General features: G+C 37.5%; 9 protein-coding genes and 4 long non-coding RNA genes across 19 annotated transcripts; 8 read left to right on the top strand and 5 right to left on the bottom strand.

The window, feature by feature from the left end:
• Positions 1 to 11,818: 11,818 nt before the first annotated feature.
• On the top strand, positions 11,819 to 12,684 carry LOC123315091. The gene is made up of 2 exons (XR_006537914.1): positions 11,819 to 11,899; positions 12,019 to 12,684. It is a non-coding gene; the product is annotated as an uncharacterized LOC123315091 (long non-coding RNA).
• Positions 12,685 to 24,735: 12,051 nt separating this feature from the next.
• Positions 24,736 to 25,924, bottom strand: LOC123315089. Its single transcript, XR_006537912.1, has 2 exons — positions 25,595 to 25,924; positions 24,736 to 24,947 (listed from the first exon to the last, which is right to left on the bottom strand). It is a non-coding gene; the product is annotated as an uncharacterized LOC123315089 (long non-coding RNA).
• Positions 25,925 to 44,333: 18,409 nt separating this feature from the next.
• On the top strand, positions 44,334 to 46,685 carry LOC123315956. Its single transcript, XM_044901864.1, has one exon. It carries the CDS (start codon positions 44,334 to 44,336, stop codon positions 46,683 to 46,685), a length of 2,352 nt encoding a protein of 783 aa, XP_044757799.1.
• Positions 46,686 to 62,065: 15,380 nt separating this feature from the next.
• LOC123315086 (ubiquitin domain-containing protein 1) lies at positions 62,066 to 79,637 on the top strand. The gene is made up of 4 exons (XM_044900652.1): positions 62,066 to 62,240; positions 62,311 to 62,390; positions 62,602 to 63,080; positions 79,319 to 79,637. The coding sequence occupies exons 2-4, from the start codon at positions 62,312 to 62,314 to the stop codon at positions 79,469 to 79,471; spliced, it is 711 nt and encodes a 236-aa protein (XP_044756587.1). The 5' UTR covers positions 62,066 to 62,240; position 62,311; the 3' UTR covers positions 79,472 to 79,637.
• Positions 79,638 to 110,301: 30,664 nt separating this feature from the next.
• On the top strand, positions 110,302 to 111,629 carry LOC123315087. 3 transcript variants are annotated; one of them, XR_006537910.1, is made up of 3 exons: positions 110,302 to 110,399; positions 110,868 to 111,030; positions 111,108 to 111,629. It is a non-coding gene; the product is annotated as an uncharacterized LOC123315087 (long non-coding RNA). The 3 variants fall into 3 exon arrangements; XR_006537909.1 differs by lacking the exon at positions 110,302 to 110,399 and adding an exon at positions 110,547 to 110,797 and having other exon boundaries at positions 110,858 to 111,030; XR_006537908.1 differs by lacking the exon at positions 110,302 to 110,399 and adding an exon at positions 110,550 to 110,797 and having other exon boundaries at positions 111,108 to 111,628.
• A 72,161-nt stretch (positions 111,630 to 183,790) lies between these two features.
• On the top strand, positions 183,791 to 186,988 carry LOC123315805. The gene is made up of 2 exons (XM_044901663.1): positions 183,791 to 184,810; positions 185,319 to 186,988. Exons 1-2 carry the CDS (start codon positions 183,978 to 183,980, stop codon positions 185,335 to 185,337), a joined length of 852 nt encoding a protein of 283 aa, XP_044757598.1. The 5' UTR covers positions 183,791 to 183,977; the 3' UTR covers positions 185,338 to 186,988.
• Positions 186,989 to 192,302: 5,314 nt separating this feature from the next.
• LOC123315853 (sulfite oxidase, mitochondrial-like) lies at positions 192,303 to 1,049,809 on the top strand. Of its 3 annotated transcripts, none has more exons than XM_044901741.1 (11): positions 192,303 to 192,389; positions 192,445 to 192,587; positions 192,789 to 192,972; positions 371,240 to 371,421; positions 453,459 to 453,618; positions 453,701 to 453,890; positions 560,554 to 560,688; positions 625,692 to 625,884; positions 785,220 to 785,420; positions 897,182 to 897,351; positions 1,049,662 to 1,049,809. In XM_044901741.1, exons 2-11 carry the CDS (start codon positions 192,476 to 192,478, stop codon positions 1,049,785 to 1,049,787), a joined length of 1,653 nt encoding a protein of 550 aa, XP_044757676.1. In that variant the 5' UTR covers positions 192,303 to 192,389; positions 192,445 to 192,475; the 3' UTR covers positions 1,049,788 to 1,049,809. The 3 variants fall into 3 exon arrangements, with proteins under 3 accessions (XP_044757676.1, XP_044757674.1, XP_044757675.1); XM_044901739.1 differs by having other exon boundaries at positions 192,305 to 192,393; XM_044901740.1 differs by having other exon boundaries at positions 192,334 to 192,381.
• On the bottom strand, positions 214,543 to 254,921 carry LOC123315857. 3 transcript variants are annotated; one of them, XM_044901745.1, is made up of 3 exons: positions 254,205 to 254,921; positions 254,075 to 254,116; positions 214,543 to 214,750 (listed from the first exon to the last, which is right to left on the bottom strand). In XM_044901745.1, the coding sequence occupies exons 1-3, from the start codon at positions 254,784 to 254,786 to the stop codon at positions 214,688 to 214,690; spliced, it is 687 nt and encodes a 228-aa protein (XP_044757680.1). In that variant the 5' UTR covers positions 254,787 to 254,921; the 3' UTR covers positions 214,543 to 214,687. The 3 variants fall into 3 exon arrangements, with proteins under 3 accessions (XP_044757680.1, XP_044757682.1, XP_044757681.1); XM_044901747.1 differs by having other exon boundaries at positions 214,543 to 214,736; positions 254,061 to 254,116; positions 254,241 to 254,921; XM_044901746.1 differs by having other exon boundaries at positions 254,241 to 254,921.
• On the bottom strand, positions 258,633 to 264,177 carry LOC123315852. The gene is made up of 2 exons (XM_044901738.1): positions 263,948 to 264,177; positions 258,633 to 263,889 (listed from the first exon to the last, which is right to left on the bottom strand). Exon 2 carries the CDS (start codon positions 263,768 to 263,770, stop codon positions 258,944 to 258,946), a length of 4,827 nt encoding a protein of 1,608 aa, XP_044757673.1. The 5' UTR covers positions 263,771 to 263,889; positions 263,948 to 264,177; the 3' UTR covers positions 258,633 to 258,943.
• Positions 287,334 to 289,516, top strand: LOC123315855 (protein NYNRIN-like). The gene is made up of 2 exons (XM_044901742.1): positions 287,334 to 288,412; positions 289,270 to 289,516. Exons 1-2 carry the CDS (start codon positions 287,422 to 287,424, stop codon positions 289,326 to 289,328), a joined length of 1,050 nt encoding a protein of 349 aa, XP_044757677.1. The 5' UTR covers positions 287,334 to 287,421; the 3' UTR covers positions 289,329 to 289,516.
• On the bottom strand, positions 378,341 to 378,628 carry LOC123315859. The gene is made up of 2 exons (XR_006538006.1): positions 378,455 to 378,628; positions 378,341 to 378,397 (listed from the first exon to the last, which is right to left on the bottom strand). It is a non-coding gene; the product is annotated as an uncharacterized LOC123315859 (long non-coding RNA).
• On the top strand, positions 674,421 to 675,768 carry LOC123315856 (putative nuclease HARBI1). Its single transcript, XM_044901743.1, has 5 exons — positions 674,421 to 674,573; positions 674,634 to 674,830; positions 674,883 to 675,030; positions 675,095 to 675,239; positions 675,292 to 675,768. The coding sequence occupies exons 2-5, from the start codon at positions 674,676 to 674,678 to the stop codon at positions 675,705 to 675,707; spliced, it is 864 nt and encodes a 287-aa protein (XP_044757678.1). The 5' UTR covers positions 674,421 to 674,573; positions 674,634 to 674,675; the 3' UTR covers positions 675,708 to 675,768.
• On the bottom strand, positions 1,020,438 to 1,023,758 carry LOC123315858. Its single transcript, XM_044901748.1, has 3 exons — positions 1,023,465 to 1,023,758; positions 1,022,342 to 1,022,590; positions 1,020,438 to 1,020,971 (listed from the first exon to the last, which is right to left on the bottom strand). Exons 2-3 carry the CDS (start codon positions 1,022,499 to 1,022,501, stop codon positions 1,020,580 to 1,020,582), a joined length of 552 nt encoding a protein of 183 aa, XP_044757683.1. The 5' UTR covers positions 1,022,502 to 1,022,590; positions 1,023,465 to 1,023,758; the 3' UTR covers positions 1,020,438 to 1,020,579.
• Positions 1,049,810 to 1,065,535: the final 15,726 nt, after the last annotated feature.

Genomic DNA, 1,065,535 nt, shown 5'->3' with positions numbered 1-1,065,535 from the left:
TCGCTTCTGCATTACGAAATGAGATTAGTAGTGGAAATAATATAAATATTTGATGTTTGGCATATATAAATTTGATAATTCGAACAATTCGTTGGAAAAATGAATTTGTTCGATATAATTTTTCGATCAATTGAACTGAAATCGTCTAGGCGCGAAGTTTAATCTATATAACTTCTATGTTTTTATCAGTTTCAAGATGAGATTTTCACTCAGATGATGGTCAACTATTCAGGATTCATAATCCGTAAAAACCATCGAGATAGAATAGAGAGGAGACGCTATGAGATTCAATAGTGCTAGAAAAAAACGGTACCACTAGGCGTGGCTAAGTCTGGGACCAATATGGCGGAAAACACAGGGTCGGATTAAGTAAACTTTCAATGAGATGTATAGGTATTTTCTTGAAAGTGAGCACCCAAACAAAGTTTTTGAGAAATCTGAATAAAATTTGACAATATTTACTAGTATTATACCCAGATGAACAGGAGGGAAATAATAAAGATTTGTGAAAATAAATGATTTATTGGCCTTTAAACAAAATAATTTTATTATTATAATGCCTCATACTAATTTTTTCATTTCGCTTTTCTTTCATTAAATATGTCATTCTCACATTGATATATTTATAAACAACACTTTTAATTAATAAATATCTGTGACTATCAAGTACAGATTGGTTTAAACTATGTACAACTAAATCTAAGAATACATTTGTGTTGGTGAATTCTCTCAGTATTCTATTTGTCAAAACATCGAGTAAGATGTTCAAACCAGCAGAGGAAACATAATTTTTTAATTCCTTCTCCGTCTGCATGCAAATCCAAATAACATCTTTAGATGGATATTGTAGACCTTTTTTATTTTTTAGATCAATGAAGGAATACAAAAATGAATCTTTTTCATCACTTATTAGTGATTGAAAACATTGTTCACAAACTATTGTTTTTTTCAAATAATACACAACATATCCTGCCATGTAAGTTATGATATATTTAGCGTATGGTGACGTTAAATCTGGTAAATATTCATGATCATTTTCATTGCCTTCAGTCTGAAACGTATTTACATCAGCACCATACACCAAATATTCACTTGATGTTATGTTGATTTGATGAACAGGATTGCATTTTAAAATAGTAAGTTCTTCAAGAGGTATACAATTTCCTCTGAAGCTGTCACGTACTTCCACATGCACTAGTAATTTTTTATATGCAGACTGAAATTGCCTGGCAGTAGGATTATTATTATGCCCTCCATGGGAGCGGATTGAGCAAAAAAACAATTCTAAACTATCTTGTGACACCTTATACATAGGTAAAAATTTGAGTCTTTCATCCTTGCTGATCAAATGATTGTACAAAAATTTAGTACTTTGTATACATGTTTTTAGTCCTAAAAATCCAGTGTGTCGATTACTCTCTAACATCAATGGACCATTTGCACATGTTTTGAGCCCACTAATATATGCATCTGCCCTGTCCAAAAAACTCGAAATTTTGGAAAAATTATTTCTCGAAAGTGGTTTTTTGAAGTTACATTGTAGAAGATTTCTTGAATTTAAAATATCAAATAAATTATTCATGACTTCTATGAATTCAATAGTGGCACTTGCATCCTTGAAATTTTCCAAGAATAATACCTCTCTACAAAACTTCATAGCAGTTGCTACACTTTCACTGAAAACTTGAGTAGCAAGTCGAACCTTCATTTTCTGCTTGAAGAAGTTGATATGTCCTGCCCTCAATTTATTAGCCAGATGAAATGACTCCTCTTGTTGTAACTCATGTAGCTGCTTGAAATACCTCCATTCAATCAGTTCATTTTGACCATTCACAAATGATAATTTTTCTCCCAGTGTGTTACGTACTAACTTTATCATATGTGAAGGATCTAAAAACACAACCACCTCTTGGTCACATGAAGGGTGTTTGAAATTTGTTTTCAAACAATTATATTTCAATTTCGAACCCAATCGATTTGCCATTGTTATATTAGCTGGTGCACCATCAAATGTCAAACTCACAACATTTACTCCCACTTCAAAACACTTTTTTAGGCATTCAAGAACTAAACCTTTTTTTTGTTCCGAATTTATGCCTGCTATTAAAAAATATCCAACTGGAATTTTCCAATTGGCATTTATAGCATTCAGCAAAAAAACTAAGGATTCCTTAGCTAGAATATTTTCTTGTGAACCCGTTCCCATGTCCACGTATCCGAAAGCTTTACCTTGGTTAGCTACCCATTCTTCATGTTGACGAATTGCCATTTCATCAATTATGAGTGAGCATATAATGTTACCTGAAGTACTGGCTTTCATACGTAAAGCATCAAACGCTTCCTTTGTAAAACCAGGTAAACCATTTATGCTCTGATACCATCGAGAAATGGTTCGGGTGTGAGGTAAACATGTATTGAAAGTTTTTCTCACATACTTGTAAGCAGCAGAGGAATAATAATGAAGTGTTAAGGCAAACACCTTCAGTTCCTCTGAATATTGTTTTGGTAAGGCTTTGTTGCCACTCTTCTTATACTGTCGGAGATAAAACTCCTGAGGGCCTCCTAATCTTGAAATTACTTCCAAGTTTTCTTCGTCCATGAATTTTTTTTTCTGCAAACCCCTTATTATTGCCGACATACTTGATATTTTTTTTTCCTTTCGTGCAATTTTTCTTCTCAATAAATTAAGTTTTTGTTTTCTTCTTTCACTAATTCTTTCAGATCGTTGGAGTTTTGCGAGTAGTTTTCTTTTCCTGGGAGAATTCTCTATAAGAGAGCTCATTTGTTTTGAAGTTCTTGGTAAATCATCAGATTTTTGTTCACTAGTTTCAATAGTTGGTAGAGCAGATGTGTTAACTACTGCGTCAATAATCTCCGTTGGGGGTGAAATCACAATATTAGAAAGAATTCTTATTTTTGGGGGTCGAACTGCTTCATCCTATAATGGAAAGAAATTTAGTTATATGCCTATACAAAAGCTAGTATATATAAGTGAAATAGTAGTAATAGCCCTTACAAAAAAAGGTATAATTCCTCATTTTCCTTACTTTCAGGCTTGAGGAAAAATTAAAATTTCACAACAACAAATTACTTTCTCAAAATCAATCATCATATAAACGTGTAGGTATTTTTCATACCTACCTCATATATTGTGGGAACCGCATTTCGTTGCAAACGAACTAAGGTTTGTGATGTCCGATCAAAACATTCTGCTGTAAAATGTTTGGAACAAAGCACCGCATAATTCGAAGGTTGCCAGGTTCCTCTGTTAACAAATTTCACCCAAGATATACGTCTTGCCGGGTCTTTAGGAAATCTGTTAAAATAAAGTTAATCGAATATCAAATAAACAATTTTAATTCAGACGATAATAATATACATTACTATCAGATTATCAAGATAGAAATGAAAGAATTACGAATACGGATCTGTTTATTACTCATTCTCACCTATGAAATGTTATTCCTGCGATTTTCTTCTTATCTACCTCGTCTCTGCTGGAACAACTGCGTAGAGCACATGACACCATTTTATTGTGGAATATAAATCAGAAACTAGAACGCAATTTTGAAAATTTTACCAAATTTGAACTCTAAAAAACGCAAAACTGACAGAAAATTCATAAATGTCAGAGTCTCGTACCAATATGGCGGATCTGATACCATTTAAGGGAATTGATGACTTCTCTCTATTATTCTATCTCGATGGTAAAAACCTTTACTTGCACCCCTTGCAAACTACCCTTTTTCGACCCTTTTCCGTATAAAACACCGAATTCGCGATATAAAGCGGCGCAGTCAGCTGACCATAACTTCTATGTTTTTATCAGTTTCAAGATGAGATTTTCACTCAGATGATGGTCAACTATTCAGGATTCATAATCCGTAAAAAACTTTACTTGCACCCCTTGCAAACTACCCTTTTTCGACCCTTTTCCGTATAAAACACCGAATTTGCGCTAGGAAGCGCGCAGTCAGCTGACCATAACTTCTATATTTTTATCAGTTTCAAGATGAGATTTTCACTCAGATGATGGTCAACTATTCAGGATTCATAATCCGTAAAAAACTTTACTTGCACCCTCTGCAAACTACCCTTTTTCGACCCTTTTCCGTATAAAACACCGAATTTGCGCTAGGAAGCGCGCAGTCAGCTGACCATAACTTCTATGTTTTTATCAGTTTCAAAATGAGATTTTCACTCAGATGATGGTCAACTATTCAGGATTCATAATCCGTAAAAAACTTTACTTGCACCCTTTGCAAACTACCCTTTTTCGACCCTTTTCCGTATAAAACACCGAATTTGCGCTAGGAAGCGCGCAGTCAGCTGACCATAACTTCTATGTTTTTATCAGTTTCAAGATGAGATTTTCACTCAGATGATGGTCAACTATTCAGGATTCATAATCCGTAAAAAACTTTACTTGCACCCCTTGCAAACTACCCTTTTTCGACCCTTTTCCGTATAAAACACCGAATTTGCGCTAGGAAGCGCGCAGTCAGCTGACCATAACTTCTATGTTTTTATCAGTTTCAAGATGAGATTTTCACTCAGATGATGGTCAACTATTCAGGATTCATAATCCGTAAAAAACTTTACTTGCAACCCTTGCAAACTACCCTTTTTCGACCCTTTTCCGTATAAAACACCGAATTCGCGATATAAAGCGGCGCAGTCAGCTGACCATAACTTCTATGTTTTTATCAGTTTCAAGATGAGATTTTCACTCAGATGATGGTCAACTATTCAGGATTCATAATCCGTAAAAAACTTTACTTGCACCCCTTGGAGACTACCCTTTTTCGACACTTTTCCGTATAAAACACCGAATTCGCGATATAAAGCGGCGCAGTCAGCTGACCATAACTTCTATGTTTTTATCAGTTTCAAGATGAGATTTTCACTCAGATGATGGTCAACTATTCAGGATTCATAATCCGTAAAAAACTTCACTTGCACCCCTTGCAAACTACCCTTTTTCGACCCTTTTCCGTATAAAACACCGAATTCGCGATATAAAGCGGCGCAGTCAGCTGACCATAACTTCTATGTTTTTATCAGTTTCAAGATGAGATTTTCACTCAGATGATGGTCAACTATTCAGGATTCATAATCCGTAAAAAACTTTACTTGCACCTCTTGCAAACTACCCTTTTTCGACCCTTTTCCGTATAAAACACCGAATTTGCGCTAGGAAGCGCGCAGTCAGCTGACCATAACTTCTATATTTTCATCAGTTTCAAGATGAGATTTTCACTCAGATGATGGTCAACTATTCAGGATTCATAATCCGTAAAAAACTTTACTTGCACCCCTTGGAAACTACCCTTTTTCGACCCTTTTCCGTATAAAACACCGAATTTGCGCTAGGAAGCGCGCAGTCAGCTGACCATAACTTCTATGTTTTTATCAGTTTCAAGATGAGATTTTCACTCAGATGATGGTCAACTATTCAGGATTCATAATCCGTAAAAAACTTTACTTGCACCCCTTGCAAACTACCCTTTTTCGACCCTTTTCCGTATAAAACACCGAATTTGCGCTAGGAAGCGCGCAGTCAGCTGACCATAACTTCTATGTTTTTATCAGTTTCAAGATGAGATTTTCACTCAGATGATGGTCAACTATTCAGGATTCATAATCCGTAAAAAACTTTACTTGCACCCCTTGGAGACTACCCTCTTTCGACCCTTTTCCGTATAAAACACCGAATTCGCGATATAAAGCGGCGCAGTCAGCTGACCATAACTTCTATGTTTTTATCAGTTTCAAGATGAAATTTTCACTCAGATGATGGTCAACTATTCAGGATTCATAATCCGTAAAAAACTTTACTTGCACCCCTTGGAGACTACCCTTTTTCGACCCTTTTCCGTATAAAACACCGAATTCGCGATATAAAGCGGCGCAGTCAGCTGACCATAACTTCTATGTTTTTATCAGTTTCAAGATGAGATTTTCACTCAGATGATGGTCAACTATTCAGGATTCATAATCCGTAAAAAACTTTACTTGCACCCCTTGCAAACTACCCTTTTTCGACCCTTTTCCGTATAAAACACCGAATTCGCGATATAAAGCGGCGCAGTCAGCTGACCATAACTTCTATGTTTTTTCAACTGTCAAGATGAGATTTTCACTCAGATGAAGGTGGACTATTCAGGATTCATAATCCGTAAAAAACTTTTCTTGCACCCCTTGCTGACTACCCTTTTTCGACCCATTTCCGTATAAAACTCTGATATATACATATTCGATAATAAAATTGGTGCGTTATCAATTAATTAATTAATTTATATTACAATATCTCTAGATGACCACCTGCGAACTAGTGAAGTTCAAAACACGTGTGCGCCTTCTTCCTATTGGATAGAAAGGGCAATCTTGACATATCTGATTTACGACATAATGCGCTTGCTTTGAAGATGCCGCTGTGAGCCGTTTGGAATTGGAAGAAAGCTTGTCGTTTTCATGAGGATGGGTAAAACCATATACAGGATGGGCAAAATTCTTTGTCTACTGAGGGAAACTCGAAAACTATGGCAGCTAGAAGATAACGGATGACTCATTCTCGAGCTCTTTTTCAGAGAAACAAAGAACGGTGAAAACCGTTTTTCAGTTATTAGCAAAAAATTAAATTTTGACGATTTCGAAAAGTTCTCATAACTTTTTTGTCTTTGAATAAGTTACAGATCTGAAACTTGAACAATTTACAGGCCCTTTTTCAAGCAGAATCCACTGACAAGCACCGAATATTTTTTCATTTCGAAACATTAGGCGAACTTTCGTTTTTTTAAATGCAAACCTTCAATGAATTTGTCATTTTTGCATGAATGGGAAAAAAGGTTCTGTCAGTAGAGTCTACGTATAAAAGTGACTAAGAAGGTTCAAGTTTCAGATCTGTATCTTCAAACACAAAGAAGTTATGAGAACTTTACTAAATCGACAAAATCCCAATTTTTGTTCATAACTCAAAATCTAGAATAGATAGGCCGTTTCTGTTTTCAGATTTGGATGAGTTATGAAAAAAGATCTCGAGAATATGTCATCCGTTTCTTCTAGCTGCTACAGTTCTCTAGATCCCCTCAGTAAACAACGAATTTTGCCCATCCTGTAGATTGTGAATAATTCAAAAATTTCTAATGATGGAACAACGGAATAGACATTTCAAAGGTCTTCGCTAATGCAAATATATCTCAGATAGTTTTCGTGGCTAATAAGCTAGACAAATTATTTTATCCCTATCATTAAAAAAATCGTATAAACCGATATGTCAATAATGTTGGCAGCGTAGTAGTCAGATATACCAAGTATAGGAAAAAAGGCTGCGTTAAAATCTAGGCCATATGCGAAGGAAACAATTATGGTTGCAAATAATTCATTATCCTCATTTAGAGAATTACAAAGTCATTCTTCGTTTAATTTTAGCCAATAATTTTGTGTGTCAGAGGAGTAGCGTAGAGAGAGATGCAAAAAAGAGAATTTTTTAACAAACTTTTGAGTATAAAAGGAAAACTATTTTTGAATCAAAAAAATCTCCAATAAAATCAGTGAACTTGGAGTCTATAAAATCGAATGCATAACTGTGAGGAAAATTAAATCCGAAGCGATTGCATACAAGGATAGAAATTAACATGATATATTATAATAGATTTGATAGAAAGGCAAATAGATCACGGAGAATACATTCAAGAAGTTTGTTTGCCATTCAACGTAAAACTTTAGAGCAAAGAATTGTTCGGCGTAATTGAAAGCGAGTCGAAAAATGAACTCATAATTTTATATGTTCGTCGTTGTTAGAAAGCCCAAATTTCTTGAAAGAATGAAGAGAGTATTTTTGTATTGTATTTCTCGTTTTCGAAATGATATCTTCGCATCATTTCGTGAAAAAATATTTTAAAATCTTCAATGATTTTAGACAGGGCCGCCGTCAGGACCGGAAAACCAGGCACCCTGCCGGAGTGGCACATTCTGGGGGCGGCAAAACAGTTCTTTAACGATACCAATTTTTAATAAAAAAAATTTTTTTCTTCAAAATCGAAAAGAAGAACATTGTTAATTATTAGGGCGAAATCGAAAACGCGGCTTTTTGCGATTGGTCGCCAAACAATTCACATATATTCTCAAAGTACCGAATGAAATGCATTTCAACCAGAAACAAGGGGAATACCGGCAAATGGAAAACGATCAAAGATGCCGCATTCTACTCATAAATAATCCTTGACAATAGTACATCGTGTTTATAAGAATTGAGACTGTTGTAGATTTTTATATATCTCTATATCGGTGTAGTTTATAATTTGAAATTTTCAAACGTTTCACTGTATATATTTTACTGGCGCCGGCGTTGTTAGTAGATATATAGCCCAACCTTTTGTATTCCTTTTTTCTTATCCTTTTTTTAGATTCAACATTTACTCAATTTATAAAAAAGACTGATCTCTAAATATCTACAATTTGAACAGGTTGTACGTTATTCCATAAAGAATTATGTACTTAAACTCAATATAGTCACAGCAAGGTGCCAAAATAACATTTTGCATGGGCGGCGAAGTTTTATTTTGCCGGGGCGCAAAATGTCTGGCGGCGGCTCTGATTTTAGAGTATTTTGTGAAGAACATAATAGGTGGCCAGTATTTAAAGTAGTCGTGACCGACTTCAGTTATGCTAATTTACATGTAATGAGCAAATCTTGCAATATAAATACACCCTCCTAGAAAAATTACAAAACTAAGACATCCCAACAACACACTCCACAACCCACCCAATGAACTTTTATACCAGATAACAGAAGTAGAACCAATACTGGAAAGAATGCAAAGACTCGACAAAAAATTCATCGCTAACCAACACAATATCAACATAATCGAACCATTGATACACCACTACAATAGAGAGTTTGCACCAAAGGCAAAGTTACCAGCTTTGCCACACATCTGAAATCATTACCATAAAAATAATCATTACCTCCCAATAGTTTACAATAAGCTTCATGTGAAACAATACTGTATTTAACTGGCTGGAAGACTCCGGTCGATAGCCGTTTGATTGTCAAATCAATAAATTTAATTTCTCTCTCTCCCTCCTAGAATATCTCCAGAGGTGTTTCGTCATATGTACAGGTTAGAAAGATTTTCCGGATTCATGCATAACTATTCATTTGTGTTGACATTTCATTGCATTTCATTAAAGTTATTAGTAAACACGCTGAAGATAGAAATACAGGCAACTTCTTTCAAAGTAAAGATCTAATAGCTAGGTATTGAGGGTAGAGACTACCCTCCATATAGCTAGGGCTAGGAACTTTGAAGCTGAATAATGGTTTCATCATTTTTCTGTTCATTCATTGAACCCGTTCGTGAATGACGGATGACTTCGCAAGAATATGTTTCAACTTTAAACAGAAGTAAAAAACCGGGAGTTTCTTTATGAAAAGCATTATGAATTGAGAAATATGAACGAGATTGGGGAAAAATTCAAGACCCTTCACACGAAAAGTCCATTTATAATAATTTCTCGAAATTAGCTCCGAAAGTTACAAGTTTAATTGGGTCCAGAGAAGAAAGAAAAGAATTATTCCTTCAATACTAAGTTTTTCGAACTGATTCTGACACATATACAGGTACCATTTCGACATATATACCATTTCGTCCCCTTTGAAATGCAATTAATATTAAAAAAAAAACTGATAGACCACATGTAAGCAACGGATAAAACAGGCAAAGTAGACCGACCTCAGCGTCCTCTCCGATACTCAATATCCTCTGACCAAATCTCCACTGTATTGTCATCAACAAATTGCAAGGTCTTGACTTCAGGAACATAATCACGCAGATCGTTAATATAAACTATAAATATAGCAGGACCAAGGGAGTTTTTTGCAGAAGCAGTGTGAACATACGTAATGAGTAATTAAAACAGCATAATTATATAAAATTATAACAACGGATGGTGTATATATAAAATAATAAATTAAGTGTATGAATAAAACAATATATTGTGTGTATAGAATGAGTAGAAAAATTCTTACTATGCAGGAGTGCAGGAGGTTTGAAAGAATGGCATTTTGTGGGGATCTACCAGCAATAAGCCTACAATAGATATGAAAACTTGAACCTTCTTAGTCACTTTTATACGAAGAGTCTACTAACAGAACATTTTTTTCCCACTCAAAAATGACAAATTCATTGAAAGTTTGCATTTAAAAAAACGAAAGTTCGCCTAATGTTTCGAAATGAAAAAATATTTGGTGCTTGTCAGTGGATTCTGCTTAAAAAGGGCCTGTAAATTGTTCAAGTTTCAGATCTGTAACTTCAAAGACAAAAAAGTTATGAGAACTTTTCGAAATCGTCAAAATTTAATTTTTTGCTAATAACTGAAAAACGGTTTTCACCGTTCTTTGTTTCTCTGAAAAAGAGCTCGAGAATGAGTCATCCGTTATCTTCTAGCTGCCATAGTTTTCGAGTTTCCCTCAGTAGACAAAGAATTTTGCCCATCCTGTATATGGTTTTACCCATCCTCATGAAAACGACAAGCTTTCTTCCAATTCCAAACGGCTCACAGCGGCATCTTCAAAGCAAGCGCATTATGTCGTAAATCAGATATGTCAAGATTGCCCCTTTCTATCCAATAGGAAGAAGGCGCACACGTGTTTTGAATTTCCCTAGTTCGCAGGTGGTCATCTAGAGATATTGTAATATAAATTAATTAATTAATAACGCACCAATTTTATTATCGAATCTGTATATATCAGAGTTTTATACGGAAAAGGGTCGAAAAAGGGTAGTCTGCAAGGGGTGCAAGTAAAGTTTTTTACGGATTATGAATCCTGAATAGTTGACCATCATCTGAGTGAAAATCTCATCTTGAAACTGATAAAAACATAGAAGTTATGGTCAGCTGACTGCGCCGCTTTATATCGCGAATTCGGTGTTTTATACGGAAAAGGGTCGAAAAAGGGTAGTCTCCAAGGGGTGCAAGTAAAGTTTTTTACGGATTATGAATCCTGAATAGTTGACCATCATCTGAGTGAAAATCTCATCTTGAAACTGATAAAAACATAGAAGTTATGGTCAGCTGACTGCGCCGCTTTATATCACGAATTCGGTGTTTCATACGGAAAAGGGTCGAAAAAGGGTAGTCTCCAAGGGGTGCAAGTAAAGTTTTTTACGGATTATGAATCCTGAATAGTTGACCATCATCTGAGTGAAAATCTCATCTTGAAACTGATAAAAACATAGAAGTTATGGTCAGCTGACTGCGCGCTTCCTAGCGCAAATTCGGTGTTTTATACGGAAAAGGGTCGAAAAAGGGTAATTTGCAAGGGGTGCAAGTAAAGTTTTTTACGGATTATGAATCCTGAATAGTTGACCATCATCTGAGTGAAAATCTCATCTTGAAACTGATAAAAACATAGAAGTTATATAGATTAAACTTCGCGCCTAGACGATTTCAGTTCAATTGATCGAAAAATTATATCGAACAAATTCATTTTTCCAACGAATTGTTCGAATTATCAAATTTATATATGCCAAACATCAAATATTTATATTATTTCCACTACTAATCTCATTTCGTAATGCAGAAGCGATTTTTCGGCGAAAATAATAGTAGGGGTACGCCACTGGCGGCCGTCGCCGCTTCGGGTATCTTCGGGATTCTGTCAGCTAGAAATTGTCAGCCAACTTCACACCGCTCGGAAATGGCGCTAGTGTTTGGTGGCCAGTGGCCAGTTCAAGAACTAGTGGATGCGGATGAAAGAAATCTGTAATCTAGGACAGAACTCAGGTCAGCTGATTTCCGTCATTCCGTCTGAGTTTGTTTTGTTTAATGCAAAAAGTATTTGGAGATTTTTGTTTATTCCCCGAAAAAGAAATTGTTTGCCTTTGAACACATGGTGAGTTTTTGTATATATTTCTATTTCTATAATCAATTAAAATTATGTATTGCTTGATTTTACAAAATTGCGAAATGTTATTGATTTTTTGGATACCAAAATATAGAATATTTTTTCAGATCCCATGCCCAGAAGAAACAAGAAAGACTCAAATGGCTTTCAAGTCTGGATGGCTTTCAAGTCTGGATGGCTTTAAACAATGAATGCCACACAAAAGTTGTAGGGACCAGGGATTCAAGTTTTTGAGAACTAGAAGTCTCAATCTAGGGGATCCTCCGGGAAATATGTTTGCTGCTTTTCGAACTGTTATTATTACATCATATAAAACTGCAATAATTTGATATTTGACCATTTCTAAATCTATCAAGAGTTATGATAATGATGAGAATGGCATATTGTACCGCCATTTGGACATATTGCATCGATAACCCCTAAGTTGAAATTATTTTCAAAGTCGCATGTAACATTTTTCTGGTTTACATGTGAAGAACATGTGGACTCGGTTGTTCATGATTAATTGGAGTATGGTATGTATTTCTCTAATAATTGTAAAAAAGTATTACGATAATATACAATATGATATGACTACATAGAAATAAAGCCTGAATCCATCAAATTCAGTTATTCATGTATATCAAAGTTCAGTTTTTGTGTTTAGTTTGGCCCATATTATTTATCCATTCAACTGTTTACAAGATCAGTTCCTTTATATAATGTATCCTGTACAATATTGTAATTATAGTTGTTATTGTCAAATATTTCTATTATATATTCATTTCGGTTAATTTTCTGTATTGGCGAATCCAAAAATCTAAACGCCGCCTAGCGGCCAAATCACTAACCTAGAAAGTGAGTAATAATTTGAGTTTAACTTCTTTGGGTTAGATATTTTCATTACATATTCGGTTACCAGTGAACTATATTCACAAAATTTTTTGGATGTCTGACTAGAAAAATAGGTATTAAAATAATTTAGTGAGTATTTATATCAGGGTCATTCAGTTGAGAAACTATTTACCAATTTTCACTATAATTTTAGGTTAGGAGATATCTTTGTTCTAGATGAATTTTCTAGTGTTAGACGATTAAGAAAGGCAATGCGAATATTCATTTCCATGATTTTGATAGTGCCTCGAAACCTGAGCAGAAGTATACGAGTATACGATATTATATTTCTGACATAACTGAAGTTGTACATGCATTACTGGACTTGCAATCTTCAAGAAATGATATGTTGGGAACATTTTAAATGAAAAGTAGTGATTTGACTTGGAATTTTGCAAGCAGTTGAAAGTGATCAATAATTAAACCGTTCGACAAGAATTTCAAATTTCGTTAATGAAATTACAACTGTAGAATTAATTTTCAGGCGGTCTTGTTGAGTTGGTTGTAATTGCTGGAAAATAATTTCTGTGTTGGCATTTTGAACTGCATAATATGTTTTCATCCAAATAAATTATCTGAAATATTTACATTAATTTATTTCCACAAATTACATAATTCATGTGAGTGTGATGATAGAATGAATCTTCTGGATATAAGTTCTTGTAAAAATCTTCATCAAACGACACCAACATGTTCAGGAAAGTTCTGGAGGAACCCGAGCACAATCAATAATCCCATAATTATTCACTACCTTTACAAATATCTCTATAATCGAATGAAATCTACGATAACATTGCTTTCACAATAGAGTTTTCACGATGATTACTCATTTTCATTTTCCGCCATGTTTGTTGACAAGTCGCAGCGCCCTCATCGGTAGTTGGATTCGCCAATATTTTTTCTATACAAATGTAATTTTCTAATATTTTCATGAATATATATTTATTTCAGTTGATTTTCTATTTTATTACACTATTTCATGATGTGTCTAAAAATCTATAATTACCAAGTTCGAAAAATACACTCCATCGACTCTCTCTACTCCTATCGTTCTTTTAATCGAATCTTTCCCACTAAACTCGATAAAAAGAACAATAGGAGTAGAGAGAGGCGACGGAGTGTATTTTTCGAACTTGGTAAATATTATTTCAAAAACGAGGCCGTTATTTGAATTTCCCGCGCAAATTTTTTCGGATTAGTTTCTCCAGTAGCCAAGGGGGGCGCCACTAAACGTGTCGCCCATGAATAACACTGAATTGACTACTCTCCTCTTTCCCTATGGAGGGTCTACCCTCCATATCTTTCCCTTTCTCTATGGGAGAGACATCCTATGGAAACAACCACAGAGACAGAATACAGAATATCAAATCAAATCCATTGAACTCTATGGTTCCCATAGAGTTCAATGATCAAATCAAACAAGTAGGGATGGGCGAAAAATATCGATTTATCGAAATATCGATATTTTTTAAGAAAATTATCGATATATATCCAGGGCAGAGATATACCGTCTGTTCCAATCAGAGATATAGTTCTCTCTGGTTCCAATATATTAGTGTTCTGTGGTTCCTGAACAGTGCTGTCAGAGATGATGCCTATTGGCCCAGTCGTTCGAGAATCATTGAATGGACCTATTGGCGAATCCAACTACCGATGAGGGCGCTGCGACTTGTCAACAAACATGGCGGAAGAAGAGTAATCATCGTGAAAACTCTATTGTGAAAGCAATGTTATCGTAGATTTTATTCGATTATAGAGATATTTGTAAAGGTAGTGAATAATTATGGGATTATTGGTTGTGCTCGGGTTCCTCCAGAACTTTCCTGAACATGTTGGTGTCGTTTGATGAAGATTTTACAAGAACTTATATCCAGAAGATTTCATTCTATCATCACACTCACATGAATTATGTAATTTGTGGAAATAAATGAATGTAAATATTTGAGATAATTTATTTGGATGAAAACATATTATGCAGTTCAAAATGTCAACACAGAAATTATTTTCCAGCAATTACAACCAACTCAACAAGACCGCCTGAAAATTAATTCTACAGTTGTAATTTCATTAACGAAATTTGAAATTCTTGTCGAACGGTTTAATTATTGATCACTTTCAACTGCTTGCAAAATTCCAAGTCAAATCACTACTTTTCATTTGAAATGTTCCCAACATATCATCTCTTGAAGATTGCAAGTCCAGTAATGCATGTACAACTTCAGTTATGTTAGAAATTTAATCTCATATACTTTCTTCTGCTCAGATTTCTCGGCACTATTGAAATCATGGAAATGAAAATCCGCATTGCCTTTCTTAATCGTCCAACACTAGAAAATTCATCTAGAACAAAGATATCTCCTAACCTAAAATTATAGTGAAAATTGGTAAATAGTTTCTCAACTGAATGACACTGATATAAATACTCGCTAAATTATTTTAAAACCTATTTTTCTAGTCAGACATCCAAAAAATTTTCTGAATATAGTTCACTGGTAACCGAATATGTAATGAAAATATCTAACCCAAAGAAGTTAAACTCAAGTTATTACTCACTTTCTAGGTTAGTGATTTGGCCGCTAGGCGGCGTTTAGATTTTTGGATTCGCCAATAAAGATCATCATTTCCCCTTACTAGGCCGTATTATTATTATTATTTTGAAATGGAAAGAGGATAAAGAAATTTTCATGTCAATGGAAAGGAAGCCCTTCAGTATTAAAAGCTTATTCTGTAAACAAATTTGACATCACTACACTACTCGCGGGGAGACAGGGTTTTTTTACTGAGGTTTTTCCCTAAGCTCTTGTATCATACTCCAAATTGTATGGTACCCCGTTACACTAACCTTTGCTGAAACTCATACATATGCTATATTGTTTGATAACTAAAATGTATTGCTGGCATTCAAAAGAATATATATACAGGGTGATTTTTTTAAGTGTTTCATTAGAAGTTTTCGAGGAAGGAATTGTAATACAGATTCAAGATTTTGGATTTTCGTTTTAGAGAACATGAACTTTAATTGCAAAATATTTTCAAGCGGAATCTACTTCCGGTTTAACCGGAAACGAATGTAACTTCGTTATTTCAAATGCAACACCCTGTATATTTTCACATATTCGAATTCTTCGTTTAATTTTACACTGATTTGATGTATGATATGTGCAACCACTCAAGCGGTTTTTGAATTATAACCTGATTATCAAATTTTTTGAAAAAAAGGTTGTCCCAGATTAGTGTCCATATCTTCAAAATCCCTCATTATAAGAATTTCTTTTTGCGAAAGTAGAACAAAAGAAAGTACGCTGATACTGTTTCTTGTGTAACTTATGAGGAAATATTATACAGGGTGTCTGAAAAAGGGCCCCAAACTGAGCCTCGATAAAACTATGAAATCTCACTTTTTTCAAATGGCAACCCTATAATTTTGTAATTCCAATCGATTGCTCGTCAAAAACTACTTAGAGTGTCCCCAACATTCCATGCCTCTAAAATCAGTAATTTCGCCGTAATTGAATAAAATTCGAATTTCGGGAATAAATCAAGGTTTCTTAGTCTAACCATAGATTTATTAGGATAGAAATTTTCAAGAAGGCTATGTCTGTTCATTTTTTTCAAAATTTGGGGATCAGCGTTCAGCATTCCAGTAAGGTTCTCGCAAAATACAGTTCTTCTCTGATGATCTCCATTTACCAGTGCCTGACCTTTATGGAATTTATAATTATGCATATTGGCATTTTTGAGCACTTTTTGACACGACGAATATGAAACTTCTAATTCCTGTGCTACCTGTCTGATGGAACCTCTTGGATTTCCGTGAATATGTCCTAGAATATTTATTTGATTTTCTTCATTACCTGTTACTGTTTTCACACGATTCCGTTTTGGGTTAATGCTTCCACTACGAAGAAAATTGTTTTGATACCTCCTGATGAACTTTGATTTTGTTAAAGGTGGTAAATGTGGGTTTCTTTCGTTGAAAGTTCTGACTGCCCTTTCTAATATTTTGTTACATTCACCGTAAAAGAAGAACATATTTAATACATCACTGTTACTGTAATTCTGATTTTGCATAGTGCCCGATTAATCAAACAAGTATAAATGACAGTCCTCAAAAATGCATTATAAATGAACAGACATAGTCTTCTTGAAAATCCCTATCCTAATAAATCTATGGTTAGACTAAGAAACCTTGATTTATCCCAGGTAGAAATTTTAGTCTTCAAGACGTCTTTGGTTGGTCATGTTCGGACGTATGGTGACCAACTTGGTGACGTCAGTGAAACCTTATGGTGACGTTAATGTCATAGCCTGAAGACGTCTTACGGTGACGTCTTGAAGACGAATTTGGAAGACGATTAGAGAGTTGAAGTGCGCACAGTACGTTAGTCTGAACGTAAACGTTAACGTGAGAAATAACGTCCGATATAACGTTTACGGGTTGTGATGAAATTTGAGTTGAAGTGCTGCCATAACGAAACGTCAGACGTTAAAAATAACCTTTCTATTTGTATTTTGCTTTTGTTTCGCGTGAACTCTCTTTTATCCAATATTGAGCCTCGACAGCTGAAATAATATTTGGAATATTGATGTTCTAATGAAAATCTAATTCTAATAAAGAGAATTTTCAACTTGGAAGTATTTTATTATCAATGAAATGTTCAAGTGTTAGGGACATGAGAATCGCAGTGGAGTTTCAGCCATTTCCTTATGTACTGAACGTACTCTGAACTGCTGATTTCCTATAATTTTCGTTAATTATCAGAAAATACACGGGAAATGTAAACAATGACCGTTTGAGGTTATCGAGAATTGCATTCAACAGTACAAATTCGGCCATTCGCAAGTCATCGGTGCTACTCGTTTAACGTTCGGTTAACGTACGTCGATGTTTAAGGTATACGTGGGTGACCGCTAGTTTACGTAGGCCGTAAAGATGACGCTAACGTTAACGTTAAAAACGGACGAATGAGCATGCGTAGATGTCAATTATAACGTTAACGTTTACGTTCATGGCTGCACTTCAACTCTCTAATAGGGAGTTGAAGTGCGCACAGAACGTTAGCCTGAACGTAAACGTTAACGGGACAAATAACGTGAAATATAACGTTTACGCGTTGTAATGAAATTTGAGTTGAAGTGCTGCCATCATGAAACGTCAGACGTTAAACATAACCTATCAATTTGGATTTTGATATCGTTTTGCTGGAACTCTCTTTTATCTAATATCTAATATTGAGCCTCGACAGCTGGAATAATATTTGGAATATTGATGTTCTAATGATTATATGCATAATAAAGAGAATTTTCAACTTGGAAGTATTTTATTATCAATGAAATGTTTAAGTGTTAGCCTCAAGTTGAATACTCAAAGGTGTTAGACACATGAGAATCGCAGTGGAGTTTCAGCATTTCCTTACTGAATGTAATCTGATAAGTTTCAAAACTTAATCCTTTTGATAACTTTAATATCAATGTTGATTTCCTATAACATTTCATTAATTATGGGAAAATACACAGGAAATGTAAACAATGACAGTTTGAGGTTATCGAGAATTGCATTGAACAATCAAAATTCGGCCATTCGCAAGACATCGGTGCTACTCGTTTAACGTTCGGTTAACGTACGTTGATGTTTAAGGTATACGTGGGAGACCGCTAGTTTACGTAGGCCGTAAAGCTGACGCTAACGTTAACGTTAAAATCTGACGAAGGAGCATGCGTAGATGTCAATTGTGTCGTCTGGTTGCAAAACCGGCCAACTCCTCAATTTTCGGAGAAAATTTCTGTTTATTTTACTAAGTCCTTTACTAACATTTTCACCCATTGGCAATGAGAAACCATAACAAAACCGGTCAACTCCGTGCGTTTTGGGGGTTAGAAAACTCCAATGTGCTGAAAAAGCGGCCACATCTACTCGTCAGTGTTTTTTTTTATAAGTTTACTCAACCTAAAATAAAGTTCAGTTACACAGAAACATTGTGAATGATTTTTCTTGGCTAAAACCCCCGCTATTTGATGTCAATTTTATAGATATTTTAAGCTTTAGTTTGTTGCAAAACCGGCCAACTCCAAAGTGGGTTGCAGAACCAGCCAAATCCTAACTATAATTTTAAATTTCCCCCTCCCAGCACCTTCCCCCAGATTCTCTTATGGTGCTCTGAAACCTACTATCCTAGTGACACATTAATAACAAGAGATTTGTATCCTATCTCCAATTCCCTAGTTTTGACAAAAAATCGTCTCTCCTGAAAAATTTTCTGTTATGGAGATGACCGGTTTTGCAACCAGACGACACAATTATAACGTTAACGTTTACGTTCATGGCGGCACTTCAACTCTCTATTAGAGAGTTGAAGTCATTGAACTAAAGAACTAGTTCAATGGTTGAAGTGCAGCCATGAACGTAAACGTTAACGTTATAATTGACATCTACGCATGCTCATTCGTCCGTTTTTAACGTTAACGTTAGCGTCATCTTTACGGCCTACGTAAACTAGCGGTCACCCACGTATACCTTAAACATCGACGTACGTTAACCGAACGTTAAACGAGTAGCACCGATGACTTGCGAATGGCCGAATTTGTACTGTTGAATGCAATTCTCGATAACCTCAAACGGTCATTGTTTACATTTCCCGTGTATTTTCTGATAATTAACGAAAATTATAGGAAATCAGCAGTTCAGAGTACGTTCAGTACATAAGGAAATGGCTGAAACTCCACTGCGATTCTCATGTCCCTAACACTTGAACATTTCATTGATAATAAAATACTTCCAAGTTGAAAATTCTCTTTATTAGAATTAGATTTTCATTAGAACATCAATATTCCAAATATTATTTCAGCTGTCGAGGCTCAATATTGGATAAAAGAGAGTTCACGCGAAACAAAAGCAAAATACAAATAGATAGGTTATTTTTAACGTCTGACGTTTCGTTATGGCAGCACTTCAACTCAAATTTCATCACAACCCGTAAACGTTATATCTGACGTTATTTCTCACGTTAACGTTTACGTTCAGACTAACGTACTGTGCGCACTTCAACTCTCTATTAGAGAGTTGAAGTGTGCACAATACGTTAGCCTGAACGTAAACGTTAACGTGAGAAATAACGTCAGATATAACGTTTACGTGTTGTGATGAAATTTGAGTTGAAGTGCTGCCATCATGAAACGTCAGACGTTAAACATAACCTATAAATTTGATTTTGCCTTCGTTTCGCGTGAACTCTCTTTCATCTAATATTGAGCTTCGACAGCTGGAATAACATTTGGAATATTGATGTTCTAATGATTTATATGCCTAATAAAGAGAATTTTCAGCTTGGAAGTATTTTATTATCAATGAAATGTTCAAGTGTTAGAGACATGAGAATTGCAGTGTAGTTTCAGCCATTTCCTTATGTACTGAATGTAATCTGATAACAGTAATTTAACTTAATCCTTTTCATAACTTTCAAATCACATTTCCTATAATTTTCGTTCATTATGAGAAAATACACAGGAAATGTAAACAATGACAGTTTGAGGTTATCGAGAATTGCATTTAACAATCAAAATTCGGCCATTCGCAAGTCATCGGTGCTACTCGTTTAACGTTCGGTTAACGTACGTCGATGTTTAAGGTATACGTGGGAGACCGCTAGTTTACGTAGGCCGTAAAGCTGACGCTAACGTTAACGTTAAAAACTGACGAATGAGCATGCGTAGATGTCAATTATAACGTTAACGTTTACGTTCATGGCTGCACTTCAACTCTCTATTATTCGGTACTTTTACGTCTTGCGTACGTCTTTCTTATGTACTGAGAACGTCAGTATTTTTCAGAAAATTTTAGAATTTCATGGATAAAAATGAAACATAAACCAACATGTTTTTTTTTTCTTTCCCCTGGCCTTGTGTTCGAGCATATCAGCATACATTATTTGAAATCCTAGGTACAAGACACCGACAAACATCTATGATATCGGCGGGATTCGAACCCGCTACCTCCGGCATCCTAGCCGAGTGCGCTGTCATTACGGCCGTCGAGGCTGTGTAAGATGTTGGTATTATTGGTATTGAGTATCATGAAAAAGTGTGTCAGAAAAAGTTATTTTCAAGACTATGTACTAACGGAAATGAAGCAAAAGATCAATTGTCATTTACATAGGATAAATGGAACAGGATAGCTAGTCATATTTTTTTCAGGCTTTTGACTGCGAATAATTTCATTTTCCTTGAATCTAAAGCTGCATTCACAATCAATTCGCGGGCCGAAGTGCACTTCGGCACGAAATTTACCATTCGCAATAATCTTGGTACCAAATACTCAAATGAATCAAAAATGTAACTGATCAAAACATAAGCATCAGCATCATCTATAGCCGGCACAAAATTCCTTGCCGAAGTGATAGTTTGCAACTTGCAAGAAATTTTGTCTTGAATTTCATTGTGAATGGTAACGGAGAACGCCATCTGCTAAGCTTCCGTGCCGAAGTGCACTTCGGCCCGTGAATTGATTGTGAATGTAGCTTAAAGGATATGAATATAGCGATTTATAATTTAACGGACGTTATCCGTTTATGTTTCATATCTACATATCTATATTCAAACTGTCCGATATATATCGAACCTTGAAAAAATTATAGGTCTAAAGTCTCAGAGTGGTCTAAGAATAACGTTATTCAGACGTCTTTTGTGTGACGTCTTACTAGCCCACTTGAATTGACGTCTCGGAGACGTTATTGTACGACGTCTTACTAGCGTACTTGAATTGACGTCTCAGAGACGTTATTGTACGTCCGAGTGACGTCGAAGACCAATAAAGACCTAATGAAGACGTCTTCGAGACAACACCGTTCTACCTGGGATTCGCGAAATTCGAATTTTATTCAATTACGGCGAAATTACTGATTTTAGAGGCATGGAATGTTGGGGACACTCTAAGTAGTTTTTGACGGGCAATCGATTGGAATTACAAAATTATAGGGTTGCCATTTGAAAAAAGTGAGATTTCATAGTTTTATTGAGGCTCAGTTTGGGGCCCTTTTTCAGACACCCTGTATAATATTTCCTCATAAGTTATACAAGAAACAGTATCAGCGTACTTTCTTTTGTTCTACTTTCGCAAAAAGAAATTCTTATAATGAGGGATTTTGAAGATATGGACACTAATCTGTGACAACCTTTTTTTCAAAAAATTTGATAATTAGGTTATAATTCAAAAACCGCTTGAGTGGTTGCACATATCATACATCAAATCAGTGTAAAATTAAACGAAGAATTCGAATATGTAAAAATATTGTAATGAGAAAATGGGTTTTCAAACCTATTCCCTCATTTTAGAATAATTATTTTAGTTTTCATTTTAAATAATTTTGTTTCGAATTAATTTCCGAAAAATCTTTTCGAATTTCCAATTCAGGATTCCGACATCGTTCGGAATTGTAAACATACCGTACCGTTTTTATTCCGTTTTTATTTCCTAAAAACGATGTCGCACCGTATAAAACATCCTGAATTGGAAGATAACCGAGTTTTTTGGTTTGCTAGCACAGATAAGTCGAAATTAAAACGTCTTCCTCGACGCAAATTTACCGAATTTCGACTGTCGGGCACATCTGATTTCCGCACCCCCCCTGTGGGTATAAAATCAGATGTCCCCCGCAGGCCACTTCACTTACGAATTATTTTCAGTGTGTTCACTTACGACTTACGATTGATTTTACTGGGTGCTAACTTACGATTTTCGCTTGACTTCCGATTTTCACTCTTACCTTACGCCGTTGAGTTCTAGCACAAGTTTTCTTTTGAGTTTTGGGTTCAGTTTTTTTGGCCGTTCAGAATATAAATTTTTTAGTTTTGTTTTCTCACAATAATTACCGTACCATTCGGGTGATTTCGAGTTTTGAGTGTAAGTGGCCGAAGATAGAACCAGAGGTAAGACGACACGCCGTTATATTTTTTTTAATATTGGAACTTCAGTTTTCCGTCTGCATCCCTCTCATACCCGAGTCTGAGCTCCGCCCCTACTGTCGTTAAAGTACCCTGCTGGTGCGGACGCCCGGGGGGTACCGAGGACACTTTGGGGTGGCTCACCCTTTCCTGAGATTTCCCGTCGTATCTAGTTCCACCCCTACTGTCGTTAAAGTACCCTGCTGGTGCGGACGCCCGGGGGGTACCGAGGACACTTTGGGGTGGTGCACCCTTTCCCCAGTTCCCGTCTTTTTCCCCCGTTCCGGTGTTCACCTTTACGGTTAGGGAGGCATACTGCTGGTGCGGACGCCCGGGGAGTGCCGAACGAGCCTGAAGGTGAGCCGTCGTATTTCTGTGCTGTCTTTTATCCCCTAACCTGGCTGAAGTCCAATATCTGTCCGTCAAGTGTACGTCTCAGGTTCTGGCTGGCGAACAACTCCGTTAACCCCCGTATACCGTTGAGATCGGATCCAGTGTTATTCCGTTAGTCTTTGCCCTGTAAATCTCACCGATTTCGAGTCACTAAATTTTGTAATAGTGCTAGTTGTGTTCCCCTTTTTCGAATCGACAAATAAAAGTTGTAAACGTTGATTCTGCCTATCATTGTGCGTCGCTAACACCCTAGACACAAGGGAACCCTGTCTCCGGCTAGTAGCTGCCAGGGTAGGTTTGCTATTCTCCCTTAAAGAATAGCTGGCGCTCGAGTCCACCGAGGAGAACCCGTTACAATATACAGGGTGTTGCATTTGAAATAACGAAGTTACATTCGTTTCCGGTGAAACCGGAAGTAGATTCCGCTTGAAAATATTTCGCAATTAAAGTTCATGTTCTCTAAAACGAAAATCCAAAATCTTGAATCTGTATTACAATTCCTTCCTCGAAAACTTCTAATGAAACACTTAAAAAAATCACCCTGTATACTAGGCCGTTCATGCAAGGGATGCTTTAAACATACAACAATTTACGTCGATGAACAGTTCTCAATTGACCTACAGTAAAATGTTCATTGCACATGGTGTAGTAAGTAGTGTTTGCTAAATTAATTGTCTTCAAGCTCTGAGAATTTTATCCACTGAAAATTAAAATCAAATGAATGACCGATTCACATGTTAAGACTTTAAATTACGCTTCCATTTTCCTTAGTTGAGTGAAAAACTTAATCACGTAAAATACATTTTATTATTTGATCCACCGTTCTTCACCATTTTATAATTTTCGAACAAAATTTCGATGTTTTCACCAAGAAATAAGACAAAAAAATTCAAAAATCAGCAACTAGAACGAGCTAGATAAACAAAAAGCGGTACGAGAATCAAAACATTCAAAACCTCTTTGACCAAAATTGACGTCTGAAATCTTAAAGAATTTCATATATTTCTGCAAATGGCACTCAAATTAATATTTTTACCAGTCCTAGCGTCTTAAAAACACGCGTGACACACAGATGGCGCTCAAATCGCTTTAGTCTACAGTGACTTCACATGAAGTCACTGTGGCTGTGGTCCGTATATACACTTTGGTTTCTTCTGGTTAGTAAGTGGGCGGTCCGTAAATGACGAATTACTGACAATTCAGTTCAATATCTGTCACCAGAGTAACCGCTCTGGTAACTTTCGGTTACCAAATGTGTATATACGGACCATACGCTGTATTTGGTCTACAGTGACCCAAAGAGAAAGAATTTTTTCTATGAGAAAGAAGTCTAGAGAAAGAAGGAAAAGAGTGCCGACTCAGTGGTAAAATAAATTAAGCCTGATTGAAGCGCCCTCATCGGCAGTAGATCTTAACTAACTTGTTACTAAAATTGACACCAGGGGGCGTATTGCTCTTTTTGAATTCCCATTTTGGCGCCTCAAATCATAATTCGGAATAATTTGAATTAAAACCTTAGTTGAAAATTGATAATAAACTGATATGTTGATTACAGTTCATTATCAATCTTCAGTGATGTTTTCTTCTTGTAAACTTTGATTTCAGATATGATACTCAACAAATAATGATATACTTTTTATTACACATTATAATACATATTGATTTTTCCAACAAGAGGTAATGAAACAATTCAGTTATGTCAAATAAGATATTCTTCTGTATATATTACCAAATTATTGAACAAAAGAACGTCCAATTTGAAGACTGTACATAATGAATTGGATTCTTCGATTCATTGGCAGAACTCCAGCATAAGCCATCTGATTCACATAACCTGGAACAGAGCGAAAAATCGTTCATACAGAGCTAATGTAGCTAATTTCAATGTATGTTTGGACTATTCAATGGATTATTTTCAATTCAGACAGCTGCTCTTATTGATGTTTACTGATATCAAACAAAAATTTTTCTCCGTGTGACAACTGGTTCCTACGCTTCATATAAATTTTATTCAAAATTTCTGTCCTTTTCATCACAAAGAGGAAAAAGTCACTGCATTTGGTGAATTTGATCATGTTGAATTAGTACTCGGCTAACTATTATTGTCTAGATTTGGAAAATTCAATCTCCACCGAGCACCAGATGATTTCAAACCTCCATCGATTTGAATGCAGTGTAAAAATTTAAAAATTCGGTAGAGCTAAAGGCAGAAGCCTTGTTTTAGTCTTATTTTTTAGACTGAAATGGTCCTCCTAAATCATACTATTTTTATTAAAAAATCAATTGGAATGAATAACTGACTCGATTGCATTATCATATCTATGTTTTGTACTTGGAGATCAAAAAAAGTGCTTGTTCATTTGTGACCCCGTGTAATTTTTGTTCGAACAATTTGGGATGCAGAGTGAAAACTGAAATTTTAATGATGCCACACTGGTCGATTATGAAAATAGGTGCTAAGAACTAAGAATTAATACTTACCCTTACACGTAAACCTGAAGGATCTAATGGAATGAAGATATAGTAGCTCCTATCTACTTCTAAACTCCAAGATTGCTGCACAAAATTCATATTCAAATCAAAATATTACAATATAATCCGTGCCTCAACTCAAAGAAAGATGTTTGTCTTTTTATCTGATGAAACTTGTTGATAAAATTAATGTATTCACTGCAGGATATAAACCCATGTATGCATTAAAATCACAACAAATTATTTGAAAATACTAGAAAACATTGGCGAAAACTTGACTTATGACTTTAGATTCATCTGAAAATACAACTGAAAACAAAAGGAAATTTGGAATTTAGGTTATGTTATTACGAAAACACCAAAGATTATAGAGTAGAAAGATAGGAAACGCCCTCATATCGCTAGTACTAAAAACCGACTACATTTTGGCCAGTGAAAACACATTTGACAATGAGATGGCGCTGAAAACGTATTATCAATACAGAAAAACTGTTTAATAACAGTTTTCTCTTTTATAATTGAGGGGCGCGAAATTCGAATTCTATTCCTTGTATTCAATTTCAATATTGACGTTGTTGAGACCAGAAAACAAACATCCTGAGCGACAAAACAAAAGGATGGTTTTGTTTTGTGACCAGGATGTTAGTTTTCATTCTGAACATTGTTTGGAATCGATTGGTATCAATGAAATACGCTGTTGGATGTGATAAATTTTTATTTGCAATCTATAAAAAATTTACAAAAATTTGAAATTATGGACAAAGAATAAAGCTTTGACTAAGATAAGACACAAAAGTATATAAGAAATTGATATGAACCAATATTCAATTTACCGTCAGAGGATACATATTTCCGTTACTTACATATTATTTACAAAATTTTCAGAACCACAATTGAAAAAAACCTTACAGAGGTATACAAGCCTTGTATTCAAGCCCGTCAGTATAATTTCTTCATGCTTTTTCATGATTTCTTCATAGTATGGTCACGACACAATATACAAATTGATTGACGAATGAACACTCACAGAAGGTTTCATAAAACTTTGACTTTCCAAACAACAATTTGACAGTCACCCGATTCCCAAATCGAAATCCATAAAATTTTGCATTTCTGAATATATTGAAGGCAATTTTGAGAATCTTTGAATGGAAGGTAAGGTTAATTGGTGTAAAAGTCATAATTTCCCCTAAATGAGCCCTCCATGTAAGGGATGCTTCCTGCATACAACAATTCACGTGGATAAACAGTTCTCAATCGACTTGCAGTAAAATGTTCATTGCACATGGTGTAGTCAGTAGTGTTTGCAGGCCTTTACGCCCTGAAAATTTTATCCACTTCGTAGCACTGAAAACAAAAATCAATGAATGACCGAGTCACATGTTACCAGTTAATACTTACATTCCCATTTGCCTAAGTAAAATTCGTTTTATTTGATCCACAGTTCTTCACTATACAATAATTTTCGAACGATATTTTGAGGTTTTCGCCAAGAAATTAGACACAAATTTCAATAATCAGCAACTAGAACGGGCTTGAAAAACAAAAGGCGATACGAGGTTGTCTATGGATACGTGAATCAAAACATTCAAAACCTGTTTGATCAAAATGGCCATATGACTCTGACATCTCGCAAAATTTCATATGTCCCTCGAATCAAAATTTTAACCAGTCTTAGGGCCTTAAAAACACATTTGAAACACAGATGGCGCTCGCATCACTCTAGTCGCTTCGTTTCCTATCTTTCTACTCTATAATCTTTGCGAAAACACTTTAGGCGCTTTCTTTTTGGTGCTTCATGCACCGGTACAGCTCCGGGCTTCTCGCCCCTGAGCTGTTCCAAATAAAAGGCGAATTTTGGCGCTGTAACCACAGCTTACTATGGTTATGGTTATGTGTGACGTCATAGTTACTGATGACATGTATTGGAAGGTCTCAACTGGCAGTTCTGTCTGATTTGTTCGATAAATTAATAAATGGAGTTTAGAGGAATAAGGAAAGAGAAACCATATCAAAATATGTTTCTACAAGGAGAAGATAAATACTTTGATGGAAAGTACCAATTGATAAAAGACTTGTTTATCCCTGCAAACATTGGTTTATGTGTCCATATCGATGAACATCTGATGATCTGAATGATATGAAAAGAGACCTGGAATATGTATTCAAATTTACACATATCTTTCACCAGTTGGGAACTTAAGTTCATGTTTCTCAAATAATGAGCAGCAAAAATTTTTATATCAGTAGTGATAGTGGAAATTCAAGGGCCAAGGAGAAGCATTTCAATTTTTCACTCTCTGAAACGACACGAATTGAGAATACCATTACTTTGTTTAAAGGAAGATCTGTATTAAAAGTTATTAGTAACCGTGCCATTTAAAATACCGTTTTTTTTACACTCCTTTATATTTGAGAGTTTGTTATAGATAAAAATGATTCTACATTGAGGATTCATTATTTCACTATCTACACAGATACTTTTCCATTTGATAGTCTAGATACCTACTCATTAATTCATATTTTTACTTGACATAGTATATGGACCCTATATACTATGTATATATACATCCCAAATAACTTAGGGCTTTATCAAGTCTATCAAAGCAAAAAATCATCCAAAAAGTCTGAATCCGACCAAGACCTCAGCATACTTAGTAAATAATAATTCATAAGCTTAAGAATAATCAAAATTATCAAATTCAAATTTTCAGTTTTGCTTAACGAGTGATAAAATTAATTAAACGGATTCCCAGTTCCCTTATTATTTCTTTTCTGTCTGGTAATTGGATTTCATTTATAAAAATAACGTTATATCGAAGAGGGAGGTTAATCTTTGATTATAGCATCCATCTCTTCAAAACTTTGTGAATCCCACATAACATCAATGGTCCAATATTCCATTTCACTCATTGAAAGGAAATAGAAATACATACCACATTGAACTCTATGGGAACCCATAGAGTTCAATGACATACCACGCCATTAACCCTACTCAAAAGGAAGGTTACGTGGTTAACTTCGTGTGACGTCATTAAAATTCGCCTCAAGCCTAGTTCTCAGAGCTTCGTGGTGTCGCCAGCACGAGGAGCGAGGAGCTAAATGCTCATACCCGTACCGACGTTGCCACGTCTACTTCTCATTCTGAAACTGTCAACTTCAGTCCTGAAACTTCAACCAGCTGTCAGATAGACGTCAAAATAAAATTGTGGAGGTGTTGTAAAGGCAAAAATGATACATATTTTGGAATATTATTTTACTTTTAGTTAAAATACGTACATTAAAATGCATTATTTTTGTTTTTAATTTGATAGTGGTGTTAGTCCTAGTGATTCCTCAGCCAACAGTGTTAAATGTGCGTTATTAATGCCAGTAATGGTAATGAAAGTATTCAATGGGAAAGTCACACAGTATTTTAGCAGGAAGTGAATAATTATGCCATTTTCTTGTTGTGTTGTTGGATGTGGAGGCCGAGGAAACAGTGTTAAGATTTTTTCCTATTCCTGAAGAAATTTCTGTATTTTAGCATAAGAAGCTTCACATAAATTACTTGACGAGGAGACAACAAAAATGCTATTATTAGGAGAGCTGACTTATATTAGTTATATTTTTATTTATACTCATTTTATTTATGCTGTTTTTTTTACTAGTTCTATTTCGTATCGATTATATTTTTATACTGTTCCTGGTCAGGAAGACCTGAGTTGTTAGCCCTTGGAAACATTGTTTCAATAAAGTTTATTATTACTACTATAGTGTTCCTGTTTTATATATACCTATATTGAATACACCTTCTCAATGAAACAGTGCATCTTTTCAAGAATATTCAATACAACTAAATTACATAATATTACGTATTTACATTTTGAGAAAATATTCATTCCATCTCTTATTACCCGTACAAACGCTGTAAAAATAAAGGCCAGGAACAATGGTCTACCAGACGCATTCCATATGGATCCAGAGTTTCACAATCCTCATAGCAGTATTTTATTACAGGTTGGTCATTATTCCCTTCTCTAAATATACATCAATTCATCTGTGCTAACCCTTTTGTGAAATACTTTCCTCGAATATTTTGTTCCAAATATTTTATAGAGTAACTGTAGGATTTAAAAGATATTTAATATGGATGTGAGTGACTAGGATTGGTTGTATATAAATCAAACACTGATAAGTATCAACTCTGTTTAATACCTACTCTGAATAACAACTCTGAACTATTTTCATATAAGATGCGATCTCAACGCTTGTCAATGATCGACTGACTATATCATAGACGGCATAGCGTTCCTCCACTACTGAACTCTCAAGTATTGCGCAGACGCTCTATGTATCGACAAAGCTTATTCTTTTTACACTCCCTCCCTTTGTCGAATACATCCACTCTAATACAATACATTTTAAATAATTAAACATTAATAAATTAAACTCTTTGGGACCGGGACTTGTTGATTTTGAGTGTCCTCGGAATTTTAGTCCCTAGTGTTGCATACTATTGGCCTGTGAACATACATGTAGAAAATTAATTACTCTGAAATACATATGTACATGTTTACTTATGTTAAACTTATATATTAGTGATTTTGTCTCTCAAGTACTGATGTTTACTTTGCGGCAAAGGTTTGGTCATTATGTCCGCTAAATTTTCATGACTAGGTATCCAGCACACCCTAACCTTCTTTTCCTCTACGCATTGTTTCACAAAATCTCCATGTGTAGTTGCCATGGTTTTTCTGTTTCCAGTTTTCTCTCTGAATACTAACTCATTTTTAATTTCCTCTACACTCAAGTCGAAGGTTTTAAGTTTGTGGCTGCCATCTTTCTCGGTACAATCTTTAGCTGATTTATTATCACACCACAACGTAATTGGGTAAAACGTCTGGCCAATTATGTATCTAATGGATTTATCGAGTGATATCAGCTCTTGGCAAGCGTCACTCATTGCTAGGTACTCTGCTTGACATGTAGAAGTCGTCACAGTAGACTGTTTGTGACTCCTCCAAGTTATTACATCTCCGAATAATTTGATTATATAACCTCCGGTGGATTTCGAGTCCTCACAATCTCTGAAGCTAGCATCGGAGAGAGCTTCCAAGTTCTCTGAATTGGATAGGAACTTAATACCTATATTAGTTGTGCCTCTTAAATATCTAAGAACTCTTTTTACTTCTATCCAGTCATCTTCAGTCGGGTTTACCTGTTTTCTCGCTAGATAGTTTATTGCAAAAGAAATATCTGGTCGAGTTGCATTGGCCAAATACATTAAACTACCTATTGCTTCTCTGAATGGTACTCTTTTGAATTCCTTTTGTTCCTCTGAACTTTCTAAGCTGCATTTAAGGCTTTTGTTCCTTTGATCAACCTGACGGGTTACCATAGGAGTGCTCTGTGGTTTTGACTCATGCATGTTGAATCTTTCTAAGACTCTCTCTGTATATGCAGTTTGGTGCAACGTAATACTTCTTCTTTCTCTATCCCTCTGAATTGTGATACCCAGAAATTGTCTGGGCTCCCCTAAATCTTTCATTTGAAACACATTACCAAAGTGCAATTTTATTTGATTAAGTTTCTCTGGGTCATTGCTTGCAAGCAACATGTCGTCTACATATAGTATCACTATAGCCAGTTTTCCGTTAAGTCTCCAGGTGAAGAGACAAGGGTCATGAAGATCATTTTCCAAACCAAGCTTTCGAGCTTCCTCTGAAAATCTTTTATTCCACAACTTGGGACTTACTCTGAGACCATAAAGAGACTTTTTCAATTTACAAACCTTTTCAAGTTTAGTGTTCTCTTTAACGTTCAAACCCTCTGGGATTTCCATGAAGACCTCTTCTTCAAGTTCTCCATTCAGGAACGCCGTTTTGACGTCCATTTGACATGCATCTAAGTTCTCCTTATTGATTATGGAGAGAACAGCTCGAATCAAGGACAACCTTGACACCGGGGCATATGTTTCTTTAAGCCCATAAACATTTTTATCTTTAAACCCTCGTGAGACAAGTCTTGCCTTATACTTAATTGACCCATTGTTTTCAACTTTCCTCTTAAACACCCATTTGGAGTCAATAACGTTTGGTCTCTTGCCATCGATATCTACTTTAGGTCGATCTACGATGACCCAGACCTCATTCTCTTTCATAGAATCCAGCTCTTCTCTAATAGCTTGATTCCATAACTCTTTGTTCTCTGAATTTATTGCTTCTTCAAATGTGATTGGATCATTTTGAATTGAAGCTAATAATATATGCTCCAATTCATCTTTATTTACCTCACCCACATCTTCAACTCTAGTGTAACGAGCAAAGCTTATATCTTCAATTCTCTTAGCTTTACTTCTTGTAAATGGACCCTCAGTTTTGTTTGGTGGTAACTCTGAATTTCTCTCTTTATTTAGTTCTTCTGCGCTTTTCTCTGAATTTATTTTCTTTGGTCTACCTCTTTTTCTAGGCTTAGATGTATTCGCCTCTGATTGATCTATTTCTGTTGGTTCGCTCACAACAGTGAATTCAGTTGTTTTATCTGATGTACTCTCAACACTTAACTCTTTACTCTGATTCTTTAAATAAGCATCTTTGTACACTAATCTCTCTATAAACCTCACATGTCTCGATTCTATGAACTTTCTCGTGCTAGGATGCCATAAAATGTATCCTGTAGGTGTATGCCCTACCAATATGGTTTTTATCGAAACATTGCTGAACTTTGTTTCGACGAATGGTAACTTAACATAAGCAACACATCCAAACCTTCTAATATGCTCTAAATGACAGTTTGCTCTAGGTGAAAATTTGATTAACGGTACTTCATACCCAATTGACTTGTGTGGAGTTCTGTTATAAGTGTGAACAGCTGTTTCAGCGGCTAGTTCCCACATGCTTTGTGGTAAGCCCGAATCACACATAAAAGCTCTAATTGTTCTCTGAATAGATTTGTTAAATCTCTCGGCTGTTCCGTTCAGCTCTGGAGTATATGGTGGACCACTGTCTGACTCTATTTTTTCTCTTTTCAATATTTCAGCAAAATTTCCACCGGTGAACTCAGTACCTCTGTCTGATCTAACATAGCAGACTTTTGCATCTGCACCTAGTAGGTTACGTGCAGAAATCAGAAATTTGTCGAACGCTTGACCGGATTCATCTTTAGATTTTAGACAATATATGTTAGCATATCTGGAATAATCATCTACAAATACGATTATGTAGGTACCTCTTATGACCAGGCCATGAATTGGGTTTAATTGGACCCATAACATCTGAATGAATTAATTGAAGAGGCCTGTCAGCTCTACTTCTGATTTGTTTGAATGGAAGTTTTTCCATTTTTGCTAATATGCACACTGCACACTCTCTAATTGAATCGTCAAACTTCACGTTTTCTAATCTCTTATCTCTCTTTTGTATCATTTTTAAGTAATTTAAAGAAGCATGCCCTAGCCTCTGATGCCATAGCAGAGCTTCACTCTGAATATTAGTAGACACCATATTTTCTGGTGGATTTTTATCTATTGTGTCCTTTAGACTTTCTAAGCTCTTTAAATCGTCTATTTTAACTATTTTGTACTCTGAATTGGAATTCTCTGATACAATGGGTTTGTCCAGACTCTCCCTCCCAATCGCAGAACCTACATCTACCGCAACGTTTTCAATAGACTCTGAATTAGTTTCCTCTGAAATCTCTATATTGTTGGTTTGCGATTGACCGGAAAACTCATTGTCAACTGCCAAGCAAGCAGTGCAACTATAATTTTCAGACTCAGTTATTGAGTTATCATTAGTGTATTTAGATTTCAGTATTTCAAACTTAACTACCCAATTTGGTTTCTCATAAACCCCTTCAAATATCGTCTTGCTATTGTCTTTATTATAAACTCTGAATATTTTGTCGTCTAAATATATACAGAATCCTGCATCTACCAGTTTGCGTAATGATAACAAATTCTCTGAAATATCTTTTGCTGCTATAACGTTAGTTAATTTGATATGAGTACTACTTAATTTATCATTTTTAAGCAAAAGATTACCTCTACCATCTATTACGATATCAGCAATTTCGTTTTTATTAGCGCTTTTGATAACGCCTTTCTCTGATTTTTTAAAATTGCTCAATATAAAACTCTTATTAACAATGTGGCTTGTAGCTCCTGAATCAGCTATAAACTCTATATGTTCTCTATAATTTGGGTCTTTATTACAAAGTGTCTTACCTTGTAACACTGAATCCTCCTCGTACCTCTCATTACTACCCTTGTAGTCAGCTCTTCTGGCTACCGAGTGATGTCTCATACCCCTATTGCTTCCTCTACCTCTGAAGTGACCTCTGGTGTTTCCTCTCGAATTACCTCTAGAGTTGGAAGTTGTATGGTTACCACCTCTGCCTCTGAATTTTCCAGAACCTCTGTCTCTCAGTTCCTGACCCTGGTTTGTTTTGAACCTTTTAACGGGGGGTTCATGGTAACTCGACTTGTATGGCCTCTTTGAGTTTCGGGAACAGTTCTCACTCGTATGGTCAGTGATGTCGTTACAACTGTAACAAAACCACTGGTTTGTGCCTCTGAATGGACACTGATCTTGCCAGTGCCCCTTTCTGTTACATCTGAAGCATTTGTTCTCCTTGAACTTGCCCTTCAGAACCCTTGCTCTTGAGGCTGCAACTTCATTCTCAGAGTAACTTCCTCGATTTGCATCGTTATCTTCTTGAATGCGATACATAGTTTTTCGTAGAGATTCCATGTCCATCTCTTTCCCAGTTGTTGAGATCACAGCTGAGTCTGTGCGTCGCACTTCTGGCATGGCTCCTATTATCGCTTGATAAAAAGTCGAGCGCATCTCTTGCTCTGTCAACTTTTGAGGATCGTCGCTCAGCTCATGCTCTCTTATAATTTGGTCGAACCTTTCACAGAATTTGTGAACACGTTCGTCCTTGTTCATCCTCAAATTATATAACCGAGTTCTGATTGAAGTCGGTGTTGAGCTGACTTCCCCCTTCCTGCTCTCTTTCAGCTTCTTGAGAATGTCTCTCGGCTCAGTTAGACCAAGAATTCTCTTGTGATATTCTTCGTCGAGATGGTTAATGATAATATCTTTAACCGAGTTCTTTCTGAGCCTCGTCTCAGACTCTGAAATTTCAGCTGGCCCTGGTTGACTTGGATCAATCAGATCAAGCAACCCCCAACTTATTAGCTCTGTATTCAAGCTGTCAATCCACACTTCAAAACTCGACTTGGATGTCAGTTTATATTGCCTCTGAATTTTTGGTGCAGAGTTGCTGCAGCTTGGACTCTCTTGGGGTAATTGCGAAGCTACTCTCTGCGATTGCAGAGCTGCTCTGTGCTCTGAATTTTGCTTGCGAATCAGTTTTTCTCTTTCTGACTCAAGCATGTTTTGGTGAACTTTGCCTAGGATGTTGACCACCTCTTTCAGCAGTCCTGTTGTGGTCTTGTTGCTCTGAACGTCACTCCAATTTATTGATGCTGCAAGAGTGTTTACATTTCGAATTGTCGCTTGCAGCTCTTCCATGTTTGTTACGTTCTCAGTAACACTCATGACCTCTAAATTCCCTATATTTGTGGTTGTTGCTGTGAATTAAACATCTTAATTATTACCTGGATTTGCCTCTTTAAATATTCAGATCTGAACTCTCTCTACTCTCTTACTCTACAAACAAAGGTTCTGATCTAAGTAAGATCCAACCTTTGTACCTCTAAGATTCTAACAGCACTCTGAATTTTAGTCAAATTTAGATGGTCAATAATAGTAAAACTCTTACTTCGTTCTGAACAGTTAGTCTCATAACTATCTCCTCCACGCCTTACTCTCATGTACTCTTCATATGAATATTCACTCTGATTTGCCATCTATTCCGGGATTATGAAACAAATTCAATTAGTTTTTGTTGTTGTAGTTAAATATTTCATTTTTCAATGATTTGTTTATACAGATACTCTGAACATCTAAACTCATATCTCTCTATAACCTCTTCGTATACCTTACGGTACCAGGTAATCTCTGAATGTGAACTAACTGAATGTTGTTTCTTGCTTCTGAACCAAATGAACCGAACCACAAGTTAATTTAGTTCGAAACGAGAACTCAGGTTCTCCCACAGAGCATTCCAAATATGTACACCACTCGCCGAAGTTCAACCTCGAGAATTACCACGAAAGCTGGTCGGTTTTGGGTTGCGCAAGTACATGCATGGGTCCCAAATGAGGTACTACTAATTTCTCTAGTCAATGAACAACTTACACTGGACACAAGTTTCAGTTGTCCATTGACCCCAGAATGTACAGAATTTGCTCAAATTAATTGATATTTTCATTTATTCAAATTTTATTAATGCAGTGAGCAGAAAAGCCTGCGTGAGCCAGTAATCCGGTATCTGATTGCAAGGCAAACCAAAACGGGACACCAAACTCAAGCAAACAGTTTCAACCTTCATGCATCAAATTTGAGAAACATTGAGCTAACTTCTGAATTTGACTAAATTTCTCTCAACTTTATACTCTGCTAATTTCATTATATTAAAAAATTAGTGTGGGATCATAACCGATTCATAATCAGTTAGAATCACTGTAATCAATTCTATACAAAGATTGATTACACTCTGAATTAAATTTTTGTTATAACTATAATCAATTCAGTAAAAATTGACTACACTCTGAATTAAATTTTCATTATAACTATAATCAATTCAATAAAAATTGATTACACTCTAAATTAAATTTTTATTATAACTATAATCAATTCAATAAAAATTGACTACACTCTGAATTAAATTTTTATTATAACTATAATCAATTCAATAAAAATTGATTACACTCTGAATTAAATTTTCATTATTACTATAATCAATTCAATAAAAATTGATTACACTCTGAATTAAATTTTTATTTTAACTAATCAATTCATTAAAAATTGATTACACTCTGAATTAATTTTTTATTTTAACTCTGATCAATTCAATAAGAATTGATTGCACTCTGAATGAAATTTTTATTATAACTCTGATCAATTCAATAAAAATTGATTGCACTCTGAATTAAATTTTTATTATAACTTAACAGTTATCCTCCGAAACTTCTTCAATATAAGTTGAGAGAAAATTAACTTCTTAATCAACCACAGCTCTTACACTATGTGATATAACCTCTTTGTTATATTTATAAATTTGTAACTAATAACATCTTAATTTCAATTCATGAATTAAGTGGGTACCTCGTTTTATTTGAGAATCCCCTTTTGAATCGAATGTATGTTATTTGGATTCATTTGGGAGTCATTTGAAGATGATATTAAGTAATTTTCAACTTTATATAACTTCTACATCTGAATTAATCGTTCACAACATTTGTGTTGTTCTGTAACATGTTTAACAAGTCACTTCTCTCTGTGGTTTAAGGTTAAGCCCATTTTATGCGTTATACAGGTTAAGCCTGTTTTATACCTTATACTCCACATTCCAACCAAAATATTCATGAAGACCCGTTAAACTCCCTTGGGTTGCTTCAAGTATTTTCGAAAATGAGTCGATCGATAGGCAGGTAGAGACCCTTTTGTCCCCTTGAAACTAACGCAAGCACAAGGTGCCCGTGACGTCACAAAGGTTCGGCAGGTACCTGCTCTCGACCGATTTCACCGAATTTCATGCTTTCGACTCATCGAAAAAGAACTCTTTTCCTAATATTCTTGTTGATTTAGGTAGATATTTTTATTCAAAACTCAAATGTATTTATAGTTATTCAATCATCACTTACTCTGAATTTTTTTTGAATCCCCAATAAGAATGGAGTCCTCTCTGAAATACTTCGATCACTCCACTCACTCACGGCTGCTTGCACAATCCTCGAAACTAAAACTCTTCACTCGAATTACTCTTTTCAAATAAACTCTTAACTCAGAAATACAACTCTTTGAACTCTAGTCTAGTCACTCAGTGGTCCGTTGATCGAAACCACACTCTGCTACCATGTAGGATTTAAAAGATATTTAATATGGATGTGAGTGACTAGGATTGGTTGTATATAAATCAAACACTGATAAGTATCAACTCTGTTTAATACCTACTCTGAATAACAACTCTGAACTATTTTCATATAAGATGCGATCTCAACGCTTGTCAATGATCGACTGACTATATCATAGACGGCATAGCGTTCCTCCACTACTGAACTCTCAAGTATTGCGCAGACGCTCTATGTATCGACAAAGCTTATTCTTTTTACAGTAACCTAGGTAAAAGGCTAATTATAAAGTATTTGTAGGCTGCTACGCTCTGAATGCTTTCGTACAACTGGCTTATCTTCTGGGAATAAAATCCGCCACTTCTTGATTTGTTTTCAAAATTTCAATAAATTAGGTACTCTTTGTATTCACTGAAAGAAAATTTATAGTTAATTCAGAAATCTTGATATATGATGATGATAGTTATCATATCAAAAGTTTAATATCAACTTACTTTTCATATATCTATTTATCTATTACAGATTGCCAAATAAATATTCTTAGAGTTCTAGATGAAGTTAAATACCACTCTTTTATACCTTGGAACAACGAAAATATTCGTCAAGTGAGGAGTTTTACTTGTAATGACGCTTTTGCTTGCCTCCACAATTTTTGTGAGGCTAGAAGGTTGGAGGGGCCTATAATGGTCCAAATCTTTGTTTTGACTGAGAAGGTCTTTCGACCAGGTTCAGTCTTCCAAGTAATGATTCTAATGTTCTTCAGTTGTTCGAGGAACGTTACAGGACCCTTATGTTGTTATATGTAGATATATCAGTTTAATTTAACGTTCCGCTCAAAACTTCTTGTTGTTAATCATGTTGTAAGTGATTGCAACCATGTTATTTGTGTTGCATTGGTCATCTATTCAATACAGATTTTCTGATATAACTATTACCACAATTTCACAAAGAATATTAATGAAAAATGTAAATAATAAACGGTCTCTGATAACAAAATAAAAATAAATAAGACATGTGAAATGAGTTGACAGGCTGTCAGAGATGAACAGTTGACAGTTTTCAAATGTTCTGTGGCTTAAAAAGTAGACGACAGACGTGGCAACGTCGGTACGGGTATGAGCATCACAGATTACAGAGTAGCATTTAGCTCCTCGTAAAGATTATAGCATTGAACTCTATGGTTTCCATAGAGTTCAATGGATTATAGAGTTAGAGACCTAACCCGAGATATATATCTCTGGATCTAACCTAACTCTATAATCTTTGAGAGTGACATAAGGTGCGTTCGGCCAGTACACTCTATCAGCACTTTTCGTTCCGAGTCGTTCGGGCAAGCAGTTTCAGTCAATAGTTGTCATTTGTTCTAGACGGAGTGGAGTTTTCGGAATCAACTCTATGAGCCCCAGCTCCCAAGTTGGGGCGCGAAAGGAGTTTGTGTAGAAGTAGGGTTATGGAACGAGACAAACCATAAAAAAACAGCTTATAAACAAACTATTCATAAAACTTTAGAATTTCCGTTTAATCCTCACTAAGAATTATCTATTCATATACATTTTCGAACAAATTGCATTCAAATTCAAATTTTTCCTATGATTTTTGTGGTTGACATTTGTCATTCGTTCATTCGAAAATTGCCAACAACCCCTTCCAACAGAAATGGTATTTCTATGGAAATGCAACCGCTTTAGTTCGCCCTTCAGACGGTGCGATTACTTTGGGGCGCTAGAGTCGAGTCGTGTTACTATAGAAATCAAAAATATCTTTGATAGAAATCCGACATAGATTTTCAATCTATGAAATACTGTTCTGATGACAGATTTATTTTGGCGAAGTTTTTCCAAGAAATGTTCTTATTTTTTCAATAATTTGTTTGACTAGTGGGAATCATTTACGTTCTTCTAGTTCCGTTTCTTGCTTTAGTGGTAAGTGTTTGTTTTTTTGATAATTATGTTTGTGTAATCATGAAGCTTGGAATTTGTCTGCTCACCGATGGCTGAAGAAAGTATAAGTTCTTCAGTATTTGAAAACTCAACATTCCTTCAACAAATTATTCTCGAAAATGGTTTACCAGAAGAAACAGAGGGTTTAACGAAGAGAAGACTTCAAACATCCAGTCAACAGAAGCAATTACAAGAATACCTTTAATTCATTTCTGGTTTACTGTAATAGTTATGTCATTATAATCCTAACCAATATCATTTTCTGCAGAACAACTCCTTAGAGATATGGTTTAAGGTTTAATAAAAATTCCGCTCCTTCCTAAACTGCTCTTATTTTATTTTCCAATCATTTGTACTTGAATACTTTTACAACACCCCCTGCAATGCAGTCGTTTTATTAGGTGGTATACCTTTTAAGTTTCACGGTGGGTAATTTTAGTCTTCAATTTTAATTTTTTCTGTACCTACAATTCAATAGTTGAAAAAAAATCACGATTCATTTTTCAATCAACAAATTTGTCATCGATTTATCTGTACCTAATGTAGTATCTTTAGTTTTGTTGCAAATGAATGAAATAGTTTCATTTATGAATTACAAGTAAGACGACGCAAAGTCTACTGGGGTTCGAAATTTCAAATCGAATGAATAGGTTTTGGCCAGCCACCTACGACCGATGCCGCAGAGCAGTGGTTCCGATTTCCGTCGGTGCGATTTTGGAGCAGCGCTGTTGTAGTGCCTAGAAATCATAGATTACAAACAGTGTCAATAAATTTAGTACGGGAGTCGGACTTCTTTTCGTTTGGTATTTCTATGTTGCCAATTTGTACAGGCTCCATTAGCCCTAGCTGATCTGTGATAAAACCACCTCTTTGATAAAACTCTAGTTCTACTCGCTCTGTACCGGTGTTTACTGGCCGAACGTAGTCTTCATACAATACCACAGTGGCGACAATAGTCGATTTCGACCGTTAATGGCGGATATTTGTTAACGTTTGAGTGTGCTGCTGAAGCGTTTTGTTTATATAAAGATATCATCCTTGATCTAATTTGAAACGTTTCATACATTCTGTTAAAGGTAAATTTTACGCTTTCACATATTTGAAAAATAATCTATAGTGGTAATCTGGCAAAAAAATCTTTCAGTTCGATAAACTGTGTGTGGACTGTTGTTCAAATTGATTTATTTTATTCATCTAAGGAAGGATTGAAAGGAAAAAAGTGAGTGTAAAAAGACCTAATATGTATATTATCATGAAAATATGCACAAAGGAATATGGAAATTACGCAAGTAACAGTCATATTGAAATAAAAACATGGAGGTCACATTATGACAAAATTGTCAAAAATTAATAAGTTCGTATTATTCTTAGGTGTATTTATGTAAAAAAATGCCTGGTTGTGCTGCAGTTGGTTGTTCCAATTCATCAGAAAAGGGATATTCCATGAAATGTTTTCCCAAAGATCCCAAGCGTAGGAGAGAATAATGGGCAATCAAAGTATATGAAGCGTCTTTAAGCGTGACGTCATTAATTTTGTTGTCGCAAAAATAGAATATCGCTGATGGTTGAGTCATCTGTCGTTGTCATTAGACAGCGAATCGAATTGTGAATTTTTCAATTTCTGTTCTTTGGCTATTATTTGAAAAATATTTATTTATTCTAAATGATAATGCAGAAACTGCATTATTGGCAATAAAAGCACTCTTCCCTAGTAGGAATTCAAATCAAATTCGATATAAACAACATATTCTCCCTTCTTCTTTATATTACCTCTTTCCGCTTAAGACGACACAGACCCATAGACCTAATAATATTTTGGCTCTGGTCCGTATATACACTTTGGTTACTTTTGGTTAGTAAGTGGGCGGTCCGTATATGTCGAATTCCTGACAATTTGGTTCAATATCAGTCACCAGAGTAACCGCTCTGGTAACTTTCGGTTACCAAATGTGTATATACGGACCATACGCTTTCTTCTTTCAGATAGACGTTCTCCAGTGAGCTCAGTCCTCGCCCCGACTCTCTACGTGGAATATACAGCCTTTCAATAGCTGAATTTGGGTGCAGCAAACCATACTGTGTCAAGGTGGTCCTAGTTCTCCTGTCTAGTCTTTCCAGATCCGTCCGAGACCAGGTGAGTACTCCAGCAGTATATATGAAAGCCGGTATTGCCCAGGTATTGATAGCGGTCATCTTGTTCTTGGCTGACAGTTGTGTGTTTAAGACTTTCTTTATCCTAGTGAACAGCTCTCTTTCGACTTCTTCCTTATTCTCCCTTTGTCTAATTTCATATGTCTCCTGGACACCAAGATATTTATACCTCTCTTCTGCCCCTAAAGCTGGTATCACTTGTCCGTCTATCAACATCATATTTTCTTCACGTTCCAGTTTCCCTCTCATCACAGCGACCGTCGCACATTTATCCAGCCCGAATTTCATCCCAATGTCCCCGCTGAACTCTCTCACCAGCTCTATTTCCCCCTCCAACTGCTGTCTGCCTCTAGCGAATAATTTAAGATCGTCCACATAGAAAAGATGAGTGAGCTTTCTACTATGGTCTAATGAGTATCCGTAGGACGATCTGTTTAACATGCCGCTTAACGGATTTAAGGCGAGACAGAACCACAATGGACTGAAGCTATCACCTTGGAATATACCTTTTCTGATATTTATTGAGGTTGTTTTGGACGAAGTTGATGTTCCTTCAAGTGAGGTACGCCACGCTGACATTAGGGAGCGGAACAATGAAATCACCTGTGGGTTTACCTTGTATATCTTCAAGATTTCTAACAGCCAAGTGTGGGGTACAGAGTCAAATGCCTTCTGGTAATCTATCCATGCCATGGCGATGTTTTTCTTCTTCCTTTTAGCCTGTTTTGTGATTGTATTATCGATTACCAGAAGTTCCTTACTGCCTCTGCCACCTCTCCTGCAGCCATTTTGTTCCCAGGCTAATATTTTATTATTTTTCAGGTGAATCCGGATCTTGTGACCGACCGTCGAGGTAAGTATTTTATAAGCGGAACAAAGGCATGTGATCGGCCTGTAGTTTTCAGGTTTGGTAGGATCTCCTTTTTTGAAGATCATGTACGTCGTGCCTTGTGTGAAGAATTTTGGTATCTTATTCGGGTTCTCCAAAGCTGAATTTAGGAGCCGTGCCAAAACCCCATGAGTGGATGGTAAGTACTTCCACCAGTAATTATGAATATTGTCTATTCCAGCCGTTATCCAATTTTTCATTCTTTTGACGGTCATCGCTACATCTTCCTCCGTGATGACGACAGAGTGCATTTCGGATAGATTTGCATGCATTTCTTTTTCAGTATCTATCCATGTGGCTTTGGTGTTGTGGCTTTCCCTTTCTGTCCACATGTTAGACCAGTATTTTTCGAATTCCTTCAGTTCAGAATCAGCTACTCTCGAACATTCTTGCTGAGATCTATGTTGTTCTCCCAGATCTCTGAAGAAACCTTTTTGGTTGGTGTTGAATTGATTATTTTGACGGTATCTCTTAGTCTTGTGGTACCTTCTTAATCTGCTGCCCAGGGTTGCCAGTTTCTGCTTTAAGGTCTCCATATGTATCGCTAGCTGTTGTTTGTACTGAGCATCTTTTCTACTCAGCTTTAATTTCTTTGAGTAGCATTGCACTTTTCTGTTCACTTTTTTGCTAACTTTTGTCTCTGTCAGAAAAGAATGAAGGACTCCAATTTCTTTCCGTAAGATGTTAATTTTCTTTTCCAATCTTTCCTCCCACGGGGGTTTTTTCTGTGGGTGTGCCCCTTGTGCTTTAGTTACTGTCGGTGTCTGCAGAATTCTGTTAGTAACCATTGCAGCGCAGTAGATCTTGTGGCACAGTTCTTCTAGGTTTTTGGAGCTATTCAATATTTCACCCAGAGCAGTGTTTACGGTGGCTATTGTTGTTTTGGAATGCTTACTTCTCCTCATCTTGGGAATTCGCTGTCTATCTGCCATTTGGATTCCCTCCCACCTTAGAGATTCCTCCTGGAAGATTTCGCGTATCTCACGTATCGTCTCGTCCGGCTCCGTCTCCACCGTTGGCTGTAGTCCATCAACCCCATCACCTGTACTGTTCCGATCTGGGAGTAAGCTTAATCTATGTATGCTCCTTCGGATGTTCTTATGTTCCGAATTTGGGCTATCAAGTGTTTTCCGGTGAACTTCTTGTCGGGATAGATCTCCTCCCATCGTTCAGCCATTTTTGCGGCATATTTCTTCGTGTTCCTTCCACCTTCAGTAACCAAATAATAAGCATTAATCAGACTGCGGTTCATTTCTCTTGTCCAATGCTGCCTTTTGTGTTCCAGGGTTCCAGCGAGACCGCCCGAATCAGACGTGTCCAAGCCATTGAACCGGGAGTTTCTGAACAATCTTCTTGGCCTTGTGGTACCAGTTCGTAGAGGAGTGCCACTTGCTCCACTCGTATCTACTAGGGACCGTGACGATCTTCCCCTAGGCGCGATCCCAACACCAGGGGCGGGTTCCGAGGCTCTTTGAGTATCGAGAGCATATTATACACAGTAGGAGGGGTGCTAACCCTCTCACTGGTTGACTCGGGTACGCGGGGACGTCACTCACCGAGGGCCGAAGCCCCCCTGCGATAATGTATGAATAAAATTCTCAAGTATATATATATATATATATATATATATATATATATATATATATATATATATATATATATATATATATATATATATATATATATATATATATATATATATATATATATATATATATATATATATACTACAGAAATAAGCAGCAGTTCTTCCGCCTTCTAGAACAGGAAATCACCGATGATGGAAGCGCGCCTACCGAAGAATCCATGCATTCGTTCTGGAGTAAAATATGGGAAGAGGATAAGAAGCATGATGACCGGGCACACTGGATTAGGGATGCAGAAGCAGAATCTGCTAAGTTCCAAATGGAAGACATTAACATCACCACGGAACACATAAGAACAGCATTGAAGAAGACGAACAACTGGTCTTCCCCAGGTGTGGATAAAATCCAAAACTATTGGTGGAAACATTTCACGGCCTCACACGAACACCTCGCAAGGCTTTTCCGGGAAACCCTCACAGACCCCACAAGGATACCCGAATTCTTCACGCTCGGAGTCACGCACATGTTGCCAAAGGGAATTAACACCACAGACCCCAAAAAATACCGGCCCATCACCTGCCTACCAACCATTTACAAGATCTTAACAGGGGTACTAACCAGCCACATCTGGCAACATGTGAATAAGAACAACATAATGGAGCAGGAACAGAATGGCTGCCGTGGAAACTCCCGAGGATGCAAGGAGCTCCTGATCACCGACCTCATAGTAACTAGGCAAGCCAAGAAGAAGCAAAGGAACATTTCGATGGCGTGGGTTGACTACCAGAAGGCCTTTGACTCGGTACCCCACACTTGGCTTATAAAAACGTTACAATTGTATGGAATATCGAGGCCCATCATCAACCTCTTGGAGCATCTGATGAAGACATGGCGCACGCAGCTGGTGGTGAACACCAAACAAGAGAATTATAAGACCGCCGTAATCAGAATCAGGAGAGGTATTTTCCAAGGGGATACTTTGAGTCCCCTTTGGTTCTGTTTAGCACTGAACCCCCTGAGTAGACTACTAAAAAACCAGATATACGGGTACATTTTACAGAAGGCGAGGAATATAAAAATTAACCACCAGTTCTATGTAGATGACCTGAAGCTCTATGCTGCAAACGAAGAGCAGCTCAAGAAACAACTGAGAATAGTGGCAGCGTTCTCAAAGGACATTGGAATGGAGCTCGGAATAGACAAATGCGCCGTGGTTCATGTTAAGAGAGGCCGGGTACAAGAGGGCACAGGCTTATCTGTGATGGAAGACCTCACGATCCCGCAACTGGGAAAACAAGAATCCTATAAGTATCTCGGAGTGCAACAGGCTCTGGACATTAAAACCACAGAAATGAAGAATACTTACAAAGAAAAGTTCCTCAACAGACTCAAGAAGGTACTCCAGAGTAGGTTGAACTCGAAGGCGATGTTTGAGGCGGTGAACATATGGGCGATACCTTGTATTGCTTATTCTTTTGGTGTGATCAAGTGGTCAAACTCAGAGCTGAAAGAAATTGACAAAAGAGCAAGGGCATTACTTACCAAGCAGGGAATCCACCATCCCCACGCGTCCATGAACAGGTTGTATGTCCCAAGGCATGAAGGGGGGAGAGGGCTGCAGAACCTAGAAATAGTGCACGACAGAACAGTCCGCAGTATGAGAGAGTACTTCCAAAAAAAGAACTCACCGTTCCATCGAGCTGTATGTCAAGAAGATAACAACCTGAGTCCTCTGAATTTGGCAGGCCACTTAGAACCAGCGCGACTAACCACCGAAATGCTTATACAGGAGTGGCATAGTAAAGCTCTGCACGGAAGATACCCTGGATGCCTGAAAAATAATCAAGTTAAGAAAAAAGAGTCGCTTACTTACCTTACAGCCGGATACCTGTTTCCTGAAACAGAGGGAAGATTAATAGCTATACAGGATCAAGTTGTCCCAACCAGATCATATATTAAGAATATCACCGGACGGAACATACCAACAGACAAGTGCAGAAAATGTTCCCAAGTTACCGAGTCGATTCAACACGTTACATCATCGTGCTCTGTACTGGCCCCAGTGGACTACATGCAGCGCCACAACGCGATGGCAAAAGTATATCATCAGGCCATTGCCAAAAAATACGGACTCATAACTAAGACAGTGAAGCCCTTCGAATACTGCCCTAACAACATCCTGGAAAATGAAGGATATAAATTGTATTGGGATAACTTCATTACAACCGACAGACCCATACAACACAACAGGCCCGATATTCTGCTGTTCAAAAAGAAAGAGCGAACAATAGAGATCCTGGACGTCGCTATACCGGCTGATGACAATATCCAAAAAGCGTTCGTCGAAAAGCTGACGAAATACCATGACCTGGCGTTTGAGATGAAAACCATGTACGGCCTAAAATCAACATCCATAGTGCCCTTAGTCATGTCCACGAATGGACTGGTGGAGACACACCTGGTGGACAATACCCTGAATCTAGGATTGGACAAAGAGCTAGTGAGTACAGCTCAAAAGGAGGTCATTCTAGCGAATACCAAAATAGTGAGGAAGTTCTTAACGTCCGTTTGAGTAGCCTTGGTAGAAGGTTCTGCCCGGCTCCTCAATGGCCTACCCAGCTTGGTGATAGATAAAAAAAAAAAAAAAAAAAAAAAAAAAAAAAAAAAAAAAAAAAAAAAAATATATATATATATATATATATATATATATATATATATATATATATATATATATATATATATATATATATATTTACATCTCCGAACATTATGACTTCAGACCATAGACCAACCATTATGGCGTCACCTAGAAAGAGACGACCTATGTCGGTTTTGATTCGTGTATATTCAACCAAAACGACCAATTATACTCCCTGTCTACGAAGAATAGCGTACGATGAAAAATGAATATACGAATTTTCAACATCTGGCGTATGTTATGGCTTCAGTATAAGTTCATAACATTTAGGCGTCAAATATACGCTTCTTGTACAAGAAGATAAAATTACGGACTCATGTAAATTGCGTTTAATTCCCTCACAGCGTTGCCAGAGAGATTGCTATTTCGACAATTATGAGGTAGATTTTATAGCTTCGTTTCCAGTTCGAATTGAATATTCACGTGTCTAGTTGAGTTCGTTATCTATCTGGTCAGGATCGCGATCTTATCCATTATAAAAATGGACCAGAAAGAATCCTCTAGTACTTCAGTATAAAAATCTATGGTTACTGGAATATAGAATCAAATTTTTGAACTTTTTCTACTTTGTTATCCAAAATAATTAATTTTGTGAAAACTACTCGACCTGAAATATTCAACTGATATTTTTTCGAAAGCCGGTGCTGATCATTTTATGAAAAAATTATCTACTTAAAATACCTTTAAGGTTTCCATAATACAACTATTCTGGAGTGTAAATGGAAAAAGCTGCTAGATAAATGATTTCGATAAAAAGCAAACAAAATCTGAGTTTAAATTCAGTTCTGAATTAGTAGGAATATTTTCGGTATGAGATAAGCATATTTCTGCTGATTTATTTTCTGAAGAGTCCATTTTCACAGTTTTCGTGTCGTATGTATGAATGAACCGGATATGAAAAACACTGTATGTAAAAACTCGAAAGTGTCTTTTTATGAAGATTCAAGATTAAAGAGATTTCTTTGTGGATATTCATGATTTGTCCAAATCCAAAATTCGTTCTGATTTTTTCAAAGCCATAAGTTTTTGAAATATGAAGTCTGCTTTTTATTTGTGTCGATATACTAACAGCCGTTTTGAATAAACGTATATCCATTGTTTCAGCTACTGAAGATAGACAATACATCTGATTTCGTTACTATGATCTATCTGTAGATATTTTTTAGAATGGTTACCAATGGTTACTAATCGTCAGTAAGTGAAACGATGGATAAATAGTTTTATCGAAAACGGCCGTTAGTTTCCTACAACTAGTATACGATAGTTCAATCAGAGGAAAGACCCATCTCATGGAATTTGACTGTTTCGTCTGAAAGATTTAGTGAAAAATACCTTTACTTAGCACGCTCAGAGAAAATACTGACAAAATTTTATACAGTTTTGTTTTTCAATTATAGATTTTGATATATCGCAACAGCTATCTCGTTTCGATAGTGAGTGAGTTCTATCTTTGGTTCCTTGTTTTTCAGTATTATGAGTTGAATATTGAAATGTATTATTTTGAATACTATTTATTTAATTTTGAACCACTGGTGCCGATATCGCTGCTGTTTGTTGTTTATTTTCATATGCTTTCGATACAGTTCTCTCTAAAAATTTCACACTTTCTTTATTCAAGATCGCTTATGCATAACTTAAATTTCGATCTCTTGATGAACCCACATTTTTGTTTATGAAGATTTAGTGGCTAGTAGGTACTGCTGATGACAGTTTTTTTCCAATTTCTACTCTATTCAACTGTCTACCAAGTGAGATGTCTGAAATACTCGAATTGTATATGGAATTGAATCGAAACAATTATAACCTCTCATTGTCAACCAAATCACATTAGGTTATTTCATTGAGAATTCAATATACCGAAACGTATCTGATCAATTTTTTCATTGTATGGCAATATAATATACCTATGCAAGCTTCAACCCATGAACCCAGAAATTCATGCACCGTGTGAATATTTTTATCTACACAAGAAAATTTACTATTTTTCAATTTTGCGTGCCATGTTTACTATGCTGTCACGATTCAAACTACTGTTGACATAATACTCAAAATTTGTGTAATGAATATTAACACAACAAGAAGTATCGGAAATTTGTTTTAACTGCAGGGACATCTGTCCTGGAGAAACAATGTTAACTAAAACAACGAGAATATGCTCAGTCAACAGTCCGATAAGAAAATATACTGAATAATAAGAAAGAAGTTTCAATGAGTGAACTAAATTCTGATAGTCGAATGGGAAAACTGTACCTAACCATGAATAGTTATTCATATTCTCAACCTGCGATATCAACATCAACTGCTTATTCCCTGCGTTTCTTGGAACAGTGAGAAGATTCTCATGAAATCAGCAGTATTCATTCCCGAGATATATGAGCATTTGCTGGAGGTCTCTTTTTTTTTCTTTAGAAATTTCACACTGAAAATTTATTTTTGGTAGATCAGAATGTCAGGGAAGCTTTGCTAGGCTGGCGTTTTTCTTTGAATCATCTGTTTTAACTGTTTTCATCCACAAACGATTATCGATATCTCCAAATGCTAGTGCGGTTGGTAGGTATTATATGTGGTTTCTTCTTCTTATTCGGATCCATGTTGCTTTTGTGATTTGAAGTTTGATTGTATCTAAAGAGTTTTACGAGGGCTGCAAATTCAACGAAATCAAATTCTGGCATAGCTTCCACCGTGAAGGGGTTGTTTATTCAATTTTGGACGGTTTTTGTTAAAAATGATAGTCATAATAAAGTGAGCACTTATATATATACAGGGTGTCCCAGATGTCGACGGCAAGCTGTAACCGGGAGATCGATTCATCGACCATCTGACTCTTCTTGAAAAAATACTAGATCATTCCTTGAATAGTGGACGATCTGATTCTTTGCAAAAAATAGTTTCCAAGACATTTTTCTTAGTTATTTGAAAATAATTCTTGTGTGCCAAGGCCTTCTTTGGGGCTTATTGTAGTTTGAGTTGAACAGAAAGAAGTATTTTACGATGTAGGAGCGAGACTGAGAATGACGCAATTAAATTAGACGCGAGTACGCGCGCGAGTACAAATGTTTGCTGTCCCGGAACCATCAACCCAGTGTAGCTTTTGTCGAACAACACCATCAGGAAAATCCGTGATTCGCAGAGAAAAATTTATGGACAGATGAGTCCACATTGGAAAAATATGGTTACCTGAGCACGCATAACTTGCACGAGTGGCAGTTAGAAAGTATCTTGATGAGGTATACTCTAGCGATTGGTTACTATCTCGTTCACCAGATTCAAATCTGCAAGATCCATCTTATTGGGAGCGGAGAAAGTAAAGGTTTGTTTAGCCAATCGAAAATATCTGAGTTACTGCAGAGATAAATGGAGGCAGCTGAATTTGTTAACATTGGAAGAAACAAACGTTTGATAACACGATCTTATAGAGGAGTTTATACCACGGGAATTCCTCGCCATCCGTATAAGGCGTAAAGGGGAAAAGACTACCAGAATGTGGGGTCTTTCCATCAGTAGAAGTTACGAGTATTACAATAGTTTCCACTTTCGTCGAAAAGACGGACGTCTTTTTCCAATTTCACCAGGATACGAATTGTAGCCAATGGCGAGACTTTTGGAGAAATTTTTTCATGTGGAATTTCATAGAAGAGATAAATGCACATCGGAAAGTTAATAACATGAATGAATATTTGTTCTTCAATAAAAAAAATTTTTTTTTCCGTTTGACGAATAAAAAAAATTTTAAATTTTCTAGGTGACGAACTGATTGAATTGAATTATAATGAATACCCCATATAAATTAGCTCTTTCTGACGTGAGATATTCATTTTTTTTTTTTGAATTGACCACTAGAACGGTATAGATCCCTCTTAAGGAGATATCAAGCTTGCATTGCGGCTGAGGAAAACAATTCGAACATCTGCTATAAACCTTATTATTTAAATGAAACATATTAAATGAATTTTATAATAGTGTCATCATCGGTCTCGCTCCCACATCGTGAAGTGATTCTTCCTACCTCAATCAAACACGAATCAGCCTTGATGAAGCCTGTGTTTTTGCAGAAAATGAAATTTTCAACCATTTAAAGAATAATAATTTAGAAAATCTCATACCGTTTTTGATTTGCCAAACTCGCACAGTATGTATTTTATTTTTAGTGTCATTTTCTTCCATGCTGGACGAGCTGGCTCTAAATTTAAGGCCATAGTAGAATCATTATTCAGTATTACTCAACACGAAAAAAAATAAGAGAATTGAAAACTCTCATCAGGAGTGAAACAACGCCACAAGTATTCCAATATGACAGAGTTTTCCATTACTATAAAAGCCTTCATTCTTATCAATTATCATCAATAATATCAATATTCACTGAAAAGAGTTGATCAAACTTACTATTTTTCATCAAAATAAATGAAGTGAAGAGATGTTGAAAAAGGTTGACCGAGTTTTCCATATTCGCTAAAAACCCTAGCTATACCTACTATTTTTCATTACCAAATAATAATACTTATATAGAGTAAGATCAGGATTGAATATCGAATTATAATAAGGGCTTTTAGAGAATATTGATACAATTCGACTGTAAAAATTTTCAAATCGTTGACTTTTGATGTAATTTAGAAGATAATCGAGTTTGTGACGATATCTCAACGTTTATTCTCATGAGCTGTAAATAAAGACTTCCTAAGGTTGAGAATATGTTGGTTTTTATACTGACTCAAAATTTTAATGAACAAACACTATGTATAACCTACTTTTGTTCTGTTATCCTTGACTTCATATTATTGTTTAAATAATAAACTAAATCTTCATTTGGGATTTTTTTCAATATTTACCCACCAAATGATAATACTTTTGCAGTATGCTGATAGACTACTATGCTAATAAATAATTTTATATCATTCGAGGTCGGGATCAAATGTGGCAAAATTATTATGTAGTTGTGTTTTACTAAAACCAACTAAACCAACTAGGTATTTGTTATATTAAACTCATTTCATTGCAACATTTTTTAGGAATATCTTCCTGAGCTCTTGGTCGTTGTTAAAATTCCTTTATTTCGAAGGTCTTGTTACTAACTTCGACGACATTTGAACTGCAAATTCATTATGAAATGAGAAGAACAGGTTTTTTGTTTTTTATGGAAAGTTGTTTTTTCCATCAGATTAAAACTTTTTATATGAAGCGAAAAACAATTTTATTAATTTTGGAAATAAGTTTGCAATTCAAGCATTTCATTTTTTTTTCAGTTAATGTAAAGAAGTTCCTGATTTTCTTCGAATCATCAGAACACCTAAAAAAATTTCTGGAAGCCATTATGTTTTGGCCTATCACATAGTTTCGGCTTGAGATAGCATTTGGGCTGAATTAACATATCAGTTATTCTTCAGTATTCAACTAGAATGTGCGTTTGACTGATAAAAAAATGAACCACGAATTTTCATCACTGATTAGAATATTAACATCCATATATGACGTTTTCCTTCATAGAAGCTTTGAAAGGCCACAAGATGAGTACCTAACTCTGACGCGCAATGAGAATTCTGCATCCCCAAGAGATATTCGAAATTCAACCGCTGGATGAGAATTCTCTCTATTCACTATAGATAAAAACGCGAAGGAGATGTTGCCACATCTCTGAGTCCATAAAGTACAAGGTGTAGTTTACAATATACAGGACATGTATATTACAGTCACGACCCCGGTGGCAATGTCTCAAACTAAAATATACAATATTTACCATTCTCCGACCATTAGGGCTTCACGAGAAGAAATTTTCATTTCGTAATAGTGATGTCATCTTAACAATTCAAGCAGATATCTGTATTCAAGGTTCTTCCACATCACTCAGTGCTTCGAATCACGTAAACCAGAGTCAAATCGGTAGCTTCATTGAGCGGAAAACGTGAATTACATTATGGCTTCACATATACTGAAGTCATAATTCGCCTGAAGCCACAATGAATGGTCCTTGCATGTTACATGAAGCCATAATGATAGGAGGATATATATATATATATATATATATATATATATACTTGAAAATTTTATTCATCTGTCAAATTTGACAGACAACAATGTTCCGACTAATTTTTGATTGTTGTCTTAGCCAATGAGCATACAATTAGGCGATAATTTTGCATTAGTGCAAATTATCGATAATTCGCACTTGTGAAAAATTATCAGGTCCTTTAAAATAAATGCAGACGTAATTCGAGCATATTTCCCAAAAATTTTCGATAATTTTCATTGCACTAGTTAAATTACAACTGACAATTTATTCGTATCAAATAATATAAACACTAAAGTGTTATTCAGTTCAGATGAAATATCAGTAGTTTAGTATTTTTTTGATACGAATAAATTACCACAGTAGTATTCTTTCATTCGCATAATTATCAAAGTAAAAAACCGATTAATGCAGAGGAAAAAATAAGGATAATATGGTTTTATTTCATTGATTGCATGGATCAACAAGTAATAAAATATACTTTTTAAAGGTTCATTTTTTTGTTTATACCTGGAGTCCAGTCTTGAATTTGAACTATTTTGGTAGGTATATGAAAGTTTTTCATGATGAGCTATTTCACAGTCAACACAATCGTAACTTTCACGTAGAATTCAAATAATCGTGCTTCCCCAGCACGATAATTAAATTTTTTTTTCTAATCGGATATCCGGAAATATAGTTTGATATTTTCCTTTTCAACAGTGTACCTGCATAGTATGTGATACTGTTGTTGTACCCTTTTGATATTTACTTGTTCCGATACCTATTGATCAATCGTTGAAAAATATTAAAATTGGGTAATTTCATAAAAGAGTAAAATTGATAGTATCGTTCGTTACAACTTCAATGTATTGAATGTTAACAAGTCCATTTGAAAATGCATAATTCAATAGGTAAACATAAAACAGTTAAATAAAAATGTAAAAAACGCTGTTTGCCGCCGCCATCTACACGGTGCGATTTGAACTACGAATTACAGAGACCCAACTTATCGATACAAAAAATCGAATTTAGCGCGAAATTCAAATAAGCGCTTTGGCGCAAATTCGAATAATTATTTTATTTGTTGATTTTATGCCGTGATCACACGGAAGCAACTTATGTCGCAAATCGGTCTTCTACCTGATTGGTGAGATCGCCATAAAACTCGACATTTACGTCTATATGACCAAAAAGGCTATTGAAGACTGGTTTGCTACATAAATTGCCTCCGTAAAAAAATTAAAATCGAAAAAATTAAAAATTAAATCGGAAATACTTTTTCAATAATAGCAGATGCATGTGAATGTTTGATACATATTTATACAACTCCTCCATCCACTCAAAACCTTAAAAATCCAATGTTTATTAAAATCACAAGCATTTAGATAAGTTTGTAAGAAATTAGAAAAATGAATACCTATTCGGCTCGACTACACTTTAGCGGAAGTCGATTTTTTGTACAGGACGGGTCCTATCTTATGTATTTTGACGAGACGAGTTCAATAAAAGTTGTTTCAACGTTAGGAAACCATTGGTTCAAAAGTTATGCCGTTTTGAAGTTCCTATATTAAGTGTATTCTATTTGCTGCTTTGACTTCAGGAGGAGTCCTATCTTATGAAATTTGACGAGGCGAGTTCAATAAATGTGGCATCAACATTAGGAAACCATTTGTTCAAAAGTTACGCCACCTTGAAGTTTCAATCTTAAGAGTATTCTGGGTAATGTTCATTATACTCTAATTTCATGTTTGTCACTTGTATGCATAGAATGAAAAATATTAGATGACAGAATTATTTTTCAGGGAAATTAACGTCAGATTTCTTTGGCACCGTCATATTCACACGATGGAAGATTTAAATGAAATTAGATACTTTTTTTCATTTTAATTCAATTCTTCATTCTCATAATTGTTTGTTTATTTTAGGTTAGTATGGGTTAGGTTACGTTAGGCTAGCATAGGTTAGCCATGATATGTAACAGCAAAAAAACAATTATTTTATTATGATTTTCTAAAGTTGTCGTTTTTTTAGGGTTAAGTTTATAGCAATTCATACGAGTTCGGAGGCTCGTGTCGTAAGTTGCATTTTGAAACCACCATTCTTAAGCTATCACTTCTTAGCGTCATAGATTGTATATTTATATAGATAATATTCATTAGCAAACATTATACAGTTAACGTTCATTATCAAATGATCGGCATTTCAATCTCAATTCTCGGAGAATTTACTAGGTACCTTAGAACTCTTATACAAGGTAAAGTTGAGGAACAAACCTAATGAATAGGGAAAGCACGGTAAAAACAGTATGTATTACGATTGTGCTATAGAGTCAAGTCCTGATATTTCACATGAAAATTCAACTTGCATGAACTATATCAACCAATATGATTTTTTTTCGTTCCAAATCTGTCCAAAAATATATCAATGGACATAGATTAATCTATGTCAATGGATAACATGAATTCGAGTTAGTCTCTGTCACTTTGATTCATGCCAAAACTTATTCAGAAGTTCGTACACAATTTGGAATGAAAAGAGCAAATTCAATTCAATTATAAAGAATTAATGATTATTTTCGTTCATGAAAAAGTGAAAAGAATTGTACTGTAGTGTTGTATCGAAAAAGTAACGTGAATGCAGTGATAGGAATTGGTTGATCATTGGGCTTCGGATTCGTCGTCTACTAAGTGAGTGAAGAATTTTCAACCGTATTACCAGTTGTGAAATATTATAGACCATAATAACAAGGCACCAAATAACTGAATTGTAAGTTTTTAAATTCATTCGATGCGGTTCACATTATTTTGTCAAATGTCATTCAGATCAGACTTAACATTGAACCTTCAAAGTGGCGTAACTTTTGAGCCACTGGTTTCCTAAAGTTGAAACCGCTTTTTTGAACTCAGTTCGTCGAAATATACACAATAAAATCAAAAAATTACAAAAAATCGACTTCCGCTAAAGTGTAGGCGGACCGTTTATTCAATACAGTACATTTCTGTTTACATACCCCTTATTGAAATGGTAATTATATTTCAACTTCTCACATCTATTAGAGTCAACTAAATACAATAACTTATATCTTTTATCTTTGGGTTTGGGAAAACAAACTAACTTTCGAATAGGTAAATCAGCTAAAATGAGCATCACATCATAATACCTGTTGTATATCTGCTCAACAGATAAATCTTGGTAATATTTTGGCTTGATGATTTCAACCCACTTTTTAAAAAGAGCTGTCTTAGTTTTGGAAACCGATGTCTCTTACGAACAACATCCTCACATCCAAATACACAATAAGTTTTCAATACCACTTTTTGGAAGATATCTTGAACTGTACCAACACGTGTTCTTTTATTAATCACTCGATTTCTCTGAGGAAATTCTTCTTTCGAAGGTGAAATTTTCAGCTGATCTTTTGATAATTTTCCGCCCAATAAAAATATATTCGCATTTGTACATATCCATTGAAGACAACAGTGACATTGATATTTGACAAATTAATTTCATTTTTATTTATGATTCTGTTATCTGTTATTCTGTTATTAGAACATAAATATCTATGTTCCAAGGGTTCAACAGAGTCATCTATAGATCAAACATTGTAATATTTGCGTCTACAGAGTCATCTTATCGATGCGATTAGAACTGAATATGCGATTTGGAGTGGGGGTAAGAGAGTGTCACGACCCTGCAGAAAACGTCCTGATTTGATAAAAAATACGATTCAAATCAGAAAAACGAAACGTCAAAAATTTAAATTCAAACTTTAATAGGTTATCTCTCCTTGCGCAAGTACAGAGGGAGAAAGATATACAATTGTCTATTTCAGTCGGCCCCACTTTTGCTGACCCGAGAGTCCCTTCCATTTCTTTCTTTAGTTCAATGTTCAATGATCAAGATTTGCCACGGGCGCAAATGGGAGTTGAAGTAAGAACTGCTGGCCAAAGTTGATTTGGGACCAGTCCACTTCTATAGACCATATTAGTGAGGTTAGAATCACTCAATTGGCGGGAGATCCATATTCAAATTTTTTTACACTGGAATCGACTTTAAGATGGAATATCGCTAGCTAGAAGTAAATGTTAATATAAAGACATGCAAAATTGGGTGCCGCCATTATCAGAGGTTGTTTCCAAGTACATTTTACATCACAAAATACTTTCATATGTCCTAAAATCAAAATTGAAAACATTATTATACGGAATATATCCGTATGTCGTAGATCATTTCTGCTATACGTCAATGATGAACCGTAACAAGGAAAATGACATGCTACGCTTGCGCGTTAGAATGATATCAGCTTCAGAGGTTAGAAACGAAATGAAGCTACGACAAACTTTCATGGATCTTGCTGACCAATTTTATATTGACCCATTATTAAAAAAATATACCATTTTATTACGAAATTTTGTTTTCAACCTGTTAAGAAAGGATCATAGAACACATTCCAACAGAAATAAATCTTAAGAAACTCGCTAAAATATCCGAAAACAGGCGAGAAGTACGCGGCATTCTTAGTCCCATAAGAAATGCATAGGGAATTCAGGGACCAGATCCACGGATGGATCGCGATTCAAAATTCCCGCCTAACCTCACTAATATGGTCTATAAAGCAACCTGCTGACAACTAATATTATGTTCGGCCTAATGCGCAAGCGCAACTAAGTTAGGTACACGTGCTATTAATGGTGCAGAAGCCAGTTCTGTCGGGAATGCGAATAGATAAAGGCTACTCTCACTATTAATAGTTTCAAGCGACCATCGGCCATTTTGTATTATTCACCAGTGTGTTAAATAGATCTTTAAATAAACTTTGTTAAAACCGTTTCATCAGTTTTAAGAGTATCCACCCTCACAGATCACAACTGCGTTTTCATGTATACGTCTCGTAATGAGCGATGCCGAGAAATCTTGAAACATAAATAATATTGAGGCCAAGAATTTGACATACTAAATTAATCACAAGATAAGCAAAACTTTAATTTAAATGTTCAAACGGGCTGCAATCAAGTCATAAATATTTCTGTCGGGCTACACGCGTTGGCAGCGGTTGGATTCTGTGTCCTATAGAATTGTACATGTCGTTTTCTAAAGTAGATTTCTATAATTGAAAGTGACAGTCGCTTGATTTCGTATTCTGTGTAGCTATCGCTTACTGGCTGTGGTCCGTACATTGAACTCTTTCTTTAGTTCAATGGGTCCGTACATACACTTTGGGGTGCGTTCCACTAGGCGCTCACGCCGTTCACAACGATCACGACCACGACCGCCCGAATTACCGTTCCACTAGTGCCCGGCTTCAAAAGCGTATAGGCTAGTGGAACGGTACGTGAGCGACGGTGAACTCGTTTTTGAAAATTCAAATAGCGAAATGAATGCAGAAATCAGTTTTGTATAATTTGATTCTCTTGAGAAAGATGAAGAACCAAACTCTCGCCAAGTTCTTCTTTGATTCAAGCGATTTAGCTTTCACAACATTGCTACAGTGGGAATCAGAATTTATTTACAAATCTAGTGTTCTTGTTCGTGAGAAAGCAAAAGTGTTCAGAGATCTTTGGTAGTGTTGAAGATGGACTCCGATATTTTACAAAATTTACAAGTTGTAGCGGAATTTGATGATAAAATAAATAAATAATAACTTTATTTCAAGGAATCTTCGTACAAAGATCAAATGAAATCGACGTCACGAAATCGACGATAATTCATCCATTTTAAATTTAGCGCCACGCGTTCACAAACGACCACTTCGACCAACGGGCAGAAATGGGTCGTCATGATCGAAAACGATGACGCCATCGATTCGAAGCGGGCGATCGTGATCATCTAGTGGAACGGCCTTAGGTCGTCGTGAGCGTTGTGAGCGCCTAGTGGAACGCGCCCTTGGTTTCTTCTGGTTAGTAAGTGGGCGGTCCATATATGTCGAATTCCTGACAATTCGGTTCAATATCTGTCACCAGAGTAACCGCTCTGGTAATTTTCGGTTACCAAAGGCGAATTTTGGCGCTGTAACCACAGCTTACTATGGTTATGGTTATCTCTGACGTCATAGTTACTGATGACATTCATGTCATCAGCTGTTAAGTGACAGCTGTACGTTTTGTTTGGTTAGTTTTTGATAAAAATAAAATTTTGGAGGGTAGAGACCCTTCTTGAAGAAAATGTACAAGAAGAATAATAAGAAAATATTCTTTAACTAGTTTAACCTACCTGGTGTATACTGGTGCCTCTCCAAATGCTGTTTTTTGCTTACCTCTTTCTTTCTTCATAATTCAATACGCATTATAGATTCAAGTAGTAGTATTTTATAATTTGTTATATGTATGTGTTGTGATGGATCCACCAATGGCAAAAAAAATTAAACTATCGCTGTTTACTTCATAGAAGGGAAGTTTCCCTTCTATATGGGTGTGTTCTGTGCTTCGTGAATCCCGCTACCAACGTCTATTATTTGTGTTCTGTGCGTCTCTGCTAAGAATCTATGGCACTAAAATTCATTCCATTTCACCCATTGAAAGGAGATAGAACTACATACCATACTCTTTAACCCATTGAACTCTATGGGAACTCCATAGAGTTCAATGCTTTAACCCTACTCAAGAGGAAGGTTACGTGTAGTTACGTGGTTAACTTCCTGTGACGTCATTGAAACGTCATAGTTACATGGTTATCATCGCCAAAATGTGGTTACCCAAGTAACTACAACCTAACCATAGTTAACCACTAGCGCCAAAATTCGCCTCAAATGTGTATATCGTCGTTAAAACCCGAAAAATGTGTAACTCCATTTTAGCTGATTTTACAGGAGAGGCAAAAAACTTCTTACTATTACCCGTACTCCCTTAATATTTCTGAGCATGTAGATGTTGAAAACCGCTAAGGGATGGCATCAAAATCTCTTTTTTGATTAAATTGGGAGTTACACATTTTTCGGGTTTTAACGACGATATACGGACCATACGCACTGTTCGAGTGATTTTAGAGTTTTTAGACCAATAACAGAGAGATATGGAAGAAGCGTATAACGCCGACGTACGCTAATAACGTTATGCGGTAAAGGAATAACGTCTTACCCTATCTGGCTCAGATTTTAGTCTTTAGTCGTATGGAAGAAACGAATTCACGTTATTAGCGTAAGCAACAGATGATCGGTAAATGTCAAAGTTTGTTGTCGATATAGGTTTCTAATGCTTTTTGGGTTGATTTTATGCTGTTTTTGTGGATTATGTGCGTTTATATGGATGCATATCTACAGGAATTTTTGATTGTAGAGTTGGATTAAACTGTATTGAAAATACCTCCTCATAGTGATGCTTTCATAATTTTAAAATTTATGGACATATGGACCTATAAGTGGCCACTATAGTTACCAAGAAAAAATTGGAATATCATCCGGAGGATATGTAGCGATAACGTAGAATTGTTTGTGTACTGCTTTACTGCCATCAAGCCATAAAGCCAATGTCCAATCTTTTTTCTACTTTTATGAGTCTTAATAAAAAAAAGCTCGAATTGAACTCTTTTATTTCCTATTGAAAACAAGTTACATAGTTCATAATCATCAATATGGGATTGAAATAGGTACTCAGAATTAAACACTAGGATGGAAATTTCTATTTTCATTCGACTATTCCTTTTATGTGACCCATTAATTGAAGATTTACACTCTTACCTTTGGTTATTAGATTATTCTTGAGGAACTCATTTCGTCTCTTCTGCTACAATTCTCTTAAAAAAAATTCAATTAATAAGAGGCTGTTTCAAAACATAACGTAAGTATAGACTAGTATGTTAAAGAAATGCAAGAAGAAAAGCATTGTTTCATTTTACAAACCGCAAGTCATCTAAGATGAAAAAGAATTTTATTTGAAAAAAAGAAGACTTCGTTCTTATCATTATGACTACTAAACACTGTTTTCAACCAGAAATGAAAAATCAAAGAAAAAAAATCATTCTCCTTAATCTGTGTAGAATACAGTACTTGTTTCAAAAAACTTTATATTCAAAATTTTCTTTGACCTATCATTGATCCCAATTCCTTAGAATCCCTTTCTGAATTGAGGTTTATTAGTACTTTATTTTACCATCCCCTGGAATAAATACTCACAGAAAGATTCAATTCACATGCTGAAAAAATTTTGCTAATGATAATAGGTCTTTATATTAACCTCAGCCCAAGATTGAGCTTTTCTACTCAACTGAAGAACATAACTTAGGTACATTTAATTCTCATAATTATAACATAAGAATGCTATTTTGTAATTCCAAAGTAGTTACACATCATTCCTCTTAAATATTGATATTTCTGAAAGTGTTTATATTTTATCATGATAACGTATATTATTTGAAATAAAATGTATTTTGCCAATCCTGAGAACCTGAGCCTAATCTTGTTTTTCTGCCTATTCCTATTATTGAACAACATAAAAGAGGAACCCAGGAAACCATATAATAATCTTTGGAGGAAACGATTCCAAATATTATTCATTGAACTCTATGGGTTCCCATAGAGTTTAATGATATTATGGAGAGTAGAGAGAAGGAGTTATTAGTGTTCTGTGAGGAGAACGATCGACGACATCGACGTACTAAAAATGTGTCCCCGAAAACGGGAAACGTAGGATAGGTGTCGCTGCGATTACAGCGGGTATCGATAAGGGGTGGGGATTCAAGCGTCAATTTGAAATTTTATTTAAGGATGATGTTTATGTTCTGTGCACCAGAGTAACCGCTCTGGTAAGTGTATATACGGACCACAGCCACTATCTCTGACACTATCTATCTAATCTATATCTCTGACACTCCCATAGAGTTCAATGCTAATATATATAATACTAGTAATATGCTAGTACGTTTGTGAACGCTCCGAGTAATCAGAGCTTACTCAGAGCAAAGAGGAACTTAATCTTTGCCCAGAGCTTGCTCAGAGTAAGTTTGTGAACGCAATCATTGATATCGGAGATCTGTATTTTAGCGTATGGTCCGTATATACACATTTGGTAACCGAAAGTTACCAGAGCAGTTACTCTGGTCACTGATTTTGAACAGAATTGTCAGGAATTCGACATATACGGACCGCCCACTTACTAACCAGAAGAAACCAAAGTGTATAAACGGACCACAGCCTTAGTGTTCTGTGAGACTCTCTTATTAGTCATAGAGAAAGGGTATCTCCAAAGATTATCTATAATCTTTGGGTATCTCTTATTAGTCTATGGATTTGATATTCTGTGCATAAAGTAAGTCAAGATCGGTGTGTTCTGTGATTCTGTGGACCGTGGATGAGAAACACAAGTTTAAGTTCTACCTAAAAATAAAAATAAATTATATCTGATAATAGAGACTCTGCTGATAATAATGTTGAGCCATTATATTCAAGGGGTCTATTATTCAATCTCAACGATATATAGGTATCATGTGAAACCATGTTAGACATATACTCTAAGGTATAAAACTTAGCTTCAATATAAGTATAGTATTGAGAAATGTTACAAATTTATGATTTGTGTTTGTTAGAATGGGAGGATGTGTAGGGACACGTAGCAGGAGTGGAGTGGAAGACTACTCGACTAGCTCAATATATAGACCGAACACAGGTATAAGTACACCTTCAATGTATTCAAAAGTTTGCTTTGAATACATGCTTTATACCACTTTCATTTTGAATTTACGCTTATAATATATCGTTCATTTACATAGCATTAGTCGGTAATTAAGGGTATCAAAAATATTTAAATATTAAAAAAGCATATATTACTCATTTTCATCAACTTCATCATGTCAACTAATGGTAAATTATATTCAAAGGTAATATAAGAAAAAATCACCCTTTGTGCCATGAAATAATTCGATGGAAATCTGATGTACCATTGACAGAAGGACAATTGAGAAGTAAACGAGATGAGTTTTGGGATACTGCTCCAGCATTCGAGGGTCAAAAAGAGATTTGGGATGCTCTAAAAGCAGCAACAGTTGCTGCAGAGGCTAAAGACTATGAGTTAGCACAAGCAATATTAGATGGTGCCTGCATATCAGTACCAAATGGATACTTAACAGAATGTTATGATGAATTAGGCTCTAGATACCAAGTACCAATATATTGTCTGTCACATCCTCTTAATATTACAAAGGAGGAAAGTGGACGTGATTCACCAGCTGAATGTTCAGAACCTGTTGATAGTGGCACAGAAATGTCACTAAAATTGAGATTATCACATACATGTAGTGATATCAAACTAGTAGTGTATTCAAGTGACACAATAAGTAATTGTAAGAAGAAACTTCAGGTAAGGCTTAATAATATGTTTATTTATATGTAAGAAAGATGAATTATATTCTAGTGCAATTATTATTAATTTAGGGACGGCAGAGACCATAGTTTGTACTGCCCTGAAATGTGATGGCTTTTCTTCAAGGTGCAATTCTGTTCAGTTTGAATATTGAGAATTTCAATTTAAATTTATAACATATCTGGCAAATCATCTACCAATCAAATTTGAGAATTCACAGTAAATCAGAACCAATTCAGAATCGAATGAATAAATAAATAAAATAAATAAGCTCCTTCATTTCTAAGTGTGGATTTATGCAGCATCAAATAACACTTATCACTCAACAAGTATCACTAAACAATTATCATGTAACAAATATCCTGAATGTTATCATTTATGCAGACCAAATTAACAATTAGCCCAACTTCATATTTTTATAATGAATGAAGTGTCTTTTCAACAAAAACCTCTGTTATATATCACTAAATCTAAGATGAATTATTGAAGCAGATCATACAAGTAGTATCGTTCGTTTAGTTATTTGTTTTGACAGTAGTTTTGAGTCCCGTAAAACCAGCAGAACTACTTTTTGATTTATTTTTGCTGCTATAATTTAAGGCTAATTGATATATGATCCCTGTGAGAATTCCGATCTCGGAATGGGATTTCGACAGGGTTTTGGCGATCGAAAGCATTTCTATTCGATCTCTGCTCACGATTTTGATGATAGAAATCGAAATGAGTTACACAATACCAATTCAGAGCAATTCCGATTTAATCGGTACATTTCTATTCGATGCATACCATCTCTATTCGATTTGAAGTTACAGAATAGGGGTGAATAAGAAGATGCAGAAAACAGTAGGAATGGATGGAATTAGTACTCAAGGCTCAGTACGAATACTGATGAGTATTTGGAACCAATAGTTTACTTGTTCAATAAAGTACTTCGAACAGGTACTTTTGCGAATATTTTTGAAATATCTGTGGTTCTTCCGATATATAAAGGAGGAGATAAGGCACTTTGTCCTGATTACAGACCAATTTCGTTGATTTCTGCGATTGCTAATATACTAGAAAAAGCAATCAAGAATGGGCTAACCTCTTATCTGCAGGCAAATAAACTTCTGTCAGGGAGTCAATTCGGATTTAGAGAGGGATTGTCCACTCATAATGCCTTGGCAGAGCTCACTAGACGTACTTATAAAGCACTGAATAATGGTAAATACTCACTCTGTGTGTTCTTGGATTTTGCAAAAGCCCTTGACATGGAATCTTGCTCAAATGTCTATCGGATTTGGGTGCTGATGAAACACTCTGAATTTATTTAAAACTTATCTATTTGATAGAAAAAATCAATCAAATCTAGCAATATGGAATATATCTTTTGAGTTATGCAGACGACACGGTAATTCTGTATATCGCGGAGAGTTGTTCAGATTTGAAGATCCTTATTGAAAGAGAACTTTTAAATTTAAACTATTGGATGAAAAAACATAAATTAACAATTAATTCCCACAACACCTGCTATATGCCTTTCACTTGCGATACTGCCGGACCTCGGTTCACTTTCAATACAGGATGAGAAACAAACAGTTAAAATACGGTGTACCCATCAGTTCAAATATTTGGGAGTTATGTTGAATTCATTTCTGAGGTGGTATGCACATATCAATTTGCTTGTTGGAAAAATGAGAGGACTTATTTCTATATTTAAACATTTCTCTGCTATATTGGGTACAAAATACATGCTAATTTTGTATCATGCCAGCTTCGTTATGGCATGAAAGCGTAGGGTGCTGTTTACAGTAATGTAATGAACAGATTAATTATCCAGCAGAAATGGCTACTGAAGATTATTTTCAAAAAAGAAATATTTCTCACGGAACAATTCAAACTATCTCGTCTTTAAATATTTATCAGTTATATTGTTACACTGCGCTTATTTTCACCAAGAAGAATATTGTGTCGGATCAACTGTTGACGCACAACGTGACTCGGATTTATCCATTTTAGACCAGCTCTCCGCGTATAGTCCGATGACATCGCCTGATGACGAAATCTCAATGTCGGAAATCATGCGATAAAAAATATGAAAAATGATAAGTCACCTGGTCATTGTCAATAGTCAGGGGAATATTGTTGCTTAGTGTGGCCGGTAAAATTCTCTCCAAGATTATGGCTAATTGTCTGCTTCCACTCTTAGAAAAGCTATAACCTGAATCCCAGTGCGGCTTTCGAACAAATCGAGGTACGGTGGACCTAATTTTTACACTGCGACAACTGCAAGAGAAGGCCCGTGAACAACAATCAAGGATTTATACAGCCTTCATCGATTTAAGTAAGGCATTGGACTCGGTGAATCGGAGAGCGCCATGGAAAATCATGGGACTTCTTGGAATATTAGAAAAATTCTTAGCAGTGTGCAAGAGCCTCCATACCAACACCGCTAGAATACAGCATAATGGCTCTACAACCGACCTTTTCTTAACAGGCTCTGGAATAAAACAAGGATTCGTGTCAGCGCTTTTACTGCTAAACATTTTCGCTATAGCTGTCTCGATAATTGCTGACATGAGTATGCCCGTAAGAGGTGTTGGAACTTATTCCAATCTGAATCTTAATTCAGATTTGATGGAGGCCTATTTAACCTGAAGCGCCTCAAAAACCCGTACAAAGTTTATTACGGAACTTCAATATGCAGACGACTGCGCACTTATCGCTAGCAGCTAAGAGGATCTACAGATAATGTTGGACAACTATAAACATATATACGAAGCTTCAGACCTTAGACTCAATATCAACAAAACCAAAATCCTGGTAAGTCCTTCGGAAAGCCTTCAAACAGATATCAGCCTGGAGAATGAACATCTAGAAGAGGCCGAGCAGTTCAAATACTTCATAAAGCTTCATAAATACTGGATAACCTAGACACGGAAATACACAACCGTATCAATTCGGCATCACGGGCAAACTGGAAGCTGAAGGACAGAGTGTTTCAAAATCAAGACCTCAATCTGAAGACTAAGACAGCTGTTTACAAAGCAGTGGTCCTTCCAACTCTTCTTTACAGAAGCGAAAGCTCGAGGACATATTAAACAGCTTGAACAGACGCAACAAAGTCATCTAAAGGTAAGCGTCCACTAGGCGGGCCGGGTCGGGTCGCATCGCAACGGATAAATCCGCCTGCTAACATTTGAATTGAACTGCGTCCACTAGAGCCGCATCGGGCCGGGTCGCAACGGAATCCGTCAACGGATTGCCCGGCTTACCTTTAAGGTAAGCGTCCATTGGAGACGGGCCGGGCCGCAACGTGGCGGTGAGCATTATTGCGTACTGCGTCCACTGAAGAACGTTGGACGGGTCACATCGACGGATTTTTGCTACCAGTTGTGGCTGGGACAATCCTATTTTCATAAATAATCCGTCAATGCGTTGCTCTTGTCCCGCGTCTACTGGGACGGTACGGGCGTGAGAGCATCGCATCGGCGGAGAAATACGCTCGCCGGGCAATCCGTTGGCGGATTCCGTTGCGACCCGGCCCGATGCGGCTCTAGTGGACGCAGTTCAATTCAAATGTTAACAGGCGGATTTATCCGTTGCGATGCGACCCGACCCGGCCCGCCTAGTGGACGCTTACCTTAAAGGTGCATTTATACCAAACGAGCATTGTTTCAAAACGTTTTGAAACGTTTTGAAATGTTTTCAAACGTTCGAAAACTCAGATTGGGAGGTGTTCACACAGCCTGCGCCTGTCCGAACGAGCGGTTGTTCTTGATAATTCAACGAGATCTCTCTAAAGTGCACCGACATGGCGCCCTCATTATTTAAAATTGCAATTTCTACTGAATCTATAGTAATCAGAGTCTCTGATAGTAATACTCTCAAATAAAAGAACTACGCAAAGGAGGAGACGAACAACCTGGGTGAATTCTTTTCTGAAAGGAAGAAATTATACCCAGCTGCTAGATGACTTGAGAGCGGACGAAACTGAACTTTTTAGAAATTTCTGCCGCATGTCATTATCGGACTTTAAGATATTACTCGCCAAAATTGAGGAAAAAGTGTCAAGAAAGACACCAATTACACTGATCGACAAAATTATAGCTTTGTTCTCCCACCTAAGGAAAATATATATATTTTTAATCTTCGTAGCCAAAAGCTACGATAAATGAAAAGTGGAAGTTAGCTCTTGTCGTTTTTTAATAATTATATTCATGATTTTTAACAAAAAAAATGCATTATAATATTTGCAATGGAGTAAAAGATTCCGATCGCTTAGATCTTTTGTCTTTTCTGCTGTAGGACGATTCCAGTATTTATCTAACGATGGACCAATAATAATCAGCAAGCATAGAGGGGGGGTTCCCCTTTGCCTTGGTAGCGTTTTTCGAATGACGCGATGTCTTGATGGAATCGCTCTCCATGCTCGTCACTTAGGGCTTCCATATTTTGTGGAAAGACATTAATATGTGATTGCAAAAAGTGTATTTTTAAGCCCGTTTGCAACAGCCGAGAATTCTCTAGAGAATTTGCTCGAAAACTCATGCGCCGTGAATTATATACCGTTGCATACGCACTTTCGGTAGAATTCTGTGTTCAGTTGTATACAAAATAATCTCTGCCGTTTTCTCGCGAGAATTTTGTAGAGAATTCTCCAGAGAATTCTCGGCTGTTGCAAACGGGCTTTAAGGACATGTTGTATCCCATTTTTTGATGAGCCTGTAACATCGTTTTGACGATATTTACATATTGCGGAGATTTGTGATTGCCAAGAAAATTTTTGGTCACTTCTACAAAGGACAACCAGGCTTCTTTTTCAAAGTCATTCAATGCTGTCAGAAACTGAACTTGTTTCAATAGTTTGTTTATTTTATAAAGTATCGTAGGGTACAGAAGTGCGAACATGGACAATTCACGCATGTCTTTTATTTTGATAACGGGAGCTAAACAAACGTAAGTACTATTATTTTTGTAATAAGGTGAGGGATACCTAACAAAAAAATATAAATCTCTTAGGTGGGAGAACCCTTGTTGAATAGTGTTATCGAGAGAGCATTCCAGCGTCGGTTAGACGGGCACTAACACTTCGATTTTTGGCTACAGGAGATTCATATGGAAGTGTCATCGTGTACCTTTACCGAATTTCAAAACCATCAATATCGAAAATTATTACCGTCTGTCTGTGAAGCCATCGTAAATGGACTCCATTTCAAATGGATTGATTAATTATGAAATCACGATTCAAGAGATCTCACCAAAATTCAAAATAAATTAAATACCAAGACCCAATAACTTATCACGGTCCACCGGTGATTTCAATGATATGACGCCAGATGTGCAAGGAAACCCGAATCCCTTTGATGATTCGTCGGTTTACCGACATGAGACGGAACGGAATCGATCATTTTAAAACGTTTTGAAACAGGCTTCGTAAACTTTATTCGGAGTCGATGAGTGTTTACACCGCCTGTGCATATTGCGTGCATTGTTCGCAAACAATGCCTTATAATGAAACGTTACTTTACCGGCATGTGGCATGAGCTCGAGCTCTCTGAAACGTTCGAAAACAGGGTTTGCGAACTCTGTTCGGCGCCGATGACTGTTTACACCGCCCGTACTACTGTTTGCAAACAGTGTTCGCGAATAATGCTCGTTTGGTATAAATGGGCCTTTAGACAAATAATGCACATCAGATGGTTCCACAAAGTTTCGAATGCAGAAGTTTTGCAACGTGCGAGTTGTACAATAATTGAGATTCAAGTAATGAGGGCTCGACTCGGATGGAGCGGCCACATTCTGAGGATGCAAGACGCAAGATTCCCCGAAATTGCTCTGTATGGCGAATTCGCAAGGAAGCCCGGAAACCAGGAGGCCAGTACCAGCGGTTTGAGGATACACTACATCAATCCCTAAAATCAGTTAATGCCAGTCATAACTGGGAACAACTAGCGTTAGACAGGTCACAGAGGAGGACTTTGGTACACAGTTATAATGGAGACTCGAGAATGATACAGCGGCGGCCAGATCTGGTTGCTGACTATGCCCGGAGTGTGGAAGTATCTGTGGGTCACAGAAGGGCAAACAATTGCAATTAGCCCTGAGAAAGTATAGATCTGTTCGCTCCGTTTTTTTTGTCTTTTTGTAGATTTATTCCCGTTAACGGGATGCAGCAATGAATGAATGCATAACGTGAACACCAGGTATAAGAGCTTTGAGTTGGGAGTACCAAGAATCAAAATAACTTTGGCGCAAAGATGTCTTGGCTATTTGGGACTTGAAATATTCGATGAACTTCCACTCAACATAAGAAGAACTGAACGCATGAGCAATCAGATCAGTTCATAACATGTTCATCTTATGAGTGATATTTCTCAGTTCAATAACTAATGCGGGTAAACGTTGCAATACCATTGACCTCATTTCTAATTTCTTATTTGTAATAACTGTTGAACTGCAAATAAATTACTATTACTATTACTGTCGTGGTTCTACCCTATGGCTGACCGGCCACCGAAGGCCAAGTAGGGCGGAGCTGCGCGGTGCTAAGCTGACCTGAGCTAAGTGGAGCTGAGGGGGCCGACAACCCATCGCGAAGCGAAGCTAGGAACAGTCAGCTTGCTACGATACAATTTTTCAGATTTCTAGTTATTGTGGCTGGGGAAGCGGCGCGTTGCTATAGAAAACCGAAAACCTGACGAATCAGAGCGGTGACAAGCTACGTCAATCGATTCAGCTCGCTCCGCTTGGCATTCGGTGGCCGGCCATCCATTGAAGACCTTTGTTTCGGTATTCCAAGTTGACTCCGGTAAGCGCAGTTTAGCTCAACTTCGCATTCGGTGGCCGGTGAGCCTTTACCTAGGGTTGTCCTTACGGCGGATAGGCGAATACGACAGAATTTACTGCGCTAGCTCTAGGGGTTGATCAACGCCTGAGGTGTCGGAGCTCGTACTTAGGTACGAACCACTAGTACCCGAAAGAGCGGCGATCGCCCTGGTTCTGAACAGAACGGCCTCGGATAGTACACCGCCAATTTCTTATTGGTTACACGAGCGGCATACGGCTGTGTGGTAAAATTCGTCCGTTGTATCTCGCCAGTAAAGCACCACCCCTAGAGCTAGCCCAGTAAATTCTGTACTATTCGGCCTGCGACCGGGGTCCTTCAGTCTGGTTTTAAAAGAGAAACTATTGACTATTCTACAAATAGTTTTTCAAGTAATTGTATAACAACATTTAAAAAAAACAGTAGTTTTGAAGCTATTCATGTAGCGATAATCTTCCCATATGGTGTTCAGAGGATATTTTCTGTGTGGTCTTATATTTTTGTTCCTATTAGTGCAAAATTCTCTTAAGTTTTGTATGTTTTCTTCCCGCTGTAAAAATTTTGTTGACAGATCGTTCAGTTGTTCAATTAGATTGATCGGGGTTTTTTCGTGAAATTATTTCAAATTTTACAGTTTTGTCACCTTTCACGAATGCCTTCCTTGAAATTTTTGTCAAAATTGAAATACAGTTAAGTACAGATTTCAGATTAGGATATCAAATCATAAAAAAGTTTTCGTAAATGAAACAAATTCATTGGATTTATTGGATATCAACAAACATGATGATGAATACAACCAAAAACAGCAAATAAATTGAATGAAAAAATTTTCATTTCAGGAACTGTTCAAACTGGTATCCCCTCATTTCAATATATTTTTGAACATAGTAGATATAGTTGTCTCACAGCTTTTTACATTGTGTGTGTTCATAAGAATCATATCCGCATATTCTTCTCGAGAATATTGAAAAGGCATTTCTGAATTCATTAACAGAATAAATCGCCAAATGGAGGCGGTTTGATGTCAAATTTGATTGTTTAATTGTTGTTGTTTAATTTTTCATTGGATTACAGATCATAGAAATACGATGAATCGCAATTCACTAGCGACGGAATCAACAATTCCTGTAATTTTTGAACTATGGGCTCTGAAAAATTTCAAAACAATTATTTGTTTTTTCAGTAAGGAAAATTTCAAGGAAGGCAGTCGTAAAGGGTAAAAAACAGCAAAATTCGAAATAATTCTACCGATAAGTTCAAGAAATATAATGAACTATGAAGTTTCACTCATAAGAGAATATTTATTGATCACCCTGTATGACGATGCCAAGCAGAGATTTAGAATTTTCCTTTTGAATTAATTCTTTATGGATACAAAAACGGGAAAATCATGATGTCCACGTACAGGGTGATCCAATATTCACAAAAATAGGATGTCCAAAATTTTCTCAGTACTTATCTGATTTATTCAGTTTCAGAAATATTGAAGACAGGTGATACTAAAGGGTGGAAAAACTACAAAAATCGAAATCATTCGATCGATTAGTTCAAGAGTTATTGAACTGTGAAATTTCACTCATAAGATGAACATCACCCTAGATTCCAAACAACGGCATTCAGGCGATTAAAACCTTGTAATACGAGTCGGGCCTGATGACATTAATTCAAGGTATCCGTTTGTCGCATTCTTTCCGGGACACCCTATTTTTGTGCCCACGAGGTAGGGGAAAACTGATACCGGCTTCTCCGCAGCGGGTGGTGCAATACCGCAGATTCGTGTGGGGCTCTCACCACCAAAACCCCCTCCTCAACAACATAGTCGGAATCTCAAGGACACTGATTCGTGCAACTATTGTTGTTTTCTTGTAGGCGTAAACCGTGTCTCCCAAGGCGATTGGTATTTACGGTGTCGGCCAGCAAGAATGCACTTCCCTTCTTGCTCCCCTTGGAAGTTGGGATAGGGGGAAGGAGTTAAGACCTTGCCTTAAGCTTTCACAGTTTGCAGCCGCACAAGAATCTGGTGAGGTCCGCTAACTGGCTTGAGTAGTTCTGGGTCCTGGGTAGATCCTCAGAAGGTCTTGACCCGACATGCGAGATCCTAGTTTTCCGAGCCGTATTGGTCCTGGTCCCTCGGAGGTTACGCATTGAGGTAAGCGCTAACATTACTCCTTGGGTTTACCACAAGCCCGTGAACTCGAAGGGCCAAGTAAGTCATAGTATCCTGCTGGTGGTACTTACATTACTTCTTGGGTCTACCCCTTGTCCGTGGATTAGAGGGGCCAAGACAGCCATAGTTAACCACGCCACTTCCTCCTGCCAACCATCCGAAGCCTTTTCTCGATAGCTCTGTCTCCGGCGAACTGGGCGCCTAGACTTTAGCCCTTGGATTGAAATAAATTTGGGTTTGGGATATTATGGTGTGAAGCATTAACATTGCTCCGCGGGTCTACCCGGAGTCCGTAGATTCGGGGGGCCAATAGTCATAGTTACTTCTATGTACTATGTCTTGTGGTACTAACGTTGCTTCTTGGGTCTATCCCTTATTCGTGGATTAGGCTGACCAAGGCAGCTATAGTTAACCACGCCGCTTCCTCATGTAAACCGTCCAAAGCCTTTTCTCGATGGCTCTGTCTCCGGCGGACAGTGCGCCTAGACTTTAGCCCTTGGATTGGAAGAAATTCGAATTCAGAATTTGTGGTGTGCAGCAACATTGCTCCTTGGGTCTACCCGGAATCCGTAGACTTCAGGGGCCAAGTGAGCCATAGTTACTCCTCACCTGATTTCAGTTTATCTTTCCTGTGTCTTCTCTCTGGCTTGAGGTCCTCTTCTTTGTTGCCCCACTGTCGTGTTTCCTGTAACGTATGAACTTTTATAGTGGGGAACGCATAAGTAATAAGAATACAACTGCAAAGTACTAACATTACTCTTTGGGTCTACCCCTAGCCCATAAATTCATGCACTCGGGGAATCAAAGAGTCATAGTTACTTCCTGTTGTTGTTGGTCATTCTTGGTTTTCATTGCTCCTCTCAAGACAAGTCTTGAGATTCCTCGCAACCGCAACTACTTAAGCCCGTGCACCACGACAAGGTTATGACCAATCGCACGGGTTGCCGGGACACCCTGTATAGGCACATATTTACTGAAAGCAAAGACTTCGTGGTCAGGATCGTCGCTAGCCAAACTGGCGCCCTAGGCAAAGCTCTTAACTGGCGCCCTAACAGAGAAATCAACTTCGACGAATGGCGTAAACTGAGTATGAAAAAATTGCATATTTTCTAAAAAATTCAATCAGCAATGGAGACATATTCAACAACAAAAATTAACATAGTTTCGAATATTGCGAAATTTTTTAAGAGGTAATTCTTCTGCGAAAGTTGAGGGGGTTTTTCATACAAACTAATAAAGCTCTTCGAAAAGTTTCAAGCTGTATGAGAATGGAAAAAAAAACTTTTTTTTATCGAAAGTGTTGACGAGTTGAAGAAACCACATTTTTTTTGGGATCTACCAATAAGTAGGCTACAACAGATATCCGAGCGACTTTACAATCGTATGTTGGATTTTTTATTCCATTTGTTTATGCACAAACGTCGTATTTTATTTTTGTTAGGGGAACATTGCTTTACGGGCATTATACACGAGTCATAAAAGATTTGGCAATGAATCGTTCTCTTTCCAACACATATTTTCAAATTGAGAAATTTTGAAAAGATCTAGTTATAAATGGAATCGTAGTTGAAAGTTTTACCCCTCTAAGAGAACACAACAAAATTGAAAAAATATTCATAGGGAGCTTTTTTATCGGTAAAACAAAATGCCATTCCTTCCAGGTTGTAATTCGAAAGACACACACTAATAGATATTTTAATTTTCATTCCAATCACCAAAAAAAGTCAAAAAAGGTATTATTTATTTATTTATTTACATGAATATCAACCCTGACATGATGAATCTAATGGGAAATTCTCCTCAATTTGGGTTATTACAGCATAAGCAAGTTTAAACTGAATAATTATGAGTTTCATTCATGAATTTTTCGAATGCACCGTGGAAACTATTCAAAATCATTGTTCAAATATGAGGTTTTAAAATTTAAATCGCTTCGTTTCTAGTTTACGATTTTGCAACATCGACTACTAGAAAATATAAAGAACAATGGCTTGTTTATAAAATAACAGCTGTTGATTTACAACCATCATAAGGCGCGTACTCACTGACGAGCCTCAACAGCAACCGGCTATAAAAGTTTACGACCTTCCTCTCTTGTCGCAGACTTCATAGACAGCCGTCTTTGTCTATCTCATCAAAATAGTATATGTGTTGTCTCTTATTATCAACGCATATTTCAGTCGATGTTGCCAACTTGTGCTTTAAATTCAAAATACCCATTTTTATTTTTCATTTTTAAGTACTTAAAATAATTTTTTTTTTGGGAAACGGTTGAAATGGTTATTTCAAAATGGGACGTTCCAAAGATATTTAAAAAAAATACATCATTTTCGTTAGAAGGAGTACTCCCTATTATGGGGATATACTACAATTGGAAGAAAACAATTTCATTACATTGTGATAAATGTGTGACAAAAAGAAACAATAAGAACAAATACAACGAGTAACAACCAAGTGATACGAGTTCTAAAACTAAACAATCTATTATAATTTCGAGACAAATACAGTAGTAATTTTTTCTTAAAGTCGGATAAGGACAAATTAAAGGTCAATATTGTTGATATGTCAATTGTAACAAAAGCTTATCCTCAAATAGATCGAGTTATAATACAAAGATGTTCTTGCTCGGGGTACAATAAATAAATCTCTTCTGCGACCATCAAAAAAACGAGTATTGAAATGAACATATTCTGTCAACGAAATAAAAATAATTGTTTAAAATTCTATAAAGAAAAATTTGGTCATACATAACTCTTCTATTTTCCAAGCTCATCATATTATGCAGTGCGCGTCAAAATTATTGAACAAATTCATTTTCTCACAAAATCTCACAAAAATATTTGGCAACAAAATCCTGAAACAGGTCAACTTTTGTTTCACTTTTCAAGGATCTTGATTAAGAGACTTTGGACGCAATACTGTTAATGCTTTAGAATGCACATATGCCTCTGATAGCATTCAGAGATGTAATCCAACCCATTTGAGATGCTGTACTTGAGATGCTTGACCTGCCCGCTATTTGAAAGCCTTTTAAATTTCCAACTCTTTATCATTTGCAAAGCTTTTGGCCAATATTCAATATGAGGAGAGTTTTCACTGATATCACATTTCAACCCCTTTCCCATTAAAACTATCGAGCAGCGTATCCACTTCTATCAGGAATGAGGCTGTAGCAATACACTCTTGCATTGCTCCTAAAAATTTATATTTGATGAAAAAAATATAAAGATGAATTTGAAATTAATCTTACCATTTCTTATCATTGAGTACAAATATGCTCAGATCAACTCATTACTTGTGCAGCTATGTTAACCTTCATGGCATACTTCATGATTGGGTCAAAATAATTATCTCTCAGCTTATATATATATATATTCTTTTGAAAAAGAGTGTTACAAACTTTTACAATCTGAAAATAACAATGAAGCGGGTGTAAAGAAATGGAACAAGAGACAGATCCTAAAAACCTGTTCCTCGTTCCAGATCTCAGTGTAAGCAGAGGAAAAATGTCAACGGGGTACCATACATATCTTCGTATGATACATGAAAAAAAAACAGAGATAAAAACCTCAGAAAAAACTCTCTGTTTGCCCGTATAAGTGTAATGATGATGTATTTGTGTAAAGAATAAGCTGAAAAAAATTGAAATTGAAGGACATCTTCTTCATATGACAAAATCCAAAAACTTCTTCCCATTCTTTCTACTATGATGGTTGACGAAGAATAATCTGAAAACAAAAAAGAAAGAAAAAAACGAGAGGGGTGTATTGAATTTTATATTACTCATTAAATAATTTTGAAATTAGTAACCCAACTCAAAAAAGAATCGGTAACCGAATGAATACCTTCGAAACTTATGAAGGGACCTGAAGACATACGGGGATACCTTGTCAAGCTCATAGGCCCAACGAACATGCGACAATTTGACCTCCATAGTTGTAACGCTTTTTTCCATTCGAACGTTCAGAAATACATTGTATTTCCTGAATAAAGCATAAGTACGCTTCAATAAATGAGGGACATCGTACATAATACAAAAAATTTTGTTTCCATATATGAAATATGGTTTTTGAGTTGTCACACCCAATTCTTTTAGGCACTTGACATTGTTAACGCCTCTGTGAAAGATGTTTATCCTGTAGTTTTCAGAATAAACTATATTATTATTATTATTATTATTATTATATCACAAATGGTTGCAACAATGTCTAATATTGCTACGTTTGTAACAGCTTTGATGACATCAAATAGACAATTTCAAGAATTTCTGAACTGCAACTCTTGAGGGTGAAGTAATAGGCTATAGGTTGCTTCCATTTGCGGTTTAGTCCAACAAGCATAAAGGCTAAAACTTTTCTGGCAGCCTGCTTTCCACTTCTTTCTCCTCCAAAGTCCTCAATGCCAATGATTTTCTTCTGGCCCTTATCGTAGTACAAGTTTTCTTTAATGTCCATTTCATCAAAGAGCAACACGCAACAGCGATTAAGGTCCTTTTTTTATATTTTCATTAATATGCTTAAAAATGTTTTTATTTATTCCAACATTCAATGGCACTTTTCTGAGTAAGTTCAATACAGTGTTACTTGAAGGAAGCGCAACAAAGGAGCTCAGCAATTTGTAGCATCTGGGACTTTTCTTCAATAATAATAGAGACATAATTTTATCGTCTATAGTCCATCTTTTGCCTCTTGTAGCCTTCAGTTTCGAACATTTCAATTGAGACATCATGAAGTTCCAGGCTGTTTTAGGCATGATTTTATATAAATTTCGAACCTCTGGGGTATCAGACAACTCTAAAACACTCCTCGAAGTTTTAGACTTTTGCCTGCACTGTTTTTTAAGTTTCCGTAAGTGGTCCTCTCTTTGCTGACAGAAAGAGTGAAATGAAAAGTTTAGAGCATATTCTATAATTTCGGAGATTCTCTCCCATGAATTTCATTCCTAGTTGTTCTCGCCAGATCTGTTTGTTCGTGATGTGTTCGAGTCAAACTTCCCAGCAGATCTTCGCCAGTAGTCCATCTACAGCGCCAATAGTCGACGTTTCAGGGTTTCAGGGCCTTGTTTATTTGCCATGTTTCGCATCCGTAAACGGTTATGCTCAGGAATATTATGTTGTACAGGAGGTGTTTCCCTTCACGGAATATGCACTTGGAACAAAGAACAGAATTCAAGCAACCAATAACTTGTCTTCCTTTCATGATCCGATTTTCAATTTCCGTTCGTCCTGTGTCCCCTATCAATGTTCCCAAATAGGTATATTCTTGACAGGCATTTATTGTCTCGTGTTCGTTTAATTCTAAAACCTCCATCTCATCTCCACCAACTCTAAGATATTGGGTTTTTGTCTTATTTACTGCGCAATATGCTGACATCAAGCCTATAACTATGTACGAAAATTTTTTTCCTTCTGTACTTGACACTCAGTCGGGGTAGATTTCTGCGACACCACATCAACAAGGAGCTCACCGCTTCATCTCCCGACGCTGTCCTCACTATCAAGATCCTGGAGCAGGTCATTGCCAAACTTAATGAATAGTATTTTATTAACCTTATCAAACGACTTCTGGAAATCAGTGTATATAGTATATACCTGGCCAGTCTTATCCAGAATCTCAGAGACACACCCCATGAAAACACCCAGATTAGTAGTACACGATTTCCTTGACATAAAGGCATGATGTGCCCATCTGATCAAGTGCAGCAGAATATATTTTCTGCCATAGTGTGATCTCAAACGGCTTCGCAAAATTCGAAAGTAATTTCTTAAATCAGTTGGGTCCCCTCTTTTCAATACCGGGAAAACCTTAGCCATTTTCCAGCATGATAAGAACTGAATTGAGCTAGCCAATTTGCCATCGTCAAGTTCACTAAATGGAGACCGTTCCACCGAAAAAAAACGGGTCTCATTTGATCTCGTCAGAGCAATACAGCTTGTTCCCCGATGGAATAACGTTTAGAATGGATGGACTCTTACTGTATACTAGCAGACTCTACTGGGTATTATCGAGTAGTATTCGAGCGCCATCCAGTATGAAACGAGATTCAATCTCCGCCAGATCGAAACCCAGACGAAGACAATGGCATATGTCCTATATTTCCTCTAATTTAGTACGCTAGCTTGCTCATTGCAAGCAACGTGCGTGTAACTAATTGAGAAGTTGGGAGCACGCTCAGTTCACGGTCAGTGGTAAAAAAACGAAGAAGGATCACGCCTAAACCGGGAGACAATAATAACAATTAATTCAGATGCATACCACCTGTTGATATGATTATCTACAGGTGGTACTATCTGAATTGGAGAAGAAGAAGCTGTGTTGCTCTGACAAGGTCAAATGATACCGAAACCATGGTTAGTGTCTGCTTTTCTTCGGTGGAACGTTCTCCATTTAGTGGCCCCGACGACGGCAAATTGGCTAGCTCAATTCAGATCGTAACACCTGTTGATATTTACATCGGCGGGTGGTATGCATCTGAATTAATTCTCATTATTGTATTCATTGCCTCTCTGTTTAGGCGTTATTCTGTTTCTCTATTATACTTAGTGCTTACAAAATTATGTGGTTCTAGATCAGGAAGGCTGTGAAAAACATTTTGAAAAACAATATTTTTTTTTTTAACGTTTATTGCACAATATACAATCTACTCTTATAGGTATTAAGTAATTGTGATAAAAGAGACTACATGAGAGTGAAATGTCCAGTGACATTTCTACTCGTTTTGCACTATTTTAGTTTAGTGTTGTGGAAGATCTTCGGGCCATGTCTTCTTCAGTCTTCTGATGTGGGGTCCTTTCAGGTAGAGGTTTTGCATCAGGTCATTGGAGTGACCTTGTAGTCGATCTCGATATCTGGCAGATGCAGATTCTATAACGTCGTTGATGTAAGGGGAAAAACAATATGAAGAGGTGGATGATAAGAATCGACCACATCGAAAAGAGATGATTCCTCCTCAACACTACATGTATTTTTATTGTCTAAAACACAAGTTCTCGACTGCTATTTGGACGCAGTGGAACTGTTTTAATTTCAGAAAATTCTCAAAAAAATTAAAAGTATATTTATGATGACCTCATAGATCGAGAGCGCTTGGCTGTTCTCGAATAAAAATTGCACTTGATTATAATTTTTCTACATTTCTTACTCATTCGGCCCTATTTTGTAACTTCAGATCGAGAAGAAGCATATTGACTGAAAGATCAAAGATTTCAAATACATTTATTTAGTTTTATTATGCTTTGGTAATCCTACAAAGTTTATTCTGCAGAGTCAGGAAGGTATAGATCCTTCCAAACAGCGATGGTTCTATGGCGGAAAACTACTAGGTGACAAACACCGTATGGAGGATGTCCAGATTCCTACAGGATATATAGTTCAAGTTGTGGTAAATACTGAAATTACTTCGGATAAACCAGCGTGATAAATAAGTTAAATTGTTTTTTTCATGGAATTGTGCACTGTCAGGGTGAGTTTGAAACGTTTTTGTAAAATTAATAAAATAAAATTTCTATTTCATGAGTTCATTAGTTTAGAATAAATGATAAAATGAAATGTTTTCAAATTTGTTTAATAAAAACAGAAAAATTTACGATATTTTCAGCTGTAACCCAATTGTGAATTCCTGAAGAAAATTGAGAGAAGATTTCTGAAGGAGTGTGGTTGTGAAACCTATAGTTTTTTTATATCGCGAATCATTTTGTTGTGGATAACTTTTTAAAAGTTAATCTAATATATAAAATTCTCGTGTCATAGTTTTCGTTACCGTACTCCTCCGAAACGGCTTGACCGATTTTGATGAAATTTTTTGTGCTTATCCGGTATCTATGAGAATCGGCCAACATCTATTGTTTACGCATTTATTATTTTCTTGATTTTCTTTGCGTGAAAACATAAGGAGAACATCTGTCGATATCGTATCCACAAGATCGCGTATGAATTCAGTATTGTCTCGATTGTTCTGAGTTGAGGATATCGCTGTTTTATTATTACAGTTTAGATTATTATAGTTTTTCACCCGCTCTTGAAATTCTGCTAAATTCATAGAAATTACCGCGAATATTAGAATAGAAACACCCGCTATATCAAAACTTTAGTTTCACCCGCTATTCACTATAGATTTGCTCGCAATAGTAGTTAGTGCTGCTAGTGTCTCCTGTTTTTTTGTGTGGAAGACAAGAAACGAAATAGAGGAAAGGGTGCTTGGTGAAGCCCTTCGCTCCTTTCTATCCTACAACCCAACCTTTATCCAGTGATTCACGAAGGGTAACATACGCTAGCAAGGATTTGGTTTTTGGTGAGTTGAATTCTCAGCAATTTCCACATTATTTTTGAAAACTATACAGTCCATTATAATTCGCCAAAACATTATTGGTCCGTTCAGAGCCGGATAGTGTGTAGGTTGCTGGAATTCAATTTCATTCATTTGAATTTCGTTGATTTTATTGAATTTATTCTATATTTCACGATTGGAATTTCAACTCTTCATTGCTTGTGGTTTCGAATTGACAGATGTTCTAACATTCAACGCATTCAAAATCTGGTTTTTGTGTTCACATATGCTGTTAATATTATTGAAACTGATTTCATTTTCCATTTGATCGAATTTAAATTAAGTATGTCGAAATCAGAACCTCAGATGGAGACTAAAAACAATAAACTAAAAGTCTTAGAATCAAGAAAAAAAATGTTGTTCCAACGTTTCCAGAAACTGTACGATTATACAAAAGGTCTGGATAATCCAAAAATTCTGGAATATTTCAAGGTTGGCTTGAATAATTTGGAGAAATCGAAGACTCAATTGTTGGAAGTAGTTGATGAGATCAATTTACTGAGAGTAGAATGTTTACCAGAGTATGTTCCCTCCTATCAAGTAATTGAAGCAGCGGACGATTTATATTGTCACATTATAGAGGCTTCTAAAAGAATATCTACGAATGAAACTAATGTTAGTTCTTTATCCGCAATGAAAGCACAACCAAGATTGCCGAAAATTGATTTGGTGGAATTTTCTGGTGATCCTAAAATGTGGCCAATTTTTTATCAAAATTTCAAAAGCTGTGTTCATGAAAATTCTGATTTAGATGACACATGCAAAATTCATTATTTGCTTGGGAAATTACGCGGACGAGCTCAAACTTTGTGCTCTGGCATCTCACCAGTAGCAGAAAATTATGAAACAATTTGGAAAGTATTAGTAGACACTTTTCAAGATGAACGCCTTCTAGCTGCTACATATTTCAAATCTATAGTTGATTTCAAACAATTGAATATAGAATCCGCAAATAATTTGAATTCATTTCTAGAAAAATTTGATGTAGCCGTTAGTGCTCTTAAGCAGCTTTCGTTGAAGAATCTTGCTGATTTTTTGCTTGTTTCTATAGCGTTATCAAAATTAGATCCTAATACACAAAGGCTTTTTGAGATGTCTTCGGCATCGAATGAAATTCCATCTTATGATAGCCTTATAAAGTTCGTTCAAAAACAATCGAAAGTTTTGAGTAGAACCTCTACTCATGCCAGTAGTTCCACCCAGTCAAAATCGCCTGGGCCGAAACCTAAAGGCTCATATTCTTATGCCAGCGCTAGTTCTGTTTCAGATAAAATAGTACAGTATCCTTGTCCTATCTGCGGAGAAAATAGCCATTTGATAACCAAATGTCATCGATTTTTGAAGCTTTCGCCAAACGAAAGATATAAATTGACAAGAGAAAAAATCTTATGTTTAAATTGTTTGAGTAGCAAACATAAAATAAGTCAATGTAAATCTTTAAATTCTTGTAGTGTTTGCAAGAATAAACATCATTCTCTTTTACATTTCAACAAAGAAACTCCAAAAGAAGCAAAACCTATCGTTACTGCAGAAGGTAATGTTTCTCAAAGTGGTGTTAGTTTAGTGGTAGCTGATAGTATTAATCGGAAAATGGATATTTCGCATAATTATGACAGAATCACTTTATTACCTACAGCTGAGGTAATGATTAAAGTAGATGATAGGTTAGAAAAAATCCGAGTTCTTTTAGATAGTGGTAGTCAGGATAATTTTCTCTCAACTGAATGTTGCAAGCATTTGAAAATTCCGTTCTCAAAAAGAGATATTAAGGTAACTGGGATAGGAAATATTACTACACCTATAAGGGGTATTGCTCAAGACCTAACAATATTCTCACGCTTCAATGAAAGATTCCAAATAACATTAGATGCATTAGTTATAGATAATCTTACCTCAAAACTACCATCATACGATATACCATTGGAGGATTTAAGTTTCATTGACAATTTGCCTCTAGCGGATAGTAGATTTAGCCATTCTGAGAAAATTGATGGTATTCTAGGTGCAGCAATTTTCGTTGGAATTCTGAAGGGGGATAAAATAATTGACCGCTCAGATAGCTTATTCGCTCTTAACACTTCCTTCGGTTATGTTATTAGTGGAAAATTTTCTTCATGCAACAAAACCAACTTGCCGCTTTATTCCAATTCGTTTCACATAGTTGTTGATAATTTCGTTTTAGAAAAATTATTGAAACATTTCATAAAACTCGAAGAAGTTCCAGAAAAGGAACATTTTAGCTCTGATGATTTAGCTTGCGAAGATTTATTCAAAGCAACTTACTCTAGGGAACCTTCAGGAAGGTATAAAGTAGCTCTTCCTTTCAAAATAGATCCCTCCAATCTAGGAGATTCGTTCACTTCTGCTTTGAAAAGGTTTTTAACTTTAGAAAAGAGACTGTCCTCGTCATTAGATTTGAAGGAGAAATATAGTGAAGTTTTTCGAGATTACTTGAATCAGGGTCATATGAAAAAGTTTTCAACTTTAGATGAAACTTTTGATGTTTCTACTCTCGCACCGCAGTATTTCATTCCGCATCACGCTATTTTTAAAAATTCCACTACGACTCCGGTTAGAGTCGTATTCGATGCTAGCCTGAAAACAAATCCAAACTCCCTTTCGTTGAACGATTGCTTGTTTGCAGGCCCTAGACTGCAAATAGATATAGTGCAACTCTTTTTGAATTTTCGAATTTTCGAAATAGCTATCATTGCTGATTTATGTCAAATGTATAGACAGGTGAAATTAATTGAGGACCATCACCGATTTCAAAGGATATTGTGGCGCTTTTCACCCGAAGAATCAATTGACATCTATGAATTGACTACAGTTGCCTTCGGCGTGAAGGCCTCGCCGTTTTTAGCTTTGCGAGTAGTTCAACAGTTAGCTTCCGATGAATCACAAAAATTTCCACTCGCTTCGAAGATAGTTTCCAGAGATTTGTATGTGGATGATTTAACCACTAGTGTGGATAATATAGATGATGCAAAACTCTTGTTTTCTGAACTTACTGATATGTTTAGGTCAGGAGGTTTCCAAATTACAAAGTGGCACACTAATTCGGAGGAATTATTATCGAATATTCCTATAGAACAACGTTCTTCGATTTTTCAGTTCAACGATGAGAGTGAAATGGTGAAAGTGTTGGGTATTCGGTGGGATTCAGATGCGGATTTATTGTCTTTTAGTATAGAAAACTTTTTGGTTGAAGAAAAGATACTCAGCAAACGTGTAATTCTTTCAAAAATAAGTAGAATTTTCGATCCACTGGGCATTTTGGGTCCGGTTATTTTATATGCCAAGTTATTTATTCGGCAGTTGTGGGCTTTGAAGGTGGACTGGGATTCCAATCTTCCAAGTAATTTAATAGATAGATGGAGAAAATTTGAAACAGAAATTCCGCTTTTAAAAAATATTTCTATTCCTAGATGGTTAGGAGCAAACAATAACATTTGCATTTCATTGATTGGTTTCGCAGACGCATGCAGTGGTTCATACGGTGCTGCCATTTACTCACGCATAGTTGTTGGTCAACAAGTTTATGTCAATTTAATTTATTCTAAATCAAAAGTAGCTCCTTTAAAAGTAATATCAATTCCAAGACTGGAACTTTGCGCTGCTTTGTTGTTGTCCAAATTAATGAAGTATGTAGAATCCGTATATCGCGCCAGAGGTAAAGTTGAAAAAATATATGCCTGCAGTGATTCGCAGATCGCATTAGCTTGGATTTCGAGTTCACCTCATAGATGGCAAACATTTGTGGCTAATCGCGTATCATTAATCCAAACCAACATTTCTAGAGGAAATTGGTTTTTCGTTCAGGGCCGTGAAAATGTGGCTGATATTATTTCAAGAGGAATGTATCCCCGCGAATTCATAGAAAATAAGGATGTTTGGCTCTCAGGTCCGAAATGGTTAAAGGAAGACATTGAAAAGTGGCCTTTAGTAGGTATTAAAAATTTAGAGTTGCCTAATGATCTGCCTGAAAAACAGAAACTCACTTTCGTTTCTATAGTTGAAACTTCAGAGAATATTTTCTATTCTCTTATTCACAAATTTTCATCATTCCGAAGGTTATGTAACACTATGGTTTTCGTATTACGATTCACCAAATTATTACCTTATCGGAAAGAGATCGATATTCCTGATCTAGATGAAGCAGAAAAATATTTCATCAAAATACTACAGAAAATACGGTTTGCGGATCTTTTGTTGTGTTTGAAAAAAGGAGGAATAATTCCCTCAAATTTTAGGAATTTATCGCCATTCCTGGATACAGATGAGATTATTCGTGTAGGAGGCCGTATCTCAAATGCAGAAATAGGTTACAATCATAGACATCCTTATCTTCTTCCAAAAAACGAACATTTCGTGAAAATTTTGATAGATAATTATCATAGAAAAAATTTCCATACTGGTTCACATTTACTGCATTCTTTGATAAGGACAAAATATTGGATCATTTCCGCTCGTACTATGATTCGTCAGAGAGTCAGAGCTTGCAATATATGTTTCAGATTCAAACCTAAAGCTTCCTATCCATTGATGGGAAATTTACCTCCTTACCGAGTAAATATTCCGCAAAAACCATTTATAGATACCGGGGTTGATTATGCAGGTCCTTTTTCAATTACATTGACTCGACATAGAGGGGTGAAAACGCAAAAGGCTTATGTTTGTTTATTTGTCTGTTTGGCTACCAAAGCTTTACATTTAGAACTTGCGTCAGATTTATCTACTGACACATTTTTAGATTGCCTCAAAAGATTTTTGAGTTGAAGAGGCCCAATTCAGACCCTTTACTCGGATAGAGGAACGAATTTTGTAGGAGCAAAACGCCACTTAGATTCCTTGAAGAAATTCATCGATTCAAGCGATTACACACATTCTCTCAAAAACATTCTTACTGAGAATCAGATTAGTTGGAAATTTAATGTTCCATTAGCGCCTCATATGGGTGGTTTATGGGAGATTAATGTCAAATCGATGAAAACCCATTTGTTTAAGGCAATAGGACATCAAATTCTTTGTTATGAGGAATTCGCTACTGTTTTGGCCCAAATAGAAGCACTTTTGAATAGTCGCCCTTTATGTGGGTATATTAGTAGTGATCCATCCGATCCTGAAATGCTTACGCCCGCTCATTTTACTTTAAATACGCTACAGTGCTTACCATCAATTGACGTCTCAAATATCGCTTTGAATAGATTGAATAGAAAGCAACTACTGGATCAAATAGTTCAGTCGTACTGGAAGCGTTGGAAGAACGAGTATTTGAGCCAACTTCAGGTACGCACGAAGTGGACAAAAAATTCAAGTTCCCTCACACTCGGAACAATAGTTGTTCTTATGAATGAAAATACTCCTGTCCTTCAATGGCCTTTAGGTATCATAGTTGAGGTTTTTCCAGGAAAAGACGGTATTGTTAGAGCCGCCTCTGTCAGAACGAAACATGGAACATATCAAAGGCCAGTTACCAAATTGTGTCCTTTGCCGACACAATGAACGCACAGCTTTCAATTTTTTTTTGTAATTTTATCTTAGTTTTAATACGTTAGGTAATCATTAATAATTGGAGAATTAGTACCATTCCCCAATGGTGAGGGAGGATGTTTACGCATTTATTATTTTCTTGATTTTCTTTGCGTGAAAACATAAGGAGAACATCTGTCGATATCGTATCCACAAGATCGCGTATGAATTCAGTATTGTCTCGATTGTTCTGAGTTGAGGATATCGCTGTTTTATTATTATAGTTTAGATTATTATAGTTTTTCAGCCGCTCTTGAAATTCTGCTAAATTCATAGAAATTACCGCGAATATTAGAATAGAAACACCCGCTATATCAAAACTTTAGTTTCACCCGCTATTCACTATAGATTTGCTCGCAATAGTAGTTAGTGCTGCTAGTGTCTCCTGTTTTTTTGTGTGGAAGACAAGAAACGAAATAGAGGAAAGGGTGCTTGGTGAAGCCCTTCGCTCCTTTCTATCCTACAACCCAACCTTTATCCAGTGATTCACGAAGGGTAACATACGCTAGCAAGGATTTGGTTTTTGGTGAGTTGAATTCTCAGCAATTTCCACATTATTTTTGAAAACTATACAGTCCATTATAATTCGCCAAAACATCTATTTTTCATCCCCCTAAATGTTAGGGGTAGTCCACCCCTAAATTTTTTTTTGTATTTTTCAGACAAAATTTTTAATTTCTATTTTTTTATGATACAACATACAAAAATACATACAATCCTCAATTTTCACCCTTCTACGATCAACCCTTATTTTTTAATAGCCATTTTAGTAATTTAATCATTAGGAAATTATTTATATGGCAAAACAACGTTTGCCGGGTCAGCTATCTATGAGAATTGGCCAACATCTATTTTTCATCCCCCTAAATGTTAGGGGTAGTCCACCCCTAAATTTTTTTTTGTATTTTTTAGACAACATTTTTAATTTCTATTTTTTTATGATACAACATACAAAAATACATACAATCCTCAATTTTCACCCTTCTACGATCAACCCTTATTTTTTAATAGCCATTTTAGTAATTCAACCATTAGGAATTTATTTATATGGCAAAACAACGTTTGCCGGGTCAGCTATCTATGAGAATCGGCCAACATCTATTTTTCATCCCCCTAAATGTTAGGGGTAGTCCACCCCTAAATTTTTATTTTATTTTTTAGACAAAATTTTTAATATCTATTTTTTTATGATACAACATGGAAATTATTTATATGGCAAAACAACGTTTGCCGGGTCAGCTAGTCTAACTTGAAAATGATATATTTATACAGAAAATAATGTCAATATTTTCGTAATATAATAAAATGGAAACATGAAAAATATCTATGTGGAGGAATATAATCAAGAAGTTGGTCTTAACCACGGACAAAAGAAAAAGAAGACCTGGTATACAATAATAAATACCGAAGGCAACATTTTCAACGTGCACAACTGAACTGGACGTCCTAGAGTAGGTACTCTGCATAATACTGGGGGAGGCCGCTTGTAACATTTCTGTGGGCGGAATACGCTGAAATGAAATATTCCATTTGATTTTCATAGTGAACCCGCGATCGTATGAAACACTCCATAACATGAACACAGAATTTTTTGTATGGACTACTATGTGATATGAACAAAGTAGAATCTCACTATTAAGAACTTGTTATAACTTGTCTATTTTATTCAAAAGAGGGGATTGGTTTTCACGATTTATCGTTAGTTATCCATTAACGGTTCGCGCTTTAGATATTTGCCTCACTATACTATTACTAGTTCTAGAAGACATCAATGAAGGGCTGAGTGTTTAGTTTATTATTTCGTTCCTCGAGGATAGAAAATTTAGGGTTAAAACTGACGATGGTCATTCTGATCTATTTGAACAACTAATGAGCACTCCTCAGGGAAGTGTATTGAGGCCATCTATCTTTATACTTTATATAAATGACCTCCATGAGTATATAAATGATAGTGAGGTTTTTATATATGCGGTCGATACATGATAAATGTAAAAATCGTCTTACAGAAAAAATGAGATTGGTGATTAAGAGTTTTGAGGACTGGTGTAGAAAAACCATCCCTTGATCGATATGGAAAAGGCAGTTCTTCTTGATATGTCTCAGCGGGTAAAATGTCCTCGATCAATGTTGAAAATAAGGTCTTGTAACCAATGACGGCTCGTCAGGGTATGCAGGGTCGATCAAAATAATCGAGAAATAGAAAATATCTATAATTATTCTGTTCTTCAAAACTTATTCCAAATGATCAATTTTATTCAAATCTAGATCAATTCCTGAAACTTTTTAGGGTTTTCACCCCCAATCTCTTCAGTTGTAAATTGTGTGGTGGCAAACCTGGTAAATCCAATGTGTTCAAAAACTCAGTGGGATAATTTGTAGTTTCATTCTCGTTTATTCCACTATCTACAGATTTAAAACAAAGCAGTGGACCAATAATTTTACTTTGAATGATCAAATTTAACTGATCAACGTCTTTGTTTTTTGCCGCAAGAATGGCTCGTTCACTGAACCAGTTCAGGTTTTTGTGGTTGGCACTTATATTTGGAAATACTTTGCTTATGAGCTCATCCTTGGTTGATACAAAAGTGCAGAAATTTGGAGGAAATGATATCAAACCTGTTGATTGATCGACCGGAACACGGCCATTACCTATATCCAGCAATTGTACAAAGAAAATTCTGGCAGATGGATCACTCAACAATGCAACTCGCATGTTTGTAGTTAATTGTAGTTTTCACACATGGTGCCACAAAGTTGATGATTTTAGGCAAGCATTAATTTCATCGACAGGCGTGGATTTTGCAATGTAATGTTTGTCGACCAGACACCATTCACCAGACAATAAAATCAATGCGCCCTCAAAACATCTTGAATCATTGCGCATGTCTTTCATGGCCCGATCGAGTGCTTTCAATGCTCGTTTATGTGCCATGGTGCATTCATCCCAGATAATTATTTTACTTGCAGTCAGAACCTTTGCCACTGCTGAGTGCTTTGCAATATTGCATGTTGGGTACTCAACTGTCTGCAGGTTTAACGGTAACTTAAACGCAGAATGAGCTGTTCTGCATCCCTCTAGCAACGTGGCTGCTATTCCAGAATAAGCGACTGCTACTGCAATTTCTGATTTTGCACGAATATAGGCTAAAATTATTGAGATTAGTAAAGTTTTACCGGTTCCCAATCAAGGAAAAATAAGCCCCCATTCCCTTCTTCAATTGTCTTCATTATCCTTTCATGAACTCCCTGTAGTTGCTAATTGAATGGTGGTACATTTGTTTGTACTAATTGGTTTAAGGCATCTCGATCATACTCTCGTTCGCGTTCCAATTCTCTATTGAAAACGTCCTTAGTTCCACGATGAGGCGATGGCATTCCTAACTCAACCAACAAACTGCCAGACATGAGATAACACAGGTCTTCGATCATATCAAAGCATGGATTTGATGGAAAGCATGCCGAAATACTGATGACAAATAATGTGCGAATTTGGCTTGCAGATGCAGAAACATTGCTTCAGCGATTGTTATATCCCAGTGAGTATCGCTTTCAAGCAGATTGAGCTCTTGACATGCAGCACGAAATGTTGGATACACAACACCACCGACAGTTCGAAGAGACTCGAAAGATGTCGGCCTACGAACGTTCACCAGCGATAATCGCAAGTAGAAACATTCGCCATTTTTCGGATGAACTGTGTAAATGCGACCAAGAGCATCAGTTGAACGTACAGGGTGGGCAAAATTCGTTTTCTACTGAAAGGATCTCGAGAACTATAGCAGCTAGAAGAAAACGGACGACACATTCTCGAGCTCTTTTTTCTTGACTAATCCAAAACTGAAAACAGATCCAGCCTAACGTTCATAGATTTTGAGTTATGAACGAAAATTGGGAAATTGTCATTTTCAATGAAGCTGAATAACTCTTTTATTTGAACTCGTATTCGAAATCCATTGTTACATTCTACAGGCACTTTTTTATGAGGAATTCGAATATGATATTGTCAAATTTTTTGATCCAGTCATTTTCGAAATACGACAGGGATTTCTGATTTTTCAAATGTAAACTATAGTTGGAAGTCCTTTCATTCTGCTGCAATTTTTTTGCTGAATTCAGAAATGTATCATATGTCGCTATTCACATGAATATAACATAAGAAAAAAAATTCAATACTTTTCCTGCTTTTCGATTCACTGTTGAATTTTTAGTAGGCTAGCGTAACAATAGCGACCGTTGAAAATGCATTATGGTTTGTGAACTCCACATAATCCTATGTGAACTCAACCTTGTGTGATAGGAATCACAGACTGTCGAATAATTATTTCTTTTATATATCGAGATCGATATCCTTTAAAAGAGAGTACGACTCGTCTAATTATTAAAGAAGAAAATTTATTCAATTATCGTTTTTCAATTCATGAAAGAAACTTAAAGAGTCATATATATATATATATATATATATATATATATATATATATATATATATATATATTGTGAAAGTTTTGGTTTTTACCTAGCATATAATATGTTGAGTTTGAATTGATTGGGCATCTAGGTCTTCAAAAAAGTTGTAAACAATTTTACTTTGTATAGTATAAACGTTTCGGCGCATCCGCCTTCTTCAGTATACATAAATCATAAATCGACATTGTTCATTTTTGCTCTTTTCTGGTCGGTATTGTTGTGTTATTTGTTTGTCATATTTATCAGCGAGATATTTACAATTATATGTGATGTGATCTGTTTTGAGTTTCAAGAAATTTGGGCATAGTTTTTGTTGCTTGCACTTAAGTAAAAATATTCTCCTTGTCTTTGCCCTAGCTAGCTTGTCTACTAGTTTTTGAATGTTTCCTTGTGTGAGCTGTTCTGTCCTATGTTGACGATCCATAATGCTTTCTTCCCCCTGCATTAATATATTGTGAAAGTTTTGGTTTTTACCTAGCATATAATATGTTGAGTTTGAATTGATTGGGCATCTAGGTCTTCAAAAAAGTTGTAAACAATTTTACTTTGTATAGTATAAACGTTTCGGCGCATCCGCCTTCTTCAGTATACATAAATCATAAATCGACATTGTTCATTTTTGCTCTTTTCTGGTCGGTATTGTTGTGTTATTTGTTTGTCATATTTATCAGCGAGATATTTACAATTATATGTGATGTGATCTGTTTTGAGTTTCAAGAAATTTGGGCATAGTTTTTGTTGCTTGCACTTAAGTAAAAATATTCTCCTTGTCTTTGCCCTAGCTAGCTTGTCTACTAGTTTTTGAATGTTTCCTTGTGTGAGCTGTTCTGTCCTATGTTGACGATCCATAATGCTTTCTTCCCCCTGCATTAATATATTGTGAAAGTTTTGGTTTTTACCTAGCATATAATATGTTGAGTTTGAATTGATTGGGCATCTAGGTCTTCAAAAAAGTTGTAAACAATTTTACTTTGTATAGTATAAACGTTTCGGCGCATCCGCCTTCTTCAGTATACATAAATCATAAATCGACATTGTTCATTTTTGCTCTTTTCTGGTCGGTATTGTTGTGTTATTTGTTTGTCATATTTATCAGCGAGATATTTACAATTATATGTGATGTGATCTGTTTTGAGTTTCAAGAAATTTGGGCATAGTTTTTGTTGCTTGCACTTAAGTAAAAATATTCTCCTTGTCTTTGCCCTAGCTAGCTTGTCTACTAGTTTTTGAATGTTTCCTTGTGTGAGCTGTTCTGTCCTATGTTGACGATCCATAATGCTTTCTTCCCCCTGCATTAATATATTGTGAAAGTTTTGGTTTTTACCTAGCATATAATATGTTGAGTTTGAATTGATTGGGCATCTAGGTCTTCAAAAAAGTTGTAAACAATTTTACTTTGTATAGTATAAACGTTTCGGCGCATCCGCCTTCTTCAGTATACATAAATCATAAATCGACATTGTTCATTTTTGCTCTTTTCTGGTCGGTATTGTTGTGTTATTTGTTTGTCATATTTATCAGCGAGATATTTACAATTATATGTGATGTGATCTGTTTTGAGTTTCAAGAAATTTGGGCATAGTTTTTGTTGCTTGCACTTAAGTAAAAATATTCTCCTTGTCTTTGCCCTAGCTAGCTTGTCTACTAGTTTTTGAATGTTTCCTTGTGTGAGCTGTTCTGTCCTATGTTGACGATCCATAATGCTTTCTTCCCCCTGCATTAATATATTGTGAAAGTTTTGGTTTTTACCTAGCATATAATATGTTGAGTTTGAATTGATTGGGCATCTAGGTCTTCAAAAAAGTTGTAAACAATTTTACTTTGTATAGTATAAACGTTTCGGCGCATCCGCCTTCTTCAGTATACATAAATCATAAATCGACATTGTTCATTTTTGCTCTTTTCTGGTCGGTATTGTTGTGTTATTTGTTTGTCATATTTATCAGCGAGATATTTACAATTATATGTGATGTGATCTGTTTTGAGTTTCAAGAAATTTGGGCATAGTTTTTGTTGCTTGCACTTAAGTAAAAATATTCTCCTTGTCTTTGCCCTAGCTAGCTTGTCTACTAGTTTTTGAATGTTTCCTTGTGTGAGCTGTTCTGTCCTATGTTGACGATCCATAATGCTTTCTTCCCCCTGCATTAATATATTGTGAAAGTTTTGGTTTTTACCTAGCATATAATATGTTGAGTTTGAATTGATTGGGCATCTAGGTCTTCAAAAAAGTTGTAAACAATTTTACTTTGTATAGTATAAACGTTTCGGCGCATCCGCCTTCTTCAGTATACATAAATCATAAATCGACATTGTTCATTTTTGCTCTTTTCTGGTCGGTATTGTTGTGTTATTTGTTTGTCATATTTATCAGCGAGATATTTACAATTATATGTGATGTGATCTGTTTTGAGTTTCAAGAAATTTGGGCATAGTTTTTGTTGCTTGCACTTAAGTAAAAATATTCTCCTTGTCTTTGCCCTAGCTAGCTTGTCTACTAGTTTTTGAATGTTTCCTTGTGTGAGCTGTTCTGTCCTATGTTGACGATCCATAATGCTTTCTTCCCCCTGCATTAATATATTGTGAAAGTTTTGGTTTTTACCTAGCATATAATATGTTGAGTTTGAATTGATTGGGCATCTAGGTCTTCAAAAAAGTTGTAAACAATTTTACTTTGTATAGTATAAACGTTTCGGCGCATCCGCCTTCTTCAGTATACATAAATCATAAATCGACATTGTTCATTTTTGCTCTTTTCTGGTCGGTATTGTTGTGTTATTTGTTTGTCATATTTATCAGCGAGATATTTACAATTATATGTGATGTGATCTGTTTTGAGTTTCAAGAAATTTGGGCATAGTTTTTGTTGCTTGCACTTAAGTAAAAATATTCTCCTTGTCTTTGCCCTAGCTAGCTTGTCTACTAGTTTTTGAATGTTTCCTTGTGTGAGCTGTTCTGTCCTATGTTGACGATCCATAATGCTTTCTTCCCCCTGCATTAATATATTGTGAAAGTTTTGGTTTTTACCTAGCATATAATATGTTGAGTTTGAATTGATTGGGCATCTAGGTCTTCAAAAAAGTTGTAAACAATTTTACTTTGTATAGTATAAACGTTTCGGCGCATCCGCCTTCTTCAGTATACATAAATCATAAATCGACATTGTTCATTTTTGCTCTTTTCTGGTCGGTATTGTTGTGTTATTTGTTTGTCATATTTATACTATACAAATAACACAACAATACCGACCAGAAAAGAGCAAAAATGAACAATGTCGATTTATGATTTATGTATACTGAAGAAGGCGGATGCGCCGAAACGTTTATACTATACAAAGTAAAATTGTTTACAACTTTTTTGAAGACCTAGATGCCCAATCAATTCAAACTCAACATATTATATGCTAGGTAAAAACCAAAACTTTCACAATATATTAATGCAGGGGGAAGAAAGCATTATGGATCGTCAACATAGGACAGAACAGCTCACACAAGGAAACATTCAAAAACTAGTAGACAAGCTAGCTAGGGCAAAGACAAGGAGAATATTTTTACTTAAGTGCAAGCAACAAAAACTATGCCCAAATTTCTTGAAACTCAAAACAGATCACATCACATATAATTGTAAATATCTCGCTGATAAATATGACAAACAAATAACACAACAATACCGACCAGAAAAGAGCAAAAATGAACAATGTCGATTTATGATTTATGTATACTGAAGAAGGCGGATGCGCCGAAACGTTTATACTATACAAAGTAAAATTGTTTACAACTTTTTTGAAGACCTAGATGCCCAATCAATTCAAACTCAACATATTATATGCTAGGTAAACACCAAAACTTTCACAATATATTAATGCAGGGGGAAGAAAGCATTATGGATCGTCAACATAGGACAGAACAGCTCACACAAGGAAACATTCAAAAACTAGTAGACAAGCTAGCTAGGGCAAAGACAAGGAGAATATTTTTACTTAAGTGCAAGCAACAAAAACTATGCCCAAATTTCTTGTAACTCAAAACAGATCACATCACATATAATTGTAAATATCTCGCTGATAAATATGACAAACAAATAACACAACAATACCGACCAGAAAAGAGCAAAAATGAACAATGTCGATTTATGATTTATGTATACTGAAGAAGGCGGATGCGCCGAAACGTTTATACTATACAAAGTAAAATTGTTTACAACTTTTTTGAAGACCTAGATGCCCAATCAATTCAAACTCAACATATTATATGCTAGGTAAAAACCAAAACTTTCACAATATATTAATGCAGGGGGAAGAAAGCATTATGGATCGTCAACATAGGACAGAACAGCTCACACAAGGAAACATTCAAAAACTAGTAGACAAGCTAGCTAGGGCAAAGACAAGGAGAATATTTTTACTTAAGTGCAAGCAACAAAAACTATGCCCAAATTTCTTGAAACTCAAAACAGATCACATCACATATAATTGTAAATATCTCGCTGATAAATATGACAAACAAATAACACAACAATACCGACCAGAAAAGAGCAAAAATGAACAATGTCGATTTATGATTTATGTATACTGAAGAAGGCGGATGCGCCGAAACGTTTATACTATACAAAGTAAAATTGTTTACAACTTTTTTGAAGACCTAGATGCCCAATCAATTCAAACTCAACATATTATATGCTAGGTAAAAACCAAAACTTTCACAATATATTAATGCAGGGGGAAGAAAGCATTATGGATCGTCAACATAGGACAGAACAGCTCACACAAGGAAACATTCAAAAACTAGTAGACAAGCTAGCTAGGGCAAAGACAAGGAGAATATTTTTACTTAAGTGCAAGCAACAAAAACTATGCCCAAATTTCTTGAAACTCAAAACAGATCACATCACATATAATTGTAAATATCTCGCTGATAAATATGACAAACAAATAACACAACAATACCGACCAGAAAAGAGCAAAAATGAACAATGTCGATTTATGATTTATGTATACTGAAGAAGGCGGATGCGCCGAAACGTTTATACTATACAAAGTAAAATTGTTTACAACTTTTTTGAAGACCTAGATGCCCAATCAATTCAAACTCAACATATTATATGCTAGGTAAAAACCAAAACTTTCACAATATATTAATGCAGGGGGAAGAAAGCATTATGGATCGTCAACATAGGACAGAACAGCTCACACAAGGAAACATTCAAAAACTAGTAGACAAGCTAGCTAGGGCAAAGACAAGGAGAATATTTTTACTTAAGTGCAAGCAACAAAAACTATGCCCAAATTTCTTGAAACTCAAAACAGATCACATCACATATAATTGTAAATATCTCGCTGATAAATATGACAAACAAATAACACAACAATACCGACCAGAAAAGAGCAAAAATGAACAATGTCGATTTATGATTTATGTATACTGAAGAAGGCGGATGCGCCGAAACGTTTATACTATACAAAGTAAAATTGTTTACAACTTTTTTGAAGACCTAGATGCCCAATCAATTCAAACTCAACATATTATATGCTAGGTAAAAACCAAAACTTTCACAATATATTAATGCAGGGGGAAGAAAGCATTATGGATCGTCAACATAGGACAGAACAGCTCACACAAGGAAACATTCAAAAACTAGTAGACAAGCTAGCTAGGGCAAAGACAAGGAGAATATTTTTACTTAAGTGCAAGCAACAAAAACTATGCCCAAATTTCTTGAAACTCAAAACAGATCACATCACATATAATTGTAAATATCTCGCTGATAAATATGACAAACAAATAACACAACAATACCGACCAGAAAAGAGCAAAAATGAACAATGTCGATTTATGATTTCTGTATACTGAAGAAGGCGGATGCGCCGAAACGTTTATACTATACAAAGTAAAATTGTTTACAACTTTTTTGAAGACCTAGATGCCCAATCAATTCAAACTCAACATATTATATGCTAGGTAAAAACCAAAACTTTCACAATATATTAATGCAGGGGGAAGAAAGCATTATGGATCGTCAACATAGGACAGAACAGCTCACACAAGGAAACATTCAAAAACTAGTAGACAAGCTAGCTAGGGCAAAGACAAGGAGAATATTTTTACTTAAGTGCAAGCAACAAAAACTATGCCCAAATTTCTTGAAACTCAAAACAGATCACATCACATATAATTGTAAATATCTCGCTGATAAATATGACAAACAAATAACACAACAATACCGACCAGAAAAGAGCAAAAATGAACAATGTCTATTTATGATTTATGTATACTGAAGAAGGCGGATGCGCCGAAACGTTTATACTATACAAAGTAAAATTGTTTACAACTTTTTTGAAGACCTAGATGCCCAATCAATTCAAACTCAACATATTATATGCTAGGTAAAAACCAAAACTTTCACAATATATTAATGCAGGGGGAAGAAAGCATTATGGATCGTCAACATAGGACAGAACAGCTCACACAAGGAAACATTCAAAAACTAGTAGACAAGCTAGCTAGGGCAAAGACAAGGAGAATATTTTTACTTAAGTGCAAGCAACAAAAACTATGCCCAAATTTCTTGAAACTCAAAACAGATCACATCACATATAATTGTAAATATCTCGCTGATAAATATGACAAACAAATAACACAACAATACCGACCAGAAAAGAGCAAAAATGAACAATGTCGATTTATGATTTATGTATACTGAAGAAGGCGGATGCGCCGAAACGTTTATACTATACAAAGTAAAATTGTTTACAACTTTTTTGAAGACCTAGATGCCCAATCAATTCAAACTCAACATATTATATGCTAGGTAAAAACCAAAACTTTCACAATATATTAATGCAGGGGGAAGAAAGCATTATGGATCGTCAACATAGGACAGAACAGCTCACACAAGGAAACATTCAAAAACTAGTAGACAAGCTAGCTAGGGCAAAGACAAGGAGAATATTTTTACTTAAGTGCAAGCAACAAAAACTATGCCCAAATTTCTTGAAACTCAAAACAGATCACATCACATATAATTGTAAATATCTCGCTGATAAATATGACAAACAAATAACACAACAATACCGACCAGAAAAGAGCAAAAATGAACAATGTCGATTTATGATTTATGTATACTGAAGAAGGCGGATGCGCCGAAACGTTTATACTATACAAAGTAAAATTGTTTACAACTTTTTTGAAGACCTAGATGCCCAATCAATTCAAACTCAACATATATATATATATATATATATATATATATATATATATATATATATATATATATATATATATATATATATATATATATATATATATGCTGGGAAGCTGTAGATTAGAAGCTCCTGTCACTAGAAGCATGATGCAGGGCGGTAGAGGGCAGCGGGCTGGCCCTCTTCGGAGCCGTCTGGAGGTAGAGCCTGTTGGGGTCAGCTGTGGGGCAAGCGGCGCAGCCCCCCGAGATGGCACCGTAAGCCATAGCATCAGGAACATCAGAAGAGTCAGAAGAAGTATCAGTTTGGACGGAATCAGAAACCGTCCCGCTGAACCTCAGACAACACATGGAAGAACACGTTGGACGGAGGAAGAGAATATCCTCATTATTTTATTGCTGAGGAACTACGCCAACAAAATACGGAACAAAGAACGTATCGACAAATCCTGACCACCACTTGGAATGAGATCAATCCGAGTAGGCTCTCATATCCGAATCTGCTGGCAAATAGGGTTAGATGGATATTGGAAAATGAAAAATTTTCAAGCGTCGAACTCGAATCCATCAGAAAAAGCGTGAGACCATACGCCCCAGACCCAACTCATGGCGCTACCATCACTGAGGAGGCAAACCCCGAACAACAGGTTCAAGCGACGCTTGAGTACAGGAAAACAGAGAAAGTCCTCAGAAGGTTCATACAGATGTATGCCAAGATCAATCCTCACGAGAGGCCAAGAATACCAAGACTCAAAGGATCACTGAAGATATTGGAAAGTGTTAGAAGGACAAATGAAATAATGAAAAAAATCATGCCAGACAATCTCAACATCGAGCAAGTCACTGACTATGTTTATGCCGGGGCTGCAACTGTGTGCGAAGAAAATAACGTGAGGCTAATTGTTACCAAAAGCCGAATACGAGAGAACAGAGCACCACCATGGAAGATCCGCCTGGAAAAAAAAATAGAGAGTATACGATCAAAAATAGGAGTGCTACATACTTACCTGAACTCCAACTCGCCATCCAGAAAAACAACTAAAAAGATCTCATGCATAGCATCAGAACACAATGTAAGAGGTAGAGATGGACCCTTCAAGCAAAAACTTATGGTATTATATGACACCCTGAAACAGAAAGCACAAGCATTAGGGAATAGGGTGAAACGATATAATGAAAGGGTAAGAAGGTACAAGATTAACCAGTTGTACTATAAAAACCAAAAACAGTTCTACCGACAACTAGAGGAAACAACTACAGCTGAAGAGGATTTCCCAAAACCCGATGAAATGCGCACAACATGGGAAGAAATCTGGAGCGACAAGGGAGAGCATGATGATGGGGCGTCTTGGGTACGGGAAGCAGGAGAGGAATCAAAAAATTATGTCATGGATCAGGTTACCATCACTGTTGATGATGTTAGAGCAACATTAAAAAAAAACATGCAACTGGTCTGCGGCGGGACCCGATGGGCTCCATAATTACTGGTGGAAGCACTTCAGCTCCACACACAAAAAGATAGCAAAGTTATTTCAGCAGGCCTTGGTGAATCCATCTCAATTACCGAACACCCTAACACTTGGCATAACTCACATGATTCCGAAGGGGCCGAAAAACAATAATCCCAAAGATTATAGGCCAATTACCTGCTTACCTGTCGTATATAAAATCCTGACAGGAGTGATAACCCAAAAAATCTGGAAACATGTTGGAAAAAACAAAATTCTAGCACGTGAACAGAATGGATGCCTAAAAGATGCAAAGGGTAGCAAGGAGTTGCTTATTGTTGATTCACTCATTACCAAACAAGCGAAAAAGAAACAACGTAATATATCGATGGCATGGATTGATTATAGAAAAGCCTTCGATTCTATACCACATTCATGGCTGCTAAAAACTTTAAGATTATATGGAGTATCGGAGGCGATAATCAATCTCCTCAAATATCTCATGCTGACATGGAGAACAAGACTACACCTGAATACGAATACAGGTGAATATACAACAGCTGAAATCAACATCAGAAGAGGGCTTTTCCAAGGAGACAAATTAAGCACACTCTGGTTCTGCCTCGCAATAAACTTCTTGAGCAAATTACTTAATAACACCAAGTACGGCTACATCCTCAAAAAAACAAACAACACAAAAATCAATCATCAGCTTTACATCGATGACCTCAAATTGTACGCAGCAAATGAAGATCAACTTCGAAGACAGCTCAGAATCGTGACATCCTTCACAGAAACTGTGAAGATGGAGATGGGCTTGGATAAGTGTGCGGTGCTGCATGTAAGGAGAGGAAAACTAGTGGAGGGAGAAGCCATGCTTATACAGCAGGGCTTACAAATACGGAGGATGGGACCAGAGGAAACTTACAAATACCTGGGAATCCAACAAGGGCTTGAAATTAAAACAACTGAAGCAAGAGATGCCTTTAAAACCAAGGTCATTGAAAGGGTAAAAAAAGTATTGCAAAGCAAACTTAATGCAAAATCAACGTTCACAGCAATTAAGGCTTGGGCGATGCCCTGTCTTGCTTATTCCTTCGGCGTCATCAAATGGTCAACTACGGAACTAAGAGCTCTAGACACACAAATTAGGGTACTCCTCACCAGGTATGGAATGCACCACCCTCATGCATCAGTCTCAAGATTATACATGCCAAGAAATGAAGGAGGAAGAGGCCTACAGAAAATTGAGCACACGCATCACACTGTAGTCAAACAGATGAGAGAGTTTTTTCAATCAAAAAACTCACCTTTCTATCAAGCTATAGCCCAAGAAGACCACAACATCACAGCCCTGAATCTGGCATCGAGAATAGACCCAGTAGAAACCTCAAACATCGAGGAAATCACTCGGGAATGGCACGGTAAAGCCCTTCATGGAAGATATCCCACTGCCCTGAAATGGGATAAGATCAACAAAGAAAAGTCTATTTCTTACCTGAAAGCCGGTTATCTTTTTCCAGAGACGAAAGGCAGACTTGCATCCATCCAAGACCAGGTAATACCTACGAGAGCCTACCTGAAAAATATAGTGAAAAAGAACTTGCCAACAGACAGATGTCGCAAATGCTCACAATCCGTAGAAACGATCCAGCATGTCACTTCCTCCTGTGCAACTCTCGCTCCCAGAGAATACACGGATCGTCACAATGCCATGGCAAAAGTTTACCACCAGGCAATTGCCATAAAACATGGATTATTAAAATATCATAAAAAAATTCATGAATACTCACCACAAACTCTGCTAGAGAATGAAAGCCTGAAGCTCTACTGGGATCATCCACTAATTACTGATCGATCAGTCTTACACAACCGCCCAGACATTGTCATCTTTGACAAAAAAGAAAAGACGGCAACAATCATTGACATCACGGTTCCAGCGGATGACAACGCTGAGAAAGCTTACACTGAGAAAATAGTCAAATATCATGACCTGGCTTTTGAACTAAAAGAGATTCACCAACTTACCTGTACTTCGATCCTTCCGCTCGTCATCACAACCAATGGACTTGTTGAAATGCACCTGACCCAGCACACTACGCAGCTTGGACTTGATGAGAGCCTAATCGATGTGGCACAGAGGGAAGTCATTCTCTGGGCTACAAGAATAGTCAGAAGATTCCTCACCAGCAGCTGAGAAATGCTTTGATCCTCGTGATCCGGCATAATCATGTGCCTACCCAGAATGGTGATTTAAAAAAAAATATATATATATATATATATTCTTTTGATATAGAGCATTACAATCTTGAACAGCAAACAATAATTATAGCATGTGTATGAGATACAGTTTTAGCAGAGGTTAGCGTAACGGGGTACCATACAAATTGGTGTATGATACAAGAGCTTAGGGAAAAACCTCAGTAAAAAACCCTTTCTCCCCGTGAGTGTAGTGGATTGTAATTGTTCACGAAATAAGCTGAAATATTCCATATTGAAGGCCATCTCGCACTGATGATGAAAAATAGGTACGTCTGTCCACGGTAGTATTCGAATTGAGAACCATCGTAAGATAAGCATGCCAAACATCGCAAGAACAACCGATGGCAAATTAATCATCGAAATATTTATTCAGCAATCTGTGATTTCAATCATAGAGGCTCAGGTTCACAAAATATAATGCATATTCAACGGTTGCTATGGTTACGCCAGCCTACTAAAAATTCAACCATAGATGAACACTAAATTCAACAGTGAATCGAGAAGCAGGAAAAAGTATTGAATTTTTTTTCTTATGTTATATTAATGTGAATAGTAACATATGATACATTTTTGAAATCAGCAAAAAAAATGCAGCAGAATGAGAGAACTTTCAACTATAGTTTACATTTGAAAAATCGGAAATCCCTGTCGTATCTCGAAAATGACTGGACGAAAAAATTTAATGATATCATATTCAAATTCCTCATAAAAAAGTGCCTGTAGAATGTAACAACGGATTTTTAATACGAGTCCAAATAAACGAGTTATTCAGCTTCATTGAAAATGACAATTTCTCAATTTTCGTTCATAACTCAAAATCGATGAACGTTAGGCTGGATCTGTTTTCAGTTTTGGATTAGTCAAGAAAAAAGAGCTCGAGAATGTGTCGTCCGTTTTCTTCTAGCTGCTATAGTTCTCGAGATCCCCTCAGTAGACAACGAATTTTGCCCACCCTGTACATCTGGATGGTTGGGCACCACATTACCTTGTCTTCAGGTGAACTGCCAGGTGTACAACAGTCGGATAATGTTCATGTATCGGAAATGAAAATATCCACCAAATTGCCTCGTTGCAGCTGTCATATCGACCAATTTGATACTGCGTGATCTCATCATTGGTATTGGGATTTTCAATACCAAAAACCGCCATATCATTGCCTTTTGTGACATATTTACAGATATAAATATTTGACTGACCACACTGAATTGCAGTACTCCACATTGCAATGGGCCTTGAATGTTTTCGAAAGAAGTGGTGAATAAGGAACAATCCAAGTATTATCGAGTATAACATCATTTCCATTAACTCTCCTCATGGTGGTTCTGCCGTTATCTTCAGGTGATCGACGGCGATACAGTGGATAACCATCATTACCAGAGATCCGGAGTGAAATCTCTTGGATAACGCTTTGAACATTTTTCATTAACCATTCATGGTGATTGGGGATTGATGCCACATGGTCCATGAATCATGTTAGTAACTACAATATGATGCAGTTCAAGATCATTCACATGATCAGGAATCTCGGCACATACAACGTCATCTATCTGTTCTGGGCGAATTCTTTCTTCTAACCAGATGAGAATGTGTGCATGTGGCAGGCTTCGTTTTTGCAATTCAATTGAATACATCCAGCATCGAGTATCCCCAAAGACATTATGTTTTGTAATATAATCCATTAGCGACTTCACTTTTTGTTTGAACACTCTTTCAGTGATGTCATTTCGATTAATTGATGTTTGTGCGGGAAGAAGCAGTTGAGTGATTTCTTCCCATTTTGGATTGCAGGTAAATGTAATGAAAAAATCAGGACGACCATAATTTCGAATGTATGTCATTGCATCTTGTGCATATTCATGCATATGACGCGGGCTGCCAATATAATTGGCTGCATCTCCTTCAATGGATATTGCATCTCGTAAATGAATATATTCCTGTGAACGTAGTTTAGATTGATTCATTCTGATATAAGTGAGGCGCTCCGTTTCAATTTTACAATACATGTCCACACAAAACTGCTGCAACAATCGACGAAATCTTAGCAAATAGTTATCAGCATTTTGACGAACAATTTAATGAAATGCGTAATAATTCATCGAGCTAACTCTCTTGGTTAAAAGAGTTATTATATATATTATAATTATTAAAATCAAATAATTCAAATTTGTATTAAGTAGACATTTAAAATTTCAATATAGATAATCTCCATTCAATGGATTTATCATCTTGATATCCATCATCACCTCTCCAAAACATTAGCGGGTATTGCAGAGAATCGTATGAACGGTGTGTTTCATATATTCGTTGCAATTCTCCAGTAATGCGACGCGTATGAACAATATATCACTAATTTCTTTAACATGAACCATCGCATTAGTTTTGAAAATGAAAAAATTCCAGATAGGGAAAAAATTCCAAAAAAAGGAAAATGTAAGAGATGATTTACATCAATTTGAATAACAGTAATCACAATTTCAGAACAGACACTGAACATCTCAGCAATTAATATTTTAATGAAATACAAACACTTGAAGAGAATGGAAGAATAAAATAATTAAAATATTCAACAATAACATTGTAAGTATTCGGTTCATTAAAATAGACCAATTGCAAGAAGAAGAATAACCCAAATCTGTCAATCAAAGATTATAGACACAGAACACAAATAATGTGATGCCACGATATGGATAACATGGATAACAGAGCGAAATTCAAAATTCAAAACACGGCACCGGCCACCGGACGGCAATTCGATGTTTTGCGCATGCTTGGCGGCCATTGAAGGTGCCACCAATCAGAAGCTGCTTCTCAATTTCTTACTTTAGTTTCATACCCATGATTATAGAGTAGAAAGATGGGAAACGAGGCGACTAAAGCGAGTTGAGCGCCATCTGTGTGTCACGCGTGTTTTTAAGACGCTAGGACTGGTTAAAATATTAATTTGAGTGACATTTGCAGAAATATATGAAATTTTTTAAGATTTCAGACGTCAATTTTGATCAAAGAGGTTTTGAAATTTTTGATTGTCATTCCGATTTTTGTTTATCTGGCTCGTTCTAGTTGCTGATTTTTGAATTTTTTTATCTTATTTCTTAGTGAAAACATCAAAATATTGTTCGAAAATAATTGAATGGTGAAGAAGGTTGGATCAAATAATATAATGTATTTTACGTGATTAAGTTTTTCACTCAACTTAGGAAAATGGAAGCGTAAGTATTAAAAGTCGTAACATGTGAATCGGTCATTCATTGATTCTAATTTTCAGTGCTCCAAAGTGGATAAAATTCTCAGGACTTGAAGACATTTACTTCAGCAAACACTACTAACTACACCATGTGCAATGAACATTTTACTGCAGGTCAATTGAGAACTGTTCATCGACGTAAATTGTTGTATGCAGAAAGCATCTCTTGCATGAACGGCCTATTAAGGGGAAATTATGATCTTTATAGGTCCATTCAATGATTCTCAATTGCTACTCTTTCAATATATACAGAAATGCAGAGGTTTTATTGGTTTCCATTTGGGAACCGAGTGCTGGTCAAATTCTTGTTTGGAAAGTCAAAGTTTAATGAAACCTGCTGTGAGTGTTTTGTTCGTTCATTAATCAATTGTATATTGTGTCATGAAGAGACCATATTATGAGGAAATCATAAAAAAAGCACCAAGAAACTATACTGACATACAGGTCTTGCGTATGCCTGTAAGGTTTTTTTTTTTAAGTGTGGTTCTGAAAATTCTTTAAATAATACCTACATATGTAAGTAACTGGAATATATATGCTATGATGGTATATTGAATATTGGTTCATATTAATTTCTGATATATGTATATTTTACATATTCAACTAAGTTTGTGATAGAAACAAAGTCAATATTGGAATGCAATACGAGAAATAGAATTCGAATTTCGCGCCCCTCAATTAAAAAACAGAAAACTTTTATCAAAAAGTTTTCCTGTATTGACAGTGCGTTTTTAGCGCCATCTCATTGTCACGCGTGTTTTCACTGGCCAAAATGTAGTCGGTTTTTAGTACTAGCGATATGAGGGCGTTTCCTATCTTTCTACTCTATAATCTTTGCTGTCAATGATATGAAATTGTTTGTGGTTATGTTTTACTGTTCGTCTGGTTTGTTCTCTGTGATTGGAAATTTCTAGGGGTGTGTTCATAAACTTACTGGTCATGCTCAGAGAGCATACTCTGAGGAACTAAAAGTACGTTCGTGAACGCTTCGAGTAATCAGAGCTTACTCAGATCAAGTTTGTGAACGCAAGCTAGAAGGATAACACGTTGATGATCAAATGCCGATTTGCTCCAATGAGATTTATTTAGATCATTGTGGTGAAAAACGTTATTTTAAATGACGAATGATGAAGGATTTTATATTTTATAGAGGTATACTGCATTAACATTTATTTCAGCAGTCGGTTGGCCATGAAATGATTTTCTCAAGTTTTTGTAACTAGAATGGAGTAAGGTTGGCACTCATGAAATGTCGTTAATGTCATAACGCCGTTGCCACAACTTATATCAATCAAAAAGTGATTGAAAAAAGAGACAGGGTTTCAGGAAGTGCTATTTAGAATTCAGGTCCGCTCATTCAAATAGTTATACCCTGATATTCTAAAATCCACAATACGTCAGACGGTAGCGAACATATTCAATGTAAGAGAATTCATATAATGTTTCATCTGAATCTGAACGACTTATATTTCAGCTGAATATTTCCACAATCAGAAAGATTGTGAATGAAGAGGATGACAAAGAATTTCTTTCTATTGGGAGTGAATTAATGCGAAAAGTTTCTACAGGATTTTCGATGAATGTCATCGTAGAGAACAAGTTCCCGAAAATTGATTTTTCTATTTTTTATTTGACTTGTCCTATATATTTTAAATGTCTTAAGCTACCAATAAATACCTAATTATTATTATTATATCAATGTATTACATTGAACTCTATGGGAACTGGAATGGCATCGCGATACAGGCAAAGTGAGGAAGAGTGAAAGGGAAGATGTAGAGCAACCTTTCTCTCTCGCACGCCGTTGCTATTAGCAACGTAAACATTTCAATCAAAGATTATAGAGTAGAAAGATGGGAAACGAGGCGACCAAATACAGTGACTTTATACACCACAGTGGCGACAATAGTCGGTTTCGACCGTTTAGGGATGGGCAAACGTGAAAAAAATATCGATATATATATTGTATCGATATTTCTCGACAGTATCGATATATATCGATAGTGATCATATAAACAGTGTGTTCAGAGTTCAGACTGATTTTAGCATTGAGTTATTCATCTAAGAAGAGATTAAAAGGAGTATTGTGAGTATAAAAACGAGCATAATATGTTAATTTGAAAATAAAATGAACTTGTAGGTTATATGACCTGAAATATGAAACAAATATACTTACAAATTCATTATATTTTTATATTAATAGCCTTTCTTAGATGAATAAATGAATATGAACAACGGTCGAAATACACAGTCCAAATTTATGAATGAACAACTAAGAGATTCTTGGCAAATTACCAACATAGTTTATTGTTCAGAAATGCGAAAAAGCACAATCCAGTCATTTACAGAATATTTCAAATTTGATCAAGACGATTTTTCGTCCAAGCAAAACACTTTCGAACGACTCGAATAGCACGGGACAGGCACAGAATCACGCAAACTGTCACAAATGTAAACATTATCCGCCATTTAAGGTCGAAAACGGTCCAACCAATCAAAAAGCGGACGCCTATTGTCGCCACTGTGGTATATGTCACTGTACGACTAAAGCGATTTGAGCGCCATCTGTGTGTCACGCGTGTTTCTAAGACGCTAGGACTGGTTAAAATATTAATTTGAGTGCCATTTGCAGAAATATATGAAATTTTTTAAGATTTCAGACGTCAATTTTGATCGAAGAGGTTTTGAACAAAGATTATAGAGTAGAAAGATAGGAAACGCCCTGATATCGCTAGTACTAAAAACAGACTACATTTTGGCCAGTGAAAACACATTTGACAATGAGATGGCGCTGAAAACATATTATCGATACAGAAAAACTGTTTAATAACAGTTTTCTGTTTTATAATTGAGGGGCGCGATATTCGAATTCTATTCCTTGTATTGAATTTCAATATTGACCTTGTTGAGATCGGAAAACATCTGAACGACAAAACAAGAGGATGGTTTTTTTTTTGTGACCAGGATGTTAGTTTTCATCTGAACATTGTTTGGAATCGATTGGTATCAATGAAATATGCTGTTGGATGTGATAAATTTTTATTTGCAATCTACAAAAAATTTACAAAAATTTGAAATTATGGACAACGAATAGAGCTCTGACTAGGATACAAGAGTATATGGTAAGGTACGTCAAAGGTGTTTTTTCTGTGAAAACGTTTTGAATTAATAAACTGAGTTGAATTTGTACAATTTATATCAGAAATTGATATGAACCCATATTCAATTTACCGTCATAGGATACACATTTCCGTTACTTACATATTATTCACAAAATTTTCAGAACCACCATTGAAAAAAAACCTTACAGAGTTATACAAGACCTGTATTCAAGCCCGTCAATATAATTTCTTCATGCTTTTTTATGATTTCTTCATGGTATTGGCGAATCCAAAAATCTAGACGCCCTCTGCCGGCTGAATTCCGAAACTACTTTGTCAGTACTGCAAAGTCAAAACAAGTTTAGTTCCTTATGTTTTTTCTTATCTCACGTTGTCCAACAAAGTATTATAATTATTATTTGGAGAAGTTATATTGGGATTATTGTTTGGGTTTCTGAATAGAAATATTGATTCCGAAAAAATATTGGAAACGGTATTTATACCAGTCCTTTCAACTGGCAGGAGTTAGGTTAAACGATTTTAATTTCCGAGAGTTTTCTGCTAAAAGTGCTAAATTCAATTGATGATTTAGAAATACAATTTCATAATTCTCATACTTCCAAATGAATGCTTTTTCTCATCTGTAGAACTTGTTCCATGAGCTGAATCATATTTATGTCTCTTGAGATTTCAGTATGAGAAATACCTATAGCATAACATGGAATTAAAATACTTTAAATAGAAACTTCACAAACTCAGAATATGCTGCCTCAACATTATTAGCTAGGTTTAATTCAAGAGAGAATCTGTGTAATAATAGGATTTCCTAGGTACAGTGGATCACCAATATCATCGCTCGATTTTATTCCACAATTCATCCTTTTCAAATGAAATATTTCCAAAGAATGTTGATCTTTCTTTAAGAAACTAAATCAATCAATTCGCTTCCGATAATTCCGATAAATATCTTGATTTTCTAGAAAAACTCTGTTAGTCCGTAACTCCGTAACTCTCGAAAAGAGTACTGACAAACGTCAAAGTTTGTTTTCATTTCGCAGCGCCCTCAACGGTAATTGGATTCGCGAATGGTCTCTTTATGGCAGAATATACAAATTGATTGACGAATGAACAAAACACTCACAGAAGGTTTCATAAAACTTTGACTTTCCAAACGACAATTTGACAGTCACCCGATTCCCAAATCGAAATCCATAAAACTTCTGCATTTCTGAATATATTGAAGGCAATTGAGAATCTTTGAATGGACTTATAAGTGTCATAATTTCCCCTAAATGGGCCCTTTATGCAAGGGATGCTTCCTGCATACAACAATTCACGTGGGTGAACAGTTCTCAATCGACTTGCAGTAAAATGTTCATTGCACATGGTGTAGTCAGTAGTGTCTGCAGGCCTCTACGCCCTGAAAATTTTATCCACTTCGTAGCACTGAAAATAAAAATCAATGAATGACCGAGTCACATGTTACCAGTTTTAATACTTACATTCCCATTTTCCTTAGTAAAATTCGTTTTATTTGAACCACAGTTCTTCGCCATACAATAATTTTCGAACGATATTCTGAGGTTTTCGCCAAGAAATTAGACACAAATTTCAATGATCAGCAACTATACTCCATTCAATTTTATTTTAGCAGTCGGTTGGCCATGGAAATTTGACAAATTTTGTAACGGGTTTGGTCGGGAAAAGGGTTTTTCTCGAGCGCCAGCTATTCTTTCAATAGGGAGAAATAGCAAACCCACCCAGGTACCTACTAGTCGGAGACAGAGTTGGGTTTATCTAAGGTGGTAGCGATAACAAGTACTTTAAAACCGAATTTATTACAACAATCTAAATTACAGTGAACTATACAGTTATTTCCAAGTCAAGAAACATATTCAGCTGATGACCAAGTTCAAAAATAAGGAAAACAGAAATGTAATAACTTGTCACGGTGATCAGAGAGTGAAATCAATGAATCAAAGAATATTCTAATCAATTATATTCAGTCAAACTATCAGGCATTAAAGAAAGCAAACAATTAATAGCAATGACTTTGATTCCTTCTGAGACAATAACGGATGTACGGGGTTTACACAAAATTTACAGCAACCGGGTGTCTCAGAAAGATCCAAGTCTCTGTAATCGGTTAATTTAGCAATGGGTTTGATCCCGAGCACTTCCAGTGATTTTCAGTGTACAGGCCAATCAGAATTGAAACTATTCAATTAACGGGACGGGGTTGATGCAGATGAAACACAATGCAACAATTTAAAGGATAACGGGGTAGTTTATCGTGGTCTCTCCGTGGCAACCTTGGGTGTACACGCCAAGCATTACCAGCAGAAAAACTTCGAGACTTCTGCCGATTGGTTTCTGCCACCAGATAGCCAGGCGAGAGAAGTCTGCGGTAAACGGGAAATCTACACGGAACACAACAGGGGTAGTACGGTATAAGTTACTGCGGTCTTTCTGTGGCAACCTTGGGTGTCACACGCCAAGCATTACCAGTAGAAAAACTTCGAGACTTCTGCCGATTGGTTTCCGTCACCAGATAGCCATTCGACAGAAGTCTGCGTTAAACGGGAAGTCTAAACGGAACACAAATGGGGTAGGACGGGATAGGTTACTGTGGTCTTTCTGTGGCAACCTTGGGTGTCACACGCCAAGCATTACCAGTAGAAAACATTGAACTAAAGAAAGAAATGGAAGGGACCCGCAGTTCAGCAAATCGGCAGAAAGTGTGTCCAAAAGTGTGGGAGTGAGAAAGACTATTGGTGGGTATCCCTTCTCTCTCTTTTAGATGTTTTGTTTACATCAATCAGCTGACGGTTTTGTTGATTAATCAGTTTAAATTAGTTTTTGGGATGATTTCTGTTGTGTTCAATTGGAAACGAGATCTAAAGTGTTCAGAATGCTAAAACTCACGATTAATATTCGCTTGAAACTTGAAAAAAGTAAAACAAATCGGGGAATCCCACTCGAAAACCTTTAAGTAGGTATCTGGATTTTCGGTTTCTAAGAAATATGGATCTAGTGCACAGATTACAGAGTAGAATCTCTAGAATGATCTAGTGAAGGGACAGATTACTTTTACCTGGCCACCCGAAGAAATTAAAAGGGTTGAAATTGCAACTGTCTGAAAAGACCTCTTTCGATTTTAACTGTCCTCTGAGTAAGTAATCTTCAGAATTGAAGTTGTTTGTGAATTTGTGGTATAAAGTTGTAGAGAAAGTATTTTATAGGTTTTTGTGTTTCTCAAATCATTGTTGTCCCCATCAACATCAGTACTGTTTGCAGTCACGCAAAATTGGTAAATTTCAGAATCTTGTTACAACGATGGTTGTAACAAGTTGCTAAAGGATGCTCCAATGAGCAGAACAAAAATGAGACAAAGAGTTTCCACAGGTAGGTCTGTTTTAAATATTTTCATTATGAGATCCCTTTTTGGGACTTCAAAAGCATTATATATTACTTTATTTTAGGTTTCCTTTTAAACGCCCAGATATTTTGGAACTTTGGTTTACTGCTGTAGGAAGGGAAAATTGGTATCCCTCAAAGTATAGTAGAATATGTGAAGATTACCTTCATAATCCAAGTTATACAAGAAAAATATTGAAACTTGATGCTGTACCAAGTGTATTCAATAATATCCCAAGACATTCAAGGATCATGGAATACTTACAGTTCCATCACTCTTCATATACAACTCACTGTGTTATGTTCAGAAGTGGAAGAACTTTCCGACCAATTCTATAAATCATGCATATGAAACAAGAAATAAAGACTCCTTGCAGATACCAGTGCACCATCTGAAGCGCATAGACCAGGGCATGGACTTCTGGGGCCCCAAACTATATAATAAACTTTCTTCTGAGTTTCATGACAAGTCCTTGATGAACTTTAAGAGAGAAGTGAAAAGGTTGCTTTTAAATGAAACTATATATTCTATACAAGAGTTCTTACCGAGGAAGAATATGTGATGAGGATTGTTTTTTATTTTAATTGTGTTTGTATGCATGTTGTTACCACTGTGATATTTTATATTTGTTTATTACTGTCTACACCATTTGTAATATTAATTGATCCATCTAATCTAATCTAATCCGATGAGAAGCAGAGCGCATGTAAGTTTTCGAGTGAATTTGAATTATTTAAAATCAATAATTTTCTTTTTCATTGTAGACTATTACTGAAGATATATGTAAACTATTATATATATTGTATATAATAAAAATATAGAAAGAATTGACACTTGTTTTTTTTTGGACAACGCTCCTTAATTAACTTAAAATTCAGTATAGTAGAAGGAAAATATGTATGTTCAACATGTAGATTAGAACCTTGATGAATTTCACATGATTATATTCTTTCACGATATACTAATCTAGTTAAAATGAACAAATTTCTGTTATTTTCACACAAAAAAGACTTATTAAATTCCGTCTGCACTGCTCTGAAAAATATGATGAACATCGCAAAATTAACTCAGAAAACGTCTTGAATTGATGAAAAATATGATTCCAATCATCACAGTTCGAGAAACGAGTACAAAATTTCAGATATCCCCATCTCATTGTTGCAGGTATTTGGCAAAAAAATTATTAAATTCCTTCTACACAACTATGAAAAATATAATTTACATCGCATATAGGTTATCTATGATCGCATAATCAACTCAGAAAACGTCCAGATTTGATAAAAAATACGATTCAAATCAAAAAAACGAAACGTCAAAAATTTTAATTCAAACTCTAATAGGTTATCTCTCCTTGCGCAAGTATAGAGAGAGAAAGATATACATCCAATTGTCTATTTCAGTCAGCCTCACTTTTGCTGACCCGAGAGTCCCTTCCATTTCTTTCTTTAGTTCAATGGTAGAAAAACTTCGAGATTTCCGTCGACTGGTCTTGGTTCACCAGAGAACCAGGCGACAGAAGTCTGCGTTAAACAGGAGGATTAACAACAAGGATTAACACAATTAAACAAATAAAAGAATGCAACTTTGAATCACGAAGTATGCGGTATCAAGAAAAGACTTACAGTTTGTTCCGGTACGGTCACACCACCACTTAGCAAAAAAATAAAGAAAAGCAAAGGAAAACTTTAATACGAAGACAGACTTAATTAAAGCGGAAATGAATTAAAGAATCACGAAGAAATCAAGAAAAGAATCACTACCGAATCAAGACTGAAAACAGAATCGCAGAATGACTACCGAATGAATAATCATGAATTATCTTCGTCTGGTGGTGCGGCCCTATTTATTAACTCTCCAACATGTGGACGGTCACGTGATCAAAATTGCACTCAAATTTCGGAATTCTCGAATATTCTCCCCAGAAGAAATATTCCCGGTGGCGGTTATCTCTTTATCGGTAAAAGAAACTGTCGTTATCTGCAATCCACGTTGTTTTATACTGAATTCGGTGTGTTTTTGTGGACGGAAAAAACAACGCCGAATGCAGAAAGACACTTTTTCTTTATTTTGGATTCTTACGGCGGATTAATGATGGAAATTTCAATTATACGGAATTTGAATTTAATAATCAGGATTCTGAAAAATATTTCCAAAAGGAAACGGAATAACTATATTGAAACTGAAATCTCCATCAGACGGTGTTGCATTGTTTCAACTGGAAAATTCAGGGAAACGGATATTTAAAACGAGGCTTGATTTTTATTAAAAACAATCAAGTATCGTTACAATTTCACTCTGTATAGTACGAAAATGTGGGGTTATGAAGCTTGTCAAAATATTTTTTGGGTTTTAAATCAACGCTATGTTGCCCGTTGTGATGAAGTCCAGTTTTCTGAGGAAAATTGGAGTTCATCTTAGTGCATTTCTTTCGTTTTAAATTTCCGTCTTTGAAAATATTTTAATTCTCGAATATTCCGTACGTTCATTCCGATAGGCAGAGTAAATTTAAAAAAACCGCTCATCTGTATTTCACGTTGTTTTTCTTACATGCCGCTGAAGATTTCGACGTTTTTCATCTGTTGATGTGCGATAAACCGGAGCTGACGACGTTTTTCATTCTTGTCGCATTCTGGAATTTTCATATTTTTACCGTGAGAGGGGATATGCCTATAAAAGCGAATTTTCCCCCGCGACGGTCACTTTTGACTTTTACTTCAGTTCTTTCACTTCGCTTCAGTATTTTCGATTTTTCGCTTTCTAACGTGGTGACTTCTGTTATAAATTCAGTTAATTTTCGGTATTTCTTTCGCCGAATGCAGAAAGACACTTTTTCTTTATTTTGGATTCTTACGGCGGATTAATGATGGAAATTTCAATTATACGGAATTTGAATTTAATAATCAGGATTCTGAAAAATATTTCCAAAATGAAACGGAATAACTATATTGAAACTGAAATCTCCATCAGACGGTGTTGCATTGTTTCAACTGGAAAATTCAGGGAAACGGATATTTAAAACGAGGCTTGATTTTTATTAAAAACAATCAAGTATCGTTACATCCCCCTCCCCTGGGAAAAATTGAAGTTGCGTTGAAGACCCAATTTCAATTTAATAAGGGGTAACTGGCCCATCAAAAAACAAAAAAAACAAAAATTAATCGGAAATTCAAGTCGGTCAAGTGCTCGTTATCTCACCCTTACAGAGTTCTCATCCTTATCTAAACAGTACAATAGAAGTGATATCCGGATCTGCTCACAGGTGTAGTTCAGTAATCGTCCGGTAGGCGCTCCTTCCATGTATAGTGGTTCTCTCCGATCCATGATCCATACTCTGCGCTCTGCGTTACGCTCCGTGATCGGTGTCGTCCCCAGCTATGGACCGAAGTGCGTGTGATCTTTGATCCGATTGTCGGTAGACGTTTGACATAACCTTTTCCGTGGCACTCTATGACTGTCGTTGGTTCTGTGGTATCTGTCAGAAACAACGTGCCACTCTGTAATCTGTGCAACGTGCTTTTAGTGAAATGAAATTACTCCAGAATTGGGAAATGAAATCGATGGCAACATATAACGGTGAGTATATTTATTAAGTGAGTTATATTTATTAAGGCAGGAAAAGCGTTTTTAAAAAGCTATATTTCGTACAATACGTTTATACAGTGAAAGTTATGTCAGAACTGATTCAATGATAATAAAATTATAATTTATAACCTCGGTACACTTTCTTAGTTCTTGGAAAATGAGACGATGCTGAGATTGCACTTCCTGCGATCTTCCAACGAAGTTCATCGTTCTCGGATATATAACTCCTCCATCCTCAGAAAGGTGCCTACGTAGTGAAGAATGGAACTGCTCTAGCTTGGGATTCTTCTCTCTCTGGTTGATTTCGTGGAACTGCTCGTGGTTGGAATTCTTCTGTTTCTGTTTGATTTCTTGGAACCCTGGATCTTAGCCACAACTTAATTTTCCTCGATCCAAAATAGGAGATAATTATGAAAAATAGCAAATAAATGATAATTATCAGGACTTCATGCAATGATTTGGTACTTTTTTGCTTTTCCATTAAGGGTTGAATTTCCTCTTGTTTCTTCTTCAATTTGTGTATTTGGTCCAATGAAAAATCTTCTAGTTTTATTTTGAATGCAGTTAGGGTTGTTGCATTCAACTCGGCAGCAATTTGAGGAAGGTACATTGGTTCTCCCTCCAAGATTTCCTTGTCGTTGTAGAATTTTTCTTGAGAGTTTTCGAAATGACATCCTTTTGGTACATTTAGCAGGAAGTTTCCCTTCAATGTGCTGACGTCGGTTCTTCTGCATACAGTGCGAATTTTCATCCCAGTTGGAGCTAACATGATGAATCTTCCATTACCAATCTTCTGGACAACGTTCTTGCTAGTTTCCACAGGGTGATTTTGGCAGGAACCAGTGGATTTTTGGAGTTGCAGTAGCTGGAACAGGCAATCTTCTACTTCTGACCCATTATTGAGTTTGTCGTCTTCGCAGTAATAAAGTGGGTGTAAATCAATACAAGGCGAAGAGGCGTATTGATACCATTTTTCATTGCTTGTCAGATAGGTATTTTTGGGAATAATGTTGTGTTGTTTATAGTTGGGATTGAAAATAGATGGTAATGAGAAAAAGATTCGGGGTGTACAATAGGAAAATGAAGAACGAAAACAATTCTGAATTCAACGAAATATGCATCTACTTTTATCAATTCATAAAATCTGTGATATTCTCTCTCGTCGACGAATATCAGATTACTTGAACCATATAAATTTTTTGTTTTATTGATAATTGAATATAATTCGGAAAATTTAATAATGCTATGATGCAATATTCCGAGTCTGGAAAAACTAATGGCGTTTTCAATTTCATCGATTAATTCTATAATAATATTGATAGATATTCCGATTTGGTCCATGAGATTTTTAATCTGAATATACATATAAAAGTTATCACTTAATTGATTAAATTTTCCTGAAATTCCTTCAAGTTGGGAAGCAATTGTTTTTTGATTATTTCTGAGGACAGAAATAGTTTTATTGAAATTTTCGATTACTTCACCGGTTAATGAAATACCTGCATTTAATTTGAACATAATATCCTTCTGATTATTTTGAAGTTCTTTTAATGCCGATTCATAATGTAATGCGTCATTTGCATCTAAATTACCAGTAATACTTTTTATTATAGTTCCCAATCCATCAATAATTCCTCTTTTTGATCTTCCCATTGGTATCAAACTTTTCAATTTTTGTTTTGCTGAGCTTAATTGATATTCATAAAACTTTTTATGATTTTCCAATTCTGTACGAAACACGGAGCTTGAAGTATTTAAAATAGTACTAGATACTGTCTTATAATGAAATTCTAAATATCTTAACTGTGTGGCGATGGGTTGAAGGTCATAGTAATGTATGAATCTGTGAAATTTGCTTCTAACTTTCGCTTTCCCTAGGGGAATTGGAAGGACTCCCGGATTGTCCTTCAGGTTTATTATTTGAATGTCCTGTGCTGTCACCAGAATCATTAGGATTAGCCTGAAAAAGTTTCTTAGATTCAGTTTTAGGTTTTTTGAGGTTTTGTTTATGCAAAATTTTCTTATCACTTTCTATCTTAATTTTCTGATTACGTAGTACTTTCTCTTTCGAAAACTTTGGAGAAAGCTTATTTCTCATGTTGGATTTAATTTTTCTGTACGCGATAGTACCAGGTTTATACGTTAAAGGATCATGTCTATTTTGATTTTGCTTTTCTATGATGTTCTGCTTCCTCTCCCCCATCAGTTCATTCAGTCTTTTGTAAATTTCTCTAGTTTTTTGTTTATGGTTTTCTACATAGTTATTAATAATGGCTTTGTTTACATCTATATTGAGGGGATCCTTACTATTTAAATGGCCGTTAATTATGTCAATAGGTTTCTGCTTTGTCAAGGAATGAATAGAATTATTATATCCAAATATTGCGTAGGGCATTAAGTCTTCAATATTTGATGAATCATTGTTTTTACTTTTTAAAATTCTCAAATGTTCTAATATAGTAGAATGAAATCTTTCGATGATACCATTGGATTGTGAATTATTTACTGTGATATAATGAGGAGAAATTTGGTGTAGTTCAAGAAATTCAGGTACAATACTATTTTTGAACTCTGTTCCATTATCCATCACTACTGTTGACGGTGAACCGTGATGCGTCATGAAAATTACCAGAGATTTTACTATTTCTATAGCTGTAAGAGAAATTAATGGATATGCTTGGGCGTATTTCGAAAAGGCATCGACAATTGTAAGAAATTTTTTGTTTTGTGCCTGAAAAGTGTCAATGTGCACAATTTCGAAGGGTTTACATGGCGTGGGTGTAAGCATTAATTTTTGATTTGGAGGGTCTCTATCATATTTATTAATTTGACATAATTCGCAATTATTAATATATTCCGTTACATCATTTTGGATACCAGGCCAATAATATGTTCTCTTTACTCTAGAAACAGTTTCAGAAATTCCTCTGTGGTTTGTTTTTCCCTCATGCATATTTTTAACAATTCTAACCTGCTCGTCTTTTCCTTCCACATCTTCTAAGATTTCATTGCACTTCAATAATTTGAAAGCGGATTGTTTGAATGTTTTCCTGAGAATTCCGCATATTTCTTCATAATAGTTATCTTTTGTGAAATATAAAGCGTAAAGAATATTAGGTCTTAAGTATGTTTTGAAAAAGTCAATAATTTCCTTTTTTAAATCGTTAGTAGATATTTGAACAAAAATTCTTTGTTTGCTCGAAAAAATTCTTTTTATTCTAACCTCCGCCGGGGAATGAAAAACAAATTCAAAAACTATTTGATTGTCAAAAATATTTAAAATTTTCTCAGAAATTTTCTTGAATTGGATTTTCGTGATTGGAATGTATAGTATTACCATCCGATTCATACTGATTTTCAATATTCTTGGAATTGATTAAATCGTCTTGAGATAAGTAATAAATGTTAATATTTATGGTGGAATTTGCAAAAATATAGTTGATCATGCTGAATATTTTTCTCCATTCTAGTCCATCCAAACCACACGAAATTTTTGGTAATGCTAAGGATTTAACATTGTCTTTTTGACACAATTCTTTGAGATTGGAAAGTGATTCGAATACTGCTTCATATCGTGGTTTATGGTAATAAAATTCCTTAGTTAATAAGTAATAAATTTTTCTTTTGTTGTGCGAAATTTTAGCCACTTCTCCAGTTCTTTTATTCTGAGATTTGAGTTCTTGAACTTTACCGAATTTTTCTTTGAAATCAAGTGCAATACCTTTATTCATATAAAAATCTTCAGATACACAATGAGCAAGGGAGTCGGATTCCGGAGCATCAAATAAATTGCCAATTTTTTCGGTCACAGTTGAACAATAATATATTTCATTTTCATTAAAAAGCTTCTCAAATTTCTCGAATGATATTTCCTCAACGTCTGCTTCTTCCAAATTAACAATCATTGACTCGTTATCGTTATTCGTATTTTTCTCGGAAAATTCTTTATTAAATTTCTCCATATAATCGAAAAAATCTTTGTTGTGAATCTCGACTCTCGATAGAGCATCTGCATTTGTGTTAGAACTACCTTTTTTGTAAACAATTTCGAAATCAAATTCCTCGAGTTTTAATCTCCATCTTAAAAGCTTACTATTAGGCTCCTTAAGTGACATAAGCCATTGTAATGGTTTATGATCTGTTACGATTTTAAATTTTCTGCCAAAAATGTAAGGTCTAAAGTATTTAGTTGCCCAAACGATAGAGAGTAATTCCTTTTCAATTGTACTGTAATTTTGCTCATTATCATTGAGAGTTCTTGATGCATATGCGACAGGCTTATCGTTACCAATTTTTCCTTGTGATAGGACTGCACCAATGGCAAAATTACTAGCGTCCGTAGTTATAATGAATTCTTTTGAAAAGTCCGGATATTGAAGAATAGGTTCGTTCATTAATAAATTTTTACAGTATTCAAAACAGTTGATAAACGATGTGGTGTGCTCGATTTTTGCACCTTTTTTTAAACAGGCTGTTAAAGGTTTGGTAATTCTCGCGAAGTCACGGATAAATTTTCTATAATATCCTAATAACCCTAAAAATCCTTTAATTTCTTTTGTTGTTTTAGGTATTGGGTAATTTTTGATAGCTTGAATTTTGTCTGGATTTGGTTTGACTCCATCTGTTGTTACAATATGCCCCAAATAAGCTACTTCCTTTTTTAGAAATTCAGATTTATCTAACTGAATTTTGAATTTGGCCTCTCTGAGCCTTTTGAAGACTTTTGAAAGATTAACAATATGTTCTTGTAATGATGTTGAAAAGACAATTATGTCATCTAGATAGACTAAACAATTCTCAAGTCCTCTGAGTACGTTATCCATTACCCTTTGAAAGGTAGAACCCGCATTTTTTAATCCGAATGGCATACGTAGAAATTCGTAGTGGCCATTCTCTACATTGAAAGCTGTTTTAGGAATATCAGCAGGATCCATCTCTATTTGGTGAAATCCGCTAGCTAAATCTAGTGTTGTAAAATATTGACATTTGCCGATTTTATCAAGAACATAATTTATATTAGGTATAGGATATTTATCGTCAATAGTCTTCTCATTGAGTTTTCGGAAATCTATGACAACTCTCCATTTTTGTTTACCAGATGCATCAGCTTTTTTTGGTACTACCCGAATCGGCGATGACCAAGGTGACTGGCTGGGTCTGATAATACCTTGTTCTAACATAGAATTTATTTGATTTTTAACTTCCTCTTTATGAATAAAAGGATATCTATAAGATTTTGTGTAGACAGGGATATCGTCTTTAGTTTTAATAGAGTGTTTTATCTGATTTGAAAAAGAAAGGGGTTGATTCTCTAACTTAAAGATATCTGGATATTTTCGACATAATTTTAAAATATGAAATTTTTCTTCTTCATTCATATGATTGGTTCTGATTAATTCTTCTACGTTTATATATTCTGAATTATTATTAGTTTCCATTTGAAAGATTTCGAAATTATTCTGTATAGAAATTGATTCAATCGGTTTATTTAAAATGAGGATAACATCTTCGTTGGTTTCATTACAAATTTCCACGTTTGCTAGGCCATTTTTAGAACAAGTTACAATCTCAGAAATTTCACAAGATTGAATGATTTGTTTCGGTATTATCACGTCACCAGATAGGTGTTTGATTGGAATTTTAGCAATGATTCTAGAATTCGCATCAATTTTAATTTTGAATGGAGCTTTATTTGCTGATTCTTGATATTTTATTGGCATTGTTGAAAAAGGAGTGTTGAGCTTAGAACTATGAAAATCAAGAGACGCATCCAATAGTTTTAGATTATCTAATCCAATTAAACCGTCATAAATATTATGAAACTTGAATAGATAGAATTTGAAATTTTCATTATGTCTATTAAACTCAGCAAATATAGGAATATTGGCACAAAATTCATGATGAGAGGTTTGATGGACTGTTGAGACAGTGAATGGTTCTTTGAATATGAAATTTGAATAATATTTTTTAGCTAAATCTGGATTAATAAAAGATTTTGTTGATCCTGTATCGATTAGTAATTTAAGAGGGGGATTTTTAATTTCAATATAAGGTAATTCGCGTTTATCATTAGAAACATGAAATTCTATTATGTGCTTTGGGTCTGAAATTGAACGTTCCGAAAATTTTGTTCGTAATCTTCAGCAATTTCGTCATTTTTGAATTCTTCATTAGAGCTGTGAGGATTATTATGATACTCGGTATTAAAAAGCTCTTCACTTATAAAATTTGGTTTCTGAGGAAAGGATTGATTTTGCCTGTTTGTAAAATATCTATTATTTGTTGAGGTACTCATTGGTTGAGTTCTCTGTTTAGTATGATTAGTAGATATACTCATTGGAGTAGGTGCAGGTTGTTGCTGCTTTCCGAAAACTTGAGCGTTACTGAAATATTTCGGCTCTTTATAACTTATATTTCTTTGAATAGTAATGGGTCTGCTAGGAAATTGCTGATTCGTAACAAAATTTTGTCGTTCGATGGGTACCATTGTGGAAAAGTTTTGACGAAATTTTGAAAAATTATTTGAATTATTTCTGTGATTACTATAATTCATGAATTTTCTGGAATTATTGATTACCGTTTGATTAGATTTTTGGCAATGTTTTATATTGTCTTCTTCAATTATGAATTGTAGTGCTTGAGATAAAGAATTAGGCCTCATAGCCCTAATAATAGGACCCAAAGGATCTCTTGAACCGGCTAAAAAGGTTTTTAAAGCTTGTTTTTGGAAAAAATCTCTTTTACTTGCTCTAAATCCAACTTCACATTTCAAATCAATATAATTACAAATTGTATTTAATAATGTAATTACTTTTTCATAGAAGTCATGAGGAGATTCTCCGAAATTTTGCCTCAGATTAACTAGATCCTGATTAAGACAATTCTCATCTCGTTGATCACCGAAATGTAATAAAAGTGAATTTTTTATGTCGTTCCAATTACTGGTAGCTCCATGAATTGCGACAACTTCTTCCGCTTTGCCGTGAAGCTTATTCAAAATACCATTCAATATCAACACATTTTGGAAGTTATTTTGATTTTCAACATCAAAATAGTGATTTAAAATTGCTTCCGAAGCTTGAATGAACCTATGTAATTTATTCGGATTCCCATCGAAATCGGGAATGATGCTTAAATTTTTGATATCAAAATTTTCAGGTGCGTTAGGCATATTCAAAGTTTTATTATTACTAAGTGAAAGATTATTAAATAATTCTAACAAATCTGTCTCTAATTCAGAATTGGTTTCCGCTACAGAATCAATACTAGGATTAGAGGAGTCTGACATCAATGAATGAAAATACGCTCACCACCTTGTTATGATTATCCACAACTGCATAATCTTCTTCCTCCTAGATGGATTTTTGACTGTAACTGCTGTGGGTAGGTTCTCGTTTCACCAAAAAGAGGGTAGAACTCTAAAGTTTTTCACAATGAAAACTCCGTGAAACTCCGTCGACTGCGCCAGTTATATTTATTAAGGCAGGAAAAGCGTTTTTAAAAAGCTATATTTCGTACAATACGTTTATACAGTGAAAGTTATGTCAGAACTGATTCAATGATAATAAAATTATAATTTATAACCTCGGTACACTTTCTTAGTTCTTGGAAAATGAGACCATGCTGAGATTGCACTTCCTGCGATCTTCCAACGAAGTTCATCGTTCTCGGATATATAACTCGCTCCTTCCATGTATAGTGGTTCTCTCCGATCCATGATCCATACTCTGCGCTCTGCGTTACGCTCCGTGATCGGTGTCGTCCCCAGCTATGGACCGAAGTGCGTGTGATCCACAGAACACACCGATTGACTTACTTTATGGTGTGATCTTTGATCCGATTGTCGGTAGACGTTTGACATAACCTTTTCCGTGGCACTCTATGACTGTCGTTGGTTCTGTGGTATCTGTCAGAAACAACGTGCCACTCTGTAATCTGTGCAACGTGCTTTTAGTGAAATGAAATTACTCCAGAATTGGGAAATGAAATCGATGGCAACATATAACGGTGAGTACTCCATATCGATTGTTCCATTTCCTATTAACGGTTGGATTTTAGGGAACTATTATTCACGATGAAATGGGCTGATGAGGCATCTTTGACGTTAACCACTTGTTGGCACTGTTTCCTTCTTGGATGTTGGTTCGGTGTATCATTTGACTACGAAGATGGGTCAAGCAGGTGAGTTTCGAATATCCCCTTCATCAAACCAAAGTCCTTTCGATTAGTACTTCAAGTGGGAAGAACCATTCACTACCTTGTGTTCTCGTTGTAGGTGGAAATGTACCCAAGCTTGAAATCACTTGTTGTTGGAGGTGAATTGGACCCTCTCACAACACTGGAGGTGGATGTGGACATTCACTGTGTGCCAGACTATTGTTCGGAGGTGGAACGTAATCCCTGACGGAGGAATGGTGGAGGCTCTCTGATCCGACAGTCCCCGCTAGGTAGGTTAACAGCTGAACTTTCATTTAAATCTTGTTGGAGTAATTGATATCCTAGAACAGACTTAATTGCCACATAGGTTATGTTTTAACAGTAGAACATTGACAGTATACAGAGCTTTTTCCAGTTTTCTTGGGTAGAATTAAATTGAACAGATCACGGATATGCACTTTCACCTGTATCAGTGTTACAATTTCATAGAAAAAGTTACACAGGAGAACAGTAGTAGAGAACTAGATACAATTCAGACTATCTATCTAGTTTTTAAGGTAGCACGGTTAGTATTTGTTAATCGTTATTCATCTTAACTATTCTGAATACAATATAAAGCAACGGTTTGTCTCGGAACCTTGTGAATTCACAGAATAATTAATGTAACGGATTTCAAGCTGTGCTTTGCTCTTTCTACAGGATGTACCTTTCAGAAACACAGACAGATGACATCGTTTTGACATGTCGGTGCTGCTGAACGGATTGGCTATATCTAGATGAATTTGACCATTTGATAATGTTTTCCAATTGTAATTGCAAAGCTTGAACGGTATCATGAATCCCTTCAATTCACTGAACAAAATGTAGAAAGAAAGTATTGGTTCTAGTTAGATGACCTGGTAGATACTGATTTGTTCGTTGAACTGAATAGGATATGAAATCTTATACGGTGACGGTTGCTGTCAGGATATTGACAAAGGGTTTGTCATATCAACGGTGGGATGGTTAACGGAACGGTAATAAAACGGAATTTCACATGACTGGGGTTCATGTTTAATTAACGGGTGAACAGTAAAAATATCTCTATCCTGAGTGAAACGGTTTTAAATCTTTAATATGGATGTTGGTAACCTTCTTACCCTGTTCATCTTTCAGATCATACACTACAGGAGAGACTACCTTAATAACGGTATACGGTCCGGCGAACTTTGCAGCCAGTTTAGCTGCGAAACTGTCGACAGCGGATGATAACGGATTTGTGCGACGGAGAACTTTGTCACCTACATGGAAGCGAACTTCTCTACGGCGTAGGTTGTAATGATGAGCCTGCTGTTCAAAAGCCCTGTACAAGCGAGCTTGCACAAACTCATGTGCTTCCTGTAGGTGCCGGATTTGTTCTGTACGGTGAGTCATGTCTCTATTTACTTCGGTTGGGTTACTGTTTTCCTCATTTTGGGGGTTTGTCGAATAAATCGCCCTAGGGACATTTAGTTCCCTACCAAAATTCAGAAAAGCCGGAGTAAACCCGGTAGACTCTTGTTTAGCGGTGTTAATAGCAAAAACTAATTCCCCTAACTTTTCATCCCAGTTTCTCTGATCGGTTTCGCAAAATTGGGCAATCATAGTTTTTAGTGTTCGATTCGCTCTTTCTACCGGATTACACTGTGGCGAGTACGGTGGGGTAAATCTGTGAGCTATATTCAGTTCGTGAAGGCTGTTTTTAAATAACTTACTATCATACTGTACTCCATTATCGGAGATAACAACGGACGGACATCCATATTTCAGGATGATTTGTTCGTATAACGCAGAATAAACGGTTTTGGCTGTAGCTTTTCGCAACGGGCGGCACTCGATCCACTTCGTGAAGCGATCTTGCATGACCACAATGTAAGAATTACCTTTTTTACTTCGGGGTAACGGTCCGACGATATCTGTAGATACTTCCCTGAATGATGCATCTGCCATCCTGTGTGGTTGCATCTTCCCAGCAGTTTTCTGTTGCGAAACTTTGTAGCGTTGGCACGAAGTGCAGTTTCTAACATATTTCGCAATGTCTCGGAACATACCAGGCCAGTAGTAATTCCGGGCAATCCTGGAACTTGTCTTGGCGATCCCCATATGTCCGGCTAGTTCCGAATCATGATTCTCCTTCAGTACTTCGGAACGCTGTTCGGTGGGTACGCATAATTTCCAGGGTTGTCCAGTTCCAATTTCCGTGAAGTCTGATGCATCCCAAAAATGTCGGAACAGTTTCCCATCGATTATGGCATAATCTGGGAAATTTCCTGGGTCCTTCTGAACCTCCTGTAGTTTCCTGTTGTACCATCGGCAGTGAACTTCCCGACGGTGATTTTATAGAATTTAACCATTTTAAACTCATATGATCGGAAATGACCGTGAAATGGAATCCCTCTAGGTACGGACGTAGTTTCTCTATGGAAAATACGATGGCGAGGCATTCTTTCTCGGATACTGAATAGTTTTTCTCGGCTGGGTTTAATGTGCGACTAACATAGGCAATTACCCTTTCTTCTCCATCTATCACTTGTGTTAGAGCTCCACCTAGGCCTGTATCACTGGCGTCTGTTTGTACTACAAACGGTTTGGTGAAATCCGGACAAGCCAATATCGGTGACTCAGTCAACTTGTGTTTCAGGATATCGAAAGCCTTCTGCTGGTCTTCTCCCCATTTCCACCGCTGTTTCTTCTTGAGCAGCAGGGTTAGCGGAGAAACTACATTGGAGAAATTCTCGATGAATCGACGGTACCAGCTCGCAACACCCAGGAATCGGCGTAACTCTCGGACGGTCTTGGGAGCAGGAAATGACACGATGGATGCCACTTTATCCGGATCCGTACAGATGCCTTCGGAAGTGACGACATGTCCCAGGTACTTCAGAGACTTCCGGACAAACTCACATTTGTCGGGATTGAGACGTAAGTTGGCTTCCCTTAGTCGTCTGAATACTTCCCTTAAGTTCTCCATGTGTTCTTCAAAGGTTTCCCCTAGAACGACTATATCGTCTAGATAGGCAAACGCTTTGGGCTCCATTTCGGGACCTATTACGGTATCCAGGAATCTCTGGAACGTGGCTGGGCTTGCGTGTAAGCCGAATGGCATGACGGTGAACTGAAATAGTCCTCTCCCCGGGACCGTGAATGCTGTAATAGGCCGGCTATCCTTTTCTAACGGTATTTGCCAGTATCCCTGTTTCAAGTCAATCGTCGAAATGTATTTGGCTCTGCGTAATTTGTCCAAGATTCCCGAAATATACGGCAACGGATACGCATCTTTAACGGACACTTCGTTGACTGCTCGAAAATCGATACAAAACCGGTATTTACCGTCCTTCTTTTTGACTAACACAACAGGTGAACTCCACGGCGACTTAGAAGGCTCAATAACTCCCTCAGCCAGCATTCGGTCTACTTCCTGGTTGAAGATTTCCTGCATCCTCGGATTCTGTGGCCGGTATCGCTGTTTAATCGGTTCTGTCCCAGGTTTGAGTTTGATTTTGTGTTCTATCAGTTTCGTGGTGCCGGACAGCTTCTCGAACTCCTTCATTTCTCTGGCTAGAAAAGCATCCAACTTCTTTTTCTGTGCCTTGGTCAGTTCCAGCAAGTGTTCGCCAGTGGCGTGTACCTCCACAGTTTTTCCCACTTTAGGTGTTGGTTTGGAGATTAGTCGGCCTTCCAGATAGCACTCGGCGGTGCTAAGGTTAAGGGAAAAATTGTACACTCCCAGTACGTCCATTCCCAGTATGAGGTCTACCGGTAAATCAGACACCAACAAAAACTTTATGTCGGTCAAAGAATAGTCAGCGACGTGTATGGCGGTAGTATAAAGTTTCGGCGTCGCGGTATACTGACCATTGGCAACTACCACAAAACCATCCTCAACGGGTTCTCCCGTGATTCCTTTGCGTTCACACTGTTCTGCCACTTTCTGACTGATGAAACTCCTGGTGGCTCCGGTGTCAATCAGTGCATTGTAGCGCTTCCCGGCTACTTTTACTTCCACCAGCGGACGGTTGTCGTTACACACGGTCGATACCATAGGAGTCAGCGTCCCCGGAGATATGGTCGACCCCTTCTCCATACCTCCCTTTAGTTTTCCGGGCGGCATGGACAATCGCTTGAGCGAATGTTTTTCCTCTGGCAACGAGAACAGAATAACCTCGGTCGTCCTCGACATTCCCGTCGCATGTGGCCGTATTCACCACATCGGAAGCACTGTGTTTGGAAAGATACTTTCCTCGTCGGTGGATCAGTCCGGTTTCCCTGTGTTTCCTGTCGGTCTCCTTGTTGGTTTGATCGTCGTGTTGGTGTAGGTGATGGAGCTCGGTTGGGTGAACCTGTATTTTGATTGTCGACTCGTGCCGTTGGTCGATCCGGTCTTGGCTGGGTGTTTCTAGGCGGTGACGGCGGTGTTTGTGGTCTGTTGTGACCTACTGGTACTGGTGGTTCTGAGTTTCCTGATATGTTTTCGGTGTCCAAGGAGAAACTGGCCTGTTGTCGGTTTTGTTGGGACGGACGATACGTCAGGTGGGGCTCGTCAAGAAGACCTGGTTTCGACGGTGGTCTGGTGTACTGGCTCATTTGCCACTGTACTAACTCGAAAACCTTTCCTTTTCGCAGGAGCTCATCGTAGGTGTTAGTCTCCTGGAATGCTAAGGCCTGTTGTAGGGTCGGTAACAGCCTCTGCCTGATGATTCGGATTTGTTCCGTTTCGGTTGGTCTACTGTATGTTAGCTTCTGGAACAAATTCTGCATTCGAGTGACGTACATCAGCAGTTTTTCATCAGGGCTCTGCGTTCTCCTTTTTATTTCTTCCAACAGGTTCTCCTCATAGTTCACCGGTAAAAGTGCTTCCTTAAGTTGCTCCTTGAAATCCTGCCAGTTCCTGAATGTACCCCTCCTGGGGATCAACCAATCCCTGGCATCCTTCCGCAGTAGCTCATAAACTGACTCGAATACTTGTTCTAGGGGCACCTTGCGAGATTCGGCCAATCTCTCCACCTCTTCGATGAAGCCGCTCACACTACCTGTGCCACCAAATGAAATATTCCATTTGTGGACAGGAATGGTTGGCACCGGTGACGGTCGAGGTTCCGGCTCCAATGGTACTCTCTCTCTGGTCATGGTCCTGCCAGAGCTCACACAAGATGCAGGTAAGTGTGGAAAAGACACTCTGCGGGTAGAATTAATCCATCTTCTTGGTGTCGGATCTTCAGGTGATGCTGTCCCACAGTCCTGTGACTGTGTGACAGGTATTGCCGGCAACTGCCGCAGTAATGCTGTACATGTCCGCCTTGTCTCGTTCATGACATGTTCTAATGTTTTATTCCTTACAGGTGTACCAGTATGTGAGACATCAGCAGCTGTCGGAAGATTGACCCCATCTCCAAGATCAATCAGGGATGTTTCAGCTCTTTCCGGTTGGATCGGGGACATCCCAGGTGAACTGGGAACCTCCACATCCAAGAGGGACCGTTCCTGCTGACCGGATGGCTGTCCACGGGTGTTGCTACTACTCAGTTGCTCCAGCGTCTCCAAGGCCTTAGTTGTAGTCGCCTTCAGTTGTTCGATCAGTTGTAACTGTGTTTCATCGGAAGTGATAATAAAATTCAGTCTTCCCTGAATGTGTGTTAATCTTGTGAATATTCGCGAAAATTCGTTAGTCGCATTAGCATGATTGAAATTCTGAAGTGCTTCCACTAGATCGGTGAGTTTATTTTGGCAAATGTCGATATCCAGTGTGGGGTTCATTGATGTGCAAGGCTGTAGCGGTATGTCTGACTGTAACACTTGTCGTAGTAGACTCCGCTTTGTCATCACAGTGCTTGGTATTGACTGTCCTCTCAGTTCTAGTTCATAAGTCAATTCATCACTGAGCAGCCTGTTCACATCCATGTTCAATGACATATAGTTCAACTATCTTGCCACCCGACTCACGATCCAGTAACACACTCTCAATAAGTTCGATGCCTGGTATGAAATAATGTAAAGTTAAAGTTCAAAGCTAACACACGGAATAATTCAACACTGGTTATTATGTTTCAGTATCACTAAGTCCGATTAAATATCACTGTCACTAAAGCCCGGATGAACAACTAACTCAATGAAATTCACTGAAGCTCGGATGAATAATCAATTCAAAAAAAAATTTACTAAAGTCCGGATGGATAATTAATTCAACAAAATTCACCAAGGCCTGGATGAACAATTAACTCAATAAAATTCACTGAAGTCCGGATGAATAATCAATTCAAAAATTTACTGAAGTCCGGATGGATAATTAATTCAATAAAATTCACCAAGGCCTGGATGAACAATTAACTCAATAAAATTCACTGAAGTCCGGATGAATAATCAATTCAAAAATTTACTGAAGTCCGGATGTATACTAAAGTCGGGATGGATAATTAATTCAATAAAATTCACTGAGGCCCGGATGAATAATTAACTCAACACTATTCACTGAAACCCGGATTAATAATCAATGTCCAATCAAGGAAGCACCTATTATTCTATCACTCACTATTTATCGGTCACTTGACAGCTCACTGTTAACCTAACACTTGTTCGAAGAAATAGGTTACCTGTCAACAAAATATTTCAGACCAAGTCCACTATCGGTTTTAACAGCCAAGAAAATTATTTCGGTTCAAGTTCACTTACAGTTTTACCTTTCTGAAGTTTTTTTTCAGTTCAAGCTCACCTAATTCAAAGGGAAAAATTCACCAACAGTGTATCAACGGTTTCAAATAAAATAAAGTAATCAGAGAAACAACAAGTCCAATGCGGTTATCATCACAATAAACTATCAGAGTTATAATGAACACTTGTCAACCAGCAAATAAATCAAAGGGGGAAAGGGAGAAGAAACCACAGTCAGTTTTATTATTCAAGTGAAAATCATAAGCGTGTGAAAATCATAAGTCAATTCAATATTGTGCGGTTCTCAGAAATAGCTGGTTAACTGTTCGGTTCTGTTTAAGGTTACCAGTGATGTTCTATTATAACTCAAGATAGGTTAACTCAACGCAATCAGCAAATCGCTCACTCAACTGATCTAAATAAATTATATTTCAGAAATATAAGCCAGATAAAATATTTCTTGCAAGTCAACAGCTGAATAAATTGGTTTGTATGGTTCACCGTTCAAAACTATTCTCCTCGGTTAGATAAAAAAAAGAAGTTATTCCAAAACTGAACCCGGTTTTAAGAGTCCCAACGCTCGGGCGTCAATTTTGTAACGGGTTTGGTCGGGAAAAGGGTTTTTCTCGAGCGCCAGCTATTCTTTCAATAGGGAGAAATAGCAAACCCACCCAGGTACCTACTAGTCTGAGACAGAGTTGGGTTTATCTAAGGTGGTAGCGATAACAAGTACTTTAAAACCGAATTTATTACAACAATCTAAATTACAGTGAACTATACAGTTATTTCCAAGTCAAGAAACATATTCAGCTGATGACCAAGTTCAAAAATAAGGAAAACAGAAATGTAATAACTTGTCACGGTGATCAGAGAGTGAAATCAATGAATCAAAGAATATTCTAATCAATTATATTCAGTCAAACTATCAGGCATTAAAGAAAGCAAACAATTAATAGCAATGACTTTGATTCCTTCTGAGACAATAACGGATGTACGGGGTTTACACAAAATTTACAGCAACCGGGTGTCTCAGAAAGATCCAAGTCTCTGCAATCGGTTAATTTAGCAATGGGTTTGATCCCGAGCACTTCCAGTGATTTTCAGTGTACAGGCCAATCAGAATTGAAACTATTCAATTAACGGGCAAGGTTGATGCAGATGAAACACAATGCAACAATTTAAAGGATAACGGGGTAGTTTATCGTGGTCTCTCCGTGGCAACCTTGCGTGTACACGCCAAGCATTACCAGCAGAAAAACTTCGAGACTTCTGCCGATTGGTTTCTGCCACCAGATAGCCAGGCGAGAGAAGTCTGCGGTAAACGGGAAATCTACACGGAACACAACAGGGGTAGTACGGTATAAGTTACTGCGGTCTTTCTGTGGCAACCTTGGGTGTCACACGCCAAGCATTACCAGTAGAAAAACTTCGAGACTTCTGCCGATTGGTTTCCGTCACCAGATAGCCAGGCGACAGAAGTCTGCGTTAAACGGGAAGTCTAAACGGAACACAAATGGGGTAGGACGGGATAGGTTACTGTGGTCTTTCTGTGGCAACCTTGGGTGTCACACGCCAAGCATTACCAGTAGAAAAACTTCGAGATTTCCGTCGACTGGTCTTGGTTCACCAGAGAACCGGGCGACAGAAGTCTGCGTTAAACAGGAGGATTAACAACAAGGATTAACACAATTAAACAAATAAAAGAATGCAACTTTGAATCACGAAGTATGCGGTATCAAGAAAAGACTTACAGTTTGTTCCGGTACGGTCACACCACCACTTAGCAAAAAAATAAAGAAAAGCAAAGGAAAACTTTAATACGAAGACAGACTTAATTAAAGCGGAAATGAATTAAAGAATCACGAAGAAATCAAGAAAAGAATCACTACCGAATCAAGACTGAAAACAGAATCGCAGAATGACTACCGAATGAATAATCATGAATTATCTTCGTCTGGTGGTGCGGCCCTATTTATTAACTCTCCAACATGTGGACGGTCACGTGATCAAAATTGCACTCAAATTTCGGAATTCTCGAATATTCTCCCCAGAAGAAATATTCCCGGTGGCGGTTATCTCTTTATCGGTAAAAGAAACTGTCGTTATCTGCAATCCACGTTGTTTTATACTGAATTCGGTGTGTTTTTGTGGACGGAAAAAACAACGCCGAATGCAGAAAGACACTTTTTCTTTATTTTGGATTCTTACGGCGGATTAATGATGGAAATTTCAATTATACGGAATTTGAATTTAATAATCAGGATTCTGAAAAATATTTCCAAAAGGAAACGGAATAACTATATTGAAACTGAAATCTCCATCAGACGGTGTTGCATTGTTTCAACTGGAAAATTCAGGGAAACGGATATTTAAAACGAGGCTTGATTTTTATTAAAAACAATCAAGTATCGTTACAATTTCACTCTGTATAGTACGAAAATGTGGGGTTATGAAGCTTGTCAAAATATTTTTTGGGTTTTAAATCAACGCTATGTTGCCCGTTGTGATGAAGTCCAGTTTTCTGAGGAAAATTGGAGTTCATCTTAGTGCATTTCTTTCGTTTTAAATTTCCGTCTTTGAAAATATTTTAATTCTCGAATATTCCGTACGTTCATTCCGATAGGCAGAGTAAATGTAAAAAAACCGCTCATCTGTATTTCACGTTGTTTTTCTTACATGCCGCTGAAGATTTCGACGTTTTTCATCTGTTGATGTGCGATAAACCGGAGCTGACGACGTTTTTCATTCTTGTCGCATTCTGGAATTTTCATATTTTTACCGTGAGAGGGGATATGCCTATAAAAGCGAATTTTCCCCCGCGACGGTCACTTTTGACTTTTACTTCAGTTCTTTCACTTCGCTTCAGTATTTTCGATTTTTCGCTTTCTAACGTGGTGACTTCTGTTATAAATTCAGTTAATTTTCGGTATTTCTTTCGCCGTTGAAGAATAATCATTTTGCGTTTGCATCAGTGCTTAGAGTTAATTTTTTAGTTTTTCTTTTAAATCCTTTGAGTTTCGAGTGCTTGAAACAAAGGAGGTAGGTCCCCGTCTGTACCGTTCAGTTTCTTTGTTAGACCTACGCCGTTACTTCCTTAACTTTGACACTGCTGTACTGTATCGTTTTCTGTTGTATTTTATCGTTCTTTACCCTGTTTCGCGAGTCTGACTTTTCCCTTCGCTATCAGTCATGGCGCGTAAGCCCTTGGGGTACTGAGGGGAAAGTTCCGTCAACCCCCCTGTCCGCGTTCCGCGTCATAAGTGTTAAATCCGAAATCTCTTCTTTTCTGTCAGTTATGGCGTGTTAACCCTTGGGGCAGAGAATAAGAGATACCGCATGTAGTCAGTGAAATCCCGTAGTTGCGCTAAAAATAGACATTTTCTTCGCTGTCAGTCATGGCGTGTTATAACCCTTGGGGCAGCGAATAAAAGTCTCGAACAGATCCGCCCTTATTGTGTTTCATCTCCGGAGAAATACAACTACATACCGATACCGTATAGCAAGTCCTTAGCATTCGTTCCGTCAGTTCTGGTTGGCGCATTTTTTATTGAACCGTTAATTTTTCACTACACCCGGTATAAATTTCATAAGTGCTCGTGACCGGATAGGATTTCCCGAATGTATTTTCACTTATAGAATCACTCATATTTTATATCACACATATCTCCCTTGTACATATAACTAGTTTCCGAAGGTGTGAATAAACTTTTACATAATTCGATTTTGACTTCTTCGTTGTCGCTACCACCCTAGACAACAAAGAGCTCTGTCTCCGGCTAGCAGCTACTCTGGTAGGTTTGCTATTCTTCCTATTGAAAAGAATAGCTGGCGCTCGAGATTAGGTTTCTCCGAGTTAACCACGTTACAAAAATGGCGCCCGAGCAGGGACCGTGCAAAATCTAGTAGGAAACAACAGAGGTGAGAAACATTAACCGGACAGTGAGTGAATTCCCAGAACAGTGAGTAACTATTTCTTGAACGGAAAACTGTGAAAAATAAACTTGATCTGTGTTTTATTACCTGCCACTCTGTATTGAACTGTTATACTGTGAATTGAATTGGACTATATTCTGAAAATTTTCCTATTGTTGAAACCTATTGGAAATAATTTAATTAATTTGTGATTATTCCTTTTGCCGATTACTTTATTGAGTTATTGAAAACTGAACTGTTGTTGCGCCTTAATATCAGTGGAAATTATTTCCGATTTCTTATTATTTCTGATTTACTGAATTGAACTGTTTTAATTTCGTATTGAAGGTGAGTGAATTTCCGAACATTGAAAATTTATTGTCACAATTGGTAAAATTTAATAGGTTTGATTTACCTATCGGTTTAATAGTGAATCACCTATTACCCTGTTGATAACTGCTTTCATTTTCTTTTGACCTGTGCTGTTGAAACTTACCAATTATTGCTGATTTTTCTGAAACCTGAAGTTCGATTATTGCGATTTATTTTCTGGATATTGAACTGGAAAAACTATTTGGAATCTAACCTGTGCGTTCTGGTGCGGTTCGAATTTCCGGAAATTTTCCGGACTATACGAAACGACTTGCGAGTGAGTGCGGTATCTCGCGAATATTTTCGGACTTTAGTGGGACTGATTGACAATTTTTTTCGAGTAACGTTGGACTTGTAAAATTTTTAGTGTGATACATCGGGACTTAAATTATTTTGGTGCGCCGGGACTTGAACTTAGATTTTTTTTTTTTACACCGGTACTTGACTTTGATTTTTTTTTTGTGTGGTGTACCGATACCCACTTCGAACTGAAGCGAATAGGTTGGCTAACGATTAACTTACCGGGTTGGACTTAGAACTTAAACGGATTGTGAAAGACATACCGAGTGTGAAATATTGGTGCGTTCTGAATCGGACTTAGTTAAATATAATATGTCGAACATGGATGTGAACATAGACCTATAAAACACATGGACGCGCCCTTTCAGTGAGTTTCAATAGCCACGAGTGCGGCCAACATGAGATGGAGCTAGTATGGGCAGGATGGTATTAATTTCCGAGCTATATTTGTATATTTGCGCCCGTTAGAGATAAAAACAAGTACCTATAATCGAATATAAAAAATTGAACGAATATTAGTATCATTTAGATTGCGTTTAATGATCCAATTAGAACTAAAGAGCACAATTTTTGCTTTCGGCAACTATTCCTCGGAAAATACAACAGATAAGTTCATGAAAAGTTTGTAAATAAATTAATTTGAATAAAAACAATTGAGCACATTTTTAGCCAACACAATATTCTGATTTCTTGTTCAATATCTGAAAAAATATTCCATTGATCAATATTGATCAAAAGGTTGAAAAATAGACATTACAATCAGCATACTAATTTTCTCTTCTAATCTCAAGTGCTTCTTGAGTATTATTTTAGCTAGATGAGAAAAGAATTGACATACATTTATTGATTTGAAATGAATAATTCAACTATGATATAATAAATCGATTAATACATTCGAAGTTACTATACCTGTGAAATTTCACTTTATCTGTCTTTTCAACTCATTTCGTACTATTAATTGCACTCTACGAGGACACCATTATTACTTTCATAATAGAAAAAGGATACGACATTCAAAGTTGATCTAAAATTGATGAGAAAATTCTGAAAATTTTGATAAATACAAAGTTCAAACGAATGTTTTGCCCATACTAGCTCTATCTTATTTCGGCCGCACCCCCTCTCTCTCTACGCCGTGTCCATGTGTTCAATATGTCTGTTAAAAATTGGAGGAATTTTTAACCCAACTCTATCAGCTCGGTGCACATCTCTATCAACTCAGTGACTACGTTTATCGTTACATGCTTCTGTGAACGTAACCTTTAAATCGCTGTCAATCAGCTGTTCAAAAAAACCGGTGAAACCTGTTGAATCTGCCCAATTTAATTCATTCTCTCTAGATTCTTCGTTCGCTCAAGTGAATTGGAACTTGGTCTAAATTCTTAACGTGATTTTTTAGTGCACTCTCAACTTTTTCAGTCAGCTCAAATCTAATAATATTATTTTATATTATAATAATCAATCGATCAACATCTCAAAAAGGTACAGTACTTTTTCATTCAACAAAAAATGTAATCATTTTTTGCATGTGTCACGTTAGAATATCATTCTACATAATTTTCCTCTCAACATTCACTCCTTCGCTATGCATTTTCTCACTATTACATTTGCAATATTCTGCTCTACATCTCTCTATCATATTTGCATGTATATTTTCTCAATTTTCTCCAAATCTCTCATTCAACCACGTGCTCAATGTACCTAACTGCTTCAACCTTCTCAAAATGCATCGATATTCCATTCGCTTAAAATCACATCATCTCGAAAACCACTCACATTTTAATTTCTCTAATTTTAGCACCAAGTTCACATTTCACACCACTCTATTAGAAGCTTATATACTTGTATTCACTCTCAATTTGTATACATGTCACCTCAGATTAACTTTGCACCTCTTACGATCAGACTTCTCAGGCCTCTTAAGTTTCAGGTACCTCTACGCTCAAGTTGGACACTTCGAAGGCTTCTCATAGACCAGATCGAAATCCATCTCACTACACTCAGAACTCTGAATAATGGAATACACTCAATCAACTCTCTTGGACAGACTGGTTTGTGATAACGCTTGAGGAGGTCCAACCTGATTTCAACTCAATAAGTATAATTTATTATAAACTTTCTCATGACTCTATTACCTGAAAATTATGATGCCTTATTTCTTTTCTCTAACGTTATGAACTGCTCTTCTTGTTTCATCTCAATTATGAATACTATTCATTAATTCTTTCTACGTTTACAATATTTCATTTCTCTACATTACAGTTGTAACACAACTCACCTCAATTTATGTACTCTCATAAAACACCTTCTGCTTTTCTAATAGATTTGCTATTCCTGTAAGCGTTGGTAATCATCTCTCTCATTCTGTCTCATTACACCTGTCTCACTACATTACATATCTCTAACTTCTCAAGTTGTCACTGCAACCTTCTGTTTTTCTGATAGCGAGACAGTTTATGAAATCGTAAACTCTATCACTGTAAACGTTGTGCTTGCATGATGACATTCATATCAATTCATAATGATCAAGCTCAATTATTATGCAACTCAAAATACATACACCACGTTTTGATGTAGATCTATCTCAATTCTCTCAATTCTTATCAAACACATAATAATTGATCTTATTACACGATACATGAAATTCACTCAACCTGCTCTTTCTCTCAAGCAAATACAACGTTGATTTTCTCATTGAAACATTACTCTCAAATTATCTCAATATCTTCTCAATAATTGTAAATAGGTTCACTCTGTTTAGATGTTGTATATAATTTTACTTCATGCGAATGTCTATTTATTATGTGACGTGTTTGATATACAATAAAGATTTTATTTTACCATCTCCAACTCAATCCTTTGGTAACAGTCCACTTTTAAGTAATTGCCAAAAATCTCAACACCCAGATTTTTGAACAATGTCTATGGATGTGAACCGGTTACTCAGTGATGAACTTACATACGAATTACAACTGAGAGGACAATCCATACCGGGTACTGTGATGACCAAACGGAGTCTGTTACGACAAGTACTTCAGTCTAATGAACCTCTACTACCCCCAACATCATTGAATCCCGCCTCGGAGATTGAGATTTGTCAAAATAAACTCACCGATTTAGTGGAATCCCTTCAGAACTTCAATCATGAGAATGCGGCTAACGAATTTTCGCGAATTTACACCCGATTAATACACATTCAAGGAAGGCTGGACTTTATTGTTACTGCAGACACAGCACGGTTACAACTGGTTGGACAAATGAAGGCAACTACTGCTAAGGCATTGGAAACACTGGAGGAGCTACGTAAAAAGAGCAATCGTGGACAGCTGCAGACATCTAACCGACATCAGAAGTCTCTCTTGGATGTGGAGGTGCCCAGTTCACCTGGAGTGTCACCGATCCAACCGGAGAGGATGTCAAGGGTCGAAACATTACTTATCGACTTGGGAGATGGTGTCGATCCTCCTGTAGCAGTGGACGTCTCACGTACTGGTACACCTGTAAGGAATCCAACATCAGAACAGGTCATGAATGAGACAAGACAGACATGTACAGCATTACTGCGACAGTTGCCAGCGATACCTCTCACACAGTCACAGGACTGTGGGACAACAACACCTGAAGGTCCGACACAGGGTAGATGGATTAATTCTACACGAGGGGTGTCTTTTCCACACTTACCTGCACCTTGGATAAGTCCTGACCGACCAATTATCACAACACCTGCCAGATCAGAACCGGAGTCCCGATCAACAATACCAACTATCCCGGTACACAAATGGAACATTTCCTTTGATGGCACTGGAAGTGTGACCGGATTCCTTGAAGAAGTGGAGAGGCTGGCTGAATCCCGTAAAGTGTCCCTGGAACAAGTTTTTGAATCATTTTATGAATTACTACAAAAAGATGCAAGGGATTGGTTTATTCCCAGGAGGGGTACTTTCGAGGACTGGGAGGATTTCAGCAACCAACTGAAAGAAGCGTTTCTGCCTGTTAACTACGAGGAGAATCTGTTAGAGGAAATAAAAAGACGAACACAAGGACCTGAAGAAAAGCTGCTTCTATATGTTACCCGGATGCAGAACTTATTCCAGAAGCTCACCTATACAAAACCATCCGAGGTGGAGCAGATCCGACTTATCCGACAAAGGCTGATTCCGCCCTTACAACAGGCCTTGGCCTTTCAGGAGACCAAGACGTATGATGAACTTCTCCGTAAGGGAAAAGTTTTTGAACTCGTCTAATGGCAGATGAGCCAGTACACCCGGCCACCCTCAAAACCAGGTTTCGTGGAGGAACCCCACCTGACGTACACTCCCCGTCAGCTGAACCGATATCAGGCGAGTTTTTCTGTGGATACTGGAGAACAGGTTCACCAAACAACCGGTCACAGAGAATCAGTACCGCCGATACCAGCCAACCAGACACGACTTTCTCCGCCGGGGGAAAGCCGTCCAAAGTCACACCGATCCAGAGAGTCAATAGTCCGGCAACAGGAATCACACCGTCCAACTTCTGGAGACAGCTCCGAAGGTCAATCCGGAACTTCAACACCGCCACCCCGCCGTCGAGCCGAAAATGGCCGCGCTGACCGGGCCGAATCATCGTCAGGGAGGAGAGTGTCCTTCCAGACGCAGTGTTTCCGATGTGGTGGATATGGCCACATGCGTCGAGAATGTCGCCGGCCACCGAAAATTTTCTGTTCTCGATGTCAGAGGGAGAACATTCTCTCACGAGACTGCCCGTGTTCGGAAAACTAAAGGGGAGATTGGAGACGGAGTCGACCACATCTCCCGGAATCTTGACTCCACTGACACCGACCACCTGTAATGATAACCGACCGTTAATAGAGGTCAAAATAGCCGGCGAACACTTCCGAGCACTGATAGATACAGGAGCGACCAGGTGTTTTTGCAGTCAGGCCGTATCCGATCAGTGTGAAAGTAAAGGAATCACAGGACAAACAATGCACAACAGTTTTGCAGTAATAGCGAACGGAAAAACCACCGTCACGCCGAAACTGTACACCACCACCGTGCAAATTTCCGACTACACACTGCCTGATTTGAAATTCTTACTGGTACCAAGCTTACCGGTAGACATTATTCTGGGGATGGATGTTCTGTCGACATTCAAGTTTTCCGTAAATCTCAGTACCGCCGAGTGCTTTCTGGAAGGCCGACTGATCTCGAAACCGATGACTCCCGTCGAAACCACCGCAGAAGTTCACACCGCCGAAGAACACCTGTTGGAACTGACAGAATCTCAGAAACAAAAACTGGAGGCATTCCTGACCGAGGAATTAAAGAAGTTCGAAGACCTGTATGGTACAACCGACCTGATTGAACACAAGATCAAACTGAAACCGGGCACCGAACCGATCAAACAAGGATACCGACCCCTAAATCCGAAAATGCAGGAGATCTTCAATCAAGAAGTGGACCGTATGCTGGCTGAGCGAGTGATTGAACCCTCCAAGTCACCATGGAGTTCACCTGTTGTATTGGTCAAAAAGAAAGACGGAAAGTACCGTTTCTGCATCGACTTCGGTGCTGTTAACCAAGTGTCTGTGAAAGATGCATACCCGTTGCCGTACATTTCTGGGATTCTGGATAAACTCCGAAAAGCGAAATACATCTCCACGCTGGACCTGAAACAAGGATACTGGCAGATACCATTAGCAAAGGAGAGCCGTCCGATCACTGCCTTCACAGTGCCGGGAAGGGGACTGTTCCAGTTCACCGTGATGCCGTTCGGTTTGCATGCAAGCCCAGCCACCTTCCAGAGATTTCTAGACACCGTCATTGGCCCAGAAATGGAACCGGAAGCGTTCGCTTACCTGGACGATATAGTTGTCCTGGGGGAAACTTTCGAGGAGCACCTGGAGAACTTAAGAGAAGTATTCCGACGGTTGAGAGAAGCCAATCTTCGTCTCAACCCCGACAAGTGTGACTTTGTGCGAAAATCCCTAAAATACCTTGGACATGTCGTCACCTCCAATGGCATCTGTACCGATCCCGACAAAGTTTCTTCGATAGTGTCTTTGCCAATACCGAAAACCGTCCGAGAATTGCGTCGATTTCTTGGAGTTGCCAGCTGGTACCGTCGTTTCATAGAGAACTTCTCCGATTTAGTTTCTCCGTTGACTCGATTACTGCAGAAGAAACACCGTTGGAAATGGGGAGAAGACCAGCAGAAGGCCTTCGAGCTTTTGAAACAAAAACTCACAGAATCTCCGATACTGGCTTGTCCAGACTTCACCCAACCGTTCGTTCTGCAAACTGACGCCAGTGACATGGGCCTTGGAGGTGCCCTAACACAAATGATCGATGGAGAGGAGAGAGTAATCGCCTATGTGAGCCGAACACTAAACCCCGCAGAGAAAAATTACTCCGTGTCAGAAAAAGAATGTCTCGCCATAGTATTTTCAATAGAGAAACTGCGACCGTACCTAGAAGGATTCCATTCCACCGTAATTTCCGATCACATGAGTCTGAAATGGCTGAACTCCATCAAGTCACCGTCCGGAAGAATTGCTCGATGGGCCGTTTTCCTTCAGCAATTCGACTTCGAAGTCCAGTACCGTAAAGGATCGATGAACAAAGTAGCCGACAGCCTGTCCCGAAACCCGTTACCGTCCGTAGATTCCGTATGTTTGTCCGAGATAGAAACAACCCAGTGCAAATGGTACAACAAGAAGTTACAGGAGGTGGAAAAAGACCCAGCAAATTTTCCTGACTACGCCGTTGAAAATGGAAAACTGTTACGACATTTCTGGGACTCATCCGACTTCACAGAAGATGGAACCGGCCAACCCTGGAAACTCTGTGTACCGACCGAACAGCGAACCGAAGTATTGAAGGAAAACCACGACTCAGAACTAGCAGGTCACATGGGGATTGCTAAGACGATTGCACGGATAGCCAGAAACTATTACTGGCCAGGGATGTTTAGAGACATTGCGAAATACCTGAGAAACTGCACATCGTGCCAAAAGTACAAAGTTTCGCAACACAAAACCCCTGGTAAGATGCAACCACACCGAATGGCGGATGCGCCGTTCAAAGAAGTATCCACGGACATTGTAGGACCGTTGCCACGGTCAAAAAAGGGAAACTCCTACATCGTGGTAATGCAAGACCGGTTCACAAAGTGGGTAGAGTGTCGTCCGTTGCGGAAAGCCACCGCCAAAACTGTTTATTCGGCCCTCTACGAACAAGTCATACTGAAATACGGTTGCCCAAAACTAGTAATATCCGACAATGGAGTACAATTCGACAGCAGACTATTCAAGAACAGTCTCCGAGAGCTGAACATCGCTCACCGTTTCACACCACCGTATACAACAGATCAGACATCTTCAGGAGGCTTATGAGTTCGTCCGTACTAAACTATACCGGGCCTTCCAACAACAGGCTCACCACTACAATCTTCGACGAAGAGAAGTCCGATACCATGTGGGAGATAAAGTTCTACGCCGGGACAGTTCTTTATCCTCGGCCGTTGACTGTTTCGCCGCCAAGTTGGCTCCGAAGTTTTCCGGACCGTTTACCGTTGTTAAAGTTGTTTCACCTGTCGTTTACGACCTGAAAGATACAGAGGGTAGAAAAATCACTAATATACACATTAAAGATTTAAAACCATTTCATGCATAATATATAATATTGTCATGATCCGTTAACCGTTCTATAGAAATAACCTCTGAAAGGAGGAAATCCGTTATTATTTTCTGTTTACCTGTTGATCCGAATGACTGTAGGTGCACTGATTAGAAATTGTCCTTGTCATTCTCATCACTGTCAAAGAGAGGCTGCCGTCCAGTGTGATATCCCTAGTGCATCCACCCAATCTGAACCACCCCGAAGGAGGTTGAACAGGTTACGCATGTCAGCCAGTAGGGAGCACCTGCAAGGAGAAATCTCGTAAATCTGAAGACCGTTATTAAACATAGTTATAACCGATTACACCGTCACAATTCCGTTCAAATTCCGTACATGCACCACCGTTGACCGAAATAGTGTATCTACGGATTTTCATCCGTTCAGCATGCAATTAAATATAAACCAAACCTGTTAAAACTGTCTGAAAAATCTGTTATTCATGTAAGGAATACCAATAAAGGATACTGTTTCACATTACAACTGAGTATATCCGTCTATTAATCAAATGCATCTAACCAATTTCTATTCTGAACCGAATCGAAATTATGGTACCGTCAATTTAACACTGTCTACCTGGAGAAACCACCGTCTACCTGAAAACAGAATACAGAGAAAAAACCGTTCCAAGAAGGGAGGTTGACCACGAGGAACGATGAAGATCGGAGAATTATTGTTAGAAATTACCCACCTGCGAGTCTCCTGCCGGCTCCGAGAGTCCCAACGTCCGTATAGCCAGGTCGGAAGGGGTGAACCGGTCCATTGAACCCCCACGTCGAGCTGTTGGAGGCTTTCCACCTGTTGCAGCTCCCACGAATCCTGGGTAACCTACAAAACCACGATGGAATTCAAACACCCGCCAAACACGGTTAAATTAGGTACTCACCGGGAGGATGAAACATGGCACGTTTACGACCAGCGATAAAGATGGATTTCCACATGGAGAAAGAAGATTTTCCACTATAATAATTGAACATCCACGCACGGAACGCTGAACAAAATTCTTTGACAAGATGGCGGAGACCTGCGCCGAGGTGACTGACGCTGACGTTTCTGCGTGCGCATTGGAACTACCATTCCAACCATAGAGAGGATAAGTACTTGATTGAGTTGTGAACTGGTCACGAGTATATAGGTGGCGCGCGCGAAAGTAAGGTCATTATTTCTAGGGGTAGATAGAGTCGTGAAATTAAACTCACTATTTCATCGTAAGTTAATTTCTTCCAAGCTGACGAGGGTGTGATGAAGTCCAGTTTTCTGAGGAAAATTGGAGTTCATCTTAGTGCATTTCTTTCGTTTTAAATTTCCGTCTTTGAAAATATTTTAATTCTCGAATATTCCGTACGTTCATTCCGATAGGCAGAGTAAATGTAAAAAAACCGCTTATCTGTATTTCACGTTGTTTTTCTTACATGCCGCTGAAGATTTCGACGTTTTTCATCTGTTGATATGCGATAAACCGGAGCTGACGACGTTTTTCATTCTTGTCGCATTCTGGAATTTTCAGATTTTTACCGTGAGAGGGGATATGCCTATAAAAGCGAATTTTCCCCCGCGACGGTCACTTTTGACTTTTACTTCAGTTCTTTCACTTCGCTTCAGTATTTTCGATTTTTCGCTTTCTAACGTGGTGACTTCTGTTATAAATTCAGTTAATTTTCGGTATTTCTTTCGCCGTTGAAGAATAATCATTTTGTGTTTGCATCAGTGCTTAGAGTTAATTTTTTAGTTTTTCTTTTAAATCCTTTGAGTTTCGAGTGCTTGAAACAAAGGAGGTAGGTCCCCGTCTGTACCGTTCAGTTTCTTTGTTAGACCTACGCCGTTACTTCCTTTACTTTGACACTGCTGTACTGTATCGTTTTCTGTTGTATTTTATCGTTCTTTACCCTGTTTCGCGAGTCTGACTTTTCCCTTCGCTATCAGTCATGGCGCGTAAGCCCTTGGGGTACTGAGGGGAAAGTTCCGTCAACCCCCCTGTCCGCGTTCCGCGTCATAAGTGTTAACTCCGAAATCTCTTCTTTTCTGTCAGTCATGGCGTGTTAACCCTTGGGGCAGAGAATAAGAGATATCGCACGTAGTCAGTGAAATCCCGTAGTTGCGCTAAAAATAGACATTTTCTTCGCTGTCAGTCATGGCGTGTTATAACCCTTGGGGCAGCGAATAAAAGTCTCGAACAGATCCGCCCTTATTGTGTTTCATCTCCGGAGAAATACAACTACATACCGATACCGTATAGCAAGTCCTTAGCATTCGTTCCGTCAGTTTTGGTTGGCGAATTTTTTATTGAACCGTTAATTTTTCACTACACCCGGTATAAATTTCATAAGTGCTCGTGACCGGATAGGATTTCCCGAATGTATTTTCACTTATTGAATCACTCATATTTTATATCACACATATCTCCCTTGTACATATAACTAGTTTCCGAAGGTGTGAATAAACTTTTACATAATTCGATTTTGACTTCTTCGTTGTCGCTACCACCCTAGACAACAAAGAGCTCTGTCTCCGGCTAGCAGCTACTCTGGTAGGTTTGCTATTCTTCCTATTGAAAAGAATAGCTGGCGCTCGAGATTAGGTTTCTCCGAGTTAACCACGTTACACCGTTCTACGTAAAAGTTTTTTGTTATTACGTATTTTATCACGATGTCGAATCTCTTCGGAAAATATGTGACGAACATAATTGAAGTTTATACAAAATGTTTGAAGGCATACCAAATCCAGTTATTTGCATGGAAAATACAAGAGATCAGTATAATATCATAATATACACTAGCTTGAGGAGAGTTAATGTTCGTTATCTTCTTTGGCTTACATCATTTGTAGATTTCAAAAATATTAATCCGAAGATGAAATGCATATGATACAGTTGTTGGGAATGGGTATCTCCCGAAGGAATTAACAGATAGTTACAAAATGTTAAATTCTTCAACAAAAATCATCTTGCATCAATATATAAGTAAAAGGAATTAAAGGCAGTTTCAAGTTAAGATGCAAAACTTCACCGTTGAACAAAAATTTCACATGAATAAACAATTAACAGGACCACTGGCGCGTATTTGTGACTATTCATCTTAATACATTGATGTAATAATAATAATTAGGTATTTATTAGTACCTTAAGACATTTACATTATGTAGGACAAGTCAAATGAAAAATAGAAAAATCCATTTTCGGGGAACTTATTCTCCGATGATATTTATCGAAAATCCTATAGTAAATTTAAATTACTTCACTTAAATAAAAAATTCTAAAATGCCACCACTTTTTTGGGTCTCCCAATAGAAGGAAATTCTTTGTCATCCTCTTCATTCACAATCTTTCTGATTGTGGAAATATTCAGCTGAAAAATAAGTCGTTTAGATTCAGATGAAACATTATATGAATTCTCTTACATTGAATATATTCGCTACCGTCTGAAGTATTGTGGATTTTAGAATATCAGGATATAACTATTTGAATGAGCGGACCTGAATTCTAAATAGCACTTCCTGAAACCCTGTCTCTTTTTTCAATCACTTTTTGATTGATATAAGTTGTGGCAACGGCGTTATGACATTAACGACATTTCATGAGTGCCAACCTAACTTCGTGCTAGTTAGAAAAACTTGAGAAAATTATTTCATGGCCAACCGACTGCTAAAATAAATTTGAATGAAGTATAGAACGGGCTTGAAAAACAAAAGGCGATACGAGGTTGTCTATGGATACGAGAATCAAAACATTCAAAACCTGTTTGATCAAAATGGCCATATGACTGACATCTCGCAAAATTTCATAGGTCCCTCGAATTAAAATTTTAACCAGTCTTAGGGCCTTAAAAACACATTTGAAACACAGATGGCGCTCACATCACTCTAGTCGCTTCGTTTCCTATCTTTCTACTCTATAATCTTTGGTTTTGAATGTTTTGATTCTCATTCCGCTTTTTGTTTATCTGGCTCGTTCTAGTTGCTGATTTTTGAATTTTTTGTCTTATTTCTTGGTGAAAACATCAAAATATTGTTCGAAAATTATTGAATGGTGAAGAACGGTGAATCAAATAATGAAATGTATTTTACGTGATTAAGTTTTTCACTCAACTAAGGAAAATGGAAGTGTAAGTATTAAAATCAGTCATTTATTGATTCTAATTTTCAGTGCTCCGAAGTGGATAAAAATTCTCAGAGCTTGAAGACAATTAATTCAGCAGACACTATTAACTACACACCATGTGCAATGAACATTTTACTGCAGGTCAATTGAGAACTGTTCATCAACGTAAATTGCTGTATGCCGAAAGCTGATGAATTAGCAGAGTTAATGAAACACTTTTCTTAAGTTATAACTCGTAATATCTCAGATACAACACATGAATGTTACACACACTGAAGACGCTGTGCCATTGATGTTTGACATAGACTGACTTACGTCATTTGTCTGAACACAGAGTTATGTCAGATGGGGTGCGTTCATAAGAATTGCTTAAATGATATTCAACCAGAGATATAGAAGGGGGGAGATTGAGCTTCGACCACTGCGCATCCTATTTTCATGGGACAAAAGTGGGTCCGCCATTTGTCAAGTCATATCACAGTATTATGATCACGGTTTAACAATTTAGTGAATATTCGTGTCCTTTAGCTGCCATTGCCTGCTGTCAAGTCAAACGAATGTAAACCTTAGGCGATTTTTAGCGTGTTACCGGTTACTTGTGGTTATGTCATCTGAAGTTACCGTTGTATTTTAGCGTGAAACCGGTTATGGAGGGGAAGTGATATGACGTCATATCCTACGTCATTAGTATTTACCGCAAATAACCCAGCTCGCGATCAGAGTTATAAGCGGTTACAAATGATTTTTGAATGTCTAATTGACACGCTAGAACGAAAAAACACGATCCGCTATTTATTCTGAAAGTGCTATATGTATTTAAAAAAGAAATGGAGGCAACGACTACAATCCTTTTAAATAACCGTGGACGAGATTACAAAGTCATAGTCGATGTGGAGACTGCAAATATTCTTTCAAATGGTAGAGTTCGTTATAAGTATTAGGTACTAATATGCAATGGACTGAAACTTTTTTTAGACCCAGCCGCTGCGGATGAATTTATTTTTTTCTCATCTGCAGAATAATACTGAGCAAAATGTAATGAAGGGTGAAGATGCGGCAGAAGCTACTAATGCTAGTGCTCCCTTAATTTGGATTAAAAAAAAACCTGATTATATTGATCATGCGGCGACTGAAATGTTCTTATCATTGCGCGAAAAATAAAGTTCACAGTTCGACGACAAAAAAACTAATAAATCTCAGATATGGAGAAAAATTTGGTAGGAAATGGAAGAGGCAGGGTATAATTTTGGTGATAATGGAGTGGAGAGATGTCGGCAAAAATTTGCAAACCTCCAGAAGCAGTACTTGGCTCATTTGAATCACATGAAAAAGACCGGATCTGAACAGAGAGAACAGCCACTATACTTCGACAAGATGCATAATCTGCTTCACATGAAGGACAAAATTAATCCGCAAAACCTTCAAGAATCTACCGGAGCCAGTACAAGTGGAGCATCCAGACACAACATGTTGTCTCTGGACATGTTGTCTCTGAATGCATCTGTAACTCAAGAAATTTCCGAATCGACCGGAACAGCTGAAGCTATACGAAATAGATTCCGAAATACGAAAAACTCAGTAAGACCTGAGAGTTCAAATGCGCAACTCTCAGATTTGTGTAAAAGACAATTTGAGGAAGATAAGGAAACTAAAAAGCGACTGACAGAATTACTTGAGGAGCAAAATAGACAGAGAGGCCAAATGTTAGAAATTGTGGGGCGATGGGAAATTAATTATTTGAATTAGCCTCTTTATTTATCGTTCCTACATGCGAAACCGAAAGCTTGCCGAGCGCTTCTTTCCGTTATCGCGTATATACCTAGCTTGTTTTGATGAAATTTGATGAAATATGTTATTTTATTATTTTCCTGTTTGTTGACGGCTGTGATTTAATTGATAATATGAAATTGTTTATTTAATAAATGTAACTAGTTTATTTGATTATTGTGATACAATTCATGTGCTATCCTATCCTTTTTCAGCTTTCCTAATTCCCTGTCATTATTTTGTTGATTTTCTTGATCGAAATTACGCTCTTCAAGTACACATATATCTTCTTCCCATTCATCATTGTTGAGATAGCAAAAATTGTGAATAACACAGGCAGCTGTTACAATTTCAATTGCTTTTGCTACACAGTATGTATTTATAAATTGTAATTTCCTGAATCTTCCCTTCAAAATACCACATGTATTTTCAATAACAACTCTTGATGAACTCGAAACACTGATTATGATACTTCTGTTCTCTTGTCAAATTATTATTTTGCTTGTAAGGAGTCATGAGCCAAGGTTTTATAGGAAATGCACTGTCCCCTTATAAATGTTTGTCGGCTGGAAAATATATAGAAGGTCCGTAGGATTCTATATTTCGAAAGAACTGAGAATTTAAAAACACCTGAAACGATAAGAAATATTATTGCTCAAGTTTGATAATTTCATCTTTCCACATACCCTTGAATCATGAGCTGACCCAGGGAAACCCACAAACACATACATATGTCAGTATATGTGAGGCTGAACAAATTGCCATAAGATTTATCGAATGTTGCATATATCTATCCACGTTGCTATCATGTTGACTACTAGGGACTTTGATATTTATGTGTGATCCATCAATGGCACCAATCACTCCTGTGAATAAATGAAAGTAAATGAGTAATTCATAAGGTATATTGTATATTTACATATAGTATAGAGGACCTACCTGGATATGTAGTGAACCCATTTTCTAAATGTTCAAATTCTTCACTTGTCTTGGGCCAACATATGATTTTATTTTTCATGTGTCCTACCAGGATATAAAGATAAGAATTTACTATGTTCATAACAGTGGAAGGTACCAGGTCGAATCTATACGAAATTGAATGTAACGAATCCGGATGTGATATGTACCAGAGGAAAACAAGCAATGCTTTCTCTGGGGGAACTGGATGTCTGCCACCAATATACCTTTTTTTTATTAAACAAAATTGATCGTTGACAACCACCATATCCAATAGTTTTAAGAAAGTTTCCTTTCTCAGGCGAAATAGTTGGAAAAATGTAATATCATGCATTACTTGTACCCAGTGTTCATCAGGAATGGATGGCCTGTAATATTCCTCTCTCATCCTGAATGAGACATAATGTGTACTCAATCTACGGTTCAATAATTGTAGAATATATTCGATTGTATTATCGAACATATCATCTGCGATGAAGCAAACTATTTGCGATTCCATTTCAAAAATAAGGGAGAAAATAGTCGAAACTGACGGTAGATTTTTTTTTGACGTTAGATTTTTTTTTTCTGACGGGAAGGAATAACCAATTTTTCTTACTCTCTATTTTTGCGATTCATACTGGTTATTCAAATCATTCTTCCCGCGGAAGAGTGGGGGGTAACCGCAAGATACCGCTAGTAACATAACCGGTAACACGCTAAAAATCGCTTAATAATAACAAATATCAACTTATTTTTGGTGATATTTAGCGGATTCGTGTGGTTTTATTAGCTTTTTTGCTGAATAGCAGGATATTTACGATGGCTTACTTCACAATTATAGGTAAGTTCCCAATTATATCAATTTTTGAATATCTTTGATAGATTTACAAATTTTTTAAACTTGTTTCAGTATTTCTCCTTCAAAATTGATGAAAAGACTTATCGAATTGAAAAAACTCCAAGCATCATATAGAAGGAAATTATACAATTAAGTCTCTAAAAAATAAAATACAACACATGAAAGAAGTGATGAACTTTTTGAGACAAGATCAACGTATTTCTGAAAATGCTGCATATCATTGGGAGAAATCTTTTGATTCAGTGCCACATTGATGAAAAGATATTTAAAAAATGTAGAGAATGATACTGTGACCCTAAAAGTTCCAGTTTTGAGGGAATTTTAATATTATTCTTCAAAAATCAAGGTAAGATGAGATAATTTAATATGAAACTGAGATGATTTTATTTTATGTTTGTTTCAGGGGGACTTCATGTACCATCATATGGAATAATAACGATATGTCAATCAGGAATTTGATGATTTCAACTGAAAATAGAGTTCCAAGAGATGAAAATTTTCTCGAAGCATTTGCAACAATTCAGTCCCAAAAATTTTATGATCGAGTTGATGATTTGTTCCCTTCCTTGAAAGAACATTTTTCATATTCTTCAGTGATTGGCAGACATCATGGCTTTCTTTTAGTGAAAAATATTGCCAGATCTCATTTTAAAATTAGAATATTCAATCTGTAAAAAGTTTATACTGAAAAATTCAAGGTTCTGCAATTAGAAGACTTCATCACTTGATTTTATGCAGGAATCGATACTGAATATACAATTCATTCATTGCTGTATCCCATTGCCGGGAATGAATCTACAAAAAGACGAAAAAAGGAAAAAAACAAAAAGAAAAAAAAAAAGAGGGAAAAAAAAAGGTGCGAACAGACTTATAATTTTTCAGGGCTAATTGCGACTGTGAGCTCTCCTGTGACTGTAGAGACCCAGCCGTGACCTACATATCCTACCACACTCCGGGAATGGATAGTCACCAACCAGATCTGGCCGTCGCTGTATCCTTCTCGAGTATCCATTATAACTGTGTACCAAAGACCTCCACTGTGACCTGTCTAACGCTAGTTTTTCCCAGTTATGATTGGCATTAACTGACTTTAGGGATTGATGTAGTGTATCCTTAAACCGCTTGTACTGGCCTCCTGGTTTCCGGGCTCCCTCAGTGAATTCGCCATATAGAGCTATTTTGGGGAGTCTGGTGTCTTGCATTCTCAGAATGTGGCCGCTCCATCTGAGTCTGGCCCTCGTTACTTGAGTCTCAATTGTTGTACAACTCGCGCGTTGCAAGACATCTGCATTCGAAACTTTGTGGAACCATCTGATGTGCATTATCTGTCTTAGATGACGTTGTTGCGTTTGTTCAAGCTGTTTAATATGTCGCCCGTAGGGCGTCCAGCTTTCGCATCCGTAAAGGAGCGTTGGGAGGACCACTGCTTTGTAAACAGCTGTCTTTGTCTTCAGATTGAGGTCGTGATTTTGAAACACTCTATCCTTTAGCTTCCAGAATGCCCGTGATGCCGAATTGATACGGTTGTGTGTTTCCGTGCCAAGGTTAGCCCTAGTATTTATGAAGCTTCCCAAGTATTTGAACTGCTCGACTTGTTCTAGAGTTTCATTCTCCAGGCTGATATCTGTTGGAAGGCTTTCTGGCGGACTTACCAGGATTTTGGTTTTGTCGATATTGAGTCTGAGGCCTAAAGCTTCGTATATATGTTTATAGGTATCCAACATTATCTGTAGATCCTCCGAGCTGCCAGCGATAAGTGAACAGTCGTCTGCATATTGAAGTTCAGTGATAAACTTGGTACTGGTTTTTGCTCTGAGGCGCTTCAGGTTAAACAGGCCTCCATCAAATCTGTATCTTATCCCAACACCTCTTACAGGATACTCATGTCAGCAATCATCGACACAGCTATGGCGAAAATATTGAACAGTAAAGGCGCTAATACGCAGCCTTGTTTTATTCCAGAGTTGGTTGAGAGATGGTCGGTTGTAGAACCATTATGCTGTATTCTAGCGGTGTTGTTGGTATGAAGGCTTTCACACACTGCTAAGAATTTTTCGGGTACTCCAAGACGTGCCATGATTTTCCATAGCGCTCCCCGATTCACCGAATCGAACGCCTTACTTAGATCGATGTAGGCTGTATAGATCCTCGATTGTTGTTCACGGGCCTTCTCTTGCAGCTGTCGCAGTGTGAAAATTAGGTCCACCGTACCTCGATTTGGTCGAAAGCCGCACTGGGATTCAGGCAATAGCTTCTCCAAGAGTGGAACCAGACGATTAGCCATAATCTTCGAGAGAATTTTACCGGCCACACTAAGCAACGATATGCCCCTGTAGTTGTTGCAATTTGACGTATCGCCTTTGTTCTTATAGAGGTTGATAACTAAAGCGTCTCTGAAGTCTTGTGGCACATCTCCCTGTTCCCAGATCTTGCGGAATAGTGTTAGGAGACTATTGACCATGTCTTCATCCAAGGCCTTGAATATCTCCGCTGGAATGCCGTCTAGACCAGGTTACTTATCATTTTTCATATTATTAATCGCACTTATGATTTCCGACATTGAGATTTCGTCATCGAGCGATGTCATCGGACTATACGCGGGGAGCAGGTCTAAAATGGACAAATCCGAGTCGTTATTTTGATTCAAGACCTGTGAGTAATGCTCCTTCCATCTTTCGAGAATTTTTCTATCATCAGTAAGAATAGCTCCATTATATAGTATCTCTTATAGGAAAGTTAGCTTGAACCATAAACAGTTTTAATAGCTTCGAAAAAACGCCTGTAATCATGGTTATCGGCGTAAGCTTGTATTTCCCTAGCTTTTTCTTTCCACCAGCTGTCCTTGATTTTTCTTATTTCTTGACGGACCTCGCGTTTTATGTTATTAAAACACTTTTGGGCTGCAACATCACCAGGCTTGTTAATTGCTGTTTTCATCGCTTTGTGTTTTGCCTCCAGAAGGGGTGCGATATGAGTTTCTTTCTCGGCGAACCAATCTGGGGATTTTCGGGAACGTTCTGTGCCCAGTATTTCTTTCGCTGAATTTGTAAGAGATGATTTGAAGCGAAGCCAATGACTCTCAATATCTTCGTCATAATCCGGTGGTGTTAGGCTATCTTTGACGGCAGCTGTGAAGCTTTCCTTTGTAGAAGGGTTTTGTAGTTTGGAGATTTGAAGGCGCTCTCTTAGTAACTTTGGCCTGCGTTGGTATTTTGGGAGCATTGAGATCTTCATTCTCGAGATTACCAGCCTATGATCAGTCCAGCACTCCAGATCCGCTCTGGGTTTAGTGACCAACACCTCTTTGAGATCTTTTCTTCTCACGATCACATAGTCGAGAGTATGCCAATGCCCTGAGCTCGGGTGGCGCCAGGTCCCCCTTGAATTGGGTCTCGTAATAAAGGTGTTCGTTATACAAAGATTGTGTTCTGCACAAAGGTGCCGTGTTTCCCTATTATTCCCGGCCATAGTTCTGTGTCTTGACATCTGCCCACTCTGGCGTTGAAGTCTCCAAGGAGGATAATTCGTTCCCGTTTTGGGATTTTACTTGATGTAGCAACGAGTGATTCGTAGAAAGTGTCCTTCGAGTTGTCAGAGGAGTTCAAAGTGGGTGCGTATACTGCAATGATGTTCAAAAACGTGTTGTTTGCTGCAGGAAAGCGTAGAGTCATTAAACGTTCTGAGATGCCAACTGGATTTTCGGTTAGTTTGGCGGCCAGGTCGTTTCTAATGGCAAAGCCTACGCCATGTTGTCGGATTTCGCCTTCCGGCAAGCCTTTCCAGAAAAAAGTATACGCTTGTTCTACCAAGCTACCTTCGTCCGAAAAGCGTGTCTCGCTTAAGGCAACTATTGCAATGGATGTTCGTTGCAGTTCCTTATCGATTAGGGCAGTACGCCTCTCTGGTCGGTCGGCCTTGGGGTTGTCTAGCAAGGTTCTGACGTTCCATGCTGCAAAAGCTATGTGCTTTTCATTGGTGTTTGTTCGATGATTCACTCGCTCAGGCACCCTCCCCCGGAGATCCGAATGGGAGGGTATTTTACCTCCGGATACAAATTTTGTCCTGTTCGACTGATCCATCTTTTTGTAGGAGCTGCGTTAGAAGGTGTTTTAAAGCTGCACTGGTAACGCTGTCAGTGCAACTTTGGTTGCGGTTGCGACTAGATTATCTTGTGGCACAGGTAACCTGAGACGACAAGGTCTGAGACGTAACTTAAGCAACGCAGAGAGCCATTTCCTGCTCAAGCCAATTTTTAGGCTAGGTGATTGTGGGAAACAGAGATATACCGTTCATGTTCGGTCGCCAGAGCCTCGTTCGTAAGAACAGGGTGCACCGCGAGTAGGTGAGGTTGGCATTTGAGAGGAGAGGCTATAAAACGCATCCTTCCCCCTTACACCCCCTTACACATTTATACAATATTGTATAAATAAAATGAATAGAAAAATGTTTTTTTTCTTTTATATATTTAATGCCAGTAGCTACTGAAAAATGTATCGACTTGTTAGCTTTCATCATATCATGTCTTACTTCCAATAAAAAATATCAGATCAAATTATCCACTTTGTGCAAAAAATTTAGTGTCCTTCAGATAGACAAAATCGTGTTTCCTTAGAAACAGAAAATAAAAATTAAAACTTAATAGCAGAGTTCCAGAATTGCATCTCGAAAGAAAGTGGGCAATTTTTCAGGTTACTTTCCTCTGATCGTAATTAGGGAACAGTAGTGGAAAGCGATTCTGAAACAAACCAAATATTGCTGACGCTTCGAAGTCTATATATATCAGACTACCCCATAAGACCAAATTGCTAGAATCTTCGAAATCATGGATTTTATTTTGAAAACGTTACCTATTTTGATATTTCGTTTCACGTTTTTGTTTGTTGTTAGGAAACTATTTTTCCCACTGATTGGCTCCCAACCAGAATCAACATAGAAGTATTTCAATGATTTAAAAAATTTTGAAATTAAGTTAGGTTCTCAAACTGGGAGAAAAAATTCGAAAAACTTTCAGATAAAGTCAAACATAGGTACCTACTCTATTACAATATGAATAAAAAAGACAATTAAATTAAAATTAATCGCTCCCTTCATCGTTGGTTACAAACGCTTGAATATAATTCAAAAGGATTCATTGGTACAGTTTAGAATTTAGATGATATGTTCAATATTTGCACATCTCATTATATTCACCAGAATACACGAAACAAAAAATTTTTTCCTTCGTTGACATTTCCCAGCAAACACTGAAATCCAGTCACTGTACAAAAACTGTACTTCGTTGCTTCAATTGACTGCAGTGACGGTAATGCAATAACTGCACCAAAAAGGACCGTATATGTCCGGGTGGACTGTGCAGTTATTGTACAGTACAAACTGCATTCGACATACAGCCACAGCTGCACTTCAAAAACAGCGATGGTATTGCAATCACTGTACAGCAAGCTGCACTTCAAATGCAGCAGTGACGTGCTAAAACTGTACAGCAAGCTGTACTTTAAATGCAGTATTCACTTTGCAAAAACTGCACAGCAAACTGCACTTTAAATGCAGTGGTCACTGTGCAAACACTGTACAGCAAGCTACACTTCAAATGCAGCAGTTAAGTGCAAAAACTGTACAGCTAGCTGTATTTTATACTGTGCTCAAACTAATCAAACTATACAGTAAGCTGCACTTTAAATGTAGCAGTCACTACGTAAAAATTATATCGAAACTTGCAATTACGAAACAATATTCTATGTAGCAAAGTTTCCTAGTTATAAACAGAAAATCTATTCTGTAAATCGGAAACTTTCAATTTCACTTGATATTTTGGCAGTAAGTGCAGGGGTGAGTTCACGCGATATGAGGAATGGCCTGCTCTTGGGTGTGATAGTAGGTTAATGAACCCTAGGAGTCACCTACGACAATCGCCGAAAGCAGCGTAGTTCGTGCCTGCTATAAACGCCGGTTACGTAGAGGATTTAGAGTAATGCGTCGCCGGTGGCGCCATCGTTTGGCGTATGCTGCACCGCAATAGACGTGTATGCTACCCTGTGATCGCAACCGTCAAGAGCAGTGATGCCATCATTTGGCTAATTCTGGTACCACCATGGTGAGATGAAGTATTCTTCTACCATGGGTATAATCCATATTTTGGTAATGAAAGGAGTCTTCAATTATTGAATTAAATCTGTTTATGAAATGTCTCATTAACCTTCATAATCGAATTTTCAACTTCTTGAAGAAGGTATATGTTTAAGTTTTAGGAATTCCTATGAATTATTATTCTAGATTCTATTATTAACTATCAAATACTCCATTTTTGAAATGAAGAATTGCAAATACAGAAACTGTGCAGTCACTGTACATCAAAAACTGCGTTTTGAAAATGCAGAATTATCAATATAGAAACTGTGCAGTCACTGCACATCAAAACCTGCGTTTTGAAAATGCAGAATTATCAATACAGAAACTGTGCAGTGACTGTACATCGGAAACTGCGTTTTGAAAATGCAGAATTATCAATACAGAAACTGTGCAGTTACTGTACATCAAAAACTGCATTTTGAAAATGCAGAATTATCAATACAGAAACTGTGCAGTTACTGTACATCAAAAACTACGTTAAGAAAATGCAGAATTATCAATACAGAAACTATGCAGTCACTGTACATCAAAAACTGCATTTTGAAAATGCAGAATTATCAATACAGAAACTGTGCAGTTACTGTACATCAAAAACTGCGTTTTGAAAATGCAGAATTATCAATACAGAAACTGTGCAGTCACTGTACATCAAAAACTGCGTTTTGAAAATGCAGAATTATCAATACAGAAACTATGCAGTCACTGTATATCAAAAACTGCATTTTGAAAATGCAGAATTATCAATACAGAAACTGTGCAGTCACTGTACATCGAGAACTGCGTTTTGAAAATGCAGAATTATCAATACAGAAACTGTGCAGTTATTGTACATCGAGAACTGCATTTTGAAAATGCAGAATTATCAATACAGAAACTGTGCAGTTACTGTACATCAAAAACTGCATTTTGAAAATGCAGAATTATCAATACAGAAACTGTGCAGTTTCAGTACAGCAATCTCTGTGCTGCATTCTGGTGGCACTTGTAGTGCAGTATTTGTACAGTTGCTGTATATTGTGTTTGTTGGGTTTTGGTATTCATTTTGTATTGTACTGAAGAAATAAGAAACAAATTGACCGAAATCTCATAATTTCAAGTACTGTTATCAACGAAATCATAACATTCAAATTCTGAATTTTACGTGCCCCTGAATATAACTCTTGCCACATCCCAGCAAACACTGAAATGCAGTCACTGTACAAAAACTGTACTTCGTTGCTTCAATGCACTGCAGTTACGGCAATGCAATAACTGCACCAAAAAGGACCGTATATGTCCCGGTGGACTTTGCAGTTACTGTACAGTACAAACTGCATTCGACATACAGCCACAGCTGCACTTCAAAAACAGCGATGGCATTGCAATCCACTGTACAGCAAGCTGCAATTCAAATGCAGCAGTTACGTGCTAAAACTGTACAGCAAGTTGTACTTTAAATGCAGTGGTCACTGTGCAAAAACTGTACAGCTAGCTGTATTTTATATGGAGTTTGTTCACGCAAGAACTGTACAGCAAGCTGTATTTTATATACGATAGACACTGTGCTCAAACTGTACAGTAAGCTGCACTTTAAATGTAGCAGTCACTGTGTAAAAACTATATCGAAACTTGCAATAACGAAACATTATTCTATTAGAGAAGTTTCCTAGTTATAAACAGAATATCTATCCTGCAAATTAGAAATTTTCAATTTCACTTGATATTTTGGCGGTAAGCGCAAAGGTGAGTTCACGCTATTCGAGGAATGGCCTGCTCTTGAGGGTGGAGGTTAATGAACCATAGGAGTTACCTACGACAATCGTCGAAGCAGCGTAGTTCGTGCCTGCTATAAACGCCGGTTACATAGAGGATATAGAGTAGTGCGTCTCCGGTGGCGCCATCGTTTGGCGTATGCTGCACCGCAATAGACGTGTATGCTACCTTGTGATCGCAACCGTCAAAAGCAGTGATGCCATCATTTGGCTAATTCTGGTACCACCATGGTGCGATGAAGTATTCTTCTACCATGGGTATAATCCATATTTTGGTAATGAAAGGAGTCTTCAATTATTGAATTAAATCTGTTTATGAAATGTCTCTTTAACCTTCATAATCGAATTTTCAACTACTTGAAGAAGGTATATGTTTAAGTTTTAGGAATTCCTATGAATTATTACTCTAGATTCTATTATTAACTCTATATCAAATACTCCATTTTTGAAATGAAGAATTGCAAATACAGAAACTGTGCAGTAACTGTATATCAAATACTGCGTTTTGAAAATGCAGAATTATCAATACAGAAACTGTGCAGTTACTGTACATCAAGAACTGCGTTTTGAAAATGCAGAATTATCAATACAGAAACTGTGCAGTTACTGTACATCAAAAACTGCGTTTTGAAAATGCAGAATTATCAATACAGAAACTGTGCAGTCACTGTGAATTAAAAACTATGTTTTGAAAATGCAGAATTATCAATACAGAAACTATGCAGTCACTGTAAATCAAAAACTATGTTTTGAAAATGCAGAATAATCAATACAGAAACTATGCAGTCACTGTAAATCAAAAACTATGTTTTGAAAATGCAGAATTATCAATACAGAAACTGTGCAGTCACTGTAAATCAAAAACTATGTTTTGAAAATGCAGAATTATCAATACAGAAACTGTGCAGTCACTGTAAATCAAAAACTATGTTTTGAAAATGCAGAATTATCAATACATAAACTGTGCAGTCACTGTAAATCAAAAACTATGTTTTGAAAATGCAGAATTATCAATACATAAACTGTGCAGTCACTGTAAATCAAAAACTATGTTTTGAAAATGCAGAATAATCAATACAGAAACTGTGCAGTCACTGTAAATCAAAAACTATGTTTTGAAAATGCAGAATTATCAATACAGAAACTGTGCAGTCACTGTAAATCAAAAACTATGTTTTGAAAATGCAGAATTATCAATACAGAAACTGTGCAGTCACTGTAAATCAAAAACTATGTTTTGAAAATGCAGAATTATCAATACAGAAACTGTGCAGTCACTGTAAATCAAAAACTATGTTTTGAAAATGCAGAATTATCAATACAGAAACTATACAGTCACTGTAAATCAAAAACTATGTTTTGAAAATGCAGAATTATCAATACAGAAACTATACAGTCACTGTAAATCAAAAACTATGTTTTGAAAATGCAGAATTATCAATACAGAAACTGTGCAGTCACTGTAAATCAAAAACTATGTTTTGAAAATGCAGAATTATCAATACAGAAACTGTGCAGTCACTGTAAATCAAAAACTATGTTTTGAAAATGCAGAATTATCAATACAGAAACTGTGCAGTTACTGTACATCAAAAACTGCGTTTTGAAAATGCAGAATTATCAATACAGAAACTGTGCAGTTACTGTACATCAAAAACTGCGTTTTGAAAATGCAGAATTATCAATACAGAAACTGTGCAGTTACTGTACATCAAAAACTGCGTTTTGAAAATGCAGAATTATCAATACAGAAACTATGCAGTCACTGTAAATCAAAAACTATGTTTTGAAAATGCAGAATTATCAATACAGAAACTATGCAGTCACTGTAAATCAAAAACTATGTTTTGAAAATGCAGAATTATCAATACAGAAACTATGCAGTCACTGTAAATCAAAAACTATGTTTTGAAAATGCAGAGTTATCAATACAGAAACTGTGCAGTCACTGTAAATCAAAAACTATGTTTTGAAAATGCAGAATTATCAATACAGAAACTATGCAGTCACTGTAAATGAAAAACTATGTTTTGAAAATGCAGAATTATCAATACAGAAACTGTGCAGTCACTGTAAATCAAAAACTATGTTTTGAAAATGCAGAATTATCAATACAGAAACTATGCAGTCACTGTAAATCAAAAACTATGTTTTGAAAATGCAGAATTATCAATACAGAAACTGTGCAGTCACTGTAAATCAAAAACTATGTTTTGAAAATGCAGAATTATCAATACAGAAACTATGCAGTCACTGTAAATCAAAAACTATGTTTTGAAAATGCAGAATTATCAATACAGAATGTGTGCAGTCACTGTTAATCAAAAACTATGTTTTGAAAATGCAGAATTATCAATACAGAAACTGTGCAGTCACTGTATTTCAAAAACTATGTTTTGAAAATGCAGAATTATCAATACAGAAACTGTGCAGTCACTGTAAATCAAAAACTGCGTTTTGAAAATGCAGAATTATCAATACAGAAACTGTGCAGTCACTGTAAATCAAAAACTGCGTTTTGAAAATGCAGAATTATCAATACAGAAACTGTGCAGTTACTGTACATCAAAAACTGCGTTTTGAAAATGCAGAATTATCAATACAGAAACTATGCAGTCACTCTAAATCAAAAACTATGTTTTGAAAATGCAGAATTATCAATACAGAAACTATGCAGTCACTGTAAATCAAAAACTATGTTTTGAAAATGCAGAATTATCAATACAGAAACTATGCAGTCACTGTAAATCAAAAACTATGTTTTGAAAATGCAGAATTATCAATACAGAAACTGTGCAGTCACTGTAAATCAAAAACTATGTTTTGAAAATGCAGAATTATCAATACAGAAACTGTACAGTCACTGTAAATCAAAAACTGCGTTTTGAAAATGCAGTATTATCAATAGAGAAACTGTGCAGTCATTGTACATCAAAAACTGCGTTTTGAAAATGCAGAATTATCAATACAGAAACTGTGCAGTTACTGTACATCAAATACAGAAACTGTGCAGTTACTGTACATCAAAAACTGCATTTTGAAAATGCAGAATTATCAATACAGAAACTGTGCAGTTACAGTACAGCAATCTCTGTGCTGCATTCTGGTGGCACTTGTAGTGCAGTATTTGTACAGTTGCTGTATATTGTGTTTGTTGGGATGCTATCACTTTTAGTCGGTGCTGTATATATTTCCTGACAAATGGCGGCCTTCAATTTTAGCCAGTTCGCGCAGCTTGAAGCTCAATCTCCCCCCTTCTATATCTCTGTATTCAACACACCCCCTCAATTCTTATATACTAAGAGTTACAACTTTATATCATCAAACAATAATAATAAAAAATATTATGCACTATTTTGAGATATAACCTAATGCACAATATTACATTATGTTGAAATGGACAACATTTGGTTTTCCTCTGGGAGGCTTCCTTATCCGGTAAACTACATCATTTATCCTCTTGATTATTTCATACGGTCCCTCCTACTGTCTCTGCAGCTTTGGTGAAAAACCTTTCCTCCTTTGTGGATTATGTAGCCACACCAGATCTCCAGTGGTGAATCCACCTTCAATAGCCTTGATGTCGTAGCGCATTTTCATTCGGTCACTTGCTTGCTGCATTTGATTGCGTACCTTGTCATGAATGTAATCCAGCTTGTTCCTTAATTTACTAACGTAGTCCTCCCCGGCTACGTCTTCTCCAGGCTTACATCCAAACTCTAAGTCGCAAGGCAGCCTTATTTCTCGGCCGAACATTATACTGGATGGAGTTTCCTTGGTAGATTCTTGAACCGAAGATCTATATGCCATGGTGAATAGATGTAAATATTCATCCCAATCCCGCTGGTGATCAGAAACTACTTTGGCTAGATGTTTTCCCATGGTCCGATTCATTCGTTCGACCATGCCGTCTGATTGTGGATGAAGAGGTGTAGTCCTTGTTTTGTGAATCCCCAATTTGCTGCATACTTCTTGGAATAACTTCGATTCAAAATTTCGGCCTTGATCACAATGCAGCTCTAGAGGTATTCCAAATCTGCAGAAGAATTCTTTGACCAGTTTATCAGCTACCGTACTTGCCTCTTGATTAGGAATACCGTAGGCTTCCACCCATTTTGTGAAATAGTCCATCGCTACCAAAATGTACTTGTTTCCATGGTCTGTTTCGGGAAAGGTGCCAGCGATGTCGATAGCTACTCGTTCCATGGGGGATCCGACGTTATATTGCTTCATTGGTGCTTTTCCTTTACCATAAGGTCCGTTAGCTGCAGCACAAACCTTGCATCTTCTACACCAATCTTTAACGTCCTTCTTACAATTTAGCCAATAAAATCGCTGCCTGACTTTTTTCAACGTCTTAGTTATCCCGAAATGTCCACCTGAAGTTCCATTATGTAGTCTGGTCAGAATGTCCGTCACACGGCTCTTCGGCACAATCAACTGAAGTCTCAGCTCAGTTCCATCTTCATTTTCCCAACAACGTTTCAGAAGACCTCCATCAATCTTCAACGTTTCCCATTGTGCCCAATACGACTTTATATTCTGGCTCAGTCTGGATACTTCTTCCCAAGTAGGTCGTCTGCCGCTCTTCTTCCAACTCAGGATTACTTTCAAGTCGTTATCTTCCTCTTGTGCTCTTTGAATTTCTTCAGGTAGCCAGTCGTCTTCGATTACGGTGGTCCGCCTTAAATCAATCTTTTCTTCCAGACGCGAACAATGGCTGCAATTCTCGGGACAAGGTCTTCTTGATAACGCGTCTGCATTGCGATGGCTAGTCCCCGCTCTGTGTTCAGTGTCAAAGTCATACTCTTGCAGCCTCTCAATCCATCTAGCCACTTGTCCTTCCGGGTTCTTGAAACTCAGGAGCCATTTCAAAGCAGCATGGTCCGTTCTTAGTAAGAATTTCCTTCCGTACAAATATTTGTAGAAATGTTCTACGGACTTGATGACTGCTAAAAGTTATCTCCTGGTCACGCAATAATTCCGTTCTGGTTTGGACAACACCTTGCTGAAGTACCCGATGACTCTTTCCTGTCCATCCTGAACTTGCGATAGAACGCCCCCAATGGCTGTATTACTGGCATCGGTGTCGAGCACAAATTTACCTTCAGCCCTTGCGTAACTCAGAACTGGAGCTGTGATCAGAGCCTTTTTCAATCGTTCGAAGGCTTCAGTGCAATCATCGGACCATATGTACTCCTGTCCATCTTCCGTCAATTTCGTCAGCGGCTTGGCAACGTTGGCAAAACCAGATACAAATCTTCTATAATAAGTGCAAAGGCCTAAGAAACTCCGCAACTCACTCTTGTCTTTCGGTATAGGCCATTCCTGCACTGCCTTGATCTTATCCGGATCAACCTTGACACCTCTACGTGAAACTACGTGTCCTAAATATTTCACTTCTGTTCGAAACAGATTACATTTTTTAGGACTTAGCTTTAGGTTGGCATCACGAAGTTGCTGGAAAACCTCGGATAGGTTGCGTAAGTGATCTTGGAATGATTTTCTCACTACTAGCACATCATCCAGATACACCAGACAAGTTTTCCAGGACAGCCCTCTCAATATTGTCTCCATCAGACGTTCAAATGTGGCAGGAGCATTGCATAGACCGAAAGGCATAACTTTAAACTGCCACAGACCCGTTCCAATACTGAAGGCAGTCTTTTCTTTGTCTTTTGGATCCAAGCCAACCTGCCAATATCCACTCTTCAGATCCAAGGTGGAAAACCAACGTGATCCCGAGAGTGTATCCAGGGTATCAACAATTCTCGGTAAGGGATAGCTGTCCTTTTTCGTGGCCTGATTGAGCTGCCCATAGTCTACGCAGAATCTAGTAGTTCTATCCTTCTTCTTCACTAATACTACGGGCGATGTCCAGGGGCTATCTGACGGTTCGATTACACCTTCTCTCGCCATGTCTTCAATAATCCTTTCAGCTTCTTCTCTTTTTGCCAGAGGAAGACGTCTAGGATGCTGTCGGATAGGTTGTGCATCACCAGTATTGATTTTATGCTGCACAACATCAGTCTTCCCTGCTTTTCCGTCCGTAGCAAAAACGTCGGAGAACGTTTGAACCAATTTTCTCACTTCGAGTAGTTGGTATCGGTCGAGCTCTTGACATTTTGAAGTGAGGAGGGACACCAGTTCTTCAGAATTGCTTTGCGATTTTGAGACTTCTGCCGTACTTATCCCACCCGAAATATGGTACACAGGTACACCACATCCAATCAAGGTATCCTTCTTCAGGGTGACTGGAAACATGTTGACATTTAGCAATCGGATGGGAATGCTGTCTCTTACCCTTACCAAGGTCTTCCCAAGTAAGAGTCCTTTAGCTAAGGTTGTATCGTCAGAGGGCTCAATTACTCTCACGCAGCCACTCCTCGTTACATCGTCACATCTACCAGTCACTATGCCTTCAGTTCGCCCTGGCAACGTGATGTCCTCCGTCAGTCGAATCCGATATATCTTGTCCTCCACATCATTGAATGGAATCTCTTCACTTCCTAGCCGAAGTACATCACTCTTCATATCCAATTGGCATCCAAGCTTCTTAACAAGGTCCAATCCCAGAATAACTTCTTCCGTGATTCCAGCTACCAGAACTTCGTGGCTAACTGTTGTGTTTCCCAATTCAATGGTGGAGATGATCGATCCATAAGTCGGTATTTCTTGTCCAGACGCAGTTCGAAGTTTGATCCTAACTGGGCGAATCTTGAATCCTTCAGCAATTTCTGGACGCATAATAGTTTTGGTCGAGCCAGTGTCTACCAGTATTTTCACATTTCGGTCATTTATCTTTCCGGGGATAACTATGCTTGATAAATCCTCAGACATTATTCCCCGGATTATCACTTCGGGGGCATTTTTGGCTTGGGTCGATTTATGCCCCTTATCACCGACCCTTTTTAGTTTCCCTGCTGTGACTCTTTTTCCAATTCTGGGCAGTTTCGCTTGAAATGCCCACTTTTGTTGCAGTTCCAGCACACAGTATCCTTTTTCCTAGTTTGTGATATTCTGCGGATTTCTTCTCTGACAATGTCCTCAATAGATCGGTCTGATTCTTGGACTTGTCTAACACGAAGGTGTTCTCTATGCGACGCTTGCTTCGCTGCCTCAATTTCTAAAGCCTGGGCTAAGGCATCATCAATGGTTCTAGGGCGTGCTAGTCTCAGGGCTTGTTGTATTTCACTATCCTTTATCCCATCCACGAATGTCTGGATTGATAGCTGATCCAGGAAGCTATCTGGAGCAGATGGATAAGCCAGCCTGACTAATCTCGCCACATCAGCTTCAAACTCCTGGAGATTTTCCCCTGTTTTCTGCACTCGGTTTTTTATTTGTGCATGGTATACTTGTTGTAAATGAGCATCACCATATCTCATCTGAAGTTTCGATGTAAGAACTTCGTAACAGGCTTGTTGACTCTCCGGGATCGTCTGCAGAATGTTGAGTGCCTCTCCTCGTAGAGCGATAATTAATGCCGTGGCTTTTTCGTTGTCGTTCCAATTGTTCACCAGGGCAGCAGCTTCAAACTGTTTTTGATATGTCGACCAGGGTATTTTTCCATCAAAAGTTGGGGGCTTGATCTTCATTCTACTACCTTCGCCGTCATTTTCCGCTTTTTCTGAGCTGTAGGGTGTTGAAGCCAGAATATCTGTTCTGTTTGACATTCTTTTCAAGGAATCTATCAACTTGGAATGATGTTCAATTATTCCTGCCATTTCTTCCAATTTTCCATTTACGTCGTCAAACTTTTCATCAACTCTTTCATAAACTTCGTCAAATTTTTCGTTCACTATATCAAACTTCTCGTCTACTTTATTAGATTTTTCATTTATGGTTTCCAGTTTCTTATCCAATTTATCTGTAAGTTGACTCACCACTCACCACATCGTTACAATTTTCCCTAATCTGGTCCATTTTCTCATTCAATTTCTCGTCAATTTTCTAATTTAATTTTCGAGAATTTTCTTCCATTCTTTCGTTCATCTTACTCAAAAAGTCCATTACCACTTGAGTCCCCATCGCGTTCTGTAGTCTTGTAGTCACTGGCATGAACTCCAAATATCCAAAATTATTTATTTAATTCGAGCGATGTTCAACCTCACACTTGACACCAATGTAACGTTTTCTTCGCTTGATTAAAACGTCCAACTTATTAAAATTATTTATTTACACTCAATACACTTATAACTCACAAACTAACTACCTATTACACTACTATATATTTCCACTCTTGTTTATTTCCACTAGTCGCTTGCACTGTAACTGTACTTGTACTTGCCAACCTGCTCCTCCGCTGGGATTATATAGGCGCCGGAAACATTCAGGTACCTTCGCGGTTATTCTGGAAGCTCTCGACCTCTCTGGTTCTTGAAAGGTCCGACCGCAAGGGCCGGACTGGTTACAATATCGTGAAACACTCTTTAAATGTGACCAGTGTTCTTTTGTATAGCAATTTTGAAAACGACTGAAATGATGTATTGAGTAACTCAGATCAGGTCTTGTTCCTAACATAACATACATAAGGAATCCTATAAGCTCTCTATAAGGTAAGTTTGATTTTTCAGAGTTTAAACTATTATTATTTCTTAGATTCAGTCTTGGAGCAATGGGAATGCTCAAGGGTTTACCATTTGTCATATTAAATTTGTTCAATATTTTTCTAATTAAATCTTTCTGGTTAAGAAATAACATATTGTTTGATTTCTCAATGGTTATCCCCAAAAATACAACAGTAAAACTATCTTGACATATCGGTGAAAGATCACGCATTTCAAATTTCAACATTTTCTGCTTGAAAACTTGCAGTTTTTCCATGCATGAACTAAATAAAATTATGTCATCAACATGCACAATTAGGTAAATATCATCATTGAAATACAAACAGGGATCTGACTTGGATCTTTGGAAGTTCAATTTTAGCAAGGGCGGCTCTACAGAGGAGGCAAGGGAGGCTAAGCCTCCTCATAAAGCTTAGAGCTAAAATACATTCACTTCGGGCATGTCCTCATTTTCAGAAAGTAATTTCTATATAAATTTTCCGAACACCTGAACTAGATATTCAGATAAAAATTAGTTCATTTTTCGGTCCTCCGCTCATAAAAATCCATCATGTGTGTAACAATCATACAATCCACCGGCTGCGTACGCGTCCGCCGTGTCGAATGTGAATATTTCCTATTCCTAGTACTGCCTATTCGGACGGAGGCTGTTGGGCCTGCTGCTTCTGTTGATAGTGTAACTCACGCATACGTTCTCTGGACTCACATACTAGCCGAACAAGAATTCAGCTGACTTACTGTACCATATTCGCCAGTAAAATGTACCAGAGGAGGCACAGCTCCCCTGTTCTCCACTGATTCTTTCGTGCCGTCTTCGACTATATTCGCTTGATCTCCGACGGTAGGGGCGTTGTCCGGCGGTAGTTGTTATGATTTCAATTTTCAATTTGAATGTAACGACTTCGTGGAGAACTGGAACTTCGGGAAATTTGTGATATATTCTTGTTAAAATAGGTTGTTTTGTTAGGGCGTTAGGGGTAAGTACTGATACGGATCAAAAAATAAAATGGAATTGAATATTGAGAATTAACTGTACACGTTGTTAAAACCTTTACAAGACCTCCACCAAATTTAATTACACTAAAGTCTACCGAAAATCGTCAGAATAGAAGTTTCAGTGTTGTTTGGTACGATAAATGTGATTGGTTAACTGGATCGATCAAACGGGAAAAATTATTTTGCTGGCCATATTTACTATTTTCTCATCAAACAGAATATACTTCATGGTTCAAAACGGAGTTTTCAGATTTGAAAAATTTACCGCGATCTATCGAAAGGCATAACAAGTCAAACGAGCATATAGCATCCTCTTGCATTCAAAATTAATCTTAGAACTGACAACTTTTCATTATGTTGAAGAAGTATACTTTATTGACTGATAAGAGTTTGTTCCAACACTCCTCGAAAACTATTAGCCTCCTCAGCTCTCATGACCACGAGCCGCCACTGAATTTTAGCAATTGAAAATGCAGTTTCTGGTACCAGCATTTAGGTGCTTCTCGTAGACCATATAATGCTTTGTTTAGTTTACAAATGTACTCACTCTTTGGATGTAACTTCACTTCCACACCATCAGGAATTTCCATGTATACCGACTTAGGTAAGTCACCATTTAAAAACGCACATTTCACATCTAATTGATTAACGAAGAGACGTTTTTCAACACACAATGACAAAAGAACTCGGATTGAGAGCATTCGCGCCACTGGCGAGTATATTTCCGCACTGTCACATTCGCCTTGTTGGTAACCACGAGCCACGAGTCTTGCCTTTCTGATGATTTCACCATTTGGACAGTCTTTCTTCTTGAAAACCCATCTTGAATCTGTCACCTTCACACCTTGTGGTCTCCTAACAATTTCCCAAGTTTCATTTTTATTCAAAGCATCCAGCTCACTTTGAATTGCTTCTTTCCATCCACTGTCTAGTGAAATTGCTTCGGAATAGGACTGGGGTATGTCGGTGTCAAGACCTGTTAAGAGTGCTGCCAACATACTTTCATCATTGAAGTCAACTTCATAATCCATGAATCGTTTTGGTTTGGTTATCTGCCTTCTTGGTCTCTGACCCTCATTAGAAAGTTGTTCGGTGACAGGACTATCAACTGCCCCATCCGATTGAGCACTGTCTTCCTGTTTGTTGGTGCCTACTACTTCATTCCCCTCTTCTGGAACACTCACTTCTCTGAATTTCTCCTCAACTCCTGGTACTCCACATTGGGTTTCATCGAAGACCACATTTCTTGCTGAAATAACCTTTTCTTCTTTTGGGTTCCACAAACGATAGCCATTGTTTGTGGAATGACTAGAGTCATTTTTTGACTTCTGGGGTCCAACTTATTGGGTCGATCTTCAGACGGTATGTGTACATAACCTATACAGCCAAAAACTTTTATTTTCGACAGGTTTGGTTTTTGTTTGTACCAAATTTCAGCAGGTGTCTTGTTAACTGGTAATGAAGAGGTTGGGGTGCGATTGACGAGATATGCTGCTACAGCTACAGCTTCCTCCCAAAATGTCTTCTGTAATTTGGCTTCGAAAATTAGACAGCGAGCTTTTTCCAACACTGTTCGGTTGAATCTCTCGGCTACGCCATTGTGTTCTGGAGTACGAGGGATAGTATATTCAATCTTGATACCTTTTTCTTTGCAGAAGTTCTTGAATTGATGGGTTACATATTCCCCACCATTGTCGCACCTCAATCTTTCTGGAAGAGTCTTGAATTTATTTTCCACAAGAGATACATATTCTCTGAACTTTTCAAGGGCCTCGCTTTTATTTTTCATGAAATATATAATTGTAAAATGGGAGCAGTGATCTATAAACGAAATGAAGTAACGCTTACCATTACGGATAGCTGGGTTCAGGGGTCCACAAACATCACTGGAGATGCATTCAAGGACATTCTTTGCTTTCCTTTCCTCAGGTATGGACTTGAAAGATTTTCTAGTTTGTTTGCCCTGGAGACAGACTTCACAAACTTTTTCTGATGGGAAATAAGATGAGTGACCCATTCGCCTATGCCATAATTCCTGTTCTTCTGATGATGTTAGACTTGCATAATTAGTTGGTATGCACATATCTACCACATATAGACCACCCTGCAACTGACCAGAGATCAAAGGACTGTCATTGCTCTTCTTCACAACAATCTTGCTGTTCTCAAATATTATTTTCATTCATTTACTTTCAATTTTCTTCACAGAAAGGAGATTATGAGTAAGATTCTTGCATACAAGAATATTTTCCAGCTTGATTTTCAAACCTTTGTTAGTTTCTAAATGTAAAGTTCCTTCTATATTGGCTTTTACACAATGTCCTTCTTTTGCCACTATAATGGAGTGCTTCACTTGATTTTTGTTAGTCAAAAAATTTTCATATGCTCTCTTCACCAAATGGTTTGTACAGCCTGAATCAACTACAAATTTCATAATATTTTCTTTGTTTTCTACCTTTTCATTGGATATACATGTAATGAAAGAAATTTCATCATCTTTTTCAGCCACATTTACCTTCGTGAATGTTTTCTTGTTTTCCTTTATCCTTCGACATTCCGACTTTTTGTGACCACGTAAACCACAGCCATAGCATTTAAAAGGAAACTTTTTCTTAAATGTTTTCTGTCCACCGTAGAATGCAGTACTTGTACCTTCACCATTTGTTCCCTCACAGCTTGTTGCGTGTCTCTGTTCTTCAGCAAGTAACTTGCTAACTTGCTTTTGACAAAATCTAGAGTAATTGTATTTCCACTCTGCGATAGCAAAACATCTATTGCTGTGACAACACTTTGATACTGAGGTTCTGATATGGATGCCAAAAGTTGTGATATCACTTCCATATCATTTATATTTCCACCAGCGTTCTTGAGTTCAGCGATCGTTTTTTTCAAATTCCACAATATATTCATTCAAAGAACTGTCTGCATTGTACCTCATATTGCGTAATTTCCGTTGTAACTGAACTTGGGACGCTTCTCCGCTTTTTTCATATGTGCTCTTTAATGTATTTATAATTTCCCCTCCCGTTTGCTTGCTTTTGATCATTTCCAGTACATTATCACAAAGGCATTGCACGATTAGGTTCCTGGCACGAAGATCTGCCTTTTTCCACAAAGCTAGTTTGGTTGCATCAGTTGGGATTTCCTCGGAAATTGTGTTCAGTACTTCATGGTACTCTAATAATAGCTTCATACGAAATTCCCAATTTCCGTATCCTGTTCCGTCGAATGGTTTGACTTTGATGGAATTTTCGGTAGCCATCTTTTAAATTTTTGCGTTGCCGCCAATGGACGTATCACCGCCGAACCACACAAGTCGTTCAACTTAGAGAAAAGAAAAATCACCCTTTTCTTTTATCCGTACACAGTTTTTAACGTGTCTGGAATTCTGGGCTCATGACCTGATGAATTAGCAGAGTTAATGAAACACTTTTCTTAAGTTATAACTTGTAATATCTCAGATACAACACATAGACTGACTTACGTCATTTGTCTGAACACAGAGTTATGTCAGATGGGGTGCGTTCATAAGAATTGCTTAAATGATATTCAACAAAAGCATCCCTTTCATGAACGGCCTATTAAGGGGAAATGATGATCTTTATAGGTCCATTCAATGATTCTCAATTGCTACTCTTTCAATATATTCAGAAATGCAGAGGTTTTATTGAATTCCATTTGGGAACCGAGTGACTGTCAAATTGTTGTTTAGAAAGTCAAAATTAAATCTAGAAAAGTTTTATGAAACCTGCTGTGAGTGTTTTGTTCATTCATTAATCGATTTGTATATTGTGTCATGAAGAGACCATATCATAAGGAAATCATAAAAAAGCACCAAGAAACTATACTGACATACAGGTCTTGCATATGTCTGTAAGGGTTTTTTTTTTAAGTGTGGTTCTGAAAATTCTTTAAACAATACCTACATATGTAAGTAACTGGAATATGTATGCTATGATGGTATGTTGAATATTGGTTCATATTAATTTCTGATATATGTATATTTCACAAATTCAACTAAGTTCATTAATTCAGAACAACCTATTGTACAGAAACAACACCTTCGACGTATAGCAAATCACCATATACTTTTGTCCTAGTTAAAGCTTCATTTATTGCCCACTATTTCAATTTTTGTAATTTTTTTATGAATTGCAAATAAACATATAGCACATCCAACAGCGTTTTTCGTTGTTATCAATTGATCCCAAAATGTTTAGATGAAAACTAACATCCTGATCACAAAGCAAAACCATACTTTTGTTTTGTCGCTCAGGATGTTTGTTTTCTGATAGAAACAAAATCAATATTGGAATGCAATACGAGAAATAGAATTCGAATTTCGCACCCCTCAATTAAAAAACAGAAAACTGTTATCAAAAAGTTTTCCTGTATTGACAGTGCGTTTTTAGCGCCATCTCATTGTCACGCGTGTTTTCACTGGCCAAAATGTAGTCGGTTTTTAGTACTAGCGATATGAGGGCGTTTCCTATCTTTCTACTCTATAATCTTTGATTTCAATGTGCGGGAATGAAAGAATGAACTATTCGAACTGAAAATATTTGAAGGTTTGATACTGATTGGAAAAATTCACTTCTTTCTCTATTTCGATGTTCAAATCTTTCAACGAGTCGGTTCGTTCTAAAAATAATTAATCATTAGTTTGTCATTCTAATCGAAATTTCTTAAAATTTTCACGAATATGCACTTTTTTTAGTGATTTATGATGTTAATCATAATTTTGAGAACGAAATTTTTAATAATCACCCTTGCAGCCTTGATGAATTAATAAAGTTGAAGCTTTAGAGTAATTTGAATATAAATATTAATTATAATCGTGAGGCAAGAATATAGGAAATGATCTTCTGAAAAGCCTCGGATAAAGCTTTGGCATCATATGAAAAGCAGTGTCTGCAGAGACAGAGTTGTCTCTGGAGCAGAGACAGAGTCGTCTCTGGTGTCAGTGCGAGAAATTTTAAATAATCCAAATAGTTCAATATATAAAAGGAACCATATCAAAAAGTAAAGAACAAAATTGCTGAAATATTTTTATTTAACATAATTGGGACAAAAATATTACATTTGCTTAACAATTATTCCCTGGCTAGCCCTACTGCACACTTCATGGTCAAAATAAATCCTGTAGCGAATGTCTTTCGACAGTGAAAAAGAATGTTGGTATCATCAATTTCCAATGATTCTAAATATTCTATAGTTCCACTAAAAATTTCCTCAACATACCTCAGGGAAGAAGATCTAATTGGAGCTTCAAACCCTCTCTGGAACGGATTTCCAGAATTAAGAATGTCAAACACTCTATCAATTTTTCTAATGAATTCAATGGTAGCGGCACTATCTTTGAATTGTATTATAAGTTCTTACATTTTTTATCAAGAAATTCAATAGTTTGAGTAGCTAATCTGACATTCATAATTCTATTTTTATAATTGATATGCTGAGATGAGAGGGAATTAGCCAACCTTAGACCTTCCTCCCTTTGAACTTTTTCTAATTCCTTGACAAAATGCCAAGAAATGTTTCCTGTGGGGGACTGCAAATTTTTTTCTGCAAACGTATTTCTACGGATAGTAAAAGGTTTTCGGAGAGGGAACCTAAAACAATGAAAAACATGAGGCATAATTCCTAATTATTTACTGCTACTCTCCTCTTGTGGATTCCCAGTTCCGTAAAACTGATGGATTGGTTTATGTGATACCAACACTTCACAGAAAAAATATTATATTATATTTATGCCCCCTGCATTATGGCATCCGTTTCCAACACAATACTGGACCATTGTTGTTATGAAATTCTTCTTATTCAAAATGTTTTTTGTTACTGCAAAAACCACTTTTGTCACTCTGGGAAACACATAGACTTAGAAAACACTCACCAAAAAACTATATTTAAGCTTTGAAAAAGCACAAGAAATTCTGTTCAACAGCTAACTTGACTTGATATATAGACGTTTTTAGAGTTTCTTAGGAATGTAAATCGGAAGTATATGGCTTCTAAACAATTTTAATTGTTTAATTACCACAATTTTTCACCACGATTCTTACTAAAATACTGACGAAAAGACATTAAACAATGTAATTTAAAATTTATCTACGAAAATTACATTTAAATTTAGGTTATAATAGTGTAAACAAAAACACGCTAGCACGCTAGAGAGAGAAAGGTTGCTCTACATCTTCCCTCTCTGTCGGTCACACTTTTCGTCGAATTTTGCTACCTACGAAGCCATTCCAGTTCTCATAGAGTTCAATGGATTAAGCTTATGCCGTCTCCGCAGCGGGCCTTACGGTGTTATTAATATCTATGTGTGCTGCGGATTCGTGTAGGACTTTCACCCACTAAACCAACCTCCTCTTTCCCCAGGTATTGTCGCCTCCTGGAGAGAGCTTAAAGCCCAAAAGTCAGGAGCGTAACCCGGTATGTTCTTCCCTTGGTTCATCCCTGTCTCTGCCTGTCTTCCCTCTCTTTCCTTTCCATGATGTCGGTAACAAAACTATATAATAAAGAATGATCACGCCTAATAACAGGGAGGCAATGAATACAATAATAAGGATAAATTCAGATGTCACACGTCTGTTGTTCGCAAGGCGAATCGGCGTACTGAATTAGGGAAAATATGGGACATATGATATTGTCTCCGTCTTGGTTTCTATCTGGAGGGGATTGAATCGGACACCGATTCATATTGGGTGGCGCTCTGGGTAAATGTATAGTACCCAGTAGAACATGCCAATATTGAATAAAGTTCCATCAATTGCAAACGTTCTCCTGCGTAGAAAAATGCTTTGTTGCTCTGATGAGGCCAAATGAGCCCGAAACCATGGTCAGCATCTGCTTTTCTTCGGTGGAGCGCACTCCATTTGGGGCCGTGACGATGGCAAATTGGCTAGTCCAATTCAGTTCGTAACACTTGTTGATACTCATATCGTCGGGTGGTATTCATCTGAATTTATCCTTATTAAAACTATATATTTTCCTCCATTGTTATATTTTTCATAGAATTTTATAAGGTGTTATTTATTTTCAATTGTAAAGTAGCCATTTGATGTTTCCAAGGTTTTCAAAAAAAAAAATATTGAAAAAATATATTTGACGACTGATGACAGATTTTTTTTGACCATTTTTTCGACCTTCGACCGGATATAAACCAATTATTTACAGGTAAAGACTCTAACATTGGTCCTTCGAGCTGGATATAAACCAATTATTTACAGGTAAAGACTCTAACATTGGTCCTTCGAGCTGGATATAAACCAATTATTTACAGGTAAAGACTCTAACATTGGTCCTTCGAACTTTTTGAAACAACCAGCACTACGGTAGACAAATTATGGATACGAAGTCAGATAATTTGAGACGAAACAAACGACTTCAAGCTGAAGAAGCAATGAGACGAGCTGCCGCAAGTGAAGGTGAATTAAAATGCGACAAAGTAGAAAGAAAAGGATATTCAACAAAAGACGTGGAAGACCAAGAGTTGAATCATGTGAAAGTCACGAAATCCAAGTCAAAAACAAGTCAGAGCAGTATAGCATCAAGGAAAAGACGAGCCGAAATCGAAACTGCTATACAAAAGAAAAAATTAGAGCAAGAAATGTTAGACCTACAATTAGCGCTGAAGCTGACCGAAATTGAGGAAAGTGAAGGAACGAGCGAGTCCAGTTCTAAGCAAGATGATAATTCCGAATCGATACATGAGTCATTGGAGCCCAACATGGAAGAATGGATGGACGGACGCCTTCCATGGAATCACGGACAGGACCCATATTCGATTGGGAGAGAACAAGATAAGTACACGACTGTCAAAGGTAAAACGGATAAAATGAAAGCTGAAGAGAAGGTAAGAGATTACAGTTTTGACAGAAATCTATCTACTTCTTCCACCTCTCGAGATGAAAACCCTATTATTCTTCCACAAATAACTAAGATCATGACAAGACAATCTCTGCCGAAAGAATTACCGATATTTGATGGAAATCCTCTTGACTGGCCAAACTTCATTTACCAGTACAGAAATACCTCACGAGTTTGTGGATTCTCCGATGAAGAAAATCAGTTTCGTTTACAGAAATGTTTAAAGGGAAATGCTAGAAGCGTGGTACAATCTTTACTCATATTACCTAAGAATGTGAATAAAGTTTTGGACTTACTTGAAACTAGATTTGGACGCGCAGAATATATTATCTCGATGTTGCTAGACAAAATCAGAAGATTTCCACCAATCAAAGAAGAGAAATTGGAGTTTTTTGTTGAGTTTTCCGATGAGATCAAGAATTTTGTAGCTATGGTACAATGTTTGGAAGAAAACGATCATTTACGCAATCCAATGTTGATCACAGAAATTTTGAATAAACTGCCTATCTTTTACAAACTTTTATGGATTGAACATATTGCTAAAATCAAAGTTGATATTAAATTGATCGAATTATCGAATTGGTTGGACGAAAAAGCAAATGCAATAGCACAAATTCATGTTCCTAAGTTTGACAAACAGCAAAAGTACAAGTTGAATCGAGATGTCACATTGACAACTTCAGATAAAATTTCGAACAAAAGATGTTTTTGTTGTAACAGAGAAATTCATCCATTGAGTTCATGTGCAAAATTTAAAAATTTGTCAGTGGATGCTCGATGGTCTCTTATAACTGAAAAGAAAATATGTTTTTCTTGTCAGGCACCTTTTCATAATATTCGACAATGTCGAAAGAAACAAATATGCGGCATTGTTAGAGACTTTTACATTGAAACACTTTTCTGATTTAATTGTTTATTGACATCGAAAAGATTCGTACAAATTTAGAAAGGGACGACGTGACGTGCCGCTTGGAGTTTCTCGGGGGACTGCCCGTTAGGGATGGGCGAAAAATATCGATATATCGAAATATCGATATTTTTAAAAAAAATAATCGATAAATATCGTCGATATTTCGAATTCCGATACTATCGACTATCGATATTTATTTCGAAGTATCAAATTTCGATATTTTTCCATGTGTCGCACATCGTTGATCTGATGTGTTAACGACCACGACAATGAGTGGTGTATTGGGTTAACTTCGTAGTTCAATCCTTCGTATCTACGCATTGAACTCTATGGGTTCCCATAGAGTTCAATGTATCTACGGTACGGGTGGTTCATTGTTACGCTTTGTGACAGTAGTTCTAAACGAAAAGAAAAGGAGTGCACGTGCAATTACTGCAATTTGCACTTAAAATAGTAATTGATATTAGTTTTGTATTTTAAATAATGAAAATATTGATAACACTTTCAAATCTGTGCTTCATTCCGAATATTTTAATAAAGCTCATGGGTAACCACAAATTTGGTATATATCGTTAAACCGATATATTCAAATAATAAAAATATTGATAACACTTCCAAATCTGTGTTTCATCACGAATATTCTAATATATCGATATATCGAAATATCGATATTTTTTCACGATATATATCGATACTGTCGAGAAATATCGATACAATATATATCGATATTTTTTTCACGTTTGCCCATCCCTACTGCCCGTGTTCGGGCGGTTCGGCTTTTTAGTACCTGCCGAACTTACCCTGTTGCCACTGTCGCCTTGTTTATATTCTTAAATCTGGGGAGAAATACTGCTACACTACTCTCTCCTCAGTAGCGGCTAACTTAAAAAAAATTTATAATTTCATCCGCTACGATACGAATTATTATTATGCAACTAATGATAAAAATTATTATTTCTAGAAAAAAAAATCTGAACATAAGATTAGTAAATACACAAGTTCTTGATGATTTAACATGTTTTGTTGTGCATTCAATAGTTAGTACAATACATATAAACAATTGGTACATATTAGGTACTTGTTGTACGGGTTTGAAACAGTTCATGTTGGTCATGATCGTCTATATTGTTTTTTCTTTACTAGCGAGACACTCACTTTTTTTACCGCACTGCGTCTAGGAAATCGCACTTGTTTTTAGATTTACCGAACTATCACGAAAGATATTTGCTGGGAAACCGCACTTTCCTACCCACTCTTGTCCTTATTTCTTTATCGTGAGTTGTCGGATTATTAGCACTAACGGTATCGTCTGTAGTGGTGCTAGTTGCTGGTGTCTCGTTACTAAGAATATAGGCGGGTTTGAGTCTATCGATAGGTATATTGACTTGTTTTCCTCTAATATTGATTGTGAAATACTTTTCGAATCGTTGGAGAACTTTGAATGGTCCTTCATATGGTGGCTCCGAAGATTTCTTGACTCGGTCGGTCCGCAAAAATATGTGAGTGCAGGTACTTAGGTCTTTATGCACATAAACTATCCTAGAGGTATTTTCTTTTGTGGCAACGGGTTTAAGTTGTGCCATATGTTGGCGCAATTCTGCTGCAAAATCCTCTGTATTAATGGGTACGGTTGGTGGATTGAAAAATTCACCTGGGAGACGTATTGTTCGTCCATATAGCATTTCTGCAATTGAATGGTCAGCATCTTCTCTTACTGCTGTTCTAAGTCCCAACAAAACTGTTGGCAAGGATTCAGTCCAACTTGGATTGTTATGGGCTCTAATCGCTGCTTTCAAAGTTCTATGCAGTCTTTCGATTTTACCATTTGCTTGGGGATGATATGGCGTTGTATGTTTCAGTGATGTTCCACAGAGTGCCGCCAGATTTCTGAAAAGTTGGCTTTCGAACTGTCTGCCTTGGTCGGTAACGATTGTCGCCGGTGTCCCAAATCTGGCAATCCAGTTTTTATAAAACGATTTCGCGACTATTTCTGCGGTCATATTTGTCATTGGTATGACTTCCATCCATCCTGTGAAGCGGTCGATACATATTAGACAATATGTTTTGTCTTGGGAAGGTGGTAATGGTCCAATAATATCCAAATGCACTACGCTGAATCTATCGTCGACTTTCTGAAACTTGCTTAGTTCTGACTTTGTATGTCTTGTGATTTTGTTTTTTTGACAGTCAATACAGGTTTGTGCCCATTTTCGGATATCCTTCTTCATTCCTGACCAAATTATTTTAGAGGAAATTTGTTTAACGCTACTTTTTATTCCAGGATGTGCAAAATTATGAAAATGCTTGAATGTTTGTAATCGTAACGGTTTGGGGATATATGGTCGAATATTTTCTGTTGATATATCACACCAAATATTTTTTCCAGAGTCTATTTGATATTTTCTGAACTGTAATCGTGGGTTTGCACGTAATTCTTCCAGTTCTGGATCATTTTGCTGTTGCTTTTCAATTTCTGCATAATCAATCACGTTGATTTCGTCTATCCTAGATAAAGCGTCAGCAATAATGTTGTCTTTTCCTTTTATGTGCCTTATATCTGTCGAAAATTGGGAAATATATTGTAACTGGCGAAGTTGGCGTGGCGAAGCTTTCTCGTTTTTTTGTTTGAATGCAAAAGTAATTGGATTGTGATCCGTAAATATTGTGAATTGTCTCGGTTCCAAATAATGTTTAAATTGTTTCACAGCTTGGTAGATTGCTAAAAGTTCCTTATCGTAAGTACTGTAGTTTTTTTGAGGTGAATTAAGCTTTCTTGAAAAAAATGCAATAGGCCTCCAACCTGATGGCTCGAATTGCTGTAATACTGCCCCTATTGATTTGTCTGATGCATCTGTAAATAATGCTATTTGGGCATCAGGATGTGGAAATGTTAATGCTGTGGCATCTACTAAACTCTTTTTACAATTATTGAATTGGGTTTCAGCTTCAGGTGTCCAATCAATTAAACGATGATCATTTTTCTTGGAACCTTTTATATAATCATGTAGAATGGCTTGCATTTCAGCTGCATTTTTTATGTATCTGCGATAGAAATTAATTATTCCTAAGAAGGTTCGTAATTCACGCACCGTCCGTGGTTTTTTGTACTCTTTGATTGCTTCCACTTTCTCTTGTAGTGGTGTTGATCCACTTGCAGTGATTCTGTAACCCAAGAAATCTACTTCTGATGCTGCTATAACTGATTTGGACAAATTTATCCGAAGTCCATATTGTCTCAATCGTTCGAAAACAAGCTTCAAGTGTTCACGATGTTCTTCTTCTGACGAGGAAGAGATCAGAATATCGTCTATATAAGCAAAAACAAAATCTAATCCATAAAAAACCTGATGTATAAATCTTTGAAATGTTGCACCTGCGTTGCGTAAACCAAAACTCATGCGATTAAACTCAAAAAGACCAAAAGGTGTTATAATGGCTGTTTTACATTTGTCTTCTTCTGCAATTGGTATTTGGAAATATGCTTTGAATAAATCTATTTTAGAGAATATTTTTGAGTTGGATAGTATGTGGTGAAAATCTTCTATTCTTGGAATAGGATATCTGTCAGGTAACGTCTGTGCGTTTAATCTTCTATAATCTCCACATGGTCTGATAGATCCATCTTTTTTTGGTACTATATGTAGTGGGCTAGACCAGTTTGACTTTGAAGGTCTTATTATATTATGATCTAGCATAAATTGAAATTCTTCTTTTGCTTGTCGCATTCTTTGAGGATCCAATGGTCTCGCTTTACTATATACTGGAGGACCTTTAGTATGTATTTCGTGTTTCACATCATGCATTATTTCGATTGGCACTGGACTTGGGGATGTAATATCGGAAAACGCAGCTAGAATGTCAGCGAATTCGCCGGTATTACTCACGGTCTGAATTATGTTTTGGCAGTTCACAACGGCAATATTTCCGGTGACGTCCAATTTCGTGTGTCCATCTATTAATTTTCTACCTCGTATGTCAACCAACAAATTGAAACAATTCAAGAAATCAGCTCCTATGATAGCTTTACTAGTTTGAGCTATTATGAAAGGCCATTGGAATTGTCTTCTCAGTCCTAAATTCAAGGTTAAAATTTTTGTACCAAACGTTGGGATGGTTGTTCCATTTGCAGCATATAACTTGAATTCGGAGTCGGTTGTTGTTTTTAATTTATTTTTATTTGCTGGAAAAATGGATACATCAGCGCCACTATCTATCAGAAATTGCCAACCTGTTTTTTTGTGCTTAACAAATAAGCGGAATTGGCGGTTTTCTTGTGTGGCAGCAGTGCTTTCCGCTTGCTCTACTGCCGATTGGAGTTTTCCGACGTCTTCCATGCACAAGGTGGTGTGCACTTTTCTGACAAGCATCTTTTTCCGTAACGAAAATGTCCATAACAGAATCTTCCATTAGGATTATATCTTCTACGATTTCTACGATCTGTGCTAGGAGATCTGCTCCTGCTACTATCTCGAGATCGGGAATCTCGTCTCCTCGATTGAATCGCGTCTATTTTCGCTTCTAAACTCGCGAATCTTGCATTTAAATCGTCTATAGGAGAACTGTTCTGATTTGAACTACTGACTGAAAATATTTCTTTCCGAGGATTTATTTCTAATATTTTATCTGCCATTACAGCTAATTTATCCAAAGATTCATCACTGACTATTATGATGTTCTTCATTGTGTCCGGCAGTTTGTCTAACCACAGCGTCTTCAGAGCTTTGTCGGTAATTTCGGAGCCTGCGAGTGCCTGCATTTTCCTCATTAATTGACTAGGTTTCATATCTCCTAGTTCAATACCCGTCAACAAAACTTTTAACTGCTTATCGTCGCTGACCTTATAAATGTCGATGAGGCGAGCTTTGGCTAGAGAAAATTTATCAGGAGAGTTACCTTTAATAATGTCCCATATGTTTTCCAAATATTTCGGTTCCATTTGTCCCACCAAGTAATTGAACTTGGTTTCCTCTCGGGTAATCCTAGAAGTAACAAACTGTGCCTCTATTTGTGTGAACCATATTTCGGGCTTTTCAACCCAAAATGGTGGAATTCGTATGCTGACTCCTGCTTCTTCGAGTGGTTGCGTCATGGCGGTCTGTTGAGCGTTGTTTTCATTCATGTTGATAATTACTGTTCACTTATTCACTCACTCACGTGTCCGTATTTCACTATTCGTAACGTTATTTTAGTCGAGGGTCACCAATTGTTAGACACTTTTACATTGAAACACTTTTCTGATTTAATTGTTTATTGACATCGAAAAGATTCGTACAAATTTAGAAAGGGAGGACGTGACGTGCCGCTTGGAGTTTCTCGGGGGACTGCCCGTGTTCGGGCGGTTCGGCTTTTTAGTACCTGCCGAACTTACCCTGTTGCCACTGTCGCCTTGTTTATATTCTTAAATCTGGGGAGAAATACTGCTACAGCATCAATGACTGCAAAAGACCACACCATAAACTTTTGCACAATCAGTCGAGAGAAAACAATTAAGTTCCACAAAATAGTAATGCCGCTGAAACCAATTGCCGTGTTTCTGATAGCATGAATGCACTCATGAAAATTCTACCAGTTATTTTGTGTCACAATGGTAAAGAGGTCGAAACATTTTATTGGATGATGCTTCTACAATCACTCTAATTGATGAAGAATTTGCAAACTCTCTAGATTTGAATGGTCCAAAGCAATCACTGTGTTTGCAATGGACAAACGAAGATATTACTCATCATGATAATGATTCTAGGATAGTGAGCTTCACAATCAAAGGGAAAAATAACGGATCAAAATTCCAGTTACGTCGTGTTCGTACAACAAAATTATCTTTACCCCACCAAACTGTAGATGTGAACAATTTGCGAAAAAATTATCCCTTTATTAATGACAAAGTGATTGCAATGCCCAACCCAAAATAATTATTGGGCAGGACAATTGGCCGCTTCTTGTCAATAGAAAATTAGTTGCTGGACCTTGGAACGGACCAGCAGTGAGCAAAACGCTTTTAGGTTGGGTACTTCACGGAAATTTGAAATACGGCGAGAAAAATCCAAATTCAGTGTGTCATATTCAATCTTTCGACATTTTCAGAGAAAAAGATGACTTAGATGTTCTTCACGATCTTGTCAAAAAACAATGGAGACTAGAGAAAATTGAAAATTCTCAGGAATTGGCTCCATCACCTCTAGATCGAAGAGCACAGAGGACTTTGGATACTGCAATGAGAAGAGTGGGACAAAGATATGAGACAGGACTACTATGGAAAAAAGAAGACTTAGTATTACCAGAAAGTAAAACGAATGCCTTCAGACGACTTCGTTGTGTCGAACGGAAAATGGATAAAGACAAAGATTATGCAGAAATGTACACTAAAAAATTTGAAGAAATGGAAGAAAAGAAATACATAAGACGACTATCAAAGAGCGAGATTGAAGAAGAATCAAATAAAATTCGGTATCTGCCCCACTTCGGTGTAATCAATCCAAATAAGCCCAATAAATTGAGAATCGTTTTCGACGCATCGGCAAAGAGTAATGGTATAAGTCTTAATGATTGTTTGTTGACCGGACCAGACCTTTACAATTCTCTACAAACAATACTTCTGAACTTCAGGATAAAGCAATATGCTTTCACAGCGGACATAAAAGAGATGTTCCTTCAAGTCAGAGTAAGAAAAGAAGATTGTTATGTACCAAGAATACTCTGGAGAGGCATGAATAGAAACGTAGAACCTGATGTCTATGAAATCATGGTTGTATTTTTTGGCTCATCCTGCGGACCGTGTCTGGCTCAAGAGGCCAAAAATAGGAATGCCAGAGATTTTGCAGAAACTTTTCCTGAGGCTTCAGAAGCTATTATACGTCATCATTATATGGATGACTATTTGGGAAACGCAGATGAGTTGGAAGATGCCAAGAAATTGGTAAGAGACGTAATCTACGTTCATGGACAAGGTGGCTTCATTATATGCAACTGGATTGCCAATGATGACAGAATTCTTGAGGACGTGGACATGGATCTTGTAGCACAAGGTCATAAGAAATTGGATAGTAATAATAGGGACATGGTGGAAAGAATTTTGGGTGTGTACTGGAATCCTGTAGAAGACACATTCTGTTTTCAGACAAAATTCAATAAGATCGATCGAGATATTTTGGATAACCGCAGGAGACCAACAAAGAGGGACATTTTGAAAATTGTTATGTCAATTTTTGATCCTTTGGGATTCTTGGCAAATTTCATCGTTCAAGGCAAAATTATTTTGCAAAATATTTGGAGAAGCAAAATTGGGTGGGACGATGAAATTACCCATACTCTCGAAAATCAATGGCAAATGTGGTTCTCAGATTTGAAGAATATTTATAAATTCAAAATTCCAAGACAATACTTCTCGTTGAATCGTCATAAGAGTAATATTCAATTACATGTATTTTGTGACGCCTCTGAGAACTATTATGCAGCAGTTGCCTATATAAGAGTTCAAGAAGAACAAGCAATCCAAACCAACTTTGTCACCGCTAAGACTAGAGTAGCTCCGTTACGACCCCTATCAATTCCCAGACTGGAACTGCAAGGAGCTTTGATGGGTGCACGTTTAGGAAATTATTTAAAAAAAGAAATGAACTAGAACATATCTTCTGTTTTCTATTGGACCGATTCAAGAACAGTTTTACATTGGATAAGATCAGAGGCACGACGATTCAAAGTATTCGTCGCTCAAAGGTTGGGAGAAATTCAGGACATCACTAATATCGCCGAGTGGAGATACGTATGTTCGAAAGAGAATGTAGCTGATGATCCCACAAAAAGAAAGATTTCTTGGGACTGTCAGCGATGGATCAACGGTCCTGATTTTCTGCGGAGAAATCCTGAAGATTGGCCAAGAGAGGTAGAAACTGAGAACTTCGGAATAGACCCAGACACTTTGGAAGAAAAGTTCGGTAATGTTCTTATTATTTCAACCAAAACAATTTTGTCTACACCTGATGCTCTAAGATTATCGAAATGGCAAAGATTGCTTCGAACTACTTCTTATGTCTTGAGATTTATCGACATTATGAAGAGACGGTGAAAAAGAGAACTTTCGGTTGAAGAGATCAACAAAGCTGAAAACCTTCTTTTCAGAAAAGTACAGGAGGAATCTTTCATGGAAGAAATAAATGCACTGATGCAAGGTAAACCCTTCTCATCTGTTAGATAAGGAATTTCAACATATGCGCCTAATGAATATTGAATATGTACACTGAAGCCAGTATGTTCTTGGGAATAAACCAGTACGCATCTCATAGTCATTTAATAAAATAATAATTCGTCAAGTCTCAAATATCAAGAAACGATATTTATTACATGGTGTCAGGTGTAGAAATTATACCTACAACGAAATCAATAACAAATATTATAATTTCTTCGAATGGAACAAAAACAGATGCCGAAATCCATCAAGATGTCCGACGATGCCGATGGAAGAGTCGACCACATGCCAAATTTGAAACCAATCAATGAATTAATTATTTCATCGAGTGAGAATAATGCATCAAATTGGAAAGAATGGTGGGAAAATTTCGAAATATACTCATTAGCAACAGGATTGATCGATTCCTCAGAATGCCGAAAAATTGCTGTCATGTTGCACTCCATTGGTTCCAAAGGTAGACAAATTTTCAACTCATTCAACATGAAAATCTCTGATACAACTTTAAATGATGTTAAAATTAAATTCGACAACTATTTCGAACCTCAAAAAAATCTCACCATGTTACGTCATACTTTTTTCACTAGAACACAAAAAGTGAATGAAAGTATAGATAATTTCATAACAGACCTTGAAAATTTGAGCATGAAATGTGAATTCAAGGATCTTCGAGAATCTTTAGTCAGAGATATATTCATTGCCAACATGAATTCTCATCTTACGAATATACGCCAACGTCTACTGCAGGAAGTCGATATCTCTCTTCAAAAAGCTGTTGAACTAGCCAAATCTGTCGTTCTGGCTCAACAAAATTCAGAGAAAATCCAGAAGGAGTCCATAGGAGGATCAGAACAAGTTCTTTTTATTAATAAAAAGAATTCCAATTCATATGAGAAATCTAGGCAATCAAGATCACAGAGCATCAGTAAATCATCCAGTGGCTACAGGCGTGAGTTCCAAAATCGAAGATCATCTCCCAGTAGCAACAGTGTTTGTGGAAGATGTGGTCAACAACATAGATACAAATGTCCAGCTTCAAATGTTAAATGCAGGTTATGTAAAAAACAGGGTCATTTTGCAAAATTTTGTTTCGAAAATACAAAATCAGTCAATAAATTAGAAATAAAAGACTATTCAAGTGATGATTCAATTTTTCCTTTTGTCGGTATGGTTAAAAATAATAATATTGTTAGTCAGAAAAAAGATTCTTGGTCTCTGAATGTTTTCATTGATAATTTTGAAGTCGAATGCATTCTTGATTCTGGTGCTGATGTTAATATCATGTCAATTGAAACTTTCAGGAAATTGAGTTTACCGGATTCATTAATTAGTAAATATCAAATTTCCATTAATAGTTTTGGAGGAAACAAGATACCAGTAATTGGAAAATGTGAACTTAAATGTTTTTTCAATCATACATATGAAATTTTCACATTTATAATTGTCAGCATATCTTGTCCAACTGTCTTGGGTTTACCCACATGTCAGAGAATTGGTATTTTGAAAAAAGTTTTCAATCTCACAAATAATGATTATAATAAAATTCTTAATGAATTTCAGGATGTATTTCAAGGCCTAGGATGTTTACCTCCAGTCTGCCATATCAAGTTACGTCCGGATGCTATTCCGCATGTCGATCCACCTCGAAAAGTGCCGTTTGCTTTACATGACAAATTGCGAAAAGAGTTAGAAAGAATGGAGAGCATGGATGTCATATCTAGAGTGTTAAAACCTACGTCTTGGGTTAATTCTATCGTCATTACTGTCAAAAAGTCAGGTCAGTTGAGAATATGTCTTGATCCAAGGAATCTCAACAAAAATATTATGAGAGAACATTTTCCTCTGAAAAACTTTGATGAAGTCAGATCAAAATTAATCAATGCTGCGTATTTTTCACATTTGGATGCTTTTTCTGGTTTTTGGATGTTGAAATTAGATGAAGAAAGTTCAGATTTATGCACGTTTCAGACGCCATTCGGTAGATATAAATTTAATCGTTTACCTTTTGGTATATGTTCGTCATCTGAAAAATTTGTTCAAGTTATGAATGATTTATTTGGAGATATTGAAGGAGTTTTAATTTTTGTAGATGAATTTTTAGTATATGGAGAAACTTTGGAGATTCATAATATACGTCTTAAAAATGTCCTACAAAGAGCTAGAGAAGTAAATCTTAAGTTCAATAAAGAAAAAAGTAAAATAGCAGTCACTCAAGTACGTTTTTTGGGTCATATATTCAGTAAAGAGGGTATTAAGGTCGATGATGAAAAAATTGAAGCTATCAAAAAATTACCTCCTCCTTCTAACACTAAAGAGCTTCAAAGATTTTTAGGGATGATTAATTTTCTCGATCCTTTCATCAATAACTTGTCTGAAAGAACAGAAGTACTTCGAAATCTATTGAAATCAAACAGTCAATGGATTTGGGATGAAAATTGTGAAATAGCATTCATTAATTTGAAAGATATTATTACCAAGTCCCCAGTACTAACCCACTACGATCCTAATTTACCTTTAGTTTTGTCTGTCGACAGTTCACAATCCGCTATTGGAGCAGTCATTATGCAAAATAATCGACCTATTGCCTACAATTCAAAAACCCTAACTTCTTCTCAAAGGAACTATGCTCAAATTGAGAAAGAATTATTTGCCATACAATTTGGTTGTGTCAAATTTCACCAGTATATTTTTGGTCATAAAATCACAGTACATACAGATCATAAGCCCCTGGTATATCTTTTCAAGAAAGCCCTCTTTGATATTCCTGCTAGATTACAAAGAATGATGTTAGCTTTGCAAGCTTATGAGCTGGATGTCATTTATGTACCAGGAAAACAAATGTATATTTCTGATACTTTGTCAAGGGCAGCTCTAAAAGAAAATTTTATTTCAGATTATGAATCTGATATTCCATATCATGTCAATATGACATATTCAACTTTTGCCATAACTGATAAATATCATGAAAAATTGTGTCAGAGTACTGAGTCAGATGAAACTTTGAAAATTCTAAAAAAATATTATTATGAAGGATGGCCCAAATCAAAAGAGAAAACGCATGTTTTAGCGAAACCTTTTTGGAATTTTCAAAATGAAATTCATGAAATTAAAAATTTGCTTTTTAAAGGAACTAAATTAATTGTCCCAGTAACAATGCAAAATGAAATTCTTCAAAAAATACATGAAGGTCATCAGGGTCACAATAAATGTCTTAATTTGGCTAGGGAATCTTTTTATTGCCCTAATATGTCTAACCAATTGAAAAATTTGATAGATCAATGCTCTGTCTGTGCAAAATTCCGGTCTGCCAATCAGAAGGAACCTCTTCAAAGTTATAGTATAACTAATTTTCCTTGGGAACGAGTTGGATTGGATTTCCTTGATTTTGATAATAAAATCTATTTAATAGTCACAGACTATTACTCTAAATTCATTGAAATAGCTTTATTAGATCGTGGCTATTCAGCACAAAAAGTGATAATAAGTCTCAAATCAATATTTGCACGTCATGGAATTCCGATGCAGCTTGTTTCAGATGGTGGCCCACCTTTCAATTCCCTTGAATTCAAATCTTTCATGTTTGATTGGGATATTGAACATGTCTTCTCGAGCCCCTATCATCCCCAATCCAATGGTCAGTCTGAAAGTTCAGTCAAAATTGTCAAGAATATACTCAGAAAATCCAAAGAATCTGAAACAGATCCCTATTTGGCTCTTTTACATTATAGATCTACTCCAAAATCTAATTTACCTTCACCGTCTCAGCTACTCATGTCTCGAAACTTGAGAAATAATATACCAGTTTTGAAGAAAAAATTAAATCCTAAGGTAGTAACATTCAAAACATACAAAAATAAATTTGAAAAATCCAAAGAAAGCCAAAAATATTATTATGATAAAAATAAAATGTCATTACCACTCCTTTATCCGAATGATCATGTATATTTCAAGAAAAATAACAAATCTGACTGGTCTCCAGCTATAGTAAAAGAAAGACTGAAATGTCAAAGGTCTTATATAATTGAAGACACAAATGGAGTAAGATACCGTAGAAATAGGATACACTTGAGATTTAGGTCAAATGACACTTGTCACAGATATGACATTGATCCTCGAAATTCAGCTGATGATGTTTTGAATTCTAAGTTAGAGGAAAACAAGGAAAGCATATATAGGACAAGATATGGTAGAACTGTGAAACCTCCTGATAGATTGAATATTGCAATGAGCTAGATGATTTTTGAAAGATAATGGTATTGTAAAAGAAAATAAATAAATAAATATATGTATTTATTGTCAAGAAGAAATATTTGGATAGTGTATATAGCTAGATGTAAAATGTATAATAAAAATTTCTAAAAGGGAATATTGGAATAGTTGAAAATTTTAAATGTAAATATTGTAATTTTCTACTTTGATAATTTTAAGCTTACTCTTAAGAAAAGGGATGTTAGATAAGGAATTTCAACATATGCGCCTAATGAATATTGAATATGTACACTGAAGCCAGTATGTTCTTGGGAATAAACCAGTACGCATCTCATAGTCATTTAATAAAATAATAATTCGTCAAGTCTCAAATATCAAGAAACGATATTTATTACATCATCGAGTAGCAGACTCCGAACACTAAATTGTTTTTTGTCGGAAAAAGATGGACTTTTGGGACTTGCTGGGAGATTAGAAAAATCCGAATTGAATGTACAGACAAGGAAACCTATCATTTTGGATCCACAACACAAAATTACGAAGCTTATAGTCCAAAAATATCACGAAGATGTTCACCATCATGGACAAGAAATAGTGATTAACAATTTGCGACAAAAATTTTGGATTTTGAGGTTGAGACAAACCGTCAAAAGCATTTGGAATAGTTGCCAGCTTTGCAAAATTCGACGTGCAACCCCAAGAATTTCAGTTATTGGTCAACTACCAGAATGCCGTATTCAACCGACTATCAGAGCCTTCATCAAAACAGGTATTGACTATTTTGGGCCGCTGGAAGTCACAGTAAAAAGAAGCCGGGAGAAAAGGTACGGAGCTATTTTCACATGCATGACGACTCGTGCTGTACATTTAGAAATAGCTCATGACCTGACAACCAATTCCTTCATCAATGTTCTTCGACAATTCGGCTGTCGGAGAGGCTTTCCAGATGAAATTTATTGTGACAATGGTTCTTGTTTTAAGAGTGCTGAGAAGGAAATTACCGAAAATTGAGAAAAAAGAAATTTTGGATTTCACTGTGATGAGAAAAATCAAGGTTTTCTTCAACCCCCTTCTAGCACCACATACGGGTGGGAGCTGGGAGAGATTAATACAAAGTATCAAGAAAATAATGAAAGAAATTTTGAAATGCAGATATCCGCCAGAACATGTACTCCGGACAGTACTTTTAGAATGTGAAAGCATTCTCAACTCCAGGCCATTGACTCATGTATCACTTGATTCGACGATGCAGAAAGTTTGACTCCCAATCATTTCTTGATTGAACCATCCAATATTTCACCATCATTCACCGAAACTGTAGAAAAAGACTTAAATTTGATGTCTTCTTGGAGAGCTGCACAAAGGTTAGCTGATATGTTTTGGTCAAAATGGTCAAGAGAATATTTACCTACGTTAATCAGAAGCAGTAAATGGCATAGAGACAATGGAGAAAGAAGCATACAACTGGGTGACGTTGTTATAATGGTGGATCCAGATGGACCTAGGAATTTATGGCAGAAGGCTGTTGTTATCAACGTCTACCCAGCAAAGGATGGGAAAATAAGAACAGTGGATGTTAGAAACTCCAACAACACCATTTATCGAAGACATGTTGCAAAACTTATTGTTTTAGTTAGATGTTAAGAAGTAATTGTCATCTCCCAAGTCCATTACTGGGTGGGAGAATTGTTATATTTTTCATGGAATTTTATAAGGTGTTATTTATTTTCTATTGTAAAATAGCCATTTGATGTTTCCAAGGTTTTCAAAAAAAAAAAATATTGAAAAAATATATTTGACGACTGATGACAGATTTTTTTTGACCATTTTTTCGACCTTCGACCGGATATAAACCAATTATTTACAGGTAAAGACTCTAACATCCATGTATCTGCGTCCTCCAGCATCGAAGGAACAATCTCCTCCACGCTTGGCAGGTTGCCAAGTTCTAGTAGCCCTCATTATTAATGACATGGAACAATTTGATATTATTGAAAAACCTTTCGAATTGTTGACAACAATATCCTATTACTTATAAAATATATAACTATTTCCTACAATATTATGTCTACGTTTACTGATGCTGAACATGCAGATATTCTTTTTGTGTATGGATACAGCATTGGTAATGCTTCCAAGTACAGACAGAATACCCTCTGTGTAGAGGCATTGAGTATTGAACCCTTAACTAATACTTAATGGAAGAGGGTAGATTCCCAAACAAGCGCATTCCTCGCGTGAGTGTCTTTTCATCCGCTGAAATTGCGGAAACAGGTACTGTGCAAAAAGGGTAAAAACGCTGATACTCCAGGACATCCAAACATTGTAGATGAAGCAATATTCATTTATATAAACCTTCTTGTTCATAATTTCATTATTTTTTCTGATTATCATCAGGAAAAGAAATAGAAGAAATTATTTTCATCATTCATTTTCCTATAAAACTTGAAATTTTCCTCGAATTTTCCATTATTTCTCTGATTCAGCGCTCTTCCTATCCAAACTCGTCGATTTGAATCTCCCGTCAGCTGCTTTTAAGGTCTGGACGGGAGGAAGCGGAAGCCGCACGGGTGAAAAGAACGCATTTTCACAATACGCTAGTGTCACAGACAAAAAACCCTGTCAAGAAGATTAGCACAGGTGTTACCATTCTCTTGATGTTTATGTTCTGTATATATAAACTACCTGACCCGGCAAACCTAGTTTTGCCATTTAAATTATTTCTAGGGTAGATAATAATAACTAACTCATCGTGATTGTGTGACAATGTGGCATATGAGTAAAGGAGACGTGCTGTGGATGATATTCCATAAACAAAAATGTGTTTCGATTTACTCGATATAACTTAACTTTTTGTCCAAATGTCGAAAACCTATAAGTACTCTATGATTGCTCGATTGGTCGTAAGAAAAAGGAATGCCTTTTTTTCTGTTCTGTACAATTTTTTTTGGGAATATTTTGTTATATAAACCTTGCCCTAACAATAATAAACACAACAAAAAAAGAATTGTCCAATTTGGAGCGATCGTTTGAACAATAAAGCATTTTGAAGTAAACCATAGATCCTCTTTTATTAATATAGATTTCTCAGAAGAAGTCGTAGGAATATAACAGAGATATAAATTGAAAAGAAGAGGTGCTAAAGCTGATCCTTGTGGAAGACCGTTATTTGAAGTTTTGAAATTACTATTATTATCATCAACAAAAACAAGAAACTTCTATCTGACAGCATGTTCTCTAGTAAGCGTACCATCTTTCCACACTTCAGATGTTTGAAAATCAAACCATCCTTCCATACTGTGTCATACGCTGCAGGTAAGTGAACTCTAAAAGAACTTTTAGAGAAAAATTGCTTCAGACGAAAAATACTAGAGTTCCGAGGATCAGAATGTACGACGAAGCAAATATTCCTCATTTTTCAAGTTCAAAATGGCTGGCCAAGAAAATTGTTTTATTTTGACAGCTACAGAACCCCACCTCCAACGATCAAAATGCACCGATATTCTGTTTTTTTTTCTATTCAGAATGTTTTAAGCATTCCTTCTCTAGAAGACAAGTCAGTTCAAAATGCCAGGCCGAGGAAATTGATGGCTAAAGTACATACAGGGATGACTTAAATATCCTAACATAATTTTTTGTTCATACTACAGCTCCGAGGATCAGAATGAACTATTCCGTCTAAAATGAAGCGCGTATTCCTCATTTTTCAAAATGGCCGGCTAAGAATATTATTGGATAAAAGACTGTATCAGAATGAACTCATAAAAATTTTTGTCACTGTATCGACAGTTACAGTGACTCTATCAAACACAGTGGCGACAATTAGAAATTTAGAAAGAATATGGCGGCTTAGAAGCACAGATTTCAATGTTATGATCTCTAATTCGGAATGCGAATTGGCTCACGTCACGTCACGTGATCAAATTCGCCATATTCTTGCTAAATCGATGAAAAACGAGACCACAATTGTCGCCACTGTCTCGTTAGAGTTACAGTGACTCTATCAAACACAGTGGCGACAATTGGAAATTCAGTATGAATATGGGGGCTTAGAAGCACAGATTTCAATGCTATGATCTCTAATTCGGAATGCGGATTGGTTCACGTCACGCCATGTGACCAAATCCGCCATATTTCTGCTAAAACGATGAAAAACGAGACCACAATTGTCGCCACTGTGTTTGATAGAGTCACTGTATCTACAGTCCGTTTTAAGCGCCATCTCATTGTCAAGCGTGTTTTCACTGTCCAAAATGAAGTCGGTTTTATTAATCTATGGTTTTTAGTACTAGAGATATGAGGGCGTTTCCTATCTTTGATTCTGAAAGTGACATATTTGTCAATCCAGTTAATATCCATATTCAGTTTGGAGTTTTTATCAGATGAAGATGTTTTATCGTAAGCTAGGAGCCTTGTATGATAGCATGTAAGAATGATACAGTAGTGGTAGTAACTTTTCAATTTTAATCATCTTCAGATTTGGACGTGCTACATATGAATATCTTCATATGAATTGCAACTTCAGGAACAACAATTATAATGAAATTAATTCTAGATCTTTGAGAAAGTATTTATCCCTGTTGGCTACTTTAGGATACCTCACTTATCATTTCAATTATTGTGAGTATACCAAGTATTCGGAACAGTCGTTTCAAAAAAGACTGATCAGCTGGAATCATTGTTGAGTATTTACATGTGTGATGAAATACGATTACATGAAAGAATGCCTTTCATTTGCTGATCATCAGTCTTTTATAGAATGGCTTTGTAGCAAAAATATTATATGTGCTGCAGTATTCTTACCTTACATTGGATTCGTAGGTAATAAAAGAAAATATGTTTTCGCCAAGGAAGATATCAAAAACATGAGTTCTACAGCAGCTTTTTCATCCTCCGAAAAAGATACTTCTCGACCAATTCCACCTCATTTGACAGCCCCTAAGATTCCTGAACGTCCGGATCTCCCCACTTATACGAGGTCTGATCTTCTCAAACATCGATGCCGGTGGGTATTTTAGCTATTAGATAGGTTGTCTGTGATTAGATATATTACAAAAGAAGGAAAACCTTACTTTTGAACTACTCTTCCGAATTAGAATAAGAATTCTTGAGTTGTTTCTGAAGGCCTCTTCTTAGATGTCTAACGGGTTATTCTTCCATGCGACAAAACTAAGATGTCGAACTAAATTAGGATGCGATAGATTTCCTTTGCCCATTTTGTAGTGCTCCATGAGACACAAATCCAGTATTGAGAATCCTGGCCCTGGCGATTTTAATTTTTCACAAAGAATAATTGAAAATTACATATTGTACAAGCAAGTTTGAATATAAACAAATATTGCACAAAGCCGAGAAAATATGAGCGACAATGAGATGAATAGAAGAAATTGAGTAGTGAAATATAAAGCAAGGTCAACAACAAAATTCACTATCACCAGGATAACACATGTTGATCAACTGTTTTTTTTTATTTCTTTTCGCTTCTTCTCTGTTTTCCATCCATTATACCTAATTTCCTGGGCAAATTATCGCAAAGTTAGATACTATTACTTATTCCATTTTGCCGTGTTTTACTTGCGAATATAAAGCATATCATCATGTTTGTTAGTATTAGCATAGAAATCTCCATATTTTCTTTAATTAATGTAGAATATTCCGACTCATATACAGGATGTCGCGTAATTAAGGGATAATATCTTTGAGTATTCAACTCAAGGATAACATGATACCTGCGGGTAGAGGAGGTTAGAACGGTTCAGGAAAATATGTTTTATGTCAAACGACCCCAATAATCGAGCAATAATTAAAACGGATTTTCGTTCGATCTCCTTGTTTACTACCCACTAGTTTTCTACTAGCTCGAATGCAAATTTTAAGCGACAAGCTAGCCTCAGCTGCCAGCGTTGTCAGGTTTGAGCATTTTTGCTTAGAATTGTAAAATTTACATATTATTTTTGGGGGACTGACAAAAGAGGGGAAGTCGGATCTAAAATCTGGGGAAACCGGTGTTGGGGAAACTCAACTTGGAGAGACACTGCACTGTATGACCTAATTTTTGTTTTACCAGAAAAAAACACGAATTGGCATCAGGAACCTACCTTTGACAGGCACTTCTGAGATATTGCGAGTCAATAATAATAGACGGAGAGCCAGAGCCAAAAAAAGTCTCTGAATTTCTTAAGCCTGGTTTTTTCTCAGGTGATTACAATCATAATATACAAAAAAATGCTGCGGTCAGTCAAGTGGATGTTAGAACATGTGCCTCTGGTGCGCGATCAAACATGTCGTGATCACCGACATAATAAAATCAATTTCTTAAGGCTGAAACTTTATTAACTTTCGTTTTTTGGTATGTAAATCAAAATTATGATAGTCAGTCAACGTCCAATCGGGACACAGCTGGTCAGTCAGCTTTAATGTGCGTAGCGCGAGGCGTAGCGTCGTTTAGAAGGGTGCAATTCGTTTATTAAGCGTGAAAATTTTTTGTAACTACTACTACTATATTATTAATGAATAAAATGGTCAGTCAGCCATTCCGTAGAACAACGCCTGTAAGTCAGTGGATAAAAAATCAAATTTTTTTCGCTCTCTATAGATATTACATCATAATCATTCAAAATAACACATTTATTTTAATAAGGTACTTCCATGTCGCATTTGTGCCTTAAAATCTCAGAAATAAAATTCGTTCGAAATCAATAGTGTACTCAACTAACGCAGGTATACGCATTTTCATTTTATGGTGATTTTCAAACATTTTTAACTAATATTCATTTAATTCATTAGGGATAACAAGCTATAAATAATCATCACATAATTCATCATCTGAATCTTTCATATCATTATTCTCAGTATCGTGATCTGACACGTCAAGCTCAGGTGTTGCAGAATGTAAAAAATAAATAAATTTGTGATTGTTTAATTCAGATAAAGATATTTCTATACCTGTATTTTCTTGTAAAGGTTGAATAATATAATCCTGTACAAGTTTTGGTAATTGATCGCCTTTGAACCAATCACACTCATATTTCTCATCCACCAATTTCCAGCCGTAGTCAGTAGGAGATAGCTCCGTTGGAATTTGACGGTGAGCATTAAGTCAAATATTTGTAATGAATCTCGCTTTTAAGAACTGCTGTATCAATTCTCACTGGCATGGTGGCATACTCGACCCATCTACATTGATTATTTTAATTTTAAAATGATCGTTTGTGATACTAAGACATTTATACGTCTTCGAAAATAAAACGAATCTTGCCTCGTCAATTGATTTAATTTTTTTCAAGATATAAAAATGGAAAACAAATTCTTGAACCCTATTTAACATATTATTCTGGTTGCTTTCATCTGCAAGTCCAAGGTCAGCGAATGTTTTTTGAAAATCTTCGCTCTGCTTCATTATCTGTAGAGGTTTTTTTTACCTTTCTCCTAAACAGCTGTGTTAAAATCACTTCCAATTAGAGCATGCAGTCCAGGAAGAGCATTGCAAACAGAATTTCACAATTTTTGATGCATTCTACGGACATTAATCATCCATTGATGATTCCTAGTCCCAACTTCTATCTACGCGCATTAACCCTACATTACTCGCGTGGTCTACGATTGTAGACCATACCTATTCGAACGATAAAAAATAAATGTTGAAATCTAAGACATTGAAGTTTCCTCTCAAAGAGAAGCATTATTTTATCACAAAGTTTCAATTATATGAATAACAAGTGGTCAAATAAACGATATCATCATAGATAATCTTTGAAATATATCAACGTAATATTTAAAGTTAAAATGAATATGGTCTACACTTGTAGACCACGCGAGTAAATACGATCTAAAAGAGGGCGCGACTAACGCAGGGTTAATGCTGACTGACCAGTTGTGTCCCGATTGGACGTTGACTGACTATCATAATTTTGATTTAGATACCAAAATACAAAAGTTTATAAAGTTTCAGCCTTAAGAAATTGATTTCATTATGTCGGTAATCACGACATGTTTGACCGCCCACCAGAGGCACATGTTCTAACATCCACTTGACTGACCGCAGCATTTTATTGTATATTATGATTGTAATCACCTGAGAAAAAACCAGGCTTAAGAAATTCAGAGACTTTTTTCGGCTCTGGCTCTGGGACTGTAAGGTACTAGAACCATTGGCGCAGCGGCAGAAAGTACACGTAGATAATCAAGAATAATATATGTTATCGTTGGTTTTCGTTGGTTATATGTGTGGATGTATATTGAGTGAGACGGTGGAACGGAGAAAATGGATAACTAATACCACGCGTTTGGTGTGTTCGGTATTTACAGAGGACTCTGAATTGCCGAGGTTTTCCGGCTTGGGTGAGCCTGTTTTTTTATTCAACAGAGTTTCACAGGAAAAGGGATTCCAGCTGAAAATTGTTCGTACTTCGTTCAAAACTACTTTCATATTCATGAAAGTTCATGTGTACCTACACATATTTTGTCGAATGCAAATTTCAAGCGACAAGCGAGCCTCAGCCGCCAGCGTTGTCAGGTTTGAGCATTTTTGCTTAGAATTGTAAAATTTACACATTATTTTTGGGGGACTGACAAAAGAAGGGAAGTTGAATCTAAAATCTGGGGAAACCGGTGTTGGGGAAACTCAACTTGGAGAGACACTGCACTGTATGACCTAATTTTTGTTTTACCAGAAAAAAACACGAATTGGCATCAGGAACCTACCTTTGAAAGGCACTTCTGAGATATTGCGAGTCAATAATAAGGTACTAGAACCATTGTCGCAGCGGCAGAAAGTACACGTAGATAATCAAGAATAATATGTTATCGTTGGTTATATTATGTGTGGATGTATATTGAGTGAGACCGTGGAACGGAGAAAATGGATAACTAATACCACGCGTTTGGTGTGTTCGGTAGTTACAGAGGACTCTGAATTGCCGAGGTTTTCCGGCTTGGGTGAGCCTGTTTTTTTATTCAACAGAGTTTCACAGGAAAAGGGATTCCAGCTGAAAATTGTTCGTAATTCGTTCAAAACTACTTTCATATTCATGAAAGTGCATGTGTACCTACACATATTTTGTGGCTGAAACCTGACATATGTATTGCACTTGATAACAAAAATTAAATCGGTGTCGATGCATTGCATCTGTTTATTCATGTGTGGGCGAATATTGCGGTCGCGTTGATTCCTGTATGCGTATTTTGAATTTATCGAGAAACTCAAATCCGGGATTTTCTTGGCCCAATCATTTTCCTGATATATCCGTGGCCTTCCTTATTATCGGTAAGCCTCCTTTACTGGCCCATTGGAGTGAAGAACATTGAACCCTTTCCATCCTCATAACTCCCGTTCTAAATTGAACGATTCCGAGCATGAAATCACTCTAAAGATTTTGCATGATGAAATTATAAGAAGTAGAGATGAACTGAACGTGGAATGCAAGTAATCGAGGCGAATATCATTTTGGAAGTTGAGACTCTCAGAAAAAAAGTTTTCACCTTGGAAAAGGAGAACGCTGAGCTAAAGGGGACTGTTCGGAATTTGAAAAGTAAAGTAAGAAAGAATAACTTCGTTATATATGGCCTAAACTCGGACATACGAGAGAGACTGAGCGCAAATTTTATTTGCCAGGAACTAAATAGACTCCTACGACTAGAACTCACTACTGAGTCAGACATCAATGATGTCTACCACCTGGGAAAATATGAAAAAAGTCCAATCAGAGTTGAGTTATTCAGGTCGATTCTGTTCGCATCTTTTTATAACATTGCTAAATCTACAACATTGTTGTAATTATAAAATATAGCAATATGACTGAGCGAACGAATATTCTGTTTCACCGTTTTACGCAAGATTGGTTATGAGTTTTGGCCATAGCAATATTGTTGAAAAATTATCGAATTTTTGAGCTGACAACACTGTTTTGAAGGGTAAGATTCTCATTTCATAGAAAAGAACATGTAATTCTATAATTGTTCTATGGAAAAGAAGAATAAGTTGTGTTTAATCAAAGAGTATCATCAATCGATACTCTTTGGTTTAATGTTTTATTCGGTATTTGGATTGTGAGTTTTTGGTTGAACTGTGCATCATGTCTGGAAATAAGAAAACAACAAAAAATCAGATGGAATTGATTTGATAATCAATCTCCTACAAATTCTCTATGGATTTTCACCCACTTGTAGGTAGAAAGGAACTGTATTTTTACTGGTCGGTTCCTCAACCAATCCATTCAACTCATATTTCCTCATTCAAGCGAAACAGTTCCAGAAACTTTTCATCAGGCAATTCAAATGAATTAGTGGTGTCACTAATATGTCGAAATTGTAGTCTCATATTTTCGCTATAAATGAAAAGTTCAAATGAAGGTTTCCAAAAAGGTACTAAAACGAAGCATGTTTATAATTACTTGCCTATTTTCTAAATTTCTAACGCTCTAAAGAAATGGAAAAACAGGAGATTCAGTGCCATTTTCAACTCTGTTATGAAATAGCAAGTACTTAAATGATGTTGCTGATATAGCAAACTGAAATAACAAGATCTTCTAGGAATTGACAGACCATATTGCTCAAAATCAATGATTAGAATACCAGTTTCTCAAACTTTGCTGTGATAGCAATATCTTTTCTATAACCATATTACTATTTCCAAACAGAATCGACCTGATTGTCTTACCGAGTAAAGGAGAAACTATTTCAGAATCTGCGAAGGCTGAAGGGGAAAGAGGTGTATTTCGCTCACGATTTAACGAGACATCAACGTGTAGAGTACCATCAGCTGCGTGGATCTTTCCGACCTGAGAATAATAATAATAATAATAATTATTTAGAAACTTTGGATCATGCATGACAAATTGACCTCCGCAATAAATGAAATGAAAATCCTGAAAGAATGCCAATATTCCTTACACATGGCACAACGTACCTGTTACCTAAAGACCAAAGGAATACAGAAGATCCATCCAAATACCGACCAATCACATGTCTTCCAACGATGTACAAATTAATCACATCGTGCATTTCAAATCGAATTCACAACCATTGCGAAAGGAATAACGTCATCGCCATGCAACAGAAAGGATGCACCAAAGAGAGTCGAGGGTGCAAAGAACAGCGAATAATTGATTCAGTTATCTGCAATCAAGCGTTCTCCAAGCGAAGGAATCTTTACGCTGCGTACATAGACTACAAGAAAGCATTCGATTCCATACCTCACGAATGGCTCTTGACTATCTTGAACATTTACAAGGTGGATCCTAATATTGTTAAGTTCCTGAAAAACGCCATGTCAACCTGGCGTACTAGTCTTCAAATGAAAGCAGCAGATGGCTCCATTACAACAGGACCTATTCCAATAAGACGCGGAGTTTTCCAAGGGGATTCGCTGAGCCCTTTGTGGTTCTGCATGGCCCTGAATCCCTTGTCTCATAGATTGAACTCTACGGACTACGGATTTGCCATCAAAAGCGGCAGTAGAACTATGATGAAACTGAATCGTCTCCTTTACATGGACGATTTGAAACTCTTCGCATCTACCAAGAGGCAAATGCAACTGATGCTGACAATGGTGGAAGGATTCTCGGAAGACATCAAAATGAAGTTTGGACTAGAAAAATGTCGACTGCTGAACATAACGAGAGGGAAAATAGAAGATGGTACCTTCAAACTCAAGGAAGGTGCAGAAATTGAAGCATTAAAGGAAGGGGACACATACAAGTATCTGGGTATAAAACAGGCAAGAAAAATCAATCAGAGCCAGATGAAGAAAGAACTAACGGAGGAATTCACCCGAACATTAAGAAGGATAATGAGAACTGGCCTTAACAGCAAAAATCTGATAAAAGCTATCAATACCTACGCTTGCTCGGCGTTGAGCTACTCATTCGGTATCATCTCTTGGACCACCACCGATTTAGCAGCCTTACAGAGAAAAATAAGGACGATGCTGACTAAACACAATAAACATCACCCCAAAAGCTCACCGAGCTACCGAGCTACCACGACATCTTGGGGGTAGAGGAATTGTTGATTTGTCCAACCGTATGACCCAGGAAATTGAAGGACTTCGAAAATATTTTCTGAGCAAGGCTACTTCATCAGAACTCCATCAAGTAGTTTGTGTTGCTGATAGTTCTACACCGTTAAAGCTACAGCAGGACCACTTGGAAACCGTCGAACACTCTGCAGAAAGTAAAATGCAGAAACTGATTGGCAAACCTTTGCATGGGAGGCACCAGAACGAGGTCAACCATGATTACGTCGACATATCTGCGTCGAACTACTGGTTGACTTCCGGAAGGTTGTTTCCTGAGACAGAGGGCTTCATGCTCGCCATCCAGGATCAGGTGATTCCAACAAGGAACTACATGAAATATATCGCCAAGGATGCCTCAGTGGCGGATGATAGCTGTCGTTATGGCTGTGCGACACATTAAACTATCCAGCACATCACCGGGGGATGTCAGAAGTTCGCGGACACGGAGTCCAAAAATAGACATGATGCCGTTGCCAAGATTCTTCACCAAGAATTGGCACTAAAACACCAACTTCTAAGTTCGAAAAAGGTTCCTTATTACAATTACCATCCGGATGCTGTATTGGAAAATGAACATCACAAGCTATACTGGGATCGCACGGTTCTCACAGACCGGAAAATAACCCACAATAGACCAGACCTCATATTGTTCAATAAGGATGAGCACAGAGCACTATTCATCGATGTGGCGATTCCAAATAATAACAATCTTCTAGATAGACACTGTTCAAAATCGAGGGTGTTATGATTTTTAATTAAAGAGTAGTGGACTGTATTAAAAGATAATTGAGTTGGAGATGGTATAAAAACATTTATTAAGTATCATTCACAACCATAAAATGAATATGTCACCTGCATGAAGCTAATACAGTAAAAAGCAACTAATATTAACCACATCTATAAACTCAGAGAGACAATATCCAATTAAAAAAAAGAGAAGGTCCAGAGCAGTTCAAATGAGAAGTCATTTGATGTCAGACTTAGACGTTGAGGAGTTCAATAAATTCAATATCAACACAACGGTTACACAGTGATAGGGCAATCAATTGAAAATTGATTGCGAGAGCCTCCTTTTTCTATCAGAAAACGCGAAGGTTAGAATACTGAATTTTAAAGAGAAGACGCGAGAGTACAGAGAAATAGGCCCGAGGTAAAACTGCAATGTCTAAGTTTGATCATCAACGAGAAATCGATGCATTAAATTTGAGTTGATCAATAATATTAATGTAAGTATGAGCAGAACAAGAGTAGCACAAGTTAAATGAGAAGCACAGAATTAATGAATTTGAGAAGCACTAGAATATTAAAAATAATATGAAAAGGGCAGTAAATTCTAATTAAATGAGAAGTTTGATAATAATTAATTAAATGAAAAGGACAATCATAATTAATATGAGAAGAACATAGTATGCCACCAATATCTCCAGACAAAAATTAAGAATTCTTCAATTAAATGTCCAGTGCATCTCCAACAAATTAGCTAAACTTGAAGTTCTACTTGACGAAAAGAAACCAGATATTGTATGTATTTCTGAGCACTGGTGCACTGCTGATAGTGTACTGACAATGACCATCCCTGGTTACCATCTGTTCGATTTCTACTGCCGTCCCAGCAGAGAACACGGTGGATCGATGGTTTATGTGACGACTGAACTGCAAGTTAAAAAATTATCCGTGTCTCAGTTTTCCGAGGAGATGCAATTCGAGGTATGTGGTTTTAAAATGCATACTCATGAAGTGCGACTGATAGTTCTCAGTGTGTACCGACCCGGCTCAGGTGATCTTGAAGTGTTCTTGGATAGAATGTCCCATACCTTGAACTATTGTTACAGTAAAGGAGATGTGATATTTGTCTGTGGTGACCTGAACATTAATTTTCTCCAGAATAGCTGTCTTAGCCTTAAGTTATTTTTGGATTTCCTTGCTTGTTTTAATTTGCACTTATCATCAAAAGATCCTACTCGAGTTTTTACTGATGTAACGGGGCGTACGTCCACATCCAAAGTCGATTATATTTTGACTAACATCGATTCAGATTGTCACACAGCTAAGGTATTTGAGGCCTTCATTGGTGATCATCGTGCTTTGTTACTTGATTTTTTTGTGAATTTCAGTGCAAATAATTCTGGGACCAAGAATATGTCAAACTTGACCAGAAAACTTAATCAGAACAATTTGTATGATTTTGCTCTTAGTATTTCGAATTGTGACTTCCGACAAATCTATGATAGTGTGGATGTGGATGAAAGTTTCGGGTCATTTATCTCCTCAGTTCGGGAAATGTTCGAGACTTGCTGCCCACTGACGGAATGTAAACATTTTTCCCAAAACAACAACAAAAAGTGGATTAATGCAGAGATTGTCACAGCCAAGAAAGAGCTCAAGAACCTTCATTGGTTACATCAAAATTTGTCATGCCAATCAACCTATAATTTATATAAGCGAGCGAAAAAATCTTACAGCACACTAATTAGGGATACTAAATTAAGATATAATAACCAACTCATACAAAATTCTGAAAATAAAAACAAAACTATTTGGAGTTTGGTGAATGCTATGACTGGAAGATCCAACAGAATAATACGACCAATTGAGCTTCTGGTTGATGATGTTTCGTACACTAAGGCTGAAGATGTTGCGATGTTCTTCGTTGATTATTTTTCTACCATAACTGAGAGAAAACTCAACTCCTTTTACAAAAATTTATCTTCTTTTCCCGGTACCCAATCCAGAATACTCGATTCAAATTTTTTTTTCTATCCTGTTGTAGAGTGTGAAGTATTGGACACTATAAAATCACTTAAGAGCAAAATGAGTAGTGGAGTTGATTCTATTTCTTCTCGTATCTTGAAGCTGATTAGTGTGGATATTGCTCCACATTTAGTCCATCTGATTAATCTTTCTATAAGCTGTGGCGTTTTCCCTCACCTCCTCAAAAGGGCTGTAGTCGTTCCCATTTACAAAAATAACTCTGCATATGATGTAGCAAACTACAGACCAATTTCCATCCTAAGTGTTTTTTCTAAGGTCTTTGAGCGAATTGTGTTCAATAGAATGATGAACTACTTGGACAAATACCATATACTTGATACCTCTCAGCTTGGGTTTCGATCAGGTCGCTCAACTCAGTCAGGAGCACTTTATTTTGTTGAATTCGTGTATGAGTATCTCGATGATGGCCTGTTCGTCGCCGGGTTATTTTTTGACCTCTCGAGGGCATTCGACAGTCTTTCTTTTCAAGTTCTTCTTGACAAGTGCTACAATTTGGGTTTTAGAGGTGTGTTTCTTGATTGGCTATCAAGTTATCTTAAGGGTCGAACAATGTCCGTCAAGGTGGCTGATTTCATTTCAACCGAACGAGAGTTGAACCTTGGAGTCCCACAAGGTTCCGTTCTGGGACCACTCCTTTTCCTACTATTCATTAATGACTTACCTGACTATCTGAGAAAGATGATGGCTAATTCTTCTAATTTCTCAGATCTACTTCCGCTAATCAAGTTCATCAGAATACTTTTGTTTGCTGACGATACCTCTATGTTGGTAACTGCTCGTACTTTTGATGACCTTCAGGAACTGTGTTGTAAGTTGGTGAAATGCTTTGTTGAGTGGTGTCGTTCAAATTCACTCATAATAAACATTGAGAAAACACAATGTGTTCATTTCACTCTGAGGGGTCGTGAGCGAGTTCTAGTTATACGTCATATGGATGACATCATTTCGTCGGCGCAGCACTCAAAATTTCTTGGTATTTACATCGATTCCAATCTAAGATGGGTTGCACATGTCGATTCCGTTTGTAAGAAACTAAATAGTTCTTACTATGCAATAAGCAGGGTCAAAAACTCACTTCCTATAAGCGCTATTGTCAACATATATTATAGTCTTGTTTACAGCCATCTTTCCTATAATATTATGCTCTGGGGAAACTCCACTGATGTTGATAGGGTATTCTTAACTCAGAAAAGAATCTTGCGAATGATGTTCAATATCCATCCCAGAACCTCTTGTCGTCCGACATTTGTAGAGAGTGGGATTCTAACAGTGGCGTGTGTATACATCTTTAAGTGCCTGGTGTATTTTAAGGAGAATGAGAGGGACTTCATAAAACTTTCCAGCTTTCACAGCTATAGTACTAGAAATGGGGAACTATTCCACATTCCCAAACATAAAACAACTAGATTTGAATATTCACCAAAATATCAGTGTATCAAATTATTTAATCATTTACCAAAATGTGTTAAGTCTCTCGAACTCAAGGAATTTAAAAAGAAGGTTAAGGCTAAACTGATTAAGGAATGTTTTTATAGTGTTGCTGATTATTATCGACAACCATTTGTATTTCAAGTCGAGTAATTTTTCTGTTTTCTTTTTGTTTTTTGACCTGTCCTATACATGTTTGTTTATATGTCTCAGAGGATCAATAAATATATTATTATTATTATTATTATTATAATTCATATACATTGAGATGATCTTGAAGAGTGCAAAAATTTATCAATGAATTCAGCATTTACAGAGACCAACTGCTTACAAGTAAGCACGATTAGAACGTTCATCAGAAAAATAGAAGAAACAATTGATAAATTAAGAGAAGTCATGAGAGTACTGAGTTGAATAAATCTCTAATCGTAGATTTTGAGATGTGCTGAAGGCTGAGAAAACTAACATGCATGTTGAATCCGATGAATGAATATAGAAGAGAAACAATGAGAGTACATATTTTAAGGAGTAGACCATACCAAGTGAGTAGACCTGAGTGTTCGAGCAGACTTTCCAGGGTGGAGCCTAGGTCGAGGTGTATCGAGCATTATCACTGATCGCTAAACGAAACTTGAGGTGTTCATATCCTGTTCTGAGAAAAACAGCTACATCCAGGGTCCACCCTGGAGAATATGAGGATTCATTCATCTGAAACTCAACACCATGAATTAGTCATATGTATAAGAGGTGATCATACGAGTTGTTATAAAAATGATAAAACTGATTCTAATAATAAAGGGTGTTACGAGAAGACAGGAAATCAGATATCATTTTTATAGAGATGAACTTGAGAAGTTTCAATCCTGGTGCTACATACCCATTTTCATGTGAGAAAATCTAGAGAAGTCTGAAAATCTATATAAATTATGAAATATAATAAAATATATAGTTTTGAGAAGACAATAGTTCGATTTGAGTTGAGTAGACATTTCAATTGAGCAGTGCTCGCAAGGATTCGGAATCTATTTCTAGATTCCGGATCTCTTGCACGTGGACTAATTTCAGTACAATGAAATTATCATGAAAATGGTGTAATGTATGATGTTGAGCAGTCTGAGAGTACGTTACCTTATGAGATGAACAATTTAGCACCAGGATTGATGCGAGATGACTTGAAAATTAACAATTAGAAGAGGCGAGCGTGAAAATGAGGGGTTAGAAAAGCACAATGAAAGCTAAGAGACGTTACTTCTACAGAGCTAACAAAGAGAATGAATTAAAAATGGCTTCAGCGGAAACTGGACATCTGACATCTTGTAGAGGGGGCTGCGCCGTCGATGCTGTCGAGTGGAACATCCTTGAGAACTGCCAGTGGCGTCGTTGAGAAGGGGCTGAATTTTCAACATTCCGCCCGCCATAACTAACAGCGTTAGTTATCGAGAAGACTTGAGGGGTTGAAATTCTTTCTTGCTTCGTCTGGAGTGGACACTGGCAAAATTGCCAACTTCGAGATCGGTCTGGTTAGAGTGGACGTGGAGGTCTTGAGAGTGACGACGCGAACAAGGCCGTCTGTCCCTGGGTGCACAGCCATTACTCGCCCTAATGGCCACTTGCAAGGAGGTAATCTTTCATCAGTGAGGAGTACTAGTGACCCAACCTTTATGTCATGGGCTGGATTGTGCCACTTTGAGATGGAGAGTTGACGTTGTAGAAATTGAGTTGACCATTTGGACCAGAACTGCTGGGTGCGTTGCTGAATTAACTGCCATCTTGACAGTCGAGAAGTCGAGAGGTCTTCGAGAGATGGCTCAGGTACGGTGTTCAGAGCTGTACCTATTAAGAAGTGGCCTGGTGTGAGAGCGGAGCAGTCTTCAGGATCATCGCTGAGCGGTTCGAGAGGTCTTGAATTGAGGATGGCTTCGATCTGGGTGAGGAGTGTGATCAGCTCTTCCATGGTGAATGGCTGATCCTTGGTAGCCCGGGCGAGGTGGTATTTGAAAGACTTCACTGCTGCTTCCCATTTTCCTCCCATGTGAGGAGCTGCCGGCGGGTTGAAGCACCAGTTAGTACCTTCTTTCAAGAGGAGTTCGGCGATGACCTGGTTTTGTGAGGAGGCCTTTGAGAACATGGTCTTGAGAGTGGCATCGGCTCCCATGAAGTTGGTTCCGCAGTCTGAGTATAAGGTTTCACAGATGCCTCGTCGAGCGGTAAACCTACGGAATGCAGCAATAAATGATTCAGTGGTGTAATCACTTACGGCTTTGAGGTGTACTGCTGAGGTGGCGAAGCAGACAAACACACAAACCCAGCCTTTGTGTGTCTTTGCTCCTCTTCCTTTCCAGGCTTTGATAGTGAGAGGTCCGGCGTAGTCTACACCAGTGTGGAGAAAGGGACGAGATGGTCTAACGCGTGGTTCTGGTAACTGGCCCATGAGTTGTTGAGCTCTTATACCTCGATGCCGTGCACATGTAACACACTTCAGGATGTGGGATTTCACTGGGGCTCTTCCTCCAATGATCCAATATTGTTGTCGGATGGTGGACAGTGTGAGTTGTGTACCTCCATGGAGTGTTCGTTTGTGAGCAGAATCTATAATCAGAGAAGTCAATTGAGAAGCTCGAGGAATTATTGCAGGATGCTTGCTATCTGGGTCTAAGAGAGCGTTGGTGATTCGTCCTCCTACACGAATGACACCTTCATGATCGATGAACGCCGTGAGTCTACTGAACACATGTGAGGATGACAGAGCAGTACCATTTTGAAGAGCCTTGAGTTCTTGAGGAAAATACACTTGTTGAGTAGCCTTGATCCAATAGATCCTTGATTTTTCCAAGTCAGTTGAGGTGAGCGGAGTTGAGAAGTTCAGAGTTGAGGAGTGTCTGAGTCGGGCGAGGACTCTTAAACAGAGAGAGGTAATTCTTAACAGTGTATTGAGAGAAGAATACCTGTATATAAGATCCCACGAGTAGTCTTGAGTTACGGCCGTGAGGAGGTTCTTGGTGGGTCTTGCTTCAGATTCGGGGTCAATTGTCGTTGCCGGCTGACGATTGGGCCAGGAATCTGGTGACTTGGAAATCCATGGTGGTCCCGTCCACCATAGAGTGTTGTTCAGTAGTTGAGATGACGAGAAGCCACGAGAAGCACAGTCCGCTGGATCTTCCTTGCCGGAAACGTATCTCCGTTGTGCACCTAGAGTTAGTTCTTGGATGAGCTCTACCCTGTTTCGAACAAAGTCCTTCCAGCGAGCTGGGTGAGATGTGATCCACGTGAGAGAGACTGTTGAGTCCGTCCACAAAGTCGTTGAGTGTATCTGTGTATCTAAAACACGATGAGCATAATTAGTTAACTTGGCCAAGATGAGAGATGCTGTGAGTTCGAGGCGCGGGATTGTGAGGCGTTTCAACGGCGTTACTTTTGTTTTTGAGCAGAGCAATGTGACTTTGGATCCTGTGGACGGTGAGCGGACTACGAGATAGAGGACTGCTGCCATGGCAAGTTGAGAAGCATCAGAGAAACCGTGAAGTTCTAAGGTAGCATTTTCTTGGGTGCCTACCCATCGAGGAGCACGTACAATGGCCAGTGATTTGAGATCTTCTCTGATGTTGCACCATCTTTCTGTGAGTTGAGGTGACAGTGGTTCGTACCATGACAGTTTCTGGAGCCAAAGTTCCTGCAACAACATTTTGGCCCTGATCGTGACAGGGGATACTAAACCAAGTGGATCAAAGAGTTGAGCGATATGAGATAACATAGTACGTTTAGTTACCACAGACCCAGATGAGCTTGAGTTGATCTTGAACGAGAAGTAATCCTCTTGAGGATACCAGAGGAGGCCGAGAAGTTTCGTTGAAGTAGGACAGTCGTCAAATGAGATTGGCGATGGTATCATTTCTTCCTCGGTTACCATCTTGAGCGTACTTGGAGAGTTCGATTGCCACTTTGCTAAGGGGAGGCCGCCCGCCATGCAGAGATTTTTCAGGTCGATAGCGATTTCTGAGAGTTCTTCTTTCGTGTCTGCACCACCATAGATATCATCAACATAGCGACCTTTGGTGAGTGGTGGAATGGCGAGTGGATACTTGTGACCTTCATCTTCGATGAGTTGGAGGAGGACTCGAATGGCCAAGAAAGGAGCAGCCTTGGTTCCATAGGTGACAGTGGTGAGGTGGTACGTCGCTATCTCATCTTCTGAGTTTAGCCAGAGAATGCATTGGAGATCCCAATCGTCTGGATGCACCATGATCTGTCTGTACATCTTCGTGATGTCTGTGGAAAACACAAATTTAAAGCGACGTACCCAGAACAATACATCAATCACATCTAACTGAAGTAGAGCTCCTGTGTGCATGATGTCGTTCAGTGAGAGGCCGGTTGAGGTGGGACTGGAACCATTGAATACTACTCGCAATTTGGTGGAGGAGCTGTCTGGCTTGAGAATTCCATGATGCGGCAAATAGTATCTGGGATGCGAGATGTCTGAGGGAGCCTTCTTCATGTGCTCGAGTTGTTCATATGCAGTGAGGAAGTCCTTGTAGAGCTGGCAATATTCTTGGTTTCCCTCGAACTTGCGAAATTGTCCTTGGAGGCATCGGAAGGCACGTTGTCTGGAAGATCCCAAAAGATTAGGTGATGATTTTAATGGGAGTCTTACCATGTATCGTCCAGAAGGAAGTCGAGAGTGAGTGGTCTTGAAGTGGTCTTCACATTCCTGCTCGTCAGCAGTGAGGTGACTTACGGAGGTGGACTTGACTTCTTCTTGTTCCCAGAACTTTTCGAGAAGGCTTTGAAGGTCAGATTCTTGAGTGGCATGGTATTGAGGAGACACACTTGAGCAGACTTCTTGATGAGGGCATATTGGACCTAGGACCAACCATCCAAAGATCGAGAGCTGAGCTGTTGGAGTTGACCCATCTGGCCCTTGTCGGAGTTGAGGAAGAATGATGGAACCATAGACATCAGCACCCAATATGATGTCGATTGGCCTTGAGGTGTAGAACTCTGGATCGGCGAGCTTCAAATTGTCGAGGTGTGGCAAACGTGGTCGTGTGCAACAATTTGAAAGATGGTAGATTAGTAAATGGAGATGACAAGATATGAGCATTTATATTCACGGTTTTGTGATTGTGAAGAGATTTCAGTGTGATCAATACTGATCCTCTTGATCTTGAGGTGGCTCCACCAATTCCAACGATGGTGACTTTGGATTGGCTTCGAGGAAGGCTGAGCTGTCTTGAGAAGTCTTCAGAGATGAACGAGAGTTCCGATCCTGAGTCGATGAGAAGTCTTGCTTGGTGCGAGGTGACTGGAGTGAGAACGTGGGCTAGAGCGGTCGAGAGAAAGGTGAGTTGTCTGGGAGGAGTTTTGACGACTGCCCGAAATTTTCAGGCCCTTTTAGAGGTGACTGGCTTAGCTTCACTGGGCTTAGAAGTAGGCCTAGACGAGGAGGCTTGAGGGGTTCTGGCTGAGGAGGCTTGAGGCGTTCTGGTGGAGGAGATCATGTTGATGTGGTCATGGAGTGAGGAGTGATGTCGATCCGAGCATAACCGGCATGTTTGATGAGACCTACATGAGCGGACATTGTGACGGCCAAGACTATTGTAGCACAACTGTCTTCGATGAACCACTTCGTGTCTTTCCGATGGATGACGGCTGTGGTAGCGAGGACATGTGGCAATGAAGTGTTCATCACCGCAGTCGTCACAATTATAGGAGGGCAATCCATTGGGGCGAACTGGTCGCTGAGGAGATTTTGCGGCGGTTTTCGCCACAACACGAGGAGGCACTACACCCGAGACGGGCAGTAGAGGCGGCAGCGTGCGAGTACGACGTTTTAGGTCGTGAGGCGGGCGTTTTTGAGGAGTCTTCAGGTTCTTCCAGCCACTCCAAAGAGCGGGTATGGGCCTGGAGGAAGTCCATAAGTTTGGTGAGAGGAGGCGATTCGGTGGAGGATCCCAGTTGGGACTCCCACTTTTCGCGAGTTGAGCGGTCGAGATGTTTCGTGATGACGTAGACCAGCAGGAAGTCGCATGAATCCAAAGACTGGCCGAGAGCGGTCAAACCTTGTAGAGCTTCTACAAGGTTGGTGAGGAGTGTCTTGTAATGAACACGATGATTTTTTTGAGGAGAGCATTGAGGCGTTGAGAAGATCTTGTCGCAAAGAGCTGCCAAGAGAAGACGTTTGTTCTCATATTGAGAGAGGAGGCTATCCCAAGCTATGGGAAACGAGGCGCCAGTGAGGGCTAAGCCAGAGATTAGCTTAAGAGGAGTGGATTGTAGAGACGATCGTAAGTAGTGGAGGCGTTCGACATCAGATATGGAGGTGTTCTGGATTACAAGGGACTGGAAGAGGTCCTTGAATCCTGGCCAACTGGAGTAGTCGCCTGAGAAGACTGGAAAGAGGTATATCTGGGAGGCGTGGCTGAGCGGACGTCGACGAAGCAGTCGGTTGAGATGACGGTTGAGATGACGGTTGAGGGGGCTCGAGTGCTTCCTTGAGATGACGGATGCGAGAAGACGATGAGGCGTACAAAAATTCTTCTTCCACGAACATGTCGTTCGAGAAGTAAGGATGTTCGATTTGGGACTCCGGCCAGGCGTTCTCAAAATGAGTGTGGGTTTTCAAAAACCCTTTGTGCTGTTCGTCGAGGCGTTCTTGGAGGCTGTCTAACTTTGAGGTGGTCCATTCACTGGGCTCGTCATTAAGCCTGGCGTCACCAGGCGTGATCTTGAGCGGATCCTTGGTCCCTCCTTCGGAGGGTCGCTTGAGGAAGCTTCGTCTTGAGAAGGCATGAGGTGGTCAGATGTCCCTTCTTTCCGCTGATCAGAGGCGGTCGAGTCTTTGAGGGGTTCTGTGAGCTGGTCTTTGAGAAGTTCTTTTTTCGAGGAGGCCATTATTGATGCTTATGAGAAGAACAGAAAAATATGATTAGTGAAGATGATGAAATTCCAACTCAATTATCCGGCTCGAAGGACCAAATGTTAAAAAATCGAGGGTGTTATGATTTTTAATTAAAGAGTAGTGGACTGTATTAAAAGATAATTAAGTTGGAGATGGTATAAAAACATTTATTAAGTATCATTCACAACCATAAAATGAATATGTCACCTGCATGAAGCTAATACAGTAAAAAGCAACTAATATTAACCACATCTATAAACTCAGAGAGACAATATCCAATTAAAAAAAAGAGATGGTCCAGAGCAGTTCAAATGAGAAGTCATTTGATGTCAGACTTAGACGTTGAGGAGTTCAATAAATTCAATATCAACACAACGGTTACACAGTGATAGGGCAATCAATTGAAAATTGATTGCGAGAGCCTCCTTTTTCTATCAGAAAACGCGAAGGTTAGAATACTGAATTTTAAAGAGAAGAGAAGAGGTGAAACTGCAATGTCTAAGTTTGATCATCAACGAGAAATCGATACATTAAATTTGAGTTGATCAATAATATTAATGTAAGTATGAGCAGAACAAGAGTAGCACAAGTTAAATGAGAAGCACAGAATTAATGAATTTGAGAAGCACTAGAATATTAAAAATAATATGAAAAGGGCAGTAAATTCTAATTAAATGAGAAGTTTGATAATAATTAATTAAATGAAAAGGACAATCATAATTAATATGAGAAGAACATAGTATAATTCATATACATTGAGATGATCTTGAAGAGTGCAAAAATTTATCAATGAATTCAGCATTTACAGAGACGAACTGCTTACAAGTAAGCACGATTAGAACGTTCATCAGAAAAATAGAAGAAACAATTGATAAATTAAGAGAAGTCATGAGAGTACTGAGTTGAATAAATCTCTAATCGTAGATTTTGAGATGTGCTGAAGGCTGAGAAAACTAACATGCATGTTGAGTCCGATGAATGAATATAGAAGAGAAACAATGAGAGTATATATTTTAAGGAGTAGACCATACCAAGTGAGTAGACCTGAGTGTTCGAGCAGACTTTCCAGGGTGGAGCCTAGGTCGAGGTGTATCGAGCATTATCACTGATCGCTTAACGAAACTTGAGGTGTTCATATCCTGTTCTGAGAAAAACAGCTACATCCAGGGTCCACCCTGGAGAATATGAGGATTCATTCATCTGAAACTCAACACCATGAATTAGTCATATGTATAAGAGGTGATCATACGAGTTGTTATAAAAATGATAAAACTGATTCTAATAATAAAGAGTGTTACTAGAAGACAGGAAATCAGATATCATTTTTATAGAGATGAACTTGAGAAGTTTCAATCCTGGTGCTACATACCCATTTTCATGTGAGAAGATCTAGAGAAGTCTGAAAATCTATATAAATTATGAAATATAATAAAATATATAGTTTTGAGAAGACAATAGTTCGATTTGAGTTGAGTAGACATTTCAATTGAGCAGTGCTCGCAAGGATTCGGAATCTATTTCTAGATTCCGAATCTCTTGCAAGTGGACTAATTTCAGTACAATGAAATTATCATGAAAATGGTGTAATGTATAATGTTGAGCAGTCTGAGAGTACGTTACCTTATGGAATGAACAATTTAGCACCAGGATTGATGCGAGATGACTTGAAAATTAACAATTAGAAGAGGCGAGCGTGAAAATGAGGGGTTAGAAAAGCACTATGAAAGCTAAGAGACGTTACTTCTACAGAGCTAACAAAGAGAATGAATTAAAATATTAAAAATGGCTTCAGCGGAAACTGGACATCTGACATCTTGTAGAGGGGGCTGCGTCGTCGATGCTGTCGAGTGGAACATCCTTGAGAACTGCCAGTGGCGTCGTTGAGAAGGGGCTGAATTTTTAACAGTAGGTAAATATTCTCAGCCAGTCTAACGGACTAAAGAAAGCGGAAAATAGCCCTCAGGTATGCACTACGTAAGGAGTAATAATGCTACAAGTGACTTGCCTTAAACTTTCAAACTTCTTGACGTAATTTCCAACTCACGGTAATAACACCTTACGCACTTTCCTCGGCAGCTCGATCTCCACTGACCTCGCTCTTGACCTTCCGCGCAGGGCTCGAAGAAGTACCACTCCTCGGGAAAACTGCCCCACTATCGGTAACTCATTTCCCCATTGGCTGCACTCAAATTGCTCGTTCAATTAGCCGGCTCGGAAAGAAACAGAAACAACTGAAGAGAAGGAAAAACTGAACAAGTTGAAAGACCGCTCTCGACTCAGAAAATGTACGGTTGAACGGAAATAATTATAAAATATATAAATTCTGAAAACAAAAGACATTTACGGTTTCTGCTACAAACATGGAACTAGTCGGTGGAAAACAATGTTAAAATATCAATCGGTAAAGACCCCCTATGTTAACATAACGGTTTTCTTCGAAAATATTTCGGTTAATAGGTCGTATTATACAAGTATAGGTGAAGAAATTTCCTTTTCGTGGCGGGGCAAAATCTGCCTCGTCACATCCCCCTCCTTCGTCGGCAAGAAAAATAAAACGAAGTTTTATTTTTTTTTTCTTTTTTCTTTTAAGAAAAATAAAACGAAGTTTTATTTTTTTTTTCTTTTTTCTTTTAAGAAAAATAAAACGAAGTTTTATTTTTCTCTCAACCCCTCTGGTTAACGTTGCGGTATTACTAAATGTCGGTCTCAGCATGTGAAAACTGCGGAGTTATTGACCTCGGCGTCATTTCATGACCTGATGAACTCGAACGGTAATTTATAGATGTCGGTTGGCGCATCCACCATTTCAGTATGAAGACTTAGCCTTCTCGGATTTTCAAATTAGAAAATTACTCGGTCAGGTTCTTAACGGTATATACCTTTCCATCCCAGGGGATTTCAGGTCCTTTATGTGGATGTGTCTGACAACCTTACCACTGCCATCCTTGATGTCATACACCACAGGAGAGACTACGTCTACAACGGTATACGGTCCGGAGTATTCGGAGCCAATCTGGCGGCAATTCCCTCTACTGCTGGACAAGGGATGCTCTCTTCGGTACACTTGGTCTCCAATCCTATGACGCCAGTCCCTACGACGTAGGTTATGGTGACTTTGCTGGGCGAAGGCTCCTGTTAATCTAGTTCGGACAAATTTAAAAGTTTCGGTAAATCGGTTACGGTTATTTACATGGTAAGAAACTTGCGGTTCGGTATCCGGTTTGGTGTGATCCTTTCCCTCCTTGTTAGCAATCTCGGTAGAAAATTTGCCGTTCGGTGAACGCATTTCCCTATCAAAGTTCAAGAATGCTCTGGGGTCTCCGGTTGACTCCTGCTTTGGGGAATTCACTCCATCTTCCTTGGAAGCCTGGTACACACCTCTTTGGTGGACAGTTGTTCTCATGGGCCCAAATTCCATCCATTTGGAGAATATGTCATTTGTGTCATTTTCGCAAGGTTCTTCCACCACATAGGAATGATTCCTTGCCGGTTTCTGCTGTGGAACCTTGTATCGGTGACACTTGCTACATTTTCGGACATATTGGGCAATTTCTCGGAACATTCCTGGCCAATAGTAGCTGCGGGCTATGCGGAATTTTGTTTCTGCTATTCCCAAGTGTCCAGCGGTCGGTCGGTCGTGGTTTTCGAGAAGGACTTCTCTTCGGTCATCTTTCGGAACACATAATATAATTTTCCTGATACAATCCTGTAGTCAGGAAACGCTGTAGGATTCGATTTTACTTCTGCCAATTTCCTCCTGTACCATGAGCAACTTACATTGTCCTCGGTCAGGCATATGCTTCCTTCGGTCGGTAACGGTAACAGATTCATATTCTGCTTTTCCTGCGTCATGGGCTTGTCCTTTAGCGACCTGCCATTCAGAAAGCATTCGGCGGTTTGGAGATTGATGGAGAAGTCGTGTGCTCTCAGTACATCCATTCCCAGTACTACACTGATCGGTAAATCTGAAACTAACAACCACGTAGCCTCAATATTTTCGGATCCAACCTGAACCTGTGCTGTGTACATTTCCTTAATCGGGATAGAACTTCCGTAGCGACGGTGGTGGTAACGTCCCTAACATAATTCGGATGTATTCCAGCGGCCTTGCAGTGGGTAGCCACTTCACTGCTGATGAAGGACCTGGTTGATCCGGTGTCCAAGAGTGCCTGGAACTCCTCGTCTCCTATAAGAACAGTAATTATAGGACGGTTATCAGAAAAGGTTTTCTTCGGAATAACCGGGGATGGAGTTGATTGGAACTGACGGATCCCCGGCTTTGGGGAGTTCCTCGGTAACGGACACTGAGAATCTCTGGACATTACACCCTTCTTACCACATCGAGAGCAGAAAAGTATCGGTTTCGATGTACACTGTACTCGTAGATGGCCCTTACCACCACATCTCCAGCACTGGGTTTCGGTTGGCGGTCGGACGTTATTCTTCGGTTCATCTTGTCTCTGACGTGCTGTAGAGTTTTGGACAAGTTTCGGTTTATCGGACGGTTCGGACAGTGTGCTGAGGTGCATTCCGATCGGTTGGACGTTTGGTGAGGGATTTCGGAAGGTAAGATGCGGTTCGTTGATGAGACCTTTTTGTATCGGTGGCGAAGTATAGTTAGCAGCTTGCCATTTGACCAATTCCAAAGTTTTTCCTTTTCGGAGCAGTTCATCTATCGTGGAAGTCGGTTGGAAGGCCAGGGCGGTTTGGAACTCTGGCAGTAAACGTCGTCGGATGATATTCACCTGCTCTTTCTCGGTCGGTCAGCTTCTGAAACAGATTTTGCATTCGAGTTACATACAACAAGAGTCGTTCATCGGTTCCTTGAGTGCGTTTCTTGATTTCCTCTAGTAGAATGTCCTCGTAGTCGGGAGGAAGAAAGGCCTCTCGGAGTAGTTCCTTGAAATCTGTCCAGTCGGTGAATGTGCATCTTCGGGGAATGTACCAGTCTCTTGCATCCTTACGTAACAACCCGTAGATGGACTCGAATAACTGTTCATAGCTCACCTTTCTAGCCTCGGCAAGATACTCAGCCTCTTCCAGGAACGAGGTCACACTGGTCGACCCATCAAAGGTCAGGCTCCATTTCCATACAGGAACAGTAGGAACGGAATAATTGGTAGTTTTCGGCGGTTTCATCGACGGATCTTCGGTCGTCAGTTCGGTTTCCTTGGCCGTTGAGACTTCGCTTCCTACTTCTCTCACCCCAGCGGTTATGGTAGGAGATGACGCAAAGGAAACTCTCCTTGTTGATTCGGCCATCTCCCTCGATAATCGCCTGGACTCAGGGGATGTTATCAACGGTCTGTGGTCATCATCGGTTTGGACGGTGCACCTCCACCTACAGATAAGCCAGAACGAGCATGATCACGATCACATCTAATCACTAGATAGTCACTAGAGAAGCCAGAACATATCAAATTGCCGAATTAGAGGAGATAAAATATACATAGAGAATACTGCATATTCCTTGCAAGAGCTTGAAGAATTGCAAGAGATCCCTTTAAAACGCCCCAATAGCTCACCACCAACTCCCAACATAAAGGGGACAGCCTCAGGGAACACCAAACGAACAGAGTGCTATTCAGCAGGATAGTCAATTGGCTTCAAGATCTATCCAGGGCAGTGATGAGGCCTTGTTGGGAAGGGCTACGGGGGGAACAGCAGATAGAATTCGACACAAGTCAATTTCGGCGGGGTGTTCTGGGACGCCAACCGGAAATACTCTATCATATATTGCGAAAAAGCGAATGAAGACACGTTCTAAAAAATAAAGGCGTGATCTGGTTGGTTTGTCAAATTATTATTTTTTTTTTGATTTTCTGTTTTTGTTTTTTTTTGTTGTCTTCAATTTTTGATTATTGAATGGATCCATGTATTAGAGATGTCAATTTTTCACCAGTTATTACTGTGGAATGTCATGATGTGGACGAGTACAGGAGGACTTCGGGTGTGGGAGATAATATTTTCAGAATACTGCCTCAGAACATCAGAAGTATATATATATATATATATAAATTTTTGATGAATTGCTGATACTCCTCAGGAAGCTTATTACTCTGCCTGATTGCTTAATTTTGTCAGAAACTTTCACAGTATTGGATGATAGAAGTTTTGACATTGAGGGGTATAAAGTCTATATCCAGGGTGAGATCAATAAAAACGATGGAGTAGTTGTTTATTTGAAGACATTTTTTTTTATAGCAGGGGGAATCTGAGACCGTGAAAACACGGGGCTCTATCTTTCGCCCAGAGGAACCCATTTCTAGGGAACACTGTGGGGTTACTCACTCTTCCGAGTTCGCGACCCACTAAACCTAACCTGCTTTTTTTTGGTTCCGGGCATTTGCCTATAAACCATTCATCCCTTGATCGGTTAATTTCTTCTTGCACATTGTCGTGCTAGGGTTTTTAAGTTCGTCCATTTCGGATATCTCTTCTTATTATAGTTTTAATAAGTTTCCGTTCTCATTTTAATCTCTCCTCAATTGATATCGCGGTCTCCTTTTGTAAATTCTCATTCTTCCTCTGTCTTCCTCCGGATCGTAGTCCACTAGTCTCCTGAGTTCTTCGTTTGGATGTTTCTTCGCTGTTTCGAATAACTTTTCAGCTTTCCTCTTCATAAATTCGGTGATGGTTTCCCACTTCAAATCTCGATATATCTGTTTGTTCCTGACAAACCAAGGCGCATCTATGGCACATCGTAGTAGCTTGTTTTCTGTTGCTTGAATTCTTTGTATATGGCTCTTTGCCGCGAATCCCCAAGCACCTGATCCGTAAGTCAGTTGCGTCTAGCAACGGCTTCGATTATTTTCAATTTTGTCTCATTTGACATGTGGCTCTTTCTACCTATCAGCGGGTAGAGCATATTCATCGCTGCCTTGGTTTTGTCAACGGCTTGTTTGATATGGCTTCTCCAAGATAGACCTTTGTCTAGGGTGATACCTAAATATTTCGCTTCGTTTTTCCATTCGATTTCTTCTCCATCTACCTCTAGATTTGTTGTAGTTCTCAGTCTCCTCTTTTGCAGTAATATCGCTTGGCTCTTTTGTCCGTTGAGCTTTATTTTCCATTTAATACACCAGTCATTTATTTCATCTATAGCTTCTTGTAATATTGCTTCTATGATTTCTGGCTTGCGATGTTGCATTGCGATTCCCGTGTCGTCGGCATATAGTGTCAGCATACTCCTTGGAGATTTTGGTATATCGTGAATATATGTGTTATACAGTAACGGCCCAAGTACTGACCCTTGAGGCACCCCTGCTTCCATATATCTGGTTGTGGAGTTTTCTCCTTCCACTTTCACGTAGAATCTTCTGTTCCTCAAATAATTCCTAATCAACTTGCACAGTTTGATTGAATATCTAGCATATCTCATTTTGTAAGTCAATCCTTCATGCCATACTCTGTCGAATACTCTGGCGACATCTAGTAGTACAAGACCAGTTGCTTGTTTATTTTGGAATCCTTCTGTTATGTATTCTGTGAGTCTCAGTTTTTGCTGTTCTGTTGAGGGATCTCTTCTGAATCCGAATTGCTCTGCTGGAATGAGATTCAGATTTTAAGTTTCTTCTGTAAGCCTCCTAGCGATAACTCTTTCTACTACTTTTCCTAGGGCGGACAATAAACTTATCGGCCTGTAGTTTTGAGGGAATTTTTTATCTTTGCCTGGTTTGTTGAACACTATGATTTTTGCAGTTTTCCAATTTTTCGGATAGTGTTCAGTCCTCATTATACCGTTTGCAATATTTGTGAGAGCAGCTATACCTTTTCTAGGTAATTTCTTCAACATAACATTCGTTATTTTATCACTTCCGGGAGCTTTTCTATTTTTCAAGCTTCTGATTATCTCCTTTATTTCGAATGGAGATGTTGGTTTTTCTATTTTGTCGTCTACTGGTGGTTCCTCCATTTCTTCTTCGTTGTTCTCAACTAGTTCTTCCAGATCATCATTATCGTCATCAGGTCTGTAATTTATTTTCGATTCTCTTTCGATCGAGTCCGCCAGTGCTTCTGCTTTATCGATATTCGTATATGCCATTCCTCTTTCTCCGTGGAGAGGTGGTATTTTAGTCTTTTCTCTTCTCAGACATTTTTGCATTTTCCATGCAGAATGGTCGATAGTATTTAGTTCTTGAACTCTTTTGTTCCATCTACTTGTTCTCATGTCCTCCAGGGCATTTTTTAGAACTTGGCTGTGTCGGTTTAGATTTCTCTTATTTATATCTGTTTTGTTGAGCCTGTATGTTTTTCTTAGTCTCCGATTTTCCCTGATGAGATCTTTGATTTCTCTGGGTGTATCACTGTGTGGATGTGTCGATGCTGGTATCGTTATTTTCTTTGTGCTCTTTTTGTAGGCATCTAGTATATTCGTTTCTAGTTTATCAACTGCTCTTTCTTCAGGTCTTCAGGTGTGTTGATTGTTGGTATTTCTTTTACCTCCGATTGTATCAGATGGCTATATTTAGTCCAATCGGTGTATTCTCTTGTTTGCATTAGTTCTCTTCTTGGCCCTTCTCCTATTGTTAATTCGATGGGGTTGTGGTTAGAGGTTCCGTCCCACAAGGTCTCTATCGAGAATTCTCTAGTGATATTTTTCATAATTGCGATATCAATTATATCTGGTAATCCATTTCCGAATGCTAGATACGTTGGTTCTTCAGGTCCAAAAACGATAGCTTCATGTTTTTCAGCGAGATCTTTCAGTTTTCTGCCATTTCTGTTTTCCATCCTGCTGTTCCATTCTGGAGATTTGCAATTAAAATCTCCGATGCAGATTTTCGGGTTTGTTCCATCTAGTAAGTTGTTGATTTCTTCTTCCAATAAGTTATTTGGGGGTCTTTTATATGCCGATGTGACTTCGACTCTTTGTCGATTGATTTCAGCAACAATCGTCACTGTTTCTATTTGTGACTCGTCAGATCTTCCTTCAAAATAGTGTTTCAGATCTCGTCTAACCAGTAAGGCAACACCTCCTCTAGTGTTTGCGATTCGGTCACATCTATATATCTCATAATTCATGATGTTCAATCACGTATTTGGTTTTATTCTTGTTTCCTGTAAGGCTATAATATCAGTTTTTTCCTCTGATATTATTTCTTCTATCTCGGATTTTCGAGTTCTGACACCGTTTATATTCCAGGAGACTATTTTAAGGGAATTTTTCCTAGTTGTATTTTCCATTTTTTCAGTTTACTGAACATTCCTTGGAGTTTTTTCTCCATCTCTCTTTCAATTTTCAACATGATTTTGTTGAAAATTTTTTCAGTAAAAGTGTCTAAATCGTCGGCGGATTCCGAGACATTTCTGTTTTCTTTTGTTTTGTTGATCGTTGCTTGGGGCATTTTCTGTTGCTCCTTCTTCTGTACTGGTTCAGGTACTTCTTTCTTCTTGTCGTCTACTTTGGAGAGGGTGGGCTTCTTTTTCTCCTGGACTTTTTGAGGGATCGTGCTCTGCTGAGCCGATTTCTGGCCTGTTTTCCTCTTCCTTGTCACTAATTTGAATTCGCTACATCTTTTGTAGCTTGTTGGATGGCCTTCTTCGCCGCACAGAACGCATGTGGCATTTCTCTCCTCACCTTTTCTGGTAAGATCGCAATCTTTTGTGCAATGATTGCCCAAACATTTAACGCATCTGTATGGAAAAGAGCACTTATTTTGGGCATGTCCACACCTCTGGCATCTGAAGCATTGACTTGGATTTTCTGCCCTTTTTTTTGATTTCACTACAATGCAGAGATTGTAGAGGCGTCTTATTTCGAAAATCTCCTTTCTCTGAGTTTTGACCAGGTATAAGGGTATAAACTTTTTGGTTTTATTGGATGTCATTCTGGACACCTCGGCGTCATGGATTCCTTGGATTTTCAGATCGTTTTTGATTATATCTAGGTCAGCATCTATTGGGAGATGCCTTATGACTGCGTAGATCTTTTTCTCTTCCTCCATCTGGTAGGTAAAGTACACCTTACCAATCTGGTCAAAATATTTCGTTATGTTTCTGTAGTCGTCCACAGTCGATGCTATGATCCTAATTCCGTCTTTTACGACGGTGGCTCTGTTGTAACTGAATTTCTTCAAGTAGTGAGCTTTTGAGATCTATACCCAATCGGCTGTACCTATCGTCGTGATGGGTGGAATTTTATCTTTTTTAGGTAACTCCGTTGTTTTTTTGCGGTCTCTTTGTGCAACTTGAGTTGCAAAATTTTTCTTCTTTTCCGGTTCTGGAGCTAATTTTTGAGGACCGCTACCGGCTTTGCAATTTCTGCAAATGTGGGGGATTTCTGTACCGTAATTTGTTTTGCAATTTCAGCAAAACTAGGGGATTGAGACGCTTTATTCTTATCCACTTATCCTCTCTCAAAAGGTGTATCTCCCCGACCAACTGAGCCACGGTTTCAGTTAGTTTATTTATTTGAGCCTTCAACTGCCCATTCTCTTCTTTGAGCCTTACAAGCTCCTCTGCTTCTCCATCGCTGAATTCTTCGGTGTCCGTAGCTTCCATGTAGGAGCTCTCATTGTCTGAGACCTCCGACATGGCTTTTTGTCCGTATTGAACTATATGAGGTATTTCTGAACAATAATGAATATTGGAAATCCTTACTACTATGTTAGTATTAAGCTATGTGGCTTATATATTTTCTATACTATCAGAAAAATAAATCGACTCACCAGTGATATCCGTGGAACCATCGATCAATGGATCTGGACTCAGACACTGAATACACTGAATTTGAACGAATTTGCGCTCTATAACACGTACACTTTTTCAAATTACAAAAAACTTCGGAAGTTTTATAGACGGAATCGAAAATTCCGTAGCTTCGCTAGTGTACACTTTCACTTCGACTTTCTCTTCCATTTTCTCTTTCACGAGACGTCCGCTCTTGTCGAGTTCTCACACAACAATGATTTGAAGACATGTTACACTTTCCAGCATGACATTGTATATATTAGACTAGTAAAAGCACTCGAGATTGCAATCATTCTTCCAGAGGGTTGGAAATTACTTGTCACTGGCGTTTATAGGCCTCCTTCAACAGATGTTTGGGATTTCATTGTATCACTTGAAAAATACCTAAAGCAGAACAAGACGGCGGTGATAGAAAATCATGTAATCGTGGGCGATTTCAATATTAATATTTTGAATGAATCAGATGCCGTTGTGTCAGCAACATGAATATGATGAGTGAATATAATTACATATCTATGATAAATAGAGAAACACGATAAAAATCATGCTTGGATCATATATTTTTATATATATACTCGAGTAGGCTGACCAGATTATCCCCAGTTCAATGGCGGACGGACCTGGGGAATGTGTATATATTTATATATACAGGGCGAGTTTTTGAATCGTAAGAATATACAGTAGATTCTTGAGTTCAAAAGAAACACTTTTTTCCTGTACGATTTTTTCGATTCAGCCATTTTGAGTTCTCATAATGAGCTGTGCGACCACTGGAAAAGCAAAATTACCTTCAGAATAACTAAATGAATCTGTGACACTACACATGTTCAAAAATCTGGGTGTTGAGATTTTTGGCAATTACTTAAAAGTGGACTGTTACCAAATGATTGAGTTGGAGATGGTAAAATAAAATCTTTATTGTATATCAAACACGTCACATAATAAATAGACACTCGCATGAAGTAAAATTATATACAACATCTAAACAGAGTGAACCTATTTACAATTATTGAGAAGTTATTGAGAGAATTTTAGAGTAATGTATCAACGAGAAAATCAACGTTGTATTTGCTTGAGAGAAAGAGCAGGTTGAGTGAATTTCATGTATCGAGTAACAAGATCAATTATTATGTGTTTGATAAGAATTGAGATATATTTACATCAAAACGTGTTTATGTATTTTGAGTTGCATAATAATTGAGCTTGATAGTTATGAATTGATGTGAGTGTTATCATGCAAGCACAACGTTTACAGTGATAGAGTTTACGATTTCATAAACTGTCTCGCTATCAGAAAAACAGAAGGTTGCAGTGACAACTTGAGAAGTTAGAGATATGTAATGTAGTGAGACAGGTGTAATGAGACAGAATGAGAGAGATGATTACCAACGCTTACAGGAATAGCAAATCTATTAGAAAAGCAGAAGGTGTTTTATGAGAGTACATAAATTGAGGTGAGTCGTGTAACAAATGTAATGTAGAGAAATGAAATATTGTAAACGTAGAAAGAATTAATGAATAGTATTCATAATTGAGATGAAACAAGAAGAGCAGTTCACAACGTTAGAGAAAATAAATAAGGTATCATAAGTTTCAGGTAATAGAGACATGCAAAAGTGTATAATAAATTATACTTATTGAGTTGAAATCAGATTGGACCTCCTCGAGCATTATCACAAACCAGTCTGTCCAATAGAGTTGATAGAGTGTATTCCATTATTCAGAGTTCTGAGTGTAGTGAGATGGATCTCGATCTGGTCTATGAGAAGCCTTCGAAGTGTCCAACTTGAGCGTAGAGGTACCTGAAACTTAAGAGGCCTGAGAAGTCTGATCGTAAGAGATGTAAAGTTAATCTGAGGTGACATGTATATAAAATGAGAGTGAATACAAGTATATAAGCTTCTAATAGAGTGGTGTGAAATGTGAACTTGGTGCTAAAATTAGAGAAATTAAAATGTGAGTGATTGTCGAGGTGATGTGATTCACAGTGAATGAAATATCGATGCATTTTGAGAAGGTGGAAGCAGTTAGGTACATTGAGCACGTGGTTGATTGAGAGATTTGGAGAAAATTGAGAAAATATACATGCAAATATGATAGAGAGATGTAGAGCAGAATATTGCAAATGTAATTATGAGAAAATGCATAGCGATGGAGTGAATGTTGAGAGGAAAATTATGTAGAATGATATTCTAACGTGACACATGCAAAAAAATGATTACATTTTTTGTTGAGTGAAAAAGTACTGTACCTTTTTGAGATGTTAATCCTATAATAATTCTGAATTAATATTATTATAATTTGAGTGGAATAAATGTAGAATAAGAGTGCACTAAAACCTCGACAATAATTCACACCAAGTTCCAATTCACTTGAGCGAACGAAGAATCTAGAGAGAATGAATTGAATTGAGCCGATTCAACAGGTTCCACCGGTTTTTTTTGAACAGCTGATTGACAGCGATTTTAAGGTTACGTTCACAGAAGCATGTAACGATAAACGTAGTCACTGAGTTGCTAAAGATGTGCATCGAGTGGTAGAGTTGGGTTAAAAATTCCTCCAATTTTTAACAACACATCTGTGGATCTGTGCATTCGGTCAAAGTATCTAATTTTTCGAATTTCACAGATATTTTTTATTTTCGAACGTCAGATAACTCGAAAACTATATTCCGAAATTCTTTTTATTCGATAAAACCGTTTGTGAGAAATAAAAATAACGTTTTCCATATTTTTCAAACTGGTATCTTTTAAACCAAGCCGATTCGGAAAAAATGGTAAAGGAAAAAAAGTGTTTCTTTTGACCTCGAGAATCTACTGTAAAATATTTGTACGAGTCTAAGACTCATCTTGTATATATACTTCCAGCTACTCAGTTTTCTACAACGTATGGTGATAAAAAAATAATTTATCGGAAATAGAGGAATAATAAATGTTTATCACAATACAAAAACGAAAATTCAATAATATTAATATAATGGATGTCCATTACACTGTGGTATGTGAAGAGGGCTTCAGGCATTACTAGGGAAGCTTCTTCATCCCCAAAATTTGAATGTCCCAAATATTTGATCAGGGAGGAAGACGCTGCTGCAGTTAACATTTTTTATGTTTTTAACTTGAAATATGCCGTACAATATCTCTTCTTTCTTCAAATGCAATCTGAATTGATCCAAAATCTTCATACATTGGACTTCAGAATCAGGTTTTGTTTTTTAAGGAATGGAAATTCTTTTGTAAGATCTTCCGTGAATTTGCATTTTACTTTTTTACATTCCATCTCAAATAATCTGGAGAAAAATAATACTGAATTAAATTCAAGATTTTGACGGACATTTTGACGGACGTTTTCCAATGACGGACTTCTTGGTCGATTGACGGACTGTCCGTCATAATGACGGACGTCTGGTCACCCTATACTCGAGTAGTGTTCGAGAAATCGAATCTTGGGTCTGGGCATCAACGGTGAAGACTTACATAACTGACCATCGTGCCACAGCCATTAACATACCAATGAAGGCAAGGGTGAAGCAGCGTAAAGAGCGAACATACCACTACAAAATAGATTATGACAAACTACAATCAGAACTATTGGGGATCGACTGGGGGGGTTTGTATTCGTTGGAGACCGCTCAGCTGAAGACATCGTATTTTCTTCGAACGATACGTAAATTGTTAGAGGTAAACACTGAGAAAATCAAGATGAGAAAGAGGGATATAGGAAAAAGACTGGATAACAGCTAGGATTGTTAAATCTATCAATCACAAAAACGAACTTTATGAAAAATTCATCAGAGAATCGGAGAAATATGGAGTGGAATTTGTTAAGTATCGAAACCATCTAAATCGAATAATAAGAGCAGCAAAATACAATTATTACAGTGCGAGGATAGAGGAAAATAGGGAAACTCGAGGAATTTATGGAAAATAATAAATGAAAAATACAAGGACAGAAACCAGGTTTCAGTGCAGGGAATTCAAAAGGGAGATGGCTCAATAACTGAAGATAAAAAAACATAACTGCTAATATTTTCAATGATTATTTCATTAACGTTGGACCAGATCTGGCAAAGAGAATAACCATTGGAGGAAAACAACCATTTAAACTGAAACAAACTGATCACTCATTCTTTTTAAACCCAACCACCCCAACGGAAGTTGAAACAATAATAAATGACTTGAAGAAAAATGAATGCCCAGGATATGATGGCATTACGGGTGAGGTTCTGAGGAAAGTTGGCAGCGAAATATCTGTTCCATTGGCACATATATTGAATGATGTGATGCAGTCTGGTTGTTGTCCGAAAGAATTCAAGGTTTCAATTGTGAAACCAGTATATAAGAAGAGAAAAAGAGATTTGCCATCAAATTATAGGCCTATATCACCTATTACCTCGTTTTCTAAAGTATTCGAGAAAATTATCGGAAGAAGATTGAAAGACTATTTGGAAAAGTATAAGATCATATCGAACGCTCAGTTTGGATTTCGTGATGGGAAATCTACTACGGATGCTGTTTCGTACCTGTCTGATATGGTGTACAAGATTTTGGATGCTGATGAGATGGCTCTTTGTGTGTTCTTGGACCTCTCAAAAGCATTTGACACGGTGAACCATGATGAGATGCTGAGTGTCTTGGAGAATATCGGTGTACGTGGGGTACCCCTTCAACTTTTCAGTACTTATTTGAGGGGCAGATCACAAATGGTGCAGGTTGATGACATGCTCAGTGATATGTTGAACATACAATATGGCGTGCCTCAAGGTACGGTACTTGGACCGGTTTTATTCACTATCTATATGAATGACATACTGGGAATAAACTCTATGGGAAAAGTAGTCTGTTTTGCGGATGATACAGCCATTCTTTACAAGGATCTGAAATGGGAAGATTTGAAAGTGAAAGTTGAAAAAGACATGGAAAATGTATTGAAGGTTTTCGGGCTCGTGGTGGTGGTCGGGTCCGGGTCGCTCCTCGGCTCTCTGCAGCCGGTTGGATTCCTGCTCCATCCACACTTTAGCCTTGCGGCTTTCACACTCCTCTCCAGAGGAAAATTCACTTATCCCAGATATCTCAGATATCAAAAGGATCAAGCTTTGTTGGATGCCTTTCCAGGTTTTCGGGCTCGTAGTGGTGGTCGGGTCCGGGTCGCTCCTCGGCTCCCTGCTGTAGTTTGGATTCCTGCTCCACCCGCACTTTCTGTCGGAGCAGACGGTGTTCCTCTGCATTCCCCATGTACTGCGTACAGTTCTCGCCGTTCCCAGCAGTACCGCCTTCTGCATGACTCTATAGATATTTTCGTCCAGCTGAAGTTTCCTCAAGTTCTCTAGTTGTTTCTTCGGTATCAGGCCTGTAGATGATATGACAATAGGGATGGTCTTGATATCTTTCAGTTTCCACTGTCTCCTGGTTTATTCCTCGAGATCTCTGTACTTTGAAATTTTTTCAGTGTGCCTATCTAGATGATTGTTATTATTTGGAATCGCCACATCGATGATTAGTGCTCTGTCCTCATCCTTATTGAGCAATATGAGGTCTGGTCTATTGTGGGTTATTTACCGGTCTGTGAGAACCGTGCGATCCCAGTAGAGCTTGTGATGTTCATTTTCCAATAGAGCATCCGGACGGTAATTGTAATAAGGAACCTTTTTCGATCTTAGAAGTTGGTGTTTTAGTGCCAATTCTTGGTGAAGAATCTTGGCAACGGCATCATATCTATTTTTGTACTCCGTGCCCGCGAACTTCTGACATCCCCCGGTGATGTGCTGGATAGTTCCATGTGTTGCACAGCCATAACGACAGCTATCATCCGCCACTGGGTGTTCGACGGTTTCCAAGTGGTCCTGCTGTAGCTTTAACGGTGTAGAACTATCAGCAACACAAACTACTTGATGGAGTTCTAATGAAGTAGCCTTGCTCAGGAAATATTTTCGAAGTCCTTCAATTTCCTGGGACATACGGTTGGACAAATCAACAATTCCTCTACCTCCAAGATGTCGTGCCAGCTCGGTCCGTTCTATTGAGCTTTTGGGGTGATGTTTATTGTGTTTATTCAGCATCGTCCTTATTTTTCTCTGTAAGGCTGCTAAATCGGTGGTGGTTCAAGAGAAGATACCGAATGAGTAGCTCAGCGCCAAGCAAGCGTGGGTATTGATAGCTTTCATCAAATTCTTGCTGTTAAGGCCAGTTCTCATTATCCTTCTCAATCTTCGGGTGAACTCCTCCGTTAGTTCTTTCTTCATCTGGCTGCGATTGATTTTTCTCGCATGTTTTATGCCCAGATACTTGTATGTGTCTCCTTCCTTTAATGCTTCAATTTCTGCTCCTTCCTTGAGTTTGAACGTACCATCTTCTATTTTCCCTCTCGTTATGTTCAGCAGTCGACATTTTTCTAGTCCAAACTTCATTTTGATGTCTTCCGAGAATCCTTCCACCATTTTCAGCATCAGTTGCATTTGCCTCTTGGTAGATGCGAAGAGTTTCAAATCGTCCATGTAAAGGAGATAATAATTCAGTTTCATCTTAGTTCTACTGCCGCTTTTGATGGCAAATCCGTAATCTGTAGAATTCAATCTATGAGACAAGGGATTCAGAGTCATGCAAAACCACAGAGGGCTCAGCGAATCTCCTTGGAAAATTCCGCGTCTTATTGGAATAGGTCCTGTTGTAATGGAGCCATCTGCTGCTTTCATTTGAAGACTAGTACGCCAGGTTGACATGGCGTTTTTCAGGAACTTAACAATATTAGGATCCACCTTGTAAATGTTCAAGATAGTCAAGAGCCATTCGTGAGGTATGGAATCGAATGCTTTCTTGTAGTCTATGTACACAAAGTAAAGATTCCTTCGCTTGGAGAACGCTTGATTGCAGATAACTGAATCAATTATTAGCTGTTCTTTGCACCCTCGGCTCTCTTTGGTGCATCCGTTATGTTGCATAGCGATGATGTTATTCCTTTCGCAATGGTTGTGAATTCGGTTTGAAATGCACGATGTGATTAATTTGTACATCGTTGGAAGATATGTGATTGGTCGGTATTTGGATGGGTCTTCTGTATTCCTTTGGTCTTTGGGTAACAGGTACGATGTGCCATGTGTAAGGAATATTGGCATTCTTTCAGGATTTTTGTTCGATGTTAGTGGGTGTATTTTGTTGAGAGGCTGAACTTACCGATCCTCACGGTCACTTACACCTCGGGAATGGTTACTGATGTAGGTCCTGGCCACTATATAACTTATCGTCCGAAAATGTTTGTCTTAGACTTCGGCAAGCACTTAACACTTAACTTAAAATTAGGTGTAATATCTGAAGAGTTTGTATTGAGTTTTGGGGTTTAATAAGCGAGATAGTATGGGGTTTTTAACGAGCGAATTTTCAACGAGATCGTTTGCGAAGCGAGTTTATCTCAATAATGATACGGTGACATCTGTTCAGCCTTATGTGTCCAGTTTTTTTTTAAACTTGCAGAGGAATCAAAAAACAATGAAAAATGAAGGGTGGGCTGAAAGTGATCTCCTCAGTGTCGGGACGAAACATACCGCCCACTTAAAATTACAAAATAATTTTACAAGAAAAAAAGGGAAAAATACAAAAGGGGGAGCGAGAAAAAAAAAACTTTATATACAACTCTCCTTCTTCGGCCTCGGTAATGATTACTGACTGGGTAAGGGGCACACCTTACTTACAGGGCGCCTAAAATTCCCCTTTAGAGTTTTAACAGTGACCACTCGTGTCACCTTGTCTGCGCCACTATGGAGTTCAATCACTCTGCCCAAATGCCACTTGAGAGGAGGAGATAATTCGTCTTTTAGTAAGACCAAAGTATTGAGCTCAATGGGTACAGAGGGATTGGTCCATTTAGAGCGTTGCAGTAGCGTATGCAGGTACTCTTTATGCCATCGAGACCAAAATTCTTGGCTTATTTTTTGCACAAGCTGCCATCGTGACAATTTATTCATATTACAATCTAGCAAGTCATTCTCAGGCAACGAATTTAAAGGGGCTAACGTCAAAAAATGACCGGGTGTGAGAGGATTCAGATCGTTTGGATTCGTGCTTAAAGGCGATATAGGGCGTGAATTCAACACTGCTTCAATTTGAGCTAAAACGGTGTTAAACTCTTCGTACGTAAGGCGTTGATCTCCTACTACGCGAATTAAATGCGTTTTTACCGACTTTATGCCGGCTTCCCAGATACCCCCAAAATTTGGCGAAACTGGAGGAATATTGTGAAAATCAATATTTTCTGTATCAGCGGCTTCCTTCATCAACTTCCTGAGCTGATTAGCAGCCGCAAGAAAGGCAGTACCCTGATCACTATATATGTGAAGACATTGTCCTCTTCGCGATATGAACCTTCGTAAGGCAGAGAGAAAAGTGTCGGCAGAGAGAACCGACGCCAATTCTAGATGAATGGCTTTGGTTACCATGCAAACAAAAAGGCAGATATATGCTTTCAAAGTCTTAGTAACTCTAACACGATTCATGATTATGGAAAAGGGTCCGCCATAATCTACACCGACGTTCAAAAAAGGTTTAACTTGGGTAACACGAACAGCCGGAAGATCACCCATTAGGGGTTGTGAGGATAAGGGTCTTACTCGAAAACACCGGTTACATTTAGCCAATATTCTACGAATAGTTCTTTTAGCCGAGAAGATCCAGTAGCGTTGAATTATCAAATTGTTCAGCGTTTGCAAACCAGCATGTAAGTATTTTCTGTGGGTATACTCAATCATCAATTCGGTGAACCTGTGGCCACTTGGTAAGAGAATAGGGTGAACCTGATCGTAGCCTAGGCGAGAGTTCACCAATCTTCCGCCCTCCCTCAAGATACCCAGCTTATCAAGGAACGGGGTCAATTTCCTCCAACATTTTGGAAGAGAATTCCCCTTTTTCAAGAGGAGCATCTCTCTTGAGAAGGCAGAAATCTACGTTGACCTTATGAGGTCCGTTAGAGCTGACTCCAACTCCCTGGAAGTAACAGTGCCCTTGAGAGCACCGTTAGGGTTTCTACAGTTGAAAACAAAGCTTTTCACATAAGCGACGACTCTCTGAACCTTGGGGAACGAGGACACATTATCAAGAAGGTTCTGCAAAAAATCTTCCTCCTCATCAATAATGGTAGCGAACACCGATTGCCTCCTAAGCTATATTTCAATATCGACTTCGCTACTTAACAAACTTTAGTATCGGGAGAAAGAAGTCAACTATGGGTCTTCTCAGTATTATTCTTTATTGCTTTTCCTAGCTTTCGTTCATGATTTTGAACTTCTTCAGGGACTAAAAACACACAAAAAGTCAACGGACATTGTACCCTATGTTACACATGGTACTCACAATCAATGCGAATTTTCGAAAAGAAAGGACGGAACCATCCTCAGAATATTAATTTTGTCGTAGAAGTTCGACCAGAACAATTATAATACATATCATAATTACAATACAACATGACAGATATATGAAAAAACACATCAAACTACAAAAATCCTTTGTTAGAACTTTAATTTCAAATCAGGTTAGGAAACTCGACGCCGTCGATCCAACTCGTCTCTATGATCCTCTCTGTCATTCAATGATCCTATTCTTACTCAGCCAGGTTCGATGTTTCTTGTCGTATTGGGGTTATCCGTTCTTCGCAGTCTAATCATCTCCAAGATATTACAGTAGATGTCACTGAGTGCACTATAGTCTGTATTTATATTAACACTGTTGTCACACATATTAATTTCCGCAGATTCCAAGAAAAGCCTCTTATTATGGTTGTTCACCTTTCTTAAAATATTGACATCATTTAAATTCATGATATGGCCCGTATCTACTGTATGTCTCGCCAATCCTGTGGTTGACCTCATTAGTCTTGTGTCTCTTTTATGTTCTTCTAACCTCGTGTTAAGTCTCCTACCCGTCTGGCCAATATATGCCCCTTCACATGTGCTACAATCAATCCGATAGATAACATTCGTAGTGTTATATGGTCCTTCTTTATCCTTTAGGTGTGTAAAGACAAATCTTTTCAACTTATTAGGAATTGTCCTGACGAATCTCAACTCATTTATTCCTTTGAACAATGATATGATCTTCGACGTTATTTGATCATAATGTGGCAATTTGTAATATTTATAATTCTGTGTATCTGTCTCCACTATCACATCTGAACTCTCTGTGTTATTTATTATGTCATTAACAGCTGGTGAGCTGTTATAAAATATTCTATTTATCAACCTAATTGGGTATGAGTTCTGTATTAATAGGGTTTTAAGTCTCTGTAATGAGCCCTCATATTTGGATCTATCACATATACCATATAGTCTATTCTTTTTTGCCTCCTCTCCTCGTCTGTTTCAAACGAAATATTGTGGTTCGTAAGCCAATCACACTCGGGCTACTGCAACCAAGAAGGTCCCGCCCACCATAGAGAGAGTTTCAAAAGAGCGACTGAAGTGACTCCTCTAGAGGCAGGGTCAGTGGGGTTATCATCAGAAGTCACGTGATTCCATACAGATGGTGGTACCTTTTCCTGAATGAGAGTGACTCGATTAGAAACAAAAAAAGTCCATTTATGGGGGCTGCTGCGTATCCACGAGAGCGCAACGTTGGAGTCTGAATATGCAAACACCTTATCGAAAATTAGCTTCGTCCCAAATACAACTTGAACTCTGTCCAGCAGCTCAGTGAGTAAAAGAGCTGCACAAAGTTCCAGTCGAGGTATTGACACCCTCTTCAGTGGTGCAACCCTCGATTTTGCACAGAGTAGGTGGGTGGCGATGTGACCCAGCTCATCTACAACGCGAACATACGTAACCGCCGCATGACAAACATTACTCGCATCACAAAAGCCATGTAGTTGACACGAGCGCATCTTAGCTGAAATGATTAATCGGGGAATTGCAATGCCAGTCAAATGACACATTTCAGACTTTAGCAACGACCACATCTGCACCAAATCCTTGCGAGGGGCATCATCCCAGTCCAAACCTAAAGTCCACAACTTCTGGATAAGATGCTTCAAATACAGAACAAATGGTGTTAGAGAAATTCGAGGGGATCATAAATACGGGCCAATTCAGAGAGAATATTGCGTTTTGTGCAAGTTTTACTGATAGGCTGCACGCTATAAGAAAATGCATCAGTCGAAGGATTAAACTGAAGTCCCAATATCTTTATAACAGAGTCAGGCTCCAAATCAAGAGTGAGGGGTTGCGAATTAGAAACAGAAGCTGTGGGATGCTGAAGCATATCAGCATTGTTACTGCTCCACTTACGAAGTTCAAAGCCTGCTCTGCTTAAAACTTCAGTAAGCTGCGTCTGCAGCTGAATAGCACCTGAAAGCGAATCACTACCTGTTACTATGTCATCCACGAAAATATCATCCTGGAGGACAGCGCAGGCCTCAGGGAATTCGTAACTGTGCTCTTTAGACAATTGTCGAATACAACGCATGGCCAGGAAGGGACTACTCCTGATACCAAACACCATAGCGCCATAATATGCGTTGAAAATGTTGATGCTCACGGGCCACGAGTAGGTACTTGCCTGAACATTTGACGAATGTCGGCAGTGAAGCAAACAGAATGGAGGCGAAAACGGGAGAGTACACAAGAGACATCCTGATGAAGCTTAGGACTTCGAAGCAGAGTGTCATTGAGACAAAAACCATTTGACGCCTTCTGAGATGCGTCAAATACAGCACGTAATTTGGTAGTAACGCTTTCAGGTTTCAACACACAATGATGAGGTGTAAAATACGTCGAAGGAGTGGGGGGGGGGTCCGAGATTACTTCCATATGATTTTGATCCACATAATCCTGCATAAAGTCCCGGTACTGCTGATAAGGGGTTGGATTCAGAGGAAGGCGTTTTTCCAAAGATAAAAAACGCCGAAGAGCTATGTCACGGGAGTTTTCGAATATAGGGTCGAGGTTGTGGAAAGGCAGGGGCACAATGAATCGACCGGAGGGACTGCGAGTAAGAGTATCAGAAAAAATCTTTTGTGATACTCTTACTCGCAGTCCCTCCGGTCGATTCATTGTGCCCCTGCCTTTCCACAACCTCGACCCTATATTCGAAAACTCCCGTGACATAGCTCTTCGGCGTTTTTTATCTTTGGAAAAACGCCTTCCTCTGAATCCAACCCCTTATCTGCGAGTAAGAGTATCACAAAACATTTTTTCTGCTAACAAATCTTCGGGAGAGGAGACGATGCGAGGTGGAATCTGTTCGAGTTCCCAAAATTTCCTAACGAAATCTTCAAGAGAATTATATGTATAACTGACGAATGAGTTGACCGTTGGAAGAGGAAAATCAACTTTGCCCATTATGACGAACCCAAAAATGGTATCGAGAGCAACTGGTTCATTGAGCGAACCTTTAATCGTTGTACCTCATACAATATGAGCGAAAGTATCTGCACCTTACAACAAATCTACTGGACCCGACACATTAAATTCAGGACCAGCTAATTTGAGGTTTCAAAATTTTGTGAATTTCTCTATGGGAATTGTTGAGCATGGCATGTAACAATAACAATAATTTATTCATTTTGTTAAATCATTACAAGAATGAAACACAAACAAGTCAAAAAAATATACATAAATGACAATGAAAACAGAATGTAAACTCTACAAACTGCTCCCAATCAACAAGAATTCGGTCACAGAATATGGTTCCGAATCCATTAAAAAATTGAATATTTTCCTTTTGAAGGTTTTGAAATCTTTTATTTCACGAATATTATTGGGAAGGCTGTTGTATAGTTTCACTGCCATGTATGAGCATCCCCTTTCGGTAGAAGATAGTCTATGCACTGGATACACCAGCATATTGTGACGGGTAGGAAAAAGATTAGGGCGTATGAAGCTCCGAAAATATTGGGGATTTTTGTGGAAAAATTGCATCAACTTATAAATGTACAGACCAGACAGTGTAAGTAGTCCATTCTTTTTGAAGATGCCTCTACAGGATTGTCTATAAGCTAATCCGAATATTGTCAGAACCGCCATTTTCTGCAATTTGAATACTGATTCCGCATGCACACTGCCACCCCAGAAAATCAATCCGTATGACAGGATGGACTGAAAATTTGCATAATATACAGCCATCAGAAAAGATTAAGACGAGTCAGATCTCAATAACCTTAGAGCATAGATCACTGATCTAAGTCTGGCAATTACATTCTCTGTATGATGCTGCCAACTGAGCTGTGAATCGAGAGTAAGACCCAAAAACTTGGTCTGTCTAGTGAGTTCCTCAGGGGGAAAAGCAGACATATCGACGGATCGGGAACGGCAATGAGAAAACAAAATGCGGTTGGTCTTTGATATGTTAATTCGCAAATTATGGGCTAGACACCACTCATCTATTGAAAAAATTATATCATGTGCAAGGGTCTTCAATGAAAGTGAAGATTTGGCTTTTATCAGGACATTAGTGTCATCTGCAAAATTGGTGAAGAATTCTTTCCACATGGGAATGACATTCGGCAAATCATTAACATATATTAAAAACAAAAGGGGTTCAAGAATACTTCCCTGCGGAACACCCTGATTTATGATGACGCTTGATGAGCGGTATGTTTTTCCATCAATAGTTACCGAAACAATCTGTGGTCGATCCCTCAAATAGCTTCTGAGGAGATCAAGCTGTTTATCTCTAACACCGTAATGTTCTAACTTACTCAGTAAAACTTCATGTACAACAGAATCAAAAGCTTTTGTAAAATCTATAAATATGCCCAATGGCATAGACTTATCTTCAAAGGAGCTGATGATATTCTCAAGAAGTTCAAACATTGCAGTCTCCGTGCTTTTGCCCTTGATGTAACCGTGTTGTCGTTCATTGATCACTTTGAATTTCTTGAAGAAATTCAACAATCTGCCACATAGAGTTTTCTCGAAGATCTTAGAAAAATTTGTTAAAATGCTTATAGGACGATAGTTTTTCAGTTCGCTAGGATCGTCCTTCTTATACAGTGGTTTGATTATTGCAGTTTTTAACAAATCAGGAAAAATGCCTTCTCTGAAACTGTTGTTAATTATGAATTTGAGAGGTTCAACTATGAAATGAATTGATTTTTTTATCACATTTATATCTATATCATCAATGCCAGTACTTTTCTTCCTAGGTAAGCTTTTTACAACTTATGACTGATATGACCAATACTATCAATGTTTGAGTCTAGATTTAAATTTGCCTGGTGTTTTTTTAATTTTTTTGATCGGGAAGCATTCATCGTAAATACTCTTGAATTTATCATGAAACAAAGACATTTGTTTATTGACATCGCTAGAAGGAACCTCATAAATGAAACTCCAATCTTGTCTGGACAGAATGTCAGCGAACTTATTCATATTCGTTTCACAAATCATACGTGTTTCAAATGTTAAAATCTTCCCCCGTGTGGAAAAACAATTGAACTCGAGAATCTGGGCTGAATGATCTGAAAGATGAGGTTGTTCATTATATGCAGTGAATGTCTCATAATTTGTTACAATCTTATCTAAACAAGAATCAATTCTTGTGGGTTCAGTAATCGCCAATTTCGCAGCATAAGAGCTGATGATATTAAGAAACTTTTGTTTATTACGATCGTTATTGGTGGACTCTAGATGAATGTTAAAGTCGCCTGCAATGAAATAAAAAGCATTCAAGTCGGTCAACTTCTGTAGTGAAATTGTGAACTTCTCAAAAAACACCTTTGCACTGTTTACAAATGAATCCAACCTTAATAGGATATTTCCAATGGATTGCAAGTTTAAATGAGCAAGCTTGTAAGAAATCGGGTATGCAGTTATTGCTGAGCTTTTTCCCTTTCTTTCTGCTTCATGAGACGGAACAGAAAATTATTGATCCTAGTTCCTTCAGGCCAAATACTGGGTTCTTTGATTCTTTGGAAGTCGCTTGACATTACCGATATCTTAAAAGAGGAATACTCTTCAGGACGATTAGACACCAAGTAACTGCTCAATTGTTCGGCTCTCAAATCAGGATCCAGATTACTGACATGAATATGGGAAAATTGCTTCATTGCCTTAATTTCGAGATGTTCTTCATAATAAGTACCCAAAATTATGTTTCGTTTTCTTCTGAGATTTCTTTTTGTTGATCGTACAGGTATGAAGTCATCATTCTCAGAGCGATTTATGTTATCTGTTATATTTTCATCTTTTTTAGCAGATCTTTTTCGTAAACTGACGACATCCGTTGGGGTTTCAGCAATATCCGGGCAATATATCAGGCATCAAGATGGCGAGCAATGACGGTCGCGCTGTTGATCGATGCGATGTTTCGAGTGAAAATAAATCGAAAAAGGACAATATGTGCAGTGTATGCGGAAGAAAAGTGCGTTTCTACGTTAAGTGTATCAAGTGTGAGGAAATTTTTCACCCTGGATGCATGACACAAGCTAACACACGAAAGTCTGCTAAATGTATCCATGTATCCGCAGAAGGTGACGATTTAACATGCAGTGAATCCACTGAAAATGAAGAACCAGAGGTCGATGTGAAATTTCTGAAAATGGAGAATTTCTTTCTGAAAAAATTGCTGAGCGAATGCCAAAGTAAGAACGAAATATTATTGCATAACAATGCATTACTTCTCGATAAAATCAAGACATTGGAAAAATGCGACACAATCAGAGATAAACAAAACAGAAAAAACGAAATAAACAATCGTTTTCAAAGATCGAATCAACCGAGTCCACAAGCACCGATGAAAGATGAAATATTTCAAGGTCAGCAACAAGAGGCATCTTCAATCAATTCAAATCATGATTTGGCGCAAGCGTCAACCAGTAATCCACAAAATAGTTCTCATCAACAACTCACAAAAGAACTACAAAACATAGAACAACGTAAAAATAATGAGAAATCTGATAATAACCTGCAAATCCAAAACAAAAACATTAAAGAAATCATGAACAGTGGAAGTATGGATCTGAGAATAAATGAGGCCTGGACAGAGGTTAAAAATAGAAAACAAACTAGAAGATTGAGGGAAAGCCTAACTTGTAAGGGAAATGAAAACTCACACAGAAGTAGCAAAATCAAAGGGGCAGTGAAACGAAAATGGTTATATATAGGTAGAATTTCTGGAAAGGAAATCATAGAGGATGATATAAAGGAATATATAAAAGATGTCAAGAATTGTGAAGACGCAATTGTAAAGAAGCTTGAAACGAAGGGAAATAATTCTGCATTCAGCATAGGAGTTACAACACAAGAAGCTTATGACACACTATTTAGTGAAAATTTCTGGCCTGAAGGGGTACAATTAAGAGAATTTAATTTCAATGCAAAATTTTTTGGGAGGAAGGGAACCAACCAACCTCAGATATAGAGAAACCACTCCCTGATGAACTATTTAATTTCAGTGTTATGCATCAAAATCTTCAATCCATATCAACATCTTACTTGAAACTAGAGGAGGCAGCGAGAACTTATTCTCCTGACATTATTGGAATTACAGAACACTGGCAAGATCTTAACCAGTTGAAACATTATGGTATTCAGGGTTACAATCTAATATCCAGCTATTGTAGAGATGCAGGACGTCATGGAGGAAGCGCAATTTTCTGTAGTGATAAACATGTACCTACAATAAGAAGTGACTTGGAAAAACTGTCAGTGTACAAGGTTATTGAATGTACAGCGTTACAACTGTATTGTAGTAAGCAAAAAATAATTATTATTTGTATATATAGACCCAGCACTTTGCCTTATGCAGATGTTGGAATATTTTTGGAACGACTTAGCCAGATATGTGACATTTGTATGGCTGAAAATGCAAGAGTTATAATAATGGGCGATTTCAATATCAATATTCTTGAGAAATCAAGTGAAGCTCATGATTTTTTATCTTTAATCAAAATCTACAACATTGTTAACACAATAAATGAACCTACTCGTATTACGGCATCCTCATCAACTTGTCTTGATAATGTGCTAACTAACATTGATAGTAGACACTGTAAACCAACAATAAAATACCCATATTTCGGATCATTTAGCGCAATATGTGAAATTTAGGGTGAAATTAGAAGTGAAAAAACCAGAATGTATTTATGTTAGGAATTATAATGAAACTGCTTTCAGTAACTTTATTGCAGACTTATCGCAGAAATCGTGGGATGAGCTTTATAAGATTTCACCAGGAAAAGTTAATGAAATGTGGGATTATTTTCATCAATATTTCATGCTTATATTTGAGAGAAACTTTCCTAAAAAGAATGTTGTTTTGCCAAAAAAAAACTATCAATATAAACAAACCCAGAAAGTGAAGTATATGAAGCAAATACTAGATGCAGCATATGTTATGTTTGTATCTGATCCAAATTGTAAAAAATTATATAAACTAGTGAAATGTAAATATGATCAAATTCTTGCTGCTGAAAAAAAGAATTTTTTTGGAAAAAAAATATCTGAGTCATCAAATAAATCAAGAACAACTTGGCAAATAATTAAAGATATAACTCAAAAGTCAGAAAAATCCTGTAAGGCAATGAAAGAAGGCAACCCATCACTCATTGTGAATGAGTTTAATGAATATTTTGTAAGCATTGCTCCAAACTTAACAGCTTCTTTGCCTAAAATCACCAAAAATTTGAAATCAGAGGTAGAATATAATATGAATTCATTTTTTATGTTCGATATATCTGAAGCCGAAATAAGAAAAGCAGTAAAAAGTTTGAAATGTACACCATCAACGGGCTACGATGAGGTACCACTCAATGTTATAAAGAGAGCCTTGGATGTTATAATAGAACCACTAACTTATATAATGAATTGTTCATTTAAAGAAGGTATTTTTCCAGAAGGACTCAAGATATCAATCATCAAACCATTGCACAAAAAAGGAGATTTAAATGATATGAATAACTACCGTCCAAAAAGCCTAATTACCACCTTTGCAAAACTCTTTGAAAAGGTTTCAGCAGAAAGGCTGGTAAAATTTCTTGATAAATTTAAAATATTGACTGAATGTCAGCATGGTTTTTTAAGGAACAGAAGTACACAAACAGCTATTTACGAGCTAACTAGAGCAATAATAGACTCTTTGGAAGGTGGTGATATCCCTGTTGCTTTATTTGCAGATTTATCGAAGGCCTTCGATTGTGTGGACCACACCAGACTTCTTCACAAGCTGGAACGCTATGGCATACGTAATGAGCAACTAAAACTATTTGAGACTTACTTGAGAGGTAGGAAGCAGAGGGTTTGTTTAACTCAGAGCAATACCACCTATGTTTCGACGGAAAAAATTATTGAAATGGGAATTCCTTAGGGTAGTATACTGGGACCCATCCTTTTTGCTGTTTATAGAAACGACTTACCATCTGCATTTGAGGATTCTATGCAACTTTTCATCTATGCAGATGATACAACGATAGTTGTGAGGGTACCGCATGCTCAAGATCTTGGTGGGATCGTTATAAGGGCGCTGTCAAGACTGGAAGACTGGTGTCTTGAAAATCAACTGGTGCTGAATCCCACAAAGACAGAATGTATGGTGTTTTCAACTGATAGATCTAGACAGGAATTCCCAAAGAAAATACAGCTCAAGAATGAGGTCCTTCACATACTTCCTTTCGCTAAAACCCTTGGAATACCCTTGGATCAACATCTGAAATGGCATGAACATGTGAAACAGCTGGGACATAAATTGAACTCCGTGGTTTTCTCTTTGATGGTGCTGAGACATCAGGTGGAGCATGAGGTACTAAGGATGGTATATTTTGCCAGTTTTCAATCGCTGATGGACTACGGTGTCATTTTTTGGGGAAACAGTATGCACATGATGAAGATATTTGCAATACAAAAACGCGCCATAAGAATTTTGCAGGGGTTGAAATTTAGAGAGACCTGTAGAGGAGTGTTCAAGTTAAATGGTATTCTTACCTTAACAGGAATATATGTGTATAGAACATTGTTATTTTTCTACAAATTTCACAATGTATCTAATAATTTGAATAACACAAGGCGAACATTTCCAATTTTTTATCCACGCCACAGACTTACTCTGACTGAAAAGCAGCCATACTACACAGGCTTGAAACTTTTTAACTATCTTCCGATAAGTATCAAAAATGAGAAAAACTTATTCGTTTTTAAAAAGAAAATCTTTGCATTGATTCTCGATGTTGAACCATATACTTTGGAAGAATATTACTCGTCATGTAAGCATTTAAGATAGTAGATAATATGTGTGCAGATATTGTATTATGGTATTAATTTTGTTAGTTGTTAGTTGATATTTTTGCTGACTTGTTTTCTATCTTCTCTTACTGTTCAGTGGGTGATGAGAAAATAAATAATCATTCTATTCTATTCTATTCTATCCGAAGTTCTCAGCGACTCTTCAGGGCCTTCAAAGACGGATGTCACAAAAGTATCACGGTTGTGTGATTTTTTTATATTTTTTATCCCAACTTTATTGTCGCATAGTGCATTCACTGCCGATTGTAGTTTAATGTTTTGTTGTCGAAGTGTTTCAACCTCAGATCGGAGATCACTGATGACTTGAGAAAACTGCTGTTTGATGTTCTCCTCGATTGATGTCTTGATACAATCCATAATGAGATTCAGAGATTCATTCAATCCTCCAATAGTGAGGTTATGAAGGGAGCAAATAGCACACTCCCAATTTTTCAATTCACCTGATTTTTTACGGGAATCGAATTGAACCATATCTATACCAGCACAAGAAATGTGGAAGAGATGCATTGGGTTCTTTGAACAAGTAATATAATCACTCGAACGAGCTATTGTATTTGAACATGAACTGCACGTCGGCGCCATCTTGGTAAAAACTCTATGTTTTTAGCATGTTCGAGCAAATTTGAGGAATAACAATTAAATCAACATTTAATATGGGAGTGTCCAAACCATGAGGTTTCAAAGTACACGAAACACCCTGATCTGGTGAGGCACTTGTTTGACCCACGCCCTTTATATTTATAGAGAGGGAAAATGCAGGCAGTCCCAATTTATCACAACATTTCTTGGTGATTAACGAAGACTGGCTAGCGCTGTCGAGCAAAACACGTACGGGCCTACATTCACCAGAAAAATCCAAAATATCAACAATTGCTGCTGACAAGAGAACAGTACCTTTAGAATTTGCTGATAAATTTGTAGAGGCATCAATAATGGGTGAACTAATCGTATTTTCAGAATGATTCGATTCTGTCTTAGTTGGGTGAATTTTATTAGCAACGCTCTTAGTTGGACTGGATTCATCAAAATGAAGCAAAGAGTGATGTGATCGAGAACACCTTTTACAGACCGATTTCGAGTTACAATTCGAAGCTAAGTGCTTAGAACCCAAACAATTTATACACCACTTTTTATCTCGAACTAGGGCATATCTTTCCCTAGCCGAAAGTGCAAGAAAATCGGGACACGTATATATACGATGAGGTTTTGAGCATAGTACAACTCAGTGAAAATGAGGAATTCACAAGAAAACTGGAGCTAGTTCCTGTTTTAGGAGCCTGAGGGATATGAGTAAATGACTTGTTAGGATGTGAACTACACATTACATTACATTATTCAAAGCTTTACACTGATTTTCCAAAAAGGTAAACAAGGTTTGGTAATAATTATGAACAATTATGTTCGAACCACATTCGAATTCAAATTTTGTTTGCGTCGTGGAATCTATACGTTCAATGAGCATATTAAACATTACAAAATTCCACTCCTTGACGGGAAACTTGAGATTTTCCAAAGCCTTAAAATTTTCAGAAAAAGTGTCAATTAAATTTCGTAGTGCGCGAGGATTTTCACTGACATTAACAGGTTTAGATTTGGTAATAGTGTGCCAATGAGCCGTTGCTATCAATCTCTTATTTTCATAACGTTTTTTGAGAGCGTTAAAGGCGATAATATAATTATTACCAGTTAAGGGGGTACATTTCACAACTGAAAGCGCATTTCCATTTGGACAAGAAAGCAAATAGCTGTACTTATCAACATTTAATAGGGTTGGGTTGTTATGAATTAAAGATTCGAAAACGTCACAAAACGTTTGCCAATTTCTTATATCGCCAGCAAACGTCGGCAACTCCAACTTTGGCAATCTAACCTTACTATGTGATGAATTTTCTTCCTCTGATTTGGAAGATTCCAATTTATCTTCGAATAATTGAGAGTAAATAGCCTGAACTCTGTAATATTTATCCCTAAATGTAGACAAGGCATCATAATGCGGCTTGAGATCCCCACCTTCAGTTCCCGAAACAATTGAAACTATAGCAGTGGTAAATGTCTCAAAACTTTTCAAAATATCTTCGATATGTTTGTACCTGCATTTAAAATTTCGATGTACCTCTATATCTGATTATGCATAATCTGCGATCCTTTTTAGATCTTCTAATTTTGTACATTCTAAATCCCTTTGTGCTAAAAGGTTATTTAGTTTGCGATCTCCCATTTCGAGAATTAGAAGTTAAGAATTCCACTGAGAGAAATGTAAACAAATAATAATTATGAAGAAAGTGATCACGCCTAAACAGGGAGGCAATGAATAAAATATTGAGGATAAATTCAGATGCATACCACCCGACGATATGAATATCGACAAGTGTTACGATCTGAATTGAGTTAGCCAGTTTGTCATCGTCAAGGCCCCCAAATGGAAAATAATAATTATTCGAACAGAAAACCTGAACGAAAATTTAAACTATACGCAATGAGCGTGAGAGAGAGGTATCAGAGCGTGAGAGAGAGGTATCAGAGCGTGAGAGAGAGGTATCAGAGCGTGAGAGAGAGGTATCAAAGCCAGAGTGAGATGCCACTAAGCGTAATCGGGTTGTTTTTGAGTGGGGCTTTTTCGAAATGAAATAATTCAAATAATGAAAGAGAGAGCAAAAGAAAGAGAGGTGTATATATTGTCGTATTCCTGCTGCGAACTTTTGGTTTTTTAAAAAGGTTCTTCTGACACCAGGTGGCTTTTTAGAGAAGACACCAAAACTCGTCGTATGGTCGTTGGAATTGAAACTGTGCACTTAACTTAACTTGATTTATTTACTGGTTATGGTTACAGGTCACCTTTACACTTAACTGGTACTTATTTAGTTAAAACAGAACATAGAGCTACTATACGTATGAATTACAATATGCGATACGTGTGGTATGATTACTTATGCGGAACTAACGTTCTATACGACAGTCTGGGCGGAACTGCTTCGCAGTTTGAGGAAGTCTCTTTTATATTATTTTAATATTGCTTATTCAGCAAAGTTATTTTTAGTATCAATAATGGGATTTTTTGTATACAACACCTCTGGGGGTATTTAAAATTTTTGTGCTTTCTTAATTTAACAAAAATTTGTAAATATGAAATAATGAAGATTGAATTTATACAATACAAAATATTCATAGAGTCAAGTACTGAATTAATTTCTTGATATTTTTATGTTCTTGAGTCTTTGTGATCTTCTTAATGATTTTAGTGATTGACTCTCATCATTTAAATCGAATTCAACTGATTCAAATTTATCGTTTTTGAATGAAACACTGAATTCATGAGTGGGTTTTTGACTACAATTATTAAATATTTGGAGACAAGGAAGGCATCTTCCATTGCTGCTATCTGATTTGCAACATTTTCGGAATAAGTCTATGAATTTGAAGCATTTCAAACATTTGTAAATTATAATTGAAATTATTATAAAAGCAATTATCAACAATATGGTTGTGAACCAATTCGTGTGTTTAATTATAAATGGTTTATTCAATTGGTTCTGTAGTTGTTCATCGAATTCTGATAATTTATGTTTGGCATATTTCAATTCTCTAAGATCTAAATTGCTCAATTTTAGTGGTTCTAGTTTTACTGCTTCTAGTGTGAGATTTTTCTTTAAGTTTTTACAACAATCGTCTTCATTAATATCTGTGAATGGCAAAATATTCATCAGTTCACTTATGCCAATTTGTCCTTGAACTTCTAGAATAACTGTTTTTGTAAATGCTTTACATTTTGGATTTAATTCAAATAAGCCTATTTGAGAGATTTGTTCAACTCTTGTGGATTTATCATCGCACAAAATTGATAGTTGTGTTGGATAAGATAAACTATAAAACCATTGATTATTTCTTAAGTTATGCCAAATTTCTAGTTCTGCAATGAAATTATGGATTTTGCAAGTTTTCGGAATTACATCAACTCTTTCATTAAATAATATTATTTCACATTGATTATTGTTGTTTGTCTTCCTCATAGTATATAAATGTCTGCACAAATAATTATTTGGAAGTGTTTCGAAACATTTATCTAAAGTATTCAAATTAAAGTAATTGGTTTTTTCTTTCGAAATCACGATATAAGGTGTACTTGGTTCAATATATGAAAATAACATTGGATCTTCATGATGAGGCACTGGTGCTGATAATATTTCATAAATTTCATATTTTCCTTTAGTAACAATCGGAACATTGAACGATAATACTAATAATCCTTTGTTAATGAATGATTTCATTTCTAGCAATTTGTAAAAGATGAAAATATTTTCAACGCTCAATGGCAATGGGAGGTCTTGCTTCGTAGAAATTTTATGCAATTCGGAATAAAGAGTTTCTGGTGGTAAAATATTGTAACTGATGATATTATTTGAAATAAGAGAAATATCAGTCACGTATTCATTCAACTGATTGGTTAACTCATCTGTCATCTCGATAAGTAAAATAATGTGGTTGGATAATCCTATTTCGACTTCAAAACTGTTTTTAATAGTTATCATATCTTGTTGAAATTTATTGAAACTTTTCAAATTTTTATTCAGAATATTAATATTTTCAGGATAAATTCAGATGCATACCACCCGACGATATGAATATCGACAAGTGTTAATATTAATTCGATCTGAATTAAGCTAGCCAATTTGTCATCGTCAAGGCCCCCAAATGGAGTACGCTCCACCGAAGAAAAGCAGATGCTGACCATGGTTTCGGCCTCATTTGGCCTCATCAGAGCAACATAGCATTTTTCCACGGTGGAGAACGTTTGGAATTGATGGAACTTTATTCAATGTTGTCATGTTCTGGTGGGTATTATTTACCCACAGCGCCATCCAACATGAAACGGTATCCGATTCAATCCCCCCCAGATAGAAACCAAGACGAAGACAATAGCATATGTCCCATGTTTTCCCTAATTCAGTACGCCGGTTCACCTTTGCGAACGTCGGACGTATGATGGGAAGTCTGAGACGCGCTCGGTTCGCGGCAGAGTACGATGCCGGCGGTACAATAATGAAGAATGTGATCACGCCTAACAGGGAGGCAATGAATAAAATAATGAGGATAAATTCAGATGCATACCACCCGACGATATGAATATCGACAAGTGTTACGATCTGAATTAAGCTAGCCAATTTGTCATCGTCAAGGCCCCCAAATGGAGTACGCTCCACCGAAGAAAAGCAGATGCTGACGATGGTTTCGGCCTCATTTGGCCTCATCAGAGCAACATAGCATTTTTCCACGGTGGAGAACGTTTGGAATTGATGGAACTTTATTCAATGTTGTCATGTTCTGGTGGGTATTATTTACCCACAGCGCCATCCAACATGAAACGGTATCCGATTCAATCCCCCCCAGATAGAAACCAAGACGAAGACAATAGCATATGTCCCATGTTTTCCCTAATTCAGTACGCCGGTTCACCTTTGCAAACGTCGGACGTATGATGGGAAGTCTGAGACGTACGGTGGGTAAATAATACCCACCAGAACATGACAACATTGAATAAAGTTCCATCAATTCCAAACGTTCTCCACCGTGGAAAAATGCTATGTTGCTCTGATGAGGCCAAATGAGGCCGAAACCATGGTCAGCATCTGCTTTTCTTCGGTGGAGCGTACTCCATTTGGGGGCCTTGACGATGACAAATTGGCTAGCTTAATTCAGATCGTAACACTTGTCGATATTCATATCGTCGGGTGGTATGCATCTGAATTTATCCTCATTATTTTATTCATTGCCTCCCTGTTAGGCGTGATCACATTCTTCATTATTGTACCGCCGGCATCGTACTCTGCCGCGAACCGAGCGCGTCTCAGACTTCCCATCATACGTCCGACGTTCGCAAAGGTGAACCGGCGTACTGAATTAGGGAAAACATGGGACATATGCTATTGTCTTCGTCTTGGTTTCTATCTGGGGGGGATTGAATCGGATACCGTTTCATGTTGGATGGCGCTGTGGGTAAATAATACCCACCAGAACATGACAACATTGAATAAAGTTCCATCAATTCCACACGTTCTCCACCGTGGAAAAATGCTATGTTGCTCTGATGAGGCCAAATGAGGCCGAAACAATCGTCAGCATCTGCTTTTCTTCGGTGGGGCGTACTCCATTTGGGGGCCTTGACGATGACAAATTGGCTAGCTTAATTCAGATCGTAACACTTGTCGATATTCATATCGTCGGGTGGTATGCATCTGAATTTATCCTCATTATTTTATTCATTGCCTCCCTGTTAGGCGTGATCACATTCTTCATTATTGTACCGCCGGCATCGTACTCTGCCGCGAACCGAGCGCGTCTCAGACTTCCCATCATACGTCCGACGTTCGCAAAGGTGAACCGGCGTACTGAATTAGGGAAAACATGGGACATATGCTATTGTCTTCGTCTTGGTTTCTATCTGGGGGGGATTGAATCGGATACCGTTTCATGTTGGATGGCGCTGTGGGTAAATAATACCCACCAGAACATGACAACATTGAATAAAGTTCCATCAATTCCAAACGTTCTCCACCGTGGAAAAATGCTATGTTGCTCTGATGAGGCCAAATGAGGCCGAAACCATGGTCAGCATCTGCTTTTCTTCGGTGGAGCGTACTCCATTTGGGGGCCTTGACGATGACAAATTGGCTAGCTTAATTCAGATCGTAACACTTGTCGATATTCATATCGTCGGGTGGTATGCATCTGAATTTATCCTCATTATTTTATTCATTGCCTCCCTGTTAGGCGTGATCACATTCTTCATTAATATTTTCATTCATTCTAGTGAGTGAATTATTGAAATTAGTTATGGTATCGGAAATAACATTAACTTGCTGTTGCATTAAAACTTCGGTTTGTTTTTCATTATTAATTAACGAGTTTATGGAATCAGAATAAAATTGTGCATCGTCACTGTCTGGGTTTCCAAATAACCATTTAGGTAATTCCCGTGCCAACGGCATTCATTAATCCTCTTCGTTTCCTTCTAGATATAACATTGATTTTATGAGTAATTATATTGAATGATTTTTGAATAGTTTCCAACTTTTTTGAATATATTTCATTTGATTAAAACATTCATTAGCCAATTGATCGTTAATTGCGATGTGACACGTACTGAGTGTTATTGAATAAAAATCTTTAATTACTTGTACTTTCTCCTCTATATGTGTAAGATTAATATAGGATAAAAGAGTGAAATGTTCATTAGATATTTTTGCTAAGCCTAAGTTATGAAATATGATTCCTGGGGATGAAGGAATTGGAGTTACTTTATATTCGGTTGCTAGGCCCTGGGTCATCAATAGAAGGGTCGTTAATGGTAATATCTTGATTATGTCCATTTTGAGAATTTTCGTCTTCTGAAAATATATTAAAGGGTTTCAGTTGATTGAAGTGATAAGTTTTTAATTTGTTTTTATCGATTTCAATAGTGGCGGTTTCATTATCATGAATTTGAATTATTTTGAAAGGTCCTTTGAAATGTTTGGATTCTGTGACGTCATCTTTGATAAATATCACATAGATTATTTGTTCAGGTAGTTTTTTGAGACTTACTTCTGCAATTCGATTATTTTGAGGAATTATATTCGAAAAATGTTTGTACACGTAATCGGAGTATTCATTTCTTTCTGATTTGTCTGTTGAAAATGGAATTACTAAATTACGAATTCTATTTAGAGGTTTCTTTATCATTTTTGGTTCTGGAATATTCAAGTTCATCTGATGAAAACGTTTAAAATCATTGAATGTGAAATTTTCTGTTTCGTCACACCTCTCCTCAATAGAGTTCACATTATAATCTGGAATTCTACTTAAAAAGTCGGCGTTTTTATTTTCTTTACCCTTTTTGTATTTTATTTCGAAATTGTAATCCATTAATAATGTTTGCCATCGTGCTAATCGTCCTGAAGGATCCAACACTTTTTTAGATAAATTAAAGGTTTATGGTCCGTATAGATTTGAATATTACTGGTTCCAAATAAATATGGTCTGAAATGTTTGCAAGAGTCAACAATTGCTAATAGTTCTTTTTCAGTGGTCGAATAATTTTTTTCCGTATTCGATAATGTTCTTGAATAATAGGCAATTGGTAAATCTTTTCCATGTTTTCCTTGCGAAAGAACTGAGCCTATAGCTTCATTTGATGCGTCTGTTGTTAAAATAAATGGTTTAGAAAAATCTGGGTAAATTAATAATGAATCGGTTGTTATTATGTTCTTCAGTTCAGAAAAAGCTTTCTGTTGTGATTCCCCCCAATCAAATTTTTGATCTTTTCTCAATAATGATGTAAGAGGTTTCGCAATTGCTGAAAAATCTTTAATGAATTTTCGATAATATCCAACAAATCCTAAGAACCTTTTAATCATTTTTGCGTTGGTTGGTTCCTTTAAATTCTTAATAGCTTCGACTTTTTTTGGGTTTGGTTTTACACCTTTATCCGTTATGATATGACCAAGATAAGTAATTTCTTTTTTCAAGAATTCACATTTGTCTGGTTGCAGTTTCAAATTATGTATTCTCAATTGATCAAATACTTTCCTTAATTTTTCGTTATGGTCTTGTAAAGAAGAGCCATATACAACAATGCCATCTAAATAACAAAAACAAACAATTCCTTGGAGTCCCGATAGAACAATATTCATTAGTCGTGCAAAAGTATTGGGCGCTGATTTTAATCCGAATGGCATTCTGTTAAATTCAAAATGTCCTGAAGGAGTACTGAATGCAGTTTTTTCTTTATCTTTTTCGTCCATTTCGATTTGGTGAAAACCTGAGGCTAGATTTAATGTTGAGAAATAAATTGAGTTTCCTAACTGATCCAAAATTGTTTCAATATTAGGTAATGGATAATTATCTCCAACAGTTATTTCATTGAGTTTCCGATAATCTATCACTAATCTCCACTTTTTGATTCCTGAAGCGTCTGCTTTTTTGAGTACAACCCAAACTGGGCTGGAGTAGGGTGAATGTGAATTTTGAATTATGTCTTGTTCAAGCATTTTATTTATTTGCGTTTTCACTTCTTCTTTGTGAATTTTGGGATATCTATAAATTTTTGTGGAAATTGGAACTTGAGTTGTCGTAGGAATTTTATGTTTCAAAGTTTTTGTTGAGGTTAGAAAATCTCCAGGTAGATGGAATAAGTCTGAATAATGATTACAAATTTGCAATAAGGATTGTTTTTCTTCTGAATTCAAATGATCGGTACGTAGGTTTTCAAATAACAAGTGCTTCCTTTCATTCGGTGTCATTTGCTCGGTGAAATTAATCATTACATCAGGAATTATTTCTTCTAATTCGAATTTCAATTTGTCAGCATCAATCGTTACGGTACTGTCTCTCAGATTCAGAATGGGTAGATAAGTCTTTTGTTTATTGTTCTTCACGAGTGCGTTCGAAATGAGTATACCATCGTCGATTTCGGGGTTTTTAATCACACCTTCAGATAAATTATTAATTAGGTTAACTTCAACGATCGTTTCACTGCGTGGTTGTAAGATTATTTTCTGAGGAGTCTTGTTTTCAAAGGGAATAATTATGTCGTTGATGATTAAAGCTTTCTTATTTTAATCAAGTACTGCGTTGTTTTTCTGTAAAAAGTCAGCACCTAAAATTCCATCATAATTTTCAAAACGAACTTCATGACTTACAACTACTTGAGTCATTATGGGAAAAGTGAAATTTTCGAATTTAAGTTCGAGGTCGACTGTGCCTAAGGATAAAATTGGTTGGTTTGGATTTATTCCGTTGAATGAAATAACATTTTCACGATTTAATTTTGTGATATTAGGAATTAATGAATCATGTTTCACTAAAGACATTGCTGCTCCACTGTCTATTAGAAATTTTATCTTTTTGTTTGGTGAATTTTCGACATTGAATGAAATTATTTGGAGTTCTGCTCCGTAATGATTTATTCGAATGCCTCCATATACTGGCCATGGTCCAACTCTGGGACATTCGACAGAGTTTGACCTTTCGAGTTTAAAGAATCCTCTTCTACTTGATTGACTTTGGGATTTTGAGTAAAATTATTTCGATTTTGTCTTTTGATGGGCTTTTTCTCTCACCCTGGACGCTCCTTACCTTTGCTCGGGCGCCAGTGGGGCAATCAGTGGAACCCCACGTCTCTCACAGAATCTCCAAAAATTAGAGAGCCCGGGTAGACTTGAATGATCAGTGGAGAAGGGTAGCAGTGAAAACTAGGGTGGTAGCGTCTTCTTTGTCTCTGCTTTCTGACGGTTTTTAATCGTTCAAAAAGAGTACCTACCTCTTCTGACGAAAATCTAGTTCTAACTGATTTAGGGAACTGTCTCTCACTGGCAAAAATAACTGGCAACAAAATAAATGTTTAGTCCTTTATTCCTACTGGATTAAATTATATACAGAAATGTACAAGTCTCAACAAATATTGATGTCAACCGGCGTCCTGGTCAGTGTGGGGGCGGCTGATGAAACACGGTCTCTCCAGGAGAATACGGTTGAAATAGACGGTAAATACGGTTAAATTTTGTACGGCCACTCCAGAGGAGTACGGTGGAAATAGACGGTAGTTACGGTCTGTTGAGATCCTGGCAAGTCACTCCTTCTGTCGGCGGAAATCGGTACCGTGGCTGGTCTCAGTCCAATTGCAGTGCTGTCTTTCTCACTCCTTCTCTCTCTCTCTCTCTCTGTGACCCACAAAATGGCTGCCAGTCAGACAGCAGATCGGAAGAAGCTGTCAACCTGTAACTTGATCGGTCGGAAGTCGGCAATCTATTAACAAAATAAGCACCAAAAATACGGTAGGAACACCAAGTCCTCCTGGGACCCAACGGCGGTCGGATAACGGACGCGGAAGCCGGCACTATACTCAGTCTACGATCACTAGATCAAGTTCAAAACGGTAGGTAAGTATTTTCAGCCAGTCCAACGGACTAAAGAAAGCGGAAAATAGCCCTCAGGTATGCACTACGTAAGGAATAATAATACTACAAGTGACTTGCCTTAAACTTTCAAACTTCTTGACGTAATTTCCAACTCACGGTAATAACACCTTACACACTTTTCTCGGCAGCTCGATCTCCACTGACGTCGCTCTTGACCTTCCGCGCAGGGCTCGAAGAAGTACCACTCCTCGGGAAAACTGCCCCACTATCGGTAATTCATTTCCCCATTGGCTGCACTCAAATTGCTCGGTCAATCAGCCGGCCCGGAAAGAAACAGAAACAACTGAAGAGAAGGAAAAACTGACCAAGTTGAAAGACCGCTCTCGACTCAGAAAATGTACGGTTGAACGGAAATAATTATAAAATATATGAATTCTGAAAACAAAAGACATATACGGTTTCCGCTACAACTATGGGACTGGTCGGTGGAAAACAATGACATAATATCAATCGGTAAAGACCCCCTATGATAACATAACGGTTTTCTTCGGAGATATTTCGGTTGATAGGTCTTATTATACAAGTATACAGTCCCTGGCCATATTATTAGACGCATTGATTCGATGCAAAATCTCAATATTGAATTATTAAATTGAATGTATATGTTACATATACTTAATCTGTAAATGGTTTTCACATATAATATATCATATTCAATAAAAAATATTGATTTATTGATGATTAAACATGAAATTCTAATATTTTGCTGAGCCACCCTGTGTAGCTATGAGAGCTTCATACTATCAATGCAGAATTGTTCGGTTTGCTGCATTCGAAGATAATGATTTCATATGTGGATTATCGAAATAACGTCCGAACCTGCAGAATGCAAGACGTCCACTGGAAGACATAGTACTGATTCATGCTTAAGTACTAATACTACAACATCAAAAATAAATGCCAAATAGAACAATTTAATGAGAGTCGTAGATGAAACTAACATTCTGTGGAAATGAAATTCAAATATTCTGCTTTTTCCTCGAGCAATACCAGTAAATATAAAAAAAATCCTCAGTGCGTCTAATAAACTGGCCAGGGACTGTAGGTGAAGAAATTTCCTTTTCGTGGCGGGGCAAAATCTGCCTCGTCACATCCCACTCCTTCGTCGGCAAGAAAAATAAAACGAAGTTTTATTTTTCTTTCAACCTCCCTGGGTATCGTTGCGGTATCTCTAAATGTAGGTCTCAGCCTGTGAAAGCTGCGGGGTTATTGACCTCGGCGTCATTTCATGACTTGATGAATTCGAACGGTAATTTAAAAAAAACTGTCGGTTGGCGTATCCACCATGTCGGTAAGAAGACTTAGCCTTCTCGGATTTTCAAATTGGAAAAATTATTCGGTCAGGTTCTTAACGGTATATACCTTTTAATCCCAAGGGATTTCAGGTCCTTTATGTGGACGTGTCTGACAACCTTACCACTGCCATCCTTGATGTCATACACCACAGGAGAGACTTCGTCTACAACGGTATACGGTCCGTAGTATTTCGGAGCCAATCTGGCGGCAACTCCCTCTACTGCAGAAGATAAGGAATGCCCTCTTCGGTACACTTGGTCTCCAATCCTATGACGCCAGTCTCTACGACGTAGGTTATGGTGGCTTTGCTGGGCGAAGGCTCGTGTTAATCTAGTTCGGACAAATGTAAAAGGTTCGGTAAATCGGTTACGGTTATTTACATGGTATGCAACTTGCGGTTCGGTATCCGGTTTGGTGTGATCCTCTGCCTCCTTGTTAGCACTCTCGGTTGAAAATTTGGCGTTCGGTGAACGCATTTCCCTATCAAAGTTCAAGAATGCTCTGGGGTCTGCGGTCGACTCCTGCTTTGGGGAATTCACTCCTTGGAAGCCTGGTACACACCTCTTTAGACAGCTGTTCTCATGGGCCTAAATTCCATCCATTTGGAGAATCTGTCATTTTCACAGGGTTCTTCCACCACATAGGAATGATTCCTTGCCGGTTTCTGCTGTGGAACCTTGTATCGGTGACACTTGCTACATTTTCGGACATATTGGGCAATTTCTCGGAACATTCCTGGCCAATAGTAGCTGCGGGCTATTCGAAATTTTGTTTCTGCTATTCCCAAGTGTCCAGCGGTCGGTCGGTCTTGGTTTTAGAGAAGGACTTCTCTTCGGTTATCTTTCGGAACACATAACTTCCAGGGATTTCCCAATTCTGGCTCTGTAAAATCATCGGAATCGCAAAAATGGCGGTATAATTTTCCTGACACAATTCTGTAGTCGGGAAACGCTATAGGATTCGATTTTACCTCTGCCAATTTCCTCCTGTACCATGAGCAACTTACATTGTCCTCGGTCAGGCATATGGTTCCTTCGGTCGGTAACGGTAACGGTAATGGATTCTGCTTTTCCTGCGTCATGGGCTTGTCCTTTAGAGACCTGCCATTCAGAAAGCATTCGGCGGTTTGGAGATTGATGGAGAAGTCGTGTGCTCTCAGTACATCCATTCCCAGTACTACACTGATCGGTAAATCTGAAACTAACAACCACGTAGCCTCAATATTTTCGGCTCCAACCTGAACCTGTGCTGTGTACACTTCCTCAATCGGGATAGAACTTCCGTTAGCGACAGTGGTGGTAACGTCCCTAACATAATTCGGATTTATTCTAGCGGCCTTGCAGTGAGCAGCCACTTCACTGCTGATGAAGGACCTGGTTGATCCGGTGTCCAATAGTGCCTGGAACTCCTTGTCTCCTATAAGAACAGTAATTATAGGACGGTTATCAGAAAAGGTTTTCTTCGGAATAACAGGGGATGGAGTTGATTGGAACTGACGGATCCCCGGCTTTGGGGAGGTCCTCGGTAACGGACACTGACAATCTCTGGACATTACACCCTTCTTACCACATCGAGAGCAGAAAAGTATCGGTTTCGATTTACACTGTACTCGTAGATGGCCCTTACCACCACATCTCCAGCACTGGGTTTCGGTTGGCGGTCGGACGGTATTCTTCGGTTCATCTTGTCTCTGACGTGCTGTAGAGTTTTGGACAAGTTTCGGTTTATCGGACGGTTCGGACAGTGTGCTGAGGTGCATTCCGATCGGTTGGACGTTCGGTGAGGGATTTCGGAAAGTAAGATGCGGTTCGTTGATGAGACCTTTTTGTATCGGTGGCGAAGTATAGTTAGCAGCTTGCCATTTGACCAATTCGAAAACTTTTCCTTTTCGGAGCAGTTCATCTATCGTGGAAGTCGGTTGGAAGGCCAGGGCGGTTTGCAATTCTGGCAGTAAACGTCGTCGGATGATATTCACCAGCTCTTCCTCGGTCGGTCGCTTTACGGTCAGTTTCTGAAACAGATTTTGCATTCGAGTTACATACAACAAGAGTCGTTCATCGGTTCCTTGAGTGCGTTTCTTGATCTCCTCTAGAAGAATCTCCTCGTAATCAGGAGGAAGAAAGGCCTCTCGGAGTTGGTCTTTGAAATCTGTCCAGTCGCTGAATGTGCCTCTTCGGGGAATGTACCAGTCTCTTGCATCCTTACGTAACAACTCGTAGATGGACTCGAATAACTGTTCGTGGCTCACCTTTCTAGCCTCGGCAAGATACTCAGCCTCTTCCAGGAACGAGGTCACACTGGTCGACCCATCAAAGGTCAGGCTCCATTTCCATACCGGAACGGTAGGAACGGAATAATTGGTAGTTTTCGGCGGTTTCGTCGACGGATCTTCGGTCGTCAGTTCGATTTCCTTGGCCGTTGAGACTTCGCTACCTACTTCTCTCACTCCAGCGGTTACGGTATGAGATGACGCAAATGAAACTCTCCTTGTTGATTCGGCAAAATCCCTCGCTAATCGCCTTGACTCAGGGGATGTTATCAACGGTATATGGTCATCATCGGTTTGGTCTGTTGGTAGCGGTTGGTCGACGGTAAATGGAAGGACATCGGTTGGCGGTCGGTTTTACGTAGGTCGATTCTGCAAAATAGTGCGTTCAATTTTTTCGGTTATTACCCTACAAACTTCTTGGCGGTCTTGCTGCAGCCTGTTATCCTGAGTGGTCGGTCGGGATATGTCACCTTCTTCTCCCAAGTTCAACAAGTCTGCCTCTCCAACGGTTGTTGAACACGGAATCAAACCTGGACCAAGTCTAGATGCGCAGTCCGGTAATTCCCGGTCAATCAGCGACGGTGTGCCGGCTGACAGGTTCCCTGGAATACCACCTAACCAGTGAGTATTCTCCAGCAATCTCATAGCAACCTTCAGGGAGTGCTCCAGCTCGGTTTTCTTGTGAAGCAGACTGACAGCTTCCGGAGATAGACTTCTCAGTCGGCCTTGAACGTGCAATAGCCGGCTCCTTATGCGCTGTAACTCATTGTCTCTATTATTAAAATCGAACTCACATATCTCTCCCATCAAGTCGAACAACTTGGCACCACAAACACCAATTTCCTGTGCCTGGTCAATGTCATCTCTTTGAATTAACGGAATTTCGGAATGGATAGCCCTTCTCAGTTGAGTTCTCTTCTCCTGAACGGTATGTCCTACAGTACAGCCTCGTGCCTCTAACTCCCACGTAAGTTCGTCGCTCTTCAGTCGGTTGACATCCATTTTTACGGCACCAGAAACTCAGAAGAAATATTTACAATATGTACTATATGGATATATACAAGAAATAAAGAACGGTTACCAATTTGCCAGTGTAGAGTATTTTGGTTCGAAAATAAAAAAAAATAAAGAAGCGGTACGGACGGTAACGGTAACAGGAACTACTCACAGAACAGCAGAAGTCCCTGCTCGGGCGCCAGATGTGATGGGCTTTTTCTCTCACCCTGGACGCTCCTTACCTTTGCTCGGGCGTCAGTGGGGCAATCAGTGGAACCCCACGTCTCTCACAGAATCTCCAAAAATTAGAGAGCCCGGGTAGACTTGAATGATCAGTGGAGAAGGGTAGCAGTGAAAACTAGGGTGGTAGCGTCTTCTTTGTCTCTGCTTTCTGACGGTTTTTAATCGTTCAAAAAGAGTACCTACCTCTTCTGACGAAAATCTAGTTCTAACTGATTTAGGGAACTGTCTCTCACTGGCAAAAATAACTGGCAACAAAATAAATGTTTAGTCCTTTATTCCTACTGGATTAAATTATATACAGAAATGTACAAGTCTCAACAAATATTGATGTCAACCGGCGTCCTGGTCAGTGTGGGGGCGGCTGATGAAACACGGTCTCTCCAGGAGAATACGGTTGAAATAGACGGTAAATACGGTTAAATTTTGTACGGCCACTCCAGAGGAGTACGGTGGAAATAGACGGTAGTTACGGTCTGTTGAGATCCTGGCAAGTCACTCCTTCTGTCGGCGGAAATCGGTACCGTGGCTGGTCTCAGTCCAATTGCAGTGCTGTCTTTCTCACTCCTTCTCTCTCTCTCTCTCTGTGACCCACAAAATGGCTGCCAGTCAGACAGCAGATCGGAAGAAGCTGTCAACCTGTAACTTGATCGGTCGGAAGTCGGCAATCTATTAACAAAATAAGCACCAAAAATACGGTAGGAACACCAAGTCCTCCTGGGACCCAACGGCGGTCGGATAACGGACGCGGAAGCCGGCACTATACTCAGTCTACGATCACTAGATCAAGTTCAAAACGGTAGGTAAGTATTTTCAGCCAGTCCAACGGACTAAAGAAAGCGGAAAATAGCCCTCAGGTATGCACTACGTAAGGAATAATAATACTACAAGTGACTTGCCTTAAACTTTCAAACTTCTTGACGTAATTTCCAACTCACGGTAATAACACCTTACACACTTTTCTCGGCAGCTCGATCTCCACTGACCTCGCTCTTGACCTTCCGCGCAGAGCTCGAAGAAGTACCACTCCTCGGGAAAACTGCCCCACTATCGGTAATTCATTTCCCCATTGGCTGCACTCAAATTGCTCGGTCAATCAGCCGGCCCGGAAAGAAACAGAAACAACTGAAGAGAAGGAAAAACTGACCAAGTTGAAAGACCGCTCTCGACTCAGAAAATGTACGGTTGAACGGAAATAATTATAAAATATATGAATTCTGAAAACAAAAGACATATACGGTTTCCGCTACAAATATGGGACTGGTCGGTGGAAAACAATGACATAATATCAATCGGTAAAGACCCCCTATGATAACATAACGGTTTTCTTCGGAGATATTTCGGTTGATAGGTCTTATTATACAAGTATAGGTGAAGAAATTTCCTTTTCGTGGCGGGGCAAAATCTGCCTCGTCACAGTCTCTTTCTACAGTTTTCATAAACGTGTCCAGGTATTTTACAATACGTACAAAAGATTCTCTTGAAATTTGGGTTGAATTGATTAGGATTATGATTGAAATTTACATTATGAGTGTTGCGGTAAAATAGCTCAGTGTTGTTGGTAAGCTTTAGTGGACTGTAATCACGTTTTTGTTCTTGAACCAATCTAAGCCGATGGCGAAAAAGACGAAATGGATAGCACTTACAGGGTCGTTCCAGAAGATCTTCCTGTAGACTTCCGTCCTCACGAATAGGCCTATTCGGTTTCCTCTTATTTGGTACCCCCTCCGGGAGAACCTCACTCGATCCCACCTTCACGCCGCGACCAGACTTTCTGGGCAACTTCCACTATAGGTTATGCACTGCTTTTGCTTAACACTAATTTTACGTCTTTGCGGGTTAATTATTTGACTTTAGCAAATTTTCTAGCGATACTTAGTTAGTTCACGAAGCGATTTTTCAGCGAGCACACACTCTTTTAACATCCAAAATTAGACTGTTCCTTGCGGTCAGTTTTTCTTCACATATTTCGCACATATGTCTAAAATGATTGCAGCGCGTCGAAATATGAGCTATATTACTTTAACATACTCCCGGGCCAAAAGGGACAAAATGACCCTTTTGATTAAATTGAGCTAAAACTACAAAAATGAATTATAACTGGTGATTTCTTGCAAACACACCCAAAACTCATCGCGAAATTATTATTTCCACAATCTTACATATAAGAGTAAGAGAAAATAGACGAAGAAAAAAAAAAAAAACTATACATTAGGGAGGGGGGCTAACTTTACTAAAGGGCGCTTCAGGATACCATTGGCGGTTTTCACCGTGGCAACTCGAGCCACCTTATCTTTACCAGGATGGATCGCAATTATACGCGCCAATGCCCATTTACTAGGAGGAGAGTTATCGTCCCTTATAAGGACGAGCGTACCTATGGTAGGAGGAGAGGTAGGATCTAACCATTTTTCTTTTTGCTGCAGGGTATGCAAATATTCTAAACGAAATCGACGCCAAAAATCCTGATGAATTTTTTGAATTAATTGCCATCTCGAGAGGCGGTTTATAGATACCGTAGATAACTCTGGTACCGGCAATGCAGTTAGCGGTTCTGTTGTGAGAAAGTGCCCTGGCGTGAGAGCATTAATATCTTCAATGTCTGATGTAATGGGCGTTAAGGGACGTGAATTCAAAATTGATTCGATCAAGGTCAAGGTGGTATAAAACTCTTCATATGTTAATATTTGGTCCCCAATAACTTTGGACAAATGATTTTTCACTGATTTGATACCGGCCTCCGCTAACCCATTGAAATGTGGGCCCGATGGAGGTGAAAAATGAAATTCAACAGTTTCCTTCTGCGCAGCGTCTTTCATCAAGTTGAGCTCCCGATGAGCTCCTACAAAGTTAGTGGCGTTGTCGCAATGCAAACTCATGATTCGACCACGCCGAGCCATGAATCTTTGAAGAGCGGACAGAAAAGTCTCGGTGGACAGATCAGAGGCCAGTTCCAAATGAACCGCTTTTGTGGCCATACATACAAAAACGCACAAATAAGCCTTTGATGTCCTAACTCCGCGATGTCTACTCATAGTTACAAAATAGGGACCTCCAAAGTCCACCGCAGAGTGCAAAAAAGGTTTCACCTGATTCACCCGAGGTCGTGGTAACGATGCCATTGGAGGTTGGAACGTTCTTGGATGCATCTTCCAACACCGAACACATTTCGATAAGACGGACTTAATAGCCCGTCTAGGCGACAATATCCAAAATGTTTGTAATAATAGGTATTGGGTAGTTTTGAATCCTGCGTGAAAATATTTATGGTGATAATATTCGACAATCAACTGAGTAAGACGTGAGGAGCGAGGCAAAATCATGGGAAACTTGGAGTTGGGGGACAAGTTAGAATGATTGAGGCGACCTCCAACTCGAAGGATTCCATCTTCATCACGAAATGCACCAAGCCTTCGGAATGGTCGCGAAAAGGCAGAATTTTCAAATTCATTCGAGAAATGCACCTGCTGTGTATATTTCACCAACACCTTCAAGCTCTCATGCAATTCCCGCAGCGCAAGCGCACCATTTCGTTTCATTTTAGGGTTTTTGGAGTTATAGATAAATCTCAACATGTAAGATAAAATGCGTTGAATTGTAATAAATGTAGACTTTTCATTTAGCAAATTACTCAAAATGTTATGCGATGGAACTGTTGTGAAGTGAACCAATTTTCTCTCCTCCTCCACTGGGTAAGTAACATTTGTTGAAAAATGTTTCATGGGTAATGTGGAACTGAGAAGAAATGATGGACCTTGCCACCACAAATTATTATGAATGATATTAGAAGGCAACGAACCTCTTGAAGCTATGTCAGCGGGATTGTTTGCACTATCTACATGAAACCAGTTATCTATCGGATATTTTTCTTGAATGAAGGAAACCCTGTTCGCGACGAAAGTTTTCCATCTGTGAGGGGATGCTTTTATCCAATATAAAACTATTTGTGAATCAGACCATAGACAAATTTTATTTATTTTCACCTGACTTCCGATGTTTGTTAAAACAGAGTGCACCAACTTTGTGAGCAAAACGGCAGCGCATAATTCCAAACGAGGAATTGTTACTCGTTTGAGCGGTGCCACTTTAGATTTGGCACATAAAAAATGAGTGGAAATATCCTCAGCAGTATGTACGGTGCGAAAATAAACTACACAGGCAAAACCCTTCTCGCTAGCGTCACAGAAACCATGTAGATCGATGGCATCAGTATTGAATGGAATGACAAGTCTAGGTATTCTTAATTCTGTCAAATGTACAAATTCGTCCCGGTATTGCCTCCACACTCTAACAATCTCGTCGTTTGGGGTTTCATCCCAACCAGCGCCAGAAGTCCATAAGCGTTGAATTAAGTATTTATTAAGAAAAGTTATAGGAGACAAGAATCCCAACGGATCATAGACCCGAGCCAACTCTGACAACATGATACGTTTACTACAACCTGTATTTTCCATTGATTTGACTTTAAATGAAAAATAATCATGTTCAGAATTCCATCGCAAACCTAACACTTTCAGTGGGGATTCCTCACTACTATCAGAAAATGAAATTGGACTTCGCGATAAATGAGATTCGGGCAAACCAGACAATACTGCAGATTCATTACTTGCAAACTTTCGCAATTCAAACCCGCCAAGTTTCAACAATGAAATCAATTCATCCCTAAGCTTAATAGTTTCAGCCAATGATCGACAACTAATCACGAAATCATCGACATAAGAGCATTCACGAATAGCTTCCGAAGCCAGCGGAAAATGTTGGCCCTCGTCTTCAACAAGCTTTAATAAAACTCGTATCGCCAAAAAGGGTGCCGGACTTGTCCCAAAAGTCAGAGTCAAAAGACGATAATCTTGGAGTTCCTCTTGCGGTGAAAATCTCCAAAGAATGCGCTGATAGTCAGTTTGAGATGGATCAACTAATATCATGCGATACATCATTTTAATGTCGGCGCATAAGACATAAGGTCGAAGGCGAAAATTTATTAAAAGTCGTGCAATATCCTTCTGCAATTTGGATCCTATCATCAAACATTCATTAAGCGATTTGTTTCCTGCGTATTTAGCTGAGGCGTTAAAAACAACTCTCAATTTTGTTGTAATGTTATCCGCTTTAATAACACAGTGATGTGGTAAATAATATACGCCTGAAGTTAAAGTTTCAGTATTGTGAACCAATTCCATGTGCCCGAGACTTAAATATTCCTGCATAACGTCAGAGTACTGAAGGTACAAGTTGGGATCTTTTAGAAGACGTTTTTCTAGCGAATAAAATCTAGAAACTGCATGATCTCGCATTTCGGGAAACGAAGGTTTCACCAGATTGTCTCGAAAAGGGAGAGATACAATATAGCGACCATTTTCGTCTCGACGACAGTTTTCCAAAAAATGACGTTCGCATCTCTCATCTTCCGGACTACTTATGACTACGGTGGGAACATTTTCCATTTCCCAAAATTTTTTAACGATATTATCTAACGAAATATCGGAAGATTCGCAAAACAGCGACATATTATGTTGAGCAGGTAGTTTGATATCTATCTTTCCCATTATAACGTAACCAAATATAGTGCTGACAGCAACAGGCTCATCTGATGAACCCGAAATCGAACCACCAATGAGGGCTTTTGAGAAAATGTCTGCACCCAATAAAATATCGATTGAACCAGGGCAGTTGAATTTGGGATCAGCGAATTCAATATTATCCAAATGTGACCAATTTTTCACCGGTAGATGGTATGCAGGAAGACTATCACAAATTTGTTTCAAAATAACCGCGTCTGCGATTAGAATGGGAGCATTTTTATTTGCGGGTTTAAGTGTCAGCGAAACAATTCCTTTATTTATCCTAGATTTCATAGAATCAACTCCTTGTATATCCATTACATATTCAGATTTTTTAAGACCGAGTTTGCGAACTGCCCTTTCAGTAATGAACGATGTCATACTTCCTGAGTCTAGAAGACATCTTAACGGAAGAAAATCACCATGTTTATCACCGATATCTATTAAGGCCGTCGCTAACAAAACATTACTCTGTTTCGAGTCGATTCCAGACCCAACAAAATTTGAATTACCTTCGTTTTCAGTGTTTGGCTTATTAAATGAACTTGCTGCCTCTTGATTTTGCGAAGTATTTCCTTTATCATGGTGGAGTAAAGTGTGATGAAATTTGGAGTTACATTTCTTACAGCTGTAAGTGGAACGACATGAATTCAAAGTATGAGCGCTACTTAAACAATTAAAACATAAGCGAGAAGTTTTACAAAAAATATACCGATCCGCAGGCGATTTATTTTTAAAGGCAGAACAAGTATATAGCGAATGATTCTGTTTACAAAGAATGCAATTAGTAGCGGGCGATTTATTAACATGAAATGCATTAGAGCGAGGAACTTTCATTTGCGATTGTACTGGAAGCGGTTTTTTGGTTCGAGTAACTTGCGGAGAAGCCAATGTATCTAAGACAGTGCACTGCCTATTCAGAAATTCAACCAATTTCGTATATTGAGGAACTTCGGCAGAACCGTGTTCAGTTTCAAATCGAGTTACAGTGTCAACATCAAGGCGGTTCAAAAGCAACATTAACATCACAAAATCCCACTGTTCAGTAGGAAAACCTAACGTCTTTAAGGCGGCTAAATTTTCGGTAAAGGTATCCAACAATTTTCGGAGAGAACCAGGCGTTTGGACATTTATTCTAGCCGAATTTTCAATTTCAACCCAATGGCTTTGCGCTCTTAATCGTTTATTCGAATAACGAGTTACAATTGCTTCGTATGCTTGGGTGTAATTTGATTCAGTGAGAGGTATAGATCTGACAAGTGATAAAGGTGGTCCCTCCAGAGACGATATCAAATAAGTAAACTTTTCAATGTTACTTAATCGACTATTTTTGTGTATCAACGCATTGAACTGATCATGAAAGGTTGCAAATTTCTTGAATTGGCCATCGAATTTCGTAAGATCAATCTTAGGAAGACGAACATTAGAAGACAATAAATCTAAAGTACCTGAAGTTTGTCCGGTTTTCATCACATTGTCTGTATCATTCAATCCATCGAATAACTCAGCCAACACTGCTTTAACTGCGTAAAACTCGGAAAGGAAAGCGTCACGTATCACATTTTCATTATCGACATCTGCCTTTTCATCTGAAAGCAACAGCGAAATAATCGCATTGTGTTGTTTATGAAATTCATCGTAAATTACCTGGATATCCTCACTTCTAACTTTAAATAAAAGACAAACCGATTCATCCGCTTTTGCCTTTTGTGATAAATTATATAACGTATGTATATCATTCATTGCGATGTTACGATAGGCTTTATATTTTTTCATCTTGTCCATTTCGAAAAAATAAACAAAACTCTAGAGAATAACAACTGACAATACGGATTATTAATTCAGCGAAATGCGTAGGCGCTCTCTGCACCAGAAGAATAAATTTACGTTCCGTGCGCACAAGAAAATTTAAAAGAGGGGAGCGTCTGTTCTCTCCCACCTGTTGTATTTTGCGGAAGATGGCGGAAACTGAAAATTTAGAAATTCATGACGTTGGGAAAACTCTAAATTCAAAATTTTCCAAGGGCAATGGCTTTTATAATTTAGTGAGAATTAGCGGAAAAAATATCGATTAAGTTCAGCGAAGTCAACAAGAAATATGCGGACTCGAATAAAGGCGAATTTGCGTGTATTTGCAATCTTAGTGAAATCAACCAGAGTGATAAGGGTACAAATAAGCATAAAAAAATAGAAACATCCGGCCCGAAGGACCAATGTTGCGGTAAAATAGCTCAGTTTTGTTGGTAAGCTTTAGTGGACTGTAATCACGTTTTTGTTCTTGAACCAATCTAAGCCGATGGCGAAAAAGACGAAATGGATAGCACTTACAGGGTCGTTCCAGAAGATCTTCCTGTAGACTTCCGTCCTCACGAATAGGCCTATTCGGTTTCCTCTTATTTGGTACCCCCTCCGGGAGAACCTCACTCGATCCCACCTTCACGCCGCGACCAGACTTTCTGGGCAACTTCCACTATAGGTTATGCACTGCTTTTGCTTAACACTAATTTTACGTCTTTGCGGGTTAATTATTTGACTTTAGCAAATTTTCTAGCGATACTTAGTTAGTTCACGAAGCGATTTTTCAGCGAGCACACACTCTTTTAACATCCAAAATTAGACTGTTCCTTGCGGTCAGTTTTTCTTCACATATTTCGCACATATGTCTAAAATGATTGCAGCGCGTCGAAATATGAGCTATATTACTTTAACAATGAGTATTATTGGAGGTTCCTGGCTGAGAATTGTTGTTGTTACGATAAGAGTTTCGACTTGATTGATGGTTGGAATTATTAGACCTTGGTTTTTTGCGACAATTTTGTGTGTTGTGGTTTTTCATTTTACAATAAGAACAGTAAAGTCCGATTGAATTATTCGATTTATTTTTTGTATAATTGAGAATTTTTTCTTCTTGAAGGGCCATATTATAAGCTTCGTTCAAATTGTCGATATCTCGAGCTCTTAACATTTGAGATATTTCCGGTTTGCAATGAATGATAAATCTTCTCAATGCAGTTCTTTGAATTGATTTCTTAATCGCGGTGAATTCGTCTGGTTCGGAAGATAGATATTCAGCTTGGATACATTCATTTTTGATTTTTTCGACTCTTTTGAAGAAATCGGTAATTCCCTCATTCGAATATTGACGAAGTGTTTCTAGTTCTTCATGGCTTTGTGCGACATGCTTTGTTTGACTGTAATACGTTTTCAATTTGGTTTTTAGGGTTGTCCAATCACTTATTTCATCAATATCGATTTCATTTATTACATTTGTGGATAATTGTGATACTACGAATAGAAAAAGACTTGGAATTTGATTTGGTTGAGCCAATGAAAATGCTGAATTTACATTTGTTATGAAAGTGTTGAGTTCCGTCCGGTCGCCATTGAATGTTTTTATGAATTTGAATAGAACAGTTAATGGTAATTCTTCAAATGGTTCGTCGTCACTTAGATTATCATTCGCGGTGCCTGGTTTTTCTTCTTTGAAAGACATTTTGTGCAGTTTTTATATACTTTACAAAGTTTCAAAAATTTGACTCACTTTTGGTTGCGGTGTTTGGGTGGGGCCTTCCGTCGAAGTGCTCCTCTGACTTTGCGTCCGGAAGTTCTGGTTGATTGGTGTTGATCCCTCTGGCTCTGGCTTTGGCTCTGGCTCTAGGTTACCCTTGGATTGATTCTTTGGTGATCCCTTTCTGGCGATCCCTTGTTGAATTGTTGTGGTCCCTTTTTCTGGTGACCCCTTGTTGCGTTGAGGTGATCCCTATCCGGCGATCCCTTGTTGTCCCTTTGTGGGCTGATTATTTGTTGTCCCTCTTGGGGTTGTTTTTGTTTTGTTGTCCCTCTTGGGGTTGTTAGGTACCTCTGGGTGATCAACTTTGTGGTTAATCCCTGATCAACTTTCTTTTTGATAAATCCCACTTCTGACACCAAAAATTCGTGTCGTATTCCTGCTGCGAACTTTTGGGTTTTTAAAAAGGTTCTTCTGACACCAGGTGGCTTTTTAGAGAAGACACCAAAACTCGTCGAATGGTCGTTGGAATTGAAACTGTGCACTTAACTTGATTTATTTACTGGTTATGGTTACAGGTCACCTTTACACTTAGCTGGTACTTATTTAGTTAAAACAGAACATAGAGCTACTATACGTATGAATTACAATATGCGATACGTGTGGTATGATTACTTATGCGGAACTAACGTTCTATACGACAGTCTGGGCGGAACTGCTTCGCAGTTTGAGGAAGTCTCTTTTATATTATTTTAATATTGCTTATTCAGCAAAGTTATTTTTAGTATCAATAATGGGATTTTTTGTATACAACAATATACAATGCGCGAGTTTTCAGAAATGGAAATGATGACGTTAGCAAAAGTGGCGAACACTGAGGAAACCAATTTCCGCAAAATGAAAGTAAATTAATGAACATGGTCAAATTAACACAATTATATCCGGCTCTGCAAGTATCAAATTTATGTTCGATGTTAGTGGACTGTATTTTGTTGAGAGGCTGAACTTACGGACCCTCACGGTCACTTGCACCTCGGGAATGGTTACTGATGTAGGTCCTGGCCACTATAGACTATATTAGTGAGGTTAGAATCACTCAGTTAGCGGGAGATCCATATTCAAATTTTTTTACATAGGAATCGACTTTAAGAAGGAATATCGCTAGCTAGAAGTGAATGTTAATATAAAGACATGCAAAATTGGGTGCCGTAATTGTTACAGGTTGTTTCCAAGTACATTTTACATCACAATATACTTTTATATGTCCTAAAATCAAAATTGAACACATTATTATACGGAATATATCCGTATGTCGTAGATCATTTCTGCTATACGTCAATCATGAACCGTAACAAAGAAAATGACATGCTACGCTTGCGCGTTAGAATGATGTCAGCTTCAGAGGTTAGAAACGAAATGAAGCTACGACAAACTTCCATGGATCTTGCGGACCAATTTTATATTGATCCATTATTGAAAAAATATACCATTTTATTACGAAATTTTGTATTCAACTTGTTAAGAAAGGATCATAGAACACATTCAACAGAAATAAATCTTAAGAAATTCGCTAAAATATCCAAAAAAAGGCGAGAAGTACGCGGCATTTTTAGTCCCATAAGAAATGCATAGGGAATTCAGGGAGCAGATCCACGGATGGATCGTGATTCAAATTTCCCGCCTAACCTCACTAATATGGTCTATATCACTTATCGTCCGAAAATGTTTGTCTTAGACTTCGGCAAGTACTTAACACTCAACTTAAAATTATAAGTAATATCTGGAGAGTTTGTATTGAGTTTTGGGGTTTAATAAGCGAGATAGTATGGGGTTTTTAACGAGCGAATTTTCAACGAGATCGTTTGCGAAGCGAGTTTATCTCAATAATGATACGGTGACATCTGTTCAGCCTCATGTGTCCAGTTTTTTTTAAACTTGCAGAGGAATCAAAAAACAATGAAAAATGAAGGGTGGGCTGAAAGTGATCTCCTCAGTGTCGGGACGAAACAATTTTCAATGACATCATTTATTGCAGAGGTCAATTTGTCATGCATGATCCAAAGTTTCTTGATCCAGAAGTTCTGTAATCCATCAGGCCCAGGTGTTTTCCAGTTGTGTAGTCCTCTGATAGCTGATTTTACTTCTTCAATTGTGATCATGTCATGTTGCATCGGCTCATATTTTATAGCTTCAGAGTTTTCATCTTCCATCCGGTATCTCCATTGAACTGTGGTTTCGTTGATAATTGTTCGTTCCAGAATTGTTCAATGGCTTCCTTTGGTGGTAACTTTCCATTTTCTCCATCAGACGATGTGAGTGACCGGTAGAAAGTTTCTTCTGCCTTTTCGAATGAATTATTGTCTCTTTTTCGTCTATAATTGCTTTTATATCTCCTTAGGCGTTCTGCATACAGACTTAATTTTTGCTTTAGAGTGTCGAGGCAATGGTAAGCTGTAGCATTCTCCGTCTCTCGTTTTGTGTGTGTCCTGTTTCTATCCATGATCTCTTTGTCAGCTTTCACAACCTTTCTTCCGCGATTCCCGTTCAAGTACGGTGTTCCTCTGAATTCCCCCATGTACTTGCGTACAGTTCTCGCCGTTCCGAGCAGTACCGCCTTCTGCATGACCCCATAGATATTTTCGACCAGCTGAAGTTTCCTAAAGTTCTCTAGTAGTTTCTTCGGTATCAGGCCTGTAGATGATATGACAATAGGGATGGTCTTGACATCTTTCAGCTTCCTCTGTCTCCTGGTTTGCTCCTCGAGATCTCTGTACTTTGAAATTTTCTCAGTCTGCCTATCTAGAAGATTGTTATTATTTGGAATCGCCACATCGATGAATAGTGCTCTGTCCTCATCCTTATTGAGCAATATGAGGCCTGGTCTATTGTGGGTTATTTTCCGGTCTGTGAGAACCGTGCGATCCCAGTATAGCTCGTGATGTTCATTTTCCAATACAGCATCCGGATGGTAATTGTAATAAGGAACCTTTTTCGAACTTAGAAGTTGGTGTTTTAGTGCCAATTCTTGGTGAAGAATCTTGGCAACGACATCATGTCTATTTTTGTACTCCGTGCCCGCGAACTTCTGACATCCCCCGGTGATGTGCTGGATAGCTTCATGTGTCGCACAGCCATAACGACAGCTATCGTCCGCCACTGAGGCATCCTTGGCGATGTACTTCATGTAATTTCTTGTTGGAATCACCTGATCCTGAATGCGAGCATGAAGCCCTCTGTCTCAGGAAACAACCTTCCGGAAGTCAACCAGTAGTTCGACGCAGATATGTCGACGTAACCATGGTTGACCTCGTTCTGGTGCCACCCATGCAAAGGTTTTCCAATCAGTTTCTGCATTTTACTTTCTGCAGAGTGTTCGACGGTTTCCAAGTGGTTCTGCTGTAGCTTTAACGGTGTAGAACTATCAGCAACACAAACTTCTTGATGGAGTTCTGATGAAGTAGCCTTGCTCAGAAAATATTTTCGTAGTCTCTCAATTTCCTGGGTCATACGGTTGGACAAATCAACAATTCCTCTACCCCCAAGATGTCGTGGTAGCTCGGTAGCTCGGTGAGCTTCTGGGGTGATGTTTATTGTGTTTAGTCAGCATCGTCCTTATTTTTCTCTGTAAGGCTGCTAAATCGGTGGTGGTCCAAGAGATGATACCGAATGAGTAGCTCAGCGCCGAGCAAGCGTAGGTATTGATAGCTTTTATCAGATTCTTGCTGTTAAGGCCAGTTCTCATTATCCTTCTCAATCTTCGGGTGAACTCCTCCGTTAGTTCTTTCTTCATCTGGCTCTGATTGATTTTTCTTGCCTGTTTTATGCCAAGATACTTGTATGTGTCTCCTTCCTTTAATGCTTCAATTTCTGCTCCTTCCTTGAGTTTGAACGTACCATCTTCTATTTTCCCTCTCGTTATGTTCAGCAGTCGACATTTTTCTAGTCCAAACTTCATTTTGATGTCTTCCGAGAATCCTTCCACCATTTTCAGCATCAGTTGCATTTGCCTCTTGGTAGATGCGAAGAGTTTCAAATCGTCCATGGAAAGGAGATGATTCAGTTTCATCATAGTTCTACTGCCGCTTTTGATGGCAAATCCGTAGTCCGTAGAGTTCAATCTATGAGACAAGGGATTCAGGGCCATGCAGAACCACAGAAGGGTCAGCGAATCCCCTTGGAAAATTCCGCGTCTTATCGGAATAGGTCCTGTTGTAGTGGAGCCATCTGCTGCTTTCATATGAAGACTAGTACGCCAGGTTGACATGGCGTTTTTCAGGAACTTAACAATATTAGGATCCACCTTGTAAATGTTCTAGATAGTCAAGAGCCATTCGTGAGGTATGGAATCGAATGCTTTCTTATAGTCTATGTACGCAGCGTAAAGATTCCTTCGCTTGGAGAACGCTTGATTGCAGATAACTGAATCAATTATTATTAGCTGTTCTTTGCACCCTCGGCTCTCTTTGGTGCACCCTTTCTGTTGCATGGAGATGATGTTATTCCTTTCGCAATGGTTGTGAATTCGATTTGAAATGCACAATGTGATTAATTTGAACATCGTCGGAAGACATGTGATTGGTCGGTATTTGGATGGGTCTTCTGTATTCCTTTGGTCTTCAGGTAACAGGTACGTTGTGCCATGTGTAAGGAATATTAGCATTATTTCAGGATTTTCCATGGCATCATTTATTGCGGAAGTCAATTTGTCATGCATGATCCAAAGTTTCTTGATCCAGAAGTTCTGTAATCCATCAGGCCCAGGTGTTTTCCAGTTGTGTAGTCCTCTGATAGATGATTTTACTTCTTCAATTGTGATCATGTCATGTTGCATCGGCTCATATTTTATAGCTTCAGACTTTTCATCTTCAATCCATCCGGTATCTCCATTGAACTGAGGTTTCGTTAATAATTGTTCGGTCCAGAATTGTTCAATGGCTTCCTTTGGTGGTAACTTTCCATTTCTCCATCAGACGATGTGAGTGACCGGTAGGAAGTTTCTTCGGACTTTTCGAATGAATTATTGTCTCTTTTCCGGCTATAATTGCTTTTATATCTTCTAAGGCGTTCAGCATACAGACTTAGCTTTTGCTTCAGAGTGTCGAGGCAGTGGTGTGCTGTAGCATTCTCCGTCTCTCGTTCGGTGTGTGTTCTGTTTCTATCGATGATTTCTTTGGCAGCTTTCACAACCTTCCTTCTGCGATTCCCGTTCAAGTACTCCGTCAGTCGTCCAATGTCTCTTCTTAGTCTCTCTGTTTTGTGTTGAAGACGTTTCTGCCATGTTGGCGCATATAATTTGTGTAATTTTGGACCATCGTTGTTCGTTCGGCGAATTTTTGCCCCTATGGTTTTAGCGGTCGTTAGCGCTGCACAGTAAAAAACTAGATGAAGATATTCCAATGAACTTCCATTCTGTAGGTACTCAGGTAAAACGTCCTTATTCAAGATGTCGATTATGAGTGTTTCTTGGATGTATTGAGTCGGGGAGGTGCTATTCGATGAAGAGGGTCAGTTCGGCAAAGTATCTCCTCATATCAGAGTCAACTTGTCGGTGGAGCTCTTCCCTATCGTCCTGGTGCTCTGCCTCACTTGGGTTGCAAGATGGACTTTCAGCGTCAATTTCTTCTGGCTGTTGTTGCCCAGGCATGTGAATTTCATCAGAGGTGTTGGTGTTATTCTCTATCGCTAGCGGACGCTGAAGTTCTCGTTTAATTGCGTCGATTCGGGCCGTTGGTATTAGTTCATTTCTCAGAATTACGCGATACTGGTCTGCCACCCGTTGTTCAGTGACATTGAGATTAGGGTAGGCGTTGCAGAATTCCTCATGGAGCCTTTTCATATAGTTGTTCGTGTTCTGCCCTAGTCCCGTGATGGAGTATATGCGCACTATAGTTTCATTCATGGACGTTGTCCACTTTATGCGCTTTCTAACTAACCCCGCTTGGGTGAGCACTGGCTGAATATCCTGCGCAGCACCTTCAGCGGTTCGAGTCAGCAATTGAATTGGACTCGTTGGTTGCTGTTGTTGCTTTGGAGCTGTAGCTTCTTTTGCAGCAGGAGCCCGCTTCCTCAACATCCTGCCACCGACGTCCCGCATGCTGTCATGTACAGCGCCGGCTCCAGACATGCCCTGACGATCCCCAGGCAGCGACTTGTTTCCGAGGCTTCTCGTAATCACCATTTCCATGGGTTTGTGCTCCCCTTTCTCGGTTTGGGTGAGGGGTAGAGAAATGGGAGCAGAAAGAGCACCCCCATAAAGGATGTGAAAGAGAGAGGATAAAGGAATGGGACTGCGTACAGCAGGCGTGGCTGGCTGCACCGTCTACGTCGTTACGATGGCTACCCGGCAGGCCATCTACTTGATAGCTGCCAGGCAGACCAGACATTAATTATGACTTTAGCCTTGCGGCTGTCACACTCCTCTCCAGAGGAAAATTCACTTATCCCAGATATCTCAGATATCAAAAGGATTAAGCTCTGTTGGAGCCCTTTCCAGGTTTTCGGGCTCGTGGTGGTGGTCGGGTTCGGGTCGCTCCTCGGTTCCCTGCTCTAGGTTGGATTCCTGCTCCCCCCGCACTTCCTGTCGGAGCAGACGGTGTTCCTCTGAATTTCCCATGTACTTGCGTACAGTTCTCGCCGTTCCCAGCAGTACCGCCTTCTGCATGACTCTATAGATATTTTCGTCCAGCTGAAGTTTCCTCAAGTTCTCTAGTAGTTTCTTCAGTATCAGGCCTGTAGATAATATGACAATAGGGATGGTCTTGACATCTTTCAGCTTCCACTGTCTCCTGGTTTGCTCCTCGAGATCTCTGTACTTCGAAATTTTTTCAGTGTGCCTATCTAGAAAATTGTTATTATTTGGAATCGCCACATCGATGAATAGTGCTCTGTCCTCATCCTTATTGAGCAATATGAGGTCTGGTCTATTGTGGGTTATTTTTCGGTCTGTGAGAACCGTGCGATCCCAGTATAGCTTGTGATGTTCATTTTCCAATACAGCATCCGGATGGTAATTGTAATAAGGAACCTTTTTCGAACTTAGAAGTTGGCGTTTTAGTGCCAATTCTTGGTGAAGAATCTTGGCAACGGCATCATGTCTATTTTTGTACTCCGTGCCCGCGAACTTCTGACATCCCCCGGGGATGTGCTGGATAGTTTCATGTGTCGCACAGCCATAACGACAGCTATCATTCGCCACTTATTATTATTATCAGCGAGAGGATTCGTCTCTTGTTCTTATTCCAGAGCTTTTTTTTTTAATGGGAAGGAGAAAAGGGGAGACCCCTGATACTACTATGTGGGACAAATGAAATAAAATAACTACTATTAGCTTCCCAAATATCCCACTCCTGAAAATCTTTTCAAGCATTCCATAAAAAAATTAGAAATGACCAAAAAACTGAATAACAGAATGAAACTCAGTGTGCAATTTTGCGTGTGCACGAAAATCCATAATTAAAAATAAAAAAATTTAAATGAATGACAAAATTAGAAAAATCTTTCAATAGGTATACTCCATTCACTTTTATTTTAGCAGTCGGTTGGCCATGGAAATTTGACACATTTCACTCTGTATAGTACAAAAATGTGGGATTATGACGCTTGTCAAAACATTTTTGGGTTTTAAATTAACGCTATGTTGCCCGTTCTACGTAGAAGTTTCTGTTATTACGTATTTTATAACAATGTCGAATCTCTTCGGAAAATATGTGACGAACATAATTGAAGTTTATACAAACTGATTGAAGGCATACCAAATCCAGTTATTTGCATGGAAAATTCAAGAGACCAGTATAATACAATAATATGCACTAGCTTGAGGAGAGTTAATATTCGTTATCTCCTTTGGCTAGAGTTTGAATACGTTACATCAGTTGTAGATTTCAAAAATATCAACCCGAAGATGAAATGCATATGTTGCAGTGATTGGGAATGGTTATCTCCCGAAGGAAGTAACAGATAATTACAAGAATGTTAAATTCTTCAACAAAAATCATCTGCATCAATATAAGTAAAAGAAATTAAAGGAAGTTTCAAGTCAAGATGAACTTCACCTCTGAACAAAAATTTCACATGAATAAACAATTAACAGGACAACTGGCGCGTATTTGTGGCTGTTCATCTCATACATTGATATAATAATAATAATTAGGTATTTATTGGTACCTTAAGACATTTACAATGTATAGGACAAGACAAATGAAAAATAGATAAATCAATTTTCGGGAACTTACTCTACGATGACATTCATCGAAAATCCTGTATTAAACTTTTCGCATTAATTCACTCAAACATAAAATTCTCAAATGCCACCACTTTTTTGGGTCTCCCAATAAAAGGAAATTCTTTGTCATCCTCTTCATTCACAATCTTTCTGATTGGGGAAATATTCAGCTAAAATATAAGTCGTTTAGATTCAGATGAAACATTATATAAATTCTCTATTCTCTTACATTGAATATGTTCGCTACCGCCCGACGTATTGTGGATTTTAGAATATCAGGGTATAACTATTTGAATGAAGTGCTAAATAGAACTTCCTGAAACCCTGTTTCATTTTTCAATCACTTTCGGCATTTTCGTAATTAAAATTGGTATTAGTTGTGGCAACGGCGTTATGACATTAACGACATTTCATGAGTGCCAACCTTGCTCCGTTCTAGTAACAAAAATTTTAGAAAATTATTTCGTAGCCAACCAACTGCTAAAATGAATGTGAATGCAGTATAGGGGGAATACTTTCACTAGTGGCCGCTTCAACAATCTTTACATCGTTTTCACTGTAGCAACTGTAGTAATTGCTATCTTGGCAGCCAATTCAGTAGTAAATAACTGAAATCTGGAATAGGAACGACTACAGGCGGCTATAGCGTCAGAAAATGTCCCGGTGTCCAAGCGTCAATGGACTCGACATCTGATAATAGCGAAGACAACGGGCGTGTATTTAAGCTTGACTCTATCAAACTATCAGCGTCAATATTGTGTTGAACTCTTCATAGGATAAGACATGGTCACCTATAACTTCTGTTGAGTGCAGCTTCACCGACCTAATGCTAGATTCTGCAAGCCCATTGAAGTGAGGACCAGAATGTAGAGTCTTGCAGTTTTTATGGGATGAGAATTGAAGATTTCCAGAATTAATTTTAATTAACAACAACGCTCAAACTTCGTGACAACTCTCTCTTCTTAAGAGAATTTTTAGGTTAAATCAACACACCCCTTCAATAAATCTAGGATTTCTCCAACATAAACAAAAACAAACTAAAATTCTTCAACATTTAACAATTTTCGTATATACTGAAATTTGGAGTTAGGCGATGATTTTTTTTAAATATTTATTTTGTGCAATACAATCTCTTATGTAATGATACTTGATATCAATATGCTTATTTTCATTTTCAGAGTAGAGGAAATTTTAATACAAGACTGATTGTGTTCGTGAAGCATAATTGGAGTACTTATAACAAAAATTTCAAAAAGAATCTGTTGAATGAATAAGCCTCCATAAAATGAACATAAAGTTACATATTCCGACTCAGTACTAGATGAAGTAACTAAATTCTGTTTCCTGCTTCCACATTCTAGTATTCTGAATCATTTTAATAACAAAGCCGGTAATACTATCATTGGGATTGTTTGCATAGAGTGAATCTACAAACGTGAGAATTTGAATATTTGAATTTTCATTTTTAACAAATTTCAAACCAAAATTCTTTGTCTTGTTCAGATATCTGAGAATACTCTTTAAATAATTTCAATGTTCAATTTCATAGGAATTCTGAAATTTACTGAAGTAGGATATAAAATATATCATATATCCGGTGTTGATCCCAGCATAATATACATTAAGCAACCGATTGAATCACGATAAGGTACATTTTTTGAACACTGATCATTCAATGATAAAAACAGTTTTGGTTGCGTGTGAATTTCAAGACGCAACAAGAACTCCAGCGTCCGCTGGCAATAGAAAATAACACCACAGATGAAATTCACATGCTTGGGCAACAACAGCCAGAAGAAATTGATACTGACAAGAGAAAATACTTCGTCGAACTGGAAGGAACAGATCCTCTTCATCAAATAGCACTTCCCCGACTCGATACATCCAAAAAACTGTCACTCACAATCGAAGTCTTGAATAAGGACGTTTTACCCGAGTACCTACAGAATGAAAGTTCATTAGATTTGATTAGATATCTTCATCTAGTTTTTACTTTGCAGCGCTAACAACAGCGAAAGTCATAGGGGCAAAAATTAACCGAACGAACAACAAGGGTCCAAAATTACACAAATTACACGCGCCACCATGGCAGAAACGTCTTCAACACAAAACAGAAAGGCTAAGAAGAGACATTGCACTACTGTCTGTACTTGAACAAGAATCGCGGAAGAAAGGTTGTGAAAGCTGTTAAAGAAATAATGAATTTCTATTCATTATTTCTTTTAATTCTATGTGTGTCTATGTGTTCTATGTGTGTCCTGTAGAAACAGGACACACATAGAACGAGAGACAGAGAATGCTACAGCTCACCATTGCCTCGACACTCTGAAGCAAAAGTTAATTCTGTATGCAGAACGCCTGAGGAGATATAAGAGCAATGGGCAAGTTTCCTAAAACTCCAAAACCGAATTTGATATTATTTATGGAAAGCCTTTTCTACTAGTTATCGAACGCTTCAAAATTCAGACATTTCAGAAATACACATTTCGAAACTTCGACTATGTGAAAGCTTGTGACGTAGAATGCCTTTATTGAAGTATAGTAATTTTTGTTAATTCGACAACACTGGAACCGATCAAGAAGATATCCACAGATTACAAAAAATTGTTTCTGTAATCTGTGTCTTTACCTTCTTAAAACCGATGACATTTTGTGTGTTTTTCTTGTCAAATGTGATCATCAAACTTGATATTTATTACGTCTATGGTGATCAGAAAACTTTCATGACCATTACTGACACAAATGGGCGTTGCCGGATTGTAAAAATGACGTAGAATGTTCAAAAGAGCACTTCTGAAAACAGAATTTTCGTAATCGAATACAGACAAAATGCAATATGTTAAAATTCGAAAAAAATATATTTCGAGATATTTGAGTTATAAGGATTTTTATGGCATATATTTTGAAAATTAGGAAAATACCCCATAATAGCCGAAAAAGAGACAATAATTTATTTGAAAAGTCGGAAGAAACTTTCTACCGGTCACTCACATCTTCCGATGAACCAAATGGAAAGTTACCACCAGAGGAGGCCATTGAACAATTCTGGACCGATCAAATATCAACGAAACCTCAGTTCAATAAAAATACCGGATGGGCTGAAGATGAAAAATCTGAAGCTATAAAAGATGAGCCGATGCACCATGACATGATCACAATTGAAGAAGTAAAATCAGCTATCATAGGACTACAAAGCTGGAAAACACCTGGGCCTGATAGATTGCAGAACTTCTGGATCAAGAAACTTTGAATCATGCATGACAAATTGACCTCCGCAATAAATGATGTCATTGAAAATCCTGAAAAAATGCCAGTATTCTTTACACATGGCACAACATACCTGTTACCTAAAGACCGAAGGAATACAGAAGACCCATCCAAGTACCGATCAATCACATGTCTTCCAACGATGTACACATTAATCACATCGTGCATTTCAAACCGAATTCACCATACAACAGAGGGGATGCACCGAAGACAGCCGAGGGTGCAAAGAACAACTAAAAATTGATTCAGTTATCTGCAATCAAACGTTCTCCAAGCGAAGAAATCTAAGCTGCGTACATAGACTACAAAAAAGCATTCGATTCTATATCTCACGAATGGCTCTTGTCAGTGTTGAATATTTACAAGGTGGATCTAAATATTGCTAAGTTCCTGAAAAACGCCATGTCAACCTGGCGTACAAGTCTTCAAATGAAGACTGCAGATGGCTCCATTACATTTAGACCTATTCCAATAAGACACGGAAATTTCGAAGAAGATTCTCCGAGCCCTCTGTGGTTCTGCATGGCCCTGAATCTCTTGTCTCATAGATTGAATTCTACGGACTACGGATTTTCCATCAAGAGCGGCAGTAGAACAATGATGAAACTGAATCATATCCTTTACATGAACGATTTGAAACTCTTCGCATCTACCAAAAAACAAATGCAACTGATGCCGAAAATGGTTGAAGGATTCTCGGAAGACATCAAAATGAAGTTTGGACTAGCAAAATATCGACTGCTGAACATAACGAGAAGAAAAATAGAAGATTATACGTTCAAACTCAAGGAAGGTGCAGAAATTGAAGCATTAAAGGAAGAAGACACATACAAGTATCTAGGCATAAAACAGGCGAGAAAAATCAATCAGAGCCAGATGAAGAAACAATTAACGGAGGTGTTCACACGAAGATTGAGAAGGATAATGAGAACTGGTCCCAACAGCAAGAATCTAATAAAAGCGATTAATACCTACGCTTGCTGGACGCTGAGCTACTCGTTCGGATCATCTCTTGGACCACCACCGATTAAGCAGCCTTACAGAGAAAAATAAGGACGATGCTGACTAAACACAATAAACATCACCCCAAAAGCTCAATAGAACGGACCGAGCTGCCACGACACCTCGGTGGTAGAGGAATTGTTGATTTGTCCCAGGAAATTGAAGGACTTCGAAAATATTTCCTGAACAAGGCTGCTTCGTCAGAACTCCATCGAGTAGTTTGTGTTGCTGATGATTCTACTCCGTTGAAGCTGTAGCTGTTGTAACAGGATCACTTGGAAACTGTCGAAAAATCTGCGAAAGCAAAATGCAGAAACTAATTGGCAAACCTTCGGAAGGTTGTTTCTCGAGACAGGACTTCATCCTCGCCATCCAGGACCTGGTGATTCCGATAAAGACCTACATAAAATATATCGCCAAGGATCCCTCAGTGAAGGACGATAGCTGTCGTTATGGCTGTGCGACACATCAACCATCCATCAAGCGGGATGTCAGAAGTTCGTGGGCACGCAGTGCAAGAGTAGACATGATGCTGTTGCCAAGATTCTTCACCAAGAATTTGCATTAAAACACCAACTTCTAAGTACCTGAAAATAACTATGGTACAATAAAAAGAAGAAAAAACACAAAATACTACTATAATAATCCAATATTAACTTGATTTGCACAATCACAAAGCCGATACACTGGTGCCGGCTGGAGAATGTTGGTTCGAGGCGTGGGAATACTTGAAGAAGTTGAAGAACCTTTGTCCGCCACCATCGGGACGTGGAGAGCAGGAAGGGACAGTCAATCTTTCCACTTAGAAGTTTTTGGGCGAATCTCGCGCACTGCTGAACATGCCGCTCAACTAAAGTTGAAAGCTTCAGTTCCCTGATCTGATTGAAAGATCAACGCCACGCTCAGGATATATGACTGATTTGCTATATACGACATATTTCAGGAACTTTCTCTGTATACGATCGATCGCAGTAAGATTCGTTGCATAAATTGGAAACCAAATTATGTTAGCATACTCCAACCTACAGAGAACAAGTGAAAAGTAGACATTTCTGAAAGCAGACATGTCGTCTAACTCACGGAAGCTCTTGAACAGGAAACCCAAAGATTTAGAGGCAGACGCACACAGATACTCAACATGTGGAACAAACTCAGCTCGCTGTCGAACCAAACTCCCAGTTCTCGAAAACGATCTCCAGCCGCAATAAAATCATTCCCAACGTGATGAGCGAAAGCCAGCGGCTGTGCCCTCCTGGTGAAAGTAACTTTAAAAACTTCTTCAAATTCAAAATGAGTCCATTACGCAAGCTCGAACTAACTCCAAACTTGACTGAAGAAGTAATTGGTCGTTAATTCCAAGTATTCTCATCTAGAGCTCTCTCTAGATCCTCAGCGTAGGCTAAAGCCTCACAATTGAGAGAGCATAAAAGGTCATTAATGAATAGTATAAACAACAGTGGTCCGAGGTTAGAACCCTGAGGAACACCAAATCTGAGCTCATATTCAAAAGATTTTAATCCATTGTAGAATATGTCGAAAAGTTATTTTCACTCATAATATTCTTTAATACGAAAGTACAAACGTAAAAATGAACATTCACTGTAACGACCTAATAATTTGGCTGACGTATCCGTCGATCACGCTCACTAATCCTCTCTATAAAAACTGTTCCTTCGCCTTCTTTCTCTCAATCACTTCTCCAAAAGTGCATACCTAAGGGATTTCCCCCTAATTTCCAATATCGCGCAACGTGATCAACGGCCACATCAGGCAACACACAATGCGTTACCTAGCCAAGCTATGTATCTACTTAACACTAATTCTCCGACAAATACATAATTAATTCTTCCCCTTAAATAGGAGCGAATAAACCTCACAAAATTAGGAGTAAGTTATGGTAAACGGTGTCAAAGGCTCGTGAAAAATCTGTATAGATCTCATCAACCTGATGAGCTGATCGTCACCAGATGTTAATATGTCAGAAAACTTCTCCATTATGGACCTTATCTCATCCTCCGTCACTGATGAAATGAAAACGGAGGGAAGCTTAGTCGAATCAAACGAAACATGAAGACTAGACGCATTCAGGTTATTCACGTCAAAAAAAGAGCTCCAAATAAGTCTACAATTTCTCTGGGATCATCATAAAGACGTTCCTTAGGCGCGGTTCTTACTGGAGCGATACGATAAACGATGCGACAGATGATTCGATAAGAAAGACTCCAGATATTCTTGTGCAACCCTTTCTCCGACCAAATATTTCCAGAATGAAGAGGGATTTGATCTTATTCGGCTATGTGGTTTGGCCAGATACTTGTTGTACTCCAAATTAATTTCGGACTTGACCAGTGCTCTCAATCGTTTGAACTCAACAGAATATTTTTCTTCACCACCATTATATTATATTATATTATATTATATTATATTACGCTATTTCACTCTGTAATAATTGTTCAAGCGTACATTACGTTTCAATTTTCTCGTGGACCAGAAAGGGAAGCTACGCTCTACCGAAAAGTGAGTCCCTCCAGGAACAATCAGGTCATTCAGAATCTCATAGAGTTTGGTGTACAAGAAATCCAAAGCCTCATCGACACTGTTCGAAAATATTCCAATTAATGGAATTGATTGCCGTATACAAGGAAGACTAATCAGCCCTCTTAAAGTTAAAGAATGTATTATTCCTGCTTGGAAAATTTACCCGGCGCTTGGGAGATATAAGACCATACTCAAAGCAGGATGGCATGGGACCTCAGGAACAAAAGGGGAGTCAGAACGAAGAACCGACATCTGAAAACTATCACTCGCCAGAACCAATTCCAGCAGCCTGCAACCTTCGTTATGAATGGAGTTGAACTGACGCAGACCCAGGGGATAACAGAAGTTCCGCAAAAGAATTGACTTCGGACCACCATTAGAACCAACAATTGAAGTCAATAACAAAGCACAAAGTCTCTGCAGAGAAATTCAATCCCAATGAGGTTGTAAAAGTTTCCAGCTGAAAAACAGTAATGCTCGCAGTAATGTTAGACAGAATATAGACTACACACCAAATAAAAGGAAAGGGATCAGAAAAACATATATAAACAATATATCTTTAAACTTTTGAATTTCTACCGCTAGAAAAGTCAATAATTTATTTTTCATTCCCTTAATTTTGAATATTTCTGACAATTTTACCTTTATTGAGTTTAAATCAGTTTCATCCTCTACAAAAATTATCAGGTCATCCACATATAACAACATATCTTGAGATTAAAAATACAAACAAGGATCTTTCCTTGACCTTTGAAGTCACAATTGTATTATTAAATTTGTCATTCTAACACTTAGGAGCTTCTTTTAGGCCATCAAGTGCCCTTCAAATTACAGACAAAATTTTTATTATTTTTATTTTCAATACCTGGCGGTTGATGCATATAGGTGATTTTAGAGTTCCATATAGACAGGTGATTTTAGAGTTCCATACAGAAAGGCTGATTTTACATCCATTTTGAGAATGTGTGAATCTCGTTCAAGATATAACGACAGAAGCATTCTTATTGTAACCATTCGGGCAACCGGTGAATAGACATCTTCACTTTTGAAACACTGTAAAAAATCTCGAGCAACTAATCGAGTCTTTTTCACCACTTTTCCGTCTAGTTCTTTTTCGCGAAATACCCACTTGGAGTCTATCACTTTCACATCATATGGAGGTTCCACTAGTTCCCATGTTTGTTTTTCAATTGCATTAAACTCTTCTTGAATGGTTTTTTTCCACCCTCCTTCTAGTTAGATTGCCTCTTCGTAAGAATTAGGTATCTCACCTGGTAGACTACCAACTGATAATGAGCTCTGTTTCATTCAGACCATAGTTGAGTAGTTCAAATTCTCCAACCTAGCCCCATACTATTTCACTACTTTTATGCTTTGTTTTCCTCGAAATTCTCTCGTAGAATGTCTACGCTTATATACTAAATCGAACCATAACAATAAAAATAACATTTCCTTATTTGGTCACAAATGGATTCGCGAAGTCCCCGTCGAACTGCGTTCCTTCCAGTCAGCAGATTTCGGTGCCGTAATTCACTCCTCTGGATAATAAATCCGCTGGATTGTCCTCAGATTTCACCTAATTCCACTGAACTTGACCTAGCAGTCGATGAACCTCGTTGACACGATCTATTATGAAGACGTTTTGTTTACTTGGTGTTTTGTGTAACCAAGCTAGTTCCACCTTCGAATCGGACCTGGGGCCCGATTCTCGAATGTGTAGGAATTAGATCCTATAGGAACTTGATCCCATGCTTTCAGTTCCTATAGGAAAACATAACTTGACGTGATACGTATTCTTGAATTCGATGGAATAGTTTTTCCTAGATGATTGACAGAGTGAGGTTTGTCGATGATAGTGTCTTATCCTTTAACGAATACACCAATGAAAAAGATGTAAATTATGTTGGTAATATGTAACATATAACGTGCGTTCAAAAAAATTCGTCGTCAAGTAGGCTATGAAATTTTGAAGGCTGATGTTCGGTGGCTGAACGTATGTCTTTCCTTGAATTACTTCATCTTCCCAAAATGTAAACAATGATGACATTAACCTATATATCGTAATTTTGTACGTAAAGGCACTTTTCAGAAAAGGTTACCTGTAAATTTCACCCAACGTTCGAAAAGCATTTCTTTCATTGAGTAAGATGACAAGAATCCAAACAATCTGAGGCGGTTAGAAAAGTTCTTCGTAAGTTTCATACGTAAGAGACATGAATCTTGAATTGATCGTGGTAGTATGTTTTTTTGTAAGAAGGTTCTAGTTACCTCAGTCATATGAATAGATCACAGTAAGATTCTCAATAATATGTTTATTAATTCTCTATAAATATTGAATTGATTCAGTCATTACTGAAAATCCATGACTAAACTAAAAGAACTGAATTACATGAAAATAGCTATTGGACAATTTATTAAAATTCAATTCAGCTATAAAAAGGCATGATGCTTTCTCCTTCATTACGTTCTGCTATTGAAGTTCCATAAAAGAAAGTAGGTCCACATTTTGCCTTTGACTGATGCATACTGTCAGTATGCATACTGTCAGTATGCATCAGTTCAGTATGATACTGAACTCCAATTTTTCTCGGATGCTACAAGGTTAGGTAATCACAACTTTTTCAGTTTTCTGATAACATGTCAATCTTTATGAAAAAAAATGGATATCTTTTTTTCAAAATCGGGTGGCATATGCCAACGGATACTCCATCCACTTGAGATAAAATCTGAAGAGAGGTTTGTCGATCTTCTGTCACCATGTTTTCATTATTTCTGAACTCTAGAGTTTTCTTTTTTGGTATACCACTTCCTTTTTTGTTTGAACATACCTGTTTCGTCAACACATCGCAAAACAGTACAGCAACATAGGCTTCAATGAAGTCGCCGGAACAGAATATTTCCATTTTCCTTCAATTTTCTTTCCAATTTTGAAGTAGAATTCAATAGTAAAAGTCTTTCACACGTCCGTAAAAACCATCTTTATAATTTGCTGATAATTTTAATTCAACAACAACCCAAAATGCTAAAATGACAGTTCACCTGGAAAATAGTAAAGCACGAGCTAAGAATTACGTTTAGACACGAAATATCGATGTTCAAAATTCCATAGCCTACTTGACGACGAATTTTTTTGAACGCACGTTAGTTCTGAGGTTAGGTTATTTTGACATTGAACTCAATGAATGAAAACTTCATGACTTCAATATTGTAAGAAATCGAATACACGAATATGGTGAGCCGCTGCCGGTCAAAGGGGATAAGCGCTGAGTAAACATAAACGACAGCCGAGATTTGAAGCTGTGGTACTCAGGCAATTCGATTTGAAGATCCCTTCGTGCTCGGATGTACAAGCCGCTCGATATTTCTTGTGTTTACGAAAATAAATGATTAAGTTTGGAATTCTTGAGTTTCATTTCTAACATCAGAAGTGGGATTGTGCCTATCGTTCATAGTGAACTGTTATTTTGTGACTTGTGTTGTTGTATTGGTACAAAAACGATAATTACTAAGACTGCTTTCGAGCTTTTATGGACATTTACGAATACTGAGTGGTTATTACGTCGTATCCTGAAATTTTATCCTGGACTGTGTGTTTACAAGACAAGTGAAAAAAAAAAATGGCATCATCGGATGGCGATTCGACTCAAAGCTTACTGGCGGAGTTAGTCAAAGTTCTACAATCGCAGAGATCTGGTGAACAGGTAGATTTACCGTATTTCAAACCCGAAATTAATGAATCGAATAAATGGGTGAGTTATGTTGAGACTATTAAGCATGAAGTAGGGTGGTCTGATGTTCAAACCTTGGCAAGGATTGGTCGATTTTTATTGAATGAAGCGAAAAGATGGTTTGAACGTTGGAATCCCGACAACAGAGACTGGGCTACTTTCCGTATCGATTTCATCGAAGCATTTCCTCCGAAAAGGAATCTTGGCCGTATGTTGGAAGAGGCAGTTAAATTCTCAAGTGCTTGTGTAAACACTTATGAAACTTATGTGCATGAGAAGTCAGCTTTATTAAATAATTTACGCGCTAACTGGAGTGAAGGAGATCGAGTAGAATTGATTGTTTATGGAATTTCAGAGCTTGAGATACGAAATGCCGCAATGAATGCTAACTGTCGCACTATTTCCGAGTTGTTGGTTTTCTTGTCATCGTTCGTTAAACCTTCACGATATAACGATGGACAGCAACGAATGATTGGTTATGAGTCATCTCTCAAAAGAAAATATCCTTTTTCCGACAAGAAAGGAAGCAGTTTCAAAATTTCTAAGAAGTGTTACCAATGTGGTAAAATGGGACATGTTCAAGCAAATTGTCGTGTTAAAGACAACAAATTTCAATCAGATAACAAAAGATTCCCTGTTAATGACCAAGGTGTTCCTAGTACATCTCAAAATCACGAGAGTTGTAGTTTTTGTGCTAAGAAGGGTCACAATATTTCAAATTGTTTTACGAAAGCTGCCATCGAAAAACGTCGTAATATCAACTTGTGTTCCACAGGGAAACCTGCCGGATCAACAAAGATTTCCATCGATGGTCATCAATTTTGGGCCTTAATTGATACTGGGGCTGACCTTTCTCTTATTTCAGACAAGTACACTCATTTATTCCAAAATAAAGTAACCGGATGTAATATAATTCTGAAAGGACTTAGTAATGTAACCATTGAAGCAACAAAAAAATTCGTTGGTTTCACAAACATCTCTGATGTGAATATTCCAGTTACTTACGTTTTTGTATCTGCTAAGAGTCTTGATTACGATGTTTTGATTGGACGTAATATTTTCGAAGATCAGAGTCTTGTTACCATTACGGATCATGAAGGATCGCGCATCGTACGTCGTGAGTTGCCTGGAATCAACCGGATTTCTGAGAGTTTCGATTCTGAAATAACTGAGATTGATGTACCTGCTGAGTACCTGGATGATCTCCAAATTATTCTTCGAGATTTTAGTGGCATGATAACAACTGGAAATAAAGTAGGCGCGGTAAACAATGTGAGTCTTCAGATACGCCTATCAGAAGATACTGTAGTTGCTCGTAATCCTTATCGACTATCCGCTACCGAAAGGGAAGCTGTTCATGAAATCACCAACGATTTGATGGCGAACAACATTATACGTCCTAGTGAATCACCCTTTGCAAGTCCAATACTATTAGTGAGAAAAAAGGATACATCCTTCAGAATGTGCGTCGACTATCGTGAACTTAACCGAATTACTATTAAAGATCGATTTCCATTGCCATTAATTGAGGATCAGTTGGATATGTTAGGAAAAGGATGTTATTTCACATCTTTGGATATGGCTTCCGGTTTCCACCAAATACCGATACATGAAGAATCCATTCCGAAGACTGCTTTTGTGACACCTGATGGTCATTTCGAATACCTTCGTATGCCCTTCGGTCTAACCAATGCACCGGCTGTATTCCAGAAGGCTGTCAATCGAGCCCTTGGAAATTTGAAAGATACTATTGCATTAGTTTATGTGGACGATATTCTCATTCCTAGTGCCACCCCGGAAGAAGGTCTTACCAACTTAAGACGCGTCCTGGAAGCACTTAGTTCTGCTGGTTTTTCTCTGAACATAAAAAAAATGCCACTTCCTGCAACCAAGCTTAGAATACCTTGGGAGAGAAATATCAGGTGAAGGTGTAAGACCAGGGAAAGCCAAGGTCGAAGCGCTAATGAAGTCGCCAATTCCAACAAATGTCAAGCAAGTTCGTCAATTTATGGGTCTAGCAGGGTATTTCAGGAAATTTGTCCCAGAATTCGCTAGTAAAACGGCATGTATAACTCGCCTGACGAAACAAGGAATTCACTTTCAATGGGGAGAAGAGCAGGAGGAAGCAAGAAAATATGTCATTGATCATCTGACATCAAGGCCTCTGCTCGTTGTTTATGATCCAGAAGCACCCACAGAGCTGCACACCGATGCTAGCAGTATTGGATATGGTGCCATACTTATACAAAAACATGAAAACCAGCCAAAGGTTGTAGCTTACTTTAGTAAAAGGACAACAGACAGTGAATCGAAGTATCACTCATACGAGTTAGAAACTCTGGCAATAGTGCAAGCACTCAAACACTTTCGAACTTATTTGCTTGGGATCAAATTCACCATAGTCACAGATTGCAATTCCGTTAAGGCAACAGCTACTAAAAAGGATCTTATTCCTCGAATAGCCCGCTGGTGGGTTTACCTTCAAGATTTCGATTTTGAGATAAAGTACCGTAAAGGAAGCAATCTTCCACATGTGGATTATCTGAGTAGAAATCCTGTAAACACAATACGCCGAGTTTCGCATAATAACTGGGCTTACATTGAACAGAAGGGAAACGAGGAAGTTCAAAACATGTTGGAACAGCTAAGGAATGGAGATCTCGACTCTAACCAATACACTGAAAAGGATGGAATGTTGTACCACAAGCACCACAACCCAGATGGAACAATGAATCTGCAGTGGTTTGTTCCTAAACAAAGTCGCTTAGGGTTACTCCGTATCTTCCATGACGAGCAGTGTCATATCGGCGATGATAAAACGTACCAGTCGATAGCTGCAAATTTTTGGTTTCCACGAATGAGACACTTCATCAAATGTTATGTTAGGCATTGTGTAATATGTGCAGTAAAAAAGACAAGAACAGGACCACTACAAGGTTTTGTACATCCAGTAGAGATTCCCAAAGAACCATTTCACACCTTACATTTGGATTGTTTAGGACCATTACCTGTGTCTACTGACGGTTACAAGCACATTTTGGTTATCGTTGATAGTTTTACGAAATATTGCATTTTGATGCCAATGAAAAGTGTGACCACCGCAGAAACTCGTGAAAAATTAGAAACTGTGTTATCATTATTTGGAACCCCTAAACGAGTTATAATGGATGCCGCTACGTCGTTCAAGAATACAACTTTTCCAAAGTATCTGGAAAATTGGAATATCGAGCATCATTATGTTACGCCAGACATACACAGAGGAAATGGACAGGTGGAACGCTATATGAGAACCATTAGGAATTTATTGAGAATTGAAACTCGAGTAAAGGCAGAATGGCCGAGTGGTTTATGGAAAATCCAGCTTGTTCTTAACACAACTGTGCAGAAATCAACTAATTTGACTCCACTGCAATTACTCCTGGGAATCCAAAGTTCGACACCATTGATACAGGCGTTATTGAAAAATGTGTCAAAGGATCTGTCTTCAATAAGAAACCGAGATTTGGATAGACAGCGAGTAGCAGAAAAATTGTCCTCGACACGTGATCTGAACGATGTTAATAAGAGAAGAAGAGATAACGTTCAGTACTCGCCTGGTGACTTTGTGCTGATGCACCGTGATTCTCAGATGCACATTAGTAAAAGCGATTATGAGTTTCTGGGTCCATACGAGGTGGTGAACTGCCTGGATAATGGACGCTATGAAATTAAGAAGGTTGGCACGAACATCGTGACGAAAGCAGCCAAGGAGCAGCTCAGACGGTGGCCTATACAATGGGCTTTGAATGTTGACATGAATGAAGTATTGGATTTTCTGGAGTCAGAAAGTGACTCAGTTGAAAGAGAAGGTTAGTGTAGAAACATTAATGCTGTTATTGCATTGTCAGTCTCTGTCCCGTTAGTGGTAGAGCTGAGTAATGGCCGAGGTCATTACAGCTACAATTGGTAAAATTTTAATTTTTGTCAGTCTCTGTCCCGTTAGTGGTAGAGCTGAGTGATGGCTGAGGTCATTACAGGTACAATTTTGATTTTGTCAGTCTCTGTCCCGTTAGTGGTAGAGCTGAGTGATGGCTGAGGTCATTACAGGTACAATTTTGATTTTGTCAGTCTCTGTCCCGTTAGTGGTAGAGCTGGGTGATGGCAGAGGTCATTACAGGTATAATTTTGATTGATGTTTGTCAGTCTCTGTACCCTTATTGGTAGAGCTGAGTGATGGCTGAGTTCATTACAGGTACAATTTTGATTTTGTCAGTCTCTGTACCCTTAGTGGTAGAGCTGAGTGATGGCTGAGGTCATTACAGGTACAATTTTGATTTTTGTCAGTCTCTGCACCCTTGGTGGTAGAGCTGAGTGATGGCTGAGGTCATTACAGGTATAATTTTGATTTTTGTCAGTCTCTGTCCCGTTAGTGGTAGAGCTGAGAAATGACTGATGTCTTTACAGGTGTAATTTCGATATTTGTCTGTCTCTCTGTAACGTAAGTGATAGAGCAGGGTAATGGCTGAGGTCATTACAGATATAATTTTGATTATGTGAGACTCTGACCAGCAAGTGGTACAGCTGATTGATAGCTGAGGTATTTACGAGTATAATTTGATAAGAGCAGAGTGATGATCGAGATTATCATTGAATTGTATGTCTCTGGGTCTCAGTCCCGTGAGTGGTTGAGCCAGGTGAAAGAAAAAATAATATTTCTTTTTCACAGATAGGTCTTCTGGAGAAAAATGCGTCGAGAGCGTCGCAGTTGTCAGGAAGGCCGTGTAAGAAATCGAATACACGAATATGGTGAGCCGCTGCCGGTCAAAGGGGATAAGCGCTGAGTAAACATAAACGACAGCCGAGATTTGAAGCTGTGGTACTCAGGCAATTCGATTTGAAGATCCCTTCGTGCTCGGATGTACAAGCCGCTCGATATTTCTTGTGTTTACGAAAATAAATGATTAAGTTTGGAATTCTTGAGTTTCATTTCTAACAGTGTTCAATGTGTTTTGATATATTTTCATTACTTCTTCTTCATAATACATAAGACCGTGAAGAAAAATGGAAAGAAACGGAAATAAAAAAGATCGAAGAGGGGCCAGTAGCAGTAAGGAGTAGAAAAAACTTCTCATTGAAATAATGAAGGCGTCTGAGGACTTGAGAGACTTAGGCCATTGGCGAAAAGGCATGTACTAAATAATTATATATTTACATATATTATTAAGTCAGCATTAGGTTTTTAGATTAGTTTGATGAAATGTTATTTCTTATTGAGTTTAATCATTTATTATTCAGATTCTTGTTTTATTGTTACATACTTAGAACATAGAAAATCAGGAAGGAGCTTTTTCGAATAAATGTGACGGGAATTGTGCGACGGAAACGGCCATATTGGTCTTCCAAGTTCTGATTTGAAAAGTGGCAGACTTGGAAGTCAAATGATTCTGTTATCTGTGGCCAAATGAACAAAGTGATGTTTTAACTTGATTTTGGTAATTTGGATTCTTGAAATTTGCTGGAAAAAAGGATTTTGGATATTTTAGCGTGAATAATTCATACGTAGGTGATTTTTTAAGCTGAATATCAGGTATTAATTATGAGTTTCTGAATTTCATGACATAACAAGGTTATCCCATGACAATAACACTCCATGGGCGTAGGTGATGTTAAGTCATAGACCTTAATACCATTAAGTTTATAGCCAAGCAGTGTTAGGCCGGGTGAATTTCCGCTTTGATTATTAATTTGAACGAGCGTGAAAAAGCTTCTGACTTTACGTCAGTGCTTTCCTAATTTTTTTGATTAATCAGAATCAACTGACTATTGAAGTTAGTTTTTTGGAAACTTCATTGTCCTAAGCCACTGTTGAAACGGAAATATATGTCGGCCATATTTCTCCTCTATTCCGGTCAAATTGAAATGAGCAATATGCTCCTTCCTGTTATTCTATATTCTAAGGTTACATAGTCCTCCTGTTCCTCAATTGTTGTATAATAATTTGGTTACAATGATAATATATGCTGAATTTTCTCTCTCTACTGTTTGTTTTGTTCTCGAACATAAAAAAATATTTCAGGATAAGGGGTGAAATAATCATAAAATGTGATGAAAAGAATATGTTCGATATAAAACTGTAACATCCAAATTCAGAGGAAATGATTCCGAAATGGTCGTTACGGTGAGATGATTACTTTTCCTCACGTCACATTTTGGAGCTCCCTGAGTTGAAAGAGTCTTTGAATATTTTCTGTTGTGAAGAAAATATTTCGAAAGTGTTTGTTATGATGATCAGGTATCCTTGCGGAGTTTGCAACGCAGCTCGTTCCATGTGTTGATGACGACCAGCCAGGCAAATTTTAAAAGATTGAATGAATGAATATGTTCCTAATCTTAAATTCCGAAAAATATTGATTCGCGAAACTGTTGAAATAAAAACATAAACGTCAAACGACCCTGTAACGTCAAATATTATTGATTTTCCCAGTGGAAAAAGCTCATTCCCATAGAAAAAACCATTGGAAGCAGTTCCTATGAAATGTAGAGGAATATGTTTCCATACTTTAGTTCGAGAATACAGAAATTGAAAATTCCATGGGAAATGTCATTTTTTTCCTATGGGATCGCATTCCTACACATTCGAGAATCGGGCCCCAGGTGTAGATTGTTTCGCCGGTGATTTTCAGAGCCGTAACGGTTATTTTCATCAACTTCGCTAATAAGGTAGCTGCACATAATTCCAGCTGTGGAATAGTCTTTCTATTATTGGTGCAACCTTTGTTTTGGCTATTAGTAGAGTTGTGTGGGCATAATTTTTCTCGATTGTTTTAGCATAAATTACTGCTCCATAAAGTCTTTGTGATGCAATACAGTATCCGTGCAATTCAATTGGCAGTTCTGGATTGTATCGGAACCATCTTGGTATTTGTAGGCTCTCTATGATCGGTAGTTCATCTTTGAATTTGTTCCATGTCATCTGGATTTCTGTTGGAATTTCTTCATCTCACTTCTTATCGGCCTTCCATATTTCTTGCATAATTAGTTTAGCTTTGATGACAACTGGTGCCATAAGGCCTACATACATACATTCTATTATATTTTTATTGTTATGGTTCGATTTAGTATATAACATAGACTTATAGACATGGACTGTGCCTTTCCTTTCTATCTATGCATGAAATACGGTCAAAAAAGTGACAAAGAGAAACGCACGTCGGGCATGCAGTTGTCTTTTTCTAGAATATTGATTGGTCCACACTTACCTCTAAGTGAACCAAAAAGAGGAAGTAAATGCCCGACGATCATTTCTCTCTTTCTATAAAAAAAAGCCAATTCCATGCTGACATTGCTCAGTCCATGACTCTATGTCTATGGTATATAAGCATAGACATTCTATGAGAGAATTTCGGAAAAACAAAACAAAAGATTACAAAAATATATCGATGTTCGTATGAGGATAAATTTAAATGTAGCTTATGCATGAAAGTAGTGAAATAGTATGGGGCTAGATAGGAGAATTTGACACGCAAACAAACGAACAAAAATTGTACATTCAAATTACCCGTTTAGTAGTGGAAGAAAAGCGTGCAAAAAAAAATTCTATCGAACTTAGATAAGCGAGTTATCGGAACAGGTTTTATCCACTTAAGTTCAATATAATAATATATGTAGATTGCTCTACCGCGTTGATGTAGGTACATTAAAAATGAAGTTATGTTTTAGTTCTAGTACCGAATTCTGGGAATTGGGGTGTAAAAGTTTAAGCTTAGAATTATAGAGAATTTATATATAAAAAGAAAACCCGATACCTATTTTTTGTAAGTACATATATTTTGGGGTAGTAGATGAAAAAGTAAACTTGAAATTTCACAAGGAGCTTCTTCGATTCCTCCTAGAAATTGGACGGAAGCTCGCGTACAAAACCGTGAAATATTAAGTTACGACCTGTTAATATAATTTTAAGACCCCCGTTGGGAACTTTACAGTGATCCAATGTACAGTAAAGACTTTTGTTACGCTTTCACCCATAAGCTTCGTGACTATCAGTTTCTTAGACATCCATACCTCGATCAGGGCATATCGGCATTTCACACTTCACAGAATCCCCCAGTGGACACAGACTGAACACTAAAAGAATCCACATGAACACCCGAAGAAAACCGATAGTGAGGCCACACCGTATTGTTTATCACAAACAGAAAATTAGAGCCAAAGCTTTTTGTACTACTCTTTTTTATACGAGCTACGTCTTAGGATGTTTATAATCTTTATTTGTAATCTATATATTTTTTTTCTGAACTTTAGGATTCGCCAATCGATCGAACAGATAGTTACAGTTATACAAAAAGAAAGAGTACTGTATAGTGTACAGTACTCCAAGCGCCTAACCGGGCGCATCGGAAGAATGATATATTAATGGAAACAACAATTCCGAAGGAATTGTCGTTCCAATAGTGTGAGTTAGTCATGTACTATCATAGGAAATCCCAGAGAATTCGAAAAATTCAAGTGCAACTGTAGACCGGTTTCGAGATCATTTTCCCTCGTCAGCACTGTATAGCACTGAATCTCTCGAGTGGAGGATGGTGGTCTTATGCGATCTTGGGACGTCGTTTTGAGATATGCTCATCACGATACGCCACCTGTCACGAAAAGACTGAACCAAACCGAGCTTTTTCTGCAGACTCCTACAACAGCTCATGGCTCCCAAGTTCAACTACTTCCCGCAGTCATCGAATGTGCAAACATTCATCAAGGAGTAGGACCACGGGCGAATTAAGGGGGTTCGCTCACTATGACCGTACTCTGGTACGGAGAATATAATACAAAAAGAAAGAGTACTGTATAGTGGACATAGACAAACTAGTGTACAGTACTCCAAGCGCCTTACCGGGCGCATCGGAAGAATGAATGTGCAAACATTCATCAGTTACAGTTATAGTTATAGTGAGAAGGGGTTACAGTTCACTGCGACCTTAAGGTCTATTGTGCCCCTAACAGAGCTGTTTTCATCGCGCCCTTTACAGCTGGCCTTCCAGATCCAGAGATCTGATGAAATCCAATATCTGGGACGGCTTCAACGAGGATAATTCCCCACTCCTACAAGTTTCTTGTTCAAAGCACTCTTTCCTTTGGCTTGCAATGGCAAAGAATTCCGTAACCAGGTGAATAGAAGCTTCTTCCTCCTCCTCACAGAATCTACACTCGTCAGTGTCCGACAAACCCATTCTCAACAGATGCTTCTTTAGGCGACAATGTCCTGTGAGAAAGCCAGTGAGTAGGTGTAGTTGGTTCTTACTGAGATCCAGATATTTTTTGGATCTAGCAGTTTCAAAGTTCCGAAGGAACTTTTTGGAGTGATCCATTCCTGGGAGATTCCGCCAGAGTTTTTCCCTTTCGGCTTTCTCCTTCTCCATAAACTCCTTCTTGTAGGTGCATTTTCCTATACCACAGAAGGGTTCTGGGCCAGTGAGTGGCGTTTGTGCGCTCTCTCTGGCAAGTGTATTGGCCTTCTCGTTTCCTACGATTCCCGAGTGACCGGGAACCCAGATTAAAGAGACCTTATTATTTTTTTTTTCACTTTTTTCACTCCCAATCAGGCCCGGATCTACGATTTTTCCTGACCGGGGCAAAAATTCATGATGGCGCCTCCCCCCCCTCTAAGGTTCTCAGGAAACATATAATTGATATTCGTCATCGTGATTTCAACCCGAGATATTTTTTCACTAATTCGAAGTCGTTGATTACGAATATGCAATTAGATTTTTCCTAAAATGAGTACTTAAGGAAAAAATTACTCTTATTTTTTTCTCATTGTTTCATTAAAAGTTATTTTTTATATATGTACTCATCTTAGGAAAAATCTAATTGCTTATTCGTAATCTTCGACCATTAATAAGTAGAAAAAATGACTCGGCTTGAAATCGTTCGAAAAATAAAAAAGTTTGTTTTTACAAGAATGTCGTTTGCAACCCTCGCTCACCTAACGTTTTTACCCGCGTTTACGAACGAAATTATTCCGAACGAAAATTAATTTTTTCAGCGACATATATATGGACCGGGTCAATTTACTTATTAATTCGAGGTCGTAGATCACGAATATGCAATTTGATTTTTTGTAGGATCAGTATTTTGAGAAATAAATCACTTTAAGTGCAAAATTTCGAAGAAATTGGTCAACTTTGAGGAGGTGTAGCAGCTAGAAAAAAAGCACCAGTCATATGCTGATATTAATTTTGAATATTTCTGACAATTTTACCTTTATTGAGTTTAAATCAGTTTCATCCTCTACAAAAATTATCAGGTCATCCACATATAACAACATATCTTGAGATTAAAAATACAAACAAGGATCTTTCCTTGACCTTTGAAGTCACAATTGTATTATTAAATTTGTCATTCTAACACTTAGGAGCTTCTTTTAGGCCATCAAGTGCCCTTCAAATTACAGACAAAATTTTTATTATTTTTATTTTCAATACCTGGCGGTTGATGCATATAGGTGATTTTAGAGTTCCATATAGACAGGTGATTTTAGAGTTCCATACAGAAAGGCTGATTTTACATCCATTTTGAGAATGTGTGAATCTCGTTCAAGATATAACGACAGAAGCATTCTTATTGTAACCATTCGGGCAACCGGTGAATAGACATCTTCACTTTTGAAACACTGTAAAAAATCTCGAGCAACTAATCGAGTCTTTTTCACCACTTTTCCGTCTAGTTCTTTTTCGCGAAATACCCACTTGGAGTCTATCACTTTCACATCATATGGAGGTTCCACTAGTTCCCATGTTTGTTTTTCAATTGCATTAAACTCTTCTTGAATGGTTTTTTTCCACCCTCCTTCTAGTTAGATTGCCTCTTCGTAAGAATTAGGTATCTCACCTGGTAGACTACCAACTGATAATGAGCTCTGTTTCATTCAGACCATAGTTGAGTAGTTCAAATTCTCCAACCTAGCCCCATACTATTTCACTACTTTTATGCTTTGTTTTCCTCGAAATTCTCTCGTAGAATGTCTACGCTTATTTACTAAATCGAACCATAACAATAAAAATAACATTTCCTTATTTGGTCACAAATGGATTCGCGAAGTCCCCGTCGAACTGCGTTCCTTCCAGTCAGCAGATTCCGGTGCCGTAATTCACTCCTCTGGATAATAAATCCGCTGGATTGTCCTCAGATTTCACCTAATTCCACTGAACTTGACCTAGCAGTCGATGAACCTCGTTGACACGATCTATTATGAAGACGTTTTGTTTACTTGGTGTTTTGTGTAACCAAGCTAGTTCCACCTTCGAATCGGACCTGGGGCCCGATTCTCGAATGTGTAGGAATTAGATCCTATAGGAACTTGATCCCATGCTTTCAGTTCCTATAGGAAAACATAACTTGACGTGATACGTATTCTTGAATTCGATGGAATAGTTTTTCCTAGATGATTGACAGAGTGAGGTTTGTCGATGATAGTGTCTTATCCTTTAACGAATACACCAATGAAAAAGATGTAAATTATGTTGGTAATATGTAACATATAACGTGCGTTCAAAAAAATTCGTCGTCAAGTAGGCTATGAAATTTTGAAGGCTGATGTTCGGTGGCTGAACGTATGTCTTTCCTTGAATTACTTCATCTTCCCAAAATGTAAACAATGATGACATTAACCTATATATCGTAATTTTGTACGTAAAGGCACTTTTCAGAAAAGGTTACCTGTAAATTTCACCCAACGTTCGAAAAGCATTTCTTTCATTGAGTAAGATGACAAGAATCCAAACAATCTGAGGCGGTTAGAAAAGTTCTTCGTAAGTTTCATACGTAAGAGACATGAATCTTGAATTGATCGTGGTAGTATGTTTTTTTGTAAGAAGGTTCTAGTTACCTCAGTCATATGAATAGATCACAGTAAGATTCTCAATAATATGTTTATTAATTCTCTATAAATATTGAATTGATTCAGTCATTACTGAAAATCCATGACTAAACTAAAAGAACTGAATTACATGAAAATAGCTATTGGACAATTTATTAAAATTCAATTCAGCTATAAAAAGGCATGATGCTTTCTCCTTCATTACGTTCTGCTATTGAAGTTCCATAAAAGAAAGTAGGTCCACATTTTGCCTTTGACTGATGCATACTGTCAGTATGCATCAGTTCAGTATGATACTGAACTCCAATTTTTCTCGGATGCTACAAGGTTAGGTAATCACAACTTTTTCAGTTTTCTGATAACATGTCAATCTTTATGAAAAAAAATGGATATCTTTTTTTCAAAATCGGGTGGCATATGCCAACGGATACTCCATCCACTTGAGATAAAATCTGAAGAGAGGTTTGTCGATCTTCTGTCACCATGTTTTCATTATTTCTGAACTCTAGAGTTTTCTTTTTTGGTATACCACTTCCTTTTTTGTTTGAACATACCTGTTTCGTCAACACATCGCAAAACAGTACAGCAACATAGGCTTCAATGAAGTCGCCGGAACAGAATATTTCCATTTTCCTTCAATTTTCTTTCCAATTTTGAAGTAGAATTCAATAGTAAAAGTCTTTCACACGTCCGTAAAAACCATCTTTATAATTTGCTGATAATTTTAATTCAACAACAACCCAAAATGCTAAAATGACAGTTCACCTGGAAAATAGTAAAGCACGAGCTAAGAATTACGTTTAGACACGAAATATCGATGTTCAAAATTCCATAGCCTACTTGACGACGAATTTTTTTGAACGCACGTTAGTTCTGAGGTTAGGTTATTTTGACATTGAACTCAATGAATGAAAACTTCATGACTTCAATATTGTGTTCAATGTGTTTTGATATATTTTCATTACTTCTTCTTCATAATACATAAGACCGTGAAGAAAAATGGAAAGAAACGGAAATAAAAAAGATCGAAGAGGGGCCAGTAGCAGTAAGGAGTAGAAAAAACTTCTCATTGAAATAATGAAGGCGTCTGAGGACTTGAGAGACTTAGGCCATTGGCGAAAAGGCATGTACTAAATAATTATATATTTACATATATTATTAAGTCAGCATTAGGTTTTTAGATTAGTTTGATGAAATGTTATTTCTTATTGAGTTTAATCATTTATTATTCAGATTCTTGTTTTATTGTTACATACTTAGAACATAGAAAATCAGGAAGGAGCTTTTTCGAATAAATGTGACGGGAATTGTGCGACGGAAACGGCCATATTGGTCTTCCAAGTTCTGATTTGAAAAGTGGCAGACTTGGAAGTCAAATGATTCTGTTATCTGTGGCCAAATGAACAAAGTGATGTTTTAACTTGATTTTGGTAATTTGGATTCTTGAAATTTGCTGGAAAAAAGGATTTTGGATATTTTAGCGTGAATAATTCATACGTAGGTGATTTTTTAAGCTGAATATCAGGTATTAATTATGAGTTTCTGAATTTCATGACATAACAAGGTTATCCCATGACAATAACACTCCATGGGCGTAGGTGATGTTAAGTCATAGACCTTAATACCATTAAGTTTATAGCCAAGCAGTGTTAGGCCGGGTGAATTTCCGCTTTGATTATTAATTTGAACGAGCGTGAAAAAGCTTCTGACTTTACGTCAGTGCTTTCCTAATTTTTTTGATTAATCAGAATCAACTGACTATTGAAGTTAGTTTTTTGGAAACTTCATTGTCCTAAGCCACTGTTGAAACGGAAATATATGTCGGCCATATTTCTCCTCTATTCCGGTCAAATTGAAATGAGCAATATGCTCCTTCCTGTTATTCTATATTCTAAGGTTACATAGTCCTCCTGTTCCTCAATTGTTGTATAATAATTTGGTTACAATGATAATATATGCTGAATTTTCTCTCTCTACTGTTTGTTTTGTTCTCGAACATAAAAAAATATTTCAGGATAAGGGGTGAAATAATCATAAAATGTGATGAAAAGAATATGTTCGATATAAAACTGTAACATCCAAATTCAGAGGAAATGATTCCGAAATGGTCGTTACGGTGAGATGATTACTTTTCCTCACGTCACATTTTGGAGCTCCCTGAGTTGAAAGAGTCTTTGAATATTTTCTGTTGTGAAGAAAATATTTCGAAAGTGTTTGTTATGATGATCAGGTATCCTTGCGGAGTTTGCAACGCAGCTCGTTCCATGTGTTGATGACGACCAGCCAGGCAAATTTTAAAAGATTGAATGAATGAATATGTTCCTAATCTTAAATTCCGAAAAATATTGATTCGCGAAACTGTTGAAATAAAAACATAAACGTCAAACGACCCTGTAACGTCAAATATTATTGATTTTCCCAGTGGAAAAAGCTCATTCCCATAGAAAAAACCATTGGAAGCAGTTCCTATGAAATGTAGAGGAATATGTTTCCATACTTTAGTTCGAGAATACAGAAATTGAAAATTCCATGGGAAATGTCATTTTTTTCCTATGGGATCGCATTCCTACACATTCGAGAATCGGGCCCCAGGTGTAGATTGTTTCGCCGGTGATTTTCAGAGCCGTAACGGTTATTTTCATCAACTTCGCTAATAAGGTAGCTGCACATAATTCCAGCTGTGGAATAGTCTTTCTATTATTGGTGCAACCTTTGTTTTGGCTATTAGTAGAGTTGTGTGGGCATAATTTTTCTCGATTGTTTTAGCATAAATTACTGCTCCATAAAGTCTTTGTGATGCAATACAGTATCCGTGCAATTCAATTGGCAGTTCTGGATTGTATCGGAACCATCTTGGTATTTGTAGGCTCTCTATGATCGGTAGTTCATCTTTGAATTTGTTCCATGTCATCTGGATTTCTGTTGGAATTTCTTCATCTCACTTCTTATCGGCCTTCCATATTTCTTGCATAATTAGTTTAGCTTTGATGACAACTGGTGCCATAAGGCCTACATACATACATTCTATTATATTTTTATTGTTATGGTTCGATTTAGTATATAACATAGACTTATAGACATGGACTGTGCCTTTCCTTTCTATCTATGCATGAAATACGGTCAAAAAAGTGACAAAGAGAAACGCACGTCGGGCATGCAGTTGTCTTTTTCTAGAATATTGATTGGTCCACACTTACCTCTATGTGAACCAAAAAGAGGAAGTAAATGCCCGACGATCATTTCTCTCTTTCTATAAAAAAAAGCCAATTCCATGCTGACATTGCTCAGTCCATGACTCTATGTCTATGGTATATAAGCATAGACATTCTATGAGAGAATTTCGGAAAAACAAAACAAAAGATTACAAAAATATATCGATGTTCGTATGAGGATAAATTTAAATGTAGCTTATGCATGAAAGTAGTGAAATAGTATGGGGCTAGATAGGAGAATTTGACACGCAAACAAACGAACAAAAATTGTACATTCAAATTACCCGTTTAGTAGTGGAAGAAAAGCGTGCAAAAAAAAATTCTATCGAACTTAGATAAGCGAGTTATCGGAACAGGTTTTATCCACTTAAGTTCAATATAATAATATATGTAGATTGCTCTACCGCGTTGATGTAGGTACATTAAAAATGAAGTTATGTTTTAGTTCTAGTACCGAATTCTGGGAATTGGGGTGTAAAAGTTTAAGCTTAGAATTATAGAGAATTTATATATAAAAAGAAAACCCGATACCTATTTTTTGTAAGTACATATATTTTGGGGTAGTAGATGAAAAAGTAAACTTGAAATTTCACAAGGAGCTTCTTCGATTCCTCCTAGAAATTGGACGGAAGCTCGCGTACAAAACCGTGAAATATTAAGTTACGACCTGTTAATATAATTTTAAGACCCCCGTTGGGAACTTTACAGTGATCCAATGTACAGTAAAGACTTTTGTTACGCTTTCACCCATAAGCTTCGTGACTATCAGTTTCTTAGACATCCATACCTCGATCGGGGCATATCGGCATTTCACACTTCACAGAATCCCCCAGTGGACACAGACTGAACACTAAAAGAATCCACATGAACACCCGAAGAAAACCGATAGTGAGGCCACACCGTATTGTTTATCACAAACAGAAAATTAGAGCCAAAGCTTTTTGTACTACTCTTTTTTATACGAGCTACGTCTTAGGATGTTTATAATCTTTATTTGTAATCTATATATTTTTTTTCTGAACTTTAGGATTCGCCAATCGATCGAACAGATAGTTACAGTTATACAAAAAGAAAGAGTACTGTATAGTGTACAGTACTCCAAGCGCCTAACCGGGCGCATCGGAAGAATGATATATTAATGGAAACAACAATTCCGAAGGAATTGTCGTTCCAATAGTGTGAGTTAGTCATGTACTATCATAGGAAATCCCAGAGAATTCGAAAAATTCAAGTGCAACTGTAGACCGGTTTCGAGATCATTTTCCCTCGTCAGCACTGTATAGCACTGAATCTCTCGAGTGGAGGATGGTGGTCTTATGCGATCTTGGGACGTCGTTTTGAGATATGCTCATCACGATACGCCACCTGTCACGAAAAGACTGAACCAAACCGAGCTTTTTCTGCAGACTCCTACAACAGCTCATGGCTCCCAAGTTCAACTACTTCCCGCAGTCATCGAATGTGCAAACATTCATCAAGGAGTAGGACCACGGGCGAATTAAGGGGGTTCGCTCACTATGACCGTACTCTGGTACGGAGAATATAATACAAAAAGAAAGAGTACTGTATAGTGGACATAGACAAACTAGTGTACAGTACTCCAAGCGCCTTACCGGGCGCATCGGAAGAATGAATGTGCAAACATTCATCAGTTACAGTTATAGTTATAGTGAGAAGGGGTTACAGTTCACTGCGACCTTAAGGTCTATTGTGCCCCTAACAGAGCTGTTTTCATCGCGCCCTTTACAGCTGGCCTTCCAGATCCAGAGATCTGATGAAATCCAATATCTGGGACGGCTTCAACGAGGATAATTCCCCACTCCTACAAGTTTCTTGTTCAAAGCACTCTTTCCTTTGGCTTGCAATGGCAAAGAATTCCGTAACCAGGTGAATAGAAGCTTCTTCCTCCTCCTCACAGAATCTACACTCGTCAGTGTCCGACAAACCCATTCTCAACAGATGCTTCTTTAGGCGACAATGTCCTGTGAGAAAGCCAGTGAGTAGGTGTAGTTGGTTCTTACTGAGATCCAGATATTTTTTGGATCTAGCAGTTTCAAAGTTCCGAAGGAACTTTTTGGAGTGATCCATTCCTGGGAGATTCCGCCAGAGTTTTTCCCTTTCGGCTTTCTCCTTCTCCATAAACTCCTTCTTGTAGGTGCATTTTCCTATACCACAGAAGGGTTCTGGGCCAGTGAGTGGCGTTTGTGCGCTCTCTCTGGCAAGTGTATTGGCCTTCTCGTTTCCTACGATTCCCGAGTGACCGGGAACCCAGATTAAAGAGACCTTATTATTTTTTTTTTCACTTTTTTCACTCCCAATCAGGCCCGGATCTACGATTTTTCCTGACCGGGGCAAAAATTCATGATGGCGCCTCCCCCCCCTCTAAGGTTCTCAGGAAACATATAATTGATATTCGTCATCGTGATTTCAACCCGAGATATTTTTTCACTAATTCGAAGTCGTTGATTACGAATATGCAATTAGATTTTTCCTAAAATGAGTACTTAAGGAAAAAATTACTCTTATTTTTTTCTCATTGTTTCATTAAAAGTTATTTTTTATATATGTACTCATCTTAGGAAAAATCTAATTGCTTATTCGTAATCTTCGACCATTAATAAGTAGAAAAAATGACTCGGCTTGAAATCGTTCGAAAAATAAAAAAGTTTGTTTTTACAAGAATGTCGTTTGCAACCCTCGCTCACCTAACGTTTTTACCCGCGTTTACGAACGAAATTATTCCGAACGAAAATTAATTTTTTCAGCGACATATATATGGACCGGGTCAATTTACTTATTAATTCGAGGTCGTAGATCACGAATATGCAATTTGATTTTTTGTAGGATCAGTATTTTGAGAAATAAATCACTTTAAGTGCAAAATTTCGAAGAAATTGGTCAACTTTGAGGAGGTGTAGCAGCTAGAAAAAAAGCACCAGTCATATGCTGATATTTTTGTGATAGATTGGTTCTTTGCGAATAGAAAAAACCACACTTCATTCATCTACCGTTAACAGTTTAGATTTTATAATTTTTTCCGCGAAGGTCCAAAATTTCCGATTTTCCATCGACCATAACTTGAAAACTTAATTTTAAAAAAATATCTGTTTGCATATTCGTGTTCTACGCACTCGTATTAGTGTACAGTACGAATTTGGTTTTGATCGGAGACCAAAAATATTTTTGAAAATTTTCGATCTCTACGATTTCCACCAATATTGTTGTATTTACTAAATCGAGGGCGTAGATTATGAATATGCGAACAGAATTTTGCTGAAAGGTTTAGTTTTTAAGTTATGGTCCATAAAATATCGGAAATTTTGGCCCTTAGTTCCAGATGAAATGGGGATGAGTCGGTAATTCCCCAGGCAAAGAAATTACTGGCTCTATGCCTGCGACACATTGTAGACATATCCCATCTTTTAACCTATTTCACCCAAGTGTGGCGGTCATTCCTAGATAGATGACTGAATAATACATATACTGTTAATTGATCCATCCCTCATTGATTTTGAAGATTTTTGGCATAGTGATGGTTTATCATGTTTCCATTCTACAGTTTCGATTTTAGCTCTAGGAAATTAATTTTTTCCGAGAAACTAAAAAAAAATTTCAACCTCTGGTTGATTTTGGCGCCCCCTTAAGCTGACGCCCGGGGCAAGCGCCCCGCTTGCCCCCCCCCTAGATCCGGGCCTGCTCCCAATCTCTGAAACAAAATCAATTAAAAATGAAATCAACGATTTGCTCCTGCGTAAATTCTTGCACTAATTTGTCAGGAGCAAATTAACTAGAAAAAATTGTTGCCTGACAATGAACTGAAAATAAATAACGTTGAAATTATAATTCTAAGTTGTAACGTTTCGGAGTCTATATCAGACTCCTTCATCAGACGAAAAATCTTTTTTCGAAAATCTTCTGAATTGTGGCTTTTGTTCGACATTAATTGTCAATACATAGAAACAGAGACTGCATAGAAACAGAGACTGCATAGAAACGTTGATTCATTTAATTTTGAAATTACCGGATGACAGTTCCTTCTTTAGTAAATTGATCCAAATATGATCTATTCCTACCGAACAATTTGCCAAATTATTATCTTGATCTAATAGAATACACGTAGAATCTTTAATCTTTCGTTTATAATGGTCTGTTTCCGTCATTAAAATTTTAGTGTTGTCCCAATCCATCATGTGGTCTCCCGTATTAGAACATATGTGATCTGCGATCTGTGATCGATTAATTTCTCTATTTTTAATATTATTTTTATGTTCGCGTTTTCCTATTTCTACAGGTCTGGACGTTTCACCTGTATAAGTTTTACCACAAATACAGGGTATGTTGTAAGTACAATTTTTTGATTTTTGCTTTTCGTTCAAAGGTTTAGTTTTTGTTAATCTATATTAACATCTATATCTTAAATCATTTTGCGTTTTAAAAACAGTTCGTATGTTGAACTTCGAACCGATTCTTCTAATTTTTTCTGAAAGGCCATTAACATAAGGAATTACATTCAATAAATTTGGTTGTTCTTGACGGTTTGTTGGTTGTTCCTGATCATTATTACGATTTTGGTTAGTCATTTTTCTCTCTAAATTTAATATTGTTTTTTCAATAGAATTTTCCGGGTATTGATTATCCCTAAGAAAATGTTTAATCGATAAATTTCAATCGATACCTTATTTTTCTTGCCTACATCATTGAGTTTATTCCGGCACTCCCAAATCAGCTTTGAATCAATGACATAGGAGCTCAGTGCCTTTACGGCAGCTTGACTATCTGTATGAATAGCTATATCACACTTCTGATAGTTTCTTTCTAGATTTAAATCTAGGCATCTTTCGATTCTGTTTGAAGGACGCTTGTACAGGAGCCTAACGATAGTGCACACTTGGTACTTGCCCCGTAAATCCCAGCGCCAGCTCCTGTAGCGGTTTTAGAACCATCTGTATACCATTTTAATGTATTTTCTAAGATTGTAGTCGGTGTACTCCCGTTCCCAATCTCTTCTTTTACTTAGCATTGTACTGAAATTTTTCTCAATGCTTACTTTCTTGATTATTAAGTCACTGGGAAGGTTTGCAGATGAGATGTAGTCGTTCAGGGAGGACCAAACTCTCTGACTCTTGATTCTCTCGTTACCTGTTCCTTCCTTAGATAATCTGAGGATGGCCTCATGAGCTACCCTATCAATCACTAGATGTAGAGGTGTGAGGTCTGCGATGATCTCAAGCGCCCTAGTTGGACACGTCCTCATAGCTCCTGTGATGCACACACAGGCAAGCCTTTGTACTCTGTCGAGCATTCTCCTAGTACTTACCTGATCTGCCTTAGCAAACCAGGCTACTGCTCCATATGTTATTATAGGTCTTACAATCATGACGTACATCCATCGCAGTATTTTTGGGTTACAATCCCGATTCCTGCCGCATAGACGTCTGCACGCCATCAGAGCCCTTATAGCTTTGCCAGTAGCATTATCAACATGCTTACTCCACAGAAGGGTTATTCCTAGGTATTTGACTTCAGACCCCCACTCTAAGATATTACCGTTTAATGTTAACGTCTTCATGGCTGGAAGGTTCCTCTTCCGCGTGAACGGAACTACTGTGGTCTTGGTTGGGTTAATGTTCAGCCCCACAGACAAGCACCATTGCTCAATAATTCTAAGGCACTTGTGCATTAGGTCGCAGAGAATGCCTTCGAATTTTCCTCTAATTATCAGGACTAAGTCATCAGCATAGCCTACACATTCGAAGCCGAGCTCTGTTAGCCTGTGTAGAAGTTCATCTACTACTAGACTCCATAGGAGGGGAGATATTACCCCTCCCTGAGGTGTTCCACGAGTAGCTTTGACAAAGACGGTTTCGTCGCCCATCGATGTCTCAGCTATTCTCGTCGTTAACATCTCATACATCCACTTTAAAATGGTATCATTCACTCCTTGCCTCTTAAGTGCATCTCTGACAGACACGTGTGTTGTGTTGTCAAAGGCCCCAGATACATCCAGGAAGGCACACATGGCGATTTCTTTGTTATTCAGAGTTCTCTGGATGACTTCAGTCAACTGATACAGGGCAGTTTCCGTTGAACGTCCCTCCCTGTAAGCATGCTGACAATTGTGAAGTGGTATTTTCTCCAGATACTCCGTTCTTATGTAGTTATCCACTACTTTCTCCATCGTTTTTAGAAGAAACGATGTTAAGCAAATGGGTCTAAAGGATCGAGGGGCAGTCTTAGGGTGGTCGGGGAGCTTGGCTTAACCGTCCGGCTCGATAGAGAAGATATACTCTATAAAAATCCCCAATCCCAAGGTGTGGAGGTTGCCGACATGATGCATGGCCGAGGGGTGCTCGGTCCCTAGACTTCCTTACCACGTGGTACCTGGCGCACCACGTGGGACATTTAGCCTTCCCTGCCGTATGGGGTCACTGCGGTGGGGTGACCTTTATTTACGCCCGACTCGTGAGATTAATTATGAATAATCTAGAAAAACTCAATAAAAGAATAGGAGGCGAGAAAAAGCGAAAAAGGGTTAGCCCAGAAACGCCAGAACGCTGAAACAGCTCTGAGGGCTCAAGTGCGGATGAGGATGGTGCTGGTGGCGTCACTGGTGCTGCTTGCGCCGCATGTGGTGTCGGGAGCACCACTGAAAAGATGAGGTTGATCACGGAGGGCCTGAGGGACTTTGTCCTTCAGGACTCTAACCGGGTCAACAAGGTCGCGGCTGGATTCATACTCGGTGCTCTCGCCGACTATGAAAGTATAATTGTGGAACAAGCGAAAGAGATCGAACGACTGAAAGGCCGTATCGAAGAGCGCGACAGCTGGGCTCAGCAAGTTGCGGCTGGTGGAGCCGCAACGAGTCCAAAGAGCGCAAGAGGTGCGCCTGCGACAAGCAAGCCCCAGAATGAACCAAAGACTGAACGAAGCTATGCCATCGTCGTCAAAGACGCCAGTGGCAAGCTAGATAGCGAAGGGGTGAAAAAGAAAGTCTTAGCTGAGGTGGGCACTCAGTCGGATGTGCGGGTAACCGCCGTCCGGAAATGTGAGAATGAGGGCCGTATAGTCATTGAGACTAGGACCGAGCGCGAATTGGAAAGTGAGGGCTTTCAAAGACTTAGGTTGACAGTGGAAAGAAAGGCCTAGGAAACTAGGCCATAGAATGATTGTGTTCGACGTTCCGTCGAACATGAGTGATGCGGAGCTCATTAGTGAGCTCCACAGAAAGAATGGCGCTGGAATGGATGCCGCCTCCTTCAGAGGCGGCGTACGTGTCAGAAGCCGGGGCAAGAGTGGCGAAAGTGGGAACGTGGTACTTGAAGTACCCGTTAAGGTGAAAGATGAGTGGCTGCGGGAGCGGAGGGTCTACCTTCGGTTGCAGGCCCTCAGAGTGAGAGAGCTCAACATGGTTGAGCGCTGTCATCGGTGCCTGGATTTCGGGCACCTTGTCAGAGACTGCAAAGTGAAAAAGGATGTATGCTGCAAGTGCGGCACCGAGGGATATGTCGTGAAGGACTGTAAGAAGACGGACGATTGTAGAGTCTGTCGTGAGAGATGAAAACCTGGTGCGGGACACAGCACTACTAGTGCCCAGTGTCCCGAATACCAGCTTCGGCTGAAAAGGCTGAAGGCACGCATGGAAGAGTAAATGGCGGGGACCATTAAACTCCTGCAGCTGAATGGGCAAAGATGCTACGGCGTCATGAGCGAAATAGGCGAAAGCATGCAGCGTGAAAGGGTGAGCATATGTCTGCTGCAGGAGCCCTACTTGAGACATGGGTTGGTGCATGGCTTTCCTAGTGCCATGAAAATATTTGTATCAGGTTCCAGGGGCGCTGCCATTGTGGTCAACGACCCTAGCGGTGACGTCATACCGGTGCCTGGAATAGGTGATGAAGGAATATGTGTTTGGTTCAGGAACGCATGTTTCGAAGGATACTTGGTATCAGTATGAGAGTTGAGCCATACTTAGGATATATAGAGAGAGTGCTGGAAACGATTGGGAACAATCCAGTCCTGTTTGGACTGGATGCGAATGGGACATCCACCTTGTGGTACAGCAAGGGGATGAGTGAGTATGGGAAAAAAGTTGAAAGGGGACGGGCGATAGAAGAATTTGTTAGCGAAAAAGAGCTCCTGGTAGTGAACCAGTGGTCTGAATGGTACACCTATAGCGGTGCTACAGGGGAGTCAGACATTGATCTGACTCTGATGAATGATAAGCTGGACGAGCAGTACACACACGACTGGTGTGTGGTGCCGAGCTGGAGTGTCAGCGACCATAACGGTATGCTGATAACTCTCGCAAGGCGACTGCGAGTACAAGATACGTATGAGCTGGAGAACAAATGGCGAATAAAAGGAACTGACTGGGGAAGATATAGACTTCTCATTAGGGCGGAGGCTGAAGAAATATAAATTGTGCATTTTGTTAAGAGGGATTAAAGGTGGTTTAGAAGTTATCGAAGGAAAATTGGAAGCCCCTAAATCCTTACCAGAAGATGCTACAACTGATGACAAACAGAGGTATGAGAAAGACTTATCTGGTTTCAATCAGGCCGATACTAATGCTCTATTAGTTCTAACTCTAAACATGACACAAGAAACTTTAGAAAAAGTAATGCGTTTCACATCCGCTAGAGAAATTTGGCTGGAATTGCATAGACTTTATGATGGCAATGTTGAGGACAAAACATACGACCTGTGCATGCAATTCTTTAGCTATGAAAGACAAGCAGATGATGATATAGCAACACATACATCGAAACTAAAGAATCTTTGGGATAAACTTCAAAAAGAAATTTCGAAGGACAAAGTTAGTGCTGGAAATGCGTGATGTAGAAGATGAACAATTGTGAATGACATTTTTCTATGTTTAAAAGTAGGTTAAGACACTTTTGACATGACATTTTAATAATATAGTAGTAGCCGATGAGGTTAGTGTGTATTGTATTTTCAAATACCGAATTAAAAGGATTGCTAAACTTCTGGAAGTATTTTATTCAAAAATATTAAGCAACCTGGAAAACGATCTACTTTCAATAGGTTATGGGCCCAGATCAACAACGGATTGCTTGAATTTGAGAAGATACAGGAAGGAAAACTGATCTACAAAAGCATGGCAGGAAACAATCAACTTGGAACTGTGAAACCATTCGACGGAACTGGATACTCGAATTGGGAATTTCGTGTTTAGTTGATACTGGAACAAGGTGGGGTATTGCAAGTTCTAACTGAAGAACCTCCGACGGATGCTGCACAACGTGCTGTCTTCTTGAAGAACGATGCTAAAGCTCGAAATATAATAGTTCAGTGTCTATCAGACAATTTGCTAGACATGGTAAAAACCAAGAATACTGCAAAGAATATCATGGAAATATTGCAAGGAACATATATGAAGAAAGGTATTGCAACGCAGGTACTACTCCAAAGAAAACTTCGTAGTTTGAAGTACAATCAAGGAACAACGTTAACTATGTTTCTGACGGAGTATGACCAAGTCGTCTGTGAGTTGAAAGCTGCTGGTTGTGAAATAAAAGACAATGAAATTGTGTGCCAGCTGTTATCAGCGATGCCAGAAAGTTTTCAAGCGGTCACAACGGCTATCGACATCATGTTTTGCCAAGATGAAACCAAAGTAACACTTGATTTTGTCAAGAATAAATTATTAATGGAGGAAGCAAGACAGAACAAAAATGAAGGAGCTGAAAACAATGATGTAGCTTTTTCAGGAAGTAGAAACAACAAATGGCCAAGAAAGGCGGGAAAACCATCAAATGTAAACCCCGGAAACTTTCCATTTCGTTGCCATTTTTGTCATGAGATTGGACATATGAGGAAGCACTGTCCAAAGAGTAAAGATAAATATAGAAAACAATCTAATGTAACTGAACATGAAGAAGAGGTTACATTTATGACTGGAAATGTGGAATGTCTACAGTCAGGTGGGAGGAAAATCAAATTTGTAATTGATAGTTGTGCAACACACCATTTATTGAAGAAGGAATTCATGCATTACTTAACAAATATGAGAGAAGTGAATCAAACCATAAGTGTTGCCAAGAAGGGACAAAACATGAAAATCATCAAAGAGGGAGATTTGCCTCTGAAAGGTAAAAGACAAATCACAGTGAAAAATGTATGGGTGTGCGAGGATCTAGCACATAATTTGCTGTCGGTGAGAAAATTGGAAGAATCTGGTTTTGAAGTCCTATTTAAGAACAGAGAAGTATTTGTCAGAAATGGGAATCTAAATTTACTCATAGGTAAGAGAATTGGAAATCTGTACATGTTTGAATTTGAAATTGAATGTTTTGATACAATGATCGCAATGAATAATGAAATGCTTGTGCACAGAAAGATGGGGCATTCTGGTGAATACCCTGCACCTCACCTATGTGAAATCTGTTTAAAAGGTAAACAGACAAGATTGCCATTTTTTGAAGTAGGTAAAGATCAAAAAGCTCGACGAATTTTGGAAATAATATCAACTGATGTGTGTGGTCCCATAAACCCCCCAACATATGATGGAAAAAGATATTTTGTCACTTTTATAGACCATTTCTCACACTTTTGCATTTGTTACTTAATAACTAATAAAAATGAAGTTTTAGGAAAATTCAGAGACTATGTAAAACTTGTAGAAGCAAAGTTTGGCTGCAAGATTGAAAGACTAAGGTGTGATAATGGTGGAGAGTATAATTCCCATGAGTTCAAGGATTTCTGTAGAAAACGAGGAATCAAATGCCAGTATACAGTGCCGCGGAATTCTGAGCAGAATGGGATCTCAGAGAGATATAACAGGACAATCATGGAAAAAGCAAGATGTCTCATATTTGACTCAAACCTTGATAGAAACTTTTGGGGAGAGGCTGTGAGAGTTGCAGTTTACTTGACAAACAGACTCAAAACGAGAGCTATATCAGAAAGTAAACTACCTGCGGAAATATGGTATGGGTATAAGCCAAATCTGGAGAAGATCAAACTGTTTGGGTGTGATGCCTATAATTTTATTCCTAAAGAAGACAGAAAAACAAAATTGGACAGCAGAAGTGAAAAACTAACCATGGTAGGTTACACAGACAATGGATATAGACTTTGGAACCCAATGATGAAGAAAATTGTTCGAGCAAGACATGTAGTATTTGATGAAGATTCGAAAAACCAGAGGAGAATTATTGAAATGGAAATTGAGAAGAAAGAAAAAGAGAAAAGATTTGAAGGTGAAGATGGGAATGAGAACCAAGAGAGAATAGATGTAGAACAGAAAACTGAAGAGGAAGATAAAGGACAAAATCTGAGAAGAGGGGAAAGAATTAAAAAATTACCAAAGTATTTACAAGAATATGTAATAGATGATGAAACAGATGATGAAGCAAACTTATTGATAGCTTTATCAGCTGGAAATCTACCATCAGAAGTTCCGAAAAATTTTACAAAGGCTTGGGAAGACCCAGGCTGGCGAAGAGCAATTAAAGAAGAACTAAGCTCACTGGAAGAGTGTAAAACTTGGGTTTTGGTGGAACCACCTGAAAACACAAAGATAATTGATTCTAAATGGGTGTTCCGAGAAAAGGAACTGAACAGTAACATTGTGAAGAAAGCTCGACTGGTGGCTAGAGGCTTTCATCAAGATATGTTAAGTGAGGACGTATATGCTCCTGTAGCTCGGATGGTGACAATAAGGTTACTTTTATCATTGTATTTGCAATATGATCTATATGTATTGCAGCTTGATGTCAAATCAGCATTTCTCTATGGTACCTTGGAAGAACCAGTGTATATGTACCCACCAGAAGGACTAGACGAAGTGCCACCTTATCTGGTATGTAAACTTGAAAGATCATTGTATGGCTTAAGACAAGCTCCAAAATGTTGGAATTCCTTGTTTCATAAAAATCTAATATCCTTAGGTTTTCAACGTTCTAAAAAGGATGCATGTCTTTACTTTAAAGGAAAAACGTATTTATTGATTTATGTTGATGATCTGATATTGTTTTCTGATGATCTGGCATATTTGACATTTGTAAAAGATGGTCTGTCTAAAAATTTTAAAATGAAAGAATATAATAATGAGCAGTTATCATTTTTAGGGTTAGAAATAGAAAAATTGAATAATGAACTTTTTATTGGCCAGTCAAAGTTAATTAAAAGGACATTGATGAAATTTGGAATGTATGACTGTAAATTTTCTGATATACCTATACAACCGAAACTTCAAATTGTATTGAATGATGAACATAGTAATGAGAAGAAACTGATAAATTGTGAAAAATTGCCTTACAGGGAATTAATTGGATGTTTGATGTATATCATGTTGGGTAGTAGACCAGATCTTTGTTAGTGTTACCTATTTCAGTCAGTTTCAGAGTAATTTTAGTTCACTGGAACTATCTTAAGAATGTTCTAAGGTATTTGAAGTCAACTGAAAATCATAAACTTAAATTTGTTAAAAGTAAGAATACAGACATTCAAGTAAATTTCTATGTTGACTCGGATTTTGCTAATGATCCAGTGGATAGAAAAAGTATTTCAGGGTATGTCATAAAGATTAATGATAATAGTATTTGTTGGAGATCTAAGAAACAGAATGTTGTTGCACTTTCTAGTGCAGAATCAGAATACTTGGCATTATCTTTATGTGTTACTGAAAGTTTGTATCATGCTCAATTGTTGTTTGAAATTTTGAAAATTGATGTATCACCTGTAAAGATTTATGAGGATAATCAATCATGCATAAGAATGGCATCCACTCTTGAGTCTAAGCGTACGAAACATATTGATGTTAAGTATCACCATGTTCGAGAATGTATCAATGAAGGAAAAATTAGTTTGGAATATTTGAATACAGGACAACAACAAGCTGATATATTTACTAAACCTTTGAGTAAAACTAAATTTGAGTATTTTAGAGAACTGTTGAATGTTAAGTCTTTAAATGCCAGGATTCACGAATTGAGGGGGAGTGTAGAAGATGAACAATTGTGAATGACATTTTTCTATGTTCAAAAGTAGGTTAAGACACTTTTGACATGACATTTTAATAATATAGTAGTAGCCGATGAGGTTAGTGTGTATTGTATTTTCAAATACCGAATTAAAAGGATTGCTAAACTTCTGGAAGTATTTCATTCAAAAATATTAAGCAACCTGGAAAACGATCTACTTTCAATAGTGTGATTTACCTGAAATTTTGCTTATTTGTAAAATATTAGAAACTCTACCTTCAGATTATTTCTCGTTCAAGTCAAGTTGGATGTTCGTATCAATCAAAGATAGAACTATAGATAATTTGACGAATCAATTGTGTGCTTATGAAAAAGCATTATCAAGCAGAAACGAGACTAAACAGGAAGTATTGTATACAGCAAACAAAAGGAGCAATTTGTTTTGTAAATACTGTGATGGGCTTTTTCTCTCACCCTGGACGCTCCTTACGGTTGCTCGGGCGCCAGTGGGGCAATCAGTCAAACCCCACGTCTCTCACAGAATCTCCAAAGAATTGGAGAGCCCGGGTAGACTTGAGTATCAGTGGAGAAGGGTATCGATGAAGACTAGGGCGGTAGCGTCTTCTAAGTGTCTGCTTTTCAACGTTCTTTAGGCGTTAGAAAGAGTACTTACCTCTTCTAACTAAACTCTTAGATGAAACTGATTTAATAAATAGACTCTCACTGGCAAAATAATTGGCAACACAAAAATAAATGTTCAGCTATTCATTTCTATTAAAATAAACTGTACACAAAAGAAAATAGACAGGAATGTACAAGTAATAATGAATGTCGATGTCAACCGGCGGCCTGGTCGGTGTGAGGGCGGCTGATGAAATACGGTCTCTCCAGGAAAAATACGGTTGAAATAGACGGCAAATACGGTTAAATTTTGTACGGTCACTCCAGAGGAGTACGGTAAAAAAAATAGACGGTAGTTACGGTCTGTTGAGATCCTGGCAAGTCACTCCTTCTGTCGGCGGAAATCGGTACAGTGGCTGGTCTCAGTCGAATGGCAGTGCACCCTGTCTCTCTCTCCTTGTCTCCCTCTCTCTCTGTTACCCTCTGTCGGCGGAAATCGGTACCGTAGCTGGCCTCAGTCGAATGGCAGTGCTGTCTCTCTCTCTCTCTATCTATCTCTCTCTCTCCCTCTGTGGTCCACAAAATGGCTGCCAGTCAGACAGCAGGTCGGAAGGAACTGTCAACCTGTAACTTGATCGGTCGGAAGTCGGCAATCTATTAACAAAATAAGCACCAAAAATACGGTAGGAACACCAAGTCCTCCTTGGACCCAACGGCGGTCGGATAACGGACGCGGAAGCCGGCACTATACTCAGTCTACGATCACTAGATCAAGTTCAAACGGTTAGTAAGTATTCTCAGCCAGTCCAACAGACTAAAGAAAGCGGAAAATAGCCCTCAGGTATGCACTACGTAAGAAATAATAATACTACGAGTGACTTGCCTTAAACTTTTGTCTTCCTGACGTAATAATCAAAATTTCCAATTCCACCTTCGGCACTTTTCTCCACAGCACGATCTCAATTGACCTCGCTCTTGACTTTCCGCGCAGGGCTCGAAGAAGTACCACTCTTCGGGAAAACTGCCCCACTATCGGTAACTCATTTCCCCATTGGCTGCACTCAAATTGCTCGGTCAATCAGCCGGCTCGGAAAGAAACAGAAACAACTGAAGAGAAGGAAAAACTGAACAAGTTGAAAGACCGCTCTCGACTCAGAAAATGTACGGTTGAACGGAAATAATTATAAAATATATGAATTCTGAAAACAAAAGACATATACGGTTTCCGCTAAAAATATGGGACTGGTCGGTGGAAAACAATGACATAATATCAATCGGTAAAGACCCCCTATGACAACATAACGGCTTTCTTCGAAAATATTTCGGTTGATGGGTCTTATTATACAAGTATAGGTGAAGAAATTTCTTTTTCGTGGCGGGGCAAAATCTGCCTCGTCACATCCCCCTCCTTCGTCGGCAAAAAATAAAACAAAGTTTTATTTTTCTTTCAACCCCCCTGGGTATCGTTGCGGTATTTCTAAATGTCGGTCTCAGCCTGTGAGAGCTGCGGGGTTGTTGACCTCGGCGTTATTTCATGACCTGATGTACTCGAATGGTAATTTATAGCTGTCGGTTGGCGCATCCACCATTTCGGTATGAAGACTTAGCCTTCTCGGATTTTCAAATTAGAAAATTACTCGGTCAGGTTCTTAACGGTATATACCTTTCCATCCCAGGGGATTTCAGGTCCTTTATGTGGATGTGTCTGACAACCTTACCACTGCCATCCTTGATGTCATACACCACAGGAGAGACTACGTCTACAACGGTATACGGTCCGGAGTATTTCGGAGCCAATCTGGCGGCAATTCCCTCTACTGATGAAGACAAGGGATGCTCTCTTCGGTACACTTGGTCTCCAATCCTATGACGCCAGTCCTTACGACGTAGGTTATAGTGACTTTGCTGGACGAAGGCTCGTGTTAATCTAGTTCGGACAAATTTAAAAGTTTCGGTGAATCGGTTACGGTTATTTACATGGTAAGCAACTTGCGGTTCGGTATCCGGATTGGTGTGATCCTTTCCCTCCTTGTTAGCAATCTCGGTAGAAAATTTGGCGTTCGGTGAATGCATTTCCCTATCAAAGTTCAAGAATGCTCTGGGGTCTCCGGTTGACTCCTGCTTTGGGGAATTCACTCCATCTTCCTTGGAAGCCTGGTACACACCTCTTTGGACAGCTGTTCTCATGGGCCTAAACTCCATCCATTTGGAGAATCTGTCATTTTCACAGGGTTCTTCCACCACATAGGAATGATTCCTTGCCGGTTTCTGCTGTGGAACCTTGTATCGGTGACACTTGCTACATTTTCGGACATATTGGGCAATTTCTCGGAACATTCCTGGCCAATAGTAGCTGCGGGCTATGCGAAATTTCGTTTCTGCTATTCCCAAGTGTCCAGCGGTCGGTCGGTCATGGTTTTCGAGAAGGACTTCTCTTCGGTCATCTTTCGGAACACATAACTTCCAGGGATTTCCCAATTCAGGCTCTGTAAAATCATCGGAATCGCAAAAATGGCGGTATAATTTTCCTGACACAATCCTGTAGTCGGGAAACGCTATAGGATTCGATTTTACCTCCGCCAATTTCCTCCTGTACCATGAGCAACTTACATTGTCCTCGGTCAGGCATATGGTTCCTTCGGTCGGTAACGGTAAGGGTGACGGTAGCTGATTCTGCTTTTCCTGAGTCATGGGCTTGTCCTTTAGAGACCTGCCATTCAGAAAGCATTCGGCGGTTTGGAGATTGATGGAGAAGTCGTGTGCTCTCAGTACATCCATTCCCAGTACTACACTGATCGGTAAATCTGAAACTAACAACCATGTAGCCTCAATATTTTCGGATCCAACCTGAACCTGTGCTGTGTACATTTCCTTAATCGGGATAGAACTTCCGTTAGCGACGGTGGTGGTAACGTCCCTAACATAATTCGGTTTTACTCCAGCGGCCTTGCAGTGAGCAGCTACTTCACTGCTGATGAAGGACCTGGTTGATCCGGTGTCCAAGAGTGCCTGGAACTCCTTGTCTCCTATAAGAACAGTAATTATAGGACGGTTATCAGAAAGGGTTTTCTTCGGAATAACAGGGGATGGAGTTGATTGGAACTGACGGATCCCCGGCTTTGGGGAGTTCCTCGGTAACGGACACTGACAATCTCTGGACATTACACCCTTCTTACCACATCGAGAGCAGAAAAGTATCGGTTTCGATTTACACTGTACTCGTAGATGGCCCTTACCACCACATCTCCAGCACTGGGTTTCGGTTGGCGGTCGGACGGTATTCTTCGGTTCATCTTGTCTCTGACGTGCTGTAGAGTTTTGGACAAGTTTCGGTTTATCGGACGGTTCGGACAATGTGCTGAGGTGCATTCCGATCGCTTGGACGTTCGGTGAGGGATTTCGGAATGTGAGATGCTGTTCGTTGATGAGACTCTTTTGGAACGGTGGCGAAGTATAGTTAGCGGTTTGCCATTTGACCAATTCGAAAACTTTTCCCTTTCGGAGCAGTTCATCTATTGTGGCGGTCGGTTGGAAGGCCAGGGCGGTTTGTAATTCTGGCAGTAAACGTCGTCGGATGATATTCACCTGCTCTTCCTCGGTCAGTCGCTTTACGATCAGTTTCTGAAACAGATTTTGCATTCGAGTTACATACAACAAGAGTCGTTCATCGGTTCCTTGAGTCCGTTTCTTGATCTCCTCTAGTAGAATCTCCTCGTAATCAGGAGGAAGAAAGGCCTCTCGGAGTTGGTCTTTGAAATCTGTCCAGTCGCTGAATGTGCCTCTTCGGGGAATGTACCAGTCTCTTGCATCCTTACGTAACAACTCGTAGATGGACTCAAACAACTGTTCATGGCTCACCTTTCTAGCCTCGGCAAGATACTCAGCCTCTTCCAGGAACGAGGTCACACTGGTCGACCCATCAAAGGTCAGGCTCCATTTCCATACCGGAACGGTAGGAACGGAATAATTGGTAGTGTTCGGCGGTTTCGTCGACGGATCTTCGGTCGTCAGGTCGGTTTCCTTGGCCGTTGAGACTTCGCTACCTACTTTTCTCACTCCAGCGGTTATGGTAGGAGATGACGCAAAGGAAACTCTCCTTGTTGATTCGGCAAACTCCCTCGCTAATCGCCTGGACTCAGGGAATGTTATCAACGGTCTCTGGTCATCATCGGTTTGGACGGTTGGTAGAGATTGTTCAACGGTAAATGGGAGGTTATCGGCGGGCGGTCGGTTGTATGAGGGTCGACTCTGCAAAAAAGTACGTTCGATTTGTTGGCTTATTACCCTATAAACTTCCTGTCGGTTTTGCCGCAGCCGGTCATCATGAGTGGTCGGTCGGGATATGTCACAATCTTCTCCCAAGTTCAACAAGTCTGCTTCTCCAACGGTTGTTGAACACGGAATCAAACCTGGACCAAGTCTAGATGCGAACTCCGGTAATTCCTGGTCAATCAGCGACGGTGTGCCGGCTGACAGGTTCCCTGGAATACCACCTAACCAGTGAGTATTCTCCAGCAATCTCATAGCAACCTTCAGGGAGTGCTCCAGCTCGGTTTTCTTGTGAAGCAGACTGGCAGCTTCCGGAGATAGACTTCTCAGTCGGCCTTGAACGTGCAATAGCCGGCTCCTTATGCGCTGTAACTCATTGTCTCTATTAGCAAAGTCAAACTCACATATCTCTCCCATCAAGTCGAACAACTTGGCACCACAAACACCAATTTCCTGTGCCTGGTCAATGTCATCTCTTGGTATTAACGGAATTTCGGAATGGATAGCCCTTCTCAGTTGAGCTCTCTTATCCTGAACAGTATGTCCTACAGTACAGCCTCGTGCCTCTAACTCCCACGTAAGTTCGTCGCTTTTCAGTCGGTTGACATCCATTTTTACGGCACCAGAAACTCAGAAGAAATATTTACAATATGTACTGTATGGGTATATACAAGAAATAAAGAACGGTTACCAATTTGCCAGTGTAGAATATTTTGGTTCGAAAAGAAAAAAATAAAGAAACGGTACGGACGGTAACGGTAACAGGAACTACTCACAGAACAGCAGAAGTCCCTGCTCGGGCGCCAGATGTGATGGGCTTTTTCTCTCACCCTGGACGCTCCTTACGGTTGCTCGGGCGTCAGTGGGGCAATCAGTCAAACCCCACGTCTCTCACAGAATCTCCAAAGAATTGGAGAGCCCGGGTAGACTTGAGTATCAGTGGAGAAGGGTATCGATGAAGACTAGGGCGGTAGCGTCTTCTAAGTGTCTGCTTTTCAACGTTCTTTAGGCGTTAGAAAGAGTACTTACCTCTTCTAACTAAACTCTTAGATGAAACTGATTTAATAAATAGACTCTCACTGGCAAAATAATTGGCAACACAAAAATAAATGTTCAGCTATTCATTTCTATTAAAATAAACTGTACACAAAAGAAAATAGACAGGAATGTACAAGTAATAATGAATGTCGATGTCAACCGGCGGCCTGGTCGGTGTGAGGGCGGCTGATGAAATACGGTCTCTCCAGGAAAAATACGGTTGAAATAGACGGCAAATACGGTTAAATTTTGTACGGTCACTCCAGAGGAGTACGGTAAAAAAAATAGACGGTAGTTACGGTCTGTTGAGATCCTGGCAAGTCACTCCTTCTGTCGGCGGAAATCGGTACAGTGGCTGGTCTCAGTCGAATGGCAGTGCACCCTGTCTCTCTCTCCTTGTCTCCCTTTCTCTCTGTTACCCTCTGTCGGCGGAAATCGGTACCGTAGCTGGCCTCAGTCGAATGGCAGTGCGGTCTCTCTCTCTCTCTCTATCTATCTCTCTCTCTCCCTCTGTGGTCCACAAAATGGCTGCCAGTCAGACAGCAGGTCGGAAGGAACTGTCAACCTGTAACTTGATCGGTCGGAAGTCGGCAATCTATTAACAAAATAAGCACCAAAAATACGGTAGGAACACCAAGTCCTCCTTGGACCCAACGGCGGTCGGATAACGGACGCGGAAGCCGGCACTATACTCAGTCTACGATCACTAGATCAAGTTCAAACGGTTAGTAAGTATTCTCAGCCAGTCCAACAGACTAAAGAAAGCGGAAAATAGCCCTCAGGTATGCACTACGTAAGAAATAATAATACTACGAGTGACTTGCCTTAAACTTTTGTCTTCCTGACGTAATAATCAAAATTTCCAATTCCACCTTCGGCACTTTTCTCCACAGCACGATCTCAATTGACCTCGCTCTTGACTTTCCGCGCAGGGCTCGAAGAAGTACCACTCTTCGGGAAAACTGCCCCACTATCGGTAACTCATTTCCCCATTGGCTGCACTCAAATTGCTCGGTCAATCAGCCGGCTCGGAAAGAAACAGAAACAACTGAAGAGAAGGAAAAACTGAACAAGTTGAAAGACCGCTCTCGACTCAGAAAATGTACGGTTGAACGGAAATAATTATAAAATATATGAATTCTGAAAACAAAAGACATATACGGTTTCCGCTAAAAATATGGGACTGGTCGGTGGAAAACAATGACATAATATCAATCGGTAAAGACCCCCTATGACAACATAACGGCTTTCTTCGAAAATATTTCGGTTGATGGGTCTTATTATACAAGTATAGGTGAAGAAATTTCCTTTTCGTGGCGGGGCAAAATCTACCTCGTCACAATACTGTAAATCAAGAGGATATAAAATAAAGCAGTGCCTGAAATGGAAGGCAGATGGCAAGCCACCAAAACCTGAAAAAACTGATAGAGCTAGTGATGCAAAGAACAAAGTTTCATTATTAGCCGTTTCAAATGTTGTATTGTTGTGTGAAAATGATAAAGAAAATTGGTACGTGGATAATGGCGCAACCAATCACATTACCAATCAAAGTGACGTTTTTGAGAGCTATTTACCATTTAACAATCATCATCATATAACAACAGCAAGTGGAGAGTCAGTACCAGCATTAGGAAAAGGTACAGTTAGAGTGAAAACAAACGTAAACGGAAGAACACGAGTTTTTCCTCTGACTGAAGTGTGGTATGTTCCGAGTATCAAGAAAAACTTATTTTCAACATTGTCGGCACAAGATAAGAATCCAAACAGTGAATTCGTTTCAACAACAGAAGAATGTTATTTCAAGCTATCTGGAGAAGTAATACTTGTTGGATCAAGAAATTGTTCAGGAGGATTGTATAAACTTAAAATGAATTCTTTAAAGCCAGAAAATTCCAAAGAAATTAATTTAGTTAATAATGATAATGTTTTACAGTTATATCATGAAAGATTTGGACATCAACATAAGAGATATATAAAAGCAATACTGAAAAGGGAACTGGGATTAGATGTTAATCTTGATAGTGAATTATGCGAAGGTTGTGTCTATGGAAAAGCTCGTGTACTTAAATTTGGTACAAGAGATCGAGCCAGCTCTCCTGGTGAACTGTTACATACTGATGTTTGTGGTCCATTTGACCCATCAAAATCTGGCTATCGATATTATGTCTTATTCAAGGATGATTATAGCAGGTATCGTTTTATATATTTCATGAAACACAAATCAGAAGTGATAGATAATTTGAACATTGTCCTAGCGAAAGTTAAAGCTGCAGGATATGGCGTGAAAGAAATCATTTCAGACAATATAAGATTAAGAAAAATACTGAACCATTATGGAATACAACAAAGACTGATCATGCCATATACGCCACAACAGAACGGGTGTGCGGAAAGAGAGAACCGAACTGTTGTTGAAACCGCAAGAGCTTTAATGCACGCTAGAGAAGGAATTTTCGATCAAACTTTTTGGGCAGAATTAATCAATACAGCAACAAACATTCTAAATCGGACTAGTAAATCAAGTGTTGAAGGAAAATCTCCCTATGAAATATGGTTTAATAAGAAACCAAAATTGAGCCATTTAAGAATCATAGGTAGTAGTAGCTATGCTCATGTTCCGAAAAAGCATCGGAGGAAAATGGAAAAGAAAGCTATTAAAGGTATTCTTATGGGTTATGAAAATGACGATGGTTATCGAATATGGTCTATAGAACAAAAGAAACTCGTAAGATCAAGGGACGTCATTTTTGATGAATGTGCAATTTTACCAATAGTCAATACTGAACACAATAAAAGTCAAAATATTCAAATTCAAAATATTTTTGATTATTTTAAGTTTGATGATAAAGGTGAAAATTATGAGACTGACAAAGATGAAGAGTGCATTGAAGAAGATAACCAAAATATGGAACTAAGAGTGATGCCTGATGAAGTAGTTGAAGAAAATGAACAGTGTACTGAACAAATGAGACAGCAGTTAAGAGACAGAAAGGACATTAGAAAACCATCACGTTTTGATGACTTCGTTATGACAGTTGCTGCAGAAATATGTGAGTCACATGAACCTTTAAATTACAAGGATGCCATAACTTGTAATGAAAAAGAACACTGGATTTCAGCTATGAAGCATGAGTTACTATCTTTAAAAGAAAATAATACTTGGATTTTGAAAAAATTACCAACTGGAAAAAAGGCAATTCCTTGCAAATGGGTATTCAAGCTCAAGACGAATGCTGATGGCTCGGTTGAAAAATAAAGCAAGGTTGGTTATAAAAAGATATTCCCAGAAGAAAGGGATTGATTATGACCAAACCTATAGTCCAGTGGCAAAAGGAGGAATAATCAGGTCACTATTAAGCATAGCTGCCAGCAAAAATATGTCACTCACACAGTTTGATGTATGTACTGCCTTTCTCTATGGTAAATTGGGGGAAGAGGTATACATGAAACAACCTGAAGGTTTCGAAGATGAAAGCGGCATGGTTTGTAAACTCCAACGAAGTTTGTATGGATTGAAACAAGCTCCGAGATGTTGGAATAAACGATTCAGTGATTTTTTGGAAAATCTAGGATTCAAACGATCTGATGCCGACCCATGCTTATTTATCAAAAAAAAAAGAACTGACATGCTATTGTTAGCTTTGTATGTTGATGATGGACTACTAGCTTGCAGCAATAATACCATGAAAAACGAATTTTTGAATGGTTTACAAGAAGAATTCAAAATAACAATAAAACCGGCATCTTATTTTCTTGGACTCCAAATTCGGAGAGAAGAGAACGGCACTGTTCTAATGATTCAATCTTCTTATACTAAGAAAATTCTTGAAAGATATGGTATGTTAGACTGCAAGCCTGTAACAACTCCAATTGTAAAGGAAGGTTTTCAATTAGGGAAGGAAAATGACGAATTGAACAGAACCTTCCCTTATAGAGAAGCAGTTGGTGCTTTAATGTACTTAAAGACAAGTACAAGACCAGACATAGCTTATGCTGTAAGTATCGCATCAAGAAAGCTAGAAAATCCAACGAATGCAGATTGTATAAAAGTGAAGAGGATATTTCGTTATCTGAAGGGCACAATGGATCTTGGTCTTAGCTACAAGCCAGAGGAAAGAGATGAGTTAGTGGCCTTCAGTGATGCAGACCATGGAGGAGATAGTGAAACAGGACGTTCCACTTCGGGCGTTTTATGCATGTATGCTGGTGGAGCTATATCTTGGCTTAGTCAACGTCAAACATCTGTAGCAATTTCCTCAACAGAGGCAGAAATAGTGGCTGCTAGTGAAGCTGCACGAGAAATGGAATGGCTAAAGCGGTTATTTAAGGAAATACTCAGTGTTCAGTCAGTTCCAACATTGATGGTGGACAACGAAGCTGCTATTAGACTGAGCCAAAACCCAGAATTCCACAGACGCACTAAACATATACACATAAGACAGTTCTTTGTGCGTGAACTTGTTCTAGATGGAGAGTTGAAAGTTGAAAAAGTTTCAACAGAGGACCAACTGGCAGACTTAATGACAAAACCTCTATTCAAACCAAGACTGCATACTCTCACAAAGAAAATGGGATTAACCAAAATATCCCAATGAGGGAAGGTGTTGAAGCTGGAAAGGTTTTTCAGCAAGCATTAGTTTATTTTGGTTCTATGATAATTATATATTTTATTTAATATCAAAATACATAGGACTTGTCAATAAAAAAAAATAAGGTGTCAATCAATTTGTCAATAATAATATTGTAAAACTTTATTCTGAATAAAATATACTTCAACAGAGACAGTCGTGTCATCTGCGAAAAGGATTGTCAAATATTTGTCTAAATATAAGGGTAGATCGTTTATGAAGATTAAAAATAAGAGAGGTCCCAGCATCGATCCCTGGGGTACCCCATAATCAACTCGCTGACGAGACCATGTATCATTGCTAAAAACGCATTGAAGTCTATTTGACAGGTATGAACCGATAAGTTTACATCTGTCTCCCGAACAGCCGTAAGCCTCCAGCTTTCCAAGCAAGACGAGGCGATCCACGCAGTCGAACGCCCTCGATATGTCCAAAAATATGGACAAGGAAAATTTACCCTCCTCAACGCAATCAAAAGTGCCCTCCATGAACTTCATAATAGCATCAGAGGTACTTCTTCCTCTCCTGAAGCCAAATTGACTAGAGGCAAATAGATTATTATCCTCAAAGTAGCTAAGCAACTGAGCACACAGCAATTTCTCAAAAATTTTCGAAAAAACTGGCACTAATGAAATTGGTCTGTAATTTTTGATGTCATCTTTGTGACCTTTCTTAAACAAAGGAATTACCTTTGCCACCTTGAGACAATTAGGGTAAGTGCTAGTCTCTATGCATGAGTTATAAAGCTTTGTAAGAGGCCCAATCAAATTATTAATATTTCTCTTGATCAAAACCGATGAAAAACCATAGATATCCCCGCATCTACTAGATTTCAAAGAGTCAATTGCCAACCTAACATCGTTGTACCCGACCCTGGTGAACGAAAATACGCTATTCTTCACTACTGGAATCACACTTATAGGGTCAAAAATCCGATCTCCCAAACCCTTCAAAGTCTCATGAGCGATAGAAGAGAAAAAATTATTGAACTCATCAGAAGAAAACTTTAGATGAGCAGTATCGACTGAACAAACCTTAGGTTTAATTAGACTCCACATGGTCTTAGTGATATTACTCGACTGCTTTATAATATCATCATTCGATTTAATTCTAGCTTGCTTACTTTTGCGCTTGTATGTCCTTTTTAGACCATCACGAGCAATTTTAAGATCCCGTGATTTATAGTAAGAATACATATCACTTAACAACCGCAAGTCATCACGAATACACTCGAGCTCCCGACACCATTATCCTTACTTCGAGATCTTATTTCCCTTTCAGGAAAACATAACCGAAATGCATCAGTGATAACATCAACAAAAATCCTGAAACGATCACCAATCTCAATACTATCGTCACTGACAAAATCCCACGAGACGGACGCGACTGCATGATAAAAGTAAAACATACCATGCTCTGTTAATGGTCTGAAAGTCTTAACTAAAACATTATCCCCCAGCTCCAAGGAGACGTTCACACCAACCAGCTGCGCACGATGGTCAGAAAATCCAGAGTCAATAACCTCAGAAGAATAACTCTACTGAAATTTATAAAAATATTATCAATGCAGTTGGGTCCCCTCGTCGGCCGAAAAACAGTGCGTACAAAACCATTGCAACTAAGGAGATCACAAAAAGTTTTACAGTTTTTGTCAGGGGAACTAAAAGATAAATTAAAATCTCCCAGTAGGGATACATTACACTTTGTACCTGAAAGAATTTTGAAAATTTTTTTCAAGAATTTCAAGAAACAAATTAAAATCACTTTTAGGCACCCTATATATAGAAATCAATATTAAACTACATTGTAACAGTTTCACAGAAGAGATTTCACAATGTGAGCTCAGAGATAACTTGTTTATTTCGTCACAACAAACAAAAGGCAAACCAGTACGACACAATGTCAAGACGCCACCTCGGATAGAATGACCTGTGCTATAGCTATGAGCCATATTCCAACCCTCCAGTGAGAAAACCTCAGCCTCTTCCTGTTTCAGCCAATGTTCAGTTAATGATAGTATTTGAACATGTTTGTCATGAAGAAGAACCTCAAGTGCTGACTCCTTTCCAGAGACACCCTGAACATTTAAGTGACAGATATAAAATTTCTCATTCGAGGGGAGTAGTTCATTTATTCCCGGCCTCTTTGGGTCGAAAAAATCTTTTAAGTAAAACACCAGTAGGCCATTTCGATTCATCTAACACACTTTGTTTATGTGCTACCTCAAAACTTAATTTAAAACTACTGTTTGTACCCTTATTCATCAATTTAGTACACTTAATATCAATATTAGGCCACGTAGACTTCAAAAAGGCCTCCATGTCTTCCTCCTTCACATCGCCATAAATTCTACCAGCATATATGTTGAGAAATGAAGGGGCTCCCTGTATTTTACAATTTTTATCCACCGCTTTACCTGTGAACACTTTCTTATTCCCATTATTTGAACTTGCGGAAATTATATCCGGTCCAAAATTGCTCTGCCTTCCATCTGACAGGTATTTCTTCTGTTTACCATTACCATTGTTTATAGTCTGAGAATTGACATCGTATGACCTTGATTGTCCTTCATTTAGTAGCTTGTCAGAATATGACAACTGTCGTGTTGAAACATTTGAACTACTTGCTTTTGAACTATGGTTGGCTACAGGCTTGTTTTCGCGACCACACTTACTTGACAAATTCCGTATTCCCCTGTCAACGTCAATAACGCCGCTATCATTGCTAACAATCGTATTCTGTGGAGGCATGTTGTTTATGTTTTTTGCCTGGAGGGATTCACCATTTCTTCTATTATTGAAATTCACGTTTGTAGATGAATTTTTTAACTCACGATTTTGTAGGAGATTAATTATTAGTTCTTGATCCTTAATTCTGAGTTTCAGCTCAGAATTTAATTGTTGACAAGGCGGAGTACATCCGCCTTCGGCGATTGTATAAGAGAGAGATTCTTGTAACGAAGAATCTCGATTGGCAACAATTCGTTGAGAGAGAAGGAAACACCGACCCTTGGGGGAAGGTGTATAAATATGTATGGGAAAGAGGCGAAAGACAGAGATATGCAGTGTGAAAGTTGGCACACTCGTGACGAAAACGTGGAAAGAGACCGCGGAGGCCCTGCTTGACGGGTTCTTCCCCAGTCAGAGGGAGCATGGGGAAAGGAGCGAAAGACAGGAGAGAGTATATGAAGCCCAGGAGCTCAGCATGGATGAAGTAGATAGGGCGGTGCGATTGCAAAGATCTGGGAAGTCCCCAGGTCTGGATGGCATATATCCTGAGATGGCAAAGAATGCTTGGGCGAGCATACCTGAGTTCATGCTATCTATGTATAGCACGATAATGAAAGAGGGGGTCTTCCCGTTGGGCTGGAGGGTGGCATCGGTCGTGGTCCTGCTGAAATCCCCGGATAAGCCGAGGATGGAGGTGGGGTCATATCGGCCGATTTGCTTGCTCTCTGTCCTGGGAAAGATCCTGGAAAGAATAATGGTCAATAGACTGAGAGCGAAAATGGGGGACTTGTCTGGGAGGCAGTTCGTTTTTACCAGGGGCCCGATTCTCGAATGTGTAGGAATGCAATCCTATAGGAAAAAAATGACATTTCCCATGGAATTTTCAAATTCTGTATTCTCGAACTGAAGTATGGGAACATATTCCTCTACATTTCAGAGGAACTGCTTCCTATGGTTTTTTCTATGGGAATGAGCTGTTTCCAGTGGGAAAATTTGACGTTACAGGGTCGTTTGACGTTTATGTTCTCATTTCGACAGTTTCGCGAATCAATATTTTTCGGAATTCAAGATTAGGAACATATTCATTCATTGAATTTTTTGAAATGTGCCTGGCTGGTCGCCATCTACACATGGAACGAGCTGCGTTGCAAACTCCGCAAGGATACCTGATCATCATAACAAACACTTTCGAAATATTTTCTTCACAACAGAAAATATTCAAAGACTCTTTCAACTCAGGGAGCTCCAAAATGTGACGTGAGGAAAAGTAATCATCCCACCGTAACGACCATTTCGGAAATATTTCCTCTGAATTTGGATGTTACAGTTTTATATCGAACATTTTATGATTATTTACCCCTTTTATATGTTTGAGAACAAAACAAACAGTAGAGAAAATTCAGCGTATATTATCATTGTAAACGAAATTATTATACAACAATTAACGAACAGGCTATGTGACAATTAAACAAGAATCTGAATAATAAATAATTAAACTCAACAAGAAACATTTCAACCAACTAATCTGAAAACTTAATGCTGACTTAATAATATATGTACATATATAATTATTTGGTACATGCCTTTTCTTCGCCAATGACCTAAGTCTCTCAAGTCCTCAGACCCCTCCATTATTTCAATAAGAGGTTTTTTCTACTCCTTACTGATATTGGCCCCTCTTCGATCTCTTTTATTTCCGTTTCTATCCATCTTTCTTCGCTGTCTTATGTATTATGAACAAGTAGTAATAAAAATATATCAAAACACTTTGAACACAATATTGAAGTGATGAAGTTTTCGTTCATTGAGTTCAATGTCAAAATAATATAACCTCAGAACTACATACCACAGAATATGTTACATATTACCAACATAATTTACATCTTTCTCATTGGTGTATTCGTTAAAGGACAAGACACTATCATCGACAAACCTCACTCTGTCAATCCTATGGGAAAAACTATTCCATCGAATTCGAGAATAGGTATCACGTCAAATTATGATTTCCTATGGGAACTGAAAGCATGGGATCATGTTCCTATAGGATCTAATTCCTACACATTCGAGAATCGGGACCCAGTGGTAAATCAACTGTCGACGCTTGGATGGACCTCGAAAGGATAGTGAACGAGTCGCAAGACAAGTATGTACTGGGCGTATTTGTAGATTTCAAGGGGGCCTTTGACCACCTTGATTGGAAGTATATCCTGGACCGACTGAACGAAAAAGAATGCGAGGAAATGGCATTATGGGAAAGTTACTTCTCTGATAGAGAAGTAAGACTGATTGGCAAGCATCAAAGGGTTGTAAGGAAAGTCTCAAGAGGGTGTCCCCAGGGGTCGGTTGCCGGCCCCGAAATGTGAAACGTCAGTTTGGATGAACTCCTGGTGGAGTATGAAAGAGAAGGATGCGAGGTAGTTGCGTATGCGGACGACGTGCTCCTCGTGCTGAAAGGGAGTAGCCGCCTCCAATTGGAGGAGAGGGCAACTCATTTCTTGAGTCGGCTGAGTGCATGGGCTGACAAGGCAGGCGTAAGCGTGTCGGAGCGGAAGACAGTCTGTATGCTGTTGAAAGGTAGGTTGGCCCCTAGCAGGCCGCCTAACGTACGACTGAACGGAAAGAATGTCAGGTACGTGAGAGGTACTAAGTACCTCGGAAGATATGTTGAGGAAGGGTTCAGATTTTCTGGCCTTTTATCAGAAGTGAGAGGGAAGCTAGTCAGTCTAACTGGCTGCTTAAGGCGTGTACTTAAGAAAGATTGGGGTTTGAAAAGACAGGCCTAGCGCGTGCTGTATGGTGGCATGTTTCAGGCATGCGCCATGTATGGTGCGCAGGTCTGGTATAAATCTATGGCGAATGTGGTAGCCCGAGACGGGCTGAACAGATGTCAGAGGTTAGTGGTGAGCGCATGCTTGCGAGTATGCAGAACGGAGTCCACCGAAGCCATGTGTGTCTTGATGAAAGGGGCAATGGTCTCATGGAGAGAATAAATGGTCTAAGAACAACGCTGAGGAGCGAATCGCAGAGCAGATGGGACCAAAGTACGAAAGGGAGGACTACATACAGGTTTATACCATAGATTAATAAAACAGGAGATAGAGCATTTCGACAAAAACGCATTCACAAAATACTGATATAATATGAATTTGGATTCTTTGGGTGGGGGAACTGGACAGGGGCTGATTCAAAACTATTTGCACTGAATATTTCAGATAGTCGGCAATAATTTTATATCGAATGGAAAATAAGTATGTTTTAATTGTATGTTTAATTGTTTTAATGCAAAGATTTCGAGTATTTTTTTATGACAACTATTCAAAGGGATATAGAACTAGTAATACCAAAACACCTCGTGTGAAAAAGAATTTATTTTGAATGCAATGTTACCGTACACTAATGGTCAATATGACCTTAACCTACATACAGTATATGTATAAGTATATGTTTAGTATAAGTATATACTAAAAATTACTTTCATCAAATTAATTCCCTTCAAAATGGTTAATTTTCAGATCAATAGAATTGGAAGCAGCTGAATTTTATGGAATTTGTATAATGAGAATCTGAAAGAGTTTGTTCATTGAAGAAATTCTCAAGTCTTTTGAACAGATTAGGCGGAATGAAAAAGTAATGTTATACTATAAACATCTACCAATGATTGTGAAATCAAAAAGAAATGATTTCTTTTTGCATAGAGTTAACCATGAAAGAATCCCTAAATTCGTGATAAAGCATCATTTTTTTTCTTTTATGGGCAGTTATAAATTCAATTAAGTTATATTGCATATCAACTAATAAGCAGTGTTTTGAACTTTCATTTTAGCAACTCAAATACTTCAACAACCTGCTTCCCCTTTCAAATTTTCATACCACCTCAAAAGTGCTTCTGGGTGTTGAAGTGCATCATAATTAAGAGCAATTTTAACGAAACTGTAAGCTTCAACTGAATAATAATGTTACTTTAAAGCAAATTGTTTGAGGTCATTGCCATATTTATGTTTTTTATGCATGCAGCTGTCATCAAAGAAATTTTTCATAAGGCATTTGCCTCGGCTTTCCAAGCTTTCATCTTCAATTTTTCCTCCCAATGAATAGACAACGGCTTGTAGGGTAGCAAATTATTTCTTGAAGTACTGACGACACACTCGTCGTCTTAAATCGGTTTCGACTTCAATTAGCTGTTTTTCAATTTCTGTTCTCCGCGTGTTCATTCCTGCAAAAATTTTTCAACTGAAATTTCATTTCGAAATATCCTGATAACGGATATTTTCATTCAATAACTCATAAAAATAATGGGTATATCCGAGCTCCATTTGAATGGTCATAATATTGTGTTCTTAATTATAGTAGTAGCATAATTTTTACATTGCCATTGAAATACATGTTACAAATGAAGAACACTTTTTTGATTATCAGAAAAGGTTCAACGCCTGTGTGCCTCAAAACATGACCTTTACTCATTTTTATGGATTTTCATTCCTAAGACGAGTTCTATTAACCATAGTAGTTTAGAGAATTTTTTGTACCACCCTGGGTGGGTATGTATCTTACTTGTTTTATTCTTGAACTACAAGACACTTTCATTTCTGCAAATCCTGAACTGGCATTCATGTTTGATGATTTTGATCCTATTTTCCTTCCAATTTCTTCAAAAACTCCAGTACTGATGACAGGCACAGTACTGGCTATAATTAAAGCATTGTTAAAGCAATTAAAATCTCGTTCTACTGTTCGTCTTGAAACCAGGAAGGATGTTTATATAAAAAAGCATGATTTATTATAGGAGAAAGAAAATCTACCAAATTTCAAGTTCCCCTCAAAACTAGAAGTTGTCAGAAATCACTTGCAAAATTCCAAACAAAGTGATATTCAGACAAGAAAGCGAGTTAAAAAAGTGGTAATGTACCTATCTTACCTCACTCGGGATGGCATCTCTTTCAAATTAACAGTAAAAGTCGATTTCTCTCATTATACTGAAGTCTGGAGTGTAAATTACAAGAGAAGTGTAAATTGTTTTCATGACCCAGTCTGGTCTGGTCGTCTGGTTTTATTTCTTGGAAAACTAAAATTTAAATCAATTATTTTAATGTACAAACTCAACATTTCAATGTAAGCACAAATCATTAGATCGTATTCAAACAGAATTCGACCCTGGCGTCCCCTAACTCCCTCCCCTGATTTCATAACGTCGTGTACTCAAACAAGAATAAAATATCAAAAACTTACCGGAATAAGTGAATCGCTTTCCTCTTCTATGTATAAATGCACTTTTATTTCAAACACACTTTTTTACGGCACATCGTTGCATATTTTCCAAAATATTACGACGTGAATGATTGAAATAATGTTTTGACAATTACAAATACACACGCCGTCTTGGAAATTTTGAAGCGATCAGGAGGGGAATACAAGCGAAAATTCATTTCATTGGTGGTTGCATGGAGTGGGAATTATTGGAAAAATGAACAATCTGGAAAATAGCTTATGTTCCATGTATTTAATCTATGGTTTATACCTGATGTGTCCTATGTTGAAAGCACAGAGTGGTTTGATCCGTCCTGGTGGCTGGGATACATCCTCACAGGACATGGGAGTCTGAATGAATTCCTCTACAAGAGGAATCTCAGCGAGAGCGACAGATGTACATGTGGGGAGGTCGAATCATGGTCGCATGTGCTATTCGACTGTGTCGAATATGCGGAAGAAAGGAGGGTAATTCTGGAGGGAATGACGAGGTGAATGAACGTGAGAAATGATTTGGGATGGTTAATCCAGACGAAAGTAAGGTACTGTTATGATCCGTTTTATATCAATCCCTTTATTGTCAACCTGTGATGAATAAAAAAATTTAAATTTAGTTTAAACGGATTCATAAACCTTTTGGAATTGATTTAATACTAACTTTCAATGAATTTTGAAATATTTTTCTATTAACTCTTTCTCAAGGGGGTTCTCAGCTGTAAAGTGCTTTATGATATTTATCAATGATATATATAAAAAATTTAATATTCAATCAACAAACTCTAATCAATCAGAAAATAATAAAGTACAAACACTTAAATACTAATTACTAAATTACCTTACTTTATATCTCTGATTGTCCTGTCAATATCACTTCACGAAAGTTAGCTCCTATGACACTACTTATCTGCTCTGTCACTGGTCGAATTCATTATTGTTGTACTATATTGTTGTCAAAATTTCGGAAATTTTCTCAATATCTCTTGAAGAATCTCCATGTTTCTATCAAATTTGTCTTTCTTTCTTCTTTAAGTTGTCATGTATTATATCACCTCCATATTAGGATTTTCTTCCATCAAAGTTTATGTTTATCCTTGTATTCAATTTTTCAATTCAAGATCTCATAAGAGATTATAACATTCTCGAACTCCGAACTGTATACATAATGCATCGATAATATTCAATCTTTCAATATTCAAATTACAAAAACATTACTTTCATTCATACTCTCAAAAAAATTCTGACAAATCTATCTTTTTTGTTTCCTGTCATCTTGAAATTTTCAAATCTGAGCATCTATGATAATTTAAATATCCTCATTCATTCATTGCTGTATCCCGTTACCGGGAATAAATCTACAAAAAGAAGAAGAAAAAAAAAAAAATCGAACAGACTTGTAACTTCTTAGTGCTAGTTGCGACTGTGTGCCCTCCTGTGACTAAAGAGACCCAACCGTGACCTGCAGATCCTTCCACACTCAGGGCATGGATAGTCACCAACCAGATCTGGCCGCCGCTGTATCCTTCTCGATTCTCCATTATAACTGTGGACCAAAGACCTCCACTGTGACCTGTCTAACGCCAGTTGCTCCCAGTCATGATTAGCATTAACTGATTTTAGGGATTGATGTAGTGTATCCTTAAACCGCTTATAGTGGCCTCCTGGTTTCCGGGCTCCCTCAGTGAGTTCGCCGTATAGAGCTATTTTGGGGAGTCTTGTGTCCTCAGAATGTGGCCGCTCCATCTGAGTCGGGCCCTCGTTACTTGAGTCTCAATTGTTGTACAACTCGCGCGCTGCAAGACTTCTGCATTCGAAACTTTGTGGAACCATCTGATGTGCATTATCTGTCTTAGATGACGTTGCTGCGTCTGTTCAAGCTGTTTAATATGTCGCCTGTAGGGAGTCCAGCTTTCGCTTCCGTAAAGAAGCGTTGGGAGGACCACTGCTCTGTAAACAGCTGTCTTGGTCTTCAGATTGAGGTCGTGATTTTGGAACACTCTGTCCTTCAGCTTCCAGAATGCCCGTGATGCTGAATTGATACGGTTGTGTATTTCCGTGTCAAGGTTAGCCCTAGTATTTATGAAGCTTCCCAAGTATTTGAACTGCTCGACCTGTTCTAGAGTTTCATTGTCCAGGCTGATATCTGTTTGAAGGCTTTCTGGCGGACTTACCAGGATTTTGGTCTTGTCAATATTGAGTCTAAGGCCTAAAGCTTCGTATATATGTTTATAGGTGTCCATCATTATCTGTAGATCCTCTGAGCTGCTAGCGATGAGTGAACAGTCGTCTGCATATTGAAGTTCCGTGATGAACTTGGTACGGGTTTTTGCTCTGAGGCGCTTCAGGTTAAACAGGCCTCCATTAAATCTGAATCTTATCCCAACACCTCTTACGGGCATGCTCATGTCAGCAATTATCGATACAGCTATGGCGAAAATATTGAACAGTAAAGGCGCTAATACGCAGCCTTGTTTTATTCCAGAGTTGGTTGAGAAATGGTCGGTTGTAGAGCCATTATGCTGTATTCTAGCGGTGTTGTTGGTATGAAGGCTTTTACACACTGCTAGGAATTTTTCGGGTACTCCTAGACGTGCCATGATTTTCCATAGCGCTCTCCGATTCACCGAGTCGAATGCCTTGCTTAAATCGATGAAGGCTGTATAAATCCTTGATTGTTGTTCACGGGCCTTTTCTTGCAGCTGTCGCAGTGTAAAAATTAGGTCCACCGTACCTCGATTTGGTCGAAAGCCGCACTGGGATTCAGGTAAAAGCCTCTCCAAGAGTGGAACCAGACGATTAGCCATAATCTTCGAGAGAATTTTAGCGGCCACATTAAGCAACGATATGCCCCTGTAATTGTTGCAATTCGACGTATCGCCTTTGTTCTTATAGAGGTTGATAACTAAAGCGTCTCTGAAGTCTTGTGGCACATCTCCCTGTTCCCAGATCTTGCGGAATAGTTTTAGGAGACTATTGACAATGTCCTCATCCAAGGCTTTGAATATCTCCGCCGGAATGCCGTCTAGACCAGGTGACTTATCATTTTTCATATTTTTAATCGCGCTTATGATTTCCGACATTGAGATTTCGTCATCAAGCGATGTCATCGGACTATACGCGGTGAGCAGGTCTAAAATGGATAAATCCGAGTCGTTATTTTGATTCAAGACCTGTGAGTAATGCTCCTTCCATCTTTCGAGAATTTTTCTATCATCAGTTAGAATAGCTCCATGAGCATCTCTTATAGGAAAGCTAGCTTTTCTGCTTGGACCGTAAACAGTTTTAATAGCTTCGAAAAAACGCCTGTAGTCATGGTTATCGGCGTAAGCTTGTATTTCCCTAGCTTTTTCTTTCCACCAGCTGTCCTTGATTTTTCTTATTTCTTGACGGACCTCGCGTTTTATGTTTATGAAACCTATTTGGGCTGCAACATCGCCAGGCTTGTTAATTGCGGTTTTCATCGCTTTGTGTTTTGCGTCCAAAAGGGGTGCGATATGAGTTTCGCTGTCGGCAAACCAGTCTGGGGATTTTCGGGAGCGTTCTGTGCCCAGTATTTCTTTCGCTGTATTTGTAAGGGATGACTTGAAACGGAGCCAATGAGTCTCAATGTCGTCCTTATAATCCGGTGGTGTTAGGCTATCTTTGACGGCAGCTGTGAATCTGTCCTTTATAGAAGGGTTTTGTAGTTTGGATATTTGAAGGCGCTCTCTTAGATACTTCGGCTTGCGTTGGTATTTTGGGCGCATTGAGATTTTCATTCTCGAGATTACCAGCCTATGATCAGTCCAGCACTCCAGATCTGCTCTGGGTTTAGTGACCAACACCTCTTTCAGATCTTTCCTTCTCACGATCACATAGTCGAGGGTATGCCAATGCCCTGAGCGCGGGTGGCGCCAGGTCCCCCTTGAATTGGGTCTCGTAAGAAAATAGGTGTTCGTTATACACAGATTGTGTTCTGCACAAAGAGCCAGCAGACGTTCTCCATTCGAATTGATGCTGTCTGTGCCGTGTTTCCCTATTATTCCCGGCCATAGTTCTGAGTCTTGACCTCTGCCCACTCTAGCGTTGAAGTCTCCAAGGAGAATAATTCGTTCCCGTTTTGGGATTTTACTTAATGTAGCAACGAGTGTTTCGTAAAAAGTGTCCTTTAAATTGTCATAGGAGTTCAAAGTGGGTGCGTATATGGATTTTCGGTAAGTTTGGCGGCCAGGTCGTTTCTAATGGCAAAGCCTACGCCATGTTGTCTGATTTCGCCTTCCGGCAAGCCTTTCCAGAAAAAAGTATACGCTTGTTCTACCAAGCTACCTTCGTCCGAAAAGCGTGTTTCGCTTAAAGCAACTATTGCAATGGATGTTCGTTGCAGTTCCTTATCGATTAGGGCAGTACGCCTCTCTGGTCGGTCGGCCTTGGGGTTGTCTAGCAAGGTTCTGACGTTCCATGCTGCAAAAGCTATGTGCTTTTCATTGGTGTTTGTTCGATGATTCACTCGTTCAGGCACCCTCCCCCGGAGATCCGAATGGGAGGGTATTTTACCTCCGGATACGAATTTTGTCCTGTTCGACTGATCCATCTTTTTGTAGGAGCTGCGTTAGAAGGTGTTCAAAAGCTGCACTGGTAACGCTGTCAGTGCAACTTTGGTTGCGGCTACGACTAGATTATCTTGTGGCACAGGTATCCTGAGACGACAAGGTCTGAGACGTAACTTGAGCAACGCAGAGAGCCATTTCCTGCTCAAGCCAATGTTTAGGCTACGTAATTGTGGGAAACAGAGTTATACCGCTAATGTTCGGTCGCCAGAGCCTCGTTCGTAAGAACAGGGTGCACCGCGAGTAGGTGAGGTTGGCATTTGAGGGGAGAGGCTATAAAACGCATCCTTCCCCCTTACACCCCCCATTATCCATTATCCTCATTAATGCTACGTTAACATACCAAATGTGACAATATTCTAAAATTCGAAGAACAAATAACTAACCTAGATCTCATTAGAACTGAAAAACCTCTTTGAAATTCCCAACTGAAAAATTCTTTCATATAAAACTAAATTTTGTACGATTTGAATTGTTACTCACGACAATTCAACAATGCTTTCATTTGGTTAAAACTGAACCATAACAGTACGAATGCATGGAGGGCTGCATTCGACAAAAGGCGTTTCCTAAGAATAGACTCATTGAGGGGTTTCTCCGCCGGAAACATAGAGGGAGCCGATTGATTTATCCCCTTGAGGGGATATGTGGTGCAGGTCGGTAACATATGGTATAAAGGTGCGATCCATCCGGTCGCTGGGGCGGTGGATCGGAGCGCTGGCCTGGTGGCTGGGGACGTACTGATTCCATGCTGTTACCGACAGGCTTGATAAACCCGCACAGGTTGCCCTAACCTGCCTCAGCAAGGCATGGATTCTCAAGGTCCTAAATTGCAAGGGGATACGTCCCCGTAGCATGTCCCACAATCGACGCTATAGTTTGTACTACGGGGGGGGCGGAGCCCGCGGGATGGTGCCCCTGGCGACAGGGGTCCTTCCGTCCGCCCCATTTTTCTGGACTCTTAGTGGCAGTGGTTGAAAGCCTGCATGCTGGGCTAGAGAAAGACCGTCTTTCTCGTCGTGTGAGTTGCGTCTCCAACTCGGGGACTAGCCTGGCATGGCTAGTAGAGGCTTGGATAGGGCCTTCCCCTGCCAGTGGGGGCGTAGGACTTGAGATCTGAAGCCGTACTGGCAGCATAGCGACTTCGATGATAACACCTTAGCCGCATGCGCGCTGATTTGGCGTACCCAAATCCCTCGCCCAAGGGGGCCGTGGCCATAAACCTTCGGGTCGGTGGGTCACGTAAAGCACTTTGTTGTTGTTGTACTTCATTGTTGTTTCAGTATTATCTATTGGTTCACTACCTGGGAAGTGTGTTTTGAGAAGAAGACTGGCTCGTTCCTTTTCTCCTACAGTGTAAGAACCATCTGGCTTCTTAAGCGACATAATGGGTTAGTTCCCCCTTTTGCCATGACCTTCTGAAGTCTGGCTGCTGTGGGAGTGGAAGTGATATTTTCACAAAAGGCTTGAAAATTAAGTCTTTTGGCCTTCCTGATCTCCTTGTTGCACTGAGTGAGTTTCTCAGTATACTCTTGCCAGTTACTGTCTCGTTTGGCTCTGTTGAAGAGCCGAGGGACTTCCTTTCGGAGGTTTGACAAGTTGTCATTCCATCAAGGAGCTTCTTTACCTGATCGAGCCTTGGTCAATGGGCAGCTAGAGTGAAATGCCTCCATCATTGCCTCAATTACCTGCTCTACATGTTGCTCAAAATCGTAATGACGGTGTTTTTCCCGCCCTATTCCGATTTGTTCTAAATTATTCTTCAGATTGCTTCTGCAAAGAAACCAATCTGTCTTTCTGGGATTCCGAATCAAGGGGGGCGAGGTTATATCTCCCTCCTCCTTGAACTCAATAATTCTATGATCAGAGAATGAAGGTTTGTTCATCACTCTCACTCTCCAGGAAGTGTTCCTGGTAACGACATTAACAATTGTCCAGGACCTCTTCTCTCGCTCTCGTGACAAAAGTTGGTGTAGTCCCCACATTTAATGTCTAGAGATTGTTAGCTAAGAGATATTCAAGCAAGCACTCACCTCTAGCGTTGTTGTTCGTGCTTCCCCAAATTGTGTTATGTGCGTTGGCATCACATCCAATTATAATTGGCAACTTCCTGCTGTTGCAGTATCGTACTAGCCGCTGTACTTCCTCTGGCGGTGTAATTGGCCCATCTCCAGCGAAGTATGCAGATGCTATGACGATGTCCCGGTCAATGCCCCCAACGTTGAGGTGTACCATGATTGGAATCAGGTCCCGAGACATGTATTCTGAAACACAAATATACTTAATGTTGCTTCTTATGAGCACACAGGCACGTGGAGATACCTGCCTCTGGTCATAAATCAGTTTTGAGTCTGCATGCCAATCCTGAGATTTGGCCTTCTTTGTTGATCCAGGGTTCCTGGATCAGAGCAATGCCTAATTGCAACCTCGCAAATAACCTTGCAACCACTGCTGAAGAACCCTTCGCGTGATGCAGGTTCACTTGCACTACTTTCGAGAAGATGCAGTGGTTGTTTTGGGGTGAGTGACGTTGGTTACCCCGTCCCTTAACGTCCCCTCCTCCATCTTCTCCTGTTCCTCCTCCGATTCCTTACGGTGTTCTTCCCTTTCGGAATCCGAGAAGGCACTCACGAACAGCTGACAGCTACGCCCAGCCGCCAGGGTGGCAGAGGGAATCTCCGCCGCCATAGGCGCCCCGGCAGAGCCAACAGCTTGACCCAACTTGAGTTTGCCCCTTCCCCCTGCATCTCGGGTTCCCGGGATGTGGAGGGCATCTCCACATCCACCGAACCCTCCACAGGGACATCCTTACTCTTTAACCCTGAGACTGGGATGCGCCCAAACCGGAAGTTTAGGCAACATCCCCCTGCCTTCAGGGTTTCTTCTGTTTGGGGATCAATCCCAATCGTGAGGACTGTTCCCTTGCCCTCCTTCCTGGAGTTCAGAATTCTCCATGCCCCAATATTGAGGTTGGAGTTCTGAACTTCCACGGGTCCGAGGATCTTCTCAGGCTTAATTTCTTGGCTTCTTGGAAAGAATACCGTAATATTGGTGGGCTTGGGGATGTCGTCTCCCCTCAGCAACACCAACTCGAGTCCCTTCCAAGATTTCAGCTGCGGAACTGATTTTATGATCCATTCCGCAGATCCCTGGGATCCACAATCGACCAGCATCATTCCATTCCTGAAATGAACGCCGGTAAAGTGGATCACCCTTTCCTGGCTCTGGCACATCTCCTCCACCAGGATATCTTCCAGGGAGGAAAGTTGCTCTGCCTCCAGGGTAGCCTTAGGGTAGTCCTTGTGCATGATTCCAACCCTGGAGGTTTTCTCAGCTTTGACAGCTGCTGCATAGCCAGTGACTTGCCCGGTCTTAGCTACAGCTGTCTTCTGCCTCTTTGGTAGAGGCCGCGTCGGAGGTGTTATAAGCTCCGGACCTCTTTTGTTCTGTTACCCGTAGGTGTAACCCTCGGGGTTGGGTGCGAAAGAGCTTGCTTCCTAGCCTCCTCAGGTGCAAGGCCCTGATGGAGGTGTCGCAGGTACCTCCGCACCCCTGCACTACCGAGTCCTCTCCTCAGTGGGTCATCTCTGCCACCCGGTTCTCCCAAATTGGGCAACTCAAATGGCAGCCGATTTTTGTTTGGTCTTTTGAACTTCCCCTTTTCAAGGTGCCCGGATGAGGAGGTGTTTCTCCACCTCTTTTCCAGTGGTTTTTTGTTTTTCATTTCGTTTTCCATCCATAATAGGTCCCACGAGAAGCTACGGCACAGCGATAATTGGTTAAACGTGTTTGAGAATTTTATTCATGTTTATCTTTTTATTATTATCCCTATTCTATGAAATAGTTTTATATTTTCATTCGGCTCGAAGGACCATAAAATGTTGCTTCTATATTTGAACACTTGAGGCAACTGAACGACCAGACTCAGAACGTTCAAGGGAAGTCTTAACTACACAGTTGACGGTGAGGTAAATTGATCAAACAATAAGTGCATGATGATTTATTAATTACAATCTATGCTTATATACTAAATCGGACCATAACAATAAAAATAACATTTCCTTATTTGGTCACAAATGGATTCGCGGAGTCCCCGGTTGATGCACTGTGTTCCTTCCAGTCAGCATATTTCGGTAGGAGCCATGATCCACTTCGATTGTTCATCAATTTGACTTCTAATGAAATTTACAATCGGAATTTGAAATAATGTTCGAATTTCGAACAGTAGTCGAGCTGGTAACTTCTTAGTTCTTTTGCTTCTACGAGTACTAGGTTCTTCTTCTGAGTCTGGTGTTTTATTGTCGTCTGTATGATCTTCCTTGCCTTCATCTTCTTCAACAATTCTTACGATTTTGTTTTCCTGGCACAAATCAAATTTCCTATTTTCATCAAGAATAACAGTTCTTGATGTAATAACTTAATTGATTAATATAACTTCTAACCATAAAAATAAAAATTGTTTTCTTGGAGTGTGAGTATAATTTACCTCCACGATCTTCTTTTGGTTTGTGAGTATATGCCTCACAACCAAAAGCCCATACTACAAAAGTTTGTGGTATGGACTCAATCCAGACATGAAGGAAATCAAGGTTTTAGTTTCTGTAGTTTTTTTTTGCTACTGTTGACAATTCTAATTTATTGTCCAAATACACATAAGCTAGTAAAGCATCCCCCCCAAAAGTTTTTCCAAGATTTGAATCGAATATCAAACATCGTGACATTTCCAATATAGAACGATTAAATCTTTCAGCTATCCCATTTTGTTCGGGATTTCTGGGTACTGCGTATTCAATTCGAATTTCTTCACTTCTCCAAAAGGTTGAATTTTTTTTTAACTACGAGGGTAGTTCAAATATGATGGAGACAAATGCTGTAGATGGAACGCATGTATGTTTTGAAGGTCGTGGCTTGAGTATATGACAGCGACAGCTTGGTCCTTAAGGAACAGTCAGGGGCTTGACACTTCCTTACCCCCACCCCAAATACGGTTTTTAGTTCTGCAATCAAACGCTATGTGGCACTGCATACGAAAATATATGTCATGTTCCCCACAGATTACTGTATTCTGACATATCGGATTTGTCAATGCCAACACTGTCAATGTCAATATGTTTTAATGCAAATTCTTGTTTACAAACGACATCTTATATGAGTGTAAATTAAAAATTCCCATTTCTTGAAGTCGACAGTTTTGTCAGGAAATCGATTTTCTTGTAAGAAATGTTCGATTCGAAGAACCACGTAATTATAACATTAATCGTTTATGCTTAAACCAATCCAACCAAACCCTTTAAAAATTGTGTTAATGGAAATGAAAGTCAAACTGTGTAGTCAGGTATTAAGCCACTGCGTGGGGTCAATGATGAAGCTCATTTCTCAATCGGGTAAGTATTTTTTTCAAACATAATAATACAAAAATTTACTATTTTCCTTTTTAGAAATCAAGCATCCGCTTCAGCTTCCCAGAGAGGCTATCGACACTGCTGACTTTATACTATTCTTGGATGAGTTATTTGATTCGTTGAATGTATCCAGAGCTTGGACATCCACTGCGAAACTCTTAAAGAGGAAGGTTAGCATTCAAACGGAACACAATGTTTGTTGGGAGCAGGCGATACAAATTTTCAACAGTATTTCACTTTATTGCCCTCGAAAGAAAAGATCCATTGTGGTGCCCACTTTGAAGAATATAGTGACAACATTGAAAGCATTCCTTTACCTTAGGCAAAAACTGTTCAATGATTATCACGTTAAATATATTCTCACTAGGGCTTTCAATCAAGATTGTTTGGAAAACTTTTTTGGGTACATTAGAGCACATGGAGTAAAAGGAATACTAACCCAAATGTTGAACACTTCATTTCATCATTCAAAACTTTAGTTATTAATAATATTGTTGTTCAAATCGTGGGATCGGAATGGGTTAGGAATAAGACACTATTTCATTCCTTTGAGCGACGTTTCGCAACTAATTTGTTGCTTCTTCAAGCTCTCGGAAGCAGCTAATGTCCTGTCAACTCCTCCATACAGACTCATAAAATTTATAATTCGACAGATATCGGTAATCAATCAATTTAATACTTTGAAAGGTTAACTGATGTTACATCAGTTAAACGTGGCTCAAAGGAATGAAATAGTGTTATATTCCTAACCCATTCCGATCCCACGATTTGAACAACAATAATATTAGGAAGGAATACGAAAATAACTCAATTGAAGTTATTAATAATTTCATGTCAGTGCATTCCTGGGGATCTAACTGTGAGGAAGATAAAACAGGGAGTAGTTGTTTAGACACTTTGAAATCTTTCCTGCAGGAAAATATGAAATCCACATAGGTCTTTGAACAACTTATTTTTTCTTTTCCAAATTATTCATGCATTCTAAGCTTTGGCATGCTGTTTTTGATTTCTATGGCTCCCAACAAACATTGTGTCCTGTTTGGATAATGTTGAAGATTTCTGAACATATAATAATTTCAACTGCATTTTTTATGTTAATGTATTTAATATTTTTAATTTTAATTCTATGCTTTATAAGCAGGCATTAGTTGTGTTGTTCTGATGAGGTCAAATGAGACCGAAAGCATGGACAGCATCTACTTTTTCACAACAAAATTGTAGTATTTATTATCATTATTGAATATTTTATGCTTTATAAGCAGGCATTAGTTGTGTTGTTCTGATTAGGTCAGATGAGACCGAAAACGAGGACAGCATCTACTTTTTCACAACACAATTGTAGTATTCATTATAATTATTTCAATATTTATAGCTTTTGATATTGCAGAGTGGTATATAGTAGTTAAATTGCATATTCAATTTTTTTTTGTATTGATAGATTTTTAATTTCAACTTCATTTCCTATGAACAATATTATTACTGTTTATTAATAATAATTGTCTTACGGAGATATGTGACCCCCATTAGGGTCACATATATGAATATATGTGATATATATGAATATATGTGATATGAATATATGTGATATATGTGATATATGATATATACAGTCCCTGGCCAGTTCATTAGACGCACTGAGGATTTTTTTTATATTTACTGGTATTGCTCGAGAAAAAAACAGAATATTTGAATTTCATTTCCACAGAATGTTAGTTTCATCTACGACCCTCATTAAATTGTTCTATTTGGCATTTATTTTTGATGTTGTAGTATTAGTACTTAAGTATGAATCAGTACTATGTCTTCCAGTGGACTTCTTGCATTCTGCAGGTTCGGACGTTATTTCGATAATACACATATGAAATCATTACCTTCGAATGCAGCAAACCGAACAATCCTGCATTGATAGTATGAAGCACTCATAGCTACACAGGGTGGCTCAGCAAAATATTAGAATTTCATGTTTAATCATCAATAAATCAATATTTTTTATTGAATATGATATATTATATGTGAAAACCATTTACAGATGAAGTATATGTAACATATGTATACGTTCAATTTAATAATTCAATACTGAGATTTTGCATCGAATCAATGCGTCTAATAATATGGCCAGGGACTGTATGTGATATATATGAATATATGAGCATTTTACCTCTGCTCATATATTCATTGCCATAATTATAGCTTATGTATTTCCATATTTTTTTTTCCTGTGCTGGAAATATCAATATATGTATATTTTTCATAAAAAGTTTAATTTCTCCTTAAAATTCGCCCTAATAATCCATATTATTCTATCGACGTGTAAAACACCAGTGAATGGGCTAATTTAAATTTCGCGCCTTGCGATTGCAGTTTCCTGTTATACCGACATTACTCCCGGTTAGTTGGGTGGCAACCGCATGGTGGGTTGAGGGCGGGATAAACTGTATTTTTCACCGTAGAACGTGAGTGTCAGATCTATTCTACTCTGTAATCTGTGGGAACAGTCTGGTATTGTTTTCGTCGGGAACGCATGTTTCACGTGCGTACTAACAGCCATAAGTGAACGTCAAGTGTCAACCCCTTTGCACAACGTATTGTTATTCGTTTTTTAAAGTAGGAATGTGTTAAATTTTTCTGCGTTTGCGTGATCAGTTTGATAGTGAGTGCCTGAGTGGGGTTGCTGTGTTTCAATGGGCCAAAGCATTCAAGGATGGCCGCGAAACCGTCGAGAATGAGCCTCATGATCGTCGACCGCGAAGCAGCATCGCATCATACAATATTCGCCGCGTAGAATGACTCATTTTGGAGCACCGTAGGATGAATAATCGAGACCCAACGTAACATCAATGCTGCATAGTACTCTTACCAGGGGCTTGACACATGTTTTGAAGGTCGTGGCTTGAGTATATGACAGCTTGGTCCTTAAGGAACAGTCAGGGGCTTGACACTTCCTTACCTCCACCCCAAATACGGTTTTTAGTTCTGCAATCAAACGCTATGGGGCACTGCATACCAAAATATATGTCATGTTCTCCACAGATTACGGTATTCTGACATATCGGATTTGTCAACGCCAACAGTGTCAATGTCAATATGTTTGAATGCAAATTCTTGTTTACAAACGACATTTAGAAATCTTATACGAGTGTAAATTAAAAATACCCATTTATTGAAGTCGACAGTTTTATCAGGAAATCGATTTTCTTGTAAGAAATGTTTGATTCAAAGAACCACGTAATTATAACATTAATCGTTTATACTTAAACCAATCCAACCAAACCCTTTAAAAATTGTGTTAATGGAAATGAAAGTCAAACTGTGTAGTCAGGTATTAAGCCACTCCGTGGGGTCAATGATGAAGCTCATTTCTCAATGGGGTAAGTATTTTTTTCAAACATAATAATACAAAAATTAACTATTTTCCTTTTTAGAAATCAAGCATCCGCTTCAGCTTCCCAGGAGGCTATCGACACTGCTGACTTTATACTATTCTTGGATGAGTTATTTGATTCGTTGAATGTATCCAGAGCTTGGACATCCACTGCGAAACTCTTAAAGAGGACGGTTAGTATTCAAACAGAACACAATGTTTGTTGGGAGCAGGCGATACAAATTTTCAACAGTATTTCATTTCATTGCCCTCGAAAGAAAATATCCATTGTGGTGCCCACTTTGAAGAATATAGTGACAACATTGAAAGTATTCCTTTACCTTAGGCAAAAACTGTTCAATGATTATCACTTTAAATATATTCTCACTGGGGCTTTCAATCAAGATTGTTTGGAAAACTTTTTTGGGTACATTAGAGCACATGGAGTAAGGAATACTAACCTAAATGTTGAACACTTTATTTCATCATTAAAAACTTAAGTTATTAATAATTTCATGTCAGTGCATTCCTGGGGATCTAACTGTGAGGAAGATAAAATAGGAAGTCGTTGTTTAGACACTTTGAAATCTTTCCTGCAGGAAAATATAAAATCCACATAGGTCTTTGGGCAACTAATTTTTTCTTTCCCAAATTATTCATGCATTTCAATATTTATAGCTTTTGTTATTGCAGAGTGGTATATAATAATTAAATTGTATATTTTATTTTTTTTGTATTGATAGATTTTTAATTTCAACTTAATTTACTATGAACAATATTATTACTGTTTATTATAATTATTGTCTTACGAAGATATGTTGGACATTTTACCCTATATATTCATTGCCATAATTATAGCTTATGTATTTCCATATTTTTTTTTCCTGTGCTGGAAATATCAATATATGTATATTTTTCATGAGAAGTTTTATTTCTCCTTAAAATTCGCCCTTTTAATCCATATTCTATCGACGTCTAAAACACCAGTGAATGGGCTAATTTAAATTTCGCGCCTTGCGATTGCAGTTTCCTGTTATACCGACATTACTCCCGGTTAGTTAGGTGGCAACCGCATGGGGGCGCCGAGGGCGGGATAAACTGTATTTTTCATCGTAGAACGTGAGTGTCAGATCTATTCTACTCTGTAATCTGTCACTCTTACCTCCTGAAAACGCATGTGAAACCCACTTATCGCTCGAAACGGGGGAGCATTCCAGCGCATGAATAGCGATTCTTCTCCAGGCTAACACCCACGCATACGACAAATACGAGAGTATTTGTCTCGATCATATTTGAACCACCCTTGTATATTCTCCCCATTATCTCATCGAAATCTTCATATCTTTACATTGAATTTAGCACTTAATATTTCTCAAGAACTTCACTTTTATTTTCCATCAGATGAACATGAGCGAAATGTTATCTGACGAGATGACTTCAGTATTCTCCTTGGTTTTCGCTCATCTGCCAGTGACTTGAACTGTAAACGTTTTGCTTTCAGACTTGGTGAAATTAGTGGATATTTCGATGAATATCTTTCAATTACTGATGTCATATAAAACTCACCCTTAATTTTATGTTGTCTAATACAGGGTGGTCCAAATAGTTGTTAACTTTTAGATATGAAAAAAGAAAAAACGAGCTGATCACTTTTAACAAATTTATTTTTAAAAGTTACGAAAATTCTTGAAAATTTATGTTCTGAAGATTACATTGTCTAAATGTGCTCTATTTCTGTCCTGACACTCCTGAAGCCGACCTCTAAAATTTGCCATAACGTGGCGGCAAGTATCTGCAGTAATGGCTCCGATTTTTTGCCGGATATTGTTCTTTAGAACTTCCAGAGTGGCGGGGCGGTTGCAATACACTTGACTTTTAAGATATCCCCATAAAAATAAATCACATGGAGTCAGGTCCGGGCTTCGGGGGGGAGCCACTGAATGTCTCCTCTTCGAGAAATCAATTTTCACGGAAAAAGCGCTTGAACGACGGGCATAGAGAGATTGGAAGTGTGGAAGGTGGCTCCGTCCTCTTGGAACCACGTGTCCTGAGTGTATCCCTCAATTTCTTGAAGATCAGGAGTGAAAAAAGTTTGGAGCATGTAGACATAACGGTGAGAATTTACCATTACTGCGCGGCCTTGATGGTCTTGGAAAAAGAACGGGCTGACTATTCCGGATGCCGACATTGCAGTCCAAACTGTGACCTTCGGGCTATGTAGAGGCCTTTGAAGTTTCTTCTTAGGGTTTTCTCCACACCAGTAGCGACAATTTTGAGTATTGACATGGCCGTTAAGGTGGAAATGTGACAGAATTGTTGTTTCTGTAATACTCGCTCACAAAACTGAGCCAAACTATCGTTTGAGACCGACCCCACCTTTCTACCCCATTTACAAAACTTTCTACAGCGCAACTAAATATAAACAACTCTTTGAACCACCCTGTATTACATTTTGGAGGTTTTTAGTTTAGTTTAGTTGCATCCAATCACAAGCTGTTGATGAAAGTGTTCAGAATATTTTGAGAACCCAGGCAACAAACCAGATTACAAATTATTGTTTCAGAGCAGCTCACCCACGTTATAGGAGCATCAGGAAAGATTTAAAATAAGCTCATAAGATTATAAATATAAACCCAACAAAGAAATTTCAAACACAATCGAATGATATTGTCAAAGAATTATCGGGGAATGAATTTATTGATGAAATAACGGCTAAAGGTCTCCGGTCTTACAATGCAGTTGCGCCGGCAATCTGTGGACTTAAAAAGACCCACAAACCAGGAATTCATCTTGGACCAGTTGTTAGTTGCATAAACTCGCCAACGTACAATATTTCGAGATACCTTCATTATGTGCTATCCAAGGTGACTACAACATTTTATTACAACGTGAAAAATTCACATTCATTTGTTGAGGATATTCAGGACATTTCATTTCTTGACGGATATGAGATGGTGTCATTAGATGTGGTATCATTGTTCACGAACATGCCAAAACTGTCAGTTGTGAAGATCATAAGGTCAAGGTGGCGAACGATTTCTGCCTATACCAACATTGACTAGAATATGTTCGTCAGGATGGTTGAATTCGTCTTTAATTCGAGCTTCTTCTCTTTCAATGGTTAATTATACTAACAAATAGAAGGATCGGCGATGGTGAATCCATGCTCTCCAGTGTTTGCGGTTTTAATCATGGATTATCTTGTTGAGGAATGCCTGACGAGGCTTCCGTTCGATGTCCCTTTTATATGAATTTATGTAGACGATACTTTTCTCATTGCGCCATCGGATGGTTTAGAGTGGTTGATGAAGGTTTTTAATGGTTGTCATCAACAATTACAATTTACAATGGAAAGAGAATCGGGTGGAATGCTCCACTTTTTGGATGTCATGGTGCACCGTGGGGAGAGTAGAGAAATGTTGACGGATTGGTATATGAAGCCTGCAAGTTCTGGTCGTCTTCTAAATTATTTGTCCCATCATCATTTCTCCTATAAAAGCTCTATTGCGAAAACTTTTTTTCACAGAGTTAAGAGATTGAGTAATTCTGTTTTTGGCAGGTAACTACTTGAGAATACAATCGTTATTGGAAAAGAACATCTATCTTCGTGATCTAATTGATAGTTGATCATTGCTTGATAGTTTTCGGGCATGGCAGGCAGAAGTTGACATATAATATCAGGTTCTTCCAAGTTTACTCCACTTACCTTCAGATCAGCAACTAGCTTGTCGAATTCCATCAGGAAATTTGATAATTTACCTTCCTTGAATTTCATATTCCTTAGTTTCCTCTGTAGATCCACCTGTATCGAAGGACTTTTTCGAGTGTATGTACTTTTTAAAGTTTCAAGCATTTCTTTCGCTATCTTTTTATCTTTCACCACTTCAAGCACATCGTCTGTTAACCATTGAACTATAATGTTCCTTGCTTTACTGTCACTTTTCTTGAATTGCAGTTTCACCTGTTGGCGAATTTTGTTCAAGTACATCCAAAGCAAAAACTTTTTGCGTCGAAAAGTTTGAGATTTGCCAGTTGTGAGTTCAACATCGCCTATGATTCCGATGCTTCCAGAACTTTCTTCCAACTTCCGTGAAATATTCCTTTTTAATACTTCAATTCCCACTTAATAACTAACCTGGGCCCATTACTTGTAGAGTTTTGTGGCTTTGATGGGATGAGAATTGAAGATTTACAGGATTTATTTTGATATAATAATATATTCCACAACAACGCTCAAACTTCGTGACAACTCTATCTTCTTAACGATTACATCAATAATTAATTAATACCCAGCGAGCACAAAAACATCTCAGAGATGTTAAAAGTAAGAGATTTCGAGACATTGAATATCCACTGCGATGTTCTGTTTATACATGAATAGAACTTTTATAGAACAGCCAATGTCCGCCGCAGGCGGCTATTATATGGATGTCCCTGGGATGTCACAAAAAGAACTACTCAGAAGTTTTTTTGATAGCTTTTTCATGTACACAATAGAACATTTCTAAAGCGCTTTGCGCACACGAAATCGCTGTTTGTAAGACCTTATATGAAATTATTTTGTGAGGCCTTTTTTCTTTCATTTGAATGTTTGAGGATACCATATTCAATTTTAAATGAACTACAAAGTTTTTAAATGAAATACAGAATACTATATAAGAATGAAAATATTTTAATGATACTTCAACAGGTACAAAAGGAAAACACATAACACATAAAAAATTGAACAACAAAAAACACATGATAAATATTATACTACAGAAAGGGGGAATAAACAAAAAAATATATCACATTCAATAAAACAAACATAAATAACCAAAAAGAAATATCACATTTAACATAAAAAACAGAAATAATAGAAAACAAACTGATTATAATTTTAGATGTACTGAAAGGGAAAATGAAAAAAAATTTATGAAAAATTTATTTTCCCTTCATTTTATCGTCCCTCCTCCTCTGCCTAATATGCCTAAACCCATTTTTGGCATTGAGTTCGAATACTTTCCTAGTGGTTTGGAATTTTTTATGGATCACATCTACAAAATAAAAACAATTCAAACAATTAATTCACAAAATATATGAAGGTTAAGATGATTTTTTCCAATTAAAATAACAGAGAAAATAGCTGCATGAAAGGATCTGGTTGTATAGCTCCTGACCAGGTTGATTTGCGAAACGATTTTATTTATTTAATTATTTGTACTGGTATTTAAAGATGCAATAGAACAATTTGAAGGAGTTTTCAAAAACAAGAACTTTTCTGGGACAATTTGAATTATTTTGTGATTCACAAGTGATGAATGATTATTATCATCGTCGGAAGAGTAATCTTACAAAATATTCTGGGAATTATCAACGGCAGAGATAGATTATCGAAATATGTTGTAATCCTCGATGATATGGCTTTAAACTTCATAAAGTTATTTCTTGAATAATTATAATAACCTTCCATATACCATTCGATTATTCCAACCACAATACAATGATCTCTTATACCTAGTCCCAAATACACAAATAATATTAACCACATAACCACGCAGCGTGGATTCTTTTGAGGTTATATGTATGTTTCTGGACATTATACTATACATTTAATTCATGTAATACTTACTTATTAATTGTATTTGGTTACTATGAAGAGATCGATCCTAAATTCACAATCAAAACCAACACAGAAGTAGTTAATATTATACAAATCACCAATCAACTTTCAATTCCGAACAGTCCACAGTCCAAACTACGAAGAAAGTGGAAATGGCGGCAAAACGAAATAGGTGAATTGTATATTGTTTATTTGGAATAAACCACCCAAGACAAACCATGCGACGCCAAGAGAAGATATCCACACGTTTACATTATTTTCAACACGACAGTACCTCTCAGTAGGTAGACGAAGAAATGCCACAGATGGCACAGATCAGAACAAATAAAGATTTCCAATAGCCTTTGGAGACCTCTTTGGGAAGCGCATATTACGTTTCAAAGAAACATCCTCATGCCAACATTTTCGAAACATCCCAAAACATCCCAGGGATGTTTGTGCTCGCTGGGTAATTACTCAGATTATTCAGACTTATATTTCTTTCAGTGATCACCTACTGCCAGTGGCGAAACTATACCATCTGGGGCCCGTGGCAAATTCTTTTGATGGGGCCCTTAGAGAAAAATCGTCACATTTTACTTAGATAAATTTAAACAAACCACTCAAGCAATTATCCAACACTAATGGCAATTTTATTTTCCAGAGTTTATACAATTACATTCATTCACAATCACCAGCCTATATACGTCCCACTGTTGGGCATAGACCTCCTCTCTTATGGTGGAGAGGTACTAAGAACTAATACCTAAGAAAGGGAGCAATCTTAGGTAATAGTTCTCAGTAACTTGGCATAAACTCACCATAAGGCGGGAGGAAATGGGCTATAGTCCCCACGCTAGACCAATGCGGATTGAAGACTTCACATTCATCTTCTATTCGCTAGATTTTCGGTGAAGGAAATAATTATAACAATTCAATATGATATATATTAAGAAAAATCTTTTCTTCGAACTTTCTGTTCCGCAAAAGTATCTATAACATCATCAAAGTTCAAAGATCGGGCCATAGAATTTTCAATTGACAGAATAGCCAAGTTACATAACATGTCTTGTGAAAATGATCATTCAGCACAAGCTGTAGTCACAGGAATTGTAAGAAACAACATTAATGCAGTGCAAACTTCAGGAAAGCTGCAGTACATAAGAAGATTCTCTAATAGCAAGTTTTCTAATACCTACACGAAGACTTTTCTATTTCGTCTCTGAAAGTGGACCGACAACTGAGAAAAATTTTAGGTAGCTTTTCATTTTTTCCTTCAGTCTTCCTCTTGCTCTTTCGTTTTCACTCACACTTAATATTTTCGGAAACTAGACATTTTAATATCTAACTTTCACAATCAACTTTACTTTGCCACCAACTAACAAAGACGAAAAATCAGAGATACAAATGATCAATTGTCGAAACAATCACACAATGAATACGCAATCAATAAAGCCCTCAAACACAGAACACAACTTACTTTATGCCCTCAAGGCCGCAAGGCCCCTATAGAAAAATAGGGGATTTCATTAAGCGTTGCTCATTCTCGTTGCAAACGTACCGCGACAAAAAAATGTAGAATCCAATGCATGCGTTCTAAAATTGATCAGCATGCTTCGGTTTAGGATGTGCTGAAATGCTTAACGATCGAGTTAAAATTGTATTATGGTCTTTAGTTGTCTCACTTTATGGATTCTGAGCAGAACTATGAAAAAAATATACTTTTCAAGTAGAATAAAATACTCAGGTACAATATTAAAAAATTATTTATGAGCTCGCGGCCTCCTAGGCCGCCGGGGCCCTTTTGGGTCGGGGGCCCGTAGCATTTGGCCCGCCCTGCCACCCTATAGTTACGCCACTGCCTACTGCTAAAGCTAGATTTACATATAGTCCATTCAAGAATGATTGACATCTCGGGTGGCTATGATTTTGTGTTGCGAAATTCAGGTTGGTAATATGAATAGACAGTGATCTAGAGAACTATTATATGTGAATCTATGCACTGACAGCAGATAATTTGAATATTTACTGCTGTTTATGCTCTTAATTTAATCTCACAAATTGAAAATATAGTTGTATCAATTTTGAATGCCGATTAATATGCTCTGAATTTGAATATTTCTTGTTTTCAAATACTTTTCTAGGTTATATTACTTATTCCAGTTCTGTGATTGAAACTACAGAAATTATTGAATATCTCCTGTGACCAGATATTAAGGTGCGTCTGGACTTTCAAGGCCTAGTGGGATGTCAATCATTCCTGGATAGACTATAATTGCTAAATCAACACAGAAGGTGGAGAGAAAGATAATCTTATACGCTCTTGTCAATATGATTTTTTCCAAGAGGTTAATTTGCTACTAGCTGAGCCGTCGAACTTTGTTTCGCCTTAGAGATACATAAAGTTGTACTAACCATCGACATTTTTTTAACCAGGAGATATAGATATGTTAGGAGAAATTAAAGTACAAAATATACAAAAAATTTAATTAGATTGAAATAGGAATGTACATTGTTATTTACATTGAAAGAATTCTCTTTACTTAAGAGGTAGGTACCGAATTGTTATACATATTATAAATTTTTGTTTTGAATATTTAAGAATTACTTCATTTTAGTACCTTGTGATGAACGACATTTTTAGTTTCTTTCCCGGGTGCGAGAATAAATAGGGCAGAAGGTTGGCCGACTCGTGAACACGCAACATACAATGGGCCATTGGAAAAACACCTATTTCCTATTTTCTAGATTTAAGCCACACACCCAAGGACTGGCCTTGCGATTTGTTAATTGTCATAACAAACGAAGACGAATGGGAAATTGAATTCTCTTAAACTCAAATGGCATATCTGTTGGGATCTTCGAAATTCTGGGAATAAGAATATCGTACAGTGAATGATTCACGTTAATTTTAAGGTGTTTCACCAACAAACTTGTTCCGTTGCATAATTTTGGCTGGTTAAGATTTCTCAACATAATGACAACAGATCCAGTTGTAAATTGTTTGGTGGCAAATCTGGTAAATCCAATGAGTTCAAAAACTCAGTAGGATAATTTGTAGTATTCATTCTCGTTTGTCGCACTATCTATTGATTTAAAACAAAGCAGTGAACCAATAATTTCACTTTGCATGATCAAATTTAACTGATCAACATCTTTGTTCCTTGCCGCAAGAATTGCTCGTTCACTCAACCAATTCAGGTTTTTGTGGTTGGCAATTATATTTGGAAATACTTTACTTATGAGCTAATCCTTGATTGAAACAAAAGTGCAAAAATTTTGAGGAATGATATCAAACCTGTTTATTGATCGACCGGAACACGGCCATTAATTAAAATGTTTCACTCAACAATGCAACTCGTATGTTTGTAGTTAATTGTAGTTTTTGCACATAGCGCCACAAAGTTGATGATTTTAGGCAAGCATTAATTTCATCGGCAGCCGTGGATTTTGGAATGAACGGTAATATTTGTCGGAAATCACTAGACAATTGAAAATTGAATCTATTGAAAACTGTTAATGTAAATGAACGAAGATTGTACTTTTTATATTGTATATTTCCCAAATCCAGAAAAACTCAGCAATTTCTCTTATAATTCCTTCAAAAATCCTTAACGCTATCCTTATTTCTACCTTCCATCAACGATAACTGCTCTTCTACATGACAAGACTGACAAGCGCAGCCGTACATTCAGTGTAGCCAATATAAATGTATAGCAATATAACCAACACGCCTCCTTACGTTTATATTCTATTAATACTTAAAATCTGAACTTGACTATCAATAAAAATTTTATGCTATGTTTAAACAATTTCTAAACTTGAAAAATTTTACATTGACCAATGCTTTTGTTAAAATGCCGGCAATATTGTTTGCAGATTCAATCTTTACAATTTTTATTTTCTCATTTTTGACATGTTCATGAATATAATGGTAATGAACCTCAATATGTTTAGAATCTTTGTATAGTTTCCAAAATTTGCAATAGCCACTGCACCTGAGTTGTCTTCATATATTTTAATTGGTTCATTTACTTTATCAAAAACATCATTTATTACACCAATGAAAAAGATTATTTCTGTAACTACTTCAGACAGAGCTATATATTCAGCGAATGTAGATGATTTTGTTATAACATTTTGTTTCTTTGATTTCCACATTACAACATTTCCATAGAATCTTATTACATATCCTGTCGTAGACTTTCTGTCTATAGTGTCTCCTGCCCAATCTGAATCAACATAACAGTCTAACAATTCAACATTATCATATTTATAATATTTCAATTTCAAAGTTTTTGTCAAATATAAATATTTCAACACTCTCAATGCATATTTGAAATGAGTTTCATCACAGCAATTTTGAAAACGACTTAAATAATTTACACTAAAGGTAATATCTGGTCTAGTACCTGAGCTAATATATAAAAGTGCTCTAATCAAATTTCTAAATTTAATGTTTTCATTTAATGTAGCATTTTTCAACTCTAAATTCACTTCCATAGGTGATTTGTACAACTTTGCATTTTCAATATTATAACGTTTTGCTAAAGATTCAATAAAATTCTCTTGACTCATAGTTGAAATGTTTTTGTTACTGTAATCATATTCTATATCAACACCTATATAATGTTTTACTTTGCCTAAATCCTTCATTTTAAATTTCTTGGATAGTTTACTTTTAACATCATTTAGCAAATCTGTGTCTTCACAACAAATTAAAAGATCATCAACAAATAACATCATCAGAATCTTTTCATTTTCTTTTTTAAAATACAAGCAATAATCATATTTGCATATTTTAAAATTTAGTTCAGTTAAAAATTCATTTAAGCATTCATACCAGGCACGTGGACTTTCTTTTAAACCATATAATGATTTTTTTAACAAATAAACTTCTTCAGGATCATTTTCATATCCTGTTGGCTGTTTTACATATACTTCTGATAAATTTTGCCGTTTAAAAATGCAGTCTCTACATCCATTCGATGTATTTCTAATGGGTTTTGACAACAATAAGACAACAATAATCTGAGAGTTGGCATTCCAGCAACTGGAGAATAGGTATCATCTAAGCAATCAGTTTGCTAGAATCCTCTGACCACTAACCTCGCTTTGTATTCATGGTCACTCTTCTTCTTGTAGATCCATTTCACATCGAGTACTTTTTTCACTTTGGATGGCTTGTCAACTAGTGTCCAGGTTTTATTTTCAGCCAGACTGTTCATTTCACGGTCCATAGCCCTCTTCCATTCGTTGGCATCTTTACAGGTTATCGCCTCCTGAAAATTAACTGGTGTAAGAGCATTTACAACAATTTACATTTATACAATAATATCCAAATTCTTCATCAAATCGCAATGGTGGCTGAGCATTTCTTTTTGGTCTTCTTTCTTCCTCCTTGTCTTCAGGTTGGAATTTTTCTTGGCTTTTTACATCAACCTGGTGATTTTCTTCCGTTTGCTCATCTTCTTCTTCATCATCAAAACCACATAGAGTTACATCTTCTTCTATTATATCACAGTGTCTTGCAATTATGATTTTATTGTTGATCAGCACTCTGTAACCTGTGTCGGTGTATCCCAAAAGTGTTTCCATTTCTGCCTTCTTATCCCATTTTGATTTTCTTCTTTCTTCTGGTATTCGTACAAAGACCTTGCTGCCATACATTTTCAGATACTTTACTGTTGGTTTCTTTTGGAAAAAGATTTCAAATGGGGTTTTCTTTTCAATCGTATTTGTCAAGATTCTATTCTTCAGGTATGCTGCCGTCTTTATTATTTCTGGCCAGTACCTTCTTTCAACCTTGGCTTCTGATAATAAACACCTTCCCATATCCATCAACGACCTGTTAAACCTTTCTGCGGTTCCATTTAATTCGTGTACGTATGCTGGACAAGGTTTTATTATTATTCCCTTCTCTTTTGCAAAATTGAAAATTCTAGCATTCATATACTCCTTACCATTGTCACATCGCAGTTCTTTTATAGTTTTTCCAGTAAGATTTTGTACCTCATTTACATACTGTTTTAAATGATCATAGACTTCATCCTTTGTCCCGATACAATAAAACTTGACAAGCTTGCTGTAATCATCTATGAAGCTTAAAAAGTATTTTTCACCACAGTTATACTCCATTCAAGAATGATTGACATCTCGGGTGGCTGTGGAAAATTGAATTTAAGTTGGTAATAGCCCATAAGTTCAGATTTTGTGTTGCCGAATTCAGGTTGGTATTGTGAATAAACATTGATCTATAGATTTATTATATGTGAATCTATGCACTTACCGACTGTTCTTTGAATTTTGTACAGCCGTTTATGTTCTTAATTCAATCGTACAAATTGGAAACATAGTTGAATTTTGAATGCTAATAAATATGCTGCAAATTTGAATATTTCTCATTTTCATATACTTTTTTAGGTTATATTAATATATTCCACTTCTGTGACTGCAGTACAGAAATTTTTAGAAATCTTTTGTGACCAAATATTAAGCTACGCCTGGACTTTCAAGACCTACTGGGATGTCAATCATTCTTGAATGGACTATACCAGTTGTTTGATGAGGCCCATTTAAATCTGTATGTACAGTTTGCAAAATATCGTCTGCTCTCCTGCGGTTGTTACTGAAAGGGATGTTATGCATTTTATTTTGGATGCATGTTGCACATTTTAAATAATCTGGCTCAATTTCTTTGGGTAATCCATCCAATGATTCATTTCTACACATCACTTCTAAATTATTGAAGTTTATATGTCCTAGTGTACGATGCAGTTTTTCTGTGGTGGTCATCTTACTTTTACATACATTTGCTTCTAGTATTTCTTCATTTGTATAACATTTCAATTTATACAAATTCTCATCCTTTACAGCGATAGCTACTACCTTACCATATTTGTTATGTATTCTTGACAGTTTTCCTTTAGACACAATTGAATTTCTTTCTGTATTTTAGAATAACTTAATAAATTTGCCTTCATTTCATTCACATAAAAATATTTTTTGAATTTACTTCAGATATTTCGCCAAATACTAAGAAATAAGCTTTTATATTACAAACTTTTGTAGCCTCAAGTATACATCCATCACTATCTTTGACTTTCACAGTTTTCTTCAATGTCTCACATGTGTCAAAATATTCATCTCATCATCATCATCATCATCATCATCATTTGTTTATTTGTCTCAAATTTTTACAATAACAGGTTGACAGTATTATAAACAGACAAAAAGGACCACACAACGATTTAGAAACCGATGCACAGAATAACCTGTGTTGTGTGGCCCATGGGTAATGAATATACTTAAATATAAACAAAAAATTCACTTATTAAACTAAATACACATCCTTGTTTAAAAGTATAATAAGGAAGAGATCAAACTCTTCAGAAAACCGCAAGCATGCTGACTCATAATGCAAAACAGCACCAAAAACGCAACAACAAAAAAAAATTAAATGAAACGGAAAGCGCGTCGAGTAGGGGGTAAAAATGGCCTTTATTAAGCCCATACGAGGGCACGCAAACACAAACACAAAGTACTCTCCAATCCAACCAGTCATTTCAACAGTTTAACAAGTGTTTCTCTGTTTCTCCAGACACATTGCCTCAACCTCTCTCCTGAACCTCCCGATGGAAAATTGTTTGATCCTATCAGGCAGCTCATTCCACATACGAGGAGCGACTACCTGGAAGGATCTGTGAAAAACTTCCGTTCTGTGCTGGGGGGTAACGAAACTACCGAAATTTCTTGTGGCGTATTGATGTGAACGATTACAGAACAATTGCCTCAAGTAGGAAGACTCGCCCGTCCTGAGAACAGGTCGAACGAAAATCAACATGTGCAACGTCCTTCTATTAGCCATATTGAGCAATGAGTGCTCATTTAAGTGAGGTGTTATGTGTTCTCTGTAAGGTATCATAAATGAAAACCTCATACAGGAATTCTGCAATTTTTGTATGGACTTAGCTGTACTCCGACTCAACGAATCTCCATAGACTACATCTGCATAATCAAAAAGCGATAATACCAAAGAATTACACAGATAATATTTAGTTCGACTGGACAAAGATGTTTTGAACCGATATAATTTTTTCAACCTACCATAAGCCATCCTCAACTTATTCTTGACATGTACCCGGAATGACAAATCAGAATCTAAGTAAACTCCCAAATTTATAGCCTCAGCAGCAATCGGCAAAAATGAACCCGCCAACTGTGGCCTGAAGTTATCGCGCACTGCGGTTCCCCGAGCTCCACCTGGTCCAAAAATCATGACGCATGACTTAGAGACATTCAATTTCAGATTATGATCCACGGCAAACTGACTAACTCTCTGCAAATCTTCATTGAACTTCCTCTCACAATCCAGCAAATTATCGCATTGAAGGGGAGCGCATAATTGGGAATCGTCAGCATACTGTCGCAATAAAGCACATAAGACAGCCTCGCTCATATCCGCCACATAAACCAAGAAAAGAAGGGGACCCAAGACAGACCCCTGAGGAACACCCCACTCACAAGAAACAAAATCAGACCTCCCGGCGATTCCACCAGACCTCAACATCACGCAATGCAACCTTCCGGTGAGATAGGATCTAAAAAATTCAACAGAATTCCGTGAGAAGCCAAAATACTTTAGTTTAGCTAACCATGATCCAGCATGTCAAACGCCTTACTAAAATCAAGAAGAGCCAAACAACTACCCGGCCCCTTTTCTATGTTCAACCTTATCTTGTCAATAATATCAATTAAACAAGTTGAGGTGCTGCAACCCCTCCTGAACCCCGACTGACAATCCGGTATAATATTGTTGTTGTCACAGAATGCAATAATTTCGTTATGAATATGTTTCTACTAATAGGTCTTAAATTATCTAAGCTATTACATTTGCTGGTTTTAGGTATCGGCTTAATAATTGATTTCTTCCAGATGTTAGGAAAATAATGTTTCAAAATACATGAGTTTATAATATTCAGAAGAGGTCCCTTACAGAAAGGCAGGCATAATCTTAGATCTTTAATTGAAAGTTCGTCCTCACCCACAGCACCAGAGCCAATAGTATCAACTATGTCGAGAAGGATAGCCTCATCCATCAACTTAAACTCCAACTCAAACGTGACGGATGGATGCCTATTCTTGTTGTAAAAATTAATTTTGCTATGAGAAACGGTACTTGGAGTACTGTAAGCATTCGAAAAGTGCTTATTTATTTCATCGGCAGTAGCAAGGTCCGACGGAATGGCGGAGGACGTATTTGATGTCAAATTAGGTTTTTTCATGTGATTCCAAAAATTTTTTCCCGTCGAATTAGAAACTCCATTGAAATATGCTGCCTTCTCACGGCCAATAGCATGCTTGGTATAATTTCTTAATCGCCTATAATAATTTAACTTAGCTTCAGTTCGGAACTTTAAGTAATCACGGTGGGCCCTATCACGAATCCTTATCATATGTTTGATATTTGACGTCAGCCAGGGCATGAAAGGTCTGTCAAAAACCTGTTTCTTTAATTTGGGGGCATGTGTATTCAGCAAAATATGTATATTATCGTAAAAGATATTTAATTTCACATCCGATATTTCTTTCATAGTAGATTCGATCCTATCCCAAACCCACAGCGTCTCTTTCAAAATCTTCATGAACAATACCATCATAATTTCTGTATTCGACAAACTTTCTAACATTCACGTGTCTAGTAGGTATCTGGAATCTTACATAAGTTAAGCAGTGATTAGACAAGCACTCGGAAATAGGCAACGATGCATGATCAAGGACAGGTAACATTTTATTAGATATCATAAGATCTATGAGACTTGATGAGCCACTACTTGTGTAATGAGTAGGGTCAGCAATATGCTGTACAAGATCGAAAACATTCAGAATACCAAGAAGTTTGTCCGAATGTCCAGTCCCTCTCAAAATATCAACATTGAAATCTCCAGCCAAAACAATATGGTCATAACACGGGACAACCGCAGTCAACAAATCCTCGAAAGAATCTAGAAAACTATTTAAAACTCCTGAAGGTGGCCTGTATAAACTAATGACGAGTAATTTTTTACTCCCTATGTTAACATTGAGACTTATGAACTCAGCACCTTCAAATTCAACATCAACATTTACAACTCTGCAATTAAATCGCTTACTGACATATATTCCAACTCCGCCCCCTCTGCCATCTCTATCCTTATGCAAAAAGTTATATCCAGAAATATCGAATTGATTAGACACATTCTGTGGGGAAAGCCAAGTTTCAGTTACACAGAGAATATCAAAATTGTGGTGATTGACATACCCAACCAACTCATCGAACCCAGTACTCAGAGATCGGACGTTTAAATGTCCAATAAAAAGAGTACCGGCGCTCGCGCGCGCAACACCACTATCCACCGCCATCAAAATTGAAAACCCCCAAACACGACGCGCGACAAGATATAATGAAAAAAAAGGCCAGCATGATCACAACAAACAAAAAACAAAAAAAGAAATCAAATCGAATACATAGATGCAAATATATCATATCAATTAATACAATCAATGTCGAAGTTATCTCTAATCGGGCCCCGAGGTATATTAACTTTAATGAAAAATAATGAAATATCAAATCAGGCGATCAAAGCTCAACATTAAACAGGCAAATTTACCTTACGAACACAAAAGCTAACCACGACCCTGCCATATAAGATATCAAAGCATCTACCCAGCAAACACAATTGCATAACATCAACGTATCATACATATTGCAACGTTCCGTGTTACATAGCAAAGTTCCGTACACGATCTATCCGTTATCTGTCCAACGAGAGCTCTATGTCCGCCTTTCGCTATGTATACTGCAACGAAACTGCAATATTACATGTTCGGTACACATATAGGTAATTTGTACCTTACATGTAAGATATCTAAAACTCTGGTGTATTCACTGATTCGATTTTGTTTTTAATTTCGTGGGGATATGGGATCAGTTTCGTTTTTCCCACTGTAGGTAGCGCTGTTCAGAATTTGACAGAGCATTGTCAATTGATATTTGAAAATAATTTGAATACTTTCCTACGACGTACGAATATGTTGTATTTATAAGCGATTATTGGTGTGTGAAAATGTATTATTTTCGAGAAAGGGATGTGGAACATTCATTTATTCAACATGTCGTTCAGTTTTTTGCATGAACAATCAAGAACTACAGCTAAGAATTCGGTGTTGTTGGAATTTGAGGCAGAGCTAAATCAGATGAACGAACATTCGGTATGGATATTGCTAAGTTTTATGGCAACTTCAGCAATATTTCAAAGAAACTGTATAGGAAATATGTAAATTGCGAACATGTATTGAGAATCAGAAATACATCCATCTATTCGAGTCTGTTCTTCAAATATTCTGTATGAGTAGATACAGTGAAAATTCCCTTTCATTCAACTGTGTTTTATTAAAATAATATTGAATAACCCCCATCACGAATTCAGTTTGTCAAACGCGGAAATTATCTTGAAGAAAAATAGTAAATACTCTTTCGAACCCTTATTCGATTCGTGTTGAAATATTGACATATTTGTTTTTACAACGAAAATTGAACTGTAAAACACAAATATTCCTTAACAGCTTGCAAAATGGACCAGTTCATATTTTGAAACGAGAGAGTATCATTGGACTTCCTTTGGTAGAACAAGGAGAGAACGAAGCAAATGACATGGTGGCGCCGCCACGAAACTGATCCCATATTCCCGATTTTCTGAAATGTTGATGCTTGCAAAAAGTGACAAGTGCACACACCAGTGTTTTAGACATCTTACTCACATGCTATGTGCAAAGGATGATAGCTCTGGTACAGAACATCTGCTACCAATTTGAAATATAACCTCAATAAATACAAGGACATCCAAAATTCAATGGATCGCCATATTTGATGAAATACGTACTTATTTTGGGCAAAAACTGTACCAAAACGATAATTTATTGTTGCACCTGATTGATTTTGTCAGTTTTCATACTTGAGACTTCTTTAGTAACCTATGTCTACGATCCGTGGCCGTCTGCCGCTCCAACCTAAAATTCCTTCTCATTCCGGGCTCGAACCTGCTTACTTTTCGACATCTTGTGTTCCTGGGTGGTCCCTCCAACCTATCTAGCTATGGAAACTTGTGACTTTTCATATAAGTGCACCATATTAACTGTATGGAATAAAAATTGCTTCTTATATCAATGCGGAAACCAAATAATTGTCAAAACTCGAACTAAAATCGCACTCTTTATTTTCTAAAAAATAACTCGAGTATTTGCTTTTCATTTGTCACACCAAATCATCAGATATACACAATATTGTATCTCTGACGAATGGAATCAGGTTTACTATCCTTGCAAATATAATATATATAATAAATTTGTCATACTGATGCATGAATGTGAACATTCAGCATAATCACACAACCCTTCTTTTTCCTCCGAACGTCAATAATTGAGGTTATGAAAGTTAACAAAGTTCATTTATAATTCGCCTATTTTGGCGGATTCTATCCGCTAGTAGTAAGAAATTGAATAAAACAGTTTCGATAACAGCTACTTTCAGTACTGATGTTTGTACTTTTTTACGATTCAATACATCATACCGTAAGTTTCATTGTCGGGATGACTGCTGAAAAATTAATACTTATAAGTATATGTTATGTGTATACTCTCATATCGTAATAATATGGATTTAATGCTTTGATTGCTACATAAAGTTAACAGAACATTTGAATGAAAATTGTGCATTTATTAATTGATATACCATATACATAACATTCTCATTCAAAGTGATACATATCATAGATAATACGAAATTGATATACCATATACTTTTCATGAGAAACATAACAAATTAATGTATATGATACATAAATATTATATTATGTTTGATATGTATCACGTGAAATGAAAACGTTATGTATATGGAATATTTATTTATAAATCTACAGTTGTGTTTCAAATGTTATGTAGCACCCTTATGCATGTAACATGTTGGTTTGCTGGGTATATTTTGTGCGTATATACAATACAATATAAACAATCCCCGCATTCAAATAAACCTCATAATTGGAAATCAACAATAAATAAGCAGGTACCCAATGTAAGAAAGTTATCATGTAATACAATCTGTAGACTCGAATAACATGCAACAATAAACTCCCATGGTCGAAAGAAAATTATAGAAATATAAACAGATCCTGCACTCCAATTAATCACATAATTGTGTAACATTATATAAGGAGGCAATGATAAAGAAAGAACATTATCCCACATAACAAACCGAGAATTCAAATAACATACAATAATGAACACAAATATTTGCATTTAATTCAGCGATTGTACCCTCAGAATATCATTCAGATCGATCTCCGATCTAATAGGAACCTTATCATTTCCACTCAACACAAAAATCACTCCATTTTTAGTCCAGGCTGAGTCTTTAAAATGAACTCTCACTGTTTTGAACAACTTAGCACTTTGTGCTGTTAAAAGTTCCGTTATTATTATCCTCTTTCCTTTGAAATGTTTCTTATTATAAAATACAAGATCACGAATCCATCTCTGACAAAAGGATACTACTACCGGTCGCGGCTTCGCCTTGTTTACATCATTGCCCCATACGGTGGCAACTGTTTATATTATTTTTATCAAAGGGAATTCCCATTTTTTGAATCAAACTCACAATATTTGTTTGTAGATCACCACCTTCGTCAACACCATGAATAAGAAGACTATTGCGATTAATATAATTTTTGGATATCTCGATTGCATGATTCAAACTGTTGACATCCTTTTTAATCTGAATTAAGTCATTTACAACTCGCTCCTCAAATTCACGGAATCGTCCATTGAGGGATACTAAATTGCTACCCCCTTCGTTAGCAGATGAAGTCTCAGCCTTCTCCTTCAGGTTCTTTTTGAAACTCTTCAGCTCCATTTTGAAATTGGCAGCCATTTCCTCAATTCGCTCATTGAGTCTTTTGATCTCAAGAGACTGTTTTTCCGAGGAGACGTCTTCACTTTTTGTCCTGCCCATGACGAATGGAACACTTGTAAAAACTTTGTTAATATTTTCAATAATTATCGACTAATTTTTCAGCAGGAATTTGAAGATAACTGGGACCCGACCTTACAACGAACTATACAGTTCGCAGGGCCATCTATCTATCATCTGTGTTGATGATATGATCTGTGCAACCGCTGTCAAGCAACCATTCTATCTAAGATGTCTAAAATACTGATGTGTGCACTTGTCACTATTTGCAAGCATCAACATTTCAGATAATCGGGGATATGGGATCAGTTTCGTGGCGGCGCCACCATGTCATTTGCTTCATTCCATCCTTGTTCTACCAGAGGAAGTAGAATGATACTCTCTCGTTTTATTTTGTTTTGCGTTGATATCGATCGAATATGGATCAACGAGTTCAAAATATGAACTGGCTCATTTTGCAGGTGTTAAGGAATATTTGTGATTTACAGTTTAATTTTCGTTGTAAAAACAAATCTTTCAATATTTGAACACTATCGAATAAGGGTTCGAAGGAGTATTTACTATTCTTCTTCAAGGTAATTACTGTTTGACAAATTGTATTCACGAGGAGGGTAATTCAATTTTATTTTAATAAAACACAGTGGATTGGTCAAATATCCAATATATTCAGTTGACGGAAAGGGAATTTTCACTATATCTACTCAGGAAGAATATTTAAAGAACATACTCGAATAGAGATATGTATTTCTGATTTTCAATACATGCTCACAATTCACATTACGTATTTCCAATACAGTTTCTTTGAAATATTGCTGAAATTGCCATAAAACTTAGCTATATCCGTCCCGAATGTTCGTTCATCTGATTTGGTTCTGCCTCAATTTCCAACAACACCGAATTCTTAGCTATAATTGTTCTTGATTGTCCATACAGTAAACTGAACTTACTGAACGACATGTTGAATAAATGAATGTTCTACACCCTTTTTCGAAACTAATACATTTTCACACACCAATAATCACTTATAAATACAACATATCCGTAAGTCGTAGGAAAAGTATTCAAATTATTTTCAAATAGCAATTTACAAGGCTGTGTCAAATTCTAAACAGCGCTACCTACAGTGGGAAAAACGAAACTGATTCCATATCCCCACGAAATTAAAAACAAAATCGAATCAGTGAATACACCAGAGTTTTAGACATCTTAATTCTATCTGATCCGTTTTATTGTTTTCCTTCTCACTCACTTTTGTGTTGTTTGAAATGATTGTGTGGAAACTACTTCCATATTCAAATTTATCATATCTTCGTTGATTGTTTGAACCATTTCCTCGGCCTCTACATTCGAAATATCCTCGACAATTTCTTTTGAAATGTCCGGGTTTTCCACATTTGTAGCATTTCTGTGACAATGTTTTTGCTTCTGTTTGAAATACATTTGAACTTTAATATCATTTAGAGCTCCACTAGATTTTGCTTCCACGTTTCTCAACTTTATCTTGCTTTTTAGATAATCAACAGTTCTTTCCTTCTCTGGTAATACGTCGATCAAATCACCAATATGACTATAATTTGGTGGAAGTGCTTTCAACATATAATTTAGTTTCTCATGTTCTGTTATAACCGCACCTGCCTGCTTCAATTCATTTACTGCTTTTTCGAAATCATCGAAAAATAGGTTTACCTTTTCATAATTTTTAAGTTTTATGTTTTCAAGGTTGTGTCAACAAACAATTTGCAGAGCTGTACTCTTTTCAGATACAACCTAACTAATATCTTGATTGTCATTTTCGAACTTCTAATTCGCGCATGCGTACAAGTGGATTCCTCCCAACGATTTGGCCTCATTTTTTGTCGTAGTCTAGAACGCGTGTTATCAATATTGGTATAATAGATATATGTCCATCTGCCAGAATTTTCAGTGAACAATTGCTGGATATAGGTTATGGCCGTGTTCCGGTCGATCAGTCGACAGGTTTGATATCATTTGCTTCAAATTGCTGCACTTTTGTATCAACCAAAGATGAGCTCATAAGCATTTTACAAGTATTTCCAAATATAAGTGCCAACCACAAAAACCTGAACTGGTTCAGTGAACGAGCCATTCTTGCGGCAAAGAACAAAGACGATGATCAGTTAAATTTGATCATTGAAAGTGAAATTATTGGTCCACTGCTTTGTTTTAATTCTATAGATAGTGCAAAAAACGAGAATGAAACTACAAATTATCCTACTGAATTTTTGAACACATTGGATTTACCAGGTTTGCCACCACACAATTTACAACCGGAGGTTGGATCAGTGGTCATTATGTTGAGAAATCTTAACCAGCCAAAATTATGCAACGGAACACGTTTGGTGGTGAAACACCGTAAAAATAAAGTGATTCATCGCACGATACTCAAAGAAAAGTATAAAGGTGAGGAAGTTCTTATTTCCAGAATTCCGATGATCCCAACAGATATGCCAGTTAAGTTTAAGAGAATTCAATTTCCCATTCGTCTTGCGTTTGCTATGACATTTATGACAATTAACAAAAGGCCAGTACCAAAGATTATAGAGTAGGAAGATGGGAAACGACCCTACTAATCTAGTACTAAAAACCGACTACACTTTGGGCCTGTGTTTCACATACTGAGAAATTAGATGGCGCTGAAATCGTAATGTCAAACAGTAAATTACAGTTGTCTGCTTTGTAATTTAAGGGCGCGAAATTCGAATTTTATTCCTTGTATTGGATTCGAATATCGACTTAGTCGAGACCAGAAAAAAACATCCTGAGCGACAAAACAGTACCAGGGCTTTGTTTCGTGATCAGGATGTTTTTTTTATGTAAACATTGTTTTGAATCAATTAATATTAATGAAATACTCTGTTAGATTTGGTATATTTTTATTCGAAATTTATAAAAAAATATGACAGAATTGAAGATTTTACAGGGTATATTTAAAGGTGAGGTTTTTTTGACATGTACAACTGGTGAGAATAATTGTGTCGAAATTCTCACCTTTGAAAACACCTGTATACAAATAATACAGCTTTGAATAATGGATACAAAAGTACATATTGAATATTATATATCAAAGTTCTTATTTCCATGCAATAAATTTTTTTGGGGCAATAGAATTTGTTGAATTTGTACAATCTTTATCAGAAATCTAAATGAACAAATAATCAATATAGGTACCATATATTTTGCATTCCAAGGAGATGATTGTTAATTTCACTTTTTGGATCTTTCTATCACTTCTGGGGAAAGACTTGGAAGTACTCTACAGAGTGTGGGAACTTCTTTCAGGTACACTCGAAAGAATATCTGAAAAAGGGGAAGTTCTTGTAATCTACTTTCATAATAAAACAATTAATTCAATATATTACATAAATTTTCTCATATATAAGATGATAATTCATTCAATTATTTTTGTCACAGATATCTAGGATGACTTACCATCAGTATTTGTCGTAACACTTTCAATCTGCTTGCTTTCCATTTAATGTGACCCCTCCATGAACGGAATGCTTCCTGCATATAAAAAAGATATGCATTCAATATATGATAAATGAGTGATGAATTCAGTTATGCATTGCAGATATCTAGGAAGACTTACCATCAGTATTCGATGTATCAGTTTCAAACTGCTCGCCCTCCATCGCATGTGGTTCCTTTGGTGGCCCTTTCATGCATGGGATGCTTCCTGCATACAGCAACTTGCGTGGATGAAAAGATTCAAATTGAATTTAAGTAAAATGCAAAGATTATAGAACCTAACTCTATAATCTTTGGTAGAATGTTCACTGCACATGGTGTAGCTTTTACTCAAGTCAATGTCTTGACGCCCGGAAAATTCTATCCACTTCAGAACACTGAAAATAAAAATCAATCAACATCCGAGTCACATGGTACGAGTTTCAATACTTACGATTCCATTTTCTTTGGTAAATTCGAAAAACTCATATTCGGAGAATCCCAAACGGCAGTTTCAACAGTTCTTCACCATACAATATTTTCCATACGACATTTTGAGCAAAATCTTTGATTTTGAAGTTTATATACACAAATAACATTGAAATAAGGTGACTAGAACGAGCGAGTTGAACGAGCGGCACGAAAATCAAAACGTAAACAAAACGGCCATGTTGAAATATCTCCATGACATGCCAAATGGCCCTTGAATAAATATTTTAACCAGTCTTAGTATTGTAATACACAACGGAACCACCAGGCGGCGCTCACGCAAGTGTAGTCGCTTCGTTTCCCATCTTCCTTCTCTATCTCTATAATCTTTGGCCAGTACTTGGGTGTGTGTGGCTCTAGAACACTGGTTCTTAACCGGTGGTCCGCAGACCACTGGTGGTCCCTGGAAGCACCTGAAGTGGTCCGCGAAGCCAACCGACATGACATAGGGTTGTACCACACTGAAGAGCACTTATTGATAACAATTATTTTATATTAGTTTTTTAGAAAAATGCCACCAAAACGAAAATATGACGGGTGTTATATTGAACTGGGTTTCTTCAATAGAAAATATGGGGAGACTAGACCCCAATGCTCTCTTTTTTCATCGGCATATTTATGCGAGCAGGGGTTTTCGATTCTACTGGTAAATAAAAACAAGAATCAAAATCCGTTGGATGCCAGTGCCGACATGCCAGTTTGGCATTAAGTACCTAGCACTGAACGAAGGATTCATAAATTGGTGAAGAGTATGCAGTGAAAAAAATCGCATTGAAATAATAAAGCTTCTGGTAAAACTTCGATTTATGCCCCACCTCAAATTTTAATAATTATTTTTCTATAAATTTACGTCCAGTTGCAGGAAAGTCCATTAAAATTTAATACTTTATTAAAATCTTAATCCTCCATTTTCCCCTTCAAAAATGACAGTTTTAAATTTTGATAGGACATCAAATCTTAATGGACTTTCCTGCAACTGGGCCAGAATTTCTTATAAGGAATCGAATGGTATTAGTCTCAATATGCGGAAACTTCTAGTTCGGCAGTTATGATTTTTTGAAATTTTTGTAAAGTGCTTTTTCTCGAATTCGACAAAGTGCCTACGTCAGATTTTTTTGCCGATTTTTTCCTGGACAACTATCAATCCCGGCAAACTTAATTTGAGAGAAACGATTTTTTGAAAATTTCATCAAAATACGGGCTATATCATTATATTATCATGAAAAATTATATTTTCACTTTTCGGTCCTTTAAACTTAAATTGAAATCGCCAAAAATGATACTTTCATGTATGAAATTGTTTTTTCACTGTCCTAACCCAACCTAACCTAACCTCAAAATAATTCAGTTCAATTTTTAGCCAAAATTGATCAATTATTCACATTTCTTCCAATGAATAACCTCAAAATCCCAATTGGTTGAGTTCTGTTGAGAAAAACATTCGAATTAATCGAGACTTACAGTGAACAAACACTCAAATGTCATAATTGAGTGCATTTAACGAACATTTCAAAAAATCATAGCTAATGAACTATAAATTTCCGCTCCGATTGAGATTACTACCATTCCATTTCTCATGAAAAATTCTATCTATATAAAAATAATCATCAAAATCTGAGGTGGGGCATAAATCGAAGTCGAGCCCGATTCAAATTTATTACTACAACAACCTTGTTTATTCATTTACAAAAATTGACATTTACGTACTTAATATTACCTCGGAACAGTTGGTGGTCCGTGACAAGACAACAATTTTGTCAAATGGTCCCTGATCACTAAAAGGTTAAGAACCACTGCTCTAGAAAATAGTTGTTTTTCTCATGGCTAGTTGTATGTTGCGTGTTCACGAGTCGGCAAATCCACCGCCCTTTTTATTCTCGCACCCGGGAAAAAAACTAAAAATTGTTTTTGTATGTAAGAATGCACATACCTATTTCAATGTAATTAAATTTTTTGTATATTTCGTACTTTAATTTCACCTAATATATCTCCTGCTCGAAAAAATACCAATGGTTAGTACAACTTTATGTATCTCCAAGGCGAAACAAAGTTCGCCGGGTCAGCTAGTATAAATATAAATGAGAATATATGTACCTCTGGTCTTCTATAGGAACTGATCTTGTAAAGGGTTGAACGGCCAAACTATTCCAATACTGGAGGAAGGTTTCAAACGGAACTGAAACACAGACGTTATAATAAATATAGTATTGGAATAATTTGGCCCATATTATTTATCCGTTCAACCCTTTACAAGATCAGTTCTTATATAAGATATTTCCTGTACAAAATTGTAATTAGAGATGTTATTGTCGAATATTTCTATCAATACATACTTAACTGTATGTTTTTCTGTACAAATGTAATTTTCTAATATTTTTATGAATATATATATATATATATATATATATATATATATATATATATATATATATATATATATATATATATATATATATATATATATATATATATATATATATATATATATATATATATATATATATATATATATATATATATAAATATTTATTTCAGCTGATTTTCTGTTTCATTACCCTATTTCATGATTCGTCTGAAAATCTATAGTATTATTTTAAAAACCCGGTCGTTATTTGAATTTCCCGCTAAAATTATTTCGTAGTAGTTTCTTCCGTAGTCACGGGGGGAGCCACTAAACGTGTCGCCCATAAATAACACTGAATTGACTACTCTTCTCTTTCCCTTTCTCTATGATTGCGCTCTGGCTATGGCATCCCCATTATAAACTGGCATTTAAACTAGACCAGCCGTTTATTCGCTCTGAGGTTTCGATTCCTCCACTGCTCCACTAGACGCTGAGCCAATTCGAATTCAATACTGAAACTTCTGTTCCCATTTGAATCTTTTATATCAGTTTATGTCCATGCTAACAATCTAACGATTTTTGAATCAATAATACAATTCTTGCTTACTCCAATCTTTATTATTATTTCGTTGATTGAACAAACATCGACCATCATATTTTTTTTTTTTGATGAAAACAAAATTCTGTAATTTTACTTCAAGTAATGGTTGAGTTTATTGAAGGTTAACCAGTTTTTGTGTCATTGTAAAATGCCTAACCTGTGGAAAAATTTCCTTAATCAAAGGTTAACCTTCGATGGTGAAACCGAGCATGAGATATTCATTATCGAACTCGAATTCATTGAATTGGATACTTTGTTAAAGAATGCATTACTTTACTGACTACTGATCGTATACCCCTTTACAGCAATGAAGGCGTATGGGTTACATATCAGAGTGGTGTCTATGACATAACTGAATTCCTGGATAAGCATCCAGGAGGTGACCAAATAAACCTGGTTTCTGGAAAAGCAGTTGAAGGTTTTTGGAACTATTCACTCGTTCATTATGCTCCCCATGTTCTGGAACTTATGGAAAAATATAGAATAGGTGAGTACAAATTTGTACAATGCATATTAATATTCAACCATGGGTTTTATGCCCAAATTCGAGTAATTTATGTTGTTGAATAAATGCATATTTGTTACATTCAGAGAATTTTAGCGACTTCTTAAGAATGGATAATTAACTCTCTAAAGCTCTGGAAAACGGAAATACGAATCTTCTGTATTTCTTACCTAATTATTTTCTCAATGAGTTCGATACCCACTATTTTTTGTTCACACATGTATTCGGTATAATCTGGATCCTGTCGGAGACTGCCACCAAGAGGATTTTATATTTCTCAATCTGGATGACGGTGGTTACACTGGTGCCTCTGATCTCATCTTGTTAAGTTCATCAGGAGCCAGCAGTCTTCTGCATTTAATATTCTTGACTGATGTAATCAAATGTTAGCATATTTTTTGTTTTGATCTCACCTTATGTTACTTTTAAGTAGGCGCTGGCAGGAATTGAGTTCATTTCTCTGGTACAGCGCTGACACTGCGTTCCCTGACTGCGGGACAGAACTGGGGCCGTAAAATCAGAAACGAGATTTGGCGGCTACAAGATTCGTATCTGGTTGAGGTGCTTGGTCTTGTGTTCACAGAGTGACGACACCCGTTTCACCCTACCTCACTATGAACCATGCCGATCTTCTTTCAACAGCTATACGCACTCCTGAGTTGGTTTATGCATAGACGGTATGGACGGTAGGTCTCTACCCTCCATAATAGACGGTTTATGTTCAAAGCTAATTGATTTACAGAATGTAGAGGTCACTAGCCCAACGCATTCGGGAATGTGTCGCAAAGACATTCAACAGGTTCACACGTTTTTTATCGCGAGAAGTGAATAACGCAGAAATGTGTGGGTAAAACACAGTCACCTATTGTAATGAATACCGAAATTAATTGCCTTAAATGTAATGGAAAACTCACGAGATACTCCACAAATACGTGGAAGTAACGTTGAGTTCTTCAAATAACGCTACGTTGAGAAATCGGCAAAATGTCTTTAGGAAATACGTTTCGTTCTAGTGTTGCAGTAACGTAGCGAACAATATTTTTTGAATGAAAATTCTACGGGAATATAACGTTCCATTCGATTGAAGTAACGTTTTTACGGCTACGGATGCGCGGTTTACTCATCAGCGTACTGAATACTCTAGACTCTGTCCATAACTTAGCACTTAAGTATTGTTTCATATATATAGTATATGTTAGGCTGAGGCCATTTTAAGTTAGAGTAAGTGTATATGTGTCAACGGTGTCCGGTGACAAGTGACTAAGACAGAAAAACGTCACGTAAAAATTTAGCATGTAGAAGCAGATTACGAACCGATGAATAAAATTAATGTAACTCAGTGCCTCTTATTTTTATTTAACGATTGAGCCCTCATCCAGACAAACAAGTAAAAACAAAGTATTGCCTCACAGCTTGTACGTGGAGGCTAGTGTTGAGTCTTTAGATGTAAAACGGAAGAAAATTCTTGTGGAATATATGCTAGGAGTACAATTCACTCAAAATCGATATACTGAGACGAGAGAATCAACCATTGTGACATTGTAACGATCCATTAACAATTTCTCACCTCATATGTGAATGTCCAGCGTAAACTGCCATGAGAGAAAACTGCAACATCAGATCTACTTTGAAGCAGAAATTATGTGGGGAACCTGAAAAGAAAGATACACTTAAATTCTGTAAAAATAAATATATTATGAAGGGTTTTGACATAAATATTGCAAATCTAACATTATCGTATTCCTTATCTTCAATAATATGGATAAATTGTCTTGGGACTGGAATAAGTTTAAATGAGAGACGTTAAGTCATTCTTTTAAGCGACGTTTCGCAAACTTTATTGTTGCTTCTTCAAAGCTCTACAAAGAAACACATAGATAAATACCTACAATAATAAGGGAGAATGTAATATTATAATACCTCGGAAGTGGAAAAACGTCCGTCAATCCTTCATTTAAACTTTGTGAAATTTGAAATTTCATTTGATAAATAATCGCACAAGTCAACGTATTGCTATGTCATATGATGGTAAAATAAACAAATATTTGCGTGATACGATGGCGTGCAGAAGTATGAAAACTAGTTTTTGATAATTGTCGAATAAACTCGAAGGACGCGACGCTCCCACTCCACAAGCAAACATACATACAGAAACAAATGATACAATTAAAATAAAAACAGAGTCACAAACATTTAAATTCTGTGTTGAGAAAATAAATTTAGGATGTTATGATATATAGCGCTTGAACCCAAACAATCAGTTCTAAGATTAATATTTTCGGTCAATTGAATTTGCACCATCTACCCCATATTCCGCCTAAACCAATTGGACTCCCTGTCCAAAGCTGTTTTGTTTGCTTTGGCCTGATTGTGATTTTTACAATCATTTTTGTGCTGTCCTATTCTCAACTAAAAATACTGTTTAGTCTGACCTATGTATGATTTTCCACACGAACAAGGTATTCTGTAAATCACATTTAACAACATGTCCAACGGTGTAGGATCCTTCAACCGTGTAAACAGGCAATTGGTGGTTTTTACATTATAGTATGCCAATTGGGTGTTGTTACTGAGGGCACCATTAATTGCTTGTGAAAGGCCCTGTATGAAGGGAAATCTGAAGTATCGGCTATCTGATGTAGTCTCTTGAACACTTGTACGGCTATGGTTTGTGAAAAATGAGTGTATACACTGGTTGACAAAATTTTTGGGGTAGTTGTTGTTCCTCAAGATGGTCCTTATTCGTCTCAGGTTGGCATCGTGATAGGAAACATGACTCAAGTTCACCATTCTGTATAATAGTGCTCTTATTATGCTCATTTTGTGGTTGATTGGGTTGTTTGACTAAAAATTTAGTATTCTGCCTGAATTTGTTGGCTTGACATACCAGTTTGTCGTCAGTTCTCCACTCTCAGTCCTCTGAACTTCCACATCCAAGAACGCTATTTTCATGGTCTCTTCACCATCTTTCGATGGTAAAATGTATATTAGGGTGGAAGGAATTGAAAACCTCAAGTATTCTATCGTGGTATCCCACGGGTATTGCTGATATTGAGTCGTCAATATATAGCCAGAAAAACGGGATCATGAATGTTAAAGTACGGAAAAAATATTCATGATCCCGTTTTTCTGCCTACCTAAAGTATTTTATCGTGGTATCCCTCGGGGTATTGCTTTTATTGAGTCGTCAACATATAACCAGAAAAACGGGATCATGAATGTTAAAGTACGGAAAAAATATTCATGATCCCGTTTTTCTGGTTATATGTTGACGACTCAATAAAAGCAATACCCGAGGGATACCACGATAGAATACTTTAGGTTTTCAATTCCTTCCACCCTAATATACAGTTTACCATCGAAAGAGGTAAGAGTGGAGAGTGGAGAACTGACGACAAACTGGTATGTCTGTAACGAAAATGTAAATTTGTTCGTTCTTGAGTGCAATGTTTTGATATTCCCGCGGAGTGAATCGATTGAACTGGCCGGTTGCAGGCCGCGCGAACCCATATGGCCCTAGATGTCCTCGATGTGAAGACAGGTGGGGATGGTGGATCCCGGAATTCGTTAATTGCGCATTAGACAATTAGACAAAAAAAGGCCATGTGGGGTGTAAATTCGAGCGATTTAAGAAACTAGATCAATGAAGCAAAAGTGTTCGCACCCGCCTTCCGACCCTGACCACTGCTGCTGTACCGACCGTTTGAATAAGTAATATCAGGGTGAGACGTGCTCTTCAGGTTCTATGGAAATTAACAAATAAAATCAGCAATTTCACTTAACAATTGAAAGATCAGAGTTGTTATTTTATTATTCAGGTGGATTTCTTTTTCCCTCTCTAGTGAATCTAGGAATGGCCTAAACTCAAGTTTCTACAACATCTATTTATTCACAAGAAATTCAATGGTTTACTTAAAACGATACAAAGTAGTCAACTAAAATTCTAAAAATCATTACAATAGAATTAAACAGGTTGAAGTTGAAAGCTAAATAATGACTTGTAACTATGTGCTCTACTGATCTAGGTGAGCCTCCCCATCAATAATTCTACAGTTGGAAAAACAAAAACAAAAAATTACCTGAACCAATTGCGATTAAACAAAAACTGGTTTCATTAATTACAATTTCTTACTGAAGCATATGATCAGCAACGATTAATGAAACTAAGAAGAGAATAGGAAAGGCATGAATATTTGAAAGAACGAGATTTCAACTTAACTTCTAGCTCCGACACTTGATGTCTTCTCCACAGGCAACGTGATGAGGTCTTGATTGCGATTGATACGTCCAAGATCTCTAGCTAATGGGAACTATGCTCAGTCCAGAATTCTCCCAATAAAACTGTATATTCTCGAGTCGAAAAGGTAACAAAAAAAAATCTAAGGGATTGAATACAAAAATTATTAGCAAAAGGAATTCTTCAGATGAGAAAAAAAAATTATTAACTTACCCCCGAATTACGAGGATTGACGTAACCGAAGGGCGATTCAGGCTATCCGAATTTAATCGATATAATTACGCCTTCCAAAAGAAATATGATCTTAGAAATTTTACAAATTTCTCAAAAATTACTATTCGCCAAACTACTTCTTTCGAATTCACCACTTCTACGTCTTATTTCTTTCAAGTTCTCAACAAGAAAGAAAGATACTCGAACATCTGAATTACTGGATTCACGAGAAAAAAACTTGTACATACTTATAGAAAAAATTGACACATATTGTTGATGATACTATGAGGAATTAGTTTATTGAACAGAAATAAGAATTTGAATTTTAGGTGTCGACATCTATGAGTTTTACTGAAAACTAGGAATTGTTAAACAAATGAAAAGAAGAAATACTGAATTATGTTAAGTTATCTGTAATTTATGGTTAAATTTGAAATTTACAGTAAAATAAAATTTACAATGAATAATTCGAATTCCGAACCGTTGTAGAGATGTTTTGTATTATTGATCTGATTTCGGCAATCAACCTGATTACCTGAATACCAATCATTGTTATTGATTTCAAACACCTTGCATTAATAGTTATTATTACAACACTTGCTGTAATCGCAAACTTACTCAATTGATATAAATTGTTATTGTTGTTATGAATAGGGGAATTCAATTAAAGAAAGCTGAAGATAAAACATCTCATCATTTCCACCGGTTTCCCATTACATGGCGATCCTGCCATACTAGTAAAACATCAGTGTTGAATAATTCTGACCAATATTCGTAAAGTGTTTAGTCGGATGAACAAAGTGATGGCAAAGTGAAAAATTCGAAGAACTTAAAATGGGAAGTTCAAATTCCAAGGACACCACCCAGACGGTAAAAGAAAATGGAGCGATCAATTCGAACTTCATTGTACAAGAGAGTGAGTACAACATCTCAAAGGACATGAAAATCGTGTTGTATTTGATTTTGGCTGTGTTGGTGCTCAACTTGATTTTCAAGGCATATAAAATGCACAAAAAAAATTTGGTGAGGAGGTTCAGGCGAGAGGCTACTGCATCAAGAGCGTCTGTGGCAGCAATCTAGGCATAGGAGGCAGCGACGAAAACATTCCGTGAGTGAAGTTTAAGTGCTGTTGTGTGCGTGGAACAAAGGGTGAGCTCGTTTTGACTATTTATGATGACAATTGCGGTTTATTTTTAATTAACAGTTGATAGAAATTTTATGCAGGCTCAAAAAAGAGAAGCTGTATTAGGCAACCTTTCAATAATAATAACTGAATTGAAAAAAACAATCTAAAAGAATACTAAAGAAAAATGTTCCAAAGAGCCATTCAATTAGAGTTGAAGTTCGAGATAATTTGGTAGCTCTCTTCAACGAGTTTACAAAAAGCGTAGCTAGTTCTTGGCAATATTTAGATAATACAGATAGGCAATCAATAAAAACTGATTTTCACTATATCCGAGACAAGGTTATTCGTTCTTTTCAAACTTTAGGTGTTAAATATCAGGTTCCAGTGTCTTGTGTAGAACAAATCAATATATTATCGTTAGAACAAGAGTCCCAAGACGAAGACGAAAAAATCATGGCGATGACTACAACAGAATTTTTCAATTTGGCAAGCAAAATCATTCCAAATCAGTTCGACGGAAATGATGATAATTTGAGATCCTTTTCAGATTCGTTAGAACTCCTTCAGGAGAATAGCGCGGATCACCAGGATAGGGCCTCGTCTTTTGTAAAAACTAGACTAGTCGGAAAGGCGCGTAATTTAATTTCTGACGGAGATGATCTAAATGATATTGCGAGGAAGTTGAAACATGTCTTAAAAGGTGAAAGTTATTGAATTTAAGGCAAAACCATAAGGACACTTCCACTTATGCAGCAGAGATTGAGCAGTTGGCTCAGAAATTACAAAATGCTTTCATAAGTGAGGGTGTTCCTAATGAAGTAGCCGAAAAATATGCAGTTCAAACTACTTCCAGGGCACTTAGTCAAAATTCAAATACCGAAAGAGCTCGTGTAGTGATAGAAGCTGGCAATTTCAGCTCTGTCCAGGAAATCATGACAAAATTTTTAAACGTTAACACTCAACCGTCGCCTGCAAACGTATTCTTTATGAATAACAGTAATAATTCACGCAACAGACATCCGTTCAATAATAACCGGCGTGGTTCAGGGAGAAATTTTCAAAATTCATACCGTGGTTTCAGAAATTCACACAATTTCAATGCCGGGAGAGGTCAATATCGATTCGCTGGAAATAGGTATGACAATAATAGTAGACCTAGTGGCAGAGGTAACGGACAAACCAATGCCAATGTCAGATTTTTAGAATTGTCAAACCAGGGAAACCAATCGGACCCCCAACCGGTTCGATTGGGGGAGACAGAGCAATAAATATTTATCAGCTAGTAAATTGATAACTGTATTTTGCGGGATAAGGACAAACTCTCGAAAGATCTTAAAGTATATTCAGCAACGTTTCGCAAACTCTCGTTTGCTTCATCAGGCCTAAAAACATTATAAAAATGTCATACAAAACACTTACAGTAAAGTATAAATAAATACCTCTATACTATAAATAAGACATTCAGATGTAAAAACTTTAAAAACCGACGGCATCAACTGTATATTCCACGTCAAATCACAAAAAAACAGCTTAAAATACTAAAAGTTTGGCTAAAATTCATTTGGAAAATTCCAGAATATTTACATCCAAAATAAATCATAGGAAAACATAACCTGAAAACACAACAGAACTAGCTTTATCAGCTAGATTTATCTCTTTCGAATTTTGTAGCCGTTGAAACTAAGATAACTCAAGAAAAGGTCACTTTGTTGGTAGATACCGGAGCTGATGTTTCTATATTAAAAGTAGGGAAAATTTTGTTCAAAAATTCTGTTGATAATTCTAAAATAATTGATATCAAAGGTGTAACTGAGGGATTGACAAAATCTTTGGGTGTTATTAATACTGAAATATGGGTGAAAAATAATCAAACTATCGGACATAATTTTCACGTGGTAAGCGACGACTTTCCAATTCCGGGAAATGGAATTCTAGGCAGGGATTTTCTTATCAAATATAGTGCTAATTTAGATTATGGTCGGTGGACGTTGAATCTTCGATATTTTAATAAGAACTTTGTGATTCCTATTCTAAGCGGAGTTGAGGAAAACCAAATTCATATACCACTACGTTGTGAAGTAATTAGGCAAATACCATCTCTTAAAAATATTTCGGAAAGTGTATTAGTGTTGAATAAAGAACCTTTACCAGGAGTTTTCATTGCACGAACGGTCGTGTCTCCAGGAGAAGGTTTGGTAAAAATCATGAACACTACTTTCGAAAGTGTTATTTTGAAAAACATTCAGCTAGAAGTAATAAGTCTAGATAAGTTCAACATCTATAACATTAATGCTGGTCATAATGATAGGCATGAAAAACTAATGAATCAACTAAATAAGGAAATGCCGGATTTCATTCGATCAGAAGTTATTAGTTTATGTAAAGATTATTCAGATATTTTTGCATTGAAAGATGATATTTTGACAGTAAATAATTTTCACAAACAAAAATTAAAATTATCGGATCCGAAACCAGTATACACAAAAAATTATAGGCTACCAATGGCACAAAAGGAAGACATTAAAAATCATGTGTAAAAGTTGCTTCAACACAAAATCATAGAACCTTCAGTGTCAGAATACAATAACCCCATTTTATTAGTACCAAAAAAAGGACCAAATGGCCAAAAATCCTCAAGGCTTGTTTTAGACTTTCGAAACGTAAATAAAAAACTAATTGCTGATAAATTTCCTCTTCCACGTATATACGACATTTTGGATCAGTTAGGTCGAGCAAAATGGTTTTCTGTTATTGATTTATATTCAGGATTTCATCAAATTGAACTGGACGTAGACTCCCGTGACATAACTTCATTCAGTACGGAATCAGGTTCCTATAGGTTTACACGCCTACCCTTTGGTTTATCTGTAAGTCCTAATAGTTTTCAAAGGATGATGACAATCGCTTTTGCAGGTCTAACCCCAGAAAAAGCTTTCCTCTACATGGACGATCTCATTGTAATAGGATGCTCTGAGAATCATCATTTGAAAAACTTGAAAGAAGTTTTTGAAACTTGTAGAAAATTCAATTTAAAGTTGAATCCAGAAAAATGCAATTTTTTCAGGAACGAAGTAACTTTTTTAGGCCACAAAATTACAGACAAAGGCATTCTGCCGGACGACTCAAAGTTCGAGGTAATTAACAAATATCCAACTCCAACTAATGCAGATGAAGTTAAAAGATTTGTTGCGTTTTGCAATTATTATAGAAGGTTTATTCCTCGTTTCGCGGAAATAACTCAACCATTAAATCAATTAACAAGAAAAGGTAGTGAATTTATCTGGTCCAAATCATGTCAAGATTCTTTTGTTGAACTAAAAAAAGCTCTCATCAACCCACAAATATTGAAATATCCAGATTTTTCCAAACAATTCATTTTGACCACAGATAGCTCAAATTTAGCATGCGGAGCCGTTCTTTCTCAAATTATTGGGAACATGGGAACATGCGGACAAGAGTTTCCAATTTCTTACGGATCCAAAGCCTTTACTAAAGGAGAATCACATAAACCGACGATTCTGAAAGAGCTCACAGCAATTCATTGGGCTGTCAAACATTTTCGTTGCTATTTGTATGGACAAAAATTTTTGATAAAAACTGACCATAAACCGTTAGTCTATTTGTTTTCGATGAAAGACCCAAGTTCTAAATTAACACGTATGAGATTAGATTTGGAAGAGTTCAACTTTGAAATTGAATATATCAAAGGCAGGCAGAACGTTTGTGCAGACGCATTGTCTAGGATAAACATTGATGACCTTAAAGAAATTAATCATAACACTTCTCAAATTCTTGCGGTGACTAGGTCAAGGTCGAAGTCATCGAACAATACACCAAGCGAAAAAGATGCTGAAGCGGCTCAAATAACAAACCAAGTAAAAGTTTATAATTCAATAAATAATTATGATTCATTGAACTTGCCCTATTTAAGATTCAAGGTTGAAAATATAGGAAAAAGCACTCTCGAAAATTATGAAATTGATATGTTAATATATGATAAGAGAAAAGTGAGTACTCATGTAAAAATTTCAATCACTAATGGCGATAACCTCGCTTTAGAGCAGGTATTGTCTGAGCTTGATCAGTTGGCTGGTGAAAGAGATTATAAAACATTAAGAATGAATGTGAATGATCCCATATTTACGAGATTTAACATAAATGAATTCAAGAGAGTGGGGCAAAACATTTTACGAAACATATGCATAGTTTTATTTGAACCACGAATAGTAATTGTTGATAAAGATGAAAGACTAAAATTAGTTGAAAAGTATCACAATGATCCTATGTATGGTGGTCATTGTGGACAAAAGCGGTTGCTAAAGAAATTAAAATCGTTCTACTATTGGAAAGGAATGTCGAGGGATGTTGCTCAATATACTAGGCAATGTCATAAATGTCAAATTAATAAAATTAACAAAAGGCATAATCAACCCTTCGTGATAACACCAACTCCTCAGAATGCTTTCGATATAGTATGCATCGATACCGTTGGACCATTTCCTAAAACATCGAGAGGAAATCGATATGCGGTAACTATACAGTGCGAATTGTCAAAATATGAAGTCATATCGCCAATAACCAATAAAGAAGGTCCTACGGTAGCGAAAGCAATCCTAGAGGATTTCATTCTTATATATGGACCCATGAAAGAAATTAGAACGGATATGGGTACAGAATACAAGAATGAAGTTTTCTCGAATCTTGCGGAACTGCTCAAGATACAACACAAAATTTCAACAGCGTATCACAGTCAGACTATAGGAGGATATGAAAGGAATCATAGGGTCTTAAATGATATCATTAAAATGTATATCAATGAAAGTCAGTCTGACTGGGATACGTGGACTAAATATTTTACATTTTGTTACAATACAACCCCAATGACGTATCACAATTATACACCTTATGAGTTAGTTTTTGCAAGAAGGGCTAACCTTAGCTCGGATATATTCTGTGATAATCGGGTAGATCCTCTTTATAGTATTGAAGCATATGACCAAGAAATACGTTTTAGGTTACAATTCGCGCAGAACAGAGCTAGAAATTATCTTGAAAGTGCCAAAATAAAGCGTAAGGAGTTACATGATAAAGATGCTTCTCAATTGCACATTGAAGAAGGAGACCTTGTTCTCATAACGAATGAAACCAGACAAAAATTTGACCCTTGGTGGAAAGGTCTATTATACAGTTGTCTCTGCAAGTGGGCCTAATTGCATAATTGTCGACAAAGATGGAAGACGCAGTACTGTGCACAAAAATAGAATTAAGAGATATATGAGATAGTGTATCTGTATAGTAGTTTGTAATAATTTTCATTCATTTATACCTAGGATTATTACCAGTAGAGTAGGATGGTAGCTACCTGTAGGTAAGAAAACATGTAACTTAGTAGTAAGACTTTTATATCTTCGCTTATTCTATCCCGATGTAAATTTATGGTAATTTTGGGTTCAAGTAGATATTTCGAATAAAAGTTTAAATTTCAGAATTGTTGAGAATCTTCTCATTCTTAGGGATCGATCTTCATAAGTGGCCATAGTGAAGATCGTTCCTCAGGAAGGGAAGGTGTAGAGATGTTTTGTATTATTGATCTGATTTCGGCAATCAACCTGATTACCTGAATACCAATCATTGTTATTGATTTCAAACACCTTGCATTAATAGTTATTATTACAACACTTGCTGTAATCGCAAACTTACTCAATTGATATAAATTGTTATTGTTGTTATGAATAGGGGAATTCAATTAAAGAAAGCTGAAGATAAAACATCTCATCATTTCCACCGGTTTCCCATTACACCGTAACAAGGGATGTTCCGCATGGACCGATTTCAGGAGAAATGAGCGACGATATCCTGGTGCTGCATGAGGACGAGGTTTCGGAGAAGATGAAGGAGTTTCCGTTGAAGCACAAGAAGGAGGTATGCTCCGTTTATCTCCCGCTGGGGAGATACCCTCTCTGCTGGAGATGCGAATACCCAGGTCATGACCGCCGCACCTGCCGGAGAGCGGCCGTCACCTTCTGTTCCCGATGTGTGTTGGTCGGGATTCGCTCCAGTAACTGTGGATGACCTATGGGCCCAGCCAGGAAGAAGAAGGAGGAGGAGATTCCGAAAGACCGCACGACGTCCCAGGGTGTCCAGTGTGAGCTCATCCGGGTGACCGCCTCGGGATCCACAACATGAAATTTAGAAGATACTGAATAAATATAGAATAGAATAATTGTCTTTTCTTCTCATTGTTTTTTTTTTTTGGTTTTAGAATAGTCGGAAAGAGAAAACTCGTTTTCTCTTTTCTAGCCGAAGAAGAAGGGGGAAGTAACGAAAATGAAAATTTGTTCGTTCTTGAGTGCATTGTTTTAACATTCCCGCGGAGTGAATCAATTGAACCGGCCGGTTGCAGGCCGCGCGAACCCATATGGCCCTAGATCGCGATGTCTTCGATGTGAAGACAGTTGGGGATGGTGGATCCCGGAATTCGTTAATTGCGCATTAGGCAAAAAAAGGCCATGTGGGGTGTAAATTCGAGCGATTTAAGAAACTAGGTCAATGAAGCAAAAGTGTTCGCACCCGCCTTCTGATCCTGACCACTGCTGCTGTACCGACCGTTTGAGTAAATAATATCAGGGGTGTTCCGCATGGGCAGGACCTTCAGGTATGATTTATTTTCTTGTTAACTGATGTATTGACCACTGTTCAATACTTCTCCTTCACTTATTATTCCCTATCCCGTACCGCTTGAGATCTTCGGAGTTGTATATGAGCTTGAAACGGCGTATATGACTTCGTGGATTTCCGAGTGTACAGGGGTGTGTATGTGAGCTTGAAACGGCGCATTATGCATTTCTGGACGTCCTTACTTTTCCGCTTGAGATCTTCGGAGTTGTATCATGCGTATCATGCATCCCTGTATTATCCTTTCTCTCCCGCTCGAGATCTTTTGGGGTTGTGTATGAGCTTGAAACGGCGTACATGACTTCGTAGATTTTGCATCTCTGTACGTCCTTACTTTTCCGCTTGAGATCTTCGGAGTTGTATCATGCGTATCATGCATCCCTGTATTATCCTTTCTCTCCCGCTCGAGATCTTTTGGGGTTGTGTATGAGCTTGAAACGGCGTACATGACTTCGTAGATTTCCGAGTATACAGGGGTGTGTATGTGAGCTTGAAACGGCGCATAATGCATCATTGTAGCATCCTGACCCTCCCGCTCGGATACTTCGTGTTTGTGTATGAGCTTGAAACGTCGTACATGACTTCGTGGATTTCCTAGTATACGGGGGTGTGTATGTGAGCTTGAAACGGTGCATCATGCACTCCTGTTTTGTACGATCCTTGCCGGCCCTGTTACCGCTTTGTGTTCCGAAGGTGGGTACAGCCTCCGGAACATAGCCACGTTGTGGAGATCGGACGTCTATGGTTCGTTCTCTTCAATTTGGTAATATCGCCTATTGCCCGTTCCCAAAGTACATCAGTTGGTAAATATACGCTTTGTATGATCGGCTTGCCCATGTTACCACCCACTGTTTACTAGTAGTACATGTATATAATTATGATTTTCGATCCGCAAACTCTGTTTTTAAAAAGAATTTTATTCTTTCAATTATAAATCACAATTTCGAAAAACTAAATGACTTTATAATTGGACAGAGCGGAAAGGAGTTACAAACAGAATGAATTCTAAAATGGAACTAAACTAGAATGTGTCTCTTTTCACATGGAAACCTTGGATTCTGGAAGAATCCGAGTCATCACTTTCTTCTCGCACTAACACTTTCCGCGAAGACGAAGCTGGCGTCAGCGTTCCAGTACGAGGAGCATCTCGTAATACTTTCCCCCTTAAGAGATAACGTCTCTGTTATCTGCTGGGTGGCCTTGGGTGATGTCTTCCATTTCTACGTGTATGATTTTCCTTGGACTGTAGATTAACTCGGAGATCCTTGTTTTGTTCTTTTTAACGAAGATGATTCCAAGAATTGTGAAACAGCACAATATCACACTTGTAGACTGGTGAATGACCTGAGTTATTGGATGTAGGTACATGGGCTGGTCTGAAAGTCTTTCTGCTTCTTGAAGGATTGAAGTTGGTTCTTTCAGATGCCTCAGGTGAAATTCAATTATGTGGGTGGAATTCAATGAAATTTTCGAAATGTTTTTGGCAGTTATTTCGAAAATCGGAACTGTGTCATCGTAGATGGATTCTTCAATAATAATTCGGCAGGTGGAACTTAGAAGGTTGATTCCCTGGATTGATTTCCTGAATAGAATTCCATGGCAGTCTTCTAGTACTGTTTTGTTCTTTTTGAAGAGGGTCAGGAGCTGGTGATTCTTCAGCGGGTGGATGATGTTGAAGTCGTTGTTCACTAGTGTTGTTTGGCATCGACCTGGGGTTGACAGAATGCATGCTTCCTTGGTAGGCTGTTGAAGGCAAAGCACCATCGAACTTCCCAATGTTGATTTGCATATTTCATTGGTCCAATATTCCTCGTTGTTGATTTTGATGGAATACGTCCTTGGCGGGATCACAGCAATATCTTGGGTATTGGGTACAGGGTAGATTCGGGAATATGAAGCAATTACTCGTTTGAGAATTGGGATTTTGAGAAGGAATGTGATAGTTTCCTCCGTTCCAATGACAGACATTTTTGCATATTCGATTATTTTGAAAAGATGAACATGATCAATTGGTGATAGTTGCTGTGTCTTATAAATTTTTTCAAGATATGTCCCGATGGAATAAAGTTCTTCAACTTTAATGACTTCTAAATTTGGAATTTCTCTCATTGCAAAACTTATAGTCCTTTCTAGCATTAATAAAGTGTTCAAGAGTGCTTGGGACTGAAGCATTTGGTATTCTACAATGATTCGAAATCCTTCGGTAGATTCAATATTCTGGAATAATGCTTTAGTATGAATAATATTTTCGTTTAGCAGAGCCAAATCTTCTGAATATCTTTTTGACAAATGATTAGCAAAAGAAGTTAATTTATTTATCCTTTCGATTTCGGAAGATTTGCTGTTGTGAAGGCTTTCTAAATTTTCGTTAATAGTTTTCAGATCATCATCGTCTAGGTTACCTGTAATGAATTTAATACCTTTTCCGATGAAATTAGCCAAACCTCTTCTAACTTTTCTATTGACAAATTTTCGTAAGATTTGTTCGATTTGATCCAAATTCAAACTCAATTGGTGAAAAAGTCGACGGGGTAATTCATCGAATGTTTGGTCTTTCTGAAGGTCATTAAAATTGTCGTTCAACTGATCGAAATTGTCTTGCAAATTGGTAATATTTATGAAGAAAAGAAAATTATGGCAATGATCAAGAATTTTGGCATGACTCAAAGGTTCTTCAAAGTATCCATTACTTTTTATTTCGTGGACCTGAAGGGCCTGGTTTGTTTGGGTCTGAATCAGGAGGATCAGCAGTATCCTGAAAAGAACAAACGTTTTTTCTTAGTTTTTTGACTTTTTGTATGTGCGCTGTTGTTTCTCTTGATTTTGTAGTTAGACCACTTATTTTGTTTTGTTGTTGCTGTTCAACAATAATTTTTTCGAAGGGTGGATCCGTTTTTCTCGGTCTGTTTCGTTCGACGTAAACTTCTGCTTGCTCTAAATTTGGAGGGTCATTTCGCTTTTCGTTCAGCTTGTTTAATGTTTTCTGAGCTTTGTTTTTATTTCGTTCGTAAATATGGTCAAAAAATGGCAAAATTTCCTGTTTTCGTTTTTCGTTATACTGCTCATAAATAGTCATATTCAAATCAAATTCTGGTAATTTGTCGTATGGACCATAAAGTAAATGAAAAGGTGAATAACCAGTCGCTGAATGTATCGATTGATTATAAATTAATGTTGCTGTAATCATGAGATTAGCTGGATTTTCATTTGGGTTTTTCAATTTGAGAATTCTGAGTTTTTCCAAAATTGTTGAATGGAATCGTTCAATTGGAGAATTTGAGCTCGGATTGTTCACTGTTGTAAAATGTAGATTGATTTTGTTCAATTTACAATACTCTGTGAAAGTCTTGTTCTGAAATTCTCGTCCTTCGTCACAAACAATCTTTTGTGGAATATTGTGATGTGAAAAATAATGACGTAATTTATTGAGAATTGTTAAAGCAGTGCCGTCTTTTAAAAGGTATGATTGCGCGTATTTTGAAAATAAATCAATTATTGTTAAAAACTTCGAATTTTGAAAAGAAAATGTATCAATGTGGATTACTTCGAAAGGTCGCTTAGCTAGGAGGGGACCTGAAAATTTCAATTTATAAGGGTTTCTCTCGTATTTTGATTTAAGGCATAATTCGCATTTATTTATGATTTCTGTGATTTTATTCCTCATTTTTGGCCAATAGTATTTTTTCGATAATTGATTAAATGTTTCTGAAATACCATTATGGTTTTTATCATGATATTCTGAAATGATTTCGACTTGATTCTCTTCACAAGGTACATCTAATAAAAGGGTGTTGCTTATATAAAGTTTCACGGAGTAATTGAAGGATTCTTTGCAAAATCTGATGAAAGGGAGTCGTAATTTATTATCTCTGAAAAATATTCCGTAAGATTCATTCGGTCTAAAAATTTCTTTGAAAAAAGTTGAAAAATCATTTTCCATGAAATTTTGTCTTATTGTTATGTTGTAAGTATTTTTCTGAAAATTTTTTGTGAATTTTAAATTGTATTGTTCGCCAATATTTAGAATAATTCTATTCGGATATATATTCACAGAAGATTCCGTGATCGGAATAACTTTTCCATTGTCTTCTTGAGTTGAATGAATGGTGGCATTAGAATCATTATTATTTGCTTCATGTTGATGATTGGGATCATCGTTATTTTGACGATTGTCTGGGGGGTTCAAAATATTTTCAAGTTCTTCATCACTAAGTACCGGAAGATCATTAATATTAGGTAAAATTGAGGAAACTTCTATATTTAGGTCATTTTCTGATAATAAAGAGTCTTCATTTTCTCTGTTATTGATTTCAATTCGTGATAGGGCATCCGCAACTTTATTTTCTTTTCCTTTTTTATGAATTATGTTGAAATCAAATTCATCAAGTTTCAATTTCCATCTTATGAGCCTGGAATTAGGTTCTTTTATTTTATAAAGCCAAACAAGGGGATTATGATCAGTTTCTATTATGAAATTTTGTCCGTAGAGGTATGGTCGAAAATGTTTTGTTGAATCTAAAATTGAGAGGAGTTCTTTTTCTATGGTTGAATAATTTTTTTCGGCTGAATTTAGGGTTCTTGAATAATAGGCAACTGGGCGGTTGTCTTGTGATAATACACTTCCAATTGCAACATTTGAAGCATCTGTTGTTAATTTAAATGTTTTTTCAAAATCTGGATAAGCTAATATCGGAGCATTTGTCAATAATTCTTTACATAATTGAAAAGCATTTACATAGTCGGGATCATCAATTTTAATTTTCGCTCCTTTCTTAAGGCATTTGGTCATGGGAGAAACTATGTGAGCAAAATTTTGAATGAATCGTCTGTAATAACCTATTAATCCTAAAAATGATTTGATTTCCTTCACTGTGCTTGGAATAGGGTACTTTTCAACAGCTTTCAGTTTAGAGGGATTCGGAGATATTCCGTCAGGAGTTATTAAGTGTCCTAAGAATTCGACATTTTTGCTCAAAAATTCACATTTGTCAAGTTCAATTTTGAGGTTGAATTCTCTAATTTTTTCAAAAATTGATTTCAAATGGCAAATATGTTCTTGTAACGATTTTGAAAATACGACAATGTCATCCATGTAAACGAAACAAAACTTATGAAGATATTCTTTAAGTACATTGTCCATTACGCGTTGAAATGTACTGGGTCCATTTTTCAATCCGTAGGGCATACGAAGATATTCGTAGTGACCATTATTCACGGTGAATGCAGTTTTTTCTATTGATTCCTCGTCCATTTCGATTTGGTGAAAGGCTTTTGCCATATCGAGTGTCGAAAAATAGCAACTTTTTCCTAAATTATCCAAAATTTCTTCTATTCGCGGGAGCGGATATTTATCCTCAATGGTTTTTTCATTTAAACGGCGATAATCAATGACCATACGATATTTCTTTTGGCCGGAAGCATCTTTCTTTTTGTCTACAATCCAAACTGGAGCACTGTAGGGTGAAATAGATGGACGAATGATATTATCATCTAAAAGTTTTTGAATTTGTTCTTGAATAATCTTTTTCATGCTGTGAGGGTGTCTGAAAGATTTAACGTGAACGGGTTCTTCATCTTTCGTTCTTATTTTATGCTTGACAGTATTGCTAAAAGAGAGATCGCAGTTTTCGTTATAGAAAATATTTTTGAATTTACTACAAAGTTTCAAAATTTCTCGTTTTTCTTCAGAATTCATGTGTTGCGTACGAATATTTTTTGAAAGTTTTAATTTAGAATTTTCAATTTGAGGAGCACATATTTCTGTTTCAGATATTGATTTCACGGGTATTCTTTCCGAAAAGTTAATCTCTAAATTCCCGTTAATTGATTCTGAAATAGGAATTAGGCAAATACCATTTTTTGCTCGTGCTATACATTCTGGTGTTGAGAATTTTTTAAAATTAATTTCGGGTAGTAAAACGTCACCATTTTCTAGGGATACTGGAATTTTTACAAATTTTCTTGCTATAGTTTTATTTGGTTTAAGTTTATTCGTGGAGTACTCGAGGTTAAAAGGTATTTTCAAATTTTTCATTTCCAAAATGTGGTTTTGATAGTCAATCTTTGCACCTAATTTTTGCAAATCGGATGTTCCTAATAAAGCATCGAAATTTTTATGCCAGTCGACAACATGTAAATGAATATTGTCGAGGATTCCTAATTCGTAAAACAGTGGAATATTGATGTTATCATCAGCGTTAATTGTATTTCCTAATCCGGACACACTGAATTTTTCTTTGAACAAAAATTGGAAAAATTTCTCAAATGCTGGTTTTCTATTAATGACTGAATTTGTGGCACCCGAGTCTATTAAAATTTTCAAATTTATTTTTGGAAGATAAATGTAAGGAAGTTTTGATTTTATTTTCAAGGAATTGAGATCTAAGTTCCTGGGGTTTCTGGAGGAGCTTCTTGAAAATTTTCATCCATTTCGTAATAATAATTCTCATCTTCTTCGGAAAAATTCATAACATTTTCTTCAGAATGTTCGGGTTCGTAAGATTCAGCTTCATGATCGATTACATCATCGGGTTTGAATTGTACGTTGAATAATTGTTTTTGTGGGAATTTCGAATTTCTGGTAGAAATCGACATAGGCGTCGGTTTTGTATTTCTGGTCGAAATTGACATTGGTGTCGGTTCTGGATTCGATTTATAGATACTTGACCCTGGTTTAGTACCAAAAACTTCTTGATTTGTGAAAAATTTCTGATTATTTCTCAAAGGTTGATTATTTGGAAAAACAATCTTTGGTAAGTTTTGATTAGAGTTGCTATTGGAAAATCTTGTTGGTAAATTTTGATTGAAACTGTTATTAGAAAATCTAGGTAAATGATCATTATAATTTTGATTCTGTTTGAAATGAGGTTGTGCCAAAGGCTTCTTGGTTTCTTGGGATTTACGAAGAAATTCGGAATATTCCCATTCTTGTTTCCTGTTGTCATAAAATTTACATTTATTGATGCATTCTTCTAAGCTCTTCAACTCGAAATTGCTTATATAGGATCTATAAGGTTCGAGTAATCCTGCTTGGAATGTTTTTAGTGACAATTTCTCTGCTTCGCATTTTTTATAAGTTAATAGATTTTGGTCTTGTATATTCGAAGAGAGGTGTTGTAAGAGATCACTCAGAGTTTTTGAAATTCGGCAATAATAATCTAAATAATTTTCGTGTCTTTTTTGGACGCATTGTGAAACCGCAGCAATTAATAGTTCTTCGTTCCTTTGATCTCCGTATCTCTGAAGGAGAGCACGTCTGATCGAAGGCCAATCCGTCGCATTTTGGAAAGAGATGAAGTCTCGTGCTTCATTTAAGATTTTCGAACGGATCGAAAAATTCAAGCAAAATTCGAGATCGGTTGTTAGTCTGCCACGTAAATGTAAGACTAAATTATCTATCTCGTTTATGAAAATTGATAAATTTTTACCCGGTGAAAATTCTGGAAAAGAATTAAGTAATAATTGGATGTCTTGTCTAGACATAGGGTCGGCTACTGTTGGGAGTGTTGGGGTGTTAGAAGAGTTTTGATTCATTTCGTTATTGAAATTTCTAATAGGATACGGCCGAAATCGATTATTCCTAAGTAAACGTTCTTGAATATTATGAGAATTCAAAGATTCTAAAATTTCTGGCTCTTCAGCAATTATCTCTAATTGATGAGATGAGTCTGTCATCGAAATAAAGAATACTGGTGATATAGGAAATGTGGTGGAAAATAGGACTTACACCAAGATTTGCATCCTACGGTGGAACGTCCTTCCTTCTGGTCGAAGTGGGTTGGTGAAGTTTGGAATTTCGCACTAAGAGTTAAAACTCAACGGGGTTCCTCGAACAGTTTGTGTTCACTAGTGGAAACTATTTTCAGTTAGTTCGTTTCTTGAAAAAACCGAAAACCGTTGCGAAATCCTGTTCGCAGCGCCAATTATGATTTTCGATCCGCAAACTCTGTTTTTAAAAAGAATTTTATTCTTTCAATTATAAATCACAATTTCGAAAAACTAAATGACTTTATAATTGGACAGAGCGGAAAGGAGTTACAAACAGAATGAATTCTAAAATGGAACTAAACTAGAATGTGTCTCTTTTCACATGGAAACCTTGGATTCTGGAAGAATCCGAGTCATCACTTTCTTCTCGCACTAACACTTTCCGCGAAGACGAAGCTGGCGTCAGCGTTCCAGTACGAGGAGCATCTCGTAATAATATATATTTCCGCTTGCACTCTTGCTTCAATCGAACCGCCGCTTTCCGCTTTGGTTCCTTTTCTCTCACTCTCTCACACGGGTTCCGTTTCAAAGCATGTTACATCCCGCTTCTGCTTCTGCACCGCTTGCTCACTCTGTACCATGCATGATATCTCTGTGTAGAGAAGATACTGAATAGAAGTTTTATTATTATTGTGTGTTTTATTTCTCCCGAAGAATTTTATGATATATTCAGAGATAGTGGATAACTCAGATGTTCGTAACTACGAACATCTGACCCCTGGATATAACCTTCTCTGACTGTAGCTCCTGGACACCTGTAGGATACCGCCTACAGGTTTCAAGTGTCCTCAACACTTTAAACTAGAGGTGGCGCCCGAGGTCTCTATTTTCGGAGGAGAGCACGGCAACGGATGGAGACGGAGGAAGCGTCACATGTCAAGCCAACAAATTCAGGCAGAATACTAAATTTTCATTCAAACAACCCAATCAACCATAAGATGAGCATAATAATAGGACTATTATACAGAATGGTGAACTTGAGTCATGTTTCCTATCACGATGCCAACCTGAGACGAATAAGGACCGTCTTGAGGAACAACAACTACCCCAAAAATATTTTGTCAACCAGTGTATACACTCATTTTTCACAAACTATGGCCGTACAAGTGTTCAAGAGACTACATCAGATAGCCGATACTTCAGATTTCCCTTCATACAGGGCCTTTCATAAGCAATTAATGGTGCCCTCAGTAACAACACCCAGTTGGCATACTATAATGTAAAAACCACCAATTGCCTCTTTACACGGTTGAAGGATCCTACACCGTTGGACATGTTGTCAAATGTGATTTACTGAATACCTTGTTCGTGTGGAAAATCATATATAGGTCAGACTAAACAGTATTTAAAGTTGAGAATAGGACAGCACTAAAATGATGTGTTTCTTTGTAGAGCTTTGAAGAAGCAACAATAAAGTTGCGAAACGCCACATAAACGAATGACTTAACGTCTCTCATTTGAACTTGTTTCACTTCCAAGACAATTTATCCATATTATAAATATTACATATATACTTATTGTGATTTTGCTATACCTGAGTGTTTGTATATTTATTCATATGTGTATTTGTCATTTTTTGTGACTGGAAATATTTTATTCATACAACACGTTACACTAACTTTTGCTAAAACTCATACATCATCTGCTAGTCAGACTGTAAACACACCTTTCTAGTTCTCTCCACGAAAATCTAAAAAAAAGTGCCGGATGAAGTGTACGTTCAGTGGTTAAATTCAGTCATTTTGCGCTTAAGGTATAGTACTCTACAAAATTTCTACATTTTTTGCAAACGGGTTTACATTTCCCAGCAATTATTTCATTGGGAAGAGGGAATATTTGGATTCATTCCGGGTAATTCACATCTATTGATTTACGATTATTTCTACCTTATGTTGAGACGTTGTTGATAAGGATTTCTTATCTTTCACGTGTGGATACGTACGTATTTTCTTTCTTTCAATAAAGGTGGAATAATTCGGCTGCGGAATCCTTACTTTGTTGCTTTTCCTTTTTTCCATTGTTTCCGTGGTCTACCCAAAAATCTGTGTTGAGTCTTCCCTATCGACCCAGGAAAGTGAAAAGTCTACATATATAAATCCTATCCCTATCTAGCAGCAAACGATGCCCCGCAACTGTTCCAGCTGTAATAAAAATATTACAGGCTCACATCCAACTATTATATGCACCAAATGCTCAAAAAATTTCCATTCGATATGCGTGAATCTCACTTCTAGTGAAGTCCAAACTTTTCCGAGAAACACAAAAATTGGATCTGTCCGGTTTGTCATTCTGTGGAGCGCCGTCTTAGGAGTAATTCTGCTATGTGTGTGAAGTTGGCCCAGCACTTTTCGATTTTCGAAAAAAAAAAATTGTGCTGAATTGTGCTAGGTTTGTGCTGATTTGTGCCGTTGAAATTTTTGTTTTATTCCACACGGTTCTCAAAATATTTCACAAAATGTATAGAATGGGCCAGCCCAGCACTTATCGAAAAAATGAGTTTTGGTGACTAAAACAGGTTGTGCTATGCATGTACAGTGTTGTGCCGTTCGAATTTTTGCGAAAGTCCCTCTCATCTCCCGGAAAATCGAAAATGAAAAAAAAAGTTAGCCCAGCACTTTTGATTTTTCTTCTCAAAAATTAATGAAAAAATTTGTGCTACATTTGTGCTGACTTGTGCCGTAAATATTTTCTCGAAAATCCTTTTAGTTTTCCGAAAAATTTAGATTTTGGAAAAAAGTCAGCCCAGCACTTTCGTGTTTTTGCAGTTTAATTTTTTTCATGAAGTTGTGCTACATTTGTGCTGATTTGTGCCGTTTAGATTTTCAGAAAAAACTTTCAACTTTTCCTTCAAATGGTGGATATCAGAAAAATCAGTAGATTGCCTGAAAATCAGTATAAATGGCAACCGACCTAATATTCATCCGTTGACAACCCTGCGTGCACAACCTACGACTCATCAAGTTTTGCATAGCGTCATAAATCATCAGAATTGTATCACGATAACAATGTTGCCAGAATTCAGTTTTCAGGAGAGAAATCTCGTAAATTGAGCTCGATGAACTCCAGCGTGGATAGCTAATGACTAAAGAAGATTACTATTGTTTATAACTCAATTTTCTCGATACAGATGCAGATGCGTGACTCTGAAGATAGTTTACCGTTAATCTCAAAATTTTATATACATAGGGAAGCGTTTCAGTCCGTGTATGAAATTAAGCTGAATAATTAACGGCATGTAAACAATTATTTACATTATTTTTTCAAGAATTTTATTTACATACTGTTAATTTTTCAGCTTCGTCCGAAAATTAACTAGGACTTTCTTAAGGACGGTTCATTGAAAAAATTTAATTAACTATTTGTAATTACCCAGAGCAAAGTCAAGTTATTGATTAATTTTTTAGGATTTTCGGTGATATAATAGAACCTGATGACGCTTATGAGATTTGGAAAAGTGCTAGAGCCTATTTTTATCTATTACTTAAACTTGTATGACGATGATTCGCTTCTCAGGTTTCACAAAAATCAAACGAATTTGCTGAGAAAGAGATCCATCATGTTCATTGAAGTATGAAATAGAAGAATCTCACATTATTATCCCATACTATCATTATTTCTTTCTAAACTATAAATTTGGCAACATTTTACAACTGCAAACGTCCGAACCTCCCAACCCCCTTTTATGAATCGAACCACCCATGTCGCAGTCGCAGTAGTCAGCCAGCCAGTAGGAGTGTTTTAATGCGCAGAATCTAAACGGTTAACGGTTGTTCTGTGCGTGTAAATTTGTGATTGCGAATTGCGAAGTGTTTTTTAGTAGAAAAAGATAGAACATTTTCTTTGGATTAAATGGAGGCGCGAATCAATGAGTTGAAAAACATTCTTATGGATCAAAAGTACAAAGATATTTTTCGTGAAGACTCTAAACTTATCCCTCCAAAATCAAGAGAATACGAAGAAATAAGTACATTGTTGAACAAGTCAATGTCCGCGAAGTATATATATATACAATTCTTCTCACCAATAGATATGGACTCAGAGATTATCTTTTAGATTTCCACGGAATTGAAACTACATTCAATTCAACCACTAGCTCTCTCGAAACTTCAATATATTCATCAAACTCATCATCTGCTCCATCAGAAATAAATTTCTGTTTGAAAATACCTTTTAAAATCTGGCATGATATTGATTCAGAAAGTGTCATTTATAAATCCAGTCAAAAAATACAACGTAATTATTCCACTCTCAAAAGAGGAAGGTGGGACTAATGCAATATTTGAACTTGTTCATAAAGAGACAAATCTGCCGTGTGCTTTTATATTTAAACGATGTACCATGTCCAAATCTGGTATTTATGCGAAAATTCAAGCTTCTTGTACTGAATGCAAGGCGACTTTTTTGGGAAAAATAGTTAACAGACCATCTAGTTGTCTGGACACTGTTCCTTTGGAGTGTTCCATCGATAAGTTTGACCCAACAGTTAAACATATCAAAAAACGCCCGCTAAATGGAGAGAAAAGAAAAATCACTTCGGAGCAACTTGCAGCAGGGACTACTTCAGCAACAAAGTGGCGGAGGAGTGAAGCAGATAAACTGATGAAGGTTTACGATAAAGAACCTCCACATCTATATAAGGCCGCAACTTTGCGAAAGGCAAAACAGGAAAAAAAGGATAAATCGCTCAGTGTCAAAGGGACGTCTCCTGTAATGAGTTTGCAATTCATGAAATATTCTTCTTTTGTCGGTTCTATACATACTATTAGTATTGACCCTTTTTTCGTCCATTATTGGCTTCCTGAACAAATGGCAGTTTATATAGATCACCACGATATGGTATGTTTAGACGGCACTGGATCGCTTATAAAAAAAATTCAACTACCAAATGGTGAATTATCACCTCACATATATCTGTACCAAGCAGTTACCCAGACACCTACTTACAGAATGCCAGTCTTTCAAATGTTGAGTGCAGTTCAGAATTCTAATGCAATACATTATTGGCTTTTGGAGTTCCTTAGAGTAGGTGAGAGACACAGCTCCAATTTTCCTGTTCCACGAACGGTAGTTTGTGATTTTGATAAGGCTTTACTCAATGCAATTTGTAAGGCATTCGCGCAATGCAAAAATTTGAAGCATTATCTCGGAATTTGCCATGCTCTTCTATTGAATAAAGAAGGAATTGAGTTGCCCAAGTCATTTATTAGATTAGATATTTGTCATTTCATGAACTTCATATCAAGATGGCCTTGCTAAAAAAAAGCACAACCTTAAGTCAAGAAATTCTACTTACATGCAATGGGTTTATTAGCCAAACAAGCAGATTTTCTTGAATTTCAAGAGATGGTAAAACATATCCTCATACTTTGTTGTAGTGAAGATTTCGGAAAAAACAAGAATGCTGTAGCTGTAGTTGCCCAGCAGTCATACGAGTTTATTGTTGATAATATAAAAAGAAATGAAAATGTAATGGGTTATATAGATGAAAATGAGGAAAAAGAACATGAGGAAGAGAAAGATTTTCTATTAGAAGATGTAGATGATAATATAAGGACATGGACCCAAAGTATTTTCACACAATGTGAAAACATCGTAAATCTTTCTGAAAACGGAAATCAGATAAACCCTTTCTATATACCTGAAATGAAAATGAAGCTGAAGAAATTAGTTTACTACTATCCTATTTTCAGTGGAGTAATGATACCTACTTTTGGATATGAAGAGCCTTCTGTTAGTTCAGCTTCTGTCGAATCAGAATTTAAAGATGTTAAACACGTTCTTCTTAAAAACGATTGCCGACCAATGAGAGCAGACAAATTTGTAGCTACTCATCTACTGTCTTTTAGAGGGCGATCAAAATTAGCTCTATCTACAACAATGAAGTGATTGCAGTATCTTCAGAGAAAGAACAACTCTCCACACTACCCGGAATTCTCACTGCGGACTCAAATTCTAACATATGTATTAGCGAAAAAGACGACAAACAGAGTTTAGAGTATAACGAATCGATGATATCGAGTGAGGAAGACAGTCTAAGCACTGAGCATAATTGGCGAAATAAAAACGCAGCTGTCAAGAAAAGAAGAACCTATTTGAACTCATGTCCTACTATCGATTGTTCAAATTTTCAACGCAAATTTGGAATTGAAAATTTGCAAAATGGCAGCAAATGCCCGTTGATAACTCACAAAGGAAAAAAAGTTGCAGTACGAAATACTTGTGGTTTTGATAGCATTGTCTCTATTTTGGCAGGAGCATGCATAAATGAAAAGTTCAAAGACCACGTTCATGTCTCAACTACAGCTACGATGATGTTTTTAAGAGATTTCCTAAACTATGGCTGCTGTAGTAATATTTATTTGAAGAGGGCAAATTTGCTGATGGAAATAGAAGCTTTTTGCTCGATGAACATGAATGGTAGAGTTATAAGTGTAGATTGCTTTTCAAACATAGGCAATATGGCCCAATATATACTAGTTGATGATCCTAGCTATACCGAAATAAAAATATGCCATGAATGTTCAAAACAAATCATTAGAAAATCAGTTATAGTACCCATTAACTCAAGTGTAATAAAAGAATTTGGATTCAAAGAATTGCAAAAAGCAATAATTGAAGGAATGCCCATCTCCAGAACCAGTTGCTGTGATAATCTCATGACAAGAAGTCTGATTTATGGTTCACTGATTGTGATGGAATATGAACCATCCAAAAGTGATTTGACAAAACTTTCAGAATTCCCACATCATATAAATTTGAATTGTAAAACATTCACCCTTGCTGGAATAGTGGCAAGATATGGTTCGATTGAAATGGGTCATTATGTTGGCTATTCTTTTCAAGGTTCAACGTGGATGGAATTCGACGATATGGTGAAAAACGCACGAAAAAGAGGAAATTCTGTTGAAATCGAGCCTCATTTAGTTATATATGTTGCAACAGACTGAATCTTTATTTATTGTTACAAGACATGTTCAATTTATTTTTGTTTTGAGATTTATTAAACTAATTCTGTTTTATTGTGTTTAGTTTTTACAGTTTATTATTATTTTTCAATTGAGATTATCGAAAATATTTCAGGAATCGATAAAAACAGTACTTCAATGCGAAAAAAGAATTACATTGAACAATTACAATTTCTACTTCTTCTTGAAATTCTAAAATTAATACATAAAATTTAGTAATACCACTGGGAGATTGCCTTTGATAGATAAACTTATTGTAGGTTTCGGATATAGGCAAAGAAGTTAATATAAAAACGATTTATTTCGCTACAGTTTCGGATCTTATTTGATCCTTCTTCAGGCTGCAATAAAATTCAGGAGGGCACACAGTCGCAACTAGCACTAAGAAGTTACAAGTCTGTTCGAATTTTTTTTCTTCTTCTTTTGTAGATTTATTCCCGGTAACGGGATACAGCAATGAATGAATGAATGAATGTAAGGAAAACAGATTTTATAAAATACAGAGGCGACTCACCGAGACAAACCAAACGAACCTTTACTTGTATCAATCATGAACTAAAAATCCACCGACATTGCGAACTCATAAAGGAAGTCAAAAAACACATAAAATTTCAAAAAAAAACCGAAAATGAAATCTGTCAACACATAGAAAACATGTATCGAATCTCAGAGAAAACATGAAACAATATTTCATTAAACAGTTAAAAATAAATGAATTAACAAATGAATTAAATCAACCAATATAAACATACGATGTACATATAAGTAAAATATTTGAAAATGTCGAAGAGATAAAAATATAATAAATTAAAGACAAACATCAAGACCATGCATCAAAAAGAGTTAGAATAATCCTAACAAATGGTAGACAAGCAATCTGCTTTACATGAACGAAAAATAAGAACTACCAAAAACAAAAACAACAACATAACCTAAATGAAACACAGGTCAACTATTGCATCTATTAATTATGACATTGTATATTGAACTCAAATTGTCCAGGTCCGATCTGAAATTCACACAACTGTTGGATCTCTTGATATAAAACATCTCAGCGAACAGTCTTTTTCTATAATTGTCGCTGAGATGTTTTATATCAAGAGATCCAACAGTTGTGTGAATTTCAGATCGGACCTGGACAATTTGAGTTCAATATACAATGTCATAATTAATAGAGGATTTGATGATTTATGACGCTATGCAAAACTTGATGAGTCGTAGGTTGTGCACGCAGGGTTGCCAACCTCAACGGATGAATATTAGGTCGGTTGCCATTTATACTGATTTTCAGGCAATCTACTGATTTTTCTGATATCCACCATTTAAAGGAAAAGTTGAAAGTTTTTTCTGAAAATCTCAACGGCACAAATCAGCACAAATGTAGCACAACTTCATGAAAAAAATTAAACTGCAAAAACACGAAAGTGCTGGGCTGACTTTTTTCCAAAATCTAAATTTTTCGGAAAACTAAAAGGATTTTCGTGAAAATTTCAACGGCATAAGTTAGCACACATCTAGCACAATTTTTCACATATGTTTTCGTTGAAAAAAAAACGAAAGTGCTGGGCTAACTTTTTTTTCAATTTCGCGATTTCCCGGAAAATCCGACGAATTTTCGAGAAAATATTTACGGCACAAGTCAGCACAAATGTAGCACAAATTTTTCCACTAATTTTTGAGAAGAAAAATCAAAAGTGCTGGGCTAACTTTTTTCTTCATTTTCGATTTTCCGGGAGATGAGAGGGACTTTCGCAAAAATTCGAACGGCACAACACTGTACATGCATAGCACAACCTGTTTTAGTCACCAAAACTCATTTTTTCGATAAGTGCTGGGCTGGTCCATTCTATACATTTTGTGAAATATTTTGAGAACCGTGTGGAATAAAACAAAAATTTCAACAAATCAGCACAAACCTAGCACAATTCAGCACAATATTTTTTTTTTCGAAAATCGAAAAGTGCTGGGCCAACTTCACACACATAATTCTGCTGGTTCGCGCTCTGCATTTTCTGAGACGGTTGCTGTTGAACCGACGTCTTCGGGGTCAAAAGGGAATTCTCCCTTGACACTGGAGCACTTCCATCTGATGATGAACAGAATTGGTGAGGTTGCTGCCAGTATCCTTAGAATAGAGGAGCGTCAGGAGGATATTCTCAGCCGGCTGGACGCCTGTTCATTTTCCATCAGCGAGCATGCTAAATTATTATCTAACCACCAGGAATCACTTGGGACACTGCAATCAGATGTGCCCAGCTTGAGAGATTCTCATGTAAAACTTTCGGAAGTGATTGATATTAACTCATCGAAGATTGTTCTCCTAGAATCTAGGTTGGAAGAATCATCTACTGAAACCACTTCTGACTTCATACCAGAAATCATCGACGGAGTTGCAAAGTCACATAATGTAATTATAGCAAATTTGCCCGAGAGTGGAGATGATGGAGAACGTGCCTCGGCAATTGTGGAGCATATTTATCGTACATCCATGCTCAGACTCCTTCAACACTTGATCTCATCATCACATCTGATAGCAATCTCCTGTCAGATCTACAATATATGTCACCACTCGGTAAATCGGATCACGTGGTCTTGAAATCTGAGCTGCAGTTTTGTTATACCTGTACAACTAAAGAGAATATCAAAATTCCCAAAAGGACAGATTCTGATGGAATATCTTCGATGTTGAGGTCTTATGATTGGTCGGATTTCTTCTCTGTTGATGATTACATCGATATTCGAGATTTCTAACAATCGTCCAGAATGCTGTATCTTCCAACACACGGTCTTTCTCAGTGAAGCAGAACCCAAAGAAACCCTGGATAACAGGCAGCCTTTTCAGGTCCATCAGGGTGAAGAAGTCTCTTTGGCAACGCTTCACTCGAAGTAAATCTGAGTCCGATTACCGCAATTATCGCACTCACTGCAAGCATCTGACGTCATCTATCCGGGCTGCCAAGAACAAGTTTGAGAGTAATTTGGTGTCGAAAGGAAACAGAAAGAAGTTCTTCCAGTACGTTCGAAACTCGTTGGATAGCAGAGTCTCTGTTCCTCTCGTTAGAAATCCATCTGGAGTGCTGTGCAGTAACAATTCTGAGTGTGCCAATATTCTAGCTGAGACCTTTTCCACCCACTTCAATAAGAAGCATGTGTCTGCGGTGCCTCTCCTGCGGACTCCACGATGTTCTTGCTCCATAGGGGATGTTCCCTTGTCTCCTGACATCGTTAAGAAGCATCTTTCAGCCTTGAACGTCTCCGCAGCTCCAGGAAGTGATGTTATTACGTGTCTTCTTCTTTCCCGATGTTCTGATGCTTTCGCAGAACCCGTCTACTTCTTGTTCCAGAAATCTCTTCTCACTTCGACTCTTCCTTCTCAATGGCGCTCAGCAGCTGTAACTCCTGTTTTCAAGTGTGGGGATAAGACCTCCCCTTCAAACTACCGCCCCATCAGCCTCGTATCCTCCGTCTCCAAGGTTCTCGAAAGAATAATCACTGACCACATTCTCGAATTTGCAGTATCTAACAAATTGATACCAGGGGCCTATTGCACCAGATTACTTTGCAACTTTTCACTTTTCAAATGAATTACGTTGCACGAAAAGCATTCAGAATTGAAAAGTGCAAAGTAAAAAGTCAAGTGCAAAGTGAGAAGCACTTCGCAGAAATGATCGTATTCTGTTGCACCAAAAGATGAACTTTTCAAATCAAATGTCAGATAGGACAAATTTGTCAAATTGAACAAAAGGTGATCGAAGCTCTTTGCTAATTGTGATATTCTTAATATGATCCGTGAAATTTTATTTTCGAGCGATGAAAGTGACTCAGAACAGGTTGGAAATAGTGGAAATGTCCCCAGAAAACGGAAAGTATATAAAATACGAAGAAATTTTGAATTCAATGATGAATTTTCGTTCAAAGAAGCCTTTCGTTTGACAAAAACACAGACAAAATTTATTCTTCAGAGGATAGGAGAACATATCGAAAATAGAAATGGCAGGAACGAGTCCCTTGATGCTAAGCAGCAGTTGCTGATAACTTTACATTGGCTCGGAAATGGTTCTCAGTTTCACGGCGTAGCATCAATGCATTGTGTTGATAAAAGCACAGTATGTGGAACAGTCCATAAGGTAGTGAATGCTGTTGTCAATATAATGTTGAAATCCACGGTATGCTGGCCATCTACAAATACAAATGACATTGCTCTGCAATTCTACCAGAAAGGAGGTTTTCCATCTGTCTGTGGATGTGTAGATGGGATACTGATATCAATAGACGCTCCACATAACCATGAAGAAAAATATGTTGACCGTCATGGAAATCATTCATTAAACACCATGATGGTTTGTGGGCCAAATTATTATTTTTATTCCGTGAACGCTAGTTGGCCAGGAAGTGTGCATGATTTTCGAGTTCTTAGAAACACAGCATTGTACAGGAAATTTGAAAAAGGATGGCTCCCATTTCCTGGTGCTGTTATTCTGGGTGATAGTGCTTATCCAAATAAAAATTGGCTCATCCTTCCCAGACGTAGAAACCCTGATGATATCATTGAAATGAGATTCAACATACATCATAAGCGAACTCGACGACTGATAGAGGACACCTACGGAATTCTCTGAACTTCTTGAGTCGGTTCAGAGGTGGTGCACAAGGATCTCATTTTCGTTCCACGCTCGACCCGACTACCTTACAAGATAAAGTTTGTTTGAGCTGTCCACCTTCGAGGACCGGCGTACCAGGGGTGACATGTTGGTGACGTTTAGAGTGGTGCACAATTTTTTTGGCGTGGATTTTCGGCAATTGTTCGCGTTGAATAATCATAGTCTTCGTGGCCACAACTACAAGTTGGCCAAGAAGCCATTCAGGACCACTTGCCGGATGAATTTTCTCTCCAACAGAGTTTTCAATGTTTGGAATCATGTTCCGGAGGAGGTGGTAGGCGCAACATCTCTTTCACATCCTTTATGGGGGTGCTCTTTCTGCTCCCATTTCTCTACCCCTCACCCAAACCGAGAAAGGGGAGCACAAACCCATAGAAATGGTGATAACGAGAAGCCTCGGAAACAAGTCGCTGCCTGGGGATCGTCAGGGCATGTCTGGAGCCGGCGCTGGACATGACAGCATGCGGGACGTCGGTGGCAGGATGTTGAGGAAGCGGGCTCCTACTGCAAAAGAAGCTACAGCTCCAAAGCAACCAAAGCAACAACAGCAACCAACGAGTCCAATTCAATTGCCGACTCGAACCGCTGAAGGTGCTGCGCAGGATATTCAGCCAGTGCTCACCCAAGCGGGGTTAGTTAGAAAGCGCATGAAGTGGACAACGTCCATGAATGAAACTATTGTGCGCATATATAACTCCATCACGGGACTAGGGCAGAACACGAACAACTATAGGAAAAGGCTCCATGAGGAATTCTGCAACGCCTACCCAAATCTCAGTGTCACTGAACAACGAGTGGCAGACCAGTACCGCGTAATTCTGAGAAATGAACTGATACCAACGGCCCGAATCGACGCAATTGAACGAGAACTTCAGCGTCCGCTAGCAATAGAGAATAACACCAACACCTCAGATGAAATTCACATGCCTGGGCAACAACACCCAGAAGACATTGATACTGAAAGTCCATCTTGCAAAGCAAATGAGCCTAAACACCAGGACGATAGGGATGAGCTCCACCGACAAGTTGACTCTGAGATGAGGAGATACTTTGCCGAACTGGAAGGAACAGATCCTCTTCATCGAATAGCACCTCCCCGACTCAATACATCCAAGAAACTGCCACTCATAATCGACATCTTGAATAAGGACGTTTTACCTGAGTACCTACAGAATGGAAGTTCATTAGAATATCTTCATCTAGTTTTTTGCTGTGCAGCGCCAACGACGGCTAAAACCATAGGGGCAAAAATTCGCCGAACGAACAACGATGTTCCAAAATTACACAAATTACATGCGCCACCATGGCAGAAACGTCTTCAACACAAAACAGAGAGACTAAGAAGAGACATTGGATGACTGACGGAGTACTTTAACGGGAATCGCGGAAGAAAGGTTGTGAAAGCTGCCAAAGAAATCATGGATAGAAACAGAACACACACAGAACGAGAGACGGAGAATGCTACAGCTCACCACTGCCTCGACACTCTGAAGCAAAAGCTAAGTCTGTATGCTGAACGCCTGAGGAGATATAAGATCAATTATAGCCGGAAAAGAGACAATGATTCATTCGAAAAGTCGGAAGAGACTTTCTACCGGTCACTCACATCGTCTGATGTAGAAAATGGAAAGTTACCACCAAAGGAAGCCATAGAACAATTCTGGACCGAACAATTATCAACGAAACCTCAGTTCAATGGAGATACCGGATGGATTGAAGATGAAAAATCTGAAGCTATAAAATATGAGCCGATGCAGCATGACAAGATAACAATTGAAGAAGTGAAATCAGCTATCAGAGGACTACACAACTGGAAAGCACCTGGGCCTGATGGATTACAGAACTTCTGGATCAAGAAACTTTGGATCATGCATGACAAATTGACCTCCGCAATAAATGATGTCTTTGAAAATCCTGAAAGAATGCCAAAATTTCTTACACATGGCACAACGTACCTGTTACCTAAAGACCAAAGGAATATAGAAGACCCATCCAAATACCGACCAATCACATGTCTTCCAACGATGTACAAATTAATCACATCGTGCATTTCAAATCGAATTCACAACGATTGCGAAAGGAATAACATCATCGCCATGCAACAGAAAGGATGCACCAAAGACAGCCGAGGGTGCAAAGAACAGCTAATAATTGATTCAGTTATCTGCAATCAAGCGTTCTCCAGGCGGAGGAATCTTTACGCTGCGTACATAGATTACAAAAAAGCATTCGATTCTATACCCCACGAATGGCTCTTGACGATCTTGAAGATTTACAAGGTGGATCCCAATATTGTTGAGTTCCTGAAAAACGCTATGTCAACCTGGCGTACTAGTCTTCAAATGAAAGCAGCAGATTGCTCCATTACAACAGAACCTATTCCAATAAGACGCGGAATTTTCCAAGGAGACTCGCTGAGCCCTCTGTGGTTCTGCATGGCCCTGAATCCCTTGTCTCATAGATTGAATTCTACGGACTACGGATTTTCCATCAAGAGCGGCAGTAGAACTATGATGAAACTGAATCATCTCCTTTACATGGACGATTTGAAACTCTTCGCATCTACCAAAAAACAAATGCAACTGATGCTGAAAATGGTGGAAGGATTCTCGGAAGACATCAAAATGAAGTTTGGACTAGAAAAATGTCGATTGCTAAACATAACGAGAGGGAAAATAGAAGATGTTACGTTCAAACTCAAGGAAGGTGCAGAAATTGAAGCATTAAAGGAAGGAGACACATACAAGTATCTAGGCATAAAACAGGCAAGAAAAATCAATCAGACCCAGATGAAGAAAGAATTAACGGAGGAGTTCACCCGAAGATTGAGAAGGATAATGAGAACTGGTCTCAACAGCAAGAATCTGATAAAAGCGATTAACACCTACGCTTGCTCGGCGCTGAGCTATTCATTTGGTATTATCTCTTGGACGACCACCGATTTAGCAGGTTTACAGAGAAAAATAAGGACGATGCTGACTAAACACAATAAACATCACCCCAAAAGCTCAATAGAACGGACAGAGCTGCCACGACATCTTGGGGGCAGAGGAATTGTTGATTTGTTCAACCGTATGTCCCGGGAAATTGAAGGACTTCGAAAATATTGCTTGAGCAAGGCAGCTTCGTCAGAACTCCATCGAGTAGTTTGTGTTGCTGATAGTTCTACACCATTAAAGCTACAGCAGGATCACTTGGAAACCGTCGAACACTCTGCAGAAAGTAAAATGCAGAAACTGATTGGCAAACCTTTGCATGGGAGGCACCAGAACGAGGTCAACCATGATGACGTCGACATATCTGCGTCGAACTACTGGTTGACTTCCGGAAGGTTGTTTCCTGAGACAGAGGGCTTCATGCTCGCCATCCAGGATCAGGTGATTCCAACAAGAAATTACATGAAATACATCGCCAAGGATGCCTCAGTGGCGGACGATAGCTGTCGTTATGGCTGTGCGACACATGAAACTATCCAGCATATCACCGAGGGATGTCAGAAGTTCGCGGGCACGGAGTACAAAAATAGACATGATGCTGTTGCCAAGATTCTTCACCAAGAATTGGCACTAAAACACCAACTTCTAACTTCGAAAAAGGTTCCTTATTACAATTACCATCCGGATGCTGTGCTGGAAAATGAACATCACAAGCTCTAATGGGATCGCACGGTTCTCACAGACCGGAAAATAACCCACAATAGACCAGACCTCATATTGCTCAATAAGGATGAGGACACAGCACTATTCATCGACGTGGCAATTCCAAATAATAACAATCTTCTAGATAGACACACTGAAAAAATTTCAAAATACAGAGATCTCGAGGAACAAACCAGAAGACAGTGGAAGCTGAAAGATATAAAGATCATCCCTATTATCATTTCATCTACAGGCCTGATACCGAAGAAACTACTAGAGAACTTGAGGAAACTTCAGTTGGACGAAAATATTTATAAAGTCATGCAGAAAGCGGTACTGCTCGGAACGGCGAGAACTGTACGCAAGTACATGGGGAATGCAGAGGAACACCGTCTGCTCCGACAGGAAGTGCGGGTGGAGCAGGAATCCAGTCTACAGCAGGGAGCCGAGGAGCAACCCGGACCCGACCACCACCACGAGCCCGAAAACCTGGAAAGGGCTCCAACAGAGCTTAATCCTTTTGATATCTGAGATATCTGGGATAAGTGAATTTTCCTCTGGAGAGAAGTGTGAAAGCCGCAAGGCTAAATTCATAATAATAATAATAATAATACCGCAGGGGTAGTGCATCAGAATGCGCTATTTGGGAATGACGACCCCACGGACCTGAGTTACGCAAGGAGGGCTTTATAGCCTCGGGCATGGTGACCCCGCGGTCCTGAACCAAAACCACCTGTACAGGTCAGCAACCTGACGGGTGCGATACTAAATCAGCTTCTGTAACGAGAAGTCAAACTCAGGGCGGGAGGGGGCGGACGGCTAGCCCTTTTTGGACCCGTCCAGAGGATCAGCCGGATAGGGATGGTGAAGCAAGTGGCACCAATCCCCGTAACGGATCCACAAGGCCAGGCATAGAAACAAGGAATTCTCAACGGCTCCAAAACTTGGCAGTTCAGACGAATATGCCCGTTGAAAGAGCTGAAATCGTCAGGCGTATGCGATGGACTAAGCAACTCAATGTTGAACTTATTAAAGCATACTACTTAGCCACAAACCTAGAGGAAGATCTCATGAACTACCGAGAAAGGCTACATACTATCTGGACAGAGAGAAAACCCGACATCCCAAGGGACCCTCAGCAGCTCTCTGATCAAGTCCGATCAGTTCTGAGGAGGAAAGCCATCCCTGAAGCAGAACTCCAATCTATTAAAGAAGAAATTCGAGGTCGAGTTGATAATAGTACGACAATATCTGTGATACAACAGCACGAGAGAAGATCCATAAGAAGATCTAGTAATCGGAATATCCCAATAAGTCTGTCATTGAATGAACTGGAGACTATATACCAAGGCATGATTTTAAGATACGAGGGAATTCCGTTTAAAAACCGGCCTCCTCTGCCGAAAATAACCTACAGTCTTAATGCAAAAACAACTGTTTCAAGTATGAATGATATAATTGCACAAAATATTAGTGAACATGATACTCTAGAGGAAATCTGCCATAAGGTATACTGTGCGGCTGCGGCGGTCTGTCAGTCTACGGGTGCCCCCCTCCGGGAAAGAACCACAAAAGGAGCTAGAGCGGACCCGGGGGCTGTACCTCCGTGGAAAAAACGCCTAGAAAATAAAATAAACAATTTAAGAAGGGATATAGGAAAACTTTATACTTACCTTGAACAGGAAAATCCTTCTGCTAGACTGAAGAGGGATATCAAAACTATATCATCTCGTGCCAGAATGAAAACATCATCATCGACATATGCTCTTGAGTTGAGGAAATATATGGATATGCTGAAACAGAAAGCGGCAGCGTTAGGGCAGAGAATTCGAAGGTATAATGAAAGAGTCAACAGGTATAAGCAGAATAGAGAATTCAATATAAATGCAAAACAATTCTATAGGGAACTATCAGGAGCCAGTATCGATAGAAGTGCCAAATCACCGGTAAAGAGTGATATGGAGACGTTCTGGAAAAACATCTGGTCATCTGCTGAAGATCATCGTGAGGAAGCCTATTGGATAGAGCAGGAGGAGGAACGTGTCTCGGAAGTACCTGATATGGAACCAATTCAAGTTCAGGAAATTGACATAAAGATTGCCATGTCTAGGCAGAGTAACTGGAAGGCCGCTGGAGTCGACGGAGTCCAGGCGTACTGGTGGAAGCAGTTTCATTCCACGCATGAGATATTAGCAAAGAATATCGAAAAAATCATTAAAGACGCATATAAAATGCCCAGCTTCCTAACAGAAGGTATAACCTACATGTTACCTAAGAACAACAATACGAACAATCCAAAAAATTTCAGACCTATTACATGTTTACCTATTATTTATAAGATCATTACTAGTATACTCGAAAGAAAAATCTCTGAACACGTGGTGAACAATAGTATATTAGCTTCAGAACCAAATGGGTGTAAAAAAGGCAGCAGGGGAAGTAATGAATGCGTCATAATCGACATGATTCTGACAAAACAGGCAAAAAAAAGTAAAAGAAATATCTCCATTGCGTGGGTGGATTATCAGAAAGCTTTTGATTCTGTTCCCCACACGTGGATAAGGAGAACTCTTACAATATATAAAGTCGACCCAACTACAATCAACTTTCTCATGACGAGCATGAGATCTTGGAGAACTTCGCTGAGCGAAGTTCAGCCATCACACGAGGTATTTTTCAGGGAGATGGTTTGAGTCCTCTGCTCTTCTGTCTATCCGTCAATCCTTTGAGCTTAATGTTGAAAAAAGAAACCCGTGGATATGTCATCAATAGATCAACCAAAATGAAGTTGACGCACCTCTTCTACATGGATGACTTAAAGCTCTACGCCTCGAATGAACTCGAATTACAGAACCAACTAGAGATCGTGAAAGAGTTCAGTAAGGACATAAAAATGGAATTTGGATTGGAAAAATGCGCGTACATTCATGCGAGAAGAGGAATCGTCCAAGAAACAACAAATATAAAACTTTCGGATGGTTCGGAATTTAACTGTCTCCAACAAGGGTGCACATACAAATATTTAGGTCTGCAACAGAGTCTTACCATAGATAAGAAGAGTACGAAAATGAAAGTCGAAGAGAATTTTATCGGACGACTCAAAACTATAATGAAGACCAGGTTGTACCAGGAAGTCTCATCTCTGCAGTCAACTCTTGGGCGATCCCTGTCATCTCACACACCTTTGGAGTCATTAAATGGACGCAAACAGACCTGGAACGCCTGGATCGAACAGTGAGAACAATTATGACGAAATATAGGAATCACCATCCAATTTCATCGACTAACCGTATGTACCTTCCAAGAGACCGCGGGGGCCGAGGTCTCCTAAATCTGGAAATGCTTCATACTAACCAACTACAAAGGCTACATACTTACTTCGAGGCATCTGATGATCCACTTCATGTGGCTCTTAGATTGGCTGATGTTGATCTCTCTCCTCTCAACTTGGCTGGTGGCGTCCTCCCTGAAAAATAGAAGAGTGTCAATTCAATGGAGCAGGAATGGAAAAATAAGGTCATCCATCGGAGATATGCTGCTTCACTTAACAGTGAAGATGTCGACAAGGAATTATCCACCACTTACCTTAGACAGGGATTCCTCATGCCGGAGACCGAGGGATTCATTCATGCAATTCAAGACCAGGTCATTTCGACCAGGAGTTACCGCAAACACATCCTGAAACAAGAAATAGTTAATGAGAGATGCAGACTATGCAACACCACTCAAGAGACAATACAACACCTCACCTCAGCTTGTACTTACCTGGCGCCTAAAGATTATTTGGACAGACACAACAGAGTAGCTGGAATCTTACACCAAGAAATCTGCAGGAACGAAGAACTGCTAAGAGATACTCAGCCCTTTTACAAATATAAAGCAGCCGATTTCTTGGAGAATGACAGGGTGAAGGTGTATTGGGATATGGGGGTGATAACGGACAAAGAAATCAGGCATAACAGGCCCGACATCCTGATCAAACATAAAAAGGACAGCTCTGCCTTCATTATAGACATCAGTGTACCAATCGATGAAAACATCAAAAAATCAAGACTCGAGAAGATCAGTAAGTACACTGATTTGGCCAATGAACTGAAGAACATCTACCAACTCAAGAATGTTCATATTGTGCCAATAATTATTTCCGCCAAAGGCCTTATAGATAGAGAGCTGGCGGGAGCCCTAAAAATGTTGGGTATAAGAGAAAGAGAACATCAAAAACTCATTAGCCTTATGCAAAAAGCAGTGATATTGTCTACCTGCTCGATAATCAGAAGGATACTGGCTAGGGATTGAATCGTTGGTGGTTTAAACCCCGGTTCTATCTGCTACAACCATAAATTGTGAAAAAAAAAATAATAATAATAATTATGCTGCCTGCCTGGCAGCTATCTGGTAGATGGCCTGCCGGGTAGCTATCGTAACGACGTAGACGGTGCAGCCAGCCACGCCTGCTGTCCGCAGTCCCATTCCTTTTTCCTCTCTCTTTCACATCCTTTATAGGGGTGCTCTTTCTGCTCTCATTTCTCTACCCCTCACCCAAACCGAGAAAGGGGTGCATAAACCCATTAAAATGGTGATAACGAGAAGCCTCGGAAACAAGTCGCTGCCTGGGGATCGTCAGGGCATGTCTGGAGCTGACGCTGGACATGACAGCATGCGGGACGTCGGTGGCAGGATGTTGAGGAAGCGGGCTCCTGCTGCAAAAGAAGCTACAGCTCCAAAGCAACAACAGCAACCAACGAGTCCAATTCAATTGCCGACTCGAGCCGCTGAAGGTGCTGCGCAGGATATTCAGCCAGTGCTCACCCAAGCGGGGTTAGTTAGAAAGCGCATGAAGTGGACAACGTCCATGAATGAAACTATTGTGCGCATATATAACTCCATCACGGGACTAGGGCAGAACACGAACAACTATAGGAAAAGGCTCCATGAGGAATTCTGCAACGCCTACCCAAATCTCAATGTCACTGAACAACGAGTGGCAGACCAGTACCGCGTAATTCTGAGAAATGAACTGATACCAACGGCCCTAATCGACGCAATTAAACGAGAACTTCAGCGTCCGCCTGCGATAGAGAATAACACCAACACCTCTGATGAAATTCACATGCCTGGGCAACAACAGGCAGAAGAAACTGATACTGAAAGTCCATCTTACATCGCAATTGAGCCTGAACACCAGGACGATAGGGAAGAGCTCCACCGACAAGTTGACTCTGACATGAGGAGATACTTTGCCGAACTGGAAGGAACATATCCTCTTCATCGAGTAGCACCTCCAAGACTCAATACATTCAAGAAACTGTCACTTATAATCGACATCTTGAATAAGGACGTTTTACCTGAATACCTACAAAACGGAAGTTCATGGGAATATCTGCATCTAGTTTTTCACTGTGCAGCGCTAACGACAGCGAAAACCATGAGGGCAAAAATTCACCGAACGAACAATGATGGTCCAAAATTACACAAATTACATGCGCCAGCATGGCAGAAACGTCTTCAACACGAAACAGAAAGGCTAAGAAGAGACATTGGACGACTGACGGAGTACTTGAACGGGAATCGAGGAAGAAAGGTTGTGAAAGCTGCCAAAGAGATCATGGATAGAAACGGGACACACACAGAACGAGAGACGGAGAATGCTACAGCTCACCATTGCCTCGACACTCTGAAGCAAAAGCTTGAGTCTGTATGCAGAACGTATGAGGAGATATAAAAGCAATTATAGCCGCAAAAGAGACAATAATTCATTCGAAAAGTCGGAAGAATCTTTCTACCGGTCACTCACATCGTCGGATGGAGAAAATGGAAAGTTACCACCAAAGAAAGCCATTGAACCATTCTGGACCGAACAATTATCAACAAAACCTCAGTTCAATGGAGATACCGGATGGATTGAAGATGAGAAATCTGAAGCTATAAAATATGAGCCGATGCAGCATGACATGATCACAATTGAAGGAGTAAAATCAGCCATCAGAGGACTGCACAACTGGAAAGCACCTGGGCCTGATGGATTACAGAACTTCTGGATCAAAAAACTTTGGATCATGCATGACAAATTGACCTCCGCAATAAATGATGTCATTGAAAATCCTGAAAGAATGCCAGTATTCCTTACACATGGCACAACATACTTGTTTCCTAAAGACCAAAGGAATACAGAAGACCCATCCAAGTACCGACCAATCACATGTCTTCCAACGATGTACAAATTAATCACATCCATTCAAACCGAATCCACAACCATTGCGAAAGGAATAACATCATCGCCATGCAACAGAAAGGATGTACCAAAGACAGCCGAGGGTGCAAGGAACAACTAATAATAGATTCAGTTATCTGCAATCAAGCGTTCTCCAAGCGAAGGAATCTTCACGCTGCGTACATAGACTACAAAAAATCATTCGATTCTATACCTCACGAACGGCTCTTGACGATCTTGAAGATTTACAAGGTGGATCCCAATATTGTTAAGTTCCTGAAAAACGCCATGTCAACCTGGCGTACTAGTCTTCAAATGAAAGCAGCAGATTGCTCCATTACAAGAGGACCTATTCCAATAAGACGCGGAATTTTCCAAGGAGACTCGCTGAGCCCTCTGTGGTTCTGCATGGCCCTGAATCCCTTGTCTCATAGATTGAATTCTACGGACTACGGATTTTCCATCAAGAGCGGAAGTAGAACTATGATGAAACTGAATCATCTCCTTTACATGGACGACTTGAAACTCTTCGCATCTACCAAAAAACAAATGCAATTGATGCTGAAAATGGTGGAAGGATTCTCGGAAGACATCAAAATGAAGTTTGGACTAGAAAAATGTCGACTGCTAAACATAACGAGAGGAAAAATAGAAGATGGTACGTTTAAATTCAGGGAAGGTGCAGAAATTGAAGCATTGAAGGAAGGAGACACATACAAGTATCTAGGCATAAAACAGGCAAGAAAAATCAATCAGACCCAGATGAAGAAAGAATTAACGGAGGAGTTCACCCGAAGATTGAAGAGGATGATGAGAACTGGTCTTAACAGCAAGAATCTGATAAAAGCGATTAACACCTACGCTTGCTCGGCGCTGAGCTATTCATTTGGTATTATCTCTTGGACGACCACCGATTTAGCAGCTTTGCAGAGAAAAATAAGGACGATGCTGACTAAACACAATAAACATCACCCCAAAAGCTCAATAGAACGGACAGAGCTGCCACGACATCTTGGGGGTAGAGGAATTGTTGATTTGTCCAACCGTATGTCCCAGGAAATTGAAGGACTTCGAAAATATTTCTTGAGCAAGGCAGCTTCGTCAGAACTCCATCGAGTAGTTTGTGTTGCTGATGGTTCTACACCATTAAAGCTACAACAGGATCACTTGGAAATCGTCGAACACTCTGCAGAAAGTGAAATGCAGAAACTGATTGGCAAACCTTTGCATGGGAGGCACCAGAACGAGGTCAACCATGATTACGTCGACATATCTGCGTCGAACTACTGGTTGTCTTCCGGAAGGTTGTTTCCTGAGACAGAATGCTTCATGCTCGCCATCCAGGATCAGGTGATTCCAACAAGAAATTACATGAAATATATCGCCAAGGATGCCTCAGTGGCGGACGATAGCTGTCGTTATGGCTGTGCGACACATGAAACTATCCAGCATATCACCGAGGGATGTCAGAAGTTCGCGGGCACGGAGTACAAAAATAGACATGATGCTGTTGCCAAGATTCTTCACCAAGAATTGGCACTAAAACACCAACTTCTAACTTCGAAAAAGGTTCCTTATTACAATTACCATCCGGATGCTGTTCTGGAAAACGAACATCACAAGCTCTACTGGGATCGCACGGTTCTCACAGACCGGAAAATAACCCACAATAGACCAGACCTCATATTGCTCAATAAGGATGAGGACAGAGCACTATTTATCGACGTGGCAATTCCAAATAATAACAATCTTCTAGATAGGCACACTGAAAAAATTTCAAAATACAGAGATCTCGAGGAACAGACCAGAAGACAGTGGAAGCTGAAAGATATCAAGACCATCCCTATTGTCATTTCATCTACAGGCCTGATACCGAAGAAACTACTAAGAGAACTTGAGGAAACTTCAGTTGGACGAAAATATCTATAGAGTCATGCAGAAGGCGGTACTGCTCGGAACGGCGAGAACTGTACGCAAGTACATGGGGAATGCAGAGGAACACCGTCTGCACAGGAAGTGCGGGTGGAGCAGGAATCCAACCTACAGCAGGGAGGCGAGGAGCGACCCGGACCCGACCACCACCACGAGCCCGAAAACTTGGAAAGGGCTCCAACAGAGCACAGAGCTTAATCCTTTTGGTATCTGAGATATCTGGGATAAGTGAATTTTCCTCTGGAGAGGAGTGTGAAAGCCGCAAGGCTAATGTCAGAATAATAATACGACCCGGACTCGACCACGAGCCCGAAAACCTGGAAAGGGCTCCAACAGAGCTTAATCCTTTTGATATCTGAGATATCTGGGATAAGTGAATTTTCCTCTGGAGAGGAGTGTGAAAGCCGCAAGGCTAAAGTCATAATAATAATTATTATTATAAATTATATGCGCCACCATGGCAGAAACGTCTTCAACATAAAACAGAGAGACTAAAAAGAGACATTGGACGACTGACGGAGTACTCGAACGGAAATCGCGGAAGGAAGGTTGTGAAAGCTGCCAAAAAAATCATGGATAGAAACAGAACACACACCGAACGAGAGACGGAGAATGCTACAGCTCACCACTGCCTCGACACTCTGAAGCAAAAGCTAAGTCTGTATGCTGAACGCCTGAGAAGATATAAAAGCAATTATAGCCGGTTTTGTATGTATGACTTTAGCTGGATATGAACGGTGGTTATAGCGCTCTTCAAAAGTTGGAAAATTTGTTTATAGTGAATGGATTTAAAATAAATTGCTGTACTAGATTGAGTTAATAAGTGTTTCTCCGACAGGATTCAAAAATAAGTTTATTAAAATTTTCTCAGAGCAGAGTGAAATCAAATAAATAAAATAAACAAAGTGATTGTGATGGTTATGTTTTGAGATTGCTTGAAGAGATTATTTATCTGGAGTATACAGATATCTGCAAACTAAGGCGTCTCATACACGTAAATACTTTCTGATAGAATATGGGAGCAACCGATTTCAGCAATGCGCAAAAGAAATATATGGAATCATTATTTGAGAAATATAGTGAATTAATCAGAGATGAAATGAGGAAAGAAATTGGTGTGTTGAAGGAGGAAATAAATTCGTACAAGATCAAGGTTCATAGACTTGAGGAAGAAAATAAAAATTTGAAGGAGAAAATTCAGAAGATGGATAAAAGATCAAGAAGAAGCAATCTTATTATCTACGGAATAAAGAGTGAAGGAAATAACGTAGAGGAAGAAACGAAAAAATTGTTGAAAGATAAGCTTGAGATAAATTGCCCAGAAGAAATTATAAGAGATATTTATAAATTAGGAAGAGGGGAATTAAGTCCGATTTTGCTACAAGCGTACAACCAAAAGTCAATTCATCGGATCCTGAATTCAACCCATAAGTTAAAGAACTCTGGAATTATCTTGGCTCCTGACTATACACCAGAAGAGAGAGAGGCACGACGGGTGTTGGTGAAACGTATGAGAGAGGAAAAAGAACGAGGAAATCAATGATATATCAGAGGAAACGCATTGATAATCAACAACCAAAAGCATACATTGAAGGAAATAATTGCAGGGGAAAAGGAGCGGGGTGAGAACAGGGAGCAAAACAGTGCCTCCACCTCCAGGGCAACCAGATCGGCTAGCCAAAGATCTCGCCAATAGCTCAGGTGACATTTTTTTTTTTTTTTTTTTGAATATTGAATTCAGGATATATTAATTTCAGTAATTTTTAAAATGGTTGGGGATTTATTGGTTATTGAAAAGTTTTTTTTTTTGAGATGGATCAGTTCGTAAGGGATTATGACAATCAAGATCATGATACAGGAATAATAGAGAGGGTTTCTGAACTGGAGGGGCAAATTGGTTCAAAAGACATAAAAAAATTTCAAATGAATATAAGGAGTGTATCCAGGAATATTGATGAATTGTATCTTTTAATGGAAGAGATGAAATTAAATTATGAAATAATAATATTGAGTGAAACTTTTGTTGTTGAAGATTTTAGTCTTGCCAACTTTCCTGGATATAAAATCGTGTACAGTAATGGTAGGTTTAATAGACATGATGGAGTTATTATGTATGTGAAAAATTCTATTCCTTGTGTGCATAGGATAGTTAGTTTGGGAAAAGTGACAGCAATAGAAATGGATCTAGAAATTAGAAATAATAAAATCAAAATAACAGCTATTTATCGATCGCCAAGTTCATCTATGGAACTTTTTAATCAGAATCTTTTGGGGTACTTGAATAAAGTGAGTAAAAATTCATCAGACATGCATATAATCACTGGAGATGTAAATATCTCTTAGATGGCAATGACGAAAACATAGAACACTATAAAAATGTTATGAGCATGTATGGCTATTTCTCATTAATAAATATGATCACTAGACCGGAAAGTGGAAGCTGTCTTGACCATTTCTTTGTATGGAAAAAAAGCGGAAAAGAAAATATCATTCCGAAGGTTACATAATAAAATTCAATATTACGGATCACTTCCCTACGTTTGCTACTGTAAGAGTCGATGATGAGTTTAAGAAACCAGGAAGGAACAGCTTTTCCCAAACTAGCAGTTTCGTAAACTACGATAAATTAAAATTAGCGCTATCTAGTGAAGATTGACGTATGGTTTATGAAACGAAAAGTCCTAATGAAATGATTGTGAATTTTATTGAAATATTAAAAAGACATATAAAGCAAAATACAACAAATGTACACTTAAATAATAAACAACGACCGAAACAAAAATGGATTACAAGGGACTCTTGTCATCGATAAACAAGAAAAATCTTATTTATAAGGCGCTTCGATCCAACCCCACTGATGAGTTTCTGAAGCAGGAATATAGAAATTACAGAAATAAACTACAAAAACTCATACATGTGGCAAAAAAAACATTCTTACAAAAATGCATTGAACATAGTAAAAACGAGCCGTTTGCAATATGGAAACACAATACAATATGGAATATGTATAAATGAATTTCAGCAGAAAAAGCGATCTGAGAATAAAATTGTAAAAATCAGAGGAAAAAACAACGAAATCATCCGTGATGACATAGAAATAGCTGATACTTTAAATACATACTTTGCAAACATAGGTAAAGTATATGCGGAAAAAATTCCTGATCCAGAATATCATCCGCATGAGAAATTTGAATTAAAAAACAGTTTTTACTTAGGTCCGACAAACCCTGAAGAAATTAAGAAAATGATAAACAAATTGAAATCGAAGAAATCGCCTGGTATTGATAATTCAAGGGCGGAAACGCTAAAGAAAATCCAAAATGAAATAGCAGAACCCCTATCAGATATCTTCAATAGCAGTTTTACACATGGAACATTCCCAGATGAACTAAAAACTGTTTTGATAATACCCATCTATAAAAATGGAGAAAGAGTTGAACCGTCGAACTATCGACCTATTTCATTGCTGTCAAATTTGGCCAAAATATTAGAAGGACTGATAAAGACTAGAATGGTGAAATTTCTCAACAAGCATAACATTTTATCAGAAAACCAATATGGATTTCGGGAGAAAATGAGCACTGAAGATGCTATACAAGAGCTCACAAATCATATCTATGATAGGATGGATGAAAATATTCCTGTTTTGTGCATATTTATTGATTTGTCAAAAGCATTTGATACTGTCAGCCACGAAAAGCTACTAAATAAGCTGGAGAAATATGGATTTCGTGGTAAGATGCTTGAATTCCTAAAGAGTTATTTGACAGATCGTAAACAGGCCGTGAAAATCAATAAAGTGGTTAGTAATATGAAGGAAGTCACATACGGAGTGCCCCAAGGTACGGTTCTGGGCCCTCTTCTCTTCATATTGTATGTAAATGGTGTCCTGAAATTGAAGCTGATGGGCAAAATTCTGTCATTTGCCGATGATACTGTATGAGAACAGCTCGTGGAGTGACCTAAAAAAAAAGCTGAAGATGATTTTGTTGTTGTGAAAAATTGGATGGCTTCAAATACGTTGACTCTAAATATTAAAAAGACTTCATACTTACCTTTTACTTCGTATCAATCCGGACTCCCAAATCTTGGAACTCTGAATGTAGACCCTGAAACACAAATAAAAGAAGCAGAGGACGGAGTTGTAAATTATCTGGGGGTTAAAGTAGACTGCCACCTTAGATGGAACCTGCAAATAGACAACATAACCAAGAAGATCAGAGGACTAATCTATAAGTTTAAATACTATAGAAACTACGTAGGAAATAAGCACTTGAAGATTATCTACTTTGCATTGGTACAGTCCATCTTAACATATGGCATCAAAGGATGGGGAGCGGCATGTTCATCCCACTTGAACAAAATCAACATACTACAGAAGCTGATACTGAAAATCATGAATTTTAAAAAAATTACATTCCCCAGCGATCTGCTCTACGAGTCATCCCAAGTCTTGGACGTTAGACAACTGTATCATCTCAGAGTTATACATCAAGTTTACAATGGGAAAATCAAATTGGAACACCTTGATCATGTATATCGAACCAGAACAAAAAATACCTATTTCAAGACATCCAGAGCTAGAAAGACAATTGGGCAAAGGTCAAGTTGATACCTTGCTGCAAGAATATATTCCTGCGTTCCAACAAACATCCAGAGAACTACAAACCAACAGAAATTCAAGAGGGTTGTTACTCAATGGATTTTCTCAAAAGGAAGGGGATTTATTGATAAGGCCATAAATATGTAATCAACTCGTTGAACTCCGGTGCAGTCTCAGATTTTATTGTCATATAGTTATAATCTATTATCCTGTTAGTACATGCTTCAGCTCATCACCTGATCTTTATTTTTTTTCATTTATTTCAGGGAAAAAGAATTATTGTTTATTTGTTTGTATGGTAGGGACACTAGCTAAAGCTCAGGTTAAACTTTCATCTGAAGTAGCGTACAGGCAAGACGAACCTTCAAGGAGCGTTCGAGCCTCTGCTACTAAATGTTTATTTGGATTGTAATGAACCCCAGTTTTCTGAAGAAAATTGGAATTCATTTTAATGCATTTCTTTCGTTTTACATTTCCGTCTTTGAAAATATTTTTAATTCTCGAATATTCCGTACGTTCATTCCGATAGGCAGAGTAAATGTAAAAAACCGTTTATCTGTGTTTCACGTTGTTTTTCTTACATGCCGCTGAAGATTTCGACGTTTTTCTTATGTTGATATGCGATAAACCGGAGCTGACGACGTTTTTCATTCTTGTCGCATTCTGGAATTTTCAGATTTTTACCGTGAGAGGGGATTTGCCTATAAAAGCAAATTTTCCCCCGCGACGGTCACTTACTTTTTAACTTTGCTCGGTTACTTCAGTATTTCGACTTTCGATTTTTCGCTCTTAGATTTCAGTTTTAACGTGGTGACTTCTGTTTTAAATTCAGTTCTCTTACTTCAGCTAGTTTTCCGTATTTTCTGAATTTCGCCGTTTAAGAAGTATTTTTTTTTTGTGTTGCATCAGTGCTATTTAGAATTAATTTTTTTTAGTTTTCTTTTCTTTCCTTTGAGTTTCCGCGAGTGCTTGAAACAAAGGAGGTAGGTTCCCGTCTGTACCGTTCAGTTTCTTTGTTAGACCTACGCCGTTACTTCTTTGACTTTGACACTGCTGTACTGTATCGCTTTCTGTTGTATTTTATCGTTCTTTACCCTGTTTCGCGAGTCTGACTTTTCCCTTCGCTATCAGTCATGGTGCGTAAGCCCTTGGGGTACTGAAGGGAAAGTTCCGTCAACCCCCCCTGTCCGCGTTCCGCGTCATACGTGTTGAATCCGAAATCTCTTTTCTGTCAGTCATGGCGCGTTATAGCCCTTGGGGCAGAGAATAAGAGATACCGCTCGTAGTCAGTGAAATACCGTAGTTGCGCTAAAAATAGACCTTTTCTTCGCTATCAGTCATGGTGCGTTATAGCCCTTAGGGTAGCGAATAAAAGTCTCAAACAGATCCGCCCTGGTTGTGTTTCATTTCCGGAGAAATACAATTACATCCCGATACCGTATAGCAAGTCCTTAGTAATCGTTCCATCAGTTCTGGTTGGCGCATTTTTATTGAACCTTTAATTTTTCACTACACCCGGTATAAACTTCATAAAGTGCTCGTGACCGGATAGAATTTCCCGAATGTATGTTCGTTTATAGAATCACTCATATTTCATACCTAAACATATCTCCCTTGTACATATAATTAGTTTCCGAAGGTGTGAATAAACTTTTACATAATTCGATTTTGACTTCTTCGTTATCGCTACCACCCTAGATAACAGCGAACTCTGTCTCCGGCTAGCAGCTACTCTGGTAGGTTTGCTATTCTTCCTTAAAAGAATAGCTAGCGCTCGAGATTTTCTCCGAGTAACCACGTTACAAAAATGGCGCCCGAGCAGGGCCGGTGCAAAATCTAGTAGGAAACAACAGAGAGAGACATTAGCCGGACAGTGAGTGAATTCCCGAAACAGTGAGTAACTTTTTCTTGAACGGAAAACTGTGAAAAATAAACTTGATCTGTGTTTTATTACCTGCCACTCTGTATTGAACTGTTATACTGTGAATTGAATTGGACTATATTTTGAAAATTTTCCTATTGTTGAAACCCATTGAAAATAATTTGTTATTATTCTTTTTGCCGATTACATTATTGAGTTATTGAAAACTGAACTGTTATTGCGCCGTTATATCAGTGAAAATTATTTCCGATCTCTTATTATTTCTGATTTATTGAATTGAACTGTTTTAATTTCGTATTGAAGGTGAGTGAATTTCCGAACATTGAAAATTTATTGTGCAATTGGTAAAATTTAATAGGTTAGATAGTGAATCACCTATTACCCTGTTGATAACTTGTCTACCTGCTAATATTTTTTTTTGACCTGTACTCTTGAAACTTACCGATTGTTTCTGATTTTTCTGAAAACTGAAAGCCGATTGTGATTTATTTTCTGGATATTGAACTTGAAAAACTATTTGGAATTTAACCTGTGCGTTCTGGTGCGATTCGAATTTCGGGAAATTTTCCGGACTATACGAAACGACTTGCGAGTGTATGCAGTATTTCGCGAATATTTTCGGACTTTAGTGGGACTGATTGACAATTTTTTTCGAGTAGCGTTCGACTTGTAAAATTTTTAGTGTGATACATCGGGACTTAAATTATTTTGGTGCGCCGGGACTTGAACTTTTTTTTTTCTCAGATACGCCGGGACTTAGACCTTAATTTTTTTTTTGGGGTTACACCGATACCCACTTCGAACTTAAGTGAATAGGTTAGCCAACGATTAGCTTGCCGGGTCGGACTTGGAACTTAAACGGATTGTGAAAGACATACCGAGTGTGAAATATTGGTGCGTTCTGAATCGGACTTAGTTGAATATAATATGTCGAACATGGATGTGAACCGGTTACTCAGTGATGAACTTACGTACGAATTACAACTGAGGGGACAATCGATACCGGGTACGGTGATGACTAAACGGAGTCTGCTAAGACAAGTACTTCAGTCTAATGAACCTCTACTACCCCCAACATCATTGAATCCCGCCTCGGAAATTGAGATTTGCCAAAATAAATTCACCGATTTGGTGGAATCCCTTCAGAACTTCAATCATGAGAATGCGGCTAACGAATTTTCGCGAATTTACACCAGATTAATACACATTCAAGGAAGGCTGGACTTTATTGTCACCGCAGACACAACACAGTTACAACTAGTTGAACAAATGAAGGCAACTATAGCTAAGGCATTGGAAGCACTGGTGGAGCTACGTAAGAAGAGTAATCGTGAACAACCGCAGCCATCCAGCCGAGATCAGAGGTCTCTTATAGATGTGGAGGTGCCCAGTTCACCTGGAGTGTCACCGATCCAACCGGAACGGATTTCAGGGCTCCGAGAGCCATCACTTATCGACTTGGGAGATGGTGTCGATCCTCCTGTGGCGGTCGATGTCTCACATACTGAAACACCTGTAAGGAAACCAACATTAGAAGAGGTCATGAATGAGACACGACAGACATGTAGAGCATTACTGCGACAGTTACCAGCAATACCTCTCACACAGTCACAGGACTGTGTGACAGGAACCCCTGAGGGTCCGACACAGGGTAGATGGATTAATTCTACACGAAGGGTGTCTTTTCCACACTTACCTGCACCTTGGATAAGTTCTGACCGACCAGTCATCACAACACCTGCCAGATCAGAACCGGAGTCCCGATCAACAATACCGACTGCCACAGTACACAATTGGAACATTTCCTTTGATGGCACTGGAAGTGTGACCGGATTTCTTGAAGAGGTTGAGAGGCTGGCCGAATCCCGTAAAGTGTCCCTGGAACAAGTTTTTGAATCAGTTTATGAATTACTACGAAAGGATGCAAGGGATTGGTTTATTCTCAGGAGAGGTACTTTCGAGGACTGGGAAGATTTCAGTAACCAACTGAAAGAAGCGTTTCTGCCTGTCAACTACGAGGAGAATCTGTTGGAGGAAATAAAAAGACGAACACAAGGACCTGAAGAAAAGCTGCTTCTAGATGTTACCCGGATGCAGAACTTATTCCAGAAATTCACCTATACCAAACCATCCGAAGTGGAGCAGATCCGACTTATCCGACAGAGGTTGATCCCGCCCTTACAGCAAGCCTTGGCCTTCCAGGAGACCAAGACTTATGATGAACTTCTCCGTAAGGGTTAAGTGTTTGAACTGGTACAGTGGCAGATGAGCCAGTACACCCGGCCACCCTCAAAACCAGGTTTTGTGGAGGAACCTCACCTAACGTACACTCCCCGTCAACTGAACCGATATCAGGCAAGTTTTTCTGTGGATACCGTAGAACAGGTTCACCAAACAACCGGTCACAGAGAACTGTTAAATAGGTATATTTGTCCTTAGTCTCCTACTAAACATTAATTGTGCTGGACTCGGTATATTAGATGATATAGGTGTATTTCTAAAATCTAATAGACACAAATCTATATCAATTTTCGACGATTCTGATTTTTTAATTAAATTTTTTAAGGTTTGGACAAATCTTTCGACTTGTCCATTTGATTGAGGATAATGAGGACTGCTCGTTATATGTTGAAATTGCCAATCTCTACTAAAAGTTCGAAATTCTGAACTAGAAAAACAGGTCCATTGTCACTGACAACAATTTCGGGAATTCCATGAACTGAAAATATTTTTTTCATTCTTTCAATAACTTTTGTACTTGTTTGATTTGAAAGTTCAGCCGTCTCTATAAACTTAGAATAGTAGTCCACTAATTTAATATTATAAACAAAAGGGTCGCCTAAGCGGGCGCATCGCAACAATGAAATATTAATGGAAACAACAATTCCGAAGGAATTGTCGTTCCAATAATGTGAGCTAGTCATGAACTATCATAGGAAGTCCCAGAGAAGTCGAAAAATTCAAGTGCAACTGTAGACCGGTTTCGGGATCATTTTCCCTCGTCAGTACAGTATAGCACTGAATCTCTCGATCGGAGGATGGTGGTCTTATGCGATCTTGGAACGCCGCTTTGAGATATCTCATCACGATACGCCACCTGTCACGCAAAGACTGAACCAAACCTCACTTTCTCTGCAGACTCCTACAACAGTTCATGGCTCCCAAGTTCAACTACTTCCCGCAGTCATCGAATGTGCTAACATTCATCAAGGACCACGGGCGAATTGAGGGGGTTCGCTCACTATGACCGTACTCTGGTCCGGGGAATATAATAAACAAAAGGGTCGCCTAAGCGGGCGCATCGCAACAATGAAATATTAATGGAAACAACAATTCCGAAGGAATTGTCGTTCCAATAATGTGAGCTAGTCATGAACTATCATAGGAAGTCCCAGAGAAGTCGAAAAATTCAAGTGCAACTGTAGACCGGTTTCGGGATCATTTTCCCTCGTCAGTACAGTATAGCACTGAATCTCTCGATCGGAGGATGGTGGTCTTATGCGATCTTGGAACGCCGCTTTGAGATATCTCATCACGATACGCCACCTGTCACGCAAAGACTGAACCAAACCTCACTTTCTCTGCAGATTTAAATTTAATATTATATTTATTATTAATTTCGAATAAATCAACTCCAACTTTTTTCCAAGGTCCAATTGGAATCTCATGTGATTTCATTGGCTCCCTAACATTATCTCTACTATTTGACAAGCATGTATCACAACATTCAATAAACTGATCAATATCTGAGTTCATTGTGGGCCAAAATAGAAATTGCCTTGCATTCAATTTAGTTTTTTCTCTTCCTAAATGAGCATAATGTAACCTCTCTAACATTTCTTTCCTCATAGATTGAGGAACAAAAATTCTATTGTTTTTTAAAATTAGTCCTTGCCCAATACTTCTGTCTTTCCTCTTTATATGCCCAATATTTTTTAAACTCATCTGGTAATTTATGTTTTGTTTTTGGAAATCCTCTTATAATTAATTCTTTTAATTTTACTAAATGTTGATCTTTCAATATTTCAGATTTAAAAATTTCATGTTTACTTTTTGTCATAGGAATGTTTTCAATAATACTACAAAGATGCTTATCAATTTCTTCAACTTTTTTCTCGAATCTAACATCAAAATCTTCATTATATGCCCGGCTTAATGCATCTGCAAAATAAATGTCTTTTCCTTTCTTGTATACTATGTTGAATTCATATGACTGTAACATTATGCGCATTCTTTGTAACCTAGGTGGTGTATCTATCAATGGTTTTTTGAAAATGCTTATCAATGGCTTGTGATCAGTTTCTATTGAAATATCTTCTTTAGATCTACCAAATATAAAATAGTTGAATTTGACACAAGCATACAAAATAGCTAATAATTCTCTTTCTATTTGAGCGTAATTTTGTTGCACTTTTGTGAAAGCTTTAGAAGCATAAGCAATAGGTTTGTTATCCTGCAAAAGAACAGCACCACAACCATTCTGACTAGCATCACATGAAATTACAACCGGTTTATCTTTACAGTAAAAATTCAATACTGGAGCGCTAGTTAATTTATCTTTCAAATTTTGAAAAGCGTATTCCTGTTCTTTTTCCCAGTGGAAATGAACATCTTTTTTAATTAAATTTCTCAATGGTTCTGTTAATTTTGAATAATTTGGAATGAATCTATTTACATAATTTATAACACCCAGAAATCTCTCAACATATTTTACATTTTTTGGTCTCTGGAATTCTTTTATTGCCTTTAGTTTTGAGTCATCTATTTCTAAACCTCTCTCAGATATTTCAAAACCCATAAATTTGACTGAATTCTTACAAAATTTACACTTATCTAAGTTTAATTTCAAATTTTCCTTTCTAGCTATGTATGATGCAAGGGTACATTAATAAAACTAAAGGATTAAGTCTAGTTTCTATTCAGCAACAATAATACAAGCGTGGCTTCACTAGCGGCCATTCTATTATTGATTGACATGAACATAGATCTAAGCGATACACAACCATAGAGACACATTCATATAATACAAGCTAAGCCTAATACAATTTCAAGAATCCTATTATGCTCTTCCAGAGTTCTGCCGTATATAATTATATCATCAATGTATATTTCCACATTCTCGAAAATTTCCCTAATTCTTTTCATAAAAACCTCAGAAGCTGAAGAAATCCCGTATGGTAACCTTAAAAATTTATATCTACCAAATGGTGTATTGAAGGTACATAATTTAGTTGACTTTTCATCTAGGACTACTTGCCAGAATCCATTACTACAATCTAATATTGAAAAGTACTTTGCACCATTCATTTTACTTATAATCTCATCTAGACTAGGCATATAAAAATGTTCCCTTTTTATAGCTTGATTAAGATGAAAAGGATCCAGGCAGAGTCTCAGATCGCCATTTGGTTTTGTTACTAAAACTAAACTACTAACCCAGTCAGTAGGTTCATTTACTTTTTCTATCACAGATGTTTGCTCTAGCTCTCGAAGTTTTAATTTCAGCTTCTGGTGTAAGGCTAAAGGAACTTTCCTTGGAGGCTGAACTCTGGGAGGCACTGTTTCATCTAATTTAATTTGGTGTTTACCTGATAAACACCCTAAACCCTGAAACACATCATAAAATTTATTAACTATTTTTGTGAACATTTCATCATTTAGTGTTATTTCTGATATTTCATTCATGAAAGATCGCTTTATTAAATTTAGTTTGATACATGCATGAGCCCCTAATATCGGAATTTTATCAGTATCAACTATGTGAAATTCAATTTGCTTCGCTTTTGTATTTTCTTTTTGAACATTGAGAGTTAATTTACCTAAGCTTTTAATTTGAGTACCTGAGTATCCAGAAAGTTTAACATTTGTATTTTTTATTTCATCTATTGATATTCCTAATTTCAAAAAATAAACCCACGGCAGAATTGAGCAGTCCGCCCCTGTATCTAGCCTAAATGGTACTTTAATTGTGTTATTTACATAAAATTCATCAATCCATAATTTCGAATTGTAAGTTATATTTATATCAGAGTTGGAACCTTTTTCAACAGGAATGTTCCCAATAAAAAAATCAGCATTTAAATCTTCATTTTCATTATCTGTAAATATTTCTAACTCTTGAATTTTTTGTTTATTTGAATTTTGACATTTCTTTGCGAAGTGATTTTTATAATTACATTTTGTGCAAAATTTTCCATATGCAGGGCATTCATTTAGTTTGTGATTATAACCACATCTCGTACAATTATTTATATAATTTAATTTACTTAACTTTTGTGACTTCGGCCATTTTTCTGCGCCTTGACTTCTAGTAAAAGAGATCCCTTCTTTCTGTTGATAATTCTGACGTGACGTAGAACTCTGGTTGGTTTGATTTAATTTCGAATTATTCATCTTCTTTGATCCTCCAAATTTGTTGATCGCCAATATTCCATCCTTGGAATTTCCATCAATTACTTTCATTCTTTCTGCTGCAATTTCCGCTGCTCGACATATTTCCAATGCTCTTGTCAGCTGAAGATCAGGTTCTCTCAGCAGTCTGTCCTTGATATTGATATCTTGTATTCCTAATATCAACCTGTCCTTTATTAAACTATCTGTTAATTGCAAGAATTCGCAAGTTGATTCTAACTGTCGAAGATCGGTGACATATGCGTCGTATGTTTCGTTATCTCTCTTATTTCTAGTGAAGAAAAGATAACGTTCGTAAGTGACGTTTTTCGTTGGAATAAAATAATCTTCGAATTTTTTCAGCATATCAGAACATTTACTTTTTTCTTCAGTTGAAGTCCATTGAAAATTATTATAAATTTTCAGGGCTCTGTCTCCAATTCTATTTAGTAAAATATAACCCTTACTTTCATCGGATTCATCCACTAGTTTGCTGGCGTTCATGTAGATTTCAAATTTTTGCTTGAAAAATTTCCAGTTTTCGGCCATGTTGCCTGTAAAATTTAGTTCACTTGGTGGAATGGAAGAGTATTCTTTAATGGCCAATGGAGTTGTTGGGTTCGACATTTTCTTGTAATTCCTGATGTATTCACTACACATATACTTAATTAGTTTACGACTGCGCCATGTTACGTTATATTATTTGTTTGATTTAATTTAATTTATTCTGGATGAATGAAACACATATCTAGAGAGGTAGTAGAAGACTGATTTTATTATCACATCTTAATTGACACGCGTGGTACAGACACCACAGACTTGCGTACATTTACTATATAAAAGATGGTGTATTTACAATATTAATATAGAATATAAAACCATGACAAGAACCAGTACCGCCGACGCAAACCAACCAGACACGACTTTCTCCGCCGGGGGAAAGCCGTCCAAAGCCACCCAGATCCAGAGAATCAATAGTCCGGCAACAGGAATCACACCGTCCAACTTCTGGAGACAGGTCCGAAGGTAGATCCGGAACTTCAACACCGCCACCCCGCCGTCGAGCCGAAAATAGCCACGCTGACCGGACCCAATCATCATCAGGGAGGAGAGTGTCCTTCCAGACACAGTGTTTCCGATGTGGTGGATATGGCCACATGCGTCGAGAATGTCGCAGGCCACCGAAAATGTTCTGTTCTCGATGCCAGACGGAGAACACTCTCTCACGAGACTGCCCGTGTTCGGAAAACTGAAGGGGAGTCGACCACATCTCCCGGAATCTTGACTCCACTAGCACCAACCACCTGTAATGACAATCGACCGTTAGTAGAGGAGAAATAGCCGGCAAACACTTCCGAGCACTGATAGATACAGGAGCGACCAGGAGTTTCTGCAGTCAGGCCGTATCCGATCAGTGTGAAAGTAAAGGAATCCCAGGACAAACAATGCACAACAGTTTTGCAGTAATAGCGAACGGACAAACCACCGTCACGCCGAAACTGTACACCACCACCGTGCAAATTTCCGATTACACACTGCCTGATTTGAAATTCTTACTGGTACCAAGCTTACCGGTAGACATTATTCTGGGGATGGATGTTCTGTCGACTTCCAAGTTTTCCGTAAATCTCAGTACCGCCGAATGCTTTCTGGAAGGCGGACTGATCTCGAAACCGATAACTCCCGTCGAAACCACCGCAGAAGTCCACACCGCCGAGGAGCACCTATTGGAACTGACGGAATCTCAGAAACAAGAACTGGAGGCATTTCTGACCGAGGAATTAAAGAAGTTCGAAGACCTGTATGGTACAACCGACCTGATTGAACACAAGATCAAACTGAAACCTGGCACCGAACCGATCAAACAACGATACCGACCCCTAAACCCGAAAATGCAGGAGATCTTCAATCAGGAAGTGGACCGTATGCTGGCTGAGGGAGTGATTGAACCCTCCAAGTCACCGTTGAGTTCACCTGTTGTATTAGTCAAGAAGAAAGACGGAAAGTACCGTTTCTGCATCGACTTCCGTGCTGTTAACCAAGTGTCTGCGAAAGATGCATACCCGTTGCCGTACATTTCTGGGATTCTGGATAAACTCCGAAAAGCGAAGTACATCTCCACGCTGGACCTGAAACAAGGATACTGGCAGATACCATTAGCAAATGAGAGCCGTCCGATTACTGCCTTCACAGTTCCGGGAAGGGGACTGTTCCAGCCACCTTCCAGAGATTCCTAGACACCGTCATTGGCCCAGAAATGGAACCGGAGGCGTTCGCTTACCTGGACGATATAGTTGTCCTGGGGGAGACTTTCGAGGAGCACCTGGAGAACTTAAGAGAAGTATTCCGACGGTTGAGAGAAGCCAATCTTCGCCTCAACCCTGACAAGTGTGACTTTGTGCGAAAATCCCTAAAATACCTTGGACACGTCGTCACCTCCGATGGCATCTGTACCGATCCCGACAAAGTTTCTTCGATAGTGTCTTTGCCAATACCGAAAACCGTCCGAGAACTGCGTCGATTTCTTGGAGTTGCCAGCTGGTACCGTAGTTTCATAGAGAACTTCTCCGATTTAGTTTCTCCGTTTACTCGATTGCTGCAGAAGAAACACCGTTGGAAATGGGGAGAAGAACAGCAGGAGGCCTTCGAGCTTCTGAAACAAAAACTCACAGAATCTCCGATACTGGCTTGTCCAGACTTCACCCAACCGTTCGTTCTGCAAACTGACGCCAGTGACATGGGCCTTGGAGGTGCCCTAACACAAGTGATCGATGGAGAGGAGAGAGTAATCGCCTATGTGAGCCGAACACTAAACCCCGCAGAGAAAAATTACTTCGTCTCAGAAAAGGAATGTCTCGCCATAGTATTTTCAATAGAGAAACTGCGACCGTACCTAGAAGGATTCCATTTCACCGTAATTTCCGATCACATGAGTCTGAAATGGCTAAACTCCATCAAGTCACCGTCCGGAAGAATTGCTCGATGGGCCGTTTTCCTTCAACAATTCGACTTCGAAGTCCAGTACCGAAAAGGATCGATGAACAAAGTAGCCGACAGCCTGTCCCGAAACCCGTTGCCGTCCCTGGATTCCGTATGTTTGTCCGAGATAGAAACAACCCAGTGTAAATGGTACAACAAGAAATTACAGGAGGTGGAAGAAGACCCAGCAAATTTTCCTGACTACGCCGTTGAAAATGGAAAACTGTTACGACATTTCTGGGACTCATCCGACTTCACAGAAGATGGAACCGGCCAACCCTGGAAACTCTGTGTACCGACCGAACAGCGAACAGAAGTACTGAAGGAAAACCACGACTCAGAACTAGCAGGTCACATGGGGATTGCCAAGACAATTGCACGGATAGCCAGAAACTACTACTGGCCAGGGATGGTTAGAGACATTGCGAAATACGTGAGGAACTGCACATCGTGCCTAAAGTACAAAGTTTCGCAACAGAAAACCCCTGGGAAGATGCGACCACACCGAATGGCGGATGCGCCGTTCAAAGAAGTATCCACGGACATAGTTGGACCATTGCCACGGTCAAAAAAGGGAAACTCCTACATCTTGGTAATGCAAGACCGGTTCACAAAGTGGGTAGAGTGTCGTCCGTTGCGGAAAACCACCGCCAAAACTGTTTATTCGGCCCTCTACGAACAAGTCATCCTGAAATATGGTTGCCCAAAACTAGTAATATCCGACAACGGAGTACAATTCGACAGCAGACTATTCACGAACAGTCTCCGAGAGCTGAACATCGCTCAGCGTTTCACACCGCCGTATACTCCTCAGAGCAATCCTGTGGAAAGAGCTAACCGTACCCTGAAGACTATGATAGCACAGTTTTGTGAAGCCGATCAAAGAACCTGGGATGAAAAGATAGGAGAGTTAACGTTTGCTATCAACACCGCTAAACAGGAGTCTGGATTCACACCGGCATTTTTGAATTATGGAAGGGAACTGGAGGTCCCGAGGGCGATTTATTCGACAAACCCCCACATTAATGAAATGAACGGAGAATCCAACCGTACAGAAGAAGAAAACAGAGACATGACTTACCGTACTCAACAGATCAAACATCTCCAGGAGGCTTATGAGTTCGTCCGTACTAAACTATAGCGTACCTTCCAACAACAGGCTCACCACTACAATCTTCGACGAAGAGAAGTCCGATACCATGTGGGAGATAAAGTTCTACGCCGGGACCGTCCTTTATCCTCGGCCGTTGACAGTTTCGCCGCCAAGTTGGCTCCGAAGTTTTCCGGACCGTTTACCGTCGTTAAAGTTGTTTCACCTGTCGTCTACGACCTGAAAGATACAGAGGGTAGAGAAATCACTAATATACATATTAAAGATTTAAAACCATTTCATGCATAATATATATTATTGTCATGATCCGTTAACCGTTCTATAGAAATAACCTCTGAAAGGAGGAAATCCGTTATTTTTTTCCGTTACCGAATACATAAATTTTTTGTTTCCGTTACCGATTATATTACTAGTTTCCGTTTACCTGTTTATCTGAATAACTGTAGTTGCTCGGCCAACCAGAACCAGTGTTCCGTAAGACAAAAGGTGTCTAGTTAACATGTTTCAGATGGAACATTTAAACAAGGGGAAGATTTCCAAACAAGCGAATAGCCATCAACCGGATAACCGTCAACATGACATCCATCGACATAATATCCGTCCAGCTCAGGTAACAACCAAGAAAGACCTTCCAGCCAGAGTACGTACAGTTGGCACAATGGGGCCCAATGTTTACTTGGAGCTTCGACCTAATATGTGTTGGAGATGTGGCCAAGGGGAGCACAGCCGAACCCACTGCACCGGTACCCCGATTTTCTTCTGCAGCAGTTGCGGCCTGCTAGGTACATTAACTAGAAATTGTCCTTGTCATTCTCATCACCGTCAAAGAGAGGCTGCCGTCCAATGTGATATCCCCAGCGCATCCACCCAATCTGAACCACCCCGGAAGAAGTTGAACAAGTTCCGCATGCCAACCAGTAGGGAATTAGCCCTCCGTGCCTGTCCAAGATGTCGAGAACTCCGTGAGGCCAAGGACAATAGCAAGGAGAAATTACATACATCTGAAGCCCGTTACTAGACATAAAAATAACCGATAATTCCGTTCAAATTCCGTATATGCACCACCGTTGACCGAAATAGTGTATCTACAGATTTTTATCCGTTTAGCATGCAATTAAATATAAATCAAACCTGTTAAAACTGTCTGAAAAATCTGCTATTTCTGTAAGGAATACTAATAAAGGATACAGTTTCACATTTCAACTGAGTATATCCGTCTATTAATCAAATGCATCTAACCAATTTCTATTCTGAACCGAATCGAAATTATGGTACCGTCAATTTAACACTGTCTACCTGGAGAAAACACCGTCTACCTGAAAACAGAATACAGAGAAAAACCGTTCCAAGAAGAAAAGTGGACCACGAGGAACGATGAAGATCGGTGAATTTATTGTTAGAAATTACCCACCTGCGAGTCTCATACCGGCTCCGAGAGTCCCAACGTCCGTGTAACCAGGTCGAAAGGGGCAGACCAGTCCATTGCGCCCCACGTGCCGGAGGCTTTCCACCTGTTGCAGCTCCCACGAATCCTGGTTAACCTACAAAATCATGATGGAATTCCAACATCCGCCAAACACAGTTAAATTAGGTACTCACCGGAGGGATGAAGCATGGCACGTTTCCGACCAGCGATGAAGATGGATTTCCACATAGAGAAAGAAGATTTTCCACTATTATACACCCACACCATGTATCCACGGAACGCTGAACAAAATTCTTTGACAAGATGGCGGAGACCTGCGCCGAAATGACTGACGCTGACGTTTCTGCGTGCGCATTGGAACTACCACTGCCAACCATAGAGAGGAATAGGTATTTCATTGACACTTGTGAATCTGGTCACGTGCATTTATAGGTGGCGCGCGCGAAAGTAAGGTCATTATTTCTAGGGGTAGATAGAGTCGTGAAATAAAACTCACTATTTCATCGTAAGTTAATTTCTTCCGAACTAGGGAGGATGTAATGAACCCCAGTTTTCTGAAAAAAATTGGAATTCATTTTAATGCATTTCTTTCGTTTCACATTTTCGTCTTTGAAAATATTTTTAATTCTCGAATATTCCGTACGTTCATTCCGATAGGCAGAGTAAATGTAAAAAACCGTTTATCTGTGTTTCACGTTGTTTTTCTTACATGCCGCTGAAGATTTCGACGTTTTTCTTATGTTGATATGCGATAAACCGGAGCTGACGACGTTTTTCATTCTTGTCGCATTCTGGAATTTTCAGATTTTTACCGTGAGAGGGGATTTGCCTATAAAAGCAAATTTTCCCCCGCGACGGTCACTTACTTTTTAACTTTGCTCGGTTACTTCAGTATTTCGACTTTCGATTTTTCGCTCTTAGATTTCAGTTTTAACGTGGTGACTTCTGTTTTAAATTCAGTTCTCTTACTTCAGCTAGTTTTCCGTATTTTCTGAATTTCGCCGTTTAAGAAGTATTTTTTTTTGTGTTGCATCAGTGCTATTTAGAATTAATTTTTTTTAGTTTTCTTTTCTTTCCTTTGAGTTTCCGCGAGTGCTCGAAACAAAGGAGGTAGGCCCCCGCCCTTGGGGTACTGAAGGGAAAGTTCCGTCAACCCCCCCTGTCCGCGTTCCGCGTCATAAGTGTTGAATCCGAAATCTCTTCTTTTCTGTCAGTCATGGCGCGTTATAGCCCTTGGGGCAGAGAATAAGAGATACCGCTCGTAGTCAGTGAAATCCCGTAGTTGCGCTAAAAATAGACCTTTTCTTCGCTATCAGTCATGGTGCGTTATAGCCCTTGGGGTAGCGAATAAAAGTCTCGAACAGATCCGCCCTGGTTGTGTTTCATTTAATAGAGAAATACAATTACATCCCGATACCGTATATCAAGTCCTTAGTAATCGTTCCGTCAGTTCTGGTTGGCGCATTTTTATTGAACCTTTAATTTTTCACTACACCCGGTATAAACTTCATAAAGTGCTCGTGACCGGATAGAATTTCCCGAATGTATGTTCGCTTATAGAATCACTCATATTTCATACCTACACATATCTCCCTTGTACATATAATTAGTTTCCGAAGGTGTGAATAAACTTTTACATAATTCGATTTTGACTTCTTCGTTATCGCTACCACCCTAGATAACAGCGAACTCTGTCTCCGGCTAGCAGCTACTCTGGTAGGTTTGCTATTCTTCCTTAAAAGAAGAATAGCATTACAGTATGTGAATGATGAAGTGAATTATCCATATATGCAGATATATATATATTATGACTTTAGCCTTGCGGCTTCACACTCCTCTCCAGAGGAAAATTCACTTATCCCAGATATCTCAGACATCAAAAGGATTAAGCTCTGTTGGAGCCCTTTCATTCGAAAAGTCGGAAGAAACTTTCTACCGGTCACTCACATCGTCTGATGGAGAAAATGGAAAGTTACCACCAAAGGAAGCCATTGAACAATTCTGGACCGAACAATTATCAACGAAACCTCAGTTCAATGGAGATACCGGATGGATTGAAAATGAGAAGTCTGAAGCTATAAAATATGAGCCGATGCAACATGACATGATCACAATTGAAGAAGTAAAATCAGCTATCAGAGTATTACACAACTGGAAAACACCTGGGCCTGATGGATTACAGAACTTCTGGATCAAGAAACTTTGGATCATGCATGACAAATTGACCTCCGCAATAAATGATGTCATTGAAAATCCTGAAAGAATGCCAGTATTCCTTACACATGGCACAACGTACTTGTTACCTAAAGACCAAAGGAATACAGAAGACCCATCCAAATACCGACCAATCACATGTCTTCCAACGATGTACAAATTAATCACATCGTGCATTTCGAATCGAATTCACAACCATTGCGAAAGGAAGAACATCATCGCCATGCAACAGAAAGGGTGCACCAAAGAGAGCCGAGGGTGCAAAGAACAGCTAATAATTGATTCAGTTATCTGCAATCAAGCGTTCTCCAAGCGAAGGAATCTTTACGCTGCGTACATAGACTACAAGAAAGCATTCGATTCCATACCTCACGAATGGCTCTTGACCATCTTGAACATCTACAAGGTGGATCCTAATATTGTTAAGTTCCTGAAAAACGCCATGTCAACCTGGCGTACCAGTCTTCAAATGAAATTAGTAGATGGCTCCATTACAACAGGACCTATTCCAATAAGACGCGGAATTTTCCAAGGGGATTCGCTGAGCCCTCTGTGGTTTTACATGGCCCTGAATCCCTTGTCTCATACTCTACGGACTACGGATTTGCCATCTGTAATGTACGCACTTCATTCTTGTGCGCATGTAATTGTTGCATGGAGCGAACTTATATTGTTAACGCGAACCAGTTGAAAATTGGTATGTAATATTTATTTATTTATTTATTTATTTATTTATTTATCAACTCAGGAATACACACAGGTGATTTCCACACCCAAAAAGGTATTCACAAAATATTATAGAAAAGTGAACAATTTGTGAATTGAATTGCATTTGGTACAATCAAAAATCAGCAAGACATATGAGGCTTAACCTAGTAATAAAAAAATTCCGAGAAATGATATCCCAATAAAACAAAATATTAGGTGTCAAAAAAAAAGTCAAAGTTCCTCGAAATATTTTCTCAACATTTTCCGCTTGACCGCCGTCGAACCGTCGAAAAATATGTCACATATCTCAGCAAACATGCAAGTTTCCTTTTGCATACGATACAAAGGAGAGTTTTGAGCAGAAACAGTATTTCTCCTAGGGAGGCAAAAGATGTCATGTTTCCTCAGTGATCTACTCGGGGTATAAAAGGTAATACAGTCTTGAAGGAATTCTGACTCCAATGAGCCATTCAAAAGTTTTTGGAGCATCAGTACATCATTTATAGTTCTACGATATTCTAAACTGACCACATTTAAATGTTTTTACCTTAATGAATAATTTTCAGCATTACCTCTCTGTGTCAAGAGACCCGACTTGTAACTGAGAAATCCCAGGAATTTTTTTCTGAACATTTTCGAGCCTCGAAATATGGACATTGTAATGAGGACTCCATACAGAAGTTGCAAAGTTTAGTCTACTGAATATGAAAGCATAATAAACAGCTAATAATGAATATATATTTTTGAAGTCTCTGCATTGTCTTGTAATGAAGCCAAGCATCCTATTGCTGTCGTTGACCACAGACTCGAAATGATGACGGAAAGTTAGTTTGGAGTCGAGAACTACTCCCAGGTCTCTGACTATTTCTGTTCTAGAAAGAGTCGTATTGTCGATAGAATAATTAAAAAAAAAGGACGATTACTTCTAGTGAAAGAGACCACTGAGCATTTAGAAATATTGAGAACTAAGCCTTTATTTCTGCAGTACCCACAGAATTCAGTCAGCTCTCCCTGCATAGCAATGCAGTCATGGATGCTGCGAACCACAATAAAAATTTTCAGATCGTCCGCAAATAGCAGAAATCTGCATTTCTTGAAACATTTCCCTATTCCTTTGATAAACACCAAAAAAAGGAACGGACCCAAATGAGATCCCTGAGGCACACCCGACGCAGAAACAAAGCATTCGGAACGAAAACCCTGAACCGCAACAAACTGACTTCTGTTCTCCAAATAGGACTTAGACCACCGCAGCAAAGCACCGTGAACCCCGACCCCAGCAAACCCAGACAAAAGACTGGATATGTCAACTTTGTCAAAAGCCTTGCTGAAATCAGTATACACTGCATCAACCTGCCCCCGCCCGTCAAGCCTATTGGTCAGATACTCGGCAAAACTCAACAAGTTAGTCTCAACAGATCTCCCCTTAAAAAATCCGCATTGTTCAGGAATAATCTGAGTCTTTACTAAGTGAAAAAAATGTGGGTAGACCAAGGACTCAAAGATTTTTTCGGACACACAAAGCTTGCTTATTGGTCTATAGTTACTAATCGACGCCCTGTCACCACCCTTGTGTATGGGAATGATGCAGCCCAATTTCCAGTAGGTTGGAAAGACACCAGTAGCTAGAGATTTATTAAAAATGATAGTTAGGGGGACTTTTAATGACTCACGGCACTCTTTAACGAAGAAAGGAGGAATCGCATCAGGTCCAGGTCCCTTATCAACTTTGAGATTCTGGAGAGCACACTCCACGTCCCCTTCTGTAAACTGAATGAAATTCAATAGATATTGATAGTTAGTATCACCAACGTTATTCTCGCTATGCAAAGGAATCTGTTTTTCGGTATAGACGCTTTTAAAGTAATTGGCAAAAAGCTCGCTGACACCCTCACCCGCATCCGCCCCAACTCCGTCCAGGAACATCCTTCTCGAAAGTTCACGATTATTTTTTTTTTTTGATAAGAAACTGAAGAATTTTCTCGGGTTACTTTTTAATTCATCCTGAATTGAGAGGGAATATCGGTAATAATCGGCCTTTATGAGTTGTTTGGACTTAGAACGTAATCTTTTAAATTCAAGATAGTCGCTTAGATTTCCGTATTTTTTCCACTTAGAATGGAACCTATTTTTACGCTTAACGAGTTTAACGGTCACCCTCGAGAAATAGTTAGGAAAGTGTCTACTTTTGGTCCGGAAAGGAACATGTTGGTCGATAAACTCATCAAGTATTCCATAAAAAATATCCAAACTCTTATTAACATCCCCGTCCTCTAATAACGATAACCACGGAATACTACCAAACTCTTCATTGAAAATGTTGAAAGGGGTCCTCCTGAAATCATAATAGCCTTGATTAACGATCTGCAAATATCTAGAGGGCTGAATGCTGAATAAAAACTCCAATGCCGGATGATGACGGTCCTCCGATACAAGGGGGTCATTACAGTGACTCAGGTTGTTTATTTTTCGACAGTTCGACAGAACCAAGTCAAGTATTCTCCCACCATAATTCTGCACAAAATTAAACTGCATCAATTCAGAGAAAGAAAGAGAATCAATTAAATCAACAAAACGATTTTCAACATTATAAGGAAACAAAAAGCTACGTGAATCATCCCAAGACCAACATATGCTGGGACAATTAAAATCACCTACCATGATTACAATATGTTTTTCTAATTCGATTTTCAAATTATTTATCAAGTTATCAGTGAATAATCTGGCAGCGTTTACTTCACCTGGAGGAATGTAAACACAACACATGAGGATTTTATTGTTATCAGTCTCCAATTGAATCCATACGTCTTCAGCATCACTCTGAAACTCTCGAATCAGGGCCGGACTGAGATCACTTCTCGCCGCAATGAACACACCTCCCCCATTCCCCTTAGAACTGATCGTTGGTGACCTATCACGGCGAAAAACACTGTATACACTAGTGTCCAATACTTCAGAATCCAAAATAGAGTCATTCAACCAGGATTCCGTAATGAAAATCACGTCGTAGTTAGAGGTCATTACACTGGTTTTGAAATCATGTAATTTGGTCCGAAGACCTCTGACATTCTGGTAGTATACTGAGAGAGCCATCTAATGAGAAAAAAACCAGTAATATGACCGAATGTCGAATGTGGAAATAAATGAGATCACCCTCAGAGTGTTTGATCTTCTTAAAAACCTTAAGACATTACAGGTGGCGACGAGGATTATTAACGAACTCAATAAAATTACTACAAATTGATAACGTGTGTCGTGTATCGAAATAAATTTTTCGGACAACACGTGTGATCAACATGGCGACTCCTAAAAATGTGGGTCTGCAATTAGAATTTGATCCAAAAATTCATGACTGGACTGTGCACATCAATCGTCTCCAACAGTTTTTCGTGGCGAATACAATAACAGACAGTGATATTAAACGTGCAATTCTGTTAAATGGATTGTCTCAAGAGGCATAAATCCTTCTTCAAAATCTTTGCGTGCCAAGAAAACCACAAGAAAATGTCTACGAGGAAGTCGTTAAACTGTTGAACGAGTACTACAGTAGGAAAACCAACGTTTTTGCTGAAAGATGCCAGTTTTATGCGGCAAGAAAATCTCCGAACGAGAACATTCAAGACTGGGCAGTGAAGCTTCGCAGTTTGTGTGTGAAATGCGAGTTCGGTGATCAATTGAAACATATTCTCCGTGATAAGTTTATATGTGGTTTGAATCCGGGAAAAATAATGGACAAAATGTTGAGTGAGTGTCGGGCTACGACAACATTCGAAGAGGCCGTCAGTTTGGCTACAGCAGCTGAAATTACATGGAGAAATCAAAATGAAAATGCCGATCCATCATTTATCAAAGAAGAACCTCGGGAAATCTACCGGGTACAAGGTACTCCTCCCCGCAGAGAGGTACAACGCAGCGCAGCGAGAGCGAGTTCCAGCGCAGTCGTGCCTACCAGAAACCGAGAGGTTGATTGATGTTCCATTTGCGGTAGGGGTAAACATCCAGAAAGTAAATGTTTCTTTCAAAACAAGGAACAACAACCAAGGTATTTCGCTCATTGTAGTACTAAGGCCCGGTACTTTCACGTGCGAATAAATAAATTTATTCGCATTTATTAAGTCTTATTCGTAAGATTAGTAAAAATGCAGTCTTTTCACTTTCACATAGTGTTATTCATCGAATAAATCTGTCATTGAAACATAATTAGAAGAGTTTATTTGTCATAGATCGAATGTCGGTACGTCATTATTCGTTGAATAAAGTTTATTCGAAGGTGAAAGTACCGGGCCTAAAACTCACAACACGTCGAATTGTAGGAATAAAAAGGAACAAGTTTATAATGTACAACTTGACCAATCAAATGAAAATTGTGATATAGAAGAATTTTCAATATTTACTGTAAAATCAAATATTTGGAATCCAATGACAATTGAAGTTCTTTTGAACAATAAGTTATTTATTTTAGAATTAGATTCTGGCGCTGCAGTTTCTTGTTTACCATATTCAGTTTATCAAAAATATTTTGAAAATTATACACTAAATCCTACTAGTATTACCTCGATAAATTTCACAGGAGGAACAATTTCTCCCCTTGGAAAAATAAATATCGAAGTTAAGTACAATAATGAAATCAAATTTATAGAATTTTGTGTTATCAAAGAAAGTACTGTTGCAATCTTGGGTCGTGATTTCATATCTGCTTTCAATATAAAATTTCCAGCTGTAAATCACATAGCTAATAATAATACATGGATAGAGAAATTGAAATTGAAATTTCCAGACGTTTTTACTGATAAAATTGGTTGTTTTAATAAATTCAAATTGAAATTGTTTTTGGAAGAAAATTCCGTTCCAAAAGTTTTCAAGGCAAGGCCACTGCCATATGCTCTAAAAGAAAAGGTCGAAAGGGAACTGAATAGGTTAGTTGACATAAATATCCTAACACCTATCGAACATAGTGATTGGGGTACACCAATTGTACCAGTTCTCAAAGAAGATGGTTCTGTCCGCATTTGCGGGGATTACAAATTAACTTTGAACCCTGTTTTAAATGACGATAAATATCCAATTCCTAGAATTGATGATTTATATGCTAAACTGAATGGTGGTCAACAATTTTCTAAAATAGACTTGAGCACAGCGTATCAACAGATAGATCTTGAAAACGAATCGGCGGAATTAACGGCAATATCGACTCATAAAGGTTTATTTTTTTATAATAGGTTACCATACGGTATAAAATGTGCACCAGGAAAGTTTCAGAGAATTATGGATCAACTTTTCGGTGATATGGAAGATGTTTGCGTATTTCTTGACGATATACTTATAACGGGTAAAGATTTTAAATCTCATGTAGAAAATTTAGAAAAAGTTTTGCAAATATTACAGGATTGCGGTTTAACGATAAAATGGAAAAATGTACCTTCTTTTCAGATTCCGTTTCGTATTTAGGATTCGAAATTAGTCAGCAAGGGTTACATAAATCTAAAAAGAAGTTGGAGGCTATAAAAAATATTCCAATTCCTCAGAATGTATCACAAATTCGTTCATTCATCGGGGCAATAAATTATCACAATAGGTTCATCCCGAATGTACCAACAGTATTACATCCACTTTATAATTTGATAAAAAAGAATTCAAATTGGAATTGGAATCAAGAATGTCAGAATTCGTTTGATACGGTCAAAGAAATATTGCAGTCGGATAACTTTCTGGTGTAAGGGGGAAGGATGGGTATTATAGCCTCTCCTCTCAAATGCCAACCTCACCTACTCGCGGTGCACCCTGTTCTTACGAACGAGGCTCTGGCGACCGAACATGAGCGGTATAACTCTGTTTCCCACAATTACCTAGCCTAAACATTGGCTTGAGCAGGAAATGGCTCTATGCGTTGCTCAAGTTACGTCTCAGACCTTGTCGTCTCAGGATACCTGTGCCACAAGATAATCTAGTCGTAGCCGCAACCAAAGTTGCACTGACAGCGTTACCAGTGCAGCTTTTGAACACCTTCTAACGCAGCTCCTACAAAAAGATGGATCAGTCGAACAGGACAAAATTTGTATCCGGAGGTAAAATACCCTCCCATTCGGATCTCCGGGGGAGGGTGCCTGAGCGAGTGAATCATCGAACAAACACCAATGAAAAGCACATAGCTTTTGCAGCATGGAACGTCAGAACCTTGCTAGACAACCACAAGGCTGACCGACCAGAGAGGCGTACTGCCCTAATCGATAAGGAACTGCAACGAACATCCATTGCAATAGTTGCCTTAAGCGAGACACGCTTTTCGGACGAAGGTAGCTTGGTAGAACAAGCGTATACTTTTTTCTGGAAAGGCTTGCCGGAAGGCGAAATCAGACAACATGGCGTTGGCTTTGCCATTAGAAACGACCTGGCCGCCAAACTTACCGAAAATCCAGTTGGTATCTCAGAACGTTTAATGACCCTACGCTTTCCTGCAGCGAATAACACGTTTGTGAACATCATTGCAGTATACGCACCCACTTTGAACTCCTCTGACAGCTTGAAGGACACTTTCTACGAAACACTCGTTGCTACATTAAGTAAAATCCCAAAACGTGAACGAATTATTCTCCTTGGAGACTTCAACGCCAGAGTGGGCAGATGTCAAGACTCAGAACTATGGCCGGGAATTATAGGAAAACACGGCACGGACAGCATTAATTCGAATGGAGAACGTCTGCTGGCTCTTTGTGCAGAACACAATCTGTGTATAACGAACACCTATTTTATTACGAGACCCAATTCAACGGGGACCTGTCGCCACCCGCGCTCAGGGCATTGGCATACCCTCGACTATGTGATCGTGAGAAGAAAAGATCTGAAAGAGGTATTGGTCACTAAACCCAGAGCAGATCTGGAGTGCTGGACTGATCATAGGCTGGTAATCTCGAGAATGAAAATCTCAATGCGCCCAAAATACCAACGCAAGCCAAAGTATCTAAGAGAACGCCTTCAAATCTCCAAACTACAAAACCCTTCTACAAAGGAAAGATTCACAGCTGCCGTCAAAGATAGCCTAACACCATCGAATTATAACGACGACATTGAGACTCATTGGCTTCGCTTCAAGTCATCTGTTACAAATACAGCGAAAGAAATACTGGGCACAAAACGCTCCCGAAAATCCCCAGACTGGTTTGCCGAAAGCGAAACTCATATCGCACCCCTTTTGGACGCAAAACACAAAGCAATGAAAACCGCAATTAACAAGCCTGGCGATGTTGCAGCCCAAAAAAGTTTTATAAACATAAAATACGAAGAAATGAGAAAAATCAAGGATTGCTGGTGGAAAGAGAAAGCAAGGGAAATACAAGCTTACGCCGATAACCATGACTACAGGCGTTTTTTCGAAGCTAACTGTTTACGGTCCAAGCAGGAAAGCTAGCTTTCCTATAAGAGATGCTCATGGAGCTGTTCTAACTGATGATAGAAAAATTCTCGAAAGATGGAAGGAGCATTATTCACAGGTGTTGAATCAAAATAACGACTCGGATTTATCCATTTTAGACCTGCTCCCCGCGTAAAGTCCGATGACATCGCTTGATGACGCAATCTCAACGTCGGAAATCATAAGTGCGATTAAAAATATGAAAAATGATAAGTCACCTGGTCTAGATGGTATTCCAGCGGAGATATTCAAAGCCTTGGATGAAGACATTGTCAATAGTCTCCTAACACTATTCCGCAAGATCTGGGAACAGGGAGATGTGCCACAAGATTTCAGAGACGCTTTAGTTATCAACCTCTATAAGAACAAAGGCGATACGTCGAATTGCAACAATTACAGGGGCATATCGTTGCTTAGTGTGGCCGGTAAAATTCTCTCGAAGATTATGGCTAATCGTCTGGTTCCACTCTTAGAAAAGCTATTACCTGAATCCCAGTGCGGCTTTCGACCAAATCGAGGTACGGTGGACCTAATTTTTACACTGCGACAGCTACAAGAGAAGGCCTGTGAACAGCAATCAAGGATTTATACAGCCTTCATCGATTTAAGTAAGGCATTCGACTCGGTGAATCGGAGAGCGCTATGGAAAATCATGGAACGTCTTGGAGTACTCGAAAAATTCTTAGCAGTGTGTAAAAGCCTTCATACCAACAACACCGCTAGAATACAGCATAATGGCTCTACAACCGACCATTTCTCAACCAACTCCGGAATAAAACAAGGCTGCGTATTAGCGCCTTTACTGTTCAACATTTTCGCCATTGCTGTTCGATAATTGCTGATATGAGTATGCCCGTAAGAGGTGTTGGAATAAGATTCAGATTCGATGGAGGCCTGTTTAACCTGAAGCGCCTCAGAGCAAAAACCCGTACCAAGTTTATCACGGAACTTCAATATGCAGACGACTGTTCACTCATCGCTAGCAGCTCAGAGGATCTACAGATAATGATCGACACCTATAAACATATATACGAAGCTTTAGGCCTTAGACTCAATATCGATAAGACCAAAATCCTGGTAAGTCCGCCAGAAAACCTTCAAACAGATATCAGCCTGGAGAATGAAACTCTAGAACAGGTCGAGCAGTTCAAATACTTGGGAAGCTTCATAAATACTAGGGCTAATCTAGACACGGAAATACAAAACCGTATCAATTCGGCATCACGGGCATTCTGGAAGCTAAAGGAAAGAGTGTTTCAAAATCACGACCTCACTCTGAAGACCAAGACAGCTGTTTACAAAGCAGTGGTCCTCCCAACGCTTCTTTACGGAAGCGAAAGCTGGACGTCCTACAGGCGACATATTAAACAGCTTGAGCAAACGCAGCAACGTCATCTAAGACAGATAATGCACATCAGATGGTTCCACAAAGTTTCGAATGCAGAAGTCTTGCAACGGGCGAGTTGTACAACAATTGAGACTCAAGTAACGAGGGCCCGACTCAGATGGAGCGGCCACATTCTGAGGATGCAAGACACAAGGCTCCCCAAAATAGCTCTATATGGCGAATTCACTGAGGGAGCCCGGAAACCAGGAGGCCAGTATAAGCGGTTTAAGGATCAATCCCTAAAATTAGTTAATGCCAATCATAACTGGGAACAACTAGCGTAAGACAGGTCACAGTGGAGGTCTTTGGTACACAGTTACAATGGAGAATCGAGAAGGATACAGCGGCGGCCAGATCTGGTTGGTGACTATCCATGCCCTGACTGTAGAAGGATCTGCAGGTCACGGTTGGGTCTCTTCAGTCACAGGAGGGCACACAGTCGTAACTAGCCCTAAGAAAAGTCTGCTCGAAATTTTTTTTCTTCTTTTTGTAGATTTATTCCCGGTAACGGGATACAGCAATGAATGAATGAATGAATGAATCATTTCAATCCAGAGCTTCCACTAAATTTAACAGTAGATGCATCAGACTATGGAGTCGGCGCAGTTCTGTCGCATATTTTCGAAAACGGTGTGGAAAGACCAATTTGTTTTGCTTCGAAAACTCTGAACGATCAACAAAAAAGGTGGAGTCAGATAGATAAGGAAGCATATAGTATAATTTTTGGAGTGAAAAGGTTTTATCAGTTCTTATACGGTCATAAATTCACGTTGGTTACTGATAATAAATCCCTGGTTTCAATATTTGGTCCTAAGAAGGGGATTCCTATCATGGCAGCAAATAGACTTCAAAGATATGCTTGTTTTTTGAGCGGATTTGATTTTGAAATTGAATATGTTAAATCCAGTAAGAACATTGCTGATTTTTTGTCTCGATTACCATTGAATACGATGGATTCAGAGATTAACAAAGATTTGTATGGTATAAATTATGTTAGCGGTTGTAATGAGATAGAAATAGATTTGAAAAGAATTGAAAATGAAACACAAAGAGATGAAATTTTATCGAAAGTTTATAGATATACATTATCAGGTTGGCCGAAAGAAGTAGCTAATATTCACTTGAAACCCTTCTTAAGAAGGCAGTACGAAATATCTATAGTAAATAATGTTTTAATGTAGGGGCATAGAGTCATTATTCCGGGATATCTCCAAAAGGAAGTTCTAAAAATGTTGCATAATAGTCACATGGGAATAGTAAAAACAAAGTCATTAGCAAGATCATATGTTTGGTGGCGAGGTCTCAACAAAGACATCGAAACGATGTGTAAATCGTGTACGGTCTGTCAATCAGTACAGAGAAACCCTAACAAAGGACAGTTACAATCCTGGCCTATATCTAATGAAGTATGGGAAAGAGTGCATATAGACTTTTTAGGTCCCATAATGGGTAAATATTGTTTAATTGTTTTAGACTCATTTTCGAAATGGTTGGAGGTTTTTGTAATGAAAAGTATCACAATAAGTCACACAATTGAAAAATTAACCGAAATTTTTTCTCGTTTTGGTATACCTAAGATATTAGTGTCTGATTATGGACGCCAGTTAGTTTCGGAGGAATTTGAAAACTTTTTGACACAAAATGGTATACAGCATATAACTTCACCTCCCTACCATGTAGCTTCTAATGGTGCTGCTGAAAACAGTGTGAAAACTGTGAAAAATTTTCTCATAAAAGAGCTGCAAAATCGTAACTGTAACATCGATATGAATCGTTCACTCTGTAGGTTACTGATGACTTATAGAATAACTGAACATTGTTCAACGGGTGAATCCCCCTCACGTTTGTTTTTTGGAAGACAGATCAGAACCAGATTTGACCTTCTTAAACCCGAAAATGTTCAAAAACCACCTAAAGATATTGAAACTGTAAAAAATAATTTAAGAAAATCTCAGAGTAATAACTTAAAGTATTTTAGAGGAGGCAGGAGAGAGATTCACCTTGGGACAATGTGTTTATGCGAAGGACTTTAGAAATGTAACCAAACCAAATTGGGTAGTTGGTCATGTAATGAAAATTTTAGGTAATAATGTGTATTTAGTGAAAGTTTACAACACAGATTTGGTTTGGAAAAGACATCAGAATCAATTGGTCAGTTGTGATATATCCAATGTCGGAGATATAGATTCGACGATAATGATGAACTGGCCAATGATTCTTATGATCACTGTAATAATGATGTTTCAAATGAGCATTGTTTGGAAAATGGTGTCAGTGATGAATTGCCGAGCGATGTTGACGGTAGAATGATTGAGGAAGGAAATAGGGCTCAGAAAGTGACACCGCAACGCATATCATTGCTGGTACAGAATAGACCTAAAAGATTGAGAAAGTCGCCAGATAAGTGGCGTTATTGATTCTAATTTTGGAATTAATTGCGTACCTAGACTACAAAAAAGCATTCGATTCTATACCTCACGAATGGCTCTTGACGATCTTGAAGATTTACAAGGTGGATCCCAATATTGTTAAGTTCCTGAAAAACGCCATGTCAACCTGGAGTACTAGTCTTCAAATGAAAGCAGTAGATTGCTCCATTACAACAGGACCTATTCCAATAAGACGCGGAATTTTCCAAGGAGACTCGCTGAGCCCTCTGTGGTTCTGCATGGCCCTAAATCCCTTGTCTCATAGATTGAATTCTACGGACTACGGATTTTCCATCAAGAGCGGCAGTAGAACTATGATGAAACTAAATCATCTCCTTTACATGGACGATTTGAAATTCTTCGCATCTACCAAAAAACAAATGCAACTGATGCTGAAAATGGTGAAAGGATTCTCGGAAGACATCAAAATGATGTTTGGACTAGAAAAATGTCGACTGCTGAACATAACGAGAGGGAAAATAGAAGATGGTACGTTCAAACTCATAGAAGGTTTAAATGAAGAAGACACATACAAGTATCTGGGCATAAAACAGGCAAGAAAAATCAATCGGAGCCAGATGAAGGAAGAACTAACGGAGGAGTTCACCCGAAGATTGAGAAGGATAATGAGAACTGGCCTTAACAGCAAGAATCTGATAAAAGCTATCAATACCTACGCTTGCTCGGCGCTGAGCTACTCATTCGGTATCATCTCTTGGACCACCACCGATTTAGCAGCCTAACAGAGAAAATAAGGACGATGCTGACTAAACACAATAAACATCACCCCAAAAGCTCAATAGAACGCACCGAGCTGCCACGACATCTTGGGGGTAGAGGAATTGTTGATTTGTCCAACCGTATGACCCAGGAAATTGAAGGACTTCGAAAATATTTTCTGAGCAAGTCTGCTTCGTCAGAACTCCATCAAGTATTTTGTGTTGCTGATACTTCTACACCGTTAAAGCTACAGCAGGACCACTTGGAAACCGTCGAACACTCTGCAGAAAGTAAAATGCTGAAACTGATTGGCAAACCTTTGCATGGGAGGCACCAGAACGAGGTCAACCATGATTACGTCGACATATCTGCGTCGAACTACTGGTTGACTTCCGGAAGGTTGTTTCCTGAGACAGAGGGCTTCATGCTCGCCATCCAGGATCAGGTGATTCCAACAAGGAACTACATGAAATATATCGCCAAGGATGCCTCAGTGGCGGATGATAGCTGTCGTTATAGCTGTGCGACACATGAAACTATCCAGCACATCACCGGGGGATGTCAGAAGTTCGCGGGCACGGAGTACAAAAATAGACATGATGCCGTTGCCAAGATTCTTCACCAAGAATTGGCACTAAAACACCAACTTCGAAGTTCGAAAAAGGTTCCTTATTACAATTACCATCCGGATGCTGTATTGGAAAATGAACATCACAAGCTATACTGGGATCGCACGGTTCTCACAGACCGGAAAATAACCCACAATAGACCAGACCTCATATTGCTCAATAAGGATGAGGACAGATCCCTATTCATCGATGTGGCGATTCCAAATAATATCAATCTTCTAGATAGGCACACTGAAAAAATTTCAAAGTACTGAGATCTCGAGGAGCAAACCAGGAGACAGTGGAAGCTGAAAGATGTCAAGACCATCCCTATTGTCATATCATCTACAGGCCTGATACCGAAGAAACTACTAGAGAACTTGAGGAAACTTCATCTGGACGAAAATATCTATAGGGTCATGCAGCAGGCGGTACTACTGGGAACGGCGGGAACTGTGCGCAAGTACATGGGAAATTCAGAGGAACACCGTCTGCTCCGACAGGAAGTGCGGGTGGAGCAGGAATCCAATCGGCGGCAGGGGGCCGAGGAGCGACCCGGACCCGACCACCACCACGAGCCCGAAAACCTGGAAAGGGCTCCAACAGAGCTTAATCCTTTTGATATCTGAGATATCTGGGATATGTGAATTTTCCTCTGGAGAGGAGTGGGAAAGATGCAAGGCTAAAGTCATAATATGCTTTATTGTTTGATACTAAAAATGCATTGCTGACATTCAAAAGAATTTATATATATTTTATATGGGATTTATTTCATCTCATTATATATGTACTTTTGTGAATATTCTATTTATACCCTTTTTTATTTGTGCGATGTTGTAAAACATCAAATGTGAGAATGCATGTGCCTTCATAATTTGTCGATCGGCTAATGACCTTGCTTGGTAGTCGAAGCAGTATGTTGAAACCTAACTAACTATTACAAGGTCAGTGAACTGTTTTTATATGATTCAAAATACACCATATTTTCCTGGGAAGATCAAAACCAGGAACTCTATTCTAGGTATCGCTAACCCAGATAGCACAAGACATTTTGAGACGTCCAAAATGAGCCCTCTATTGGTCAGGATGTCTTAAACCTCAAAAAAGCCGTCTTTAAGATGTCTGTTTTTGAACTTCTTTGAGACATCGTACTTTTAAATCTTCAAGACGTCGGTTCTTGGACGTGTTCAAGACATCGGACTTCTAAATCTTCAAGATGTATTATATAGATAGGGGAGGAGGGGGCACAAAGGACCACCGGGGCGATTAGGATCGAGACATTTATTCATTCATGACATGCGCTATCGACTCGATACAGACTGTATCCTATAAAGTACGCAGTCTCGATTGTCGTAAACTCATGTTTTATATGCGGTGATGTGTTTTTAGTGCGCGGTATCCAAAATTCGATAATAGCGGTAAGTGATCTAAAAATATTTTATATTCCAAATGCTCGTATACTTTTGTAAATAATTGTTAATAATTTTCGACTTCGTGTGGTATTAACTACATGCTTGGGCATGACTTTAGTAGTCTCTAACGAAACATAATCTTAAAGTAAAACAGTGGTTGAAAATATTATTGTATTAATGGGAATCTGGGGCGAGTAGGACCATATGAAAGGGGGGTGATAAGGACCGGTCCTTATGGCGATAATGATATGATGATAATGATATGATTTTTTTTTGATGCATTCATCAATGAAAATTTATTGTTAATTAACAGATAGTTCGAACTTACAAAAAAAGCGCGAAGTGGTCCCATGGACTTCCCAAGATATGGAGGCAGCTCTGCAAGCCATTAATATACACTCTTTATCAATTAGAAAAGGAAGCCAACAATTTCATATCCCAAAAACTTGCATGCTGCGCCGGATTCACAATGTTGTCACGCACATGGGACCAATAAATGATACCTACAAACAAATTTTTACAGCTGAACAGGAAAAACAGTTGGTTGATCACGTTCTCGACTTGGAGACTCGTTTCTATGCAATAACAACTATGGACTGCAGAAAATTGGCTTTTGATTTGGCAGAAAAATTAAAATTGAAGCATACTTTGAATAAAGAAGCCAAACTAGCTGGTAGCGACTGGTTAGCGGGTTTCAGAAAAAGAAATCCGCAAATCTCCATTCGTGCTCCTGAGGCTACAAGTATGGCTAGGGCAGTAGGATTCAATAGGCCTTAAGTAGAAAGATTCCATAATCTATCAGCATCTCGTTTGAAAAAATATGGATTTCAGGCTGACCAGATCTTCAATATCGATGAGTGTGGTGTGAATACTGTCCCAGTTCCAAGAAAAATATCAGCGAAGAAGGGGAAAAAGCAAGTTGGTCGCATTGTCAGTGCCGAAAGACGACAACATTATCGCCGTATGTGGAATATCTGCTTCGGGATTTTATTTACCCCCATTTTTCCTTTTCCCAAGACAAAGCATGAATCCGTTGTTAATGCGAGGTTGTCCTGCAGGGACAGTTGGGTAAAATACTTCTGGTTGGATGGACAGTGATCATTTCTTGATCCTCCTTGATCACTTTATAGTGAACGACCGAAAAATTCTTTTAGTATTAGATAATCATTCCAGTCATAGAACACTTGAAGCAATTATTAAAGCCAAAGAAAACAACATAGTCCTAATATCGCTGCCTCCACATACGAGCCATAAGTTGCAGCCTCTAGATTGTTGCGTATTTGAACCATTGAAGGCACAATATGCCAGGGAATGTGATGTCTGGCATACAAATCATCCTGGTGAACGGATCACAATTTATGACATTGTGGGGATATTTACAAGAGCATTTGCGTATATTTCAAGTATGGGAAAAGCCATTAAGGGATTTGAGGTAGCGGGTATACGCAACTTCTAAAGAAAGAAAAAGTGGAAGGAAGAGCCAACGAGCGGAGGAACCGAGGGAGGAACTGACAAGCACTCCATTCAAAGAAGAATTGGAAGCGATTTTCAATAAAAAGAAAGCACAGAGGAAGAAAGTTAAGCTCGTCAAGCGGCAACTAGTAGGCAAAAAAAATAAGAAAAAGAAACAGAAACGAATGATTAATCACGATTCATCAGAAAGTGAAGATGATAATCAAGGTAATACCGAATGCCTGTATTGCCACAGTAAATTCTCCAATTCCAAATCTGTAGAAGGGTGGATACAATGTGTGCTATGCAAGGAGTGGGCTCACGATGCATGCGCTGGAGTAGAAGAGGATGAAGAAGCTTTTCAATGTATTATGTGCACAGATTGATAATTATTTTTGTTAATAATATCACTCACAAATATTATAAATAAATGTTTTTTGGAATATGATTGTTATTTGATATTATACCTATTGACTCAATCTCCATAATTTATTTGGGGCGAAAGGGACCAGAGCCGCCATGTTGAAATTCTCAATTTAACTGAAAACTAAGTAAGTAATAAATCTAATTTCGCATACTAGTTCATAAACAAGATGGCTTAATCACGTAAACACAAAATCATGTGTTTTAAACAAAACGAAAAATAAATAATATGGGCCATATAGTCTTAGGAGGTCCTCTGTGCCCCCTCCTCCCCTACAAATTGATAGTGAACGATCATCGATGATCATCACCAACCTAAAATAATAAAAAATTATGGAGCCTCAATTTTCTCTATAAAACCTAACCAAATTGAAGTAGCCCTATTGATATTGTATATTGATTGCAGCTTTAATTGTAGCATACGTAGCTTGGTGGTTAACGCGCCGGATAAGTATATTGCAACCGCTGGGTCTTGAGTTCGATCCCGAGCTAGGGCGGAAATTTTCTAGTCGATACGCGTGCGGGCACCATTTACTCTTCGGTTAAAATTATCAGTGTTATGCCTAAGGTGCATAATATATAGCAATAATAATAATAAGGACACAGTAACAAAGCCTACGCAGAACTCACCCTATATATAGTAATATAAATATATATTTTTTGCTGTGTCTTTTCCCATCTTGTTCATTAAATACCAAATTATATACAGTTATAGAGTTATATCAATATTAAATGAAGCCCCAAAAAATTCATTTCTATCATTTCTGTAATTGAGCCTTGAAATTTGTACTTACTTATTTGAAGAATTTCACACATTTTATAGTACATGGAAAAATTAGTGCGATTATATATTTATATGCAAAATCATTATTTGAAATCAATTTAGACCTCCAGAAGGTCTAAAAGTTACGTCTAGAAGATGAAAATTTCAAGTCGCTTCGGACCTAAAAAAGCTTCCAAGAAGACGTCCTAGAGACGTTTTTAGTTTTAACATAAGCTGTAACTTGGACGTCTTTATGACATATGCAAGGCGTCAACAGACGTCTTTGAGACGTACGCAATGTCGGTAACAGACGTCTTTAAGACTTCTTTAAGATGTCTCTGTGCTATCTGGGAACTAATTACTGGTTGAAAATAGTGCACGCATTCCATTCAGACTGCCAAATGAGTTTGTCCCTTACATTCCAATTCCAATGAAGGAATGTAAAAACCACTAGAAGCTAAGATCGATATTTTTTTAACTTCTTCACACAAATTACGAGAGTTGTGTTTTTCTTTTGAAAACAGTGAAATTCTACCTCGATTCCCACAAATATTTCGAAACCAAATAGACGATATGGACACTGAAATTTGCGGAATATCTTCAATAATTTTTAGTCATTCATAGTTTCTTCAAACTCTACTTGATTGGTTGCTTTGGTGAGGGCTTTTTTTATTTTAAGGAAATCTGCGTGCTCAAGATGTCAAGAGGGATTTCATTGAAAGAAAAATTTACGTTAATGAACCCACAGATCGTCATCCATGCCTGATTCCACTGACCAAAGAACCTTTTAATGCTGGTGTATCAGAATCGTTACTTTATACCCATCCTATCACCCCCAAGTGAGTTGATTAGTTACGTGGAGCAACGATATCACTTCCTGAAAAAAAAATTTCGTAGCTTCTCAATTGAAACTATTTTTAGCGAGTTTCATTTCATCAGAACCCACGGTCCAGTACCAGAAGTAGATTTAAAGAATTACTTTCTGGAGATTGCGATCGAAGGACAAAAAAAAAGTCTGAAATTGACCCTTGAAGATTTGAAAAAGTTTCCAAAACATTCAGTCAACGCCACAATAATGTGTGCAGGAAACAGGAGGGACGAGATGATGATGGTGAGTTAATTACTTGTATTAATTATTTATATTATCTTGGTCAAATGAACGATCTTTCTGAATAGCAGAACATTTCCTAAACATTACGAATCTCAATTATGTACAAACATCAAAAACGGTCAGCTATGTCCTATCAATTCATGGTATCTTCCAGCAACATGAGGAAATTGGATAGTTTTCCGAGAATAGAACCGATTCTTAAAACAATTTGTTGTACTATTCTGAATTCGCCTGCATTAATAATTCGTTCCATTAATTGTTTCTTATCATTAATTTCCACTCCGTAAACTTGTTGTTTCAAATGTCCCCATACAAAATAATTCAAAGGATTCAAATCAAATGATCTCGTTGGCCATAGCACCTGACCACGCTGACCAATCCATCTACCATTGAAATTTTGGTTTAGCCAGGCGATAACATCTCGTCCAATGGTGGTGGTCCATTGTGCTGTTACCACATACGATTGTATACCAAATCCACAGGAAAATTTTCTAGCAAATTATCGAGATTTTTTTCCAAAAACTGCAAGAACACACCGGTATTTTTTTTGATGTGGCAGGGGGAAAATCTGGAAGCAGACGAACACACCCTCTCCTGAGGGGAAACAGTGTGGGGATTCTCACTCTCTTGAGCTAAAAACCCTTAACTGCTTTTTTATAGGTTCCAGGCATTTTGCCTATTAACCAGTTGACTCTTATGGTTTCTGGACTCTCACACGATCATAGTCTTGTTGATAGTTGTATGCTGCCTATATCTTTTATAGGTTAAGCTCTTCTTTGGTTACATTTAAATCCTTAACTGATCTCTCGGTCTTCGGTGGTAGGTTCTTGACTAATCTTCGTAGTTCCTCATTTGGATGTTATGTGGCTTGTCGAATATCCTTTCTGCCTTTCTTTTCATAAATTCTGTAACTGTTTCCCATTCCAAATCCTTGTAGATTTGATTGTTCCTAACAAACCAGGGTACATCCATCGCCATTCTAAGGAGTTTATTCTCAGTGGCCTGTATTCTCTTGATGTGGGTCTTGGCTGCGAAGCCCCATGCCGCCGATCCATATGTGAGTTGTGGTCGCGCGATAGTATTAATCGTCAACTTGATGTTCTTATTCATATGACTTCTTCTGCCTTTGAGTGGATAAAGTCTACTCATTGCGGCTTTTGTTTCATCAACTGCACTTTTGATGTGATTTTTCCATGTTAGTCCTCTGTCGAGCTTCACTCCTAGGTATGTTGCTTCATTTTTCCATTCAACCTCTTCTCCATCAACTTCAAGGTTTTCTTCCATCCTCAATCTTCTCTTTCGCAGTAATATTGCTTGAGTCTTCCTTCCATTGATTTGGATTTTCCATTTGATGCACCATTTGAGTAATTCATCTATGGTTTCCTGCAATTTCTGGTGTATGATATCTGGGTGTCGATGTCTGAACGCTATTCCTGTTACATCTGCGTACAAGGTGAGCATATTTCTAGCATTCTTCGGGATATCATGAACGTATATTACGTAAAGCAGAGGTCCAAGTACCGATCCTTGAGGCACTCCCGCTTCCAATTGTCTGGTTTGAGAGGTTGCTCCATCTATCTTCACATTAATGTTTCTATTCCTCACATAGTTCCTTATAATCTGGAAAAGCTTAGTCGAATATCCTGCTTTTTTTCATCTTGTAGATTAGGCCTTCGTGCCATACTCTATCAAAAGCTCTCTCGATATCCATCAGAACTAATCCTGTGGCCTGTTTGGTCTGCATTCCTTCGGTGACGTATTCTATGAGCCGTAGCAATTGAAGTTCAGTCGAATGTTCTCGTCAAAATCCAAATTGTTCGGGTGGAATTATCTTCAACATTTCTGTTTCCTCATTCAGCCTTTTAGCGATAACCATCTCGACGATTTATTCTAGTGCTGATAGTAGACTGATTGGTCTATATTTTGGGGAAATTTCCGTTCTTTTCCAGGCTTGTTGAAAACTATGATTTCTTCAGGTTTCCATCTCTTTGGCTAGTATTCGGTCCTCATTACTCCGTTTGTTATATTCGTCAAAGCTGCTATTTCTTTTCTAGGTAATTTTTTCAACATATAATTCGTTATCCTATCTTCTCCCGGCGCTCTCCTGTTTTTCAATTTCATTATGATCTCTTTGATCTCTGTTGGTAAAGCCGGTTTTGGAATGATTTCGGTTTCCGGTGGTTCCATCATCAAATTTTCGTTTGCCTCCACTTCTTCTTCTAGATCTTCATTGTCATAATCATTTCTGTAGTTTATTCTGGCTTCTCTCTCAATTGAGTTGGCAAGTGCTTCGGCTTTTTCAAGTCTCGTATATACCATTCCGTTTGCTCCATGCAGTGGAGGTAAAACTGTCCGTTCTCGTCGTAAGCGTTTTTGCATTTTCCAAGCCGAGTGATCTATTGTATTCAGTTCCCTTAATCTCTGATGCCATCTGTTATTACGCAGTTCTGTTAAAGCATTTTTCAATATCTGACTATGCTTATTCAGTTTCTTCTTGTCTTCTTCTCTTTTTGTTGTTCTGTAGATTTTTCTGAGTCTTCTGTTTTTTTTTATAAGTTCCTTTGAATCCCTTAGTGTATCTCCATGTGAATGTTTCGAAATTGGTTTCCTTATTTTTGTGGTACTTTCTTCATAGGCTTGTTTTATTTGATTTTCCAATTTTTCAACTGCTTCATCTAATTCATCCCGGGTGTTTATTTGGAGAATTGTTGCATCATCGTGCTCAGGAGGTTTTTCGTGAACTCATCCAGTTCCTCAGTGATTCCAGAAATTCCTTTCCTGGTTTCCGCTTTTTTGACGGTTTTTACCTTTTCCGTCTTTTTCTCTGGTTTCCTAGTCTCTGCTTTGGTTGCAGTTTCCTGGGGTTTCTCCACTTCCTAATAGTTTTGGGCTGGCTTCGGTGTATTTTGTGTTGGCTTCGAGCTGGTTTGTTTCGATATCGGAGATCTCTTCCATTCGCTACATCCCTTGTAGCTGGCTGGATGACCTTGCTTTCCAAAAAGGACACAAGAAGCATTACGTTCGTCATTCTCCCTGGTAAGCGTACACTCCTTGGAGCTGTGATTACCGGAGCATTTCAGGCACCTCCATGGGAATGTGCATTTGCTCTGGGCATGTCCATACCGTTGGCCCTGCTATCCTTGTTGTACATCCTTGATCCTTGAGGTCCTCAAGGATTGTAAGAATATCTGCATCTATCGGTAGGTGTCTCACTACCGCGTAAATTTTCTTCTCCTCCTCCTTTTTGGAAGAATTCAGTCATCCTCCGGTGATCTTGTGGTGTTTGTGGGACGAGCCTAATTCCGTCCTTCACAGTTGTCGCTCTGCTATAGTTAATGCCGTTTCGCATTAACGCGTTTGAAATTGACTTCCATTCTGACGTTCCTCTAAGTGAAACTGTGGGGACCTTTTCTTTTTTCTCCTCCACTGGAGTGCCCAACCTCTGTGAGGCTGGGGGTGTCACGAACCCCTTCTTATCAAGCTCTTCATTTGACGAAGTGCTGTCTTTCCTCACTCTTTGGGCGGGTGGGGAAATTTTGTTTTGACGGGTTTTGACCACCTCAATCTTCTGCTCTTGAACCGGTAAGGTCTCTTTCCGGACCTTTCTGTACACGTCATGTTTGAGTGCTTTGGAGTAAGGACCTTCCTTATTTCCCTCCTGCAACTCGAGCCTCTCCCTGAGATTTTTAATCTCAGGCACTAAGCTAGATACGCATCTATCTAGCTCATTCACCCTCGCTTTTAAACTTGCGTTCTCCTCTCTCAAAATATCGTGTTCGGACACGTCATTAGCGATTTCTAACGCGTCTTGTCCCATTACGGAATCGCAGTCCGAATGGTCAGACATTTTAAAATCTGATGTTTTCTGCAGAACCAACGATCAAGACCTGGACTCCGACAGATGAACACCAACTTCGAAAATTTTAACGAATTAAAATTCCGATAACACTTACACATATAGAACCTACACAAACTTGAGAGACGAAATCAAATATTCCGTAGCTTTGCAAGTGTGCACTTTCACTTCGACTTTCTCTTCAACATTTACTTTTACAGCACTATGAATAGGTCTGCTCTTGTCAAGATCTCACTCGACACACTGAATGCACCGGCATTCCAATAATCAGGAAGGACTTGGATTGGTAGTAATTTTCCGTTAAAGACTCCTTCCCATACATTAATGGAGAATCTTTGTTGAAAACCCCTTCTTTTGAAAACGTGAGGATTTTATAGAGACCATACATGATCATTGTAATAATGCACCCCGTATCTTGATCAATAGAAGAGCGGCTTTCCAGTAGTTATGGGGTGATTATTTTTAAGATATTAAATACACACAAAATTGAAGGCCCGGGAAAGGGGAAAAATGTGGGTTCGGCCCGTCGCGCGAAGGAAAGGTCTTGAAGTTGATATTATTTCTGGGGAGAACAATGAAATGTAGAAATTAACAAATAAATCTATTGAAAATAAAATTAGTACTTTTGTACAAACACGTCCTTGGTCGAAGTCGACCAACTAAAATCTTCAATTTCTTAAACACATGCAAAGGAGCGCAAAATAATAAACCATATTTTTCGTAACAAAATCTTGGATTAAAATTCAACTTCCCAACTTAGCGCACAATAACAATCAATACTTAATAAATGAATTATAGAGGAGCAACAAACAGAATTTGTCGCTGCTGATGAAGAACTTTTCGACACCAGACTTTGCACTCAACCGAACTTCCCGCACTTTTCCGACGCAAACGCTTAACGCTTTACCTTTCGACCCTATCCAAAATTCCAACAAAATTCTATATCCAATTTTTTCTACAATCAAAAATAATCGAACATTCCTCGAATACTTCTGTGATACTATCTCTGAAACAAAATCAATTAAAAATGAAATCACGATTTGCTCCTGCGTAAATTCTTGCACTAATTTGTGAGGAGCAAATTAACTAGAAAAAAAATTGTTGCCTGATAATGAACTCAAAATAAATAACGTTGAAATTATAATTCTAAGTTGTAACGTTCCGGAGTCTATATCAGACTCCTTCATCAGACGAAAAATCTATTTTTGAAAATCTTCTGAATTGTGGCTTTTGTTTGACGTTACAACTTAGAATTATAATTTCAACGTTATTTATTTTGAGTTCATTGTCAGGCAACAATTTTTTCTAGTTAATTTGCTCCTGACAAATTAGTGCAAGAATTTACGCAGGAGCAAATCGTTGATTTCATTTTTAATTGATTTTGTTTCAGAGATTGGGAGTGAAAACCCTAAAAAGTTTATGAAGAGATGCAGAATCCTCCCAGAATAAATTTCAATCGATATCTAAAAGAATACTTACCTACCCTCACCAGAAGAACCAAATAGTTCCAGAAAGATCCTCGTACGGTGAAAGTTGGTGATGTCGTTCTTGTCGATGGTGACCTCCCAAGAAATCATTGGCCCAAAGGGAGAATTATGGCCGTATATCCCGGTTCAGATGGTCAAATAAGAATGGTCGATGTCAAAACACAAGCCGGAGTGTTCCGTCGATCCGTGGTGAAATTGTGTATTTTAGATGTTCAGGAAAGAAACCAAGAATAGAAAAGTAATGGAATGGGTTTAATTACTAGGGGGGAGTGTTGCTGATTGTTATTTAATATTGATTGTTGTATTTGTTTGAATATAATCATGATATTTATGAAAAACAGGAGAGTTGAGAGTTGTTGTTGTTGACAGAAAAATATTAAAAAAATATAATTGGAACGTGAGTTCCAAAACGATTGGCTTTTTGCAGAGAAGTTACGTCTTGTTTTACTTATGAGTATTTTAAATCACTTTTACCATCACAGTTGCTTACTTTATGACTCTTTTTTGTGCACCGTCTTCCACATCGAAGATTCTTCATTATTTCGGTGGGTTTTAGTCCTGTTTGATCTAACCATCTGTCTTAATTGTCTTTAAATTTTAGAGTCCTGAAGAAGACCCGTATTATGGTTGAAACGTTTATTATATGCAAAAAATAAGAGTGATCTAATACGTACTAATCAATTTCCATACCCCTCAATGATAATAATAATAATAATCTTGAAAGATTTACAAGGTGGATCCCAATATTGTTAAGTTCCTTAAAAACGCCATGTCAACCTGGCGTACTAGTCTTCAAATGAAAGCAGCAGATTGCTCCATTACAACAGGACCTATTCCAATAAGACGCGGAATTTTCCAAGGAGACTCGCTGAGCCCTCTGTGGTTCTGCATGGCCCTGAATCCCTTGTCTCATAGATTGAATTCTACGGACTACGGATTCTCCATCAAGAGCGGCAGTAGAACTATGATGAAACTGAATCATCTCCTTTACATGGACGATTTGAAACTCTTCGCATCTACCAAAAAACAAATGCAACTGATGCTGAAAATGGTGGAAGGATTCTCGGAAGACATCAAAATGAAGTTTGGACTAGAAAAATGTCGACTGCTAAACATAACGAGAGGGAAAATAGAAGATGGTACGTTCAAACTCAAGGAAGGTGCAGAAATTGAAGCATTGAAGGAAGGAGACACATACAAGTATCTAGGCATAAAACAGGCAAGAAAAATCAATCAGACCCAGATGAAGAAAGAATTAACGGAGGAGTTTACCCGAAGATTGAGAAGGATAATGAGAACTGGTCTTAACAGCAAGAACCTGATAAAAGCGATTAACACCTACGCTTGCTCGGCGCTGAGCTATTCATTTGGTATTATCTCTTGGACGACCACCGATTTAGCAGCTTTACAGAGAAAAATACGGACGATGCTGACTAAACACAATAAACATCACCCCAAAAGCTCAATAGAACGGACAGAGCTGCCACGACATCTTGGGGGTAGAGGAATTGTTGATTTGTCCAACCGTATGTCCCAGGAAATTGAAGGACTTCGAAAATATTTCTTGAGCAGGGCAGCTTCGTCAGAACTCCATCGAGTAGTTTGTGTTGCTGATACTTCCACACCGTTAAAGCTACACCAGGATCACTTGGAAACCGTCGAACACTCTGCAGAAAGTAAAATGCAGAAACTGATTGGCAAACCTGCATGGAAGGCACCAGAACGAGATCAACCATGATTACGTCGACATATCTGCGTAGAACTACTGGTTGACTTCCGGAAGGTTGTTTCTTGAGACAGAGGGCTTTATGCTCGCCATCCAGGATTAGGTGATTCCAACAAGAAATTAAATGAAATATATCGCCAAGGATGCCTCAGTGGCGGACGATAGCTGTCGTTATGGCTGTGCAACACATGAAACTATCCAGCACATCACCGGGGGATGTCAGAAGTTCGCGGGCACGGAGTACAAAAATAGACATGATGCTGTTGCCAAGATTCTTCACCAAGAATTGGCACTAAATCACCAACTTCTAAGTTCGAAAAAGGTTCCTTATTACAATTACCATCCAGATGCTGTGCTGGAAAACGATCATCACAAGCTCTACTGGGATCGCACTGTTCTCACAGACCGGAAAATAACCCACAATAGACCAGACCTCATATTGCTCAATAAGGATGAGGACACAGCACTATTCATCGACGTGGCAATTCCAAATAATAACAATCTTCTAGATAGGCACACTGAAAAAATTTCAAAATACAAAGATCTCGAGGAACAGACCAGAAGACAGTGGAAGCTGAAAGATATCAAGACCATCCCTATTGTCATTTCATCTACAGGCCTGATACCGAAGAAACTACTAGAGAACTTGAGGAAACTTCAGTTGGACGAAAATATCTATAGAGTCATGCAGAAGGCGGTACTGCTCGGAACGGCGAGAACTGTACGCAAGTACATGGGGAATGCAGAGGAACACCGTCTGCTCCGACAGGAAGTGCGGGTGGAGCAGGAATCCAGCCTACAGCAGGGAGGCGAGGAGCGACCCGGACCCGACCACCACCACGAGCCCGAAAACCTGGAAAGGGCTCCAACAGAGCTTAATCCTTTTGATATCTGAGATATCTGGGATAAGTGAATTTTCCTCTGGAGAGGAGTGTGAAAGCCGCAAGGCTAAAGTCATAATAGTTTATTTTACCCAACAGGAAATTTCCCAATAACAGGGTAACATATTGACAATGAACAATATGGACAATTATTCAAGCAGAATTACACATTCAATGATACAACAATAAACTAACAACCGCACCGTATTAAAAAAACAAATTAAACTTAAGTTCATCAGCAGCCCTGCACAATCGATAGACCGGAGCCTGCTCAAGTATGTTAGTCCGAGGTTTAGGGAGTCGAAGGGTTGAGGTGGTCCTCGCTTCAATTCTTGGTACACGAATGTCAACCCTGGACAGTAGATGAGGTGAATCAATTCCTCCAGTGACAAGCTTTTGCGCAAATTTAGCGCACTGTCGCTTCTGTCTCTTCTGCAACGTTGGAACTCGCATTTCCCGCATGATCTCCGACAAATCCGCACCACGTTCAGGATACCTGCCGGTCTTTCTATATTCAGCACACTTCAAGAATTTTCTATGAATGCGTTCAAGTGATGTTAGGTGGGAACTGTATATCGGAAACCAAACCAAGTTGGCTCTAATTTACTGACGACAAGAGAAAAATAGAGAATTCTGAGGACTGAAACATCGGGGAACTCCTTGGAACACCGGAACACAAAGCCTAAAGATCGACTAGCCGAAGAACAAAGCTCCTCGATGTGAGGAACAAAGCTGAACGTCGAATCAAATAACACCCCCAAATCGCGAAACCGATCTCCACTAGCGATAAGACAATTACCAATGGAAAAATTGAAGGTGAGAGGACGTAACCTTCTCGTGAAAGCCACCTTAAAACACTTTTGTATATTTAAAATGAGTCCATTGCGCGAGCACCAAACATTAACTAACTCCAAGCTGGACTGAAGCAGCTCTAAGTCTGCAATTCCGCGTATCCTCAGGTGAAGTTTGAAGTCATCTGCATAGGCCAAGGCTAAGCAACTGAGAAGAGCCAGAAGATCATTGACAAAAATTATGAATAACAATGATTCAAGATTAGATCCTTGCGGCACACCAGACGACAGACAAAATTCGAAAGACTTGAAACCATTATAAAACACATGACTCATTCTTCCCTCCAAGTAAGATCTCATCAGGTCGACATATGCTGGACTGAGGCCAAAAAAAGAAAGTTTATTCAGCAACATACGGTGATCAACCGAGTCGAATTCTCGTGATAAGTCTGTATAAATAACGTCGACCTGACCTCCATCATCCAGAGTCTTCGCGATAAACTGCGACAATGTTGCCAAATTCGTAGACCTGCCCCGCATGAAACCGTGTTGCATTGCTGATATATGTGGTCTAACATTATGACTGATATTAGCGTATATAGCTTCTTCATATACTTTTGCAAAGTTACACAGTACAGAAATTGGTCTATAGTTCCTCACTTGTGATTTATCGCCTTTTTTGAATATCGGAACTACCCGGGCTCTCTTCCAAATGGGGTGGGAAAAATGGAAGTACGCAAGCTGACACAGATGATGCGATGTAGAGGTTCAGCAAGCACAGAGCTACAGTTTCTGATGAAAAATGAGGGTAGCTGATCGTCACCAGCAGTTGTTTTATCAGGAAATTTATCCATAATAGATTAGCATCTTCAGTTATAGAGGGTAAGACAACTGGAGGGAATTGGGAAAAATGAGTTTCGCTATAATCCCTGATTGCATCTGGCATACGAACATTTGAAAAATGCTTTGCGAGCAAATCGACTCTTGGATCGTCATGTGATCTTCCGTCGCTATGAAATACACCAGGTATTCTTGTGCCACTCTTCCTATGGTTGATGTATCCCCAGAAAGAGACTTCCAGACTTGACCAACGACCGCAAACGCCTGAAATCTCGGAGATATTTAGTTCTTCCTGTGGACCGCCATTGTGAACGATAATAATTCTTTAATCGGATGTTGAGCTTCAAGTCAGGAGTAAACCACACTGGAAAGTAGCGTTTCCCAGAGGTATAAGTTCCAGTAGGTACATGATCTTTTATGATTTCGAACAATTTGTCATAAAAATAGCGCAAAGCGTCATCAACATTATTGAATGTTTGGAGAATATTCCAATCAACGGAACCGAGCGACGATCGCAAGGCCGGAAAATCAGCTTTCCTGAAGTTATAAAACGTATTGTTGCGTGTTGGAAAACTTATTTGGCGTTCAAAGGAGCTTCGGCTCACAATCATGCTCAGCGCGGGATGATACATATCCTCAGGGACAAAGGGCGACTCAGAATGAGCCACAGACACCTCGACAGTATCTCCTGCAAGGACCAAGTCAAGCAATTTTTGGTCTCTGTTGTAGATGAAGTTGAACTGCTGCAACTTGAGGAGGTCACAGAAATTTTTGAACAGCACCGACTTAGGACAAGAAGGCCCATCACTAAAATTGCATATTTTAGCATATTTATCCTTGATTTTCTGAAACCTGCGCAACACCATAAGAACCTCTTCACAAACCTTTTAGGGCTTTCACTCCCAATCTCTGAAACAAAATCAATTAAAAATGAAATCAACGATTTGCTCCTGCGTAAATTCTTGCACTAATTTGTCAGGAGCAAATTAACTAGAAAAAATTGTTGCCTGACAATGAACTCAAAATAAATAACGTTGAAATTATAATTCTTCGTAACGTTTCGGAGTCTATATCAGACTCCTTCATCAGACGAAAAAATCTACTTTTGAAAATCTTCTGGAATTGTCGCTTTTTGTCTGACATTAATTGTCAACACATTAATTGTGTGTTTTTTCTAGTTAATTTGCTCCTGACAAATTAGTCCAAGAATTTACGCAGGAGCAAATCGTTGATTTCATTTTTAATTGATTTTGTTTCAGAGATTGGGAGTGAAAGCCCTAAAAGGTTTGTGAAGAGATGCAAAATCCTCCCAAAATAAATTTCAATCGAAACCATAAGAACCAACTCCGGGGAAGACAAACGCACTTTCATGGGACGAGATCGTACCTGTTTGGTGGGATCGAATTTTCCGAGTCTAATGGGAGTAACAACTTGATAAGGAATATTAAACTCCTTCAACAGCGACTGCACAAGCGCCACGTCCTCCTTTCCCTGTTCCAGCCTGCTGGAGCCCCCCTCAGAGCTGCCATGAATTACTACATTATTAGCACGCTTTGTTCTTTCAACAACTTCCGCAATCACCTGCTCACTCGATAGCACCGGCGCAGGCAACTGTGTCACGGAAACATCCACCGCACCAGCCTGCTTCAGCTCGCGTATCTCATCCCTCAGCTCATTAATTAACTGAAAGATCTTGGGGATCTGATTAAGCCCCTGCTCACACTCATCACAGGGGTATTTTACTCGTCTTTTGGCATTCGACCGTGAGTCAAAGCATTTCAATTCTGCTGCAGTAAGCTCAGAACAAGCGAGATGTACAGGTATACTACAGCCATCGCACCTGACAACCCTATTCACTCCCACATTAATAGACACATTACACTTTATACATGCCATAATGGGTATCAAGTTAACTTTCAAAGTATACTAGTGAAAAAAGGAAAAACTGGTACACCTTTCACAACGGCTGGGCCGCTAACCGGTAACTAACAGACACACAAGAGGGCCACGGAAAACACAAAGCAGGAATGGATAGGTTACACCAGTATTAAATAAAAAACAAAAATAGAAAGAAAACTTCGCAACTAGATTTGAATAGTAATAATATGATACCAAAAATGAACGTACCCCGTATACAAAGAACGAGAAACGCACAACAGCTGACACAGATATGATAAATAACTGGTAGCTAGGTACCACACGTGTCACCGGAGTCTAGATATTAACGAACGAAATAAATATTATGAATTCAACAAAACAAAAGTGGAATAATCAGTGAATCATATTCTGAGTTTAATATCAAATATATATTGTATCGATACTTGCCACCACTTCTGTCTCGAAACAAACCAAAAATACTAGAATTCACACCATGAAAATCAAATTAAACGGGAGCAATCACTATTACATGTGCATCTACGGAACGTATCTTCATGAACCATTAAACTTAAACTTAAACTTTTCTTATAAAATCATTCCATTGATATTGTTGCGACCGCGCTTTCATTGTTCAATTCAGTATTTTCATTTCATTAATTCATGGTATTTTTAATTATATTTCAAATTTTCAACTTCATTTATATATTTTGGTTTCATCAATTCTTAATTCAGTGTACACACAAAATCAACCATAAGTAAATTCAAACCAAAACAATCAAAATGAAGATTCCACGCATAGGAGTTTTCCACCTGTTCAAAACTGCTAGGTGCTAGACGCCAACCAAGCGATTTTCACTATTTACAAGCTACACATTCATTCTCCACACGCAGATCAATCTCAACTACATCCTACAAAAAGGATCACATCCAGTTCCCTTTTGTTGACAATTCAGCCGAAATCACCACAAGTAGATCGGCCAGTAAAACCTATACCTATCGAAGATAGAATTTGAAGTATTTACAATCTGAAAATTATATACAGTCCACTGAAGTCGAAATCCTACATTATTGGTCTATTTCTAGCCTGGATGGTTTATTTTGTAAGTATTGTATTCATTTTTCCATTCAAATTCATATTTCATTCCGAATAAATTGAAATTTTATTCCATACGCTTATCTATTCACTTATACGCTTATCAGCGTTTGTTTTCATTTTTTCGGACATACGTTTCAATCGGTACGCTGTGTTCAGCGGGGCTAGCGAAAAGTTCACACCACTTGATTCATTTTCAAATTGATACTCGCAAGTACTTTCTTCTTTCATTCTCAACTTTTTCATCTTATTTTGGCCGATAAATTTATCAGTTTTAATTTGATCAATATTTTCCACAGACACCTTCAATAATCAAAATAATTTGAAATCAGTTTCTGCTCGAACGGCTATTTTGTAAACATCCTTCGAACAATTGAAATGGGTTTGGCGCATAGTAAGAGATTTCCTTAATTAATTAATTGCCTTCCATGCAAAGGTTTGCCAATCAGTTTCTGCATTTAACTTTCTGCAGAGTGTTCGACGGTTTCCAAGTGATCCTGGTGTAGCTTTAACGGTGTAGAAGTATCAGCAACACAAACTACTCGATGGAGTTCTGACGAAGCTGCCTTGCTCAAGAAATATTTTCGAAATCCTTCAATTTCCTGGGACATACGGTTGGACAAATCAACAATTCCTCTACCCCCAAGATGTCGTGGCAGCTCTGTCCGTTCTATTGAGCTTTTGGGGTGATGTTTATTGTGTTTAGTCAGCATCGTCCTCATTTTTCTCTGTGAAGCTGCTAAATCGGTGGTCGTTCAAGAGATAATACCAAATGAATAGCTCAGCGCCGAGCAAGCGTAGGTGTTAATCGCTTTTATCAGATTCTTGCTGTTAAGACCAGTTCTCATTATCCTTCTCAATCTTCGGGTGAACTCCTCCGTTAATTCTTTCTTCATCTGGGTCTGATTGATTTTTCTTGCCTGTTTTATGCCTAGATACTTGTATGTGTCTCCTTCCTTTAATGCTTCAATTTCTGCACCTTCCTTGAGTTTGAACGTACCATCTTCTATTTTCCCTCTCGTTATGTTTAGCAGTCGACATTTTTCTAGTCCAAACTTCATTTTGATGTCTTCCGAGAATCCTTCCACCATTTTCAGCATCAGTTGCATTTGTTTTTTGGTAGATGCGAAGAGTTTCAAATCGTCCATGTAAAGGAGATGATTCAGTTTCATCATAGTTCTACTGCCGCTCTTGATGGAAAATCCGTAGTCCGTAGAATTCAATCTATGAGACAAGGGATTTAGGGCCATGCAGAACCACAGAGGGCTCAGCGAGTCTCCTTGAAAAATTCCGCGTCTTATCGGAATAGGTCCTGTTGTAATGGAGCAATCTACTGCTTTCATTTGAAGACTAGTACGCCAGGTTGACATGGCGTTTTTCAGGAACTTAACAATATTGGGATCCACCTTGTAAATCTTCAAGATCGTCAAGAGCCATTCGTGAGGTATATAATCGAATGCTTAAGGATTCCTTCGCTTGGAGAACGCTTGATTGCAGATAACTGAATCTATTATTAGTTTCTCTTCATAAACTTTTTAGGGTTTTCACTCCCAATCTCTGAAACAAAATCAATTAAAAATGAAATCAACGATTTGCTCCTGCGTAAATTCTTGCACTAATTTGTCAGGAGCAAATTAACTAGAAAAAACTGTTGCCTGACAATGAACTCAAAATAAATAACGTTGAAATTATAATTCTTCGTAACGTTTCGGAGTCTATATCAGACTCCTTCATCAGACGGAAAAATATACTTTTGAAAATCTTCTGAATTGTCGCTTTTTGTCTGACATTAATTGTCAACACACAGAAACAGAGACTGCACAGAAACGTTGATTCATTTAATTTTGAAATTACCGGATGACAGTTCCTTCTTTAGTAAATTGATCCAAATATGATCTATTCCTATCGAACAATTTGCCAGATTATTATCTTGATCTAATAGAATACACGTAGACTCTTTAATTTTTCGTTTAAAATGGTCTGGTTCTGTCATCAAAATTTTAGTGTTGTCCCAATCCATCATGTGGTCTCCCGTATTAGAACAAATGTGATCTGCGATTTATGATCGATTAATTTCTCTATTTTCAATATTATTTTTATGTTCGCGTTTTCTTATTTCTAGAGGTCTGGACGTTTCACCTGTATAAGTTTTACCACAAATACAGGGTATGTTGTAAATACAATTTTTTGATTTTTGTTTTTCGTTCAAAGCTTTAGTTTTTGTTAATATAGATCTTAAATCATTTTGCGTTTTAAAAACAGTTCGTATGTTGAACTTCGAACCGATTCTTCTTATTTTTTCTGAAAGGCCATTAACATAAGGAATTACATTCAACAAATTTGGTTGTTCTTGACGGTTTGTTGGTTGTTCCTGATCATTATTACGATTTTGGTTAGTCATTTTTCTCTCTAAATTTAATATTGTTTTTTCAATAAAATTTTTTGGGTATTGATTATCCCTAAGAAAATGTTTAATGAAGTCAACTTCATTATTTCTAATTTCGGGTGTTGATGAATTTAAATTAGCTCTATCATAAAGTGTTTTAATGATACCTCTTTTGACACTTACTTGGTGATTGGAATAAAAATTCAAATATCTATTAGTATGTGTCTTTTTTCGGTATACGCTCGTTTCAAAATAATTCGAAAACTTTTTTATTGAAACATCTAGGAATGAAATTTTGTTATCCTGTTCTAATTCCATTGTAAATTTTATTGTAGGTTCTTTGTTGTTGATATGATCAAAAAAATTCTCTAGTTCATCTCTACCATGTTGCCAAATCACAAAAATATCGTCTACATATCGCCACCAAGTCTTTGGTTTTAGTGGGTGTGTGTCTATATATTTTTGTTCGAAAGATTCCATGAATATGTTACTCATTACTGGTGATGAAGGAGAACCCATAGCCATACCAAATTTTTGTTTATAGAAAACAAACTAGAGAATTTTTTTGATCATATCAACAACAATGAACCTACAATAAAATTTACAATGGAATTAGAACAGGATAACAAAATTTCATTCCTAGATGTTTCAATAAAAAAGTTTTCGAATTATTTTGAAACGAGCGTATACCGAAAAAAGACACATACTAATAGATATTTGATTTTTTATTCCAATCACCAAGTAAGTGTCAAAAGAGGTATCATTAAAACACTTTATGATAGAGCTAATTTAATTTCATCTACACCCGAAATTAGAAATAATGAAGTTGACTTCATTAAACATTTTCTTAGGGATAATCAATACCCAAAAAATTTTATTGAGAAAACAATATTAAATTTAGAGAGAAAAATGACTAACCAAAATCGTAATAATGATCAGGAACAACCAACAAACCGTCAAGAACAACCAAATTTGTTGAATGTAATTCCTTATGTTAATGGCCTTTCAGAAAAAATAAGAAGAATCGGTTCGAAGTTCAACATACGAACTGTTTTTAAAACGCAAAATGATTTAGATCTATATTAACAAAAACTAAACCTTTGAACGAAAAACAAAAATCAAAAAATTGTATTTACAACATACCCTGTATTTGTGGTAAAACTTATACAGGTGAAACGTCCAGACCTCTAGAAATAAGAAAACGCGAACATAAAAATAATATTGAAAATAGAGAAATTAATCGATCACAAATCGCAGATCACATTTGTTCTAATACGGGAGACCACATGATGGATTGGGACAACACTAAAATTTTGATGACAGAACCAGACCATTTTAAACGAAAAATTAAAGAGTCTACGTGTATTCTATTAGATCAAGATAATAATTTGGCAAATTGTTCGATAGGAATAGATCATATTTGGATCAATTTACTAAAGAAGGAACTGTCATCCGGTAATTTCAAAATTAAATGAATCAACGTTTCTGTGCAGTCTCTGTTTCTGTGTGTTGACAATTAATGTCAGACAAAAAGCGACAATTCAGAAGATTTTCAAAAGTAGATTCTTCCGTCTGATGAAGGAGTCTGATATAGACTCCGAAACGTTACGAAGAATTATAATTTCAACGTTATTTATTTTGAGTTCATTGTCAGGCAACAGTTTTTTCTAGTTAATTTGCTCCTGACAAATTAGTGCAAGAATTTACGCAGGAGCAAATAGTTGATTTCATTTTTAATTGATTTTGTTTCAGAGATTGGGAGTGAAAACCCTAAAAAGTTTATGAAGAGATGCAAAATCCTCCCAAAATAAATTTCAATCGATATCTATTATTAGTTGTTCTTTGCACCCTTGGCTGTCTTTGGTGCATCCTTTCTGTTGCATGGCGATGATGTTATTCCTTTCGCAATGGTAGTGAATTCGGTTTGAAATGCACGATGTGATTAATTTGTACATCGTTGGAAGACATGTGATTGGTCGGTACTTGGATGGTTCTTCTGTATTCCTTTGGTCTTTAGGTAACAGGTATGTTGTGCCATGTGTAAGGAATACTGGTATTCTTTCAGGATTTTCAATGACATCATTTATTGCGGAGGTCAATTTGTCATGCATGATCCAAAGTTTTTTGATCCAGAAGTTCTGTAATCCATCAGGCCCAGGTGCTTTCCAGTTGTGCAGTCCTCTGATGGCTGATTTTACTCCTTCAATTGTGATCATGTCATGCTGCATCGGCTCATATTTTATAGCTTCAGATTTCTCATCTTCAATCCATCCGGTATCTCCATTGAACTGAGGTTTTGTTGATAATTGTTCGGTCCAGAATGGTTCAATGGCTTTCTTTGGTGGTAACTTTCCATTTTCTCCATCCGACGATGTGAGTGACCGGTAGAAAGATTCTTCCGACTTTTCGAATGAATTATTGTCTCTTTTGCGGCTATAATTGCTTTTATATCTCCTCATACGTTCTGCATACAGACTCAAGCTTTTGCTTCAGAGTGTCGAGGCAATGGTGAGCTGTAGCATTCTCCGTCTCTCGTTCTGTGTGTGTCCCGTTTCTATCCATGATCTCTTTGGCAGCTTTCACAACCTTTCTTCCTCGATTCCCGTTCAAGTACTCCGTCAGTCGTCCAATGTCTCTTCTTAGCCTTTCTGTTTCGTGTTGAAGACGTTTCTGCCATGCTGGCGCATGTAATTTGTGTAATTTTGGACCATCATTGTTCGTTCGGTGAATTTTTGCCCTCATGGTTTTCGCTGTCGTTAGCGCTGCACAGTGAAAAACTAGATGCAGATATTCCCATGAACTTCCGTTCTGTAGGTATTAACGTAAAACGTCCTCATTCAAGATGTCGATTATAAGTGACAGTTTCTTGAATGTATTTTTCGTGGAGGTGCTACTCGATGAAGAGGATCTGTTCCTTCCAGTTCGGAAAAGTATCTCCTCATGTCAGAGTCAACTTGTCGGTGGAGCTCTTCCCTATCGTCCTGGTGTTCAGGCTCACTTGCGTTGCAAGATGGACTTTCAGTATCAGTTTCTTCTGCCTGTTGTTGCCCAGGCATGTGAATTTCATCAGAGGTGTTGGTTTTATTCTCTATTGTAGGCGGACGCTGAAGTTTTCGTTTAATTGCGTCGATTCGGGCCGTTGCTATTAGTTCATTTCTCAGAATTACGCGGCACTGGTCTGCCACTCGTTATTCAGTGACATTGAGATTTGGGTAGGCGTTGCAGAATTCCTCATGGAGCCTTTTCCTATATTTGTTCGTGTTCTGCCCTAGTCCCTTGATGGAGTTATATATGCGCACAATAGTTTCATTCATGGACGTTGTCCACTTCATGCGCTTTCTAACTAAACCCGCTTGGGTGAGCACTGGCTGAATATCCTGCGCAGCACCTTCAGCGGTTCGAGTCGGCAATTGAATTGGACTCGTTGGTTGCTGTTGTTGCTTTGGAGCTGTAGCTTCTTTTGCAGCAGGAGCCCGACGTCCCGCATGCTGTTATGTCCAGCGCCGGCTCGAGACATGCCTGACGATCCCCAGGCAGCGACTTGTTTCCGAGGCTTCTCGTTATCGCCATTTTCATGGGTTTGTGCTCCCCTTTCTCGGTTTGGGTGAGGGGTAGAGAAATGAGAGCAGAAAGAGCACCCCTATAAAGGATGTGAAAGAGAGAGGAAAAAGGAATGGGACTGCGGACAGCAGGCGTGGCTGGCTGCACCGTCTACGTCGTTACGATAGCTACCTGGCAGGCCATCTAACAGATAGCTGCCAGGCAGGCCAGACATTATATTATATAATAATATTATTATTATTATGACTTTAGCCTTGCGGCTTTCACACTCCTCTCCAGAGGAAAATTCACTTATCCTAGATATCTATATATATATATGCCGGTTTAAAACGTCTTTCGACGTTGTCCGACGCCTTGCCTCCACCTTTCTCTATTCTCCCAGTCCAAATCTTGTAGATCTCTAGCACTCATGGCCTTAACCACACCCTGTTTCCAATTAGTTTTAGGCCTTCCTCTTTTCCTACGTTCTGCTGACTGCCAGTTCATAACCTGCTTTGGGAGTCTTGTTTCTGGCATACGTTGTATATGGCCATACCAGGTTAGCTGTGTTTTTTCGATGTCATCCAATATGGTCCCTTCAACACTCATCATGTTTTTTATAGTGTCATTCCTTATCCTATCTCGCCTTGAAATCATCAGTGACCTCCGTATAGCGTCCATTTCAACCGCTTCCAATCTTCTTTTGTATTTATCGGTTAATCTCCAATTCTCAAACCCATATAATAAACTGGACTTCACTAACGTCTCATATATATTGAATTTTCTTCTTTTGGAGATATTTTCATTCCATAGTATGCCATTGAGACAGGATATTACTTTTTTCGCTGTTGTTATTCTTCTCTCTATTTCCTTGTTGTCCGTTCCAATCGAGTCGAAAATTACTCCGAGATAGTTGTAGTCCAGGCAGTGAGTTATTATCTCACCACTATTCAATGTTAGATCACGAGGTTCCCCACCGACACAAAGATATTTGGTTTTTCCTAAGTTGACGTTTAAACCCCACTTTTCGTATTCTTCAATCAGCTTGCGTATCATGTATTCCATATCATCTTCATCACCAGACACAACAGCTTGGTCATCAGCAAATTGCAAAGTATAGAGGGTCATGTTACCGAGCTCTATTCCCATACCACGGACTTTCTTCTTCCATTGTTTTAAGGCTGCAGCTACATATAATTCAAACAATGTTGGGGACAAACAACATCCCTGCCTCAGACCTTTATTTACAAGAAATTCATCTGTTACATATTTTCCTACTTTGATTCTTGATTTAGTCCCAGTGTATAGATCCTTTACAGCTGTTATAAGGGTGTGATTGATGTTCGTGCCCTCCAATACTTCCCAGAGTTTTACTATTGGAATTGTATCATAAGCTTTGTGCAAGTCTACAAACCTGATATGAACTTCCCTGTTAGTTGCTGTTTTTTTCTCAATAATCTGTTTGAGGCAAAATATATTATCACTGCATGTTCTTCCAGCACGAAAACCGCTTTGTTCTTCCTCTTCCTGACCCCTTGTTTCTTCCTCTATGAGATCTCTCAGCACTTTTCCATACAATCTACTAAGGCCCGGTACTTTCACGTGCGAATAAATAAATTTATTCGCATTTATTAAGTCTTATTCGTAAGATTAGTAAAAATGCAGTCTTTTCACTTTCAGATAGTGTTATTCATCGAATAAATCTGTCATTGAAACTTAATTAGAAGAGTTTATTTGTCATAGATCGAATGTCGGTACGTCATTATTCGTTGAATAAAATTTATTCGAAGGTGAAAGTACCGGGCCTAAATGTGCTTGTTATCGATAGTCCTCTGTAGTTATCACATCGTTTCCTATTACCTTTCTTATAAATTGATATCATATACGCAGATTTCCATTCGTCGGGAATAGGGTGACCATTTACGCATAAGTTGAATAGATAAGTTATCATACTGTACAATTTTTCGGTTCCGTGTTTCAGGAGCTCCGCGTATATTCCCTCAGGTCCACAAGCTCTACCATCCTTCAAGCCCCTCATAGCCTTCTTTACCATATCTTCAGTTACTTCAATAGTTTCACCCTGTATTCCAATTCTCTCCGTCGTTGGTTCATTTATATATTCTTGCCTATCTTCAGTGAGTAATTTCTTGTAATAATCCACCCAAGTTTCGGTATCTATTATTTGTATGTGTTCTCTTTCTTTATGAGATGTTCGCACCGATTTAATAAACTTCCAGGCCTCCGTGTTTCTCCGTCCACCAATGTAGGTATTCACATCGTGACATTTTTTATCCCAAAGTTCATTCTTTTCTTTTTGTATTAACTTTCTTGTTTCACGTTTAACTATCTTGTAATGTCGGAGATCATCTGGATTATTTGTGGTTAACCATTTCAGATATAATTTTTTCTTTCGTTTCACCAAAGTTTCTATCTCATCATTCCACCATAAATTTTTACACACATGCTTTTTTCGTATTCCCAAAGCTTCTTTAGCCGCTTTCTTTATACTCGAAATGATATTATCATATATTTCATGGAATGTGAGGTCTTGAAAGTTCGTTAGCAGGCTATTATCCAGTCTTTGCTGGTATAATGCAACTGTACTTTCATGCATGAAGCTATCAAGATTATACTCGTGGTTTGACAGTTTCTGTAAGCCAATAGTTCGATTATCGCTATTATTCACTTGATATTTTGATGGAAAGAATACTTTGGCTCGTACGAGGAAATGATCTGACCCACCACCAAAAGCTCCTCTTAATGCTCTCACATCATTTATTTGAATGCTCGGCTTCTGCTTGACTATGAAGTAATCTATTATTGACTTGAGACCACGTGTTGGCTGCACCCAGGTGTATCGATGTATGTCCCTATGTTGGAAGAAACCATCAGTGATTTTCAAGTTGTTGGTTTCACATAATTGTATGAGCCTGTTTCCATTATCATTGACTTGTTCTTCTCCATATGGACCTATGATATCACTGTCAGGCGATCTTCCTGTTCGGCTGTTGAAATCACCCATCATAATGATCTCTCTAGAGTCCCCAATTCTGCCAATGACATCATTGAGAGTTTCGAAAAAAGACTCCTTATAAGCGATCGATTCATCATCAGATGGGGCATAAATTGCCATTAAGGTAATATTATGCTGAAGTAGTTTGATATTCACCGTCATAATATTCTCATCGACCATTTCGTAGTTCGTTATTTTATTTTTCAGTGTAGCCTTTTTTAAAATGGACACTCCTCTTTTAGCTCGCTCCTCCTTCGGAACTCCGCTATATATATGGATGTAATCACCAACTCGTTCAGTACCAGTACCCTTCTTCTTTCTTTCAGTAAGTGCCACCACATCCATTCTAAGCTTTCCTATCTCCGAAACAACGATGTCTATTTTTTGGATTCCTGCTCCACCCGCAGTTTCTGTCGGAGCAGACGGTGTTCATCTGCATTCCCCATGTACTTGCGTACAGTTCTCGCCGTTCCGAGCAGTACCGCCTTCTGCATGACTCTATAGATATTTTCGTCCAACTGAAGTTTCCTCAAGTTCTCTAGTAGTTTCTTCGGTATCAGGCCTGTAGATGAAATGACAATAGGGATGGTCTTGATATCTTTCAGCTTCCACTGTCTTCTGGTCTGTTCCTCGAGATCTCTGTATTTTGAAATTTTTTCAGTGTGCCTATCTAGAAGATTGGTATTATTTGGAATTGCCACGTCGATGAATAGTGCTCTGTCCCCATCCTTATTGAGCAATATGAGGTCTGGTCTATTGTGGGTTATTTTTCGGTCTGTGAGAACCGTGCGATCCCAGTAGATCTTGTGATGTTCGTTTTCCAGCACAGCATCCGGATGGTGCTTTAAAAGTGAATATCAGGTCCCCTATCAATCTCCTATTCTCGAATGTTGGCATTTTGATCAATCGCAGTCTTTCCTCATAATATGGACGCACCGCACCGTAAGGAAGTCTGGTGATCCATCTTTGTAGTAGCTCCCATCTGTTCCTGTCTGCCTGGAAGGAAGGCCACCATACAGGGCCAGCATATTCTATGATTGGACGGACGTAGTATCGGTAGAGGAGACTGAAGGTTTTGGCATCGCAACCTTTGAAGCACTTGAAGAGAAGAAAAGCAAGTTGTCTTGATCTGGAGACGATGTCACCTATATGATTCGTCCAAGTTAGGTCATTCGAGACAGTAATCCCAAGGTCCTTCTGGCATGTTACAGTACGTAAAGGCTGGCCGTCGATGGTATAAATCTGGTTGGGATTATTTTTACCAATATGCATCAAAGTGCACTTCTCTACATTAAGCGGCAAAATCCAATCGGAGCACCACTTACAAATAGTCTCTTAATCGTCCTGTAGGGTGTCCGAGTCGGATATTGGGTTATTATAGACTTTGGCATCATCGGCGAAAAGGACACTTTTGGATTTGAGGAGACGGGGAAGATCGGACGTATAGAGCAGAAATAGTATAGGCCCCAGCACGGAGCCCTGTGGTACGCCAGAGATGACTGGAGTATTGGAGGACGAGTAGGAATCGCCTACTCTAACACGAAAAGTTCTATTCGCGAGGAAGGCGCCGATCCATGTCAACAAGGCACCTCTGATTCCTAGGTGTTCAAGTTTCTTGAGAAGTCTTTTATGGGGCACTCGGTCGAAAGCTCTAGCAAAATCGAGGAAAACCACGTCAACAGGATCCCCGCGATCCTATGCTTTGGTCCAGTCAGATAAAGAAGGCAGCAGGTTTGTGATCGTTGAACGTCCGGGATGAAACCATGTTGCTCCCTCGGAAATATACCATTCACCAGCGAGAACTCAACTACCTGGTCGCATATTATTTTTTCCAAAACCTTCGCTACAGATGAAACCGAACTAATTGGCTGGTAGTTGTGAGCCGACAGCTTGTCTCCACGTTTGAATATCGGAGTAACAGTTGAAGACAACCAATCAGATGGGAGAGAGGCTGTCGACAGAGATTTCGAAAAGAGGATGTGAACAGGAGCAACAAAAGCCTTGGAGCAACGGTGTAGAAGATTCGACGTGATGCCATCCCTACCAGGGGAGGTATTGGGCTTGATGGTGCTGAGGTATCTCTCAATTATTTCCTCACTGATAATGGTGTCGCTTATATCTTCAACACCACGTGGTGTAAGAGGAGAAGGAACATTTCCGTGGGGCTCAGTAGAGAACGCGGATGTAAAAGTCTCTGCAAGGATATCTGCAGTCTCCTCCGTACTCTCGCATAGCTGCCCACTGGATTTTCTGATGGACGGAATACCAACCTAAGAGTTGAGAGACGACCTGATATATTTGAATAATTTCTTTGGATTTTTCGAAGAGGCTAAATTATTCTAGAATTTTGATTTTGCTAGCTTTATCTTTTGAAATATGAAATTGGAGAAACTTCTGTGATTCTGATAGTCGGAACTCGATCTTGAACGTAGGTACCTCTGCCACATTGATTTTTTCAGTCTCACCAATCCAAGCATACATGCACCCATCCAAGGTTTCGACGGGTTGACTCTGGAATGCCTAGTGCGAGTATTGTTAGAGACAGCCATTTCAACCACACTTAGAAAAGAAGACCACATCGCATCCACATCCTTGCCATCCAGCAAAAGTTCCCAATTCTTTGACATGATCTCAGAAGAGATGGCGTTGTAGTCAATCACCTTAAACGACTTAGTTGTCCTCAAAGACCCAACACATGGCTGCAACTGTATTTCAGTGGTCAAAGTAACGTGGTCCGATTTCCCGAATCGTGGAAGATAGTTGATCTCTGATACTATATTGGTGTCAACTGTGAAAATAAGATCGAGCCCTGACGGCATTTGTCCGATACGGTATCGTGTAGGTTCGAATACTAGTTGTTCAATTGCAGAAGAACTAACCATTTCCACATATGGAAAGGACGGTGAATTGCACGATGGCATTGTTGTTAGGGGCCATTTTATATCAGGACAGTTGAAGTCTCCCGTGATAAACATATTGTTGTATTGAGAAGAGGAATTCACCAAAAATTCGACACAGTTCTTGTCGGCTACACACGGACGAGGGCGATGAAAGCAACCGACAAATAGAGTAAATTCCCAGTTGTGAATCTTTAAGAAAAGGTTGTCAATACCAGACCACTCCTGGTGCGAGACATCAACCCTGAAAGAGTTGGTAACACTCGATAAATACACACTCCTCGATGACCAAGAGTGTCCAGATTGTCATCGCGATATAACTCATAGTCCGCTATTGCGAAAAGAGAATCGGGCATTGAAGGTTGAAGCCAGGATTCCGAAATGAATATCAGGATCGGTTTATGAATTCGTACGAATACTTGTAGTTCAGAAAATTTAGAAGATAAGGATTGTATATTAGTATACATGACTGGCCAAGATTGGAGTCTATCTAGTTTTTTGCATCTTCATTACTCTTGGATGGGTTTGATGTTACAATGGATGGAATCCCCCTGACATACTTTATCGTAATATTCGCTTCTCCAGCCTCCTTCCTCCTCCTCAGCTCATCCTTGACCGCGTTTAGCGAAGCAGCCTGTTCCATAGTTATTGTACGGTACTTGGGATGACCACGAAGTGTGGACTTATTTCTCAATATGTTGGTCACTAAATCAGAACTCGAGAATGACAGTTTCATCCAGCGTGGTTTGGTTTTATCCTTAAAGGCAGCCTGGTAACATTAATGATGGACTTACTAGCATAGGGAGAAACATGTTCGATGATTTCAGCAGCGGATTTTTTGTCCTCATTTTCATTCGCCTCGGGTACATTGACTAAGATCAAATTGGATGAGCGTTTTACTCTCTCCAGAATTTCTGGCTTATATTTATCAACATTTTCGGTTTTCAAGTGTGACAACATGCTCTCTGTGGCAGTTATTTTAGTTGTTATGGATGAAACATCGCGTTCAAAGGAGGAGTTGGCCTTTTGTATAGCCAAAATATCTGTACCAAGTTTTTGAATTGATGACTCATTGGAAGATAGAGTTTCGGAATGGACGCTGAGAGTTGCAAAACACATGTCTAATCTAGAACATATGTCTTCCTGCTTCTTTTCCACCCTGGCTAGACTAGCCGTCATATTATGCATGGGCTCCATCAATTGGTTGAAATGTTTAAGCGTTATGACATCGCCGGTATTACCCTCTTGCATCTGTACAGATGGCGAAATTGGGCGGGACCCAGTGACTCAACTACGGAGTTGAAGTTCGGAAGAAGTACAGGTTGGACAACACCACTTATCGTTAGAATCCTTCAAGAATTCTAGCTCTCTGCTTGTTGAGTTTAGAGCTTATCCAGATGCAGCGAGAAACGCGCGATTCACTACGCGCGTTTCGAAACGCGCGTGTCGAGATACTAGAGTACAGTAGATCCCGTCCACATGCACACGTGCGTGCAATAAAATCGCAAGTTCGACGCAAGCAATCGCAGAGTTCTCGACTCGCGCGTTCTACGCGCGTGTCGAGACACTAGGGTTCCAATGGCAGCGTCCAGTACACGTGCGTTGGTTGCTGCGTGAGGACGGATTAAGTGAAATTTCGAAATCGAACTCGATAACGATATTGGAACTTTTATCGATGAAGTGGAAAGGAGAATTCTGTTGTGGGATATGGAATCACCCGAATATTTCAATCGTATTCGGCAAAAAAAGTTGGGAAGAAATAGTTGATAGATTTTCAGAAGAAGGTGTTTCAGGAGAGAAAAAAAGGCTTTGGATAAGTAAATCATTTCTATTAGTGCGCGAAGTAGGATTATACGGAATAAAAAGTACTGCGCTACATGGAACAATACATAAATTATTAAACCATTTGATTTTGTCAGGCAGTTGTCTCGTTTACAAAATATTCAGCAAATCGGTTTCTTATATTACGTTTCAAACGTCAATGAGTTCTAAAAAGTGCCGCTTTATATGTCAGAATTGGAAAAAGATAATTCTTTTGTGAGATATGGAATCTCCCGAATATTCCAATCGATGAATACCTACTAAAAATACATGTTGGGAAGAAATTGTTGAAATATTTTGTGAAGGAAGTAATTCAAAAGAGAAAAAACCATCCACACTGGAAATCGAAGATTCAATAATAGGGAATACTGGACTGGAAACTCGCGTTTTGACGCGTAGACAAACGCTACATGTGGACGGAACATGAAATGATACGCGCGTAGTCAATCGCGCGTTTCTCGCCGCATCTGGACAAGCTCTTACGCAATTGGGGTGAAAGCTCTTCATGCATTTCGAACACGAAATTGGTGGTACAACGCTTGAAACTGTCTTACCACACTTATAGCAGTTTTGCGGCATCTTCCGAGAAAAAGGAAAAAGAGAAAAAAGAAAATAATAGAATTTGAGGTGAGAAAAGAAAAACAAATATACACGCTTCACTTCCTTGGGCCTGGTGAGGAAGACTTACACAGAATAGGGCGGCCACGGATCGAGGAAATCAGAGAAGAAGGGACGGAGTATTTGTCGCTTTAAGAGTTCCGTGAGAATGAAAATCTTCACGCGTTAGAAAACAATTGTTCAAAACTCCAATTCAACATCGGCAAACGTAAGTGTGGTGGGGAATTAAAACTGGTTCCCTCCGCGGTGTGTGCTGACCGGTCAAGGTCGTGCGATGTTGTTTCAAAACAATTGATATTCAGCAAAAATTTGAAAAAGCAATTTGATCAGTAATCAGTAAAAATTTCACCTAGTTATTGGATCATAGATTGTCAGATACCATAAGAGCTAACTTACTCACAGATACAGGAAAACGAATTAAATACACTTCGGTTTTTTGAAGGAAACAGTGAGAAACCGCTCGATACGTCTACACTTCACACACGCTCGATATTCCGATATTCATATTTCTTCAGATATTCCAATCCAACTTATCCAAACCTTCATGATTTCCTTTCGAAACAGTTCCATGCACTGGCTTATGTTAATTTAGGCAAAATTTTCGAGAATTCATGAAAAAATTCTAATACAAAAAACCTCTTGATAGTTCAACTTTCATTTCACAGACATCAACAGCTTCATCCCTTCTTTGTCATTTGTGCAAATCCAATCATTTGATATAATACCAAACCAAATTTGATTGAAATGAGTCCATCTCAGATAATTAGAATTATTCAGAAAGAAAAGTTGTGCATCAACTGTCTTAATAAACATGATTCATCGTCTTGTAAATCTAAGAATTCTTGCTTTACATGCGGACAGCATCATCATACTCTTTTGCATATAAATTCACCTTCAACATCCACTTCATCACCCCATAGTATTAATTTTACTTCGCAAAATCATAATCCATCCATCAATGCCGGGTTCCTTTCATCCCCATCCAGCGTCTTACTTGCTACAGCTACTATTAATGTTTTAGATAGTTTTAATAGATTTCAAAAATGTCGTGGCATCCTAGACTCGGAAAGTATGACTATGACATCCTTCTTTTCCCAACGATTTCTTCAAAGATTAGGTTTCTGTAGTAAAGATTTGACAATTAATTTAAATGGATTGGACTCCATGAGTACATCTTCACACTTGGGTTATGTCTCGCTTCCTATTCCATTTTGATACTAACATTGCGTTCAATATTGATGCATCGTTCTAAAGAAGGTTTGTGAGAATTTGTCTTCTGCACCAATATGCTCTGTTCCTGATTTAAAAAATTTAGTTCAGGCTGATTCGCACTTCTCCTCACCTGGTCCGATTGATATTCTTCTTGGAGCAGATATCTTTTCGAAAATTATTTTGAATGGTCATATTCTGGGAACTTCTGGCGAAACAGATGCTCTAAATACTCACTTGGGATATGTTCTCATGAGAAATATTGGAATTTGGTCCTCTCAAACTTCCCTATACTCATTTCTGTGTCATACTTCACATAAGGAACTTGCTTATGATATAGAGAAAATGTGGGAGGTCCAGAGTCCAGAGAGAGTTCAACCACAAAACTGAGGGTTGTCTTCAATGGTTCAGCTCATAACCCTTCATTGAATGAAACACTCTTAGTTGGCCGAGAGCTACAACAGAATCTCATTTCTATACTTCTCCTATTTCGCTTGCACGCTGTTGTTTTAACCGCAGATATACAAATGATGTATCGACAAATTCTGGTTCATCCAAGCCATTGTGATTATCAAAGAATATTCTGGCGTTTTTTCCCGGAAGAACCCATCTAAGAATATCGTCTTGTAACGATAACCTATGGTTTGGCTCCTTCGCCATATCTTGCCATTCGAATACTAATTGAATTGGCAAGAACTGAATGCAAACGCTTCCCAAACGCTGCTCATGCTATACAAAGCCGGATGATGTTCACGGAGCGTCTAGCGTAGAAAAGGCATTATCTCTTCAAAGGGAACTCCAAAAGCTCTTAGCTCCCGGTGGACTTCACTTGAGGAAATGGACAAGCAATTCTTCTGAACTTCTGTCCCATTTACCAGCTTCCGATCTAAGTTACACCCCCTTTGAGTTCGACCAGGGAGCAACAATCAATCAAGTTTTGGGATTACAATGGGACCCTGAATCTGATAGTTTAAATTTTTCTGTAGATATTCGCGCCGATGTTTGTAAGCGAAGCCTTCTCTCTAATGTAGCTCGGATATTTGATCCACTTGGGGTCTTATCTCCCTTGAATTTTCTTCTCTTATATCTCTGATTAAAAGCATTTGGCTCCTGAAGATTGATTGGGACGATACCCCTTCTTCAGAAGTCATCCAAGCCTGGAGACTTTATCTATAAGAAGCTATCCATCTCAACCGATTAAAAATTCCTCGTTTAATTTTGACCTGCAAAGAAGGTCCTCAATATGAGTAACATTATTTTGGGGATTCAAGTGAAAAGGGTTATTGCGGGGTTATATTATTATATAGTCCATTCAAGAATGATTGACAACCTAGTAGGTCTTGAAAATCCAGACGCAGCCCGATATCTGATCACAAAATATCTTCAATAATTTCTGTAGCTTCACTCACAGAACAGGAATATACAAATATAATCTAGACAAGTATTTGAAAAGAAGAAATATTTGAATTCAGAGCATATTTATCAGCGTTCAAAATTGAAACACTAACGTCCAGTTTCATAATCGAATTTAACGTCACTTTAAGCTTAAAGCTTCCTTTTCTGTCATTTTTAGTAGGGTTAAAGGAAGCTTTAAAATTAAAGCGACTTTAGGTTTGATTATGAAACCGGCCGTTATGTCTTCAATTTGTACGATTAAATTAAGAACATAAATAGCAGTACAAAATTCAAATTATCGTCGGTCAGTGCATAGATTCACACATAGTAGGACTATAGATCACTGTTTATTCACAATACCAACCTGAATTCCGCAAAACAAAATCTCAACTTATGAGCTATTACCAACTTAAATTCGATTTTCCATAGCCACCCGAGATGTCAATCATTCTTGAATGGACTATATCTTCGTACATCTTTTACTGAAAATTCCAATGCCAGGTAAGATTCGTCATTTCTAGAGCGAAAGGTGCTCCTATGAAACAAGTAAGCTTGCCTAGATTGGAATTATGTGCCTCTGTTTTGGTTGCTAAGCTCGCTTTCTCCGTGGTCCAATCTTTCCAAGGAAACGTTAATATCCAAAAGGTTCAATGAGTTTCCTTATTTTTTTTCCTTATTTATTTTAAGAACAACAAATAAAATAATTGAATGTGATCTCAAACTTTCAATCAAGAAAACTAAAGAACGAAACAGGGAAGTAGACAAATAAAAGTAGAAACAATAAACAATGAAGAACAATTTGTTTCCATTTCAACTTCCATACGACGTAAGTCTCAAAAGTTGCATACTCTTAACCTGAAGAATAAAAAATAAACTTCCTTGAAAAGAAAATATTGAATATAATGTAAGCAAAATATCATATTTTTATTGTGTATTTTCAGCTGGCCTGATGATGAAATAATAATAATCCGAAATCGATCGCCTAAGAATTGTAATATAATAAATTATAGTGTGTTTCCTTTTATTTCTACTTAATCGATTATAGAATATACTATGGAAGTATTTATTTCTAAGATAGAAAAATTGGAGATATCCAAGGTCTTCCGTCACCTGAAACACAATGGACAAAAGACATCGTGTAAAACACCACATATTTTTTCTACAACATTGTTAACTAAATGAGATCACACCGAAATTCCTTATTTTTCAAATTACCACCTTAATGCGGCAGGGAAAGGATACGGAGAACACTTCTTAAGGGGGAAATGAGGAGACAATATCAACAATCAGGGATTATTGATGAGAGAGACAACCATGAATTCCGTAGAAGATTTACTAATCTATCGGAGGTAAACTTCGGTGAACATGAACTAGAAGCTTTAAAACTGGGACAGAAATTTGCGCTAATTCCAAAAAATACAGAAATATATAAGACATCCATAGATATAGAAGTTCAAGTAAAAAACAACCCGGAATACCACACGATAGCAGAAGAAATAGCAGATAATCTAAAAATCTATAGAAAGAAAAAGGTAAAGGTGTGCAACCAGACACAAAATAAGAATAATAAACATTTACAAAAGACAACAACCTTATACTAACAAAGGTAGACAAAAATGGGGGACTTGTAATTTTAGAAAAAACAACATATATAAAAAAAACATTAAAATTTTTCAGAAATAATAATATAATAGAATGTAAAAACAACCCTTACAAAAATACGCAAATAAAGTTAACAGTACATTGAGACAACACTTACAACATTACAGAAATTCAACGCTCCTTTTTTTATTCAAACTATGATCCTAATGTGAATGCAACAATGATACATAAAACTAAGGTAACTCAACTCAAATTCTAACAGTAAAATTTGTATTTTCGATAGAATTCTATGAAACCATTGACCACAAAATTGTCTACTTCCAATAAATCTCCATCTCGATGATACGAATTGAAACTTTCCGTTCATAAAGGGTGTCCCGTAAAGACCACGTCAAACGAAAACAGAAAGTAAATCAGAATATGCTCTACCTGATGTGAAAAAATCGTTCATAAGAACGATTTTTTTTTTCATATGAAAGTCCCACAATTTTCGAAATATTTGATGTTTCATGAAAATGTTGAATTTTTTCACTTAAAATGCTTTCTTTCTTGCGGAAGCTACAATTAGATACTTTTCGAATCAGTTTTTTTTTCCGTAAATATTGTTGAATGATTACTCCAATTCATTCAATGAAAAATAGCACAAAATATTATACAGGGATCCAAAAAAAAATTAAAATTCATGTTCTGAAAAAAGTGTTTTTTGTACTGAATTCTATCTGACGTGATATAAGAAAAGACACTAGACCTTTTCTGCAATTACGATAAAAGGTTGCCCATTTTGTGAGGATTCCGAAACGGTAAAATACAGGTGATAACCTTCTTCACGAAAAAAGATATTTGAATGTTTATCGAAAATGGAGCATTTCTGTGAAAAACTGATGCTTATTAGAGCATTTGCTCTAATAAGAATTCTGAATTTTTAATATTGATATTTTTATGAAGTTTCTTTACAATAGATTTGTTGATGTTGAAGGTCCTGTACGTTATTACAATATATCATTGCAATTGATGAATAATTTCATTTTAGAAGTAATTTAAGGACTAACTGACATTTTTCGAGAGAATTATTCAATATGTTACAGCAGAATCTGCAAAATGAAAGAATTTATGGAAAAGGTGACAAAACCAGTTTATCACAGAAATCCTTCATTTTCGAAAAACATTCAAATATCTTTTTTCGTGAACAAGGTTATCACCTGTATTTTACCTTTTCGGAATCCTCACAAAATGGGCAACTTTTCAACGTAATATGCAGAAAAGGTCTAGTGTCTTTTTTTTATACCACGTCAGATAGAATTCAGCACAAAAAACACTTCCTTCAGAAGATCAATTTAAATTTTTTTTTCAGAATCCCTGTATAATATTTTGTGGTATTTTTCATTGCATGAATTGAAGTAATCATTCAACAAATTTTGCGGAAAAAAACTGATTCGAAAAGTATTTAATTGTAGCTTCCGCAAGAGAGAAAGCATTTTAAGTGAAAAAAATTACCATTTTCACAAAACATCAAATATCTAGAAAACTGTGGGACTTTCATGGAAACGATTTTTCACATCAGGTAGAGCACATTATGATCTACTTTCCGTTTTCGTTTGACGTGGTCTTTACGGGACACCCTGTATAAGTTTAAAGTTATATGGTTCGATGAAGTGAGGTTGCTTTCTTATCAGCAGGATGGCACACCTACCCATAACCCATAATTCGCAACGAACTAAAATCCAATTGAATAGTTTATTCGAGAATCAATGGATGAGAACTCATGGTCCTATTAACTGGCCAGCAAGATCACCAGACCTCAACCCCTTAGATTTCTTCGTGTGAGTATATGTTAAAAATAATATTTTCAAGACTCCAGTCCTTAATAGGGCTAATTTAGAGCAGAGAGTAAGGAACGCTATCGGAGACATTTCCCCAGTTATGCTGTTGAATTCAGTGAATTCTTCTAGAAAAAGAAGTAGAATTTGCTTAGAGAATGATGAAACTCAATTTGAGAACTTTTTATAAGTTATATTAAAATTTATCATAGGAATTCTGTTCGATATTCATTTCAATTGAGTGTAACATGAATTACATGATTTTATTGAAGTTAAAGGTGTTTCAGCTAACAAATGAAATTATATGAACGGAAAGTTTCAATTCGTGTCATAGAGATGAAGATTTATAGGGAGTGGACAATTTTGAGATCAATGGTTTAATAGAACTCTATCAAATATAAAAATTTTACTAATATGGTGATTTTTCTTTGAGTAAGAAAGTGATATATCGACATATATATATTTTTGAAAAGATAATTTTTTTTGGATAATATAAGGCCAAAAAAGGAAAGCATTCGTATTTAAAATAACGAGGTTGTTTTTTTTCCACCCTTAGGACAAGAGATGAAAAAAAGTTGAATATAGTATCGTATTTCCAATGAAAAAGTGCCTGTAGAAAGTTTTTACCGTTTTCAGATATTTTCGTAAATGAAGATGTTACGGCACATTTTGGAAATCGACTAAATATCAAAATTTGGTCATCTCTTCAAGACAAATGAAGATATCGTGAAACGGTTTTCAGTTATCGACTTTTCACGAAAATCGAGCCCAGGACTCCTTCCAACGTCTCCACCTATCTAGTCTAGAAGTACCAGAAACAGCCAAAATCATGCAATTTGGGATACCCTGTACACTTGTACAGTACTCTTTTTCTTTGTATGGTATCTTTCGGACCAGATATTGGTCTTAGTGGGCGAACTCCCCCAACTCGCCCGCAGTCCTTGATGAATGTTTTCACAGTCGATGACTCCAAGAAGTAGTTGAACTTAGGAGCCATAAACTACGGTTATAAGAGTCTGCAGAGAATTGTTGTTTCCTCAGGGGTCAGTTCTGCGACCTTTGCTATTTTTGTTATTTATTAATGACTTACCCGACTATCTGGTTGCATATGTTCTGGTGCTGTTCGCAGATGATGCTTCTTTAGGGGTCAGAGCGAAAAGTATTGAAGAACTGAAGCATATATGTGAAGAACTCATTGAGCGATTTCTTGACTGGTGTCGCAAAAACTCGCTTGTTATAAATTTGGCGAAATTCATATTATTAAGATATCGATTGAAATTTATTCTGGGAGGATTCTGCATCTCTTCATAAACTTTTTAGGGTTTTCACTCCTAATCTCTGAAACAAAATCAATTAAAAATGAAATCAACGATTTGCTCCTGCGTAAATTCTTGCACTAATTATTAAGTTTCAAAACCTTGATTTCGGTGGATCCAGCCCACTTGTACTGAGTGTTGCGGGGAATTCTTTTCGCACCGTGGAACATGTCAAGTTTCTGGGACTGCGCGTTGATAGGTTTTTGAGGTGGAATTTTCAGGTGGACTTTTTGTGCCGAACGCTCATCGACTGAAGGGGTCTCGTAGTGCAGCAGGGTGTTTATCACTCAAAAATAGATTATTCGTCTTATATTCGGCCTGAAACCTAGAGATTCATGCAGGCCGATATTCAAGAACTTTCAAATACTTACACTATCCTGTATTTACATTCTGAATTGCCTTCTGTATGTGCGATCAAATAGTAATCCTCTCCCGAAGTGTTCCGATTTTCATAGCTATGGAACCAATCATCCCCCAAATATTCCGGTATTACTTTCTATATCCATTTACCGAATAGGTTTAAGTCATTGAATGAAAGATGTTTCAAGGGTTATTATGACTTGAAGGAATTTTTTGCAGATGAAGTGGTTTTATATTACTTATATTTAAGTTGTCTAAAACACTGGTGTGTGTACAAACACTTTTTTGCAAGCATCAACATTTCAGAAAATCGGGGATATGGGATCAGTTTTGTGGCGGCGCCACCATGTCATTTGCTTCGTTCTATCCTTGTTCTACCAAAGGAAGTCCAATGATACTCTCTCGTTTTATTTTGTTTTGCGTCGATATCGAATGTCGATCAACGAGTTCAAAATATGAACTGGTCCATTTTGTCAGCTGTTAAGGAATTTGTGCTTTACAGTTCAATTTTCGTCAACATTTCAACACTATATAATAAGGGTTCGAAGGAGGATTTACTGTTCTTCTTCAAGATAATTTCCGTTTGACAACTTGAATTCGTTAGGGGGGTAATTCAACATGATTTTAATAAAACACAGAAAATTGGTCGAATATCCAATATATGCAGTTCATCTGATTTGGTTTTGCTTCAAATTCCAACAACACCGAATTCTTAGTTGTAGCTATTGATTGTCCATACAAAAAACTGAACTTACTGAACGACATGTTCAATAAATGAATGTTCTACACCGCTTTCTCGAAACTAATACATTTTCATACACCAATAAAATCGCTCAAAAATACAACATATTCGAACGTCGTAGGAAAGTATTCAAATTATTTTCAAATATCAAATGACAATGCTCTGTCAAATTCTAAACAGCGCTACCTACAATGGGAAAAACGAAACTGATCCCATATCCCTACGAAATTAATAACAAAATCGAATCAGTGAATACACCAGAGTTTTAGACATCTTACTTATATTGTACTCAATTGACATTTGCAATATATTTCTGTGGTATCTGAAAGGTTGAATAAATTATTATTATTATATACGCTCTACGCTTTTTTTATGGTTCCGTTAAACCTCTGTGTTCTGGTGTTTCTGGTGTATATGGTGAGGTAAAATCAGTTTCGATTTCCTCTTTCTTAAGTACATCTAAGAATTTCCTCCCAACGAATTGTGTTCCTTGATCTGACCTGATGTGACAAAACCTTCTCGTTCTTCCCTAGTAGGCTTCTAGTAGATATTAGAAATTTTTTTAATGCTTCTCCTGATTCATCTTTAGTTTTCAGCAAGAAAGCTCTAGTCAACCTCGAGTAATCATCTATATAGCCAATTATGAACTCTTCCTGACCAGCATAAGATGTTGGTTTAATCGGACCCATTGTGTCTGTATGTATCACTTGAAGCGGCGTCTCAGCTCTTTTTCTAGCCTCTTTAAGAAATAATATCAGGAGTCATACAAAATAAGATATGGGATAAGAATAATATGGCACGCTTCACTTCGCGCCAAGAACAATAACAATAACAATAACCTGATAGGCAATATCGACTGAATTCGATAAAACTGGATCTAGGTATATTGGGGAAGCAGTCAAGAAAAACAAGTGCTTCCCCAATATACCTAGATCCAATAACAATAACAATAACTTTATTCTCAGAATTTTCAATACATATATACAAAAAAATGAGAAACCGTCAACAATAGAAAAAAAAACAAAACAAATTATACTATAGTGGTCACATAGGAATAGTTTGAAAATTCTGAAATCGAGTAATGTTCGATATCTATAATTAAATTTGTGAGTTTTCTTTTGAATTTGGCGAACTTCCCTGTTTTCAAAATATTCTTAGGTACACTATTATATTATATGTTATACACATATAATTTGTGTTTTTTTCAGTCAGTGTCCTTTTATTTTTTGGAAAGAAAAAGGGTACTGTTATGAAGTTGTGTTCAATCTTTGATTTTACTTTTGGTGTAACTGTACATGTGTATAATATGTTTGTTGTACAGAATGTACCTGCGCATTTTTGATAAATTGAATATGTTCAATAAACCAGTCTTCCACTAAACGTGTGTCAATGAATACCTCAAAACGATATAACAGGTACAGTACGTCTTGTGTTATTATGATTTTTCAAATTCTCAAAATATAATATATACATATTATACGATATAACATGGCGCAGTCGGTGTAAAATTGTGAATATCAGTGAAATAATCAAAATGGGTGATTATAGAGGTTTACCCCCAATGGACTTCTCCGGAAATATTTCAGAGAATTGGAAAATATGGAGACAGAAGTTCGAAAATTACTTGGTTGCCACCGAAGTAGGCAAAAAGGACGAGAAGATTCAAATCGCACAATTACTGCATTATATAGGCGAGGAAGGTTTCGTAATTTACAATACTTTCACCTTTGATGAAGAAGATGAAAAAAATAAAATAAAAACCATCTTGAACAAGTTTGAATGTCATTTCTTGCCAAAGAAGAACTTATCATTCGAACGATACCGGTTTTTCACAAGGAAACAATTGACGAATGAAAAAATCGAACAATATGCAACTGATCTGAAAAACAAGGCACGTTCCTGTGACTTCGGTGATTTGAAGGATAGCCTAATAAAAGATATTTTCACTTGTGGATTACAAAATCAAACTCTTCGTGAAAAGTTACTACAGGATGATCAGATAGATTTAGATGGAGCAATAAAATTTTGTGTGACGATTGAAAACTCTAAACAACAGGCCAGTGTCATCACTCAAGAGTCCAGCTCGTCGTTATCTTTGGAAGTACAATCTGTAAGAAAAGCAAAAAAACATCATCAATTCAATAAGCGGCCAGGAAAATACACCAACCCTAATGAAGGACAAAGTCAAAAAGCAAGAGAACAAAATAATTCTTCTGGTAGTGGACGCAGACTCAGCAAAAATAATGGAATTTGTTATCGATGTGGCGGAGTACACGGAAAAAACCAGTGCCCTGCGTTCGGAAAAAAGTGCAATTTGTGCGGAAAATTAAATCATTACTCAAAAATGTGCCAACAAAGAAATGTAAATACAGTGAATTTAAGTGAAAATAACCAAAACGAAAATGAGGATTGCTTATTTATAGGGAATATAGATGTCAATGAAAATGATAGTTCTTGGTACGTTTTGCTAAAAATAAATGATGAAATTGTAAAATTCAAACTGGATAGCGGAGCACAAGCGAACTTGATATCAATGAAAATATTGAAACTAATTAATTTTCCTTCTGATTTAATATTGAAAAGTGATAAAATTCTAAAATCATATACAAATGATAACTTAAAAATCTTAGGAAAATGTTTCTTGAATTGTCAGTATAAAGAAAACAGTCATAAATTAGAATTTTTTGTGGTTGAGGAAGATTTTCCGTGTCTTCTCGGCTTGAATACATGTATTGATTTGAATTTGTTGAAACGAGTGGATACTTTAAATGATAATACTGAAATAAACAATCAAGAATATTACAGGAAAATTATTAATGAAAATTCAGATCTCTTTGCGGGATTAGGATGTCTTAAACAACAATATCACATCAAATTAAATGAGAATGTAACTCCTATAGTACATCCTCCCAGGAGAATACCTATTCCGATACTTAATAAATTCAGAGAAACTTTAATTGACTTGGAAAAAAAGAATATTATAAGAAAAGTGGAAGAACCCACAGATTGGGTAAATTCAATAGTAGTAGTGAGGAAAAAGGATGGTTCATTACGTATTTGCTTGGATCCAGCCGATTTAAATCGGGCAATAAAAAGGGAATATTTTCCGTTGCCGACAATTGATCAAATAATTCCAAAAATGAATGGTGCATGTATTTTCAGCACATTAGACGCAAATTCTGGATTTTGGCAAATACAATTGGACGAAGAAAGTTCGAAATTGTGTACGTTCTCAACCCCATTCGGGAGATACTGTTTCTTGAGACTTCCTTATGGAATTCGCTCAGCTCCTGAGGTTTTTCATAAGCGATTCAAAAATATTTTTGACATAGAGGGTGTAGATTTATACGTGGATGATATAATAGTGTGGGGGCGTACACAGGAAGAACATGACATACGTTTGAATAAAATTTTCGAAATAGCGAGGAAAAATAATATAACTTTCAATAAAGAAAAATGTAGATTTGGTTTGAGTGAAATCAAATTTCTAGGACATAAAATTACCAGTAGTGGATTTTTTCCAGACGAGAATAAAATTTTGGCAATTAAAAATTTTCCTGTTCCACAAAATAAGAATGATGTACATAGATTTTTAGGAATGATAACCTATGTTGGTCGTTTCATCCCTAACTTGTCAAATAAGAATTATCCCCTTCGTGAATTATTGAAAAAAGATGTGATTTTTGAGTGGAACGAGCAGCACATGAGATCATTCAATGAATTGAAAAATTTGTTGATTAATGCTCCAGTATTGCAATTTTATGATGTGAATAAACCTGTAGTTGTTTCTGTGGATGCCTCGAAAGATGGTGTTGGTGCTTGTATTTTGCAAAATAATCTTCCTTGTGCATATGCTTCTAGGGCACTCACAGAAACACAAAAAAGATGGGCTCAAATCGAAAAAGAGCTTTATGCTATTCTGTTCGGATGTGAAAGATTCAATGAATATCTTTTCGGTCGTAAATTTGTTGTGGAAAGTGATCATAAGCCTTTGCTAGGTGTTTTTAAGAAATCTCTCACATTATGTCCCTCGAGACTTCAGAAAATAATGATTCAATTGCAGAAATACGATTTCGAAATAGTTTTCAAACCCGGTAAAGATCTTTATATTGCTGATGCATTGTCTAGGGCATTTTTGACTACTTGTGAGGAAAACAATAGTGTCGATGATTTAGAAGTTTGTGCAATTAATATGAATTTTTCAATGACAGATAAAAAATTCAAAGAGTTGATCGAAGCAACATCGAAGGATTCTGAGTTATTAATATTAAAAAATATGATCAGAGACGGATGGCCTTCAAAAATTTCTAGTGTTCCTTCAGAAATAAAACCTTATTTTAAATTTAGAGCTGAAATTATAGAAACTCATGGCTTATTATTCAAAGGACAGCAGTTAATTATTCCTAATAAATTGAGGAGAGATATTATACAGAAAATTCATTTAGGACATTTCGGTATCCAGAAATGTAAGAGTCGAGCCAAAAATTGTTTTTATTGGCCAGGCATGTGTAAACAAATAGAAGACACTATTCTTAATTGTAGAATTTGTTTAACATACCGGGTATCTCAACAAAGACAGCCCTTAATAAACCATGAAATACCAAAAATACCTTGGTACAAAATAGGATGTGACATATTATATTTAGGACATACTATGTATTTACTTGTAACTGATTATTATACAAAATGGGTTGAATTGATATTTTTAGAAAAAAACGCATATTCAACAACCGTTATTAAACATCTAAAGTCAATTTTTAGTAGATTAGGTATTCCGGCAATATTAATTTCAGACAATGGTCCTCAATTTAATTCTCTTGAATTTAAGAATTTTGCTAAGATGTATGATTTCACACATATAACTTCTAGCCCCAATTACCCTCAGTCAAATGGAATGGTGGAGAGACAAAAACAAACTGTAAAAAAAAATGTTGTACAAAGCTTTAGAGGAAAAACAAGATTTAAACTTAGTTTTGCTTATGTATAGAAATAGTACTTTAGAGTGTGGTTTCTCACCAGCACAATTACTGATGTCACGAAATTTAAGAGATGTATTACCTACTACTGAAAACTATCTGAAGCCTAAATGTATAAAATTTAAAAAATTCGATAATAGAATAGAACTTAATCAAAAGAAACAAAAACTGAATCATGATAAAAAATGTAAAGTTCTGAAACCAATTGAAGTCAATGAAAATGTTAGATATCAGGATAAACTCAAAACAAATTGGCAGTTTGGTAAAGTTATAGATAAACCAAGAGAAAGGTCATATATTTTGCAGAAATCTGATGGTTCTTCTGTTACAAGAAATCGTAGGTTTATTGAAACATTACCAAGCTCCTCTGAAAATGAAAATATTTCTTCTCATGAAAATGGAGATGATGCTCAAATTTCTCCTAATGAAACATTTAAAGATTCGATTTCTGATAATTCGTTATACAAAGTACCCGATAGAACAATGTATGGTAGAGTCATAAAGAAACCAGATAGATTTAAGTTTTAAAACTATTAGAAAAAGGGAGATGTTATGAAGTTGTGTTCAATCTTTGATTTTACTTTTGGTGTAACTGTACATGTGTATAATATGTTTGTTGTACAGAATGTACCTGCGCATTTTTGATAAATTGAATATGTTCAATAAACCAGTCTTCCACTAAACGTGTGTCAATGAATACCTCAAAACGATATAACAGGTACAGTACGTCTTGTGTTATTATGATTTTTCAAATTCTCAAAATAATGTGGATTTTTTTTTTCATAAAAAGTATGCTTTCCACAACGTATAGTTCATAAAAAGTGAGAATTCCATTCCATTCTGTCTGAAATGGCCTCTGCAAGTTTCTCTATATTTTAGACCAAGCATAGATCTTAAAGCGTATTTTTGAATACCAAATAATTTACAGCTATCAGAACCATTACCCCAAATCACTATTCCATAAGTACGGAAACGAAACTTGAGAACTAGATTAATCTTAAGGCTATGTCTTAATTGGTAAACGATCGAGCGAGCAGGCGATCGCGTTGGTCGGTTGCATCGCGTCTTGATCGCGCGATGAAAAATGGGTGTCCTAATTCGGAACGCCTATTTGAGCGAATAGATGTGGTCGGTCCGATCAACTCACTATCGCGCGACCACCTCACACTGCGCAGTTGCTGCTTTCCAAGTTAAAATGACTTCTAGAAACAAAGATGCTGAATTTTTGCTAGGAAATTTGCACTTTCCGATACTTCTCGCATAATCGGCTCTTTCAAATAAAAGGAAAAAAACTAATGAAATTAGAAGAACCCGATCCGAATAAGATGAATTTTATCATCTTTACCGCCAACTTCAACATTTCACTACATTTGCAAGGAAATTGAGCGAAAGTGCCGTCATAAAGTTACTAATTTTAAAATAGCAGAATGAAATTTTTTTGTCGTCAGTTACATGTATGCATTAATTTCTCAACTAACTTCTAAAATTTCAACCCAATGAGCATAGTTTCTGTAAAAAATTTTTGAAATTTATTGAAACTTTTTCATGCAAACACATCATATTGATGATGATGCCTTATTTATCCAAATTGGAATATTTTGACAAAAACGAATATATTTTGCTTGTTTGTATATTCAAATATAATAACAACAATATTTATGAAAGGTTTCAAGGACCACTATTGTGCTACAAGGAGAATAGGATATTTCATCTGCGATGAGGTTTTCGATTTTGCTCCTCAACCTCAATTTTTGAACAGCTTCCATTCCCTTGAAATATGGAGCCAACGATTTTAAGAAAAGCGTATCCTCATCGACAGCAGTTGCGTCTTCATATTTTATATTGAAAGCAGCATTTAATTAATTAGATTTTCCTCAAAGTCCATTCTGTCCAACGTTCGATAATGCGATCAAAAACAAACTTACTTGTTTTGGAGCGATCAACTGCATTAAACGCTCGAAGTCGGTAACAAATTCGGTTACAACCCTTCATACGTATAGGTTTGTATCCAGGCGTTGAGGCGATGTACTCGACGCAATATCGAAACAAACAAGTGCGAGCGTCCTCCTCCATCGCGCGAGCCAATTTGGTGCTGCATTAGGACATCCATCTTTATTTGTTCATGTTTGATTCTTTCATCGCGCGATCCAACTACCAATGCCATCGCCCGATCGCGGGATCCTCTGCCAATTAGGACATAGGGTAAGAGTTGCCTGTCTACACGTCAGGATAACACCCTTATCATGTACAGAGCCCTATTTAGTTTTTTACTCAACTGATATATATGTTCGGACCAATTCAATTTATTATCGACATGAACTCCTAAGAATTTGGTGGATTGTGCTATTTCAACGATGGTATTATTGAAATGGATATTTTCTGGAAAATTTTCCCTAGATCTATTAATTCTCAACATAATGCACTCAGTTTTATCCACTTTGAGAAGGAGATAACGGGATAAGTTTCTCATTGCAACCAAAACTAAACGGATGGAAAATGGAAGGTCCCCTGTAAACCACGATCGATCGACAATCTATCGACAACTCATCGATGTCGATTTCGATGAGGCGTTGTCGGCAATCTTATTAGACCCGACAGTTTTCGTGTTACCAAGATATTCATACAGGGAATACTGATCATCTTAGGTACAAATTTTCAACTATTCGACTTAAAGATAAGGTAGGAAAAAAGGGGGAAAAACGGGATTATTGTCGAGTCGTGCGCTTGTCGTAAGCTTGTGATACGTGGGCAGGTCCCCTTGCCTGGTGGATCTGAGGCATTTTATGTTGATGAGCACTTAACACTCATCCCTGTGACATCCCTGAACAGAATTTTATTTTGTTCGGGGAGGTCCGACTAGCGGCTGATGCCAAGGACTACAAATATGTGTGGGTCAAGAATGGTACCATATTCTGTAGGAAAGACGATGCTTCTCGGATTGTACTGATTAAGAACTTGATAACATTTAATCCTTTATTCCTCTGTTGGAACGTTGTGGATAGGTTGCTAGTGTGTGGACAGAACGTTAATGGTGTGCGCTTGAAAACGGAATAAGTGACTCTGAGATACTCGACTTGTAACAGTATGGGGTCCAACGTAGAGATCGCGAAACTGCGGACTGTGCTAGAAGTAAAAAGTCAGGTGGTGGTGTTCTAATTGCTCTGCGGAATAGCATTTTAGTTGCTCATCAGCCACATCTTCAAAGTGATGCTGATGATTTGTGGATCACCATATTCGACCATCATCGTGGTTGGGTTGGCATTTGCCGAGTTCTCCCAACACAACTTCATAAAGAACATACACTGCTTGATTTGGTGTTTTCTACGAAAATTGAAGTTACAAATTTAAATGATATGACATTGCTTTGGTTGCTCCTGATTCCTATCATCCACCAGTTGAATTTTATATGCGATTTCCGAGTAATGTTGCACTTCGTGATGAAACTTCAATATTTATAATTTCAAGAGAGCCAATACAGTGGACGAAATAATTTCTTTTCAAACCATGACTGGGATTCCATATTAGTGAATAAGCCAGTTAATGACGCTGTTTCAATGTTCTATAGTGTTCCTGCCGAAGTTTTGAGTCATTTGTATCAAAAATTACAATTAGAAATAAAAGTTTTCCCAAGTAGTTCACTATTAATTATATGAAACAAAAGAATTCAATGCATAAGAAATGGAAGAAATACCAATCACTCGACTATTTTGAGGAATTCAAAGAGAATTCAGTTAGATCATAATTTTTGATTATTTAAAAAATTATATTGACATATTCAAATTGAGCTGGGAGATTGTCCGAAAAAAAATTTGGAATTACTTGAGAAATAATGAAAAGATGGAAGTATACCAAATAAAATGTTTTCTACTAATGAATCTGCTAATACCGGTGAGGATATTTGCAGTCTATTTGCTTCCTACTTCAGAAATATATTCAAATCCTATCAACAGGTCTATCACATATCTGAGCAATATACCAACAACATTGAATTGGACTGTATTCCGTTCACAGCGGATAATGTGCTAAAAAAGAATAACTCTATAGATGTACATAAGGGTGCGGGATTTGACGGATATCCTTCTAGTTTTGTTAAAAAGTGTGTTAGTGGAGTAACGTTACACTGTAAAATGATAAAATGTAGAACCCACGGAACATGCATCGATTTCGAAAATAACTTCTTTATCAGATTCTTCATATTTCCTATGAAAATGTTTACCCATCAGAAATCGTTGCTTCTTCCGAAATACGTCAATTTTTTCAAAAATATATAGGGTATCACAATAGTATCGGAATTGTTAGAATAACTTGGCGGGAAAGCATTTGAGAAAAAAAGTTTTCGAACAAAAGTCAACCCTGCATTTTATCTGGCTATCAGATGGTGACTATAGTTTCGACCATGACCTTGATATTCAAGGTCAATTCAAGGTCAATTGCGTTTTTTTCGTGGGAAACCTCGTACTTTGGAAGCCCAAAATGAAAATAGCGAGAAGTTTCGAAATATGACCTCAATTTATGCCTTCCTTCTGACCTTGAAGCTCCCGCAACTTGAAACAAGCAAAAATAACAGATTGGCACAAAAACTACAGAACATTTCTGAAGAAAAAATTGCCCAAAAATGTTTCAAAGTTTTTTCTCCACTATGCCATGATGAATTTGGCCTTGGCGCTGATCTTGAAAGCCTTTTATTCAATGAGATCCTATGATTTTGGAAATCGAATATTCTTTGCTTTTATTTTTGGGGTCAGAAGAAATATGTCCCTTTTAGAAGAGCGCTTTTAACCTTGATGATCGCGGAATGAGTTGAAGATAATACAGGATAGTCAACATCAAACTGACATATTATACTTCTGGAGTTCTGAAATGGCTTCCTGGCAGGTTATTCTGCCTCTTTAGCACATCTACAACATAAAAGTGTCATACAGCTATGTGAAGCTGGCACCCCCAAATGCGAATTTTGAAACACAAATTTCAGGGTCGTTTGTCCATCGTAGGTCCACGTTTGTCCACCTTTTTTTTTCATTTGTCCAGGCACCGTTTGAGAGATATGGGAAAAAACTTTTTTCGGTGCATTTTCTGAGCAGCACCCCCAATTTGTAAAAACGTTTTTTTGATGGTACAGATCGTTTGTCCAACGTAAGTCCACTTTTGTCCACCCAATTTTTTCATTTGTCCACCCACAGAACCGTAGAAATCGACCTTTTAAAATTTTGGAAAGTGTGAAGTTGGCACCCTCAAATGAAAATTTTTGAACCAAAATTTCAGGGACGTTTGTCCATCGTAGGTCCATGTTTGTCCACCCAATTTTTTCATTTGTCCACCCACAGAACCGTAGAAATCGACCTTTTAAAATTTTGGAAAGTGTGAAGTTGGCACCCCCAAATGAAAATTTTTGAACCAAAATTTCAGGGTCGTTTGTCCATCGTAGGTCCATGTTTGTCCACCTTTTTTCTTCATTTGTCCAGGCACCGTTTGAGAGATATGGAAAAAGAAGTTGTTGCGGTGCATTTTCTGAGCAGCTCACCCAAATTGCGAAAACGTGTTTTTTATGGTAGAGATCGTTTGTCCAACGTTAGTTTACTTTTGTCCACCAAATTCTTTCATTTGTCCACCCACAGAACCATAGAAATCAATCTTTGAAAATTTTGGAAAGTGTGAATTTGGCACCCCCAAATGAAGATTTTTGAACCAAAATTTCAGGGTCGTTTGTCCATCGTAGGTCCATGTTTGTCCACCTTTTTCTTTCATTTGTCCAGGCACCGTTGGAGAGATATGGAAAAAGAAGTTGTTGCGGTGCATTTTCTGAGCAGCTCACCCAAATAGCAAAACCGTGTTTTTCATGGTAGAGATCGTTTGTCCAACGTTAGTTCACTTTTGTCCACCAAATTTTTTCTTTTGTCCACCCACAGAACCATAGAAATCAATCTTTGAAAATTTTGGAAAGTGTGAAGTTGGCACCCCCAAATGAAAATTTTTTAACTGAAATTTCAGGGTGGTTTGTCCATCGTGGGTCGATGTTTGTCCACTTTTTTTTTTCATTTGTCCAGGCACCGTTTGAGAAATATTGAAAAAGAAGTTGTTGTGGCGCATTTTCTGAGCAGCTCACCCAAATTGCGAAAACGTGTTTTTTATGGTAAAGATCGTTTGTCCAACGTTAGTCCACTTTTGTCCACCAAATTTTGTCATTTGTCCACCCACAGAACCATAGAAATCAATCTTTGAAACTTTTGGATGAAAGTGTGAAGCTGAAACCTCAAATGCGAATTTTGAAACCAAAATTTCAGGGTTGTTTGTCCATCGTAGGTCTGTTTGTCCACCTTTTTTTCATTTATCTAGGGAGCGTATGAGAGATATAAAAAAGGGAATTTTTCCATTGCATTTTCTGAGCAGTTCCACCCTATTGCGGGAAAGCCTTTTCCGCAATTCCACTACAATCTAGGCAATTATTCGATTCGTTCACTCGCAGAACCATAAAAAACAATAAAAAAAAGTGTTATATTGGCATCACATAATGCAAATTTTCGAAAAAAAACATTCAGGTTCGTTTGTCTTTCGCTGATTCATGTTTGTACATCGAAAATTCATTTGCAGTTGTATAGACTCCATTAGCAAGATGGGATGAAAAATTGATTAATCAAAATTCTTCGTTGACTATTCCTAAAATGCTAAAGAATATTTTTTACCAAATGAATCGTTCGTTCACGTCACGTTTGTCCAATCAAAATTTTCATTGTTTCATATGCGTTATTGATAAAAAAAGCAAATATTTTCTTTTTATTCGTAATTTTACCAACAACTGCGAATTCATTGAGAATAACGTTGTTGCATCGCGGGTCATATTTGTTGGCGAATTTCTTCAGTTGTCCAGGTACCATTCGCAAATGGAATGGAATGTAATGTAATGGTAAGAAAACCAATTAGGTTGTCTATCAAAGTCCTTCATCAGACAATTCAAAAATTGCAAATAAGGATTTGTTGATGTTTTTCAATTTATGGGGAATGTATGGATAAATAATTTGATCATCTGTTTTCATTTCTATTATTTATTTGGAACAAAAAATATGGACAAGACTACTAGTAGCTACATTAATTTATCAGTTTCCACATTTAATATAAATGACGATGACTGGATATACAGAAATATTTTCCTTGACTGATTGCACTTTTCGTGACATATCATCGCATTTTGTCCAAGTTCCTGTAACCCGTCTTGTAAATGCGACAAAGTGTTGGGGATAATGGACAATCACCCCGCCTAGCATATATTTTTCATTTATTACCTCGATATCCACAGGAATTTCGTTCAATTTTATTCCATCAGGAAAAAGATCTTTCTCAATTTGAAATACAAGATCGAAATCGAAACATAATAAATCCGAACACACTTTGGCGAGTTTAGATTCAGAACTGCAGGTTCTGCAATCTTGCGTCTTTTCGTCAAACTTTTCTATCAGGAATAAGTTGAAGTATTCGCTAAATGTCATTTCAGGTTTGTAATTATCGGCAACAATTACTTCTTCTGATGCTTCGTTACTGTTACAATTTTCACAAATTTGACGCATTGTAACGCTAGGGGTATTCAAAATTAAATTTCGCAGTAGTTCGTAAACGCTTCCATAGCAATTCATGAAATTATTATTTTTTTCATTGTATAAGCCTAGAATTGTAGCCCTTTCGCGATACAACGAATTGCTGACTCCCTCAACGGCGTATCTTTTAACAAAATCAAAAATTGGGGTATCGGAATTATTCTCAACAAATTGTTTGAATTTCCCGAAATTGCAATAGCAGTTAGCCATAACTTCCACTATCGAATCGAACGCGCACGTGTTTTGAACATAAATCTTTTCTTTGCCCATCAACACTGGGATGCGAAAATTTCCGTTTCTCAAAAGTTTATTATCTCTTTTAGAGTCTCTTTTGCTCTTAACAGGACGATCATATATAACCTCAATATTTGGACAAGGACGCAAATATTTTCCTCTTTCATCCGACTTCAATACCTCTTTCAATGGTGACTTTGTTTTTTGAACTGACGATGTATTATTTATTTTCTTTGAAAGAATATGATCCTTATCGTCATCGCTGAGAGCCAATGCAACATCAACAATTTTTTTCATCTCAAAGTTATTCAAACCTCGCCAATTTTCCACATGAGAAAGATGTACGTTGTCGGAAGCATTGTTGATATTAGTTTCTGAAATAATTTCTTCGTTGAAATTTTTTTGTATCATGTAATTACTCAAAGCTCGCTCTTTAGTTTTTACTTTACTCGCGGCCATTTCTATTCTTGAAATATTCTCGATAGATTTGATGTGCTTTACAACGAATTTATCAGCACGCAACGGGTGATAATCTGCTCCCAGGTCCGAATGTTTCAAATCCTTGAAATATGCTTCGCATCTAGCAGATGATGCAACCCCAGATGAAAGAGGAAAATAGGCTTTCATGACGTTCGTCCATATGGGAAAATGTTTCGCGAGTTTGATGACATGTGATACGATTTCTGGACCGAAAAATGGGTTCAAAAACTCGGTTTCCCTTGACCCTTCGATACTCTCCAGTGCATTATCGTGATTTCTCTTTATGAAGGAATTCAACTTGTTTTTTTCATCAGAAGTATCTTCCAAAAGTTCGAATTCTCTATCTGCGTAATTTTGATTCTCTTCGTGTGAAAATGTTTTGATTCGTTCCATTAAGAATGCTTGTTTTTCAGCACAAGCGACATTTTTACCGTATGCATCGTTGCCTGTATATTCGCTGCTTGCAACAATAATTATCGAAAGTAATAATTCTTCGAAATCAGATACAGATTCACACGAAGACATTATACCGATACATCGCACGTAAAAGTCTTTTACTTTAGACAATTTGTTCGAGAAAACATTTTTCCTGCAAATAATTTTTATAAGGTGTGCAATGTCAACTCTTATAAATGACTTAAGGGGATGTTGCAAACTTTCCAACGAAAGCCATCTATAACAATCCGCCACGTACGAGCTCAAATTCCTGTCATTAAAGGCTAATGAAACACCTTTCAATAATGCTAGTGAATAATCGCAGTCGGTTTCGGGAGGGATGGGAGCGCCATTCCTCAGTATCTCTCGCAGCCAAAAACAAATCGTATTCGTGTCATGCTTTTCCGAAAGCATTTGAAAAACCGGTTGAATACTGTCATACCCCTTGACAACGATTTGATACAAAAACACAGGAATTTTATCGCCATTACTTTTTTGTAAAGTTTTAACAAGAGAACCAGTTGCATCAATTTCGATTTTACGAAAGATCAAATCTTTATACATCGTCATTTGCATCGGCGATGAATAAAAAACAAAGAATCGGTCTAGTGCAATATCTTGAATATACCCTGAATACTTATCTTTATATTTAATTTATAACAGAGAATATACTGGGTCTAAGTGTGCATTCACACCTAATTCGCGATTGACTGCTTCTTCTTTTATTTTCCTAAGGGTGGCCTTTCTTGGAAGATATGGAGGTTCTGGATCGCCGAAGGAAAGATCCCCCATGGCTTCATTACGGAACAGTCGTGGTTTTTTTATGAGAAGTTCTTGGCCCATTTGGGTTCGGGTGGTACCTTTGATTTGCCGTTTGTATGTGTGGGGAATTCCTGTCGAGTCCACAGTGTGAACGCGAATGTCAATACCATCGCCTGGCGCTGGTTCAAACAGGGAAAATGCTCGAAGATCGGCACCACATTCGTTGCAAGAACCACGGATTCTCAAATAAGCCTTAGATTCAGAAGCCTGATTCACCTTGGCGTACTTGAATGAGAATGAACATGGAATTTTGGTTTTCAAAAAACACGCTTTTGCAATCATATCGGTCCAGCCACTTTGCAATACATTATAAGACTTTCCGTGAACTCTTTTTTCATTGTAGATTTTTTTTACTGGCTTTATGATATTCCACTCTTCTCTACTCAGACTTATGTCGAAAATCAGAGGCGGACTTGCGATACAGCTTTTTTGGTGAAGCTGGGATGTTAAAACATCGTCTTCGTTGCTGGAGGTAGTAGAGTCCATACACTGTTCAATTTTCTCATCCTCAATTTCGTCAATAAGTCCCAACGATTTTCTCTCACATAGAAGTTCAGCGTGTCGGGCAAAACTCCAGGTAGTAATGTAGCAGCTTCTCTCCACACATTGTGAGAACGTCCTCTGATTTTTGCATTCTCGTCGAATATTTTGACCGATTTCAGACAGTGGAAAATTTCCTCTGGATCAATTTTGCTCTTTCGTGGCATTTTGTGAACTTTGCAAATAAGGCAAGCCTGAAATTATGAATTCAAATAAGAATAATAGATTGTTATGTCCTCGTTATACCGAGGAAAATCGCCATATTCTTCGTTGAACCTTCTGAAAAATTATATCCTATTGCATTTTTCAATGTTCGGATGATACAAATGGTAAGTCTACTGAAGGGATCCCGAGGACTATAGCAGCTAGAAGAAAACAGATGACACATTTCCTAGCTCTTTTCCAGAGAAACAAAGAAGGTGAAAACCGTAGCCCCCTACGATTCTTCGTTTTTGAGTTATTAGCAGTAGACAATGAATTTTGCCTAGCCCTGTACAGTGCATCCCAAATTCGCTTCAATTATTATTAGATAAAGATAAGAAAAGAAGGTGTTAATGCCATTGTAGATCATAAGAATAAGAATACGAAGAATCAAGGTAGGAATTTTGTGCCTCTTTTCATGATGGTTCGTGATAATCTTGAACTTAATATAATTACAGCGTCCATACCCGAATTTTTATTATATAAATTCTTTTTAGATAATGTTATATATTATCTCAATTCAAAAAATGCAATTCAACGGTGAAATAAAATATAGGGTGTCCCATTAAAAAAATTATAAGTTTGAGTTATGACTCAAAAATGGTAGCTTAGAAATTTTTTTTATGTACGCCAATGAATTCTACGTAAAAATATCTATCTAAGACCGTTTAGACAGTTTTCGTCTTGAAAATATCATAAGAGGATCTCGAGATAAACAGTATCCCCGAAAAGGCTATAATTTCAAAATGACGCTGTAACTTACAAAATTTAACATATATTAAAAAACTGAAAGCGCCTTCGAAGTTGTCATGAAAAAGTATCCTATAAATTTCTAACTTAAAATTTTTTATCTCCAACAGTTGCAGATGTAAGTTTAGGGGACAGCGAATTTGGGATGCACAGTACAATGAAGAGTCAAAAGTTTTTTCTAATTTGTAATGAATAACGACCGTTATATCTATGGAGTTCATTCCGCAACATAAGTATCCTGTAGCGTTCCTCGAACAACTGAAGAACAGAAGAATCTCCACTTGGAAGAATGGACTTGGTCGAGAGGCCCTTCCGGCCAAAAGCAAGATTTTGAATGTTTTAAATATTATTGAAAGATTGAAAGTATCTCTAACGACGAAAATGATCATTCAACAACGCAAAGATGATATTCTTCACGCTGGCGAATAAGTTATGTATTAAATAATTATCTAATAATTGTAAGCTCTTGTATCATACGCCGAACTGTAATGGTAACCCGTTGAATTAACCTCTGCTGAAACTCATACACATGCTATGTTGCTTGATATCTAAAAATGTACCTATTGCTGATGAAATCGTTACATACGAAATTGTATTTTGTGTCCCTGAGGATGAAATCGAATTCAAAAGCTTGGCGTCTTATGAATACAGAGTTAGGTCTTAATGGCGCATTTGATAGATATCAATTATTAAATAAACTAGGTACAGTACAATCGAGATAACGTGAACAGAATAAAACCAGGGTTGTTCACACAATAGAGGTTGTTCATATTACCGGAGGTCACTGAAATACAAACTCTAAAATATATTTCTATACAGATTTATTATCTAATAAAACTAAAATACATTCTTATCGAAGATTTACAATGGTTGAAAAAATTGTGAGATCTTAGTTTGCACCCTTTTTGGCAGAAACAATGTTGTTCACGCTATTGAGCTGTTCTAACGAGCGAGTGTTCACAGTATCGCGATTGTACTGTACTTATATATATACAGGTTGTTAAAAAACAACGTGTCAATATTTTGGGAGCTAATCCTAGACCTCAAAATAAATAAAAAGGTTTATATAAGCATGGCTCCGCAAATCAGCCGTTTTTGAGATATAAGCGATTTTTGGTTTTAAAAAATCAAATACTAGCGCAACCAAATACGATAAATTTCAGGCGTTCTGTAAGGAAACCGTAAATTCAAGAACAAAGCAAGAAAAAAATCCCAAATAATTCCAAAATTCTTTTTGAGGACACAATATGAATTTTTCATCATATAACTTGGATTTGATAGACGGCACAATTCGAAGAATTATAAAATGATTAATGCGGCCTACAGGCACAAATTGGATTTGAGAAGTTACTTTTCCACCGAAGGAGATTTTTCGATTTCCTATTGACGAGAATAGCAAGGATTTCTATTCCATTCTACCAAAATAAATTTAGGAAAGTTATAAAAATTATATCTTTCTTTTTCACATGAAATATTCATGTCCCCTCATCGATCTCGCAAAAACTTTGCACGTCTTGTGGAAAAATAAATTCGAAAAAATATTCTAAGCAATATCAATACCTCTGATTATATATTAAATCCTTTGATCTTGCGCCAAATCAGATGATCTTCAAATTTTGATTGTCTTGAAATTGTTCTGCACTTTCAGATCTCAACTCTTTATTTCGAATTTCAAACAGAAGTTTGGATAAGGATAAAATAGGAGATGTGACCTACAAGGAATCTTCTTACCAACTGGATGAAGAATCAAAATGCATTTAAAAGATGCTATGGTGCGTAATCATATTCGTGAAATATTTCTACCAAAGATGTGCCGACACACGTGTGCATCTATTTTACTACCGAAAAGTTCGTCGGTACTTACGTCGGCATGTCTTTGATCTCAACGCGCCGAAAAAACATCTCGCATGCCATGAATGAAGGATCTTCCTTATATGAAACTTTCCACATTATGCCATTTGAATCATTAATTCATTTATTATTTGAAATATGAACAAATATGGACTTACAATGAAATAACGAACAATTCAGTTTTCTTATTTTTATTTTTATTCATGAGTTATTAGGTTAAAGAAGATATTTTCGCTTCTTGTTTTTTGAAGGAGCATAAACCAATTTCGCTCGGACAAACGTGAATCTGCTAAGAACATAGGATTTATACTGTGAAAAACATTTATTAGCTACTAGGTATTTTTGAATAGGTGTGAAATGATATAGATAGAAAATAATTTTTTCCGCCGACCTCTTAATAATAGCACTGTTTTACGTACACGAAATTAACCGTTAATGAACCCTTTTATTGGTTAATTTCCTATTAATGCATTATTGTCATGGGTAATCGAACATAGAAGTATTCAGCAGCTACCCAAATATTATATAATTACCATTCCTTCTTGTTGGTTGTCATCATCCTTGCTCTTTTCCAAGTTTGTCCCCTTTCTCCAATTATCTTCCCCATTTGCTTGCCCCAGGTAGTAACCGGTCTTCCGCGCCTTCTTTTTTCCGTAACCTTTGCTTCCCATACTTTTCTAGCAGGTCTTTCGTGATTCATCCTATTCAGATGTCCCCACCAACTCAGTTGTCTCTTCTCTATGAAATCCTGCAGAGGTTCTATTCCGATGTCTTTACATATATAATTATTTTATTTGTATGTCGCATTGATCTTCGTAATTGAGCGTAATTGAGCAGAGATGAATTGTGAAGGTTGCAGAAAAATTATGTTGGTTAGAGAGTAATCAATATATCTATGTACTATAACTCCAGCTTCCACCAGCTCCACACATTCTTAACGGATATTATAGGGAACGGTATCAATGTCATTTACTCAAATTGTCATAACTCGAATATGCCCTCTATGGACTTCTCGAATTGTCCGATCGGCCGCATAAATATCAACATTCCGATATTAACATAGAAAATGTATAAAGTGTCAAATTTGACTAGGTATTGATAGAAAATTTTTGCAATCAAGAATTCTCATTCAATTCGAAAAATCTTGTAATCAACTCGTTAATTAATTGAGTGATTAATGATCTCGAACAATAACGTTCTCGCTTCGCTCGTACGTTAAAATGTCTGTATCATTAATCGCTGTTATAATAACCTAGTTGATTAAATAACTATTTCATCCCATCTTGCTAATGGAATCTATACAAATGCAAATGAATTTTCGATGTACAAACATGAACCAGCGAAAGACAAACGAACCTGAATGTTTGGTTCGAAAATTTGCATTTTGTGGTGTCATTATTACACTTTTTTTTATTGTTTTGAGGTTATTGGGTGGACAAAAGTGGACTCACATTGGACAAACGATCTTTACCATAAAAAACACGTTTTCGCAATTTGGGTGAGCTGCTCAGAAAATGCACCGCAACAACTTCTTTTTCCATATCTCTCAAACGGTGCCTGGACAAATGAAAAAAAAAAGGTGGACAAACATGGACCTACGATGGACAAACGACCCTGAAATTTCGGTTCAAAAATTCTCATTTGGGGGTGCCAACTTCACACTTTCCAAAATTTTAAAAGGTTGATTTCTACGGTTCTGTGGGTGGACAAATGAAAAAATTGGGTGGACAAACATGGACCTACGATGGACAAACGACCCTGAAATTTTGGTTCAAAAATTTTCATTTGGGGGTGCCAACTTCACACTTTCCAAAATTTTAAAAGGTCGATTTCTACGGTTCTGTGGGTGGACAAATGAAAAAATTGGGTGGACAAAAGTGGATTTACGTTGGACAAACGATCTGTACCATCAAAAAAACGTTTTTGCAATTTGGGGGTGCTGCTCAGAAAATGCACCGAAAAAAGTTTTTTCCCATATCTCTCAAACGGTGCCTGGACAAATGAAAAAAAAAGGTGGACAAACGTGGACCTACGATGGACAAACGACCCTGAAATTTTTGTTTCAAAATTCGCATTTGGGGGTGCCAGCTTCACATAGCTGTGCCAGACGGATATAACGATCGTCATTTATGTTACTATCGTGACCCATCCCTGAAAGTTTCAGAAATATTTATCGTACATTTGTAATTGATTAAAACGAAGGTTAGTAAAAATAAAAGTTTATTTTCCTGTCAAAGTATATGAATAAACATCATATTGATGCTAAATTAGTTCTAATCAATTATCATCAACCTCGTCAACTTACTTTTAAGGTTATTTCTTCAAATTTTTGGTATTCTTATGTCAATGAAGAAACTGGAAGAAGTTAATGAAATTATTTTTGGTTTTTTGACGATAACTTGGTCAATTTTCGAGGTATGGAATCGGTGTTTAGACCATTTTGTTGAAAATTTTCAAAGCTATGATCTCCCGTAAAGAAAAATTTTTCAAAGAACTCCACTTTCATAATTATTATCTTCAAATGCATAGGAAATGCATTTCACTGTGAGATGCAAACTTCAAAGGTTCATAACTCAGTAATTTTTGATGCTACATAAAACAAACGAAAACCGTTTTATAGCATTTTTGCATTCTTGCTATGTTCTCGTATATGCTTTAGTTTTTGAGTAATTTGAGAAATAATTGAATTTTTTGTTCAATCCTAAAAATGTCTTCTCACTTGATTTCGTTTTTTTTCCAAACCGGACATACAAGATGGTCCAAACTACTGGATAACCTTGACAGTACTCAAGTGCTAGGAAGTGTAAAAGGATTACGTTTATTCTCTATTCTGGTGGTAATGATGAGGAAATTGTTAAAAAAATGTATGCTGAAAAATAACGACATTGAAGTTTTGAATGTCATAGCTCCGTCAATATTTGCACAATTCATTTTTGATAGAGTTAATTTGGAAGCTCCTCTCAAGTACTTCAAAAAAGGTCCTATAAATTTTTCCCGAATTTGTCTTTTTTTTTCTACTATTTGATGTTGAACGTATTACATTCAGTAGTTTGCGAATTCATACTCAACATAGATAAGTCATATCTCGGTTCATATTGCATTCAGATAGTTCGATAATAAGCTAGTTTGTCTTAATTTTTATTGGGTTACAATTTTGTTTATATAGTTATGAATAACGTATCCAAAAGTCTATTTTTAAAAAGAACTTATTTCTTTTTAGGGTTGCCAATGATAATTAAAGGACAACTCGATAGAAAGGATATCGTTTTTATTTGTACAAGGAACAAGCAAGTGAATCTATCTAACGCTAGACATCAACTAACTATTATTCAAATTATGAAAACGGAAAAGAGTCACAATCGGTGGTCACGCCTTGTGTCGTCTTCCAGGAATCCTGGGTTTCGGGTTCCGATGCGATTCCGTGTTTCTTGTGGGAAACGGTCTCGTAACACTTCCCCCCTTAGACTGGAACGTCCTCGTTATCAGTACCAAGGCCTTGAACGTTGCTCATCTCTAGGTGGATGATTTTCCTGGGACTGAACAGGAGCTCTTGAATTCTCGTTTTGTTTAACAAGATAGCAATTATTCCTAGAACCATGAGACAAAGTAATATTCCACTTAGGGCATAATGTGTCATGTGAATGACCGGATGTAGATACATGGGTTCATCTCGGAGTTTCTCAGCTTCTTGAATAATGGAGGTTGGCTCTCTCAAATGTTTCAAATGGAATTCGATTTTGTGGTCGAATTTCAATGTAATTTTTGATGATTGATGAAAGCTCTTGTGGTTTATAAATTTTCTCAAGATATTGTTCAATAGAATGGAGTTCTTTAACTTTGAAGAGTTCTAGGTTCGGTATTTCAAATATTGCAAAACTTATTGTTCTTTCTATCATAAGTAGATAGTAGAGTAATACTTTCGATTGAAATATACGATTTTGTGTCCTAATCGTGAATTCTTCATTAGATTTTATTTTGTCAAATAATGACTGAGTCTTCAAAATATTTTCATTTAACAAAGCCACATCTTCTGAATATCTTTTAGACAAGTGATTGGCAAATGATGTTAATTTATCAATTCTTTCAATTTCATTATTTGCATTTTGATGAAGTCTTTCTAAGTTTTCATTTATGGTATTCAAATCATCATCTTCTAAATTTCCAGTGATAAATTTTATACCTTTTCCAATGAAATTCACCAAACCTCTCTTAACTTTGTAGTTGCCACTAAATTTATTCAAAATTTGTTCAACTTGATTGAGATTTGTTTGAAATTCAAGACATATTTCGTGAGTGGATGTTGTTGTATTCCTTTCGGAACGAACTTAGTTTTTAAAAACTAACAGAAAGCAGGGTCGCTGTCACCAGGGCAGCTTTATTGAGGTAAAGCTCCGTAAAACCTTTAGTTATGAACACTATTATAGATTGATAGATTGTCACTTTACGAAGGATAACGCACTGTTATTTTAATTAATTTATTTGGAAGGCACAAGATACAGAAATTGATTAATAGATACGAAAATTAATTTGAACTATGCGATATGAATGAAGAATCAATCTCAACGGTACGATCTGAACTGAACTGAGAGCGTCATGCTGCTACTTATATATTGTTTTGGAAAATGCTGACTTTAGCAAAAATATGTTAACAATGGGGCCCTTGTATACAGGGTGGCAACATCTCCCCCCTAAAAGAAGATTTTTGATGTGCAAGAAAAGCAAAAATCTTTAAAATAAGAATTCTGAAGCAGTATGACACCTTACATGAGGTATTAAAATGTAAAGATATATTCTAATTAAATTATTCAGTGATATCAAGATTAAAATCAATAAATATATGGACACTCAATTAGTGCAAAAATGAGTGCATAGAATTATCAAGAAATTAAGACATTTCAAATTGAACGAGATATTAGAAAAAATATAAAGGAGTAAGATATATAAAATATATGTAAAATTGTAACAATTAATGAGGATTAATTTTTAATGTCTTGTTTGTTCTTCTCTGTGTTTGAGACGCGCTGCTGGAGGCGTCTTCTGGTCTCGATACTCGGATTTCTGTCTCAGAGGAACCTGGGTAATTAAGACGTTGGAGTTCTGCATCGTAGTAGACTTGAACTGGTTGCTGTATTGGTCTTTTGTGACATTGGTTGAAGATCTGGAAACATGGACCTGCTTCAATGGCTCTAGGCTCTTTGGTACAACAGAAGATTCTTCGGAGAATTTGGAAACATCCACACCATTTCATAAAATTGTAGAGGACAATGAGCAAAATGGTACCACATGTAATTGATAGGGCTGTTGTTACCCACGAAGAGTGTTGGATGATGAAAGGCCTATTCAGTTGTTGTTGGAGTTGTTCATCGAATTCTGCTAGCTTGTGTTGAGCATACTTGAGTTCGTGGAGGTTGACACTTGTTAATTTTATTGGTTCCATATGAATTGCGTGGACAGTGAGATTTCTCTTCAATTTCTGGCAGCAATCGTCCTGTATTATACTTGAAGATGGAATTTCATAACTTGAGTTTAGGGAAGCTAGTACTGCGCTGGTTTCTAGACTTGTACGATCAGTAAATGCCTTGCAGTGTGAGTTGAGCTTTAGAATACCCATCTTCTCGATGATTTCTTGCTTTAGGGATTCTTCACCACAGATGATAGAGATTCGAGTTGGATTGGATAGGGAGAACAGCCATTCATTAACGTCGGTCTTGTGCCAGATTTCAGCATCGGCTATGATATTTCTTTTCATGCAGGAGTCGGGAATCTTGTTGACGATTTTCATTAGCAGTTGTACTTCACAGGAAGAGTCGATTTTCTTCATGGTTGGCATCTGATTGCAAATCCACTGTCTCGGATGGTATTCAATGCAATTTTCCAATTTATCAGCCAACAAATAATTTGTTCTCATAGGTGAAATCAGTAGGAAGGATTTGGATGGCTCGATATAAGAGAATAAACTATTATCTTCAGAATGAGGGTGTGGTAAAGAGAATAGTTGATAAAGATCGAGGTCTTGTGAGGAAGAAATAGGTATTTCGAATGCAATTGTTAGTAAGCTATTTTTTATGAAAGATTTCAAGTTCATGATTTTATAGTAGTAATAAACGTTTTCGATACTCAAAGGAATAGGAGGAGAAATATTAGTAGAGATTTTCAGAAGTTCTCGATAAAGTGCTTCTGGAGGCAAAATTCTATAATTTATTATTCCATGCTGTATAAGTGAAACATCATTCACGTAATTTTGCAAATTAAATAGGAGTTCATCAGTCATTTCAATGAGCAGTATAAGATGATTTGAAATTTGAGATTCTATTTCATACGCATGTTGAATACTATTAAGATCCTTCGAGAACTGATTGAATTCTTTTAAGTTCTTATTTAAGATTCCTATGTTTTCGTTCATTTTATAAAATGAATTATTGAAATTAGAAATAGTAGATGAAAGAATTGATACTTGTTGCTGCATAAGAACATCAGTTTGTTTTTCGTTATTTATTATTTGATTTATTGCATCTGAATAAAATTGAGCGTCTTCTGAATCCGGGTTACCAGTTAACCATTTAATAGCCGTCCCGACGCCGTTAAATAAGCCACGTTTCTCTCTTGGCATATTAATTTGATGAGATATAATTTTATAAATTTCCTCAATTATTGTAACTTTGGTTTTCACGTAACTTAATTGATTTTTACAGTCATTAGAAAGACGCTCTGCCATTGCGATATCACATAGATTAATAGAGTTCGAGTAGAAACCTCATATTTGTACGACTTGATATTTGAAATGAGTTAAGTTATGATATGTAAGAATTATATATTTTTCGTTTGATATTTGTGCCTTACCACGATTATGATATAATAAACCGGAGGATGATTTGATGGGATTGATTTCATACTGATGTGCTTGAAGAAGGACTTGGAAAGTGAATAACTGGAGGAGAACAATTATTTTCGTCATTATCTGCATTATCTGCAACATAAGGTTTTAATTTATTAAAATGATAAGTTTTTATTTTCGAAGGACTAATTCTCAATGTTGCTGTCTGATTATTATGTATCTGTTCTATTTTATAAGGTCCTTTGTAATTTGGAGCTAGTTTCTTATTTTTCGCTTTCGACTGTGAGTCATAAAGAAGTACAAGATCGCCTTCATTGAATTGATACGTTCTATTGTGAGTTTTATCATAATATTCCTTGGATTTATTTTTAGACTTTAGAAGATTATCACGAGCAGTTTCTCTTAGTATTTTCAATTTATTTGTGATATCAGTAGCTAGTTCTGAATAATTATTGAGATTTTTCGGATTATTTATTTGTGACGGAATTCGAGCCCTTTGTCCAAAGACTAATTCATATGGGGTTTTTTGAGTAGATTTATGTATTGAGGTATTATAACTAAACGTTGCAAAGTTGAGGAATTCATCCCAGTTATTAGAGTCTTTATTTACATAGCATTTGAAATAATCTTTAAGAGTTAGATGTGTTCTTTCTAAGGATCCTTGCGTTTGAGGATGATATGGAGATGATTGCTTATGTTCGATCGACATTAATTTATTTATTTCTTTGAATATTTTCGATGTGAATTCTACGCCTTGATCTGTGAGAATATTGTTTGGAAATCCGAATTGTGTACAGAATTTAAGAAAGTGTATTGCTACCGTTACAGCATCATGTATGTTGAGAGCATAAGCTTGAATGAATTTCGTTAAGTCGTCTTGAATGGTTAATATAAAGCGATTATTATTTTTCGTCATAGGTAGAGGACCAACTATATCTAAGGCAATTTGTTCACAGAATTTGGTTGAGGTAGTTGTAATGATCATAGGACTTTTATTATGTTTGAAATCAGTTTTAGATTTTTGACATATTTTGCATCTCCTTATATATTTCCGAATGTGATCTTTCATATTATTCCAAAAATAGAATTTCTTTATCTTTTCGTATGTGCGTTCAAATCCTTGGTGTCCAGCTAATGGTGAATCATGATTTTCGAATAAAATTTCCTTTATTAAGTTTTCATCACTTACATTAATTCGTTCGTCGCATAAAATTTCATATTCGAAGTCACGAAATAGAAAATATAAGAGACTGAAAAAGGTATCTTCTCGGATTATTGAATTATTTTTAAAAAGAGCTATATTTGGAATCGTGAACTTTTTTATGTTGTCGAAATTGAGTAGTCGCATGACATTGGAATTATAAATGTTTTTATATTGGAAATTGGCGTATTAACAACCTTAGGTTTAGGAATTTTAACTTCTCTTTGATGAAAGCCTTTGAAGTTTTCAAACGTAAGGTCTTCGTCATCTATAGAATAAACAAAATTTTTACTGTGTTCATCAGGTAAATTATATATCGTTATACTGATCGACGAATCGTGAAAAATGTATTTAATCATATCAAATATTTTTGGCCAATAAAGATTGTCTAAACCATAACTGATACGAGGGAAAGCTAAATGTGATTCATTATTTTGTTGACATAAAATTTTGAGATTCATTAGAGCTTTGAAAACTGTTTGATAAGTAGGTTTTTGGAAAAAGAGAGCTTTGGTTATGAGGTAATAAATTCTTCGGTTTTGATCACTAATATAAGCCCCTTGTCCTACAGTTTTATTTTGAGATTTCAACTCATCTACTTGTCCAAATCTAGTTTTGAATATTAATGCTATTCCTTTACCCATTTTAAAATCCTGAGATACACAATGTACTAGAGAATGATTAGGTGGCGTTTCGAAAAGATCGCCTAGCTTTTCTTGAATATTGGAAGAATTCTGTATGCTTTTGGATTCGTATTTATTCATGAAGTCATTATATGAGATTTCATTATTATTGTCTTGAATCAAACGACTTAGAGCATCTGCATTCTGATTCAACTTTCCTTTCTTATACACTATTTCATAATCATAGTCCATTAATTTCAATCTCCATCTCAATAAGCGACTTGAAGGTTCCTTACAATTTTTCAACCAAACTAAAGGTTTATGATCTGTGCAAATAATGAATTTTTGCCCATAAAGGTATGGCCTGTAATGTTTACAAGATTCAACGATAGCTAATAATTCCTTTTCTGTCGTGGAATAATTTCTTTCAGATTTTGTTAGTGTCTTAGAATAATAACTGATGGGTAAATCTTTTCAATAGGTCCCTGAGAAAGTACTGCAGCAATAGCATCGTTTGAAGCGTCAGTAGTTAATATAAATGTTTCTGAAAAATTAGGAAATTTGAGAATTGGTTCTTTGGTAAGGATGTCTTTAAATTTTTCAAAAGACTTCTGACAATCTTCTGTCCATTCGAATTTTTAATTTTTCTTCAGTAAGTTATGTAATGGCTTAGCGATAGCGGAAAAGTTTTCAATGAATTTCCGATAATAACCAATAAGACCTAGAAACGATTTTAATTGTTTAGGATTTTTGGGAACTGAAATATTTTTAATAACTTCGATTTTGTTTGGATCGGGTTTAACACCTTCTTCTGATACATGATGACCCAGATACGTTATTTCTCGACATAAAAATTCGCATTTATCCGGCTGTAATTGAAGATTGTGAATTTGTAATTGACGGAAAACATCTTCTAGCATCGAATTATGATCTTCTAATGAAGAACCATGAACAACTATATCATCAATATAACAAAAACATTTAGCACCTTGGAGCCCGGATAGTACAATTTTCAAAAGTCTTGCTAAACGACTCGGACTGTTTTTGAGTCCCATAGGCATTCTGTTGAATTCGTAAAGTCCTGATGGAGTAGCTATAGCCGTTTTAAATTTATCCTTTTCTTCTAACTCGACCTGATAAAATCCTGATGCGAGATCTAAAGTTGAAAAATAGATTGCATTTCCTAATTGATCTAATATGCTCTCAATATTAGGAAGTGGATAACTATCACCGACCGTTATTTCATTAAGTTTTCTAAAATCACAAACTAATCGCCATTTTTGTTGTCCTGATGCATCTTTTTTCTTAGGAACAATCCAAATTGGTGAATTCCACGGAGAATTAGAAGGTCTTATGATATCTTGATCGAGCATTTTCTGAATCTGTTCATTAGCTTCTTTTTCATGAATTTTAGGTAATCGATAAATTTTAGAAGAGATTGGAATGTTAGATGATGTTGGAATTTCATGTTTTAATGTTGGTGTTGAAGTTAAGGAATCGCCTGGTAGATAAAATAAGCTTGAATATTTATGACAAATTTTTATAATGGATGCTTTTTCTTCCTCATTTAAATGATTCAATCGAAGATTTTCTTCAAGAATTTTATTTCTTTGAAATGCTTCTTTTTTTGAGTGATTCTGATTATAGTTAGTTGAAAGATTTAAATTTATAGATTTTTCCGGTAAGAATTCAATTATTTCCAATACGGGTCTGTCTATTGTGACTTCTTTAGAATTCAAGTTGAGAATTGGAATACGAGCTTTTGAATTATCATTTGTAACAAGAGTATTGGGTATAAGAACGTTATCACATATTGTTTATTTCTCAATGAGTCCCTGTCTCAAATTGCCAACAATATCGACTTCAGCAATAACTTCGCATCGAGGAGGAATGATTATTTTATCTTCTTTAATTTCATTGTTGAAATGAATACGGTGTCCGTTTATGTCTGCATAATTAAGAATAGCTTTTTGTTCTTGGAAGAAATCGTTACCAAGCAACCCGTCGAAATGAGTCTGTATTTTTGCAGCGTTTATAACATTGAATTTATGAACAATATTTAAGGACGATATTGACAAGGATATTTCCGTTGTTCCAATTGTATTGATAGGCATATCAGGATTTATTCCATTCAATAAAACAATATCAAGATGAGTTTGGCTAGGAATAAGTGCATCATGTTTTATAATGGAACAGGCCGCTCCTGTATCAATTAAAAGAGTTACATATTCTTTAGGAGAATTTGGGATTTTGAATGTTAGGAATTTTAATTTATCATGAGGAATATTAGACTTACTGTGAGAACTGTTTATTTTTTAATTTAATTGAATGCCTTCTGAATGATTTCGTCGGAATCCTGGGCATTCTTCAGGTCCGAACTTTCCCCGTTTAAATGATTGACTTTAGAATTGTTGAATTCTCGTTTCCTACATTCTGATATTATATGACCTGATTTTTTACAATAATTACAAAACTTGTAAGATTGAGCGTTTGGATTTAAGGTATAATTAGGAGGACTATTTTGTCTAGAAGTTGAGGTATGATTATTAACGTTTGAATTATTCTTTACGAAATTATATCTTTCATTCGAAGGATTAGGAGGTCTATTATTCATATTATAATTACGTTTATAGTTATGATTTTGAAAATTAGGAGTTGTGCCATTCCTTTGATTATTTTGAAAAGAGGTTCTGTGATTATTTGAATAAGAATTTCTTTGATTGGTTATACGATTCATAGAATTAGATTTAGATTTAGTATAATTTATAATTTTTTCCTCTTGAAGAGCAATAGAATAAGCTTCATTCAAATCACCTATATTTCTAGCTCGAAGCATTTGACTTATTTCTGCTTTGGAATGAATGATGAACCGTCGAAGAGCAGTTTGTTGAATTGATTTTTTCAATCCCGGAAGTTCGTCAGGATGAGAACAACTCAAGATTTCAGCTTGAATGCATTCGTTTTTCACTTTTTCCAGACGTTTAAAGAAATCAGTTATATTTTCATATGGCGCTTGTCGAATGGTTTCAAGTTCTTCGTGCGTTTGAACTAAATGTTTCGTTTGGCCATAAAATTGTTTCAAACGAATTTTTAATTGAGTCCAAGAAGTTATATCCGATAATTCTAATTTATTAACGACACTAGCTGAGAGTTGTGATACAACATAGAGCAATAAACTATCGATTTGATCAGGCGAAGCAAGTGAAAAAGCAGAATTTGTGTTTTGAATGAAGGTATTGAGTTCAGATCGATTTCCATCGAAGCGTTTGATAAACTTAAAGAGAACTGTTATTGGGAGATTATTTGAAGAACTTTCGTCGTCAGAGAGATCGTCATTTTGAGGAATATTCTTAATTTTAGGATTTGACATGATGAAGTATTTAAGGAAATTGATTTCACTTGAGAACGATTATATAAATGATGGTTGATAAACAGAAAATTGACTTACGTTTTTCTCGAGGGAATTAGGAATTTGAACCCGTGCGTAGACTCCAGTAGTCAGGTGAATCTTAGGATCCAGTTACACAGGTGGATTCTTCTGCGTAGACTCCGCTAGTCCGGTGAATCTTGAGATCCAGTTACAGAAGAGGGAAGCAGCTTTGGCTTATAGCTTGGGGTCTTTTCCTATTAAGAGCTGTGCTCATAGAGAGGCGGTCAAGATGTGATCTTCTTCTCGAGTGACACTGCACAATCACTGCACTGCACTAAACTGAAGAAACACGGCGACTGCAATCCAGTAGATATCCTGCAGGTCCTTGTAGGCTCTTCTTCAGATGTCCTGTTGGCTTTCCTTGAGGTATTCTGCTGGTTCTCTTTTAGGTATCCCACCGCTGTCACCAATTTTTGTGTTGTATTCCTTTCGGAACGAACTTAGTTTTTAAAAACTAACAGAAAGCAGGGTCGCTGTCACCAGGGCAGCTTTATTGAGGTAAAGCTCCGTAAAACCTTTAGTTATGAACACTATTATAGATTGATAGATTGTCACTTTACGAAGGATAACGCACTGTTATTTTAATTAATTTATTTGGAAGGCACAAGATACAGAAATTGATTAATAGATACGAAAATTAATTTGAACTATGCGATATGAATGAAGAATCAATCTCAACGGTACGATCTGAACTGAACTGAGAGCGTCATGCTGCTACTTATATATTGTTTTGGAAAATGCTGACTTTAGCAAAAATATGTTAACAATGGGGCCCTTGTATACAGGGTGGCAACAATGTACTTAAAGTATCATGTTCATGTAATTTGTGAAAACTGTTTCTTAGCTGTTTGTAACTGTTTCTTAAATAAGAGATGTCAATCAAGAAAAGAAATTTGTGATAGTGATCTAAAATTTTTGCATTACGCAAGTTTTCTTCGAAGTATCCGTTATTGATTATTTTGGTGACCTGAAGGGCCTGGTTGGTTTGGGTCTGCATCAGCATTATGGGAATTCTGAAAAGAGAAAACGTTTTTTCTTAATTTCTTGACCTTATTAATATTTGCGGTAGTTTCTCGAGATTTTTCGGTTAAACCGCTGATTTTATTTTGTTCCTGTTGTTCAACAATGATTTTTTCGAAAGGAGGATCAGTTTTTCTAGGTCTTCCTCTTTCTACAAAAACTTCTTTTTGTTCCAAGTTTGGAGGGTCATTTCGGTTTTCATTCAATTTATCTAATTTCTTTTGAGATTTTTCCTTATTTCTTTCGTAAACTTGATCGAAAAATGGTAAAATTTCTTGTTTTCTTTTTTCGTTGTATTGTTCGTAAACCGTCATATTGAGGTCGAATTCAGGCAGTTTGTCATAAGCACCATAAAGTAAATAGAATAGTGAGTAGCCGGTGGCTGAATGAATTGATTGATTATAAATAAGTGTAGCTGAGATCATTAAATTTGAAGGGTTTTCGTTAGGGTTCTTCAATTTTAAAATTCTTAATTTTTCCAAGATTGTAGAGTGAAATCTCTCTATTGGGGAATTAGAACTTGGGTTATTTACTGTTGTGAAATGTAAATCAATTTTATTCAATTTGCAAAATTCTATGAAGGTTTTATTATGGAATTCTTTTCCTTCATCAGATACGATTTTCTGAGGTATGTTATGATGCGAAAAGTAGTGACGTAGTTTATTCAGAATAGTAAGGGCAGTGCCATCCTTCACTACGTAAGATTGGGCATATTTGGAAAATAAGTCAATAATCGTTAAAAATTTTGAGTTTTGGAATGAGAATGTGTCTATGTGTATAACTTCAAAAGGTCGTTTTGCCAGAAGTGGTCCTGAAAATTTTAGTTTATAAGGTTGTCTCTCGTATTTTGAACGAAGACAGAGCTCACATTTATTTATGAACGAGTTAATTTTATTTTTCATTTTAGGCCAATAATACTTCTTAGATAGTTGATTAAAAGTTTCTGATATTCCGTTATGATTTTTGTCATGATATTCTGAGATTATTTCGTTTTGATTTTCTTCTCGTTCTACATCTAATAAATAAAGATTACTTATGTAGAGTTTAACTGAGTAGTTGAAAGATTCTTTACAAAACCGAATAAAAAAAAGTCTTAAATTTTTATCTCTGAAAAAAATTCCGTAGGTTTCAGTGGGTCTGAAAACTTCTTTGAAAAGTGTAGTCGAATCATTTTCTATAAAATTCAGTTTGATAGTAACATTATACGTATTTTTTCCAAAAGGTTTCGCGTATTTTAAATTATACTGTTCTCCGATATTAAGAATTATTCTATTTGGGTATATATTGACTGGGGAATCTGTAATGGGTATTGCTTTCCCGTTGTCGTCTTGGGTTGAATGAATAGTATTACCGGAATCGTTATCTTCGTTTCGATTTTCGGAATTGTTGAGGATATTTTGATTATTTTCTGAATTTAAAATGTTTTCTACTTCTTCATCTGCTAGAACAGGTATTTCATTTACGTTCGCTAATACTGAAGAGATTTCGACGTTCAAATCGTCATCGGAAAGTAAAGAAAGATTATCGTTTTCCCGATTATTGATTTCGACTCTTGAAAGTGCGTCTGCTACTTTGTTTTCTTTGCCTTTTGTATGCACGATATCGAAATCGAATTCTTCTAATTTTAGTTTCCATCGAATAAGTCTTGAATTTGGTTCTTTTATTTTATAGAGCCAGACGAGTGGGTTATGATCCGTTTCTACAGTAAAATGTTGACCGAAAAGATAGGGCCGGAAATGTTTTGTGGAATCCAATATTGCTAATAATTCTTTCCCGATTGTCGAATAATTTCTTTCGGCTGAATTCAATGTTCTAGAGTAATATGCTACTGGGCGATTAGACTGGGATAAAACACTTCCTAAAGCAACGTTTGATGCGTCTGTTGTCAATTTGAAAGGTTTTTCGAAATCTGGATAAGTTAGAATTGGGGCATTTGTTAATAGTTCTTTACACAACTGAAATGATGATACATAATCTGGATCTTCAGGTTTTACCTTTGCGCCTTTTTTCAAGCACTTTGTCATTGGTGAAACGATATGAGCAAAATTTTTGATGAATCGGCGATAGTAACCTATCAATCCTAAGAATGATTTTATTTCTTTTGTATTCCGAGGTATTGGGTAGTTTTCGATCGCTTTCAATTTGGAAGGATTGGGTGCTATTCCGTCGGGAGTTATTACATGTCCCAAAAATTCAACATTTTTACTTAAAAATTCGCATTTATTTAGTTCGATTTTGAGATTGAATTCTTTTAGTTTTTGGAAAATTAATTTTAAATGATAGGTGTGTTCTTGTAAAGATTTGGAAAATATTACAATATCGTCCATGTACACAAAACAAAATATGTGGAGATACTTTTTGAATACATCATCCATGACTCTTTGAAAAGTACTTGGTCCGTTTTTCAAGCCGTAGGGCATACGAAGGTATTCATAGTGTCCGTTGTTTACTGTGAAGGCCGTTTTTTCTATGGAATCTGGGTCCATTTCAATTTGGTGGAATGCTTTGGCCATGTCCAATGTTGAAAAATAACAACTTTTTCCTAAATTGTCTAAGATTTCTTCAATTCGGGGTAGGGGATACTTGTCTTCTACCGTTTTTTCATTCAAACGACGATAGTCGATTACCATTCGATACTTTTTTTGGCCAGATGCGTCTTTTTCTTATTGACGATCCATACGGGGGCACTATATTGTGAAATTGATGGTCGTATAATTTTATCATCAAGCAATTTTTGTATCTGTTCTTGGATAATTCCTTTCATACTATGAGGGTGTCTGAAGGACTTCACGTAAACTGGTTCTTCATCTTTTGTTCTGATTTTGTGTTTGACTGTGTTACTGAATGAAAGATCACAATTTTCATTATAAAAAATATTTCTGAATTTACTGCAAAGTTTTAGGATTTCTCTCTTTTCTTCCGAATTCATGTGTTCAGTTCTAATATGTTTGGAAAATTTAAAATTTCGATTTTCCGCGGGTGGTTCTGATATTTCCGCTTCGAATAAAGATTGAACAGGTATTCTTTCTGAGAAATTTATTTCGGTACTTTTTATTGGTTGAGGGATTGGTATACAACATAATCCGTCTTCGGCGTGTGCAATACATTCCGGGGTTGAAAATTCTTTGAAGTTCAGCTCTGGTATAATAACATCGCCATTTTCGATAGTAACTGGTATTTTGACATGATTTTTCGCAGTGAATTTTCTAGGTTTAATTTTGGAATTGGAATATTCGAGATTGAAAGGGATTTTTAAGCCATTAATTTCTAAAGTGTGCGTTTGATAATCGATTTTTGCTCCTAGTCTTTGTAAATCGGAAGTTCCTAATAATGCGTCGAATTTTTTATGCCAATCAACTACATGTAAATGAATATTTTCATAGATCCCTAATTCGTATAAAATGGGGATATGTAAATTGTCATCTGATTCAATAGTATTTCCTAAACCAGAAACACTGAATGGTTCTTTGAAAAGGAAATTGAAAAATTTTTCATAAGCTGGTTTTTTATTAACTACTGAATTTGTTGCACCTGAATCAATAAGAATTCTTAAATTTACTTCTGGAAGGTAAATATAAGGCAATTTTGACTTAATCTTAACACAATTCAAGTCTAAGTATTGTTTGTTTCTAGGGCACATGACTGAAAATTTTCATCTTCATAATTTTCTTCCCACTCTTCTTGAGGGTTAACGAATTCATTTTCTGCATTTTCTGGGAAATATTCTGTCATATTTTCGTCTGAATTACAATTCTCCGATTGAACATTAAATAGTTCTTCTGAGATGAAATTGGGTTTCTGTTGAATTCCCGTTCTTCTGGTGGAAATTGACATGGGTGTTACCGGTTGTTTGAAAGTATTTCTTGTGCTAATAGACATGGGCGTAGGCTTTGATTGAATCTTATGAAAACTTGATCCTGGTTTTGTCCCGAAAACTTGTCGATTTGTTAGAAATTTTGAATTATTAGTGATCGGTTGATTAATGGGGTATGGAAAACCTTTTTCATTAGGAATTCGTGCAGGAGTATTATTATAATTTTGCTGACTGAAAGTAGGTTTTTGAGTAACAAATAAATTCTCCCTATTTGAACTACTATTTTGTTGTCGATAAATTTGTTTTTTTATTATTATCCTGAGTTTTTCTTAAGAATTCACAATATTCCCACTCTTGCTTTCTATTATCATAAAATTTGCATCTGTTTATACATTCTTCAAGAGTTTTAGATTCGAAATTGCTTAAATATGACCGATATGGTTCTAAGAGTCCAATTTGGATAGTTTTGAGGGCTAATTTTTCTACATCTTTTTTTTTGTAGAGCAAATAATTTGGATCTTGTGTATTGAGTGTTAGGTATTGTAAAAGGTCATTCAAGTTCTTTGAAATTCTACTGTAAAAGTCGAAGTTATTTTCGTTCTTTTTCTGAACGGATTGTGTTAATGCAGAAATCAATAGGTCTTCATTTCGTTGATCTCCGTATCTTTGCAATAATGATCGTCTGATAGTGATCCAATCCGTAGCATTTTGGAAAGAAATGAAATCTCTCGCTTCTCCTTTAATTTTTGATCTTATTGTGAAATTTAAGGCGTAAGTAAGGTCTGGAGTTAACCTTCCTTGGAGATGTATAAAAAGGTTGTCTATTTCATTGATAAATATTGATAAATTTTGACCTGTAGAAAATTCAGGTATTGACAGTTGGGAAATATCGGTCCAAGGAACAAACACAAGAAACTATTCTTTCACGACGTTTCGGCACTTTATTGTGCCTTCTTCAGGCTAAAAAATGGAAAATTATGTTATAAACAGTGACATAGATAATATAAAAATATGATGGCATAATATTCATATAAATTACTAAAATTATCAATCTAATACATTACAAATACAGAATAGAATATAAAAAAATATAAAAACACCGAAAACAACATTAAACATCAAAGCAGACTGAGCAAGACAACTGTATAGCAAGACAGGCCAAGGAAAAAAGGAAAAATACTCACTGTCAGAATATTAAAAAATTTCAATATTTTCATGTACAGAAAATCGTCATAAAAATGAAAACAAAACGGGAAAACGAGTTCTACCGGATGTAGGCATCGATGTATGTTTGCTTTTTTGGGTCATGACACATCAAACGCAGAATTCAAATGAATGGAAGAAAAACGATCTACAAACACAACGGAAACGCGAGAGACAACATGACACTTGTACAGTGGCGTAACGAAACGACCAAATATTTAACTGGGCTTTCAACATTTTGGAATCAAGTTGGAATATGCCCCACTCAACGTTCTAACGTCCGTACGTGCATTAACTGTGTTTGGGAACTTTTTTATATAAATCATCTCCTTAAAGCAACGTTTAAACCAGTTGTTCTCCCGACCCAAAATTTCAACGTTCTGAAAATCAAAATTGTGGTTGGATGATGAAGCATGAGCAGATAATGCTGTGGATTCTTTTTTATTCTTGCAATCCCTTTCATGTTGGGCAGATCTGTTGCCCAAATATTGCCCTGTTTGCAACAGATCTGCCCAACATGAAAGGGATTGCAAGAATAAAAAAGAATCCACAGCATTATCTGCTCATGCTTCATCATCCAACCACAATTTTGATTTTCAGAACGTTGAAATTTTGGGTCGGGAGAACAACTGGTTTAAACGTTGCTTTAAGGAGATGATTTATATAAAAAAGTTCCCTCAAAAACACTATCTACACCAAATGTACATCTATGCGTAAAGGGGCAGACAATTGAATAGGTATCATCCATCAAATATTTGGGAGCCAATATTAACAACCAGTGCAACCCTAAAAGCGAAATACATTCGAGGATTGAACAAGCGAGGAAGACCTTCATTAATATGAAGACATTTTTCACAAGATCAGACCTCAGTCTAGCACTAAGAACTCGGATGGTCAGATGTTATGTCTTCTCAGTGTTGCTGTATGGATGCGAGAGCTGGACAATGGACGCACAAACGGAGAAAAAGGTAGAGGCCTTCGAAATGTATATTTACCGTAGGATGCTGCGAATTTCATGGACGCAGAAAATTACCAATGTCGAAGTACTTCTACGCATGAACAAACATAAAGAACTACTCAATACCATAAAAGAGAGAAAAATGCGATATTTGGGACATATATTGAGAGGTGGAAGGTATGAGTTACTTCGCCTTATAATAGAGGGGAAGATACAAGGGAAAAGATCTGTGGGAAGGCGCCAGAATTCTTGGCTGAAGGACCTCAGAAGATGGTTTGGTCATACATCGGCTGAAATCTTTCGAGTTGCCGTTTCCAAGACAACAATTGCCATTTGGATCGCCAACCTTCGGAGGGAGACGGCGTAATAAGAAGAAGAAACACAGTTAATGCACGTACGGACGTTAGTACGTTGAGTGTGGCATATTCCAACTTGATTCCAAAATGTTGAAAGCCCAGTTAAATATTTGGTCGTTTCGTTACGCCACTGTACAAGTGTCATGTTGTCTCTCGCGTTTCCGTTGTGTTTGTAGATCGTTTTTCTTCCATTCATTTGAATTCTGCGTTTGATGTGTCATGACCCAAAAAAGCAAACATACATCGATGCCTAGATCCGGTAGAACTCGTTTTCCCGTTTTGTTTTCATTTTTATGACGATTTTCTGTACATGAAAATATTGAAATTTTTTAATATTCTGACAGTGAGTATTTTTCCTTTTTTCCTTGGCCTGTCTTGCTATACAGTTGTCTTGCTCAGTCTGCTTTGATGTTTAATGTTGTTTTCGGTGTTTTTATATTTTTTTATATTCTATTCTGTATTTGTAATGTATTAGATTGATAATTTTAGTAATTTATATGAATATTATGCCATCATATTTTTGTATTATCTATGTCACTGTTTATAACATAATTTTCCATTTTTTAGCCTGAAGAAGGCACAATAAAGTGCCGAAACATCGTGAAAGAATAGTTTCTTGTGTTTGTTCCTTGGACCGATATTTCCCAACTGTAATCATTAATTGGAACGAGATTTTCCTATTCAGGTATTGAGTTCAAAAGCAATTGTATATCTTGTCTTGACATTGCGTCAACTACAGGTGGGTTAGAAGAAGTTTGGTTATTCATTTCGAGGTTTTCAAAATTTCTTCTTGAAGGATATGGTTGAAATCTTCTATTTCTAATTGATTGATTGTTCGAAAAATTTGTTTCTAATTCTAATTGGTTATTCAAAAAGTTTGTTCCTAATTCTAATAATTCTGAATCTTCGGCGATAACTTCTAGTACGCTTGAAGAATCGGTATCTGTCATTGGACTTTGGGATTCTGGGTTTAAGGAAAGAGATTGATGGACTTACATCACCAAGATATGCATCCTAGAGTGTGTAGTTCCTTCTTCTTAATCGAAGTGGATCGAGTTGATGGTCTTCCTTCTGGATGAAGTGGGTAGAATTGATTCTCTGCTGGTTCGATGTGGTTTCTTGGTGATACCGCACAAAGACTTGATAGTCACCGGGAGTTCCTCGAACACTCTTCGAACAGCCTGGCCGGACGAGTCCGTATTCACTTATGGAAACTGATTTTAGTTTTTTTTCTTTTCACTAAAACCCCGTTGCGATATCCTGTTCGCAGCGCCAGTTATGAATAACGTATCCAAAAGTCTATTTTTAAAAAGAACTTATTTATTTTTAGGGTTGCCAATGATAATTAAAGGACAACTCGATAGAAAGGATATCGTTTTTATTTGTACAAGGAGCAAGCAAGTGAATCTATCTAACGCTAGACATCAACTAACTATTATTCAAATTATGAAAACGGAAAAGAGTCACAATCGGTGGTCACGCCTTGTGTCGTCTTCCTGGAATCCTGGGTTTCGGGTTCCGATGCGATTCCGTGTTTCTTGTGGGAAACGGTCTCGTAACAATATCAAGATTTTCGATAAAGCTCATAGTTTTTCAGTTATTCGTGAAAACCCGTTTGAAAACGTGGCTTTTTCAGGCGACAAATCTTGGGTTTCAATCGCAAATAACTCGAAAGCTATTGATTTTACAGAAAAACTTTTCTATACATTTTTGCTCAAATTAAATCCCCTTTACTACTTCTGAGGGTTTTTTCAACTCTGCTGCTTCAGTAATTTAGTTTGTTTATAAATAAATAAATAATGAGAAGCAACAATTATTTTTGGGTAAACTTTGTCAAAAAAAGTACAAAAAATAATTTGCCGCAAAAATTTATTTTTTTCATAGATGTTCCCTGGGTTCCGAGGTATAAACCTTCCGGCGCTCAGTTAGTCTCTTCACTATCTTATCCACTCTCAATTTTGTTCAGTAATTCTATTAACTCCGGCACTTTTCTCGACATCTGGAAAGTTGAACTGTTTGTTCCAATATACAGGGTCTTTCACGAGGAACCTCAGCCATATTTATACGGGAAACTACTGAACGTATTTTCATGAAATTCAGCACTTATAAGTATTTCACGATGCTGATGAAATCTAAAATATTTTCAAGGCATGAGCACCTCCGGTTTTTCCGGAAATGACGTCAACTTCCGTTTTTCCAATTAGAACACCATTAGTTATTGCAGAAATAGATTCCTTAGAAAATTTCAAGTTATTTTGATGTAACATTTTTCAGTTTTGGTTGGAAAATTCTCTCTGAGCGAAAAAAAAATCGAAAATAGAGCTCCGCTGAAACAAGAATAACTTCGAGGTTTTTGAATGGAAAATTTTCATTTTTGGGATTTATCAAGATGTAAGATTGATGTATCCACTTTAAAAATCGAAATCGCAATTCATGATACAGGGGGTGAAAAAATCGCTTTCAAATTAAGGGATGACAAAATCGTGAAAAATCAATTTTTTTAAATTAGAACCCCATTTTTTTATGGCAGATATTGAATCTACGTTGAAAAATAATGTGAGTGTATGCATCACACCCTTGCCCTGAAATGGATATTTTCTGAGTTATTCACAAAAAACTGTTTTTCGTCTTGAATTTTCAGCTATTTCTTTTCCCTTTTCCGCCAAAAAGATGAAATTTTCAGGAACTGTTATTTGAACCATGCTGTAGATTTTTCACCCCTTCTTGAAACCGACTTCAAGTTACTATTAGGAGAACCGTGGCAAACTCTCGCAGTTATAACTAGAGAAGATGCTCAAAATTTTGACCGTTAATTCCTAGACATTTATTTATACGTCTCAGGAATGCTTCGTGCGTTGCTCTTCTTATTTCATCGGGAGGAAGAGATCTGCAAAAGTGTTTAAAAACCAAATTGAGTTTCAAAACTGTGAATCTAAAAGTCTAAACAAACCTGAACGCATTTCTGACTCGTTCTATGCTGTCCTCTTTATCAGTCAGGGGAGTTGAGTAGACAATATTTTTTATCCTACCCCAAACATAATAGTCTAAAGGAGTTAAATCGGGAGAACGTGGTGGCCAAAGATGTGGACCATTGTTCGCCAACCATCGATCTTCAAATAGCCTGTAGAGGATATTTGACACATTGAGTGAATTTTGTGGAGGCGCGCCATCTTGTTGATACCATAAGTCATTATGGTTCTGTACTAGCGGCTCAATTATTTGAGTCAATATGTCAGAATATCTATCTCCTAAGGGAGAACATTCTTTAAATAATGCAAACATGTGTAGTGTTCTATCTTACCAGTTAAAGTCCCATCATAAATGTGAACATCGAGAATTGCATTATTTTTGATGGCGCAAAAAACATTGAAACTCCAGGTCTCTTGAAAGTTCCATTGTCTGAAAGGGTGGTTATTCTCTTCATCCCAATAATAACTGTTTTGCCTATTGAAAGAACCATTCTTTGTGAATTTAGATTCATCTGTCCAAATTATACAGTCCAAAAAGTTTTCATTCTCTTGAAATCGAATCATCATAGCTTCGCAAAACTCTGTTCTCCTGACGAAATCAGTTTCCTTCAAATGCTGTACCCTATTGAATTTATATGGGTGCATTTTATGTTTTTTTTAATATTCTCCAAACACTCGATTGAGATAATCCCAGATCAATCTCGGCATCTTTGAGAGAATTTTGAGGATTCACACGAAAATATGCAAGAACTGTAATTTCGTTGTTCTCATCTTCTACTACACTTTTTTCTCTGGGTATAGTTTTCTTAACGAAAGATCCGACATTTCTCAAGTTTGTCATGGTTCTGTTAATGATATCTCTCGTTGGTCTGGGTCGGTCAGGAAACCTCTCAATGAACGTTCTATCTACAACTTTATTACATTCTCCATGAAGTAGAATGAGATTTAAATAATCTTCATTGGTAATATTAGGCATAGTGATGGATTTTATGACTTAATACGAATTATCAACAAATTAATAGTAAACACACAATGCTACTGAATAAAGAGGAATTTGGCAGATGTAATTAATGATATCTATCATTAAAAAAAAGAATGTAAAACATGGTAAATTTTTGCATATCGTTCATAAGGAATTATTTATTTATCACTGGAGAATAAACCAATATCGATGGTCTTATATCATGTCTCTCCAAAGGATACAAGAAATAGTGTAACGATACTTGATTTTTTTTTTACCGAAGATGAAGCCTCGTTTCAGATGTCCGTTTCCTTAAATTTTCCGCCTGATGTAAATTTCACTTTTAGTTTTGATAGTACGTAGAATATCATTTCATTCTAGAAATATTTTACAGAATCCTGAAAAATTTAATTCAAACTCCGTTAAATTGAAATTCAGATCAGTAATCCGCCGTGATAATCCAAAACAAGAAAAAAGTGACTTTCTGCATTCGGCGTTGTTTTTGCGTCCACAAAAACAACGTTGATTTGATGGATTCACCATAAAACAACCTGGATTGCAGATAACGACAGTTTCTTTTACCGATTCATTCATTCATTCATACCGATAAAGAGATAACCGCCACCTAGAATATTTCTTCTGGGGAGAATATTCGAAAATACCGAATTTGTGGTTGCAATTTTGGTCACATGACCGTCCACATGTTGGAAAGATAATCAATGGGGCCGTAACACCAGACGAACATGATTCATTATTTCTTATTCGGAAGTCATTCATAAATCTATATTCGGCATTATTATTTGATTTTATTGGCTTTTGATTTACATCAGTAGTGTGACCGCACCGGAGCAAGGTCTTTCCTTGATACCGCATTCTTATGGGGACCAACAAAATGATACTAGAAATGGGGAAGTTCTATGCATACCTAAGCACAGATTGGCTAAGTATGAATCTTCTCCATCATTGTTGACGGAATCAAAAATATAAGGAAAGGGGGTATCATTATTAATTGTCAGGATATCAAAACGAAAGATATCATTACGGATAAATTGAATGAAGAATTAGGGGATAAGATTGAAGAAGCTACACTGAAAAAACCAAAAATGATTATCAAAGGTGTTGAGAATAAATATGTCGACTACAGTAACGAGAAAATTGTTGAATGTATAGTATTTCAGAATGACTTCAAGCTAATTGATGAAGACGTAGTGGAGAAAATCAAAGTTATTCGAAAATACGAAATCAAGTCTAGGAAAAACTACGCAAATATTTTAAACGTGTTAGATCCATCTGCTTATTCATTCATTAAAGCTAGGAAAAAAATTAATTTGGGATGGAGAAGTTGTTTCACCGATGAATATCACAACATAATACGCTGTTACAACTGCTCAGGATATAATCATTTCAGTAAGGATTGTAAAAATAAAAAATCTTGCGGTAAATGCACTGGAGATCATGACTCGAGGGAATGCGAAAGTGAAATGAAAAAATGCATGAATTGTGTCAATAAAAATGAAAATTACAAGTTGAGCTTGAACACAGACCATACCTCTTTCGATACGAATTGTCCATGTTATGTTCGAATAGTGGAGGGATTATCCAGAAAAATCAACTTTGGCGATATACAGCCATCACTCACTGCATTCAATATTGTATATTTGAATTGTCAAGGATTTCTCAATAATCGGGGTGGTATATTATATTTGATCAATCTTTGGAGACCCAGCGTTGTTTGCTTGAGTGAAACGCATATAACGGGAGAGATAACAATAGAAGAAATAAATATTGATGGCTATGAAATACTTAACTGTGTTTCAAATAACAGCAGAACTGGAGGAGTACTGACTTTCATGACAAGAGGGTTGACTTATACACCTAAATATAAAATCATAGAGGACCCTTATTTGTGGCTCCTTACGGTGGAAGTGAAGATCAATATAGACAAAGTACTCTTGGTGACGTTGTATCATCCCCCGGGTGTGCGGGTTTCTAAATTTTTGTCTGTTCTGTAGGAATTCTTGGAGGAAATTTGTTCATTTGGAGGATATATTATTTGTTTGGGTCATTTCAATTTAGATTTCAAGAGGGCAAGCTTTTATTCCAACAAATGTAGGTTGATCATCGAACAGAGTGGTTTAGAACAAATCGTCTCCGAATATAATAGAGTAACCGAAAATAGTTCAACACTTATCGATTATGTCATAACGAATGGTAAAAAAAATGGAACATACCGTTCATTTAACTCAAAAGATCTCTGACCACTCCATTATAACTTTAACATTAAATAATTGCATTGATAGATCAGATCCAACTTTTCAGAGCAAACGTTTTTACGCAGGATATGATATTGGTATTTTTCAGGATCAGTTGAGACAAAGACATTGGAATAGTTCTTCTATTGACGTGAATACCTTAGCACTAAATTTTGAAAAACTAATCAGTTAATCATTCAATAATATTTGTCCTATCAAGAAGAAAACAAAAAAACGTGTCCCCCTACTTTCTTGGTTATCTGATGATATAAAACATATGATGAAAGCTAGAGATGTTCTTCACAGAAAAGCTGTATATACAAAAAATGATATTATTATTATTATTATTATTTATTTAAATAAGAGTAGAGGAATACACCTATAAACTCACATAAAAACTAAGTTTAAATTGAACTCCTGAAGATGAACTTAACATATGATTGAAAACAAAGAGAAAAAAAAAAAAAAAATTATAGAAACACCGTCATCTCGACGAGGTCACCCATCTGTCAAAGCTGTTCTTGAATCCATTCACTGAAGACGATTCTACGACGGTTTCAGGCAAGGAGTTCCAAACATTGAACACTCGGTTTGACAGAAACATTTGCCTCTGGGTAGTCCTGAATTTTTCCTTCGCGAGCTTAAATCCATGGCCCCGTAGATTGTTCGTGTTCATACGGTACATATTCATAATATCCGGACCAAAGTGACCATGGACCGCTCTGTAGGAGAATATTAAGTCGCCTCTCGCACGTCGTTGTTCAAATGTGGGCATATCGAGCACTCTCAACCTTGTTGCATAGTCAGGTCTCCTAACACCGTAGGGAATTCTGGTGCACCATCTCTGAACAGACTCCAACCCATCCACCTCGCCTCGCAAAGAAGTCCACCAAGCCGGACCAGCATACTCCATTATCGGTCGAATATAAGATTTATAAATCATGCCCCAGGAGACAACATCAGTGTTTGGGAATGCCTTGCTGAAGAGGTAGATCATCTGTCTGGCCTTTGTTGATACTGACGCGATGTGGTCCGACCAGCTCAAATCTTCCGCTATAGTCACACCGAGATCCAAGTGGCGAGTCACTGTGCCAAGTCTTACCCCATCGATGTAATAGGGGGCCCGAGGGTTGTTCTTTGCTATGTGCATAACACAGCATTTGCTCAAATTCAGGGGCATCATCCACCTCTGGCACCAACTGCTTAGATTATCGAGATCCTGCTGAATTAACCGTGAATTGATTGAGCGATTGAAAATCTTCGTGTCATCAGCGAAAAGTGCACATTTAGATCTAATTGATGCAGGTAAATCGGCTGTATATAAAATAAAAAGAAGTGGGCCCAGAACCGAGCCCTGTGGGACACCACTCTTAACAGTTTTCGCGGACGTAGACAGATCACCACCAACTCGTACACGAAATGACCTATCCGACAAAAAAGATCGGAACCACTCCAGTAGTCTCCCCCGGATCCCCATGTGTTCCAACTTATGCAGAAGACGCCGATGAGGGACTCTGTCAAAGGCCTTCGCGAAGTCGAGATACACCACATCCATTGGAATGCCCATGTCAAGTGCCCTACTCCAGTCATCAATACAAGTGAGCAAGTTAGTGAGTGTTGACCTCCGGGGCAGAAAACCATGTTGCTCCTTGGGGATCAAGTTATTTTGTGATGCAAACTCAAGTACCTGGTCGCTAATTATTTTCTCCAGTACTTTGGAAACTGTCGACAGGAGGCTTATTGGGCGGTAATTGCAAGCTGACAGTTTGTCCCCACCCTTGAAGATAGGTGTTATCAAAGCAGATGACCAAGGCTTGGGAATACTGGATGTCGATAGAGATCTTCTAAATATAATGCACAAAGGCTCGGATAAGGCTTGTGCGCAACGTCGAAGTATCGATGTGGATATCCCATCAGGACCAGGTGACGAACCTTCCCTACAATTAGAAAGATATCTTTCCACCATGTTTCTAGTGATGGTTATGTCATCTAAGCAAGATGTTGTTCTGGCGGTATGCATCGAGGGGACAGCGCCCTGAGGTTCATCCACAAATGCCAATGAGAAATGACTCGCTAGAATATCAGCCGATTCGGCCGGTGACGCACTTACAACTCCAGATGAATTTTTCACAATAGGGACACTGATTTTTGCGTTCATGTGGGATCGAACGTACTTAAAAAACTTCTTTCTGTTACTTTTCATCGTCAGATTTCTCTCGTAATCAGATCTCGTCTTCTGGATTGTAGAGGACAAAAAGTTGGAGAATGACCGATGATCGTCATAGCTTCGAGCTGATCTATCTCTCAAATACCGCTGCCACAAGGATTTTTTGCGCCGTAACATCCCCAGCAGATGACTGTTTATCCAGGGTCTTGAGGGAATCTGCTTGATATGTATGTCCTCCGAGCAAGCCGATAACGACTCGTCAAGGATTCTTGAAAAGGTTGACCACATCCTATCAATGTCATCGGATCCGGGCAAGAGATCATTCCAACTGTATGATAGCAGTTTTTCGGAGAGTCTCTGGTAGTTGGTTTTCCTTGAAGTTCTAATATGTTTGGGAGCGGTGGGTGAGCAAACAAGCTGAAGCTCCGTTGATAACACTGCGTGATCGGACTTACCGAACGGCGGTAGATGAGATATCTCCGAAGTAAGGTTAACGTCGGAAACGATTAGCAGGTCCAGAAGTGAAGGCACCTGGCCAGAGCGAAATCTAGTAGGCTTGCTAACTAACTGATGCAGACCCGAGTTGAGGAGAAAGTTAGCATAGGGAAAGGAAGGCGATGATTCAGCCGGTAAGTGCAGCAAAGGCCAATTGAGATCTGGGCAATTAAAGTCGCCAGCAATTAAGATGTTCTTCTGGGATGCAGAAGACATGGATAGAAATTCGACTAAGTCGGCATCGGCAGCACATGGGCGAGGACGATAGATACAGCCGACCATAATTGAGAAGTGATTATTAGTTATTTGTAGAAAAAGGTTGTCGATACCACGCCAATCCTTATGCGTCACATCAATCCTGAAGTTGTCAGTAATATCGTTTCGGACATATATACAAACTCCTCTGTATCCCACTGATTCAGTATTGTCGTCTCTGTAAAGCGTATATGAAGGTAAAGAAAAGATACTGTCGTCTATTGAAGGCTGAAGCCAGGATTCCGAAATGAGTACTAAAAATGGTTTATTGAGTTGAACATACAATAATAATTCATGGAATTTCGCAGAAAGGGATTGAATATTTGTGTAAATGATGGGCCATATTGTGAGAGTGTTTAGTTTTTTGAGGTGCCGCGCACTGCCTGGGTCTTTACTATCTTCGGAACACCCTGTACATATTTGATGGTTATATCCTTCTCCCCAGAACTTTGTCTCATTTTGAGCTCGTCTCTGAGTGCATTCAACTCGTCAACTTGCCTTTTAGTTCTGTCCTCCTGGACCCTAATGTGCCGAAACTGAGGATGGCCCGATAGAGAATTTCTATTTTTCAACAATGCGTAGACTTTGTCGGGGTCGGAAAGAACAACTCTAGTCCAACGTGGTCTGGATTTGTCTTTCGAAGGTAGGCGCACTATTTTAGTAATAAATTTACTAGATGAATTGCTGATGCAGTCCAAAATCTGTGATACCGTCTCCAGGTCATGGGAATCGCTGCCACCTTCTGGCACATTAGTTATGATAATGTTGTGCGATTTCTTGACCCTCTCTAGAATTTCTGGCACAGCTTCTGTGTAGGGGCGATTATCCAGCCCGGAGCTGGCAACACTTGCAGTGATTGAGCAGATTTCGGCCTTCAAATGTGATTGAGTGCGTTGAAGGTCAGATATTTCGTCTTTGCAGGACTGAATATCGATCTGTTGGTTTGAAATTATTTTGGAGTGCTCCTCAATCTTGGTAGTGCAAGCCACAAGTGTATTCAATAAGTCGTCGTGCCGTTTTTCCATTCGTTCGATTGAACTTGTTAGATTACTGAGCTTTTCCAAAATTATATTGAACTGTTGTGTGTTCATGGAAGAGCTCAAAGAGTTGTCAGCAGTGGTCTGCGAGCTAGCAGATGGGGATTGTGGGCGTGCAGTATTACTAGCACTTCTGAGCGAGCGCTCCCTCGAGTTGCACGAAGGACATACCCACTTTTCATTTCTTTCCCTCAGAGATTCAACCTCGCGCTCCGTGTAATTAGTGCATTCGGGGTGATAATATTTACCGCATTTAGCGCACGAGAGCTGAGAGCGATTGGAGGCAATCGCCTTAGAACAAGCTGGACAGCATCGTGGCATTTCAATGGTTGGGAAGAACAATTACAACCTTTCACTTTCCTGGGCCCGTAGGAAAGACTTGGACACAGGGGTGGAAGGCCTCGGATAACAGAAGGAAATAGGAAGGGGGTGAATAAAAGGATCCTTTACGCAGATTCTCAACTGCGTAAATTTAATATCCTGTCCAAACGAGAGCGCTACACACCGCTCCGGTACTAGTTTGATACTAATGATATGATAATTAATAACAGAAGTCAGAACGTATTATCCCCGTTGGTAGCCTAATCGAGGTGGGAGCGATATGCGCGGGCGGTGTTTATTATGCAGATGAATGGCGCAGATAATAAGTAAACAATCAAATAATTCGGAGAATACTCCAAAAGATCAGGAATTTGTGAAAACGATAATGTTTCAAACCAAAACTTACGAAAGTTTTATCTTCTGGGAAAGAATCACAGTTCACAGACGTGAAACAATGCGAAATATCGGAATAAAGAACAGAGCAATCGACAGTACGTGTTCACTCCAGGAGCTCTCGAAACGAATTCAATTCAATTTCATTTGAAAGAATTCAAATCGCTCAGGAATAGAGTCGTGAACGCATTGAGACTGGCGGAAAGAGACCACTTCTACAGTATTGTTCAGAACAGCTCGAGTAAAAATATGTATATGGCACAATTTGAAAAAGCTACAAAATGAATCTTCCTTCCCGAATTGTATCTGTTTCGGTGATGTAATTGTGCGAAACCCAGTAGAAATAGTTGAAAAATTCAATAATTTCTTCGTCAACAGTATACAAGAGATAGTTGCAAACATTCCAATTAGATCAGAGGACTGCATTTTCTTGCAGGAGGTTGATTATTTTCCGGGGTTTAGCAGTTTTTCGAAGGTGAACATGAGACAATTCAGAGGTTATGTCAGATCGTTGAAAAAGACTTGCAATCCGGAGGATGGTGTAACGACGGGGGTGTTCAAGGATGCATTCGAGGTGAAAGGAAACTATTTGCTGGATGTTGTGAACACTTCATTGGAATATGGTCGTTTTCCTGACATATGGAAGAATTCTGTGGTCATACCGATTGAGAAGATACCGGGCACTAATATTTGTAGTGAATTCCGAGGAATACACACATTTTGGGTATACGAAAAAATAATATTGCGTCGAGATGTCATCGTGTGAAGATGTGCCATATGACCGCTCAGCGAGTCCGAGTGTTTCGGAAAATTCAGATAGAATTTGCAGTTATTGCAATCGAAAAGTGGGTGAATACACCAAATGTTCCAAGTGCGATGAAATATTTCATCCCTCATGTTTAGTGAAAGCAGCCAGTAGGAAGAATACTACTTGCCACCACGTAGCATCTGAAGGAGGTCAAGCTTATGACGAAACTTTTTTTAAGACGGAAGACAAGATACTTCGTATTGAAATTGAGTACTTAAAGTCACTTCTGGAAGAAACTAAAAGTAAGAATTCGATTTTGGTCGAGAATAATAGTCTTTTAAGGGATAAGATTAAAATCATGTAAAAACATCCCAAAAAAAGTTGTCAACACATTTGCTCAAGATAAGGCAGCAGACCCCGCCAATGTTTCAGTCAGTACGTCTGTGTACAATGCATACAGTTCTTGGTGAAGGCAAATTCCAGTAAAGCGCAGTCGCGTGCTCTCCAACCGCAAGTGTCATCCGATCATCCGCATCCGCGAATAGTTGTAAACAATCCTGAAAATCAAAAGTCTGAACTAAATATTAGGAGCAACGATTTCTCATTATCGAGTTCCATTATGAAAGACACTGATAACAATCTAGAATGGTCTACAGTTGAAAGAAGGAAAGGAAAACGAGAATCAAGAAAATATGTTATGGAACTAAAACTAACTGTGAAGATAATACAATCAAGGGTGCCATCCGTAGACGATGGATTTATGTTGGGAAAATCGCAGGAAAACAGGTCTCGGAGCAGGATATACGGTCTTTCGTAGATTTTTTGCGAGACTTTCTGGCCTGAAGGTGTCGTTCTTAGGGATTTCTCTTTCGACCGAAATTTTTTTCGGAAGAGCAGAATGAACCAGAACAGATAAATTCATCTATCAAATTTGGTAAGTCCAAACCCACCAGGGACTTTAGCCTTGTTCACCAGAATGTTCAGTCTTTGGGTACAGCTATGAACGGCCTACAGCTAATGGCTCAAGAGGAAAACTCAGACGTAATAGCTATTACAGAACACTGGAAGTCCAAGAATGAACTTCCTCTCTACAAGGTAATCGGATACAAGTTAGTTTCAAGTTTTTGCCTTTCAAGAGGGAGCCATGGTGGATGTGCAATCTACATCAGAGAAGAACTGAAACTCACTGAAAGGTCGGACTACAATCTTATTAGTATACCAAATGTCATTGAGTGTTCTTCAGCTCAAGTCCATTCAGATAATCATAAAATACTGATTATATGTGTTTATAGGCCTAATTCCCAACCTTTGACAGATGTGGACCTGTTCTTAGAGAAACTTAAGACTATTCTAGAGAGATGTACACTTGAGAGAGCTCCTTTCATTTTGGTGGGAGATTTCAATCTGGACATCCTGTCAAGATCTCATGACAGTGTTGGGTTTATATCACTCCTGGAGAGTTTCAACTTGGAACCCTTGATTCGTCAGCCCACACGACCCTCATCGGGAACCTGTCTGGATAATGTTATAACCCCCCTGGTGGGGCAAGCTAAGGTGATCGAACATCATATATGTGACCATTCCGCTCTGAAATTCACTTCCAACCTCAATTTCACTACTGATCGCAGAATAAAGTCGGTCAAGAGGAGAATAATAAATGATGAGTCCACCGATATCTTCCTCCAAGAGCTGTCTCTGTTGAGTTGGGATGACATCTTTGTAAATTCATCTGATCCTAACCATCTTTGGAATATATTCCATAGCCGATTTTTTCAGACATTTGACAGATGTTTTCCTAAGGTAACCATTCATCCTTCAACATCCAGGAATAACTTCAAGCTAACACCTGAACTAATAAACATGAAAAAATATCTCGACTTATTATACATACTTTCTTTCTCTAGATCTGAATTGAAAGACACGTATAAGTCAGCGAAGAAACATTATGATCTTCTCTTATCGAGGGCGAGGAGGGACCACTTCAGTTACTTATATATATTATATACTTATAAGAAACTCTGAAAACAAGTCAAAAGCCTTCTGGAAGGTGATAAATTCTCTTACAAAAAGTAAGACTTCGCCGACTTCTTCTTGTGATCGGGACGATTCTTCCTTGTGTCCGAATGAGTTCAATAATTTCTTTGTTGATTTTCCTACTGCGCTGACTGGATGTCTGGAGAGAGGGACAGACTTGATAAATCCTTTTATATGTTTGAAGTTACACATGATGAAGTGCGGAAAACAGTTGAAGCTCTGAAAAATAAACTTTCATGTGGCTATGACGAGTTACCAATCAAGATACTCAAATTATCGATTGAATTCATTATTGCACCCCTTTGTTTTATAGTTAACCGCTCATTCAAAGAGGGAAATTTCCTGACCAACTCAAGATTGCTATTGTGAAACCCTTGTATAAAAGGGGTCCTGTTGATGATCCCAATAGCTATAGGCCTATCAGCATTCTGTCTGCTTTTTCCAAGGTCTTCGAAAAAATATTGTCCAACAGATTACTGAATTTTTTCTATAAATTTGATGTGATTTCAGCTTGTCAACATGGATTTGTGAGAAACAGAAGCATTGAAACAGCTACTTATGAGCTTATTAATGAAGTCTTAGTTTCCCTTGAGAGTGGTGAGGTGCCTATGGGACTATTCTTAGATTTAACAGAGGCCTTCGATTGTGTGGAGCATGGAAGACTGCTGGAGATCCTTGATGACTGTGGAATAAGAGACAATCAATTAAAGTTAATAGATAGCTACCTTACATCTCGTAAACAGATAGTTGTTATGGAGGTTGATGGTGAATTAGTCGAGTCAGACATAAGAGAGAATAAGATGGGCGTTCCTCAGGGAAGTATTCCGGGACCTATATTTTTTATCATCTACATCAACAAGTTACCTAAGGCAAAAGTCTCAGCTAAGTATTCTATGAGGATGTTTGCTGATGGCACCAACTATTTGCTAAAATCTTCGGATATAGTGTCAGCTGTTGTGGACTCGAACAAAGTTTTGAAGTCTGTGGGTGATTGGTTTCAAGATCACAATCTTATCTTAAATATTGACAAGACACAGTGTATTTTCTTCTACACTGAAAAATCCAAGCTGAACCATCCTTCATCAGTGAATATTGCTAATAGCAATGTTGTGGTCAAACATAGTGTGTATTTTTGGGACTTGTTTTAGATAGACACCTGAAGTGGGGACCTCATACTGAACAACTTAGATGTAGGCTCAACTCCATTTGTTATATGCTCTTTATGTTAAGGGATCAGATTGATTTTGACATAATCAAGATTATATATTACTTTAATTTCCAGTCAATTATGTCCTATGGGATAATTTTTTGGGGTAACTCTTCCCATGTTGGTAATTTATTCATAGTTCAAAAGAGAGCTTTAAGAACTATGCTCAATCTGGGCTTTAGAGAATCTTTTAGGGGTTTATTCAAAATTAATAATATTCTTACCATATATGGACTTTACATATATAGATTACTGATTTTCTTCTGCAATCATAGCCGCTATTTTGAGTTACATAGAAACCAGAATGCTACCAGAAGAATGTTTCCATATTCAGTTCCATCCCACAAGACCTCATTAAGAGGTAAAAGTGTTGAATGTATGTCAATATCTTTATTCAATATATTGCCCTCTCAGCTTAGAAAACTTTCCCAGGTGACCATATCTCATAACAGTTATGAAGCAGAAATGTATCCCGCGCTCCTTGTTTTATAACAGATATATCACACTAAGAGTACAAATACAGAACGCTTATGTAGCAGCTATGCTCCTATGTCCGCCTCAAACAAGGAACACATCTCCTTTCTGAAAGGAGCATAAATAGTTCAAACATGGACCATGCAAATATTTGTTTCATGGGAGATCTATATATATTACCTTCATGTGTTATGTTTATTATGTTTCACTTGTTATTAAAAACGCTTTCAACAAAAAGATGAAAAATTATCGAAATCAATATAAACTGTTGCAATAATAATGAACTCGAATATTGATTTTTTAAAGAGTGTGTGTTGATCAATCATTTTTGGAAATAAAATTCAAAAGCATCTCACATCAGTTCGGTGAGGTATGTGAACGAATGAACTAATGTTCAAAAACAATATATTTTCATAAATTTCAGATTACAAAATTAGTGCACGCGTTAATAGAACTAGAAATTATACATTACATCATGCAAACTGCTGGGTTCATGATTATTGTTCTCCAAGAAAGATTAGGATATGTCTTTCTGGTCTTTACACTTTCCTGCATTCCATAAAAAGAATAATCAACAGTTCATTAATCTTTTGGCTTAGGTCAAAAAGTTTTTAGAAGAATTGTGTCCATGTTATGCGTTATGAAAATGATAAGAATACTATATGCATATTTCATATCTTTCTGAAGAAAATTTTCAATATACGTATATGATTTATTCATTTATTTCTACATATGAGGTACATGCAACACGTGAGAAAATAACCTATATCGAAATTTACATCAAACAGGACATTATTTATTCAAATAAAATTTTTATATGCTGGATATAATAAAACCATAGCCTATTATGTTTTATAGGACTGTTATGAAAATACGAGAAGAGATTTATTGACCTACAGTTCGATATCCATTCCACTTTCTTTTCAGTTATTCACCATTTCACTGGAAAATCACTATGACACACAAATAACTTATCAAACGTTTAATATCAGCACTTCACTTTCAGTAATCCACTATTCAACTGACAAAACGTCTAAATGATAATAAATAAATATCGAAACGACAGCAGTATCAATAGCATTTCTCACAATCCTCCATATTTGTTTACGCTTTACAGCGCCCTCGACGGTAGTTAAAACGCTTATGGTGTCATGCTCTGTCGATGATCTCAAAATGATACATGGTAAATAAAGAGCAATGTTACAAATATATTACGTGGATATCATGGAGCGGGTACATGAAATTTACAAAATGTGGATATAATTTAAATACAGCACAGGTACATCCTAAATATCGTATCAGACACGTAATGGTTACAGAAAATTAACACATAACAAAGTTCCCAATTCGATCTCCCGAGAAAACATAACAGATATGTTACTGGTCACCTGGGTTCATGCCCTTCCAAATTCAGAAAATCTTTGTACGCTTTAATCTTGAATTGTGAACCATATGATTTATTTATTTATTTAAACGGTACAACCATTTTACATGATAACGAGAAATAATGCACAATAATAAAACAACAAAAATAACACAGCTCAGCTGAAGGCCCAGAAAACACAAAAAAAAATGAACATTGTTTTTTTTTTTTTTTTCAAGAATCATTGAAATATCTTTTGATAGCGAATAGGGACTCATTCAGCAAATCCAAACCCGATTCATTAGATGCTCTCATTGCCCTATCCACCGGGTTGTTATAAGAATAGTTCCTGGAATGAAACTCAGGTACGAAAAAATTTCTATGACGCAAATTAACATTTACTGCATTAATATTCAATCTTTCCAATAGATAGGGACAATCAAAGAGGTCATTAAGGAGCTTATAAACAAACATTATTCCGAAATTTTTTCTTCGTTCCTGAAGAGGTTTCAAGGATAAGCCGGACATCAATAAACCATAGTCAATTTCACTCGACGGAATGCCCCGCTTGTATCCTATCCACCTCAAAAACTTTTTCTGTACCCTCTCAATATTATCACTGTGGACCTGGTAGTATGGTGACCAAACGGTAGTACTCCAAAATGCTCCTGACGTTAGCTACATATATGTTTTTTATAGCATCGATGTCATTAAAATCTTTTGTATTCCGTTTAACGAAACCCAGCATTCTGAAAGCTTTACGAATGGTTAAATTGATATGGGAAACAAAATCAAGCTTGGAATCGAAGTAGACACCCAGATCCCTTATAACCTCTACCCCATCCAAAAGTTGCCCCGAAATATAGTAACTGAACTCAATTGGGGACCAACCCCTGAAGAAACGCATAACTTTACACTTGATTATGTTCAGTTTCATTTCGTTCTTAACACACCAACACATCAATGCATCCAAGTCGGCTTGTATCAGTGAGCAATCTAAATAGCTAATAATCTCCCGAAAAAGCTTCAGGTCATCGGCGAACAATAAAAAAGAGCAGTATGATAAAACCTCGTATACATCATTAATAAATAATAACAACAGAGGAGACAGAGGAGAACCCTGAGGCAACCCATTTGTGAGTTCAAAGAATTTTGTAAAAATCAATGATATTGTATATTTGGCTTTGACTTGTTCCATTTTTACAAACTTTGTAATTATCTGGAATCAATAAATACTATTACTACTATTACTACTAATAGTAATGGCTGTTAACGAGCAAGTTTTGGGATATTTGAACGAGAATCAGATAATTATAAAGAATCAGTCTGGATTTAGGGCGGGTCATTCCTGCGAAAGTGCTCTCATTAATATCTGTGACGATTGGTTTTAAAGAATTGATGATAATAAGATAGTGATCACGGTATTTATCGATTTTCAGAGAGCTTTCGAAACTATAAATAAAAAGATTTTATTACAAAAATTAAAGAAGATAGGATTCGACGGGCTTGTTTTGGATTGGTTTGAATCTTTTTTGGAAAATAGGAGACAAAAAGTTAAAATCAACGATGTTCTTTCGGAAATCTTGGAAAACATATGCGGCATAATACAGGGAACAAAGCTGGGGCCTTCATTGTTCCTACTTTATATCAATGATAATGTGAAGCGTATCAAATACTGCAAATTATCTGCATTTGCCGATGATATACATAGTGGGAGGTAATGTCGAGGAGATGGTTGCATGTCTGAATGAAGATCTAAAAATATTGGATGACTGGCTAGCAAATAATCAGCTCAAAGTTAATTATACGAAATCAAATTTCATTCTGTTTGGAAGGGAATGTACACTGAGAAGAATCGAGAATGAGCGAAGTATAGAGGTCAAAATTGGAAAAAACATTCTAAAATAAGTTGATTCGATTAAATACTTGGGTGTCAGATTAGACCGAAACTTGAGTTTCAAACTACTTGGATTTCTGTAGTTCACTTATGTTTGGCTTGAAAACATTTTTAATTGATAAGTTGCAGAAAGTACTGAATAGAGGTATGAGAATGGTACTTCGATGTAGTAGGAGAACTCCAATCAAAACTATGTTAGACACGTTGAATTTGATGAGTGTTAAGCAACGAATCGCATATAAAACATTCGAACTCATTTATAAAATTCGAAATAAAAAATTACCCGAGTATTTGCATGAAAACTTGAAGTATGCATCTGATATCCATGGATATCCAACTAGAGGTAGAGATAAATTTTTTGTTGATACGTTTCGGACAGATTATGCATCTCGATCGACATTCGTGAGGGGTTTGGTTTGTTTCTAATGGTTTGCCACGTGAGATCGGGGCATGTACATGTAGTAACCACAGAAGATTCAAAAATTTATTGTCCAAATTTGTGAGGGAGAACTATAGCTGATTTATGTTTGAAGTTTTATTTTTCTTATTGAATTGTAACTAGTATTTTTGTACTAATAAAAGGTATTATTATATTATTATTATTATATCAAGGCATTAAAGTCTTCAATCACCTACCAAAAACTGTCAGATCACTTAATTTGAATTCATTAAAAAAGTGTTAAATACATACCAATACTAGAAGCATTTTACAGTGTGGGTGACTATCTCAACAACACGATAAAGAAATATTAAAAAAAAAAAATTGAATATTTATGTCCTATTTCAAGTTTGTCTTATTGATTAAAAATTATATTTCTTTTTCAAAACAATGACTAGTTGTAAGTGTGCATATTATTAGTTGTAATATACTACCTAATGTTCAATATGAACTGATACTGACTTGTTCGACACAATGTGAATTGTCTTACAGGATGAATAAAAGATTTTATTATTATTATTAACCTAACTATGCTATCCCTTATTGTTCATTTTCCTGGGTAAAGCAGACTTTGGTCGCCTGGCTCTCTGGTGAACCAGGTCAGAAGTCTTTCCGCTGGTAATGCTTCGCGTGTATACCCGCGGTTACCACGGAGAGACCACAGTAACCTACCTCGTCCTAACCCTATTGTGAACAATTTTCATTTTCCTGTGTAAAACAGACTTTTGTCTCCTGGCTCTTTGGTGAACCAAGAACAATCGTCAGAAGTCTCGAGGTCTTTCCGCAAACCTAACCTAACCTAACTATGCTATCCCTTATTGTTCATTTTCCTGTGTAAAGGAGACTTCTGTCGCTTGGCTCTCTGGTGAACCAAGACCAATCGTCATAAGTCTCGAAGGCTTTCTGCTGGTAATGCTTGGCGTGTATACCTGCGGTTGCCACGGAGAAACCACAATAAACTACCCCGTCTGTTATCCTGTAAACCGTGTATTGTTGCATTGTGTTTCATCTGAATCAACCCCGTCCTGTTTAATTGAATATTTTCAATTCTGATTGGCCTGTACAGGTTGGGCAAAATTCGTTGTCTACTGAAGGTATCTCGAGAACTGTAGCAGCTAGAAGAAAACGGATGACACATTCTCTAGCCCTTTTTTTCTTACTATTCCAAATCTGAGAACAGATCCAGCCTAATGGTCATAGATTTTAAAATTATGAACGAAAATTGAGAAATTGTCATTTTCAATGGAGCTGAATAACTCGCTTATTTGAAGTATTCGAAATCCGTCATTACATTCTTCAGGCACTTTTTTATGAGGAATTCGAATATGATATTAATAAATTTTTTGATCCAGTCATTTTCGAGATACGACAGGCATTTCTGATTTTTTAAATTTTGCAAATTCTCGCAAGAAAACGGCAGAAATTATTGTTTTTGGACGGTCATCCCAAATTTTCTGAAAAAAATAAAGAGAATATCGGTTCATTTTCATCGTTGGAGGTGTACATTGTGATACATTCCTCTATCCCCCAATTTTCTTCGACGGCCATTTTGAACTTAAAAATGATGAATATGCGCTTTATCCTAGACTGAATAGTTCATTTTGATCCTCGGAGCTCTAGTATGAACAAAAAAGTATGTTAGGATATTTTAGTCATCCCTCTATGTACTTTAGCAATCAATTTCCTCGGCCGGTCATTTTGAACTGACTTACCTTCTAGAGAAGGAATTGTTAAAACATTCTGAAAAGAAAAAAAATCGGTTCATTTTAATCCTTGAAGGTGGAGTTCTAGGGCTGTCAGAATGAAACTAAATTTTTTATGAGTGCATTCTGATACATTCTTTCATCCAACAATTGGCCGGCCATTTTGAACTTGAAAAATGAGGAATATATGCTTCGTCGTACATTTTGATCCTCGGAGCTCTAGTATGAACAAAAAAATTATGTTAGGATATTTTAGTCATTCCTCTATGTACTTTAGCCATCAATTTCTTAGACTGATTATTTTGAACTGACTTATCTGGTGGAGAAGGAATCCTTAAAACATTCCTCTATCCACCAATTTTCCTGGCCGGTAATTCTGAACTTGAAAAATGAGGAATAGGCCCTTCATCTCAGACGCAATAGTTCATTTTGATCCGCGTATGAACAAAAAATTATGTTAGGATATTTTAGTCATCCCTCTATGTACTTTAGCCATCAATTTCCTCGGCCGGTCATTTTGAACTGACTTATCTTCTAGAGAAGGAATTCTTAAAACATTTTGAATAGAAAAAAAAAACAGAATATCGGTGCAATTTGATCGTTGGAGGTGGGGTCCGGTAGCTGTCAGAATAAAACAATTTTTTTTGAGTACATTCTGATACATTCCTGTATCTACAAATTTTCTTGGCCAGCCATTTTGAACTTGAAAAATGAAGAATATTTGCTTCGTCTTACATTTTGATCCTCGGAACTCTAGTATGAACAAAAAAAAATATGTTAGGATATTTTAGTCATCCCTCTATTTACTTTAACCATCAATTTCCTTGGTCAGTCATTTTGAACTGACTAACCTTCTAGAGAAGGAATCCTTAAAACATTCTGGAGAAAAAAAACCGTTGGAGGTGGGGTTCTAGGGCTGTTAGAATGAAACAAAATTTTTATGGGTACATTCTGATAATTCCCTTTATCCAACAATATTCGTTGACGGTCATTCTGAACTTGAAAAACAAGAGGAATAATATGAGCGTATATATGAAAATCAATAATGGAATCAGGGATTATAAAACATTATCAGCATCGCAGAAGGAAAGCTGATGCAATGTTCACTTACAAACTGGTGAACAACAAAATCGATTGTACTCATTTGTCCAACTATGTAAGGTTGGTCGTTCCCTCTTATAACACTCGACACACGGATACATTTTTTACTGATTTTGCGAGTACTTACTATTTTCTTAACTCTCCAATTCACAGATTAATGAAAACATTTAATGAGCTGTCTAAAGTCACTAACATTGATATATTTTCTGACTCTCCCTCTAGGTTTCGGTCCATTCTTGTTGGTTATTTTCGCCGTTGCAACTGCAGTCGTAGTACTGGTTGGTTGAGGTCGCTCAGATGAATTCCTATGTATACCACACTGTTTTGTATAATTTTTGTATAATAATATCATTTTCTGTTTAATCATCGATTTATGTGTTCAATTTAGGGCTTGATGTTCATATGAGGATGAATTTTTTATTTTTTTTCTGTAACACTGAATTGTGGACACTGCTTTGGGTTCGTCCTGTTTGTGTCCCGAATTAATAAATAAATAAAAAAAAATAAACAATCTATAATCCTTGGTATGAAATGAGCCCATCTATCCTTACATATACGTAGTTCATTATTCGCTTCGCCATACTATTATAAATAAGGAAAAATAAATTAACTGACTGACTGACTGCACCATTCCATTGGTAAGAAAGATCAACCGGGATCAAAAAAACGATTAAATGACTTGAGGAAATAATATTAATTCGAGAAGGATCATAGGTTGTATGTATTTTCATAAATACGGTTCCATCAGGACAATAGTCTTAATCATGAACTAGTTTGAAATGTTAGAATCTTAGCACATTACAGTTTAAATGTTCCGTGAGCTGTGATTTTCAAAATCAATGTATTTTCGATTTCAGGGTAAAGAATATATATATAACATTACATTGAATAATTTTCCCTAGGTAGATTTTCCTTGAATAGATTTTTCTTAGATAGATTCCTGAAAACACCTACCTGAAAGTGCATAAACTCTTTACTCACTCAGGATGTTTCATTTCTATATCTTCCTTCATAAACTGAGTCAATTCAATTAGTGATGCCCTCAAGACCAACGAGACGAGACTTTACTGTAGTCTCGTCTCGTCTCGCCGATAAGACACGAAGTCTCGTCTCAAGTCGCGTCTTGTAGGCTCCTAGTCCCGTCTTGTCTCGTTCGAGAGTCTCGTAAATGTCTCGTGGTATCGTCGTGGATTAAATTTTCTGAAACCGGAATATATAAATCTAATATTTTAGTTGATCTACCGAGTAACTCTTTTAAATTATTTGCCTCTGGAAGTATAATTATAATATTATATAAAATTTATTTATTGATTGTTTTACTTGTTTCAAAACCTATAAGAGTAAATGAAGCAAAAACTTCCGTCTATCTAATCATAAACCGTATAACCCATATCAGTCAAGTTTTAAACTGTTTGAATGAATTGGGGAAATTTGGGGTAACTATTTGAATACATCATTGCAAAGAAACAGAATCTTAAAAATTCCGTATACAGGGTGATTCATAAATATTAGTATATATGCGTACCTAATGGGTACCACTCACTTGGCTTTTTCTCCGGCACTTTACGATAGGGACTATCGAGGAATAGGGGAGAGTTCCTTTGAACTGGACAACCGATGAACTGGACGCTACAGTTTTTTGAAACACTCGATGGTGATTTGGCATCCTTTACGTAAATCCCATTTTCGCAACAAGGCGCGAGCCACAGGGTCAGCCATTTTACAAGAGATCTCGATCGATGTTGCGAAAATGGGATTTACGTAAAGGATGCCAAATCACCATCGAATGTTTCAAAAAACTGTAGCGTCCGGTTCATCGGCTGTCCAGTTCAAAGGAACTCTCCCCTACCCAACAGAAATCCCCGTGTGTGGCCGACGAGCACCAACGTTCATCATCCCCAACATCTGGGGATTTATTGTACTCAGGCGACCGATTCCAAGTTCCCACGTACCCACGTGTATGGTCAAAAACATGACATGGCATGGCATTTTTATAGTGAGAGCAGTCTATACCCAAAATTTGAAGAAGAAGGAATTCCGGAGCAGCTACGCAATGCCGACGAATGCTACACTCGAAATCGGTTTCCTAGTCCGGAGTAGAAACCCCGTGTGTGGCCGATCTAGCATAGCCTAGCATGAGATCGCCAGATGGGATCCTCTTCGGCATTGATGCTTTCTACCTGATAATCCCGAGAAAACGCCTAGTGAGTGGTACCCATTATAGCTTTTCGAGGCACATTTGGTCCTATCAATAGTTATGAATCTCCCTGTATATAATCCTTGAATGCTAACTGAAAATGTTTGGTTCAAAATAATGAGAATAACAAACTGTACCCAGGAAATTGTCAACAACCAGAGAATTGTCCCACCCATTCATGCCATAACCCATACCGTAATATTATACCAATTTATTGAGGGCCGACAAAAGGTTTTGCTCCAAAACAGGCATCAGCTGCATCACTTTACGATCTATTCAGTTTTTCAGACTGAAAGCAGAAATGAACGGAATATTTATGAAATATATCACCGGCTCATGTTTTACATACTCTGAAAGTTTTAACCAATAAGAGTGCGTTCGTCTTGGGAAGTGTATTGCAATGAAATGGAGAATTTTTGCTCTCCTCATTCTGATAAAATTTTCCAAACAAACAATTTTTTTTTTCGTGCTTATGAAGTCTTGTATGAGAAAAAATAGATGATATGAATAAGAAACTCGGCGAATTTTTCTGCATAACCTGTAATAGGATATCCGGTCTTCCCTTACACAAATATAAAAGCTCTTTGAATTTCACAAAAAATGACGAAAGAATATCTCACTATTTCTAATCGAAACTGACAGGGGAAAATTTTCGAGCCTCGAACTCGAATGATTCTTAACAATACGAATTATTTCATTTTGGGATAAATATAATTTATATCGAGCTTATTTTCCATTATCAAGAATGAGGTGACAGGAAAGGCCAAGGGTGTGGGAATATCTATCATTTATACAAATTACAGATACAATAAAATTATGTTCCCATAATTTGAAAATTGTACGTAATATTCGTATTGTCAGATGTGAAATGTTTCAATAAATCTTACTACAGTCATTGATGGTTTTGAATTTCAATCAACATTCCCGATCTCGATTTGCTTGTTAATGAAGTTTTCATGTTCGAAAGCAATACTCCTCTGAGTCTGCTATCGTCCGAATTATTCACGAGACTACGAGACCAATGCGAGACTCTCGTACGAGACTCGAGACGAGAAAAGTCTCGTCTCGTACATGGAATATCAGGTCTCGTCTCGAGTCTCGTCTCGTTGAGCTGTTAATGAATGAAATTTTAGCTCTTCTAATCGACTGGAACAAGGAGTTGGATAACTGTCGATGCTGTTTAACACGTTGACTGTCCCCATTCTAATTTTTTTTTCACCCCCCACGTCCAACACATTTATCCAAAGAGAAGGGTTACTTTTGAGTGATAAAATATATATTCTATGAAAAATTAATTCTGCAGCCATTTAAGGAAGTGTTCTTGTTCAAAATCTTCAAGTCCAATGGAAGGCTTGATGCTGACGTTTCTTGAATCACGTATGATTAATTATGATTGAGGCTATCAATACATATTTCTACAAGACGTTAAGCCCATATGAACCGACCAAACTGCAGCGTTCATGAAAAGTAACCATATTTATCTTGAACGTCAAATGAATCAATGAATCACATACGACTCATGGACTCCTGGCGAAAATTTTTATGTATCATATGTGACTCATGGGACAGTCAACGTGTTAAATATAGCTTCACTCTTGCTTCGAATATATCGTCGCCAAAGCCTCCTTTTATATTTTATTTTTCGCAGTAGATGGTTATCGATCCATGGTTTGAGTTTATTAGTAAGTGACTCCACGAATCTTGTGTTGCCATCTATTTTAGTACCAACATAGCCGGAAAAATTTGTCCACCGCTCATCAACACTACCTTTGCCCAATATATTATCCCAGTCAACCGCGTCTAGAGCTCTTCTCACCTCCACATAATTTATGACTTTGTGAGTCTCCCTCACGACATTGTTCCCTGGCAGTGTAATCTCCAAAGTTGAGTGCTTAAAACCAAGTGATCTGATTTCCCAAGTGGAGGACCATACCTGATATCTGATACTAGGTCTGGGTCGTTGGTGAATATTAAATCAGGATATGTAGGGGTCTGATTCGCCCTGTAACGAGTAGGCTTTTCCAACAGCTGATGTAGGTTGGAGTTGAACAACATATCTATGTATAAAAAGGAAGGAGAATTCACAGATGGTAACTCGGGAAACTGGCCACTCTCTAATATCGCCCAGGTTGAAATCCCCCACAATGAAGACGTTTTTTTTTCACGTTCTGAAATAGTTTTTATTGATTTTTGTGGATCAGTTTATAATTCATTAAAAGAAGAACCATATGCTTCTTCTTTCATATTTTTACTACAACAGCTTCTTACATTTTTACAACAGTTTTAATGTATTCGCAAATGGTGGCATCATGCTCAGATGGTCTAGGGCGGTACACACGTCCAGTAAACAAAGTGAAATTTTCAGACACCCTTTTTAGGAACAAATTATCTACACCGGGCGTTGCCAGTGAATACTTCGTGATAGAGAAAACATCAGCAACACATTCATGAACGTATAATGTCTACCCAGCATATCCTGGTGTGGTTAGGCTATCGCATCGGAACATAGAAAATCCCGGTATAAAGAAGGCTTGATCGGGCATCTCGGGAGACAACCAAGTCTCAGTGACGAAGATGAAGACCGGTTTACAATCCTCCACAAGAAGAAGAAGTTCGTCAAATTTTTCAGATAGAGAAGCTACATTTGTATACAAAATTGTCCAGTCTATGAGTTCGGCCGCTAGTTTTCCGATCCAGACTGTTTGTTTCTGGAGACTATCATGGGAGAGCCTTTAACGTATTTAATAGTTAGATCTTTTTGCCCCGATAACCTCTTTTGATCCAGTTCCTTTCGTAGGTTGTGAAGTTGCTTGGACTGCAGGGGTGTTTCGTCATCCGATAAAGTTACTCTACTGAAATTTGGAAAACCCAAAAGTATTAGGATTATTATACATATATATATTGTACTCGATCCTAATCGGTCTGGGTCTATGACTCGACTCTGCACCCAGCCTATATGAAGCGGTGATGGAATTCACGGCCGCCTCATCAATCTTTTCAATCACTTCCCGTGCAATTGACTTATCAGAGGCGATACTGGAGCTCTCGGGAACATTACGAACAATAATGTTATGCGATCTTTTTATGCTCGTTCGAAAGTCTTCGCGATGCCCTCAATCTGCCCAATCCCACTACCGACAGTCAACAGATTTATTTCTAGAGCGATATGGGTGTCTTGTAAACCATTTTCTATTATTTATATTGATACAAACCATATGATGTTATATATTTCTGAAATCAGTAAAAATTAAGCTTTCAAAAAATTGCACAGAAATCTAGTGTTCCCATTAAAAAAAACATAACTTTGGTTCATAGCTTCGTAATTAAGAATGCTGCTAAAAAGGCGAGCAAGCCACTGGATTCTAAGCAAAAAAGTGCCTGTATAATGCTTTACTTTCAGAGCTCTATCATCAGTATTAGCGGAGGTATAAATTTTTATATTTTTATCACCATTTTTCAAATTTTTGCTTATAGCTCGAAAACTAAAGAAGGTGGCCAAAAATGACTACTACTATTGTATGTTTCTCAGAAAAATAGAACGAAAATGGGATATCAGATTTTGTCTATCTCCCCTGGTTTAAAAGCTGTAGAAAAAAAAAACAACAAACACGTGAACTGTCACCGTTTTTTTTGTTTGTATACGCGCTGTGAAGCGTGCACTGGGCCACCTGTTGGATTTATCGTTAATATTTGGAAATTCTTCCAACACACGAAGGGCAATATTCTCTAAAACTTCTTTATTAGCTTCTAAGCTTGCAGCACCACGAAAGTCTAAACTCTTAACATGAGGGTATTCGTTCTAGTGGACACTACCGCAGAATAGATCGAGCTTCTCGACTTTAGTCAGCTGGTCGCTTTCATCCATAGAATCGATTTTTTCCCATCGATCGGGACTTTAACTTCCAACAATATAACATCTGAATTCTTCTAAACATCAAGGGTGAATTGTTGGTTGTCGTCAACCAGAGCTTACTTTCAACAAGAATCGAGGTTACAAGCAATCGTCATGATTAGGAAAAAAGAAGAAAAGTTTGGTGTATTACAGAAATAATATAAAATAGTAAATTGACAATTATCAATAAAATATGTTTTTAAGAAATAATTATAATGACATTGTGAAACTCAAATATTCATGGAAATATTGACCCCACATTCAGGCGCCACTTATGTTTCTGAATGATTAACTTTGATTTTTGAAAGCCTTATTGACTATTGCTAAAGTGGACAATGTTAAAGTCTAAACATTCAATACATTAATCACTTAACTATTGTAATTAATATTACATGTAACCTACTATTCCCCTACCTATAGGATAATTCCTAGTATCAGTGTAATATAATATTCCAAGATGAAACATGGGTCTTTTATGGGAGGATAGGAGGATTCTAATATGGAACGTAAATTTTCCGATTCTTTACACTTATCCAACTTTTCGCCAGTGAGCATCAGGTCGTAAGTTCACAGTATATAAAAATTTTTCATTTCTACAATATCAAAAAAGCGAATCGCGAGGGCCGTAGGCCCGAACTACTGACGAAAGGTGAATCAGGCACTAAAGGGAAATCTACCTACAAGGTGGATCTTCTGGCCATACTAGTTTCAATTAATTCAGCAAGATGGATCAGGAATGGAAAGAGAAAATCCACAATACCTAATTTTAAGAATGAAATTTCGAAACTCTACACTACATTCGACAATATGTCTTCGTCAAGTAAAGAAGTCGCTCCGCTTGCGAATGTCAATAAATGTGCTCAGTGCAAGAGAAATATTGCTAAAAACAGTATTAAATGCAATAAGTGTCTCAAAGTATTTCATAATGGATGTGCAGGACGAGTTGGAAAATGTTGTGATACCGATTTATTGATCTCTCCTTCTTGTGAAATAATGAATATGGAGAAAATCACATTCCCAACATCTGAAATGGAAGGCGAATCGGCTGAAATCATGGTGACTAAAGACTCATCAACTCAAGATTTTTTGATGAAGATAATTTCCGAAATGGAGGATAAAAACAAACTACTTTCTGAAAACTCTCAATTGTTGAGGGAGAAAATTGTTTGTTTACAACGAGAGCTGGCTGAGAGAGATTCCATTATCTCCGAATTAAAAAAAGAGCTAAAAAAAGATAAACAGGATGTTAATATAATAAACACTACAAGACTGAATCCGAAGATCTCATTTAGTGATGCTGTAACTGTCGCTCACAAAAATGATATGGCGATGGGTTCTACTGTAACTGAAGTTTCTAACCTACTTTCCGGATCACTCGAGATACGGGATGCAAATAAATCGTCTCGAAATAAACGAACAATTACTCCGCTAGAGGCAAATGTGCTTAATAATCTTTAGATTAATCCTGGAATAAATAAACAGGTCCAAGGGCGGCTCGTCAGAGGAGGCAAGGGAGGCTAAGCCTCCTCATAAAGCTTAGAGCTAAAATACATTCACTTCGGGCATGTCCTCATTTTCAGAAAGTAATTTCTAAATAAATTTTCCGAACACCTGAACTAGATATTCAGATAAAAATTATTTCATTTTTCGGTCCTCCGCTCATAAAAATCCAGCATAACAATCATACAATCCACCGGCTGCGTACGCGTCCGCCGCGTCGAATGTGAATATTTCCTAGTACTGCCTATTCGGACGGAGGCTGTTGGGCCTGCTGCCTCCGTTGATAGTGTAACTCACGCATACGTTCTCTGGACTCGCATACTAGCCGAACAAGAATTCAGCTGACTTACTGTACCATATTCGCCCGTAAAATGTACCAGAGGAGGCTCAGCTCCCCTGTTCTCCATTGATTCTTTCGTGCCGTCTTCGACTATATTCGCTTGATCTCCGACGGTAGGGGCGTTGTCCGGCGGTAGTTGTTATGATTTCAATTTTTAATTTGAATTTTGAATGTGGAAAACTGGAACTTCGGGAAATTTGTGATATATTCTTGTTGAGATAGGTTGTTTTGTTAGGGCGTTAGGGGTAAGTACTGATACGGATCAAAAAATAAAATGGAATTGAATACTGAGAATTAACTGTACACGTTGTTAAAACTTTTACAAGACCTCCACCAAATTTAATTACACTAAAGTCTACCGGAAGCGTCAGAATAGAAGTTTCAGTGTTGTTTGGTACGATAAATGTGATTGGTTAACTGGATCGATCAAACGGGAAAAATTATTTTGCTGGCCATATTTACTATTTTCTCATCAAACAGAATATACTTCATGGTTCAAAACGGGGTTTTCCGAATTGAAAAATTTACCGCGATCTATCGAAAGGCATAACAAGTAAAAGGAGCATATAGCATCCCCTTGCATTCAAAATTAATCTTAGAACTGACAACTTTTCATCATATTGAAGAAGTATACTTTATTGACTGATAAGAGTTTGTTCCAACACTCCTCGAAAACTATTAGCCTCCTCAGCTCTCATGACCACGAGCCGCCACTGAACAGGTCAATCTTCAAACTAATTCTGAAATAAATAACCAGGTCAATCCTCACAGTGAAACAAATGATGAATGTAACTGTCAACTTGTTTCTAATAAAAAGCCAAAGGGAAGAAAACGTCAAGCATTAGTTGTTGGAAATTATTCTGGTACATCTAAAGTAGAAGGAATTGTGAAGTACAAAGCCCTACATGTTTCGAACTTAAAACCAGAAACGAGTGCTGTGGATCTTCGATCATTTTTGCTGACCAATTTCTCTGATGTAAAATGTGAATCGGTTCAGTCACGTTACCCGGATAGCTATTCTTCGTTTAAGGTTCTGATACCTAGTGATGAATACGATAAAGTTATGGTTCAATCCAATTGGCCAAATAGAGCTAGTGTCAACAATTTTTACGGTGGTCGAATAAAAAATCGGAAGCCATAAATAGCGATACTATAAGACTGAGAATTCTCCAACTGAATGTTCAATCCATCATGAACAAAATTGATAACTTAACGGTATTATTGGACGATGAAAATCCGGATGTTGTGAGTGTGGCTGAACACTGGTGTAGTGCCGAAGCTCTAAGTGTAGTGAATCTTCCGGGTTATGTGCGAGTAGCTAGTTTCTGTCGTTCTTTACATGAACAGGGTGGTACAGTGATATTCACCAGGGTTGGATTGGAGGTAAAGGACCTTCAAGTCTCCAGGATGTCGGAAGAGATGGAGTGCGAGTGCTGTGCAGTCGGGCTGAAAATTGGTACAACCTATTTCACTATTATAAGTGCATACAGACCGCCCTCAGGTAGAATTGAGACCTTCCTAAATAAGATGGCTTTCATTTTGCAACATTGTGAAAAGCAAGAGGCCTTGATGTTTCTTTGTGGTGATTTAAATGTAAATTACTTAGTTGACAGACTAAGGGCAAGAAAACTCTTGGATGATCTGTTGAATTGTTTCAACCTTAGAATTAATTTGTCCTACTCGAATATTCACTGACTCATTAGGTAGATCTTCCTCTACGAAGGTTGACTATATTATGACAAATGGCAACCTGAATTTATGTAGTACAAGAGTTTTTACTGGCCGTATTGCTGATCACTTGGCTTTTTCACTTGATTATTTTTTTGTTGACCATTCTGAGTCATCCTTCGGTAATCCCGCTGATATAATTTTGTGTAGGAATTTGTCGGAAGGTAACCTTAGTAGACTTGTGGATTCCTTCATTAATAGCTCTTTTGATGATATATATCGATTTTCAGCTGTGGATGATGGCTTTGAATATTTTGTAAACAACATCATATCGTTGATTGATGAGCATTGCCCCTTGATAAAGCGAAATTTTGCTTTGAATAGTTCGAAGGGTTGGATATCAGCTGAAATAAAAAGTACAGGTGCTGAGTTGAAAAATCTATTCTGGCTCCAATGTAACCTAAAATCCACAAATATGTTGCAACTATATAAACAAGCAAAAGCCAATTATAACTCACTTCTAAAGTCTGCAAAGCTGGCTTTTCATTCAAAGCTGCTGGGTAACTCGGAAAATAAGAGTAAAACGATTTGGAGAATCGTGAATCAAGAAACTGGTAGGATCGCATATAAAAATTCTAAAATTGTTTTGCACGCTGATGGAATTTGTTATTCTAAACCTGTTGAAGTAGCAAATGCGTTTGCTCTGTATTTTTCAAGTATCGCTGAACATACCGTTGAACAGGCTTATGGTAATACGCAAATAAAATTTTGTACCTCCTCCCCTTTACATAGTAGAACGTTTTATTTCCAACCTGTAGATGGCTATGAAGTGGTAAACACCATTAATTCTTTAAAAAATAAAAAAAGCACTGGAGTTGATTTCATATCTGCGAGAGTTATAAAGCTAATTTCTGAATATATAGCAGATCACTTTGCTCATCTCATAAATGAATCAGTCTGTTCCGGTGTGTTTCCGAATATTCTAAAAAAGCCACAATATTACCTGTTCTCAAGAAAAATGATCCTGAGGATATTTTTAACTACCGACCTATATCAATGCTGAGCGTGTTTTCTAAAGTTTTCGAGAGAATTGTTTTGGATCGAATGGTGAGATTTCTAGACAGGTTCAATTTAATTACTGATAGTCAACATGGTTTTAGAACAGGGCGGTCAACTGAGACTGCTGTTCTGGACTTTGTACATTCCATTCAGTGTGCACTAGATAAGGGGTTGTTTGTTGCTGGACTATTTTTTGATCTGTCTCGAACATTCGACACCATTTCACCTGAGTTTCTAATGAATAAACTATACAATCTTGGTTTTCGAGGTATATTCCTTGATTGGATCAATGACTATGTAACAAATAGAAAACTACATGTCAAAATAAATAACTTCTACTCTGATGAGTATGACATTCATCTTGGTGTTCCTCAGGGATCAGTACTGGGGCCGCTCCTTTTTCTACTTTTTATAAATGACCTCACATATCATATCAAGATAAAGATCATAATTTTCGTTGACGATACATCATTTTTAGTAACCGCTGGTAGTCTGAGGGATCTTGTTGAATTATGCCAATTATTGTTGGAAGCTTTTGCTGATTGGTGTAGAATGAATTTACTGGTTCTTAATTTGGAAAAATCCGTAGTGATCAAATTTGGATTGAGAGAAGGTTGTCCTTTAACTATCAACTATGGCCATAAGACTTCAATTGCCAAGGAGTCCACAAAGTTTCTAGGTGTCTACATTGATCAATGCTTAAGATGGACTGATCATATTGCCTATATTAGTGGTAAACTTAGTTCTTCCTACTATGATATCCGACGAATAAAAAATAACCTTCCCCGCACGGCTGTCCTGAATGTCTATTATAGCCTGGTTTATAGTCATCTTGTCTATAATATTATGGTGTGGGGTTGCTCTAGTGATCTCGTTAGGGTATTTATAGCCCAGAAACGCATTCTTTGGATGATATTTGCGCTAGAACCTCGAGAATCCTGTAAGCCTGTTTTTGTGGAGCATGAACTATTGACTGTTCCTTGTATCTACTTATTCAAATGTCTTTTGTTTGTTAAGAAAAATGAGAAGAACTACACTAAACTGTCTAGTTTCCACAATTACAATACGAGAAATGCTAATACTTTGTTCATACCGAAGCATAGAACAACTAAATATGAATCATCTGCTAAATATCAAATTGTTATTTTATTCAATCATCTACCTGATTCAATGAAGACATTGAAATTGTCTAGTTTTTCTAAAAAAATTAAAAATTTACTTTTATCAAAATGCTATTACAGTGTTAATGAATATTTGAATGATAACTTTATTAGTTAATTTCACTGTTTCTCTACTTGTCTGTTCATTTATTGAATTATTTTTTATTACTTGTCCTATAAACTGTATTTGTGTCTGAATGGATGAATAAATATCATTTCATTTCATTTCATTACTAAGGCCCAGAAAGAGGTGCCCAATATTCAATGAGAGTTGAAAAATTTAATGAGCTTCGATATTTTTTTGCGCACTTCTGTCAAAATAAAGAATGTTTTCTAATTCAGTTCCTGATCCTTTCAGGATATATATATATATATATATATATATATATATATATATATAGCAGATATATAGCATACAAATAAATGTATTTTTTTTATAATTCTTCAGGTGAAACCTAAAAAAGGGTTGCGATGGAGTCTCGTGGCCACCGGAAACTCAATTTGGTCTGGCGCTAAACTAAGTGACATATTGGCTAAAGCTGGACTAACAGAAAAAGATGAGACAACATATAATCATGTACAGGTGAGATATTTGTATTGAGTTAGCTTTTGAAGTCATGTAGTGATTGCTATCTGAGGTTACGGTCAAAAACGATTTACGAGTTTTTCTTGAGCTCATCTTCGAATATATTGTATATACATATATACATATTGTATATACCTATTGTAATTGATCGTTTGCCAGAGAAAACAGGGAAAATAGCTAATTTGGGTATTCGGCCCAACCAATAATTGCCGAATACCCAAATTAGCTATTTTCCCTATACATCTATATATACACAGTTAGAACTATTTAGAGGGGAACTACAGGAATATCGAAAACCGTTAGAAATACAGGGGGGCTTGAATTACAAAAATGTTGCATTATTTGGGGGTGAGTGTGATGGTGTAAACAGATCCAAAATATCTCCAATGATTCCCGCGATATCTCTAAAAAACAAAAAAACGTAATTTTTTTTTCCTCAAAACTCATTCGTTTCTGGAGATAACTTCACGAAGCTTGGTTTGTAGACATTATCAAATATGAAGATTCGAATTTTTTAGACAGATTTTTTCTAATTTCCATTGTTACAGAGATGCGATAGTCAACTTTTATTCTTATGGACGCCATATTGATTCTCCTTATGGGGTGATGAAGAAAAAAATTACGAATTCAACAATGTATCACACTCCACAAAAATATGGAGCCTAGCTACGCAAATTTGAACGTTTTTCAATTTTTTTGTTTAAATTTTAGTCGTTTAGTTCGCATATTGTAGAATACAGACGTATACTTTGTGCTCCACGAGTTCTTCTATTTTTCGGTACTGTTCTTACTTCTTAAGTGTGTAAGCAAGTAAAGAATAGATTATCTTTTGACTTCTACTTACATTTTCAAACCGATTGGCTCCAGTTTATTAAATCCTTGAGGGTATTTATATTCAATTTGTTTTCATTTACATTCGCCGATTGTCAGCCCGTGAGAACATACGTCCAGCGCAGCGCGCCGTATACAGGGTCTTTCACGAGGAACCTCACCCATATTTATACGGGAAACTACTGAACGTATTTTCATGAAATTCAGCACTTATAAGTATTTCACGATGCTGATGAAATCTAAAATATTTTCAAGGCATGAGCACCTCCGGTTTTTCCGGAAATGACGTCAACTTCCGTTTTTCAAATTAGAACACCATTTTTTTATTGCAGAAATAGATTCCTTAGAAAATTTCAAGTTATTTTGATGTAACATTTTTTAGTTTTGGTTGGAAAATTCTCTCTGAGCGGGATAATTCGAAAAAAAAAATCGAAAATAGAACTCCGCTGAAACAAGAATAACTTCGAGGTTTTTGGATGGAAAATTTTCATTTTCAAGATGTAAGATTGATGTATCCACTTTAAAAATCGAAATCGCCATTCATGATACAGGGGGTGAAAAAATCGCTTTCAAAGTTAGGGATGACAAAATCGTGAAAAATCAATTTTTTCAAATTAGAACCCCATTTTTTTATGGCATATATTGAATCTACGTTAAAAAATAATGTGAGTGTATGCAATGTAAGACTTTCTTATAGGCCCAAGAAAGTGAAGAGTCCTAATTGTATCCTTCTATTCCTCCTTCTTATTCTCGAAAACGCTGTTTCCGATATGGCTCGTGCTTGTTCCGTTTGCTCCAAATCTATCTCGACCAACCAAAAACATATTTCGTGCGCTAAATGTAGCAAGGATTTTCATTTGGGTTGCGTAAATATAACTGATAGGGAATTAAATTATTTCAAGGGAGCCTCTAACGTGTGGTGCTGTTCTGCTTGTACTACGAACGAACGTATATTGCGTAGTAACTCTGGTGGTGAACGCCCGATTTCACCGTCTCCTTCACGGCCTCCCACTCCCCAGGTACCATCGGATGGCCCTTTGCCTGTTCAACATTTCAATATGTTGATGGAGCGGATGGTGGATTTATCATCAAGTGTTGGGCGGATTGAGAAACGCCAGAATGAATTGTTGTATCAGCTTTCCGTATGTACTGAGACTTTGTCTCAGCATTCCAAGACCCTGTCTGACCATGAATCGGCCCTAGCTTTCCAACGTTTCCAGATTGAGTTGATCCAGCGTGATCAGGAGGTATTATCGGACAAGATATCTGATATTTCGAGGGGTCTAGGCGAAATCAAGCCTGGGTTGCTTTCAGCTGCTATTCCTCAATCAATAGTCATCACTGAGGTTCTCGAGAGTTTTGAAAAATCCCATAATCTTCTTGCCCTCAATGTCCCTGAGGGGATTGATCCATCTGATGATTTTTCCGTGGCCTCTGACACCGTTAACTCCATATCTGAATCGACTTGTCAAAACCTGCTCAGCGTCGATCGATTACCATCCAAGGACAAATCACGACCTGGATGGTTGAGGTTAAGGTTCTCCAATCCTCGTGTGGTCTCTAGTCTGCTGAGAAACAAATCGCGTCTAATTGCAAATAGCAGATTTCGTGATAATATATTGCGGGATGACAAAACGAAGAGTCAGGTGGCTGAGTTCGATTCATTGCGAAGGGAGCTTAAGAGAAGATAGTCCAATCGTGAAAAGCATATCACGATAAAGTATGTGAAGGGATCTCCAACAATAATACAGAAGACTGATACTGAAAGTTCCCCATCCCTTCCTGATGGGGCGGACTCCAGGTGTGGCCAATAATGTACAGTAACGTCCAGTCCTTCTCTTCCAAATTTTCTGAAATTTTAACTTAAAACTAAATATTTTCCTGTTCCCTCAAATATTCTACCCTCCCTAAAGACTGGCTTACTGCATTCATAACACCGGTTTTCAAGAAAGGGGACAAACTATCACCGCACAACTATAGGCCCATAAGTGTACTATCAACGGCTTCAAAAGTCCTGGAAAGAATCGTGTCCGATCATATTACCCAGTTTGCTTTAGCTAATGGCGTTATTCCTAATGAACAACATGGATTCCTGTCTGGTCGCTCCACAATAACCAAACTCATTTTATGAATCAATGAGTGGACTAAAGCATGGGACCAGGGGATGCCGGTGGATGTACTTTATCTTGATTTTTCCAGGGCCTTTGATAAGGTCCCCCACCATCGACTGCTTGCTAAGCTTTCACATCTTGGAATCAGGGGAAGTATACTTGCTTGGATTAAGGCTTATCTATCCAACCGAACTTTTCGAGTTAGGGTAAATCGCTCTCTCTCCGTACAAGATGTGCCTTTGACATCTGGTGTCCCCCAGGGCTCCGTTCTTGGCCCTATCTTATTTTAATTATTCACTTCTGATCTCCTTTAGAATGCTCCACTCTGCTTGTTCTATGTTTGCAGATGATACTAAAATTTACAACTTTCCTGTGTCTAATTACGATACACTGCAACGTGACCTGCATGCAATTAGTGTTTGGTGTGACAACTCGTGTATCAAGTCATTGTGACCTAAGTGTGACCATTACCGAAGATTTACGTTGGTCAAATCATATTTCCACTATCACTGCAAGAGTCACACAGATGACTTATGCCATACAGAAGTCACTCTGTATTGTGGTTGAACACAAAAAGAGGCCTGAAAGTCCAAGCCAGTGCTTTAGGTGCCAAAGGTACGGACATGCACAAAACAAATCCTCCTTCCGGTGGAGATGCGTGAACTGCTCAGGAAACCATAGCAGCAATGACTGAACACTCACCAGAAAAGGTGAAGAGAGAAATGCCACATGCGTCTTATGTGGAGAAGAGGGCCATCCAGCTAGCTACAAAGGATGTAGCGAGTTCAAGCTGGTGACCAGAAAAAAGAATTCCTGAAAATCAGCTGAACAGAAAAAGAAGGTAACAAAAACAACAACTACTGAACAAAAAATTCAGGAAGTAGCGGAGAGCAAACCTACAGAACAGGAAAAGAAGAAGGAGACTCCAAGACCCGTTCAGAAAAAAGAAGAACAGAAGAAGCTTACAAGCCGATGATTTAGATATCTTCACGGAAAAAATTTTCAACAAGATAATGTTGAGAATTGAGAGTGGAATGGACAAAAAACTCCAAGCATTATTTAGTAAACTGAATTAATGGACCTTACGGATATTAGGAAGAAATTCCTCAAGATAATCTCGTGGAACATAAACGGAATTAACACTCAGAAAGCCGAGATAGAAGAAATAATATCAGAGAGACAACCTGATATTATAGCCCTACAGAAAACAAAAATAAACCGGAACAGACGACTGAATTTCATGAATTATGAACTGTATAGATGTGACAGACTTACAAACACCGGAGGAGGAGAAGCAATATTGGTGAGAACAGATATGAAACACTACTTCAAAAGTAGATCCGACGAAACAGAAACACAAGGAAAAGAGAAAAAGTGACGATTGTTGCCGAATTAAATCTTCAAAGAGTCGAAATTACCTCGGCATATAAGCGACCACAAAACAATTTATTGGGAGAGGAGATAAACAACATGCTGGAAGGGACAAACCCGAAAATCTGCATCGGAGATTTCAACTGTGAATCCCCATTATGAAACAGCAGAGCAGAGAATAGAGAAATGGCAAAAAACTCAAGGATTTCGCCGAAAAACAAAATGCCATAGTGATTGGACCAGAGTTACCGACATATCTTGCTTTTGGTATAGGAATACCAGATATTATAGATACCGCGATATTGAAAAATATAACTCAAGAATTCTCGATTGAAATTTTGGAAGATGGAACCTCAAACCACAATCCCGTGGAATTGACAACTGGAGAAGAACCAAGGGAAAAACCGATGGAAATAAGAAAATATACCAATTGGATTGAATACAGCCATTTAATACAATCGGAATCAACAGAAATTCCAACAATAAGCACTCCAGAGGATCTGGAATGTGCGGTTGATAAACTGGAAGATATTATATTGAAAGCTTACGAAAAAAGCACGAGAAGAGTGAAGAAACCAGCACCAAGTCATCCGCATGGCGATACGCCTAAAGAAGTAAAAGATCTTATACGAGAAAATCGAAGACTCAGAAGAATATATCGGATGAATAAAAATGATCTGAATAGAAGGAAATTCAACCGCCATAGCCAAGTTCTGAAAAATGCCTTGATAGATCTCAGAACATGCAGATGGAACAAAAGAGTTCAAGAACTGAATACAATTGATCATTCTGCATGAAAAATGCAAAAAAGGCTACGGGGAGAAAAGACTAAAATTCCACCCCTACACGGAGAAAGGGGGATGGCGTATACCAATACTGATAAGACAGATGCATTGGCGGACTCGATCGAACGAGAATCGAGAATAAATTACAGGATAGACGATGATAATGAAGATCTGGAAGAACTGGTTGAAAAAAATGATGAAGAAATGGATGAATTACCAGCGACTGCTGAAATAGACAAACCAACATCGCCAAATGAAATCAGGGAAATAATTAGAAGTTTGAAGAAGAGGAAAGCTCCCGGAAGGGATAAAATAACGAATGTTATGTTGAAGAACTTACCTAGAAAAGGTAAAGCCGCTCTAACAAATATCGCGAATGGAATTATGAAGGCAGAACACTACCCAGAAAAATGGAAAACAGCGGAAGTCATAGTGTTCAATGAACCATTCATAGAGAAGAAGTTCCCACAAAACTAAAGACCGATAAGTCTACTGTCGGCGTTAGGAAAAGTAGTAGAAAGAATTATCGCCACGGGGCTAAATGGGGAAACCCAAAATCTGAAACTGATAGCAACAGAACAGTTCGGATTCAGAAGAGAGCACTCAATAGAGCAACAATTATTAAGGCTCACAGAATACATTACAGAGGGATTCCAAAATAAACAAGCCACAGTTCTTGTTTTACTAGACGTCGCCAGAGCTTTCCACAGAGTATGGCATGAGGGATTAATATATAAGATGAGAAGGGCTAGATATTCGATCAAAATATGCAAGTTGATCCGGAATCATCTCAAAAATAGAAGATTTTACTCGAACGTGGAAGGAGAATGCTCCACAGCAGGAGATATAGAGGCTGGAGTACCCCAAGGGTCAGTACTTGGGCCACTTCTGTACAACATATGCATTCACGATATTCCGAAGAATCAAAGAACCATGCTAACGTTATATTCTGGCGACACAGGCATAGCAACTCGACACCACCACCCAGAAGTAATAGAATAGTGCTAGGAGACTATTGACAATGTCTTCATCCAGGGCTTGGAATATCTCTGCTGGAACGCCGTCTAGACCTGGTGACTTATCATTTTTCATTTTTTATCGCACTTATAATTTCCGACATTGAGATTTCGTCATCAAGCGATGTCATCGGACTATACGAGGAGAGCAGGTTTAAACTGGATAAATCCGAATCGTTATTTTGATTCAAGACCTGCGAGTAATGCTCCTTCCATCTTTCGAGAATTTTTCTATCGTCAGTTAGTATAGCTCCATGAGCATCTCTTATAGGAAAGTTAGTTTTTCTGCTTGGACCATAAACAGCTTTAATAGCTTCGAAAAAACCCCTGTGTCGTGGTTATCGGAGTAAGCTTGTATTTCCCTAGCTTTTTCTTTCCACCAGTTCTGCTTGATTTGGGCTAGCAATATTAGCTATAGAACAGGAGATGGTTAACAAAATCGATTTTTATGAAGTGATAAAAGTATATGCCGCCGTTAAATCACCAAAAATACCTATTTAACGTAATGAAAGTTCTAATTTCATGTGACGGATCAAAGAAGCTTTTTTGTTATAAATTCATAATTCATTACCTATTTGTATTTCTAATAAAAATAAAATGAAAAATTTTTTTTAGAAGGGTCACATAATATTTTAAAAATATTTTCCATTGTGATTATCAAAGAATATTCTGGAGTTTTTCCCCGGAAGAACCCATCCAAGAATATAGTCTTCTAACGATAACCTATGGTTTGGCTCCTTCGCCATATCTTGCCATTCGAACACTAATTGAATTGGCAAGAACTGAATGCAAACGCTTCCCAAACGCTGCTCATGCTATACAAAGCCGGATGATGTTCACGGAGCGTCTAGCGTAGAAAAGGCATTATCTCTTCAAAGGGAACTCCAAAAGCTCTTAGCTCTCGGTGGATTTCACTTGAGGAAATGGACAAGCAATTCTTCTGAACTTCTGTCCCATTTACCTGCTTCCGATCTAAGTTACACCCACTTTGAGTTCGACCAGGGAGCAACAATCAATCAAGTTTTGGGATTACAATGGGACCCTGAATCTGATAGTTTAAATTTTTCTGTAGATATTCGCGCCGATGTTTGTAAGCGAAGCCTTCCCTCTAATGTAGCTCGGATATTTGATCCACTTGGGGTCTTATCTCCCTTGACTTTTCTTCTTGAATCTCTGATTAAAAGCATTTGGCTCCTGAAGATTGATTGGGACGATACCCCTTTTTCAGAAGTCATCCAAGTCTGGAGACTTTATCTACAAGAAGTGTTCAAAATCGAGGGTGTTATGATTTTGTAATTTAAGAGTAGTGGACTGTATGAAAAGATAATTGAGTTGGAGATGGTATAAAAACATTTATTGAGTATCGTTCACAATCATGAAATGAATATGTCACCTGCATGAAGCTAATACAGTAAAAGCAACTAATATTAACCACATCTATAAACTCAGAGAGACATTATCCAACTAAAAACAAGAGATGGTCCAGAGCAGTTGAAATGAGAAGTCACTTGATGTCAGACTTAGACGTTGAGGAGTTCAATAAATTCAATATCAACACAACGGTTACACAGTGATAGAGCAATCAATTGAAAATGGATTGCGAGAGCCTCTTTATTCCATCAGAAAACGCGAAGGTTAGAATACTGAATTTTAAAGAGAAGACGCGAGAGTACAGAGAAATAGGCCAGAGGTGAAACTGCAATGTCTAAGTCTGATCATCAACGAGAAATCGATACATTAAATATGAATTGATCACTAATGTTAATGTAAGTATGAGCAGAACAAGAGTCGCACAAGTATAATGAGAAGCACAATGAAATGAATTTGAGAAGCACTAGAATATTAAAAATAATATGAAAAGGGCAATAAATTCTAATTAAATGAGAAGCTCAATAATAATTGAATGAAAAGGACAATCATAATTAATCTGAGAAGAACATAGTATAATATCATATACATTGAGATGATCTTGAAGAGTGCAAAAATTTATCATTGAATTCAACATTTACAGAGACGAACTGCTTACAAGTAAGCACGATTAGAACGTTCATCAGAAAAACAGAAGAAACAATTGATAAATTAAGAGAAGTCAAGAGAGTACTGAGTTAAATCTCTAATCGTAGATTTTGAGATGTGCTGAAGACTGAGAAAACTAACATGTATGTTGAGTCCGATAAATGAATATAGAAAAGAATCAATGAGAGTACATATCATAAAGAGTAGACCATACCAAATGAGTAGACACGAGTATTTGAGCAGACTTTCCAGGGTGGAGCCTAGGTCGAGGTTTATCGAGCAATCTCAATGATCGTTTATCTAAAGTTGAGGTGTTCACATCCTGTTCTGAGGAAAACAGCTACATCCAGGGTCCACCCTGGAGTATATGAGGATTCATTCATCTGAAACTCAACAACATTAATTAGTCATATGTACAAAGAGGTGATCATAAGAGTTGTCTTAAAAAATGATTAAACTGATTCTAATAAAGTGGAATATCATGAGCAGACAATAAATCAGTAATCAATTTTATTGAGTTGGACTTGAGAAGTTTCAATCCTGGTGCTACATACCCATTTTCATGTGAGAAGATCTAGAGAAGTCTGAAAATCTATATAAATTATGAAATATAATAAAATATATATTTCTGAGAAGGCAATGGTTCGATTTGTCTTGAGTGGACATTTCAATTGAGCGGTGCTAGCAAGGATTATGAATCTATTTCAAGATTCTAAAATCTCTTGCACGTGGACTAATTTCATGAGAATGAAATTATCATGAAAATGGTGTAATTAATAATTTTGAGTAGTCTGAGAGTACTTAACCTTATGAGAAGAACAATTTAGCACCAGGATTGTGCGAGAAGACTGAAAAATTGAGAACAACTAAAAGAGGTGAACTTAAAATGAGGTGTTACAAATCAAGATGATAGCAGCGCGAAGTCAATTCAACGAAGCTAACAAAGAGAATTTTAAGAAAAATGTGTAAGTGTGTGCTTTTTCACTTCTGAAAAACACGGAAAGTGGGGCCACTGCGTCGTTCAACCAGCGCACCGCAGAATCGGGGTATCATACGTGGCCACCGGAGTTGGTCAGGAGCGTAGACTAGAGAGAGGTCGGAGGGGGGCTTCGCTCAATTTTTAACAAGAAGCTATCCATCTCAACCGATTAAAAATTCCTCGTTTTATTTTGACCTGCAAAGAAGGTCCTCAATATGAGTTACATTATTTTGGGGATTCAAGTGAAAAGGGTTATTGCGGAGTTATATTATTATATATTCGTACACTCTTTACTGAAAATTCCAAATGCCAGGTAAGATTCGTCATTTCTAGAGCGAAAGTTGCTCCTATGAAACAAGTAGGCTTGCCTAGATTGGAATTATATGTGCCTCTGTTTTGGTTGCTAAGCTCGCTTTCTCCAATATTTCCAAGGAAACGTTAATATCCAAAAGGTTCAATAAGTTTCCTATTTATTCCCGATTGACACCACGCAACTAAGAACAACAAATAAAATAATTGGATATGATCTCAGACTTTCAATCAAGAAAACTTAAGAACGAAAAAGAGAAGTGGACAAATAAAAGTAGAAACAATAAACAATGAAGAACAATTTGTTTCCATTTCAACTTCCATACGACAGTAAGTCTCAAAAGTTGCATACTCCTAACCTGAAGAATAAAAAATAAACTTCCTTGAAAAGAAAATATTGAATATAATGTAAGCAAAATATTATATTTTTATTGTGTATTTTCAGCTGGCCAGATGATGCAATTATAATATTCCGAAATCGATCGCCTAAGAATTGTAATATAATAAATTATAGTGTGTTTCCTTTTATTTCTACTTAATCGATTATAGAACATACTATGGAAGAATTTATTTCTAAGATAGAAAAATTGGAGATATCCAAGGTCTTCCGTCACCTGAAACACAATGGACAAAAGACATCGTGTAAACCACCACATATTTTTTCTACAACATTGTCAACTAAATGAGATCACACCGAAATTCCTTATTTCGAAACTACCACCTAAATGTGGCAGGAAAGGGATATGGAGAACACTTCTTGAGGGGGAAATGAGGAGACAATATCAACAATCAGGGATTATTGATGAGCGAGACAACCATGAATTCTATAGAAGATTTACTAATCTATCGGAGGTAAACTTCGGTGAAGATGAACTAAAAGCTTTAAAACTGGGACAGAAATTTGCGCTAATTCCAAAAAATAGAGAAATATATAAGACATCCATAGATATAGAAGTACAAGTAAAAAACAACCCGGAATACCACACGATAGCAGAAGAAATAGCAGATAATCTAAAAATCTATAAAAAAAAAGGTAAGGGTGTGCAACCAGAGACAAAATAAAAATAATAAACATTTACAAAAGACAACAACCTTATACTAACAAAGGCAGACAAAAATGGGGGACTTGTAATTTTAGAAAAAACAACATATATAAAAAAAAACATTAACATTTTTCAGGAATAATAATATAATAGAATGTAAAAACAACCCTTACAAAAATACGCAAATAAAGTTAACAGTACATTGAGACAACACTTACAACATTACAGAAATTCAACGCTCCTTTTTTTATTCAAACTATGATCCTAATGTGAATGCAACAATCATACAAAAAACTAAGGTAACTCAACTCAACTCAAATTCTAACATTCTCCCAAGCCAAAAGAGTCTAGTCTTCAATTTTCAACCGGCATATTTTGTGAACTGGCTGTCTGTATTCGCCAACATTGGTTTGGACGTCGATGACATCAATTTGAAATTTTCCAACATTTTTCTCCAAGTGATTTTGAAATTTTCTTGTAATTCCTGATCCTATTCAATTTCAGCTTTCCATATTTGTTGCATTAAAATCTTTCCTTTAGCAATAATAATAATAATAACTACTAGAGAGCTTGAGGAAACTTCAGTTGGACGAAAATATCTATAGAGTCATGCAGAAGGCGGTACTGCTCGGAACGGCGAGAACTGTACGCAAGTACATGGGGAATGCAGAGGAACACCGTTTGCTCCGACAGGAAGTGAGGGTGGAGCAGGAATCCAACAGACAGCAGGGAGCCGAGGAGCGACCCGGATCCGACCACCACCACGAGCCCGAAAACCTGGAAAGGGCTCCAACAGAGCTTAATCCTTTTGATATCTGGGATAAGTGAATTTTCCTCTGGAGAGGAGTGTGAAAGCCGCAAGGCTAAAGTCATAATAATTTATTAATCCTTTAGGACACAAAAAAGTGTATAGGACAAGTCAAGTACAAGAATATTAATCTGAAAACAATTTACATCATTTAATTACTAAAAGTTAAGGGTTTAGATAGAAATTCCTCAACAGAATAGAAGCATCTTTGTATCAATATTTTTTCGATTTCTCTCTTGAACATTTGTTTGTTGAATGATTTTACATAAGAAGGCAAATGATTGTACAATTTTATACCTTGATATAGCGGAGAGTGTTCGAAACTGCGAGTCCGATGTTTTGGAACCAAGAGTAACTGTGAATTACGTGTTCTGTGATCATGCGAACTCAACAGTTTAACCCAATGAGTTTCATTGTCCTTGGCGTAATGGAGACACTGTAGTATATAGATACAAGGGAGAGACAGCAATTTATTGGCCACAAATAAGAGTTTGCATGATTGACGGCTGGACAAACCAAAAATGAGACGTATTACCCTCTTCTGTGCCACAAAAACTCTACTGAAGGATGTACAGTTTCCCCAGAGAAGGATATTGTAGGACAGGTGACAATAAACAAGGCTATAGTTGTAAATTGTTGGTGTAGATTGGATACGCCTGGGTATAATTAAATCGATGTTGTCTTGACCAATAATCATATCAAGTTTCACTTTCGTATAACTCTCAATAGGAATTCCTTCCAAATATTGATGGTCATGCAAATTGAAAGATTGTTCAGAAAGCGATAAATTCGAAACTGTGCGAACCCCTCTTAGTAAAAAGGTGTCATCATTGTCGATTCTTGATATGTTTATGTCTAGTCGAGTAGAATTTTCTTCCTTTACCACATCATCATTGGTCCATTGTAAACATAATGGTTGTTTTTCAACCAGTATTCCAATTTGATCGGCTATCTTGTCATGTAAGAAAGTAACTGTTGAGCCTTCATCACACAAATCATAAATTTTGAGAGTTCCGTTTCGACCATGAATTTTGACTGGAACGAACCGCAATAAAACTGTAGTTTCACTTCTCACCGTACCAACAATATTCGTAGATACTGGTCCAGGTGCTATCGGGTTTTCACTTGATTTCTTGATTTCATTACGAAGAAGTGAATGATGTGACAGTTTGCATACATTCTTTCCACAAAGTTTTTTGTTTCTACACCTGAGTTTTTGATTATTTCTCTTGAGACAAGAAAAACATAATTTTTTCGAACCTACAATCTTCCATCTACTCTCCTCAATTTCCATTTTTGGACAATTGTCATCATGGGCAGGCTCTCCACAATAATTGAATTTAAGAACTCTTCGATCATGAGGGGTGAACAGTCTTTCTGTATTTCTTCCATTGTAGAAAGATGATCTCGTTTTCTCCCAGGAAAATTTAGAGCTATCCCAATGTGCAGAAAAGCTAGTAAGCTAGCAAGCTGCCTCTGAAAAAGTAGCCAAACAATTTGCAAAATCTTCAAGATTGTTTTCACAGTTTTGTCTTTTCTTTCAACCCATTGACTTATCATTGTATTGTTATAGTATTACTTTTCACTGTGCCTGCCCTCTTCCTTACCTAATTCTTATTTTTCTGAAGCATCTTCGTCTTGTAATAATTCTTCTTCCACATCTCAAAGTCTCAAAGCATTTTCAATCTCAAGTTTCGTCATCTATATTTCCTGCCTTTTTCTTTCAGTTTCCAAAACAATTTTTTTTCTGGCTACATTAATGCTTAGAGTTTTGGACGTTCTTAAGCTTTCTCTACTCATTGACTTACTTTTTGTCGTTGCAATCGACTTTGGTCTTTTAATCACCTCACTTGTCTCTGCTGTCAGGCTACAAGAAGTCTTGGGATGAAGTTTTGCGAATCCCAGCTCCACTTCTCTTAGGTCTTTCTTTGCCGTCGGGGTCACCAAATATTCAGTTCTTGGTCTATTACTGAACTCAAAGTCTTTTAATTAAAAGTCGGACGTCTTTTCAGCCTTTATATTCTGTCATCATAATAATGTCAACGCTCCTTTTTTCATTTAAACTATGATCCTAATGTGAATGCAACAATGACACAAAAAACTAAGGTAACTCAACTCAAATTGTAACAGTACTGCCCGTTTGAACCGTTTCGCTGGTAAACATGGTTAAACTAATCGATGTTTAATATTTAAACGTTGCTTAGCGGTTGACGGTTTGCACCGTGGAATCATAATCGTTGTTTACTTTAATCATCGATAGGTTTGGCAACACCACTCACAGCATAGAAAATTCAAATTTTCAACCAAGCACATCATAGAAGATAAATTAAAAAGAAAAAGAAGTCAAGGTTTTGTGACTAAACTTCTGTTGTCAAGGTGGGAAATTTGAACATTTCTTTTGGAGTTTCGGTGTTGTGTTTTGAATTTGAAGTGCAAACATGAGTAGCATCAACACATCCTATTACTCTAGGAATAGGAAAAGAAGCCTTCTTGTGAAAGGACTGTTGAATTTGCACTATATCCTCATCTTTGGTCATTTTAATGAATTCGAAATATAATTTACCAATTGCTAATAAAATTGCAGCAATAATTCTTGATCCTGTCGATACTGACCAGCACTAGCATAAAACCTCAATGTAGTTAGCAATTGATTTATTGGGGCAACACTATTATTCCTGAAATATCTATATTTGTATATTATAACTAATTATTAAATTCCAAATCATTCTCCATATATGGCAAAAAAAATAACACGGTTTCTTTCGTTAAACGAAAAATTCTGAAAAAAGTGAGGTCCATTCTGTCGAAATAATTTCTTCTACGGGGAAAACATCTGGGAAATCCAAATTCAATATTGCCGAGTGCATCAAAATCATCATCAAGTAATATCTCATCTTCCAAATCATCCATTATTAATTCGAATTTTATATCAACACAAATAGAAAACACAGTTGTCAATCGAATTTGAAGTATTACTTCAATCAACGTTTTAATCGAGCTTTAATCGAGCAAATTTCTGAGTTTAGTTTAAACAACGTTTAAGGGCCTTATAATCAACGTTTAGGAACGGTGCAACCCGGTTAAGGAATTAAACGTCGTTGTTTAGAGAAACGGTGCAAACGGCCATAAAATTTGCATTTTTGATAGAATTCTATGAAAACATTGAACACAAAATTGTCTACTACCAATAAATCTCCATATCTATGATACGAATTGAAACTTTCCGTTCATACAGGGTGTCCCGTAAAGACCACGTCGAACGAAAACGGAAAGTAAATCAGGATGTGCTCTACTTGATGTGAAAAAATCGTTCATTTGAAAGTCCCACAGTTTTCGAGATAATTGTTTTATGGTAATGTTGAATTTTTTCACTTAAAATGCTTTCTCTCATGCGGAAGCTACAATTAAATAATTTTCGAAGCAGTTTTTTTCCGTAAATATTGTTGAATGATTACTTCAATTCATTCAATGAAAAATAGCAAAAAATATTATACAGGGATTCCGAAAAAAAATTGAAATTCATGTTCTGAAGGAAGTGACTATATCGCTTCAAACCTAATGCCCGTTTGCACCGTTTCGCTGGTAACCATGGTTAAACTAATCGATGTTTAATATTTAAACGTTGCTTAGCGGTTGACGGTTTGCACCGTGGAATCATAATCGTTGTTTACTTTAATCATCTATAGGTTTGGCAACACCACTCACGGCATAAAAAATTCAAAATTTCAGCCAAGCACATCATAGAAGATAAATTAAAAAGAAAAAGAAGTCAAGGTTTTATGACTAAACTTCTGTTGTCAAGATGGAAATTTGAACATTTCTTTTGGAGTTTCGATGTTATGTTTCGAATTTGAATTGCGAACATGGGTAGCATCGACACATTCTATTAGTGTAGGACCTAGGAAAAGAAACCTTCTTGTGAAAGGACTGTTGAATTTGCAATTTTTCCTCATCTTTGGCATTTTAATGAATCCGGAATATAATTTACATGAAAATTTAGCAATAATTCTTGATGCTGTCGATACATCAACATTTATGAAATTGGCAACGGAAGCCAAGTGACCAGCACTAGCATAAAACCTCAATGTAGCTATCAATTGATATATTGCTGCAACACTTTTATTCCTGAAATATCTATATTTGTATATTATAATTAATTATTAAATTCCAGATCATTGTGGAACAACCCGGATAAAGAATTAAAGGTTGTTTAAGAATATAATCGTTGTTTAGACAAACGGTGCAAACGGCCATTAGTGTTAGAACAACAACCCTTAAATTTTGAATAGGAAAGATAGGGTGAGTGATACCTCATTTGAAAGGCCTTTTCATCCTGAATTCAGCATATCAATTTTTTCTCATTCAATGCATTCGTTTTCGAAATATTCAATTTTGAATTTCGTACAGTACCAGTCATTCAGCTAACCATGCTAAATGAAATCATCTATTATTTGACTAATTCATTCTGTGATTACGATGGTAACCGTTAATTGTCAACATTAGACAACGAAATAATTATTATTGGTAATTACTTTCTTCAACAATTAAGGTGAAAATGGTTTATTCTTATTCAGAAAGAATTGAAATTATTCCTTTATTTTTTAAGAATAACGAATGCGGGAATTGTACAGCAGATTTATGCAATCGATTGAACCCAAAAAAGCACATCTGCAGAAATTTCGTTTTTCGTTTTTGATATTCGGTCCGACAGAATTGCCGCAATCATTAAATGGCACCAACTATTTGAATTTTCTAAGGAACAGTGTACCCTTACTCTTAGAAGATATACCACTGGAAATGCGACGTAATCTATGGTTTCAACACGACGGGTGCCTTTTTCTTTTTTTTTTTTGTTGTAGCAGGGGGAAAATCTGCAAGACAGACGAACCACCCTTTCCTGAGGGGGAACAGTGTGGGGTTTCTCACTCTCCTGAGCTCGAGACCCACTAAAAACCCTCAATTGCTTCTTGAATTTTGGTTCCGGGCATTTGCCTATAAACCGTTCATCTCTTGGTCGGTTTTCTTCTCGCACACTATCGTGCTGGGATTTATGTGTTTATCCTCTATTGGATTAACACTTTATTGAATTGTTCAATAAGTTTCTGTTGTTATTTTAATCTCTTTTTAATTGATCTCTTGGTCTTCTTCGGTAAATTCGCATTCTCCTTTTGTCGTAGTCCACTAGTCTCCTGAGTTCTTGATTCGGATGGTTTTTCGCTGTTTCGAATAATTTCTCAGCTTTTCTGTTCATGAATTCCGTTATGGTTTCCCATTTCAGGTCCTTATAAATCTGTCTATTCCTGACAAACTAAGGTGCATCTATTGCACATCGTAGCAGCTTGTTTTCAGTGGCCTGAATTCTTTCGATATGGCTCTTTGCCGCGAAACCCCAGGCAACTGATCCATAAGTCAGTTGAGGCCTAGCAACGGCTTTGATTATCTTCAATTTTGTCTCTTTCGACATGTGGCTTCTTCTTCCTATCAGAGGATAGAGTCTATTCATCGCTGCTTTCGTTTTGTCGATTGCTTGTTTGATATGATTTTTCCAAGTAGGTCCTTTGTCAAGCGTTATTCCTAAATATTTTGCTTCATTTTTCCAGTCGATTTCTTCGCCGTCAACATCCAGTTTCGTTGTGAGTCGCAGTCTTCTCTTCTGTAGTAATATTGCTTGGCTCTTTTGTCCATTGAGCTTGATTTTCCACTTTATGCACCAGTAATTTGTTTCGTCGATCGTCTCTTGTAGAACTCGTTCTATTACTTCTGGGTTGCGGTGTCGAGTTGCTATGCCTGTGTCGTCAGCATATAACGTTAGCATGGTTCTTGGATTTTTCGGAATATCGTGGATGTATATGTTGTACAGAAGTGGCCCAAGTACTGATCCTTGGGGTACTCCAGCCTCTATATCTCTTGTTGAGGAGCATTCTCCTCCCACTTTCACGTAAAATCTTCTATTTTTGAGATAATTCCTTATCAACTTGCATATTTTGATCGAATATCCAGCACATCTCATCTTATATATTAATCCTTCATGCCATACTCTGTCGAATGCTCTGGCGACGTCTAGTAAAACAAGACCTGTAGCTTGTTTATTTTGGAATCCCTCTGTTATGTACTCTGTGAGCCTTAATAATTGTTGTTCTGTTGAATGCTCTCTTCTGAATCCGAACTGTTCTGGTGGTATTAGTTTCAGATTTTCGGTTGCATCATTTAGCCTCGTGGCGATAATTCTTTCTACTACTTTTCCTAACGCCGACAGTAGACTTATCGGTCTTTAGTTTTGTGGGAACTTCTTCTCTTTAAATGGTTTATTGAATACTATGACTTCCGCTGTTTTCCATTTTTCTGGGTAGTGTTCTGTCCTCATGATTCCATTCGCGATATTTGTTAGAGCGGCTATACCTTTTCTAGGTAATTTCTTCAACATAACATTCGTTATTTTATCGCTTCCGGGAGCATTCCTCTTCTTCAAACTTCTAATTATTTCCCTGATTTCATTTGGCGATGTTGGCTTGTCTATTTCAGCAGCCGCTGGTAATTCATCCATTTCTTCATCATTTTCTTCAACTAGTTCTTCCAAATCTTCATTATCGTCGTCTATCCTGTAATTTATTGTCGATTCTCTTTCGATCGAGTCCGCATCTGCCTTATCAGTATTAGTATACGCCATTCCCCTTTCTCCGTGTAGGGGTGGAATTTTAGTCTTTTCTCCTCGCAGGCTTTTTTGCATTCTCCATGCAGAATGATCGATTGTATTCAGTTCTTGAACCCTTTTGTTACATCTGCTTGTTCTTAGATCTTTCAGGGCATTCTTTAGAACTGGGCTATGTCGGTTGAGGATCCTTCTATTCAGATCATTTTTATTCATCCTATATATTCTTCTGAGTCTTCGGTTTTCTTGTATAAGATCTTTTACTTTTTTAGGCGTATCGCCATGCGGATGACTTGGTGCTGGTCCCTTCACTCTTCTCGAACTTTTTTCGTAAGTTTTCAATATAATCTCTTGCAGTTTATCAACCGCACATTCCAGATCGTCTGGAGTTCTTATTGTTGGAATTGCTGTTATTTCCGATTGTATTAAATGGCTGTATTTAGCCCAATTGGTATATTCTCTTATTTCCAGCAGTTTTTTTCTTGGTTCTTCTCCAATTGTCAATTCCACGGGATTGTGGTTTGAGGTTCCATCTTCCAAAGTTTCAATAGAGAATTCTTGAGTTATATTTTTCAATATCGCGGTATCTATAATATCTGGTATTCCTATACCAAAAGCAAGATATATCGGTAACTCTGGTCCAATCACTATGGCATTTTGTTTTTCGGCGAAATCTTTGAGTTTTTTGCCATTTCTATTTTCTGTTATGCTGTTCCATAATGGGGATTTACAGTTGAAATCTCCGATGGAGATTTTCGGGTTTGATCCTTCCAACATGTTGTTTATCTCTTCTTCCAATAAATTGTTTTGTGGTGGCTTATACGCCGAGGTTATTTCGACTCTTTGCCGATTTAATTTGGCAACAATCGTCACTTCTTCTGTTTTTCCTTGTGTTTCGTCGAATCTACTTTTAAAGTAGTGTTTCAGATCTGTTCTCACAAATATTGCTACTCCTCCTCCGGTGTTTGTAATTCTGTCACATCTATATGTTTCATTATTCATGAAATTCAGTCGTCTGTTCCGGTTTATTCTTGTTTCCTGCAGGGCTATAATATCGGGTTGTCTTTCTGATATTATTTGTTCTATCTCGGCTTTCCGAGTGTTGATCCCGTTTATGTTCCACGAGATTATCTTGAGGGATTTCTTCCTAATATCCGTAAGGTCCATTAATTCACTTTACTAAATAATGCTTGAAGTTTTTTTTCCATTTCCCTCTCAATTTTCAACATTATTTTGTTGAAAATTTTTTCCGTGAAGATATCTAAATCATCGGCTGATTCAGATATCTTTTTCTTCTCCTGTTGACTGTTCACAGCCTGTTTCATTGTAAGCTTCTTCTGTCCTACTTTTTTCTGAACGGGTTTTGGAGTCTCCCTCTTCTTTTCCTGCTCTGTAGGTTGGGTCTTCGCTACTTCCTGAATTTTTTGTTCAGAAGTTGTTGTTTTTGTTACCTTCTTTTTCTGTTCAGATGATTTTCGGGAATTCTTCTTTCTGGTCACCAACTTGAATTCGCTACATCCTTTGTAGCTAGCTGGATAGCCCTCTTCTCCACATAAGACGCATGTGGCATTTCTTTCTTCACCTTTTCTGGTGAGTGTGCAGTCATTGCTGCTATGACTTCCTGAGCACTTCACGCATCTCCACAGGAAGGAGCATTTGTTCTGTGCATGTCCGTACCTTTGGCACCTAAAGCACTGGCTTGGACTTTCAGGCCTCTTATTGTGTTCAACCACAATACAGAGGTTGTAGAGTCGCTTCACTTCGAAGATTTCCTTTTTCTGGGTTTTAACCAGATAGAGAGGTATGGCCTTTCTCGTCTTGTTCGATGTTATTCTGGACACTTCAGCGTCTGATATTCCCTGGAATATCAGGTCGTCCTTAATCAACGCAAGATCAGCGTCGATTGGTAAATGCCTAATGACGGCATATATCTTCTTCTCCTCCTCCATTTGGTAGGTAAAAAATTCTTTACCATGCTGCTCCAAGAATTTTGTGATTTTTCTAAAATCATCTACGGTTGACGCGTTGATTTTTATAGAGTCTTTAACTACAGTTGCACGGTTGTAGTTTATCCTATTTTGTGTAGAGAGCTTTAGATATCTCTACCCAATCTGAGGTGTCCATCATCGTGATGGGTGGAATTTTATCTCTTTTAGGCACTTCCGTTGCCTTCTTGACAGTCTTCTCATCAGAAGAGGAGCTTTCTTTTCGCTCGCGTTTAGTTGGGGGCGCGTTTGGGGCCTTCGCAATCTGCGTTGAATCATTTTTTCTTGTTTTGGGTTGTGAAACAATTCCTTCAAGGGAATTATTTTTGGAACCCGCTACCGGCTTTGTGATTGCGACGTAAGTGGGAGATTTCGGCATATTATTGCGGGTCATTTCCTTCCTCAAGAGGCGCATCTCACCGACCAACTGTGACACAGTTTCAGTCAGTTTGACTATTTGAGCTTTCAGCTGCCCATTTTCTTCTCTGAGCTTTACAAGCTCCTCGTGTTCGCCTTCGCTGAATTCTTTAGCATCGGTCGCTTCCATGTAGGAACCCTCATTTTCTGAGGTTTCCGACATGGTTTTATATTCAAAAAATCTCAAAATATCAAACAATTTGAAAATAATAAAATATTCAGGAATATTCACTGAAATAGTCTAATATAAAACTCTGGTATAGAGCCGAAAGTTTTCTACGCTATGAGAAAAATCAGAAAAAAGATACGAAAAATAAGCTCACCTGATGTTTTCTGCAGTACCAACGAAAAACAAATTCTGGACACTGAGGATGAACACCAACTTTGAAAATTTTAACGAATTAAAATTCCGATAACAAATATAGAACCTACAAAAACTTCACAGTCGGAATCAAAAATTCCGTAGCTTTGTTAGTGGGCACTTTCATCTCGACTTTCTCTTCCGCTTTCTCTTTTATAGCACTAGGAGCACTATAGCACGTCTTCTTTTGTCAAGCGAATGACTCGGACTGACGACGGGTGCCCAGCACAATACAGTCGTCATGTTAGGGAATATTTAAACCCTACATATCCTCACCGGTGGATCTGAAGGGGCGTTGAAATTTTGTGGCTTCCCCGTTCAGCAGACTGAAATGCTCCGGATTTTTTTTACTGGGGTTTTTTAAAAATGAAATTTATTCGAATCCCATAAGAGATGAAGCACAACTTAGGGACCACATTCGTATTTCAGCAGCCAAAATAGCGGGGAGAAGTTTGTATGGTTTGAAAAGGCCATTTCTCAATAGATGCAGGGCATGTATTAGCGAAGGGGGTGGTTATTTTGAGCATTTGGTCTAATAAGAATCCTGAATTTTTATTATTGATATTTTTATAAAGTTTCTTCACAATAGATTTGTTGATGTTGAAGGTCCTGTACGTTATTACATTATATCATTGCAATTAATGAATAATTTCATTTTATGAGTAATTTAAAGACTAACTGACATTTTTCGAGAGAATTATTCAATATGTTGATTGAAATTCATTCTGGGAGGATTCTGCAAAATGAAAGAATTTGTGGAAAAAGGGACAAAATCGGTTTTTCACAGAAATGCTCCATTTTCGAAAAATATTCAAATATCTTTTTTTGTGAAGAAGGTTATCACCTGTATTTTACCTTCTCGGAATCCTCACAAAATGGGCAACTTTTCAACGTAATATGCAGAAAAGGTCTAGTGTCTTTTTTTTATACCACGTCAGATAGAATTCAGCACAAAAAAATACTTCCTTCAGAACATGAATGTAAATTTGTATAATATTTTGTGGTATTTTTCATTGCATGAATTGAAGTGATCATTCAACAAAATTTGCGGAAAAACTGATTCGAAAAGTATTTAATTGTAGCTTCCGCAAGAGAGAAAGCATTTTAAGTGAAAAAAATTAACATTTTCATAAAACATCAAATATCTAGAAAACTGTGAGACTTTCATGTGAACGATTCTTTCTTATCAGGGGCCCGATTCTCGAATGTGTAGGAATTAGATCCTATAGGAACTTGATCCCATGCTTTCAGTTCCCATAGGAAATCATAATTTGACGTGATACCTATTCTTGAATTCGATGGAATAGTTTTTCCTAGATGATTGACAGAGTGAGGTTTGTCGATGATAGTATCTTGTCCTTTAACGAATACACCAATGAAAAAGATGTAAATTATGTTGGTAATATGTAACATATTCTGTGGTATGTAGTTCTGAGGTTATGTTATTTTGTCATTGAACTGAATGAAAACTTCATGATATTGTGTTCAGTGTGTTTTGATATATTTTCATTACTTCTTGTTCATAATACATAAGACAGCTAAAAAAAAGGATCGAAACGGAAATAAAAAAGATCGAAGAAGGACCATTATCAGTAAGGAGTAGAAAAAACCTATCATTGAAATAATGAAGGCGTCTGAGGACTTGAGAGACTTAGGCCATTGGCGAAAAGGCATGTACTAAATAATTATATATGTACATATATTATTAAGTTAACATTAAGTTTTCAGATTAGTTTGATGAAATGTTATTTCTTGTCGAGTTTAATCATTTATTATTCAGATTCTTGTTTTATTGTTATATAGTCTTCCTGTTCCTCAATTGTTGTATAATAATTTGGTTTACAATGATTATATACGCTGAATTTTCTCTCTCTACTGTTTGTTTTGTTCTCGAACATAAAAAAATATTTCAGGATAAGGGGTGAAATAATCATAAAATGTGATGAAAAGAATATGTTCGATATAAAACTGTAACATCCAAATTCAGAGGAAATAATTCCGAAATGGTCGTTACGGTGAGATGATGACTTTTCCTCACGTCACATTTTGGAGCTCCCTGAGTTGAAAGAGTCTTTGAATATTTTCTGTTGTGAAGAAAATATTTCGAAAGCGTTTGGTGATTGTTATGATGATCAGTTATCGTTGCGGAGTTTGCAACGCAGCTCGTTCCATGTGTTGATGACGATCAGCCAGGCACATTTCAAAAGATCGAATGAATGAATATGTTCCTAATCTTAAATTCCGAAAAATATTGATTCGCGAAACTGTTGAAATGAAAACATAAACGTCAAATGACCCTGTAACGTCAAATATTATTGATTTTCCCAGTGGAAAAAGCTCATTCCCATAGAAAAAACCATTGGAAGCAGTTCCTATGAAATGTAAAGGAATATGTTCCCATACTTCAGTTCGAGAATACAGAAATTGAAAATTCCATGGGAAATGTCATTTTTTTCCTATGGGATCGCATTCCTACACATTCGAGAATCGGGCCCCAGGTAGAGCACATTCTGATCTACTTTCCGTTTTCGTTTGACGTGGTATTTACGGGACACCCTGTATAAGTTTGAAGTTATATGGTTAGATGAAGTGAGGATCAATAGACACTATTGGTCAAACCAAAATGAAAATATTTATGGACAAATAAACAGGCAAGGACGGTTTGGGTTCAATGTTTGGCTTGCAATTGTGAACGGAAAATCTCTGGGACCTAAAATATATGAAGAAGATTTGGATACGCGGGCCTTTTGAATATTTAAGAGAATTTTGTTGAGGAGACAATATTCCTCTCAGTAAATAGAGGTTGCTTCCTTATCAGCAGGATGGCACACCTACCCATAACACATAATTCGCAACGAACTAAAATCGAATTGAATAGTTTATTCGAGAATCAATGGATGGGAACTCATGGTCCTATTAACTGGCCAGCAAGATCAACAGACTTCAAACCCTTAGATTTCTTCGTGTGAGTATATGTTAAAAATAAAATTTTCAAGACTCCAGTCATTAATAGGACTGATTTAGAGCAGAGAGTAAGGAACGCCATCGGATACATTTCCCCAATTATGCTGTTGAATTCAGTGAATTCTTCTAGAAAAAGAAGTAGAATTTGCTTACAGAATGATGAAACTCAATTTGAGAACTTTTTATAAGTTATATTAAAATTTATCATAGGAATTCTGTTCGATATTCATTCCAATTGAGTATAACATGAATTACATGATTTTATTGAAGTTATAGGTGTTTCAGCTAACAAATGAAATTATATGAACGGAAAGTTTCAATTCGTGTCATAAAGATGAAGATTTGTAGGGAGTGGACAATTTTGAGATCAATGGTTTAATAGAACTCTATCAAATATAAAAATTTTACTTATATGGTGATTTTTCCTTGAGTAAGAAAGTAATTTATCGACACATATATTTTTGAAAAGATAATTTTTTTGGATGATATGAGGCCAAAAAAAGAATGCATTCGTATTTAAAATAACGAGGTTGTTTTTTTTTCCCACCCTTAGGGCAAAAGATAAGAAAAAGAAAGTTGAATATGGTATCGTTTTTCCAATGAAAAAGTGCCTGTAGAAAGTTTTTAGCGTTTTCTGATATTTTCGTAAATAAAGATGTTACGGCACATTTTGGAAATCGACTAAATATCAAAATTTGCTCATCTCTTCAAGACAAATGAAGATATCGTGAAACGGTTTTCAGTTATCGACTTTTCACGAAAATCGAGCCCAGGACTCCATTCAACGTCTTCACCTATCTAGTCTAGAAGTACCAGAAACAGCCAAAATCATGCAATTTAGGATACCCTGTACACTTGTACAGTACTCTTTTTCTTTGTATTGTATCTTTCGGACCAGATTTTGGTCTTAGTTGTCGAACTCCCTCAACTCGCCCGCAGTCCTTGATGAATGTTTTCACAGTCGATGACCCCAAGAAGTAGTTGAACTTGGGAGCCATAAACTACGGTTATAAGAGTCTGCAGAGAATTGTTGTTTCCTCAGGGGTCAGTTCTGCGACCTTTGCTATTTTTGTTATTTATTAATGACTTACCCGACTATCTGGTTACATATGTTCTGGTGCTGTTCGCAGATGATGCTTCCATAGGGGTCAGAGCGAAAAGTATTGAAGAACTGAAGCATATATGTAAAGAACTCATTGAGCGATTTCTTGACTGATGTCGCAAAAACTCGCTTGTTATAAACTTGGCGAAATTCAAATTATTAAGTTTCAAAACCGTGATTTCGGTGGATCCAGCCCACTTGTACTGTGTTGCGGGGAATTCTTTTCGCACCCTGGAACATGTCAAGTTTCTGGGACTGCGCGTTGATAGGTTTTTGAGGTGGAATTTTCAGGTGGACTTTTTGTGCCGAACGCTCATCGACTGAAGGGGTCTCGTAGTGCAGCAGGGTGTTTATCACTCAAAAATAGATTATTCGGCTTAAATTCGGCCTGAAACCTAGAGATTCATGCAGGCCGATATTCCAGAACTTTCAAATACTTCTACTACCCTGTATTTACATTCTGAATTGCCTTCTGTATGTGCGATCAAATATTAATCCTCTCCCGAAGTGTTCCGTTTCCATAGCTATGGAACCAATCATCCCCCAAATATTCCGGTATTATATTCTATAACTATTTACCGAATAGGTTTAAGTCATTGAATGAAAGGATATGCGAGAAAGAGATCAGAAAGATGTTATGTTCCAAGGGTTATTATGACTTGAAGGAATTTTTTGCAGATGAAGTGGTTTTATATTACTTATATTTTACTCAATTGACATTTCCAATATATTTCTGTGGTATCTGAAAGGTTGAATAAATTATTATTATTATATACGCTCTAAGCTTTTTTTTATGGTTCCGTTAAACCTCTGCGTTCTGGTGTTTCTGGTGTATATGGTGAGGTAAAATCAGTTTCGATTTCCTCTTTCTTAAGTACAATTAAGAATTTCCTCCCAATGAATTGTGTTCCTTCATCTGACCTGATGTGACGAAACCTTCTCGTTCTTCCCTAGTAGACTTCTAGTAGATATTAGGAATTTTTTTAATGCTTCTCCTGATTCATCTTTTGTTTTCAACAAGAAAGCTTTAGCCAACCTCGAGTAATCATCTATATAGCCATTTATGAACTCTTTCTGACCAGCATAAGATGTTGGTTTATCGGACCCATTGTGTCTGTATGTATCACTTGAAGCGGCGTCTCAGCTCTTTTTCTAGCCTCTTTAAGAAATAATATCAGGAGTGTTATAAAATAAAATATGGGATAAGAATAATATGGCACTCTTCACTGCGCGCCAAGAACAATAACAATAACAATAACCTGATAGGCAACATCGACTGAGTTCGATGAAACTGGATCTAGGTATATTGGGGAAGCAGTCAAGAAAAACAAGTGCTTCCCCAATATACCTAGATCCAATAACAATAACAAAAACTTTATTCTGTGAATTTTCAATACATATATACAAAAAAATGAGAAACCGTCAACAATAGAAAAAAACACAAAACAAATTATACTATAGTGGTCACATAGGAATAGTTTAAAAATTCTGAAATCGAGTAATGTTTGATATCTATAATTAAATTAGTGAGTTTTCTTTTGAATTTGGCGAACTTCACCATATTCAAAATACTCTTAGGTACACTATTATATTATATTTTATACACATATAATTAGTGTTTTTTTAGGCAGTGTCCTTTTATTTTTTGGAAAGAAAAAGGGTACAGTACGTCTTGTGTTATTATGATTTTTCAAATTCTCAAAATAATGTGGATTGTTTTTTTCATAAAAAGTATGCTTTCCACAACGTATAGTTCATAAAAAGTGGGAATTCTATTCCAGTCTGTCTGAAATGCCCTCTGCAAGTTTCTCTATATTTTAGAACAAGCATAGATCTTAAAGCGTATTTTTGAATACCAAATAATTTACAGCTAACAGAACCATTACCCCAAATCACTATTCCATAAGTATGGAAACGAAACTTGAGAACTAGATGAATCTTAAGGCTATGTCTTAATTGGTAAACGATCGAGCGAGCAGGCGATCGCGTTGGTCGGTTGCATCGCGTCTTGATCGCGCGATGAAAAATGGGTGTCCTAATTCGGAACGCCTATTGCAGCGAATAGATGTGGTCGGTCCGATCAACTTACTATCGCGCGACCACCTCACACTGCGCAGTGGCTGCTTTTCAAGTTAAAATGACTTCTAGAAACAAAGATGCTGAATTTTTGCTAGGAAATTTGCACTTTCCGATACTTCTCGCATAATCGGCTCTTTCAAATAAGAGGAAAAAAACTAATGAAATTAGAAGAACCCGATCCGAATTAGACGAATTTCATCATCTTTACCGTGAGCTGAGAAGTCAAGAAGATTTGTTTTTTCATTACACGAAAATGCCAACTTCAACATTTGACTACATTTGCAAGGAAATTGAGCGAAAGAGCCGTCATAAAGTTACTAATTTTAAAATACCAAAATGAAATTTTGTTCGTCGTCAGTTACATGTATGCATTAATTTCTCAACTAACTTCTAAAATTTCAGCACAATGAGCATAGTTTCTGTAAAAAATTTCTTGAAATTTATTGAAACTTTTTCATGCAAACACATCATATTGATGATGATGCCTTATTTATCCACATTGGAATATTTTGACAAAAACGAATATATTCAGCTTGTTTGTATATTCAAATATAATAACAACAATATTTATGAAATGTTTCAAGGATCACTATTGTGCTACAAGAAGAATAGGATATTTCATCTGCGATGAGGTTTTCGATTTTGCTGCTCAACCTCAATTCTTGGACAGCTTCCATTCCCTTGAAATATGGAGCCAACGATTTTAAGAAAAGCCTATCCTCATCGACAGCAGTTGCGTCTTCATATTTTATATTGAAAGCAGCATTTAATTAATTAGATTTTCCTCAAAGTCCATTCTGTCCAACGTTCGATAATGCGATCAAAAACAAACTTACTTGTTTTGGAGCGATCAACTGCATTGAACGCTCGAAGTAGGTAACCAATTCGGTCACAACCCTTGTGACAGACTTTTCGTACTCTGGCCGCTCCTCACGGTTGCTCGGGCGCCAGTGGGGCAATCAGTCAAACCCCACGTCTCTCACAGAATCTCCAAAGAATCGGAGAGCCCGGGCAGACTTGAGTATCAGTGGAGAAGGGCATCGATGAAGACCGAGGCGGCAGCGTCCTCTAAGTGTCTGCTTTTCAATGGTCTTTAGGCGTCAGAAAGAATACTTACCTCTTCTAACTAAACTCTTAGATGAAACTGATTTAATAAATAGACTCTCACTGGCAAAATAATTGGCAACAAAAATAAATGTTCAACTATTTATTTCTATTAAAATGAACTGTACACAACAAGAAAATATACAGGTACACTAAATCGTGGACGTCAACGGCTGGGTCTGGTCGGCGCAGGACGGCTGGCAAAATTTCACTTCAGGAAAATGAACGGTTTCGGAAATATACGAAAGTAAGTCAAGTCTCAACTAAACTAAGTGTAAAGAAACATGCACGGTTTCGGAACAATAAACTGAATTAACTCAAGTCTCAACTAAACTAAGTGTAAAGAAACATGCACGGTTTCGGAAAAATATACGGAAGTAGGTCAAGTCTCAATTAAACTAAGTGTAAAGAAACATGCACGGTTTCGGAAAAATATTTCAACCAAGGCAAGCCACAATTGAATGAAAAGTACGAACGGTTTCCAGAAAAAATAAACGGAATTCAGTCAAGTCAAAATTTAAAAGCACCAGTTCACCGGGGTACGCCCTCTATCTCTGTCTCTGTAGTTTTTCTATGATCTCTGTCGGTGTCCTTCGGTCTCTTTCTCTCTCTCTCGGTGACCTCAAGATGGCTGACTGTCAAACAGCGGCCACAGAGTCCGGCGGTGAGGGTATTTGACGGTTATGGAATCCCAACTCTATGCTCGGCGAATCTAACCTATAACTATAATTCGAACGGTTGGAAATCGGGATGAAACGGTAAAATATTCAAGAATCGGAAAAGTCAGGGGGGCCCAACGTCCTCCTGGAACCCAAATGCCACCCTACGGTAACGGAAAGCACTATATACAGCAGGGAATGGTCAGCTTACGGTTTTCAGCCAAGTAAAAGTCTAGAGAGAATATTATTCCATAAAGGTGCAATGAAGCGGTAATAATTCCAAGAATCACTTGCCTTAGATTTTCCTTTGCCTTGTAAGTCCGGTTTTTAATAACTTAGAACACACTTCACTCGCTCACCTCTCATCAAAGATTCATACTGATCTTGACCTTCAGCGCCGGAACTCGAAGAAGTAGGTACCCGGAAAAATGTCCCCACCATGGGTAACTCAGTCCCCCATTGGATAAACTCAAATTGTTCGGTAAATCAACGGGCTCGGAAAGAGAGAAACAATTGAAGAGAAGGAAAAACGGAACAAGTGGAAAGACATTTTCCGAGTCAGAAAACGTACGGTTGAACGGAAAGAATTCTAAAATATATGAATTCTGAAAACAAAAGACATATACGGTTTCCGCTACAAATATGGGACTGGTCGGTGGAAAACATTGACATAAAATCAATCGGTAAAGACCCCCTATGATAACATAACGGTTTTCTTCGAAAATATTTCGGTTGATGGGTCTTATTATACAAGTATAGGTGAAGAAATTTCCTTTTCGTGGCGGGGCAAAATCTGCCTCGTCACGTCCTTCATACGTATGTAGTCCGAGAGCTGGCAGCAAAAACAACTACCTCATAAGTTACCAAATGTTTGGTTTGGCACTTTGGTTCAATGGCGATTTCTTCATGCCTGACAATGTTTTTTATTTTTTCAACCGGAAACGGTGCCTCGTACAGCAAAAAGTCAAGAAACCGAATTCGCTCAAAATAAATAAGGATTTGAAAAGTAATTTTTATTGTCGGAAAAACCAGTGGCGTATCATTTTTTTTATATGAAAATATTCAGTCTCGCTGCAGTACGGACGCCACTGGTAGAATAGAAAAGAAATGATATTATGCAAAAAGAGCTCCTTGACGCTCAAAAACTACGTCTCAAATTTCATAAAAATATTTCAAGCAGTGTGAAAGTCATTAATAAAAAACATTTTTTTTTCTATAAATTTAACACCCCTTATCTCGGAGAGCAAACATTCCTCGACATATGTTTATATGACACACTAGGGCTTATTTTTGATGTAGAATACGTAAAATTTCTTGGTTACGATCTGGACCACCCTGTATTTGATAGCGTCTGTTTAAAAATAGCAACCACCCGTGTTGGCAGACGCTTACGATTTCAATTCAGTTAAGATCCTAGACCATTTTGACACAACATTCATCTTGGTAACTATTAGAAAGTTCCAATCGATTGTTTCTCATCTTTTCAATTTTTTTATCCCATAAGGCGACCACTCACGCCCGGCAGACGGGCGGTTTCAAGTTTTCGTAATAAAGTTGAACCAAAGTGCCAAACCAAATCTTTGGTAACTTATGAGGTAGTTGTTTTTGCTGCCAGCTCTCGGACTATGTTCTCAGTTTTGTTGTTGAAAAATCATGTTTGAAAACTGCGTGATGATCCCCCTTCATCAGAAAGTAATGGTGCAGGAGACATATGACCAGACTTCAAGTAATTACGCATAAAATCAACGTATGAACAAGAATATCGGCATTCTTATATAAACGATTTTCTAAATTATAAAATCTCTTGAGTGCAATCTCTCTAGAATCGATGAAATCCGAAGCAAAATTTGATAGAAATGACAATTCAACGATATATCTGCCTTAACTATCTCTACAAATAGTTTCTGTGAATATTCTTTCGCAACATTCGTCCTCTTCAGAGACGAAATCATGTTCTGGAATATGCTCTAATTCCCAAAAATTTTGTGAACTATTTTCTAGCGAATGATAATCTCAACCAGAAATTCTCGTTCAGGGGCGTAGCGTGAACTCGTACTACAGGTCAAAAACCTTTAGGTCTAACAGTTGAAGTGATACCCATTCCATTAATTGAAGTAGACAATGGAATACACTTCAAACCTAATCTATTTAAACATTCTGAGGTAATAAAACTAGCCTGACTAGCATTATCCAGAAGCGTACGCACCTTTTGTTTACAACCATGAAAATCAGTCACGAAAATTTCTGCTGTGGAAAGCAGAACGAAAGAATTCTTCGATTTTTTTTGGATGAAGCAGGGAGAAAATCTGCAAGACAGACGAACACACCCTCTCCTGAGGGAGAATAAGTGTGGGGATTCTCACTCTACTGAGCTCGAGACCCACTAAAAACCCTAAACTGCTTCTTCATAGGTTCCGGGCATTTTGCCTATTAACCAGTTGACTCTTATGGTTTTTGGACTTTCACACGATCATAGTCGTGTTGATAGTTGTATGCTGGCTATATCTTTTATAGGTTAAGCTTTTCCTTGGTTACTTAAAATCCTTAACTGATATCTCGGTCTTCGTTGGTAGGTTCTTGACCTTTTAGCTTCTTCTGTTAGATCGTAATCGACTAATCTTCGTAGTTCCTCATTTGGGTGTTGTTTGGCTTTGTCGAATATCCTTTCCGCCTACCTCTTCATAAATTCTGTAAACGTTTCCCATTCCAAGTCCTTGTAGATTTGTTTGTTCCTAACAAACCAGGGTACATCCATCACCATTCTGAAGAGTTTATTCTAAGTGGCCTGTATTCTCTTGATGAGGGTCTTTGCTGCGAATCCCCATGCCGCCGATCCATATGTGAGTTGTGGTCGCGCGATAGTTTTAATCATCGTCAACTTGATGTTCTTATTCATATGACTTCTTCTGCCTATGAGTGAACAAAGTCTACACATTGCAGCTTTTGTTTTGTCGACTGCACATTTGATGTGGTTTTTCATGTTAGTCCTGTGTCAAACCTCACTCCTAGGTATGTTGCTTCATTTTTCCATTCAACCTCTTCTCCATCAACCTCAAGGTTTTCTTCCATCCTCAATTTTCTCTTTTGCAGTAATATTGCTTGAGTCTTTCTTCCATTGATTTGGATTTTCCATTTGATGCACCATTTGAGTAATTCATCTATGGTTTCCTGCAATTTCTGGTGTATGATATCTGGGCGTCGATGTCGGACGCTATTCCTGTGTCATCTGCGTACAAGGTGAGCATATTTCTAGCATTCTTCGGGATATCATAAACATATATTACGTAAAGCAGAGGTCCAAGTACTGATTCTTGAGGTACTCCCGCTTCCAATTGTCTGGTTTGAGAGGTTGCTCCATCTATCTTCACATAAAAGTTTCTATTCCTCAGATAGTTCCTTATAATCTTGCATAGCTTGGTCGAATATCCTGCTTTTTTTATCTTGTAGATTAGGCCTTCGTGCCATACTCTATCGAAAGCTCTCTCGATATCCATCAGAACTAATCCTGTGGCCTGTTTGGTCTGTATTTCTTCGGTGACGTATTCTATGAGCCGTAGCAATTGGAGTTCAGTGGAATGTTCTCGTGGAAATCCAAATTGTTCGGGTGGAATTATCTTCAGCATTTCTGTTTCCTCATTCAGCCTTTTAGCGATGACCCTCTCGACGATTTTTCCTAGTGCTGATTGTAAGGCTGATTGGTCTATAATTTTGAGGAAATTTCCGTTTCTTTCCAGGCATGTTGAAAACTATCATTAGTGCAGTTTTCCATCTCTTTGGGTAGTACTCGGTCCTCTTCACTCCTGTAGTATGTATCAGTATGAACAACCTGTATATTTTCATACGTGAGACGGCAAGGCCTGTGAAACCTTACATCATTATTAGAACGTGCCTCAGATAGATAGAATTGCTCTTGAGATAAAACGTAATCGGTATTTGTATGTTTATAACCATTGTCATTCATATTTATCAATTCATGATGTATTATCAACACAACACGTAAACAATGTATAAATAATATATAGCATTTGGCTAAGGAAGATTCATTCAGTGTGTGTATTCATTCATTATTGAATTACATCATACAGTTGTCAATTCGATAGTCTGTGCTCCGTTCAACATGTCTTAAGAAATAAACACCCTTTGATGAGTCTGCCGAACATTATTCGTCATCCCTCCACCGCATAGACGATTAGCCGAACCTACCCTAGTTGGGTACATCACATGGCGATCCTGCCAGTCGTATGCGGTTAGAGGTCCATATGGTTTTGACTGAGTATTCGTAGCCAAGCCAAGATGGGATCGGGACAATCCAAACAAGAGGAGGTTATAATTGCCCAAACTGGAAATAGTGCAGCCGCGTCATCGATTGAGTCCAAGACCCCCTCTACACCGGAAATCTTAGGGATAATCGCTTTCATTCTAGTATGTATTGGAGTCATCCTATATTTATATTGGAGAGTCAAGAAGGCGATTGAAAAGAAGGTACAACTCGAGGTCAGGAGAAGCCACCAGGATTTAGTGTAAAGGAAAAATATACCGTAAGAATTGTTTCCTTGTTATGTCTAATTGTCCATGGAATTTGATGAACTATTTGCCGAGTTAAGTGGGGTGTCTCAAAAATTCCTCGAAAATATCAGAAAGGAGCCGCGAGAACGTAGGGAACGGGCCGATAGAGTCGATAAATTTCTCAATGAACTAGTCCAGCTAGAATATAAATTCAACAAGTTGAATAAAACTGTCAAGTCGGAACCAAATTTTCTCAAAGCATTGAATCCTCACCAAGCAATCATAGAAAAGTCACTGTCAGAATTTAGAAAATTGCTTCAAGAAAGGTCTAAATTAATTGAAGATAAACAGCATTCAGAAAAATCAACAATGACGGAAAAATTTGACTTGAGGACAGCATCCTCTTTATTGCCAGCTATTACTAATGAAGAAGAGTCCGTATTGCAATTAATTGATGCCATAGAGTTATATACCGATATGCTCGATGATCAAGGTAAAAAGTCTCTGATCAATTATGTGCTAAAAATCAAATTGACTGCAAATGATAAATTGAGGTTAGAAAAGAGTATCAGAAAGTTGAAGATTTGGTAATAGATATGAAAAAACCCTCATAACTAAAAAGTCACCAACAGCTTTATCAACTCAACTCCACAATCTGAAACAAGAGAATAAGACAATAGAAGATTTTGCTAAACTAGTTGAACAGTTGTCTCTCGATTTAACGATCGCTCAAGCAGATAATGCACCAGAAGCATTAACTGTTTTAGCCAAAGTGAATGAAAAAATTGCTCTAGGCGCATTCTCCAACGGATTACGAAATACGGAAATCAGAACTATCATAAAGGCAAGAAATTTAAACAACCTCAAAGATGCTGTAGCATCAGTTAAGGAAGAGGAACTTGTAAAAATTTCATCTCAAGCATCTAGCCAGAAAGTTTTCCATATGAAAAATTTCAATCGAAATCGTAATGATTTTAATCGGAAAGGAAATTTTGACCATTCACATCGAGGTCGTGACCGCAAAGAGAATACCAACAAGCATAATTTCAATTCAGCGAAAAATAATTACGGACAAGGTCGCGGTCGCAAGTTCACCAATCATTCGAAAAACAATAACAAAGGGTACTCGAAACAGCAGAGAGCATATTTTTCCGATAATGGCACAAACTCTTGTACAGAGCAAAATACCGAAGCAGATAAGTTTTTTCGAGACCAACAGTCATGTTAGTTACAATTTGAATGCTTTGAATTATGTTTCAGTGAAATATGGCAAGAATGAATTGAATTTTTTAATTGACACAGGTGCAAGCATTACCTGTATATTTTCAGAATTTTTAGCGAAAGGAGAATATTTAGATACCAAAGAAAAAATAAAGATCAAAGGTATAGCCGGATGCACATCTTCCATGGGCTCCGCAAACATTTCAATTATTTTCAAATATGCAAAATTCACCCACAATTTTTCAGTTATAAAGTCCTTTGACTCAAGTATACAAGGTGTACTAGGATCAGATTTTTTCAAAAAACACAAAGCAGTAATTGATTAAGAAAATTTCATTTTGAAACTAAAGAATAATAATGGAGAAATTAAGGTACCGTTGAAATCCAAAGTTGAACATTATACTATTATACCACCTAGATGCGAAATAATTCATTATTGTCATACAGAGGAAACAGAAGAATGTGTCATTCTAAACGAACAAATATGCGAAGGCGTTATCATCGCAGGAATGATCGCAAAACCGGAAAATAATAGAGTTCCAATTAGATTGTTAAATGTGAACGATAGAAAAATAAAGTTGAAAAATTTTATTCCAAAACTGGAGAGTCTTTCAGATTTCGATGTTATAAATTATGGTAGAAATGAAATATCCGTACAAAGAGTAGATGAAATATTAGATTCAATCAATATGAAATCATTGAACAAGGAAGAAATAGCTTCCGTACAAAAAATTTGTGCCAAGTATGCAGATATTTTTCATGTAGATGGTGATCCTTTAACTGTTACCAATTTATACCAACAAAAAATTTTACTCAAACCAGATGCTCAACCAGTTTATGTAAAACCGTATAGATTACCACATTCGCAGAAAAATGAAATTCATAAACAAGTAGACAAAATGCTACGAGACGGGATTATAGAGGAAGCCAGATCTGAATGGTCCTCACCGTTACTAATAGTACCAAAGAAACCAGATCACAATGGAGTTAAGAAATTTCGGGTAGTATTAGATTATAGATTACTGAACAAGCAAATTAAAGGTGATAAATTTCCATTACCAAACATTACTGAAATACTAGATTCCTTGTCAGGAGCAACTTACTTTTCTCATCTAGATTTAGCGCAAGGATATTACCAGCTGGAACTACATCCCCAAAGCCGACCCTACACCGCGTTCACAACTGAAAGAGGTCAATATCAAATGAAAAGACTAGGATCAGGTTTAAATTACGATTCATGTTTTATTTATTTGGATGATTTAATAATCTTTGGACATTCGTTACAAAACCATAATCCAAAATGAAGTAGGTTCTAAACAACATGAGACGAATGCCTCCGATGGCAAAAGGATTGATCACCCTGTTGTTGTCGAAGTTTTAAAACGTCCAGCAAAAAGTGTTGAGTTAAGACTAATTTCAGAAAAAGAATTTCATAATTTGAAAAATCAACATTTAGAGGATTACAATGAGAATTTAATATATAATGTGAATTCACAAATTATTTTCATTAACCGGGATATCCGATCAGCGTACGACTTAGGTACATCTAAGGAAACTGGAAAAATTATGCGCAGAAAATAATATATTAGAATTGTACCTCATAAAGCTAGCTAGTAATATAAAATTTTTGAATATGTTGACAAATTATAAGAATGAAATTCTAGGAACATCCTTAAAGATTAATATATTAAGAGATGTAACGCGAATCGAAGACAGAGAATTAAGGCAAATAATTCTGAACGATTTTCACATGCTTCCAACCGGTGGACATGCAGGTATCGAACGCATGTTCAACAATATCAAAAGAGAGTATTTCTGGAATGGCTTAAGATCTGATGTTGAAAAATTTGTAAAGAAGTGTGATGATTGTCAACGTCATAAACATTCTTTACCTAGAAAAGAACCTTTGACAATCACTACCACAGCTTCGTCTGCCTTTCAGAAAATTTTTCTAGATCTCGTAGGTCCATTACCTATAGATATCGAAAATAACAAATATATACTCACAATTCAATGCGACTTAACCAAATTTGTAGAGTGTTACCCACTACCAAACAAAGAAGCAGAAACAGTTTCGAAATCTTTCATTCAAAACTTTGTTTTAAGATATGGTATACCTTCTGAAGTTGTTACAGACCAAGGCACTGAATTCTTATCAAGAATATTTAGTGAATCGTGTGATTTGCTCAAAATTAAGCAACTCAATTCAACAGCTTATCACCACGAAACACTAGGTGCGCTTGAAAATTCGCATAAACACTTAGGAGCTTTCCTTCGTATGCACGCAGCTAAGGAAAGTAACAACTGGAGTAATTGGGTTCCGTATTGGTGCTTTTCATATAACAATACCGTTAACTCTTCAACTCGCTATACTCCGTACGAATTAGTTTTCGGAAAACCTAGTAGATTGCCACAAAATTTAAAAAACCAAGTAGATCCAATCTACAATTTTGACAACTATCCTCTTGAACTAAAATATAGGTTGCAAACGGCATGGAAAGATGCTAGAGAAAACTTGGTAAAGACAAAATTGAAGAGAAAGGAGAGTTTCGACAGGAAATGTAACGAAATAAACTATAAAGTAGGAGATAAGGTGCTCTTGAATAATAAGAACATTGACAATAAACTTGACCCCTTATTTAAAGGTCCCTACGAAATAGTGAAAGTGCGAAACCCGAATATTATTGTGAAAACGGCCAACAACAAGCTCAAAGAAGTGCACAAGAACAGAGTGAAACCGTATTTCTCATAACTAGTAATAATTACTAATCAGTGATTAGAATTAAGAATTAGATTAGGATATTAACGTATTTAACTTTGTACATTTGAGACCCATTGAGACTGTGTTATGTATTATATATATATAGATATTAAGCTATAGATAGATAAAAAAAAAAAAAAATTTCATTTTTGTATAGAAAATTTTTTTTTCTCACAAAGAGGGGAGGTGTAGTATGTATCAGTATGAACAACCTGTATATTTTCATACGTGAGACGGCAAGGCCTGTGAAACCTTACATCATTATTAGAACGTGCCTCAGATAGATAGAATTGCTCTTGAGATAACACGTAATCGGTATCTGTATGTTTATAACCATTGTCATTCATATTTATCAATTCATGATGTATTATCAACACAACACGTAAACAATGTATAAATAATATATAGCATTTGGCTAAGGAAGATTCATTCAGTGTGTGTATTCATTCATTATTGAATTACATCATACAGTTGTCAATTCGATAGTCTGTGCTCCGTTCAACATGTCTTAAGAAATAAACACCCTTTGATGAGTCTGCCGAACATTATTCGTCATCCCTCCACCGCATGGACGATTAGCCGAACCTACCCTAGTTGGGTACATCACACTCCGTTTGTTATATTCGTCAAGACTGCTATTCCTTTTCTAGGCAATTTCTTCAACATATAATTCGCTATCCTATCTTCTACCGGCGCTTTCCTGTTTTTCAATTTCATTATAATCTCTTCGCTCTCTGTTGGTGAAGCCGGTTTTAGAGATTGCGGTTTCCGGTGGTTTTATCATCAGTTCTTCGTTTGTCATTTCTTCTTTTAGATCTTCATCGTCATCATCATTTCTGTAGTTTAATCTGGCTTCTCTCTCAATTGAGTCAGCAAGTGCTTCGGCTTTTTCAAGTCTCGTTTATTCCGTTTGCTCCATGCAGTGGAGCTATAACTGTCTTCTTTTCTTTCTGTTGTTCTGTAGATTTTTCTTCTTCTGTTCTTTTTTATAAGTTCCTTTATATCCCTTGGCGTATCTCTATGGGAATGTTTCGGAATTGGTTTCCTTATTCTCTTGTTGCTTTCTCAATAGGCTTCTTTTATTTGATTTTCCAATTTTTCAACTGCTTCATCTAATCCATCCCGGGTGTTTATTTGGGGAATTTCCGTGATTTTCTCCTGAAGTAAATTCTTATATTTCTCCCAGTCTGTGCGATCCTTGGTTTGTGTCTCTTCTTCGTTTCTTGGGCCATGTCCCACTATGAATTCTATGGGATTATGGTCTGAAGTTCCGTCTTCTATTGTATCAATGCTGATTTCTTCAGTGATGTCTTTCATTACGACAATGTCCAGTACATCGGGTAGTTCATTTACTCTTGGTATGTAGGTCGGTATATCAGGTCCTATCACAACTGCATTAAGTTTTTCAGCATAAATCTTCAGTCTTCTCCCGTTGGTATTTTCCACCCTACTGTTCCATTCCTGCGATTTGCCGTTAAGATCACCAATTATGATTTTCGGGTGTCTTCCTTCTAGTAGCATTTTTAGAATCTCTTCCAGCACGTCCTTATCCGGTGATTTATATGTCGAAATAATCTTGACTCGTCCTCGATTGGTATTCACAATAATCGATATTGCTTCTACTTCTTGACCATTGAATATTTGGTCGAAATGGTGATCCATATTCCTTAGCCAGAATAGCAACGCTACCTGTGCTGTTAGGTCTATCATTTCTGTAGATATCGTAATTGGGAAATTCTATCCGAACGTTTTGTTTCTTGAGGAGCTATGAAATCCGGTCTCTTCTCTTCAATCAGTTCTTTGAATTCTGGTCTGCGGGCTCTCAGTCCTTCGATGTTCCAAAAGACGATTATGAGATTGTTCTTTATCGTCGTATCAGCAAATATTCGTAATAATTTGTTGCATCTTCTTCTCAATCTCTTTCTCCAGATTCTGCATCATCGTGCTGAGGAGCTTTTTCGTGAACTTATCCAGTTCCTCAGTGATTCCAGAAATTCTTGGCCTGGTTTCGGCTTTTTTGACGGTTTTGCCTTTTCCGTCTTTTTCTCTGGTTTCTTCGTCTCTTTGACTGCTTTGGTTGCAGTTTCCTGTTGTTTCTTCACTTCCGATGAGTTTTGGGCTGGCTTCGGAGTATTTTGTGTAGGCCTCGAGCTGGTGGATGTTCTAGCTCTCCACAGAGAACACAAGAAGCATTTCGCTCCTCGTTCTCACTTGTGAGCGTGCCCTTCTTAGTGCTGTTATTTGCCGAGCATTTCACGCACCTCCATTGAAAAGTGCACTTATTTTGGGCATGTCCATATCAATGACAGCGATAACATTGTCCAGTCCTGGTCGTCCTTTTCTTAGGTTCAACAACACAGTTCATGTTGTAGAGCCTTCTCACCTCGAAGATACTCCTTATTCTGGGTTTTAATATTAATAATAATAATATATGTGGAAACCAATCCAATAGAGGTGGTTCAATTAATTGTTCCAATAATTAAGTATATCTTCGTGTATTTTGTTGGCTACGTGGAACAAAGAGCAAAAACAAACTCAATTCATTTGCCGACGTTTCGTCAAATTTATTGACATCTTCACAGACTAAAAATCAAAAAACAAGAGACATAGTGAGAAGAAGGAATCAACAACCGAACAAACAACAAAAACGGTCCGATTAAAAACTACAATGATTGACAATTGAAACATTAAAAAAAAACACAAGTGGAATGAAAGTGAGAAATTACAATAAATAATTTGAATGATGGACAGAAAAACTATTGAAACAAACATACAATACCTCAAATTGATCAAAAATATCTAAATTCAGACATTGTTCCGTGAATGAAAATTGAAATATTTAGGTTCTTCATTAAAAAACATCATTACTTTGTCAGCGACGAGTTAAACAATCAGAATGATTCCAGACAAGCAGGCAAACATATCAGACGCAAACATAAAAAATTCAAAATGTTGGATATTCATCATGATGTAGGTGTTATTGGTATTATACTAGGTGGGCCTTCTGAAATCATATCTCAACTTTACTTTATCAATTAAATGGCTATATATACAGGATAGGCCTTTCGTATCTGCCCTATTGTTTACCGTATCGTCAGTGATACTAATGAAGACCATCTCTTTAAAAAGTCTTTTCGAAAGATTACTCTCAACATCTAGGATGGAAAGGTTGAGAAAATCAAAACGATGGTCTTCTTGAATCGAATGCGCCGTCAGAGCTGTGTTATCTTTTTTATTGTGATCCTTCCTGGCTAAGTTACAGTCTGACCTATGTCCCCTAACTCTATTATTCAAAGTTTGTTTCGTCTGACCCACGTATTTGCACCGCACAATTACTACAGGATATGCAATAGATACAGTTAGGTGTAAGCAAAATAGGTGTCTTATCTTTCAATTTCGAAAACAATTTTCTACCTGTCTTAAGATAATATGGGACAACCACCTCAGTTTCAGTATTCAGAATTTGGGAAAGCTGTTTGGTTAACCGCGGTATGTATGGTACCTTATATCTGATCACATTTTTATCATTGTTACTCTCCGGTGTGTACTCGACAGAAGGCAAAGGTCTTTAGTTTAAACTATTATGTCTGCTATGACAGAGTGTGTTGAGCAATCTAGTCGGGTAGCCACTCTTACGGAACAAATCAATGAACCAACAATAATTTGATGCCCTGAAACTTTTGTCACTGAGCCTGAAAATTCTGGACAATGTTGCCTTCACAACAGATATTTTATGTGAAAATCTATGTATTGAATCATAGTGTATAATTTTACCTGAAGCTATTGGCTTTGAATATATGTCAGTGATTAGTTTATCGTTCTGTCTTATGATTAGTAAGTCCAAAAAAGGTAATTTGGAGTTTTCTTCAATCTCCTTCGTGAACTTAATGTTGACATTGTAAGAATTGAACTCATGCAGTACAAAATCTATTTCATCCTCTGGCAACAACAACAACATATTATCCACGTAGACATACAAAACAGGTATATTGATATGAACAGAACTCAGAACTGTAATGATCAAAATATGTATCACCATATGATGAGGCTTGTTTTGTGTTCCAAGATGATTACTATAGACAGATAAAGGGTTGTGCTTTGGGTAACCCAGCTTCTCCTATTTTTGCTGAGATGGTGATACATATTTTGATCATTACAGTTCTGAGTTCTGTTCATATCACTATACCTGTTTTGTATGTCTACGTGGATGATATGTTGTTGTTGTTGCCAGAGGATGAAATAGATTTTGTACTGCATGAGTTCAATTCTTACTATGTCAACATTAAGTTCACGAAGGAGATTGAAGAAAACTCCAAATTACCTTTTTTGGACTTACTAATCATAAGACAGAACGATAAACTAATCACTGACATACATTCAAAGCCAATAGCTTCAGGTAAAATTATACACTATGATTCAATACATAGCTTTTCACATAAAATATCTGTTGTGAAGGCAACATTGTCCAGAATTTTCAGGCTCAGTGACAAAAGTTTCAGGGCATCAAATTATTGTTGGTTCATTGATTTGTTCCGTAAAGCCCGTTTGCAACAGCCGAGAATTCTCTAGAAAATTTACTCGAGATTTCATGCGCCGTGAATTATGTACCGTTGCATACGCACTTTCGGTAGAATTCTCTGTTCAGTTGCGTACTAAATAGGCTCCGCCCTTTTCTTGCGAGAATTTTGTAGAGAATTCTCCAAAGAATTCTCGGCTGTTGCAAACGGGCTTAAGAGTGGCTACCTGACTAGATTGCTCAACACACTCTGGCATAGCAGACATAATAGTTTAAACGAAAGACCTTTGCCTTCTGTCGAGTACACACCGGAGAGTAACAATGATAAAAATGTGATCAGATATAAGATACCATACATACCGCGGTTAACTAAACAGCTTTCCCTAATTCTGAATACTGAAACTGAGGTGGTTGTCCCATATTATCTTAAGACAGGTAGAAAATTGTTTTCGAAATTGAAAGATAAGACACCTATTTTGCTTACACCTAACTGTATCTATTGCATATCCTGTAGTAATTGTGCGGGCAAATACGTGGGTCAGACGAAACAAACTTTGAATAATAGAGTTAGGGGACATAGGTCAGACTGTAACTTAGCCAGGAAGGATTACAATTAAAAATATAACACAGCTCTGACGGCGCATTCGATTCAAGAAGACCATGGTTTTGATTTTTTCAACCCTTCCATCCTAGATGTTGAGAGTAATCTTTCGAAAAGACTCCTTAAAGAGATGGTCTTCATTAGTATCACTGACGATACGATACAATAGGACAGATACGAAAGGCCTATCCTGTATATATAGCCATTTAATTTATAAAGTGAAGTTGAGATATGATTTCAGAAGGTCCACCTAGTATAATACCAATAACACCTACATAATGATGAATATTTAACATTTTGAATTTTTTATGTTTGCGTCTCATATGTTTGCCTGCTTGTCTGGAATCATTCTGATTGTTTAACTCGTCGCTGACACAGTAATGATGTTTTTTAATGAAGAACCTCATTATTTAAATTTTCATTCATGGAACAATGTCTGAATTCAGATATTTTTGATCAATTTGAGTTATTGTATGTTTGTTTCAATAGTTTTTCTTTCCATCATTTCAAATTATTCATTGTTATTTCTCACTTTCATTCCACTTGTGTTTTTTATTGATGTTTCAATTGTCAATCATTGTAGTTTTTAATCGGACCGTTTGTGTTGTTTGTTCGGTTGTTGATTCCTTCTTCTCACTATGTCTCTTGTTTTTTATTTTTAGCCTGTGAAGATGTCAATAAATTTGGCGGAACGTCGGCAAATGAATTGAGTTTGTGTTTGCTCTTTGTTCCACGTAGCCAACAAAATACACGAAGATATAAATAATAATAATAATAATAACATCATCGCCATGCAACAGAAAGGATGCACCAAAGACAGCCGAGGGTGCAAAGAACAACTAATAATAGATTCAGTTATCTGCAATCAAGCGTTCTCTAAGCGAAGGAATCTTTACGCTGCGTACATAGACTACAAAAAAGCATTCGATTCTATACCTCACGAATGGCTCTTGACGATCTTGAAGATTTACAAGGTGGATCCCAATATTGTTAAGTTCCTGAAAAACGCCATGTCAACCTGGCGTACTAGTCTTCAAATGAAAGCAGCAGATTGCTCCATTACAACAGGACCTAATCCAATAAGACGCGGAATTTTCCAAGGAGACTCGCTGAGCCCTCTGTGGTTCTGCATGGCCCTGAATCCCTTGTCTCATAGATTGAATTCTACGGACTACGGATTTTCCATCAAGAGCGGCAGTAGAACTATGATGAAACTGAATCATCTACTTTACATGGACGATTTGAAACTCTTCGCATCTACCAAAAAACAAATGCAACTGATGCTGAAAATGGTGGAAGGATTCTCGGAAGACATCAAAATGAAGTTTGGACTAGAAAAATGTCGACTGCTTAACATAACGAGAGGAAAAAGAGAAAATGGTACGTTCAAACTCAAGGAAGGTGCAGAAATTGAAGCATTAAAGGAAGGAGACACATACAAGTATCTAGGCATAAAACAGGCAAGAAAAAGCAATCAGACCCAGATGAAGAAAGAATTAACGGAGGAGTTCACCCGAAGATTGAGAAGGATAATGAGAACTGGTCTTAACAGCAAGAATCTGATAAAAGCGATTAACACCTACGCTTGCTCGGCGCTAAGCTATTCATTTGGTATTATCTCTTGGACGACCACCGATTTAGCAGCTTTACAGAGAAAAATAAGGACGATGCTGACTAAACACAATAAACATCACCCCAAAAGCTCAATAGAACGGACAGAGCTGCCACGACATCTTGGGGGTAGAGGAATTGTTGATTTGTCCAACCGTATGTCCCAGGAAATTGAAGGACTTCGAAAATATTTCTTGAGCAAGGCTGCTTCGTCAGAACTCCATCGAGTAGTTTGTGTTGCTGATAGTTCTACACCATTAAAGCTACAACAGGATCACTTGGAAAGCGTCGAACACTCTGCAAAAAGTAAAATGCAGAAACTGATTGGCAAACCTTTTCATGGGAGGCACCGGAACGAGGTCAACCATGATTACGTCGACATATCTGCGTCGAACTACTGGTTGACTTCCGGAAGGTTGTTTCCTGAGACAGAGGGCTTCATGCTCGCCATCCAGGATCAGGTGATTCCAACAAGAAATTACATGAAGTACATCGCCAAGGATGCCTCAGTGGCGGACGATAGCTGTCGTTATGGCTGTGCGACACATGAAACTATCCAGCACATCACCGGGGGATGTCAGAAGTTCGCGGGCACGGAGTACAAAAATAGACATGATGCTGTTGCCAAGATTCTTCACCAAGAATTGGCACTAAAACACCAACTTCTAACTTCGAAAAAGGTTCCTTATTACAATTACCATCCGGATGCTGTGCTGGAAAACGAACATCACAAGCTCTACTGGGATCGCACGGTTCTCACAGACCGAAAAATAACCCACAATAGACCAGACCTCATGCATTGCTCAATAAGGATGAGGACAGAGCACTATTCATCGACGTGGCAATTCCAAATAATATCAATCTTCTAGATAGGCACACTGAAAAAATTTCAAAATACAGAGATCTCGAAGAACAGACCAGAAGACAGTGGAAGCTGAAAGATATCAAGACCATCCCTATTGTCATTTCATCTACAGGCCTGATACCGAAGAAACTACTGGAGAACTTGAGGAATCTTCAGTTGGACGAAAATATCTATAGAGTCATGCAGAAGGCGGTACTGCTCGGAACGGCGAGAACTGTACGCAAGTACATGGGGAATGCAGAGGAACACCGTCTGCTCCGACAGGAAGTGCGGGTGGAGCAGGAATCCAACCTACAGCAGGGAGGCGAGGAGCGACCCGGACCCGACCACCACCACGAGCACAAAAACCTGGAAAGGGCTCCAACAGAGCTTAATCCTTTTGATATCTGAGATATCTGGGATAAGTGAATTTTCCCCTGCAGAGGAGTGTGAAAGCCGCAAGGCTAAAGTCATAATAATAATAATAAGTATTGTCTGGCCAGCCTGGCAGCTATCTAGTAGATGGCCTGCCGGGTAGCCATCGTAACGACGTAGACGGTGCAGCCAGCTACGCCTGCTGTCCGCAGTCCCATTCCTTTATCCTCTCTCTTTCACATCCTTTATGGGGGTGCTCTTTCTGCTCCCATTTCTTTACCCCTCACCCAAACCGAGAAAGGGGCGCACAAACCCATGGAAATGGTGATAACGAGAAGCCTCGGAAACAAGTCGCTGCCTGGGGATCGTCAGGGCATGTCTGGAGCCGGCGCTGGACATGACAGCATGCGGGACGTCGGTGGCAGGATGTTGAGGAAGCGGGCTCCTGCTGCAAAAGAAGCTACAGCTCCAAAGCAACAACAGCAACCAACGAGTCCAATTCAATTGCCGACTCGAACCGCTGAAGGTGCTGCGCAGGATATTCAGCCAGTGCTCACCCAAGCGGGGTTAGTTAGAAAGCGCATGAAGTGGACAACGTCCATGAATGAAACTATTTTTGCGCATATATAACTCCATCACGGGACTAGGGCAGAACACGAACAACTATAGGAAAAGGCTCCATGAGGAATTCTGCAACGCCTACCCAAATCTCAATGTCACTGAACAACGAGTGGCAGACCAGTACCGCGTGATTCTGAGAAATGAACTCATACCAACGGCCCGAATCGACGCAATTGAACGAGAACTTCAGCGTCCGCTAGCGATAGAGAATAACACCAACACCTCTGATGAAATTCACATGCCTGGGCAACAACACCCAGAAGACATTGATACTGAAAGTCCATCTTGCAAAGCAAATGAGCCTAAACACCAGGACGATAGGGATGAGCTCCACCGACAAGTTGACTCTGAGATGAGGAGATACTTTGCCGAACTGGAAGGAACAGATCCTCTTCATCGAATAGCATCTACCCGACTCAATACATCCAATAAACTGTCACTCATAATCAACATCTTGAATAAGGACGTTTTACCTGAGTACCTACAGAATGGAAGTTCATTGGAATATCTTCATCTAGTTTTTTACTGTGCAGCGCTAACGACGGCTAAAACCATAGGGGCAAAAATTCGCCAAACGAACAACGATGGTCCAAAATTACACAAATTACATGCGCCACCATGGCAGAAACGTCTTCAACACAAAACAGAGAGACTAAGAAGAGACATTGGACCACTGACGGAGTACTTGAACGGGAATCACGGAAGAAAGGTTGTGAAAGCTGCCAAAAAAATCATGGATAGAAACAGAACACACACAGAACGAGAGACGGAGAATGCTACAACTCACCACTGCCTCGACACTCTGAAGCCAAAGTTAAGCCTGTATGCAGAACGCCTGAGGAGATATAAAAGCAATTATAGCCGAAAAAGAGACAATAATTCATTCGATAAATCGGAAGAGACTTTCTACCGGTCACTCACATTGTCTGATGTAGAAAATGGAAAGTTACCACCAAAGGAAACCATAGAACAATTCTGGACCGAACAATTATCAACGAAACTTCAGTTCAATGGAGATACCGGATGGATTGAAGATGAAAAATCTGAAGCTTTAAAATATGAGCCGATGCAGCATGACAAGATAAAAATTGAAGAAGTAAAATCAGCTATCAGAGGACTACACAACTGGAAAGCACCTGGGCCTGATGGATTACAGAACTTCTGGATCAAGAAACTTTGGATCATGCATGACAAATTGACCTCCGCAATAAATGATGCCATCGAAAATCCTGAAAAAATGCCAATATTCCTTACACATGGCACAACGTACCTGTTACCTGAAGACCAAAGGAATACAGAAGACCCATCCAAATAACGACCAATCACATGTCTTCCAACGATGTACAAATTAATCACATCGTGCATTTCAAATCGAATTCACAACCATTGCGAAAGGAATAACATCATCGCCATGCAACAGAAAGGATGCACCAAAGACAGCCGAGGGTGCAAAGAACAGCTAATAATTGATTCAGTTATCTGCAATCAAGCGTTCTCCAAGCGGAGGAATCTTTACGCTGCGTACATAGACTACAAAAAAGCATTCGATTCTATACCCCACGAATTGGCTCTTGACGATCTTGAAGATTTACAAGGTGGATCCCAATATTGTTAAGTTCCTGAAAAACGCCATGTCAACCTGGCGTACTAGTCTTCAAATGAAAGCAGCAGATTGCTCCATTACAACAGGACCTATTCCAATAAGACGCGGAATTTTCCAAGGAGGCTCGCTGAGCCTTCTGTGGTTCTGCATGGTCCTGAATCCCTTGTCTCATAGATTGAATTCTACGGACTACGGATTTCCCATCAAAAGCGGCAGTAGAACTATGACGAAACTGAATCATCTACTTTACATGGACGATTGGGACTCTTCGCATCTACCAAAAAACAAATGCAACAGATGCTGAAAATGGTGGAAGGATTCTCGGAAGACATCAAAATGAAGTTTGGATTAGAAAAATGTCGACTGCTCAACATAACGAGAGGGAAAATAGAAGATGGTACGTTCAAACTCAAGGAAGGTGCAGAAATTGAAGCATTGAAGGAAGGAGTCACATACAAGTATCTAGGCATAAAACAGGCAAGAAAAATCAATCAGTCCCAGATGAAGAAAGAATTAACGGAGGAGTTCACCCGAAGATTGAGAAGGATAATGAGAACTGGTCTTAACAGCAAGAATCTGATAAAAGCGATTAACACCTACGCTTGCTCGGCTCTGAGCTATTCATTCAGTATCATCTCTTGGACGACCACCGATTTAGCATCACTACAAAGAAAAATAAGGACGATGCTGACTAAACACAATAAACATCACCCCAAAAGCTCAATAGAACGGACAGAGCTGCCACGACATCTTGGGGGTAGAGGAATTGTTGATTTGTCCAACCGTATGTCCCAGGAAATTGAAGGACTTCGAAAATATTTCCTGAGCAAGGCTGCTTCGTCAGAACTCCATCGAGTAGTTTGTGTTGCTGATAGTTCTACACCGTTAAAGCTACAACAGGATCACTTGGAAACCGTCGAACACTCTGCAGAAAGTAAAATGTAAAAACTGATTGGCAAACCTTTGCATGGAAGGCACCAGAACGAGGTCAACCATGATTACGTCGACATATCTGCGTCGAACTACTGGCTGACTTCCGGAAGGTTGTTTCCTGAGACAGAGGGCTTCATGCTCGCCATCCAGGATCAGGTGATTCCAACAAGAAATTACATGAAATATATCGCCAAGGATGCCTCAGTGGCGGACGATAGCTGGCGTTATGGCTGTGCGACACATGAAACTATCCAGCACATCACCGGGGGATGTCAGAAGTTCGTTGGCACGGAGTACAAAAATAGACATGATGCTGTTGCCAAGATTCTTCACCAAGAATTGGCACTAAAACACCAACTTCTAACTTCGAAAAAGGTTCCTTATTACAATTACCATCCGGATGCTGTGCTGGAAAACGAACATCACAAGCTCTACTGGGATCGCACGGTTCTTACAGACCGGAAAATAACCCATAATAGACCAGACCTCATATTGCTCAATAAGGATGAGGACAGAGCACTTTTCATCGATGTGGCGATTCCAAATAATATCAATCTTCTAGATAGGCACACTGAAAAAATTTCAAAATACAGAGATCTCGAGGAACAAACCAGAAGACAGTGGAAGGTGAAAGATATCAAGACCATCCCTATTGTCATTTCATCTACAGGCCTGATACCGAAGAAACTACTGGAGAACTTGAGGAAACTTCAGTTGGACGAAAATATCTATTGAGTCATGCAGAAGGCGGTACTGCTCGGAACGGCGAGAACTGTACGCAAGTACATGGGGAATGCAGAGGAACGCCGTCTGCGCCGACAGGAAGTGCAGGTGGAGCAGGAATCCAACCTACAGCAGGTAAGCGAGGAGTGACCTGGACCCGACCAACATCACTAGCCCGAAAACCTGGAAAGGGTTCCAACAGAGCTTAATCCTTTTGATATCTGAGATATCTGGGATAAGTGAATTTTCCTCTGGAGAGGAGTGAGAAAGCCGCAAGGCTTAAGTCATAATAATAATAATAATAATAATAAGCATTTATTTCCAACAGGTTATAACCCAATTACAGAAAAATTAATTTAACAAATAAACCATATATGCTATAAAATCGGCGTGTCATTGAATCAGAAGAACACCCACATAAAACAAAAAACTGAATAATCAAAAAGGCAAAGATAATATTACATATCCAAATATATAATTGTACATATATTGATATTCACAAATAACCAGCGTCAGAGTTATCCCACCGAAACCACGATTAAAGCAATCATGAAAATTCAAAACTCAGGAACACCCGCTACAACCTATGAAGTGGATCCACGTTTATATCACACCCATCCGATATCAGATTATAAGTTTGGCACATAAAGTGAACCGGTGACTGCAAGCTAAGATTTGTTCTACCTGTCCTCGAATAAAATGTGTATTTATTTCGGCTCCCTAATCTAGGTACGAAAATTGGGAACTTCTCCAATAATGAGGGAGAGTCTATCCGGTCATGAAACAATTTATGAACCGTGCACAAAGCCATTAATTTCCTCCTAGTTTCCAGACTCTTATATCCAAATCTTGCCAGAAGGGCCCCGTTATCACAGCCGATGGGTGGATATGTTTTAACCAGCAATAAGGGCATCGGCCTCTTTGTCATATTTGAGGTCATCCTTATGACCTCATCATCGACGGTCCCTTGATCCTTGAGGTCCTCATCCAGTCTGCATCCAGCGGTAAATATCTCACTACCGCGTAGATTTTCCTCTCATCCTCTCGTTGAAGAGTGTAAAACTCCCTATTCATTTTTTGAAGGAAGTCCGTCATTCTTCTGTGATCTTCGGCGGTTTGTGGGACGATCCTAATACCGTCTTTTACCGTCGTCGCTCTTGGGTGATTAATGCCGTTCCGAATTGAGGCGTTGGAGATGGAAGTCCATTCGCACGTACCTCTCAGGGTGACCTGGGGGATTTTTTCTCTTGTCTCCCCCACTTAAGTGGTTTTCTGTGGGGCTGGGTTTTCCAAGACTCTTTTTTTGTTTCAGTCTTCATTGGACGAGGAGCTTGTAACAAAGCAAATATTCAATTAGTTTTGTTCCCGAATTATTTATTTTTATGTTACCGCGACGTAAATTGATTAAGTCGACCGGTTTCAGGCTGCGCGGATCCATGTGTTCCCGGATCGCGATGTCTTGAATGTGAGGTCAAGGGGGGATATCGTATACCGAATTTGTTTAATTGCGCATTTGACAATTGGACAAAAAAGGGTCGTGTCGGGTACAAATTCGAGCGATTTTGTAAATTCACTCAATAAAGCTAGAGTGTTCCTACCGCCCGAGAAGTTTATACCAGATAGTAAGTACATTCAAGGCTTCTTTCCGCCGTGGAGTTGTGTAGTAGCTTCAAATGGCCTGCCCTACTCCATGGACTTTCCCAGTATGTGTAGGTATGTGCGCTAGCTTCAAATGGCGCGTACATGCCTCCGTGTCATCCTTCCACCGTACCGCCCGGGTCCTGGAGGCCATGCATTAGCTTGAAACGGCCTGCATGTCTCCTGGTGTCCTAAAAGTACAGGAGTGTACGATGTTAGCTAGAAACGGCCCATCCTTCACACTTGTCCGGTACGTTCCGTCGTCTCTAGCCCCCCCCCCCCCTCACCGTACCGCCTGACTTCCTGGAGGTGATACATTAGATTCAAACGGCCTGCATCTCTCTTGGATTTCCAAGTGTGCGGGAGTGTACGATGTTAGCTTCAAGCGGCCCATCCTACACCCTGTCTTTCCCTAACCGTACCGCCCGAATTCTTGGAGATTATGCATTAGCTTCAAACGGCCTGCATCGCTCCTGGAATTCCGAGTGTACAGGGGTGTACGATGTAAGCTTCAAACGGCCCATCCTACACCACTGTCCCGTATGATCCCCTTTCAACTAGGCCACCCACCGGGGTTACGGGGCTGGGTACAGCCCCCGCGATTTCGGAACACCTTGGATTGCGAGGGCACCCTTGCGGGTGTGTTCGTCGTCCTTGTTCCAAGGCTTACTTTTTCCTTCGTTCCACCAAAGTATACCGGCAAACAGCCGTCAGTCTTGACACTAGCCTCGCTTATAATAACCGACTTTGCCCATGTTACTACCCGCCGCTTGTACGCAACGTAGAGTTAACTTGTACTGTTTTCCCTTACGCTTTTGCTTCATTCTAACTCCGACCGCTTCATCCCGCATTCTTACTTTGCTCACTCATCATGATTTCATTCATCCGTCTCTAACAGAGTTTCTACATTAAAAGCACGTTACATCCCGCTTCTGCTTCTGCACCGCTTATTCACCCTATACCCTGTACGACATCATTATGTATATAAAGTATTGAATAGAAGTTTCATGGTTATTGTGTGTTTTATTTTTCTCCCGAATAGAATTTCTAAGATATTTCAGGGATAGGGGACTGTCCGAATTTCATAAACATCTGACCCCTGGACATAACCTTCTGTAACTGTAGCTCCTGGCCACCTGTAGGATACCGCCTACAGATTCCGAGTGTCCTCAACACTTTCAACTAGAGGTGGCGCCCGAGGTTTCTATCTTCGGAGCTGTCTTTTCTCACTCTTTTGGCGGGTGGGGAAATTTTGTTTTGAGGGGTTTTGACCACCTCCATCTTCTGTTTTTGAACCGGTAATGTTACTTCCTGGACATTTTTGGAAACAATGTTCCCTCCTGCAACTCGAGCCTCTCCCTGAGATTTTCAATCTCAGCCACTAAGCTAGATAAGCATCTATCTAGCTCATTCACCCTCGCTCTCAAACTTGCATTCTCCTCTCTCAAAATATCGTGTTCGGACACGAAATAAGCGATTCCTAACCCGTCGACTTCCATTATTGCAGTACGAATGATCAGACATTTTACAATCTAATTTACAATTACTATACTGCTCAAAGAAATTTGAAATGAAATTTTTCAAGACAAAAAATGAAAACATATCCCATGCATAAAAACGAAACGACTCATCAAAAACTTTCTACGCTATGAGGAAAATCAGGAAACAGATACAAAAAATGAGCTCACCTTATGCTTTCTTCAGAACCAACGATCTAGACCTTGACTCTGGCAGATGAACACAGACAGAAAATTTAACGAATTGAAATTCCGAAAACACATACACGTATAGAACCTACACAAACTTCACAGACGGAATCAAAAATTCCGTAGCTTCGCTAGTGTACACCTTCTCTTCGACTTTCTCTTTTACAGCACGTCTGCTCTGGTCGAGTTCTCACTCGACTGTGAAGGCATGACATCTTTCATCATAGAAAATGAATGTCTTGAAAATTGAGGTCCCACCCACCATAACGAATTATTCAACAGCTCTGAAGGCATGCAACCTCTAGATGCAATATCTGACGGCTTTTTCTGACCGCTTATATGGTGCCAACAACTTGGACTCAATTTTTCCTATGTAAGAGCAACCCTATATTTCCAACGAAAGTTTTCGATTTGGTTGTGACTTTATCCAACATAAAGCGACTTTTGAATCTGACCATGCGTATACATGATGTTATACCCACCATTGGCAAATATATTGATTTTATATAATCTTACAGCTTACTCAACAAAACTGAGGCACATAACTCCAATCTAGGGATCGATATCTTTTTCAAAGGTGCGACCGTAGACTTTGAGAGAACAAAATTGGTCTCAAATGTATTGCTCGAAACTGAAAAATGAAATTAAGTCACAGCACTCGCATTACAAAATCCATGTAATTCATACGGATTATGCTTAGTTATTCCCAAATTTCTAGGTATTTTCAGTAAGTAGAGACCCTCCAACTCAACTGGATAAACTGAAGCGCAGATTCATTAGTCAATATAACATTGACACTGTTGCTGTGTTCTCTGGAAACAGGATGTATATCTTGATGTTCAACATCGAAGAACCAGATGAACCATCCCCTACAGAACCAACAAAGAACAATGCTCAAAAACAACTCTAAAATCAAAATTATCTATAACAACATCAACAGCTATATTTCGGAAAAGCACTTAATCAACAACTTTATGGAAAAAAATGAGATCCTGTGTGCAATGTTTGTTGAGGCGAAAATGAAAGAAGAACAGTCGATTTCATTGGAGATTGGAGATTGGAACATCATCAAGAAAATTGGTAACAGAATAACGAACTACACTAGAGGAGGTAGCATTGTGCAATACCACCCAAGCTTGAAAATGGGAAATGAAAACCCTCCTGCAATCAACAACAAATTGAACGAATACCTGCATTTCAGTATACCTTTCCAAGTTGAAAAGTTACAAGTCTTCCTAGTGTATATACATCCCCATTCAAAGATCGAGGAAACAATATTCACAAAAGCAGCAGTATGAATATTCTCTAATCATCGGTGACTTCAATATCAACAAAACGAAACAAAAGCAGCTCACCAAGTTCCTGCAAAATGGCGTATTTTCAAAATATCTGACAGCACCAACATTCATCATGGATAACAATCCAGATAGCACACCAGACCTTATTCTTTACTCTTCTAGTCTGAAAAACAACTTACTGGATGTTGAGTTGATCCCAGACCTTGGATCAAACCACTTAGGAATGATGATAAGCTTTGACTTGAAACAAATACCTGAAGAAATACCTAGGAAAATAATATACGTTGCATGCATGCAAAATTAAGAAAAAGTGAATAGAGCCGTTTTGGACTTCATGAAGGAAAATGACAGTGTGCATATTGATGAAGATTATGTAACTAAGTTCAACAAAATCCTATCAAGTAGTATCAAAAATAATACACCCATAGCAAAGTACCATTATGATACTTCACGAGCTTCCACCATATATAATAAATCTCATCAAACTGAAAAGAAAAATGTACAGAGAATATATGATTCAACCTCAACTTGATTTTAAAAAAATCATCAATGATATCAACAAGAGCATTTACACCATGGTCCAACAATACAGGCAGCACACTTGGATAAAGTCATGCAACAAAATTAACGAGTCGAAAGGAAAAACATTTTATCAACAGGTTAACAAACTTTCAAAATACAAACAATTCCATAATATTCCTACACTCAAAGACAACAACAAAGAATATAAGACAGATGAAGAGAAAATAGACAAGTTTACGGACTACTTCAGAGGTGCATTTCAGTATGATAAAAACAACAAATCTGACTATAACCAAGAAACAAAAGTTGACGCCTGGTATGAAAGTTTTTTCAAGAATGCTGACAGTACACCGAACAACGAAAATATAAAAATCGAGGAAGAAGAATACTATGACATTCTTTCTAAAAGTAAGAACAGTGCACCGGGATCAGACTTTGTTCCATGGAGTATTTTTAGGAAGTTAGACAAGGAAATACATATTAAAACAATTCAGATGTATGAATACTGTATGAAGGCCGGAGTGAGATATGAAAAAAAGGCACCATAATAACTATCCCCAAACACGGTACAGACTATCATAAAGTACAAAATTATAGACCCATTACATTGCTGCATTTACTGGGAAAAAAAGAAGACTAGAGGAGAAACTTACTGATGACATTCCAAAATGCCAATTTGGATTCCGCTCAAAAAAATCAACAATCCATCCTCTCACTATATTTGTATCCAACACACATAATATCCAAAGAACCCGGAAAAAAACAGCTGCTATTAGTTTGGATATCAACAAAGCATTTGACAGCGTGTGGCATAAAGGGCTACTCCTCAAATTACACAAACAAGAAATTCCGAATTATTTGACAAAGATTGTGAAAAGTTTCCTGGAAGAAAAAAAAATATCTTTGAAAATCAAGGAGACAACATCCCCCTCATTCTCTCCAGAACAGGGTACACCACAGGGGTCTCTCCTTTCCCCTCTCCTCTACAATATTTTCTGCAGTGATATAACGGTTGACAATAACAAGAAACAGTACCTCTTGCTTTACGCCGATGACACCATCATAATTTCTCATGAAAAAACTGAAGCTAAGTACATAAAGGAGTTACAGCTTTACATGGACAGATTGACAACCTGGTTTTATTAATGGCGGTTACGTCCCAACCCTGAAAAATCCAAGTTCATAATCTTCAACTACAAGATAAGACTAAGTTCACCTAAGGTACAAATAGATCGTAGAAATATAACACTATCTCCCTCGATAAAATACATTGGCATGCAAATTGACAACAAAGCAAATATGAAGCTGCAATCAAATCTCGCAAAGAAAAAAATAATTGCAAGAGCAAAACACTTCAAATGTCTCATCTACAAGAACGAAGGGATAAGTATTGAAAATGCCACGAAAATATATAAGACAGTCTGCAGACCAATTCTAGAGTATGGACATACACTAGCAAATGCCACAAATTCGGTAATACAAAATCTAGAGGTAGGAGAGAGAACATCACTGAGAGCGATGACATGAATGAGACACCCCCTCAACAGATTGCACAACCCACCCAACGAACTACTCTACAGGAAAACCAAGATTCAGCCAATAACTGAAAGACTGAAAATCCTAAATCGCAGATTTTTTAATCGGGTCAAAGAACTTGACGATGTATATGGCTTGTTCCACAGAGATTCTGCGTCCAACCCACCCAGAAAATGTCCAGGCCAAACTGTCATGGACAGCCTCACGTCCTTGACCAATGAGACCATCAACTAGAACGCAATTCAATTACAATATATTATAGTCTTTTTTTTGTGACATTGATATAAGTAGATGTACAAAGCTGAAGGACTTCGGTCGATGGCCTTTGACTATGGTCAATAAATGACAGTTATTATTATTTTTATTCAGTAAGGAGAGACCCTCTAACTCAACTTTGAACTGTTCCCAACGAGATACTATATTTTCAGGAGGTATATCATCCCACTCTAAACCTAAACTCCATAGGGTCAAACCTTTTGCGAAATACACTCACTTTCAAAAGTTTTGCACCCCCTCTGTAGTGGAGATAAAATAATCAAGATTCACAACAAATTGTTACTGACAACAACAGAAACTTGTTGACCACCAAATAAAACGATAACATTACGAAACAAAAAATATTCTTGTGTTTGAATATCGATTTTGTCAAATGTGTGCCTTTCTGCGGATCAGTAGTTTTTCGTTTTGAGTACCGGTTAGTTCAAAAACTGTGTAATATGCCCAGAAACGAGTTGTCTGAGTTTGACAGAACTAGAATTATTGCTCTCTGGCAAGAAGGGCTCTCAAGCCATCAGATAGCCAATAGACTGAACATTATTCGAAGCACGGTTAGCAAAACGATTAGGCGCTATGAGGAAACTGGTGGAGTGCATAGAAGACCTCGAAATGGTCGTCCTCGTGTTACCACGATTCAGGAAGATCGGTATATTGCCCAATCAGCCCGTAGAAATAGGTCAGTGACGGTGCCAACACTCAGGTCGGAATTCCAAAGAGCCCACAACCGTGTAATTTCATGTGCTACAATTCGTAGAAGAATTTTAACATCAGGATTGCGGTCCAAAAGGCCTCTAAGAGTTCGTTTATTAACTGTTCGTCACCGAACCGCTCGTCTGCAGTGGTCGCGAGCTCATCAAAACTGGCATTTAGAAGAATGGAGGAATGTGCTATTTACAGATGAGTCACGGTTTGGGTTAGTAAGTGATGACTACCGCTTAAGAGTTTGGAGGGAACCAGGATGTCGAAATAGACCTGAGAGAGCTATTCAAGTTGCTCCTTTTCGCGGTGGCACTGAAATGTTTTGGGGAGGCAAAATGTTTGGAAGAAGAACGCCACTAATTCACATATCCGGGACGATGACTGGTGCATATTGCCTCGAAAATATCATAAATCCTGTAATTATACCCATGGGTAATGAATTAGAGGCTCAATTTATCTTTATGGACGATAATGCCAGGCCACATCGCACTAGAGGTGTTCAAGAAGCCCTGGAAAACCAAAACATTATCAGATTAGAATGGCCCGCGATGTCTCCTGACATAAATCCTATAGTGCATATATGGGATCATGTCTCCAGAGCCGTTTTCCGTCGAAATAATCCACCACAAAATTCACAAGAACTTATTGTAGCTGTTACCGAGGAATGGATGAATATTCCGTTCAAATTTAATTTTTGTTTTTGCAATTTTTGATTCCTAATTTGTATTTGTTGTTTCAACTTCATAATTCTATGAAATGAAATTGATTTCATTTTATTTCTGTGAAAGCCTTTCATTATCCTTGAACTCGAGGGTATAATTTTTTTTTTCAAAGTTTGAGATAGCCTTAATAATTAGGGGGTGCAGGACTTTTGAAAGTGAGTGTATGTTAATGGTGTCAAAAAACCCAAAGGATCAAATATCCTAGCAATTTCCGATAAAATATTCCTTTTGGAATATTCCAGGAATTAGTAATTGCCCCAGTAAGTAAAAATATCTCTACACGGGTTCCATATCAAACCCAAAACCTTTACTAATGAGTTAGTATCAAACTCGAATGAATTTTGTTCAGATTTATCAGGCGGAAATTCTAACAAATCAGGGCAATTAGAAGCCCACTTTCTTAAATGAAAACCTCCTCTGTCGAAAATACCCACAAGTTGGGTCACTATCAAACGTGCTTCTTCTAACGAATCAGTACAACTAAGGATATCATCTATATAAATATCCTCATTTAAAATCGAAATGACAAGTGGAAAGTTCAAACCTTCATCGATAGCTAGTTGTTTAATACATCTATTTGATAAGAACGGTGGAAATAAATAAAATAAATAAGGCCTTTATTTCTTTTACAGAAATCTCAAGGGGAAGTTCGCCCAAAGGTGTTCTACCACTTAACCCTTGTTTTTACATGAATAAAAAATTATGTGTGCAATCCATCCCGAATAATAATAATAAACACGAACAATAAAAGAGCAAAAAATAAAACAGAAAAAAAATATATATTATTCATTTTCTTGCCTCCTCGGAGACTGAAAAGTGTTATACCGAACCACTGAGCAAGTATTCTCTGATTTTATTCTTTAATCTACTATCTTTAAGTTGTTTAAAGTCGTAAGGAATCTCATTATACAATTTATAGATGTTGTATCTGAAACTTCTCTGAAAGGTTGAGGTTCGATGGTGAGGGCATGTAAGTAAGCCTCTATGTCTAATGTTAACATTGTGGACATCAGTTCTGTACTGCAACCTATTGAAGAGATAAGGTGGTTTTTTATTCACAATTATTTTATGGAATGTACAAAGCGCATGAAAGTTAAAACGCATGAATCTCCAAATGTAACAGTATTTGATACGTATTCCGTCACCGATTCATCTTTGGAAAATCTCCAGAAAATACGTTGAAAATCTCTATATTTGGAAGAAATGAGAATTTATCTGAACATCTGCTTAATGTCAGCAACGAACACGATTTTATACGTTCTGAAACGAGCTAAAAGTTTAACAGTATCATTTTGTAATTTCGGTCCAACGTACGGAGAATCATTCAATTGTTACGTAAAAAAAAAAGAAATTACTTAATTAATTTTGGATCGATGTAACAAAAAGGTGACCAGCCAGCTCTCTCAGGGTGGGGTAACCTCTTGAGCATGGAAATAATAAAGAATTTAATGAATTTGTGGGCGCCAGGTAATTTAAATATCTGGCCACCTGTATTTAAAAATTACCAAATCTATTGATCAAAAAAAAAAAGAAACCCTATTGTTTAAATCTATAATTTCAAACTTTCTAATTCCTAACACTATTCTACTCTAATTCTTAACCTATATACCTATTTTTACCTAACTATACCTAACTCTAACCTACTCTAATTCTTAGTCACCTTATATTTCCTATATCTTAACCAATCCCTAGTATATCCTAACTATTCACCTGTTTTTCTGACAATATTAAATATACTATATACAGGTATATAATACAAATCCCCTGTGGGGTACTTATCCAACCCAATTTTCGTTGAGGTGTATAACACGATGATCCTCTGCTTTAATTACGGCCAATCAATAATAAAATAGCAGGATTTGGAATTTGGAGTACAAAAGAAAAAACCCTATAATATAATACAAAACAATAATTAGAATATTCCTTCTGGAGAATGATATTTGTCTTACCCTTGTTGGTGAGTGGGGTTGACGTAAAGGTAACGGGAAATTTATATCAAAAATCCTCGATTAACGAGTTCAGCAAAAAAAATGACGATGCCTTATAATAAAATTTCCCTTTAAGGTGAGGGTTTCAAATCCCCGAACTAAATATCCAATGATATAATATCTATCCTCGCCTTATAGCTACCATAAGAATGACATTTCTTTTAATCGTTGCCCCAGAAAGAATATCCGTACAAAAGGAACAATAACATACGAAATGGTACAAAAAACTGATTTGTTCGAACTCGGGCTGCGTGCGAGTTAAGCGAATATACGCTAGATAAACATAATTCACACATACACTACTCATCCATAAATTGAAAGGGGAAAAGGAGCGTAACACAATGACAATCTCGACGAACATTTCGGAGATGCATCGAAAACTATTTTCTAAATTATAAAATCTCTTGAGTGCAATCTCTGTAGAACATATGAAATCCGAAGCAAAATTTGATAGGAATGACAATTCAACGATATATCTGCCTTCACTATCTCTACAAGTAGTTTCTGTGAATATTCTTTCGCAACATTCGTCCTCTTCAGAGACGAAATCATGTTCTGGATTATGCTCTATTTCCCAAAAATTTTGAAAACTATTTTCTAGCGAATGATAATCTCAACCAGAAATTCTCGTTCAGGGGCGTACCGTGAACTCATACTACAGGTCAAAAAACCTTTAGGTCTAACAGTTGAAGTGTTACCTATACCATTAATTGAAGCAGACTAGCATTATCCAGAAGCGCACGCACCTTTTGTTTACAACCATGACAATCAGTCTCGTAAATTTCTACTGTGGAAAGCTGGATTTGAAGTTTGCAGTGATGAGGAAGAGGAATATCGATTGAAATTTATTTTGGGAGGATTTTGCATCTCTTCACAAACCTTTTAGGGCTTTCACTCCCAATCTCTGAAACAAAATCAATTAAAAAAGAAATCAACGATTTGCTCCTGCGTAAATTCTTGCACTAATTTATCAGGAGCAAATTAACTAGAAATTGCCTGACAATGAACTCAAAATAAATAACGTTGAAATTATAATTCTTCGTAACGTTTCGGAGTCTATATCAGACTCCTTCATCAGACGAAAAAATCTACTTTTGAAAATCTTCTGGAATTGTCGTTTTTTGTCTGACATTAATTGTCAACACACAGAAACAGAGACTGCACAGAAACGTTGATTCATTTAATTTTGAAATTACCGGATGACAGTTCCTTCTTTAATAAATTGATCCAAATATGATCTATTCCTACCGAACAATTTGCCAAATTATTATCCTGATCTAATAGAATACACGTAGACTCTTTAATTTTTCGTTTATAATGGTCTGGTTCTGTCATTAAAATTTTAGTGTTGTCCCAATCCATCATGTGGTCTCCCGTATTAGAACAAATGTGATCTGCGATTTGCGATCGATTAATTTCTCTATTTTTAATATTATTTTTATGTTCGCGTTTTCTTATTTCTAGAGGTCTGGACGTTTCACCTGTATAAGTTTTACCACAAATACAGGGTATGTTGTAAATACAATTTTTTGATTTTTGTTTTTCGTTCAAAGGTTTAGTTTTTGTTAATATAGATCTTAAATCATTTTGCGTTTTAAAAACAGTTCGTATGTTGAACTTCGAACCGATTCTTCTTATTTTTTCTGAAAGGCCATTAACATAAGGAATTACATTCAACAAATTTGGTTGTTCTTGACGGTTTGTTGGTTGTTCCTGATCATTATTACGATTTTGGTTAGTCATTTTTCTCTCTAAATTTAATATTGTTGACAATTAATGTCAGACAAAAAACGACAATTCCAGAAGATTTTCAAAAGTAGATTTTTTCGTCTGATGAAGGAGTCTGATATAGACTCCGAAACGTTACGAAGAATTATAATTTCAACGTTATTTATTTTGAGTTCATTGTCAGGCAATTTCTAGTTAATTTGCTCCTGACAAATTAGTGCAAGAATTTACGCAGGAGCAAATCGTTGATTTCTTTTTTAATTGATTTTGTTTCAGAGATTGGGAGTGAAAGCCCTAAAAGGTTTGTGAAGAGAGGAAGAGGAAGGCACTGAATTTTCTGAAGGATTATTTCCCTTAGATACGCTTTCGGATTGGTTGAAATGTAACAACGAGTGACGTCTATCACTTCCGCAAACTCTACATGATGATTTGCTAGAACAACTACGACAATTATGTGATGACTGTGAACATTTCAAACACAAATGGTGTTTCTCAGCTAATAAAAAACGATCATAAGGTGAAGCCTTTTGAAAAACATCACATTTCGAATTTATGTCGAGTTATTAGTTACGAAAGAGTACTCAGCCCTTTTTCTCCTATGAGAACTGAATTTGGAACCGGTCACTGAACTATTCTTCTGAGTGCAATGAGTTTTATCATTAGAAAATTCAACAGTTTACATTGCTTTGCAATGAAGCGACAAAAATTCGACCACGTCAAGGTATTTTGGCAATTCTGTTTTACTTTGATCAAATTCGAATAGTGTTCGAGTTCAAGGATCAAGTTTATCTAACAAAATATTGATTAAAGTAAAATCCCATTCACTCACTGGAAATCCCAAGTTATCTAGAGCTGCCAAATTCTCCGAAAACGTATTCAATAATTTCCGTAAATTTGAAATATTTTCCTTTTCCAACTTCGAAGAACGGAAAATGTCATTCCAATATGATACCGCTAACAAACGTTTGTTATTATATCTCTTTAACAAACTATCTAGCACAAATGGGGAACCATTTGTACTCGTGATATGATATATATGAATTTTTCAATATTATTGAGCGAATAATTCTTATCAACTAATGAAAAGAACCAATCTCTAAAACTTGTCCATTCTTTCAAAACGCCGTTAAAAACTGGCAAAGTGATTTTAGGAAGCCTTATACTCTTAGTCGGCTCAGAAACTTCCTTTGGAATAGTTTCTCAAATTATAATTAATGGCTTTAACTGCAAAATATTGTTTGTCAACTTAGAACGTATTTCTCCTAGAGTTTTCAAAACCTCTTCTCCTTCACTTGCCTGAATATTCATAATCTTCTGATGACTATTTTCGAATTGTTTGTAAACAGCGTCAAGAGAACCTGGCCTCATTTTTAACTCTGAAATGAAAGAGGAATCAAGTTCTGCATTCTTTGCTACATTAAAGGTCTCTTGAATACGATCAGCCGCTGTAGAACGATTTGCGGCGAGAACCGTTAAGTTATGTTGAATGTCTGTTGGCATAACGAAGTTTGAAAAGTAAGTTTAATATCTAATAAATTGCCAAACAATTCCGGCAACACTGCTCGAATGCAAATCTGTAAAATTCAAACAAAAGAATCTTATCGATTCCTGAAATATGTATCGAAAAATTTTTATACATTCGAAATTCGAAAATAAAACAAACAAAATGAGAATCCTCAAGATTTTGATGAAAAGAAAAACGAATCCGGCCCGAAGGACCAATGTTAAGTACGCGAATATTTCGATATAAGTGGGCTGTGAATTAACTAAATTCAAAATTCGAAAAAAAATGAAGACAAAATGCACGAGAATAGCAATTTGACTCACCTTTGGCTTGATCGATGCACAAGCCCGACGATTTGTGATTTTTCTTAGCGGCACTTTCGATCGAATTTTCAATCAATATTGTTCCTCCGAACAACTCCTTTTCTTGTAGCCCGAAAAAGCGGTGTTGCCAAACAACCACCCTGGTGCAAATTGTAAAGAAAAACAAAACAAACGAACAAAGGTCCATTCTATTCCAATCCCGAACTGTCAGAGTGTTTCAAAATCACGACCTCAATCTGAAGACCAAGAGAGCTGTTCACAAAGCAGTGGTCCTCCAAACGTTTCTTTACGGAAGCGAAAGCTTGACGCCCTACAAGCGACATATTAAACAGCTTGAACAAACGCAACAACGTCATCTAAGACAGATAATGCACATCAGATGGTTCCACAAAGTTTTGAATGGAAAAGTCTTGCAACGCGCGAATTGTACAACAATTGAGACTCAAGTAACGAGGGCACGACTCAGATGGAGCGGCCACATTCTGAGGATGCAAGACACAAGACTCCCCAAAATAGCTCAGTATGGCCAAGTAAAGACCGAATCAATCAAATGCAATAACAAAAACTTGATCAAATCGAATATTTCCTTTCTACTACTTTAGAACAACACGTCGCAACTCGCAACCGCAGGGCGCTGACGCACAGTGGCGGCGGTTTTATGCGTGATTTTAAGAGGATATGGTAACAGGTGATCCTAAATGAGTCTAGCGAAAAAGTAGCGCAGAATGAGTGAGGAGAGCGAAGTGGTAGAAGCTAAAATTTTGGGAGGAGTAAAAAAGTACTGACATTCATTCTCCCTGCGCATTTTTTTTTTGGAAATTTTTGTCTCGATATGTTTTTATTGGAAAAATTTTTTTTGGCGCTCCTTTGAAGTGGCGCCCGCATGCATTGCACGCGTTGCACGCCCGGTTACGGGGTCCCTGTGTTTTTCTTTCGGATAGTGGAAGTTTAGTCAATATTTTCGAAGACCAAAATAAAAATTCCAGTTGTATCTAATTTGTTAATTATAAGAATCATCATTGATTTTTAGTAATAAAATTGCATGTGATAATACGGAAATTAACTTTTGTCCTTCTCCTTTCATAATCCGTCCATCATAGTGTCCGCTGTTTCGACTCAAATGAATTATGTGATGGAAGAGGAAAGATGGTTTCAATAATCAAACTATTTTAGTTAGGTCAAATAAACCGAATTAGTTGTAATAAAGTCATGAAGTTATACATATAATTGAATTGATACTACTAAAAAAAAATATTGTCTCAATAGTTTGGAAGTAATGACAATTATTTAGTTGGTTATATAAAGCTACTCGAGGCTATATTTTTTTAATTTTTTAATTGCCACAATGCTTTTTTTTCCTCAGTTTAGAGTCAATTGAAGGTTTTGAATTCCAATCAAGAATTCCCGATCTCGATTTGCTTGTTTATGAAGTTTGTTTAAGCGCGAAAAAGAGCAAGTGGACTGTATGAAATTCGAACAATAATAACAAATCAAACGATCAAAAAGTAACACCAGAACGATAATCTGACTCACCTTTCTTTCACTTTCGACCATAAAACTTCACCGAATGTGAACGACACTCTCCAAAAATGCAAAGAAAAAATCTCCTCTCTTCTCGATCTTCGGGAAAAAATCTCTTCCCTCGAAATTCCGGTGTTGCCAGCATTACACATTGTGGTGCAAACAAGGGAAAACAAACAAAATATTTCGACATTGGTCTATTCGTTCCGAAATTCACAAACCAAAAAATATGCGAAACCCTAACAAAGTTGATAAATTCAAATAACTTTTTCTGTTTTAATTGGATAATTATTGCAGTGTGCAGGAAAAAATATCAACCTAGGTTCAAATGAATTTGATATCTATAAACTTGTTTTTGTTTTTGTAAAGATCATAGTTGTGCATGTAAAAAAAAATTTCAAATTGAATAAAGACTTTGAGTGAATTGAATCTTCTGTTGGTTGATTATTATCACAGGGGAACAAAAAATCTGCTGAAATACATATTGTTTCTGTTTTTGTAAAGATCATAGTTGTGCATGTCAAAAAATATAATTTTCAAATTGAATAAGGACTTTAATTGAATTGAATCTTCTGTCGGTTGATTATTATCACAGGTGAACTAAAAATCTGCTGACATACAGTTTATATTTGCAGTTTGATGGCATGGACACTGATTTTCGGGGAGACTTTTTTTCCATGTCGATTCCTTTATGGAAAGCAGTGGACAAGAGAGGCGATGTAATAATAGCTTATGAAATGAACGGAGCACCTATTCCTGTGGATCACGGTTTTCCTGTTCGTTCGCTTGTACCAGGATTTGCCGGGGCTCGCTCAGTGAAATGGTTGCGTAAGTTTCATGATAAAAAACTGTTTTCAAGGACACCAATGTTCGCATTATTATTTATACAGGGTGTCCCAGAAAATGTGGGAATTCTCTCGGAGAAAGATAGAACATAAAAAATAAAGATGACAATTTCCCATTTTTTTCCCCTACGAAGATACGACTACTTAATAGATGCCACTGGAAATCCATTTTAGTGGAATAAGTTTCAAACTACTCGATATAATTTAATGAAAATTTGATATGATTAATAGTAGTAGGGACCTCTTAAATCACCGCACTCAAATTTCAATTAGCTTGTTCAGTTTCCCAGGGGCGGACTGTGGGTTGTACATTTTAATGCTTACATTTTTAACACCCTATATGCTAGGAAAAACAAATCTGGTTACTTTGAACATTAAGCTAAAGAGAAGGTACTCTTTTTCAGTGTCGATAAAATGAACCGTTTTCGAAAAAAAAAATGAATGAAGTAAGTAAGTAATTTTCTAATTTCTATTGAAAATAACATGAAGTCTAGTTTTTTGTCTGCAAAAAAAGTGATACAAAAGTTTTCGACGGAACAAAAAAGTTTCATTTTGTGTTATACAACAATAAAAATTTTTTTTAAAATAAACTCACTCAAGCTTGTAACCTTATTATGGATCCAATTGATAATAATCATCACGACAAGGAATCTAATACAAACGAGACAGCACGTGCACGTGCTTCAGGTGTCTCGTTTTCGGGATTTCCAAATCAGACTGAGCGTTACCTTTCAAGGTAACGCTGCCGATGGAATTTTTGGATGCCGTCCTAAATCCTGATTTTTGGCCAGCAGGTGTGGCAGTCAATAGGTTTTTTCTCAGGAGGCGTCTGCAGTCCACAGTGGGTTAGGGCTTAAGAACGAAACTCCCAACACTATTTTCAGACAAAAATTTAAATTATTGCAATTAAATGTCCAGTGTGTCTCTAACAACCTTGAAGTTCTTTTCTCAGAACAGCAACCAGATATTGTGTCTATTTGCGAGCATTGGTGCAGTGCTGAAAGTGTCCCTACAATGGTCATTCCAGGGTATAATCTGCTGGATTCTTATTGTCGTCCCAATGGAGCTCACGGAGGATCGATTATTCACGCGAAGATGGAACTGGAGGTCATAAAATTATGTGTGTCCCAGTTCTCTGAAGAATTACAGTTCGAGGTGGGTGGCGTTAAATTAATTGCTCGGGAGGTGCGTCTGGTGATTCTCAGTGTGTACCGGCCAGGTTCGGGTGATTTTGAAGTATTTTTGGACAGAATTTCTGAAACCTTAAATTATTGCTATAGAAAAGCAGATATCATGATGTATGTGGAAATCTTAATGTTAATTTCCTGAGGGTTAATTGCCCAAACAGTAAATTCTTTTTGGATTTTCTCGACTGCTTCGGTTTGCAGGTTTCGTCGTGGGAGCCAACCAGAGTGTTTACTGACATAACGGGGCACACGTCCACATCTAAAGTTGATTACATTCTAAGTAACATTGACTCAGATTGCCGCACAGCTAAGGTGTTTGTAGCTTTCATTGGTGACCATCGAGTTTTTTCACTTGAAATCTTGGTGAATTTCAAAATTAAGTCTCAGTCTTCATCAGGTATGGTCAGGAAGCTGAATGAGGAAAACTTAAATGATTTTGCGTTTCGTATTTCGAATTGTGATTGTTACGGATTTTCGTTTCCGCACATAAAGAGCGTATTTACTATTTGAAACTTTATTTTCCTTTCACAGTTACAATAAAACTGCAGACTAGAGAGAGATGGACGAGATCTGTTTATATCTTTATGAGAAGAATTTTATCTTTTTGAGAGAACACAATGTTAGATTGACGGAGAATTTTATGGGATTAATTAATGTGTTTCACTTTCAGCGCCTGCACTTGACAGAGAAAGTGGGGGTCAAGTGCATGCGCTGATTTGTTTGAATAAATCTTATACTTATAATAGTGAAATTCAAACATCCTCCCCCCGCGAAAGTGAATTTCGTCTGTTCTAAGGGGAGGACCTACACTGACTCGATAGGCAAAGGACAAACCTTCGAAATAGGTCTGATTAGTGTGCCATTTTCTGTTTTTACCTCTACAACTCTCACTCTGTCGTCATTGCTCGGAAAAACCTTTGTGACTCTTGCTGTGGACCATTTAAGAGGTGGTAAATTATCAACTTATAATATCACTAAGTCACCTTCCTTTACATTCTTATGAGATTTCAACCACTTTGGTTTGTGTTGCAAAATATGTAAATACTCAACAGACCACCTTTTCCAAAAATCCTGCTGTAATTTTGAGCAGTGTTGCCAACGCGATAAACGTGAACTTGGAATGTCTAAATAATTTTTATCAGGGAAAGATGTCAAAGGAGCGCCTATTAGAAAATGCCCTGGGGTGAGACAATTTAAATCGGACGGATCATTCGATAGAGGGCATAAAGGTCTTGAATTCATTATTGCTTCAATTTGGCCAAGAACAGTAGACAATTCTTCAAATGTGAGTGATGAATTACCCACTATCCGGTTCAAATGAAATTTAGTACTTTTGACCGCCGCTTCCCATATTCCTCCCCAATGAGGACTATGAGGCGGAATGAACTTCCATTGTATTTCGAGGGTACTCAAAAAATTCTCAATTGCTACAACGTGATTTTTATTCTTGAAAAATTCAAATAAATCTTTTAATTTATTTCTGGCTCCTATGAAATTAGTTGCATTGTCACTGTAAATACTTGAAGGGTTACCACGTCGTGAAATAAACCTTTTAAGAGCTGCTAAAAATGCATCAGTAGAAAGATCACTTACGAATTCAATATGTACTGCCTTGACTGCCATAAAAACAAAAATGCAAACATAACATTTTTGAAGTGGAGCCCTTCTTAAATTAGAGGATTTAATCATTAAAGGGCCAGCGTAATCTAATCCTACATTTGAAAAAACTCTAGCAGGTGAAATTCTAACTTTTGGCAAATTAGCCATTATTTGTTGAGCATTTTTTGATCTTAATTTATAACACGTAAGACATTTACTACTAATTCTTTTTATTTCTTTCATGCCATTCAGTGGCCAGTATCTTAAGCGAATATTAGACAGAACTGTTTGAGGTCCAGCGTGTAACAATTTTTTGTGCTCGAGAATTAGCATCAATCTAACAAAATGACTATTGGATGGTAAAAGTACAGGGTGTTTTTGATCAAATGGAAGATCTGACATCGATAAGCGTCCACCAACTCGCAAAATGCCTTCATTATCTAAAAAAGGACTAAGTTTTAATATTTGTCTAGATTTAATTTCTGATTTACTTAAAAGACTTGAAATTAAATCAGGGAAGAAGCATTTCTGTAGTAATTTTATCATGCAAGTTATAGAATTCTGCAGTTCGATAACCTCTAATTCACCGGTAGTTCTTTCCTTTGACCTACAGTTATTTGAGAATCTGAAGCAATATGTAATCGAACGATGAAATCTAGTAAAAGATGAGAATTTCTTAGACAAAAATTCGATGTTGACTTCGGGATCGATCTTACAATCGACTAAGGCAACCTTTCTTTTCTCGGGTAAGTTTTTCAAATGACAACTGTACCTTAACTTCTCCAAATCGATAGCAGGATCTGAAATAAAGTTAGGTCCGTTCCACCATAATGGACAATTTAGTAATTGAGCGGGTGATGAGCCGCGAGAAACAAGATCTGCTGGATTTAGTGATGAACGAACGTGAGACCACTGATATTTTGAAGTTAAATTCTGTATTTCCGCCACACAATTTGCCACAAACACTGACCATCTTGTAGGATGTGAACTTATCCAAGAAAGTGTAATTTCTGAGTCTGAGAAAAGATAGACTTTGGAAATGTCCAGAGAGTGATAAATGTCTAGTATTCTCTTTATTAATTTAGATAAAAGAACAGCTGAATTCAGTTCGAGTTTAGGAAGAGAGATGGTTTTAATTGGAGCTACCTTAGACTTTGCACTAATTAATCGAGAGGAATATCTTCCCTCAGAGTAGAATGTTCGTAAATAAACAGCACAACCGAATGCTTTAATACTGGCATCGCAAAACCCAATTAATTCATATCTATTCACATTCAGTAACGCGTGATATAACAACCGAGGAATCCGCAATGAGTGCAACCTAGACAATTCAGACAAATAAGTCGTCCACTCAGTTAACAAATCAAATTCCAAATTGTCATCCCAACCCACATTAGAAATCCAAATTTTCTGAAGAAAAATCTTGAAACGAATAATAATAGGAGCTATTAAACCTAGTGGGTCGAAAATCTGAGCAATAGTTGATAGAACATTGCGTTTTGTAATAGGAACTTGCTCTTCCTCGGGAATTTTTATCAAGAACTCATCGCTACAGGGATTCCACATAAATCCTAACACCTTATCAGGGTTTTTTGACATTTTAATGATATAATTATCATCCCTGTCTGATCTTCGATCATTGAAAAATTTAATAAATTCTGAGGAATTAGATTTCCATTTGTGAAGCTTAAAATGTGCAGAACTACACAGAGATTCAAGTTGAATGAACATCTCATTTAACTCATCAACAGAGTTAGCGCCACAAATGAAATCGTCAATGTAACATTGTTCTATTATGCAACGATAAGCTGAGGGAAATTCATTTTTATTTTTAAGTGCGAGTTCTTTGAGAGTACGAGTCGCTAGAAAAGGTGCTGCTCTGGTTCCGTAAGTAACAGTTGTGAGTTCAATGCATTGAAGGTTTTCAGATGGGTCCTTTCTCCAAAGAATATTCTGTAAGTGTGTTTGACCAGGGTTAACCCTTATATTTCTGAACATTTTGGCAATATCTGTAGTGAAAACATAAATGAAAGTTCTGAAACGACAGAGAATATCGAATAAATCAGGCTGAACCTGATAACCCTTTAACATGATGTCGTTAAGAGAAAATCCTGAAGTTGTCTTCATTGAGCCATCGAACACAACTCTGATCGAAACTTTATCCTCCCTCTGTTTCAGAATGCAATGGTGAGGTAAAAAATTTTGATTTCTATCTGTTTCACTACATTTTTTCATTGGTACGTATCTTGCATGATTCAACTCAATGTATTCATCAATAAAATCACTATATAGTTGGAACAGTTTTCTATCTTTCGCGAACCTAGCCTCTAAACTTTGAAAACGACGCTTTGCCAATGTGAATGAATCTCCAAGCAATGATTCGTCCGTTTTGAGCGGCAAATTAACTTGAAAATAACCATTTCGCAATAGGGTAGTAGATTGCTTAAATATATTCTCGGCCATCTCATCATCGGGAGACAAGTTACTTTGGGGTACATCAACCTCTTCGGTTAACCAAAACTTGCGTAACGTTTCATCTAAGCTTGCTTCTTCTAATGTTGAGTGATAAGCATGAATTTTATTGTTTTCAAGAGACTGAATATGAGAAGAGTGCGTAACTGGACCCATAATTACCCATCCTAAACAGGTCTTTTGTAGAATAGGGGCATTTTTTCCTAATCTTATTATATCCGGGCAAATTAAACTGTAATAAATATCGCAACCGACCAATAAATCAATAGTCGAGGGTTCAAAAAATGTTGGATCTGCAAGTTTGATATTCGATGGTATATTAATTTTAGTGTGGTTCAACTTAACTTGGGGCAGTTTACAAGTAATCTCACCCAGAACATAGCAGTCAACGATAAATTCAGAAAGATTTGAGTCATCAGTGAATGTGACCCCCGTTACTTGGTTTACAGATGTATTACAATTAGAAATACCTGCAACCTGTATACTCCGCTGAAAAGTTGGAAGCTTAAGCATTTTGACACAATTTTCAGCAATGAATGAACTCTGACTACCTGGATCCAATAGAGCTTTTACTTTTACCCTCTAATACCCAAGTCCGCCTTGAGACTGGTTGCATATAAGTGGAAACAACATTATTCTGCCCATGTCCGCCTTCAGTATGGGTTCATTTTGTGAGTATACAGGTGTTATGTAAATCAGTTAACTATTTGCGAAAAAAAGATGTAGATTACATAAGCTAATTTGAAACTATACGGAAATAATTTTAAAAAATAAAAAAAAACCAGGGCATTAGAGGGTTAATTAACTCTCCGGAATGTGAAAATATATTGATACATACTGTAGCTAAAAGAATATGTGAATTTATTTGCGAAGATGTATTCAACGCAGTATTATTATCTTGTAATAATTCTACCTGTCGCGAGGTACTAGGAGACGAGAAATTATTATTTTGAGTTGAATTTTGAGTGATTTTGTTTTTATCAGGGCTACTTATTTGAGTATCCGCATTGAAATTGTGCAAGAGCGTGTGATGATTCTTTCCACAGATAGTACATCCTCGTGATGAGCAATTAGCAATTGAGTGTTTTGATCCTAAGCAATTAAAGCATAGTGATTTTTCTTTAGCAATTTGATTTCTATTTTTCAGTGTAAATTTTTGAATTTTATACATTTATATATATTGTGATTTTTAAGGTTACAGTAGAGACATTGACTATCAGAAGTAGCTTTATCTTGAGAGTTTACTCTAGTGTGATGAGAGTATCTAGTGGGTTTAGCTTTAGGTAGATTGGGAGATGGGGTGTTTAAATTTTCAAAAATAGTGCATCGTTTTTCTAAGAAGAGGAAAAATTCCTTTAAATTGGGTAGTTCAGTCTCAGTTCTTTCCATTTCGAAAGCCTTCCTAGTGTTGAAATCTAATTTTTGAGAAAAAATGAAGATAAGTATTAAATCCCATTTATCGATGGGAATTCCGAGATTTTTTAGAGACTCCAAGTGTTGTTTAATTCTAGTGATAAATTCTCTCATTTGATTTACCGAGAATTTCGACAGAGTGGGAGTTTCTAACATATACCTGAGGTGTGAATTTATGATCAAAAGTTTATTTTCATAGCGATCTTTGAGTGTATTTAAAGCGATTATAAAATTTTCACTTGTTAACTGTAAATTATTAATTAAATTTAGGGGTTCATCTCGCAAAAATGATTTCAGATAAATAAATTTCTGATTGTCGCTTAGTGACTTATTTTCTATTATCAGAGTTGAGAAGAGTTCTGAAAAAGACATCCAATCCGAAATATTTCCTGAAAATATTGGGATATTTAATTCTGGCAATTTAACAGAAATTTTACTTTCCGCCACATCTGAACAACCAAGATTCAGAGTCCTTTTTGATGAGTTAAACTTTTCGATGATATGGTCAATTACTGATAATAAATGACAATATCTCTGCTCCATCTCCTCTCTGTCCTCACAATCTTCATAATCACTTGGATGTTTAGATGTTAAGTAATCAATTTCATCTTGAACCTCATTATAATCATTGAAAGCCTTCACTAACCAATCACGACGTACAGTATAATCATTGATATCGTAAACATCCTTATCTATGTTTTTTGCAATAAACGTTTCTAAACGGACGAAAACGTTTTTGTGAGCAGTCCTTTGCTAAGTGAGAGCTTCCATTTCGAAACAACAAACTTCAACCTAAATCAACGTGAGAATATTTGTATCTTTGAAAATGTTGAAATTAACCTTTGAATAATATAAATGGTGATATCAATAGAGAATTAATTATTCAGATATAAATGTTGTGGACATATCTAAGTGAGAGAAGCAATACGATTGATCAAGAGCAGAAGAAAATATGCAAAATATGATAGGATCAGCAAAACTTCCAAAAAAAATTGACGTCTATCAAACATTAATTCAAATTCTTTCAGTTCAAATTTTCACTCCCAGAATGAAAATCAAAACAATCAAACCTGGTTCTTTCGGTTTTTTTGCGTGGAGAAATCTTGATAAGGTGGCAGCTACACTCGGCGTCGCACAAGATGTTGGCCGTGAAGACGGAACAGCGGCAATTTTACCATTAATTGGATCTTGAAATTAACTGTTGAATTCCTGGGGCTGATTTTATAGGGCTTCAAAATTTCCAAATCTGTGGTCCAGAATTGATCTTCTTTGCGTTAGAGGGCTTCTGGGCTTCAAATTTTCGAACTCCAGAGGTCAGAACAGATGTTCCCGGGTTTCTCGGCACCAAATTTTATGTTACGGATTTTCGTTTCCGCACATAAAGAGCGTATTTACTATTTGAAACTTTATTTTCCTTTCACAGTTACAATAAAACTGCAGACTAGAGAGAGATGGACGAGATCTGTTTATATCTTTATGAGAAGAATTTTATCTTTTTGAGAGAACACAATGTTAGCTTGACGGAGAATTTTATGGGATTAATTAATGTGTTTCACTTTCAGCGCCTGCACTTGACAGAGAAAGTGGGGGTCAAGTGCATGCGCTGATTTGTTTGAATAAATCTTATACTTATAATAGTGAAATTCAAACAGTGATTTTCAGCGTATGTATGAACATGTGGATGTGGATGGGTGTTTCGGCTCATTTATCACATTAATACAAGAGACATTTGAAATTTGTTTCCCGTTGACAAGTTGTAGAAATTCCGCTGACAATATAAATAGAGGTTGGATAAATAGTGAGATAATCTCAGCGAGGTATGAGTTGAAAAATCTGCATTGGTTATGTAAGAATTTACCATATGACTCAATATTATATATGTACAGGCAAGCGAAAAACTCATATAAGAGGCTCATTAAAAAAACTAAATTGAGGTATAATAGTGAACTAATAGAGAGATCTGACAACAAAAATAAAACTTTATGGAGCTTGGTCAATGTTCTGAGCGGCAGAGGTAACAAAGCAAGTCGACCAATTGAAATTGTTGTAGATGGCGTTTTGTACTCTGAGCCCAAGGATGTTGCTTCAATTTTTGTAGACTATGTTTCAACTATAACTGCGAGTATGCTGAACTCTTATTATAAAAATTCATTATGTCCCTTAATACGATATCTAGAATGCTAAATTCGAATTTCTTTTTCTTTCCGATTACAGAGTATGAGGTCTTAGACACTATAAGCTCACTCAAAAATACGAGTAGTAGTGGAAATGATTCTATTTCTTCTCGTGTTTTAAAACTGATAGAAATTGACATTGCTTCCCATTTTGCCCATGTAATCAACTTGTCTGTAAGTAGTGGTATTTTTCCCCATCTTCTCAAGGAATCTATTGTTGTTCCTATTTATGAAAAGAATGATGCTCACGACATTGCAAACTACAGACCTATCTCCATCCTTAGTGTGTTCTCGAAAGTCTTCGAGCGCATCGTCTTCAATAGAATGATGAATTATTTGGACAAATATCAAATACTTAATACCGCACAGCATGGCTATCGATCAGGCCGCTCTACTCAGTCAGGAGCTCTCTATTTTGTTGAGTTTGTCTATGAATATCTCGATGATGGCCAATTCATAGCGGGGTTATTCTTCGACCCCTCTCGGGCGTTTGACAGCCTCTCTTTCCAAGTTCTCGTCGACAAATGCTATAGTTTAGGTTTTAGGGGTGTGTTCCTAAATTGGCTCTCCAGTCATCTCGAACAATATCCGTCAGGACGGCCGACTTCGTTTCAGATAAGCGTGAATTGAACCACGGTGTACCACAGGGTTCGGTTCTGGGACCGCTTTTGTTCCTTATTTTCATCAATGACTTACCGGTCACTTGAGGAACTTGGTGATGAATTCTTCTGATATACCAGCCGTATTCAATGTTATCGAGTTAGTTAGAATTCTTCTATTTGCGGATGATACCTCGATACTGGTTGCTGCGCGGACCTTTGATGATCTGCAGAAGCTGTGTCAACGCTTGGTGCGGTGCTTCGTCGATTGGTGTCATTCTAATGCTCTGTAGATGAAATGACAATAGGGATGGTCTCGATATCTTTCAGCTTCCACTGTCTTCTGGTTTGTTCCTCGAGATCTCTGTATTTTGAAATTTTTTCAGTGTGCCTATCTAGAAGATTTTTATTATTTGGAATTGCCACGTCGATGAATAGTGCTGTGTCCTTATCCTTATTGAGCAATATGAGGTCTGGTATATTGTGGGTTATTTTCCGGTCTGTGAGAACCGTGCGATCCCAGTAGAGCGTGTGATGTTCATTTTCCAACACAGCATCCGGATGGTAATTGTAATAAGGAACCTTTTTCGATGTTAGAAGTTGGTGTTTTAGTGCCAATTCTTGGTGAAGAATCTTGGCAACAGCATCGTGTCTATTTTTGTACTCCGTGCCCGCGAACTTCTGACATCCTCTGGTGATGTGCTGGATAGTTTCATGTATCGCACAGCCATAACGACAGCTATCGTCCGCCACTGAGGCATCCTTGGCGCTATATTTCATTCAATTTCTTGTTGGAATCACCTGATACTGTATGGCGAGCATGAAACCCTCTGTCTCAGGAAACAACCTTCCGGAAGTCAACCAGTAGTTCAACGAAGATATGTCGACGTAATCATGGTTGACCTCGTTCTGGTGCCTTCCATGCGAAGGTTTGCCAATCAGTTTCTGCATTTTACTTTCTGCAGAGTGTTCGACGGTTTCCAAGTTATCCTGTTGTAGCTTTAACGGTGTAGAACTATCAGCAACACAAACTACTCGATGGAGTTCTGACGAAGCTGCCTTGCTCAGGAAATATTTTCGAAGTCCTTCAAATTCCTGGGACATTGTAACGGTTTCAAATACCATCAATAAATACGGTACGAATTGAATTTGCAGGTTATGTTGATGTGGGGCGATCGGCCTACTGTTATTTTACCGCTACCGGTCAAGTGGGGTTAGATCTTGACGTTTTAGTTTAGTTTTCCGTGCTCACAGAATTTTGAAGGTTAGACAGCGTCAGATGAGTTTTCTGTGTGATTAGCCATTTTGTAACTTTGGAGGTATCCATCAGGAATTTCTGGAGTTTTCGATAATTAAAATCGTCCATTTGTGGGATTAATCTTCGGATATCTGTGTGATCTCCTGCCGAACTGGTTTATTTGGATTCTATATTGGCGTATCTCCTTAAGGAGGATTGACCGAGAGCTTTCTTCGCTGTGGCACGTGAAGTTTTTCTTCATAAAGGTATGTTCGTCGTACGTCGTTCTGCAAATTCATTATTGTGTGTTATTTTCTCTCCATTACCAGCTATTGCCGTGAAATTCGTTGACTTAGAAGAATTAGTTGGGAGCATCCTACGTTGATTGTGATAGAACCGAGGTTCTGGTTGTCTAATTGCATATTCGAGCTTGGAAAGATTTGGTGGATTCACGTTAGATTTTAATAGTTCCCCCCAAAGAACTAGGTATGTATAAAACCATCTTTTGTGATACAATGTTTGTCATTCATTCTTCCTTATATGGTGAGGATTAAGTTCTTACGTTCTTTCGTATCGACAGGGTCCTAGTGTAGGGAGACATATCCTAGTGTAGGGAGACATATCCTAGTGTAGGGAGACATATCCTAGTGTAGGGAGACATATCCTAGTGTAGGGAGACATATCCTAGTGTAGGGAGACATATCCTAGTGTAGGGAGACATATCCTAGTATAGAGAGGAAGTCCTTGAAATCCTAGTATAAAGAGGAAGTCCCTGAAATCATCGTGTAGGGAAGAAGTCCTATAAATCCTAGTATAGTCACAGTCCAAGTCGAGCCTTCTAGAACTACTCGTGAAATCCAGTCCAAATGGAGCTGTTACAACAGAAACCTTGTAGAATTTCATAACGAAGAGGCCATCTTCCCCATTCAGGAGCGGAGAGAGAGAACTCTCAGGACACGCAAGTGTATTATAGAAGTTGCATATCGTATTATATTGTTGCTTTCCTTAACGATAACGGTTTATATTGTAAAACCTTAACGTATTGCTATTATTATCACATTCTATTGCTGGTGGAATGAGATATAGATTAATTTAGTTAGAGTAAGTCATCCTGGTGACGTTGATATTCCGTGCAATTAAATTGAACGTATATTAGTGTTGTTCGTACTTTTGGGAGTTCTGGAGAACTTCGCGCTGCGCCTGAGCTCAAGCGACGCGATTTCGGTTAATTTTATAAAGGTCATCCTTTTGAAGTATTACAATTATTATTAGACACCACACACCCCCCTTGGCGTTCAATACAACTATAGCCTTACAAGTAGGCCCGTGTATTTTCTTTGCTGCCTGAATAAATCGTTCTTCAGTACAACTCGTTTGGTTGATTTGGGGTTGTTGCTGTTCCTAAGGGTATTTTCTGGGGAAATAAATCTACCTGGCGCCCTACTTCTCTTTTGTCGGTTCCTAACATTGAACCCACCCCATTTTCACTGAGTGAGCCGTGGATACCCTCGCTTGGCAGCCCGGGTATTTCTTGCATTTTGGTGTGACGAAAGGTCTCAAATTGGCGCCCAACGTGGGGCCTACAATCAATAACTCCGTGACATGTCGTGGTGATTATTCTAGTTTTGTTGCTTCTTCTTCTTTCAGATACAGTTCTTCCGCGTTGTGAGGTTAGGTATAGTAATTTTGTTTCGGTCATATTCGTTGTTGAGTATCGATTTGAGTATGGAGGGCCGTATGGATGTAGGTCGTCTTGATAAAGATGAGTTAGGGTATGAGTTGGCAATTAGAGGCGTAGACGATGTAACTACGGTTGTCGAGATGAGGAAAAGTCTTAGGGGCTATTTAAGGTTAGAACGATCGGGAATTGAAACCAAATACCCACCGTATCCATTTAAGTTCGCCGATGACTCGGGAGTAATCGGAGGTACGATATCGGTCCTTCAAAGGGAGGTATCAGAATTTTCGGGTGATGAGAGGAGTTCATCTTTTCTTAAGCTGTCTTCTCGTTTGGTGCATTTATTTAAGCGGGCTGAACGTTCTCAAGCACTCTCGGAGACGGAACAAGTTCTCAGGTCGGGATATTTGGCGCAGATAATTGGGCTAGAGTCGGAGTTACGTGCGCGCGTGAGGAAATATCGAAGATTTTCGTTGCAGGCACAGACCCCTTTGGAGTATCACTAAATTCAGTGTGAATAATGATAGGTGCTCTCTGAGCTCCTTCCTAGAAAATGTGAAGGAATTGTGTATTTCACGGAACGTTACGAAAGAGCAGCTGTTTTCGTCTGCTACCGATCTTTTTGAAGGTAAGGCTCTTATCTGGTTCAGATCGGTTCGGGCCACCGTATCAACCTGGTCTCAATTAGTGGAGGAATTACGGAAACAGTTTTTACCCCCCAATTATAACGAGAAACTTTTCGATGAAATTAAGCGCCGAACTCAAGGTCCTGACGAGAACATAGGTTTGTACCTTGCCATGATGGATAACCTGTTCGAGCGCCTCACTGTCCCTGTTAATGACGATGTCCGACTGAAGATCCTTTTCCGTAATCTTTCCCCTTGCTATCAGAGTCAGATAGGTTTGACCAACATAACCTCAATCTCGCAACTTCTGGATATCGGAAGACAACTGGAGGCTCGCAAAGAGTCAATTGAATCTTATGTGCCCCCTCCACGAAATAGAAGCTCTTTGGTAGAGCCAGATCTGGCTTACAGTGTTCGTTTGCCTCGACGTCAGAAAGCCATCTTGGATTATGTGTTGGCGCATGCGCTGTGATGAAGTCCAGTTTTCTGAGGAAAATTGGAGTTCATCTTAGTGCATTTCCGTTTTAGATTTCCGCCTTTGAAAATATTTTAATTCTCGAATATTCCGTACGTTCATTCCGATAGGCAGAGTAAATGTAAAAAACCGCTTATCTGTATTTCACGTTGTTTTTCTAACATGCCGCTGAAGATTTCGACGTTTTTCATCTGTTGATATGCGATAAACCGGAGTTGACGACGTTTTTCATTCTTGTCGCATTCTGGAATTTTCAGATTTTTACCGTGGGAGGGGATATGCCTATAAAAGCAAATTTTCCCCCCGCGACGGACACTTTTGACTTTTACTTCAGATCTTTCACTTCGCTTCAGTATTTTCGATTTTTCGCTTTCTAACGTGGTGACTTCTGTTATAGATTCAGTTAATTTCAGGTATTTCTTTCGCCGTTGAAGAATAATCATTTTGTGTTTGCATCAGTAATTAGAATCAATTCTTTAGTTTTTCTTTTAAATCCTTTGAGTTGCGAGTGCTTGAAACAAAGGAGGTAGGTCCCCGTCTGTACCGTTCAGTTTCTTTGTTAGACCTACGCCGTTACTTCCTCAACTTTGACACTGCTGTACTGTATCGTTTTCTGTTGTATTTTATCGTTCTTTACCCTATTTCGCGAGTCTGACTTTTCCCTTCGCTATCAGTCATGGCGCGTAAGCCCTTGGGGTACTGAAGGGAAAGTTCCGTCAACCCCCCTGTCCGCGTTCCGCGTCATAAGTGTTAAATCCGAAATCTCTTCTTTTCTGTCAGTAATGGCGTGTTATAACCCTTGGGGCAGAGAATAAGAGATACCGCTCGTAGTCAGTGAAATCCCGTAGTTGCGCTAAAAATAGACCTTTTCTTCGCTGTCAGTCATGGTGCGTTATAGCCCTTGGGGCAGCGAATAAAAGTCTCGAACAGATCCGCCCTTATTGTGTTTCATTTCCGGAGAAATACAACTACATACCGATACCGTATAGCAAGTCCTTAGCATTCGTTCCGTCAGTTCTGGTTGGCGCATTTTATTGAACCTTTAATTTTTCACTGCACCCGGTATAAATTTCATAAAGTGCTCGTGACCGGATAGAATTTCCCGAATGTATGTTCGCTTATAGAATCACTCATATTTTATATCACACATATCTCCCTTGTACGTATAATTAGTTTCCGAAGGCGTGAATAAACTTTTACATAATTCGATTTTGACTTCTTCGTTGTCGCTACCACCCTAGACAACAGCGAGCTCTGTCTCCGGCTAGCAGCTACTCCGGTAGGTTTGCTATTCTTCCTATTGAAAAGAATAGCTGGCGCTCGAGATTAGGTTTCTCCGAGTAAACCACGTTACAAAATGGCGCCCGAGCAGGGACTGTGCAAAATCTAGTAGGAAACAACAGAGGTGAGAAACATTAACCGGACAGTGAGTGATTTCCCGAAACAGTGAGTAAAACCTCAGAACAGTGAGTAACTATTTCTTGAACGGAAAACTGTGAAAAATAAACTTGATTTGTGTTTCATTACCTGCCACTCTGTATTGAACTGTTATACTGTGAATTGAATTGGACTATATTTTGAAAATTTTCCTGTTGTTGAAACCTATTGAAAATAATTTGTGATTATTCTTTTTGCCGATTTTTTTATTGAGTTATCCTGATTTATTGAATTGAACTGTTTTAATTTCGTATTGAAGGTGAGTGAATTTCCGAACATTGAAAATTTATTGTCGCAATTGGTAAAATTTAATAGGTTTTATTTACCTATCAGTTTAATAGTGAATCATCTATTACCCTGTTGATAACTTGTCTACCTGCAATTATTTTCTTTTGACCTGTACTGTTGAAACTTACCAATTATTTCTGATTTTTCTGAAAACTGAAATTCGATTATTGCGATTTATTTTCTGGATATTGAACTTGAAAAATTGTTTGAAAATTAACCTGTGCTTTCAGGTGCGATTCGAATTTCGGGACATTTGCCGGACTATACGAAACGACTTGCGATTGTGTGCGGTATTTCTCGAATATTTTCGGACTTAAGTGGGACTGATTGACAATTTTTTCGAGTAACGTTGGACTTGTAAAATTTTTAGTGCGATACATCGGGACTTAGATTGCTTTTGGTGCGCCGGGACTTGAACTTAGATTTTTTTTTATACACCGGGACTTGACTTTGATTTTTTTTTTTTGGGGTAACTTACCGGGTCGGACTTGAAACTTAAGCGGATTGTGAAAGACATACCGAGTGTGAAATATTGGTGCGTTCTGAATCGGACTTAGTTGAAAATAATATGTCGAACATGGATGTGAATCGGTTACTCAGTGATGAACTTACGTACGAATTACAACTGAGAGGACAATCGATACTGGGTACTGTGATGACTAAACGGAGTCTACTACGACAAGTACTTCAGTCTAATGAACCTCTACTACCCCCAACATCATTGACACCGGCCTCGGAGATTGAGATTTGCCAAAATAAACTCACCGATTTGGTGGACTCCCTTCAGAACTTCAATCATGAGAATGCAGCTAACGAATTTTCGCGAATTTACACCCGATTAATACACATCCAAGGAAGGCTGGACGTTATTGTCACTGCAGACACAACACAGTTACAACTAGTTGGACAAAGGAGGGCAACTACAGCTAAGGCGTTGGAAACACTAGAGGAGCTACGTAAGAAGAGTAATCGTGAACAGCCGCAGCCGTCTGGCCGACATCAGAGGTCTCTCTTAGACGTGGAGGTGCCCAGTTCACCTGGTGTGTCACCGATCCAACCGGAACGGATTTCAGGGCTCCGAGAGCCATCGCTTATCGACTTGGGAGATGGTGTCGATCCTCCTGTGGCGGTCGATGTCTCACATACTGGAACACCTGTAAGGAATCCAACATTAGAACAGGTCATGAATGAGACAAGACAGACATGTAGAGCATTACTGCGACAGTTACCAGCGATACCTCTCACACAGTCACAGGACTGTGGGACAACAACACCTGAAGGTCCGACACAGGGTAGATGGATTAATTCTACACGAAGGGTGTCTTTTCCACACTTACCTGCACCTTGGATAAATCCTGACCGTCCAGTTATCGCAACACCTGCCAGATCAGAGCCGGAGTCCCGATCAATAATACCGACTGTCCCGGTACACAAATGGAACATTTCCTTTGATGGCACTGGAAGTGTGACCGGATTCCTTGAAGAAGTGGAGAGGCTGGCTGAATCCCGTAAAGTGTCCCTGGAACAAGTTTTCGAATCAGTTTATGAATTACTACGAAAGGATGCAAGGGATTGGTTTATTCCCAGGAGAGGTACTTTCGAGGACTGGGAAGATTTCAGAAACCAACTGAAAGAAGCGTTTCTGCCTGTTAACTATGAGGAGAATCTGTTGGAGGAAATAAAAAGACGAACACAAGGTCCTTAAGAAAAGCTGCTTCTGTATGTTACCCGGATGCAGAACTCATTCCAGAAACTCACCTATACAAAACCATCCGAGGTGGAGCAGATCCGACTTATCCGACAGAGGTTGATCCCGCCCTTACAACAGGCCTTGGCCTTCCAGGAGACCAAGACGTATGATGAACTTCTCCGTAAGGGAAAAGTTTTTGAACTGGTCCAGTGGCAGATGAGCCAGTACACCCGGCCACCCTCAAAACCAGGTTTCGTGGAGGAACCTCACCTAACGTACACTCCCCGCCAACTGAACCGATAGCAGGCGAGTTTTTCTGTGGATGCCGGAGAACAGGTACAAACAACTGATCATAGGAAATCAATCCCGCCGACACCAGCCGGCCAGACACGACTTTCTCCGCCGGGGGAAAGCCGTCCAAAGCCACCCAAATCCAGAGAGTCAATAGTCCAGCAACAGGAATCACACCGTCCAACTTCTGGAGACAGGTCCGAAGGTAGATCCGGAACTTCAACACCGCCACCCCGCCGTCGAGCCGAAGATAGCCGCGCTGACCGGACCGAGCCACCATCAGGGAGGAGAGTGTCCTTCCAGACACAGTGTTTCCGATGTGGTGGATATGGCCACATGCGTCGAGAATGTCGCAGGCCACCGAAAATTTTCTGTTCTCGATGTCAGAGGGAGAACATCCTCTCACGAGATTGTCCCTGCCGTCCGGAAAACTAGACGGAGGTATGGAGAAGGAGTCGACCATATCTCCCAACACACTGACTCCCATAACATCGACCGCCTGGAATGATAACCGACCGCTTGTCGAAGTTAAGATAGCCGGAAAGCACTACAAAGCATTAATTGACACGGGAGCCACGAAGAGTTTCGTAAGTCGGAAAGTGGCAAAACAATGTGAAACCAAAGGAATCACCGGACAACATGTTGAGAATGGTTTCGTGGTGGTTGCAAATGGTCAACCCACGACAACACCCAAACTCTACACTACCGCTGTTCACCTGGCTGATTATTCCTTGACCGACGTAAAATTTTTGTTGGTGCCTGATTTACCAGTTAACCTCATACTAGGAATGGACGTATTAGGAAGGTTCAATTTTTCCATTAACCTCAGTACCGCGGACTGTTACCTGGAAGGTCGACTGATTGCCAAACCAACACCAAAAATTCAAGAAGCTGTTGAGGTGCAGGGCCGGAGAAAATCCCTGAATCCACCCGCGGACAACCCGTCACCTAAACCGTTACCGTCCGTAGATTCCGTATACCTGGCCGAAATAGAAACAGCCCACTGCAAATGGTACAACAAGAAGTTACAAGAGGTGGAAAAAGACCCAGCAAATTTTCCTGACTACGCCGTTGAAAATGGAAAACTGTTACGACATTTCTGGGACTCATCCGACTTCACAGAAGATGGAACCGGCCAACCCTGGAAACTCTGTGTACCGACCGAACAGCGAACCGAAGTACTGAAGAAAAACCAAGACTCAGAACTAGCAGGTCACATGGGGATTGCCAAAACGATTGCACGGATAGCCAGAAACTACTACTGGCCAGGGATGTTTAGAGACATTGCGAAATACGTGAGGAACTGCACATCGTGCCAAAAGTACGAAGTTTCGCAACAGTAAACCCCTGGGAAGATGCAACCACACCGAATGGCGGATGCGCCGTTCCAAGAAGTATCCACAGACATTGTAGGACCATTGCCACGGTCAAAGAAGAGAAACTCCTACATCGTGGTAATGCAAGACCGGTTCACAAAGTGGGTAGAGTGTCGTCCGTTGCGGAAAGCCACCGCCAAAACTGTTTATTCGGCCCTCTACGAACAAGTCATCCTGAAATACGGTTGCCCAAAACTAGTAATATCCGACAATGGAGTACAATTTGACAGCAGACTATTCAAGAACAGTCTCCGAGAGCTGAACATCGCTCACCGTTTCACACCACCGTATACTCCTCAGTGTAACCCTGTGGAAAGAGCTAACCGTACCCTAAAGACCATGATAGCACAGTTTTGTGAAGCCGATCAACGAACCTGGGATGAAAAGATAGGAGAGTTAACGTTTGTCATCAACACCGCTAAACAGGAGTCTACTGGATTCACACCGGCATTTTTGAATTATGGAAGGGAACTAGAAGTCCCGAGGGCGATTTATTCGACAAATCCCCACAATAATGAAATAAACGGAGAATCCAACCGTACAGAAGAAGAAAACAGAGACATGACTTACCGTACTCAACAGATCAAACATCTCCAGGAGGCTTATGAGTTCGTCCGTACTAAACTATACCGTGCCTTCCAACAACAGGCTCACCACTACAATCTTCGACGAAGAGAAGTCCGATACCATGTGGGAGATAAAGTTCTACGCCGGGACCGTCCTTTATCCTCGGCCGTTGACAGTTTCGCCGCCAAGTTGGCTCCGAAGTTTTCCGGACCGTTTACCGTCGTTAAAGTTGTTTCACCTGTCGTCTATGACCTGAAAGACACAGGGGGTAGAAAAATCACTAATATACATATTAAAGATTTAAAACCATTTCATGCATAATATATACAGGGTGATTCCGGAGGAGACCGTCAGATTTTAGGTGAAGTATACACTAGTTAAGGCAGTTTCGAAACAATGTTTGGTTTATGGTTGGGGGCCTTTAATGAGAGTCTACAGGGTGATTTGTCCGATTCGACCGATTTTTCTTTTATTCATAACTTTGGTGTGGCTTGATCAATCTTGATGAAATTTTCAGTGTAGAACAATATGATTGTCTTCTTTCAATAATTCCAACACTTTCCCAAAAATACAGGGTGGGAATTATGATAAGTTCAGATTAAGTTTGCAGGTTGAAAAAACACCCTGTACATTCCGTTTTCAAAAATTTTCTACATGCTTCAGATTCTATCATAAGTTTACATTACTGGAGTGTTTTTAATTTTTTTGGCACACATCCAGTTTTCCTAGAAAAATTTTTCAAGGATGAACAATATCGTTATTTCGCTCCAAGGCATTGAGAATATTCTGAACTAGAATGTAAACCGGTGTCGTCCAATGATACAAAGCTCTTCCTGATTCCTAAAGTAGTTCTTTCAAATTCGAAATTCATATTTAATCACTCATATTCTGATGTATAAAATCATTTAATCCAGAAAATATCTGTATACCTACCTACTTATACCAAAAAATCTACAACTTATACAGAATAAACATTCGAAACACATCATGAACGGCAAAACTAAGGAATAACACAAAATTTACATAGAATGTTCGAAATGATTTCCCCTTTTTTGAATACATATTCGAGACCTTTTTATTAAATTTCCAATTGACCTTCTAATGAGGGATTGATTTTGCTTCAAGATATTACATTCCTCGGAAATCCTTTTAACTTGGTGTTCTCTACTTCTAATTTCAACCTTATAAACTCTTGTTTTCAGATATCCCCACACAAAATAGTCTAAAGGGTTCAAATCAGGCGATCTTTTTGGCCAAGCAATAGGTCCTCCACGACCAATCCATCTGTTCGGATAATTTACATCCAGGTGATTTCTCACATTCAATGCAATGTGAGGTGGTGCTCCGTTATGCTGAAAGTACATAGAGCGGATATGTACATTTTCCAATAAATTTGGTAAAATATTTTCCAAAAAATCTAGGTAAATTTCACCATTTAATCTTTCCGCAAAAATGTGAGGGCCAACTAAAGTTCCGTCTATTGTTCCAAGCCAAATATTGGCAGAAAATCTGTGTTGTGTATTATGACTCTTCTTCAAATGCGGGTTGTCTCTTGCCCATTCGTGGGAATTGTGGATATTAAAAATTCCATTCTTAGTGAACATAGCCTCGTCGCTGAATAGAATACGAAAAATAGTTCGTTGGTGACTAATAACCCAGCGACAAAATTGTAATCGTTGGGGCAGATCTTGCAACTTTTGGTAGTGGTATGGGTGGAATTGTTCTTTCTTCAAAGTCTTGCTCACATTGCTCTGCGAAATTCCTAATTCGGTACTAATTTGACGTACGTATAAAGAAATTTTTTGAATTAAATGATTTTATACATCTGAATATGAGCAATCAAAAATGAATTTCGAATTTGGAAAATTTATTTTAGGACTCAGGAAGAGCTTTGTATTATTGGACGATACAGCTTTACCATCTAGTTCAGAATATTCTCAATGCCTTGGAGCGAAAAAACGATATTGTTCATCTTTGAAAAATTTTTCTAGGAAAAATGGACGTGTGCCAAATAAAATAAAAACGCTCCAGTAATGTAAACTTATGGTAGAATCTGAAGCAAGTAGAAAATTTCTGAAAACGGAATGTACAGGGTGTTTTTTCAACCTGCAAACTTAATCTGAACTTATCATGATTCCCACCCTGTATTTTTGAACGAGTGTTGGAATTATTGAAAGAAGATAATCATATTGTTCTACACTGAAAATTTCATCATGATTGATCAAGCCATACCAAAGTTATGAATAAAAGAAAAATCGGTCGAATCGGACAAATCACCCTGTAGACTCTCAATGAAGGCCCCCAACCATAAACCAATCATTGTTTCGAAACTGCCTTAACTAGTGTATACTTCACCTAAAATCTGACGGTCTCCTCCGGAATCACCCTGTATTATTGTCATGATCCGTTAACCGTTCTATAGAAATAACCTCTGAAAGGAGGAAATCCGTTATTTTTTTCCGTTCTGAATATATATTTTTTTTTTCTGTTACCGACTATATTATTATTTTCCGTTTACCTGTTTATCTGAATAACTGTAGGTACACTGACTGGAAATTGTCCTTGTCATTCTCATCACCGTCAAAGAGAGGCTGCCGTCCAGTGTGATATCCCTAGTGCATCCACCCAATCTGAACCACCCCGAAGGAGGTTGAACAGGTTACGCATGTCAGCCAGTAGGAAGCACCTGCAAGGAGAAGTCTCGTAAATCTGAAGCACGTTATTCAACATAATTATAACCGATTACACCGTCACCATTCCGTTCAAATTCCGTACATGCACCACCGTTGACCGAAATAGTGTATTTACAGATTTTCATTCGTTCAGCATGCAATTAAATATAAATCAAACCTGTTAAAACTGTCTGAAAATCTGTTATTCATGTAAGGAATACCAATAAAGGATACTGTTTCACATTGCAACTGAGTATATCCGTCTATTAATCCAATAGATCTAACCAATTTCTATTCTGAACCGAACCGAAATTATTGTACCGTCAATTTAACACTGTCTACCTGAAGAAAACACCGTCTACCTGAAAACAGAAAGCAGAGGAAAACCGCTCCAGGAAGAAAAGTGGACCACGAGGAACGATGAAGATCGGAGAATTTATTGTTAGAAATTACCCACCTGCGAGTCTCCTGCCGGCTCCGAGAGTCCCAACGTCCGTGTAACCAGGTCGAAAGGGGCAGACCAGTTCATTGCGCCCCACGTACCGGAGGTTTTCCACCTGTTGCAGCTCCCACGATTCCTGGGTAACCTACAAAACCACGATGGAATTCAAACACCCGCCAAACACAGTTAAATTAGGTACTCACCGGAGGGATGAAGTATGGCACGTTTCCGACTAGCGATGAAGATGGATTTCCACATAGAGAAAGAAGATTTTCCACTATTAAATACCCACATCATGTGTCCACGGAACGCTGAACAAGGTTCTTTGACAAGATGGCGGAGACCTGCGCCGAGGTGACTGACGCTGACGTTTCTGCGTGCGCATTGGAACTATCATTTCCAACCATAGAGAGGAATAAGTACTTGATTGAGTTGTGAACTGGTCACGAGTATAGGTGGCGCGCGCGAAAGTAAGGTCATTATTTCTAGGGGTAGATAGAGTCGTGAAATTAAACTCACTATTTCATCGTAAGTTAATTTCTTCCGAGCTGAGGAGGGTGTGATGAAGTCCAGTTTTCTGAGGAAAATTGGAGTTCATCTTAGTGCATTTCCGTTTTAGATTTCCGCCTTTGAAAATATTTTAATTCTCGAATATTCCGTACGTTCATTCCGATAGGCAGAGTAAATGTAAAAAACCGCTCATCTGTATTTCACGTTGTTTTTCTTACATGCCGCTGAAGATTTCGACGTTTTTCATCTGTTGATATGCGATAAACCGGAGCTGACGACGTTTTTCATTCTTGTCGCATTCTGGAATTTTCAGATTTTTACCGTGAGAGGGGATATGCCTATAAAAGCAAATTTTCCCCCCGCGACGGACACTTTTGACTTTCACTTCGCTTCAATATTTTCGATTTTTCGCTTTCTAACGTGGTGACTTCTGTTATAGATTCAGTTAATTTTCGGTATTTCTTTCGCCGTTGAAGAATAATCATTTTGTGTTTGCATCAGTAATTAGAATCAATTTTTTAGTTTTTCTTTTAAATCCTTTGAGTTTCGAGTGCTTGAAACAAAGGAGGTAGGTCAACGTCTGTACCGTTCAGTTTATTTGTTAGACCTACGCCGTTACTTCCTTAACTTTGACACTGCTGTACTGTATCGTTTTCTGTTGTATTTTATCGTTCTTTACCCTATTTCGCGAGTTTGACTTTTCCCTTCGCTATCAGTCATGGCGCGTAAGCCCTTGGGGTACTGAAGGGAAAGTTCCGTCAACCCCCCTGTCCGCGTTCCGCGTCATAAGTGTTAAATCCGAAATCTCTTCTTTTCTGTCAGTCATGGCGTGTTATAACCCTTGGGGCAGAGAATAAGAGATACCGCTCGTAGTCAGTGAAATCCCGTAGTTGCGCTAAAAATAGACCTTTTCTTCGCTGTCAGTCATGGTGCGTTATAGCCCTTGGGGCAGCGAATAAAAGTCTCGAACAGATCCGCCCTTATTGTGTTTCATTTCCGGAGAAATACAACTACATACCGATACCGTATAGCAAGTCCTTAGCATTCGTTCCGTCAGTTCTGGTTGGCGCATTTTATTGAACCTTTAATTTTTCACTGCACCCGGTATAAATTTCATAAAGTGCTCGTGACCGGATAGAATTTCCCGAATGTATGTTCGCTTATAGAATCACTCATATTTTATATCACACATATCTCCCTTGTACGTATAATTAGTTTCCGAAGGCGTGAATAAACTTTTACATAATTCGATTTTGACTTCTTCGTTGTCGCTACCACCCTAGACAACAGCGAGCTCTGTCTCCGGCTAGCAGCTACTCTGGTAGGTTTGCTATTCTTCCTATTGAAAAGAATAGCTGGCGCTCGAGATTAGGTTTCTCCGAGTAAACCACGTTACAGCGCATAATGATGAACGTCCATATTTGTTTGTTTCGGTTCTTGATGTTGAATTCTTAGGTTTATTAGATTCGGGTGCTTCGAGCACGATTATAGGAGGTCCAGGATGGGATATATTGAAAAAGTTGAAGCTTAAGATCAATTCTGATAATGTTGCTTCTTGTAGGGTCGCTAATGGTCAAAGTTGTTCAAGTATCGGTTCGGTTGATCTACCAATTAAGCTTGAGAATCGGGTTAGGATGCTTTCAGCCTTGGTGGTTCCAGATTTGCCGCACACCTTGATTTTGGACATTGATTTCTGGAGGAAGTTTGGTATCGTACCGGATCTTCATGGAGGGAACTGGGTCTTCCGGCGTGATGCTAATGTGTCTGTGGGTGCAATTGCCTCGGAGGAACATCTGACGCCCGACCAGACCAGAATTTTGAATGAAGTTGTGCAGGAGGCTTTCAGGGACATGGGCGACGAGTTGGGGTGTACTAATTTGGTGGAGCATGAAATAAAAACTTCATGTCGTCCCATCAAACAGAGGTATTATCCGGTTAGTCCGGTGATGCAGGGTCATATTGATGCTGAGTTGAATAAATTGCTCGAGCAAGGTATTGTCGAGCCCTCGACCAGCCCCTGGTCATCTCCCATTCTTCTCGTGAAAAAGAAGGATGGCTCGTACCGGTTCTGCGTCGATTACCGGAAACTAAACGCGGTTACGGAAAAAGATGTATCCCCTCCCCTATATAAATGCCACTTTGGATCGACTTCGCAATGCCAAGTTTCTATCGTCAATGGACATCAAGTCGGCATATTTTCAGGTGCCCCTGGAGGAATCTTCTCGCCCTCTGACTGCCTTTACAGTCCCCAATAGAGGTCTGTTCCACTTCCTTCGCCTGCCTATGGGATTATCTAATAGTCCAGCCACCTTCCAGCCACCTTCCAGCGTTTGGTTAACAGAGTCCTTGGTCCCGATCTGGAGCCTTATGTATTCGTCTATTTGGACGACATCATTATCATCACGAATACCTTTGAGAAGCATGTTGATGCATTAATGGAGGTCTTCAAGCGCCTGAAGGCTGCCAATTTAACGGTTTCTAAGAAGAAGTGTCATTTCTGCCGACCGGAACTTTTATATTTGGGATATGTGGTGGATTCTACAGGGTTAAGAATGGATCCAGCTAAGGTCCAAACCATCTTGAACATACCGGTGCCCACAAGTGTCTCGGAGGTTCGACGTCTGCTGGGACTAGCTTCATGGTACCGACGATTCGTACCAAATTTTGCGGATCTAATTGCTCCTCTGACGGAGTTATTAAAAAAGGGTAGACCTTTCAAATGGAGTGCCCAATGTGATGAGGCTCTGAATAGCTTGAAGGAGCGGTTGATTGGTGCCCCTGTGTTGTCTTGTCCTGACTTCTCGAAGCCATTCACTATCCAGTGTGATGCTTCAGGTTATGGAATAGGTGCAGTCCTTACTCAACAACAAGAGGATGGAGAAAAAGTGATATGTTATCTTTCTAGGTCTTTAACTCGGTTAGAGCGCAACTATACCACCACGGAACGTGAATGTCTTGCCGTTCTATGGGCGATTGAAAAGCTGCGGCCGTATATTGAAGGCATTCATTTCACAGTGATCACCGATCATGCATCTTTGCTCTGGCTAGACCGATTGGAGTCACCTTCTGGTCGACTGGCCCATTGGGCGATCCGGCTCCAACAATATGATTATACCATTATTCATCGAAAAGGTAAATATAACATCGTACCTGACGTTTTTTCTAGGTCGGTACCCGTACTCGATACCATCGACACTACCTTGGGTTGTTCCTCGGATCCGTGGTACAGGTTGCTTTTGGACGGGATAGTCAAGACCCCGCACCGTTTCCCTTCATGGCAGTTGATCCAGGGTAAACTCTTCAAAAATGTCACTCCCCGCATTCCCGAATTGGCATCTCCTGCTGACTACTGGAGAGAAGTTGTTCCGCGACCTCATCGGAAGGCCTTGATTGTAAAGGTTCACGAATCTCTTTTGCATGTTGGCGTGTATAAGACCTATCATAAGTTGGCCGAGCGCTATTATTGGCCCAAAATGCGATCCGACGTAGCCTCGTTTATTCGTCGATGTATCACTTGTCATGCCATCAAATCGGAGCAGCGAAAACCTGCTGGTTTCATGCTCTCTAAACAGGTATCAATCCAGCGACCATTCGAACTTATGTCTGCCGATCTGGTTGGACCTTTGCCTCGAACTCGCTCAGGTAACCAATATATTTTTGTTATCGCTGATTGTTTCAGTAAGTTCCCTCTACTGTTTCCGTTACGTTTCGCTACCGCATCGGCGATTGTGAAGATATTGGATACCCATGTTTTTCCTATCTTTGGGTGTCCAAATTCCATCATTTTGGATAATGGCGTGCAGTTTCGTTCCAAGGAGGTTACTAATTTTCTGAAGTCTTATAATGTTAACATTCAGTATACGGCCTTATATCATCCTCAAGCTAATCCGGTCGAGAGAATTAATAGGGTTATTAAAACTATGTTGAGGTCATATCTTCAGAAGATCAGAGAGGTTGGGATAGACAGTTGAGCCAGGTTGGTTTGGCCATTCGCTCCTCAAAGCATGAAGTAACCGGTCATTCCCTAAATATGATTGTCTTCGGAAGAGAAATTTCATTAAAGGGTGAAAACGCCTGCCCTGATCGGATTCAGTTCGACAGATCAGCCTTGACTAAGGAGCGCGAACAAGCCTTCGCGAGGCTGTACGCGGATGTCCAGAGAAAGTTGTCGCGAGCGTACGAAACCAATAGCCGCACATACAATCTTCGACGACGGGATATTCAGTATACGGTTAACCAATTGGTGTGGAGGAAGAATCAGGTGTTGTCCGATGCGGCGAAGTATTTTTCAGCTAAGTTGGCACCGAAGTATGTTGGGCCTTTCTTGGTCTCGAAGCGAGTCTCCCCTTGGACCATGAATTGCAGGGTGAGGATGGTGAATACCAGGGTGTTTGGCATGTTCAGGATTTGAAATCTCACCCACCGGACCAACAAGCAACTGGACACCAGTCAGACTAGTCTCGTCTCGGACTCGGGGCAGAGGATAGCTGTCCCTTGCTTATGCATAAATTGACTAGGGTGGTCACAACCCCTATCCAGTGGTTGGAATACTACTTATCATCTTGTAATGAGAAAATGGGTTTTCCAACCTATTCCCCCATTTTAGAATAATTATTTTAGTTTTCCTTTTTAAATAATTTTGTTTCGAATTAATTTCCGAGAAATCTTTTCGAATTTCCAATTCAGGATTCCGACATCGTTCGGAATTGTAAACATACCGCACCGTTTTTATTCCGTTTTTATTTCCTAAAAACGATGTCGCACCGTATAAAACATCCTGAATTGGGAGATAACCGAGTTTTTTGTTCGCTAGCACAGATAAGTCGAAATTAAGACGTTTCATCGACGCAAAATTACCGAATTTCGACTGTCGGGCACATCTGATTTCCGCACCCCCCCTGTGGGTATAAAATCAGATGTTCCCCCGCCACTTCACTTACGAATTATTTTCAGTGTGTTCACTTGACTTAGATTCGAATTACGCTTAATCGCCTTACCTTCCGCCGCTGAGTTTTATTAGAAGATTTTTTTTTTGAGTTTTGGGTTTCACCGTTCAGAATATAAATTTTTTTTAGTTTTTTCTCTCTCTGTAATATTGGGTGATTTTTGAAATTCGGGAGTGCAAGTGGCCAAGCCAAAGGTAAGACGACACGCCGTTATATTTTTTTTTAATATTGGAACTTCAGTTTTCCGTCTCTCATACCCGAGTCTGAGTTCCGCCCCTACTGTCATTAAAGTACCCTGCTGGTGCGGACGCCCGGGGGGTACCGAGGACACTTTGGGGTGGCTAACCCTTTCCCGAAATTTCCCGTCTTATCTAGTTCACCCCTACTGTCGTTAAAGTACCCTGCTGGTGCGGACGCCCGGGGGGTACCGAGGACACTTTGGGGTGGCGCACCCTTTCCCCAGTTCCCGTCTTTTTACCCCGTTCCGGTGTTCACCTTTACGGTTAGGGAGGCATTCTGCTGGTGCGGACGCCCGGGGAGTGCCGAACGAGCCTGAAGGTGAGCCGTCGTATTTCTGTGCTGTCTTTTATCCCCTAACCTGGCTGAAGTCCAATATCTGTCCGTCAAGTGTACGTCTCAGGTTCTGGCTGGCGAACAACTCCGTTAACCCCCGTATACCGTTGAGATCGGATCCAGTGTTATTCCGTTAGTCTTTGCCCTGTAAATCTCACCGATTTCGAGTCACTGAATTTTGTAATAGTGCTAGTTGTGTTCCCTTTTTTTTCGAATCGACAAATAAAAGTTGTAAACGTTGATTCTGCCTATCATTGTGCGTCGCTAACACCCTAGACACAAGGGAACCCTGTCTCCGGCTAGTAGCTGCCAGGGTAGGTTTGCTATTCTCCCTTAAAGAATAGCTGGCGCTCAATTCCACCGAGGAAAACCCCGTTACAAAAATGGCGCAACGAGCAGGGACCGTTCAGAATCTACCAGGAAACAACTGAGGTGAGAGACATTAACCGGACAGTGAGTGAATTCCCGAAACAGTGAGTAAAACCTCAGAACAGTGAGTAACTATTCCTTGAACGGAAAACTGTGAAAAATAAACTTGAACTGTGTTTTATTCCCTGCCTCTCTGTATTGAACTGTTATACTGTGAATTGAATTGGACTATATTTTGAAAATTTTCCTACTGTTGAACCCCGTTGAAAATAATTTGTGATTATTCTTTTTGCCGATTACTGTATTGAGTTGTTGAAAACTGAACTGTTATTCCGCCGTTATATCAGTGAAAATTATTTCCGATTTCTAATTGCATATTTCTGATTTATTGAATTGAACTGTTTTAATTTCACATTGAAGGTGAGTGAATTTCCGGACTTTGAAAAATTGAAAATTTATTGTCGCAATTGGTAAAATTTAATAGGTGTGATTTACCTATCGGTTCAATAGGGAATCACCTATTACCTGTTGATAACCTATCTACCTGTTTTCTATTTTCTTTTGACCTGTACTGTTGAAACTTACCGATTATTTCTGATTTTTCTGAAAACTGAAAGTCAATTGTTGTGATTTATTTTCTGGCTATTGAACTTTGAAAACTTTTTGGAAATTTTACCTGTGCGTTTTGGTGGTGTTCAAATTTCAGGAAATTTTTTCGGACTATACGAAGTGACTTGCGATTGTGTGCGGCATTTCGCGAATATTTTCGGACTTTAGTGGGACTGATAGAAAAATTTTTTTCGAGTAACGTTGGACTTCAAAAATTTTTTTGAAAATTTTTTTGTGATACATCGGGACTTAGATTGTTTTTGGTGCGCCGGGACTTAGACTCTTTTCTGATACACCGGGACTTAGACTTAATTTTTGTTTGGGGTGCACCGATACCCACTTCGAACTTAAGTGAATAGGTTGGCTAACGATTAACTTACCGGGTTGGACTTAGAACTTAAACGGATTGTGAAAGACATACCGAGTGTGAGATTTTGGTGCGTTCTGAATCGGACTTAGTTGAAAATAATATGTCGAACATGGATGTGAACCGGTTACTCAGTGATGAACTTACATTCGAATTACAACTGAGGGGACAATCGATACCCGGTACTGTGATGACTAAACGGAGTCTGCTACGACAAGTGCTTCAGTCTAATGAACCTCTACTGCCCCCAACATCATTGAATCCCGCCTCCGAGATTGAGATCTGTCAAAATAAACTAACCGATTTGGTGGAATCCCTTCAGAACTTCAATCATAGTAATGCGGCTAACGAATTTTCGCGAATTTACACCAGATTAATACACATTCAAGGCAGGCTGAACTTTATTGTCACCGCAGACACAGCACAGTTACAATTGATTGAACAAATGAAGGCGACTACAGATAAAGCATTGGAGGCACTGGAGGAGCTGCGTAGGAGGAGTAATGCTGAACAGCCGCAGACATCCAACCGAGATCACAGGTCTCTTTTGGATGAGGAGGTGCCCAGTTCACCTGGGATGTCGCCGATCCAACCGGAGAGGTTATCAAAGGTTGAGACATCACTGATCGACTTAGGAGATGGTGTCGATCCTCCTGCTGTAGTTAATGTCTCACGTACCGGTACACCTGTAAGAAATCCAACATTAGAACGGGTCATGAATGAGACAAGGCAGACATGTAGAGCATTACTACGACAATTACCAGCGATACCTCTCACACAGTCACAGGACTGTGGGACAACAACACCTGAGGGTCCGACACAAAGTAGATGGGTTAATTCCACACGAAGGGTATCTTTGCCACACTTACCTGCACCGTGGATAAGTTCTGACCGGCCAATTATCACAACACCTGCCAGATCGGAACCGGAGTCTCGATCAACAGTACCAACTGTTCCGGTACACAAATGGAACATCTCCTTTGATGGCACTGGTAGTGTGACCGGATTTCTTGAAGAAGTGGAGAGACTGGCTGAATCCCGTAAAGTGTCCCTGGAACAAGTTTTCGAATCAGTGTATGAATTGCTGAGAAAGGATGCAAGGGATTGGTTCATTCCCCGGAGAGGTACTTTCGAGGACTGGGAGGATTTTAGCAACCAGCTAAAAGAAGCATTTCTGCCAGTTAATTACGAGGAGAATCTGTTGGAGGAAATAAAAAGGCGAACACAAGGCCCTGAAGAAAAGTTGCTTCTATATGTTACCCGGATGCAGAACTTGTTCCAGAAACTCACCTATGCAAAACCATCCGAGGTGGAGCAGATCCGGCTTATCCGACAGAGGTTGATCCCGCCCTTACAGCAAGCCTTGGCTTTCCAGGAGACCAAGACTTATGATGAACTTCTCCGCAAGGGAAAAGTTTTTGAACTGGTCCAGTGGCAGATGAGCCAGTACACCCGGCCACCCTCCAAACCAGGTTTTGTGGAGGAACCTCACCTGACATACAGTCCCCGTCAACTGAACCGATATCAAGCCAGTTTTCCTATGGATACCGGAGAACAGGTTCGCCAAACAACTGATCACAGGGAGTCGGTCCCGCCGTCACCAGCCGACCAGACACGACTTTCTCCGCCGAGGGAAAGCCGTCCGGAGCCACCCAAGTCCAGAGAGTCGATAGCCCAGCGACAGGAATCACACCGTACGACTTCTGGAGACAGGTCCGAAGGTCGATCCAGACCTGCAACACCGCCACCCCGCCGTCCAGCCGAAAATAGCCCCGCTGACCGGACCGGGCCACCATCAGGGAGGAGAGTGTCCTTCCAGACACAGTGTTTCCGATGTGGTGGATATGGCCACCTGCGTCGAGAGTGTCGCAGGCCACCGAAGATCTTCTGTTCTCGATGCCAGAGAGAAAACATTCTCTCACGAGACTGTCCGTGTTCGGGAAACTGAAGGGGAGATTGGAGGCGGAGTCGACCACATCTCCCGGAGTCCTGACTCCACTGGCACCGACTACCTGTAATGATAACCGTCCGTTAGTAGAGGTCAGAATAGCCGGCAAATACTTCCGAGCACTGATAGATACCGGAGCGACCAGGAGTTTCTGCAGTCAGGCCGTATCCGATCAGTGTGAAAGTAAAGGAATCACAGGACAAACAATGCACAACAGTTTCGCCGTAATAGCGAACGGACAAACCACCGTCACACCGAAACTGTACACCACCACCGTGCAAATTTCCGATTACACACTGCCTGATTTGAAATTCTTACTGGTACCAAACTTACCGGTTGACATTATTCTGGGGATGGATGTTCTGTCGACTTTCAAGTTTTCCGTAAACCTCAGTACCGCCGAGTGCTTTCTGGAAGGCCGTCTGATCTCGAAACCGATGACTCCCGTCGAAACCACCGCAGAAGTTCACACCGCCGAAGAACACCTGTTGGAGCTGACGGAGTCTCAGAAACAGGAGCTGGAGGCATTTCTGAAAGAAGAATTAAAGAAGTTTGAGGACCTATATGGTACAACCGACCTGATTGAACATAAGATCAAACTGAAACCAGGTACCGAACCGATCAAACAACGATACCGACCCCTAAACCCGAAAATGCAGGAGATCTTCAATCAGGAAGTAGACCGTATGCTGGCTGAGGGAGTAATTGAACCCTCCAAGTCACCGTGGAGTTCACCGGTAGTATTGGTCAGGAAGAAAGACGGAAAATACCGTTTTTGCATCGACTTTCGTGCCGTCAACCAAGTGTCTGTAAAAGATGCATACCCGTTGCCGTACATTTCTGGGATTCTGGACAAACTGCGTAAGGCCAAATACATCTCCACACTGGATCTGAAACAAGGATATTGGCAGATACCGTTAGCAAAGGAAAGCCGTCCGATTACTGCCTTCACAGTTCCAGGAAGGGGATTGTTCCAGTTCACCGTCATGCCGTTTGGTCTTCACGCTAGTCCAGCCACATTTCAGAGATTCTTAGACACCGTTATTGGCCCAGAAATGGAACCGGAGGCGTTCGCTTACCTGGACGACATAGTTGTCCTGGGGGAAACTTTCGAGGAGCACCTGGAGAACTTAAGAGAAGTATTCCGGCGGTTGAGAGAAGCCAATCTTCGTCTCAATCCCGAAAAGTGTGACTTTGTGCGAAAATCCCTAAAATACCTAGGACATGTCGTTACCTCCGAAGGAATCCGTACCGACCCGGATAAAGTTTCCTCTATCGTAGCATTCCCAGCGCCGAAAACTATCCGTGAATTGCGCCGTTTTCTGGGAGTTGCTAGCTGGTACCGCCGTTTTATAGAGAACTTTTCCGATGTCGTTTCACCGTTAACTCACCTATTAAAGAAGAAACCACGTTGGAAGTGGGGTGAGGAACAACAAAAAGCGTTCGACCTCCTGAAACAAAAACTGACCGAATCACCGATACTGGCCTGTCCGGATTTCAATCAACCGTTCGTCCTGCAAACAGACGCCAGTGACGTAGGCCTTGGAGGAGCCCTGACCCAAGTTCTTGATGGAGAGGAAAGGGTGATCGCCTATGTCAGCCGTACCTTGAACACCGCCGAAAGAAATTACTCCGTGTCCGAAAAGGAATGTCTCGCCATTGTTTTCTCGATAGAGAAACTGCGACCATACCTGGAAGGATTTCATTTCACCGTAATTTCCGACCACATGAGTCTAAAATGGCTGAATTCCATCAAATCACCATCCGGAAGAATTGCTCGATGGGCCGTTTTCCTTCAGCAATTCGACTTTGAAGTCCAATACCGGAAAGGTGCCCTGAACAAAGTCGCCGACAGTCTGTCCCGAAACCCGTTACCGTCTGTAGATTCCGTATGCCTGGCCAACGTCGAAGTTCGCTGCAGTTGGTACAACAAAAAGCTCCAAGAGGTACAAAGAGACCCAGAAGATTTCCCTGACTTCGCCGTTGAGGATGGGAAGCTGTATCGTCACTTCTGGGACTCTTCCGACTTTACTGAAGTTGGATCCGGACAACCATGGAAGCTCTGTGTACCCACCGAACAACGACTGGAGGTCCTGAAAGAAAATCACGATTCGGAATTAGCTGGTCACCTGGGAATCTCCAAAACCATCTCTCGGCTAGCCCGGAATTATTACTGGCCAGGGATGTTCAGAGATGTCGCAAAATACGTAAGAAACTGCCCATCCTGTCAAAGGTACAAAGTACCACAACAGAAGACGCCTGGAAAAATGCAACCACATAGAATGACTGATGCACCGTTCCAAGAGGTCTGTACAGATGTGGTTGGGCCACTTCCCCGTTCCAAGAAGGGAAATTCTTACGTAGTAGTGATGCAGGACCGTTTCACGAAATGGGTTGAATGCCGTCCGTTGCGGAAAGCCACCGCCAAAACCGTTTATTCAGCCCTATATGAACAGGTTATACTCCGATATGGCTGTCCGAAACTGGTGATATCTGATAATGGGGTACAGTATGACAGTAGACTGTTCAAAAACAGTCTCCGAGAGCTAAACATTGCTCACCGTTTCACCCCTCCGTATACACCACAGTGCAACGCCGTAGAACGAGCCAATCGTACGTTGAAAACTATGATAGGTCAGTTCTGTGAAGCCGATCACCGTACTTGGGATGAGAAGTTGGGTGAACTAACCTTCGCCCTGAATACCGCAAAACAAGAATCTACAGGATTCACACCGGCATTCCTGAACTATGGAAGGGAACTAACAGTTCCAAAGGCAATCTACTTGTCAAACACCCAAGACGAAGACACCGAGGAGACAAACAGAAGCCCAGAAGAAAGTAAAGTAAATCTTACTCACCGTACAGAACAAATCCGTCATCTTCAGGAGGCCTATGAGTTTGTCAATACCAGGTTGTACCGTGCATTTGAGCAGCAAGCTCACCATTACAACCTCCGTCGAAGAGAAGTTCGTTTCCATGTCGGTGATAGAGTTCTGCGCCGTGCTAATCCGCTGTCATCCGCCGTTGATAGCTTTGCAGCCAAGTTGGCTCCGAAGTTCTCTGGTCCGTATACCGTTGTGAAAGTAATTTCACCCGTTGTTTACGACCTGAAAGATGACAGTGGTAAGAAAATCACCAATATTCATGTGAAGGATTTAAAACCGTTCCATCCGTCTGATCATTAGTAAGTACACTGTATAGCAACCGAAATAAAAACCAACCGTACCGTTATATTATAGCATGCACCGATAATAAATGGGATACATCCGTTCTAACTGACTCTATTTCACTCCTCCATTACCGTTAAAAATAATATTTATCGCCGAAAATAGGTTAGTAATGGGGTACTACCGCTGCTTTCACTGAATAAGTGCCCAGGTGAGTGAAATAGAGCCTTATACTTGTATCTCCTTATTAACTGACAGAATGTACATACCTATATTCCCGCGATTCCACCATAACCGATAGATCTAACCTGGTCTGCCAGTGTTGGAAGATTCTGTTCCGTACAATGTTCTTTGTTCTGTGCAGCTTTTATTGCCACCAAACAGGGCCGTCTGGCTGTCCGATATCCAGCAGATAAGTGGTATTCCACAACACCTACAACAGAAAATTCCGTTAATTCACTGGAAAAACAGGAACCGTAACCGTTAATTCAATTCTTCTGTATTAATTGTGGGACCGATAATAACAAGTGAGATACACCCGACCTGTCTGTCTCTATTTCACCCCTGTGTCACTGTTAAATACAATAACCGAATAGAAAATAGCAATAGAAGGCTGACACCGCTTACACCGATATTACAAACTGGCCTGAACGGTAAGTGAAATAGAACAGTATATTTGTATCTCCTTATTGAAATTACCGACCGTACTTACCGTTTCTTCCGAAATTCCACCGTACACCCTGTTATCCCTCTGCTCCAGGATATCAGTATACTAAATGCTTTTCTCTCGTTTTTATGCAACCTACAACTGCTGCTGACTCCAACACCATCGGGGAGTTGCACCACCGTCACAGGGGGAGCCAACGACGCTGTCTGGTATTCCAAACTACCCTGGTTCGATGATATTGATGACTGTTAACCCCCATGACATGTGCCCGGAGCCGGCTTTGCGAAGTCCACCCTAAAATGGTTCAGAAATAACACAACGAATGACAAATCGAAATGGTACTCACTTTGAAGATTCCGTCCTGCACTGTTTCCACTATTTTCCGGCATTTCTTTCACCGATGGAAATGGAAATCGAAATTTGGAACCACCCGGCGAAATTTGACAATTGGACTTTGGAGGTTAGCTGATAGAACACAGAACTTCGACAGATTCATCGAAAAGCGCCGTCATCGCGGACCTTAGAGTGGGAGCATTGGCCGAGTATACGCCACCTGGAGTAGATTAGGTGAACTTGTTTATTGTAAATCCGATCTCAACCGTCTTGCCGTGAATAGTCAAACCGTTAACCGGACTTAGTAGATTTCACCGTGAAAAATTTAATCCCCTATTTCATCGTGGATTCAATTTTTCAACCGGAGACGAGGGGATGTAATGAGAAAATGGGTTTTCCAAACTATTCCCTCATTTTAGAATAATTATTTTAGTTTTCCTTTTTAAATAATTTTGTTTCGAATTAATTTCCGAGAAATCTTTTCGAATTTCCAATTCAGGATTCCGACATCGTTCGGAATTGTAAACATACCGCACCGTTTTTATTCCGTTTTTATTTCCTAAAAACGATGTCGCACCGTATAAAACATCCTGAATTGGGAGATAAACGAGTTTTTTGTTCGCTAGCACAGATAAGTCGAAATTAAGACGTTTTCATCGACGCAAAATTACCGAATTTCGACTGTCGGGCACATCTGATTTCCGCACCCCCCCTGTGGGTATAAAATCAGATGTTCCCCGCAGGCCACTTCACTTACGAATTATTTTCAGTGTGTTCACTTGACTTAGATTCGAATTACGCTTAATCGCCTTACCTTCCGCCGCTGAGTTTTATTAGAAGATTTTTTTTTTTGAGTTTTGGGTTTCACCGTTCAGAATATAAATTTTTTTTAGTTTTTTCTCTCTCTGTAATATTGGGTGATTTTTGAAATTCGGGAGTGCAAGTGGCCAAGCCAAAGGTAAGACGACACGCCGTTATATTTTTTTTTAATATTGGAACTTCAGTTTTCCGTCTCTCATACCCGAGTCTGAGTTCCGCCCCTACTGTCATTAAAGTACCCTGCTGGTGCGGACGCCCGGGGGGTACCGAGGACACTTTGGGGTGGCTCACCCTTTCCCGAAATTTCCCGTCTTATCTAGTTCACCCCTACTGTCGTTAAAGTACCCTGCTGGTGCGGACGCCCGGGGGGTACCGAGAACACTTTGGGGTGTCGCACCCTTTCCCCAGTTCCCGTCTTTTTACCCCGTTCCGGTGTTCACCTTTACGGTTAGGGAGGCATTCTGCTGGTGCGGACGCCCGGGGAGTGCCGAACGAGCCTGAAGGTGAGCCGTCGTATTTCTGTGCTGTCTTTTATCCCCTAACCTGGCTGAAGTCCAATATCTGTCCGTCAAGTGTACGTCTCAGGTTCTGGCTGGCGAACAACTCCGTTAACCCCCGTATACCGTTGAGATCGGATCCAGTGTTATTCCGTTAGTCTTTGCCCTGTAAATCTCACCGATTTCGAGTCACTGAATTTTGTAATAGTGCTAGTTGTGTTCCCTTTTTTTTCGAATCGACAAATAAAAGTTGTAAACGTTGATTCTGCCTATCATTGTGCGTCGCTAACACCCTAGACACAAGGGAACCCTGTCTCCGGCTAGTAGCTGCCAGGGTAGGTTTGCTATTCTCCCTTAAAGAATAGCTGGCGCTCGAGTCCACCGAGGAAAACCCCGTTACAATCTACAGTACATTCCAGACCACGGCAGTAACCTAGCTGTTATGGTTGATGTGACCTATATTTTGGCCCGATGATGACAGGGGCAGAGGATAGCTGTCCCTTGCTTATGCATAAATTGACGAGGGTGGTCACTACCCCTATCCAGTGGCAGGAATTCCCCTCTATCATCTATGGTACATTCCAGGCCACGACAGTACCATCGCTGTTGTATTTTCCTTCACTTGCCCTCAGGTAGATCGTTTGTCGAGGTAGGGAGATTTTTAGATTGAGTGTGACCTTGAGCCTTTGTGTTTTCGATTTTGACGTTCCTTGATATTTTCCTTTATCGATATAGATTTTGATGTGGATTTGGTCTACCTTCGCTGCTGGCGGATTCGCAACGTTCTATGTTGTTCAGGTGATTTTTGACAGGTTTCTAGGTCGACGAATTATTCAGAAAACCAGGTTTTGGAAAAAAGGCCAACTAGTTTCGACTTTATTATAAAATCTTCATCAGGGCTCTGAAATGGTACAACAAAACTACAACAATTTCGGATGTTCGAAACTTACAATTAAAGATCAAAACCTTATTTAAAAAAAATATTTTCAAAATATTTGGATATTTTCGATCCTGGGTCAGTAAAAATATTGGGTAGGCAAACAAATTTAAAAAAACGGTTATTAGATGAAATGATATCCATAAAACAAGACGAAAATTCCATTAACAAAAGAAACGATATAGAAAGGTTAAATACCGCATATTATTATTTAATTGGAAAAATAAAGAATAAATAGAAGCTTGTTGTCCAACCCGAGTGTGTAAATTGCCATAATTGTCCGCGCATACTCCAGAAACATCTAACTTGATAATTTAACATCATCACATCAGTCTTTTCAAAGATTTAGATGCGAGCAGTAATTTATTCTCTTTAATTTTAATTTATGACATCGAAATTTATGACAACAGAACCACAAAAGGTGAAAATGTAAGTTAAAAGTTTTCACAATTTTTCCGAACCCTTTTCCTCATTTATAATAGTATATGTGTGTGTATGTATTTTGAAAATATTTTTTTTAAATAAGGTTTTGATCTTTAATTGTAAGTTCCGAACATCCGAAATTGTTGTAGTTTTGTTGTACCATTTCAGAGCCCTGATGAAGATTTTATAATAAAGTCGAAACTAGTTGGCCTTTTTTCCAAAACCTGGTTTTCTGAATAATTCGTCGACCTAGAAACCTGTCAAAAATCACCTGAATTCGTACTCATAGGTCTCATCATCATTCATCGTTCTATGTTGTCTGAGGTGACTTTTCCTTCTGATTTTGATTGCTAATAATTCGACGTTCCTTGATATTTCCGTTTATCGATACCGATTTTGATGCGTATTTGGTCTACCTTCGCTACTGGCGGATTCGCAACGTATCTATGTTGTTTGAGGTGACCTATCCCAATTTTGATTGCTAATTTTTTTTCCGGATTATGACGTGTCCTGGTTGACACTTACCTTCCCGATTTTGAGTACATCGCTTTTTTTTTTGGATTGTCCGTTTTGGGTTTGCCTTCGCTTCGGCGGATTTGCGACGTGTGTTGCCTGAGGCGACCCTTCTTACCGATTTTGAAACGATAACTGCCGTAAGACTCCCGACGAGTTATGACTCTCAGCGGGTCGTGCATGGAGCTGTGCTCTTTGCCCACGAGGACCCCTGATTTAACGCTAACTTCCCGATTTTGACTAAAGATTTTTTTTTGTATTACCGTAGGACTCCCAACGAGTCAAGACTTGCGGTTGGTCGTGCACTGATCCGTTGCTCTTTGCCCACGAGGACCACCGTTCTGCCGATTTAGACGATCTTTCCCGATTTTGTCGTTTTCCCGATTGTGACACCCGATTGTGACATCACTTCCTAAGGTTGTGGTGGGAGTCGTTGAGGTTGCGACTTTGAGAATAAATGAAGTCCTCCAGGTCCAGCGCCTTTTCCGTGGTCTTCGACTCGGGCTGTGGAAAAGTTCTCTTTTTAGTTCTTGAAAAAAAAGTATTACATAAAAATTTCGGCCCTTTCTTAGTTTTCTTTTTAGTTGAGTCGGTACTTTTCCTGTCATTTAGCTGGACCTGTCGGTATTTGGTCACCTTCAGTGGTCAGATATCATTCACTTTTTCATGTCGGTATCTGGTCACCTTCAGTGGTCAGATATCTTTCACTTTTCATGTCGTTTAATGCGGTGGTTGGAGGCTCTTCGACGTCTGGATACCTTCGGCGGGGGATGCTGTTTTTTTTTTTTTTTCGTAAGGGGAGAGTTGTAACGGTTTCAAATACCATCAATAAATACGGTACGAATTGAATTTGCAGGTTATGTTGATGTGGGGCGATCGGCCTACTGTTATTTTACCGCTACCGGTCAAGTGGGGTTAGATCTTGACGTTTTAGTTTAGTTTTCCGTGCTCACAGAATTTTGAAGGTTAGACAGCGTCAGATGAGTTTTCTGTGTGATAAGCCATTTTGTAACTTTGGAGGTATCCATCAGGAATTTCTGGAGTTTTCGATAATTAAAATCGTCCATTTGTGGGATTAATCTTCGGATATCTGTGTGATCTCCTGCCGAACTGGTTTATTTGTATTCTATATTGGCGTATCTCCTTAAGGAGGATTGATCGAGAGTTTTCTTCGCTGTGGCACGTGAAGTTTTTCTTCATGAAGATATGTTCGTCGTACGTCGTTCTGCAAATTCATTATTGTGTGTTATTTTCTCTCCATTACCAGCTATTGCCGTGAAATTCGTTGACTTAGAAGAATTAGTTGGGAGCATCCTACGTTGATTGTGATAGAACCGAGGTTCTGGTTGTCTAATTGCATATTCGAGCTTGGAAAGATTTGGTGGATTCACGTTAGATTTTAATAGTTCCCCCCAAAGAACTAGGTATGTATAAAACCATCTTTTGTGATACAATGTTTGTCATTCATTCTTCCTTATATGGTGAGGATTAAGTTCTTACGATCTTTCGTATCGACAGGGTCCTAGTGTAGGGAGACATATCCTAGTGTAGGGAGACATATCCTAGTGTAGGGAGACATATCCTAGTGTAGAGTGGAAGTCCTTGAAATCCTAGTATAAAGAGGAAGTCCCTGAAATCATCGTGTAGGGAAGAAGTCCTATAAATCCTAGTATAGTCACAGTCCAAGTCGAGCCTTCTAGAATTACTCGTGAAATCCAGTCCAAGTGGAGCTGTTACAACAGAAACCTTGTAGAATTTCATAACGAAGAGACCATCTTCCCCATTCAGGAACGGAGAGAGAGAACTCTCAGGACACGCAAGTGTATTATAGAAGTTGCATATCGTATTATATTGTTGCTTTCTTTAACGATAACGGTTTATATTGTAAAACCTTAACGTATTGCTATTATTATCACATTCCATTGCTAGTGGAATGAGATATAGATTAATTTAGTTAGAGTACGTAATCCTGGTGACGTTGATATTCTGTGCAGTAAAATTGAACGTATATTAGTGTTGTTTGTACATTTGGGAGTTCTGGAGAACTTCGCGCTGCGCCTGAGCTCAAGCGACGCGATTTCGGTTAATTTTATAAAGGCCATCCTTTGGAAGTATTACAATTATTATTAGACACCACACACCCCCCTTGGCGTTCAATACAACTATAGCCTTACAAGTAGGCCCGTATATTTTCTTTGCTGCCTGAATAAATCGTTCTTCAGTACAACTCGTTTGGTTGATTTGGGGTTGTTGCTGTTCCTAAGGGTATTTACTGGGGAAATAAATCTACCTGGCGTCCTACTTCTCTTTTGTCGGTTCCTAACATTGAACCCACCCCATCTTCACTGAGTGAGCCGTGGATACCCTCGCTTGGCAGCCCGGGTATTTCTTGCATTTTGGTGTGACGAAAGGTCTCAACATACGGTAGGACAAATCAACAATTCCTCTACCCCCAGGATGTCGTGGCAGCTCTGTCCGTTCTATTGAGCTTTTGGGGTGATGTTTATAGTGTTTAGTCAGCATCGTCCTTATTTTTCTCTGTAAAGCTGCTAAATCGGTGGTCGTCCAAGAGATGATACCAAATGAATAGCTCAGCGCCGAGCAAGCGTAGGTGTTAATCGCTTTTATCAGATTCTTACTGTTAAGACCAGTTCTCATTATCCTTCTCAATCTTCGGGTGAACTCCTCCATTAATTCTTTCTTCATCTGGGTCTCATTGATTTTTCTTGCCTGTTTTATCACTAGATACTTGTATGTGTCTCCTTCCTTCAATGCTTCAATTTCTGCACCTTCCTTGAGTTTGAACGTACCATCTTCTATTATCCCTCTCGTTATGTTTAGCAGTCGACATTTTTCTAGTCCAAACTTCATTTTGATGTCTTCTGAGAATTTTTCCACGATTTTCAGCATCAGTTGCATTTGTTTTTTGGTAGATGCGAAGAGTTTCAAATCGTCCATGTAAAGGAGATGATTCAGTTTCATCATAGTTCTACTGCCGCTCTTGATGGAAAATCCGTAGTCCGTAGAATTCAATCTATGAGACAAGGGATTCAGGGCCATGCAGAACCACAGAAGGCTTAGCGAGTCTCCTTGGAAAATTCCGCGTCTTATTGGAATAGGTCCTGTTGTGATCGAGCAATCTGCTGCTTTCATTTGAAGACTAGTACGCCAGGTTGACATGGCGTTTTTCAGGAACTTAACAATTTTGGGATCCACCTTGTAAATCAAGATCGTCAAGAGCCATTCGTGAGGTATAGAATCGAATGCTTTCTTGTAGTCTATGTACGCAGCGTAAAGATTCCTCCGCTTGGAGAACGCTTGATTGCAGATAACCGAATCTATTATTAGTTGTTCTTTGCACCCTCGGCTGTCTTTGGTGCATCCTTTCTGTTGCATGGCGATGATGGTATTCCTTTCGCAATGGTTGTGAATTCGGTTTGAAATGCACGATGTGATTAATTTGTACATCGTTGGAAGACATGTGATTGGTCGGTACTTGGATGGTCTTCTGTATTCCTTTGGTCCTTAGGTAACAGGTATGTTGTGCCATGTGTTAAGAATACTGACAGTTTTTCAGGATTTTCAATGACATCATTGCGGAGGTCAATTTGTCATGCATGATCCAATGTTTCTTCATCCAGAAGTTCTGTAATCCATCAGGCCCAGGTGCGTTCCAGTTGTGTAGTCCTCTGATAGCTGATTTTACTTCTTCAATTGTGATCATGTCATGCTGCATCGGCTCATATTTTATAGCTTCAGATTTTTCATCTTCAATCCATCTGCTATCTCCGTTGAACTAAGGTTTCGTTGATAATTGTTCGGTCCAGAATAGTTCAATGGCTTCTTTTGGTGGTAACTTTCCATTTTCTCCATCAGACGACGTGAGTGACCAGTAGAAAGTTTTTTTCGACTTTTCGAATGAATTATGGTCTCTTTTCCGGCTATAATTGCTTTTATATCTCCTCAGGCGTTCTGCATATAGACTTAATTTTTGCTTTAGAAAGTCGAGGCAATGGTGAGCTGTAGCATTCTCCGTCTCTCGTTCTGTGTGTGTCTCTTTTCTATCCATGATCTCTTTGGCAGATTTCACAACCTTTCTTCCTCGATTCCCGTTCAAGTACTCCGTCAATCGTCCAATGTCTCTTCTTAGCCTTTCTGTTTTTTGTTGAAGACGTTTCTGCCATGCTGGCTCGTGTAATTTATGTAATTTTGGACCATCGTTGTTCGTTCGGCGAATTTTTGCCCCTATGGTTTTCGCTGTTGTTAGCGCTGCACAGTAAAAAACTAGATGCAGATATCCCAATGAACTTCCGTTCTGTAGGTACTCAGGTAAAACGTCCTTATTCAAGATGTCGATTATAAGTGACAGTTTCTTGGATGTATTTAGTCGGGGAGGTGCTATTCGATGAAGAGGATCTGTCCCTTCAGACTTTTCATCTTCAATCCATTGAACTGAGGTTTCGTTGAAAATTGTTCGGTCCAGAATTGTTCAATGGCTTCCTTTGGTGGTAACTTTCCATTTTCTCCATCAGACGATGTGAGTGACCGGTAGAAAGTTTCTTCCCACTTTTCTAATGAATTATTGTCTCTTTTCCGGCTATAATTGCTTTTATATCTCTTATCATTATGACTTTAGCCTTGCGGCTTTCACACTCCTCTCCAGAGGAAAATTCACTTATCCCAGATATCTCAGATATCAAAAGGATTAAGCTCTGTTGGAGCCCTTTCCAGGTTTTTGGGCTCGTGGTGGTGGTCGGGTCCGGGTCGCTTCTCGCCTCCCTGCTGTAGGTTGGATTCCTGCTCCACCCGCACTTCCTGTCGGAGCAGACGGTGTTCCTCTGCATTCCCCATGTACTTGCGTACAGTTCTCGCCGTTCCGAGCAGTACCGCCTTCTGCATGACTCTATAGATATTTTCGTCCAACTGAAGTTTCCTCAAGTTCTCTAGTAGTTTCTTCGGTATCAGGCCTGTAGATGAAATGACAATAGGGATGGTCTTGATATCTTTCAGCTTCCACTGTCTTCTGGTCTGTTCCTCGAGATCTCTGTATTTTGAAATTTTTTCAGTGTGCCTATCTAGAAGATTGGTATTATTTGGAATTGCCACGTCGATGAATAGTGCTCTGTCCTCATCCTTATTGAGCAATATGAGGTCTGGTCTATTGTGGGTTATTTTTCGGTCTGTGAGAACCGTGCGATCCCAGTAGAGCTTGTGATGTTCGTTTTCCAGCACAGCATCCGGATGGTAATTGTAATAAGGAACCTTTTTCGAAGTTAGAAGTTGGTGTTTTAGTGCCAAGTCTTGGTGAAGAATCTTGGCAACAGCATCATGTCTATTTTTATACTCCGTGCCCGCGAACTTCTGACATCCCCCGGTGATGTGCTGGATAGTTTCATGTGTCGCACAGCCATAACGACAGCTATCGTCCGCCACTGAGGCATCCTTGGCGATGTACTTCATGTAATTTCTTGTTGGAATCACCTGATCCTGGATGGCGAGCATGAAGCCCTCTGTCTCAGGAAACAAACTTCCGGAAGTCAACCAGTAGTTCGACGCAGATATGTCGACGTAATCATGGTTGACCTCGTTCTGGTGCCTCCCATGCAAAGGTTTGCCAATCAGTTTTTGCATTTTACTTTCTGCAGAGTGTTCGACGGTTTCCAAGTGATCCTGTTGTAGCTTTAATGGTGTAGAACTACCAGCAACACAAACTACTCGATGGAGTTCTGACGAAGCTGCCTTGCTCAAGAAATATTTTCGATGTCCTTCAATTTCCTGGGACATACGGTTGGACAAATCAACAATTCCTCTACCCCCAAGATGTCGTGGCAGCTCTGTCTGTTCTATTGAGCTTTTGGGGTGATGTTTATTGTTTTTAGTCAGCATCGTCCTTATTTTTCTCTGTAAAGCTGCTAAATCGGTGGTCGTCCAAGAGATAATACCAAATGAATAGCTCAGCGCCGAGCAAGCATAGGTGTTAATCGCTTTTATCAGATTCTTGCTGTTAAGACCAGTTCTCATTATCCTCCTCAATCTTCGGGTGAACTCCTCTGTTATTTCTTTCTTCATCTGGGTCTGATTGATTTTTCTTGCCTGTTTTATGCCTAGATACTTGTATGTTATTATTATTATTATTATTATTATTATTAATCGAAGTGAACATTGCTAAATTCACCAGAATTGGACTTGCTGGGTTACCCATCGCTGTGCCATCGAATTGTATATAAAATTCACCATTGAATGTAAAATAACTCGACTCAAAAAGATGAGTGATCAAACCAAGTATCACTTCACGAGGAAATTCTGTATATGCTTGGATGAAACTCCAGTTTTCTTTGATGATCTGGATAATTAAATCAACGGGTACACTCGTGAACAGAGATACTACGTCTAGCGATATCAGTACGTAATTATCAGGCAACCTTATATCCCTAAGTTCTCCAACAAGTTCATAAGAATTTTCAATATTGTAGTGATATGTACTGATGACAGGTTCAAAAATTTTGTTGATCAATTTAGCCACTTTGTAGGTAGGTGAATTCATACATGATACTATCGGTCTGAAAGCCATATTTTCCTTATGAGTTTTACACAAGGCATAAAGTCTTGGGGGGACGGAGTTATGAATTTTGTAAAATTTACCCTGTGTTTCAGACATGTTTCCGGACCTCATGAATTGACCTATTAGTTTATTTGATTTTATTTGTATTGAATTCGTAGGGTCTTTCTTAATCATTTTGTAAGTTGATGTTTTACTTAACAATTTATTGACTTCATATATGTAAGTTTTTTTTTTATTATTGTTGTTGAAACACCTTTATCAGATCGACTTATCATAATGTGCGGGTTATCTCGTAAAAACTTTTTCAGCTCAATGCAAAACTGGTTAATTTTCGGCAACTTAGTATTATGGTTAGTTTTGTTAAGATATTTGCTAATTTCACCTACAAGTTCTTGACGAAAATTATCCTTCATCTCATCATTTCCCGTAGTTGATTGGACAATGATCTCGGTATCTTTAATTAGAGATGGTATCATCGAGAACTTGTTGGGCGGATCAGTACTGAACTTCGGTGACAAACTAAACACTAATTGCACATTTTCTGGAATCTGAACATCTGTATAATTGTAAATACAATCAGGTCTATTTGTTGTTTCATCTTTTTCAAATTTTGTTGTTAGGCTCTTTATTTCATTTTGGTTATTAATTTTAATTTTATTGAATACAATCTCGAATTTTTTATTAACAAAGACAAGAATATTATTCATCAGGTTTGAAGGGAGGGAGTTAATTAGGTCATTTTCCAATTTCACAATAGTGTTAGTGGTATCTCTAACCTTCCATTCCGTGATTCTCATTTCCATCCTGAGTAAGGAACGTTTTAAGTTAGTTAAGATGTTCTCGACTTTGTTACCATAGGGGTGTTTTTCCGATATTAAATTGGTGATATTCTCCAAACTATGAACTATGTGGTTTGGAAAAACTTGAAGAGATTTACACTGTAGGAGGAAGACTCTTCTATTCCTCATATTTGCAAGTTTGTTTCTGTATTTCAACAGTTGACTTAGGTTCGCATGAGCTCCATGGCCAAACTGCCTACCGATTTACCTTAGAAGAGCCCGAGAATTCCAATTAGTGGGATGATTCATGTCCATTCTTGATAATATTGAATTTTAGAATTCGTGGCTATATTGGACTATGTATACTGGTAAAAGGGGGAATTAAGCCCAGTTGAATTTTGTCGACGTTTCGGACATTTATTGTTTGATCACATACAAAACAATTGGGTTTTCCTTGATCATGACAAGAAAGCAGCAGATGTTAAAATGACATCTAACTTATGGATACAAACATAAATACCTAATTTATTTGAATTATTTGAAATTAAAACCATACATATGATCGTCAACCCGTTTCGATCATCAACAAAACTTGCTTTAGTTATGATGGAAATTTAAAAACACTAAAAATATCTTTCCTCTGTAATATAATAATGATAATAATAAGGTTCTTTATTTTCTACAGGTTAACCCCCAGTTACAGAAAATCTTACCAATAACATCACATCAGTGAAACGAAAAAAGAAATCTCAAACAATAAAATAAAATACAATATATATGATATAATATAGATTGAATTCATCAAGTATAACAAATCAAATCAAAAGCACCAAATACATCCAATCTGAACACACAAAAAAAATATTGATTGAACCAATCATTACAGTTCACCTCGATCAAGTAAAAATTCCAAAAACATCCTACTGACAAAAGCGAAACTATCATAATTTATATCACAACAACCCGATATCTCATTGAACAATGAACACATATGCCTAACAGGTGATTGGACAAGTGAATTCGTCCTAGGAGTACTCAAATAGAACAATTGATTGGATCTAGAATTCAACCTTGGAACCAGAAAATCTACAGATGCCAGAAGATCTGGACAATCAATGTCACCATGCAAAAGGTTGTATAGAAATTTTAGGGACATTAACTTAATGCTGGTATCAGGTGATTTGACCCCGAATCTGCTCAACAAAAGGTTCTGATCGAAGCCTCTCATCGGGTAAACACTATCCTCCCTCCAAACCAAATATTTTAGAAATTTCCGCTGAACTGATTCCAAATGACGACGATAGATGTTATAAATCGGGTGCCAAATGATACAACCAAAAATCATTTTACTTTTAACTAACGAGTTGAATAATTTTAGAAGTGTTGCAGTGTCCGTGAAACAACTGGCATTGCGCACAACGAAACCATAAATTTTAAATGCAGAAGATAAGGCAGGGTTAATATGAGGGACGAAAGTTAAGAGCTGGTCGAATGTAATGCCAAGATCCAGTATCTCGTCAACCCTACTCAAGATAGATGGACCAATAGTGTACTCAAAGTATATATTATTAAACTTCCTAGTATATGTAACAATATTGCACTTGTCGACATTAAGGTTCAATTTGTTCACATCACACCAATCTGAAATGGCATTCAGTACCATCTGTAAAATGATACAATCACTAATTGTCTTTATTTTCCTAAATATTTTCAAATCATCAGCATACATAAGTTTAACAGTAACAATGAGGTCCATCACATCATCAACAAATAGGAGAAAGAGAAGTGGCCCAAATTGGAGCCCTGTGGTACACCAGATACCGCCACAAATTCAAAAGAAGAGTGTCTCTCGAAACGAACAAACTGACGTCTATCGAACAAATAAGATCCAATCAACAGCACCAGGCGGGAAGTTCTCGAATCAGGTGACTCGACAACGTATACGCTTGCGACGTCGTAACGCACAGAATTCACCAATAGCTATTCTGGAGTGGGCGACCCTGTCGTATACGAATATTCTGTGCGTTAAAAGCAGACGTCTAGCAAAGTGTGGTTATAAGTGGGCGATTAGTTCGGTCGAATGGAATTCAAACGTTTCCGCACCGTCAAACATACAAATAATTGTTCTTATTGTGAAAAAGTTGAAAGTGATTTAATCATTTTTGAGGACTCAAGTGTGATAAACGGATTAATATGGCATCTTCGAATTTAATAGCTTTGTTACACAGTGATGTTCTAGAGGAGGCAGAATTTCAATCCGAACGACCACCTCGCATATTTCATAAGCGGGATGATCCATTTTTATTGTCTGACAAACAGTTTATACAGCTGTTTCGATTATCAAAGGATTTGGCGAGGAATCTCATAAATATTGTATCGGAACACATAGTCCAACCTTCGAGATCTTCCGCTCTAGATTCTCAACTGAAGGTAAGATATTCGATAAGGCTTAGTCAAGTAATTTGTACAATATTTTTTTTTTATTTCTAGACGCTTATTGCATTACGTTTTTTTGCCACTGGTAGTTACCAAATGGATGCAGCTTCCAACATATTTTTAGCTGTTAGTCAATCTTCAGTGAGTAGAGCTATCAATGAAGTGGTTGGAGTTCTAAATTTACCACAAGTATTCAATACATGGATTCATTTTCCGATGCAAATTCATCAGTTGAATCAGTTACGTAATCAGTAAGTACCAAAGAAATACTGCAATGACCAAGGTTGATGAATTATTTCACAGGTTCTACCAAAATCATGGATTTCCTGGTGTTGTAGGGTGCATTGATTGCACCCATGTTGCTATATTCCCACCCAAAGTGGACGATGAGGTCTATCCAGAAAGAATTTATGTGAACAGAAAGAGATATCATTCCATAAATGTGCAACTGGTACCTAATATTAAATGCCTGACTTACAAAAAAGATGTACAGTTTAAAAAAATTATTTCTTCAGATATGTGACACAAGATTGAGAATTCTCAACATTAATGCGAAGTTCCCTGGAAGTACCAACGATGCTTACATTTGGCAAAACTCGAACATAAATCAAGCTTTTGTTAATTTGCATAGGAACGGGAATACACAGTTTTATCTCTTAGGTATGTAGATGTTTAATTTGAATTCTAAATGAAGTAACCATGTCTGTTCTAGGAGACTCTGGATATCCTCTTAGGCCATGGCTTCTGACACCTCTCGAAGATGATCCTTTACCAGGAAGCGCTGAAGAGAGATACAACCAAAAATATAGGAGCACTAGGAGCATCATAGAAAGATGTAACGGTCTGTTGAAAATGAGATTTCGATGTTTACTGAAGCATCGGGTTCTACATTATGAACCAAGAGTAGCTTCAAAAATCATAAACGCTTGTGCTGTGTTGCACAATATGTGTATAGAAAGTAATATTCCAGAGCCAGAGTTAGAAGATTCCGATGAAGATATTGATTTTGGGTTGAGTATCGGTGGGACTCAAAATATCACTTCGAATAGTAGGGTGAATCCTGATTTAGAAACAGGCCGTCGACTGCAACAGCAACTAATTAGAAATTATTTCAGAGTCAATAATTGATAGGCAGTGTTATTATAAAATTTTATAGTGGAAAAAGAAATAAAAAAACTTTATTTTTAAATGTTATTTTTTTTATTTGAGATGTTTCTCAACAGAGGCAGCAATTTTTTCGATGCTAGCTCCCAGTTGTTCGATGCTGGTTCCCATTTTTGCCATGTCTGCTGACATCTGTTCCATGGCAGTAGTCTGTCGTTCCATTATACTTGTCTGCCGTTCCATGATTTCAACAGTTTTCTCATAGAACCACTGCTGCATTTTGGCTTGGTCTTGGCCAATCTGTATTAAGTTTTTGGTGGCCTCCACACTAGCTCTCAAATTTTTTCTCTCCCTCCTGGTTTTTCTGGTAATTGAAAAATATGAAAATAAATGAAATAATAATTGATCAATTTTATTATATAATCAGCACAATTGTTTTGAAAGTATGAATACCTGAGTCAAAACTGCTACTGTCTTCCGTCTCCACACTAATAGTTGTTTCACTATTAATGCCGCAATCCCCAGGTGAAATTGTGGGCACATCAGGGTCGACTGAAATCTGTATGATTTGAAATGAATATAATGCTAACACACACCAAATAGATTAAGATTCATAAAATACTGTTACAATTTGTATACACAATGTTCAAATATACTTACATTTACCACCTCTGACTCTAACGTATCCTGATGGCCTGCAATGGAAGTGGGGCACATCAATTCCACAATTTTCTCCTCCGTTACAGTGAGACATTCTTTGAAAGCTTCACCGCCTCCTGTGCCCTCTCTGTGAGCCTTTATAGCAGCACTTTTCGATTTTGTTTTCGTGCGCAAATCATGCCATGTCTAGAATAGTGTGAATATGTAAATTAATAATTTCTTTTATACACATATGAATCTCTGATCTACAAATAAATATCTATATGTGAAACATTGTGTTTCTCTTCTCACCTTCCTCCATTGGCGCCAATCTTTTTCAGCACCACCAGGAATTGCATTCAGTATTATCGCCAGTTCCTTCCAGCAATTTTGAGCTTTTTTATAGGTGAAATCTTGAGTGAATTTGCCACTCTTTAATTGCTCATTTTGTGTGATATAATCGATAAGAGCCGCTTTCTGCTGCTCGCTTATTTTACCTGTGCGTAATGGAGTCGTCATTTTAAAATCAAAAATCGTACTTGTTCACCTTTCACTACACAGTACACAAATAATTCTAACTATTCTCACCTTAGAATGTTATATTCAAAAATTCTCAGAAATACACGTGACGAGAAGTAATTAAAATGATTGTGCTCTTATTCTTCCCAAACCAAAGTTTTCTTAGCTTAAACTGAACCATTTTTAATTCAAAATATAACCTGAGCGACATGCGCAGCTTCATTCAATTCAGAACAACCCACAATTTTGCGATGTTGCCAAAATGTATCGTGCGAGTCGCCCATTTCCGTAACGTATACGTTGCCGATGGTTTCGAGAATAGATCCAATGGGTTCTATGCGCCATCATCCATGCGCCGCGGCTCGTATACTTTACGCAGCGCATGGACTCGAGAATCGAACCCCTGGTCGTCTGAAAAGATCCATTTGTTTTTTAACTTTCCCAACAATATCCTATGATTTATTCGATCGAATGCCTTCGTAAAATCTGTGTATATGACATCTAATTGTGTGGCATCATCTTAACTTTTCAGTACAAATTCCGAAAAGGTAACGAGATTAGACATGCAAGATCTCCGAGACATAAAACCATGCTGTTCAATCCGAACTCTATTTTTAACATTAGGATATATGGAATTGAACAGAATTATCTCAAGCAGCTTGGAGAAATTAGAAAGAATAGAAATCGGTCTATAATTGCTGACAAGTGCTGGATCAATATAGGTACAATCTTGGCAATCTTCCAAACTTTCAGATATATCTTTGTCTTAATCACTAGATTAAAAATATGGCACAATGGGTCGGCGAGCACACGAATGCAGTCTTTCACTACAAAACTCGGGATTTCGCCAGGATCACCTGTATACTTTTCACTCAGTTTCTTGGTCGCAAAAAGAATGTCCTGCACACTAACAGAGTCGACATGAATCAAATTCTGATCAACACACTCGTTGTCACCATCGAAAAGTACATCAGATGTCTCATCATACACACTACCAAAATATACAGCTAGGGCATCAACTATGTCTTTCGGTCTGTCATGCCGCATTCCATCCTTGTCAAACATAACACCAGGTAAACGAGAGCTAGAGCTCTTCTTCCGAAGGAATGACCAGAATTCCGATGGATTAGTGGCTAAATCCATCTCTGAGCTACGAACAAAATCACCATAAGCTTGCTTTATCTTGGTTTTAACAATACTGCGCATTGTCTTTAATTCATTCCAATTTTCAGCGCTTGGTATTCTTTTGTATTTCTTGAAAGCTTTTTCCTTAAGGTATATGTAGTTGATGAGTTCAGTTGTGTACCATACTGGAAAACGTCTTTTCCTTTCTAGTTTATAAGGAACGGACTGCCTAAATATATTGTCCAAGATCTCATAGAATTTAGAGCATGACAATTCCGGATCATCTTCTACTTCAGTTACCGAGGTCCAGTTCGCATTCGACATTAAATCGTACATAAGAGAAAAATTAGCTTCTCTGAAATTAAATGTTCTTGATGTACCAGAGTCAGTACCAAAATTCCTAACTCTCGCCAGTGATACCCTCGGTATAAAATGCAATGGTGGGTGATACTCATCAACGGGAACAAGTGGGCACTCATCCTTCAACACATTACAACAAATATTACTGAAAACAAAGTCAAGTAATCTATTATGTTTGTTTAGTACATTATTATACAAGGTCTTTCACGAGGAACCTCACCCATATTTATACGGGAAACTACTGAACGTATTTTCATGAAATTCAGCACTTATAAGTATTTCACGATGCTGATGAAATCTAAAATATTTTCAAGGCATGAGCACCTCCGGTTTTTCCGGAAATAACGTCAACTTCCGTTTTTCAAATTAGAACACCATTTTTTTATTGCAGAAATAGATTCCTTAAAAAATTTCAAGTTATTTTGATGTAGCATTTATCAGTTTTGGTTGGAAAATTCGAAAAAAAAATCGAAAATAGAGCTCCGCTGAAACAAGAATAACTTCGAGGTTTTTGGATGGAAAATTTTCATTTTTGGAATTTTTCAAGATGTAAGATTGATGTATCCACTTTAAAATCGAAATCGCGATTCATGATAAAGGCGGTGAAATAATCGCTTTCAAAGTTAGGGATGACAAATTCGTGAAAAATCAATTTTTTCAAATTAGAACCCCATTTTTTTATGGCAGATATTGAATCTACGTTAAAAAATAATGTGAGTGTATGAGTTATTCACAAAAAACTGTTTTTCGTCTTGAATTTTCAGCTATTTCTTTTCCCTTCACGCCAAAAAGATGAAATTTTCAGGAACTGTTATTTGAACCATGCTGTAGATTTTTCACCCCTTCTTGAAACCGACTTCAAGTTACTATTAGGAGAACCATGGCCAACTCTCGCAGTTATAACAAGAGAAGATGCTCAAAGTTTTGACCGTTAATTTCTAGACATTTATTTATACGTCTCAGGAATGCTTCGTGCGTTGCTCTTCTTATTTCATCGGAAGGAAGAGATCTGCAAAAGTGTTTAAAAACCAAATTGAGTTTCAAAACTATGAATCTAAAAATCTAAACAAACCTGAACGCATTTCTGACTCGTTCTATGCTAGTCTTTTTTATCAGTCAGGGGAGTTGAGTAGACAATATTTTTTATCCTTCCCCAAACATAATAGTCTAAAGGAGTTAAATCGGGAGAACGTGGTGGCCAAAGATGTGGACCATTGTTCGCCAACCATCGATCTTCAAATAGCCTGTAGAGGATATTTGACACATTGAGTGAATTGTGTTGATACCGTAAGTCATTATGGTTCTGTACTAGCGGCTCAATTATTTGAGTCAATATGTCAGAATATCTATCTCCTAAGAGAGAACATTCTTCAAATAATGCAAACATGTGTAGTGTCTATCTTACCAGTTAAAGTCCCATCATAAATGTGAACATCGAGAATTGCATTATTTTTTATGGTGCAAAAAACATTGAAACTCCAGGTCTCTTGAAAGTTCCATTGTCTGAAGTGGTGGTTGTTCTCTTCATCCCAATAATGACTGTTATGCATATTGAAAGAACCATTCTTTGTGAATTTAGATTCATCTGTCCAAATTATACAGTCCAAAAAGTTTTCATTCTCTTGAAATCGAATCATCATAGCTTCGCAAAACTCTGTTCTCCTGACGAAATCAGTTTCCTTCAAATGCTGTACCCTATTGAATTCATATGGGTGCATTTTATGTTTTTTTTTATATTCTCCAAACACTCGATTGAGATAATCCCAGATCAATCTCGGCATCTTTGAGAGAATTTTGAGGATTCACACGAAAATATGCAAGAACTGTAATTTCGTTGTTCTCATCTTCTACTACACTTTTTTCTCTGTGTATAGTTTTCTTAACGAAAGATCCGACATTTCTCAAGTTTGTCATGGTTCTGTTAATGGTATCTCTCGTTGGTCTGGGTCGGTCAAGAAACCTCTCAATGAACAGTCGAATCGTTCTATCTACAACTTCATTACATTCTCCATGAAGTAGATTGAGATTTAAATAATCTTCTTTGGTAAAATTGGGCATAGTGATCGATTTTATAACTTAATACGAACTATCACCAAATTAATAGTAAACACAAAATGCTACTGAATAAAGAGGAATTTGGCAGATGTAATTAATGATATCTATCATTGAAAAAAAGAATGTAAAACAAGGTTAGTTTTTGCATATGGTTCATAAGGAATTATTTATTTATCACTGGAGAGAAAACCAATGGCCGATTAGTTGAAATAAAGAGGTTTCCGATACAAATTCGAATCAAAATTCGCCATCTATTTAGGAACAACCTGTAACTTTTTCCTCTTGCATATTAGGGTAGTAAAATCTAAAACATGGTTTAAGTAACAGATCCTGAAAATTTCATCTTTTTGGCGTGAAGGGAAAAGAAATAGCTGAAAATTCAAGACGAAAAACAGTTTTTTTGTAAATAACTCAGAAAATATCCACTTTAGGGCAAGGGTGTGATGCATACACTCACATCATTTTTTAACGTAGATTCAATATCTGCCATAAAAAAATTGGGTTCTAATTTGAAAAAATTGATTTTTCACGATTTTGTCATCCCTAACTTTGAAAGCGATTTTTTCACCCCCTGTATCATGAATCGCGATTTCGATTTTTAAAGTGGATACATCAATCTTACATCTTGAAAAATCCCAAAAATGAAAATTTTCCATCCAAAAACCTCGAAGTTATTCTTGTTTCAGCGGAGCTCTATCTTCGATTATTTTTTCGAATTTTCCCGCTCAGAGAGAATTTTCCAACCAAAACTGAAAAATGTTACATCAAAATAACTCGAAATTTTCTAAGAAATCTATTTCTGCCATAAAAAAATGGTGTTCTAATTTGAAAAACGGACGTTGACGTCATTTCCGGAAAAACCGCAGGTGCTCATGCCTTGAAAATATTTTAGATTTCATCAGCATCGTGAAATACTTATAAGTGCTGAATTTCATGAAAATACGTTCAGTAGTTTCCCGTATAAATATGGGTGAGGTTCCTCGTGAAAGACCCTGTATTGTTCAAGTCCCAACATCTCCGAGAATAAGTTCGAATCAAAGCATCTGTCATCAGATGTTGGACAAGAAACATACAGGGGCGATTTAAAATCACCAGCAATCACAATTTGCTTGTTCAAACTGTTACTGTTAGTCGACAAAGACTCCAGGAACATATTATATGTTTCATCGTCAATGCTGGGAGGTATATACACAACCAGAAACAACATAGGCACAGACCGGGACCTTATCTTACATCCTATCACGTCTATAGATGGAAATGAATCATTTAACATTGACAGATCAACAGGTTCTGCATTCAGTCCTTTACGAGAAGCGATGAGTACACCTTCTCCCCTGGTACAATTCATGGCACCTAAATTACGATTTTTTCTGAACACGACGAAGTGATCAGGAAAGAGTTCCGAATCAAACACCCCATCCCGAAGCCAAGTTTCAGTTAAACATACTAAATCATAATGACATTCCGATACAGAACAAAAAAAATCCTCTGTTTTTGTGTTGAGTCCTCGAACATTCTGGTAGTAACAAGACAAATCATTGCTGCAACCGGGGCCACCTAGTTTAAATATTTTATAGTGGAAATACCCCCGACAAACTTCAGTTGGACATCTTTACCTTCTGACTTTAATCGGCCCACCTCAGTCTTGATTTTATCATAGTAATTTCGCTGTCTTAATGTCTTATCCGATGATAAGGATAATCGAGAATACAATTCATGATTCTTTAATTTTTTGGACCTCAAAAGCATGTTGCGTACATCGATCGCATTCCTCAAGGTGATCTTAAGTGGACGAGGTTTAGTCGAACCACTGTTGAATTTGTCAAGGCGCTGCACAGTAATATCATCTCCAGAAAAATCCTCGCTGATGCATCTCAACACCTGAATTACATTATGCATTTCCAATTTCACTCTATCATTCCTGGGTGTATCCGATGACAGTTCAGGTTGACCATAAAGAATTAAATTATTCTTTCTTGACTGACGGTTCTCCAACTCCGACACAATCTCCTCAAATGCTTGATCACTCAACTTCTGACTGTCTCCCATCTGCAATGACTGTACAGAAGCTTTGAGTTCTTTTATTTCACTCTGCAGCGAAACAATCACGGATTTCAGAGATGCAATGTCATTACCAAGATCTTCGCATTTACTGCAGCTCCACGTGATAGATTTCTTAGAGTTTATGATCCGAACCTCCGAGCTACTTAGTCCTACACACGCATTTCCGTAGTTGTTGTGGCACACAGAACATGTCAACATCAAATGATTTTCAAAAATTTTTTGACAACAACTACACGATTTCTTATTCATTCTGTCCAGGTGATGAAACTATGTGAAAGGAGAATACAGAAAAGACAATCTTCACTTTCTTGGACCCGTAAGAAAGACTTGTTACAGAGAAGGAAGGCCACGGAGTCAGAGGATGTCCGGAGAGGGCGGAATTGACAAGGAAAAGATCGCAACTATTTAGAAGGACAATCCAACGTAGGTACCACGTCAGTGTTGAGCGGGTACTAAAAATTGATCACCGTGCGAGAGTGTATATCGAACGGGAAAACCGGCGGTTCACCAAGGAATCCCCAGGCGTAAGAACAACGATGAAATCTGCTTCATACGACAAGAAAAAAGATCGGGAAAACAAACTTCAAAATTCACTATTGACGTAAACGTGTGTCACCCGATCGATGCTACAAACGAAAAAAAAAATATTAATAAATACACATTTAACGACATTGACACACGTCAACTGAAGATAGATGACTGACAATTATTGATCGTGTTCAAAAACATTCTACACATCTTTTTATACCTACTTATTATATCTACAGTGTGAACAATCGTCAAATAACATTTTCAATGCGCAACTTAATCCTTCAGTACATATCTCACACAATCAAAGAGTCAAATAATTTTGGACATACACATATAAAGAGAAGGAAAATTAAATTCGGTGGTCAATAAATTGGGTAAAATGGTGACAAGTGTTAACTATTGCAGGGGGCTCAACAACAGTGTTCTTACCTTTTGTTCTTATATTTGTTTATAGGATGTTGTAAATTCTACTTAAATTTTGGGTATCAGTTCTTTTATTAATAGTATCATTGGCTTTTATATGTATCATTTCACTGATGGTACGTTTTCTGTAATTAGTTTCAGAATCTTCGATGGTGACATCTCTGAAATTGAATATATGAACGGTATTGATGTGATGTTCGACTAAAGCCGTTTTATTGTCGTCATCTTTCGACGAATGTGTGTTGCAACTGTATATATGCTGTTTAATTCTATTAGAAAGAAGCTGTTTGGTTTGACCTATATATGAACTATTGCAACCTGAACATGGTATCTTATATATAACGTTGGATTGTTTTTCTATAAGGATTGGATCTTTAAGTTTAGTATAGAAATTGTTCAGAGTGTTTTTGTTATAGCAGGCTAAGATGCAATTATGTTTCTTTGTTATGGTATTAATTCTTTCCGTGAGACCTCTTAAGTATGAAAAACTGCAATAAACTTTACTAGATTCTTCATTTATCACTCGTACTAATCGTGGACTTGGGGCGAGATTGCAGGTGTTGGTTGATCAACCTTCTAATTAAACTAGCAGGATAGTTATTAAGCGTCAATATAGAAGTGATCTTGTTGTGAATTTCCTGGTGGAATATAGGGTCACTTAGTATGAAAGACCTATATATTAAATTTTTAGCTGTTCCTATCCTTCGGTTGAGAGAATGTTGAGAATGGTTATTAATGACCATATTCGAACTTGTAGGTTTAGTATACCATTTTGTAATCAATGATCCATTTTGCTGTTTTGTAATAATTAAGTCCAGAAATGGAATACTTTTATTTACTGATTTTTCAATTGTGAATTGCAGGCTTTTATCATAGCTATTGAATGCTTGTAATACAAACTCAGTTTTGTCTTTCGGAACTGCCATAATAGTGTCATCAACGTACAGTTTTAGCAACGGAATTCTGAAAGGAAATTCATTCACCGTCTTATTAATCAAAGTGAACATTGCTAAATTCACCAGAATTGGACTTGCTGGGTTACCCATCGCTGTGCCATCGAGTTGTATATTACATTCACCATTGAATGTAAAATAACTCGACTCAAAAAGATGAGTGATTAAACCAAGTATCACTGTATAATATATGTTTGGATGAAACTCCAGTTTTCTTTGATGATCTGGATAATTAAATCAACGGGTACACTCGTGAACAGAGATACTACATCAAGCGATATTAGTACGTAATTATCAGGCAACCTTATATCCCTAAGTTCTCCAACAAGCTCATAAGAATTTTGAATATTGTAGTGATATGTACTGATGACAGGTTCAAAAATTTTGTTGATCAATTTAGCCACTTTGTAGGTAGGTGAATTTATACATGATACTATCGGTCTGAAAGCCATATTTTCCTTATGAGTTTTACACAAGGCATAAAGTCTTGGGGGGACGGAGTTATGAATTTTGTAATATTTACCCTGTGTTTCAGACATGTTTCCGGACGTCATGAGTTGATCTATTAGTTTATTTGATTTTATTTTTATTGAATTCGTAGGGTCTTTCTTAATCATTTTGTGAGTTGATGTTTTACTCAACAATTTATTGACTTCATGTATGTAAGTATCTTTTTTTATTATTGTTGTTGAACCACCTTTATCGGATCGACTTATCATAATGTGTGGGTTATCTCGTAAAAACTTTTTCAGCTCAATGCAAAACTGGTTAATTTTCGGCAACTTAGTATTATGGTTAGTTTTGTTAAGATATTTGCTAATTTCACCTACAAGTTCTTGACGTAAATTATCCTTCATCTCATCATTTCCCGTAGTTGATTGGACAATGATCTCGGTATCTTTAATTAGAGATGGTATCATCGAGAACTTGTTGGGCGGATCAGTACTGAACTTCGGTGACAAACTTAACACTAATTGCACATTTTCTGGAATCTGAACATCTGTATAATTGTAAATACAATCAGGTCTATTTGTTATTTCATCTTTTTCAAATTTTGTTGTTAGGCTCTTTATTTCATTTTGGTTATTAATTTTAATTTTATTGAATACAATCTCGAATTTTTATTAACAAAGACAAGAATATTATTCATCAGGTTTGAAGGGAGGGAGTTAATTAGGTCATTTTCCAATTTCACAATAGTGTTAGTGGTATCTCTAACCTTCCATTCCGTGATTCTCATTTCCATCCTGAGTAAGGAACGTTTTAAGTTAGTTAAGATGTTCTCCACTTTGTTAATATAGGGATGTTTTTCCCATAGATTAATAAAATAGGAGATAGAGCATCTCGACAAAACGCGTTCACAAAATACTGCCATAAATATGAATTTGGATATCTTGGGTGGGGGAACTGGACAGGGGCGGATTCAGAACTAGTCACACTATGAATATTTCAGGTAGTCGGCAATAATTTTATATCGAATGGAAATATGTTTCAATGCAAAGATTTCGAGTATTTTTCTTATGACAACTAATCAAAGGGATGTAGAACTAATATGTAATACCAAAACACCTCATGTAAAAAAGAATTTATTTTGAATACAATGTTACCATAGTCAATATGACCCTAACCTACATACAGATTATTTGTAATTTCATTCACTAAGTATAAACTGAAAACCAAAAATTACTTTCATGAAAAAAATTCCCTTTAGAATGGTTAATTCTCAAATCAATAGAAGTGGAAGCGGCTGTAGTTTATGGAATTTGTATAATGAGAATCTAAAAGAGTTTGTTCATTGGAGAAATCCTCAAGTCTTCCGTACAGATTTTGCGGAATGAAACAATTATGTAATACTGTAAACATGAACCAATGATTGTGAAATAGGAAATGATTTCTTATTGTATACAGTAACTCATAAAAGAATCCCTCAATTCTAGATGAAGCATCAATATTTTCTTTTACGGGCAGTTTTAAATTGAATTAAGTTATATTGCATATAAACTAAAGAGCAGTGTTTTTCGGCAACTCAAATACCTGGTTCAACAACCTGCTTCCCCCTTCAAATTTTTATACCACCTCGAAAGTGCTTTTTGGTGTTGAAGTGCATAATAATCAAGAGTAATTTTACGAAACTGTTAGCTCTAACTCAATAATAATGTAACTTTTAAGCAAATTGTTCGAGGCCATTGCCAAATTTATGTATTTTATGCATGCAGCTGTCTTCGAAGAAATTTTTCATTAGGTATTTGCCTCAGCTTTCCAAGCTTTCATCTTGAATTTTTCTTTCCAATGAATTGGGAACTGCTTGTTGGGCAGCAACTTTTTTCTTGAAGTACTGACGACTCACTCGTAATCTTAAATCGGTGGTCTGACGTCAATTAGCTGTTTTTTAATTTCTGTTCTCCGCTTGTCTCCTGCAACAATTTTTCAACTGAAGTTTTACTTCGAAATATCATGTATCCTGATAACAGATATTTTCATTTAATAACTCATAAAAATAATGGTAATATCCGAGCTCTAATTGAATGGTCATTATTGTTATCATAATTACAGTAGTAGCATAATTTTTACATTGAAATACATTTTAGAAATAAAGGAAACTTTTTTGATTTCCACAAAATGTTCCAAACATGACCTCAGCTCATTTTTATGGATTTTCATTCCTAAGACGAGTTCTATTTGCCACAGCAGTTTGTAAGGAATTTTGTATGCCTCCCTGGGTAGGAATGTACCTCACTTGTTTTATCCTTGAACTACAAGAAGCTTTCATTTCTGCAAATCCTGAACTGGCATTCGCGTTCCTTGATATTGTTCCCATTTTCCTCAAAAACTCCAGTACTGATAACAGGTTTGGCACAGTATTGGCTATAATTACAACATTATTGAAGCAATTAATCGTTCTACTGTTCATCTCGAAACCAGGAAGAATGTTTATACAAAAAAGCATGATATAATAAGAAAAAGAGAATCTACTATAAATTTCAATTTCAGAAGTAGTCAGAAATCACTTGCAAGATTCCAAAGAAAGTGATTATCAGACAATAAAACGAGCTGAATAAGTGGTAAACTACCTATCTTACCTCACTCGGGATGGCATCTTTTTTCAAATTTACGGTAAAAGTCGATTACTCTCAACTCTCATTATACTAAAATCTGGAGGATGAATTACAAGAGAAGTGTAAATTGTTTTCTAGACCCAGTGCAACTCTCCACTGCCGTCATCTGGTTTCATTTCTGGGAAATCTAAAATTGAAATCGATTATTTGATTGTATAAACTCAACATTTCAATCCCATCATCAGATGGGATTCAAACATAATTCGACCCTGGCGTCCCCTAACTCCTTCCCCTGATTACATAAAGTCGTGAACTCAAACAAGAATAAAATATCAAAAACTTACCAGAATAAATAAATCGCTTTCCTCTTTCGTGTATAAATTGCACTTTTATTTCAAACACACGCTTTTACGGCACATCGCTGCTTATTTTCCAAAATATTACGACGTCAATGATTGAAATAATATTTTGACAATTACAAATACACACGCCGTCTTAGAAATTTTAGAAGCGATCTGGAGGGGAATACAAGCGAAAATTCATTTCATTGGTGGTTGCATGCAGTGGGAATAATTTGAAAAATGAACAGTCTGGGAAAATAGCTTATGATCCATCTATTTAATCTATGGTTTTTCCGATATTAAATTGGTGATATTCTCCAAACTATGAACTATGTGGTTTGGAAAAACTTGAAGAGATTTACACTGTAGGAGGAAGACTCTTCTATTCCTCATATTTGCAAGTTTGTTTCTGTATTTCAACAGTTGACTTAGGTTCGCATGAGCTGCATGGCCAAACTGCCTACCGATGTACCTTAGAAGAGCCCGAGAATTCCAATTAGTGGGATGATTCATGTCCATTATTGATAATATTGAATTTGAGAATTCGTGACTATATTGGACTATGTATACTGGTAAAAGGGGGAATTAAGCCCAGTTGAATTTTGTCGACGACGTTTCGGACATTTATTGTTTGATCACATACAAAACAATTGGGTTGTCCTTAATCATGACTAGAAAGCAGCAGATGTTAAAATAAAATCTTACTTATGGATACAAACATAAATACCTAATTCATTCGAATTATTTGAAATTTAAACCATACATATGATCGTCAACCCGTTTCGATCATCAACAAAACTTGCTGTAGTTATGATGAAAATTTAAAAACACTAAAAATATCTTTCCTCTGTAACATCCAAAACATATTAATAACTACACATTTCACGACATTGACACACGTCAACTGAAGATAGATGACTGACAATTATTGATCGTGTTCAAAAACATTTTACACATCTAATTATACCTACTTATTATATTTACAGTGTGAACAATCGTCAAATAATATTTTCAATGTGCAACTTAATCCTACAGTACATATCTCACACAATCAAAGAGTCAAATAATTAACAATTAAAGTCGGTGGTCAATAAATTGGGTAAAATGGTGACAAGTGTTAATTATTGCAGGAGGCTCAACAACAGTGTTCTTACCTTTTGTTCTTATATTTGTTTATAAGGATGTTGTATATTCTACTTAAATTTTGGGTATCAGTTCTTTTATTAATAGTATCATTGGCTTTTATATGTATCATTTCACTGATGGTACGTTTTCTGTAATTAGTTTCAGAATCTTCGATGGTGACATCTTTGAAATTGAATATATGAACGGTATTGATGTGATGTTCGACTAAAGCCGTTTTATTGTCGTCATCTTTCGACGAATGTGTGTTGCAAATGTATATATGCTGTTTAATTCTATTAGAGAGAAGCTGTTTGGTTTGACCTATATATGAACTATTGCAACCTGAACATGGTATCTTATATATAACGTTGGATTGTTTTTCTATAAGGATTGGATCTTTAAGTTTAGTATAGAAGTTGTTCAGAGTGTTTTGTCATAGCAGGCTAAGATGCAATTATGTTTCTTTGTTATGGTATTAATTCTTTCCGTGAGACCTCTTAAGTATGGAAAACTGCAATAAACTTTACTAGATTCTTCATTATCATTCGAACTAATCGTGGACTTGGGGCGAGATTGCAGGTGTTGGTTGATCAACCTTCTAATTAAACTAGCAGGATAGTTATTAAGCCTCAATATAGAAGTGATCTTGTTGTGAATTTCTTGGTGGAATATATGGTCACTTAGTGTGAAAGACCTTTATATTAAATTCTCAGCTGTTCCTATCCTTTGGTTGAGAAAATGTTGATAATGGTAATTAATGACCCTATTCGAACTTGTAGGTTTAGTATACCATTTTGTAATCAATGATCCATCTTGCTGTTTTGTAATAATTGAGTCCAGAAATGGAAATTTTGTATGTCATCAAACAATAATTGTCCGAAACGTCGACAAAATTCAACTGGGCTCAATTCCCCCTTTTACTAGTATACATAGTCCAATATAGCCACGCATTCTCAAATTCAATATTATCAAGAATGGACATGAATCATCCCACTAATTGGAATTCTCGGGCTCTTCTAAGGTACATCGGTAGGCAGTTTGGCCATGCAGCTCATGCGAACCTAAGTCAACTGTTGAAATACAGAAACAAACTTGCAAATATGAGGAATAGAAGAATCTTCCTCCTACAGTGTAAATCTCTTCAAGTTTTTTCAAACCACATAGTTCATAGTTTGGAGAATATCACCAATTTAATATTGGAAAAACACCCCTATGGTAACAAAGTGGAGAACATCTTAACTAACTTAAAACGTTCCTTACTCAGGATGAAAATGAGAATCACGGAATGGAAGGTTGGAGATACCACTAACACTATTGTGAAATTCAACCTGATGAATAATATTCTTGTCTTTGTTAATAAAAAATTCGAGATTGTATTCAATAAAATTGAAATTAATAACCAAAATAAAATAAAGAGCCTAACAACAAAATTTAAAAAAGATGAAATAACAAATAGACCTGATTGTATCTACAATTATACAGATGCTCAGATTCCAGAAAATGTGCGATTAGTGATAAGTTTGTCACCGAAGTTCAGTATTGATCCGCCCAACAAGTTCTCGATGATACCATCTCTAATTAAAGATAACGAGATCATTGTCCAATCAACTACGCGAAATGATAAGATGAAGGATAATTTACGTCAAGAACTTGTAGGTGAAATTAGCAAATATCTTAACAAAACTAACCATAATACTAAGTTGCCGAAAATTAACCAGTTTTGGTTAACAATAATAAAAAAAGATACTTACATATATGAAGTCAATAAATTGTTAAGTGAAACATCAACTCACAAAATGATTAAGAAGGACCCTACGAATTCAATACAAATAAAATCAAATAAACTAATAGATCAACTCATGAGGTCCGGAAACATGTCTGAAACACAGGGTAAATATTACAAAATTCTGTAACGTGGTTACTCGGAGAAACCTAATCTCGAGCGCCAGCTATTCTTTTCAATAGGAAGAATAGCAAACCTACCAGAGTAGCTGCTAGCCGGAGACAGAGCTCGCTGTTATCTAGGGTGGTAGCGACAACGAAGAAGTCAAAATCGGGTGCAGTGAAAAAATTAAAGGTTCAATAAAAATGCGCCAACCAGAACTGACGGAATGAATGCTAAGGACTTGCTATACGGTATCGGTATGTAGTTGTATTTCTCCGGAAATGAAACACAATGAGGGCGGATTTGTTCGAGACTTTTATTCGCTACCCCAAGGGCTATAACGCACCATGACTGACAGAAAAGAAGAGATTTCGGATTCAACACTTATGACGCGGAACGCGGACAGGGGGGTTGACGGGACTTTCCCTTCAGTACCCCAAGGGCTTACGCGCCATGACTGATAGCGAAGGGAAAAGTCAGACTCGCGAAACAGGGTAAAGAACGATAAAATACAACAGAAAGCGATACAGTACAGCAGTGTCAAAGTTAAAGAAGTAACGGCGTAGGTCTAACAAAGAAACTGAACGGTACAGACGGGGACCTTCCTCCTTTGTTTCAAGCACTCGCGGGAACTCAAAGGAAAGAAAAGAAAACTAAAAAAATTAATTCTAAGTAGCACTGATGCAAACACAAAATAAAATTATTCTTCAACGGCGAAAATACGGAAAATTAGCTGAATTAAAAGAACTGAATTTAAAACAGAAGTCATCACGTTGAAAAGCGAAAAATCGAAATACTGAAATACTGAAATACTGAAGTAAAGTCAAAGAGTAAGTCGAAGAACTGAAGTAAAAGTGACCGTCGCGGGGGAAAATTTGCTTTTATAGGCAAATCCCCTCTCACGGTAAAAATCTGAAAATTCCAGAATGGGACAAGAATGAAAAACGTCGTCAGCTCCGGTTTATCGCATATCAACTTCAGAAAAACGCCGAAATCTTCAGCGGCATGTAAGAAAAACATCGTGAAACACAGATATACGGCTTTTTTACATTTACTCTGCTATCGGAATGAACGCACTGAATATTCGAGAATTAAAATATTTTCAAAGACGGAAATTTAAAACGAAAGAAATGTACTAAAATGAATTCCAATTTTCCTCAGAAAACTGGACTTCATTACACCCTCCCTAGTTCGGAAGAAATTAACTTACGATGAAATAGTGAGTTTAATTTCACGACTCTATCTACCCCTAGAAATAGTGACCTTACTTTCGCGCGCGCCACCTATAAGTGCCCATGACCAGTTCACGAGTCAATCAAGTACTTAGTCCTCTCTATGGTTGGAAGTGGTAGTTCCAATGCGCACGCAGAAACGTCAGCGTCAGTCATTTCGGCGCAGGTCTCCGCCATCTTGTCAAAGAATTTTGTGCAGCGTTCCGTGGGTACATGGTGTGGGTGTACAATAGTGGAAAATCTTCTTTCTCCATGTGGAAATCCATCTTCATCGCTGGTCGGAAACGTGCCATGTTTCATCCCTCCGGTGATTACCTAATTTAACTGTGCTTGGCGGATGTTTGAATTCCATCGTGGTTTTGTAGGTTAACCAGGATTCGTGGGAGCTGCAACAGGTGGAAAGCCTCCGACAGTTCACGTGGGGCTCAATGGACCGGTTCACCCCTTTCGACCTGGTTGCACGGACGTTGGGACTCTCGGATCCGGCATGAGACTCGCAGGTGGGTAATTTCTAACAATAAACTCTCCGATCTTCATCGTTCCTCGTGGTCCACCTTTCTTCTTGGAACGGTTTTTCTCTGCTTTCTGTTTTCAGGTAGACGGTGTTTTCTTCAGGTAGACAGTGTTAAATTGACGGTACAATAATTTCGATTCGGTTCAGGACAGAAATTGGTTTGATCTATTGGATTAATAGACGGATATACTCAGTTGTAATGTGAAACAGTATCCTTTATTGGCATTCCTTACATAAATAACAGATTTTTCAGACAATTTTAACAGGTTCGATTCATATTTAATTGCATGCTGCACGGATGAAAATCTGTAGATATAATATTTCGGTCAACGGTGGTGCATGTACGGAATTTGAACGGAATTGTGACGGTGTAATCGGTTATAATTATGTTTAATAACGGGCTTCAGATTCACGAGATTCCTCCTTGCAGGTGGCCTGGGTTTCTTGGACAGGCATGGAGGGCTAACTCCCTACTGGTTGGCATGCGGAACTTGTTTAACTTCTTCCGGGGTGGTTCTATCCGCTGTTTCTTGGAGACAGACTGTCTGGATGTACTGGTTCTGGTTGGTCGAGCAACTACAGTTATTCAGATAAACAGGTGAACGGAAAATAATAATATAATCGGTAACGGAGAAAAAATATATACATATATATATTCGGTAACGGAAAAATAATATATATTCGGTAACAAAAAAAATAACGGATTTCCTCCTTGCAGAGGTTATTCCTATAGAACGGTTAACGGATCATGACAATAATATATTATGCATGAAATGATTTTAAATCTTTAATATGTATATTAGTGATTTTTCTACCCTCTGTATCTTTCAGGTCGTAGACGACAGGTGAAACAACTTTAACAACGGTAAACGGTCCGGAAAACTTCGGAGCCAACTTGGCGGCGAAACTGTCAACGGCCGAGGATAAAGGACGGTCCCGGCGTAGAACTTTATCTCCCACATGGTATCGGATTTCTCTTCGTCGAAGATTGTAGTGGTGAGCCTGTTGCTGGAAGCCACGGTACAGTTTAGTACGAACGAACTCATAAGCTTCCTGGATATGTTTGATCTGTTGAGTACGGTATGTCGTGTCTCTATTTTCTTCTTCTGTACGGTTGGATTCTCCGTTCATTTCATTATTGTGGGGGTTTGTCGAATGACTCGCCCTCGGGACTTCTAGTTCCCTTCCAAAATTCAAAAATGCCGGTGTGAATCCAGTAGACTCCTGTTTAGCGGTGTTGATAGCAAACGTTAACTCTCCTATCTTTTCATCCCAGGTTCGTTGATCGGCTTCACAAAACTGTGCTATCATAGTCTTCAGGGTACGATTAGCTCTTTCCACAGAGTTGCACTGAGGAGTATACGGTGGTGTGGAACGGTGAGCGATGTTCAGCTCTCGGAGACTATTCTTGAATAGCCTACTGTCGAATTGTACTCCATTGTCGGATATTACTAGTTTTGGGCAACCATATTTCAGGATGACTTGTTCGTAGAGGGCCGAATAAACATTTTTGGCGGTGGCTTTCCGCAACGGACGATACTCTACCCACTTTGTGAACCGGTCTTGCATTACCACGATGTAGGAGTTTCCCTTTTTTGACCGTGGCAATGGTCCAACTATGTCCGTGGATACTTCTTTGAACGGCGCATCCGCCATTCGGTGTGGCTGCATCTTACCAGGGGTTTTCTGTTGCGAAACTTTGTACTTTTGGCACGATGTGCAGTTCCTCACGTATTTCGCAATGTCTCTAAACATCCCTGGCCAGTAGTAGTTTCTGGCTATCCGTGCAATCGTCTTGGCAATCCCCATGTTACCTGCTAGTTCTGAGTCGTGGTTTTCCTTCAGTACTTCTGTTCGCTGTTCGGTCGGTACACAGAGTTTCCAGGGTTGGCCGGTTCCCTCTTCTGTGAAGTCGGATGAGTCCCAGAAATGTCGTAACAGTTTTCCATTTCTAACGGCGTAGTCAGGAAAATTTGCTGGGTCTTTTCCCACCTCCTGTAACTTCTTGTTGTACCATTTGCAGTGGGTTGTTTCTATTTCGGCCAGGTATACGGAATCTACGTAAGGTAACGGTTTAGGCGACGGGTTGTCTGCAGGTGTATTCAAGGATTTTCTCCGGCCCTGCACTTGAACAGCTTCTTGAATTTTCGGTGTTGGTTTGGCAATCAGTCGACCTTCCAGGTAACAGTCCGCGGTACTGTGGTTAATGGAAAACTTGAACCTTCCTAATACGTCCATTCCTAGAATGAGGTCAACTGGTAAATCGGGCACCAACAGAAATTTCACGTCGGTCAAGGAATAATCAGCCAGGTGAACGGCGGTAGCGTAGAGTTTGGGTGTTGTCGTGGGTTGACCATTTGCAACCACCACGAAACCATTCTCAACCTGTTGTCCGGTGATTCCCTTGCTTTCACATTGTTTTGCCACTTTCCGACTTACGAAACTCTTCGTGGCTCCCGTGTCAATTAATGCTTTGTATTGTTCTCCGGCTATCCTAACTTCGGCAAGCGGTCGGTTATCATTCCAGGCAGTTGATGTCATGGGAGTCAGTGTATCCACCACATCGGAAACACTGTATCTGGAAGGACACTCTCCTCCCTGATGATGATTGGTTCCGGTCAACGTGGCTATTTTCGGCTAGACGGCGGGGTGGCGGTGTTGAAGTTCCGGATCTACCTTCGGACCTGTCTCCAGAAGTTGGACGGTGTGATTCATGTTGCCGGACTATTGACTCTCTGGATCTGGGTGGCTTTGTACGGCTTTCCCCCGGCGGAGAAAGTCGTGTCTTGTTGGCTTGCGTCGGCGGGACTGGTTCTCTGTGACCGGTTGTTTGGTGAACCTGTTCTACGGTATCCACAGAAAAACTTGCCTGATATCGGTTCAGCTGACGAAGAGTGTACGTTAGGTGAGGTTCCTACAAGAAACCTGGTTTTGAGGGTGGCCGGGTGTACTGGCTCATCTGCCACTGGACCAGTTCAAAAACTTTTCCTTTACGGAGAAGTTCATCATACGTCTTGGTCTCCTGGAAGGCCAAGGCCTGCTGTAAGGGCGGGATCAACCTCTGTCGGATAAGTCGGATCTGCTCCACCTCGGATGGTTTTGTATATGTGAGTTTCTGGAATAAGTTCTGCATCCGGGTAACATACAGAAGCAGTTTTTCTTCAGGACCCTGTGTTCTCCTTTTTATTTCCTCCAACAGATTCTCCTCATAGTTGACAGGCAGAAATGCTTCCTTCAGTTGGCTGCTGAAATCCTCCCAGTCCTCGAAAGTACCTCTCCTGGGAATAAACCAATTCCTTGCATCCTTTCGTAGTAATTCATAAACTGATTCAAAAACTTGTTCCAGGGACACTTTACGGGATTCGGCCAGCCTCTCCACTTCAAGAAATCCGGTCACACTTCCAGTGCCATCAAAGGAAATGTTCCACTTGTGTACCGGGATAGTTGGTATTGCTGATCGGGACTCCGGTTCTGATCTAGCAGGTGTTGTGACAATTGGTCGGTCAGGACTTATCCAAGGTGCAGGTAAGTGTGGAAAAGACACCCTTCGTGTAGAATTAATCCATCTACCCTGTGGCGGACCTTCAGGTGTTGTTGTCCCACAGTCCTGTGACTGTGTGAGAGGTATCGCTGGTAACTGTCGCAGTAATGCTGTACATGTCTGTCTTGTCTCATTCATGACCTGTTCTAATGTTGAATTCCTTACAGGTGTACCAGTACGTGAGACATTTACTACTAGTGGAGGGTCGACACCATCTCCCAAGTCGATAAGTGATGTCTCGACCCTTGACATCCTCTCCGGTTGGATCGGTGACACTCCGGGTGAACTGGGCACCTCCACATCTATAAGAGACTTCTGATCTCGGTTGGATGGCTGAAGCTTTTCACGATTACTCTTCTTACGTAGCTCCTCTAGTGTTTCCAACGCCTTAGCTGTAGTTGCCTTCATTTGTCCAACTAGTTCTAACTGTGTTGTGTCTGCAGTGACAATAAAGTCCAGCCTTCCTTGAATGTGTATTAATCGGGTGTAAATTCGCGAAAATTCGTTAGCCGCATTCTCATGATTGAAGTTCTGAAGGGATTCCACCAAATCGGTGAGTTTATTTTGGCAAATCTCAATCTCCGAGGCGGAATTCAATGATGTTGGGGGTAATAGAGGTTCATTAGTCTGAAGTACTTGTCGTAGTAGACTCCGTTTAGTCATCACAGTACCCGGTATCGATTGTCCTCTCAGTTGTAATTCGTATGTAAGTTCATCACTGAGTAACCGATTCACATCCATGTTCGACATATTATTTTCAACTAAGTCCGATTCAGAACGCACTAATCTTTCACACTCGGTATGTCTTTCACAATTCGTTTAAGTTCTAAGTCCAATCCGGTAAGTTAATCGTTAGCCAACCTATTCGCTTCAGTTCGAAGTGGGTATAGGTACACCACACAAAAAAATCAAAGTCAAGTCCCGGTGTATCAGAAAAAGTCTAAGTTCAAGTCCCGGCGCACCAAAACAATCTAAGTCCCGATGTATCACACTAAAAATTTTACAAGTCCAACGTTACGCGAAAAAAAATTGTCCATCAGTCCCACTAAAGTCCGAAAATATTCGCGAAATACCGCACACACTCGCAAGTCGTTTCGTATAGTCCGGAAAATTTCCCGAAATTCGAACCGCACCAGAACGTACAGGTTAAATTCCGAACAGTTTTTCAAGTTCAATATTCGGAAAATAAATCACAATAATCGGATTTCAGTTTTCAGAAAAATCAGAAATAATTGGTAAGTTTCAACAGTACAGGTCAAAATAAACGCAGATAGACAAGTTGTCAACAGGGTAATAGGTGATTCACTATTAAACCGATTGGTAAATCAAACCTATAAAATTTTACCAATTGTTACAATAAATTTTCAATGTTCGGAAATTCACTCACCTTCAATACGAAATTGAAACAGTTCAGTTCAATAAATCAGAAATAATAAGAAATCGGAAATAATTTTCACTGCTATAACGGCGTAATAACAGTTCAGTTTTCGACAACTCAATATAAGTACTCGGCAAAAGGAATAATAACAAATTATTTTCAATGGGTTTCAACAATAGGAAAATTTTCAAAATATAGTCCAATTCAATTCACAGTATAACAGTTCAATACAGAGTGGCAGGTAATAAAACACATATCAAGTTTATTTTTCACAGTTTACCGTTCAAGAAATAGTTACTCACTGTTTCGGGAATTCACTCACTGTCCGGTTAATGTCTCTCACCTCTGTTGTTTCCTACTAGATTTTGCACGGTCCCTGCTCGGGCGCCATTTTTTGTAACGTGGTTACTCGGAGAAACCTAATCTCGAGCGCCAGCTATTCTTTTCAATAGGAAGAATAGCAAACCTACCAGAGTAGCTGCTAGCCTGAGACAGAGCTCGCTGTTATCTAGGGTGGTAGCGACAACGAAGAAGTCAAAATCGAATTATGTAAAAGTTTATTCACACCTTCGGAAACTATATGTACAAGGGATATATGTGTAGGTATGAAATATGAGTGATTCTATAAGCGAAAATACATTCGGGAAATCCTATTCGGTCACGAGCACTTTATGAAATTTATACCGGGTGCAGTGAAAAAATTAAAGGTTCAAAAAAATGCGCCAACGAGAACTGACGGAATGAATGCTAAGGACTTGCTATACGGTATCGGTATGTAGTTGTATTTCTCCGGAAATGAAACACAATGGGGGCGGATCTGTTCGAGACTTTTATTCGCTACCCCAAGGGCTATAACGCACCATGACTGACAGCGAAGAAAAGGTCTATTTTTAGCGCAACTACGGGATTTCACTGACTACGAGCGGTATCTCTTATTCTCTGCCCCAAGGGCTATAACGCGCCATGACTGACAGAAAAGAAGAGATTTCGGATTCAACACTTATGACGCGGAACGCGGACAGGGGGGTAGACGGGACTTTCCCTTCAGTACCCCAAGGGCTTACGCGCCATGACTGATAGCGAAGGGAAAAGTCAGACTCGCGAAACAGGGTAAAGAACGATAAAATACAACAGAAAGCGATACAGTACAGCAGTGTCAAAGTTAAAGAGGTAACGGCGTAGGTCTAACAAAGAAACTGAACGGTACAGATGGGGACCTACCTCCTTTGTTTCAAGCACTCGCGGGAACTCAAAGGAAAGAAAAGAAAACTAAAAAAATTAATTCTAAGTAGCACTGATGCAAGCACAAAATAAAATTATTCTTCAACGGCGAAAATACGGAAAATTAACTGAATTAAAAGAACTGAATTTAAAACAGAAGTCACCACGTTAAAAAGCGAAAAATCGAAATACTGAAATACTGAAGTAAAGTCAAAGAGTAAGTCGAAGAACTGAAGTAAAAGTGACCGTCGCGGGGGAAAATTTGCTTTTATAGGCAAATCCCCTCTCACGGTAAAAATCTGAAAATTCCAGAATGGGACAAGAATGAAAAACGTCGTCAGCTCCGGTTTATCGCATATCAACTTCAGAAAAACGCCGAAATCTTCAGCGGCATGTAAGAAAAACAACGTGAAACACAGATAAACGGCTTTTTTACATTTACTCTGCTATCGGAATGAACGCACTGAATATTCGAGAATTAAAATATTTTCAAAGACGGAAATTTAAAACGAAAGAAATGCACTAAAATGAATTCCAATTTTCCTCAGAAAACTGGACTTCATTACAATTCATAACTCTGTCCCCCCAAGACTTTATGCCTTGTGTAAAACTCATAGGGAAAATATGGCTTTCAGACCGATAGTATCATGTATAAATTCACCTACCTACAAAGTGTCCAAATTGATCAACAAAATTTTTGAACCTGTCATTAGTACATATCACTACAATATTCAAAATTCTTATGAACTTGTTGGAGAACTCAGGGATATAAGGTTGCCTGATAATTACGTACTAATATCGCTAGATGTAGTATCTCTGTTCACGAGTATACCCGTTGATTTAATTATCCAGATCATCAAAGAAAACTGGAGTTTCATCCAAGCATATACAGAATTTCCTCGTGAAGTGATACTTGGTTTAATCACTCATCTTTTTGAGTCGAGTTATTTCACATTCAATGGTGAATTTTATATACAACTCGATGGCACAGCGATGGGTAACCCAGCAAGTCCAATTCTGGTGAATGTAGCAATGTACACTTTGATTAATAAGACGGTAAATAAATTTTCTTTCAGAATTCCGTTGCTTAAACTGTACGTTGATGACACTATTATGGCAGTTCCGGAAGACAAAACTGAGTTTGTATTACAAGCATTCAATAGCTATGATAAAAGACTGCAATTCACAATTGAAAAATCAGTAAATAAAAGTATTCCATTTCTGGACTTAATTATTACAAAACAGCAAGATGGATCATTGATTACAAAATGGTATACTAAACCTACAAGTTCGAATAGGGTCATTAATTACCATTCTCAACATTCTCTCAACCAAAGGATAGGAACAGCTGAAAATTTGATATATAGGCTCTCACACTAAGTGACCCTATATTATACCAAGAAATTCACAACAAGATCACTTCTATATTGAGGCTTAATAACTATCCTGCTAGTTTAATTAGAAGGTTGATCAACCAACACCTGCAATCTCGCCCCAAGTCCACGATTAGTACGAATGATAAACGAAGAATCTAGTAAAGTTTATTGCAGTTTTCCATACTTAAGAGGTCTCACGGAAAGAATTAATACCATAACAAAGAAACATAATTGCATCTTAGCCTGCTATAACAAAAACACTCTGAACAACTTCTATACTAAACTTAAAGATCCACTCCCTATAGAAAAACAATCCAACGTTATATATAAGATACCATGTTCAAGTTGCAATAGTTCATATATAGGTCAAACCAAACAGCTTCTCTCTAATAGAATTAAACAGCATATATACAGTTGCAACACACATTCGTCGAAAGATGACGACAATAAAACGGCTTCAGTCCAACATCACATCAATACTGGTCATATATTCAATTTCAAAGATGTCACCATCGAAGATTCTGAAACTAATTACAGAAAACGTACCATCAGTGAAATGATACATATAAAAGCCAATGATACTATTAATAAAAGAACTAATACCCAAAATTTAAGTAGAATTTACAACATCCTTATAAACAAATATAAGAACAAAAGGTAAGAACACAGGTTGAGCCTCCTGCAATAATTAACACTTGTCACCATTTTACCCAATTTATTGACCACCGACTTTAATTGTCCTTCTCTTTATATGTGTATGACCAAAATTATTTGACTCTTTGATTGTGTGAGATATGTACTGTAGGATTAAGTTGCACATTGAAAATATTATTTGACGATTGTTCACACTGTAAATATAATTAGTAGGTATAATTAGATGTGTAGAATGTTTTTGAACACGATCAATAATTGTCAGTCATGTATCTTCAGTTGACGTGTGTCAATGTCGTTAAATGTGTAGTTATCAATATGTTTTGGATGTTACAGAGGAAAGATATTTTTAGTGTTCTTAAATTTCCCTCATAACTAACTTGTCGATGATCGAAACGGGTTGACGATCATATGTATGGTTTTGATTTCAAATAATTCAAATGAATTAGGTATTTATGTTTGTATCCATAAGTAAGATTTCATTTAAACATCTGCTGCTTTCTAGTCATGATTAAGGACAACCCAATTGTTTTGTATGTGATCAAACAATAAATGTCCGAAACGTCGACAAAATTCAACTGGGCTTAATTCCCCCTTTTACCAGTATACATAGTCCAATATAGCCACGAATTCTCAAATTCAATAAAGGTAAACGTTTAAATCTTTTAGAAATCCTAGAAATGACTTCAGCCCAAAAACAAAATCTTCCAATTGAAAACGATCAATTAGATTTCCGCCTATCTCCTATTTTAACATGTGCTATTCAATTATTATGTATATTTATGTACTCAGTTTTGAAAATGGGATTAAACCCAAAACGCGCGTATCAACAAATATTTTAATTAAAAATTGTGAAACTTAGTTAAGTGTTTTCTTCTATTCTTTTATACCCAATTCAATTCATCATGTTTCACCAAGAGTTATGTGAGGAATCAATTTCGAATAGCGCTTTTGGCCATTATTCACTTTTAATTTATTGAACAGAAAAAAAAATTACGGAAACATCCACGAATTCCTCATATCTGTTACATGAGAATTCAACGGGAGTCTATAAATCTTTTTTAGACGAGTATGTAAAAGAACTCTATCGATAAAAAGAATTCAAACCAAAACATTCTTTTGAACATGTCTCCCTACCTATCAGTTATGCCCGTTCATAGGAACGTTGAATGATATTAAAACACAAAGAAGAACGTTTCAACTAGAAAGAACCTAACATATTCCGCATATTACGTTGCCAAACTTATGGTCTTCAAATTCACCCCGAATCTTCCCGGCCATCCTGCCACCTGAGTTATATCGATGCAATGCATATATTTATACACCACACGGGTCCACTGGTGTGCATGAACCCTTCAGGTGGATTGCATGAACTAAGCGCAGAATATTGCAATAACAATCTGCCAGTTCTTGGCCCCGTTGAAAATTCGTGCACCCTGTGATGAAGTCCAGTTTTCTAAGGAAAATTGGAGTTCATCTTAGTGCATTTCTTTCGTTTTAAATTTCCGTCTTTGAAAATATTTTAATTCTCGAATATTCCGTACGTTCATTCCGATAGGCAGAGTAAATGTAAAAAACCGCTTATCTGTATTTCACGTTGTTTTTCTTAAATGCCGCTGAAGATTTCGACGTTTTTCATCTGTTGATATGCGATAAACCGGAGCTGACGACGTTTTTCATTCTTGTCGCATTCTGGAATTTTCAGATTTTTACCGTGAGAGGGGATATGCCTATAAAAGAAAATTTTCCCCCGCGACGGGCACTTTTCGACTTTTACTTCAGTTCTTTCACTTCGCTTCAGTATTTTCGATTTTTCGCTTTCTAACGTGGTGACTTCTGTTATAAATTCAGTTAATTTTCCGTATTTCTTTCGCCGTTGAAGAATAATTATTTTGTGTTCGCATCAGTGCTACCTAGAGTTAGTTTTTTTAGTTTTCTTTTAAATCCTTTGAGTTCTGCGAGTGCTTGGAACAAAGGAGGTAGGTCCCCGTCTGTACCGTTCAGTTTCTTTGTTGGACCTACGCCGTTACTTCCTTAACTTTGACACTGCTGTACTGTATCGTTTTCTGTTGTATTTTATCGTTCTTTACCCTGTTTCGCGAGTCTGACTTTTCCCTTCGCTATCAGTCATGGCGCGTAAGCCCTTGGGGTACTGAAGGGAAAGTTCCGTCAACCACCCCTGTCCGCGTTCCGCGTCATAAGTGTTAAATCCGAAATCTCTTCTTTTCTGTCAGTCATGGCGTGTTATAACCCTTGGGGCAGAGAATAAGAGATACCGCTCGTAGTCAGTGAAATCCCGTAGTTGCGCTAAAAATAGACCTTCTCTTCGCTGTCAGTCATGGTGCGTTATAGCCCTTGGGGCAGCGAATAAAAGTCTCGAACAGTTCCGCCCTTATTGTGTTTCATTTCCGGAGAAATACAACTACATACCGATACCGTGTAGCAAGTCCTTAGCATTCGTTCCGTCAGTTCTGGTTGGCGCATTTTTATTGAACCGTTAATTTTTCACTGCACCCGGTTTAAATTTCATAAAGTGCTCGTGACCGGATAGGATTTCCCGAATGTATTTTCGCTTATAGAATCACTCATATTTTATATCACACATGTCTCCCTTGTACATATAATTAGTTTCCGAAGGTGTGAATAAACTTTTACATAGTTCGATTTTGACTTCTTCGTTGTCGCTACCACCCTAGACAACATCGAGCTCTGTCTCCGGCTAGCAGCTACTCTGGTAGGTTTGCTATTCTTCCTATTGAAAAGAATAGCTGGCGCTCGAGATTAAAGTTTCCTCCGAGTAAACCACGTTACAAAAATGGCGCTCGAGCAGGGACAGTGCAAAATCTAGTAGGAAACAACAGAGGTGAGAAACATTAACCGGACAGTGAGTGAAATCCCGAAACAGTGAGTAACTATTTCTTGAACGGAAAACTGTGAAAAATAAACTTGATTTGTGTTTTATTCCCTGCCACACTGTATTGAACTGTTATACTGTGAATTGAATTGGACTATACTTTGAAAACTTTCCTATTGTTGAACTCTATCGAAAATAATTTGTGATTGTTCTTTTTGCCGATTACTTTATTGAGTTATTCAAAACTGAACTGTTGTTGCGCCATTATATCAGTGAAAATTATTTCTGATTTCTTATTATTTCTGATTTATTGAATTGAACTAATTAATTTCGTATTGAAGGTGAGTGAATTTCCGAACATTGAAAATTTATTGTCACAATTGGTAAAATTTAATAGGTTTGATTTACCAATCGGTTCAATAGTGAATCACCTATTACCCTGTTGACAACTTGTCTATCTGCGTTTATTTTGACCTGTACTGTTGAAACTTACCAATTATTTCTGATTTTTCTGAAAACTGAAATCCGATTATTGTGATTTATTTTCCGAATATTGTGTAATGAAGTCCAGTTTTCTGAGGAAAATTGGAGTTCATTTTAGTGCATTTCTTTCGTTTTAAATTTCCGTCTTTGAAAATATTTTAATTCGTACGTTCATCCCGACAGGCGGAGTGAATGTAAAAGGCCGCTTATCTGTATTTCACGTTGTTTTTCTTACATGCCGCTGAAGATTTCGACGTTTTTCATCTGTTGATATGCGATAAACCGGAGCTGACAACGTTTTTCATTCTTGTCGCATTCTGGAATTTTCAGATTTTTACCGTGGGAGGGGATATGCCTATAAAAGCAAATTTTCCCCCCGCGACGGGCACTTTTCGACTGTTACTTCAGTTCTTCGGCTGACTTTTGACTTTTACTTCAGTGCTTTCACTTCGCTTCAGTATTTTCGATTTTTCGCTTTCTAACGTGGCGACTTCTTTCATAGATTCAGTTAATTTTCGGTATTTCTTTCGTCGTTGAAGAATAATCATTTTGTATTTGCATCAGTGCTTAGAGTTAATTTTTTTAGTTTTTCTTTTAAATCCTTTGAGTTTCGAGTGCTTGAAACAAAGGAGGTAGGTCCCCGTCTGTACCGTTCAGTTTCTTTGTTAGACCTACGCCGTTACTTCCTTAACTCTGACACTGCTCTACTGTATCGTTTTCTGTTGTATTTTATCGTCCTTTACCCTGTTGCGCGAAATAGACATTTTCTTCGCTGTCAGTCATGGCGTGTTATAACCCTTGGGGCAGCGAATAAAAGTCTCGAACAGATCCGCCCTAGCCCTTGGGGTACTGAAGGGAAAGTTCCGTCAACCCCCCTGTCCGCGTTCCGCGTCATAAGTGTTAAATCCGAAATCTCTTCTTTTCTGTCAGTCATGGCGTGCTATAACCCTTGGGGCAGAGAATAAGAGATACCGCACGTAGTCAGTGAAATCCCGTAGTTGCGTTAAAAATAGACATTTTCTTCGCTGTCAGTCATGGCGTGTTATACTCCTTGGGGCAGCGAATAAAAGTCTCGAACAGATCCGCCCTTATTGTGCTTCATTTCCGGAGAAATACAACTACATACCGATACCGTATAGCAAGTCCTTAGCATTCGTCAGTTCTGGTTGGCGCATTTTTTATTGAACCGTTAATTTTTCACTACACCCGGTATAAATTTCATAAAGTGCTCGTGACCGGATAGAATTTCTTGAATGTATGTTCGCTTATAGAATCACTCATATTTCATACCTACACATATCTCCCTTGTACATATAATTAGTTTCCGAAGGTGTGAATAAACTTTTACACAATTCGATTTTGACTTCTTCGTTGTCGCTACCACCCTAGACAACAGCGAGCTCTGTCTCCGGCTAGCAGCTACTCTGGTAGGTTTGCTATTCTTCCTATTGAAAAGAATAGCTGGCGCTCGAGATTAAGGTTCCGCCGAGTAAACCACGTTACAAAAAATGGCGCCCGAGCAGGGACCGTGCAAAATCCAGTAGGAAACAACAGAGGTGAGAAACATTAACCGGACAATGAGTGAATTCCCGAAACAGTGAGTAAAACCTAAGAACAGTGAGTAACTATTTCTTGAACCGAGAACTGTGAAAAATAAACTTGATCTGTGTTTTATTACCTGCCACCCTGTGTTGAACTGTTATAATGTGAATTGAATTGGACTATATTCTGAAAATTTTCCTATTGTTGAAACCTATTGGAAATTATTTAATTATTCCTTTTGCCGATTACTTATATTGAGTTGTTGAAAACTGAACTGTTGTTGCGCCTTAATATCAGTGAAAATTATTTCCGATTTCTTATTATTTCTGATTTATTGAATTGAACTGTTTTAATTTCGTATTGAAGGTGAGTGAATTTCCGAACATTGAAAATTTATTGTCACAATTGGTAAAATTTAATAGGTTTTATTTACCTATCAGTTTAATAGTGAATCACCTATTACCCTGTTGATAACTTGTCTACCTGCTTTTATTTTCTGTTGACCTGTACTGTTGAAACTTACCAATTATTGCCGATTTTTCTAAAACCTGAAATTTGATTATTGCGATTTATTTTCTGGATATTGAACTATTGGAATCTAACCTGTGCGTTCTGGTGCGGTTCGAATTTCTGGAAATTTTCCGGACTATACGAAACGACTTGCGAGTGAGTGCGGTATTTCGCGAATATTTTCGGACTTTAGTGGGACTGCTTGAAATTTTTTTCGAGTAACGTCGGACTTGTAAAATTTTTGGTGTGATACATCGGGACTTAGATTATTTTGGTGCGCCGGGAATTGAACTTAGATTTTATTTTTTTTTCTTCTGATACACCGGGACTTAGACTTTATTTTTTTTTGGGGTTACACCGATACCCACTTCGAACTTAAGTGAGTAGGTTAGCTGACGATTAACTCACCGGGTTGGACTTAGAACTTAAACAGATTGTGAAAGACATACCGAGTGTGAAAGATTGGTGCGTTCTGAATCGGACTTAGTTGAAAATAATATGTCGAACATGGATGTAAACCGGTTACTCAGTGATGAACTTACATACGAATTACAAATGAGAGGACAATCGAAATCGATACCGGGTACTGTGATGACTAAACGGAGTCTAACTACGACAAGTACTTCAGTCTAATGAACCTCTATTACCCCCAACGTCATTGAATCCCGCCTCGGAGATTGAGATTTGTCAAAATAAACTCACCGATTTAGTGGAATCCCTTCAGAACTTCAATCATGAGAATGCAGCTAACGAATTTTCGCGAATTTACACCCGATTAATACACATACAAGGAAGGCTGGACTTTATTGTTACTGCAGACACAACACAGTTACAACTAGTTGGACAAATGAAGGCAACTACTGCTAAGGCATTGGAAACACTGGAGGAGCTACGTAAAAAGAGCAATCGTGAACAGCTGCAGACATCTAACCGACATCAGAAGTCTCTCTTGGATGTGGAGGTGCCCAGTTCACCTGGAGTGTCACCGATCCAACCGGAGAGGATGTCAAAGGTCGAAACATCACTTATCGACTTGGGAGATGGTGTCGATCCTCCTGTAGCAGTGGATGTCTCACGTACTGGTACACCTGTAAGGAATCCAACATTAGAACAGGTCATGAATGAGACAAGACAGACATGTACAGCATTACTGCGACAGTTACCAGCGATACCTCTCACACAGTCACAGGACTGTGAGACAACAACACCTGAATGTCCGACACAGGGTGGATGGATTAATTCTACACGAAGGGTGTCTTTTCCACACTTACCTGCACCTTGGATAAATCCTGACCGACCAGTGATCACAACACCTGCCAGATCGGAACCGGAGTCCCGATCAACCATACCGACTGTCCCTGTACACAAGTGGAACATTTCCTTTGATGGCACTGGAAGTGTGACCGGATTCCTTGAAGAAGTGGAGAGGCTGGCTGAATCCCGTAAAGTGTCCCTGGAACAAGTTTTTGAATCAGTTTATGAATTACTACGAAAGGATGCAAGGGATTGGTTTATTCCCAGGAGAGGTACTTTCGAGGACTGGGAGGATTTCAGCAACCAACTGAAAGAAGCGTTTCTGCCTGTTAACTATGAGGAGAATCTGTTGGAGGAAATAAAAAGACGAACACAAGGTCCTGAAGAAAAGCTACTTCTGTATGTTACCCGGATGCAGAACTTATTCCAGAAACTCACCTATACAAAACCATCCGAAGTGGAGCAGATCCGACTCATCCGACAGAGGTTGATTCCGCCCTTACAGCAGGCCTTGGCCTTCCAGGAGACCAAGACGTATGATGAACTTCTCCGTAAAGGAAAAGTTTTTGGACTGGTCCAATGGCAGATGAGCCAGTAAACCCGGCCACCCTCAAAACCAGGTTTCGTGGAGGAACCTCACCTGACGTACACTCCCCGTCAACTGAACCGATATCAGGCGAGTTTTTCTGTGGATACCGGAGAACACGTTCATCAAACAACTGATCACAGGGAATCAGCCCCGCCGACGCAAGCCAACCAGACACGACTTTCTCCGCAGGGGGAAAGCCGTCCAAAGTCACACCGATCCAGAGAGTCAATAGTCCGGCAACAGGAATCACACCGTCCAACTTCTGGTGACAGCTCCGAAGGTAGATCCGGAAATTCAACACCGCCACCCCGTCGTCGAGCCGAAAATAGCCACGCTGACTGGACCCAATCATCATCAGGGAGGAGAGTGTCCTTCCAGACACAGTGTTTCCGATGTGGTGGATATGGCCACATGCGTCGATAATGTCGCAGGCCACCGAAAATATTCTGTTCTCGATGCCAGAGGGAGAACATTCTCTCACGAGATTGTCCCTGCCGTCCGGAAAACTAGACGGAGGTATGGAGAAGGAGTCGACCATATCTCCCAACACACTGACTCCCATAACATCGACCGCCTGGAATGATAACCGACCGCTTGTCGAAGTTAAGATAGCCGGAAAGCACTACAAAGCATTAATTGACACTGGAGCCACGAAGAGTTTCGTAAGTCATTATAATATTATTGTCATGATCCGTTAACCGTTCTATAGAAATAACCTCTGAAAGGAGGAAATCCGTTATTTTTCCGTTACCGAATATATATATTTTTTTTTCTTTCTGTTACCGGTTATATTATAAGTTTCCGTTTACCTGTTTATCTGAATAACTGTAGTTGCTCGATCAACTAGAACCAGTGCATCCAGACAGTCTATCTCCAAGAATCAGCGGATAGAACCACCCCGGAAGAAGTTGAACAAGTTCCGCATGTCAACCAGTATGGAGTTAGCCCTCTGTGCCTGTCCAAGAAACCAAGAAACCAAGCACGTTATTAAATATAATCATAACTGACTACACCATCACAATTCCGTTCAAATTCCGTACATGTACCACCGTTGACCGAAATATTGTATCTAGAGATTTTCATCTGTTCAGCATGCAATTAAATATAAATCAAACCGATCAAAACCGTCTGAAAAACCTGCTATTTATGTAAGGAATACTAATAAAGGATACTGTTGCACATTACAACTGAGTATATCCGTCTATTAATCCAATAGATCTAACCAATTTCTATTCTGAACCGAAGCGAAATTATTGTACCGTCAATTTAACACTGTCTACCTGGAGAAAACACCGTCTACCTGAAAACAGAAAGCAGAGAAAAACCGTTCCAAGAAGAAAAGTGGTCCACGAGGAACGATGAAGATCGGAGAATTATTGTTAGAAATTACCCACCTGCAGGTCTCATACCGGATCCGAGAGTCTCAACGTCCGTACAGCCGGGTCATACCAGCCCATTCAGCCCCCACGTCGAGCTGTTGGAGGCTTTCCACCTGTTGCAGCTCCCACGATTCCTGGGTAACCTACAAAACCACGATGGAATTCAAACACTCGCCAAACACAGTTAAGAGAAAGAAGATTTTCCACTATTATACACCCATACCATTTATCCACGGAACGCTGAACAAAGTTCTTTGACAAGATGGCGGAGACCTGCGCCGAGGTGACTGACGCTGACGTTTCTGCGTGCGCATTGGAACTACCCTTTTCCAACCATAGAGAGGAATAAGTACTTGATTGAGTTGTGAACTGGTCACGAGTATGGGTGGCGCGCGCGAAAGTGAGGTCATTATTTCTAGGGGTAGATAGAGTCGTGAAATTAAACTCACTATTCCATCGTAAGTTAATTTCTTCCGAGCTGAGGAGGGTGTGATGAAGTCCAGTTTTCTGAGGAAAATTGGAGTTCATCTTAGTGCATTTCTTTCGTTTTAAATTTCCGTCTTTGAAAATATTTTAATTCTCGAATATTCCGTACGTTCATTCCGATAGGCAGAGTAAATGTAAAAAACCGCTTATCTGTATTTCACGTTGTTTTTCCTACATGCCGCTGAAGATTTCGACGTTTTTCATCTGTTGATATGCGATAAACCGGAGCTGACGACGTTTTTCATTCTTGTCGCATTCTGCAATTTTCAGATTTTTACCGTGAGAGGGGATATGCCTATAAAAGCAAATTTTCCCCCGCGACGGGCACTTTTCGACTTTTACTTCAGTTTTTTCACTTCGCTTCAGTATTTTCGATTTTTCGCTTTCTAACGTGGTGACTTCTGTTATAAATTCAGTTAATTTTCCGTATTTCTTTCGCCGTTGAAGAATAATTATTTTGTGTTCGCATCAGTGCTACCTAGAGTTAATTTTTTTAGTTTTCTTTTAAATCCTTTGAGTTCCGCGAGTGCTTGGAACAAAGGAGGTAGGTCCCCGTCTGTACCGTTCAGTTTCTTTGTTGGACCTACGCCGTTACTTCCTTAACTTTGACACTGCTGTACTGTATCGTTTTCTGTTGTATTTTATCGTTCTTTACCCTGTTTCGCGAGTCTGACTTTTCCCTTCGCTATCAGTCATGGCGCCTAAGCCCTTGGGGTACTGAAGGGAAAGTTCCGTCAACCCCCCCTGTCCGCGTTCCGCGTCATAAGTGTTAAATCCGAAATCTCTTCTTTTCTGTCAGTCATGGCGTGTTATAACCCTTGGGGCAGAGAATAAGAGATACCGCTCGTAGTCAGTGAAATCCCGTAGTTGCGCTAAAAATAGACCTTTTCTTCGCTGTCAGTCATGGTGCGTTATAGCCCTTGGGGCAGCGAATAAAAGTCTCGAACAGATCCGCCCTTATTGTGTTTCATTTCCGGAGAAATACAACTACATACCGATACCGTGTAGCAAGTCCTTAGCATTCGTTCCGTCAGTTCTGGTTGGCGCATTTTTATTGAACCGTTAATTTTTCACTGCACCCGGTATAAATTTCATAAAGTGCTCGTGACCGGATAGAATTTCCCGAATGTATGTTCGCTTATAGAATCACTCATATTTCATACCTACACATATCTCCCTTGTACATATAATTAGTTTCCGAAGGTGTGAATAAACTTTTACATAGTTCGATTTTGACTTCTTCGTTGTCGCTACCACCCTACACAACATCGAGCTCTGTCTCCGGCTAGCAGCTACTCTGGTAGGTTTGCTATTCTTCCTATTGAAAAGAATAGCTGGCGCTCGAGATTAAAGTTTCCTCCGAGTAAACCACGTTACAACCCCGTATCTTTATCAATGGAAGAGCGGCTTTCCACTGGTCATGGGGTGCATTAATACACTGGTGACAGCGGTGGGATTTTAGTTGATTTTTCTGGGGTAGAAAACTAAATTGTTTCATTTGAGAAGAAGATTGATTTTGAAAGTTTTAGTTTGTTTCTGGATCGAGTCGAGATTAAATCCAATAATTCAATCGGCGTCATCGTAGAAGTATTGAGATAATTGTGTTTAAGAATTTTTTTGTGGTTGATTAAGGGTTGATTGATGGATTTAGTTCTAATTATATCAATGAATTTGAGGACTTTCGGATGAAGGAATTCTGAGATACTTTACTTGCAAGAATAATTTCATTTTGCGTCGGTTTTGTTTATGTTTAGAGGATTATCGAGCTATGTCGTGAAAAGTGATAGAGTTGGGAACAGAAATTTTTGTTTTTCGTTGAAGTTTAGCTGCCGCGATATTAGAGAAAATTGAGTAGAATTGGAAAAAAATTCGTTATTTACTCTTCGTTGTGGTGGATCAGAATTTTATTTCATAATCGGTATAATTCATCAGGTTTCAATCGGGAGATAGTTGAAAAATTTTATTCTCGAAGAGAATTGGGGTTCAAAAAATGTGTAGAACTGATTAATCATGATGGAAACGTAGAGAAAAATTAATATATAGTTGATGAATATTGAAATTGAATTTTTTCGCGAGAATTTTATTGTTTTGAGGATGCATGCTTTGCCGATGGTAAAAGATATTTTTTTTTTTGCTGCTTATTGTTTTCAGAAGAATTGTTTTTTTTTTAAGTGTATAATACTGTGCGGTATCGAAAATTTCGAATTTGTAGGAATTTGATAAAGTGATATATTTTTGAAATTTGTTTTGTCTAGTTTCCATTACGTAGGATTTGGAACGCGAAGTTGACTGCTCGGTTTTATTGAATTTGAAATTTTGGGAATTTCAGAACGTCGCTAATCCAGTTTTATTTTTCGCGTGCATAGCAATTCATTTTTGTGTTTTTCGGTGACTAGTTGAATGATCGGTTATTTTTGTTACAAAAAGTGGGTTTGAGAATCAGTTAGTTCCATTCGAAAACTTTTGCGAAGTTATCATCAGTTTATTAACGCAGATACAGAAAATTAGGATTTTTTTCTTTGTGTTGTTTTATCAGAATTATAACACGGATTCAAGGACGAAATTATTTTAATTTTTTTTTTATTTTTCCAATTTGTAAGTCTGAATGATTCGAAATTTTGGTCATTTCAATTAAATTGATTTAAATCAAATGCACATCCGGATATTTCGGAATTTTTAGCCACTTTGATTTAATTTTTTCTAATCAATTTGATTGACAGAATAGTTCGGAATTTAGAGCAAGATAGGGTTGCAGGCTTTGTTTCATTGTTTATTGAATATTATTTTGCTGTGAGGCAAAAAGTTCTATGAAGACGCAAAACTGTACTTCGACAAATTAGAGTTGACGTCGAAATTGGACGGATGAAGAAACTCTTACTCTATTAAAGTTAAAATTGGTAGGCGGGCCGTACGAATATTTTAAGTCAGATGAAGGGTATGATAAATTGAAATACCCGGAAATGAAACAGGGCTAATATCAAAATTTACACCATTAAAAATGCCTGGGGAGAGTCAGTTAAGTCTTTGTTTCCAGCGGCATGATAAAGATGTTTTATCATTTTGTACTAGGCTGCGAATCTTAGGGGCGGAATTACTCCGGGAAGATTTGGGCGGAGCATCGCCAGACGAAGAGGTTTTTTTTTCGGTGTAGCAGGGGGAAAATCTGCAAATCAGACGAACCACCCTCTCTTGAGGGGGAACAAGTGTGGGGTTTCTCACTCTTCTGAGTTCGAGACCCACTAAAAACCAAAGTGCATCTATTGCTCATCGTAGCAGCTCGTTTTCAGTGGCCTAGGTTCTTTTGATGTGGCTCTTAGCCGCGAAGCCCCAGGCAAATGATCCATAAGTCAGTTGAAGCCTAGCAACGGCTTTGATTATCTTCAATTTTGTCTCTTTCGAAATGTGGCTTCTTCTTCCTATTGAAGGGTAGAGTCTATTCATCGCTGCTTTCGATTTGTCGATTGCTTGTTTGATATGACTTTTCCAAGTAAGTCCTTTGTCAAGCGTTATTCCTAAATATTTTGCTTCATTTTTCCAGTCGATTTCTTCGCCGTCAACTTCCAGATTCGCTGTGGGTCGCAGTCGTCTCTTCTGTAATAATATTGCTTGGCTCTTTTGTTCATTGAGCTTGATTTTCCCACTTTATGCACCAGTCATTTGTTTCGTCAATCGTTTCTTGTAGAACTCGTTCTATTACTTCTGGGTTTCGGTGTCGAGTTGCTATGCCTATGTCGTCAGCATATAACGTTAGCATGGTTCTTGGATCCTTCGGAATATCGTGAATGTATATGTTGTACAGAAGTGGCCCAAGCACTGACCCTTGAGGTACTCCAGCCTCTAAATCTCTGGTTGTGGAGCATTCTCCTTCTACTTTCACGTAAAATCTTCTATTTTTGAGATAATTCCGGATCAACTTGCATATTTTGATCGAATATCTAGCCCTTCTGATCTTATATATTAATCCCTCATGCCATACTCTGTGGAAAGCTCTGGCGACGTCTAGTAAAACAAGAACTGTGGCTTGTTTATTTTGGAATCCCTCTGTAATGTATTCTGTGAGCCTTAATAATTGTTGCTCTGTTGAATGCTCTCTTCTGAATCCGAACTGTTCTGGTGGTATCAGTTTCAGATTTTCGGTTTCCTCATTCAGCCTCGTGGCGATAATCCTTTCTACTACTTTTCCTAACGCCGACAATAACTTGTCGGTCTGTAGTTTTGTGGGAACTTCTTCTCTTTAAATGGTTTATTGAATACTATGACTTCCGCTGTTTTCCATTTTTCTGGGTAGTGTTCTGTCCTCATCATTCCATTCGCGATATTTGTTAGAGCGGCTATACCTTTTCTAGGTAATTTTTTTAACATAACATTCGTTATTTTTCGTTATTTTATCGCTTCTGAGAGCATTCCTCTTCTTCAAACTTCTAATTATTTCACTGATTTCATTTGGCGATGTTGGCTTGTCTATTCCAGCAGCCGCTGGTAATTCATCCATTTCTTCATCATTTTCTTCAACCAGTTCTTCCAAATCTTCATTATCGTCGTCTATCTTGTAATTTATTCTCGAATCTCTTTCGATCGAGTCCGCAAATGCATTTGCCTTATCAGTATTAGTATACGCCATTCCCCTTTCTCTGTGTAGTGGTGGAATTTTAGTCTTTTCTCCTCGTAGGCTTTTTTGCATTCTTCATGCAGAATGATCGATTGTATTCAGTTCTTGAACCCTTTTGTTCCATCTGCTTGTTCTTAGATCTCTCAGGGCATTTTTCGGAACTTGGCTATGGCGGTTGAGGTTCCTTCTATTCAGATTTTTATTGATCCGATATATTCTTCTGAGTCTTCGATGTTCTCGTATGAGATCTATTACTTCTTTAGGCGTATCGCCATGCGGATGACTTGGTGCTCGTCTCTTAGAACTTCTAGTGCTTTTTTCGTAAGCTTTCAATATAATCTCTTCCAGTTTATCAACCACACATTCCTGATCCTCTGGAGTGCTAATTGTTGGAATTTCTGTTATTTCGGATTGTATTAAATGGCTCTATTTAGCCCAATTGGTATATTATTTTATTTTCATCGGTTTTTCTCTTGGTTCTTCTCCAATTGTCAATTCAACGGGATTGTGGTTTGAGGTTCCATCTTCCAAAATTTCAATAGAGAATTTTTGAGTTATATTTTTCAATATCGCGATATCTATTACATCTGGTATTCCTATACCAAAAGCAAGATATGTCGGTAACTCTGGTCCAATCACTATGGCATTTTGTTTTTCGGCGAAATCCTTGAGTTTTTTGCCATTTCTATTCTCTGCTCTGCTGTTTCATAATGGGGATTTACAGTTGAAATCTCCAATGCAGATTTTCGGGTTTGTCCCTTCCAACATATTGTTCATCTCCTCTTCCAATAAATTGTTTGGTGGTCGCTTATATGCCCAGGTAATTTCGACTCTTTGACGATTCAATTCGGCAACAATCGTGACTGTTTCTGTTTCTCCTTGTGTTTCGTCGGATCTGCTTTTGAAGTAGTGTTTCAGATCTTTTCTCACCAAAATTGCTACTCCTCCTCGGTGTTTGTAATTTTGTCACATCTATAAGTTCCATAATTCATGAAATTCAGTCGTCTGTTCCGGTTTATTCTTGTTTCCTGTAGGGCTATAATATCAGGTCGTCTTTCCGATATTATTTCTTCTATCTCGGCTTTCCGAGTGTTGATCCCGTTTATGTTCCACGAGATTATCTTGAGGGATTTCTTCCTAATATCCGTAAGGTCCATTAATTCAGTTTGCTGAATAATGCTTGGAGTTTTTTTGCTTCATTTCTCTCTCAATTTTCAATATTATCTTGTTGAAAATTTTTTCCGTAAAGATATCTAGATCATCGGCTGGTTCAGATATTTTTCTTTTTTCTGGTTGACCGTTTACAGTCGGTTTTAATTCAGTCTTCTTTTGTTCCTCTTTCTTCTGCATAGGCTTAGAAGTTTCTTTCTTCTTTTCCTGTTCTGCAGGTTTGGTTTTAATAGTTTCCTGAACTTTTCGTGCAGCTATCGTTTCATTCGACGGCTTCTTCTGTGCTTTCTGTTTTTGGCCGGCTCTCTTCTTTCTGGACACCAACTTAAATTCGCTACATCCCTTGTAGCTTGCTGGATGGCCTTCTTCACCACATAAAACGCATGAAGCGTTTCTTTCTTCACCTTTCCTGGTGAGTTCACAATCTTTGCTGCTATGGTTTCCCGAACACTTCACACATCTTCACGGGAAGGAGCATTTATTTTGTGCGTGTCCGCACCTTTGGCATCCGAAGCATTGGCTTGGACTTCCTGCCTTCTTTTTTAGTTCGATTGTAATACAAAGGTTGCAGAGTTGTTGGATGTCGAATATCTCCTTCTTTTGCGTTTTAACCAGATATAATAGTATCGGCTTCTTTGTTATGTTTGATGTCATTTTAGACACCTCAGCATCATCTATTCCCTGGAATCTCAGGTCATTTTTAATCATTTCCATATCTGCGTCTATTGGAAGATGCCTAATTACGGCGTAAATTTTCTTTTCCTCTTCCATCTGGTATGTGAAATACTCCTTTCCAAGTTGATCGAAGAATTTATTTATTTTTCTGTAGTCATCTACAGTTGTGGCTATAATCTTGATTCCGTCTTTCACTACAGTGGCCCGGTTATAGCTGAATTTCTTGGTATAGAGAGCTTTTGAGGTCTCTACCCAATCTGATGTACCCATCATCGTGATGGGTGGGATTTTATGCCTTTTAAGCACTTCCGTTGTCTTCTTGACGGTCTCCTCATCAGAAGAGGAGCTTTCTTTTCGCGCGCGTTTAGTTGGGGGCGCGTTTGGGGCCTTCGCAACCAGCTTTGCATCATTTTTCCTTGTTTCGGGATGTGAAACAATTCCTTTAGGAGAAGTATTTTTTGAACCCGCTACCGGTTTTGTGATTGTGGCGTAAGTGGCGGATTTCGGCATATTATTTCGGGTGGTCGATTCCTCTCTCAAGAAGCGCATCTCACCGACCAACTGTGACACAGTTTCGGTCAGTTTGACAATTTGAAATTTCAACTGCCCATCCTCTTCCCTTCTCTTCGTAATCGCCGTCGCTAAATTTTTCAGCATCGGTCGCTTCCATATAGGAACCCTCATTATCTGAGGTTTCCGACATGGTTTTCTACTCAGATTTCTCAAAATATCAAACAATTTGAAAATAATAAAATATTCAGGAATCTTCACTGAAATAGTCTAATATAAAACTATGGTATAAAGCTATGAGAATAATAATAGAACGAGTTCTACAAAAAACGAATGACGAAACAAATGACTGGTGCATAAAGTGGAAAATCAAGCTCAATGGACAAAAGAGCCAAGCAATATTACTACAGAAGAGAAGACTGCGACCCACAGCGAATCTGGAAGTTGACGGCGAAGAAATCGACTGGAAAAATGAAGCAAAATATTTAGGAATAACGCTTGACAAAGGACTTACTTGGAAAAGTCATATCAAACAAGCAATCGACAAATCGAAAGCAGCGATGAATAGACTCTTCCCTTTCATAGGAAGAAGAAGCCACATGTTGAAAGAGACAAAATTGAAGATAATCAAAGCCGTTGCTAGGCCTCAACTGACTTATGGATCATTTGCCTGAGGCTTCGCGGCAAAGAGCCACATCAAAAGAACCCAGGCCACTGAAAACAAGCTGCTACGATGTGCAATAGATGCACCTTGGTTTGTCAGGAATAGACAGTATCATAGGGACCTAAAATGGAAAACCATAACGGAATTAATGAACAGAAAAGCAGAGAAATTATTCGAAACAGCGAAAAACCATCCGAATCAAGAACTCAGGAGACTAGTGGACTACGACCCAGAGGAAGACAAAAGGAGAATGCATCTACCAAGAGATCAATTAAAAAGAAATTAAAATAACAACAGAAACTTATTGAAAAATTCAATAAAGTGTTAATCCAATAGAGGATAAACACATAAATCCCAGCACGATAGTGTGCGAGAAGAAAACGGACTAAGAGATGAACGGTTTATAGGCAGATGCCCGGAACCAAAATTCAAGAAGCAGTTAAGGGTTTTTAGTGGGTCTCGAGCTCAGGAGTGTAAGAAACCCCACACTTGTTTCCCCTCAGGAGAGGGTGGTTCGTCTGACTTGCAGGTTATCCCCCTGCTACACCAAAAAAAATACAAAACAGGGTTGCGCAACACAGTCTCGAGTGAAATCTTGAGAAGAGCAGACGTGCTATAGTGCTTCATAGTGCAATAAAAGTGAAAGCGGAAGAGAAAGTCGAAGTGAAAGTACCCACTAGCAAAGCTACGGAGTATTTGATTCCGTCTGTGAAGTTTGCGTAGGTTCTATATTTGTTAACGGAATTTCAATTCGTTAAAATTTTCAAACTTGTTGTTCATCTGCCAGTGTCCAGGTCTTGATCGTTGGTACTGCAGAAAACATCAGGTGAGCTCATTTTTCGTATCTTTTTCCTGATTTTTTCCATAGCGTAGAAAACTTTCGGCTTTATACCATAGTTTTATATTAGACTATTTCAGATTCCTGAATATTTTATTATTTTCAAATTGTTTGATATAATATTTTGAGAAATCTGAGTATAAAACCATGTCGGAAACCTCAGATAATGAGGGTTCCTATATGGAAGCGACCGATGCTGAAGAATTCAGCGACGGCGAAGACGAGGAGCTTGTAAAGCTTGGGGAAGAGAATGGGCAGTTGAAATCTCAAATTGTCAAACTGAGTGAAACTGTGTCACAGTTGGTCGGTGAGATGCACCTCTTGAGAGAGGAAATGACCCGAAATAATATGCAGAAATCCCCCACTTACGCCACAAATACAAAACCGGTAGCGCGTTCCAAAAATACTTCTCTTAAAGGAATTGTTTCACATCCCGAAACAAGGAAAATTGATGCAACGCTGGTTGCGAAGGCCCCAAACCGTTACCTCCGGGGCCTGTTCCGATATTACTGGCCCGCAATCGGATAACTCGACGACTGGGCCAATAGGCATCGTCTCTGAAATACTGACAGTACTGTTCAGGAATATCGGAAACACGGCATATATGAAAAGGCCTGGGCGCTGTCGTGTGACGTCAGCATAGCAAGGCCTAAGACGTGGAACGTTTTTGGCGAGGCATTCATGTCTATTGTACAATTTTTTCGGTTTTCTGGGATGTTTATCATTCGGAAATTATTGTCAATAATTCTGCAATAGAAGGGCTTTCGGATTAAACAGGATGCCAGTCGTCAACTGAGCCCTTCTTTGTCTTCCATTCGATTTTATTATGGAAAAACGAAGTTTCAAAACAAAAACTATTTTCTTATCAGTCTAAAGCATACTGCGAAAAAAAAAGACAAGAATTTCATTATACAGTATCTGAGAAAAGAAACATAGATAAATGACAAAACTCATTGGAAACAAAAATTCGAATGTAATCAAGCTACAAATTTTTTCAATTTTCTGCTGTTATAGGTTTTACTTGAAGAGTCGTTTGTCTTTCCACGATAATTTTTCAATAGTGTGTTGGTGGTTCAGGTTATCACTCTATTAGCAATGCGTTCACCAGTATGGATTTCACACTTATTATCCGGCGGAAGTTCGTGTTCAAAACTGAATTTTAAAATGAATTGCGTTAAACATGCACGCTTATTATGAGGGCTCAGAAATGTTTCTTCAAATTCGAAAAGAATTTTTTTGAATATTATGTAGGCACATAAAACTATTTGAACAATAGAATCTTTTGGATAGAGCAATTTTCCTCGACTCACACTTTTTATAAGGGTGTAATTATCTTCGACAACTAACTCGTCATTATAAATTTAATCTAACCGATAAAGTCCCACAACTTTTCGAGTCCGTTGCTGAAGAAAACTTAACCATGTTTTCTTCTGAAAAATGCAACTCACAGAATCTTCTATGTACAGATGGGTTGAAATTTTTTCTAGGAATAGCAAGCATCCTCTTGCTACACATTTTGGAGTCTGTAGGAAAACGGAATGCATGCACTTTTGGTCCATTTTTGTAGTTTCCTCTACAACCCGGAACACAACAGGAGTACGGCATTATAAATTATGTTCTAATATCACTCACAACACAAATAGTATTGAAAAGTACTTTTCACTATTCATAAACTAAATTATTCGAAAAAGATTTAAACTTTGACCGTCATACGCAATTCAGACTCGGCAAACTGAGTTGTCTATGAACGGCAGGCAGCACGCCATTTTTTGGCGGGTTCTCGCATAGACCATAGACCCTCACACGTGATTTTCGCGTTCGAAGCTTTGATTCGTCGATTCGCGATCCGCGTAAGGTAAGAGGGTTAAACGTTAGACCTCGCAGTGCTGACGTCACAGCGCTATACATCACAAGCACCGAGGCCTTTTCTTCTCGGTGGTAACGCCCAAACGCGCTCCCAACTAAACACGCGCGAAAAGAAAGCTCCTCTTCTGATTAGGAGACCGTCAAGAAGACAACGGGAGTGCCTAAAAGGGATAAAATCCCACCCATCACGATGATGGGTACATCAGATTGGGTAAATATCTCAAAAGCTCTCTATACCAAGAAATTCAGCTATAACCGGGCTACTGTAGTGAAAGACGGAATCAAGATTATAGCCACAACTGTAGATGACTACAATGAAATAACTAAATTCTTCGACCAACTTCGAAAGGAGTATTTCACATAATAGGTGGAAGAGGAAAAGAAAATTTACGCCGTCATTAGGCATCTTCCAACAGACGCAGATCTGGAAATGATTAAAAATGACCTGAGATTCCAGGGAATCGATGATGCTGATGTGTCTAAAATGACATCAAACAAAACGAAAAAGCCGATAACATTACAATATCTGTTCTTAGGTTATCGTCCATTTAGTTAGATGAAATGAAATATTTTAATGTGTTTAAAAATTTTTAGCCTTGAAAAATAAACAAGTCGTTTCGAAACGTCGGCATTGTATTGAAGAACAATAAAGAAAATTAGTCCAAGAATCCCAATATTCTTTCATTTCATTACAATATCTGATGCTTCAGATGCCGAAGGTACGGACACGCACAAAATAAATGCTCCTTTCCGTGGAGATGTGTGAAGTGTTCCGGAAACCATAGCAGCTAAGATTGTGAACTCACCAGGAAAGGTGAAGAAAGAAACGCTACATGCGTTTTATGTGGAGAAGAAGGCCATCTAGCAAGCTACAAGGGATGTAGCGAATTTGAGCTGGTGACCAGAAAGAAGAGAGCCGGCCAAAAACAGACAGAACAGAAAAAGCCGACGAATAAAGCAATACCTGTACGAAAAGTTCAGGAAACTATAAAAACCAAACCTGCAGAAGAGGAAAAGAAGAAAGAAAATTCTAAGCCTATGCAGAAAAAAGAGGAACAAAAGAAGACTGAATTAAAACCGACTTTGAATAGTCATCCAGAAAAAAGAAAAATATCTGAACCAGCCGATGATCTAGATAACTTCACGGAAAAAATGTTCAACAGGATAATATTGAAATTTGAAAGAGAAATGGAGAAAAAACTCCTCCAAGCATTATTCAGTAAACTGAATTAATGGACTTTACGGATATTAGAAAGAAATCCCTCAAGATAATCTCGTGGAACATAAACGGGATCAACACTCGGAAAGCCGAGATAGAAGAAATAATATCAGAGACACAACCTGATAATATAGCCCTACAGGAAACAAGAATAAACCGGAACAGACGACTGAATTTCATGAATTATGAAACATATAGATTTGACAGAACTACAAACACCGGAGGAGGAGTAGCAATATTGGTGAGAACAGATCTGAAACACTACTTCAAAAGAAGACGAGTGACGAAAGTCACAAAAGTGACGAAACACAAGGAGAAACAGAAAAAGTGACGATTGTTGCCAAATTAAATCGTCAAAGAGTCGAAATTACCTCGACATACAAGCCACCAAAAAATAATGTATTGGAAGAAGAGATAAACAACATGTTGTAAGAAACAATCCCGAAAATCTGCATCGGAAATTGCAACTGTAAATCCCCATTATGGAACAGCAGAACAGAGAACAGAAATGGCAAAAAACTCGCCTAAAAACAAAATGCCATAGTGATTGGACCAGAGTTACCGACATATCTTGCTTTTGGTATAGGAATACCAGATGTAATAGATATCGCGATATTGAAAAATATAACTCAAGAATTCTCGATTGAAAGTTTGGAAGATGGAACCTCAAACCACAATTCCGTGGAATTGACAATTGGAGAAGAACCAAGAAAAGAATTTATGGAAATAAGAGAATATACCAATTGGGCTAAATACAGCCATTTAACACAATCGGAAATAACAGAAATTCCAACAATAACCCAGTCAAACAGAAATGTAACAGTAAGTCGCAGGGAGTACCCAAAAATATCGCATTGAAGCGCTTCATTGAGAATTTTCATGGACGTACTCAAGATTTCACATTGTGGAAATTAACGTCCGCATATTGTTAAGTTTGCGAATTTCTCAACTTTAGATCCCTAGTGGTTGCATGTAACATCATATCGAGATGTTCCGCTGAAGTAATCATAGCTACTACTATGCGACTTCTCTCTGTTGATATTTTTGAAATATTGAATCTGTGATATTTTTAGAACATGAAATGATGTGTTGTGAATAAATTTCCATGAACTCTACCCAGCGACTTCTCTAAGAAAAACTTTCAGTAACTGCCTGAAATGTTCTATTTATCAACACGTGGTCTCGAGGTTAAGTCATAACCTAAATCCCGCTAAGCAAAACGTGGTGTGACTATTCGTGTTTCGTGCTGTGACTGCGTTGTGTTGAGAGAATAAAAAAACAAAATCTTTATGAATGAATTTTGAGAATAATTTTTTTAACCGAGCTGTTCATCTATTATTAAATTTCGTTTTAGTTAAGTGTAACTTGACGTTGATTGATTAATTGATGTTCAGTAAAAGGTGAGTAGTTATATAACCTATTGAAATTATGACTATATATCATGATCACTTTTTGGCCCTCTTATACTCCCCATTTTTGCACCTTTGTAACGTTCAACTTTCAACATTCCTCATATGAATTTGGGTGATTATTAAGTCATAAGTGACATTCACAACCTCCAAAATCAAACTTGGAATTGATTTGAATCATCGATAGAACTTCAAATTATTATTTTAGATACTGTGCTGGAAAAAATCACCTTTTACTGTTGTTCGATTTTTCATGACACTCAATTTATTACTATCAATACAGCTCTGATTTTTTCTTCTTCAGCTGGACCATGCCGTTCCTGAAGTGGAATGAAGATTTATAACAAGATATACGTTCTTTATGTTATATATTTGGATTTGTATGAAACAAATTAATCTTGAATAAAAAGATATCAGTAATTCATATAGTTGTTCAATTTCCCTTTTGAGGATGAGAGCAGAATGCGAAATATATGTAGTAAAGAGTAAACACAGGGTAAAAATGAGGCCTTCAGAGCTGAAGAGGCCCAAGCCACAATTCTTCTGAAATTGAGTTTACGAGTATATAAAATTTTGATTCATTTTTAGGCAGTTCTTACTGTTAATTCGATTTCAGAAAAATTTTAGCTTGGATCACTTTTGCTCGGAACGCCTCGAATATAGAGTGCAAATTGATTGCCACGATGGTAATTATCAAATTGAACATGAATATAACTTCAATAGAGGATACACTTTGGTAGTTTATTCTGTCAAAATAATCGTTCCAAAAACCTTCAAAATGAGAAGTCGCAATGTTGCTGTCTATGGTGCTTTTTTTACACCTACTATGTGATGTACTGGGTAATTACCGCGATATGCGATGTTGCGGATATTTAACACTTTCCAGCAAGTACTGGTGGCCTTTTTTTAAATCAACATTGTGAAGTCGCATTTCCACAGTGGTAATTCCCAACAACTTCCCTGTGACTGAAACTGGTTGACTGGGAAGCACTCCAAAGAATCTGGAATGTGCGGTTGATAAACTGGAAGAGATTATATTGAAAGTTTACGAAAAATCACGAGAAGAGTGAAGAGACAAGCATCAAGTCATCCACATAGCGATACGCCTAAAGAAGTAAAAGATCTTATACGAGAAAATCGAAGACTCAGAAGAAAATATCGGATGAATAAAAATGATCTGAACAGAAGGAACCTCAACCGCCATAGCCAAGTTTCGAAAAATGCCCTGAAAGATCTAAGAACGTGCAGATGGAACAAAAGACCCCTTTTGTTCCATCTGCAGAAGAACTGAATACAATCGATCATTCTGCATGGAGAATGCAAAAAAGCCTACGAGGAGAAAATACTAAAATTCCACCCCTATACGGAGAAAGGGGAATGGCCTATACCAATACTGATAAGGCAGATGCATTGGCGGACTCGATCGAACGAGAATCGAGAATAAATTACAGGATAGACGACGATAATGAAGATTTGGAAGAACTGAGTGAAGAAGAGGTTGAAGAAATGGATGAATTACCAGCGGCTGCTGAAATAGACAAGCCAACATCGCCAAATGAAATCAGGGAAATAATTAGAAGATTAAAGAAGAGGAAAGCTCCCAGAAGCGATAAAACAACGAATGTTAGGTTGAAGAAATTACATAGAAAAGGTATAGCCGCTCTAACAAATATAGCGAATGGAATCATGAGGACAGAAGACTACCCAGAAAAATGGAAAACAGCGGAAGTCAATATTACTACAGAAGAGAAGACTGCGACCCACAACGAAACTGGAAGTTGACGACGAAGAAATCGACTGGAAAAATGAAGCAAAATATTTAGGAATAACGCTTGACAAAGGACTTGAAAAAATCATATCAATCAAGGAATCGACAAAACGAAAGCAGCGATGAATTAACTCTACCCTCTGATAGGAAGAAGAAGCCACATGTCGAACGAGACAAAATTGAAGATAAGCAAAGCCGTTGCTATGCCTCAACTGACTTATGGATCAGTTGCCTGTGGTATCGCGGCAAAGAGCCATATCAAAAGAATTCAGGCCACTGAAAACAAGCTGCTACGATGTGCAATAGATGCACCTTGGTTTGTCAGGAATAGACAGATTTATAGGGACCTAAAGTGGGAAAGCATAACGGAATTCATGAACAGAAAAGCAGAGAAATTATTCTAAACAGCGAAAAACCATCCGAATCAAGAACTCAGGAGACTAGTGGACTACGACCCAGAGGAAGACAAAAGGAGAATGCGAATCTACCAGGAGATCAATTAAAAAGAGATTAAAATAACAACAGAAACTTATTGAACAATTCAATATAGTGTTAATCCAATAGAGGATAAACACATAAATCCCAGCACGATAGTGTGCGAGAAGAAAACCGACCAAGAGATGAACGGTTTATAGGCAAATGCCTGGAACCAAAATTCAGGAAGCAGTTAAGAGTTTTTAGTGGGTCTCGAGCTCAGGAGAGTGAGAAACCCCACACTTGTTCCCCCGCAAGGGAGGTTCATCTGACTTGCTTATTTTCTCCCTGCTACACCAAAAAAAAAAGGTTGCACAAGTCAAGTCGAAGTGAAAGTGTAGACTAGCGAAGCTACCGAATTTTTGATGCCGCCCATGAAACTTCCGAAGTTTTTGTAAGTTTTATATGTGTATGTGTTTTAGAGCGTAAATTCGTTCAAAGTCAGTAGATTCAGTGTCTTGAGTCCAGATCATCTCCAAGATCGTTGGTTCCACGGATATCACTGGTGAGTCGATTTGTTTTTCTGATAGTATAGAAAATAAGCCACGTAGCTTTATAGTAATATTGTAGTGAGGATTTCACATATTTCATTACTATTCAGAAATACCTCATATAGTTTAATACAGGCAAAAAGCCATGTCCGAGGTCTCAGACAATGAGAGCTCCTACATGGTAGCTACGGACACCGAAGAATTCAGCGATGGAGGAGCTTGAAATCTCAAAGAAGAGAATGGGCAGTTGAAGGCTCAAACAAATAAACTAACTGAAACCGTGGCTCAGTTGGTCGGGGAGATACGCCTCTTGAGAGAGGAAGTTAACAAAAATAAAGCGCCTCAAACTTCCAGTTTTGCTGAAATTGCAAAACAGATTACGGCACAGAAATCCCCCACCTTTGCCGAAATTGTAAAGTCTCTAGCGGTACCCAAAAATTCCTCCAAACAGGAAGTAGCTCCAGGACTGAAAAAGAAGAAAAATTTTGCAACTCAAGTTGCAAAGCCCAGAACGCGCCGCCCACTAAACGCGCGCGTAAAGAAAGTTCATCTTCAGACGAAGAGACCACAAAAGAGTTTCCTGAAAAAATAAAATTCCAATGGGTACAGCCAATTGGGTAGAGATCTCAAAAGCTCTCTACATGAAGAAATTCAGCTATAATAGAGCAACCGTCGCAAAAGACGGAATAAGGATCGTAGCCTCGACTGTGGACGACTACAGGAACCTAACAAAATATTTGGACCAGATTGGTAAGGAGTACTTCACCTATCAGATGGATAGATGCTGACGTAGATATTATCAAAAATGATCTCAAAGTCCAAGGAATCCATGACGCCGAGGTGTCCAGAATGACATCCAATAAAACCAAAAAGCTTAGCAAAAAGCAGAGAAAGGAGATTTTCGAAATAAGGCGCCTCTACAATCTCTGCATTGTAGTGGAATCAAAAAGAAGGGCAGAAAATCCAAGCCAATGCTTCAGATGCCAGAGATACGGACATGCCCAAAACAAGTGCTATTCACCATACAATGCGTTAAATATTTGGGCAATCATTGCACTAAAGATTGCGAAATTACCAGCAAAGTTGAGGAGAGAAATGCCACATGCATTCTGTGCGGTGAAGGAGGCCATCCAGCAATCTACAAAGGATGTAGCGAATTCAAATTGGTGACAAGGAATAGGAAAACAGGCCAGAAATCGGCTCAGCAGAGCACGATTCCTCAAAAAGTCCAGGAGAAAAAGAAGCCCACCCTCTTCAAAGTAAATGACAAGAAAAATGAAGTACCTAAACCAGTACAGAAGAGGGAGCAACAGAAAATGCCCCAAGCAAAACCTACGATCAACAAAACGAAAGAAACCAGTCTCTGAATCCGCCGACGATTTAGACACTTTTACTGAAAAAATTTTCAACAAAATCATTGAAAATTGAAAGACAGATGGAGAAAAAAATCAATGTTCAGTAAACTGAAGTAATGGAACATACAACTAGGAAAAATTCCCTCTAAATAGTCTCCTGGAACATAAACGGGGTCACTCGAAAATCCGAGATAGAAGAAATAATATCGGAGAGAAAACCTGATATTATAGCCTTACAAGAAACAAGAATACAATCAAATACGCGATTGAACATCATGAATTTTGAGATATATAGATGTGACAGAATCGCAAACACTGGAGGAGGTGTTGCATTACTGGTAAGACGAGATCTGAAACACTATTTCAAAGGAAGATCTGACGAGTCACAAATAGAAACAGCCTTCTGGGACGGAAACTCTAACCACAACCCCATCGAATTAACAATAGGAGAAGGGCCAAGAAGAGAACTAATGCAAACAAGAGAATACACCGATTGTACTAAATATAGCCATCTGATACAATCGGAGGTAACAGAAATACCTACAATCAACACATCGGAAGACCTTGAAAGTGTAGTTGAAAAACTAGAAAAGAAAATACTAGATGCCCACAAAAAAAAACACAAAGAAAATATAGAGACCAGCACCGATACATCCACACGGTGATACACCCAGAGAAACCAAAGATCTCATCAGGGAAAATCGGAGACTAAGAAAAACATACAGGCTCCACAAAACAGATATAAATAAGAGAAACCTAAACCGACACAGTCAAGTTCTAAAAAATGCCCTGAAGGACATGAGAACAAATAGATGGAACAAGAGAGTTCAAGAACTAAATACTATCGATCATTCTGCATGGAAAATGCAAAATGTCTGTGAAGAGAAAAGACTAAAATACCACCTCTCCACGGAGAAACAGGAATGGCATATACGAATAACGATAAAGCAGAAGCACTAGCGGACTCGATCGAAAGACAATCGAGAATAAATTACAGACCTGATGACGATAAAGATGATCTGGAAGAACTAGTTGAGAACAACGAAGAAGAAATGGATGAACCACCAGTAGACGACAAAATAAAAAAAACCAACCTCTCCATTTAAAATAAAGGAGATAATCATGAGCTGGAAAAATAGAAAAGCTCCCGGAAGTGATAAAATAACGAATGCTATGTTACGAAATTACCTAGAAAAGGTATAGCTGCTCCCACAAATATTGCGAACGGTATAATGAGGACTGAACACTAAAACTGAACCGAAAAAGTGGAAAACTGCAGAAGTCATAGTGTTCAACAAACCAGGTAAAGATGAAAAATTCCCCCAAAACTACAGGACGATAAGTTTATTGTCCGCCCTAGGAAAAGTAGCAGAGCAATTCGGATTCAGAAGAGATCACTCCTCAGAACAACAATTACTGAGACTCACAGAGTACATAACAGAATGATTTCAAAATAAACAAGCAATAGGTCTTGTACTACTAGATGTCGCCAGAGCATTCGACAGAGCATGGCATGAAGGATTGATTTACAAAATGTGATATGCTGGATATTCATCAAAATGTGCATGTTGATTAGGAATTATTTGAAAAACAGAAGATTCTACGTGAAAGTGGAAGGAGAAAACTCCACACAACCATCTGGTTCCATATATCTATATGGAAGCAGGGGTACCTCAAGGGTCAGTACTTGGGCCATTACTGTATAACATATATAATCACGATATACCAAAATCTCTAAGGACTATGCTGACACTATATGCCGACGACACCAGAATCGCAATGCGACATCGCAAGCCAGAAATCATAGAAGGAAAATTACAAGATAAATAGCTGTTATATTAAATGGAAAATAAAGCTCAACGGACAAAAGAGCCAAACGTTATTACTGCAGAAAAGGAAACTGAGAACTACAAGAAATCGAATGGAAAAACGAAGCGAAATATTTAGGTATCACCCTAGACAAAGGTCTAACTTGGAGAAGCCATGTCAAACAAGCCGTTGACAAAACCAAGGCAGCGATGAATATGCTATACCCCCTGATAGGTAGAAAGAGCCACATGTCGAATGAGATAAAACTGAAAATAATCAAAGCCGTTGCTAGACCGCAACTGACTTATGAATCAGGTGCTTGGGGATTCGCTTCAGAGAGCCATATACAAAAAAGCAACAGAAAACAAGCTACTACGATGTGCCATAGATGCGCCTTGGTTTGTCAGGAACAAACAGATATATCGAGATTTGAAGTGGTAATTTATGAAAAGAAAAGCTGAAAAGTTATTAGAAATAGCGAAGGAACATCAAAACGAAGAACTCAGGAGACTAGTGGACTACGATCCGGAGGAAGAATTAGAATTTACAAAAGGAGACCGCGAGATCAACTGAAGAGAGATTAAAATGAGTACGGAAACTTATTAAAACTATACTAAGAAGAAATATCCGAAATGGACGAACATGAAAACCCTAGCACGATAATGTGCAAGAAGAAATCAACGGATCAAGGGATGAATGGTTTATAGGCAAATGCCCGGAACCAATGGAAAGCAGGTTAGGTTTAGTGGGTCGCGAACTCAGGAGAGTGAGTAACCCCACAGTGTTCTCTAGAAATGGGTTCCTCTGGGCGAGAGATAGAGCCTCGTGTTTTCGCGGTCGCAGATTGGCCCTGCTATAAAAAAAAGGGTTGCGCAAGTCAAAGAGACGAAGAAATCAGAGAAAAAGACGGAAAAGGCAAAAACCGCCAAAAAAGCCGAAACCAGGAAAGGAATTTCTGGAATCACTGAAGTTCACGAAGAACCTCCTGAGCACGGTGATGCAGATTCTGGAGAAAGAGATTGAGAAGAAGATGCAGCAAATTATTAAGAATATTTAATGGCTGATACGACGATAAAAAACAATCTCAAAATCGTCTCTTGGAACGTCGAAGGATTGAGAGCCCGCAGACCAGAATTCGAAGAACTGATTGAAAAAAAGAGACCAGATGTCATAGCCCTTCAAGAAACCAGACTTAACCCCAACGTTAGCATTTCCCACGATATCTACGAGAATGATAGACCTTAAGCACAGGTGGCCTTGCTATACTGGCAAAAAGGAATATCGATCACCATTTCGACCAAATACTCAATGGTCAAGAAGTAGAAGCAATATCGATTATTGTGAATACCAATCGAGGACAAGTGAAGATTATTTCAACTTATAAATCACCGGATAAGGACATGCTGGAAAAGGATCTAAAAATGCTACTAGAAGGAAGACAGCGAAAAATCATAATTGGTGATCTTAACTGCAAATCGCAGGAGTGGAACAGTAGGGTGGAAAATACCAACGGGAGAGACTGAAGATTTATGCTGAAAAACTTAATGCATTGTGTTAGGACCTGATATACCGACCTACATACAAAGAGTAAATGGACTACCCGATGTACTGGACATTGTCCTAATGAAAGACATCACTGAAGAAATCAGCATTGTCTATCAATGCTGATTTCTTCTGTCTTCTCATAGAAGACAGAACTTTAGACCACAATCCCATAGAATTCATATTGGGACATGGCCCAAGAAACGAAGAAGAGATACAAACCGAGGATTGCACAGACTGCGAGAAATATAAGAATTCACTTCAGGTGAATATCACGAAAATTCCCCGGGATGAATTAGTTGAGGCAGTTGAAGAATTGGAAAATCAAATAAAAGAAGCCTATGATGAAAGCACCAAGAGAATAAGGAAACCAATTCCGAAACATTCATATGGGGATATGGCAAGGGATATAAAGGAACAACAAAAAAAGAATAAGACAAGAAGAAACTGAATAACATAGTCAGATATTGAAAAATGCTTTAACAGAACTGCGTAATAACAGATGGCACCAGAGATTAAGTAAACCGAATACAATAGATCACATACTACGAGAACAGAGTATAAACGAGACTTGAAAAAGCCGAAGCACTTGCCGACTCAATTGAGAGAAAAGGCAGAATAAACTACAGAAATGATGATGACAATGAAGATCTAGAAGAAGAAGTGGACGCAAACGAAAAACTGATGATGGAACCACCGGAAATCATTCCAAAACCAGCTTCACCAACAGAGATCAAAGAGATCATAATGAAATTGAAAAACAGGAAAGCGCCGGGAGAAGATGAGATGATGAATTATAGGATTGCCTAGAAAAAAAATAGCCGCCTTGACGAATATAACAAACGGAGTGATGAGGACCGAATACTACCCAAAGAGATGGAAAACTGCAGAAATGATAGTTTTCAACAAGCCTGGAAAGGAACGGAAATTTCCTCAAAATTATAGACCAATCAGCCTACTATCAGCACTAGGAAAAATCGTCGAGGTGGTTATTGCTAAAAGGCTGAATGAGGAAACAGAAATGTTGAAGATAATTCCACCCGAACGATTTGGATTTCGACGAGAACATTCGACTGAACTCCAATTGCTACGGCTCATAGAATACGTCACCGAAGGAATGCAGACCAAATAGGCCACAGGATTAGTTCTGATGGATATCTAGAGAGCTTTTGATAGAGTATGGCACGAAGGCCTAATCTACAAGATGAAAAAAGCAGGATATTCAACCAAGCTGTGCAAGATTATGAGGAACTATCTGAGGAATAGAAACTTTTATGTACTTTATAACTTATAAAAAGCTACTTGATGAAGTATTTGTGTCTTTCGGGTTAGTAGGTTCTTTGGAGCCTACTAGAGTTTTTACAAATAAACACGGTAAAACATCGTCTAGCAAGGTTGACTATTTAGCTACCAATGCTGACAAGATAAACATTTCGGTGTCTGTACACCTACCGTTCATTAGTGACCATAAAGCTCTCATTCTCGACTATCTTTGTCATGAAAAACTTGAGATTGTAAAGGATCTTTCAGAATGTTGTCGCAGTCTAATTTGGAAAAACTTTTATCCATGATTTCCAATATAAACATTCAATTATTATATAGTGGTGATACAGTTGACACCAGATTTCACAAATTTTTTGATTTATTAACTTCATCGATTGAAGTTACTTGTCCCTTGGCGTCATTGCCTTCTTCTTCTCGATGTCGACCGAGAGGGATAAGTTCCTCAATACTTGAAGCAAAGGACCATTTGAAGAATCTTCACTGTGTCCTCAGGAACTTGAAAACCCGAGATGCTTTAATTAATTATCAAAAGAACTAAAAAAGCATACAATCGATTACTGAAGACTGATAAACTCAATTATCATGACAAAATTCTTTCTGCCTCAACCAATCCCAACAAAACTTTTTGGACCCTTGTAAACATAGAGCTAGGTACGAAAAACCGCAGTCGTGCCAGTGGTATTACGCTTACAATAAGCGTATATAGATAAACAGCCTATTTAAGCTCCCATTGAGGTTGCCAATGTATTTGGGGGCTATTTCTCTACCATGGTCAATATGGAAATTCAATTTTCAACACATGCACCACCCAAAAATTAGTTAACTCTAATTTCTACTTTTTTCCTGTCGTTCCCGCGGAGATCATAAGAGTGATCTCGGGTTTGAAAAATTGTGGTGAGTCTGGGCCTGATAATGCTTCTACTAAAGTGCTCAAATATATTTCTCCCCTAATTAAGGAACATTTTTCGGATTTGATCAACTTCTCAGTTTCCTCGGGTCAATTTCCTGTAGTATTAAAGCAGGCAATTGTCAAGCCGGTTTATAAAAGAGGTAGTGTTGATGACTTAGAGAACTATGGTCCAATATCTTTATTGAGCCAGCTATCTAAGGTAATCGAAAGAATATTTGTCGTGGAATGTATGATTATCTATCAAAGTTCTCCATCTTGACAAGTCGTCAGCATGGCTTTAGGGCTGGAAGATACAATCAAAGTGCTTGCTGTGAGTTTCTCGAATTTGTTTATTCCTCGTTAGATAATGGTGATCAAGTCGCTGGAGTATTTTTCGATCTAACTCGCGCAATTGATTGTCTTCAACATGAGTTTCTTGTTGAGAAAATGTATCAGATGGGTTTCCGAGGTGTGTTCCTTGATTGGATTCGCAGTTTGCTCACTGACCGGTCCTTGATGGTTAAGCTGGGTGACTACCATTCCCGTAGATATTATCCGAAATTAGGTGTCCCCCAAGTTTCTGTAATGGGGCCACTTCTATTTCTCTTATTCATTAACGAGCTTCCTCAATATATTGTGGCTTGCATTATGGTTCTCTCTGCTGATGATACTTCTCTTGCAATTAGAGCTCGAAATCTGGATGAGCTGAGAAGGATTTGTGAATCTCTTATCAGGAGATTTACTGTGTGGTGCGAAGTGAACTCCTTGATTGTGAATTGAGATCAGAGTTTGTCAGTTTTTTGGGAGTTCGCGTGGACAATAAGTTAAGATGGTCTTTCCACATTGATCACGTATGTAATAAAATCAGTAAATCCTACCCTTATTCGTTGAGGCAGATGATTGAAAAGCCTTATGCACATATATTGTGGATGTTTCTCTGTAATAGTGAGACGGTGTACAGGATAATGAAGATCCCTGGATCTCACAAGGTATCTGTTATTCACCTCTATTTCGAATCTAGATCTATTCTTCAATAAAAATTTTAAGCATTCCAAAATGTAAACCATATACTGTCAAAATGCAATTTTTTTTTAAAAATACCACGACATGAGTCACGATATTTCATTTCAAACATAATTCGCAATATCCTTTTTTGATTTAAAAATATTTCATTGACATTAGTCCCAGCTCCCCAAAATATAATACCGTACCGAGCTAATGACTCCCAATTCGCAAAATATACACTTTTAATGCAACTTTCTCCAACTTAATTAATTAAAGTTCTCAGACCAAAACAAATCTTAATATATATAATTCTTCTGTTCGTGGCTTTGTCACACAACTCCTCCTAAAAGTCTAGGCCGATTTTAATGAAATTTTTTGTGTATATTCCAGTGAACTCGAGGATGGTTTAGAATCACAATTTAGTCCACTGGAAAATATTTTTCTTGGAAATTTTATACTTTAAAGGGGAAAATTTTATATTTTTGTTAGTTAATTCAAAAACTACTGGACCGATTTCAGAAATTTTTTCACTCTCAGAATGCTTCATCATTCCCGAGTGGCATATGCTATATTTTTCACTGAAAAAGTTCAGACATCTACAAAAATTCCAAAAATGTACGAAAATTTGCAATTTTCAAGCTATTGTTGCGTACGCTGCGAAAACCTGATGACTTACATCGATACAATGTATGACAAAAATGTGGCTCTTCAACAGTTCTACAAAAAAGTCCGCGAGAGCATATGTCTATCTCTCAAGGTTAACTGAAAAAAACCCTCTGAATGTAATAAAAATTTTACCAAAATATTGCCTTATTTCAGAGGAGGTTTTTATGAATACGGTATCGATCCTGATTCAAATAAATAAGCTATTCATCACAATTATTTAATAAAGAACAAAATTGCCCTTCACATAATTTGATTTAGATGAATACTTTAGAAGATATCGTAGGTTGAAGATAAAGCCGTATCCCGCATCAAATAATGATGCTGCCGTAGTAGACGTCAGTGAGAAACCGGCTACAGACTAGGGCTCAGAATTTTCGGGATGAGTCAATTCGAATATTCGTTTCATGCTTTTTTCGAATATTCGAATTTATTCGAATTTTCGAATTATTCAAATCTTCTTAATCTTCTTAATCTTATCTTATCTTAATATATATAATTTTTCTGTTCGTGGCTTTGTCACACAACTCCTAAACGGCTGGGCCGATTTTGATGAAATTTTTTGTGTATATTCCAATGAATTCGAGGATGGTTTAGAATCACAATTTAGTCCACTGGAAAATATTTTTCTTGGAAATTTTATACTTTAAAGGGGAAAAATTAATTTTTTGTTAGTTAATTCAAAAACTACTGGACCGATTTCAGAAATTTTTTGACTTTCAGAATGCTTTATCATTCTCGGGTGGCATATGCTATTATATATTTTTCACTGAAAAAAATTCAGACATCTACAAAAATTCCAAAAATGTAAGAAAATTTGCAATTTTCAAGCTTTTGTTGCGTACGCTGCGAAAACCATATGACTTACATTGATACAATGTATGACAAAAATGTGGCTCTTCAACAGTTCTACAAAAGAGTCCGCGAGAGCATATGTCTATCTCTCAAGGTTAACTGAAAAAAACTCTCTGAATGTAATGAAAATTTTACCAAAATATTGCCTTATTTCAGAGGAGGTTTTTATGAATACGGTATCGATCCTGATTCAAATAAATAAGCTATTCATCACAATTATTTAATAAAGACGTCAGTGAGAAACCGGCTACAGACTAGGGCTCGGAATTTCAATTCGAGAAAGTCAATTCGAATATTCGTTTCATGCTTTTTTCGAATATTCGAATTTATTCGAATTTGCGAATTATTCAAATTATTCTAATATTATTCGAATTTAGTAGAGCCCTCTACACAAATACCCGCTTCCCGTACGGAAAGATATCAGTTTTTTTTTTGTCTAATATCGCATCGCATTGATTTCCTATTTTATTGGAAAAAAGTGGAGAGATAGAGGACCTAATTTAATATTTGGGGTGTTTTATCCTTTTTTCATGAAGCTGTTTAGCTGTGAGGTGTACGTGATAATAGTTCTCTTTAGGGCAGTCCAACGATCTGTCACGGTTAGCTGATTGCCTGCTGAGCCTTGTGGACCGACGTAAACAAACCGATTTCTAAGTCTTCACAGAGGCTTGGAATCAATACCATCGCAGATATTTTATTGATTTTCAAACGATATAGGCATATTTTATTTATTTTGTGTGGTAGATTACGAGTGTGAATTCCTGTTATCCTTTGTTTTGCGACCTGCACGTCCCCAGCGGCCATATTCAATTGTTTTTTTGGAGTGGCCTATTGTGCCCCAATGTTAACTGGTACAAATTGAAGGTTTTTCCATACACCGGCATTTCTTCTTCAAACGAATCTTGGGTCTGTTCTGAAATCTGCATTCGTTTTATTGCTCTTTGTTTGCACATTTCACTAAATACAAACGTGCGTCGCCGTCGGGCTAGAGGGTTTTTGCCGGAACTCAGCCAAATTGCCGATATTTGGACATAAATATGTTATACTCTGTTCAAATATAAGAGAAGGCAAACAAACAAACCAAATCGGTTTTTTTTTGCTTAAACCTGATATTTTATTGGTCAGACGGTCTTATTTACAACTGTGAACTACCCTCGATTGGCCTCTGGACGGAAACTACCTGAATACGCCAGGCCTTACTGCGCGACTTTGTTGTGATGTCTCTTATATTTGAACAGTGTTTTGATAGTAGGACGTGTGAGAGGGTGAGCTGCGAACGGATTCAGAAAAATTTAGTGTTATCATTGTGTTTGGATAAGTGACATTCTAATTGTGAAAGTGTTAAAGTTTTTGAAGTATACGTAAAAAACTATACGTTTTGCAAACTAAGTGTGATATCACAGTGAGTATTTTACATGATTTTTTATCAATTTTACTCGCAAGATAATCAATAAATATTCGAACATACTAATTTATTCATTCAATGATTTCATAATACTTATTTTCAATCGTTTTTATTTCAAATATTGACTATTCGAAAATAATAGAGAGTGATGATCAAAAATTAAATTATGCATTATTCATAAAATGTGGTACAGAAAAATTTTTCAGACCTGTTACTAAATTCAAATTTCATCTCAATCCAGTTTCTCAATTCAGTTGTATACCTTTTTTACATAAGTTATGTACTTTCTTACAGTACCTACGTTTTCATCTCAATTCAGTTTTATACCTTTTTTACATAAGTTATGTCTTTTCTTACAGTACCTACGTTATATTCACCGAAAAATGCACCACGAATCCCAATGATTCCTTCAGATTCACCTATCCCATTGAAACGTCTACAATTTCCAATACGCTTGGCATTTGCTATGACAATTAATAAGTAACAAGGTCAAACAATGACGATTTGTGGATTGGATTTGGAAATGTACGTTGCATGTTCAAGGGTTGGCAAACCATCCAATTTGTTTGTGTATATTCCTCAAGGAGTAACCAAAAATATTGTACATCCAATGGCACTAAGTTAGTTGAACTTTTTGTTAATTGAAAATATACAAATGTTATAAAATATTTTGAGTTTTAACTTTATAACCTTCAATTAATGCCAATGTAACTCTTTATTCAACACAGCTGCTACATTCCAATTTCCTCATATTGTACCTATTAACACTACGGATAGGTTGTATTGTAGCAACAGTATAATATGTAATTTGTACTTTTCAATAAAAATTTTCATCAATAAGCATTACAGCTTATTCACTTGAAAAAATACCAATGGTTAGTTAATACAACTTTATGTATCTCTGAGGCGAAACAAAGTTCGCCGGGCCAGCTAGTTGTATATAATTTCTTACTAAGCCATTCTATATGATTCGACCATTTCGAAAATTTATCAATATATACACGATTATTCTACTATCAATGTTGATTTTTTCTTTTCTGTTTCTTTCACTGAAGAACAATATTGCAGTTGTTTTACTTTCATTAATAATGAGTTTATTTCTTTCTAACCACTTTTTTATTAGTCTATAGATGTTTGTGACTTTGCTGTTGATGGGACCTGTTTTGCCCCCAACTAATACATTTGTATCGTCAACAAAACCTATTATTGATGCCAAATCCTGTTCAAGAATATTGTATAAATCATTTATAAACAAGATGAACAAAATTGGGCCCAATACACTTCCCTGTGGTACTCCATGTTCAGATTGCTGTACTGATGATTTGGCTTTTACGGTATCTTTCTTGATAATTACTCTTTGCTTTCTCTCTGTCAGGTATGATTCAAACCATAATAGGGCATTTCTCTTACTCCCATCTTCTTGAGTTTTTCCGATATGTATGGTCTCGATAAACAGTCATAAGCCTTAGTAAGATCCACAAAAAGAGCCAGTGCTAGGTTGACCTGTTCAATGAATTCCATTATTATCTTTGTGAATTCAAAAATGGCAGTTTGTGTAGACCTCCCCCCATGCTGACAACATGTTCAAAAATTTTTGACAAATTAGATAAAATACTTATTGGGCGGTAATTTTCGAACTCTTCCTGACTTCCTTTTTTATGGATGGGATGGACTACAGCTATTTTCAGTTGCTTGGGAAATATACCATATTTGAGCGAGTTGTTAACAATATAAGACAGTACGCATTTCACTTCCTCCTTACAGGGCCTTAATAACACTCAATGGTTTTCCATTTTCTCCACATGAATGCTTACTTTTTAACATTTGAATAATGATCTATCATTGTCTGGTATATTACATTCAAAGTTCAAATCCTGTATATTTTCCAAAAGCTTAGGAATTAATGCTAACATATATATATATATATATTCTTTTGAAAAAGAGTGTTACAAACTTTTACAATCTGAAAATAACAATGAAGCGGGTGTAAAGAAATGGAACAAGAGGCAGATCCTAAAAACCTGTTTCTCGTTCCAGATCTCAGTGTAAGCAGAGGAAAAATGTCAACGGGGTACCATACATATCTTCGTATGATACATGAAAAAAACAGAGATAAAAACCTCAGAAAAAACTCTCTGTTTGCCCGTATAAGTGTAATGATGATGTATTTGTGTAAAGAATAAGCTGAAAATAATTGAAATTGAAGGACATCTTCTTCATATGACAAAATCCAAAAACTTCTTCCCATTCTTTCTACTATGATGGTTGACGAAGAATAATCTGAAAACAAAAAAGAAAGAAAAAAAACGAAAGGGGTGTATTGAATTTTATATTACTCATTAAATAATTTTGAAATTAGTAACCCAACTCAAAAAAGAATCGGTAACCGAATGAATACCTTCGAAACCACCCTGAAAACGATATATTCGACAACTCTTTACACATCTTGGACTATCAACAGCATTCCACCTAAAGAGCATGCTATTACACCGACCATGGCCAGTCCTCATTCGATTTAGTGTACACCAAATTTTTCTTGGAAGATCAAAGCCAGGAACTTTTTTTGAAGGATCAGTAATCAAATCTTTATTAAAGAGATTACATGAATTCCATTCTGATTGCCAAAATTCTTTATGGTTATTAGTTGAATACAGAAAATCATTAGTCCATAAAGGCTTACGAGATTTTAATCTGGCACTTCTAGAATCTGGTAAATATGATAAAATTGGAAATGAATTTGGGTAGGAATGGAATTTATTCCAAGACTTCGAGACTGCCACCTGTCGGCGAATATGAGGTGGTACGATGTTTGACAGAACGGGTAACCAATGCAAAGGTGTAGATTTGATAGTCCCCGTAACGATCCTCATAGAATCATTGAGTATGGTGTCGATTTTATTGACGTGAGCACTGTTGAACCAAACAGAGCAACAGTACTCAGCAGCAGAAAAAACTAGGGCCAAAGCTGCCGTACGAAGTGTGATGGCATCAGCACCCCATGAAGAACCAGCTAATTTTTGAATTATATTGTTCCTCGATTTTAATTTCAAACGTAAACTCTCCAAATGAACCTTAAAATTCAATGAAGAATCTAATTTTATTCCGAGATATTTAGGATTGAAATTATGTTGTAAAACATCATCATTAAAAGTTACTTTCAATTTTCTATATTTTTGCTGATTATTTAAATGGAAACAGGAAACTTCTGTTTTATTTGGATTAGGACATAACCGCCATTCAAGGAAATAATTTTTCAGGATTTCTAAGTCTTGCTAACATATACTTGTTGTACTGATTTGCCATTTCTTTTGGATCTCCCGCCTTAGGAAAATCTCCTTTATTTCCAATTGAGCCCCTTGTCTCATTACATATTGACCAGATAGTTTTCTGTTTATTATCTGAGTTTGTTAACTTCCTTTCATAAAACTTGGATTTCGCTTTCAAAAATAGTTTGTCGTATCTTCGTTTTTCATCAGCGTATTGTCCATTGAATTGATAGTGGTGTTGCTTTAGTGTCAACAAGACATCCAGTCGTCGTTTACAATTTTTCAATTCTGGGTCATAGTAAAAGGATCTAAATCTATTGTTTGGACGTACTAACTTGAATGGAAAATATTCATTGAAAAGTAGGCTGAAGCCTTCCATGAGCCTATCCCATTGTTCATCGATGTTACTTCTCTGTGAGTCATATATTACTTTCCATTCCTCATTGTGAAGCTGTCTTCGAAAGTATTCAACTGATTCATTTCCAAAAAACCTTTATATATATATATATATATATTCTTTTGATATAGAGCATTACAATCTTGAACACCAAACAATAATTATAGCATGTGTATGAGGTACAGTTTTAGCAGAGGTTAGCGTAACGGGGTACCATACAAATTGGTGTATGATACAAGAGCTTAGGGAAAAACCTCAGTAAAAAAACCCTTTCTCCCCGTGAGTGTAGTGGATTGTAATTGTTCACGAAATAAGCTGAAATATTCCATATTGAAGGGCATCTCGCACTGCAAAAATTGATTCTTTCTCCAACAAAAAGGAAAATCCAGAAGGTCTTCTCCAAGATACCAGAAACTTTTATCTGAAATAAAGAGAAAACAAAAGCAGAAAAACGTAAAATAATAAAATTAGATTCAATATGTCAGATTGACCTAAAATTGACAACCCAATTCAAAAAAGATTCGGAAACTGCATGTATGATATGATATGATGGTTTCACTTGTTTAATCTCGTTCTAAACGTTAATTTCTGGGTATGGTAGTATTAATAACTTCTACCTTGAAATTTTGTACATGCGTGAAAATGTTGTCAATACAGCTTTGGTGGTGGGGCGTTATTCTGGTGGGTTCCAATACAGGGTCTTTCACGAGGAACCTCACCCATATTTATACGGGAAATTACTCAACGTATTTTCATGAAATTCAGCACTTATAAGTATTTCACGATGCTGATGAAATCTAAAATATTTTCAAGGCATGAGCACCTCCGGTTTTTCCGGAAATGACGTCAACTTCCGTTTTTCAAATTAGAAAACCATTTTTTTATTGCAGAAATAGATTCCTTAGAAAATTTCAAGTTATTTTGATGTAACATTTTTTAGTTTTGGTTGGAAAATTCTCTCTGAGCGGGAAAATTCGAAAAAAAAATCGAAAATAGAGCTCCGCTGAAATAAGAATAACTTCGAGGTTTTTGGATGGAAAATTTTCATTTTTGGGATTTTTCAAGATGTAAGATTGATGTATCCACTTTAAAAATCGAAATCGCGATTCATGACACAGGAGGTGAAAAAATCGCTTTCAAAGTTAGGGATGACAAAATCGTGAAAAATCAATTTTTTCAAATTAGAACCCCATTTTTTTATGGCAGATATTGAATCTACGTTAAAAAATAATGTGAGTGTATGCATCACACCCTTGCCCTAAAATGGATATTTCCTGAGTTATTCACAAAAAACTGTTTTTTGTCTTGAATTTTCAGCTATTTCTTTTCCCTTCACGCCAAAAAGATGAAATTTTCAGGAACTGTTACTTAAACCATGTTTTAGATTTTACTACCCTAATATGCAAAAGAAAAAAGAAAAAACAGGTTGTTCCTAAATAGATGGCGAACTTTGATTCGAATTTGTATCGGAAACCTCTTTATTTCAACTAATCGGCCATCGGTTTTCTCTCCAGTGATAAATAAATAATTCCTTATGAACCATATGCAAAAACTTACCATGTTTTACATTCTTTTTTTTAATGATAGATATCATTAATTGCATCTGCCAAATTCCTCTTTATTCAGTAGCATTTTGTGTTTACTATTAATTTGGTGATAATTCGTATTAATTTATAAAATCGATCACTATGCCTAATTTTACCAATGAAGATTATTCAAATCTCATTCTACTTCATGGAGAATGTAATAAAGTTGTAGATAGAACGATTCGACTGTTCATTGAGAGGTTTCCTGACCGACCCAGACCAACGAGAGATACCATTAACAGAACCATGACAAACTTGAGAAATATGTCGGATCTTTCGTTAAGAAAACTATACACAGAGAAAAAAGTGTAGTAGAAGATGAGAACAACGAAATTACAGTTCTTGCATATTTTCGTGTGAATCCTCAAAATTCTCTCAAAGATGCCAAAATTGATCTGCGATTATCTCAATCGAGTGTTTGGAGAATATTAAAAAAACATAAAATGCACCCATATAAATTCAATAGGGTACAGCATTTGAAGGAAACTGATTTCGTCAGGAGAACAGAGTTTTGCGAAGCTATGATGATTCGATTTCAAGAGAATGAAAACTTTTTGGAGTGTATAATTTGGACAGATGAATCTAAATTCACAAAGAATGGTTCTTTCAATAGGCATAACAGTCATTATTGGGATGAAGAGAACAACTACCACTTCAGACAATGGAACTTTCAAGAGACCTGGAGTTTCAATGTTTTTTGCGCCATCAAAAATAATGCAATTCTCGATGTTCACATTCATGATGGGACTTTAACTGGTAAGATAGAACACTACACATGTTTGCATTATTTAAAGAATGTTCTCCCTTAGGAGATAGATATTCTGACATATTGACTCAAATAATTGAGCCGCTAGTACAGAACCATAATGACTTATGGTATCAACAAGATGGCGCGCCTCCACACAATTCACTCAATGTGTCAAATATCCTCTACAGGCTATTGAAGATCGATGGTTGGCGAACAATGGTCCACATCTTTGGCCACCACGTTCTCCCGATTTAACTCCTTTAGACTATTATGTTTGGGGTAGGATAAAAAATATTGTCTACTCAACTCCCCTGACTGATAAAGAGGACTGCATAGAACGAGTCAGAAATGCGTTCAGGTTTGTTTAGATTTTTAGATTCATAGTTTTGAAACTCAATTTGGTTTTTAAACACTTTTGCAGATCTCTTCCTCCCGATGGAATAAGAGGAGCAACGCACGAAGCATTCCTGAGACGTATAAATATATGTCTAGAAATTAACGGTCAAAACTTTGAGCATCTTCTCTAGTTTTAACTGCGAGAGTTTGCCATGGTTCTCCTAATAGTAACTTGAAGTCGGTTTCAAGAAGGGGTGAAAAATCTACAGCATGGTTCAAATAACAGTTCCTGAAAATTTCATCGTTTTGGCGTGAAGGGAAAAGAAATAGCTGAAAATTCAAGACGAAAAACAGTTTTTTGTGAATAACTGAGAAAATATCCATTTTAGGGCAAGGGTGTGATGCATACACTAACATTATTTTTTAACGTAGATTTAATATCTGCCATAAAAAAATGGGGTTCTAATTTGAAAAAATTGATTTTTCACGATTTTGTCATCCCTAACTTTGAAAACGATTTTTTCACCCCCTGTATCATAAATCGCGATTTCGATTTTTAAAGTGGATACATCAATCTTACATCTTGAAAAATCCCAAAAATGAAAATTTTCCATCCAAAAACCTCGAAGTTATTCTTGTTTCAGCGGAGCTCTATTTTCGATTTTTTTTTTAGAATTTTCCCGCTCAGTGAGAATTTTCCAACCAAAACTGAAAAATGTTACATCAAAATAACTTGAAATTTTCTAAGGAATCTATTTCTGCAATAAAAAAATGGTGTTCTAATTTGAAAAACGGAAGTTGACGTCATTTCCGGAAAAACCGGAGGTGTTCATGCCTTGAAAATATTTTAGATTTCATCAGCATCGTGAAATACTTATAAGTGCTGAATTTCATGAAAATACGTTCAGTAGTTTCCCGTATAAATATGGGTGAGGTTCCTCGTGAAAGACCCTGTATAGTAGGCTCTAAGTTGAAAGATTTCATTATCGAGAGAAATCCCTTTGCATGTCCATTATCTTCCCTATGAAATAAATTAATATTGAAATCACCTACCATCATCAATGGTTTGTTTTCATCAAGAACATTTATTAAAATCCTTTCTAGTTGTTCATAAAATATATTATAATTGCCGGATGTACTTGGCCTATATACCGTTACCACAATAATTTCATCTTTTCCTATATGACAGTCCACTGCTGCACATTCGAACTCATTTAAAATGGATAATATATTGATATCATTGCGTTATTTACATTTTATTACCTGCTTAACATATATATAGCTGCTCCTCCATGCTTGCCTTTCTCTCTACAAAAGGACGAAATCAGTTTCAAATCAAGAATATTAGAATCTAGTTCTTGTTCACATCTCCAGTGTTCTATTAAACATAGTATGTCACACCTTTTTTGACTTTGTATAAAGTGCTGAAGGCGATTTTGCATATTACTTTGAATTGAATTGCTTAAGCACTGTATCTTTTGATGGATTGAACAGTGCTCGAAGTCATCTACAAAAAATCTTCGGAAGTGCAATTTTTCTTATATACATTGAAGTTCTCTTTTTACCTACATTTTTAGGCGAAAAGTCGGTATCTTAAACTTCATCTTTTCTTTGGAAGGGAACTTTAACTAGGAAACTTTTGAAGACGCCTCTTTTCTTCTGAAATTAAAGTTCTTTAGCCTCTATGTTTTCTCCCTCGAAACCTGGTTTCGACTTGATATACTGGCTAATATTTTCCTCTTTTACCTGTGTGTTTATTCTGTTTATAAAGAACCATACTTTTCTATCTCCTGCCGTGAAATTGTTGTCGGCTTTTCCTGTACCTAATAGTCTTGAGCTTATTCGATTCCTTCTCCACACTTCTGTCCACTGTTTCCGTTGTGCATCTTGTTTACTTTCACTAATGTCATTTTCTTCCGTGTTGATGTCAACAACTTCAATTTCACCAACCTTGTATTTGACCCTTGCTTGAAGTACATGACCAATGTCATCACGAAGTTGATTGGACTCCCTGTTGACATTCTTAGACTTGTCATCATTTTGTAACGTTGACGTTGACGTTGATTTCGGATTTCTCTCTTCTTTTCTTGAATTATCTTGTTGCACTTTGTTTACATTTTTTGTATCCTTGAAATTTGTTTTTTTATCTTTGTTATGATTACCTTTATCAGCCTCCAAAATTCGATCTTTTCTAAAAGTATGCTATTATTTTGGGCTAAAATTTGGTTTTTCTCTCTTGATGCTCGCAAAAGTTCTTTCAAATGTGCAATTTCGATGCTGAATACTTTGACTTGCATGTCTTGATCGGTACCCGCGATGTTTTGACTCTTCTCAGCTCTTGTTTCATGTTTACACTTTGCGGATTTCAATAATGCAGATTTCAATAATGATGGATTAAATATTTCGGAACATCTACTGCACCTTACCAACTCGACTACTATATTGCCGCAATAGAGCACTCCTTTTCACAGTTTGGAATAATTTTTCCAGTTGTTCACTCACGTCTACTTTGTCCGCCATCTTGGCATTTAATATATTAATTAGTTATAAAATTAGGCATTATGATATTTTATGTATTCACAAACACAATATCAAAAAATATTGGTTGTTACCTACCTTCACTGAAATTAAACTATATATAATATATAATCACTTGCCTAAGCGTTTTAAGGGAATTGGTGAAAAACAGTTTAAGAGGGAGGTAAAATCGGTGTTGATTGGAGGATGCTTTTATAGTGTTCAAGAGTTTTTTGATAATTATTTCGTTCAATTCTCTATCAATATTCTGCTTTTTTTCTATATTGTTAACTGATTTATCTTTATGTTCACATTATGTTTTTGTTGTTTCAATTTTTTTTCTCTGCTCTCTGTGACGATTCCTATACATTTATGTGATGTTTTAAAAGAGAAATGAATTATTATTATTATTATGTGAAGATAGATGAAGCATTCCTTTCAAACCAGACAATTGGAAGCGGGAGTTGATGGATAAAAGGTTGAATGGGAAAATGAAGTGAACCAAATCCATGTAGCGTAATTTTGAGATAAATGGCTTAGATGTTGTTTGTCACCAATTAATTCAAAAGTGACTTCTTTATATTTTAAATGGTTGGAATGTGAGCATCTATTAGTCTTTTATAAATTGAAGCTATAATAAGTTCTTAATTATGTTTTATCATCGTCAGCTGGAACAAAAATTGCGATTTCATTGGAGTTGGTTCACTTTTCCTCTGAAGTATTTGAAAGTAAAATGTCAAATTGAAAACAAAGCTTCATTGAATATCAGTTTATGAAATAAACATGTAAAGAATTCTTCATTCAAATTCTTTCAATAAACTTTCGCTAGATCGAGCATGGCGTGTGACTTGGAGATTCTGTGACAACGTCACGAGAATGTCAGTCGAGAGAGAAATAGACGAGTGAACGGATAATAATAAACTGTAATTGTTGTTTCTTTTGTATTACGGGTAATTTTGTAATTTGTACAAATAATGTAAATAATAACTAATAAACTTTTGTATTACAGAGAAACCAAACTTTATATTATTATCCAGACAGATATAACCTCTTATAAAACAACAATTTTGTTTATGATGCCAAAGCTACAGTTTGAATTCACAGTAGTCCCTTCTACAACGGATACCAAGACTAATATTATAGCCATAACATCAATTTATACAGAAGATGGAAAAAGATATATATTGCCTGAAGAATTCACAAATGCGGGACATCATTCCGAGCTGAAGAAAACCGATAATTATGTAAAACTAGTTAATTCATTGAAAAGAAGACATCAGGTGAGAAGAGTATGGTTTACATTGTCGGGAGAACTGCGAGCAGTATACATGGATGATGATGGAAATTTACAATTTAAAGAACAATACTTGGAAGAATTAGGTGAAGAGAGTACGAAAAGCGCTGAAGATTATGATTTAAAAGATATATTGCAAAAACTGATTGAAACAACACAAGATAAGGAAAAAGAAAAAAATTTGAGAAAAATAGCAGAAAAATGTTTGATTGATAAATTTTCAAGCAAAAATACAAATACTGAACAGTGGATGGAAAGCTTTGAAAAGGAGTGCTCTAGATTTAAAGTGGATAAAAGTGAAGATAAAATTGAATTGTTGAAGTTATTTCTTGATAAGCCAAGTTTGAATTGGCACTCTTCCACACTCATAAGATTAACAGTAGGAGCTGGTTGGGTTGAATGGAAAAGGAGATTTTTAGAATGTTTTCTAGATAATGGATGGACAAATATAACTTATGCGATATCATTTAAATATCGAGAAGGTTCGTTATCTGATTATGCTTTGAAAAAAGAAAAACTTCTAATAGATTTCAACAAAGATATGGACACAAAGTCACTCATAGCATTAATAGCAGTAGGATTACCAGAATTTATTTTGAATAAAAATAATAAGGCTGAACTAAAGGAAACATCAGATCTTTTCAATGAATTGAGACAACTCGAATGTCTGGTAAACAAGAAAACTTCTCAAAAACCATCTACATCACATTTTCAGAAAAAGTATGACGAAAAGAAACCATGTAGCACATGTGAAGATTTGGGTAAAAGCGGGAGATACCATCCCAATGAAAAATGTTGGTTTAAAAAGGAGGGAAAGCATGGAGAAAAGAACAACACAACAACAAAGGTAAATAACAATTCCATTTTAGATGTGGAACTTTATAATGAACCAAAAAACGAATAAACACACCACTAATTAAACTAAACATATTATTAGAAGATAGAATAAAAATTGAAAGGGTCTATGACTCAGGATCACAAGTTTCAGATATCGATTGAAATTTATTTTGGGAGGATTTTGCATCTCTTCATAAACTTTTTAGGGTTTTCACTCCCAATCTCTGAAACAAAATCAATTAAAAATGAATTTACGCAGGAGCAAATCGTTGATTTCATTTTTAATTGATTTTGTTTCAGAGATTGGGAGTGAAAACCCTAAAAAGTTTATGAAGAGATCACAAGTTTTGTTGATTAACAAAAGATTAGTTAAAATTATAAATAAAAACAATACAGATAAAAACAAAATACGATTGAAAACAATTAGTGGTGTGTCAACTACAATGGGATTAACAAAAATTAAATTAAAAATTTTTAATATTGAAAAAGAAGTAGATGTTTTCATTGTAGAAAATGAAAATTTTCATGATCTTTCAATAGGTCTTGATATTATAAAAGAATTTAGATTAAGGCAGGATGAAACTCTTGTTATAAGCCAAAGTGAAGATATAGTAGAAATAAATTTTAATGAGCATACTGAGGAGATAGATTTTAAAATAGATATAGAGCATTTAGATGATGAAAAGAAATCCAAAATAAAACATCTGTTAGAAGAATATAAAACAATTTTTGCCAAAGACAAATACGATATAGGAACTGTTAAAGATTATGAAGCAAGAATTGATCTTTTAGTTAACAAATTTTGTAGTAAGAGACCATACAGGTGTACAATTGAAGACAAAAAAGAAATAGAACAGCAAGTGGTAAAATTATTAGAAAAAAATTTAATTGAAGAATCATATAGCCCATTTGCTGCACCAGTGACTCTGGCATTAAAAAAAGGAGAAGGAAAGTCTAGACTATGCATTGATTTTAGAGATTTAAATAGAATTGTGACACCCCAGGCGCAACCTTTCCCACTAATTGATGACCTGATAATTAAAGCTAGAAATTGTGAATATTTTACATCACTGGATATCAATTCAGCATTTTGGTCGATACCACTAAGGATAGAAGATAGAAATAAATTAGGCTTCATAACTCAAGAAGGACATTATCAATGGACTTGTTTACCATTTGGTTTAAAAACAGCGCCAGCAACCTTCCAAAGAATTTTATCAAGTATTTTGAGAAAACACAATCTGAAAAATTTCACGGAAAATTATATAGATGATTTGTTAATATTTTCAGAGTCTTTCGAAGAGCACATCAGACATGTAAAACAAGTCTTAGAAGCCATTCTGAAAGAAGGATTTAGATTGAAATTTAAAAAATGCAAGTTTGCTTCTAAATCAATTGAATATCTCGGACACATAATAGAAAATAATACAGTAAGACCAATTAAAAACAATTTAGTTTCAATACACAGTTTTCCAACTCCGAAAACGCAAAAGAGCATCAGACAATTTTTAGGTAAAATTAACTTCTATCGTGAATACATACCAAATATCTCAACAATACTTGATCCACTACATAGATTATTAAGAAAAAACGTTAAATTTGATTGGTCAGAAGATTGCGAGAAATCATTTGTAGAAATAAAAAAACTACTGTGTGAGCAACCAGTGCTGGAGATATTTGACAAAGATCTACCAATTAAAATATACACAGATGCTTCAATAGAAGGTATGAGTGCAATATTGAAACAGACGCAAAGAAATGGAAAAGAAAAACCAGTAGCATATTTTTCAAAGAAACTTAATGAAACTCAAAAAAGGAAAAAAGCTATATATTTAGAATGTCTGGCAATAAAGGAAGCAGTAAAATATTGGGAGCACTGGTTGATTGGAAGAAGGTTTGAGGTTTACTCAGATCATAAACCTCTTGAGAACCTAAACATAAAAGCAAGAACAGACGAAGAGTTAGGTGACCTAACATATTATCTATCCCAATTTGATTTCAGTATCACATACATACCAGGGAAATTCAACACTGAAGCAGACTGTCTTAGCAGAAACCCGGTATTAGAAGCCATAGATAACACTCAAGAAACATTGAAGATAGTAAATACAATCAATATTCAAGAAATAAAAAGGGATCAAGACGAAAATATCACATTAAAAGAACTTAAGAGGAAAACAATAGATGAACATGGTATAGTTTATAAAACAACTAAAAATAAAAAAAAGATAATATTATCAGAGAAATTGAGTGTTGAATTAATAAAGAATATACATAGAGATTGGTGTCATATTGGAATAAATCAAATGATTGGTAAAATATGTCCATACTATACTTAAAAAAGATTAATAGAAAACATAAAAAAAATTTGCAAGGCATGTGATATTTGTAAAAGAAATAAATCTAGAGGACAAGCAAAGTATGGATTAATGTCTCAATTAGGACCAGCATCGAGGCCATTCGAGATAGTGTCGATTGATACCATAGGTGGATTTGGTGGTCAAAGATCAACAAAAAGATATCTCCACCTTTTGGTGGATCACTATACAAGATACGCATTCATATTAACATCAAAAACACAAACTGCAAATGATTCTATAAAAATAGTTCGAAATACATTAGAAATTGGCAAGATAGATACAATATTAACTGATCAATATCCAGGAATAAATTCCAAAGAATTCAAAAATTATTTAAAAGAACAAAACATCAGACTTATTTATACAGCCTTAAATGCACCATTTTCAAACGGTCTGAATGAAAGACTAAATCAAACAATAGTTAATAAAATAAGATGTAAAATTAATGAATCCAGATTCACCAAGCTTTCTTTTCTCCAGAGAAAAGAAAGCTTGGACAACAATAGCAAGAGAATGTGTTGATAAATATAACATAACAGAACATTCGGTAACAGGTTTTACACCTCAATATTTACTAAATGGGACTATCAAGTTTGCTTCCTGAAGAATTGAAGGAATCTATTAGTGCAGAAGACTGGAAAAAGGATAGAAAACTAGCCTTACAAAACACCATAATATCACATGAATATAACAAAAAATTGTTTGACAAAAACAGAAAAGATAACGAATTCAACACAGGTGATTTAGTATACATAGAAAACGGCAACAGGTTAAATAGAAAAAAAACTGGATGAACTTAGGATTGGACCATTTGAAATAACAGAGAAGATATCAAATACAATATTTAAAATCAAAACTGGAAAAAGAAATGAAGAAACTGGATTATTCCATATAACGAAATTACTTCCAAAATAAACAACACCCTCAGGAGGGGAGATGTAAAGAATTCTCCATTCAAATTCTTTCAATAAACTTTCGCTAGATCGAGCATGGCGTGTGACTTGGAGATTCTGTGACAAAGTCACGAGAATGTCAGTCGAGAGAGAAATAGACGAGTGAACGGATAATAATAAACTGTAATTGTTGTTTCTTTTGTATTACAGGTAATTTTGTAATTTGTACAAATAATGTAAATAATAACTAATAAACTTTTGTATTACAGAGAAACCAAACTTTATATTATTATCCAGACAGATATAACCTCTTATAAATATATATGTGCAAATTTAAAATTTCATTTTCATAAATCATTTCATCCTCTGCAACACTTCTAACCATCGAAGCCCGAGTGGATGTTGCCACCCAGCAAACACAATTGCATATAACATCAACGTATCATACATATTGCAACGTTCCGTACACGATCTATCCGTTAACATCTGCTACCAATTTGAAATATAACCTCAATAAATACAAGGACATCCAAAATTCAATGGATCGCCATATTTGATGAAATACGTACTTATTTTGGGCAAAAACTATCCGTGATTGTCTTCCGCTCCGACCTAAAATTCCTTCTCATTCCGGGCTTGAACCTGCTTACTTTTCGACGTCTTGTGTTCCTGAGTGGTCCCTCCAACCTATCTAGCTATGGAAACATGTGACTAATTTATATAAGTGCACCATATATTAACTGTATTAAATAAAAATTGATTCTTATACCAATGCGGAAACCAAATAAGTCTCAAAACTCGAACTAAAATCGCATTCTTCATGTTTTAAAAAATAACTCGAGTATTTGCTTTTCATTTGTCACACAAAATCATAATATATACACAATATTGTGACTCTGACGAATGGAATCAGGTTTACTATCCTTGCAAATATTATAAATCATAATATATATAATAAATTTGTCATAATGATGCATGAATGTGAATATTCAGCATAATCACAAAACCCTTCTTTTTCCTCCGAACGTCAATAATTGAGGTTATGAAAGTCGAGTTTTCGAGTTATCAAAGTTCATTTATAACTCGCTTATTTTGGCGGATTCTATCCGCTAGTACTAAGAAATTGAATTAAACAGTTTCGATAACAGCTACTTTCAGTACTGATGTTTGTACTCTTTTACGATTCAATAAATCATACTGTAAGTTTCATTGTCGGGATGACTGCTGAAAAATTAATATAAGTATATGTTATGTATATACTCTCATATCGGAATAATATGGATTTAATGCTATGATTGCTGCATAAAATTAACACAACATTTGAATGAAAATTGTGCATTAATAAATAATAAATATACCATATACACAACATAACATTCTCATTCAAAATGATACGTATCACAGATAATACGAAATTGATATACCATATACTTTTCTTAAAAAACATAACAAATTAATGTATATGATACATAAATATTATATTATGTTTGATATGTATCATGTGAAATGAGAACGTTATGTGTATGGAATATTTATTTATAAATCCACAGTTGTGCTTCAAATGTTCTGTTTATGTTATGTAGCACCCTCATGCATGTAGCATGTTGGTTTGCTGGGCACAAGTAAATTTTTGAAATATGCATGATGAACTGGTGGAATGTAAGGCATAAGATCATTCATATTATTTTTTTTTCAACGGTTATCGATCGCAGCGTGGAATAAAGACCTTCTTGATGAATATTTTTCAGAGATTGCAAATTTCTACCTGTGCTACTTGCTTTATTCAATATAATTTTTCGAAATCCAACAAAGTCATTCAAGGTTTCTTTAAATTGTATATTGAACTCTTGACCTCTTTGAAAGCGAAGCCATAGTATTTTAAACCAGCTGAAGGGCATATTGTTCGAATCTATTTTTCTATTGGCTATGGCATCTTCTAGGGATTTTGTACTCAAGAAATCATTTCTTTTTATCTTGATCACTTCGAACCGTGGCTTCTTTCTCTTTGCTTGTTTGATGATGTTGAACCAATCTTCGGGGACAAAAATATGTTGAAATTTTTTACTTGCTGCCTCTGTCACTCCAAAATCTGCATCATTTGGTAAAAAGGAATGACCGAAAACCATGAATTTCAGATCTATAGTTTCTACCGCCATATTGGGATCTTGAACAAGTTTCAATAACGAGAGAGACATTTTAATATTTCGATTCTGCCCAGTGCATGAATCAGCAAATAAAATTATTTTTTTATGAGTAGAAGCGTTTTCATTAAGGCGCTTCAAAACACATGATGCCACATCTTGAGATCCTCTTCCACCCTCTGTTTCATCCCAAACATGTATGAACCCAGTACTCGCATTAAACGAATGTATGCCTAAGTTGTAAACATACATATTCCGTTTATAATAGGGAATAGAAGTTGAAAGCTTAGGAAAGGGGAGTGCCTTCTGCAAATCAAAAGTACACACATACAAATCATCAGACTTCTTGAGCTGGTCATATTTCAAAGCCATTCTTGCCTGGTTAGCACAGGCTTAATGGAGCTCTTTCTCTAACTCCAACGCCTTTTTTTCTCATCATTGTTTTCAATTCGAATTTGCATGTATAACTGATCACACAAGCGGCAGGTGTCCTTACTGGGTATTTTGAAGTGGAGGTTAAATTTTGTGGAAAACACTTTGTAATGAAATTTTTCTTTTACCGGCTGCTTATTTTCCATTGAGCATTTTTCAACATAGAGATCGTACATTTTTCGAATGTTCAAATCGGGATTAAGGAATCTTCTCTGATCATTATCTTTCCTACTATAATGACTCTGATATGTGGGGAATGATTTTATGTGGATCACAACATCAGAGTCGTCTATTTTATTTCTTGGAATATTTCTACCTCGACTATCCAGTACAGCACACACCCCTTCCTTAAGCAAACATCGATAAAGTCGCCCCCAACTTAATTGAAGAATACCCAAGAAAAACTTTTTACACACCTTTTTGTGCCTCATCCATCTCTAGGTCTACTCCGTTCAACTTTTGATGATTTTACTAATCCGCGTAAAAAACATTTGACAGTCTCCAAAATGATTCAAAAAATTTTTACGATTCTGCCACGCTAATATTCTCTCGATATTTCTTACTGTATTCGCAGTCGATGTTTTCGTCAAAAAATTTTGCTGGAATGATTTTTTTCGAACTGGTCTCTTGAGAATTTCCACTATTTCTGAGTACTCTTCTCCTATTTTTCTTCCAATTATCTTCATTTCGAGATCTTTTGCGACCTCGTTCGTTCATGTCTGAATTTCCATGAGGTTCTGAAAAATAATTCTTCGAGTGCTTTGAAATTTCAAAAGTTATGTTCCCTACCTTTGAGTGTGGATAGTTCAATTATCTATAACTTATTTTTTGTTATGAGAGGTATATCATCCTCAGAATCGATCTCTGTAACAGTCATTACAAAATATAAAATATTTATATATACGGTAAAACATCAATCTATTTATGTTTACTCACCCTCATGTATATTAAAATTCATATCAATATTTGACTTAAACCCGATTGCACCGTCATTTAAGTCAGGACTAACGTTAATTCGGTGATTGCTATGGTAACTGCTATATAAATCAGAGAAATAATCAAGTATTAATTTCTTCTCGCCTTAAATAAGTCTGTGTACACAGCCGTTAACCAATTATTCTTAGTTTTACACTGACTTATTCGACATCAGTTTGAATTGGACTTGATTCACTAATCCACTGAAAGTTATAACAATTTATTCACAGTAGAAACAGAATATTAACATCCAGTGGCAAACAGGATAAGTCTTGACTTGGTTCATTAAAGCACTGAAAAGTTACCAAGATAAGCTATCTTACGGAACCCCTAACTCAAAAAATTAAATTCTGGACTGGGTTCACTTCAGCTCTGAACCCCTCATATCTAGGATTGAAGCTTGACAGAGGACTAACATTGGAAAATGAACACGTCAAATGTGCAGTTGATAAAACAAAAGCCGCAATGAGTAGACTTTATCCACTCATAGGCAGAAGAAATCATTTGAATAAGAACATCAAGTTGACGATGATTGAAACTATCGCGCGACCACAACTCACATATGGATCGGCGGCATGGGGCTTCGCAGCCCAGACCCACATCAAGAGAATATAGACCACTGAAAATAAACTCCTTAGAATGGCGATGGTACCCTGGTTTGTTAGGAACAAACAAATCTACAAGGACTTGGAATGGGTACCAGTTACAGAATTTATGAAGAGAAAGGCGGAAAGGATATTCGACAAAGCCAAACGACATCCAAATGAGGAGCTACGAAGATTAGTCGACTACGATCCAACAGAAGAAGCTAGAAGGTCAAGAACCTACCACCGAAGACCGAGAGATCAGTTAAGGATTCAAAATGTAACCAAAAAAGTGCTTAACCTATAAAAAGTATGAGCAGCAACTATCAACACGACTATGATCGTGTGAGAGTCCAGAAACCATAAGAGTCAACTGGTTAGTAGGCAAAATGCCCGGAACCTATGAAGAAGCAGTTTAGGGTTTTTAGTGGGTCTCGAGCACAGGAGAGTGAGAATCCCCACACTTGTTCTGCCTCAGGAGAGGATGTGTTCGTCTGTCTCGCAGATTTTCCCCCTGCTACACCAAAAGAAAAGGTTGCGCAAGGATTTAATGAAGGATATGGGGGTAGCGCTATTAAGGGAAGAAAATTTGGACTTGAAAAAGCGGAGAGACTAGTCATTTCACAAGAAACGGCAACCAGCATGTATAACGTGTCGAATTTCCCCTTGAATATTTCAGCAACTCCAAAAATTTTCACTGTGTTTCATGAGTTGCCTATAAACCATATTTACTCAATATTTTCATTTGCCTAATTAAGTTTTTATCAAACATCCATCATGTGTTCGGACCCGTTCTGAAATATTCATTCACGGCGTTTCTTTGAGAGAAAATCATCGATTGTTACTTCGAATAGCTAGGTGTTTTTTTTTTCTTGGGAAAATCCAAGTTTTGGGATAAAGTGAGACCGTCTATTGTTTCAATATTGCTAGTTTGTTTTTTGGAATAGCAATATTACCCTTGTGGGGATTAAACACGTACTTCTGCTACGACGAGGAGCATTCAATTTTAAAGGCCGCCTAACAACTTAAGTGAGTTCGTTTTTTCCATACATATAATCTAGACCCTTATTGTTCTGTTTGATTTGTATTTTAGGGCCTTTTTTATTTTTCTGTCTACGTATATTTTCATCCTCTAATTTCCTTCTGCGAGTATAAGAGTTTTGTGGATTTTGGATCGTCCCGTTCGAACGGAACATCGGAAATATCGTAGTTTCAATCTGAAAGAAACAGGAGGAAAACAACTTGAGGAGGATTTTCGACATCGTGGATTGGTTGAGATCTTTGAATTGGTAATTTCATCGTTGGGATCTTCGAATTGGTAATTTCATCATTCGATTGGAAATTCCTGGTATGTACAGAGAATTTTTCTGACATTGACGTCAAGGAAGCCATTTGTGAAAAGTGGACATATTGTTCATGTGACATCTGAATTTGGGTATTTCTCATATTAATTTGATCAAGTCAATCAATTATGGTCACTTTTTGAAATAATAATAGGGAGTTTTGATATTTGTCCTCACATTCATTCAGGAAATTTCAGATTTAGTTTTATTCCATACATAGACTGTTTACTGTTTCACAGTTAGAGTGAATTTGAAAAGACAATATCTCAATATATATATATATTCCATCTATAAGCATTTTCACACGGCAAGTACATTTTTTTAATAGTGTGTATTTGTAAGTAAATAATACGTAATAATATATATTACATAAATACATAAGTATTTATAAGTACATAATATAATACATTATTTTCCATCTTCAATAAATTTATGAACTGAAGTGAAATTCTGATAGAACTTTTACCTAATTGTTATATAGTGTGTACCATAATTTGTTCGAAAGTATTTTGGAAACTACGCTTGATCAAGCATAGGGAAAAGTGTATGTTCATTAGGTTCATGATCATTCAGAAAACAATAATTGTAGGGAATAGATAATAGAATCTCACATCAGAATATCGCTTTATTATTTCTATAATTTTGAAATTGCATCTTTCATGAGATATTGGACTTGGTTTACTTACCTTTTCTTTGATCGTCATTTACATTTCTCTTTCATAAGATACTCAACTTGATTTGCTTACCTTTTCTTTAATAGACATTTACGTTCTATTTCATCTGTTTCGGAGTTTACGTATTTGGCTGAAGCAGTATTCATCATTTTTTTTTGTGAATTTATGATTTCAGAGTAGTCCGTTCACCTTCGAACTATTTTTTTTTTTTGCGTAGGATCGCTAGGAAAATAAATACGTTGGCGCCCTATTCCATCAAACTGAACTCACCCCATCTCCACTGTAAGCAAACCGAGGTGTTCCTAGCGTTTCCTTCTGTTTTTTGTTTTTGTTTGTTCTTTCAAAAGTTAAGATAGTTGAACTTTTTTCTTTGGGCGTTATAAATTTTGGCGCCCAACGTGGGGCCATTTTGTGTTTAGCTTGAATACTTGCTTGGAAAATTAGTTTTTATAGTTTTTTTTTTGAGGAAATATTGTATTCAAGATGTCAGGGAAAATAGTTGTTAACAGATTAAATCAGGCACAGTTAACATATTTGTTGGCTATAAGAGGTTTGCCAACGGGAACAGTTGATAGTATGCGCAAAAGTCTGTCTAGGGCGATGAAACTAGAAAAGGAAGGATCGTCAATATCCTATCCTAATTACCCGTTCACTTTTGAGGAAGATAAAGCAGCTATTGATGAGGTCATCGCGAAGGTAGAAGGTAGTATTGCTGGTTCGGAGTCCTTGACTGTGAGGAGTGGACGTTATGTGGTGAATGGTACACGTTTGAGATATGCATTGATTAGATTGGATCATCTAAATGCAAAGTCACCTGAAGAGGAGGCGTATAGAAGGGAAGTTTATGCAAAAGTTCTCAGTTTACTGGATCGGCTTGAGGAGAAGACAAATGTTGCATCAGGATCACCAATGAAACCGCTCAACCAGGAAGGCACTGACACTGAAGATGATGATTCTTCAGAGGGAGTTGATGAACAGAATTTGGCAAGTTCGACTCCACGTGTACCGGTAACACGGGTCATGGAAACAACTTTTGGACAAGTGAAAGCAATTCCAGTATACAAATGGGGTTTACAATTTTCAGGCGAAAAACAGGGAATGTCTGTCCATGCATTCTTACAGCGAGTTGAGGAGTTATGTGAGGCAAGAGGAGTGACCAAATCTGAGGTACTGAGGTCGGCTGTGGATTTTTGAGTGGCAGAGCGTTAATCTGGTTTAGAGCTATCAAGGACACGATAGTGGACTGGGATTCTTTTGTTGAGAACTTGAGAGCCGAATTTGAACCCTCCAACTACGATGAAAAGCTCTTAGAAGAAATTCGAAAACGTAGTCAGGGTAAAGACGAACCTATTGGCATATATTTGGCTACTATGAAATCATTCTTTAATCGTTTACGATCACCGCCAACAGAACAACAACAAATTACGACAGTTTTGAGGAATATTCTCCCCTTTTTCCAGACCCAATTAGCTTTGGTGAGTGTAGATTCTTATGTGGAATTGAAGAGGTTATGTCGTCAATTGGAGGAACGGCGCGAGTATGTCGAATCTTTCGCTCAGTCAGCCAGAAGGTCTCAGTCTTGCCTCGAGCCTGACTTAGCATATGCAAGCATCGAAGAAGGTATTGAAGAAATGCAACTTGTAGGACCTCAGCCATCTGGGTCTAAATGCGAAAAACCGGTAAGCTGCTATAATTGTGGTAAACTAGGACATAGAGCGATAGGATGTGCTGCACCGAAGACTATGCGTTGCTACAAATGCAATCAGGTAGGCTATACCATTAGAACTTGTCCCAAATGCAATTTGTCGGGAAACGGATCGAGTCGTTGATTGCGGGACCACTTCCAACGACTGCTTCACCTGAAGGTCCTATTGATAAACTTCGTCCTATACTAAATTATGTACTAGATAGCGTACATGGAGACGAGAGACCATATCTACGGTTGTCAATTTATGGAAAGGAATTTCTTGGTCTCTTTGATTCTGGTGCATCCCGAACAATAATTAACGGAGAGTGTTGGTCGATTCTTCAAAAATTCAAAAATTGGGAGTAACTCTGAATTCTCTAAAAGGGGTTACATGTACTGTAGCTAATGGACAGGTTTGCTCAACCATTGGGAGCTGCAGGTTACCGATGAAAGTTAAGGACAAAGTGGTGTTGATGGAGGTTTTGATAATGTTAGAGTTACCTCGGATGATATTGCTCGGAGCGGACTTTTGGAAAGCTTTAGGTATAGTTCCCAATTTGCGAGATAATGAATGGTTCTTTTCAGCTGACAAAGTTGATGTTGCCACTATAGAAACCTACTTGGATGAGGATCAGAAGAGGAAATTGGACGAATTGTCCAATTGTCGAGAGAAATTCTGGTGTGATGGGAGATGATGCTATCGGTTGTACGAATGTAGTCGAGCATGAAATTTTAGTAGATGGACCACCTATCAAACAGAGGTACTACCCAGTATCTCCTGTACTTCAAAAACATATTGACGAGCAGTTGAATGATATGTTGCAGCAAGGGATTGTAGAAAAAAGTTCCAGCCCCTGGTCATCCCCAATAATTATGGTTAAAAAGAAAGATGGTACATACAGATTCTGCGTGGACTATCGGAAGGTAAATGCAGTTACGAAAAAGGATAGTTATCCTCTACCCTATATATCTAATACCTTAGATAAATTACGAAATGCGAAGTACATAAGTTCTTTAGATGTAAAGAGTGCATTCTGGCAAGTTCCAGTCAAAGAAGAATCCCGCCAGTACACTCCATTCACAGTTCCGAATAGGGGACTATTTCAATTTCGAAGGATGCCGTTATATTAAGTAATAGCCCAGCAACTTGGCAAAGGCTGATGGATGTTGTGCTTGGGAGCGACCTTGAACCGTACGTTTTCTTTTACCTAGATGACATCATCATTGTTACAGAAGACTTCGAGAAATACCTTTATATACTTGAAGAAGTATTCCGTAGACTGCATGAGGCAGGACTCACAGTTTCTAGAGATAAGTGTAAGTTTTGCAGGAGCGAAATGAAGTATTTGGGAAATGTGGTGAATAGTCATGGTCTCCAAGTTGATCCAGAGAAGGTTAAAGCAATGGTGGAGATTGCGACCCCTCGTAATGTCAAGGATGTACGTAGCTTAGTTGGAACTTTTTCATGGTATCGTAGATTCATACCTAATTTTTCTGACCTCATTTCGCCTTTAACAAACATATTAAAGAGAGGTAGCAAATTTCAGTAGACAGCAGAATGCGAGAAATCGTTCAGCTTGTTGAAGGAAAAACTTGTGTCTGCACCAATTATGAGCTGCCCTAACTACGATTTGCCTTTTCAAGTCCAAACCGACGCGTCAGGATATGGATTGGGTGCTGTATTGAGCCAACCTGATCCCGAAGGAGGTGAGAGGGTGATATGCTACATCAGTCGTTCTCTAACGAGACAAGAACAGAATTTCTCGACAACAGAGAGGGAATGTTTGGCAGTTCTGTGGGCTCTGGAGAAGCTGCGTCCGTATATTGAAGGGATAAAAGTCGAGGTGATCACCGATCATTAGTGCTTGGTTTGGCTTCAGAACATTAAAGCTGTGTCTGGTCGTCTTGCAAGGTGGATTGTACGACTGCAACAGTTTGAATTTAGTGTCACGCATCGTAAGGGCTCTGACCACCATGTTCCCGATCTTTTGTCACGCTCTGTACCTAAATTAGATATGGTAACCTCCGATGATTTTGGAAATATAGTTGACCCATGGTATTTGAGAATGTTGGGTAACGTTAAGAACCGTCCAGAAAAATTTCCCACCTGGAGAGTTCATCATAATTTTCTATATAAACATTTGGGATCACCTGGGAACGATTTAAGTGAAAATCCGTGGAAGTTGGTTGTACCTAAGCAACTGAGAATGAGGGTTATTCAGGATATGCATGATTCTTGCACGTCGGGTCATATGGGAGTGTTTAAGACACATTCTCGGTTGTGCGAAAGATATTTCTGGCCAAAATCTCGTTCGGACGTGGCTCGATATATCAGAAATTGTCAGATTTGTTTGAGATATAAGGTAGATTCGAAAAAGCCTGCTGGTTTAATGGCATCACATCATCCTGAATCATCAAAGCCTTGGGAGGTTGTTTGCTTGGATCGGATAGGTCCTCTTCCTAGGTCTAAAAGAGTAAATTCTTATATATTTGTCGTCACTGATTACTTCAGTAAATTCTGCTTAACTTTTCCTATGAGAAAGGCTACGTCTGCCGCGATATATAGAGTATTAGAGGAGGGTGTATTTTTAATTTTCGGTGTTCCACGGCTCATAATTTCTGATAATGGTCCCCAATATAAGAAGGAATATGCGAAATTGTTAGAAAAATATAAAATTCGTGCTGAGTTCTATGCGAATTTCCATCCTCAAGCAAACCCCACTGAAAGATATAATAGAACTCTGAAGTTTCTTCTTTCAGCATATGCTTCTGATAATCATCAGAGATGGGACGAGAATTTAGCTGAGCTCACCTGTGCTATGAGGATTTCTAGAAACGAGACCACGAAATACACACCTTATTTTGTGAACTTTGGTAGAACGATGATGTTGTCTGGAGACGATTATAATATTGCTCTGCAAGTAGATTCTGCTGTTGATTCGTCCGAAGAAACGAGGTCCAAGGGATTCCAGAGGATTTTTAATGAGCTAAAGGGTCGACTAAAATCAGCTGCTGAGAGGAATGCTCATTATTACAATTTGAGAAGAAGAAATGAGGAGTTTATTGTTCACCGACCCGTCTATAGAAGAAATTTTGTACTTTCTGATCCAAGTAAGCATTTCACGAAGAAATTAGCCCCAAAATGGATAGGTCCGTTTCTAATTGCTAAAAGGTTATCACCTTGGACATACCGATTGGAGGACAGAGCTGGCAATGATAAAGGAGTTTGGCATGTAAAGGACCTCAAGTCTGACCCAACCGATAAAGACGACTAAAGTAGTCAATTATAAGATTTATTTGGTGTTTTTGTTTTCTTTTCTGTGTTTTTTGTGAAATTTTGGGAAAATTTCTTGACGAAGGGGGAGAATTTATAACGTGTCGAATTTCCCCTTGAATATTTCAGCAACTCCAAAAATTTTCACTGTGTTTCATGAGTTGCTATTAAACCATATTTCCTCAATATTTTCATTTGCCTAATTAAGTTTTTATCAAACATCCAACATGTGTTCGGACCAGTTCTGAAATATTCATTCACGGCGTTTCATTCATGAAACATGGCGCCGCGAAGTAACAACGCATCAGACGTATCCTGTAGAAAATGTTCGAAGGAGGTGAAATTGTTTATTGTTTGTGGAAAATGTGACTCTAAATATCACCCTAGCTGTGTTCTCAAAATTAGTGGTACATTTGTCGATTCACAGGGAATAATATTTTGTTGTGGTAATAAGCAAGAATGTGAGTGCAACATCAAGGACGCTGAAATTGAACAACTAAAATCCAGAATCTCGAACATGAATGAATCTCTGTTCGAGAAATCAGTTCTGAATTCCAATCACTGCGAAGGGTTTCGCAGTGATGAGCTTGAACACTTCAATAAGGACATTTCCACTGAAGAAGGTAACATCCAAAGAAACAGTAAGTCAGACCATTATGATATCCTATTAGAACAAAAAGACATGTTGATTTACGAGTTGAGGGATAAAATAGGCTTACTAAATAAACACATAGACCTCTTAGAAATAGAATAGAACCTATACCCGATATCAACTTACCCAGTTGCCCCAATACGAAAAATTTCAGGCTGAACTTGATGCATGTGAACGTCCAAAGCCTAAAAAATAAGATAGCGGATTTAGAGGCTTTCTTGTACAGTCAGACTCAGAAGTACAAAGTGTTATGCCTCACAGAACATTGGCTGGAAAATAGCGAAACTCAAGGATTATCCATGGACGGATGGTACGTCGGTCATGCTTATAGTAGATCAATTACAGCACATGGGGGGACCATGATATTGGTTGAATCAAACACCAGAATATCGGAGTGTCCAACAGCCAAGAAAATATGCAACATATCGCTGGAAGTTCATTGTGAGATGTCCGCTATTAGACTTACCGAGAGTCGTATTATTATTGTTTGCGTCTATTCGTCTCCCTCCAGATCATTCGATCTGTTCATTCGTAATTTCGAGTTGATGTTGAACTATCTGAATAATCGCGGTGATAGGGTCATAATATGTGGAGATTTTAATGTAAAATTTGTTTTTAATGATGAGGTTCTTCTAGAAAAAGAGACAAGAGCAGTTAACAATCTTATGACGTCTTATGGCTATAAGCAAAAAATTTTTTGACCTACAAGGAATAAAAATTGCCTTGATAATATTTTTATGAATTTTGACGCTCAGACTGAATTCGCTAGAGTTGTTGAAACTTCCTTTTCGGATCACGATGCACAGGTTCTTCACGTGGGCGCCTCCAGTGGGTATTATGGGAATAAATATGTATACAAGACCATTAGACCTCTTTCTCAGTTGGGTTTCAATATTATGCATGAATTACTGCAGAGTAGCAATTGGTCTTTTGTCGATGATGAAAGGTTAAACTGTGGCGAGCGCTTCGATTTATTCCACCAGTATATAGTGGACGCGTTCGCAGCATCTTTTCCAACAAAAAAGGTTAGAGTGAAAAATAGGCAACTTGATCGCGGATGGTTCTCATCTGAACATAGAAAGATGAGAGAGCGTTTGCTTCTAGTACGCGATTTGTACAAAAAATATCATACTGAGGCTTTACGAACTTTGAAAAATAAGCTATCTTATGACTATCGCAGAACTTTAAAACAGGCAAAGAAGGATTATTTCGATCATATCATCATGGAGTCATCAAATAAATCTAAAACTGCTTGGGGGTTGGTGAGAGACCACACACGGGCGGGTAACGGTGCCTGCTCGGCTATCGATGTTTCTCCCGATGAATTTAATTTGTATTATTCCACCATCGCAGAGAGAATCATATCCGAGATTCCTAAGACGAATACCACCTCAGCTGATAGGTTCAGGAAAAGTCTACCAAATAATTTATCATTTCAATTCCAAGAGGTAAGTCCTATTCTTGTGCGAGATGTCGTTAAAAAACTCAGTAACAGTAGGGCGACTGATTATTACGGTCTTTCCACAAAAGTGATTAAGGCGAATATTAGTTCTATAATCTCCCCACTCACCAAGCTCATAAATCAATGTTTGGTGACGGGCCATTATCCGAAGTGCTTAAAAGTGTCTAAGGTAGTTCCAGTTTTCAAAAAAGGAGATCGAAAGGACAAAGCGAATTATAGGCCAATTTCTCTGGTACCAGTATTTTCCAAAATCATTGAAACCATAATGACGGAGCAGATTAGAACATTTTTCGAAGCGAATGCTCTCTTTTCATCATCTCAATTCGGCTACCGAAGGGGCAAAAATACAACTGCGGCCGTTCATAATTTCATAAATTTGGCGATGAGTAGTTTCGAACGTGGAAGGCACTGTTACGCTTCTTTTGTTGATCTGTCTAGGGCCTTCGACTGTGTCTCTCGGGACAAGCTCATTTTTAAGTTGAAAAAATATGGGTTCGATGAATCGGCGCTGAACTTGGTCAATTCTTTTTTAAATGATCGATTTCAAACGGTCTTTGTGAATGGTGCGTGTTCCGGGATTAGGCGGATGAATGTTGGAGTGGCGCAGGGATCAAACTTGGGGCCTATACTGTTTCTCATTTTTGTCAACGATCTACCAGATTACTTGCCAGAAGTGAAAATCATACAGTTTGTGGATGATACTACCATTGAAATCGACTCGCATGACATTGAATGTATACCCGAGCTGTCTCGTGCGTCACAGTCGAGGGCCCTGGAGTGGTTCAGCGCTAACGGGTTAAGTATGAACCCCGAAAAAACACAAAACATGATGTTCAGCTTGAGAGATAAGGGTGAACATCTCAGCCAGGTTCCAACTGTGAGATTCCTGGGGCTGCAACTTGATGCTTCCCTCACTTGGGGTGCCCACGTGGATGGCCTGTCATCTACGTTAAGTAAAAATATATTTGCTCTCAGGTGTCTCTCATTCTCACTGTCCCGAGATGTACTCCGATCTGTATATTTCGCCATGATAGAACCAAGGTTGAGATATGGAGTTTTAATCTGGGGCAACTGTGCTCAGAGGGAAACGATATTCAGATTGCAGAGGCGTGCAGTACGGATCTTGGGGAGTCTTGGCTACAGAGATTGCTGTAAGCAAACATTTCGTGAGCTCAAACTTTTAACATTTCCTAGCTTATTCATTTTAGAAAATTTACTGTATGTACACAAAAATAAAAACTTATTTCAGCTACAATCTGATGTACATAATTATGACACACGAAATAAGTTTCACATTAGAAAGGATTTTCTAAGACTAAGTAGATCCCAACACTCTCCCGCCTTCTGTGCAACATCCATGTACAATTTTTTACCAAGTGCTTACAAAAATTTATCAATAAAACATTTTAAAAATAAAGTGAAAGAGGAATTAATCAGAAATGTGTTATATTCAGTGAACGAATTCTTTGTCTGTGAGTTAATTTGAGGTTTTATGAACACTACTTGTCTATTTTAAATTATTTTCAAGTATACATGTCTTCATTATTATTTATTATTTAATTTTAGTGACTTTTAACTGTTCTGTGTTCTCTATATATTTTATATCTATCTCATATATTTTATATCTATCTTATTCATATTTATTGCAACCTCTGTATTTATGACTTGTGAAAGCAACAACTTGTTTTGCAATATCACCAATAAAGATCTAATCTAATCTAATCTAAAAAAAAAAGAGAAAATCATCGATTGTTACTTCGAATAGCTAGCTTGTGCGTAATTAGAGGTTCTTCACTGAATTTTCTTGTGAAAATCCAAGTTTTGGGATAAAGTGAGATCGTCTATTGTTTCAATATTGCTAGTTTGTTTTTTGGAATAGCAATATTACCCTTGTGGGGATTAAACACGTACTTCTGCTACGACGAGGAGCATTCAATTGTAAAGGCCGCCTAACAACTTAAGTGAGTTCGTTTTTTCCATACATATAATCTAGACCCTTATTGTTCTGTTTGATTTGTATTTTAGGGCCTTTTTTATTTTCCTGTCTACGTACATTTTCATCCTCTAATTTCCTTCTGCGAGTATAAGAGTTTTGTGGATTTTGGATCGTCCCGTTTGAACGGAACATCGGAAATATCGTAGTTTCAATCTGAAAGAAAAAGGAGGAAAACAACTTGAGGAGGATTTTCGACATCGTGGATTGGTTGAGATCTTTGAATTGGTAATTTCATCGTTGGGATCTTCGAATTGGTAATTTCATCATTCGATTGGAAATTCCTGGTATGTACAGAGAATTTTTCTGACATTGACGTCAAGGAAGCCATTTGTGAAAAGTGGACATATTGTTCATGTGACATCTGAATTTGGGTCTTTCTCATATTAATTTGATCAAGTCAATCAATTATGGTCACTTTTTGAAATAATAATAGGGAGTTTTGATATTTGTCCTCACATTTATTCAGGAAATTTCAGATTTAGTTTTATTCCATACATAGACTGTTTACTGCTTCACAGTTAGAGTGAATTTGAAAAGACAATATCTCAATATATATATTTATTCCATCTATAAGCATTTTCACACGGCAAGTACATTTTTTTAATAGTGTTTATTTGTAAGTAAATAATACGTAATAATATATATTACATAAATACATAAGTATTTATAAGTACATAATATAATACATTATTTTCCATCTTTAATAAATTTATGAACTGAAATGAAATTCTGATAGAACTTTTACCTAATTGTTATATAGTGTGTACCATAATTTGTTCGAAAGTATTTTGGAAACTACGCTTGATCAAGCATAGGGAAAAGTGTATGTTCATTAGGTTCATGATCATTCAGAAAACAATAATTGTAGGGAATAGATAATAGAATCTCACATCAGAATATCGCTTTATTATTTCTATAATTTTGAAATTGCATCTTTCATGAGATATTGGACTTGGTTTACTTACCTTTTCTTTGATCGTCATTTACATTTCTCTTTCATAAGATACTGAACTTGATTTGCTTACCTTTTCTTTAATAGACATGTACGTTCTATTTCATCTGTTTCGGAGTTTACGTATTTGGCTGAAGCAGTATTCATCATTTTTTTTTGTGAATTTATGATTTCAGAGTAGTCCGTTCACCTTCGAACTATTTCTTTTTTTTTTTCGTTGGATCGCTAGGAAAATAAATACGTTGGCGCCCTATTCCATCAAACTGAATTCACCTCATCTCCACTGTAAGCAAACCGAGGTGTTCCTAGCGTTTCCTTCTGTTTATTTTTGTTTGTTCTTTCAAAAGTTAAGATAGTTGAACTTTTTTTTTTTGTAGTTATACATGATATAAGGAAGGGCATCAAACAATATCAGCAGTTCACACACAAAAAGTGTGTCAGTTATGCGAGCAGCAGGGTCACTCGGCGAAAGAGTGTAAAAATAGCTGAACGAGTCAGGACAATGCAGAACAAAACTCCAGAAAAGGGTGCTATTCATGTGATAGAGCCATTTCGCTAGAGAGTGTAGGAATTATAGTAGGTCAGGGCAAATACCTCAGGGAGATTGTTATACTTGCTGTCAAAACGGTCATTGGGCTAAGGATTGTCCAAGACAAAATCGTCAGGGACGAGAGAATTTTAGGGAAAACATACTGCAGAAACCTACAAACCTAGTAAGAGGGGGTGATGGTAATTTGGAAATGATTCCACGAAGGGAGGTGGAAATTGCACAACATTCAACCCAGGAAGCAAGAGGATTACATACATAGGGGTACTTATAATATCAGAATAGATAATCCGGACCCAGCAGGGGTAGGTCACAAGGGTGGTATTCGGCGAACCTAGAGTCACTGGTGGGAATCCAGAATAGCGGTGAAAGGGAAGTAGTTTGGGAACTGCGAACAGTATCTTCGATGGTTGAAGAAGAAGTAGCGGAGGGAATTCAGGAGAATTCAGGTGTTCGTGCCAGTCGGCAGAATCGAATGAGAGAATAATTGATAACGTAGAACAGATGATCGACGTAGATCAGGGGCGTAACTGGGAAACTGATATTCGCCATGAACAAACGAGTTGCATGGAAGAATCTAGGAAGGAAATTCAGGAGAATTTAAAAGCGAGTACTGGTTTTATCAGGAAAAAACAGTGGGATGATAACAGGGAACGAGGAAAAAGGTGCAAAGAAAAGTTTACTGAAATATTAGTGCATAAGGATGAAGTGGAGTATCAAGGGGAAAATAGACCCAGGGGGTCGAAATCAAGTAAGCGAGTGTCATGGAACCTCCATGCAGAGGAATATCAGATGGCTGAATTTACGGTAGGAGGCTTGGTATATTTCAAGGAGGTATCTGAAAAATTAGGAATGAGATAGGTAGGGCCATACAGAATAAAGGAAGTGTTTGATTCGGTAACCTGTAGGTGGGGGATGGGAGAGCAGAATTGTCAATATAAACAGGCTGAAACCGCTCAAGTTCGGAAAAAGCGCTCTGAAGAAGACTTGCCAGAAAGGGAGCATAGAGGCGTCTGTGAGTCAGAGTCAGAAACGGGGGAACCTGGAGGGTTTCATCCGATAATAGCACCGCAGGGATACGGAAGACATCTACAGCAGTCGGATAAGGAATTACAGAGCAGCGATGAGGAAGTAAAAGAACCAGAAAGGGTAGTAAGGAGGTTCACAAGGATAAGGTGTCTGCCAGATAGGTGGAGCCCAACTTAATTGGATTGAATCGGGGTAGCGACAGGAAAATCGGTAAGATTGGCCTGTCAGGAGAAGTGAATCGGCTGCTGCCTTTTCGTAGATTCCAGGGGCTCTCACTGACCCGGAGAGCCACAACCTGAAAAGGGTCTTCTTCTTTTTTTTTAGTAGTGGCAGGACATTTTGGCTGATAGTCCTGAAAAAGAATAATCGACCTTTTCCATTCCACAGATTTTAATATAAGTGGAATAACAAATATGTCCGGTAATAATGACTTAAAGTGAGGGAAATATGAACGGCATAAAGAGAGGTTTCTTTAATTTTTTTTTGCGTCAGATGGGCGCCAGTGCTGAGTATTTCAACGAAGTAATATGTTGAATAACCCCTATTCAGTAATAGCAGTTGGTTCATTTTAGTTCAGATTGAAATCATTCAAGCTGGAGATCGTTTGCTCTATTCAATATGAGAAGTTTTGTGAGAGACACTGTCGAGTTGAAGTATTTTTAGTTAAGTTTCAGCTAGAGTCAATATTGAGTGATAGATTTTCATAGGAGCAATGTCATTTTCGGTACATACTTTGATGATCGAGAAGGAATAGAATAAGCTCACAATACTGCGATCAATTCAATGCATCACTCAGTACGGAATTTTTCAAACTTATGGGAGAGCAAATCCGACGTCGAAAGTACGCTACCAAATACAAATCGAACAATATCCAGGGTTACACCCAATTTTACTTATAGTGATACCACACTGGACTGAGAGACCTAGCCGATAGACGATTCACCAAGTAATGTGCCGCATCAACAAGGTCGAACTGAGTTTGTGTCTGTGAAGTTAACACCCACTTTTTCGAAAATGAAAAAATTTTGTTTGCATTCGTTAGTAACTCTTCGTAACACCAAAATTTTCGTTTGAACCTCAAAGGTACTAGATAAAAAACACCGCATTCCGCTGGGTGCTACACGGGCACCCACTGTTCGATTTTTCGCGAAAAACAAAGTACAGTTGGAATGTTCATCGTTAGTAACTATTTGTAACACAAAAATTTTTGTTTGTTACCTAACCTATAATGAGAAAATGACACCCTCAAAATGCGTAGTTAGCACCCACATTTTCGAAAATGAAGATAATTTTTTTTGCATTCGTCCGTAACTTGTTAGTAACTATTTGTAACACAAGAATTTCCGTTTGTAACCTAACCTATGATGGGAAAAAGGGAAAATGACACCCCCAAAATGCGAAGTGAGCACCCACTTTTTCGAAAATAAAGATAATTTTTTTTGCATTCGTTCGTAACTCGTTAGTAACTGTTTGTAATACAAAAGTTTCCGTTTGAACCTCAAAGATAGTGCTAGAAAAACACCGCATTCCGCTGGGTGCAAACTTCACGGGCACCCACTGTTCGATTTTTCGCGAAAAAATAGTACAGTTGGAAAGTTCAAGGTTACTACCACATAAATAATACTACTGGTGGAGGATTTCAACACCTATTATGTGAATGTTGCTTCCAATAATGTAATGTTTACACAAACTGAATATAATGGTAGGTTGAAGTATGTAAGTGGACCCTTCTTTGTGTTTGTGGTAGAATCAGCTGAGATTATTCAAGTAGTTAAGCAGTTGAAAAATTCTTTATCATCAGGTCATGACCAAATTCCTAATTTCATCATAAAGAAGGTTATTCACTCGATTGTTGAGCCATCAAAATATATTATGAAAAAGGCCTCTATAACTGGCACATTTCCAACTGCTCTCAAAGTTTCAATTATTTCACCTTTATATAAATCTGGTAATGTGGATGACCTTGGCAACTACCGACCGATTAATCTCTTAACAACTTTTTCTAAGATATTTGAGAAGATTTTAGCCAATCGTCTTGTTAAGTTTTTTAGAAAACAGGAAATTTTTTGCCCAAGCCAACATGGGTACATGAATAGAAAAAACACAACGAATGCAGTTTTTGAACTAACTCTAAAAGTTACAGAAGCTTTAGAGATGGGCAAAATTCCAATTGGTTTATTTCTGGATTTGTCTAAGGCGTTTGATTGCGTTGTTCATGCTATACTGCTTAAGAAACTCCAAAATTATGGAACTAGAGACAATCAACTGAAATTGATAGAATCTTATCTTAAAGACCGAAAACAGAAAGTACGTATTAATGTTGGTGAGAATTTTTTTATTTCTGAAGAAACTATTTTTTATTATCTACATCAATGATCTGCCTTTCAATATTGGTCAGTTGCTTAATATGATTTTGTATGTTGATGATACCAACATACTGAAAGTACAAGACGATCTAATTAAATTAGTTGAAGAATTGAATAACGCATTTGTCGATGTGAAGGAATGGTATTCCATGAATGGCTTAAAATTAAATGCTGAAAAGACGGAGTGTGTAATTTTTCATAATTCAAGATCCAAAACTCAGTTACCAAGTAGGGTAGTTTTAGAGAACACTAATGTAGAAATTACTGGTTCAACTAAATTTTTAGGTATTCATGTTGATAGCGAATTGAAGTGGAGAAATCATGTTGATCTTTTGAACAAGAAATTAAATTCTTCTTTATATGTCATTAATGTTCTGAAAAAGTCTGTGGATATTCCTACACTGAGGGTTGTTTATTTCTTATGTTTTCAATCTGACCTGTCTTATGGTATTGTGTGTTGGGACAATAGTGCATTTCTATCTAGCCTATTTGTAAAGCAAAAAATGATGATAAGATCTATTTTTGGTATGAAGTGCAGACAAACCTGCAGGGGTGTTTTCCGTGCTCACAGAATACATACCTTGAATGGACTTTACATTCATAATTGCATAAAGTTTCTTCTGCAGCACAAAGAATTATTCAAGCGGTTCAAAAATAATAATTTTAGAACAAGACAAATTGATCGATACCTCTATCCAATACACTCTTTGACTGTGACGCACAATAATGCTATGTATATGTGTATTGAATTGTATAATACCCTACCTAAGCAATTTCATAATGTAAATAGGGAAATTTTGTTTATTAAGAAATTAAATGAATTTATAATGAGGTGTGAACCATATAATATAGAAGAATTTGTGGATTTCTGTGAGAGAGAAAGTAATATAATCCTGTGAGTTTTGTAATTTTTTGTTTTTTGACATTTATTCTTGTACATTTGTAATGACCTTTGAATTGAATAAAGGTTATGACTTTAGTCTTGCGGCTTTCACACTCCTCTCCAGAGGAAAATTCACTTATCCGAGATATCTCAGATATCAAAAGGATTAAGCTCTGTTGGAGCCTTTCCAGGTTTTCGGGCTCGTGGTGGTGGTCGGATTCGGGTCGCTCCTCGGCTCCCTGCTGTAGGTTGGATTCCTGCTCCACCCGCACTTTCTGTCGGAGCAGACGGTATTCCTCTGAATTTCCCATGTACTTGCGTAAAGTTCTCGCCGTTCCCAGCAGTACCGCCTTCTGCATGACTTTATAGATATTTTCGTCCAACTGAAGAGTCCTCAAGTTCTCTAGTGGTTTCTTCGGTATCAGGCCTATAGATGATATGACAATAGGGATGGTCTTGACATCTTTCTGCTTCCATTGTCTCCTGGTTTGCTCCTCGAGATCTCTGTACTTTGAAATTTTTTCAGTGTGCCTATCTAGAAGATTGTTATTATTTGGAATCGCCACATCGATTAATAGTGCTCTGTTCTCATCCTTATTGAGCAATATGAGGTCTGGTCTATTGTGGGTTATTTTCCGGTCTGTGAGAACCGTGCGATCCCAGTATAGCTTGTGATGTTCATTTTCCAATACAGCATCCGGATGGTAATTGTAATAAGGAACCTTTTTCAAACTTAGAAGTTGGTGATTTAGTGCCAATTCTATGTGAAGAATCTTGGCAACGGCATCATTTCTATTTTTGTACTCCGTGCCCACGAACTTCATACGTCCCCCAGTGATGTGCTGGATAGTTTCATGTGTCGCACAGCCATAACGACAGCTATCATCCGCCACTGAGGCATCCTTGGTGATATATTTCATGTAGTTCCTTGTTGGAATCACCTGATCCTGGATGGCGAGCATGAAGCCCTCTGTCTCAGGAAACAACCTTTCGGAGGTCAACCAGTAGTTCGATGCAGATATGTCGACGTAATCATGGTTGACCTCGTTCTGGTGCCACCCATGCAAAGGTTTGCCAATCAGTTTCTGCATTTTACTTTCTGCAGTGTGTTCGACGGTTTCCAAGTAGTCCTGCTGTAGCTTTAACGGTGTAGTATCAGCAACACAAACTACTTGATGGAGCTCTGATGAAGTAGCCTTGCTCAGAAAATATTTTCGAAGTCCTTCAATTTTCTGGGTCATACGGTTGGACAAATCAACAATTCCTCTACCCCAAAGATGTCGTGGCAGCTCGGTCCGTTCTATTGAGCTTTTGGGGTGATGTTTATTGTGTTTAGTCAGCATCGTCCTTATTTTTTTCTGTAAGGCTGCTAAATCGGTGGTGGTCCAAGAGATGATACCGAATGAGTAGCTCAGCGCCGAGCTATCGTAGATATTGATAGCTTTTATCAGATTCTTGCTGTTAAGGCCAGTTCTCATTATCCTTCTCAATCTTCGGGTGAACTCCTCCGTTAGTTCTTTCTTCATCTGGCTCTGATTGATTTTTCTTGCCTGTTTTATGCCCAGATACTTGTATGTGTCTCCTCCTTTAATGCTTCAATTTCTGCACCTTTCTTGAGTTTGAACGTACCATCTTCTATTTGTCCTCTCGTTATGTTCAGCAGTCGACATTTTTCTAGTCCAAACTTCATTTTGATGTCTTCCAAGAATCCTCCCACCATTTTCAGCATCAGTTGCATTTGCCTCTTGGTAGATGCAAAGAGTTTCAAATCGTCCATGTAAAGGAGATGATTCAGTTCAATCATAGTTCTACTGCCGCTTTTGATGGCAAATCCGTAGTCCGTAGAATTCAATCTATGAGCGAATCTCCTTGGAAAATTCCGCGTCTTATTGGAATAGGTCCTGTTGTAATGGGGCCATCTGCTGCTTTCACCTAACCTATAATGGGATAATGACACCCACACAATGCAAAGTCAGCAGGCACACTTCTATTCTACATTTTTTGCTATGCGAAGTGAGCACCGACTTTTTCGAAAATGAAGATTTTTTTTTTCCTTAGTTCCGTTAGTTCCTCGTTAGTAACTTTTTGTGAAACTAAAGTTTTCGTTTTTATTTCAAACTAGCTGACCCGGCAAACCTAGTTTTGCCATTGTGTTACAAATAGTTACTAACGATGAACTTTCCAACTGTACTTTATTTTTCGCGAAAAATCGAACAGTGGGTGCCCGTGAAGTTAGCACCCAGCGGAATGCGGTGTTTTTCTTCTAAAACCTTTGAGGTACAAACGAAAATTTTGGTGGGGGGGGAAGGGGGTCTTATTCCAGTTTGTTTGGACTCAATTTTAATGTGTCTACATGTTTCGGCCCATGGCCATCATCAGAACACAATCTAAAAAATTCAACGATCAGTATAAATATGTTGAAATAAATGTTGAGATGGAAAAATGAATTACTAACAGTTTATCAAGGAAACCGGTGTGTTGTCAAGGAAGGCTTCTAATATGGAAAAATTAGTACGTTGTGGGTAGTTTTTCAAGACTGAGTCAAAAGTTATCATACGTAAATTTAGTTAGGAATACCCTCACAATGACAAACACACACCGAACCTAGAAAAACAAAAGGATGTAAAATGAGGAGTAACTCACAGTGAGTCCTAATCCATATCAAAAACAATTCTTCATAAAAGCCATCCTGTGGGATGGTTAACATTCACATTCACTGTTAAAAGCAGTTTAAAAATGTCAAAACACAAGAACAAAACACGGAGAACTAACGAAAAACGCATGCGTGGGAAATTGACAAATCTGGGATAAATGGACTACACCAGAATAAAACGACGACACGGAATGTAGACAAGAGGTACCGGAAAAACAAAAGCAAAATGTATCGAAGCAATGTTTTCAAATATCCACTAAGGAAAACAAAGGAGGGAAATATGTTACCGAAGAAGCATTTAACGTGTCGAACCTCTCATTTCTCGAGTGTTTATATATTTCCAACTCTTCCATTATACATTGTCTCAACCCATATGGGCAAGTGTGCAGTAATTCCTTTGTTTTCCTTAGTGGATATTTGAAAACATTGCTTCGATACATTTTGCTTTTGTTTTTCCGGTACCTCTTGTCTACATTCCGTGTCGTCGTTTTATTCTGGTGTAGTCCATTTATCCCAGATTTGTCAATTTCCCACGCATGCGTTTTTCGTTAGTTCTCCGTGTTTTGTTCTTGTGTTTTGACATTTTTAAACTGCTTTTAACAGTGAATGTGAATGTTAACCATCCCACAGGATGGCTTTTATGAAGAATTGTTTTTGATATGGATTAGGACTCACTGTGAGTTACTCCTCATTTTACATCCTTTTGTTTTTCTAGGTTCGGTGTGTGTTTGTCATTGTGAGGGTATTCCTAACTAAATTTACGTATGATAACTTTTGACTCAGTCTTGAAAAACTACCCACAACGTACTAATTTTTCCATATTAGAAGCCTTCCTTGACAACACACCGGTTTCCTTGATAAACTGTTAGTAATTCATTTTTCCATCTCAACATTTATTTCAACATATTTATACTGATCGTTGAATTTTTTAGATTGTGTTCTGATGATGGCCATGGGCCGAAACATGTAGACACATTAAAATTGAGTCCAAACAAACTGGAATAAGACCCCCTTCCCCCGTGATTATATCCAGTAGGATGAATTTCAGAGAATCTTTGATGATAGCTAGTCTGGCTTTTATCATCCGTACATATAAAAACACTTCATATAAGAAAGCCAAGGCCTGTTCACATCTGAAGTTTTGTTATGCATGTCTGCACTTTGGTTTGGTACCTAAGTTCCTGAAAATCAAATCCCCAAGACCCCATGATGAGAGGTTGAATTCCGACATACTGAATGCCCAGTTGAAGACCCTGAGAAGAGAAGTTAGAAGATGGCACAAGGAGATACATACTCAGAGCATGAAGATACAAATAATAAGAGAAGTTTTGTATTGTAAGTTGTCTGAGGAAGAGCTACAGCGTGTTTCTCGTAATGTCGAAAGTCGTATTAAAGACTTCTTAGCTAAAAAACAACGTTTACATGATCGTAAATTGGAGAAATTAGTTTCTGATCGTGAGCAGGCGAGAGATACCAAACCGTCCACACCAGGCTTTAGATTTCACGATAGAATATTCAATAATACCAACGTAACTTTCAATGAAAATGAGTTGAATTTGTTGAGACTTGGTTTAAAGTTCTCATTACCAATTAATAATAAGTCTAACATAATCGAGAGATTAGTTGTCGAGGTCTCGTCTATCCTGAGAAAATTCAAGCTGGAGAATAGCGAAATAGTAAAGAATGAAATTTTTAACATATTGCTCAGGTTCAAAAGGGGTTCACATAACATAACTAACAGGTATAAAGCCCTTTTTCATTCCTTAAAATCAGTCAAGTCAAAAATAAGGGAATTTAAATTGTTTCTAACAAAAGCCGATAAAGGTAACTGCTTAGTGATACTAAACTTGGACGAATACATCCAAAAGGTTAAAACTTTCCTATCAGACAATAATTTTGTGCTCCTTGCCAACGACCCCAGCAAAAAATATAAATCAGATTTTGATACAACCCTTAAAACTCTCGGTCCCTCCCTCACAGACAATTGGAGGAGGCTGATTCCTATGAATTTTCACATACCACGACTGTACGGACTCCCCAAAATCCATAAAAATGGTGTCCCAATACGTCCTGTAGTATCTTACTCCTCGAGCTTGGCCTACAGATTGTCTAGGGAATTGAACATCTTTTTGTCGGCCAACCTCCATTTCTCACCTGAATATAGTGTGAAGAACAACCTTGACCTAGTAGATAAAGTCAGAAATATAGAAGTCCCAGTTGGCTCAATCTTGGTATCGTTCGATGTCACGAATTTGTTCACTTCTGTTCCTCTTAAACAAACTCTCTTAATCTTGAAAGATCTTCTTTTTCGTTCCGATTTGTCTAACGAGGTGTGTGAGAGCGTTTATCAGCTCGTTTCTTTGGTGATGAGGCAGAATTTCTTCGAGTTTGATGGTCAATTTTATGAACAACCTGACGGACTTAGTATGGGTAATTGCCTTTCGCCTCTTCTGGCTGAGATTTTCATGACATTCTTCGAGAGAACTCTTGTTTTTACCGACGACAACCCTTTTAGACGTTATATTACGTTCTGGTATCGGTATGTTGATGACATTATTGTATGCTGGAGTGGCAACGCCCAACTTTTAGATGATTTTTTCATCTGGCTTAACAATAGACATATCAACATCAATTTCACATTAGAATCAGAACAACAGGGCCTGATTAATTTCCTTGACCTCAAATTAAAGAGAGTCGCGAACCGGATCGAATTTTCCGTATTTAGAAAAGAAACCACCACCAGTCATACCATACACGCAGATTCTTGCCATTTCACCGGGCACAAGTTGTCAGCCTTCAGAACTTACATTGACCGAGCCTTATCATTACCATTGTCGAGAGAATGCTTCCTTGAAGAGATTGCAGTGATCAAATCCATCGCATCTGAAAACGGATTTGATCCCCACATTGTAGACCAGTTAATAAGGAAGAGAACCACCACCCCTCGTGACAACTTACCAACGGACCTGACGACACAACAAACAGACGTGAAGTATGCCAGTCTCCCGTTCTTTGGACCCATATCCAACAAAGTGGCTGAGGTATTGACGCGTCACGCTGACTTGAAAATAGCCTTCAAACCGACGAACACTTTAAGCCAGATTTTGATTCGGAATAAGACACCTATCCCCAAGCTTGAGAAGAGTGGAGTATATAAGCTCAGCTGCGGGGAGATGAGCTGTCCCGCCGTGTACATTGGGCGAAGTGGAAGAGCAGTAGGTACAAGAGTTCGAGAACATCTACAAAGTAGTAAGTCTTCCTCTAATAATAAGTCGGTCTTCGGGGTACACTTGAGGGAAACCGGCCATTGTTTCAGTCCTGCTGATGACACGGAATTACTGCACACTTGCCCATATGGGTTGAGACAATGTATAATGGAAGAGTTGGAAATATATAAACACTCGAGAAATGAGAGGTTCGACACGTTAAATGCTTCTTCGGTAACATATTTCCCTCCTTTGTTTTCCTTAGTGGATATTTGAAAACATTGCTTCGATACATTTTGCTTTTGTTTTTCCGGTACCTCTTGTCTACATTCCGTGTCGTCGTTTTATTCTGGTGTAGTCCATTTATCCCAGATTTGTCAATTTCCCACGCATGCGTTTTTCGTTAGTTCTCCGTGTTTTGTTCTTGTGTTTTGACATTTTTAAACTGCTTTTAACAGTGAATGTGAATGTTAACCATCCCACAGGATGGCTTTTATGAAGAATTGTTTTTGATATGGATTAGGACTCACTGTGAGTTACTCCTCATTTTACATCCTTTTGTTTTTCTAGGTTCGGTGTGTGTTTGTCATTGTGAGGGTATTCCTAACTAAATTTACGTATGATAACTTTTGACTCAGTCTTGAAAAACTACCCACAACGTACTAATTTTTCCATATTAGAAGCCTTCCTTGACAACACACCGGTTTCCTTGATAAACTGTTAGTAATTCATTTTTCCATCTCAACATTTATTTCAACATATTTATACTGATCGTTGAATTTTTTAGATTGTGTTCTGATGATGGCCATGGGCCGAAACATGTAGACACATTAAAATTGAGTCCAAACAAACTGGAATAAGACCCCCTTCCCCCGTGATTATATCCAGTAGGATGAATTTCAGAGAATCTTTGATGATAGCTAGTCTGGCTTTTATCATCCGTACATATAAAAACACTTCATATAAGAAAGCCAAGGCCTGTTCACATCTGAAGTTTTGTTATGCATGTCTGCACTTTGGTTTGGTACCTAAGTTCCTGAAAATCAAATCCCCAAGACCCCATGATGAGAGGTTGAATTCCGACATACTGAATGCCCAGTTGAAGACCCTGAGAAGAGAAGTTAGAAGATGGCACAAGGAGATACATACTCAGAGCATGAAGATACAAATAATAAGAGAAGTTTTGTATTGTAAGTTGTCTGAGGAAGAGCTACAGCGTGTTTCTCGTAATGTCGAAAGTCGTATTAAAGACTTCTTAGCTAAAAAACAACGTTTACATGATCGTAAATTGGAGAAATTAGTTTCTGATCGTGAGCAGGCGAGAGATACCAAACCGTCCACACCAGGCTTTAGATTTCACGATAGAATATTCAATAATACCAACGTAACTTTCAATGAAAATGAGTTGAATTTGTTGAGACTTGGTTTAAAGTTCTCATTACCAATTAATAATAAGTCTAACATAATCGAGAGATTAGTTGTCGAGGTCTCGTCTATCCTGAGAAAATTCAAGCTGGAGAATAGCGAAATAGTAAAGAATGAAATTTTTAACATATTGCTCAGGTTCAAAAGGGGTTCACATAACATAACTAACAGGTATAAAGCCCTTTTTCATTCCTTAAAATCAGTCAAGTCAAAAATAAGGGAATTTAAATTGTTTCTAACAAAAGCCGATAAAGGTAACTGCTTAGTGATACTAAACTTGGACGAATACATCCAAAAGGTTAAAACTTTCCTATCAGACAATAATTTTGTGCTCCTTGCCAACGACCCCAGCAAAAAATATAAATCAGATTTTGATACAACCCTTAAAACTCTCGGTCCCTCCCTCACAGACAATTGGAGGAGGCTGATTCCTATGAATTTTCACATACCACGACTGTACGGACTCCCCAAAATCCATAAAAATGGTGTCCCAATACGTCCTGTAGTATCTTACTCCTCGAGCTTGGCCTACAGATTGTCTAGGGAATTGAACATCTTTTTGTCGGCCAACCTCCATTTCTCACCTGAATATAGTGTGAAGAACAACCTTGACCTAGTAGATAAAGTCAGAAATATAGAAGTCCCAGTTGGCTCAATCTTGGTATCGTTCGATGTCACGAATTTGTTCACTTCTGTTCCTCTTAAACAAACTCTCTTAATCTTGAAAGATCTTCTTTTTCGTTCCGATTTGTCTAACGAGGTGTGTGAGAGCGTTTATCAGCTCGTTTCTTTGGTGATGAGGCAGAATTTCTTCGAGTTTGATGGTCAATTTTATGAACAACCTGACGGACTTAGTATGGGTAATTGCCTTTCGCCTCTTCTGGCTGAGATTTTCATGACATTCTTCGAGAGAACTCTTGTTTTTACCGACGACAACCCTTTTAGACGTTATATTACGTTCTGGTATCGGTATGTTGATGACATTATTGTATGCTGGAGTGGCAACGCCCAACTTTTAGATGATTTTTTCATCTGGCTTAACAATAGACATATCAACATCAATTTCACATTAGAATCAGAACAACAGGGCCTGATTAATTTCCTTGACCTCAAATTAAAGAGAGTCGCGAACCGGATCGAATTTTCCGTATTTAGAAAAGAAACCACCACCAGTCATACCATACACGCAGATTCTTGCCATTTCACCGGGCACAAGTTGTCAGCCTTCAGAACTTACATTGACCGAGCCTTATCATTACCATTGTCGAGAGAATGCTTCCTTGAAGAGATTGCAGTGATCAAATCCATCGCATCTGAAAACGGATTTGATCCCCACATTGTAGACCAGTTAATAAGGAAGAGAACCACCACCCCTCGTGACAACTTACCAACGGACCTGACGACACAACAAACAGACGTGAAGTATGCCAGTCTCCCGTTCTTTGGACCCATATCCAACAAAGTGGCTGAGGTATTGACGCGTCACGCTGACTTGAAAATAGCCTTCAAACCGACGAACACTTTAAGCCAGATTTTGATTCGGAATAAGACACCTATCCCCAAGCTTGAGAAGAGTGGAGTATATAAGCTCAGCTGCGGGGAGATGAGCTGTCCCGCCGTGTACATTGGGCGAAGTGGAAGAGCAGTAGGTACAAGAGTTCGAGAACATCTACAAAGTAGTAAGTCTTCCTCTAATAATAAGTCGGTCTTCGGGGTACACTTGAGGGAAACCGGCCATTGTTTCAGTCCTGCTGATGACACGGAATTACTGCACACTTGCCCATATGGGTTGAGACAATGTATAATGGAAGAGTTGGAAATATATAAACACTCGAGAAATGAGAGGTTCGACACGTTAAATGCTTCTTCGGTAACATATTTCCCTCCTTTGTTTTCCTTAGTGGATATTTGAAAACATTGCTTCGATACATTTTGCTTTTGTTTTTCCGGTACCTCTTGTCTACATTCCGTGTCGTCGTTTTATTCTGGTGTAGTCCATTTATCCCAGATTTGTCAATTTCCCACGCATGCGTTTTTCGTTAGTTCTCCGTGTTTTGTTCTTGTGTTTTGACATTTTTAAACTGCTTTTAACAGTGAATGTGAATGTTAACCATCCCACAGGATGGCTTTTATGAAGAATTGTTTTTGATATGGATTAGGACTCACTGTGAGTTACTCCTCATTTTACATCCTTTTGTTTTTCTAGGTTCGGTGTGTGTTTGTCATTGTGAGGGTATTCCTAACTAAATTTACGTATGATAACTTTTGACTCAGTCTTGAAAAACTACCCACAACGTACTAATTTTTCCATATTAGAAGCCTTCCTTGACAACACACCGGTTTCCTTGATAAACTGTTAGTAATTCATTTTTCCATCTCAACATTTATTTCAACATATTTATACTGATCGTTGAATTTTTTAGATTGTGTTCTGATGATGGCCATGGGCCGAAACATGTAGACACATTAAAATTGAGTCCAAACAAACTGGAATAAGACCCCCTTCCCCCGTGATTATATCCAGTAGGATGAATTTCAGAGAATCTTTGAAAATTTTGGTGTTTCAAATAGTTACTTACGACTTACTAACGAATGCAAACAAAATTTTTTTCATTTGGGGTGCTAACTTCGCGGACACACTGATTTTGCGTTTTCGTTATATACGATATGGACATTATAGCACGGGTTAAAGAGTGGCGTTCCGTGTAAAGAAACTTTTCCACCTGCGGTAACTTCTGGTTTTTCACCTGCAGAGTTATTCCATATGATTCCAACGATGTCTTTAGTTGAGTGAGAATGTTCGCGATAGTGAGAAAGAATTCCGAAAATTGAACCTAAAGAACTCCATGTTTGAGATAGTGAAGGGATTGAGGAAAATATGTAGGTAGAGATTGTTTTGATGACCATTGTCCGAATAATGTACTATTTAGGTTTAGTTTGTTCATGTTTGCTTTTTTTTGCTTTCATGTTTAAAAAGCTTAGAGGTGCTGAATGACTGGAAGTTTTACTGCTTAAGTAGAGGGAATACACCACCTTAGTCGTTCAGAGCAGTAGTAGGTTGAGTAATATATATATATATATATTCTTTTGAATGTCAGCAATACATTTTTAGTTATCAAACAATATAGCATATGTATGAGTTTTAGCAAAGGTTAGTGTAATGGGGTACCATACAATTTGGAGTATGATACAAGAGCTTAGGGAAAAACCTCAGTAAAATAACCCTGTCTCCCCGTGAGTAGTGTAGTGATGTCAAATTTGTTTACAGAATAAGCTTTTAATACTGAAGGGCTTCTTTTCCATTGATGTGAAAATTTCTTTATCCTCTTCCCATTTCGAAATAATATCTAAAACAAAGAAACAGAGCAGAAAACGAGAAAAAGTGAAAAATAAAGCTTTCATCAAGACTTATTCGAAGACTTGATGATGACTGAAGAAAAAAATAAATAATCATAGGTAATATGAAAGGAACTGTGACTCGTGAGAATATTCTATTGTGAAACTTAATTTTTGAAAAATGTTAGTTCTAGAAAAAAGCAGGAGATGATGGACTTTGGACGGATATATGATAATTAGGAAAAGTTATGGCATCCAATGCCAAAAGTTTCTAATAGGAGGGAGTATTGTAATAAATCGGAATAAGAGAATTCGAATGAATTTGGGTTAATTCGAAAGATGTATCGCTAAAACTTTCATACATTGTTGCAGTGGTGCAGCGAAGGCGTTCATTAGGTGGAAGTATGATACTCTGAGGTGCTTGAGATCAGGCGGTATCAAGTCGCGAGAATTTAAATAATAACTAGCCCGATAAGAGTTGAAAGTGTTCGTGACACTCAGTCAGAAAATCTGCAGATAATGATACAATGTACGTTTCGGAGAGCAAACCGGCGATCGCCAGCCTATGTAATTGACTTCAATATCCGGTGATTGGGATTCAGAACGGGTGAAAACGGTCAGTCATGTAGATTAGGGAAGATTTATTGGTCTGCAGACCCTGAGAAGATATCAGTTCTCAGAATTCGAAGTAGCTGAATATTTTTGTAGAAGCCGATTTTGGAAACGCTGATTTTACAACTCAGCAAGAATGATCATCCAATGATTTTAGTTTTGAAACGTTTTGGTACCACCCATAGCGTGGGAGAGAACGACTGGGGGGAAAAAGTACCTCGGAAAAGTGAGTCAGTGGGTCCGGGGAAAGTGATCAAAGATAATACCCCTTCAAGTCGTTACGAAAAGGCATAGGGAATATAGGTTGTTTGTAGAGTCAGTCACTGAGAAAGAATATAGGGACTTATAATAAATAGGTTTTTCCGAAATCAGAGAAAAATATAGGTAGATCACGGAATAGGATAGGAAACTCGGACGGCTCATAAATATTGGAAAAGTTGCGAATAAAGAAAAATTCAGTCCTTTGTTGTTTTTCGTTTTGACCAAGTAGAAACGGCATATCGAAAAATAGGTAGCTAAAGAAGAAAACAGAAGTAATAAAATTGGAGTTTAAGTCAGTTTTAGGCGGAATAAATAAAGTAGTAATCGAGGAGTGATCGTTTATCTTTGATTTGTAGTAAGGATCGGATATAGGATTTTAGGAATTTTGGATAGGGTCTAAACGAGGAGCGTTAATAGTTTGCGACGAAAAAGTGCGGGAAGTTCGGTTGAGTGCGAAGAATTCGCCGTTTGTGCGTGGAAAGTCTGGTGTTCGTAAGTTCTCCACCAGCATTATTAGGCGAACGACGATCGCAGGAAAAGGTAGAAAGTTCCAATTTTTGTTTGTCTAGAGTCCTGAGAGCTCCTCCAAAAATTCATTGCTTGAATATTTGATTGTAGTTGTGCGCTAAGACTAGAAATATATTAACCCGAGATTTTATTGATGGAGATTAGGTACTGTTTATTGTTTTGCGCTCGTTGCATGTATTTTGGAGATATTAACACATTGACGGACAGTACCTATTTGGCAGCTGCTTGTGATATGTCGCGCATGTATACTGATTTAATATGGTACAAAATTGGAGTGATATACATCAAAATATTAGTAATGATTTAGAGGATGTGAATATGGAAAAAGAAGCAACAGATGGCTTTAGACGTCATTGTCATAACATGAACAATTTTCTTCGTTTTTTATGACATGAACGTCCAAAGGCGTTCTCATTTCTTCAACAGAAAAAGTAAAATTTCTCTTCATTAGATTTGGTAAGAAAGTTATAATGAAAGTTTAACATGGAAACTACGTAATTTTCGAGCGTAACACTCTTACATTTGAACAAATACTGAACACGCTGGATGGCTGTGTCGCGGCTGAATACTCGGTATGGCGAAGCGAATGATTCCGATCAAGATCGTCATCTTTCGGGTTCACAAAACTCAAAATGTGTGAACGATGTGACGCTTTTTCGTAATATCACGCTTTTCCAACATCCAGGAACGTCATGTCAATGTTAGACGAGTTTATAGGAAGACGTCTATAAACGTCGGAAAACTGTGCCGTCACATCATGCACAGTGACTTGAACGTCTATAGACGTCGTTGTCCGTCAATGTGTTAAGGATTTAAGTTGGTCGTTATCGGCCCAGTGCGAGTGTTGTAGAGAAACTCAAATTTTATTTTCAATAGATTTATGTGTTGATTTATACATGAGTTTCATCTAAGCTTTCTTCCCAGAAATAATATTAACTTCAAGATCGGTCGTTCGTGCGACCGACGGCCTGAATCCACATTTTCCCTTTCGAGGGCATTCAATTTGTGTGTTTAACATCTTAACCCTTTCGTTCCCAGTAATTTCACTATGAAACCACCTCTAATAATATTTATTTCATGATTCCCTATGGTAACATCTCAAAACAGTTGCAACAGTGGTACGTCAAATGCGGCCTCTCATAGAGGGTTGCAAAAGTTCTGCAAAATATCGCTGTACAACGAGTAAAGTTGGTCTTTGTTTGAGTGACGAAAAAAACCGCATCTTGCCATCCACAAGAAATACTAATATTACTTGTATTATAGGTTGAGTCCTGGTGGTTACATGTAGAAACCACCATTAAAAAAAAATAGCAAATAGATATTCAATGAAATATATTGCATTTCTGGTATTCTCGACCTCAAAATATAAGTTTATTCTGAATGAAATTTTCTAATTTGGGCCTGAAAGGGTTAAAAATAATCACCCCATGACCAGTGGAAAGCCGCTCTTCCATTGATCAAGATACGAGGTGCATTATTACAACGGACTGCCTGAGGCCATACGAAACTCCTGTAGAAGATATTCAGATTATATCAGAAAAAATTAGTTGAGTTGATATATTTAAAGACCATACTCTTCGTATAAAGCAGAGTAACTTCATAATAATTTGTTTACGGTAGTCTTCACTTCATTACTTCAAACAAATTTTCTCATGAATTGCAATTATTTGCCATAATGAAACAGTTTTTTTTTTCTAGAAAAAGTCACTGTGCAGAAAGAAGAATGTCAAACCTTCAATCACCAGAGATTATATAAGGGTTTTTCGCCAAATGTTTACTATGAGAACTTGGACTGGAACATGTCACCGGCTATTGATGAACTTCCTGTTATTTCCGCTATTTGTGAGCCTGTTAATGGAGGAACTGTAAAGGTGTCGAATGGCAAAATCAATATTAAAGGTAAATCAAAAAAATTATTTCGACATATGACAAATAAATATGGGGCAATATTGTTTGCTATAGCAAGCTAGCCATACTTTATATCATTAAGTTATCGAAGTAGAACATGTTCCGAAGAAGAAAAGAAAAATGGTACAAACTGACCAGCCTCCGGCACAACAATCGACCAGTTAACCGGGAATTTTCTCAGTTTCCCGGTGGTCCCATCCTCTCCTGTTCACAATCTCGACTTTTTTTGTTTGATAAACGTCATCCACGTGAATAAAAACTTAATTAATGATATACTATACTTTTTCAGTCTATCGCTTGCCCGAAAAAATGTCTACTTCCAGTAACATAACTGTTATGTTTTCTCGAGAGATCGAAATTTGTTATGTGTTATTTTTCTGTAACCATTTCGTGTCTGATGCTATATTTGGGATGTACCTGTATTGTATCCAAATTATATCCATATTTTGTAAATTTCATGTTTCCGCTCCATGAAATCTACGTAACATAGTTTTAACATTGTTCTTTATTTTCCATGTTTCATTTTGAAATCATGAACAGAACATGACAATATAAGCGTCTTAACTACCGTCAAGAGCGCTGTAAACTTAAACAAATATGGAGGACTGTGAGAAATGCTATTGAAATTGTCGTCATAGAAATATGAAACGAGAATAAGTCCAAATGCAGTGCTGAAATTCTTTGACACTGTTTCTGTCGCAGCAGTTCTTCCAAATCGCACCGACAGAAATCGGAACTACTGCTCTGTGGTAGCGGCCGTCGAAACTGGGCTATTTTTAAAATCGATTCGTTCGATTTGAAATTCTGAACCCCAGTAGACTTTGCGTCGTCTTACTTGTAATTTAAAAAAGAAACTATTCCATTCATTTGCAGCAAAACTAAAGATACTGTAACGTTTTCTTCGCTTGATTAAAAGGTCCAACTGATTAACAATTATTTATTTACACTTAATACACTTATAACTCAAAAACTAGCTATGTCACTACTATTTATTTCCACTAGTTGCTTGCACTGTAAACTATAACTGTACTTGTACTTGCCTACCTGCTCCTCCGCTGGGCTTATATAGGCGCCGGAAACATTCAGGTGCCTTCGCGGTTGTTCTAGAACCTCGCGACCGCTCTGGTTCTCGAAAGGTCCGACCGCAAGGGCCGGACTGGTTACACTGTCCCCTCCTCAAGTTTGTTCTGTCCCAGAACAGATTTAGTCAATTTCTTCGACGACCGTGGCGAAACCTGCACTCATCACCATTCCTCCAGTAGCCATTCTGATAGAAGTAGCACTCCACAGTTTTTTCAGGCTCCCTGGCCTGCTTCAGGTTGAAACTGCACACCAGGATCCGTATACCAGTCCCCTGAAATACCACCTCCAGCATGCTTCGCACAACACGCCAATTAAGCTGGTCCAATCCACAACCGAGCTTGGGAACAGCTAATTTCCTAATTCTAAAGCGTTGAAGGTCTTCTTTCAAGCTATGCAGTGCCATCCATAGATTCTCATAGGTTGGCTTCTGATGAGAATGATGCTTGGTGACTAGGTAATAAATGAACCTACCTTCAGCCTTGCTCATACGAAGGTCCTCCTTCTTCGTCCTGCCCGTACGGGGCTAATCGGTTGAAATGGACGAGATTTGGTTTTCTTCTGGGGAGCTTCCTTATCCGGTAAACTAAATCATTCATCCTCTTGATTATTTCATACGGTCCCTCCCACTGTCTCTGCAGCTTTGGTGAAAAACCTTTCCTCCTTTGTGGAATATGTAGCCACACCAGATCTCCAGTGGTGAATCCACCTTCAATAGCCTTGATGTTGTAGCGCATTTTCATTCGGTCACTTGCTTGCTGCATTTGATTGCGTACCTTGTCATGAATGTAATCCAGCTTGTTCCTTAATTTATTAACGTAGCCCCAGCTACGTCTTTTCCAGGCTTACATCTAAACTCTAAGTCGCAAGGCAACCTTATTTCTCGGCCGAACATTATACTGGATGGAGTTTCCTTGGTAAATATTCATCCCAATCCCGCTGGTGATCAGTAACTACTTTGCCTAGATGTTTTCCCATGGTCCGATTCATTCGTTCGACCATGCCTTCTGATTGTGGATGAAGAGGTGTAGTGCTTGTTTTGTGAATCCCCAATTTGCAGCAACAAACTTAAGAGGTGAAGATAACGAACTGATAGTAGGGACAGAGGAGAAACTTGTTAGATGGAAAGAATACATCCAAAAACTCTTCGACGATGATAGACCAAATGCTTCACCATCCATAAATAAGGAAATAAATGAAAAAGGTCCCATAATATCTAAACAGGAGGTCATACACGCAATAAAAGCTCAAAAAGAGGGAAAAGCAACCGGCCCTGATAAAATCAATGCTGAGGTACTCAAACTGATCGCAGAGAATGAGGGCAAAACCCTAGATCTGTTAACAGCATTGTTCAACGAAATATATAATTCAGGAAAAATACCATCAGACTGGCTGAGATCAACATTTGTACCACTACCGAAAAAACCAAACTCCACACATTGCGATGATTACAGAATAATAAGTCTGATGTCTCACGTTCTTAAAACCTTTCTCAGAACCTTTCTCAGAGTCATCCATGCACGAATATATAAAAAGTGTGAGTACCAAATGGATAACACCCAATTTGGATTTCGAAATGGAATGGGAACGCGAGAGGCTCTTTTCTCTTTAAATGTACTGGCGCAACGTTGCAGAGATATGAATGTCGATGTGTATGCATGTTTTATAGACTATCGAAAGGCATTCGACTGCGTTAGTCATGAGAAAATGATGCAAATCCTAAAAGAAACGGGGATCGACGAACAGGACCTACACGTGGTTTCTGAACTCTATTGGCATCAGACAGCAACAGTCGAAATAGATCAAATGACATCGGCGGATATACAAATCAGACGAGGAGTCCGTCAAGGCTGCGTCTTGTCACCAATACTCTTTAACCTGTACTCGGAGTCTATATTCAGAGAAGCACTGGAAGAAGCTGAGGCTGGAATAAAAGTTAACGGAACAATAATTAACAACATAAGATACGCTGATGACACCGTAATAATAGCAAACAGCATGCAAGAGCTACAAAAATCAATAGATTCCGTCGTAAGTCGCAGCGAAGCATATGGCCTAAACCTCAATATATCCAAAACCAAAGTTCTCATCTTCTCAAAAACACTATCTACACCAAATGTACATCTATGCGTAAAGGGGCAGACAATTGAACAGGTATCATCCATCAAATATTTGGGAGCCAATATTAACAACCAGTGCAACCCTAAAAGCGAAATACATTCGAGGATTGAACAAGCGAGGAAGACCTTCATTAATATGAAGACATTTTTCGCAAGATCAGACCTCAGTCTAGCACTAAGAACTCGGATGGTCAGATGTTATGTCTTCTCAGTGTTGCTGTATGGATGCGAGAGCTGGACAATGGACGCACAAACGGAGAAAAAGGTAGAGGCCTTCGAAATGTATATTTACCGTAGGATGCTGCGAATTTCATGGACGCAGAAAATTACCAATGTCGAAGTACTTCTACGCATGAACAAACATAAAGAACTACTCAACACCATAAAAGAGAGAAAAATGCGATATTTGGGACATATACTGAGAGGTGAAAGGTATGAGTTACTTCGCCTTATAATAGAGGGGAAGATACAAGGGAAAAGATCTGTGGGAAGGCGCCAGAATTCTTGGCTGAAGGACCCCAGAAGATGGTTTGGTCACACATCGGCTGAAATCTTTCGAGCTGCCGTTTCCAAGACAACAATTGCCATTTGGATCGCCAACCTTCGGAGGGAGACGGCGCAATAAGAAGAAGAATTTGCTGCATACTTCTTGGAATAACTTCGATTCAAAATTTCGGCCTTGATCACAATGCGGCTCCAGAGGTATTCCAAATCTGCAGAAGAATTCTCTGACCAATTTATCAGCTACCGTACTTGCCTCTTGATTAGGAATATCGTAGGCTTCCATCAATTTCGTGAAATAGTCCATCGCTACCAAAATGTACTTGTTTCCATGGTCTGTTTCGGGGAAGGGGCCAGCGATGTCGATAGCTACTCGTTCCATGGGGGATCCGACGTTATATTGCTTCATTGGTGCTTTTCCTTTACCATAAGGTCCGTTAGCAGCAGCGCAAACCTTGCATCTTTTACACCAATCTTTAACGTCCCTCTTACAATTTAGCCAATAAAATCGCTGCCTGACTTTTTCCAACGTCTTGGTTATCCCGAAATGTCCACCTGAAGTTCCATTATGTAGTCTGGTCAGAATGTCTGTCGCACGGCTCTTCGGCACAATCAACTGAAGTCTCTGCTCAGTTCCATCTTCATATTCCCAACAACGTTTCAGAAGACCTCCATCAATCGTCAACGTTTCCCGTTGTGCCCAATACGACTTTATATTCCGGCTCAGTCTGGATACTTCTTCCCAAGTAGGTCGTCTACCGCTCTTCTTCCAACTCAGGATTACTTTCGAGTCGTTATCTTCCTCTTGTGCTCTTTGAATTTCTTCGGGTAGCTAGTCGTCTTCGATTACGGTGGTCCGCCTTAAATCGATCTTTTCTTCCAGGCGCGAGCAATGGCTGCAATTCTCGGGACAAGGTCTTCTTGATAACGCGTCTGCATTGCGATGGCTAGTCCCCGTTCTGTGTTCATTGTCAAAGTCATACTCTTGCAGCCTCTCAATCTATCTAGCCACTTGCCCTTCCGGGTTCTTAAAAATCAGGAGCCATTTCAAAGCAGCATGGTCCGTTCTTAGTAAGAATTTCCTTCCGTACAAATATTTGTAGAAATCTTCTACGGACTTGATGACTGCTAAAAGTTCTCTTCTGGTCACGCAATAATTCCGTTCTGGTTTGGACAACACCTTGCTGAAGTACCCGATGACTCTTTCCTATCCATCCTGAACTTGCGATAGAACGCCTCCAATGGCTGTATTACTGGCATCGGTGTCGAGCACAAATTTACCTTCAGCCTTGCGTAACTCAGAACTGGAGCTGTGACCAGAGCCCTTTTCAGTCGTTCGAAGGCTTCAGCGCAATCATCGGACCATATGTACTCCTGTCCATCTTCCGTCAATTTCGTTAGCGGCTTGGCAAAACCAGATACAAATCTTCTATAGTAAGTGCAAAGGCCTAAGAAACTCCGCAATTCACTTTTGTTTTTCGGTATAGGCCATTCCTGCACTGCCTTGATCTTATCCGGGTCAATTTTCACACCTCCCCGTAAAACTACGTGGCCTAAATATTTCACTTCTGTTCGAAACAGATTACATTTTTTAGGACTTAGCTTTAGGTTGGCACCACGAAGTCGCTGGAAAACCTCGGATAGGTTGCGTAAGTGATCTTGGAATGATTTTTCCACTACTATCACATCATCCAGATACACCAGACAAGTTTTCCAGGAGAGCCCTCTCAATATTGTCTCCATCAGACATTCAAGTGTGGCAGGAGCACTGCATAGACCGAAAGACATAACTTTAAACTACAACAGACCCGTTCCAATTCTGAAGGCAGCCTTTTCTGGGTATTTCGGATCCAAGCCAATCTACCAATATCCACTCTTCAGATCCAAGGTGGAAAACCAACGTGATCCCGAGAGTGTATCCAGGGTATCATCAATTCTCGGTAAAGGATAGCTGTCCTTTTTCGTGGCCTGATTGAGCTGCCTATAGTCCACGCAGAATCAAGTAGTTCCATCCTTATTCTTCACTAATACTACGGGCGATGTCCAGGGGCTATCGGACGGTGCGATTACACCTTCTCTCGCCATGTCTTCAATAATCCTTTCAGCTTCTTCTCTTTTTGCCAGAGGAAGACGTCTAGGATGCTGTCGGTTAGGTTGTGCATCACCAGTATTGATTTTATGCTGCACAACATCAGTCTTCCCTGCTTTTCCGTCCGTAGCAACAACGTCGGAGAACGTTTGAACCAATTTTCTCACTTCGAGTAGTTGGTACCGGTCGAGCTCTTGACATTTTGAAGTGAGGAGGGACACCAGTTCTTCAGAATTCCTTTGCGATTTTAAGACTTCTGTAGTACTTATCCCACCCGAAATATGGTACATAGGTACACCACGTCCACTCAAGGTATCCTTCTTCAGGGTGACTGGAAACATGTTGACATTGAGCAATCAGATGGGAATACTGTCTCTTACCCTTACCAAGGTCTTCCCAAGTAATAATCCTTTAGCTAAGGTTGTATCGTCACAGGGCTCAATTACTCTCACGCAGCCACTCCTCGTTACATCGTCACATCTACCAGTCACTATGCCTTCAGTTCGCCCTGGCAACGTGATGTCCTCGGTCAGTCGAATCCGATATATCTTGTCCTATACATCATTGAATGGAATCTCTTCACTTCCTAGCCGAAGTACATCACTCTTCATATCCAATTGGCATACAAGCTTCTTAACAATGTCCAATCCCAGAATAACTTCTTCCGTGATTCCAGCTACCAGAACTTCGTGGCTAACTGTTGTGTTTCCCAATACAATAGTGGAGACGATCGATCTATAAGTGGGTATTTCTTGTCCAGACGCAGTTCGAAGTTTGATCCTAACTGGGCGAATCTCGAATCCTTCAGCAATTTCTGGACGCACAATGGTTTTGGTCGAGCCAGTGTGTACCAGTATTTTCACATTTCGATCATTTATCTTTCCGGGGATAACTATGCTTAATAAATCCTTAGATATTATTCCTCGGATTATCACTTCGGGGGCATTTTTGGCTCGGGTCGATTTATGCCCTTTATCACCGACCCTTTTTAGTTTCCCTGCTGTGACTCTTTTTCCAATTCTGGACAGTTTCGCTTGAAATGCCCACTTTTATTGCAGTTCCAGCTAACAGTATCCTTTTTCCTAGTTTGTGATATTCTGCGGATTTCTTCTCTGACAAGGTCCTCAATAGATCGGTCTGTTTCTTGGAGTTGTCTCACACGAAGGTGTCCTCTATACGACGCTTGCTTCGCTGTCTCAATTTCCAAAGCCTGGGCTAAGGCATCATCAATGGTTCTAGGGCGTGCTAGTCTCAGGGCTTGTTGTATTTCACTATCCTTCATCCCATCCACGAATGTCTGGATTGATAGCTGTTCCAGGAAGCTATCTGGAGCAGATGGATAAGCCAGCCTGACTTATCTCGTCACATCAGCTTCAAACTCCTGGAGATTTTCCCCTGTTTTCTGCACTCGGTTCTTTATTTGTGCATGGTATACTTGTTGTAGATGAGCATCGCCATATCTCATCTGAAGTTTCGATGTAACAACTTCGTAACAGGCTGTTGACTCTCCGGGATCGTCTGCAGAATGTCGAGTGCCTCTCCTCGTAGAGCGATAATTAATGCCGTGGCTTTTTCGTTGTCGTTCCAGTTGTTCGCCAGGGCAGCAGCTTCAAACTGTTTTTGATATGTCGACCAGGGTATTTTTCCATCAAAAGTTGGAGGCTTGATCTTCATTCTACTACCTTCGCTCTCATTTTTCCGCTTTTGTTGTGCTGTAGGGAGTTGAAGCCAGAATATCTGTTCTGTTTGACATTCTTTTCAAGGAATCTATCAATTTGGAATGATGTTCAATTATTCCTGCCATTTCAAACTTTTCATCGACTCTTTCATAAACTTCGTCAAATTTTTCGTTCACTATATCAAACTTCTCGTCTACTTTATCAAATTTTTCATTTAAGGTTTCCAGTTTCTTATCCAATTTATCTGTAAGTTGACTCACCACATCATTACAATTTTCCTTAATCTGGTCCATTTTCTCATTCAACTTACAAGAGTTCTCGTCCATTTTCTCATGCAATTTTCGAGAATTTTCTTCCATTCTCTCGTTCATCTTACTCAAAAAGTTCATTACCGCTTGAGTATCCATCGCGTTCTGTAGTTTTGTGATCACTGGCATGAACTCCAAATAATCAAAAATATTTATTTAATTCGAGCGATGTTGAACCTCACACCTAACACCAATGTAACGTTTTCTTCACTTGATTAAAACGTCCAACTGATTAACAATTATTTATTTACACTTAATACACTTATAACTCACAAACTAACTCTTTGCCACTACTATTTATTTCCACTAGTCGCTTGCACTGTGAACTATAACTGTACTTTCGCGGTTGTTCTAGAACCTCACGACCACTCTGGTTCTCGAAAGGTCCGACCGCAAGGGCCGGACTGGTTACAATACATTAGGTACTGATAAATCAATTTTGGCGGTTTGTGCTGGGGTGAGTTCACGCTATTTGAATAATGGCGTGCTCTTGGGGAGATTGTTTCGTCCCAATGCTAGGGTTGGACTCATCAGGTAGGTTAATGAACCCTAGCAGCTACCTACGACAATCGCCGAAGCAGCGTAGTTCGAGCCTGCTATAAACGCTGGATACGTCGAGGATATAGAGTTGTGCGTGGCTCCCCCACCAGCGGCGCTGACTGGGAAAGCGATGCGATCTTAGAATATAGAATAACAGGAAGGAGCATATTGCTCAGGACAATGAAGTTTCCAAAAAACTAATTTCAATAGTCAGTTGATTCTGATTAATCAAAAAAATTAAGAAAGCACTGACGTAAAGTCAGAAGCGTTTTCAAGCTCGTTCAAATTGATAATCAAAGCGAAAATTCACCCCGCCTAACACTGCTTGGCTAGATACTTAATGGTATTAAGGTCTATGACTTAACATCACCTACGCCCATGGAGTGTTATTGTCATGGGATAACCTTGTTATATGCAAAGATATTACTGTGTAATATCTTTGGTTATATGTCATGAAATTCAGGAACACATAATTAATACCTGATATTCAGCTTAAAAAAATCACCTACCTATGAATTATTCACGCTACAATATCCAAAATCCTTATTTCCAGCAAATTTCAAGAATCCAAATTACCAAAATTAAGTTAAAACATCACTTTGTTCATTTGGCCACAGATAACAGAATCATTTTTGACTTCCAAGCCTGCCACTTTTAAAATTAAAACTTGGAAGACCAATATGGCCGTTTCCGTCGCACAATTCCCGTCACATTTATTAGAAAAAGCTCCTTCCTGATATTCTATGTTCTAAGGATGCGATACGGTAGGCAGGGTACCGCCGTTTACGGAAATGGGAAAGGGCGCCTAGAGTAGCACCAGAAATACCAGAGATGAGAGCGTGCATAGTGAGCGAGCTATTGTCTCAACCGGTCTGGCCTTCTGGGATACGTCGTCAAGACGGCCTCCCTCATCACGTCGGGGTCACCACTTTGGCGGTTTGTGCTGAGGTGAGTTCACGCTATTTGAATAATGGCGTGCTCTTGGGGAGATTGTTTCGTCCCACTGCTAGGGTCGGACTCATCAGATAGGTTAATGAACCCTAGCAGCTACCTACGACAATCGCCGAAGCAGCGAATGAAACAGAACTTTTTTTTTTGACTTCAGAAGATAGATCCAAAATACATAAAATAATCAATTCAACATAAAGAATAACTATATATAATAATAAAAAAAAAAAATTAAATAAGAACTAAAAAAAAGGAAAATAACCCGATTGTGACAGATATTCCCGAACGTGACTGTGAACCCGACGAAGACGAAATATGTATATGTATACAACGGCGTGACGAGGAAAGGGGACAGAACAAGATCTTTATTTTAACTTTATAAATTTGTTTTAGTTAGAGTGAAATTTATTTTAAACAACTGTAAACAGTTATTATAAATAACTCACAGTTTTTTCTAGAGTTTAAACATGTAATATTTGAATAAACTCATTTCTATTCTATTCTATTCTATTCTATTCTATTCTATTCTTCAGCAGTTTCATTCAAGTTTTAATGGAATATTATAGCGGTCGAATATATACAAGCGGATATATGCAGTGGTTACATAATACTAAAATATAAACGGAAGACTATTACCTAACTTTAAAGTTTCACCTAGTTCAGAAATTTACATATTTATTTACATAGGTTAAGAGAAAGATTGAAATTTTCACTGAGGCATAACGAGTGCACGAATGACACAATTGTCGCTCAAGTGAGTTAAGGAAAAGAGGGTAGAAAAGGATCAGGAATTGGGAGGGTGAATAGGAAATTGATTAGTGGATTATATGCTGTATTAGTTTATGTTTTATTTTCCTAATTAGGATTTTGTAATTCTTTAGATGGGAAGTCTTTTTCATCGTCATAGTTTTATGATTAAAGAATGAACGAGATTCTTTTCCAACAATAGTTTCTAAGGTATCGATATTAGATTTTTTGTGGAGGTCGCTTGTTTTGGCAGTTCTAGGCATATTAAGTATGATCCTTAAATATTTATTATGGATACGTTGGAGATTTCCGTAGTTGGATCTGGAAGTTTTACTCCAAATTGGACAAGCGTACAGGATAAGAGGTCTTATACCCTGTTTGTAAATTCTAAGTTTGAATTTGATGCTCAGTTTGCTCTGTCTACAGATGATTGGAAAGACGCTACTTAATTGGGAGTTACTTTCACGCATTATTTCGCGTATGTGTAGATTAAAATTTAATTTTTTGTCAAGGATGACACCCAAGTATTTCAAATCGTTTCTCTCTGTTATTGGCTGGCCGTAGAGGGACAAAATTTTGGGGCTTGATACTCGCCGCTCATGAGTGAAGTAGGTCAGGTTGGTCTTGGATGCATTAATTTTAATTTTCCATCTGAGATAATATTTCTCCAGAATGTTTAAGTGCTCCTGTAAATATTTAGCTGATTGAGCTTTTGACCACGATTCGGAGACGATAGCCGTGTCATCAGCGAAAAGATAAATATTTGTGTTTTTCGACATTGGGATGTCATTAATGTAAATTTTGAAAAGATTGAAAAGATCGGGGGATAGTAATCCTCCTTGAGGTACTCCAGCGGTTATCGGTGTTTTTTCAGACAAAGTGTTTCCTACTTTTACTTGGAATGTCCTGTGTTCAAGATATGATATCATAATTTTTATCAAAAATGGAGGGAGATTGTTTTTGATTAATTTATAAATGAGACCGTTGTGCCAGATCGTTTGAAATGCTTTTTCAATGTCTAAACTTACCATAACTATTCTGTTTATATTGAAGTTTTTGTCAATTTTGTCAGTTAGATTGGCAAGTTGTAATATGGTGCTATGGCCTTCACGAAAGCCGTACTGTTCATCAATAATTTGATTATTGTCTTCTAAGTGCTTTCGTAGACGGTCTTGAATGATTTTTTCTAGAATCTTTGAAAGTGATGGTAATAAGCTAATTGGACGGTAATTAATTGCGAATTTTAAATCTTTTATTGCTTTCAGGAAAGGTAGAACGATTGCATTTTTCCAAATGGTTGGGAAATAGTTCAGTCGAAGACAACCATTGTAATTATACGTCAATTGGACAATTGCTTTTCTAGGAAGGTTTAATAAAGTTTTGTGTTTTATGCGGTCTTCACCCGGGGCTTTTCTGTTCTTGAGGGATTTTATAATATTTTCAATTTCTGAAGGAGATGTCAGATTTTCGCCGGTGATATTTATTGGAGTTTCGAAAAAGTGCTGTGATGTGTCTTTAACTAATATTTCTGTTTCGTTGTCTGATAGGGTTTTTGTTGAGTCGTGAATTTCAGCCTAAGTCGTGGCTATCTGATCTGCCTTCTCTTTATCTTCGAATAAAAGAGCTTGTTCAGATTGAAGGGGTGGAATTTTGCGTGAGTTATCGTTGTGCTTTAGTGATCAAACTAACTTCCACATATCGTTCGCATTGTTCAGATTTTGTGTTGAGTCTTCCCATCTTTTCGTTTTCAGGGAATGTAGTGAGGATTGTGTTAAGCAGACTGCTTCTTTGTATTCCTGGTATAAAGAACTGTCGAAATTTCTTTGTAGGAGTTTTCTTATTTTTTTCTTATATTGGATGAGTTTCCTCACTTCCGAGGGTAGTTCGTTGTTATTACTATATTCTGCGGTTTTATTTGTTGCGGATTTGAAACCTATTTGGATTGTAGTTGTGATATTTTCAACGGCTTTGTCTATTTCAGCTACGGAATTAAATTGGTGGTTAACATTCAAGAATTGGTTGCACTTTTCTTTAAATGTTGTCCAATTAGTGGAGTATGTGAATTTTTGTATGTGAAAGGTTGTTGATGACACAGAATTTGGTATGGTTGAAAATACGGGTCGGTGGTCGGAGTCTAGCTCGTTCAATGCAAATGGTTGTTGAATTGGAAGGTTCTTACTGACCATAAAATCTATTGTGGATGGATATGCGTTTCTTCTCCTCGGATAGTAAGGATAGTAAGTGAACGAATTTTGTGGAAAATTCAAAATGAAGGCGCGGTTCTTAGAAAACTATGAAGTATTTTTCCGTTTTAATTGTTCGTTTTACAATTCCAAAGGATATTCTGACTGTTGAAATCTCCCGTAATGAGAGTTTTACTACCTAACGCCATTAGGGTTGTGAGTTCATTCGAGCACAAAGGCGATTTATGTCCGTTATAGATATTAACTATTGTGATATCCTCGATTTTTATAGCTTGGCTCTCTAAATTTTGGGTACGTGTTTCTATTTCGGTTGGGTTGAGGTGTTTTTTATAGTAGATCAGGAGGCCTCCACTTGTTCTGAGTTTTGGTTTATTGAAGTAATAAAAATTACGTAGTTTGGGTGGCTTCGCAGTGCCCAATTTTGTTTCCTGAATACAGAGAATATCGATAGTTTTCTCGTTCATAAAAATTTCTAATTCGTTTATTTTGTTTCTTATGCCGTCGCAATTCCACGAAATGATCTTGAAATCTCTCTTATGGTTTTTATAAACCATATTTCTGTGCTAAATTATTTATAACTTGTATCTTTTCTATAGCGGAAGTAGTATTTCTAAGCGATACTTTCAATTCCCTAACGAGAGATAGTAGTTGGAGATATTACAAATTTCGTTCAATTCTTCAATTTCGTTCAACAAAGTTTGAAAATCTGTTGAATCATCTATTTTATTCGCCTGATGGGTGTTACTGGTATTTTTAACCGCATTTGCATAGTTAAGTTGGCAGTTCCTTGGATTTGTGTCGACTGCGTGTATTTGGGGAGGCGTGTTAGGTTTTTGGAGTAAAATAGTTGGAGGTTGGGTAGATTTTTGTGGATGAGGTAATATAGTTGAGCTTAGTGACTCGACATACCTGGTATAGAGTCATTCGGGGTAACTGAGCGCAGTGGGTAAGTGTGCGCAGTGCGTATATCTTGACTATGCAATGTATGACGGAGGGGTTCATTTGGGTGAATCAAGGGCGCAGAATCGCCATATTAGTTTTTCATAGGAGTGCGCCGTGCCAAGTTTCTTTAACTTTTTATTTGCAATCAATCAATCAAATTCACTAGTTTTCTTGTTAATTTTTAGCATCTCTGCAAACTCTGCCAGGTCCAAGTTCCGAGTCCCTCAGTGTTGAACAATGTTTTATTCGTTTATGGGCATATTGATCTAAATATATAATAAAAAATTTTAGGTTCTCTTAGCTGCTCAACTCTATAAGAACGTCAATTCAACTTTTGGCTTACTGGGGAAAGTGTGCGCGGGTAAGTGTGCGCATAGATTCATTATATGGGCATTAGTTCAGTGAGGAATGTTGCTTTTCTTGGATAAGACTCGATGAATATTGTCCTATTTGTTCAGAAAAATATAAAAAGCCACCAACAGGGGAATGTATCAAGTGTTGTGTTCACCAAGAAGTGTGGCACGAACAATAATGCACTGCTTGTAGAAAGGCGCTTCTGTATTGACAATAAACAGCAATTCTCTAATATTGTAACATTTTGATGACATTATTTTGTAATTTGTTTTGATTTTGTGGTTCACTTACCCCGTGAGGGTATGCACACTTACCCGCAATACGGGGCATGTGAACGCACTCCGACTTTCTCTATTAAATTCTTTTTTGCGGAAAAAAAACGTTTTTGTTTGTTTGCTTTTTGATGTTTTTTTATAGATTAGAAAATTTTCTATTTTATGAATATGTTTTAATTTTCCTAGCTTCAACATTTGAAACAGGGTATGGCTTGAAAGGCAAAAGTGCGCACAGTTGCCCCGAATGACTCTAAGTGGGGCACTTTTTATAATTAGCCGTGTGGGCTCCAGCGCAATTTGCACAATTCACTTGGTCGGTTTTTCCTTTAATCGGGCAGTCCTTCGTCAAATGGTTCCTACCGCACTTAACACATTTCGGTTGGAGGTTGCAGTAGCTTGATCCGTGGCCAAACCTTTGGCATCGAAAACACTGTGGAATTTTGGCTTTGTTCGAATACCTTTGCCAGTCAAGATTAATATGGTCTAATTCTGAAGTCTTTCTGAGATTTCTAAGATTAACTGCTTTAGGCACTGTTTATAAAAATGAATGCGATGATCCATTCTTTTCTTTCATCTTAAGACACTGTACATCTTCATTCCTTAAGTTATGCTCGCTTGTAATTTGTGCCTTTATTCCTCATTCCGTTGTGAAGCAGGCTGCTTTAACGACAATCGTCTTTGTTTTTTCCCCTTTCGGACAGTAGGTGAAGAATTGCATATTTTCTGATTCAAATACGTTAATCAGTTTGGAATAATCGCTGTGGTTTGCGATGTGGATTTTTGTTTCGCCAGTGTAATATTTTATTTGAAATTTTTCTTTCACTATTTGTTTCACCGTCTCGTGGAATTTTTGGTGGTCTTCTTTTTTCGAGGTCACTGTTATCGGAGGGCATTTCCGAATTTTAGTAATGTTGTTGGACGGTTTATCCAGTGTTATGTTTCCGGTATCCATGGATTCTTCAGCATTAAGAATACTAAATTTATTCGTTGTGGAAGTGATTGTTGCACTGGGAGTAGATGGCTGCTGGCATGTTTTCTTCGCAAGTTGGAATTCTTCTAGTTCATTAACACTACACCATAATTTACGATCCATTCCTCTTAGGTAACTATAGACTCGGGTGTTAGAAACACCTTTATCTAAGAGAGGAAAATTGATTGCTTTTTTGTGCTTCGGTTTAATGATGATGGTTTTCGATAAGCGTTGGTACCAGCGATCAAAGATCTGGACACCAACAAACACCTTAAATTCACTTGTGGCGTTCACTCTTCAACGTCTCGAAGATGACTGATGAGACGGTGCCGAAGCAGCGTAGTTAGTGCGTGATATAAACGCCGGTTACGTCGTGGGTATAGAGTTGTGCGTCGCCGGTGGCGCCATCGTTTGGCGTATGATGCACCGCAATAGACGTGTAAGCTACCCTGTGATCGCAACCGTCGTGCGCAGTGATGCCATCGTTTGGCTACCCTTGGTACCATGGATACAACTACGCCGCCACACAATGAAAAATAAAATGACTAAAAAATGAATCGTGAGTTTTTTCATCTATTGAATTGTAGGTACAGTTACAATTAAAATTGAAGAATGAAATTACCCACCACAAAACTAAAAAGATATACTACCTAATAAAACGATTGCATTTCAGGGGGTGTTGAAAAAGTATTCAGGTACAAATCAATAGAAAATAAAATAAGAGCACTTTGAAAGAAGCGGAATTATTATTAACCCTTAAACCGTTTCTCTAAGAAGTTTTTCTGTGAAAAATGATATTGGTGACCAATATAACGACATAACTACAGTAAACCAGAAATCAATTATAGGTATTTTTGTAAGTCCTCCTGTTGACTGGATCTTCGAAGTCTTCTCTTCGGTAAAATCTCTATTTCTTCTTATGAACCATTTTCGTGAAAAATTTGTTGAAGAAATGTTGAGTTTTCAAATACTAAAAATAAATCCATAAATAAGTACCCATTCGCAAAATTGTATTATACTTCATATCAAATTAGTTGGATTTTTATAAGAATAAAGATTGGTTTTGTATTATCTGAGTATTCAACTCGGTCGTATTCCACCTCAATGGTATTATTTTTTGAACGAATATAGTATAGAATCATTATTTCCCAACTTTTTCGACAAGCCAAAAAGCACTACGTGTGGTCAAGCGTAATGAGATCTAAAGAGTAGCCACAATTGAGATGATAGCCAGAGATTTCCGAGACGGCGGTCTCATCGAAACGCTCTCCTTGAACCAACACAACGTTAAACGTGTTAAAATGCAATTTTTCTTTGAAGAACTTTCTCAAGCTTGGATAAAAAATCCAATCACTTTCCCGTGAATGAAATAACGGAACTGGATATATATACAGGGTGTTTCCTAATTGAATGTCAATACATATGGGGGTGATTTTTGGGCCCATTTTAAGAAAAAAACTTCATATGAACATACGTCTTATCTTTTGAGATACGGGGTAGTAAAGTTTTCAAAAATAAATAATTTATTATCAATATCACAATATCTATAATATCACTTCAAATATTTTACTGTAATTTGTCATACATGTATACTATGAATCAAGAGGCATTTTTTAATGTATCACTTTTTTCTTAATTTCCACCATTGGCGTTCGTATGTAATTTGTCCTACCTATTTTGGCAGACATTGATGGTACGCCACAGATTTTTCCTGAAATAAATATTCTTTTTGAAACTCCCAATCATTTCTTACCACCTTGAGAAAGTCAACTTTGGTAAGAAATGAGTGGGAATTTCAAATAGCTATTATTACAACTAGGGAAATACATTCATATTTCCCGTGGTGTAATCAATAGTTTTTTTCTGATTGAAATAATCTGTTATGGGGAAATCATTGTTAGATTGTATATTTTTGTAATAATTAAATTTTTAACGTTGCTATGGGCCATGTTTCTGAAAATCATGGTTGACTGGTTTCATTTTGACGTCTTGTCAGAAATAAAATTATTGAAATAATGTCGAACTACGTCGAAACTCAATCGGCAAAAGCCCGTGAATCTTTGGTTCCGGCCAATCTCAAGCTGCCTACAGTAGAGAGTACGATTGCTTTCAGGAGTGGAAAAGAAAAAATTTGGTGGACGGTGTGAGCGATAATATTTTGTTAGCATATTTCCAAGATTTGGTAAGTTGCTCTGATTCTTGTTATTCTTGATGAATGATTAATTCATTCGATCCCCAGTCGCAGAAATATTCACCAAACACGTTATGGCCGAAACTATCGATGTTAAGATCAATGCTACATTTGAAGGAAAAAACTGATGTCAAATTATTCGATGAAGTCGAAGCATTTGTTAAGAACAAAAATAAAGGATACGTTCCTAAAAAATCAGCAGTGTTGTCCCGGGAGCAGCTCAAGACATTCTTGAGTGAAACCCCTAATGACGTTTTTTTGATGTATAAGGTAAAAGTTTCATTTTGATTTCCTCTGTTGATAAGATTTTTACATTCACAATTTTGAAGGTTGTTTTAATAATGGAAATCTTTGGCGCCTGCAGAACACAAGAGCTGGTGAATATGCTATCTTCAGATATCGAAGATCGTGGGTCGGTAATCATAATTAAAGTCTCAAAACCTAAGAATGATATAAACAGAATATTCACTATAATTGATGAAGAAGATCTGGGTGCTGCTCGTTTGGTGCGGGAGTATTCGGCGTTGCATCCGCAAGGCGTTCTTAGGTTCTTCGTAGCTTATAGAGATAAGAAGTTTATTCTACAGACCATTGTGGAAGACGAACATCCGCGACTTTGGTTGCCGATGCGGGAGCCTCAATGACAACACTCAAGAGACATGGTGGTTGGAAAAGTTCGTCTGTTGCAGAAGGCTATCTGGCTGACAGTATGCTGCACAAAAATAAGGTAGCGAAGATGATAGCAGGTGTGGAGGGAGAGCCATCTGCAGCATCACAGTCTTTGAAGACCGTTTTGGGAGAATCGTCCGAGACTGCTGCTGCACGGAATGTTCTCATGAAAACTGTAGTCTCGTCGACGAATAATTATGAACAAGATATTTCTTCTTCCTTTGTATCTGGTGGAAAAACTTTCAGTTGAAATTTCAAAAATTGCAGTTTCCATTTTGTTACTAAATAAAGAAATAAAATATGATTTGACGTTTTGAAAGAAATATGATTTGACGTTTCATATTTCCACAGGGAAAAATGAACTGACATTCCATATTTCCCTAGGGAAATATGAACTGACATTCCACATTTCCCTAGGGAAATATGAATGTGTTATGACACATGGTAACTAAGGCGATATAGCTCAATATTGGTTCGATCAGAAAAAAAAGAATTTTTATTTCAGGAAATATCTATTATATTTCAGCATGGATTTCCGTCGTGAAATTTTGAACCTAAAATTAACAAATTTCTTTTTTCACGTAACAAATGGCGCCTAACGAGAAATGGCTTTCATGGTTGTCCACAACAATGAGGATTGGATCTTGTTTGGTGCATTTCGCATGATTCACTACGTGCTTCAAAGTTTGCAAGAACAGTTGCGCTGTCATCCAGCCACTGCTTGGACTCTTCACTGAACTAATGTTCCAGGTGGTGAACCGTTCATAAAAGTGTCATGCCAACCATTGTTACCAGGGTTCCACGCTCACCAGAAACAGATTGTCGCACCTGCTTCACACCTTTATCAGCAATTACGTTAGGAGCCTGCACTACGGTCATGACACCAGTTTCATCTAGATTAAAGATCTAGGGTTCTATTTCTTTCAACAACGAACTTAGAAGTGAAATTGGCCGATAGTTGGTTATTTTTCCTTTGTTGTTCTTCTTGTGTACTGGTATTATCTTTGCCATTTTCGAAATGGAGGAAATTTACCGGAAGAAATGGACATGTTGACAATGTGGGTATAATGCAGGGAAATTTCGTGTGAAATGGCCTTCAAGGCTTTCATGGAAATTGCATCCCACCCTGAAGTGATATTTTTTATGATACTCTCCACCTTCTCGGCAACGTCAGAAAAAAATATATATACAGGTTCAACCATGAGCATCACGAAATGGCCACTTGTAAATGTCTCCTATCATTCCTTGCCAATATACTGTTGGAGCTGGAAATGTTTTTCAGCAAGCATTAGTTTATTTCGGTTCTATGATAATTATATATTTAGTTAATATCAAAATACATAGGACTTGTCAATAATAAGATTGTAAAGCTTGATTCTAAATAAAATCTACTTCAACATGGTAGCAGAGCGTGGTTTAAAAACAGAATAAAGGTAAAGTTATAAATTGCAAAAGAGTTAATCTGAGAAAATGGATGCAAGTAAAGTATAAATTGTTTTGCTTGAGGGAAAGTCAAACTGGAAATATGAATTGTGCATTTTGTTAAGAGGAATTAAAGGTGGTTTAGAAGTTATCGAAGGAAAATTGGGAGTCCCTAAATCGTTACCAGAAGATGCTACAACTGATGACAAACAGAGGTATGAGAAAGACTTATCTGGTTTCAATCAGGCCGATACTAATGCTCTATTAGTTCTAACTCTAAACATGACACAAGAAACTTCAGAAAAAGTAATGCGTTTCACAGTCTCTAGAGAAATTTGGCTGGAATTGCACAGACTTTATGATGGCAATGTTGAGGACAAAACATATGACCTGTGCATGCAATTCTTTAGCTATGAAAGACAAGCAGATGAATATATAGCAACACATACATCGAAACTAATGAATCTTTGGAATAAACTTCAAAAAGAAATTTCGAAGGACAAAGTTAGTGCTGGAAATGCGTGTCAGTGTGATTCACCTGAAATTTTGCTTATTTGTGAAATATTAGAAACTCTACCTTCAGATTAATTCTCGCTCCAGTCAATCAAAGATAGAACTATAGATAATTTGATGAATCAATTGTGTAATTATGAAAAATCATTATCAAGCAGAAACGAGACTAAACAGGAAGTATTGTATACAAAAAACAAAAGGAGCAATTTGTTTTGTAAATACTGTAAATCACGAGGACATAAAATAAAGCAGTGCCTGAAATGGAAGGCAGATGGCAAGCCACCAAAACCTGACCAAACTGATGCTGATAGAGCTAGTGATGCGAAGAACAAAGTTTCATTCGTTTCAAATGTTGTATTGTTGTGTGAAAATGATAAAGAAAATTGGTACGTGGATTCGTGGATAATGGCGCAACTAATCACATTGCCAATCAAAGTGACGTTTTTGAGAGCTATTTACCATTTAATAATCATCATCGAATAACAACAGCAAAAGGAGAGTCAGTACCAGCATTAGGAAAAGGTAGAGTTAGAGTGGAAACAAACGTGAACGGAAGAATGCAAGTTTTTCCTCTGACTGAAGTGTGGTATGTTCCGAGTATCAAGAAAAACTTATTTTCAACATTGTCAGCACAAGATAAGAATCCAGAAAGTGAATTCGTTTCAACAACAGAAGAATGTTATTTAAAGCTATCAGGAGAAGTAGAAGAAATTGTTCAGGAAGATTGTATAAACTTAAAATGAAGTCTTTAAAGCCAGAAAATTCCAAAGAAATTAATTTAGTTAATAATGATAATGTTTTACAGTTATATCATGAAAGATTTGGACATCAACATAAGAGATATATAAAAGCAATACTGAAAAGGGAACTGGGATTAGATGTTAATCTTGATAGTGAATTATGCGAAGGTTTTGTCTATGGAAAAGCTCATGTAATTAAATTTGGTACAAGATATCGAGCCAGTGCTCCTGGTGAACTCTTACATACTGATGTTTGCGGTCCATTTGACCCATCCAAATCTGGCTATCGATATTATGTCATATTCAAGGATGATTATAGCAGGTATCGTTTCATATATTTTATGAAACACAAATCAGAAGTGATAGATAATTTAAACATTGTCCCTGCGAAAATTAAAGCTGCAGGATATGGCGTGAAAAAAATTATTTCAGACAATGGTGGTGAGTTCGACAATATAAGAGTAAGAAAAATACTAAACCATTATGGAATACAACAACGACTGATCATGCTATATACGCCACAACAGAATGGGTGTGCAGAAAGAGAGAACCGAACTGTTGTTGAAACCGCAAGAGCTTTAATGCACGCTAGAGAAGGAATTTTCGATCGAAGTTTTTAGGCAGAATAAATCAACACAGCAACATACATTCTAAATCGGACTAGTAAATCAAGTGTTGAAGGAAAATCTCCCTATGAAATATGGTTCAATAAGAAACCTAAATTGAGCCATTCGAGAATCATAGGTATCAGTTGCTATGCTCATGTTCCGAAAAAGCATCAGAGGAAAGTGGAAAGGAAAGCTATTAAAGGTATTCTTATGGGTTATGGAAATGACGATGGTTATCGAATATGGTCTATAGAACAAAAGAAACTCGTAAGATCAAGGGACGTCATTTTTGATAAATGTGAAATTCTACCAATAGTCAATACTGAACACAGTAAAAGTCAAAATATCCACATTCAAAATATTTTTGATTATTTTGAGTTGGATGAAAAAGGTGAAAATTATGAGACTGACAAAGATGAAGAGTTCATTGAAGAAGATAACCAAAATATGGAACTGCTATTAAAGAGTGATGCCTGAAGTAGTTGAAGAAAATGAACAGTGTACTGAACAAATGAGACAGGAGTTAAGAGAAAGCAAGGACATTAGAAAACTATCACGTTTTGATGAATTCGTTATGACAGTTGCTGCAGAAATATGTGTCACATGAACCTTTAAATTACAAGGATGCCATAACTTGTAATGAAAACACTGGATTTCAGCTATGAAGCAGGAGTTACTATGTTTAAAAGAAAATACTTGAATTTTGAAAAAATTACCACCTGGAAAAAAGGCAATTCCTTGCAAATGGGTATTCAAGCTCAAGACGAATGCTGATGGCTCCGTTGAAAAATACAAAGCAAGGTTGGTTATAAAAGGATACTCCTAGAAGAAAGGGATTGATTATGACCAAACCTATAGTCCAGTGGCAAAAGGAGGAACAATCAGGTCACTATTAGGCATAGCTGCCAGCAAAAATATGTCTTTCACACAGTTTTATGTATGTACTGCCTTTCTCTATGGTAAATTGGGGAAAGAGGTATACATGAAACAACCTGAAGGCTTCGAAGATGAAAGCGGCATGGTTTGTAAACTCCAACGAAGTATGGAAGTATGGATCGAAACAAGCTTCGAGATGTTGGAATAAACGATTCAGTGATTTTTTGGAAAATGTAGGATTCAAATGATCTGATGCCGACCCATGCTTATTTATCAAAAAACAAAGAACTGACATGCTAATGTTAACTTTGTATATTGATGATGGACAACTAGCTTGCAGCAATAATACCATGAAAAACGAATTTTTGAATGGTTTACAAGAAAAATTCAAAATAACAATAACACCGGCATCTTATTTTCTTGGACTCCAAATTCGGAGAGAAGAGAACGGCACCGTTTTAATAAGTCAATCTTCTTATACTAAGAAAATTCTTGAAAGATATGGTATGTTAGACTGCAAACCAGTGACAACTTCAATTGTAAAGGAAGGTTTTCAATTAGGAAAGGAAAATGACGAATTGAACAGAACCTTCCCTTATAGAGGAGCAGTTGGTGCTTTAATGTACTTAATGACAAGTACAAGACCAGATATAGCTTATGCTGTAACTATCGCATCAAGAAAGCTAGAAAATCCAACAAATGCAGATTGTATGAAAGTGAAGAGGATATTTCGTTATCTGAAGGGCACAATGGATCTTGGTCGTAGCTACAAGCCAGAGGAAAGAGATGAGTTAGTGGCCTTCAGTGATGCAGGCCATGGAGGAGATAGTGAAACAGGACGTTTCACATCGGGCGTTTTATGCATGTATGCTGGTGGAGCTATATCTTGGCTCAGTCAACGTCAAATATCTGTAGCAATTTCCTCAACAGGGGCAGAAAAGGTGTCTAGTGAAGCTGCACGAGAAATGGAATGGCTAAAGCGGTTATTTAAGGAAATACTCAGTGTTCAGTCAGTTCCAACATTGATGGTAGACAACGAAGCCGCTATTAGACTGAGCCAAAACCCAGAATTCCACAGACGCACTATACATATATACACATAAGACATTTCTTTGTGCGTGAACTTGTTCTAGATGGAGAGTTGAAAGATGAAAAAGTTTCAACAGAGGACCAACTGGCACACTTAATGATAAAACCTCTATTCAAACCAAGACTGCATACTCTCATAAAGAAAATGGGATTAACAAGAATATCCCAATGAGGGAAGGTGTTGAAGCTGGAAATGTTTTTCAGCAAGCATTAGTTTATTTTGGTTCTATGATAATTATATATTTAGTTAATATCAAAATACATAGGACTTCAATAATAAAAAAAGGGTGTCAATCAATTTGTCAATAATAATATTGTAAAGCTTTATTCTAAATAAAATCTACTTCAACATATACAGGATGATTCATTCATATTACAGCTGGCCAATAATGACAATAATTCATTGTATGTTGTAAATTCTTAATGTATGCATTCAAGAAAACACAGTTAAAAAAAATTAATAGACAAAATCAATATTCAATTCCTCAAAAAACACAAGTATTGATAATTGTTTAAAAAAAGGGGAGTAAAGTTAATAAGCTACTCACAACATTCTTCTGACTCACAGAAGATGATCGTAGTGGAAATTAGCAGTTTTCACACATTTATCTGCATGTTTCATCAACTGGCCAATTGCTTTTCTTATGGTCACACCATGGATTTGCTCTATCGTTATAGAATGTTTCATGAGAAATTTCTTGGATTCGAGCTCCTCAGATTGAAATGGCAATAAATAGTTCTCATAATGTTCCTGTATCTTCAGATTTGTTTAATCATTTTATCACGTTCAGAAGTATGAAAAAAATTTGAATTCTATTCCTGTGTTGTTTATTACGAGACCCAATTCAAGGGGGACCTGACGCATTGGCATACTCTCGACTATGTGATCGTGAGAAGAAAAGATCTCAAAGAGGTGTTGGTCACTAAACCCAGGGCAGATCTGGAGTGCTGGACTGATCATAGGCTGGTAATCTCGAGAATGAAAATCTCAATGCTCCTGAAATACCAACGCAAGCCAAAGTTACTAAGAGAGCGCCTTCAAATCTCCAAACTACAAAACCCTTCTACAAAGGAAAGCTTCACAGCTGCAGTTAAAGATAGCCTAACACCACTGGATTATAACGACGACATTGAGAGTTATTGGCTCCGCTTCAAATCATCTCTCACAAATACAGCGAAAGAAATACTGGGCACAGAACGCTCCCGAAAATCCCCAGACTGGTTCGCCGACAAAGAAACTCATATCGCACCCCTTCTGGAGGCAAAACACAAAGCGATGAAAACAGCAATTAACAAGCCTGGCGATGTTGCAGCCCGAAAATGTTTTATAAACATAAAACGCGAGCTCCGTCAAGAAATAAGGAAAATCAAGGAAGGCTGATGAAAAGAAAAAGCTAGGGAAATACAAGATTACGCCGATAACCATGACTACAGGCGTTTTTTCGAAGCTATTAAAACTGTTTATGGTCCGAGCAGAAAAGCTTACTTTCATATAAGAGATGCTCATTCATTCATTCATTCATTGCTGTATAATGTAATAATTTTATTTGCAGAAATCATAAGTACATGCTCCACAAATAAGGAATATTACCACAAAGGCTAAGCCTGTCTGTGGGGTGAACTGTCAAACTAAATTCCCTTTCACAAGCAATACAAAAAGAAACACACAAAAAAAAACAAGGCATCATAGGTATCACACAAATAAAAAAAAAATCATTATTTCAAGCATACTGGGGGGCCAAATCCAAAATGCAGTAGGTGTTCAGTCAATTAAATTTGAATAGGCTAGATATTATGTGCCTAGGTTGGTCCATCAAAAAGAGCTTCACCTTTCTCTTGAATATCGGTGCAGAAACCGAATGCCTAATGTCTACCGGAAGAAAATTATACAGTCTACAGGCCAAGTACTCAAATGACCTCTGGGATATTGTTTTCGAGGCATATTGGGTGCGAAGTATTTCATTTACCTTAGATCGTGTATTGTGGTGGTGATCAATATAACTAAGTTCGGTTTTTTTACCATAAGTATCAATTACCGATTTGAGGAAATATAGTTGCCTTATGTCTAAGATCTTTGATTCATTGTACAATTCATTAGATGGATACAAATTCGGTCTTCCCATAATAATTTTCAAAATTCTTTTCTGCATTTTTTCTAATTTTTGGATATAGCAATAAGCTATTCTGTCAAATATTCGAACGGGCTCAACATCGTCGCCTTTTTGATGTTCGGTAGGCTAATAGCGCTGATTGAAGTTTTTGAATCATATCTGTTGAGTCGGTTGGTTGTTTTTTTTGTTTTGAGTGTAATAAGTTATTAAATCAAGAGGTGAGAGATTCAATACTTGATTTTTGGTTTTTTTTTCCACTGTGATGAGGTGGTATTTTTATTATTTGTTTTGAATATTCCCCCGAGTCTAAAGAGGTACGTATAGCGGGTGCCCCGTAATTCATGATCCCGATATTATAAATTAACATCTTCTGACTGTGATTTGTTGTTCAGTCTTCAGTACTGCATCAGCTGGCGTTGGGATAGGCGTTTTATCATTTTGCGTCGGAGCGGAGTATTCGTGGACGCTCTACGTCTGATCCGTGACATTTTATCTTTCCTTTCCTGGTTTTCCTTGTTTTCGTGGTCTTCCTGATCTGTCTTTTAAGTCTTCCTTATAGACCCAAGGAAGTGAAGCGTGTCCATTCTGTTTATCCCCAACCTGTTGCCTGTACTTAGTTTGTTCTCAAAATGCCGCCATCGTGTCCTTTCTGCGTTAAGACCGTTTTGAGTAGTCAATCATCTATATCCTGTTCAAAATGCAGTAAATGTTTTCACGCTTCTTGTGCTGATTTGTCAGACAAGGAGTTATGTATATTGAAGAGCAGTCAAAATTGCAGATGGGATTGTACTGCCTGTTCCTCCAGTGAACGCTCTATGCGAAGTCGTGCCAGCGGTTCCTCTATTTCTCCGTCTATCTCGAACTCTGATTCATCTAAGAGTCAACTTATTACCTTGGAACACTTCAATTTGCTCATGAATCAAATGCAAACCTTGATTGCCAGTGTCGATCGTGTGGAGAAGCGACAGGATGATTTATTTTCTCAAATTTCTGTTTGCACGTCCACTTTGAGCGATCATTCAAGAATCCTATCCGAGCATCAAAACTCACTGGAGCGATGTTCGGAGGATGTCCACACGATTGGTCTATCCCAGGCGACTTTGTCGGAGGATTTGTCCGCGATGAGGGTGAGGGTGACTACCCTTGAGAGCGGTATTTCTTCGCTTTCTCGACCTAGTTCTGACTATTCTGAGGTTCTGGAACGCTTTAAGAGGTCGCACAATGTCATTTTAGTCGATGTGCCGGAGAGCGGAGATTCTTCTCGGGATATGGTGCTTGCAAGGGAAATTGTTGAACACATTCATAAACCTTCTGGTTCCAGCATTGTTGGAGTGACACGTCTTCAAGCTAAGAATACTTCAAGACCACGTTGGTTGAAGGTCTCGTTTTCTGCCCCCGATGCTGTGACTCGGATCTTGAGGAACAGACTTTCCCTTCGTGGAGAACCACGATTCAAAAATATATCTATTAAGGATGATAAGACGAGAGAGCAGATTAATCAGCTGAACGCCCTGCGCGGGGAGTTGAAGACGAGGCAGTCCGGAGGGGAAGGAAATCTAACGATTAAGTATGTGAAGGGCTGTCCTAGAATCGTGACTAATACTGCAAGTGATTCACCATATACTTCGAAAAAAAACTAGATAATATAAGATCATGACCTGTAATGTAACTAATATACAATCCCTTGGATCTAAATTCTCTGAACTGCAGTCGCTCATTCGGTGTTATCGTCCTAGTATCATTATGTTATCGGAAACTTGGCTCAAACCCTCAATCAAGGACAGTGTTTACACTATTCCCACTTATACTCTTTACCGCGATGATATCAAGGAAGCAGTTGGTTACCGTGGTGTTTGTATCTACGTGAGCGACTGCATTTCCGACAATTTCAACATTAAAGCTGTGCACGAGGACTGGTCTGGGATTGATAATCTATTTCTAAACATCTCGAATAAAGATTTTTCAATCACACTAGGCTGTATTTATCGTCCAAGACCTTGTCTTTCTGATCAAGCTCTGTCTGATTTTCTGTCCAAATTATCTTTGACAGAAAGGAACGTATTGATTGCAGGAGATTTTAATTGCCCTGACGTTCGGTTTCCACTTATACACGTTCCTGCATCCACTTCACCATCGTACCCGTTAGCTAAATTGTTTGTTGATTTTGGATTGCAGCAGCTTGTTCTGCAGCCTACAAGATTTAGAGATGGTCAGAGTCCATCTTTGCTGGACTGGATTATATCTTCCGATCCCAACCTGATTTCTGGAATAGAATATCAGCCTCCGTTGGGGAAGTCCGACCATGCAGTTTTGGCTGCGACACTTCAGATCAATTTTTCAAGTAGTTTGAACCGACATACCCGCTCAGTCCCAATAATCAATTACGACGCTGTGAATTCCGAACTTCATAAAATGTGCTGGGTCGATTTGTTCGAGCGGGATGATGACGTCGATATCATGTGGAACAAATTTGTCGATATTATGAAGGCAACGCTCTCAAGGTTCACTCGACTGAGGACCATTAAACAGAACCCAATCAAGCCATGGATTAGCCAGAATATTCTGAAGATGATCAGATCTAAAAAATCTTTGTGGCAAAGATACCTCCGCAGTAGATCTGTTGCCGATTACCGTAACCATAGGTCCTACTCCAACTTTGTTTCAACTGAGATTAACAAGGCAAAGACCTCCTACGAGTCCCAACTTGCCTCCAGCAGGAACCGGAAGAAGTTTTTCAAGTACATGAGAGCAACAATGAACTAGAGAGTATCTTCCCCGTTGGTCAGGAATTCTGCAGGAGATATTTCTAAAGATGCTCGAGAATCCGCGGATTCCCTTGCTGAAGTCTTTGCTGGCGTCTGCTGTTCCGAACCGGATGGACCATTGCCCTCGGTTCGTATTCCTGGTCCTGGTGATGAGCTTGAGGTTGTTGCTGTTGATGAGGAATTGGTGCTCAAACATCTGATGAGTCTCAAGGAGTCTTCCTCTCCTGGCCTGGATGGACTTTCTCCTTTCACACTAAAAAAATGTGCTTCTGCCATTGCTCTCCCCTTGTCCATCATTTTTAAGCAGTCGTTGGCTACTTCCGCTCTCCCAAAGGATTGACTGAAGGCGTCGGTAACGCCTATATTCAAAAAGGGTGACAAGCTCTCGCCCAATAATTACCGACCCATAAGCCTCACCTCCTCGGTATCCAAGGTCTTGGAGAGAATTGTCTGTGAGCAACTTCTTCAATTTGCGCTTACACATCACATAGTACCTCGTGAACAGCACGGTTTTGTTCCTGGTCGGTCTACTATGACTAATCTACTGAGCTGCCTGAATGATTGGACTCGATCCTTGGATCGGGGCTCACCTGTGGATGTACTGTACTTGGACTTCTCCAAGGCGTTTGACCGGGTCCCGCATCGTCGTCTCCTGTTCAAGCTGCGGCACATGGGCATTAGAGGTGGGTTGCTCTCGTGGATCAAGGCTTTTCTCTCCAATAGAACGTTTCGAGTGAGAGTGGCGGATGTTCACTCATCTACGGACAATTTGATGACCAGTGGTGTTTCGCAGGGATCCGTCTTGGGCCCCATTCTCTTCTTGTTGTACACGTCTGATCTGCCTCGACTTCTGAGATCTCCATGTGCTCTTTTTGCGGATGACACAAAAATATATAACAACTCATCGAATGCGTGGACTTTACAGGACGATTTGCGGGCTGTGGAGGATTGGTGTCGAGCATGGTTGTTGCCACTGAACACTAGCAAATGCCGAGTTTTACATCTAGGTAAAGGTAATCCGAAGTTTCATTACGTGGTGGATGGTCAACGTTTAACCCCTGTTGACCACTAGAATGATTTGGGTATCATGGTGTCCCATGATTTGAGCTGGTCCCAACGCGTGGCGGCTACCGTGGCAAAGGCAAAACAGATGACCTATATGATTCAAAGGTCGTTTAGGGGTTGTAGCTTGGAAACTTGTCGGATGCTCTATTGCAGTTACGTGCGCCCTTTGATGGAGTATGCTGGACCGGTGTGGTGTCCTTCTCTCAGGAGCGACCAACTTCTCCTCGAGTCTGTGCAGCGTTGGAATACAAGAATTCCTTTTGGGAGGATAAGGCCAGACTACCAGGCTCGTTTGAGGTTAATGAACCTACAATCCTTTGAGGATCGACGTAACAGAGGAGATCTTATTGTTACCTACCGGGCTTTGCATGGATTCTTCGGTGTGAATCTTGATCACCTCTACATGAGAAGCAGCACACAACTCCGTGGCCATGCCTTCAAACTGGCGAAGGAGAATTTCAGGACCACACTGCGACAAACGTTCCTTTCCAACCGGGTTTTTGACAGATGGAATGGGCTGCCTCACACTGTTGTTGATGCTGATTCGGTTAACACGTTCAAAAACCGACTCGACCGGCTTATTCGCGACCAGAATTGACTTTTTTCATGTTACTGTGAATAGGTGCTTATTTCTCGAGTTTTGTTTTTTTTTTTCATTTCTTTGTGCCCATTGCATTCGAGTGTTTTTTTTTTTCACTTTGTAATTTTGAGTTTATGGGTGAAAACCCCTACTCTTTTTTGTTTATTAATAATAATAAATAATAATAATAAGCTGCCGCGCCCCAGGCCAGGTTTCCATAGGTTAGTTTAGATTCTACAAATGCGTGATATATAATTTTTAGAGATGGTACTTCCAAAATTTGTTTGAGATATCTGAAACGATACAATAAACTTCTCAAAGTATAAACTATTTTATCTATATGAATATAGTTCAGGGAAGGTGCCCCTATCTCATAAAGATCCATGCTCTCTTTCCAAAGAGTTCAACCACTTTTTTGCGAATATTCCATCGAAGATTACTCAGAATTTGACCACATCTGAGGTAGAGGACTCGGAACAGAGACTTAAAAATTCTTTCTACTTGTTCGATGTTTCTGAGGGTGAGGTTTTGTCTGTGGTGAAATCTCTGAAGAATAAGATGTCTTGTGGTCACGATGAAATACCGATAAAAGTCCTGAAATCATCAATTGAATGCATACTTGAACCGCTCACGTTTATTATAAATCGTAGCTTAAAGGAGGGTGTTTTTCCAGACAATTTAAAAATAGCCTTGATAAAACCGTTATTCAAAAAAGGCGATATCAATGACTTTAATAATTATAGACCCATCAGCATCCTACCTTCATTTTCCAAGATTTTTGAGAAGATTCTTTGCAAGAGATTGTTGAATTTTTTTCGTAAGTTCGGTATAATTTCGGCAAATCAACATGGCTTTATGAAGGATAAGAGTGTTGAAACAGCGATTTTTGAGCTTTTAAACGAAATAACTATTGCTATGGAAGAAGGAGAGATCCCATTAAATGTGTTTTTGGATCTTTCAAAAGCTTTTGACTGCGTTGACCATGGAATGCTGCTGGATATTCTCGAAAAGTACGGAATAAGAGATACTCAGCTGGACCTTCTGAAGAGCTATTTGACATCACGGAAACAGAGAGTTGTCATAGAGGTGGATCGAGAAGTTTTTATGTCGGATGATATAGAAATAACTATGGGTGTTCCGCAGGGTAGTATTGCGGGCCCACTTTTATTTCTTGTATATATAAATTTTTTGACGATGTTGTGTTTGCGCTTACGCAGAAAGATATCATTGAGGTTATTTGCCGATGATGCAAATTGTTTAATTCGTTCTTCCTGTATTTCTTCTGCTATCAATGATTCAAATATTATGATGAATTTGATAGTTGAGTGGTTATGTAATCGAAATTTGGTTTTAAATGTTGAAAAAACTCAATGTATGTTTTTTTATAATGAAAGGTCTAAATTAGAATATCCTGCTTCGATAAATGTTCAAGATAAATTGATAAAAGTTGATAATAATGTGAAGTTCTTGGGTCTAGTTATTGATAAACACCTGAAGTGGGGCTCCCACATTGAACAGTTGAGGAGCAGACTTAATTCTGCCTGTTACACGTTATTCATGTTGAGGAGTCAGGTAGATTTGGACCTATTGAAGTTAGTGTATTATGCGAATTTTCATTCTGTTCTGTCATATGGCATCATTTTTTGGGGTAGTTCGTCTCATACAGACTCTATTTTTGTAACTCAGAAAAGAGCATTGCGTACCATGTTATGTTTAGGGTATAGAGAGACCTGCAGGGGAGTTTTTAAAAAGTTTAATATTTTGACAGTGTATGGTCTGTACATTTACAAATTGCTTATATTCCTCAATAAGAACGGTCAGTACTTCGCAAAATTTAAAAATTCGAATAACACCAGAAGAATTTATCCATATATTTTACCATTACATAGTACTGTTTCGAGGAGTAAGTCTGTTGAGTGTGTGGCTATGAGTTTGTTCAATGCTTTGCCGAAAGTTCTGCAAGATATCAAATGTCATATTAACTTTAAGAAGGAATTGTATAGTCTTATTTTGAATTGTGAACCTTATAGTTTATGTGAATTTAGGGAGTTTTGTAAACGGTGGAATACATAGTGTTTCAGCTTTTTGTTGACTTGTTTCATTTTTTATATCGGCATGGTGTAATTATTTGAAGCTAATAAACTATTATTATTATTATTATTATTATTATTATTCCATCTTAAGTGGGAGTCAATTGTTATTCCGAGATATTTGATGTGTTTCCTGCTTAGAATCTGAGTTGTATCATTGTTCGTACCTATAGTCAACCTGTCATAAGGAGGAGTATTATCTGCGCCACAGCTAAATGGCAGAAAGCAAGTTTTATCAAAATTTAATGTTAAAATCTTCGAACTGTGTAGGAAATGTAATAATTTCCTCGAAAATAAATTCACATGCCGAATTCCTACAACAAATTCGACGAGAAAATCAAAACGGAGAAACATAGGAAACCACTCCTCCGTCGTCGTACAATTTCATTGGTGCAGAGAAAATGTTCCGAAAATGGTATAAAGAGAACCCATATGGAAAGCAAAATTCATTCATTTTGACATTCCGAGTCATTCGCTTGACAGGAGAAGACGTGCTACAGTGCTCCTAGTGCTATAAAAGAGAAAGCGGACGAGAAAGTCACAGTGCCGTAAAAGTGAAAGCGGAGGTGAAAGTGCCCACTAACAAAGCTACGGAATATTTGATTCCGTCTGTGGAGTTTTTGTAGGTTCTATATTTGTTATCGGAATTTTAATTCGTTAAAATTTCCAAAGTTGGTGTTCATCCTAAGTGTCCAGAGGATTTTTTCTCGTTGGTACTGCAGAAAACATCAGGTGAGCTTATTTTTCGTATCTTTCTTTCGGATTTTTCTCATAGCGTAGAGAATTTTTGATGAGTCGTTTTGTTTTTATGCATGAGATACATTTTTCTTTTTTGTCTTGAAAAATTTTATTTCCAATTTCTTTGAGTAGCAAAGTTATTACTAATTAGATTCTAAAATGTCTGACCATTCGGACTGCGATTCCGTAATGGAAGAAGACGCGCCAGAGATCGCTAATGTCGTGTCCGAACACGATATTTTGAGAGAGGAGAATGCAAGTTTGAAAGCGAGGGTGAATGAGTTGGATAGATGCGTATCTAGCTTAGTTGCTGAGATTAAAAATCTCAGGGAGAGGCTCGAGTTGCAGGAGGGAAATAAGGAAAGTTACTCCAAAGCACTCAAGAAGAACATTATTTTGAAAAATGTCCAAGAAGTGAACTTACCGGTTCAAAAACAGAAGATGGAGGTGGTCAAAACCCCTCAAACCAAAATTTCCCCACCCGCCAAAAGAGTGAGAAAGGATAGCTCCTCGTCAAATGAAGATACAAACAAGAAAAGAGTCTTGGAAACCCCAGACCAAGAGAAAACCACTCCAGTGGAGAGAAAAGAAAAAATCCCCCCTGTCACCCTGAGAGGTACGTCCGAATGGACTTCAATTTCGAACGCGTTAATGCGAAACGGTATTAAATACCAAAGAGCGACGACAGTAAAGGACGGTATAAGAATCGTCCCACAAAGCGCCGATGATCATAGAAGGATGACGGACTTCCTTCATAAAATAAATAGGGAGTTTTACACTCTTCAACGGGAGGAAGAAAAGAAAATATACGCGGTAGTGAGATACCTACCGCTGGATGCAGATATCCCGACGATCCTTGACGACCTCAAGGATCAAGGGATCGTCGATGCTGAGGTCATAAGGATGACCTCAAATAAAACAAAACAGCCGATGCCCTTATTGCTGGTTAAAACCCAGAATAAGGATATCTTCGAGGTGAAAAGGCTCTACAACATGAACTGTGTTGTTGAACCTAAGAGAAGGACGATTGGGCCTGGACAATGTTACCGCTGTCAGCGATATGGACATGCCCAAAGTAAGTGCACTTTTCCATGGAGGTGCGTGAAATGCTCCGGTAATCACAGCTCCAAGGAGTGTACGCTTACCAGGGAGAACGAGGAGCGAAATGCCTCTTGTGTTCTCTGCGGAGAGCAAGGACATCCAGCCAGCTACAAGGGATGTAGCGAATGGAAATTGGTCACTAAAAAGACCAAGAGATTGCCAAGATCGAACCAGACCAGCTCGAGGCCAACACAAAATACACCGAGGCCATCCCAAAACTCTTCGGAAGTGAAGAAACCCCAGGAAACTGCAACCAAAGTGGTCAAAGACTCGGAGAATCCAGAGAAAAAGAAGGAAAAGTCAAAAACCGTCAAAAAAGCCGAAACCAGGAAAGGAATTTCTGGAATCACTGAGGAACTAGATAAGTTCACGAAAAACCTCCTCAGCACGATGATGCACAATCTGGAGAAAGAGATTGAGAAGAAGATGCAGCAAATTATTAAGAATATTTAATGGCTGATACGACGAAAAAGAACAATCTCATAATTGTCTCTTGGAACGTCGAAGGATTGAGAGCCCGCAGATCAGAATTCGAAGAACTGATTGAAGAGAAGAGACCGGATGTTATAGCTCTCCAAGAAACAAGACTTAACGCCAACGTTCGGATAGCATTTCCCAATTACGATATCTACAGAAATGATAGACCTAACAGCACAGGTGGCGTTGCTATACTGGCTAGAAAGAATATGGATCACCATTTCGACCAAATATTCAATGGACAAGAAGTAGAAGCAATATCGATTATTGTGAATACTAATCGAGGACAAGTGAAGATTATTTCAACTTATAAATCACCGGATAAGGACATGCTGGAAGAGGATCTAAAAATACTACTAGAAGGAAGACACCCTAAAATCATAATTGGTGATCTCAACTGCAAATCGCAGGAATGGAATAGTAGAGTGGAAAATACCAACGGGAGAAGACTGAAGATTTATGGTGAAAAACTTGATGCAGTTGTAATAGGACCTGATATACCGACCTACATACCAAGAGTAAATGGACTACCTGATGTACTGGACATTGTCGTAATGAAAGACATCACTGAAGAAATCAGCATTGATACAATAGAAGACGGAACTTCAGACCACAATCCCATAGAATTCATAGTGGGGCATGGCCCAAGAAACGAAGAAGAGACACAAACCAAGGATCGCACAGATTGGGAGAAATATAAGAATTTACTTCAGGAAAAAATCACGGAAATTCCCCAAATAAACACCCGGGATGAATTAGATGAAGCAGTTGAAAAATTGGAAAATCAAATAAAAGAAGCCTATGAAGAAAGCACCAAGAGAATAAGGAAACCAATTCCGAAACATTCACACGGAGATACGCCAAGGGATATAAAGGAACTTATAAAAAAGAACAGAAGACTCAGAAAAATCTACAGAACAACAAAAAGAGAAGAAGACAAGAAGAAACTGAATAAGCATAGCCAGATATTGAAAAATTCTTTAACAGAACTGCGTAATAGCAGATGGCACCAGAGATTAAGGGAACTGAATACAATAGATCACTCGGCTTGGAAAATGCAAAAACGCTTACGACGAGAACGGACAGTTATACCTCCACTGCATGGAGCAAACGGAATGGTATATACGAGACTTGAGAAAGCCGAAGCACTGGCCGACTCAATTGAGAGAGAAGCCAGAATAAATTACAGAAATGATGATGACAATGAAGATCTAGAAGAAGAAGTGGAGGCAAACGAAGAACTGATGATGGAACCACCGGAAACCGAAACCATTCCAAAACCGGCTTCACCAACAGAAATCAAAGAGATCATAATGAAATTGAAAAACAGGAAAGCGCCGGGAGAAGATAAGATAACGAATTATATGTTGAAGAAATTGCCTAGAAAAGGAATAGCAGCCTTGACGAATATAACAAACGGAGTGATGAGGACCGAATACTACCCAAAGAGATGGAAAACTGCAGAAATGATAGTTTTCAACAAGCCTGGAAAGGAACGGAAATTTCCTCAAAATTATAGACCAATCAGCCTACTATCAGCACTAGGAAAAATCGTCGAGAGGGTTATCGCTAAAAGGCTGAATGAGGAAACAGAAATGTTGAAGATAATTCCACCTGAACAATTTGGATTTCGACGAGAACATTCGACTGAACTCCAATTACTACGGCTCATAGAATACGTCACCGAAGGAATGCAGACCAAACAGGCCACAGGATTAGTTCTGATGGATATCGAGAGAGCTTTTGATAGAGTATGGCACGAAGGCCTAATCTACAAGATGAAAAAAGCAGGATATTCGACCAAGCTGTGCAAGATTATAAGGAACTATCTGAGGAATAGAAACTTTTATGTGAAAATAGATGGAGCAACCTCTCAAACCAGACAATTAGAAGCGGGAGCGCCTCAAGGACCTCTGCTTTACGTAATATACGTCTATGATATCCCGAAGAATGCTAGAAATATGCTCACCTGGTACGCAGATGACACAGGAATAGCGTTCAGACATCGACGCCCAGAGATCATACACCGGAGACTGCAGGAAGCCATAGATGAATTACTCAAATGGTGCATCAAATGGAAAATACAAATCAATGGAAGAAAGACTCAAGCAATATTACTGCAAAAGAGAAGATTGGGGATGGAAGAAAACCTTGAAGTTGATGGAGAAGAGATTGAATGGAAAAATGAAGCAACATACCTAGGAGTGACGCTTGACAGAGGACTTACATGGAAAAACCACATCAAATGTGCAGTTGATAAAACAAAAGCCGCAATGAGTAAACTTTATCCACTCATAGGCAGAAGAAGTCATATGAATAAGAACATCAAGTTGACGATGATTAAAACAATTGCGCGACCACAACTCACATATGGCTCGGCGGCATGGGGCTTCGCAGCCAAGACCCACATCAAGAAAATACAGGCCACTGAAAATAAACTCCTTAGAATGGCGATGGACGTACCCTGGTTTGTTAGGAACAAACAAATCTACAAGGACTTGGAATGGGAACCAGTTCAGAATTTATGAAGAGAAAGGCGGAAAGGATATTCGACAAAGCCAAACAACATCCAAATGAGGAACTACGAAGATTGGTCGACTACGATCCAACGGAAGAAGCTAGAAGGTCAAGAACCTACCACCGAAGACCCAGAGATCAGTTAAGGATTTAAATGTAACCAAAGAAGAGCTTAACCTATAAAAGCTATAGGCAGCATACAAATATCAACACGACTACGATCGTGTGAGAGTCCAGAAACCATAAGAGGCAACTCAACTGGTTAATAGGCAAAATGCCCGGAACCTATGAAGAAGCAGTTAAGGGTTTTTAGTGGGTCTCGAGCTCAGAGAGTGAGAATCCCCACACTGTTCCCCCTCAGGAGAGGGTGTGTTCGTCTGTTTGCAGATTTTCCCCCTGCTACACCAAAAAAAAAAAAAAAAGCAAAATTCTGTTAACAATTATCAGGGCGACACTTGACCTGCATCCCGAGCCTGCATTCCGGACGTCAACAGGGCGAAACAAATTCGTTTTTGTTAAAACGACATTGCATATATTTTACTCTTCAGGGCAACCCTCATAAAGTTGGGTTGAATAAAAACTGTGATATTCTCTTTTGAAATATTTTATTTCAATTCCCTTTTCCCTGGTAAAACTAACGATAGTTCCAGCTCAACAGACTATTCAACCCACATATATAATAAAGAGGATTGGACCGATCACTGTCCCCTGAGGCACGCCATATTCTACCTTTCTTCTCCCACTGATAGACCCATTCACCCGGACACATTGCTCACGATCATCGAGATAACTTTTCATAAGATCCTCTGCTTTTCCCCTAACACCCACATCCCGCAGCGCATCCAACAGCAGTCCATGATGGACTGTGTCGAAAGCCTTCGCCAGATCAACGAATACAGCTAGACATTTTGTACCATTTTCTAAACTTTTATTTATTTTTGAAATCAATGAATTGATAGCATCCTGTGTGCAGATATTTTTCCTAAAGCCAAATTGATTTGCCGATATCAGTTTATACTTCTCTAGATAGGCAACTAATCTGTTTTTAAACGCTTTCTCAAATACCTTGGCAACGTTACTTATTAATGTAATAGGTCGATAATTTGATGGCAGTTCTTGATCTCCGCTCTTAAATAGGGGTGTTATAACACCAATTTTGAAGCATTTTGGCACTATTCCCTCCATCATTATGTTATTTATAAGATGTGCCAGGGGTGGAGCTATGTGATCTACTATTTTTTTAAGCGTTTCCGATTTCAGTCCATCAATTCCCGATGACTTTTTATTTCCCAATGAATTTATTATCTCTCTTATTTCTATGTGTGTTGCAGGTAGGAGAAACAGAGAATGCTTGCAGGAAGATCGTTAAATTGGATTAATTTTAGGTTTGCGTATGGCTTTAGCCAATTTCGGACCGACCGAAGAAAAAAATTCATTAAAAAGATGTGCCATTTCAGACTCATTTTCGACCAAATAATTCTTTGAATCGCGAATACCAGTCAGATTTCTTCTCTTAGCATTATTTTCATTCACGGATTTCACAACCTGCCATACCGATTTGCTATCACCACCACCCTGTTCGAATTTATTCTTGAAATATGTTATCTTAGCTCTCTTAATAACAGACTGAAGTAAATTTCTATACTGAAAATACTCGCTTTTGCAATTTAAGTTTTCCGGATTATTTTTGTACTTTTTGAATAAATTATCCCTTTTTTTGATAGCTTTCATTAAACCTACGGTAATCCATTTTTTCCTTTTTTTCATGTGATGTTTCAGTTCAATTTTTTGCGCGTTTCTTTCAATAACCTCAGTGAGATTGCTTATTAAATAATCAGCGCTCCTATTTATATCGCCTACCTTGTAAAAATCACTCCAGTCGAAATTCAAAAGATCAGCGTTAAGTTTTTGGTAATTAATAATGTATTTGCACGATGCCCTGTCTATTGGTTGGTCTATAATATTTTCAACAGGTAAGTCGATAACGGTTGAAAAGTGGTCAGTTATATCAATTTTTACTGTATATGAAGTACATTTTTCGAGATTTTTTTCGCCCCTCAAAAATATGTGATCTAAACAAGAACGGCTTTGCCACCTAGTGATACTGTTTATCATTGAAATGAAGTTATTTTCATACATTATGTCGAGGTACTCTATAACAGACCTATTGTTTGTATCTAAGATATTAAAATTGAAATCTCCTAGCATAACATGATATGACGCTTTGAACAGTGAAACTCTCTTCAGTTAAACCACCAAGTCATTTAAAAATATCTCATCTGGAATATCATGTGACTTGTAAATCCCTGTTATATAAAAAACATCCTTACCCTTCTTTACCCTAATCTCAAGTACCTTGCACCTCCCAATACTCACAGTTTCACAATCAGATTTATTAACATCTCCCCCATTATAATGCATATTAAATCCTTCAATCTGTATCAGTTCTAAGTCTTTAACATCCCAAGTTTCCGTTAACACTATGCAATTAAATGAATTTTCAATTTGAGACAAATTTACTTTCAATAAATCTAAATTTTTGTGAACATTTCTAATGAGTAAACCCAAGGTTTAAAAAGATGCTCGTTTCACAAAAAAAAAAACGATTTGAGCATCGGTTTAAATTTTTTTCTGAAGGTTGGTAATGTTTTTGTGTACGATAGATCTACTTTTGGGTTATTTATTACTGACATTTCGTATTTCTGTGAAACAAGAACTTAAGAATATAGAAATTGTTATGAGTATGACAGAAAACGAATAAAACGTATGAGCACCGTACGAATGTTTGATGTTCTGTGCTGATATGAGTTTCATAATTGCCTAAGGGTTATTTTTCGTTTGGATTTTGATTTAAATGAAGCTGAAGCGTTCGTTTTTTCTTGTGCGAAATAAGAAAAAACAGTGCAACTGTGCTGGACCAATAGAAATTATTACTTTATTGAAAAATTCAAACAAAATTGAGTTTTGCATTTATAACTTAAAGTTCCTTAAATAATTTATATCTATCTAGGTGTTTTCCTCAACAATTCTACAAAAGCCTATTTTTATTGATTATTTGAGTTTGAATTGAGATGCTTTCATCTATTTCAAAAATTCAAATTTCACCACTCTAATTTAACATATTTGCATAATAACTATTCATAAGATTCAGTCTAGTTCGTCTAGTTCTATTATTTGACAATGATTCTTGATCCCCTATAGGGGGCACAGCAACATTTTGATATGAATTCATTGCTTCTTCTACTCCTCATGAAGTTATGTAAAAAAACTGTGGACTTAATCATCAACATTGCATCTATACTTTTAATATTCTCATTGGAGGAGCTGAGATTCTTCGCTTCCAACTGCCTTCCTTTCCACTGTGTTGCTGAATCTACAGAAGAAATCCAGGTCAACATATTACTCAAAATAATTCCTCCTAGCTCCAAATCTTCTGGGCCTAACTGTTTCCTCATCACTACTATGAGTATTCATCATAATCGTCCACGATAATCGTAAATAATAACTAATAAACACCCAATAAATGTGAAACGCTTCCTAACCAGTATTCCCAAAGAAATGCTGACTTGTCCCTGACAGAACTCAAAATATGTTATCTATGCAGAAAAGCATACGCCACGAAACTTTTATGTCCAGGCAACTCATAGTTAACTCATGAAATTGTCGGGGTTAAGTCAACCACAAGTTTATTCAGGTCAAACGATAAACCACACTTTGTGAAACAGAATTTTTGATTTAACCACTGGTCACTACATAACTTTGGGTTAACCATATATTGTGAAACTGGGCCTTAGAGGGGGACTACAGGGATATCGAAAACCTTTAGAAATACAGGCTAGCTTAAATAACAAAAAAGTTGCATTATTTAAGGATGAGTGGGTTGGTGTAAAGAGTTCCGAATTATCTCTGATTTTTCCTGAGATATCTCGAAAAAACTGACAACCAAAATTATAATTTTTTCTTCGTAACTCATTTATTTTTGGAGATAACCAAACTAAATTCGGTGTGTAGTCATAATCCTATTATATTATATATATAGCGCTTATACTGGTATACTGATTTTTGTAATTTAGGCCATCCTTTATTTTTAACGTTTTTCGATATTTCTATAGTCAGCCTCTAAATAGTTCTAACCCTGTATAACTCCATCATGGGACTAGGGCAGAACATGAAGCACTATAGGAAAAGGGTCCATGAGGAATTCTGCAACGCCTACCCAGATCTCAATGTCACTGAACAACGGGTGGCAGACCAGTACCGCGTAATTCTGAGAAATGAACTAATGTCAATACACGCAATTAAACAAAAACTTCAGCGTCCGCTAGCAATAGCAATCACTTTTGATCAAATTAACATGCCAGGGCAACAGCAGCCAGAAGAAATTGATACTGAGAGTCCATCTTACAACGGAAGTGAGCTTGAACACCAGAATGATAGGGAAGAGCTCTACCGACAAGTTGACTCTGATATGAGGATATACTTTGCCGAAAGGGAAGGAACAGATCCTCTTCATCGAATAGTTCCTCCCCGACTCTATACATAATAACGGGAGGGAAAATAGAAGAACATTCATACTCAAGAAAAGGTGCATAAACTGAAGCATCAAAGGAAGGAGACACATACAAGTATCTAGGCATGAAACAGGCAGGAAAAATCAGTCAGACCCAGATGAAGAAAGAATTAACTGAGGAGTTCACCCAAAGATTGAGAAGAATAATGAGAACTGGTATAACAGCAAGAATCTTATAAAAGCGATTATTACCTACGCTTGCTCAGCACTGAGCTACTCATTCGGTATCATCACTTGGACCACCACGGATTTAGCAGCCCTACAGAGAAAAATAAGGACGATGCTGACAAAACATAATGAGCATCACCCCAAACCTCAATAGAACGGACAGAGCTGCCACGACATCTCGGGGGTAGAGGAATTGTTGACTTGTCCGACCGCATGTCCCAGGAAATTGAAGGACTTCGAAAATATTTCCTCAACAAGGCTGCTTCATCAGAACTCCATCGAGTAGTTTGTGTTGCTGATAGTTCTACTCCGCTGAAGCCACAACAAGACCACCTGGAAACTGTCGAACACTCTGCAGAAAGCAAAATGCAGAAACTGGGCAAACCTTTACATGGAAGGCACCAGGACGAGGTCAATCATGATTACGTCGACATATCTGCGTCGAACTACTGGTTGACTTCCGAAAGGTTGTTTCCCGAGACAGAAGGCTTCATCCTCGCCATCCAGGACTAGGGGATTGCGACAAGCAACTACATGAAATATAACGCCAAGGATGCCTCAGTGAAGGACGATAGCTGTCGTTATGGCTGTGCAACACATGAAACTATGCACCACATCATCGGGGATGTCAGAAGTTCACGGGCACGGAGTACAAGAGTAGATATGATGCTGTAGCCAAGACTCTTCACCAAGAATTGGCAAAAAAACATCAACTTTTAGTTCAAAAAAGATTTCCTTATTACAATCACTATCCGGATGCTGTATTGTAAAGTGAATATCACAAGCTCTACTGGGATCGCACGGTTCTCACAGACCGAAAAATAACTCACAATAGACCATGAACCCGATTCTCAAATGTCTATCAAAAATGTAGAACGCGACAAAATGTCGAGTGCAAATGTCTACCGACTTTCGGAATCGGTATTCTCGGGTACTACTCAACATTGGAAGTCACTCGACATTATCATGTCGAATGGTAAGATCTAGCAACCATGTAATACGAAGAAGAACGGCTGGAATCCTGGAATATTGTGTATTTTCAAAAATACTCATTGCTCATTCACAAGCACATAGACATATTTGTTTGTATACTCCATTCAGATTTATTTTAGCAGTCGGTTGGCCATGAAATAATGTTCTCAAGTTTTTGTAACTAGAACGCAGTAAGGTTGGCACTCATGAAATGTCGTCAATGTCATAACGCCGTTGCCACAACTAATATCAATTTTTATTACGAAAATGCCGAAAGTGATCGAAAAAAGGGACAGGGTTTCAGGTCCGCTCATGCAAATAGTTATACCCTGATTTTCTAAAATCCACAATACGTCAGACGGTAGCGAACATATTCAATGTAAGACAATTTATATAATGTTTCAACTGAATCTAAACAACTTGTATTTCAGCTGAATATTTCCACAATCAGAAAGATTGTGAATGAAGAGGATGACAAAGAATTTCATTCTATTGGCAGACCCAAAAAGTGGTGGCATTTGAGAATTTTATGTTTGAGTGAATTAATGCGAAAAGTTTACTACAGGATTTTCGATGAATGTCATCGTAGAATAAGTTCCCTAAAATTGATTTTTTTATTTTTCATTTGACTTGTCCTATACATTGTAAATGTCTCAAGGTACCAATAAATACCTAATTATTATTATATCAATGTATTGAGATGAACAGCCACAAATACGCGCCAGTTGTCCTTTTAATTGTTTATTCATGTGAAATTTTTGTTCAACGGTGAAGTTCATCTGGACTTGAAACTTCTTTTATTTATTTTTTATTTATTTATTTATTTAACTACAAATGAATACAAACAGGTACAAACCCAAAAACAGTATTCACAAATTCAAATACCATTACACTGTGCAACGAGAATCCACTCCATTAAATACTATCATTCATCTATTACACATTAACAAAAAAAAAAATATACACTTTTATACATATACTCATTTACATATACAATCATCAAAATACTCTACAATGATCAAAAGAAAGTACAGAAAACACGAAGAAAAAGAGTCAAACCGACCGACCTCATCAGTGGGAAAAGCCTTCCCTCAACCGTCTTTTCCGACGACCAATAGAGAAGCTAAACAAATCAAAATCACAACAACGAATTGCTTCATTGCATGTTGTAAGCATCCTAGTTAGTGGGGAATTCTTCGAAATATTCGTTCTTTTAAAAGGAGGGTAGAAAAAATCCTGACGTCGCAATCTGAGATCTGGAACCCAAAACGGTATCTGCTGAAGGACATATGACACCTGAAGACAGTTATTCGAAATTTTAAACAAAAATAAAATGTCAGATAATTTCCTTCTATCCGAAAGTCTTACTATATTAAATTTCTCACGAGCTTCCGTGTAATCATGATTTTCGATTTAATACTTTTTACTTACATTGATGCAAGATGATTTTTGTTGAAGAATTTAACATTCTTGTAATTATCTGTTTATTCCTTCGGGAGATACCCTTTCCCAATCACTGCATCATATGCATTTCATCTTCGGGTTAATATTTTTGAAATCTACAACTGATGTAATGTATTCAAACTTTAGCCAAAGAAGATAACGAACATCAACTCTCCTCGAGCTAGTCCATATTAGGATATTATACTGGTCGCTTGTATTTTCCAGGCAAATTAATAGATTTGGTATGGCTTCAATCAGTTTGTATGAACTTAAATTATGTTCGTCGCATATTTTCTGAAGAGATTCGACATTGTGATAAAATACGTAATAACAAAAACTTTTACGTAGAATGGGCAACATAGCGTTGATTTAAAACCCAAAAATGATTTGACAAGCGTCATAACCCCACATTTTCGTACTATACAGAGTGAAATGAGTCAAATTTCCATGGCCAACCGAGTGCTAAAATAAAAGTGAATGGAGTATAGTTGAGTTGAGTAATTTTCAAGGAAATTGGGTCGTGATGGAAATTTCAAAAACAAATTTATTCTTCCGCAAAGCAAAATGCGAAGTTGGCTGATATGTTACAGAATGAACTGGAGTTCTCCCAATCCCTTACAATGAGAGATGCGGAGAGGAAATGGACAGAAATTGCGTCTGTTCTTAATTCGATTCTCAGAAAGACTGGAAACACTGTTGCGATAAATTTATTTTCCTAAACTTTTGAAAATCGAATAAGTCACTAAATTTTATTGTTCCTCTTATTTACAATGTTAAGCAAGTTGAATACTCAAAAGTCATTTAGAATTCTATGATGTTCTTTCTGTTTACATAAATATATTCTGGTGTTAACAAGTTGTTTCTCTTGGGTGGAAATATGGCTAGATGTGTATAGTCGATACACCTATTATTTTAGGTATTTTTTATGGATTCTTTTCACAAACAAGTTATCATTTAATCCCCTGAAGCAGTCATAATAACGGTGGACATGCCTCTCAAATTCTGCAGCTCCTTCATTATGCTCCAGGTTTTGAATAGATTGTAAAATTTCTATTTCTTCGTCCATCATTTTCGAAATGATTCAGAAACACAATTATGGCTATGTACCCAATCTAGAGTGTAATCGTGGTTATTTTTAAGGTACCGAGGAAGTGCAGGAGTTTTGGATGAATCAATCTCCAAGAATGGTTAAAAGCACTTGACAATCGTAAAGTGCAAAAACTCACTCACAGCACTAACAAGTTAAATCTTCGTCGTTAATTTATAAGCAATATTTTCAAAAACTATGCAATATAATAATAGGAAAAGCGGATCCAGTGAATTTTCCCCATTTTTACATAATATATTTATATCAACCTTAAGAACAATATATCAGATTTTCACGAAGGTCTTACATCCGGTTTCTTCTATAGGGCGTTCCAAAATTGCAGCTACGGAAAAATGAATCTTTAAATTTCGATGATAATTCTTCTAATTTTCAAAATTTCATCATGATGCCTTGGGTTCTGAATAACAAGATATCACAGATATCCAAACACCACCCACCACCCCACCACGTTAAGTTTCGATATACAGACTGTGTCAGTAAGCTGTATAAGTTTTTTTTTTTGGTGTAGCAGGGGAAAAATCTGCAAGACAGACGAACCACCCTCTCCTGAGGGGGAACAGTGTGGGGTTTCTCACTCTCCTGAGCTCGAGACCCACTAAAAACCCTCAACTGCTTCTTGAATTTGGTTCCGGGCATTTACCTATAAACCGTTCATCTCTTGGTCGGTTTTCTTCTCGCACACTATCGTGCTGGGATTTCTGTTTTTATCCTCTATTGGATTAATACTTTATTGAATTTTTCAATAAGTTTCTGTTGTTATTTTAATCTCTTTTCGATTGATATCTTGGTCTCCTTCGGTAAACTCGCATTCTCCTTTTGTCTTCCTTTGGGTCGTAGTCCACTAGTCTCCTGAGTTCTTGATTCGGATGGTTTTTCGCTGTTTCGAATAATTTCTCTGCTTTTCTGTTCATGAATTCCGTTATGGTTTCCCATTTCAGGTCCTTATAAATCTGTCTATTCCTGACAAACCAAGGTGCATCTATTGCAGTTGAGGCCTAGCAACGGCTTTGATTATCTTCAATTTTGTCTCTTTCGACATGTGGCTTCTTCTTCCTATCAGAGGATAGAGTCTATTCATCGCTGCTTTCGTTTTGTCGATTGCTTGTTTGATATGAATTTTCCAAGTAAATCCTTTGTCAAGCGTTATTCCTAAATATTTGGCTTCATTTTTCCAGTCGATTTCTTCGCCGTCAACATCCAGTTTTGTTGTGGATCGCGGTCTTCTCTTCTGTTGTAATATTGCTTGGCTCTTTTGTCCATTGAGCTTGATTTTCCACATTATGCACCAGTAATTTGTTTCGTCAATCGTCTCTTGTAGAACTCGTTCTATTACTTCTGGGTTGCGGTGTCGAGTTGCTATGCCTGTGTCGTCAGCATATAACGTTAGCAATGTTCCTGGATTCTTCGGAATATCGTGAATGTATATGTTGTACAGAAGTGGCCCAAGTACTGATCCTTGGGGTACTCCAGCCTCTATATCTCTTGTTGAGGAGCATTCTCCTCCCACTTTCACGTAAAATCTTCTATTTTTGAGATAATTCCTGATCAACTTGCATATTTTGATCGAATATCCAGCACATCTCATCTTATATATTAATCCTTCATGCCATACTCTGTCGAAAGCTCAGGCGACGTCTAGTAAAACAAGACCTGTGGCTTGTTTATTTTGGAATCCCTCTGTTATGTACTCTGTGAGCCTTGATAATTGTTGTTCTGTTGAATGCTCTCTTCTGAATCCGAACTGTTCTGGTGGTATTAGTTTCAGATTTTCGGTTTCCTCATTTAGCCTCGTGGCGATAATTCTTTCTACTACTTTTCCTAACGCCGACAGTAGAATTATCGGTCTGTAGTTTTGTGGAAACTTCTTCTCTTTGAATGGTTTATTGAATACTATGACTTCTGCTGTTTTCCATTTTTCTGGGTAGTGTTCTGTCCTCATAATTCCATTCGCGATATTTGTGAGAGCGGCTATTCCTTTTCTTGGTAATTTCTTTTACATAACATTCGTTATTTTATCGCTTCCGGGAGCTTTCCTCTTCTTCAAACTTCTAATTATTTCCCTGATTTCATTTGGCGATGTTGGGTTGCCTATTTCAGCAGTCGCTGGTAATTCATCCATTTCTTCGTCATTTTCGTCAACCAGTTCTTCCAAATCTTCATTATCGTCGTCTATCCTGTAATTTATTCTCGATTCTCGTTCGATCGAGTCCGCCAATGCATCTGCCTTATCAGTATTGGTATACGCCATTCCCCTTTCTCCGTGTAGGGGTGGAATTTTAGTCTTTTCTCCTCGTAGGCTTTTTTGCATTCTCCATACAGAATGATCGATTGTATTCAGCACTTGAATCCTTTTGTTCCATCTGCTTGTTCTTAGATCTTTCAGGGCATTTTTCAGAACTTGGCTATGTCGGTTGATGTTCCTTCTATTCAGATCATTTTCATTCATCCTATATATTCTTCTGAGTCTTCGATTTTCTTGTATAAGATCTTTTACTTCTTTAGGCGTATCGCCATGCGGATGACTTGGTAATGGTCTCTTCATTCTTCTCGTGATTTTTTCGTAAGCTTTCAATATAATCTCTTCCAGTTTATCAACCGCACATTCCAGATCGTCTGGTGTTAAAAATTCGAGGGTGTTATGATTTTTAATTAAAGAGTAGTGGACTGTATGAAAAGATAATTGAGTTGGAGATGGTATAAAAACATTTATTGAGTATCGTTCACAATCATAAAATGAATATGTCACCTGCATGGAGCTAATACAGTAAAAGCAACTAATATTAACCACATCTATAAACTCAGAGAGACAATATCCAACTAAAAACAAGAGATGGCCGTTCAAATGAGAAGTCACTTGATGTCAGACTTAGACGTTGAGGAGTTCAATAAATTCAATATCAACACAACGGTTACACAGTGATAGGGCAATCAATCGAAAATTGATTGCGAGAGCCTCCTTATTCTATCAGAAAACGCGAAGGTTAGAATACTGAATTTTAAAGAGAAGACACGAGAGTACAGAGAAATAGGCCCGAGTTGAAACTGCAATGTCTAAGTCTGATCATCAACGAGAAATCGATACATTAAATTTGAGTTGATCAATAATGTTAATGTAAGTATGAGCAGAACAAGAGTAGCACAGGTTAAATGAGAAGCACAGAATTAATGAATTTGAGAAGCACTAGAATATTAAAAATAATATGAAAAGGGCAATAAATTCTAATTAAATGAGAAGTTCAATAATAATTAATTAAATGAAAAAGACAATCATAATTAATATGAGAAGAACATAGTATAATTCATATACATTGAGATGATCTTGAAGAGTGCAAAAATCTATCAATGAATTCAACATTTACAGAGACGAACTGCTTACAAGTAAGCACGATTAGAACGTTCATCAGAAAAATAGAAGAAACAATTGATAAATTAAGAGAAGTCATGAGAGTACTGAGTTGAATAAATCTCTAATCGTAGATTTTGAGATGTGCTGAAGGCTGAGAAAACTAACATGCATGTTGAGTCCGATGAATGAATATAGAAGAGAAACAATGAGAGTACATATTATAAAGAGTAGACCATACCAAGTGAGTAGACATGAGTGTTCGAGCAGACTTTCCAGGGTGGAGCCTAGGTCGAGGTGTATCGAGCATTATCACTGATCGCTTAACGAAACTTGAGGTGTTCATATCCTGTTCTGAGGAAAACAGCTACATCCAGGGTCCACCCTGGAGAATATGAGGATTCATTCATCTAAAACTCAACACCATGAATTAGTAATATGTATAAGAGGTGATCATAAGAGTTGTTATAAAAATGATTAAACTGATTCTAATAATAATGATTGTTACGAGAAGACAGTGAATCAGATATCAATTTTATGGAGATGAACTTGAGAAGTTTCAATCCTGGTGCTACATACCCATTTTCATGTGAGAAGATCTAGAGAAGTCTGAAAATCTATATAAATTATGAAATATAATAAAATATATAGGTCTGAGACGACAATGGTTCGAGTTGACTTGAGTGGACATTTCAATTGAGCAGTGCTCGCAAGGATTCGGAATCTATTTCTAGATTCTGAATCTCTTGCACGTGGACTAATTTCAGCCGAGTGAAATTATCATGAAAATGGAGTAATTAATCATTTTGAGTAGTCTGAGTGTACTTTACCTTTTGAGAAGAACAATTTTGCACCAGGATTGTGCGAGAAGACTTAAAAATTGAGAACAACTAAAAGAGGTGAACTTAAAATGAGGTGTTACAAAATCACATTGATAGCAGCGCGAAGTCAATTCAACGGAGCTAACAAAGAGAATCTTAAGAAAAATATGTAAATGTGTAGGTTTTTCACTTCTGAAAAACACGGAAAGTGTTTGAACGCTGCGTCGTTCAACCAGCGCACCGCCGAATCGGGGTACCATACGTGGCCACCGGAGCTGGTCAGTAGCGTCGACTAGAGAGAGGTCGGAGGGGGGCTTAGCTCAATTTTTAACATCTGGAGTGCTTATTGTTGGAATTTCTGTTATTTCCGATTGTATTAGATGGCTGTATTTAGCCCAATTGGTATATTCTCTTATTTCAAGCAGTTTTTCTCTTGGTTCTTCTGCAATTGTCAATTCCACGGGATTGTGGTTTGGGGTTCCATCTTCCAAAGTTTCAATCGAGAATTCTTGAGTTATATTTTTCAATATCGCGATATCTATTACATCTGGTATTTCTCTACCAAAAGCAAGATATGACGGTAGCTCTGGTCCAATCACTATGGCATTGTGTTTTTCGGCGAAATCCTTGAGTTTTTTGCCATTTCTATTCTCCGTTATGCTGTTCCATAATGGGGATTTACAGTTGAAATCTCCGATGGAGATTTTCGGGTTTGATCCTTTCAACATGTTGTTTATCTCTTCTTCCAATAAATTGTTTTGAGGTGGCTTATACGCCGAGGTTATTTCGACTCTTTGCCGATTTAATTCGGCAACAATTGTCACTTTTTCTGTTTTTCCTTGTGTTTCGTCGGATCTACTTTTAAAGTAGTGTTTCAGATCTGTTCTCACCAATATTGCTACTCCTCCTCCGGTGTTTGTAATTCTGTCACATCCATATGTTTCATAATTCATGAAATTCAGTCGTCTGTTCCGGTTTATTCTTGTTTCCTGTAGGGCTATAATGTCAGGTTGTCTTTTTGATATTATTTGTTCTATCTCGGCTTTCCGAAAGTTGATTCCGTTTATGTTCCACGAGATTATCTTGAGGGATTTCTTCCTAATATCCGTAAGGTCCATTAATTCAGTTCACTGAATAATGCTTGGAGTTTTTTCTCCATTTCCCTCTCAATTTTCAACATTATCTTGTTGAAAATTTTTTCCGTGAAGATATCTAAATACGAATATGATATCAATACGAACGCCCTTATTGTTAATGTTGAAAAAACAGAATGTGTGTACTTCAGGATGAATAACACCTCAAAAATAGAATTGAAACTTCGGTTTGACAGCCACGACATATGCCCGAAGAAATCTGTTAAGTTTTTGGGGTTTCATCTGGATCAGGGTTTGAATTGGGTCGATCAAGTCGATTACGTGTGTGGAAAAATAAACAGCGCGTATTATGCTATATCCCGCATTAAAGATGCTATGCCGTTGTCTTCCCTTTTGAGTATCTATTACGGATTAGTTTATTGTCACATATCATATAATGTCATCATCTTTGGTAATGCGTCTGAGAGTCGCAGAAATAGGATGATACGTCTTATATTCAAAATGGCATATAGGGACACTTGTAAACCCGTGTTCAGGGAAAATAAAATTCTTACCCTCCCTTGCATATATATCATGAGATTGTTAATGCATGTGAAGACGAATATTCATTCCATAGAGAAAAACTCGGACTTCCATGATTATCAAACGAGAAATTCAGAAAAGTTATGTATTCCAAACCATAAATCTAGTAAATTTTCTAAATCAGCTATGTATCATGGTCTTAAGTTGTACAATCAATCATCTTCCGTCCACGTACAAATGTAATATTAGTGATAAAAATTTCCAAAAAAAAATTAAAACACTCCTATTGTCTAGGGCATATTATAGTGTAGAAGAGTACCTGAACGATAACATGTCATCTTTGTTATTGTGATTTTGTATTTTTTATTGCAACTTTGTTATTGTTTGTGATCTCACAATTGACTTGTCTCATACATTGTTTAATGTCTGGAGGGACCAATAAAGATTATGATTATGATTATGATCTAAATCATCGGCTGATTCAGATATCTTTTTCTTCTCCTATTGACTGTTCACAGCCTGTTTCATTGTAAGCTTCTTCTGTCCTTCTTTTTTCTGAAAGGGTTTTGGAGTCTCCCTCTTCTTTTCCTGCTCTATAGGTTGGGTCTTCGCTACTTCCTGAATTTTTTGTTCAGAAGTTGTTGTTTTTGTTACCTTCTTTTTCTGGTCAGCTGATTTTCGGGAATTCTTCTTTCTGGTCACCAATTTGAAATCGCTACATCCCTCGCTACATCCTTTGTAGCTAGCTGGATGGCCCTCTTCTCCACATAAGACGCATGTAGCATTTCTCTCTTCACCTTTTCTGGTGAGTATGCAGTCATTGCTGCTATGACTTCCTGAGCACTTCACGCATCTCCACGGGAAGGAGCATTTGTTCTGTGCATGTCCGTACCTTTGGCACCTAAAGCACTGGCTTGGACTTTCAGGCCTCTTTTTATGTTCAACCACAATACAGAGGATGTAGAGTCGCTTCACTTCGAAGATTTCTTCCTTTTTCTGGGTTTTAACCAGGTTGAGAGGTATGGGCTTCTTCGTCTTGTTCGATGTCATTCTGGACACCTCAGCGTCTGATATTCCCTGGAATATCAGGTCGTCCTTAATCAACGCAAGATCAGCGTCGATTGGTAAATGCCTAATGACGTCATATATCTTCTTCTCCTCCTCCATTTGGTAGGTAAAAAATTCTTTACCATGCTGCTCGAAGAATTTTGTGATTTTTCTAAAATCATCTACGGTTGACGCGATGATTTTTATACCGTCTTCAACTACAGTTGCGCGGTTGTAGTTTATCCTTTTTGTGTAGAGAGCTTTAGATATCTCTACCCAATCTGAGGTGCCCATCATCGTGATGGGTGAAATTTTATCTCTTTTAGACACTTCCGTTGCCTTCTTGACAGTCTCCTCATCAGAAGAGGAGCTTTCTTTTCGCGGGCGTTTAGTTTGGGGCGCGTTTGGGGCCTTCGCAACCTGCGTTGAATCATTTTTCCTTGTTTCGGGTTGTGAAACAATTCCTTTAAGGGAATTATTTTTGGAACCCGCTACCGGCTTTGTGATTGCGGCGTAAGTGGGAGATTTCGGCATATTATTGCGGGTCATTTCCTTCCTCAAGAGGCGCATCTCACCGACCAACTGTGACACAGTTTCAGTCAGTTTGACTATTTGAACTTTAAACTGCCCATTTTCTTCTCTGAGCTCTACAAGCTCCTCGTGTTCGCCTTCGCTGAATTCTTCAGCATCGGTCGCTTCCATGTATGAACCCTCATTATCTGAGGTTTCCGACATTGTTTTATACTAAAAAATCTCAAAATACCAAACAATTTGAAAATAATAAAATATTCAGAAATCTTCACTGAAATAGTCTGATATAAAACAATGGTATGAAGCCGAAAGTTTTCTACGCTATGAGAAAAATCAGAAAAAAAGATACGAAAAATAAGCTCACCTGATGTTTTCTGCAGTACCAACGAAAAACGAATTCTGGACACTGAGGATGAACACCAACTTTGAAAATTTTAACGAGTTAAAATTCTGATAACAAATATAAAACCTACACAAACTTCATAGTCGGAATCAAATGGCTGTATAAGTAACTGAACGTAACTTTGTTAGTGACTTTGGAACTACCCTGAGTTTTCCAAAATATGATATCATGATGTATGTCCACCTCTCTAGGAAGATTCATTAATGTATAAAGAACAGTTGAAAAAAAGAAAAAATTAAAAAAATATCATTCAGGTTTAAATTCGGATTTCATACAATTTTTCTTCAAAACTCTTCTGTAGTTAAGATTGCTGTCAAGGAATGTAGGTTTTCATTCATTATAATTATTATGATAGGTATTAACGGTCGGTCCAAAGGTGTTTTTATTCAGGAATATACAGGATGGACATTATTCAGTGTCATTAATCTCCTCATTCCGCTATCTCAAAATCTGTTTATATAGAAAAACAGTATTATCATTCCAGGGGTATACCATGATGTATGTACAGAAAACAGTTGAAAAATTATTCAGGTTTAAATTCGGATATCAACAATTTTACTTTAAAACTTATCTGTAGTTTAGGTTATTGTCAATTATTTGATTTTATATGAATTCTGTAGGCTACTCTGTGACCTTTCAAAGTGACGTTTTGTGTGATTGTTTAAACGGTTGGTTAGCTTTCCTTCTGTTAAGTAGTTTTCAGTTAGTTTTTTTTTAATCGTTGTGATCATTATTGGTATAGAGTTATAGAAAGTTAATGTGAAAAGACAGCAATGAATGCGCGAAATCGATATGCATGTTTCCTATGTGATCATAAGTTTCCATCGAAGAACCTCAGGCAAATAGATAGAGAAGATGATGTCGATTGAAGAAATCTGACTGTTTTGAAGCGTGAAGTATTAGAATTACATTTTTATGTGAATTGTTGATAATTATTATTCGCAGTAATGGTGTATATTAAACTAAAACCTTTATGATTTGGCAAAAATCTTTTAATTATTTATAGACGAAAACGAGACGAGACCTGATATTCCATGTACGAGACGAGACGAGACTTTTCTCGGTCTCATCTCAAGTCTCGTACGAGAGTCTCGCAGTGGTCTCGTAAATAATTCAGACGACAGAAGACTCAGAGGAGTATTTTTTTCTAATTTGAAAACTTTGGAATCATTTCGGGTGCAGAAGCTTCATTAACAAGCAAATCGAGATCGGGAATGGTTGATTGAAATTCAAAACCATCAATCGACTGTAGTAGAATTTATTGAAACATTTCACATTTGACAATACGAATATTACGTTCAAATTTAAAATTATGGGAACATAATTGTATTTGTAATTTATATAAATGATAGATATTGGTATTCTCACACCCTTGGTCTTTTTCTGTCTCATCATTCCTGATAAAGGAAAATGAGATCGATATAAATTATATTTCCCCCAAAATGAAATAATCCGTATTGTTAAGAATCGTTCGAGTTCGAGGCTCGTTCGGGTCGAAAATTTTCCCCTTTCAGTTTTGATTTGAAATAGTGAGATATTTATTCGACATTTTTTGTAAAATTTAAAGAGCTTTTATACTTGTGTAAGGAGAGAGCGGATATCCTATTACAGGTTATACAGAATAATTCGCCCAGTTTCTTATTCATATCATCAATTTTTCTTATTTTTTTCCTTTCAAGACTTCGTAAGCACGAAAAAACAATTATTTCTATGAAAAATTTTATCAGAATGAAGAGGGCAGAATTTCTTCATTTCATTGCAAAAAACTTCCCAAGACGAACGCACTCCTCTTATTGGTTAAATCTTTCAGGGTATGTAAAACAATCGCCGGCGGTCCTTGTTATATACAGGCTGGCCATTTGAAAACGAATCATTCGAGATTACAGACGAAATAAATTTTTTCGATAGAAATGCTCGGACAGGTCGATTTCTGTTTCGAGGGGGACAACTTAAGATGTAGGTTACGGACGCATAGCGCTTCAACCCTTGCTTCTACAACCCTCACCCCCAATTTTTGAATAGGGAAGATGGGGTGAGTGATACCTCATTTGAAAGGTATTTTTATACTGATTTCAGCACAGTAATTGTTTTTATTGCATTTTATGCATTAGTTCTCGAAATATTCTTAACTAAGTATTTGAAAATGAAGTGGTGTTTTCATGGCACTTGTAGTGTTTTTTTGTGAAAAATCGACATTTTGTGCTTCAAAACAACCATGACTGTGGCTTCTTTCCTCCAATCCACTGACATAGAAATCTTTAATCAAGATGTCGAACAAACAAAGCGTATTGCCAATTCGTGAAACGATTTCCGACTTAATTATGAAGTGTTCTCTCAGTTGGCTTCAATAATGTTTTCATTTTGTTGATTATTGAATTCATATCTTTTTCAAAAAAATGAGAATCTATAATTTTTTATTTATTACGAACAGATCATTAAGTTGGCTTACTGGTTCTTTGACATGTGAATTATTCTTAGTTTTGAATCGAGACTTGTATGTGTTCTAATTCATTGTTCGACATGGTTTATTCAATTGCAGAGCGGGTAGAAATAATTTCACTTTTTTTTGCAAACAATCAATGTGCGAATAGAACCGCAGAATTCTTCAATTAACGACATTTAGATAAACATGTTAATCTTGATTAAAGATTTCTATGTCAGTGGATTGGAGGAAGGAAGCCACAGTCATGGTTGTTTTGAAGCTCAAAATGTCGATTTTTCACAAAAAAACACTACAAGTGCCATGAAAACACCACTTTATTTTCAAATACTTAGCTAAGAATATTTCGAGAACTAATGCATAAAATAAAAAAACAATTACTGTGCTGAAATCAGTATGAAAATACCTTTCAAATGAGGTATCACTCACCCCATTTTCCCTATTCAAAAATTGGGGGTGAGGGTTGTAGTAGCAAGGGTTGAAGCGCTATGCGTCCGTAACCTACATCTTAAGTTGTCCCCCTCGAAACAGAAATCGACCTGTCCGAGCATTTCTATCTAAAAAATTTATTCCGTCTATAATCTCGTATGTGTCTTTTTCAAATGGCCACCCTGTATATCATATGCCAGCGTAGCTTGAGTATTAACGGCCATTCCGAGTCATTCGCTTGACAAAAGAAGACGTGCTACAGTGCTCCTAGTGCTATAAAAGAGAAAGCGGAAGAGAAAGTCGAAGTGAAAGTGCCCACTAACAAAGCTACGGAATATTTGATTCCGACTGTGAAGTTTGTGTAGGTTCTATATTTGTTATCGGAATTTTAATTCGTTAAAATTTTTAAAGTTGGTGCTCATCCTCAGTGTCCAGAATTTTTTTTTCGTTGGTACTGCAGAAAACATCAGGTGAGCTTATTTTTCGTATATTTTTTCTGATTTTTCACATAGCGTAGAAAACTTTCGGCTTTATACCATAGTTTAATATTATAATATTTCAGTGAAGATTCCTGAATATTTTATTATTTTCAAATTGTTTGATATTTTGAGATTTTTTAGTATGAAACCATGTCGGAAACCTCAGATAATGAGGGTTCCTACATGGAAGCGACCGATGCTGAAGAATTCAGCGAAGGCGAACACGAGGAGCTTGTAGAGCTCAGAGAAAAAAATGGGCAGTTCAAAGCTCAAATAGTCAAACTGACTGGAACTGTGTCACAGTTGGTCGGTGAGATGCGCCTCTTGAGGGAGGAAATGACCCGCAATAATATGCCGAAATCTCCCACTTACGCCGCAATCCCAAAGCCGGTAGCGGGTTCCAAAAATAATTTCCTTAAAGGAATTGTTTCACAACACGAAACAAGGAAAAATGATTCAACGTAGTTCGTGGAGGCCCCAAACGCGCCCCCAACTAAACGCGCACGAAAAGAAAGTTCCTCTTCTGATGAGGAGACTGTCAAGAAGGCAACGGAAGTGCCTAAAAGAGAAAAAAATTCCACCCATCACGATGATGGGCACCTCAGATTGGGTAGGGATATCTAAAGCTCTCTACACAAAATGGATAAACTACAACCGCGCAACTGTAGTTAAAGACGGTATAAAAATCATCGCGTCAACCGTAGATGATTTTAGAAAAATCACAAAATTCTTCGAGCGGCATGGTGAAGAATTTTTTACCTACCAAATGGAGGAGGAGAAGAAGATATATGACGTCATTAGGCATTTACCAATCGACGCTGATCTTGCGTTGATTAAGGACGACCTGATATTCCAGGGAATATCAGACGCTGAAGTGTCCAGAATGACATCGAACAAGACGAAGAAGCCCATACCTCTCTACCTGGTTAAAACCCAGAAAAAGGAAGAAATCTTCGAAGTGAAGCGACTCTACAACCTCTGTATTGTGGTTGAACATAAAAAGAGGCCTGAAAGTCCAAGCCAGTGCTTTAGGTGCCAAAGGTACGGACATGCACAGAACAAATGCTCCTTCCCGTGGAGATGCGTGAAGTGCTCAGGAAGTCATAGCAGCAATGACTGCATACTCACCAGAAAAGGTGAAGAGAGAAATGCTACATGCGTCTTATGTGGAGAAGAGGGCCATCCAGCTAGCTACAAAGGATGTAGCGATTTCAAATTGGTGACCAGAAAGAAGAATTCCCGAAAATCAGCTGACCAGAAAAAGAAGGTAACAAAAACAACAACTTCTGAACAAAAAATTCAGGAAGTAGCGAAGACCCAACCTATAGAGCAGGAAAAGAAGAGGGAGACTCCAAAACATGTTCAGAAAAAAGAAGGACAAAAGAAGCTTACAATGAAACAGGCTGTGAACAGTCAACAGGAAAAGAAAAAGATATCTGAATCAGCCGATGATTCAGATATCTTCACGGAAAAAATATTCAACAAGATAATGTTCGAAATTGAGAGGGAAATGGAAAAAAAACTCCAAGCATTATTTAGTAAACTGAATTAATGGACCTTACGAATATTAGGAAGGAATCCCTCAAGATAATCTCGTGGAACATAAACGGAATCAACACCCGGAAAGCCGAGATAGAAGAAATAATATCAGAGAGACAACCTGATATTATAGCCCTACAGGAAACAAGAATAAACCGGAACAGACGACTGAATTTCATGAATTATGAAACGTATAGATGTGACAGAATTACAAACACCGGAGGAGGAGTAGCAATATTGGTGAGAACAGATCTGAAACACTACTTCAAAAGCAGATCCGACGAAACACGAGGGAAACAGAAACAATCACGATTGTTGCTGAATTGAATCGTCAAAGAGTCGAAATTACCTCGGCATATAAGCGACCACCACACAATTTATTTGTAGAGGAGATAAACAACATGTTGGAAGGGTAAATCTGGGTAAATCCCCATTATGGAACAGCAGAGCAGAGAATAGAAATGGCAAAAAACTCAAGGATTTCGCCGAAAAACAAAATGCCATAGTGATTGGACCAGAGTTACCGACATATCTTGCTTTTGGTATAGGAATACCAGATGTAATAGATATCGCGATATTGAAAAATATAACTCAAAAATTCTCTATTGAAACATTGGAAGATGGAACCTCAAACCACAATCCCGTCGAATTGACAATTGGAGAAGAACAAAGCGAAAAACTGATGGAAATAAGAGAATATACCAATTGGGCTAAATACAGCCATTTCATACAATCGGAAATAACAGAAATTCCAACAATAAGCACTCCAGAGGATCTGGAATGTGCGGTTGATAAATTGGAAGAGATTATATTGAAAGCTTACGAAAAAATCACGAGAAGAATGAAGAGACCAGCACCAAGTCATCCGCATGGCGATACGCCTAAAGAAGTAAAAGATCTTATACGAGAAAATCGAAGACTAAGAAGAATATATCGGATGAATAAAAATGATCTGAATAGAAGGAACCTCAACCGCCATAGCCAAGTTCTGAAAAATGCCCTGAAAGATCTAAGAACAAGCAGATGGAACAAAAGGGATCAAGAACTGAATACAATCGATCATTCCGCATGGAGAATGCAAAAAAGCCTACGAGGAGGAAAGACTAAAATTGCACCCCTACACGGAGAAAAGGGAATGGCGTATACTAATACTGATAAGGCAGATGGATTGGCGGACTCGATCGAAAGAGAATCGAGAATAAATTACAGGATAGACGACGATAATGAAGATTTGGAAGAACTGGTTGAAGAAAATGATGAAGAAATGGATGAATTACCAGCGGCTGCTGAAATAGACAAGCCAACATCGCCAAATGAAATCAGGGAAATAATTAGAAGTTTGAAGAAGAGGAAAGCTCCTGGAAGCGATAAAATAACAAATGTGTATGTTGAAGAAAACGAGACTATAGTAAAGTCTCGTCTCGTTGGTCTCGTGGGCATCACTAGAAGGTTACCTCTTTTTCAAGGCTAAACATTTTATAATTAATAGAAGAGTATACTCAATATTATTAGCACCTACCTAGTCAATTTATTGAAAGTTAAAGTCATAAAATCTCTTCAAAAGTGGAGCTGAGGAAGCGCTTATCATATAGCACATTTCGGTTGGAGTGAAATCAGTGGAGGCGCGAAACATGGGGCCATGAGGTTAGAGTCCTTGAATCATCTCTCTATGATCACAGAATAGAGACTAAAAAAAGTTGTTATGTTATCACCTAAATTATACCTAAATAAGCAGTATAGAGTTTATGATCAACAAATATGGACATGACAAAAGACACTTACAATAATATAATTTGCTGTATAAAATACTAAGACCCTGCACATCTTCTATACAGTTTACAGTTTCATTCATCTTTATAAAAATCATTTCACTAATATTTCTTGCATGTCCATTTCCTTCATAATCTAAGATTTTCACATCATCAAAATTAAATTTATGACCTGTCACATGTGTATGATTGGCTAAAGATGTTTTTATGTCATGGGTTAGATAACTGCAGTCATTTTTATGTTATCTTATTCTTTCTTTGAGATATTGTTTTGTTTGCTCAATGTATGATCTATCACAATTAAAACAGGGGATCTGGTAAATTAGATTGGACATGAGTAGTTGTGGTATTTTGTCTTTTAAATTGGTATAAAATTTCTTTCCTTTACCAATATTTTAATATGCACAACAACAATCAAATTCAAAAGATTTTATTAATATTTTGAGACAAACCAGGGAAAAATGGACATTTATAACGTCTCATATTGTTGTCAACCATACCATTATTGACAACTATGTTCTCTGACCGACCAACACTTCTACACATTCTATCTACAGAATATTCAGGATAGTTATTCTTGGAGAGTAATACCTTAACTTTATTAATATTTTAATTGTGAAATTTTGTATTACTTAGGCTTGTGGTTAACTACACTAAATTTCTTTTGTAAACTGTAGTTGCTGAAAAAATTTATACATCTACCAGGATTGTATGGTTTAATATACCAGTCTGATATTAAATTATTACCTTCACGTATAACAACTGTGTCCAAAAATGGAAGTCTTCCATCAACTTCAACTTCCAAAGTGAATTTCATCTTACTATGAAAAGGAGTTGAAAACATTCAATGTATGTTGTACCTTGTGTTTTGATACCAATATGAGTGTGTCATCTACGTAAAATCTGATTAATGGTGTTCTGAAGGTTAATTTTGGTTCGACATATCTAAAAGACATTTTAAATTGTGGACCCCTGTCGGAAAATATAGAGGGGGTAACCACTCTGTGACAACTGTACGATTTCAGAAATCAAGATGATTTCGACCATGATTTCAGGATTTCGGATGATGATTTCGGGATTTCGGATGGTGATTTCGGACTTCAAAAGTACATCAATTTCGGGAGTGGTTACGCCCTCGAAAAATATTATGTGGGGAATTCCATGTATGGGGAATATGTTTTTCAAGTGATTTATTATGTAAACACTCGTAATGGAGATCAACTTTTATATTTCTACAAACTTTGAGCAGTACTCAATTAATATCAAGTAATTTACATCATTAAGTTCATAAAGGTCTATACCAACTTTGATTCGAGGTGGTTGAGGAATTTTATATATATTCTTGAAATCATTTAATTTTTTATTATTATGGATGCTTGAAATTATTTTTTTAATATCTAACACATGTTGAAAAAAATAAATTCAAATTTTCATAAGATGTTCCTGGCCAATATAACACATTTGCCGCTCTTAATTCAGTTTTAGTAATGACAAGATGACATAAGTGTAATCTAGAAAGCATTCCTTTTCTCAATACTTCTGGTACAATTATAAAATTTCCTTTATATAAAACTCCCTTAATTGCTACTATTTCATCTTTAAAATTTCAATAACGTTTAACATTTTCTTTACATAAGGAACATGAGTTTGACCATTCATTCCACTCCAATACACAGATTAAAAGATTTTGAAGTTCTACATCTATACTTGTTTCTTGCTTGAATTTTTCCAGTTTATCAGAGTTGATTGGAAAATTATCAGTTAAGAGGTTTACTTGAGCATCATATTCAGGTGTAAAAGAGATATCATCATTATGAGATGAGATAGGAAGTCTACTGAGTGCATCAGCTATATACATCTCCTTACCGTTTGGATATATATTAAATTAATATCATACATCTCCAAGTCTAGCAGCATTCTTTGAAGACGCATTGGACACTGAGCTGAAGGCTTTTTAAAATGACTCAATATTGGTTTATGATCTGTCTTAATAGTTACTTGTTAACCAAAAATAAAATGATGGTACCTCTTGCATCCATATTCAACAGCAAGCATCTCTTTCTCGATTTGAGCATAACTTATTTGAGTTTGCCTTAATGACCTGGAAGCATACGCTACTGGTTTGTCGTTTTGAATCAAAGATGCACCTAGAGCATATTCACCAGCATCTACTGTTGAAGTATCTGGTAATTGAGGATTATATATTTTCAATATTGGTGGTGAAATTAAAATCTGTTTGAGCTTATCAATTGCTCTCTGTTTTAAATATTTCCATTGAAAAATAGTATCCTTTCTCAAATGTTCTCTCAAAGTTTTGTTGAAGCTGACAAATTTGGAATGAATTTATGTAAGTAATTCAGAATACCTAGAAAATCTCTGGAGTTACTTTACAGATGTAGGCATAGGATAATTGTTCTTAACATCTATTTTAGAATAATCAGGTTCTAAGCCATCACTTGTAATTATGTATTCCAAATATTTAATTTCATCAATTCTACATTCATTCCTATTACACATTATATTAATTTGTCTATAGCTCTATCAGGTACCCTTTTGAGCCTTTCATCATGTTCTGATTTAGTTGATCCCCAAATCAGAATATCATCAATTTTTATTGCTATTCCCTCAATATGAGGGAATACAAACATTTTTCTTCGAAATACCTCACTTGCACTTCACAGACCATATGGAAGTCTCAAAACACCGCATCTTCCAAAGGGCATATTAAATGAACAAAGCTTAAAACTTTCTTCATCAAGATGTACATTCCAGAAACCATATGAAACATCAAAAACAGAGAAGAATTTAGCATTTTGTAATTTAATGGTTTCCTCAAAAGTAGGAATTTGATAATGTTCTCTTTGTTTAAATCTGAAGGATCCTATGCATAAACGAAAGTCTCCATTTGTTTTGCTCACTTTTACCAAATAATTGACCCATTCGGTTGGTTCTGTTTATTTAACAATTATTTTTGTCTACACAATTTATCTAATTTTCTTTTTAATTCACTCTGAATATTCATCGAATTTTTTCTAGCACAGTGAGTGAACAACTAGTTGAGCATTAGGAATAACTTTTATTTTGTACTGACCTGAAATACATCCAATTCCTTTAAAAACATCAAAAATAAATTTATCATTTATCATTAAATCTACAATCCCTTCATCATTCTCATATTTTTCATTAACCATGCCTATAAATAAACCATCACAAAAACTTCTAAGTGATTTGAGTCATTTACAAACTGCATGAATATATTCATAATGTTAGTTTTTTATTTATGTATTTCAATCCATTTAATTCAAAACAACTCTGAGTAAATAGTATCAACGGAAAATGTATCCATGTAGACTATAGGTATAGTTGAAAAAATAAAATTTATTAGTTTTATCCATTTTCTCACATTTGACATCAGGTATTTTTGGAACCATACAAAACATGGATGCATACATGTGTATGTGATGCTTTAGCTGACTGGGTGGTTTCGAATTGTGCTCTGAAATTTTAGTCCTTATTGGTGGAAATTGAAACTACAAAATTCTAAATTTGAGGCTGTCCACATTGCATGGTGAAAGCTTTCGAGTACCTTTCAGCCCGCAGTTTTTTCATGAATGGGTAAAGTACACTGATGTAGACACTGTTTATTTACAATCTCTCAGTTCATAATCTCCTTTATCTTATCTCTGGGTTCTGTGCGAGATAACGTTCATATTTCCATTCTAAGGCGTCCATACATCATAGGATTTGTGCAACTTATTTCCTTTTGCCAAGAATGCCGAATTGTTTGAGTTGTTCCAAATCGACGGCGAAATGTGGTGAAATTATTGCATGTTCTACATGCTATAGTCAATTTCATTTAGTATGTGCTAATTTAACATCCAATGATAAGAAGACTATTGAGGATCTCGGCACAAAATGGTCCTGTTCTTATTGCACCTCTTCCAGAAGAGCGAGAAAGGCTGAGAACTTATCCGTGGACATCGTTTCGACCCAACATTCGTCATCAGGGGATGACAGCGCCCCCATAACAATGCGTGAATTCAAGCTGATGATGAACAAACTTGATTCGCTTTCTGGGGCTATTTCTTTGGCGGTCACCGACATCGCAGCTATCGATGCAAAAGTAGATAAAATTTCTGCTGATATGCGAAGACATGAAGAAATCATCAATAAGCATGCTGAGGTACTGAGTAATCATAGGTCCTCTTTAAATAAGTTATCGGAGGAAATTTCTGCTGTAAAGGAGGACATGTTCAGCCTTGGCTCTCGGGCTGATCGGCTTGAGAAGGTTCCTTCTGCGCCATCTGGAGGCACCAGCGGGGTTTGCTCTGCTGAGGAATTTTATTCAGAGCTGGATGAGCGTAGACTCCGAGCGAAAAACGTGATGTTTTACGGTGTCTCGATGACTGGACCGGTACGGGAAGATAATAAGATGGTGCAGGACATGGTGTCTAAACTATTTCCGGAAGTTAAGATTGCCCGTACCACGCGTGTTGGCGGTAGCAAAGATGACGGCCTCTTGTCCATCAAGGTATCCTTTAAGGATTCCGAAGATGCTCTTAAGGTTCTGAAGAGCAAAAGTAAATTTGAGCCCGTCCGAGTGAGGGCTGATCTCACATTAAAGCAGAGGGAACATTTGTCACGGTTACGACAGGAACTGGAGGAAAGGAAGTCCAGAGGGGAGAAGGACATAACGATTCGTTATGTTCGAGGAAATCCAAGGATCGTTCCCCTCTCAAAAAATCATCGCACTCTGCCTTACGGTATGCGCAGCCAGCCAAGTCCATAAGGTCTGATCATCTAACTGTCTACTATCAAAATGTGAGAGGTCTGCGTACCAAGTTCGCAGATTTCATGCAAAACGTATACATCTCATCATATGACATAATTTTAATCACGGAAACTTGGTTGAACGATTCTATTGGTGACCTGGAGCTGCAGTTGAGGAACTACAATATTTATAGAACTGATCGATCTACATCAACCAGTGAAAAAACTGAAGGTGGTGGCTGTTTAATAGCTATAAAGAAGATTTTCTCTGTTCAGTGCGTACCCCGTGTGCAGATGTCGGTCGAAGATGTTCTCGTTGTTGTGTCTATCGGGTGTAGGAAGTTTTTGTTCGTTTCAGCGTATATACCACCCAAGTCGCCAGTGTGTATCTACGACTATCACTGTGAAAACATTGAAGCTGCTGTTGATCGGTTTGGACCAGATGAAATATTTATTGTGGGTGACTTTAATCTTCCTAATACTACTTGGTCTAATGACCACATGTGCTTGAATATTGAATCGGGTTTTTGTCAGCGTTCTGAAGTTTTATTAGAGACTTTCAGCTTTCTCAATCTGTATCAGAACAATACTATTCTTAATATAAATTGCAGAATGCTAGATTTAGTTTTCTCGAGTTCCGAATTCCTGAGAGTCGATGCTGCTGATGATGTCCTGTCGAAGTTGGATGTTCATCATCCGGCACTTTCTTTCAAAATTCCTACAAATCAATTCTTCAGAAGAAACGATGACTTCATAACTTTCAATTTCAAATCCGCAAACTATGACAGACTCAATGAGTACATGTCCTCCATTGATTGGACTGCAATGCTTGGAGCAGTTGATGCGGGTGTCGACTCTCAGGTTGAAGCTTTTTACTCTCTTATATACGAGGCTATAGAGGAATTTGTTCCTAAAATCAAGATCAAATTGTCAAATTTTCCCAATTGGTTCTCATGTGAATTGAAAGATTTGATTTTTCGTAAGAAGATAGCTCATAAGAAATATAAGATTTCAAACACATGGGATGATTACTTGAAATTTTGTAGCCTCAGATCGCAATGTAAGAGTTTGACTAAAGAATGCTATGATAATTTTGTCAAGGAGAGCGAAGAATCTATTCGTAGCAATCCTAAAAAATTTTGGAACTATGTGAATGCTAGGAAATCCGATACTAATTTACCAGGTGTTATGTGTTATGGGGATGATCATTTTCATACCGAAAAAGATATAGCCAATGCTTTCGGTAAATTCTTTCAGTCAGTCTATATTCCGAGCGATCTGAATATTTCCAGCGAATCCACTGACAACTCATATCACGATTCCGAAGACATGATTTCTGTCCCGGTGATTCATGTTGAACATGTGCTGAATAGCATTGAATCTCTCGATGTGAATAAAGGATCTGGACCCGACAATATTCCAGTGTTATTCTTGAAGAAATGTAAGCAAACCATTGCTCTTCCGCTTCAAATTTTATTCAACAAATCCTTGAATGATGGAATTTTCCCGACTTCTTGGAAGTCTGCGTTTGTCAAGCCTGTTCACAAATCGGGTTCTAAGGAGGATATTTCTAATTATAGACCAATAACCATACTGAGTGCCATCCCTAAGTTGTTTGAGTCTATTGTTCATGATCAAATAAAGTCTAGATGTTATGATAAAATTATTCCTGAGCAGCACGGATTTTTTCGGGGTAGAAGTGTTGAGACCAATCTACTTGTCTTCGTTCAGTTTGTTCTTGAAGCCTTGGGAAATCATGGGCAGGTCGAGGTTGTGTATACTGATTTCGCTAAGGCGTTCGACAGGGTGTCGCACTCGATTCTGGGGAGGAAGCTTGCGTCATTTGGTTTTCATGGAAGATTTTATTTCTGGTTGAGTTCTTATCTCTCGGGCAGATTCCAGTTCGTGAAGATAGGTAACACGCTTTCAGTTCCGGTTTCTGTCACTTCTGGCGTTCCCCAGGGAAGTCACCTGGGGCCTTTGTTGTTCTTGATTTTCATTAACGACATAGGACTCGTCATCCGTTTTGTCAAATTTTTATTATTTGCCGATGATCTGAAGCTTTTCACTTCGGTTAAATCGATGGCTGACGTTGAGGCTTTGGAGTCGGATCTGCGAGCTGTTGAGGAATGGTGTGCAGCCAATCGTCTAACAATTAACATCAATAAATGTAAGTTCATGACTGTTTCTCGTTTAGAATTCCCAATAACAGTACACTATTTCATTAGACGGCAACCCATCGAGAGAGCATTTGTTGTCAAAGACTTAGGTATTTCATATGACAGAGAGATGACTTTCAAGCCTCATATCCAAATGATTACTTCAACGTCCCTAAGAACTTTGGGATTTGTTCTCAGAAGTACTAGAGATTTCAGCAGCGAGACACTACAATACCTATATGTCACTCTTGTAAGACCAAATATGGAATTCGCATCCGTCGTGTGGTCCCCCTACACTGCCGTGGACAGCCTTCTTATCGAAAAAGTACAGAACAAATTCCTCAAATATTTAGCAATCAGAAGAGGCGAATATTCTTTTATATCTTTCTCTGCGAGTCGTTTGCGGGACCAGCTTGGACTATCATCCTTGAGAACAAGAAGATTCCATGCAGATGTCATTTTTGTCTGTAAACTGTTTCGAGGACTTTTGTATTCTCCTGAACTTCTATCCCAGTTCAATTTATATGTTCCCTCGAGATTGGTCAGGAGATTCGATCTGTTTAGACCTGCCTTATCGAGAACTGATTACTGCTTTCATTCTCCAGTTTCCAGAATGATGCGGAATACCAATGTCGTAGATTCCTTGGGTCTCGATATATTTCATCGGTCGGTCGCGGGATTGAGGTTAGATTTGAGGCATCTCATAACACTGTGATTTTTTTTCTTCTATTATGTAATGTTTTTGAATAGTAGAAATAGTTGATGATTTTGTAATTTTCATTGTTTTTTTGTTTTTGTTGTTTTTTTTGTTTTTTTGTAAAAGGTTTTATACCGTTCATTGAATAAATAAATAAATAAATAAATAGTTACTGAATTTCGATTTCAAATTTCCTCAGGGTAATTTTGAATCAAATTGGTGGAATCTTAAATGAAAAAAAGGCTAGAAATAGTCTCTATGTACCATTAATTTCTAAGCCAGCCTGCTCTGAAGAATATTTCTTAATTTCAAAAATTGTTTTTTACCCTAATACCTTTCCATGCTTATGGTAGATAGTTTTTCCGATATCATATTTTGATATACCTCAAAATAAACAAATTAATTCAGATGCATAACATCTGCCGATAATTAAATCAACGAATGTTGATATACCTCAAAATATCATTATATTGATTATTCACTCCAAGATTTGGCTCAACCAATAAGGTACAAAATCCAGTGACCCACATACGTGAAACATACGCATAAATTTTGAAGATACATATTCTTATTCTTATTCAAAACTAAAATAAAATCTAGAAACAATTGATAGTGCAACTAATTATATGGCCATTAAGCTAAACACGCCTTATGATATTGCTAGTTTCGGAATGTGGAAAACACAAAAATTGATAATAATGATAATTTTGACAGTAGACAGTCTTCTACAGAAGACAATTTAGTCCTCCTTTCAGTGCAGATTACAGAAGGCGCTAGATCTCAAAGCAGGGACCTATCCTGTTAGAAAATGTATTTTTGCTCAGTAACCTTAATCCGTTTTCGGAGATTTTCGTTTAACATAATTGAAATGCAATTTATGCATCTTCAACTACTAGGTTGGCCGACATAGATTTTGTTTTTTCTGTAGCGAGTAAGCTATATATATGTCCGTTTTCAATATCACAATACCAAACTTTATTCACACCCCGTGTAATAGTTATACAATCACGTCTAGTGTTTTTTGTTGCGTTTCAAGTCACAAAGTTGTTCAGGAATAATTTTCTTTTCACAGTATTATTTTCAAAACTTATTGAAACATATATTTATTAGTAGTTTCATCAACATTCATTTTGAATTGGTTTTCAAGATTTGTAAAAATGAAATTATTGACGTAAAACATGTTCCGCCGAAGACAAAAAAATGGTACGAACTGACCAGGCCTCTGGCCCAACAATCGACCGGCCCACCGGGAATTTTCCCTGTGGTCCAATCCGCCCCTGACGATCATAGGTATATCCTCTGAAGCAAAGATTATAGAGTAGAAAGATGAGAAACTAGGCGACTAAAGCGATTTGAGCGCCATCTGTGTGTCAAGCGTGTTTTTAAGACACTAGGACTGGTTAAAATATTAATTTGAGTGGCATTTGCACAAACATATGATATTTTGTATGATTTCAGATGTCCATTGTGATCAAAGAGGTTTTGAATTTTCGATTCTCGTACCTCTTTTTGTTTATCCATCTCGTTTTAGTTGCTGTCTATTGAATTTTTTTGTCTAATTTCTTGGTGAAAATTTCAAAATATTGTTCGAAAATTATTGAATGGTGAAGAACTGTGGATTAAATAATAAAATGGATTTTCCGAGATTGAGTTTTTCATTCAACTAAGGAAAATGGAAGCGTTAGTATTAAAACTCGTAACATGTGAATCGGTCATTCATTGATTCTAATTTTCAGTGCTCCGAAGTGGATAAAATTCTCAGGGCCTGAACACAATTACTTCAGCAAACACTACTAACTACAGCATGTGCAGTGAACATTTTACTGCAGGTCAATTGAGAACTGTTCATCCACGTAAATTGTTGTATGTAGAAACCATCCCCTGCATGAACGGTTTATTAAGGAAAAATTATGATCTTTATAGGTCCATTCAATGATTCTGAATTGCTACTCTTTCAATATATTCAGAAACGCAGAAGTTTTATTGATTTCAATTTGGCAACCGAGTGACTGTCAAAATTGTTGTTCAGAAAGTCAAAGTTTTATGAAACCTTCTATGAATGTTTTGTTCATTCATTAATCAATTTGTATATTGTGTCACAAAGAGACCACATCATAAGGAAATTATAAAAAATGCACCAAGAATCTATACTGACACACAAGTCTTGTATATGAGGGGCTCAGAACTGAAGTGAATCAAGTCCATTCAGCCTAGTTTTGACATGAATAGTGTAGGAGTTGTTAATCTCCAATTAAATCAAAAGTGACGTCTTTATTTAATGTAATTCTTTTATAAGCATATGCTAACATTCTAACCTTTTGAAATCTAAAGAAGTCACTTTTGAATTAACTGGTGATAAACAACTCCTAAGCCATTCATCTCAAAACTAGGCTAAATGGACTTGGCTAACTTTAGCTCTGAACCCCTTATATGTCTGTAAGGTTTTTTCAAGTGTGGTTCTGAAAATTTTATGAATAGTACCTACATATGTAAGTAACTTACATTCCAAATACTTTAGTGTCCGTGTCAAAGCTTCATTTATTGCCTATAATTTCAATTTTTGTCAATTGTTCATCAACTGCTAATAGAAATATAGCACATCCAACAGCGTTTTTCATTAATATCAATTGATTCCAATCAATGTTCAGATGAGAACTATCATCTTGATCACAAAAAAAATCAACAGGAAATTAATTATCTTGTGCATTTTGTTGCCAATTCGTCGGTGTAAAGAGAGATCCCTTTTAGGTATGTTTCTGTCCCTTTGACTTTAAAGTAGCATATTAAGGTATTCGACACAAATAACTTTTCTCGGATTCAAAAAACAAGTCAGTAAATCTTTCGGAAAATCAATTTTATTCTCAATTTTTGTCACAAGACCATTTTTGATATTTTTCATCTTGTCGATATCTTTATATTAAGGAGTTTTCGCTCAAAATATCTAAATCAACCTTTGAATCCTGGCATCTTCGTGCACTGTAGACCAGAAAATTATTGCTCATCATTTTGAATTCCATCGAGCGAATTTCGAATAAGGATCTGCGAAAAGAATTGAATAATTATTAAGTATAGACTGAACATTCAAATTTCAGTTTTCGAAGAAACGCACTCGTGTTTCAATTATACAACATTTTCTACACTGACAAACATATTTATGAAGTAGGTACCAATAACTTTTAAAAGTCTTCTAAGCACTTACTAACGACAAAGTTAATCTTTGCTTACGATTATTCTAAACAATTTACGTCCAGTTAAGATACGCCACTGCTTACGACACCAATTCTGTCAATTTAGCTTGACATAAACTTTACCTGTTATATCCTGTTTATGTTGAGGAGTCAAGTTGATTTCGATATGCTAAAACTAGTTTATTATGCTAACTTTCATTCAATTCTTTGTTATGGAATCATATTTTGGGGTAGTTCCTCTCATGTTGAAGGTATTTTTGTAGCCCAGAAAAAGAATTACGAACCATGCTACGCATGCGATATAGAGAGAGTTGTAGAGGCGTATCAAAGCAAAATAATATTTTAACTGTGTATGGGGCTTATGTTTACAAACTACTGATCTTTTTCAGTAAGAATAGCCATTATTTTGCGGATTTCAAAAATTGAAATAATACCCGGAGAATTTTTCCTTACATATTACCACAGCATAGTTCACTTTTGAGAGAAAGATCGGTTGCGTGTATGGCAGTAAATTTATTCAATATTCTACAAAAAGATTTGGGGAATATAACGGGTCATACAAAATTCAAGAAATGTCTGTATGGATTTATTCTAGATTGTGAACCATATAGTTTGAGTGAATTTAGGGAATACTGCATGGTTTGATGTATGCATTGTTTCATTTTTCTTTCTTTTGTTCAACTACAGGTTGAACTGTTTGACTTGTTTCAAATTTTATTCTTTCTGGTGTAATCTTTTGAAACCAAATGTTATTATTGGTTTGGTATTGGTATATTATTATGACTTTAGCCTTGCGGCTTTCACACTCCTCCCAAGAGGAAAATTCACTTATCCCAGATATCTCAGATATCAAAAGGATTAAGCTCTGTTGGAGCCCTTTCCAGGTTTTCGGGCTCGCGATGGTGGTCGGGTCCGAGTCGCGACAGCTATCGTCCGCCACTGAGGCATCCTTGGCGATATATTTCATCTAATTTCTTGTTGCAAGCACCTGATCCTGGATGGTGAGCATGAAGCCCTCTGTCTCAGGAAACAACCTTCCGGAAGTCAACCAGTAGTTCGACGTAGATATGTCGACGTAATCATGGTTGACCTCGTTCTGGTGCCTTCCATGCCAATCAGTTTCTGCATTTTACTTTCTGCAGAGTGTTGGATGGTTTCCAAGTGATCCTGTTGTAGCTCTAACGGTGTAGAACTATCAGCAACACAAACTACTCGATGGAGTTCTGACGAAGCTGCCTTGCTCAGGAAATATTTTCGAAATCCTTCAATTGATCTCGAAATTCTAGTCGAAGAAGATTGGACGTGTATTGGTGATCTCGTAGTTTGTGTTGATTTCCGTGTTAGTTCCCGAACAGAATGTTTTAAAACTTGCACAGTTTATTCAGTGGACTGCAAGGTACGATATCGTATATTTATTTTCTTTGTGACACTCGGAAATCCATAATAAACAATGTCTGTTTGTGTGCATTGTAATGAAGTTTTCGATCGTCGTAAATCCCCAGCGTCATATGCGCTGGCACGTGCGGAAAATCTTATCAGGCCGCATGTGTGGGAATTCCCTCTGATAATCTTCATTGTTTGAAAACACCCGGGTTTTGTTGGTATTGCTCATGTTGTTATAAAGTACGCAATAAATATGAAGAATATATCAAGGGATCTTTTGATTCCAAGCTGAACCAAATGCTCGGTGGATTCAAGGAAATGTTCGACGAATTTTTGCTTAGGATCACTAATCAGGCTGATGAGGTATTCTCGAAAATTTGTTTTGCTCCTCCGGCTGCTGAACCTTCTAGTTATTCGAACGCTGTCAAGTCCAAATCTATGGTTGTCATCAAACCCAAGGACACCAGTCAAGCTAATTCCAGAACGAAGCGCGACATAATGAGAAGTATAGATCCTGTGGAACTTGGTCTGAAGGTTTCACAGGTCAAGCAAATCAGGGATGGTGGCCTGATTATCAGCTGTAACGATTCTGAAGGTGCTAATAACATTAAGAGGATTGTTCAGGAGAAACTTTCTCCTGATTATCGGGTGTCAGATGTGAAAAAATTTTTCCTAAAGTGAAGGTTGTTGGTCTTGACGAAAATTATAAGGCCGAAGATATTGTGAAGTTTTTAGAGGTCTCTTCTTCTTCTCTTCTTCTTCCACGCAATTTAGGCCTTAGGCCTGTAAGTCCCATTTCAACTCTCCTGTGAGATTGACGTCCAAGAATCTTTCCACCTTTTTGGTGGCCTGCCCGGAGGACGTCGTGACTGGGGTCGGCCATCCCTTGCAATCCTCGCTATTCTATTAACATCCATTCGGCTCACATGCTCATTCCATTCTCGTCGTCGTCTGCGACCCCATCTGACCACGTCTTCGATCTCGCATTCCTTCCGTATGTCGCTGCTTCTTTTCATGTCTCTCAGAGAGTAGCCTGCAATACTTCTGAGTGTTTTCATTTCAGTTGTTCTCAAGATGTTCTTGGTTTTTTGGTTTTCTGCCCGGGTTTCTATAGCATATGTAAGTACAGGTCTTATGCAAGTCTTATAAATCTTGGTTTTAGCACGGATGTTCATGTATTTGTTATTCCATATTATCTCCCTCAGGGCTCCAGCTATTCGGTTGGCTTTGTGTGCTTGATCTCTTACTTCGTTGGTCCTATTCTGACTGTAGGTAAGTTGTACTCCCAGGTATTGAAACTCCATAACCTGCTCTACAGGCTTGTCATCAACCACAAGTTTGCATCTTATGGGTTCCCTAGCGACGACGAGTGTTTTTGTCTTGGGGATAGATATTTGCATGTTGTACTCTGCAGCCTTTTGGTAGAAAGCGTGCAGAAGCCTTTGCAGGTCGTCCTCGTTTTCAGCTATGATTACTGCGTCATCTGCATAGCATATGATCTTAATTTCCCCAGTGGTGAGCATGCAGCCTCTGCCCGCTTGCTTGACGTGGGTGATAATGTCGTTCATGAGGATATTAAATAATTGAGGGCTTAGAGAGTCTCCTTGTCTTATTCCCGATGGTGTTGGAATTTCTTTTGTCAGCTTCTGGTTCAACAGTAGATGGGTGCTTGTATTGAGATTGAGCTGTTTTATGATGTCCACAATAGTTCCAGATTGAGAGGTCAAAACAATATTATCTCTGATACATGTCATCTTAAGGTTTTAAAAACTTGGGCAACACATAGAAATTCCGAAATTTATCAGGCAGTTGTAGAGATGGATGTTGATACTCATTCTATGGTTTTGAAACAAGGCAAGCATTTCGTAAATTTTGATGTTTGCTCCGTTTATGATGCAACTGATTTGATGATTTGTTACAATTGTAGTGGCTTTAATCATGGTCAATCAAAATGTTCTAAGATAACTAACTGCCCAAAGTGTGCCGGTGATCATTCTTTGAACGTTTGTACAAGCACTAATTTGAAATGTATAAATTGTTTTAATGCTAAGTTAAAAAAGTTCGATCATGCTGTTTGGGATGCTAGAGAGTGTCCTATTTACTTAAAAAAACTGAACCATCTGAAATCTTCCATTTTTGCTGGTGAATTGCAATCATTGCCTGATGGACTTTCTGGGGACTTTCTTGCATCTCAGTCAGGTGACATATGTTTTTTTCACCAAAATGTTAGAGGCTGAAGGTCGAAATTGAATACTATTTATAACAGCATTTCACAATTTGACTACGACATTATATTTTTAACTGAGACCTGGCTCTCTTCTGATATTTCAAACTCCGAAATCTGTAGTGATCAATATATATTGTATAGAAAGGATCGCAGCTTTGACCTCACGTCGGCGACGAGGGGTGGTGGAGTTGCAGTTCGTTCTGACCTGATGGTTACCTGCCTTGATCTTGGCTGCATTACCGAGGTCTTTCATAGCATTGATATAGTTGGTTTGAAGGTAGTAATAAGGGGCGCTTGTTTGTATATTTTTACCATTTATATACCTCCCAGTTCGAAACTTGAACAATATGAGGGACTCTTCGAGGCTATTTCAGGTTTGCCATATCTGCTTCTAAAGGATTGCGATATCATTATTCTGGGGGATTTTAATATTACTGAATATGTGGATTATCAATTGTCTTCTTCACATACTATTGGCAGATTGGAGGCACTCCAGGGATTATTAGACTATATGGACTTACATCAGGTCAATAATGTTGTTAATGAGAATGGAAGGATGTTTTTCAAAATTTGTTTTCTTTTCATTTCGAAAATTGTTTTCCATTACGAAATGTTTCTTTGAAATCAAAATGCAAAAATAAGAGATATAATGCTCCCCAAATTTCTGAATGTAAAAAACGACTCGAAACATTGTACGTACTGTGTCATTCAAATAATGACTTCAAAAATATGTACAAAAAAACAAAAATCGAATATAACAGACTTCTACAGGAAGAAAAAGGAAATGCATTCTATGATCAAATAATCAACTCGGACAACAAAACTAAAGCAACCTGGCATGTAGTAAATGTAATAAAAGGTTCTCAAAATCTGAAAAGTAAAGATTTTCCTATCATAGGTGATCCATACATGTTAGCTAATGAGATAAATAAGTACTTAGTAGAAATACCTATTATCCAGCAATCTAAAATTGATACTCTGCCTTTTGAATGTAATATAGATCCATATGATAAATCGATGTTTGTAATGCCTGTAACTTCTTATGAGGTACTCGACACTGTAAAGGATTTGAAAAACAACCTTAGCTGTGGTGATGACAATATTCCCAATTCTGTTCTGAAAAGTTGTATTTCATTAATTATCAACCCACTTACATTCATTATAAATAACTCGATGCGTTTTGGTATTTTCCCTGATCCATTGAAAATTGCTTTGGTGTCACTCGTACACAAGAAATCAGACACCAGTAATATAGATAATTATCGACCAATAAGTCTTATTTCATCATTTTCAAAAATCTTTGAGAGAATTATGTGTAGTAGACTCATAACATGGCTGAAACATAATAACACTTTCAACAAATACCAACATGGATCACAGAAAAGTAAATCCACCCAGACTGCTGTTTTCAACTTTTTGTTGAACATAGTAGATGCTCTGGAGAATCGTGAAATGGCTATTGGTGTATTTCTCGATTTATCAAAGGCGTATGATTGTCTTGACCATAACATACTCCTAGCAAAGGCAGAAAGATATGGTATCAGGGGTCCTGCCCTGAAATGGCTTCGATCATTTCTTCACAACAGGAAACAACGTGTAGTGATTAAGAAAAACTTCACTGATTTCCGATCTGAATTGCAAACATTTAATATAGGAGTACCTCAAGGAAGTGTCGCTGGACCACTGTTATTCATAATTTACATAAATGATATAGTATTAAGTATTGATCCAGCAGTTTTTAATCCGATTTTGTATGTGGATGATTCCAATTTTCTGGTTAAGGGGCTGCTGCTACCTGACGTGATAGACAGTCTTAAACTGTTGTTACAGCTTGCAACTAGATGGTTTCATATGAACAAACTTAATCTCAATAAAGAAAAAACTCAAGTTATGCAATTCATCTCAAGTAAATCTCAACGTCACAATACGATTTCATTAAACATTGATGACTTTCAAATAGACTCATCGGAAAATGTGAAATTTCTTGGCCTACATCTTGATAACACATTATGTTGGGATCAACATATAATCCATGTCCTTAGTAAACTCAACCAAGCTAGCTATGGTCTTAGAATCATTACTCGATACATGAGCTTCAACTCTCTAAAGACTGTCTATCACTCTTCATTTGAGTCTATAATGCGATATGGAATAATTTTCTATGCAAATGGAAGATCGTCCAATTCAGTGTTTATAGCACAGAAAAGGGCATTGAGAATAATATTAAAACTAAATACGCGGGAGTCCTGCAGAGGCAAATTCAGGTCGAACAAAATTCTCACTTTCCCTGCAATCTTTATTCAAGAGTGTATCTTGTATTTCTTCAAAAATAAACAACAGTTCGAACATCTAAAACCGCAATCAAACTATTCCACAAGAAATCTCTGCTATAACTTTCCACAGCATAGACTGTCATCCACAGAAAAGAGTGCCTATTACAACTGCATAAAATTCTTCAACAGATTACCACAACCTATCAAGGTACTCAATTCTCTACATTCGTTTAAAAAACAAATACATGATCTTCTCTTGGAAATCGAACCTTACTCATGTGATGAGTTCCTGGTGTAGGGTTCTTATGTTTCCTGTTTCTGTCTTGACTATTGTTTCAGTTAATGTCGCTCATATATGTATGTAATGTGTGATGTTCCTTGAAATAAAATTTTGTTTATTATTATTATTATTATTTTGGACCTTGTCTGTTGTCGTCGTCAGATGGTCGTGAGTGGGTCGAACTACTCTCTCGTACCGGTTGATTTACATCATCCTCCTCTGGAGTTTTATCTGACTCTGTCATTTGGACATCCTAAGGGTAAGTTGAGGAGAGGTGTTCCTCAGAGTTTCAATTTCAGACGAGCTAACCTCTCGTTGCTCTATGATTGTCTATTGAACACCAACTGGGATTTCGTGACTGAGTATGATGATGTCGATTAAGCGTGTGCAGGATTTTATGAACATCTTAACGGTATTTTTAATGCTTGTGTACCTAAAACTTCTGGTAGGAGATCCCGGTAACCGCCTTGGTTTAATGGGGATAAAATTTTTAAGTTGAAAGCCAAGGACAGTTGTCGTCGAGCCTATAAGTCAACAGGTTGTAAATCATTTCTTGTGGAATTTGAGGAGCTTCGCAGAGAACTAAAGAGTGCAATCTCGATAGCCCGGACCGGATTCTGTCGGGAAGCCGTGGAAGAGTTGTCTAGGTATCCATCAAAATTTTGGAGCTACTTAAAAAGGATTCGAGGTGGTTCCTCCACTCCGGGGTCAATGAAGTTTAATGGATCCATTTTGTCTGATCCTCAGGACATCGCCAATGCCTTTGCTGCTTTCTTCGAGGCTGCTTTTGTGGAATCTTCTGCGCCACAGCGGGACCGTTGCGGCCAAGACTGTTTTGGGCTGACTCTATCTGTTCCCGATATAAGTGAGGAGTGTGTGTTGTCGTGTTTGAGGGAGTGCAAGGGTAGTATGACTGCTGGCCCGGATGAGGTTCCGTCTTTTTTATTGAAAGACTGTGCCATCATTTTCGCTAAGCCTTTGACTGCGCTTTTTAGGCTATCACTTTCGAAACGATGTTTCCAAGCATTTGGAAGGAGGGTAAAGAGGGGCAGTATAGAAGACATCGAAAATTATAGACCTATCGTTATTCTGAGCAATTTCAGTAAAGTTTTCTTAGAACATAGAATATCAGGAAGGAGCTTTTTCGAATAAATGTGACGGGAATTGTGCGACGGAAACGGCCATATTGGTCTTCCAAATTCTGATTTGAAAAGTGGCAGACTTGGAAGTCAAATGATTCTGTTATCTGTGGCCAAATGAACAATGTGATGTTCTAACTTAATTTTGGTAATTTGGATTCTTGAAATTTGCTGGAAATAAGGATTTTGGATATTTTAGCGTGAATAATTTATAGGTAGGTGATTTTTTAAGCTGAATATCAGGTATTAATTATGAGTTTCTGAATTTCATGACATAACAAGGTTATCCCATGACAATAACACTCCATGGGCGTAGGTGATGTTAAGTCATAGACCTTAATACCATTAAGTATGTAGCTTTGATTATCAATTCGAACGATCGTGAAAAAGCTTCTGACTTTACGTCAGTGCTTTCCTAATTTTTTTGATTAATCAGAATCAACTGACTATTGAAGTTAGTTTTTTCATTGTTCTACGCCACTGTTGAAACGGAAATATGTGTCGGCCATATTTCTCCTCTATTCCGGTCAAATTGAAATGATTAATATGCTCCTTCCTGTTATTCTATATTCTAAGAAAGTTTTTGAGAGAGTTTTATACGATATAATTTACGCATATGTAAAATGCCAAATTAATGATGGTCAGCACGGTTTCATTAGGGGCCGGTCTACTGTAACGATCCTGACTTGTTTCACCCAGTATGTGTCTGCTGCTTTGGATGAACGTTCTCAAGTCGATGTTATATACACTGACTTCTCCAAGGCATTTGATAGGCTTGACCATGGAGTTGTTCTTACAAAGTTGTCTTCGTTTGGCTTGAAAATGGATATTATCTCTTTCCTGGAATCGTATCTTGCTGACAGAAAACTGTTCGTTCAATATTTTGGAATCAGGTCATATGAGTTCTCCGCAACGTCAGGTGTTCCACAGGGTTCCATTTTGGGTCCTCTGTTGTTCATGCTGTTTATGAACGATTTGAGTTTACACCTTCTCTGTCTGTTGCTCTTGTATGTAGATGACTGCAAATTGTTTCGTCGAGTCGAGTCTATCCAGGATTGCTGGGACCTTCAGGGTGAAATCGATAATCTGAATCATTAAATATAAAAAATGTAATGTGATGTCCTTCAGTCGCAGTAAGTCCGTTGTCACTTTTCAATACAACATTGAGGGAAGTGTTTTGGGAAGGGTGACTGAATACAGAGATCTGGGAGTCTTATTCGATCAGGGGTTGACTTTTGTACCCCATGTGAGGGCAACTGTTTCCGATAGTCTCAGGACTCTCGGGTTCATAATAAGGAATTCCAGGGATTTGTCAGAGACTGGCTCCCTCTTCCTTCATTTAACGGCGCTCGTGAGGTCAAAGCTAGAATATGGGTGTGTTGTATGGAATCCCGGTTATAAGGTTCATATTGAAAGCTTAGAGAAAATACAGAGGCGATTTCTGAAGTACGTGAGCTTCAAAATAGATGGCTTGTATCCGTGTCGTGAATACATGATGGATATTTATTGAGCAGGTTTAATGTTAACACTTTAGAGGAGCGTAGGACTTATTTGGGAATTCTTTTCCTTAATAAACTCTTGAGTTCCAAAATTGATTGCCCTTACTTACTAGGCTCTGTAGATTTGCACGTCCCTAGACTACCTGTTCGAAATATATCCACGTTCTATCTTCCTTTTCCACGTACTAACGTGCTTCGGTTTTCGCCAATGTTTAGAATATGTCATGATTTTTGCAATTTTCAGTATGTTAATGATGTTTTTAACTGTACTCAGTTGAATATATGGAGGACTGTGTTGGGGTTGTAATTTTTTAGTTAATTTAGGTTTGCATTTGTATGTATATATACTTTTATGAGTTTTCATTTTGTAATTTTGTTTATTCCCAATCTGTAATTGGTCTAGACTGTAGATTGGTGTAATTAGATAATTAGATAAATAGATAAATAGATAAATAGAAAAAATTTCCTAGGACATATGGTTGGACAAATCAACAATTCCTTTACCCCCAAGATGTCGTGGCAGCTCTGTCCGTTCTATTGAGCTTTTGGGGTGATATTTATTGTGTTTAGTCAGCATCGTCCTTATTTTTCTCTGTAAAGCTGCTAAATCGGTGGTCGTCCAAGATATAATACCGAATGAATAGCTCAGCGCCGAGCAAGCGTAGGTGTTAATCGCATTTATCAGATTCTTGATGTTAGGACCAGTTCTCATTATCCTTCTCAATTTTCGGGTGAACTCTTCCGTTAATTCTTTCTTCATCTGGGTCTGATTGATTTTTGTTGCCTGTTCAATGCCTAGATACTTGTATGTGTCTCCTTCCTTTTATGCTTCAATTTCTGCACCTTCCTTGAGTTTGAGCGTACCATCTTCTATTTTCCCTCTCGTTATGTTTAGAAGTCGACATTTTTCTAGTCCAAACTTCATTTTGATGTCTTCTGAGAATCTTTCCATCATTTTCAGCATCTGTTGTATTTGTTTTTTGGTAGATGCGAAGAGTTTCAAATCGTCTATGTAAAGGAGATGATTCAGTTTCATCATAGTTCTACTGCCGCTCTTGATGGAAAATCCGTAGTCCGTAGAATTCAATCTATGAGACAAGGAATTCAGGGCCATGCAGAACCACAGAGGGCTCAGCGAGTCTCCTTGAAAAATTCCGCGTCTTATTGGAACAGGTCCGATTGTAATGGAGCATTCTGCTGCTTTCATTTGAAGACTAGTACGCCAGGTTGACATGGCGTTTTTCAGGAACTTAACAATATTAGGATCCACCTTGTGAATCTTCAAAATCGTCAAGAGCCATTCGTGAGGTATAGAATCGAATGCTTTTTTGTAGTCTATGTACGCAGCGTAAAGATTCCTCCGCTTGGAGAACGCTTGATTGCAGATAACTGAATCTATTATTAGTTGTTCTTTGCACCCTCGGCTGTCTTTGGTGCATCCTTTCTGTTGCATGGCGATGATGTTATTCCTTTGGCAATGGTTGTGAATTCGGTTTGAAATGCACGATGTGATTAATTTGTACATCGTTGGAAGACATGTGATTGGTCGGTACTTGGATGGGTCTTCTGTATTCCTTCGGTCTTTAGGTAACAGGTATGTTGTGCCATGTGTAAGGAATACTGGCATTCTTTCAGGATTTTCAATGACATCATTTATTATGACTTTAGCCTTGCGGCTTTCACACTCCTCTCCAGAGGAAAATTCACTTATCCCAGATATCTCAGATATCAAAAGGATTAAGCTCTGTTGATCGATACCTCTATCCAATACACTCTTTGACTGTGACGCACAATAATGCTATGTATATGTGTATTGAATTGTATAATACTCTACCTAAGCAATTTCATAATGTAAATAGGGAAATTTTGTTTATTGAGAAATTAATTGAATTTATAATGAGGTGTGAACCATATAATATAGAAGAATTTGTGGATTTCTGTGAGAGAGAAAGGAATATAATCCTGTGAGTTTTGTAATTTTTTGTTTTTTGACATTTATTCTTGTACATTTGTAATGACCTTTGAATTGAATAAAGGTTATGACTTTAGTCTTGTGGCTTTCACACTCCTCTCCAGAGGAAAATTCACTTATCCCAGATATCTCAGATATCAAAAGGATTAAGCTCTGTTGGAGCCTTTCCAGGTTGTCGGGCTCGTGGTGGTGGTCGAGTCCGGGTCGCTCCTCGCCTCCCTGCTGTAGGCTGGATTTCTGCTCCACCTGCACTTCCTGTCGGAGCAGACGGTGTTCCTCTGCATTCCCCATGTACTTGCGTACATTCTCGCCGTTCCGAGCAGTACCGCCTTCTGCATGACTCTATAGATATTTTCGTCCAACTGAAGTTTCCTCAAGTTCTCTAGTAGTTTCTTCGGTATCAGGCCTGTAGATGAAATGACAATAGGAATGGTCTTGATATCTTTCAGCTTCCACTGTATTCTGATCTGTTCCTCGAGATCTCTGTATTTAGAAATTTTTTCAGTGTGCCTATCTAGAAGATTGTTATTATTTGGAATTGCCACGTCGATGAATAGTGCTCTGTCCTCATCCTTATTGAGCAATATGAGGTCTGGTCTATTGTGGGTTATTTTTCGGTCTGTGAGAACCGTGCGATCCCAGTAGAGCTTGTGATGGTCGTTTTCCAGCACAGCATCCGGATGGTATGATTATGATATTTTTATAATTATTATTATTATTATTATAAGCGTCCAATGACGTTAACAGTTTCCTGACGAAGTGGTGACCTGCGCCGCCTTCCCTATATCTCCTTGGTACCACAGTCAAAGACAAAGCTTATTTCTGTAACCTGTTAAAGTTATTCAACTACAAAGACCTTATAACAATAGACCTCATAACAATAGATAATATTAGATAGTATGTCAATGTTGAACTACTGTCTTCAGTTATAATTTTTAGCATTGTCCTTTGTATGTTGTGTTTACGCTTCGAATGGACAGTATAAACTTTAATGGATTGGTTCGGAGGCTTTAGAAACGGTATAAAAATTGCGTCTTTCTAAATAATAATTATTGGAAATAAGCCACCAAGAAAACTTCGTGTAACCTACCTTAGATAAGGTGTAAATCGGGATGAATTCCTTCCTTCACTCAGTCCAACTGGCCAGAGAACGAGAGTTTCTCGGTGGATCCACAATCCAATCTAGAATCTAGATATCTGCAATAATGGTTCCTTTCAATATGAAACTAGAGTCTTTATCTCGGATTTTCCGTTCAACGTGCGAACTATAACTTCATTAATCGTATGCGTGAAAATATACGCACTTTATTCGGAAACTTTCAATTAATTCAAAATTACGCTTTTAATTTTTTAGATCGTGAAGGGGGATAAAAACGGGTTGTTCTTACTGCACATATTTGAATTCTTGATAATAATTTGAAATCCTTATATTCACAGACTACAACATCTGATGAGTCGTAAAGTTTCCAAAATTTGAAAATGCAGATCTCTTCGCATTGTCTCAAATACAAGAACAATTATTTGACGCGAACATATGTTGTATTATATTTATTTTGTATTTGCAAAACTAAAGTGGTCAATACATAGAGTGATCAGTGGTAATTCGTCATTGGAACTATTCATCATCCATTTAATTCTATCGTTATTTTGATTTGTCACGATTTGTGTTCTAATACATCACAAGGAAGCCGTAATGCTACTAGGCTTCGGAATATTTCGAGTCAATCCTCTGTAGAGAATTAACGGGAGCACGGGAGCAGCGCCGTGTAACTATGGCCCGACTTCGTGAGTCTCAAACACCAGAGTAAAGAGAGGCAGCAGGTTCAACTACTCAGATGGATATGAGACAGCTTCGAGCTAATCTTAATCGACCACGAACGAGATTGATCCCAAATATAAATTTGAAAGGAATAGCTTTTCAATATGATAATACAATTGACTACAGCTCTCACCATTCCGTTGTAATTGGCCCGAAGGAAGTGGTATGTTGCTATTGCGATGCATTGAGGTTTGCTGACATTCCGAGTCATTCGCTTGACAAGAGAAGACGTGCTACAGTGCTCCTAGTGCTATAAAAGAGAAAGCGGACGAGAAAGTCGAAGTGTCACAGTGCCGTAAAAGTGAAAGCGGAGGTGGAAGTGCCCACTAACCAAGCTACGGAATATTTGATTCCGTCTGTGAAGTTTGTGTAGGTTCTATATTTGTTATCGGAATTTTAATTCGTTAAAGTTTTCAAAGTTGGTGTTCATCCTAAGTGTCCAGAGAATTTTTTTTTCTCGTTGGTACTGCAGAAAACATCAGGTGAGCTTATTTTTCGTATCTCTTTTCTGATTTTTCTCATAGCGTATAAAACATTCGGCTTTATACCATAGTTTTATATTAGACTATTCCAGTGAAGATTTCTGAATATTTTATTATTTTCAAATTGTTTGATATTTTGAGATTTTTGAGTATAAAACCATGTCGGAAACCTCACATAATGAGGGTTCCTACATGGAAGCGACCGATGCTGAAGAATTCAGCGAAGGCGAACACGAGGAGCTTGTAAAGCTCAGAGAAGAAAATGGGCAGTTGAAAGCTCAAATAGTCAAACTGACTGAAACTGTGTCACAGTTAGTCGGTGAGATGCGCCTCTTGAGGAAGGAAATGACCCGCAATAATATGCCGAAATCTCCCACTTACGCCGCAATCACAAAACCGGTAGCGGGTTCCAAGAATAATTCCCTTATGGGAATTGTTTCACAACCCGAAACAGGGAAAAATGATTCAACACATGTCGCGAAGGCCCCAAACGCGCCCCCAACTAAACGCGTGCGAAAAGAAAGCTCCTCTTCTGATGAGGAGACTGTCAAGAAGGCAACGGAAGTGCCTAAAAGAGATAAGATTCCACCCATCACGATGATGGGCACCTCAGATTGGGTAGAGATATCTAAAGCTCTCTACACAAAAAGGATAAGCTACAACCGTGCAACTACAGTTAAAGATGGTATAAAAATCATCGCGTCAACCGTAGATGATTTTAGAAAAATCACAACATTCTTCGAGCAGCATGGTAAAGAATTTTTTACCTACCAAATGGAGGAGGAGAAGAAGATATATGCCGTTATTAGGCATTTACCAATCGACGCTGATCTTGCGTTGATTAAGGACGACCTGATATTCCAGGAAATATCAGACGCTGAGGTGTCCAGAATGACATCGAACAAGACAAAGAAGCCAATACCTCTCTACCTGGTTAAAACCCAGAAAAAGGAAATCTTCGGAGTGAAGCGACTCTACAACCTCTGTATTGTGGTTGAACATAAAAAGAGGCCTGAAAGTCCAAGCCAGTGCTTTAGGTGCCAAAGGTACGGACATGCACAAAGCAAATGCTCCTTCCCGTGGAGATGCGTGAAGTGCTCAGGAAGTCATAGCAGCAATGACTGCACACTCACCAGAAAAGGTGGAGAGAGAAATGCCACATGCGTCTTATGTGGAGAGGAATGCCATCCAGCTAGCTACAAAGGATGTAGCGAGTTCAAGTTGGTGACCAGAAAGAAGAATTCCCGAAAATCAGCTGAACAGAAAAAGAAGGTAACAAAAACTCAAAAAAAATTCAGGAAGTAGCGAAGACCCAACGTACAGAGCAGGAAAAGAAGAGGGAGACTCCAAAACCCGTCCAGAAAAAAGAAGGACAGAAAAAGCTTACAATGAAACAGGCTGTGAACAGTCAACAGGAGAAGAAGAAGATATCTGAATCAGCCGATGATTTAGATATCTTCACGGAAAAAATTTTCAACAACATAATGTTGAAAATTGAGAGGGAAATGGAGAAAAAACTCCAAGCATTATTCAGTAAACTGAATTAATATACCTTACAGATATTAGGAAGAAATCCCTCAAGATAATCTCGTGGAACATAAACGGGATCAACACTCGGAAAGCCGAGATAGAACAAATAATATCAGAAAGACAACCTGATATTATAGCTCTACAGGAAACAAGAATAAACCAAAACAGAAGACTGAATTTCATGAATTATGAAACATATAGATGTGACAGAATTACAAACACCGGAGGAGGAGTAGCAATATTGGTGAGAACAGATCTGAAACACTACTTTAAAAGTAGATCCGACGAAACACAAGGAAAAACAGGAAAAGTGACGATTGTTGCCGAATTAAATCGGCAAAGAGTCGACATAACCTCGGCGTATAAGCCACCACAAAACAATCTATTGGAAGAAGAGATAAACAACATGTTGGAAGGATCAAACCCGAAAATCTCCATCGGAGATTTCAACTCTAAATCCCCATTATGGAATAGCATAACAGAGAATAGAAATGGCAAAACACTCAAGGATTTCGCCGAAAAACAAAATGCCATAGTTATTGGACCAGAGCTACCGACATATCTTGCTTTTGGAAGAGGAATACCAGATGTAATAGATATCGCGATATTGAAAAATATAACTCAAGAATTCTCGATTGAAACTTTGGAAGATGGAACCTCAAACCACAATCCCGTGGAATTGACAATTGCAGAAGAACCAAGAGAAAAACTGCTGGAAATAAGAGAATATACCAATTGGACTAAATACAGCCATTTAATACAATCGGAAATAACAGAAATTCCAACAATAAGCACTCCAGACGATCTGGAATGTGCGGTTGATAAACTGGAAGAGATTATATTGAAAGCTTACGAAAAAAGCACGAGAATAGTGAAGAGACCAGCACCAAGTCATCCGCATAGCGATACGCCTAAAGAAGTAAAAGATCTTATACAAGAAAATCGAAGACTCAGAAGCATATATAGGATGAACAAAAATGATCTAAATAGAAGGAACCTCAACCGACATAGCCAAGTTCTGAAAAATGCCCTGAAAGATCTAAGAACAAGCAGATGGAACAAAAGGGTTCAAGAACTGAATACAATCGATCATTCTGCATGGAGAATGCAAAAAAGCCTACGAGGAGAAAAGACTAAAATTCCACCCCTACACGGAGAAAGGGGAATGGCGTATACTAATATTGATAAGGCAGATGCATTGGCGGACTCGATCGAACGAGAATCGAGAATAAATTACAGGATAGACGACGATAATGAAGATTTGGAAGAACTGGTTGAAGAAAATGATGAAGAAATGGATGAATTACCAGCGACTACTGAAAGAGGCAAGCAAACATCGCCAAATGAAATCAGGGAAATAGTTAGAAGTTTGTAGAAGAGGAAAGCTCCCGGAAGCGATAAAATAACGAATGTTATGTTAAAGAAATTACCTAGAAAAGGTATCGCCGCTCTAACAAATATCGCGAATGGAATTATGAGGACAGAACACTACCCAGAAAAATGGAAAACAGCAGAAGTCATAGTATTCAATAAACCATTCAAAGAGAAGTTTCCACAAAACTACAGACCGATAAGTCTACTGTCGGCGTTAGGAAAAGTAGTAGAAAGAATTATCGCCACGAGGCTAAATGAGGAAACCGAAAATCTGGAACTAATACCACCAGAACAGTTCGGATTCAGAAGAGAGCATTCAACAGAACAACAATTATTAAGGCTCACAGAGTACATAACAGAGGGATTCCAAAATAAACAAGCTACAGGTCTTGTTTTACTAGACGTCGCCAGAGCATTCGACAGAGTATGGCATGAAGGATTAATATATAAGATGAGATGTGCTGGATATTCGATCAAAATATGCAGGTTGATCAGGAGTTATCTCAAAAATAGAAGATTTCACGTAAAAGTGGGAGGAGAATGCTCCTCAACAAGAGATATAGAGGCTGGAGTACCCCAAGGATCAGTACTTGGGCCACTTCTGTACAACATATACATCCACGATATTCCGAAAAATCCAAGAACTATGCTAACGTTATATGCTGACGACACAGGCATAGCAACTCGACACCGAAACCCTGAAATAATAGAACGAGTTCTACAAGAGTCGATTGACGAAACAAATGACTGGTGCATAAAGTGGAAAATCAAGCTCAATGGACAAAAGAGCCAAGCAATATTACTACAGAAGAGAAGACTGCGACCCACAACAAAACTGGATGTTGACGGAGAAGAAATCGACTGGAAAAATGAAGCCAAATATTTAGGAATAACGCTTGACCAAGGACTTACCTGGAAAAGTCATATCAAACAAGCAATCGACAAAACGAAAGCAGCGATGAATAGACTCTATCCTCTGATAGGAAGAAGAAGCCACATGTCGAAAGAGACAAAATTGAAGATAATCAAAGCCGTTGCTAGGCCTCAACTGCAATAGATGCACCTTGGTTTGTCAGGAATAGACAGATTTATAAGGACCTGAAATGGGAAACCATAACGGAATTCATGAACAGAAAAGCAGAGAAATTATTCGAAACAGCGAAAACCATCCGAATCAAGAACTCAGGAGACTAGTGGACTACGACCCAGAGGGAAGACAAAAGGAGAATGCGAATTTACCGAAGGAGACCAAGAGATCAATTAAAAAGAGATTAAAATAACAGCAGAAACTTATTGAAAAATTCAATAAAGTGTTAATCCAATAGAGGATAAACACACAAATCCCAGCACGATAGTGTGCGAGAAGAAAACCGACCAAGAAATGAACGGTTTATAGGCAAATGCCCGGAACCAAAATTCAAGAAGCAGTAGGGTTTTTAGTGGGTCTCGAGCTCAGGAGAGTGAGAAACCCCACACTTTTCCCCTCAGGAGATGAGGGCGGTTCGTCTGTCTTGCAGATTTTCCCCCTGCTACACCAAAAAAAAAAAGGTTTGCTGTAGAAATTCCAGGCAAATGACCAATGGGCAAGGTGTCTCCTCCACCTGAACCATTGCATTCTCTGCTCCGTGGAGAAACATCCGAATCAAGACATTTTTAATCGAACACACAAATTAACAAAAGGTGTTTCCAAATGACTTCATTTGGAGCAGATTTAATTCAAGAACGTGGATTCAATCTAACATTCAAGGTAAGAATATGATATTAACAATAATGATTTCAAATCGCATTTTGTCTTCTCTTTCTACTATTCAGATCCAAGGCCAGATTCATCATCGAATTTGAATATTACAACCACTTGAAGATTCACAGCATAATTCCTTCAAATTTACTTCATAGGCAATATGGATGATCAATTTGATCAACGTCAATCTATTAATGCAATTGTCAGAAGAATAATTCTTGAACATCATGCATTGGTTCGATTGTTTAAAACTGCTTTGGAACGTATGTCAAGTCACAATGTTATGATTGGAGCAGATAAACGACCTGTTGGAGCACATGAACGCCACAATTCAACGCCCCTATAATAGACGAAGTGGCAGTTTGCTGAGATTTCTTCGATAGTTGCAGCAGTATTGTGTGGACATGTATTATTAAATAAAAACATAGCGTCTCACTTACATCAGAATGAATCAATCTAAGCTACGTTCAGAGGAATATATTCATTGACGAGATGCAATCACCACCGAAGGAGATGCAGCTAATGTATGTAGGTAGATTGACAATTTTACCAGCAACTTATATTGGCAGCCCGGGTCATATGCATGAATATGCACAAGATGCAATGACTTACGTTCGAAATTATGGTCGTCCTGGTTTATTCGTTACATTTACCTGCAATCCAAAATGGGAAGAAATCACTCAGCTTCTTCTTCCCGGACAAACATCAGTTGATCACTGATTACTGATTGCTAGGTGTGTTGGACGGATGAACCAAACTTGCCACTGCGACCAAGCGGTCTATTGTAGCACACAGGCAAGCTCATAGAGCTAGATCTCTCCCTCCAGTCCCATCCTGCCCAAAAAGGAGATGATGTCGGAGGGGAAGTGATTCTTGAGTTCCTCTAGGATCATCTTCGGAGAACCAAATACTCCATGTCTAACCCTGTCTGCCGCCGGGCAGTCACAGAGGATATGCTCAATCGTTTCGTCCTCCTCTAAGCAGAGGCTGCAGAGCGGGTAATTGACGATGCTAAGCTTTTTAAGGTGGGCTCTGAGTCTACAGTGTCCTGTGGAAGCCGCCATAATAGATCTCAGATTTGCTCTAGAAAATCCTAGACAATGACTAGTGTATGGGCTGGGAGGCACTGAAATAGCCCTATGAGAGTGACGCAGTCCAGGACGGTTACTCCAGTACCCCAGGACTTTTTGCCTTATCCAGCTGTTGTTTCGGTCCCTGATTAAGGAATTGGAAATTCCTATACTGGGCCCGGAGCCAATAAGCGTTGATGTTGCGCCTTCTCTGGCTAGAGCATCCGATGCATCGTTGTTCCTGAAGCCAGAGTGTCCAGGTACCCAAATCAGTTGCAGTCTGTTTGAACTTCCCAATTTGGAGAATTTAGATCTGCATTCAAATACCTGTGCCGAGTTGCATTTGTCTGCCGCTAGAGATTTAATCGCAGCTTGACTATCCGTTAGGATTTTTATTGATCTGCCCGCCCAAAAAATGTTGAGCAAATGGCTTGCGCACAGATCAATGGCGAAGATTTCTGCCTGAAAAGCTGTCGTCGACTTTCCAAGACTGGCACTGAGTTCAGTCAGCGCATAATAGCATCTCCATGGACACAGTTGGAGTAGAGCGAAATGCCCCCGAAATCATGGGGCATGCCGTTCTCTGGAGTTCCGAAAGTTGATTGATATCATTAATTGATATTTGACATAGTTTTAGAATTAGTGCTTCCAACTTTTCGCTAACTTCACACTTGCTCAAAAAGCATCAGGCAATTACTGTAAAACTAAAAATGATATCGCACCCGTTTTAACGGTACTAATATGCACTAATTAGGCACTAGTTATTGCAACAAAAATTTTCACGAAATTCCAATATGTTGGTGCTGAGCGTGAAGTTAGCACCAAAGGAAATAATCTGTGATATTATGAAATCCCTTAAATTTTTTCCATTGGTTCCAAAAGCACTAATAGGCACTAATTAAGCACTAAATATTCGTATAATATTATAATTTCATGGTAATTTGGAAATGTTGGTGCTGAGCGTGAAGTCAGCACCAAGAACTTGAATTATCAATTTCTCAAAAACTACAATGGTGAAATTGTCATATTATCACATAAGGCCCAGCAGAACTTACGAATAGCTCCTGCTACATATGCTACCGAAAATACAATGGGGTTTCCAGAAGAAACTTCTCTTGAAATATCAACCAATAGTTCCTCAGGTGACGTCTGGAACTGAGTTACTTGATTGGTCAAAGAAGCATATTCTGGAACTTCCCTCTCCTTGCTCTCAAGGTAAATATTGAGGAATGATTTTAATTTGCAAAAAAGTGGATTTTCATTATCGTCACAATTTCTCCCCTGATTAACCAATCATTGAGGAGTTGTGTTTTCAGGGTTCCAATGAATTGCTGCACTATAGGATTGTCATTGGATCCGCAACCATACCTTATTTGCCCAAACAGGTTCTCCAACGGATCTTGATTCAAAGATCTGGTCTTAAGGGAAATGTAACTATTATGCCTCAAGTATTTCCAGCTCTTTTGAATTGCATCGATTGATTGGAGCCAACCTTCTTGAGAAGGTGGCATCGATTTTCGGATGCTGTCATTTTTGTTATGCCTCATGAACTTCCAAATTTTTACCTTCTCATATTCCTCCTTGCTTGCCATTGAAGCTGTCGAATAGCATGTCCACTTCTGAAATGAAAGTTGTAGTTTATAAGGGAATTATACATTTGATTGAATTGAAGAAAACATGGAACCATATAAACTAAATTGATATTCTATACAAATGAATATAATACCCGAGGATGAGAATGTAGAAATTCCTGATGTACCAGCATGTTCCTCATCAATTAGGAAAGACATGCTTTCCAATATACATATAATGTATTTGTTGAAACATCGAAATAAGAGTTAGCATTGTAATATCTGAATATGACAATATATGCAACGTTGGACGAAAATAGTAAATTTTGAAATTAGATTAATACCTGCAGAAGAGGGGATACCCAAGACATGAAAATAGCATTTCTATTGATTTTCTGTAAAATTGCATTAGTGAAAGCTTCATCACTACTGAAGTTGTTGTTGTAAATTCTGTAATGCCTTCTAACGACAAATTCTCTCAAATCCAGAGTTTGCATCCACAACTGATTCCTGTGAAAGAAAATATACATTTTCTCAAATGATCTTGGGTTTAAATGAACAATTTTTCTTACCTTTCAGGGTTGTATGGAAAACAAAATAATTTCTTCTGACTCAGAAGCCCCACATATTAAACACTTTCTATCAGCCATAATAAAAATTCAAATCTAAATTAAATAACTCACATTCTAAATTCTTCTGCACGAGGCGTTTTCTAAGGAAATTAAAAAATAATTCTTGCAGATCAGATGACAGAGTCATGCGCCATTACACTCATTTCATTAATTTTTCTTCTGCTTAATCACTCTGCAGATAGACATTTCAAATTATCCAGAAAGCAATTGGTGAAGGACATGTTTAAAAAGGATAGACTTATACCAAGTCACACAGAACAGATAGAGATGCAACATCATCTTTAACTTCGGACAAAATTTGGCCTGAAGTTGACCGTCTCGGTTGTCTCTGCTACCACTCGCCCGTTTGCAACAGCCAAGAATTCTCTGGAGAATTCTCTACGAAATTCTCGCAAGAAAACGGCAGGCATTATTTTGTATTCAACTGAACAGAGAATTCTACCGAAAGTGCTTATGTAACGGTAAATAATTCAGGCGCATGAATTTTCGAGTAAATTCTCTAGAGAATTCTCGGCTGTTGCAAACGGGCTTTAAATATAACAGATGACATTCTGAAATCTCTGGACGAGAGCTTCAGTGCTCGCCCTGTTAGATTTCGCAAAAGCGTTCGATACTCTGGATGGTGAGTTGCTTTGTGCTAAGTTACGATATTTTGGTTTCGATGAATGATTTTTCAGTTTTTTTTTCAGATTATTGGCAGATATCAATGCGTTTTCGGATTACTGCCCGATAACTTCAAGCGTGCCTCAGGGTTCAATTCTTGACCCTCTGCTGTTTTTAATATATATTGCGGATATGTAAGAGTAGTTAGGTTTGTTGCCATCTATTTTTATTGTGATGACACCCAGATTCGCCTCTCTTTTCTTCCATCTTCTGTCTCTGCAGCTGTCGAACGGTTCAATGAGGACTTGTCCAGAATAATGCACTATTGCAGTGAAAATAAACTGAAAATAAACGTGAACATAGCTATTTATGTAATAAGTACATAAATTACGTCTTTATGGGCGAGTCCAAAAGTTAACTTGGGCAAGTCCATAAAGCCTAATTATGTACCAGTTGTATACAAAGCTTTATGTTCGACTGCAATGCAGAAATGTTATTTTCTAAAATGGCTTATTACTGAAAAACATTAAGTGTGCTTTTGATTTTATTACCTTAGTAACCAGTGACCTTAGCAACCTTATTGAACAGTGTTTTTTACTTCCTTAATTTTCTGAAAAACGTCATAATAATCCAAAAAATAGATAGTGCTGGAGAAGAAAGAGTACAAAATTTAGCAGTGGTGTAAAAGAAGAAAATTGTAAAATCTACAGAAGATAGTATTCTGGCTTACTCCAATAGTGAATTGAAAGCTCACAAAAGTTCTTCGCTATGGACTACGTAGATGAATCGGAAAGTACTAAAATGAGTGTTGCCACCAGAATATTGGGCCAGGAAGTAGCTGATTCTAGCATTAACAGTATTGCAGATCGAAAACTGTGCTTCCACTTTGAGCTCGACTTCTTCAGGCATGCATTTTTATAATAACAAAGAATGTGTTTTTAATACTCACTACCACACTATTGCTTAGAATACTAATTCATAATTTTGTTTTTAAGTCGAAGTTCAATTCGTCTTCCTCAAATAAAGTGTTGTTTGCATCTAGTATATTTACTTGACAGAATGATAGTGACAGTTGAGTCCAATAAATTGGTGTCCAATAAAGTAGTCAATTATAGACACTAAACAAATTCATAAATAAAGTGTTTATGATGCAGTCGAACATAAAATGTTATTTTATACCTTTCTTTCCGAGAGCGCTCAATGCGGAGTTTGAAATCAAAATAGGTGATGATACAATTCCATCCTCCACCTTCTGCAGAAACCTTTGGATCTTTTTCGATTTTTTTCAGCTGACAAGCTGAGATTCAATCTCATTTCTGCTGAGGATTTCTTTCCTGGCACTTCGATATTTGTATCGACAGCGACATTTTTTGGACCTTGAATCACGGAATTATCTCTTCGAAACCTTAGTGTTGTCTAACTTGAGTTACGGATTGACAGTTTTTACCCATGTCTTGATTCTGTCGAGAAATATAGGTTGCAGAATTCGTGCTGTCGCTACGTTTTAGGTTTGAGAAAGTACGATAGGGGGGTTAGCAGTGGCATAAATAGGTTGGAGTGCCTCAGGGTTGAAAATGTTTTCCGGCTTCATATGATCATTTTGGTACATGGTATTTTGGGTACGGGTATTCCTCCCTATTTGAGAGCCAAGTTGGTGTTCAGACGGGATGTTCACGATGTGGCTATAAGGCATCGGCTAATGCTGCCTCGATTCGGTTCAGCTATGTTTCAGCGTTCTTTCACCTTCAATGCGGTCAAGTTGCACAACGAATTTTTAATTTCGTATGAAACAATTTGTATCAGATCATTAAAAAAGGAAATGAAGATGAAGCCGCTTTTGAAGCAGTGTTAGCTATGGAGTTGGTTTTTTTTTCTTTTTTCTGGTGCACGTGTTCATTTTCAGTTCATTGTATATTCCGTAATTTTTCATTTTTCTGTAATTTTTTATTTTTTTGTCTTTTCATTTGTGTTCTTTATTTTTTCATTTTATTTTTGTAACTTTTCAGGGGTTGTGTGAAGTAGCTCATGCTAGATTTCGCCTCCAGTGTTTTTTTTCCAAATAAAGACACTATAATTATTAATCTTAATAATTTCAGTTACTTCTCTTGCAAAATCAGAAATTGCAGAAGCAGTCGCTTCTTCTGGAATAGCAACCACACGTAGCTTAAGTTACCGTTAATGCTGCAGATAGTTGAGTACCCAACATGCAATTTTGCAAAGCACTCAGCAATGTCAAAGGTTCTGATCTGGGGTGAATGCACAATGGAACCCAAACGAGCATTGGAAGCACTCGATCGGACCATGAAAGACTTGCGTAATGATTGAAGATGTTTTGGGGGCGCATTGATTCTATTCATTCGACAGTCATGTCTCGCGGTCGAGGAATTTCTTGCAACCAATGCTCAAGTAAAATTGGTAGTTATGACGAATCATTAAATCGTAAATCTTGTGATAATGCCTTTCATATTAAGTTTGTTACCTTATCAGTGGAGGAATTCAACAGAATTCGTGAAATTGGTGCCAACAAGTGGTTTTGTGAAGTTTGCCGTCGATCCGAACCTACTGTTCCAGAAGCCTTGGATGGTGGTACACAAAATGATACGTATTCACTAATACTAATGTGATCTCTATGAACTCATCATGAGGAAGAATGAAATTGTGAGTGAAATTTCACTATTCTTCCTTAGCGAGATCGAAAATCTGAAGAAAATGATAACATCCAAAAGTAAACAAATAATTGATCTCACGGCGGAAACATCATTCTTAGACCCGGTACTTTCACGTGCGAATAACTCATTTATCCGATAGATAAAGTCTTATTCTTAGGATAAGTAAAAATGCAGTATTTTCAGTTTCAGATAGTATTATTCATCGAATAAATCTGTCATTGAAACTTAATAATAAGAGTTTATTTGTCATAGATCGAATGTCGGTACGTCATTATTGGTTGACTTTTTTCGATTTTTGATATATGGTTATTCTTTGTGTGATTTTCATGAAAAATTTGCTTTCTAGTTGGCATTATAACAATTTCTACCATGCGGTGTCTTATTTTACATTAATTAGTGAAAAGTAGTGTACCGTGTTTTCATAGAATTGTTATTCGTCAAATAATTTCATCTGAAAGCAACGAAATAAGGTATCCTCCAGATAGGAAATTATTATTAATTATTTCGAGTCTCATCAATCAACTAAATTAAATTTTCATAAGAGTCTACTTAATTGCTTCAATAATAAAAACAAAACCATTTGGAACCTGGTACGAAAGGAGTTAGGTTACACTGACTTTATAAAGAATATCGTGCTAAAAGTTCACGAAAAAATTATTTCTGGTCAATCTAACGTCGTTGCTGCCTTTGACGAATATTTTTTCTCAATAAACAAAATCAGTGTTGACAAGCATTTCGGTGTGAACCTGTCTCGTTCTTGTACCACTCGGACACTGACTGATAACAACTTTTTCTTTTTTCCAGTCGAGGCTCAGTTCTACTCAGTTCTAAACGAATTGAAAAATAAAAACAGTAGTGGGTTAGACATGATCCCGGTGAAGGTTTTGAAGATACTAGCTCCATATATTTCTGAATATCTCGCACACCTCATTAATGACTCTGTCTTTTCGGGAAGAATTCCTTCTCTACTAAAAACGTTATTTATTTTCAGTTCATTGTCAGGCAACAATTTTTTCTAGTTAATTTGCTCCTGACAAATTAGTGCAAGAATTTACGCAGGAGCAAATCGTTGATTTCATTTTTAATTGATTTTGTTTCAGAGATTGGGAGTGAAAACCCTAAAAAGTTTATTAAGAAATGCAGAATCCTCCCAGAATAAATTTCAATCGATATCAGAGGTTATTCCCATCCACAAAAAAGAAGCTATAGACGACATTCATAACTATCGTCCCATTTCACTGTTGAGCTCCTTATCTAAAATTATAGAAAGATTAGTTTATGATAGAGTGTTGAAATACCTCGATAAATTTTCATTCATTGGATATTGTTGAAGAGTGTTGACGAGCACTGTGATTTGGGTCTAATAGTAACAGCTGAGCGCTGAAACCGTCTGCCAACCGAGGTGGTGACCGCTACATCTGTTAATGTTTTCAAGAATCGCTAAGACAGATGGATCTCTTCTCTTTGAATTTTGTTTTTTCTTTTTTAATTTACTTTCAAACATTTCATGTATTGAGTTTATAGGTACTGTTACCTCAACTCTTATTAATTTATTAAATAATTAATATATTATATTTATATATTAAATAATAATAATAATAATAAATGAGGCAGCAGGCATCTTGGTACCAATGTGTCATAGATGTTCTGAAAGGAAAAACTAAACCGAGCAAGAGAATGAGGGAGATGATTGAGGAGCTTCGTGCTATACATGGTACCGTTAACTTGCCCACAGTCCATCTACTGAAGCAGAAAGCTGTAGATAAAATAAGATCACTTGCAGCAGCACGAAAGAAATTGATAAGGAGAAAAAGATGGATCGAAGATAACAACACCTTCACCGCGGAACCATCGAAATTATTTCAACCTCAACAGCAAGAGGTGCAAAACCCACCATCACCTCAGGACGTCGAAGTGTTTGGAAAAGCCTGTACGAGCAACCAGCAAAAACCAGGGATACTCCAGCACTTCCCAGATTCCAGCAGATATGTGATCAAACCCTACGGCAGAATGACGAACTTTCTGAAATATAAACCGAAGATATTAGACAAGCCCTTAAGAACAAGAATGATTTCACAGCACCCGGACCAGACGGTATTCAGAACTACTGGTGGAAGAGCTTTCCGGCTACACATCAACACCTGGCAAGATTATTCAGCGGAATGCTTATTCGCCGTGAGCCTATTCCTTCATGGTTGGTGGAGGGTAGGACAGTGCTGATACCAAAATCAGGGGATTTAGGGCAACCCAAGAACTATCGCCCAATCACTTGCCTCAATACACTGTACAAGATACTCACAAGTGTTATTCAAGATCGAATTCTGAAGGTTATTGCACCATTGCGGGACAGTATCTACGAACAGAGGGGAGCAAAGAAAGGAGTGCAAGGATGCAAGGACAACTTGCTGATCGACAAGAGCGTATGCCTAGACGCCAGACATTACAAGCGCGACCTACATACATCATGGTTAGACTACGCGAAAGCATTTGACACCTCGCCGCACGACCTGATCATACGGCTATTAAAAATGCTGAAAGTCCACCCTAACATCATCCATGCGATAGAAAGCATCAATGCGTTGTGGAAAACGAAGTTTGCCATCCGAGCAGAGGGACGAACCGTTTATACGGGATGGGTGAGGTACAAAAGAGGAGTGTTCCTGGGAGATTCGCTAAGCCCGTTATTATTCTGCATAACACTCATGCCATTATCGATTGAGCTGAGGGCAAGCAAAATAGGATACAAGGCCGGTCCACCAGGCAGAAGGAACCACCTGATCTCCCATCTTATGTACGTAGGCGACTTGAAACTCTACGCTCCCTCCAGGACCGCACTACAGCAACTATTGAATATCGTTTCTGACTACACCTCTGCAATGGGAATGTCGTTTGGTTTAGACAAGTGTGCTGTTTTTCATCTCCGCAGGGAAAGGGTTGATGATCCAGGAGAAGTTATCCAACTGGAAGATGGAATGACTTTTCGACGTCTGGAAGACGGAGAAACTTACAAGTTTCTCGGGATGAAACAGAGGGGAGTACTGGAGACAACCCAGATAAAGGACGCCTTATCAGCCAGCTACAAGAAGAAGCTGAGAGACATCTGAAAATCACAGCTGTCAGGAAAGAACAAAGTATCAGCTACAAATATGCTAGCCATCCCGATACTTACCTACTCTTTCGGGGTGGTAAACTGGACGGTGAACGAACTCCTCGATCTTGATAGGTCAACAAGAAAAACGATGAACATGAATCGTAGCCTTCACCCAAATAGCTCGATTCAGAGGATATACCTTCCCCGAAGCCAGGGGGGTAGAGGATTGCACTGTTTGGAATATCAACACTATCAACAAACATTGGAAACAGCAGTAAGGGTCCTAAGAAGTGAAGATCCGCTTCTGAAGTTTGTAGCTCAGCATGAACTCGCGAACCACGGAGCCTTCCTATTCCGAGCTGGACAGAGAGCCTTGGAGAAGCTCGGTATATCCGGCGTGTCGATCGATCCTGAGCGTGCTGGAGCACCGATCACTCAAGCGGACCAAAGAAGGCTAGCAAGACTGATCCGGAAGTCTCAGTCGAATACATTACTCGAACATCATATGAGTAAGAGCCTGCACTCCATATTTTTCAGGAGTTTAAAAGACCAAGATCTGTCGGAAGAATTGTCTTTCGCCTTTCTAAAGTCGGCTAGCCTTAAGTCAGAGACGGAGGGATTCCTGATGGCGTGCCAGGATGGAGTAATAAATACCAGATGGTATAAAAAAAACATCATGAAAATGGACACCCCAACAACGTGCAGAGCGTGCCATAGTCAACAAGAAACGATTATGCTCATTCTTTCCGCCTGCAGAGTCCATGCTCCATCGGGGTATATAGAGAGACACAACGCGGCACTCAGAGTTCTCTACTTCCATCTGAGGGCGGCATATGAGATAGACAAAGAACCGGTGCTACCATATGTGCCTCTGGAGATTGAAGCGGTGGTCCAGAACGAGAAAGCCCGAATATACTGGAACTATCCTGTCTCAACAACACGGCAGATCAATGCAATAAAGCCAGACATACTCCTTTTGGACAAAGAGCTGAAGGAATCGTTCGTCGTGGAATTCTCATCCCCTGCAGAAAACAACATGGTGATGAAGGAAGAGCAGAAAAGTCAAAAATACAGAGATCTTGTTTTCGAGCTTCGAACTATGTACCCAGGTCATAAAGTCAGGATGGTTGTACTAATCATAGGATGTCTCGGAGGAATGAGAGCCAACTACGTGGAAGAATTGAAGATTATTCCGGCCTGCAGATCTTGGGCCGAGATACTAGCGCACAGAATGCAGAAGGCGGTGTTGCTTGGGTCACTGCATATCATCAGATCACATGAACTCTAGATGCCACTCGCAGCTCATCTCTTTTGTTAAGGGACGCTGCAAGGGCCGGACGAAGAACTTCTCCGTGAAATGTGTAAGGGGTTTTTAGTGAGTAGCCAAACAAGATCTCGGAGTCTCACACTACCTAGAGTGCGGACCCTCTGGGTGCCCATAAAGGGTTTTCCCCTCACACGAAGGAAAAAAATAATAATAATAATAATAATAATTACGAAGTGCCAACACGGCTTCCGAATTCGTAGGTCGACGGATACCGCGGCATGTGATCTAGTTAATTTCATCTATAGCAGTTTGGACGATGGAATTTATGTAGCGGGGTTATTTTTCGACAAACCCGTTTGAGATTCGGAGGCATTTTCCTTGAATGGATAAAAAGTTTCTTAACTAATCGATGGTTGATTGCGAAAGTAGGTCAACACACCTCAGGAAAGTACCCGGTGGAAATGGGTGTTCCCCAGGATTCGGTTTTAGGACCCCTTTTTTTCATCCTTTTTATAAATGACCTACCGGATTCCGGATTATATCACGAACCATCTCTTTCACGCATTGATTATTAAGATTGTGCTATTTGCAGACGATACCTCGTTTATCATTACCGCACGAACTTGAGGCGCAATGAGAACAGGTTGTGAATTTTTGATGGAGTGCTTCTCTGATTGGTGTTTCAGGAACTCCCTCATATTGTATGTGAAGAAGACAGAACTAGTCAATTTTCAAGTACGAGATTCCAATAATCAGTTCACCCAGAACCTTCAATTCGGTAATTTGAAAACTTCTGACTGTATAAAGTTCCTGGGCTTGCATATCCATGAAAATCTGACCTGAAGGGATCATGCGGATTTTGTCTGTAGGAAACTTAGTAGCTCGATTTCTGCTCTGAGACGTATAAAACTTATATTACCGCTTGATTCTTTAATTAGTTCTTATTACTCACTCGTGCACTCTCATCTCAACTACAACGTTGTTCTTTGGGGTAATTCCTCATACAGTAGGGTAGTTTTTGTTGCTCAAAAGATTCCCAGGGAGTCATGTAGACCCTCTTTTATCAATAATAAAATAATGTGTTTTCCATGCATTTATATTCTCGGCTGCCTGTTGTACACTCGTAGGAACATGCATTCGTTGAATAAGTGTTCTGATTTTCACGATTTTGACACGAGGCATAAAGAAACCCTCTGTATTCCAAAGCACCGAACCTGCGAAACTCTAAATTTCAACTGTCACCTATGTTTAGTGGCATCAAATTTTTTAACCATCTGCCTGATAGATTAATGGTTTTGGAGTACAAAAGATTCAAAAACGAGATTAAGACCTTGCTTCTAGAGAGGTGCTTCTACAGCGAGGACGAATATTTTGAGGCAGTTATATAGGAATTGAAGTGCATTGTTTCATGTCTCTGTCTTTTTACCCTTCTATTGTATTGTTTCTCTTGACGTTTCCTATACAAATGTATTTTGTCTAAGGGAAGAATGAATGACTTTAGCCTTGCGGCTTTCTCACTCCTCTCCAGAGGAAAATTCACTTATCCCAGATATCTCAGATATCAAAAGGATTAAGTTCTGTTGGAGCCATGTGGTGGTCGGGTCCGGGTCGCTCCTAGGCTCCCTGCTGTAGGTTGGATTCCTGCTCCACCCGCACTTCCTGTCGGAGCAGACGGTGTTCCTCTGCATTCCCCATGTACTTGCGTACAGTTCTCGACGTTCCGAGCAGTACAGCCTTCTGCATGACTCTTTAGATATTTTCGTCCAACTGAAGTTTCCTCAAGTTCTCTAGTAGTTTCTTCGGTATCAGGCCTGTAGATGAAATGACAATAGGGATGGTCTTGATATCTTTCAGCTTCCACTGTCTCCTGGTCTGTTCCTCGAGATCTCACTACTTTGAAATTTTTTCAGTGTGCCTATCTAGAAGATTGATATTATTTGGAATCGCCACATCGATGAATAGGGATCTGTCCTCATCCTTATTGAGCAATATGAGGTCTGGTCTATTCTGGGTTATTTTCCGGTCTTTGAGAACCGTACGATCCCAGTAGAGCTTGTGATGTTCATTTTCCAACACAGCATCCGGATGGTAATTGTAATAAGGAACCTTTTTCGAAGTTAGAAGTTGGTGTTGTAGTGCCAATTCTTGGTGAAGAATCTTGGCAACAGCATCATGTCTATTTTTGTACTCCGTGCCCGCGAACTTCTTACATCCCCCAGTGATGTGCTGGATAGTTTCATGTGTTGCACAGCCATAACGACAGCTATCGTCCGCCACTGAGGCATCCTTGGCGATATATTTCATTTAATTTCTTGTTGGAATCACCTAATCCTGGATGGCGAGCATAAAGCCCTCTGTCTCAAGAAACAACCTTCCGGAAGTCAACCAGTAGTTCTACGCAGATATGTCGACGTAATCATGGTTGATCTCGTTCTGGTGCCTTCCATGCAGGTTTGCCAATCAGTTTCTGCATTTTACTTTCTGCAGAGTGTTAACAAGTGATCCTGTTGTAGCTTTAACGGTGTAGAACTATCAGCAACACAAACTATTCGATGGAGTTCTGACGAAACAGCCTTGCTCAGGAAATATTTTCGAAGTCCTTCAATTTCCTATGCAATTCCTCTACCCCCAAGATATCGTAGCAGCTCTGTCCGTTCTATTGAGCTTTTGGGGTGATGTCTATTGTGTTTAGTCAGCATCGTCCTTATTTTTCTCTGTAAAGCTGCTAAATCGGTGGTCGTCCAAGAGATGATACCAAATGAATAGCTCAGCGCCGAGCAAGCGTAGGTGTTAATTGCTTTCATCAGATTCTTGCTGTTAAGACCAGTTCTCATTATCCTTCTCAATCTTCGCGTAAACTCTTCCGTTAATTCCTTCTTCATCTGGATCTGATTGATTTTTCGTGCCTGTTTTATGCCTAGGTTCTTGTATGTGTCTCCTTCCTTTAATGCTTCAATTTCCGCAACTTCCTTGAGTTTGAACGTACCATCTTCTATTTTTCTTCTCGTTATGTTCAGCAGTCGAAATTTTTCTAGTCCAAACTTCATTTTGATGTCTTCCGAGAACTCCACCATTTTCAACATCTGTTGTATTTGTTTTTTGGTAGATGCGAAGAGTTTCAAATCGTCTATGTAAAGGAGATGATTCAGTTTCTTTATAGTTCTACTGCCGCTCTTGATGGAAAATCCGTAGTCCGTAGAATTCAATCTATGAGACAAGGAATTCAGGGCTATGCAGAACCACAGAGGGCTCAGTGAGTCTCCTTGGAAAATTCCGCGTCTTATTGGAATAGTTCCTGTTGTAATGGAGCAATCTGCTGCTTTCATTTGAAGACTAGTTCGCCAGGTTGACATGGCGTTTTTCAGGAACTTAACAATATTGGGATCCACCTTGTAAATCTTCAAGATCGTTGATGCATAACTAATTGTAATATTCTCAATAACATAATATTCTATGTATTCTCAATAACATAATATTCTATGATTGGTCTGTGTGCGCATGCCCTGACAGGTCCAGTGACTGGAGACCGCCAGCCACATACGACATTGTAAAAGTTACCGTTGGTGTCGATTAATAGAGTCAGTTGAAAAAGCCTTACGAATCTTTTGAACACCATACTATGCAACATGGCGCAGTCGGTGAAAAACTGAAAAATATTAATAACAAATTGGTTCTAATTGACAATTACGTGAAAGTAGTGAATAAGAACTATTTATGCCAGAGGATCGCAAAGATAAACGTGAAATTAACACTTCTGTAACCCGGAAGAACAGTGAGATCGGCATGGCGCAGTACATAAAACCAGTGGAGGCTCTGGTATTGAGTGGGAATCTCAATGCAAATTGAAAGAAATTTAGATTAAACTATGAAATATTTTCAACGGCAGCAAATTTGGATGCAAAAGAAGATAAAATTAAGAAGGCGACGTTCTTGAACGCAATTGGATCTGATGCTTTGGAATTATATTTGACCTTCAATCTCCCTGATGAAACTACGTATTTGGAAATAATTCAAGCTTTCGATAAATATTGTTCGCCGAAACAAAATGTTGTATTTGAAAGATATAAATTCTATACCAGAAATCAAGTACATGGCGAGCCCTTCGATAACTATCTCATGGACCTCAAGAAGTTGGTTAAATCATGCGAATTTGGAAATCAAGAGGCGTCGATGGTCAGGGACAGGATCGTTCTAGGCGTATGGGACAAAAATCTACAAGAAAAACTTCTTCAGATTGGGAATATGGAGTTGGACAAAGCTTCAGACCTATGCAGATCGTGGGAAGTAACTCAGGAACAAACGAAAAAATTACAAGTTGGAACGAATGTGACTGATGTTCATTTTGTGAAAAAAAAAAGTACCAATCATCAACAAACCATTTTTCGAAAAACCATAATTCAAATGCTTCTAATTCTAGAAACAAATGTTCACGATGTTTATCTCACCATAAAATTAAAGCATGTCCAGCATATAACAAAAAATGTAATAATTGTCACAAATTGAATCATTTTGCTAAAGCATGTAAATTTCGAAAAGTCAGAGCTATTATTGGAAATGATAATGATATAAATTCTGAACCTGATAATAATTGTGATGATTCTAGCTCATTCTATGTGAATAGTATTTCTAATATTAGTTTTATATCTAGGAAAAGCTGGACAGAGAGAATTAGAGTTGGTGGTATTCTTGTCGACTTCAAGTTAGATAGTGGTTCAGACAGCAATATTATACCGTTGAATATTTATAAAAAAATGGATGAGTCTTGTAAGAAGTTAAAACCTACCTCAATAATATTAGAAGCTTATGGAGGTCAGAGAATCAAACCTCTAGGAATAATTGATTTAGTCTGCGAACATAAGGGTGAGAGAGGTGTATTTCCGTTCTTGATTTTAAATGAAAATTATATTCCAATACTTGGTAATGAAACCTGTGTTACAATGAATTTGATTAAGAAAGTAGAAAGTGTTGAAAATAATGTTAGTGGTATTAGCCGAGAAGTTTTTCTAGAGAAACATAGTAGTTCGTTCAGAGGTATCGAAAAATACAGCGTTCCATATAAGATGAAATTAAAAAATGATTATAAAGCTGTTATGAATCCTTCACGAAGAATTCCTTTGAAATTGAGAAAACAATTTTCAGAAACTTTGGAAGAATTAGAAAAATTAGATATTATTGAAAAAGTGAATCAGCCTGTTGAATGGTTGAAAAATATAGTTATTATTGAAAAGAAACAAGGCAATTTGAGAATTTGTCTGAGTCCCTTGGAATTAAATAAATATTTGATTAGAGAGCCTTTTGTAATGCCTACTTTAGAAGATATTTCGGAAAAATTATGTGGAATGTATTTTTCGGTATTGGATTTCAGTTCGGGATTTTGGAATGTTGAGCTAGATGACTCAAGTAAATTATTGACTTGCTTTGCAACCCCTGCAGGGCAAATATATTGTTTTAAAAGATTAGCATATGGCCTATCTGTTGCACCCGAAGTTTTTATGCGATACACTCATCAAAATTTTGGAGATTTACCGGGAGTTTTTATATATGTAGACGATCTGTTGGTTATGGGTGAAACACTTGAGGAACATGATGAAAATTTACGGAAGGTATTAGAGCGTGCTAATGAAGTCAATGTAAAATTCAATCCATCAAAATTTCAGTATAGGTTAAAAGAAGTTAAATATTTGGGTCATATTTTTTCAGAAAAAGGAAGAGCAATAGATACGGACAGATTAAAAGCCTTGGAAAAATTGGAAATTCCTAGTAGTAAAAAGGAACTGATGAAGGTTCTTGGTTTTATCAATTACATGAGAAGCTACATTATTAATTTGTCCGAATTGACAGCTCCTCTACGTCAGTTGATTAAAAAGGATGAAATATTTATGTGGACAGATGAGCACACTAAAATATTTGAAAAAATTAAAAAAAATATTTTGGAGGCCCCAATCTTACAAACATTTGATGAATCAAAAGAAATCGTCATCGAAAGCGACAGTAGTCAAAACGGATTGGGATGTTGTTTGATACAAGAAAATAAACCAGTAGCATTTGCTTCTAGAAGTCTCTCAGACACAGAAAAACAGTATTCAATGATAGAAAAGGAATTATTAGGCTTGGTTTTCGCTTGCAATAAATTTCATAATTACATTTATTCTAGAGATATCAAAATTAAAACTGATCACAAGCCACTTTTATCTATAATGCCAAAAGAAATTCATAAGATACCCTCTGCAAAGTTACAGAGAATGAGATTAAAATTACTAAATTATAGTATAAAATTGGAATATGTTTCGGGAAAATATATGCATCTATCTGATTATTTATCTAGACATTTTCTTGAAAACAAGGGTGATGAAGAAAAAACTTTGAGTGAAGTTATTCATACTATTAATGTCAGTGATGAGAAAATTAAAGAGTTCCAAAAAGAAACTAGAGAAGATGCAGTATTGAAACATTTAATCGATGCTTGTAAGAATGGTTGGCCTTCACATAAAACAAAAGTCAAGGATGAAATCAAATTTTATTATCAATTTCGAAATGATATCACATTGGATGATGGTATTTTGTATATGAATGATCGTATCATAGTTCCAAGCAATTTAAGAACACAGATGTTAGAACTTCTACATGAATCTCATTTGGGCACAAATAAACTGAAATGTGTGAAGAAGCGAAAGAGAAAATGAGAATAGACATTTGAAATTGTAATTTTAGATTAGGATTTAGGTTAAGATTTAAATAAGGTTAGGGCATAGGTTAAGATATTGATGTGCCATAATAAAAAATAATAAAAAAAAAAAATAGAAAAAAAAAATTTGAATAGATTCTGATATGTATCATTACTAGTAGCTTGTAGCATCATGTATTTTTAAGAGGAAGGAGATGATGCATAACTAATTGTAATATTCTCAATAACATAATATTCTATGTATTCTCAATAACATAATATTCTATGGTTGGTCTGTGTGCGCATGACCTGACAGGTCCAGTGACTGGAGACCGACAGCCACATACGACATTGTAAAAGTTACCGTTGGTGTCGATTAATAAAGTCAGTTGAAAAAGCCTTACGAATCTTTTGAATACCATACTATGCAACAAACGTCAAGAGCCATTCGTGAGGTATAGAATGGAATGCTTTTTTGTAGTCTATGTACGCAGCGTAAAGATTTCTTCGCTTGGGGAACGCTTGATTTCAGATAACTGAATCTATTATTTGTTGTTCTTTGCACCCTAGGATGTCTTTGGTGCTTCCTTTCTGTTGCATGGCGATGATGTTATTCCTTTCGCAATGGTTGCGAATTCGGTTTTAAATGCACGATGTGATTAATTTGTACATCGTTGGAAGACATGTGATTGGTCGTTACTTGAATGGGTCATCTGTATTGCTTTGGTCTTTAGGTACCAGGTATGTTGTGCCATGTGTAAGGAATACTGGCATTCTTTCAGGATTTTCAATGACATCTTTTATTGCGGAGGTCAATTTGTCATGCATGATCCAAAGTTTCTTGATCCAGAAGTTCTGTAATCCATCAGGCCTAGGTGTTTTCCAGTTGTGTAGTCCCCTGATAGCTGTTTTTACTTCTTCGTTTGTGATCATGTCATGCTGCATCGACTCATATTTTATTGCTTCAGATTTTTCATCTTCAATCCATCCGGTATCTTCATTGAACTGAGGTTTCGTTGATAATTGTTTGGTCCAGAATTGTGCAATGGCTTCCTTTGGTGGTAACTTTCCATTTTCTCCATCCGACGATGTGAGTGACCGGTAGAAAGTTTCTTCCGACTTTTCGAATGAATTATTGTCTCTTTTCCGGCTATATTTGCTTTTATATCTCCTCACGCGTTTGCATTCAGAATTAATTTTTGCTTTAGAGTGTCGAGGCAATAGTGAGCTGTAGCATTCTCTCGTTCTGTGTGTGTCCTGTTTCTATCCATGATCTCTTTAGTTGCTTTCACAACCTTTCTTCTTCGATTTCTGTTCAAGTACTCCGTCAGTCTTCCAATGTCAATTCTTAGCCTTTCTGTTTTTTGTTGAAGTCGTTTCTGCCATGCTGGCGCGTGTAATTTGTGTAATTTTGGACCATCGTTGTTCGTTCGGCGAATTTTTGCCCCTATGGTTTTCGCTGTCGAGAGCGCTGCACAGTAAAAAACTAGATGCAGATATTCCAATGAACTTCCGTTCTGTAGGTACTCAGGTAAAACGTCCTTATTCAAGATGTCGATTATAAGTGACAGCTTCTTGGATGTATTGAGTCGGGGAAATGTTATTCGATGAAGAGGATCTGTCCCTTCCAGTTCGGCGAAGTATCTCCTCATGTCAGAGTCAACTTGTCGGTGGAGCTCTTCCCTATCGTCCTGGAGTTCAGGCTCACTTGGGTTGCAAGATGGACTTTCAGTATCAATGTCTTCTGGGTGTTGTTGCCCAGGCATGTGAGTTTCATCAGAAGTGTTGGTGTTATTCTCTATTGCTAGCGGACGCTGAAGTTCTTGTTTAATTGCGTCGATTCCGGCCGTTAGTATTAGTTCATTTCTCAGAATTACGCGGTACTGGTCTGCCACTCGTTGTTCAGTGACATTGAGATTTGAGTAGGCGTTGCAGAATTCCTCATGGAGCCTTTTCCTATAGTTGTTCGTGTTCTGCCCTAGTCCCGTGATGGAGTTATATATGCGCACAGTTGTCCACTTCATGCGTTTTTCAACTAACCCCGCTTGGGTGAGCACTGGCTGAATATCCTGCGCAGCACCTTTAGCGGTTCGAGTCGGCAATTGAATTGGACTCGTTGGTTGCTGTTGTTGCTTTGGAGCTGTAGCTTCTTTTGCAGCAGGAGCCCGCTGCCTCAACATCCTGCCACCGACGTCCCGCATGCTGTCATGTCCAGCGCCGGCTCCAGACGTACCCTGACGATCCCCAGGCAGCGACTTGTTTCCGAAGCTTCTCGTTATCACCATTTCTATGGGTTTGTGCTCCCCTTTCTCGTTTTGGGTGAGGGGTAGAAAAATGAGAGCAGAAAGAGCACCCCTATAAAGGATGTGAAAGAGAGAGGAAAAAGGATGGGACTGCGGACAGCAGGCGTGACTGGCTGCACCGTCTACGTCGTTACGATGGCTACCCGGCAGGCCATCTACCAGATAGCTGCCAGGCAGGCAGACACAATATTATTATTATTATCGTCTGGTGACTTCCGACGAACATTACAGGTTGTGCTGGGACGGGGGTTTCCGAATAATTGGTGTAGGATTCAGAGAAAATAGTTACTGACAGAAATTCTCAATTTATCATATCTGAAAACGTTTATCATATAAGGATACAAAATTATCAATCTCACCTGAAAACGTTGACCAAGCTCAAGAGTGATATTCTCACCGTTATAACAGCAAGTTAATCAAATGAACTCGATAAAAGGCTCAATGAAATAGCTTCAATAATTAAGATTCGTCACTCGAGAAGATGTCGATTCGTAAATGATGAAATGAATCAAGTGATCAAAGAAAAGAACACCACACATGGACAAACGATAGATTCCATCAAGATTCGGATTTTAATGAAAATGGAGCGCCTGGTTCTTAGATAACCCATCATACATGCACAGTACAGGGTGCTCTTGTACAAGGTCATTTCAAAATCGACAGCCGATGAAATAAAATCATCAACTGCCAGAATTGTCTCAGAACAATTGCTGGATATAGGTAATGGCCGTGTTCCGGTCGATCAATCGACAGGTTTGATTTAATTTCCTTCAAATTTCGACACTTTTGTATCAACCAAGTATGAGCTCATACGAGAAGTATTTCCAAATATAATTGCCAACTACAAAAACCTGAATTGATTGAGTTAACGAGCCATTCTTGTGGCAAAGAACCTTTGTTCTTGTTGTTGATCGGTTATTGGTAATTCAAAGTGAAATTATTGGTCCCCTGCTTTGTTTTAAATCTATAGATAGAGTGCAACAAACGAGAATGAAACTACAAATTATCCAACTGCGTTTTTGATCTCATTGGATTTACCAGGTTTGACACCACACAATTTACAACTGAAGTCATTCATCAGTTGTCATTATATTGAGAAATCTTAACCAGCCAAAATTATGCAACGGAACACGTCTGGTGATGGAACACCTTAAAGGTAACATGATTCATTGCACAATACTCAAAGGAATTCCGATGATCCGAACAGATATGCCTTTTGGTTTCTAGAGAATTCAATTTCCCATTCTTCTTGCGTTTGCTATGACAATTAACAAATCGCAAGGCCAGTCCTTGGGTGTGTGGCTTAAATCTAGAAAATATTTGTTTTTCTCATGGCCAGTTGTATGTTGCGTGTTCACGAGTCGGCAAACCTGCTGCCCTATTTATTCCCGCAACTAATAATGTCGTTCATCACAAGGTACTACAATAAGGGAATTGTAAAATATTCGAAACATAGTTATAATATGTACAACAATTCGGTACCCACCTCTTGAATAAAGATAATTGTTTCAATGTGAATAACAATGTATACAGCTATTTCAATGTAATTAAATATTTTTTATATTTTGTACTTTGATTTCACCTAATATACCTCGTACTTGAAAAATAATGATAATAGTAATAATAATAATAATTTAATTAGTTGATCAACTATTTACAACCTGTAAAGTAAGTGAAAGAAATACTCAAAAATGCCCCTTAACGTGAGAAATCAACAATCTCTTGAATTCTCTATAATTGGTACATCTCTTCATCTCGCTAGGTAAACCATTATAAAATTTTAATCCTCCAATCAAAGTAGATCCTGATGTAGAGCTCGTGCGGAATGTTTCCACATAAAAGTTGTTCCTATTTCTTGTATGGTGTGTATGAATCTCGGATGTGTATCTGATGTGCTCACAAAGATAGTCTGGCAGCATTTTATGTTCAACCCTATATATGAAATCCAGTGTTTTGAATATAATCCTCTGTCTCACAGTCATCAAGTTCAGTGCATCTAACATGACTCTAATTGGCGTTCTTCTATTACAGCTCAAAACTATTCTCATGCCTCTGTTCATCACTTTTTGAATTTTTTCAATACTGTTCGACTTTAGATTGAACAATAAGGATGTACAAAAATCCAAATGGGGCAACACCATCGACTTGAATAGTAGCACTTTCGTTTTAAAGTCTATCTTATTACTGATATAATAAGATAAGATAAAAAATACCAATGGTAAGTTCAACTTTATGTATTTCTAAGACGAAACAAAATTCGCTGGGTCAGCTAGTTATATAAAATTGCAGCAAATCCAATACACGACAGCAAAAGCGAAAAAAAAATTGAGGATATCCTCCCCACGTGAGCACAGGTCTGGTAGTTGGAAAAGTTCCAACTTCCACAGTATTCTCGAGAATACGGGTACAATAACAAAATAGAAGAAGAAATTGTGTAACAAATAATAATTTCGAACTCATATACAGGGTGTGGCGTAATGAATGGATAATATGGAGCCTGCAGGTAGAGGAATCTATGGCGGTTCAGAAAAATATATTTTACGTTTAGTAAAAGTGCCTTGGTTTTCGAGATATTCGACATTTTCGAAAATTCAAGAAAATCATACCCTTCGCCACTCTTTTTGCAGGCAAGACTCCAAATGAAAGAATTTTTTCAAACTGTTTTTTGGATAGTATTCCTGGATAGATGCGCTATCGAATGTAAATTATTATTTTTGAGGCGCATGAATAGTTTTTCATAAATAAAAGAATTAACTCAAATTTTCCGTTTTGCTAATTTTTTTTCCTAAGTTCAACCCAGCGTGGTGTGAAAAATAATATGGTTACCTGAGTGCCAAAGCAAGAGAAAACATGCCTGTTTCACTGAGATTCTGAAATGGTATAACTCACTCTATTTTCAGCATTAAATACAAAATAAATTTCTATTACAATGAGTCAAGGCAGAGTTTGACGTAAGCCTTTTTCTTTAATTTCTAGCAACTGAAATGAGACTTGCAAGCAGAATAAAGCAATTATTCATATGAAGTTGTAGAGCATCCAATACAGCTCCTGATGCACACTTTGAACACTTTTTGTGAAACTCGATTCAATTAAACAATATTTTAAAATTGGTTTTTTTCCCTCGTATTCTTTCATTATTAAGCCCTATAGTTATAAAGTTAATAGTTGTTAAGCGAATTTCAAGTAACGAAGTGAATTTTAGCACTTATTTATTAAAAAAAAAAGCTGAAAATTAGGTAATTTTTATTACATTGAGTCAAGACCCTTGTTACAAAAATGCTGAAATTTAATGCATAACTTGAAATCAACTTAAAAATATTGATTTCACAACGTTGGGGTTCAATAATAAAAGAAAACGAGAAAAAATAATAATTTTAAAATATCGTTTCATTGAATAAAGTTTCACAAATCACAAATGATGCTTAAATTGGCCACCATGAGTTCTGATACATGCTCTATAGTCTACACTTTCTAATGAATCATAGCTTTATTGTATTGATATCAACAATTTTAAAATGAGTATCGTTTCATTGAATTAAATATCACAAAAGATTCTCTAAGAGGCCACCATGAGCTTCAGTAAATGCTCTATACCTTCTTATAGACGATTGCTTCATTCTGCTTGCATTTCTCATTTTAGCTGATAAAAATTTCAGAAACACTGTTTACATTAAACTAGGCCTCAACTGATTGCAATAGGAATTTATTTTGTATTAAGTGCTGAGAATACAGAGAGTTATACCATTTCGGAATCTCAATGAAACTGGCATGTTTTTTCTTGCATTGGCTCTCAGGTAACCATATTATTTTTTACACCGCGCTAGGTTGAACTTATGAAAAAAAATTAGCAAAACGGAAAAGTTGAGTTAGATCTTTTTTTCATGAAGAACTATTCATGCGCCTGAAAAATAATGAATTACATTCGATAGATCATCTATCCAGGAATACTATCCAAAAAACAGTTTGAAAAAATTCCTTCATTTGGAGTCTTGCCTGCAAAACGAGTGGCGAAGGGAGTAATTCTCTTGAATTTTCGAAAATCTCCAATATCTCGAAAACCAAGGCATTTTTACTAAACGTAAAATATATTTTTCTGAACCGCCATAGAGTCCTCTACCCCCAGGCTCAATATTATCCATTCATTACGCCACACCCTGTATGTGTATTTCAACGGAGCAGGAGCAGGAAGAGTACGTGACCACACATACTTGTAAGAAATCGCCACGTTTAGAAAAAATCTTTCATATAGAATCTTGGTTGTGGAAGAAAATAATTTTCAAGATTTATTTTTCAAACGTGCGCTGCTTGATATAATTCATATTACGTACTCACAGTTACAATAATTCCATTTTTTTTCTTTAGGATATGCCTTTTCTGGCGGTGGACAGAAGATTATTAGGGTGGATGTGAGTGCAGATCAAGGAGAAAATTGGCATACTGCAAAATTTACTTATCAGACAGATGTGAAACCACCACGTCATTATTCCTGGAGTTTATGGTGTTGTGAATTGCCTGCTCCGAAGGGTAAAAATGTAAGTTTTCTCTGAAGCATAATTCAAGTTTCAATAATATATATAATATATATATATATATATATATATATATATATATATATATATATATATATATATATATATATATATATATATATATATATATATATATATATATATATATATATATATATATATATATATATATATATATATATATATATATATATATATATATATATATATATATGAACCCGTAGTTCGTTGTTACCTCCGTTAAGTTCATTGGGCGACCTGACCTCCGGGTGAAGGAGTTTTTTAATTGGAATAATTTTTGCTTATATATGTAGAGGGGAAGGTAAATAACAGGGGTACCTAAAGAGGGGAAAAGATTTTCATAGAAAAATTTTTCTTTAAACGAATCAGACCTTACTACCTCCGCATATATTTCTTATTAGTAGTGCGCTCTCACCTCCCGCAACGTTGTCAGATTTCAGGAGGACAGAAAGTAGGGCAGCTTGAATTCTACTCATATACAGCTGCTCTTCCGATTCATTCACACATACTGAAACCTGTAAATAGTTCGAGAACGATACTGATATTAATAAACTTCATACGCTAATAATTGATTGATAAGGATTCGGAGTAAATGAATTTGGACAGAAATTATTATCTTTTCTTCATGAATATCAACAGTTTTGAATAAGTATGCTATGTCTACGATACTTCGTCCGATAGGGGAGTTTAATACCGTATAGGTCCTAAAATGAATGATACATGACAATGACATTTTTCGGTACATATGAGATTAATTCCAAAGACAATTTTACCGAATTTGTTCTGGTATGAAATAGTTATCTAAATTTTGGGCATTATATTCACGACATGAGGAACTCCATCGAAATGTTTTTCCCGAATGAATCAACAAAGATATACGTTTTACTTTCAGCTTCTATACTTCATTCACTTTCATTTTAGCAAAGGATTGGCCATGGAAATTGAATACCTTTCACTCTGTATGGTACGAAAATGTTGGGTTAAGACGCTTGTCAAAACATTTTTGAGTTTTAAATAAATGCTACGTAGTCCGTTCTACGTGAGACTCTCAGTAATTACGTATTTCATCACAATGTCAAATCACTTCGGAAAATATTGCGTCGAAAATATGTAACGAACATAATTGACATTTATACAAACTGATTGAAGACATACCAAATCTATTTATTTACATGGAAAATAGAAGTAATCAGTAGCTTGAGGAGAGTTACTGTTGTTTATTTTCTTTGGCTGAAGGCTGAAGACGTTACATCAGTTGTAGAATTAAAAAAAATCAACCCGAGGATGAAATGCATTTGATGCAGTGTTAGCATTGAATTGAATACTCATAGGTGGTAGGGAATGGGTATCTCTTGAAGAAATGAACGGATAATTACGAGAATGTTGAATTCCTCAACAAAAATCATCTTGCGTGAATGGTAGTCAAAATAATTGAAAGAAGTTTGAAGAAACAGGAGCTTCACCTTCAAACAAAACAACTGCCTAGTATTCATGTCTGTATTTTCAGTACATTGATATAATAATTATAATTATACAGGGTGTGGCGTAATGAATGGATAATATGGAGCCTGCGGGTAGAGTACTCTATGGGGGTTCAAATAAATATATTTTACGTTTGGCAAAAGTGCCTTGGTTTTCGAGATATTGGGGATTTTCGATGAATCACCCCAAATAATAATAATAACTGGATATTGACATTTTTCATCATAGCGGTTCAAAAGAAACTCCTTGATTTAATGGCATTTCTTAATTGCTCGAGGAGTCTTTTGAAATTTTTCACTACACAGGGTGTTTCACAAGTAAACGGACAAACGAAAACCGTGAATAGAGGGCATTGAGCTTAGTTCAAAAACACCTCATATGTGTGTCTTAGACATTCCGTTTCCGATATAGAGAGGAGTTTATTCAAATTTCCCTAATGTTTGTTCGGCCATAACTCCAAATATTTTAGTTGGATTCGGCTAAAAATTCATTATCCGCTTAAACTTCTAAGTTTCAATGAAACAGAACATTAAAAGTTGACTAACACAGGACCGGACTCATTGAGGATATATTCAAATTTAAACTCATGCAAAACACTCTGTTTGTAGTTTTTCTCGTCATAATTTTGAATTTTTCAGGTATCTTCATTGATTTTCTCAAAATCAATGAAACTTTGGTATGCCTTTTCAGATTATTTCTAATGAATAATTGTTTGATCGTGAAATGTCTGGAAAAAACAGCGCTGCATATTGACTTTTACTTCACATTTATTAATGGGATGAATATGATCGCCAATCAACTGAGGAAATCTAAAAATGGAATTGGAAATGTTCAACTGAATTTTTTCGTTCTCAATATATGTCTTGCATTTGTTTTTGATATTTATAGCATATCTGGTTATTCAGATAAGTGATTAACAGTGATAATAAGCTTTATTATTGATAATAAACAAAAATAAAAAAAACTACCCTATCATGATCATGAAAATAATAATTATAATTCGATATCTTCCGAATGAATCGCTTTTTATGGACAACGTGGAACTGAAGTAATTTTCCGAACTGATTTTCACCTCATTTGGTCTTTTAGTGAAGGTAATGATTGGCACTTCGAATAAGTGTGATAAATGCACTTTCGAATTCTTTACTGATTCCGTTATGGTCATTATTGGATCTATGGAAATCTATGGATTGTTCTGGTCTTATTACAATTTGTTATTGAAACATTGATGATATTCATGCACCAGCAAAAGTATTTATCAGTATTTCAGGTCATTTTATAAGAAGGGTAGGACCACAATATTGGACTGCTAGATCTCCAGATCTGACACCCCGCGATTTCTTTCTTTGTTTTTATTCACACAACTAGTTGTCCATAGAAAAATAGATTCATTCTGAAGATCAAGTTTTAATTTTTAGTTTCAAGATAGCGTAGTTTTTCGATCCATATTTGGGTATCATCAATTTTGAAACATTTTATCCTTGTGAAAGAGTATTTTGAAGACCGAATATGGTATAATTGTTGAACACATTCAACAGAATATTCTTCGAAAAAAAATCAATTAAGGATTTCTAAATACATTTTCATGAAGTGCTCTATTCCTTAGAGGCGTCTGACCAAAACAATTATTTCTAGAACATGATCAACAGGTGGGGCAACCCAAAAATCAATTCATTTTGAGACAATAATAATGCAGATAACAAAAAAGTTGAAATTATGATTAAAAAACTACATACACGGTGTTTTTATGAGTTTGAAGTTAAGTAAAGCCTCACTGAGCCCGGTCCAGATTTTTGTCGAATTTTAATGCTCTGTTTCAATGAAATTAACAACTCAAAGCTAATTATAAATTTTCAGTCGACTTGATCAGAATTTCAGGAGTTATAGGCAAACGGAAATTCGAGAAATTTCAAAAAACCCCGAAGAAACCTATATATAGGGGGCCCCAAAACTATTGAATCAAACGTCACACCACGATAGAGTAGATCAAATACTATCGAATGACACCAACATTAGTTGAGCGAAAATGTACCGTTTCTAAAAAAACCTAACCTAAAGTTGCCGATTTTCGAACTATTTTTTCAGTCACAAGGCCAATTTGTTATTAAGGATAGCGTTTTTCTCCCATATTATCCACCATGTTTATTCTGAGTATTAAAAATCATGTAGAAAAAACAATTGTTTTAATTTACATTTACTTAGGTTATGGTTATCGATTAACTACTTAAAATAATTTCAATTAGGGGAGATGAAACAATAATATTACTTCAATATAATTTAAAATCGATATCCTTTTTCACAAACTGGCCCTGTTATTAAGAAAAATAGTTCGAAAATCGGCAACCTTATGTATTTTAATAAAATTCTGATTATTTTGGAAACGGTACATTTTCGTCGAACTAATGTTGGTGTCATTCGATAATATTTGGTTTACTCTATCGTGGTGTGACGTTTGATTCACTAGTTTTGGAACACCTTGTATATGGTATGATTCTGAACTCAGCTCAATGCCCTCTATTCACGGTTTTCATTTGTCTGTTTACTCGTGAAACACCCTGTATACTCCTTGTACTCTGAAAATTTTAAAACGAATGCCCTCACCGTCATATGAAAATTCAAATTCTTCTTGTTGTAAGAACCGTTCATCCTTTCACCCAACGCCGACCCTAGTTACATGGCCCGTTGAAAACGAAATCGGCATCTGTTTACTGCAAAACACGTGTTAATGCTGATACGAAGGGTTCAAACTTTTCTACCTGATTCGAGCTTTTTAGGAACGAATTGCTCAAGATGCCGAGTTCGAATAACATTTCGTTTTGCGTGTTATATTGGATAAAATTGAATTTATTGCATGGATGATTCGAGAATTATTGATGTCCAGAATGCTCCAGAATGATGAAAATTTTCAGATTTCATTGAAATTCTTGCGAAAATTATCTCGTATATTTTCAAGTTTAGATTTTAATTCATTCAGAACTTTGAAGTTCGGCAAATAATGATGTAAATGATATAGATAACAGTCAATCACATTTCCTTCAGCGCAGTTGTTGTTTTGAAGAAAAAGCAGTAGATTCTCGCAAAATCCGAAACTCTACATGTATAGCAGTTGTTCAGTTCGGGATTAAAGTTTATCCTAGATTGATTTTGACATTTCAGTTCAGTTCTGTCAGATTATCTAGGATCATCTTAAATCTCTGCCTCATCCTGAACTGAACAACCGGGCCTTATAGTAATAGCAACGTAGCATTCATTAAGTCGGTATATTATTGGAATAATACTAATTTTTTATAGCGGAGAATAGTGGTTTTCAGCCTCGGTAGGTATTCACGAAATTCATTTTATTATGTTTTTTTAAGGTGAATCGGCCCGAAATCTTGGATCCCCCGTCCTGCTAGTTTCGTATACTTTTATGACAATAGCATAATAACTCAAATTTCAACATTTTCACAGAAATTTTTGAATTTAAGGGAGAGACACATTGAAAAAATCGATAGCAATTTACCGCCTAAACTACGAGCTTGCCGAAGTTGAAACTGGTAACAATCTACTCAGTGCTTCATAATATGTATAGTTTTATGACTCAGTGTTTTTTAGAACCTGTGAAAAAAATTAAAAACTGTAAACTCGTCATCGCCTTCCAAAGGCTGTATCTTGGAAGGTCTGTCGATTTGGAAAATTTACAGGAAATACCCCCGCTTATTTTCATTAAGGAATCATCTCCCTTATTCCTTCGCATTTGTTTACAGATATCCTGTATATAGCTATATTTTATCTATGTACCTTTTTATTTTAGATAGTAGAAGTTAATCAATCATCTGTATATCAATCATATGTATCCGAGTATGTATCTATATTATTAACTTCATTTTGAAGATTCATTATATCTTGACAAAAATATGGTTGCAATTTCAAAATATGTTGACTCGAGGCCTTCCAAAGACTTCAATATTGTTTATTTTTTCCCTTACACCCTGTATGATCTATCGAAAAATGCAAATCTGTTTTGGCGAATTCTTCATAAAATCTTACTTGTTTCGATATAATTGGTAATTTTCTTTATTATACATCACTGAAATATTTAAACCAGAGAGATGCTACAAGCTCTTAAAATTTTTGGGAAAATCAAATATTTAAACATAATCGATAATAAAAGAGATGTTTCTGAGCAAAGGATTCCTCAAAATCTTTGAGAAATCTGATTCAAGAAATATATAAAGAGCGTTCCATTTGAAATAACACAATGTCAAACATTCGGTTTAGCCGACGTTGTTCATTTCTGTGATATTGTGAAATTTGTAGCATTTTTTTCTCCTGATTCTGAAATGAAAATTTTCGGATTGGCTCATTGTCCTTGAATATTCATCACCATTAACATCTGAATTTTCTTATCCAAAAAATTTTTCTCTCTGAACAGGTTATTTTATTATATTCAATGATACAATACTGATTATTCGTTATACTAATAGGTAGTATTATCTATATGGATCATTTTCATAGAGAGAAGAAATATCATTATGGACAAGACTCAAATCGATTCGTTTTCAGATAGGTAATGTTCGCCAAATTCAGAATTATAGTGTAAGCTTGAGATGAAAGAAGTTCAACGGATGCATAGATATACGCACGATGAAATATAAACAGTCATAATCCCATTCGAGAGAGCCAAGATTGGTTCTCTTTCACGTGATTCTTTCCCCTACAAAGGAATGCGATAAAAAATCGTTGAGATATGCCGCCTGGCTTGCAATAATGGAGGAGAAAACGCGCTGCGCCTCTCATTACTTAATTCCTCCGTATACTGATATTCCGCCTGTCTACATCTGCTTGCACAGTACAACGTTGCCATTTTCGGAGGTGCAAACGAGCAAAGAGTCTTTCAGAGTAATTCTCCGATATACAGCTCAGCACACTAGCGCCAGTGATATACACTCGAACTAAAAGATTGTTCAGTACATAAAGGGGGTGCGTTGTGACCTCAAAACGATTTTTTGATATGTTGGTCCCTGAAGCCTCCTGAATCTAACAAGCTAAAAAACAAGGCAAAACGTTGTCACCTCCGATTTCGGAGGTGACATCGATATATATGAGGTGAGAGCGTTAAACGAGTTACTATTTTGGAGGTGGTATTAACACTTTATAACTATATATATATATATATATATATATATATATATATATATATATATATATATATATATATATATATATATATATATATATATATATATATATATATATATATATATATATATATATATATATATGAACCCGTAGTTCGGTGTGACCTCCGTTAAGTTCATTGGGCGACCTGACCTCCGGGTGAAGGAGTTGAGTAATTGGAATAATTTTTGTTTATATATGTAGAGGGGAAGGTAAATAACAGGGGTACCTAAAGAGGGGGAAAGATTTTTATCGAAAAATTTTTCATCAAACGAATCAGACCTTACTACCTCCGCATATATTTCTTATCAGTAGTGCGCTCTCACCTCCCGCAACGTTGCCAGATTTTAGGAGGACAGAAGGTGAAGCAGCTTGAATTCTACTCATATATAGAATACAGCTGCTCTTCCGATTCATTCACACATATTGAAACCTGTAAATAGTTCGAGAACGATACTAATATTAATAAACTTCATACGCTAATAATTGATTGATAAGGTTCGTGATCTCGGTGTAAATGAATTTGGACAGAAATTATTATATTTCCTTCATGAATATCAACAGTTTTGAATAAATATGCTTATGTCTACGATACTTCGTCCGATAGGGGAGTTTAATACCATATAGGTCCCAAAATGAATGATACATGACAATGAAATTTTTCGTGACATATAAGATTAATTCCAAAGACAATTTTACCGAATTTGTTAGGGTATGAAATAGTAATCTAATTTTTGGGCATTATATTCACGACATTAGGAACTCCATTGAAATGTTTTTCCGAATGAATCAACAAAGATATACGTTTTACTTTCAGCTTCTATACTTCATTCACTTCTATTTTAGCACTGAATTGGCCATGGAAATTGGATACTCTGTATGGTACGAAAATGTTGAGTTAAGACGCTTGTCGAAACATTTTTGAGTTTTAAATCAGTGCTACGTAGTCCGTTCTACGTGAGACTCTCAGTAATTACGTATTTCATCACAATGTCAAATCACATCGGAAAATATTAAGTTTAAAATATGTAACGAACATAATTGACGTTTATACAAACCGATTGAAGACATACCAAATCTATTTATTTACATGGAAAATACAAGTGATCAGTAGCTTGAGGAGAGTTACTGTTGTTAATCTTCTTTTGCTGAAGGTTGAAGACGTTACATCAGTTGTAGAATTCCAAAAAATCAACCCGAAGATGAAATGCATTTAATGCAGTGTTAGCATTGAGTTGAATACTCAAAGGTGGTAGGGAAGAGGTATCTCTTGAAGTAATGAACGGATAATTACAAGAATGTTGAATTCTTCAACAAAAATCATCTTGCGTGAATGGTAGTCAAAATATTTAAAAGAAGTTTGAAGCAAGAGGAGCTTCACCTTCAAACAAAACAACTGGCTTGTATTCATGTCTGTTTATTTTCATTACATTGATATAATAATAATAATTATACAGGGTGTGGAGTAATGAATGGATAATATGGAGCCTGCGGGTAGAGGACTCTATGACGGTTCAGATAAATATATTTCACGTTTGGTAAAAGTGCCTTGATTTTCGAGATATTGGGGATTTTCGATTAATCACCCCAAATAATAATAAAAACTGGATATTGACATTTTTCATCATATGGGATCAAAAGAAACTCCCTGATTTAATGGCATTTCTTAATTGCTCCATCGAGCAATTAAGACTCATCAGTCTTTTGCGATTTTTCAGTACACAGGGTGTTTCACAAGTAAACGGACAAACGAAAACCGTGAATAGAGGGCATTGAGCTGAGTTCAAAAACACCTCATAAGTGTGTCTTAGGCATTCCGTTTCCGATATACAGAGGAGTTTATTCAAATTTGCCGAATTTTCGTTCGGCTATAACTCCAAATATTTTAGTTGGATTCGGCTAAAAATTCATTATCCGCTTAAACTTGTAAGTTTCAATAAAACAGAACATTAAAAGTTGACGAACACAGAACCGGACTCATTGAGGCTATATTCAAATTTAAACTCATGCAAAACACTTTGTTTGTAGTTTTTTTCGTCATAATTTTGAATTTTTCAGGTATCTGCATTGATTTTCTCAAAATCAATGAAACTTTGGTATGCCTTATCAGTGGATTATTTTTAATGAATAATTGTTTGGTGGTGAAATGCCTCTGGAAAAAACAGCGCTGCATATTGACTTTAACCTCACATTAATTAATGGGATGAATGATGAATATGATCGCCAATCAAATGTGGAAAACTAAAAATGGAATTGGAAATGTTCAACTGAATTTTTTCGTTCTCAATATATGTCTTGCATTTGTTTTTGATATTTATAGCATATCTTGTTATTCAGATAAGTCATTTACAGTGATAATATGATTTATTATTGATGATGAACAAAAAATAGAAATAAAAAACTACGCTATCATGGAAATAATAATTATAACTTGATATCTTCCGAATGAATCGCTTTTTATGGACATCACGGAACTGAAGTTATTTTCCGAACTGATTTTCACCTCATTTGGTCTTTTAGTGAAGGTAAGGATTGGCACTTCGAATAAGTATGATGAATGCAATTTCGAATTCTTCACTGATTCCGTTATAGTCATTATTGGATCTATGGAAATCTATGGATTGGTCTGGTCTTATCACAATTTGTTATTGAAACATTGATGATATTCATGCACCAGTGAATGTATTTATCAGTAATTCAGTTCATTTCATTAGAAGGATAGGACCCCAACATTGGACTGCTAGATCTCCAGATCTGACACCCTGCGCTTTCTTTCTTTGTTTTTATTCACACAACTAGTTGTCCATAGAAAAATAGATTAATTCTGAAGATCAAGTTTCAATTTTTAGTTTCAAGATAGAGTAGTTTTTCCATCCATATTTGGGTATTATCAATTTTGAAACATTTTATCATTGTGAATGACTATTTTGAAGACCGAATATGGTATAATAGTTGAACACATTCAACAGAGTATTCTTTGAAAAAAATTACAATTAAGAATTTCTAAATACATTTTCATGAAGTGCTCTATTCCTTAGAGGCATCTGACCAAAACAATTATTTCTAGAACATGATCAACAGGTGGGGCAACCCAAAAATCAATTTATTTCGAGACGATAATAATGCAGATAACAAAAAAGTTAACATTATGATTAAAAAACTACATACACGATGTTTTTATGAGTTTGAAGTTAAGTAAAGCCTCACTGAGCCCGGTCCAGATTTTTGTCGGATTTTAATGCTCTGTTTCAATGAAGTTAACAACTCAAGGCTAAATATAAATTTTCAGTCGACTTGATCGAGAATTTCAGGAGTTATAGCGGAACGGAAATTCGTCAAATTTCAAAAAACCCCGAAGAAACCTATATATATATATATATATAGGGTGCCCCAAAAGTATTGAATCAAACGTCACACCACGATAGAGTAGATAAAATACTATCGAATGACACCAACATTAGTTGAGCGAAAATGTACCGTTTCTGAGAAAACCTAACCTAAAGTTGCCGATTTTCGAACTATTTTTTCAATCACATGGCCAATTTGTGATTAAGGATAGCGTTTTTCTCTCATATTATCACCCCTGTTTATTCTAAGTATTAAAAATCATGTAGAAAAACAATTGTTTTAATTTACATTTACTTAGGTTATGGTTTATCCTAAATTGATTTTGACATTTCAGTTCAGTTCTGTCAGGTTAATCTAGGATCATCTTAAATCTCGGCCTTATCCTGAACTGAACAACAGGGCCTTATAGTTATAGCAACGTAGCATTAATTAAGTCGGTATATTATTGGAATAATCTTAATTTTTTATAGCGGAGAATAGTTGTTTTTAGCCTCGGTATTCACGATATTCATTTTATTATGTTTTTTTTTAAGGTGAATCGGCCCGAAATCTTGGATCCCCCGACCTGCTAGTTTCGTACACTTCTTTGACAATAGCATAATAACTCAAATTTCAACATTTTAACAGAAATTTTTTAATTTAAGGGAGAGACACATTAAAAAAATCGATAGCAAGTTACCGCCTAAACTGCGAGCTTGCCGAAGTTGAAACTGGTACCAATCTACTCAGTGCTTCATAATATGTATAGTTTTATGACTCAGTGTTTTTCAGAACCTGTAAAAACAAAATTAAAAACTGTAGACTCGTCATCGCCTTCCAAGGCTGCATCTTGGAAGGGCTGTCGATTTGGAAAAAAATTTATAGGAACTAGCCCCGCTTATTTTCATTAAGTAATCATCTCCCTTAGTCCTTCGCATTTGTTTACAGATATCCTGTACATTTTATCTATGTACCTATTCATTTTGGATAGTAGAAGTTTAATCAATATGTGTTATTTTCGAAGACCAAAACAACAATTTCAATTGCACCTTAGTTGTTATTTATGAGAATCATCATTTATTTTGAATAATAAAACTGCATGCGAAAATATTTGAATTAACTTTTGTCATTCTCCTTTGATCATGCGTCCATCATAGTGTTCGCTTTTCATCATAGCTTTTGGGAATTTACCAATCAATCATCTGTATATCAATCATATGTATCCGAGTATGTATCTATATTATTAACTTCACTTTGTAGATTCATCATGTCTTGACAAAATTATGGTTGCAATTTCCAAATATGTTGACACGAGGCCTTCAAAAGACTTCAATTTTTCTTATTTTTTCCCTTACATCATATATGATCTATCGAAAAATGCAAATCTGTTTTGGATAATTCTTCATAAAATCTTGTTTCGATATAATTGGTCATTTTCTTTATGATATATAACTAAAAAATCCAAACCAGAGAGATAGTACAAGCTCTTTAAATATTCGGGAAAATCCAATATTTAAACATAATCGATAATAAAAGAGATGTTTCTGAGCAAAGAAATCTGTGCTCAAAATTATTGAGCAATCCGATTTGAGAAAAATATATAGAGCGTTCCATTTGAGATAACACAACAATGTTCAATATTCGGTTTAGCAGACGTTGTTCATTTCTGTGATATTGTAAAATTTGTAGCATTTTTTCTCTTGATTTTGAAATGAAAATTTTCGGAATGGCTCATTGTCCTTGAATTTTCATCACCATTTACATCTGAATATTCCTTTCCAAAAAATTTTTTTTCTCTGACCAGCTCATTTTATTATATGCAATGCAACAATACTAATTATTCGTTATTTTAATAGGTAGTATTATCCATATGGATCATTTCCATAGAGAGAAGCAATATTATTATGGACAAGACTCAAATCGATTTGTTTTCAGATAGGTAATGAAATAGTTCGCCAAATTCAGAATTATAGTGTTAGCTTGAGATGAAAGAAGTTCAACGGATGCATAGATACACACAATGAAATATAAACAGTCATAATCCCATTCGAGAGAGCCAAGATTGGTTTTCTTTCACGTGATTCTTTCCCCTACAAAAGAATGCGATAAAAAATCGTTGAGATATGCCGCCAGGATTGCAATAATGGAGGAGATAACGCGCTGCGCCTCTCTTTAGTTAATTCCTCCGTATACTGATATTCCGCCTGTCTACATCTGCTTCGACAATACAGCGTTGCCATTTTCGGAGGTGCTAACGAGCAAAGAGTCTTCCAGAGCAATTCTTCGATATACAGCTCAGCACACTAGCGCCAGTGATATACACTCGAACTAAAAGATTGTTCAGTACATAAACGAGGTGCGTTGTGACCTCAAAACGATTTTTTGATATGTTGGTCCCTGAAGCCTCCTGAATCTAACAAGCTGAAAAACAAGGCAAAACGTTGTCACCTCCGATTTCGGAGGTGACAGCGATATATATGAGGTGAGAGCGTTAAACGAGTTTCTATTTTGGAGGTGTTATTAACACTTTATAACTTTATATATATATATATATATATATATATATATATATATATATATATATATATATATATATATATATATATATATATATATATATATATATATATATATATATATATATATATATATATATATATATATATATATATATATATATATATATATATATATATATCGTACAATTAGAATAAGGGGTTATGGATGAAAAATTTTTCTGATCTTCTCTTTTATTCCATCAGTTAAATTACTTTGAGTATATATATATATATATATATATATATATAGTCATAAAGTGTTAATATCACCTCCAAAATAGTGACTCGTTTAACGCTCTCACCTCATATATATCGCTGTCACCTCCGAAATCGGAGGTGACAACGTTTTGCCTTGTTTTTTAGCTTGTTAGATTCAGGAGGCTTCAGGGACCAACATATCAAAAAATCGTTTTGAGGTCACAACGCACCCCGTTTATGTACTGAACAATCTTTTAGTTCGAGTGTATATCACTGGCGCTAGTGTGCTGAGCTGTATATCGAAGAATTGCTGTGGGGGACTCTTTGCTCGTTAGCACCTCCGAAAATGGCAACGTTGTATTTTCAAAGCAGATGTAGACAGGCGGAATATAAGTATACGGATGAATTAACTGTAGAGAGGCGCAGCGCGCTATCTCCTCCATAATTGCAATCCAGGCGGCATATCTCAACGATTTTTTATCGCATTTATCTGTAGGGGAAAGAATCACGTGAAAGAAAACCAATCTTGGCTCTCTCGAATGGAATTATGACTGTTTATAATTCATCGTGTGTATCTATGCATCCGTTGAACTTCTTTCATCTCAAGCTAAATATTCAGATGTAAATGGTGATGAATATTCAAGGACAATGAGCCATTCCGAAAATTTTCATTTCAGAATCAAGAGAAAAATGCTACAAATTTTACAATATCACAGAAATGAACAACGTCGGCTAAACCGAATGTTGGACATTGTTGTCTTATTTCAAATGGAACGCTCTATATATTTTTCTTAAATCGGATTGCTCAATGATTTTGAGGAATCCTTTGCTCAGAAACATCTGTTTTATTATCGATTATGTTTAATTATTGGATTTTCCCGAAAATTTGAATAGCTTGTACCATCTCTCTGGTTTAAAATACTGGAACTAGCAATCTGCACTCAACTAGTAGAATACCTTGTAAAAGAAAAGATCCTTTTACCCACACAACATGGTTATGTAAGAGGTAGATCAACTCAGACAGCAGTGTTTGAGTTCATTTCAGGAATCCTTAATGCCTTGGAGGATTCTAATATAACAGTGGGTCTAATGCTGGATCTATCAAAGGCATTCGATACTCTGTCCCACGACCTTATTCTCCATAAACTTTCTGCATATGGCATAAACAAGCTAGACTGGTTTCAATCATATTTAGCAAACCGCAGGCAGAGAGTGGTGATCTCTCAGAACGGAAAAACACCAGTTTCGGAAGAAGAACTCACAGAGTTCCGCAGGGTAGCATATTGGGCCCTATCATTTTCATCATTTTTCTAAATGACCTAAGTACCATATTCGATGAAACCATGGTTAGGACAGTGAATTATGCAGATCACACAAACTTCACTGTATTGGCCAAGCACGATTTAGAGTTGAGTTTACCATTTCATACTCAACTCTAACTCTAAATCGTGCTAGCCAGTGGTTTGAAGCAAACGGTTTGTGCATGAATTCTGAAAAAACAAGTGCCATCCTATTCAGGACAGCTCATTCCGGTCCCCAAGTGCCTACCAGCATTTCACTGTCTAACTCCACATTAGAACTGACTAAATCTTGTCACTTCCTAGGCCTCACTATTGAGGTAACCCTTGATTGGGGAGAGCACATTTCCAACCTTTGCAATCAACTGGGTATCATCTGCTACACTTTGGGAGTCCTCAATGAATATCTGGACATAACCTCACTAAGAACAATATACCAGGCAGTGTTTAGGTATGGCATCATGTTCTATGGTAGTTCATACAACCTACATAGAGTGCTGAAAATGAAGAAGAGAGCCTTCAGAATGATCTGGAGGATGAGGAGGACGGAATCATGCAGGGGAGTCTTCAGAAGGAATGGTCTTTTGACTGCTTCTGGTGTACACATCCAAGAAAGCCTGATATTTACATTCAAGAACTAGCACTACTTCGAAGAGAAAACAGTAAGTAATTACAATACGAGGACAACTGCACTAAAATATCCAAGACACAGATTAAGCCTCACTGAAAAGGGACCTGAATATAGATATATTCGTTATTACAATAAGATAGCTCAAAAACTAAGAGGAGAATGGACTCTACAACAGTTCAAGAAATTCATCTTCAAACTCCTACTTGAAATCGGACCCTACAGTGTGGAAGACTTTATGGAACACAGACTATAAAGCAGAAAATGACCCTGTTTCACTTCAAGTGTTCAATGTCATGTGTACACTTTACCTGAAATAAAGCACATTATTTATTTATTTATTTATTTATTTATTTATTCAAATTTTTTAGTGATGTATCATAAAGAAAATTACAAATTATATCGAAACAAGTAAGATTTCATGAAGAATTATCCAAAACAGATTTGCATTTTTCGATAGATCATACAGGATGTAAGGGAAAAAATAAACAAAATTGAAGTCTTTTGAAGGCCTCGAGTCAACATATTTTGAAATTGCAACCATATTCTTGTCAAGACATGATGAATCTACAAAATGAAGGTAATAATATAGATACATACTCGGATACATATGATTGATTGGTAATTCGCAAAAGCTATGATGAACAGCGGACACTATGATGGACGCATGATGAAAGGAGAAAGACAAAAGTTAATTTAAGTATTTTCGCATGAAGTTTTATTATTCAAAATAAATGATGATTCTTATAATTAACAAATCAGGTGCAATTAAAGTTTTTGTTTTGGTCTTCGAAAATAACACATATTGATTAAACTTCTACTATCCAAAATGAATAGGTACATAGATAAAATGTATCTATATACAGGATATCTGTAAACAAATGCGAAGGACTAAGGGAGCTGATTCCTTAATGAAAATAAGCGGGGCTAGTTCCTATAAATTTTTTTCCATATAGACAGCTCTTCCAGCCTTGGAAGGCGATGACGAGTCTACAGTTTTTAATTTTTTTTTACAGGTTCTGAAAAACACTGAGTCATAAAACTATACATATTATGAAGCACTGAGTAGATTGGTACCAGTTTCAACTTCGGCAAGCTATCGATTTTTTTAATGTGTCTCTCCCTTAAATTCAAAAATTTCTGTGAAAATGTTGAAATTTGAGTTATTATGCTATTGTCATAGAAGTATACGAAACTATCAGGTCGGGGGATCCAAGGTTTCGGGCCGATTCACATGAAAAAAAAAAACATAATAAAATGAATTTCGTGAATACCGAGGCTGAAAACCACTATTCTCCGCTATAAAAATTTAATATTATTCCAATAATATACCGAGTTAATTAATGCTACGTTGCTATTACTATAAGGCCCGGTTGTTCAGTTCAGGATAAGGCCGAGATTTAAGATGATCCTAGATTAACCTGACAGAACTGAACTGAAATGTCAAAATCAATTTAGGATAAACTTTAATCCCGAACTGAACAACTGGGCCTATTCATGTAGAGTTTCGGATTTTGCGAGAATCTACTGCTTTTTCTTCAAAACAACAACTGCGCTGAAGGAAATGTGATTGACTGTTATCTATATCATTTACATCATTATTTGCCGAACTTCAAAGTTCTGAATGAATTAAAATCTAAACTTGAAAATATACGAGATAATTTTCGCAAGAATTTCAATGAAATCTGAAAATTTTCATCATTCTGGAGCATTCTGGACATCAATAATTTTCGAATCATCCATGCAATAAATTCAATTTTATCCAATATAACACGCAAAACGAAATGTTATTCGAACTCGGCATCTTGAGCAATTCGTTCCTAAAAAGCCCGAATCAGGTAGAAAATTTTGAACCCTTATATCAGCGTTAACACGTGTTTTGCAGTAAACAGATGCCGATTTCGTTTTCAACGGGCCATGTAACTAGGGTCGGCGTTGGGTGAAAGGATGAACGGTTCTTACAACAAGCAGAATTTGAATTTTCATATGACGGTGAGGGCATTCGTTTTAAAATTTTCAGAGTACAAGAAGTATACAGGGTGTTTCACGAGTAAACAGACAAATGAAAACCGTGAATAGAGGGCATTGAGCTGAGTTCAGAATCATACCATATACAAGGTGTTCCAAAACTAGTGAATCAAACGTCACACCACGATAGAGTAAACCAAATATTATCGAATGACACCAACATTAGTGCGACGAAAATGTACCGTTTCCAAAATAATCAGAATTTTATTAAAATACATAAAGTTGCCGATTTTCGAACTATTTTTCTTAATAACAGGGCCAGTTTGTGAAAAAGGATATCGATTTTAAATTATATTGAAGTAATATTATTGTTTCATCTCCCCTAATTGAAATTATTTTAAGTAGTTAATCGATAACCATAACCTAAGTAAATGTAAATTAAAACAATTGTTTTTTCTACATGATTTTTAATACTCAGAATAAACAGGGGTGATAATATGGGAGAAAAACGCTATCCTTAATAACAAATTGGCCTTGTGACTGAAAAAATTGTTCGAAAATCGGCAACTTTAGGTTAGGTTTTTTTAGAAACGGTACATTTTCGCTCAACTAATGTTGGTGTCATTCGATAGTATTTGATCTACTCTATCGTGGTGTGACGTTTGATTCAATAGTTTTGGGGCACCCTATATATAGGTTTCTTGGGAGTTTTTTGAAATTTCTCGAAATTCCGTTTGGCTATAACTCCTGAAATTCTGATCAAGTCGACTGAAAATTTATATTTAGCCTTGAGTTGTTAATTTCATTGAAACAGAGCATTAAAATTCGACAAAAATCTGGACCGGGCTCAGTGAGGCTTTACTTAACTTCAAACTCATAAAAACACCGTGTATGTAGTTTTTTAATCATAATTTAAACTTTTTTGTTATCTGCATTATTATTGTCTCAAAATGAATTGATTTTTGGGTTGCCCCACCTGTTGATCATGTTCTAGAAATAATTGTTTTGGTCAGACGCCTCTAAGGAATAGAGCACTTCATGAAAATGTATTTAGAAATCCTTAATTGATTTTTTTTCGAAGAATATTCTGTTGAATGTGTTCAACGATTATACCATATTCGGTCTTCAAAATACTCTTTCACAAGGATAAAATGTTTCAAAATTGATAATATCCAAATATGGATGGAAAAACTACGCTATCTTGAAACTAAAATTTAAAACTTGATATTCAGAATGAATCTATTTCTCTATGGACAACTAGTTGTGTGAATAAAAACAAAGAAAGAAATCGCGGGGTGTCAGATCTGGAGATCTAGCAGTCCAATATTGTGGTCCTACCCTTTTAATAAAATGACCTGAAATACTGATAAATACTTTTGCTGGTGCATGAATATCATCAATGTTTCAATAACAAATTGTAATAAGACCAGAACAATCCATAGATTTCCATAGATCCAATAATGACTATAACGGAGTCAGTGAAGAATTCGAAAGTGCATTTATCACTTTTATTCGAAGTGCCAATCATTACCTTCACTAAAAGACCAAATGAGGTGAAAATCAGTTCGGAAAATTACTTCAGTTCCACGTTGTCCATAAAAAGCGATTCATTCGGAAGATATCGAATTATAATTATTATTTTCATGATCATGATAGCGTAGTTTTTTCTATTTTTGTTCATTATCAATAATAAAGCTTATTATCACTGTTAATGACTTATCTGAATAACCAGATATGCTATAAATATCAAAAACAAATGCAAGACATATATTGAGAACGAAAAAATTCAGTTGAACATTTCCAATTCCATTTTTAGATTTCCTCAGTTGATTGGCGATCATATTCATCCCATTAATTAATGTGAAGTAAAAGTCAATATGCAGCGCTGTTTTTTCCAGACATTTCACGATCAAACAATTATTCATTAGAAATAATCTGAAAAGGCATACCAAAGTTTCATTGATTTTGAGAAAATCAATGAAGATACCTGAAAAATTCAAAATTATGACGAGAAAAACTACAAACAGAGTGTTTTGCATGAGTTTAAATTTGAATATATCCTCAATGAGTCCGGTCCTGTGTTCGTCAACTTTTAATGTTCTGTTTTATTGAAACTTAGAAGTTTAAGCGGATAATGAATTTTTAGCCGAATCCAACTAAAATATTTGGAGTTATAGCCGAACAAAAATTAGGGAAATTTGAATAAACTCCTCTCTATATCGGAAACGGAATGCCTAAGACACACATATGAGGTGTTTATGAACTAAGCTCAATGCCCTCTATTCACGATTTTCGTTTGTCCCTTTAATTGTGAAACACCCTGTGTACTGAAAAATTTCAAAAGACTCCTCGAGCAATTAAGAAATGCCATTAAATCAAGGAGTTGCTTTTGAACCGCTATGATGAAAAATGTCAATATCCAGTTATTATTATTATTTGGGGTGATTCATCGAAAATCCCCAATATCTCGAAAACCAAGGCACTTTTGCCAAACGTAAAATATATATATTCGAACCGCCATAGAGTACTCTACCCGCAGGCCCCATATTATCCATTCATTACGCCACACCCTGTATAATTATTATTATTATATCAATGTATTGAAAATAAACAGACATGAATACTAGGCAACTGTTTTGTTTGAAGGTGAAGCTCCTGTTGCTTCAAACTTCTTTTAATTATTTTGACTACCATTCACGCAAGATGATTTTTGTTGAGGAATTCAACATTCTCGTAATTATCCGTTCATTTCTTCAAGAGATACCCATTCCCTACCACCTATGAGTATTCAATTCAATGCTAACACTGCATCAAATGCATTTCATCTTCGGGTTGATTTTTTTGAATTCTACAACTGATGTAACGTCTTCAGCCTTCAGCCAAAGAAAATAAACAACAGTAACTCTCCTCAAGCTACTGATTACTTCTATTTTCCATGTAAATAAATAGATTTGGTATGTCTTCAATCAGTTTGTATAAATGTCAATTATGTTCGTTACATATTTTCGACGCAATATTTTCCGAAGTGATTTGACATTGTGATGAAATACGTAATTACTGAGAGTCTCACGTAGAACGGACTACGTAGCACTGATTCAAAACTCAAAAATGTTTTGACAAGCGTCTTAACCCAACATTTTCGTACCATACAGAGTGAAAGGTATTCAATTTCCATGGCCAATCCTGTGCTAAAATGAAAGTGAATGAAGTATAGAAGCTGAAAGTAAAACGTATATCTTTGTTGATTCATTCGGGAAAAACATTTCAATGGAGTTCCTCATGTCATGAATATAATGCCCAAAATTTAGATAACTATTTCATACAGAACAAATTCGGTAAAATTGTCTTTGGAATTAATCTCATATGTAACGAAAAATTTCATTGTCATGTATCATTCATTTTAGGACCTATACGGTATTAAACTCCCCTATCGGACGAAGTATCGTAGACATAGCATACTTATTCAAAACTGTTGATATTCATGAAGAAAAGATAATAATTTCTGTCCAAATTTATTTACTCCGAATCCTTATCAATCAATTATTAGCGTATGAAGTTTATTAATATCAGTATCGTTCTCGAACTATTTACAGGTTTCAGTATGTGTGAATGAATCGGAAGAGCAGCTGTATATGAGTAGAATTCAAGCTGCCCTACTTTCTGTCCTCCTGAAATCTGACAACGTTGCGGGAGGTGAGAGCGCACTACTAATAAGAAATATATGCGGAGGTAGTAAGGTCTGATTCGTTTAAAGAAAAATTTTTCAATGAAAATCTTTTCCCCTCTTTAGGTACCCCTGTTATTTACCTTCCCCTCTACATATATACGCAAAAATTATTCCAATTAAAAAACTCCTTCACCCGGAGGTCAGGTCGCCCAATGAACTTAACGGAGGTAACAACGCACTACGGGTTCATATATATATATATATATATATATATATATATATATATATATATATATATATATATATATATATATATATATATATATATATAATGAAGAAAGTGATCACGCCTAAACAGGGAGGCAATGAATGAAATAATGAGGATAAATTCAGATGCATACCACCCGACGATATGAATATCGACAAGTGTTACGATCTGAATTGAGCTAGCCAATTTGTCATCGTCAGGGCCCCCAAATGGAGTACGCTCCACCGAAGAAAAGCAGAGGCCGAAAACCATGGTCAGCATCTGCTTTTCTTCGGTGGAGCGTACTCCATTTGGGGGCCCTGACGATGACAAATTGGCTAGCTCAATTCAGATCGTAACACTTGTCGATATTCATATCGTCGGGTGGTATGCATCTGAATTTATCCTCATTATATATATATATATATAATATATATATATATATATATATATATATCAGCCTTGGCAGATGATGTGCTAGGCTGCCCCAGAGCTGCCTACCCTATATGGTGATTAACAAAAAAAAAAAAAAAAAAAAAAAAAAAATATATATATATATATATATATATATATATATATATATATATATATATATATATATATATATATATATATATATATATATATATATATATATATATATATATATATATATATATATATATATATATATATATATATATATATATATATATATATATATATATATATATATATATATATATATATATATATATATATATATATATATATATATATATGAACCCGTAGTGCGGGGTATATATATATATATATATATATATATATATATATATATATATATATATATAGTTATAAAGTGTTAATACCACCTCCAAAATAGTAACTCGTTTAACGCTCTCACCTCATATATATCGATGTCACCTCCGAAATCGGAGGTGACAACGTTTTGCCTTGTTTTTTAGCTTGTTAGATTCAGGAGGCTTCAGGGACCAACATATCAAAAAATCGTTTTGAGGTCACAACGCACCCCCTTTATGTACTGAACAATCTTTTAGTTCGAGTGTATATCACTGGCGCTAGTGTGCTGAGCTGTATATCGGAGAATTACTCTGAAAGACTCTTTGCTCGTTTGCACCTCCGAAAATGGCAACGTTATACTGTGCAAGCAGATGTAGACAGGCGGAATATCAGTATACGGAGGAATTAAGTAATGAGAGGCGCAGCGCGTTTTCTCCTCCATTATTGCAAGCCAGGCGGCATATCTCAACGATTTTTTATCGCATTCCTTTGTAGGGGAAAGAATCACGTGAAAGAGAACCAATCTTGGCTCTCTCGAATGGGATTATGACTGTTTATATTTCATCGTGCGTATATCTATGCATCCGTTGAACTTCTTTCATCTCAAGCTTACACTATAATTCTGAATTTGGCGAACTATTTCATTACCTATCTGAAAACGAATCGATTTGAGTCTAGTCCATAATGATATTTCTTCTCTCTATGGAAATGATCCATATAGATAATACTACCTATTAGTATAACGAATAATCAGTATTGTATCATTGCATATAATAAAATAACCTGTTCAGAGAGAAACATTTTTTGGATAAGAAAATTCAGATGTTAATGGTGATGAATATTCAAGGACAATGAGCCAATCCGAAAATTTTTATTTCAGAATCAGGAGAAAAAAATGCTACAAATTTCACAATATCACAGAAATGAACAACGTCGGCTAAACCGAATGTTTGACATTGTGTTATTTCAAATGGAACGCTCTTTATATTTTTCTTGAATCAGATTTCTCAAAGATTTTGAGGAATCCTTTGCTCAGAAACATCTCTTTTATTATCGATTATGTTTAAATATTGGATTTTCACAAAAATTTTAAGAGCTTGTAGCATCTCTCTGGTTTAAATATTTCAGTGATGTATCATAAAGAAAATTACCAATTATATCGAAACAAGTAAGATTTTATGAAGAATTCGCCAAAACAGATTTGCATTTCTCGATAGATCATACAGGGTGTAAGGGAAAAAATAAACAATATTGAAGTCTTTGGAAGGCCTCGAGTCAACATATTTTGAAATTGCAACCATATTTTTGTCAAGATATAATGAATCTTCAAAATGAAGTTAATAATATAGATACATACTCGGATACATATGATTGAGATACAGATGATTGATTAACTTCTACTATCTAAAATAAAAAAGTACATAGATAAAATATAGCTATATACAGGATATCTGTAAACAAATGCGAAGGAATAAGGGAGATGATTCCTTAATGAAAATAAGCGGGGGTATTTCCTGTAAATTTTCCAAATCGACAGACCTTCCAAGATACAGCCTTTGGAAGGCGATGACGAGTTTACAGTTTTTAATTTTTTTAACAGGTTCTAAAAAACACTGAGTCATAAAACTATACATATTATGAAGCACTGAGTAGATTGTTACCAGTTTCAACTTCGGCAAGCTCGTAGTTTAGGCGGTAAATTGCTATCGATTTTTTCAATGTGTCTCTCCCTTAAATTCAAAAATTTCTGTGAAAATGTTGAAATTTGAGTTATTATGCTATTGTCATAGAAGTATACGAAACTAGCAGGTCGGGGGATCCAAGATTTCAGGCCGATTCACCTTAAAAAAACATAATAAAATGAATTTCGTGAATACCTACCGAGGCTGAAAACCACTATTCTCCGCTATAAAAAATTAGTATTATTCCAATAATATACCGACTAAATGAATGCTACGTTGCTATTACTATAAGGCCCGGTTGTTCAGTTCAGGATGAGGCAGAGATTTAAGATGATCCTAGATAATTTGACAGAACTGAACTGAAATGTCAAAATCAATCTAGGATAAACTTTAATCCCGAACTGAACAACTGCTATACATGTAGAGTTTCGGATTTTGCGAGAATCTACTGCTTTTTCTTCAAAACAACAACTGCGCTGAAGGAAATGTGATTGACTGTTATCTATATCATTTACATCATTATTTGCCGAAATTCAAAGTTCTGAATGAATTAAAATCTAAACTTGAAAATATACGAGATAATTTTCGCAAGAATTTCAATGAAATCTGAAAATTTTCATCATTCTGGAGCATTCTGGACATCAATAATTCTCGAATCATCCATGCAATAAATTCAATTTTATCCAATATAACACGCAAAACGAAATGTTATTCGAACTCGGCATCTTGAGCAATTCGTTCCTAAAAAGCCCGAATCAGGTAGAAAATTTTGAACCCTTCATATCAGCGAACACGTGTTTTGCAGTAAACAGATGCCGATTTCGTTTTCAACGGGCCATGTAACTAGGGACGGCGTTGGGTGAAAGGATGAACGGTTCTTACAACAAGAAGAATTTGAATTTTCATATGACGGTGAGGGCATTCGTTTTAAAATTTTCAGAGTACAAGGAGTATACAGGGTGTTTCACGAGTAAACAGACAAATGAAAACCGTGAATAGAGGGCATTGAGCTGAGTTCAGAATCATACCATATACAAGGTGTTCCAAAACTAGTGAATCAAACGTCACACCACGATAGAGTAAACCAAATATTATCGAATGACACCAACATTAGTTCGACGAAAATGTACCGTTTCCAAAATAATCAGAATTTTATTAAAATACATAAAGTTGCCGATTTTCGAACTATTTTTCTTAATAACAGGGCCAGTTTGTGAAAAAGGATATCGATTTTAAATTATATTGAAGTAATATTATTGTTTCATCTCCCCTAATTGAAACTATTTTACGTAGTTAATCGATAACCATAACCTAAGTAAATGTAAATTAAAACAATTGTTTTTTCTACATGATTTTTAATACTCAGAATAAACAGGGGTGATAATATGCGAGAAAAACGCTATCCTTAATAACAAATTGGCCTTGTGACTGAAAAAATAGTTCGAAAATCGGCAACTTTAGGTTAGGTTTTTTTAGAAACGGTACATTTTCGCTCAACTAATGTTGGTGTCATTCGATAGTATTTGATCTACTCTATCGTGGTGTGACGTTTGATTCAATAGTTTTGGGGCACCCTATATATAGGTTTCTTCGGGGTTTTTTGAAATTTCTCGAATTTCCGTTTGGCTATAACTCCTGAAATTCTGATCAAGTCGACTGAAAATTTATAATTAGCTTTGAGTTGTTAATTTCATTGAAACAGAGCATTAAAATTCGACAAAAATCTGGACCGGGCTCAGTGAGGCTTTACTTAACTTCAAACTCATAAAAACACCGTGTATGTAGTTTTTTAATCATAATTTCAACTTTTTTGTTATCTGCATTATTATTGTCTCAAATTGAATTGATTTTTGGGTTGCCCCACCTGTTGATCATGTTCTAGAAATAATTGTTTTGGTCAGACGCCTCTAAGGAATAGAGCACTTCATGAAAATGTATTTAGAAATCCTTAATTGATTTTTTTTCGAAGAATATTCTGTTGAATGTGTTCAACAATTATACCATATTCGGTCTTCAAAATACTCTTTCACAAGGATAAAATGTTTCAAAATTGATGATACCCAAATAAGGATCGAAAAACTACGCTATCTTGAAACTAAAAATTAAAACTTGATCTTCAGAATGAATCTATTTTTCTATGGACAACTAGTTGTGTGAATAAAAACAAAGAAAGAAATCGCGGGGTGTCAGATCTGGAGATCTAGCAGTCCAATATTGTGGTCCTACCCTTCTAATAAAATGACCTGAAATACTGATAAATACTTTTGCTGGTGCATGAATATCATCAATGTTTCAATAACAAATTGTAATAAGACCAGAACAATCCATAGATTTCCATAGATCCAATAATGACTATAACGGAATCAGTAAAGAATTCGAAAGTGCATTTATCACACTTATTCGAAGTGCCAATCATTACCTTCACTAAAAGACCAAATGAGGTGAAAATCAGTTCGGAAAATTACTTCAGTTCCACGTTGTCCATAAAAAGCGATTCATTCGGAAGATATCGAATTATAATTATTATTTTCATGATCATGATAGGGTAGTTTTTTCTATTTTTGTTCAATAATAAAGCTTATTATCACTGTTAATCACTTATATGAATAACCAGATATGCTATAAATATCAAAAACAAATGCAAGACATATATTGAGAACGAAAAAATTCAGTTGAACATTTCCAATTCCATTTTTAGATTTCCTCAGTTGATTGGCGATCATATTCATCCCATTAATTAATGTGAAGTAAAAGTCAATATGCAGCGCTGTTTTTTCCAGACATTTCACGATCAAACAATTATTCATTAGAAATAATCTGAAAAGGCATACCAAAGTTTCATTGATTTTGAGAAAATCAATGAAGATACCTGAAAAATTCAAAATTATGACGAGAAAAACTACAAACAGAGTGTTTTGCATGAGTTTAAATTTGAATATATCCTCAATGAGTCCGGTCCTGTGTTCGTCAACTTTTAATGTTCTGTTTTATTGAAACTTAGAAGTTTAAGCGGATAATGAATTTTTAGCCGAATCCAACTAAAATATTTGGAGTTATGGCCGAACAAAAATTAGGGAAATTTGAATAAACTCCTCTCTATATCGGAAACGGAATGCCTAAGACACACATATGAGGTGTTTTTGAACTGAGCTCAATGCCCTCTATTCACGGTTTTCGTTTGTCCGTTTACTTGTGAAACACCCTGTGTACTGAAAAATTTCAAAAGACTCCTCGAGCAATTAAGAAATGCCATTAAATCAAGGAGTTTCTTTTGAACCGCTATGATGAAAAATGTCAATATCCAGTTATTATTATTATTTGGGGTGATTCATCGAAAATCCCCAATATCTCGAAAACCAAGGCACTTTTGCCAAACGTAAAATATATTTATTTGAACCCCCATAGAGTACTCTACCCGCAGGCTCCATATTATCCATTCATTACGCCACACCCTGTATAATTATTATTATTATATCAATGTACTGAAAATAAACAGACATGAATACTAGGCAGTTGTTTTGTTTGAAGGTGAAGCTCCTGTTGCTTCAAACTTCTTTCAATTATTTTGACTACCATTCACGCAAGATGATTTTTGTTGAGGAATTCAACATTCTCGTAATTATCCGTTCATTTCTTCAAGAGATACCCATTCCCTACCACCTATGAGTATTCAGTTCAATGCTAACACTGCATCAAATGCATTTCATCCTCGGGTTGATTTTTTTGAATTCTACAACTGATGTAAAATCTTCAGCCTTCAGCCAAAGAAAATAAACAACAGTTACTCTCCTCAAGCTACTGATTACTTCTATTTTCCATGTAAATAAATAGATTTGGTATGTCTTCAATCAGTTTGTATAAATGTCAATTATGTTCGTTACATATTTTCGACGCAATATTTTCCGAAGTGATTTGACATTGTGATGAAATACGTAATTACTGAGAGTCTCACGTAGAACGGACTACGTAGCATTTATTTAAAACTCAAAAATGTTTTGACAAGCGTCTTAACCCAACATTTTCGTACCATACAGAGTGAAAGGTATTCAATTTCCATGGCCAATCCTGTGCTAAAATGAAAGTGAATGAAGTATAGAAGCTGAAAGTAAAACGTATATCTTTGTTGATTCATTCGGGAAAAACATTTCAATGGAGTTCCTCATGTCGTGAATATAATGCCCAAAATTTAGATAACTATTTCATACCAGAACAAATTCGGTAAAATTGTCTTTGGAATTAATCTCATATGTAACGAAAAATTTCATTGTCATGTATCATTCATTTTAGGACCTATACGGTATTAAACTCCCCTATCGGACGAAGTATCGTAGACATAGCATACTTATTCAAAACTGTTGATATTCATGAAGAAAAGATAATAATTTCTGTCCAAATTCATTTACTCCGAATCCTTATCAATCAATTATTAGCGTATGAAGTTTATTAATATCAGTATCGTTCTCGAACTATTTACAGGTTTCAGTATGTGTGAATGAATCGGAAGAGCAGCTGTATATGAGTAGAATTCAAGCTGCCCTACTTTCTGTCCTCCTGAAATCTGACAACGTTGCGGGAGGTGAGAGCGCACTACTAATAAGAAATATATGCGGAGGTAGTAAGGTCTGATTCGTTTAAAGAAAAATTTTTCAATGAAAATCTTTTCCCCTCTTTAGGTACCCCTGTTATTTACCTTCCCCTCTACATATATAAGCAAAAATTATTCCAATTAAAAAACTCCTTCACCCGGAGGTCAGGTCGCCCAATGAACTTAACGGAGGTAACAACGAACTACGGGTTCATATATATATATATATATATATATATTTATATATATATATAGATTATTGATTTAAATTAAGGGTGTTTCGACTATTTTTCAGGGCAAAATTCCAATGAGAGTCAAATTATATTAAAGCTCTATATTTCGTCAACTATCGTTGACTTCTTCAGGAGCAACTGGAAAATACAAAGATCTCATAACAAAAGTTCAAATTCTCTTAGGCTAAAACTTACAATACCATGACAATAAATATGGTAGCTTCAGAAAAAACAAGACCATGTAGAGGGTAATCAAAAAAGTACGTCAATTTCAGTTGAATTATTCAGGAAAAAATTGGTTTTACAAATGACAGATTTCAGAAAATTCTATAAATTGGCATGGACAAACAAATGTGCCATGATGTTCACAGAAGGGCAAAAAAAATTGAGAAAATCTTTTCTTATTTTATACAATTTGGATTAGAAATGTCTCTTATTTATAAGTACCTGCAAATAAGGTTACAAATCAGGAGATATTAGGAGAATACCTATTTTTTTTTTTTTTTTTTTATCACAGGTCAGTAAGAAACTATAGATGTTACTAAGATTATTCGTATCCGTTTTCTTATTCATCGTTGAATTTTTATTTTCATTAATATAACACATTTCTAAAAAAGTTCTTTTTTGGTATTCTTGTTCGTGATCTAAGACTTGTATATTATCGTAATCTACAGCATGTCCTGTGTTATTAATATGTGAAGCTAAAGCACATCTTTCAGGTCTCAGAACAGAATCACTTTTGTGTAACGCCATTCTCCTATCAAGACCTTGTGATGTTTGTCCTATATAAAATAGAGGGCAGTGTTTGCAATTTATCTTATAAATAACATTTTTTATTTTTGAAATATTCAATTTATCCTTTGTGCTTTTATAAAGAATTCAGACAAGGGCAACGTAACAGTAATAATGAATAAAAATGACTATTTCACTAAGTGTAATATTTTGGTTAATGATGGAAACGTTTATGAAAAATTGACGAGAGATCCTACATCTAGATTTGAAACAGAAAATAATAAATGGGTGAAATTCATGAAAGAAAAACAATATATTGATGGGGTCATCTCCAAAAAGCTCATGTGTTATGGTTCACATCCTCCAAGATTCTATGGGCTTCCTAAGATCCACAAAGAAGGAGTTCCTATGAGACCTATAGTATGTACTATTGGCTCGCCCACATCTAATCTTAGTAAATTCATTGCCAACATACTTCAAGCCTCTTTTCACCAATACAATGAGTTTCAGATACTAAATTCAAAAGAATTTGCTATCAAAATGAATGGATTTCTTCTGCCTCCTGAACATGAGATTGTGTCCCTTGATGTAATATCATTATTTACAAACATCTCCTTAGAATTAACAATATACATTATTGATGAAAATTGGGAGTTGATAATGCCACACACAGAGATTCATAAAGAGCATATCATTCAGATAGTTGAATACATTTTTCATTCTAATTATTTCCTATATAATGGTTCTTTCTATAAACAAAAATTTGGATGTCCCATGGGCAGTTGCTTGAGTCCTATTTTAGCTGATATGGTGATGTCAACGCTTATAAAATCATCTTTAGAGAGACTTTCTTTTACTCCATCATTTATATATCAGTATGTTGATGATCTAATTTTACCTATACCTGAAGATAGAGAAGAGGAGATACTAATCGTTTTCAACAGTTTCGATGATCACATTAAATTTACAATAGAAAGGGAGAATAACAAATCTGTACCTTTTCTAGACACGAAGCTATATAGGACTGAGGATAACAGGATTATTTTAGATTGGTACAAAAAACCCAGTAGTTCTGGGAGATATATAAATATAGATTCTTACCATGATATCAAAATAAAAACAAATATAATTTTGGGATTAAAAAGAAGAATAGAGGATATCACTCATCATACTCTAAGACAAGCGGCACTGAGAAGGCTATTTAGGCTGATGAGGGATAATGGATATTCAAACATATTTCTTAAAAAATTAATATACAATGCTCCAAGACTACCAGAACCAACCGAAGCTTTAAATGAAGTGAATAATGAAGAAAACCGAGTCTGTTTTGCAAAACTGCCCTACATTAAGGAAGTCACATTCGAATTAACGAAGCTTTTTAAGAAATTTATCAACATAAAAATCAGTAGATATAACATGGTTGTTGCTAGGTCCCTTTATAAAAGCACAAAGGATAAATTGAATATTTCAAAAATAAAAAATGTTATTTATAAGATAAATTGCAAACACTGCCCTCTATTTTATATAGGACAAACATCACAAGGTCTTGATAGGAGAATGGCGTTACACAAAAGTGATTCTGTTCTGAGACCTGAAAGATGTGCTTTAGCTTCACATATTAATAACACAGGACATGCTGTAGATTACGATAATATACAAGTCTTAGATCACGAACAAGAATACCAAAAAAGAACTTTTTTAGAAATGTGTTATATAAATGAAAATAAAAATTCAACGATGAATAAGAAAACGGATACGAATAATCTTAGTAACATCTATAGTTTCTTACTGACCTGTGATAAAAAAAAAAAAAAAAAAAAAAAAAAAAATAGGTATTCTCCTAATATCTCCTAATTTGTAACCTTATTTGCAGGTACTTATAAATAAGAGACATTTCTAATCCAAATTGTATAAAATAAGAAAAGATTTTCTCAATTTTTTTTGCCCTTCTGTGAACATCATGGCACATTTGTTTGTCCATGCCAATTTATAGAATTTTCTGAAATCTGTCATTTGTAAAACCAATTTTTTCCTGAATAATTCAACTGAAATTGACGTACTTTTTTGATTACCCTCTACATGGTCTTGTTTTTTCTGAAGCTACCATATTTATTGTCATGGTATTGTAAGTTTTAGCCTAAGAGAATTTGAACTTTTGTTATGAGATCTTTGTATTTTCCAGTTGCTCCTGAAGAAGTCAACGATAGTTGACGAAATATAGAGCTTTAATATAATTTGACTCTCATTGGAATTTTGCCCTGAAAAATAGTCGAAACACCCTTAATTTAAATCAATAATTTCACAAGCGACTAGTATCCTATAACTTCAACTATATATATATATATATATATATATTTTTTTTTTTTTTAATTTCACACAGTTGTGGGACTCCAGAGCTACCCGGGCGCAGGCGCCAAGAGTAAACTCCGCTCGTCAATGCGGGTAAAGCACCTTTCGCACTATGTTGACTGTGCCCAGTATTACTGCTTTTTGCATCCACATTAGTGAATTCTGTGGTAGGTTCAGTTCTTTAAGATGTTCGGTCGTTTTTCGATGGACGAGACCATTTGAGCTGATGATAAGAGGTTTAATGTTCACGCTTTTTAGTTGCCACATGTCCTTCATTTCTTTCGCCAGTGCCTCATATTTGGTGATTTTTTCGGTGTACGCTCTAGCGAGGTTGTGATCTTGAGGCACTGCGAAGTCTATAATGAGTGCGGTTTGTGCTACTTTATCCCACACCACCACGTCCGGTCTGTTATGCTCGACACCTCTATCCGTGATGACAGTCAGGTCCCAATATATTTTTGTATGTTCGTTCTCCATAAGTGTCTGTGGGTTGTATAAGTGATGCGGCGTGAATTGATGTAGTAGTTGTTTTTGGAGACACAACATCTGATGAACAACCTTCCCCATGTTATTGTGCCTTGCCAGGTATTTGGTGCCAACGATTGCCGAACACCCCGACGAGAGATGTTGTACCGACTCCTCCGCGCCATTACACAATCTGCACTTGGTGTTGACTACAGCTTGCTTCATTATGTGCTTGGCATATGTCCGTGTCGGGACAACCTGGTCCTGAATGGCGAACAGAGTACCCTCCGTCTGAGGAAACAGGTAGCCCTGGGTAAGGTAAGTGCTGGTACTCAGTAGATCGACTTCCGGTTGATGCAGGCTAACGTAAAACCTTCCATGTAGAGGTTTGGCTTTCCAAGATTGTCTGAGTATTTCATATTGATTTTCATTTACAGGAGCTTCCCCATTTGATGTATGGGAGACAGAGACGCGGCCACATGAAGCAACCCACTGATGAATCGGTAAGTTTGATTTTTGGAAAAAGTCATTAATTTTTTCTGTTTCTTTTAGGGCTGCTCCTCCGAGATTCGTCATTCCTCGTCCGCCCTCTTTTCGGGGTAAGTATAATCGTTCCACCGCTGAATTTGGGTGCAACATACCATGTTGGGTCAACAAGGTCCGGATGCTTCTATCGACTTCCTCCAGCTCAGTCTTAGACCATGATAGTATACCTGCTGTGTAATTGAATGTTGGTATGGCCCAGCTGTTGATTGCCATTATCTTATTTTTAGCCGATAATTGGGTTCTTAGCACCTTTTTCACTCTTCTAAGTAGTTCTTCCTTGGTGTTGTCCTTATTTTCTCGCTGTCTAATCTCGAAGGTCTGTTGGATACCCAGGTATTTGTATCGGTCCTCCGCTCTCAATCCAGCCACATCCCGTCCGTCAGACAGAACCATGTCCTCCCCCCTCGCCATTTTTCCCCTTTTCACATTAACCGTCGCACACTTCTCCAGTCCGAATGTCATCGCAATATCCTCACTGTATTTTCTCACCAGCTCCATCAACCCTTCTAGTTGTGTTTTGCCTCTAGCATATAGCTTCAAATCATCCATATAAAACAGATGTGAGATTCTGATCTGCTCGTTGATGGAGTAGCCGTATGCGGATTTATTGAGTATTTTGCTCAGGATATTGAGGGCAAGACAGAACCACAATGGGCTTAGGCTATCTCCTGATCTCTACTTTAGGTATTTCGTAGGTTGCTGACTTAGTGCGGACTTTCAGAGTAGTGCGCCAGGACGTCATTAGATATTCCAGCAACGCTATCACCTGCCGGTTTACTTTATAAATCTTGAGCACTTCAAGTAGCCATGTGTGGGGGACCGTGTCGAAAGCTTTTTGATAATCGACCCACGCCATCGATATGTTCTTCAATCGTTTCTTAGCTTGTTTGGTGATCATGTTGTCGATCATCAATAGTTCCTTGCTTCCTCGCCCCTTCCTTTTGCATCCACTCTGTTCCCAAGCCATGATTTTATTTGCTTTGATGTGTTCGTTTATCTTAAAGGCAACAGTTGACGTTATAATTTTGTATGCCGAGGGTAGGCAGGTGATCGGCCTATAGTTACATGGCTGTCTTAGGTCTCCTTTCTTTGGCACCAAATGAGTAATACCGTGCGTGAAATACTCTGGTACAGTATCGGGGTGTATTAGCGCTCTACAGATAAGCCGCGCAAGCACCCTATGGGTTGACGTGAGGGTCTTCCACCAATAATTTTGAATTCCATCAATTCCGGGTGAAGTCCAATTTTTCATACGCCCGATAGTTGCTCGTACATCCTTCTCTGTCACTTGCACTGTCGTCATTTCCTCTAGCTCTCGTAGTTCTTCGATCTCCGTTTTAATCCAAGGGGCCTCGGTATTATGGTCTTTCCCTCTCGACCATACACTGGACCAAAATCGCCTCATGTCTTCCGGCTTTGGGGGAGTTATGTCTAAGCTTCCCTGATCCTTTTTGAGGCTCCTATAGAATTCTTTTTGGTTGCCAGTGAAGAGGTTATTTTGACGGTAACGCTGCGTTCTTTTATATATATATATATATATATATATATATATATATATATATATATATATATATATATATATATATATATATATATATATATATATATATATATATATATATATATATATATATATATATATATATATATATATATATATAGATTTGTTCGACCGCATATACAGACCCAAAACGGTATACTCGACCGACTTTTCAGTCCAAAAGTGACGTTGTCAGACCCGGCTGCGGGTCTGGTAACGTTCGACCATAGAAACGTTATAAGGGGAGTCAGGGGATGCTGGGGGTGAATTTTCAGGTGGGTCTGAAAAGTCGGTTATACTCGTTATTATATACAGAAAACTTCAGGGTTTGGCCAGTGCGAGGGCGCTTCGAGCGACATGAACTTGATGTATATAATCCGCATAGTTGACCGACGCATCTAGTCCGAAAATTTGGCAACGCTGAAGTTGAAGAGCTTGAGAATTTATTTTGTCATCTTTCCGATTTATACACCTCAAATGTACTATTTGAAAACTTATACGATCCCGGTATGATGAACAGTCGTCATGAGAAATATTCAATGACAATATTTTGAATTGAATTGAAGTGGTGCTATTGGATTCTTTTCGTATACAAACTATAATAGCACACGTATGGAAACTTATACAAGCCCGATTAAGTGAGTCGACCTAATTTCAGGAGCACTGGCTCGTTTAGGATCCCAGGCACAAAAATTGTATTTTCATCACCCCCTATTTGATCCTCTGCCGTGTTTACTAATTTACGAATATCCTGAACATCATTGTAGTTATATTTGGTTGACTTGACAGGAGCTCTTTTCCAGAAATTTTTCAGAAGATCAATATACAAGAACAATGGAGATTTTTTACTCCCACCACAGTCATAAAAAGTTTTTGAAGTCCTTATATTATTGAAATATTTTATTTTCATAATATAAAAGGTGTACCTACGATAACGATGTGTAAAATTTTTCGAACAAGGCGGTGGACATTTCGAGCAATTATTTCAAGTAGTAGTATTTTTTTCTTCACATGTTTTCTTAAAATCTATATCATTAGAATTTAGTTTATTCATTTGAGTTATTTTGATTATTTGATTCCGCAGATAAATTCGCGATTTCCATGAGAATTACTATATTATTCAATCATGAAGAACTTCAAAATAGATCAAATTAATGTTTGGAATTTTTCGTTGTTATCTTGTTAGCTATGATATTATGGCAGTAGAAATGCAGCAAGAATAAAAGTTGATATGTCATTCGAAAGCACACTAAATGAGGTATTTTTTTGCTGAAAATAAAACATATCCGTAATTAATAATTTTTCATCGATAAAACCATAATAAGATTGATATTGTTCACTTCAGAATCGTGATACTCATCCCCTTCTTATGTTCCTCCGCTCATGCATTACCACATATTCAAAAAAAAATGGTTATTACAACTTGTTTGTTACGAAAAAACAATCATATACAATTCTACATAAAAAGTGATGTTTTCAACCTAAACTAATTTTTCAACGGTATTCAATTGTAAAGCGCAATAAACAAGAGCTTCCTTTCCACATGCAGTAGGTACAATGTACAATGTACAATTGTAGATAATATTTTAACTTGAATTTTTCAATTTGTATGGCCAATCACAAAATTTCTTTGTATATGAGAATCTGCAGTGATGATGCTCAGTTCACTAAAGATCACGTGTTTAATACTCCAGAGATCGAATAGTATCATATCATCGTGTGAAACCATAAGAAATACTACCGGGATATTCGAAAGAATACGAAGGTCCACGAGGCAGAGAGTTGATGCATGTATTTTAGCGGGAGGTAGTTATTTTGAACATTTATTATAGTTTTGCGTTATTGTATCTGGAATAAAATAAAAAGTACTGTTGTCAATTATGCTTATTAATCGAAAGAAATTTCGATTTGTGAAATTAAAATATTATTATATTAATTTTCTTCCGGAAATTAGTAATTTAACCTACAGAAAGATTCATATCTCCTGTTAGAGACATACAATATCTCAGCATATTCATTCTATGAAACAGTTTTACGACGAAATGGAATGAACAGTGATCAGAACTGCTTGTAAGTTTTTATTTCTTCCGAGAAAAGTATCGACTGTATCGAAATTTTGAATATTTTTTTTTTCTCCAGAATCGAATGGAAATCTGTAAAAGAATTTCGTTTTTCGAATATCTATCCCACGAAAACAATTTTTGAAGGAAAATCATAAGGGGTTGGTATTTTGAACTCTTAATAGTGAAGTTATGCGATCTAAAAAAATTGTGTGAGTAATCTATACTTAGTGCTTCATATTATGTATAGTTTTATGACTAAGTGTTTTGTAGAACCCGTAAAAAAATCAAAAACTATAAACTCATCATCGCCTTCCAAAGGCTGTATCGTGGATGGGAGATCCATTTCGAAAAAACTTCATAGGAACTACCCCTGCTTATTTTCATCGAGGAACCATCTCCCTTAGTCCTTCGCATTTGTTTACAGACACCCTGTATAATATTAACTTTCCACAAAATATTTCTCCTGGCATGCCACAGGGTAAAAATATCAGAGAAACACATTTTCAAAGTAAGCAATCGCCTGGACAATACCTATCCAATTAAGAATTGGTCGAGGAGGCCCAACTGGGAACACCATGATCTTATAGATCACCAGATCTGAACCTACTATACAATTCTTTGTGGGTAAAATTGAAGGAGGTTTATGAGGAGGATATCCAGACGACGAGAAACCAATTGAATGCATTCAATTTTTGTAAACAGTGTTTCAATAAATTTTGTTGATTTTTGTTTCATTTTTATGATAGTTGGAGTATTTGCAAGAATTTCAGAACCCCCTGTAGATTTCAGAAGGAAGCTAAAAATTAATTTTTCATATTTTATTAAAGTCATTTTATGTATGGAGGCCTCTAAAGGTTATGTTATTAATGGATCAAAATTTGAGAAGAATCTGTTGAAAATGAACTTGCTCCATGAGAATATTGAGATACTTCTTTTCCAACAAACTCACACATATATGAATTTCTACCGTAACACCTACTTTTTCGCGTAATTTTATACATCGAAATTGTCGGCTCCAGTCCCGTCACACTGGCAACAGCGCTGGGATCCTGAACGTTGGCCATATTTACCGCTGGAGTATATGTGGGATTGTAAAGTTGGTACAATGTCTCGGGTTTGGAAAATAGTATCGACTATGCTACTTTTTTAAATGAAGGAATTCCTTTCCCCTCTAAGTGTGCCTAAGGAGTTATAATTCTCATTAACGTTATTTCATCATATATACTCGAGGAAAACATTCGGATCATGTGGGTCTCAGGTCGCCTTAGAAACGTATCGGGACTGAAAACGTCTATTGGACAAATATATATATATATATATATATATATATATATATATATATATATATATATATATATATATATATATATATATATATATATATATATATATATATATATATATATATATATATTTTTTTTTTTTTTTTTTTTTTTTTTTTGTCAATCACCTTTCAGGGAATTACGAAATACCACCGGGCTCTGGGAGCCAAAGTGGAATCAAGAGCTATGAAGGAAGCGTCTTACGATACGTGTAGTGCCCAGTATATATATATATATATATATATATATATATATATATATATATATATATATATATATATATATATATATATATATATATATATATATATATATATATATATATATATATATATATATATATATATATATATATATATATATATATATATATATAGTTATAAAGTGTTAATACCACCTCCAAAATAGTGACTCGTTTAACGCTCTCACCTCATATATATCGCTGTCACCTCCGAAATCGGAGGTGACAACGTTTTGCCTTGTTTTTTAGCTTGTTAGATTCAGGAGGCTTCAGGGACCAACATATCAAAAAATCGTTTTGAGGTCACAACGCACCCCGTTTATGTACTGAACAATCTTTTAGTTCGAGTGTATATCACTGGCGCTAGTGTGCTGAGCTGTATATCGAAGAATTGCTCTGGGGGACTCTTTGCTCGTAAGCACCTCCGAAAATGGCAACGTTGTATTTTCAAAGCAGATGTAGACAAGCGGAATATAAGTATACGGAGGAATTAAGTGTAGAGAGGCACAGCGCGCTATCTCCTCCATAATTTCAATCCAGGCGGCATATCTCAACGATTTTTTATCGCATTCTTCTGTAGGGGAAAGAATCACGTGAAAGACAACCAATCATAGCTCTCTCGAATGGGATTATGACTGTTTATATTTCATCGTGTGTATCTATGCATCCGTTGAACTTCTTTCATCTCAAGCTAAATATTCAGATGTAAATGGTGATGAATATTCAAGGACAATGAGCCATTCCGAAAATTTTCATTTCAGAATCAAGAGAAAAAATGCTACAAATTTTACCATATCACATAAATGAACAACGTCGGCTAAACCGAATGTTGGACATTGTTGTGTTATTTCAAATGGAACGCTCTATATATTTTCCTTAAATCGGATTGCTCAATGATTTTGAGGAATCCTTTGCTCAGAAACATCTGTTTTATTATCGATTATGTTTAATCATTGGATTTTCCCAAAAATTTGAATGGATTGTACCATCTCTCTGGTTAAAAATTTTTAGTGATGTATCATAAAGAAAATTACCAATTATATCGAAACAAGTAAAATTTCATGAAGAATTATCCAAACCAGACATGCAATTTTTGATAGATCATACAGGGTGTAAGGGAAAAAATAAACAAAATTGAAGTCTTTTCAAAGCCTCAAGTCGACATATTTTGAAATTGCAACCATATTTTTGTCAAGACATGATGAATCTACAAAATGAAGTTAATAATATAGATACAGACTCGGTTACATATGATTGATTGGTAATTCCCAAAAGCTATGATGAACAGCGGACACTATGATGGACGCATGATGAAAGGAGAAAGACAAAAGTTAATTCAAGTATTTTCGCATGAAGTTTTATTATTCAAAATAAATGATGATTCTTATAATTATCAAATTAGGTGCAATTTAAATTTTTGTTTTGGTCTTTGAAAATAACACATATTGATTAAACTTCCACTATCCAAAATGAATAGGTACATAGATAAAATATATCTATATACAGGATATCTCTAAACAAATGCGAAGGACTAAGGAAGATGATTCCTCAATGAAAATAAGCGGGGGTAGTTCCTATAATTTTTTTTCCAAATCGACAGCACTTCCAAGATACAGCCTTTGGAAGGCGATGACGAGTTTACAGTTTTTAATGTTTTGTTACAGGTTCTAAAAAACACTGAGTCATAAAACTATACATATTATGAAGCACTGAGTAGATTGGTACCAGTTTCAACTTCGGCAAGCTCGTAGTTTAGGCGGTAATTTGCTATCGATTTTTTTAATGTATCTCTCCCTTAAATTCAAAAATTTCTGTTAAAATGTTGAAATTTGAGTTATTATGCTATTGTCATAGAAGTTTACGAAACTAGCAGATCGGGGGATCCAAGATTTCGGGCCGCTTCACCTTAAAAAAACATAATAAAATGAATTTCGTGAATACCGAGGCTAAAAACCACTATTCTCCGCTATAAAAAATTGGTATTATTCCAATAATATACCGACTTAATTAATGCTACGTTGCTCGGTTGTTCAGTTTAGGATTAGGCCAAGATTCAAGATGAACCTAGATTTACCTGAAAGAAATGAACTGAAATGTCAAAATCAATCTAAGATAAACTTTAATCCCGAACTGAACAACTGGGCCTATTCATGTAGAGTTTCGGATTTTGCGAGAATCTACTACTTTTTCTTCGAAACAACAACTGCGCTGAAGGAAATGTGATTGACTGTTAGCGATACAAAATATCAACCATCTAAATTCTCTAGTCTATACAAATTTTTTTGAACTCTCATTATACTATGTAGCAGTCTGATTCTGAAATCCGTCATTTGACAAAATGAGTTGTCAGTTTATAGACTGACAAACATTTTCGAAAGCTATTGATCTATTTAAATCGTTCTATAATTGGTCCTAAATTGACAGTCGTATTGTGAACAACGATATGCAGCGGATTATCTAAACACGAAATAAATTCTGAAATGTTTCGGATCATGAGGCTAATTGAATAAGTATCTTGTTCGTATCATTTGTTGAACTTTATTATTCTAAATATTCTTCAATGAATGAAAATATAATATCAACACACATAATTTTTTGATTTATTCGTCATCAAATCATTAAATAAATCGTGTCTCGAAAAGTTTTGAGTCTTGAGGCAAATAGAATATTGAATTATTCAGATCATTATTTGCCGAATTTCAATGTTCTGAATGAATCAAAATCTAAACTTGACAATATACGATATAATTTTCGCAAGAGTTTCAATGAAATCTGAAAATTTTCATCATTCTGGAGCATTCTGGACATCAATAATTCTCGAATCATCCATGGAATAAATCAATTTTATCCAATACAACACGCAAAACGAAATGTTATTCGAACTCGGCATCTTGAGCAATTCGTTCCTAAAAAGCTCGAATCAGGTAGAAAAGTTTGAACCCTTCGTATCAGCATTAACAAGTGTTTTGCAGTAAACATATGCCGATTTCATTTCTCTAACGTTCAATGTAACCTGGGTCAGCCTTGGGTAAAGGGATGAACCAGAGTCTCTGGATGAACGTTTCTTACAACAAACAGAATTTGAATTTTCATATAACGGTTAAGGCAATTGTTTCGAAATTTTCAGAGTACAAGGAGTATACAGGGTGTTTCACGAGAAAACTGACAAATGAAAACCGTGAATAGAGGGCATTGCGCTGAGTTCAAAATCAACCCATATACAGGGTGTCCCAAAACTTGTGAATCAAACGCCACACCACGAAAGAGTGAACCAAATATTATCGAATGACACCAACATTAGTTCGAAGAAAATGTACCGTTTACAAAATGATCAGAATTTTATTAAAATACCTAAAGTTGCCGATTTTCGAACTATTTTTCTTAATAACAGGGCCAGTTTGTGAAAATGGATATCGATTTTAAATTATATTGAACTGAGATTTTTGTTTAATCTCCCCCAATTGAAATTATTTTAAGTGGTTAATCGATAACCATAACCTAAGTAAATGTAAATTAGAACAATTGTTTTTTCCACATGATTTTTAATACTCAGAATAAACAGGGGTGATAATATGGGAGAAAAACGCTATCCTTAATCACAAATTGGCCATGTGATTGAAAAAATATTTCGAAAATCGGCATTTTTAGGTTAGGTTTTCTCAGAAACGGTATATTTTCGCTCAACTAATGTTGGTGTCATTCGATAGTATTTTATCTACTCTATCGTGGTGTGACGTTTGATTCAATAGTTTTGGGGCACCCTATATATATATATAGGATTCTTCGGGTTTTTTTGAAATTTCACGAATTTCCGTTTCGTTATAACTCCTGAAATTTTCGATCAAGTCCACTGAAAATTTATATTTAGCCTTGAGTTGTTAACTTCATTGAAACAGAGCATTAAAATTCGAAAAAGGTCAGGACCGGGATCAGTGAGGCTTTACTTAACTTCAAACTCATAAAAACAGCGTGTATGTAGTTTTCTAATCATAATTTTAAATTTTTTGTCATCTGGATCATTATTGTCTCAAAATGAATTGATTTTTGGGTTGCCATACCTGTTGATAATGTTCTAGAAATATTGTTTTGGTCAGACGCCTCTAAGGAATAGAGCACTTCATGAAAATGTATTTAGAAATTCTTAATTGATTTTTTTTTCAAAGAATACTCTGTTGAATGTGTTCAACAATTATAACATATTCGGTCTTCAAAATAGTCATTCACAATGATAAAATGTTTCAAAATTGATAATACTCAAATATGGATCGAAAAACTAAGCTATCTTGAACCTAAAAATTAAAACTTGATCTTCAGAATGAATCTATTTTGCTATAGACAACTAGTTGTGTGAATAAAAACAAAGAAAGAAATCGCGGAAGTCAGATCTGGAGATCTAGCAGTCCAATGTTGGGAACCTATCCTTCTAATGAAATGAACTGAAATACTGATAAACACTTTTGCTGGTGCATGAATATCATCAATGTTTCAATAACAAATTGTAATAAGACCAGACCAATCCATAGATTTCCATTGATCCAATAATGACTATAACGGAATCAGTGAAGAATTCGAAATTGCATTCATCATACTTTTTCGAAGTGCCAATCATTACCTTCCCTACATGACCAAATGAGGTGAAAATCATTTCGGAAAATTACTTCAGTTCCACGATGTCCATAAAGAGCGATTCATACGGAAGATATCAAGTTATAATTATTATTTTCATGATAGCGTAGTTTTTTATTTCTATTTTTGTTCATTATCAATAATGAAGCTTATTATCACTGTAAATGACTTATCGGAATGACCAGATATGCTATAAATATCAAAAACTAATGCAAGACATATATTCAGAACGAAAAAATTCAGTTGAACATTTCCAATTCCATTTTTAGATTTCCACATTTGATTGGCGATCATATTCATGCCATTAATTAATGTGAAGTAAAAGTCAATGTGCAGCACCGTTTTTTTCAGAGGCACATCACCACCAAACAATTATTCATTAAAAATAATCCACTGATAAGGCATACCAAAGTTTCATTGATTTTGAGAAAATCAATGCAGATACCTGAAAAATTCGAAATTATGACGACAAAACTACAAACAAAGTGTTTTGTATGAGTTTAAATTTGAATATAGCCTCCATGAGTCCGGTCCTGTGTTCTTCAACTTTTAAAGTTCTGTCTCATTGAAACTTACAAGTTTAAGCGGATAATGAATTTTTAGCCGAATCCAACTAAAATATTTGGAGTTATAGCTGAACGAAAATTCGGGAAATTTGAACAAACTCCTCTGTATATCGGAAACGGAATGCCTAAGAAACACATATGAGGTGTTTTTGAACTCAGCTCAATGCCCTCTATTCACGGTTTTCGTTTGTCCGTTTACTTGTGAAACACTCTGTGTACTGAAAAATCGCAAAAGAACGATGAGTCTTAATTGCTCGATGGAGCAATTAAGAAATGCCATTGAATCAAGGAGTGTCTTGTGATCCCTTATGATGAAAAATGTCAATATTCAGTTATTATTATTATTTGGGGTGATTAATCGCAAATCCCTAATATCTCGAAAATCAAGGCACTTTTACCAAATGTAAAATATATTTATCTGAACCGTCATAGAGTCCTCTACCCGCCGGATCCATATTATCCATTCATTACCCCACACCCTGTATAATTATTATTATTATATCAATGTATTGAAAATAAACAGACATGAATACAAGCCAGTTTTTTTTTTTAATTATTTTTACTACCATTCACGCAGGATGATTTTTGTTGAAGAATTCAACATTCTTGTAATTATTCGTTCATTTCTTCGAGAGATACCCATTCCCTACCACCTTTGAGTATTCAACTCAATGCTAACACTGCATCAAATGCATTTCATCTTCGGGTTGATTTTTTTGAATTCTACAACTGATGTAACGTCTTCAACCTTCAGCAAAAGAAGATAAACAACAGTTACTCTCCTCAAGCTACTGATTACTTGTATTTTCCATGTAAATAAATAGATTTGGTATGTCTTCAATCAGTTTGTACAAACGTCATTTATGTTCGTTACATATTTTCGACTTAATATTTTCCGAAGTGATTTGACATTGTGATGAAATACGTAATTACTGAGAGTCTCACGTAGAACGGACTACGTAGCACTGATTTAAAACTCAAAAATGTTTCGACAAGCGTCTTAACCCAACATTTTCGTACCATACAGAGTATCCAATTCCCATGGCCAATCCAGTTCTAAAATAAAAGTGAATGAAGTATAGAAGCTGAAAGTAAAACGTATATCTCTGTTGATTCATTCGGGAAAAACATTTGAATGGCGTTCCTAATGTCGTGAATATAATGCCCAAAAATTAGATTACTATTTCATACCCTAACAAATGCGGTAAAATTGTCTTAGGAATTAATCTTATATGTCACGAAAAATTTCATTGTCATGTATCATTCATTTTGGGACCTATATGGTATAAACTTCCCTATCTAACGAAGTATCGTAGACATAAGCATATTTATTCAAAACTGTTGATATTCATGAAGAAATGATAATAATTTCTGTCCAAATTCATTTATACCGCGATCACGAACCATATCAATCAATTATTAGCGTATGAAGTTTATTAATATTAGTATCGTTCGCGAACTATTTACAGGTTTCAATTTGTGTGAAGGAATCGGAAGAGCAGCTGCATTCTATATATGAGTAGAATTCAAGCTGCTTTACCTTCTGTCCTCCTAAAATCTGGCAACGTTGCGGGAGGTGAGAGCGCACTACTAATAAGAAATATATGCGGAGGTATTAAGGTCTGATTCGTTTGAAGAAAAATTTTTCGATAAAAATCTTTTCCCCTCTTTAGGTACCCCTGTTATTTACCTTCCCCTCTACATATATAAACAAAAATTATTCCAATTACTCAACTCCTTCACCCGGAGGTCAGGTCGCCCAATGAACTTAACGGAGGTCACACCGAACTACAGGTTCATATATATATATATATATATATATATATATATATATATATATATATATATATATATATATATATATATATATATATATATATATATATATATATATATATATATATATATATATATATATATATATATATATATATATATATATATATATATATATATATATATATATATATATATATATATATATATATATATATATATATATATATATATATATATATATATATATATATATATATATATATATATATGAACCCGTAGTTCGTTGTTACCTCCGTTAAGTTCATTGGGCGACCTGACCTCCGGGTGAAGGAGTTTTTTAATTGGAATAATTTTTGCTTATATATGTAGAGGGGAAGGTAAATAACAGGGGTACCTAAAGAGGGGAAAAGATTTTCATTGAAAAATTTTTCTTTAAACGAATCAGACCTTACTACCTCCGCATATATTTCTTATTAGTAGTGCGCTCTCACCTCCCGCAACGTTGTCAGATTTCAGGAGGACAGAAAGTAGGGCAGCTTGAATTCTACTCATATACAGCTGCTCTACCGATTCATTCACACATACTGAAACCTGTAAATAGTTCGAGAACGATACTGATATTAATAAACTTCATACGCTAATAGTTGATTGATAAGGATTCGGAGTAAATGAATTTGGACAGAAATTATTATCTTTTCTTCATGAATATCAACAGTTTTGAATAAGTATGCTATGTCTACGATACTTCGTCCGATAGGGGAGTTTAATACCGTATAGGTCCTAAAATGAATGATACATGACAATGAAATTTTTCGTTACATATGAGATTAATTCCAAAGACAATTTTAACGAATTTGTTCTGGTATGAAATAGTTATCTAAATTTTGGGCATTATATTCACGACATGAGGAACTCCATTGAAATGTTTTTCCCGAATGAATCAACAAAGATATACGTTTTACTTTCAGCTTCTATACTTCATTCACTTTCATTTTAGCACAGGATTGGCCATGGAAATTGAATACCTTTCACTCTGTATGGTACGAAAATGTTGGGTTAAGACGCTTGTCAAAACATTTTTGAGTTTTAAATAAATGCTACGTAGTCCGTTCTACGTGAGACTCTCAGTAATTACGTATTTCATCACAATGTCAAATCACTTCGGAAAATATTGCGTCGAAAATATGTAACGAACATAATTGACATTTATACAAACTGATTGAAGACATACCAAATCTATATATTTACATGGAAAATAGAAGTAATCAGTAGCTTGAGGAGAGTTACTGTTGTTTATTTTCTTTGGCTGAAGGCTGAAGATTTTACATCAGTTGTAGAATTCAAAAAAATCAACCCGAGGATGAAATGCATTTGATGCAGTGTTAGCATTGAATTGAATACTCATAGGTGGTAGGGAATGTGTATCTCTTGAAGAAATGAACGGATAATTACGAGAATGTTGAATTCCTCAACAAAAATCATCTTGCGTGAATGGTAGTCAAAATAATTGAAAGAAGTTTGAAGCAACAGGAGCTTCACCTTCAAACAAAACAACTGCCTAGTATTCATGTCTGTTTATTTTCAGTACATTGATATAATAATAATAATTATACAGGGTGTGGCGTAATGAATGGATAATATGGAGCCTGCGGGTAGAGTACTCTATGGGGGTTCAAATAAATATATTTTACGTTTGGCAAAAGTGCCTTGGTTTTCGAGATATTGGGGATTTTCGATGAATCACCCCAAATAATAATAATAACTGGATATTGACATTTTTCATCATAGCGGTTCAAAAGAAACTCCTTGATTTAATGGCATTTCTTAATTGCTCGAGGAGTCTTTTGAAATTTTTCAGTACACAGGGTGTTTCACAAGTAAACGGACAAACGAAAACCGTGAATAGAGGGCATTGAGCTCAGTTCAAAAACACCTCATATGTGTGTCTTAGGCATTCCGTTTCCGATATAGAGAGGAGTTTATTCAAATTTCCCTAATTTTTGTTCGGCCATAACTCCAAATATTTTAGTTGGATTCGGCTAAAAATTCATTATCCGCTTAAACTTCTAAGTTTCAATAAAACAGAACATTAAAAGTTGACGAACACAGGACCGGACTCATTGAGGATATATTCAAATTTAAACTCATGCAAAACACTCTGTTTGTAGTTTTTCTCGTCATAATTTTGAATTTTTCAGGTATCTTCATTGATTTTCTCAAAATCAATGAAACTTTGGTATGCCTTTTCAGATTATTTCTAATGAATAATTGTTTGATCGTGAAATGTCTGGAAAAAACAGCGCTGCATATTGACTTTTACTTCACATTAATTAATGGGATGAATATGATCGCCAATCAACTGAGGAAATCTAAAAATGGAATTGGAAATGTTCAACTGAATTTTTTCGTTCTCAATATAAGTCTTGCATTTGTTTTTGATATTTATAGCATATCTGGTTATTCAGATAAGTGATTAACAGTGATAATAAGCTTTATTATTGATAATAAACAAAAATAGAAAAAACTACCCTATCATGATCATGAAAATAATAATTATAATTCGATATCTTCCGAATGAATCGCTTTTTATGGACAACGTGGAACTGAAGTAATTTTCCGAACTGATTTTCACCTCATTTGGTCTTTTAGTGAAGGTAATGATTGGCACTTCGAATAAGTGTGATAAATGCACTTTCGAATTCTTTACTGATTCCGTTATAGTCATTATTGGATCTATGGAAATCTATGGATTGTTCTGGTCTTATTACAATTTGTTATTGAAACATTGATGATATTCATGCACCAGCAAAAGTATTTATCAGTATTTCAGGTCATTTTATTAGAAGGGTAGGACCACAATATTGGACTGCTAGATCTCCAGATCTGACACCCCGCGATTTCTTTCTTTGTTTTTATTCACACAACTAGTTGTCCATAGAAAAATAGATTCATTCTGAAGATCAAGTTTTAATTTTTAGTTTCAAGATAGCGTAGTTTTTCGATCCATATTTGGGTATCATCAATTTTGAAACATTTTATCCTTGTGAAAGAGTATTTTGAAGACCGAATATGGTATAATTGTTGAACACATTCAACAGAATATTCTTCGAAAAAAAATCAATTAAGGATTTCTAAATACATTTTCATGAAGTGCTCTATTCCTTAGAGGCGTCTGACCAAAACAATTATTTCTAGAACATGATCAACAGGTGGGGCAACCCAAAAATCAATTCAATTTGAGACAATAATAATGCAGATAACAAAAAAGTTGAAATTATGATTAAAAAACTACATACACGGTGTTTTTATGAGTTTGAAGTTAGGTAAAGCCTCACTGAGCCCGGTCCAGATTTTTGTCGAATTTTAATGCTCTGTTTCAATGAAATTAACAACTCAAAGCTAATTATAAATTTTCAGTCGACTTGATCAGAATTTCAGGAGTTATAGCCAAACGGAAATTCGAGAAATTTCAAAAAACCCCGAAGAAACCTATATATAGGGTGCCCCAAAACTATTGAATCAAACGTCACACCACGATAGAGTAGATCAAATACTATCGAATGACACCAACATTAGTTGAGCGAAAATGTACCGTTTCTAAAAAAACCTAACCTAAAGTTGCCGATTTTCGAACTATTTTTTCAGTCACAAGGCCAATTTGTTATTAAGGATAGCGTTTTTCTCCCATATTATCACCCCTGTTTATTCTGAGTATTAAAAATCATGTAGAAAAAACAATTGTTTTAATTTACATTTACTTAGGTTATGGTTATCGATTAACTACTTAAAATAATTTCAATTAGGGGAGATGAAACAATAATATTACTTCAATATAATTTAAAATCGATATCCTTTTTCACAAACTGGCCCTGTTATTAAGAAAAATAGTTCGAAAATCGGCAACTTTATGTATTTTAATAAAATTCTGATTATTTTGGAAACGGTACATTTTCGTCGAACTAATGTTGGTGTCATTCGATAATATTTGGTTTACTCTATCGTGGTGTGACGTTTGATTCACTAGTTTTGGAACACCTTGTATATGGTATGATTCTGAACTCAGCTCAATGCCCTCTATTCACGGTTTTCATTTGTCTGTTTACTCGTGAAACACCCTGTATACTCCTTGTACTCTGAAAATTTTAAAACGAATGCCCTCACCGTCATATGAAAATTCAAATTCTTCTTGTTGTAAGAACCGTTCATCCTTTCACCCAACGCCGACCCTAGTTACATGGCCCGTTGAAAACGAAATCGGCATCTGTTTACTGCAAAACACGTGTTCGCTGATATGAAGGGTTCAAAATTTTCTACCTGATTCGGGCTTTTTAGGAACGAATTGCTCAAGATGCCGAGTTCGAATAACATTTCGTTTTGCGTGTTATATTGGATAAAATTGAATTTATTGCATGGATGATTCGAGAATTATTGATGTCCAGAATGCTCCAGAATGATGAAAATTTTCAGATTTCATTGAAATTCTTGCGAAAATTATCTCGTATATTTTCAAGTTTAGATTTTAATTCATTCAGAACTTTGAATTTCGGCAAATAATGATGTAAATGATATAGATAACAGTCAATCACATTTCCTTCAGCGCAGTTGTTGTTTTGAAGAAAAAGCAGTAGATTCTCGCAAAATCCGAAACTCTACATGTATAGCAGTTGTTCAGTTCGGGATTAAAGTTTATCCTAGATTGATTTTGACATTTCAGTTCAGTTCTGTCAGATTATCTAGGATCATCTTAAATCTCTGCCTCATTCTGAACTGAACAACCGGGCCTTATAGTAATAGCAACGTAGCATTCATTAAGTCGGTATATTATTGGAATAATACTAATTTTTTATAGCGGAGAATAGTGGTTTTCAGCCTCGGTAGGTATTCACGAAATTCATTTTATTATGTTTTTTTAAGGTGAATCGGCCCGAAATCTTGGATCCCCCGACCTGCTAGTTTCGTATACTTCTATGACAATAGCATAATAACTCAAATTTCAACATTTTCACAGAAATTTTTGAATTTAAGGGAGAGACACATTGAAAAAATCGATAGCAATTTACCGCCTAAACTACGAGCTTGCCGAAGTTGAAACTGGTAACAATCTACTCAGTGCTTCATAATATGTATAGTTTTATGACTCAGTGTTTTTTAGAACCTGTTAAAAAAATTAAAAACTGTAAACTCGTCATCGCCTTCCAAAGGCTCTGTATCTTGGAAGGTCTGTCGATTTGGAAAATTTACAGGAAATACCCCCGCTTATTTTCATTAAGGAATCATCTCCCTTATTCCTTCGCATTTGTTTACAGATATCCTGTATATAGCTATATTTTATCTATGTACCTTTTTATTTTAGATAGTAGAAGTTAATCAATCATCTGTATCTCAATCATATGTATCCGAGTATGTATCTATATTATTAACTTCATTTTGAAGATTCATTATATCTTGACAAAAATATGGTTGCAATTTCAAAATATGTTGACTCGAGGCCTTCCAAAGACTTCAATATTGTTTATTTTTTCCCTTACACCCTGTATGATCTATCGAAAAATGCAAATCTGTTTTGGCGAATTCTTCATAAAATCTTACTTGTTTCGATATAATTGGTAATTTTCTTTATGATACATCACTGAAATATTTAAACCAGAGAGATGCTACAAGCTCTTAAAATTTTTGGGAAAATCCAATATTTAAACATAATCGATAATAAAAGAGATGTTTCTGAGCAAAGGATTCCTCAAAATCTTTGAGAAATCTGATTCAAGAAAAATATAAAGAGCGTTCCATTTGAAATAACACAATGTCAAACATTCGGTTTAGCCGACGTTGTTCATTTCTGTGATATTGTGAAATTTGTAGCATTTTTTTCTCCTGATTCTGAAATAAAAATTTTCGGATTGGCTCATTGTCCTTGAATATTCATCACCATTAACATCTGAATTTTCTTACCCAAAAAATGTTTCTCTCTGAACAGGTTATTTTATTATATGCAATGATACAATACTGATTATTCGTTATACTAATAGGTAGTATTATCTATATGGATCATTTCCATAGAGAGAAGAAATATCATTATGGACAAGACTCAAATCGATTCGTTTTCAGATAGGTGATGAAATAGTTCGCCAAATTCAGAATTATAGTGTAAGCTTGAGATGAAAGAAGTTCAACGGATGCATAGATATACGCACGATGAAATATAAACAGTCATAATCCCATTCGAGAGAGCCAAGATTGGTTCTCTTTCACGTGATTCTTTCCCCTACAAAGGAATGCGATAAAAAATCGTTGAGATATGCCGCCTGGCTTGCAATAATGGAGGAGAAAACGCGCTGCGCCTCTCATTACTTAATTCCTCCGTATACTGATATTCCGCCTGTCTACATCTGCTTGCACAGTACAACGTTGCCATTTTCGGAGGTGCAAACGAGCAAAGAGTCTTTCAGAGTAATTCTCCGATATACAGCTCAGCACACTAGCGCCAGTGATATACACTCGAACTAAAAGATTGTTCAGTACATAAAGGGGGTGCGTTGTGACCTCAAAACGATTTTTTGATATGTTGGTCCCTGAAGCCTCCTGAATCTAACAAGCTAAAAAACAAGGCAAAACGTTGTCACCTCCGATTTCGGAGGTGACATCGATATATATGAGGTGAGAGCGTTAAACGAGTTACTATTTTGGAGGTGGTATTAACACTTTATAACTATATATATATATATATATATATATATATATATATATATATATATATATATATATATATATATATGAACCCGTAGTGCGCTGCTACCTCCGTTAAGTTAATTGGGCGACCTGACCTCCGGGTGAAGCAGTTATATAATTGGAATAATTTTTGTTTATATATGTAGAGGGGAAGGTAAATAACAGGGGTACCTAAAGAGGGGAAAAGATTTTTATCGACAAATTTTTCTTCAAACGAATCAGGCCTTACTACCTCCGCATATATTTCTTATTAGTAGTGCGCTCTCACCTCCCGCAACGTTGCCAGATTTTAGGAGGACAGAAAGTAAGACAGCTCGAATTCTACTCATATATAGAATACAGCTGCTCTTCCGATTCATTCACACATATTGAAACCTGTAAATAGTTCGAGAACTATACTAATATTAATAAACTTCATACGCTGATAATTGATTGATAAGGTTCGTGATCTCGGTGTGAATGAATTTGGACAGTTTTGAATAAATATGCTTATGTCTACGATACTTCGTCCGATAGGGGAGTTTAATACCATATAGGTCCCAAAATGAATGATGCATGAAAATGAAATTTTTCGTGACATATAAGATTAATTCAAAAGACAATTTTACCGAATTTGTTCTGGTATGAAATAGTAGTCTAATTTTTTGGGCATTATATTCACGACATCAGGAACTCCATATAAATGTTTTTCCCGAATGAATCGATAAAGATATACGTTTTACTTTCAGCTTCTATACTTCATTCACTTTCATTTTAGCACTGGATTGGCCATGAAAATTGGATACCTTTCACTCTGTATGATACGAAAATGTTGGGTTAAGACGCTTGTCAAAACATTCTTGAGTTTTAAATCAGTGCTACGTAGTCCGTTCTACGTGAGACTCTCAGTAATTACGTATTTCATGACAATGTTAAATTACTTCGGAAAATATCAAGTCGAAAATATGTAACGAACATAATTGACGTTTATACAAACTAATTGAAGACATACCAAATCTATTTATTTATATGGAAAATACAAGTGATCAGTAGCTTGAGGAGAGTTACTGTTGTTTATCTTCTTTGGCTGGAGGTTGAAGACGTTACATCAGTTGTAGAATTCAAAAAAATCAACCCGAAGATGAAATGCATTTGATGCAGTGTTAGCATTGAGTTGAATAATCAAAGGTGGTAGGGAATGGGTATCTCTTGAAGAAATGAACGGATAATTACAAGAATGTTGAATTCTTCAACAAAAATCATCTTGCGTGAATGGTAGTCAAAATAATTAGAAGAAGTTTGAAGCAAGAGGAGCTTCACCTCACAAAACAACTGGCTCGTATTCATGTCTGTTTATTTTCAATACATTGATATAATGATAATAATTATACAGGGTGTGGCGTAATGAATGGATAATATGGATCCTGCGGGTAGAGGACTCTATGGCGCTTCAGATAAATATATTTTACGTTTGGTAAAAGTGCCTTGGTTTTCGAGATATAATTATATAAATAATAATAATAACTGGATATTGATATTTTTCATCATAGCGCATCAAAAGAAACTCCTTGATTTAATGGCATTTCTTAATTGCCCGAGGAGTCTTTTGCGATTTTTCAGTACACAGGGTGTTTCACAAGTAAACGGACAAACGAAAACCGTGAATAGAGGGCATTGAGCTGAGTTCAAAAACACCTCATATGTGTGTCTTGGGCATTCCGTTGCCGATATACAGAGGAGTTTATTCAAATTTCCCGAATTTTCGTTCAGCTATAACTCCAAATAATTTAGTTGTATTCGGCTAAAAACTCATTATCCGCTTAAGCTTGTAAGTTTCAATAAAACAGAACATTAAAAGTTGACGAACACAGCACCGGACTCATTGAGGCTATATTCAAACTTAAACTCATGCAAAACACTCTGTTTGTAGTTTTTTTCGTCATAATTTTCAATTTTTCAGGTATCTGCATTTATTTTCTCAAAATCAATGAAAGTTTGGTATGCTTTATCAGTGGATAATTTTTAATGAATAATTGTTTGGTGGTGAAATGCCTCTAGAAAAAACCAGCGCAGCATATTGACTTTTACTTCATAATAATTATTGGTATGAATATGATCGCCAATCAGAAGTGGAAATCTAAAAATGGAATTGGAAATGTTCAACTGAATTTTTTCGTTTTTGATATTTTAGCATATCTGGTTATTCAGATAAATCATTCACAGTGACAATAAGCTTTGTTATTGATAATGAACAAAAATAGCAATAAAAAACTACGCTATCATGAAAATAATAATTATAACTTGATATCTTCCGAATGAATCGCTTTTTATGGACAACGTGGACCTGAAGTAATTTTCCGAATTGATTTTCACCTCATTTGGTCTTTTAGTGAAGGTAATGATTGGCACTTCGAATAAGTATGATGAATGCACTTTCGAACTCTTCACTGATTCCGTTATAGTCATTATTGGATCTATGGAAATCTATGGATTGGTCTGGTCTTATTACAATTTGTTATTGAAACATTGATAATATTCATGCACTAGCAAAAGTATTTATCAGTATTTCAGGTCATTTCATTAGAAGGGTAGGACCCCAACATTGGACTGCTAGATCTCCAGATCTGACACCCCGCGATTTCTTTCTTTGTTTTCATTCACACAACTAGTTGTTCAAAGAAAAATAGATTAATTCTGAAGATCAAGTTTTAATATTTAGTTTGAAGATAGCGTAGTTTTTCCATCCATATTTGTGCATTATCAATTTTGAAACATTTTATCATTGTGAATGACTATTTTGAAGACCGAATATGGTATAATTGTTGAACACATTCATTTCATTTCTTTGAAAAAAAAATCAATTAAGAATTTCTATTTTTCATGAAGTGCTCTATTCCTTGAAGGCGTCTGACCAAAACAATTACTTCTAAAACATGATCAACAGGTGGCGCAACCCAAAAATCAATTAATTTTGAGACAATAATAATGCAGATAACAAAAAAGTTTAAATTATGATTAAAAAACTACATACACGTTGTTTTTTTGAGTTTGAAGTTAAGTAAAGCCTCACTGAGCCCGGTCCTGATTTTTTTCGAATTTAAATGCTCTGTTTCAATGAAATTAACAACTCAAGGCTAAATATAAATTTTCAGTCGACTTGATAGAGAATTTCAGGACTTATAGCCGAACGGAAATTCGAGAAATTTCAAAAAACACTGAAGAAACCTATATATAGGGTGCCCCAAAACTATTGAAACAAACCTCACACCACGATAGAGTAGATCAAATACTATCGAATGACACCAACATTAGTCGAGCGAAAATGTACGGTTTCTGAGAAAACCTTACCTAAAGTTGCCGATTTTCGAACTATTTTTTCAATCACAAGGCAAATTTGTGATTAAGGATAGCGTTTTTCTTCCATATTATCACCCCTGTTCAATCTGAGTATTGAAAATCATGTAGAAAAAACAATTGTTTCAATTAACATCAACTTAGGTCGAGACTTAGGTTATGGTTATCGATTAACTACTTAAAATAATTTCAATTAGGGGAGATAAAACAATAATCTTAGTTCAATATAATTTAGAATCGATATCCTTCTTCACAAACTGGCCCTGTTATTAAGAAAAATAGTTCGAAAATCGGGAACTTTAGGTGTTTTAATAAAATTCTGATTATTTTGGAAACGGTACGTTTTCGTTGAACTAATGTTGGTGTCATTCGATAATATTTGGTTTACTCTATCGTGGTGTGACGTTTGATTCACTAGTTTTGGGACACCCTGTATATGGGGTGATTTTGAACTCCGCGCAATGCCCTCAATTCACGGTTTTCATTTGTCTGTTTACTCGTGAAACACCCTGTATACTCCTTGTACTCTGAAAATTTTGAAACAAATGCCTCACCCTCATATGAAAATTCAAATTCTTCTTGTTGTGAGAAACGTTCATCCAGAGACTCTGGTTCATCCCCCCGACCCTGGTTACATTGCCCGTTGAAAATGAAATCGGCATCTGTTTACTGCAAAACACGTGTTAATGCTGATACGAAGGGTTCAAACTTCTCTACCTGATTCGAGCTTTTTAGGAACGAATTGCTCAAGATGAGTTCGAGTAACATTTCGTTTTGCGTGTTATATTGGATAAAATTGAATTTATGCCATGGACGATTCGAGAATTATTGATGTCCAGAATGCTCTAGAATGATGAAAATTTTCAGATTTCATTGAAACTCTTGCGAAAACTGTCTCGTATATTGTCAAGTTTAGATTTCAATTCATTCAGAACTTTGAAGTTCGACAAATAATGATGTAAATAATTCAATATTATATTTGCCTCAAGACTCGAAACTTTTCGAGAAACGATTTATTTAATTATTTGATGACGAATAAATCAATTATGTGTGTTTATATTATATTTTCATTCATTGAAGAATATTTAGAATAATGAAGTTCAACAAATGATACGAACAATATAATTATTCAATTAACCTCATGATCCGAAACATTTCAGAATTTATTTCGTGTTTAGATAATCCGCTGCATATCGTTGTTCACAATACGACTGTCAATTTAGGACCAATTATAGAACGATTTAAGGCGAATTTTGGCGCTGTAACCACAGATTACTATGGTTATGGTTATCTCTGACGTCATAGTTACTGATGACATTTATGTCATTAGCTGTTAAGTGACAGCTGTACGTTTTGTTTGGTTAGTTTTCGATAAAAATAAAATTTTGGAGGGTAGAGACCCTTCTTGAAGAAGATGTACAAGAAAAATAATAAGAAAATATTCTTTAACTAGTTTAACCTACCTGGTGTATACTGGTGCCTCTCCAAATGCTGTTTTTTGCTTACCTCTTCCTTTTTTCATAATTCAATACGCATTATAGATTCCAGTAGTAGTATTTTATAATTTGTTATATGTATGTGTTGTGATGGATCCACCAATGGCAAAAAAAATTAAACTATCGCTGTTTACTTCATAGAAGGGAAGTTTCCCTTCTATATGGGTGTGTTCTGTGCTTCGTGAATCCCGCTTCCAACGTCTATTATTTGTGTTCTGTGCGTCTCTGCTAAGAATCTATGGCACTAAAATTCATTCCATTTCACTCATTGAAAGGAGATAGAACTACATACCATACTATTTAACCCATTGAACTCTATGGAAACACCATAGAGTTCAATGCTTTAACCCTACTCAAGAGGAAGGTTACGTGTAGTTACGTGGTTAACTTCCTGTGACGTCATTGAAACGTCATAGTTACATGGTTATCATCGCCAAAATGTGGTTACCCAAGTAACTACAACTTAACCATAGTTAACCACTAGCGCCAAAATTCGCCTTTAATTAATAGATCAATAGCTTTCGAAAATGTTGGTCAGTCTATGACTGACAACTCATTTTGTCAAATGACGGATTTCAGTATCAGACTGCTATATTAGTATGATGAGAGTTCAAAAAAATTTGTATGGACTACAGAATTCAGATGGTTGATATTCCGTGTCGCTAACAGTCAATCACATTTCCTTCAGCGTAGTTGTTGTTTTGAAGAAAAAGTAGTAGATTCTCGCAAAATCCGAAACTCTACATGTATAGCAGTTGTTCAGTTCGGGATTAAAGTTTGTCCTAGATTGATTTTGACATTTCAGTTCAGTTCTGTCAGATCAATCTTGGATCATCTTAAATCTCGGCCTAATCCTGAAGTGATCAACCGGGCCTTATAGTAATAGCAACGTAGCATTCATTAAGTCGGTATATTATTGGAATAATACTAATTTTTTATAGTGGAGAATAGTGGATTCTCCTCGGTAGTTATTCACGAAAATCATTTTATTATGTTTTTTTAAGGTGAATCGGCCCGAAATCTTGGATCCCCCCGACCTGCTAGTTTCGTATACTTCTATGACAATAGCATAAAAACTCAAATTTCAACATTTTCACAGAAATTTTTGAATTTAAGGGAGAGACACATTGAAAAAATCGATAGCAATTTACCGCCTAAACTACGAGCTTGCCGAAGTTGAAACTGGTAACAATCTACTCAGTGCTTCTGTAAAAAAAATTAAAACCTGTAAACTCGTCATCGCCTTCCAAAGGCTGTATTTTGGAAGGGCTGTCGATTTGGAAAAAAATTTATAGGAACTACCCCCGCTTATTTTCATTAAGGAATCATCTCCCTTAGTTCTTCGCATTTGTTCACAGATATCCTGTATATAGAGATATTTTATCTATGTACCTACTTATTTTGGATAGTAGAAGTTTAGTTTCGAAGACCAAAACAAAAATGTCAATTGCACCTGATTTGTTGATTATAAGAATCATTTATTTTGAATAATAAAACAGTATGCGAAAATACTTAAATTAACTTTTGTCTTTCTCCTTTCATCATGCCTCCATCATAGTGTCCGCTGTTCATCATAGCTTTTGGGAATTTACCAACCAATCATCTGTATATCAATCATATGTATCCGAGTATGTATTTATATTATTAACTTCATTTTGTAGATTCATCATGTCTTGACAAAAACATGGTTGCAATTTCAAAATATGTTGACTCGAGGCCTTCTAAAGACTTCAATTTTGTTTAATTTTTCCCTTACATCCTTTATGATCTATCGAAAAATGAAATCTGTTTTGAATAATTCTTCATAAAATCTCACTTGTTTCGATATAATTGGTAATTTTCTTTATGATACATCACTAAAAAATTCAAACCAGAGAGATGGTACAAGTTCTTTAAATTTTCGGGAAAATCCAATATTTAAACATAATCTATAATAAAATAGATGCTTCTGAGCAAAGGATTCCTCAAAATCATTGAGCAATCCGATTCAAAGAAAATATACAGAGCGTTCGATCTGGAATAACACATCAATGACCAACATTGGGTTCAGCCGACGTTCATTTCTTTTGTATTGTAAAATTTATCGCATTTTTTCTCTCGATTCTGAAATAATTTGAATTAATCTGAAAATGTTCGGAATCGCTTATTCTCATTGAATATTCATCACTATCTATTACGGTAGTATCGATCCTAGCAGGTATGCAGCGCTTGTCCGGCACGCGGTCGCCCAAATAAAAGGGATGGCCTCAGACAGCCACCTTCATTTGTCAGTCAGTGTCAATTATTGAGTATTACTTTCTAACTCCAATTATCCAAATTTTGAATGAGACGACGAAAAATATTAAATGAAACTGAATTTTTCAATCTTGTCAAATCGAATATTCCTTGTTCCCTTTCACCGAAAAAAAGAAAAACAAAAGAATGCTTGCTTCAGAAGAACGTGATGTAAAGATCGAACAAACCACCATCTGAGAGCAATTATCGTTATCGATAGGGACTCGAGATAGGAATGTCTAGGGTTTGTAAAAATTACCAGATTTTGAAATAGAATCGCGTGGTCGTAAAAACAAAAACGGCTAGGGTTCAATTATGATGCTTCCTACAGTTACTGCATGCGTGTACTTAAAAATGTAAATTGCATTTTCATTGTGTAGATTAGATAACATAAAAATCTGTAGAGAAGATGTCGGAGGGCAGGGACATCATCATCCAAATGGGAGATTATAGATTCTCATTTACAGGGTGTTTTTAAAGTTTGAGTGGAGCGGAAATTAAAACAACTCTATCTCCTGAACGGAATCGCCTATTCATCCGAAATTTGGAATGGAGATAGTTTCCATGAGGTTCCAGAAAACTGCAATCAATATCATTCTATTTGCAGGACAGTAAATTTGGACAGTCGTTGTCGTTAAAATTTCGCGAAATCACCCAATGAATTTCATGATTTCTCGATATCTGCGTAAACTGTAAAATTTATTTATTCAATTTCTTGATAGTGACAATAAGTTTTTTCTCGTGTTGATATTTAACATTCTATTCTTCTCATACCGAAGTGAATTTTGAATCTTTACGAATTTAATCAATTAAATATACATTATTGAATGTTTATTCCAATTTTCATTTGATCCAATACAAAAAAAAATCAAAGGTGCGGTGCGTTCTATAAAATAACATCAAATAAAATCATCTCTGCAACCAAAGATGTAGGAACAATTAATTCTTTAATGCAATTCATTAAGATATAAAATTCACTTCATCATGGGATGAAAACGATCACTTTATATTTTATTTTTACCAATTAAATTACTTAAAAATAAATAATTGTTGAAGAACCATCCTCGAGTTACTCTTCAGAAAACTGATCTAAGTAGTCGATCAAATGAAAACTAAAATTAACATTCAATAGTGATTCAATTGATTAAATCCATAAAAATTCAAAATTCACTTCGTTATGAGATCAATAGGATGTTGAATATCGACACGATAGAAAAAATTATTGTCGCTATCAAGACGAAAAATCAGTTTCTGGAACCTCATAGAAGCTATCTTCATATCAAATTTCGGATGAATATCTCCGTTCAGGAGATAGAGTGGTTTCAATTTCCATTTAAATTTGAAAAACACCCTGTAAATCAGAATCTAGAACTCTTAGATACTACATGTGGGGGTTCTTCGTAATCCTCGAGGTGTTCTCTATCTCACATTAAAATGTTTTTCATCTTATCTGGGACACCGTATATATGTAAAAAAAAGTATATTTTTTGTCTTTGGAGCGGGCGGAGCGGCACATAAGGAATTCGGCACGCCTTAGGATCGGCCTGTACTTCTGAATATTCTTTTCCAAAAAGTATTCTCCTTTCTCTGAACAGCTCATTTTTTTATATGCAAGGTAACATTTCTGATTATTCGTTATTCTAATAGGAAGTATTATCTATATAAATAATTTTCATAGAAAGAATCAATATTATTATGGTTTTATTTCAGGTAGGTAATGAATTATTTCGCCAAATTCAGAATTATAGAGATATATTGAATTGATGTGACTGATACTGGATGAAGATCCACAATTGAACTCAAAATAGATAATACGATTTTACAAAATTAGTTTTGAACCACGACACAATAACATCTTCAGGTGGGTGAAGGTAAGCTCAGTTTACCCAGTAGTGGAATTAATAGTATTCCAAATCTTGCTTATGACCATGAAGGTCTTTCGACTAGGTTCGGCCTTCCAAGTGAAGATTCTTCTGTTCTTCAGTTGTTTGAGGAACCCTCATGTTGGGGAATCATCTCCCATAGATATATCAGTGGTTATTCATTAGAAAATAGGAAAAAGAAATTCAAAAATTTCTCACACTTCATTGAAAATTCGTCAATATTTCCTATCAGTGGTTATCAAACCGGCCGAAACAAGGCAACATTTGGCCCGATAAAATCATGCAGAAACCAGAGACGGAATAGCTTGAAATATCTCCAATTGTACAAATTCGTGATTCGTGTTGGCGTAGATTCAGGGTTTTTAGCCCGATATGTATTTCAACAAGTGTTTGAAACAATGAATAATTTTTCTCCTGTTGTGTTATCTTGCAGGTAGTTGTACATTCTTAACAAAAAACTATCTGGTATCATCCATTTAAGCCGTTTCCCTACATAGAGCATTACGCTCTTGTGAGTGATACACTTTTTGTAGTGCTATCGATGTTGATATGAATGAATATCGAAAGTTCGAGCTGAAAGAAAGTTCTTCATAGTATATATAGATATATTTTACCTCTAGGTGTACCTAGAAAAGCTCCTTCCTGTTATTCTATGTTCTAAGAACATTACTGATTTATTCGTTATTCTAATGAGTGGTATTATCTATATAGATCATTTTCATAGAAAGAATCACTATTATGTACAAGATTCAAATCGATTTGTTTTCAAGCAAGTAATTAAATCGCCATATTCAGAATTATGGTGTTAGCTTGAGATGAAAGAAGTTCAACGGATGCATAGATACACACGATGAAATGTATACAGTCATAATCCCATTCGAGAGAGCTAAGATTGGTTTTCTTTCACGTGATTCTTTCCCCTACAAAAGAATGCGATAAAAATTGTTGAGATATGCCGCCTGGATTGCAATTATGGAGGAGATAGCGCGCTGCGCCTCTATTTACTTAATTCCTCCGTATACTGATATTCCGCCTGTCTACATCTGCTTGTACGGTACAACGTTGCCATTTTCGGAGGTGCTAACCAGCAAAGAGTCCCGCAGAGCAATTCTTCTATATACAGCTCGGCACACTAGCGCCAGTGATATACACTCGAACTAAAAGATTGTTCAGTACATAAACGGGGTGCGTTGTGACCTCAAAACGATTTTTTGATATGTTGATCCCTGAAGCCTCCTGAATCTAACAAGCTAAAAAACAAGGCAAAACGATGTCACCTCCGAAATCGGAGGTGACATCGATATATATGAGGTGAGAGCGTTAAACGAGTTACTATTTTGGAGGTGGTATTAACACTTTATAACTATATATATTTTTTTTTTTTTTTTTTTTTTTTTTTTTTTTTTTTTTTTTTTTTTTTTTCTCGCCTTCACACTTTCGTGGTGGTTAACCGTACAACTCGGGTGTCAGAACACCAAGAGTTGTCCAGTATAGCTAATGTGGATAAAGAACACTGCGGATTATGTTGACAGTTCCCAGCAGTACCGCCTTCTGCATCCATATAAGGGTGTTAGGTGGAAGTTTCATTTCTTTGAGGTGTTCCGTAGTCTTCTTATGTACCAGACCGTTGCAACTGATGATGAGCGGAACTATATCGACACGTTTTAACTTCCATATGTCCCTAATTTGTCTTGCTAATGGCTCATATTTTCTGATTTTTCCTTGATATGCCTTAGCCAAATTCTGATCCATCGGTATCGAGAAGTCGATGAGCACGGCAGTTTTTTCCGTCTTGTACCATACAATCATGTCAGGTCTATTATGCTCCACCCCTTGGTCTGTAAGCACTGCGAAATCCCAGTACACCTTTGTGTGCTCGTTCTCCAGCAGTGTTTGGGGTGTATAAGCGTGATAAGGTGTAAAATTCTGTAGGAGCCGCTCTCCAAGACACAACAACTGGTGGACCACCTTACCCATGTTATTATGCCTGGACATATATTTTGTATCCGCAATTGCCGAGCATCCTGAGGAGAGATGCTGCACTGTCTCCTCAACGCAGTCGCACAGCCTACACTTGGTGTTATTTAGTTGTTGTTTCAAGATGAATTTGCTATAATTCCTTGTTGGTACCACCTGGTCCTGGATCGCAAACAGAGTTCCTTCCGTTTGTGGATAAAGATACCCCTTCATTAAGTACATGTTAGTGCTCTCGAGGTCAACCTCATTCTGATGTAGGCTGGAATAGAAATTCCCATGTAGTGCTTTCGTTTGCCACCTTCTTCGAAGATTCTCCAGATAGTCCACTTCTTCCTCCATTTCTGAAGTTCCCTGGTGAGATGATGAGGCAGCACTCGTTTGATCCACTACCCATTTGTGGACAGGCAAGTGATTGTTCTTCTCGAAGAAATTGAAGACACTCTCGTTCTCCTTCCTGCATGCCTCCTCTATGCTGCCCAGACCTCGTCCACCTTCTTTGCGTGGCAAATGAACTCTTTCTATTGCCGAGTTTGGGTGTAATATTCCATACTTGGTGAGGGTAGCACGCATGCGTTGGTCAATCCGCTGTAGGTCTGTCCGCGACCAATTGATTACTCCAGCGGTGTATGTGAATGATGGAAGGGCCCAGATGTTTATGGCCTCTATTTTATTTTTGGATGACAATTGTGTTTTGAGTATTTTGTGCATCCTCCTGAATATATATATATATATATATATATATATATATATATATATATATATATATATATATATATATATATATATATATATATATATATATATATATATATATATATATATATATATATATATATATATATATATATATATATATATATATATATATATATATATATATATATATATATATATATATATATATATATATATATATATATATATATATATATATATATAGTTATAAAGTGTTAATACCACCTCCAAAATAGTAACTCCTTTAACGCTCTCACCTCATATATATCGCTGTCACCTCCGAAATCGGAGGTGACAACGTTTTGCCTTGTTTTTCAGCTTGTTAGATTCAGGAGGCTTCAGGGACCAACATATCAAAAAATCGTTTTGAGGTCACAACGCACCCCGTTTATGTACTGAACAATCTTTTAGTTCGAATGTATATCACTGGCGCTAGTGTGCTGAGCTGTATATCGAAGAATTGCTCTGAAAGACTCTTTGCTCGTTAGCACCTCCGAAAATGGCAACGTTGTACTGTGCAAGCAGATGTAGACAGGCGGAATATCAGTATACGGAGGAATTAAGTAAAGAGAGGCGCAGCGCGTTTTCTCCTCCATTATTGCAAGCCAGGCGGCATATCTCAACGATTTTTTATCGCATTCTTCTGAAGGGGAAAGAATCACGTGAAAGAAAACCAATTTTGGCTCTCTCGAATGGGATTATGACTGTTTATATTTCATCTTGCGTATATCTATGCATCCGTTGAACTTCTTTCATCTCAAGCTAACACTATAATTCTGAATTTGGCGAACTATTTCATTACCTATCTGAAAACAAATCGATTTGAGTCTTATCCATAATAATATTGCTTCTCTCTATGGAAATGATCCATATAGATAATACCACCTATTAGAATAACGAATAATCAGTATTGGTACATTGCATATAATAAAATAAGCTGTTCAGAGAAAAAAAATTTTTGGATACGAATATTCAGATGGTAATGGTGACGAATATTCAAGGACAATGAGCCATTCCGAAAATTCTCATTTCAGAATCAAGAGAAAAAATGCTACAAATTTTACAATATCACAAAAATGAACAATGTCGGCTAAACCGAATGTTGGACATTGTTGTGTTATTTCAAATGGAACGCTCTTTATATTTTTCTTGAATCAGATTGCTCAATGGATCCTTTGCTCAGAAACTTCTCTTTTATTATCGATTATGTTTAAATATTGGATTTTCCCGAAAATTTGAAGGGCTTGTACCATCTCTCTGGTTTAAATATTTTAGTGATGTATCATAAAGAAAATTACCAATTATATCGAAACAAGTAAGATTTTATGAAGGATTCGCCAAAACAGATTTGCATTTTTTGATAGATCATACAGAATGTAAATGAATGATGAATGAAAAAAATAAAAAATATTGAAGTCTTTGGAAGGCCTCGAGTCAACATATTTTGAAATTGCAACCATATTCTTGTCAAGATATGATGAATCTTCAAAATGAAGTTAATAATATAGATACATACTCGGATACATATGATTGATATACAGATGATTGATTGGTAAATTCCCAAAAGCTATGATGAACAGCGGACACTATGATGGACGCATGATGAAAGGAGGAAGACAAAAGTTAATTTAAGTATTTTCGCATGCAGTTTTATTATTCAAAATAGATGATGATTCTTATAATTAACAAATCATGTGCAATTGAAATTTTTGTTTTGGTCTTCGAAAATAACACATATTGCTTAAACTTCTATTATCTAAAATAAAAAGGTACATAGATAAATTATAGCTATATACAGGATATCTGTAAGAAACTTCGAAAGAATAAGGGAGATGATTCCTTAATGAAAATAAGCGGGGGTAGTTCCTATAATTTTTTTTCCAAATCAACAGCCCTTCCAAGATACACCCTTTGAAAGGCGATGACGAGTTAACAGTTTTTAATTTTTTTTACAGGTTCTAAAAACCACTGAGTCATGAAACTATGCATATTATGAAGCACTGAGTAGATTGGTACCAGTTTCAACTTCGGCAAGCTCGTAGTTTAGGCGGTAACTTGCTATCGATTTTTTAATGTGTCTCGGCCTTGAATTCAAAAATTTCTGTGAAAATGTTGAAATTTGAGTTATTATGCTATTGTCATAGAAGTATACGAAACTAGGACGTCGGGAGATCCAAGATTTCGGGACGATTCACATTAAAAAAAAAACATAATAAAATGAATTTCGTGAATACCGAGGCTAAAAACCACTATTCTCCGCTATAAAAAATTAGTATTATTCCAATAATATACCGACTTAATTGATGCTACGTTGCTATTACTATAAGGCCTGGTTGTTCAGTTCAGGATTAGGCCGAGATTTAAGATCATCCTAGATTAACCTGACAGAACTGAACTGAAATGTCAAAATCAATCTAGGATAAACTTTAATCCCGAACTGAGCAACTGGGCCTATCCATGTAGAGTTTCGGATTTTGTGAGAATTTACTAGTTTTTCTTCAAAACAACAACTGCGCTGAAGGAAATGTGATTGACTGTTAGCGACACATAATAGCAACCATCCAAATTTTGTACTCTATACAAATTTTTTCGAACTCTCATTATACTATGTAGCAGTTTGATACTGAAATCCGTCATTTGACAAAATGAGTTGTCTGTTTATAGACTGACCAACATTTTCGAAAGCTTTTGATCTATTAATTAAATCGTTCTATGTATAATTGGTCCTTAATAGACAGTCGTATTGTGAACAACGATATGCAGCGGATTATCTAAACACGAAATAAATTCTGAAATGTTTTGGGATCATGAGGCTAATTAAATAAGTATCTTGTTCGTATCATTTGTTGAACTTCATTATTCTAAATATTCTTCAATGAATAATTTTTTGATTTATTCGTCATCTAATCATTAAATGAATCGTTTCTCGAAAAGTTTTTGAGGCAAATAGAATATTGAATAATTTACATCATTATTTGCCGAACTTCAAAGTTCTGAATGAATTAAAATCTAAACTTGACAATATACGAGATATTTTTCGCAAGAGTTTCAATGGAATCTGAAAATTTTCATCATTCTGGAGCATTCTGGACATCAATAATTCTCGAATCATCTATGGAATAAATTCAATTTTATCCAATATAACACGCAAAACGAAATGATACTCGAACTCGGCATCTTGAGCAATTCGTTCCTAAAAGCCCGAATCAGGTAGAAAAGTTTGAACCCTTCATATCAGCGTTAACACGTGTTTTGCAGTAAACAGATGCCGATTTCGTTTTCAACGGGCCATGTAACTAGGGTCGGCGTTGGGTGAAAGGATGAACGGTTCTTACAACAAGAAGAATTTGAATTTTCATATGACGGTGAGGGCATTCGTTTTAAAATTTTCAGAGTACAAGGAGTATACAGGGTGTTTCACGAGTAAACAGACAAATGAAAACCGCGAATAGAGGGCATTGAGCTGAGTTCAGAATCATACCATATACAAGGTGTTCCAAAACTAGTGAATCAAACGTCACACCACGATAGAGTAAACCAAATATTATCGAATGACACCAACATTAGTTGGACGAAAATGTACCGTTTCCAAAATAATCAGAATTTTATTAAAATACATAGAGTTGCCGATTTTCGAACTATTTTTCTTAATAACAGGGCCAGTTTGTGAAAAAGGATATCGATTTTAAATTATATTGAAGTAATATTATTGTTTCATCTCCCCTAATTGAAATTATTTTAAGTAGTTAATCGATAACCATAACCTAAGTAAATGTAAATTAAAACAATTGTTTTTTCTACATGATTTTTAATACTCAGAATAAACAGGGGTGATAATATGGGAGAAAAACGCTATCCTTAATAACAAATTGGCCTTGTGACTGAAAAAATAGTTCGAAAATCGGCAACTTTAGGTTAGGTTTTTTTAGAAACGGTACATTTTCGCTCAACTAATGTTGGTGTCATTCGATAGTATTTGATCTACTCTATCGTGGTGTGACGTTTGATTCAATAGTTTTGGGGAACCCTATATATAGGTTTCTTCGGGGTTTTTTGAAATTTCTCGAATTTCCGTTTGGCTATAACTCCTGAAATTCTGATCAAGTCGACTGAAAATTTATAATTAGCTTTGAGTTGTTAATTTCATTGAAACAGAGCATTAAAATTCGACAAAAATCTGGACCGGGCTCAGTGAGGCTTTACTTAACTTCAAACTCATAAAAACACCGTGTATGTAGTTTTTTAATCATAATTTCAACTTTTTTGTTATCTGCATTATTATTGTCTCAAAATGAATTGATTTTTGGGTTGCCCCACCTGTTGATCATGTTCTAGAAATAATTGTTTTGGTCAGACGCCTCTAAGGAATAGAGCACTTCATGAAAATGTATTTAGAAATCCTTAATTGATTTTTTTTCGAAGAATATTCTGTTGAATGTGTTCAACAATTATACCATATTCGGTCTTCAAAATACTCTTTCACAAGGATAAAATGTTTCAAAATTGATGATACCCAAATATGGATCGAAAAACTACGCTATCTTGAAACTAAAAATTAAAACTTGATCTTCAGAATGAATCTATTTTTCTATGGACAACTAGTTGTGTGAATAAAAACAAAGAAAGAAATCGCGGGGTGTCAGATCTGGAGATCTAGCAGTCCAATATTGTGGTCCTACCCTTCTGATAAAATGACCTGAAATACTGATAAATACTTTTGCTGGTGCATGAATATCATCAATGTTTCAATAACAAATTGTAATAAGACCAGAACAATCCATAGATTTCCATAGATCCAATAATGACTATAACGGAATCAGTAAAGAATTCGAAAGTGCATTTATCACACTTATTCGAAGTGCCAATCATTACCTTCACTAAAAGACCAAATGAGGTGAAAATCAGTTCGGAAAATTACTTCAGTTCCACGTTGTCCATAAAAAGCGATTCATTCGGAAGATATCGAATTATAATTATTATTTTCATGATCATGATAGGGTAGTTTTTTCTATTTTTGTTTATTATCAATAATAAAGCTTATTATCACTGTCAATCACTTATCTGAATAACCAGATATGCTATAAATATCAAAAACAAATGCAAGACATATATTGAGAACGAAAAAATTCAGTTGAACATTTCCAATTCCATTTTTAGATTTCCTCAGTTGATTGGCGATCATATTCATCCCATTAATTAATGTGAAGTAAAAGTCAATATGCAGCGCTGTTTTTTCCAGACATTTCACGATCAAACAATTATTCATTAGAAATAATCTGAAAAGGCATACCAAAGTTTCATTGATTTTGAGAAAATCAATGAAGATACCTGAAAAATTCAAAATTATGACGAGAAAAACTACAAACAGAGTGTTTTGCATGAGTTTAAATTTGAATATATCCTCAATGAGTCCGGTCCTGTGTTCGTCAACTTTTAATGTTCTGTTTTATTGAAACTTAGAAGTTTAAGCGGATAATGAATTTTTAGCCGAATCCAACTAAAATATTTGGAGTTATGGCCGAACAAAAATTAGGGAAATTTGAATAAACTCCTCTCTATATCGGAAACGGAATGCCTAAGACACACAAATGAGGTGTTTTTGAACTGAGCTCAATGCCCTCTATTCACGGTTCTCGTTTGTCCGTTTACTTGTGAAACACCCTGTGTACTGAAAAATTTCAAAAGACTCCTCGAGCAATTAAGAAATGCCATTAAATCAAGGAGTTTCTTTTGAACCGCTATGATGAAAAATGTCAATATCCAGTTATTATTATTATTTGGGGTGATTCATCGAAAATCCCCAATATCTCGAAAACCAAGGCACTTTTGCCAAACGTAAAATATATTTATTTGAACCCCCATAGAGTACTCTACCCGCAGGCTCCATATTATCCATTCATTACGCCACACCCTGTATAATTATTATTATTATATCAATGTACTGAAAATAAACAGACATGAATACTAGGCAGTTGTTTTGTTTGAAGGTGAAGCTCCTGTTGCTTCAAACTTCTTTCAATTATTTTGACTACCATTCACGCAAGATGATTTTTGTTGAGGAATTCAACATTCTCGTAATTATCCGTTCATTTCTTCAAGAGATACCCATTCCCTACCACATATGAGTATTCAATTCAATGCTAACACTGCATCAAATGCATTTCATCCTCGGGTTGATTTTTTTGAATTCTACAACTGATGTAACGTCTTCAGCCCCCAGCCAAAGAAAATAAACAACAGTAACTCTCCTCAAGCCACTGATTACTTCTATTTTCCATGTAAATAAATAGATTTGGTATGTCCTCAATCAGTTTGTATAAATGTCAATTATGTTCGTTACATATTTTCGACGCAATATTTTCCGAAGTGATTTGACATTGTGATGAAATACGTAATTACTGAGAGTCTCACGTAGAACGGACTACGTAGCATTTATTTAAAACTCAAAAATGTTTTGACAAGCGTCTTAACCCAACATTTTCGTACCATACAGAGTGAAAGGTATTCAATTTCCATGGCCACTCCTGTGCTAAAATGAAAGTGAATGAAGTATAGAAGCTGAAAGTGAAACGTATATCTTTGTTGATTCATTCGGGAAAAACATTTCAATGGAGTTCCTCATGTCGTGAATATAATGCCCAAAATTTAGATAACTATTTCATACCAGAACAAATTCGGTAAAATTGTCTTTGGAATTAATCTCATATGTAACGAAAAATTTCATTGTCATTTATCATTCATTTTAGGACCTATACGGTATTAAACTCCCCTATCGGACGAAGTATCGTAGATATAGCATACTTATTCAAAACTGTTGATATTCATGAAGAAAAGATAATAATTTCTGTCCAAATTCATTTACTCCGAATCCTTATCAATCAATTATTAGCGTATGAAGTTTATTAATATCAGTATCGTTCTCGAACTATTTACAGGTTTCAGTATGTGTGAATGAATCGGAAGAGCAGCTGTATATGAGTAGAATTCAAGCTGCCCTACTTTCTGTCCTCCTCAAATCTGACAACGTTGCGGGAGGTAAGAGCGCACTACTAATAAAAAATATATGCGGAGGTAGTAAGGTCTGATTCGTTTGAAGAAAAATTTTTCAATGAAAATCTTTTCCCCTCTTTAGGTACCCCTGTTATTTACCTTCCCCTCTACATATATAAGCAAAAATTATTCCAATTAAAAAACTCCTTCACCCGGAGGTCAGGTCGCCCAATGAACTTAACGGAGGTAACAACGAACTACGGGTTCATATATATATATATATATATATATATATATATATATTATAATTGATCGTTTGCCAGAGAATATATATATATATATATATATACCAGGTGTGGACAATATACAAAATTACTGGTGGAAGTCATTCACAAGTGCACATCAAACACTTGCACGAATAATAGAAGAAGCCATAGAGGACCCCCGCACAATACCAAGCTACTTCACTCTAGGATCCACAACCATGATCCCGAAGAAAGGCGACCTATCTCAGGCCCAGAATTACAGACCTATCACTTGTCTTCCGTCTGCATATAAAATCCTCACACCAACTATAGGTCATAAAATCCGCAAACACCTGAAACAAAATAACATTTTAGCATGGGAGCAGAATGGCTGTAAGGAGAGTGGACGGGGAAGTAAAGAACTTCTAGCAATAGATAAAATGCTCACAAAACAGGCCAAAAGAAAGCTGAAGAATATATCGATGGCCTGGATCGATTACCGAAAAGCTTACGACTCGGTACCACACACCTGGTTGCTGGAAATCCTGAAAGTGTACAAGGTGAATGAGAAACTCATAAAACTAATCGAAAGCCTAATGTCAATGTGGCGAACAACATTATCAGTAACAACACCAAAAACCAAGTACACGACAGGAGAAATAAAGATCAAAAATGGAATATTTCAGGGTGATGGATTGAGTCCTCTATTATTCTGTCTGGCCCTGAACCCCCTCAGTAACATGCTCAACAGGTCTGCCTATGGTTATTCAATCGACAACCGCACTAAAATAACTCATCTGTTCTACATGGATGATCTCAAGCTGTTTGCTAGGGGGAAGCAGCAACTAGAGGGGGAACTTGAGCTCGTGAGAGGGTTCAGCAGTGACATAGGAATGACACTTGGCCTGGAAAAGTGTGCCACGGTGGAGGTTAGGAGGGGAAAGTTGGTGGAAACTGAAGACATTAAATTGGCGGATGGAAGAGAGATAGCAGGACTGAGGAGAGAAGAAGCGTATAAATATTTGGGGATACAACAAACATACGAGATGAAGCAGAAAGAAAACAAAAATAATGCTGAACAGGAACTCATCAGGAGAGTCAAGAAAATAATCAATTCGCAACTGTCAGCGAAAAATAAAATCACAGCTATAAACATCTGGGCGATCCCCACGTTCGCTTACACTGCTGGAATTCTCAATTGGTCCAAAACAGATTTAGAAAAACTCGATAGAAGAATACGAACATCATTTACTCAACGCGGTATGCTGCACCCGAAATCGGCAATAGAAAGGCTATACTTACCACGTAAAGATGGCGGACGTGGACTCGGTAACCTGGAACAGATCTGCCAAAGAGAAGAAAGAAATATGAAAGAATACTTCAGGAAAAACAACTTACCTGTACACCAATGGATTTCTGCCCAGTACAACGAAATAATCGATGAGAACGACACAGGAGAATATCTACCTGAAAAATTAAAACAAAGATGGAGATCCAAACCCTTACATGGCAGGTTTTTCACCAGCTTAAATCAGCCAGAGGTAGATCACCAGAGCTCTCATGCTTACCTGATACAAGGCTATCTCTTCCCCGAAACCGAAGGAACAGTCCTGGCAATCCAGGACCAAGTTATTCCAACCAGAACATATGTGAAATACATAATGCAACAACAAGTTGATACTACCGAATGTAGGATGTGCCATGCCGCCGAGGAAACAATCCAGCACCTTTCCTCAGGATGTTCGGCAATAGCGGGAACCAGATATCTCGTCAGGCATAACAATATGGGTAAGGTCGTCCATCAACTGCTCTGCCTTCAAAAACAACTTGCTCAACATTTCGTGCCTCACCACATTTACTCACCCCAGACAATAGTGGAGAACGAACATTATAAAATATACTGGGACCTCACAATTGTGACCGATCGAGGTGTGGAACACAATAGACCGGACATAGTAGTGTGGGACAAGCAGCGAAAGACTGCCTTGATTGTTGACTTCGCTGTGCCACAAGATAACAACCTAGCCAAAAGCTATGCCGAGAAAATAACAAAGTACGAGGCGCTGGCACAGCAAATGAAAGACATGTGGAGACTAAAAACTGTCACCATAATGCCCTTGATAATAAGCGTTAATGGTCTCGTTCATAAAAAGACCACCCTACACCTACAAGAACTAGACCTACCAAGGAATACTATCATGTGGATGCAGAAAGCTGTTATTTTGGGAACCGTCAACATCATACGGAAAATAATTTATCCCTACTAGCACACGGAATTGCTCTTGGCGTTCGCGCCCGGGTAACACGGAAACCACGATTCAGTGTGAAATATATATATTCAGTGTGAAATATATATATATATATATATGTTATGGGCAATGTAATTATTTAGGTCAGTATTCATAATGCTTGGTTATTATGAATAATGACCATTAAAATCGGGCAATTTGATAAATTTGAATTATTTCAAAATAATTTCTCACATTGCCCGATCATTATAAATACCGCTATTATTTCTTTGGGCACTTTGATTAATTGACACCAATGGGACAACCTATGTGAAAAGAATGGCGAAGATATTCCACAGATAGAGATTTAACTAAGAGAATGTGCTAGATTGTCATCCAAGACAGGCTATAGTCGATGTGGCTGTAAAGGTAGCTGTAAATCCAACGAGCGCAAGTGTCGTAAAGAAAAAAAGCTATGTAACTCGAAATGTCACCAAAGTGTAAGCTGCTCTAATGAATAGAGCCTGTATTGGCCTGTATTGCTACGTATTGACATTTTGTGTGAATATAAATTTTGAAAGTACGTACATATCTAATACATTATTTTTATTTGGACTTAAATTTTGTTTGTACTTATTTCATCCCACCGGTTTGTTTGTCAGCATGTGAAATTTTATTTGTTATGTTTTGTTTGTTACTTTGTCAGTTAGGTATGCAAAAATTTGTTATTTTTTATAAGAAATATGAATTATATATAATTTTCAAATTGCCCACCTGATTTTTAGCATTATACATAATGACCGGGCAATGTAATATTTGCAACATAATTTATCATTTTGTCATATCCTTTTGGGCACTTCTTAAATTGCCCGGGCATTATAAACAATGCCCAATTATTTACATTGCCCGTAACATATATATATATATATATATATATATATATATATATATATAGTTATAAAGTGTTAATACCACCTCCGAAATAGTAACTCGTTTAACGCTCTCACCTCATATATATCGCTGTCACCTCCAAAATCGGAGGTGACAACGTTTTGCCTTGTTTTTTAGCTTGTTAGATTCAGGAGGCTTCAGGGATCAACATATCAAAAAATCGTTTTGAGGTCACAACGCACCCCGTTTATGTACTGAACAATCTTTTAGTTCGAGTGTATATCACTGGCGCTAGTGTGCTGAGCTGTATATCGAAGAATTGCTGTGGGGGACTCTTTGCTCGTTAGCACCTCCGAAAATGGCAACGTTGTATTTTCAAAGCAGATGTAGACAGGCGGAATATAAGTATACGGATGAATTAACTGTAGAGAGGCGCAGCGCGCTATCTCCTCCATAATTGCAATCCAGGCGGCATATCTCAAAGATTTTTTATCGCATTTATCTGTAGGGGAAAGAATCACGTGAAAGAAAACCAATCTTGGCTCTCTCGAATGGAATTATGACTGTTTATATTCCATCGTGTGTATCTATGCATCCGTTTAACTTCTTTCATCTCAAGCTAAATATTCAGATGTAAATGGTGATGAATATTCAAGGACAATGAGCCATTCCGAAAATTTTCATTTCAGAATCAAGAGAAAAAATGCTACAAATTTTACAATATCACAGAAATGAATAACGTCGGCTAAATCGAATGTTGGACATTGTTATGTTATTTCAAATGAAACGCTCTATATATTTTTCTTAAATCGGATTGCTCAATGATTTTGAGGAATCCTTTGCTCAGAAACATCTGTTTTATTATCGATTATGTTTAATTATTGGATTTTCCCGAAAATTTGAATAGCTTGTACCATCTCTCTGGTTTAAAATACTGGAACTAACAATCTGCACTCAACTAGTAGAATACCTTCTAAAAGAAAAGATCCTTTTACCCACACAACATGGTTATGTAAGAGGTAGATCAACTCAGACAGCAGTGTTTGAGTTCATTTCAGGAATCCTTAATGCCTTGGAGGATTCTAATATAACAGTGGGTCTAATGCTGGATCTATCAAAGGCATTCGATACTCTGTCCCACGACCTTATTCTCCATAAACTTTCTGCATATGGCATAAACAAGCTTGACTGGTTTCAATCATATTTAGCAAACCGCAGGCAGAGAGTGGTGATCTCTCAGAACGGAAAAACAACAGTTTCGGAAGAAGAACTCACAGAGTTCCGCAGGGTAGCATATTGGGCCCTATCATTTTTATCATTTTTCTAAATGACCTAAGTACCATATTCGATGAAACCATGGTTAGGACAGTGAATTATGCAGATGACACAAACTTCACTGTATTGGCCAAGCACGATTTAGAGTTGAGTTTACCATTTTACACTCAACTCTAACTCTAAATCGTGCTAGCCAGTGGTTTGAAGCAAACGGTTTGTGCATGAATTCTGAAAAAACAAGTGCCATCCTATTCAGGACAGCTCATTCCGGTCCCCAAGTGCCTACCAGCATTTCACTGTCTAACTCCACATTAGAACTGACTAAATCTTGTCGTTTCCTAGGCCTCACTATTGAGGTAACCCTTGATTGGGGAGAGCACATTTCCAACCTTTGCAATCAACTGGGTACCATCTGCTACACTTTGGAAGTCCTCAATAAATATCTGGACATAACCTCACTAAGAACAATATACCAGGCAGTGTTTAGGTATGGCATCATGTTCTATGGTAGTTCATACAACCTACATAGAGTGCTGAAAATGAAGAAGAGAGCCTTCAGAATGATCTGGAGGATGAGGAGGACGGAATCATGCAGGGGAGTCTTCAGAAGGAATGGTCTTTTGACTGCTCCTGCTGTACACATCCAAGAAAGCCTGATATTTACATTCAAGAACTAGCACTACTTCGAAGAGAAAACAGTAAGTAATTACAATACGAGGACAACTGCACTAAAATATCCAAGACACAGATTAAGCCTCACTGAAAAGGGACCTGAATATAGATATATTCGTTATTACAATAAGATAGCTCACAAACTAAGAGGAGAATGGACTCTACAACAGTTCAAGAAATTCATCTTCAAACTCCTACTTGAAATCGAACCCTACAGTGTGGAAGACTTTATGGAACACAGACTATAAAGCAGAAAATGACCCTGTTTCACTTCAAGTGTTTAATGTCATGTGTACACTTTACCTGATATAAAGCACATTATTTATTTATTTATTTATTTAAATTTTTTAGTGATGTATCATAAAGAAAATTACAAATTATATCGAAACAAGTAAAAATTCATGAAGAATTATTCAAAACAGATTTGCATTTTTCGATAGATCATACAGGATGTAAGGGAAAAAATAAACAAAATTGAAGTCTTTTGAAGGCCTCGAGTCAACATATTTTGAAATTGCAACCATATTTTTGTCAAGACATGATGAATCTACAAAATGAAGGTAATAATATAGATACATACTCGGATACATATGATTGATTGGTAATTCCCAAAAGCTATGATGAACAGCGGACACTATGATGGACGCATGATGAAAGGAGAAAGACAAAATTTAATTTAAGTATTTTCGCATGAAGTTTTATTATTCAAAATAAATGATGATTCTTATAATTAACAAATCAGGTGCAATTAAAATTTTTGTTTTGGTCTTCGAAAATAACACATATTGATTAAACTTCTACTATCCAAAATGAATAGGTACATAGATAAAATGTATCTATATACAGGATATCTGTAAACAAATGCGAAGGACAAAGGGAGATGATTCCTTAATGAAAATAAGCGGGGCTAGTTCCTATAAATTTTTTTCCAAATAGACAGCTCTTCCAAGATGCAGCCTTGGAAGGCGATGACGAGTCTACAGTTTTTAATTTTTTTTACAGGTTCTGAAAAACACTGAGTCATAAAACTATACATATCATGAAGCACTGAGTAGATTGGTACCAGTTTCAACTTCGGCAAGCTCGCAGTTTAGGCGGTAACTTGCTATCGATTTTTTTAATGTGTCTCTCCCTTAAATTCAAAAATTTCTGTGAAAATGTTGAAATTTGAGTTATTATGCTATTGTCATAGAAGTATACGAAACTATCAGGTCGGGGGATCCAAGATTTCGGGCCGATTCACATGAAAAAAAAAACATAATAAAATGAATTTCGTGAATACCGAGGCTGAAAACCACTATTCTCCGCTATGAAAGTTTAATATTATTCCAATAATATACCGAGTTAATTAATGCTACGTTGCTATTACTATAAGGCCCGGTTGTTCAGTTCAGGATAAGGCCGAGATTTAAGATGATCCTAGATTAACCTGACAGAACTGAACTGAAGTGTCAAAATCAATTTAGGATAAACTTTAATCCCGAACTGAACAACTGGGCCTATTCATGTAGAGTTTCGGATTTTGCGAGAATCTACTGCTTTTTCTTCAAAACAACAACTGCGCTGAAGGAAATGTGATTGACTGTTATCTATATCATTTACATCATTATTTGCCGAACTTCAAAGTTCTGAATGAATTAAAATCTAAACTTGAAAATATACGAGATAATTTTCGCAAGAATTTCAATGAAATCTGAAAATTTTCATCATTCTGGAGCATTCTGGACATCAATAATTCTCGAATCATCCATGGAATAAATTCAATTTTATCCAATATAACACGCAAAACGAAATGTTATTCGAACTCGGCATCTTGAGCAATTCGTTCCTAAAAAGCCCGAATCAGGTAGAAAATTTTGAACCCTTCATATCAGCGTTAACACGTGTTTTGCAGTAAACAGATGCCGATTTCGTTTTCAACGGGCCATGTAACTAGGGTCGGCGTTGGGTGAAAGGATGAACGGTTCTTACAACAAGAATTTGAATTTTCATATGACGGTGAGGGCATTTGTTTTAAAATTTTAAGAGTACAAGAAGTATACAGGGTGTTTCACGAGTAAACAGACAAATGAAAACCGTGAAAAGAGGGCATTGAGCTGAGTTCAGAATCATACCATATACAGGGTGTTCCAAAACTAGTGAATCAAACGTTACACCACGATAGAGTAAACCAAATATTATCGAATGACACCAACATTAGTTCGACGAAAATGTACCGTTTCCAAAATAATCAGAATTTTATTAAAATACATAAAGTTGCCGATTTTCGAACTATTTTTCTTAATAACAGGGCCAGTTTGTGAAAAAGGATATCGATTTTAAATTATATTGAAGTAATATTATTGTTTCATCTCCCCTCATTGAAATTATTTTAAGTAGTTAATCGATAAACATAACCTAAGTAAATGTAAATTAAAACAATTGTTTTTTCTACATGATTTTTAATACTCAGAATAAACAGGGGTGATAATATGGGAGAAAAACGCTATCCTCAATAACAAATTGGCCTTGTGACTGAAAAAATAGTTCGAAAATCGGCAACTTTAGGTTAGGTTTTTTTAAAGACGGTACATTTTCGCTCAACTAATGTTGGTGTCATTCGATAGTATTTGATCTAGTCTATCGTGGTGTGACGTTTGATTCAATAGTTTTGGGGCTTCTTCGAGGTTTTTTGAAATTTCTCGAATTTCCGTTTGGCTATAACTCCTGAAATTCTGATCAAGTCGACTGAAAATTTATATTTAGCCTTGAGTTGTTAATTTCATTGAAACAGAGCATTAAAATTCGACAAAAATCTGGACCGGGCTCAGTGAGGCTTTACTTAACTTCAAACTCATAAAAACACCATGTATGTAGTTTTTTAATCATAATTTCAACTTTTTTATCTGCATTATTATTGTCTCAAAATGAATTGATTTTTGGGTTGCCCCACCTGTTGATCATGTTCTAGAAATAATTGTTTTGGTCAGACGCCTCTAAGGAATAGAGCACTTCATGAAAATGTATTTAGAAATCAATAATTGATTTTTTTTCAAAGAATATTCTGTTGAATGTGTTCAACAATTATACCATATTCGGTCTTCAAAATACTCTTTCACAAGGATAAAATGTTTCAAAATTGATAATATCCAAATATGGGTGGAAAAACTACGCTATCTTGAAACTAAAATTTAAAACTTGATATTCAGAATGAATCTATTTTTCTATGGACAACTAGTTGTGTGAATAAAAACAAAGAAAGAAATCGCGGGGTGTCAGATCTGGAGATCTAGCAGTCCAATATTGGGGTCCTACCCTTCTAATAAAATGACCTGAAATACTGATAAATACTTTTGCTGGTGCATGAATATCATCAATGTTTCAATAAAAAATTGTAATAAGACCAGAACAATCCATAGATTTCCATAGATCCAATAATGACTATAACGGAATCAGTGAAGAATTCGAAAGTGCATTTATCATACTTATCCAATCATTACCTTCACTAAAAGACCAAATGAGGTGAAAACCAGTTCGGAAAATTACTTCAGTTCCACGTTGTCCATAAAAAGCGATTCATTCATAAGACATCGAATTATAATTATTATTTTCATGATCATGAAAGCGTAGTTTTTTATTTCTATTTTTGTTCATTATCAATAACAAAGCTTATTATCACTGTTAATGACTTATCTGAATGACCAGATATGCTATAGATATCAAAAACAAATGCAAGACATATATTGAGAACGAAAAAATTCAGTTGAACATTTCCAATTCCATTTTTAGATTTCCTCAGTTGATTGGCGATCATATTCATCCCATTAATTAATGTGAAGTAAAAGTCAATATGCAGCGCTGTTTTTTCCAGACATTTCACGATCAAACAATTATTCATTAAAAATAATCTGAAAAGGCATACCAAAGTTTCATTGATTTTGAGAAAATCAATGGAGATACCTGAAAAATTCAAAATTATGACGAGAAAAACTACAAACAGAGTGTTTTGCATGAGTTTAAATTTGAATATATCCTTAATGAGTTCGGTCCTGTGTTCGTCAACTTTTAATGTTCTGTTTTATTGAAACTTAGAAGTTTAAGCGGATAATGAATTTTTAGCCGAATCCAACTAAAATATTTGGAGTTATAGCCGAACAAAAATTAGGGAAATTTGAATAAACTCCTCTCTTTATCGGAAACGGAATGCCTAAGACACACATATGAGGTGTTTTTGAACTAAGCTCAATGCCCTCTATTCACGGTTTTCGTTTGTCCGTTTACTTGTGAAACACCCTGTGTACTGAAAAATTTCAAAAGACTCCTCGAGCAATTAAGAAATGCCATTAAATCAAGGAGTTTCTTTTGAACCGCTATGATGAAAAATGTCAATATCCAGTTATTATTATTATTTGGGGTGATTCATCGAAAATCCCCAATATCTCGAAAACCAAGGCACTTTTGCCAAACGTAAAATATATTTATTTGAACCGCCATAGAGTACTCTACCCGCAGGCTCCATATTATCCACTCATTACGCCACACCCTGTATAATTATTATTATTATATCAATGTATTGAAAATAAACAGACATGAATACTAGGCAGTTGTTTTGTTTGAAGGTGAAGCTCCTGTTGCTTCAAACTTCTTTTAATTATTTTGACGCAAGATGATTTTTGTTGAGGAATTCAACATTCTCGTAATTATCCGTTCATTTCTTCAAGAGATACCCATTCCCTACCACCTATGAGTATTCAATTCAATGCTAACACTGCATCAAATGCATTTCAACTCCGGGTTGATTTTTTTGAATTCTACAACTGATGTAACGTCTTCAGCCAAAGAAAATAAACAACAGTAACTCTCCTCAAGCTACTGATTACTTCTATTTTCCATGTAAATAAATAGATTTGGTATGTCTTCAATCAGTTTGTATAAATGTCAATTATGTTCGTTACATATTTTCGACGCAATATTTTCCGAAGTGATTTGACATTGTGATGAAATACGTAATTACTGAGAGTCTCACGTAGAACGGACTACGTAGCACTGATTTAAAACTCAAAAATGTTTTGACAAGCGTCTTAACCCAACATTTTCGTACCATACAGAGTGAAAGGTATTCAATTTCCATGGCCAATCCTGTGCTAAAATGAAAGTGAATGAAGTATAGAAGCTGAAAGTAAAACGTATATCTTTGTTGATTCATTCGGGAAAAACATTTCAATGGAGTTCCTCATGTCGTGAATATAATGCCCAATATTTAGATAACTATTTCATACCAGAACAAATTCGGTAAAATTGTCTTTGGAATGAATCTTATATGTAACGAAAAATTTCATTGTCATGTATCATTCATTTTAGGACCTATACGGTATTAAACTCCCCTATCGGACGAAGTATCGTAGACATAGCATACTTATTCAAAACTGTTGATATTCATGAAGAAAAGATAATAATTTCTGTCCAAATTCATTTACTCCGAATCCTTATCAATCAATTATTAGCGTATGAAGTTTATTAATATCAGTATCGTTCTATATCGTTCTATATCGTTCTATATATATATATATATATATATATATATATATATATATATATATATATATATATATATATATATATATATATATATATATATATATATATATATATATAAGTAAGCTGCTGAACCAATCCAAATATGGCTACGTAATAGAGAGAAGAAACAACACCAAAATCAACCACCAACTATACATCGACGATCTCAAACTGTATGCTGCCAACGAAGATCAACTGACAAGAGAACTGAAAATAGTGGCATCCTTCACTGACGCCATTAAAATGGAGATGGGACTGGATAAGTGCGCTGTGGTACACATGAGGAGAGGAAAGATACGAGAAGGAGAAGCGCTAGAAATACAGGAGCAACTAACAATCCGAACATTGGGCCCAGAGGAAACTTACAAATACCTGGGTATCCAACAGGGCTTAGAAATAAATACTAACGAGGCCAAGACTACCTTCAAGCACAAATTCTTTGGCAGACTGGAGAAAATATTACAAAGCAAGCTCAACTCCAAAGCAATGTTCACATCCATCAGCACTTGGGTAGTGCCATGCTTAGCATATTCCTTTGGAATAATAAAGTGGTCAACCACCGACCTAAGAGCCATTGACATCCAAGTAAGGAAGCTTTTAACTAAGTATGGAATACACCATCCAAACGCCTCCAGCAACAGGCTCTATATATCTAGAAAAGATGGAGGAAGAGGACTACCGAACATTGAAATGGCTCATTATAACACTGTGAAGGAAATGAAGAAATATTTTAAATCGAAAAACTCACCTCTCCTTAAAGCACTATCAGCAGAAGATGACAATATAACAGCACTCAACCTGTCATCTAACAGTTATCCTAGTGAACCATCCAACATCCAAGAGTTATCCAACATATGGCATGGCAAAGCACTTCATGGCAGATTCCCAACAGCACTAAAACATAAGAAAGTCGACAAACAAAGATCGCTCACGTACCTAAGGGCTGGTTACCTTTTCCCAGAAACTGAAGGCAGATTAACAGCAATTAAGGATCAGGTTATACCGACCAGAGCGTATTAGAAAAACATAATCGGGAAAAAGTTAACCACAGATAAGTGTCGCAAATGCTCGCTATCACCTGAGACTATACAGCATGTAACGTCGTCCTGCCCCATCCTCGCGCCCAAAGAGTACACAGACCGCCACAACGCTATGGCGAAGGCATACCATCAAGCTATTGCCAAAAAGTATGGATTAGTCAAATCAACTCTACCAGTTTATAAGTACTTACCTAAGGAAATACTGGAGAATGAACAGGTAAAACTCTACTGGGACCACCCACTTGTAACGGACAGATCAATTCCTCATAATCGTCCAGACATCGTACTTTTCGAAAAGACACAGAGGAAAGTAACGATTGCAGACATAACAGTACCAGCTGATGACAACATCGAGAAGGCATATACGGAGAAGATAATGAAATATCATGACCTTGCCTTCGAACTGAAAGAAATTAATAGACTTACCTGTATCACAATTCTTCCACTGATTATCACCACCAATGGCCTGGTTGAAACACATCTGCTGGAAAACACTAAAAAGCTCGGCCTCGAAGAACATGTGATTGATGACGCACAGAAGGAAGTGATCCTATGGACTACACGCATCGTGCGTAGGTTCCTGACGAGCAATTGAGGAACGCTTTGGTCTGCGGTGACCCGGCATCCTCAATAGCCTTACCCGAAATGGTGGAGAAAAAAAAAATATATATATATATATATATACCTAAAAACCTGTTCCTCGCTCCAGATCTCAGTGTAAGCAGAGGAAAAATGTCAACGGGGTACCATACATATCTTCGTATGATACATGAAAAAACAGAGATAAAAACCACAGAAAAAACGCTCTGTTTGCCCGTATAAGTGTAATGATGATGTTTTTGTGTAAAGAATAAGCTGAAATTATTATATTGAAGGACATCTTCTTCATATGACAAAATCCAAAAACTTCCTCCCATTCTTTCTACTATGATGGTTGACGAAGAATAATCTGAAAACAAAAAAGAAAGAAAAAAAATGAGAGTGTTATTGAATTTTATATTACTCATTAAATAATTTTGAAATCATTTTTGAATTTTTTAATTTTGAAATTTGTAACCCATCTCAAAAAAGAATCGGTCACCGAATGAATACCTTCGAAACCACACTGAAAATTATATATTTTACAACTCTTCACCAAGTGGTCTATAGTTTCTTCTTCTGCACCACACTCACATCTTGGACTATCAACAGCATTCCACCTAAAGAGCATGCTATTACACCGACCATGGCCAGTCCTCAGTCGATTTAGTGTACACCAAATTTTTCTAGGAAGATCAAAGCCAGGAACTTTTTTTGAAGGATCAGTAATCAAATCTTTATTAAAGAGATTACATGAATTCCATTCTGATTGCCAAAATTCTTTATGGCTATTAGTCGAATACAGAAAATCATTTGTCCATAAAGGCTTACGAGATTTCAATCTGGCACTTCTAGAATCTGATGAATATGATAAAATTGGAAATAAATTTGGGAAGGAATGGAATTTATTCCAAGACTTCGAGACTGCCACCATTCGGCGAATATGAGGTGGTACGATGTTTTACTTGAAGTAAAATACGACCAGCATGTGGAATATGTCTGGATCATATCTTCTTGAAAGCTAGGAATAATATTTTGAATTGAAAATCTTATACTGTTAAACTTGATATAACCGATCACTTCTCCACCATTGTGGATATACCTTTTGAGTATCAGAGGAAACTCAACAGCAATCGGCCTAGGTACAAGTATTTTGTTGATTATAATCAAATGACCAGAAATTTAGATAAATTTTATTGGACTAGATTTTATCGAATAGTTGATATAAATGAAAGTACAAACTACTTAATTGACACCATAAAGGGAGAAATCGAAAGAGCCACAAAAAAAGTCAAAATGAAAAATGCAAGTAGAGGGAGGAAGGCTTGGATCACCGAGGGACTTGTGACTTCAATTGAAATAAGGGACAAATTATTTAGACCATACAGGGTGGACCCAAATAATATACAACTGAAAAGAGATTACATAAATTATCGGAACAAACTTCACCATCTAATAAAAATAACAAAAGAAAACTATTTTAAGAAAAAGTTTGACAAATGCGGATCTGACAGTGCATCAGTATGGAAAACTGTAAAATCTGTAAATGAAAACTAAAACAGAAAATTGGATATTAACGAGGTTATAGGCCCTACTGGAAACTTGGTAACTGAAAAATCTGATATTGCAAATGAGTTTAATGATTTCTTTTTTTCTGTCGGCAACAACCTAGCAGAAGCAGTCCAGAGACCTCTGAGAACACCAATTAAAGGAAAATATTTGATAGACTCATTTTTTCTTGCACCAACAACTGAGCAAGAGGTCAGTAATATAATCAAGCCATTAAAAGACCATAAAGCTCCAGGAATGGATGGAGTGCGATCGGAAACTTTGAAGATCATATCAGAACAAATATCTGATCCCTTAGCATACCTGATAAACAATATAATGCGGTCGGGAGAGGTACCTAGAGCATTTAAAGTGGGCATTATGAAACCATTGCACAAAAGTGGTGAAAAAAAGATATTATCGAATTATCGACTCATTACGCTGATGAGCTCACTAGCGAAGGTTTTTGAAAAGGTATTAAAGGGTCAACTAGTAGGATATTTGGAAAAGCACCAGCTGATTTCAACAAGACAATTTGGATTCAGAAGAGGTTTGTCCACACAGGATGCCGCTGTGTTTTTGACTAATAAAATATACCGAAGTCTTGAGAGGGGAAAAAATCGATGGCATTATTCTTGGACCTTGCGAAGGCCTTCAACACGGTTCATCATAAGCAGTTGTTGGAGGTTCTGTCAGATGTAGGATTGCCAGGAATTGTAGCCGATTTAATGGCCAGTTATTTGAGAGAAAGAGACCAGTATGTACAAGTAGGTTCCACTTGTAGTAGCAAGAAAATTATCGACTATGGTGTACCGCAGGGCACGATGCTGGGACCTGTTTTATTTATTATATACATGAATTGCATACTTGACATTGATTCAGCTGGTATAATATCTAGTTTTGCGGATGACACTGTGATCTTCTATGAAGATGAAACATGGAAGGAGTTGAAAATGAAAGTAGAATTGGATTTGAACAAATTGATTGATGCATTCAGTGCTAGACTTCTAACGATTAATTTTAATAAAACATGCTTTTTGACATTTAGCTGTTACGCCACAAACATCCCCAAATATGATAAGCTGAGCATACGTAAAGATGGTGCGATTATTGAAATTTTGAAGAGACACCAAGTGAAATACCTTGGTATTGTAATTGACGAACATATGAGATGGAATTTTCACATAAATGGGATAGTATCTGGCCTGAGAGAACTACTGAAGCATTTTAGATTTCTGAGACGTGTTCTAGACTATACAAGATTAAAAACAGTGTACTACGCTTTGGTTAAAAGTAGACTTACATATGGAAATTTGTTGTGGGGCTCAGCTGCACAATGTCACATAATAAGGTTAGGTTAGGTTAGGTTAGGTTTTAGTTAGGTTAAAAAGAATGCAAAAAAGATTGCTGAAATTAATACTTCATAGGCCTAGAGATTATCATTCGGATAGCTTATATAGAGAGACAGATGTTCTTGATATAAAACAACTCTATTTTCTGAGGTGTGTGAAAACAAAGTATGAGGAGAGACTGCAATTAAATTATGTGGAACACAATTATTAGACCAGAGGTGTTACACAGCAGAAGACAAAAACAGCCTTTTTCTCCAGCACTTTGGGCCGTCGATCTGGGAAATAGATTATTTAATGTTTTGCCGTGGGAGATTAGAAGTTCGAAGACTAGGAGACTCTTTGTTGTTCGGACGAAAATATTTCTTAGGGAGCGACCTAGGAATGTTATCAGCTACCTGATGGAGTGAGTGGATGTGCTTCTGTCTACAATGGGGTTTGATTCTGGTTGGATGGACGGTCATTGCTGTTGCTTGATCATTCAGTGGAAGGAAATTGACCCCACACACTGGCAAAGCCTTTGTCGGAGTTTTTTTCATTTTGTTTATTTACATTGATGTGAAAGAGAAATTGATATATTTTTTTTTGTTCAAGAAAAAGCATCACGGCTAAATTTTGTAAATTGGTCAAATAAACAATATTCTATTCTATTCTACTTATGACGCGGGTACACGAACAGGGGGGTTGACGGGACTTTCTATTCACTATTCCAAGGCTTACACACCATGACTGATAGCGAAGGGAAAAGTCAGACTTGCGAAACAGGGTAGAGTACGATAAAAGATAACAGAAAGCGATACAGTACAGCAGTGTCAAAGAAGTAACCGTTCTAATAAAGAAACTCAACGGTATAGACGGGGACCTACCTCCTTTATTCAAGGCACTCGCGGAAAAAAAACGAAAAAATAAAAATTAATTTCTAAGAGCACTACCTTCGTAACACAAAATTTGTTCTACATTCGCTGAACGGCTCGTCGGGCACACAATCGCAGAGACAAGAGAAAAGAGCGTCAAGTGACAAAAGAGTAAAAGAGTCGCGGGGAAAAATCTGCTCTTATAGGTAAATCCCCCTACACGTTAAAAATCTGAAAATTTCAGATTGCGACAAGAGTGAAAAACGTCGTCAGCTCCGGTTTATCGCGTATCAACATCAGAAAAACGTCGAAATCTTCAACGGCATGCAAGAAAAACAACGTTAACCACAGATAGACGGTTTTTACATTTATTCTGCCTATCGGAATGAATGTAATGAATATTTGAGAATTAAATATTTTCAAAGGCGAAAATGTGAAATAAAAGGAATGCACTAAAATGAACTCCAATTTTCTCAGAAAACTGGGATTCATTACAGTACGCCTGACAAACTCGTTAAAATGGCGTAGTGGGATATAACAGGGTGGAACGAGGGAATGATTTCGAATCTAATTGATTTATAAAGGGAAAAACAGTGAAATGGGATCCCGAAAACGAACAGTATTATCAGAAACATTTGAAGTTTGATGCTTGGGAGGATATAGGACGAGCGATGGGTAAATTCTATGACGCCACCATCGTTGTGAAAATAAATGCGGCACTGGCAATCATTTTACCGGAGACCGACATATTCATACGTAGAGTAGACAGATACTACAGTCACTACGGATCTACGTGTTCTTCGAAACGAAGAACGGGGACCTCCTCACTGATGCAACATGCAATATAATTGGATTTTTATTGACGTTGCTTATGGTAGTCACCAGTGAGTGGAAAGTCTAGGCAACGTTCGAGTCAAAATAAACTAATGTCGCGTATTCGCTTTAACGACAACTGTCAATTTTTCGCAGCATTTCTTACTACTGGATTAGCATTCTAGAGTAAGCATATACAGGGTCACTGATGGTGATGTGAGGGATAACAGCTGAGTGGAGTTAGGGGACCTCAAACTAAATGAGAATTTGGGTCCTAAATGTCCCATAAGGGTATTCCTTTCGGAGATATAGGGTGATTTATGAAAAAATGCTAAATCTTTAAACTCCCATATCTTCGTTAATATGTTGAATTTTTCGCTGATATCTTACGAGCTTATTCCTATGGGCATTCAACGTCAGAAGAAAAAAAAAATTTATCAGGTGGGAAATATCACACGGTATTCGAGATAAAATGAATTCAAATAGAAATTTGTGAAGAGCGAAAACAACTGATGAAAGATCTGTTTTTGTTTGAATGGCACAAATTTTTTATTGTTTTTATAATATGTTGAGATCAGAATAATACAATATATTTTTATATTCACATCATGAAAAAAAATATTATAAAGAACAAACGCTGACCTCTTTGATGGTTTTTTCTCTTTTGAGATGAGGATTATTTTGAGACCAAATGTGATTGTTCCGTGAATTATTTATTCCATCTCGGGTGAACAGAGCTTCATCTGTGAAGAGGATACGCTGAAGATCTCATCTATGGCTCACTACCCATCTACAGAAAACGAGTCGAAATAATGAATCTTTTATCATTGAAAATCATTATTTCCTTCAATATTTTGTAGTTTGAATGAAGAAATTCCATATGTTGGATGAAACAATGTTTTTTTAAGTGTAACCCCCTCAGAAACTGTTAGAAGAAAATTTGTCCGTATAAAGTTTCCATTATGAAGAGTAACTTTTGTTGGAAACATACCAGGAAACATACCAGGTGGATTATTCTACATTTTTCAGTTCAGTAGAGTGAACAGGAGTTCTGGGAGTAATTAAGGTAAGTAAAACTTATCTTAGGCGACATGTGCATGACCAGTCACCAGTGTGGTGACTGGTGAAAACAGCTCTGTTAGGGGTCACAATAGACCTTGAGGACGCCGTGAGATGTAACCCCTTCCTAATTATCAACTATCACTCTATTTGACTCGAATTAAGTGTTTTTGTTTATCAATTATATTATTTTTCATGACAGGAATATAAAAATATTGTAATATTCTGATTTCAACATATCATAAAAACAATAGAAAATGTGTGCAAATAAAAAAAGAGATCTTTCATCAGTTTTTTTTATGCTCTTGTCAAATATCAAATATCTATTTGAATTTATTTTATCTCATATACCGGGTGATATTTCTCACCGGACATGCAACTTGAAATGTTTGAATTAGCATTTTATAATATGGTCAATTTTCCATAGATATTTCACAAGCTTCTTCCTGAAAGCATTCACCGTCAGCACCAAAAAAAAAAAATGGAAAAAATTGCAGGCCCGTGAATGTACCTACTAATCCACAGAAACAGGGACGACACCTGTTTGAACGACATGGAAAAATTGAGAAACAAATTACATTACGTATCAAATCAAATCTTGTAAACATAGACAAACACAAAAAAAGAGTATATTCTATACTCCATTCACTTTTATTTCAGTAAATAGTATGAAAATATTGAAAATGTGGGGTTATGACCCTTGTCAAAACATTTTTGTGTTTTGAATCAGCGCTATGTTGTCCGTTCTACGTAAATGACTCAGTAATTACGTATTTTACCACAATGTCAAATCACTTCGGAAAATATGAAGTCGAAAAATACTCGGAAAAATATATGACGAACATAATTGAAGTTTATACAAACTGATTGAAGGCATACCAAATCCAGTTATTTGCATGGAAAATACAAGAGATCAGTTTAATATCATAATATGCACTATATTGAGGAGAGTTAATATTGGTTATCTTTTTTGGCTCAAGTTTGAATACGTTACATCAGTTGTAGATTTCAAAAATATCAACACGAAGATGAAATGCATATGATGCAGTGGTTGGGAATGGGTATCTCTCGAAGGAATTAACAGATAATCACAAAAATGTTAAATTCTTCAACAAAAATCATCTTGCATCAATGGGAGTAAAAGGAATTAAGATGTTTCAAGTCAAAAGGAACTTCATCTTCGAACAAAAATTTCAAATGAATGCACAATTAACAGGACAACTGACTCGTATTCGTGACTGTTTATCTTGATACTTTGATATAATGATAATAATTATGTATTTATTGGTACCTTAAGACATTTACAATATATAGGACAAGTTAAATGAAAAATCAATTTTCGGGAATTTATTCTACGATGACATTATAGAAAATCCGGTAGTAACTTTCCGCATTAATTCACCCTAACATAAAAGTCTCAAATGCTACAACTTTTTTGGGTCCCTCAATAGAAGGAAATTCTTTGTCATCCTCTTCATTCACAATCTTTCTGATTGTGGAAATAATCAGCTGAAATATCGTTAAGATTCAGATGAAATATTATATAAATTCACTTACATTGAATATGTTCGCTACAGTCTTCCTTTTTTTTTTCAATCACTTTCGGTGTTTTCGTAATAAAAATTGATATTGGTTGTGGCAACGGCGTTATGACCATAGATTAGAGTTATGTAGATTGGAAACTTCCATACTACGAGACGAAACTTTTTTTTACGCCCTCTCTTAACCTGGGGTGAATTAATAGGTATTTTTTTCGATATACAGTTAATAGATAACGCTGGAAAAAAGTAGATTTCCTTCAACTTCATTCACAGGGCAAGGAGATAAGTGTGTTCTGACATTTGAAATTTTGAAGATTAATCTTTTTGAATTCGAATGTTTGAAAATATTTTATATATCTTAGTTTAGGCAAGGAGTTATTATTCCTATATATTTGTCAAGTTTTTTTCATCCCCTTCAGGTAATGAAAAACATTTTTAGTTAACTGTTTTACGTTTGCCTATTGAATAATGCATTTTCGAATGGACTTGTTAACATTCGATATATTGAAGTTACAACGAACGATACTACCAATTTTACTCACTTATGAAATGACTCTATTTTAATATTTTAACTATTGATCAATAGGCATCGGAACAATAGTGAATATTAAAAGGGTATCTGAAGGTACAACAGTATCACATACTAGCAGGTGCACTGTTGAAAAGGAAAATATCAAACTATATTTCCGGATATCCGATTAGAGAAAAAAATTTCATTCCCGTGCTGGAGAAGGCATAATACTACGTGGAAGTTACGATCGTGGCGACTGTGAAATAGCTTATCATGAAAACTTTCATTTACCTACTGAAATGGTTCAAATTTAAGACTGTACTCCTGGTATAAACGAAAAATTAAGCCTTTATCAAGTATATTTTTTTACTTGTCGATCCAAGCAATCAATAATAATAATAATAACCGTCGAACACTCTGCAGAAAGTAAAATGCAGAAACTGATTGGCAAACCATGGTGCATGGAAGGCGCCAGAACGAGGTCAACCATGATTACGTCGACATATCTGCGTCGAACTACTGGTTGACTTCCGGAAGGTTGTTTCCTGAGACAGAAGGCTTCATGCTCACCATCCAGGATCAGGTGATTCCAACGAGAAATTATATGAAATATATCGCCAAGGATGCCTCAGTGGCGGAAGATAGCTGTCGTTATGGCTGTGCGACACATGAAACTATCCAGCACATCACCGGGGGATGTCAGAAGTACAAAAATAGACATGATGCTGTTGCCAAGATTCGTCACCAAGAATTGGCGCTAAAACACCAACTTCTAACTTCGAAAAAGGTTCCTTATTACAATTACCATCCGGATGCTGTGTTGGAAAATGAACATCACAAGCTCTACTGGGATCGCACGGTTCTCACAGACCAGAAAATAACCCACAATAGACCAGACCTCATATTGCTCAATAAGGATGAGGACACAGCACTATTCATCGACGTGGCAATTCCAAATAATAACAATTTTCTAGATAGGCACACTGAAAAAATTTCAAAATACAGAGATCACGAGGAACAAACCAGAAGACAGTGGAAGCTGAAAGATATCAAGACCATCCCTATTGTCATTTCATCTACAGGCTTGGTACCGAAGAAACTACTAGAGAACTTGAGGAAACTTCATTTGGACGAAAATATTCATAAAGTCATGCAGAAGGCGGTACTGCTCGAAACGGCGAGAACTGTACGCAAGTACATGGGGAATGCAGAGGAACACCGTCTGCTCCGACAGGAAGTGCGGGAGGAGCAGGAATCCAACCTACAGCAGGGAGCCGAGGAGCGACCCAGACCCGACCACCACCACGAGCCCGAAAACATGGAAAGGGCTCCGACAGAGCTTAATCCTTTTGATATCTGAGATATCTGAGATAAGTGAATTTTCCGGTGGAGAGAAGTGTGAAAGCCGCAAGGCTAAAGTCATAATAATAATAATAATAAGTCCCATTCCTTTCTCCTCTCTCTTTCACATCCTTTATAGGGGTGCTCTTTCTGCTCCCATTTCTCTACCCCTCACCCAAACCGAGAAAGGGGAGCACAAACCCATGAAAATGGTGATAACGAGAAGCCTCGAAAACAAGTCGCTGCCTGGGGATCGTCAGGGCATGTCTGGAGCCGGCGCTGGACATGACAGCATGCGGGACGTCGGTGGCAGGATGTTGAGGAAGCGGGCTCCTGCTGCAGAAGAAGCTACAGCTCCAAAGCAACAACAGCAAGCAACGAGTCCAATTCAATTGCCGACTCGAACCGCTGAAGGTGCTGCGCAGGATATTCAGCCAGTGCTCACCCAAGCGGGGTTAGTTAGAAAGCGCATGAAGTGGACAACGTCCATGAATGAAACTATAGTGCGCATATATAACTCCATCACGGGACTAGGGCAGAACACGAACAACTATAGGAAAAGGCTCCATGAGGAATTCTGCAACGCCTACCCAAATCTGAATGTCACTGAACAACGAGTGGCAGACCAGTACCGCGTAATTCTGAGAAATGAACTAATACCAACGGCCCGAATCGACGCAATTAAACGAGAACTTCAGCGTCCGCCTGCAATAGAGAATAACACCAACACCTCTAATGAAATTCACATGCTTGGGCAACAACAGGCAGAAGAAACTGATACTGAAAGCCCATCTTGCAACGCGAGTGAGCCTGAACACCAGGACGATAGGGAAGAGCTCCACCGACAAGTTGACTCTGACATGAGGAGATACTTTGCCGAAATGGAAGGAACAGATCCTCTTCATCGAGTAGCACCTCCACGGCTCAATACATCCAAGAAACTGTCACTTATAATCGACATCTTGAATAAGGACGTTTTACCTGAATACCTACAGAACGGAAGTTCATTGGAATATCTGCATCTAGTTTTTCACTGTGCAGCGCTAACGACAGCGAAAACTATGGGGGCAAAAATTCGCCAAACGAACAATGATGGTCCAAAATTAAACAAATTACACGCGCCAGCATGGCAGAAACGTCTTCAACACAAAACAGAAAGGCTAAGAATAGACATTGGACGACTGACGGAGTACGTGAACGGGAATCGAGGAAGAAAGGTTGTGAAAGCTGCCAAAGAGATCATGGATCGAAACAGGACTCACACAGAACGAGAGACGGAGAATGCTACAGCTCACCATTGCCTCGACACTCTGAAGCAAAAATTAAGTCTGTATGCAGAACGCCTGAGGAGATATAAAAGCAATTATAGCCGGAAAAGAGACAATAATTCATTCGAAAAGTCGGAAGAATCTTTCTACCGGTCACTCACTTCGTTGGATGGAGAAAATGGAAAGTTACCACCAAAGGAAGCCATTGAACAATTCTGGACTTTCAGATGAAAAATCTGAAGCTATAAAATATGAGCCGATGCAGCATGACATGATCACAATTGAAGAAGTAAAATCAGCTATCAGAGGACTGCACAACTGGAAAGCACCTGGGCCTGATGGATTACAGAACTTCTGGATCAAGAAACTTTGGATCATGCACGACAAATTGACCGCCGCAATAAATGATGTCATTGAAAATCCTGAAAGAATGCCAGTATTCCTTACGCATGGCACAACATACTTGTTACCTAAAGACCGAAGGAATACAGAAGACCCATCCAAGTACCGACCAATCACATGTCTTCCAACGATGTACAAATTAATCACATCGTGCATTTCAAACCGAATTCACAACCATTGCGAAAGGAATAACATCATCGCCATGCAACAGAAAGGATGCACCAAAGACAGCCGAGGGTGCAAAGAACAACTAATAATAGATTCAGTTATCTGCAATCAAGCGTTCTCCAAGCGGAGGAATCTTTACGCTGCGTACATAGACTACAAGAAAGCATTCGATTCTATACCTCACGAATGGCTCTTGACGATCTTGAAGATTTACAAGGTGGATCCCAATATTGTTATTTTCCTGAAAAACGCCATGTCAACCTGGCGTACTAGTCTTCAAATGAAAGCAGCAGATTGCTCCATTACAACAGGACCTATTCCAATAAGACGCGGAATTTTCCAAGGAGACTCGCTGAGCCCTCTGTGGTTCTGCATGGCCCTGAATCCCTTGTCTCATAGATTGAATTCTACGGACTACGGATTTTCCATCAAGAGCGGCAGTAGAACTATGATGAAACTGAATCATCTCCTTTACATGGACGACTTGAAACTCTTCGCATCTACCAAAAAACAAATGCAACTGATGCTGAAAATGGTGGAAGGATTCTCGGAAGACATCAAAATGAAGTTTGGACTAGAAAAATGTCGACTGCTCAACATAACGAGAGGGAAAATAGAAGATGGTACGTTCAAACTCAAGGAAGGTGCAGAAATTGAAGCATTAAAGGAAGGAGACACATACAAGTATCTAGGCATAAAACAGTCAAGAAAAATCAATCAGACCCAGATGAAGAAAGAATTAACGGAGGAGTTCACCCGAAGATTGAGGAGGATAATGAGAACTGGTCTTAACAGCAAGAATCTGATAAAAGCGATTAACACCTACGCTTGCTCGGCGCTAAGCTATTCATTTGGTATTATCTCTTGGACGACCACCGATTTAGCAGCACTACAGAGAAAAATAAGGACGATGCTGACTAAACACAATAAACATCACCCCAAAAGCTCAATAGAACGGACAGAGCTGCCACGACATCTTGGGGGTAGAGGAATTGTTAATTTGTCCAACCGTATGTCCCAGGAAATTGAAGGACTTCGAAAATATTTCTTGAGCAAGGCAGCTTCGTCAGAACTCCATCGAGTAGTTTGTGTTGCTGATAGTTCTACACCATTAAAGCTACAACAGGATCACTTGGAAACCGTCGAACACTCTGCAGAAAGTAAAATGCAGAAACTGATTGGCAAACCTTTGCATGGGAGGCACCAGAACGAGGTCAACCATGATTATGTCGACATGTCTGCGTCGAACTACTGGTTGACTTCCGGAAGGTTGTTTCCTGAGACAGAGGGCTTCATGCTCGCCATCCAGGATCAGGTGATTCCAACAAGAAATTTCATGAAGTACATCGCCAAAGATGCCTCAGTGGCGGACGATAGCTGTCGTTATGGCTGTGCGACACATGAAACTATCCAGCACATCACCGGGGGATGTCAGAAGTTCGCGGGCACGGAATACAAAAATAGACATGATGCTGTTGCCAAGATTCTTCACCAAGAATTGGCACTAAAACACCAACTTCTAACTTCGAAAAAGGTTCCTTATTACAATTACCATCCGGATGCTGTGCTGGAAAACGAACATCACAAGCTCTACTGGGATCGCACGGTTCTCACAGACCGAAAAATAACCTACAATAGACCAGACCTCATATTGCTCAATAAGGATGAGGACAGAGCACTATTCATCGACGTGGCAATTCCAAATAATACCAATCTTCTAGATAGGCACACTGAAAAAATTTCAAAATACAGAGATCTCGAGGAACAGACCAGAAGACAGTGGAAGCTGAAAGATATCAAGACCATCCCTATTGTCATTTCATCTACAGGCCTGATACCGAAGAAACTACTGGAGAACTTGAGGAAACTTCAGTTGGACGAAAATATCTATAGAGTCATGCAGAAGGCGGTACTGCTCGGAACGGCGAGAACTGTACGCAAGTACATGGGGAATGCAGAGGAACACCGTCTACTCCGACAGGAAGTGCGGGTGGAGCAGGAATCCAACCTACAGCAGGGAGGCGAGGAGCGACCCGGACCCGACCACCACCACGAGCCCGAAAACCTGGAAAGGGCTCCAACAGAGCTTAATCCTTTTGATATCTGAGATATCTGGGATAAGTGAATTTTCCTCCGGAGAGGAGTGTGAAAGCCGCAAGGCTAAAGTCATAATAATAATGTTTATTCAAGTATAAATATATAGTGAACTTTACGCGTATGCAGATTTTTCGGTAAATAAACATCGGTTTCCCACAAAAGTAGAACTTGTGCGTGGGCAGTACATCAAATAAAAATAATTCACAAATAAAATGTATTCCCGTGTACAATATGAAGCAGAAAATTATGCACTCCCAAAAAACTTAAGTGAAATGACTTCTGTTACAAAAGTTTTCCCAAAATGATCTAGGTCGACTCTTAATCCAAGTTTTTGTCTGTTTCTTATATTTTGTTATAGGTTTTAGTATTCTTCAAATCTAGAGGTAGTTTATTATACAATAACGGCGCCAGGTAAGTAAATGTTCTCAAAAATACAGTCTTCTATTTCACACAGTTCTCTGAGAAACATAAATTTGTCAAGTAGCATTCTCAGTCCGAATGGTGATCCCATCTCAAATGACAGTCAACCTTTATTCCTAGATATTTAATGGTTTCAGTAGCTTCAATACTGAATGAAGATTTATTCAATTTGACTGAAAGTGTATCAAACTGGGGCCTGTTGGGTTTGAGACTTGTAAACTCCATGAACTTTGTTTTATCCATGTTGACAGTAATTTTTTTCATTTCAAAAAGTTTCAGAATTCGAGTAAAACCAATTTCAGCTTTCTTTTTCACTAAGTCCCATGTCGGTGCTTCGAAATATATCACCGTGTCATCCGCAAAGCTCACGATGCTGGTTTCAGGGCTTAGATGGAATAAATCCTCGATGTAAAATAAGAACAAAATGTTGCCCAAAATTGTTCCTTGTGGAACTCCATAAGTTATTGTTTTATTTTCACTGATTTCTTCCCGATTTTGACCCTTTGGATTCTGTCTTTCAGATAGCTTTCCATAAGACTGTATGCTGTTCCTCTCCATCCCATATCTTCCATTGTTCTCAGTAGTTTATTGTGATCAACACTATCGAAAGCCTTAGCGAGACCAATGAATATTCCTATGGCTGGAATATTCCTATTCAATGCACCAGCTATCAGTTCCACCAAATTCGCAATCGCATCCACAGTTGATTTGTTCCTCTGAAATCCATACTGGTTCTTGGATATCAATTTATATTTTCAGCATAAGAGATGACACGATTGTATATCACCTTTTCAAACACCTTGGCCACACTTGACGTCAGGAACACTGGTCTATAATTTTTCAACTCTAGTTTACCCGAATTTTTGCAGAGTGATATGACTATTGCTTCCTTAAGTATATTTGGAAATATTCCTTTCTTCATGCTCTCATTTATTAGATAGGTAAGTGGCTTTTTGATGTAAGCAGACATTTTTTTCAAGGATTTAGCTGTTATTTTATCAGGGCCAGGTGCTTTAGCGTTCTTAAGATTCTTTATTATGCTCTCAATTTCATTTTCGTCAGTATCCAGAAATACAATGGAATTCGGATGTCGGTTAATTTTCTTCGGTTTATAATCATCAATTGGGTTGAATTTTTCAGCTAGTTTGTTGGCAACATTTATGAAGTATTCATTGAATTCAGCAGCTATCAGCTTAGTGTCTTGTAGTGTGTCGCCGTTTCCAGTTTTTATTTTAGTTATAGCATTTCTGTTTATTTTATTATTCACTATATTCCAGAGCCCTTTTGAATGATTTATGTTCTTGTCAATTTCTTTTCGGTAGTAATTTTTTTTGCGCATTTTATAATTTGCTCGAGTTTATATTTATATATTTTAAATTTTCTCATATAATCTGGATTATTAGGATGCTCAATAGCATATTTGTATAGTTTATTCTTTTTATTCACGGATACTACAAGCCCATTTGAAATCCAGGGTTTTCTCTTTCTATTCGATCTTTTCAATTTTACCGTAGTTGTACAATCCTCAATAACTGCTTTTATCCTTTCCACGAATAGATTCCACGTCTCATTGATCTCGCCTATTGCGTATATTTCCTCCCATTTTTCTTTTTCTAATATTTTATGGATATTATAATAATTGATAAATTTTCTTTCCCAGCTTTTCCTACCTCCTGTATTTGTTGTATGATCAAGGGAGGTCTCCAGAAATATCATATAGTGGTCTGTAATACTTGTGTGTAGTATGGCAGGTAAGTAAGTGTCATAATTGTTTTTATTGTTTACAAATATGTGATCTATACACGTTTTTGATTTTGCAGTTACCCGGGTATAGTCACTTATCATGGAAGTATATCCATACTCGCTTATGATGTTGAGATATTCATCGGATTCTATTCTCTTTTTCAAAATATCTATATTAACATCACCAATGAAAAATGTCACAACATTTTCTTTTTTGCTGCAGGTATCTAGTATAACTGCCAAATCTTTCATGAACTCCGCCGCAGTCAAACTTGGAGGTCTATATAGTGCTATGACTTGTATTTTCTTCTCTTGTTTTGTTGTGTTCAAGACTATAATCTTGATTCCGCCAGCCGTGAGTATTTTAAAGTCATACTGTAAATCATCTCCAATAAATAGCACTAAACCATCATTTTGATTAATAATTCCCTTATTATATACCATGTTGTATCCCTCCATAATATATAGACTTCCGTCTTGTATGTTCCATGTCTCTGATAGCACTATGCAATCTACATCAAATTCAAACTGTCTGAGAACTATATTCAGTTCATCAAAATTTTTATATATAAATACTACGTATATTATTGTGCAGAATCCTGAAGTTACAAGAACCATTACTAATCTCTACCTTCATTTCATCGGGAGTTTTGATATTTTTTGTCATGACCTGATCTGCTCGAAAATCTCTAAACCTAAAATGCATTACACTCTATATTAGACATCCCCATATTTACATTTCCAATTTGAGTTCCTCGACCTGATTAGGATTTTTTTATATGTATTATCTTAGTGTTCTCACCCTTTCTGCAAAATACTTTATTTTCCTTCGACCAGACAAATTTGAAACCTGCGCTCCTTAAATCCCTTCTGAGAAAATCCTGTACTTCTTTAGGCAAATCTTCATTTATAAATATTCTCCTCGGTTCTCCTCCTAATTGCATGTTTTCTGAGTTCAGTGATCCCATTAGTTTTCGTTTTTGTAAAACCAGTTTTTTAATTTTTTCATCCTCAAACTCTACAATAACTGGTTTACTTTGTTTACTTCAAGGTAATTGTCTTATTTTCATTTCATTTGCAGGAACATTTATCTCCAGTTTATCAAATACTTTATTTACTTCCTCCTTGTTCAATAGGCCTACCAAAACAATATTCTTTCTTCTTGATTGGGCCTCTGCCAGAGTTGCATTCAGGTTAGCTTGTTCCTTCAGATCATTCAATTCCTTCTCCATTTTATCCGTCTCTGCCTTCATGTTTTCTTGTTCTCTTCTGAGTTTTCTATTTTCTCCCTTCATATCTTCTATAACCTTCCTCATATCGTCCACCACTCCACTATTAAAAGACACCGCTTCTTCTAGGTCTTCGATCTTCTCATCAGTTTTTTGAACATTGCTCCTACCTTGTTCTCCTCATCGGGCTTTCCAGACCTTCCCAGACTTTTTCTCTTTTCAAGCTATTCAACTATTTCATTCAGCGTGTCGTCGTCAGAACTCATACTGTGATCCGGTTTTTTACATTTCGGACACTCCTAATCATTTTTTTTTTTAATATCCTCTTTTTTGACGTCCGTACATCCTAAATGTGCCCAACCATCGCATCCACACTGGCACTGGATCTTATAGCCGCTCCTACCGATGGCTTTTCCACATTCTATGCATATAAAATCTCCTCACCCATATTTATACGGGAAACTACTGAACGTATTTTCATGAAATTCAGCACATATAAGTATTTCACGATGCTGATGAAATCTAAAATATTTTCAAGGCATGAGCACCTCCGGTTTTTCCGGAAATGACGTCAACTTCCGTTTTTCAAATTAGAACACCATTTTTTATTGCAGAAATAGATTCCTTAGAAAATTTCGAGTTATTTTGATGTAACATTTTTCAGTTTTGGTTGGAAAATTCTCTCTGAGCGGGAAAATTCTAAAAAAAAATCGAAAATAGAGCTCCGCTGAAACAAGAATAACTTCGAGGTTTTTGGATGGAAAATTTTCATTTTTGGGATTTTTCAAGATGTAAGATTAATGTATCCACTTTGAAAATCGAAATCGCGATTCATGATACAGGAGGTGAAAAAATCGCTTTCAAAGTTAGGGATGACAAAATCGTGAAAAATCAATTTTTTCAAATAAGAACCCTATTTTTTATGGCAGATATGGAATCTACGTTAAAAAATAATGTGAGTGTATGCATCACACCCTTGCCCTAAAATGGATATTTTCTGAGTTATTCACAAAAAACTGTTTTTCGTCTTGAATTTTCAGCTATTTCTTTTCCCTTCACGCCACAAAGATGAAATTTTCAGGAACTGTTATTTGAACCATGCTGTAGATTTTTCACCCCTTCTTGAAACCGACTTCAAGTTACTATTAGGAGAACCATGGCAAACTCTCGCAGTTATAACTAGAGAAGATGCTCAAAGTTTTGACCGTTAATTTCTAGACATTTATTTATACGTCTCAGGAATGCTTCGTGCGTTGCTCTTCTTATTTCATAGGGAGGAAGAGATCTGCAAAAGTGTTTAAAAACCAAATTGAGTTTCAAAACTATGAATCTAAAAATCTAAACAAACCTGAACGCATTTCTGACTCGTTCTATGCAGTCCTCTTTATCAGTCAGGGAAGTTGAGTAGACAACTCAAACTTGGTACGGGTTTTTGCTCTGAGGCGCTTCAGGTTAAACAGGCCTCCATCAAATCTGAATCTTATCCCAACACCTCTTACGGGCATACTCATATCAGCAATTATCGATACAGCTATGGCGAAAATATTGAATAGTAAAGGCGCTAATACGCAGCCTTGTTTTATTCCGGAGTTGGTTGAGAAATGGTCGGTTGTAGAGCCATTATGCTGTATTCTAGCGGTGTTGTTGGTATGAAGGCTTTTACACACTGCTAAGAATTTTTCGGGTACTCCAAGACGTTCCATGATTTTCCATAGCGCTCTCCGATTCACCGAGTCGAATGCCTTAATTAAATCGATGAAGGCTGTATAAATCCTTGATTGTTGTTCACGGGCCTTCTCTTGTAGCTGTCGCAGTGTAAAAATTAGGTCCACCTTACCTCGATTTGGTCGAAAGCCGCACTGGGATTCAGGTAATAGCTTTTCTGAGAGTGGAACCAGACGATTAGCCATAATCTTCGAGAGAATTTTACCGGCCACACTAAGCAACGATATGCCCCTGTAATTGTTGCAATTCGACGTATCGCCTTTGTTCTTATAGAGGTTGATAACTGAAGCGTCTCTGAAATCTTGTGACACATCTCCCTGTTCCCAGATCTTGCGGAATAGTGTAAGGAGACTATTGACAATGTCTTCATCCAAGGCTTTGAATATCTCCGCTGGAATGCCATCTAGACCAGGTGACTTACCATTTTTCATATTTTTAATCGCACTTATGATTTCCGACGTTGAGATTTCGTCATCAAGCGATGTCATCGGACTATACGCGGGGAGCAGTTCTAAAATGGATAAATCCGAGTCGTTATTTTGATTCAAGACCTGTGAATAATGCTCCTTCCATCTTTCGAGAATTTTTCTATCATCAGTTAGAACAGCTCCATGAGCATCTCTTATAGGAAAGCTAGCTTTTCTGCTTGGACCGTAAACAGTTTTAATAGCTTCGAAAAAAACGCCTGTAGTCATGGTTATCGGCGTAAGCTTGTATTTCCCTTGCTTTTTCTTTCCACCAGCTATCCTTGATTTTTCTTATTTCTTGACGGACCTCGCGTTTTATGTTTATAAAACTTTTTTGGGCTGCAACATCGCCAGGCTTGTTAGTTGCGGTTTTCATCGCTTTGTGTTTTGCGTCCAAAAGGGGTGCGATATGAGTTTCGCTATCGGCAAACCGGTCTGGGGATTTTCGGGAGCGTTTTGTGCCCAGTATTTCTTTCGCTGTATTCGTAAGAGATGACTTGAAGCGGAGCCAATGAGTCTCAATGTCGTCGTTATAATCCGATGGTGTTAGGCTATCTTTGGCGGCAGCTGTGAATCTTTCCTTTGTAGAAAGGTTTTGTAGTTTGGAGATTTGAAGGCTCTCTCTTAGATACTTTGGCTTGCGTTGGTATTTTGGGCGCATTGAAATTTTCATTCTCGAGATTACCAGCCTATGATCAGTCCAGCACTCCAGATCTGCTCTGGGTTTAGTGACCAACACCTCTTTCAGATCTTTTCCTCACACGATCACATAGTCGGGGTTATGCCAATGCCCTGAGCGCGGTAGGCGCTAGGTCCCCGTTGAATTGGGTCTCGTAATAAAATAGGTGTTCGTTATACACAGATTGTGTTCTGCACAAAGAGCCAGCAGACGTTCTTCATTCGAATTAATGCTGTCTGTGCCGTGTTTCCCTATTATTCCCGGCCAAAGTTCTGAGTCTTGACATCTGCCCACTCTGGCGTTGAAGTCTCCAAGGAGAATAATTCGTTCCCGTTTTGGGATTTTACTTAATGTAGCAACGATTGTTTCGTAGAAAGTGTCCTTCAAGTTGTCAGAGGAGTTCAAAGTGGGTGCGTATACTGCAATGATGTTCACAAACGTGTTGTTCGCTGCAGGAAAGCGTAGGGTCATTACGTTCTGAGATAGCAACTGGATTTTCGGTAAGTTTGGCGGTCAGGTCGTTTCTAATGGCAAAGCTAACGCCATGTTGTCTGATTTCGCCTTCCGGCAAGCTTTTCCAGAAAAAAGTATACGCTTGTTCTACCAAGCTACCTTCGTCCGAAAAGCGTGTCTCGCTTAAGGCAACTATTGCAATGGATGTTCGTTGCAGTTCCTTATCGATTAGGGCAGTACGCCTCTCTGGTCGGTCAGCCTTGTGGTTGTCTAGCAAGGTTCTGACGTTCCATGCTGCAAAAGCTATGTGCTTTTCATTGGTGTTTGTTCGATGATTCACTCGCTCAGGCACCCTCCCCCGGAGATCCGAATGGGAGGGTGTTTTACCTCCGGATACAAATTTTGTCCTGTTCGACTGATCCATCTTTTTGTAGGAGCTGCGTTAGAAGGTGTTTAAAAGCTGCACTGGTAACGCTGTCAGTGCAACTTTGGTTGCGGCTACGACTAGATTATCTTGTGGCCCAGGCATCCTGAGACGACAAGGTCTGAGACGTAACTTGAGCAACGCATAGAGCCATTTCTTGCTCAAGCCAATGTTTAGGCTAGGTAATTGTGGGAAACAGAGTTATACCGCTCATGTTCGGTCGCCAGAGCCTCGTTCGTAAGAGGAGAGGCTATAATATGCATCCTTCCCCCTTACACCCCAATATGCACTCAATGCTTAGGTACCTGTTCATCTAATCGAATCTGCGATAATATCGAATTGCATTGGTGATATTAAGTTTAGATCTTCTGGAATTTTTGTTGTGAGTTCCAAATATTTAGTAAGTACCAGTTGTTACCATGGAATTCGCTATAAAATGAATACTCAATAATACCTCTATCGAGGTATTATCATTGAAAGCTGCAACATCATTGTACTCATGTTCTAAAACAAAGCATATGTAAACACAATTAGTAATCCATGCATATGTTCAATAACGACAAGAAGTCCTGTATGAATCGAAAAATAAATTTTTTCACCGAATGTATGTATGTTTATTTCTCATTTATACCAAATAAACAATTCGACTGACATAAGGTAGGAAAGTCTAGGCAACGTTCGAGTTGAAATAAACTAATGTCGCGCATTCGCTTTTACGACAACTGTCAATTTTTCGCCGCATTTTTTACTACTGGATTAGCATTCTAGAGTAAGTATATGTTAAGGTTTAAAGGTTTAAGGAAATGATCGTTGGAATAAAATTGAATCAGTATTTTTGAGGATTAACTATAATAAGAAACTTAAACTTCTGCAACACGTTCAGCTTACAACATAACCTACTCAGCTACTGTTTCTATGACTGACATAAGAGACCATAGACTTACATACTACCAATATACCAAATTGCATCATTGTTGCCAATAGTACATCAACACACCCCCTCAATGATACAATTTGAACATAAAATAAAAAATATCATTCACATAATATATGGTTGTTCACTAAACCTAACAATTTTATGAACTTCAAAAATTTGATCTTGGATAATGGTTTAGTAAACACATCAACTAATTGCTCTTCAGTTTTTACATGTATTATATCAACTAAACCTGTATCAATTTTCTCCTTAATAAAATAATATTTAATATCAATATGTTTCAATCTTCTATTATTCTCAGGATTATTAGCAATTTTTATAGCAGACTGATTATCTTCAAATATTGGTATTGGATCATTCATGGACAACAATTGAAAATCCATTAAAATTTTCTTCAACCAACATGCTTCACTTATAGCTACCGTTAGAGCAATATATTCCGATTCGGTAGAAGAAATTGATACTGTATGCTGTTTCTTACTAGCCCAACATATTGTGCAATTAAATAATTTGAAAACATAACCAGTAGTTGACTTCCTATCTACAACATCTCCACCCCAATCGGAATCGACATAACCAACAAGAACATCAGAATTACCATTAGGCCTGAGAATTAATTTTAGATACAATGTTCCCTTGACATAACGGAGAACTCTTTTCAAAGCTTTATACAAATAATCATTTGCCTTATCCTGAAATCTACTAAGTACATTTACACTTTCACATAAATCTGGTCAAGTACCTGACACTGCATAAAGAAGACTTCCTATTATCTTTCTGCACTGTTCATTTAAATTGTGTGAATTTTCATTTTTCAACAAAGCAATATCAAAATTTTGATCCATAGGTGTACTTATAGGGTTACAATCACTCATCTTATATTTTTCCAAAACTTGTTTCAAGTAGTCAGACTGATCAATTTCTATACAACCATGTTCTAAGTCATGTCTAACATTTACACCCAAATAATTAGAGACAAACCCCAAATCTTTCATTGAAAAATTATTGTTTAGAACAATTTTCAACTTTTCAACATCAGAATCATTTGTACCCATAATGAGTATATCATCAACATATAACAGAATATACAACTTACTCATGTTTGAAATTTTGTAATAGAGACAAAAATCACTCTGAGATCTAGCAAATCCTTCATTTTTTATGAAAACATCAAATTTGTTATTCCAACATTTCGGAGATTTTCTAAGACCATAGATTGATTTATTCAATTTGCAAACAGTTGAGGAATTTTCTCTGTTTTTACCAGGTAAAGACATATATACCTCTTCTGTTATATTACCATGTAAGAAGTCACTTTGAACATCCATGTGTGATACACTTAAACCTAACTTAGCTGCTATGACCAACATTATTCTAAAAGTAGACAATTTGGCCACCGGAGCATAAATGTCATAAAGTTCATTTGCGCTGTCTTGCTGAAAACCACGAGCAACTAAACGAGCTTTATATTTGCCATCAATTTGATTTTAAACACCCATTTACTTTCTAACACTTTTTTATCAACAGGCCATGACACTTCACTCCACACGTCATTTTTACGTAACACATTGAGTTCATCTTCGATTGCTGCTTCCCATTTGTGTGCTTCTGTACCAGAGACTGCCTCTTCCAATGACAATGGTTCTTCCAGTGCGGTGAAAAAACTGATTTCATAATCGTCCATCCAGGCAGGTTTCTTTAACATTCTGCCACTTCTTCCTACAATAGGGTTACTAGTTTCTGGAGTATCTTCTACCTCTACCAAACTTTCTTCCTCTGTAGAAGCATATCGTTCTTCTACAGATTCAATCGCATGTTGAATGCTTTGTGAATTAGGCATTTCTTCATTTTCTTGATTAGATTCTTCAACTATAGGTTTTTCTTCAGAATCTAAGTCCAATATAATGACTTTTCCAATGACTTTTCCACTTGTTTTCCAATTTTCTGGTATAATGATCAAATCTCGATGAATCTCAACTTTATTGATATCAGGAAAGTAAACTCTATATCCCTTAACTTCTTCACCATAGCCTACTAATATCCCTTTCTTACTCTTTGGATCCAATTTTTGTCTCTTTTCCTTGGGAATATGTGTAGCAACTTGGGTACCAAATATTTTTAGTAATGAAATATCAAAATCTTTTCCATACCATAGTTTATAAGGGGTTTTATTAGTATTTCTTCCTAGTTCTACTCTATTCATGACAAATGTAGTGGTGTTGATTGCTTCAGCCCAATATTTCTTGTCCAAGTTCTTACAATGAAGCATAGTGCGAGCTGCTTCGACTAGAGTTCTATTTTCCCTCTCTGCACGACCATTTTAATGTGGGGTGTAAACACAAGATTTTTCATGTCTGATTCCATGTTTCATCAACATTTCATCCAATTCTCTGTTGACAAATTCTAGGCCATTGTCTCTTCTTAAAGTTCTGACTTTAAAACCAGTTTGATTTTCTACAAATTTCTAATAAATCTCAATTTTATGTTTTGTTTCAGACTTGTTTTTCAAGAAATGAATTGTTCTGAAGTTTGAGAAATCATCTTTTAACAGCAAAAAATACCTTGCTCCTTCTATTGATTCTGTCTCAAACGGTCCGCACAAGTCAAAAATTTTCTTTTTCTATAAATTCTATATTATTAGTTTTCAATATCTTTTTCACGAGATCGAAATTCATATGTGCCAATTTATAATGCCAATCAGTTAAGCTTTCAGCAACATTACAATATGACTTATCATCTGTAGGTTTCGATCTGAACTGCATTTTGAAAAATTTGTTTTGTCTGGTGGCTACTGCCAAAATTGAACCTTTTTGGTCAATTGTTTGGCTCTTATTCATGTCTGATTTGAGAATATAACCTTTATCTAATGCTTTTCCTACAGAAAATAAGTTAATTTTAAATTCTGGAATGTACAGTACCTCATTGAGCTCAGTTGTAATCCATTCTTCTTCATTCCAGGCTTCAAGTATTATTCTTCCCATTCCTTCAACCTTGACAAGTGAACCATCTCCCATTTCCACCATTTTGGAGACTGAAGTGTCTATGTGTTCGAATTGTGTTATGTCGAAACACATATGGTCGCTCGCCCCATTGTCCATGCACCAGTCGGTACTCTTGAATTCAGCATTACCTGCCAATGCACCCATTTTCGTTGTCATAAAGGCATTTGATGATCTCTCCCCAGAACGTGAATTATTTTCTTCCTTCCTTTTCTTGAACCAGCAAGCAGTTAAAGTATGTCCATGTTTTTTGCAGTAATTACAGAATTTTCCTTTTTTTCCACTGTTACCTGCATCAGGACAAAATTTTCGAATGTGGCCAACCTTGTTACAAGTGAAACATTTCATTGGTTTTTGAGTGGTCTTTCCTACAGCTAAGGCCACTGATTGTTCGCTTTGTTTGATTCTCTCTTCTTCTATTAACAGTCTCGAAGTGAGTTCTTTTAGATTTTGCTTGTCAACGGGTGTTGACTCCCAAGCACTGACGAAGTGTTTCAGATTTTCTGGCAAAGTCATCAATATTTTGGTTATAACCATTTTGTCGCTTAGTATTTCTCCCAAATGCTTCAGGTTTACTTTGATTTCCTCAAGTTGCGATATGAATTGGGATACACTGCCATTTTTATATTCGAGATTGAAAAACCTTTGTTGCAGCAAATGAACGCTCACTTGGGATTTATGTTCGTAGACAGACATTAATTTTTCCCACATTTCTGGTGAGGTTTGACATGAAAGAATGTGAGTCAAACAATTTTCTTCCATTCGGGTAGCCATGATTTCTTGGGCTTTTGCATCCTTCTTTTCCCAGTCGGCGAATGCGGTCTGGGGTTTTGGGGTTAGGCCTGTGGCTATTTCAAAGAGTCCTTTGGATTTCAATATTATCTGGGTTTGGAATTTCCAGGTGGTCAAATTTTCTCCGGAAAACTTGATTGTAGACACTGCATGTGCATCCTGATCCATGACTGTATTTAACAATTTTACCTCAACCAGTCTTGGAAATATTCCAATTAATCAATCCTAGGAAGGTTCTGGGCCCATAACCTGTTAAGGTTTAAAGGTTTAAGGAAATGATCGTTGGAATAAAATTGAATCAGTATTTTTGAGGATTAACTATAATAAGAAACTTAAACTTCTGCAACACGTTCAGCTTACAACAAAACCTACTCAGCTACTGTTTCTATGACTGACATAAGAGACCATAGACTTACATACTACCAATATACCAAATTGCATCATTGTTGCCAATAGTACATCAACAGTATATATATTATGATTTCTATGGTTCTAACAGAGGTTAGTGTAACAGGTACCATACAATTGGGCGTATGATACAAGAGCTTAGGGAACAACCTCCGTAAAAAACCCTGTCTCCCCCATGAATGGAGTAGTTGTCCACAGAATAATCTTTTAATACTGAAGGTTTTCTTTCCATTGACATGAAAATTTCTCACAAAATACCTCCATTGTATATTCAATGATGATTTCTATATAGTAAATTGTCACACACCTTTTCACTATGCACTAGTTGCTACACTATACAGGGTCTTTCACGAGGAACCTCACCCATATTTATACGGGAAACTACTGAACGTATTTTCATGAAATTCAGCACTTATAAGTATTTCACGATGCTGATGAAATCTAAAATATTTACAAGGCACGAGCACCTCCGGTTTTTCCGGAAATGACTTCAACTTCCGTTTTTCAAAATAGAACACCATTTTTTTATTGCAGAAATAGATTCCTTAGAAAATTTCAAGTTATTTTGATGTAACATTTTTCAGTTTTGGTTGGAAAATTCTCTTTGAGCGGGAAAATTCGAAAAAAAAGTCGAAAATAGAGCTCCGCTGAAACAAGAATAACTTCGAGGTTTTTGAATGGAAAATTTTCATTTTTGGGATTTTTCAAGATGTAAGATTGATGTATTCACTTTAAAAATCGAAATCGCGATACATGATACAGGGGGTAAAAAAATCGCTTTCAAAGTTAGGGATGACAAAATCTTGAAAAATCAATTTTTTCAAATTAGAACCCCATTTTTTTATGGCAGATATTGAATCTACGTTAAAAATAATGTGAGTGTATGCATCACACCCTTGCCCTAAAATGGATATTTTCTGAGTTATTCACAAAAAACTGTTTTTCGTCTTGAATTTTCAGCTATTTCTTTTCCCTTCACGCCACAAAGATGAAATTTTCAGGAACTGATATTTGAACCATGCTGTAGATTTTTCACCCCTTCTTGAAACCGACTTCAAGTTACTATTAGGAGAACCATGGCAAACTCTCGCAGTTATAACTAGAGAAGATGCTCAAAGTTTTGACCGTTAATTTCTAGACATTTATTTATACGTCTCAGGAATGCTTCGTGCGTTGCTCTTCTTATTTCATCGGGAGGAAGAGATCTGCAAAAGTGTTTAAAAACCAAATTGAGTTTCAAAACTATGAATCTAAAAATCTAAACAAACCTGAACGCATTTCTGACTCGTTCTATGCAGTCCTCTTTATCAGTCAGGGGAGTTGAGTAGACAATATTTTTTATCCTACCCCAAACATAATAGTCTGAAGGAGTTAAATCGGGAGAACGTGGTGGCCAAAGATGTGGACCATTGTTCGCCAACCATCGATCTTCAAATAGCCTGTAGAGGATATTTGACACATTGAGTGAATTTTGTGGAGGCGCGCCATCTTGTTGATACAATAAGTCAATATGGTTCTGTACTAGCGGCTCAATTATTTGAGTCAATATAACAATATATCTATCTCCTAAGGGAGAACATTCATTGAATAATGCAAACATGTGTGGTGTTCTATCTTACCAGTTAAAGTCCCATCATAAATGTGAACATCGAGAATTGCATTATTTTTGATGGCGCAAAAAACATTGAAACTCCAGGTCTCTTGAAAGTTCCATTGTCTGAAGTGGTGGTTGTTCTCTTCATCCCAATAATGACTGTTATGCCTATTGAAAGAACCATTCTTTGTGAATTTAGATTCATCTGTCCAAATTATACAGTCCAAAAAGTTTTCATTCTCTTGAAATCGAATTATCATAGCTTCGCAAAACTCTGTTCTCCTGACGAAATCAGTTTCCTTCAAATGCTGTACCCTGTTGAATTTATATGGGTGCATTTTATGTTTTTTTTAATATTCTCCAAACTCGATTGAGATAATCCCAGATCAATCTCGGCATCTTTGAGAGAATTTTGAGGATTCACACGAAAATATGCAAGAACTGTAATTTCGTTGTTCTCATCTTCTACTACACTTTTTTCTCTGTGTATAGTTTTCTTAACGAAAGATCCGACATTTCTCAAGTTTGTCATGGTTCTGTTAATGGTATCTCTCGTTGGTCTGGGTCGGTCAGGAAACCTCTCAATGAACAATCGAATCGTTCTATCTACAACTTTATTACATTCTCCATGAAGTAGAATGAGATTTAAATAATCTTCATTGGTAAAATTAGGCATAGTGATCGATTTTATAACTTTATTCGAATTATCACCAAATTAATAGTAAACTCAAAATGCTACTGAATAAAGAGGAATTTGGCAGATAATAATAATAATAATAATAATAAGGATTTATTTCCAACAGGCAGCGCCCAATAACAGGAAATCTACAAAAACTATGAACTAAACTAATATGCGAAAAAAGTAACTTTTAGACTAGAATTTAATTACTCAGAAGCATGAACAAAAAAGTAAACAAGTTGCCAACAGAAAAAAATTTAAACTAACACTCATATCCATTATCACAAAAATTTATGAAAGTTTTACATATCGTGGAAACACTATCAAAGTGAATATCACAGAGATGCGAAACCTGATTGAATTTAGAACAAATCATATACACAGGTGACTGTAACAACATATTTATTCTTGGTGTAGCAATGTTGAACATGTGTGCGGATCTTGAACTTGAACGTCGTACATGAAATCCTATTCTAGCGAGTAGATCCGGACAGTCAACAGAACCATTCAAGAGTCCATGAAGGAACCTCAAACAAGCAACGCCCCTCCTGACATCAAGCTTAACTGCACCGAATTTATCTAACAAAACATCATGATCAAAGCCTCGCATCGGATAAACACCCTCCTCCTTAAATATCAAGTACTTGAAAAACCTTCTCTGAATAGCCTCCATGTGATGTCTATGGCACTCGTATATTGGGTTCCACACAATGCATCCAAACTCCAGTTTGCTCCTCACAAAGGCATTGAACAGCAAAATCATGGTTCCCGGGTCAGAAAAATATTTGCTATTACGCACGATGAATCCATACATTCTTGACGTCGTACTAAGTAAATGACTAATATGAGGAACAAATGTAAATCTTTGATCGAAGACAATGCCAAGATCCCTTACTTCCGTTTTTCTGCTCAGAACGCTGGCATCAAGACTATAACTATACAAGAGATAGTTCTTTTTCCTGGTGTACGTTACGACATTGCACTTAGCAATGCTCAATGGAAGCAGATTTCTGCCACACCAGATGAACAATGAGTTCAGGGCACGCTGTAGGCGAACGCAGTCTTCAATAGAGCCTATCTCACAAAAGATTTTAAAATCATCGGCATAAGCCAATGCACGTACAGGATTAATCAGCTCACCAATAGCTACCACCATTCCACCATGCCATCTCGCAATGCTGTCCTCACCATCAAGACCTTGGAGCAGATCATTGACGAAAATAATGAACAGAAGTGGGCCTAGATTGGAGCCCTGGGATACACCAGATGTAGAGATATAAAGCACAGAGCAGCGTCCCTCCAGGTAGACAAACTGCTGACGACACGAAAGATAGGACATAAAAAAATTTATTAGATCGTCGGAGAAGCCAAACTGAGTTCTCAACTTGTGTAGCAGAAGTTTATGATCAACCTTATCAAACGCCTTCTGAAAGTCAGTGTATATAGTGTCCACCTGACCAGTTCTATCCAGAATCTCAGAAACATGCTGAGAGAAAACCGCCAGATTGGTAGTACACGATCTCTTTGACATAAAACCATGTTGTTCCTGCCCTATCAAGTGCCTCACAGCAGGATATATTTTCTGGTATAGTGCGATCTCGAAAAGCTTTGCAAAATTCGAAAGAAGAGAGATCGGCCTGTAATTTTTTAAATCAGTTGGGTCACCACCTTTCAACACCGGGACAACCTTCGCCATCTTCCAGCACGATGGGAACTTGCTATCTCTTAGAGCCATGTTGAATATATGCAACAGCGGGATCGATAGGACACCAATAGAATCCCTGACGAGGAAACTGGGAATACCATCAGGGCCTGCAGTCAATCGAGCAGATAGCTTTTTGGATGCCGCAATGAGAGACTCCTCAGAAATGAATTTTAGTGAGAGTGTATCCTCATAAATAGATTCACCCGAACAAGCACCCTCAGTATCTGAGGACTGAACATAAGCACTCTTAAAATAATCAGCAAAGGCTTCAACTATTTCAGTAGCTCCCTCATATATCGAATCTCCATCTTTCATATAGCCAGGGACTCGTGAACTACATTTTTTGTTATGAATGAAAGACCAAAAGTCAGATGCATCACTCGAAATTTTCATCTCTGAATCTCGAAGGAACAATTTGTAATCCAGTGCAATTCTGGCCTTCGATATAGCTCTTAGAACCCTATAGCGATCTTAGAGAGCCCTTGTTTTGAACTTTTTATATTTTTTATAGATTTTTTCTTTTTCAAGAATGCTACGTGTTGTATCTGAAGTGAACCAAGATGGAAATCTTCTTCGACGTTTACACTTGAATGGCACTGTCTGAGCGAATATTCCATTAAGAATCTCATAAAAGATTCCGCAGGCAGAATCAACATTATTAGTCTCTTCCAGAACACGTGACCAATCAGTTTCATAGATGTACCGGTACAAAATAGGAATATTAGCTTTCCTGAAATTGTACTCCTTGTTTACAAAGTTATGTGGTTCTAGAATTCAATCCCCTTGCATTCTGATAGTAGCAAGATAGACTGCTACTTAGTTTCCTCAGTTCACCACAATTGTTGGTTGACCCTTCATAGGAGGATCTATCGGCCGGTTTCTCGGATTAGAAGTGGACGTTTTATTCCTGGACTTTGACTTACGCTTACTATCAACTAACTTCCATTCAGAAGTTTCGCCTGATATTTGCAATGTATCTGCCGAGTTTTTATTGTCTTCGCTCGCCTTTTCTGGTTCTTTATTTCGACCGCCTGTAGATACATGGAGTCTATCATTGTTGTGCATATGTTCAACCACCTTATCAGCGGGGCGATTCCGCACATCCGCTGGAGACGTACGAATCCGGATATTACCTGGGAAATCTCGCACAGATGTTAACGGAGATAAGTGGGATTTCTTGTCATCAGATATTTTTTGTATTATTTCAATCAATGAATTTATTTGTTTACTCTGTGAAACTATAATATTCCTTAATTTGTCCATTTCGGAGTACAACGGCCCAATTGCTTCTTGTACAGCATTAAGGACTATTGAGCCTAGTTCATTCTCTTTGATATCAGTATACATCCGAGTGCATTGAGAGGAATCACTTGAAGATTTATCACAGGATCGACAAAGCCACCCGTTGATGCCAATATTTTCCCGCATTATGTTATAATCCTCTAAGGAAATATTGAGGCACTTGATATGAAAATTATTTTTACATAATTTGCAAGAAATTGGATCGTCGCAACGATCAATCTTGTTTGAACACAGAGAACAGCTGATACCACGTATTCTCGACATGACGACTGCTACTGTAGATGTAATTAATGATACCTATCATTAAAAAAAAAAGAATGTAAAACATGGTAAGTTTTTGCATATGGTTCATAAGGAATTATTTATTTATCACTGGAGAGAAAATCGATGGCCGATTAGTTGAAATAAAGAGGTTTCCGATACAAATTCGAATCAAAATTCGCCATCTATTTAGGAACAACCTGTAACTTTTTTCTCTTGCATATTAGGGTAGTAAAATCTAAAACATGGTTTAAATAACAGTTCCTAAAAATTTCATCTTTTTGGCGTGGAGGGAAAAGAAATTGCTGAAAATTCAAGACGAAAAACAGTTTTTTGTGAATAACTCAGAAAATATCCACTTTAGGGCAAGGGTGTGATGCATACACTCACATTATTTTTTAACGTAGATTCAATATCTGCCATAAAGAAATGGGGTTCTAATTTGAAAAAATTGATTTTTCACGATTTTGTCATCCCTAACTTTGAAAGCGATTTTTTCACCCCCTGTATCATGAATCGCGATTTCGATTTTTAAAGTGGATACATCAATCTTACATCTTGAAAAATCCCAAAAATGAAAATTTTCCATCCAAAAACCTCGAAGTTATTCTTGTTTCAGCGGAGCTCTATTTTCGATTTTTTTTTCGAATTTTCCCGCACAGAGAGAATTTTCCAACCAAAACTGAAAAATGTTACATCAAAATAACTTGAAATTTTCTAAGGAATCTATTTCTGCAATAAAAAAATGGTGTTCTAATTTGAAAAACGAAAGTTGACGTCATTTCCGGAAAAACCGGAGGTGCTCATGCCTTGAAAATATTTTAGATTTCATCAGCATCTTGAAATACTTATAAGTGCTGAATTTCATGAAAATGCGTTCAGTAGTTTCCCGTATAAATATGGGTGAGGTTCTTCGTGAAAGACCCTCTATAGTTTTCACAGTACTTCGCCTCCTGGTCTGTATTGAAATGTTTATCAGCGACAGGTGTTTTCTTATCACTTTCTTCTACACTTTTCTTTCCTTGAAAGTAGGATTCCGATACTGTTTACTCTCGTGCGAACCGAAATTAATTAGTTTTACTTGAAGAACTCACTTTGGCGATACACTCACATAAAAGAGTATTTTTTTATCTTCACTTTGGTATAAAAACCACCACTACATTCGTACTATCCGTTCACTATTCAAGCCAAACAATAGGGAGCACAACATTCGCATGTACACGCGATACGCGATACGCAATAAAATAATACAATAAAGAAAGCCATATTATCCTTATTTTTCCTTTGGGGTGTAAGGGTAAAGGATGCCTCTCCTCTCAAATGCCAACCTCACCTACTCGCGGTGCACCCTGTTCTTACGAACGAGGCTCTGGCGACCGAACATGAGCGGTATAACTCTGTTTCCCACAATTACGTAGCCTAAACATTGGTTTGAGCAGGAAATGGCTCTCTGCGTTGCTCAAGTTACGTCTCAGACCTTGTCGTCTCAGGATACCTGTGCCACAGGATAATCTAGTCGTAGCCGCAACCAAAGTTGCACTGACAGCGTTACCAGTGCAGCTTTTGAACACCTTCTAACGCAGCTCCTACAAAAAGATGGATCAGTCGAACAGGACAAAATTCGTATCCGGAGGTAAAATACCCTCCCATTCGGATCTCCGGGGGAAGGTGCCTGAGCGAGTGAATCATCGAACAAACACCAATGAAAAGCACATAGCTTTTGCAGCATGGAACGTCAGAACCTTGCTAGACAACCCCAAGGCCGACCGACCAGAGAGGCGTACTGCCCTACTCGATAAGGAACTGCAACGAACATCCATTGCAATAGTTGCTTTAAGCGAAACACGCTTTTCGGACGAAGGTAGCTTGGTAGAACAAGCGTATACTTTTTTATGGAAAGGCTTGCCGGAAGGCGAAATCAGACAACATGGCGTAGGCTTTGCCATTAGAAACGACCTGGCCGCCAAACTTACCGAAAATCCAGTTGGTATCTCAGAACGTTTAATGACCCTACATTTTCCTGCAGCGAATAACACGTTTGTGAACATCATTGCAGTATACGCACCCACTTTGAACTCCTCTGACAACTTAAAGGACACTTTTTACGAAACACTCGTTGCTACATTAAGTAAAATCCCAAAACGGGAACGAATTATTCTCCTTGGAGACTTCAACGCTAGAGTGGGCAGAGGTCAAGACTCAGAACTATGGCCGGGAATAATAGGGAAACACGGCACAGACAGCATCAATTCGAATGGAGAACGTCTGCTGGCTCTTTGTGGAGAACACAATCTGTGTATAACGAACACCTATTTTATTACGAGACCCAATTCAAGGGGGACCTGGCGCCACCCGCGCTCAGGGCATTGGCATACCCTCGACTATGTGATCGTGAGAAAGAAAGATCTGAAAGAGGTGTTGGTCACTAAACCCAGAGCAGATCTGGAGTGCTGGACTGATCATAGGCTGGTAATCTCGAGAATGAAAATCTCAATGCGCCCAAAATACCAACGCAAGCCGAAGTATCTAAGAGGGCGCCTTCAAATATCCAAACTACAAAACCCTTCTACAAAGGACAGATTCACAGCTGCCGTCAAAGATAGCCTAACACCACCGGATTATAACGACGACATTGAGACTCATTGGCTCCGTTTCAAGTCATCCCTCACAAATACAGCGAAAGAAATACTGGGCACAGAACGCTCCCGAAAATCCCCAGACTGGTTTGCCGACAGCGAAACTCATATCGCACCCCTTTTGGACGCAAAACACAAAGCGATAAAAACCGCAATTAACAAGCCTGGCGATGTTGCAGCCCAAATAGGTTTCATAAACATAAAACGCGAGGTCCGTCAAGAAATAAGAAAAATCAAGGACAGCTGGTGGTAAGAAAAAGCTAGGGAAATACAAGCTTACGCCGATAACCATGACTACAGGCGTTTTTTCGAAGCTATTAAAACTGTTTACGGTCCAAGCAGAAAAGCTAGCTTTCCTATAAGAGATGCTCATGGTGCTATTCTAACTGATGATAGAAAATTTCTCGAAAGATGGAAGGAGCATTACTCACAGGTCTTGAATCAAAATAACGACTCGGAATTATCCATTTTAGACCTGCTTCCCGCGTATAGTCCGATGACATCGCTTGATGACGAAATTTCAATGTCGGAAATCATAAGCGCGATTAAAAATATGAAAAATAATAAGTCACCTGGTCTAGACGGCATTCCGGCGGAGATATTCAAAGCCTTGTATGAGGACATTGTCAATAGTCTCCTAATACTATTCCGCAAGATCTGGGAACAGGGAGATGTGCCACAAGACTTCAGAGACGCTTTAGTTATCAACCTCTATAAGAACAAAGGCGATACGTCGAATTGCAACAATTACAGGGGCATATCGTTGCTTAATGTGGCCGGTAAAATTCTCTCGAAGATTATGGCTAATCGTCTGGTTCCACTTTTAGAGAAGCTTTTACCTGAATCCCAGTGCGGCTTTCGACCAAATCGAGGTACGGTGGACCTAATTTTTACACTGCGACAGCTACAAGAAAAGGCCCGTGAACAACAATCAAGGATTTATACAGCATTCATCGATTTAAGCAAGGCATTCGACTCGGTGAATCGGAGAGCTCTCTGGAAAATTATGGCACGTCTAGGAGTACCCGAAAAATTCCTAGCAGTGTGTAAAAGCCTTCATACCAACAACACTGCTAGAATACAGCATAATGGCTCTACAACCGACCATTTCTCAACCAACTCTGGAATAAAACAAGGCTGCGTATTAGCGCCTTTACTGTTCAATATTTTCGCCATAGCTGTATCGATAATTGCTGACATGAGCATGCCCGTAAGAGGTGTTGGGATAAGATTCAGATTCGATGGAGGCCTGTTCAACCTGAAGTGCCTCAGAGCAAAAACCCGTACCAAGTTTATCACGGAACTTCAATATGCAGACGACTGTTCACTCATCGCTAGCAGCTCAGAGGATCTACAGATAATGATGGACACCTATAAACATATATACGAAGCTTTAGGCCTTAGACTCAATATTGACAAGACCAAAATCCTGGTTAGTCCGCCAGAAAGCCTTCAAACAGATATCAGCCTGGACAATGAAACTCTAGAACAGGTCAAGCAGTTCAAATACTTGGGAAGCTTCATAAATACTAGGGCTAACCTTGACACGGAAATACACAACCGTATCAATTCGGCATCACGGGCATTCTGGAAGCTGAAGGACAGAGTGTTCCAAAATCACGACCTCAATCTGAAGACCAAGACAGCTGTTTACAGAGCAGTGGTCCTCCCAACGCTTCTTTACGGAAGCGAAAGCTGGACTCCCTACAGGCGACATATTAAACACCTTGAACAGACGCAGCAACGTCATCTAAGACAGATAGTGCACATCAGATGGTTCCACAAAGTTTCGAATGCAGAAGACTTGCAGCGCGCGAGTTGTACTACAATTGAGACTCATGTAACGAGGGCCCGACTCAGATGGAGCGGCCACATTCTGAGGATGCAAGACACAAGACTCTGTAACGATACTTGATTGTTTTTAATAAAAATCAGGCATCGTTTTAAATATCCGTTTCCCTGAATTTTCCAGTTGAAACAATGCAACACCGTCTGATGGAGATTTCAGTTTCAATATAGTTATTCCGTTTCATTTTGGAAATATTTTTCAGAATCCTGATTAATAAATTCAAATTCCGTATAATTGAAATTTCCATCGTTAATCCGCCGTAAGAATCCAAAATAAAGAAAAAGTGTCTTTCTGCATTCGGCGTTGTTTTTCCGTCCACAAAAAACACACCGAATTCAGTATAAAACATCGTGGATTGCAGATAACGACAGTTTCTTTTACCGATAAAGAGATAACCGCCACCGAGAATATTTTCTTCTGGGGAGAATATTCGAGAATTCCGAATTTTGAGTGCAATTTTGAACACGTGACCGTCCATATGTTGGAGAGTTAATAAATAGGGCCGCACCACCAGACGAAGATTATTCATTTTTATTCATTCGGTAGTCATTCGTTATTATTCATTATTATTCATTCGGTAGTCAATCTGCGATTCTGTATTCTAGATTCATTTTTCAGTCCTGATTCGGTAGTGATTCTGTAATTGATTCTTTTCTCGATTCAGTAATTAATTCATTTCCGCTTTTTAAGTCTTTCTTCCTATTAGTTTTCTTTTGCTTTTCTTTATTTTTCGCTAAGTGGTGGTGTGACCGTACCGGAACAAACTGTAAGTCTTTTCTTGATACCGCATACTTCGTGATTCAAAGTTGCATTCTTTTATTTGTTGAATTGTGTTAATCCTTGCTGTTAATCCCCCTGTTTAACGCAGACTTCTGTCGCCTGGTTCTCTGGTGAACCAAGACCAGTCGACGGAAATCTCGAAGTTTTTCTACTGGTAATGCTTGGCGTGTGACACCCAAGGTTGCCACAGAAAGACCACAGTAGCCTATCCCGTCCTACCCCATTTGTGTTCCGTGTAGATTTCCCGTTTACCGCAGACTTCTCTCGCCTGGCTATCTGGTGACAGAAACCAATCGGCAGAAGTCTCGAAGTTTTTCTACTGGTAATGCTTGGCGTGTGACACCCAAGGTTGCCACAGAAAGACCACAGTAACCTATACCGTACTACCCCTGGTGTGTTCCGTGTAGATTTCCCGTTTACCGCAGACTTCTCTCGCCTGGCTATCTGATGACAGAAACCAATCGGCAGAAGTCTCGAAGTTTTTTTTGCTGGTAATGCTTGGCGTGTACACCCAAGGTTGCCACGGAGAGACCACGATAAACTACCCCGTTATCCTGTAAATTGTTGCATTGTGTTTCACCTGCATCAGCCCCGTCCCGTTTATTAAATAGTTTCAAATTCTGATTGGCCTGTACACTGAAAATCACTGGAAGTGCTCGGGATCAAACCCATTGCTAAATTAACCGATTACAGAGACTTGGATCTTTCTGAGACACCCGGTTGCTGTAAATTTTGTATAAACCCCGTACATCCGTCATTGCCTCAGAAGGAATCAAAGTAACTGCTATTAATTGTATGCTTTCTTTAATACCTGATAGTTTGACTGAATATAATTGATTTGAATATTCTTTGATTCATTGATTTCACTTTCTGATCACCGTGACAAGTTATTGTATTTCTGTTTTCCTTATTTTTGAACTTGGTCATCAGCTGTATATATTTCTTGACTTGGAAATAACTGTATGGTTCACTGTTAGTTAGATTGTTGTAATAAATTCGGTTTTAAAGTACTTGTTATCGCTACCATCTTAGATAAACCCGAACTCTGTCTCCGACTAGTAGGTACCTGGGTGGGTTTGCTATTTCTCCCTATTGAAAGAATAGCTGGCGCTCGAGATTAAACCATTTTCCCGACCAAACTCGTTACAAAATTGACGCCCGAGCGTTGGGACTCTTAAAACCGGGTTCAGTTTTGGAATAACTTCTTTTTTTTTATCTAACCGAGGAGAATAGTTTTGGAACGGTGAACCATACAAAACTATTTATTCAGCTGTTGACTCGCAAGAAATATTTTATCCGGCTTATATTTCTGAAATATAATTTATTTAGATCAGTTGAGTGACCGATTTGCTGATTGCGTTGAGTTAACCTATCTTGAGTTATAATAGAACATCACTGGTAACCTTAAACAGAACCGAACAGTTAACCAGCTATTTCTGATAACCGCACAATATTGAATTGAATTGAATTAAATTGACTTATGATTTTCACTTGAATAATAAAACTGACTGTGTTTTCTTCTCCCTTTCCCCCTTTGATTTATTTGCTGGTTGACAAGTGTTCATTATAACTCTGATAGTTTATTGTGATTATAACTGCATTGGGCTTGTTGTTTCTCTGATTACTTTATTTTATTTGAAACCGTTGATACACTGTTGGTGAATTATTCCCTCTGAATTAGGTGAGCTTGAACCGAAAATTACTTCAGAAAGGTAAAACTTCTTGGCTGTTAAAACCGATAGTGGACTTGGTCTGAAATATTTTGTTGACAGGTAACCTATTTCTTCGAACAAGTGTTAGGTTAACAGTGAGCTGTCAAGTGACCGATAAATAGTGAGTGATAGAATAATAGGTGCTTCCTCGATTGGACATTGATTATTAGTCCGGGTTTCAGTGAATTTTGTTGAGTTAATTATTCATCCGGGCCTCAGTGAATTTTATTGAATTAATTATCCATCCGGACTTTAGTGATTTTTTTTATCCGGGTTTCAGTGAATCTTGTTGAGTTAATTATTCATCCGGGTCTCAGTGAATTTTATTGAATTAATTACCCATTTGGACTTCAGTAAATTTTTGAATTGATTATCCATCCGGACTTCAGTAAATTTTTTTGAATTGATTATTCATCCGAGCTTCAGTGAATTTTATTGAGTTAGTTGTTCATCCGGGCTTTAGTGACAGTGACATTTAATCGGACTTAGTGATACTGAAACATTATAACCAGTGTTGAATTATTGCGTGTGTTAGCTTTGAACTTTAACTTTACATTATTTCATACCGGGCATCGAACTTGTTGAGTGTGGTACTGGATCGTGAGTCGGGTGGCAAAATAGTTGAACTATATGTCATTGAACATGGATGTGAACAGGCTGCTCAGTGATGAATTGACTTATGAACTAGAACTGAGAGGACAGTCAATACCAAGCACTGTGATGACAAAGCGGAGTCTACTACGACAAGTGTTACAGTCAGACATACCGCTACAGCCTTGCACATCAATGAACCCCACACTGGATATCGACATTTGCCAAAATAAACTCACCGATCTAGTGGAAGCACTTCAGAATTTCAATCACGCTAATGCGACTAACGAATTCTCGCGAATATTCACAAGATTAACACACATTCAGGGAAGACTGAATTTTATTATCACTTCCGATGAAACACAGTTACAACTGATCGAACAACTGAAGGCGACTACAACTAAGGCCTTGGAGACGCTGGAGCAACTGAGTAGTAGCAACACCTGTGGACAGCCATCCAGTCAGCAGGAACGGTCCCTCTTGGATGTGGAGGTTCCCAGTTCACCTGGGATGTCCCCGATCCAACCGGAAAGAGCTGAAACATCCCTGATTGATCTTGGAGATGGGGTCAATCTTCCGATAGCTGCTGATGTCTCACATCCTGGTACACCTGTAAGGAGTAAAACATTAGAACATGTCATGAACGAGACAAGGCGGACATGTACAGCATTACTGCGGCAGTTACCGGCATTACCTGTCACACAGTCACAGGACTGTGGGACAGCATCACCTGAAGATCCGACACCAAGAAGATGGATTAATTCTACCCGCAGAGTGTCTTTTCCACACTTACCTGCGTCTCGTGTGAGCTCTGGCAGGACCATGACCAGAGAGAGAGTACCATTGGAACCGGAACCCCGACCGTCACCGGTGCCAACCATTCCTGTCCACAAATGGAATATTTCATTTGGTGGCACAGGTAGTGTGAGCGGCTTCATCGAGGAGGTGGAGAGATTGGCCGGATCTCGCAAGGTGAGCCTAGAACAAGTATTCGAGTCAGTTTATGAACTACTGCGGAAGGATGCCAGGGATTGGTTCATCCCCAGGAGGGGTACATTCAGGAACTGGCAGGATTTCAAGGAGCAACTTAAGGAAGCATTTTTACCGGTGAACTATGAGGAGAACCTGTTGGAGGAAATAAAAAGGAGAACGCAGGGTCCTGATGAAAAGCTGCTGATGTACGTCACTCGAATGCAGAATTTGTTCCAGAAGCTAACATACAGTAGACCAACCGAAACGGAACAAATCCGAATCATCAGGCAGAGATTGTTACCGACCCTACAACAGGCCTTAGCATTCCAGGAGACTAACACCTACGATGAGCTCCTGCGAAAAGGAAAGGTTTTCGAGTTAGTACAGTGGCAAATGAGCCAGTACACCAGGCCACCGTCGAAACCAGGTCTTCTTGACGAGCCCCACCTGACGTATCGTCCGTCCCAACAAAACCGACAACAGGCCAGTTTCTCCTTGGACACCGAAAACATATCAGTAAACTCAGAACCACCAGTACCAGTAGGTCACAACAGACCACAAACACCGCCGTCACCGCCTAGAAACACCCAGCCAAGACCGGATCGACCAACGGCACGAGTCGACAAGCAAAATACAGGTGCACCTAACCGAGCTCCATCACCTATACCAACACGACGATCAAACCAACAAGGAGACCGACAGGAAACACAGGGAAACCGGACTGATCCACCGACGAGGAAAGTATCTTTCCAAACACAGTGCTTCCGATGTGGTGAATACGGCCACATGCGACGGGAATGTCGAGGACGACCGAGGTTGTTCTGTTCTCGTTGCCAGAGGAAAAACATTCGCTCAAGCGATTGTCCATGCCGCCCGGAAAACTAAAGGGAGGTATGGAGAAGGGGTCGACCATATCTCCAGAGACGCTGACTCCTATGGCATCGACCGTGTGTAACGACAACCGTCCGCTGGTGGAAGTAAAAGTAGCCAGAAAGCGCTACAATGCACTGATTGACACCGGAGCCACGAGGAGTTTCATCAGTAAGAAAGTGGCAGACCAATGTGAACGCAAAGGAATCACCGGAGAACCTGTTGAGGATGGTTTTGTGGTAGTTGCCAGTGGTCAGTATACCGCGACGCCGAAACTTTATACTACCGCCATACACATCGCCGACTATTCTTTGACCGACATAAAGTTTTTGTTGGTGTCTGATTTACCGGTAGACCTCATACTAGGAATGGACGTACTGGGAGTGTACAATTTTTCCCTTAACCTTAGCACCGCCGAGTGCTATCTGGAAGGCCGACTAATCTCCAAACCAACACCTAAAGTGGGAAAAACTGTGGAGGTACACGCCACTGGCGAACACTTACTGGAACTGACCAAGGCACAGAAAAAGAAGTTGGATGCTTTTCTCGCCAGAGAAATGAAGGAGTTCGAGAAGCTGTCCGGCACCACGAAACTGATAGAACACAAAATCAAACTCAAACCTGGGACAGAACCGATTAAACAGCGATACCGGCCACAGAATCCGAAGATGCAGGAAATATTCAACCAGGAAGTAGACCGAATGCTGGCTGAGGGAGTTATTGAGCCTTCTAAGTCGCCGTGGAGTTCACCTGTTGTGTTAGTCAAAAAGAAGGACGGTAAATACCGGTTTTGTATCGATTTTCGAGCAGTCAACGAAGTGTCCGTTAAAGATGCGTATCCGTTGCCGTATATTTCGAGAATCTTGGACAAATTACGCAGAGCCAAATACATTTCGACGATTGACTTGAAACAGGGATACTGGCAAATACCGTAAGAAAAGGATAGCCGACCTATTACAGCATTCACGGTCCCGGGAAGAGGACTATTTCAGTTCACCGTCATGCCATTCGGCTTACACGCAAGCCCAGCCACGTTCCAGAGATTCCTGGATACCGTAATCGGTCCCGAAATGGAGCCCAAAGCGTTTGCCTATCTAGACGATATAGTCGTTCTAGGGGAAACCTTTGAAGAACACATGGAGAACTTAAGGGAAGTATTCAGACGACTAAGGGAAGCCAACTTACGTCTCAATCCCGACAAATGTGAGTTTGTCCGGAAGTCTCTGAAGTACCTGGGACATGTCGTCACTTCCGAAGGCATCTGTACGGATCCGGATAAAGTGGCATCCATAGTGTCATTTCCTGCTCCCAAGGCCGTCCGAGAGTTACGCCGATTCCTGGGTGTTGCGAGCTGGTACCGTCGATTCATCGAGAATTTCTCCAATGTAGTTTCTCCGCTAACCCTGCTGCTCAAGAAGAAACAGCGGTGGAAATGGGGAGAAGACCAGCAGAAGGCTTTCGATATCCTGAAACACAAGTTGACTGAGTCACCGATATTGGCTTGTCCGGATTTCACCAAACCGTTTGTGGTACAAACAGACGCCAGTGATACAGGCCTAGGTGGAGCTCTAACACAAGTGATAGATGGAGAAGAAAGGGTAATTGCCTATGTTAGTCGCACATTAAACCCAGCCGAGACAAACTATTCCGTATCCGAGAAAGAATGCCTCGCCATCGTATTTTCCATAGAGAAACTACGTCCGTACCTAGAGGGATTCCATTTCACGGTCATTTCCGATCATATGAGTTTAAAATGGTTAAATTCTATAAAATCACCGTCGGGAAGAATTGCTCGATGGTCCGTTTTTCTTCAACAGTTTGATTTTGAAGTACAGTACCGTAAGGGATCCCTGAATAAACTTGCTGACAGTCTGTCCCGGAATCCCTTACCGTCCATGGATTCCGTATACCTGGCCGAAGTGGAAATTCACTGCCGATGGTACAACAGGAAACTACAGGAGGTTCAGAAGGACCCAAAAAATTTCCCAGATTATGCCATAATCGATGGGAAACTGTTCCGACATTTTTGGGATGCATCAGACTTCAAAGAAATTGGAACTGGACAACCCTGCGTACCCACCGAACAGCGTTCCGAAGTACTGAAGGAGAATCATGATTCGGAACTAGCCGGACATATGGGGATCGCCAAGACAAGTTCCAGGATTGCCCGGAATTACTACTGGCCTGGTATGTTCCGAGACATTGCGAAATATGTTAGAAACTGCACTTCGTGCCAACGCTACAAAGTTTCGCAACAGAAAACTGCTGGGAAGATGCAACCACACAGGATGGCAGATGCACCATTCAGGGAAGTATCTACAGATATCGTCGGACCGTTACCCCGAAGTAAAAAAGGTAATTCTTACATTGTGGTCATGCAAGATCGCTTCACGAAGTGGATCGAGTGACGCCCGTTGCGAAAAGCTACAGCCAAAACCGTTTATTCTGCGTTATACGAACAAATCATCCTGAAATATGGATGTCCTTCCGTTGTTATCTCCGATAATGGAGTACAGTATGATAGTAAGTTATTTAAAAACAGCCTTCACGAACTGAATATAGCTCACAGATTTACCCCACCGTACTCGCCACAGTGTAATCCGGTAGAAAGAGCGAATCGAACACTAAAAACTATGATAGCCCAATTTTGCGAAACCGATCAGAGAAACTGGGATGAAAAGTTAGGGGAATTAGTTTTTGCTATTAACACCGCTAAACAAGAGTCTACCGGGTTTACTCCGGCTTTTCTGAATTTTGGTAGGGAACTAAATGTCCCTAGGGCGATTTATTCTACAAAACCCCAAAATGAGGAAAACAGTAACCCAACCGAAGTAAATAGAGACATGACTCACCGTACAGAACAAATCCGGCACCTACAGGAAGCACATGAGTTTGTGCAAGCTCGCTTGTACAGGGCTTTTGAACAGCAGGCTCATCATTACAACCTACGCCGTAGAGAAGTTCGCTTCCATGTAGGTGACAGAGTTCTCCGTCGCACAAATCCGTTATCATCCGCTGTCGACAGTTTCGCAGCTGAACTGGCTGCAAAATTCGCCGGACCGTATACCGTTATTAAGGTAGTCTCTCCTGTAGTGTATGATCTGAAAGATGAACAGGGTAAGAAGGTTACCAACATCCATGTTAAAGATTTAAAACTGTTTCACTCAGGATAGAGATATTTTTACAGTTTACCCTATAATTAAACATGAACCCCAGTCATGTGAGATTCCGTTTTATTACCGTTCCATTAACCATCACACCGTTGACTTGACAAACCCTTTGTCAATATCCTGACAGCAACCGTCACCGTATAAGATTTCATATCCTATTCAGTTCACCGAACAAATCAGTATCTACCATGTCATCTAACTAGAAACAATACTTTCTTTCTACATTTTGTTCAGTGGATTGAATGGATTCATGATACCGTTCAAGCTTTGCAATTACAATTGGAAAACATTATCAAATGGTCAAATTCATCTAGATATAGCCAATCCGTTCAGCAGCACCGACATGTCAAAACGATATAAATTGTCAACTGTCTGTGTTTCTGAAAGGTACATCCTGTAGACAGAGCAAAGCACAGCTTGAAATCCGTTACATTAATTATTCTGTGAATTCACAAGGTTCCGAGACAAACCGTTGCTTTAAATATTGTATTCAGAATATTTAAGATGAATAATGATTAACAAATACTAACCGTACTACCTTAAAAACTGGATAGATAGTCTGAATTGTATCTAGTTCTCTACTACTGTTCTCCTGTGTAACTTTTTCTATGAAATTGTAACACCGATACTGGTGAAAGTGCATATCCGTGATCTGTTCAATTTAATTCTACCCAAGAAAACTGGAAAAAGCTCTGTATACTGTCAATGTTCTACTGTTAAAACATAACCTATGTGGCAATTAAGTCTGTTCTAGGATATCAATTACTCCAACAAGATTTAAATGAAAGTTCAGCTGTTAACCTACCTAGCGGGGACTGTCGGATCAGAGAGCCTCCACCATTCCTCCGTCAAGGATTACGTTCCAACTCCGAACAATAGTCTGGCACACAGTGAATGTCCACATCCACCTCCAGTGTGGTAAGAGGGTCCAATTCACCTCCAACAACGAGTGATTTCAAGCTTGGGTACATTTCCACCTACAACGAGAACACAAGTTAGTGAATGGTTCTTCCCACTTGAAGTACTAATCGAAAGAACTTTGGTTTGATGAAGAGGTTATTCCAAACTCACCTGCTTGACCCATCTTCGTGATCAAATGATGCACCGAAACAACATCCAAGAAAGAAACAGTGCCAAGTGGTCAACGTCAAAGATGTCTCATCAGCCCATTTCATCGTGAATGATAGTTCGCTAAAATCCAACCGTTAATATGAAATGGAACAGTCGATATGGAGTATTCGCCGTTATATGTTGCCGTCGATTTAATTTCCCAATTCTGGAGTAGTTTCATTTCACTAAAAGCACGTTGTTTCTGACAGATACCACAGAACCAACGACAATCATAGAGGGCCACGGAAAAGGTTATGTCAAACGTCTACCAACAATCGGATCAAAGATCACACGCACTTCAGTCCATAGCCAGGGACGACACCGATCACGGAGCGTAACGCAGAGCGCAGAGTATGGATCATGGATCATGGATCGGAGAAAACCACATGGAAGGAGCGCACGCCGGACGATTGCTGGACTACGCCTGTGAGCAGATCCGGATATCACTTCTATTGTACTGTTTAGATTAGGATGAGAACTCTGTAAGGGTGAGATAACGAGCACTTAACCGATTAATTTTATTTATTTTTTTTTTTTTTTTGATGGGCCAGTTACCCCTTATTAAATTGAACTTGTGTCTTCAACGCAACTTCAATTTTTCCCAGGGGAGGGGGATGTAACGATACTTGATTGTTTTTAATAAAAATCAGGCATCGTTTTAAATATCCGTTTCCCTGAATTTTCCAGTTGAAACAATGCAACACCGTCTGATGGAGATTTCAGTTTCAATATAGTTATTCCGTTTCATTTTGGAAATATTTTTCAGAATCCTGATTAATAAATTCAAATTCCGTATAATTGAAATTTCCATCGTTAATCCGCCGTAAGAATCCAAAATAAAGAAAAAGTGTCTTTCTGCATTCGGCGTTGTTTTTCCGTCCACAAAAAACACACCGAATTCAGTATAAAACATCGTGGATTGCAGATAACGACAGTTTCTTTTACCGATAAAGAGATAACCGCCACCGAGAATATTTTCTTCTGGGGAGAATATTCGAGAATTCCGAATTTTGATGCAATTTTGAACACGTGACCGTCCATATGTTGGAGAGTTAATAAATAGGGCCGCACCACCAGACGAAGATTATTCATTATTATTCATTCGGTAGTCATTCGTTATTATTCATTATTATTCATTCGGTAGTCAATCTGCGATTCTGTATTCTAGATTCATTTTTCAGTCCTGATTCGGTAGTGATTCTGTAATTGATTCTTTTCTCGATTCAGTAATTAATTCATTTCTGCTTTTTAAGTCTTTCTTCCTATTAGTTTTCTTTTGCTTTTCTTTATTTTTCGCTAAGTGGTGGTGTGACCGTACCGGAACAAACTGTAAGTCTTTTCTTGATACCGCATACTTCGTGATTCAAAGTTGCATTCTTTTATTTGTTGAATTGTGTTAATCCTTGCTGTTAATCCCCCTGTTTAACGCAGACTTCTGTCGCCTGGTTCTCTGGTGAACCAAGACCAGTCGACGGAAATCTCGAAGTTTTTCTACTGGTAATGCTTGGCGTGTGACACCCAAGGTTGCCACAGAAAGACCACAGTAGCCTATCCCGTCCTACCCCATTTGTGTTCCGTGTAGATTTCCCGTTTACCGCAGACTTCTCTCGCCTGGCTATCTGGTGACAGAAACCAATCGGCAGAAGTCTCGAACTTTTTCTATTGGTAATGCTTGGTGTGTGACACCCAAGGTTGCCACAGAAAGACCACAGTAACCTATACCGTACTACCCCTGGTGTGTTCCGTGTAGATTTCCCGTTTACCGCAGACTTCTCTCGCCTGGCTATCTGATGACAGAAACCAATCGGCAGAAGTCTCGAAGTTTTTTTTGCTGGTAATGCTTGGCGTGTACACCCAAGGTTGCCACGGAGAGACCACGATAAACTACCCCGTTATCCTGTAAATTGTTGCATTGTGTTTCACCTGCATCAGCCCCGTCCCGTTTATTAAATAGTTTCAAATTCTGATTGGCCTGTACACTGAAAATCACTGGAAGTGCTCGGGATCAAACCCATTGCTAAATTAACCGATTACAGAGACTTGGATCTTTCTGAGACACCCGGTTGCTGTAAATTTTGTATAAACCCCGTACATCCGTCATTGCCTCAGAAGGAATCAAAGTAACTGCTATTAATTGTATGCTTTCTTTAAAACCTGATAGTTTGACTGAATATAATTGATTTGAATATTCTTTGATTCATTGATTTCACTTTCTGATCACCGTGACAAGTTATTGTATTTCTGTTTTCCTTATTTTTGAACTTGGTCATCAGCTGTATATATTTCTTGACTTGGAAATAACTGTATGGTTCACTGTTAGTTAGATTGTTGTAATAAATTCGGTTTTAAAGTACTTGTTATCGCTACCATCTTAGATAAACCCGAACTCTGTCTCCGACTAGTAGGTACCTGGGTGGGTTTGCTATTTCTCCCTATTGAAAGAATAGCTGGCGCTCGAGATTAAACCCTTTTCCCGACCAAACCCGTTACAACTCCCCAAAATAGCTCTATACGGCGAACTCACTGAGGGAGCTCGGAAACCAGGAGGCCAGTATAAGCGGTTTAAGGATACACTACATCAATCCCTAAAATCAGTTAATGCTAATCATAACTGGGAACTACTAGCGTTAGACAGGTCACAGTGGAGTTCTTTGGTCCACAGTTATAATGGAGAATCGAGAAGGATACAGCGGCGGCCAGATCTGGTTGGAGACTATCCATGCCCTGAGTGTGGAAGGATCTGCAGGTCACGGTTGGGTCTCTTTAGTCATAGGAGGGCACACAGTCGCAACTAGCACTAAGAAGTTACAAGTCTGTTCGAATTTTTTTTTTTCTTTTTTTTTTTTGTCTTCTTCTTTTTGTAGATTTATTCCCGGTAACGGGATACAGCAATGAATGAATGAATTTTTCCTTTGCATTGATCGGTTTTTCACATTGAAAATTATGCGAATGAAAGAAAACTACTGTGGTAATTTATTCGCATTATAAAAATACTGAACTACTGATATTTCATCTGAACTAAATACATTACATTGGTACATTGGTGTTTATTTTATTCGATACGAATAAATTGTCAAGTAGTTTTCTCGCGTTCACTCGGACAATTCGAATTTCCTGCAATGTATGGAGAACACACTGAAAACACAGAAATTATATTCGTTTTTTCTGTTTGACAACACACAGCTTTTTTCTTCAAAACCTGATCTACTCAAGCTTAACCTAGTCCACCAGAGGTCGCGGTGAACAATGATTCAAAATATTGTGAGAGTTTCCTATCTACACCACCTTAATCTATGTGTAAAAAAGATCACATCAAACAACGGAGATCACTAGTATTATGAGATTGTTGCTCCCAAACACTGATTTTACTGATTAATTAGTGACAATTGTCAGATTATTATTATTCTAAATGTGACACCCATAGATTAAATAGATGGATCATAAGCTATTTTCCAGACTGTTCATTTTTCAATTTATTCCCACTCCAAAAAACCACCAATGAAATGAATTTTCGCTTGTATTCCCCTCCAGATCGCTTCTAAAATTTCTAAGACGGCGTGTGTATTTGTAATTGTCAAAATATTATTTCAATCATTCACGTCGTAATATTTTGGAAAATAAGCAGCGATGTGCCGTAAAAGCGTGTGTTTGAAATAAAAGTGCAATTTATACACGAAAGAGGAAAGCGATTTATTTATTCTGGTAAGTTTTTGATATTTTATTCTTGTTTGAGTTCACGACTTTATGAAATCAGGGGAGGGAGTTAGGGGACGCCAGGGTCGAATTATGTTTGAATCACATCTAATGATGGGATTGAAATGTTGAGTTTATACAATCAAATAATTGATTTCAATTTTAGATTTCCCAGAAATGAAACCAGACGACGGCAGTGGAGAGTTGCACTGGGTCTTGAAAACAATTTACACTTCTCTTGTAATTTATACTCCAGACTTTAGTATAATGAGAGTAATCGACTTTTACCGTAAATTTGAAAAAAGATGCCATTCCCAGTGAGGTAAGATAGGTAGTTTACCACTTATTTAAATCGCTATATTGTCTGATTATCACTTTCTTTGGAATTTTGCAAGTGATTTTTGAAACTACGTCTGAACTCGAAATTTATAGTAGATTCTCTTTTTCTTATTATATCATTCTTTTTTGTATAAATATTCTTCCTGGTGTCGAGATGAACAGTAGAACGAGATTTCAATTGCTTCAATAATGTAGTAATTATAGCCAATACTGTGCCAAACCTGTTATCAGTACTGGAGTTTTTGAGGAAAATGGAAGGAAAATGGGAACAATATCAAGAAACACAAATGCCAGTTCAGGATTTGCAGAAATGAAAGCTTCTTGTAGTTCAAGGATAAAACAAGTGAGGTATACCTCACTTGTTTTAGGTATGTATACATACCTACCCAGGGAGGTATACAAAATTCCCTATAAACTGCTATGGCAAATAGAACTCGTCTTAGGAATGAAAATCCATAAAAATGAGCTGATGTCATGTTTGGAACTTTTTGTGAAAATCAAAAATGTTTCCTTTATTTCTAAAATGTATTTCATTGTTAAAATTATGCTACTACTGTAATTATGATTACAATAATGACCATTTAATTAGAGCTCGGATATTCCCATTATTTTTATGAGTTATTAAATGAAAATGTCTGTTATCAGGATACCTCATATTTCGAAGTAAAACTTCAGTTGAAAAATTGTTGCAGGAGACAAGCGGAGAACAGAAATTAAAAAACAGCTAATTGACGTCAAAAAACCGATTTAAGATTACGAGTGAGTCGTCAGTACTTCAAGAAAAAAGTTGCTGCCCTACAAGCAGTTCCCAATTCATTGGAAAGAAAAATTCAAGATGAAAGCCTGGAAAGCCGAGGCAAATACCTAATAAAAAATTTCTTCGAAGACAGCTGCATGCATAAAATACATAAATTTGGCAATGGCCTCGAACAATTCGCTTAAAAGTTACATTATTATTGAGTTAGAGCTTATAGTTCCGTAAAATAACTCTTGATTATTATGCACTTCAACACCAAAAAGCACTTTCGAGGTGGTATAAAAATTTGAAGGGAAAGCAGGTTGTTGAACTAGGTATTTGAGTTGCTGAAAAACACTGCTCTTTAGTTTATATGCAATATAACTTAATTCAATTTAAAACTGCCCGTAAAAAAAATATTGATGCTTCATCTAGAATTGAGGGATTCTTTTATGAGTTTCTGTATACAATAAGAAATCATTTCCTATTTCACAATCATTGGTTCATGTTTACATTATTACATTACTGTTTCATTCCGCAAAATCTGTACGGAAGACTTGTGGATTTCTCCAATGAACAAACTCTTTTAGATTTAGATTCTCGTTATACAAATTCCATAAACTTCAGCTGCTTCCCCTTCTATCGATTTGAGAATTAATTCAGTTTATACTTAGTGAATAAAATTTCAAATAATCTGTATGTAGGTTAGGATCATATTGACTATTTGTGTATGGTAACATTGTATTCAAAATAAATTCTTTCTTACATCAGTTGTTTTGGTATAACATATTAGTTCTACATCCCTTTGATTAGTTGTCATAAGAAAAATACTCGAAATCTTTGCATTGAAACATATTTCCATTCGATATAAAATTATTGCCGACTACCTGAAATATTCACAGTGTGACTAGTTCTGAATCCGCCACTGTCCAGTTCCCGCACCCAAGAAATCCAAATTCATATTTATGGCAGTATTTTGTGAACGCGTTTTTGTCGAGATGCTTTATCTCCTGTTTTATTAATCTATGGTGACACCAAACACATTTGACATTTGTGTTGTGCTCGATTCGGTAACCGAACTTCGGTTTCGAGTTTCGAGATTGCTTCGGTAAACTTCGGGTCGATATTGAGCGGCCATATTTGTGGGCAGTGAATAAGTGCAAGTTTCCAAAATCACGCCGATGTTTCATATCATGAAGAGGCCGGCGAGATATTCTGTTGTCATAGTTCATAGTTTATAGTTTGTCGTATGGTCCGTATATACCATTGAACTTCTTTTAGAGTTCAATGGTATATACACTTTGGTTTCTTTTGGTTAGTAAGTGAGCGGTACGTATATGTCGAAATCCTGACACTTCGGTGCAATTATCTGTCGCCAGAGCTTAGAATAAAGAGTCATGTTCTAAGCGCCAAAGTATCCGTACAAACCCCTCTGGTAACTCTCGGTTACCAATTGTGTATATACGGACCATACGCTTGGTCCTTACCACCTAGACCTTAAGCATCACAGCTACAGCTGTTTACAGTGACTATATACTCCCCAGTATATATAGTCACTGTAGAGCTGTTCTGTGCCCTCTACAGTTCGCCTAGAAGCTCCATAGTTTATGTGCCACAGTATCTCAGAGGGCATCAAGGAAGCTAAGTCTTTATTCCCTCTGTGGTTATAAAACATGCCACAGCATCTCTTGTTTTACAATATTGGCGAATCCAAAAATCTAGACGCCCTCTGCTGACTGAATTACGAAACTACTTTGTCAGTACTGCAAAGTCAAAACAAGTTTAGTTCCTTATGTTTCTTCTTATCTCACGTTGTCCAACAAAGTATTATAATTATTATTTGGAGATGTTATATTGGGATTATTGTCTGGGTTTCTGACTAGAAATATTGATTCCGAAAAAATATTGGAAAAGGTATTTATACCAGTGCTTTCAACTGGCAGGAGTTAGGTTGAACGATTTTTCTCTGCGAGAGTTTTCTGCTAAATTCAATTGACGATTTAGAAATACATACAATTTTCATACTTCCAAATGAATGCTTTTTCTCATCTCTAGAACTTGTTCCATCATATTTATGTCTCTTGAGATTTCAGTATGAGGAATACCTATATCATAACATGGAATTGAAATACTTTAAATAGAAACTTCACAAAGTCAGTATATGCTGCCTCAATATTATTAGCTAGGTTTAATTCAAGAAAGAATCTGTGAAATAATGGGATTTTGTGTCTAGGTACAGTGGATCACCAATATCATCGCTCGATTTTATTCCACAATTCATCCTTTTCAAATGAAATATTTCCAAAGAATGTTGATCTTTTTTTACGAAACTAAATCAATCAATTCACTTCCGATAAATATCTTGGTTTTCTAGAAAAACTCTGTTAGGCCGTACAAATCTCGAAAGAGTACTGACAAACGTCAAAGTCTGTTTTCATTTCGCAGCGCCCTCAACGGTAATTGGATTCGCGAATAGGTACAACATGCGGTGAAATTTTCATCCATAAGTAGCAATATTTCTGTGCGCAATATTTCTGTGCGCTCAGTGCATAGACCCATATTGAAATTTCATGATTGGCATAGAGCAGTCATAATTTTATGATTTACGCTACCCCTCAATATTCGGGTGCGGTTCGCACACATTTGGAAAAGGGCTACTTCTCAGTTTTAAGATATGATGATTTTTGAGGCATTCAATTCGAAATTACGAAAATTCCCTAATTCATGCGGAACAACAATCCGACATCGACAACAGTCAGTGGTTCACGGTCTATCAAGTTAGCCCAGAAGTTGTGGCATTTCGAAAAGAAAATTTTTCCAATGAAAATGCTAGCAAAGTGCGGGCGAATGCTGAAGAAAAAACTGGAAAATCTCATATAGATTTGGAAAAATTGGAAATTTAATTTTCCGGGCCAACTTATGTGCAGCCCGGAAAACCCAGCATTTTTGATCGATATTTCGAAAATAGAAAATGTTAGCGAAATGCTGGCGAATGCTGAAGAGAAAACTGAAAAATCTCATATAGATTTGGAAAAATTGAAGTTTGAATTTTTCGGGCCAACTGATATGCAGCCTGGAAAACCCAGCATTTCTCATCGATATTTCAAAAACAGTAAATGCTAGCAGAATGCTGACGAATGCTGAAAAAAAACTGAAAAATTTCATATAGATTTGGAAAAATTGAAATTTGAATTTTCCGAGCCAACTTATGTGCAGCTCGGAAAACCCAGCATATTTCCAGAATCAAAAATGCTAGCGACATGCTGGGGAATGCTGAAGAAAAAACTGAAAAATCTCATATAGATTTGTAAAAATTGGAAATTGAATTTTCCGGTCCAACATATATGTAGCCCAGGCAATCAAGCATTTTCCATCGATATTTTGCAAAAATGCAATGCTAGCCAAGTGATGTCAAGTTCTGAAAAGAAAACTGAAAAATCTCATATAGGTTTGGAAAAATTGGAAATTGAATTTTCTTGGCCCCCTTATGTGCACCACGTAAAAGTCAGCAATTTTCATTGATATCAAGCTATGTGCGGGCGAATGACCAGTACCACTAGATAAATGGGTGATTAAATTTGCCAGGACACTTTGTTCGAAAAAAAAAAACCATTTTGATGAACAGCTTTATTGTTTCAGCAGTACGACAATCCGTCCTTTAGTTATTAGTTGGCCGTGACTAAACGAAATGATTCATTTTTCCGCTGTTGATGTTTCTTCTGTTAACTCCAAAATAATACATTTGTAGTCATCGAACAATACAGGGTCTTTCACGAGGAACCTCATCCATATTTATACGGGGAACTACTGAACGTATTTTCATGAAATTCAGAACTTATAAGTATTTCACGATGCTGATGAAATATAAAATATTTTCAAGGCATGAGCACCTCCGGTTTTTCCGGAAATGACGTCAACTTCCGTTTTTCAAATTGGAACACCATTTTTTTATTGCAGATATAGATTCCTTAGAAAATTTCAAGTTACTTTGATGTAACATTTTTCAGTTTTGGTAGGAAAATTCTCTCTGAGCGGGAAAATTCGAAAAAAAAATCGAAAATAGAGCTCCGCTGAAACAAGAATAACTTCGAGGTTTTTGGATGGAAAATTTTCATTTTTGGGATTTTTCAAGATGTAAGATTGATGTATCCACTTTAAAAATCGAAATCGCGATTCATGATACAGGGGGTGAAAAAATCGCTTTCAAAGTTAGGGATGACAAAATCGTGAAAAAGCAATTTTTTCAAATTAGAACCCCATTTCTTTATGGCAGATATTGAATCTACGTTAAAAAATAATGTGAGTGTATGCATCACACCCTTGCCCTAAAATGGATATTTTCTGAGTTATTCACAAAAAACTGTTTTTCGTCTTGAATTTTCAGCTATTTCTTTTCCCTTCACGCCAAAAAGATGAAATTTTCAGGAACTGTTATTTGAACCATGCTGTAGATTTTTCACCCCTTCTTGAAACCGACTTCAAGTTACTATTAGGAGAACCATGGCAAACTCTCGCAGTTATAACTAGAGAAGATGCTCAAAGTTTTGGCCGTTAATTTCTAGACATTTATTCATACGTCTTAGGAATGCTTCGTGCGTTGCTCTTCTTATTTCATCGGGAGGAAGAGATCTGCAAAAGTGTTTAAAAACCAAATTGAGTTTCAAAACCATGAATCTAAAAATCTAAACAAACCTGAACGCATTTCTGACTCGTTCTATGCAGTCCTCTTTATCAGTCAGGGGAGTTGAGTAGACAATATTTTTTATCCTACCCCAAACATAATAGTCTAAAGGAGTTAAATCGGGAGAACGTGGTGGCCAAAGATGTGGACCATTGTTCGCCAACCATCGATCTTCAAATAGCCTGTAGAGGATATTTGACACATTGAGTTAATTGTGTGGAGGCGCGAGTTAAGTTTTGTGGGAGAGACTGTAATTAGAAAAAATTATTTTATTTCAAATATTACAATGTATGATGATTGTGACGAATGATTCGTAAAATAAATCGCGAAGACTAAGTCAAGACTGATCAATTAGTGGCCCTGAATCTTATTTATAATGACAATGAAAAATAATTCGATAACGGAAAGATTCCATGGACGGATGCTCCGTAGGTGCTTGGTCAGCATCCTTGCCACGTGCTGGAATATGTGGGATATGTAACTCCTCCCTCCTCAGTACTTCCATTATGGGGTGAAGAATGGAACTCTTGGTTGAGTTGTTGGGGCTTCTGCCTGGTTTTCTGAACGTGTTGTTTGGGCTTCGACCTGGTTTACTGGATTTCGGTCCTTCAGCCATTGTCTCATTTTTTTGGAACAGAAAGAGAGAATAATTAATATCAGAATGAAATAGAGTATTGTGATGAATGTTCCATGGGATGATCGTGGAGTCTCGTGGTTAAATACCAGTTGCTGAATTTCCTCTTGTTTCTTCTTAAGCTTATGGATTCGGTCTAATGGAACATTTTTCAATTGAATTTTGAGATCATTCATTTTTGGCGAAGTCCAATTGGTTGTTATTTTTGGGAGTAGCATCGGTTGTGTGGCAGTTACTTCCTTGTCGTTGAAGTATTTTCTTTCTTCAGTTTCGAAGTAGCATCCTTTTGGAATTGAAATCAGATAGATTCCCTTGAAAGTGGTAAAGTCTTGATTTTTGCACGACGTTTGAATTTTGATTTCTTCAGGGATTATTGCGATGAATTTTGAATTGTCTATCCTCTGAATGAAATTTTGATTGGCTGTTACTGAATGATGTTGGCAGTTTACAATTGGTTTCTTCAACTGCATCAGTTGAAAAATACAGTCTTCCACTTTAGAAGCCTTAATCAGGTGGTTCTCATCGCAATAGAATTGTTTTTGCAATTTTACACAAGATGAAGAGATATACTGATAAAACTTTTCATTCATTGTCAGATAAGTTTTTTTAGGTAGAATTATGGTATTATTGATTGTCGGAATAGAATAAAGATGATAGTGGGAGAATAATTGAGGGAGGATAATTGGAAAGTGCAGAATGAAAACAATTCTGAATTGGGCATGGTATGCATCTACTTTGATCAGTTCATAGAAACTATGATATTCATCTTCATTCTTGAAGATTAAACTATCTTGAGAGTATTTTTTCGTTATTTTCGCAATGATCGATTTCAATTCAGAAAATTTGATGATGCTATGATGTAAAACTCCTAATTTGGAGAAACTAATAGCGTTTTCAATTTCATCGATCATTGTCATAACGATATTGACTGATGTTCCAATTTGATCCATAATATCTTTGATTCTCATGAATCCAGAAAAACTATCTTCAAGATTTTTGAATTTTATAGAGATTTTTTCGAACTGAGAAGTGATAATTTTTTGATTCTGTTGAAGTATCGAAAAAGTTTTATTAAAATTCTCAATTATTTCTCCCGATAAAGAAATATCAGAATTTAATTTAGTTATAACTTCTTTCTGCTTATCTTGGAGATTTCTGAGAGCATTTTCATAATAAACTGCATCGTCAGCGTCCAAATTTCCAGTAATACTTTTAATGATTGTACCTAATCCATTAACAAGACCTCTCTTCTTTCTTCCCTTTGGAATTAAGCTATCCAATTTTTGTTTAGCAACATTAAATTGATATTCGAAAATATTTCCTTCATTTTCCAATTCGGTGTAAAATATACTTTCGGGTTGATTAAGAAGAACATCTTTCACAGCCAAATATTAATTTTGAAGGTAATTAAGTTCCTCGAGGATAGGTTTGATATCGTAATAATATATGAAATCGTGAAATTTTGCCTTAATTGTAGCTTGGCCCAGGTATATCGGAAGAATCCCTGGATTCTCTTGGAGGTTCATTATTTCTATCTCCTGAGCTGCTACTAGATGCACTAGGAGCATCCTGTAAAAGTATTTTGGTTTTAATTCTTGGTTTTTTCAAATTTTGCTTGTGAATTATTTTAGAATCACTTTGTATTGTAATCTTACTGCTACTCAAGACCTTTTCCTTCGCGAATTTGGGAGTAAGCTTGTTTCTAATATTTGACTTAACTTTACGATATACAACAGAATCTGGTTCATAATTGAGGGGTTCTTGCCTTTTTTCGTTATGTTTGTCTATGATGTGTTGTTTTCTATTTTTCAAGTCTTCATTTAATTTTTTATGAATCTCCTTAGTCCTTTCTCTATGATTTTCAATATAATTATTTATCAATTTTTCATTAATATCTATATCGAGGGGATCTTTAGTATCAAGATGGCCGTTTATAACATCAATGGGCTTCTGTTTAGTGGAAGAATGGATGGAATTATTGTAACCGAAAATAGCATAAGGCATTAAATTTTCAATGTTAGTAATTTCTTTTTCTTGGATTTTCACTATTCTCAAGTGTTCTATTAATGTCGAATGAAATCTTTCGATCAATCCATTCGATTGAGGATTATTAGGAGTTATGTAATGTGGAGTGATCCGATGGACTTTCAAGAATTCCGTAACTACACCATTTTTAAGTTCTGTTTATCCATAATTATTGTTGTAGGTGAACCATGATGGGTCATAAATATTAAAAGTGAGCGAACGATCTCAATACCTGTTAAAGAAATCAATGGATAAGCCTGAGCATTTTGGAAAAAGCATCAACAATTGTGAGAAACTTTTTATTTTGAGCTTGGAAGGTATCGATATGAATTATTTCGAATGGCTTTGAAGGTGTTGGTGTGAGCATAAGCTTTTGACAAGGAGGATCTCGATCGTATTTGTTAATCTGACATATTTCACAATTATTAATATATTCAGTAACGTCATTTTGAATGCTAGGCCAATAATATGTCCTTCTGATTCTAGTAACTGTTTCGGTTATTCCTCTGTGATTGGTTTTGCCCTCATGCATTAGTTGGATAGTTTGAATTTGTAGATCTTTTTCCATTACATCTTCTAATATATCATTGCATTTCACTAGCTTAAAAGCAGAATGGTTAAATGTTTTTCTAAGGATTTCACAAACTTCGGAATAATAATTTTCTTTTTTGAAATGAAGGGCATAGAGAATTTTTGGTCGTATGTATTTCTTGAAAAATTCAATAACAGCTTTACTTAAATCATCAGTTGAAAGCTGGACAAAAATTCTTTGCTTGTTTGGAAAAATTCTATCTACTTTCACCTCAGCTGGGGAATGCAAAACAAAATCTAAAACTACCTGATTGTCAAATATGTTCAATACCTTTTCGGAAATAGGAATTTCTTGAATTGGATTTTCACAATTTGAATGTATCGTATTACTTTCAGATTGGTTAATGGGTTCTTCAACACTGATTGTTTCTTTCGGAGAAAACTGATAAATAACAATTTGAATTTCTGAATTCATGAAAACATAATGTATCATCTTAAAAATTTTTGTCCATTCCAATTTATCTAATCCACAAGAAATTCTTGGTAAAGCAAGGTATATTTCGCTATTTTGTTCACATAATATTTTAAGATTCAAAAGAGCTCGAAAAACATCCTCATACCTGGGTTTGTGATGATAACATTCTTTTGTTACAAGGTAATAAATTCGACGATTATTGCTTTCAATTTGGGCTACTTCGCCAATTCTTTTATTTTGGGATTTCAGTTCCTCTACTTTACCAAACTTTTCTTTGAATGAAAGTGCAATACCCTTACTCATATGAAAATCTTGAGATACACAATGAGCCAACGAATAAGCTTCTGGTGCCGTAAATAAATCACCCTCTTTTTCCACTATGTGAGGTGAAAGTGTAATGTTATTGGAATCAAGGAGTTTCAGAAAATTTTCAAATGATAAACTTTGATATTCATCCTGTTCATGAATTTCCGAGTCGTCGAAATTTACAATCATAGATTCATTATCAGTACTTGGATTCAATTTGGAAAATTGCTCGTTAAATTTTTCCATATATTCAAAAAAATCTTTGTTGTGATTTTCAATTCTAGAAAGTGCGTCTGCATTAGTATTACAACTACCTTTTTTGTAAATGATTTCAAAATCAAATTCTTCCAATTTCAATCTCCATCGTAAAAGTTTACTATTTGGTTCTTTCAGCGACATTAACCATTGAAGAGGTTTATGATCAGTAATAATCTTAAATTTCCTGCCAAAAAGATAGGGTCTGAAATACTTGGTTGCCCAAACGATGGATAATAATTCTTTTTCAATAGTGCTATAATTTTGTTCATTATCATTCAATGTTCGAGAGGCGTAAGAAATTGTTTTGTCGGATCCTATACTACCTTGAGATAAAACGAGCAAAGTTACTCGCGTCTGTAGTTAAAATAAATTCTTTGGAAAAATCAGGATATTGAAGAATAGGTTCATTCGTTAAAAGTTTCTTACAATATTCAAAACAGTTGATGAATTCAGGAGTATGCTCATTTTGGCACCCTTATTCAGACATGAGGTTAACGGTTTGGTAATTTTAGCAAAATCTCGAATGAATTTCCTGTAATAACCAACTAAACCTAAAAAACCTTTAATTTCTTTAGTTGTACACGGTAGGGGATACTTTTGAATAGCTATAATTTTGTCGGGATTCGGTTTCACTCCCTCCGGGGTGACTATGTGCCCTAGATATGCTACCTCCCTTTTTAAAAATTCGGATTTATCTAATTGGATTTTGAAATTTGCCTCTTTAAGTCTTCGAAAAACATTATTAAGATTGACAAGGTGTTCTTTGTAAAAAAATTGAGAATATTATCATCAACATAGACCAAACAATTGTCTAAACCTCTAAGAACGTGGTCCATAACACGTTGAAAAGTGGAAGGAGCATTTTTTTAAGCCAAAGGGCATTCGCAAGAATTCGTAATGTCCATTTTCCACATTGAAAGCTGTTTTGGAAATATCTTCCGGATTCATTTCTATTTGGTGAAAACCACTTGCCAAATCTAATGTAGTGAAATATTGACACTTTCCAAGTTTATCTAAAACGTCATTAATATTAGGGATAGGATATTTGTCGTCTATCGTTTTTTCATTGACTTTCCGAAAATCGACAACAATTCTCCATTTTTTCTTTCCAGAAGCATCTGTCTTTTTAGGGACTACCCAAATAGGAGATGACCACGGAGACTGACTAGGCCTAATGATTCCTTGTTTCAACATCAAATTCATCTGGTTTTTTACTTCTTCTTTATGAACGTACGGGTAAATGTAAGATTTCGTATAAGCAGGGATGTCATCTTTGGTTTTGATGCAATGTTTAATTTTATTCGAAAATGAAAGTGTTTGATTTTCTCTGTGGAAAATATAGGAATATTTCTTGCATAATTTAAGAATATGGAATTTTTCTTCCTCGTTCATATGTTCAGTTCTAATAAGTTTTTCTATGTCACTATTATCTGAGCAAATGTTGGTATCTATTTGATATATTTCGAAATCATCAGTAATAAAAGAAAAAGAGTCTATTGGATTATTCAAAATTAATATTATATATTCATCAGTTTTATTCGAAATTTCTACGTTGGCCAATCCATTGCATGAAAAAGTTAAAATTTCAGGTATTTCACAATTTTGTATAATTTGGTTGGGAACCATGGTTTCACCTGATAATGGTTCCACAGGGATTTTAGTGATAATTATTGAATTGAAATCAACTTTAATTTTGAAAGGAAGTTTCGCAGCGGTTTCATGATAATGAATCGCTACAAGAGAAGATGGTGTAATTAACTTAGAATTTTGAAAATCCAGAGTTGCATTTAAAAGTTTTATGTTATCTAAACCTATAAGGCCATCATAAAAGCTGTGAAATTTTAGTAAGTAAAATTCGAAATCGCCACGTTGGTTAAATTCAGGAAAAATTGGTATATTAGCACAAAACTCATGGTGTGAAGTTTGATGGACAGTGGATACAATGAATGGTTTCCCGAAAATTAATTGGGAATAAAACTGCTTTACGAGTTTAGGATTAATAAAAGATTTAGTGGAACCTGTATCTATAAGTAGTTTCAAAGGAAGATTTTGAATAGATATGAAAGGCAGTTCTCGTTTATTGGAAACATGATATTCTATCAACTCGATGGGTTTTTTGTTGACAAAGTCCGAAAATTTTCTTCAGTAGTATGTTCCGATTCGATATTTTCGTAATTCAAATTTTCGGTGTTGAATAATTCCTCGCTGATAAAATCTGGATTACGGGATCTGTTTGGAAAATCGCGTGAAGTGGAGTAATTTTGACGGAATTTGGAAGCAGTATTATTGGTAGAAATACTCATTGGAGTCGGAAAGTTTTGGGCCGGTCTTTTGAATACTTGAGTTGTTGGAAATCTGGAAGGAGTATAATTTGGGTTTCGTTGTAAATTTATTGGTCTACTTGGAAATCTTTGTGCATTTTGTGTACTGGAAAATTGATTAGGTTTTGGAAAATGAGGTGACGAAAAATGGGGAGATGGAAATCGTGAATTCATGTTGAAAGATGTTTTAAAGTTAGCTCTATTTTGGTTTGGTCGTTTAGGAATAGTAAAATTATTACATTTTTGAAGGTGTTTGATATTGTCCTCCTCAAGGATGAATTGAAGTGCCTGTGCTAATGCATCTGGCCGCATAGCTCTTATAATAGGGCCTAAAGGATCTCTTAATCCTGTCAGAAAGGTCTTTAAAGCTTGATTTTTGAAAAATACTCTTTTACTTTCTTGATCTTCGGCTCTGCACCGAAGGTCAATATAATTGCAAATAGTGTTCAATAAATGTAAAATTCTTTCATAGAATTCTTTAGGGGATTCATTGAAATTTTGCCTAGAATTAACTAAATCTTGGTCCAAGCTATTTTCATCTCTTTGATCACTAAAATTTGGAATAAAAGCGTTTTTAATTTCAATCCAGTTGTTTGTAGCCCCATAAATAACTACTATTTCTTCAGCTCGACCATACAATTTATTAAGAATGCCATTTAATAAAAGCAAATTTTGAAAGTTATTGGTGTTATTTACATCAAAATAATGACCTAATAAGGCTTCCGAGGCCGCAATAAATCTATGAAGTTTGTTAGGATTTCCATCGAAATCAGGAATAATGCTCAAATCTTTCGAATCAAAATTCCGAACAGTAGCCATCTTATTTGTATTTAAATTAATAGAAATTGGTTTTATACTAAGATTTTTGAAAGAGTTTAATAAATCTTGCTCTAAATCAGAATCGTCTTCAAGGATTGAATCGGACCGTGTTTTAGAGGAGTCTGACATAAAATGCAAAAGAATCAATATATCAGTATAACTCACCACTTAGTAAACGATGCTAATTCCATGCGGTTTCCTGGATGGACCCAATGGATGATAGGTTCGGATATTTGCAGGTTTCTGGATAGAACGCCAGTTAAGTTTTGTGGGAGAGACTCTAATTAGAAAAAATTATTTTATTTCAAATATTACAATGTATGATAACTGTGACGAATGATTCGTACAATAAATCGCGAAGACTAAGTCAAGACTGATCAATTAGTGGCCCTGAATCTTATTTATAATGACAATGAAAAATAATTCGATAACGGAATATGTGGGATATGTAATTCGCGCCATCTTGTTGATACCATAAGTCATTATGGTTCTGTACTAGCGGCTCAATTATTTGAGTCAATATGTCAGAATATCTATCTCCTAAGGGAGAACATTCTTTAAACAATGCAAACATGTGTAGTGTTCTATCTTACCAGTTAAAGTCCCATCATAAATGTGAACATCGATAATTGCATTATTTTTGATGGCGCAAAAAACATTGAAACTCCAGGTCTCTTGAAAGTTCCATTGTCTGAAGTGGTGGTTGTTCTCTTCATCCCAATAATGACTGTTATGCCTATTGAAAGAACCATTCTTTGTGAATTTAGATTCATCTGTCCAAATTATACAGTCCAAAAAGTTTTCATTCTCTTGAAATCGAATCATCATAGCTTCGCAAAACTCTGTTCTCCTGACGAAATCAGTTTCCTTCAAATGCTGTACCCTATTGAATTTATATGGGTGCATTTTATGTTTTTTTTAATATTCTCCAAACACTCGATTGAGATAATCCCAGATCAATCTCGGCATCTTTGAGAGAATTTTGAGGATTCACACGAAAATATGCAAGAACTGTAATTTCGTTGTTCTCATCTTCTACTACACTTTTTTCTCTGTGTATAGTTTTCTTAACGAAAGATCCGACATTTCTCAAGTTTGTCATGGTTCTGTTAATGGTATCTCTCGTTGGTCTGGGTCGGTCAGGAAACCTCTCAATGAACAATCGAATCGTTCTATCTACAACTTTATTACATTCTCCATGAAGTAGAATGAGATTTAAATAATCTTCATTGGTAAAATTAGGCATAGTGATCGATTTTATAACTTTATTCGAATTATCACCAAATTAATAGTAAATACAAAATGCTACTGAATAAAGAGGAATTTGGCAGATGTAATTAATGATACCTATCATTAAAAAAAAAGAATGTGAAACATGGTAAGTTTTTGCATATGGTTCATAAGGAATTATTTATTTATCACTGGAGAGAAAATCGATGGCCGATTAGTTGAAATGAAGAGGTTTCCGATACAAATTCGAATCAAAATTCGCCATCTATTTAGGAACAACCTGTAACTTTTTTCTCTTGCATATTAGGGTAGTAAAATCTAAAACATGGTTTAAATAACAGTTCCTAAAAATTTCATCTTTTTGGCGTGAAGGGAAAAGAAATAGCTGAAAATTCAAGACGAAAAACAGTTTTTTGTGAATAACTCAGAAAATATCCACTTTAGGGCAAGGGTGTGATGCATACACTCACATTATTTTTTAACGTAGAGTCAATATCTGCCATAAAAAAATGGGGTTCTAATTTGAAAAAATTGATTTTTCACGATTTTGTCATCCCTAACTTTGAAAGCGATTTTTTCACCCCCTGTATCATGAATCGCGATTTCGATTTTTAAAGTGGATACATCAATCTTACATCTTGAAAAATCCCAAAAATGAAAATTTTCCATCCAAAAACCTCGAAGTTATTCTTGTTTCAGCGGAGCTCTATTTCCGATTTTTTTTCGAATTTTCCCGCTCAGAGAGAATTTTCCAACCAAAACTGAAAAATGTTACATCAAAATAACTTGAAATTTTCTAAGGAATCTATTTCTGCAATAAAAAAATGGTGTTCTAATTTGAAAAACGGAAGTTGACGTCATTTCCGGAAAAACCGGAGGTGCTCATGCCTTGAAAATATTTTAGATTTCATCAGCATCGTGAAATACTTATAAGTGCTGAATTTCATGAAAATGCGTTCAGTAGTTTCCCGTATAAATATGGGTGAGGTTCTTCGTAAAAGACCCTGTATAGTGAAGCAACTAGTGCATAGTGAAAAGGTGTGTGACAATTTACTATATAGAAATCATCATTGAATATACAATGGAGGTATTTTGTGAGAAATTTTTATGTCAATGGAAAGAAAACCTTCAGTATTAAAAGCTTATTCTGTGGACAACTACTCTATTCATGGGGGAGACAGGGTTTTTTACGGAGGTTGTTCCCTAAGCTCTTGTATCATACGCCCAATTGTATGGTACCTGCATAGACATAGAGACATGGACTGAGCAATGCCAGCATGAAATTGGCTATTTATTAGAAAGAGAGAAAAGCTCGTCGGGACATACCTTTCTCTTTTTTGTTCACATAGAGGTGAGTGTAGACCAATCAAAATTCTAGAAAAAGACAACTGCATTCCCGACGTGTTTTTCTCTCTGTCACTTTTTTTGACCGTATTTCATGCATAGATATAAAGGGAAGGCACAGTCCATGTCTCTATGTCTATGGGTACCTGTTACACTAACCTCTGTTAGAACCATAGAAATCATAATATATATACTTACTCTAGAATGCTAATCAAGTAGAAAGAAATGCGGCGAAAAATTGACAGTTGTCGTAAAAGCGAATGCGCGACATTAGTTTATCTCAACTCGAACGTTGCCTAGACTTTCCAACCTTATGTCAGTCGAATTGTTTATTTGGTATAAATGAGAAATGAACATACATACATTCGGTGAAAAAACTTATTTTTCGATTCATACAGGACTTCTTGTCGGTATTGAACACATGCATGGATTACTAATTGTGTTTACATATGCTTTGTTTTAGAACATGAGTACAATGATGTTGCAGGTTTCAATGGAAATATATCGGGATCTCGGAAGTGACGTGTTATAAGTCCAAATGTAAATTTGTCGATAGAGGTATTATTGAGTATTGATTTTATAGCGAATTCCATGGTAACAACTGGTACTTACTAAATATTTGGAACTCACAACAAAAATTCCAGAAGATCGAAACTGAATATCACCAATGCAATTCGATATTATCGCAGATTCGATTAGATGAACAGGTACCTAAGCATTGAGTGCATATTGGGGTGTAACGGGGAAGGATGCATATTATAGCCTCTCCTGTCAAATGCCAACCTCACCTACTCGCGGTGCACCCTGTTCTTACGAACGAGGCTCTGGCGACCGAACATGAGCGGTATAACTCTGTTTCCCACAATTACCTAGCCTAAACATTGGCTTGAGCAGGAAATGGCTCTATGCATTGCTCAAGTTACGTCTCAGACCTTGTCGTCTCAGGATATCTGTGCCACAAGATAATCTAGTCGTAGCCGCAACCAAAGTTGCACTGACAGCGTTACCAGTGCAGCTTTTAAACACCTTCTAACGCAGCTCCTACAAAAAGATGGATCAGTCGAACAGGACAAAATTTGTATCCGGAGGTAAAATACCCTCCCATTCGGATCTCCGGGGGAGGGTGCCTGAGCGAGTGAATCATCGAACAAATACCAATGAAAAGCACATAGCTTTTGCAGCATGGAACGTCAGAACCTTGCTAGACAACCACAAGGCTGACCGACCAGAGAGGCGTACTGCCCTAATCGATAAGGAACTGCAACGAACATCCATTGCAATAGTTGCCCTAAGCGAGACACGCTTTTCGGACGAAGGTAGCTTGGTAGAACAAGCGTATACTTTTTTCTGGAAAGGCTTGCCGGAAGGCGAAATCAGACAACATGGCGTTGGCTTTGCCATTAGAAACGACCTGGCCGCCAAACTTACCGAAAATCCAGTTGGTATCTCAGAACGTTTAATGACCCTACGCTTTCCTGCAGCGAATAACACGTTTGTGAACATCATTGCAGTATACGCACCCACTTTGAACTCCTCTGACAACTTGAAGGACACTTTCTACGAAACACTCGTTGCTACATTAAGTAAAATCCCAAAACGAGAAGGAATTATTCTCCTTGGAGACTTCAAAACCAAAGTGGGCAGATGTCAAGACTCAGAACTATGGCCGGGAATAATAGGGAAACACGGCACAGACAGCATTAATTCGAATGGAGAACGTCTGCTGGCTCTTTGTGCAGAACACAATCTGTGTATAACGAACACCTATTTTATTACGAGACCCAATTCAACGGGGACCTGACGCCACCCGCGCTCAGGGCATTGGCTTACCCCCGACTATGTGATCGTGAGAAGAAAAGATCTGAAAGAGGTGTTGGTCACTAAACCCAGAGCAGATCTGGAGTGCTGGACTGATCATAGGCTGGTAATCTCGAGAATGAAAATTTCAATGCGCCCAAAATACCAACGCAAGCCAAAGTATCTAAGAGAGCGCCTTCAAATCTCCAAAATACAAAACCCTTCTTAAAAGGAAAGATTCACAGCTGCCGCCAAAGATAGCCTAACACCATCGGATTATAACGACGACATTGAGACTCATTGGCTTCGCTTCAAGTCATCTCTTACAAATACAGCGAAAGAAATACTGGGCACAAAACGCTCCCGAAAATCCCCAGACTGGTTTGCCGATAGCGAAACTCATATCGCACCCCTTTTGGACGCAAAACACAAAGCGATGAAAACCGCAACTAACAAGCCTGGCGATGTTGCAGCCCAAAAAAGTTTTATAAACATAAAACGCGAGGTCCGTCAAGAAATAAGAAAAATCAAGGATAGCTGGTGGAAAGAAAAAGCAAGGGAAATACAAGCTTACGCCGATAACCATGACTACAGGCGTTTTTTTCGAAGCTATTAAAACTGTTTACGGTCCAAGCAGAAAAGCTAGCTTTCCTACAAGAGATGCTCATGGAGCTGTTCTAACTGATGATAGAAAAATTCTCGAAAGATGGAAGGAGCATTATTCAAAGGTCTTGAATCAAAATAACGACTCGGATTTATCCATTTTAGACCTGCTCCCCGCGTATAGTCCGATGACATCGCTTGATGACGAAATCTCAACGTCGGAAATCATAAGTGCGATTAAAAATATGAAAAATGATAAGTCACCTGGTCTAGATGGCATTCCAGCGGAGATATTCAAAGCCTTGGATGAAGACATTGTCAATAGTCTCCTTACACTATTCTGCAAGATCTGGGAACAGGGAGATGTGTCACAAGATTTCAGAGACGCTCTAGTTATCAACCTCTATAAGAACAAAGGCGATACGTCGAATTGCAACAATTACAGGGGCATATCGTTGCTTAGTGTGGCCGGTAAAATTCTCTCGAAGATTATGGCTAATCGTCTGGTTCCACTCTTAGAAAAGCTATTACCTGAATCCCAGTGCGGCTTTCGACCAAATCGAGGTACGGTGGACCTAATTTTGACACTGCGACAGCTACAAGAGAAGGCCCGTGAACAACAATCAAGGATTTATACAGCCTTCATCGATTTAATTAAGGCATTCGACTCGGTGAATCGGAGAGCGCTATGGAAAATCATGGAACGTCTTGGAGTACCCGAAAAATTCTTAGCAGTGTGTAAAAGCCTTCATACCAACAACATCGCTAGAATACAGCATAATGGCTCTACAACCGACCATTTCTCAACAACTCCGGAATAAAACAAGGCTGCGTATTAGCGCCTTTACTGTTCAATATTTTCGCCATAGCTGTATCGATAATTGCTGATATGAGTATGCCCGTAAGAGGTGTTGGGATAAGATTCAGATTTGATGGAGGCCTGTTTAACCTGAAGCGCCTCAGAGCAAAAACCCGTACCAGGTTTATCATGGAACTTCAATATGCAGACGACTGTTCACTCATCGCTAGTAGCTCAGAGGATCTACAGATAATGATGGACACCTATAAACATATATACGAAGCTTTAGGCCTTAGACTCAATATCGACAACACCAAAATCCTGGTAAGTCCGCCAGAAAGCCTTCAAACAGATATCAGCCTGGAGAATGAAACTCTAGAACAGGTCGAGTAGTTCAAATACTTGGGAAGCTTCATATATACTAGGGCTAATCTAGACACGGAAATACAAAACCGTATCAATTCGGCATCACGGGCATTCTGGAAGCTAAAGGAAAGAGTGTTTCAAAATCACGACCTCACTCTGAAGACCAAGATAGCTGTTTACAAAGCAGTGGTCCTCCCAACGCTTCTTTACGGAAGCGAAAGCTGGACGCCTTACAGGCGACATATTAAACAGCTCGAACAAACGCAACAACGTCATCTGAGACAGATAATGCACATCAGATGGTTCCACAAAGTTTCGAATGCAGAAGTCTTGCAACGGGCGAGTTGTACAATTGAGACTCAAGTAACGAGGGCCCGACTCAGATGGAGCGGCCACATTCTGAGGATGCAAGACACAAGACTCCCCAAAATAGCTCTATATGGCGAATTCACTGAGGGAGCCCGGAAACCAGGAGGCCAGTATAAGCGGTTTAAGGATACACTACATCAATCCCTAAAATAAGCTAATGCCAATCATAACTGGGAACAACTAGCGTCAGACAGGTCACAGTGGAGGTCTTTGGTACACAGTTATAATGGAGAATCGAGAAGGATACAGCGGCGGCCAGATCTGGTTGGTGACTATCCATGCCCTGATTGAGGAAGGATCTGCTGGTCACGGTTGGGTCTCTTCAGTCACAGGCGGGCACACAGTCGTAACTTTTTCTTCTTTTTGTAGATTTATTTCCGGTAACGGGATACAGCAATGATGATGATGATGATGAGTGCATATTATAAACTCCGTGCAACAATTTTGAAATATCCTGATCTAGTGCAATACTACTATATGCCATCAATGAAATTCGCTATCAGTGGAACTCGATAATTCATTCAAGTTTTGAATTTTTTTTTGCATTTATTATTTTTAAAATGATAAACAAGTACACAAGTACATTTCAGAAAATGTGGATTAAAACTTCTTACCTCTGAGCAGATCGTGCATCAGTGAAAAATCAAATGACTGAAAGAAAACGCGTTGTTGTCCGACAAACCTTCGTTACATGAATTGCCCGCTCTTCATAAGATTCGATCGACAGAATATTCAGAAACTCGGCAACGTTCTACTAGAAAATAAACTAATGATGCGCATTCGTATTAACGACCACTGTCAATTTTTCGCCGCATTTCTTACTACTGGATTAGCATTCTAGAGTAATAATATATAATATGATTTCTATGGTTAGAACTCATACATATGCTATATTGTTCGATGACTAAAAATGTCATATTTTGGAGTTAACATCAATAGCGGAAGAAAATGAATGAATCATTTCAACTTATAACTAAAGGAGGGATTGTCCTACTGCTGGAAGAATAAAGCTGTTGATCAAAATGGTTTTTTTTCGAACAAAGTGCCCTGACCAATTTAATCACCCATTTTTTTAGTGGTACTGAAATGAAAATTGCTGACTTTTACGTGGTGCACATAAGGGGGCCAAGAAAATTCAATTTCCAATTTTTCCAAATCTATATGAATTTTTTCAGTTTTTTCTTCAGCACTTGACAGCACTTGTTTCTTCGCTAGCATTTCATTTTTCCAAAGTATCGATGGAAAATGCTGGCTTTTCTGGGCTACATATAAGTTGGCCCGAAAAATTCAAACTTCGATTTTTCCAAATCTAAATGAGATTTTGCAGTTTTTTCTTCAGCATTCGCCAGCAGTTCGCTAGCATTTACTTTTTTCGAAATATCGATGAAAAATTCTGAGTTTTTCGGGCTGCACATAAGTTGGCCCGGAAAATTCAAACTTCAATTTTTCCAAATCTATATGAGATTTTTCAGTTTTCTCTTCAGCATTCGCCAGCATTTCGCCAACATTTTCTATTTTCGAAATATCGATTAAATATGCTGGGTTTTCCGGGCTTCACATAAGTTGGCCCGGAAATCTTACAAATTCAACTAAGTTCATAAATTCAGAACAACCTATAGGTTATACAATATATTGTACAGAAACAACACCTTCGACGTATAGCAGATCACCATATACTTTAGTGTACTAGTTAAAGCTTCATTTATTGCCAAAATTTCAATTTTTGTAAATTTTTTATGAATTTCAAATAAACATATATATATAGCACATCCAACAGCGTTTGTTGATATCAATTGATTCCAAACAATGTTTAGATGAAAACAAACATCCTGATCACAAAACAAAACCATACTTTTGTTTTGTCGCTCAGGATGTTTGTTTTCTGATAGGAACAAAGTCGATATTGAAATTCAATACGAGGAATAGAATACGAATTTCGCGCCCCTCAATTAAAAACAGAAAACTATTGTCAAAAAGCTTTCCTGTATTGACAGTGCGTTTTTAGCGCCATCTCGTTGTCACTGGCCAAAACGCGTGTTTTCACTGGCCAAAATGTAGTCGGTTTTCAATACTAGCGATATGAGGGCGTTTCCTATTTTTCTACAGTATAATCTATGGTAGCCATGAATTGATGTTTCCAAGGTTTCAAAAAAAAAAAATATTGAAAAAAATACATTGACAACTGACGACAGATTTTCATTTTTGACCATATTTAAAAAAAAATCGACCTCCGACCGGATATAAACCTAATCATAACAGGTAAAGACTCTAACAGATAGTCACCATGTCACCAACCAGATCTGGCCGCCGCTGTATCCTTTTGGAGTCTCCATTATAACTGTGTACCAAAGACCTCCACTGTAACCTGTCTAACTCTAGTTGTTCCCAGTTATGATTGGCATTAACTGATTTTAGGGATTCATGTAGTATATCCTTAAACCTCTTATATTGGCCTCCTGGTTTCCAGGCTCCCTCTGTGAATTCGACATACAGAGCTATTTTGGGGAATCTTGCATCCTCAGAATGTTGACACTGGTATAGCTTTCTAAATTGATTTTTTTTTCAGTGTGAGATATGGGTCAAAGCAGTGGATTCCAATTACAATACTCAACCAGAAAAATTTGAACATATTTGGAATTTGAGAGGAGTAATCTGCAATGCCTACCACAAGATAAAAGTGAATTTGTCATAATCTACAGGTCGGTACTCGAATGACGCACGTTTATGTTATTTTTTAAATTTTGTGCTTCGTATTGGATTTTTGTTCTTAACGTGCATATTTTGATGTTGATGGTTTTCATTTGAATATATCACATGTGAATGTAGAAAATGTTTTATTTTTCATTATCATGCATAGAACGAGTATGAGTCACTCGATTTTTTTTGTACTGCTACCATTATTGATGTAAAAATTGAAATTTCATAATCAGCGTGATGGCCTTTTAGGAGTTTATGGAAAAGTAATCCTTATTTTGTGCTGAAAATTAGCTTTGCGTTTCCGACAATAAACTGTCAATCTAATACCCGGTATATAGGGAGTTTCATCATAAACTGGACAAATACATGTATATCGTAGAAAGATGACATCAAGAGAATTATTTTCGCCTAAGACGTATATTTCGACACACAATCGAGCTGCAGGGTGTTAACGTGATATTTGAGAGATCCGTCAAGCTGGTGACCCACTCAATGAATTTTGGTATTAAAATGTTTTGGTGATTTTGTGCTCATTTTGTGCTAATTTGTGCCGTATATTATGAATTTTGTGCCCGTTCTGTTTTCGAGATATTTCAGGTTTTTCAAGTCTGTCACCAACTTGACGCTGTGACCCACATGTGCAAAATGAGAAATTTTCTGCTTTTGATGAATTGTGCTCATTTTGTGCTAATTTGTGATGTATGTTACGAAGTTTGTGCCCGTTTCGTTTCCGAGATATTTAAAGTTTTTAAAGTGTCTCACCAACTTGACGCTGTGACCCACATGTGGAAAATGGTAAATTTTTTTATTTCGATAGATTGTGCTAATTTTTGCCGTGTTTTATAAATTTTGTGCCCGTTCAGTTCTCGAGATATTTCAGGTTTTGTTTGTGAGGAGTGTCAAGTTGGTGGCTCACCAGTCGAATTTTGGTACGAAATATTCTCGGTATTTTGTACTTATTTTGTGCTAATTTCTGACGTTTATAATGTATTTTGTGATCTTTTCGTTTTCGAGAAATTTTGAGTTTTTCTTGTGAGTCACTAACTTGACGCGGTGACCCACATTTGGAAAATTGTTGTTGATTTATATTCGTAACAATCTATATATAAGTTCATGGACCACTATACGATTACGAAAATTCAACGTCGAACATAGGGAATGCCATGAAAAAGAAGAGGACAGAAGAAATGCAATCGTCCAGTGCGAGAATAATTTTATTACAGGTGATAAATTATTCATTCAACTAGACCGCTCCATATTCGATTTGCCCCACTTAGGTTTAAGTGACCTCCTAACTTCTTGTAAACACATAGTGGAATTCATAATAACAAAGGTTTATAGTCCAAAATCCACTATTATTTGAAACAATTTATTTTCCGGCTGACATGTTTCGACTATATATACAGGTTGTTCAGGCTACAGCTAGATGAAGAGAAGGTGAAGAAAGAGATCAGTATATTGAAATATATAGCACACCAGAATGGTCATGACCCAAAGAAAATAGATAACATCGTTCAGAAATTGACTTGCACGCCTGTGCTGGGCATAATATTGTTGCGCCGCCACTGGTATTCACGTACTATATATCTTTACACTGACAGACCATCAACCTTATGTTAGGGGCTATCTCGCGTCGATGATTCTTTCAATCTGCGTATTAAAATTTTCTCAAAGACGCTTTTCCGGTTTTCCTCTGAAGTAGGTCATATCGATCTATCCTATCGTGAATAATTTCGATTGGAAGTCATCTATTGGCTTTTCTGAAATTAATGAATTTTAAGTTGGCGAGGTTAACAATATAGTCTCGGTAAGTTCATAATCTCGTACTACTAATTTCTTAAGCATCGAGTGGGAGAGGTAAGAGGGGAAAATCAGCTGATTTAGAGGTTTGGGAATTTTATGTTTATTCGAAAACCGCCGCAAGTCCCTGTCCGCGAAAAATGCAAGACGAAAGACGAATAACCGGAGCATTGGCGAGTACTACTCTCGACTCGGAAAACAGATAGGAAATACCAGAAAAAAAGCTTCAGAAATTCGAGATTTTTCAACACGAATGTAAACGCATCCAGCTTCACCCGGGGCCTGTGGCCATTTCTTATCACTCGAGTCGATAAGGTCCATTTTCGCACAACAGCCGAGAGAGAACAGCACATCAGCTGACATGAACGTAACCTATGTGCCTAACTTCATTCATCAATTGACCCAGATTTGTACTTTTATATTTCAGTTAGACCTAAAACTGCAATAACATCAACTTAGAGTCTTTCTTATTTTCATTGCCCAACAATTTTTCTCCATGCCAGTTATGTACAGTAAGTTCAAAATGAGGATCTTTAAAAATTACTACATTGAGAGGCTATGTCCAGTTTCGTAATCAAATGCATTGACTTAGTTTATGAAGGAAGCTTTTGAGTAAATAAAGGGTTTATGCACTCTCAGGTGAGAGTTTTCAGGTATCTATCTAAGAAAAATCTATTCAAGAAAAATCTATCTAAGGAGCTCATGGAACATTTGAAATGTAATGCTCTAAACATTCCAAATTAATTCAGAATTGAGACTCATCATCATTGCTATATCCCGATACCGGGAATAAATCTACAAAAAGAAGACGGAAAAAAAAAAAAAAAAAAAAAAAAAACAGACTTGTAACTTCTTAGTGCTAGTTGCGACTGTGTGCCCTCCTGTGACTAAAGAGACCCAACCGTGACCTGCAGATCCTTCCACACTCAGGGCATGGATAGTCTCCAACCAGATCTGGCCGCCGCTGTATCCTTCTCGATTCTCCATTATAACTGTGGACCAAAGACCTCCACTGTGACCTGTCTAACGCTAGTTGTTCCCAGTTATGATCAGCATTAACTGATTTTAGGGATTGATGTAGTGTATCCTTGAACCGCTTATACTGGCCTCCTGGTTTCCGGGCTCCCTCAGTGAGTTCGCCGTATAGAGCTATTTTGGGGAGTCTTGTGTCTTGCATCCTCAGAATGTGGCCGCTCCATCTGAGTCGGGCCCTCGTTACTTGAGTCTCAATTGTTGTACAACTCGCGCGCTGCAAGACTTCTGCATTCGAAACTTTGTGGAACCATCTGATGTGCATTATCTGTCTTAGATGACGTTGCTGCGTCTGTTCAAGCTGTTTAATATGTCGCCTGTAGGGAGTCCAGCTTTCGCTTCCGTAAAGAAGCGTTGGGAGGACCACTGCTCTGTAAACAGCTGTCTTGGTCTTCAGATTGAGGTCGTGATTTTGGAATACTCTGTCCTTCAGCTTCCAGAATGCCCGTGATGCCGAATTGATACGGTTGTGTATTTCCGTGTCAAGGTTAGCCCTAGTATTTATGAAGCTTCCCAAGTATTTGAACTGCTCGACCTGTTCTAGAGTTTCATTGTCCAGGCTGATATCTGTTTGAAGGCTTTCTGGCGGACTTACCAGGATTTTGGTCTTGTCAATATTGAGTCTAAGGCCTAAAGCTTCGTATATATGTTTATAGGTGTCCATCATTATCTGTAGATCCTCTGAGCTGCTAGCGATGAGTGAACAGTCGTCTGCATATTGAAGTTCCGTGATAAACTTGGTACGGGTTTTTGCTCTGAGGCGCTTCAGGTTAAACAGGCCTCCATCAAATCTGAATCTTATCCCAACACCTCTTACGGGCATGCTCATGTCAGCAATTATCGATACAGCTATGGCGAAAATATTGAACAGTAAAGGCGCTAATACGCAGCCTTGTTTTATTCCAGAGTTGGTTGAGAAATGGTCGGTTGTAGAGCCATTATGCTGTATTCTAGCGGTGTTGTTGGTATGAAGGCTTTTACACACAGCTAGGAATTTTTCGGGTACTCCTAGACGTGCCATGATTTTCCATAGCGCTCTCCGATTCACCGAGTCGAAAGCCTTGCTTAAATCGATGAAGGCTGTATAAATCCTTGATTGTTGTTCACGGGCCTTTTCTTGTAGCTGTCGCAGTGTAAAAATTAGGTCCACCGTACCTCGATTTGGTCGAAAGCCGCACTGGGATTCAGGTAAAAGCTTCTCTAAGAGTGGAACCAGACGATTAGCCATAATCTTCGAGAGAATTTTACCGGCCACATTAAGCAACGATATGCCCCTGTAATTGTTGCAATTCGACGTATCGCCTTTGTTCTTATAGAGGTTGATAACTAAAGCGTCTCTGAAGTCTTGTGGCACATCTCCCTGTTCCCAGATCTTGCGGAATAGTATTAGGAGACTATTGACAATGTCCTCATCCAAGGCTTTGAATATCTCCGCCGGAATGCCGTCTAGACCAGGTGACTTATCATTTTTCATATTTTTAATCGCGCTTATGATTTCCGACATTGAGATTTCGTCATCAAGCGATGTCATCGGACTATACGCGGGGAGCAGGTCTAAAATGGATAAATCCGAGTCGTTATTTTGATTCAAGACCTGTGAGTAATGCTCCTTCCATCTTTCGAGAATTTTTCTATCATCAGTTAGAATAACTCCATGAGCATCTCTAATAGGAAAGCTAGCTTTTCTGCTTGGACCGTAAACAGTTTTAATAGCTTCGAAAAAACGCCTGTAGGCATGGTTATCGGCGTAAGCTTGTATTTCCCTAGCTTTGTCTTTCCACCAGCTGTCCTTGATTTTTCTTATTTCTTGACGGACCTCGCGTTTTATGTTTATGAAACCTATTTGGGCTGCAACATCGCCAGGCTTGTTAATTGCGGTTTTCATCGCTTTGTGTTTTGCGTCCAAAAGGGGTGCGATATGAGTTTCGCTGTCGGCAAACCAGTCTGGGGATTTTCGGGAGCGTTCTGTGCCCAGTATTTCTTTCGCTGTATTTGTAAGGGATAACTTGAAACGGAGCCAATGAGTCTCAATGTCGTCGTTATAATCCGGTGGTGTTAGGCTATCTTTGACGGCAGCTGTGAATCTGTCCTTTGTAGAAGGGTTTTGTAGTTTGGATATTTGAAGGCGCTCTCTTAGATACTTCGGCTTGCGTTGGTACTTTGGGCGCATTGAGATTTTCATTCTCGAGATTACCAGCCTATGATCAGTCCAGCACTCCAGATCTGCTCTGGGTTTAGTGACCAACACCTCTTTCAGATCTTTCCTTCTCACGATCACATAGTCGAGGGTATGCCAATGCCTTAGCGCGGGTGGCGCCAGGTCCCCCTTGAATTGGGTCTCGTAATAAAAAAGGTGTTCGTTATACACAGATTGTGTTCTGCACAAAGAGCCAGCAGACGTTCTCCATTCGAATTGATGCTGTCTGTGCCGTGTTTCCCTATTATTCCCGGCCATAGTTCTGAGTCTTGACCTCTTCCCACTCTAGCGTTGAAGTCTCCAAGGAGAATAATTCGTTCCCGTTTTGGGATTTTACTTAATGTAGCAACGAGTGTTTCGTAAAAAGTGTCCTTTAAGTTGTCAGAGGAGTTCAAAGTGGGTGCGTATACTGCAATGATGTTCACAAACGTGTTATTCGCTGCAGGAAAACGTAGGGTCATTAAACGTTCTGAGATACCAACTGGATTTTCGGTAAGTTTGGCGGCCAGGTCGTTTCTAATGGCAAAGCCTACGCCATGTTGTCTGATTTCGCCTTCCGGCAAGCCTTTCCAGAAAAAAGTATACGCTTGTTCTACCAAGCTACCTTCGTCCGAAAAGCGTGTTTCGCTTAAAGCAACTATTGCAATGGATGTTCGTTGCAGTTCCTTATCGATTAGGGCAGTACGCCTCTCTGGTCGGTCGGCCTTGGGGTTGTCTAGCAAGGTTCTGACGTTCCATGCTGCAAAAGCTATGTGCTTTTCATTGGTGTTTGTTCGATGATTCACTCGCTCAGGCACCCTCCCCCGGAGATCCGAATGGGAGGGTATTTTACCTCCGGATACGAATTTTGTCCTGTTCGACTGATCCATCTTTTTGTAGGAGCTGCGTTAGAAGGTGTTCAAAAGCTGCACTGGTAACGCTGTCAGTGCAACTTTGGTTGCGGCTACGACTAGATTATCTTGTGGCACAGGTATCCTGAGACGACAAGGTCTGAGACGTAACTTGAGCAACGCAGAGAGCCATTTCCTGCTCAAGCCAATGTTTAGGCTACGTTATTGTGGGAAACAGAGTTATACCGCTCATGTTCGGTCGCCAGAGCCTCGTTCGTAAGAACAGGGTGCACCGCGAGTAGGTGAGGTTGGCATTTGAGAGGAGAGGCTATAAAACGCATCCTCCCCCCTTACACCCCAGACTATTGTCCTGATGGAACCATATTTGTTTTAATACATAGGTACAACGAATGATTATCCTCGAATTAATATTATTCCCTCAAGTCATATAATCGTGTTTTGCTCTCGGCCGATATCTCATATCAATGCTGCAGTCGGTTCATTTATTTTCCCTAATTCATTAAAGTATGGCGAAGCGAATAATTAGCTATATGTCTAAATATGACTTATTTATTTATTTATTTATTTATTGCTTACAAGGAATACAAACAGGCTTAGCCCACAGAACAGTATTCACCTATTAAAAACTACAAATACAAATCAAATTAACACAAGTAAAAGGAACAACACAGTTGTTTTTGCTTTATGAAAGAGTATTCCTGAGACTTCTCTTCAGATTTTTAAGTGTTATATTGAAGATGTCCAAGTCAATGCAAATGTTATTATATGAAGGGTGTTATTCACCCCATTAGCAGTCCTGAAGCCAATATCCCTCTTCTATAGTTTGATTCCCACTTGATTCTTGGTAAGTATGTAACTTATTTCCCCTTTAACGTTTTCCATCTACTTACACGTGTTATTGAATCTATCCATTTGTGCCATAATGTCACCGAAATATTTGTATATGTTCATTTTTATTATTTTTCATCACAATTCAACACTTTCACCCTAGATCTTACCTCAACCAGGTTGAAGGAGAAGTTGAATATTTTCATCGCAATTTTCGAATGAATCTTTATTCTATTTATAATAGCCATTTAAACATGTGATTGGGAGGTAATGAATTCCATGTTTTATGGATTTCTACTCGTATTTCTTCATTTTTTATTATTTGTTTACCTATTTATGCAAATCATATCATTTGATTGAAGTTGTATCATACTGTGAATGTTTTGCAGAAGCTTTTGAGTGTGAGGACAAAATATGAAGAAGCGACAGATGCCGAAATCATACAAAGTGTTTCCCATACGTATATTGTTGGATGATGTCAGATGATGGACGGAATAAAAAGTGAGTTTTATAATTTTTTCATTTTCTGAGATTTTTTGCTTTTCTTCAATTCACTCTCAGAACAATTAATTTTGTGTTTTTTTTCACGAATACTTGTTGTCCGAGTTGCTGTCTAAAATGAGAATCTGCACTAAAATTGTTTACGTGATGTGATTTTTACAGGACTTTTATTGTTTTGTAAATAATGCTTTCACTTTATAGAGTATGAGAGTCCTACTTCAAACAAATTCTGTGCATAAAAGACAGTTTTTTTGTTGTAAATATACAAGCACAGGTTGATTAGTATTTTTAAATGTCGCTCTCTCAAGTGAAGGAATATTATACAGTAATTTGATACATTATCGAAAATTTTTATAATTTTTTCTGAGGGGGTAACCATTTTCGAGATCGATGTACTTTTGAAGACCGAAATCATCCTCCGAAATCCCGAAATCATCATTCGAAATCCCGAAATCATCTTGATTTCCGAAATCAATGTACATTTTTCTAATAGTGGTTACACTCTCGATTTTTTCTAATGACTATCCTATTTTTTAAGGCCATTTCTGGAGGTTTTATCAAGTTACACTTAAGTAAGTATGTACCAAATATTAAAGTTTTATTTCTTGTCGTTGAAAAGATGTTCAACAAACATCCACTAATTCGAAAACGAGGGAATCTGATTCAACTCATTGAAATAACTCAAGTATTTTAAAAATGGAATGTCACGAGATTCTTAATAAGCATTTTCTGTCAAATAAAAAGTTGAATAAAACTATTTAATGAGAATAGCAGCGAAAAATAGCGAGGATATTTATTAGCTTGTCGTTCTGTGGGAAAGAACGTTTGTTGAAAGATCGAACAAAGGAATAAGAACTTAATATTTGTGTGCGCATGTGTAACTTGAGATAGCACCTTTTAAGAGTAGTCATAAAAAAATTAGGATTGTCTTTTGAAAAAATCATCACTGACGTCATGTCGCATATTAAGGTTACGCTGTACAACATTTTTCTGAATGAAAAAATAGCGCAACTTAAACCACCGATCGCTCTGGTCGGGCATATTTACAACAAAAAAACTGCCTTCGATTCACTGAATTTGTTCAAAGTTAGAGACTTGCACTATATAATCTTCTGTTAACATCTATTTGTTCTGATACCAAAAATCACACCGATCATAAATTTGACAAGTTGAAGAAAACATCGTTCAGTAAAATGTATCTTTTCAGTACTATAAATACATATTCCATACTACCAATGTAGTATTATCTGACAGGTTCTTTATAAATGATTTTTACACCATAGTGGGCGTCAATTTCGAAATTCTATGTATGTTATTCAGTTCAAAGCCCTCTAGTAAGGAGCATCATTCGAAGCCAAATGCTATGCAACAATCTCTAATAAAGATCCCATATTTGCTCAATTAATTCTCTGAATTATTTCAATGAAAGTACATATTGATTACTTTTCCTCCAATTTTGCGATAATTACCCCAATTCTTCGTAGAAGGACTTTCATGACCCTAAATTGACAAAATATGATACTTTCTGTTTCTGAAAAATCATAAAAATATATTCATTACAGGAATGCCAGTAGTCGACCACAATTCCGGTTTCAATTATCTGCAGATCCTGACGACGAAGATTATATGAAGGTTTCGTGTATATTGATACATATTTTAATGTTGTTAATGGAAAATGAATAAATTTTTTCAACTGATTTTGATCTACTCAATGCAAAAAAAACTTGTTATACTATTTCAGGAAAACCTTATACATATAAATATAATGTTGCTTAAAAAAATATCTTGCGAGATCTTTGAACAATGTTTAGCAAGGGACTTCATAAAATACAAATCCTGAAAAATTTGGTATTACTTTGAAGATATATGTTCAAAGTATTGCTTAATTCTACAGGAACATGTATTTTATGAAGTTATTCAGCTACCCTGGCAAAATTTTGTTCAGAGACTTCGCAAGATATTTTTTCGCATATTGCAGAAATATTTCACATCAGATAACGCATAATATAATTCAAAACATTTCCTAAATTTTTATGGGAATATTTCCTATTATTGCATATGAATCTTCCAAAAATATTTTTAGAATGTTTCCAGCAACTTCACACAAACATCGCAGAAATATATTCAGTAACATATCAGCTGGAAGATTGCGAAAACCTCTTCTGAAGATTTCAGGAAACATTTTCTTCAACTAGAAGAAATCTTGCCTAAATATTCCATGTAATATTACTATGATCTTTAGAAGAGATTTCACACAATGTTGTAGAAAATATTGCAAAAATCTATATGAAACATTTCATGAAATATTTAAATGTGAGAAAAAGTCGGACATAACTTTATTTCATGAATATTTCAACGAAAGATTTATTAAATATTCAAAACCTTGCGTACAAATATTTCATAAATATTTGACAAATATCACATGCTATGTGGGTTGTACCAAATTTCTCCCAGATATGCGAGTACTCATAATTACTATAGACGATATTATTCTTGAAGGCTAGGAATCTGAGAAATTTGTTTTGTATTCTCCCAATTCTTGCTATATAGTGTTCGTATTGAGGATTCCAAATTGTTGATGCGAAATTCAGTCGACTATATATATATACGAAAAATATAATACCAAAAATGTTTTATTACTTTCAAAAGTTCTACAGTGCCAAAGGACATATCCGACCAACCTATTGACATCCCGTAGAAGATTTTCGATATGCTGATCGAATAAGAGCTTTCTGTCAAACGTTATCCCTAAATCCACAATATGGTCTACCTGCGAAAGAGAATAATCCGCCATGGAATATTGATGCTCTATAAGTTGTACATTTCTACTAAAAATAACCTTGTGGCATTTGTCATAGTTCAGGAAAAGACTATTCTTTGCACAATAATTCAATAATCTATCAATGTCCTGCTGTATCAGAATAATGTCCTCCACTCCCTTAACTCCTCTGAAAAATTTGAGGTCGTCGGCATACAATAGAAAAATGCAATTTCTGAAACACTTTCCTGTAGTGTTTAAATATATAATAAAAAAGAGTGGTCCCAGGTGAGAACCCTGGGGCACCCCTGAAGTATTACACAATGTAGCAGATCGAACGCCATTTATTGTCACAAATTGAGACCTTCTACTTATATAATAGGAAATCCATCTCAAAAGATCCCCCATATACCCACTTCAGCGAGCCTCCGAAGCAATTTCGCATGACTTACTTTATCAAAGGCCTTCTTGAAGTCCGTACAACTAACATCAACCTGAGTTTGTTGGTCCATGGTTCTCTGAAGATACTCAGTAAATGTCAAAAGATTAGTTTCAATAGTCTTTCCTTTTTGAAAACCATGTTGTTGATCGATTATCATGTTCTTAGTATGATTATAAATATATTTATAAACCAACGACTCAAAAATTTTTGGGATAATGAATATTATGCTTATTGGTCTATAGTTTTCAATTTCATTTATCGGGCCGCTTTTATGTACTGGAGTTATAGATGAGATTTTCCACTGTTCCGGAAACATTGCAGTACTCAAGGAAAAATTAAAAATGTGGAGTAGGGGAGAACCACAGATTGTGCACAATTTTTCAGCAATATTGGAGGAATACCGTCAGGTCCAGATCAAGTCATTCGCTTGACAAAAGAAGACGTGCTACAGTGCTCCTAGTGCTATAAAAGAGAAAGCGGAAGAGAAAGTCGAAGTGAAAGTGCCCACTAACAAAGCTACGGAATATTTGATTCCGACTGTGAAGTTTGTGTAGGTTCTATATTTGCTATCGGAATTTTAATTCGTTAAAATTTTCAATGTTGGTGTTCATCCACAGTGTCCAGAAGTTCTTTTCGTTGGTACTGCAGAAAACATCAGGTGAGCTCATTTTTCGTATCTTTTTTCTGATTTTTTGTCATAGCGTAGAAAACTTTCGGCTTTATACCATAGTTTTATATTAGACTATTTCAGTGAAGATTCCTGAATATTTTATTACTTTCAAATTGTTTGATATTTTGAGATTTTTGAGTATAAAACCATGTCGGAAACCTCAGATAATGAGGGTTTCTACATGGAAGTGACCGATGCTGAAGAATTCAGCGAAGGCGAAGACGAGGAGCTTGTAAAGCTCAGAGAAGAAAATGGGCAGTTGAAAGCTCAAATAGTCAAACTGACTGAAACTCTGTCACAGTTGGTCGGTGAGATGCGCCTCTCGAGGGAGGAAATGACCCGCAATAATATGCCGAAATCTCCCACTTACGCCGCAATCACAAAACCGGTATCGGGTTCCAAGAATAATTCCCTTAAAGGAATTTTTTCACAACCCGAAACAAGGAAAAATGATTCAACGCAGGTCGCGAAGGCCCCAAACGCGCCCCCAACTAAACGCGCGCGAAAAGAAAGCTCCTCTTCTGATGAGGAGACTGTCAAGAAGGCAACGGAAGTGCCTAAAAGAGATAAAATTCCACCCATCACGATGATGGACACCTCAGATTGGGTAGAGATATTTAAAGCTCTCTACACAAAAAGGATAAACTATTATACAACCGTGCAACTGCAGTTAAAGACGGTATAAAAATCATCGCGTCAACCGTAGATGATTTTAGAAAAATCACAACATTCTTCGAGCAGCATGGTAAAGAATTTTTTACCTACCAAATGGAGGAGGAGAAGAAGATATATGCCGTTATTAGGCATTTACCAATCGATGCTGATCTTGCGTTGATTAAGGACGACCTGATATTCCAGGGAATATCAGACGCTGAGGTGTCCAGCATGACATCGAACAAGACAAAGAAGCCCATACCTCTCTACCTGGTTAAAACCCAGAAAAAGGAAATCTTCGAAGTGAAGCGACTCTACAACCTCTGTATTGTGGTTGAACATAAAAAGAGGCCTGAAAGTCCAAGCCAGTGCTTTAGGTGCCAAAGGTACGGACATGCACAAAGCAAATGCTCCTTCCCGTGGAGATGCGTGAAGTGCTCAGGAAGTCATAGCAGCAATGACTGCACACTCACCAGAAAAGGTGGAGACAGAAATGCCACATGCGTCTTATGTGGAGAAGAATGCCATCCAGCTAGCTACAAAGGATGTAGCGAGTTCAAGTTGGTGACCAGAAAAAAGAATTCCCGAAAATCAGCTGAACAGAAAAAGAAGGTAACAAAAACAACAACTTCTGAACAAAAAAATCAGGAAGTAACGAAGACCCAACCTACAGAGCAGGAAAAGAAGAGGGAGACTCCAAAACCCGTTCAGAAAAAAGAAGGACAGAAGAAGCTTACAATGAAACAGGCTGTGAACAGTCGACAGGAAAAGAAAAAGATAACTGAGTCAGCCGATGATTTAGATATCTTCACGCAAAAAATTTTCAACAAAATAATGTTGAAAATTGAGAGGGAAATGGAGAAAACTCCAAGCATTATTTAGTGAACTGAATAAATGGACCTTACGAATATTAGGAAGAAATCCCTCAAGATAATCTCGTGGAACATAAACGGAATCAACACCCGGAAAGCCGAGATAGAAGAAATAATATCAGAGAGACAAGCTGATATTATAGCCCTACAGGAAACAAGAATAAACCGGAACAGACGACTGAATTTCATGAATTATGAAACGTATAGATGTGACAGAATTACAAACACCGGAGGAGGAGTAGCAATATTGGTGAGAACAGATCTGAAACACTACTTTAAAAGTAGATCCGACGAAACACAAGGAAAAACAGAAAAAGTAACAATTGTTGCCGAATTAAATCGGCAAAGAGTCGAAATAACCTCGGCGTATAAGCCACCTCAAAACAATTTATTGGAAGAAGAGATAAACAACATGTTGAAAGGATCAAACCCGAAAATCTCCATCGGAGATTTCAACTGTAAATCCCCATTATGGAACAGCATAACGGAGAATAGAAATGGCAACAAACTCAAGGATTTCGCCGAAAAACAAAATGCCATAGTGATTGGACCAGAGTTACCGACATATCTTGCTTTTGGTATAGGAATACCAGATGTAATAGATATCGCGATATTGAAAAATATAACTCAAGAATTCTCTATTGAAACTTTGGAAGATGGAACCTCAAACCACAATCCCGTCGAATTGACAATTGGAGAAGAGCAAAGAGAAAAACTGATGGAAATAAGAGAATACACCAATTGGGCTAAATACAGCCATTTAATACAATCGGAAATAACAGAAATTCCAACAATAAGCACTCCAGAGGATCTGAAATGTGCAGTTGATGAACTGGAAGAGATTATATTGAAAGCTTACGAAAAAAGCACGATAAGAGTGAAGAGACCAGCACCAAGTCATCCGCATGGCGATACGCCTAAAGAAGTAAAAGATCTTATACGAGAAAATCGAAGACTAAGAAGAATATATCGGATGAATAAAAATGATTTGAATAGAAGGAACCTCAACCGACATAGCCAAGTTCTGAAAAATGCCCTGAAAGATCTAAGAACAAGCAGATGGAACAAAAGCGTTCAAGAACTGAATACAATCGATCATTCTGCATGGAGAATGCAAAAAAGCCTACGAGGAGAAAATACTAAAATTCCACCCCTACACGGAGAAAGGGGAATGGCGTATACTGATACTGATAAGGCAGATGCATTGGCGGACTCGATCGAAAGAGAATCGAGAATAAATTACAGGATAGACGACGATAATGAAGATTTGGAAGAACTGGTTGAAGAAAATGATGAAGAAATGGATGAATTACCAACGGCTGCTGAAATAGACAAGCCAACATCGCCAAATGAAATCAGGAAATAATTAGAAGTTTAAAGAAGAGGAAAGCTCCCGGAAGCGATAAAATAACGAATGTTATGTTAAAGAAATTACCTAGAAGAGGTATAGCCGCTCTAACAAATATCGCGAATGGAACAGAACACTACCCAGAAAAATGGAAAACAGCGGAAGTCATAGTATTCAATAAACCATTTAAAGAGAAGAAGTTCCCACAAAACTACAGACCGATAAGTCTACTGTCGGCGTTAGGAAAAGTTGTAGAAAGGATTATCGCCACGAGGCTAAATGAGGAAACCGAAAATCTGAAACTGATACCGCCAGAACAGTTCGGATTCAGAAGAGATCATTCAACAGAGCAACAATTATTAAGGCTCACAGAGTACATTACAGAGGGATTCCAAAATAAACAAGCCACAGGTCTTGTTTTACTAGACGTCGCCAGAGCTTTCGACAGACTATGGCATGAAGAATTAATATATAAGATGAGAAGTGCTGGATATTCGATCAAAATAGGCAAGTTGATCCGGAATTATCTCAAAAATAGAAGATTTTACGTGAAAGTGGAAGGAGAATGCTCCACAACAAGAGATTTAGAGGCTGGGGTACCCCAAGGGTCAGTGCTTGGGCCACTTCTGTACAACATATACATTCACGATATTCCGAAGAATCCAAGAACCATGCTAACGTTATATGCTGACGACACAGGCATAGCAACTCGACACCGAAACCCAGAAGTAATAGAACGAGTTCTACAAGAAACGAATGACGAAACAAATGACTGGTGCATAAAGTGGAAAATCAAGATCAATGGACAAAAGAGCCAAGCAATATTACTACAGAAGAGAAGACTGCGACCCACAAAGAAACTGGAAGTTGACTGCGAAGAAATCGACTGGAAAAATGAAGCTAAATATTTAGGAATAACGCTTGACAAAGGACTTACTTGGAAAAGTCATATCAAACAAGCAATCTACAAAACGAAAGCAGCGATGAATAGACTCTACCCTTTAATAGGAAGAAGAAGACACATGTCGAAAGAGACAAAATTGAAGATAATCAAAGCCGTTGCTAGGCCTCAACTGACTTATGGATTAGTTGCCTGGGGCTTCGCGGCAAAGAACCACATCAAAAGAATTCAGGCCACTGAAAACATGCTGCTACGATAAGCAATAGATGCACCTTGGTTTGTCAGGAATAGACAGATTTATAGGGACCTAAAATGGGAAACCATAACGGAATTCATGAACAGAAAAGCAGAGAAATTATTCGAAACAGCGAAAAACCATCCGAATCAAGAACAAGAGATCAATTAAAAAGAGATTAAAATAACAACAGAAACTCATTGAAAAATTCAATAAAGTTTTAATCCAATAAAGGATAAACACATTAATCCCAGCACGATAATGTGCGAGAAGAAAACCGACTAAGAGACGAACGGTTTATAGGCAAATGCCCGGAACCAAAATTCAAGAAGCAGTAGGGTTTTTAGTGGGTCTCGAGCTCAGGAGAGTGAGAAACGCCACACTTGTTCCCCCTCAGGAGAGGGTGGTTCGTCTGATTTGCAGATTTTCCCCCTGCTACACCAAAAAAAAAAGGTCCAGTGCCTTTAGAGACATCAACACATCTTAATGCACCCATTACTTCGTCCAATTCGAAAACAACACTCGTCAGATAATCACTACTATATAAATTTTGAGTGCATTCAAAAGCTGAAACACCCTGATCTTCCGCAGTTTCATAAACCCCATGAAAAAATTTAGCAAAGAGCTCAGCTATGTCCCCCGAGTTATTGCCTG

The sequence above is a fragment of the Coccinella septempunctata genome, chromosome 6 (assembly GCF_907165205.1).
Source record: "Coccinella septempunctata chromosome 6, icCocSept1.1, whole genome shotgun sequence".
In the NCBI taxonomy this organism is placed as follows: Eukaryota; Metazoa; Arthropoda; class Insecta; order Coleoptera; family Coccinellidae; genus Coccinella; species Coccinella septempunctata.
Note: the sequence above shows the minus strand (reverse complement) of the source record. Positions and strands in the feature narration are given on the sequence as shown.

Excerpts from the sequence above, each read along its gene's own strand:
- LOC123315956 (XM_044901864.1), top strand. The coding sequence starts at position 44,334 with ATGCATTCGTTCTGGAGTAAAATATGGGAAGAGGATAAGAAGCATGAT.
- LOC123315086 (XM_044900652.1), top strand. The coding sequence starts at position 62,312 with ATGGGAGGATGTGTAGGGACACGTAGCAGGAGTGGAGTGGAAGACTAC. Across the intron at positions 62,391-62,601 it reads AATATATAGACCGAACACAG|GTAATATAAGAAAAAATCAC; the intron begins GTATAAGTACAC and ends TTATATTCAAAG. Across the intron at positions 63,081-79,318 it reads ATTGTAAGAAGAAACTTCAG|AGTCAGGAAGGTATAGATCC; the intron begins GTAAGGCTTAAT and ends TTTATTCTGCAG.
- LOC123315805 (XM_044901663.1), top strand. The coding sequence starts at position 183,978 with ATGGAACAAAAACAGATGCCGAAATCCATCAAGATGTCCGACGATGCC.
- LOC123315853 (XM_044901739.1), top strand. The coding sequence starts at position 192,350 with ATGAAGATGTTTTATCGTAAGCTAGGAGCCTTGTATGATAGCAT. Across the intron at positions 625,885-785,219 it reads TCGCTCAGTGAAATGGTTGC|AAAAAGTCACTGTGCAGAAA; the intron begins GTAAGTTTCATG and ends TTTTTTTTCTAG. Across the intron at positions 897,352-1,049,661 it reads CTGCTCCGAAGGGTAAAAAT|TGTGAGATATGGGTCAAAGC; the intron begins GTAAGTTTTCTC and ends TTTTTTTTTCAG.
- LOC123315857 (XM_044901745.1), bottom strand. The coding sequence starts at position 254,786 with ATGTCCAGAGATTGTCAGTGTCCGTTACCGAGGACCTCCCCAAAGCCG. Across the intron at positions 254,117-254,204 it reads ACAGGAGGAAATTGGCAGAG|AGCCAGAATTGGGAAATCCC; the intron begins GTAAAATCGAAT and ends ATGATTTTACAG. Across the intron at positions 214,751-254,074 it reads GAAGTTATGTGTTCCGAAAG|ATGACCGAAGAGAAGTCCTT; the intron begins ATAACCGAAGAG and ends GTGTTCCGAAAG.
- LOC123315852 (XM_044901738.1), bottom strand. The coding sequence starts at position 263,770 with ATGAAAACCGGACAAACTTCAGGTACTTTAGATTTATTGTCTTCTAAT.
- LOC123315855 (XM_044901742.1), top strand. The coding sequence starts at position 287,422 with ATGAGACACTTCATCAAATGTTATGTTAGGCATTGTGTAATATGTGCA. Across the intron at positions 288,413-289,269 it reads TGACTCAGTTGAAAGAGAAG|ATAGGTCTTCTGGAGAAAAA; the intron begins GTTAGTGTAGAA and ends TCTTTTTCACAG.
- LOC123315856 (XM_044901743.1), top strand. The coding sequence starts at position 674,676 with ATGGATGCAGCTTCCAACATATTTTTAGCTGTTAGTCAATCTTCAGTG. Across the intron at positions 674,831-674,882 it reads TTGAATCAGTTACGTAATCA|GTTCTACCAAAATCATGGAT; the intron begins GTAAGTACCAAA and ends ATTATTTCACAG. Across the intron at positions 675,031-675,094 it reads ATTCCATAAATGTGCAACTG|ATATGTGACACAAGATTGAG; the intron begins GTACCTAATATT and ends TTATTTCTTCAG.
- LOC123315858 (XM_044901748.1), bottom strand. The coding sequence starts at position 1,022,501 with ATGATAACGGATTTGTGCGACGGAGAACTCTGTCACCTACATGGAAGC. Across the intron at positions 1,020,972-1,022,341 it reads TGCCGGATTTGTTCTGTACG|TCAACTTGTGTTTCAGGATA; the intron begins GTGAGTCATGTC and ends TCGGTGACTCAG.